This window comes from Macaca nemestrina, chromosome 10 (assembly GCF_043159975.1).
Source record: "Macaca nemestrina isolate mMacNem1 chromosome 10, mMacNem.hap1, whole genome shotgun sequence".
Classification (NCBI taxonomy): domain Eukaryota; kingdom Metazoa; phylum Chordata; class Mammalia; order Primates; family Cercopithecidae; genus Macaca; species Macaca nemestrina.
Genome location: NC_092134.1, coordinates 46,401,120 through 47,554,552, shown reverse-complemented (window position 1 = coordinate 47,554,552; position 1,153,433 = coordinate 46,401,120). Strand labels below are relative to the sequence as shown.

At 35.2% G+C, this 1,153,433-nt stretch overlaps 3 protein-coding genes, 1 long non-coding RNA gene and 1 pseudogene across 23 annotated transcripts; 2 read left to right on the top strand and 3 right to left on the bottom strand.

The window, feature by feature from the left end:
• Positions 1–11,185: 11,185 nt before the first annotated feature.
• LOC105473471 (TM2 domain-containing protein 3 pseudogene) lies at positions 11,186–11,858 on the bottom strand (annotated as a pseudogene).
• A 12,286-nt stretch (positions 11,859–24,144) lies between these two features.
• On the bottom strand, positions 24,145–58,800 carry LOC105473262 (Ras association domain family member 9). 2 transcript variants are annotated; one of them, XM_011726974.3, is made up of 2 exons: positions 58,502–58,800; positions 24,145–29,134 (listed from the first exon to the last, which is right to left on the bottom strand). In XM_011726974.3, the coding sequence occupies exons 1-2, from the start codon at positions 58,546–58,548 to the stop codon at positions 27,874–27,876; spliced, it is 1,308 nt and encodes a 435-aa protein (XP_011725276.2). In that variant the 5' UTR covers positions 58,549–58,800; the 3' UTR covers positions 24,145–27,873. The 2 variants fall into 2 exon arrangements, with proteins under 2 accessions (XP_011725276.2, XP_070927447.1); XM_071071346.1 differs by lacking the exon at positions 58,502–58,800 and adding an exon at positions 56,776–57,209.
• A 44,810-nt stretch (positions 58,801–103,610) lies between these two features.
• On the top strand, positions 103,611–110,899 carry LOC105473261 (neurotensin). Its single transcript, XM_011726973.3, has 4 exons — positions 103,611–103,876; positions 106,069–106,130; positions 107,801–108,025; positions 110,133–110,899. The coding sequence occupies exons 1-4, from the start codon at positions 103,804–103,806 to the stop codon at positions 110,283–110,285; spliced, it is 513 nt and encodes a 170-aa protein (XP_011725275.1). The 5' UTR covers positions 103,611–103,803; the 3' UTR covers positions 110,286–110,899.
• A 72,525-nt stretch (positions 110,900–183,424) lies between these two features.
• Positions 183,425–1,118,649, bottom strand: LOC105473258 (MGAT4 family member C). Of its 18 annotated transcripts, XM_071071338.1 has the most exons (11): positions 1,118,340–1,118,649; positions 1,005,728–1,005,760; positions 848,997–849,080; positions 689,528–689,636; positions 583,921–583,983; positions 423,204–423,320; positions 272,409–272,458; positions 232,484–232,570; positions 216,108–216,260; positions 210,533–210,680; positions 183,425–207,485 (listed from the first exon to the last, which is right to left on the bottom strand). In XM_071071338.1, exons 9-11 carry the CDS (start codon positions 216,252–216,254, stop codon positions 206,344–206,346), a joined length of 1,437 nt encoding a protein of 478 aa, XP_070927439.1. In that variant the 5' UTR covers positions 216,255–216,260; positions 232,484–232,570; positions 272,409–272,458; positions 423,204–423,320; positions 583,921–583,983; positions 689,528–689,636; positions 848,997–849,080; positions 1,005,728–1,005,760; positions 1,118,340–1,118,649; the 3' UTR covers positions 183,425–206,343. The 18 variants fall into 18 exon arrangements, with proteins under 18 accessions (XP_070927439.1, XP_070927436.1, XP_070927437.1 ...); XM_071071335.1 differs by lacking the exon at positions 423,204–423,320; XM_071071336.1 differs by lacking the exons at positions 423,204–423,320; positions 848,997–849,080.
• LOC105473259 (uncharacterized) lies at positions 245,879–268,905 on the top strand. Of its 2 annotated transcripts, XR_011609006.1 has the most exons (5): positions 245,879–246,013; positions 247,200–247,248; positions 257,532–257,651; positions 266,575–266,629; positions 268,771–268,905. It is a non-coding gene; the product is annotated as an uncharacterized lncRNA (long non-coding RNA). The 2 variants fall into 2 exon arrangements; XR_982123.3 differs by lacking the exon at positions 266,575–266,629 and having other exon boundaries at positions 268,771–268,900.
• Positions 1,118,650–1,153,433: the final 34,784 nt, after the last annotated feature.

Sequence of the window (1,153,433 nt, the reverse complement as noted above, 5' to 3'; positions counted from 1 at the left end):
ATCAAAGTCAGGAAATTCCAAAACCTTAACATGAAACATAAAGGCCCTGCATAATGTGACCCAACCCACGTTTCCAATTTTGTTTCTTACTACCCTCTACCGGCACCCCACTTCGTCACTGCAGCCTACACAACTGTTGTCCAGAACTCTAGTGTTAACATGTTTTCATGTTTCTATGCCTTTATATATTATTCCCATAGTCTAAAATGTGCCTTTCTTCCTCTTATTCTTCAGTCTTTTAGATCAGATTCAAATAGTTCTACCACTGAATTTCCATATTCTGGGTTGGTTACTGGGTTAATTAGTGTTTTGTTACACTATTTTCTGCTCAGACCTCTTTCTCGACCTCCCACAAGAAGTAAGAGGACATGTAGCCCCAGCTTGGAAAGTCACAGTATACCCACTGCTCTGGTAATTGATATTGGTCTAGGACTATTGTAACCTGTCCATTGAGAATCCCTTTCTGAGATTTTTCTTATTGTACCAACATGGGAACTCTCTGTTCTTCCTGGCACATAGAGCAAGAAACACGTGAGCCTGGGTAAGTCAGTGGCTATATTCTCTATCATAAGAGATAGCCTGTCAGTAGGAGCAAGAATGATGCCAAGTAAAGCGAAAAGACAGGTAGAAAAGTAGTGTTGGCAGAGTTTAAATTTCCTTTACAAACGCGGAGGTCCTCAGAGATGGCTGCTTTCCTATAGAATTTCCTTTGATTATGAGAGCTTCTTTGTTATCTTTCCAATGCAGCTTTGCTTTTGCATAAGTAAGTTATTAATAGTTGGATTTCTGTCACTGGCAACTACAACGTCCTGACTAATAAAAATACCCACCCTTGACCACATGCTATTAGAGTACTCTCATAGTCTACTGTATTGAATTTATTTATTTTCTCACATATTCCCTAAATAAAACTGAGTACTTTTTGGGGGTGATGGGTGGGACTTCATATCTGATTCTACAAAATATTAGCAGAATAAAAATATATAATTGTTGAATAAATATGTTAACAAAAGACTAAATAGCAAGCTTTAAAAATAAAGCAAATGAAACTTCATTACGTGTAGTTATGAATTGTGAATAAATACATTTTTATAAATTAACTTTTGGGGATTTTCATAATAAAATTTATTAGCTATATTATTTGGTCTCACTTGTCATATACCCCAATGTTATCCTTTTGCAGATGAAAGATATAGGTTCAAAATGATGGAACTTCACCAAGAGCACATGGTTGATACGTGAATTTTTTCAATCTTAAATTTAGTGTAAGTGTAATTACACTACAACAGTTAAAAAGGAAGATTTTTAAAAAGTAATTCCATGAGTTAAATTAGATACAATTACTTACTCATCTTTGTTAGTGTCATTGCTTTCACTTATGTATAGTTTCCTTTATTGTTTCTGCATTAAATGATGAAGTTCCCAGGAATTAAAACTCTAACCATTATAAAAATACATTTATTTTCCTTTTATGTATTTATGTTTGTCCAACAGGGAGTAGATCAATAGTAAAGAACAGAGTGAACATGTCAAGTTGACGCTCCAGGACACTTAATTGATTCTTTTTTTTTTTTTTTTTTTTTTTTGAGACGGAGTCTCACGCTGTTGCCCAGGCTGGAGTGCAGTGGCACAATCTCGGCTCACTGCAAGCTCCGCCTCCCGGGTTCCCGCCATTCTCCTGCCTCAGCCTCCTGAGTTGCTGGGACTACAGGCGCCCGCGACCGCTCCCGGCTAATTTTTTGTATTTTTAGTAGAGACGGGGTTTCACTGTGGTCTCGATCTCCTGACCTTGTGATCCGCCCGCCTCGGCCTCCCAAAGTGCTGGGATTACAGGCTTGAGCCACCGCGCCCGGCCTCACTTAATTGATTCTTAAGCTTTTGACATTTGCCCCAAGTGTATATTATAAGCACCACCCATCAAAACTTTTTAAAGATGTTTCCTATAGTAAAAGTAAACAGTAAAAACTGATGTGAATCAACCTTACAAAACATCTCTGAAATAGACATCTCACAGAACACTTCATGATAAATGAAATCTTTCAAAAATATGCATATATATTTTAGTCTGAAAGTTGTAAGTAATTCTAAATCAGATAAAGAGCATGTGAGATTTTAAAAGGCAATATGCACTTTTCTTTTTAATAAAAATATTATTTTCTTTAAAAAAATTAATATTAAGCTGTGATATGGTTTGGCTGTGTCCCCATCTAAATCTCTTCTTGAAATGTAACTCCCATAATTCCCTCGTGATGGGAGGGACCCAGTGGGAGGTCACTGAATCGGGGGGCAGGTCTTCCTTATACTGTTCTCCTGATAGTGAGTAAGTCTCACAAGATCTGATGGTTTTATAAAGAGGAATTCCCCAGCACAAGCTCTCTCTCTGTCTTTGCCTGGCACCATCCATGTAAGATGTGACTGGCCCCTCCTTGCTTTCTGCCATGATTGTGAGACCTCCCCAGCCATGTGGAACTGTAAGCCCTTAAATCTCTTTTTCTTCCCAGTCTCGGGTGTGTCTTTATTGGCAGCATGAAAAGCAGACTTATACAAGCTGTTTATACAAAAATTCCATCAAAGCAAAGTTAGGGATTTATTTAATCAATTTAGTATCTGCATAAAACACCTTTATTGTACTCATTCACCACATCTATTTTTTCAGGAAAAAATTCACCATAATATAAAAATACACCCCAAATTGGATCACTTCTCACCATCTCCACTGCTGTCACCTTCATTCAGCCTCCATCATCTTTTACTGGATACCTGGATCATTTCAGTAGGTAGTTCAGTAGAGTCTTAACTAGTAAAACTCTTGGTGTTTTACTGTCTTGGACACCCCTCCTTCCACTTTCAGTATTACACAAATTTTCCCAAAGGGATCTCGGTAAAATATAACTTAAATTTTGCCTCCCCTATGTCTTTTTTTTTTTTTTTTTTTAATGACAGAGTCTCATTCTGTCACCAGGCTGGATTGTAGTGGCATGATCTCAGCTCACCGCAACCTCCACCTCCTGGCTTCAAGCGATTCTCCTGACTCAGCCTCCCGAGTAGCTGGGACTACAGGTGCCCGCCACCACACTCAGCTAATTTTTGGATTTTTAGTAGAGACCAGGTTTCATCATGTTGTCCAGGATGGTCTCAATCTCTTAACCTCGTGATCTGCCCACCTCGGCCTCCCAAAGTGCTGGGATTACAGGCGTGAGCCACCGCGCCTGGCCTCCCCATGTCTTTAGAGTTTCTTCCTATACACTCTAGCCCAAGGTTATCTCTCGGATTTCCAATTACTGAATCACTCTAACCATGTTCCCAGCCACCCACTTTGCGTTACTATTCTGTGAGCACATCATACATGCCCATGGATAAGGGCATATGCTTTTTCTTCTCTCTGTCTCAAATGTCTGTGCCCTTATTTAGAGATGTTACTTATTTACTTCCTTCAGCTATCTGCACAAATATCAGCTGTTCAGAAGGACCTTGAGAGGGCATCCTATATAAAATTAGTTATACTCCTGTAACATTCTTTGCTTTCTTAGAGCAAATATCATCAGCTAACATATTGAATTATTATTTGCCTATTTTCTATCTCCATTCTTATAACACATTGAATTATTATTTGACTATTTTCTATCTCCATTCTTATAATATAAGCTACATGGGGCCAGGGATACTGTCTGTTTTGTTTACTGCCATATCCTCAGAAGCAAATGAGTGCTCAAAAATATTTACCAGATAAAAGAATAAATGAATTAAAAAATGGAATAACAGTATTTATTTCCATACTGCAGCATTTAAATATATTTATAATCATTTCTAACTGTTGTGATTACTTCAATCATTTTCATTTCAAAGTTTGTAGATTTTATTCTAAATAAATTGTATACATTCTAAAATTGGAGTTAAATGTGTGATTTAATGTAAATATGACATTTATTTATTTTTCTTCCAGGTTTGTGAGTTTGAGAGTGTATTCTTACTAATTTGACTCCTCATATTAGACCACAGGCCTAGCCAACGTCTTGATTACATACTTGTGAGAACTTTTAAAGGCGAGAACTTAACTAAGCCATTGCCAGGTTTCTGTTCCACAAAAAAAAACAATTAAAAAAATAAATTTACATTGTTTTAGGCTGCTAAGTTTTGGGATAAATTACTATGCTGCAATAGATCACTAATACAGAGAAGATAATTTTGCATATATTTATCTGCACATAGAACTTCAAAGGTAAAATTTTTGGTCTTTAAAAATATTCATTTGTTTATTTTTGGCAGTGTAGAAATTTATCATTAGCATAGTATTATTTCTTCCAAAATATTTTTTTCTTAATCATGAAAGGTATCATCACCCAGTTCTGGGAACAATCAAAACACCTTAAAGCTTTTTCATTTTTTCTTAATATAAGTTGTTTTAAAAAATCCCAGAATATATTATATGTAAAGGTTAAACATACTTTGGTTTGTCTATTATGCTCAATTGGCTTCCCACATAGTCTTTTATTGTTTCTAAAATAAATTGCTTAACTGTGGAACTTTCCATTTGCTATCTCTTGTAGAGCCTTTTTGATAGTTTATTCTGTTCATTTTTGTTTTGGGCACATCCCTGAGATTACTCTTTGCCCACACAATCTGTCACCTAATTTTATGGCCAACTTATTTTTTTCTTTGTGACTCACTATTGTTTTCCTTTGATGAACAGGAATTTTTTTTTTTCCCCCACAGTGATACATCAACTTTTCCTCTTTTTCTTTATTTATCTAAGACCTTGTATACCAAATTAAAAAAAAAAAATACAATGCCAAAGATCATCACGGCTTTAGGGATTGCTATTATACTTCAGCAAATTTAATTTAGCAGATTTGTGTTATGATACAATAGTAGATCATTTGTAAAAATAAGAAACTCAAGAGGGGCTTTTGTTATGGGAAAAGAGTTGGCTATAGCTAAAGCTAATTGAATTTAGAAGCCACAAAACCAGCATCATTATGCTAGAATTTCTGACTCTACACCTCCTTGAAAAGAAGTGGATGATCAATATCTTGACTAGGAAAAGAAAATTGGGACCAAGTAAAGCATGTTTAGTTCTCATCAGGTTGGGATTGAAAATGGAGAGTAATTATTTCAAGATAATATCACCTTAGAAAGAAAGCAATTAGTATCCCCTTTGCTGCTACTGGTGAATTGCATCAAATCGCTATGTAATTAAATGTTTACTGTAACCTGGCCTAACCCTTCATTTCACTGGATTTGTGAAATAAAACTACTGTATTTCTTTCCCCCATCACTCAGCAGGATATGTCTCTGTGTATAACTACAAAGAGAGTTTAATTATGTGTCTTCAGTATGACACAGTTCAAACTATTGTTTGTCCTTGGAATTGTTTACCATTAGATATAAGAAAATAAGAAAGAGAAATCAATAGAATGATGTTTGCGATCCTAAACAACAAAAATATTTACTTTCTTATTTCAAGTTATTTTCTACACAGGAACTAACTTTCAATTCAGCAGATACATTCTATTGTAAATGATTAGCATCCTGATTTCATGCACATTTAAGTTTTAGTTGGAGCTAAGTAAAAAAAAAAAATGGTTTAATAGCAGTAATTTTATATTGTTCAACCTAGCAGGATACCTGATCTCAAATTATTCTTTAAAGAAACTTTAGCCTACATTTGAATTATTATTCATTTGAAATGAATATTTGCTTCTCAAACTGTTTGGAAATGAATTGAATACTTGTCTATGAAAACATTTTGTCTTTTCCAAACTCAGTTATAATCATATATTTTAGCATATCTACAGATTTGAGGCAACACAATTTTTTTTTGAGGCAACACAATTTTATATATAACACCAACTAGCTTACCTCTTAGTCTGTGTGGGGGTCTACAGATGGAACAGACTCACATTTGTGTTGCAGGTGTCTATAATTACCTATGAAAATATGAAATAGCCTTTTGAAGCCAGGACTGAACTTCTCTTCTCAGCGGAACATGTGGTCAAATTGATTTTTCAACATAATCCTTGCAGTTATAAGATGAAAATTGTAGTGTTAAAGATCAACTTTGGCAAATTAAAGTTTTAAGGAGTTTATTTCAGCAGACAGCAAAGGAACCCAGTGTTAGAGTTTCCTCATTCTAATAGCTTTCCATCTAATTATTGTAACATTAGAAAAGTTAGAATACATAATCAGGCCAAATGAAACCAATTTCTACACGAAATACCTTCATTAGCATTCTGATATATGATCTAGATTTTTCATATAATATATTACATAAATCAGTATATGCACATGCATTATATCTCATGTATTGTGTGTGTCTACTATATTGTGTGTGTCAGTGTGTGTGAATGTGTATTTGGTTGCATAGAAAAAAGTGTATGGTTGATGGACCTGTTAGCATTTTCTTTTTCTGAATTCTTGTTACTCTGATATCCTCTATCATATTGTATCTATTAACATTTTAAGGCAAAGACTAATTACCAATGATACTCTCATATTTTTTTGAAATATGAGTGTCTGTATATTATTCTAATACCAGCACATAAATATGTGCTTCAACTCATGTACAATTAAATATAAAGGAAATTGACATTTGTCTAGTGAATTAAAGGAAAAATAGAAATTAGCTGGCTACTTAAAGCAATAAATAAAGGCAGAAGAAAATAAAAGATTATAGATTAATTTAATTACTTCCTAATTAATCTAAGACAATAATTGCTAAAACTACAATTATATTCAAACTAGGAAAATCACTTTCCAAGAATGTTCTATAAAATACTATTTTAGTGGATCTTTTAGGTGTAACAGAAAAAAGAAGTTCAGTAACCCAGTAAGTTTAGACATACTTAGCTTGAGTGAAGCAGGTTTTGTTGTTGTGGTAGTTTGTTATTGTGTATTTATTTGGGTGTATTCTGACATTAGACCTTCTCTAATCTTGTAATCTACTAATGTTCATTGTAAATATCCAATACCATATGGTAGTGTTACCAGAAAAATTGGTCTTCATCCAGACCCCAAGAGAAAGTTCTTGGATCCCACATACGAAAGAATTCAAATAGAGTCACAGAGTGCAGTGAGAAGAGACAGTGGATTGCTAGTTTAATGGGCATCCCCTTTCTGAGAACACCCATTACAGAGTAGGGCATCCTCACAAAGCAGGCAAAGAAACACATTGGCTTTAAGTTTTTCTTCTATTGTGGTCTTGTCTATGTAAAGACTAAACTAAGCTTTGACTAGGTGCATTTGGGCTGATAGCATGAAAGTATTTATTATTCTATTGATTTAAAGAAAACTATCTTTGACATTTTAGTGTGTAAGTACATCAAAGCATAACTATAAATATCTTGAAAGCACATATTGTTATGGGTATTGGGACATCTGGACTTTTTGTCATTGTAGGAGTGTGCCCTTGTAGGTATACTTAGACTGTTTCCTCAACTATAAGCATCTTAGGATCATGGGTTATGAGTGGAAAATAATGCACCTTGCTAGTCTTTAAGATTTATGTGATTTAAAAATGGTGTCACCTTGGTTATCCTAGGCTCCTGTTTCCCTAAGAGTAGGATACAATATTTCCCATAATTGTTGGCCATGGACATCCTTTACTCTGTTGAAAGAGCTGACTAATATTTCAGTGAACAATTCCTGGCAAATGCTTGTGTAAAAATATCAAAATATTTTCCTTGAATGTATTGCATGTTGTTTATTGTAGTAGATTCTAAATATAGACTAGACTGTAACCGTTTATGCAGATTTTTTTTTTTCTTGAGACGGAGTCTCACTCTGTTGCCCAGACTGGAGTGCAGTGGCACTATCCCAGCTCACTGTAACCTCCGCCTCCCGAGTTCAAGCAATTGTCCTGCCTCGGCCTCCCAGATAGCTGGGACTACAGGTGCACGCCGCCATACCTGCCTAATTTTTTGTATTTTAGTAGAGACAGGGTTTCACCGTGTTGCCCAGGCAGTCCACCCACTTTGGTTTCCCAAAGTGCTAGGATTGCATGCATGAGTGCCCGGCCTATACAGATTTTTTAATGTCACAGCATTACCTGTCTTAAAGTCTTTAAATTTAGTGACCTTCGTGGCTCCTACTTCTTAGCCTCCAAGGTATTTTTATATTAACTTATATTGCGTAAGCATAAACTCTGAAATATTTCTCTTTTATTACATTTTTTAATCTTACTTCTTTCACTTTTTTACTTGATTGAACAAATTCCCCATTACTGGTCATCACAGTCAGTATTTACATGCACCTCTCTCTTTTCCCTACTTTAGTTTTGTGTATCAATGTAGCCAATTGAAACTCCAGGCTTGGCTATTTTCATAATAGGCTTACTACTCCTATAAAATCTCTCAGAAACTATGGGCCTGCTTCTACTCTTTCCTTCTTGTCAATTTCCAAATATGAATCATATACACAGAAAACTTACTTGACAATCACCCTACCCCCAATTTCCCTAAGAGCAGAGCCTTATTGAAAGAAGTCTCAAAACTATGCTAATAAAGTAGGCATCCCTACTGAGCCCTCACTGCTACTCTGAAATCTTTGTGTGTGTGTCTTATTGATAACATTATCAAAGTTTGCACATAAACTATCCCAGACCTTCTTAACTCTCCTGAAAGTACATATCTCACTTTGAAACCCTAAGAAAATGACCATGTCTTCTAATTTTTAGAGAATTCAAAGTCATTCTTAGAACATATGAAAAAATACAATATCAAAAATAAAACAAAACTTAAAAAAAAACAATAGAAAAAAGTCATTCTTCCTAATTCATTTTATTACCCAAGAATATGGCACTATTCTATTCGCCAGGACTAATCCTCTGTATGCATTTGCATCTCACTGTTCCTTAACTTTCTCCAGGACTCTATTTTATTGGTCTTCTTGCGCATACCTGTTTAATCTTTTTCTATTTTTTACTTCCTTCCCTTCAGTTTTAACTGTTCATACGTCAATCATCAGGAAATATCAAATTATTTCAATTCATTTCTTTCTTCCTCAGCCCCCAGACCACTTCTTTTCCAAAAACTAGTTCACACATACTAACTCCCCTTTCCCAACACTCCTTCTCTCAATTAATAGTAATATGATCTTCACCACATTCCTGAAAGTTGATTCTCTAGTCAGCAGTTAACTTCCTTTTCAACAAACTTGATACCTCTTTCATTTCTCATCCTAATTGTGTATGAACAGTTGGCCTATTGAGTGTCCCTGATTATTTGGCTTCTTTTCCTGTTTGGCCCTCAGGATCTTGCATTATTCAGTTTTTTCCTACCTCTCTGTGGTTTCTTCTTTGTCTGCTTCACTGATTCACGATTCTACTGTGTGTATTTATGTACTCCACCAGCTGCTGATCTCATCCATATCCATACCTTCAATTTTCATGCTCTATGGTATTGCTTCTTAACTTTGGCTGCATACTGGAAAGGTTTTTTAAATTATTAATGATTATATTTACCCCCAAGTATCCTGATTTAATTGATCTGGGTATAGCATAGATATTGGGATAAAGTCATTATAATGAACAACCTAGGCTTAAGTAACTACTCTGTGGATTTCTCTTGGTTACAGCAATTGACTTGTCAATTCAAACAATGCCTCAAAAATCAATAAATCTAAATCTGTAATATTTTATCTGTTTGTGATCATACTAAGTTCTGATGAATTTACAATTTTATATTATTTTTTGTCTTCTAGCTCCGCTATAACACACATATTCAAATGCTTTCTTACAGATAATATTACTGAGCATCTCATATATTTTGCTCAGTAACTCCAACCATAGCCACCTGTTAACACCATATTGCCTCCTGCTTAGACTTTTACTATTGTATCTATTCTGAATAATATTTTCAAAAAACAGTTTGATTATATTATTGCCAATTTGTTAGCTACTAAAATTAAATACAAGTTCATGCAACATATATATTCTCAGTCCCCAAACCTGTTTCATTTAACAAGACTAGACTCCTCAGATCTTTTGCTTCTTCACTCATCTTTTTATCCCATTGCTTATACAGTTTTCTTCTCTTTATGTCCAACTTTCCAAGTCCCTTGGGGTCCAAACTAAGATCTTTGATTTAGTTTCATATCTGATCTTATTATAGTGGGAAATTTGCTTATCCTCTTTTGGTCTCAGGTTGGTTGCTGGGGTTTTATTTTACATCTATAAAGTTGAGATGAGATCTTTCAGAGTTGTAAAACTGAAATAAGATAGTAATTGCAAAGTTCCTAGCTAAATATTAGTCCTCAAAAATGTTAACTACCTTTCCTGATCTTTCCTTCCATACAGTCCTAAAAGTTGTGTCATGTTAATTTTTATTATCCTCACTCAACTCTTTTATGGTTGTGTGTTTTGCCTCCTGAACAAGCGCTTAGGGACTGTGCCCAGTCTTGAATCATACTTCTTTTGTTACTACCACATACTTAACATGTATTATATTCATTGTAGGGCTCATCAAATATTTGTTGAATGGATTTTGCTAAGTAAATTAGGAAATCTTCAATCAGAGTACAAACCAAAGCTTTGCAAGTCTAAATTATGAAGGATTTTTGTGGGAGCTTCTAATTTGTGGCTGAAAGAACAGAGCCAAATAACTTCCAGTATTAAAACACACACACACACACACACACACACACACACACACAGAGAGAGAGAGAGAAAGAGAGAGAATAAAACAAGGAAAGGAAAAAATCAATTAAAATAATTTCTGGAAATCAAAATGCAGATATGGTTTAAAACTGGATCTTATTCTCTGCCTACAGTTTTAACCATATGGAAATGCTGGGAGAAAAATAACTGATGTGTCTCAGTTTCAACATCACTAAATGTAGGTAAATTGTTTTTAACTTTCTTCCATATGAGTTATGATGTTTGGCCAATGTCATGAATGAAATATACTTTGAGATTTCTGTAAAGCATCAAGAAACTGCTGTATTAAAGTGAGATTATTACTGTATATACTATAAATATTATGTAGGTGTGTTTCTTCCAATATTTACAATATTCAATTTCTTCTTCTAATTTTTTTCAGTGTTTCATTTCTCTTTTTTACTTCATCAAGACAAGCAAAGTACCAGTGCTGTACATTAAAAATACACAAATACATCACTCACACCGCATCAACTCCTACAGGCAAAAGGGCTTTTACTAAACATTGCTCCTCTTCGAAGCACATAATCACAGCTAAATGTATCAAGAGCCATCTGCTGGTCCAATGTAGCCAACTCCAATTAGCAAGATGTCTATTAGTGTCCATATTTCCAGGCCACTGAAGCTGAAGAGCTTGCCAAGGCCTTCTTGCCACTGGTCGAGGTAGAAATGATCTGCTCCAAAGCCACCAAGGGTGATGCTTAGAGCCAGAGCAATAGACCACTTACAGCCTCCAGCCCAATTTCAGTACAGCATTTTGAAAAAAGTAGTTACCCAAGTCATGAATGTGTTGATCAAGCAGTTGGCAGCATAATGTAGTTGAGGACAGGACTTTATGCAGCTGGTAGAATTGAAACATTCATATTCTGTTTCTGGAAGCTTCCAGCAAAATCAAGTCATGTTGATGATAAAGTTACTTTGGTATTTTAACTCTTAATCAACACAGGCAACTGAAGGTTTCACTGTACAGTCAAAAGTGACTAGCTTCCCATAGACACAGGGGACATTTGTTGTGCAGTCTATAAAGTCTGCAGAATATCTGCTACACAAACGTAAAAGGTGGAATTTCGGTACTTTCACTGCCCAACAGGAAGTAGCACTGTGAGAGTAAAAGCAGCACATGGCACGGGCAGTGGGCATCCCACAGCTGAGCTGTTACAGCCACCCATAATTTTGAGTTATTAGTCATAACTATTTTTGTTTTCATATCGTTTATTATACTATGATCTACTCTCCCTCCTCTGACTCTCTTTGCTAAATGCGCTACCTGAAGTTCAGGTCTATCCAAATTCAGCTTCCTCGCCCATCCCGAGTTGTGTGCTTTAGGTTACCGATGAAACCTCAAGATGTCTTTGTTATAATTAGAGTACAGTCAACTCTCAATTATCTATGATAATGGATTGCTGGGAGAGCCTGAATAAACAAATTGGTTTGGAGATTTGTCACCTTGATTGAACTCTTTCTCCCAAGCTGTCCCTTGGGAGTGGTAGAAAGGGTAGGGTGAGGGAAACAAGCAGGCCAACTCCTCACAGTGACTCATGCTCCAGAGGGTAGCTTCACAGATAACTTCTGGAATGTCCCTGTGTCACTCCTCTCTTAAAGATGAAAGGACTGAAAAAGCTGAGAGCCACTAGCAACAAACATTCACTGAGTGAATGAATGAATGACAGGATTTACTTGATGTGGTTCCCGTAGAGAAGAAGTGTCATCTTTCACTTCCATTACAAGTTTGGAGTGAATAAATGCACTCACTGAAGAAACACTGTGGTAGTGCAAATGCTTCATTAAGGAGGCTCTACATAGACGAGGTACATTTCTGTCAGTGCTCATACATCATGGACAATTTAAATATATTCACTTCAATAAAGCAACAGACCAACAAGTAAACATTTTAAAATTAATGCTATATAAGGAACAATGCTTCTATAAATATTGCCCAATGTTTATAAATATTGCCCAGTATTTATAACCATTTCTCTCCTGCTGCTTTGGAAATAACTGGTATTTTCCCATAGGAGATACACAGAAAAATGTGAACTGTTTGTTGAAATAGATAAAAAGGTACAGATCTTCTAATTGTGCCTCTAGTTGTCAAACGACTCATGAATTTGAATCCAATCAATGTTCATCAAACATATGTCAATTGTAGGCATTTTTCTAGTGACTAAGCATGAAGAGATAGTTGAACAAAGATAAACAGGGTATTGCAACTGTCAGTTCATTGTTTCTATGGATACCTGGTGTAAGTAACAGGAGAATTAAACTCCAGGCTCAAGTTCTTCCTCGGCAATGTGATACTTTCTATGCATTTTTTTTCTAAGAAAGAGAAGATTATATTTAAGGAAAATATAATTTAGCTACAGTTGAGTATATTATTTTTCAGAATTGAGACAGTAAGTGTTGCATTAACAGAGAAATGTGAAGAATCCACTTTCCTTGAGGCAATTGGAAGAAAAAAACCACTCTGAGAGTTCAAAGGTCTTAATTTCAGTAATAATTTCACTATGAACTATCTGTAAACCTTCAGTTGTCTGGGATTCTTTTTGCTCTTGTAACATGATGGATTTGGAGTACATAAACTCCCAGACTTAACTTTAAAAAAACTATGATTAAAGAAAGATTTAATTTCGGATAAATAGATGACAAAAATTAACAGGTCTTGGAGACATTCAATATGAGTATTTGGTAGAGTAATAAGTCTAAGGAGATTCTGAAAAGGCCAATTTGAGTAACTGATATCTGGTTAACAGAGTTAACTGTTAAATCTCTCAAAATGCAGGCAAAATGAGGAGAAAGCAGCAGCCAGGGTGATTCACATATTTGACAACTGAGCACTGATTGCTTAGGAAAGCTATCATCAATCTTTTTTTCTTTTTTCTTTTCCTGACTTGTGTATTCTTGCTCTAACCATCTAGAGAAATTTCCTTGGCATTATGCATAAAAACTCATTACTCACATAGCATGGACAAAGCAGATACTCTTCAAGCCTCATTTAATTTGTCTCTATGAGGAATGATGAACACTAAGCATTGGCTCTAATTATAAATTTAAGGTAGTGGGGTAAAGCTTAAAGTACTGACTACCCATGAGCCTAGCTAATGGTGGTTTTAGGTGCAATAAGGTGGAGACGAAAACTTACAGAGCCAGTTTCAGCTGAGCTTCCATGGTGACAGAGACCTTCACAAGGTTCTATTAAGTCTATCTGTAATGACACATCATTACATCAGGCTTTGAATATTTAACTCATATCACATACTTTAATTTCATTAGATATGAGAAGCTGCTTTTTGTGTATGTATGAAAAGTCTGAAAGATTTTAAGTTCAAAATAAGCGGATAATTTTTTATTTTTATAGTAATTTGGGGATTCCTCATTCTCAGTCATTGCAATTCATTATTTTTTTGTGTGAAATAATGGCCATGTAATTTTCTTTCTAAGAATGGTATATTACTTGTGTATCCAACATGTTCATTGCTAAAATAATCCTTTTAAAATTATACATTAAGATAAAAGTAGGATCTAGTCTCTTTCCAACTGTACCATATTCAAAATGTAACTCCTTATTTGCCAAAGTTCAGTCATAAATTGCCTCCTCTCTAGCTTAACTAAAGTGAAGTAACATTAGAGGAAGATGGTTAAATGTTATTGATAAACAGATATTAAAAAATGTTATAAATGTTTCTAAAGATTACTGGTAACTCACCCCTTATATTAGGTCAAAATCCATGTCTAAGATGCATCTTAACTTAAATGCCATTTGATCCTTTTAAAAATTGTTTTTCTTAAATTTGTATAATCTGACTACCTCCATCTTCTTCAGGCTTCTGGAGTTATCTTTCCTTTTGATATATAAATAACGCCACTTGAAGCCCTCCTCTCATGTGCTATAGGTAATAAATGTTCTAATATTTCCTACGATTACCAGATGAAATGGAAACTTGCTGCTTCCATCTTTTTCCTCCAGATTTATTTTCCTATATTAGATTTTTTGTTTTTAAGAATCATATTGGGAGATTTTTGTTAAGTAAAATTGACATTTTAAATTTTGTTTGCCAGATTCTTAGCAAATATGCCTCTATTCGATACAAACTTATTGGTGTTGCTTAATATCATAGAATCATGAAGACTTTAAGTTATCAGTGTTTCGTAGTTGTTAAAACAATCCTCAAATAATTAATAAGTTATTTCATTGAAATACTTTTAGAAAGAATATACGGGAGAGTGTTTGAAAGCTCTTTTTTTACAAATAGTGGTAATATGTAGTGTATTTCATGTTGAAGATAAATACTTCATATGAAACATTGATTTCATACATTTTTCTAAAAATAATTCTAGGTATTAGATATATTTCCAAGACTGTAGAATAAAGTTTTAAATTCATATTAATATTTACTTTTCCCTGGCCTTATCAGTGAAGAACTTTGTATCCAACTAATAAACAGGTATATTGTACATGGCATTCTGTAGGAGAAGCAAAAAGGAAGGATGCAACAAAAGAAACTAGATAACTGTATTATCCATCTTTCACACAAACAGCCCATTGTGAACAGTAGAGTTAATTAAATGCAGACCAGATGCTTTTAAAAGTTTGTTTGTCTAAATGGCAATTACAACCTCCACATACAAACAAGAAAATTAAAAATAATACAGGACACCATATTTGTAATGATTATAGTACACATATCACTTTTAGTCATTAACTGGGTTCTCCCATATTATAATTTGTTTTCTGCTCAGTGTTTTACTTTCCCCAGCTTCTCTCAACTCCACTTTTTCTGAGAGGTGGACATGAATCTTTTTTATTCTCCAAAATATTATAAAAGAATACTTCTGCATGAAAAGAATGCTAATGAGGTTTGAGGATAATGACTCAAGTGAAGCTCAGAAAAGGAACAATTTAATTCAAAGTGTGACCACAAAATCCATTGCCAACTTCTCACTAGGAGTCACCTGCCTACTATCACTTTATAAGGCTCAAAACTCAATATTGCAGCGTTATTTTTAATTTTTGATCACTTTTTTTTAAATTTTACATCCCTTTGTTAAAATTTGAATCCTCTATTCCACCATAGTTTCTTAAGCAATTTTTTTCAAATAAACAAAAATAATTACTCATACAGAGTACCTAAGACAAAACAACACAAACCACTGAGATAAATTTTTACACTTGCCACAGAAAGTTTTCCTTTGTATAGCAATTTAAATTTTGTCCTGATCGATAGATTTACATAATAATTTTTGTGTTACAATCTTTTGCATTTTTTGGAAATTAGTTTTTATTGTAACACTCTTGATGTTATCTGTTATAAAATATGTGTTTAAAAATAAGATATTTGTACTGTACTTATAATAATACAGTTTTTCTAAAAACAGTTTTTGAAGAATAAAATAAATACATGCTGTAATATATTTAGCCAACAACCATATGCTTTTTTTTCTGTTATATTAGCATTTTAGGTCTAAGTGTTCTCATTAAGAATTTCTAAATTTTTCTATATTACTTTTAAGCATTGAGAATTATGATTAATTTGTATGTATATAAAATATTGGTTTTCATAACAAATATTTATGACCTTTATTTCTTTATTTTGAGAAAAACATGGAATATAACAATCTGTAATTCTCCTTGACCATAACTTGATTCCTTAACATAATTAAGTATTACTGGAAAAAATATTTTTCTCTAAAAATAAGGCAGATTTTTTTTGACAAATTGTTATTCGATACCTGAGCAATAATCTTTATAATACATAAATACATCAGCCTCTCTTAACTTTGAAAATTCTGTGGTTTATTTTGGGATACGTGGATGTTACCACTGCCTTTAATTGCTCAGCTTATTTTGTGAATAGAAAATCTTTTCAATGACCATATACAGTGCAACTTTATCTTGTCTTATCAGGTGTTAGAAAACTTTTGGCTATTGCCTCAAATTAAGTATAAACATGTGGTCATCCTTCAAGGAAGAACATATGCATTGATTATAATCCTTGTGCTACATCTGATCTCATAGCTCTGTTTTTGTTCTATTTTTATCCACATACAAACTTTTTATTTCAGTGATGGGCTATAGTAAAATATTATAAATAAACTTTTATGATGGAGTGAAATTTGCATAAATACCCAAATGAAATATCAGTAGAATGAACAGATAGTTACTCTATAAATAATCGCCAAGAACTAAGACCAAAAACTGCAGCAAAACCTACTGTTCAAACTGATGGGCATTTACATATTTTCTGACATAAGTACAGTGATGCACCCTTCATTATAAAATCAAGAAAAGGACAGGTACGGTGCCTCACGTGTGTAATCCCAGCACTTTGAGCGGGTGGATCATGAGGTCAGGAGATCGAGACCATCCTGGCTAACATGGTGAACCCCCGTCTCTACTAAAAATACACACACACACACACACACACACACACACACACACACACACACACAAATTAGCCTGGCGTGGTGGCAGGCGCCTGTAGTCCCAGCTATGCTGGAGGCTGAAGCAGGAGAATGGCGTGAACCTGGGAGGCAGAGATTGCAGTGAGCCGAGATTGGGCCACTGCACTCCAGCCTGTGCAACAGAGTGAGACTCCATCGCAAAAAAAAAAAAATTAAAAAAAATAATCAAGAAAATATTGGACTAATAATAGTTGCTATAATGATAAGAGTCTACTCTATACAAGGTGAGATGCTGAGTATTTTTCATGCTACATCTCCTATCCTTAAAGCATTCCAGAAAGTTAGGCATTATTATTATCACAATTTTCCAGTTGAAGAACTTCATGAACAGAATAGTTGAATAATTTGATTAAAACCATGCAAGCAACTAGGGCTTGAACCCAAATTTGAACCGAATATGTCCGGCTTCTTAAAGGAGGCTTGTCTTAGTTATTTTGTAGAATAAATTACTTTTAATTTGAGCCAAGAAAAACAACACTTTTGGACAATTAACTAATATACAAGTCCTGTTAATGTCGTATTTGAGGAAAATAGTGTAAGACACATTAAAAAATATCTGCAGTACTCGTATGATAACAGGAGTTCCCACAATGGTCTAATTTCTTCTATCATTTTCATCTTAGATTAGACACCATTTAAAAAAGAGACAATAAGCCTTGGGTACCTGTAGTCTCTGGAGCAGCCCTTTAACACATTTCTGTTTCCCAATTACCCTTGGCTTGGGACCTAGTGCTTTTTATGTTTCTTCCAAGTCAATGAGCTCTATGGATCACTTTAAGAATGTTTGCTCTCCACATCCTTCATTTAGCTTGGTAAAGTGTTTAGTCATCAGCTTTGCTAAGTTAATAAACCACACTCTAATGCCATTTCTTTAGAATCATTTGGCTAGATATTTAAAATCACTAAAGTTAGGGCTGCAATCCAGACCACCTCAATCAAATTCACCAGGGCAAAGTTGAGGAATCTGCATTTTTAACAAGTACTCTTTGTGAGTTTGTTGTGGAAACAGGTTTGGGAATTACCTCCAAAAGACTCATGACTTGGCTTGACCTAAATTTAAAACTCCGACTCAGGATATTTTCCTCCTTAGTCGTCTTACTTTTGAACAATAAATCCCAGTTACCATTACCACCCTCATCCTCTGTGAAACTGCTATTCCTCACATTATTTGACATTTTTGTATTTTATAATTTTTTGGACGATGACTTCAGGAGTGGGGTGGTATGGGTAGATGCTAAAAGAGGGATATGTAGCTTTGATATCCATCTTCGGGCTCTTTCCCTCTAAGGTAATTTAGAGGTTTTGTGATAAGATTCGTACTTGGAAAGCAGAGCAATTACCAATCACCATGCTATGCACCTGCACTTACTTGAGAAGAGTGACTTGCAAATGTCACAGAATGCTAACAAACATTTCAAAATCTTAGTTTCAGTTCTGAAAAGGTATAAAACTTTTCTGCTCCCTTGTCTGGGATATTGCTACTTAGAATAATTTTTTGTTATTGTTGTTGAGATGAAGTCTCACTCTATCGCCCAGGCTGGAGTGCAGTGGCACAATCTCAGCTCACTGCAACCTCTGTCTCCCAGGTTCAAGCGATTCTCCTGCCTCAGCCTCCAGAGTAGCTGGGACTACAGGCACGTGCCACCAAGACTAGCTAATTTTTGCATTTTTTTAGTAGAGACAGGGTTTCACCATATTCACCAGACTGGTCTCAAACTCCTGATCTCGCGATCTGCCTGCGTCGGCATCCCAAGGTGCTGAGATTACAGGCGTGAGCCGCCGCTCCCGGCCTAGAATAAATTTTAAAACTTCAAAAATAGTATTTGAAATGGAAGAACCATACCTTGATTGTATATCTTAGTACCAATGTACTTGCCCTGAGTAATGGAAACAGGAGAGGAAGTAGTGTTCTTTTCAAATAAAGTATGTAAGCAATACTTTACCTGTAATAGACATTTAACTTTTCTTTCATTACTTACAATAATAAGGGTTAACATCTATAGAATAACTATAAAGTTCCCGACACTATGCTTGCCCTTTAGTTACATATCTAATTTTATTAACATTTATTGGTAAATATTAGGTTCTAATCTCTGTTGGGCACTAGAGATATTAAAATAAATAATACAAGTTACTATTCTCTCCACCTCTGTTTCCAGAATAGCTTTTTCTGTTCTGGAAACACAAACGCTGTTCTTTTTTCCCTAGCCATACATTGTTTAACTAACATAACCATGACTCTTTTGTCTATCATGGCCAATAATAACAACCCTAGAGCCCCACCCTAACTAATCTGAAAAGAAATGAGAGATAACAGTAAATATATCAGGAGAAGCAGAGTTTTGAGTTTTAACTCCCTCTTTTTCAGTTAGTAGGCTACTTTAACTTCTTTTTAAGGTGGCTCTATGAAGAATAAAATAAAATAAATAGAGCCATGTCCAACAAATAAACACCTAATATTTGTTGTGCATGTACCAAATCTATTGAATGCATTATTTAATATAATTTGACCAAGCTGAAAACCTTATAGGTTATCTAATTTAGCTTTTTAATATTTTTATTTTAAATTATTTTCTAGTTTGGAATCTGACATCCTAGAATTCAAATTGTTTACAGCCTTCAGGTTTCCAGTTCTCAGTTAGTTGATTTTGACATTTCCCATTACACTGTAGCTGTTTCATGTTCATAAAAGTCTTTAAAGAGCCTCAGCAAAGAAATAAGAAAGTTAGAAGGATATTATATACAGGAAACACTTTTAAAGTTTTTAAATTATATTTTTGAAATATGTTTATAGTGGAAAAGAAATATGTCATCCCTGAAATCATCAAGTTAATACAAAAACTTGTAGAAAAATGTTGCATTTCCAATTTCATATGGATTTGCTTTTAGTTATGTAGGTTTTCTTTTTTAGCATCGTTTGTTTACATACATTTGTGAAATAATTCCTTTTAAACTAGACTTTACTATGGTATTGTCTTATAATAATAAGTATTGGTATTTGTAAATTTCAGTAATCTGAACTTACTCCAATAATACTCCAGAACCTACTTAACACTTGCTCTATTATCAGGGTTTTAATTTGCCGTTATGAATAAAGCTAAGACAAGTAATTTCATGCATATATGTTTTCACACATTTTGGATTATTTTCTCTCTACTTATTATGAAATGTAGGAATGCTGACTGAAAGCTATGAATAATTGTTGATCTATACTATTATTTCCAAATTACTTTCCAATATGTTACACCAATTGCCGTAAGTAAATCTAGGGGTTTACTTATCAAGGAAGGCCATTTCGTTCATTTTATTTTCAAATGGAAAGTTGTTCAATAATAGGAATGGTGGAGCTGTTGCATGATAGAAACGCATAAACTCTAGCAATGCTGAGAAAATGAGAACTAAATACCTAAAATTCTGATACTTACAGACCAGAGTCATTATAGACATATTTAGTCTTATTTTTTTGTTTGTTCTGTAGAGATAGGTTCTCTATGTTGGCCTGGCTGGTCTCAAACTCCTGGCCTCAAGCAATCCTCCTACTTCAGCCTCCCAAAGCACAGGGATTACATATGTGACCCACAACACCTGGCCTTAGAGACACATTTAGTATTTATGACTGCTACTTGTTCTCTAATCTCTAGTCTACCTTTTTCTTTTCTGTATGGCCGCCGTTTGAATTTTTAAGTAGTAACTTGTAAGCAACATTTTCTCATTTCAGAATAATAATTAGTGTTTTAATTTACCCCTATAGATATGAATTAAACAAAACTGAAGAAAACTGTTCTTCCCACATTGAGTCTTTTGAAACTTTTGTTTCATCCTAGTAGAAATTATAGAATACTTGTGCTGAGACAACTGTTTCAATAACTGATAAACTGATCAGCACTTTCTGAAGCACCATACCTATGGAAGCATATGAACAAGATTCTGTAGATTTTGAAATCAACTTGGGCTGCTGAACTCCTGGCAAATGAGGATGATGTCAATCATCACTCAAGAAAAAACCTAAATTGTCTCCCATCTTTATGTTTATGTCTCAGTCTCATAAATTATTATCCGGCTGGATCTAAGGCCCTCCTTCCTTTGATTTAAGCAGATTGTTCTGTGCATTTGTACTTAATATAACTAGCTCTTGTCATTGATTCTTCTTTTAATTTTATTTTTAAAAGATAAGTGGTATTTTATTCTAACAATAATTGAACTCCCATATGACTTCATTATTTGCAACCAGGGACAATACTAGCCTCTAGGGAATGTTGGAAACAGGGGTGAGAGGAGGGGTTAGAAGAAGACAATTTTGCTTGTCCCAGTATATAGTGATACCATTGCCATTTTGTAGGGGGCATCCTGGTGTGCTAAATGTTTTTCAGTTAATGGGAGAGTCTCTCAGACAAAAAACTCTCCTGCCAAAAATGCCGATAATGCCACAGCTGAGAAACTCTGCAGGTTAAGCATTTTTCTTATGCAAACATTCATTTCGTAGCCTCACAAAGTTCCTAACTGGACCAATGATACAGTATTAATAGACATCCTATTTTTATTTATGTCATGGCCATTACAAATATTACTAGTTAAATTTAGGTATTCTATACTATGCAAATTAGGTAAAAATCTTAGACTTCTTTGCATTGAAATGTGTTTTAATCTGAATTTTGTTGGTCAGTTAACTTGTTTTTCTAGGGTAAGGAGAGTTGTTTGTTTGAAATTTCAGGTAATTTCCTAACTTTTTCAATTTACTTTTCTGGTATGCAAAATAATGTAAGAGAGAAAGTTTACATGCATGAGAGTAAGAATAATTTGAATAGGTGGTTGAAAGTTTAAAACTTAAGCATGAATGCACTATAAAGAATTAATGTACTATTAATCCACTATATTCAGTGAAGTTATTGAATTCAATGGATACAACATAGTTCTGAAGTGAGGGCTTAAAACAAGCAATGACTAGGGAATTTCCAAATTTTAACTTGGATGAAGATACTTATTAGTTGAATAATTTAATGAGAGACAAACCTCGTTTATGACAGTAACACAAAAGGTATGAAATTCAGAAATAAATCTTATACTGCTTGTGCAAGAAGAAAATAAAGTTTTAAATCCTGCTGAGGGACACAACTGAAGACTTGAACAAAAGGAAACACATAAGGCTCTCAAACAATAAGTCTCAATATTTAAGTAGTCAGTTTTCTCCAAATGTATATATAAATTTAGGCCGGGCACGGTGGCTCACGCCTGTAATCCCAGCACTTTGGGAGGCCGAGGCGAGTAGATCATGAGGTCAGGAGATTGAGCGTATCCTGGCTAACACGGTGAAACCCCGTCTCTACTAAAAATACAAAAAATTAGCCGGGCTTGGTGGCGGGCGCCTGTAGTCCCAGCTCCTCGGGAGGCTGAGGCAGGAGAATGGCGTGTACCCGGGAGGCGGAGCTTGCAGTGAGCCGAGATTGTGCCACTGCACTCCAGCCTGGGCGACAGAGCAAGACTCAGTCTCAAAAACAAACAAACAAAATGCATATATAAATTTAGCATGATCTCAATTTAAAATACCAACAGACTATTTGTGTAGCTGTGCAAGATGATTATAAATATTTCAAAATGTATAAAATAAGAACAGGAAAAATTTAAAAATACACACGAGTAGTAGGAATATATAAATAATTAAAATATACCAAATCTTAAAAGGATTATAAAGTCACAAAAATTCAAATCATGTAGATCTTGAATGTGAATACCCGGCCAAATCAATAGGATGATAGAAAAAGTCCAAAAATAGATTCGAAATATGTACCAGAATTTGGTTCACAATAAAGGGATATTTAAAAACAGTGGCACAACGTTATTTGGTAAATAATGTGGAATAACTTGTAATCACCTAAACAAGAGTCAATTATCTCCCTACTTTTAAGCATTGTAACTAACTTAATTTCAGACGGTTGAAAGTTTACAACTAAAGCACGAATGCACTCTAAAGAAGCATCAGAGAAATTATTTTACAAATTATTTATCACGCAGTGTGAAGGCCTATTCAAAAATGACCAAAAAACACTTCATGACTTATTTATCCATACATTCAACTATATAACTTAATTTTTTGCTTTAAGATAAACAAGTTAAAAGACAAATAGCATACGCTGTGGGTGGGAAGAGTACATTAACAACTTGGGTAATAAAAGATTAATTTTTATAAAGATAAATTGTCAATGTTTACTAAATTTGAAAATGCCTTTGTCACCCTTTAAGCCAATATTCCTACATCTGACAATCTAGTCTTACAGAAATGCATTGATAGAATGACATTGTTTATAATAGTAAATTATCAGAAAATATCTAAATTCCCCAAAGGAGCAGATTAGTTAAAATAATTATTATAATTGATACAATGAATTTCCCTGCTGCTATCAAACAGAGTAAGGAATCTCTGTATGAACAATATGGGGCCATCTCCAGAATAACCACATCTCAGAGTGAGTAAGGAGTTATGTAAGAAAAATGTAAGAGTCTGCATAATCTTCCACAATAAATTGGAACAAATATGTATAAAATCTAATAAGTAGTTTTGTTCAATCTTATTTGCTATATATTTATATTTTCATGAAATAACTAACCTTAAAATAAATTGTGTATTAGATTAGCAATTATATAATTTATGGTTGGGCGCAGAGGCTCATGCCTGTATTTCTAGCACTTTAGAAGGCCGAGGGGGCAAATTGCCTGAGTTCAGGAGTTCGAGACCACCTTGGGCAACATGGTGAAACCCCGTCTCTACTAAAAATACGAAAGAAATTAGCCAGGCGTGATGCTGGGTGCCTGTAGCCTCAGCTACTCGGGAGGCTGAGACTCGACAATTGCTTGAAGCCAACCCGGGAGGTGGAGGTTGCAGAGAGCCGAGATCGTGCCACTGCACTCCAGTCTGGGTGACAAAGCTAGACTCTGTCAAAAAAAAAAAAAAAAAAAAAAAAAAGGTAGCAATTATATAATTCGAACTGAAAGAAGATTTATTTTTAATATAGTCAAATAAAAGACCCCCAAAAACCATATCACATGAATGGTATAATTATTTCTTTTATTATTTTGGATCAGTTACAACATGAAGAAATGATATATACTTAATATTTGTCACATCATGTTTATTAAACCAATCAGGCAGCATGAAAAGAAATAGTCTAATAGTTAAAAACTATATATCAGGATAAAATGTATTTGTCACTAGAAAAATATGTTTTAAATAGAACAATATGTCTACTTGGAAAATAATTATAAAATGCAGCCACAGAAATATATTTTGTCATGTACAGTAGATATTTAAATAAATATAAAAATAAAATTTTAATGGATTAAAATAGCTTCTACACACTAATGAAGTGTTGTTATTTTACTTAAGAAGAAAAATGAAATAGATATTTTGTTTAGGATATTTTAAAGTTACTTTCTGTGTCTACCACTTAAAACCTAACTCTAAAGTATGTTTTTTTTCTTATAAGCATACAATGCAATAAAAAATTCTAAAATATAACCATTAAATCAGCTAAAAGAGACAACATATGGGTTTTATTAAGTCAGTAATTCTATGAATTAAAAATAAAAATAAAAACTGATGTCACATTTTAAAAAATCATAGTAGCATGAAGATTTAACTTTTCTTTCCCAAAATTTATAAGCTCAATTACTGTTAATGTTTTAAGTCTTCTAAAATACATATTCATTCATGTACAAAATGTATAAGCATCATTTGCCGTGTATAAAACACACACCACACACACACACACACACACACACACAAAAGCTACAAACCTCTAAAATTTAGTCACTCAATTCAGAAAGGGAGTAGCGGGCAAAGAATTTAATAGGAAAGAGTAAGGCTAACAAGACAGATGATAAAGTATTATAATAAGAATTCACTGAAGGAGGGGAATTAGGTAAGTGCATAAATATATATAGCCTAAGCCAGAATAAAAATGCTTCTTATGAGAAGTACCTCTAAATATTTCTGGGTTCAGAGATGAGATTCCCACTGATTGAATGGAACAAACATATCATAGAAGAGCTAGCACATTAAAAAGACTGTGGAAAGGGTAAGATTTCAGAGCACTGCAGAAGGAGAAAAAGGAGAATTCCAAGTGGAAGGATGAACAAGGATGAATCTAGGTCTTGTTACAGAAATTTAGAACAGTCAGCTTTGGTTGTTTCTTCTAGCTGCATATAGCAATTTCATAGTTAACCTGTCAGGTTACTCAAGAATTTATACTTTAACATTTCTATAGATAATAACATTATTTTCTATCAAATTCTATACTTATAATTCTAATTCTCACTTAATTTAATAACAAATAGTTCAGTATCCAGATGTGACGGCATTGTATTTCAGTACTTCTATTTGTGTTAATATACTAACATATAACTGTAAATTAAGAGGTTCACCACAGTAGCTGATGAATGATTAAAGCATAATGATTGTAATGATCGAAAGCACAAATGCATTTGTATAACTAATGAGCAAATGGAAATTCTAAAATGAATTTATAAAGCAATGGTACTGCTTTCTGAGACTTGCAAACATTATTTACTGTAAAATGTGGAAGAATTGACCCTTAAATGCATCACTGCTTAACTGTATAAAAGGAGAAGTTAATTCAAAGTTTCTAAGATGAAATTATCTCTTCAGGCCTACTTCTTATCAGAACCTTTTTCGAATTCAGATAATTAGTCAAATAGATAAGCATGTTCTTTCATTATTTTCTCACTAAAGATAAGAGTAATTCAAAGAGATTACTTCCACTGTAGGAAAATGTTACAATTGATTTATCATTTATGATGATCTTCTGAATTTGATCCCCATTAGTGAACAATGAATATGTCAGTAGCTAATATTGTTGAATAATTTTATGGACTCTTAGGCAGGTGAACTTTCCTTTCACAGATGACTATTCAATTCTATCTTTTTGAAAAAATATATAACCAATGTCAGAATTATTACTCTTTATCACTGTATTTTTCCATGGAATGGAAATTTCTATTTTTCTTTCCAGCCAACTTGACATAAGACCGGAAAATATCTATTTTGGTGCAAGAAATGATAGTATAAATGCTCACGAAACTGAAGCAATAAGAAAAATCTAAATATCTTCCCAAAGATGAGTTAAAAGACAGGAGAAGGCAGGAATAAATAAATATGTTAAGAAAATTTAAGGAACAATAGATTTTTTTAAATGAGTTAACAATAAAGTTGCTTTAAAAAATTAAATACTTTTCAAATGTTGAAAGTAAAACAATAAGAACACTGAGTTAAAACCTGCACTGAAGTATGCATAAGAATAAAAGAGAAGAAATGAGAAAGATTAGGATGCTTAACCAATGTCCACATATTGAAACTAACTAAAATAATATTTCTACTTACATGTGCACTGACACACAGGAAAGGTATCAGCTAAATAAAAAATAAACTGCCGCAGTATTCAGTTAACAGTACAATAAAAAATAATTATTTCATTATGATTGCATCATGTGTTCATTGGCAGGAAGGAAGAAAAGGAAAAAAAGAAGATGGGAGAAGGAGAGATGAAGGCAGGAAAAAAGAGAAGAAGTAAGGCAGACAGGAAGGCAGATAAGAAGAAAGTAAGCAAAGAAGGGAGAGAGAAGAAAGCACATTTCTAATTAAAAAACAAGCATAGTCGGCCATAATAATGATTGTCAGTCAAGATAAGACCTAAATAATCCCTTCAATTTCATGGATTCTTACTAGTGTGTCTGGGATTTTGCTAGTACTTTTTTAGGAACTAAGTTTTTTAAAGCACTTTAGATGAAGAAATAAGACAATCTGAATTATAGCATAGCAGAATAAGTCTTTTGTCCATGTGGTTTCCTCTCTGTAGGTTCAGAGACAAAATGCTAATAATTACAGCAGATTCTATTTTATCCACAGAAGGTTTCCAAATTCCATCACTGCAACTTTTGTAGACAAGACACAAACAAATAACACTTTGACTGATTTTCTCTGTAACCCACACTGTACCTCACTCAGTGAATGAACATGGGTTTGGTCAGGAGATCTGAATTGCCAGATGGCAAATACCCATGCATAGCTCTTAATAATTTTAGGCTTCTTTATAAAAATTGCTGTTTGTATGCAGCACTTGGCCTTGCCTCATCTATATCCTATATATGTCTGATTCCCTGCCAGTGTTTATACATGTCCCAACAGCAGCCTGTTTCATAGGCCTCAACACGTAGAAGGGTTCAGGAAGTGATATACATGATATGTTGTATTATCAAAGGATCAATTAAAAGAACCAAAATTTGAATTAATGCAGTTACAACACAGTAGCTTCCATATACTTTACAGATATAAAAACTCCAATGATACAGTTTTGGAAAAATATATATCACTGCACATTTTAATTCTACTTCTTCATGTTTGAATATTTGGGCTGTCTAATATGGAGGATTGCTTTTAAAGTTTACGTAAATCATTTTCCATAGAAGCTAAGGCAGATTATCATATGATTCCCATCAAATTATTTCTGTGTTCTCCACTGACAAGCTGTCTGTGCTGCATTCGTAATAAATAGTTCATTGCTTGAACTTGTAATATTTAAAGTCCCCTTGGAAATTTCACATCAAAAACAACACATTTCTCTAGTTTTTATTAACTATTGAATACTATAATATTATTTACATTTTTTTTCAGAGTGTTATATTTAAAATAAGGTTTCCTATTAAATTAAACAAACATTAAAACACGAAAGCAGGTCAGAAAGAAGGCATTGGAACTATGTTGACAACAGCACCACATCTCCCACGGTTGTTTCAGAGTCCTGACTGTGGTTAGAACTGATACCAGTGTCTGAGTCTGTGTCATTTGTGTAATTGCTAAATACTCTTTGAGTAAAGGGAGGACTCTCCCCATTGCTACTGGAAACCTCAGATTCCTTCACTCTGTTTTCCTTTAACTGGCACCCATCTTTGTTGCTAATATGAAGTGAATTGAATTCCTTGGCCAGGAGTTCATATTCTTTTTCTTTCATCTGAAGCAATGAGTCACTGTATTTAATCTCTTTCTGGATGCCACTCAAATGAGAGTGAATTTTTAAACCAACTTTCATGCTTTTCTCCAAATCACACTTAACATTCTCTAAATTAGAGCTTTCCAGTTCACTTGCAACTGCCCCTTCCGCATCTTCGTTTATATCAATGCAAACACTTTTTACCTCTTTTTCTATTTCAGCAGAGAGCTTATCAATGAGTATTCGGTAATATTTCAGTCGTTCTTCCAGCTGTTCAATTCCATCACTTTCGCTCAGGTCTTCCAGAGTCTGGTTTTCCTCATACTGCAAGTCTAGATTTTGCTCAACTTCATTGAAACTGGGCATTAAATATGCATCCTGAACGTAGTTTTCTCCATCATTTTCTACCCGATCAAGATGGAACTTAGCTTCACACTTTTCAATTTCCAGATCCAGCTCTTTCATTCTCTTGACTTGCTGATGAATAGTATGGTCCTGGGAAATGATGAGATGAACTAATGTCTCCATATTATCTCGCTCATGAGAAACTGTGTCCTGCTTAATTTTAGCCAGTTTCCGGAAAGTTTTTCTGACTATTCTTTTTTGTTTATCTGGTGGTAATGTCTTCATGTAGTTTGCTGGGCTGAGCTCCCACAATTTTTCTGTGTTTTGCACTAATTTGGCTTCAGCTGTCCGCCACAAAGGAACTGGTAAAAAAGCATCTGCTTTAACCAAAACAAATTGCATATTGGGCTGCTCATCTCCCCATGCTTTCCAAAGCTTCAGGATTCTAGTTAATGGAGGAAGAACCCGTTCTGAGCCTCTCCACTTCTCTATGATGCAGTAATCACTGGGCTTCCCCAGAAGAAATCGTTTCTCTCCAAATGTAGCCTCATGTTCCTTAAGCAAAGCCTGGATGACATCAGCAGAGGTGGTGCGTTTAGTCAGCCCACACACAATCTTCTCTTCTTGGCAAACCCAAACCACAATTTCCTTCTCTTCTGAATCCATGTCTTTAGTTGGAGATCTGAAAGAAAAACAAAAGCACATTATATTTCTGTCATCGCCTGTGTAAACTCAGAAAGATGGTTTAACATTAATACGCTTTCTAGATTTTTACCCTTAATGAGAGAGGCATTTTAAAGTTGAGAATAAGAGTCAGAAGATTGGCCGCGTGTGGTGGCTCATGCCTGTAATCCCAGCATTTTCAGAGGCCGAGGCGGGTGGATCACCTGAAGTCAGAAGTTTGAGACCAGCCTGGCCAACATGGATAAACCCCGTCTCTACTAAAAATACAAAAATTAGCCGGGTGTGGTGATGGACACCCTCAGGCGGCTGAGGCCAGAGAATTGCTTTAATCCAGGAGGTGGTGGTTGCAGGGAGTGGAGATTGTGCCACTGCCCTGCAGCCTGAGCAACAGAGTGAGCTCCATCTCAAAAAAAAAAAAAAAAAAAAAAAAAAAAAAAAAAAAAGATTTAATTATTTAATGCAAGAAAAATATAAAAGCCATGGAAAGAATCTTAATTATCTTTTTATTTCCTAGTGGGCTCTAGAAAGAGCAACTTTCATTCAAGACAACTGAGGCTATTTTAATTAAAGCATAGGTAGCAATAGTGAAATCATAGAGTTAAAAATAGTACAAAATAGAAAAATAGTCATTCTTTTTCATTAACAACTGTTTATTTCATGCCAACTATATGCCAGACACATCTAAAGGTACTAAGGATACAGTAATAAACAAAGAAGACAAGAATGCTGACATGAATATGTAACTAATGTAATATCAAATTGCAGTAAATGCTATGAAGAAAATTAAATGGGGTGAAGGAATAGAAAATGACCTGGAAGAAGGGCAGTCTATTTTACGTTGAGTGCTTAGGACAGTCTTCCCCAAGGAGGTGGCATTTGCACAGCGATATCAATTATCACAAAGAGGCAATCAGAGTTCTCAGGAAAGAATTCCAGGAACAATGAGCAGAAGTATAAGGATCTAGGGACAGCAATAACGTGAATGTAGTTGAAAGCTGAGGATAGCAGAGTTGGAAATTGCTGCCGGTGGGAAGGAGAGATTAAATAATAGGCAACGGAGGGGATGGAGAAAAGCAACATCTCCTTTCTCCATCCCCTACTTTGGAGAAAGAGGAAGCTAAAGAGTTAGCTAACATTTTCCTAAACTCAAGCAGCTGGAAAGTTTTAAGCAAAGGTGAAACTAATTTATTCTTTACATATGTCTGTCTTCTGTTTGTGAAATGGACTGGAAAATAGAAAAAAAATTAGAAGCAAGAAGTCTATTGCATCAGTCTAGAAAAGAGATGATGATTTCCCGGACTAGAGTTTTAACAATACAGATATCATAAAGGAATCAGAGTTGGGATATAGATGGTTACACAGATAGATCCCCCCTACCCAGCACACAGAGGCACACACATGTATTTATGTAAATATACATGTACATATGGGCTTGATAGTACTTTCCTCTGTATTATATAAGGGCAAGGGGGAAAAATCACGTCAGTTCTCTGGAGAAAAAATTGACACAAGTAGTAAAAGCAGCAAAACTTCCACGGTGTCTAGATCATACCTATTGGAAAATTTTTAAGATCATACTTTCCATCATGACTATACATCAAGTTGACTGTGTCTTTCATAATATCTCTTTAAAAGAATGCTATGAAACAAATGACACAAAATGAATTATGCTACAATGTGATTTACGATGGTATAACAGTTTTGAGTAGTAATTGGCTTCTTGTGAAAGTTAAGTCAAAATCATTTATCGCTTTACTTATATGGTGCACTCAAAGGATATGACTCCAGGAACCACTAACCAAAGAAAATTTCTCTGGCTCCTATAATAATTTAACATTTAGAATTTATAGTGTTTATGTTTTGGTAGCAATAGTGATTAATTCTATGTTGTTATCTTTATTTTAAATTAACTAACTCTTATACTTTGGTTACTAACTCACCTGAAATCAAAAAGTTATTACTAAAGGTGAAAGATAAATCAGGGATGCCAAGTAACACTGAAGATTAGGTCAAACTCCTAACAAAAAATGTCCAGGAAAATGTAAGTATTCACATGGAGGAAGTAAAATGTTATAGTTGATTACTCAAAAAATCACACTGAGTTGTGATAATTCTCTTATAAAATATTTTGCACTTAATGACTCAATATTGAGTATTATATTTTGAAGTAAGTATGATATTTGACAATGTTTATAATTCATCATTTAATAATTGCAAGCAACAAAAGAGTAGGTTAGAAATTAGGACACCAAACTTACTTTCATATTTTGATTAGTAGAGAAATAAGACACAAATACTTTGTAAACAAAAACAAGTTCTTTAAGTAAGTGATACTACTATCTGTGTTATGGCTATATAGCATGAGTCAGCTCTAAATAAATCCTTACCTTAATATGTTTTAATTGTGTACATGCAGTATCCAAAATTAGTATAAATGTTTTTGTACCATGTAGAGTTAATTTACTTCAACTAGGATATTTGAAAATCAGTAAACAATATTCTATGTACTTATTGCATGTTAAATTGCAAAATTTTATTGTAAACTTTTATAAATAATGGTAAAAATAAAATTAAATAGTTGTCATAATTATCAACCTTATAATGCTAGTAGTTGTTATGTTAAAACTAAGGAGAAATTTGTTTTATGTTATTTTTTAGTATTTAAGATTAAATTCTAAAAGAAATCCTGTTCAAAATAAATAGCATTAAAGATAGTAACTATCTATCATAAAGTATCTACAATGTCCCAGGCACTGTTCAAATCTCTTGCATGTACTAAGTAATTTAATTGTCACCATTCTGTAATGTAGGTAAAAATATTACCCCCATTTTATAGATAAAGTGAGGCACGAGAGGTGTTAGTAACTTGCCTGAGGTCACACAGTGAGTGGTGCAATGAAAGTCCAAACATAAGCAAGAAAACTGGCTCCAGAGTCTGCAGTTCTAACCACTACACTATAAAAACAAATTTATAAGTCTGATAATTTAGATGTGTGGATTACTTTGGAAATAAAATGAACCACTTTTTTTAAATAAGAATTTAAATTAGTCTTAGATACCAAGGGAATGAACCACAGTGCCCCATTAGAGCACTCAATTGATCAAGGAAGAACTTTGTCCACTAGGCAGCCATAAAGAAATGTGTGCAGAAATTATTCTCTTCTGTGACTTTTTAATTTTAGTCAAATCTTGTTTTATGACTCATGCAGTAATAAAAGATTTCTGCTGACCTGGATATCTCCCTTAGCTGACAAAACTCTCATGTAACCAAAACCCTCTATTGTTGTCTTCTTAGACCTATCTCCTGTAGCAGACCTACAAATTTTTCATCCCTACACTAGAGCTCTGAAGGAGACTCAGAAACTGAGCATATACTCATTTTTACTAGTAGAATGATGATGATGATGATGATGATGATGATGATGATGATGTATGTATGTATGTGATGATTCCCAAATATTCCCATGACCCCTATTCCTATTGGAATCTTTCCTGCTTTGGAAGGATCAAGTTCTTGTATATTGTGACCTCCTCTAGAGATCTGCCAGTTTTCAGCTCACATGGAAAGAACACTAATGATCATCATGCACATTGGTTCTATGTTACATATTTAAAAAGTAATACCTTATTAATAACCTCACAATCTGACTGGCTCCAGAACTATCATTTTCTGTCTTTCTTTTTTAAATCTGCCCCAAATGTCCTTGTATTTTCTGCAGTCAGCTATTTCTCAATATTTTGGGGAAATTTTAGAATCATGCAAACAGAACAATTTTTAAAACTTCTTCCGAACACATTTAAAAGTAATAACCATCTATTACTGAATTTAGGCAATAAATCATTCATAACTATTATATGGTTCACCAGGCCTAGAGTCTACTTTATAGCAGACTTAGGATTTATTTAAAATAAACCATATTTTATAATGTGGCTGTGGCTGAGTTTGTATTCATTTATTCCACAAATGTTTGTTAAGCACCTCCTCTGTGACTGGCACTGTCATGGGAAATGTGTATGATACAAAGATATACGTAATTTATAAGAAAATGTTTCTCTCTTATTGTGGGGAAAGTGCCAGGATTGAGAATGGAACATTTGTTTGTTTATTGGCGGTTCCAGTGCTGAATTCCTTAATACATTAGTAGCACCCAGTTGCTAGACAGATATAGACTTACGAACCTCAGTATCATTTCATAAAGTTAAAAAAATTTAAAAATATGGAACAAATATCCATCAAAAATTAAATCAGTTTAGAAATCTTAAATAATCATTACTTTATAGACATAAATGTTTTCATTTGGTCACAGCCGTATGAAAACCTAGTCATCTGATATAAATAAATATTTTAACACTCGATCTGGGCCTAAATAAAATGTTCCCATCTCAACCTTTCAAAATGTACTGTTTAGTAGAAATAATGATATCCACAAATGCAAACACAACAAAAGGTTAAACATACAAATTTAGATTAGATAGCTTGGTTTGTTATGTAATACCATGTAACAAACAGTTCTTATCTAATGGATTCAAATCTAGTAGTTGAGACACACAACCTCCAATTCTAATGCAACAGTGGATTGCATAAAATATACACATATATTGCATGTGTAAAATTGTTATTTGTTCTGTGTTACTTTGCTTTATGTGTGTGTTTCTTGGGGCTGAGCAGATAAACATTGCTTTATTCTGTTTTTAATTTATAAAATCTCATATCCCAAGATTTATGTCTATTTTCTATTCTTATCTGTGTTTTGGTTTCATTGATGAACAATGCCACTGCCAATTTGATTGTTATTATTCCTTTTTTTTTCCTTTTCAGCTTACCATACTCTGCTCTTGCTCACTCAATACTTTTTAATACCTCAAATATGTTTTCCTGTTCATTGGAAATATGTTTATTGATATTTACTATTTTCTATCCAATGAAGATATTTCTATTTTAGAGGTTTCTTGGGCAACAGCCCTGAAGTTAGGAACCCATGTATAAGGCATTACTAATGTTATCCCCATTTTACAGATGACATAACTGAGGCAAGGAGAGGGAAAGTCACTTGCCTAGTCACAAAGCTAGGAAGTAGGAGTTTTCCTTCCCGCTCTGGCTTTATACTTTAACCTATAATCCCTGAAAGCGGATTACAATAGCTATTAAGACTACTCACTTACAAATATTTTCCAATTTATATGAATTGATTACATGTCAATAGTTACTTTTAAATTAACACTTGGAACTCAATGTACTTTTCTTCATAAAATTAATGTTTTACCTACCATAGTTAATCAAACTCCTGGGTTGAATGCTTTTAGGTAAAGTATAATTTTGCCTTCCTTTAACTTTATTATCTTCTTCATGAACATTCAGTATAAAGGCAAGCATTGAGAGAGTCCCCTGTATCTGATTCTGGAATACTAGATGAATAGGGGCTGAGATTGAAGGCAGACGGTAAGACTGATATTGATGTTGGTTCCAGGAGTGATCCTCACTAGATACTCTGGAAGGGAGTAACCAACAGGTGGATGTCCTCATGGGCACCTCTATAGGAATACCATAATTTGTTTGCAAGTGTAGATTAGTTTAAATTAACTGGTTATAAAATAGAGATTTCCTGGATTATGGAATTCCAAATGTATTACTCCTATATTACATTATAGAGGAAAAGCTTTTACTCAAAAAATTGTACATTTAACAGAATAAAGTAACTACCACACTCACACTTAATTCATGCCAATTTCAGTTTAGAATTTTAGATTAATTTGATAACTGTTATCTTCACAATTTGCCAGTGGATATAAAATTTCATAAGCCAGAATTCAGTGGGGTCATGTCTTCAAAGTATAGTAGTTAGCATGCTAATAGCTTATCATTCATGAACTTTCTTTAATAAATTATATGGTCAAAATATTTGAATCAGTTATCTACATCATTACTTATAACAAGGTAATGTACCAGATGTCCACTTTAAGCACGTAAAACAATGAATAAATAAAAACTCAGAGTATCACCTTACACAATGTTAATTACGGTATGTTACATTTTGTTTCTGATTAAAATACATCACAAGCAATAAAACTTAAGACATTTTACAATGAAATATACGTTCAAAATTGAATAACATTATAGCTGTGATTGCACTTGATTTGAACTAGTTTGTCCATTTCAAGAATGGTTCCTAACAGAAGAGAAAATGCTTTTTACTCATATTTAAACTATGACTCCCACCAATTCATAACTACTTCACACAATTATCTTTTATTATGTTTTAGTTATTGGAAATTGAATGAAAAACAATTCAAAACATTATTGAAAATATTTTGTTACACTATATACATATATTATGCTACAACTATAATTACATAGTATACATTTATGAAATTTCTTATGCACATAACTATCCTTAGTTGTATATTTGAAACCTTGTTAAATTTGAAAACATTAAATACATCCTAAGGTTTTCACAGAAATATTTTGTTGTGTTGCTTAACATACTTCTGTTTATTTTAAAGATAGTTTATAATCACATAGTATGTTTGAAAATTATCAATATATACACAAGAAAAATTTTTAATGTTCATAATGCTATATAATGTACATTTTAATTTAATAACCCCCGAAATATTGAGATTCATTTGCAAATATTTTGAAAAATATATAGCAGGGATGATTGGACTTGAAAATTTAAATTTAAGATTTTAACTTAATTTTTATGAACAGATTTTAAAAATTCACCTACATTATTTTTTCTAATTCTATATATTCTTCACTATAAAACTGCAATGTAGATATATGACATATTTCTGCAAGTAAAAATAAGAGTAATAGAGGTAGAAAATTGTGGAAAATATACTGTATAAATACAGGTATTAAGAATGATAATAAAGTAACCACTATTATTACTTAATACACAGAATGGTATAGTGTTTTTAGTACTCTTATTCAGTAACCTTATTGATTTTACTATAGTAGTTAACAATATTATTTTATAAATATTTTCTAACTTATACACAATATTTTTTCACCTGTTTCAACCAGTCTATTTTTTTTATTGGCATGTACACTACCAAAATAAAATAACTCTTAACCAAATAAGAGACATTGTAAAAAATCATTAATATACACGTTGGATCAAAGATGAGCCAAGAATGTTTTTAATCTTCCCCGATTTATAGTTTTCTGGTTTTGATTAAATTTGTGCTAATGAGACACACTTCACTGAAAAGATAGATATATACTTGGTTATTCGCCTACACCAGTTTCATTATTCAGGTTTTGCCTTTTTCGAATATCTTCATCATAAAATTCAAGAGGATTTATATACTACATGAAACTTTCAACAACATGTGTTAGCCTCGGAGGTATTTTTCCAAAATAACTTTGAAATATTAGTGAAAAATTGAATATGGGACTTTTTACATTGACTCTATTGTGAAGCAAGCACTTAAAATAGTTCTCCACTGATAATTAGCATTAATAACACAGAAACAATTACACAGAATTAAAATGAGTTGGCTTGTAATAAAAAAGACAACATTCATACAATCAAATATTCTTTCAAAATACTTTAATTGACTAAGCACAAAGCATCAAGAAATAAATTAGCAGTTTAAATCCTGAAGTTTTAAGATAAAATATTGTCTATGATATTGTAGCATCAAATTGGAGATTCAACAAAATTTATATTTACAGAAAAGGAATTTAGTGTGGAGGTAGAGAAAAATGAAGCTAAGTGGATAACTGTATAAAATTTGGCCATCTTTATTCAGTGGCCCAAAGATAAAAGGCACGAAAGTTGGCCCTGGAAAATCAATCAAAGAGCAAAATTTCTTTCTAGTGTATCGTAGACATTAAACTTTGGCTAAAATTTTATGTATAAAACTTAGCAGGAACCCACTTTCAAAACAATAAGAATAAATAAATATTAAATTATTAAGAATAATTACACTATAAGATATGCTTCTAAAACCCAGTATATGAACACCAGGATGTAACCTGTAAATATTTATGGAAAATATTTGGAACTCTGAGTGCATTTTTCCATAGACCATGTGAAACAACTCTTGATTTCCCAGGCCAGCCTGGAAAGTATAATACTAACACAATGTAGCTACTATGTAAAGGAGTGATTCCAAGGGAAATGCTTTTATTGCTTGAGTCTCTGCAGAACAAGACTTCATGCTTGAAAATCAGAGTCTGGACTTTTTCAGTTTCAACCTATTGGTGGCACCTATGCCTAGAGATTGTGAGGGAAACTTCCATCAGATTGAAGGATGAGACCTGTGAAGCTTTGGGGGCATATCTGAGTCTTGGCCAGCTTCCCAAAGACTAGTCTTTGTTTCCTTCTTATTACCATTGTTTATTCTTTAAACTGAAATTTATCTCAGTGGTTCCCTACCAAGGGTGATTTTGCCCCCGGGAGATATGTGACAATGTGTAGACACATTTTTGTTTTCACATCAGGTGGCACTGTTGACACACCCTCTTCCAGATTTTAAACAAAACAGTATGTATCCAGTGAGTAGAAGCCAGAAAGATAAATATCCTACAATGCACAAGACAGCTTCTCATATCAAACAAGTATCTGGCCTGAAATGTCAATAGTGGCACTGTTGACAAGCCCTGTTCCAGATTTAAAATAAAACATACTTTCAGCACAGCTCCCCTTTTCCCTCTTTTTTCTTACCACTTCTAGGGAATCTGATAGTAAAATGTATTAAAGCAAAAATAACAAGCCAAGGAGATGTAGCAATCTCAAGTAGTCTAAAATATATGACGAAAGTTGGCGTTCTATTTAACGAAATATGAATAGGACTTTTTTTTTTTTTTTTTTTTTTTTGCTCCTTTTCATCCCACCATCAACCTTTATGCTTGCTATAATTAATTCTACCCAACTGGGCCTCTTTGTTAACTCCAGAACTGGTTCTAAGGAACAGGATTAATTTTAGTTCATGGAAAGGCTTCCATTCATAGCCTTGTAAATTTTTCTTTTTGATTAAGAAATTGTTTTTGAATATATGGCCACTATATACGGGAAATGAGTTATGGGACAAAAAGAAGATGTGTGGATGACATGACATACTTGGAATGGTTTATACCCCTGTATTAGGGCTGGGAGTCAGCACAATGGTTTATTGCAATTCTCTTATATGCCTTCCTTGAAGTTATTTCTGTCCTGGACAGAAGGGACAAACAAAAATCAGAATTAGGAAGGAAGATTTCTAGGCACTCAAAGTTTAAGGAAAGAGGTGGCCAAGAAATTATTTGCAGTCTTTACATGGTGAAAGGGAAACCCCACAGACAACTGTAGGAAATAAGAGAGAGAGAAAAAAAAACCAAAAACCTCTAGTTTAGGGGAGCTATAGGCATAAAAGATAGGTCTAAACAAGTCAGGGACAACCTTTAAAAATAGCCTAGCAATAAAATTAAACTGAATATAACATTATGTTGCTTTTGTTGTCCAGAAGACATTCTGGAATCTAATATGGTCACGAAGTCACCCTTATTCATGTGAATTGGTGACATGCATTATTCCATGCATTGTGTTTCTGATTGCTGAATATAAAACAATGGTTACTCCTTTGGGTACACACCCAGTAATGAGATTGCTGAGTCTAATGGTATTTCTGATTTTAGGTCTTTGAGGAATTGCCACACTGTCTTCCACAATGACTGAACTAATTTTCACTCCTCTGAAAAGTGTATAATCATTAATTTTTTTCCACCTTACCATCATCTGTTATTGTTTATTTTTTTAATAGTAGCCATTCTGACTTGCATGAGATGGTATGGTATCTCATTGTTGTTCCGATTTGCATTTCTCTAATGATCAATGATATTGAACTTTTTTTCATATGATGGTTGGTTGCATGTGTGTCTTCAAAAAAAAAAAGAAAGAAAAAGACATACACATTACATTAAACCAAATAAAACTGCCTATATTCTGACTTAAAAAATAAAGTATCTGTTCATGTCATTTGCCCACTTTTTTATGGGATTGTTTATTTTTTACTTGTAAATTTAAGTTCCTTATAGAGGCTAGATATAAAACCACATGTACTCACGCATATGTTCATTGCAGCACTAGTCACAATAGCAAAGACATGGAATCAAACTAAATGCCCATCAAAGGTAGACTGGAAAACGAAAATGTGGTTCATATACACCATGGAATACTATGAAGCTGTAAAAGAATGAGATCATGTCCTTACAAGGATATGAACAGAAATGGAGTCCATTATCCTGGACAAACTAACATAGAAACAGAAAACCAAGTACTGCATGTTCTCACTTGTAAATGGGAGCTAAATGATGAGAACACGTGGACATATAGAGGGCAACAACACACTGGTATCTTTCAGAGGGTGGAGGATAGGAGGAGGGAGAGGTTCAGGCAAAATAACTAATGGGTACTAGGCTTAATACCCAGGTGAGGGGATAATCTGTATAACAAACCCCCATGACACAAGTTTATCTATGTTACAAACCTGCACTGGTACCCCCGAACTTAAAAGTTAAAATAAAAAAACAATGGTTACTAATATTCTACATTTCATCAGTATTTGACTAAGCTAAGATTAGTGTTATAGCCTGATTTTTTTCATGCTATAGAAGGTAAACAAATGTTTTCAGCCAAAATTTTCTTTCCATAGAGAAAAGGGGATTATCTTTCTCATATTTTCTTAAAACACAGTGCACATAATTCCCTTCAAAATCTTCATTAAATGTCAGTACATTTTATAATAATATAATCCTCAGTAGAGAGAAGCTGATTTTACTCTAACACCATCACACAATTTTTTTTTGAGACAGAGTCTCGCTCTGTCGCCCAGGCTGGAGTGCAGTGGCACGATCTCAGCTCACTGCAAGGTCTGCCTCTTGGGTTCACACCATTCTCCTGCCTCAGCTTCCCAAGTAGCTGGGACTACAGGTGCCCACCACCACGCCTGGCTAATTTTTTGTATTTTTAGTAGAGATGGGGTTTCACCGTGTTAGCCAGGATGGTCTCAATCTCCTGACCTTGTGATCCGCCCTCCTCGGCCTCCCAAAGTGCTGGGATTACAGGCGTGAGCCACCGCGCCCGGCCAAATGTGCAATTTTTAATAAAAATTTTAACAGTAAATTGCATTTATTCTATATCACTTTGCCTCCAAATTCACTGTTCATTTTAAGCTATGGTACATAAATTATTATAATTTGCTTCAACGTGTATTTGTTAATGGAACTTCAGTTTTAACAAATATGATTTGGTGTTAAGGATGTAAGAGAAATGGAAGATAAAATGATCTTTATATTCAGAATATTGTCATATAGCTGGAAAGAAAAAAATATATGTTTAGAGAAATAGATTTTTAAAATTCAAGACCACACTAAGCACTACTAGAAATCATAAGATATGCTCTGTACAAATGTACTATACAATTTCAGAGAAGAAAGGCAACAATAAAGTTAAGTAGTCTTTAATAAATAATAAAAAAGACATAGAAGTTGTTCTCAATAGCTTCAATTCAGTCACAACCTCCATAACCCTTTGTAGAAAGAGCTTCAAGAGATTTAATGTGGGACGAAGGTGGTAATTTAGATCTTGTCTGTAAAAGGGACCTATTGAAATTGTGCCTTGCCTTAACATGATTAATGTGGGCATGGTAGCTGAGGAACAGCTATTTAAAAAATGGTAAGATAACTAAAGAACAGTTGAGGATAGGTAAAAGATACATTGGATAATAATAACTCATATTTATTGTATGCTTAGTAAATGTCAACAATTGTCGTAAATGCTTTATGCATATAAATTCAGTTTTCATTACAACCATATCAAATAGATTGTATTATCAAACCCATGTTACAGATTAGAAAACTGAGGCACAAGAGATTGTTTGTTCAATGCTACCCTCAGCTAATAAGTGGAGTAAGATAAGTTTCAATAATTGAATTAGAATTGAGTCAGACTACTGATGAACTCTCTAGTAAATCTAATATAATAATCAATATGTTTTAGTAAGTTTTTTTCTGAAAACAAAATATAATATCTGAGTTAGATTTGAACTTATTGAGAAAATATGCTTTGTGGTATCATAAAAACACAAGACAATATACATTTATTTATCAACTACATCAATGTATTATCAATATACAAAGTTATCTATCAATGCAATATTCAATAATTGATTTTCTTGAAATCAGGTGGCTTATCATACACAGACTTCTCATTTTTTAAATCAGTTTAAAAAGGAACTATAAAATTGGCTGGGCATGGTGGCTCACGCCTGTAATCCCAGCACTGTGGGATGCCAAGGCGGGAGGATTACGAGGTCAAGAATCGAGACCATCCTGGCCAACATGGTGAAACCCCATCTCTACTAAAAATACAAAAATTAGCTGGGCATGATGGCGCGTGCCTGTAGTCCCAGCTACTCTGGAGGCTGAGGCAGGAGAATGGCATGAACCCGGGAGGCGCAGCTTCAAGAAAAAAAAAAAAAAAAAAAGGAAATATAAAATTATTTTGTAATTTCCATGGTGAACACCTGAATAAAATATTGAATTGCCTGTTCAATTCAAATTTCTAAAAATATTTTTAAAACTGGATTAAACAAAGTTTCTTCATGGTATTGTAAACCTCCAAAACAATATAATGAGTAACTTGGAAGGAATCAAATGCATGTATGTTTGATTACTGGCTTTTTCATATACTAGGCAATTTTTTTTTTACCTCAAGCATTTTTTTTTTTTTTTTTTTTTTAGGAGACAGGGTCTCACTACGTTGCTGGAGCTGGTCTCAACTTAAGTGATCCTCATGTCTTGGCCTCCCAAGGTGCTGGCATTACAGGCACGAGCCACGGTTCCTGGCCGCTTTAATCATTCTTGATTATACTACAATGTTTACCATAAAAATTAGCAAAATACGGATTTTAAATAAGAAAATTTAAAATGACTTATTCATTCCTGCACCTGGAAATAATTCATATTTAATTATTTTCTAATAAAAAATACCAATATTTAATGAACATTTAGTATGTGCTATGCTCTGAGTGCTTTACATGTTTAAACCTATTTAATCCATTTCCCAAACCAATGAGGATGTACTAAAATTACGCCCATTTTATGGATGAGTGAATCAATAAGTACAGATAGATCATTATGCACATCTAAGCTTAAATTTTCTCATCTACACAACACACCCAAATCACAAGTTTGTGATAAATATTAAATTACACAACATATGTGAAGTTCCTAAGCCAGTGACTGATACATAGTTAGCATTTATAATGACTAGTTCTCTGCCTGCTTTAGAAAAAAAACAAAAAAAAGAAGACAACAATAATGTGGTTATATGAAGACCAGCAGAGCGCCAAGTTCATATTTGTAAATATTAGTACCTTGTATAGATATTTAAACATACAAAGCTAAAATGTCTCTGCTAGTTTTGGAAATGGAAAATTGAAAAGGACAACTGGTTCAATTATTTTTCTAGTTTTCTTTAGACTTGTTCATTAGTCAATAAATAGGTGATAAGTCAATGTTTTGATGTTCAAATAAATTTGGAAATTATTTGGCTACCACGGTGTTGGCAAACTATAGCCCTTTGATCACATGCAGGCCACCACCAGTTTTTGTAAGGTTCATGGTCTAAGAATGTGTTTTACATTTTTTCATGATTTTAAAAATCAAAAGGAAAATAACCAGCTTAGACATGAAAATCATAAGATTCAAATTTCAGTGTCCATAAAGTTTTATTGAAACCCAGCCATGCTATTTGTTTACATATTGTATATGACTGTTTTCATGCTGCAATGATGAAGTTGAGTATGTGACAGAGAATGATCTTATGGTTCACAAACCTTAAAATATTTACTATTAGTCCTTTACTGAAAGTTTGCCAACCCCTGGATAAACACAATGAAATAGATTTCTTTACTTTAGGAATTCTGAGGGCATTTAATATGATGATGTTACATCATAAAACCCCAAGAAAAGGAAAATGATTTCAGTATACAGTACTTTCTAAATGTATTTGACCTTGTCACAACATTTCACAATATTGAAGGTTTACATGAAACGTCTGTAACGCACAAATTAAACTATTTTTTACCATATAAAATGAAAAATGTCATCTTTTTTCCTCAGAAGCCACCTGTATTTGCTAACAATAAATTAAATAATATTTCCCTCATGTAAATAATGTATGACTGCATAAAATTGTATTAAAATGCCGATGGGATCTCTTACATAAAACATTAAAATTTTTTTCAGGAATACATATTGAATGTCAGTCTAGGAGACCTTTGACTGTCTTCTTTAAGTTTTAGAGAATTGTTCAATTTATTTTTAGTAAGTTTCAATGTTCCCCCACTTGTTCAGCCTTTAAAAGTTACACTAATCCCAGCACTTTGGGAGGCCAAGGTGGGCAGATCACGAGGTCAAGAGATCCAGACCATCCTGGCCAACATGGTGAAACCCCATCTCTACTAAAAATACAAAAATTAGCCGGGTGTGGTGTCGGGTGCCTGTAGTCCCAACTACTCCGGAGGCTGAGACAGGAGAATGACGTGAACCTGGGAGGCGGAGATTGCGTGAGCCAAGATGGCGCCACTGCACTCCAGTCTGGTGACAAAAAAAAAAAAAAAAAAAAAGAAAAAGAAAGAAAAGGAAAAGAAAAAGAAAAAAAAAAAGCTACATTGACCAATAAATTCTAAGTTTATCTGGCTATTTCCTACACTTAAAAAATAATCACCTCAGAAAAACTGAAGGCGGTTTAGGTAAAGCAAATATGCTACACATGAAATAGGAAGCTCTGGCCCACAACTAACTCTGCTTAATTTTACCCAGTATGTGGCAAATGTCTTCTGAAGTAACATTTGTTTTTGGATCATACAGCTGCAATCCTAGGGAGAGATAAATACAGAACTCATAAATAATACAGCTCTTTTCTTAGGTTGCTAAGGAAATTTGAATCACTGTTTTGATAGATAAAGCATGAAAATTAGTGTTATGAAAAGAGTTTCCTCCAAACTCAAACCATTAGCATTTTTAAAAAATAGTTTGAAAATTGGAGTCTTTCAGAAAATTAATGACTCTATGGAAACTTAGGACAGTCTTCACTTAATAAAAACAAAAGAAAAAATTATCTTGAAAATTAAAATTTGATATATATGTTTGTGTGTATACGAGTGTGTGTGTGTATAATTGTATTTATTAGTTCTGTGCTCTACTAATGCCACTTTAATTTTCCAAGAAGTAATATTATAAACCAGACATGCGGGATAAGAAAAATCCTAGACATTCCATAATGGCAGGGTAGCTATACAACATAATTCCCATGTACAGAGAAAAGGGAAGAGAGTGTGTAAAGAATGTGTATTGGAAACCACTTGGGGTTAAGTAAACTGAGCTCATAGTTCAGATTCCGGAAACTGATTATAATCAAAATACAAATATTTAACATGTGGTATTTACCAGATGAAATGGTGAGAAAATATCTAATCTTGTTGAAAATTCGAGTGTTCACTTCCCAGTATTACCTGCACCTGCGAGGTTGCTAAAGTGGCCTTACTGTTTGGTATTTTGTAAAGAAATATTTCGCAACAAAAAATAAGTGCTTATTAAAAGGAAAGTCACCTACCCTTAATGTTTTGTTTACTGATAACTATTGTTATTTCAGCTATTAGTACAAGATTTTCTTTTGACAGCCGAATCCATATTGGCTTTGCCTTCTTAGTGCAAGATATTTCCTAATGATAATGATTTTGAGCTTGTATTTATGTGCAACCACCTGCTCTTCCCCTCTAAATGTATTCCGAGATAAGCTGGTAAACTTGAAGGGCACAAGTCACATGAAAGAATTTCAGTTATCCAGTTGGATAGCTGAAAACATGAGGTGAGCCCCGTTATCCCTGACTTTCATTTTCTGAATATACCCTGTAATGAACTGCAATAAAATAACTTCCAACTAGAAGCTTCATCTGAATAATCAACTATTTACATTAATCACAATTAAATTTCTTGAAGAGAAAAAGAAAATTATTAACTTGTAGAAATGAGAGTATATTAGGGCTTGCCATTCTATTTTGTTAAGGAAAAGGAGAGATATTATACTTGGGAACATTATTGATAAGAGAAAAATACGAATCGTCTATATCACAAGTATTGTGCGTTTATTTTTCTTCCCTAGGTTTTAACTCTTTAATATGCCTTGAATTTACCGTCTCCACTTCTTCTAGGACTTTGCTTTATAATTTACCCCTTCATAAACTCTTTTTATCTTCTACGTTTTTCTCTGGTTCTTTCTACTATCTTGTCACATTAAAAGAACCTTCGCTTGACCACATATTCCCCTCCACTATCTTTCCTTCACACACCAAATAGCAATCTATTGTTATTCTCTCTAGTACATCACTTTCCAGAAACTCCTCAACCCACCACAAAATGTCTATCTACTGCCTGCACTCATCCTCAGTAGACACGTGCCTTCTTAGGGTTATCAGAAATCTCCTAACTGCCACACCCAATAGTCACTTGCAGAACTGATCTGACATGACCTCTTTGTAACATAATGCATTCCGACCTCCTCCTTCCATTCTTGCAACTCTCCTCTCCTTGACTGTTACGATGCCATTCTCACATGGGTCTTCCTTTACTTTTCCAGCTGCTTCTTCCCAGATCCCACATGGACGTTGCTTCTTCCACATAGTCAATAGATGTGGACGTCATGCAAGTTAAGATTAGCATGGCCACAAATACTTGGCAGTTCTTCCCATTAAGAGAAGCTCTCTATTTCTTCACCCCTTGAATAGACCTTGGAACTTGCTATGACCAATGGAATGTGACAAAAACCATGTTTGCAAGTTCTGGAGTTCAGGCTTCAAAAAGTCTTGCAGCTTCTGCTTACTTCTTTTTGGAATGCAGTCTGAGACTCCTATTTGATGAAAAAAGTCTGAGTTCAAAGAGTATATGGAGAGAAAAGAGGCAAACCATCGAAATAAAGTTGCTCTACCTGAACTGAGCCCTCAGCCAATCAGCTGCTCATGAGAGAGCCCAGGTGAAGCCAGCAGAAGAACCAGTCCTGCTGACCCACAGAATTATGGAAAATAATAAATTGTTCTTTTAGCCACTAATTTGGGGAGTGGTTTTTTTTTTTTTTTCTTTTTTTCTTTTTGAGATGGAATCTTACTCTGTCGCCCAGGCTGGAGTGCAGTGGCGCAATCTCGGCTCACTACAAGCTCCGCCTCCTGGGTTCAGGCCATTTTCCTGCCTCACCCTCCCGAGTAGCTGGGACTACAGGTGCCCGCCACCTCGCCCGGCTAATTTTTTTTTGTATTTTTAGTAGAGACAGGGTTTCCCCGTGTTAGCCAGGATGGTCTCGATCACCTGACCTCGACCTCCGCCCGCCTGGGCCTCCCAAGTGCTGGGATTACAGGCTTGAGCCACCGCGCTGGCTGGGGAGTGTTTTATTATGCAGTAAGTGATAACTGATACAGTTGGCATCCCCTAAGTTTTCGACTGTGACTCATTTCTTGTCTCACTAAACACAGTCTTGTGTGTGACTGCAATAATAGTTGCAGTCTGTAAACCAGTTGTATGATGATGGTTCTCAAACCTAACTATTACGACCTTGAGTTCTAGACCTATATTCCCAGCTTTTTTTTTTTTTTTTTGAATCTTGATATTTTCATTTTCATAACTTACAAACACCTCAGATTTGACTCGTGAAAACTAATTCATCATACTCTTCTTTCAAATATCAAACTATTCCATTACCTGAGTTCCTATCCTACTGCATGCAATTATTAATAGTATTCCCCATCTGTCTACCCAGCTTGAAAAATGAGTTTTCCTAAACTCTTTCCTTTGCCTCTCTCCTCTTTAACAACCAATCACTGTTTATCTTTTCTCTTAAATAGCCCAAATATCTGCCCTCATATTCATCACTACCACAATTCAGACAACTCTTTTACTATATATTACTGTAGTAAGATATTGTATATTCTGTTATTATAAAATCTTTCCCCTTCACATTTGTGCCCCATAATCTTACCAGACTGTCATTTTTAAAATGTAAATCTTGTTTTAATTTCTTTGATTGAAATCTTTAAATTATTTCTGAGTCTTGCATTTTAAACCTGTCTCTGTCTCCCTTTATCCCACTCTCTATCTCTTTTCTGCTCCTAGGATTTCTTCCATAATCTGACTCCTCTAACTCATAGCCAAGCATTAATTAATATACATATTGAGTTAGCCATTCCTTACTTCTTGCTGATCTCTAACAGGTCTACTATGAGAACAACCTGCTGTTACACATATCACATTATTGATTGCTAGACTGGAACGGACCGCATCTGCTATGCTTTTATTTTGACTTCGAGCCTTTCCATAACCTGTTGCGTTATGCTGAAACATCCTTTGATCCCTTCTCCATCTAACTCTTACTCTGCTTTAAGTGTTAAGTGTTGCTTTCAGGAAAGTTCTCTAACCTTCTCTGAATAACTTCACTTCCACAAACCCAAATGGAAATGTGTGCTTATTTATGTATTTATTTATTTATGATAGGAAGTCTCACTCTGTTGACCAGGCTGGAGTGCAGTGGTGCAATCTTAGCTCACTGCAACCTTTACCTCCCAGGTTCAAGTGAGTCTCCTGCCTCGGCCTCCCTGATAGCTGGGATTACAGGCGCATGCCACCATGCCTGATTAATTTTTGTATTTTTAGTAGAGACGAGATTTCACCATGTTGATACTTCTACAAAATCTAATATACACTTAGTAGCAGCACTTTGTACTTTAGATAATGCTTCCTTTTTTGCTAATTTGCCAGTCAAGTCCTGGACTAAGTCTCACTTTCGACTAAATGCCTAATACAGTAGGTATTAAACTTGGGAGTGGGGTGGAGATGAGAAGGGGGAGTTGTAGGGAGATATGTAAAGGGAATTTCTCAGTCAATAATCTAGATCGAGTGTCTGTAAACTAAGGTCCTCGTGGTTATAACTGCCCCACCACCTGTTTTTGTAAATAAAAGTTTTATTGGAACACAGTCACATCGATTTCATTATGTATTGTCTATAGCTGTTTCCATACTACAAGGACAGAGTAGTTGAGATGGAGACACTATGTCTGGGAAAATATAAAATATTTATTATGTTTTTTACACAAAAAGTTTGACAGCTCCTGTCCTAGATAATTTGGCTGCCCCAGAAATCTACACTGTATTTATTTAAATAATAAAATGTTTATTGAACTTCAATATCTACACAAGTTTTCTCTGTGCCATTCTCCAGGAGATAAACAGGTAAAAATAATGTGATCTTTACACACACAAACACACACACACCCCCTTACAGTCCATTGGAAATAATGGCTATGTTTGAAAGCAATTTCAACCAAAGGTAATGATTAAAGGATCATTAAAAGGGTGACTGCCTCATGTGGCCTGACTGTGATTCATGTCAGATTAGTCAGCCTGACAGCCCTGACTGGGAAACCAGTTTGTGTTTTGCCTTTGAAAGCCTCACTCCAGGTGCATCGTGCTATTCTGTATTAATCAGCCCCATATGGATGTCAGGAGGGACAAGAGTAGGTTGAATGAAAGGCTGCTCTCACAGTCCCATCTCAGGTGCAGTGTATCCAAACACCAGGTGTTTACAGGTGGAATATTTGGAAACATTAAAATCACACCTTAATTTTCTTCACTCTTCACCCTGATGTTCTTCCCTCCCAAAACCTATCTCTGTCATATTTTCTGTTCTTTATGATGACACACATGTATCTCCAGTTACTCAGAACCAAAATCTAGTCACCAATGGTTCTTTTTTCCCATCCTGATACAGGTCCTATGCATTGAATTTTCAATTCCTATAAATTCTGCCTCCATGGTGACTCTTAAATCATTCTTCTCTTTCTGTTTAAGAAAGTCCTTCAACTCTCCCATACCTGGCCCACTCGTATTCTTTCTCTATTCCTTCCAATATTTTTAAATATATTTATTCAAGTTTGTTATTTATGTGACATAATGATCATATCATTTTCTTGCTCATAGCCCTTCAGTGGTTCCCACCACAATCTAAGGAAAAAATAAATTAAATTTAAAAGTAAAATAATCTGTTTGGCCATTCACAAACTCACTGATACTATTATGCCAAATATTTTACATTTCCTCCTTTCTCCTTTACCTACAATATTCTTTTTCCCAACTTGTCATATTCTAAATTTCCCTCTCATTTAGATGCCAGGATAGACCCTGTTTTGTAAAACCCACAGAGGTTGTTTCTCCTTGTCACCTAACATACCACTCTATCTATATGTCAGTCCTGAGTTTCAGGCCCTAATATCTTACTGAATACCTCTACTTTATATATTTAACTAATCTGAAACTTAGCAAGGCTGGAGAAGAATCATTAATTTTCCACACATTCTTCCCAACATCTGCTCTTTGACAAATGTCTTCAGAATAATCCCTGTTAAAACCGTCAGAGTCATCCCTCATTTTTCATCTTCCCTCACTCAGTACAAATTTAACTTCTCCTTCCAAACTGTATCCATTTTGTCCCCTACATTCCTTCTCTACTATCATTACACTAGTCATCACCTTTTGCCTGTACTACTGTAATGTCACTGCAACTAGATTCCCTGCTTTCACTCTTTGTCCTACTACAATTACCTCTCTACATACTAGCTAAGTTGACCTTTTGAAAAATGTAAATAAGATTATATAATTCCCCCTGGTTAACACCCTTCAGTGGATTTCCCTTGCATTTAAAGTACAATCAACATCGCTTATGATCCACAAATATCTAAATGATCACACTCCATCTAGATCTTCAACTACTTTCCCTACTAGTTAAGCCCCTTACTAACTGGTCTTCCTTCGTGTTTTCCACAGCTCCAAACCATATTCTGTCTTAGTGACTTTATGCTTTCTGTTCAACCTGGCTGAAACAGTCTTCTACCACAAGCCTGACATGCCTGATTTCTTTGGTTCATTACAGTCTTAACTAACAAGCCAACACTTCCCAGACCACTCTCCACTCTCCACTACACGACTCTATTTTTTCCTTATAACAGTAATTACTATCTCAAATGTCTAATTCACGTATTGTTCTTGCATTGTCTATCTGTCTACCACTGCATTACACATGCAATCAGAGGAAAAACCTTGATTATCTTTCTCACTACTTTATCCTTAGCATCTAGAAAAATATATGGCACATACTACAAGGTAAATAAATATTTATTATTCAACATGTGGATTTTATTATGACACTTTAAAATGCTTGCTTTATATTTCAATTGTTTACATATGGCTTATGTGTCTTGTTAATCAGCAAGCTCCTTAAAAACATAATCCATACCTGATTTATCATTAATACTTCACAATATAACTCGATATAAATATGTGTGTGTGTGTGTGTGTGTGTGTGTGTATTTAAATAGGTCACAAGTCTGATGGAGTGAGATTTGTGATCTACTTAGAACATCATGTATGTTTTTTTCTGAAATGATAAAATAAATTTTCTAGTATCTAATAGCACAAGAGTGTGGTTGTAGCAGTAATAATTTAATTGTACATTTAAAAATAACTAAAAGTGTAATCAGATTGTAACACAACGATAAATATTTCATGTGGCAGATACCTCATTTACCCTGATGTGATTATTATGCATTGTATGCTTGTATCAAAATATCTCATGTATCACATAAGTATATATACACACTTACTATGTGTCCACAAAAATGAAAAATAAAATATTATGAGCATATTCTGTAAAACACTACATTCCAGAGTCAACCGTTTTACTGAATCTTCTAAATTGTGATTACAGCAAGTCCTCCTAATTAAAAGTAGAACCACAAAAAATGCTTAACATTGTTAAAACAGTAACTTAGTCTAAGTCTCATGGCTATTAGTTATAGTTCTAGGAAGAAATTCCTTGACTTCCACTGCTGGAAGAACAGGCAGTCAAGGAATAAAGTTGAATGCTTTGTGGTCTACCTCTGTAATGTGCCTAGTTTCCTGCACTATTAACAAAGATGAAACCTCAACATTTTACTATGGCCTTTTAAATGTTTTTACTAATCATGTACAATTCTTCTCCATATGAGAAGGTAGTTATTACATGTCTACTCCATAAAAAGTTCCATGGCTTACTAATAGCATCTCTCTTATCTTCCAGGCAAACACAAGGTCTTATGTGCAGAGCTGAAATAGGTATCCTTTTAGGCTTTACTGTGGAAGACTGTGTTTTGCCAAAACAAATGCTCTTCTACTGAATGCTAAATTACCACAGTTAACCATAATTTCAGGGATTCCAGTGGGATTGAAAAAGATCAGAATAAATAAGGAGCATTAAGAGTAACTAAAGGTATATGAGGTGGCTACAAAACGTCCCAACCATTGGTTGAGAACAATAAACATGCACCAGAGGGCATATCAATAGGCCTCTGACACAAAGCTTCTACCAATCATACACCATAATTAATGAGCCTGAAAATTTGCTGAAGTTGGACCACAATCTGCATAAATGGAAATAAAATTTAAAAGACTCATAAAATGGTAGAGTTATTCAATTTCAAGATCTGATAAACTGACCAATTTAATGTGATGATTAGAATAAACAGAAGTCAACTGCCATTGACTTTCAACCTGACAATGTTATATAAATACATGAAATTATTTTAAACACTTTTATTGTAATTGTAAAATATTGTTTTCCACCAACTCAACTAAGATTATTGATTATTGCCAAACTGACCATATTATTGCCCACTTCTTGGATTCTTCTCTTTTAATTATCATATGTGAGTCAATCTTAGCCCTGTGTGATTCAGCCCCCTCCTACATATTTTTCTAAATCTATTGCATTCCCTTCTCTTGTTCAAGCCTGTTGCCTGTGGGAGTTTAATAAATGCTAGCTAATTACAATGATGCTCATTTTATTTTCCTTTACCTCCATTTACTCCTCTCTTAAATATTTCTACATAGAGTTAATCAACATTTATTGAGCACCTACTCTACAGAGGAATAGCCTTCATCAACTCCAAGAGATTATACTCTCTTAATTGTATTACAAAGATTATGATTTTGTCTACCCTGTCAAAGATAGTTTTCCATGGAAGAGTGATTTTTAAAAAGTTCTTGCATGAGCTATTTTACTATAATGCTGTTTTCTCAATTAGGAGTTTAATCTCTTAGGAATGGGGTTGTGTCTTTGCATGCCTGGTACAGTACTAAACACAGTTTACCCTTCCTAAAGAAATAAAATTAAAAGGTAGCCACTCAGAACATTCCTATAACTGTGTTGCTAAACTATCTCAAATAAGAAGGAGATATGCTCCATATTCAACAGTGAGGTCTTTAGAAGCCATTCAGTCTCACCCACCCAACTTCACTCATATGCCTACCTGGCTGTGCTCTAGGAGGATGAGGGAAGGTAAGAGCATCCCTAGAGAACGAATGACCATGCTCCTTGATTTGTTTTTCTACCAAAAGTTTGATAAAGTCTCATATCATCGATTTACTAGATATGGCCCTTTACCACTTGAAAGCCAGGAGCTGAGCCTAGGAACAGGGAAGATGAGAGGTCAACCTTGCATTAATGGATTCATTTTTTAAGGTACCCATGTATCCACTTAACATAAATACACTACTGACCAGCTGTATTTTGAGAGTATATGTTGAATGTCTTTATTCAATCAACAGATATTTTTTGAGCACTTACTCTCTGGCTATCTAGGAAGGAAAAAGACAAGTAAGGTCCCTGCTCTGATTGGACCTATACTCAATGATTTTTTTAAACAAAATGCTTAAACCACTTTATTTATAAAAGCAGGGTGCATTCTAGTCTGAAGATATAAACTTCTGAGCATAATTTTCCTTGTTTTTCAGCAGATTTAATTTACATTGCTCATTCTTATACTTGAAATATCTTATTACTGCCAGTGCTAAACATCTTCGCAAGGCTCTACTCCATTCTCATAAATACTTCGTACTGTATGATCATTTATATTAGTAATTGCTTTCAATTTTATCCAACAAATACACAAACTTTCTCTAGAAGGTGTAGTACTACAGCAGACTCCACGAGAATGGAATCACAATCTATTAAAAATAGTAAAGAATTAGCACTTAAGAAATCAGTGTTGTGTTTTGCCAATGTTGTGTTTGGATGTCAAGAAATTAATTAAGCAACCATATATTAAAGTCATTATAATGCAGAAGTAAGCTGAACTTTTTCTTCTGACGTATACCTGGTGCAGATATCACGAGGTTTCATTTTAGAAAGCTGATATGTAAGAAGCAAAGAGATTCCTTGTCAAGGACTGGTATTCATATACACCTGCAAGAGTTAAACACATACCCCTACTTCAACCTTATTTCATTTTTGGAACTAATATCAAAAGAATAGAGCCACACATTTGTGAATTATTTAGGGTTATCATCAGATCTCCTGGAACTACATGACAATAGCATAACATCAAAACTTTCTGAGTTATACAGCCAATAAATACATTATCTAAATTAAATTGTTAGACAGCTTCAAACTTTTTAACACTTCTCTCCAAAAATTGATTTAAGTACTTCTCGCCTTGACATGTGTCCAGGCACTGATACTGTATATAATATATTTTATGTAGTACAAAGCTGGCTTAGTTTTTCTTCAGAAACAATTCAGGTTTAACCTAGAGCTCAATTTCACCCTTGCCACAGCTCTCAGGATATTTTTGCTAGGGATAAAGCATTCCAGTCATTGTTCCTAATGAGCTATCCACTGCCAACTAATAACTACTTGAGTTACCAGATATAATCAGGGGAAATCACTTTCAGGAACTCCTGAGAACTGTGAAGATTTATATACTCAAATATCTGGCACTTCTCCATACAATTTTGGGAACATTTTGAATCTTGATTGGAAGGATAAACAAAATAGTGCATAATAATTTCCCACTCTGCAGAATACACAAATTACCATACTTCTAATTACAGAGAGAAGACATCCTTCTTGTCAGCAACTTTTACCCTAACCACAAAACTTAATTCTTTCTTCTGATGAAGCAATCATTGAATGATTTACTTCTAGTGACAATATAATGTACTTGGCTTTAAGAACTTTTGGCTAAATATGTTCTAATTGATTAAAAAGTAACCTGGAATGCAAATTTTATGTATCAATTATAAAACAATAAAGCTATAATATTTTATGCTCATAAATTCAGGACAAGCAAATTTTTTGGAGTCTTTTAATTTTAGGTTGATATTACAAGTATGTCTGCCATAGCCTGTAGTGGATATTCATATATCAGTACGTTTTGTGAAAGTCGAAGGAAACCCTCGAGATGAAATTAAGGGAAAATGAAGACAAAACTAAATAGTACTTCAACATAATTTTAAACGCCCTTTAAACTGGATTCAATATTTTTATATTCATTATTTTTTATCTTACAAATCACCTATGCAAACTATTCTCATTTCCTATTTTGAAAAATACATTAGACACTATTTCATTATGGCAATGTTGTACTTCCAGCAAGGTTTGGTGAAAGTACCAACCAATTCTCTGTCTCCAAACTTTATTAATTAAAACACTACAAAATCATACCTTACAACCATGTGTGCCGAAACAGCTTTCTAATAACATTCTAGTTATCTGAACTTTTACAAAATTTCTGATTGTTACTTAGACATATTAACATTAAAACAATCTTTACCTTGAAAACATAATATAATATAAAGACAATCACATTCACAAATGGAATCTATATGAATGGTAAATAGGTTAATAATCTAAATCCAATTGCTGAATGTCCACATGAATCTCAAATGGATTGGTGTTTCATTATTTACTTATTTAGCTTTTATGTGAGGAACACTGGCTCCCTAGCAACTTTCAGAAAACACTGTCAGAACTTGAACAGCTTGTTGAAATATATCTATACTCTCAAACATTTGTATTCTTTGTATGTCTCAAACCTTTGTATTCAAACATGTTGAACAAAAGTCTGATGAAGAAGATATGCATCAAGAATCTTTGGAATTCAGTCATAGAATATTCTGTTTTTCTGGAATCAAAGTAATAATTCATCTCCTAAAATCAACAGATTCTCTTAAAATAGAAGTCTTCCAATTAAACATTATCACACTTAGAAAAATTTAAAAGATTAACTCTCATTGTAAACAGAAAAAAAATTTAGATTGGTTCCATGTCTTTATATGAAAGTTTGAAATGAAATGCCTAATTATATTTGGGCATACAAACTTTTCAGGCTTTTTATTTAGGCATCTATTATTCTCAAATTTCCTGAATACTATTTCCTAAATTGTTGAACTAAATAATCTTTAAATTTGGGAAAAAAATTATCTAGTGCGATCAAATTTGCGTGGTTTCAAAATCCATATAACTATGGGTCTATCTCTTTAGGTTTTGAATTACATTAAATATCAACTAACTCTTTAAAAAGTATTCACTTTTATGTAATACCAGCTAGTGTCACATGATGAATAGAGAATACAATAATTAGTATATTTATACTTTGAGTACAAATTATAATTCAATTTACAAAATTGATAATTGTATTGTAGTTCTACCACATGGCAGGCACTGTCTTGGACATGAAAACACAATGGTGTCTAGACAGATATGGCCCCACCTTCTCCAAGCTTTATGGTTTGTATTTTCTAAAATTTTGTATTGCCTCATACTTTGAAGTTTTAATTGCATCCTGTTTGTCTCTAAAGCTCTCAACTATCCATTTATTATAAGAACATTTATAGTACTATCTTATGAGGTTCAATTCTGGGTGATTAAGTATCACTCCAAGAGTGACCAAAAGTGAAAAGAGAGGCAAAGAATAGCATGCAGAAAAATTCTGTAAGCAGACTTTCTCATAATTTTATGATCTTTAATCTCCAATATTCCTTGTAACAGTACATATATTTTCCTGCTGATAATGATGCAATTATGCTCAAGTAGTTTTTTGTTATTGTTGCCTGTCATATATCATAAGGCATATAAATATATTTGTTATCCAAATTCTTACTTTACATTGTACAAGAAATTTTATGTCTGTATTTGAAGAATATAGTGACTCTTATCAGATAACTATCTTATCATAAATCACATTTTCCATGAAAGGATAAATCACTCATCATTGAAGAAAAGATATTTTGTTTCTGTGCTTTAGAGTGTGGTTATTCAAATCATTATGGAAACTGTAAACAAAATGAGCAAACTTAATCTTGCAAGTAATTTTCACCTGTGATCTCACCTCTGCTAAGGTGAAAAAACAAAACCAAAGACCCCGTATATAGCATTACTAAATACCAAAACAAATATTAATTCTATTTCAATACACTCTGTAATTTATTTACTGCTTAATTTGAAATACCCATATTTTTGTGTCCTAGACCACTGCTGTGGTTTAAATCTTTCTTAAGGATTGAAAGATACAAATCTGTAGAGGGAAATACTTTCATTAGAGAAGCTTACGCATATCCTTACTATTGCCACCTTTTCCAAAACACTTGCCTTTATAACAAAGCATCATCTTCGGGAGCCATTCCATTTTCTAAGAAACTTGAAACACTATTAAACTCTCTATTTTTTATCTTTATTTTCACCTTTTCGTAATTTTGCATAGAAAACTTTTAAAAAATGTTTGTATACTCACCTCCTCGAAAGAAAGCTAGTTTTATAAGTAGAGTAGATAGTAGAGTGGCAGAACTGATGTAATGAAATTGAAGAATGCACTTCCCTGAGGGAAACTCAGGGGCACATGCAAAGTTTTATTGTCCTGTATTTGGCATACCAATGACAGAAATCTCAAATTGCTAAAGCAAAACAAAAAAACCTCAAACAAACAAACAGAAAGCCCTGACTACAGGAATAGTATGCCAGAAACACAACTTGATTTATGAAACCATAAAGTTTTCCAGAGTATTTTTGTATATTTTGATGACATTTAAACAAATGCCAAAATAATACTACAAAAATACCACTACAAAAATATCATTTAGAAACCAGAATATTTTTATTTTTGGCTTGGGGGAGGCTTTTCTGGAATATTCTAGAATATTTTAAAATACACTGTCACCATCAAAGCACAGATTTTAAACACTCAAACCACTTTATTTTAATATACAGTTTCATTATCTGTAATTATCATAAATACCATATTTGTGAAATATTGTCAAATTATTAGAAAATAAAGCTTACTTAGAAACTTTTACAGTATTTATCAAGGCCATTTAATTTCTAAAGGAAATTTTGTCAACTAAATCATGAAAACATTTGGAATGAGTTAAAAACAGGATTTTCAAAGTAGACATGTGTGCACAAAATAAAGTATGGAGATTTACTTTAAAGTTGTATTACTGTATATCGTCAGGTAGACACTTTAAAATAATTATATCATTTCCTACCATGTAATTGTATCCTTTTAAATCTGCCCTGAGCAAATTATGACAAGTACAAACAGGCATGATTGAGAGAAAAGTGGTGGACAAGTCCCTATGCCAAAATAAATATATCTTAAAAAATATAGTCCATGTCTAAATTTATTCTCAAGTTTTTGGCATGAAAATGTAACATTTGATGTGTAAATAAAATATTTAACAAGACTAAAATAGACATACTGTCCCTAGGAAAATATGTGTGTGTATGTGTGTTTTAAGTAACTTATTTATACCACAGGCATTTCAAGCTTGAAATATCAAATCAAATCAAAGTAAAACAGTAATAATAAGGATTAGAGAGGATAGCTGCTTGAATCCTTCTTTAGTGCTTATAACTTCCTAAAATTCTCAAAGATTTTTGAAAGAATCAGTTCACACAGAGTTTCTCTCCAGACTATTTTCACTTTGGGAACATTCCAGCTTTCAGGAATGCCCCGCTCTCAGGGGAGCCAAAGCATTGTTTCTGAATTATATCAGCAGATTTATTTCTCATCCTATTTAGTGACTATAAAGTTTAGTTATCTCTTTATCAAAGTTTCAACTCTTTCTATAATATTCTAAAGCTCTGTTTGAAACAAAACGACACTTTTTATTCTACTACCCTCAAATGTCCAGGGCAACAAAAAGAGAAACTGTTTATCTTGCTAATTGTGGAGCCAGGACTGGTCAAAAGGGGAGAAAGGAGTAAAAAATATTCACTCTTTATCGTCTGCGATCCTTGAGCTGGTAAATGCCATCATCAATACTGGGGGAATAGCCTTACCATCTAGGTATTCATACTAGCCTAACTCTTTAGGCTAGGGCTTTGTCCCCACAAAGCCTTTTTTATCAGAATCTAACAACCACAAAACACAGGCTTTCACAGGTAGGGTCCAGACTACACATACCAGACACATACACACACACAGACACACACACACACACACACACGCTTTACTTTACCTGTTTTTATGCCGAGTCTTGAGCAAGTTTCTTCCAAAGGGAGCCATGGTCTGTCGGGCAAATGAATAAAGAAGTTATGTTAAAGCGATCTGGGGGTAGGGGTGGGGGTGTCTGGATTTCCAGGGTAAAGGGAGGAGGGCTGGAAGCTTTCTCTTCTCCTCGAATGTTCCTGGCTTTCAGCTCATTAGTAGCCGGCTGAGAAAGTTGCTGGAAGTTGTGCAACTGCTGCTTAACTTTGAACTGCGGGATTGTTGTGGCTGCTGCACCTTTGGAGACCTGCCCGGCTTCAGCCTCGAAGAAGGCGTTTGGAAGCAGGAAAAGAAAAAAAAAAAAAAAAAAGAAAGAAAGAGTGAGACAGGAAGGGAGGAGGACTCTATTGTGTTCTGTAGTTATTTGCAGACTAGCTAAACTTAAAGAACTGCCAACCCCACAGGCATAGTAATACCAATGGAATGGGAATTTCACTCGATCTGGAAACCCCCATCCCCCGCTTTCCACACCCAACCACACAAGGTGTACTGAAAGCACATAAAAGGATTAAAAGTAAATATCCCCCAACTCCTGCTCAAGCTCCAGTCTGTGGTAAGTCATCTCATCATGGCAAGAATGAGGGAGAGCCGAAAACTCTGTTTGCCAAGGCATTCGACCCCCAAATCCCCTGCCAGGGTGTCAGGACTTTAAAATATATTAGGGAGAGCGAAACTGGAAACCAGATCAAGGTGGACTCACAGACAATTTAGGATTTTAAAAGTCCCTGAACTCACGGTCTTAAGAGCTTCTTCCAGGTCCCTCCTCCACACTCTCAAGTTCATCTTGCAAAAGTTGAAGGACCTGAAGGACCACAGGGCTCCAGGGCTGATGCATCACAGTTTGGTCTAGGAACCAGCTGGAGTTTAGTGTTTGACTTCCACAGAGTTTATGTTGACCCCTACCCCATCTTTCACATTCACTGGGCCTTTAGAGCCCTGGGAATTTCAGAGGAAAAGCAAACTGCTCCTGCCCTCAACGAGTAAAGAAGACACACCTAGGGGATCTGCTGGAAGTCTAAACGTGAAGGGAAGTCTAAGGGAGGGAGAGTTTCACCTAGTCCCAGGAGAGCTCCAACCCAGAAGCAGGGCAGGGGAATGGAGCTGGGAGAGTTCAGGGGCCTGCAGGAAGCCCAGCGCAGCTCCCACCAGGTACCTGGCACTTATGGGAAAGCGCTGTTTAGGGGCAAGGGCCAGGAGAGCTTTCTCATGGACGTGTTTCACTGGGATTTTGGCCCCCTGAAACCACCCCACCACCCTTCACCCCACCAGGCTTCCCAGGCTTCCCAGGCAGATGATGAGGGAGGGAGGGAAAAGAAAGTCAACAAACTTGTGAGTTCCTTCTGAGCCTTGGCAAAGAATATGAATGGCTCACGCTTACTTTGGGAGTTTATCCCCTGCCCCCAACACCACCAAACAAAAAAGTGATCTCAAGGGCTTCCATGATTCTGATACACACTGATTTATGCAGTGATCAGATAAATCATGTTTTTCATTATTTATTATCATAATCTTTCTCTATTCATCTATATTTCATGTTTCTGTATGTACATATACACGTGTCATATACTATTTTATTATTTATAATATTTATTTATAATTTTATATAATAAATCATATATTATATCCATATATACATCCAAATCATTATGAAGTGAAAAACATTACAATAGCTAATGTTACAGTTTAGTTACCTTTTTATATCCCTGGGAGTTAGGATAATTAAAAAATACATACCCATCTTAATTTGATATGGTCAGTGATTCCAGAGAAAATCCAGGCACCAAAAGTTGTAATGACATGTTCTGTGTATATATATGTATAAATGTACACATATATACATGTATAAACATCTGTATGCACATCTTCATCTTTGTAAACATAAGTGTATATATGTGTGTGTGTGTTTTATATATATGACATACTGTGTATATATGCGCTTACGATGCAACATAAGTTACCTAATCTTGGGTGTATTTCTGTTTTGGTTCTTGATTTGGTTTTACTAGCACCTCACAAGAAATGATTTAAACTATTATGGAAGTTTACCTAGTTATTCTAAGTTGTTCACAATGTAATCCCTTAAAGCTATACTGTTTACTTATTAATATAATTGTTGCAGTCAATTTGCAAATAATTTCACATTTACAAATATCCCTACACTTCCTGTAGTTTCGATTCTGCACACTTATTAACATTTTATATACATATGTGTATTATATTTTTCAATAAAAGAGTTTTAATGGGGAATGAGGAAACAATACTGTGTCTTTACTAGCATAATCTTACGTTGAGTTTCAGGTTATCACAAATGAGTTTCATTTAGGTGTCATTAATCCTCACATAAAATGCCCTATTAATACTTTTCATGGCAAGCTCTTTGATGTATAAGAATTACACATAAAAAGGTTTGTACTCACTAAATATATACCATTTTTATTTGCCAATTATACCTTAATAAAGCTGAAAGAAAAAGCACAAAGGGTTAATGTCTCTCAGATAGTAGAAGCGGAAAGGAATAAAAAAAAAAATGAATACTGATGCCTTAATAGAAAATTGAGCAAAAACAATCCTAAAAGAAAGTAACAAAAGTCATTCTTTTTAAAAAATTTTTATTTTTTTATTTTTTTGAGTTAGGATCTTCCTGTGTGGCCCAGGCTATTCACAGACACAATTGTTGCACACTACAGTCTCAAACTCCTGAACTCAGGCAATGCTTTTGTTTCTCCCATCTAAGTAGCTAGTACTACAGGTATGCTCCACCATGTCCAATTAAAAACATGTTTTTAAAAATTGACTACAATCTGCAACAATTTGTTGTATATTTTAGAATAACGAATAACTTCAATTTAGGAGTACAATTTAAAATGTTTGGAACACAAATAATGAATGCTTGAAGGAATGAAAACCTCATGTACCCTGAGGTGATTATTACACACTGTATGCTTGTATCAAAATATCTCATGTACCCCATAAATATATACACCATATATGTACTAATAATGTTTTTAAAGTAACCTTCACTAGTAACTAGATACTGTCTAGTTAAATTGAAACAAGATTTTGTTTTACCTCTGCCAAACTGACTACTTTTTAAAATGATGATGCTCAATAGTGTCAATACGATGAGCATAGTATACTACTCTGCATAAATATTAAAAATTGGCATATCATTTTTCAGAAATGAATTTGGCTATGTAGAGCAATAACCTTCAGAATAGTCAAATTCTCATTCACGTTTTTCTCATAAAAACTTTTTGGAAAAAAGTAACAAGTTTCAGAGAAATCTTATACTCATTGATATTAATTCTGAGAACAAAATGAAATAATGCATACCAATTGCTGACATATAGTGTTAACCTAAGTAGTGTTTTTATTATAGGGTAGAGAAGGTTAGGAAAAATTATCTCACACTTGAAACTAAAACAAATGGATGACTGCATGTTATCTCAAACATATAATGGAGCATTGTCTAATAGACTCTTTCAAACATTATTTAATTCTCTGGAAGAATGCATTGTTTCTTTTACTTACTCTTTTTTTATTTGGCTGAGACTCCATGAGATTAGATATTAAACTGGTTTTTAACAAAAGAGTAGGCCGGGCGCGGTGGCTCAAGCCTGTAATCCCAGCACTTTGGGAGGCCGAGACGGGCGGATCACGAGGTCAGGAGATCGAGACCATCCTGGCTAACACCGTGAAACCCCGTCTCTACTAAAAAGAAATACAAAAAAAAACTAGCCGGGCGAGGTGGCGGGCGCCTGTAGTCCCAGCTACTCGGGAGGCTGAGGCAGGAGAATGGCGTAAACCTGAGAGGCGGAGCTTGCAGTGAGCTGAGATCCGGCCACTGCACTCCAACCTGGACGACAGAGCGAGACTCCGTCTCAAAAAAAAAAAAAAAAAGAGTAAATTTTGTTGTTCAGAAGCAATATAAATTATTTTATCTAGTAGAAAAGATAACACAAATGTAGTTTTATTGCATTGTAGAACATCAACCAACTTTACATCTATTTAATTTTCTCTCGGCATTCTGTCTTTAATTCACTTTCTGTCCATAACAGTCTTTCTTATTCTCTTTTAGACCAGCTTAATAATTCTGCTGGATCCCTCACTAATGAGTTAAGTCAATTTTTGTCACTTGCTCACTACACATTTGTATTAAATTCATGTTTTGGCTTCCTGAAAATTATACCCTGAAAAACTATGAGAACACAGTAGTCCTTTATAGAAGTCCTTTATAGAAGAAGTAGTTCTATATAAGAAGTCTTTATAGAGGAAAGATGGCTACTTAGCTATACAATTTCTACTTTTCTTAAAACATAAAATGTGCAAAAAGGATTTTGATGGTAAAAAATAGAGTGTCCTTTCATTCATTTATGATATGAAGCTCAGCCAAAATAGATAGAAAAGATGTATTCCCTTACAAATAGATTAACATATGAAAAATCAACATTGAAGATGATACATTATACTTGATAAAACAATAAATGTATACTCTCTGCAATTAAATGAAAATGATTTAATCTTTGGTTGACTTGATATCAAAAGCTAAATATTGTTAAAACATGTTGTCTGATAGAGACCCAGCCTGTTTCCATATGAAATCTTGTTTGTTTGTTTGTTTGTTTTGAGACAGTGTCACTCTGTCACCCAAGCTGGAGTGCAGTGATACCAATCTTGGCTCACTGTAGCCTCGGCCTAAAGGGCTCAGGTGATTCTTCCACCTCAGCCTCCTGAGTAGCTGGGACTACAGGCATGCACCACCACACACAGCTATTTTCTGTATTTTTTTGTAGAGATGGGGTTTTGCCATGTTGACCAAGCTGGTCTGGAACTCCTGGGATCAAGCTATCCACTTGCCTCAGCCTCACAATGTACTGGGTTTTACAGGTGTGAACCACTGCACCTGACCCATATGAAGAGGTATTAATTTCCTTTCTGATAACTAAATTTCAAAATTATCTGGGCTGATCTAACGCATGCAAAGAATGGAGAGTAAAGTCTTTGCACAGCTCCCTGACCGTTTACATCGATGTCTTGATTTTCTTCCTCCTACGATATGTTATAAAACTAAAGTTTTAAAAATACCACTCTTATTTTCGTCTTAAATCCTTTAAAGACTCTTTTAGAATTCAGCACAAACTCTGTAGGTTATCATTCAAGGCTCTTTATTACACAAACTTTTTTGACTTTTAGCTTTAGTGTACATGACTTCGCTAAAAGGGCGGCAGATATAACGCGGGAGTTAAGAGTGCAAGTTTTGGAACTGCACAGACAAGGATCCATGTCACGGCTCTGTCATTTTCTAGTAGAGACCTTGGGTAAATTATTTAACCTTCCAAGCCCCAGTTTTCTCATCTGATAAATGGAGAAAATAATAATAATGTAACCTCATTTTCTTATTAAATATAAGTCTAAGATAATTTTTTCTTCTAAAAAACTCTTATAAAGATGTGCTCTCTTCTTATTGCTAGAAATTTACTTCTCACAATTTAATTATTAAATTGGCTTACTGGTATAATTACAATAGACATCTGTGATAAGAGCCACTTGTCCCCACGGCCTTCATAAAAAGAACAGCAGAGCTGAAATTCTTCTGATCACACAGATACTTGACTGTGAGCCAATTTGTCGACACTTACATGGTAATCTGTGAGGAAATAACATACTAGATAGCTTGTTATAATCAATCAGTTCATCTGATTTACTCAAAACCCCATTCTCAATCAAGCGAATAGTAATAAGATAGAACTTCTTTTGTATGGAAAAGAGAGAGAAGAACTCAGAAATAATTAGAGCTGGCCAGAGGGTAGGATCATAATTTGAGTGAGAATCTTTGTACAACAGGTTGTGGCAAAAGAGCATTGTGCAAAACAGAGTTGTTTACAACAAAAAGTAGGAAAGCCCCTAAAAGTCAGTAAAAATAAATTCTTAAATTGAATACCAGAGCCACTACAATTATTATTATTATCTACAAGTATCTATCTTCAGCAGTTCTTTCCTGTCTTAAATTTGCTCATGGTAATAGGAAACTGTCTCTAAAAATTGGAATGGATGAGGCTTTTCTCACAAAACCTTTTAAATATGGATGGTAGGTGTCATGGTTTGTAAATTAACCTCTCTAAGAGGTTTTAAGAATAGAAGAAATGGCCGGGCATGGTGGCTCACGCCTGTAATCCCAGCACTTTGGGAGGCCGAGGTGGGCGATCACAAAGTCAGGAGATCGAGACTATCCTGGCTAACATGGTGAAACCCTGTCTCTGCCAAAAATACAAAAATTAGCCGGGCATGGTGGCAGGTACCTGTAGTCCCAGCTACTTGGGAGGCTGAGACAGGAGACTGGCGTGAACCTGGGAGACAGAGCTTGCAGTGAGCCAAGATCGCGCCACTGCACTCCAGCCTGGGCGACAGAGCGAGACTCTATCTCAAAAAAAAAAAAAAAAAAAAAAGAATAGAAGAAATAACTATCTTGAATGGATTAGGTGTATCTCAGAAGCCGGGATTCCATTTCAACTCTAGGTTTCTATGGTGTCAATGCTCTTTTGATTCTCCATGAAAGTTCAGAATGGCACTACTAAGTTTTGTAGTACTTACATGGAGTCAGGTGGTATAATTAGTCATCCAGCTTTAATAGATTATTCCATTAAAAATCTTTTTTAATAAATTAAACTTAATATTTGAGTAGCTGACTGGCTGAGTGTTGGTCAGATACCTGTGTCCTAAATAAAAGTCCAAATTTCCTCACTAAGGAGCTATGACTGTTATTAACTCTGATTAGATAAATCCACATAAGGCTGGCTACTGGCGGAAATTGCTCCACTTCAAAGAAAGTTTTGAAGGCTATGAAACACAAAGTATGCACATAACATAAAATATGTGCATATAAGTGTATAAACGCCACCAAATATACATTCACCTTCTATGGTAAATGATATAATATTATGTTGTAGTGCTTTACATAAGGCATTTTTATATTTGGTGTCTTATTTGATCGTAGCGTGCTGAGCAGGAAAGAAAATAGAATCTCAAATTTGTGGATAAGAAAAGTGACGTTGAGAGCTATGTGATGATTGAATAATTAATCAAAACCAAATCAAGGCCAACCTATTGTTGTTAACAAAAATAATAATTTATAATTATAATATAATCACTTAATTGCCTTTGGAAAATTTCCTTAAGTGATACTTTACTTTTATTAAGTAGATTTGGGACTCTTTCCTTTTTAAGACTTATTAAAGATTTTGTGAATGTAATGTGAATTCACCATGGTACAAATTTTATTTCCTTATGATATGGAGACCATCATAGGCTCAAATGTATCAGAGCACTAATTGTTACTGATTGAATTGTGTCCTCCACAAAATCCATATATTGAAGCTCTAAACCCAATGTGACTGTATTTGAAGAGAGAGCCTTTATGGCAATAATTAAAGTTAAATGAGGGCATATGGGTGGGTCTCTAAACTGATAGGTCTGGTGTTCTTACAAGAGGAGGAAGAGACAACAGAGTTCTCTCTCTTATTACTCATAAACAAATAAAAAGTCATGTAAGGATGCAGCAGTCAGAGAAGATGGCCATCTACAAGCCAGGAAGAGAACCCTCACCAGAAGCTATTTTCGGACACTTTAATTACGAACTTTTAGCCTCTACAACTGTGAGAATATGAATTTATGTTGTTTAAGCCACCCAGTCTGTATCATTTGCTCATGACAGCAGACTAATACACCAATAATATGAAGCAAATGAACTTGGACTGACTTTCCTTGGAGAAGGACACCATAGTACCGTTTGCCCTTTGAGTAAAAGCTACCTCCTCTTACTATCCCTTTGTGTTCTGGAAGAAGAGGTGGATGATTTGCACCTGCACTTAGAAGCTTCCTGGGAAGTGCAGGGTTCTGAATCCACACTTGTCCTTTGAGCAGCACAGAATTTTTCAATGAATTAAGGTTTCCTATTGAACTGAAAAGATACCAGTGATGCTAAAAGTGATGCAAATCCAAATGTAAGTGATGGCAATGGCAGGTCATCTGGAGCAGCCGCTGCCAAGACGCAGGCTGCAACGGGGAGGCACAGCCAGGGCTGCATTCTCCACAGAGCCAGCGGGAGCCAGGAACAAGTGGGAAACCCACCGCTACCAAGGAGGCAGGGCAGGAGCTCCCTGGGTGCAACTGCAGCTGTCCAAGCCGTGGTTGCAGACCCCGGCCTCCCTGTGCTCTTGGAGACTGGGAGCAGGCCTCCTGCCTGCTCTCCTGGGCACTGCTGAAGTCACCCAAGTCACAGCTGCAGACCTGGGCTTCCCTGTGCTATGTTTCCTGGGGACCAGAAACAGGCGGAAGCCCTGCCCTCCCGGGTCCAGATGCAGTCACCCAAGCCGTGACGGAGGACCTGGGCATCTCTATAGTCTTGGGGACCTAGAAAGTACCCCCCTTCGTGCCTCATCGGTCTTGAAGGTGTCTGCTCCAGCTGCCTGGACTCTCCCCACTCTCGGCACCGCTCTGATCTCGGGGCAAGATTGCGGCTGAGCCCTGGTGCTGTCACAGCCCAGTCGAGTGTGTGCATGCTTGGGGCAGCACTGCCATGCCAGACCTCTGCTGTCTCAGACCCCTCTGGACTTTGGGCTCTGATAAGCACAAGAGGGAGGCCCAGTGGGGACTGAGGGAAGCTCAGCACTGGCCTGCCTGGACGTTCTTCATGAACAGCCTGGACACCACAGAAAGCAGTAGAAGGCAGACAGGCTCCAAGGAAGAAAGGGATGGGTCCCTTGTGAAGCCCCGCCTTCAGGCTGGGGAAAGCCTAAAGCCTGGGGGCCAGGCTCCAGTCTCCTGGACCAGAGAGGGAACTTGTGGTGTTTTTTCCTGTGCCTGCCCATGGCTTCCCTTGGACCAATCAGCAGGTACTTCCTCCCCTCTGAGGCCCATAGAAACCCCAGACTCAGTCAGATTTGGGAAGACAATGGGATGACTTGCCTGCAGAGAGGAGCTACCTACTCTAATGCCTCCTCTCAGCTGAGAGTTGAACACTAAATGGGACAACCTGCCTGCAGAGAGGAGCTATCCACTCCAGGGTCTCCTCTGAGCTATTCTGGCACTCAGTAAAGCTCCTCTTCACCTTGCTCACCCTCTACTCGTCCACATACCTCATTCTTCCTGGAGGCAGGACAAGAACGCAGGACCTGCCAGATGACAGGGTTGAAAGAGCTATAACAAGGCTGAAACACTCTCCTTGCTCACTACATTGCAGGTGAAGGGGAGAGAAGAACTGTGGCCCTTCGGAGAGCCCAGACCTGGGAAGCTCCCGGAGCCAGGGCTGTTTCTCCCTCTTTAGGGGCCTGCAGGTCCTGGAGTCTCCAAGCTTCTTGGCACCACCACATTCCCCAGTATCAGACATGGAAGCTGCTTGCAGTCTACCTGGTCCACCCGCAGCCTCTCAGTGAGCTGGTGCCGGTGCCAGCACCTGGAGCTGCCATCCACTGCAGCAGCCAGTGTGCCTGACTTTGTGCAGTGGTCGGACCCCATACTCGCTTGCTTACACACCCCTCACCACTCCACATCTGGCTCGCCCTTGGCAGGAATGGAATCCAGGCAGGTAGCGTGAGCCGAGCACAGCCTGACAGGCTGAGTGGACAGAGCAAGCCCAGTGGGCCTGAGCAAAACTCAGGCAAAGGTACCACTGTTCATAGAGGTTTCTGGCCAGAAAAGTAACATCCCAAGGATCGTGTGACATAAGAAATTTCTCAGGTTACAGCTTTCTCTCTAGAGTTCAACAGAAAAACCTGCAGGCTTATGAGCAAGGATTCTTTCTGGAAACCACTCAAAACAAAACCACTATGGATCTTCAAATTCTAGCTAAGTGTGCGAGTTTCTGAGAGTACATCAGGAAGTAATGTTTGACTACATGACCTTAAGGTTACTTCTTCTACACTTGCCGGTGTCTGAGCTTGTTAGGGCAGTGGTCGCAGATCTGACTCTGTTCACCTAGTGTTTGAGACTGAAACCTTTGAGAGCAATAGAAAACATGGCAGCTAAAAAGCTAGAACTGCAGGTAAGCTGTTCGCATTTGTCAATCTCGGCTCACGGGAAACCTCCACCTCCCAGGATCAAGCAATTCTCCTGCCTCAGCCTCCCGAGTAGCTGGGATTACAGACATGCACCACTACAACCCAGCTAATTTTCATATTTATGGTAGAGACAGGGTTTCAACCATGTTGGCCAGGCTGGTCTTAAATCCTGACCTCAAATGACCCACTCTTGTCAGCCTCCTAAAGTGCTGGGATTACATGTGTGAGCCACCATGCCCGGCCAAGTGTAGAAGGTCTTATTAAAATACTTGTAATGAATAAAAGTGGGTTAGTTTCTAACAAATATTGGCAGAAGTGGTTGTGAATCATCTTCGAGTATTACGTTTTAAAAGACTGGCTTCTGTCTTGCTCTGGGGAAAGCCATTTTGTGACCAGCCCTATGGAGAGGTGCACATGGTGAGGAACTGAAGCCGCCTACCAATAGCCATAGGAGTCAACTTAGATACTCCAGTCCCTTTAGAGATTGCAGCCCTCATCTACAGTTTACCTGCAATCTCGTGAGACACCTTGAGGCCTTAGCATCTAGCAAAGCTGCTCCCAGATTGTTGACTCTTACAAACTGCTTTAGTTAATAAATGTTCTAAGATGCTAAATTTTGGAGTAAATTGTTACAGAGTTAAATAACTGTTACAATTAGATTTAATAGGTATCAAAGAAAGGCAGCACAAAACAACAAAGCAAGTCACTTTTTAAACATTAGATTGGCCAAATTTTAAAAGAATAATACTCCCCAGTATCTACCAGGCACACGCTATTGATGTGTATTTAATTGAAACTCCCTGCTTGGGGAATAATTTGCCAAAATTACATCTGTAAAACTTTAAAGTGCACATTTCTTTTTTATTTAATGGTTCTAATTCTAAAATTCTAACCTAGAGGAGTTCAACATTGTAAATGCCCCAGAAGGTATATTTTGGCATCACTGCATGCAATAGTGAAAAATGAATTGTCTAACAACGATGTATCTATTATAACAACTCTCTAGTGTCAGATGCTATCTCTAAAACAACTATCTATTATATGTCAGACACTTTTCTTAATGCTTACAAAAGTCTATGAGATAGGCTCATGTTCAAATCCATTTTATGATAAAGGAAACTGGGAAGAGAGATGTGAAATAACTTGCTTGCAGTTACAAAGCTACTAAGAGGAAGAGAAGAGATATAAAGCCATGAAGAAGAGATATATAAAGTACATATATTGAATGTACTTTAATAAGTGAATGTTTAAATACAAAAACACACTTCAATTATGAACCATTTGATACAAATGTTTAAAAGAATAAGATATTTCTATAGACAATTTTACAAACTGATATCAGCGAACTTTTTTCTTTCAAGTGAAACTACATTTCAATGGCTGCTAACTAAATTGCCGAAGGGTGTTAAATAGGTTATGCTAATGAATATAGTGAACTAGACAGCTCTAGCAGATTACCCCTATGTGGAACATGGGTCCATTATTTCTACAGTTTCTGATTTTTTTTTAAGAGAAACCTAAAAATCTGACTTTTTAAAAGTAAATTTTGTCATATTAAATGAATGGCAATAAATTATATTCTTAAAAATCTAAAATCAAATAAGACATTTCTGAATGCAGACTCCCCCCGCTGTGTTCCAGATTGCAATCTCCCTGTGCATTAACAATAATAAATTAAGAACAGTTATTCAAAGTCACCTGACAAAACTTCACTGAAACATGATTGACTCCGTTATCACATCTAAATGAATAATGCCTTAATTAAAATGACATTGGCCACACACTGGAAGCAGAGAAAAGGAGAGAGAAAGAATTGCTGCATCCAAGCAATCTCAGTACAAATATTGCCATCCCAAGAATCTATGTATCCGGTACTTACATATTGTGGACCCTGCATATGTTTATAGCAGAATGCTTGAGAACGTGGACTCTTGAGCTAGAATACGTCTGTTTGAAGCACAGTTCCACCACAAACACTTATTCAAACCCTGGGCCTCCGTGTCTCTATTTGTAAAGCAGGATATAATTGAATCCCATAGAGATGCTGTTAGAAAACAATGACTCCATAAATACCAGCTATTATTAATGTGGAGATAAAGTATTGTATTACCACAACCAGGTGCCAGAAAGCATTCTTATTATTTACCAGCCTTTCTGCTGACTTCATTCTCACAAAACAATTCCTGATTATAATCACTTGTGTGCAATGAAAGAATGTCTTGGCCTGAAGGTGTGAAAGCAAACACTGTAGTAAAGATCTTAGTATATTTTTTAAAATTGCTACATTTTACTTTTATTTTTTAAATATCAACAGATAAAATTGTATGTTCTTACTATTTACAACATATTTTTGGAGTATGCATCCATTGTGGAATGACTAACTTGGTTAATTAATATATGTATCACCTTACATAGTTATTTTTGTCATAAGGACCCTCTACATCCATTCAGTATTTTCAAGAATACAATATATTGTTAATTATGGCCAATATGTTGTACAAGAGATCTCTTGACATATGTCTCCTGTCTAATTGAAACTTTGTGTCCTATTATCAACATTTCCAAACACGCACCCCCAAAACCATTCCAGTCCCTGATAACCATCATTCTACTTTCTACTTACCTGAGTTCAACTCTTTCAGATTATGCAGTATTTTTCCTTTTGTGCTTGGCTTATTTCACTCAATGTAACATCTTCCAGGTTTATTCATGCTGTCAAAAACTACATAATTCCCTTATTTTTATAGCTGAATACTGTTTTATTGTGTATATTTATCACATTTTCTTTCTTCATTCATCCGTTGATAGACATTTTGGTAGATTCCCCATTTTAGCTACTGTGAATAATGTTGCAATAAACATGGAGATGCAGATATCTCTTTGAAATACAGATTTCTTTTCCCTTGAATATATGCCCAGTAGTTAAATTGATGGATCAGATGGCAGTTTTAGTTTTTTATTTTTTGAGGGACCTCCATACAGTTTTCCATAATTACATTGTCACTAACTGTGTGAGGACTTCTTTTTCCCCACATCCTCGTCAACACTTGATATCATTTTTTTATAATAGTCCTTCTAACAGGTGCGAGGCAATATCTCACTGTGTTTTTAATTTGCTTTTTTTGACGCTTATGATGTAGAGCATTACATACAGACACACACACACACACACACACACACGTTGGGCATTTTGTCTTATTGAGAGAAATAACTATTCAAGTCCTTTGCCATTTTATTTTATTTTATTTTATTTTATTTTATTTATTTATTTTTTGAGACAGAGTTTCACTCTTGTTACCCAGGCAGGAGTGCAATGGTGCAATCTTGGTTCACTGCAACCTCCACCTCCTGGATTCAAGTGATTCTCATCCTTCAGCCTCCCTAGTAGCTGGGACTACAGGCATGCACCACCATGCCTGGCAAATTTTTTGTATTTTTTTTTTTTTTTTTAGTGGAGACAGGGTTTTTCCACGTTGGTCAGTCTGGTCTCAAACTCCCAACTTCAGGCGATCCACCCACCTTGGCCTCCCAAAGTGCTGGGATTACAGGTGTGAGCCACCGTGCCTGGCCATTTTGCCTTTTTTTAAATTGGTTTATTTATTTACTTGGCATTGAGTTGAGTTACTTATATATTTTGGATATTAGCACCTTTACAGTTGCATAGTTTGCAGATATTGTCTCCCATTCTATCAATTGCATATTCACTGTTGATATAGTCTGGCTGTGTGTCCACACCAAAATCCTATCTTGAATTGTAATCCAAATTGTAACCCCCACATGTTGGGAGAGGTACCCCGTGGAGAGGTGATTAGATCATGGGGATGTTTCCTCCTGCTGTTCTCATGATAGCAAGTGAGTTCTCATGGGTTTATAAGGGTATCTGCACTTTCCCCACTTTGCTCTGCAATTCTCCTTCATGTTGCCATGTGAAGAAGGACTTGTTTACTTTCCCCTTTGCCATGATTGTAAGTTTCCTGAGACCTCTACAGCCTGCAGAACTCTGAGTCAATTAAGACTCTTTCCTATATAAATTATCCTCTCAGGCAGCTCTTTATAGCAGTGCCAGAATTGACTAATACAACTATATTGATTGTTTCCTTTGCTGTGAAGCATCTTTTTAGTTTGATATAATCTCATTTGTCTATTTCTACTTTTGTTATCTGTTCCTTTGGCATCTTATTAAAGAAATCATCACCCAGATCAATGTCATGAACTTTTTCCCTTATGTTTTCTTCTTGCAGTTTTACAGTTTTAAGTGCTACATTTAAGTGTTTTGTTCATTTTGAGCTGTTTTTTATATATAGTGTGATATAACAATCTAATTTCATTCTTCTGCATGTGCATATCAGTTTTTCCAGTACCATTTATTGAAAAACCTGCTGTTTTCCTATCGTGTATACTTGGCATCTTTGTTGAAAATCAATTGACTGTAATAAAGGGTGGATTTAATTTTGAGCCCTCAATTCTTTTATTTTTAATTTCAACATTTATTTTAGATTCAGTAGGTAACTGTGCATGTTTGTTACATGGGCATACTCCATGAAGTTGAGGGTTAGGGCACATTTGATCCCATCACCCAGGTTGTAAGCATAGTATACAATAAATAGTTTTTCAACCCTTGCCCTCTCTCTCCCCTCAGACCCAAGTAGTTCCCAGTGTCTATTGTTGTCATCTTTAGGTCTGAGTGTACTCAGTGTTTAGCTTTTTCTTATAAGTGAGAACATGTGGTATTTGGTTTTCCATTTATTCAATAATTTGCTTAGGATAATGACCTTTAGCTGCATCTATGTTGCTGCAAAGGAAACAATTTTGTTTATATTTATGACTGTGTAGTATTCCATGGTAAACATGTACCACATTTTCTTTATTCAGTCCATCATTAATGGGCACCTGAGTTGATTCCATGTCTTTGCTACTGTGAATAACAATATGATAAACATATGACTGGACATGTCCTTTTGGTAGAATAATTGATTTTCCTTTGGTTATATAATAAGTAATGGAATTGCCAGGTTGAAAGGTAGTTCTATTTTTAATTCCTTGAGAAATCTCCAAACTGCTTTCCACAGTGTCTGAGCTCCTTTATATTCCCATCAACAATATATAAGCATTCACTTTTCTCCATAACCACACCATCATCTGTTATATTTTAACTTTTTAATAAAAGCCATTCTGACTGGTGTTACTTATGTCATTGTGGTTTTGATTTGCATTTCTCTGAGGATTAGTGATGTGGAATATTTTTTCATGCTTGTTGGCTGCTTATATGTGTTCTTTTAAGAAATGTTTGTTCAGGCTTTTTGCCCATTTTTAAAAATTGGGTTATTTGTATTTTACTTGTTGATTTACGTTCCTTATAATAAGATTCTGGACACTAGACCTTTGTTGGATGCATAGTTTGTGAATATTTTCTCCGATTCTGTAGCTTATCTATTTACTCTGTCGATAGTTTGCTTTGCTGTGCAGAAGCTCTTTAGTTTAATTAGATGCCATTTGTCAGTTTTCATTTTTGTTGCAGTTGCTTTTGAGGACTTAGTTATAATTTTTTTTGCCAAGACCAATGTGATGTCTAGAAGCATATTTCTTATGTTTTCTCCTAGGATTCTTATAGTTTGACATTTAAGTCTTACATTTAAGTCTTTAATCCATCTTGAGCTGATTTTTGTATATGGTGATAGGCAAGAGCCCAGTTTCATTCTTCTGCATTTGGATAGCCATTTGGATATCTTCTGCATATGGATAGCTATTGCAGTGCCATTTATTGACTAATGAGTATTTACTGTATTGCTTATTTTTTGTCAACTTTGTGGAAGATCAGATGGCTGTAGGTGTGTGTTTTTATTTCTGGGTTCTCTATCATGTTTCTTTCATGTATGTATCTGCCTTCATATCAGTACTATGCTGTTTTGGTTATTATAGCTTTGTAGTATAGTTTGAAGTTGGGTAATGTGATGCCTCCAGCTTTGTTCTTTATGCTTAGGATTGCCTTGGCTATTCAGGCTCTTTTTTGGTTCCATATGAATTTTAGAATAGTTTTCCCTAATTCTGTGAAAAAGTGATGCTGGTAATTTGATAGGAATAGAACTGAATCTGTTGGTTGCTTTGGGTATTTGGGCCATTTTACAACACTAATTCTTCCTATCCATGAGCCTGGAATTTTTTTCCTTTTGTTTGTATCATCTCTGACTTTTTTCAATAGTGTTTTGTAGCTCTCCTTGGAGAGCTCCTTCACCTCCTTGGTTTGATTTATTCCTAAATATTTTACTTTTTGGGGACTATGGAATTGCATTTTGATTTGGTTCTCAGTTTGAACATTGTTGGTGTTTAGAAGTGCTACTGCTTTTTCTACATTGATTTTGTAACCTGAAACTTTACTTAAATTGTTTTATCAGCTCTAGAATTATTTTGCAGAATCTTTAGAGTTTCCTAGATATAGAATTATAACTCAGTGAAGGGAGTTTTTGTACACTGATTTTGTAACCTGAAACTTTACTTAAATTGTTTTATCAGCTCTAGAATTATTTTGCAGAATCTTTAGAGTTTCCTAGATATAGAATTATAACTCAATGAAGGGAGATTATTTAACTTCCTCTTTTCCTATATGGATGCCTTTTATTTCTTTATCTTGCCTGATTACTCTGACTAGGACTTCCAGTTGAATAGGAGTGGTGAGAGTGGGCATCCTTGCCTTATTCTAATTCTTAAGGGGACCGCTTCCAGCTTTTGTCCATTCAGTATGATGTTGGCTGTGAGTTTGTCACACATAGCTCATATTATTTTGAGACATGTTCCTTTATGCCTAATGTGTTGAGAGTTTTTATCATGAAAGAATGTTTGAATTTATCAAAAACTTTTTCTGCATCTGTTGAGATTAACATCTGGCTTTTGATGAGACACACAGATAGAGGGTGTGGGCCAGCACAGCAATTGATGAGAAGTGAAGAGGATAAAAAGGAATCCCTATGGACATTTTAACAATATTAACTATTTAAATCCAGAAACACAATATATCTTTCAATTTATTTGTGCCTTCTTTAATTTCTTTCATCAATTATTTGTAATTTCCAGTGTACAGATCTTTCACCTACTCAGTTAAAGTTATGACAAAGTATGTATTACCAATAACATAAATAGTCCGTTAATACATATTTTGTATGCTCTATATATGTATGTAATATACTGTATTCTTACAATAAAGTATGATAGAGAAAGAAGGTTATTAAGACAATCACATGCAAGAAAATATATAGTTACTCTTTGTTAAGTAGCAGTGATCATCATAAACACCTTCATCCTTATCATCTTTATGTTGAGTAGGCTGAGGATGAAGAGGAAGGGAATGGTTAGTCCTCTGTCTGGAGATGACGGAAGCAGAAGAATATTTGTACATATGTGGACCCCTGTGTTCAAACTCACATTGTTTAAGAGTCAACTACAGAAGGAAATAAATAATGTCAAGAATATAAATGAATAAAATTGAGAGTAAATGATAGAGAAAGTCAACAAAAGCCAAAAGCCAGTTTTATAAAAAGATGAAGAAAATTGATACATCTCTAGCAAAATTCATCAAGAAATTAAAGAGAAAAACACAATGTCAGAAATGATTAAGAAAATGTTACTATAGATCCTACAGAAAATATGATATAATAACTAAATATTATGAGTAAATACATGTCAATAAGTTTGATGACTTAGATAATATAGGAAAACCAATAAAGGATACAAGTTACTAAAATAAGGATTATCGACCCAGGTCCTATCAATGCATTTAAAACCAAAAATACTTATCTGAGGCTGCATCTCAAGCTGGTATTGTGACCATGTTGTCAGAATTAGTAGAGAGCTTCCTAGAGTGATCATATTGAAAGATAATTATTGGGATGTGTGAATTTTATCACTTGTATTTTCTTAAGCCATTGGTTGTCCAAGTCTTAAGTAATTTGTGATGTACCATGACATCTTGTAGGCATACATTAAAGGACTTAAAAATAAGCAGAGGAAAACTTCTGTCATCCTCTGTGATTAGTTTTTGATGAAAGACAGATTAGATAAAAGAAGCAGAACACATGAATAGGCCTAGATTTGTTTGGAAAAAAAAATTTACAAGTTTGAACTTTCCCACCAGGTCAAGGTGTTTTCACTAGTAGACTCTAACTACTGGTAAAGCAATGATACCAATCTTACACAAATGTTTCACCTATAAAAGGAAAGAGATCACTTTCTATATAATTTTATGAGGCCAGACTAATTATGATACAAAAATTAGTTGCATATATTTCAAGAAACAAATAGCACAGAACACAATCTCTTATGAAAAGACATGTAAAAATCCGTAACAAAGTACAAAATACATTCTACATTATATAAATAGTATAAGACATGACATTATGCTGTTATCCCAACAATATAATGTTGATTTAATAGTTTAAAAATTAGTCAAAACCATTATCAAAATAATAAAAAGGACAAAATTCATATGATAATCTTAAAACATGTGACAAAAACATTTGACAAAATTGAACACCCATCTATGATTAAAAAATAAAAACCTCTCAGCAAACTAGGAATAAAAAGAAAAACCTACAGTTAGCATAATGCTTAATTGTAAAATACTAACTGCTTCCACTTAAAATCAGAAATCAGATAAGGATTTCTGCTCTCACCACTTGATCAACACCTTTGTACTGGAAGTGTTAGCTAATTCAGTAAGAACGAATAACAAGTAACTAAATGACGTATGGGTTAGAAAGAAAGAAAAAAGAAGTGTCTTTATATGCATACAATATGGTTGTTTACATAGACAATCCAAAGGAATCTACATAAACATAGCTAATAGATCTAATTAATGAATTTAACAACATTGCAGTGTAGAATGACAATTTATAAATATCATTTTGCTGTCTATATGCTAACAATTATTAGAAATAAAACTTGCTAAAACAGACCTCTAGTTTGAAAACATAAAATATTTCTGACAGAAGTTATGGTTTATAAGATACATATAAATTCTCTCTATCTTTTTTTCTCTCTCTTATTTAAGAAACAAGATTTTGCTATGTAGCACAGGCAGAAATGCATGGGGTAGGGTGACTATTTACAGGAACTGTCATCGCTCACTGCAGCCTGGAACTGCTAGGCTTGAGGGAACTTCTTGCCTCAGCTTTCAAAGTAGCTGGAACTACAGATGTGCCTCACCATGCCCAGCAGAAGTTAAATTTAAAAAGATCTGAAGTAATGGAGAACATACTATATTAATGGATGAGAAAACTAAATGCATTGAACATATCAATTATCTCAAATTAATCAATTTGATTTAATGCAATCCCAATCAAACCAGGCTTTTAAAATATAAACAAAAAACCTGACTCGAAAATGTATGTAGAAATGTAAAGAATCAACAGAAACCAGAATGATTTTGAAGAAAACAAAGCTGAGGAACTTAAGCTTGTTGATTTTAAAGTTACTACAAAGATACAGTAATCAAAATACTATACTATTTACATAAGGCCAAAAAAAGAGACCATTCAAAGAGAGTAAACTTCTATGATCCAATCAATGGTTTTTCAAAGGAGGCACCAAATAATTTCAATGGGGAAACAATATCTATTTAACAAATAATGTGGAGGAATGAAATATAAAAATGAAAAATATGAACCTGACCTCAACAGCCTGCACAAAGATTAATTTGAGAACACTTCATAGAACTATATCGTAAAAGCTAGATTTATAAACCTTCTAGAAGCAAACATAAACATTTTTGTGACATTGAGGTATGCAATGATTTTTAGGCTATTAGGAGCACTAATCAGAAAGAATAAAAATGGTCAATTGATTCCATCAAACTTAAACACTTGCTCTTTGAAAGACATTCTTATGAAAATAGGTAAGCTGCAAATTGGAAGAAAATATTTGCAGTGCATATACCTGGAAAAAAAAAAAAAACCTCATAACTCAACAATAAAAAGGCAGTCCAGTTAAACAATGGGTAATGATCTGAACAAACACTTTCCAAAGAAAAATATGAGAGTAGCCAGGGCTGGGTGCGCTAGCTCACACCTATAATGCTGTCACAGGATCATTAGAGTGTCGCTTTTCCAGCTTGAAACTTCTGTGGCTGGTGGCACTTTTGCCTGAGTTTTTCTTGGGCCCACTGAGCTTGTTCTGCCCACACTGCCTGGCAGGCTGTGCTCAGTTCATGCTACCAGCCCACATCCCATGCCTGACAAGGGTGAGCCAGGTGTGGAGTGGTGAGGAATGTGTGAGCAAGTACAGTCTGGCCACTGTGCACAGTCAGGCATGCCAGATTCAGTGGGATGGGTAGCTCCAGGCACTACACAGGTACCAGCTCCCTGTGATGCTGTAGCTAAACCAGGCATACTGCAATGGACTTCCACTGTAGGGACCAGGGAACACAGTGTAACCCAGAAGTCTGGGGATGCCAGGAACTACAGAGCCCCAAAGATGGTGTTACAGCTCTGGCTTGGGGAGGTTCTAGGTCTGGGTTTCCCAAAGGGCCTCTAATATGGTTGGGCTGTGTGTCCCCACCCAAATCTCGTCTTTTAGCTCCTACAATTTTCATGTGTTGTGGGAGGGACCGGGTGGGAGATGATTGAATCATAGGGGTAGGTCATTTCTGTGCTGTTCTTGTGATAGCGACTAAGTCTCGCGTGATGTGATGCTTTTAAAAGCGGGAGTTTCCCTGCATGAGCTCTCTTTCTTTGCACACTGCCATGTATGTAAGATGTGACCAGCTCCTCCTTGCCTTCCACCATGATTGTGAGGCCTCCCCAGCCACGTGGAACTGTAAGTCCATTAAACTTCTTTTTCTTCCCAGTCTCAGGTATGTCATTATCAGCAGCGTGAAAATAAACTAATACAGCTGCAGCTTTTCTCTCCTTCTCTCCTTCTTGTCACCCACAAAGTTGTGAGCAGGGGGATGTTTCAGTCCTGTTTGTGTTTGTCTTTCAGTTCTGCCATTCGATGGGTCCTGAGTACTTTTTCTGCATCCAGGAAGAATGAAGTATGTGGACAACTGGAGGGTGAGCAAGGTGAAGAGGAGCTTCATTGAGCTAAGGAACAGCTCTCAGGAGATCAAAAGAACAAAGGTGCCACTGGCCACAGATGTTTTGAGCTGGAAAAGTGACACCCTAAGGATCCTGTGACAACACTACAGGTGTGAGACACTGCACCCAGCCATGGCTACTCATATTTTATTTTGGGAAGTGTTTGTTCAGATCATTGCCCATTATTTAACTGGGCTGTCTTTTTCTTGTTGAGTTATGAAGTTTTTCAGATACATGCACAGCAAATATTTTCTCCCAGTTTGCAGCTTATCTATCTTCATAAGAATGTCTTTCAAAGAGCAAGTGTTTAAGTTTGATGGAATCAATTGACCATTTTTATTCTTTCTGATTAGTGCTCCTAATAGCCTACAAAATAGCTCCTTTCCACAGGCAGGGCATCCCGACAAGTGTCCAGCTCTCAGCAGAGAGGAGACCCATAGTGGGTAGCTCCTTTCCACAGATAGGTAGTCCTGATAAGTGCAGCCCTCAATGGAGACGAGAGCTGGAGTGGGTAGCTCCTTCATGCAGGTGGTAGTCCCAATATCTGGCTGAGTCTGGGGTTTTTATGGGCTCAGAAGGGAGGAAGTGTGTGCTAATTGGTTCATGGGCAGCCATGGGTGGGTCCAGAGAAAACAGCATAAATTCTCATTCTGGGGAGTAAACTCTACTCAGAACTGGCAGCCAGGCCCCAGGATTCAGGCTATCCCTAGATTGAAAGTGAGGTTTTGGCCAGGTGTAGTGGCTCATGCCTGTAATCCCAGCACTTTGGGAGGTTGAGGCGGGTGGATAACGAAGTCAGGAGATCAAGGCCATCCTGGCTAACACGGTGAAACCCTGCCTCTACTAAAAAATACAAAAAATTAGCTGGGCATGGTGGTGGAGGCCTGTAGTCCCAGCTTCTCAGGAGGCTGAGGCAGGAGAATGGTGTGAATCCAGGAGGCAGAGCTTGCAGTGAGCCCAGATTGCACCACTGCACTCCAGCCTGGGCAACAGAGAAGGACTCTGTCTCAAAAAAAAAAAAAAAGAAAAGAAAAAAAGAAAAAAGAAAGTGGGGTTTCATTGGAGACCTGCCACTCTCCACCCAGGAACCTGTCTGTCTTCTGCCATCAACATGCCATCCATGGCTGAGTGGCTGTAGCTGCATCCTGGAGCACAGGTCTTCTGCCCACCCAACTCGGTAGGGAACAGTGCTCCAGATGGACCACCACCACTATCAATCTCAGAACTTTGGGATTGCTTGAATCGAGGAGTTTGAGACCAGCCCAGACAACATGGTGAAACCCCATCTTTACAAAAAATACAAAAATTAGCCAGGTGTGATGACACAACCTGTAGTCTCTGCCACTCTGGAGACTGAGGCAGGAGCATACTTGAGCTCAGGCAGTCAAGGCTGCAGTGAGCCAAGATTGCATCACTGCACTCTAGCCTGGGTTACAGAATGAGACCCTGTCTCAACAACAACAACAACAAAAAATAGAATAGCCACTATGCACAAGACAAAGAGTTCAACATTGTCATAAAAAATGAAAAACCAAGAGATGACACATTACAATGGCTAAAATGTAGTAATACCAAATGTTAGCAAGGACTTTAAAATGGGACAGTCACCATAATGAACTGTTGGTCAGTTTCTTACTAACTTGAGCATACACCTACTCTAAAACTCAACACTTTCATTCTAGGTATATACAAGAACAATAAAATATATGTCCAGGAAAATACTTACATGTGAGGGAAGGTTCGTAAGAGCTTTTTTCATAATAGCTCCAAACTAGAAACCACACAAATGTTCATTGCACAGGAGAATGAATAAAGTTACAGTATATTCATACAATAGAATAATACTCAGCAATAAAGTGGTATGTACTACTGATGTGTGTAGTACCATAAAGCAATCTTGAAAGCATTATATTGAACATTAGTAGACACTCACTTAAAAAGTATACAAAAGTTGATTCCACTTATATGAACATTAAAAATAGGCAAATTTAAGTGCTTACCTGTGATGTCAGAGGATTCTCTGGGAGTGTGAATTTTTGGGGGTTTTTGAATTACACAAATGTATATAATTGTCAAAATTCATCAACATTTATACTTAGGACTTATGCCTTCCACTGGATGCAAACTTTGCCTCAGTTAAAAAATAATCCAAAGAGGGACAAATGCTATGTATGAAACTAACACTAAAAGACCTCAATATTGGAAAGCAAAGAGACACAAGGATGCTCAACTTTGGAGAGAAGGAAGAGAAATAAGGTTCATATAGAATCTCTGAGATGGAATCTGATTTAAGATTTCATGAATATATCCTGGAATGATTTCAAGAGATTAAAGTATGTAAATATAAAGTAGAAGAGGAAAAATGAGTAAATGAGAGGGGCAAGTTTAGTTTCCGGTTGGATGTGTAACTTTTATTGTATGTCTGCTACATGACACATTTTGTAATATATGCATACTATATAAGAATAAATATGATTTTTTTTTTTTTTTTTTTTTTTTTTTTTTGAGACAGAGTCTCACTCTGTCACCCTGGCTTAAGGGCTGTGGCATGATCTCAGCTCACTGCAACCTCCACCTCACAAGTTCCCGTGATTCTCCTGCCTCAGCCTTCATGGCCAGTAGCTACACATTTCAATTTGTCTGCATAGTGTTGTAAATAAATTGAACTAAATATTAGCATTTAAAGATTGTAATATTTTCATAAAATACAATTTTCTGCAAAATCCTGAAAATTGGAAGATTTACCATTCTTGGTTTCTATTTTCTTTTATAAAAAAACTTTGTGGGTGAGGCACAGTGCCTCACGCCTGTAATCCCAGCACCTTGGGAGGCAGAGGTGGGTGGATCACGAGGTCAGGATCAAGACCATCCTGGCTAACACGGTAAAGCCCTGTCTCTACTAAAAACACAAAAATAGGCATGGTGGGATGTGCCTATACTCCCAGCTACTTGGGAGGCTGAGGCAGGAGAATTGCTTGAACCTAGGAGGCGGAAGTTGCAGCCTGGGTGACAGAGCGAGAATCTGTCTAAAAAAAAACTTTGTGGATCAGGTGTGGTGGCTCACACCTGTAATCCCAGCACTTTGGGAGGCCGAGGCAGGCAGATCACAAGCTAAGGAGATTAAGACTATTCTGGCTAATACTGTAAAAACCTGTTTCAACTAAAAATAAAAATAAAAATAATTATCTGGTCATGATGGCATGCACCTGTATGTAGTCCCAGCTGCTCAGGAGGCTGAGGCAGGAGAATTCCTTGAACCCGGAGGCAGAGGTTGCAGTGAGCTGAGATTGCGCCACTGCACTCCAGTCTGGGAGACAGAGTGAGACTGTCTCAAAAAAACAAAACAGGGGGTTGAGCAAGATGGCCGAATAGAAACAGCTCCAGTCTCCAACTCCCAGCGTGAGCAACACAGAAGACCGGTGATTTCTGCATTTGCAACTGAGGTACTGGGTTCATCTCACTAGGGAATGCCAGACAATCGGTGCTGGTCAGCTGCTGCAGCCTGACCAGCAAGAGCTGAAGCAGGGCGAGGCATCGCCTCACCTGGGAAGTGCAAGAGGGAAGGGAATCCCTTTTCCTAGCCAGGAAACTGAGACACACAACACCTGGAAAATCGGGTAACTCCCACCCCAATACTGCACTTTAAGCAAACAGGCACACCAGGAGATTATATCCCACACCTGGCCGGGAGGGTCCCACGCCCACGGAGCCTCCCTCATTGCTAGCACAGCAGTCTTCGATCTACCGGCAAGGCAGCAGCAAGACTGGGGGAGGGGCGCCCGCCATTGCTGAGGCTTAAGTAGGTAAACAAAGCCGCTGGGAAGCTCAAACTGGGTGGAGCTCACAGCAGCTCAAGGAAATCTGCCTGTCTCGGTAGACTCCACCTCTGGGGACAGGGCACAGTAAACAACAACAAAAGCAGCAGAAACCTCTGCAGACGCAAACGACTCTGTCTGACAGCTTTGAAGAGAGCAGTGGATCTCCCAAAATGGAGGTTGAGATCTGAGAACGGACAGACTGCCTGCTCAAGTGGGTCCCTGACCCCTGAGTAGCCTAACTGGGAGACATCCCCCACTAGGGGCAGTCTGACACCCCACACCTCACAGGGTGGAGTACACCCCTGAGAGGAAGCTTCCAAAGCAAGAATCAGACAGGTACACTAGCTGTTCAGCAATATTCTATCTTCTGCAGCCTCTGCTGCTGATACCCAGGCAAACAGGGTCTGGAGTGAACCTCAAGCAATCTCCAACAGACCTACAGCTGAGGGTCCTGACTGTTAGAAGGAAAACTATCAAACAGGAAGGAACCTACACCAAAACCCCATCAGTACGTCACCATCATCAAAGACCAGAGGCAGATAAAACCACAAAGATGGGGAAAAAGCAGGGCAGAAAAGCTGGAAATTCAAAAAATAAGAGCACATCTCCCCCGGCAAAGGAGCGCAGCTCATCGCCAGCAATGGATCAAAGCTGGACGGAGAATGACTTTGACGAGATGAGAGAAGAAGGCTTCAGTCCATCAAACTTCTCAGAGCTAAAGGAGGAATTACATACCCAGCACAAAGAAACTAAAAATCTTGAAAAAAAGTGGAAGAATTGATAGCTAGAGTAATTAATGCAGAGAAGGTCCTAAACGAAATGAAAGAGATGAAGACCATGACATGAGAAATACGTGACAAATGCACAAGCTTCAGTAACCGACTCGATCAACTGGAAGAAAGAGTGTCAGTGATTGAGGATCAAATGAATGAAATGAAGCGAGAAGAGAAACCAAAAGAAAAAAGAAGAAAAAGAAATGAACAAAGCCTGCAAGAAGTATGAGATTATGTAAAAAGACCAAATCTACATCTGATTGGGGTGCCTGAAAGTGAGGGGGAGAATGGAACTAAGTTGGAAAACACTCTTCAGGATATCATCCAGGAGAACTTCCCCAACCTGGTAGGGCAGGCCAACATTCAAATCCAGGAAATACAGAGAACGCCACAAAGATACTCCTCGAGAAGAGCAACTCCAAGACACATAATTGCCAGATTCACCAAAGTTGAAATGAAGGAAAAAATCTTAAGGGCAGCCAGAGAGAAAGGTCGGGTTACCCACAAAGGGAAGCCCATCAGACTAACAGCAGATCTCTCGGCAGAAACTCTACAAGCCAGAAGAGAGTGGGGGCCAATATTCAACATTCTTTTTTTTTTTTTTTTTTTTTTTTTTTTTTGAGACGGAGTCTCGCTCTGCCGCCCAGGCTGGAGTGCAGTGGCCGGATCTCAGCTCACTGCAAGCTCCGCCTCCCAGGTTCACGCCATTCTCCTGCCTCAGCCTCCCTAGTAGCTGGGACTACAAGCGCCGCCACCTCGCCCGGCTAGTTTTTTGTATTTTTTAAAAGTAGAGACGGGGTTTCACCGTGTCAGCCAGGATGGTCTCGATCTCCCGACCTCGTGATCCGCCCGTCTCGGCCTCCCAAAGTGCTGGGATTACAGGCTTGAGCCACCGCACCCGGCCTCAACATTCTTAAAGAAAAGAGTTTTCAACCCAGAATTTCATATCCAGCAAAACTAAGTTTCATAAGTGAAGGAGAAATAAAATCCATTACAGATAAGCAAATGCTTAGAGATTTTGTCACCACTAGGCCTGCCTTACAAGAGACCCTGAAGGAAGCACTAAACATGGAAAGGAACAACCGGTACCAGCCATTGCAAAAACATGCCAAAATGTAAAGACCATTGAGGCTAGGAAGAAACTGCATCAACTAACGAGCAAAATAACCAGTTAATATCATAATGACAGGATCAAGTTCACACATAACAATATTAACCTTAAATGTAAATGGACTAAATGCTCCAATTAAAAGACACAGACTGGCAAACTGGATAAAGAGTCAAGACCCATCAGTCTACTGTATTCAGGAGACCCATCTCACATGCAGAGACATACATAGGCTCAAAATAAAGGGATGGAGGAAGATTTACCAAGCAAATGGAGAACAAAAAAAAAGCAGGGGTTGCAATACTAGTTTCTGATAAAACAGACTTTAAACCATCAAAGATCAAAAGAGACAAAGAAGGCCATTACATAATGGTAAAAGGATGAATTCAACAGGAAGAGCTAACTATCCTAAATATATATGCACCCAATACAGGAGCACCCAGATTCATAAAGCAAGTCCTTAGAGACTTACAAAGAGACTTAGACTCCCATACAATAATAATGGGAGACTTCAACACTCCACTGTCAACATTAGACAGATCAACGAGACAGAAAGTTAACAAGGATATCCAGGAATTGAACTCATCTCTGCAGCAAGCAGACCTAATAGACATCTATAGAACTCTCCACCCCACATCAACAGAATATACATTCTTCTCAGCACCACATCACACTTATTCCAAAATTGACCACATAATTGGAAGTAAAGCACTCCTCAGCAAATGTACAAGAACAGAAATTATAACAAACTGTCTCTCAGACCACAGTGCAATCAAACTAGAACTCAGGACTAAGAAACTCAATCAAAACCGCTCAACTACATGGAAACTGAACAACCTGCTCCTGAATGACTATTGGATACATAATGAAATGAAGGCAGAAATAAAGATGTTCTTTGCAACCAATGAGAACAAAGATACAACATACCAGAATCTCTGGGACACATTTAAAGCAGTGTGTAGAGGGAAATTTATAGCACTAAATGCCCACAAGAGAAAGCAGGAAAGATCTAAAATTGACACTCTAACATCACAATTAAAAGAACTAGAGAAGCAAGAGCAAACACATTCGAAAGCTAGCAGAAGGCAAGAAATAACTAAGATCAGAGCAGAACTGAAGGAGATAGAGACACAAAAAGCCCTCCAAAAAATCAATGAATCCAGGAGTTGGTTTTTTGAAAAGATCAACAAAATTGACAGACCACTAGAAGACTAATAAAGAAGAAAAGAGAGAAGAATCAAATCGACGCAATAAAAAATGATAAAGGGGATATCACCACCGACCCCACAGAAATACTAACTACCATCAGAGAATACTATAAACACCTCTACGCAAATGAACTGGAAAATCTAGAAGAAATGGATAATTTCCTGGACACTTACACTCTTTCAAGACTAAACCAGGAAGAAGTTGAATCCCTGAATAGACCAATAGCAGGCTCTGAAATTGAGGCAATAATTAATAGCCTACCAACCAAAAAAAGTCCAGGACCAGATAGTTTCACAGCTGAATTCTACCAGAGGTACAAGGAGGAGTTGGTACCATTCCTTCTGAAACTATTCCAATCAATAGAAAAAGAGGGAATCCTCTCTAACTCATTTTATGAGGCCAACATCATCCTGATACCAAAGCCTGGCAGAGACACAACAAAAAAAGAGAATTTTAGACCAATATCCCTGATGAACATCGATGCAAAAATCCTCAATAAAATACTGGCAAACTGGATTCAGCAGCACATCAAAAAGCTTATCCACCATGATCAAGTGGGCTTCATCCCTGGGATGCAAGGCTGCTTCAACATTCGCAAATCAATAAACATAATCCAGCATATAAGCAGAACCAAAGAGAAGAACCACATGATTATCTCAATAGATGCAGAAAAGGCTTTTGACAAAATTCAACAGCCCTTCATGCTAAAAACACTCAATAAATTCAGTATTGATGGAACGTACCTCAAAATAATAAGAGCTATTTATGACAAACCCACAGCCAATATCATACTGAATGGGCAAAAACTGGAAAAATTCCCTTTGAAAACTGGCACAAGACAGGGATGCCCTCTCTCACCACTCCTATTCAACATAGTGTTGGAAGTTCTGGCTAGGGCAATCAGGCAAGAGAAAGAAATCAAGGGTATTCAGTTAGGAAAAGAAGAAGTCAAATTGTCCCTGTTTGCAGATGACATGATTGTATATTTAGAAAACCCATTGTCTCAGCCCAAAATCTCCTTAAGCTGATAAGCAACTTCAGCAAAGTCTCAGGATACAAAATTAATGTGCAAAAAACACAAGCATTCTTATACACCAGTAACAGACAAACAGAGAGCCAAATCAGGAATGAACTTCCATTCACAATTGCTTCAAAGAGTATAAAATGCCTAGGAATCCAACTTACAAGGGATGTAAAGGACCTCTTCAAGGAGAACTACAAACCACTGCTCAGTGAAATCAAAGAGGACACAAACAAATGGAAGAACATACCATGCTCATGGATAGGAAGAATCAATATCGTGAAAATGGCCATACTGCCCAAGGTTATTTATAGATTCAATGCCATCCCCATCAAGCTACCAATGAGTTTCTTCACAGAATTGGAAAAAACTGCTTTAAAGTTCATATGGAACCAAAAAAGAGCCCGCATCTCCAAGACAATCCTAAGTCAAAAGAACAAAGCTGGAGGCATCATGCTACCTGACTTCAAACTATACTACAAGGCTACAGTAACCAAAACAGCATGGTACTGGTACCAAAACAGAGATCTAGACCAATGGAACAGAACAGAGTCCTCAGAAATAATACCACACATCTACAGCCATCTTATCTTTGACAAACCTCAGAGAAACAAGATGGGGAAAGGATTCCCTATTTAATAAATGGTGCTGGGAAAATTGGCTAGCCATAAGTAGAAAGCTGAAACTGGATCCTTTCCTTACTCCTTATACGAAAATTAATTCAAGATGGATTAGAGACTTAAATGTTAGACCTAACGCCATAAAAACCCTAGAGGAAAACCTAGGTAGTACCATTCAGGACATAGGCATGGGCAAAGACTTCATGTCTAAAACACCAAAAGCAACAGCAGCAAAAGCCAAAACTGACAAATGGGGTCTAATTAAACTAAAGAGCTTCTGCACAGCAAAAGAAACTACCATCAGAGTGAACAGGCAACCTACAGAATGGGAGAAAATTTTTGCAATCTACTCATCTGACAAAGGGCTAATATCCAGAACCTACAAAGAACTCAAACAAATTTACAAGAAAAAAACAAACAACCCCATCAAAAAGTGGGCAAAGGATATGAACAGACATTTCTCAAAAGAAGATATTCATACAGCCAACAGACACATGAAAAAATGCTCATCATCACTGGCCATCAGAGAAATGCAAATCAAAACCACCATGAGATACCATCTCACACCAGTTAGAATGGCGATCATTAAAAAGTCAGGAAACAACAGGTGCTGGAGAGGATGTGGAGAAATAGGAACACTTTTACACTGTTGGTGGGATTGTAAACTAGTTCAACCATTATGGAAAACAGTATGATTCCTCAAGGATCTAGAACTAGATGTACCATATGACCCAGCCATCCCATTACTGGGTATATACCCAAAGGATTATAAATCATGCTGCTATAAAGACACATGCACACGTATGTTTATTGGGGCACTATTCACAATAGCAAAGACTTGGAATCAACCCAAATGTCCATCAGTGACAGACTGGATTAAGAAAATGTGGCACATATACACCATGGAATACTATGCAGCCATAAAAAAGGATGAGTTTGTGTCCTTTGTAGGGACATGGATGCAGCTGGAAACCATCATTCTTAGCAAACTATCACAAGAACAGAAAACCAAACACCGCATGTTCTCACTCATAGGTGGGAACTGAACAATGAGATCACTTGGACTCGGGAAGGGGAACATCACACACCAGGGCCTATCATTGGGAGGGGGTGCGTGGGAGGGATTGCATTGGGAGTTATACCTGATGTAAATGATGAGTTGATGGGTGCTGACGAGTTGATGGGTGCAGCACACCAACATGGCACAAGTATACATATGTAACAAACCTGCACATTATGCACATGTACCCTAGAACTTAAAGTATAATAATAATAATAATAATAATAAACTTTGTTTTGCTTTATTTCTTCTAAAAAAACAGGATACATATGCAGAATATGTAGGTTTGTTACATAGGTATATGTGCATCACAATGATTTGTTGCACCTATCAACCTATCCTCTAAGTTCCCTCCCTCACCCCCCATCCCTTCAACAAGCACTGCTTTGTGTTGTTCCCCTCTCTGTGTCCAAGTGTTCTCAATATTCAGCTTCCACTTATGAGTGAGAACATGCAATATTCGATTTTCTGTTCCTGTGTTAGTGTGCTGTGGATAATGGCTTCCAACTTCATCCATGTCTCCATAAAGAACATGATCTCGTTCTTTTTCCTGGCTGCATAGTATTCCACAGTGTATATATACCACATTTTCTTTATCCAGTCTATATCACCGATGGGCATTTGGGTTGGTTCCATGTCTTTGCTCTTGTAAGTAGTGCTGCAGTAAACATACATGTGCATGTGTCTTTATAGTAGAATCATTTATATTCCTTTGGGTATATACCCAATAATCAGATTGCTGAGTCAAATGGTATTTCTGGTTCTAGATCTTTGAGGAATTATCATACTGTGTTCCACGATGGTTGAACTAAATTACATTCCTACCAACAGTGTAAAAGGTTCCTATTTCTCCACAGCCTAGTCAGAATCTATTGTTTCTTGATTTTTTTTTTTTTTTTTTTTTTTAAGATGGAGTCTTGTTCTGTCACCCAGGTTGAAGTGCAGTGGCCAATCTTGGCTCACTGCAAGCTCTGCCTCCCGAGTTCATGCCATTCTCCTGCCTTAGCCTCCTGAGTAGCTGGGACTACAGGTTCCTGCCACCTCACCTGGCTAATTTTTTGTGTTTTTAGTAGAGACTGGGTTTCACCATGTTAGCCAGGATGGCCTTGATCTCCTGACCTCATGATCTTCCTGCCTCAGCTTCCCAAAGTGCTGAGATTACAGGCGTGATCCACTGCACCCATCCTGTTTCTTCATTTTTTAACTATTGCCATTCTGACTGGCATGAAATGGTTTGTCATTGTGGTTTTGATTTGCTTTTCTCTGATGATGATCAGTGATGTTGAGCTTTCTTTCATATGTTTGTTGACTTTTGAGAAGTGCCTGTTTATATATGTTGCCCACTTTTTGATGAGGTTGTTTGTTTGTTTGGTTGTTTCCTGTAAATTTCTTTAAGTTCCTTGTAGATTCTGGATATTAGACCTTCGTCAGATGGGTAGATTGCAAAAATTTTTTCCACTCTGTGGGTTGCCTGTTCACTCTGATGATAATTTCTTTTGCTGTGCAGAAGCTTTTTAGTTTATTAGATCTCATTTGTCAGTTTTGGCTTTTTGTTGCCATTGCTTTTGGCATTTTCATCATGAAGTCTTGCCCATGCCTATGCCCTGAATGGTATTGCCTAAGTTTTCTTCTAGGGTTTTTGTGATTTGAGGTTTCACATTTAAGTTTTTAATTCATCTTGAGTTAAGTTTTGTACAAGATATAAGGAAGGGGTTTAGTTTCACTGTTTTGCATATGGCTAGTCAGTTTTCCCCCCAGCACCATTTATTAAATAGGAGATCCTTTCCTTTCTGCGTTGCTTGTTTTTGTCATGTCAAAGATCAGAAGGTTGTAGATGTGTGGTATTACTTCTGAGGTCTCTGTTCTGTTCCATTGATCTTTTTGTCAGGTATGTCAAAGATCAGATGGTTGTAGATGTGTGGTGTTGTTTCTGAGGTCTCTGTTCTATTCCATTTGTCTACATGTCTGTTTTGGTGCCAGTATCATGATGTTTTGATTACTGTAGCCTTGTGGTATAGTGTGAAGTCAGATGGTGTGATGCCTCCAGTTTTGTTCTTTTTGCTTTGGATTATCTTGGTTATACGGGGTCTTCTTTGGTTCCATAAAATTTAAAGTAGTTTTTTCCTAATTCTGTAAAGAATGCCAATGGTAATTTGATGAAAATATCATTTAATCTATAAATTACTTTGTGTAGTATGGCCATTTTCATGATATTGAGTCTTCCTATCCATGAGAATGGAATGTTTTTCCTTTTCTTTGTGTCCTCTCTGATTTCCTTGAGCAGTGGTTTGTAGTTCTCCTTGAAGAGGTTCTTCACATCCCTTGTTAGCTGTGTTCCTAGGTATTTTATTCTCCGTAGTGATTGTGAATGGGAGTTCATTCATGATTTGGCTCTCTGATTGTCTACTGTTGGTGTATAGGAATGCCTGTGATTTTTGCACATTGAGTTTTATCCTCTGCAACTCTGCTGATGTTGCTTATCAGTTTAAGGAGTTGGGGCTGAGATGATAGGGTTTTCTAAAAATGAAATCATGTTGTCTACAAGCAAAGACAGTTTCACATCCTCTTCCTATTTGACTACATTTTATTTCTTTCTCTTGCCTGATTGTCCCTGCCAGAACTTCCAAAACTATAATAAATAGAGTAGTGAGAGGACATTCTTGTCATATACCAGTTTTCAAAGGGAATGCTTTCAGCTTTTTCCCATTTAAAATGATATTGGGTGTGGGTTTGTCATAAATAGCTCTTACTATTTTGAGATATGTTCCATCAATATCTAGTTTATTGAGAGTTTTTAATATGAAGGTATGTTGAATTTTATCAAAGGCCTTTTCTGAATCTATTGAGGTAATTGTGAGATTTTCATCTTTTGTTTCTTTTTATGTGATAGATTATGTTTATTGATTTGTGTATGTTGAACCAGCCTTGCATCCCAGGAATGAAGCCAATTTGATTGTGGGGGATAAGTTTTGTGATGTGCTACTGGATTCAGTTTGCCAGTATTTTATTGAGGATTTTTGCATCAGTGTTCATCAGGGATATTAGCCTGAAATTTATCTTATTTTATTTTATTTATTTATTTATTTATTTATTTATTTATTTATTTATTTTTTGCTGTGTCTCTTCCTGGTTTTGGATTCAGGATGATACGGGCTTCATAAAATGAGTTAGGGAAGAGCCCCTCCTTTTCAATTGTTTGGAATAGTTTTCAAAAGGAATAGTACCAACTCCTCTTTGTACTTCTGGTAGAATTTGGCTGTGAATCTGACTAGTCCTGGACTTTTTTTTTTTGGTAGGCTACTAATTATTGCCTCAATTTCAGGACTTGTTATTGGTCTATTCAGTGATTTCTCTTCCGAGTTTAGTCTTGGGAGGGTGTATGCATCCAGGAATTTATCCAATTCTTTTAGATTTTCCAGTTTATTTGCACAGAGGTGTTTATAGTATTCTCTGATGGTAATTTGTATTTCTGTAGGGTCAGTGGTGATATCCCATTTATCATTTTTTAATGTATCTGTTTGATTCTTCTCTCTTTTCTTCTTTATTTTTTTATTTTTTAAAAATTAACAAAATAGATAGATGGTTAACTAGATTTCTGCCTTAATATCATTATTTACCCAGGAGTCATTCAGGAGCAGGTTGTTCAATTTCCATATAATTGTGTGGTTTTGAGTGAGGTTCTTAATCCTGATTTCTAATTTGATTGCACTGTGGTCTGAGAGACTATTATGATTGCAGCTCATTTGCATTTGCTGAGGAATGTTTTACTTCCAATTATGTTGTCAATTTTAGAATAAATGCCATGGTGGCACTGAGAAAAATGTATATTCTTTTGATTTGGAGTGTAGAGTTCTGTAAATATCTATTAGGTCCACTTGTTCCAGAGCTGAGTTCAAGTCCTAGATACTTTTCTGTCTTGTTGATCTGTCTAATATTGAAAGTTGGGTGTTAAAGTCTCCCACTATTAATGTGTGGGAGTCTAAGTCTCTTTGTAGGTCTCTAAGACCTTGTTTTATGAATCTGGATGCTCTAGTATTGGGTGCAAATATATTTAGAATAGTTTGCTCTCCTTGTTGAATTGTTCCCTTTACTATTATGTAATCCCTTTCTTTGTCTTTTTTGATCTTTGTAGGTTTAAAGTCTGTTTTGTCAGAGACTAGAATTAGAATTGCAACCTTGCAACCATTGTTTTTTTTTTTTTTTTTTTTTTTTTGCTTTCCATTTGCTTGGTGAATTTTCCTCCATCCCTGTATTTTGAGCCTTTGTGTGTCTTTGCACATGAGATGGGTCTCGTGAATACAGCACATCAATGGGTCTTGACCCATTATCCAACTTGCCAGTTTGTGCCTTTTAATTGGGGCATTTAGGCCATTTACATTTAAGATTAGTATTGTTATGTGTGAATTTCATCCTGTCATCATGGTGCTATTTGGTTATTTTGCACACTAGTTGATGCAGTTTCTTCACAGTGCCATTGGACTTTATATTTTGGTATGTTTTTGCAGTGGCTGGCACTGTTTTTTTCCTTTTTATATTTAGTGCTTCTTTCAGGTGCTCTTGTGAAGCAGGCCTAGTGGTAGTGGAATCTCTCAGCATTTGCTTGTCTGATAAGGATTTTATTTCTCCTTTGCTTATGAAGCTTAGTTTGTCGGGATATGAAATTCTGGTTGAAAATTCTTTCTTTGAGAATGTTGAATATTGGCCCCCAATCTCTTCTGGCTTGTAGAGTTTCTGCCAAGACATCCACTGTTAGTCTGACAGGCTTCACTTCGTAGGTGACCTGGTCATTCTCTCTGGCTGCCCTTAACATTTTTTCCTTCGTTTCATCCTTGGAGAATCCAAAGATTAGGTGCCTTGGGGTTGATCTTCTTATGAAGTATCTTAGTGGTGTTCTCTGTATTTCTTGAATTTGCATGTTTGCCTGTCTTGGTAGATTGGGGAAGTTCTGCTGGGCATTATCCTTAAGTGTGTTTTCCAGCTTGTTTCCATTCTCCCTGCCTCCTTCAAGTACTCCAATTAATCATAGGTTCAGTCTTTTTATGAAATCCCATATTTCTTGAAGGCTTTGTTCATTCCTTTTCATTCTTTTTTCTCTAGCCTTGTCTGCATGCCTTATTTCAGCAAGGTGTACTTCAAACTGTGACATCCTTTCTTCTGCTGGGTCCATTCAGTTATTGATACTTGTGTATGCTTCAGGAAGTTCTTGTGCTGTGTTTTTCAGCTTCATCAGGTCGTGTATGTTCCCTTCTAAACTAGTTGTTCTAGTTAGCAGTTCCTCTCATCTTTTATCAAGGTTCTTAGCATCTTTGCCTTGGGTTAGAACATGCTCCTTTAGCTTAGTGTCGTTTTTTATTATCCATCTTATGAAGCCGACTTTGGTCAATTTGTCCATCTCATCCTTTGTTCAGTTCTGCACTCTTGCTGGTGAGACATCGCGATCATTTGAAAGAGAAGAGGCACTCTGTTTTTTTGGGTTTTCAGCATTTTTTAGTTGATTCTTTCTCATCTTTATGAGTTTATCTAGTTTCAATCTTTGAGACTGCTGACACTTGGATGGGGTTCTTGTGGGAGCTTTTTTGTTATGGTTCATGCTATTGTTCTTGCTTTCTCTTTGTTTTTCTTTCAATGGTCAGGTCCCTTTTCTGTAGGGCTGCTGCAGTTTGCTGGGGGTTTACCTCAGGCCCTACTCATCTGGTTCATCCCCATGCCAGAGATGTCACTCAAGGAGTTGGGAGAACAGCAAAGATAAGTGCCTGCTCCTTCTTCTGGGATCTCTGAACTTGAGGGGCATCAAGCTGATGCCAGTAGGATTGGTCCTGTATAGGACGTCTGACAACCCCTGTTGGAGGTCTTACCCAATTTGGGGGCATGGGGAACAAGACCAATTTAGCGAACCACTTTGTCCCTTGGTGGAGGGGGTGTGCTTCACTGGGGGAAAACTCAGTTGTTTGGGCTGCCCAGATTCCTCAGAACTGCCAGGAGGAAAGGCTAAGTCTGCTGGTTCACAGAGACTGCAGCCACCTTTCCCACTAGGGATTCAGGCCCAGGGAAATCCAGATTCTGTCCCTGAGCCTCTGGCTGGAGTTATTGGAGTTCCTGCAGGGAAGCCCCACCCAGTGAGGAAGGATGAGTCAGGGTCAGGCCTGAAAAGGTAGTCTTGCTGCCATTTGCCACAGTTGGAGTGTTGGGCTGTGGGAGACACATCTTAGGACCAAGTGGTCCAGCCTCCCTGGCTCCAGCAAGGCGAAAGTGCAGTCTGGAGCTATAGAGATGAATGCTGCCCTTCCCCCACCCAGGGAGCTTAGCATATTAGGCAGTTGTGAGTCCCAGTGCTGGCTGCTACCCTTTCCCCAAGGAGCTCAAATGGCTTAGACAGCAGTGAGCTACAGCTGTGGTGCTGGCAGCTTGGTAGGCTTAAGCAGATTCCAGCTGAGAGGCTGTTGAGAATCTGCGCAGCTCCAGGGTTGGGACGCTAGGCCCCGGTGGTGTGGGATCGTGAGTGGGATCTTTCAATTCATGGGTTGCACAGTACTATGGAAAAAGCACAGTTTCCCTAGCTGGGTAGCACGCTCACTCACTGCTTCCCTTGGCTGGGGGTAGGGGGTCCCCTGCCCCATGTGACTCTCAGGTGGGCCACCGCCCCACACTGTTCTTCCTCTCCATGGATCATGTCAGCCTCCTAGTCAGTTCTGATGAGATAACCTGGATACCTTGGTTGCCGGTAAAGGATTCTCAAACTTATTATGTTTTATTTTTAGATAGGAGTCTCCCCATGCCGCTGTTTCTAGTGGGCCACCTTGGCCTTGGCCCCACCCCTCCACCCCAGTTTGTACTTTCTTATGGAGAAAAATCATCTGAAGCTCAGTAGCATGAAGATGATCCCCTTAGATAGAACCTAAATAGGATATGTTACCTGCCTGGTCCTTGTAGGTATTTGAGTATGGTTATCTGACATATGACCATGTCCGTTCAACTTCAGGGCCAGAGAGACTTAGGAAAAAGGAGATGATGTTACATAATAAAACAAAAGTTTATCCAAGTAGAGATTCCATGATCTAGGAGCTAAAGGATTTGTGTTTACTGGACGATAGCAACAGAATTGAATGTGCCAGAAGAAAAACATTCTGTGGAATAAAGACAAAAAATAGGCTGTCCAAAAGGAAAGCCTATTTCATAGTGACTAATCCCTTTGATGTGTTCCAACTTGTGGGGATGCTATACAGAAACTCACAAAGAAGAAATTATTTCTCAAAGTAGCTTGACGGATGTTGGAGAATCAATCCTTCCCCTGAGAAGAGAAGGGAGGTCAGTCTCAGAGCAGTTAGCACCTATGTGATTAAGAGTTGGAAGGTGAAGGAAATTTGTAACTCACCTAGAGTATCTGGACTTCTATTTCTTTTTCTGAAAAATGAAAGTATGAGACTAGCTTCATACAGCATTTTTCAGTTTTAACATTTTCTGGGTCAATGAATTATAATGACATTAAAATATGATCTAGTACTGTGAGTTCTTCCCTGACATTTCCATTCTGTACATACTAGTGCCTCCACCTAGAGTACAAAGTGGGAAATATTCTCCTTCCCAGGCACCAAGCTGTGACTCCCCTCCAGTTAAAACCTCACTTTTTCTCTGATTCTTCTATACATACTTTCTATCTTCTACCCAGTCACGACAATTCATTGCATTCAGAGTCCGTTTAGGTTCTTCATGATCTCTGTGATTAGAAGAAGGATTCTGAGCTCAAGGGTCTGTGTTTTTGTTTAATATGTGTAATACACCTAAGCCTGAAAAGGTAGAAAAACATGGTTAAACTCATAAATTGGAGTTAAAATCACACCTAATTTTTTCACTAAACATACTTTTAAGTTAAAAGTATTAGCCCGTACTTTGTTTGGCATAATATTTTACACAGCATGTTAATACAAGATTTTCTTTGACTTATCACTTGGATCTGGTATTAATGTTACAAAGATTAGCTGTTGCTTTGGAATGAAAACATTGCAGTCCTACCCATACTCTACTTAGTAAGTCCCATTGTCCTTAGTTAAACTCTTTATATCTCTTATTTTTTTTTAACCTGCACAATAGCAATAATGTTCTGTGAACTCTACTTCATGGTATGCTATGTTACATGAAATAAAATTAACCTGGTATACAGTAGCTTTTCAATAATGAATTTCAAATGTATTCTTTAGATTACTCCGAGGTCTGTAGTCGTGGTTACAGTGGCTATTTCTTCTAGACTCAGAATACTCTAATGTTGACTGTAGTCTTCTGTCTCTGACAACTTGCCGGTACTTACCCTCTCTGCACAAATCGGCTCAACAAATTTGGGGCCTTCAGTAAAACCATACACCCAGTTCTCCTCAATGACAACTTACAAAATTCCAACTCGAATTAAATCAATATTCAAGAATCTTTGAAAGGAAGCATTTTTTCATGCTATTTCATTTTGCTAAGAATTTCCCCCAAAAGAGGTTTCCTGGAGTTTATTATTTGCATATTGGAGAATAAAATGTCCTTGTGAGAGGTGAGGGAGTGGTAGCTTATTCTAAAACCATCAGGGAGGGATTCTTGAAATTTAATTAATTCATTAATGCATATTGTCAATATTTACTGAATGATTACTATGAGGAGAATTATTTATGTTCTGATAATTTAAGGAAACAAAACAAGAATGTCCATGCTTTTATTAACAAAAGACAAAAATAAATGAACAAATAAATACTTGTAGAGATTGAATGGGGATAGTGGCAGAATAGGTTTTAAAAGAAATGGTTGTATCAGTCAGCTATTGCCACAAAAATGCTGTATAACAAGTGACTCCAAAAGTCAATTACTTAAAGCAAATTATTTAACTCTGTTCACATGTCTCTGAATCAGCTAAGGTAACCTTGTTTTAAGCTCAGGAATCTCTGCCTTACACTGCAGGTGTGCATGTCAGCTGGGTCAGCTTTGCTCCATATGTCCCTCCACATTTTGGGATCATCTGAGAAAAGAGTTTCTCATGGCAACGACAGAAGAGAAAAAGGGAAAGCGCTATGTTTCAAGCACAAATCAAGCCTGTCTTTTTCTTATGTCTACTAACAGCCCACTGGCCAAATCTAGTCTAATTTCCTAAGTTAAAGTCAAAGAGTGAGGAAATATATTTCATCCACTCTGAGAGGAGTCAGGGAATGAATACTTGATGAACAGTAATCACAGTGTTCATTGCAGATCTTTAACAAAAAAGCTTGGCATCTTGCAGAAAAGCCAGAAGACCAATGTGCTTGAAACATAGGAACAGACGGGGAGAATGGTAGAATATGATGATAGAGAGGAAGACAAAACCCACTCAGGTAGCATAGGCCATCATCAGACATTACAGGAGGAAAGCTTTATAGTGTTTTAAGCAGAGAATGACAGGAGTAGATTTACATTTTTAAAAACTTTTCTGGAGTTTTTGAAAGCTGAAAGGGATCAAGGTTGTTTGTAGGGAGACTACTCAAGTGGTTATTATGGCAGCTCAGGAGAAAGATGGTGGTGACTTGGACTTGGGTGGCAACAATGACATAAGGAAAAGTAGTTGGATTTGAAATATGTTTTGGAACAGGCCTGCACCCCAGGGGTTTTTGCTAGCTTGGAAGTGGAGGGGAGAGAGAAACAATGTAAATGGATTCTAGTTTTTAGATCTGTGCAACTTAATAAATCATGGTTCTAATAACTGAAATGAAAAACTCTAGAGGGGCAGAAGATTTTTAGAAAGATGTTTGGAGGAATCAAAAGTTTTACTTTAGGCAATAACTTTGCCTAATGAAACTCCAAGTAGACCTGCTAATGAGGTGACTGCTTATACAATTCGAGTAGTCAGAGATACAAACTTGGAGGTTATTAAGAAATAGATAGGATTCAAAACCATAAGACTTATCAGATTCACTGGGAAAGCACTGTAAATTTAAAAAGAATTATAAACCCAAGAAGTATGAATAATATAAAACTATTACATTCCAAATTTAACATGTAGTATATTCTTGAGAGAAAGAAAAAAAGTGTTTCACTGAATTTGCTCCTGGTAGACGGTAGCTCAAGTACATCTGCTCTGTTTCAGGTATTGCAGATGCCATGGAAATTTTCTTAGACTTTGTAATATTGAAAAAGAAGAGAGAAAGTTTTCTTATAATAACAGTTTATCTCATTTATTACATTAGATACACTAATTTATAAAACTAAGAAACATGAAAGAAGAAATTTGTCAGGAACATTTTTTCCTGTAATATTTTTATTTTGGTCTTATTCAAAAGGGAGACCTATAAGGACACCTACCTGAGCATTACACACAATGGGTGGTGATTTTGTGGGTATTTACATTTTTTCTTAGACATGAGAAGCAAGATTATAAGTGAAGTCAGCGATGGCTGCAATGTGGAGCGTGGTTAGTTAAATACAGTAACTCATTAACGTGTAAGTCCCAAGCAAAGCGTGTGTTGTAATTACGGTTTAAGTTGCAAAATGTGCTTTCACTACAGAAATCAGTCATCAATTTTTCCAGGTTGATTACCTATAAGGATGCAACAACAGAGATAGGAAGAGTCGAAAGGAAATGAGCTGGGAATTTGTAAGGATTATGGGCAAAACAAGGTTACATACAGATTGGGAAATTGAATGTTTGTTTTACATTTACCTAAATCTCCAAGGTTGGGTTATACACATCCTATGTGGGTGTATGCATGCGAACACCCATCTGTGTTTCTAGAAAATAGACTTTAATTGAACAGAAAAATCAATTGGGTTCACAGACTTTGACATTATTTGTTCAGATGAATCAGTTGCAGCTTCAAATGATAGACTCATTTATAGAAATGGAGCAAACTTACAATTTATCTAAACATTCAGCTGATGATTGTACATGATCCAAGGACAATCTTCTTGAATGATTTTTTTAAAGTTAACTTTTCCAGTCAGAGAGGAAAAGGATGATGAGACAAAAGTCTGAGAAAACTGACCATAAAAATTCACATAAAATATGAAGATTAATGATAACAAAAGAGTGTTAAAAGGTATGGCTGAAAGAAACATTTGAAATTAAAACATGGAAAGGGCATGTAAGAAATTTAACATAATCAGTACTTTCATTCAATTTAGTAAGTATGTATTGATCACTTGTGGATTATAAACCTTAGAAGTCAGAATGTTTTCCTTCTAGCAGTTTACAGTTTACCATAAACTGTATAAACAAACTAGTGAGCATTTAACAGAAAACTAGGAAAAATGGAAGTAGAAAATACTACTTTCAGGACTCAAACTTGGAAATATTTTTGTTGATTAGGCCATAAAATACAGGATGATCAAAGGAAGGTGAAGGGGAGATTCCAGGTTGTGGAAACACAACAGGCCAAGTTTTGGACATTTAGGTTACCAAAAGATTGGAAAGGCCAGGAAGTTGTTATTGAGGTGTTAAAGTCACTAGAGCTATAGGAAGAAACTGTCAGGAGCTGAAGAACCAACGCTTCATCAGTTGGCTCCAGAGCTTGCCCTTCTCCAAACCAGATAAGCTTTCAGACCACTCCAATTCTTCAGGTGTTTCTGTTGATTATTTTCAGCAATTACCTAATAAAAGTCTGACATAAGTAACAGTACAAGCTTAGAAATCTACCTACTTTAGAGATATTGCAATTGACAGGTACCTAACAAGTGACATCCACTTAAGAAGGCCAACACAGGAAGATTATTAAAGGACAATGTTTAAAATCTTTATCAGATATTTTAAGAACTAGGTAACCCTTAGAAGGATATAAGGTAGGCTGGGGTGGCTCACGCCTGTAATCCCAGCACTTTGGCAGGCCGAGGCGGGCGGATCACGAGGTCAAGAGATCGAGACCATCCTGGCCAACATGGTGAAACCCCATCTCTACTAAAAATACAAAAATTAGCTGGGCATGGTGGTGTGCTTGTAATCCCAGCTTCTCAGGAGGCTGAGGCAGGATAATTGCTTGAACCCAGGAGGTGGAGATTGCAGTGAGCCAAGATCATGCCACTGCACTCCAGCCTGGCGACAGAGAGAAACCCCATCTTGAAAAAAAAGGGGAAAAAAAAGGATCTCGGGTAAAAAGCCTTTAAAATAAAAACAGTTCATCCATGTCCGTAGCGAGGTGTCTACAATCTTGCATTAAAGGCTTCATTTAGGGAGTTCGTAGGGTACTTTTTAAGTGGAAAAATACATACTTAACCTTTATCCCTACAACAAATTGTTTTATTGGTTTATCTGTAACTTGAAGGCATTAGATTAGAGCCAGAAACAAAAAACAAAAAACATTAAAAGAAAATACCAATTAGAGGTCAAAGTTTATCTACCTCATAATTCTACCAAAGTTATACATCTTTTTTCCCCAAAAGAAAAATAGCATATAGCATCTATTTGAGTTTGAATTATTTGACATAACTTAATGTTTCCCCTGTTCTTGAATGTTTATCATATATCTCAATTTTCACATTAACAACTAATATCCATGTTATATATTTAAAATGAATTTCCATTATTCTTTCTCCCCCTTTTTTCTAATTAATTAGGAATCAATTTTGTCAACATATTGAAGAAATCATTTCAGGAAAATAAGAATCACACTTCCTTTTTACTATTAGACTGCTATCATACATTTTAAAAGATCATTCTTTGTATTTGCAATTCAAAAGCAGAGAAAACAACTAATTTAATTATCATGCAAAGTATATATAATTTTCCTGATTTGTTAATCAAAGTGGCTTTAAGAGGATTCTGTCACAAAGATGCTCTGATCATAACAGGAAAGTAAGCACAAATCCTCACTTCGACTCTGTTAAGTGAAAATAAAGAGTTTCAAGCTTCCATTGCTCCCCCTAATGGTAGGAAAGCAGAAAACATATAAATGAATGTATTTCACATTTCTTTGTCAACCAAATACTTTACAGAAATTTTCCTCCACGTATGTTCAATATCGTATTTTATGTAAGTTCACAAAACAAACTAAAAGTAATAAATATATCATTTATTATTAAATTCCTGGTATTATATGAAAGACTCCTTACTATTCTGAGTAATTATTAAATGCTTGGAATTAATCTCTTTCCTTAAGTTTAGGGTAAAGGTGAAAAAGTTAAACTCATAGATTGTATAACATAAATCAGTTATCTATAGGCATCAATCCTATTTGTTTCTCAACTGTTACTATATGATTGATTTATTTAAAAATTAAACAATGCTCAGACAACTTTACATTCAAATATTCACATCTCTAACAGCATTGACTTGTCAAATCACCCCATGTATCTTGAAACGCTTACTACAAGAAGAAAGCTTTACTCTAAAAGGCATTTTGAGCAATTTTCTTTCAGAACTCAGACAAAGAATGGGTATCAGTGTAACCCATTAAAAACACGAAGACTTTCATAGAAAAGTGACTTTGGTGAACGGTGGTTATTTAGGATTGTCTCCTTGCCAAAAATACAATCTCATTTTTATGATGAAAAGAGTATTATAACAGGGAAAGTAAGCTTATGCAATAGTAAAAACAGTTGAGAAGGGAATTATACAAAGAATGAGACATGGCATCAAGAATGAATTCAAAAAGAGCAGAAAAATATAGGCACAAAAAGAGAGAATGTACAGAAAAAAAAAGTCAGTGATACAACAATACAAATTTTTATGTGCTAACATTTAAGTAATTTAGAGCTGGATTTTATAAACATGAAATTGTTTTTCTAATACATTCAACCAAAAGTCAGCACACATAGTTCAGTCATCTCTCATTACTTACAATAAAATATTTTTGATTTGTTGGGAAATAATATCTTATTCCCTGGATCTATTATTTCTTTTTATTGGCTTTGTTTCTATTCTCTAAATTTATTTGCTTAATTTTTATAACTGATTCTCTGACTATATTCCATCTTATTCTAGCGTGGATCATTTAAAACCTGTATTAGTTTTGGAACCACTAAACATTTGCTCAGAAGTTTGAATTACCAGAAAAGCCCCTAACTCTTCAAGAACTTTCAAGCCTAAGGAATCACTGATTTAATGCATTCATCCTTGAGATTTTACTTAAAAATTAGAAATAACAGATCTCATATTTCACAAAATCAAAATGACTTTTGCAGTGGGGGAATGAGAAGTGGGAAAAGGATGATACTGGGGGTTCTCTGTCAGTATGCTGTACATAGCAGTGCAGTTGAATGACTCCTTCTGTGCGTCAGAAATCCAAAGCAGCAGCAGCAGCAATTAGGGAAGATCGTCACTTTCACTCAAGGTTCAGAAATGGGGGAGGAGAGCAGAGGGGGACAAAGGAAAAGGGGAGGAGAAAGCAGGGCGAAGGGGGAAAGGATAGAGGTGAAGATAGGGCACATCCTGCAAAGATAATGCCTGTACAATCAATGACATCATCCTCCTGCTTATATATATAGGGGAATGGCCAGAGCACCTCTCATAGTTCACTCACTTTCAAAGCCAGCTGAAGGCAAGAGGAAGTGCTAGAGAGAGCCCCCTTCAGTGTGCTTCTGACTTTTATGGAATTGGCTTGTTAGAAGGCTGAAAGATGATGGCAGGAATGAAAATCCAGCTTGTATGCATGCTACTCCTGGCTTTCAGTTCCTGGAGTCTGTGCTCAGGTAAGCAAAACAGAATTTCACAACTCCCTGAAGTGATTTCTTTTTTCTCTTTTGCAGTGTGTTGCTACTTATGTTCATGTATCGAGGGAGAAGAGTTGCTCCCTTTTATTCAGGATTTGCCTTTTAGTGACAGAAACAGAATATCTTTTTCTCTGCCTTTATGATTACTGAGAGCTGCATTTTCCCTTTTAAAATCTACAAAGCAATAAAAGGGATTTCAATGAAACACTGCATGACCCCCTTTGGAATGCAACCACTAGAGAAAAAAAAAAAAAAAAAAAACCTTACAAAACTTTCAATTAGGCTGATCATTATCTAATGAGAAGTACAGAGACAGTGGCTGTCAACCTGCAAACCCATCATTAAATCCCATTCCATTTAAAATGTTTTACTCTCATCCTCATTCAATCTCTTAGGAAACGGTGGCCCTCATGCCCTTGTAATAGTCCCCATATTATTTTCTTAATTGTTTGTGTTAAGATAACACATAAAGTGAAAATGGATGCTTACTGAAAAATGAATGAAGCATTATTTGTAGATATTCATTTCTAGAAAAATACAAAAATATTCCAGATCCTTTTTGAGAATACAGTTTGCATAGTCTAATAAGTATGCTATTAATATAACTGTTTGGCATTTTTTCCATGCCATTTAAGTTAATACAAAATACAGTTGGAGAATTGGTATTCTTATATTGATGGAAATGATTTGACTTCAGAGTGTTTTGCATGTGGTGTGAAAGGAGAAGTTATATAGTCCTAAATATCTATAAATAACACACTTTGAAAATAAGATTTAAATTGAAAGGTATAACATGAAATATTACAACCATTGCAAAAGGCTGTACTTAATATTTAAGAAATATTTGAATGACCACTTCAAAGGGAAAAGAACACCTTAGGAAGTAAATGCAGCAAAAATAATTTAATCTGCTCCGTGCTTTTATGTATCATAAATATGACATTGAAATGTTTAACTCAAACTCATGCTATCATTTGATTTAAATTATGACATTAAAATCTAAGAAGATATAAAAGTGATTTATGCAAAATTTTAAATTTATTTTAATCATCAAAACATAACTTTCAGCTTCTACTTTTCAAATCTTATGAGAAAAAACAAACTTTTCTACAATTGTGATTTTATCTGAAAGTTATATGAGATTAAAGATTCACATACTTCTGGAAGAAAAACTGGGTTATTGATTAAGCACTGTGATGATTAACTTGAAACTACTTGTTGTAATAATGCAAAACTTATGAGGATTTGAGTATACATTGTTCATAAATTCCTAAAACAGATTATGTCTCTAACAAATAAGGAGAGAAGATCTCTTGTATAATTTAGGTTCTAGGTAAAATTAAGCCAATAGTTTCTCCGATTCTGACATTTCTTTTTACTGAGTGTGAAGTACAAGAAAGATAGAGTCATTTTTAACTTGATTTTTATTATCGTACACTATTTTCTAAATTTTCCTTCTCTGTAAAATATTCATTAACAGAAACTTGGATAGAGTTTAAAAAAAAATCCAGAGACCCATTTTCAATGCTATTGTACATGTATTGTTGAACAGGTCTACTTGTGCTTTAAACAATTTTCTTAAACACCTATGATAAAATTAAGGATACATAATTCCGAATTCTTACTTAAAGTACAAATACAATTCTTTCAACGTATGTTTTGTAAAAAGGCATCTCAAGTTAAGTAAATCTCAGTATCTGTATTATTCTAAAATTATCAGTAAGCAATTCTCTTTGGTTTTGTCTTGAAAAAGTCTCTTGTATAATCTTCATTATGTTGTGTTTTTAAATGTTAATATGCATATTTTCTATATAGGTAAACTATGGCTGGTAAGAAATAAACTACTCTAGCATATTTGGTAAAATATGTGTTATACAATATAATCACATTTTAAAAATCTGAAATTCAAAGTTTAAACAACTCGAAGTCATCAACAGCTGTCTGAACAAATAATCATATGCTTATTTTCTTAGAAGTGCTTCTACTATTTTAGCTTCCTATTATGCTAAAATATACCTAAAATTTGTTTTTTAAGATTACTATTTTTAAGAAAATACATAAGAAAGACATTAACCTCTAAGACTACTTTTTAAAATTAACCTAAAATCTGTAGATTATGATATAATTATATGATATGTGATTATAGTAAACTTGATTTTGATTTTACTCAGATTCAGAGGAGGAAATGAAAGCATTAGAAGCAGATTTATTGACCAGCATGCATACATCAAAGGTAACTTTTTCTTTTCTTTAACTCTGGGTTGAAGTACATATGAACTTTCATTATCAATATGGTATCCTTTTCCTATAGTAATAACTTCCCATCCAGATTTAAAAGTTCCTTAAGAGGCATTTCCTTTTTGAAAAAAAAAAATTCTTTTAGTTAAAAGAAGTTAAAGGTGTTGATATGACAGGTAAAGAAATTATAGTTCTATCAATCAGTATTTTGCAATTTTAATTAATTGCCACACATATTTACGTGCCTGTAAATGTTTTTAAAGGAACTTGTTTCCATGCCTTTTACATTGGGTATGATGAAAGGTATATTGGTCTCAGTTTAAATGAAAACAAAGTGAGCTCTTTGCCTTTGTTTATTATATTGGGGGAAATAAAATGGTGTTTTTTTATTTCCTTAAATTAGAAATAACAGTTCATTACAACCTGCAAAACAAATGTAGTAGAGAGGGGAGAGCAATGGACTGGCAAGCAGGAGCACTGAGATCTAATCCTGAAACAGTGACTTATTAAATATTTTATCTTTAGCAAGTGGATTAGTTTACCTTGCTTACCTGTGTTTCCTTGTTTTTAAATGCAGCTCATAGTCTTCTAGACATTTACCATTCTATAATGTATTTAGGAATTACTAAACTGTACTCTTCATTGTATGTCTGGATTTAATTCTCCCTATACCAGACACGTTATTTTCACATGTTCTAATTCTTTTTTCTTTAATTGAGCCAAATACAACTTTGTATTCTGGGCCCTATTACTCCTCTGCTGGGGTCTTGAAAGCAAGTTTCTAAAATTCCAATCCGTACCTAGGAATACGTTCTGCGGTACATGTGCAGGATGTGCAGGTTTGTTACATAGGTAAAGGTGTGCTGTGGTGGTTTGCTGCACCTATCAACCCATCACCTAGGTATTAAGCCTAGCATGCATTAGCTATTTTTCCTAATGCTCTTGCTTCCTCCACCCCACCCTCTGACAGGCCCCAGTGTGGGTCGTTCCCCTCCCTGTGCCCATGTGTTCTCATTGTTTAGTACTCAATCAGAATACCAATGGCTACAACATCTTCAGTTCAAAAATAGACAACGGAAGTTAATAGTCTGTGTTAGAAAATGGGATAAGTTACGTGCCTTGGTGTCTTGGTATAGATTTACCTAATTCCCAGGTGCAAGTTAATACATAAAGGTCCTAAATAATCTGTGATGCTACCCATAACAATTATTAATGTGTGGAATGCATTACTATCTTCATGCTTTGTAATTGTCCACATTTAATAATACCATCTTTGTCACTGCCCCATTAAACATTAAGCTGAAATGTAATAGATATGGAATAATTTTTTATTTTTAATTTTTCATCTGTGATATATATATCATATTTATATATTTCTGATGTCATTTTAATTTCCTTGCTTTTTTACTTTGCTCTGTGTGTATACACATAAGTGCATGTGTATGTGAATATGACTATTGCGTTTTGTTAAATAGAATTTATGAGATATTGGCACTATACAACTTTGTGAACATGATGTTACTAAATAAATAACACTGTGTTTATTAGACTGGAGTAGCAATTAGACCCTAAATGTGATGGTTTAGCACACTGAAAATTCATTTCTTGCTCATGTAACACAAGTTTTAATTGCAGGTTTTTTTTTTTTTTTATTTTATGTTTCAGATTAGTAAAGCACATGTTCCCTCTTGGAAGATGACTCTGCTAAATGTTTGCAGTCTTGTAAATAATTTGAACAGCCCAGCTGAGGAAACAGGAGAAGTTCATGAAGAGCAGCTTATTACAAGAAGGAAACTTCCCACTGCTTTAGATGGCTTTAGCTTGGAAGCAATGTTGACAATATACCAGCTCCACAAAATCTGTCACAGCAGGGCTTTTCAACACTGGGAGGTATAGCAATAACAAAATATTAATATGATTATAGTTACACTAGTTAACTGTCATTTGTATTGATTTATTAAATTCCCAATCATAATCATAACAAGAAGAGTTACAAGTATTGAAGAAGAACAAGCCACGTGTTGAAGTCAACATTGCTTCAAATCTTCAAAGTGTCCTTCAAATATTTGAAACTGAGCAAAATATGTTTTTCTTCAACCTTAAAAAGAGGATATATCTTCAGGCAGATTTGATCTACATGTTTTTATTATGCTTAAGTGGATGGCATGTTTAGGCAATTTTTGTTGTTGTAGGTGGTGGCATGTCTAACAAATTTAAGCAACTCAAAATGTTGTCTTAGAAACACAAAGTCATGTGTAGTGATCTATAAACAAACTGGATTTATAAATCTATAAACAAAGTAATCCAAGTAAAACTGGAATAAAACATAAAGTTTTCCATTTGTATTTGAATATATTAGGCAAACAAAAAATATATTTTTATGTATATACAAATATAAGATAAGGATGTATTACGTTGTTGCAAAAGTAATTGTGGTTCTTGCCATTACTTTTGCCATTACTGTTGATGGCAAAAACTACAATTACTTTTGCACCAACCTAATATATCTCTATTATTCCAGTTTTATCTGGAACCTGTTGTGTTTGAATATATTAGGCAAATAAAAGTATTTTTAATTTATATAAAGGTATATATAATAGGGATATATATCTGCCCATCATTTCAGTTTGTTTGGAAACCTTTGTGTTATGTGTTTGTTTATAAATACACACCAGTGTGTAATAATGTACTTGCAAAATGCTTTACAATTTATTGCCTTCATTGATATATTTTGCTCTGAAATATAAATTACAGCTTTGAGAAGATATAGAACAATGTTAGGATAAAGAAGAGGAGGGGGAAGAAAAATAAATTCTTCAACAAAAACAAAACAGATGTTTAAAAATTTCTGACAAGGGAAACATTTCTTTCAAATTAACCTCTAAGAGAAATTTGGTCAATATTTTATATTCTGGATTTACACTAGCATTGGAGATCTGAGGGTGCCTTCCCTGCTAATCTAACAAACTTGTGATTGACTACCAAAGAGCTACCCTGTAGATAAGAAGAAGTGCAGGCAGAATTTCTAGTGTTTATTATAACTGGTAAGCAAAAAGATAAATAAACAAAAAACTGAAAAGATCAGTTTTAAATTTACTATTAATTATTTAATTTAAATTTCTGGTAAATTGTTTAGTATTTAAAATATGTTTTGGCTGGGCATGGTGGCTCACGCCTGTAATCCCAGTAGTTTGTGAGGCTGAGGCGGACTGATCACTAGGTCAGGAGATCGAGACCATCCTGGCTAACACGGTGAAATCTCGTCTCCACTAAAACTACAAAAAATTAGCCGGGCGTGGTGGCCGGCGCCTGTCGTCCCAGCTACTCAGGAGGCTGAGGCAGGAGAATGGCGTGAACTCGGGAGGCGGAGCTTGCAGTGAACCTAGATCGCACCACTACACTCCTGCCTATATTTTTATATAGGAAAATGTCCATTATATGTTACTTACCCCCCCCCAAAAAAAAATCCTCAATAAACTACTATGTAGACCAATTCTACTATGTAGAATGTTTTTCATGTCAAATCAGTAACTGACTTAATTGAATATAAAATTTTGTTACCTTTGTTGCCAAACTTGGTTTACCAGATCAAAAACTATATTGAAATATATATTTCATACTTTTGGCATTTCCATCATAAATTGAAGCCTGAAAAGTACTCAAAGGTCTATTTGGTGTTTTTCTACAAAAGGTGGGATTAGTGTACAGTCTTGAAATACATAACTAGTAAAGTATATAGAAATTTTTTAAAAGAGCTAGCCTGGTGAACTAGGAAGAATCCTGAACTGAGTCAGAATTACCATGTTCTTATACTATTGCAGCCACTGAATAGCCGTCTCTCCTTTGAAAAAACAATTTCTTTGAACTTCATGTATCTCGTATCTCACCTACATATGTCTTGCTGTCTTAACAGCAAATGAGATAGAATGTAGAAAAATGCTCTGAAACAAAAGAGTTTATTCATGTAAGTTTCACTTACTTCATCTCTATCTTGCAGTTAATCCAGGAAGATATTCTTGATACTGGAAATGACAAAAATGAAAAGGAAGAAGTCATAAAGAGAAAAATTCCTTATATTCTCAAACGGCAGCTGTATGAGAATAAACCCAGAAGACCCTACATACTCAAAAGAGATTCTTACTACTACTGAGAGAATAAATCATTTATTTACATGTGATTGTGATTCATCATACTTTAAATATCAAATTATATTTGTGTGAAAATGTGACAAAACACACTTACTTGTCTCTTCTACAATTGTGGTTTATTGAATGTGATTTTTCTGCACTAATATAAATTAGACTAAGTGTTTTCAAATAAATCTAAATCTTCAGCATGATGTGTTGTGTATAATTGGAGTAGATATTAATTAAGTCACATGTATAATGTTTTGTAATTTTGCAAAACATATCTTGAGTTGTTTAAACAGTCAAAATGTTTGATATTTTATACCAGCTTATGAGCTCAAAGTCCTACAGCAAAGCCTAGCTTACATATCATTCACCCAAAACAAAGTAATAGCACCTCTTTTATTATTTTGACTGAATGTTTTATTGAATTGAAAGAAACATACATTCTTTTCAAGACTTCCTCATGAATCTCTCAATTATAGGAAAAGTTATTGTGATAAAATAGGAACAGCTGAAAGATTGAATAATGAACTATTGTTAATTATTCCTATTTTAATGAATGACCTTGTACTGAATTTTTTGTCTGTTAAATGAACTAGATAGCTAATAAAAAGACAACTAGTCATCAAAATCATGTTTCTCCACAGATTTGCTTCTTTATAGTGTTACTTTTTATTGAATTTTCCCCCTTTTGCATTTTGACCTAGTAAATAATAGTTTTACTTTTAACTTCACTGAGGTATTTGTGTGACTAATATTTTTCTCAGTTGGAAGGGCATATTTGAGGCAAAAGCTATGCTTGAAATAACACTTCTTAATTTGCTTCTTTATAGTGTTACTTTTTATTGAATTTTCCCCCTTTTGCATTTTGACCTAGTAAATAATAGTTTTACTTTTAACTTCACTGAGGTATTTGTGTGACTAATATTTTTCTCAGTTGGAAGGGCATATTTGAGGCAAAAGCTATGCTTGAAATAACACTTCTTAAATTTTCTTTAAGATCATACATATGGTGTCTGAAGCCCTCAAAGTCTTCGCAAGTCATCATTAGTAGTGACTTTCTTGACTCTTTCTTTTATAGAGGTCTAGGAAGTCTTCTCCTCGCAAGGCTGCAACCTATCCCCCAGTCATCTATGCAAGATAAATCAGAGCTTGAGTTGTTCTGGTATTAAGAAGCCTTTACAACTCCATATCCCTTTGAGAAGATTGTCCCTCCTTGAGGATTAATATTACTCTTGGAAGAAGTGAAGACAAATCTATAGATCTCTGAGTTTTTCTTGTAAAATCACAACTTCTCATTACTACTGCCCCACCATCTCTTACCATCCCAGTAGTCTCATAATTAAAAGTGCCCAAAGTCCTGCTTATAAGAAGGAAAGTATTTCATAATGATTAAGAGTGTCTTCTCTGCAGCTAGAATGCCTAGATTCAGCTCCATTACTCACTAAGCAGTATTAGATAACTTAACCTCCCTGTTTCTTCAATCATAAAATGTAGACAACAATGAGGTTTGCAGGAGGATGATATGAGCTGATACACACACACACACACACACACACACACGTAATGCTTAGAATGATACCTTGAACATATTAATGACACACTAACAGTTATCAGTAGTAACAGTAGTACCAACTTTCCCATAAGAAAGTACTCATCAGATGATACATTTCTCTGTTTACTTCATTAGTTAAAAAGGTTCAAATCTACTAGGTCATACATCATCATCAAAACTCTGTTCTAAGCCAACACCCACTCTTTTCCAACCCTTTAAATCCTTTCATTGGTTATTCTATGAAATTCATGGTCATTGTTTTCTTAATAGCTTTTTCGATGCCTGACTGACTTTTATAACATGTGTTAACGTTATCTGGAAGTGAGGTATGTATTCTGGTCACTACCATACCATTTTTCTTTCCCTTTTAAAAACTATGGATTATTTGAAATACAGGGCATAAGACAATTTCATCTACTGTGATTCGAATAACTATTGTTTTCTCAGTTTCTGAACATCTTCACCTCCAATAATGAATATTTATCTTTTTCATATCAACCAGTCACTTCCATGGTCATATCACAGAACATTTCACTACCAATAAATTCATTCTTTACAAAATCTCATTTTCAAGCACTCTACTCTGGAAACATCATCTTGTTTTTCCAGTTCACATAAGCTAGTACTGTCACTACAGCATCTATGATTCTGTCCAACTCATTGTCCCACCGCTTTTTACTCTTCATCTTCTAATTATGACCTTATCTTCCTCTTTAGTTAGCTTACTTTGCTCCAAAATTAAAATGACTCCCTTGTTACCCTCAACCCTCTGTCTTAAATCATATAAGTTTCTCAAAACATTAGCTGTTAAACTTAAATCTCTCCTGATTCTGACCTCACTGAAAAAGCTTAACATAGCTGAAAGGAAGTGTTCAACCTTGTTGAAAAGTCACACTTAAAATTTTTAATCACAAATCTCAAGTGGATCCCTATTATTGCCCAGAATTCCTATTCATTTGTCTAATAAATTTCACTTCTGATTCTCAGTGATGATTGTCTCATACCCTCTCTTCTTTGAATTTCAACATTTTTCATTCTCCTAACTTCATCTGATGACTTTTCAATTATTTCTCCAAAAATTAAAAAACAATAAGAAAAAAAATGTTATCATTCTTCCCTCTCTATCACATGTAACTATCTGCCTGCATCTAATTTTCATTCTTTTTCTCCACTTCCATTTTGGTGGAAGAACTTTTTCTTTTCTTATCAGGGGCACTTCTTCATGTCTTCTTCTCAGTAAATGGTCCTAATCCCTGCTCAGGCTAAAAATCTAATACTAATTCTAAATTTATCCTTTTAATATACATCTTCCATTTTGTCCACTAAGAAGTTTTGTTGGCTTTACCTTCAAAATACATCTTAAATTTGTGTCTTGTCACATTAACTATTACTATCCTAAGCCACCATATTTCCCTCTGAACTATGTCCCTTTCACCCTAGCTTCACACCCCGATATCAATTTTATTCATCTCTATCCACATAGCACATACTTTTTTACAAATTTTGATTTACTTTTTCATTGGTACACAATAAATGCACATATTTTCTGGATACATGTGAAAATTTATTACATTCATATAATTTGTAAAGAGCAAATCAATGTAATCAGGATGTCCACCACCTCAAATATTTTTCTTTTCTTTATACTAGAAACATTTGAATTATTCTCTTCTGGTATTTTGAAATATACAATAAACTATTGTAAACTATAGTCATCCTACTGATCTATCAAACACTAGGTCTTATTTTATTTATCAAATTGTATGTTGGTGCTCATTTATTATTTTTAATTAATCTCTTTATTTCCCCCTACCCCTACCCTTCCTGGCCGCTGGTAACCACCAGTCTACTGTCTATCTTTATGAGATCCACTTTTTTAGCCACAACACATTAGTGAGAAGATGCAATATTTGTCTTTCTGTGTTGGCTTATTTCATTTACTTAATGATTTCCTATTCCATCCATGTTGTTGTAAAAGACAGGATTTCATTCTTTTTTATGGCTGAATAATATTTATACACTACCTTTTTTTTTTTTTTTTTTTTTTTTTTTGAGACGGAGTCTTGCTCTGTTGCCCAAGCTGAAGTGCAATGGCATGGGTGATAGACTTGCCTCGGCCTTCCAAAGTGCACACTACCTTTCTTTTTAGAGGCATAAATTAAATTATCTCACACACCCCAACTCAAAATCCTACAGTGGACTTCTGATTTCTGGCCCAGTATATAAGAAGCTTGGAAGTCATCACTCAACCCCAACAACAAATAAAAAGCTGAACAAATGAAAAAAAAAATCAATGACTCATTTTATATTTATAAAACAAGAGAGTTCACAGGGCAAATCACTGCCCCTGAAACTGGAGAGGCAAACGGGTAAATGTATAAAGCAACTTAATGAAGCAGAAACCCACAGGTAATATTCTTCATGGAAACAAGTGCCAGGGGAAGAAAGCTTAACTGTGATTAACAAATTGCTGGAGACTTGGTGTTGACAAGTCTGAGAGATTAAAAACTCCAGAGGGACCCAGTCATTGGAGGGCTCCCACACTTCTGTGAGTTTCATTTCCTTGAGCTCAACCTGTTTTTTCATGGTACAAATTAGAGAAAATACTCTTGTGCTTTTGGCTGAGAAGAGAAAAGGAAACCATTTAAAAATATACCAGATAATTCAATTACTCTTAACAAGGTCTGTTTTCAGGATGAACTATTCAACCAGATCCTAACCTGCTGGAATTATTATCAGAACCCACTTGACTTGGGGGAAGGATAATACCAAGTTCCAGCTCCCTATAGCTATTCTGTCCCATTTAAGGAGGTACAGGCAAAGAGGAGAGGTGAACTGAGAAACACGTGTAAAGCTCACAATCCAGAGGTACAGCGTTACTGAAAAAGTAAAACATAATCATTGGATTATGGAATGCTTGCCCCCCTTACACCGTAGTACCACATTACCACAGGCCTACTTAAAATAGTTCCTTTTACTCAATACATAATGTCAGGCTATCAAAAAAAAAAAAAAAAAAAAAAAAACAAAAAAAAACCACAAGACTTACTAAAGGCATAGAATCACAATTTGAAGAAACAGAGCAAGTATCACCAGCTGACTTAGACATGGCAAGGGTGTTGGAATCAGTGGATCAGATATTTAAAATAACTGTGATTAGTATGCAGAAGGTTCTAAAGGATAAATTAGATAATGTACAAAAATAGATGACAAAGAAAACAAAGAGAAATAAATTTTAAGAACCAAAAAGAAGTGCTAGAGATAAAAAAAAAACCTTAACAGAAATGAAGAATATCTTTGATAGACTTATGAGTAGACTAGACACTTTTGAAAGATGAATTTCTGAGATTGAATATATATGTGTACACACACACACACACACACACACACACATACATATCAGTAGAAGGCTCCAAAACTGAAAAGCAAAGAAAATAAAAACTGAAAAAACATGGAACAGAATATTCAATAACTGTAGGACAACTATAGAAATGTAACTTACACATAGGGGGAAAACCAAAGGAAGAAGAAAAAGAGAAAAGAACAGAAGAAACATTTGAAACAACAATAATTGAGAATTTCCCCAAATTATTGTCAGACATCAAAACACAGATTCCAGAAAACTCAGAAAATAGCAAGCTGGATAAATGCCAGAAAAATGACAACTAGTTATATTATTTTCAAATTTAATACAATCAAAGATGAACAAAGAATCTCAAAAAAGACACAAGAGAAATAAACACCTTTCCTGTAGAAAAGCAAAGAATTACATCTGATACCCTCAGAAACCAGGTTAGCAAGAAGATAATGAATGAAAATATTTAAAGTGTTAAGAGAAAAGAAATCATCAACCTAGAATTCTTATCTCATTAAGCAACCTTCGAAAGTAAATGGGAAATAAAGGTCTCAGACAAATATTGAAAAAAATGTATTGCCGATAGCCCTGCATTGCTAGAAATATCAAAGGAAGTTCTTTAGGCAGAGGGAAAATGGTATCAGTCAGAAACTTTGATCTATATAAGAAAGGAAGAGCATCATCAATGAATACATAAAAATGGTACATAACATGAAAACTACCACATTTTATGTTTAATTAATATATCAGATAATAGTTTGTTCAAAATTATAATAGTAACAATACATCCAAATATGTATGTGTATGTGTATGTGTATGTGTACGTGTATGTGTATGTATAAGTGAAATGAATGCCAGCAATAATACAAAAGGTGAAAGAAAGAAATTAGGATTGCTGGCCGGGCGCGGTGGCTCAAGCCTGTAATCCCAGCACTTTGGTGGATCACGAGGTCAGGAGATCGAGACCACCCTGGCTAACACGGTGAAACCCCGTGTCTACTAAAAAATACAAAAAACTAGCTGGGCGAGGTGGCAGGCGCCTGTAGTCCCAGCTACTGGGGAGGCTGAGGCAGAAGAATGGCGTAAACCCGGGAGGCGGAGCTTGCATTGAGCTGAGATCTGGCCACTGCAGTCCAGCCTGGGTGACAGAGCAAGACTCCGTCTCAAAAAAAAAAAAAAAAAAAAAAAAAAAAAAAAAAAAAAAACAGAAATTAGGATTGCTTTGTTCTTATAACGTAGTGACACTACCTATGAAGCAGTATAATGTTATTTGAAAATGAACTTGAATTGGTTGTAAATATATACTGTAAACTCTAAGACAACCACTAATGGAGAAAAAAAAAACATACAATACATACAATTAATACACTAAAAGGAGGAGCAAATACAATAATATAAAATGCTCAATTAAAACCAAAACTGGAAAAAAATGTGAAAGATTAAAAAAGCAGGAATAAAAATAGAAAACAGTACAAATATAATAGATATTAACCCAACCATATGAATAATCATTTTAAATGTCCATGGTCTAAATGAATCATTTAAATGATTGATATTATCAGAGTTGATCCAAAAAACATGACCCAACCGTATGTTATCTATGAGAAATCCAGTTAAAATATAAAGACACATATAGATTAAAAGTAAATTGATAGTAGTTATAGAATATGCTAACACTACTGAAAAGAAAGCAGGAGTAACTATGGTAAATTTAGACAGAGCAGACTTTGTGAAAGTAATATGCATGTATTTAATAGAAACCATACTTTGAGTGGCCGTACAACCACTCTGTTTTTTCACTGTCAGTATGGTGTTCAAAAAATTATATAAGATTTTCAGTACTTTATTATAAAATAGGCTTTGTGTTAGAGGATTTTGCCCACGCCAGGCTAACATAACTGTTCTGTGTACATTTAAAGCAGGCTAGGATAAGCTGATATTTGTTAGGTTAAGGATATTAGATGTGTTTTCAACTTATGATATTTTCCATTTATGATGAGTTTATTGGGATGTACTACGTTGTAAGGAGCATCTATAGCTGCAATAGAAATAGATTTGTGAAATATAAAAATAACTAATATAAACTGCAACTTGCACATAGGAGGAAAGAATAAACAAAATATATTAAGATTATTTTAATATTTTGAGTTAGGAAGATTATTCTTTATATTTGTGGTATTTGAGATGCTGCCACTAGGATAGTCTGAGCTATGTAAAAGCTGGATTTAAATTCTATTTTTTGCCATTCTAGCCTCATTCATTTGAAGCCTGAATTCTTCCAATCAAACACAGATTTTTCTCCAAATTTTGTTGAAAATCATTATACTGTACAAAATATTTGTTTTAAACACCCACTTCAGAAGAAATAACAATATTTATAATATAATTTATAAAATCAAATTCCTATTATGTTTCTAGAATTTTCTTCACATTTGTCATATGTCAGGAGTAACTATAATAAATTTAGACAGAGAAGACTTCACAATATAATAAGTTATCAGAAATAGAGTTCTTACATAATGATAAAGGGATCAATTCTTCTAATAGACATAACAATCCTTTACAAGCATTTATGAATCTTTTTCAATATTTGAAAAACAATTCATGTAATTTATCCCATTGACAGGTTAAAAAAGAACAATCACATGTTCATATTAGTACATGAAGAAAAACATTTGACAAAATACAGAAACCATTCATGATTAAAACTCTCAGTATACTAGGAATAGAGGGGTTCATCCTCAGGATGATATAGAATATCTACAAAAATCCCATAGCTAACGGTATACTTAATGGTAAGAAGCTAGCAGCTTCCCCACTACGATCAGGAACAAGGCAAGAATGTCTCCTCTTTCACTGCTTTTCAACATCATACTTTTGTCTTATTGTGAATATTATGTGTAGCAATTTTTAAAAGTGGACAAATTTTACAGATAATAGAACTGAGCCACCAGAAAGATTAAGTCACTTGCTCAATTTCAAACTGAATGTAAGTATAAGAAGCTGAACTCAACGTCAAGTGTATTTATCTTGTTGCTATGCTGCTGTGTGTTTTAGTAGGACACACCATTGGCAACATAGATGAGTTTTAGATGGGGAGCTCCCATATTTGAAGTTCTGTATGAATAAGAACTAAAAAATATTTAACTAGATTCTTTCGACAGATGAAAAACACAAACACAACCTTCTTCAAAATGAAATTTTCAATTACTTTGTATTGACTTGCTAATTCTATAAGTAATCAAATTAAACATTCACTACATTCTCATTTTTTTTATCATGGACATATCAGTAATTGAATGAAGAAAAAATTACTTCAAGACTTTAGAACATTATCTTTCAAATACGTTTCTTTTATTACAGATACATGTTTCTTTTGCTTCTCCCATGAATAAATTCATTTTTTCTATGCAAAATATAATAATTAAGTCATACTGAAATTGAAACAAAGTTTTAAATTTACTTTATATTTTTATACATGTGCTACAACAAATAGGAAAATTATTTTACTTTTTTAAGAGCTGAACAGGATAGCTACCATTCATCCCTATTTTCATATGAAAACATAATTCAGCTTTTTATTTAATGTTTATTTAATATTAGTATTATAAATTAATATTATTTGTGAAATATAATAATTGGTATTATAAAAAACATGTCTCTTTCAAAATCTTGAATTTTAAAAATGTATTCAGAAGGATTTCAAAAATTCAGTACTCATGCTTGCTTTTTATCTCCTGTGGATATGTATTACAAATAAATAAACTTGATACTTCTCAGAAACCAGATAACTGAAAAATAGAAAATATTCTTTGGGAAACAGTATGGAGATTTCTCAGAGAACTAAAAATAGAACTATCCTTTGATTCAGCAACTCTGCTACTGGGTATCTGCCCAAAGGAAAAGAAATCCTTATATCAAAAGATACTTGTATGTTTATCTCAGCACTATTCACAATAGCAAAGATATGGAATCAACCTAACTGGCCATCAGTGGATGATTGAATGAGGAAAATGTGGTATATATACAATGGAATACTACTCAGCCATGAAAAGCAATGAATCATGCCCTTGCAAGCAACATGTGTGGAAATGGAGGCCATTATGTTAAGTAAAACAATTCAGAAACTGAAAATCAAATACTGCATGTTCTCACTTGGAAGCAGGAGCTAAATCATGTGTACACATAACATGGAGTGTGAAATGATAGAAATCGGAGACTTGGAATGGTAGAGAGGTGGTAGGAGAGTGACTGATGAGAAATTATTTAATCGGTACAATATATATTATTTGGAGATGGATACAGTAAAAGCCAAGGCTTCACCACTATGCATTATGTGTATAGTGTGCATATACACATGATAAAAATACACAAAATTGCACTTGTACTTTTGGAATGTATATAGATTTTAAAAAGGGAGAAAGATGCTTAAAAACAAACAAACAAACAAACAAACAAAAACTGCTCTTAAAGATCAAGGCTACAGCCAGGCCAAATTTTAAAAAAGATGTCATTTCCTCCCAGTGGATAAGATAGAGCCCTATGCCTATGTGCACAGCTAGGCCAGCAGAGCATGGTTAATATTTCATCTTCCACCCATTCTCTCTACTGGAAACCCCTGTGCTAAGCTCACCTTACCCACGTAGGCACTGGCAAGGCTAAAGAACTTAAAAGTGTTGCCAATCCAAATATCAAATGGATACTAATTTAAGCCTTAAGTTACACTAACAGAAAAAAGAAGTCCTCTTCTGAAAGTTTGGCATTTAGTGTTGAATCATTATTAACTCTGATTAATTTACTCAAATAACAAATTATATTTTAAAAAACCTTAATTGGAAATATTCTGTGCGTGGTGGCTCACACCTGTAATCCCAGCACTTTGGGAGGTCGAGACGGGCAGATCACCTGAGGTCAGGAGTTCGAGACCAGCCTGACCAACATGGTGAAACCTCTGTCACTACTAAAAATACAAAAATTAGGAGGGTATGGTGGAGGGTGCCTGTAATCCCAGCAACTCAGGAGGCTGAGACAGGAGAATCGCTTGAACCTGGGAGGCAGAGGTTGCAGTGAGTTGAGATTATGCCACTGCACTCCAGCCTGGGTGACAATGAGAGACTCCATCTTGAAAAAAAAAATCTTAATTGGAAACATATATCTGTGCTATATTTATTTTTGGCAGAGTTAATTCTAGACAAAATTTCAAAGATGCAGTTTTTCTCTAGCTTCCTTCCTCCTTCCATCTTTCATCATTTTTTCCTCCTCTGGGTGACAACTTTACAATGACCATCTCAAAACTATGAGACAGTTTGGTTCTCTCCACAAGGAGCCTACAACTCCTTTTGCAATGTCTTTCTTCCCATACCTTTCAGATTCTGCTTTCTCTGCCCTTTTGCTGATCCTGTACCATAGAGGCCAGATGAAACAACTTTTCATCAGGGTGAAGAAGGAATGTGTGTGCTAGCAATTTCATGCTCATTTTGGTTGCCTGGAGAGGAGGGAGACTGGTGACAACTCCCACATGATATATTTAACTTCGTATAAGACACACTAGTGTACAGAGTAGTGAAGTGGCATGTTGTAAAGCTACACTAATTTATTACACAGCAAGTATTAGAAACAAGGTTCGTTTATTTTTTCATATAGTTTCTTCTCTGAGAAAGGCCTCTTGAGGCAAAAAAAAAGCTGGCCCATTAAACATTATCAAAGTATTGTGCCAGGTTGAACTTACTTAGAAATGGAGAGCAGGAGTTCCAAGTTGGAGCAGGAAACTTAAGTGGACCTTGTTGTTACTGTGGAATGCAGACTGTTAGACCAGTGTTTCTCAAATGAAGGCTGGCTTCTACATCTGAGTTAAAAATATAAATTCTGTGACTTCCTTGCAGAATTAGTAAATCAGAATTTCTGAGACTTAAGTTTGTTTCTTTCCTTGTGGTGGTTTTACTATTATGAATACTTGTTTATTTTTTAAGACAAGGTCTCACACACTCATCCAAGCTAGAGTACAACGGAATGATCACAGTTTATGGCAGCCTCAACTTCCCGTACTCAAGTTTTCCTCCCATCTCTGCCTTCATAGTAGCTGGAACTATAGCTGCAAACCATCGTGCCCGTCATAGCTTTTCTTTTTTTTTTCTTTTTGTAGAGATGGGATTTTTGCCATGTTTCCGGGGCTGGTCTTGAACTCCTGGCTTCAAGCTATCCTCCTGCCTCAGACTCCAACTTGCTGGGATTACAGCTGTGAACCACTGCACCTGGTCAAAATTTGATATTTTTATTTATAATAAGCTACACAGGTAACTGCTATACACAGTAATATATATGGGAAATAATTGGCCGTTAGCTATTTATAGAGAATTACTTTCAACCTGGTAATCTATGTTCAACATAAATAGATTTTATTTCTATTGTAGGAATAAAGGGAAAATTTCCCTTTCATCCCCTGAAGTTTTGCTGAAATATAAACTGAAAAAAAGATGGATTAATAGGAGATAAGGCATAAAAATTTACTTGATCATAGTTTTATTTGAAAAGCAAGCCTTCAGTATGAAGACCCAAAGATACAGAGAAAACTATCCATTTTTATTCTTAGGTTCAATGAAGTATGGAAAGTTGCATAAAAAAGACTGAATAAAAAATGGGTATGATCTAATGATAATACATTGAGTGGGAGAACCCAGCAATGCCTGTATGTCTATATTCTTCTTGGCCTCTCTGCGCAGTACTTTTTTATTTGGGTACGGGGCAGCATCCTTTCTAAAATGAAGTTCTTATGACCTGCAATCAAACAAGGTACATCAATTTAATTATGGCCAGTTTTTACACAGAAAGGTGGAGGAAACAGCAATATTTTGGGGGTTTATGGTGCACTTTGGGGGAAAAGTCTAGTTTCTATGACTTACCTTGCAGAAGAGGGACCCTATTTTCTATGGCCTCCCTCAGGGGAGAAGGAGGGAAGAGAAACAGGAGGATAGGAAAAGGTCAGGGAGAAAATTTGCCTCTGACGCAGTTTCTTTATATATTAATTTTTAATTTTTGTAAGTACATAGTAGGTGTATGTATTTATGGGCTACATGAGATGTTTTGCCACAGGCCTTCAATGTATAATAATTGAATTAGAATAAATGGGGTATCCATCACCAAAGCATTTATCATTACTTTGTGTTACAAATATCCCAATTTTATATACTCTTTTAGTTATTTTTGAATGTACAATAAATTATTATTGATTGTAGTCACCCTGTTGTGGGAAACACTAAATCTTATTCATTCTAACTATATTTTTGCACATGTTAACCACCTCCTCCTCCCTCACCCCATCTCCACTACTCCTCCCAGCCTCTGGCAACCATCCTTTCAGTCTCTATGCCCGTGAAATCAATTGTTTTAATTTTTAGCTCCCACAAATTAGTGGGAACATGCAAAGATTGTCTTTCTGTGCCTGGCTTATTTCACTTAACATAATGACCTTCATTTCCATCCATGCTGTTGCAAATGACAGGATCTAATTCTTCTTATGACTGAATAGTACTCCATTGTGTATATATGTACTACATTTTCCTTTTCCATTCATCTGTTGAGGGATACTTAGGTTGATTCCAAATCTTGACTATTTTAAATAGTGCTGCCATAAACATGGGAAAGCAGACATCACTTATATATACTGATTTCCTTTCTTTTGATATATAGCTAGCTGTTGGGTCGCTGGATCATATGGTAGCCCTATTTTTAGTTTTTTTGAGGGATATCCATACTGTTTTTCATAGTGGTTTGCTAATTTAGATTCCCACCAACAGCGTATGAGGGTTCCCTCTTGCTGGCATTCATATCCTTGCCAGCATTCATAATTGCTGGTGTTTTGGATAAAAGCCATTTGAAATGGGGTGAGATGATAGCTCATTGTAGCTTGATTTGCATTTATATGATGACCAACTATGTTGAGCACCTTTTCATATACCTGCTTGCCATTTGTATGTCTTCTTTTGAGAAATGTGCATTCAGATCTATTGTCCATCTTTTAATCAAATCATTAGATTTTTTTCTCATATAGAGTTGCTTGAGCTCATTACATATTGTGGTAATTAATCCCTTTTCAGATGTGTAATGTGCAAATATTTTCTCTCCTTCTGTGAATTGTCTCTTCACTTTATTGATTGTCTTCTTTGCTATGAAGAAGCTTTTTAACTTGATGTGATTTCGTTTGTCCATTTTTGCTTTGGTTGCCTGTACTTTTGGAGTATTGCTCAAAAAACTTTTGCCCAAACCAATTTCCTGGAGAGTTTCTCCAGTGTTTTCTTTTAATTGTTTCATAGTATGAGGTCTTAGATTTAAGTATTTGATTCATTTTATTTGATTTTTGTATGTGGCGAAAGATAGGGTTTAATTTCTTTCTTCTTCTTTTTTTTTAAATGTGTCACCATTTATTTACCAAATCACCGGTGTTAAAGAGTAGGTCATTTTTATTTTTTGGTTATGGTTTACGTTGCCTCAATTGACCTTACCAAAGACACATGTTTCAACAGTTGTCCAGTTTCGGAAGAATAAATGGTAAGGCTTTTGATACATAATGCCAAATTTCCCTTGGAAAGGTTGTATCAGAGGACAGTCCTTCTAGGAGCACCGAAAGCCTGTCAAAGGACATGGACACACTCCATGTGCTCACTGTCACTGGATTTTCCAGCCAGAGTGTCTTTGACTGCAGCTAATGGTAACTGGGAGAAGGGAAGGCCTCAACATAGACAGCTTGGTTTCAAATCTCAATTCTGTCACTCACTAGCTGTGTGACACGGGAAGTTTTCTGGGCTTTCATTTTCCTCATCCATAGCAATGCAGATCTTATAGGGTTATTTTGAGGATTGAATGAGATGATAGACAAAACGCACTTAGAATTAACCCTGGCGCACAAGAAATAGTAAACAAACATTAGCTATTTCATTGTTTATATAATTAAAATGATATACTGATACATTAGTCTGATGTCGTCATCTTGCTGGTTTGTATATTTTTGCTTATTAATTCTGTCAGAAGCAAATATTTTTCTGTTTGATTATTAAAGAATCATACTAAATCTACTTCATCTTCTAAATCTTGCAACAGCCCCAAACAATAAAATAGATTCAGATCTATTGTCCATCTTTTAATCAAATTATTAGATTTTTTTCTCATTTAGAGTTGCTTGAGCTCCTTACATATTGTGGTAATTAATCTCTTTTCAAATGGTAATGTGCAAATATTTTCTCTCCTTCTGTGAATTGTCGCTTCACTTTGTTGATTGTCTTCTTTGCTATGAAGAAGCTTTTTAACTTGATGTGATCCCATTTGTCCATTTTTGCTTTGGTTGCCTGTACTTTTGGAGTATTACTCAAAAAAGTTTTGGCCAAACCAATTTCCTGGAGAGTTTCTCCAATGTTTTATTTTAATTGTTTCATAGTATGAGGTCTTAGATTTAAGTATTTGATTCATTTTATGAATGACCTAATATATGAAATATAACATCACCTGCAGGGATTAATTTTGCATATGTTATAGAAAACATTCCTGAAGTTTTCTTTTTTTTTTAAATTTTAGGTTTGGCGTATATGTGCGTATTTGTTATATAGGTACACTAGTGTTACGGGGTTTTGTTTTACAGTTTATTTCATCATCCAGGTACAAATCCCAGTATCCAGCAGTTATTTTTTCTGATCTTATCCCTCATCCCATCCTGCACCCTCAAGTACACTCCAGTGTCTGTTGTTCCCCTCTGTGTCCATGGGTTGTCATCGTTTAGCTCCCACTTATAAGTGAGAACAAGTGGTGTTTGGTTTTCTGTTTCTGCATTAGTTTGCTAAGAATGTTGGATTCCAGCTCCATCCATATTCCTGCAAAAGATATGATCTTGTTCTTTTTTATGGCTGTGTAGTATTCCATGTGTATATGTACCATATTTTCTTTCTCCAGTCTATCATTGATGAGCATTTAAGTTGATTCCATGTCATTGCTATTGTGAATAGTACTTCAATGAACATATACATACAAGGGACTTTATGATAGAACAATTTATATTCCTTTGAATATATACCCAGTAATGGGATTGCTTGGTGAAATAGTAGTTCTGTTTTAGCACTTTGAATAGTCATCACACTGCTTTCCATAATGGTTGAACTAATTTACACTCCCACCAACAGTGTATAAGGTTTCCCTTTTTTCTGAAACCTGAACACTATCTGTTATTTTTTAAATGTTTTAATGAAAGCAATTCTGACCAGTGTCAGATGGTATCTCATTGTGGTTTTGATTTTCATTTCTCTAATGATCAGTGATATTAAGCTTTTTCTTCATATGCTTCTTTTGAAAATTGTCTGTTCATGTCCTGTGTCTACTTTTTAATGGAGCTGTTTTTTTCTTATAAATTTAATTCTCTATAGATGTTAGATATTAGGTATTTGTCAGCCACATAGTTTGCAAAACTTTCTCTCATTCTTTAAGTTGTCTGCTTGTTGATAGTTTCTTTGGTTGTGCAGAAGCTCATAAGTTTAATATGTTTAGTTAATTTTTTGTCAATTTTTTATTTTTTACTTTTATTTTTGTCAATTTTTGCTTTTCTTGCAATTACTTTTGGCATCCTCATTGTGAAATCTTTGCCAGTCACTATGTCCAGAATGATATTTCTTAAGTTATCTTCCAGGGTTTTCATAGTCTTGAGTTTTACCTTTAAATCTTTATTCCATCTTGAGTTGATTTTTGCATATGGTGTAAGAAAGAGTTACAGTTTCCTTCTTCCTCCTTCCCCTATTATCAATATCCCCACCAGACTGATGGATGAATCACAAATAATATAGTTGTATTTAATGACTATATCAGTTTGTAATCATCATTTCTTAAAGTCTGTAGTTTACATTAAGGTTCACTCTTGGTCTTGAACATTCTAGGGGCTTAGGAAAATATATAATGATATGTATGCATCATTATAATATCATGTAGAGTATTTTCACTGCCCTAAAATCTGTGTGCTATCTATTTATCCCCCTCCTCACCCTGACCCCTAGCACACACTGATCTTTCCACTGTCTTCATAGTTTTGCCTTTTCTGGAATATCATATAGTTGGAATCATATAGTATGTAGTTTTTCAGACTGGGTCCTTTCGCCTTCCCAAATGCAGTTAAATTTCCTCCATGTTTTTTCATGGCTTGACCACTCATTTCCTTTTAGCACTGAATAATGTTCCATTATCTGAATGTGCCACAATTGATTTAGCCATTCACCTAGTGAGGGACATCTGAGTCTTTCCACAGTTTGGCAATTATGAATAAAGCTTCTATAAACATTCTTGTACAGGTTTTTTTTGTGGACATAAGTTTTTCACTTCTTTAGATAAACAACAAGAAACACAATTGCTAGATCTTATGGTTTAATAGTATATTTAGTTTTATAAGAAACTGCCTATCTTCCAAAGTGGCTGTACCATTTTGCATTCTCAACAGCAATGAAGGACAACTTGTGTTGCTCCATATCCCTGAGAGAATTTGTTGTAGAATATTGTATTTTAACTTGTTTCCCCCGATTTCTTAGCCCATAAGCCCTTCATTCCACACTGAGACGGGAAGTCTGCTAATTTCATTGTGGTAACTGATTTTTTTTCAATTTTCATCCAAATGATTGTAGTAGAGAATCAAATGTTGATAGTAGAGAAGTACTCTTGAAGTCAGAGGAACATGATGTAATAAAGCATTCAGATATTTCACATCACAGAATCAGAATAGTAGAAAGGCTTTTTCAAGTTGCGCTCACTGATAAAACTTTATAAAGAGGCTGAGTGTGGTGACTCACTCTTGTAATCCCAGCACTTTGGGAAGCTGAAGCAGGCAGATCCCTTGAGCCCAGGAGTTTGAAACCAGTCTGTGCAACATGACAAAACCCCGTCTCTTCAAAAAATTAGTTAGGCATAATGGTGTGTGCCTGTAGTCCCAGCTACTCAGGAGGCAGAGAAGGGAGAATTGCATAAGCCCAGGAGGTTGAGACTGCAGGGAGCCATGATCGTGCCACTGTACTCCAGCCTAGGTGACAGAGTGAGATCCTGTTTTAAAAAATATGTAAAAAAACTATAATGAAAGTAAGCCTAAATTTGCCTTATGCTCTGAATTCATTTAAATGTAAAAACATGTCTGAATAACACACATAATCTCTGGTATGAAACACACAAACACTAATGATACAGTCTAACTCTCTGGTTTCATAATCCCTCATTCTCTCATGGTGAACTCTGTGCATTTACGGTTTATTAATTGTGCTCTTTGCTCCTGATAACGTTTCATCCTTTTCAGATTAAGACAAAATATTACTACTTGGAAGTATTTTCTTTTTTTTCTTTTTTTTTTATTTTTCTTTTTTAAAATTTTTTTTAAATTTATTTATTATTATTATACTTTAAGTTGTAGGGTACATGTGCATAACGTGCAGGTTTGTTACATATGTATACTTGTGCCATGTTGGTGTGCTGCACCCATCAACTCGTCATTTACATCAGGTATAACTCCCAATGCAATCCCTCCCCCCTCCCCCCTCCCCATGATAGGCCCCAGTGTGTGATGTTCCCCTTCCTGAGTCCAAGTGATCTCATTGTTCAGTTCCCACCTATGAGTGAGAACATGCGGTGTTTGGTTTTCTGTTCTTGTGATAGTTTGCTAAGAATGATGGTTTCCAGCTGCATCCATGTCCCTACAAAGGACACAAACTCATCCTTTTTTATGGCTGCATTGGAAGTATTGTCTAACCTACAGCTCACCACCAAAAGCTCAACTAGGTCTCCCCTGTGTTCCTCTTCTGTACTGCTGTGATACCTTATGTATGTCCTTGTTAGCAGATTTGCCATATGGTATTATAATAGATTGCATGCTTTTCTGTAGACAGTTCAAACTTCCTTTAGTTAAATATTATGCCCTATTCATATCTGTATCCTTCACTTAGTTCCTGGTACATAGTATGCACTCATGAAAATGTTTGTTGAATGAAAAAATCATTGCTTAGCTAAAATAGGCAATGATTGCAGTCATTCATCCTCACCCATCTCTTTTGTGGATAATCCTCTAAGCAGATGTCATTTAGAAAGACTCAGGTCTGCCCCTTTATAGAACTGACTGTGGCCAGGTGTGGCTCACACCTGTAATCCCAGCACTTTGGGAGGCCGAGGCGGGCAGATCACCTGAGGTCAGGAGTTTGAGACTAGTCTTACTAACATGGTGAAACCTTGTCTCTACTAAAAATACAAAAATTAGCTGGGCATAGTGGGGGATCACCTGTAATCCCAGCTACTCAGGAGGCTGAGGCAGGAGAATCACCTGAATCCAGGAGGCGGAGGTTGCAGTGAGCCGAGACTGCGCCGCTGCAGTCCAGCCTGTGCTACAGAGCGAGACTCTGTCTCAGAAAAACAAACGAACAAAAGAACCAACTGTAAAATCCCTTATGAATACTAATATTCTATGTATAGCAGTCTTTTGGTTCCTATTTCAGAACGGTAATGAGGCTCTACCAAAAATTGGAGTGCCCCTATCGTCTACGGAACTAGTGGTTTCAGAAATTCACTTATGCGGCTCAGTTTATGACAAGTAGCGTATATATTGAACTCCTCAAGAAAGAGCAGCCCAGCTGTCTGAAATTCATGCAGGAGGCATCCCAGGCTTAATATCCTCTTATTGAGCCCACCTACCATGGTGAACAAATTGACTCCCTCCACCAGGCATTGCTACTCTAACCAGGATCAACCCAAACTAGGTTTTCTGTGTTTAAAAACAACAATCTAAATGCAGTTAGGTTTTCAGTGACAGAAAATCTTTTAGTACTTCCAAGCTTTTCACAAATGACTGCATCTGATGTCTACCTTGTTCCAATTTAAATCACTTTAGACTTTTATCGGGCATTCAGCATACGGACTTTCACTTTAGGAGAAGAATTCTCATGAGTACTGAAATACTAACAGTTGGAAATATGTATAAATAAATCTAAATAAGAGTTTTTGAGTGTTCTCAGCAGAGTCCTGGAGAAAAACAAGTAAGGAATTTAAACTATTTCTTGCTATATTGTTATTGATAACTTTGGAAGGAGGCATGAAGCAACTTAATGTGAGGCTGCATTCAGCATGGGACAGCCTCATGAAAGAAAAGATATCTGACATTTACAAGAAAAGCCTTCATGTCCCTGGATTTAAATTCGGTGAGTGTTAAAATATCCTGTATCATGCTTGTAAAGCTAATTCCTGCTTACTTAAGAACTTACCACTTTTCTAGTAGATGGAAGCCTGCCCTTTAACTGTCCCCAGGTAAGCAGTTCAACACATTTGCTATCCTAACCAAATTTTAATCAAGGGAAAAGTGTCAACAGAGCAGTTTAGATATGTTCACTTTTTCTCCTTCTAAAATGTCTTCTTGATACCTAAAATGTGCCCAAATACAACCAAATAAAAGGGTGGCCAAAATAGTTTCATGAAATTCTGAGTGATGATCACAAAGACATCAAAGACACCAGGATGAGTACCAAGGCCAGGTTAGTTTTCTGAGAACATCATTATTTAGAGTTTTAAGTCTTGAAGCTTTGTTTTATTTTCAGACTGCTTTTTGTTTCCAAAGAATTTTGATCCCAATTTCATCAAGATACAAAAAAGAATGTAGTTATTAAAATTAATTACATTTTCTTTTAATTAATAAATACTTCTTGAGTACATACTTTCTGAGACACTGAATAGCATTGCAAACACCAGTTTAAAGACATCCTTCCAATTGTGTGTGACTAAAACCTTTCTGTATTACATGCTTTGTCCGGATGATAAAATTTCAGGCAAAAGGATATACTCACGAACAGAGAACTGACAGAAATTCTTTTTACCCTGTGTTTCATCTTACCTCAATCCTGCCTCCTGTAACACAGATACCTTCTTGGACCATAATGTATAGGGAAACACACGAAGTGTGGCACCACAGTGACTTGAAAGGAGCTTAAGCCCCTGAGAAGCAGAGCCAACTCACTAGCCCTGGATGATGCACCTCTGGATTTTTATATGAGGAAGAAAGAAACACTTATTTTTTTTAAGCTGACAGTAATTTTAAGATTTTCTCTTACTAAAGTTAAAATTATGATCAAATCACCTCCCAATCTCCTTTTGCCTTATAAATCCTTCACCACATAGACCAGAAATCATTCCTACTGACAAGCTTCCTCTGACAAGGACAAACCAAAGTGGCTGAAATGTAAAGTAAAATAAATTTATACGATGCAGTATAAATAGGAAATATGACATAGAAGCTAAGAAACAGAGGATTGAGAAAATGGGAAGCACAGACATATTTAAAGAGATTTCTAAGCAGTTACAGGAAGTTTAAGGATTTCCAATTAGGATGAATAAAACAATATTTATATACAGACAATTATTAGTGAGACTACAGAACACAAACAACTCTTAGAGGAAGCAAACTATTTCTAACTCCACATAATCTAATCACTTAAAAATGGCAAATAGACTGAACTGAATTCTCAAAAACAATAGAAGTTGGAAGACAGTGAATCGTCTTTAATATGCCAAGAAAAATAACTCTTAGCTTAGATTTCGGTGCTCAGTAATAGAACCTTTCAAGAGCAAGTATAAAATAAAGATCATTTATTTAATTTAAGATTTTGACATCATAGAAAATAATTTCAGAAAGACAATAATTCTATTACAATATCTGGGATGCAAGAAGAAGTGATGAGTAAAGGTATTGGTAGATATGAGCTAAATCAAAACACCAATAGACTACATTAGGGAGAGTAATAATATAAACTTTGAGGGATTAAAAAAGGCAAACCTTTGATTGAATCAAAATACTAATCAGCTTTCTCATATTAGAAAGAAAGGACTTGGAGGCTAAAACATTTAAGTTGTTGAATTATTTCAGAAGATCTAAATACATTGATTGATGTATGACTCAAAGTATACACCAAAATAATAGGTATAATTTTTAAACTGGCAAAGAAAAAAAAACATGGAAAGGAGATAAATAAAAGGGGAAAAATAAGTTCAATAAATCTTGAAGATGGCTTGAGAAGAAAAACAGAAAATAAATAGGAAATGGAAAATAAACCAATCGTCTGTGGTGTAACTTTGGGAATGATGATGTGACGTTTTGTGAAACCTCTCCCACAAGGAGACATTTTATTATAGGTATCAAAAACATTAAAAATAAAATATTCAAAATCTATCCAAATTGAATGAAGGATTTGTAACATATTGAGAGGCATCTCTTCAACAAATCTACAGAACTTGGTAAGAGCAGGGCAGGTCACGTCATTGGAACTCAGAGCTGCACCCATTCTTCTACAATTCTGTATGCTGAAAGAGTTATTTTTCTGGGCTCAACAGCAAAGTAGTAGTTTCATATCCCCCAGCTTTCTATTAGATAGTCTGGAATTGCTATTTTGGGTGGACTCAATCATGAATAAAACATGGTCAGATCCCATCTTACTTGGCTCTGTGCTGCTGAAGATATATATTGGGCAGTGGTGGCAGCTAGATCAATTCTTCCTTCCCTAACAACTTGATCCTCAGGGAGGATCACGATGATAAAGGCAGTGAAAAGAGGTTTCTAATCTACCCATATATAAAGGCAAGAGAAATGAAAACATATCCACACAAAATCTTGCACACAAATATTCATACCATCAGCATTTATGATAGTTTGTAGGGGAAACACAGCTCTCCATCAATTGACGAATAGGTAAACAAAATAGAGTATAACTCAAAATGTTACACATATTAAAGAAGTCAGTTACAAATAACTACATATTACATGATTCTGCTCACACAAAATATGCAAAATAGGCAATTCCATAGAGAAATATAATAGATTAATGGTTTCTTAGGACGTAGGGAAGGGAGATGTGATGGCTAATGGGTATAAGGTTTCTTTTGGAGTGATGAAAATGCTCTCAAATTAGATTATAGTAATGCTTGCACTACTCTGTAAACAGACTAAAAACCACTATAAACTATAAACTTTAAAAAGGTGAACTTTATTGTATATAAATTATATACCAATAAAAATATTAATATAAAAATGGTGAAAATAATATGAATAAACCAGTGGTTTCAGTGTGTAAGGCAAAATAAATTATAGAACTGCAAAGATAATCAATAAATCCAGCATCAAAGTGGTAGGTTTTACTACCTGTTGTTATGGAGTGAATTGTATTTTTTCCAAAATTTGTATGTTGAAGGCCCAACCACCAGTATTTTAGAATGTGGCTGTATTTAGAGAGAAGGACTTTAAAGAGATAATTAAGGTGAAATGAGATAATAAAGATGGGACCCTGACACCCTGATATGACTGGTGTCTTCATAAGAGAAGGAAGAGATAACAGAGATGTCTGTGCATAAAGGAAATGTCATATGAGGACACAGGGAGAAGGTGGCCATATGCAAGCCAGAGAGAGAGGTCCTAAGAAAAACCAAAGCTGCCAACACCTGATCTTGGACTTCTAGTCTCCAGAACTGTGAGAAAATCAATTTCTTTTGTTAAGGCCACCCTGTCTGTATCACATTATTAGGGCAACTGTAGGAAACTGATATACCTCTCTTTCAATATTTGACAGATAAATACACATCACATCACTATAAAAAATTAGATTTAAAAATTATAAATATCTAATGGACATAGAGGTGATTTCTCACACAAATACTGGGAAATACATATTCTTTTCAAGCACATTTAAAGCATTTTTAAAAAAAATTTAATTTGTATTTGGCCATAAAAAAGTCTTGCCAAAATTCAAAGAGTCACACAGAGCTCATTGCATGCTCAAAATCTAATTAAGTTAGGTGCAAATAGAAAAATTTATAACCAGAAAAATCCTCAATTTTAGAAATTTAGAAATACAATATTAATCCATAAGTCAATAGAAAAAATAGAAAAATCATAAAATATTTACAACACTATAGTAATGAAAATGGTATATGTGAGTATCTACATACTCATATACATGCAATAATGAAAAATATATAGGTAAAATAAGTTGTCATGTAATACAAAATAAATACAAATTGTATAATTTTTTTTTTTTGAGATAGTGTCTCACTCTGCAGTACAAGCTGGAGTGCAGTGGCACCATCATAGTTCACTGCAACCTTGAATTACTGGCTTCAAGTCATACTCCTGTCTTGATTTCCCAAGTAAATAAGACTGCACACACTACCACCACTATGACTTTTTTTTTTTTTAATTTTTTAACAGACAAGGTATTTCTACATTGCTCTGACTGAGCTTGAACTCCTGGCCTCAAGGGATTCTCCTGCCTGGGACTTTCATAGAGTCAGGATTACAGGCTTGAGCCACTGTGCTAGCCCAATTTTTTATTTATTTTTTCTGACCACATAACACTTTGAGATACCAATTTAACAAAGTGTCTATCGGACTAGGTTTGGTCTTCTAGCTCATAGATTTTATACAACCATCAAAACCAATCTCTTACATCAAAACTCAGTAGTTATGCTGGTGAAATTTTTTGTCAGTTATTGCTTGGTTGTTTTCTTTATTTTTCTTTTTAAATTTTTTATTCTCATAGGTTATCGGGGAATGGGTGTTTGGTTACATGATTAAGTGCTATGGTGGTGATTTGTGAGATTTTTGTGCATCCATCACCCCAGCAGTATACACTGCACATAATTTGTAGTCTTTTATCCTTCACTCTCTTTCCACCCTTTCTCCCTAAGTCACCAAGTCCACTGTGTCATTCTTATGGCTTTGCATCTTCATAGCTTAGGTCCCACTTATGAGTGAGAACATACAATGTTTGCTTTGTATATAATAGTCTCCATAATAATAGTCTCCAATCGCATCCAGGTCGCTGTGAATATTGTTAATTCATTTATTTCATAGCTGAGCAGTATTCCATCATATATATATACACACACATATATGATATATACACACATATATGATATATACACACATATATATGATATATACACACATATATGATATATATACACATATATGATATATATACACATATATATGATTATATATATATCACAATTTATCCACTCATTGATTGATGGACAAAATTCATATTTTTGCAGTTGCAAATTGTGTTGCTATAAACATGCATGTGCAAGTATTATTTTTGAATAATGACTTCTTTTCCTCTAGGTAGATACTCTTCATCCAGTGATTTGACTGTCAAAAGTTCTCTACCTTTCTTTTAAGCCCTATGCTTCAAAATATCGAAAAATCCTGTCAGCTATTCCTTCAAAATATATCCTAATTTTGAGCTATCAATTACATATTTTTATTTTTATTCTTTTAATCTTTTATTTTTAATTTTTATTTTATTTATTTTTATTTTTCTATAGGTTATTGGGGTACAGGTGGTGTTTGGTTACATGAGTAAGTTCTTTCGTGGTGATTTGTGAGATATTGGTGCACCCATCACTCAAACAGTGTACACTGCACCTTATTTGTAGTCTTTTATCCCTAGCCTTTCCCCCAAGTCCCCAAAGTCTATTGTGTCATTCTTATGCCTTTGTGTCCTCATAGCTTAGCTCCTACATATCAGTGAGAACATACAATGTTGGTTTTCCATTCCTGAGTTACTTCACTTAAAATAATAGTAATAGACTCCAATCTCATCCAGGTGGCTGTGAATGCCATTAATTCAGTCCTTTTTTGGCTGAGTGACATTCCATCATATATATCTTTATATCCACTCAATCAATGAGATGAAAATCCACTCATTGATTGATAGCATTTGGGTTGGTCCACTTTTTTTTTTTTTTTTTTTTTACTATACTTTAAGTTCTAGGGTACATCTGCACAACATGTAGGTTTGTTACAAATGTATACATGTGCCACGTTGGTGTGCTGCACCCCGTTAACTCGTTATTTACTTTAGGTATGTCTCCTAATGCTATCCCTCCTCCCTTCCCCAACCCCACAACAGGAGCCGGGTGTGTGATGTTCCCCACCCTGTGTCCAAGTTTTCTCATTGTTCAGTTCCCACCTATGAGTGAGAACACGCGGTGTTTGGTTTTCTGTCCTTGTGATAGTTTGCTCAGAATGGTTTCCAGCTTCATCCATGTCCCTACAAAGGACATGAACTCATCCTTTTGATGGCTGCATGGTATTCCATGGTATATATGTGCCACATTTTCTTAATCCAGTCTATCATTGATGGACATTTGGGTTGGTTCCAAGTCTTTGCTATTGTGAATAGTGCCACAATAAAAATACATGTGCATGTGTCTTTATGGCAGCATGATTTATAATCCTTTGGGTATATGCCTAGTAATGCTATAGCTGGGTCAAATGGTATTTCTAGTTCTAGACCCTTGAGGAATCGCTGCATGGTCTTCCACAGTGTTTGAACTAGCTTACAGTCCCACCAACAGCGTAAAATTGTTCCTATTTCTCCACATCCCCTCCAGCACCTGTTGTTTCCTGACTTTTTAATGATTGCATGGACGTTGCAACAATTTTGATTCTTCCAATCCATGAACGTGAAATATTTTCCATTTTTTATGTCCTCTTCAATTTCTTGCATCATTTTTTTTTTTTTTTTTTTTTTATTGTAGACATCTTTTACTGCCTTGTCAACTTAATTCCTAGGCATTTTGTTTTATGTGTAGCTCTTGTAAATAATTTTTTTCAGATTGTACTCTATTGGCATTTAGAACTGTTACTGATTTTTTATATGGTGATTTTGTATACTGCAACCTCACTAAATTGTTTTATAACTTCAAATGGTTTTTTGGTGAAGTCCTTAGGCTTTTCTAAATATAAGATTATATCATCAATTTGACTTCTCCCTTTCCAGTTTACATGTCCTTTGTTTCTTTTTGTTTTTTGAAGGGATAACAGAGAACTTCTTAAACCTAGAGAAAGACATCAATATCCAAGTACAAGAAGAATATAGAACACGAGACAGATTTAACCCAAATAAGACTAACTCAAGACATTTAATAATCAAACTCCCCAAGGCCAATGATAAAGAAAAGATGCTAAAAGCAGCAAGAAAAATGAAACAAGTAACATACAATAAAGCTCTGATATTTGGTAGTAGACTTTTCAGAGGGAACTTCACAGGCCAGGAGAGAGGACCATGACATATTTAAAGTGCTGAGGGAAGGAAAACAAAAATCTTTTACCCTATAAAAGTTTATCTAGTGAAAATATCCTTCAATCATGACAGTAAAATAAAGACTTTCCCAGACCAAAAAAAAAAAAAAAAAAGCCTCTTGAGGCTGTACCCCAAGCCCCAGACTATGATCACTTATATTTGGTTCAGAATAAACCTCTTTAAATTTTTTAGAGTTTGACTTTTTTTTTTTTTTAAACACCATCTTGTTGCTGCCCAACATCACCTAAACACATAAACACTTTCTCTGATTCCCCTAACTTATTGACAAATTCCTTGCTCTATTCCCCTTTCAGGTGATGGCTGGAAGGTCTCCTTCTGGAAGAGAATTCTTTTATGAAACCCTGTCCAACACTGCCCAATAAACTTGCTGTGTATTTAGGAGTAGTTGTTGCTTCATTTAGGTGGATGAGTAGGTGTATTTGTTTTCTAGGACTTCTGTAACAAAGTATACCAAATTGAGTGGTTTAAACAAAATAAGTTATTTTCTCACAAGGCTTGGAGGCTTAAAGTCTGAGATCAAAGCGTAAGTAGGACTTGTTAATTCTGAGGGCTATAAGTAAAAATCTGTTCTGTGTCTGTTCCCTAGCTTCCTGGGCTTTGCTAGCAATTGTCCGTGTTCTTTGATTTGTGGAAGCATCAATCTTGTCTGCCTTTATCATCACCAATATCATGTGGTGTTCTCCCTGTCAGTGTCTGTGTCCAAATTTCCCCTTCTTATAATGACACCAGTCTTATTGATTCACCTTACTCTAGTGAGACCTCATCTTAACTAATTACATCTGTAATAAACCTATTTTCAAATTAGTTCACATTCTGAGTTCCTGGGTGGGTGAGGGTAGTGGTTAATACTTCAACATATGATTTTTTTAGGGGATACAATTCAACCCATAACAATAGATAGGGAAGTCACAGTTCAGAAGTTGACATTGACTCACATTGAGTTTTGTATGTTTGAGACATTGTCTGATATTCCCAAATGTAAATTGTCTAGTAAGTGGTCGGACAGAAGAGATAGCATTCAAAGGAGAGATCAAGCTAGAGATACAAATTATAAAATCAAGAACCGTACTCATATAGATAATCACTGATGCCATATGCATTGCTGATATTAAGGGAAGATAATACAGAGAAGAGAACTTAGAATTGTACATTGAGCTTTATTGGAAAGAAATGACTATAATCACAGTAATTTATAATATAATTATTCAGCTCTCTTAGAGGGTATAGAAAGTACTGTATGGAAGACAGAAATATAAAATTCATGATTTAAAGGAAACACTAAACCATCCTTACCTTTCAGAACAAAATAAGAAGGTAATATAGGCTGAGCTTCACCTTATTATATTGTAATAAGCATTCTCTCTTATTCCAATAAAAATTTGAAAATCCATTTCCTGCATAATAGTGTGTGCATGTTTCTGTGTCATAAGTTTACAATTATTAAGGTGAAAGTTTGCAATGGGGGTGTTTTGAATGGAAACTTTCAAAAAAGCTTTAAGCTGGAGAATTGCTAACCATTCCAAACTAATTTGTTTTCCACCAGCCACTGATGACCTTTCCATTTTTAGTTCAGTTTTTTTTTCTCATCCTAGTTTGAAAAATAATGTAATAAGAAAACATGCTGAGACCAGAGTCAGAATCTCTATATATTTATGGACAAAGAACCGACATGTATTTCGACATTTATGTGAACTACAAAGGAGTATGACAACTTCAAAAAAAGAAAATCTATGATTTAATACAAGGCTATTGTGAATTTTATTTTTCTCTCTTCCCAGCAAACCGAAACAGTCTTTGAAGTAAGAACACAGTTCTACTTGAATCCTTCGGCAAAATGCAATGATGAAAAGTGTCCATAACACTGTTGCCAACCGCTTTGAAAGGAATATATCCATCTTTTTGTGGTGGGCTATAATGCAATCTAGGTCATCCCTATGCTTTTGGAAATAGGTAATTTCTGAGAATCATTCTTATTATAGCTCTTATTGAAGCAATCAGCATGCTGCATCAATCCAAAGGAGTAATTGGTAATGATGTAAAACTCGCCGCCTCCATCATCTGTGACTAAAAGCTAGAACAAACAGCACCTAAGCAATCTGCCTCTGTACCAAGGTCATACTCATAAAATGAGCAAGAGGTAGAATCACACAGCTTGATACTCTGGCCCATGGCTTAGAAACGTTGCCGCAAATATGGAAAGGAAAGAAATATCTGTGATTTGATAAGGCAGCAGGAAAATTTATGCAAACTTGGGAGTGGGAAAAAAGGCTTTTCTCCTTTCCATAGCTCAGTGACAGAAAGTGAAGTAAGATTTCAATTTTTAATATCAAATGGAAAATTGAATCAAATATGAAGTTTGGTATATTTTGAAGATTTTTTTCTGAAACAATAAAAGTGACCCAATTTTTACCTCTAGGTTGGGGTCGCCTGAAATATATCAATTCAGCTGTCATTGACTATATTTATAAGATAGCAAAATGCATATGTGAAAATGAAATATTTTCTTTTTTTTTTTTTTTTGAGACGGAGTCTTACTTTGTCGCCCAGGCTGGAGTGCAGTAGCACCATCTCGGCTCACTGCAAGCTCCGCCTCCTGGGTTCATGCCAATCTCCTGCCTCAGCCTCCAAGTAGCTGGGACTACAGGCACGCACCACCACACCCAGCTAATTTTTTTTTTGTATTTTTAGTAGAGACGGGGTTTCACCGTGTTAGCCAGGATGGTCTCGATCTCCTGACCTCGTGATCCACCTGCCTCGGCCTCCCAAAGTGCTGCGATTACAGGCGTGAGCCACCACGCCCGGGGAAAATGAAATATTTTCAATGGATTTTCACTCAAGGTTTAAGTAGAATAATTCAGTAGAAAATATTATTAATGTATACACACTTATTGTATTGCCTAGTCCAGTGTATTTACATGCAACAATAGTTTACTGAAATATTAAGTCTTTTTTTAATGCATGCTTTGAAGAAGTAGGCCACAAGGCCTATTGTGATCACTTCTTCAAGATACTGCTCATAAACAATGTCACTTATTCACCACTTGTGTACCAAAATCTCACAAGTCACCACTAAAGAACGTATTCATGCAACCAAACACCACCTGTTCCCCAATAACCTATGAAAATAAAATATTAAAATAAAATAAAAGAAAATAAAATAAATTACAAGTTTAGAAATCTTACATACTTGAATTAGCGTTTTATAAATCTTAGTAAATCTTTGGTAGAGATATTGATGATTATTTATTTTCCTCAGTAAATACAAAACAAGTGCAAAATGAACATAAATGTATTTTTTATTTGTGAAGATTTTATTGGAAAATATGATACATAAACATGCATAAAGCCTAAAAGTACAGCTTTATGAATTATTATAAAGCCAACACATGTGTAACCATCACCTAGTTGAAGAAATAGAATATTGCCAAGCCCTGGTATCGATCCAAGACTTTCTTTTAAGGAAAACCATTGTCCTGAGTTTTCTAGTAGTCACTTTCATCTTTTTTTTCCATATTTTTTTATCACCAAATTATGTTTCATAAAACCCTATCTATATTTTAGCTTTGCGTTTCTTATACATGGAATCTTGTACAATGTACTTTTCTGTGTTTGGCTTCTTTTGTTCAATATTAATCTGTGAGATTCATCCATTTTATTTTCTTTCTTTCTATTTTAGATTCACTATTTTAGTTTCACTTTAGTTTCTTTCTATTTTAGTTTCACTCTGTTGCACAGGCTGAAATGCAGTGGTGTGATCTCAGCTCACTGCAGCCTTGCCCTCCTGGGCTCAAGTGCTGCTCCCACCTCAGCCTCCCAAGTAGCTGGGATTACAGGCATGCTCCACCACACCTGGCTAATTTTTTGTAGAGACTGGGTTTTGCCATGTTCACCAAACTTGTCTCTAACTCCTGGGCTCATGCAATCCTCCCACCTTGACCTCCCAAAGTGCTGGGATTACAGGAGTGAGCCACCACACCCGGCCCATCCATGTTTTTATATGTAACCGTAGTTAATTTATTTTTATCACTAAATGAAATTCATAATATATGTTATTTATTCTTCCCTTCACAGGCATTAGGGTTTTATTGTTGTTGTTGTTACTAATTATTATTATTATTATTTTATTAGAAAGCTGAACTACTTTGTAAAGATGTTACAACAATTTATAATTTCACTGCAATGTATGAGAATTCTTTTATATCCTCACCTATGGTCTCATTAAAGACCTGTCAGTCTTTTTAATTTTTGCCATTCTCAGGTATACACAATGATGTTGAATGTTGGTTTTAATTTGCATTTCCTTGATAACTAATAAGGCTGAACACTTTTTCATATCTTTACTGTCCATTTAATATCCTTATTTTTAAGTGCCTGTTCAAGTCTCTTGCCTGTTGTTCTGTTGTGAAATCTTTTTTATCTATTTGATTCTTTATTGGGGGAACCCGCCCCCAATATTTCAACATAAGTTTTTTCTATTTTCCCTAAGTGTCGGCCAGTCTGAGAAATAAAGAGGAAGAGTACAAAGAGAGGAATTTTACAGCTGGGCCACCGGGGTGACATCACATATTGGTAGGTCCATGATGCCCACCTGAGCCACAAAACCAGCAAGTTTTTATTAGGGATTTCAAAAGGGGAGGCAGTGCACGAACAGGGAGTAGGTCACAAAGATCACATGCTTCAAGGGACAATAAAGATCACAACGCAAAGGGCAAAGTAAAAAACTCCTGATATGGGTCTATGTTCAGCTGTGTATGTATTGTCTTGATAAACATCTTAAATAACAGAAAATGGGGCTCGAGAGCAGACAACTGGTCTGACCTCAAATTTACTAGGGTGGGATTTTTTCCAATCCTAGTAAGCCTGAGGTTACTGCAAGAGACCAGGGTGTATCTCAGTCCTTATCTGAACTGCATAGGACAGACACTCCCAGCGTGGCTGTTTATAGACCTGCCCCTAGGAATGCATTTCTTTTCCTAGGGTCTTAATATTATATTTCTTGCTAGGGAAAGAATTTAGGGATATCTCTTCTACTTGCACATCCATTTATAGGCTCTCTGCAAGAAGAAAATATGGCTCTTTTTGCCCAGCCCTGCAGGAAGTCAGACCTTATGGTTGTCTTCCCTTGTTCCCTAAAATCGCTGTTATTCTGTTCATTTTCAAGGTACACTGATTTCATATTATTCAAAGACACATGTTTTACAATAAATTTGTATAATAGTGGTCCTGAGGTGACATACATCCTCAGCTTATGAAGATAACAGGATTAAGAGATTAAAGTAAGACAGGCATAAGAAATCATAAGAGTCTTAATTTTGGAAACTGATAAATGTTCATGAAATCTTCACAATTTATGTTCAGAGATGGAAGTAAAAACAGCCATAAGAATTTATAAAAGTATTAATTTTGGGAACCGATACATGTCCATATTAAAATGAAATCTTCACAATTTATGCTCCTCTGCCATGGCTCCAGTTGGTCACTCCTTTTGGGGTCCCTGACTTCCTGCAACAATTCCTACGTGACAAAATCACCTAGAAATCAATAAGAAAAAACTATATATGCTCTCTTTATGACATGCACTACAAACATATTCTTAATCTAATTTGTGGCATCTTTCATTCTTATAATGGTGGCTCAAAAGAAATACTTATTTTAATTTTAATGTAGTCATGTATTTGTAAAATATTTAAAACTATTTGTAAATATTTTTAATGTTTAATACTTCTTCTTCTTCTTCTTTTTTGATGGAGTATTGCTCTGTTGCCCAGACTGGAGTACAGCGTCATGATCTTGGCTCACTGCAACCTCCGCTTCCCATGTTCAAGCAATTCTCTTGTCTCACCCTCCCGAGTAGTTGGGATTACAGGCATGTGCCAATGTGCCTGGCTACTTTTTGTATTTTTAGTAAAGACAGGGTTTTGCCATGTTGGCCAGGCTGGTCTTGAACTCCTGACCTCAAGGGATCCACTCACCTCAGCCTCCCAAAGTGCTGGGATTACAGGCCTGAGCCACAGCACTCAGCCAATCCTTCTTGTTTTTAAGAAATCATCCACCATCTTGTGAATTTTTATTTTGTTATCTTCTAAGAGCTTTAGTATTTTGTCTTTCCTATTTAGATCCCAAACTGACATTGAAGTATCTGGGTATAAATGTAGAGAAAGGATGAATTTTCTTTTTTTCCATATGAATGTTCCTTTTTCCCAGAATTATTTATTGAAGGGCTTTTACTTCCCTACTCTTCTAAAGTGCCCAAATTTATCATGAATTAAGTGTTCACTTACTTAGTTTATAGTTTGTAATACTTAGTTGCATCGATCAATTTTCTTTCCAATTATCAGTCTCTCATAATTACTATAACTCAGTAGTAATCTTGACAGTTCATTAAACAAACCCTCCTTTTTTTCTTCTTCAAGAATTTTACTTATTTTTGTTACCCTTGTATTCCACTAAAAATTTGGAATTAGCTTGTCAAATACCACACATACAAACAAAACCTGTGAGGATTTTTATAAGGATTGCATTAAATCTGTAGATAAATTTTAGAAAAATGAACAACTTCAGAATATTGAATTTTATAATCCACATACATGGCATATCTTTCTTCTAACACTCCTTTAATCTCGCTCAAAAGTAAAAAAGGATAATTTTGCATAGAGCTCTTGCAATGTTTTGTTAAACTTATTTCTAAATAATATTGTTATTCTTAGAAACAATAACTTGTTACCACTTCATAGAAATATACTTGATTTTTAAAAATATCTACCTATTTAAGTCCTTCATCCACTTTTGAATTGGGGTTTTTGTTGCTGTTTTGAGAGTCTTGTACATATTACAGGTGTTAGTCTCTTATGAGACTTGTGATTGGTAAAGCTGGATATTTTTTCATTCCGTAAGTTATCATTTTACCAGTACTACTTGTTGAAAAGAGTGTTCTTTTACTATCGAATGGTCTTGGTACCCCTGAGGAAGTCATTTTGTGTCCGGAATTGGTGTGTTCTTGGTCTCGCTGACTTCAAGAATGAAGCCACGGACCCTCATGGTGAGTGTTACAGTTCTTAAAGATGGTGTGTCTGGAGTTTCTTCCTTCTGGTGGGTTCATGGTCTCGCTGATTTCAGGAGCGAAGCTGCAGACCTTTGCGGTGAGCATTACAGCTCTTAAAAGTGGCACATCTGGAGTTGTTCATTCTTTAGGCGGGTTCGTGGTCTCACTGGCTTCAGGAGCTAAGCCGTAGTGAGCCTTACAGCTCATAAAGGTAGAGTGGACCCAAAGACTGAGCAGCAGCAAGATTCATTGCTAACACCGAAAGAACAAAGCTTCCACAGCATGGAAGCGGCCCACATGGTTGCTGCTGCTGGCTCAGGTTGCCTGCTTTTATTACCTTATCTGGTCCCACCCACATCCTGCTGATTGGTCCATTTTACAGAGAGCTGATTGGTCCATTTTACAGAGAACTGATTGGTCCATCTGGACAGAGCGCTGATTGGTGTGATTACAAACCTTTAGCTAGACACAGAGTGCTGATTGGTGCATTTACAAACCTTTAGCTAGAGGCAAAAGTTCTCCAAGTCCCCTACCCTTCCCAGAAGCCCAACTGGCTTCACCTCTCACCGGCACCTGCTGTAGGACTTTGTGGCACACAGCCTGGGCACTCTGGCAGCCCAGACGGTCCTCGTTCCCTGATCAAGCCCAGCAGGTGCCAGCCGGCCATGCAGAATGTGGGGCTCGTGCCCACCCAGAACTACATCTGCCCGCGAGCACTGCAGCCCCGGTTCGCCCAGGCCTCTCCCTCTACACTTCCCATGGAGCAGAGGGAGCCAGCTCCAGCCTTGGCGAGCCGCAGAGAGGGGCCCCAACAGTGCAGTGGTGGGCTGAAGGGCTCCTCAAGCATGGCCAGATTGAAGGCTGATGCTGAGGTGGAGGAGGCACTGAGAGTGAGTGAGGGCTGCCAGCACATTGTCACCTCTCAATTTGACCATATATGCAAAAATTTATTTCTGGGATCTTTAATCTGTTCCAATGGACTATAAGTCTGTCTTTATGCCAGTACCACAATGCTTTGATTACTGTAGCTTTGTAGTAAGTTTTGAAATCAGAAAGTATGAGTAATCCAATTTTGTTCTTTTTTGTCAAGATTATTTTTATGATTTGAGTTCCTTTGAGGTTACATATTAATTTTAGGATTGATTTTTCTATTTCTTTAGAAAACAGTATCAAGATTTTGATAGGGATTGTAATGAATCTTTAAATTGTTTGGGGGAGTATTGACATCTCAACAATTTTAAGTCTTCCAATTAAATAATATAGGATATCTTTTCATTTATTAACATCTTCTTTAATTTCTCTCATATGTGTTTTGTAGTTTTCATTGTACAAGTCTTTCACTTCTTTGGTTAATTCCTAAGTAATTTCTTCTTTTTGGTATTATTGTAAATAGAATTGTTTTCTTAATTTTCTTTTTGGATTGTTCATTGTTAAAGTATAGGGTCACATATTATTTGTGTTGATTTTTGTATACTGCTACTTTACTAAATTTGTTTATTCATTTTAAGTGATGTTTTGTGTAGAATCTTTAGGGCTTTCTGTAGGTAAAATTATATCATCTGTCTTAGAAAGTAGCGTCACAATAATTTATCAAGAATTTGTCTCCAATACTTTTATGGTGGTGAAACTAGATTAGAATGACTATTGGTATATAAATTTAAAAGAATAATAATTAAAGATACTTTGATAAGTACCAGGTTATTTAAACACATTTGTGCTATAGATAAAGGAACTTAATGTCAGTTTGTTTATTTATTTATTTATTTATTTATTTTTGAGATGGAGTCTCACTCTGTCACCCAGGCTGGAGTGCAGTGGCACTATCTCTGCTCACTGCAACCTCTGCCTCCCGGGTTCAAGCTATTCTCCTGCCTCAGCCTCACGAGCAGCTGGGACTACAGGCGAGTGCCACCATGCCAGCTAATTTTTGTATTTTTTTAGTAGAGACGGGATTTCACCATATTGGCCAGGCTGGTCTCAAACTCCTGACCTCGTGATCCACCCTTCTTGGCCTCCCAAAGTGCTGGGACTACAGTCATAAGCCACTGCGCCAGGCCTAATGTCAGTATATTTAAGAGTTTCATGTTCTCTGGCTGTGGAGTTAATCTTTGGTCCTCAGTTACTTTGAGGCATTATAAATCCTGGGCCCTAATTCAAATGGACCTCCTTTAGAATAATCAAAGATGAGATAAAAATACAGAATATTTTTATAGCGTTTTAATTGTCTTGGAAAATAGTCTTAAATTATTACTCTCTTAAACACTAAAAATCACAACTTCATTTTCTGATAGTACTGGAAAAAAGAACCTATAAGTTATCTTTACACAGTCCAATAATCTTTATTACATCACTTTATATAGCATTTTAAAGTTACCATTAGTATAACTTTTTGTTGTGATTGTATATAAATACTCATATTTAGGAGTATAAGGCAGATAGTGTTTCTTACACAATTCATAATTTCAAGGATGTGAACAGAGAAATAAAAATGATACAAAGATAGGTGCATGGATTATAGGATCTAATTTTGGTATTATAGATAAATTTCAGAGAATCATGGAAAATACTTGTTAGACTGTATCTGTGACAATAAGCAAATCTAGAGAGCGTTGACAATGTATTTTTATATTTTGCATTATATTGCCATCTAGTGGTTACAACAGATATGAAAAGCAAACTTTTATAAACTTTGATGTCAGAAAGTCTTAATAGTCAACAAATATTGAAAAGAGAGAAGAGACAAATACATTTTAATGTTATTTTCTTTTTTCATTTTCTCTGCTCATCTGCTTAGAGAGATAATCACTAGTTCTGTGGAAGGTAGGAGAGGAAATAATTCAGACTCTTCCCACTAGCAGTGACTAAATTTCTGCTTGCTTACTTACTTGAAGACAAACATACAGCATCAACAGGATATTAATTTCTTTATAAAGACTATACAGTCTAGACAGTATTTAATAAGAATATGTGCCCTACTAAATAACTCTGGCTTTTATTCTAAATAAATATTTTTTCATTTTGATTGCAAGGAACCCTCAGTTTAGTTCAGAATTCCCCTGGTGAGCCACCATAAGAAAATGGTGCTAATACAAAATACAAATACAAAATAGTCTCCCCTATCACCTATTTCTCTATCTTTTTGCTGTATCTGGGCCAAGCTTTGAATAGTCTCCCCTATTCAAATTTTTCAGCTCTTATGAAAAGAGAAATGACAATTCGTTCTTTAACATTGTAGGCCAGTATTTCTTGCATAATATTATAATCAATAAAATTTGAGCTGAATGAATAATGACCATATATCACATTATTTATTTTGAATTTTAAGATTAAAAAAATGTATTTATATATTTATTTGTATCCAAATTGGAATAAAAATAATTTTCTTTATAAAAATAATTTTCATTTAATTAAGTTTAATAGTACAAAATAAGCTATAAAGCTACCACCTTTAACTTGTCTATCTCCTTACCAACTAGTGTAAAAGGTCATATATTTCATGTATGATTTTCTGAGGCTTAGTAGAGAAGGAAACCCTGGAAATTATAATATACTTAGAAAACCTGGTGTATGTCCAGAGAATCAAATTTCTTAAAACATAATAAACATTTATTAAATAAGTGAAGGAATAACTAAATGGATGGATGGATGGATGGATGGATGGATGGATGGATGAATAAATGGATGGATAGATGGGCTGGCAAACCTATAGAAAGAAGATTTCTCCTTCCATGAGTTCAACCACTAGACATTTAAAAAAACAAAAGTTCTCAATTTTCCCACGAGTGAAACAGATGTCTGTATATCCTTGCTCCTTCTAGGAAGGCCCAACAGTGCCATTTTAGAAATTCTTTGAGGGAGAGGTGCCACTTAAATTAAGCAATCTCCAATTGCTCAACTTGACAAATCACTGCAAGTAATAACATGTTACCAAAATTAGCCTCCCCTATGCCCCCAAAACAGGATATCAAGTAGTGTGGTAAGAGGTATACAAATAGGAAATTTTTTCAAGGGATTTAGGTTCCAAAAGTGGTGGTGGTGTGTGTGTATTTATAGGCTTCTTGTGTGTTTTGAAAAACCATGTCATAGGACCTCACAATTTACCCTACGTAGGAATTCTTGTAAACATTTGCAGTGCCCCGGTGCTCTTTGCAGTGTAGGGTTTCCTAAAACCTCTACTGATTAACTCTGTTTAATGTGGGCACTTTTTAACAAGAAGGACTCCAGAATACAATAAAGGAAGGACAAAAATTGATATTCCTGACATGCACAGTGGGACCAGGGCCAGTGAGTTTTTTTCTGGTGAAAACACGCTGGCAAAGTATTTGGCAGTACAATTAATGAAGACCTTTAATGAACTAACTAATACTAAGAAAGAATTCAGTGGAAAATTCTGTCAAAACTTTTCTAATAAGCTACACTAATAGAGAACTAGGATTTCAAAATGAATAACTTTTCAGTAAAATTCATTGATAAACATTTTTTCTTCTCATAAAACGCTAATGACTAAACAGTAAATATGTGCAGCATAAAAATTCTTGGTGAAATCACAGGACTATTTCAACTATAATAAAAAACCATCACTGCTCTACAAAGACTGACCTCATGATTTGCAGCAAAGTATCTGTCTAAGTTTCTATTCCTATTGTAGCAAATTACCACAAATTCACTAGCCTAAACCACACAAATTTATTACCTTACTGTTCTGAAGGTCAGAAGTTTGAAATCAGTTTAAAAAAGTGTATTAGTCCGTTTCTGCACTGCTATAAAGATAATACCTGAGACCGGATAATTTATAAACAAAGGAGGTTTAATTGACTCACAGCTCCACATGGCTCGGGAGGCCTCAGGAAACTTAAAATCATGGCAGAAGAGGAAGCAGGCATGTCTTACATGGTGGCAAGCAAAAAAGAGCAAAGGGGGAAGAGCCCCCTAAAAAACCATTAGCTCTCTTGAGAACTCCCTCACTATCAAGAGAACAGCATGGGGGAAAATAACCCCATGGATCCAATCGCTTCCCACCAAGTACCTTCCTCAACACCTGGGGATTGCAACCCGGATTATAATCCAAGATGAGATTTGGTGGGGACACAGCCAAACCATATCTGGTAAGTCAAGGTATCTGCAGGACTAGGTCTTTCAGGAGTCTTGGACCCAGGAGTCTGTTTCCCTGTCTTTTTTAGCATCAAGCAGTCACTTGTATTTCATGGTTTGTAATCCTCTAGCCTTTCCTCCATCTTCAAAGCCCATTACTCCAATTTCTCCTTCCTTCATTAAGCAGCCGTCTCTTCTGACTTTACTCCTTCTGTTTCCCTTCTAGAATAATCCAGGTCCACTAAATAATCCAGGATAATCTCCCTATTTCATAATCCTTAATTTATTCACATCTGGAAATTCCCTTTTGCCATATAAAGTAACATTCACAGGTTCCTAGAAATAGGATGTGACTATATTTGAGAGCTATTATTCAGCCTACAATGGCCTTTATGTATCTGAAGTAGATAACTATTCATATTTGTGTAGAGGGCAATAAATTTAGGGTCAGTTAGTAATTTAAATTATCATAGAGATATTTATGAACCTTGATAATAATCCATATTAAGCTCCTATTCATTCCATGTTTCAAAATATTGAACAATAGATTGCACTTACATTTTAGTACATTTTTGTCAGGTTGTTACTCTCTTGAACATTTCATTTTTATCAAAATTTCTTTATGTAAACCAGAAGTACCTAAAGCTGTACACTGTTTTCATATATTCTGATATAGTTTTGCCATTTTTAGGTATATATGTTACCATGGGTTTAGCATACTTTTCCTTTGAAAGTCAAAACTCTAAAATTACAAAAAAATAAAATAAACTCAAGAGGAATAAAATTAATGAGAAATAAGCAGATATGAAGCATCTACATTAAAGAAGCATCTGGGTAGCATAAATATTTTTTGACCACTAGGTGGTATTCCTAATCCACAAAACTGTGATAAAACATGTTCTTTAAGATTAAATTTCTTTTGGCAGTTTAGTCATTTTATTATTTTTGGGCTGATTTTTAAAGTGAGATTTAGATTAGCCAAACAGTGGTTTCTTAAAAAAATACCTTTCCATTGAATTGCAATATCACAGACACACTTTGCTTTAAAAAAACATGTTTTTAAAATACAGGACAGGGCTAGAACAGTTTGTTGGCAGTTTCCTCACAGTTTATTTACTTCTTCATTGTAAGTTTCCGTTGTAAAGTACCGTAAAGTTAGTGCAAACCAAATAATTGTTATCTAGCCTCCTCCCCTGAAACACATAAACAAGTATCAACACAAAAAAATTAACATTTTTAAATAATAATATTTATATGCTTACATCTTTGCACTGTTAAATTTTCATAACCCTGAATATCATGTTCTTAATAGAAAATTTTTAAATCAGATAATAAGGTATATAGTACATTGCTTTGATATTTTCAGAACTTTAAAATAATATAGAACCATGGCTTACAGTAGATCTCTGTGATGCTACTGGAGCACTACTTATCACATTTTCATACATGTAAATTTCCAAAGAGCAAATTTTGACAGGAATGTCAGCAGAATGGCATTTTTTAGGTCATACTGAGTGTTACCATCTTTGCTACATGTAAATCTTTGTGAAAATACAAATATTTTTTCCCTAGCTGCTAATTAATTAAAATTTGTTTTTCACAAAGTCAAATTCATTAAAAAAAAAAAAATCAGATGCAATATCCCAAATAAAAAAGGGAAGAAATCAACTAATTTGCAGTTCTGAGGGATTGTATTTTTTAAAAATTTGGGCAAAGCATTTAAATTATGAAAGAAAGATTAGTGGAATTACAGTAATTTTCTATTAAAACTCTACTTTTGCTTCTGACAACATGTGACTATTGTGATTGAAAATAAAATTTTCAGTCATGCTAATGAGCCACAATCTGTGACACTGAGAGCTATACATGTATATTTCTCCACTATATCTCTATAAAAATTGCAGATGAGTAACTAAACCTTATGCTGGAGCCCTCTCTTTAGTGTGGCATGTGAAGATAAACATTTTATGTAAGATCTGCATAGTGTTTATATTTTAGAATAAAGCAAAAGTTTTGAAAAATATTGATGTAAGTAAATAAACTGAATTTCAATTATGTTGGGACGTGATTCAAAGGCATTCAAAATTTTTTGAAATATATTTTCTGAGTTGATTTGGTCTTTTAACAGTATTGAGAATTTTGTAGCTCAACTGGGAGGCAAATTAGATTAGTTTCTAGCTAACTTGGAAATAGCTAAAAACATTGGGCATGAAAACCAAAAGTGTACAAGAGCTGTATTTCCTCCATAGAGCAAAGATCTAGGAGAAGAAAGAATTATGGAAAGGTAAATGAGCAACCTCAAGCTAAGGGAGGAGACTACCCCTCATATTGTCTTATGCCCAATTTCTGCCTCCAAAGAAAGAAGAAGTAAAAACTAAAAGGCAGAAATGAAATCCACAAGTAGACTGCCCGGCGCCACACCCTGGGCCTGATAGTTAAAGATCGACCCCTGACCTAATTGGTTCTGTTATCTATAGATTACAGACATTGTATGGAAAAGCACTGTGAAAATCCCTGTCCTGTTCTGTTCCGTTCTAATTACCAGTGCATGCAGTCCCCAGTCACGTACCCGCTGTTTGCTCAATCAATCACGACCCTCTCACACAGACCCCCTTAGAGTTTTAAGCCTTTAAGAGGGACAGGAATTGCCCACTCAGGGAGCTCAGTTTTTGAGCTGTGAATCTTGCTGATGCTCCCAGCTGAATAAAACCCTTCCTTCTTTAACTCGGTGTCTGAGGGGTTTTGTCTGTGGCTCGTCCTGCTACAAAGCCAAGAGAGCAAATCGAAACAATATTGCATCTCAACAGGAATGATACAGATTACTACTACCCTCAAAGTCATAGAGAATGCAAGAGTAGTGGTTTCCATCATCATCCTGTTTAATTTACCAGTTAGGTCCCTTTAAAGATTGAGTGTACTGTAGCAGATGAGAATAGACTATCACAGATTCAACCAAGAGGTTACAACTGCAAGGTTGGTTGTGGTATATTTACTAGAGCACATCAGCATTGCCTCTGGTAAATGTTACATGGCTTTCACGTTGAAAAATATATTATTTTCAAATATCCTTTGGGATGGAAAATCAGCAGTTTACATTTACTTGGAATGGACGACATATACATTCATGGTCTTGCCTTTGGGCTTCGTTAATTCACCTAATCTCTGACACAGTATAGTCCAATGGAACATTGGTTATCTATACATTTTCTTGAATATTAAATTTATTGGACCTTATGAGCATGAAGTCACAAGTACTCTGGGAACCTTGGTAACACATGCACTCCAGAGGGTAGGAGATGAAACTTCAAAACATTCAGGAGTCTACACTTTGGCAAAATTATTAGGATTCAGTAGTTTGGGACATTTTGGTACCTGTTTTCCAAACTGAAAGATGAATTATTAATACTTCAACACTCTACTGCTTCTAAGAAAGACATATGATTAGTAGGTTTATTTGGCTTTAGAGTTAACATGTGGCTTTGATGTATTTACTGAGTGATGTGGGAAACTAATAGATCTATATTAAACCCACAATAGTAAGAGGGTTCTGTACCAGTCCAAAACGTTGTATAAGCAGTACTGCTATTTGGGCCATACAATTAAGAATATCTCATGGTACTTACCAGAAGTATTTGTTGTAAAGTTACCATCTGAAACATCTGATAAGTGCCATTAAAAAACTGTGCCCTAGACCTCTATGTTTCTGGAGAAAGGCCATGCTAAATACCGAAGGGAAATGTGTATCATCCAAATAACACAGCCCTGCATGTTACTGAGTCTTGACAGAGTCAGGCATCTAACCATGAGTTAACTGACCATATGGCCATAACTGCCCATTGTAAGCTAACCAACTGAAGACTTACCAAGTCAGAAGACATAAGCAGCAATAAACTTTTATAAGCATGAAAAAAATGGACATTACATATTTGTGATCAGGCTCAAAAAAGTCTAGAGAGGACAAATGAGCTTCACGAGCAACTAGTCCAGACTCGCCTATGTCACTTACCACTCAGGGCCATTATATGGTACTGTGTCCTCAAGCACACATTGATTCAAGACCAAGGGTTGGTGTTCTCACTTATGATCACTCCAAGTTATCAATTTGTAATTTGGGAAATTTATTCTTTCCTGTTTATGTATCTTTCATTTGAGAAGTCCTATTTCCAGAGAGAAGAATGCTTTCAACATGTGATGCAGTAAGAGTCCTACTAAATTTGAAACTCTGAATGATACTGTTCACTTTAAGTTCCATGCACCTGTTCAACAGCAGGCAAAGTTACAACACTGCCAGAAATAAATGACCCTGAATTTTATGAGGCAGTAAGTCTGCTGCTACTTAATGGATGCCCGGGGGAATTTCTTGATATACTTGCCCAGTACAAGTTCTGAAATCACAAAAACTGTTAAAAAATTGTGACCAGATACTAAGATCCCTCAGGGATGAAAGTCGGGGTCACCCCATCAGCCCACTTATTTTACATAGTCTAACAGAAGAGTTGGTCAAGGGGAAAAAGGAAATTTAGAATATGTGTTGAAGGCAGATGAAAATTATTCATCACTTTAGGGGTTTTACATGATAATAAATGGAAAATTAATCCACAATTTCAACTTTTGGATATTGCTATGGTTTGGATGTTTGTCCTCTCCAAACTTCATGTTGAAATTTGATCCCCAATGTTGGAAGTAGGGCTTAATGGGAGGTGTGATGGTCATGGGAGCGGATCCTTCAGGAATAGATTAATTTCCTCCTTCAGGGGTGAATGAGCTCTCCCTTTATTAGTACCACTGGAGCTGGTTTTTAAAAAGAGCATGGCACCTTCCCCTTTCTCTTGCTTCCATTCCTTCCCTGTGAACTGCACACGCTGGGTCCCCTTTACCTTCCACCACAAAAGGAAGCAGCTTGAGGCTCTCCCCAGGTACAGATGCCCAATCTTAAACTTGCCAGCCATCAGAATTGTGTGCCAAATAAAGTATTTGTTGTCATTATTTTTTTAACTTTGATTTTAGGATCAGGGTACACATGCAGGTTTGTGATGTAGGTCAACTCACGTCATGGGGGTTTGTTGTACAGATTATTTGTCAGTCAAGTGCTAAGCCCAGTAACCAATAGTTATTTTTTCTGCTCCTCTTTCTCCTCCCACCCTCCCGATTCATGTAGGCCCCAGTGTCTGCTCTTCCTCTCCTTGTGTCTGTGTGTTCTCATCATTTAGCTCCCATTTATAAGTGAGAACATACAGTGTCTGGTTTTCTGTTCCTGCATTAGTTTACTAAGAATAATGACCTCCAGCTCCATCTATATCCCTGCAAAGGACATGATCTTCTTTTTTATAGCTGTGTAGTATTCCAGGGTGTACATATACCACATATTCTTTATTCAGTCTACCATTGATTTGGAAAGAAAAACACATATTGTGTTTTAGAAATAAGAATTTCAAGTATTTGCATGTAAAAGCTGCTGTATAATTATTCAATGTCTCAACAAAAGTCATTTAATGAATGAGATTAAACCATAGATTATACAATAGAACTTTAAAACTTAGGTCATCACCATTACTGTGTAGACACTTAATTTTTTAGTTATATTATGAGATGAGACAGTAAGAAAGTGAAAGGAAGAAATGAGCTCCTTAAATTTCTTTCAGTTCTTTGAATGTACGGTATATTAAATATATCTTTGTCACTTCTCAATTGAGTTTAGATATATTATGTGGTTCCTATTAAGATTTCTTGCTTCTCTTCATTTTGCTTTAGTTTTCATGATTTAAAACTGTTTCTGTTCAAGTGGTTAATCAGAATGGTTGTTTGTTAGGTAAAAACTGAGGTAAAACTGAGGTAAAAACTGTCTATGTGGAAATTATAAAGAAAAATTATGAAATTTTCACTATCATAGTTTACTACTAAACTATGATAATTATAGTTTAATAATTTGCAGTGTTAATAATTAATGATAAAGTGTTTCATTGAAATTATCATTTAATAGGAAAATTCTGAGCCTCTTATTATTACAATAGGGGTTTTGTTATTTAAAGCAATGGTAACTAGAGCAAATTTATTAGTTTTTCATTCTGGGAATAGACATGAATATTTGAACATGCTCTGTTCTTGATATGAACATAACTTCATATGGATGTATAATTTGCATATCATTTCCTCATGTAATAAATGTCTTTTGTTTAAAATTGCAAAAAGGTTTTCTAGAGAGAATATAATGGAAATAGTGACAATTATTCAAATCAAGTATTTTGAATTCAATTATCTACATTTTCAGAATGAATGTATAGTAAAGGGGCTTAATTCTCTAATCTCATGTAAAACAATGATAAATTCTCTCAGAAGATTTAGGCAGTGAAGAGGTGGAATGCTGTTACGCTGCTTGTTGCCGGAGTTTCACAGCTCTCTATCCATTCTCCAGAATCGCATCTTCCATATTCCCTTTGACGAGTGACTTCTTGTTGGATTTCGCCAATGAACACTTAAAATAACATACATAAATATGTAGGTAGTATGTATGCATGCATGTATGTATGTTTTGTGTTTTTTAAGTTTCTAAGTTACCTCTGCTGTAGTCAGACAATAAGTTCTGAATTATTTCAATGCTCTGAAATCTGTTAAGACTTACCTTATTGCCTTATTAAGGTAAATGTCCCATGGACTTTTGAAAATAATGCTTTTTTCTTTTCTTTCTTTTTTTTTTTCATTTGCTAGTGGGCAGTTTTATTAGCATAATCATGAGTCTAAAGAAACACGAAGACATTTCTAGGCATTGATATAAAACGTTTTAATTTTACAAGATGATACCAGGAGCAACATTTTTAGTTCTTGTACTATATCCTGATAGACATTAACAAGTTAGAAAATATGCAGTATAGAATGGTACCTAAAACTCTATATAACTATATGTAGTCCCTTCTCTACATATTATGACTTTTAAATGTCTATTTGACCTATCCAGTTTCATTATTGTTCTTTATACTTGTGAATGACATAATTATGTAGCTCTGAGGATTTCACAAACACATTGGCTTTATAACAAATATAATGTCACTGTATCATTCAAGCAGATGTATTTTTAATTTTTGACAAATTTATACTTCAAAGATTACCAATAATGAACTCCAAAATGTTTTTATTACCAATGTTTAAATGTATATCTAACCCAATCTTTATAACTAAAAATGCATATTCTACTATATTCTATACTTTTTTAAGTATATTTATAATGGCCAAAAAGACCAATTTTTAAAGGAATAATGTTAAACGTTAGTAGCATTTCCGTAAATTTCCAACTATGAAAAGCTGAGTATTTTGTAATTGAAATTTATATCATATACACCTTTAAAACAGAAAAAAAGCTCTTCAGGTGTACACTGTCATTCTAAAATCCATTTAAATAAATATTTTAAAATTGCAATTACTACAGAAGGAAAGAACAGAATGATAGAGATTGTAGTAGTCTTTAGTAACATGATAAGAATCCTTAAGCCAAATAAACCTCTTTTGTACCATTTGTCTGAAGTCAGATTGTCAGATATTTGAGGTTTAAATTCAGGCATTTCAAACAGAAAATACAAGTTTATCTCAAATTCAAATGTTTAATTTGAGTTTGGCCTTCCTGTAAAGGGCAAAATCAGATTAAAAAGCCTTAATCATCAGAGATTTAAGTTTATTGTGTTAGAACATCAATTTTTAAAACAATAAAAACACACTTATGTACTTTTGTTTTTAATTCATTTTTAAAAGGAATTTCATTTTGATGAAAGAATAAATTTTATGAGCTATATTATATAGGGAAATTAAATATGTTGTATTGTAATTATTTAACTTCTCTTGATACATGAACAAATACATATTTTCATGTGATAGTCATTTTGAGACAATTATTCAGAATTTACTAGATACAGTAATGGTTGTCTGGAAGCATACTTAAAAACACCCAGAAAATCATGGGTCATATAATGAAGTCTACATTATAAGAAGAATTCATGTTTAGGTGGCCAGATATATGAAAATTTATTGATAACACTAAACAGTTAATGTGTATAATTTCAACTACATATGTAGAACACTAAATAATGAAAATAATTTAGATGCAGGAGATTAAGCAAAAGATAATTTGTAGAAGGCCTGAGAATCCAAATGTCCATATATAATGGGAAATATTTTCCACATAAAAATGAAGAACAGTCAGTAGTAACTCTGATACCTACATATGTCAAATATTAATATTTAATCTCTTGACAAAACCCCTCAGTGTCTGTCTAACAACAAAACAAGTGGTTTCAAGGTGGTATTCACATATTTGCTATAAAATTAAATGTCAAGATGTTTGACTGATTTCTTAGGATTAACATCCAATAAATAGTGGTTTGTTTTGTGTTCCTTGAGTATTAATATCCTAAAATCTGTTTGGCATTGTGAAAAATCTGTGTATACAAGACAATGTTAAGAATATGAGAGAGAAAAGCAGACTAGAATTTCGCAACACTACATTTTGTGGTTGGTCTCCATCATGCATATTTATATGTATCAAAATATATATTAAGTTGCTTCATTAATGGAACAAACACCTTTAACATTCTCAGTCAACAATCAGGACAGATGTGACAAAATTAAGACAATATAAAACCATAGTCTTCATGATTTATTAAGTCTCCTGAAATATATTCTGGGAATTATTACTGTTGAGATAACTTTAGATCCTCAAAATTAATTTAGTTAGAATTGCTTCTTATCTGATTTATGTATGTCACAAGTGCATCATTTAGAACACTTAAAAATTAATACAATACTCAATATGTGACTTACTGAAGATTTATACTTTTGCTTTCTGAAACTTTTCTTATTACCTGAGATTAATGCAATGAAAATGAACAGAAATGATTGATGTCTTTAGGATCCATCAGAATACAAGGAAAAGACTACTGGCTTGGGAATCAGAAATCTCCCTCAGAGTCTGCAGTCAGAATTATCTTTGAATCTTCACAAATACAAAGATCCTGGCCCTCACTGTTTTTTTTTTTTTTTTTTTTTTTTTCCCCCCCACTTTTTCAAGGGGTGATGGCTTTAGATATTGATTTAATACCTATTTTATCTCCAACAAAATATTATCTCATGATAATTTTAGTCATATTATCATATTAATTGTTGGGAGCAAGGCCCCAAAATCTGGCCATAAACTGGCCCCAAGACTGGCCATAAACAAAATCTCTGCAGCACTGTAACATGTTCAAAATGGCCCTAACACCCACACTGGAAGGTTGTGGGTTTATGGGAATGAGGGCAAAGAAAACCTGGCCCACCCAAGGTGGAAAACCACTTAGAGGCATTCTTAAGCCACAAACAATAGCATGAGTGATCTGTGCCTTAAGGGTGTGTTCCTGCTGCAGTTAACTAGCCCAATCTATTCCTTTAATTCGGCCCATCCCTTCATTTCCCATAAGGGATACTTTTAGTTAATTTAATATCTATAGAAACAATGCTAATGACTGGTTTGCTGTAAATAAATATGTGAGTAAATCTCTGTTTGGGGGTCTCAGCTCTGAAGGCTGTGAGACCCCTGCTTTCCCACTTCATACCTCTATGTTTTTGTGTTCGTGTGCCTTTAATTCCTCTAGCACTGCTGGATTAGGGTCTCCCCAACTGAGCTGGTCTCAGCATTAATGTAAATAGAAAATTTATTAAGTAATTTTCAAAAATATTTTGTGTTATAATGAAACTTGTGAGAAATATTTGTAAGAAATAGGCAAGTGTAGACTTTATTTACTTTTTAAAAAATCTAATGCAGGTAGCCAACTTAATATTTTTTTTTTTAACGAAAGGCAAACTATTAAAATAGGGATCATTGAAATGTTTTAAAGCTGCACACAGTATTTACCTTTTTAAACTTAGCAATAGTAGAGCTGTATTTAAAAATTAATTTTCTTTCTACTGCTCTTTCTTTAGGTAGTAACTAGAAAAGCCAGGTAATGTGATTTCTCCAACTTTATTATTCTTTTTCAAAATAGTTTGAGCTGTTGTAGTTCCTTAGTGTTTCCATGTAAATTCTGGAATCAGCTGTCAATGGTAAATTCTACAAAATTTCTCTTTCTTTCTTTCTTTCTTTCTTTCTTTCTTTCTTTCTTTCTTTCTTTCTTTCTTTCTTTCTTCCTTCCTTCCTTCCTTCCTTCCTTCCTTCCTTTCTTTCTTTCTTTTTTTATTTTTATTTTTTGATTTACATTTAAGTATTTTGCTTTGGGGGCAATATTAAGGGATTTTTTTAAAATTATGTTTCCTTTTATGCCCTGCTAATATACACAAACACAATTGATTTTATGTGTTTGTCTCATATCCTAAACTCACTTATTAATTCTAGGAAGTATATTTTGTTGATTTAAAAATAATTCTTGAATATTGTGCATAATTATGTTGGCTGTGAACAGGGGGGTTTTTAGTTCTGCCTGACCACACTATATGACTTTTATTTTCTTGCTTTATTCCACTGGCTAGAACCTCCAGGAAAGGGTGAATGGAAGTGGTAAGAAAAATATTTGTATTACTCTTGATCTTAAGAAAAAAGCTTTCAATTTTCACTGTGAATTATGATGTTATCTTTATGTTCTTCTTGTAGATTTTCTTAATCAAATTTTGAGAGTTGTCTTCTAAAACTAGCTTGATAAGATTTTTTGAATATTTCTTCTTTACATGTTTGGAATAACTTGCCAGTGAAACCAATGGAACCTAGATATTTCTCTCTCTCTCTCTCTCTTTTTTTTTTTTTCAGGTTATACACTATTATTTAAATATTTTTAATAGTTCTAGGATTAATCAAGTTATCTACTTCATCTAAGGTAAATTATGATCATCAGTAGTTTTCCAGGAATTGGCTCAATTTCTCTAAATTATTAAATTCTTTTACAAAGGTTGTTCATAATATTTTTCTATTATTGTTTAATATTTGTGGAGTTGACAGTGAAAACTGCTAGTTTTCCATTGCTGGTATTAGTAATGTGTGTTTGCTAATTTGAAAAGGATGCTTTTTCTTTTTTTTTTCATTTGCCAGTGGGCAGTTTTATTAACATAATCATGAGTTTAAAGAAACATGAGAACATTTCTAGGCATTGGAATAAAATGTTTTAATTTTATATAATTTCACTCTCTCTCTGTGATTCTTGGTCCCATGGTACTAAAGAATAAGCTTTCAGCTTCATTGAAAGTCTCTATTGTTATGTGATTTTGTGAAACCAATATTAACTGAAAGTCAAGATAATTATTTGCTCTAATTAAATTAGAATAGAAAGTGTTTAAAATAATGCCTCGCATGTAGCAAGCCCCAAATGAATACTAGCTTTATTTATTAACCTGCATCATTTATTTAATCTTATGCCTCATGAAAAAAATCACATGAAGAAAATATTATCATCCTTATTTTATATTAGTAGCTGATAAGTTTGAGTTGCAGAGAAATTAGACCCTGACTTAGGTAATGGAAGAAATAGGACTCAAGTGCATGCTATATGATATAAAACCCATACTCTTTCCACTAAAATAAACCCTTTATATTATTTAGAAACAACCTGCCTTTTTCTTTTTGGATCTCTAAAAAGACAGGAATGCTCTACTGAGAAACTGTAACAAAGACATTAGTCCTTTGTCAGATACAGTAGTCCCCCTTAATCTGAGGGAGATATGTTCCAAGACTGCCACTGCATGCCTGAAACCATAGGTAATACTGAACCATGTATATATATATATATATATATATATATATATATATATATATATATATATTTTTTTTTTTTTTTACTATACATACATACTTGTGACAAAGATCAGTTTATAATTTAGACACAGTAAGAGATTAAAAATAACAACTATTTTTGTTGTTGTTAATGGAACAATTATGTCAGCATCACCACTCTTGCTCTTTGGGGCCATTATTAAGTAAAATAAGAGATATTTGAATACAAGCACTGTTATACCATGATCTGATAACAGAGATGTCAACTAAGTGACTAAGAGTACTATATACAGTGTTGCTATGCTGAAAAAAAGGGATAATTCACATTCTGGGCCGAATTGAGTGGAATAGCACAATATTTCATCACGCTACTCAGAATGATGTGCACTTTAAAACTTGCAAATTTTTTTTTTCTAGACTATTCCATTTAATATTTTTGGACTATGGTTTGCTGCAGGTAACTGAAGCCACAAAAATCTAGACCACAGAGAAGGAAGGAGTACTGTATATTAATTATTAATATGTCTACCAGCCTATGACTTGCCTATTTATTTAATGGTGTCTTTAGATGAACATTTTTTTAAAATTGCAATGTAGTACAATTTTTTTTTATTTTTTATTGTTAGTGTTATATATGTATGTTTGTATGCACATCTTATTTTAAAAAATAAAGATTTGTATATAACTCCCAGGTTGTGAAAATATTCTCCTAAGTTTATTATATAGGAGTCTTATGTTTCTAGCATTTGTGAGTGTGTGTGTGTGTGTGGTCTGTATCACATAGATTTTTGGTATGGCATAAGATAATGGTCAAGTTTTTTTTTTTTTTTTTTTTTTTTTTCCCCTGCATGTGCATAGTTACAGCATCATTTTCTAAAAATAGTAGGTTGGTGCAAAAATAATTGTAGGTTTTGTCATTAAAAGTAATGTATCTGTTTCTGAACTCTCTATTCTGTTTTATTGGTATGTATGTCTATCTTATGCCATATTGAAACCAGCTAATAAGTATTATCTGAAATTATTCCTTTAAAAAATGTTTTGGCTATTATAGTTTATTTGCATTTCCAAATATATATTACAATCATGTCAATTTCCTCAAGAAAGCTTGCTGAAATTTTAATAGACATCTTATTCATTCATTATTTTGGTAGAATTGGTATTAAAAATATTGAATCTTCCAATACAGAAATGTGGTATACGTCTTTCTTTATTTGGGACTTAACGTTTCCTAGCAATGTTTTGTGGCTTTCATTGTATATGTCAAATTTCTAGGCATCTGGTGTTTTTTTATGTTATTAAGGTGGAATTTTAAAGTTTACTTTCCTAGTTGTTTGTTGCTTCTGTATCAAATATCAGTAAAATATTAATATTCATATCAATAGGTGCAGAAAAAGAACTTAATAAAATTCAAGCAATTTATGTAAAAAACACTCAGTCTGATTAGGCTGATATCACAAAATACCATAGACTGAGTGGCTTACACAACAGACATTTATTTCTCACAGTTCTGGAGACAGGGAAGTCCAAGATCAAGGGGCTCACTGATTTGATGTCTGGTGAGGAACATTGTTCAAACTTGGAAACAGCTGCCTTCCTGATGTCCTTAGGTTGATAGAGAGAGAGAAAGCACTAGTATCTCTTCCTGTTCTTATAAAAGCACTAAGTCCATCATGAGAACCTTGTCCTCATTACCTCATCTAAACCTAATTATCCCTCAGATACTATTTCTTCAAAAATTAGTGCTTCAATATTTTGAATTTTGGGAGATACAATTCAGCCTACTTCAAATTATAGATACTTTACTTTAGTAAAAAAAATATACCCCCAGCTGGGCATGATGCCTCATGCCTGTAATCCCAGCAGTTTGAGAGGTTAAGGCGGGAAGATCCCTTGAGGTCAGGAGATCAAGGCCAGCCTGGCCAACATGGTGAAACCCCGTCTCTACTAAAAATACAAAAATTAGCCAGACATGGTGGAAGATGCCTGTAATCCTAGCTACTTGGGAAGCTGAGGCAGGAGAATCACTTGAACCTGGGAGGTGGAGGTTGCAGTGAGCTGAGATAGTGCCACTGCACTCCAGCCTGGGCAACAGAGTGAGACTCTATCTCATAAAAAAAAAAAAAGAAAAAGAAAAAAAAAGAAAAACTACCCCCAAAATGCCACATAAAATACATTATATATTTATGTTGAACAACTGAAACACTTCTCTCTAAAATTATGGATAAGATGCAGAGATTCACTATCCTCACTTATATTAAGAGCTGTATAGAAGGTTCTACCTAGTTCAATAAAACAAGGAAAAGACATAACAAGTATTATAATAGTAAAATAAAAAAATATTTTAACACTGTCAACATGATAACATACACAAAAAATTTTACAGTATTCACAGAAGATATTTTATAATGAATAATTTAGAGTAACAATTTTCTTGGATGCAATATAAATATGGAAAACTTTTATTTTATATATAGTTTCTTGGTTTTCAGTGTTCTTGGAAAAGGACACTGAGAAAATGCAGCTTCTAGAACAGAAAATAGCTGAATTAAAAAATTCACAGGATAGTATGTGACTAGTATAAGAGCAGATTAGACACTGCAGGAGAAAATTATGGTAACCTGAATAAATAGCAAGAGAAACTGTTCAACTGAAAGTGCAAGATGAAAAAAAAATAAATAAATGAAGATAACCTCTGTGACCATTGGAGAAATGTAAAAGCACTGTTGCCGACATATAATTGGAGTCCCAGGGGGAGAGGCAAAAATATTTGAAGTTATAATAGATAATACATTTCAAATTTGATTAAAATATTAATGCCACCATGGTAGCTTTAAATATGTATCTAAAATTATTTGACACTTTTTCTTTAAAGTGTTGGGGTACCTATCTTTTCTCCTTAAATACGTTGGACTTAACTCTTTAAACAAACGATATGGTGGAAGTGAAATTCTGTGATGTCTAGGATAAATGATAAAGTTTTGCCTAATTCTTTTGTGATGCTTGCTCCAGGAGAAGCAAGGTTTATGTAAAAATCCTAATATATCCTACTTTCACTGTGCCATAGAGGCCTTATGTATATGCTCTGGTAAACAACCCAGCTGGCTGCCAGCTGGCCACAAGTTCCCCTTGTTGGCTTTGTGAGTGAGCAAGTTTGGACATCCAGCCTAGTTGGGCCTGTATAGTTGTACATCACTTAATGAAAGATATATTCTGAGACATATGTCTGTGATGGTTAAAACTGAGTGTCAACTTGATTGGATTGAAGGATGTGAAGTATTGATCTATGAGTGTCTATGAAGGTGTTGCCAAAGGAAATTAACATTTGAGTCAATGGGCTGGGAAAGGCACACCCACCCTTAATCTGGGTGGGCACAATCTAATCAGCTCCCAACACAGCTAGAATATAAAGCAGGCAGAAAAACGTGAAAAGACTAGACTGACCTAGTCTCCCAAACTACATCTTTCTCCCATTCTGGATACTTACTTCCCTTGAATATTGGACTGCAAGTTCTTCAGATTTGGAACTAATACTGACTCTTTTTGCTCCTCAGCTTGCAGGTAGCCTATTGAGGGACCTTGTGATCGTGTGAGTTAATACTTTAAAAACTCCCGCTTATTTATATATATTTATCCTATTAGTTCTGTCCCACTAGGGAACCCTAATACAGGTTTTGGTATCATGAGTGATTTTAGGAGAACAGAATATTAAGGAAGGAGTTTTTTGTTGGTTTTGGGGTTTCTGGAGTTGGCTGCTTAATATGATTAGACTCCAAAATGCCAAGGACTCTACTTCTAATAGTATGGAGAATGCTGATAGTCCTTGGTGTGAACTGTTCAGAGAGTTATGCACAAATAATGCATTTAGCACTCCTGATTCACTGCCGTTGAGAGGCAAGGAGCTTAGTGACCCTATTCATAATACTGTTGACCATAAGTGGAGAGCCAAGGAACAAATTGAAGCTGGTTGGTAGCTCCTAAGCTTAGTGGAAAAAGTGATAAAAGAAAATGATGAACTCAGGGATTCTAATTCCCAGCTTCAGAAGCAGATGCTGAGCCTCAACTCTGCTAAGATTGCCCTGAGTGAGAGTCCTATCCCCTGTAGAGAAGGAGCCGAAATTGTGGAAAATCTCAGTGGTGGTGATTCCCACCTTATCCCCATTCAACTCTCGCATTTGGCCTGTGCAGAAGACAGATGGATCTTGGAGAATGACTTTTAAATTAAAATCTACTTGATTTTAATAATCAAGGAGATAGGATGACCCATTCTGTAACAGCACTTAGCCTTTTTCCTCAGCAACCCCTGTCATAGCCCAATGGGCTCATGAACAAAGTGGCCATGGTGGCAGGAATGGGGGTTACACATGGGCTCAGTGACATGGACTTCCACTCACCAAAGCTGACCTGGCTATGGCCACTACTGAGTGCCCAATTTTCCAGCAGCAAAGACCAACACTGAGCCCTCCATATGGCACCATCCTTGGGGTGATTATCCAGCTACCTGGTGGCAGGTTGATTATATTAGAGCTCTTCCATCATAGAAACGGCAGAGGTGTGTCCTCACTGGAATAGACACTTACTCCGGATATGGATTTGTCTATCCTGCATGCAATGCTTCTGCCAAGATGACCATCTTTAAACTCACAGAATACCTTATCCACCATCACAGTATTCCACACAGCACAAGACACTCACTTTACAGTTAAAGAAGTACAGGAGTGGGCTCATGCTCATGGAATTAACTGATCCTACCATGTTGCCCATTGTCCTGAAGCAGCTGGTTGATAGAATGGTGGAGTGGCCTTCTGAAGTTACAATTACAATGCCAACAGGTGACAATACTTTGCAGGGCTGGGGAAAAGTTCTTCAGAGAACCATGTATAATCTGAATCAGCATCCAGTATATAGTGCTGTTTCTCCCATAGCCAGGATTCCTGGGTCCAGGAATTAAGGGTTGGAAGTTGAAGTGGCACCATTCACCATCACCCTTAGTGATGCACTAGCAACATTTTCGCTTCCTGTTCCCATGATATTACATTCTGCTGTCCTAGAGGTCTTAGTTCTAGAGGAGGAACACTGCCACCAGAAGACACAACAACGATTCCATTAAACTGGAAGTCAAGATTGCCACCTGGATACTTTGTGCTCCTCCTACCTTTAAGTCAACAGGTTTAAAAGGGAGTTACAATGTTGACTGGGGTGATTGACTATGACTATTAAGATGAAATCAGTCTACTACTCCACAACAGAGGTAAGAAAAAGTGTGCATGGTATACAGGAGATCCATTAAGGCTTCTCTTAATATTACTATGCCCTGTGATTAAGGTCAATGGGAAACTACAACAGCCCAATCCGGGCAGAACTACAAATGGCCCAGACCCTTCAGGAATGAAGGTTTGGGTAGCTCCACCAGGAAAAAAGAAAACATGACCTGCTGAGATGCTTGCTGAAGGCAAAGAGAATATAGAATGGGTAGCAGAAGAAGGTACTCATTAATACTAACTATAACCACATGACATGCTACAGAAATTAAGAGTGTAATTGTCATAAGTATCTCCTCTTTATTTTGTTAAAAACATATTTGTGCATGTATACACCTCTACTAAGAAAATATCTTCATTTTATTTCTTTTTTATCATGTGACATAGTATTTATTGACTTCATATCAGCATTTAAGTATTGCTAACTTTATGTAATAGTATTTGGGTTGGGGATTCTGGTTGTACAAAGGATAGGTGTATTATGTTAGTCATAAATATGACCTTAGTATTGTCTTTATTTGAAGATTACTTGTGATCTCAGGAGATGTGTATGGGTTCAAGTTGACAAAGGGTAAACTTGTGATCGTTAATAATGAGTGTCAACTTGATTAAATTGAATGATACAAAGTATTGATCCTGGGTGTTTCTGTGAGGGTGTTTCCAAAGGAGATTAACATTTGAGTCAATGGGCTGGGAAAGGCAGACTCACCCTTAATCTGTGTGGGCACCATCTAATCAGCTGCCAGCATTGCTAGAATATACAGCAGTAAAAATGTGAAAAAACTAGACTATCTTAGCCTCCCAGCCTACATCTTTGTCCGTATTGGACTCTGATTTCTTTAGTTTTGGGATTCGGACTGGCTCCTCTTGCTCCTCAGCTTGCAGATGGCCTATTGTGGGACCTTGTGATCCTATGAGTTCACGCTTAATAAACTCTCCTTTATATATGTATATTTATCCTATTAGTTCTGTTCCTCTAGAGAACTCTGACTAATACAATGTCATGAGGCAATTTTGTCATTTTGTGAACATCTTAGAGTATATTTACACAAACACAATAGTTAACGTAGTTATGCAGCATATGACTATACATGTCTGCAACAAAATGAACTGTACAGTTCATTGCAACTATATGAGATAACTCAAGCAAAAATAGCTGACCTTCTTGAATTTCTGGACTCTCAAAATCGTAAGCCAAATAAATTGTTCTTTGAAGCCATCAAGTTTGAGATAATTTGTAATGTAGCAGTAGCAGTTAAAATGCCCAAAGACACAAGAAATTCAACAAACCTTAAGCAAGATGCACAGGATAAACAAACCACATCAAGGCATATCTCAAACAGATTCCTGAAAACCCGATAGAAGTGGAAAATTATATAAGGAGATGGTGGAAAAAGATACGCATAGAATAGAAAACAAGATAAGAATCATCATTGATACTTTAAGAAACAGCAAACCAGAAGACAGCGGAACAACGTGGTTAATTTAACATGGTAAAAGAGAAAAATATCTGACAACCCCCCAAAAAAGGTCTATGGAACATGAAGGCAAAATAAAAACATTTTTATAGGAGGAAGAGTTGAATCAGATTGTTGCCATTAGAACTGCCCTAAAATAATGTTATAGAAAGCACCTTGTGCTAAAGGAAAATAATAGATGGAAATTTAGATCTACACAAAACAATGGAGAGGGCTAGATATGGTACATCTGTGGTTAAATATTAAATACTTCTTTTTTATTTAAAACGTATCTTTAGAAGATATAATGTCTTTAGTAGAAGATACGGTGTTAGCATCCTGGGACTGTCATAACTGCATGGCTTAAACAACAGAAATGTATTCTTTTATACTTTTGAGGGTCAGAGGTCCAAATAAAACTGTTGTCAGGGTCCTTTTTCTAGAGCCTCTGGGGGAGAATTTATTTCATGTCTTTCCTATAGCTTCTGGTGTGTGCTGGCAATCCTTGCATTTATTTGTGGCCATCCTCCAATCTCTATCTTGGTCTTTATATGGACTTTTTAGATGAGTTTGTTTCAAACTCTCTTTTCTCTTATAAGAATACCAATCATTGAATTTAGGGCCATCCCTAAATCAAGGATGATCTCCTCCCAAGGTTATTGCCATAATTATATCTTCAATAAACCCTATTTCCAATTAAAGTCACATTTCCAGATGTAGAAGTTAAAACTGCGGTAAATATTTTGGGAGGAACACTGTCCAACCCACTACAACTACTTAAAACAAAAAAGGGGAATAATTAATTTTAGTGTTTATTATGTATATAGATGTAAAATGTGCAACAATAGCAAAAGTAATGAAATAAGGAGATGGAAGTATGCCATTGAATGATGTTTTAATATTATGCATAGGCTGGGGGCAGTGACTGAAGCCTGTAATCCCAGAAATTGGGGAGGCCGAGGTGGATGGATCACTTGAGGTCAGAAGTTCGAGACCAGCCTGGCCAACATGGTGAAACCCTGTCTCTACCAAAAATACAAAAAATTAGCCAGGTGTGGTGGTGTGTACCTGTAATCCCAGCTAATTGGGAGGCTGAGGCAGGAAAATTGCTTGAACCTGGGAGGCGAAGGTTGTAGTGAGCTGAGATTGTGCCATTGCACTCCAGTCTGGGCAACAAGAACAAAAACTCCGTCAAAAAAAAAAAATCCATAAACTGTTATTTTTTGAAAGTATACCTTGATACATAAAAGATGCATTTTATGAATTCCACATCATGTAATACAAAATTAAGTAAATATATATAGCTAATCATTCAATAGAGGTAAATAAGTAATTTTAAGAATACACATTCCAGGAAAAAAAAGGAAGTCAGGAAAGGTTAAAAAAAAAAAAAGTGAGAGAGAGAAAGAAAAAAAGCAAAGAACAGGTGAGCTAAATAAAAAAAATCTGTCAAGATGAATGACTAAAACCTAATGAAATTAAATATTACATTAACTAGTTGAACATACCAATTAAAAAAGAAAGAAGGTCAGACTGGGCAATGTTTTATCATAATTAATGTGTCGATTTATCAAAAATAAATAATAATCATAAATGTGTTTATTTCTAATTACAGACCTCCAAAATACCTAATGTGAAAACTTACAGAAATAAAGAGACAATGTTCCAACTGTAGTTGGTTGTTTCAACCTTTCTATCAAAGAATTTGATAGAACAGTTAGAAAATAAGTAAAGATAGCCAGGTGTGGTGGCTCACGCCTGTAATCCCAGCAATTTGGGAGACCAAGGCGGGTGGATCACCTGAGGTCGGCAGTTCGAGACCAGCCTGACTAACATGGAGAAAGCTCATCTCTACTAAAAATACAAAATTAGCCAGGCATGGTGGTGGATGCCTTTAATCCCAGCTACTCGGGGCACTGAGGCAGGAGAATCGCTTGAACCCAGGAGGCGGGGGTTGCGGTGAACTGGGATCATGCCATTGCAGTCCAGCCTGGGCAACAAGAGTGAAACTCTATCTCAAAAAAAAAAAAAGAAAGAAAGAAAAAAAGAAAGAAAGAAAAAGAAAATAAGTAAAGATATAGAATACTTGAACAACACTATCAACCAACGGGACTTAATGGATATTTATAGAGCTTTAAATGCAAAATTGGCATAACGCACTCTTATTTTCAAGTGTGCATGAAGAGACTATGTTCTGGGCCCTAAGAGTCTTAATAAATTTTATAGAACTGAAATCCCTTGACTATTAGTTCTGACCACAAGTAGTTAAACTAGAACTTCAAATAACAATTTCTGCCTAGATTATTAAAAGTATCTGGAAAATCCCTGGATATCTGGAAATTAAGCAGCACACTCTTCCGTGACTTTACTGTACTTGTAGATGTCTTGCTGCATATGCCATGAATGAAAGGCCCTGAGCACTCTTTACCTGGACAACTTCTCTTGCATTTGTAGTTAGCAATTTGGAAAAATAAAGTAATGTCTCTGGAACAAAAAGTGTGCTTTTGTACTGCTTTCTGTAAAAGTAGTGGATCGCCCAAACTTAGCATTTTTCCGCTGCTGCACTAACCGACTACATGCTTAGCATCTGTTGGGGTCCCTCCATACAATTTCCATGGGATTTGGACACCAGGGAAACTGATGCACACATACTGTTGTTTATGCTAATTGCTATGCCTTGAGTAATAAGGCACAAGACTCTAAACCAGGAGTCTCATATTTTCTGCCAGCATCCATGAAGCCATAATTAACTAACTTATTTAGCTTGTAAGGAGAGTAAAATGAAACCTCAGCCTTGGACAAAATAAAAACATTTTATAAAATTCTAAAATCTAAGTTTTTTTTTTTTGTACAATTTTCAGGATAAATAATGTGATTATTCTTCTTCTAAAGGTATCTATCTGAGCAGCCAGAATCTCCCTGCATACTTTCCTTCTAATAGTTACTATTTGTTGTGTATGTCTCAGGAAATAATAAACTTTATGAAAACTATTTTCTGAATGAAAAGTTAATTTACTGGACTTCTTATAGCCTTTGTAGTATTTTAGAGGGTATTTTGAAGTTGAGGATAAGTTGGTAAGGCATTCAGTGTCTTTTTACATTGTTATGTAATGTTATTTTGCTTTTTCAGTGGCTTCAGTTTCTTTTCCTCAAACAGGCACATGTCATCAATGTATAAGCACGTTCATTAAGTTTGTTAGTATGCCTATAATTGCAGCCTCATCTGGGTTTTATACATGCTCAGTAACTCCAGGGTATTTTGTGACAGCGGGTTTAGCTATACATAATCCTGCAACATGAAGTGCTCTTGCAGGTGGAAGTCTGAAGTAATGCTTAAATGATTTATATGAAAGTTAAACATGATTTCTGACAGTAAAAAAAAAGACAGAGAAAGTGATTTCTTCCTTTTGTTATTAAAATATGATACCATTAGGCTGGGCACTGTGGCTCACGCCTGTAATCCCAGCACTTTGCGAGGCCAAGGTGGCAGATCACTTGAGGCCAGAAATTCCAGACTATCCTGGCCAACATGGCAAAACCCCTTCTCTACTAAAAATACAAAAAATTAGCTGGCCATGGTGGTGTGCACCTGTAGTCCCAGCTACTAAGGAGGCTGAGGCAGGAGAATGGCTTGAACTCAGGAGGTGGAGATTGCAGTAAGCTGAGATCACCCCACTGCACTCCAGTCTGGGTTACAGAGAAGACTCCATCTCAAAATAATAATAATAATAATAATAATAATAATAATAACAACAACATTAATAATAATAATAAAATATGACACCATTAGTGGCATTCAGGATGAAGAAATAATTTAGGTAAAATATTTAAAAACTATAAAACAAAACTACTTTAGCAAAGATAATCGAGAGAGGTTTATATAAGAACCATTTCATTGGCTGGGTGTGGTGTCTCAAGCCTGTAATCCCAGCACTTTGGGAGGCTGAGGCAGGCAGATCACGAAGTGAGGAGGTCGAGATCATCTTGGCAAACGTGGTGAAACCCGAGGTCAAGAGGTCAAGACCATCTTGGCAAACATGGTGAAACCCAGGATCTACTAAAAATACAAAAATTAGCCAGGTGTGGTGGTGCGTGCCTGTAATCCCAGCCACTCCAGATGCTGAGGCAGGAGAATCGCTTGAACCAGGGAGTCAGAGGTTGCAGTGAGCCGAGATCTCACCACTGCACTCCACCCTGGTGATAGAGAGAGATTCTGTCTCAAAAAAAAAAAAAAAAAAAAAAAAAGAAAGAAAAAAAGAGCCATTTCATTAAATTATATAAGACAGTAATTTTTCATTATGAAAATTAAGTTTTTAAATGTATTGTTATTTAAGATGACTTTCAAGCATCTTATTAAAATATTTTAAGAAATATTTCTGAAGTAATATGCTTTAATTATCGAGGTGAGAATTTAACTTAAACTTTAGCTAAGAAATATTTTTCTTATGAATGCAGATTAAAAATATTTTTAATTGATTAAAAAAATTGACCCCATTTAAAAAAAATAATCCTTTTATTTTCCAACTTAGTAGAAGTATACAAAATTGAATTCAATTGTTAAAGGTCAGAAGTAAACGTGTCTTTGTATTTGAATAGGCTGCTTTATCTATTAATTTGCAAATATAATGGAAGAGACACCTACCGTAGTCAGGATTTATCATTCAGAAAGTGTTCATTAAAGGTGTAACTCTTATTCTGACTTAACACCATCAGAGTGTTACACCATTAAAGGAGACTTTATATAGTGATTTGAAAAATTCAACGAAATTAAATTTAAAGGAGTTTAATTGAGCAATGAGTGATTTGCGAATCAGGCAGCCCCCAGAATAACAGTGGATTCACAGAACGGAGACTACAGAGGTGCCTCGTGGGCAGAACAAATTTATAGACAAAAGAGGTAAAGCAACATACAGGAATCAGAAGTGATGTATAGAAACAGTGATTGGTTACAGCTCTGCGTTTGCCTTATTTGAAGGCAGTTTGAACATTCACTAGTGTATGAGCGGTTGAAGTATGGCAGCTGGGATGGGCCAACACTCAACTATTGTTACAGGTGCATGCTACGAAATTAGGTTTTCAATTTTGTCTGACTATTAAGCTAGGTTACACAAGGACTCAAACATAGAAGTACGGAGTCCTTCTCAGGCCACATTTAGTTTGCTTTAACAATAGGATACAGACTCATGCTTATACGTGATTGTATAAAAAAATCAAAATAAAGGGTAATACCATTTACTTTTCTAATAGGTAGTTTCCCCGCTATGTATTGTATGCCTAACTCACTTTGAATTTGAAGGCATAACTATTCCAAAAATAAACCAATGTAAAGATTTCTCTGCAAATAAAGGTTGTTTGTAATTTGAAAGTGTTTCATAAAACAGTTTTTAAGAACCCTACATATTCCATGAGATTTTTAAAAATTTATGTACTATACCAGATGTGTCATTTTTACCTATATACATAGCTTCTGTTTTTTTTTTTCCCCAAAAATAATATTGATACAACTCTGATAAGTGGAGAAACACCAGGTTCTTCATCTCGAGTGGAATTAGAAAAATCAACATGGACACACGTGGAGTAGTTTTAAGGAGCAGGGAGTTTAATAGACAAGAAAGAAGGGAAGACAAAAAGAAGAAGCTCCCTTGTACAGAGACAGAGGAAGGAGGGGTCCAAAGCAGAGAGACAGAAGCCCACCTGCTAGGGATACCTGCCAGGTATATGTGCAGAGACTGGAGGAGGCGGTGTCTGATTTGCATAGGGCTCAGGAGATTGGTTTGACTAGGTATATCATTCACCGAGCCCGTGAAAAAGCTGGGCCACCCACCCCAGTCTTTTAATATGCAAATGCAGGGCGCCATGATTTTCTCCACACGTGGGGATACGTGGGGGATACGTGGCGGCAACCATGTTGCCAGGAACATGTGAGGCAAAGGCAAGAAAGCCATGGGAATTGCCATGTTGGGTGGACCCAGTTTCTAACACCTGGTATTTGCATATTAAAGGTTGCTGGCCTGGCTCTAAGAGTTGGGGCTTTACAAGAAACTTTTCTGGAGATGCTTTAAAAAGTGAAAACTTCCCAAGGACCTCTTTTCCTCTCTATCTGCCTAAAATAATTTCTTAATAACTCCTACAACAATATTAATCAAGATTACCTCTAGGTCATTTATCATGCTTTGTAAGAAAGACAGGTGCACGCAGATCCACCATATTGATCTTGCTTATTTACCTAGTGGGCTGTGTCATAGCACTTATTCAGATTATATAAATATGGGAAAAAAAGAATAAATAAATGAATGCATCTATTCTTCTGTCAGACCATTGGTATATTAATTGAATTAATTAATCAGTAATAAAGCATAGTTATGATTTGATTGTTATTATTGTTATCCTCAGTGTACCACAGACTTCAGGTTTCTCCAGCAGTGAACTATATTACTTTGAATTTAGTGTAGGGTTTGTAGTGCTGCAAGTGTTTTCTCAGTGTCCCTACTTTACTTCAGTTATCAACAGTATCTTCATGCCTACATCAGCCTCTTGCACTTCTGCATATCTTGTGAGCAGAGGCACTGGCAGACTTTTTTCCCAACTACATTTTCATGGATACTTGTGTAGCAAACAGCCTTGGAGGATTGGATGCCCTCCAAGGACAGATTTGCTTACTGTTTAGTATAATAAAGCTTCCATTTTATGCAGTCCATTTTTAAAGATTGAAGTTTCCTAAGCTCAACATTCCTTCTCTGTGAAACAAAATCACTGTATGTGTAGGATTTACCAAGTTGCTCCATGTAATCTTCATGAGACTTGGAGTGGAGGGAGGGCAAGGGCAAGGGCAACCATTAAAATGAAACAAATGCTGCTTGTTGTGCTGGGAGTAATAAAGTTCTTTGGCTCTAACCCAGGAGTCTCATATCTTGTGTTAGAATCCATAAAACCGTAGCGTGCTTAACTAGCTTGCTTGAGAGTAAAATCTCAGAACTTATAAACTTTTTTTTTTTTTTTTTTTTTGAGACAGGGTTTCACACTGTCACCCAGACTGGAGTGCAGCGGCTCGATCTCGGCTCACTGCAACCTCCACCACCCAGGATCAAGTGATTCTCCTGTCTTAGCCTCTGGAGTAGCTGGGATTACAGGCACACTCCGGTACTGCCTGGCTAATTTTTGTATTTTTAGTAGAGACGGGGTTTCACCATGATGGCTCGGCTGGTCTCGAACTCCTGACCTCAAATGATCCGCCTGCCTCAGTTCCCCGAAGTGCTGGGATTACAGGCGTGAGCCACTGCACTCAACTGAACTTCTTTATTCTTTACATACTTTATGCCCTTGCCCTTCTCCCAGCATTAAACTGCTGTTGCGTGTCAGGGGCTGCTAAGCTTATTGCAGTAGCAGAGAGGGTGTATATATATTTTTTGTTGTTGTTGCTGTTGTCACTTGTTTGTTTTTGCCAAGATCTAGCTCCAGCACTCTTGCCCTTCCTCTCCAGGGAAGCCAAACTGTACCTTGTATTATTTCTGGTTGATTTTTGGGCAAGGGAGTCTCGTACTCCTGACTCAGTGGTAGTAGATCACAGTTAGTTATTGTTCTATGATTCTTTACCCAAGAGAGTTTCTTGGCCTTTCAGCCAATGAAAATATATATCTATCTTCAGCTCTTCAGTTTCACCAGGATTTTTTGCAATGTCTTGAGAGCCAGGGGCTTTTCCCTACTGGAGAGGCAATTTTGTTTCTACTCTTCTATAGAAGCAGTGGCTCTTTGCATATTCTCTGGTGGCAAAAGAGTTTGTTGCCTTCCTCCAGGGCTTAGGATTTTCACATAAGAAAGAATTATTCAGAGAAGTGGGCAGGTTTCCTTTTCCTGAATTCCCACAGCAGACAAATGCTATATGCACATTTGCAACACTAAAAGAAGCTTTCCTTGTTCTTTTGTATTACCGTCAACTTTCTAGTGAGCATCTACTTGCAAACTCCCCTTGTGTCTGGGAATCTCAGCTATTGAAAATCGACATTTTCATGCAAACTTGGCCTTTAATAATTTCTTTAATTTTTAGCTGATTTTTTTCTTTCATGGACGTGTGGTGGTCATCTCTTTCTCCCATGTACTACAGAAGGTTAACGTCTCTATGTCTCCTTTTGGAACTCCGTTTTCTTGGTTGCTTTCCATTCTCTTCTCTCTGATGGATTCACAAAAAGTTATGATTTGTGTACATTACCCAGATTCTTCTCATTTTTCAATTGAGTGCAACATTATTTAATAGATTTGTACAATTCTAAATGGAAGCATTTTCTAATATAAAATTGATAACTGTATATAAATAGTTCTATTTGAGTGATCAAGAATAGTAGCTAGATATTTCCATTTATACTTCACTTCCGCAAGGTATATACAGATTAATTCCAGCATAAAGAAGGCTATCTCCAAACCTCTTAATGCAGAGATTGACATTGTTTTAAGTATTTAGTGAAGCAAATAGCTATTTCAATATAAGTGTCTATCAACCTAAAAATATAATGAAAAAGTACTGAATATAATAGCTTGTCTTTTGTTCTTTATATTAATTAGCTGAATAATGTAAATCAGTTAATGTTATACACAGATGCGAATGAGAGCATATATTAACACTTTATTTTTCGTGCAAATGAAAGCAATGTTCATTGATTATTCACTCATTTTTCCATCAAGATATTTGATATCTACTATGTGCCATGCACTGTGGATAGAAATATTGATAATCTAGGGTCTCTGGCATAAAAGAGTATATTCTGAAGAACTGAACAATGAAAAATTGTTTTAAAATGTGTAACAGGAATAAGTACAGGATATAGTTGAGGACAAAGGTAGAAAGTTGGGGGAAAGGAAAATTCGTAATTTAAGAACTTGTACACTCATTCATTGAATTCCCACAATTGCATAATATAATTATTTTGATTTTTACAGATAGTCCAAATGGAGTTCATTAATCTTAAAAGGAATAAAAAACTTGCCTCAAGTCTCATATGTAGTACATTTTCATTTGGGTGAGTTTAACACAGAAAGACCTAAAATTCTGCCAAATTGTCCCTATAATATGTAATCTGGTTAACTTTATAATGTGTTGGTATTATTCTTCTGTGGATAAATAAGATCATTGGCAAAATAACATTTCATATGTTTTAATGTTAAAAAATAATGTATGTCCATGTAGATACTATCAAGAAAACATTCTTTCCAAGCAGTGAATAAACTATTAATTTAAAGCCAATAAATGGAACAGAATATTAAGGATGTGTAGGACCAATAATAAACTTAAACACATCATTTATGCTGTCATGAATCTCTAATACTGCTATACTTTATATGCTTCCATTTTCTGAAATCAATTATATTTACCAGGATGTTTTTGAGCTGTACCTTTGGAGGGTATGGAAGCACTGTCAATTCATCCCTGAAAAAGTTTCCTCCATTTAAAATTTTTTTTAATATTTATATATATTTTTTGAGATGGAGTTTTGCTCTTGTTGCCCAGGCTGGAGTGCAATGGCATGATCTCGGCTCACTACAACTCTGCCTCCTGGGTTCAAGTGATTCTCCTGCCTCAGCCTCCCGAGTAGCTGGGATTACAAGCATGTGCCACCATACCCAGCTAATTTTTGTATTTTTAGTAGCGACAGGATTTCTCCATGTTGGTCAGGCTGGTCTCAAACTCCTGAACTCAGATGACCTGCCCGCCTCGGCCTCTGAAAGTGCTGGGATTGTAAGCATAGGCCACCACGTCCAGCCTATAATTTCAATTTTTATTTTAGACTCAAAGTGTAGATATGGAAGTTTGTTACATGAGTATATTGCATGATGCTGAACTTTGGGGAATAAATAATCCCATCACCAGCCAGGTAGCAAGCATAGTGCCCAACAAGTAGTTTTCCAGCCCTTGCACCCCTCTTTCCTGTCTAGTAGTTCCCAGTATCTATTTTTCCCATCTTTATATCTATGTGTATTCAGTGTTAGCTCACACTTACAAGTGAGAACATGCAGCATTTGATTTTCTTTTCTCGCGTTAATTCATTTAGGAATGGCCTCTAGCTGCATCCATGTTTCTGCAGAGGACATAATTTCATTATTTTTTATGATTGTGTAGTGTTTCATTGTGTATATGTGCCACATTTTCTTTATTCAATTCATCATCGATAGGCACTTCAGTTGATTACATGCCACTGCTCTTGGGACTAGTGCTGTGATGAACATATGAAAGTCCATGTCTCTTTGGTGGAACACTTGATTTCCCTTTGGGTATATACTCAGTAATAAGATTGCTGGATCAAACGGTAGTTCTGTTTTGAGTTTTTTGAGAAATCTTCAAACTGTCTTTCACAGTGGCTGAACTTATTTATATTCCCACCGGCAGTATATAATTGTTCTCTTATCTCTCCAGCCTTGCCAGAATCTGTTGTTTTTTGTCTTTTTAATAATAGCCATTTTGTCTGGTGGGAGATGATATATCACTGTGGCTTTGATTTGTATTTCTCTGATGATTAGTGATGCTGAGCATTTTTTTCATGTTTGGCAGCCACTTGTATGTGTTCTGAGAAGTGTCTATTCATCTCATTTGCCCACTTTTTAAAGAAGTTATTTCTTTTTGCTTGTTGAATTGTTTAAGTTATTTATAGATTCTGGATATTTGACCTTTGTTGGATGCACAGTTTGCAAATATTTTCTCCCATTCTGTAGGTTTTCATTTACTCTGTTGATAGTTTCTTTTGCTGTTAAAAAACTGTGTAATTTCATTAGATCCCATTTGTCAATTTTTGTTTTGTTACAAATGTTTTTGAGGATTTAGTCATAAATTATTTGCCAAGGCCGATGTGATGTCCAGAAGGGTATTTTCTAGGTTTTCTTCTAGGATTTTTATAGGTTGAGTTCTTACTTTTAAATTGAGTTAATTTTTGTATATGATGGTAGGTAGAAGTCCAATTTCTTTCTTACACATGTTGATAGCCAAGTAATTCTGACGCCATTTATTGAATAGGGAGCCCTTTCCCCATTGCTTATGTTTGTCAAGTTTTTTTGAATATAAGATGGTTGCAGGAGTGTGGCTTTATTTCTGGATTCTTTCTTCTGTTCCTTCAGTCTATGTGTCTGTTTTTGTGCCACTACTATGCTGTTTCACGTGCATCTGTGTGAAGAGACCACCAAACAGGCTTTGTGTGAGCAATAAAGCTTTTTAATCACCTGGGTGCAGGCAGGCTGAGTCTGAAAAGAGAGTCAGTGAAGGGAGATAAGGGTGGGGCCGTTTTCTTGGGTTTGGGTAGGTAGTGGAAAATTACAGTCAAAGGGGGTGTTCTCTGACTTGCAGGGGTGGGGGTCACAAGGTGCTCAGTGGGGGAGCTTTTGAGCCAGGATGAGCCAGGAGAAGAAATTTCACAAGGTAATATCATCATGTAAGGCAGGAACATTTTAACTTCTTTTGTGATTCTTCAGTTACTTCAGGCCATCTGGATGTATACGTGCAGGTCACAAGGGATATGATGGCTTAGTTTGGGCTCAGAGGCCTGACATGCTTTTATGGTTACTGTAGACTCATAGGATAGTTGATATAGGGTAATGGGATGCTTCCGGTTTTATTCTTTTTGCTTAGATTGCTTTGTCTATTTGGGCTCCTTTTTGATTCCATATAAATTTAGAATAGTGTTTTCCAGTTCTCTAAAAACTGACATCGATAGTTTGAAGGAACAGCATGAATCTGTAGATTGCTTTGGTTAATGTGGACATTTTAACAGTATTGACTCCTCCAGTACCTGAGTTTGGAATGTTTTTCCATTTGTTTGTTTCATCGATGATTTCTTTGTTTCATCGATGATTTCTTTCACTAGTGTTTGGTAGTTCTCTTTGTAGAGTTCTTTCATCTCCTTGGTGAGATGTATTCCTAAGGTTTTTGTTTGTTTTTTTTGGTGGTGACTATTGTAAATGGGAATGGGATTTTGTCATTGATTTGGCTCTCAGCTTGAATGTTATTGGTGTATAGAAATGCAACTGATTTTTTTTAATGTTTATTTTGTGTTCTGAAAATTTATTGAAATTGTTTGCCAGTTTCTAGGAGCCTTTTGGCGGAGTCTTTAGGGTTTCTAAGTATAGCATCACAACGTCAATAAAGAGATAATTTAACTTCTTCTTTTCCTATTTGGATACCTTTTATTTCTTCCTCTTGCCTGAGTGTTCTGGCATGGAGTCCCAGTACTATGTTGAATAGGAGTGGTGAGAGTTGAGTCCTCTCCAATTTCTTAAACATTCTTAAGCCCATTGAAATAAGGTTAAAATGAATTATTAGAAATGTTTGAACAGAAAAGTAAACAAATATAGATTTGAGGAATGTAGGAGAACCAAGGTCACACAAACCTTATTGTATGGGGCAGGGGCGGAGGTGGTGATGGTTATGGAATGAGGAGCTCTAGTAACTCTGGAGATTTTTATTTTCAATTTCCTATAAGAAGAGTCATTGTCCATTCTGTGGTACAAACCCACCTATTCCAGAACACTTGTATCATAACACGTGCCTTTGTAATTAGCAAGAATGAGATTATATTTAGTAGATTTTAAGAAAAGGATATACTTATTGCCTGTTAATTGTGTTGAAAAATAGACTGTAAATGGTAACTTAATGAAAAATAAATATTCTTATTCTTGAAAATGGTGCAGTAAATAAATTTTACCATAATTCTAAAACACAGACATGTTTCCCCTACTCTTAGGATTATAATATCCATTATTGAAATTAAAAATTACAAATAGTTGATTCCTGTTGTGACAAAGGAGCTTGAAGAGAATTACTTCTAGCAAGAAGAGTTTTTCTAGATTTTTATATTACTTAGCATAAAAACTCCAAAGACTTAATGGGAGTATAATAAATATGAATAAAATGTGTAAATCAAACACATAAACATTTAAAATATATATTTGTGGGAGAAGAAAGCTAGAAAGATAATAATTCATTGAGTAAAATTAGTACCTTCATGTTTGCCTGGCTTATTATTTGCATTACATTGCCATCTGGTTGATATCAGAAAGTCTGTATAAGATCAGATACATAAATTTACTGCAAGAGATAAGAAAATAACATATGTTGTTATTTTAAGTCCAGGATCCTATAAACCATATTTTAAGATTGAAAAGAGGATTAATTCCTTAGGCACAAAACAGTGGAGCTACAATTAAGAACCTCAATTAGTCTATCTGGTATTTCAATTTACTGATTCTCTGGTAATGCTCAGTGCTTATTGTGTGTTCACAAGCTGAAAACATGGCGAAGTCACTCTTAGAATGATTAGGAAACGGTTGTGTTAGTCAGGGTTCTCTAGAGAAACTGAACCAACAGAACTTATATATCATATATAGATTCATAAGATAAGATTTATTATGGGAATTGGCTCACATGATTATGGAGGCCAAGAATGCCCACAGTATGCTATCTACAAGCTGGAGGCCAAGAAAAGTTGGTAGTGTTATTCAGCCAGAGTCCATAGGCCTGAGAACGGGAGCTGAGGTGCAGGTTGGGGGATTTTTGTGAGTCTTGGAGCCCAAAGGCTCAAAAACCACGAGTTCTGATGTCTGAGGGCAAGATAAAACAGATGTTCCCCTTAAGAAAAACACAAATTTCCCCTTTGCCTTTTTGTTCCAACTAGGCTCTCAACGGGTTAAATGATGACCAACCACATTGGTGAGAGTGATGTTCTTTACTCAGTCTGCTGATTCAAATGCTGATCTCTTCTGCAAACAGCATGATGAGCACACCCAGAAATAACATTTTACCAGCTATCCTGATACCCCTTAATCCAGTCAAGTTGACATAAAATCAATCATCACAATGGCGATTCTATTTTAAGACTTCATAATTGAGCTAACCCCATGAAATCCCTATTTCTAAAAAAACCAAAACAAAAGAAAAAATTCTTTTTTATAGGACTTTTCCAAGTTATTGTGCAGTTGCATAATAACACAAACCTGCTGGCTATGTTAATAAGAAATAGTTTATTACAGTTAAACTTTGAATAGCCTCCTTTCTTAAGAAAACAATCAAGAAATAAGGCATTTTAATGATCCAAGTCTGTTTTTATGTTAAACCTTGTTTTAGAAAGTAAAATCTTTACATCAGTATGTGAAGACTCAAACATTGATGAGAATGGTAAATCGCCAAATTTTAGTTGGATGGCTACTGAGCAAAAATCATATAATAAATGTTGAATTTTTTAGAAAAAATATTACTATTAGTAACATATTTGTGTTTTCTTTGCCAAATTTGGAGTGAACGTAAAGGTTTCATTTTGATTAGCAGTTTATTTAATTACTTTTAAGGGCATCACAGAATCATATATCCTTATTTGTAAACATTAGGACATATAGAGGAAGAAAGAAAGGCTGGGATGCATCACAAATTGAAATATTCACAACTAATTTGGGAACACCCGGATGTACGGTGACCCTAGCAATGGCCCATATTGACAATTTCCTGAATCTCATTTTGGCCACAGGTTAGTTTTTGGAAGTTATGTTAAATATTATCAATTATTGTATTGAAAAAAGCTAAACACTTTTTGTGCAGTAGTGCAATTTTTACCAATCCAAATTTGTTTTTGGCTTTGTTAATAGGTGGTTCATTTATTGACCAATCAACCATTAGTTAGTAATCACTCTCAGCTCGGCAATATTATTGAGTGTGGAAAATTTTACCCTGGAATACTAAAGCTAGTATTTTCAGTCTCAAGTAGCACATTGAGGTCATGACTAATGACATATATATATATACACACACACACACACACACACACACACATATATATACACACACACACACTCAAATATATATATATATGAGTATCATACATTCATCAGAACTTTGGATATTACTCTTTTACATTTTTATGTGTGTTTTTGTTTGTTTAATTGTTTTGTTCTTGTTACATAAACATCACTTGTGGTATGGAAGAGCAAGAAGACAGCGTAAAATCTGAGGGTAAGTGACGAGAGATGTTATTGCTCAGGCATGCTACTTTAAGAGTGTGTGTGTGTGTGTGTGTGTGTGTGTGCCTGTGTTCCATCTTTCCTTCGTTTTTCCCTCTGATTCTCTTAGAGTCAGGTGGCTTTTATTCAATTTGCTAATTCAGTGAAGCAAATGCAGTCCTATGGTGGCCTTAGCAGTGCAGTTGTCCCTTAATATTTTACTAATTTTTCTGGTTGGTTTTGTTTTGTGGACAGAGATTCCTCTGGCTTTATTTAACAAGTCAGACTCCTGAAGACAATATGGGAGCAAGAGGAACAGGTATTCCAAACATTTAAGTTAGGTAGGATTAGAATCATTGGGTCATTTTTTGGGGAACATGCCAAGAAAGAAAAAAATTTGAGATTACAAAGAAGTTAAGAAGATTTTTCTGTTAACACTTCATATAAGAATGAATAATTGAAATTTCAAGTTGGAAATTTCTTAAACTAGTGGTTCAATTTAACCATCAATTTAAAATTTAAAATAATACTGAAAATTCAGATTCAATTTTGTCTGCCCCTACATCAATTCAGGGCTATTTCAATTCCAACAAAAACATCCACAGCTTCACAAATGTCTAGTTGATGAATCATGAGAAAAGTTAATATGCAGCTTATTCAAATTACTCTTCATTAGGCATAGTTACCTTTAAGGAGTTTGATAAACAGTAATATTGATAGCAAACTCCATTCACGTTTTTATTTAAATTTTTAAAATATTGACTATTGTTTTCTGTGACTTTTTTTTTTTTTTGATCTCGGCTCACTGCAACCTCGGTCTCCTGGGTTCAAGTGATTCTCCTGCCTTAGCCTCCAGAGTAGCTGGGACCACAGGTATATGCCACCACGCCTGGTTAATGTTATATTATTAGTAGAGAAGGAGTTTCTCCATGTTGGTCAGGCTGGTCTCGAACTCCCAACAGGTGGCCTGGCCTTCCAAAGTTCTGGGGTTACAGGTGTGAGCCACTGTGTCCGGCCACACATTCCTTTTTATTTATCTTTTTCTTTTCTAATACTCTTATAAAGCAAAATGGTAACAATGAAAATAAAACAAAATTAAAATTTTGATTTATATAATGCCATTGTAATTAATATATTTATGCTTTTCCTTTCTAAAGTAAGTATTTGGTCATATAATTAGATTTTTTTCACACACTTTTATAAAAAATTCACAACTTCGAGGCCGGGCGCGGTGGCTCAAGCCTGTAATCCCAGCACTTTGGGAGGCCGAGACGGGCGGATCACGAGGTCAGGAGATCGAGACCATCCTGGCTGACACTGTGAAACCCCGTCTCTACTAAAAACTACAAAAAACTAGCCGGGCGAGGTGGCAGGCGCCTGTAGTCCCAGCTACTCGGGAGGCTGAGGCAGGAGAATGGCGTGAACCCGGGAGGCGGAGCTTGCAGTGAGCTGAGATCCGGCCACTGCACTCCAGCCTGGGTGGCAGAGTGAGACTCCGTCTCAAAAAAAAAAAAAAAAAATTCACAACTTCAAAGTATATTCAAAGTAAAACTCACTGGGAAAAAAAATTCTTTGGGGTATTCATATTGGGAAGTGTAAAATTCAACCACTAGATGGTGGAACTAATCCAAGTATCTATAATTAAATAGTCCTCACAAGATCTCTTCCAATTTTTGAAAGTTCCGTGATTTTATTATTTTGAGCCAATTTTTACGTTTTATTTAGTATAACATTTAATTCAGCATATTAATCATTTCTGGTTTTGTGCTTTTTCATCTATTCATCACTCATATAGAAATTTTTATTTATATGACCGCATGATTTAAAATGAAAGAATAAATATTTTCCCCCATTTCAAGTGAATCAAAATTCTCTCATTTATGACCTTTAAAGTTAGCTTAAGACAAATGACATTTTTTTTTTCTTTTGGAGACAAGTACAAGATTCAGAAGATGAAAGCAAATATTTATAAAAGAAACCACAATGTTTTTATGCTGTTTAACCTTCATAATTTTGAACAATTCTGAATTTGTTGCTTCAAATGAATAATGAATTGCAGACATAGGTATTAAAGCCATAAAACATACTAGTTCACCATGTTGCAGATTTTAAAAAACACAGGATAAAGGTTTACAGTAACTATTTGTGCTATCTAATGAAGAAACATCTAGATAATCAGTTTTACATAATTTTTGTACATATACATTTCAATCAGTAAATGTCAACTACAAGATCAGTGCAATTACACTTGTTAGGGCACAGAGAATACTGGTATTTTTGATGAAATTAAGTCCACAAATAAGTATAGTAAAATGTAGAGGTTTGCAACTGGTTTACAGGAAGCCTGATTTTTATTAAACTAGATTAATGAAAAATCACAACTGAAATCACTCTTTCAATAACAAAAGATATATTTGTATGGTAGTTAGTTTTAATTAATTGGATTAGCTTTTCAAATTTGGACATAACCTTCAACATTGTGTAGAACACAGTGGGAAGTATAATAATTTTTCCTGAAAACCCTGTTTTTTACTATGCAAACATGCAGGCATCAGATTTTTAATCAAACCAATTGGCTGCCATCTGTGACACTGGCAGAGAACTGAAAGTGTAGATTTATTTATTACTTGGTTTTGTTGAAAAAACTAGATGAGCCATTTGTGCTAACATGGGAATCTAATTCTCAATAACTTCCGTGTTCTGTTTGTCCTTAGACAATAGAGATAATATATTCATTATGTTTCCATTTTAGTTACCTCAAGGTAAAATTTATAAAACTGTTGGACCAATTGAAAAACTTACTAAAATATGGTTTGGGGACACCTGTTGGGAACACTTACAGATCATTTCTTGGATTACATTTAGTTTTTAGAAAATATGTGATTCAATCAAACAGCATTACTTGGTATGGTGTAGAGAAAACAAAAATGTCATAACAATTTCAGTTTTCAGTCTGTCTTGTAAGATTTAACCCAAGCCACAGTGGGAAAACTACATAATTAGTCAATAAATCATGAGCCCAAAGTCTGTCTTCAACCAATCTAATCATGCACATATAAAACAATATCAAAGACTAGAGAAGCAATTTATGACGTGAGATTGAAGGTGATTCTGAATCAACAGAATTTTATTTTTCTTTTACCATGGCCCAAGTAATGTTTGAAGTAAACTTGCTTGGGAAGCTTTGTTGAATTGACACACACAAGCACAGACATGCACCAACAAGCACATACCAAAGTCAATTCTGAAATGAGTTACAAAACTGTTCAGTGGTGGTCTTCCCATTGTAAAAGCTGATTCCATGGCTATGTGGAACCATTGGTTGGACAGGTAAAATGAGAGAATGTAGATGAGAGCCCTTTGCTGCTGGCAAAGCTTTAAAATATATTATTATTTTGTCATTATCTGTATTTCCTCATAGCAGCTCCTCTTAAAGACGGTTAGTCAGAATTCAGTTGTTTATAAAAGAGGTAGTAATAACATACTACCTGGGCTAGGAGCAGGAAGTTGAAGCATGTGTATGTTTAATTTTTATTTTATTTTTTCATCTGTAAATAAAGTCATATTAGTTGTGAAAGACCAAGGCCAAGGATCTTGCACCTCATTCTATAATGCGGTCATCTCATATTATTTATTGTAAAAATCCCATAAATTAATTATATTTGGTTCTCATTGAAGGGCATGGGCCAGAGATATGCATACAGAAATTGTCCCTCTAGCCTTCCTTTCATGACATGCATGAACTCTAGCAGTGGCTAGAAGGAAATTAACGGTTTGGGAGGTTGAACAACAGACTTTGAGAGTTAATTTTAAGTATCCTACATATATCTGGTAGCTGTGAAGGAAGACAAAAATTGACCTTTATTCTAGTATCCTTCTTCTAACTATGGCTGAAGATAGCTCTGTTATGTCAAATAAAACCACAGATTTTCTTTTACTGTAGAGCTGAATGAGAAAGAAAAAAAAAAAAAAAAAAAGAAAGAAAGAAAAAATCTATCAATCCTGAAAAGAGTGAATCTAGACATATCACATGGTAAAAATACAAACTGAAATCCATCAGCTAAGGGGTTAATTGGTCAGGGGAGTGTAGGTGGTGCATGCCTTTAATAATAGTTTAAGATATTAAATAATTAAATGGGTAATAGGAACCACCATTATTTATTGGCTTTTGTTACTTTTTCTCCAAGCAAATTCGGAATGTTTTCACCTGACATAAATTATTTTACTTAGATTATCTTTATTTGATTGAGAGAATTGTCATTAATGTGCAGCAAAATTTACAAGTCACCATTCCTCCAAATACAAGACTGAATTGTTTAGAGTTTTTTTTTTAAGTGTTTGTGTGTGTGTGTGTGTGTGTGTGTGTGTTTGTTTTCGTTTTGAGACAGAGTCTTGCTCTGTTGTCCAGGCTGGAGTGTAGTGGCATAATCTCTGCTTACCGAAACCTCCGACTCCCAGATTCAAGGGATTCACCTGCCTCAGCCTCCTGAGTACATAGAACCACAGGCATGCCCTACCACACTCAGATAATTTTTTGTATTCTTAGTAGAGATGGGGTTTCACCATGTTGGTCAGGCTGGTCTTGAGCTCCTGATTTCAGGAGTTCTTGGCCTCCCAAAGTGCTGGGATTACAGGCATGAGCTACAGTGCCTGGCCAGTTTTTAAAGTGTTTCATACAGTGTAACTCTAGGCTGTCAGAAATACCTATATCTCAAATTCATTTAACTTTTCTATGAAGCAATCTTCTTATTTTCTCAGACATAAAAATTATCATAATATTTTACATTGAGTCTCTACAGTTAACTATATCCTGTGAAGGACATAAATACATGTGAGAAACAATTAATTGATAGTTTTTATACTAACTAGAAAGCACCAAGTTATTTGACTGCTAAATAAAAGAAGTTAATTTTATATACCTGTTCAGTGAGTGTTGGCAAGTATGAATTAATCTTCAAAAAATTCACTTACAACTAGCAATTTTAAAGACTTAAAGGTTAATTTTATTATTAAAAGGGTATGATTATTTTTACTAAAATTAATAAAAAAGATTAACTGTTATCATTAAATTAAAGCTCCTTCAAAAACTGATAAGTATATTCTTTAGAGAGTTAAAAAGTAGTAGCAATACATTTTTATTTTAGTTAAGCTTACTTAACTAATGATCAAATAGATTAAGTTGTATAAAATTGTACAAACTTTATATTTTTGCATATACTTATCTTCCTGGCATTTTTGAAATAAGAAAAGTACAAGTGTGTGGGGCAGAGGAGGCGATTCAGTTACTTCTGCTATGTTATTAAATCTCTGGTAACCACTTATACAATACAATACAATACAATACAATACAATACAATACAATACAATACAATACAATACCTGTAGACTCAGCATCCAAACTATATTTTACCTTCAAGTTCTACCTGATAAAGTGTTGGAATAAAGATGGTATTTTCCATAACTGTTTAATAATAATCACTTGTTTTATGCCCTTTGCTTTGAAGAAGAAACCTTGATCAACTAGAAATGTCAATCTAAAAGGCAGAAAAGCTGGAAAAATCTCATGAAGACTAAAAGATTTACGTTCATAAGATCATTTAAATTTAGTTGGGTATGATAAAAAAAATAGGGGGTATAAAATCTAAAGTTTGGTAAATCTTTGCTTTACGGGGCTTCAGGTAACAGAATTTGGTTTCCCTTTCTCTTCCCCTTTCTCTCTCTCTCTTTTTTATTTTTGCCATTTCTTCTCAGGAGCCCTGCAATTTCAAACCTTGGAATTGAATTGGATTTGAGGAGGAAAATCCATATTCAGCTTTAATCCAAATGAATTTCACTACTTTAGACAAAAGTACAACACTCTAGTCAAAAAAGTTATTGAAATCACATCTTTAAATCTGACACAGCCACTTGAATAAATAAGTTGTGTTGTAGTTTCTCAGAGCAACCTCCGTTCATCTTTCACTCACCTTAACAATTTCTCACTGTTTTCTGCTCTTTTTTTTTTTTTCTATTTTCTGCTTGCTGAAATTGACATCAATATTCATTTTGTTCTTCTGGGTTAACTCTTTTTTATGTTAACTGAATCAATTTTGATTTTGTTTCTTTATGAAATTACTTTTAAATAAAGTATTGATATTGTCATTTATCAATTTTATTATAAGTCTTTTGCTTATTAAAGGATTAAAATCCACCTATAAACTTATTTAGATCAAGGTCAGTTTTTTTACTCCTCTGTAGAATTGTAAATATAATATCCTATTCTCCTTTTCTTACAGTTTTATTGTGAAGATCTGTGCAAATTGCTATATAAGATGCAATTCGGTATTAAAGAAAATTGTTGCATTGACTACATTGATTAGAGTCTAATTTTTGGAAAGTATACTTTGCTTTTTCAGTAATTTTATTATTCTGTCTGTGGTGGCTGCAGTGTGTCACTAGCCAGCCCTGTGCAGACTTACAAAGGACTACCCACTAAGAACAAAAACCTGATACAACTTGAAGAAATTTCCATCAAACGTCTTTGTCTTGTCCCCTTCTTATACAGACAAAGATGACAAGGGCCAAAAAGGAAGTGATTTTCTCATTGAATAAGAGAATCTGAACAGCATCGAGGATATCTAATGTTGGGGAGAAAATTGAGAGAAGACAGAATTTCAAGTCTGAATTATGACTTCACTACTGTGTCATCATTGGTAGAATAAGGATAACAATACTTATCACACAGATTTGTGGTCTGAATCATGTGAGAGACATAGATGAAAAATGTAAAACAAGAATTAGCATGTGACATACTCTCAGCAAATCAATTAATCCTTCATTCCTTTTCTCTCCCCTTACTCTTTTGATTTTTAAACTAATTTAGATCATGATTATTGGCATGTGTGCCACCCATTATTCACATGTAGAATGGGTTGCATTATCCCCTCCTCGGAAATATCTTTCCAAGTGGGTAATGGGAAAACTACTTTGAAGACTGTGCTGAAGGAATTGATGACAGGAACAACTCTAGATATTTTTTGTTTATTTGGATATGACATGAATGGGTCCATACCATAAACTCCTATTAAGCTGAATCACCAAAAAAATTTGATATGAAAGTTATACATTGAAAAAATTCACTCTTACCACTGACTTGATCGATACTGAGCCTGTAAATATTCATTTATATGATGTTTGGCACTTTATTTTATAAAAGTACCCTTTACTTAAAATAAATCATTTTATTCACATAACTTTCCAGGGCACTATACATTTTTAAACAAGACAATCAATGTACTATTTAAAAAACAAAGTCATAGTCACCTCAATGACTTTCTGACTATAAATTAGAAAACAATATTCTCCTTGTAATATATGTGCCACCAGGGCAAGAATTACAAATTGAGAGCAGGTAAGAAAATGGTTGTTGACTCTCATTAGTATTCCAATGCTCCTTCAGTCAGATTTATAAAGTATGACCTATAGCATCCAACTTCATCATTTTCCAATCATTCTTGAGACTGTCAACTCTATGGGCATTGTTTAGCAGCCTCGGAACACTGAACTTTTTACAGTCTTATTAGAGAGAAAAACACATTAAATGATCAGTCTTTTATGAGCTCAGAAAAAAATGCCTAACATGAACATTTAAGTACCTTCTGTTTCTGTGATTTCCATTTTTGGAGGGCAAAATTTAAAGAAACAAAAGGAATGTGTCTGGGGATGGTACTAATAATATTGGGATTTTACAATTTAGGTTAAATTCAAGATAATTATATATATAAACTACATAATTATATATGGTATAGTTTCAATTTCTAGTCTTTTATCATCGTCTACCACATAACTCCTCCTATATTCTCTTTTTCTGACTGTGGCCTAGTACCTCAAGAATATTGTATATGCTTGTCACTACATATAAACTTCACCCTAAGGAAATTTCTATGTCAGGTACAATAAGGGCAACAGAAGAAAATGTATCAAAACACATTTCCAATTTATTTGAATTTTTTTGGCCTAACCTTGCTTGCATAAGAGTTCCCACTTTGTATTATAATAGGCAAATTGATATACACTTTTCATTTCTTCTAAATAATAGATTAGTATAGTCAGGAGGTTTGGATTGGCAGCTATTAAATACAATTTGAAACCATGGGATTTTATTAGGATTCTAAGATTATTCTGTGATGACGAAACTCATGACGTAAGAGTCGATTACTCATTGTCAAAAATCATTGCCCATCATATCAAAGCAGTGAGACTGTGTGCTTTCTCCAGTTTTATTCATTTCTTTGGTGTATCTGAATGGGCCGTGTGGTAAACACAACAGTAGAATATACCTACACTCCCCTTAGAAACTCTTAAATCTTCAATTTATAAAAGTCATCCTAAGACATTAAAAATAACTTAGGAAAGGATAAATTCCAATGTCAATGGGTGAGATGTGCTCTAGCTAGTGTGCACGGAAGAGAATGTAGAGTTAGAATAATTATTGTAGGACTGTAGATTGTTATCTCAAGATCAGTGTCAAATACATTCATTCATGTAGTATTTTCACATGCATTCTGGTCTAAATATCCCACCATATCTTTCGTTTTGAGATCTGCAGAACAAAGTCAATGTCTGAATTTAGAGACTACTTTGACCATTTTGATTCAAATGTGTAAAGGCTAAACCAGAACAATTTACAACATCCATTGAAGTAAAATTATATAATTAATTAGATAATAAAATATTAACAATAATTGAACATTGTTTACTTTTTTATCCTCGCAACAACTCAACAAGATATGTATGGTTATTACTAAATGTATTATACAAATCACATTTGTCAAATAAGGAATGGCTGAATTAAATGATTGAATGAAAGAGTGAAAGATGTAGATTGTTTAAATACATTCAACTTGTAATGAACTGTAAACTTCACCCATAACATTATTAATATATCACTGCTATCAACTACATTTTACATAGGATGAAAAAAATCATTATTTTATTAATCCAAGATATTTTATTTTATTATATAAATGAAATAATTTATCTATTATAAAGACCTTTATTTTTGTTCCACTCATTAAAGAACATGGTAAGACTGTTGTGTAATTGACTGGATAGGTAAGTCCAAATGGGTAAATTGCTGTTTATGTTAGTATCTCAGGATAGCTATTTGATAATGAAATATATTTTTCTTACCTACTTTCAAAAAAATTGCATAAACAAGTATTTCATAGAATTCAAACACTGATCTTTTTTAGTAGCAAATTGTCCAAAATAATGTAAGTAATATAAACTTAATAAATTCACTTCAACAACTATTTACATGTAAAATTAATATTTTTATTGCCCATTTGGAAAATAGTTTTGCTTTCTGGTTTATAAGGAACTTTTACTAGTTTAATTATTTGGGTGCTTTCAAATGTTTTTTGGAGGCTATTACAAAATCACATCCTTAAATTTTAAATTGGAAACATTGTAAGAATTGAATTTTTAACTCCTCATAAATATTTTAAAAGTATACATTGTTCCATGGCTTTTGCCTTTAGAATAAATACAACATTTTTATGTAGAAAAATATTCTTGTAATGTAACTAGCACATAGTCAGTGTTTCTTAACCATTTTGGGGCCCTGAAAGTTTTTGATAGTGATGAAAGCACAGACATGCTATCAAGAAAAGTTTAACCACATAGCAACACACACATACATATAGACACACACAGAGTTTGCTTATAAGCTCAGGAAGTTTAAAGATCCACTGAAGATTATTCTTGGGTTTGCCATGAATAATAAATACCAAGTCAAATACCTTTGAATTTGATTCTTAACAAATCTTTGTGGCTGAGAAACCATGAGACCTTGGCATGCCCCCAGAATGTAATTATCAATGAACAATAGTCATTGAAAAAATCTGAACAGATATTATTGAGGCTCAAGATTGTTTAATGGCACAGATAATGTAATTCAAATCATGATCCTAGGGCCGATGAAGCCTTGTTTTAACATGTAAGTGGGATGGGGCATGGGAGAGAGAAAACAAAATAATTATTTATGTTAAATCATACATAAACAGTAAAGCCAACACAATAAGTAAAATAAGAGAAAGTAGAATGCTGGGGAGGTCATATGTTTCAAATGAATGCATACACAAAAGAGTAAGCAACAGGATACATTAAGAATAAAATGGGAAAAAATCATATTGGGTAAGTAGTATCACCCCAAAGTGATATCCAAAAGTACCTGTGTTTGCCTAGTTCTCAGATTATAACTATGATGATAATTAGATAAATCAAACAAGCAGAAAACAAAACTATAGAAAAAAAGTCAAAGTGACATAAAATAATTACTGGTGTTTCAATGGAAAAAAAAGCAACATCAGTATTTATCAAATATATGAAAAATTATGAAAGATTATAAAATGCCAATGATTAGATTATGTTATTATAAAGATGCTATGAAGATATACTAAATGATATTCTTTTCATCTGTGGGTACTGCTAAAAAATTCTTTCACAGAAACTGTTGGATTTTGAAATAGTTTCATTCCAAAATATTTTCTCTATTTTGCAAAATTGTAAGATAAATGTATAGGAGATTTTTCTCTGTGGTTACATAAGGATTTATTATCACATTGGCCAAAGAATACACAGAATGCTAGTTTTGAAGAAAATTTTAGAGATTTTAATACCAGGATGATATAATAGTATCGTTCTATTTCAGGTTCTTAAGCAACATTTCTAAGACTAGAACCTTATCTTGAAAAATTATGCTTTTAAACGTAAGGGAATTCAGGTAAAGGAAATTGACTAGGTTGAGGCAAATACATCATGTTTACTGATAAAGTTAACATTATTTAAGGAAGGTAAGATATTCTTATTCTATATATATGCCAGAAAAATTTCTTCTCCTCTGAAAATTACAATTATTTTTGCCCAATATTGTAGCTTAGTTTTAAGTTTTTCTGTACTGTGTCTTCTGACAGTTCTGTGGTAAGGAAGAAATATTATAGGCAGCATTTTCTTTTTTCCTACAGAGTCTGCCATATGGAGAAGTAGAATGAGAGGCCACCTAGGTAACGTGATTTATTAAAACTTCTCCATCCCAAAATAGATATCCCATCTGTGGGCTAATGTCTGAAATTCCTATTATTAAACTCATTTTTATGTAAGATAGTGAGGCCCCAGAGAGTCCTTGAGAAACGTAAATAAACTATCACTGATCTCTCTTGGATTATGATGAAAACCATGGAATCTTTCTATTCTCTGTCAAATGTGGAGGTCATGGATCCTTCTTGGCACCTAAGGTTAAAACTCATAGAATGTGCTTTAACTTCTGAGACGTTGAATCTTAAGAGGACACTATTTATAAAATTTATTGCTTGTAAAATTTGTTTGTTGCACTCTTACTGTTATGAAAATCATGAACTTGGAAATAAGGACACTGAACAATTGAACAAGACTACACTGAAAGGCAGAGAAGAAGTAATTATGAACAAATTGTGCCTTTCATGAAGTGATCAATTGAATTTGAAACAGAAATTTTCCTAGCTTCTAAATGATTGGAAATTTCAGCTTTGGCTTAACTTAAAAACTTAACATTGTCAATTCTGTCCAAGTCTCTGAGTCATGTACAGAATTCAAATTATTACATCATTTTTTTCACTTATCTGTATTATTTCTTCATTTAAAAGTGGACAAATTTTTATACTATATCCTAATAATGATACGAGGTGACTTGTAGGACTCTGGATAGAAAGAGATGGGCTAGGATACAGAGGACGTTCCTTAAACAGTTGCCAAATAAATGGCATTAAAAAATGTATAAAAAGGTATGTTAAGTAATTAAAAGTGTCAGGCATTATTTTCCTATTATGAGACATTTTATATTATGGTTATTCATTGTAATTACATCCAAAATAATTCATAAAACATTTATTTTTGTATTATTAAAAATCTAAACAATAATAACAAGATGGAGGGAAATGATACTATCTGATTTAATTATTAACTTGAAGTCTAGCTTCTACAACTTATTCTCATTTACCTTTATCTGATTTGGCCACAGTTTCTTATTGTCTCACATTTTGCTAAGCTTGTGGATGAAACTGCAGGTCTCTTTTTTTTTTTAAGCTGGAATATAACTTTGTCACTCTATTTAATTATTACTCATCATCTACCTACTTTGAAATTTTGGAGGTTTTATTAAAATAATGAATATTTAATCAAAGTTGCCTCTTCATCATTTGTCAGTGAAAATATCAAACCTGACTGTTTTATTCTATTGTGCACTCTAATTACATAACCAAAATCTTTTTAAAAATTCTTAGTTCTTTGAAAATATAGTTTTTTTGAATTCACAAACTTGCAGAATGATGAAAAAAGTTATTAGATCCTGAAGAAATAACATTGATTTGTCTTTTCTTATTTTATATCAGTTAGTAGTAAAATTGTGACCAAATCTGATAAATCTTTTGGTGTTGCAGGTTCAAAATATGTTAATTGAGAGTATTCAACTATAAATTGCTTTAATTAAGCAATGCTTGCCTCAGAACAAGTTTCATTTCACCTCATGAAAAAATGTTATTTTTTATATTAATCAGTGGAATGTTTAAAGAAAAAAACTGGTTATCTTGAAGCTATCAAATAATTATAAGAAATCTCTATACATTATGCTTTAAAATATATAAAACCCATACATTCAAGCTTATTAGTTTCCATTTTCAGCAAGGTTTGTATGAGAAAATAAGTAATACAAATGAGCTTTCCAGAAAATCTGATTTTATGCAGATCAAATCTGAAAATCATGAGTCCAATATGAAACTGATCTCAAATTATTATTTTGATGTGTTTCCATTTGTACAAAAAATGCCTCATTTTAGCTAGCAACAATGTGTAGAATATTATTTTAAATAAGACAGAGCATTAAAATAATGTATTTGTTGATCTCAAAAAGAATAGATGATCCGATTTTTTAAAAGTGATTTTAATTAAATGGACATGTTTCTCTTTAGCCAGATATGACTGAGAAATTTTGAGTTGGAATTGATATAGGGGAATCCTTGGAATTATGTGTGAATATGTGTGTGTGAATTATGTATGTATATTTACATAATTTACACTATTCACAGTCTTTGCTTTTCTTGACTTTCTTAAGTTTCTCTTGTTTCGTACACTTTTTATCTGTGTAATTACGTTGTTTTCTTTGGGGAAATATATTGAGGCCTATATCAATAACCTCAAACCTTTTAAACACTTAGAGTAAGTCAATGTGCTTGTTCTGTTTCAGCTATCTGAAATTTAAAAATTTGGCAAATACATTTTTAAAGTACCCAGTTATTGGAAGAAGAAAAACAAATAAATTGGTGATTTTGATCATATGGACTCTGACTAAATGAGACAAGGCATACGTGCTGACTTTTGAAGGATTTATGAAAAAAAGCCCACTAAGGAAAACTGATAGTTTTTCTCCTTCTTTCTTGAATACATTTACTTAATTTTATGGAAAGAGGAAGGTAGTTCAGCTTATGAACACCAGTGGGTTGAAGGCAATGCTGTTTATATTCTTGAATTTAAATATCTACAAATATGTCATCATTAGATTTTATGTGTTAAAAAGTGGATTTATAGTCTCTAATTAATAAGGTACAAATGTCAAGACTCAGGAAAACAGATCACTTACATAGTTCTCCAAAAATGAGAGTCCCAGATTCAGTAGGAAGGCATGCAGAGTTTCTCTATAAATCCAACAAAGCCATAAAAATTGACTGGAATTTTTATTTTTCAGTACAGCAATAATAGTATTGAAATACCTAAAAAGGGCAGGAAGCAACACAGAATAACCTACACTTGTCATCATGTTTTCTCTATAATCTTTTCAAACTGGGTAAATGAGAAGTTTTGCAATTTTACTGTGATACAGTCTTTCTTAGTTCCTCTGTGGTTATCAAATCTGTCTGCACGTTAGAATCACTTAGGAAGAATTTTAAAAGTATGCTGATGCCTGGAAACTCCAGAACAATTATGATAACTCTGAGCATGGAGCTCAGGAATGGGTGAAATTCTTCCCCAGAGATATTAATGAACAGCCAGACTTAAAAACTAGTAATTTAGACAAATGTGAGCAGAGGTTAATAATGTTGAGATGAACTGGGCTTAAGATTTTACTAACAAGGTCAGAGTTTTGATGCATCACTTAACTCAAACTTTGAGATTCTTCATCATTGAAGTAGCAATAATAGTAGTCATTTCTATTTTAATACTTCACAGACTTGGAAGGATTTAATGCGGTGTTTCTAAAAGGAGTGAATGCACAATCTGCATCAGTATTATCTAAAATACACTAAAAGTGCCAATTCTTAGATCTATCCAAGATTTACAGGGAAGAATTCAGTAGTCTGAAACACACATTTTAAGTACATTGAATAGGTGATTCTTTTGCATAATGACTTGTTATAATCATTACTTTAATAGGTAATGGAAATACCGATTAGGAGAGTACCAAATACATATTAAACACTCAGTACATGTAAGCTATAGGCCAATAAATACAACTCTGGGGTTTGCTGATGTTTTCCAACATCGGAAATAATAGCTGAAATTTAGAAACATAGTTAATCACACAAAAAATGTTGCATACATGTTGTCTAACTACCGATTTGGCATGTTTGGGGCTGGTGTTATGAAAGACTATTATGTGATTAACACAAAGTTATAATTTTTGGAATCTTTTAGCGTACCCAGAGCCCATGAGTTTTAATTTTCTTTTTGGAATAACAGAAATTAGGTTGCGTTTCAGTGAAATTACAGAAGCAAGTTTTTTAGATGTTCAAGTTTAAAAAATGAGAAAAAAATGTTTTATATGAAGAAACTACCAATTATTTAAATTCATTTTTCAGCTATTTAATGTTATTTTAATATAGTCATATCTTCCATAAAATCCTATCTTAGACAAATGGGTTTTCAATAAATTATTATTATAGTTATGAGGCAATGTATAATAGTGATAAGGAACATAGATTTTGAATTACACAAACCTGAAATCCAGTCCTCTCTGTTTCATTTATCGGTTATGTGACCTTGGACAAGTTAGTAAAACCCTATTTTTCATACTCTCTTTAGCTTTGTTAATAGCTCTTACCTTATATGGTTGTTTATTAAATAAGATAGTGAAATGAACACGAAATCTTCACACAGTGTATCATAATGTCTCCAAAGATATTTATGTAGTAAGCATTGTTCTTGGCGCTGAGCCTACATTACGTGATCAGTAAATTAGAAGGAATTTGTTATATTTGTTTCCTTTCCTTGTTGCCCTAGATGCCTTTTCTCTGCACCTAGATAATTTAGTCTCACTCTGTGGCCTTTACCCTTCAATCAATATGGATTATTAATAAATTTAATTTTGTAATTCCTAAGGAAATATTAATTCATAAAGATTAATCGTCAAATGGAACTGAGTATCTTTGCCAAGTCACACAAATTGATTAAATTAGATTCATTTTTCCATTGATTTTGTTTATATAAATAGTAGCAAATTATTTATATTCTTGTTTATTCTAGTAGATTGACAGGCAGTTTTATTAAGAAATGCATCAAATGGTAAATTTTGAATCATCTGGTAAAAATTGACAAAATTTAGTTTTATCTTGTGGTCTGGAAATATACCCTAAATTATTGTGTCTACTTAGTGAAGGCTGTTAAATTGATTATGAGCATAAGCACATTACTTATAGATCCCCTTATGCTCCCTTAAAACCTGTGAATGTTTAGTGTTATCCAACTATAACTCTTCTAAATATGTCTTGTAATTTTTAAGTTTGCATGAAAATAACTACCATCCTGAGTATACTCATTTCAATAAATTATTTGTCTTGAGCCTATTGTAAGAAATTTAGTAAGGTATTAATTGAATTTACTGTGATTAGATTATTACAAATTCACTTTACCATTCAGATATTATTTTGCTTTAAAGTCAAATAGAGGAACCTTAAAGAATTTAAATAAAAATAATTAATGTTTTTATTAAAGTTTATACAGCAAGATAATAAATTCACTAATCTGAAATATTGACAAGGTATGTACAACTTGTTTCTTAAGTTACTAAAAATGTGTTTTCCTACCTACATAATATCTATCTCTAATTGCTTCTAACATGTGAGTACCTAAAATTGCAAACTTAATCACATAAATAGTGAGATTAAAGTTAAAATGAAAAAGTGGCATGAGGACTATTGTTTGTGTTAAGTGAAATTGTACTTTGTAAAATTTCATATTATGAGAGCAGTATGTAAATTTCATTGCAACAATAGTTATTCAATTTACTGATGAAAATCAGAAGAATGCTGGAAAATTAGTGTATTTGTAAGCTTAATTATTCATAATAAAATTGAACATTTATATAATATAATACATATATTCACAGGAATAAAATAGATATCAAAATAATTAAACAAATTTCACTTTCTTCTTATGAAATAAAATAATTTTTAAGGTAACTAATTTTAGTAGTGCATCAGATCGACACTATTGAGCACCCACTTATTTGGTGGTATACCGAGTGATAATATGTAGCTTTATCTACATTACATTGGTTTGGACAACTGAAAAATTTGCTAGGAAACAATTTTATTACAAACTATGTTGTTAACTTTTCAAAGATGATCAGTTTAGATTGCTTTAACTTGAAGGACACTTATATTTTGTATCACTTTTATAGCAAACACATGACTCATCATTGCCCAAATCAATTGCCCAGATCAATTCAAACATCTCATTATAATTTATCCCATGGCAGAAAATGTATTTATCCATTTAGTAAAATGGGTAACACAAGAGCTTCAGGTTTAATTTGAAATATTAACTTCATAAGAATAAACTTGACCTGTTTGTTCAAGTAAGTAAAAACACTAAATATGTACCGAAATTGTCTTTTGACTCTCGCAGGGAGTCAAATTTTGATTTGCTTGAATACAAGCAAGTCGAGCCATCTTAATTTGCAGTGCTGACAGGAAAGAAGAATTTGCTTGAGGCAAAATCGTGAAGTACAACTTTTCCTTTGCATCCTTTTACCTCATGTTTGTAACATTTCCCCTGTTATTATTTTTACGCATCTGGATGCTCAGCAAGGCCTACTTACCATAGTAATTGAAAGAAGTACTCTGTCAATAGTCAGAATTGAATGAGAGATAGGTTGTTGGGAATATTCTGGGTGAATGTGTCTTTTCTACTTTGACTCTATTTACGACTGACTACAGTAACTCAGCAGAAAGTTAGAGGGTAGAATACATACATTGGTTTATGGGTTTAACTGAAAGTATCCCCAACCATTACATTACAGACAATTCATATACACGTCTTAAAAATCTTCTTGACAATTTGTGACATATTTTCTAAATGTTTTTCCAAAAATAGTTGGTTCTTGTAAGTGATGTTGGTCATGACTGATTACCAAATTATGGTGGGTAAAGATGCCACAGGCAATAAAAAAAGTGTCTAATTATGTTTGTTTCAGAGCTTAAGAAATGTTAAGAAGAGAAGTTACAACTGCATTAATAAGATTTTAATTTTTATTCAAAATGGAAAACTTATGTACTTCTACACAGAGTTAAGCTTATAGATATTTTCATTTAGAGAAAAACTGTTCATTTTATTAGCAGATATCAAGTGCCCTTTTGAAAATTGAGACTGATTTCTAAATTTAAAAAAATGACTTTTTTGGAGGTTTAATTATTTTTAACATATTGCTTCTTTACTAAAAAGAAAGATATAATCCTTCAAGGTCATTCAATAGTAGTAATTGTTAAAGTGAGGGATATAGTTTACATTACCGAGTTTATTTTCTAAGGGTAGTGAATAACTCCTGACAACTACTGATATCATGTCAAGTGGTCCTTTAGTGACCAAAAATGCACAGTTGTAAGATTGCAAGTGTTACTTGTATTGAAAACCAGATTGCATTAAAGGATGGACAATTATGATAAAGGATCTGAGATAATTATTCTAACTTTTGGAACGATACTTTCACTCATTGATAAAGTAAGTAAACAATGTGGAATAACAAAGTTTAAGTGTGTCAGAAAATACATACATATGTTTAAAAGTAGGGAAAATTTTATCAATTATTAAAGATGGAAAAAATAGGACTACATCAAATAGTTAAACAAATGTGGGGTACTTTATGGGAAAAAAGAAGTATGTACTACTTTAAACATTTTCCAATTGAGAACATTTTCCAATTGAGAACAAGAGGCATGTACTACTTTAAACATTTTCCAATTGACAGATTATTATTCAATGAGAAACCAGACTCAGATGAAGTTACAATAAAAGTACTTTTTAAATATCTAGTTTCTAATAGAGTTAGAGCTTTATTGATTGAGATGTATGGAACTGCCACATATCTCTGGGCTATACTTTAGGTACTTTCATAATAAATGGTAAAGTGAGGGAAAGGGTGGAAAAGACAAATCTCTACATCTCTTCCAGAACTTTGAGTGCACTATAAATTAAATATTTAAAATATTTTTGCAATAGTTAGCTTTCAATTATGAACACTCTCACCTCTATTGCCTTATATATGCATTGACTTTGGGAATTTTTGTACATCAAAACTATAATTACCTGTATTTGGGCAGAATGACGTAGATTATGCCAGCTATTGTGGTTGAAGCTGTAGTAACTTACAGTACATTGAAATTACAGACTAAGCTTCTGAATATTGGTAATTCACTATTGTTGTGCACCCTTAAACAACTCTTAAGGTAATGTAAAGTAAATTAAATTCTACATATTAAATTTAACGTGTGTGTGCCTCATGGAAACTTTTATTTTATAGAAAAATATTGACTATCTTATTATTTCTTTGGCTCACCTACTTTAAGGAGATGGCTACTTAGGGTACTTTTAAATCCAATACTATGTGAAAATGTGATCATGCTATATTCTTAATGTAATGGTATCTCTATGGTCATATACAATTTACCTATCACTTTATCACATGATCAATTTAACTTTTGGGTAAATCTTCCAAGAGAGCATCTAGACAGAGTGAAATGAAAGCTGAAGCAACAGTCAAATCAAAAACTGCTTTCATCTCAAATCCATGTTTTTCAGAAAAGATATTCAGATCCAGTTATCTGGCAAATGGTCTCAAACATACATTTCAATTTCAATGTTAAAAGTAGGATATTAAACATCTCAGAAAATATTGGGATTATTGAAGCAAATTCTACCCTGGACTTGGAGTAAGCATGATGAACAGATTAATGAGGTAGAAGGGACTAGAACTTTGGGAAAGTGCAACCTTGTTATCTTAATATTTTTGTAGCTTAGAAAGAGAATGCTTTGCAGCTCATATTTTGATCTTTAAATGTTAAGGAATTCAAATAAAAACTATAAACCTGAAACTCTTAAAAGACAAATTCTGTTTTGAGAGAGATGGCCTCCTCTAGTAAACTTTTAGGAAATTCAAAGTATCTAAAAGGATGCACAAAGATCTCTAATGTGCTATGCTTTTCAGAGGATGTTATGTATAAAATATGTGAGGGAGAACATGAAAGCAAAAGTAAGTTCAGAAGAGGAACACAACCAGGAGGACAGTGTGTCAGAAAAATCAAAGAATAAGTGGAGGTGCAAAGGCTAAAAAATAATGGAAGTGGTGCCTATCCTTCTGTCTCTCTCACACACACAGACACACTTATACAACACATATACAAATACATACATGTATACATGCATATATATAATATATACACACATATTCACATAATATTCAAGTATGTATACATATATACACACATATACATACACATATGTATATATACATACACACAGATTGAGAGATTAACCATATGTAGATACACACATGCACATATGCAATAATGAAATCATTTCATAGCATGCCAAAAATATAATAAAAGATATATCCTCTGGGATTAAAAAAAAGTTTAAAAGCAAACAAAAAATAAATGGCAATAACTAATCACATTGAAGTTTGTTTTGGTCTTTTTCTTCCTAAAAAGAATAACCTCAATCTGAACAAAGAAATTCAAAGCAATGGAAAACTCAACAATTAAACTCAAAGTAGACTAGGAGATAAGATATCTGTTTCAAACATCACTGCCAAGGTAATTTATAGGTCAGTGCATTGATAACTTTTGCCAATGATAGAAAAGATGCCAGAGAGCCAGACCCTGGCATTAAAAAAATAAAAATAAAAAAAGTAAAATGATTCTGAAGACTGCATCTCTGAGCTTAAGGTAAATTCTAAACAAAATCTTGGAAATTAGAAAATGACTTTATGTTTCTTTGTTTTTCAATGTAAATGGATTGAGGTTTCTTAAAACAGAAATGAATATTATTATTTGTAATGAGAGCACGAGGAGCAATTTTGATATTTTTGAAAAGGTTTCTAGAGTGATAAATTAGAATGACAGGAATATATGTTGATTTTAGAAAAGTGTTTATATAATTCCACATGACATTCTCTAGACAAAATATAAAAAGGTAGGCTGAGTAACATTTTTAAAGGGCAGTAAATCTTATAATTGTTATTGATTAGGATGAAGGCCTCTGGTAATGTTTTCCAGGGTCATATTCTGTTACATATACATGACATGGATAAAAAGGAAACCAATATTTACTGTGTGCTTAGTTTATGTTATCTCAATTCCACCTCTACAAGGAGCTACAATGTAAAATTGCTACCTTTAAAAACCTACGAGGTAAAATTATTCCTATTCACAGATGTAGAAACTGAGTTTCAAGAAGGTTAAGTAAATTTCCTCATATCTGGAGGCTAGTAATGCAGAACTGGGTGTCAAAATCAAGTCTGCATGAACCTTCTGTTTTGTCTCCCATGAAGACAAAAGGCATGAATATAAAATTTGTTGAAACACAAAGTTGGGAAGGTGTAATAAGACATGGAATGACAGAAGCAAGATCTAGAAAGTTTGGGATCATGAATCAAAAGAAACAGGATAAAATTATCCTAAAATTAATATTAAATCCTACAAGAAACTCGTCCAAATCAGCTGAATTTGGACAAAACGGAAAATCATTTTATCAGTAGATCCAATAATAAATATTATAAAGTTTAAGTGTGAGCTCTGTTACTCAGTAGTATGGTACCATTACTCTATTGATGGATGCATTGCCAAGGAAAAGGAAGAGAATTACACACTGTCTCCTTCAATTGTTATATGACACTGGATGTACTGTTTTCAGTGTTAATCATGGTATCATGTTCTTTGCCATAAACTTGTTGACAAATTGGCAAATATTGACAGGAAGTATGCTATTAGAGCATCTAAAAATATAGGTGCTTTCCCTACTGCATCATATATTATAATTTGCAAACGTTTGTTTCATTTATATACCATTATTATACAGAAAGGGTTTTCTATGATAGCATTATAAAAATTCCCAGAGAATACCGACCCAGTAAGAAATGGAATGTTCACAACTCATAGTATAGCTATATGAAAGAAATAGATCTAAACAACACGTTGGTTTCCAAATTATATTTTCATACCTGGAAAATATCTACTTTATAAATAGCACAAGGTTACAGTTTTCAAAGAGTAGGAAAAAGTTCTTGCATTAATATTTTATGTATATTTTTGTATCCACATTTGTGATTGCCACTAAAATGTGTATTTTTAAAAAATGTGTATTTTCTGAATTTCATTGTGCTTTTACAAGACACATTTTTCTTTGATGTTCATAAATGCTGAAAAGGCTCTCCTAAGGAGAATTTTAAGTGTAAGTAAGGTTTTTGGTCAGTTTAAATTATACAATTCTGAGGCATTATTTAAGGTACATACTGTATTTTTTGTTTGAAATCTGTCAGCATTTTATTTGTATGGCAATTAAATGACTCAACCACTCATGTCTCAAATGCCAGTCTTTGTCAATTGTTATTTTTAACAAAGAAAATTATATACATATATGTGTTATATATGTATATAAATATATAAACTTACAGCAAAAATGTTTAAAAATAGCAAATAGATTGAGTATAGTTAAACCTAATAATTGTATTTTTGTTTCTATGACTCTGAGACAAGATTACTAGACCCTTATTCAAAGTTTCTAAATATAGGAAATAGAACATCGGACCATTCTAAAAAAATGGTTCAGATTTTCTTTTGAAAAAGAAGAGCTATTTTTCCTCTTGATCCCTAATGAAGAAGCTTTATTTGTCAAGGGGTTTGCCTTAGAAAATTGACCCAGTGTCAACTGTAAAGAAAGCACAGAAGATCCTAGGATGATTGACGAACTTATCCAAACACAGGTTTAGTAAAGAGAGGATATTAAGATAAAATGTGAAATGACCTCTCTGAGTCACATTTGTTTTCATAATTTCCTAGCAAACATCCAACTTCACTGCTACCCTCAGCAATCTTTTCTGAAACATTTTTAAGACTTTGATAGACACCAACAGCTGATCTTCAGAAAGTCATCCCCAGAAGAATATGTAAAATGTTACAACTCATTTCAGGGAGTCTGCCTAGCTCTTGATATTATATATCTTTGGCATACAGTTGTGTACCTTTTATCATTGACAGTGAAGAAAATAATGCCATTTGTAACTTCTGAGATATACACACAATGCTATCAACTAGCCAGTTAAGAAAGATAAGAAAAATAAAGAAAATAGAACATTTTTAGGGGTCTGGCAAGTATCCTCTAAATCAAGGTAAAGGTAATAGTTTAGTGGCAGTGTTCACATTTTCCTATGACTGTTAAGATTTAGATGCCTTACAAAATATTAATATTTAGACTTCTATGAAAGGTTCATTTTTCTTCTAACACTTTAGTAGCTGGATACAAAGAAAATATACAACAGCTGTTTATAAATGAAGAAAAAATTTCCATTTTTTATCCGAGTTTCTCATTTATTTGTAGAGAACGCATAAAATAAAAATATCCTAGTGTTGTTTGGGCCACAGCATACTAGTAAATCTTAAGGACTGTGTTTCAGTATGAAAAGGAAGAGCAGGAAGATTTTCTCATTCCTTCTTACCAGCAAAAGTCTAGCCTTCACACACACACCAACACACACACACTCACAAACACACAGAGTCATATATATAAACATGTACTTGAGTTTCTTGAACATATATGAAGCACCTTCCATTTCCTTTTATAATAAATCCCTGTTTTTGCTGTTCATTAAAAAACAAAAAGGATGAAACAAGCTCAGGACATTCTGAAAACCAATGTCTTTAGGACACACTAAGGTGTCCTGAATTACTTTAATGGACACATTATAAAGACACACTCTCCAATCCCTATTAGGAAAAGTTTAGTCAAGTTTGCTTACTATTTGGGTGCATATACCAAAAAAGTATCATTTAGGACATTATTTAGGATAATATTATTTATGCAAGAATTGTACCACCTATTTCCAGATGGTATAACTTATTATCTGAGAGTCACATAGCAAATAGAACACAGAAAGCATAAACTGTGTCAGGAGAAATCATACGAGAAAAAGAGCATTGTCTGGTTATCAGAATATCAGATCTCTCATTCTGGCCTTGCTAGGAAATAGATCTTTGATTCCAGAAAAGTCAATTACTTTCTATGGTCCTTTATAATATACCCATTTAAATTCCAAAAAAAGTATATGATAAATCGCAATAATTTCAATCACATGGATTTTAATACAAAATGTATAAAATCAATTTCCCAAAATTTTCTGCATATACTGAAAATGTCTGTACGAATGAGCTAACTACTATAGGCCTTCCCTAATTTATTCTATTAAATGTGGGTACTTAATGTAACCTGAAAATATTGAGCTTAACTATTCTTTTCTTTTTTTTTGCAAAAGGGAAACTAGAAAAAGACTGCTTCCCCCAGAAAATTTATCAACAATAGGTGCTCAATTAAATGTTTTTAAACAATGAACAATGTCCCCTTTCATATAAATGGTCAGGGGAGAGATATTTTTAAGTCTTTTTTTTTCTTTTTCCATAGCCTCACTTACACAAAAAATATGTTGTAAAGACACCACTTCTATGAGGAGGTATTCATTGTAGATGTACAGAAGTCAATGGAAACCTAAGTTTACACACACAAAAAAACCAGATTATCATTCCACCCAACTGTATATTCCCACAGATGCTTAATAAAAGCTATCTGATGATATAATGAATTATCAATTCTTGAGGAAGTATATACAGTTGATGACTAATTTTCAAAAACCATCATCCAACAAACTAATTTGTTGATTTAAAATTTTTCATATTACCCTTTTGACAACCAGTTGAAATTTAAAAACTAAAAGCATTTAAAAATATAAAGGAAAATAGCATTAGCTATAGACTTATATTCAACTTCAGACGTTAAAATAAATACAAGTGTGTGTTAAGAATAAAATTATGTCAACAGTGTATAAATGAAAACTACCAAGTAATTAATGTTTCTTTTAACATATCCCATCCATTGTTTTCCCTCCAAATGACAACGGTAGCAAAAGAGGAAACAGGAAGACCTGTTTCAGAAACTGAACATACTGATTTAATTGGCTAAGAAGTCCAAATGCTAATACTCCTAATAATTAGCCATTCCTTTTGTGTTTTGGTGACATATATCCTCATACAATGTATATCAAATGGAATTTTTTGATTCACACCTGACATTTCAAAGTTTCCATTTTTGAATTCTCCTAGTCTTAAGTAAGTAGAACATTGTCTCCTTCGTTTGCTAGGCATAACGTTTTCCCCAACATCTAGTGCTCCATGATGCAAAATATCATTTTGTCGATCTTCTGTTCCAGTATTTACTTTAATTTTTTTAATTATAATTGGATTTTCAAATACAATCACAAAAACATCTCCTGTTGAAGGTGGTTTCCCCCAAAAGTACTCGTCAACACTACTGTAAGCCTTGCTTGCTTCATAATTTTCAAACACATTCATGTTGGTGTACAGACTTGCAGGGGGGTTATCAGGAATGTCAAATGACTCCTCTTCAAAATCATCATCCTTTAGCTTATTCTCTGTCCCTTTGTATGATGAATAATAGCCCATGTGCTGAAAGAGAGATGGTTTAAAACGGATCACATTTTTCTGAGCCAACAGACCCCGGAAATGAGTCAATAGCCAATCACAAGGCATTTCTTGATAAAACATTAATAAAAAATGTGCCAAACGTGGGAGATCATGAGAATGATAGAGTTTACCAATGTAGCCAAGCTTAGAGAATTCAAGAGTTACCCAGTAAGTTCCTTCTAGGGATGCAATGACTTTCTTGATGGCAGTTAAGAAATTTTTTGAACATCGAACATCATCTTCAAGCATTACATAATAGTCAGAAGTATTGGCACAAAAATTAAGCAGAAAAGCATAATCTACATTTTGCTTTGAACGAAATTTGACTCTATCTTCTGGATCATTGTAATTTCTTTTAAGGCCATCCAGGATTGGGTAATACTCCTCTGGGGCATGTATAACCATTAATCTTCCTGCAATAATATGGTGCGCAAATTTCTGTGTAATATCCTGGACCATGGCATCACGCCAGGAAGAATTAAAGTCTGCTAGGTGAACCACCACTGAAATTTCCTTCAGTTCTTCGTAACTGGACTGCTCAAAAATTGACTTAATTGTCTCAAGTAAATAGTTTCCTTTTTTTCGCTTTACTGAAGAAAGTCCAATTGTAAGATACCCTGCAAAAAGAATTCAGAAAGAGTACAAATGTGAACTAGAAATACAGAAAAAGAAAAAGAGAGAAAATATTTATTCCTTAGACTTGCTACTTATTATGTATTAAGTAAATATAGTAAATGACTATGCACAGAACATTTTATGATTAAAGTAATAAGCTAAATATATAAAGGCTGTAAGTGCTTGGTACATAATTTATATTTTCTATGAAAAATAAATAGCATCTTAAGCATAATAATGTATGAGTCCTATTACTGTGAACATTTATTGATGAAATTGTAAAACGAAATGGTTTTAAGTGTTCTGCAGCTTAATTATCCTTATATACGCCCACTAGAGAAGGCAAGTTCCTTTTAAAAATAAAGTAAATAAAATGCTTTTTCTCTTTTGCAAAAAGAGAAGAGTATTCACAGTTAAGGCTGACAAACTAGTTTCAAATGATACAAAATAAAAATAAGGATAAGTCTTTCAATCATCTTTAAATTTTTTACAGAACACCTCACATATTTTCAGTTTTTTTTTTTTTTGCTCTCATTATCTTGTACTAGACTTCATAACTGGACTTCACAATTTTATCCTGAAATGCACTTAGTATATTAATTAGAAAGCAAACAATATTATAAGACACATTCAAAAAACTTTAATGCTACATTGTTCCAAGACACAAGCATCACTTAAAAAAATTTTTGAAACACATTTTATAGTAATGTTGCTTGAATAAATTTTTATTCAGACATTTAAAATCTAAAATTAGGAATTAGATATATTTAGAGAATAAAATAAAACCCTGAGAAAAGACAGCTCGCCTCTGAGAAGGGTTAGAAGTCTATTGAAAAATTTTTTAAAGCTCATTCTCATATGAATCAGAATTGAATAACATTTCTAAGCCACTATTTAGAAAACGGGGAAATCTATATACGACAAGATCATTGTTTTAATACAGGCACCTGTATAATGTGGTTTGTATGATACTGAAAAAAGTCCCATTCAAAAAAACAATTCTTACTAGTTCATCAGAGAGGTTGTGATTTACACATTTCATTTAAATACCTTGGCTTACAACTCAGACTTCTATTGAAACACAATATGTTATCTAGTACCGTTAAACTTGAAGCCACCAAACTTCATTAATAATAATAGCCAATGCTTACGAAATACTGTCTACATAAGAGGCAGGAGTTTGGGCATTTTATCTGTAATATGCATCTTAAATGTTCAAAATTGTCTTTTGGGGTAGGTTTGCTATTACCATCATTCTGCTTTACAGATGAGGACACTAGGTCATGGTGAGATGATGTGACTCATGTAAAGTGGTACACTTAGTAGGTGATGTTGTGTCAGGATTCAAACTGTCCCACTCTTTTATCCTCTGTGTTACATTGCTTCTGGTAGAAAGCAGTTGGCATGTGTGCCAATAAACATTGGTAAATTTAGCACGGGAAAGGGAAATCAGTAATGTTCAAGCCAAGGTGGTGTAACAGAGATGAAAAATGAATGGCAGTCTTAGACAATTAGAAAGAAGCCTAAGAACAGTAGACATTTCAAATGGTAGAATGAAAGGAAATGAGATCTAAAGAAATCTAAATTAATTTAACAATTTCCTCAACCTAGTGATAACAAATATGCTCACATAAACAAGTCTTAAAAGAGAGGCCAATTTTTGTGGTCTCCACATAATTTATTAAAATCATGATAGCACTATATTTTATTCTAAGATTCATGGTTTTTGTTTTTGTTTTTTTGAAATGGAGTCTCGCTCTGTCGCCCAGGCTGTAACGTAGTTCCACCTCCCAGGTTCAGGCGACTCTGGTGTTTCGGCCTCCTCAGCCTCCCGAGTAGCTGGAATTACAGGTGTACACGATCATGCCCAGCTAATTTTTGTATTTTTAGTAAAGAAGGGGTTTAACTATGTTGGCCAGGCTGGTCTTGAACTCCTGGCCTCAAGTGATTCACTTTCCTTGGCCTCCCAAAGTGCTGGGATTACAGGCATGAGCCACCTAAACCCAGCCTAAGATTTATATTTTACGCATTGAAACATTTAAAAATCAGGCTGCATACTGCAATCAATAGCGTTATAATTAAAATTGGTAGTGCTTATACTTTCTTAGTGGTATGCTAATTAGATAACGGTACTTTTTGTAAGCTATGGTGTGTTAGAAATGTAGTATGTCATTTCTTGGCTCCAAATATATATATATATTTTTTACCAGATTGTAGTGTGTTCAATAGTTTCCTCCAAAAATTCATGTCTACCTGGAATCTCAGAATGTAACTTTATTAGTAAATTTGATCTTTGCAGCTATAATTAGTTAAGGATCTTGAGATGCAATAATTCTGGATTTAGATGTGGACCCTAAAATCAGTAACTTGTGTCTTTATAAAAGAGGAAAAGACACAGAAAGACAAAGAGAAGGCCACTGATGATGGAGGCAGGAATTGGAGTGATGCTGCAAAGCCAAAGATTACCAGAAGCGAAGCCACCAGAAGCTGAAAGAGGTGAGGATTCTCCCTTAGAATTTTTGGAGGGAGGAAGTGGGGCCCTGCCAGCACCTTGATTTCAACCTCTGGCTTCCAGAACCATGAGAGAATACATTGCTCTTTTTTTAAAGCCAGTCACTTTGTGGTAATTCATTATGGCAGACCTAGGAAACTAAAACACTGAGTTTCATTAATTAAAAAGTTGCAACAAGTCATAAAACCAAACTGTTAGAGGTTAGAAAACGTAGCAATATGAACATAGCAATTTTTAAAAGTTACCTTCTAAATTTTAAAGTAAATTGATTTTTTTCTAGTCACTCTATAACATCCTACAACAAAATCTCAAAAGACTCATGATTAGGCATTTTATTTAATTTTTTTGTTATTAAGGGTACTGGGTCAGTGAGTATAGTAGTTGGCAATTCATGAAGAAACACTGAAGTTTTCTCCAAATAATTTATTATATGAGTAAAGCCCTTAAGCCTTTTTACTATACATGCGAAACAAATTATTATTATTTTAATGCAAAATATTTTTTGTATTCTTTATTTAAATGTTTAAGGATACTTACGCTTTCTTTGTAAAGGTGTGGCAGCTAGGTAGCGATAGGTGACATTTATGGCTCCTGAGAAATTAGACAAATCCTTAAAAGTATGAACATAGCGTTCTGAATTCAGTTGATGTGTGGATGTTTCCCTTATAAGTTGTTTGTCTCCTTCCTAAATGCCAAGAAAGAGGCAAGAAAAATACATAAATAATAGATGGTCATGGATTAAATAAAGTTTCTTTTTTACACAATAAATGTATGACTATAATATATAGTATGCAGGGTTATATAAATCTCAATTACTGACATCATAAGCTATAGCTCATCATCACTCACCTCATTTTTTACCTGGAGGTTCTGCTCCAGTAGCTCTCTTGCCTATTTTACTGTATATACAATTACACTTGTTTTTCTACAGGACACATTAATAATGGCAATCTATTAAAAAAAAGAATTGCTACATGAAAACTCCCACTGCCATTATGCTACTTTTCAAATTTTTGACAATCATTTAGGGATCTCAAAATTGACAGTAACCTATTTTATAGTTTAATCTAAGGCTAGTTCCTACCATATTGCCTGACTTACTCTTCTTCAAGCACTCTCAGATAAAAAGATCACAGTGTCTCCATGATTATGAAACTATAGGAATGATTAGGAAGATGCAGTAGTGGATATAATATTTGCATTTTGGATACTTTATTAAATAAGTCACTTATGTGGCTACTATCTATCTATTGAGAAGAGCTAGTTATGGGTGATATGGCAGTAATTTTTTTCATATGTCCTAAAGTAACCTCAAATAGGACACATTTGCACCAAATTAAGGTAATGTGTAGAGATCCAGGACTAATATTTCTCATGATAGTTTGTGTGTGTGTGTGTGTGTGTGAGAGAGATTCTATTGGATGTAATGCCCAATCCTTTCATATTTTAGATCCACTTTATTTATTTGGTGTTGGATTTTGCATGTCATTAAATCTTCAGGAAGGTTTATAGTCAAGAAAACATATTCATATTCAGATTAAAATATGTCCTTTACCCATTAATTGCCCTTCTTTGATATAAGCTAAATGGTAAATTTTAATTATCTAATCATCATTTGATCAAGCCTTTATTAGTCATACACTATTAGGAAAATGACTGTTTGACTCGTATGTGATTTACTAGAATTGGTAGAATACGTTTGAGAACAACCTAATTAGAAAGAAATGTTTGTCTCTCTCTCTCTCTCTTTTTTTTTTTTTTTTCCAAAATGTGCACTCTACTATGTGGTTTTATTCATTTATTTTAATCAATTTTTTTTTGAGATGGAGTCTGGATCTGTTGCCCAGGCTGGAGTGCAGTGGCATGATCTCGACTCACTGCAGCCTCCGCCTCCTGGGTTCAAGCCATTCTCCTGCCTCAGTCTCCCAAGTAGCTGGGATTACAGGCACACACCACAATGCCCAGCTAATTTTAGTATTTTTTAGTAGAGACTACGTTTCGTCATGTTGGCCAGGCTGGTCTCAATCTCCTGACCTCAAGTGATCCACTCACCTCGGCCTCCCAAAGTGCTGGGATTGTAGGTGTGAGCCAGTGCACCTGGCCTTATGTGGATTTATTTTATTCAGTATAGAAAGTCAAGCTAGGCATGTGCTAGCTATTAAGACTATAGAGAAAGTAAATGGATTAACTAACTTTGGTCCTGCTATTTTTTTTTTCTGTGGTCAAAATGTTAACTAAAGCCTTGTTCTAAAAAATTAGACAAAGCTCAATATAAGTTTTACAATGAAAACATTCAATACTTCGCATCAATCTCAAGTGCCAGTGAAAAAGATGACTAACTGAAACTTTCAAATCTATGGCCAGACGTGACTATTCTTCGAATGAAAACTGAAAGTAGGGATCTTAACTAGAGGCTTCCAATATGGTCCTTACTAAATCAAGATTCATTCTGAATATCTTTTCTGTATATCCAGTTATGTTTATAAATATAAATTGGGTATTTAATAGTGTACTTCTCTATTTTATACTGCCTCTGATAATTTGGACCAAGAAATACTTTAGTCCTTTATAAAGTTCACAATGTGTAAAAGTGTGACTTTGTGTGGCTTTTACACAATGCCGTGGGTAAAAGCCATAAATTTTCAAAGTACTTGAGATTAAACCTTAGATTCTAAATTACTTAGAAATATACTAATTGACTATCCACTGAATTCTGATTATTTTAAGTTCTTTATACATAAATATTTTCATTGGTGTCTACCTGGCAAACCTATAAAACATCATTAAAGTTTAAAATAAACAAATTTAGAACTGCCAAAAAGTAACTAGTGACTCAGTTTAGTATCAATTATTTTAATAGTAATGTAGTGGTGTACATAATTAATAATGCCTGGAAGAAATTTCTATAAAAAGTACAGTACTTACAGCACTAAATTCATTTTACCATTCTGTTCTTAGTTGATGTTACATTCTAAAGTAGGTGCAGGATATTGAATATCTCTTTAAAAATTCTATCCTGAACACATAAAATCTAGAAATTTTGTGTTATAAGATGGAGTGCATTCAGCCTGATTTAAGGACATAACAGAATATAAAAAGAAATGGAACTTATATGAAATCACTTTATTAAATTCTCAAGAACAAGCTTTTTTCACTTTTCAGCATAAATAAATAATGCAACTTTTACCTGAGTCAGCCTTGTTGGCTGCTTTCCAGAGGCATCTACCTGAACAGTCAGGGTCTCCCTGGATACCTTCTTTCTGTAGCTACTATGCTGTAGTATATTTCTCAGTAATAAGACAAGGCTTTATGACAATCATTTTCTGGAAGGGAATGCAATTCAATGAACTAGCTACAGACTAAATATATACCCTTGTGGCTACTTTGAAGATGTTCACAGCCAAGAGGCTAAGTTGATTGGGCATGCAGCGTCTCTTCTACTTAGTTTGCCTTGTAACGGTGTTTGTCTCTTACACTAAGCACAGCTTCCTTTTTCACTTAAAGGCACATATATCTCTAATACATAAGCAAATAAGCTAAACTGCTAATATGCCTAGGGTTTCAGGCCACAAATGGATTTTCTAACAAAAAGAGGAGAATAGAATGTGTTAACTAACTCCAGAGACCTTGCTAGTTCTAACTATCCACCTGATATCTCCAAGTTAGAAGTATTATTTCCCAGTGTTTAAAAAGGAAGACAAAAAAGAAAGATCTACTAATGTCTGTGCTTAGCAAATTGCATATTTTTATTAGCAAATTGTGATAATCGGGAAGAAAGAAGAAAAATGAGTTCAGATAATTTTATGAAAAAATGAAATAAACACAGGTAAAAGATCAAAAGGGAGATGTGTTAAAAAGAAATTGCATTATATTCTTGGAGGAGGCCAGTTTCCCATGGATATTATTCAATTTTAGAAGAATAATTATAATGCACTTTAATATTAATCATTGAAAAAGTTTTCAATTTATAGTCTTGAAGCAAAATTCAGCTAAAATGCAATTTGGTTAAAAAACATCAGTCAGTAAATAGTAAATTGTTAAATAATAAAAATACTATCATCAAATGTAGAACAAGGGATGAGTGCTGGAATTTAGCAATCATTTTAACTCATTTTTTCCAACTTTTGTAAGTATTTTAAAATAATAACTTTTAAAAGCTAAGAAGCAATCTGTTTTCTGCACCTGGACTGATTTGCAAATTTGAGTAGATATATTCCTAATACAATCAGAGAAATTTCATTGAGAAAGTAGCTTTAGTGGAAGAGCTACTTCATTAAATCATACTATCTACATTTGATGGCTAGGACCAATGTTTAGATAGCACTGTAAAAATTTGCAAAACAGGAAAATAGCATTTTAGTTTCTAATTGACATATACTCTACTACTTCTTACTCATTTTACAGTGAATTTAAACAGGTTCTATTTCAAAAGACCCAAGGGCGTTTTGCACATTCAATGGTCCTTTGGGTTTGTTGAAAGTGAAAGATTAAAATTGCACTGGAAACTGCCTTTTAAATTCAATGAGTCATTGAACATAGCAAGCCTCCAACCAATAACATGTGTTTGATTTACAAGATTTTATTTACTTCTACCTGTAGACACAGAATCAAAAATATATTTTTATTATAAAATTGAATCATTAATCAAGAGAATCTCTAGTGAACTTGTGATCTTTCATTATCTTAAGAAAAAAATAGCAAGAACACATGGGCCTTGTTCTGTTGTCCTTATTATATCTCATATAACTAATAGGTTTTAAAAATATTCAAAAAAGCATAACGTTAGTATGTTTCTCCTATTTGCTAAGTTTGCCTAAATGATGCCTACTCAAATCCTGTTTAATCTTTGGTGATTTCAACCATTGTGCATCGAATGTGTAGAGAAACACGAAGGGTCCACAACATCAGAACCGCTATTTGAAGACAAAAAGCCTAGGCAAAGTCAAAATCTAGGATTCTGGCACAATTTCACCATCAAAGAACAGAGCTAAAGGATGCAAGATGTTTTACAGAGGACTTCTTAGGAATATCTGTACCAACCAAAAAATATGGTTGGATCATAGGATATAGCATAGTATCTGGCAAACAATAGTTAATAAATCATCTAAAGTTTTTTTTTTTTTTTTTTTTTGGAAATACTGTGTCTCTTTTAAGACACTAATTTAAACTCTCAGCATTTTTGCATGTGAAAATCACTTTTTAGTTCCTGTTAGTTGTAAAGGTTTTGATTTCTGAAATATGTAAACTGTAATCAGGTTTTGATTTTCTGAAATCTATAAATATTAATAATAACATACAAATTAGGACAGGTATTTTAGGCTCCATTAAGATAGAAAAAGTGAATAGCAATAATGTCTATATTAATCTTATCAGACATGAAATGATGTGACAATAACAATAAGAAAAAAAGTCAAAGCTAGCACATTAATCTTTCATAATTAGTCAGAAAAAGCCCTTTTGCATATTGTCATATTTTCCCTAAAAAAACGTATTCATATGTAATCACCTACCAATATTTGGCATCTCATTCTAACTACAGAATAATTTACACATCAATATCTTTATCTCTTGAGATCTTTTCAGTGGGTATAAATATAAAACAGAGTGGCCATCTAGGTCTATTCAAAATCCAAATAAGATATTACACATTGTAATAAAATATTACTTATACAAATAGCACAATTAAAAAGCATTGTTAATTAGACAATGGAATTTTGAAAATTTCAGTGATAATATAGAAAAGTAGAGGAAGCAAGGAGTAATACTTTCTAAGCAGATTTTGTTCATTCTATACATTTCAAATGGAAAACCCCAAATCTTAATGGTTCCACATAATATTAATTCTGCATAGTGATGATAGCTAACTTATTTGTAATTATATGTACACACTTGGAGCACAAACTAAACAGCATTAAAATATTGGAAAATAATTCAATACAAGTGTAATGTTGATGTATGGTTAATATAAAAAATAGACAATATACATGTTATAATTTTGCTCAAACTAAGTCTTCTCCAATAGCTTGAGACTGAAGTTAGGTTACAGTGGGACTATTTCTTGTTTGACTTATGCCTTATTTTGAAGAAAAGACAATTAACCTCCAAAACTTACCAGAACATAGCTATCTTCAATGTACAAGTTCATAAAAAGGAGAAAAATGACAAGAACTCCCAAGAATGACACTGTAGAACGTTTTCGCAGGCATCTCATTTTATCAAGTATTTCAAAAATATGTTTCATTTGATGAAATTTAAACATTCTCTTCTGTGGAAAAGAGGCACAGAATTACTAGCAGTTGGTTTTGGATGAAAATATTTCTTTATCAGATATATAAAAGTCAGGTCCTTGTAAAATCTTATCTTTCAAATGTTTGAATTAAAATTCTGTTCCCAATTTCAAACATAAGTTTGGCACAGATCATTAATTAATCTGTAAACATAAGATCAATGCAGTGGTTCATATTAATGTGAGTAAATAAAAATTAAAAGCAAGCCTCATAGTTACTGATGAAAAAAAGATGAACTTTGGTCATAACAATGTAAAAAAACAGGCCTCTGATGAGAAACAGTACAAAAGCCCAATAGAAAAACAGTCAAGTCCACTGTCATCAGTGAGGTATAACTGTAAGGTAATATTTACCTCTCCTATTGTAGCATAATGAAAATGAAAAAAAGCAGAATTATGGACCTAATACTAATCTCAGAATAGATGTCAACTGAAAATATTTAACTGGGAATCTGGGTGGAGCAAAGAAAAGTGACAAAGAAGTTAAGGTTGTGGGGTAAATCCAAACATATGTTTGAAAGCTTCTGGGTTACAATTGCTTTGCTTATTTTTCCAATAATTCTTGTTAAATCAGGGCGAATCCTATAGTATTATATTAACATTTCCTTGATATCTACTAATTAGTAGTTTAGCTGTTTGAAATAATTAATGTACTACACAAAGGCAAAATGAGAGTCAGAACGATTTGTGAAAACCTAATTTAAAAAATTTTACTCTTTTCTATTTGTATTATTTTCCAACCAAAAATTCCTTTACATTATTCACCGTTTTATAAAAAAGTATAAACATATCTGAAGTGCTCGACGAACTAGAAAAATCACAATTTGTCTAAAATCAGCACATTGATAACCTGAAAATAGAGCCACTTAGAGTTGTGTAATGAATCTCCTTGGGTTTATCTTTATGAAGAAGTATTTATGTGTAAGGAAGACTTTAGAAAGTGAAAAATGTTTGTTCCCTATAATCTTAGAACTATGCCTAGAACATAGCTGGCAAATCTTCTCTTCAATGAATTAATGCAAGGGAGAATTCATGGGTCCTTATAAATTATAGTAAAAATATTAAAAATTAGAAGAAAGTCTTAATATATGTGAAGAACAAAATAATTCTAAAAAATAAAGAATTATGAAAATGTTATACCTATTACTGTCCATTTTCTTTGATCATATTTTTCTTAAGGATTATTTTTCTTATTAATTTGTAGAAATTGTAAAGATATATATAAATATGCAAACATAGATGCACATAAATGCATATCCTGAGGATTTGGGTGATATATAACATTATTTACCAGTAAATAATGCTTTGGAGGTAAATAATGCTTTGGAGGCAATATCGTAGTTCTGTTATGGGATCTTCAGAGTGTTGCTTTTCTGATCAGAAACCTCTCTGGCTGGTGGCATCCTGCCAAAGTTCTCGTCCTCTATCCAGGAAGAATGAGGTATTCAGACAAGTGGAGGGTGAGCAAGATGAAGAGGAGCTTTATTGAGTGTTAGAACTGCTCAGATGAGACCCGCAGTGGGTAGGTCCTCTCTGTTGACAGGTCGACCTGTCAAGTGTTTAGCACTTAGTAGAGAGGGTAGTTCCTCTCTGTTTCTGGTTGATCCATCCTCTTCTCAGCAGACAAGGTAGCCCTTCTCTGCAGGTGACCACCCCATCATCTCTCCATCCTCTCTGCTCTGGCTGAACCTGGGGCTTTTATGGGCCTCAGAGGGGAGGAAGCACATGTCAACTGATCCATGGACAACCATGGGCGGGTCCAGAAAAGGCACCACAAGTTCCCAGTCTGGTCTGCAGGACTGGCAGTCTGGCCGCCAGGCTTCAGGCCTTTACTGGCCTGAAGGTGGGGCTTCACTGGGGACCCACCCTGTTTCCCCTCCAGAAGTCTGTCTGCCTCCCAGTACTGTCCATAGCCTCCAGGCTGCTCACACCAATGGGCACCTGCAGGTCAGTGACAAGACACCCTCAGCACCCTCCTTGGTTATCCTTTCCACACTCATGGGTGCCCAAAGCCTGGAGGGTGCTGAGATGACAAGTGGCTGGCATGTCAACACTGCCCAGAGCTGACATTACAGGCATGAGTCTGAGATGTTGCACCTTGGGGGAACTCAGTTTCTAGGCATGGTGGCTCATGCCTCAAATCCCAGCTTTTAGGGGGGCAGAGGTAAGAAGATAGCTTGAGCCCAGGAGTATGAGACCTGCCTGGGCAATATAGTGAGACCCCATTCTCCACAAAAAGGAAAAATTTTACTTCACAGTTTCCAGGTGAGATTTCATCAGAGCAGGTCCTGGAAGTTTCCACCATCCTGATGACAATATGGCAGGGGTGGTGACCACCAAGACATCTTCAGAAGTGGCCCTACCTTTTCAAAGAGCAGACAAAGGCACCACCAGCCACATACATTTCTGGCCAGAAAAGCAACACCCCAAAGATCCTGTAACATTTTGGGGGCTCATCCAGGGTCTGTGGAAAGGTAAATAAAAGTGGATCTGCTTTTACTGTCCTTTTTTTGGAGTCTCTAAATTCCACAACAGTCAAAATGAAAGAAAAATACTGGACCTTTGTCAGTCAGTTAAAAGCGACTAGCACAGCTACCAGGACTCAAGACATGGAGAACAGACTTTCTGGGGAGGACATTGTCAATCCTCCATCACCCTCAGGTGTTGAGAATGTTGGCTTTGTTTCAATCCAGTTTCTTTTCATGAATATCTAGCTGTCACATAGGACTGAAAGAAAATCTTGGCGCAACTGAGGGTATCTGGCCAAGGCTACACCTTGTGTTATCCAAAGGCCTCTGGACTAACTCCAGTCTCCGAGTGCCCATTAGGGTGTTGGCACTTGGACCTCAGTTTTTCCTATCATTCTTTCTTTCTTTCTTTTGTGGTTGTCAAGGTTCCCATCTCTTCTTTATATACAATTTTAAATGTTAAAGATGTTGTTGCAAACCAGAGATATTACTGGGTAGAATGTGGAATTGGCTTAGTCATCAAAAGTATAAAATGGAAAGTTAAGAACACCACAGACAAAGCAAACTGTGCATTGGCATCTGCACATAAATTTGTGGCAAACATGTTTTTGCCATTTCCTTTGTTGTCAACTTAGTGTCAAGCACCTTGAAGTATCAAACAGAAACATGGCCTCAGGAAGAAATCTGTTCTGTGAATGTGAGGGCAAATGGTCCAAGGTCCCATATGTGCAGGCCTTCTTTGCCTTGCAGGGCAATTCGGACCTTTGTCAAGATTGTAGGATTAATTAAGCCCTCCTAGTGGACATCTCAGGAGAGGCTGCAAGAGAAAGTCCCAGGGAAATAGGGAAGCAAACCCCAGAGGTGCCTCCAGCAGGGGAATCAACCTCCTTTGCTCTTTCCTATGCGGGTTCTCTCTTAAGCTTGCCCCAGCCTAAAAATCTTTGTTTTAGGCAGGTCCCAGTCTCAACTGCTCCAATAACAGATGCCTGGTGAATATGGCACCATTAAGGTCCAGGTTCCCTTTTCAAATTAAAGGGGGTCTTGGCAAGTTTCCAGATGGTCCTGACAGGTATATAGAGGCTTTCTAGAACTTAAACTAAGTGTTTGAGCTCTCCTGGAAGGATTCATATTACTTTTGAGTCAAACCCTGACCACCACTGAAAAGCAGGGAATCCTGCAAGTGGCAGAGAAGTTTGGAAATGAACTTTATATCTTATACAGGCCCATGGATGGGGAGGAGTTGGAAGAATGGCAGTACCATTGGAGGACCAGTTGGAAGAATGGCAGTACCACTGGGGACCCAAAATGAGCCCCCAGTGATAAAATGAGAGAAAGGAGGAGGAAACACTTTTAGGTTTGCACACTAGAAGGCTTACAAGGGACTGGGTCCAGCCTCTCAATAGAACTGAGCGATCCATGGTAGACCAGGGATTTGATGGGAGTCACACATTTGATGGGAGTTCATCAGGGGGCTGGAGGGGCATTGGTGAAGTGTGATTCTCCATCTCCTGATTTGATTAAGGGGACAGCTGGTTCTAGGGGATGAGTTAATCGCACAGGTGGCCCCTGATGTCAGGAGGGGCTGCAGAAATGGGCTGTGGGACCAGATGGTACTTTGGAGGGCCTGCTGGGAGTGGCCACTTCAGTATTTCGCAGTGGGAACCATGAGGAAATCCAGAAAAGAGAGGGGAGATACAGTAAAAAGACAGAGGCTTCCAGTAACCACCTTGTGGACTCATGGACCCCAGAGTCCCCAAGATGCATTTGTTGATTGCTGCAAATGTGGTAGGAGGGACTGTCTAGACAGCAGGAGGAGGCCAGGTAGTGGGGGCAGGCATCCCTGAGCCTGTGAAGATGGTGGCATGGGGTCCTTTCTGGGTCCCCAAAAGTGCAGACTGCAGAGAAGTCTGGATTCTGCATCTGGGAGGGCAGCTGCAGTGGCTCCTAGGGAAGGCGAGGCTCCTGCCCAAGCAGTGGCATGGGAAGTCCGGGTCAGCCTGCCTGCTGCAGCTGGCATCTTGGCAGCAGTCACTCTTGATGGGCCATTGCTACCATTAGTTCTGTGTGCAATAATGTGAAATAGAATAAAACAACAACAAAACCCCAGGATATAATTCTCAAGAGTTGACAAAGAAATACAGAAGTCCTTAGAGAATAATGATGGTCTTCTAAATTCTAACATCCAAATCCTGCAAATTGTAATCCTCCCAAATCCATTCACAATACAGAAGAGAAATTAACTTTCCATGGTGTATACCCCCAGAGTAACTATGACACAGACAATTAGCACAAACTTTAACTTTCATTTAACTGAGAACATTTACACCCAGGGTCATCAGAATAGGCGGAGAAGCCCAAACCAGAGCAAACAAAACCATAAAAAAGTAGTAGGCCAAACAGTTCCTGAAGCTTATAGAGTGTTGGGGACAGTTTGTGTGTCCATAAGCCAAGTTTGTGTGTCCATCAGCCAGCAGGATAGACCTGGACATTAAAAAGAATACTCAGAGGCCAGTTGTGATGCCTCACGCCTGTAACCTCAAAACTTTGGAAGGCTGAGGCAGGAGGAAAGCTTGAGCCCAGGACATTGAAACCACCATGGGCAACATAGTGAGACCCGGTCTTTACAAAATATAAGAAAACTAGCCAGCTCTGGTGGTGCACACCTGTAGTGCCAGCTACTTGGGTGACTGAGGCAGGAGCATTGCTTGAGCCTGGGAGGTCAAGCCTGCATGCAGTAAGCTATAATTGTGCCACTGCACTACAGCCTAGGCAACAGAGTAACACTCTGTTTCAAAACAAACAACAACAAAAAGAATACTCAGAAGCATATTACCTTAGTATTTGGGCCAATAATCTCTAAGCTTGTCCTAAAGAAAGCTTAACAATAAGCATCAATAGCATCAAATAATTTTACATAACTTAACTCCATACTAGTACAAAGTACAACACTCTTTAAACACATAGGACAATGTCTAGAACTTAAGAACATAAAAATTACAATATCCAGGATCCAGCAAAAATTACCATTTAAATCAAGGACAATATAGTCTATAATTAGTCTGAAACTAATCAGAGAGAAAAAAAATCAAGAAATAATGGAGATGATAGAATTAAAAGAAAAAGGATGTTAAAAAGACTATCATAAACATGTCCCATAGGTGCAAAGTAGAAGAACAATGATAATTTTAAGGACAGAAATGAAATGTTTCAATAAAAACAAAAACAGAATTTCTAGAGATGAAAAATATGTGTGAAATGCAAATACACTGGCTAGTAGATAAGGAATAGCAGGAGAAAAGATGAGCCACTGAAGATACAACAGTAGAAATAATACAAATTAAGCACAGAGAGAGGGACAAACATCCAGCCAAACTGCTGTCTAAATTTTGAGTCACAGGAAAAGTGAGATCAAAAATGTTTTAAGGCATTAAATTTCAGAGTGTTTTCTTTGGCAACATTAGATAACTGATACAGCTACCTACAGGAAACTCATTTTAATGATAAAGACAAAAATGAGTTAATAATAAAGGGAAGGATAGGGATGAATATTAATCAAAGGAAAGCTGGACCAGATATATTAATATCATATAAAGTAAACATTTAGTAATTGATGAATATTAATTTTTTGAAGGAAGCATAAATGTACATGCACTACATAAGAGTTTCAAAATACCTGAAGCAAAACTGACATAAGGGAAAGGAGAAGAAAGGGAATAAATAAAGGAGGAAGAAAGGAAAGAAAGAGAATAAATGAATTCATTAATTTTCTTTTTTTTTTAATTTTTTTATTATTATTTTTAAATTTATTTATTATTATTATACTTTAAGTTGTAGGGTACATGTGCATAACGTGCAGGTTTGTTACATATGTATACTTGTGCCATGTTGGTGTGCTGCACCCATCAACTCGTCATTTACATCAGGTATAACTCCCAATGCAATCCCTCCCCCCTCCCCCCTCCCCATGATAGGCCCCGGTGTGTGATGTTCCCCTTCCTGAGTCCAAGTGATCTCATTGTTCAGTTCCCACCTATGAGTGAGAACATGCGGTGTTTGGTTTTCTGTTCTTGTGATAGTTTGCTGAGAATGATGGTTTCCAGCTGCATCCATGTCCCTACAAAGGACACAAACTCATCCTTTTTTATGGCTGCATAGTATTCCATGGTGTATATGTGCCACATTTTCTTAATCCAATCTGTCACTGATGGACATTTGGGTTGATTCCAAGTCTTTGCTATTGTGAATAGTGCTGCAATAAACATACGTGTGAATGTGTCTTTATAGCAGCATAATTTATAATCCTTTGGGTATATACCCAGTAATGCGATGGCTGGGTCATATGGTACATCTAGTTCTAGATCCTTGAGGAATCACCATACTGTTTTCCATAATGGTTGAACTAGTTTACAATCCCATCAACAGAGTAAAAGCGTTCCTATTTCTCCACATCCTCTCCAGCACCTGTTGTTTCCTGACTTTTTAATGATCGCCATTCTAACTGGTGTGAGATGGTATCTCATTGTGGTTTTGATTTGCATTTCTCTGATGGCCAGTAATGATGAGCATTTTTTCATGTGTCTGTTGGCTGTATGAATGTCTTCTTTTGAGAAATGTCTGTTCATATCCTTTGCCCACCTTTTGATGGAGTTGTTTGTTTTTTTCTTGTAAATGTGTTTGAGTTCTTTGTAGGTTCTGGATATTAGCCCTTTGTCAGATGAGTAGATTGCAAAATTTTTCTCCCATTCTGTAGGTTTCCTGTTCACTCTGATGGTAGTTTCTTTTGCTGTGCAGAAGATCTTTAGTTTAATTAGATCCCATTTGTCAATTTTGGCTTTTGCTGCTGTTGCTTTTGGTGTTTTAGACATGAAGTCTTTGCCCATGCCTATGTCCTGAATGGTACTACCTAGGTTTTCCTCTAGGATTTTTATGGTATTAGGTCTAACATTTAAGTCTCTAATCCATCTTGAATTAATTTTCATATAAGGAGTAAGGAAAGGATCCAGTTTCAGCTTTCTACTTACGGCTAGCCAATTTTCCCAGCACCATATATTAAATAGGGAATCCTTTCCCCATTTCTTGTTTCTCTCAGGTTTGTCAAAGATCAGATGGCTGTAGATGTGTGGTATTATTTCTGAGGACTCTGTTCTGTTCCATTGGTCTAGATCTCTGTTTTGGTACCAGTACCATGCTGTTTTGGTTACTGTAGCCTTGTAGTATAGTTTGAAGTCAGGTAGCGTGATGCCTCCAGCTTTGTTCTTTTGACTTAGGATTGTCTTGGAGATGCGGGCTCTTTTTTGGTTCCATATGAACTTTAAAGCAGTTTTTTCCAATTCTGTGAAGAAACTCATTGGTAGCTTGATGGGGATGGCATTGAATCTATAAATTACCTTGGGCAGTATGGCCATTTTCACGATATTGATTCTTCCTATCCATGAGCATGGTATGTTCTTCCATTTGTTTGTGTCCTCTTTTATTTCAGTGAGCAGTGGTTTGTAGTTCTCCTTGAAGAGGTCCTTTACATCCCTTGTAAGTTGGATTCCTGGGTATTTTATTCTCTTTGAAGCAATTGTGAATGGAAGTTCATTCCTGATTTGGCTGTCTGTTTGTCTGTTACTGGTGTATAAGAATGCTTGTGATTTTTGCACATTAATTTTGTATCCTGAGACTTTGCTGAAGTTGCTTATCAGCTTAAGGAGATTTTGGGCTGAGACAATGGGGTTTTCTAAATATACAATCATGTCATCTGCAAACAGGGACAATTTGACTTCTTCTTTTCCTAACTGAATACCCTTGATTTCTTTCTCTTGCCTGATTGCCCTAGCCAGAACTTCCAACACTATGTTGAATAGGAGTGGTGAGAGAGGGCATTCCTGTCTTGTGCCAGTTTTCAAAGGGAATTTTTCCAGTTTTTGCCCATTCAGTATGATATTGGCTGTGGGTTTGTCATAAATAGCTCTTATTATTTTGAGGTACATTCCATCAATACCGAATTTATTGAGCGTTTTTAGCATGAAGGGCTGTTGAATTTTGTCAAAAGCCTTTTCTGCATCTATTGAGATAATCATGTGGTTCTTGTCTTTGGTTCTGTTTATATGCTGGATTATGTTTATTGATTTGCGAATGTTGAACCAGCCTTGCATCCCAGGGATGAAGCCCACTTGATCATGGTGGATAAGCTTTTTGATGTGTTGCTGAATCCGGTTTGCCAGTATTTTATTGAGGATTTTTGCATCGATGTTCATCAGGGATATTGGTCTAAAATTCTCTTTTTTTGTTGTGTCTCTTCCAGGCTTTGGTATCAGGATGATGTTGGCCTCATAAAATGAGTTAGGGAGGATTCCCTCTTTTTCTATTGATTGGAATAGTTTCAGAAGGAATGGTACCAACTCCTCCTTGTACCTCTGGTAGAATTCAGCTGTGAATCCATCTGGTCCTGGACTTTTTTTGGTTGGTAGGCTATTAATTATTGCCTCAATTTCAGAGCCTGCTATTGGTCTATTCAGGGATTCAACTTCGTCCTGGTTTAGTCTTGGAAGAGTGTAAGTGTCCAGGAAATTATCCATTTCTTCTAGATTTTCCAGTTTATTTGCGTAGAGGTGTTTATAGTATTCTCTGATGGTAGTTTGTATTTCTGTGGGGTCGGTGGTGATATCCCCTTTATCATTTTTTATTGCGTCGATTTGATTCTTCTCTCTTTTCTTCTTTATTAGTCTTGCTAGTGGTCTGTCAATTTTGTTGATCTTTTCAAAAAACCAACTCCTGGATTCATTGATTTTTTGGAGGGTTTTTTGTGTCTCTATCTCCTTCAGTTCTGCTCTGATCTTAGTTATTTCTTGCCTTCTGCTAGCTTTCGAATGTGTTTGCTCTTGCTTCTCTAGTTCTTTTAATTGCAATGTTAGAGTGTCAATTTTAGATCTTTCCTGCTTTCTCTTGTGGGCATTTAGTGCTATAAATTTCCCTCTACACACTGCTTTAAATGTGTCCCAGAGGTTCTGGTATGTTGTATCTTTGTTCTCATTGGTTTCAAAGAACATCTTTATTTCTGCCTTCATTTCGTTATGTGCCCAGTAGTCATTCAGGAGCAGGTTGTTCAGTTTCCATGTAGTTGAGCAGTTTTGATTGAGTTTCTTAGTCCTGAGTTCTAGTTTGATTGCACTGTGGTCTGAGAGACAGTTTGTTATAATTTCTGTTCTTGTACATTTGCTGAGGAGTGCTTTACTTCCAATTATGTGGTCAATTTTGAAGTAAGTATGATGTGGTGCTGAGAAGAATGTATATTCTGTTGATTTGGGGTGGAGAGTTCTATAGATGTCTATTAGGTCTGCTTGGTGCAGAGTTGAGTTCAATTCCTGGATATCCTTGTTAACTTTCTGTCTCGTTGATCTGTCTAATGTTGACAGTGGAGTGTTGAAGTCTCCCATTATTATTGTATGGGAGTCTAAGTCTCTTTGTAAGTCTCTAAGGACTTGCTTGATGAATCTGGGTGCTCCTGTATTGGGTGCATATATATTTAGGATAGTTAGCTCTTCCTGTTGAATTCATCCTTTTACCATTATGTAATGGCCTTCTTTGTCTCTTTTGATCTTTGATGATTTAAAGTCTGTTTTATCAGAGACTAGTATTGCAACCCCCGCTTTTTTTTTGTTCTCCATTTGCTTGGTAAATCTTCCTCCATCCCTTTATTTTGAGCCTATGTATGTCTCTGCATGTGAGATGGGTCTCCTGAATACAGTAGACTGATGGGTCTTGACTCTTTATCCAGTTTGCCAGTCTGTGTCTTTTAATTGGAGCATTTAGTCCATTTACATTTAAGGTTAAGATTGTTATGTGTGAACTTGATCCTGCCATTATGATATTAACTGGTTATTTTGCTCATTAGTTGATGCAGTTTCTTCCTAGCCTCGATGGTCTTTACATTTTGGCATGTTTTTGCAATGGCTGGTATCGGTTGTTCCTTTCCATGTTGAGTGCTTCCTTCAGGGTCTCTTGTAAGGCAGGCCTAGTGGTGACAAAATCTCTAAGCATTTGCTTATCTGTAAAGGATTTTATTTCTCCTTCACTTATGAAACTTAGTTTGGCTGGATATGAAATTCTGGGTTTAAAATTCTTTTCTTTAAGAATGTTGAATATTGGCCCCCACTCTCTTCTGGCTTGGAGAGTTTCTGCTGAGAGATCTGCTGTTAGTCTGATGGGCTTCCCTTTGTGGGTAACCCGACCTTTCTCTCTGGCTGCCCTTAAGATTTTTTCCTTCATTTCAACTTTGGTGAATCTGGCAATTATGTGTCTTGGAGTTGCTCTTCTCGAGGAGTATCTTTGTGGCGTTCTCTGTATTTCCTGGATTTGAATGTTGGCCTGCCCTACTAGGTTGGGGAAGTTCTCCTGGATGATATGCTGAAGAGTGTTTTCCAACTTTGTTCCATTTTCCCCCTCACTTTCAGGCACCCCAATCAGACGTAGATTTGGTCTTTTTACATAATCCCATACTTCTTGCAGGCTTTGTTCATTTCTTTTTCTTCTTTGTTCTTTTGGTTTTTCTTCTCGCTTCATTTCATTCATTTGATCCTCAATCTCTGATACTCTTTCTTCCAGTTGATCGAGACGGTTACTGAAACTTGTGCATTTGTCACGTATTTCTCGTGTCATGGTTTTCATCTCTTTCATTTCGTTTATGACCTTCTCTGCATTAATCACTCTAGCCATCAATTCTTCCACTTTTTTTTCAAGATTTTTAGTTTCTTTACGCTGGGTACGTAATTCCTCCTTTAGCTCTGAGAAATTTGATGGACTGAAGCCTTCTTCTCTCATCTCATCAAAGTCATTCTCCGTCCAGCTTTGATCCGTTGCTGGCAATGAGCTGCGCTCCTTTGCCGGGGGAGATGCGCTCTTATTTTTTGAATTTCCAGCTTTTCTGCCCTGCCTTTTCCCCATCTTTGTGGTTTTATCTGCCTCTGCTCTTTGATGATGGTGATGTACTGATGGGGTTTTGGTGTAGGTGTCCTTCCTGTTTGATAGTTTTCCTTCTAACAGTCAGGACCCTCAGCTGTAGGTCTGTTGGAGATTGCTTGAGGTCCACTCCAGACCCTGTTTGCCTGGGTATCAGCAGCAGAGGCTGCAGAAGATAGAATATTTCTGAACAGCGAGTGTACCTGTCTGATTCTTGCTTTGGAAGCTTCCTCTCAGGGGTGTACTCCACCTTGTGAGGTGTGGGGTGTCAGACTGCCCCTAGTGGGGGATGTCTCCCAGTTAGGCTACTCAGGGGTCAGGGACCCACTTGAGCAGGGAGTCTGTCCCTTCTCAGATCTCAACCTCCGTGTTGGGAGATCCACTGCTCTCTTCAAAGCTGTCAGACAGAGTCGTTTGCGTCTGCAGAGGCTTCTGCTGTGTTTGTTATTGTTTACTGTGCCCTGTCCCCAGAGGTGGAGTCTACAGAGACAGGCAGGTTTCCTTGAGCTGCTGTGAGCTCCACCCAGTTCGAGCTTCCCAGCAGCTTTGTTTACCTACTTAAGCCTCAGCAATGGCGGGCGCCCCTCCGCCAGCCTTGCTGCTGCCTTGCCGGTAGATCACAGACTGCTGTGCTAGCAATGAGGGAGGCACCGTGGGCGTGGGACCCTCCCGGCCAGGTGTGGGATATGATCTCCTGGTGTGCCTGTTTCCTTAAAGTGCAGTATTGGGGTGGGAGTTACCTGATTTTCCAGGTGTTGTGTGTCTCAGTTCCCCTGGCTAGGAAAAGGGATTCCCTTCCCCCTTGCGCTTCCCAGGTGAGGCAATGCCTCGCCCTGCTTCAGCTCTCGCTGGTCGGGCTGCAGCAGCTGACCAGCACCGATCGTCCGGCACTCCCCAGTGAGATGAACCCAGTACCTCAGTTGAAAATGCAGAAATCACCAGTCTTCTGTGTCGCTTGCGCTGGGAGTTGGAGACTGGAGCTGTTCCTATTCGGCCATCTTGCTCCGCCCCCCCCATTCATTTTCAATAAATGAATATTGAAGTCCTCTATTTCAATATTCATCCCTCAGTAATTGACTGAATATGCAAATACAAAACCAGTAAATATCAAAGATATTTAAAACACTATCAAATAAATTAATCTACTTGGGATTTATGAAACACTCCACCAAACAATAGCAGTCTATAAATCTGTTTTCATGCTGCTGATAAAGATATACACAAGAGAGTGCAATTTACAAAAGAAAGAGGTTTAATGGACTTACAGTTCCACATGGCTGGGAGGCCTCACAATCATGGTGAAAGGCCAGAAGGAGCAAGTCACATATTACATGGATGGCAAAGAGAGAGATTTTGCAGGGGAACTCCTCTTTATAAAATCATCAGATATTGTGAGACTTATTCACTATTATGAGAACCGCACAAGAAAGACCTGCCCTCGTGATTCAATTACCTTCCCCTTGGCCCTTGCCTTGATATGCAGGAATTGTGGGAGTTACAATTCAAGATGAGATTTGGGTGGGGAACCAGCCAAACCATATCATTCCACCTCCTAAATCTCATGTCCTCACATTCCAAAAAAGCTTGCCTTCCCAACAGTCCCTCAAAGTATAAACTCATTTCAGCTTTACCTCAAAAGTCCATGAAAGTCTCGTTCTGAGACAAGGCAAGTACTTTCAGCCTATGAGACTGTAAAATCAAACCAAGTTAATTACTGCCTAGATACAATGGAGGTACAGGCATTGGGTAAATACAGCCATTCCAAATGGAAGAAATTGGCCAAAACAAAGGGGGCACAGGCCCTATGCATGTCCAAAATCCAGCAAGACAGTCAAATCTTAAGGCTCTGAAATTATCTCCTTTGACTCAAGGTCTCACATCCAGGTCATGCTGATGCAAAAGGTTGGTTCTCATGGTCTTGGGTGGTCTTGGGTAGCTCTGCCCCAAAGGCTTTGCAAGGTACAGCCTCCCTCCTGGCTGCCATCATGGGTTGGCATAAAGTGTCTGTGGCTTTTCCAGGTGCACAGTGCAAGCTCTCAGTGGATCTACCATTCTGGGGTCTGGAGGATCGTGGCCCTCTTCTCACAGCACCACTACATGGTGCCCCAGTAAGGACTCAGTGTGTGGGCTCTGACCCCACATTTCACTTCTGCACTGCCCTAGTGGAGGTTCTCTATGAGGGCCCCACCCCTGCAGCAAACTTCTGCCTGGACATCCAGGCGTTTCCATACATCCTCTGAAATCTGTGCAGAGGTTCCCAAACCCCGATTCTTTACTACTGTGCACTGTCAGGCTCAATACCACATGGAAGCTGCCAAGGCTTGGGGCTTGCACCCTCTGAAGCCATGGCCCAAACTCTATGTTGGTCCCTTTCAGCCATGGCTGGAGCAACAGGGATTCAGGGCACCTAGTTCCTAGACTGCACACAGCACTGGGAATCTGTGTTTCACCTATGAAACCATGTTTTTCCTCCTGGGCCTCCAGGCCTGTGATGGAAGGGGCTGCCATGAAGACCTCTGACTTGACCTGGAGACATTTTCCCCATTGTCTTGGGGATTAAATTCGGCTCCTCATTACTTATGCAAATTTCTGCAGCCAGCTTGAATTTCTCTCTAGAAAATGGGATTTTGTTTCCTATCGCATTGTCAGGCTGCAAATTTTCTGAACTTTTATGCTTTGCTTCCCTTATAAAACTGAATGCCTTTAACAGCACACAAGTCACCTCTTGAATGCCTTGCTGCTTAGAAATTTCTTCTACTAGATACACTAAATCATCTCTCTTAAGTTCAAAGTTCCATTAATCTCTAGAGAAGGGACAAAATACTGCTGGTCTCTTTCCTAAAACATAACAAGAGTCACTTTTGCTCCAGTTCCCAACAAGTTCTTCTTTTCAAATGCACATAGAAAATTTATACACACACATACACACACACACACAATGGAACACTATTTAGCCATAAAATAGAAGGAAATCCTGTCATTTGCAGCAACATGGATGAATCCTGTCATTTGCAGCAACACGGATGAATGCACGGAGTGCATTATGTTAAGTGAAATAAGCCAGGCACACAAAAACAAAGACTGCATGATCTAACTTATTTCTGAAATCTAAAAAAGTTGAACTCGTAAAAGCAGAAAGTAGAATAGTGATTACCAGAGGCTGGGAGGGGAGATGGAAGCTGGGTTGGTAAGAGGCACAGTTAGAATTAGACAGTAAGTGTAAGTTATTGCAGTCTATTACACATTAGGGTGACTATGGCTAATAACAATGCAGTGTATATATCAAGATATCCTGAAGCGAAGATTTAGAATGTTATCATCAAAAAAATTGTTTAAGGTGACAGATATGCTAATTACCTTAATGTGATCATTGTACAAGGTATACACAATCATTGAAATATCACACTGTACCACAGAAATATGTAAAATTGTGTCAATTATAAATACAAATAATTGTAAAAGAAATTAGAAAAAAAAGGGCAAACTATCTCCAAAGTAAGCTATAGAAGAGCAAATTAGGCAAAAAGTAAACAGACAAAAATGACAAAAGTAAAAGTAAAAATCAATGAATAACAAAAAAATAGAAACAAATGCTGGTCCTTCAAAAAGATCAATAAAATATATATTCCTCTAGCCATATTGATCAAGAAAAAAGAAAAGACATTATTAATATCATGAATGAGACACGTGTCATATCACTAAAGATTCTACAGGATAATTGTATATTTTGAAAAAATATGCTAATAAGTTTGACAACTTAAATGAAATGGATAAATTCCTTGCAACACAGAATAATTATTTATGTATTAATAAAATAGAATAAGCAGTTAAAACATCCCTCTCAAAACACTCCATGTCTGTATGGCTTCACTAGTGAATTCTACCAAATATTTTAAGGAAAAAGTACACCTACTCTACACGAGCTACTCCAGAAAATAGAAGAGAAGTAAATAATTTGTATTGTCTAGATCTAATAAAGCATTTTTATTAAATTTTATTTGATAATATTTTAAGAAATTTTATGAATAGTAGGAGTAAAAATGAGTATGTTGAAAACAACTTTATTAGGAATATTGTTAAGCATCTAAACATAGCTAAACAAGATTTTCTTTCTAATTTTTCCAATTTTAAAAGTATATGCCTACCAAATCTACAATGCCTCAACTGATCCCCAATCATCATGCCAGAACCTGCAACATATCCTTCTTGTAAGCTGTGATTTCATATTTCTAATATATTTCTAACAGGCTCATGCTTATCACTACTTTGGATTCTTGCGTTTGCACCATGAAGACACTATACCCTTGGGAATTTCAATGGCTCATAATTTTGTTGAAGAGAGGACAATTTGCTTATCCTGTCAAATCAGTTTAGCCAGAATCCCCTATCTTCCATATCCGATCCCTCAATATCTGATCAAATTTCTCACCCACCACTATCCCCCAGGTAATATATGATCTCCCTGCCCTGCCATCAGTAAAAATCCTTTTAAGTCAGTTTAGCAAAAAATTATCTATCTTCTTAATGATTTTCAATCCACTACCTTGCATTCTTCTCCTTGGCTATAAATTCCAATTTGTCTTTGTTGTATTCAGCATTGAGAACAATCTCTTTCTCCTACTTCAATACCTCATGGCAGTAGACCCTTGAAATCCCTTGAATAAAGTCTAAACTGCCATCTTTAACAAGTGTTATTATTTTTCCTTTAACAGTTTTTGTTGCTCTGACTTGTATAGGATCAAATTCATTATTGGATTCCCAATCTTCTGACCCAGAATCCCAAGCACCTACCTTTGAAGCTATTGTCTTCACTTCTGGTTGATTGATGGATGAGCCCTTGGTGATTTAGACTCCTGAGCCAGTGCTCCAAATGATAGTCTGTTGAAGTACAGTTAAGGCAGAGAGAGTCTCAGTAAACTATACAAAGGCTGAGTTAGTCCTGTTTCTTTTTTTTAGAAGTTGGTTTAGTCACAGGTTTCTTTGTTAGGAAAGTACTGGCTGGATTGTAAGTCTTACTTCCTGTTTCTGTCTTTGAGTGGGAATTTACTTCTTGAATCCCTGAGCTGAAATATTTTCCTTGATTATTTGTGAGGCCACTCTGTTCTATTTGACCCTATTTCTCCCATGGTAACTTTTTAGTCAACAGAAACCCCCTTCTTAAACCCTTACTGATCGTATACTCCACTTCCTTACTTGTGGTCATGGTTTTGCTAAGGATAATTTGAGACTTCAGGATCTCTTTGGGAAACTGAAGATTTTCCCGAAGTGAGTCTTCTGAGATCTCTTCCTTCCCATTGTTTCTGCTCCCCATTCATCCTTTTACTACCTTCAATCTACCCTTCAACTTTCTTGAATCTTTTGACACGTGCCTCTTCAGACCTCTTCCCTCTGCCTACCTGTCCTCCCAGACGTTTTTCCTTCCTGCTTCAGCCATTCAATCACTTGAACTTTAGGTCTCCTATTTCCATCATAACTTTCAAGGGACTCTAGGACCCCAAAAGCAATTGTCTGAGGTTGAAAAAGGGGGAAAAAAAGACTGATTGAAAAATAGTTTGGATATTTTATCCAGATGAGGCTTTGAAGACATCCAGATAGGTGCTTGATGTTCTTTCAGTCTCTTGCCTAAAATGTAGTCACAGCCTCCATAATATTGCATATATGGGCAAAAGAAAATCTTAAATGTGTCTTCTCCACAAATATTGGCTAAAAGCTTTAGCCTTCCTATTGAGAAGGTAACCTTAACTTGTTGCATCTGTCAGAAACGCAATGGATAAAACTATAAAGTAGAGGACATAAGAGAGTATTACTGTGTTGTCTAACTCCTGGCTAAAGTTTTAGAATAAAACCTTTACGATCTCTTATAATATATGTATACATTACATTATATATATGCAATATATATTCATATATAATACCTATATGTATAGAATATATATATATCCCATTCTCTGTATATATAGAATATATGTATATCCCATTCTGTAAATCTAGAGAATATATATTATATATATGTATATGCAGTATACATGATAATATATATCATAATATACATGAGATTTCTCTGTGGATGGTATTATCAAATTACTTAGTACTTTCTTTTTGTTTTTTAGAGACAGATTCTCACTCTGTCACTCAGACTAGAGTGCAGTGGTGCAATCACAACTCACTGTAGACTCAGATTCCTGCATTCAAGGGATACTCCTGCCTCAGTGTCCCAAGTAGCTGGGACTACAGGCATGTGCAACCATGTCCAGTTAATTTTCAAATTTTTTTCTAGAGGTGGGGTCTCACCATGCTGTCCAGGCAGGTCTAGAAGTCCTGGGCTCAAGCAATCCTCCTACCTTTGTCTCCCAAAGTGTCAGGATTACAGGTATGAGCCACCACACCTGGCCTAAAATTTCTTAAGTTCTATTCCAATTTTCAGAGATAAATTTGTGCTTATATAAGGCAAATATTTCTAAAACTCTCAGAAACTAATTCAAATACTTTTCGAATTCACATGAAATGGATGTATATTTGACAATTAATACTAGCTTCATATTGTTTGTTTCATAAAAACAACTACATTTTCTGGTATATCAGCATTCAGTATAATATGAACATACATTTTTATTCTACTTGGGCTTACTAGTTGAATCAGGTAATATGTCTTCTAGATATTTAGGAATATAAACAATTATCAGTTTGACCTTAGAATAAGTATACAAGTAAAGGTACAGTAAAGAAGAGTTGTTTGATGCCCATTACTTCATATTTCTCAAGACAGCCATAAAACCCAAAACTGCGTGTTTAACTTCGTTGGTTTTTGCTTTTGTGATGCTTGCCTACCATGATGATGTTAACTGTAAAAACAGTTAACAAGGAAGTAAGTTGAGATTGTGGCTAGCTTTGCCTTGTATTACAATATCGTTGCCAAAAACAGTTTCCAAATTATTTTTGTTAACTTGAAGCTTTAAAGTTTTTCTAAGCTGTATTAAGTAATAAATATTCATTAAATATCTAGGTCATTTCTAAGTAATATGAACTACTGAAACACTAATTGTTAAGCATTAGGTTTAATTTTATAGATTTTTTGGCATTTTATTTTAAAAATGAGACTAAAGATATTTGGACCTGTTAATAAACATGTTATTTTGTCACATAAAAATTGTGCTATGAGGAAGCATGAACCTATAAGAAATTTTGAGATGATATATTCATAAAATTTGCTAGTCTGCTACATAATGCAAGACAGACAATTTACAGTCATCTTCTTCCCAGTTTTCTCAGTCAAAAGAAATATTACTAATGGTCAAAAGCGATCATCAATATATGTAATTAAAACTACTAGAAATAACAACCATGAAGAGAAACATCTTTGTATGTAGAGTATGCAAGGAAAATACGATATGTTTTCAAGAAAAATAATTCGATGTATGAAGAATGTATTTTTTGTCAAGGGAACAGGAGGGTAATTTTGTCCTAAAATAAAATGATTAGTTGTGCCAGAATCAGAAAAAAAAGAGAGAGAAGGACAAAAGCTAAACAGATATAGAAAGTTGTAAAAAGTTCATGGAAGAAAGAATTTTATATGTTTAAGCTGGTAAGATTGAACAGATTTATTTACAAAGTTTTGTAAAAGAAGAAGAAGAAGAAGCAGAAGGAGGAGGAGGAGGAAAAGGAGAAGGAGAAGAAGAAAAAGAAGAGAGCCCAATGCTATAATAATGCAAAACTAGATTTTTTTTTCTGTTGAAAATGCCCGTTTTCTTGGATTACAGTACAAGGTCTTTTTGTTTGTTTTACCTTTTAAGTAATCTTCCTAGGAAGCCAAGATTTTGTGTCTTATCAAGTTAGTTTTCTGTGTTTATGTTAACCTTTACCATTGGCCTTGATTATTTAAGAGAACTGAGAGCTTGCAATTTAAAAGCACTAAAACATTTTACCTGTTTTACAGTGTTGCCTTTTCAAAACAAATCTTAAGCAAAATCTTGTTCTCGAACTGATCTTGAAATTTCTCGAAGGGACCCTGAATAATTTCAAAAAAATTGTTCTTTCACCTTGTAAAGAGAAATGCTAAAAATAGTTTGGTTTATTTAATTGATACACTGCATTGCATGAAAAAACACTTTCAAATAAGATACTTTAACTTTCCCTAAATTATATTTTTTTATGGGCAAACATTAGGCATTTTAGAAAATACATAAAATTCCTAGAAATTTGTCAATGTCCCTTCTGTCCACAATATATCTTGGTATAATACCATCAGGGGTGGCTCTAATTTTTATTTAAAATATTATATGCCTCAAAAATAGCCAAATTATCTTGTCCTTTGGGTTATTTTTATATTGAACTCTCATTACATGTTATTTTCCATTTTAAATTTTTTGTCATTGACTCATATTCTGATTCTTCTCCAAAAATATTTGCAATCAGCTACAAGTCATAATGCTTCATGATGGTGTTGATTAATTTAGAGACCATAGTATAGTACTGAATTAAGGATTTTCAGAACTAGAGTAGAGAAGGAAATGGGTTTATGAAATTCCTAACCCAAGAGCAAGGAGAACAAAAATTATTTGTTCTGATGGATGATAATGAACTGAAGAAAAGTGATTATGGTTTTGTTTGAAAGTTTGTTGGTTCTTTAATGCTCTACTTTCTGGATATAAGCACTCTTTTCATTTTTCTCATATTTATGGAACCACAGAACAAGCCCAATCTGGTTCAACTTTGAATAATAAAATGGTGAGTTATTTTTCAGTTGCCATGGATTCTGGGTTGCAATTATGTAAACTGCTTATGTTCAGATAAACCACGTGTAACTGTAGTTAGAAACTAAATTCTAGGATCACAAATCAGGGACTGAATTAAGAAGGGGATATCTCATGACATAATCCAATCAGATCAAGTCCTGACACCACCCCATGGCACAATCCAGTCGGATCATGCCTCATGGCATCATCTCATTGTAAGATGCAATCAGCTCACACCTTGTTACCCTCTGCCTATAAAACCTGCCCCAGTCCCCAGTCTTCAGAGGCAGATTTGATCACTGCCTTATGTCTCCTTGCCAATTAACTCACAATAAAACCTTTATTTTCTCAAAGACTTGTGCCACATTGGGCAGAGAAGCCATTGCTTACTCAGCAACATTTACACTTGTAAAAATCAGTAGATTATACTTTTGTAAATATAATATTTTCTCCTCGATCCTTCTAGAATTTGTAAACTATTGAATATTCTTATTTTCCTGGCAATACAGTTATTTACCTGAATTTAATAAGAATCTGTTATCTTTGTAACAGAACACAATTGGAAACATTGGTTATATTTATAATGCTTTGACTTCAATGTCATATTTGAGAATGATGTGTATAGAATCCAAGTTATGGAATTTAAGTTAGTTTTATAGAACCAATTTTTACAAAGCTATCTTAAAAAAGCTGGCCCAATAATAATTGGCTTCTAGGGTTCCTAGCCATACAGATGAGTAAAGAAGATCACTTCCTAGCAGGCCCAGGGAAGATGGGCTATCTTGGGAACCTCAAGAAGAGAGGAATTCATTCAAATCTATAAGTACCAGAAGTGAAGTCTGATGGCCAGTTCTTATTAGCTTCAAGAGGTTTTTGAAATTATAACCTGAGATTCCTTATGAAAAGTTCCAGCAAAGAAAACTCAAAAAGACCTATGTGGTCAGTTACCATTCTTCCTTTCCTTATGTAAATAATCAGGTCAAATCTAATGAGACCAGATTTATTTTGTCTTTTAAAATAGAATAACCTCACTTTAGTTATCTTTGATAAAAAATGAGCGTGACTAGAGAGATGCATTTTATGTTTCAGTGGAAAAATACAGTGCACTCTTGTGAGTTCTCGATTATTCTAGCTTTTTTCCAGTATCCATCTACAACTTCCAATTTTCTCTCACCCTCCTGACTTGGAGTCAATGAGATGTAAAACTGTCCTTTTTTCAAAACTTTGCAAGCTGAAGCTCGACTATGTGATATAAACTTCATGGAAATCACTGTAACAGATTATGAATAGACAGCCTTTTTGCTTGTTGCTGTGTGGGCCATGCAGAATGTTCATGGAAACACTTCATGCTATCACTGAAAACATTCAACCTGCAAACCCAGAAACTTTGTCAGTTTGCCACTGCCATCCCCACTTCACTACCTAAAGATGCTTCAAACTCAAATCAAGATGTCTTCTTGAATGGCGGCCCTGTGGAATCAGAAACTGGATTTCTAACCATTAATTTTTAAAAAAATTTTCACAGAAATTCCCCGCATTAAATTCCTGACTGCTAACCCATACAGCAAACATACTATACTACCATCTCCCAACAGGTGCTTCAGCTTGTCCTCAATGAGCAAAAGATAACTCAAAAAGAAATGGACTTGTTTTGTTCAATGGAAAAAACAATATTTCTTTTCTTGAACAAGAGGAGGGACTGACAAAGAATCTTTTCTTGACCAAACTTTAATCAGTCTCCTCTGAGCCGAACTAGGCCCCATGTTGGGCATATCCTCCAAGAGCCTAGTTTTAGCACTTACCCTGTAGAGTCAGCTTAGCCAAAATCCCTTGCTCTCCACATTTCATCCCTCTCAATATCTGATCAAATTTTTTATCCACCACCATCCCTCAAGTAATGACTGATAAATCTATCTTGCATTAAGCAAGAAACTTGCTGGGTCATTCTTGCAAATAATTACTCTACTCTCTTAGTGATTTTTCCATCCACTGACTCACATCCTACTCCTTGGCTATAACCTTCTACTTTTTGTATTCAGAGTTTAGCCCAATCTATCTCCCCTACTACAAAACCCATTGCATTAGTCCCCATGAAGCTACTTGAATAAAGTCTACTTTATGTTTAATAAGGGTCATCATGAATAATTTTCTTTCTTTAACAGCATCTAAGAATCTGATCCATCTAATAATTGTGAATTATATAATTCTCTAATAATTATGACTCACATAAAGAGTATCTTCCTCTATTTATATTTTTCTCTTTATCATTATCATAGGAAAATTAAAAATTCTGCATTTTCAACTGTGTTCAATGAATGGTTGAATACACAGATTAAAGGATAATGTCTTTAGAATTTTACTTACCTACTTGAAAGACTGCAGTACTTTGGGCAGCACAATACCAATAGTGAAGAATACTATCCTGAAATGGTTCATTATTTCAATACCGCACCTTCTACTTAGATGAGTCCATCATTCTTCCATTTTCTAATTATTTCAATCTGTGCTTTAGCATGGTTAGAATAATTTATGTGTGATGAAATACTCTCTATTAACATGAAATAGTAAAATATTTCAAGATATACAAAATATAAGATCACCATGATCTGGTAGTATATCATAAGATTTACCAAAAGGTCTAATGGGCTTATATGCTAATTATAATTTATAATGAATGTGCCATTTAAACAAGAATAAGTATTCTCATTTTTGGTCTGGTAGAATTCCAGTGAAGTATAAATATCATCATACATCAAACTTTAAAACAAAAAATGTGTTTAAACAAACAGACGAAAAAATCAATAAAAACAAAAAACTAATTGGTTTCAACAGACTCTGATGATTTATCAAAGGTGAACAGTATTTTTTGATGAGCAGCCATTTTTAATGTTGATGATAAAGTCAAGTTCATTAACTTTTTTGGTATCGCTTTTGTGTATTCTAACCATTGCTTAATTAGTATAATGGAAATATTCTCATATGCTTTCTTCCAGGGGCTTTAGTTTTTAGGGTAGGTATAATAACCATCTTAAATTAAGTGTATGGTGTGAAGAAGAGGATGAAGTCCCTTTTCTACCCTATTTATTCAGTCATATTGGGTGCCTTTGTTGAAAATCAATTGTGTATATATGTGTGGTTATATATTTGAAGTCTCTATTCGGTATATGTCTCTATTTTTCCTTATATCAGTATCATACTCTCTGGATTACTATCTGAAATATGATGATGTCAGTAATTTGCATTATTATGGAAGTTTTATCATCAATTGTCAATTTTGACAAAAACAAACCAGAATTTTAATTAAAAATTTGTTGGGTCTGTAAATTATACAATCCACTTACCAATTTCTACCAAAAAATTATTTAGAATTTGAGAATTTGCTGGATGCACAAATAAATTATTTGAATCTAAAAATATATTTTTCCCAACATGGTATTTATTTATATTTATTCAAGTCATCTTTAATTTGAGCAATGGTTTTATTTTTTCAGTGATTCTGACATCTTTCATGGCTTGTAAAATTTATTCCTAATAATTTTGTCTTTTTTCTATTATTACAAGTGATTTTTGCACATATGTTTCCTGCTACTACATAGAAATACAATTTATTTTTGTATATTGATGCCTTGGATCCTGTGACCTTGTTAAATTTAACCATCATGATATTGACAAGCAATAAACAGATTTAATACTTCTTTTCCAATCTCTAAGATTTTAACATTTTGTTGCTGTTATTGCTGCCTTATTTCCATGGCAATACGTAAATGGGCTTCCAGTCACATGTTAAATAGAAGTTATTAAAACAAACTTCTGTGCTTTGTTATGATGTTAGGAAGAAAGCATTAAGTATTTCAGTATAAGGTAAGAAGACAGCGGTAGTTTTCTTACAGATGCACCTTATCACACTGAGGACATTTCCTTCTATTCCTGGATTGATGAAGTTTGATATTGAGAATAACTGTGGGATGAATTTTGTCAAATATTTTTTCTCCATCTGTTGAATTTAGGGAGCTTTTTCTTCTCCTTTATTGTGCTATATGATGGATTATACTTGCTGGTTTTGTAATTTAAACCAAATAGAAGTATACATTAAGTAATTACATAATTATTTTTATATACTGTTGATTTGCTAAGATTCTCTTTCTGCGTTTATGTTCTTCAGAAATATTGATACGTAATTTTCTTTTTTATTTTCCAAAATCTTTGTCAGCTTTTGCTATTGGAGTGCCAATCTCAGAGAAACCTTCAGTCTAGGGCTAATTTTGCCTTATAGCCAAGGCAGACCCTTCTGAGTACTCTAATGACCCGCATATTACAAACTTTTTCATTTCAGTTAACAGAAATAAGAATTAGTCTTCTTTTGTGTGTGTGTTGCAGAAGACATTGCAACTGTTCCTTTCCAGTGATTCTTTAGCAACCTTGAATAGTTTGTTCACACACATGCCATGATAAATGTTCAGACATAAAATAATCCCTTTCTCTCTCTCCCTCTCTGCGGTTGTGTTTTCCATGCAGCTTTCTCCTCTACAGTATCTGCTTGACAATTATAATTGTCAAGCAAGAATCCAAGTATCTTAGCTATGTCTCTTCAATTCAGAGAGATCAGTTGTCTCTTTGACTTCACTCTGCTTGTATTGTAACCCAGAAACTGTAGCCAGTAAGATATAAAAATAACCTCGTTTCCACCCTCCACCCATCAGGAATCATTGTCTTGTTCTGCCTATTTTATAATGTCTAAATTTTGTTTTACATATATTAATTCTACTTTTTTTTTTAGTTGTTTAAGGATAGAAGTAAATCTGATCCCTATTTCTCCATCATGGTAAGAAGCATCTTTCTGGTTATAAGATTATTTGCCTACACATTCTTTCCTTTATTTTCTTGAAAACATTGCTCCATTATTGTCTTGCTTTCTGTGTTACTGCTGAAAAATCTAATCTTGCCTGCTTTTCTTTCCATTATAAATGACTTGTCAAACATGAATGAGTTGGTTGTGTAGCTTAGAGGCTTGCTGAATATTTTATCTTTAAAGTGGAATCATATATGTTTTGGGGTTGTCAATTCTTCGTTAAGTACTCAAGAATTACTGAAGAAAATCAGAAAAATCACTCTTGATCACTTGATATTTAATTGTGTGTTTAATTCTAAACAGAACATAGGGAATATAGTGTAAGAATAATGCATAAATGTTATACATTCTGATAATGCCAGAAAATACCCAACTAAAAATACAAGGAGATAGAAAGGGGGAAGTAGTATAAACTAATACATCTACACTGTATAGATAATAGGTGTAAGTCATAAACTATTATTTAAAGCAAAACAGACATTAGAAGCAAAGTTAGAAAACGAGACTAATGAAATAAAGATAATTGTAAAAGCTAACTACTTAAACAAAACTGCAAGAGTTCCTAAATACCAAAATGAATACAAGAAAAATATCTGCAAAACTACCAGTGCTATGGCTTGAATGTCTGTCTCTTTTAAAACCCATGTTGAGGATGGGAGCAGTGGCTCATGCCTATAATCCCAGCACTTTGAAAGGCCGAGGCGGGCAGATCACGGGGTCAGGAGTTCGAGACCAGCCTGGCCAACGTGGCGAAATCCCGCCTCTACTAAAAATACAAAAAGTAGTCAGGGGTGGTTGTAGGTGCCTATAGTCCCAGCTACTCAGGAGGCTGAGACAGGAGAATTGCTTGAACTCATGAGGCAGAAGTTGCAGTAAGCCAAGGTTGTGCCATTGCACACCAGCCTGAGCAACAGAGCAAGACTCTGTCTCAAACAAACAAAACCCATGTTGAAAGATAATCCCCAGTGTAACAGTATTAAGAGGTGAGGCCCTTAAGAGGTGATTGGATCATGAGGCTTCTGCCTTTGTGAATGGATTAATCTACTCATGGATTAATGGGCTAATAGATTAATGGGTTATCACAGGAGGGGTTAGTTATCACAAGAGTGGGTCTATTATAAAAGTTAGCTTGACTCTCTTGTGCCCTTTTAGCCTTGTGATGCCTTTTGCCATGTTGTGATGTAGCATGAGGCCCTCACCAGAAGCCAACCAGATACTGCTACCTGATATTGGACTTCCCAGACTCCAGAACTGTAAAAAATACATTTCTGTCTATATAAATTACCCAGTCTCTGTATTCTGAGATGGCAACAGAAAACACACCAACACAATCACAAAGGGAAATATAATACAATGAGCAACTTTCTAAATCAGAAACACAGAAGGTGCAAGAAGTCAAAATTCCTAATAATAGGGGCCTTTAATTTTCACAGTTCAATATAAGTCAAGAGGCCAAAAATTGCCAAATATCACCACAGTAAATTGCATGAGCCAAGAACTTTTAGAGACATAAGCACAAGTTTATGGGTTCAAAAACACAGTGAAGGAAATTAATATTCTTCTCTCAGAATTTCCTAGTTTGAATAGTTTAAACATTAACAAAGACAGAGAATATAAAAAATGCAAAGTTATCTTTTAGAATTTTAATTTTGTGTGAGTTTTGGTCAACAAAGTACATATGATAGGTAGAGATTAAAAAAATATTTCATACCTGACCATAAACCAGTATAATTCAGAATATTACAACAGAGGAGAGAACCACATTGCATGAGAGAGATGTTGTTGGCTTATAATAGTATAGTAGAAAATGAGATGAGAGAATTGAAGATATTTGGAAGCAAGTTATTTCCTAGGTAGTAGGATAGGGCTAATAGGCAGAAATTTAAATTTATATTTTAAATCCATAGATGCAGTAAAAACTTTAGTAACTTAGGGTACCAGTGTAAAAAATGTATGTTAATATAATTTGTGAATAATACTGATTACTAGGAATAAACACTACATTGAATGTGGCAGACACAAACTCACCATTCTTTACCAGCTCCAAGGGTTAAAAGAAAGTAAAATTTTGGTCTCAAATTTGTAACCAGGTGAGCATACCCTGATAATATAAACTTCCATGTCACAAGCTACTGCCTGAAAATATCATTCATGCAAATGAAGATGACTTACTTGAGCAGTAGATTTTGGTTCCATGTTCAAATAACATTTTATCTGCTAGATTTTTTTTTGTTTTGTTTTGGAATAATATTACAAAGGACAAGTATGTTTTTCTTTTAAGGCCATGAGTTGATTGTTACGGATTAGGTTCATTTGAAAAGTGGTAACTCATATTATCTTGATTTGAGTGAACTGTTTCTCAGGATGATACATCATCTTTATATATCCTGAATGTTATAGACATTTGTTTGCTAACAGCATATCCCACAATACCTTTTATTTCTTTCACACCCAATGGGAAATCATGAGGGTATTTTGTTTACTAATTACGTTGCGTTTTCAAAAACAGCTTCATCACAACTTTCTGATCCAAGGCTATTGATTACAGGACACAGTTATGGAAGCAAGGTTGTAACAATATCCTTACTTCTCTGTACCAAATATATGCAGCATTGGCATGTCTGCTTCAATAAGACTTAATCAGTTTTTGTTTGAATTATATGCGTTTTCAGAGAACTGGGTGAGGCCGGGAGCAATACTCAAACCTGTAATCCTAGCAATTTGGGAGGCCGAGGCATGTGGATCACCTGTGGTCAAGAGCTTGAGACCAGCCTGGCCAAAATGGAAAAACCCCATCTCTACTAAAAATACAAAAAAAAAAAAAAAAAAAAAAAAAAAAATTAGCCAGGAATGCTGGCGGGCACCTGTAATCCCAGCTACTCGGGGGCTGAGGCAGGAGAATCACTTGAACCCGGGAGGCGGAGGTTACAGTGAGCTGAGATCTCACCATTGCACTGCAGCCTGGGCAATAAAAGAGAAACTCCATCTCAAACAACAACAACAACAACAAAAACAAAAACAAAAAAACCTGGGTGGTGGGCCTGCTGCAGTGGCTCATGCTAATAATCCCAGCACTTTGGGAGGGCTGAGTTGGGAGGATTGCTTCAGGACAGGTGTTTGCAACCAGCTTAGGCAACATAGTGAGGCATCATCTCCACAAAAATTAAAAAAAAAAATAGCCAGGCTTGGTGGGACATGCCTGTGGTCCTAGCTACTTGGAAGACTGAAAGACTGAGGTGGGAGGATTGCTTGAACTCAGGCAAACAAGGCTGCAAAGAACTATTATCACACTACTGCACACCTGGGTAATGAAGAATTAAGACCTTGTCTCTTCAGAAAAAAAAAAGTAAAAAGAAACAGATGAGTGATGAATGTTCATTTACATCAAAGTAATATTTCAAAATATAAACATTAAAATTATTTTGAAGTGATACTGTACCAAGTAATTCATTTTTAAAATAGAAATAAATCATTTCGCTCTGTAGTTCCCCTCATAAAAGACTATTATATGTGGATATATGGATAAATATACTAACATAAAAAATACAATTATATATTCATGCATTTACACTTAATTTTGAAATTATACATAATGTGGCATATATTCCTATACATATAAATGCACAATTATACATATATAAATAGAGCTATATTCACCTATAAATCTGTGAGCACGTACTATTCTTCCGCACCATTTAGTACCGGTCCTACCTGAATTTTACCTACGGTTTACAAACCACTAACAAAAAGAATATACGGCTTTTCTAGTGTCATGACGGTCCACAGAATCTTGGTTAAAAAACGAACAAAAAAAAGACTTTCTTAGTAAATTCTTTTCTCTCCTACTCTCATAAATATTATCATTTTCCATCATTCTATCCAAGCTTTTCTTCTTTTTCTTTGTTGCAATATTTTTGGTATTACAGAACTTCTCCTACAGCCATATTTAGAGCTTCAGCTAGGACTCCTTCCTGAATCCCAGTATCAGCTTTTGAATAATGACTATTCTCTTTACCTATTTTTCTGCTGACCAATAAAACACAATGCATCTAAAACTGTAATTTTCCTTTCCTGCCAGCTTCTCCTTCCAGGTTCTTATTTTTGGTGGGCTCAGTTTTCTCAGGGCTAATTTTATACCTTTTATTCTCTCATAATTAGAGACATGCCAAGTCCTCTCCTCCTCAATATCTCACCTGCCACAATGTTTCCTATTTAGTTATCACTGCCATAATCAAAGTTCCCGTTAATACTTCCTTTAATTTTGGCAACAGCATTACATTACTGATGGTTTTCCCTACCTGTTCATTACAATTTTGAAGCATCAACCCCTAAACCGGAAGTGGGAAACTAGTTTTGGACGTTCCATCCCTAAACCAGAAGAGGGATGATCCGCCCTTGAGAAGAGATCTTGATGCACTCCCAGCCTACAAGCTTTAAGCAGATGCCTGCTTGACGATGTTAATGGGGGAAACGTAACAATCCTGCCTGGCTGTGCTGCGATGTGAATCAAGAAGGCTGCCTGCAAATGATCTCAGTTAACTCAGTAAGAAACAGTCATGGCAACATCATGTGTTAGCGTGAACCTCAGCCAGCCCTGTTCGGAGCTCCAGGGGGAGGTCCTTTCAGGTCAGGGTTTCCCCGGACCTCATAATTTATGCTATGAAAATTGTGCAGAAGTCGGTCTGCTTTCGCCCTGCTCTTGGCAAGAACTGGGGGAAGAAACCTAATGCCCCTTCGAAAGTATGTATTAATTTTTCAGGGCCTGGAATTTGCTGAGCTTGTATTTGTATTCTGCATTTTATGAAAAAAAATGACAATGAGGAGTGCCAAGGAGTACTTGGGAACGTGGAGGGCTTGAACAATTTATTATTATTATTATTATTATCATCATCATCATCATCATCATTATTTATTTTGAGACAGGATCTCTTGCCAGGTTGGAGGGTTCAAATGATACTCCCACTTCAGCCTCCTGAGTAGCTGGGACTACTGGCATGTGCCACCATGCCAAGCTAATTTTTCTTTATTTTTCATTTTCTTTTTCTTTTTTTTGGAGAGGCGGGGATTTGCCATGTTGTCCAGGCTGGTCTTGAACTTCTGAGCGCCAGTGATCAGCCTCAGCTTCCTGAAGTGCTGGGATTACAGGTGTGAGCCACCACACCCGGCCTCTGTGTCCTACTTCTGTTTTTTTCACTTCTGATGTGAAATAAACAAAGTTTATTCTGTTTTGTAATAATAAGAGTAGTTATATTAAATAATAGTAAGGCTGGTGAAAAAGTAATTGTGGAAAAAGCGCAATTACTTTTGCACCAACGTGTGTGTGTGCATGCGCGCGCAATTTTTTTTTTTTTCTTCTGGGAAATAAAAAAAGGAACTGGGGCCCAGTGTCCTGGAAACTGGAGTACTTCTAGCACTGTCTCCCTTTGCTGCCTCCCAACAAGCTGTTTGTGCTGTGGTCATGCCAATCAGCTGGGCTTTGAGGAGGAACTGGAGGACCAGCTATGAATGCACTGTGAGCGAGCATCTCCCATCTTGACGTATGGAAGGCAGAGGTCTGGCATTCTTTGTGTCAGGACACTGAAATTTATCCAGATTAAGTATAACCTTTGCCCAAATCCACCTGTCTGGAAGAAGCACATTGCACAGTTGCCACCACAGTAAGTCTTGGATTGCTTGAGACAGGAGTTTTAGCAATTGCTGCAATAACTGGAGGAAGAAATAAAAATCCTTAGCAGCTTCATATAGAGAGTTTCAAGATGGTGACTCAGGATCTGAGCAGTCAACTCCAACAGTTCCCTCTGATTTTTAATGACCTTAAAGTGCTTTCATTTAGTGCCTTACTTGTATATAATCTCACATATTTTGTAAATGCAAAGCAAGTAAGCACATTCAAGGGCTATTGATCAATTACTTTTATTTCTTTGAGGTTCTGCACAATTGAACATCCCTGTGTTTTGGACACTTGAAGCTTGTAGGTGAGTGGTAGTAAGTATACAATTCCAAATAAATGGGCTACATTCCTTTCTCATGCACAGCACCTAACCGACTATTATTTCACATTGAACGCCAGTGGAATTATTCATAATTTCCAGGTGGCTCACATAGAATAGGCAAGGACTGAGATTTGCTTGTAGGATGAATAGGAAAAAAAAGAAATCAAGCATAACTTAAAAGTAATTACCCTTTTTTGGGAATGGAGCCCCAAATCTTTGATGAATTGTCATCACATATCAACTAAATGTACTCAACTGGGCCAATTCTTTTTCTAGAAGGAAACACTAATGCAGTTTATTAGGACACTACTCTAAAAGACAAATGCGATGTTCCTGTGTCATCAAGTTTTGTCACAGGGTTGAAATGACCTATCCCAGTGAAATTTCAGAGCCAGAAGATTTTCAAGTACCTATATGGAACCAGAGGGAGATAGAATGACCTTGCCAGGACTTGGACTTGTTTGGCAAAAGCCCTGGTTAAAGCCAGACCCAAGCTGTGGAAACTAATATTTTGTGCAGACAGGATAGTTCCAAGGAAGCTGTGCATTTTCCTGATACCAATGTTATCATCCCTGTGCCTGAACGTGTCTCCTGGGACAATGCAACAGATATCTAGGAAAGTTCTGTTGGACTAACATTTGCAATTCAGAATTGAGTGGTAGCAGTCCTGTATTCAAGGTGAGGACACTTAACACAGAAGTAAAAACCAATCTGTATGTTAGTTCTAGATTCCCCACTCCTGATTAGAAAAATTTAGGGATTCAACTACTTAGAAGCATGTAAAGCTGAGAAGGATGTTATTGGTGCAACACAGTGTATATTCATTCTCAAAGGCCTACGTGTAAATTTTTTTTTTTTTTTTTGGTATGCAGACAGGTTTTTCTACACAATTTCTTTCCACCTTAGGTGTGCTACATTTCTGTGCATTAGCTTAAGAACACTAATGTTCTCTACATTTGTCTCTCATTTTAATATCCAGGGATTTGCTCTCTTCTTTTATCAATTCTCTCATTTTAAAAGTTAATTTTTAAGTCAGCAAAATGTTACCTTATTACTGAAGATGCCTCTGAAGCCTATTTTCAGTCAGAAGTTGTTGTTCATTTTTTTGAACTCGTACCATTTTATCTGTACATCTCTTAGTTTCTTTAATACTTTCTACTTCTTAGAATTGTCATCTGTATGTCTTATTTCCCCTTGGATTCTGATCTTCTTAAATTTGAAAATACTTAAAAAAACCACTTTTATTACATCACTTGAGTACATAGGGGAGTGTTTAAAAAGATTACAGCTACCACTCTGGTTTGAGTGTGTGTGTGTGTTTGTATGAGTGTGTGTGTGTGTTTACATTGCAGGAATCTTGAACGTGGAGCTATATGACAAACTATCAGCCATGAAGATTTGTATTTATTATTTACAGCACAGCACCCCTTGAAAACTTGCTTAAGACTTTCCCTGATATAATCCAGATCTGTATGTCATTTTGGGGCTCTTTAATTGAAAAATCACAAATGAGCATATCAAACTTAACTTTGTCTACTAAGAAGGTACCATACATTTCTCTTATTGTTTATAACTTATTTAAGTGAGAAGTGAGGATAATGCCGCTTGTTAAATTATATAATAAATATAAACATCTTTTAACTGCTATGAATAAAAATATTTTAAGATACTAAAAATGTAGCAGAAAAAATATTGACACTGTGTACAGTTAGAAGATTAACAGCAAAACTGAGTACTGGGGGAAACTCAGACATGTAATCTAATCTGTCTAATATCAAAATTCATATATGATATAAAGTTTGAGGAGTCTCACAATTTAGGGACAGGTATTTGTGGAATCTGCTGGGCCATCTACTTGTCTTCACTGCCTCATACATATACATATATATGTAGAGAAATAACATTTTTAACTATTCTATTTGCCATTGGAACACAATGAATCTCTATTATTTACCTCTAATCATTGTTCATGAAGGCAGATAAAGTATTAGCTATACAAATGTTATTACATTTCTTCTTGGGAAGATAATGTGTGGGAACTTGTTAGCTTTCATCAACTCCAGAAAAATGCTCACTTATTAAGGAATTTATGCTGATATGCAATGACAAGTGAATTATTACACTGTAGAGTGCTTTGCTTAGAATGCATATTACTGTGCATGTAATCACAAATTCCTCAGGTTTCTGGAGTGTTACTTGGACTATATGCAACAAACCACCAAACACTAATGGGCTCAATTCTTTTCCTTCAGCTCTTCAAGGTTGCTCTTCCTCAGTGCAAACTATTCTGTGGCCCTATGTAAAAGTGGGAAAGAAGAAAAACAAAATTCTACCCATCTAAATGAAAGTGGTAACGTTAATCTACCCCAAGGCACTAAACTGTAGTATTTTATTTAATCATTTATTTTAAAATCAACAGAATGCAACAGTAAATTACATTCCCCAAATCATAAGGGCTGGTATTCAACACTTAACCTCAAGTCAGGGAAAACGTAAGTCTTGCAGTCAACTCTTCATCTGTCTCACATGGTCCACTGTGTGTATCTGACTTGCTTTGCTTGCTTTTTTAAATGCTTGCCCAACTTGTTTTTCAACTTTGCTTTGTGGAAGGCTGCGTATGCCCTCAGGGCAGTATTCAGTACTTTCTGACAAACAGAAAGAATGTTGCTGACATAGCAAAATCTTCAGAAAGCCAGAAAAATGAAAAGTTTTTCTGAAACATATTTATAATTACATTGTGTACAAAATCTCAGATATTGATAGGAGCACATGTAATTGTTTTGCTGTTTCATATTTTTTTACAGTCCCAAGTTGTATGTTCATCTATAGTATAGGTGGTAATGAAATAGAAAACATATTATATATATAAGGAGAGAGACAGAGAGAGAGAGAGAGAGAGAGAGAGAGAGAGAGAGAGACACGCTAGAGTATCCCACAATGATGTCCGGCAAGATTTACATTGTTTCACTTTAAGCTTCAACGTAAATAGAAAACGTGTGGCATTGACAGGATCAAGATTTCCTGCCAGTGATTACAGAAATAATAAAAGTTGAGATGAGGATTGGGAAGGGACAGTAAACTCTTCCAATATTAAAGTTAATTGAGACAAGTTATGTTGTAATTTATTTACCAACTTCTTTTTTACACTATCATTCTCTTAAATATTTCTTTTTTTTTTTTTTTTTCTGTGAGCTAAAAAAAGGCTTGGTTAGAATAGAATCAGTAGTAGCAAACATTGAACTAACTACATCAGCAAGAGAACAGGAATTAACTCGTTCTGAGAAAAGTTATGACTGTGAACACTGCTTTGATTTGTGGTGGGGAAGAGAAGAGTGACAATGATGATGAAAATAACTTAAGTCTTTCAAAGGGCTATAAAACATGCTTTGTTAAATCCTCCATAAAACTCATGAGGTAGGTAAAAATATATTCATGAATATTCTTATACTACAAATACAAACTGAACTAAGATAGGTTTAGTGGTGTGCCCCAGTGTAATAGATAGCAAGTATGCTGTCATACCTATGTATGATAAATGGCAATTTGGTTTCAACACAGGCCTTTGTAAATAAATCTCTGATGTTTTACACATCTTAGTCTACACAGAGTTTATCAGAGAGATAACTATTAGGTGCTTCAAAGTCAAGTTAAAAATTGGTTAAGCAAATAATATTGAAGAACAGTAGCAATCATGTTTCCACCATTAATGTTAAGACATAATACTTAAGATGATTATTTTTCCTTAAAGGATGGTATAAGCATTTATGTACAACCACTAGTATAGTATAAAAGGCAATAATATATTGTCTCAATAATATTGTCCCACATTTTCACTGTACATTTTCATATAATAATAGATCAGGTAAACTAACTTGAATTTGGTAGTACCAAATAACAAATTTGGGCAGATTTAATGCATGCATTAATATATTTTTACATTTAAGTAATATGCTCAGATTACAAATTATTTTCCTGTTTAAGTGTTGTTTTTCCTAAGCTTGTTATTAAATTCTAAAAATAATAAGAATTTTGTTACTGATAAATCATTACCATTCATTTATTATTTCACTCAAACATTTAATGAGTTTATACTAGGTACCAGATACCTGTGCTATGCACAATGACTGCAATTTAATATGCAGCTTAACTAGAACAGAACAATATTACAGAGGAAGTACAGTATAAACACATGTTGTGGCTAGAAATGCTTTTAATACTTTCCTGATAGCTGTTATGAAGAATTTTTAAAAACATTTTAAATGGTTACTCAGTCTGTATTGCCCAAGACATTAAGTATTGCCTTAATTCTTTCTGCACTTACTGAAGCCCTACTATGCACATGGCATTGTGCTAAAAAGAAAAGTAAATATTAATTTAAAGTCCATGTTCTTTCTGGTCCTGCTGGCTCACCGTCTGTAATTTCAGTGTTTTGGGAGGCTGAGGTGGGAGGATGACTTGAGGCCAGGAGCTTGACACCAGCCTGGGCAACATAGTGAGAACTTATCTCTATGAAAAATGATAAAAAATAATTGCTGCTCATAGTGGTGCACACCTGTAGTCCCAGATACTCGACAGGCTAAGACAGAGGATCACTTGAGCACAAGAGTTCAAGGTTGAGCCATGATTGTGCCATGTACTTCAGCCTGAGTGACAGACTGAGACCCTGTCTCTAAAATAAAGTAAGTCCCTGTTCTTGCAGTAATGTCCAATGCAAGGCAAAAGGAAGGTAAATGTGCCCAAAAGTAGATCCATAAATTGTTAGAGACATGATGTTACAAAAATGCACAGGTTATAATAGAAACATAAAACAGGGAAATAAGGTACTTTTCTACTGGGGACTTGGCTGTTTTCAGAGAATATTACATAGAGGAGATGAAGGCAGACAGGGAGTAAGACAAGAGTGGGAAAGACCCCAGGGTAAGAGTATGGCAAAAAAAAAAAAGAAAAAAAGAAAAAAAAAGTGACATAAGGAGTGTAACATTTCTATATTATAAAGTTGTTGATATTTCCTGTTTTCGTAAAATCTCACCACCATCTAAGTGGAAATAGTATAAATTAATGCATTATAGAGCTCATGATAAACAAAATGAACAGCCTGGTTTCAGATTTATATTCTGTAATAGTTTTATTAAATGAGAAGATAATAAGAAAATACCTTGAAATTTTTGAAGGGAAATGTTATGTTATTGTTCCATAACTGTAGTTCACAAAAGTTCTCTTTATTTTGCAGAGGCAAAGTAATTTTTTTTTTTTTCTGATAGGTAAGGTCTTCAGAAATAAAGTATTGATTTATTTTCCTCTTTAGAAAATAATTAAAATTTCCACCAAGTCATTTTAGAGATGAATTAAGAACCAAGAATGGAGAGACTATGGTGAAAAGTGACTGCAGTTTTTTCTTACTTAATTTTGATTCCAGATTCAAGAAACCAGTAGGATTTAGGTATCCTCAGGTTGCTTTTAAAGCCAAGCGGTGAAGCTAGATTTTTATATTAAGTACTATTTAGGACTTTATATTAAGCTTGGTTCCTGTTTTGTAACTTCAAATTTTGTAGAATCACAAAATATACTATATACATTATATAAATACTTATGTAATTATATGTTTATATTATAGAAATATTTATTATTATATACATATAATAAAACTGCATCCAAGCTTCAAATAGAACACATAATACTGTTGTTTGTAGCCACTTGAAGCAGTAACTAGCTTTTTTTCCATTCATGAATTTACTGAAAATGACTATAATATTTGCATGGTTTGTAGTTTATAAGAATAATTACAAAGTGTTTGTTCTTGTTTATCCCATTTAGAAAGTTAGAGCTGAGCTGGGCAATTTAAAGGTCACTTCCATGTCGAGAAACTTGAGAAATGATTTTTTAATTTATCTTTAAAATTCTTCCTGAATGAACAAGTATAATATGTATCAAAAAAACCCTCCACATATTATCTCGCATCTAAGACCTCTAATGTTCTTATATGTTTAATATGTAAAACTTTATGAAAAAATGTATACAGAGAAAGACTAAAGAACTACAATGACATATCAATAGTATGCATTTTCTACAATTATGGATGGTTGTTACTTTTTTCTTTATATCTTTCTATATTTTGTAATTTTTAAATTATGTATATACCCATAAACCATCCCTTCTTTCCAGCTTCAGATAATCATCATTCTACTCTGTCTATGGGTAAATAATGTTAAACAGGGATACAGAATAGAATAATGGTTTTACTTTTGACACTTCCTTTTGTCTTTTCTCAATTAATAATTTTTTTCTATTCAAAAAATATGCATATAGCTTATATTTAGAAAAATGCATTTGAAAAAGCCCTAAAATTCTGTATATACTATCAAAATTATGCAAAAAATATAGAGCAAAAATTCTAGAAGGGACTAGATCTAAAGTTAAAAATTGTCTTCCAAGCCTAACAGGGTTTTACTTCTTTCCCTTTGTACTTTGTAAAATTACTGCTCTTATATTGATTTTATAGAAGATATAATTTTCATTTATATAAAGACTCTTAAAGCTGCACTCTAACATCTGAATTGACAAATCAGGCCACAGAATTGTACATCATAGTGCATGAATGACAAGTAATTTCAGATTGACTCAAGTTGGTAATTCAGGTTTAAGAAGAAAGATGTCATTGGCGATAATTCAGATAAAAGAAGAAAAATGTCATTAACTATCCTACAGCCTACTCCCAATGAGATTGAAGGAGTAATTTCCATAGTCAAATGGTCAAATGTGAAGAATAAGTATCTGTGTTCTAAGGACATTTATAGTAATGGTATAATTAACATTTAAAAAATGCATTTTAAAGTGTCAATACCCATTTTTCGAGTTATCAAATCTTAAACATTTCAAATACCCGAACTAGTTTTTTTTTTTTTTTTTTTCTATTTTCAGACTGAAGTTTAGGATTAAACCTTGTTATATTAACAACTGTATGACAATCTTGATTCATTTGGCTTACTTAAGATGAAACCGGAATTCAAATGTTGTCTTTTCCTGTTGGTCACAGATTCCTTAAAGTAAATTATCAAGTGATTTTTATAAAGAAATAACTGAATTTTAAAATAGGCATAACCTAGATTTATTACCAGGTCCCTAAACATAATTTTTATACCAACATTTCAGTATATCTTTTTTTTTTTTAATTTCCCCCATGGTATAAATTACTTTATCGATTAGGAAAGAAGTTATGGTTTGAGAGCACAATAAAAATCTGCAATGAAAAACTCTTTCTAGAAAGAAATTAATAATTTCGACAGTGAAAATCAATTTTCCTATGTTCAATCTTATAATCTATTTTGCATTATTTCCCTTGTGTAATCGAAACATCATTGATTCATGGCATTATGTAGATAATCAACTAAAATGAAAGAATGACGTAAAATATATTTCTCTATGACTATCCCCTAGCTGTCTCATACTAAAATACTTAAATTTCTATATTCAATAACTAAAGATGTCATGAGAGAATTAAACAGTTTTAAAAATCTATCCATTGTTGAAAAACCCATAAAACAATATTTTTATATTTGTTTCAAATATTTATAACTTATAAAGATAGGAAGAATAGGCTATTAATAAGAGCTATGAAGAAACACTAAAATTCTAAATTCTAAGGGAACTTATTTTATGATAGGCTGTGGGACTCTCTACATGCATTATCTATTTTAATCCTCCTAGGACTCCAATTACTAGATATTATCATATCTATTTACTTATCAAGGAAAAAATGAGGCTTTAGGGGGTGTTTAATGAACTTTTCCAGGATTTCATAACTATTGGGACGAGGTGTATCTGACTCCCCAGACTGTGGTGTTGGACATCATGCTATGTTGTCTCTCTTCAAATAATGAAAATAATTAATCATCAACTCAATCTTAATGCTTAGGGCTCTTGATATATACATACATATATGTTTTTAATCTGATAAATGGTTCAATATTAGTGAATATACAATGATACATTATAATACTTGTAATACTGTAGATACATCCTGCAGTTATGATGGTGTATTTATGTCATCCGTCCTGAAATTTCATGTTCTTGCTAACACCAAAATTTTTAAAAATACTGTGGTAACAAAGTAAGTGTCCAAGTCCTATTCATAAGAAGTGGGGATATAAAATAAGAATAATTTTACTTTTATTTTTAATTACAAAAGCAATGCAAGAATATAGAAAAAATAGAAGCAGTTGAATATTCTCCTCTACTCCCATCACTGTAATTCCTACTACTGATTACCTTTACTGGTACAATTTGTTTTTTAGGACCTTTTCTGTGCATTTGTGTGCACATACACACACAGATGCACACACAAATACTAAACGCACACACACACACTTGTTTAAAAATAACACATACGTTGAACCATATCATGTTTTCGTTTATTTCACTATATCTTGAAAATCTTTCCATATCAGCACAAATAGGTTCACTTTACTCTTTCAAAATGCTGAATAGTCTAGTTGAAACATGTATTTATTTAACCCACTCCCTTAGTTCCAAATATTACCTTACAAAAATGATACAATTAAAATTTGTATAAGATATCTTTGTGCCTAATTTTTTGATATAAACATATTAGTAAAATTGATGGGTCAAAAGGTAGTCTCATTTATGAGAGCTACTTCCAGCTCCCCTTAGTCTTGTAATATATTCTTATGCATTGACTGTAACATTACAAGTGGTTCAGTGTTTATTTTCTGCATTTCAAATAGATTTGAAATGCAGTAAATTTAAGCAGATCTGAGATACTGCTGTTGACAGCTTAGTCAAATAAGCTTTCTCAGCTCTTCCAATTTGTGTGTGTATAATTTCTCTAGAGTCCAGAGGATTACTAAAAGGGATCCTTTTCAATTAAAGTAGCAACAGTGAAGCATTTGTGTATGATACCATTTATTAAGTGGAAGGTAATCCTTATGAAAAATACACTTGTTGCAATCTATTTGGATTTAATTTCCAAAGTCATTATTAACCAGTTCTCAGTATACTATAAGTAGGTCCATATTCTAAAAGGAAAAATAGTGACAACACATAACTACAATGAATCATTATTAGGAAATCTTCAGGAAATAACGAATTTTTCACTATCATAGTGTACCTCACTTCATAAGCAAACCAAACGTAACAGTATCATAATAGAAGAGGAAAGGGCTACCTGGAGACCTCTGGGAAGCATATTCATGGGGTTTTCCTGGCTGTTGTCTCTTCTGATAACTAAACTTTTGCTGTATTCCATGTTTTCTCAAAGACAATGGCTGTGACTAAGTTAAAATATCCTAGCATAAAGCATTATTTAAACCTAATTAAAAATTTTTATATTTTAAGTAACTTCATTACATTTTCATTTTGAAAATTATAATTTTCTGTTTTATTGACTACTCTAATATTGAATGTTTAATTATTTAGATCAAATATTATAATATGATGTACTATATTTCTGGCCCAGAGAACAGAATAGAAAAAATTTATTTTAAAATATACGTGGTTTTTCATGAAATTAATATGATGAAAAACATTAACATAAAGTATAGGTCATTATATACTGCACATTATAACTGCATTTTATCTGATTAAGAATTGTGGTCCAGTTAAAATAGTTTGGTTAATGGGAAATTATCCATTTTAAAGACACATTTTGGAGTTTATGTGAATACATGTAATGCTGAAATATGTTACGCATAATTTAATATTTCACGGTTTATCAAATAGTTCAAAAGCTTTCAATGCCCCATGGCCCTCATTATAGCTTTTACTATAATTTTCCAGAGATCTGACTAATTTCTAAAGTTCACTTCACTTTGCTAAATTCATCGTTGAAATAACAGTGATCCATAATCATTTCATTTTTCCAAGAAAAAATATTTTATATATACAGTAATTATTTATCATCAGTATAAAATATTATAGATCATAATAGCTTATCATCAACATCATATTGTATTTTATACATTTTACATTGACCTACGTTGTATACATTCTCCAGCCTTTGAAAATCAAGGGCATCGATCAAAAAATTATCAAACACATGCTGTTAAATCTTCCATCAACTACCTTTTCTAAATAATACCTTGCATCTTCTGGATCTCTTTGCCACACTCCTCTGCACAGTCTTTCTTAAAACAAATCTGACCATGTCCTTCCCAAGCATGAGACATTCCAAGATTCCATCTGCTGATGGCAAAAAGTGCAAAATCTTTTTCATTGTTATTAAAAGCTCCTATTACCTTCTCTTGCCCTAGTAATTGGCAGCATTCCATTGCAACACCATGCCCTTTATCTGCTGAAATACCCTGAACTCCTCATCGTGGCAGGGCAAGTGATGCTCTCACTATGAAGTATTGCCGATTTCTCTCCTATAGGTAAGACGTGGTCAGTACTTCTTTAGGGTCTGGTGTCTAACTTGCAGCTTGTCCATCACATCATCTTTTACACTTTCTTACCCTTATTTCTGTACACAACTTTTTTTTCCCTGGTAAACTCTGGGCTCACTGAAGGCAAGAAATTAGGCCCAGGTATACCGCAGAAATGTTCCCTAACAGTTTTAATTAGAATTTTAATTGATAAATTTTACCATTTGAGAACACAGACAGAGTCATCTCTTTAATTAAAATTTGAGAAACCTTTAGTAGAACGTCAAGGAAATTGTTTCTGTTAGTAAGACGCTATGTTGCCATTCTATCAGCTATGTTGTGTGGAAAAATACAGGTTAGGTTTTGATCCTGGTTTCTAGAGATTATAAATATTGGGGGTAGGATTACCTTATTAAAACAAAAGCACTGAGAAAGAAAATAAGTGGGGGAATCCCTATTATAACTAAGAAATGATATAAGATCTCACATTACATATTCCAATTATCTATATTTTCACTGTACATGTAATTATTGTGCTTACTATTTTATTGCTTTATCATTCAAACTTGGGTAGTATGCACTATCTTTTCTATTTTCTAATTATTGTTTGCAGTATTTATTATTGAGATGGTCTTATGGCTGATATTTATAAAAGACTGAAATGATTAAAGACAAAACATAGTAAATGCCTGATGCTATTTAATGGACAATAGTATAAGCAGTAAAGCCTGATGATCTCCAGTATTATATATATAACCAGGATATTTAACTTTTAGTATGTGTCAGGCTCTATGTAAGATGTTTACATGCTTCTAATTTTCATTAAAACTTGTTATATGTCAATATCGGATCAAAAAGGACAGAGTCGAAATCTAGAACGAGTCATGGGAAAGAAAGGAGTACTAAACATCAGTATGCAGCCAATTTGAGTGTAGGGCTGGATCTGCTCTCACTTATGAGAAAAACTATAACAGAAAGGTTGCTAATGCCCTACTGACCTTACTATGTTTTTTAAATAGTACATTTAAATACATATAAACTTATTTAAACTGGTTGGACAGAGATCTAACTTGCTAAAAACTAGCAGAGTAAAATCTTTTTACAGTGTAAGAATGAGAATACAAACTTCCCTTTCAGCTTCTTTCCTTGATTTTGTATCCTGAGACTTCACTGAAGTTGCTTATCAGCTTAAGGAGATTTTGGGTTGAGACAATGGGGTTTCTAAATATATAATCATGTCATCTGCAAACAGAGACAATTTGACTTCCTCTTTTCCTAATTGAATACCCTTTATTTCTTTCTCTTGCCTGATTGTCCTGGCCAGAACTTCTAATACTAGGTTGAATAGGGGTGGTGAGAGAGGGCGTCCATGTCTTGTGCCAGTTTTCAAAGGGAATGCTTCCAGTTTTTGCCCATTCAGTATGATATTGGCTGTGGATTTGTCACAAATAGCTCTTACTATTTTGAGATACATTCAATAAATACCGAGTTTATTGAGAGTTTTCAGCATGACTATTGAGTTTTGACAAAGGCCTTTCCTTTTCTATTGATATAATCTTGTGTTTTTTGTCATTGGTTCTGTTTATGTGATAGATTACGTTTATTGATTTGCATATTTTGAAACAGCCTTGCATCCCCAGGATGAAACCAACTTGATTGTGGTGGATAAGCTTTTTGATGTGCTGCTGGATTTGGTTTCCAGTATTTTATTGATTTTCACATCAATGTTCATCAGGGATACTGGCCTGAAATTTTCTTTATTTGTTTTGTCTCTGCCAGGTTTTGGTATTAGGATGACCCTGGCCTTATAAAATGAGTTAGGGAGGAGTCCCTTTTTTTCTGTTGTTTGGAATAGTTTCAGAAGGAATGGTACAAGCTTCTCTTTGTGACTCTGGTAGAATTTGGCTGTGAATCTGTCTGGTCCTGGACTTTTTTTGGTTGGTAGGCTAGTAATTACTGCCTCAATTTCAGAACTTGTTATTGGTCTATTCAGGGATTCAACTTCTTCCCGGTTTAGTATTGGGAGGGTGTATGTGTCCAGGAACTTATCCATTTATTCTGGTTTTCTGGTTTATTTTTCTATAGGTGTTTATCATATTTTCTAATGGTAGTTTGTATTTCTGTGAGATCAGTGGTGATATTCTCTTGATCATTTTTTATTGCATCTATTTGATTCTTGTCTCTTTTCTTCTATATTAGTCTGGCTAGCAGTCTATCTATTTTGCTGATCTTTTAAAAAATCCAGCTCCTGGATTCATTGATTTTTTTGAAGAGTTTTCTGTGTTTCTATCTCCTTCAGTTCTGCTCTAATCTTAGTTATTTTTTTGCCTTATGCTAGCTTTTGAATTTGTTTTCTCCTGCTCCTCTAGTTCTTTTAAAGGTGATGTTAGGGTGTCAATTTTAGATCTTTCTTGCTTTCTCTTGTTGGCATCTACTGCTATAAATTTCTCTCTATACACTGCTTTAAATGTGTCCCAGAGATTCTAGTATGTTTTGTCTTTGTTCTCATTGGTTTCAAAGAACATCTTTATTTCTGCCTTCATTTCATTATTTACCCAGTAGTCATTCAAGAGCAGGTTGTTCAGTTTCCATGTAGTTGTGAGGTTTTGAGTGAGTTTCTTAATCCTGAGTTGTAATTTGATTGCACTGTGGTCTGAGAGAGTGCTTGTTATTATTTCCGTTCTTTTGTATTTGCTTAGGAGTGTTTCACTTCCAATTATTTGGTAAATTTTAGAATATGTGAGATGTGGTGCTGAGAAGAATGTATATTCTGTTGATTTGGGGTGGAGAGTTCTGTAGATGTATATTAGATCTGCTTGGTCCAGAGAAGCTTTCAAGTCCTGGATATCCTTGTTAATTTTGTTTTGTTGATCTGTCTAATATTGACAGTGGGGTATTAAAGTCTTCCACTATTATTATGTGGGAGTCTAAGTGTTGGGGTGATCAGACTCAACCCCAGGTCGTGGGGGTGATAAAGTCTGGTGGAGTCAAAGGAATTTGAAGTGACAGTTTGAGAGAGAAAGTGGGTCCAGGGGGCCAATGCGAGTATGCAGGCTGTGAAGGCCCTGAGTTCTGGAAGTCCACACTTTTTATTGGTGATCAAACAAAGAAATAGGTAATGAGAATGTGGGGGTCAAAAGGGCAAGCATGTGATCTACAGCTGTGATGGTTTAGCATTTCCTTTGAAGCATATGGAACATATTCTGCTACTTGAGATAATGGGGAGCATGTTCTTCTAGTTTAAGCTAGAAACAAGGAGTCAGCAAGTCTAGACTCATTCCAGAGGTCACAAGGGGTTTTATGTCCTGAGCCCTGGACATTATATCAGACATGCAAGCCCCGCCTCAGCCTTTTTCTCAACACTATGTCTCTTTGTAGGTCTCTAAAAACTTGTTTTATGAATCTCTGTGCTCCTGTGTTGGGTGCATATATATTTAGGATACTTAGCTCTTCTTGTTGCATCGATTCCCTTTACCATTATGTAATGCCCTTCTTTGCCTCTTTTGATCTCTGTTGGCTTAAAGTCTGTTTTATCAGAGACTATGATTTCAACTCTTCTTCTTTTTTCTTTCCATTTGCTTGGTAAATATTCCTCCATCCCTTTATTTTGAGCCTATGTGTGTCTTTGCATGTGAGATGGTCTCCTGAGTACAGCACACCAATGGGTCTTGACTCTATCCATTTTGCAAGTCTTTGTCTTTTAATTGTGGCATTTAGCCAATTTACATTTAAGGTTAATATTGTTATGTGAGTTTGTTCCTGCCATTATAATGCTAGCTGGTTATTTTGCCCATTAGTTGATGCATTTTCTTCATAATGTTGATGGTCTTTACAATTTGGTATGTTTTTGCAGTGGCTGGTACCAGTTCATCCTTTCCATATTTAATGCTTCCTTCAGGAGCTCTTGTAAGGCAGGCCTGGTGGTGAGAAAATCTCTCAGCGTTTGCTTGTCTGTAAAAGATTTTCTTTTCTCCTTCGCTTAGTTTGGGTGGATATAAAATTCTGGATTGAAAATTATTTTCTTTAAGAATATTGAATATTGGCCCCACTTTCTTCTATGTTGTAGGGTTTCTGCAGAGAGATCCACTGTTAGTCTGATGGGCTTCCCTTTATGGGTAACCCAACCTTTCTCTCTGGCTTCCTTAACATTTTTTCCTTCATTTCAACCTTGGTGAATCTGATGATTATGTGTTTTGGGGTTGCTCTTCTCGAGAAATATCTTTATGATGTTCTCTGTATTTCCCAAATTTGAATTTTGGCCTGCCTTGCTAAGTTGGAGAAGTTCTCCTGGATAATATCCTGAAGAGTGTTTTCCAACTTGGTTCCATTCTCCCCGTGACTTTCAGGTACACCAATCAAATGTAGATTTGGTATTTTCACATAGTCCCATATTTCTCGGAGGCTTTGTTTGTTTCTTTTCACCCTTTTTTCTCTGATCTTGTCTTCTCACTTTATTTTATTGAGTTGATCTTCAATCTCTGATATCCTTTCTTCCACTTGATCTATTAAGCTATTGATAATTTTGTATGCTTCATGAAGTTCTCGTGCTGTGTTTTTCAGCTCCATTAGGTCTTTTATGTTCTTCTCTAAACTGGATATTCTAGTTAACAATTCATCTAACAATTCACCTTTTTTTAAGGAACTTAGCTTCCTTGCAGTTGGTTAGAACATGTTCCTTTAGCTCAGAGGAGTTTGTTATTACTCACCTTCTGAAGTCTACTTCTGTTAATTCATCAAACTCATTCTCCATCCAGTTTTGTTCCCTTGCTAGCAAGGAGTTGTTATCCTTTGAAAGAAAAGAGGAGTCCTGGTTTTTGGAATTTTCAGCCTTTTTGCACTGGTTTTTCCCCTTCTTTGTGGATTTATCTACCTTTGGTCTTTGAGATCGGTGACCTTCAGTTGGGGTCTCTGAGTGGATGTCTTTTTTGTTGATGTTGATACTATTCCTTTCTGTTTGTTAATTTTGCTTCTAGCAGTCAGGACCTTCTGCTGCAGGTCTGCTGGAGTCTGCTGGAAGTCCACTGCAGACCCTGTTTGCCTGAGCACCACTGGTGGACACTGCAGAACAGTCAAGATTGCTGCCTCTTCCTTCCTCTGGAAGACTCATCCCAGAGGGGCACTTGCCAGATGCCAGTCAGAGCTCTCCTCTATGAAGTGTCTGTCGGCCCCTACTGGGAAGAGTCTCCCAGTCAGGATTCACAGGGGTCAAGGACCCACTTGAGGAGGCAGTGTATCCCTTATCAGAGCTTGAATGCTGTCTTGGGAGATCTGCTGCTCTCTTCAGAGCTGACATGCAGGGAAGTTTAAGTCTGCTGTAGTTGTGCCCCCACCCACCTTTTCCCCTAGATGTTCTGTCCCAGGGAGGTGGGGCTTTTATCTGTAAGTTCCTGACTGGGGCTGCTCCCTTTTTTTCAGAGATGCCCTGCCCAGAGAGGAAGGAATCTGGCGAGGCAATCTGGCCTCAGTGGCCTTGCTGACCTGTGGTGGGCTCTGCCCAGTTCGAACCTCCCCATAGCTCTGTTTGCACTGTGAGTGTAAAACCGCTTAAACCTCAGCAATGGTGGATGCCCCTCTCCCCACCAAGCTTGAGTGTCCCAGGTAGAGTTCAGACTGCTGTGCTAGCAGCAAGAATTTCAAGCCAGTGAATCTTAGCTTGCTGAGCTTCATGGGGGTGGGAACTGCTGAGCCAGACCACTTGGCTCCCTGGCTTCAGCCCCCTTTCCAGGGGAGTGACCAATTCTGCCTTGCTGGCATTCTGGGCACCACTGGGGTATAAACAAACAAACAACAAAAAGAAACCTCCTGTGGCTAGCTCAGTGTCTGCCCAAACTGCTGCAGAGTTTTGTGCTGGAAACCCAGGACCCTGGTGATGTGGGCACTGGAGTAAATCTCCTGGTCTGTGGGTTGCGGAGACCATGGGAAAAGCACAGTATCTGGGCTGGAGTGCATGGTACAGTCCTAATGGCTTCCCTTGGCTGGGAGAGGGAGTTCCCCAACCCCTTGTGCTTCCCAGGTGAGGCGATGACCCACCCTGCTTCAGCTCACCCTCCTTGGGCTGCACCCACTGTCCAACCAGTCCCAGTGAGATGAACCGGGTACCTTAGTTGGAAATGCTGACATCACCCGCCTTCTGCATTAATCTAGCTGGTTGCTGCAGACCAGAGCTTTTCCTATGCAGCCATCTTGCCTTTTTTTTTTTTTTTTTTTTTCCTATTAGCTCAGTGGTAATGTCCCATTTGCCATTTTTAATTGTGTTCCTTTGGATCATCTTTCTTTTTTATTAGTATAGCTACTTGTCTGTCAATCTTATTTACTCTCTCAAAAAATAAATTCCTAATTTGATACTTTGCTGTTGTTTCTGCAGTCCCCCTAGGTCTGATGTGATGTTATTAATTTTAAATCTTTCTAATTTTTGATGTGGGTGTTTAGCACCATAAGTTTCCCTCTTAACATTATTTCTGCTTTGTCCCAGAGATTCTAGTATGTTGTATCTTTGTTCTCATAAGTTTCAAAGAATTTATTGATTTCTGCCTTAATCTCACTGTTTACCCACAAGTCATTCAGGAGTAGGTTGTTTAATTTACATGTAATTATATAGTTTTGAGTGATTTTCTTTGTATTGACTTAAATTCTTATAGTGCTGTGGTCTGATTCTGTGGTTAGCATGATTTTGCTTTTTAGACTTTCCTGAGGATTGCTTTATGGCCAATTGTGCAGTCAATTTCAGAGTATATGCCAGTGCACATGAAAAGAATGTATATTCTGTTGTTTTTGGGTGGAGATTTCTGTAGGTGTCTATTAGGTCCATTTGGTTGTGCTCAGGTCCTGAATGTCTTCATTAGTTTTCTGCTCCGATAATCTCTCTATTGTGCTCAGTGGGGTGTTGAAACCTCCCACTGTTATTGTGTGGCTATCTCACTCTCTTCATAGGTCTCTAAGCACTTGCTTTATGAATCTGAGTGCCCCTGTGTTGGGTGTATATATTTTCGGGATAATTAGGTCTTCTTGTTGAATTAATTCCTCTACCATTATGTAATACACTTCTTTGCCTTTTTGAACTTTTTTGGTTTAAGGTCTGTTTTGTCTGGAATTAGAATAGCAACGTCTGTTTTTTTGTTTTCATTTTCTTGGCAGATTTTTCTCCATCCATTAACTTTAAGCCTATGGATGACATTGTATGTGAGATGGGTTTCTTGAAGACAGCATATCATTCGGTCTCGCCTCTTTATCCAACCCGCCACTTTGTGCCTTTTAATTCAGGCCTTTAGCCTGGTTACATTCAAGGTTAATACTGATATGTGCAGATTTGATCCTGTCATTGTGTTGTTAGCTTGTTTTTATGCAAACTTGTTTGTGTAGTTGCTTTATAGTGTCAATGGTTTCTGTAGTTAAATATGTTTTTGTTGTATCTGGTTGCAGTCTTTCCTATCCATATTTGGCACTACCTTCAGAACCTCTTGTAAGACAGGTCCAATGCAAGGAATTCCTATAGCATTTGCTTATCTGGAAAGAATCTTACATGTCCTTTGCTTATGAAGCTAAGTTTGGCTAGATACAAAATTCTTTGTTGGAATTTCATTAAGCATGCTGAATGGGAGGCTGAGATGGGCAGATCACAGGGTTAGGAGATCAAAACCATCCTGGCTAACATGGTGAAACCCCGTCTCTACTAAAAAAAATACAAAGAATTAGCCAGGCATGGTGGCAGGTGTCTGTAGTCACAGCTACTTGGGAGGCTGAGGCAGAAGAATGGTGTGAACTCAGAAGGCAGAGCTTGCAGTGAGCCGAGATCATGCCACTGCACTCCAGCCTGGGATACAGACAAAGACTCCATTTTATATATATATATATATATATATATATATATATATATATATATATATATATATATATAGAGAGAGAGAGAGAGAGAGAGAGAGAGAGAGAGAGAGAGATAAAATAATGCTGAATATAGGCCCCTGCCATTTTCTGGCTTATAGGGTTTCTGTCAAAAAGTCTGCTGTTAGCCTTATGGTGTTCCCATTGCAAGTGACCTTCTCTCTAGCTGCATTTAACCTTTTTTTCTTTCATTTCAATCTTAGAGAATCTAATGACTATGAGTCTTGGGGATGGTCATCTTATGTAGTATGTCACAGGGTTCTCTGCATTTTCTGAATTTGAATATTGTGTCCTCTCTAGTGAAGTTGGGGAAATTTTCATGGGTTATATAATCTGTATTAGTCAGGGTTCCCTAGAGAGAAAGTACTAATACGATAGATGTATATATAAAAGGGAGTTTATTAAGGAATTTTGACTTACATAATCACAAGGTGAAGTCTCACAATAAGTCATCTGCAAGCTGAGGAGCAAGTCAGTCCAAGTTCAAAACCTCAAAAATAGGAAAACAGTGTAGCCTTCAGTCTGTGGTTGAAGGCCTGAGAGCCCCTGGCAAACCATTGGTGTAGGCCCAAGAGTTTAAAAGCTGAAGAACTTGGAGTCCAATGTTCAAGGGCAGGAAGCATCCAGCAGAGGTAAAAGAAGGATGTCAGAAGACTCAGTCAGTCTAGTCCTTCCACATTCTTCTACTTGCTTTTATTCTAGCCACATTGGCAACTGATTAGATTGTGCCCACCCAGATTGAGAATGGGTCTGCCTTTCTCTGTCCATTGACTCAAATATTAATCTCCTTTGGCATCACCGTCACAGACACACACAGGAACAATACTTTACATCCTTCAATCAAATCTAGTAGACACTTGATACTAACCATCACATCCTCCAATATGGTTTTCGAGTTGTTTGCTTTCTTTCCCTCTCTTTCAGGGATGTCAATGAGTCAATAAATTTGGTCTCTTTACATTTTTGCATCTCTTAGAATACTTGAATTGGGTTTTGGCTTTCTCCTGAATCTTCTTTCCTGTCCATGATCTGAATTCTATTTTTGTCGTTTCAGCCATTTCAGCCTTGTTAAGAACCATTGCTGGGGAACCAGTGTGGGTCATTTTGAGGTGAGAGGACACTTTAGTTTTTTGAGTTGCTAGAGTTCTTTCTCTGTTTTTTTCTCATCTGTGCGGGCTGATATTCCTCCAATCTTAGAAGTTACTATCCTTTGAAAGGGTTTTGTTTTTATCTTGTTTGCTGCCCTTGAGGGTTTGATTGTGGTCTAAGGTGGTTTCAGTTGAGTGGATTTCTTTCTGGAAGATTTTAGGGGTCTAAGGCTTAGTTCAGCACTCTTGAGCTGTGTGCTCTAACTTTGAGGGAATGATACCAGGCTCCCAGCTTTGTTCTCTGGCCCCTCAAGGTTAGGGATCTGTGGTGCTGGAGGGACTGAGCTGTTTCCAGACAGCAGTCTGTAACAATCCAATGGATGGTGCCAGTGAAAATGCTTTGTCTGAGTGGTGATAGAAGAATTCATGTTTGTTTGCACATGCCAGCAGCAGTGGCAGCATGGTGGGTTACACGTTCATTGGTCCGGCTGGGATGCTGGTGGGTTTGTGGCTGCCAGCCTCTGTGTGCATGTTTGCTCTGTGGGCAGTAGTGTGAGGGGATGCATGCATACACATATTCTGGCAGAGGAGGGGAGACAAGTTCCACTTGCATGCGTGCACACTGGAAGGACAGTGGAGTGAGTGACAGTGGGCAAGTGAGTGCTGGCAAAGCAGCATGGGGGAGGTTGTGGTGGGGGTAAGGGGCAGGTGAGCTGGTGTGTGTTAGCAGGGTCTGCTCTGCTGGAGCTCTCTGATGGTCAGGCACAGTCAGCTGATGAAGGAGCTATGATGTGGGCCCCTGGGAAGCACCTTGGTTGACTCTCCATCATTGCACTGCAAGTGAGCTCTGCCAGGCTGGGGCCCTGGAACAGACCTAGCTGTGTTTTACTGCAGATGTTCCCACACCATACCCCCTGAGTTCAGCACAGGATAGAGTCCTGCTCCTATCAACTCTCTACACAGCTTTCCCTGCTAGCTCAAGTGTCCATGGGTGTTGTGGTATCTCTAGTTGTCAGGATTCCAGAGGTTCATGGTGAGGGCAGGTTGCTCCTCACCTGTTCAATTCACTCATTCCCCAAGAGTTGTTAGGAGCCAGGAATAAGTTGTTTTGCAAGGTAGCTCTGTTCAGGGTTCCCAGTCTCCTCCTACTTCAGCCCAGGGTCTGTGTCCTCCCTCTGTCCACCTTCAATGCCTTCCCTCTGAAGATATGCTCATAGTGTACCAGTGTGCCCTATGTCCCAGTCACTTGGTGGCAGATGTTCCTCCTGGGTGTGTCTAGTCAGGCATCTTTCTGAGACAACCTTCTTTTGTTTTTAAAATCAAAATATGTAGTAATAATGGATTTTCATTCCTACATTGCAGCGATTGACAGGACCTAAGTAAAAGCTAATACTATTTATATCAGGAAGGCTTATCCTAGTTGCCTACACTCCTCTCTCTCCACAAGTACTTGACGTTTTACTGCTGAGCTATGTCACTGATTTATATTACTTGCATTACTCTAGACATTTGAGGAATATGTAACATCTGATCCAGAGGAAAGGGAGCCAAGCTATAAAATTTTGATATTTCTCCTCTTAATGGTGTGATTATCTTTGAGGTGGAGAGAAATGTTGTATACATGCTTTAAGCATTTTCCATTCTGTTAGAAAAAGAAAACGCAAAACCAAAACCCCCAAATTGTTATCATTAAATACAGCTTTCTTAGCTTGATGTTGTTAAATTTTTACTTATCTGATCTTCTATTGTCTATTTTGATAATCAGAGAACAACAACAGTCTGATTTCTATATTTGTCTATGTGTAAGGAGGAAATATGCTCAAATATGTATTTTGTTTATTTCTTGTCTCTGTAAAAGTGCATTAATGACAGCATATTCATAACATTCTTGGTGTTACTTGACTATAGTGAGAGATTTTGCTGATTATTTCTGCAGAAAATTCCATCTCAAGTAATATCTATATTTTTTATTGTGAGTTAAAAAATTAGTAATGTTAATATTGTCATCAGTATCAATTTATCATGTATTTTATTAGTGTGATCCTGTCTCTCAGGGCCTGGTTATATCCAAGGTTATGGTTTTACCTGAGCACTTGCAGTATAGAGCCCAAACTAATGAATTTTAGGTGACAGCAGTATTATTTCTTAACATGTCCCTACAGATTTCTATAGTATCCACGGTGGAGTTAAATCATTTGAAGATGAGGAAAGAAAACTGTTTACCTTGTTTCTGTATTGAGAATATAAGATGCTGTGGAAGACTGATTGACAAAATGTCTTGTATTGTTCATGCTCTGTATGTACCCCATTTCTGGTATGACTTTGTAACTTCTCCCATCAATAAATGAAATCTGTTCCCCACACATGAATTCAAGCTGACTTTTTAATATGTTTGCACCAAAAGAATGCAGTAGAACTGACAGCCTACAATTTTAAGCCTAAGACTCAAGAGTGATTTTATACTTCAACTCTCCCTTGTGAAACCCTTCCCCGACTGCCACAGAAACAGAGCAAGGCATGTTTGGTAGAGGTACAGAGTTCATATGGAGTGAGGTGCTAATCATCTTAGCCAAGATCATTCTAGAGCAGCCAGCCTTTAGACAACCCAATAGCTGACTAGAAACATATTAGTAAGCTGTGTGAGATGAGTCAAGTCCAGCCCAGATTGAATTACCAGGTTCAGTAGAATTACCCACGCAACCTATAGACTCATGGGGCAAACTGTTGTAAGCTATTAAGTCAGTAGTTTTCAAAGTGTGATTTAGGGTCTCCTGTGGATCCCCAGCAACTTTTGAAAACAACTACAATATCAAACCTATTTCCACAATGATGCTAAGATATTATTTGTCTTAATTCTCAATCTGTCACAATACACAGGGAAGTTTTTCAAAGACTACATGATGTTTGGTATCAAAACAGAGTGGATACAGAAGCAGGTACAACACTCCAGCAGTCTTCTATTGAGTTTTCTATTGAATCGTACATGAAAGAGATTAGCAAAAATACAAAGCAGTGCTAAACTTCTCATTAATTTTTGTTTTGTTTAAAAAATGCAGTTATTTTTCATAAAAAATATGCTATTTCTGTTACAGGTAATGGGTTTATTCTTAGTGGTAGAGGAAATAAATATTTTAAAATTTCTATTTTAGTTTATAATACAGCAAATATTAATGGATGAAAATCCTCAAAACAAAGCCATTTGGAGTCCTTAATAGTTCTCAAGAAACTGATATTCTGAAAGCAAAATGTTTAAGAAATGATGCACTTTTTTCTGCAACATTTCTTTATTCTGAGTATAGCAGTTGTTTATAGAGAAATCACTATAAATTTTTCTTCATGACTGTCTCCAAAATGTAAAGAATCAAATATTAGCATCTTTAGAAATCAAAAACATTTACTTTTCTGCTTCAAGCCTGCATATTCGATCTATCTAACCAGAGTAAAGTTACTGATGAAAAAACAATTAAAATAAAATTACATACACACACACATGTATGTACATTACAAGAATCTTTGATTTTGCATGAAGGAAAAAAATCTACAAATACTAAGATAACAATAAAAGCAGAAACCCTGAGAGGTGAAGTAATCATCAAAGCTAGCTTCCTGTGTGAAAAGTCCTACCAAACCTTAGAATGTTTGAGATTACATTTTGACTGCTTAATGATGAACGGAATGCAGGAGATAAACCTTGTGGCCCATCCAAAGTGGAAAGTATAATAGAAAACGCTATCCCTCATAAAACGAGAAACAAATCTCATGGAGAAAAAGGGTCTGAAAAGAAATATTCAATCCTGAATGCTGCCTGGAGAAAATAAAACCAAAACAAAGAACTTACGAAAACACATTAATCCTCATTAAAGATCTGAGATCTGAATAAATTCATGCTATTTGTTTGCTCAAAAATCGAAAGCAAAGAAGTTAGTATAAAATTGGTCTTGGGTTGATATTGCTCCTTAGTGACTGGCAGAAGCAAAAAATTTAAGAGTAGAACTTCAAGTCTCGCCTCAAAGAATTTTCATAGTCACATTTTATGTGTGTGTGTGTGCAATCATAGTTAAAACAACAGTGAAAACACACATGGAAAATAATATTCCATGAGTGTAACTGATCATGAACAACACAGAGTGTAAATAGAATCGCAAATAAAATAGAAACTTGGATTGAACATAAGAACAAGAAAAAACAGATGATGAATTTTTAAAAGACTCAAACAGAATTTCTTAACACAAATGGAATACTCTGTCACCATAAAAAACAAAAGCACGTCCTTTGCAGCAACATGGATGCTGCTGGAGGCCATTATCCTAAGTGAATTAACAAAGGAACAGAAAACAAAATACTCTATGTTTTCAGTTATAAGTGGGGACTAAACATTGAGTACACATGGACATAAAGATATCAGCAACAGACACTAGAGACTACTAGAGCAGAGAGTGTGGAGGGAAGGAGTGAGGGTTAAAAAACTACTACATCAGGTACTATGCTTACTACCTGAGTGAATGTGGTCATTCCTATACCAAACCACAGTGACACACAGTTCACCCATGTAACAGACCTGCACATATACCTCATGAACCTAAAGTAATATTTCAAAATACACTAATACAAATTAGAATATTAAAAAAGATTAAATGAAAATATATCACCAACACAGATAAAATCAGTGAACTGGATGTAGATTCAAAGTAATAAATAATGAAATGATGTGAAAAAAGGAAGAGGTATGGAAAATAAAGAAATGGAAGAGGTTACATTAAAGGACATGCTGACGGAGGAGTTCCAGAATTGCTGGAAACATCTACTGACAGTTTCAAGAAGGCTAACACATCTAAAGCGGGATGCATAACATATCCAGTCATATTACAACCAGTTTCAGATCACTAAAGATTAAGAGAAGACTTTAAAAGCAACAAGAAGAAATGCAAATTACCCAGACAGGTGTAACAACTGTCTGAATTGTTACAATGAAAACAATTGAGTTTTCATTAATAAATGGAATCCAGGAAGCAATATAATAAACTACTCAGTGGTGCAAGCAAAATTACTGACAATCTAGATTCACAATGGGGGAAATTATTTTTCAAGAGTAAGAGTAAAATAAAAATACTTTCAGACAAAGAAAACTTGACAATTCTTTACTAAAGGAAATGATAAAGTATATACTTTTAGCAGATAGATAAAGTGTAAAGTCTGATAAGAAATGGTAAAAAAAGGAGTAAATGTGTGAGTAAATCTCATATGGCTATCTTATAATACAATAATAAAAATTGCTAACTCTTGGAATAATAAAGAAGATAGAGCAAAACTACTCATTAACACAACAATCTGGAGGGCTTTTGAGAATTGTAAGATTCTAATGGACTTGTATTTTAGGAGAAAGTTACAAATATTAATTACCATCCTCTGTGTGTGTGTGTCTGTGTGTGTGTGTTTGTGTGTACCTACACAAGTGCATGCACTCTCTGAGAGATGCCTTAATTGTATTAGTTGTATTAGAATGTTTTGCTGTTGTTCTCTAACTTGATTTTCTTATATGGTTAACATATTTCCAAATTTTAATCAAAGTATCAAGTTACACGGTTTGTACTCAGAAATGTCCAAGAAATGGTTAGAGTTTATCATGAAAACAGTACTATTGAAGAAATAGAATTATGTACATAAAATTGATGAGAAAATATTTTCAATTTAGGAATGTGTAGCTATTCCAGGATAATTTTACTTATGAAATATTTTTGATATTACATTAAAAAAATGTGTAGTCCCTTAGAAAACTACCGTGAATGACATCCAGTCTCACCTTAAGGAAGAAGCTGTCATAATCTGTGCTGTACAGAAACCGTTGATACCCTGGAAAAAAGAAAGTCTAATATTACTAACACGACCCACTGGTTTCTTGCTGATAAAAGTAAAATAAAAAGTATTCCCTGTAATAATTTGCTATTTTCCATCTAACTGCATTATGATCGTATTTATAAAATCTTTCTAACTTGACAGAAAAATATAGACCAAACATTTTAAACGTAATTTATCCGTGTATGCATATCATGGAATAGGCATACCTTTGTATTACGTTAAATTTTTCATTAAAAGTATCAAATTAATTATTTGAATTATATATAGCATAATATAAAGATACATACATATAAGTCTCTTTTAATATTACCATTGATGTCTGTGTTAGTAAATAAATATAATATTCCACTTAAGCATAAAGTTATTTTACTTAAGAATGTATTTCAGTCCATATCACTAAGCTTCACTTCACCAAAAAGGTGCACAGGCTAGTTTGTTACACATTTATCCATGTTATTGATTTTTCCATCATATATAAAGGGTTACAACATTCAAGAGATTGTTCCTGTTACAACAGTATAAATTCATTGCCTGGAACACAGTTTGCTATTGAATGTCTGCCAGACTGTGTTAACAAGGGTATTCAGGAGAAAACTGTGCAGGTATGAGACAATAAGTAAGTGAATAAAATTCTCTAAAGATAACATGCCTCTAAAATTATGTGCATTTTCTTTAAGCAAAGGTAGTCTGAGAAAATAAATATATTCTTATTTTGCATTGCCTTTTTCCACTATACATAAACTTGTATTTATATTTTTAAAAATTCAGTGCTACTCTGAGGCTATTTAAGTACCTCTGAGTAGAACCAATTATGCTGTTTTTCAAAGTTTGGTGTTATGCAAACATTATTCTTTCAGACAAGAGTCAATTGTGAACATTTATATGCTCTTGAGGCACAGATTCCTCCAGCTCTCCTGATGTCTCGCCATCAGCATTTCTCTCTCTACTTAAATGTGCTGTGGTCAGCTTAAACACATTTTGTCTTCTTCCATAGCCTCCACAGACACCAAGAATGGTTACAATTGGAGACTGACATTTTGAAACAGTAGTAGGTATTTTGGGATTCTCATGTCACATAAACTCATTTTTGTAACATGAAGTTATCTTCACAGCCAATTAGTTATATCACAGAACACAGAGGTTAGGACCTAAACCCAGATCTCAGTCATTGGCATGGAGCAGAAAGAAAGCAGGACTTAAGGAGACCCAACGATCGATCCCAAGAAATTTGCTCTTCAGAAGGCTATAGCAACAATCGGTTGAATCCCATGCAAGCATTGGGTATTTGGTCACAGCAAGGTGTTTGGTTTATGGAGTTTATGTTTTCAATATTATACATTTGGCACATTGATGAAGAGAATCTAAACATTAGAGATGATCATCAGATGATCAGGCAATCAGGAAAAACGGCATTGATTTTGAAAATATTATAACAATGTTCATGACCAGAAGTGTTGTAATGGGTCTTTTGACTCTATTTACTAGTGATGAGACTTTAAATATAATTCTGAATATGTTTTAACAGCGGCTGATTTTTGACAAAGATTTCATGAATTTTGTGAAAGACTGATGAACAAAATGGAATTGCTGATTTATCTTTGTATGGCTATCATCAACTAGAAACTTTAACACACTGTAGGCACAGGACCTTAAAATCTCGTTAGTGGTTTATGAAGTTTATATTTGGCTGATAATTTCTCATAGACACTGATGAAAAATATCATGTACCTGAGAAGAGATAATTAGTAAGCCAGATATTCAGTTAAATAAAAAGCAATTCAATTAAATAAAAAGTAATTAAGGAAAGATAATTTCATCTGGTTAAATTATATATTTTTTATAAATATTTTGTTATCAAATCAAAATAATTATAAGAATGTGTTCTATTTAGGTAGAAAAAGAGTATGAATGAAAAATAATATTTTATTTTTCTAATTATTAATATTTAACAAATTAGGTAGTATCTTCAATGTGAATAAAATTATAATAGATATAATTTAGTTGATTTTGGATCCATTCTTGTGTGACTATCTCCTTTCTGAAGCATTATTGTTAAAATGGTTAGTTTTTTGTACTATCACTCTGTAGCATAATGAAAAATATTTTGAGTCATGTTGCAAATAATTGTGCTAGCATAAAATATTTCAAAGAGTTTTTAAAACAATTGGAGATATATTTCATTTAGAATTTTCTATAAATTGGCTAATGGAAGTATTTTATTATTTTCAAGAAATTTCTAATATTCAAATATCTCATAAATACCTACATATGTGTTCCTAAATATATGTAACATAATACAATGAATCAGGTTGCCATAATAAGATAATTATACATTTCTATCATCTTTAGATTTTATAAATGTAAACTTTGTTTCTGTGTAAAAGGAAAATACATGTTTAAAAAATTTCAGATTAATGGTAATTGATTTGCTGCCTCAAAAAGAGGGCCCAGAATTTTTTCCTTAACAAAAAAAGGTAAGTGACCAAGCCTTCTACAGAGAGAGTAACCTAAAAATTATTGTTGATCTGTAATGGTTATAAAAAAGTTTTCAAGATAATAAAACCTGACAAGTGAAAGTGAAATTCTTCATTAATATATATTTTTGAATACATATTCAATAAATTTCTAATTTTGAGATAAACAAACTGTTTCAATCATATAAATGTCAGGTATTGCTAAATTATATGTTCAATTAAATAATAAGAAATGCATACTTCCTGTATTATTCTCATAAAAGCAATTTCCTACATGAGCACATGAACAGCTTCAAGAATCAAATCGACCACACTACATCACTCAGCAAAATGTATTGCAGATTGGGAACACAAAACATGAAAGAAAATGAAAGACAGAAAGATAACCTTTCCCTTAAATCTATGCTCATCTGAATCTTAAATCATGTATTATTTTCCCTTTATATAATTATTGATGGGAGTCTTACAGAAAAAAAAAATGAGTTAAACTGACAGTTCTTCACTGTCAAGAGAAACCTATGGTCAGGGATATATATAATTCCCAGAGCTTTCATCATTAATATTTTATGAGTCTTGCTGATCTGTCCCATCTGGAAGAAAAATTTATCTTTCATTTGTGCAAGTGGTGCCTGCCGAGTAATAGATTTCATCTCTATAAGCTGAGTGGTGAAATGCAAACAGCAGCAAAGGTACTAGGAGGCAAAGTGTTCACTTTATTTCTTTTACTGGAGTCTGGATGCACTTTACTGGAGTTGCAGAGACAGCCAAGCAAAGCGAAAGATCTTTGGGGAACTACAAGTGTCAATTCCTTGCCAATATACCTCAGCCTACATATGTGAATGCTCACGTGTTCAATCTGACTTTTAAATGAGGTGATTAGCCACAGTGACTTTTTTTTTTTTTAACATCAACATATACAAGAAGCTTTGGTGACTGGCACATTGGAAAACCATTAGCTGAGTATTTGACTTTGTGTGTGTGTGTGTGTGTGTGTGTGTGTATACATGAGATGACTAAGAGATAATTAGTAATTTTTGGACACTTCTAACTTAAAAGGCAGGATGTTCTGTCCCTTGGGTGAGCATGACTTGCCTTAGCTGAACTAAGAATTTTGTGTAGGTTCATCTGTGACACTGGAGCTGAGTATCCCCTGGGCAGTATTCAAACACAGAAAAGCAAGCAGAGAAAGTGTTATAGGACCCCTTTCAAAGACATAAACACTGGGACAATCTTTATAACATGGGTCTGGACAATGACTTTTTTGGGGGGATTAAGACCCCAAAAGCATAGAAAACAAAAGCCAAAAATAGACGAATGGGATTATATCAAATTAGAAAGCTCTAAACAGCAAGAGAAACAATGAACAAAACAAAAAGTCTACAAATGGCAGAAAAAATTGTAACCATGTATCATATAAGTTAATATTGCAAATGTATAAGGAACTCAAACAAACTATTAGCAAGAAAACAAATGGCCCTGTTAAAAATGGGCCAAGGACAGGAATAAACATTTCTCAAAAGAAGACATAAAATGACCAACAGGTATATATAAAAAAATGCTCAGCATAACTCATTAGCAGAGAAATGCAAGTAAAATTCACAATGAGTTATCACCTGGCCCCTGTTAGAATGGCTATTATAAAAAAGATGAAAAATAAGTGTTGAGGAGGATATGGAGAAAAAGTGAATGATGGTGGGAATGTAAATTAGTATGGCCACTATGGAAAACAGTATGGTAGTTTCTCAAAAATCAGAAAAAAAAAAAAGAAGTACCTTATGATCTAGCCATCCCACTACTAGATATATAATCAAATGAAATGAAAGCAGTATGTCAAAGAGATACCTGCACTCCCATGTTTATTGCAGCACTATTCATACTAGCCAAGATATGGAGTCGACCCAAGTCTCCAGCAATGGATAAATGGATAAAGAAAAACTATTCAGTCTTGAAAACAAGGGAATCCTGTAATTTGCCATATCATGGATGAACCCAAGGATATTGTGCTAAGCGAATTAAGCCCAGCACAGAGACAGATATCACATGTTCTCACTAGTATATGGGAGTTATAAAAAAGCTGAACTCATAAAAGTAAAGGAGAGTAGAATAGTAGTTACTAGGGGCTGGAGTGGAGGTGTGGAGATAGAGAGATGTTCTTCGAAGGTTATACAATTTCAATTAGACAGAAGAAATAAGTTCAAGAGCTCTATTGCACAACACAGCGACTATAGTTAATAGCAGCATATTGTATACTTGAAAATTGCTAAGACTGTAAAATGATAAGCATGTGAAGTAATGCATATGTTAATTAGCTCAATTTAGTCATTCCACAATGTATATATTTTAAAACATCATGTTGTATAAGATAAATATATCCATTTTTATTTATCAGTTAAAAAATAATGATACATTAGCTTAAAAATAAAACAATAACAACAAAAGCCAGAAACACAGTGAGTTTATCTAGTTCATAGGTCCACCATGAGTGAAGTGTGGGTCCCTCATTCGGATGAAAAGAAATTTCTGGAGAAATGTATTTAGTGCATAATCAGAAAAAAACATATTGGTTTTAGAGGAGAATTTTCCTTCATTAAAGAATCTAGAATTTAAAACTCCTTGAAACAGTTTCTCTTTTCTTCAACAATTTTATTTTAATTTTTAATGAAATATTAAGGAGTGTGATTATTTAACATCTTTCTGACCTTTTAGAACATAAGACCCTTTCTATTTTCTGCAAAATTGTATCCCCAGAGTCTTGCACACTGTTGACAAGAAGTAAATATTCAGTAAGTTTTTGTTGAAAGATTTGCATATTTTTCATTTTTATCAGTAGCTTCCAACATGTTCTAACATAAAAGCTTCAACAAGGCTTGGGGTAAGAGTGATGATTTATTCAAACTACAGCTACTAATCATACATTTACATAAAGCACTGTGTTAGAAATTGAGTGATACTAAAATGCCTAAGATTAATTTCTGGGCTTCAGAGAGTTAACCGTCTAGTTGAGGGAATAAGATGTGTGTGTAAAAATAATGCCAAATGTGAAATATTAAGTGACTAGAGAATATATGAGCTGAAATTGTACATTAGACAAAAGAAATAAAAGGACATTCCTGATAAAGAGAACCACATGAGTAAATACATTAATATCAAAAGTCTGTAAACCATAAATCATATAAGTGATGTTGAGGATGATGGAGATTAGAATGACTGACAAGAGAACACTATCCCTGTCTATAAGAACTATCTACTCCCCATTCTTTAATTGATTTGTCTATTTACTCTTTGTCATAGAAAAGCATGCGATTTCCATGTATGGAAAGAATCAACACTGAATACTCATGTTAATATAATATTACCACAAACGTATAAGGATTTTTTTTTTTTTTCTGACATTCAACTGGCAGCTGGGTGCTTCAAACTTTTTGAATCTTTACCATCCTAAAATGGGTGAGGGTAAAGGGAGAATGGTATCTTGTTTTCATTTGAGCTTTACTTATGATTTAAATATCTTTTCATGTCTTCATTCTCTCTTTCAGCCTCAGCTCTCTTTTTCCATTCCCCTGTTACCCAATTCATTTGCCTGACTCCTTGGCATCATTCCAGGCTATGCAATCACAAGTGGAGCAGATAGTCATTTTCAGAGAAAAGTAGCCATTCGTTGATACTCTCTAACTGAGTAAAATGGTTACTAGTTGTTACTCTTAAATGGCTTGGCTATAATACTAGTTTTAACAAGTTAGAAAAAATTATTCCAGGCATTCTTCTGGATAATTTTAATGAGTTCTGTGCTCACTAAAGCCTTTATTTTGCCATTAACTTGTTAGCTCTATTATTAGCTAAATTTTATGTCACTTTGAGAAAACTATTATTTGAACTTAAAAAGCAGGCCATATGTGAAATGAACGATCTACTTATTTATTTTATTTTGTAAATTATACTTTAAGTTCTAGGGTACATGTGCACAACGTACAGGTTGGGTACATATGTATACATGTGCCACGTTGGTGTGCTACACCACCAACTCTTCATTTACGTTAGATATTTCTCCTAATGCTATCCCTTCCCCTGCTCCCCACCCCAGGACAGGTCCCAGAGTGTGACGTTCCCCACTCTGTGTCCAAGTTGTTCTCATTGTTCATTTCCCACCTATGAGTGAGAACATGCAGTGTTTGGTTTTCTTCCCTTGTGGTAGTTTGCTCAGAATGATGGTTTCCAGCTGCATCCATGTCCCTGCAAAGCACATAAACTCATCCTTTTTTATGGTTGCATAGTATTCCATGGTGCATATATGCCACATTTTCTTAATCCAGTCTATCATTGATGGGTATATGGGTTAGTTCCAAGTCTTCGCTATTGTGAATAGTGCTGCAATAAACATATGTGTGCATGTGTCTTTATGGTATCATGATTTATAATCCTTTGGGTACACACCCAGTAATGGGATCCCTGGATCAAATGGTATTTCAGTTCTAGATCCTTGAGGAATTGCCACACTGTCTTCCACAATGGTTGAACTAGTTTACACTCCTACCAACAGTGTAAAAGTGTTCCTATTTCTCCACATCCTCTCTGGCATCTGTTGTTTCCTAATTTTTTAATGAATGAATGATCTATTTAAAGTGATAATATAAAAATTTAAAGTTACGTAGGAAAATAAACATGCTAATATTGGAGAATATATTTCTGTATTTCCTTGATTTTAAAATCAAAGTAGTTTTCTTTAAAGCTAATATCAAACTAGTTGAACTTACATTATTTTTATTTAAAAAAATCTTTTATATCCTTTAGATCTCAAAAAATTTTGAAATTTGCAGATTCCATAATAATGTATGTCTAAAATTATGTAAACTCTTTTACTAATTATTATTATTTACTTTTTTAGAGACAGGGTCTTGCTCTGTGGTTCAGGCTGGAGTGCAGTCGTGCAATCATGGCTCACAGTATCCTCAAATTCCTGGGCTGTCATAGTATCTATGCTTTTGGTCTTTTCAGTACATTTCTTTCCAATTATGTAAGTGAATGAAACTCTGCTGCCAAAAGGAAATTCTAGTCAGATCCCTCTTGTTTCTGATCCCTTTATTGGTTTCTTATTGTTTGAATAAATACATTTCTTAGCCATATATTTTACTCCCACCAATAACTCTATCCTGCAACTACACTGAACTACCTGCCATTTTCCAAACATATTTCATGTGAGCTTTCATGCTTCAGTGACTTTGAACATATATTCCATTTTTCTAGACAATACTTTGATTAACTGTCACCTCTGCAGGAATGGCTGTGACCCCTATAGCGATCTTGGTCTCTCTGTCTTCTTGGGACTACAATTAGAGAACTAAGTCCATCTTACTGCAATCTTTGTGTGAATGCCAGTATCTACCCAATGCTATAACCTCAAGGGCAGAAATCATAGCATGCCATTTTTGTGTTTGGAATACAGTAGATCTTCAACAATTGTTTGCTAAATGACTAGTATAATAAATTCATATAACATTTTCCCACTAATTGGAGCTTTTAAGGGAAATACTTTAATTCAACAAGATTTCTATAGCAGACAGATCTTTGACTTCTATACACTGCTATTTAAGAAACTAATTTTGATTTGACAGTTGTTTCTGGATGTCTCAAATAACGTATTATTATAGATTTACTTAAATGTAAAGGCTTTTTAAATGTAGATTTTAACCTACATTACCACACTTCTTTGCTTAATGATTAAATGAACTGTTGCTTAGATTTTTATAAGAGAAAAGAGGCAGTAAATAAAATGCACATTTAATTAACACAGTGAATATTTTTTGTATCTACATATTTTAGTTGTTAATGGGATTTCATGACCTAAATTGGCCAGCAAACTGTAATATTATTTTATAACACTCATGCATATAAATGCTATAATAAATCTGCTAGAAAGAGAGAGAATGCAATCAAATTTAAAAGCCTCACCAGAAAGATGACAGTTTTCTTTCTGGTCATTTCTTTGAGTAGTTTGTATAAGTGGTATAAATCTCCACAAATCTATAAAATATTTTACAGTCTGCCAAATAAAATGTTCAAATTCCTCTCATGACTTCTTTCTGCAAGAAAAATGAACTCAATATTATGCTAATAGTAAAAAATATTTTCCCTAGTAGTTTTTATAATATTCAAAAAAGTTTACAATTAATTATGCCTACAATTTACAGTTCTTTAAAACTGGGAAATGCTTTAAGCATATTATTTTAATCTACTCGTACAATAGTTTTATGAAGCAAGTATAACAATTTGTGATATTAACTCTCTCTTTCTTACTGAGAAGTGAAGTCCTAAAAGATTTGATAACTTATCCAAGGCAACATATATATGTCTTCTAGGTTTGCAATGAAATTAACTCATGGTATATAGTGTAGAAAAACGTCTTTCTTTCTTTTATTGACATGGTGTTTCTATGATTTTAATAAAAAAGTAAAAGTCAATTCAACTCAAACAAAACAGGCTTGAACATCTAACATTTTATTTATCTTTTAGATGTAAAAATGTCTCATTTTTTTCAAGTTTCACCCTCAAATTCTCCCCAATTCCAATCTTACTAATCAATGGTCTTACATGTATACAAAGCATTTACAAAGATATGCACATTATTTTTTTAGGAATATAAGTAGATTTAAGGAATATAACATTTTACACCATCTTACTCAATTCATATGCCACAACATTCCATTTCCCTGAAAGATCGAACATGTTTTTTGTTTTTATTTGTTTGTTTTGTTTTATTTTTTGAAACAGAGTCTCACTTTGTCTCCCAGGCTGGACTTCAGTGGCATGATTTCGGCTTATTGCAACCTTCACCTCCCAGGTTCAGGCAATTCTTGTGTACCTCGGCCAACCGAGTAGCTGGGATTACAAGTGCCTGCCACCACACCTGGCTAATTTTTGCATTTTCAGAGGAGATGGGGTTTCTCCATGTTGGCCAGTCTTGAATTCCTGACTTCAAGTGATCCGCCTCCCTCTGCCTCCCAAAGTGCTGGGATTACAGGCATGAGCCACCACACCCAGCCTTAACATGTCTTCTTAATGTTCACACCAGCCCTTTCTTCATCATTTATTCATCTCTTTGTTTTAATATTTGATTATCCCTTTGTTGTTTTCTTCTCCTCTCAGAAGAAACCATAGTTCTCTGGAGGAGCTGGGCTCAGACCAGTGTTTCCAGTTTCCTTTCTGCTGGTTGGAAACTGAACTGTCTTCCGTGTTCTCTGTAAGACACAGATAGCACATGCTACCCCTTTTCTCCCTTTTGGAAGATACATCTCCTGCTGTCAGGGAAGACTAAGGATATTTAAAGCCTCAATCTGAAGTGGCCTGTATAGTTGACAGAGGCTACGTAGGTTGTAGTAGACAGATCTTTTTGCACAACCAGAGTGGGAAACTTCAATGAAGCTGATTACAAGGAGCTAAAGTGAGAAGGGTTCTGTCCCTTTGGTTCTTGCTCCTTTCACTTGCCCATCTCTCTGTATCAAGAACACCAGAGCAGCAACCCCTAACACAGGACTCTAACACTGTGTAAGATAAGTTTTCAACCCAACACTGTTTACCTTATAATACAAGTCAGCACACTGAAACTAACGAGAGGAATAAGAGACAAAGATCTGATACAGAATGAGAACAGGAATAAGGCAGAAAGATAAAGAAAAGACAGAAAGCATTTTCTTTCAAGACTTGTTTTCTTTTGCTATTTCTTGGAGGGAGAAAAGGAAACATGCAAATATGGCTATCTACTAGGAATAATTTAGTTAGGTATAATATCAAATGAAGACTAGAACTTCAGTTTTTTTTTATTTTATTATTTTTTTTATTATACTTTAAGTTCTAGGGTACATGTGGATAACGTGCAGGTTTGTTACATATGTATACCTGTGCCATGTTGGCGTGCTGCACCCATCAACTCGTCAGCTCCCATCAACTCGTCATTTACATCAGGTATAACTCCCAATGCAATCCCTCCCCCTCCCCCTCCCCATGATAGGCCCCGGTGTGTGATGTTCCCCTTCCCGAGTGCAAGTGAGCTCATTGTTCAGTTCCCACCTATGAGTGAAAACATGCGGTGTTTGGTTTTCTGTTCTTGCGATAGTTTGCTGAGAATGATGGTTTCCAGCTGCATCCATGTCCCTACAAAGGACACAAACTCATCCTTTTTTATGGCTGCATAGTATTCCATGGTGTATATGTGTCACATTTTCTTAATCCAGTCTGTCACTGATGGACATTTGGGTTGATTCCAAGTCTTTGCTATTGTGAATAGTGCCCCAATAAACATACATGTGCATGTGTCTTTATAGCAGCATGATTTATAATCCTTTGGTTATATACCCAGTAATGGGATGGCTGGGTCATGTGGTACTTCTAGTTCTAGATCCTTGAGGAATCACCATACTGTTTTCCATAATGGTTGAACTAGTTTACAATCCCACCAACAGTGTAAAAGTGTTCCTATTTCTCCACATCCTCTCCAGCACCTGTTGTTTCCTGACTTTTTAATGATTGCCATTCTAACTGGTATGAGATGGTATCTCATTGTGGTTTTGATTTGCATTTTATGATGGCCAGTGATGATGAGCATTTTTTCATGTGTCTGTTGGCTGTATGAATATCTTCTTTTGAGAACTGTCTGTTCATATGCTTTGCCCACTTTTTGATGGGGTTCTTTGTTTTTTTCTTGTAAATTTGTTTGAGTTCTTTGTAGGTTCTGGATATTAGCCCTTTGTCAGATGAGTAGATTGCAAAAATTTTCTCCCATTCTGTAGGCTGCCTGTTCACTCATGGTAGTTTCTTTTGCTGTGCAGAAGCTTTTTAGTTTAATTAGATCTCATTTGTCAATTTTGGCTTTTATTGCCATTGCTTTTGGTGTTTTAGACATGAAGTCCTTGCCCATGCCTATGTCCTGAATGGTATTACCTAGGTTTTCTTCTTGGGTTTTTATGGTATTAGGTCTAACATTTAAGTCTCTAATCAATCTTGAATTAATTTTCGTATAAGGAGTAAGGAAAGGATCCAGTTTCAGCTTTCTACTTATGGCTAAACAATTTTCCCAGCACCATTTATTAAATAGGGGATCCTTTCCCCATTTCTTGTTTTAGCAGAACTGAAGGAGATAGAGACACAAAAAACCCTCCAAAAAATCAATGAATACAGGAGTTGGTTTTTTGAAAAGATCAACAAAATTGATAGACCGCTAGCAAGACTAATAAAGAAGAAAAGAGAGAAGAATCAAATAGATGCAATAAAAAATGATAAAGGGGATATCACCACTGACCCCACAGAAATACAAACTACCATCAGAGAATACTATAAACACCTCTATGCAAATAAACTGGAAAATCTAGAAGAAATGGATAATTTCCTGGACACTTACACTCTCCCAAGACTAAACCAGGAAGAAGCTGAATTCCTGAATAGACCAATAGCAGGCTCTGAAATTGAGGCAATAATTAATAGCCTACCAACCAAAAAAAGTCCAGGACCAGATGGATTCACAGCTGAATTCTACCAGAGGTACAAAGAGGAGCTGGTACCATTCCTTCTGAAACTATTCCAATCAATAGAAAAAGAGGGAATCCTCCCTAACTCATTTTATGAGGCCAACATCATCCTGATACCAAAGCCCGGCAGAGACACAACAAAAAAAGAGAATTTTAGACCAATATCCCTGATGAAGATCGATGCAAAAATCCTTAATAAAATACTGGCAAACCGGATCCAGCAGCACATCAAAAAGCTTATCCACCATGATTAAGTGGGCTTCATCCCTGAGATGCAAGGCTGGTTCAACATACACAAATCAATAAACGTAATCCAGCATATAAACAGAACCAAAGACAAAAACCGCATGATTATCTCAATAGATGCAGAAAAGACCTTTGACAAAATTCAACAGCCCTTCATGCTAAAAACACTCAATAAATTCGGTATTAATGGAACGTATCTCAAAATCATAAGAGCTATTTATGACAAACCCACAGCCAATATCATACTGAATGGGCAAAAACTGGAAAAATTCCCTTTGAAAACTGGTACAAGACAGGGATGCCCTCTCTCGCCACTCCTGTTCAACGTAGTGTTGGAAGTTCTGGCTAGGGCAATCAGGCAAGAGAAAGAAATCAAGGGTATTCAGTTAGGAAAAGAAGAAGTCAAATTGTCCCTGTTTGCAGATGACATGATTGTATATTTAGAAAACCCCATTGTCTCAGCCCAAAATCTCCTTGAGCTGATAAGAAACTTCAGCAAAGTCTCAGGATACAAAATTAATGTGCAAAAATCACAAGCATTCTTATACACCAGTAACAGACAAACAGAGAGCCAAATCATGAATGAACTTCCATTCACAATTGCTTCAAAGAGAATGAAGTACCTAGGAATCCAACTTACTAGGGATGTAAAGGACCTCTTCAAGGAGAACTACAAACCACTGCTCAGTGAAATAAAAGAGGACACAAACAAATGGAAGAACATACCATGCTCATGGATAGGAAGAATCAATATCGTGAAAATGGCCATATTGACCAAGGTAATTTATAGATTCAATGCCATCCCCATCAAGCTACCAATGAGTTTCTTCACAGAATTGGAAAAAACTGCTTTAAAGTTCATATGGAACCAAAAAAGAGCCCACATTGCCAAGACAATCCTAAGTCAAAAGAAGAAAACTGGAGGCATCACACTACCTGACTTCCAACTATACTACAAGGCTATAGTAACCAAAACAGCATGGTACTGGTACCAAAACAGAGACATAGACCAATGGAACAGAACAGAGTCCTCAGAAATAATACCACATATCTACAGCCATCTGAGCTTTGACAAACCTCAGTAGAACTTCAGTTTTTCTAAAAAAAAAAAAAAAAATGGAGAACTTGGAGTATGCCAGATCTATTTGTAGGTCAAGGACTCTACTAAGCTTTCTGACACACAAAGGTAGGCCTCTAGGTAGACTGACCTCTTCTAAATTGTCATTTCATTGAAAGGATAAAGAATTGTTTTTCAATTATAGCATTTTCTGAGGCCTCCACGTCTTTTTTGTTTGTTTATTTAAACAATAAATGTATTTAGGAAAAGTTCAAGCAACTTTTACAATTGTTTTATGAAGAGTTAGGAAAAGAATGGCTTCCACAGTTTAAAAAATTATCTAGTTGTTTAATTATGCAAATTGCCTATTATAGCTTATGTTTATGGTTGGCTATTTCGTCACATCATGATATAATACTTGCAATACAATACAACCTAAGGGGTCTAATAAAGTGGAAATAGTTCATTCATACCATCCTAATTAATCAATAATCTTTAATTAGAAAATTATATGCTAGGAATTAACATTTTTTCAACCCTCGCATTGAGCAAATGTGTATAATCTTTTAATTTATAGTTGTTACAATCAAAGAGAGATAACAAAATGACTGAAGAAAATAAATAGAAACATTTATTGCTTAGATTCTGTATCTTCAGAGGAAAATTCATCTATAGAATTCAGCCCCAAAGTGGACTCATTTCTCTTTTCAGGAAGTAGTTACAAGGAGTGAAATCCTTGGTTTAAAGAAGGATCTTAAGAAAACCCCATGGTGGCCAGACATTTCTGGTGCTACTGGGGGACTGAACTGGCCAGGAAAATTCCATTCTGGAAACTAATACGGGAAATTTCATATGCTTCTTGGGGGAAGATGTAGGGAGGAAGGAAATCCTGCTCCCATCAACTCACCCAATTTTTTCATTACCAATATGGGCTTTCAAATTGGTAATAGGGTAGAGGAAGGAAGCCTTGGTCAGGGGCTTCACTTTCAAGAAAAGAGGCAGATACTATCTTCGGTGGCTGAGTCTGCAGCTCCCAGCGAGATCAACCCAGAAGGTGGGTAATTTCTGCATTTCCAACTGATGTACCTGGTTCATCTTATTGGGCTGGTTGGACAGTGGGTGCAGCCCAAGGAGGGCAAGCTGAAGCAGGGTGGGGCATCGCCTAACCCGGGAAGTGCAAGGGGTTGGGAAATTCTCTCCCATACCCAAAGGAAGCCGTGAGGTACTGTGCCTTGAGGAATGGTGCACTCCACCCCAGATACTGCACTTTTCCCATGGTTTTCACAACTCGCAGACCAGGAGATTCCCTCAGTGCCTATGCCACCAGGGCCCTGGGTTTCAAGCACAAAACTCGGTAGCAGTTTGGGCAGACACCGAGCTAACTACAGGAGTCTTTTTTTTTTTTTTTTTCCATGCCCCAGTGGTGCCTGGAACACCAGCTAGAAAGAACTGTTCCCTCCTCTGGAAAGAGGGCTGAAGTCTGGGAGCTAAGTGGATTGGCTTGGCAGGTCACACCCCCATGGAGCCCAGCAAGCTAAGATCCACTGGCTTGAAATTCTCACTGCCAGCACAGCAATCTGAGGTCGACCTGGGATGCTCAAGCTTGGTGGGGGGAGGGGTGTCCACCATTGCTGAGGCTTGAGTAGGCAGTTTTACCTTCACTGTGTAAACGAAGTCGCTAGAAAGTTTGAACTGGGTGGAGCCCACCACAGCTCAGCAAAGCCACTGTATTCAGACTGCCTCTCTAGATTTCTCCTCTCTGGGCAGGGCATCTCTGAAAAAAAGGCAGCACCCTCAGTCAGGGACCTATAGATAAAATCCCCACCTCCCTGTGACAGAGCATCTGGGGGAAGGGGCAGCTGTAGGTACAGCTTCAGCAGACTTAAACTTCCCTGCCTGATAGCTCTGAAGAGAGCAGTGGATCTCCCAGCACAGCACTCTAGTTCTGCTAAGGAACAGAGGGCCTCGTCAAGGGGGTCCCTGACCCCCATGTATCCTGATTGGGAGACACCACCCAGTAGGAGCCAACAGACACCTCATTTAGTAGAGCTCTGGCTGGCACCTGGCAGGTGCCCCATCAAAATTAAAAAGAACTAGAGAAGCAGGAGCAAACAAATTCAAAACCTAGCAGAAGGCAAAAAATACCTGAGATCAGAGCAAAACTGAAGGAGACAGAGACATGAAATCTCTTCAAAAAATAAATGAATCCAGGAGCTGTTTTTTTGAAAAGATCAACAAAATAGACCACTAACCAGACTAATAAAGAAGAAGAGAGAGAAGAATCAAATAGACGCAATACAAAATGATTAAGGGGATATCATCACTGATCTCACAGAAATACAAACTGACATCAGAGAATACTATAAACACCTCTATGCAAATAAACCAGAAAATCTAGAATAAATGGATAAATTCCTGGACACATACACCCTCCCAAGTCTATACTAGGAAGAAATTGAATCCCTGAATAGACCAATAATAAGTTCTGAAATTGAGACAGTAATTAATAGCCTACCAACCAGAAAAAGTCCAGGACTAGACAGATTCACAGCCACATTCTACCAGAGGTACAAGGAGGAGCTAGTACCATTCCTTCTGAAACTATTCCAAACAATAGAAAAAGAGGGACTCCTCCCTAACACATTTTATGAAGTCAGCATTATCCTAATACCAAAACATGGCAGAGACACAACACATAGAGAAAATTTCAGGCTAACATTCCTGATGAACATAGATGAAAAAATCCTCAATAAAATACTGGCAAACTGAATCCAGGAGCACATCAAAGCTTATCCACCACCATCAAGTCAGCTTAATACCTGGGATGCAAGGCTGGTTCAACATACACAAATCAATAATCATAATCCATCACATAAACAGAACCAATGACAAAAACCACATGATTATCTCAGTAGATGCAGGAAAGGCCTTTGACAACATTCCACACCCCTTCATGCTAAAAACTCTCAATAAACTACATATTGATGGAACGTATATCAAAACAATAAGAGCTATTTATGACAAACTGCCAGCCAATATTATATTGAGTCGGCAAAAACTGGAAGCATTCCCTTTGAAAAATGGGAGAAGACAAGGGTGCCCTCTCTCACCACTCCTATTCAACATTGTAATTGGAAATTCTTGTCAGGGCAATCAGGCAAAAGAAAGACATAAAGGGTATTCAATTAGGAAAAGAGGAAGTAAAATTGTTTCTGTTTGCAGATGACATGATTGTATGTTTGGAAAACCCCATCGTCTCAGCCCAAAATCTCCTTAAGTTGCTGAAAAGTAACTTCAGCAATGTCTCAGGATACAAAATCAATGTGCAAAAATTACAAGCATTTCTATACACCAGTAACAGACAAAGAGCCAAATCATGAGTGAACTCCCATTCACAATTGCTACAAAGAGAATAAAATACCTACAAATCCAACTTACAAGGGATATGAAGGACCTCTTCAAGGAGAACTACAAAGCAGTGCCCAAGGAAATAAGAGATGACACAAACAAATGATAAAACATTCCTTGCTCAGGAAGAGGAAGAATCAATATCGTGAAAATGGCCATACTGCCCAGAGTAATTTATAGATTCAATGCTATCCTCATCAAGGTACCATTGACTTTCTTCACAGAATTAGACAAAACTACTTTAAATTTCATATGGAACCAAAAAAGAGCCCACATAGCCAAGATAATCCTAAGCAAAAAGAACAAAGCTGGATACATCACGCTACCTGACCTCAAACTGTACTACAAGGCTACAGTAACAAAAACAATGTTGTACTAGTACCAAAACAGATATATAGACTAATGGAACAGAACAGAGGCCTTAGAAATAACACCATACATCTACAACCATTTTACTTTTGACAAACCTGAAAAAAAGGCAATGGGGAAAAGTTTCCCTATTTAATAAATGGTTTGGGAAAACTGGCTAGCCATATGCAGAAAACTGAAACTGGATCCTTTCCTTATATCTTCTACAAAAATTACCTCAAGGTGGATTAAATACTTATATGTATGACCTAAAACCATAAAAACCCTAGAGGAAAACCTAGGCAACACCATTCAGGTCATAGGCACGGGCAAAGACTTCATGATTAAAACACCAAAAGAAATGGCAACAAAAGCCAAAATTGGCAAATGGGATCTAATTAAACTAAAGAGTTTCTGCACAGCAAAAGAAACTTTTATCAGAGTGGACAGGCAACCTAAAGAATGGGAGAGAATTGTTGCAATCTATCCATCTGACACAGTGCTAATATCCAAAATCTACAAAGAACTTCAACAAATTTACAAGAAAAAAAAAACAACCACATCAAAAAGTAGGTGAAGGATATGAAGAGACACTTTTCAAAAGAAGACATTTATGCAGCCCACAAATATATGAAAAAAAGCTCATCATCACTGGTCATTAGAAAAATGCAAATCAAAACCACAATGAAATACTATCTCGACCATCTCGTGCCAGTTAGAATGGTGATCATTAAAAAGTCAGAAAACAATAGATGCTGGAGCAGATGTGGAGAAATAGGAATGCTTTTACATTATTTGTGGGAGTGTAAATTAGTTCAGCCATTGTGGAAGACAGTCTGGTGATTCCTCAAGGATCTAGAACCAGAAATACCATTTGACTCAGCACCTCATTACTGGGTATATACCCAAAGGGTTATAAATCATTCTACTATAAAGATACATGCACACATATGTTTATTATGGCACAGTTCACAATAGCAAAGACTTGGAACCAACCCAATGCCCAACAATGAAGACTGAATAAAGAAAATGTGTTGGGGGGTGAGCCCAAGGTGGCCAAATAGTAACAGCTCCAGCCTCCAGCTCCCAGCGTGAGTGACACAGAAGATGAGTGATTTCTGCATTTTCAACTGAGATGCGGGGTTCATCTCACTGGGGCGTATGGGACAGTTGACACTGGTCTGTGGGTGCAGCCCAGTTGAAGTAGGGCGAGGCATCACCTCACCTGGGAAGTGCAAGGGGGAAGGGAATTCCTTTTCCTAGCCAAAGGAAATTGAGACACACAACACTTGGAAAATTGGGTAACTCCCACCCTAATACTGTGCTTTACCAAGGGTCTTAGCAAACAGCACTCCAGGAGATTATATCCCACACCTGGCCCAGGGGGTCCCACGCCCACAGAGCCAGCCTCCTTCATTGCTAGCACAGCAGTCTGAGATCTAACTGCAAGGTGGCAGCTAGGCTGGGGGAGGGGCACTCGCCATTGCTGAGGCTTAAGTAGGTAAACAAAGCCGCTGGGAAGCTTGAATTGAGTGGAGCCCACCACAGCTCAAGGAGGCCGGTGTGCCTCTGTAGACTCCTCCTCTGGGGACAGGACATAGCTAAACAAAAAGCAGCAGAAACCTCGGCAGAAGTAAATGTCCCTGTCTGACAGCTTTGAAGAGAGCAGTGGATCTCCCAGCATGGAGGTTGAGATCCAAGAATGGACAGACTGCCTACTCAAGTGGGTCCCTGAACCCTGAGTAGCCTAACTGGGAAACATCACTCACTATGAGGTGTGCAGATCCACACCTCATACCTCACACGGCAGGGTACACCCCTGAGATGAAGCTTCCAGAGCAAGAATCAGACAGCAACACTCGCTGTTCAGCAATATTCTATCTTCTGCAGCCTCCACTGCTGATACCCAGGCAAAAAGGGTCTGGAGTGGACCTCAAGCAAACCCCAACAGACCTACAGCTGAGGGTCCTGACTGTTAGAAGGAAAACTAACAAACAGAAAGGACACCCACACCAAAACCCCATCAGTACATCACCATCATAAAAGACCAAAGGCAGATAAAACCACAAAGATGGGGAAAAAGCAGTGCAGAAAACCTGGAAATTCAAAAAATCAGATCGCATCTCCCCCTCCAAAGGAACACAGCTCATCACCAGCAATGGAAGAAACCTGGATGGAGAATGACATTGACGAGTTGAGAGAAGAAGGCTTCAGTCGATCAAACTTCTCAGAGCTAAAGGAGGAACTACGTAACCAGCGCAAAGAAACTAAAAGCCTTGAAAAAAGAATGGATGAATGGATAACTAGAATAATCAATGCAGAGAAGACCTTAAAAGAACTGATAGAGATGAAAACCATAACACGAGAACTACATGACAAATACATAAGCTTCAGTAAGCAACTCAATCAACTGGAAGAAAGAGTATCAGCGATTGAAGATCAAATGAATGAAATGGAGTGAGAAGAGAAGTGTAGAGAAAAAAGAGTAAAAATAAATGAACAAAGCCTCCAAGAAAAATGGGATTATGTGAAAAACCAAATCTACATCTGATTGGTGTGCCTGAAAGTGACGGGGAAAATGGAACCAAGTTGGAAAACACTCTGCAGGATATCATCCAGGAGAACTTCCCCAACCTAGTAAGGCAGGCCAACATTCAAATTCTGGAAATATAGAGAACGCCACAAAGATACTCCTCGAGAAGAGCAACTCCAAGACACATAATTGTCAAATTCACCAAAGTTGAAATGAAGGAAAAAATGTCAAGGGCAGCCAGAGAGAAAGGTTGGGTTACACACAAAGGGAAGCCCATTAGACTAACAGCAGATCTCTCAGCAGAAACTCTCCAAGCCAGAAGAGAGTAGGGACCAATATTCAACATTCTTAAAGAAAAGAATTTTCAATCCAGAATTTCATATCCAGCCAAACTAAGTTTCATAAGTGAAGGAGAAATAAAATCCTTTACAGACAAGCAAATGCTTAGAGATTTTGTCACCACCAGGCCTGCCCTACAAGAGATTCTGAAGGAAGCACTAAACGTGCAAAGGAACAACAGGTACCAGCCATTGCAAAAACATGTCAAAATGTAAAGTCTATTGATGCTAGGAAGAAACTGAACCAACTAGCAACCAAAATAACCAGTTAATATCATAATGACAGGATCAAGTTCACACATAACAATAATAACCTTAAATGTAAATGAACTAAATGGTCCAATGAAAAGACACAGACTGGCAAATTAGATAAAGAATCAAGACCCATCAGTTTACTGTATTCAGGAGACCCATCTCACATGCAGAGACACACATAGGCTCAAAATAAGGGGATGGAGGAAGATCTACCAAGCAAATGGAAAACAAACAAACAAACAAACAAAAAAGCAGGGGTTGCAATACTAGTCTCTGATAATACAGACTTTAAACCATCAAACATCAAAAGAGACAAAGAAGGTCATTACATAATGGTAAAGGGATCAATTCATCAGGAAGAGCTAACTATCATAAATATATATGTACCCAATACAGGAGCACCTAGATTCATAAAGCAAGTCCTTAGAGACTTACAAAGAGACTTAGACACCCATAAAATAATAATAGGAGATTTAACACCCCACTGTCAATATTAGACAGATAAACAAGATAGAAAATTAACAAGGATATCCAGGAATTGAACTCAACTCTGCACCAAGCAGACCTAATAGACATCTACAGAACTCTCCACCCCAAATCAACAGAATATACATTCTTCTCAGCATCACATTGCACTTATTCCAAAATTGACCACATAGTTGGAAGTAAAGCGCTCCTCAGCAAATGTAAGAGAATGGAAATTATAACAAACTGTCTCTCAGACCACAGTGCAATCAAACTAGAACTCAAGAGTAAGAAACTCAATCAAAACTGCTCAACTACATGGAAACTGAACAGCCTGCTCCTGAATGACTACTGGGTACATAATGAAATGAAAGCAGAAATAAAGATGTTCTTTGAAACCAATGAGAACAAGGATACAACATATCAGAATCTCTGGGACACATTTAAAGCAGTGTGTAGAGAGAAATTTATAGCAATAAATGTCCACAAGAGAAAGCAGGAAAGATCTAAAATTGACACCCTAACATCACAATTAAAAGAACTAGAGAAGCAAGAGCAAACACGTTCAAAAGCTAGCAGAAGGCAAGAAATAACTAAGATCAGAGCTGAACTGAAGAAGATAGAGACACAAAAAACCCTTCAAAAAATCAATGAATACAGGAGCTGGATTTTTGAAAAGATCAACAAAATTGATAGACCGCTAGCAAGACTAATAAAGAAGAAAAGAGAGAAGGATCAAATAGATGCAATAAAAAATAATAAAGGGGATATCACCTCCGACCCCACAGAAATACAAACTGCCATCAGAGAATAACTATAAACACCTCTGCGCAAATAAACTAGAAAACCTAGAAGAAATTGATAATTTCCTGGACACTTACACTCTCCCAAGACTAAACCAGGAAGAAGTTGAATCCCTGAACAGACCAATAGCAGGCTCTGAAATTGAGACAGTAATTAATAGCCTACCAACCAAAAAACGTCCAGGACCAGACAGATTCACAGCTGAATTCTACCAGAGGTACAAGGAAGAGTTGGTACCATTCCTTCTGAAACCCTCCAATCAACAGAAAAGAGGGAATCCTCTTTAACTCATTTTATGAGGCCATATCATCCTGATACCAAAGCCTCACAGAGATACAACAAAAAAAGAGAATTTTAGACCAATATCCCTGATGAACATTGTTGCAAAAATCCTCAATAAAATACTGGCAAACCGAATCCAGCAGCACATCCAAAAGCTTATCAAAAAGCTTATTCACCATGATCAAGTGGGTTTCATCCCTGGGATGCAAGGCTGATTCAACATCCTCAAATCCATAAACGTAATCCAGCATATAAACAGAACCAAAGACAAAAACCGCATGATTATCTCAATAGATGCAGAAAATACCTTTGACAAAATTCAACAGCCCTTCATGCTAAAAACTCTCAATAAATTCAGTACTGATGGAACATATCTCAAAATCATAAGAGCTATTTATGACAAACCCACAGCCAATATCATACTGAATGGGCAAAAACTGGAAAAATTCCCTTTGAAAACTGGTACAAGACAGGGATGCCCTCTCTCACCACTCCTGTTCAACGTAGTGTTGGAAGTTCTGGCTAGGGCAATCAGGCAAGAGAAAGAAATCAAGGGTATTCAGTTAGGAAAAGAAGAAGTCAAATTGTCCCTGTTTGCAGATGACATGATTGTATATTTAGAAAACCCCATTGTCTCAGTCCAAAATCTCCTTAAGCTAATAAGCAACTTTAGCAAAGTCTCAGGATACAAAATCAATGTGCAAAAATCACAAGAATTCTTATACACCAGTAACAGACAAACAGAGAGCCAAATCATGAATGAACTCCCATTCCCAATACCTTAAAAGAGAATAAAATACCTAGGAATCTAACTTACAAGGGATGTAAAGGACCTCTTCAAGGAGAACTACAAACCACTGCTCAGTGAAATAAAAGAGGAAACACAAATAAATGGAAGAACATACCATGCTCATGGATAGGAAGAATCAATATTGTGAAAATGGCCATCCCCATTAAGCTACCAATGACTTTCTTCACAGAATTGGAAAAAAACTGCTTTAAAGTTCATATGGAACCACAAAAGATCCCACATTGCCAAGACAATCCTAAGGCAAAAGAAGAAAGCTAGAGGCATCACGCTACCTGACTTCAAACTATACTACAAGGCTACAGTAACCAAAACAGGGTGGTACTGGTACCAAAACAGAGATATAGACCAATGGAACAGAACAGAGCCCTCAAAAATAATACCAGACATCTATAGCCATCTGATCTTTGACAAACCTGACAAAAACAAGAAATGGGGAAAGGATTCCCTATATAATAAAAGATGCTGGGAAAATTGGCTAGCCATAAGTAGAAAGCTGAAACTGGATTCTTTCCTTACTCCTTATACAAAAATTAATTCAAGATGAATTGGAGACTTAAATGTTAGACCTAATACCATAAAAACCCTAGAAGAAACCTAGGTAATACCATTCAGAACATAGGCATGGGCAAGGACTTCATGTCAAAAACACCAAAAGCAATGGCAACAAAAGCCAAAATTGACAGATGGGATCTAATTAAACTAAAAAGCTTCTGCACAGCAAAAGAAACTACCATCAGAGTGAACAGGCAACCTACAGAATGGGAGAAAATTTTTGCAATCTACTCATCTGACAAAGGGCTAATATCCAGAACCTACAAAGAACTCAAACAAATTTACAAGAAAAAAACAAACAACCCCATCAAAAAGTGGGCAAAGGATATGAACAGACACTTCTCAAAAGAAGCCATTCATACAGCCAACAGATAAATGACAAAATGCTCATCATCACTCACCGTCATAGAAATGCAAATCAAAACCACAATGAGATACCATCTCATACCAGTTAGAATGGCAATCATTAAAAAATCAGGAAACAACAGGTGCTGGAGAGGATGTGGAGAAATAGGAACACTTTTACACTGTTGGTGGGATTGTAAACTAGTTCAACCATTATGGAAAACAGTATGGTGATTCCTCAAGGATCTAGAACTAGAAGTACCACATGACCCAGCCATCCCATTACTGGGTATATAACCAAAGGATTATAAATCATGCTGCTATAAAGACACATGCACATGTATGTTTATTGGGGCACTATTCACAATAGCAAAGACTTGGAATCAACCCAAATGTCCATCAGTGACAGACTGGATTAAGAAAATGTGACACATATACACCATGGAATACTATGCAGCCATAAAAAAGGATGAGTTTGTGTCCTTTGTAGGGACATGGATGCAGCTGGAAACCATCATTTTCAGCAAACTATTGCAAGAACAGAAAACCAAACACCGCATGTTTTCACTCATAGGTGGGAACTGAACAATGAGCTCACTTGCACTCGGGAAGGGGAACATCACACACCGGGGCCTATCACGGGGAGGGGGGAGGAGGAGGGATTGCGTTGGGAGTTATACCTGATGTAAATGATGAGTTAATGGGTGCAGCACACCAACATGGCACATGTATACATATGTAACAAATCTGTACGTTGTGCACATGTACCCTAGAACTTAAAGTATAATAATAATAAAAAAAAGAAAATGTGTCACATATACACTATGGAACATTATGTAGCCATAAAGAAGGATGAGTTCATGTTCTTTGCAGGGACATAGATGAAGTTGGAAACCATCATTCTCAGAAAACTAACACAAGAACAGAAAACCAAACATCGCATGTTCTCACTCATATGTAGGACCTGAACAATGAGAACACTTGGACAGAGGGATGGGAATATCACACACTGGGACCTGTCAAGGGATGGGGAGATAGGGGAGGAATAGCATTAGGAGAAATACCTAATGTAGATGATGGGTTAATGGGTGCAGCAAACCACCATGGCACGTGTATACCTATGTAAAAACCTGCACATTCTGCACATGTACCCCAAACTTAAAGTGTAAAAAAAAGAGACAGTGAAAATCGAAATTGCCAAATGCTTCTTTAGTATTTATTTCACTTTTGATGACATTATTTTTCATTGACAGAAGGCATGTAGTAGATAATGAATCCTGCTGGTCTCTGTTGATGATAAGATGCCAAAGCAGGAGTAAATTTTCTTGACATCCAGAGCAAGAGCTGGAGCAGAAATTCAGGTGTTATCTCGTCAACACAGCATGTAGATCCTGGATCCATGAGCCCTGTCAGATGGACTCACTCCTTACCAAAAAATCTGGAAGATCCTCAGGACCTTTTAAGCCTCTGCTAAATGCTGCTCAGATACCTCTCCAAAATTTCAAATTTGACATCCACTTTAGTTAATTTTGAAATGCTGTGTATGTGTATGTTCTTTTCTCATACATTACTAAAGTTTCTTGACCAACCTGGGCTATCAAACATATATCACATATTTTGTTATCAAGGGCAACAAAGCAGATTTTTAAGGAACAAATAATTCTTTGTTTGTTGTTGTTCTTTTAAACTTTGGCTTGCCTTTTTGGCAGAGGTTCTACTCTGCATGTCTTCATCCGCTTTGCAACTATCTCTAAACTATCCTTTCCCTCTATTAGGAAAAGTAGCTAGTTTTGTCATCATCATTGATGTTAGTTTGTTTTTCATTTATTGTTATAATTCATTCATTATATTACTAATGAAGCTCTTGTATTTCACTTTTAGGGTTTGCATTTTCCGATTCCAAGGATTCATTCTTACTTTTCAGAGTTGATGCAAGTCATAACTGCTTCTTTTTTTCTTCTTTTGGAACATAAATATATAGATAAATGTGAATAAAAATATATGTAAGTATATTTATATATTACATACATACGCATAGCATATTTATATATATATTTATATACACACACACACACACTTCCAGGAAATGCTTATTCTTGCCTCGGTTTGCTTGTGTGAAGGCTTGTGCCTGTCTAATCTATAGTTGAGCTGGCTCTCTGGGCTTTGGGAGTTATGAGGCATTCTCTTTACTATTCCAGCTTTTTATGCTTCTGAAGATGTCTCTCTACTTTGCTGACCTGCCCCCTTTTACCTGTAGGAGTACAGTCTATGAAAGCCCAGTAAGACTTGGGATGGCACATTCTCTTCTCTTTGCTGCAATCTTTGAAAGGGTGTGGTCTTGCACTTTGTGAAGTCCCTCTGTAAAGTTGGTTGATAATATGGTATTGCTTTATGTGGGAGACTACTTAAAATTCCAATTAACTGTCCCAACCTATATGTGGCCATTAATAGTTTGTTAAAAGTTGGACTGGTCCTCTTTTCTGTCTAAAGCAGATTGCCTCCTGCTGCTGCAGTGCCCTCAGGTATGAAAACAGTCATGTGATCCCTTTATTCTGATAAGATGTCTTTTTTTCTGGAATTTGGTCATGTAATTTTGTACCTTCAGTTTTCTGAGTTAAAATATAACATTTTAGTGTATCTTGCTTATTCTTAAGTATTCTTTTAATAGGTATCTCCCCACAAAACTCTTCTGTTTATCTTAAATGAGGACAGCACCACCAACAAATACAATAATTCAAGTCAAATCTGAGATAATGTAGATTTACTCCTCAAATGTTGTATTCAGTAGCACTGGTGATCCTTCCATAAGTGACTAGGTTAATAACAACACTCAAAGCTAAAAGTAAAGTATATGTGTGAGTTTTAGATTTTACATGGGCTATTTATTTGCAACTAATATATGCAGTGGAAAAGTCTCCAATCTTAATATTCTATGCATATTATGGTACTAAGGTGGAAGTGAATAGTGTGAAGTATGGCAGATTACGTAAGAAAATGAATCTACACAATATTCTTATTCTGAATTGATGTCTATCCTTCCAATTCCCCAGGCCAGTTACAGTCATTCTTAACTCCATCTTTAAATCCACACTCAATATATTAGGCAACTGTGCTGGTCCCATATTCAAAATATATCCATAACAATGGCTCACTAAAGTTACTACTAGCATCTTGGTCTCAGCGACTATGATTTCTTACTTGGTTTTAACTAGTATATTTTTAACTCATCTCCATTCTTTTGCTCTGGCAACATTTTTTCCTCCTCTCCCCACAATGTATTGTAAATAGAACAACTAGAATGACTTTATTAAAATGGAAGTCAGATAATCAAGTTTTTCTACACAAAATCAAATAATATATTCTCATTTATTGCTAAACAAATGCGAATTACAATGGTATAAAAGGCCTTCTTGACCTGGCGCCTTCCTTGAACTCATCTCTTGCATCAGCAGCAGCCACGTTGTCTTCCTTGGTGTCCTGTGAATCATGAGGTCCTGATGTAGGAACTTTGCATTGGATGTTTTTTTTTTTTTTTTTTTTTTTTTTTGAAATCTGGAAATCCCTTCTCCTAAATATTCCCATGGTTCTAACATTTATCCTCCTTAAGTCAAATATAGTCAACTCTATTCTAACAATTAAACTGCAAATTTCTCCCTTCAGACAGGAATTCTAATATACCTGAACTTGACCAATAGTTTTTCTTCTCTATAGTATTTATCATCTTTTAATATGCTATATGACTTAATTACTTATTTTCTGTCTTTTCACATTGACTGCCAAGTTTATAAAAACAGTAATCTTTCTTTTCTCTGATTGTTTGCTAGTCACCTGCTAAATCATTAAAAAAAAAATTTGTTGAAAGAACGAATCAACAGGGAGGTAAAAGCTAGTACACCACTACTAATCCACTTTTTTTGTGTAAATTCCACCAAGATATTCAGCAACAAATAGTTTTTTTTCTCAGATTTCAATTTTAATATAAATTGATGATCTTTAAGAAAAATTCACTTGGTGATCTGTATCTGTACAGGTAGCAGCAGTTTTTAATGGGTTGTGGCTCTTTATTATTTTTAATGAGCTGGGATTTCAAAGTTCTATCTATCTCTAAGGAGATTTCTAGAAGAATATTCAATTTTTATTAGATAATACAGGGATATACTTACCAGGACAGAGTAGTCACATTTCCAACGGGTCCACGAGCAATCAGATTCACAATCCTAATTTTGCACTGAGTTCTAATAATGTAGTTAATTATTGATTTTAAAAAAATTTGACCAAGCAAGAAGAAAATTCACTATTTTGTCAAAAACAGCACATTCCTAATTTGCCTATGGAAGAGTATGCAATGCTTCTAAATGGGGATGAAATCTACATGATTATATAGAAGATTGTTCCTTATTCTAAATTGTAACTAAAGCAGAAATTCAAAGCTTATGAAATAAGGCAGATAGCCTCAAGGTAAAACTCCTAAGTAATATTACGTTTAAATGCAGAGGTAGGCAATGGACCATATGACATGGTAAAGCACAAAAAGAGTAGGGCACTACACTCAATCTTATTGAATTCACTGTGAAAATACCACAGCCAGAAGCTATTCAGTTTTTGGAGAAGACGGGAAAGTACCAAGATATCATGGGAAAATGCAGACAGGGAAAAAATACAGATTCAAAGTGAAATTCAAAGTTAAAAAAGGTAATCCTGCTTAAAGGAAAAAATAAATCAGATCAGTACTAGAAACAAAATCCAGAGGATCAGACAAGGCAGAAATGTTTCGTTCAGATAGACCCAATTGTTTTTTGGAAGAATAATACAATAATATAAATAATTTATGAAATGTGTTTTGCAGTTGGCTTATAACAGAATCCTTTAGGCCAAAAAATATTTGACGTCTTTACATATGGCTATTAACAGGTAACTATGTTGCTCTTTTATGGTTAACTTTTTTGCTCTTATGAAGGCTGCTAATTTGTGCAACTCCAGGAGCACATTCTATTCACATGTAACATAACACTATGTGAAATATTTCTCTTAGCATCAAGTAATATGGTAGCAATACTGCTTACTATGTATCATAGCTTTACATATTTTAAATCATTTAATCATGTCAATAATTGTATGAGTTAGGAATTTTTATTATCCCATTTTACATATTCAAGAAATAAAGCACAGAGTTAACTAACTTGCACAAGTTGAACAGTTAAACGTGTTAGATCCAGAATTTCAGTACAGGAAATCTGTCTTCCTGATCAGCGTTCTTAACTTGGCTATTATTCTGCCTCTTCAAAAGAATAATTATTGAACACCTTCAGTGTTTTGGGCACCCATTCTTAGTATTAGGAAATGGCGAGAAACATAAAAGCCCATCTCTTACTCTCATTAGCTTTTATTTCTGTGAAGATAATCAGACCATAAGTAACAGTTAATGCATAGGGTGTGTGTGTGTATGTGTGTGTGTGTGTGTGTTCCAACCACTGTTCAAATCGCTTTATAAATATTAACACATTCAGTCCTCACAACAGCCATTTTAGATAGTTGCCATGATTATTCCTCTTTTACAGGTGATAAAACTGAGGGCAAAAGGGTTAAATGATATGCCCTGAGGTCACAGAACTAGCAAAACACATTTTCCCTACTCTCAAATAGAGGACTGTCACTAAACTAATTATACAGAAAAGTCTTTCTGAAGAAAGTGAAGTAAGAGCTCTTTTAGAATTTCCTAATTTTTTTAGCTTTTTTTTTTTTCCCCAAAACACTTTAAAATCCCAGGACAACCCATGCTTTTTTATTGCCATCCACATGAAAGAAGAGAAGAAAAAATTACAAGTAATTAATGAAAAATAAAGAGCCAAGTGTGTTTACAAGTATACAATATGCATCTGTATGTATATTTATATCTGTAAGGCTCTTTCTGGATAGAAAGACACAGACAAGCCAAACACATGCATTTTTTCCCCCTTTTTGTACAACTCATGTATTTTACACAATGAAGCAAAGGATGGATGAAAGGATGTTTGGATAGATGAATAGATGGATTGATTAGATGAGTAAGCAGGTAGATGGAGAGGAAAACAGAGTGGGGGAGGATGGAATGAAGAAAGCTGCGGGGGAGAGAGATTTACAGCTTGAACAAAAGAAATATACAACAGAATATAATTGAAAAGTAACTACACCAATATTTTTTACACACCTTTTATACTGTGATAATAGATTTATGAGAATTATCTAGTTTCTTAGATCCTTACTCAGGTAGCTTTCTTGTTTGGAGAAGAAAAATGTTTGAGATTCATTAATCTTTACCTGATGTCTCACATCATTAACATTATTGTGATTCTGGAACACGAGAGGACTAGGAGTTACATTTCTATTCCTCTATGCAATGCATACTCCAAAACAAGTGATATGCTTTGGCTGTGCCCTCACACAAATCTCATCTTGAATTTTAACTCCCTTAATTTCCACATGTTGTGAGAGGGACCTGGTGGGAGACAACTGAATCATGGGAGCACTTTTCTTCATACTGTTCTTGTGGTAGTGAATAAGTCTCACGAGATATGATGGTTTTATAAGGGGAAACCCTTTTCACTTGGCTCTCAATTCTCTCTTGTCTGCCGCCATGGAGGACAGCTTTCACCTTCTGTCATGACTGTGAGGCCTTCTCGGCCATGTGGAACTGTGAGTCCATTAAACATCTTTTTCTTTATAAATTACCTAGTCTTGAGTATGTCTTTATCACCAGCACGAGAACAGACTAATACAGTAAATTGGTACCATAGATTGGGGTGCTGCTCTAAAAATATCTGAAAATGTGGAAGCGACTTTGGAACTGGGTAACAGGTAGAGGTTGGAACAGTTTGAAGAGCCTGGAAGAAGACAGGAAAATGTGGGAAAGTTTGGAGCTTCCTGAAGACTTGTTGAATGGCTTTGAACAAAATGCTGATAGTGATATGGAAAATAAAGTTCAGGCTGAGGTAGTCTCAGATGGAGATCAGAAATTTAGGAACCGGAGTTAAGGTGACTCTTTAAAAATCTGGCTATTCCACTGGATTTTGGACTTTCATGGACCCTGTAACTTCCTTGTTTTGGCCAATTTCTCCCGTTTGGAATGGCTGTATTTACCTGATACCCATAACCCACATTGTACCTAGGAAGAAACTAGCTTACTTTTGATATTACAGGCTCTTTGGTGGAAGGGAATTGCCTTTTCTCAGATAGGACTATGGACTGTGGATTTTTGGGCTAATGCTGAAATGTGTTAAGACTTTGGGGGACTGTTGGGAAGTCACAGTTGGTTTTGAAATGTGTGCGGACATGAGATTTGGAGGGGCCAGGGGTGAAATGATATTGTTTGGCTATGTCCTCACCCAAATCTCAGTTTGAATTGTTATCTCCCAGAATTTTCATGTGTCATGGGAGGGATCCGGGGAGGTTATTGAATGATGGGGACCTGTCTTTCCCATGCTATTCTCATGATAGTGAATAAGTCTCACAAGATCTGATGGGTTCATCAGGAGTTTCTGCTTTTGCATCTTCCTCATTTTACTCTTGCCACTGCCAATGTAAGAAGTGCCTTTCACCTCCCACCATGATTCTGAGGCCTCCCCAGCCATATAGAACTGTAAGTCCAATTAAATCTCTTTTTGTTCCCAGTTTCAGGTATGTCTTTATCAGCAATGTGAAAACGAACTAATACATGGGACCTTGTAATCGTGTGAGTTAACACTTAATAAATATATATATTCCATTACTTCTTCTGTCCCTCTAGAGAACCCTGACTAATACAATCTCCATTACTGAATAGTATATCTTAATAAACATTTGGAGTTTGCAAGTGGTAGAATAATCCATATTTTTATAGAAGTGAGTGCAAGTATAATGACACTCTATGTAAATCTCTTCTATGTCTCTTACAGTACTTTGGAGCCCTCAAAAATGGAATCACTGGCTGTTTTTCTTAATTCTTTCATATGGACCTGTATTAGTTTGTTTTCATGTTGTTGATAAAGACATACCCAAGACTGAGTAATTTATAAAGAAAAAGAGGTTTAATGCACTCACAGTTCCACGTGGCTGGTGAGGCCTCACGATCATTACAGAAGGTGAAAGGCACATCCTACATGGTTGCAAATAAGAGACAATTGAGAGCCAAGGAAAAGAAGTTTTCCCTTATAAAAGCATCAGATCTCATGAGACATATTCACTACCATGAAAACAGTATGAGGAAAACTGCCCCCATGATTCAATTATCTCCTACCAGATCCCTCCCACAACATGGAATTATGGAAGCTACAATTCAAAATGAGATTTGGGTGGGGACACAGCTAAATCATATCGTTGTGCCCCTGGCCCCACCCAGATCTCATGTCCTCACATTTCAATACCAATCATGCTTTCTCAACAGTCCCCCAGTCTTAACTCATTTCATCATTAAACCAACAGTCCACAGTCCAAAGTCTCATCTGAAATAAGGCAAGTTGCTTCCACATATGAGCCTGTAATATCAAAAGCAAGCTTGTTACCTGCTAGATACAATGGGGGATACAGGTATCGGGTAAATACCACCATTCCAAAGAGAGAAATTGGCCAAAGCAAAGGGGTTACAGGACCCATGCAAGTCTGAAATCCAGTGGTGCAAAATTTAGAGCCCCAAAATGATCTCTCTTGACTCCAGGTCTCACATCCAGGTCATACTGATACAAGAGATGGGTTCCCATGGTCTTGGGCAGCTCTGCTCCTGTGTCTTTTCAGGGTACAGCCTCCCTCCCCAGCTGCTTTCCCAGGCTGGCATTGACTGCCTGCTGCTTTTCCAAGTACATGGATCAAGTTCTCGGTGGATCTACCATTCTGGGGTCTGGAGGACAGTGACCCTCTTCTCACAGCTCCACCAGGCTGTGCCTCAGTAGGTACTCCATGTGAGGGCTCTGATCCCACACTTCCCTTCTGCACTGCCCTAGCAGAGGTTCTCCATGAGGGCCCCACCCCTGCAGTAAACTTTTGCCTGGGAATCCAGGTGTTTCCATTCATCTTCTGAAATCTAGGCGGAGCTTCCCAAAACTCAATTCTTGACTTCCGTGCATCTGCAGGCTCAGCACCACGTAGAAGCTGCAGGCCTGGGGCTTCCATTCTCTGAAGCCACAGCCCAAGCTCTAAGTTGACCCCTTTCAGCCACAGCTGGAGCATCTGGGACACAGGGCCCTGCCCACAAAACCACCTTTTCCTCCTGGGCCTCTGGACCTGTGATGGGAGGGACTGCTGTGAAGACCTCTGACATGCTCTGGAGACATTTTCCCCATGGTCTTGGTGATTAACATTGGGCTCCTTGCTAAATATGCAAATTTCTGCAGCCAGCTGAATTTCTCCCTGTAAAATGAATTTTTCTTTTCTACCATATAGTCAGGATGCAAAGTTTATGAACTTTTATGCTCTGTTTCCTTTTAAAACTGAATGCCTTTAACAGCACCCAAGTCACCACTTGAATGCTTTGCTGCTTAGAAATTTCTTTTGCCAGATAATCTAAGTCATCTCTCTGAAGTTCAAAGTTTCACAAATCTCTAGTACAGGGGCAAAATGACACAACTATCTTTACTAAAACATAAGAAGAGTCACATTTGCTTCAGTTCCCAACAAGTTCCTCATCTCCACCTGTAACCACCTCAGTCTGAATCTTATTGTTCCTATTGCAATCAGTATTTTGGGCAAAGTCATTCAACAAGTCTCTAGGAAGTTTCAAACTTTTCCACATTTTCCTGTTTTCTTCTGAGCTCTCCAAACTGTTCTAAGCTCTGCCTGTTACCTAATTCCAAAGACGCTTCCACATTTTCAGGTATCTTTTCAGTAATGCCCCACTCTGGTGGTACCAATTTCTATATTAGTTTGTTTCATGCTGCTGATAAAGACATACCTGAAACTGGGAAGAAAAAGAAGTTTAGTTGGACTTACAGTTCCACCTGGCTGGGGAGGCCTCATAATCATGGCAGGAGGCAAAACACACTTCTTACAGGGCAGTGGCAAGAGAAAAATGAGGAAGAGGCAAAAGTGGAAACCCCTGACAAACCCATCAGATATTGTGGGTCTCATTCACCATCATGAGAATAGCATGGGAAAGACCGACCTCCATGACTCAATTATCTCCCCCTGGGTCACAGCTACAACACGTGGGAATTCTGGGAGATGCAATTCAAGTTGAGATTTGGGTGGAGATATAGCTAAACCATATCATCACACAATAAGCCATCTGCAGGCTGAGGAGCAAGGAGAGCCAGTCCGAGTTCCCAAACTGAAGAACATGGAGTCCGATTTTCTAAGGCAGGAAGCATCCAGCACAGGAGAAAGATATAGGCTGGGAGGCTAGGCCAGTCTCTCTTTTCACCTTTTTTCTGCTGTCTTACATTCTAGCCCTGCTGGCAACTGATTAGACTGTGCCCACCTAGATTAAGAATGGGTCTGCCTTTCACAACTCACTGACTCAAACGTTAATCTCTTTTGGTAACACTCTCATAGACAAACACAGGATTAGAACTTTGTATCCTTCTATCCAATCAAATTGACACTCAGTATTAACCATCACAAGTCCACCACTTGTCAACTTGAACCCATACACATCTCCTGAGATTATACATAATCTTCAAATAAAGAAAATAATAAGTTCATAATTATAGCTGACATAATACAACTATCCTTCATTCAATCAGAAATGCACCATTCCCCAACCCAATTACTATTACAGGAAGTCAAAAATACTTAAATGCTGATGTGAAGTTAATAAATCTTATATTACATGATAAAAAAGGAAATAAAATGAAGATACTTTCTTAGATACAAGGCACAAAGATAGTTTTAACAAAAGGAGTAGGAAATACTCATGACAATTACAGTCCTCATTTCTGGAGTTGCTCCTCATTTCTGCAGCTGGTCACACGGTCATAGCTGGTATTGATGACTATTTTTTTCTACTCCCCATTTTGAATACCCTTTGCCTTCAGCAAGCACCTCAGCAGGTCATGATTTTTTCCTGGTGGAGTGACCCAAACCTTCACTTCTGAAGGGTCCAAGCCATTTGTAGTCCTACCTGGATTGGGCTGTTGTAGTTTCCCATTGACCTTAATCACAGGGCATGGTAATAATACGAAATTCCCAAATGGATCTCGTGTATTCCATACATACTCTTCCTTACCTCTGTTATGGAGTAGTAGACTGATTTCTTCTTATAAGTCCAGGTCAATCACTCCAGCCAACACTGTATCTCCCATCTTAGCCTGTTGACTTAAATGCAGAAGAAGTCCAAAGTGTCCAGGTGGTAATCTTAACTTCCAGTTTAATGGAATCATTGTTGTGTCTCCTGGTGGCAGCATTCCTCCCTCTGGAACTAAGACCTCTAGGCCAGCAAAACATAAAGTTATGGGAACAGGAAGCAAAAATTTTGCTGGTGCATCACTGGGGGTGATGGTGAGTGGTGCCACATACACTTCCACCCCTTGATTCCTGGGCCCATAAATCCTGGCTATGGGAGAAACAGTATTATATATTTGATGCTGATTCAGAGCATCAGCCTTCTAGAGAACTTTGCCTCAGCCCTGCTAAGTATTGTCACCTAGCTGGCATTGTAATTGTGACTTCAAAGGGCCATTCCACCATTCTATCAATCAAGCTGCTTCAGGATGAAGAGGAACATGGTAAGACCAGTGAATTCCATGAGCAATGGCCCACTGCTGCACTTCTTTAGGGAGCGCCTTGATCAGAGGCAATGCTGTGTAGAATACCATGATGGTGGATAAGGTATTCCGTGAGTCCACAGATGGTAGTCTTGGCAGAAGCATTGCATGCAGGACAGGCAAACCTATATCTGGAATAAGTGTTTATTCTAATGAGGACACACTGCTTCCTTTTCCACGATGGAAGAGGTCCAATATAATTAACCTGCCAACAGGTGGTTGGCTTATCACTCCAAGGAATGGTGCAATATTGAAGGCTCAGTGTTGGTCTCTGCTGCTGGCAAATTGGGCACTCAGTAGTGGATGTAGCCAGGTCAGCCTTGGTGAGTGGAAGTTCATGTTGCTGAGCCCATGCATAACCTCCATCTCTGCCACCATGGCCACTTTGTTCATGGCCCATTGGGTGATGATAGGGGTGGCTGGGGAAAGAGGCTGATTGGTGTCCAGAGAATAGGTCATTCTATCTACTTGATTATTAAAATCCTCCTCTGCTGAGGTCACCCATTGGTGAGCACTCTCATGGGATACAAATATTTTCACATCTGACATGCATGTTCTTAGTGTATTACTTCTTTTATGTATACAAGCTATTTTGTAATACAAGCAAACACTTAAACTCATCGTATTAATATCTTAGTTGAATTCTTTTTTAAAATTAGACCTAGATGAGAACAGAGCTTAGAAGGAAGACCACACAAAGTAGAAAAGGCTTAGTAATAAAAATATGGTGTGGGATGAAAAGGCACTGATTATTTGAGGAAAAAAAATAATGTTGGTATAGTGGTCAGTGCAGGTGGAATGCCCTGGTTGAAAGGAGTAGCATTTGTATGTTGGGTACGTAGTCAAATCCTGGCATAGATGTAGTACTTAGTTAATATGGGTTTTTAATAAATCAGAAGAGAGGGATTTACTCCATGGAATTAAAAATCACAGAAAACAACCTTAGCATGTCCTAGAGTTTTAAAGGGCCCAGGAGACCTTTCTCCTTTTAATTCATTTAAGAGTGGTACCTGGATATAGCCAACCTCAAGGCAAAGTGAGGAAACCCTGGTTAACTTGCTGAAGGGTTAGGAAACAGCCTTAAATTCTGGACTGTGAGATCAAAAGAGCAAGGTCAAACTGTGAGTCCAGAATGGCACATTTGGAAGTCTCCTTAAAATATCTAAGGACACCCAATGGTCATCATTAAGTATCACTATATAGTATGGTCTTGTCTGATGAGAACATAAGGGTTGGAATGAGGGTGGATTCTATGTTCGGCAAGGAAAATAGGAATTTCCATGGAAAATTACCCCAAAAACATTCCTACTTACTCAAAAACTGCATACTATAAATGATTTATGTATATAAGTTTAAACAATAATGTGTATGGGTAAATGGATTATTTGTATAAGTGTGTAAAAATAATATATATTTTATATATATATAAATACAAACATATTTCTGAATCTTTAAACACTAGAAATATTCAAACATTAAGAATAAAGTGAAACGGAGACTACTGAGAGCAAATTTACAGCTCTTAACTCACTATCATTCCAGGTCGTGCTCACTGAAAGAAATGATTAACTCATTTTGCTAGGCCTCTCTCTCTCTTTTTCTCGTCACCTTCTTTCCATTTTTCTTTTTTTCTTTATACTTGATCCCCTACTCTACTCCTGCCTAGACAGGTATGAAGTTCTCCCTGCTGTGTTCTGTTACACTAGGGGGCCGCAGCTAAGATTCCCTCACCAAGCACGACCCATAGTGCCAGTGCTATGCTTCCATGCCACCTGTTTATCTCATTTTCTGTTTTGTTTCTGCCTATTATTTTTCCTTCTCCCTTCCTCTGCATTTTGTCTCCTGTTGTATTTATTAATAAATATTCTGGCTTTAGCTACAGAGATTGCTTTGTCTTACCAAATAAAACATATTTCCTGTGTCTGGGCAAGCAGTTATACTCACTATTCTAGGTAACTTATTTGTGTTATTTTAACACCTAGTAACTAACTCCAGCTTTTATCACATACTTAAAAAAAATGTTTTCTTTATATTTTTAGCTTTTCTATTCTATCTTGATTACTATAGAAAATAGGCAACATGTATTTTCACACTGGAAATTATCAAATAGAGCATTTACAAAATACCTGAAAATATGTGAAGTGCTACAATAGCGACAATAGAAATAACATAAAGTGTCCCCCCAACTGTTTGTGCTTCAATCTGGTTATAAAAACATGTCAGAGCACATGCACGCATGTACCAAGACATTGCAACCAGAGTTTAATGTCTAGTGCTGTAACAATGGCTGATGATTAGAGCTATGTATTCTACTCAAAATTAACAGGCATGAAAGAAAAGAAAGAAGGAGGGACTTATTAGCTGAAGGGAGGATATATCCAAATCAATGTGCTACCCCATGAAGCTATCGTCCCAGTGTGAGCATAATTAAAAACAATTATGGTTTTACATTATAAAATATTTTTGGATAACAAAAGTAAACAATTTAATTTTTAAAATAGAAATTATGTGTTCAGCATGAAAATACACTTTCAAAAGAAATTATACATTTAATCAAGTCTATAAATAATGCATATGTTTTCTAAGCATTCAACTTAAAGAAAAAAGGTAAAAAGAGAATGGCATTTAGTTGATGTGAATAGGTTACCATTTGTTTCTCTATGATCCAAGGGGAAATAACCAGAGGAAGTATGCGCTTGAACATAGTTTTAGCATTATGTGTCTGAAGAAACAAACATGGTTATTGTGAGTAAGAAAACGATAATAGTGAAATATTAAAAAAAAAAGATACTTGAACAGTTCCTGAATAATGAATTTTACTCCCAACTTGCATCCTGGCACACTATAGATGGTAAGGAACAATAATGAATTGACTTTTATTGTTATCGATTTGTTGCTATGGTGACTTTTTGGGACAACGGAAGTCAGCATAGTCAAAGTGATTCTAATTTGGGAGTCTGTGATCCAAATCAGAGACAAATGAACATTGTACAGAAATTAGGGACCTCATTTTAGTCTCCTATAGATGCTCTTTGTTATAGTATTACATTTGTTTTGATAGCTTTTGTTTGTTTGTTTTTTGTTTTGTTTTGTTCACAGAAATTTACAAATTCACCATTAATCCATTTTGGAATATTCAAGAGCTAGTGTTCATCTAGCACAACTGATAACACTAGGAAACAACACCTAAAATAGCTTTTGGAACATAGAATGCAGAATATTTATTACAAGAATTGAATGAAGTCTGGGGGGTGACAACTTAGTGACAATTTGCCCTATTGCTATGCATGAAGCTTGTACATTGAGGCCTTCTTCAGTTGCTCAGCTACAGAAAGGACTGAAAAGAACATGCTGATATATAAAAGAAAAAAGGGAAAAAAAAAGGTGCTCTAAACAAATAAAGCCAACTATCTGGAAATATCCCCCTGCTGTCCTAAGATATAACGTTGCTGAATGTGACAGGCTGTGGTTCCTATCTCATGGGATGTGGTGCAAAGAGTAGACAACTGAAATGCTTGCTTAAAATCTTCATTTAAAAAAGTCCACATTGGCCGGGCGCGGTGGCTCAAGCCTGTAATCTCAGCACTTTGGGAGGCCGAGACGGGTGGATCACGAGGTCAGGAGATCGAGACCATCCTGGCTAACACGGTGAAACCCCGTCTCTACTAAAAAAAATACAAAAAACTAGCCGGGCGAGGTGGCGGGCGCCTGTAGTCCCAGCTACTCGGGAGGCTGAGGCAGGAGAATGGCGTAAACCCGGGAGGCGGAGCTTGCAGTGAGCCGAGATCCGGCCACAGCACTCCAGCCTGGGTGACAGAGCCAGACTCCGTCTCAAAAAAAAAAAAAAAAAAAAAAGTCCACATTATAAAGCCTCCATGTCACTAGAGAATGGAGACATTAAGTAGCTCATTATAGTTTGTGCAGCATACTGTCTAGGGACCCCTTGCCCAGTGGGAGCTCTTAGTAGCAGAATCCTTGGCAGGCATTTTTCTTCAGGGAAAGTATTTCTGTTGGAAACATTGTGAATTGTGCATAAACACCTTATAAGAACCCCCTTTCAGAAATGTCACAAAATGGACACTGGCACAGTATAAGCAAAAAAACACTAGACTGAGAACCAGAAGACAGTATTTCCAAGTCTGGCAATGCCATTCATTAAACAATCTAGCTGACCTTAGGTGACCTTAGGTTGGCCTCACTTTCCTCAGTTGCAAAGTGAAGGCTTTGGATTAAATCATCTCTAAGCTCTTTCACCTCAAAAATCTTAATGATTCTTTTCAGCATTGCTGTGTGTATTTCTTTCCCCAGAGAGTGTCTCCTTGGACTAAGTGGAAATAAGGTAAAGGTTTATACTGAAAAAGGAATTGGTAGGTGACAATTCATTTGTATTACTATGTTTCTTCAGAGACAATCTGGAGCATATCTTTTTTGTCAAATGTGAGATTTATTTAAAAGAGATTTAGTGCAACAGAGATCAACCACAATTTAGCCATCTTCAGGGAAAAGAGAAAATAAACACAGTTGTGAGTAGTAAATGGCATATTGTAAGTTTCAGCACAAAATGATCCAACAGAAAGTCTAATATAGGTATCAAACTATTACATATGATATGATATCTATTTACAACTTTTCTCTCCATAAAATACATTTCTATTGGGGTTTATACATTATAAAAAGTAGTGGTATGGGAAAAAATGGAAGGGTTTTTACAAATCCAAAGTTAATTTGGATTTTTCAACAGTAAAATAATTCTAACATGTTTTATTGATTTATACTTTTTTTTTTTGCTTTTTACTCTTTGTCAAGAAGAATACCTTTTATTTAAGTTATCAGTGCCAATGGAAAAAGACAAGAAAATTATTTTCAAAGAGTATATCATATCTTCATGTATCTGTAATCACATAAAAACTACAATTGTTTCTTTCAAAGACAACTCAGTCTCAATCTACCCACAAATGAACTCAAATTCTCCTTCCCAACCATCCTCCTCCTTATGTATCCTTTAATGGTGTCATTACCTACCTGTCATCTAGTCAGAAGCTTCATTTCATCATAAACCTCTACTTTTGCTCCATTGCCATCTAAATAATTTGACAGCCTAAGGTCAATTTTAACCCTTTTACAAATTTTAAAGATATCATCTCCTCTTCATTCATAGGCACATTGACTTACTCTAGACATTCATACTTTCTCATTTGAAATAATTAAGGCCTTTACCTAGCTGATGCCTCTGCCCCTGGACTCAACTTTCTCTCATTGATTCTCAATACTGCTACCAGATTGTTTCAAAATAAGAATGATCATGCCACTGTTTGGCTGAACAGTGTCTGATGGCTTACTATTTCCTTCAGGATAGGATTCAGTTTTATAGTACTGTCCGCAGGGTTCTTTATGATCAGAATATTGTCTGCCCCTCTTCACTGTCCTTTCCTCACTTCCTGTCATTTCCCCACAAGTATCTGCACTCTAGTTAAAATAATTCAGAAATCCTCATCAGCTTGTGAATACGAATAAAATCACAGAAACACGATTGAGGATGGGCCGTACTAGATAACAATAATCATTGATGGTTAGAACAGAATGGACTCATACACAGAGGGAATTGTATCCGAGCTATATCCTAAATCAACATATCCTGGCTTATCACCATAATGTTCCTTGCCAAGTCTTCCTGCTCAGCTACATAGCTGTCTCATTATCTGATTATTAGCTTTCATTCATCTTCAGAAGATTTATTTCTCTGGTAGCTTATGAGCAATATGAATCTCTAGAATCTAAGGTTGGCAAGTTGCAAAAAGAGAAGGAATATTCAACACCTGTCCAGGATCTATGTCTTCCCAGAATAATTGAGAGAAGAGATGTTTACCACAGTTAGTAAAAATTCTACTCATGTTGAACAGAGGTGTAGCTCTCCCATGGACTCCAAAAAAGAAGAATGTGAGAGAAAGCTCCCAAGCACATGGCTTAGCCTTGGAAGTTTAGTACTGAGGTGATTTTTCATTCAACAACTATTTCTGAACATCAACTACTTATAAAATTTTGTCCTAGGAACTGAGAATAGAAGAAATCCCTGCTCTCTAAAAACTAACATTTCATTTTTGGTGACTAACAGGATAAAAATAAAGCAATAACTATAATGCAGGTAGTGGTGAGCATTACACAGAAAAATAATTTTGGGCAAGGGGTTAGAACCTGATAGGGTAAAAAACAAGGCATTTATTTTGGGGGAGGTGGTTAGAAAATGAAGCGTGAAATTAATTTTCCTGCAGTATATGAGGTATTGTACCAGAGTATTAAAAGATATGTAATATTTTATTGGTAAATCTATCATTTAAAAGGAATATATTTTAGGATGTCATCATTTTGATGTGAATCGTGTAAACGTTTATAATAGGCTGTGTATTATACACTCAGTGTTTCAAGAGATTCACTTAATTGCCTTTTTGACATGTATATTATGTGGTCTATTTGCAACTGTTTTTTAAAAAAATGACATTAGAAGAATAGTTATGTAGAGAAACATTAGTGGATGTTAATTGTCTCCCCACCTATACTTATGGGTGTTAGTGCAACTGTTTTTCTAGTTGCAAAGCTGTATTATCAGAGTAAAAGTGTATTTGTATACTATATGGCAACTAAAAATTAAGAATAAAAACATTTTCTTATTTTAAAAAAGGAAAAGAAAAAGAAGTCTGAGCAAATGAAGTTTGAGCAGTTGCCTGAATGAAGTAAGGAAGTCCTATGAGACTATTTGGGGTGGCTAGATTTTGCTTGGAATGAAAAGTAAGTATATGTTTCTGAAACAGAAATTATCTTTGAGTGTTTGAAGGATGGTTGTAAGGCCAGTGTAACCTGAGTAGAATAGGTCACAGTAAGGAAAATAGTAAGAGAGGTAGTGAGGAACTACAAGACACTGGGTCTGATAGACATTGGTTAAGATTTTGTGTTTTGTTCTAAGTTATAAGGATGTGTGTGTGATACTTTTTAATATCTGAAAAGCCACACACTCTCACAATTTCTATTTCAAAATATCTATACATTCTCTCATATAGTTTATTTTTTATTTATTTTTAAATGTTTTCTGTTTTGTTCTTTCTTAAAAAGTTATGGATAGTTTCTTTTATTATACAGAAGCTCTTTAGTTTAATTAGATCCCATTTGTCAATTTTGGCTTTTGTTGCAATTGCTTTTGGTGTTTTAGTCATGAAATCTTTGCCTATGCCTATGTCCTGAACGGTATTGCCTAGATTTTCTTCTAGGGTTTTTATGGCTTTAGGTCTTACATTTAAATCTTTAATCCACCTTAAGTTAATTTTTGTATAAGGTGTAAGGAAGGAGTTCAATTTCAGTTTTCTGCATATGGCAAGCCAATTTTCCCAACACCGTTTATTAAATAGGGAAACCTTTCCCCATTGTTTGTTTTTGTCAGGTTTGTCAAAGATCAGATGATTGTAGATGTGTGGTGTTATTTCTGAGGCCTCTTTTCTGTTCCTATATATCTGTTTTGATACCAGTACCATGCTATCATCAGAGTGAACAGGCAACCTACAGAATGGAAGAAAATTTTTTCAATCTATGCATTTCACAAATGAGTAATATCCAGAATCTACAAGGAACTTAAACAAATTTTCAAGAAAAACAAAACAAAACAAAACAACAACAACAAAAACTCCATCAAAAAGTGGGCAAAGTATATGAACAGACACTTTTCAAAAGAAGACATTTATGCGGCCAACAAACATATGAGAAAAAGCCATAATCACTGGTCATTAGAGAAATCCAAATCAAAACCACAATGAGATACTATCTCACACCAGTTAGAATGGTGATCATTAAAAAGTTAGGAAACAACAGATGCTGGAGAGGACATGGAGAAATAGGAATGCTTTTACACTGTTGGTGCGAGCTTAAATTAGTTCAACCATTATGGAAGACGGTGTGGCAATTCCTCAAGGATATAGAACTAGGAATACCACTTGACCCAGCAATTCCATTACTGGGTATATACCCAAAATATTATAAATCATTCCACTATAAAGACACATGCACAAATATGTTTATTGCAGCACTATTCACAATAAAAAGACTTGGACCCAACCCAAATGCCCATCAATGTTAGACTGCATAAAGAAAATGTGGCACATATACACCATGGAATACTATGCAATCATAAAAAAGAATGAGTTCACGTCTTTTGCAAGGACATGGATGAAGCTGGAAACCATCATTCTCAGCAAACTAACACAAGAACAGAAAACCAAACACCGCATGTTCTCAGTCATTAGTGGGAGTTGAACAATGAGAATATATGGGCGCAGGGAGAGGAATATCACACACGAGGGCTTGTTGGGGGTGAGGAGCAAGGGAAGAAATAGCATTAGGAGAAAAATCTAATGTAGATGACAGGTTGAAGGGTGCAGCAAACCCCTGTGGCAGATGTATACCTACATAACAAACCTGCACGTCTGCACATGTATCCCAGAATTTAAAGTATAATAATAAAAAAGTTATGGATATGTGATAGTTCTACATATTTACGGGGTACATGTGAGATTTTGGTACAAGCAGTATATAATAATCCAATTAGTGTAACTGAAGTATCCATTTCCTCAAGCATTTATCATTTCTTTATGTTAGGAACATTCCAATTCCACTCTTTTAGTTTTGTGAAATATACGATAAAATATTTTTAACTATAGTCACTTTAATGTGTTACTGTACACTAGATATTATGTCTATCTAGAAGTATTTTTGTATTCGTTTGTCATACCCTCCTTATCCTCCTCTCCCATTATATTTCCAAGTTTCTGGTAACCATCACTCTACTCTCTATTTCCCTGAATTCAGTTTTTCTTTTAGCTCCCACATATGAGTGAGAACATGAGATACTTGTTTTCCTATGTCTGGTTTAATTCACTTTACATAAGGTCCTCCAGTTTCATCCATGTCGTTGTTAATGACAGGACTTTATTCTTTCTTATGGATAAATAATATTTTATTGTGTATATATGCCACATTTTCTTTATTCATTGAACCATTGATGGGCACTTAGGTTGATTCCATATCTTGACTATTGTGAATAGTGCTGCAGGAAATATGAGAGTGCAGATATCTCTTCCATATACTGATTTCCTTTCTATTGGATATATACCCAGCAATGGGATTCCTGGGTACTTCTATCTTCAGTGTTTTGAAGAACCTCAATACTGTTCTCCATAGTGGCTATAACTTCATTTTCCAGTTATTTTATATTTCTGTTAAAATTGTATCTTTTTGTATCTTTTAATTTTTTTTTCTCATTTCAGTTATTTTGTTGCTTCTGTAAAATATTCTTTGATTTCTTTATCTTATGTTCAATACATTCTAATGCTTATACTATTTCTAGTATTTAATTAACTTATTTTACAATACCACCATATAGTCTATAAGTAATGGTAAATTAGTCTTTTCTTGATTAGAATTTATCACTTATTTTGACTTGGCTCTCAGCTTGGACATTGTTGTGTATAGAAATGCTTCTGATTTTTGTACATTGATTTTGTATCCTGAAACTTTGCTGAAGTTGTTTATCAGATCTAGGAGCTTTTAGGCTGAGACTATGGGGAAACACAGTGGAGTTCACAGCAGGCACAAAAATAATAAAATACCTCGGAATACAGCTAAACAGGGAGGTGAAAGATCTCTACAATGAAAATTACAAAACACTGCTCAAAGAAATCAGAGATTTCACAGACAAATGGGAAAACATTCCATGCTTGTGGATAGGAAGAATCAATAATACTGCCCAAAGCAATTTACAGATTTATTGCTATTTCTGTCAAACTAACAATGATACTCTTCACAAAAATAGAAAAACAACAACAACAACACTATTTTAAAATTCATATGGAACCAAAAAAGAGCTTGAATAGCCAAGGCAACACTAAGCAAAAAGAACAAAGTTGGAGTCATTACATTACCCAACCTCAAAGTATATTATGAGTGTACGGTAATTAAAACATGGTACTGGCACAAAATCAGTCACATAGACCAACAGAACAGAACAGAACCAAGAAATAAGCCTGAATACCTACAAATATTTGTACTTCTATAAAGTCAACAAAAACAAGCAATGGGGAAAGGTGCTTCAATAAATGGTGCTGGGATAACTGGCTAGCCATATGCAGAAGACTGAAACTGGACCCCTTCCTTATACCACATACAGAAATTAACTCAAGATGAATTAAAGACTTAAATGTAAAACCTAAAACTATAAAAACTCTGGATGATAACCTAGGAATTACCATTCTGGACACAGGCCCTGGCAGATATTTCATAACAAAGATGCCAAAAGCAATTGCAACAAAAATAAAAATTGCCAAGTGGGACCTAACTAAAGAGCTTCTTCTGCACAGCAAAAGAAACTATCAACAGAGTAACCAGATAACCTACAGAATAGTGGAAAATATTATATTTGCAAACTATCTAGCAAAAGTCTAATATCCAGAATCTATAAGGAACCTAAATTTACAAGCAGAAAACAAGAAACTCTATTAAAAAGTGGGCAAAGGACACAAACAGACACTTTTCAAGAGAAGACATATACACAGAGCCAACAAGCCTATGGGAAAATGCTCAATATCCCTAATCATTAGAGAAATGAAAATCAAAACCGCAATGGGATTCCATCTCATATTAAAAGGGCCAACTATGTTAATAGGGCTACTATTAAAAGGGCCAACAATAACAGATGCTGGAGATGTTGCAGAGAAAAGGGAACACTTATACACTGCTGGTGGGAGTGTAAACGAGTTCAACCATTGTGGAAAGCAGTGTGGTGATTCTTCAAGGACCTAAAAGTAGAACTTATTTTGCTGTCTTTTCCTTTTATGGCTTAAAATCTCCAACTTATAGTTTATATTATAGCAATTGTACGTATTGTTGTCTTGTTCTTATTTCATTGAGGGGCACTTTAGATTTAAGCCATTTCATATGTTTTAATAAGGTTTGCTGATGGTTTCTAATGCATACGCTTCTTTATGTCAAACATTATAGTAAAAGAGATTTAATACTAACATAGATGAATCACAGTTTAGGCATTTTCAGGTAAAAGACAAAGAAACCTCAGGAAAATTATAAATGGTATATTTTAAGTTCAATGCAAAGTTATCAAACAGAAAGCCTAATATAAGTATAAAGCTATTAACATTATATGAAATACATGTAAACGCTTCCTTTTCCTCTTTTGTTTATAACTTGTTTAAGTAATTGTTGAAGAATATTTTGAAAAGTATTTCTATTTTATTGTGTTTTTATTAAAAGATGTATCCTCTACCTGTTAGTACAGTGAAAATGTATTAAAGTTTTATTTGTGTGCAATTATATATTCAGATTTTGTATCTGTTTTTTAAACATAATACAATAACGCGTACACGCAGTTATAGATTGAGCTTGTTGAGTTTTTCTATAAAAATTGTTCATGTCTTTCTCCTCCTCTATTCCACTGGTTGAATTGTCAGTTCTCAGGAAAACATCTTACAATTTTCTATTATGTTTATTGATTTGGCAATTTCTCTGTTTATTTCTAAAGTGTTTTGGTTTGTTTATCTCTTGTCCTGATGATCATCTTGATGGGTTGTCCTATTATTAAAATTATTCTTCTTTTTACCATTTAAGCTTTTGTCCTCAAATGACATTATATCAAATTGAAAATTAATAACCACATTTTTGTCTATCATTTATTTTCAAGTCACGTTTTGCCATTTTGCTTTAGGTATGTTTCTCCTTGTCAGATTTTACAGTTTGTATTTGTTTAGTCAAAACTGAATCTTTATCTTTGAATAGCATATTATTTACCAACTCTTTTTCATGGGTGATGTACTTGATTTCATTTCTTTGATAACATGTATTTGTTCCCATATTTTAAAATGCACCATAAACATATTATTTATTTTTTCTTCTTTCCTGGAAAAATATTGGCTGATTGATTGGGTTTTCTAAAGTTCTATTTATCTCTACAAATATTGCTGCTCACAAACACAGTATTCTCTTCTATTTGGGATTAACCAAAATTTTGAATATACAATTATAATATAGAATTGCAAGTGTCATTGTCTTGTTCTTAATTTCATTCAGGGGCACTTTAGATTTTAGCCATTTCATAGAATGTTTGCTAATAGTTTCTAAGGAATTATCTGCTTATGTCAAATATTATGTTAAAAGAGATTTAGTACTAACATATATGATGGTACTACACATATTTCTCATGCCATATTCATAAAGTTTATGCATATATTAATTTATAAACTTCATAAATTTATATTTCTCCTAAACACTATTTCTTATACTCAGTGTATTCCACCTTGAGATATTTCATCTTACTTTATTTTCATTTGGGTGGAGCTGGTCTTCTAGTAATTATCACCCAGAAAACTCAGGAGTGATATACTTTCTGAATAATTTTACATTATATTGTACCTACTTTTAGCACTTAAATATGTATCATACATTGGCTGAGTGTAAATATTAATGTTGCAGTACTTTTCTCTCATGTTTCTGCAAATATTCTTTACTTTTTTCTAGATTCTAACACTGCAGTGAGAATTCTAATACCAGTCTATGTATTTTTTCCAGAGTGCCAGGTTTAGTTCAAGGCTAGCAATTCTTTTGTGATCATATATACCTCTAAACAACGACAACTTACTCACACTGTTTCTTGAAAACCCAAAGTCACAATGAGCTTGGACTTATTCTCCATATTCATTAGTTAAATCACAGTTTAACTACTTTCTTTATACATTTTGTTTGTTTGTTTGTTTAGAAGGTAGAAGGATAAGGAATAAGGAGCACATGCTTGGGCTACCTTCCTAGATTCTTTCTAAAGTAGATTTTTAAAAATCCTGACAGCCAAAACCAATTGTTTAATTTATCATTTAAGAAGAATAATTTAGAAGGAAACAAAGGTCAATTTATTTACTTGTAATGATTTACATAAAAAATTAAACACGTGGTTTTATCTTCCCTTTTCCTGTAAAATGTCACATAATGGACCAAGTGAAATGAGAAAACAATAAAAACGTTAAAAACTGAAAGGAAAAAATCTGAAATACGTTGAACTACCCACACAAGAAATATTCTATTTTTTTTTTTTTTTTTTTTTTTTTTTTTGAGACGGAGTCTCACTCTGTCGCCCAGGCTGGAGTGCAGTGGCCGGATCTCAGCTCACTGCAAGCTCCGCCTCCCGGGTTTACGCCATTGTCCTGCCTCAGCCTCCCGAGTAGCTGGGACTACAGGCGCCCGCCACCTCACCCAGCTAGTTTTTTGTATTTTTAGTAGAGACGGGGTTTCACCATGTTAGCCAGGATGGTCTCGATCTCCTGACCTTGTGATCCGCCCGTCTCGGCCTCCCAAAGTGCTGGGATTACAGGCTTGAGCCACCGCGCCCGGCCAAGAAATATTCTAATTCTTAGTGCTTCAGTAGAAATATATTAAAATAAAAAAAGTTACCTTGGACATTTCTTTAAAAAATGGATTTATTAGGAAGGAAAGCGTAAAAGCAGTATGCTTGAACAATAACTTCCTAAGATTTGAGTAAATGAGGCAGAAACACACAACCTCAATGTATAATTGTCACAATTTCATAACATGAATATTGTGATGGGCTGTTAACCATTTCCCCCCCGCTGGTCTCAGATATTAACATTACCATGAGAATACGTATGATATTTTTTGTTGTTTATGAAGCATGAATGCATTTTGATATCACTAGCCAAATACAAAAGAAAGCAGAGCATAAAGTGGCTAATCAGGCAGGAGGAATTTAAATACCAATGTCAGCATCTAGAGAATATTCGATTTTTGTTCTGAAATGGCTTAAAGTCTTAGGCAAATAATAAACGGCAAACTCAGAGAAATGCTGAGGGATTGAAAGTCATAGCTTTATAATACCTCTTTTATTCTATGCTATTCTATTGAAAAGTGACTTAAATATAGAATTGCAGAAGAAAATAAGATGATGTTCCTTGACACAAAGGTATGTTTCTGTATATCTCCTAACTTGATGGAGAGCCCTTGAAGTATATCATAACATCTCTGTACTAAGAAGCTTCACATAACCTGCAAGTTCCTGCCTCTGGCATTCACCAGAGACACAAAGACATTATGAGAGGAAAGCTAGCCTTCCCTTTATCTAATAACAGTTCCCTTGAGAGAATCCCAAAGGCACTAAGGCATGCTCTCTAATATCACAGGAAGAACCAGAAATTGCCTTTCCTTTTCTTTTTTAACTCAATTCTCTGCAGCAAGAACTAAGTATAGTTTTTCTCTTGTCACCCTAAAGTAACCTTTGGCCCTTCAGTCTTCTCTGATATATGACAGGATAAAAATACCTACAAAAATGTCAAGTGACCTTTTTTAATTATTGCAGATCAGAATTCTCTCAAATAATCACACAACTACCTCATGCTCGAACAGAAATTAGTGATGGTTAGCTGCAAGCAACAGTTTTTAAATTGCCAGTTGACATGCAGAAGCAATCATTGCACATAGCATGCTTCACTTTCAACATGTTTGATTAAGTAATAATATCTATATATCTTGGAAAGAGCTGGAAGAAAGGTGGAGATAAATTACTATTATCCTATTGTTTTAATTATCCTATTTATTTATATAAATTACTATTATACTATTGTTTTAAATTACTATTATCCTATTGTTATCCGAGGCCCAGAGGGTTTAAGTCATTTATTTCACAAGAACACAGTTATAATTAGTGATCCAAAACACTAAAAAAGGATGCTAAAATATTATATTATTAACATTGGAACTATGAATATGCAAAATATGTGTGCCCCAGGGAAATTTAGTACTTAGATTTAGTGCTAAAATTTCAACTAAGTTCTCAATTAACTCTGTTTTTCATTTATTTTAGAGTTCCAAGAGGATGCTGCATCTTAATTTTAACCTTAACCATTATTCTCAAGCGTCTAGACTCATCTTCTTTTTATCATTATATTTAGTTTAACTGACTCTTAAGTGCCTGCAGGGCATAGGCATCTAAAGAGTTATGACAAGAGCACAGTATCTAGGAGGTATATGATGGTTCCTTTAACTCATCATTTAAAGCTATCCCTCCAATCACCCTCTTTTTTTTTTTTTTATTATACTTTAAGTTCTAAGGTGCATGTGCAGAATTTGCAGGTTTGTTACACAGGTATACACGTGCCATGGTGGTTTGCTTCTCCCATCAACCCGTCATCTGTATTAGGTATTTCTCCTAATGCCATCCTTCCCCTAGCCCCTCACCCCTTGACAGACCCCTGTGTGTGATATTCTCCTCTCTGTGTTCATGTGCCAATCACCCTCTTAATCTCATTGAAACTTTGTCTCTATTCATGCTTTTATCTATCTACCATATAATGTCAAGAAATGAATATGTCCTTCTTTCAAAGCTGACCCTAAGCTTTCATCTGTTCCCCTTCAAAACATCACTTCCCTTATTATTAAATCTTCTTTTGAATTTTATCACTATGTTCCTTTCTACTGACTCTTTCCACTCTGACATCATATAGCTAAAGTTCTCATATTTTTTCAAATTATTTTACTTCATTGATTCTGCATAAGCAACTTTCTCTCTTAACCCAGGATTCTGTTTAATACTTTGACAGTATGCCTTCACTAAGCATTCCTAAATGCTTATATAAGTTATTCACAGCCCTTAAAAGGTCCTTTTAAGGCCAGGTGCAGTGGCTCATGCCTGTAATCCCAAAACTTTGGGAGGCCGAGGCAGGTGGATCTCCTGAGCTCAGGAGTGAGAGATCAGTTTGGCCAACATGGTGAAACCCTGTCTCTACTAAAAATACAAAATTAGCTGGGTGTGGTGGTACTTGACTGTAGTTCCAGTTACTTGGGAGGCTGAGACAGGAGAATCGCTTGAACCCGGTGGGCGGAGGCTGCAGTGAGCTGTGATCACACCACTGCACTCTAGCCTGGGCAAGGCAGAGAGAGACTCTGTCTAAAAACAGCAGCAACAACAAGGCCCTTTTAAATTGCTCTTATTTACCTGGGAAACGTTTCATGTTTTCTCATTCTACAAATAGGTCACCTCCTTAAACGTAGTCTTAAATTCCTTGGGCAAAGTTAGTTGCCACTATTTCTGTGCTTCTTCAATATGCTATATATTTGCTATATATTTTCTATATATTTTACATTTCTTGCATATTCTTGTAATTATTAGTTTACTTTATGTCTTACTCATAGACATTGAAGTTTCTTCAAATGTATTCAACATATTTATTTTAAATTGCAAGGTGAATAGGATACTACCAGCTTTAGAGATTGTGTAAAATATGTTTAATGAAGGAAACAAAAAAGGGGAAAACGGGTAATGTGTTGATGCAAGTGAGAGTTCGATGAAATAATGTGTGAATCATGGAAGGACAGAAGAATTGAGCAGTTATATGTACAAAACAAAAGGAGAGAGAAAAAAAGGTTGTAAAATTACACTGAAAAAGAGGATCTTGAAGATATTGGCCAACAAAAGGAACTGTAATGTTGGCATGCCACGATTTTTGTTCCAAAAAATTGATAGAAAAGACCAGTAAATAAATTATTTTTAAATATTCTCAAATGGGTGGAAAGGAAGGTGTCATGCATAAGTTATCCCCAATTGAAAGTAAGCTTGATGAAAACTCTGTTGTATCTTTGTAAATGTCATGTATATCTTATAATATTGATAGATGTGAACATGTATACATAGGCCTTATACACTGCTAAACATTTTATATACTATTTTTAAAAGACAAAAGTATATCCCAGAATTAAGCTATTCACCTAATGCATTGGCAGATATTCTCATCTTTTTAAATCTCTTTTATTAAAAAAATAGGATTACACAAAGCCTTCTGCTCAGATGAATTTTACGAAGATATCTTTTTATTAAAACTATTTTTTAATAAGTATCTGTCTTTCTTTCATTTCTCCTGAGTATGAGGCCTGGAAATTTGTGGTTGCTGTTTTTTTTTGCTTGGTATCATCTTATGCCCTTTGTCCCTGTGAGGAATGATGTAGATTTATTCTTCTTACGAAGACTCAATTAGCACACTGTCTAACTTTCCTTGAACACTGAGTTATAGATTAAAGGATTACAGAGCCAATTCTTCCTTTAGAAAGAGACAAGAGTAGAGGCCAAGATACCTGCTCACTGTCACAGAATTCACTCAGCAAAAGCTGTGGTGGCAGAGAATGTGAGCTATGTTTCCAATATCCATTCTCCCCTTCTTCCTTAGTTTCAGAAATCCAAGTTGAGGAGGTAGTGGCATTGTACTCAGATTTAAGAGCAATATATTTTCTAGATTTACATACAGATATAAATGACGTATGTTTAAGTTTTGACTAATGAGATATAAGTTGTTGGTTGCACTTTGGGGAAAAGCTTTATAAAGAGACTTGATGACTAGTGCATGCACTTCATAGGAACGATGCTTGGAGATCCAGCAGTTATCTTGACAGAATGAGGAAAAATGCCCTACTTTAAAGTATATATAGTCTGAGGGATGAATACAGTCAAATTAAAATTTTTTTAATTAATTAAAATATTTTTGTCTGGTATGGTTCTGAATGCATATTAAGTATATTTTATTTTGTTTTTTTATTTGAAAGGATGCTTTTTAATTGCTTTTAACAATTATGAACAATATTTACCTGGTTTTAGAATCTTAGCTGATATTCTTTGAACATATTTCCTTTTATTGGCAACCACTTTAAAATGTTTTAAATGAGTTTTTAATGCATTATTTAGGCATGATTGCATTTTATTCTAGGGGCTACCTATCTACTCATGCTTTATGCATGCTTTTAGCTTTCCTTTCTTTTTGAGTAGCGAAGACTATTTTCTTTGTTCTTCTTTTCCTTCTTGTAAGGAATACAGGAATTCGTGGGTAACTTCTTTTTACTACTTCGCTCCCTCTCCATGTCATCTAATTTGAAGTAATGTCCTACTCCTATTCAATTCCTGTAAGTCAAACGTTAAGCTTATTCTACTTTTCTTATATTCATCTCCTGTGATTTTTGTTATTTGTGTTCATTGTGTCAGAATATACAATCATTCCATTTTATGTTGACTATCACTTAGTCTTAAAATACAGACAAATACATATTTAATTATTACCAACACTGTTTACATTGATATTTCTCTAATCATTTGGTTGCCTAAAGGGTAGAGCTCATTAGAACAGTATTTCTGAAATTTTCCATGTTTATAGCAGTTTGCCTGTCACCTCTATATGTGAATCAACTTTGGCTAGTTATAAAATTCTTGGCTTATATTTTATATCCCTGGTTATCTAAAATATATTACTCCATTGTTCCTGGCAAAAAGAAAAGTTCGCTCTCAAAGATTTAGTAGCAGTCTCTGTTTTCCTTATAAGTAGTCTTATCATTTTTGCCTTAATGCCTTTCTAAAAAATTTTCTTAAGTTCAGTAGTTTTACTAGAACTGGTGTTATTTCTGGCCATTATAGGTCACATACATGGCATGACCTGTCAATATGTAGTTTCTTATTTCAGATTTTTAAACTTTTTTTAAAATTTTATATTTGTTTTGCTCCTTTACTTTGGTATTCTTCTATTACTTGCCTATCTTCCATATTTTTTACTTCTTCTTGAATTAACTTCCACCTTCTCTTCCCTCCCACCCTCCCCTCCCCTCTCGCATTCCCTTCCTTTCCTTTTTATTCTTTCTTTCATATTAAAAAAACCCTATTCCATCTTCTAATTTTAAGTCATTCTTGTGTTTCTTCAAGTTTTACCTTCACTTTTGAAATATTTTTCTAAAATAAATTTTTTGAATTACTTTTTTCCTTCAAATCTTTTTTATGATGAATTTATCATTGAGTTTTTCTAATTCAGATTTATGTTGTTCTTTTATATCCTCTATCTCTTTTTACATTTAGTTACTTGAAAAGTAGAGGTTTTTTTTTTTTTTTTTTTTTCCTGCTGTTGGGATGCTATTCTGTTCCTTATTTTCTTTTCTTTATAATAATGTCATAGAAAATATGATTAAGATCCTTGCAAAGTTCTATTACCCTAGTTTATCTGTGGAGGGGATTCTTCCACCTAAATCCCATATAATATGTTTGTGGTTGTCTCAATCATCTGTTTGAAATGCCGATTTCTCTGTCTTCTTAGACTCTTTGTCTTTTTGTAATATCTCGGACTTAGTTCATTTATTTTGCTACTTTTCCAATTTATGGAATGTATGTTGTAGATTCTTATTTCTTCAGAACTGTATATCCATGAAGCATACATTCATCTACCAGTCCTTATACAACCAAACTCTGAGCTTTCTTTCAAGTTCAAGTATATTATAATATATTATCTTCAGCTGGCATGTTTGCATACAATCTTGGTCTCAAAATTTCATCACTTGAAATTGTTTTGTCACCAAATAAGTACTGACTCAACAGTCTGTTGCTATAAAGAGTGTTGCACTTATTGTGGCTATTTAAGTGTTGTATTGCAAAAGCCATTGATGAGAGGAAAGTTATAAGGAGAAAAATAACATATATTAACTTTTGTAGAAAATAATTTGGCTTGAATTGACCACTTGTTTGCCAGAAAGGCACCACACTGACTTTAGAATAACAAAAAAATTGGCATCCTTGCTATAATCCTGGATACTAAGATAACATGTTGATTAATTACTGGTATCAACATTTCTTCTAGACATTACTCTTTTCAATATAATATTTTTAGTTTGCTTAATATAAATGGTTATGACATAAAAATACTCCATTTGCAAAGTCTTTGGAAGATTTCCATAGAAATATATACTGGAAATTACCATAAGACTAGAGAGTATATATCTTTGATAACTTGTCATGGATTTAGAAATTTCATTATATTTCAGCATTTGTAATTCATTTAAAATTAGCCTATTATTTGCATTATTACAAGTAGTTTTATGAGAAATTTTATTCAAACTAATTTCTGCAACAATGGAAAGCCCCAGGTACCTATTAAGTAAGAAATATTCTCTACCTTGAAATGCTTGTGTTGTATATTCTATTACTGCATCTTCCCTTGGAAAAATCTTTTAACTTTGCAACCAGCTAGTGTCTCATTTCCAAGATAATTCTAATGAGAATTTTAGTAAAATAGAGGGCAGCAACCTGTCATTTGACACTTATCCTGAAGGAAGGAACTCCTGTCTGAATTACATTTAGTATCAGTTAATAGACTCTTTCTCTACACTTTTCAAATGGCTCTGTGTTTAGAAAAACACTTTCTAAGGGAAGCATTTCCTGTACTCAAGTCATATTATATGTAATACGTAAATTATAATTTACAGTGTTTACTAAAAGATGACAATATTCCTATGAAAAAGTTAAAGTCATTACAGTTTATTGTCCTTTTTCCTCCTGTTATGTGGCCCCTCATCAGTTTTTCCTATTTTAACCTTTAATACTGGAATATGTGTTTTCAAGGTAATTTGTTATTTTGTTTCTTTTTGCTATCAGTTATGAATCTGTCTGAAATGATTTGGCCACACACTATGAAAAAAGTTTTGATGCAACTACCTGTAAATTTACATTAAGTTGGAACCATTGAGGCATGTGTGATTGAGTGCCAATGAGACGTTCTGGCACCATCATACATTGGCTTCTTTTTGTGTATTGTTTCATTTTGGTTCATCTTGTTTCCACAGTGTGTGAATGGCTAGAAGACAGAGACTATATATTAGATGCTTTTTGCAATCCTGTATTTCTGCTACAGCTTTAGGTGACATATTAAGTAGTCCTCCTTCACTTCCTGTCCTTTGTCACTAATTTCTCCACAACTAACACAGATCTTTTAAAAATATAAATGGAATTTATTATGCATATGTGTATGTGTGTACATAAATAAAACATTTTGGTGCTTCCAAACTTATATATTCCATGTATTCTTCTGAATAACTTAAAATTATTGCACATAATGTTTGTGAGAGATGTATGTATATACCAGGCTATTTTTTTTCTTTCTCAAGTGAATAGCAATTTTCTATAAATTATTTATCTTTTCATAGACAATGTCATGCCAACCTAAGAAAACTCAAATCGTAAAATATTCCATTCAGTTACAGATAACTTTTCTTCTTACTTAAAACTACTTAGAATAGTTAGAAGAGAATAGTTAGGCATTTATAGAAACTCGATCTTTTTAAAATAAATTATATTATAATTCATTTATAATTTATATGAGTTTATATCAGAATGCTCTAATTATTTTTTTAAATGTTTTATATACCTGTGCCAGTAAGTCTTTTATTCATTACATGTTGTGTGTCATATTTTTATGGTTTGTGCTTAGAGAAAATTTATATAGCTTTCCAAATTCCACCAGAAAGTGATTGCTCACCATTTTAAGACTTTTTAATGTCTGTCAGTGTGGATCGGCATTTTCATTTTTATTTTATTTTTTCATATAGGCTTCCATCTTTTCTTTTGAGAATTGTTCCTTGCTGTTTTCTGGTTTGGCTGGATTCCATTGTTATTTGTATTCAAAACTTTTTGGTTATTAATTTCTTTTTTTTTCTTTTTGGATGAAAGAAGTTCTTCCTTCCCTTCCTTCCTTCATTCCTTCCTTCCTTCCCTCCCTCCTACCCTCCCTCCCTTCCTCCCTCTCTTTCTTTCTCTCTCTCTTTCTTTCTCTCTCTCTCTTTCTTTCTCTCTCTTTCTTTCTTTCTTTCTTTCTTTCTTTCTTTCTTTCTTTCTTTCTTTCTTTCTTTCTTTCTTTCTCTCTCTCTCTTTCTTTCTTTCTTTCTTTCTTTCTTTTTCTTTCTTTCTTTCTTTCTTTCCTTCTTTCTTTTATTTTTTCTTTCCTTTCTTTCTTTCTCTTTCTTTTTCTTTCTTTCTTTCATTACACTTTAAGTTCCTGGATACATGTGCAGAACATGAAGGTTCTACAAAGAACTTAAACAAATTTACAAGAAAAAAAAAAATCGAAAAGTGGGCAAAGGATATGAACAGAAACTTCTCAAAAGAAGACATTTATGCAGCCAACAGACATATGGCTATTAATTTCTGAAGAAGCTGTTGTCTTGACTTTTTTTCTTTTCTTAAAGTAAGAAATCAGTTAAAAGGAAATTTCCCTTTGAATTTTTTTTTTTTTTTTTTTGAGACGGAGTCTTGCTCTGTCGCCCAGGCTGGAGTGCAATGGCCGGATCTCAGCTCACTGCAAGCTCCGCCTCCCGGGTTCACGCCATTCTCCTGCCTCAGCCTCCCGAGTAGCTGGGACTACAGGCGCCCGCCACCTCGCCCAGCTATTTTTTTTTTTTTTTTCCGGGTTAGCCAGGATGGTCTCAATCTCCTGACCTCGTGATCCACCCGTCTCGGCCTCCCAAAGTGCTGGGATTACAGGCTTGAGCCACCGCGCCCGGCCTGAATTTTTAAAGTGTGTACATTTATTGGTTATTTTTTTCATAGACTCTAATTCCAATTTTTAGTTATGTTTTTGCCACAAGATCTGAAAAGTGTGGTTTCTTCAGGATATGTTGCATTTTTTTGTGGCATGAAACATGGCCAATTTTCATGAATATTTTAGGATTTATTTTTAAAATTGACACTGTTAGTTAATTTTTTAGGTGTGTTCTTAATCTGATTTAGGGGAAATGTAAGTTTTTCTATTAAACATGAATTATCATTTACCATTTTCTCATTTCATTTATATTAGTGTTTGCTCTCTGCATTATGAAACTACATTATAAGTGCACAAAACTTTTTACTGCCTTAGTTTTCTGAATCTTTTATTCTATTAAATTTGAATAGCATTTCTATTTATTATCTTTATGTTTAATCTGTATTCCACTTTATTTCATGCATGTCTCCAGAAAATAAGGTATGCCAGAAATTTTTTATCCTAATGTAAATTTTCTTATTCAGAGAATTCATTCATATTCAGGTTTATTACTATTACAATGCATTGGACTCAGCAATGAAATCCTGTTTCATATCACTTATTCACTCTTTTCCTGTTTGTGCTTTCTTTTTTCATTTTGTTTGATTGACCAAGGATTTTGAAGTAGTAACTTATTTTTATTTGAATAATTTAGAATTTCTACAACTAATTTCTGCTGTTCTTAAAGTTACCGTTAAATCATTAAACATAAAATTTTAAAATAGATTTTACATCAACATTCAAAGTTAATGATTATTTACAGGCTAATTCCAAAAAAGACAAGATTTTCCCTTTTTCCCTGCCCCCAATGCCCACCACCAATTCCATGTTGACATCAGCTATAACTTTTGTTAATTTAAAAAATATAATGTTATAGAAATTACTTTGACATATACGGTGGTTTGCTACTTTCATTATTCTCCACTATTAATTGTGTAGAGTGTATATATTCATAATTGGTAAATTTAAATGTGTAAAAATTTAAATTTTTTTTGTAACTATTCTTATTTTCTATCTCCAGGGTCCAGTTCTAGTTACTGTAAGGAACAATATTGTCACTTCCAGACAAACATGGTCAAATAAAATTTTGGATTTTTTTCCACCTGTTTCTTTACTGACAAATATTCGTAACTGGGGCTAGCACAATAATTGAATGTTATTAGAGAAAAGGGAGGAAAAAGACTATATACTTCTAGACACTTGTGGAATACATAATTGCAAGATTATCTTCATAATTTATGCATCAAATCTAAACTACTGCATAAAATTTAAGCCATTCACATTGATTAAGTGATAACTAATAAGATGCAAGTGTATTTTTCCTGTTTTTTTTTTCTATTCACTCCCAACTGTAATGTAGAAATAGATTTCATATTCTTTTTCATTCTTTGCTAAAGAGACACTTTTTTCAGAGATTCATTAAAAATAAATATTTACTGAAGATCTGCAGCATTCATTTTTACTTTGTAAGACATAGTTGCTGCCTTCGAGATACTTAGATTTTGGTCAGTAAGATAAGGGATAAGACTGAAAAGTTAATGAACAAGGGCTTAAGTAATACTTTGGAACATCAATGAAAGAATTCATGTAAACATTCAAAATTTACTGTGACACTGTTGATTACACAGAGGGTGTCTGTTAGTGGAGTTCAAAAGAGGGCAAGACCATTGACCTTCACAAAGAATAAGTATTAAAGCAAAAACCTTAACTGTTGCTTGAAATACATCAAGGATGGCTAGAGATCTTTTTAGATGAGGGAGTTGAGATAGTAAAGATAAAATAATTCAAGAGATTAAAAAAATCCATAATTCTTAGTGTAAAATTATCTTTTAAACACGTCTTTCTAAACTTAGAGATTGCTAATTATGCATAGTCCTCCTTAGAGACACATAGTATCAACTTGACTGCTCCTGTCTAATTAAAGCACAGTGGATACTTCACAATCATCTATGTAGGTAGCCAAAATGGTAGCACAGTAAAAGCTGCATTTAGTTTAGGGTGGTGCTGGTGTGACAGAAGTGTAGCAGAGACATGATTTAGTCTAAATACTCAGAAAATTAATGCACCCCTGCTACCCCGCCAACTGACTTGGAATTCAATGAAAATGTGTACGCATACAGATTTAAAGGCTATGCATTATGAATTTTTGTCTTTATGAACTAAAATTAATAGAATCAAAGTCTTAAATTCCCAAGTTGAAAACCTCCTACTGAATTTCAGATAACAAACAATATTTTTCCCAATCCTTTTTCTGATGAAAACTTCTCTTTGGAAAGAATAATGTTTGTTATCCAAAATGTAGGCTGACAGCTGGCATAATTAATCACAAATGACAGAGAAGAGAAACAAAATAAATTATAAATGTTTAAAACCTTTTATATCTCATTTGAAAGATTTAACCATCGCACTTCATTAGAATATAAGCAGTGGGAGAGGAACCAAATGCTGATGTAAACTTGAATAACTAAAATATAGGATATCAAAAAATACCTGCATGTTGATGTAGAAATGGAATGAACACTTTTTGTAATGACAAAACAAACTTCATTAAAGCTGAAGATAAATTAAAGAGCCAAAGCTTTCCAAAAAATGTAGCATTAGCTGTTCTTCTAGTGATCTTTAATATTTATTTTTACTTAAGAAAAATTACTTTAACTGCAGTAATATATGTTATCTAAAGTCATATCATTAATCTAATAAAAACAAAACAAAACAAATAGAAACTCAGAAAGCATATTTACCTTTATGAGAAATTTTCAAAGCAACTCAAAAGTAACACCTATTGAAGTAAAAATTAATGAATGGAATATGGCATTAAGCTAATAAATTCATATTAGGACATCAAAGTAATTTAGAAATGAAGTATTTTTAGTTCTCTAATCCATTAGTTTGACAAACGGTTTAATAGCTGAAAAGAGAAATCTCCTGGACAGTATCAACTAACCCAAAAATCAAATGTAAGATCCTCATAAAGGAGAAACAGGTGAAAGATATCATTCTAATATAATTATTCTTAGTAGTCTTACCCAACACTAATCAATCTTTAAAAAATAGTATTTTTTATGTTGAAGACTGCATTATAATTCTCATACATCTAATGTTTACCATTTTAACATTTACCAGTTTTTATAGACTTGATTTTTTTTAGAATAGCCCTTTAAATTTAATAATTCTTAATTTATTTTTGCAACATGCAATAGAGAAACAGGAAAGTTAGCACAAATGTATCCGATATTTTGCATTTGCTTATATTGGTTGAAATGGCAAATATAATAAAGTATTTATAAAAAGAAATAAGTTCCTAATATTATGTATTTTTATTTTAAGAAGAAGAGCTGCATATCAAGTATTTTTAGCATTTTGAAGCAGTGAATGTTGCCTACATTGGCTCCATATTCTGATTGGAGATACAGCTGGTACCTTGACTGACTTAGGTAATAAAGGTTAGCTGAGGAGTTAAATCCCGGTGGGGGCTAAATGGTAGTCAAAAAAATCTATGTTCTAAACCCTGGAAACTAGGAATCTTACCTTATAAGGCAAAAGAATGAATAATATTTTACATGGCAAAAAATATATATAATTAAATACAATAAAGCAGATTGAGACAAGGGAATTATCCAGTGGCCCTAAGTATACTCATGGATTTCTTTCTAAGAGAGAGGCTAAGCAAGCTTTGAGACAAATACACAGAAAAGAACACACACAGAAAAGGAAGAGACAATGTGACTACAGAGCCAGAGACTGAGGTGCAACAAGTCAAGAAATGCCAACTACCAGAAACTGGAAGAGGCAAAGAACAGATGATTCTTCAGAGACTCTGTAGGGAGTGCCACTTTGCTGATGTCTTGATTTTAGACTTCTGATCTTATGCCACCTGGTTTGCACCAATTTGTTATGGCGGCCACAGGAAGCTGACTGATACATATCCTTTTTGTTTTTTTCTTTTGTCTGTCTAAACTAATATCCTCTTGTGTCCTATGGTTTGAACTCGAGCTGCCATCTTCTCAAGATGGGGGAGGGAGAGGACATCTGACCCAAGCTATACCAATAATAGGATTCTTCCCTCTCTCATGAAGCCATAGTCAATTAGGCGATCTGCTTAAATTTGAGATCCTCTAATATAAGACTCTCACATTATTCATCTTTCATTTATTGTTGCATCTCTAGAACTTAGTTATGCCAGCCATATAGTAGGCATTTAATAAAAATTTGATGAACAAATTATTTGTCTAAATTAGTTTTTCTTCAGTGTGAATTCTGGCTTTGACAAATTATTGGAAGGTCTTTTAAAAGACCTCAAAAAGTAAACATAGACATTTAAGGAGATCCCAAGTCCAGAGATCTGAATTTCCTCTGTCTGGGCTCTTTATTTTTTTATCAGCTTTATTGGACAAAACAGGAGACACTAATCCAAAATTGGAAGTTGGGATAGATCACGTTTTGAAAACATTGTCTCTAAAGCCTGTAATCTCAGCACTTTGGGAGGCTGAGGTGGGCATGAATTGCTTGAGCCCAGGAGATACAGACATGCCTGGGCAACATGGCAAAACTCTGTCTCTACTTAAAAAAAAAATACAAAAAGTTAGGCAGGCATGGTGAGTCAACGCCTGTAGTCCCAGCTCCTCGGGTGGTGGAGGTGCGAGAGTCGACTGAGCCCAGGAGACAGAGGTTACAGTGAGCCGAGATTGTGCTACTGCACTCCAGCCTGGGTGACAGAGTAAGACCCTGTCTCAAGAACAAACAAACAAATAACAACAACAAAAATTGTCTCATAATATTTAATATTATTTTTCTAAAACTCTTGAGTAAGTTGATTTCTGGGGAGCAGGAGATGGACTAAAAGAGGTAACATATAACAAGCTGGAAGAAAAAGATAACTTTTGTTTTCAGTCTTAGTATCTTCAGGGTTCAGTTTCACAATGCTCTCAATATTAAACATTCATACTTACCCTTTGCAATTGAAATTGCAATTTTACAGAAAATCAAAATGAGTCATAGGCATTTGTTGAATAGTTCATATATAAGTGAAGTATGTTTTCTGAATTGAAAATAACCTTGCCATTAATGCAGATTATATATCACCTTCTAATTTTATACACGTTAGTTATCAGAACACTTAGGTAACATTAAATTCAAAATTACATGACAAACATGATTTTTTTTTTTTTCAGACTGTGTTCCTGGGTTGATGCATAGTTAATAGACTCCAATACTTTTAACAGGGTTCAGAGTTAGACACTGTGTTTTGTTCCATCTATCCTCACCTCACCTATCTGTGGTACTAAATTTAGAACAGAGATGGACTTAATTACAAAGGCCGTTACATCTTATTTAAATTTACATTCCTTTTTCATGAAAAATTCACATGTAAAGGTAGGTAAAATGTGATACACTAAATCAATCATATCAAGGCAAATGGTAAAATTACATTACCACATTTTTCACAACTAGTTCATCTTGGACCTAAAAATTCATTGTTTAAATATCTGAAGAGTGATCGTTTTGAAATTTAGGGAATCTATTTTCTTCCTCCAGTAAGATTTGGCTTTATAAACTCTGGGGTAAAGGGCGGGGGAGTCTGATTGAATATCAGATAATGTCTTAAAAACAAAACATTATGAAACAACAAAACCAAAAACCACATAATCTTCCAAAATCACATTAAGTATATCATCTTATAGGAAAAATATTGTATGTATGATTTTCTAATTTCTCACTCAGGCCTCATTAGCATACATGTTATCAAAAACAATAAATTAATAGCAGTTAAATTCTTATCTCAAATAACCTATATTGATTGAGTTACATATATTGTGCAGCATCTATCTCACATTTCCTATAAAAGAGAGGAAAGAACAGAATTGTGAGAAATACCAGCAAGCTACATATCAGAAAACGAATTCCATACTGTACTTTTTATTCATGCAAGTGCAAATTAAGGAAAAATTATTAGCCACACACAAATCATGCTTTTATCTTCCATGTTAATAACTATTCCTTTATGATTCAATTCAGTAAGTAAATTTTTATAGATTATTTGCCATATAAAGTAATATATTTCTATTCCATTAGGATAATGGTTGGCAAAGAAAGTAAAATATGGTGGAATATTCTATCAACATAAGGGTTCTGCCCCAAACAGTTAAACACAATAATTATTTTGTGCACTTACTTTACAAATGTCTTCTGTCACTTATTTTACACATATTGAGTAAACTACACTGTAGTGGGTCTGGGGAGTGGAAGACAACAAAATACTTTTATTGTCATTTACCTCAATGGTAAATGACAGCTATAATGTGCAACATCATCTTCAGAAAAAAAAAAAATAGTGCTATATTCTTTCTAGTTTGAACTCCAAACCTTTCACAAATTCCTTTATGCATGGAATATTTACTAATAGTGCTTCCTCAAATGTTTTACTTTCATGCATTATTTTTTCTTGTTCTCACAATTACTGAACTGTGGATGATTCTAATAGGTGAGTTTTTATCTTTTTGTGACTGATTTGCCATCTGATCTGGTGTTTGATATATTTCTCTTCTTTTTTTTTTTCATGTAAAGCAGCACTCTTCTTTAGTTTAGTTTAGTTTAGTTTAGTTTAGTTTGGTTTTCGAGATCCAGTGTCTGTTGCTCCGGCTGGAGTGCAGTGGCACAATCCTGGCTCACTGCAAACTCCGTTTCTTAGGCTCAAGCAGTCCTTTCACATCAGCCTCTCTAGTCACTGAGACTGCATACCCCTGCCAGGACGGCTGGCTAATTTTTTGTGTTATTTGGTAAAGACAGGGTTTCCTCATGTTACCTAGGCTGTTCTTGAACTTCTGGGCTCAAGCAATCCTCTCACCTCAGCCTCCTAAACTGTTGGGATTACAGGCGTGAGCCATCACACCTGCCTTTTCTCTTAAAGAGTATTCTCTTGCTTTGAATGTGCCAATGGTCTTTCATTTTTTTTTTTTTTTCTTCTGAGTGACTTAATTTTTGCTCTAATCCTTTCGTTACGTGTTTGTTTCTTTCCATATGTGAGGTGTTGACTTAGAAAAAATTACTGTCATTTCAGTGTCTACTAAATTCAATTTCTTCCTTTGGTCATGAGAATACATCTTCTGCTAAGTAGGACCTTGCTTGATTTTGTATTTGAAGTAGATTGAAAATCATAAGTTTTTCATATTTTCCAAATCCACATTTTCCTTAGAGAAAAAGCAAGGATAATCAATATTCTGCAGAGTTTTTGTGAAGTGGAGCAGTCCTTGGTTTCCCCAGACAGTAGCCTGAGTCTCCATGAATGCAGAGCACTCTTTTGTTAGGTCTACTAAGCCCTCAAGATTCACTTTTGTGGACCTGAAACATAAGTATTTTCCTTAGTAAAATAAAAAAGTTTTAAAAAAAGCTTTTATACTTACAGATTCAGTAAATGTGTATCTTGAAATTGAGAATTTAACGGGGCTGGATAATCTAGCTCGCATCTTCAGGTTAATCTCAAATTAGAAGTTTTAGTTGTATGAGCCTTGTATTTTAAAAATTGTTGTTTCAAATATATTTAAAAATCAAATGCATTGGTAACTGGGGTCAAAGGCTGAGTAATAACACTTTATGAATTCAAAGCCAGTGCTCTTTTTTGAAGTAGAATCCTGAAAATCATTTTGTGTGTGTGTGTGTGTGTGTGTGTGTTTAATTTTTAAGGAATAAGATGATAATCCAGATGTAATGTTGACACACACTTAACACTACAGAGTAAGTGTAAATCAGTTATATTATTTTGAGCAAACCAAATATAACAGAATAAAATATGAAACGTATATGCTCTGTTTTTCGGTATTCATATTTTCAGCACAGTTGAAACAAAAGATGTCAATATAAAAAGGTTTTTCTTAGGCTTGGTAACAAGTCCCTCCATTAATTAGAGAACAAAATGTTGTACAACATCTCATGTGTTTTTGGCTTGGTAGTTGTTACTAATATGCTATATTTTCTGAATTTTACGTAAAATTGTTCTTAGTACATGGATTACCTTTTCTGGTTACTGGCAGAACCAACCGAAGTTGATGACAGATTTTCTTAATGAAGTCATGGATGCAAATTGAATACTAGGAAATTTCCAAAAAATATATTAAAAGTGCTTATTTTAAATGACTAAAAATGTTATATATTTTTAAAAATGTCTTAAGTGTCTTTGGATTTTGGAATTCTCACAAATGCTATGGTGGAAATGTTATTCTAATTGGATTATATTAAAAAATTTATTCTAGGGCAAATCAACATGAAGTTGAATAAAGCAGAGGCAGAATTAATCAACTGATGATGTTTTTTCCCTGTATGGAAAAGTTGAAAGACTTAACCCTCTAGCGTAGCTTTCACATCTCAGGTGGAGAACTGGAAAAATTAACTAAAAATAAAATCTAAGCCCTCCCATTCACCGAAACCTCCCTGTAGCCAAGGGGACCACAGAAAAGGCTTAAAACTGAATTCTCAGTCATGATGAGATGGGAGGTCAGAAAAGCCCCCTAATACCCTGTTCCTTTGGCATTTAGACACAATGACTGGTCTCATTAATCTTAAAATAGAGATTATAAGACTGAAGGAAAACACTCTTTGTAGCAATAAGATACCAAATTATAAACAGGGTGTAAGGCCATGCCAGGCAACGGTTAAGTCACACACTCCTACATTTAAAGAACAAACTATATTCTAACTCCTCAAGGCTTTTCTTTTTTTTCTAGAAGCTAAATAACACTGGCCTCAAGATAAACAATATTAAAATGATTACAACTCATTCAGCTTACAAAGGCTGACTAACTGACCCCCTGTTCTGCCAGCCATAATTACAGACAAGAAACTAATGTTGGTAACTCTCTCCAGATAGGACGAATACCCACCATGGATTGGTTCTGGCCGGGTTTACAGAGGCTGACACTTGAGTGACTTTGTGTCTTGAAAAGACCTTTTGACATATAGGGCCTAATTGTATAGTTAAATGTTAAGCCTCCACTCCACTTAACATGGATGTATGTTGCATGGCTGTTTCATTCAAAATGCATGCCTCAGGACCACCATCATGAATATTTATAGCTTCCCTTATAACCTGTTCAGCATAAAGCTTCTACCCCAACTCCTCCTCCTTCAAAGTGTCTGTCTTCGGTCTTTACCAGAGACACACTTCCCAGCCTACAAGATGGCCACCTGTAGGCTGTAACTCTTCACAACAAAGAAAAATTCCATTCTCAATTTATAAATTATTATTTTCTTAAAGTTAACAAGAATCACACAGATGACTATATAGAATATATCTATATATATATATATCTATATATCTATATATCTATATCTATATATCTATATATATAAAAATAAAGGGGAGCAGAGATCCTGTATGGTCAGTAAATCTACAACATGGGATTTAAATCAGCACTCTTGATCATCTGTAGATCAGCAGCAGCCATAAATTTGTCAAATACTCTTCCTATCAAATATCCTTAAAAACTATATGTAATTAAACACTAGCACCAAAGTTTTTCTATTTGTGTCTTCCAAGGCAATTTGTAATAACAACAACAGCAACAACAACAACAACAACAAAAATTAATAGGTCACCTCTTTTTGTGGAGAGTTTCCAGAGAAACTGATATATAGCGTGGTATTGTAAATTAATATAGCCTTTTTAGAAAGTTATTTGGGGCAATACAAAGATATCATATTCTTATACTAGCTATTGTTTCTGAGTTTTCGTAAAGAGTTAAACAGAAGAAAACGGAAATCTACACGAATATATTCTTATCAATGCATCTATAAGGTCAGATATTAATGTTTAATTCAAAATTAATGTTTTGAATATCTATATAGATTAGCTTTGTAAAAGATGTTATATCAGTATTATTATTATCATCATAGTTATCATTATAATTCTGATGAATTCATTATCATTTGAAGTGATAACTGTTTACAAACATGGAAAAATATTTATGGTATAATCCTAGGTAGAAAAAAGGAGAATGCAAATTATGTTGACTCATTATTTTGACAAATATTTATTATGTCTACCATGTGGCTAGTCACACACTTTTTAAAAAAAAAGTGGTAGGCAAAATGTATGAAATCCCTAACTTTATGGAGCTTTTACACTTGTGGTGGGTGCATATGAAAAAAAAATGACCACATTGAGTTAATCCATTTCAACAGTACTGAGTGGTACTGAGGAAAGAGACAGGACCTCTGAGTCGATGTAACAGGAGAATCTAAATGAGCCTAAGATGAAAAAAAGCTTTTGTGGGAAAGGTGCCTGGAGACTGAATAGGCGTTATTCAGATGAAGAAGTGTGGAAAGTGTTCCAAGTAGAAGAAAAGTCATGGTCAAAGGTCCTGTAAAAGTTGTAACTTCAGGAATTTTGAGGGTCAGAAGAAGGCCGAAATGATTGTATAATAGAGAGTCAGGGAGGACTGCTGTTACCCCAGGGTAGCACTAGATCAAGCAAGATCTTTTAGGTAACGTGTTAGGAGTTTAGTATCCAAATAATAGTAGCAATGGAAGTATCTTAAATTAAGCAAGTATATGCATTATGATTCTACCTCTGTAAAACAATAAATGAATATATATATTCATTTGAATATATATAATATGACCATATATATGATTATATATGACTATATATATAGATAGATATAGTGAAGGGGTTGAAATGAAATTAGCAATGATTCTAAAGGCAAAGGCAGAATTTGGGGGAATTTCTTTTTATAAGAGAAAACTAAACTATTATATATAATGCCACATCAACTCTTCAATTACATTTAAATTTGAGTGAAAAAATATGGTTTTCTAAATGCAAAATAAGTGCTTTTAAAGTTCTTTAATGTCATTTTTAGGACATTAAACATTATGAGAAATTCTAACAACGCATTATACAAAATAATTCCTAAGCCTCATAATCGATTTCTTCAGTTTTAATAAAACATTTCTCTAAAAAGTATATATTTATGTTTTTAATATAAAGTATAATCATGAAATATTTGAAAAGTCTAACGGAACTTTGAGATCAAAGCTTTGTTTATAGGATTTATAATACCCAGTTGAGGATAAGAATCACAGTTATATTACTATGTTACTATTGCATAGTTGTATATACTAATACTAATTTATGTGATTATATATAACTATGAAAATGTATAACTATTATGCAGTTATATATACTACTGTGAATTTGAGATATGCAGACTGCAGTGAGACTATTTTTTGTTACATTGAATTCTCTTAAAAATTTAAAGATGCTAAAGATACTTATTTTTTATGTATTTGAAATGAATTATTTTTATTTCATATTAAAATATAAGCAGTAGAACACTTTGCTTTAACAAATGCTAATTTATTTTATGAATTTAATAAAATGTTAAAGTAACTTTTGTAGTTTTTAAACCATAGAAAGTTTCTGGCATTTTAGGGAGACTAATTTTCTCTATATATTTAAAGCAATGATGTTGTCACATCGCACAAGAAACTTTATTATGCAGGTATAAAAATATAAAATGCATCAGTAAACTAACCTAAAAGTTAATGGCATAAGAAAATGAAGACGGGAATTTGTGTAGTGTCTATCAAGCATTTGTCAGGATTTCACAATCAAATAAGAAATGTTGCTATTTGTGGCTGTGCAGATAACATCATGTCTCACTATCCTGTTGTATTTGCAAAATGATATCAGTGTTATATATGTATACATAATACAGTACTATGGAACAAGAATTTGGCTCATTACATTTAAAGTGATATAAATTCAGATTTCATTTCTCAGTTTTCCAGAGAGATAACAAATATGCCTAGCAATCCTCTATTTTAGAGAAACAGATTTTAAAAATATTTTAAACAAAAGAACTAAAAATTACTTTTTCTGCACTGTATATATGTGTTTGACTCCCTTTAGGATTAGTGAGAGTTATTTGTGCATGTTAAAGGAAGTCTATAACCTAAGCCTCAATTCCAACCCTTTCCTAAAAGCACTTTTTGAAAGCTTAACTAGAGTGGCTACATGCTTTTAACCCACACTTATGTTCAAACACTTTCAAGGGGACCACACTTACTTTAAAAACCTAAAATCACAGAATCATGTTACCTTAGCCAAGTTAAATAAAAGATAACCACAAATGGAATGCAAAATATCTTTTCGATCTTTCCGTAATCACTTTTGAATGGTAAGACAGCCTTCTGAGGGTGAATGTGTATCACCAGTCATTTTAGTAATGCAATTATTTGAAAAATGTAACTACTGGAAAATGCTGTTGGCATAAAATGCCAAATATGTATGCACATGTGTATATTGTACAAGTATACAAATGTATATAAGTAGAATCCACAATCTCACTACCTGTGGGAACAGGTAAGTATAGGCTAAATACAGTGGACAAAATGAAGACTGAAGTGCATATCATCTATGTATTATTCATGCTTGAAAAATCTTATAATCAAGGATAATAGTTATTGAAGTGAGATTCAGGTTTATGGCAACGTTTAGTTCTCTGTAGATAAAATCTCTATCACCTTGAAAGGATGGATGACATTTCAATATCTCCTAAGTGGTGCTATGTAATCTTGCCTCTCTTACTTATTTTTAGTCGTTTTCCTCCCCACCCACCTTTTTTTGTTGTTGTTGTTACATTGAATGCGATAGATGTACTTAATGTCTTGTAGAGCTCATCTTTCTCTACAGAGACAGTTGGAAAATGCCACGAGTATCTTGGGAAATACCAACAGTGGCAGAGAGCATTACCCCATTCCTTATTCACATTTGCAGGGAAGCTTGATACTGATTAGCCAGATGTTATATATTAAAGCACCTATTATATGCCTCTTATTGTGCTAACCACTGAGAACAACAGAAATAAGAAAAATGGTTTCTACTATATACTATTTATTTTTAGCAAATGAATGTGCATAAAATAATGACCAACGAAGTATTAGCTGGGTAATAAACAGGATAAATACAATACAAGTTTGACAATTAGGGAGATGACTGTGGGTTGTAGTAGCCATGAAATAATGAACTAGACATGTCCTCTAAAATAGCTAGGAGGAAACAGAGTGAGTAAAGGAATGAAGATAGCATTGATGAGTGACAATGGAATGATAAGTCTTTTGAAACAAGGCTTATATTGGGGAGTGCCATATTATAGGAAACAAAAAGAAAGGTAGGGGCTTGAAATGCAAAGGTGTTTGGGGGAAAAAAGGAAGCCAGTGAAATTCTAGTGGGGTAGTGATACACATTACTAAGTGTTTTCCTATCATTCATCTAGGAGTGTAAGAGAAAATACAACTGAAGCTGGAAACAAAAAATAAATAAATAAAGAGACCACCATAACAATCTTGGCATGAAACAGTGAGATCTTGACCTCAGGTGGAATTAATGGAAATTGCCAAAATAAGAGAAAAATATAACCTTGATTAGCAGTAACAAAATTGTTTGCCTACATGTTCAGGTCTTATTAAGCAAAATAAACTTGTTCCTTATTTTATTTTTAAACTCTCATTTTGATTCAGAAACACGAGGCTATAAATCCATAGCATTTTATTCAAAAAAAAAATGTCAAGAACAAATCCTTAAGAATTATCAAGAGTAACTTAAGCAGTATTGATGTAGAGATAATATTGTCACAAAATCCAAGTGTTGTGCAATGTCTGCTTTTCTGCCTGAGCTGATTATTAGGCATAAATAATCAAGAGCAAGTTATTTTTTTCTTGGCTAAAGGTGATTTTGGGGGATTTTTTGTATGGATGCTATAAAGTTTATATTCAAGGATGGGAATTCTTTAGGTAAGATAGAAGAAATATTACAGAATTTAAAAAATTAAAGCATAAAAAAGAATGCAAACATGAAAAGGAAAAGGAGAATTAGAACATTAAAGCCAGTAAAACTATGCAGTTTTTACTAAAATTTGGAGATTTAGGGTTTTGTGAGAATTTAGAACAGAAAGAAAAGTGAACTAGTAGAAAAACTAGATGCATCCTTGTCTGTATTCGAGAAACTTGGGTGAACAAGGGTAAAAGCAACTGCTCCTTAGTAAATTAAGATGCCTGCGCTAGTTGATTTCTAATTGTCTCATTTTAATTAAGATTTCACACTGCAAGAAACTGAGATGCATCCAGGTTAGTTCAGATAATGGATTGAAAATAACAAAACAAAACAGAAACATTTCCAGGAAAGTAAGAGAGACAGGAAAAGTCTCAAAAGACCTATAGTAGATCTCATGAGGAAAGGAAAAATCACTCATTCATCTTTTACAATACAACAGGAATCTTAGCAGTCCAAAGCATGCTGTCGCATCTAAAACCTTTTAGTGGGTTGATAAGATTGGGAGTTGTCTATATCTGCTTCTTTGTCTACTTTTTGCACCTGATTATCAACTAACTTCTCTAAGTATTTTTTCTAGGTGAGGAACTCTGCCTAATCACACATCTCCTCTTATAGCTTCAATTTCCTCATGATTGATTTTTGTTTATTTTTATTAATATCCTGGTGTGTTGTGCCTTCTCTGGCCTCACATTCTGGGCTGGCTTCTTCTTTTGGTATTCCTTAAATGGTTTTGTCAGTCATCAAAAAGGACACCTGTTGAAATTTGGTATACTTCAGAAGTAAATAGGTGGTTTATGGGTATGAATTCTTATTACTGTGACCTGAGTAGAGGGACTATGTTCTCCAGAGCATGGCAACCAATCTGTGTTAGCTCTTCAACAGAGGTTTGCACGCATGACATGCAACATGACATTTATTTAAAAAATAAAAATAAAAAATTATAGTTACAACGAACAAGGTCATGATAGGATCTGTTTCCTATGGGTTCTCTTGATTTTTTTCAAAATGAAAAGCAATAGAAATCATCATTAATTAGGCATTTATAATTTTTCTCAGACAGTATGTTAAATGCTTCAATGTATACTATCTGCAATTTTAATAGCAACGCATGCCAATTTAGTTTACTCGTGCTGTATTAGAAATGCAGAAATAGTTTCAGAGTTATTCTCTGAGGTTCCCCAAGGCAAAATAATTGAAATTAGACAGCTGAGATATGACAAACCATGTCTCTGACTCTAAAGGTCTACTGTCTCATTTCTCTTCCATTCCCCTCCTTCATCTTTCCTTTTTTTTTTATTATGGTTTTAAAGATGTTAAAATCTATCACCTATCCTCAGGAAATAATGTGATATTTGGTGACAAGAAAGCTACTGAGATTTATGGAGGTAGTTTGGGGTAACCAGGCATTATAAATCATCTTTGAACCCACACCTGGAAATAGCAGATAACCTAACAGAATTAATCTGTTTTACTGTTTACTGACACCCTTATTTTATGGAGAACATGATACAATCAGAAGATCTTGTATGAGTATTTTTGGTAGTAATCTCAAAGATTTAGGTTATAGGTGGCATTTCGGTACCATTTCTTTGGGTACCAGTTGACAAAGGAAGAGTAGTACATACATTTAGCACATATCTCATTCTTTTAAGATAAAGATAAGGTTGTTAATGAATATATTAAAAATAATATAAAGACAGGAGAAAAAGCTGAGTATGACAGTGTGGAGATAATGATATTTTATGGATAAGAAAGGTTCACTGAGATTAAGAACAAACTGATTCAGGAGTGGAAAACGGAGGAAAAATTCAGGAAGACTTGTTAATTCAATTAGGTCAAATACTTAAGATATGGGGTAGAACTAAAGATAGTTTAATGATACAATATTAATTTAAATGACAATAGCTTATATTCACATATTAAAAAACAATATTAATACAATAGACTAGAAGAATAGTATTCATTTGTGTGAAAATAAGATGGTAAGGTTTCAATTGATTATAGAGAACATTAACTGTTGTTTTAAGGTAAATACAACTCTAAGTAGTGTTAATTAATCTAGGTCACTATAAATAATGGTCCCAATCTTCTCAGTGACAAAGTCATCTTAGAATAATTCATTACAAGTTTCTTATTTCAAAGGGGGATATAAATGAGATGTCAAGAGTTCTGAAAGAATACATTAGAAGGAAGATAGAAGAAATTCAAGATGTCTGTTCTGGGGAAGAAGACAAGTAAGTGATATGGTAGGAAGACAAAGCACTGATCTTTTAACACTTATTTATTGAACATCTATCTACCTTGTGATAGGATTTAATGAACAAGGCAGCCAACATCCTGAATTAAGGTCCACCATGATCTCATTTTAACTTAATTGCTTCTTTAAACTTTCTCTCTCTAAGAGCAGCCACATTCTGAGAACCGAGGGTTAGGATTTCAATATATGAATTTTGGGGTGACACAATTCAGTCCATAGCGGTAGCCATGTGAAGAATTTGGAATAATATTCCAGAAAGAAAGAACATCCCCAAGAAAGGCATATGCTTGATATGTCAAAGAATAGCATAAAGGCTGCTCTGGTCCGAGTATAGCAGTAAAAATGACAGATAATGTAGTTGAATTGATAGTCAGGGACCAGATCACATTGGGCCTTAGAGGAAGGAGCCAGCATTTCACTTTCTTCTCAATGGGAAGCAAGCATAGGGGTAGAAGTCGGGCATAATCTGAATTATGCATTAATGGGCACTCTGACTTCTCTATGAACAATAAAATACAGGAGCAAGTATTATCAGTCAGGAGTTGCTGCAGTAAGTAATCCAGATAGAAAAAGATAAAACGATACTGGCTTGGACTAAGCAGCTGTAAATTTGGTGAGAAGTGGCCAGATTAGAGATTTTTTTAAGGTGAAACCAACAAGACATATGTTAGATTAGATGTTAAATAGAAGGCTAATGGAAGAAGTAAGAGTAATTATTCACTTTTGCCTCAGCTCTTAAATTGGAAAACAGAAGAAAATCCTAGATTACTGTGGAAAATTTAATAAGGACTGGTATGGAACTCATTTACAAGTAGATCTAATCAGAGTTTAGGAAATTTTTTTTTAACTCAAATTGTCCAGTATTGGAATGAATTACAGCATGGGAAAATAAGCATTTGTCAGTCAAGGTGAGCAAGATGGGGGTGGGGGGGATGAAATCCAACTGTTTCTAATGTTAAGATATATGGTTGAAAGAAATATCTCCAGATATAATACTCATGATAACGTACATGAGCTATTGACATCAATACTTTAGAGATCATTTTCAATGGATAAATATCAATGCAATCGAACATCAGAAGATCAAAATTTTAATTTGTATATAACAGGAAAATGTTTCCATTAAAACATTTTAGGTAAATTTGTATTTTCTATCAGTGTAAGGAGGGAAAGTTTATTTGTTTGAGTAATATTAATGGCAAATTATTTATTGAGGATTCTGAGAGTCTATATATCATAGTATCTTATTATACTTTAATCATTGCTAAAAAAAAGTTGCACTATGCAACTGCATAGGTTCAATTAATTTCACAAGGGAATGTTTGCTCTACTCAAAGGTATACCTCACTTCTCATTTCCTTCAGACCAAAAAGTAAACCAGGCCATATGTTATCTTGAGTACAAAATTATATCATGGGCTAAAGAAGAAAACCGTATTCATACTGAAAAAATTGCATAACCTTACTAATACATACTGAAGTGAACTAGGAAAATATATGTGAGAGTGTATCAGGGATTTTGAGCAGGAAGGAGAATATAAGACAGGACAAGTGAAAATATATTATTTGAAAAAGCACCTTTCCATTTCTTATGCCATAAGGATATCTGGAGCTGGCCTTAATACACCACTGGAATGTTTTTTTGAAGCTTATACCTGATGATGGACTATGGCACATTAGAGAAGATGCATAAAATACCCTGACAAAATGTTAAGGATAGGATCAGAAAATGCAGAGATACAGGAACGTTAGAATGAATTTATTATGTGAATGGAGAACCATCACTCTACCAAATTTCTCAAGGGCATAAATAAAACTCCTTTCACCAAAACATTAAGGACTGCACTGGTAATGAGACTACTGGCATCATTGAGAAGGAGAGAGTGACTGATTTCTAGAAACTGAGGTTAAGAGTAGGAGAAGCTGAGAAGCTTATTATCATTAGGGCTAGTAGGACTCCAGAGTGTTCATGGTCAAGTGGTACTAATTCATCCATCAGAGATAAAGTAGACTTAATCAACATAATGAGCTTCATGGCCAGAATGGTAGTCAAACTGCCTGGAAATAAAGGAATTTGTGGTGATGACTAATGGGTCATGATGTTCCTAGTGGTAAGAGAGATGAACAGCTGCCAAATTGATTTTGACTTTCATAACTAGAAAAAAATCACAAACTAGAAAAAAGGCAGACTAGTCATCAAAAAAGAAAATTGTAATTTTTCACTCAAGTTGTAGATCAAAGTAAGTTTGACTAACTATATTCAAATAACTAGAAGAAAAGGTTGCAAAATTATTTCTAAAATACATGAATAACATTTTCTGATTATTTCCCAAGGAGATTGAATGCCATTTCCTAGTGTAGCTGGACACTGGGCAAGGGAAAAACAAAACAAAACAAAACAAACAAAAAAAACTATTTTATGAGCCTTTGAAGGAGAAGTAGCCTGAAGAATGGGTACTCAAGACTTCCAGGAAGTTTGCAATGGCTTATCCTATTGTTCAGGGTCCTGCAAGGAACAAGATCCAAATGTTAGAGATGACAAAAAAATTCTGGGAGGGAGGCATTTTGGTAGGCACAGAGCACATGGATCTTTGTATTTTATGTTAGTGCCCATTGAAAAGCATCTATCTCAGAAGAGCTGCTTAGTAATAACGTGGGCAACATGAAACAGTCTGTGAATGTCAGCCAATCCTTATCCTTGACTATGCAGTACTGTTGCAATGGGGCCATGAAAAGATTAGCCATGGGAACAGAGACATATGAGAGAGAGGAAGGCCAATACCAGGGATTTCTTCTTATCAAGCCATGGCCAATGCTGAATGCCAAAACTGAGCCATTTTTTTATTAGTGAAAAATTATATGTTTATAAACCAAGGGCTTGTGACATTAAATTAGATATGTTGCTATATTAGATTTTTTAAAATGATGGTTTATACCAACTTTAAAAATAAATAGAGATCACTATGAGCTATTGTAGGTAATAAAAATGGAATTATAACAAATAAAATGCATTTCTTTTGTATTGATAAAATTACTAAAACATTAGATGACCAGAAAGCAATATAATTATGTTATAGTCTCTGGGAAGAGTATTTTCATGCTTTTCCTAATATTTTATGTAGATAAAAAATGATAATTTATTAGTCTAAAATGGATGTATAATTTCAACAGATGAGCCATTTTCAGTAACAAAATTGAATTCATCATATTCTAAGAGTTGACTATGAAAAATGTGGTGATTATCACATTAAGAAATCACATTAACAGTAGAACTCGAGAGCCTAATTTATACAATGAAAGAATGTTACACAGTTTTACTTTAAGTGATATGATAAAACTTGAGATAAAACAAGGTTTAAAGTATTAAATACAAATTAAGATATCATTTTTAATGAAATGAGCCTAAAATTATCTTCATATTTTAATTTTTATATCAGTATATATTTATATAACAGTAGGAGATGGGGCCTAGGCATCCAGAGGAAAAGACCCACTTCCAGAGCAAAATTCCTAAGAAGATAGGATTATAGGTATATTTTATTTACTAACATCTATTACTAAATTTCATAGATAGCATTTATTCTAACCTCCATATTCTGTGAGGAGTGACAAACTCCCATTTTCATTAAGTATTTTTCTTCCTCTTTTCTTTTTTTTTGAAACGGAGTCTTGCTCTGTTGCAGTGCAGTGGCATGATCTGCAACCTCCACCTCCTGGGTTTAAGTGATTCTTCTGCCTCAGCTTCCAGAGTAGCTGGAATTACAGATGTCCACCTCCATGCCTGGCTAATTTTTTGTATTTTTAGTAGAGATGGGATTTCACCATGTTGTCCAGGCTAGTCTCAAACTTCTGACCTCAGATGATCCACCAGCCTTGGCTTCCCAAAGTGCTGGAATTACAGGCGTGAGCCACCATGCCTGGCCCCCTCCCCCCATCCTTTTTTTTTAAAAATAGAAATAGGAGTCTTGCTATATTGCCCAGGCTGAACTCAAACTCCTGTGCTTAAGAAATCCTCCCATCTCAGCCTCCCAAGTAGCTGGGACTTCAGGCATGATCCACTGCATCTTACTTTTCCTTTTAATAATATAGTAAAGTGAATAAAACTGGGTTCCAGGAAAGTGTCAAAAGGAAATGCCATTTGAATAACGTCACTGTAGTAATATTTCCTTTATTTGGTGTTATATCATGAATTAAACTACTCACATTATTCAAACCTTATTAAAAAAAGGCTTGGACATTGTTTTGCTTATGTTTTACAATGCTAACAATTCACACAAGTTCAGCTTTTCTGGGTCTCAGTCTTGTGATTAAATATATGTTATCTTTAAAGAAAAAAGTAGGTAAGAAACATAGGCCATATGTTTGTAACAAGAGAAAATATAAACATTAAAAGAAGATCACTTTTTTAATTATTATTTTTATTTATTTATTTATTTTATTATACTTTAAGTTCTAGGGTACACGTGCACAGCGTGCAGGTTTTGCCTGCCTCCGTAGACTCCACCTCTAGGGGCAGGGCATAGCTGAACAAAAGGCAGCAGAAACTTCTGCAGACTTAAATGTCCCTGTCTTTACAGCTTTGAAGAGAGTAGTAGTTCTCCCAGCACTGAGTTTGAGATCTGAGAACAGACAGACTGCCTCCTCAAGTGGGTCCCTGACTCCCGAGTAGCCTAACTGGGAGACATCTCCCAGTAGAGGCCAACTGACACCTCATACTGCTGAGTTCCCCTCTGAGATGAAGCTTCCAGAGGAAGGATCAGGTAGCAACATTTACCATTCTGCAATATTTGCTGTTTTGCAGCCTCCACTGGTGATACCCAGGTAAACAGGGTCTGGAGTGGACCTCCAGAAAACTCCAACAGACCTGCAGCTGAGGGTCCTGACTGTTAGAAGGAAAACTAACAAACAGAAAGGACATCCACACCAAAACCCCATCCATATGTCACCATCATCGAACACCAAAGGTAGATAAAACCACAAAGATGGGGAGAAACCAGAGCAGAAAAGCTGAAAATTCTAAAAATCAGAGAGGAAACATGTGAAAAGGTTTTATAAGAGTAGTAACATTAGAGATAGTCCTTGAGAAATGAATATGATTTTCACATGTATATATTAATTCATTCACTTCTCTAGTTCTTTGTTTATTTAGTATGTAATTGTTGAAACTATATGGTGTACCCACACTACACTAGCCATTGAGGATGGGACGGTGAGCATGATGGAACTTGCAGTCTAGGTAAGGACATAGACATTAATCCAATGATCACATATATGTGTCATTACCAATGACTATAACTATTACATATTAAGAAATGTTTAACCTTTGTGGAAAGCAGTGTGGCAATTTCTCAAATAACTTAAAACATAATTACCATTGAACCCAGCAATCCCATTACTGGGTATATAGCCAAAGGAATATAATTTGTTCTACCATAAAGATATATACACATGCATGTTTTTTGCAGGACCATTCACAACAGCAAAGACATGGAAACACCCTAAATGCCCATTATTGGTAGACTGAATAAAGAAAATTTGGTACCTATACACAATGGAGTACTATGCAACCATAAAAAAGAACAAGATTATAACCTTTGCAGCAAAATGGAAGGTAATGGAAACCATTATCCTAAGTAAACTAACAAAGGAACAAAAAACTAAATACTGTATGTTCTCAGTTGTAAATGGGAGCTAAACAGAAAGAATGCATGGATACAAAGAGGAGAAAACAGATACCAGGTCTGCTTGAGGGTGGAGAGGGGGGAGGGAGAAGATAAAAAGATACCTTTTGGGTATTATGGTTTTTACTTGGGTGACAATAATCTGTATACCAAACCCCTGTGACATGTAGTTTACCTATATGACAATCCTCCACATGTACCCCCAAACCTAAAATAAAAGCTAAAAAAAAAAAAAAAAAAAAAATCAGAGCGCCTCTTCTCCTCCAAAGGAATGCAGCTCCTTGCCAGCAATGGAACAAAACTGGATGGAGAATGACTTTGGTGAGTTGAAAGAAGAAGACTTCAGACAATCAGTAATAGCAAACTTCTCCGAGCTAAAGGAGGATGTTCGAACCCATTGCAAAGAAGCTAAAAACCTTGAAAAAAGATTTAAAAAATGGCTAACTAGAATAAACAGCATAGAGAATACCTTAAATGACCTGATGGAGCTGAAAACCATGGCACGAGAACTACGTGATGCATGCACAAGCTTCTGTAGCCGATTCGATCAAGTGGAAGAAAGGGTATCAGTGATTGAAGATCAAATGAATGAAATGAAGTGAGAAGAGAAGTTTAGAGAAAAAAGAGTAAGAAGAAACAAACAAAGCCTCTAAGAAATATGGTACTATGTGAAAAGACCAAATCTATGTTTGATTGGTGTACCTGAAAGTGATGGGGAGAATGGAACCATGTTGAAAAACACTCTTCAGGACATTATCCAGGAGAACTTCCCCAACCTAGCAAGGCAGGCCAACATTCAAATTCAGGAAATATAGAGAATGCCACAAAGATACTCCTCAAGAAGAGCAACTCCAAGACACATAACTGTCAGATTCACCAAAGTTGAGATGAAGAAAAAAATGTTAAGAGCAGTCAGAGGGAAAGGTTGGGTTACCCACCAAGGGAAGTCCATCAGAATAACAGTGGATCTCTTAGCAGAAACCCAATAAGCCAGAAGAGAGTGGGGGCCAATATTCAACATTCTTAAAGAAAAGAATTTTCAACCCAGAATTTCATATTCAGCCATACTAAGTTTCATAAGCAAAGGAGAAATAAAATCCTTTACAGACAAGCAAATGTTGAGAGATTTTGTCACCACCAGGCCTGCCTTACAAGAGCTCCTGAAGGAAGCACTAAACATGGAAAGGAACAACTGGTACCAGCCACTGCAAAAACATACCAATAGCAGATCACTTTTTAACCTCCTGTGTACATGTAACGAATTGTTCCCATTTAATTAAAGAAAGCTTCCATAGCTTTGGAATAGATTTTCCCCCAAGGGTCATACAGATTATTAATTTTAACAATATTTCACAATTGTGATCGTAACAGCTCAAAAGAAAACAAATAATGCATGTAAAACATTAACACAAGTATATTCTCTTTTAATTATTTGTTGTCTAGTTTTATTGAAATTTCTCAGAAATAACTAAAATTTGAAAAATAACTGTAGTCTTCAAACTTGAGGTGCTATAATTATAAACTGTTGACATACTATGTCATTGTTAACCATTGGAAAATCAATACCATGTTTCTGAAAAGCCAATATATTTATAATAATTTAGAAACTCCATTGCATATAAGTTATGATACAAATAATTAAATGTACTCATTTTTAAAATGTATGCTTTTTTGTTAGTAAAAACACACATTATACCCTTCAGGCACAATAAAAAATGTGCTCTTTCTTGGTTATTACTTTCTTTCAACATCCTAACATGTAAAATCTAATACATTTGTGCCACTGTTATTATTACTGTCTTCTGTATTCTAAAGTATTTTTATGTGTCAACTTCACATTTTCCTTATACACTTTTACTATAATTACAGCTATGCAAAAAGTTATTATAATTGTAGTGTTTAAAATTTGTATGACACTTTTCATCTTATCTAAGTTATAACTAATTAAATAGGTAATTCATCTATAACATCTCTAAAGTGGTGTGCAAGCATTTCATCTACATTAATTATACAAACAATGAAAGTAAACATTATACTGCATATATATAAACACTGCAAGATGATCTAGTCAGATGGAAATGGTTCTATTAAGCTTCCAATTAATCTGCTAGGAAATTCTATAAAGTGCATAGAAGAGGAATCAATAAAACAATAAACAGAAACATATGAAAATACTTGAAAGTTCTCTTAATGTGTGTGTATGTGTATATATTCATGTGTGTGTGTGTATATATATGTATAAGTATGCACAAAATGATAGTATTCTTAATACATCAAAGGTGATACAAATTGTGTCAACACAGATAAATTTGTATTTTTACCTATTTCTAAGTAATTAATTTTAAAAAGAAAGGGAGATGCATAATGCATTGATAGCTGCATTAAAATATATATTGGGGAAAGATGGCCAGTAGGATATCACTGCTTTTGGTTGTATCTAGACAAGCCAATATTAGTCATGATTAAGTCATTCATTCTACAAATATTTAATGAACTTCTACTCTGCGCTAGGCTCTGCTGTAGGTGCTGAATGCAAAGTGCCCACTCTCACAGAAATTACTTTCTAGTGGCCACTCAAGATTTCTTTGTGAATGATGTTTCTCCTTAAGCCATCTGATAAAAATAACAGATGAAAAAGAAAAGTTGTAGAATCCATAAACGACTGTCAAAGTTTGGTCCTAGATGACTGCAGGGTCCTGAGAGATTTGACAGTATAAGTTCTAGGAGTGATTTGAAACAAAAAGTATATTATTACTGTTATTAAGAGTATTTTTCGTGGGAGATTATGTCAGATGCATGATGGTAGACTCAACTGTGGAAAAAATATTATCCTTAGTTGTTGGCCTTCAGATATATTCATAATCATCTGAATGTAGCTTGAGCACAGAGAATCTATGACTTCAGCCTTTTTTATCTTACACACATAATACCAAATCTACAACTGTATTTGCTATACTGGAGGATTGTTAGAACTAATAATAATGACAAGAATATCTAACATTTATTACTGAGTGCTTGTTATTTACTAGCTACTGTTTTAAGTACATTTCATGAATTATCTAATTGGATGTTCACATTTCTTTGAAATTCAAGTGTGAGATTTTTCTTTATCTGTAAATGTCTTTATAGTAAAAACCATTTGAGTCCTAGACATGGCATCCTTGGTTCAGTTTTCATTCAATTATTCCAGCAATTCATTACCTTGTTACATATTTGATGCATTTAAGAATTCTGAAATGCCTCGATAAGGTTATTTTATAAAACACAGAGGAAGGATAGGCTTTAATTTCTATTATGAAATTACTAGGAAATACTTGTATGTGTATTTCACTTATTTAATTCAACTATGAAATGAGATGTAGGAAAAAAATAGTCCCATTGTTATCCTTAAATTCCACTTTTAGTCATTCCCCAAATGATTCTACCGCTCTACTGATAGGACAAAATCAAAGTAAAATAAGCCAAAAGAAATAGATGGTGAACCTTTTGCAGTTCCTGAAGATACTGAGAGTGATTTAAGAATTTTTCAAAGATAACATGGACTGTACACACTTTTCAAAATTATGAGCTAATTTAAAAATACAACTTCTGAATTACATAAAATCTTACTACACTACTTGTGTCATTAGCATCTGCTGCTCTCAAAAACAGATTTGTATTCTCCAAACTCACCAGTTTATCATGTACACTTAAAGCTAAAGTTGCAATAAGTAAAAATATTAATGATAATTTACTGGTAGGATAGACTACTTAAAACATGCCAAGTGTTATGCTAAGTGCAGAACAGAACAAGAAAACACAAAATAATGGAAAGCTATAACAATACTGTCAGTTAATGAAAGATACATTTCACATTCTAAGAATTTTAAAGAATCTTTGATAGAAGTAGAAATATTGGGAAAAGTGTATATGAAGGTTTTGTTTGTTGGTTGGTTGGTTTGGGAAGTCCCATCCTGGTAAAACTCACAAAACATCCTAATTTGTAGGGCAAGTACTAATGATCAGTGGAGCAGATGTGGCTCATAAAATGTGGGCTGAATATGACTATAATCATCAGTCTTAGAAAACAGTAGCATTCAGAGGTCTCTGTGGTCTTATACCAGATAGGCTATTCAGAGAGGTGGAAGAGGTTGCTTCAGGCACTAGGATGGAGTTTTGGGAGACTTACAGTTTCTACCTGGCACAGAGACAGGGTCATACAGTAAATCTGGTGCATTCCTTTTAGTGCTATAATTTTGCCAGACATGGAGAAGACATAATGCTGAAATAAATTTCCCTGTGGAGGTGAGGGCATATTTCTGGGTCTATCCTCAGTCTCTTGTTGTTGATCATATTTGTATCAGTCCTAAAAACCAGGAAAAGATGATATCCACATTCTATATACTTGAAGAAAAATAAGATGCTGTACAAGAGTGAGTGGAAATGTGACCAGAATGAAGAAAGAGCTTACACAGCCTGTAACTCACCTGTTTGTATCTGACAACTGCTCTTATTAGGAATGTTGTCCAGATTCTGACTAAACCTCAATAACTATCTTATTTGGAAGGATGAAGGCTGGATCTGACAGTGTTCCAGTGTGTGTATAGAGAAGAGTTGTGGGAACAATGTGTTTGGTTATAAATCTGAATCTCACCAACACCTCTGGAACACACATCAGCTATTGGAGATCATATCAAGCAGGGATTACTCCATATACACTAGACATATATACTGTAACTATCAAAGAGAACTAGCATTTTACTTATGGTAGTTCTAGGCTGCTACATCCCACACAGGGAAAAAAGGTATAGCAAAAAGTAAATGCTCACTGTTTATGGTACCTTTGGGTCTCATTCATTTTTATATTACTGCATCTGTGAACTGATGTGATTCAGCCAGGTAAAATAACTATTCCCATTTTTTCCCTTCTTGACTCATAATGTTACAGATCATCTCAAGACATCAGATGACCCCATAAACAAAGATGAAGATAAACAGCAAATAAGAATGGCAAACAGTAAAATTACTAGGCATATGAAAACAAAGAGACTACATTACAGAAAAAGAATAGTTTCCTTTCAATGAAATAGAATTATTACAAGAAACAGGAGGGCATTTTAGAAAATGTCTAATTTTTCTGAAAATATAATTGGAGAGGACAGGATACCAAGGAATCTCGAGCAAGTTATATGTGATAAACTAAAATCTTGAAATGTGAAAGGCTTAATAGAGACAGCAAAAGTAATATCAAATTTTAAAATAATAATCCCAAATGGAAGCAATGAGTGACAGCTGCATAAATTAAAAAAGAAGTTTAATATAAGTCTGAAAATTTCTATTGGAAATCAAATTTTTTCTCATTTATTCACTAAAAGAAAATATATTCCACATAAAAATAAAAGAAAAAAAAAGCAAGAAAATCAAGTTAAAAATCAGAAAACATTAAATTACACAGAAGATTGAATCTACTAGTTACTAGTATACAGGAATCAGTTAAAATTACTTATGAAAAGACAAAGATTTCCAGATTTGATTGCAAAACAAAATTAACTATATATCATTTATTAAAAGTAGAATAAAATGTTTAAAAATTAACTTCAAACAAAGCCTACCTAAAATGCTATATGTAACTACAGTATTAATAATTAATATTGAATAAAGCTGACTTTAAAAGTAAATGAAAGTGTCTCATATTACTAATAAAGAAAAAATAATGGAAGCTATAATGAATTATAAGCCATTAGAGCACAGCAGATAATATTAAAAATAAAAAGAGAATTTAACAAAAGTAAGTATAGTGAAAGACCCTAGTGCATAACTTATTAGTCCTTAAGACATCAACAAAGAAGACAGACTACCTTTATTACACAATTAAAAAAAAAAACAATTTAACCATTGTGCTAAATTTAGCATGGAACACACCAAGAATAAACATATTTTCCAAAAACTATTGCACCAAGTCAAATATAGAAATAAGATAACTCAGTTTTTGACATTGTGATAAAGCTGGATAATACAAGTTTTAACAAACCAAAACTTCAAATACTGATAAATGCATATCAAAAATCACTATCTTAAATAATTCAGTTTAAAGATAAACTCAAAACTATGATATGCAGACTAGTTAGAAATAATAGTAGATATATACAGTCATGTGCAGCTTAACAATGGGAATATGTTCTGAGAAAAGGCATTGTTAGGCAATTTTGTCATTATGTGAATGTCACAGTGTGTACTAACATGAATCTAGATGGTATAGCCCAGTGGTCCCCAAAATTTATGGCACCTGGGACCAGTTTTGGGGAAGACAATTTTTCCATGGATGGATGGGGTGGGCAGTGGTGGGGTAGAGAGTGGGGATGGCTTCAGGATGAAACTGTTTCACCTCAGATTATCAGGCATAATAGATTCTTACAGGGAACACACAACCTAGATCTCTCACATGTGCCGTTCACAGTAGGGTTCACGCTCCTGTGAGAATCTAACGCTGCAGGTGATCTGACAGGAGGTGGAGCAGTAAGGCTCACTAGCTGGCGGCTCACCACCTGCTGGGGGTCAGCTGTGTGACCCACTTCTGAACAGACCACTGACTGGTACAGACCAGCAGCACGGGGTTAGGGACCCTGGTATAGCCCACTACATAACTAGGCTATACAGTATAGCCTATTGCTCCTAAGCTACAAACCTGTATAGTATATTACTGTACTAAATAGTATAGGCAGTTGTAACACAGTGGTAAGTATTTGTGTATCCAAACATATCTAAACACAGAAAAGGTACAATAAAAGTATGATATAAAAAATTTAAAAAATGGCTCAGCTGTTTGGGCATTTACCATAAATTAATTTGTAGAACTGGAAGTTGCTCTTGGTGGTAAATGTGAAGGCCTAGGACATTACTGTCCACCACTGCAGACTTCATAAGCGCTATACACTTAAGCTATGCTACATTTATAAAAAAAATTTTCTTCCTTCAATAAGAGCTAATTACTTCAACTTACTTCATAAACATTTTAATTGTTTTTAATTTTTTGGCCTCTTTTATAATGACACTTAGCTCAAAACACAACCACACTATGCAGCTTTACAAAAATATTTTCTTTATATTCTTATTCTATAAGCTTTTTTATATTTTTAATTTTTTAAATTTTTTACTCTGTAAACATTGTGTTAAAAACTAAGACAAAGACACACAGATTAGCCTAGTATGAAACAGGGTCAGGATCGTCTATGCAGTGTTTTCCAGCTCCACATCTTGTCCCACTGGAAGGTCTTTGGGGCAGTAACACAAATGGAGCTGTCATCTCCTACGGGAACAATTCCTTCTCTTCTTTTCTAATACCTCCTGAAGGACATGCCAGAGACTATTTTACAGTTAGCTTTAAAAAAAAATAGTACACTCGAAAATGATGCTTAAAAGTATAATTAATACATAAACCAGTAACATAATTGTTCTTTAGCATTATCAAGTATTCTGCACTGTACATAATTTTATGTGCTATATTTTCAAACGACAGGCAGTGCAATATATTTGTTTACACCAGTATCATTGCTGACACGTGAGCAATGCTTGTCGTTCTGACAGCTAAGACTTTATTAGGCGACAGGAATTTTTTAGCTCCATTATAATCTTATGGGATCACTTTCATACATGCCATCCTTTGCTGACTGAAATATTATGCAACACACGATAATATGGTTTGGCTCTGTGTCCCCACCCAAATATCACCTTGAATTGTACTCCCATAATTCCTATGTGCTATGGGAGGGACCTGGTGAGAAATAATTTGAATTATGGGAGTGGTTTTCCTCATACTGCTATGGTAGTGAATAAGTCTCATGAGATCGGATGGGTTCATCAGGGGTTTCTGCTTTTGCATCTTCCTCATTTTCTCTTGCCGCCACGATGTAAGAAATGCCTTTCGCCTTTTGCCTCCCGCCATGATTCTGAGGTCTCCCCAGCCTTGTGGAACTGTAAGTCCCATTAAACCTCTTTTTCTTCTCTGTCTCAGGTATGTCTTTATTACCAGTGAGAAAACAGACTAATACACATGACTATATATATCCAAATACATGGATCTGTGTTCAAAGAATGATAAAGAAGGAAAATGCAGCTCAATAAACTACAGAAGGCCAAAATAGCACATTATTTTCTTCAAAATATGAGCCAGAGTTTAGTACTTCTGCTGCATTTAATAAAGTATTATGGGTTTTTTCCAAAGTTATATTTTCAGAATTTTTATAGATTCAGGTCTTAGGTGTAAGCCCTTAATCCATATTGAGTTGATTTTTGTATAAGGTGAGAGATGAGGAACCACTTTCATTCTCCTACATGTGGGTAGCCAATTACCCAACACCATTTGTTGAAAAGGGTGTCCTTTCCCCACGTTAGGTTTTGTGTTTGCGTTGTCGAAGACCAGTTGGCTGTAAGTATTTAGGTTTATTTCTAGGTTCTCTATTCTGTTCCATTGGTCTATGTGCCTACAGTCACCTCTGAGCAACAGGTGAATGGGATATGCTGACTAACTTTGCTGCAGAATAATTAAGGAATCAGAGAGACTGAGAGGTTGAGGAGGAATTATTTAATTATTTGGGTGAACTGACCCAGTTGGATTAACATTCAAAGGACTGAGCCCCAAACAGTAAAGTTACCTTTTAAGCATTTCGTGGGGTGGGGGGAGTTCTGTGCAGGGGGAAGCGTATTACAGAAGTGAGAAACAAAGACAGTTATTCAATTAAGACATGCATTACATTATTTCTTACTTTTCAAGGAACAACATGTTTTGCTACTTGAGATTATCTGTCTACTGACCTTGCAGCTGCACAGCTAGAGAAACAGAGTCTTCACAATGCCTGGGAAAGGGAGAGATAAGGCTCACTAGCCACAGAGAGAAAAACAGGCAGTTAATTTTAAAGGACTCCAGCCCTTTTCTTTTCCTCAAGGGGAATTGGGTTTTCTTACATACAATTGAGTTTTTGCTTACACAGTCTTTAATTTCTTTTAATTCCTGTTCCAACTTAAGCAAGTCAGTCTACCCCTACAACAGAAAGCACATGCACTGTGTGAAAAATGCCTGAGACACTCTGGAATTGGGATACTTTTGCTAAGAGACAGAGGGCAGTAAATCCGAGGAGTGATGAAAGTTGGTTATGTAGGATGTAATTAAGTTAAAGTTTTTAAACAACTATCTATGATTGCCTATAGTGATGGAATTATATTCCCCGAAAAACAGATAAACCATTTTATTTTATTTTTACAGCCCAAACAATAGCTGACACCTGAACCTGTGGGTTTTTTAACAAATAATTTTCATCAAAAATGTAAACACTTAAATTTAGTCTTATAAAGTATTCATTTCTTTGACAATGTTGGTTAGTACTGACTAATAAACATTAAAGAGTGTTATCACAAAAATAAAGAAAGTACCCTACATAAATCCATACTGAATATGAAATATAAGAAATGTGAGAATGATTGTTTCCATGCCAAATGTAATAAAATGGCTCACAATACAATTTTAGAAGGATAAGTAACATGTGTTTTGGAATTCTGATTTCTTAGGGTAACTATAAGAAAAACAATATCTGTATTTTATAAAAAGTAGATAATATAAGGCAATGCTTTCCTAATTCAATACACATGGCTGACTTGAACATGATATCTGAATAAGAAAATTATCTAGTGTTGCTTTTCTTCCTTATTAAGAAAAAAAAAAAAATGGGTTATGCTACTATCAGGCACAAGAAACCCATGATTAAATTAAAAATTGGAGGATGAAAGATGGTCCTTAAATGTATAAAACCCTAATTACAACAAAAACCACATCATATCAAAAAAATATTTCTTTTTCCAAACAAACCTTTTTATAGTGGGGTTAGGGTGGGAGATTCTGCAAGAAAAAATAACTTTAAAACTATAATAGCTAAAATTTTGAAGTGAATATAGATAGTAAGAAATTTATGTAGTCCTATAATATTCTTGACATTTAAAATAAATATTGAATCCAGATATCAATATAAATTTTTAAGATTATGTAATGGATGTATTATTATAACTCATACCTATTTCAAAAAAAATCACTGAAAACATTACTTCTACTGGAGTCTAAATTACTATATTAATCTTATATTTACTCTTTGTACATACGAATTTGTATCTACCAGTCTGGGCAAGTTTGTACATTTTTATTTTCATGCTGAAATTAAAAACGAAAACCTCTTTGTCTTGAAATTAACGTGAATGTATTCAATGGGTACTCAACAAATACTTTCTGATTTTCTGTCTGAAACATTTGAAATATTGTCTTTATTTGGAAGCAAATATAAGATGTGACTTATAACAGAATGGAATGAGCAGTTACGTACCAAGGAGAATACGAACTTTGCTTTTTCAATATAAATTGATTCTAAAATTCAACAGCATTTAGATGATTTTTTTGCGTGAATTTTTCTATTGAGCTTATGAGTTAGAATAATTCTTCCTTTCATCACTTCTTCCACAATCTTATGAAATTATAAAACAATTACACTATTTGTAGAAACATTCTTGTAATTAAAACACAAGTGAAAAATTGACAGTAGTGTTAAATGTTATTATTTCTCAAAAAGATCCCAAATTGATGTATCAAATTAAATCAAAGTACACATTTACTTCTAAACATGGCACCACTCATTTTTTCGTTATATTGATGGATTCAGTTTCTTTACTGAGTCTATATATTTTCTTAGTTCATAAACAAAGTGACTTGTTCTTTACATTACTCTCCTTGGGAGAAACATCTGCTAACTATTTGAGACTTAAGTATTTTTCTGTGTCTAGAAGAAGTATCTTTGTTATTGCTTTGCTTCATACCTGTATTTGCATAATTTTGTTTAACAGAAGTATACTTTCTTTTCCAGTTATTACCTATTAGAAAAATTATTAGAAAAATGAGCAGATAATATGTACTTAGAAAATACATGTTGAGTAATTTCTTCATTTATATTTGATTAGATTGCTCCTTAATTGTATCTGGGAAGGTTTAGAGTGTAGAGTGGGTAACAAATACTTAGCATTGCAGTAGCCTGCCACCCATCAAAATCAAGTCACTTCTTTTTTTTTTTTTTTTTTTTTTTTTGAGACAGAGTCTTGCTCTGTCGCCCAGGCTGGGGTGCAGTGGCCGGATCTCAGCTCACTGCAAGCTCCGCCTCCCGGGTTTAGACCATTCTCCTGCCTCAGCCTGCCGAGTAGCTGGGACTACAGGCGCCCGCCACCTCGCCCGGCTAGTTTTTTGTATTTTTTAGTAGAGACGGGGTTTCACCGTGTTAGCCAGGATGGTCTCGATCTCCTGACCTCGTATTCCGCCCGTCTCGGCCTCCCAAAGTGCTGGGATTACTCTAGTATCCTTATTTGTAAATGAGGACTTTGTTACTTTTCTTGCCTTATAAGCTTTTGGAAGCATTTTAGAGTAAATGAGTTTATTGATAAAGCACTGCAAATTTAAGATCAGTTTGATAATTTTCTCTAATTTAAATGTACAATAAAAGATGGACAGCTTATCTTCTATAAAGATTCCTTAAAAGCTCTAAATACAATCAGGGTTACTTCATTGGATTAATAAACAGAATTAAGTCAGTGTTTATTACACTAACTTGCTACATTTATTATAATGCAGATTATTACCTATGGTAACTTCTTTGATTTAAAATCCGTATGTGTAAAGATCCAAGGAGCTGCAATTTACAATGAAAAACCATTTTGTGCTTAATAAATCTCCTTTAATAAGCATTCAGTTAAGTATTAAAATTTTGATGAAAATATCTGTAAGAAGTTATTCATGACGTTGCTGTACACCTTTTGGATGACACATATTCAATTAGGGAAAAACAAGATAAAACAGAAACAAAGTAAACATCTTATTCTGTGGAGAACTTAGAAATAGGAAATTTAGTTGCTAAATTTAGGTTTTATTTCAAAATTAGAAGATTTTATTCCTAATTTTAAGTCACTATAACAATAACTAAAAAATACTAAAAAGTTCAAATGCTACATTTGCATTTTTTATTTTTCTTGAATTCAAGAAGAGAAAGCAGCATATAATTAATCACAGTAATCCTAGTTATGTGTTTTACAATTCTTTATTACTCATAAATCGTGACCATTTTTGTTTTCAGTTAGGATAGCCTCTTAGTTAGACTCAAATGTTTTCTAATATTCCTGTCTAAATAATTCACAAACAGGATCCACAAGTTCCAAAATGTAATATTTTATTTGATTAACCGGTAATTTTTAGTCCTTATTTTTGTCTGGACATAACTTTTGTCAAGAATATTATAGGACTATATTAATTTCTTACTATCTATATTCACTTCAAAATTTCAGCTAATATAGATTTAAAGTTATTTTTTCTTGCAGAATCTCCCGCCCTAACCCCACTATAAAAAAGTTTGTTTGGAAAAAGAAATATTTTTTTGATATGATGTGTTTTTTGTTGTAATTAGAGTTTACACATTTAAGGACCATCCTTCATCCTCCAATTTTTAATTTAATCATGGGTTTCTTGTTCCTGATAATAGCATAACCCATTTTTTAATTTTTTTCTTCCTTTGTCACCCTCACGAATGAAACTGGTAATAGTCCTGAACCCCATGCCGTTTTGTCATGTAGTTACAGCTTGTCCTTTTATAAAAGAAAATTATAAAACTGCTGAGTGTTATAGATATTAATGGTTGTTAGAAAAGCATAATAAAAGCCTCTCTTTCTGGAGCATTGCTAAGCTTTTATGTCATTATTCATGAGTGACTAATGCATTCAAAGAAGAGTGCTGATCTCAAAGGCTGGGATGATGAACAGTGGAGAGGGACAGAATGGCTAAGAGAAAGTCATTTGTCATATGTGAAGATTTAATAACAGGCTTGCCTACAATGAGATATTTCAGCTGAACTTAGAAAAAGAAACTTTTTTACATATGAGGTTATTATTCATGATATTTCAAATCACCAAAGACAAATCTATAGGATACCTTTGTTTAAATGGATATTTTTCAGGAACACATACAACCCCAAAATCCAGAAAGTAATAGCATCTTATGAAATGCCATTAAACTATACCTGTTTTATTTCTTTTATCATACCATATCACATACATATTGCTCAATTTGTGGGTAGTTAAAAGAATCATAAATAGAACATCTGAATTTGTTGGTGTTCTTGGACTGTAAGCAATGAAAACAAACTCAGGGTTTATATAAAACATGAGGTTATTAGAAGGATATAGAGTAGCTTTTGGAATCCTAGGAAAGTCTGAAAATCAAGAAGGACAGGATCAAAGACGTTTCTAGAAGTATGGTAGGAGGAATTAATGGGCAGTCTCATCAGGGTAATGTCATTAGTAAAAATCACCTCCCAACATTTTTGTTTTAAATGTTTTTCAGTTCAAATTTCAGATTCCAAAGACAGACAGCCATATGACTATCAGGGGAGAGTATGTGCATGATCTTATTTGTAAGGTTTCAGGCAAAGGCTGGATGGTGTAATTACACAAGCAAATCTTGAGATAGTATTACTTAAAAAAGGAAAGGGGCGGACAAGATAAACGCTGGGAAGATAAAAGGATAGTTATGAACTATACCTGCCTTCTGAATATCTCTCAAGTCTATTTATTTTCTTTTTCTGCAACAAACACAAAATCATACTGACCATTTACATAGTGCCCTAAACTACATGCTTTCCTGTGACACTGATTAGAATCTAGCCCTTAGAGAATGTCAGCATCATCTTTCATTTAGCAGCATCTTAATGTCGTATAGAAGTGTAACAACTTACCAACTGCAGGATAAAATATGTTTTTCAGATTAAGGTGATCAACAATCTCTAATTCCGAACACATTATTGCTAAATTAAGATGCATGTGAAATCTGGATACAGGTTAACTACTGATTAATTTATTGTGACTCGCTTAGCTTAGGGATACAGTTTAACCATGGAAAGATAATAGAAGAAAACTATTTTGTTCATTTGGACTAAAACTGTAGTTTTGGTTTCTTTAGAATAATTCAAGAATTTGTATTATTATTGGAGAATTAGTTTTTGCTTCATTTTCTCATAGATCAGTAATACATAAAGGGAATTTGCTTTTGCAAACATTGTTGTTTAAAATGTCAATAAATAGATCTATAAAATAATCACCCTATTAGTCTGCTAGATATATTAGTCATCCATTAATTCAATTAAGCATTATTGAGTCTTTTATGTTCTAAGAAGTGTTCTAAAAACAGTGGTTCTATTTGGTGGGAAAAACAAAAGAAAACAAAATAAAACTCTGCTTTTATGTAGCTTACATTCTACTGCAAATATACAAGATAAATATACCCACAAATATATAATAAAATGCCAGCTAGTTGCATGTGCTGTGAAGAAGAAAGAAAGCATGGAGATGGAGAATAATGGATGCGGGGGTGGTGACATGGAGGACAAATATTTTAGATAGAGTGGTTAAGAAGGGCCTCTATAAGTGTGTCCTTTGAATAGAGATGACTAAGAAGATTAGACAAGCAATTACATCACGAAGATATTATGAAATGTGAAAGAGTTGGTCAATTCATATCTGATAGGGTTTCATTATTCTTTAAGTGTTATATTACTCAAGATTCCATCAGTTATTTTGTTTCCTACCCTGCAAACATTTCCTACATTCTCTTATCCACTCATATCTTTTTTTGTTTGTTTGTTTTGTTTTTAGGTGGAGTTTTGCTCTTGTCATCCAGTGCGGAGTACAATGGTGTGATCTTAGCTCACTGCAACCTCTGCCTCCCAGGTTCAAGTGATTTCCTGCCTCAGCCTACCAAGTAGCTGGAATTACAGGTGCACGCTACCACGCCTGGGTGAATTTTTGCAATTTTAGTAGAGACGAGGTTTCAACATGTTGGCCAGGCTGGTCTTGAACTCTCGACCTTGTGATCCATCCACCTCGGCCTCCCAAAGTGCTGGGATTACAGGCATGAGCTTCTACACCCGGCTCACTCATATTTTTGACTATAAAAATATGATAAGATTATTATATGCAAAATCCTATCTGGTGTCCTGAACTCCATTACAAACTTCGGAATTCAACTGTTTAGTGTCTATCAGGATACCAGAATGTCCCAGAGTCACCTTATATACATTCTTTCCAAGTTGAAATGAATTATTTTCAGCATCCCATTCATATTCCTCTCTTAACTCAGTAATCACATACAGAAACCTATAGCCATTTTTGACTACTTTTTCCTCATGGAAACATAAGACTCAATTTATTTTGCATCTTAAATATTTCATAAATAAAAAATGCTATGTCTGTTCATTCTGACTACCCTCATCCTTTATCATCGATTACTTGCACTTTTGCAACAGCTTCCCATATATTTTCCTAGGCTTCAATTAAATAGCCTCATCTGTCCTTCCACTGACCTTATTGAGATAATTGTGTATATGACTTTGTCAGGCTCCTTCTTAAAACTATTCAGTGACTCTTATTGCCTAAAGTCCAAGCTCCTTATAAAACATTACTTCTTAATAATCAGTCCGAAGTTTAAACAAGCCCTTTGATTAAATCTGATAAAGTCTTATCAGTTCTTTACTCACCTTATACTCTCAAGAAAAATATTTAGCAAAATTGACCATGACTAGGAACTCTCTTTGGATTCTGTGATGCCATATTTTGCAGACGTTTGTGGGTGACATGGCCAGATTCCTTCTGATTACTTTGATCGTATCTGCATACCTAAACTCCCCTCCCATGAAACTTGCTTCTAACTTCCTGCATTTGCAATTAAATTTTAAGGACTACCTACAGGCAATTGTGACCCTTTTTCAGAGAACAGACAGTATGTGGGAGCCAATAACCACATGGAGCTGACTTCGGCAATACCCTATGAGTGTATAAAAGTTCAGCTCATTTGCATGGAGTTGGGAAAAATTCTGAGGAGCATTTTACCCTTCAGGTCTTGCCTAAGGAAGCAGGCTACAGTTGGGATTTTCTGAATAATCACACACTTACATGATTTCTTCCTCTTCCCAACTCCCTTACCAATTCTCCAGGAATACTTTTCTAATAAATCACCAGAACGTGAATCACGATCTGAAAGGCCTGCTTCTGAAGACATGACATAATACCCCACTCTATCCTATTTCCTTTATTCTGCCTGGCTCCTCTTCCTTGCTCTCCACTACCAGCTTTTCCTTCTTCATCCAACATATAAATTCCTGAGTTCCTCAGCACTCAAACTCAGACTCATTTCTCATTGCACTCTATACCCCCTCCTTAGGCAATTTTGCCCATACCTATGACTAATGTTACAATCACTTTTTTTTCACTACCCTAGACTTTTCTTCTCAGGATTAAACAATATACCTAACTGCCTCCTCAGGATTCCCACTTGGATATCAGGCAACTCAAACTCAATGAATCTCAATGATCTGGCTCAACTCCCATTGTGTGTGTGTGTGTGTGTGTGTGTGTGTGTGTGTGTGTGTGTGTGTGTGTTTATATATATAACAAATTATCTCTATAGTAGGTACTCACACTATGGAGGAAAATTAACAAGAGAACTGCTGACATAAGCAGGTATTCAGACTTGGAGGAGGAAGGTAGAAAGTTGTTTTGGACTAGTGTCAGGAAGAGAGGTACTTTCCTTATAAATTAGCAGCCACAGACAGCCTGCCTTGTATCAAGAGGGGTGGAAAGGAACAGTTAGACAATAATATTCCATGCAAGAGGATGTGGGGAGGAACAGCAGGAAGATCATGTGTGAAAGGCTACAGTGGAAAATGCTGAGTCCTTTAGAGTCTCTGGCAACATCATCTTCCCTGGTCCACTTAACTTCCCTCCATCTTATTTGCCTCACCCTAGAGTAATTAATTATATTTCTACTGAATTGTTCTGATAATTTTCAAAACATTTTCTGTGCATCTAATCGTATCCTTCTATGATGTGTTTTACAGTGGTTTTATTAAGTATTTAGAAATTATAAAAACATTAAAAGTTATAAAAGATAAGACTAACATGCCAAATGACTGCTTTATCCAGCAGCTTAAGAAACCTCCTGGGTACTTCTCTCTTTCCTCAAGCATAACCATTTTTGTGATTTTTAGTTTCATCAGCCATTCCCTTGCTTTCCTTAAAATTTTATCATTTCTGTCTGTATCCCTAAAATATACTGTTTATTTTTCGTGTATGTTTAAAATACTTAACTATAAAATAATAATGTATGTATTCTTCTATGACAACTTTTTCACTCAAAATTATGTTCCTTATCTTCATATATGTTATATAAATCTTTTGTTTTTTAAAATTTTCACTGGGTTATAATATTTCATTATATATGTAAAATATAACTTGTTTATGCATTCCAATGTTGATGGGTATTTGGGAGCTTTTTGATTTCTAAAGATTAACTTAATAACTAACACAAATCATTAACTAATTTACATTTATAGAAAGGCAATTTCAATGAAAATTTATATATATGCTTTCTGATATAAAAATGTAAGAGTTTCTTCAAACACTTAAGAACAGAAAAAAAACGGGGTTCTTTGAGGATATGACTTAAACTTTACTAGACAATGCCAAATAATTTTCCACAGCATTTGTACCAACTTTATATTCATAATCCTACCTGAAGTGCATGAGAATTTTAGCTGCTCTGCATTTGCAATAAGACTAATCCATTCCTCATCCAGCAGTTACTATGACCTTTTACAAATACAAATCTGATTAAGTCACCCAAACCTTGCCTAAAAGCCTTTAATGGTTTCTCAATGATCCTAAAATAAATTCTAAAAGTTTAACATTGTTGAAGGATTCTTTTTGCCCTGACCTCTCCCTCATTTAGTATTTTATATCATTCTTTTTGCCTTCTATCTCTGTACTGGCTTTAAGTTTCTTTTTTCTGCCCTAAGGCCTTCATATGATAAACTTCTTCCTGGAACTATTTAATTCTACCTGTTCCTCTGATTAACTTTTCTCCTTTAGTCATATATTAAATGTCATTACAGCAAGGAAGCTTTTCTGGACTCTTCAGAATTGATTAACTCCCCTCATATTGCTCTAATTGTACATTTTCTAAATATAACATTTATCTCAAAAATAATGAAGAAACAATTGTGGTTTAAACTGTGCCCCTATGCCCTTTGCAGGGGCATGAATGAAGCTGGAAACCATCATTCTCAGCAAACTAACAAAAGAACAGAAAACCAAACACCGCTTGTTCTCACCGCATTATCTCCTATAAGTGAGAGTTGAACAATGAGAACGTGTGGACACAGGGAGGAGAACATCACACACCGGGGCCTGTTGGGAGGTGGGGTCTAGAGGAGGGGTAGCTTTAGGAGAAATACCTAATGTAAATGACGGGTTGATGGGTGCAGCAAACCACAATGGCACGTGTATACCTATGTAACCTGCACTTTCTGCACATGTATCCAAGAACTTAAAGTATAATAAAAATAAAATAAAATAAAACAAAATAAGATGTGTCCCCTACTCACTTTCACATTCAATGGGTCCAATCATAGTTTCTTGCTCTGTGTTGTTCACAGATTTATTTAGAGCAACTAGAAAGTACTTGACAAATAGTCAATGTTCATTATACATGTTGAATGAGAATGACTAATCTCAATACATACACATTATACTTTATATTAATTTTCATTCTAGAAGAGATAAATTTCTATTCAACTCATAGTTATGTTATTCTTTTACTTTGAATACCCCCAAATTCTAAGTGAGTGGTATGCTTTTCTGTGCCATTGATGCCATGATCTTCTTTGGCCAATGAAACGTGCAGGGTATCATGAAATCAGAAAGGTGAAATGTGCTTGTTCTTCTAGGTGTGCCTTATTTCCTTCCACTGGCACCATGAGAGAGGAACATGGTTGAGCTAGCTTGCTGGTCTCTGAAAAATAAGTGTCATGTGAGACTAGTGTAGATAAGCCAAATACCATCTGACTGACAAATTCAGAGATAAATACTTCTTTTTGAATGCCTCTGAGATTTGGTGGTTATTTGTAGACAGGAAAAGTTAACACACAGAGTAGATAAATTTTTACAAGGGATACAATTCTTAGAAGGACACAAGTTTAACAGAGACGAGTTTCTCAAGGAATTATCAATAAAATAAAGTTAATTCAATTTAAGTTGAAATATAAATAGCTGCTCAAATCAATTTTTTCAAAATAACTTAGATGAAAATGAAATACAAAGTTAAATATTGGAAAATTTGAGTGAAAAACTTGATTTTAAATTGATTATAAGCCTTTTATCACATAAATCTTTTCATGTGTCTGGTCATAAAACAGTAAGGATCATGGCTGTCATCAGCTATGAATGACAATTTCCCTTAATGTTGTACGGGCCAGCTTTAAACTGAACAGTTTCTATTCGCTGTACAGAAAGGGTTTTGTAATCTTTTCTGGAATGACCCCTATTTTTCAAAGCTGAAATATAAAATGCTGTTAACCAATTACCAGCTATACCTAATGTTCAAGTTTAGCTTTTTAGTCATAAAGAAAAATAGCCTTTTAAGTTTCAGAGGCAGTGAATATATAATAACTAAAAGCATATAATTTAACTCATGTAGATTATGCAATTCATGTGCAATTTATACCCACTAAGACTATTCCTGGTGGCTTCAACGACTGGAAATACCTCTAATCTCCTAGGCCAAGAAGAGACCCGACACCTGTCAGTATAAGCTTGATGTCAGAATTTTCTTCCTTTATTAGGAGAGTGAGTGTCCTTTTCTTACAGGGGAGTGGTCTTACGTTAGGATCCAAACAACACTAACATGTGGAAACAGTGATTCTAAGGAAGCCTCATAAACTTTTTACTGATTGCCCTGGCTTTAGTCAGTCCTACTAAGGAGAAACCTCTGACTTCAGTTAAGCAAGTCTGATTCTTTCTTCAAAACTGAGCATGGAAATTCAGGTTTAGCTAATTAGATCCATGGTTTATGCCCAGAATTTAGGTGATGTAAGCAGGAAGGTGGTCATGTGGATGCAAAGAGAGAAAGTGAGGCCATGCACAGAGAGAGATGAAAATCAAGCCAATATAGCACACATGTGCAGGTTAAAGATGGAGCCTCCTGCCTAGGCTCTGAACAGCTGTCAATCCAATTTTCTCCCTTGTTAAGAGGTCAGTGTCCCCATGTTTATTTTCATGTAATTAAAGTGAGGGAAGAACTCAGATCTCTGGGTTGCTCATTTTCCTGTCAAACTTCGTGATGATCAAATGAGATATTTCACATCAGAATCTAATATCTGTAATCTCAGCAATTAGCTACTAGGAAATGTCTCAGTATATATCAATCCTGCTTTCTCTCATTTTCATAGCTGTAGTTCTGTGCAAAAGCTAATCCTTTACAGCTGAATATGTAGTAGGTGACTGTTTATATATTTATATTACATGTTTAGATATTGGTGGTTACAATAACTACATAGGTAGGGATGGAGAGAGGCATTGTGGTCGGTTCTTGTTTTTGTTGTTGTGGAGGGTTGGGGGTTGTTGAGACTTAAGTTGGGATTTTCTTTTTTTTTTTTTTTTTTTGAGACGGAGTCTCGCGCTGTCGCCGGACTGGAGTGCAATGGTCAGATCTCAGCTCACTGCAAGCTCCGCCTCCCGGGTTTGCGCCATTCTCCTGCCTCAGCCTCCCGAGTAGCTGGGACTACAGGCGCCTGCCACCTCGCCCGGCTAGTTTTTTGTATTTTTTAGTAGAGACGGGGTTTCACTGTGTTAGCCAGGATGGTCTCGATCTGCTGACCTCATGATCCGCCCGTCTCGGCCTCCCAAAGTGCTGGGATTACAAGCTTGAGCCACCGCGCCCGGCCGGGATTTTCTTTTTTATAACCAAAATATATTACTATGGATTGAATTGTGTCCCTCTCAAAATTCATACGTTAAAGCTCTAATCACTAATGCAACTATATTTGGTGATAGGTCTTATAAGGAAGTAATTAAGTGAGGTCAGAAATGTGAGGACCTCATTCAAAAGGATTAATGTCCCCTTGTAAGAAGAGACTCCAGAGAACCCGCTTATTGTCTTCACACTTCCACAAATGAAGGCTGTGTAAGAACACTGCCAAAGAGCAATTGTCTATGAGCCAGAAACAGAACCTTTACCAGAAACTAAATTTGTTGGCACCTTAATCATGGCCTTTCAACCTCCAGAACTGTAAGAAAGAAATTTGTGTTGGTTAAGCCACCCAGCTTATGGTATTTTTATATAACAGTGAATCCCATGCCTGAGGGGGACCAATAGTTACCTGGGATCCTCCGAATTTCTACATAGTGAAGCCAGATGACACAGCAACTCGTAAGTTGTCTTAGTTTCAGAATCATCTCCACTGAGATACAGATCTATCATAAAAAGCACACCTGCTTTCATAGCATGGCTTAAGGGTAAAATTTTCCCTGGACAAAACCAATTTACATTTAATTTATTACTACCCAGAAGTATGTCTTACTTTCTGATTTAGAGGAGGTTGTCATGCAGAAAAAGAGGGAAACTCATAAATAACAGTCTATGACAACGTAATAGAGGTATAGATAGCTTGTTATAGGAGAACAAAAGAGTAACTCATTGGCAATAAAGGGGAAATTTACACTTAAGATACTTTTGGGAAAAGTGTAACCTTTCTCACCTGAACAACAGGACTTCAGGTATTTAAGGTTCTTTGCTAGTATGAGATTTATACTTTGGTTTACTTAATCAGCCTTAGTGTGTTAAAGAGAGGGATAAAAAAAAACAATGCAGGATATTCCGATAAAACACAGATACTTGAAAGCTTGAGTGGCAGAAGTTAGAAGTAAAAAGAAAAGAAAGAAGTGAAAAGTGTTTTTAATCAGAAACCCTGAATACTAAACATACTATTTTAGCAGGTTGTAGATATTGTTGAACCCAGCATATGAAGGCAATAGAAACTAATATGTGGAGGGCAGAGAAATAAAAAGAACATAGGCTAGTAAGTGATTTAGGTGCCTCACTTTTATGGCATTCTTTTCCAGGATGGGAATAATGTTGATTTATCCTTTGTGATGTCAGCCCCTAGCACAGTGCCTAGCACATAATATGTGTTAAGTAAATTCCAGTCATAGGGATGATGCGCACAAGGAAGTCCAAGTATGTGGTTTGCTGAAGAGGGACCCACTAGGTGACTGGGCATCCAGGAGAGACCACTAGGACATATGCAAACAGAGAGGACAGAAAAGACCTTTCATGTACTTTACATTTTGTATATAAGCCTGGATATAATTCTTTTATATATCCTGGTCCCATATCAAGCCTTAAAATTAATATTTTTTATTTCGCTTTAATATGCAGTCACTGTAGGCCATGCTAATATTCTTTATTTTAATAAGTAAAATATGCCTTTTACCAGGAAAGCTATAAGCAGTGAAAATGCTGATAGATTCTCCTAATTGAAATTACATTGCTAGTTATAACCTCAAGTACAGGTCTTTTATCTGCTTAGTATAGGATGCTAAGAATCATGACACTATTATTAAAATAGAGACACATTATTCTTCAGGTCAGAAAAAAATTGGTGTGACCAAGGGGATTATACATTACATTTCATCGCAACATGGTCACTCTTATGATACAGTGCAGAACACTAAAAGCTATTGTTTCCATGAATTATAACCCCAAATACTTTCACTCTGCAGATTCATTTTATCAGGATCTCAGTATTATACATCACCACGGTAATGTGTAACATATTTTCAGTACATATCTTTATTGTACATTATAGGCTAAAATAGCATAATTATCATTATAGTAAGGTTTTACAAGAGATTTTATGTTTTAATTTTTATGTTCAAAGTTATTTAAGTAGTCACTGCAAGAAGAATGTTAAAAAATACTCATAAGTTATACTATAAAATCAGTCCTTGGAGATTTTAAATTATTTTCAATTTTTAGGAGGTCTTTTACGAGAAGAAATATTTTATCAATAAGGGAGTAAACATTTTCAATGCATGCTCTTCATTTCACATTGCTTCAGCTTGCACCAAATGGCTATTTCGCAGGAAAGCAAAACAAAACAAAAAAATATTAAAGATTCAATTCTGTTGCACTAAAGTAAATCAAAAGCAACTGCAGAAACAAAAACCTGCTTAAATGCAAAACCTTGCTAAGTTTTCTGTCAGGCTATACAACTTTTAAATGGTGTCTAAATATTTTAAACATAATAAGAAATAGATCTCTAAAACTTATATCGCTATTCACCTCTAGCTTCTGAGATAAATTCTGGCCTGGCTAACCATTAGTAGATAATTAGAAATGAAACAGGAGATCCAACATTCAACACAGACTTTCTTTTTTTTTTTTTTTTTTTTGGCTTAGGAGCCTCCTTTATGCAAATTGGTAGGAGACCATTTTCATGCATTTCTGGCAATCAGTACTTAATTTGTTGATAATCTTAACAGTTGTGGCCAGAGTATAATTGGTATGGGCCCTTGTGCAAAAAAATAAATTGGGTTGTGCACAAAACTAAACAACATAATTACCAACAATTAGACGTTAATTACAAAGTAGCAGATTCTCAAACCTTTCTCCCGAATTTGGCCAAAGCTGCTAGACCTAATTATATTTTAATGTTGTGAAAACATCCATGTGCCTGAGATAATCAGGTGTTCTGAAGATGCCTTCTGTAGATATGGTGTATGTTATGGATTCTCATGTCAGGAAATTAAATATGTTTATATTTGGGCTGATCTAATAATCATGAAAAAGTTGGTGAGGTGGGATTTGTGCTAATTTGGTAGTCATTTATCTACTTAACCTATTTAATTTGATCACTTCTGAAAAGAAAGAACAGAAAGATTTTGCTCAGGCAAAAATAGAGCTTCTACAAGTATCCTTCACTATAACAAAGAAACCTTTTCCAATATTAGACCCTAGGGGAACACAGCTACAGCCACAGTCTGCATAACAGGTTTTTACTACCAGATGTGACATGAAAAGTATTTATACCAAAAAATTAGCAGATCAAATATTATAACTAAGAACGAAAAACGTCTAAGACTTTTTGGGGATCACTAAAAATATTTTGCAGACATTCCTTGTGATCAGAAACATAGAATAATATTATCAAATTTTAACAGCATAGCAATATCTAAATAAACATTTTCTTACTTCGTTTTCTCAGATCTGAAGACCTGAAACCAAGGTCTAAGGGTTGTCCTACTAGGGAGTAGTGGTAAAACCCACTTATTTTCTTACACTTATATTCTAATTATGGCTGACAGGTTATTCTGTGCTAAGCTCACAGGCAAAATTAACATTTTGCATTCTTGAGGGAATCCACATGTCCCATTGTGTTTTCACTTCAACACATATTTGTTTATTCAATTAGTTAGGAGATGCACACACCATTCTCTGAGGAAAATGAGATACAGTTTTCTTATTTTCTTTTTTATATTAGTCTTCCTGCTTGTTCATCTTCCATTCACTCCCTTGGATTGATAATTGGAAGTTAATTTTGAAAGTAATTTTAATAGAAGGTTATCTACTGGTTTCTGTTCCAGGTTCTGTTATTCTATTTCAATCTCTCTAAGAACTTGCAAGTTATCCGATCTAATGGCCTCTTCAAGGTCTTCATGCTAGACACTGCAGCACTGGATATTTTTGAGATTTTCCTATTTCTTGAAAGCTCCTCTTCCCATGAATTTTATAATATTATTTTATTTATTAATTAAAAATTTGATGTCTTCTCAATAGTAATCAGCAAAATGTGAAGGTTACCATAATAGAGATTCAAATCCTTTACAACTGGACAACAATCTACCTTATTTGGTACTTGCTTTATACATTCTAATCCTCTCCTTTTTTTTCCAGATTATAACATGTACTTTCATATTCATTTACCTGTATACTTGCATTTTCCAAACCTGGTAATGTCCTACATATATTAAACTGCACCTACTCTGTAAAATTTGGAAGTAATTCTACTGCACAACACTCATCAAACAGACTAAATTATCAGACCATCTAAACAACATTGGATGGATTTTTTCTTATCTTTAGAATGTCTAGAAAAAGATATGGAACACATACAATTATGAAATGTGTGTGTGTGTGTGTTTATGATTTGTACTTATTTGTTTTCAGCTAGAAGGGCATGCATGTGTTGGACCCATATATGTCTTAGAAAGGTGGGTTGAGTTTTCTAAGACTAGATGAGGTGAGGGTAAAGAGAAGAAATAAGACAGCAGAAATCTATTATTATTATTATTATTATTTGAGATGGAGTCTCACTGTGTCACTCAGGATGGAGTGCAGTGTCACGATGTCAGGTCACTGCAAGCTCCACCTCCTGAGTTCACGCCATTCTCCTTCTTCAGTCTCCCAAGTACGTGGGACTACAGGCGCCTGCCTCCACTCCCGGCTAATTTTTTGTATTTCTGGTAGAGACGGGGTTTCACCATGTTAGCCAGGATGGTCTTGATCTCCTGACCTCGTGATCTGCCAGTCTCGGCCTCCCAAAGTGCTGGGGTTACAGGCGTGAGCCACTGTGTCCGGTCTATTAAATGTTTTAACAGTACATTTTTATCTATTACTTAGGATAGTTTTTCCTCCTAAATAATATATGTCTGGATGAAATATAATCCTAATTTGAGTGGAGCATTGGAGATATTTACAGAAGGAAAGTTGGTTCTCCTTTAAAGTTGGACAAATTGCTATAGTCTGATGAATTACTAGAGAGGAGGAAAAAATGGAAATCACATTGAATAAAAGTTTTTCTATTTAAGGAAATAAATCAGTAGTATAATTACGTTTACACTAATATTAGTAACTTATAAAGAAGACACTGTAGATTATGATATGCAAGTAAGGGATCCATTATTTGGACAGCATAGAAGCACATACAGAAAAATAAAGTGGTCTCTCTAAGACAATATTTGAGAGACAAATCTAAGGCTAAATTTAAAGTCTCTTGATTTCAGAACAAAATATTTACGGGGTTCCAGTGAGAGCAAAACAAAGAAGAGAAAAATTTGAAGAACCAAAACAAAATAATATAAACAAAAACTACACCCATATTGAAGAATTTCATAAAGAACTACTAATTTTGATAATAATAAAGTGAATGACTAATTAAACGGTGCATTTTTAAAAGACTTCTTGCAAACACTCTTTTTGCTGTCACTTAAAATTGGTGCTCCTTGGAAAGTGGAAGGAGAGAATGAGGAATCATTAAGCCTAGTACCATAATGAAATACCTGGGTGATGAAATAATCTGTACAACAAGTCTCCATGATGCAGGTTTACCTGTGTAACAAGCCTGCATTTGTACCCCTGAACTTACAATATCAGTTAAAATATTGTGTGCTTTATGATAATTTCTTGAAACTAATTGCATATGCAAAACTGTGCCTCTGCATCTGTTAAAATTACCCTGATTGGCCACTCACATTCTTAGAGAGAAGGGCATAGAGCTAACTGACCTTGCCAGAGACCAAGTGTACCTACTGTGTTTTAATCTGGTGTGCAATTCTGTGTGCAAATTTTCTCATGCCAATTATTGCACTTCAAAAAGTCTGCATCCTACCAACATCTTTGCAACTGAACAGAAAGAGGAGAGAACATTCTCTAAACAATGCAATTAGAGCAGTATAGGCAATTAACTTTGCTATTTAGTCTAAAGTAGAGAGCACTAGAGACAAAGTAATAAATGTTCACAAACACTTTACCATTATATGGAATTGCAGAATAGACACACATTTTTAATACACAATACAGGCAGTCATATTATTAAACTTAATGACATCTGAGAAATGATGAAACGCTAAGAGCCTTGAGCTTGTAATGAGATCAACTTGTAGCCTGATCAGCTTGCATACAAATCATCTCATCTGAATAAAATTAATCTTGGATTTTTATATCTCTCCTCAAGCACTGCTGTGCCCCCCTATTCATTTTATGAACAATTATTGAAAAGAAAATAAAAGTTTAGCCGTGATATGATATATCAGTGGGAGGATCTACAAAACATGACATTTTAAGTTCTTATTCCTGTTGTTGAATGTAAAATTTCTTATAGGTTAAAAATTGAAGAATGAATTACTGATGCTAAATACAATGTGAGAAATATTTTAAAGCTTTTAAATGAATACAGAAACTGTTTAGTTTTTTTTCATAAAAATGTTTACTTTAAAATTTTTTTCATACTCCTAATAACAGCATGCCAGTATTTAATGTTAAATTTTTAAAAATTTTAATTGTGTTTCCATCTAAAAAGTATATAATTGTGTTTCCATCTAAAAAAAAGCTATTCCCTCTAAATCCTCATTTTAAAATTATAATATTAAAGGAGATAAATGTGACATGGCTATGTCATTTCAATATCAGTCAAAATAGAAAAATTGTGTACTTCATTTTAACTTATGTAACTAAAGTTTACATTTTAAGACAAATTGCAAGCATCTCAGGGCAGGATATTGCCCTCTTCTCTCACATTTTGTACAGCGTCTAGTAACACTTAGCATTCCATGGCTATGAAAGAGTAAAAAGCACAAAATCTAAATTTTCACTACAAATCTTAACTGACAAAGAAAGCTGTAAGGGAATTATCTAAACTAGATACTCCTTGTGGGTTGATATCTTAGAAGATAATTCTTCAACAGGGGTCTCATATTATATTCATCCAAAACATGACTTACAGTTATTTGAAATATCAGTATGAAAATTTATCTTCAAAGACAACATTATGAAGAACTACCATGGTTCTCAATAAAGAGAAAATTTAAGCCATTCATAAATTAAAGAGAGTATTTTAGGAAAAGTAGATAAAAAGGTAAATTAAAAACTCGAATTTCTTTCTTGAAGTATCCTAGTTTACTTTTCGATATTCATTTCACTGTATTTGTGCAGACATCTAAGTCAGACATCTGTGGGTCTATCTGTCTATCTATAATGTGTCCAGTCCAGTTCAGATCACTTTTTAGTCCTCCTAATAATATTACACTCTGATCCTGTAAGTACAAACTTACATTTTCCACTTCACAGATCCCAATCTGCACCACCGATTGTGAAACAAATATTCTTTGTTCCTGAATAACTGTAGTGGTGGAGAGTACCAACGGGCCATAGCCTCTCTCACACTAAAAACAAGAATAAAGCAGTGAGTTGCCTTCTCTCAATTCAAACAGCTATAAACCCAACAAGTACATGACCTTTAATTCTCCTACTCCTGGAGGAAATCTCTTGACTGCCCTTATATTTAGGCCATTAAGGGGAAGAAAGCTACCCTTATATTAATATATCAGCACACAATAGAAATATACAACAAAGTAAAATATTTAATAAATTGTTTGAGGTAAATAATGAAAGTATAACCCTAAAAATCCCAAAATAGACATAGCATTGAACCTTTTGAAAATTCAATTTATAGTCCATCTCATGTGTTCAGTTATAAGTTACAAAAACAGTTACGTCTAAAATATTGTTAAAGAATCAAATGGGTCCATGATATGGTTTGGCTGTGTGACCCCACCCAAATCTCATCTCACATTGTAATCACCATATGTCCAGGGAGGGACCTGTAACCTCTATGTGTCAACGGAGGGAAGTGATTGTATTGTAAGGAGGTTCCCCCATGTTCTTCTTGTGATAATGAGTGAATTTTCATGAGATCCAATAGTTTTATAAATAACACTTTTTCCTGTGCTCTCACTTCTCTCTCCTGCTGCCTTGTGAAGAAGGTGCTTGCTTCTCCCTTTGGCTTCTGCCATGATTGTAAGTTTCCTGAGGCCTCCTCAGCCATGTGGAGCTGTGAGTCAATTAAACCTCTTTATAGATTTCCCAATTTGGATATGTCTTTACAGTAGTGTGAAAACTAACTAATACACTCCCCATGCCCCATTCTTATTGTGAGCATTTTTTTCTTTATAGCAAAAAATAGATTATGATGCTATAAACACATTTCAGGGATGTAGAACATTATCAATCAAAAGACGCTGAAAAGAGAAAAGGCAAGTTATAGGGATTCATATTGAGACAAAACACACTTATCATCATAAAGTAGTACTTGCTTGATATTGAGTACTTTTTGAGTACATTCCAAAGTTCATTATCATGAATCATATTTGAGAAAGTTCAAGGCAGTTCTCTGGGTGACCTTGGACTGACTCAGTTCTCCCCCCACCATTTCTTGCTTGTAGATCTCAAGAATAAGTATAAAATAGGCTAGGAATTCAACATCCTGAGATAAGAGGGAATTGGCCAGAACAGCCTGGGCTTTGTTTCAGTCTACCCTGGAAAAGAGATGTTCATCAATGTTGTAGCCTCTGACGGTGAGGCATTGTCCCTTAGGTACATAATTGGGAGTGGGCTGCCTTTCAGGACCCCTCAGCTCCAGTGTAAGTCAGGCAAGTGCAGGCAAAATGCCATTCACTGTGGTGAATGAGCCTTGGTGAATTCTATGCTTCTGTTGTCCCTCACTGCCTATCTGTAAATAATAAACTTGCTTACTGTAACTTCTTTTGTGTGTGGATGTTCTCTCTCACCAGGCTGAGATCAGTTGGTAAGCTGTGCACACTGAATCTGCCCAAATGAAATGGATATATTGGTTCTCACATTATACTTTAATTGCAATTTTAGTCACATCTAGAGCAAAAAAAAAAAAAAAAAAAAAAAGATAAATAAGTGAATTTCGTTTTTGGCACACCAACCATTTTCTGCACCAAGAACCTTACTTTTATGCAGGACTAAGCAATATCTAGTACTTCGTTTGTATCAATCATTCATTTTATCTATCATTATGTGTTGAGAGCTTCCCACATGCCTGACCCTGTTCCAGATACTGAGGAGACTGTGCTGAATCAGACAGATAAGACAGCTATGCCCATGGAGCTCATATTACGGTGGAAATAAGACCAACAAATTAAAAAGTAAGCTATAAATGTGTGTGTTCTGAAGAAAATAAAGTGGGATGGCATGATAGAGAGTAATGAGAGAGTGATAATTTAAATTAAGTGGTCAGGGAAGGCCTCTATTAAGACGTGATATTTAAACAAAGGTAAAAACAGAAGATGATCCTGGATGTGAGAAATACAGCAAGAGGGAATTAACTATTTATCAGGTGGGGAAGAGCTTGGAGAATTTAAAAATCAAAAATATCAATGTGGCTGTAGTACAGTGAGTATGTAGTAGGAATAATACAAGATGAACTTGGCAAGTTAGTTCAGAGACATTTCATAGAACCTTGTAGGCAAGGGTAATAATTTTGTATCAAAGTATAATGAATAGCCATTAGGTGGTTTAGATATGTGTGTGGAAAATGGATGGGAAGAAATGAAGTTTGGAAGCTATGGTGCAGCAGTAATATGCGTGAAAGATGATGGCACCATGGAATAGAAGGTATAGTAATAGAAAAAATACAAAATAGATACATTTGTAATGTGGTCTGGGTGCTCTCAACAGGACATGATTATGGTAGTCTGTGGGTTTAAAGGAAAAGAAATAATTAAAGGATCAAAGATGATCTTAGATTTGGGGCTTCAGTACATGGAGAGGTGGTGGCATTATTTACTGATATGCAGAGCTATGAAGGAATGGGTTGAGTTCATTTGTGTGTTTCAGAAATGTTACAACAGATGACACTGCTAGATTGCCAATTGGAAATATCAAATAGGTGAAAACATTTATATATTCTATACAATTTTGTATTTGTGTGCGCCTCTAAACTTATGTGTGTATGTATATACACACACAAAATATGATGAAAGAAAGGTAACAAAAAATATTCTAAAGTTGGAAATGGGGAAAAGAGACATTTGGTGTCCTTTTAATCCAGTGCTGGCCTTGACTTTCTACTGACTAGGCCATTTTCCAACTCTGTAGGGATGGAGCTAACCTACACATTTGCTGTTGCTATTGTGTAATTATGAATATAATTTTAGTTTAGTGAAAAAAAAAAGTTACAGCTTATTGCCCTGGAAAATATTGATCAGTTTTGTCTTCAACCTGGAAATCTTAAAATTTCTTTATTAAATTGCATATTGTATTAATACATGCATACATGTACACATACATAAACACACATATATAGTTATCTTCTCATATGCTCTTTGGGTCAGTTTCAATATCTTGTTATTAATTAATGAGTTAAACGGAATCTTTGGCATGTGTTTATTTCATATTTGCCAGAGATTATTGTGTTTATCTTTTTGAAAATTATAATTAAATAGATACGAAGGTTAACATATTAATCTGAGAGTCACTGACATGTGGATGATAGCTATGAAACTGATGAGATCACTTTTTTTTCCTTTGAGATGGAGTTCTGCTCTTGTTGTCCAGGCTGGAGTGCAATGGCACAATCTTGGCTGACTGGAACCTCCGCGTCCCAGGTTCAAGTGATTCTCCTGCCTCAGCCTCTCGAGTAGCTGGGTTACAGGCATGTGCCACCACGCCTGTCTAATTTTGTATTTTTAGTAGAGATGGGGTTTCTCTGTGTTGGTCAGGCTGGTCTCAAATTCCCGACCTCAGGTGATCCGCCCACCTTGGCCTCCCAAAGTGCTGGGAATACAGGTGTGAGCCACCGCATCTGGCTGAGATTACATTTTTTAAAAATACATAAAAACATGATTCGTTTTGGTTCCAGAGAATAGAGAACATAAATATGATTTCACTATTTGTTTAGAAAAACTCTGTAAGGTTTTGATATGTTCATTTTTCTACTGAGTAAATTATGGCTCAGAAAACTTGAGTAGCTCTCTCAAGGTTTCACATCTAAAAAATGTTAGCAGGCCGGGCGCGGTGGCTCAAGCCTGTAATCCCAGCACTTTGGGAGGCCGAGGCGGGCGGATCACAAGGTCAGGAGATCGAGACCACAGTGAAACCCCGTCTCTACTAAAAAAAAAAAATACAAAAAATTAGCCGGGCGCGGTGGCGGGCGCCTGTAGTCCTAGCTACTCAGGAGGCTGAGGCAGGAGAATGGCGTGAACCCAGCAGGCGGAGCTTGCAGTGAGCCGAGATCGCGCCACTGCACTCCAGCCTGGGCAACAGCGTGAGACTCCGTCTCAAAAAAAAAAAAAAAAAAAAAAAAAAAAAAAAAAATGTTAGCAAATGTAGCCCTGGTCAGTCTAACTCAAAAATTTATTTTTTTCCCACAAAAGCAAGATAATTCTCCAGAAGAAAATAGCTTATTTTTTTTTTATAAAGCTAATGGGCAATTTAGGCAATTTCCCTTCTCTTTATTCCCATCCCCCTCCTGGTGTGTGTGATTACTATAATTTAGGCCCTGGATACTGCAGAAATATTTCTTAACCTGTATAATCTCACCCAAAAGCGACATTTCAAAATGGTAAGTATAGATCATGTCAGAAATGCAAGTACTATCATGATATAAGGCATTTTGCTTTAGGCAAAATATGAAAAAAACAATTTTCACATATGGTAATATTTTAAATATACATATTTTTAATTTTTTTAACTGCAAGTGCATTCATGAATGAAGTAGATGATTATGTTTTCCTCTTTTTAGCTTAGGACTTTCCATTATGTAATTATAAGTAAATGCATTAATGATCATTGGTTGATCCTGAATCTAAAAGTATAATCAATTATATCCACATGGAAGTTAAAATATAATAATTTTAAAATATTATTTAAGTGAAATAATTCATAATGAGATTAAAGGCAATGCATAAATAACATATTATGTAATGCAAATTAAATGTGTCATTATTACCCTATTATTCACCACATTTTTAGTATACATGTTCTTGTTATGCAGGTAGATAAAAATCATGTTAAAGAGCATATAAAAATAATAAATCCCCTGTTATTAGTAAATTTTTACACTACTATTAACAACTACCTGAGACTGGGTCATTTATAAAGAAAAGAAAAGAAGAAAAAAAGAAAAGATATTTAATTGACGTACAATTCCACATGGTTTGGGATTCCTCAGGAAACTTACAATCATGGAGGAAGGAGAAGGAGAGGAAAGGCACATCTTACATGGTGGCAGGAGAGAGACAGTGGGTGAAGAAGGACATGTCACAGTTTTAAACCACCAGATATCCTGAGAATTTACTATCATGAGAACAGCATGGGGGAAACCGCCCCAATAATCCTATAACTTCCCATCAGGCTCCTCCTCTGACATGTGGGGATTATAATTCCAGGTGAGATTTGGGTGGGGACACAGAACCAACCATATCATCCCTCTATGATTTCTATAATTCAGTAATAAAGAATATTAAACAACTGAAAAATATATTTTATTCAAGAAGCAGCAATGATTGAAAGTGATTGAAAATAATAAATCATATTGCCCAAATAAAAGTTTTAAAATATAATACCAATTATATTGAAAATGATACATTTAGCTAGATGTTAGATCATTATTTTACATCTATATCTCCTTCTAATAAACCACAACCCTTTGAGGGCAGGCAAGGATCATAATCATATTGAACTGTGAGTTTCCAAAGCACATAAGGAGACGCTCATAAAAATACATGAATGTAGTCTAAGTCTTACGCATCATAAATCCATAGCCTAAATCTTACTAGAACTCTAAAAATATAACATTTATAACAGAATAAAATTCAAATTTTGACCTTTTTTAACCTTTTAGAGATGTTTATTAATTATTTGTTAACCATTATGCATTATTAAATTAAAGCAAATCAAGGTTGGAATTTGGCTGCTCTAAACTAGGAATAAAATACTGAAATATAACTGTTAAAGTTATGGAATATGTAAATGTTAAATACAACAAATAAGTAAAAATTTAAGAATTGTAACTTTATTTATTTCTCTTATTTCATGTCTTTTATTTTAAAACAATCAACAACACAGAACTAGATGCTGAGGGTCTATAACGCTTTATTCCTATTTAAATGAACTGTAAACTATTGCATATAATGTGAAAAATTGAGAATAGGAAATTTTATAAAAACAATGAAGGCTGTATGTAAGTTATACCATTAGAGAAAATTAAATATCCAAAATTTACTGTAATTATTCACAAATTATAATTAGATTATATCTCCTTGGTTAGCTATATTCCTAGATATCTCATCTGCTTTATGGCTATTGTAAGGATTCCTTTCTTGATTTCACTATCAGTCTAGACAGTGTTAGTGTATGGAAATGTTAATGACTTTTGTACCCCTATTTTGTATCCTAAAACTTTACTAAAATTGTTTATCAATTCTAGGAGTCTTTAGATAGAATATAGGATTTTCTAGGTATAGGATCATATCCTCAGCAAAGAGAGACAGTTTGACTTATTTTCCTATTTTGGTGGATTTTATTTATTTTTCTTGCCTGACTGCTCTGGCCTGGACTTCTAGTACTATGTAGAATAGGAGTGGTGAGAGTAGGCATCCTTGTCTTTTTCCAGTTCTCAAGGGAAATGGTTTGAGCTTTTACTCATTTAGTATGTTGTAGTCCGTGGGTTTGTCATGCATAGCTCTTATCATTTTGAGATATGTTCCTTTGATGCCTAGTTTCTTGAGAGTTTTTATCATGATGGGATGCTGAATTTTATCACATCATTTTCTGAGTATTGACACTATATGGTTTGATTTTGATTTTTTTACGCAGTGAATCACATTTATTGATTTGCATATGTTGAACCTGCCTCACATCTCAGGAATAAAGTCCAGTTGATCATGCTGAATTAACATCTTGATATGCTGCGGGATTCAATTTGTTAGTTGTTTATTATTATTATTATTATTGAGGATTTTTGTGTCTATGTTCATGAGGGATTTTAGTCTGCACTTTTCTTTTTTCACTGTGTCTCTGCCAGATTTTAGTGTCAAGGTGATGCTGCCTTCATAGAAAGGATTAGGGAGGAGCTCCTCCTCCTCAACTTTTTGGAATGGTTTTAGTAGAACTGGTATGATATTTTTTTTTCTTTTTATACATCTGGTAGAATTTGACTGTAAATTCACCTCAACCAGGGCTTTCGTTTTGGTTGGCAGGTTCTTTATTACTGATTCAATTTCAGAAGTTGATATTGGTTTATTCAGGGTTTCAATCTCTTCCTTATTCAATCTTGAGAGATTGTGTGCTTCCAGGTGTTTACTAATTTCCTCTAGATATTCTAATTTATGTGCATAGTTGTCCACAGTCATCTCTGAGTATTTTGGGTTCTGAGCATATATTTGTGGGATCAATTGTAATATCACCTTTGTCATTTCTGATTGGGCTTTATTTGAGTCTTCTTTTTCTTTCTCTTTGTTCATATAGCCAGGAGGCATATCAATCTTATTTATTTATTTGAAAAACCAATTCTTGGTTACATTGATCTTTTTATAGATTTTTACATCTCAATTTCTTTAAGTTATTTTTTAATTTTAGTTATTTATTTTCTTCTGCTAGCTTTGGAGTTTATTTGCTCTTTTTTTCTAGTTCCCTTAGGTACAAAGTTACATTGTTAATTTGAGACCTTTCTATCTTCCTGATAAAGGCAGTTGGGACTATGAACTTTCCTCTTAACACTGCCTTTGCTGCATCCAAGAGATTTTTGTGAGCTTTTTCCCCTGTTTTCATAAATTTCAAAGAAGTTTTTTATTTCTCCCCTAATTTCAATGTTTTCTCAACAGTTATTTAGGAATAAGCCGTTTAATTTCCATGTATTTGTGTAGTATTGGGAGATTTGTGTAGTATTGGGAGTATTGTGTAGTATTAAGAAATCAATAGGTATTGATTTCTATTTTCATTGCACTAAGAGTGTACTTGGTCTAAGAGTGGTCTAAGAGTGTACTTGGCATGATTTCAATTTGTTTTGAGTGTATTGGTGCTTGCTTTATGAGCGAGCATGTGATCAATATTAGAATATGTTCTGTGTGCAGATGAGAAGAATGAGTATTTTGTGGTCATTGGGTGGTGTGTTCTATAGATGTTTGTTAGGTCTAATTGGTCAAGTGCCAAGATGAAGTCTAGAGTTTCTTTGTTAGTTTTCTGTCTCAATGATCTATTTAACACAGTCAGTGGGTGTTAAAGTCTCCTACAATTATTGCATGGTTTCTAAGTCTTTATAGGCCAAGAAGAAGTTGTTTTATGAATCTGGGCACTCCAATGTTGGGTGCATATATATTTAGGAGACTTAAGGCTTCTTACTGAATTGTACTCTTTATCATCAATGTCCTTCACTGTCCTTTTTAATTTTTACTGGTTTAAAGTCTGATATATCTGATATAACATTACCAACTCCTGCTTTTTGTGTGTGTTTTCTGTATGCATGGTGGATCTTACTCTACTCTTACTTTTAGCCTGTGGGTGTCATTACATGTGAGATGAGTCTCTTGAATACAACAGATGCCAGGGTTAAGAAAAATAAATGGGAAAACATTCCATGCTCGTGGATTGGAAGAATCATTATTGTAAAAATGGCCATGCTGCCCAAAGCAATTGAAAGATACAATGCTCTTTCTTTCAAACTACCAATATAATTATTCACAGAATTAGAAAAAATGATTCCAAAATTCACATGTCAATAAAAAAGAGCCCAAAAGCCAGAACAATCCTAAACAAAAACAACAAAACTGGAGCTATCATAGTACTTGACTTCAAACTGCACTGTAAAGCCACAACAACCCTAACAGATTGGTACTGGTACCAAAAACAGACACATAGACCAACAGATCAGAATTTTAAGAACTCAGAAAGTCACGTACCTACAAACATTCTTTGACAAAGCTGCCAAAAAAAGGCAGTAAGAAAAGGAATCTCTATTCAATAGATGGTACTGGGATAAACTGGCTAGTCATATGCAGAAGATTGAAGCCAGACACTGCCTTTCATCATATACAAAAATTAACTCAAAATGGATTAAAGATTGAAATGTTAAAATGTGAAACTCTAAAAATCCTGGAAGACAACGTAAGATATACTCTTCTTGACACTGGCCTTGGTAAATAATTTTTTGGCTAAGTTCACAAAATCAATTGCAATAAAAAAAAAATAGACAAGTGGGACCTAACTAAACTAAAGAGCTTCTGCATAGCAAAATAAACTGTTACCAGAGCAAACAGACAACTTACTGAATGGGAGAAGATATTTGCAAACTAGGCATTCAACAAAGGCCTAATACTCAGAATCTACAGGGGACTTAAATCAACAAGCAAAGAATAATCTCATTAAAAAATGGACAAAGGACATGAACAGACATTTTGCAGAAGAAGTACACAGGTTGCCAAGAAACACATGAAAAATTGTTCAGCATCACTAATCATCAGAGAAATGTAAATCAAAACTACAGTGAGATACCATCTCACACCAGTCAGAATGGCTATTAATAAGACATCAAAAAACAAGAGATGCTGTTGAGGTTTCAGAGAAAAGGGAATACTTACACACCGTTTATAGTAATATAAATTGGTCCTGCCAATAGAAAGCAGTCTGGAGATTTCAGAGCTTAAAACAGAGCTTAAAACAGAGCTACCTTTTGACTGAGCAATCCTATTACTGGGTGTATACTCAATGGGAAATAAATCTTTCTACCAAAAAGACACGCACTCACATGCTTATTGCTGTACTATTCAAAATAGCGAAGACATGAAATCAACCCAGGTGCCCATCAATAATAGATTGGATAAAGAAAATGTGGTATGTGTACACTATGGAACACTATGTAGCCATAATATAGAATGAAATCATGTCTTTGCAGCATCATGGATGGAGCTGGAGGCCATAATCTTAAGCAAATTAATGAAGAAGAGAAATCCAAATACCACATATCCTCACTTATGAGTGGGAGCTAAACATTGGATACACATGGACATAAATATTGGAATAATAGAGAGTAGTGACAACTAGAGGGTGGAGGGGGAGTGGGTTAAAAAACTACCTATTGGGTATTATGCTCACTATTTGGATGATGGGATTCATACTGCAAACCTCAGCATCATACAATATTCCCATGTAACAAATCTATACATGTACTACCTGTATCTAAAATGAAGGTTGAAGTAAAAATTATAATATTAATAATAGATTATAAAGCCTTTAATATGTCAGGTCAGCAAATAGCTATTGAGAGCCAATGCATCTTTAGCAAATGTTGTTAACTAGGAAAGCAATTACTCATTAAAATAAATTAAATTAGCATAGAGACTAAATGACTTGTTTGTTTTAATGGTTTTATCTACAGCCAAAAATAATTGGAAGTTTCTCCTATCACCGATACTTTGTGGGACATTCTACTCAGATTTTCCACAAATGTAGAAAGCAAACCTTATTTCTTATTTCCAAATACTATACACTTAGTTCTTAGGATAAAAGTTGTATAGCTATATTAAATTAATGCATGTCTGTTATACACTCATGGAGCCTCTGATATCAGTAAGTCTGGGATGGGGCCTAGAAATCTGCATTTCAGATCTCATGAAAATCTAATTCTAGTACTCTGTGGAGCCTTCTGTGAACAAAATCACTACAGTCAGTACCTAAATTCTGCTTTTACCAGACAGCTTCTGCACACTAACTTTCCTCATGATACTGACATTACAGAACAACAATTAGTAATCATCCCCTCCTCACATGTTTTTTTTCTTTTTGTGACAGGGTCTCACTCTGCCACCAAGGCTGGAGTACAGTGAGCAAACCTACCGCAGGCTTCGTGGGCTCAAGCGATCCCTCTGCCTCTCGAGTAGCTAGGACCACAGGCACACACCACCATGTCAGGTTAATTTTAAAAACATTTTGTAGAGGCATGTCTTGCTATGTCGCCCAGGCAGGTCTTGAATGACTGTCCTGAAGCAATGTTCCCACCTCAGCCTCCAAAACTGCTGGGATGGTAGGAGTGAGCCACTGTGCCTGGACAATAACCAAAATTTCTTAGAAAAACAGACCTTCTCCGTTTCACAAACTTTTATACCTTTAACAATGATCCCTTGCCTAAAACACAACAGATTTTTTTTTGTTGAAGTATTGAATAAATCCATGTTATCATTAGATCAGTCTTTTAAATAAAATTACTGCTTTAAACAGATCGTTCTCTACATAAGAATGCTTAATAAAAAAAAACTTTATGAAATTCTAACTTGATAACGTGAAACATTTTTGAACTAGATGGAATAAGACATCACATGAACCACTGAACCCTTATTTGTACCAAGGTTATGTTTCATAATTCCATAATTTCTATCTATCAATCAACTTATATTTTGCAAATCCGTATTAGGAAACTTAACTCGTCATAACCCTTACTCATATGACACTTTTTAAAATCTAATTGTAAAATACATATATGCACATCAAGATATGAAAGTACGCAATATAGTAGATAGCAAATTTGCAGTTCTATGTATTTATATATGTGCAGTAGAGGGCAATTAGCATACCTGAGTGGGTTTTAAATGATAGTTAGAATTAAATAAGCAAAGAGGGAAGAAGCGTTTCATAGACATGGTGAAATATAAGACTGTCAGATGCCTTCGAAAGAGAGTAAATCAACTTAACAAAAACAGAAGGTTTATAGAGAGTTAATGTGTGAAATAAGTTTTAAAGGACAGCTTTTAAAAGGTAGCTGTGTTTTAAGAGACTTATGACTACCAGGCTGAAAGATCTGAAGTTTAATCGATAGGCTCTGTGCTTCCTTGATGATTTTGGTAAAGGTAAGTTGCCAGCAAAGTGATGTGAATTAGGTGATGTCCAATATCTTTAAAATCGAAAATGAAATACTTTGCAAAGCTGAAATGCATGTATTTTACCATTTAATCATACATATTTAATCAATAACTGTTTACTGCATTCTGAGTCTATGCTGTGAACTCTGCCAAGCAATGGGGGTGCAAAGTTGAGCAATAACATGTACATAAGATTTAAAGTCTAATGGGAGAGATAGACATTAATCAACTAGTCACTAAATAGTCAAACTATTCTAACTGGTAGTTTTTCTATGGAAAAGTGAGTGATGTTTTAAGAGCGTATGTTAGGGATGGTTTCTCTGAATAAGTGACTCTGAGTTCAGTTCTGAATAAAGAATTAGGACACAGATAATTATGGGCAGATGAAGGAGCATGTGCAATTGCTTGATGGGCCACAGAGCATGGTACCCTTGGGGATTTGAAAAAATGCTAGTGTTGCAGAATGTGAGGGTGAGACAAGTTATGTGGCTAGAGAGGAAGGCAGCAGCCCAATTAGTAGGGCCATTTAGGCCATTTTAATGAGATTGGTCATGAAAAGACCACTGGTGGTGAGGATTTATTAAAATCCCTCAGTTCCTGCTAGTAATTAAAGGATTTTAATAAAATGTTGACATTGAACTAAAAAATTCATTTAGGCTAAAATGTAGGAAGGGAATATTGAATATCTGAGACATCCAGTTGTTAAAATGAGTAGTCCATTCAGGTTTAAAATTACATTAAACTTTGAATATAATAATTTGGTAGAAACAAGGAGGCAGATTTAAAGGATGTTTAGAATAAACCTTAGTCACATACTGACTATTGGAAGTTAGATAAAAAGGAGATTTCAATGATAACAACTAGGTTTTAAGCTAGGATAATTAGATTGATTATGGGCTAATTCATTAAGACAACTAAATACATGTATAAAATAATTAATATAGATATAAATAATGCATTTGTTGACAACATCATAAATATACATAGTTAATATACTCTTTAAAAACTAAACATTCCACAGACATATAAATTATGGGTTCTCTTTTTTAATATCACATGCAATATAAGCATAATTTTAGAATAGTTTATTATTATTTTACATGTATTTTGATAACACATTATCCTACAGTATATTCTTATGAATATCAAAGTCTATCTATGAGCTAAACATTTTGTTTCTTCCAAAGCATTTCCATTTGTTCATACATTCACAAAGGAAACTGTTTAGGTGAAGCTTCACAATATATTCAAGTATGTGGTAGGACAATTCTCTCTTCATTATTCTCAAATTACTTTTTGCCTTTATAGGCTGGTCTATTATTTAAATCACTTTGAAAATTTTATTGTCAAGTGCTACTAAAATTGCCAATGGAACTTAACTGAAATCAATTTAAAACTATGATATAAATGAGAGATATCTGATATTTTTATAATATTATATTTCTGAAACTTATTTTGACACGAAAAACACTATAATTAGAAAATGTAATGGTAAACAACTCATATTTGTTATTTAATTAATAAAATAGGTAGCTTCATTTGTTTTCCTAAGTGCATAAAATTGTGATACGGACAGAAATTTAGTGGACATAGTAGAGCTGATCCTGGCTTCATCAATGTCAGGATTTGAAACAGCTAAATGCTTATAAATTATTACATATGTCAAAATCACTAAATTTAAAACTTAAGCGGCGTCTAAATCACACTCTTAATTTTGAAAGTGTACTATGCATGCAAGAAAATAAATGTGCTTTAAGAATCTATATACTACTTTGCTGTCTGCAACTTGTTACTTTTATTATCTTTGAGTCACAGCAAAAATTATCTACATGTATTGAAAATTGAGGAATAAGTAGACCACATATATATAGAATTATAGTCAACTGTAATGGATTTACAATCTTTTCTGACAGGTTGCAAACCATTTACAAAATTATTAAGGTAATAAAATGCACCTTAAATTTTAAACTATTACTGATTCCAAACATGATGTAGCATTTCCAAGGTTGAATTTTACTTCCAAAAGGGAAACAAACAAACAAACAAACAAAAACCAACAACTATGTACTACAATAAAATCTGACTACTAAGCCGGGTGTGGTGGCTCACGCCTGTAATCCCAGCACCTTGGAAGGCCAAGGCGGGCAGATTGCTTGATGCCAGGAATTCGAGACCAGCCTGGCCAGTATGGCAAAACCCCATCTCTATTAAAATTACAAAAATTAGTTGGCTGTGGTGGCGCAGGCTTGTAATCTCAGCTACTCAGGAGACTGAGGCACGAGAATAATTTGAACCCAGGAGGCAGAGGTTGCAGTGAGATGGGATCGTGTCACCGCACTTTAGCCTGAGAGACAGTGAGATGGTCTCAAAAAAAAAAAAAAAAAGTATATTAAATAGCTATCGTTAGACATTTCTTAATACGGATGTTGTAACAATACGTGAAAATCTAAATAATCCTTACCTTCCTATCCTTCTATAAGTATAGCTGCAGCAGATTATACAATGTACATAAAAAATTAAATAAAGCAAAACAAATCAAACGTAAAAAGAATAACTCATGAAAATGATGACCAATATTCATATTAATTAACACTATAAAATAAAAGACAGCCAACTTGAAATATTAAACTTATATTTGGCAAGTATGCATAATTATGAAATAATATATTTAACTTCATTTGCTGACTTGGAATTAAAATTATATATCTCACATTTTGGTAAATTATCTCATATACTTTAGTTCTCTCAACAACTCTGCTTATGAAGAAATGAAGACTATTGAGTTTATGCGAAATGCTTAAAGTGACACTTCTAGAAAGACACAAATACAAGACCTAAAACTAAGTTTATTATTCTATCAACAAAACTCATTTACTCAATAATTACTCTATGGCAAGTTTGGTGTTGAAAAATACATTTCCACTAAGAAATGTTAAATTGGAATTATAAAATGCGACAAATGAGAAAATAACTCAATAATCATGATAGCTATAGTCATATAAAATTGTATATTTTTCAGGGCAGAAATCATTTCTTCTTCTTCATTTCACAGTTTTTATTACAAATGTTTTGAGAAGCACTGATGTAGATGGTGGGTAATAATTGTTTACTGAATTAGGCAACACAGTGAAACCTCATTAGTTTAAACTAAATAGAGAAAGCTTAATCTGAATCAGTGAATATTTTATTCTGTTTTGTGCTGCTATAACAGAATACCACAAACTGGACAATTTATAATGAACACAAATTTATTTGGCTCACAGTTCTTGAGGCTGATAAGTCCAAGATCTATTGAGAGGCTGCATCTGGTGAGGACCATCCCATAGCAGAAGGTATAAAGTCAAGAGAGCAAACACAGTTATATATGAGGGAGAAAGAGAGGGGCAAACTCACTTTTATAACAGGTCCACTCTCTGGAGCCCATTCCAGAGATAATAATATTAATCGATTCATAAAGGCAGAGTCCTCATGACCCAAACACCTGTTGAAGGTCCCTCCTATCAACACGATGCATTGAAGATTAAATTTCGACACATGAACTTTGGAGGACCCATTCAAACCACAGCAGTGTTCATTTTCAATTTAAGACTATCTTCTTAAAAGCATAACTAAGTTCTACTAAAACATTTATTTCGAAAAATCTATGAGCTACCTTTTGAGTCAAATAGTGAATAAGGTATGCTGTCTTCTGTCAGTGAGCTCACAACCTAACTCAAGTATGTTACGTCTTATGATAAAAGTTTTCATAAGAAGGTAGAACAACTAGGATGCCTTTTAATGATAAAACTAATTGGATTTAAATATTCAAAACTCAGCATTCTCTTTATCAAATGCCATTTGTGATAAATTTAGAATTTATTGAAGAAATATTCAAAATATTCAAAATACCACTGGTTTATAGTTATAAATCCCTTTTGTTCAAGTAAAAATCCATATAAATTGTCTCTTTTCATGTGCACATATAGTACAAGTCAAATTAACCCTAGTTTAGTCTCCTTAACTGGGAAACTTAAACTCCCCAACTAAAAGTTATCATGTTAAATTATTGAATTACTTCTTGAGAAATTATCACCAGTAATGAAACAAATCAAGACATGTGCCTTCCAATATGATGTACAGCATCACTTATTCAGTATTTTTTCTGTTACCATAATTAGAAAATTGATTTGAGGTAACATTACCCAAATTCATATTGAGGGATATTGTATAAAGCAGCTATGAACTCTTCAAAAATGTCAGAGCCAGAGATAGAAAACCAAAAACAAACAAACAAACAAAAAAACAGAAAGATTCAGGAAGTATGTGAGACTGAAAGAAATTACAATAGGATAACTGGCTGCAATGCATCATTCTGAATTTTCCTGTTCAATAAAGGACATTATCGAGACAAATGGAGAAATAAATAAAATCTGTAGATTAGATGATCATGTTGTAAAGGTGTTAATTTTCTAATTCTAATAGTTGTACTGTGATTATGTGCTTTCCACTGTTCCTGCTGCCTAGAAAAAAAGAGTGGATGAAACCATGTGAGAATTTAGTAAATACAGATGACCTGACATACTGTGTCTCAAGTAATATTTTTATAATTACTTCAGAAAAAAAAGAACCTTTTATTTTGCTGTAGTCAGTTCCCATGCCATTACAGCTTCGTTTCCTTCTTGGCTGAGTACAACCTTATGAAATCTAAGTAGCATCGATATCTATGTTATTGATTGTTCATTTGTATTGTTTTGTGTAGTTTTTAAAATGAGTTTCATGTTGGAGATAAGATTGTAAAAAAATATGGGGGAAAACTGCCCCCAAAGCATGTCAACGTCTCTTGATAAATTCAGGCACCAGAAGTTGTCACTGTCTCTTATTATCTGAGTGTCTTACTCATTAATAAATAGTGATATTAGCAAAGATAATGCATAACTTCCTTCTGTGGTTTCCACTCCTGAACTATTAAGTTTTGATACCATGAAAGAATGAGGAGACAAGCAGAGTAAAGATAAAGGTAAAAAAAACATACAAGGGTTTCTTCATGTCTTGGGTCTTCATAAGTCTGCCCTTGCCAGACTTCTAGCTCAATTTCTTATTGAGTCTTACCTTTATTCTTCTCCTATGCTATATCCGTCCTAAGTTACTTGCATTTGTCTGAACCATCAGAATGTCTTATAGCCACCATCTAGTTATCTCTCAGTAGAAATAATCATTTATACTCTTCAAATTTCTTTTAATTGAAGGACAGTTATTCATTTTGCAACTCAAATTCAAACTTCATCTCAATTTAATCATTTTGTTTTATTTTTCTTGCACAGGCAGATACATATCCAACAATTTATTCTATATTCTTTTACGTTTTGGTACTCCATTGGTGTAGTTTCATTATTAATTCATCTTTCTACTCCCTACAACCTAACAGAGAGCCAAGCATATAGCAGATGCTTCACGGGTGACTGAATAAATCAGGAGGAGAGGCACAGAACACACAGCGATAAAATACACATCAACAATTCAGACCAACCTCTTCTGATAGACTTTCCTTTTACCTTTGAGGGGAAAACTGGAGTATATTTCACCCTCAAAGTCTACCAAAGCCCAGAAAGAGAAAAGATATGGAGAAACCAGGATTTTTAAAAGTTCATGGAATGAAAAGTATATCAAAAAGGAGTTGCATATTTAATGGTATCCTCATTTTACAAATATTTCCCATATCAAAGGTTAGCAAAGGAAATGTAGACAGCAAAAAAAAAAAAAAACAAACAAAAAGCATGCTATTTCTTACCAGGCCAGAGGCATTCCGATGTAAATTTAGTTCTTCCAAAAACCAGTATATGATTTAGAAAGGAGGAACTGATTGGGAACTTTTTACTCTCAGATGTGTTGCAGAAAGCAGAAGAGCCAGTATTATTAGTTGTTTGGCTAAAGGTTTCTTATACGAATAGAGTTTTTGAACATTCGTGACCCAGTTTTAATGCTGAGACTGGGACTGTCCTGAGCAAAAAGGGTAGTTGGTCATGCTATGAGAATCTTCATGAAAACAGCTGGACTTAGGAAATTCGAAGTGTTTTTTATAAAAGCTCAAAAATGTTCCTCTCACCTCCTAGATCATGTCATGTGAAACTTGATACTTTCAGAAAGTCTTCTGTCAGAGTTCCTGTTCTATGTTAAAGGACAGATTCTTTGGAAATTCTATGTTTTGATGTCATTAACACATTGTTAATAAGTTAATTCTTTTAGTGAATATTTATTGTTTAAATTATCTATGTAGAATATTATGTATTAGTACTGTGTGCCAACTGGTTTGTAAACATCGTTTCATGTCATGTAAAAAGCTAATGAAGTAGTCACTAATATTATTTTTGACATGAGCAATGCAAAGTTAAAGAAACTAATTTTCCAAAGATAACAGACCTAAAAAATGATTATTCCTATGTTTAATAATGGTTATACAGGTCGGGCATGGAGGCTCACACCTGTAATCCCAGCACTTTGGGAAGCCGAGGCAGGTGGATTCCTTGAGCTCAGGAGGTCGAGACCAGCCTGGGCAGGCAGCAAGGCAAAACCCTGTCTCTAAAAAATGGAAAAAATAGCTGGGCATGTTGGTGTGCGCCTGGAGTCCAAGCCACTAAAGAGGCTGAGGTTGGAGGATTGCTTGAGCCCAGACTGGGCGATAGAGTGAGACTCTGTTTCAAAAAAAAAAAAAAAAAAAAAAAAAAAGAAAAGAAAAGAAAAGAAAAGAAAAAAAAAACGGAAGGAAGGAAGGAAGGGGATAATGGTTATATATTTTAATCATAAAATATCTGAACTTGAATACCTGAACATTCTGTTCTCTGAGTTATATTGTAAGTACGAAGCATCTTGCTGGATACACTGAGACTTTCCAAGATGCATGATGCACTGTTCTTAAGATGTTTACTATCTTACGGCCGGGCGCGGTGACTCACGCCTGTAATCCCAGCACTTTGGGAGGCTGAGGCGGGTGGATCACAAGGCCAGGAGTTCAAGACCAGCCTGACCAACATGGAGTAACTCCATCTATACTAAAAATACAAAATAAACTGGGAGTGGTGGCATTCGCTAGTAATTCCAGCTACTTGGGAGGCTGAGGCAGGAGAATTGCTTGAACCCAGGAGGCGGAGGTTGTGGTGAGCTGGGATCATGCCATTGCACTCCAGCCTGGGCAACAAGAGTGAAACTCCATCTCAAAATAATAATAATAATAATAATAATAATAATAATAATAATAATAATAATAAATAAATGAAAAGATGTTTACTATCTTACATGGGGATCCAACATGCAAATAAATAGCTAAGATATTACTGAAAATTTGCATAGCACTTTGGTGTACACAACCCCTTCACAAACAGTAAGTCAATTGACCGTTCTAAAGGCTCATTAAAACAAGCATAACAGGAGTTTATAACTTCCATTTAGCAGATCAAGAAGCTGAGGTTCAAATAAACTAAATGACTGTTCAATGACTATTGATACTGTAGCAGGGGTTTAAAATCCAGACGTTTTCCTTATAGACTGATGTTCATTTTACTTTATTGTGTGGCTTCAAATACACATTACCAAGTCATAATTACATTATAGAACTTTCCCTTTGGCTCATGAATTTCAGCAACCTTTGTGATCTGCAACCCTAGTCACATCATACTTTTGAAACGTCATAAATGTTTTTTGGATGAATGAATCCGTATTTCCAGATAGTCTCACCCTTAGAATGTATTTTATCCACAATCAGTAACAATTTAGAGAACCACAAAGCAAATCACCTTATTCATAAACAGAAATGAACATCTTGAAAAGCTGTAAAGTTGAGTGGCTAAAAAATCTTGAGCGAGACTGGCTTTATAATTGAGCTCTTCAGCTCTCTGCTGTGGTGAGTATGAGGAGGTTACTTACCATAACATTTCTTTTGAACCTTTCCTTAATATCTCCTCTGGTACAATTAGAGAAATATTCTAGCTCTCTCAGGAGGTTGTTATATGAATTAAATGAAGTAATACGAGTACAAATCTGAGAACAGGATCTGGCACTTAGTATTATATATCTCAGCTACTATTATCATGGACATAATAATTATTATTTTACTCAGAAACCAGAAAAAAATAATATAGGTCCAGCCACTTGTTTTATCTGGGGAATATTATTTTCACCAAGATAAATTTCTTCACCTACATAATTGGACAATATTCAAATTAATATGCCAAAAACATTTGTTCAGTGTTAACACAATATAATTGTCCAATAACATCTCTATATTTTTATTTCATTTTAGCAATATTGAGTAAATACAGTATGCCAGGTCTTTTGTTAATCACTTGGGATGGAACAGATTTTAAAACAGATAAAATTCATTTTTTCTTTTATTTTAATGGGGGATACGGACATAACACAGAAATAAACTAGTTTCACAAATAAATTACATATACTGAATCTATACTCAGCCAGAACACTTAGAGCTAAAATATGCCACATACAATTTATCATTCATTTAACTTTTGAACTATGGTGTTTATTCAGTTGTCTGTACATCCTATAAGTTTGCTAAGCGTATAAATTAGAGTTTCAACTCAGAGCAGAGACCACTTTACAGATAATATGCCTTTTAATGATTAGCACTTAATTTTTTTAGATTAGTGATGGTAAAACAAAAATGAGATCACTTTTAATGTTGCTGACAGAGTCCCAAACCCAAGTGTTCTGAGTCAATGTATTCTATAAATCCTTTTAATAATTAATATTAATGATTAACTTTATTAAAGTTATTAGAGCCATTGATGACTTTTCCAGGTTTAAAATTATAGAGTCATTACATTTTAAAATACAATCATAAAATTATATGCATACAGGGCCATGCATATACAATTTTGAATATGAAACTGTCATAGGGATAAATGTTAGCTAGCAAAATCTACATTAATGCAAGCATTAACGTTCTGCAAGAGACTTCCAGTTCAGGCTGGGATAAATTGTGATCATAGTGCTAAATCACTTGGCAAGAGACAGAATAACCTAACCGGGATTCATACATTTCTTAGAAGAGCTTCCTGTTATCCCTCAACTAATAGTGATTTTTATTACTAAGAACACTTAATTTAACTCTGTATCAGCAACTTTCATATTGGGCAACTATATTTATTATAATTGAACATTTATCTATTCTGCAGATTGCTAAAACAATGACTTTCTTGTCAATTACTACATGAAGAGATATATATTTTTAGAAATGCTGATTTAAATGTTGTAATTATTATCATACCTCAAGCAGGAATGCCCATAATAGAACAATTATTAAAGGATATTTCAATTAACTACTTTATTTTTATTAAAAATGTTGTTTATTTTAAAAATGATATGCAGCAGATCAGCAGGAATTAATCGTAATGAGCCACAGTATTTTTCACAATTATAAATACATCACATTTATTTGCATTTCCAAAAATATACTTTTGCTCAAAAATAGTAATCCAATATTTTATTTGACTTTCCCCAGTGTTGTTTTCAAACAGTAGAACACTTTGCTATTCATTTGATAGGGTAATATTATATAATTTAACAAAGCTCTACATAAATATATGTGTGGGATATGTTATGCTGGGATACATTTTTTGTATATATAGTCTTGAACTGAAAAAAAAGGGATGGGGATTTCATTTATATTTCTTGTATGTGTCTTTTTCCCATTCATGACTTTACATTTCATTTTTGAGAGCTACATAGTTATATGATCTCTAGAATTGCATTGGGTTTTTCCTTCCTTCTCTCTTTTTTATGTCCAAGCTTGCTTGTACTGTGATGTAACTGTGTTGTCTTAAACACCTAATATTGTCATTCTGTGTCCAGTTAACGCAATGTTGTCACATTCACATACAGAAAGGAAAATAGCCAGTAGCACAGTATTTAGTAAATGCCCCAAATGCCATGATCTGTGTTTTTTACAGTGAAATTAAAAGTAGGTTATTCTTACCAAAAAAAGATACACACACACACACACACAGAGAGAGAGAGAGAGAAAGAATAAAAAACTGAAATAAATGCATCTTCGTTTTTTGATATTTCTATTTTCCTTGATTTTATTATTGCACGGAATTTACCTTAGTCTGTATGTACTTCCCTAGTCACTTCTTTTTCAGTTTTTTTTTTTTTTTTTTTTTTTGGCAAGATAATAACAAATGGTTGCTAAGGACTCAGAAGCAGAAACATTTGTATACAAACTCCAGTTGTTTTTATCTTGCCAGTTGTGTGAATTGCGTAAGTGATGGAAGTCTTAATTTTGTTATGTGCAAAATTTAGATAATAAATATTGCCCCGTAATTAGTGGTTTACTGAAACGTTAAATGTGACAATGCATATGACATTTTCAACAGTTGGTGAGCATCACTAATACATGTATTATCATTGACTTGTGCCCCTCTTCCTGTTGTTGAAATCCAAGCATTATTTAAGGTTCTACCATTTATTGCTCTCTTCTATTTTTATGGCTCCAGTATGTAGCTCCACTCATTGTCAAAACATTAGTAATTCCAATAATCAAAACATTCTCAATGAAGTGATATTAAAACAAACTTTATAAAACTCCATCTTAGGATTAAAGTGGTATCACTGATTTTAAAAGTTTGAGAGGTAAAAATAAATTTGTTATTTTGGAAACAAAAGATAAAGAAGAAAATGCATTGGTACTCACTCATATTTATATTTTATTCAGTAAGCTTAGGACTCACATTAGTTCAGTGACTTTGAAAGAATGTTAATTTAGCATTTAGCCTGCTTGGTATTTGGAATTAATGAATATAAAAATTAATAATCACTTTCATTTGTCTACAAAAATGATTTCAAGATATATCTGCTGATAAATAGAATTGCCAAGTATAGCATAAATTTCTATAAATGAGAAACTCAGTAATCACCTAAATTATTGTAGATACATTTGCCTTAAATCAAAGAATGTATAGAAATTTATGGTATAATCAAGTTTTTGCAGTCCTTGTAAAAAAGAATATGCAAATTGATAATATATACTAATAGTACTTGAGAGTATATATATTAAATAATTGCCTGAATAATATGACTGGTTTCCTTTATTCGCAAGGCTAGAACACTAGAAATCAATTAAAATTCCTTCCTTTACCTTATCCTTCTATGTCTGTCTGTTCAAACATAGATTTTACATCCTAAATTTCTCTTAAATCCACTCAATCCTCTATATAAATGTATTTAGTACATTATTTCAGAACCTCATCAGTTCTCACCTGGACTAATGAAATATTATTAAATTCATTCTTTTGTTTTTATTTATGTCTTCTTCTGGTGAATCTGCCAAAGGATTATTCTAGAGTTTACATATTCAGGCTTCTCTCTCAGCTTTGTCAGTACGTGGCTTTGTAATGACAGACGTATATCAAACATTTTAGTGTGGTAGTTCTCAAACTTTAATATGTATCAGAGTCACCTGGAGGGCTTCTTAAAAACAAACAATTTTGGCTGGGCGTGGTGGCTCACACCTGTAATCCCAGCACTTTGGGAGGCCGAGGCGGGCAGATCACGAGGTCAGGAGATCGAGACCATCCTGGCTAATACGGTGAAACCCCGTCTCTACTAAAAATACAAAAATTAGCCGGGCGTGGTGGCGGACGCCTGTAGTCCCAGCTGTTTGGGAGGCTGCCGAAAGAGAATGGCGTGAACCCGGGAGGCGGAGCTTGCAGTGAGGTGAGATCGTGCCACTGCACTCCAGCCTGGGAGACGGAGCGAAACTCAAAACAAACAAACAAACAAACAAAGAAAAAAACGAAGAATTTCCTGGGATTTTTTTCCAGAGTCTCTTATGCAGTAGTTTTGGGTGAATCCTGGAAAGGTGCAATTCTAACAAGTTTCCTGGTGATGCCAATTTAGCTGATCCTGTAATCAAACTTTGAAAATCACTGCTTTAATCTGACTTAACACGTTCTCCATGACTTCTCTTGCTTGTTTCTCAAACCTAATTTCTCATCACTTTCTCAAACTTATTCACATTTCAAAAGCAGGCCTAAATAGTGTGAGCTCTTGTACATTTCCTTACAGGATTGTATGTTCATTCTTTCTAGAACATCCTTTATTTCACTACTCCATTGCTTTGCAAACATGTTTACCTGGGTTACTGATAATCACATTCAAGATTCAGCACAAACATAGTTTCAGCTTGGACACCTTCCCAAACTCTTATTTTGTGTAACCTTCTCATACGTAAGGGAGTCCCTGTGCATACATATATCCCAATACTTACCAAAATGCAATTGGCTATTTTTTTCTGTTTCTCGTATAATTTTTGTGAGCTCCTCATCTTATTTATTCCTATAAATTCAGAAACGTATCTGGCAATTGGACTCTACAGATATTTATCATAAAGTAAAATATGTACATGTCAATCACTGGAAGGAATATTAAAAATAATAAGTAAAAATATATCCATTACAGTAATGATGTGCTTGTGTGTTTTCTCCTTTAATAGTTTAAGGATATTCTGATTTTTTATAAATAAGGATAATTTCCTATATGTTGTGAATTTTAACAATGACATTAAAATATTGATGATATTATATAGTGTGTTCTGTATAATCCTTTTTTAGGGTGAGGCTAAATTATACTTGCTGTTTTATTTTTCTTATCTCGTATGTGTTGAAGTGGTAAGAAGAGATAATATTTCTTATGTATTAAGTGACTGTTCATTAATTTACTAAATTAAGGAATACGTATCAAAAGCTTACTATGTAGCAAGCACCGTTTAAAGTTATATAATTTCCCCAAACTCAAAGAGATAACAGTAAACAGTGAAGCAGCAGGTCAGTATATCTGACCCATTGCCATTTCACTGTCTGTTCTTCTCCCTATGTACTCTGGTTGGTAAAATTCGTGTCAGAATACCAGCTTACTAATCAATGAAATTGACCTGCAACTCTCTCAAGAAACATTTATGCTAAGTGTAGGTCCTAGCAGAAGAATACGGCTACTGGGAAATTCTCAGCAATAGAGCAGAGGATGCAAGTGAAATGAAAGACAATTGGACAGCCTAATTGAGAAAGTAATAATGATACTCAGTATGAAAATAGATATGATGATGGGATTACCTTCCCTAGGATATTCTCACACTAATCCATGATATTTCTAAAGATGTATGAAGTGTTTTCACTATTTTAACCATAATTGATGTAGAAAACATTTAATAGAATAACAAGAAAAATTTTCAATGTGTACATAAACAAAAAATTTTGAAAACAAACTCAAAACATTCACAGAAATTTTTTCAAGTAAGCTTGCAAACTAGAACATAATTATCTTAATAATTATTAGATTTCACCCAATATCTAAGAAATAGAGGTGGGGCATAATCTTTTTATACATCTAGAAATCATAAAATGAGTGATTTATTCTCCATGTCACCAACACCCTATATTTAATATAATACATATGCCAAAAGGATTTCTTGAGAAAAAGTAAAGTATTACTCATAAAATAATTACTATGCTGAAAAGGGATTTGCAAAAACAAATCCTATGATTACAGTGTCTAATATAATATATTTTGGATTATATCTCTACTAATCATTTCCATATGAATCTTAGCTTTACATTTCCTGCTTATAAGGACAGATTCTTATATTGTGATTAGCCCACAAGACTGGATTTATAATTTAATATTAAATAAAAATCCTAGCCTATTAGGGATAGGCATTCAAATATATATATTCATTTACTACTAATACTGTAGAAGTTAGTTTTACTTATTATTGAAAAAAAATTTCACATTTTTTTATGATGATGCGAGAATATGAAAATAAAATGAAATTATAGTAAATACTTTGATAGAAGATTAATTTGATAATTTGCATAGAGCATGTTGGCTGGGTGGAGCATTTGTAATCTCTATACTCCTTGATTGAGGGCATGGATGTTCACGTTTATGCTGAGAATTTAATTATAAGCAGAATGTTGACTTTTTTATCCTACCTGCTTTTACTATTTTCAGAAGATTAAAATGACATTTCTTGCCCTACCACATTTTGTTTATTCATCACATTTTTATTGTTACTGGATTTATTTGTAGTTAAGTAAGTCTGCAGAAATCTTCCTCCCAAACTCTTCTCCCTTAATCAGAGACACCTGCTGATCCCATTGTGGTGATTAGTTAAGCTAATGACTGCTTGTCTTTAGATTTGGGTGCAGGGAGAAACACATTTAAAACTCTTGTTATGAAATCATTAAATTAATATTAAGATACTCATATTAAAATAAAAATTAGCTTGTCATTTCATTACCAGTCATGTCCTCAGCTTTTTAATTTTTGGGCCAGTATGTTTCTCAATAATGACTAGCTTATTTGACTCATAGATCCCTATCTTCTTGACCAATGCCCCCGAACTCTGCTGTGATCTTTATGATTTCACCTTTATAAGATTCTGCTTTCTGATTTTTCTCCTGAATCTTTAGATTCAACCTATTTGCCTGCTATTTGCTTTTTTCAATACGACACTATTCACATTTTCGGATTATACCTGTAATATGGTTTGGCTGTGTCCCTAACCAAATCTCAACTTGAATTGTATCTCCCAGAATTCCCACATGTTGTGGGAGGGACCCGGGGGAGGTAATTAAATCATGGTGGCCGGTCTTTCTTGTGTTATTCTACTGATACTGAATACATCTCATGAGTTCTGATGGGTTTATCAGGGGTTCCTGCTTTTGCTTCTTCCTCATTTTTCTCTTGCCACTGCCAGGTAAGAAGTGCCTTTTGCCTCCCACCATGATTCTGAGGCCTCCCCAGCCATGTGGAACTGTTAAGTCCAATTAAACCTCTTTTGGCTTCCAGTTTTGGGTATGGCTTCATCAGCAGTGTGAAAACAAACTAATACAGTAAGTTGGTACGAGGGTGGGATGTTACTGAAAAGATAACTGAAAATGTGGAAGCAACTTTGGAACTGGGTAATAGGCAGAGGTTGCAACAGTTTGGAGGGCTCAGAAGAAGACAGGAAAATGTGGGAAAGTTTGGAACCTCCTAGAGACTTGTTGAATGGCTTTGACAAAAATAGTGATATGAACAATTCCAGGCTGAGATGGTCTCAGATGCAGATGAGGAACTTGTTGGGAACTGGAGCAGAGGTAACTCTTGTTATGTTTTAGCAAAGAGACTGGTGGCATTTTGCCCCTGCCGTAGAGATTTGTGGAACTTCGAACTTGACAGAGATGATTTAGGGTATCTGGCAGAAGAAATTTCTGAGGAGCAAAGCTTTCAAAAGTGACTTGGGTGCTGTTAAAAGCATTCCATTTTAAAAGGGAAACAGAGAATAAAATTTCAGAAAATTTGCAGCCTGGCAATGCAATAGAAAAGAAACACCCATTTTTTGAGGAGAAATTCAAGCCATCTGCAGAAATTTGCATAAGTAGCAAAGAGACTAATGTTAATCCTCAAGAGAGTGGGGAAAATGTCTCCAGGCCATGTCAGCAACCTTCACGACAGCCCCATCACAGGCCCAGAGGCCCAGGAGGAAAAAGTGGTTTTGTGGGCCAGGCCAGGGTCCCTGTGATGTGTGCACCCTAGGGACTTGGTGCCCTGTGTCCCTGCCACTCCAGCCATGGCTGAATGGGGCCAATGTAGAGCTTGGGCTCTGGCTTTAGAGGGTGGAAGCCCCAAGCCTTGGCAGCTTTCACTTGGTGTTGAGCCTGTGGGTTCACAGAAGTGAAAAACTGAAGTTTGGGAACCTCTGCCTAGATTTCAGAAGATGTATGGAAATGCCTAGATGCTCAGACAAACGTTTGCTGCAGAGGTGGGGCCCTCATGGACAACCTCTGCTAGGGCAGTGCAGAGGGAAATATGGAGTCAAATCTCCACACAGAGTCCCTCCTGGGGCACTGCCTAAAGGAGCTGTGAGAAGAAGAGGCAAACGTCCTCCAGACGCCAGAGTGGTGGATACACAGGCAGCTTGCACCGTGCACCTGGAAAAGCCTCAGACACTCATTGCCAGCCCATGAAAGCAGCCAGGAGCGAGGCTATACCCTGTAAAGACACAGGGGCAGAGCTGCCCAAGACTATGGGAACCCACCTCTTACATCAACATGACCTGAATGTGAGACCTGAAGTCAAAGGAGATCATTTTGGAGCTCTAAGATTCGACTGCCCTGCTGAATTTCAGCCTAGCATAGGCCCTGTTACCCCTTTGTTTTGGCCAATTTCTCCCATTTGGAATGGCTGTATTTACTCAATACCTGTACCCCCATTGTATCTAGGAAATAACTAACTTGCTTTTGATTTTCAGGCAGAAGGAACTTGCCTTGTCTCAGATGAGACTTTGGACTGTGGACTTTCTAGTTAATGCTTAAATGAGTTAAACCTGTGGGGGACTGTTGAGAAGGCATGATTGGTTTTCAAATGTGAGGACATGAGATTTGGAGGGGCTGGGATGGAATGATGTGGTTTGGCTGTGTCCCCACCCAAGTCTCAACTTGAATTATTTCTCTCAGAATTCCCACGTGTTGTGGGAGGGACCAAGGGGGAGGTAATTGAATCATGGGGGCTAGTTTTTCCCATGCTATTCTCATGACAGTGTATAAGTCTCGAGATCTAATTGGCTAATAGAGGTTTCTGCTTTTGCTTCTTCCTCATTTTTCTCTTGCCACTGCCATGTAAGAAGTGCCTTTTGCCTCCTGCTATGATTCTGAGGCCTCCCCAGCCATGTGGAACTATAAGTCCAATTAAACCTCTTTTTGTTCCCAGTTTTGGGTATGTCTTTCTTAGCAGTGTGAAAACAAACTAATACAACCTGTTTCTAGATTAAAGTCTATTTTGATGGTAACTTAACATTTAGCCCAGAGTTGATACTGGTGTTGGTATAAAATCTGAAGGAGACATAGAATTTTGGTACAATTTGGGGTAAGAAGTGGAAGTACTTGGGCAAAATTCAACAGATAAGCAGCCAATTAGAACATTAAGCTATATAGTATATAAAATTATTCATTACAGTAATCAATATTACAAACAACTTTTCTAGGGAATCTTTGAAATGATGAATGACCAAGGATCCTGAGCATATGAACCTATACAATGCAAATTTTAACAACTTATGTAAGCAATTCTACATCTATCTATCATGAACTTCCATTATAAAAAAAAAACCATTTTTAGTATGAATATCAGAGTCATCTAAACTTTTACAGGCAAATAAATAGATTGTGGAATAAATTTTCAACAAAACCAAATGTTTATAATTTAGCTCATTGTTTTTGTTTCAGCAAATAAAAGCAATAGGTCTCATTTCTTTTCAGCATTCAATTTTTCAATTAATTTTGATTGATGTGTTATGGATTGTTTTTCTATTAAAATACATATTTTTAAACCCTTCTGAACTTTCCAGTATACTTTAATACTATTTTATATCAATTACAGTCTCATAATTGAGTTAGATCATTTCCTCTATGTTTAACCAACCACTGTTTAAATATTTTTTAAATGTTAACACCACTCTATCTGCTGCATTGTACTGCATTTTGCATAATAATCATATATTAAAACACTTTTCTAATATTGATTTTCTAAGTTGATTTTCTAATATCTAATTTCCTAAGTTGAAATTTGTCTTCCCCATCCTCTTGGACATTGAATAAAATGATTACTTAGACGATCAACATATTATATTCTTTAAATATTTGAAGATAGCCTTCATTTCTCTCTTCTGTCTTTGTTTCCCTGGGCTAACCATTCTCATTTTTTCTCTTCTGTCTGTTGACTCTCATCATCATTGTCTCCCTTGTGTTGGGGCCTATTTTCAAATAAAGCAGGTTATGTGCAAAATTAAATATACTGTGGTTAACAACTTTCTTAATTTGAACTCTGTATTTCAACAAATGCAACTGAATTTTTATTAGATTCATGGTAACAAGTTTACATTTGTTTTTAACTAAAATTCCCTGAAGCTTGTTCACACGTGCTAATGGTAAATCCCACCTTTCCCATTCTGTCTTGCCTATTATATCCCTATCCATTTGTCTTCTTTCCTCTCCCTTCCTACTTGCTTTCCTCTCTCTTCCTCCCTTCCTTTCTTCTTCTTTTCTTTCTTCATGTTCTTCCTATTCTTCCTTCCTATTTAGTTATTTTCTTTATTTCTTTCCCCATTTTGTTTTTCCTTTCTTTCTGCGTGACCACCCTGTTGACAAAAGTCAATAATAGCTTAAATTGACCTAAAGACAGCCACAAACAGCAATAGAGTATATCAAACAGTGCATTTTTATAAAATATGAAGAAGGAAGTTAGTATGGTCATTATATATAACAGTGAGAGCTACAGGACTATCTAAATCCTCACCATCATGTAGACAGTTACTGATTTTATCTGAGTTAGGGATACATAGACCTCCTGGAAAATTATCTCCACAACTTCAGGACCCAGCACTATATATCTGTATATTAGAATGGAACAGTTTTTTTAAATGGGGGTGGTTTAGATTTGCGCCAGGGTTATCTCTGGGGTCTATTCTGATTATACAGTACTATAAAAAACTGTACTCTTAGCCATTTTTCTTCATCATGTTCAGTTTTGCCAGGCTATACTACTTGGTAAAAGTAGATTCCTGATTTTCATTCTGCGGAACTCATGCTTTATATGTTTTCACATATATTTTCTTTATACACTTTGAATTTCTCTCTTATGCTTTTCACATTATTGTGTTTGATTTTGATATTTTGCTTGTTCTGGAAAGGATCTGTATCTTTCAATGTACTCAGCATCTGTTTCCATCTTCGGAAGAAACTATTTAGAAAAAATACAGATCTCAAAATGCAAGAACTGAGGACTGGCTGTGTTACATATTAGCCCTGTAACTTGAGCTAGTTATTTAATCTCTCCTATGCTTCAGTTTCTCAATCTGAGAAAAGGATAAAGATAACACCAATCTCATGCATTTTTATGATAATTAAAATACATAGTTTATTTCCAGTATCCAGCAAACTATCTGATACAGATACAAAACTTAATAAAAATAGCAATTAGTTTGATCAATTTGCCATTGTTTTAATCAGCTCAGGCTACTATAACAAGAATATCATAAACTGGGTTGCGTAAACAACAGAGATTTATTTCCCCAAGTTCTGGAGGCTGGGAATTCCATAATCAAAGGACTGGCCAATTTGGTTCCTGGTGAAGTCTCTTTTCCTGGCTTACAGGCGGTGGCCTTCTAACTTACATGCTGGCTTGACCTCATCATGGTGTATGCATGGAAAAAGACAGAAAAATCTCTCTCTCTCTCTTGTTCTTCTTATAAAGCCATAAATTCTATCAACTTAAGATCCCCCACTCTACGACCTCAATTAAACCTAATTATCTGCTAAGAGCTCTGTCTTCTAATAAAATCACATTGAGAGTTTGGGCTTCAACATATTATTTGGAGGGACAAAATTTCACCTGTATCAGTTAACAAACCATACCATCAAGCCATTTTAAAAATGTTAAAGAGAACAAGGATTTGGTGGTCTGTGTGTATTCCACATGGATATATATGCATAGATCATACTTTCAGATCAACAAATGTGAATTCTCCTCTTTTCACAATTTGCCAATCATTAGTCAATTTTTATGAGGTATTTTGTTGTAGCATTGACTTTTTTGACATTTAGAAAATGATATTCCATTTCTTTCTCTTACTATAATTACTAATCAATTAAAACAAGTTTTTGGTCTCTACTAAAAATAAAAATTAGCTGGTCGTGGTGGCAGGTATGCCTATAATCCCAGGTACTTGGGAGGCTGAGGCAGGAGAATTGCTTGCACCTTGGAGGCAGAGGTTGCAGTGAGCTGAGATTGTGCACTGCACTCCAGCCTGGGTGACAAAGAGAGACTCTGGGTTTGCTTTTATTTACTATGTGCCAGGACATTATTCTAAGAATTTTCACATGAAACAATTAACTTTTACATGTTTTATACTCCTTTGTCTTTTTTTCTTGAAATTTTAATAATTTCTGTGTATCATTCTTGGGTCACCTCTTGCTGTGAGGCCATATAGAGGGGTGGAAAGAGTTATTAGTTTTGAAGTCAACTGGATATACATTACTTAGTTTGTTGAATAAATTATTAAATTTTTTATTCTCTTCCTTCCATTCTCCTTTCCTTTCTCTTTTTGTTGGTTTCTTTTGTTTTCTTCTTTCCTACACTATTCCTTCCTTATTTCTTTTTCTCCTGTTAAAAAAATAAAAAAAAGAAAACCATGGGAGGCCATTGTTTTGGACCTGCACTAGGCTCCTGAAGACCAGACCAAACAGAAAGCAGTCATTTGTGCTAAGTACATATAATAAAGCTGAACTTTGAAATGGGCCAGTTTTCAGAAAAAAAATCTGGATATTCCCATCAACCTATGTCAACATAACAAAATAGCTCCCACTCTGTCTTAACTCTGTAAGGAAAGTCACTTTGAAATTACCAATCTACTTTTCGTTTCCTGTTTCTGTCTCTTCAGCCCTTTTCTGCCCATAAAGCCAACTTCCCCTGCTCAGCTCATGGGAACACTCATTCTAATTTATAGAATGTGGTTTTGCCCAACTCTGGAATAAGCAATAAAAGCCAATTAGATCTTTAAACACAATTTGTTATAATTTTGTCTTTTGACACTCCTTTCCTCCTTTTGTGTGACTATATTCATTGTTATTTCCTTACTTGCTTGTCTTTATTCTCTGTAGGTAGTACAGCTTTACTTCTTGAATTTACTATCTTCATTTTGGTAAGTAATTTAATCTTTTCATCATTTTTAAAAATGGGGATAATATATACAGTATACACAAAATATGTCTGATGCATTGTAGGCAATTCTCAAAGTTTATTGAGAAAAGTTTAACGCTTGTATTTGAAAATTCTCTCAGTATTTTGAATGAGACTTTTGTGAGTAATCAGCATTTAGCAATTCTTGAGAGCATAAGTCTTTCAGGTTCTCTGTAGATATACACATAAGCATATGTTCTTAGAAACAAACAATGAGAACAAACAAAAAAAGAGCACAGTTTCAAACATGATCTAATTCTGCCCCACTCTAATTGTGGATACTCACTGATGACCAAATATCACTTAAACACATATGTGACATCTTTACTATGACTTGAAATCAGCAATTAATTGCAGATTGAAAAATTTGAATCCATATGCCAACTTAATTTACATAACTAAATTATCTTAAGGATTCTCTCTAATATTTCTCTATTTTGTTTTATCTTTCTCCATCAAACAACTTTTATTGTAAGAGCACAAGTATTTTACAAAATTCAGGACCAAATCAGCAAACACATTTCTTAGGCAAAGAAATGAGAGTTGCTCAGGAAAATTTAACAGGAGGCATGTTAAATACAATTTGTCCTCCCCACCCTGCAAAAAAAAAAAAAAAAAAAAAAAAAAAAAAAGGCATTAAGGAGACTTAGCAGATAATCACTCAGACTTGATATCTATTTTCAACATATAAAATTAGTAAGACAAAGCCTAATTGGCTCAACCTAGATGATTTGAAAAGAATGAAATCATTTAGCTATGGCCAGATGCCAGAGGACTCAGACTTATAGGAGAGAGAAGGATACAGAAAGCTCTCAAATAAGAGGTACCTGTTGGACAGACCAATCAACCTGACACTACTGCCTTCCAACCATAAGACAACAATACCATACCTACTGTGACATATTTGACATGTCACCATATGTGAAATTTCAAGATCCTTTGTTTAAGCAAAAATGAAGGTATTATAAACAATGAACCCAAGTCCAAGCTAACACCAATCCCAAAGCCACATCCCCAAAAGGCAAATCTGCTCATATCAATAAATAACTGACATGCTGAAGTCACTCACTGAGTTTAAATCATCCACATGGTGTTTGTGGCTTTCACAGAATTGTTGTGACTCTTTCAGATTCAGAAACCTATGGGCTAAACATTGTATGTAAATGCTGCAAATACAAAACTTTACATACTAATTGAAGAATCAAGCACACCAATTTACCAAGCTGTAAAACACATTGCTCATTACCCCTAATACAGAAATTATTCCCCTTGAGCTCTAAAATCTAAAAACATTTGAGTGAGGAGTGCTCATCTTTAATCATGGGAGGTTCAATGCTCAACCATGACCCCTAGTTGCACAGGAGAAGCATAGGTGCTTAGGTCTTGCCTAAAACCATATTCCACATTCTTTGGGCCAACAACTTGACTGTATAATCTGTAGTTTCAAGCTCATCATGAATAGAGTTTGCAATAGGCTTTTCCAGCATTCTGTAAGACTAGTTACATCTAACTGAAGGGAAGAATAAGAAAGAGCCCACTGTTGTTCTTTCCTCAAATTAATAAACAGGAGTACAGTAGGTCTTCATGTGAATAAGAAGACACAAAGGAAGCTTGGCAAACCAACTCAAATCTATAGTGTTATCTGGCCAGCTTGGCAGCCATCAATAATCTATATATTGTATTACTGGAGTCAGAACAATGGGCAAAATCCAGACGAATCTAAGGAGATCATTCAAAGTGTATAGGCATGCATACATTCTGCATATTGTTTTCATGCTTTATATGAGGCTTTTACACTAAATTTTTAAAACACAGGATGTGATTCCTGACATTCTATCAACCATTTTATTAGGTGATATGTATCATAAATCATAAAGATCAAATCTCTACTATAACCCTACCACCCTGAATGCACCCAATCTAGTCTAGTATTTCTCTATTTTAATTCTACACAGGTGGAGCCCTCCATTATTATGAGTTTAAAGTTTTGTAAATCTTCCCTTTTTGTTTATTTAGGTAATATTTATATATAGTGAAATTCAGTCCTTTTAAAGTGTATGATTTACTGAATGTTGATGAACTTACATAATAGTGTAACCACCACGAAAATCAAAATGAAAAATATTTCCATTGTCCGAAACAGGGTCTTCATTACCCTTTGCAGTCTCTCCTTTTTTCCTACATCACTCCAAGAATGTGGCAACTACTGGTATAATTACCTTCCTTTTAGATTTACCTTTTCTAGAATGTCACGTAATAATAAGTCTTTCCTTTCTATAGTGACTAGTTCATTGTTACTAAAAAGGGCCTAAAATGGGCAAATAAGCAGAAGAAAAAATGTTCTAATCAGACCTAGTACTGCTACTTGGCTGTTGGCTGTTAGGCATTATGTCTTCCTGCCTTCAAACTGCAAAAAAAAAAACCAAAAAAAACAAAAAACAGTCATTTTTTAGGGCTCTAGGCTTGAACATATTAAACATTGGTTGTTTATCTAAGGTGCACTTCACTAAAAATATTTCATACAACTCAAGAATTAGTTATCTCAAGATATTCAAAGATATTCTTGAATTAGGAGGAAATTATCTCGACAAATGGCCACCAAAAGACCATTTTATCTGATGGTTCCTAGATGAGGTGACCAAAGCATTCACATCCAAAATGTACTGAGAGTGAGAATGAGATATGTGTCCTGCTGAGATAAGAACCTGATACCTGATGGGCCTTTGCCTGTATTAAAGTAAATTCCTTTTAGTAGAGATTGGCTTTCTCTTTTCTGCTATGATTTTTCTGCTCAAGTTATACTAGAAAAGTATTTTTCAAATAGTAGTATAAAACAACTAGCCAGAATGATGATGAGAAATGATTAAGAATTCTAGTGATTTTAAGGGAATAGAGTTTATATTACCCACTCAAGCATAGTGATGGTTTTCTAGTGGGGAAAATAGAACTGGAACTGCATATGTTGTGATAGTTTGGTGGCAGGATACAAAAGAAATTCTTTGAAACGGCATTTAAAATTCCCTCAGGAGTATAAACATTATTTCTTCCTTGCCTGTGGGCAGCAGGGTGTAACATATGGAACATACATACAATATGAAAGAAAACTGACAAACAGGAGGGACATGCTCATTCCCTCTCTGTGGTGCCAGTTTGGTCTTTAGATTCTTAGGCACTATTCCCACTCTAGACAAGCTGGAAATAGATTTAGAATACAGAAACATATGTGTTAGAGGAATATCCACAGAACTTTAAGTTCAAAAGAAATAAGAAATTATGTAGCTTCCAATTATTCTGAGAAAAAAAAAAAACTTTCTATACATGTTGTATTATGTGATACAAAATATGTGATATTTTGGAAGTTTGAACAATTGATTTGTGCATTTTACTTTATATTTATGACCTTAAGGGAAATTCATTAACTAATACATTTTGTTAACTCTCTAAACTGCTGATAAAGAGCAAGGGACACTGTGAACTTTTGATTCATTTGAGTTTATTGGAACGGAAAAAAAGTCACTAAAAATCCATGATAATGAAATTGCTAAAAGAATATTGAATAACCTATGAAAAGTTATGGGTATAAATTTAGTAAATGCTACATTTTAAGTAAATAATATAAATAAGTTTATAAATAATGCCTTTGAGTAAATCATAAAGCATATGCTTTAAAATAAGAGTGGTTAGGGTAACTAGAGAGGTTTTTCTATGTTTTACATGGAGATAGAGCAGTGCATTTTAGAAATTAAGGACTTTCTCTATAAAGTTAAGTCAAGAGATTATTTTAATTTTTTCCCTTTATGGTTAAGACTCATAAAATATTGTTTTATTTCTAGGAATAGAGTTGATTTTTATTGTCTTTTCCTTTTGAAAAATAACACTCCAAAGAGAACACTAGATTTTCTGCATCACTTTTCAACTTCTCAACCCATTTTAGAGGATAATTCTGCCAAAACACCTTAAATTTCTCATAAAATTATTTTTACATTTTGTTGCTAGTCAAATGTCACCTAAAACATTTTCATATAAATTTTTTATTAAGGTAACTGGATTCTCAAGGATGTAATATATTCATGTCTAACCTATAGCCCTTCATATTACAGTAGCAGCCTCACCTTGTAAAAAAAACATCACAATAAGCTGAAAAAAATACAAAAATAAATTAGCATTGTGACAGCAAAAACAAGGACCACTAGGAAAATTAGGAAATAAAATGACACTGAAAAACACTGTATCTTTTTAAATTTTTCTATTGTAGCCCTTCTTAGTAGAAGTTGAAATTAAAGCTACTGATTTCCTAATAGCAAATAAGGGAAACAGTCTAAGAGCACCTGAAAACTGGAAAATCTTTTATTTCTTAAAATTTCTTTACCTTTGAAAACATCTTCATATGCAAACTTATAAACCCATTTTAAATGACTAATCCAATTATTTTCTTTGAAAGCAAAACAAAAAACAAAAACCAAAGAGAATACTGAAGTTGTGGAAAAACATGGGTAGTCTTGTAGTTCACTCTCTAAGTCCTTTCGTATTGCCTCCAAAGCCATTATTTGTGGTTTCAGATAGAAAACACATTCAGGCAGCCAATCATGCATTCCTTTTGATCGTATAATGTGATAATCCTCAAAAGGATCTCAGCTCCCCCTTGTTCATATTTATACAATTAACTAGTCCTTTAAATGCTTAATATATCTCAAAATAAAGGCTAAATATTTCATTTTCATAGGATTTCATTTGATTGGAATTTTGATTGTGAAGGACATTTGGTGACAACTTTTCTTTTCATGTCTAAATTGCAGCTTATCAGTGGGAATTTCCACTTAGCTCTCGACAAATTTGGGGAATAAAGGCCAAAATAAGAAAACATTAAGGAAATGGAAAAGTCCTAACAATATTATAGGGTTGATAGCACCTTTTTTTATTACACCAGGGATTACTGAGAGGCAATGCACTTTTCACCTTTTTCTAAGTCTTTATTTGCTATTACAGTTTAAAAAGTCAATTAGAAAGATTATGTCATTCAATAATTATGATCAAAAGTAAAGAGGATAATTCAACTTTTCCAGGTTTGCTTTGATAATCAAATTGGCATAATTAAAGTGTGTTTCTCCTGTTAATTACAATATTCAAGTAATAATAATAACCAATAATGAACAAATTTTCACATTTATGGATGGTATAATTTCATCAGATCATACATCATTCCTTTAACCATCTCTGGAGTTGTTATCGGCCTTTGCTGACCATTGCTGCCCTGCCCTCTCAGTTGCTTTCCTCACAACAAATATACTATTTCTATGGGAATTTTGACTTGAGTACGCAATAGCACATGTGACACCTATTTGAATATATGGCCATTTTTGAGCTCCCGATTTTACTTCTAAGTAAATACTCTGTGATGATGAATATTACACATCAATTTGGCTAGAATAAGACAAATAACGTGTCTCTTTGGTCACACCCTAGTCTAGATGTGAAGATATTTTGTAGATAGGACTAATATTTACTTTAAACAACTCTACCTTAACACTTAAGTTGATTTAAAGCAAAGATATAATCCTCAGTAATTTGGGTAGGCCTCATCTAGTCAGTTAAATGTTTTAACAGCAAAAACTGAGGTGTTCCAGATAAGAAGGAATTCTGCCCCAAGACAGTAATTTAGAAATCATTTCCCAGTTTCCAGACTGCCAGTCTGAGCTAAACGTCAACTCTTAGCTGAGTTTCCAGCCTGCTGGCCTGCCTCACAAATGTTGGATTTTCCAGGCCCTACAATCAAGAGCTGAAACTAGGCCTCATAAAACTTAGAAACTAGGCCTCATATAGAAAAAATTAACACCAGGTGGCTCTGGATAGGGTCCCACCCTGCCTCGATAAGGACCCACCCTGATAGGGTCTCACCCTGCCAATTCCAGGAAACAACCTCATGGGGTCCCACCCTGCCAATTCCGGGGGTCCCACCCTGCCTCGAAGTTCCCGGAATCAACAACTCCAGGAAAAAAAAAAAACCTCATAAGGTCCTGCTCTAACCAATTAGCATAAGACACCTTGCTCAGGCCATAGCTAGACCCAATCATTTTGCGCCTTAAGCTTTGTTTAAATTTCACGCCATAAGCTGTGTTTGAACTTGTGTTTGCCTATATAAACAGCCTGTAACAAGCAGTCGGGGTCCCAGGGCCAACTTAGAGCTTGGGACCCTAGCGCGCTAGTAATAAATAACTCTCTGCTGTGAATCTCGTGTCGGTGATCCTTCGCGGCGACCCCTGCCCAGGAGGGAATCGACAGTTCGGTTCCAACAGAGCCAATTTCTTAAAATCTCTCTCTCTCTCTCTACACACCACACACACACACACACACACACACACACACACACACACACACCTATAGGTTCTGTTTCTCTAAAGAATGCTGAGTGATACAAATTTTGGTACTGGGAATGGTTCTAGAAGAACAGACTCTTCAGAAAAAATGTTCTGAATTGATTCTGGGATCTTCTAGAATTGGTGCTCAATCTGGTTAGATACAAAGGTACCAATTGCTCTATTTCTAGTAGTAAAGAGAACACTGATGTTTTGTGGTGTGATGTGGCAAGAAAACTATGCAAAATGTCTCCATTGATTACAATGGAAATATTTTTAAAAAATTGAAAATATCTCCTAATCAAATACAAGAGGAAAGGTTCTGGATGATCATGTATTTGATATTTTAGGACATTCTATCAAACTAACAAGTAAAATAAGATTAGCTGATTGCTCCTAATTGTTCTGGACAAAGTGGGCACAGAAAAGGATGAGCTCAGGGTTTCAAATTCTCAGCTCAAGTACCACATACATGATCTGAAAATGTCTCTATCTATCCTGAAACACACACACACACACACACACACACACACACAAATACACACACACACACCCACACACCCTTATCTCCTGTAGCAAACTTAACCCATATTCTCATCCTGTAAGTAGCTGAATTTCAACAAAAATACAATTTCCAAAATCAAAGGGTGTCTGCTTTAATACGAGGGCACTGATGAGGAAGAAACGGAATCCTCAAAATTAGAGTGGGACATATGAGCAGTTTTAATGAAGCTGAGGACACCGAATTTCAAAATTCTGCAGTCATCTTTGGCAGCAGCCCTTCCACACCTGTTTGAGGACATTAAATCTGCTTTAACTGAGGCAATCAAATGGACTTTGAGTTGCCTTGCAAGACTTTGCTAATTCTACTCAGAATCCACCCCCATCACCCACCTTGCTTCTAGATCTCTATCTAGACTCAAATCCTAGATGACCCAAAAAGGTGAAGTGCAAAGTGTAGCCCATGAAGAGTTGCACTATATTGCAAAAGAACCACATGGTTTTTCTAACTCATACAGAGAAATTTGAGGAATGTGTTTATTATTTAACATGTTTAACATTTTGGGTGATTTTTTTGTTGTTGATATTGAGGTATCTTCTACATACTTATGGTTTTTGTTGTTTTTCCCTCAACAAGAACATGATATGTGTTAAAATCTCCCATTATTATGGTAAGTTTGTCTATTTTCATTTTTAGTTATTTTCTTTAGGTACATTCAAACTTAGCATTCTAATCTTTCCCTTGGATAAGTTATTGTAGCATTATGAAATGTGTCATCATCTGATATTATTACTCTATCAAATCTTTCTTGGGGTTGTGGAGCTTATCTTCTATTATTGTTTCACTTTTCACTTTTGTATATATTTATTTTCAATTGTATCTCCTGTAAGCAGCATCAATCAGGTTTTTTTCTATTAATTATTTTAAACTTCAACTTTTATATGGAGTGCTTAATCTATTCAGATTTAATAAAAATCAGATATATTTGACATTAAATTTAACACTTTATTTTTTCATTATTTCTATTTTTTGCTCATTTGATTATCTTTCTTAGAACCCATGAAATTCTTTTTTTATTTTCCCCTTTATTAGCGTATTTTTACATATTTTACTTTTACTTTTAGCCTAAAAATTATAGCATGCTTCCTTGTTTTAATATATTTATATAAATTGGTACATTTTTCACTTTAAACAACAAAAGGACCATAGAATTCCTCTCTCCACTTGCCCCACTATCTATTTTTATTTTTTCCTAAGTTCCTAGCTTCAGTGTTATATTGTCATGCATTTTAATTTTATATTTATCTACCATTATCATTGGTTTTTATTCTTCCCGGTATTTCTGTGTTTTCAGTTGTAATTATTTTCCTTTGCAGGAAAAAAACTCACTTTACTTGAAATAGCTGAAACAAATTATCTCAATTTTTGTTTTGACATAAATTATTTTCTTTTTATTTGGAGGATGTTTCTTTTAGGTGCAGCATTCTAGTTTGGCAGTTTTATTTTTTAGCTCTCTAGTAACAGCGTCATATTATCCTCTAGTTTCCATTACTTATGTTATAAAGTCAGCTATCGATGACATTGTTGCTCTTTCAAAGATAATGTGCCTTTTGTTTAAATCAAAATATTCCCTATGTATTTGATTTTCAGCAAATTGAGGTTTCATTTGTATATATTCTGCTTTAGGTACATAGTTCCTTTTAACTTTGAGCTTTCTTGTCTGATTTTTTTGGGAAAATTTCTAGCCACTGTTTTCACTTAATGTGTTTGCTTCATTCTTCTCTTACCTCACATCGTATCATCTTACCTAACCTCACTTTATCTTATTTCTCTCTCTCCTTTTATTTGGGGTATTTAGAAGAGATGCTAAACCTTTTGAAAATGTCTAATAAATCTTGTATTCTTTGTAATGTATTTTCAAGGCTTTTTTTTCTGTTATCTACTCCATTTTCTGATGACTCATCTTCCTGTTCACTAACTCTTACTCTATGTTATTAATGTTATTTCTAGAATTACCATGTGATTCATACTATCAATGCAAGAAATCTGCTGACATTATTTATCATATACCTTGTTGCATACATTAATCATAGTTATTTAAAAATATACTTCTAGAAAGTCCAATAACCCTTGTTCTTGTTTTTGTGTGTGTGTGTGTGGTTTTTTTTTTTTTTTTTTAATCACTGGGTTTCAGTAACATAGTCCTGTGTCCTTTTAAATCTGCTAGGTTTTGAGAAAATGTTGAATACTGTGTATGAAAAGTTAGAAAGGTAATCTGAGATTTTTAAATGTAGGTATTTTCAGCCATAAGCGATTCTCTTTTGTTTTTAGGAGGTAGGAGAGTAGGAGCAAATAATTTTGTTTGTTTGTTTGTTTGTTTGCTTGTTTTCTTTTCTTTTTTTTTAAAATTTATTTATTATTATTATACTTTAAGTTGTAGGGTACATGTGCATAATGTGCAGGTTTGTTACATATGTATACTTGTGCCATGTTGGTGTGCTGCACCAACTCATCATTTACATCAGGTATAACTCCCAATGCAATCCCTCCTGTTTGCTTGTTTTTTGAGACAGAGTTTCGCTCTTGTCACCCAGGCTGGAGTGAAATGGCACGATCTTGGCTCACTGCTACCTCCACCTCCTGGGATTAAGCAATTCTCCTACCTTAGCCTCCCTAGTAGCTGGGATTACAGGCACCTGCCACCATGCCCAGCTAATTGTTGTTGTTGGTGGTGTTTTTTTTTTTTTTTTTTTTTTTTTGTATTTTTAATAGAGATTGGGTTTCACCATGTTGGCCATGATGATCTCGAAATCCTTACCTTAGGTGATCCATCTGCCTTGGTCTCCCAAAGTGTTGGGATTACAGGCATGAGCCACCACACCTGGTTGAAGCAAATCAATTTTTCTGAGCCTGTAATAAGATTGATTCAAAGCTGGATTTCTGCCTTTGCAAATGGGCTTATTTGGGTTTGCTCTAATGCCAGTTGAAAGCCTGAAGTGTTTACTGAAGCCCATCTTCTTTGGCAGGTCTTGAACTAAATGTTTGTCTCTGCTACCCATGAAATTGGCAAACCTCCATTCAGCTTCTTAGCATTTTGGCTAAAATTAAAATATCAGCAAATGTTTAGAAAAGTGCCAAGTGTGAGGCTCCCCTCTTAGCGTTCCTCTTGCTTTTGGGGATCTTGGTGACTCAAGTTCTGGCTATGTTGGTAAACATCAATCATTATTTTCACTTTTCTTATCCCAAGGTACTGTCCAAGGCTCTGATTGACTTCTTAGTACCTAGACCCTTTACACAAATAAGCAAGGGAAAGATGGCACAGAAATTTGGGCACTGCTTGGTATAATTCTTCTCTGCAAGTTCTTGGTTCCTCAAAGACCAGTTGCTTAAGTAGTTCTTTAATATTTGATAATAATTAAAACCATGTTTTAAGTTTTTATAATTGTTCTTCATGATCTGTTTTGTCTTCTGTAGGCTAGTCTTTCCTTATTGGATTATAGTGATTTTATTAAACTATCAGTAAAGAAAACAAGGTATTTTTTAAAGGAAACATTGAATCACTCTATAAAATACCAAATAAACTCTTTTTTGATTAAAGCCTATGTTTACAAGCTTTCAATTCTTTGCAAAATCATTATTGTAAAATATAATAATACATACTTGAAAATGAAAAGGCTAAAATATAAAGATTTATTGGTTCTATCCCCTGAAAAGACAGCACCAATTCTATCACACACAGATACTGGTATCTATCTTCCTATAGATCAAACTTAATATTCTCAGAGTTGATAATATATTAGAGAATTATAATGCATATCATATATGTATCTCTCGGCTTACAGAAATTTCAAATGGTGTAGTAAAATTATTTTTTTGAGGTCCAGAAGATTATCAGATTAACTGAATCATAAGGTGACTCACAAAATATATGAGAGTAAACAATTAATATATAGTAGAAAAAAAATCTGCTTTTATTTTTGAATCATGCATTTACTCTACCTAGATGCAAATCTTTTCCCCAGTCTACCTGTTTCCCATCTCTTCCTCTGTCTCTCCATATATATGTAAATGTTTCTATATTGACATGTATATAGAAATATATAAACACACACATGCATTAGTCTGTATTTATGTATGTGTGTTAGTCTGCCTGAGGCTGCTATAACAAAACATCACAGACTGTGTAGCTTAAACAACAGAAATTTAGTTTCTCACAGCTCTGAAGTTTAGAAGTCCAAGATTAAGGTGCCAGCAGGGTTGGTTTCTGGTGAGGCCTCTCTCTCCTTGATTTGTAGAAAGCACCTTCTTGCTGTGTCCTCACATGGTCATTCTCTGTAAGAGAGAGCTCTTGTCTCTTTACCAACTTAAAAGGACAGCAGCCCTATTGAATTAGGCCTCACCCTAATGATCACATTTAACTTCAATTACCTCTTTAAAGTTTCTAACTCCAAATACAGCCTTATTGGGAGTTAAGGCTATAATATACAAATTTTGGGTGGATAAAATTCAATTCATATCATTCTGTCCTCTGCCCCCACCCAAAGCTTATGTCTTTCTTGCATGCAAAATGCTTTCACCCTCATCCCAATATCCCCCAAAGTCTTAACTCATTTCAGCATCATTTCGAAGTCTCACATCTCATCGAAACATCATCAAAATCAGATAACGGTGAGATTCAAAGTATAATTCATCCTGAGGCAAAATTCCTCCTCAGTTATGAACCTGTGAAACCGGAAAAGTTATATGCTTTCAAAATGCAATGCTAGGATAGGTACAGGGTAGGCATTCTGATTCCAAAAATGGAGGAATGTGAAAGAACAAAGGAGTTAGATGTCCCAAACAAGTCCAAAATCTAACAAGGGCAAATTCCGTTAGATCTCAAGGCTCATGAATAATCCTCTTTGGTCTGATGCTCTGCCCTTTGGGTCCACCGGGGTGATAGCTCCACCTCTCCTACTTTGCACAGAAGCCCCGTCCCTGTGGCCTGGGCAGCCCTGCCTCTGAGGTACCGGGCGATGACATTCTGGCCTGCTGAAACCTAGGAGGAGGCCCTCTCCCTCTGAGACCAAAGAGAAAACATCTTTGCCTTGTTGGGTATGTGATGGGAGTAGCAACCTTGGTGATCTCTGAATCACTTTCAGGGCTATTCTTCCTATTTCTTGAAGGATAATGCATGTTTGAAGCCAGTTAATTCTATTGTCTTGTTCTGGAGAGTCCCAGAAGTCTGACAGCCTTCCTTTATTACATCCAATTCTCTCTGTTTCATTTATTCCAGCTGTCAGTGCTTCTGCTGATGTGATTCCATCTCCGTTCCTGTCCTCAGCTGAGATGGCTGATTAAATCCATAGGTAATCTCTTTAAGGAGCAAATTTCCATCCACACACTTGGTCACTCTAGGACACACTTTCCATTTTTTGCAATATAGTTAGTCTGATAATTTTCCAAACCTTCACATCCTGGTTTCATCTTGCTTAAGCATTTCTTCAAGTTGTATATCTTCTCTCACATTTTACTATAAGCAATAAGGAAAAATCCAGCCTCACCTTCAATATTGTGCTTATACATCTATTCTGCTAAATATCCGAGGACATCACTCACATATTTTACCTTCCACAAAAGATTAGAACACAATTCAGATAAGTTCTTTGCCACTGTATGACAAGACTGCCTTTCCTCCAATTTCCAATAACATTAATTCATATATCTACCAATATTCTGTTTAGGATAATATAAGTATTCTCTAAGATGAGACATTTTCTCTAAAGAGCTTCTTATTTATCTGTATGTATGTACATGTGTGTACATATATACATATACATTTATACACATAAACACACATACACACACACAAATTCTCACCTTCAGTCTGACATATTAGATGGGATCTTTGGGATGAAATTAGGTCGCAGGGTGGAGCCCTCATAATTGAAATTAGCACCCTTATAAAAGGAACTTAGAATTCTTTTGCCCTCTTTCTGCCACGTGAAGGTACAAGAAAATGGTGGTCCGCAGAGAGCACTCACCAAAACCTGATTATGTTGGCACCCTTATCCCAAACTTCCAGGCTCCAAAACTGTGAGGAAATAAATTCCTGTTTTTATAAGCCACCCTACTCTATGAAACATTGTTATAGCAGTTGAAACTAAGATAGACAGACAGAAAGATACGTGGATACATAGATAGATGATAGCACATTTTTAACTGGAAACATCATCATCTTTTTAACTCAAAAAAGTAAAAGATACATTCTTAGTAGTACTGTAGTAGTAATGCTACTAGTAATTCTTAGTAGCATTACTCTTTTTTTTTGAGACAGAGTCTGGCTCTGTCATCCAGGCTGGAGGAGTAGCATTACTCTTATACAGGGGAGACACCTGCCTCTATCACTTCAAATGTATAGTCTAACTTCAGCAAGAATATCTCTGTAGGAGTAATTGTAACATCTGGTAAATAGTAAGCATAGTTTATTGCTTAAGAGAGATTTACATTAATTTATACTTGAACAGAAATTAAAAAATATATCAATGAAAATATTGTTACAATAAACAACTCAGGAAATGGGAATTGTAAAGCTCATGGCTCCCTATGTTTCATTTAAGTAAGATCAAAATTTTTAGAATACTTCATTTTAAATGATGCATATTCAGAACACTGGCTAATGGAATAAGGTTTAGTAATATATTTTTAATATGCAGTTTCAAAAATGTTATCACTATGAAACATACAAAAACAACCAGGAGTATTTAATTTGAAAACACAGTCTAAGTTGATGTACATATACATAACCCATTACAAAGTCCTAAAACATAAATTATTTCATTTTATCATTAGAGTCTGAAGGCTATTCAGCCATTTGTTTTTCCCCTGGGACATTAGCACTATTGCAAAACCCAAAATGAATATTTTCTCCACAATCTAATTTTTTGTTGACTAATCTGTTTGACTTTCTGACACTACTTTTCCATTTTTTAGTAACCTTCTCTACAGTTATAAAACATTGTTTCTTTTAGATGAATTTATAATAAAAATTATTTTGATAAATTTTATGATATATTTTTCGCACATTTTCATTGTTCACATGCATAGAAATTACTTCCTATTCCATCAGATCTTCTCATTGTACTGGGGTATTTTTAAGTCAGTTTGAGTAGTTGTTCATAAACTTTTAGTTTTATAAATTGTGACACTCTTGTGGGTAAAATTTACACTTTAATTAGGATTGATGGTTCACTATAGAATGATGCTTTTGTGACAGTTGTGATTTGAGAGCATGTCTCTGTTAACTTTAATTCCATCTCTTTTTTTTTCTTTCCCTGTAATGCTCAAAATGCCAATACATCTTCATTTGCCAGTTGAAAATTCCTGTTCCCAAGGCACCAAGGGTCTACTAAAGAGTATGTCACTAAGAATGTTGCATTTTTGCAAGCTTGGGCATCACATATGGCTCACACTAGACTGAGATAGCTGTGTGGAGCAAATGCTCAAATCTGTGCCAGAATTTGTTCATTTTAACATCACTGGGACTTTCGAAGAACAAATACCATGTATGTGAAATAAAACACTATTAAAGGATTTGATAGTGTTACTTATAATGGTTATCTTAATGATCATGCTGAATTCATCTATTCTGAAATTTATTCCAGATTAAAACATCCTGATAGACTGTTGCTGCTACTGCTGCTGCTACTGCATCTCTAGATTTTTCTTCATATAGCTATTACTTTTGATATGCCAATAGGAACCATATCAGTGACAGAAGAATAATGCTTGTGGAATCCTCAGGGATAGAAGCAGCAGTATGTAGCAGCTGGAGTATGAAGGCTTATGGCAGAGGCAGCAGTGAGTGGAGGCAGAGACACAAAGAAAGGATCCAGGGAAGTGCAGGATTAGCAGGAGAGATGACAATGTTAAGGGACAGTTTAAGGGAAAAAGGTAGAATTTTGTTCTAAATAAGCTGCATATTCTTCTGATTTCAGTGCTTAGTCCATTGCATTTTTTTAAGTTAAAAAAAAAATTCCAAGTTATGTTTTATTTCATCATTCATAATATAATAATAAGCACATATTAATATTTAATGTGTGTTTATTTTATGCCCTAGCTCTGTTGTAGATATTGGAGATATATTGTAAATGAATGAAATATTTTTAAAATGTCTTCCTAATTGAAGTTGGCATTCTGGTCTATGAAATCATATACTATAGAACATGTATATATATTGTCATAATTAATACAATAAATGTAAAATAGTGAAATACATAACGTAAATATTAATCTCTAAATAAATGTAACATTGTTATTTTTGAAAAATGTATATCACTAATGTCATATCAAAGAGCTAAAAACTCAAATACATAAACCACCTGCTAAAACTTACCACTGAATATTTTATGTTTATGAATTAATGTTAATATTTACATATAATGAAATGCAAAACTCGTAAGTATGTATTAAGATGAGCTTTGACACATGAATGCACAGTGCAAGTAATAACCAAATCAGAATATAGAACATTTCCATCACCAGAGAATTTCCTTATGACCCCTTCCTGTGAAGCTCTTCTCTACCCAAGCCCTCTATGTTTATATTTCTTTCCTATAAATAAATCTAGCTTGCTCTGTAACTTCATCACAATGGCACAAATAGTATGCTTTTTGTTGTTGTTGTTGTTGTTGTTTTTGTTGTTGTTGTTTTGTTTTTTGAGACAGAGTCTTGATCTATCACCCAGGCTAGAGTGCCATGGTGGGATCTTGGCTCACTGAAACCTCCTCCGCTTGAGTTCAAGTGATTCTCCTCCCTCAGCCTCCAGAGCAGCTGAGATTACAGGAGCATGCCATCACAACAGGCTAATTTTTGTATTTTTAGTAGAGATGGGTTTTTGCCATGTTGGCCAGACTGGCCTCAAACTCCTGACCTCAGGTGATATCCCTGCCTTGGCCTCCCAAAGTGCTGCAATTATAGGCATGAGCCACCACACCCGACTGGCTCCTTATGCTCACCATAATAGTATTGAGATATATCCATGTTGTTGATTTTATTACTGAATGTATTATTGCATTCCATTTTGTGAATATATTATAATTTTTAAATCCATTATTCTATTAATGAACATTTGGTAGTTTCTAGTCTTTGACTCTTATCTATAAAGCTTTCTAAATGTCCTTGTACAAGTAGTTTTATAAACATGTATTTTCACTCTTTAGTAAATACCTAGCTGCATCATGGTGCTTTGTAGGAAACTACCAGATACTTTTCCAAAATGTTTGAAAATTGTATACACTACCAGTATATTAAAAGAGTTTATGTTGCTGCACTTCCTCCACAAATTGAGTTGTTATCAGTTGTTTTAATTTCAAGCCTTCTAGTAGATAAAAGGCCATAGTCACAGCTCATTGTGGTTTCAATTATTTATTTCCCTGCTGCCCTATGAAATAGCACCCTTTGATATTCTTACTAGGCGTTTATGTAGATTTTGCTCATTTTTTCATCAGGTTTGATTTTTCTATGCATTTTACATACAATTTGTCAAAGAGATGGTGTTACAGGCTGAACTGTGTCCTCCAATATCCATATGCTGAAACCTAAAATCACCAATGTGACTGTACTTAGAAATATGTATAAGGAGGTAATAAAGGTTAAATGAGGTCACGAAAGTCTTAATCTAATAAAACTGGTTTCCTCATAAAAAGAAGAGACACTAGACTTTTCTTGCCCTTTCTGAACAGGCACAGAGAAAAGGCCATATGAGGATGCGGTGAGAAGGCAGCCATCTACAAGCCAGGAAGAGAGGCTTAATCAGAAACCGATCCTGGTGGCACTTTGACGTTTGACTTTTAACCTCCAGAACTATAAGAAAATAAATTTCTGTTGTTTGAAATACCCACTCTGTGATATTTTATTATGAAAGCTCTAGCAGACTAATATAGATTTTTAGCAAATACTTTTCTTCTAGGCTGCGGCTTATGTTTTCAAGGGTGCAAAGTTATTTCCCTTATTTTTTCTTCTACAAACTATTATTTTAATCACTCTGCATGTATGCATGACCCATGCCAAAATATTTTTTATATGATGTGAGATTTTACCATTAAATGATCACAACAACTTTGTTGAAAGCCAAGTAGATTGCGCATCTCTACAGAGTAAGTGTAGACTTCCTACTCTGATCTGTTGTTTTACTTGTTCATCGTTGTGTCAATAACACCCTGTCTTGATTAATAAAGATATATTATAAGTCTTATACTATTATTTTATATTTATATTTTAAAATTTATATTTATATATCTAATACATTTTTATATTATATTTATATAACATATACTATTTTATTGCATTTTTATATTAAATTTAAAATTTATATTTTATGTAGTTTTATATATTAAATACATAAATATAATTCTTATTATAAGAAATCAGGCAATGTATGTCCTCCAAATTTATGGTTGCTTTCAGTGTTGTTTTGATTATTCTAGGTCCTTTGAATTTCCAGAATAATTGGTTACTCTACTTGTAACAAATTGGTTGTTGGGATTTTTTATTGTGGTTTCTTTGAATCTATAGAATAATTTGATAACAAACATTCTAACAGTATTGAATCCTCCAATCTGTGAAAGTGATTTAACTTGCCCTAGACCTTCTTTACTTTCTCCCAGAAATGGTTTTAATGTTTAGTGCAGATACATTGCATGCTGTCCACTGAATTCATTGCTAGGATTTTATTGTTTTTATACCATGGCAAATGGTATTGTGCTTCAATTAAATTTTCCACTTGTTTATTGCTATTACATACAATTGTTCCTTTATATATTGACCATGTATCCAGTGACTTTGAAAAAAATTGAATGTTTATTACATTTATTAAATAGATTTCTCATGATTTTTCACAAATCCAATCATTTCATGTGTGTGTAAAGAGAGGTTTACTTCCTTTTCAGTCATGATTTTGCTGGATAGCACTGGGAAGACCTCTAATAAAATGTTAAATAAAGCAATGAGAACTCACATCCTTGCCTTATTTGAAATCTTAGTAAGAATGCATCAATATTTTGCTATTACATATGATGTTAGCTCTAGGTTTTTCAGAAAAAATACTTCATCAGCTAGAGGACGTTTTCATTTATTCTCATTTTACTCTGAGCTATTAACATGACTAGGTATTAAAGATTGTTTAATGATGTACTCATAATATTTCTCTTTTATTAGAGCTGCATTTTGGATTAATTGCTCTTCAAAAGTTAAACCAATCCTGCATTCAATAGATATGTTCCACATGGTAATGGATTATACTTTATAGTTATTATTGGATTCAATTTGCTAATATTTTCTTTAAAATATTTTATCTTTGTGTGTTTCACTGAATTTCTAGATGTATAGGTTGATATTTGTCACAAGTTTGACAAGTTTTAAGACATTATTACTTTCAATATTTTTCTCTATTTTTCTGTCTTCTAGAACCACACTCATTGCTGTATTACTTGATATTTTCCTATATATTACTAAATCTTCATTTTATTATTTTATTATTTTGGAATCTTCACTTTAGATTTCTATTGATCTGTCATCGACTTCACTTATTCTTTTTTCTCTACTGTCTAATAAGCCGTTTAACCCATTCAATGAATTTTCTTTCATTTATTGTACTTTTTTAGCATTTCCATTTTCTTTTTATAGTTTTCATTCTTTTGCAATTTCAAAATTATTCCTTCATATGTCCAAATTTTTATTTACTTTCCTTAAATATATTTTGACAATTGTATTACATCCTTTTGCTAACTCAAAATCGGTCTCATCTGGTAATCCACTTTTACTGACTGCTTTTGCTGCTAAGTATATGTCACATTTTCCTGTTTTTTTTTTTTTTTTTTTTTTTTACATAGCTGGTCCATTTTTTGAAATTCTGCATATTGTCAATGTTCAATGTTACCTTAAAAGGAGAGATAATTTATTTCTTTATATGGTACTGATTTGTTCTGACAATAAAACCCTAACAGATCTTCTGTATTTTATTAAGCTTTATTTATGATTAGTTAGGATGACTTTATTTTTGTTGTCTTCTTAATTCAAGGGTTATATTCTGATTCAAAGGTGGTGTCCTTATCTCTATAAAACTTTCTGGGTTCTTACATAAATTTCCAAGGGTAGGCTAGAACTCTAATGGCTCTAGTACTGTATGACCTCTTATATTTTCCAGTCAGATGTGAGCTGAACAGGAGCTAATGTCTACAAGGTAACAAGCAAAGTGCTCAGCATGAACATATGAAGCTCATATGTTATTAGGTGAGTGCTCTCAAATATTTCCAGGAAGAACTTTGGAATCCTTCTTTTGCAGAATTATGTATCTTCTGTCTCCCTGATCAAATTCTAGGTGTTTTGGTAGCTCCAAACTAATTTTTTTCTCTATATCAATGTGCACCAGATAAAATGCCAGATTGAATGTGGAGCTTGTCTGTATGTAGTTTCCTTCTTTCAAGGATATTTCAAGAAATATATATAGCCAGGCATCGTGGCTCATGCCTGTAATTCCAGCACTTTGGGAGGCTGAGGCGGGTGGATCACCTGAGGTCGGGAGTTCGAGACCAAACTGACCAACGTGGTGAAACCCCGTCTGCACTACAAATACAAAATTAGCCGTGCATGGTGGTGCATGCCTGTAATCCCAGCTACTTGGGAGGCTGAGGCACGAGAATCACTTGAACCTGGGAAGCGGAGGTTGCAGTGAGCTGAGATTGTGCCATTGTACTCCAGACTGGGTAACAAGAGCAAAAATCCATCTCAAAAAAAAAAAATAAAATAAAAAGAAATACATAAATAAACTAATGCCTTATAGCTAACTTCTAGAGTAACAATGATAAAAAAAAAATTAGAAGCAGAGGGACAAAGATAAATTTACTTCAAAGAGCCAACAGATGGTAGCAGACTTCTTCACAAAAATATGTTACAAGAAACAGAGTCAGATAAAAAGTGTTCAGAAAACCAAAAATTGAGAAATGTTTCCACAAGCAGACATCTCACTCTAAAAACTTTGAAGATGGGATATTTAATTAGAAGAAAATTTTTTCCTGATGAAATTATTGAGATATAAGAAAAAAAATTTAAAGAACACCAAAAGGTTATAGTACGTGAGTGAATTTAAACAAATATTGATGATATAAAATAATTCTCATTGTATATTTTGGAGTTCAAGAGAAAGAATAAAAGCAAAGTAGAATTAAGATCAAAATAACTGCTGCAAAGAAGCTTATAGAGATAAATGATGTTAAAATGTTCTAAGATCTTAGATCATATAAGAGGAGGAAAAACATTGATAGGTATATTATAAAATTAAGCACATATATTTCAATGACTAGAGTAACATCAAAACCATTGGAAACAGCATACAACTTTCAAATAGATAGGAGTTTCCTGTGGATGCTCTTTTGGCTGTAATTTATGCTACTTTCTGTTCAAAGTAGCTTATTTTCTATATTCTGAGTTACTTTAACTTCAGGCTGATCATTTTCCTTATGATTTTATTTGTATAAACATTTAAGACCCAGGATGATGGCGGGTCCCTATAGGAAAGGTGTGTAAATGTTTCTACCATTTACTTTGGAATTACAAGATATGTCAACACATGTAAAGTGTCAACAAAGTAAATAAATGCCAGATGTGAAAACTTTTAAGTAAAAACATTATTAAAAACTCCAAAGCATATGGATACACACATTTTTTTTCAAAGAAAACAATGATAATTCAGAGCATAGACTTTTTAAAAATAGTTGTTACATTTGTAAAGTAAGTTATATGTTAAGAATCACATACAATATAAAATAATTGAAAAAAATTGCATAATGGCACAGACAAAAATGTTGATCCTTGTACATATTACCAGTACAGTAACTCTATTCTACATGTATATAAAAATAAAAATGTAAAAATTTGGATTCTAGATATTTACTGGAACAAAAATATTAATGCTCAGAGCAGAAAGTTAGAAAACTCAGCAGTTTTATAACTCATGAAACATTTTTAATTAAATAGAAATGTAACATTATGAAATCTTGAGATAGTAGAAATGAAGTGTGATTAAACAATTTTAAATTTAGCCAAGATTCATATTCATATAGGCATTGAAAAATTATACCTTTTTCTACGTTTGATTCTAGAAAATTATAATTAGTTTTAAATATTTATTTTTTCAGTGATTTTGTCACATTTAAAATTCCCCCTTGAAAAATTGCTTTCCTAAAGTGCAATATTTGAATATGGAGTTTGAAGAGTAACAAATAATTTGTCTTATAATCAGTTGTAAAACATACATAATTTTCAACATTAGTTTAGTATCTACATGTATTTTAATCCTCTAAAAGCAATATTTTTATTGTAACCAGAAATTAGATATTCATACTGCTAACAGATTTTTAAATAATATAGCTATTAGTGTATATAACTTAAATAATATTTCTAATGTTTGAAACTTCCTATAAAACTGGTTCTTAAACCCTTCAACTACTAGAAGACTTTAATGCAGATTGATAAATGTGTACTTTACTTAATTTATAATAAATATGGCATACTAAGTACATTTTCTTGCTTGAGATGGTATTTCCAGAATTTTAATTCAGATTTCCGTATGAATCAGAGAATTATTTACTTTGACCTAAAATTAATTTGAAACTCCCTACAATGGTACTTTGTGAACTTCCTGTTTTTAGTTATTTCAGTGTCTGACATTTGTGTATCAATATTTTTAAAGTTAGTTTATTTTCTTACATGTGTTCTATTCAGCACACTTCTATCAAAAAAAAAAAAAAAAAAACAATTATGGCTTTCTTCCATTTAGAAAATGTCGGCAGGTCTGTGGGGGTAGTACAGAAGGTATATTTCATCTCAAACATAAACAGGAAGCCAATGTGTTATGGAATGATTGTTTGACCCCTGTGAAACTCTTGTTGAAACTTAATCCCCAATGTGGCAGTATTGAGAGACGGGGTCTGAATTAATTAATGTAAATTCCAGTAGACTCAACACACTGGCATCAACAAAATGGCAACAATTTTTACGAACCACTTATATTTTCAATACCTGTTATCTTTTTTGAAATAATAAGGACAGATAATGTAAAAGGAAGTGGAAAAGCACAGTATGGTTAGGAGATTCATAAAATTGTGTTTGGATTATAAAACACTTTAAAATACCTTCAGACATTTTTGAACCAAAGTTTGTCAGAAATATCTGTACACATGCAGATAATGACAACTGTAAGTAAGCTAAGACAGGCTGGGCAGAGAAGGTGGTAGCAGGCATTAGGTTTTGGGGACAGAAGTCTTTGCAGAATGTAGAGTATAATAGGAGAGACGCTGTTTCAGTGGAAACCTACTGATTTTTTGTTTTGTTTTCCTGCATTCCTTTCACTTTCCTGTCTGTCACTCGTATTTCTTTCAATCCTCTTTGGACTTTTCTGTTCTTTTCCTTTTAATTCTCCTCTCTTGTTCTCCCACCCTCTCTCTCACACACCCTTCTTCCCACAGTACCTTCATCCCTCTTTCTCCTTTACCCCATCCCTTTCAGAAACCTTTATTGAAGATATATTATGTGAAAGGTATGAGGTATTCACAGTTGAAGACTATATTTTAAGTTTCATATTGGCATATGCCATATTCATGTTCAGCTTCTGGCAGCACACTCCTAAAATATACGGTCAAAGCACAAATTGAAGAATAAACAAAACGTTCACTTCACCTCAGTTTCTTTTTCTTTGTTTTTAATAAACATTTGCCAAATAACTGCCATATGCCAGGTACTTTTCCACGGTACTGAATGTAAAAAGAGAATTACAAATTGAATTTTGAGTATTTAGTAGTAGGGCTAAATAGTAATGTAAAATCTAAAAAATCTTTACAGTTATAGAAAAAAAGAGGGAAAGAAGAAACCAGCATTTAAACAGAACCTATGTTGGATTCTTTTTTTTTTTTTTTAAGCTCACTTAATCCTTGCAACTTAATGAAATAATTACTATTATCTTCATTTTAGATGTGAAGAGAGGCTCACATAGATCAATTACCTTTACAGTGAGATTTCGCATGCATCAAATGCCAAAGACTATTTCCTTACACTCTGCTTTTTCTTTTTATTTTTTAAAATTTTACTTGAAGTTCCAGGATACATCTGCTGAACGTGCAGGCTTGTTACATAGGTATAATGTGCCATGGTGGTTTGTTGCACCTATCAACCTGTCATCTAGGTTTTAAGTCCTGCATGCATTCAGTATTTTTCCTAATGCTCTCCCTCCCTTTTCCCTCAACCCCCCAACAGGTTCTGGTGTGTGATGTTCCCCTCCCTCTGTCCATGTGTTCTACACTATGCATTTTGAAGAATGAATACAAGTTTGTCAGGCATAAAATATGATGATGATGATGATTCCAACAACAAAAATAAAATAACATTCTAATGAAGAAGGAGAAAGGAAAAAAACAGCATGAACAAGAATTTAAAAAAAAAAAAAGATTTGCTAACACTTATACAGCATATACTATATCCAATTATGAGTACTATAAATACAGCAAATAATTTAATTATCCCAATCCTGCAATAACTTATGTAGGTAATATATAGGATTCAAGGTGGCAGAAATAGATTATGTCTAATTTTTTAAAAAAAGCAATGCTAAGAACTTTGATCCTTGTTTTCCTGAAAATGAAGAATTAATGAACATTTGCAATTCATTCAAATCACCAGAAAATATTTTAAAATAATATATATGGGATATAAAAATACATATTTAGTAAGAATCATATTATTCAAGTTAATAAAGTATTATGGTCTTAATTGATATTTTCAAAAATAGTAAACTACCTAAGATCAGATCAATGATGAAGTCCATTTTGGATTTTTTACAAAGCTTATAATTTATCAAGACAGCCTTAATGTTTTCCTAAGCTTGAGTAAACTTTAGATAAGCTTCTTCCTGCCTCTAGGTATCTGACCTCCTTCTCATCCCAACCCTTATAGAATCCAGATGGCTTAATCACAGAGGTCTCTTTCCTCTCTTAGACCCTTTACTTTAGAAAACCTGTAAATCCAAGCTGGGTGCAGTGGCTTATGCCTGTGATCCCAGCACTTTGGGAGGCCGAGGCGGGCAGATCACTTGAGGTCAGGAGTTCAAGATCAGCCTGAGCAACATGGCAAAACCCTATCTTTACTAAAATACAAAACAATTAGCAGGGTGTGGTGGCGTGCACCTGTAATCCCAGCTACTCAGGCAACTGAGGCAGAAGAATCACTTGAACCCAGGAGACAGAGGTTGCAAGGTTGCAGTGAACTGAGATGGTACCATTGCACCCTAGCCTGGGTGACAGAATGAGAGTATCTCAACAACAACGACAATGAAACGTGTAAATTCTTTGTCCCTTTAAGATGCATTTTTTTTTTTTTAAAGCTTCTTGTCAGGTGTACAAATCAGGAATGCCTTAATGCCTTTACCAAGAACCTGAGAGATCTCCTTTAGAAACACTCAGCAGGACTGGGTTGAGACTGCTTTCTGATCTCTTTTCTCTACTGCAGTAGAGTTTTTTTGTTTTGTTTTGTTTTTTATTTTTTCCCTTTTTAACTTTGCACCATGCAATTTTGGCTTTGATATAATTACAATCCTCCAAACTCTGAGGACAGTGACATTTTGAAGAGTAGATATCTAGTTTCAACATAATCCCCAAATTCCAAATTCTAACAGTGTATATAATGTTCTTAAATAATAGACTGATTACTCCCAAATTAGATTTACTTAAGTAACTAATAAGAAGCCATGTAAGTACAAAATAAACTCAAAAAGGACCTATACACTCACTATTTGCTTCTCTAATAACTTTGTCTCAGTTTCAAAAATGATTCTCAATTTTTCATTTGTATGGACCTTTTTGATCCAAATATTGCATTCAAAAATGACTCTACACTTCTCTGATAATAATGTATCAGTATGCATAAGAACCCTGCATTAATAGATTTTTCTTATATCCTGTCCACAAATGAAGAAAATATGGCTTAACAAAAATGGATGATATTCTACATATACAGTTTTTAGAAGAAGTCACATTTCATATCCACCAATATTATACAATATTAAGAGCTTTTCCATTATTTTTATCTGAATGTAGATAGCACTTAACGGTATTTGCAAGAATTATATAATTAAACAATTACATTGTGTTAAAGTCAGATACCACCCTTCTGGGGAAAAAAAAAAAAAAAAAAAAACTCTACAATAAAATAAAGGTAATTCTATTTTGTGAGTTCTCATAAGTAATACCTTCAAATCCATAATCTTGTCAGTATTCGTTAGCCTAAGGAATTATTTTCCATTAGGAAAAATATGAATGAAAAAAGTCACAACTTTTGACACAGTTATCTTTCAATTTGATTCTTATATTGTCAATCATGTTGTCCAAGCTACAATATGTTTAGCAATTTCCAAAATTCTTAATATCTTTAGCATCAGGTTTTGGGACACATGAAATTCTTTTCATTCTCATATTAAATCAAACTAAAGTTAAGCAGATCAATCTACATTTCTCAACATGATTTTAATAAAGGATTCTATATTTTCTATTCTTCAGTGGACAGAAGATTCAAAGGCAGGCCTAGTCATTAAAGAGGAAGTGAATGAAGCAAGAGCATCAAAGATCTAGCTTGGCACAAATAAAAAGAAGATAATTGTTTTCTTCTTCACTGTACCATATATTTCCTAGAGTTCTCAGTTCTCTATTCTACAATTATCCAAAAAGAAGGTGAGAAAGTTTTAATTATTATTCTGTAAACAAAAACAACCTCTTAGGTAAAAGTTTTGGAATACCATTTCTATGCTTTAAAAATAGAAATTATAATTCCCTCACTCAATTGCCTTTCATTTTTGCCTCTTAATAATTATACAGATTATGTTTCTATTATTCTCTCCAAGGTAAGGGCTGCAAATTCAGGCTCAACTGTTTCATTTACCTGTTTCTTGAAACTACTTTTGCTCTCCAATTTATCTTCCTAGCCAATTGATCACCATGACCTATCAATTTCAGAACATGATTTTTGAATCATGGTCTTATTACACACAGATAAATACGCTTAAGATACATACAGTAGTTTTTTTTTCAGGGGATATTCCCTAATCAAGTTGTGGTGTTAGTCACTACCTTAACTATAAATAAAGCCATTTAAAATAAGTGGATTCATCTTGGGGGCAGTCACTGGCTTGCAGGTGCAATGTTCAGCAAATTTTTGTTTCAGACAGTAATGTCTAGAAATGCAGTAAACAAAAGTGCACATAATACATTATTTCACTATATATATATAAAAAAAAAACTGTGATATGAGATGTAAGCCCTTGCCTTGTTTTTCATTGTTGACAGCTTTTACATCCTGTGATTGGCATCATCTGACATTCACTCATAAGCTCAGCATTAGTCCAGAGTCAGAAACACTCTAGACCTTGATCCTCAATGATTTCTTGAGTTCTAGGTTAACGGCTTCCAATTAGAAACAGTAAAGTTATCTGGAAGCACTCATAAAAGCGTTTCAATATTTCAAAATACCTCATACACAATCATCACTTACACTTACCTATGAGGCTTCATTTATCTGTAGCTAATTAAAGTGCCAAACATTTTTACATTTAATTGGAATTAATATTAACTCCATGTACTTCCATATTACCTCAGGTTTTACTCAAGAGTAACACATATTATTTTGGTTTTGGATGTTTAGTTGATTACCTTGTCTCTCTCAGGATAATAGTGTTAAACCTGGCTCATTTATTTGATAGATAGTTGATAATAGATTTCAGATCTTTGCTAGGCACTGGGGCTAAAGAAATAATAGATTTCACCTTGCTATCAGTCTGTTTCTAATCTGATTGGAGAGGGAGGTAAACCAACAACTACGATAGAAAGTGATAAGTATACTAGCACAGTGCTAATCAAACATAGAGGATAGACATCTAACTCAGAATATGCCGAAACTGAAAGCAGCACATGTCAGTATACCTCTTTGCTTCCATTTGTCTATCAAGGAAAAATAGCTTCAAACTGCTTCTGTGGGTCTTTGCCTTTTAACTTTGGTTTTGACGGGCAAAAGTCCTTGTTAGCGTACACCATGCAGTCCAATATACACACATTGGAATATATACATATTGGACTGCATGGCATATGCTAACAAGGGCTTTTGCCTGTTAAAACCAAAGCTTATGGCCGGGCATAGTGACTCACGCCTGTAATCCCAGCACTTTGGGAGGCCGAGATGGACGAATCACGAGGTCAGGAGATCGAGACCATCCTGGCTAACACAGTGAAACTCCTTCTCTACTAAAAATACAAAAATAAATAAATAAATAAATAATTAAATAAATAAATTAAATAAACCAGGCAAGGTGGTGGGCGCCTGTAGTCCCAGCTACTCAGGAGACTGAGGCAGGAGAATGGCATGACCCCGGGAGGCAGAGCTTGCAGTGAGACGAGATCGCGCTACTGCACTCCAGCCTGGGCAACAGAGTGCGACTCCGTCTCAAAAATAAAAAATAGAATAGAACAGAATAGAATAGAATAGAATAGAATAGAATAGAATAGAATAGAATAGAATAGAACTTACATAGCTTACAGCTATTTCCAATCTCAGCATTGTCTTCTTAAGTTGGTTGTCTCTGCCAGTGCTTTCCAAGTTCCAACCATTTCCTTTGCTGTTAGTACCCTTCCTCCAGAGAAGCTGATCCATACAGGAGTTGTTGTTGTTGCTGTTGTCTGTTGTTTGTTTTTTTCCTACATGACTTTGTTCTCTCTTTGCAGCTGTTGGAAAGTAAACCCTGCTAATGCGATCTCAGCCATTTTCTTTGTCTACCAAGATAGAATCCTTTCAGATGTTATCTTTTACACCATGTTTAGTCCTTTAACTTTGGAGCTGCTGGACAGCTTAGGAGTTGATATTCCAGATGCCTTTTTAGAGATTTGATCTTCTCAGAAAAGAAAAATATCTTATGCTACCTTGTAACATTTCTATCAAAGAAATACTGACTGACTTTCTAAATCCCAAGAGTATAGCCGTAGAATCATCATTACTTTATGGTTAGTGTAGAGATAAGACAAAAGAAAGAATACCCATCTCCTTTACATATCCACTAATCCATTCTTTTCAAGTCAGTATAGGTTTTTCTCTAACCAAATAGCATCCCGCCAAATTACCTATGAAGCAACCCTGCTAACATTCTAATCTACTCCACCCTAAGGCAGAGGGTATTATATTGAACTTCTTATAAAATACTTTTATCACAGGTTTCGAACATAGAGAATATATGTATCTTTAAAATACATTATCATTTAAAATAAGTATAGTAATTTTGCATGAAGAGAAGGAAAACATAAGAATGTCACAAAATTATGCCAGAACCCAAATGTTTTTAAAAATGGAGGCAGCAGAAATTTTAATTGTTTTTGTTTATTGGGTTATATTATCATTACATAATTGATATTTCAATATCCATTCTTATTGGAGTCAGTTATATGAAAGCTTTAAATAGTTACCCAAAAAGAAAAACAAAGGTAACAAAGAACACTTATTAACTGTTAGTGAGATTATTGTCTTTATAAATGGCAGCCAAAGTTACTTTCATGAACAGTGTCTTTAAAAGTAAGCTCTAAATTTTGTGTTTTGTAGATTCAGCTTGCCATATTTCCCAACGGAATTCAGGATGTGACATTTCCTTTACCAACTCAATAGCTACACTCCTGGAACATTAGCTTTGTCTACTGAGGGATAAGAGAATTTGTGGCTGGAGGATATGGTTCTAATTTACTTGAGATTTCCTGATAACTTTGCTTTTCTGGCTTTTGGCATCGGTGATCTAAATTGACAGATCAATTTGGGACAGAAACATGCACTTGTCAAGTTGTTTCCAAAAGTGAATCTGAGACCTAATGCTGCTTCTCAAGAACTGCTGCTGCTCTTCCTATTCCAGGCCACCCCTACTGAGAATCACTGTAATAGATTGATCGGTTCACAGATACAGGGCAAAATGATTGTACAGGGACAAAGTCATGGTGGTATCATATGGTAAGTCAAGGAAATAAATACCTCTTTAGGCATTGAATAAAATAGTTTTAAACCTCATGAGGAATAGAAATCATATATAATATCATATTTTTTTTCACTAATATATGTAATAGTTATTTTATTATTCTCCACATTTAAAAATAACAACCACAATCATAATTGTTTATGTTTAATGGTTCCTTAACAGCAATTTTTTTTAAAAGTATATCAATCTGAAAATGCATCAGGATGCTAGTCATTTTTATTTAAAACTTATGCAAGACTATTTATATATTCTATACACATGTTGGACAGTATGGCATATGCTAACAAAGATGTTTGCCTGTCAAAACCGAAGTTAAAAGGGGATAGACCCATAGAAGCAGTTTGAAATGAGCGTATGGTTATGTGGAGACAGAGAAAGAAAATTTCTAGAGCAAGTTTCAATTTTCTGTATCTTTATATGACTGCCTGAAATCAAATCCCATCATGCCTTTACTTTAAACTGCTTCCTGCATCTATTGTATGCCCATATGATTTATTCCACACATGGGGGTCTAAGTGATCTTGTAAACATACAACAGGTCTTACTACATCCCTCTTTAAGTTATCACTGCATTCTTTAAAGTATACCATTTTTCTATGGACTCCCAGGCGCTATATCATCTTTTCTTGCATCCAATTCTGTGATATTAGCTGTGACTACACTTCCAATTACACTCCACAATCCAAATGCTGTAAATTGAATTTCTCTGTGTTTCTGTACTTCTCCAGGTTTGTCCTCATTTCTGTGTCTTTGTACATCTTGTATCCTCTGCATAGACCCCTTTTCTTCTGGACTATGTGTATCATTCTCTGCTCAGATCAAAGCATCAGAGATATCTTCCCCTAGTGACACTCAGTTAGGTTACCTATGCTAACCAGTCTCTGTGCCAATACCCAATTTCCTTTTCTTCAGAATATTTGTCATTATCTGATTTTTACCTATAGACTATAAATACCTCTTGAAGGTTTTATGAGAATAGGGATTTTGTCTGTCTTTGTCTTATTCCATGTGGGCTACTATAACAAAATGCCATAGACAGGGTGGCATAAACAATAAATGTTAATTTCTCACAGTTCTGGATGCTGAGAAGTCCAAGATCAAGGTGCTATCTTATTTGCTTTGTGAGAGCCCTCCTCCCGGTTTGCAGGTGGCCAGCCTCTTGCTGTGTCCTCACATGGCAGAAAGAGAGATCCTCTCTATTCTCTTCCTAAGAGTGCACTAATTTCGTTATTTCTAATTTCACCATCATTACCTGATAACTTCCTAAAGAACACACCTCCAAATACCATCACATTGAGGATTAAGGCTTCCACATATGAATTTTAGAAGACAAAAATATTTAGTCCATATCAGTCTTATTCACTGCTCTTTTTGCCAGTGTCCACAACAGTACTTGAAACATAATAAACATATACACAATGGACATTTGTTGAATGATGAATGTAAGTAACTTTCATTTGGTACCAATGATCTGATACTAAAGTTACATTGCATTATATCAGTTGCTTGTAGAATCAATTTTCCAACCTATTTTCAGATTCTATTTTTCTATGACCTTCACAGGGTCTTCTTGACTTATCTCTATTTCTCAATCCTGGAAAAACCCCACACTAGATTTTCAGTTATGGAGTAGCGATTATTTCCATAAGAATGTTGTAATTAACAAGACCCTCTTACAGTGTTTTCTGGAGCAAGCTAGATTATACATATATTTTAAATTAAAACCCATCCATAGACATATGGAGCCACCTCATCATCTATTTTTCTGTAAGTTGTACATTTTGTATATATAAGTTGTGTGACTTAATTTCTAGGGTTTAAAAAAATAATAATCTCTTGCTCATTTCCATGGCTGCATCCATAATCCAAAGCAAGATCCTTGAATAAGAAATGGGGTATCTTTGCAATTTTCACGTTGTTTTAAAGTGTTAAATTTTATTTGACTTATAGCTGCCCCCACATATAGCAAACTGCAACTTAATTAGTATGTAAATGAACTGCAATCTAAATTAAGAATATACTCTTTTAATAAGTAGCAGAATTTTAGCCAATGATAATAGCCATGTTTTAGCCAATCGCAGGTTGCCAACTGATCATACCATGTTCAAATAAAGACAATGATGAGCTGCAACCAATCAAGCGATTTCTGCATATTTCTTCCTTTTTTCTGTCTCCAAACACTGCCTGTTCACTTTGCTGTGTGTTGCTCTCTGAATTCATTCTAGTTCTGACATTTTTAGCAACTTGTGACTTGCTCTTTTCTCAGATAAACTCTGCTAAATTTAATTTATCTAGTTTTTTCTTTTAACAGTTTGTGTCAAAAGTGGGATCTAAAGTAGACCTCTAATGACTCCCAGGAGCACTGAGAGATCAAGCAAAGGTACCTGTCAGGCCCATTATGCCCCTTGTTATCTTGCAATAACTGGGGTCATGGGTGAGTTCTCCCTCAGATTTGAGCTCCACAGATTTGCTTTTTGCTCTTCAAATTTATCTGAGCAATTTTTACTTAACTGGAATCTAGGATTGAATTGGATTCCATAATTAACTGGATTGAATCCAGCAAGAGGTCTCAGATACCTTAATGAAAATGGGATTTTTAAATCTAAGGAGTCTGAGACTTCAGGAGTCTAGGACTCCATTTTCTGGGATAGCAGCTAACTTTATGTGCAAAAATTATGAGCCCAGAATTAGCATATTTTTGGAGAAATGGGTTAACCTTACTAATGAAAACACAGAATTATGGTAACAAGGTGGGGGAAGTTTTAACTTAAATGTGTTGGCTTGTGAGGCGAGGTGCCTTAGAAAAGATAGAATCAAAAGCACCAAAAAAACAATAGGGTGCATTCTTTAATTGGTACACAGAGCAATCTGAAAGAATAAAGACTAAAATAATACCACATGAAAAGCTTCCCTACAGAAGGCAAATGAAGAAAATCGTAAGACTGTTTTACAAATATTATTCAAAAGATGTAGCCCTCTGGGCAGAAAATCTTGTTCCATTTGCCAGTAAAACAGGTTGGATCTAGATATTTTTAAAGAAATTAGTGGGTTTTATAGTATTGACTTTGGTACATAACTAACATTTTTAAATTAAAATGATAAGAGCTATTTATGTTTATATATTTATGTATGTCACTATGTATGATATATATGTGTAATATTTTTCTATCTTTTTATAATATTGCAAATTAAATTATAAAAGGGCTCTATCTAATCTTAAAAATAAGTGCTTATGTAAATCAGGTATTCTTTGAGAAAAACTAACCCAAATGCTTTTCAAATTTACATGACTTGGCTAATCCTTGGTAAAAAAAAAAAAAAAAAAAAAAAAAAAAAAAAAAAATTTTGTGTTGATTAAATCTGGTATATCTTCAAAGTTGTCAGCATTAAATATACTGCAGACATACAACTTTCCTATCTCAGTTTACTGGTGAAATCAGCTCATGTTATCTTTGTATTACACATTTTTTTCAGCAAGAAAAATAACTTAAGATGATGACTAGCTGCTTTGTCTCATCTTTATAAGCAATCCAAGCTCAATAGCTAAATATAAGTAAGTTAAATAGCTATAAGATAAAATTCCTATGTGAAAGTTTCCTCCCTATAGTACAAGGTTTTAACATTCTTATCACCAAAAATTGAAAATTGTGGCTGAGAAAAATCTTTACAAATAATTTAACTCTCAAGCCTAGCAAAGAAACCAAAAGACAGTGATAAAATATTTTCCCTCTACAGTTTCTTTCTTTCTTTCTTTTTTTTTTTTTTTTTTTTTTGTGGTGAGACAGGGTCTTATTCTGCCACCTAGATTGGAGTGCAGTGGTGCAATCTCAGCTTACTGCAACTTCAGCCCCCCAGGCTCAAGCGATTCTCCAGCCTCAGCCTCCTGAGTAGCTGGGATTCCAGGTGCGTGCCACTACTGCCTGGGTAATGTTTGTATTGTTAGTAGAGACCGGGTTTCACCATGTTGGCCAGGCTGGTCTTGAACTCCTGACCTCAAATGATCCACCTGTCTCGGCCTCCCAAAGTATCCCCTCTACATAAAGATGTCTGTGACTGTTAGTAAACATGTTTTTTGCCACATTGATAAATTGTACTATGAGAAAGCACATGATTCTAGACATCGATTCATAAATTTGCCAATCTACATATTGTTCTCTGACAGACAGTTTACAATTGTTTGCTTCCCAGTGTTCACTGGAAATGAAGGTTACTACAGTTAAGAATTCTAATTTACAGATGTTGCTTAATTTTTAAAAAATAACGAGGAAAACAACTCTATATGCAAATATGTAAGGAGGGTAAAATGTGCTTTTGGTAAGAAAAAGCTATCAAGTATGAAGAAAGTTTGTTTTAGTCAAGGAAAAAAAGTATTTTTAGTCCCAAAGAAGAATGCCTATTGTTTCAAATAAAAGAATATAGAGAAAATAATTGAAGTGATATAAGAAAGTTGTAGAAGTTTGGTGGGAGAAGAATCTTGTGAGAGGAATTTAAAATGCAGTCAAGCTGACTAAGATTATAAGAAGATTATCTAGAATTTTTTTCTACAATTTAGTATTAATATCAAAATTAAACGGGTGAAAACTAGAATTTGACCTCTCTACTAAAACAAGAAAGTTTTTTTGGAGCATTAGTCTGCTTTTTATAGGAAATTGTGAAAGGTTTTCTTTACCTTTTAGGTAATTGGAAAAAATAAAAATGATTTTGCATTTTACCAAGATAACTTTCTATGTTTTATATTATTAGTTTCTGTATCACTTAAGGAAACTGAATCCTAATAAAAGAGCTAAGGTTTTTCCACTACCATGTAACTTTCTTTATTTCCTTTGAAGTCTTTGATTTTCACTGTGGTTAAATGATTTACTATTTTTTCACAGTGACCTGCAATGCTATTTTGATGAACCTTTGATATTTTTGACAAACTTCCCAAAATCAAATTCTAAAATATTTTTTATTGTCCTCAGATTAACTTTGAGATTTTCCAGATGGGTCCTTGCAACACCTCAAAAGGCTCTCTCCCCTTAGATAGAGAAGAGTATTAAACTAATTGAGCTCATTTGATATATTACACTATAAGGAAAACACTGTGAAATAATAAGTAATGCTAAAACTTTTTTGAGTTATTTTGGTATGGAGTGTTATTAATGTGTGTTTGAGAAATTGTATGATGTTCGTAGAAATCTTATCATAGCATTTAACTGAGTAAGAATTCCCAGAAGTCTAATAAAACAACCGAATGTTTTCATGCTAACCCAATTTCAAGCAGAACAGGAATTATTTGATTACCATGCAACTGCTGTGGCTGGTTTTCATGCTGAGTCAGACTATGCGGAAATTGTTAAGATATACAATTGAAATGAACTCTGTAAGATTCATCTAAGTCAAAATGATCTATGTTAAACTATTTAATGAACAGTGTTATGCACTTGAGTTAGAGAAACAAAACTAGTATTTAAAAGTATGTAAATTCAGGCCAGGCAGTGGCTCACACCTGTAATCCCAGCACTTTGGGAGGCGTAGGCGGGTGGATCACGAGGTCAAGAGATGGAGACCATCCTGGCAACATGGTGAAACCCCGTCTCTATTAAAAAAATAAAAAATTAGCCTGTGTGGTGGCAGGCACCTGTAGTCCCAGCTACTCAGGAGGCCGAGGCAGGAGAATCACTAGAACCCGGGGGGCGGAGGTTGCAGTGTGCCGAGATTGCGCCACTGCACTCCAGCCCGGCGACCAAGTGAGACTCCATCTCAAAAAAAAAAAAAAAAAAAGAAAGAAAAAGGAAAAGAAAAAGTATGTAAATTCAGTGTTGAGTATGGACTCATGGAGAGCCTTAATGGCTGCCTAATCCTTCCTGAGTATTTAAAGGTTCTGTTCTTCAAAGGTCTGCATTACATGACTCATCATAAAAGAGAAAAAATAATATGTTATGAAAAAAATGATGAGGTGACTGTTCTAAAATTGCTAAAATGGTTCATAGCCTATGTTTGATTTGTTAACCCATAATTCTGATAAGACAATAAAAACTTCAGGTGGTACATTTCCTGCACCTGTTACATCATTGGAACACTTACAGAAACATTTCATTCAGTTGCCACCTTCAATGCATGTTTTCTGTTTGTATGGAAGATTTCTCTTACAGGAAGGCCAATATTATAACAGTAGCTAAAAGCTTATTAGTATCCCCTTATAGGGCATTTCTGGAAAAATATGCAGTAATAGAGGTCTTCATTTCACTGGACAAGTTGTAAAACAGTCAAATAAAGTATTACAAACACGATGGAATTAGGTGAAGCAAACTGATTCAATTAGATTTCTTTGGTCAAAGGTATTACCAATTGATGGAAGTCAGATTCACTCCCACTGGAAAACGTAAATTGTCCACTTATGAATTAGTTACTGGAAGGTCTATCCCCCTAATAATAAGAACTTCATGTGACTTATGCTCTTATGAACTCTGACATGGCTCAATATTTCGAGACCTTAATCCAACATGCTAATGTATATTTTTACAAGATAAAATAAGGTTTACCTGCCCCACCAACTGATGACAATCAGACCCTTCATGATCGAGAACCCAGAGATTGGGTTTTTGGAATTAGCACCAGAGAAGACTGCCCTATAATTTAATTAAAAGGGACTGTAGCAAGTTCTTACCACCTACACATCAGAGCCTCAAGGATTGGCTTCACATTGTCTTAAATGAAGAGAACCTAACTGAAGAGAACCTTAACTCCAGAATCTTGGGACTGTACATTCATTGGGGACCTCAAGGAATAATTAACCAAGGATGTTTCTCCTCAGAAGAAGATGACATCCTAGATGTGGGCAGCTTTCCCAAGATCATGGAACAGGAATTATCTCCTCTATTGCCATGAAATCATTGTCCCTTTTCCTTTTTCTCCTGTGTGTTTTCACATATACATGGCAAGATAATATGATCATTAAGATTTCATGATCAATAGCTTTTGCAGAGAACTTAACTGAATGTTAGATATGGCATGTTACTAACAGTAACCAAAACTTATGGTGAGAGTTTTACAGTTAAATTATTCCAGAAATTTAATAAGAAAGATAATTCAGTGGTTTGTAAACCAATTTACCACCCTAATCCCTTGTCAGTAGCCTTCAACCATGCAACGATTCAATAATTGAGACTTAGACAAATATCACTAGTGCTTCCCTTCTGTGATTCCTAATGCACAAAGCATCCTACCATCTGTTTTGCCTCTCTAATATATGTTTTTGTCTATGTAGGATTTAACAACCAACCCTATGTGTGGGCAACTCCATGTCTCAATAAGTGGAAAATAAGGGGCTACTGTGGACTAAATATTCTGACAGTACCATTATCACTCCATAACCAATTGGAAACTGAACATTGGTCTACACCTCTTAACTTGCACTATCGAATAAAGAGGAATTAGATAGCAGGTAATAAACAACTCTGTTGGTAGGATGCTTCTTCCCTGGCTTAGCAAAATGTAAGTGAAGTTATGATTAGAAATCTGTCTCAAATATTAGCTACTATAGCTGACTCTACTACAAAGGCTATATTTGCCCAACAAACCTATTTAAATTCTCTTGCTAAAATTGTTTTAGGTAACAGGATTGCTTTGGACTACCTGTTGACTGAATCGGGGGAATGAGTGTGGTAGTTAACACCTCGTGCTAGACTTGGATAAATAAATCTGCTATAGGAGAAACTCAGTTGAACAGAATCAACAGAGAAGCTACTTGGTTAAAACAAGTAGCGTTCTCTTCTGGCTCATTGTTGTTATATTTAATTCGGTTTTACTCATGGGGGCTTCTGTTATGGAGTATATTTCTGTCTCTTGGTATTATCTCCCTGATGACTATCATAATAGTTTTCCTGGTGGGCCATCTCCTCTTAAGAGTCTTAAATACTTGTATGTAGCTACCTGTTGTACATCAAGTGGCCTCACAATGGTTAAATGACACAAAAAATGAAGAGAATATAAAGAATCATTCTTTATGTCATCAATTGTGAATTCCATACTGAGGACTAAACAAGCTCATTTAGTGATTGAGAGTAGCATCATGCCCAAGGATTTGGTCAATCTCTCAAAACTGAGAGACTGACCAAAAGAAGGGAATTGTTAAATTAGTTATGTCCTAAAGCTGTCTCTGTACATAGTGACCTGCAATCTAAGTTAGTGTATATAAACAAGCAGCAACCTGACTTAAGAGTATATTCTTGTAACAAGTAGCTGATAGCAGCCAAGCTTCAGCCAATTACAGGCTGTCACTGATCAGACCATGTCCATATAAAATAAATACCTAGCTGTAACCAATCAAGCTGTTTTTCTATGTCACTTCCTTTTTCTATCTACAAATACTACCTACCCACATTGCCATGTGAAGCTGTCTGAATCTCTTCTGGTTCTGAGGGCTGCAGGATTCATGGCTTGTTCTTTGTTCAAATAAACTCTGCTAAATTTAATTTGTCTAAAGTTTTGTTTTCTTTAACAACAGTATATAAATACACATATACAAACATACACACATATAAGAACAGTATTGGTAATAAACTTTGTTCATTAGAGAATTATTCAGGATCTTAAATAATTGTTGACTGTATTGATGTTGTGATAAACAATGTGAAAGTCAGAAATAGACATTTTCCAAGAAACTCTGTTCTAGTACGTATCATACAGACATAATCCACAGTATAAAAACTGAAAATATAAGCTCTTGCTCTCTCTCTGAAAAAGAAAAATATAAGGTCAAAATGCACATTTTTCTTTTAAATCAGAATCATCTTGAAATAAAGGAAAACTACAATACAGATCACAAAGAATTGAAAATGCATTTAAAAATCTGGTGTGGTGCTTTAATGTGTCTCTTTGTGCAGATAGGAAACCAAATTTACAAGCTTTTGAACTAAACAATGAGCTTTAGTTAACTGAAAATCGAATTGAAACAAAGGTCTCAAGAAAGACTAAATTTAATTATACTCTGCTCTCCATCAAAAGTGACAGATTTTTCTATTATCTTTTCCTGACACTGAATGAAATAAGAAAAAAGTCTCTATTGGCACATTGTTTTATTGAAAAGTCTTTCTATCAACCTAAATTATACCTTTATATTTATATGGAAGTCAAAGTTTGAATAACATGTTTGAGTTAATTATGGAACACCATAAAAAAATAATCTCAGCTAGCTCAAAGATGAACTATTTGTAATTTTAATCTCTTTAGAAATGATCAAATTCAAAATGAACTTTTAAGATTTTGAAATTCCATTATAATATTATTCCTTTTTAACCTCCTAGTTTTTGTTTCTTTTCTAAAATCTACACATATCACAGAGAGATTTTACTTTTGATCTGGTTATTTTAACTTGTGCTCTTTGTAGAGAAGGTTAATGTCAAGAATAACTAAGCAAGAGAGAGAAGAGAAGCAACTCAATTGGCAGGGATTGTCTGGGAGCTGGAAGAAGCTTCTGGATGTGGGGTAATGGCAAAAGAGACAACCACAACTCCACACTCCTGCCGTACCCTTTTACAATACTAACTATGGGAGAATTCCTCGACTTCTGTGGGCTTCAAGGCTAACATAGGGCGCTGCCTAGAGATTGCACAGAGGCATTGTTCAAGAGAGGGAACACATATGGAGTCCCACAGGCATCCGAACTCTGAGCAGGTGCAGTTTGCTACTATTCTGAGATCCAAGTCCCCAAAGGAAGCCAACGCTGCTGCTGTGACTGGGTCAAAAAGATAGAGGAGAAACTGGGAACTTCCATGAACAAATCCCAGCATTGCTGCTGAGAGTTGCTGAGGAACCAAGACATGAGCGAACTGCAATTTCCACAGCTATCTGCCTGTGCTGCTCCAGCTGAAAGGATCGCCACCCTCCCCAGTGGCAAGTCCACGGGCAGCTCTATTCTGAGCTCAGTTGCCAAAAGTCTATGTCCTGCCCTTGGGCTAGTGCAGATGCTGCTACTGCTACCCCAAGGACAAAGAAGGGTAGGGGAGGCCAGGCACTTTCACACACTTCAAGAACAAATTCTACCACAGTAGAATTTGCAGGCTACTGTGATACCAAGGCACCAGGAAACCACAAGACCCACAGCTACCTCGCTAGCCTGCTTCCACTGTGAGTGCCTTACCCTCCCTGGAGGTAGGCCCACTGTACCCATACCTGATTACTCACCCAGTAGCCTGAGAACCAGGCTGCCCTTGCCTAAGATAGCCAGTCCCTGAATTCACTACTGGGAGCCCAAGGACAAGACTGTGGCCTAGTCCTGTTCACTTTGTAATGATGTTCTCACCATCCAGGGGCCTAGAAGTTGTCCAGCCCATTCTAGCCCTGTCAGTGCCTGAACACTCCTTCTAACGTTCCTTCTAAGGTCTAAGGAATGGCAGACCCAACTTGCCCAGACTACTATAGCTTGCACTGACCTATACATACCACCAGTGAAATGGGGCCTTGGCCTACCCACACTATTGCAGTCACTACTATTACCAGCACTACCACTTGTGTTCCAGTGAATTGCCCCACCACTACTACAGCCATTGACCACATCACACCAGATGCCCAAGGTGCTGAGAATCTGCTCAAAACCTGGCCAACAACTGCCACTATGACCAGCATTTAAGCAAGACAACTGGAGGTCCAAGAATTGGCCCATGTGTACCCACTAACACTACGGCCAGCAAAGCCACCCACTAACACTATGGATCCCAAGACAGGCACACTTATCCCACCTCTGCCACCAGGAGGGCCTAAAGACTGCCCACCTGGCATTCCAACAGATTACAAGTTGAAAACTGAAAAAAAGACAAAGAAGGTCACTATATAATGATAAAGGGATCAATCAGTCAAGAGGATATATCAAATTCTAAATACATATGCACCCAACACTGAAGTACCCAGATTTATAAAGCAAATATTACTAGATCTATATAAAAAAGATAGACTCCATAAAATAACAGTAGGGGACTTCAACACCCCACCTGCATTAGATGGATCATCTAGACAGGAAAATCAATGAAGAAAAAAAGGATTTAAACTAGGCTCTAGACATTTAGAAAACATCCTATTCCAAAACTGCAGACTATACAGTCATTAATCAGCACATGCAGTATTATTCAGAGTAAACCATATGTTAGACCATAAAACAAGCCTAAATAAATTTTAAGAAATCAAAATGAAGTCAAATACCTTCTCAGACCACAGTGGAGTAAAACTAGAAATCAACAACAGGAAATACTTTGGAAAGTATACAAATATGTGGAAACTAAACATCGTGCTCTTGAACAAATCCCTGGGTTAATAAAGAAATTAAGCAGAAAATTTAAAAATGCTTGAAACCAATGATAATGAAAACACAACATACCGAAACCTATGGGATACAGCAAAAGCAGTACTAAGAGGAAAGTGTATAGCAATATATTCCTGCATCAAAAATGTAGAAATATATCAAATAACAATCTTACTTTGTACATTAAGGAACTCGAAAAGCAGGAACAAAGCAAGCTCAAAACTATCAGAAGGAAAGAAATAGTAAAGATCAGAGCATAAAGAAACCAAAATACAGAATTAAAAAATAATACAAAAGATCAGTAAAATGAAAAATTGTTTCTTCAAAAAGATAAAATGGATAAATTACTAGCTAGACTAACCAAGAAAGGAAGATCCAAAAGAAAAGAAAATCAGAAATGAAAAAAAGAGATTTTATAACTGACATGAAATAAATACAAAAGATCATCAGAGAGTATTAGGAACAACTGTTATGTGCTAACAAACTGGAAAACCTAGAGAAAATGGGTAAATTACTAAAAACATACCACTTATCAAGACTGAGTCAGGAAGCAATAGAAAACCTAAATAGATTAACAACAAGCATGGAAATTTAATCAGTAATACAAAAGTCTCCAAACAAAGAAAAGCCCAGGACTGGATGAATTCACAGTGAAATTTGACCAAACAAAGACAAACTAATACCAATCTTCCTGAAACTATTTTAAAAAATTGAAAGAGAAGGAATTCTTCCTCACTCATTCTATGAGGCCAACATCACCCCAAGACTAACCATCAGACAAGGACACAACATAAAAAGAAAACTGCAGTATGATATCCCTGAACATAGATGCAAAACTCCTCCACAAAACATTACCACACCAAATCCATCAGCATATGAAAAAGACAATGCATCATGATAAAGTGGGATATATTTCACAGATACAAGGGTGGTTCAACATGCAAATCAATCAATGTGATACAGCACATCAATAGATTGAAGGACAAAAATCATATAATTATCTCAGTAGATGCAGAAGAATCATTTGATAAAATTTAATATATTTTGATGATAAAACCCCTCAACAAACTAGGCATTGAAGGAACATACCTTTAAATAACAAAGGCCATATATGACACACCTACAGCTCTCATCATATTGAATGGGGAAAAGTTGAACGCATTTCCTCTGAATATTAGAACAAGACAAGGATGCTATTTGTGACATTTGTATCAAACATAGTAGTGGAAGTCCTAGCCAAAGCAAACAGGCAAGACAAAGAAATAAAAAGCATCCAAATTGGAAAAGAAGTCAATTTTACCTCTTTGCTGGGAGGAAGCACAAAACAAGGCACTTGCATGTAATAACAGACCTATATAATGCCATAATGTGCAATATTTTACCTATAGCTACTGGACATGCAATATCATCATGAAAAAAATGTGCAGCTGCTGATATAAAGAAAAGTATATGCACTATAATATAATAAGTGATAGGATTGTGGTGATTTGGGGGTTTGCACAGGGAAGACTTCTTGGAATTTAAATTGAGGTGGGAAGAATGGTTAAAAGTTACATAGCTCCCCTATCAGAACCATAGAATTTGCAAAGTCTTAAAATGTGATGTATATTTAAAAAGTATGAAAAAATCAATATGGCTGGAATACAGTGAATGAAATGGAGTTCCTTGGAATCTGTACTTACTGGCAAGAAATTCTGTATCAACTCATTTCCCATTTCCCTTCCTGCTTAACACCTAGAAATAACCCCCGGCTGGTAAAACTTGTATCTTCACCTTCTTAAACGTCAAACATTTCCTCTCTCTACTCTCTGTCTTATCTGATACTTTTTTTCTTTGTTTTACTGAGAAAATAGGATACATTAGATAAGAACTTTCAGATTACTGCCCTCATCACAAGCCAAATGATGAAATCTACTAACCTACATTCACAATCAGCTACATATTTTGTCATTTCTCGAATTAAAGTAGAGGAATCATGTTCCTAAGACCAACTCTCCCACTTTATGATCTGATTTCATCTACTTACACACACTCCCAGACATCTCTTTTACAGTTGGACTCCTCCTTTCTTTTCGGTATTGTCAAAAGTTTTTAAATTCTCTCCTCTCTACTATAATGTCCATATCAGAATATAGTATTGTATACTGTTTCTCGAAAAAGAACTTCTTTGGACCCCCCCAACCTACTCCTACTAGTGCTGTCTTTCTGTGTTCCTCTTTATAGAAACACATGTCCACTCCTCTAAAGTGTAGTTTATATTCATCACTTCACTTTGTCTTTATCTACTCTTTAAACTCCTTTCAGTGAACTTTAAACTTCATTGCAAATTTTCCTGTCAAAGCCATTACTAGAATCCAGGCTGACATATCCAGGGGTCTTTTAATATTTTTTCCAGACTTTATCTAAATCATCTCCTCAGCTTTTGACACATTTCATCACTACATGCTTTTTGTTTTCTTTACTTGGCATCAAAGATGTTATTTTTTTTTTCTTCTCTTTCTCAATAAATGCTATTTTTAGTCTACTTTTTTGACTTTTCCTCATTTTAAAAACTTACAAATAATGTGGCGGCCCGGCATCGAATCCTAAATTAGAATCAGTATCTAACCACTACATGTAGAATTCAAGCACTTTCCATTAGCTGTTGCTAAGGTCCTAGTTAAGTCACCATCATCTGTCACCTGACTTACTATTTCTCTCTGTATTTGTTTCACTATATATCCAATGACCTCCTTCAGTCCAGCACTTCAAGGCATTTGTTCTCTGTGCCTAAAATATTCTTACCTGGGTGTTTGGATATCACTTCTTTCAAAAGCCACCATGTTAGAGATATCTTCATTTAGCATACTATCTAAAATTAGTCCTTTTCCTTCTTTATCCTAATTTATTCTCTTCTTAGGACCTGTCATGACCTGGTGAAATTATTTGTTCATTGTTTTCCATATAGAGTCACTAGAACATAAAGCACCATAAGAGTGTCTTTGTTTTGCTTTCTGATATATCCACAGACTTCAGAACAGTGCTTAGCACAGGGTTGCCACTCAAAAATTTGAATGTAACTAATCATAATCTAGGTCTCACACAATGGGATAGAAAGGAAGAGAAGATAATTTGGTACTCTAAAAGGGCTGGGAAAGGGAAAACTAAATAACTGAAAATGAAACAGCCCTTTGCTTCCAACTGAGTTTAGTGTAATCGGATTCTAATGAAACATTCAAACATTTGTAGCTGTTTCTAAGAAAGGTATTGAGTTTACTTATTTCTTTCTTTTGTTAACGTCAGTTTTCTTCAAACATGACAAGAATGGCTAATGGGACCTTTCTGTGTCTGAAAATAAACAGATTCCTGATAGTAAAGTGTTTCAGACATAAAATAACCTCTTGATTACCCATTACCCCAAATACTACCACTTGCCTACACCATCCCAAACCTCTGACATACACACAATATAAATGTCTGAGAATGTTTTGAATCACTTGATGACAAGGTTCATGCACTCACGTTAAATTTTTGCATCATTAACGTCACCAGATGGCCACCGTTTTAAGGAAAGGCCAGCTGCTTAACTCCCTGGGATTTCCAACAGATCAAATTATTGTAGAACTTACATTTAAAAATTTTAAAAGGAATGAATAAAGCCAGTTTAAAGATTGTACAATGAATCCATTTTTTTTTTTTTTTTTTTTTTTTTGTAGCTCAAATACATTTGCTATTAACATGCAACGAGGGTAGGAGTTCAAGAAGGCATCTAAGAAAGAGTTCCTATGGGACCTCATGGCATATTTGGTTGTAGGGTATGAATTTGACTGTCTAATTATAGTCATTTCGAATGAAATTGTGCTGTATATGTCAAAGTTATTCCAAATGTTTCTAATTAGCATTTGAAAGCCATCGTGAGTTCAGAAATCACCCTTTAAGACTTGGGATAATTGACCAGGTGCAGTGGCTTACGCTTGTAATCCCAGGACTTTGGGAGGCCAAGATGGGAGGATCACGAGGTCAGGAGACGGAGACCATCCTGGCTAACCACTGCAAGACACCGTCTCTACTAAAAATACAAAAAATTAGCCAGGCATGGTGGCACGTGCCTGTAGTCCCAGCTACTTGGGAGGCTGAGGCAGGAGAATCACTTGAACCCAGGAAGTGGAGGTTGCAGTGTGCAGAGATCGCGCCATTGCACTCCAGTCTGGCCGACAGAGACAGACTCCATCTCAAAAAAAAAAAAAAAAAAAAAAAAAAAAAAAGACTTGGGATAATGAGATGGAGTGACACATAAATACAAGTGAGATGCAGAGGTAGTCAGAGCATAAGTTATTTGAATTATGGTAGTTTTGACTAGCTTGATTTGTTTCTTTTAAAATTATATTACAAGTAGGCAGAAGCTTTTTTGTTTGTTTGTTTTTTGTTTTTTGAGACGGGGTCTCGCTCTACCGCCCAGGCTGGAGGACAGTGGCGCGGTCTTGGCTCCCTGCAAGCTCCACCTCCCGGGTTCACACCATTCTACAGCTTCAGCCTCCCGAGTAGCTGGGACTACAGGCTCCCGTCAAAATGCCTGGCTAATTTTTTTGTATTTTTAGTAGAGACAGGGTTTCATCGTGTTAGCCAGGATGGTCTTGATCTCCTGACTTCGTGAACCGCTCGCCTCGGCCTCCCAAAGTGCTGGGATTACAGGCGTTAGTCACCGTGCCCTACCGGCAGAAGCATTTTTAAATGAGAAAATAAATTTAACTGTAGTACAGACAATTTTCAAAATAAAAAATATATACATTTGGCACCATAATGTAAACAATGCTATTTATTAATTTTGGGTAAATAATTCCAAATTTTATTTTTTCTTATGTATGTTTAAACATATACAACTTATGTTTCCTTTTATCATGTTACTGTGGAAGTAATATATCAAAATGGCTTTCTCTGGATTACCACAATCTACTCATTTCAATATCTCTAGTCTCCTTGAATCCCTTCCCATCTTGTTTTGCTTTTTCCCAGGAAGTGTCTCTCCTATTCACAAAATAGTCTCCTTGGTTACCATGTGACTTCTATGATTTTCTTCCTCTCCAGGACAGGCTCATAATTTTATCTTCTGAGACTCCCTGTGCCACTGATCTTTCCATTTCTTTGGATTCTGAAGCCTGTCTAAGGATGTAATAAAGCTGAGATGCTGCTATGATGCCCACTTAATACATGTCCCCCAGGAACACTTTTCTCTCAGCGCTTAGAAAATGTCCACTTCACATTCCAATGAATATGGGCGGAGAATGTCATGTCTTGTTCAGCAGTACTGCTGTCATATCCTCCTTCTTCTTTTTTTTTTTTTTTTTTTTTTTTTTTTGAGATGGAGTTTCACTCTTGTTGCCCAGGCTGGAGTGCAGTGGCGCGATCTCAGCTCACTGAAACTTCCACCTCCTGGGTTCAAGAGAGTCTCCTGACTCAGCCTCCTGAGTAGCTGGGATTACAGGCACCTGCCACCACGCCCGGCTAATTTTTTGTATTTTTAGTAGAGACAGGGTTTCGCCATGTTGGGCAGGCTGGTCTAGAACTCCTAACCTCAAGTGATCTGTCCTCCTCGGCCTCCCAAAGTGCTGGGATTACAGGCGTGAACCACAGCAACTGGCCGCTGTCATATGCTTCTAAAGGTTAACATGTGTTCCCAATTCCTCACAGGTGATTTTCTAAATACAGCTATTTTATAATCACACCCATCCATTTAAAACAGCAGTAAGTTTCTTGAGGATGGAGTAGCTATACTCCAAGTGACTTGGCTCCCATGTAAGTGAATTCTTGACAGGTCCACGGTGGCAATTCTACTACTGTGAATCAAATTTCAGTATTTTAGCACATGTATAAAATATATTTTCATATTTAAGTTTTTGCTAAATATAGTTATACTCATAATATATTGCCCTAATTGCCTTTACTTAACATTATTAGTATCTGTCATAAGTCCACATTTGAATGTAATTCCAAAATTTTAATATTTCCATAAATATATTTGAGAGGATACAGTGCAAAAATAGAAATATCTGATACCAAGGATTCTCTATCCTGATGTGGAAACAGCATTTTGTGTCTATGACGGCAGAAGTGAAGAATATAATAAATATTTTGACACCAGTATTTCCTAATGGAATTAAATGATGTAGTAGTACAGCTAGAAATATAAACCAGATTCTTTCCCCATTTTAATATCAGGCTAGAGTTTGCTGTTCCAAGTTTCTGAATCACGGCTTTTTAATATTCCTCATGTACCCCTTTTTCCAAGTATAATAACATATTGTTTCATTAGATGTTGCCTATGACCTCCTTGTATAGCTTATTCACTTCAATATTTATTGAACTACATTATGCATCAAGTACCCTATCAGATGTTAGGGGTACAAAGGATGAATAAGACATTGTCGCTGCTCTGAGCCACATGGCTACAGTTTTACTTGGAAACTACATGTCCACATTCATCACTTCTATCTCTTGACTTTTCTGTAGACCAATAAAAAGAAAATAAAAGAGAGAGAGAGAGAAAAAAACACATCCTAATATCTAATAGAAAGAGAGGATAAAACAGAAGGGAATCAGTATTCCTCAGGGAAGATTAGCAGTCTAAAATATTACCTGAGTGCACCTCTATTTTATCTATAGATAATTTTAATTCAATATGTCTTATATCTATATATTTTATAAACAAATCTAAAATGCATACAATGAATGTGTTTGTAGAAATATTTATGTAAGCCAGTGGAATAAATATATTTGGCTTGAACTAAGAAAATACCCTTCAAACACACAAAGAGAGTTTCTGCAGCTTTCAGTGAATCAGAGGAACCTCTTTTGGGGAGGAGGAGGAATCAAGAGAATTCTCACATACACAGGATTTTTCTGCACTCTCATAGAATGAACACTGTATTAGTCTCCCAATATTTTCTATGTAAGAGAAATAACAATTTGCCTTTGTGGAAAAAACATTTTTTATGCTGATAAATCCTGTTTTCTTTTTATGTATGTAAAACTCTAATTTCAAACTAAAAAGACATTTAGTCAGCAAGGAACAGTTAGATATATGTCATTATAGTACTTAGATATTCACTACAGCCAAGAGAATTAATTCTTGTTAAGATCAGCAAAGTGAAACTAAACAAATACAGCTTGTCAACTGACTAACTCTTCAGGGAACAAATATCTACTAGCTGGTAAATGTTATCTGGGATTATCAAAGCCATTGTCAAGAAAATATGAACTGGTGGTTTCTTATGTCTGGAGGGAGCATGAAATGTGTGCAGATTTGGAAAGAGAAAATAATTAGCTTGATGCTTTTTCTAATTCAGCTTCAGATACTATAACTATTATAATGTATAAATTAATGATCAATCTGAATATTAATGACCATAAGGAAGTTCAAATAAATTAGAAGGCAAATGAATAACAAAGTTAAAATAATGAATAATTAATTTTACTATAGCCATTCTCTCTCAAATAATGATATAGGTACTTGCATTCATAAAAATACAGCAATCTAAGTAACTTTAGAAATGCTTAATGTCTTAAAACATTGAGTTGCAAGAATAATGCTTAAATATATTTCTATTAATACAATAAATAGCATAATTCAATCTAATGTTTTTTCTTTGTTCTCGTGAAAAATTGTTCAGTTACAGAAATCGGAACCTGTAGTTGTCTGTCTACTATATTGGGAGAATATAGGAAGTATAAGATATTTATGTGGACAAAGGCATGTGATCCAAAAGTATGCTAAAATTCAAATTGGAAATTGGAGACAAAGAATGAGGAATATTCGTGTGCATATGTGTATTTTTGTTCTAATTCTCAGTTTACCTTGGTTATATTCCAACTTAATACAGCAAATATCCATTCAGTATAAGCCACACCCTGTGTTAGGTTCTATACATAATAGAATAATGACTACAACATAGTTGCTTGCCCATAAGTAGCTTACAATCTAGTAACGGTATAAGGAAGTACATAATTATATACAAGCGAAAAACAAGATGGACATCTTAAAATGGAATAAACTTCTGTCAGGGACAGTTAGGAAAAGCTTCATGGTGAATGTGATAAAAAAGAACTTGGATTATATGGAAGGTACCATTATTTTACTTATATAAGCTTATATATAACTTTCAGCAAAGCACAGTGTTAAAAAACACGATATGGAAATGTAGATGTCCTTTCAGCATGAGCAACATGAAATAATGTCTTTATTGCAGGGAGGAGAGAATGCTTCTGTTCTTCCACCACCCTCAAAGTTTGCCAACGTATGCCCTTGCAAATTCCCACGGAAAGAGACATTGTCAATGTAACTAATCAGAATCTGAAATATTGCAATTGCTCTCCAATGGAATGCAAGGTACACAAAAGGCAAGAATTTAGTTGGCTTTATGTATGTGTCTACATCCTATGATAGTGTCTAGTATATAATAGGTACTTTACAAATGTGTGTTGAATGAATAAAAAAGCACTAAAAATGGCAGTTATTACTTGTTACTAAGTAGTTGTTTTCCTCTATCAGAATGTGTGCTTTTTGAAGGTAGGGACTATCTCTTACTTAACTATCAGAAACACATGGTTATTCTGGGCACTGTTTAATGTTTTAGAATGAATGGATGCCAGAAAAAATATTAATGAACAGCCCAACACTCTACATGAAAAGGGCAAATGTCTTGGCATTTCAGATAACATAAATATAAACAAGCTATCAAACATTTAAAGGAAGTCAAATAGGTTTTGACCTTTTCAATTACATCCATCCTTTAACTCAAAGGCATTATTAGCACTTAAATTACAGTGTTGTGTAAACAAATTTCAGTTCAACTAGTCATCTTCTGGAGGAAACAAAATGTGTCCAGTGTAAGTTGATTTAATTATAAAGTAGAAAATCAGAATTTGTCACAAAGGAGAAGCTGATGATGTCAACATATCATTTGCCAGTCTGCTCAGGAAAAGGAACACAAAACACAGAAATACATTGCACTTTCATGTGTTTATATGGGAAAGGAAAAACTCCAAAGGGAAAATCCCTGAGCAACACAAAAGGAATTTCACCTCTGCCACTTGCAGGGTAAAACAAAAGATTTTGAATAATGTGTTTCCCCCGATTTGTAGCAAAAATGACTCTGGAAATCTGACCTTTAACAGATGACTACTTCAAACACTCCCCCTTTTTTTTTTACTTTCTTCCTAATTTATGTGACAAACGGGAAAAGTGATTTCCATTATATTATGAACAGGTCATCCCCTCCCTTACTGCATTTTCTCAGGGTCAACAAAATCATGAGCAGTAATGGATGTCTACTAAAGTTGAGGTGGTAGAAAAGCCGAGTCAAATTGAAATAAAACCCTGACGAAAAATTTATGCCTCGAGTTTTAATATCATCGATGGTCTGGTAATCAGATCTAATGTGTTAGAAATCTGTGGAGATTATAAATCAGATTTTTCTCACTAATAGAAGCTTTCTAAAACATTCCCTTTAGCAAATTATTTTCTTAGGAAGTGGCAGAGATGATATTTTGCACGTATTTGAAAGGAGAACTTATCTGGTGCGAAGCAATTTTTAAGCTAAAAGAGATAACATATGCTTAGGCAAGATCCATTAAAAATGTTTTGATTCTTTTTATGAATTCTCAATATACCTGGAGTAGAGCAAAACTCCTACTTATTATATATGTGTACCTAACCAGTGGGTTACATTCTGCCTTTCTAATCATCTGCCTATCTAACTACCCATGTAACATGAACAAAGGATTGGCTTATTGTAAAGCAGAGGGTTTAATTAATCAAAGAAGAATCTAGTTCTGGAAATCAAGTATGTACAACAATCATCACAATCTAAATGTTAATAAATAATGTCTTTATATTGCTAAGTAGAACTGAGGAACCTCAGAACCTATGTATTTGAATTCCTCTGAACATAGATGTGATATACAGGGTATGTATTCCTCTTTCATTTAAAATTATCTTAGATTCACCCAGTTAACATAGAGTGTAAAATTCTAACATTCATTTTGGCAATATAATAATAGTTTGCTGCATTTATATAGAAATGTATTGTTGACAATGAATATGCTCATAATTATATTATTTAATACCAAGTAACAGCCTTCTAACAAAGACAAATGTCATTAGACATTATAAAATCAAAGCTTAAAGGGGTTAAGTGTGGCTCACGCCTGTCATTCCAGCATTTTGGTAGGCCGAGGCGGGGTAATCACTTGAGGTCAGGAGTTTGAGATCAGCCTGGCCAAAATGGTGAAACCCCGTTTCTACTAAAAATACAAAAAAAATTATCTGGACATGGTGGCATGTGCCTGGAATCCCAGCTACTCAGAAGGCTGAGGCAAGAAAATCACTTGAACCCAGGAGGCCGAGTGAGTTGAGATAGCACCACTGTACTCCAGCGTGGGTGAGAGAGCGAGACTCTGTCCCAAAAAAGAAAAAAAAAAGATGGGGGGGGTGGGGTGGCAGTTAAATAACTTGCTAAAGATTGCCAGTTTCAGCAAGATGATCCCATTTTGATTATTTATGTATATGGAAAAATTTTAAAGTTAAAAATCCTACACTTGTTTAACAAATATTAGCTTGTTATCTATTATTTTGGTGATTGGTTAAGATAACATTCACAAAAGAGTTCAAGAAATTTTTTTCTCAAATAAATTAACATAAGATATATTACCAACTACTTCAAATGTGGTCAGATTTGGAAAGAAAAACAGTGTAATAGAGTACTTGAGAACACAAGATCTGAGGCCAGTGTGTTTTGGTTTAAACCCTAACTTGGTCATTCACTCTCTGTTCTTAGACTATTTATTCTCTCTCACCTTCAGTAATTTTTTCAGATGAATATGGGGAAAATGAACCTAACTCAGAGAGTTATGCTGTGGTTGAATGAAATAAAACATGAACAGATTTAGAAGAGAGCCGAATACAAGTGTTCCACCTACACATTGCCTATGTGTTTATTCATACATCAACAAGGAATGCCAAATAAAGAGTTGCCCTCAGCCACTCTCGTATTGAATCAGTGAGTATGTGTGTACATGTTAATGTGTGTGTCAAGAAGAAAAACAAATAATTGGCAGCTGGATAAGAGGAGAAAATCAATTTCACAAGTTTGAAGTTGAAGATTTGACTGGGAATGTCACCAATTCCTAACACAGAACACAGAACACCTATATCTGGACTCTGGGAGATGCTCTTTGATGTTCTGTGGAGAGAAAAACACTCCCTGATCCCATACAGCAGTCAGTACATGGCATTTCCTATAACATTATAAGTAAAATTTTAATAATTTGTAGAATCAACAGCCGTAATCTGCCAGCAGTGGTGAAAAGACTCATTGAGGCAGGTAATCGCGGAGGGGGTCTCTAGGTCATTCTGTTTTAGATTTTTTTTTTAAGTTAGATTTATTCTGTTGTATCATATGTAGTGTTAGGAATTTTGCATGACTACTGCCCTTATGGTGCAATGTGAATTAAATGGGTTTTAGAAAAGAAAGTGGTATTTTGCAGGAAACAGTTTTCTTCATAAGCAGCTCATATGCAAGTCTGTTTTCAAAGAAGTAAATTTATATGATGAAGTTTTGGTGCTTACTTGGTAAGCAACTAGGAATTTGGAAGCAAGCCAAGGGGCCAGTACTTAACACATTTAAATCAAAACCAATATTATAGGCTAGCAGACACTTTGATGCTAATGACACATTACATTATTCTTCAGATCTTTATTTCAAGGACTCCGAAGGTGCAGCCTTTGATAGGTGACAGGCTTGCTGGGTTTCAAGGAGTGAAAACTTTGATTCCTCAGAGTTACTAGGTTTCACAGTTGTAGCACCTTGGACTTGATATTTTGTTGGTGAATTCCAGGACAATTTCTTCCTGCTACAAGTACAAAGAAGGGTGAATTAAGTGCCCTTGTCAATAGCAAAGCAGAGGAACACAATTTCACTTACAGTTTTTTTTCTTTTCTTTTGAATTTGATTAGGAATTCCCTTTCTAAATAGGTATGATATGAGTATCTAAAAATAGTCATAATTTAAAGAAAATCTCAAGAAAATAACTATTTTTGAGCTGAATTATCCTTTGTAATGTTTCCTTGTGAAATAAAATTGCAGTAAGTATATGTATATATTCATTTTATAACAGTTCTTGCTATCAAAATCAGTTAAAGACAGCTCAGCTCTGTTTGTTTTATTCTATTCTGACTTCAAAAGTTTGTGAATTATTTTTTACTATATACAAGTTTATAATATGTATTATGTAATGGATTAAATGTTTTTATAGAGAACTGGATATTTTATTCTCAAGTAATATTTGACATTAATTTATTTTAAGTTTTTCAAATAATGTATGCTATCACAGTAGCAATAGTAATAACAATAAAAAGGCATGAAAATGGGTCAGGATGAACATTTCTTGTTTAGTATATACAATTCAGATTGAAAAAGCCATCTGGTTTAGTTTTTTGTAAAAACTATGTATGTTTCCCTAAAGATGAATTCCAGAGAACATCCGATAATAAGATATTTAAATTGAATTATTTGAAATAGTGATATAACATTATCTTAGACCAATGGAGATCCAGCAATTGGGGAAAAAATTACAAGTAAAGAAAACAAAGGATTTGAATTGATTTTTATAAATTGAAAGGTAACTGGAGATTAAGATACTCAGCCCTTTATGTCATGTGGATGTTTATTGAAGAATGACTGTATGCCTAACATTGCACTTTGTATGCACACTTGAGAGAAACTCTCCATCAAGTATGAATCTCTGTGCTGAGTCAGCATGCTTCTGTGGTTTGAGTATCATTCTAAATGCAAAATAGGTACCAATCTGTGTCTGGTAAACAGTGTATGCAAGCATAAGTCCTGGTTTGCACTGACAGTTCTTGGGTACGTAGTCAGAAATCTTGACAACTCATACATCAGTGCAAAGCTCTTGGCCGACGCTAGTTGTCCCCTCTACTTAATAACCTCTATTTTCCCCTTCACATTAGTTGCTTGAGTTTTGTCTCCCCTAATTTACTCTAATTCATTCCTAAACCCTTTCTAATTTGTATTCTTCCCACACTACGCCACTGCAACTGCTATTCCCAAGGTCACCAATGACCTCCTTTTTGCTAAAACCAATCAACATTTCTCAGTTTTTGTTTTTGTTTTTTTTCCCACACATGAACTGGTACTTCATCTGACACCATTTCCTCCTTCCATCTTCCTGAAATACATTTTTAAATTCTTGTTACATCTCTTTTAGTGTTTTGTCTACTTATTTGAGCTGTCTTGCTTCATTCTGCCTCTTCTTAAATGTTGATATTTTTAAAAGACCTGTGCTTAGCCTTTTATTTTTTTCTTTTACTTATAAAACAAACAAAACCTCTCTTATTCCATTGCTGGGTTAGTTCATCCATCTTCATAGGTTTATTTATATTCGTATGGTTCCCAGGGCAGCTTTTTCCCATGAACTCCGGGTCTATAGATTCGGCTGCATAATGCATATTCTTTTGACTCCACTTGCTCAGATTCATCTACTCTTCTTCTTCCCCCTGCTATCACCTCTGTTTAGGTCACATCTTCTCTTTCCTCAATAAATTTTTAATGTACACTTGACCGATTTATCTGTTTTAAGATTGTCTAGCTTTAGTCCATCAATAATCAAAAGGGATTTTTTATAAAATATAAATGTATTCATGTCACTTTTCTAATAAAACTAAAACTCTCCAGTGATTTCCTCCTTCAAACAGGTTACAACACAAACTACATACTAAGGTGTTACAAGATTTATTTTGTAATAGTTCCTCTCCTTCCTCTCCTCCCCCTTGTTTCTAACCTCTGTCACCTAACTCAATGCTATTGTCATACTGACTTTTTTCAGGTTGATATGGACTATAAATTGTTTTCTCTGTCTCTGGGTGTTTGTATATGCTGTCTGAAATGCTGCACCATTGTATTTGGCTAATCCTGTTCATTGTTTTAGATTTAATCTTAGAAAGTACTCTTCTTGGACTACTTGCTCCACACACTGAAGACTAGTTTAAGCACCATTTCTGTGAATCTCAGTACCTAGCTCCTGAGTGGATACTTGCTTCCTTCATGAAAGCGTGATTCCAGAAGGCCAGTACTGAGTCTTACTTATTGTTATTTTCCTTAGAGTTTAGCATAGTGACTGGAATAAAGTTGGTGTTAAATAAATATCTATGGTGTGATTTCAAAACCACTACTACCAACTACTCCAAAAACCTAAGAAGCAAGTCTACATAACAGAAGGTCAGCATATTTTAAAATATACTCTTGGATTAACATAGCATTATGTCACAGCTGTATATAAAGATCTAAATCATCTTACAGCAGACTGAAGGGTCTAATTTATGGCCACTCAAAACGTGAGCACAGATATCCTACTGACATCACTGAAATACATTGTTCATGTGTCACTGAAAGTGCATATGTTTTCAATGAAAGCACAAGAAAATAATGAAAAGTACAGTCTAATGTAACAATTTAAAGGCACAGTGTTTTCAGGGTTGGTTGATGTAGCATCTCTACAAAACTATCAAAGGCCTGGATTCTTTTCAGCACTCATCCCTCCCATACTAATTGTCTTGGTTCTCTGGCTACTTAGAGTTGGTAAGATATTTGTAGCGGTTCCACTAAAGAGATTTCATTTATGTGTCTTTATTTTAGGAGAAATAATTATCATTTCCACCCTATCCCAGCAGGTTTCTGCCTATACCTTATAAGCAAAAACTAGGTCTCAGTTTTATTTCTAGCAAGGAAGATGGGCTTATAACTATTATCCTAAATTAATAAATAGAGAAGTATAAATGGATGCCAAGAAGTTAAACATCATTGCTAATACAAAACCAAGGGTCCAAAATGTTGTCACTGTTTAGGGTCTGAATCCAATACCAACACATAGGATGCTTCTTTATTAAGCATATATGTGAACATCATGAATGGAAACAGTGAACAGGGAGTTCTTATATGGTCAGTTAAAATAGTATAATTGCAAGCAGATATGTAACTTACTAAATAATTAAAGGACCATCTCCAGTTCAATTAGAAAAAACACAAAAGTTGATTCTAGAGGTGACAGAAATAATTTAACATAAGCAAAATATTCTGAAGCCATGAGATTACAAAGCAGAGTTATTTAATGTGATTATCTTGGTAAACAGGTCCTGAAGATGATTTCAAAAAATATTAGCCAAATTTGCATACCTGGTAAAGGCTTTATCTTAAACAAGAAAAATATATGTCCCATTAGCTCAGTCTTTAATATATGATATATAAATATTTATAGATATTTATAAAATATATTTATATATCTATATATTTATACATAGATATATTTATATATCATATATTAAAGTATATAATTTAAAGTATATTAAACTACATATATACATATATTTACATATGTATTCCAGCTCTAAATACATATTTTTAGAGAGGGAAGGTGGGGGAGAGAGAGAAGAAAGAATGTGGATAAACAGTTTAATATAAACATGATAAGGATATAGAAAACCCACACACACCACACATATACATAAACACACACATACAAATGAACAAAATGGCAATCTACTTAATAAAACAGTGTGAATAAAAGTTCTGGATATAGATAACCTACTTATAAGTTGTTTCCCAGCTCTATTATTCACTAGCAGTGTGACTTTCCTAAATAGTCCTAGGTTTTCTTATCAATAAAATTGTGATACTTTGCAGTTTAGGATTGTTGGGCAATTAAACGGGAAAATGTGTAAGTGTTCAACACAGTGACTGGCATGCTTTAAATCTCACTTGAAAATTAGCTATAATAAAAAAATTACAATATTAGACATGCAATATAGCCATCATAAAATTATAAGCAAAATTTTATTCATAAAAATTTTAAAATTGTCTATTAAAACCTTTTATTTAATCAGGTTCAATGAGCCAACCAAAACCATTGCTCCTATAAGTTTAATTTCTTTCCTTTATTCATATCTCTGTGGAAATTAAGCAGACAGATAATGTCATACAGATCAATATCAGAAGAGAAACTTGTGTTGCTTTAAGTTCTTTGAAGCTCACAGTCTACTTACAATAAAGATTTCTGAAAATATGAATCACAGATATGACATTAGGGAAGATAGAAAACAAGAGACCTACAAGAAAACATGAAAAAGTGACATAGTATACTTAACTGTAACAATTAATTGGTAGATAATTTTATCTTTCAATATTGAGGGTAAATAATAACTAAAGTCTACCCAAATTTTCTTCCTTTAAAATCTGTGCTCTTGGCATCTTGCACAAATAAGCTTAAAATATCCACACTGGGGTTGTAGAGTCACTTGAAATATATGGAATTATTTTTGCAAAATTTGAATAGATTTTAGTTATCATTTACTGTGAAGTAAGTATATTGCCATCAATAAGTATAATGAGTTTGTTGAGTCATTTCTCTTTACTTTTTGATAAGCTGTATGAACCTAAAATAAAATTAGGAGGTAAAAAAAGCAAAACAAACAAACAAAAAACAAAACAAAAAAAACACATGCATTAGTGGTTTTTGTTCTCCAATGGAGTCACTGTTAAGGGGTATGCAAATCCTGCATGTTAGAGTTAACAAAGCTCATCTTCTGCCAGTACATTGCATAGTCAAGTAATACAAAAGACTGAACACATGGAAGATGCTTTGAGCTGTTTGCAAAGAATGACCCATGATAAAAAGAATTTACTTGTCTTGGATGTTACCATATTTTATTTTAATCATTTTCATAATTTTCTTATTATGCTATCTGATGTTTCCTAATACAATCATCAAGTTTGCAAAATCATAAAAAAAATCATTACGGTACAATTGTGGGCACATGCATTCTCAGTCATAGGGTTTATCTGAATTCAGCTTACATGGTTTCAGGGTTAGCAGTTACAAAGCTGTTAGCTGAAGGGGAAGCTCTAATGTACTGGAAAACTTGGACAGCACAGATATAGCTTCATAGTAGATCTAAATTTGTATTGTATGCCATCTTCAAATTGTTGAGCCTTTTTACTCAATAATCAATATTTCATCCAGCACAATAATAAAATATAGAATTATTTATGGTTATAATTAAGGTGTACTTTTTTAGTCACAAGAGGAATGAAAAAGTGACTGGAGAGGTGATGTGATTTAATGAAAAGGCCATTGAATAAGCAGCTAACGCTCTCAAATGAGATAATGAATGTGAAAGGCTTTGAAAAAAAGATAAAGTATTATGCAAGCTCATAGTATTAATATTAAAAGCCTAAAATGTTCATTTCTAGTAGACCTCATGGGTTTTTTGGCTGTCTATCAGAATCACATTAAAAAGTATTCTATAAAAACAGTAATATTTGGTACCATATGAAAATCTAAGACTCATGTTTTAACGTCAAACTTGGAATTTACTGCTTTTATGATATTAAAGGGTGACCCTTAATATCCGTTGGTATGTATCATAGCAACTGCATTATTAAAACTAGGTATGTTCCAAAAAGGCTGTCAGAGACCATGACACACTTTGATTCAATCTCATTGGAGTAACTGCAATCTAATTGTCCCAAAGTCATCACTTTTGGATGTCTCAATAAATCTGGCTTTGATAACATGAAAATTTTTATTTAGGAAAGCTCGTGGAGGAAGGAACATGACTACTTTTGCTGTAAAATGCCAAATTACACAGAAACATCTGAGGGTCAGTGAAAGCCTTAAATTAAGAAGCCAGAAGTGTTCTCTCTCCCTCTCTCTGTTTATCTCTCTCTCTCTCTCTCTCTATCTCTCCCTCTCTCTCTGTTTCTACTTCAGCTGACACGTAAATGTGTTTCAAAGAAGCATGTTTTACAATTAAAACTAATACCGATTACAATTAATATGTATTTATTTCATATCCTTTCAGATATCCTTTCCAAGTGAAGTTCAAAAATCTTCATAAAATAATCCCATTAATCCTTAAAGCATGCTTATGTGGAAAGTAGAAAGAGCAATGTTATTCATCCTTTTATAAAGTGAGAAAAATAAAGTATAAAAGATTTTAGATAAGCTATAACAATTAAGTCAGTGGGAAATCCAGACATACAACTAAGGTTTTATAATTCTTTTTCTTCTATTTTTCTCTAGTAATGGTATTTTTTAATTATTTTACTTTTCTTTATTTATTAAAAGATCTTATCCCTCTATTCTCTAGTAGAACATGTACTCCTGGAAGGCAGGAGATATAAAATATAATTTTAAAATTATATCTCTAATGCATATTCTAATGTGCAGAAAGCAATTAATAAATATATTTTAAATTGCATTAAATCAAGTGTGCTTTGTTTTTCATTTCAAGAGTACACACACACACACATACACATATATATAATATATATTATACATATATGTGTTTTGTTTTTATTCAAACATCACAAGAGTCACACAGTGAAAAGCAGGTATCTCTCCTATCTAGACATAAACGTCCTGACCCAGAGGCAAATGTCTATCACTTTTTTACTTGTCTTGGATGTTACCATATTTTATTTTAATCATTTTCATAATGTTCTTATTATGCTATCTGATGTTTCCTAATACAATCATCAAATTTACAAAATCATAAAAAAAATTCATTGTGGTACAAATGTGGGCACATGCATTCTCAGTCACAGGGTTTATCTGAATTCAGCTTACATGGTTTCAGGGTTAGCAGTTACAAAGCTGTTAGCTGAATCTATCTATCTATACAATTTAATGTAAATTAATGAACATGTGTGTCTTTGTGTTTCTATTTATTTTTGAACAATTGGAAGCAAAATGAATATACTGTTCTACATTTGTGGGTTTTTAACAACAATATTTACTGGGTAACTTTTTAAATAAACTCTTCATTTGGAAATAATTTTAAATTTACCACGTAGCAAAAATTAAAAAAAAATGAGGAACATTCATCTACTTTTAACTAACATTCAGATTCTGCTCTTATAAATATTTTACCTTCTTGTTTAATCATTTGTTTAATCTTTTTCTTTCTCCCTCCAGCCCCTCCCCTGGCTCTCTTTCATGATGCGTACATCATGGTCTATTACTTCTAAATATTTATATTTTTATTGCCTAGAATAACCCTTTTATTGTATATTACCACATTAAAATTATCAATATTATATTTAATATTGATATGATAATTTCAACTAATACATGTTTGCATTTCAACTTTGCCAATTGAAATGTTTGCATTTTCACCCCTTCAGTATGGGACCACGTCTAGAATAAGGTGTTACATTTAGTTATTTCTTTTTAGCTTTCTTTAACCTGAATTATATCAGAGCCTTTCTTTGTCTTTAATGTTATGGATAATTTTGAAGAATACAATTTCCCCACTCTGTTTTTAATAGATATTCCTCACCTTCAGTTTGTCTGATGTTCATGATTAGTTTTAAATTATGCACTCCTGGCAAAAAAAAATACACAGGTGATTTTGTTGTCTGGGAAAAGAATCTGGGGGTACATAATATCCATCTGTACCTCACTGATAATTGTTTTATTATACTTTAATTTCTGGGGTACATGCGCAAAACATGCAGGTTTGTTACATATGTTTACATGTGCCATATTGGTGTGCTGCAACCATTATCTCGTCATTTACACCAGGTATATCTCCTAATGCTATCCCCCCTCCCCCCTCCCCACAATAGGCCCCGATGTGTGATGATCCCCTTCCTGTGTCTAAGTGATCTCATTGTTAAATTCGCATTGTTAAATATCCACCACCCATTGTTAAATTCCCATTGTTAAATTAAACACCCATGAGAACAGGCGGTGTTTGGTTTTCTGTTCTTGTGATAGTTTGCTGAGAATGATGGTTTCCAGCTGCATCCATGTTCCTACAAAGGACACAAACTCATCCTTTTTTAGGGCTGCATAGTATTCCATGGTGTATATGTGACACATTTTCTTAATCCAATCTGTCACTGATGGACATTTGGGTTGATTCCAAGTCTTTGCTATTGAGAATAGTGCCACAATAAACATATGCATGCATGTGTCTTTATAGCAGCATGATTCATAATCCTTTGGGTATATACTCAGTAATGGGATGGCTGGGTCAAATGGAATTTCTAGTTCTAGATCTTTGAGGAATCACCACACTGTCTTCCACAATGGTTGAACTAGTTTACACTCTCACCAACAGTATAAAAGTGTTCCTATTTCTCCACATCCTCTCCAGCACCTGTTTCCTGACTTTTTAATGATAGTCATTCTAACTCATGTGAGATGGTATCTCACTGTGGTTTTGATTTGCATTTCTCTGATGGCGAGTGATGATGAGCATTTTTTCATGTGTCTGTTGAAAAAAATGTCTTCTTTTGAGAAGTGTCTGTTCATATCCTTTGCCCACATTTTGATGGGGCTGTTTGTTTTTTTCTTGTGAATTTGTTTAAGTTCTTTGTAGGTTCTGGATATTAGCCCTTTGTCAGATGAGTAGATTGCAAAAATTTTCTCCCATTCTGTTGGTTGCCTGTTCATTCTGGTAGTAGTTTCTTTTGCTGTGCAGAAGCTCTTTAGTTTAATTAGATCCCATTTGTCAATTTGGCTTTTGTTGCCATTGCTTTTGGTGTTTTAGACATGAAGTCCTTGCCCCTGCCTATGTCCTGAATGGTATTACCTAGGTTTTCTTCCAGGGTTTTTATGGTTTTAGGTCTAACATTTAAGTCTCTAATCCATCTTGAATTAATTTTCGTATAAGGAGTAAGGAAAGGATCCAGTTTCAGCTTTCTACTTACGGCTAGCCAATTTTCCCAGCACCATTTATTAAATAGGGAATTCTTTCCCCATTTCTTGTTTTTGTCAGGTTTGTCAAAGATCAGATGGTTGTAGATGTGTGGTATTATTTCTGAGGGCTCTGTTCTGTTCCATTGGTCTATATCTCTGTTTTGGTACCAGTACCATGCTGTTTTGGTTACTGTAGCCTTGTAGTATAGTTTGAAGTCAGGTAGCATGATGCCTCCAGCTTTGTTCTTTTGGTTTAGGATTGTCTCGGCAATGCGGGCTCTTTTTTGGTTCCATATGAACTTTAAAGCACTGATAATATTAATTTTAGAAACACAATTAACTATTTTCTGGTTTTCCACAGTAATGATTATTTTTGTTCTTCCTTGAAACTAATAGGAAGTCCTTGGGAAGTCACTTTATGACTATACATGTATCATGCCCCCCAACAAAATCAGTCCCTTCATTCAGCATCCATTGGTGACTCTTTTCTGATCCGATCTTGACTACTGTGGAAGCAAAAATGACAATTTTCCAAGTATCTCTCCTTCTGCATTTCTAATTGGCTGTCTGAATTCTAATGTTAAAAAAGATTATCTCTTTCCCCCAATTACTATCTCTTTATTATTATTATGGGCTGGTAAATTTTATTTTGTTTGACAGCTTGTAATTCATTACTGTTCCAAATTGTTTGGGTTCTGACATTTTTGTAGATTGGGTCATGACCCCATTCTTGAAAGTCTAGAAGGAGCAGAGTGGTCCTGCCTAAGAGGAAAAAGATAGCTGAGCTCAGTAGAGAGTGCATCAGCAGCAGTTGATTTCAGGCTGGCCTCAGATACCAGACCTGTTTGATTACTTTATGTGGGAAAGCAGTTCATAAAGTGCTTCCTAAAATGCCACGTAACCTCTTCCAACCTTCACTTCAGGTGGTTAACCACATGTCAAAAGGCCTGGTTTCATAATGCTGGCAAGCCTTTAGCTTCATACTCACCACCTGTCTGACTTGGCCCAACAAACCACTCTTCCTGAGCCTTGCCCGAGCCTGCTTTGCCAATCCAGCTCTCAAATCATCTGAGACTGGGGGAGGGGAGGACACTGAGAAAATATCACTGTGTTTACCTTTGGTAGCCTCCCAGTGTCTCAGAAGTTATCCCCACTCTACTGGCAACCTCCATCTTTTCATTATACCATCACACTGCCCAGTTGCCTCCCTTTGCTTGGGTCTTTTCATGACTGAGGCTCTGGGAACATATTTAAGGACTTTGCAGTAATATTTAAATTCTGCCTAGGGCCTCAACCTCAAGTAGAACAAGTTCTCTTTTATGCAATTATGCAGACATTGGTTATAGAGCTGCACCCATTCAATCTAACTCCAGAGAACATATTAGAAAAACTCCCCAGTTGCAGGATCCTGCAATGCAAAGACATGTAAAACATTCCCCTTCAGCTCACTGGCTGCAAAGCTGGATTTGGTAAACACAGATACTGCCACAGGTTCAATCTATATTTCCCTTGAATCTGCATCATTTCTTTTATTTAAGTGGCCTCTCAGATTCCTTTATGTTGATACTTTGTCCATGTGAATACGCATGGACCCTTTAAACAAGTATCTTTTTTGCTATTTCTTCTATAGCGTATTTCACATGTAATGACTTCTTTGTAACTCCTGTACTTTCTGTTTATCGGGACACATTGACTTTGGACTAAAGTTTCAAGAGCCTTTATCAATTTTATTTGATTGTCCGGGGAAGTACTTTAGAGTAGAAAAAAAAAAAAAAAAAAAAAGATAGGGTATTTCAAGGCAAATAGAAAGAATACAAGAGAAGGAAAAATGGAGGAAGGGGGTTGCTGAAAACCTAGCTCTCCCATCTGAACTTACCTTTATACAGTGGCATGAGTAAGGCACTAATCCCCTACTCCCCACCACATATATAATCACACACATATACACATACAACACACACCTCCCAGTTCCTTATGGGCTCTAATGACTCCTCAGAACTTTCAGCTATGAAAGTTAAGGGAACTGACTCTAGCTACTAACAGAGCCAAGGAACAAGAGATCTTTTAGGTATTTTGCATTTTTAAGCACATTAACATTAAGGTGGTCCCAAGTGATAAAATCTGCAATGAGACTCTTGACTTTCCTCCTCTTTGACAATGGGTTGAAAATAGGGGTTTCTAACTGAAAATGTACTCTTTCCAAATAGTCTAATTAGTGGCAAACCCTGCAGTCATTTCTCCAGGTCTCCAAACTCAAAATGAGTACACGAGGGTAGAATTTCTTTTTGAGCTCACAGGGTAGGCAGCTGGCCATCTCACCTGGATCCAATCATCAATTTCTCTTGGTTACTGACAAATTTTTCTCAAGCAAAATTACTCTTGTTGGGTGAGCTCTGCTACTTGCAAGTTTAGGGAAATTAATAGAATATCTCTAACAAATGATTTGGCAGTGGCAGCTGACAGTCACTTAGAGGTCTCTGAGAATGTTCTGTGATTGTTCCATGTGGTAGACACACCCTGAGGTGACCCTCAATGATTCACATTCTTGTCTTATTCCCTCCCCTTGAGTGTGGGCAGAACCTATGACTTATAGCCAATAGAACAAGGCAAATGTGATGGGTCTCTCCCATGATTTTATTAGACTATGTAAGATTCCATTTTAGCAGACTTAAGCAAGAGATTCTCCTGCTAGCTTTGAAGAAGTAAGCTTCACTGTTATGAAAAGGCCTGTGAAGGAGCCTCCTGGCAAGGAACTAAGGTGGCCTATAGATTCTGAGGGTGGTACCCTACTGAGCCATCAGGAAAAGAGGGACTTCCATTCTACAGCTGCAAGAAACACAGTTCTGCCAAAAACTTGGTCTGAAAATGAACCCTGAACTCCAGAGATTAAAAAAGATTAGTAGACACCTCTATTCAGCCTCTTGAGACCCATGAATAAAAGACTTATCCAAGCTGTGTCTATATTGCTGTCCGTAGAAACTGCGAGATAATAAACGTCTATTGTTTTCAGCATCTAAATTTGTGGTAATTTGTTACACGGCAATATAAAACAAATACATTTTTTTATGGAGTGAGAAGAGTCCAGGAAGAGAAAAGACTGTCCACCTTAAGCCTGCCGCTGTGACTTTTAAGGCTACGGTGCTGCTGGTGGCGTTTGCCATTTTTCTTACTAAGATAAAAAAGTGAATTAAGATGAAAGAAATGCAAGAGAAATGCTTATAAATACTAAGAACAGCAGCATCTTGCCTAGGTCATACCTACGCCTACATGCACACAAGCAGTGCACATCCTATACTTTCTAGAATGCTTTGCACTGTTTAATGATCCTGGGCAGACATTTGCTAACTACCCTCCAGGCATATTTTTACCAACTAGATTGGGAAAGAGGGTGACTGCCACAGCAGCTCGGGGGTTGTGTCAGAAACTCTCAGGATGTAAGTTGTTTCTACCAACACTGTTGGGGCAGGAGACAGACGGGGATTAGTGAAGGGGTGGATTTCATTGCCACCCTCTAAAAGCAGCTTTTTCTCTCACCTCAGACCTTCTAGTTCTGGCTCTACAACTAAGTTCTAACAGAGTACCCCAAATTAAACTCTAATAGAGAAATCCTTTCAGATTATGGCTCCCTAAAGGGATCTAAGCCTGGGGTTTCTCATCATACATTCATTTAATCAACATTTAATGAGCTTCTACTCTGCGTTAGCACTGCTGATATAGCAGTGGATAAAACTTATAAAATCCCAAAAGACATAGAGCCTACAGGCTAATGGGGGATACAGAAAAGGCAATGGTCAATTTAAATACATTATAGGGAAAGTAAAAATGCTCTCTGAGCACAAAAGAGGGACACCTCACCCATCAAAGAGGTTCTAGGAAGAAACCCCAAACACTGCAAGTAAAGATGAAAAGGAATTGACATAGCAGACTTCTTCAAACAGAAAGAATATGTGCCAATGCCCAGAGGTGAGTTTCAGGGAGCAGCAGAACTGAAGCATGGGGTTTATGGGTGAGTAATAATAATCATAAGGTACAGCATTTATCCAGTATATACTGGGTCAGTGCAGTATTAAATGGATGGTATGCATTATCTCATTTGATCCTCACTTAATCCCCCTGATGAGGCAACTGAGGCACAGAGAAGTTAAATTCTTTGCTCATAGTCATGACACTGGTTAAGTGGGAAGCCAGGAATTAATTCCTAGCCAACTGACTCCTAAGCCCACACTATAATGGCCCAGTCTAAACTCAAAAAAATACACCAAATGGTGGGATCAGCCCTCTACCCTTCACCAATAGAAACACCAGCTAAACCTATGGGTACAAATCCACCAAGGTTCTACAACTCCCTGATCTCAGATACTCTGACCAGTCCTCGAGTTCTCTTGCCAAAAACAGAGAGGAATAATTAGGTCTCCTGCACTTACTGGGTCTCAGGTTAGCATGCCAGGTTTCCAGATTAAGTTTCTGCCCTTCCTAGGCTTCCTGGAAATTATAATCTTGTCTCTGAGTTCAGTCTTCTTGCCTAGATTCTCCTGTCAGACCTCAGACACCATGTTCTGCCTCCTTTTTTGAACTTCTTTATATTTTGGCCCCATGGGCATCCTCAAATTGTTTTGGGGTGTCTATGCTTCTGTCTGGTTTCTAGGGTCTAGTCATCTTCAGTTTAGCCTGAATACAAGAGATTTCTGAATGAATATCTTTGTCACATAGAGGTGACTGTGATCTTTCCTAGGCATAGTATTGTGGCTAACTGTTCTGGTTTCGAAACCCCCTTTTGATCTCAATTTCTTGGAAACCATGGTGCATCCCAGTGCTCCTTCCATGTTAGCTCCTAGGGTTAGTACTCAAATCCTGTTACTTTGTTTTTCAAACTATTTTGGAAAAAGGTAGAATATAATTTTTCACCTCTCTAGATTATTCAAAAATATCTTGTCCTCTTCTACAACAAGAACAAATTAACTAAAGTGATTTCTTTCTAAGTAAATCAGAAATTTCTTGAGAATAAATCTATAATCATCATAGAGCTACCAGAACAAATAGCTCAATGTGTAGCCAAATTTTAAAACAAGTTTCCATCATTATATAGTTTTACATATTTAAACTAAAATAATTTGTATATACATACACATTAATTGTACATTCATATTTATATATTAGAAAGTAGTAGTATTTTCCAATCCAACAGATTTTTAAGCTGTATCTAAAGCATACCTTTCTCTCTTTTGGTTTCAGTTAATTTCGTCAATGTCTTATAGTTTAGGAGCTCTTCTATTTAGCAGGCCATGAATATCTTCTAGTGCACCATTGCTTCTTAGAGTATCCTGCAACCTTTTAGAGGTTCTAGGTCTTCATGCCAGAAGGTTTATTTGTTTATTTGCCTACACACTCATGAACAGTTTACCATCTGTAAACATGCTTATAAATGGCTACTGAAAGAGTCATTTTAAAAGAATAAATTAACTGCTGAGTAAATGACTCCCAAAATTTTCTATATTTGGGGATATATTGCTATCTTTTGTTCTAACTATGCTTGAAATTTTTAAATATAGCTATATGTTCTATAAACATATAGCTTTATTTATTATAAATATGTTTTGTACAAGTTATGAAGACCAATTTACAAAGGTAAATGTTACTTATAATTCATATATCTGCCCACCAAATAAATTTTTTCCATTCCTGAAAGAGTTATTATTTGACAGTTCTGACCAGCAAGTCTTTATTCCTTTTCAGTTGGAAATTGCTTGAACATGACTTCAACGCCTAAGTATCAATTTCCTCCTGGACTCCTTGCTATCTAATATCTCAAACTACTTTCTTTAAGGCCACCAGTGACCTTCCCTGCAATTTAAAGTGCAGTTTTCTTTGTTCTATATTTTGAGATTTTCTGCAGCCTTTCATATGATGGGACATCACATTCTCAATTACATTCTTTCTAGTTTTAGTAGCATCAGTTATACCCTGGTACAACTTTTGTACAAACACACTCACATACACACTCAGTTTCTATGATGTGTCTGTATCTCTTCATATCTTTCAAGTATCTGTGTGTTACAAATGACCATTAGGGTACCATATTTTTTATTATTCTGTGCATAACTCCAAGGGCACAATCTGTTATCTTACTTAAATACTTATATAATTTAGTTATAGGGTTACACACATATTAGAGGGAAGGAGGCTGCAGAGATGGGCACACATTTTATTTATGCTCTAAGAAAGTCTACTCAAATTTTATTTCTATGATTAACATTAGGTAGCATCTCAGTACTTTGTTGTTGCCAGGTGTAAGTACACTTTTTGCAATCTTCTGTTTACTCACACCATTTATTTACTTGACCATATTTATCTAGCTGATCTCCTTACTCCAGACACTGGAGGTTCAGTGGTGATTTAGAATAGACTCTGGTCATTACTTTCATAAAGATTACAGTCACAAGGGAATGGAAGGGAGGTTATGGGGAAGAGAGGGGAAAGGAGTGTCGTGTTCAGATTTGTATCTCCAGAATAGAGGTTTCAGAGGATTTTCTACCCTCAGCACCATCTTTTCCTTCCTAATCTGAAGTTTTAATAGTCTAGATTTAGTTACCATCCTTATTCAACGGCTCTTTGATTCTGAGTCTCCTTTGTTTGTTCTTCCTCCTCTTCACCAGTTTTAAATAGTGGAATTCCCTAAGGCTTCTTGATAACCAATACCTACGTGTCTTATTTGCTCTTTAGTGGATATCTCAAGCATAGCATGCCTAAAGTACACAAAGTAAAAGAACCTATTTTCCTTCCTTCCTTCCTTCCTTCCTTCCTTCCTTCCTTCCTTCCTTCCTTCCTTCCTTCCTTCCTTCTTTCCCTCCCTCCCTCCCTCCCTCCCTCCCTCCCTCCCTCCCTCCTTCCTTCTCTCAGGCAACCAGACATTCATTCAGCAAACTTCTGCTGAACACTTTCCTAGGCCATAGGTATTCAGAAAATAATTAGGGAGAATCTTTGACCTCAAGAGCGTAAAATACCCTCTATGATTTGTTACTACAACCTTGTCTGTGAATTTTTTTGTACTTTCTCCCAAATATTTACCTTTCTATATCTCCACCTCCCTAGTGCCTCACAGTTTATACTATTTTCTACACTCAGGACCATGTTTTCTTTCTCATGCTAAAATTATCACTTGCACACTCTTATGCAAGATTGCTCTGAAAGTTAATATTAAAGATACAGGCAAATGGGAAGTGGTTCCCTTCCAAGTAGATGGGCAACTGTCTTGCCTCTTCTGTCTTGCCTTTTCTGTCCTATTGCCTGTTGTGCTCTGCTATGACACACATTTTCTTGATGCAACACCACCACCATCATTATGTAACTTCACCACCTATCAGAGTACCTATAACACTGTAGATGGGAGAGGTCATACATAAAGCCTAATTCGTTTTGCCCTCTTTGAATACCACCTAAATATATTGGAATTTCACCATGATGAAATAAGTGAATAAACTTAGAATAAGTTTCTGAGAGACAGCCTAAGAGACAGCTGTGAAACTGGCTAGTGTTAATGCTCTGTTCCCATACTGAGGACCTCTTTCCATCTTCCCCCATTTATTTGTGTTCACTATAAATCACATGCCACTTGAGAAAATTTTATACCAAGAAAAGAATGATACAATGCTTATTGTTTTCTTTTAAAATGATTATTTAATATATAAGCTTTATATAATGTTGTTCAGATAATTTAAAAATAAGTGCAATGAATTGAGTTATTCTATAAGAAGATCCTTTCCCCGGATCTTCCCACTGACCTCAGCCTAATAGTAAAGCATTTGGTCATTCAGCATCATACAGTTCCTATCCTTAGTTCATGTTTGCTTAAGTTCATAAATAGTCAATAAATACTGATTTCAGAAACTCTTTCCCAAACTCTGGTATTCCTCTCAATTATGTCACGTGTGACCCACTTTTATATTTTTGAGTAATTAATCACCCCATCCAATATTATCCATTATTTAAAATAAATTAATAGATTGATATACCTAGTAAAGTTAGTGGAAACTAATGAAGTGGAATGTCTTGACTATTCCTGTTCCTTTGATGTGTCAGACTGCTTTAAATTGTTCCAAATAATCCTGCTTCTTATCTCGTTTAGGAAGCATTCTTCATTTTCTCAAAACCACAGTGATCCATTCCATAACAACCCCTCTAGAGTATTTAAAATTTGAATAACCTAATTTAAACATCCAGCCAAGGTTTAAAGTTATGCAGTTATGACAGTTGTCCTTACTGGTTATTTACAACTAGAATCTGTTCTGATACCTTGGTGCAAATTTTTAGCTCTCCCTCACTCCTGCCTTTGCTTATGATAAGCAACTTGACCTTAACCGAACACACTGTGCTTTCTCTTCTCATTTTGACTTTGTTCTTAATGAGGTCCCTCTCTCTGAAATATACGTTGCCCAACTGTACTTGAAAAGGTCTCTAATTTTCCAATACTTAGCTAAGTGACCGCTTATTTTTAAAGATTTTCCAGATTTTTACACATAGAATAAATCACTCCTTGTGTGTGTCCCCTGAGCACTCTGTGCATATCTCTAATGTAAAACTTATCACAACGGATTGTGATTATTTATTTCCAACTTTGTGTTGACCACTAGACCATGAACCCCTGGAGAGCAGCGGTGGTGCTCTGTTCACTGCTGGCATGCCATAAGTGCTCGGTAATTGAGTGGCTGAACTTTAAATAATTTGTAGAATGAATCAGAGCACTTAAAAGTGAAGGGAAAATACCTTAGGGGAATGAATAAATTTTTAAAAAATATTTTACACATTCATTAATGCCTTGATTCTACAAGATTATAAACCATGGATAAGAATAACCTAACTTAAACATTACATTTTTTATCCTTTTCTATTTGTATCTCTCTTGAAGTAATATTAGGTACATGTTAGATGCTTCATTAAAACAAAACAAACAAGCGACCTACACACACACACACACACACACACACACACACACACAAATACAGGGTGAGAGAGAGAGAGAGAAAGAGAGAGAGACAAAGATATTTTTAAAATAAAGACATACTTTGTCTCTAATGAGTAGGTTAAGAATACAGAATGTCATAAGTAAAGAAGAACTGAAAAACTTTAACTCAATTCTATACCACTTCATCACCAATATGAGACAATGGACTGTTGAAAAGCAGAGACTGTTGATCTCTACATATATCAGACAAATAAAACTTTTATAACTCCAGGTTTGAAACTCTCATTGACATCCGAATAATCATAGAATAAAAAGTAGCGAAGTAACAGAGTAAAAGATAAAAGGTAAAGCTATAAGACTTTCTATTTTATTATGTACTTACATTTGTATATATATATGATATCCCATATTATATCATTTAGAATTGGGAAAAGTTCCTAAAATTTATTTAATTCATTTTTTACATCTTATAATAGTTAAAATTAAAACATCAGAAATTTTATATGCAGTAAATGATTAACCCGTGTCTACCGATAAAATCTACAATCAGCATCTAGTTTCAAAAGTAATTAGCATGATTCGTTCCCAAAATTGTGTGTTTGTACTATACCAGAGTTTTCATGTTAGTGAACAGCAATTTTTAATGAAACTCCTGAATGAATTGAAAGAAACACCCACACAATACTAAGCAAGTCAGTAACAATGAAAATACTAAAGAGTGGCAATACTAATTGAACATTTACTATAGGCAAGGCGTCGTTCTCCATGCTTATAAGATCAGTTCATGAAATTTTCATAACAACCTTATGAGGTAGGTACTTTTATTTCCCCCTCTCTCCTACTTTTTTTTTTTTTTTTTTTTTTTTTTTATTATGAAGGCATGAAGCCTGAAAAGGGTGGAACAAGAAGGGGGGACCAGACTACCTGAATATAATTTGCACACAATTATTGCATATTCTTACATGCAACAAGGGCATGCAAACAAACAAGAAAGTGTCTTTAAAAGCATCTGCTCTTTTCTTGCTCTGCTGAGCAAAACTGTTTTTTAGCCTGATCATAGCCTCTTCTGTACTTCGAATTGAGAAAAGTTGCTGGAACTTAACTTTACACTTTGCCTCTCATCACAGTAAATTGTGTCTTTTTTTTCCCCCATATTATTGATTTTACTCAGCTCAATATTTTATCTGACTGACTGCAGTAGCAATATGTATACTCAGTTTTAGGAAAAACACATTTTCCACATTGACCCAAATGTTAGGATATACCCTTGAGAGTTTTACGGTATACTATGGCACACAGGTAGAGAGCCACTTACTTGTGAAAATTTACCTAGACAACCTTTATGTTATGCTCAGTTCCATGCCCCTGTGACCAGTATCAAACACCGAACAACTAACTCTCTGCTTTTGGCAGAATTTAGCATTAAAAAGTACTGTTGTCAGTTTATATTTTCTCATCAAAAATACTATTAAAATTAATTTGTGGATATAAGTAGTTACAAATAGCTAAATCCAAGGCCCAGTGCCTTGTAAAACTTCTTGGAGAAACATCTACTGCTTAATAGCTCTAGATTATATTTTCATTTTATGCAGTTCTAATGTGAACAAGCTTCTCTGTCTCTAACTCTGAAAGAAGCAGAAAAGTCTTTATAATTTATTAACCCCTGAAAAGAGCACATTCCTTTGTCATAGCTTCAGAGGCAGAGAGAGAAAGCAGATAAGAAATCACATTCATACTTTCAATTATTGAATTCTAATTTTATTCTCTCATTCTGCATACTTCAAATGGGCATTACTAAAGGGACTAAGTTCAGGGGTATTGTTTTATTATTATGTAATAGTACAAGAGTAAAATATTTGGAGCCAAATCAAGTGTGTTCAGCTAACTTTTGTTGTACAATTTATATGTATGTTCACTAGATAGATTCTTCAGTGGCTAATTAAATGATACTATCTAAAAATGGTTTATCTTCAACTGATAGGTTCTATGTACAGATTGATTTTCTCTGAAGAGGTTGTATTTTAGGCTTTTTATTTCTTTTAAGTCACTGAGTATGTGTAAATAAGTTCAATAGGGAATAAATATCACTTTTAGTGCCATTGTCCTAGGAACTACCATTACTGTCTACCAAGATACTGAAAAAATTGGCCTTAAAAGGTAGATTGTCTCTAGTTTGCTTGTTCAAACACAAACTACTATCATTTGTGAGATATTAAGGTTTTTAATAAAAATAAAACATTTCTTCTTTTTTTTATTCTTTTTCTTAAACTTTAAAGAACCTTATCCAAAGTCAAACAACTGTGAACTTGGCATAGTATTACCAGCAAATAATTGATTGTAAAATAGACAATAAAAATAAAGCTAGCTTGCTTGAACATACATTATAAATACAAGATAACTTTGTCCAAAAATGCTTGATACTGTTTTTGGGATCCACCACAAACTATTTTATTCTTATAATATTTCAGTGACCACATTCAGAATCAAGTATGAGTTATAAAATATTTGACAGACTTTTCACAAAACCCAAATATTATGTAAAAATCTATTTTAGATTAAAACATACCTGAGAACTTAGAGACACACAGAAACACAAGAAATGCAAATGAGTTTGTCCTTTAACTCATGTTTCCTATTTCCCATAAAGTTTTTGGTCTTAATTAGCCACACCTTAAAATACATTCTACATTTGTAGTAATTTAAAGATGAGAACTTTTCAGGTAGAAAAAAATAATATATGCAAGAACAAGAATTGTTTTTCATTGTTCAGTTATAAATGCCAAGTACCTAGAAGAGTGCCTGGCATGGAGTAGATACTCAAGAAAAGTGACTGATTAGGTAATCAGCTGTATTAAGGGAGGGAGGGAGAGAGAAAGAGAAAGAAAGTAAGAAAGAGAAATTGATTGATTTGGGGCACTGAAATTTGTAAACTTGTTTCTGGGTCCTAGCTCCTCCATTTACTGACTTACTGACTGGGTGATCTTTGGAAACAAGTTACAAATTATCAGTTTCTGTTTCCTTAGTTGCATAACATCAATTACTTTATCGCATACCAATTGTTAAGAATTAAATATATATGTACACAATGTTGATAAAAAGAACTTTTCAACTTTAAAATACATAAAATATTACATTTATGTACCTAAAATATACACCTAAATATCCAGACATTCACGCAGTAAGTCTAAGCTGTCCAAGATGACATCATAGTTACCATATTTTTTGTCTTAAGCAAAAAGTTGGCCTGGAATGCCCAGAATTTCACACTGTCAAGACAAGCATAGAATTCATGATCATTCAAGTGCTTGAACTGAGAAACTAAAAAAACAAGCAGTGTTGTGCATTCAATCACTACAAGAAACTAACAAAGGGGCTTACATTAAACTAAAATCTAGAAAAGTATTAAAACATACAAAAAGAGTATTATTTTGCAATAGGTAAAAACATAATTTGAAGAATAATTTTCAAAAGAAAAAATATATCACCCCCAGTGTATGGAGTATGCAGAGAACTTCAGAAGAGTTAATAAGAATCTTTCCATGGCTATTTTTTTCCATCTCTTCTTAATATTGGTTACATAAATCAGACAAAGATCATATGTATTTAAAAAGGAAGGAGATAACACAGTAGTACATGTAACATCACACATCATTTGTTTATGTCACTCTGTACTGACAAGCCTTCATAGGAACTTTGTGGCATAGGAAATTGCTATGATCCCATTGATGTCCTCTCTTACATTAAAAATAATAACAAAAAGACTTCCTGTGAAATGAATTAAGTCCACTAGCCAGGTAGCTCATATCCTGTGTACTTGCATTGTATAAAGTTGTCCAAAGGAAAAGGAGGAGATAAGCACTTAAACATACTGCAATCACCATCAACATAGTGCATTTGTGACTAGCCAGGCTAATACTGAAAGAATGAATCATACACAGAAAAAAATACATTTAAATGTCTAGATCATTCACAAGCTGAATAAGATTTTCTTCATTGTTGACAGAATGATATAAATAGATTTTTAGAGAATTAATTATTGGGAGACAAATGCTTTTCCCTTAGTTAAGTTTAATCACCTGTGAAAATGACACAGTCAATACCACTGGGTTTTTCAACTCCACTTTAGAGTACTTAGGGAAAGAAAAAAAAAAAAAATCATTTCAAAGCAGTGACTCATTACGCTTTCAAGCTCATATTATCAAAACTTTTAGATTTCTATTTAAATTTTGAAATTCACAGAATATACCAACTTAAATTTTCCTGAGTAAAAAATTAACTCTAGATGTGTATCGGAAGTTTTTTGAGGTTTTGTTGATTATATATGGTTGTGGCTGAGACATTAAGTTCGCTTGTTTAGATTTCATTAATACACATCTGACACTTTCTATAAACTTAGTTTTGTTCAGACCTGAATTGACTAAAGGAGACAATTCGAACAACAGTAATGTCTAGAGCTGCCAAACAGGACTGGGCTAGCAGAAGATACAGAGTGTGACATAGCTGAGAAACCCCTGCTGTCTTACAGCTCAACTTGAGAATCTCCAAATCCTGATTTTTAATTATCAAAATTACTAGTTTGCAAAGGCAGAAATATTCTATGTTAAAGGCAGAGTAAAAATAAATCTAAAAAGCATAGGCACATCAATGCTGGATGAACAAGCCATTATTCAAAAGTTTTATTACCCTAGGAGGAATGGAGATGCTATTAAAATAAAAGAGCGTGTTAAATAAAATAACAGCTAATTACACTTTTCTGTGGCTTTATTTCATAAATAACTGCATTCAACTTTAAAATAACAACCGTGTGCTACTTTCTACCATAATAATAGACAACATTTGAGGGGATACGAATATTTTTGAATTCTTCATTCGTTAGCATGTGAACATTCTCAGTCAATTGAAAGCTTTTAGTGTAGTGACTTTTCAGGTTCTCTGTCACATTCAATCACCTATCCATAGCAATTCAACAGCTCTAAATATATTCGTTTTGCTACAATATAACAAGATCCTCAGGCATAAATGTTACTACTGACAAATGATTAAATAATATAAAGTACTCTTTTAGGATTTAAATATTTTCTGGCTACATAAAAGACAGTATTTTATTTTGCACTAAAAAGCATAACAAAAATGCAATAAAAGATTTTAATATCTCTTAATTCCAGAAAGAAACCCTTACACACATTCTTAAAATTTTTAGTTATTATTATTTCCTTAGATTTAAATGGTAAATATGAATGTAAAGTCTTACAACTTTATTTCAGAAGCCAGAGCCTTTGCTCACTTGGCAAATTTTGTTTTCCCTATATAAACGCAACTTTGCAAAACTGTCCCAAAGAACTGCCATTTAACAATTAAAAACTTTGACTCATTTTAAGTCTACAGCAACACTACTTGGTTGACCATTTCTACCACTATTCTTCAATACTAATAGAAAAATACAGAGAAATGATGCAGAATGATATACATGCACATATACAGTTTTAAAAACACATCCAAAATTGTGGTCTTATAATAGCAGTTACTTTCCTTTTTCTAAAGCAAAGCTGAATTTACCTGCCATTCATTTTCTGCTGCAAATTAGTTTGTCAGGTACACGTTAGCAAGCTCTTTCTTCAATTCATTTTGCTAACTCCATAGTCCTTTAAATAATGATAAACATTCCTGAATAAAAGCTTACCAGATAGTAATCCTCTTTGACCTTATACTACTTCGTCTGTAAGACACATCTACCTTTATTTTAAAAGAGAAGGTAAAACGGAAGAAGCCCTTACCAGAGACAGAGAAAACAATTCGTTCAGCTAGATCCAACAGTGCTCTGTGTAGCCTGGCAGCATGAGTGATCCTTGGGCCTCACACAAAAGCGAGATAATTGGCTCTCAATGAAGAGATGTAAACATCCATCATAATGGCACTGTGCTGAAACTGAACGCCACCTCAGCTGTTCTATGTACTCCGACTGGAAGATGATGTCACAAACATCAACTGGGTGTACTCTCATTGGCTTCTGTTACCTGGAATCATATCTTAACCCTAAACTGTCAGCTGCAAATTAAAATGCTCATTTCTGACTATAATTTCTGCCTTTAAAAGGAGAGTGAAAGTAATGTTGAGCTCCTGGGGGATCACAAACTGAAAATACTGCCCTATAAATATGCTAAGACTGATTTACCGAATTAATTAATCAGAATTAGTGAAAATGTTATTTTTCAAATGTGTTTTGTTAAGTAACAGTGTTTACAAAAGGTATTTGACAGAATGAATATTAAAGGACAAGATGTATGTAATCATAGCATCTGGAATTTTAAATTTTGTAATTACTTTGCATTGATTTTACAGTACTAGCCCCTGAGATTTAAGAAACTCAAATTGAGGAAAATTATAATACAGTCAATTGTACAGTGAAGTTTTCAGTCAATTTTTTCAGAGCAGCCATTTGTGTTTTTAAATCTTCTAATAAAAACACAAAAACGTAAATACATTTTATTCTCTGAGTATTAAGCGCTATCTGCAAAGTTTTGTGTAATAAACCTTAAAGTATGAGATATTAAAAGCACAACATCACTAACATAATAATGTTAACTATTGGTTTTTACAAAGAGTAATTTATAAGTCACTGGAACTTCAGACAATTCCATTTCAGTAACTGAAAGCTACTCTATGATATAGTGCTGTTCTCTTTGAGCACACATGGGGTATAATTATCCATCTCTTACCTTCTACCTGACAAAAGCCCCAGATTTCTCCCTAGGCTTAAATCCAGTGGGAGAGGAGGATAATGGGCTAAGCTGGTTGCAGCAGCTTGCTGCCAGAGGGACAAAACTACAATCACCTTGAAATATACCCAAGCTTTCCCCACCGAAAAGAGCTGTCAACCGCATAACTGTGAGATGCAAGAAATACCAGAGCTATTCAGTGACCAGTTCCTTCTAAATCTAGCCCAGCCATATCCCAGGGCAAGCCCTTTGAAAGCTGTGCAGCTCAGCATGCAAACAGTACAAGCACCTGGAGAAAGAGAAAGGAAATTCACTTCAACCACCCCAACTTTAGGGAAAGGAAAGCCACCAACAGTGCGCTTGCATGCCTTTATGTTATTTCATTTATTTCTGAATAATGGATTCAGGGCAAATACTTGTTGCATTCCCTCCGCATTTCCAATGACAGAAAATTATTTTTACTCAATGGCCTCAATGAGAGTTCAAAAAGTTGATAATATATGAAAATACACTTTCATATGTTCATATTTCCTCCCAAGTTCCGACTTTTATGATAGTTAGTTTATTTGATTACTTTGAGTAGCAAGCTAGCACGTGACATGGGAGCAAGAGTTCTAGACTAGGGTTGAAATGATTCAGGCTCCAGTTCTTGCTCCACCACTTACTATCTATAAAAACTCTGGTAACTTAACATCTTTTATGTATAGACTGAGAGAATGGTAATGCTACATACAGCAAAATAATAATAATAGATATAGGGATCAGATGAGACAATGCATAGAAACTTGCTATATAAAATAAAATGTATTACATAAACATAAGATATAATAAATATTATTGTTGTTATAAAAGCAATCAAATGTGTTCATTTTAAAGACACATGGAAGACTTAAAATTTAAAGTTACTTTAGTGCCCTCAAAATAATGTTATAAATATCTTAAACCCTTAAAATTTCAACTCGAAAATAATGTTGCACATTAACTTGATTTATAACACTGACACTGACTCAATGTGTTTTTTTGTTTGTTTGTTTGTTTGTTTAAGTTTTTAACCCTCCCAGAATAATTTGGAATTTAATCATATTAGTCAAGTGCAAGATTCTAGACTCAAGAAGACTATTTGTCAAAATGTACTTTGGGCCAACGTGAAAGACGCTGTTTATTTAATTCTGCCTAAAAACATGGAAGTTTAGATGAAAATGTGTATTAAAAAAGATTCATTGCCAGGCAAAGTGATATAACATTGAATTACAGATCAGAAAGATGAATTTGGACAATGAATGTCAACTGTATTTCTGGTAGACGAATGATAAAGCTGAGGTATTATAATTGCTAAGAGGATATGGCAAGCAGAAAAAAAAGTTTACACAATAAAATATAATCCTATATTGCATACATAATATAAAATTTTAATAGTACAAATATTTAATGGCAGAGATAGAAAGCTAGCAAATTAGATCATATCCTGTTGCATGTAGAAAACATGCTGATATATAGATATATACATTCAGTTAATTTTTAAAGACAAATGTATTTTCTGGTAATTTTAGTGCACACAAATCATAACCTCTCTTATTTGTTTTGCATTTGTTTGGGTGACAGAATGCCACATATAATGTGCCTAGAGAAATACAGCAATATAAAGATTGGGAAACTTAAATACTCCTAGTGCTCTGCAGGCATTTTTGTTTATTTATCTGTCAATTTCCACAGGCATCAATGTATAGGCATTTTGTATCAATAACCCACATCTTACACAAAATTTGTTTATAAGTGAATAAGGTACTTAGTAAAGAATGCTGGTTATTGCCAGGCGCGGTGGCTCACACCTGTAATCCCAGCACTTTGGGAGGCCGAGGCGGGCAGATCACGAAGTTAGGAGATCGAGACCATCCTGCCTAACATGGTGAAACCCCGTCTTTACCAAACATACAAAAAAAAAAAAAAAAAATGCTGGTTATTGTTTTTAAAATATGTCAATGAGATTTTTTAGGAATATAGATTTCAATGCTTTTTTTTTTTTTTTTTTTTTTTTTTTTTTTTTTTTTTTTTTTTGAGACGGAGTCTCGCTCTGTCGCCCAGGCTGGAGTCCAGTGGCGCGATCTTGGCTCACTGCAGGCTCCGCCTCCTGGGTTCACGCCATTCTCCTGCCTCAGCCTCCTGAGTAGGTGGGACTACAGGCACCCGCCACCGTGCCCGGCTATTTTTTTGTATTTTTGGTAGAGACGGGGTTTCACTGTGGTCTCGATCTCCTGACCTTGTGATCCGCCCGCCTCGGCCTCCCAAAGTGCTGGGATTACAGGCGTGAGCCACCGCGCCCGGCCTCAATGCTTAAATATTATACAAGATGGAGTCTCTAATCAATTATTTAGTAAAATTTTAAGGAAATACACTTATTACATATGAAAATAATTTTATATTTAAAATTTGAATTGTTTAAAAATTAATAAAATTATTGGTTTACAATTTAATTCCTAGGAAAATTGATAGGAAAAAAGATAATGTACTAGAAATACTTCATATTAATGTTGGACTAGAATAATTAATGAATCTTTATCGCATATATTAATAAGTAAATCTCAAGTTTTGTTTTTATTTATTAGGACAGAATTTATATTTTAGTTTTAAATAATTACATCTATACACCCAGGAATGTTTCAGATAAATATAGGATATAATAGTTCATATATGAATATCAATTTTATTACTCCAAAGTATGCTTTATACATAAGGACAGAAAACATTTATATACATATATTCTCTTACAGTGGGGAGAAACCATTAGAAAGTAATAATTAGTGGAATTTATAAAACTTTTTTGTGATTCTTTAGTGGTGTTTCTTTTGGAAGAGTAGAGATACTAAATTTCAAGACTTTTCAGTAATTTTCAGAATGTCCTTTGGAAAAAAGTCTGATGACAGTTGAACATCAGTCTGCACATGTATCTGGGTTAAGGTCAAAAATAAGATAGTGTGTATGTGATGTGAACGTTGATAATAAGACATGTAACTATTTTCTACTATACTAAAATAATATTATTAAGAAATGCAACCTGATTACAAAATGTAAAAAATAAAATTCTAAATATAAAAATGTGAAAACATTAAGAAACTACAAGAAAAAAATAAAAGGATGGTGCCATTTCTTGAATATTCTATTTAATATACACATGTATAAAAGTAAAATGCTGCATATAGCTCTAATTTCATACAGGAATAGTAACAAACACTGCATTTGAGAATGAATTTCCCAACATTGTCTCATTATTTATTACATTCCCCCAACTAAAATGGCCAGCTAGCATTTGTGAGTTCAGAGAATATAAAATATTTTAACTTTAATAGTGTGTAAAAGTTTAATATGTGGGGAAAAACACTCTATAGACATCAATTTAGGCTTCATTCTCAGTAAATGTATATTAGTAAATTTTTTTTTTTTTTTTTTTTTTTTTTTTTTTTTTGAGACGACGTCTCATTCTGTTGCCCAGGCTGGAGTGCAGTTGTGTGATCTCGGCTCACTGCAAGCTCCGCCTCCTGGGTTCACGCCATTCTCCTGCCTCAGCCTCCTGAGTAGCTGGGACTACAGGCACCCACCACGGCTAATTTTTTGTATTTTTAGTAGAGACGGGGTTTCACCGTGTTAGCCAGGATGGTCTCGATCTCCTGACCTCATGATCCACCCGCCTCGGCCTCCCAAAGTGCTGGGATCACAGGCGTGAACCACCGTGCCCGGTGTAGTAAGTGTTTTCTAATAGGAAGAAAATTGAATCAACAAAATTATTTTGACAAATCAAGTTGAAGATGTTTTGTAGTTTAAGCCAAGTACATCACAATTTTATTGTGGTACTTACATACTATATATTTCCCAGGAGCTGAAATCATTGCAATATTTAATTGCCTGACAATTATTTCTGTTACATCAATTTTGTGGTTAAATTAATTATTTATATTATCAAAACAAATCAGCACTAGAGGCTAATTAAACTGGAGAAACCATCCTCCAATGTTTCCCAACCTACATATTAATAAAGTTTAGTTTATTACTAATTTCAGAAGGAATGAACATGTCCTACAGGTGATAATTTGATAGGCAGAACTTAAGAATTTAAAGAAGTTTAAAACTGTTGTGAATATTATTATCTCCTCTTGAGCAGTTGGGCATATATAGGATTTTACTACATCTTGCAAGATTGACTGACCCCACTACCTAGTTATACACAAGACAGCAGCTCGATTTATATGGCCACCAACAGCTAATACACTGGTTTATCCTTTTACATTTAACAAAACATAATACGTAAAGTATATAGGTAACTTTTGTGTATGAATGATCACAATTAGGTAATTTTTCATTTATAAAGAATAAGCCATGAAAGATGGATATCTATTAAAATCTATTGAAAAGCAGGAGATTTAAAAAGTTCCTGCAGCAATTATTGAAAAAGGCAGAACTTTAAAACACTGAATTTTTACTAACACAAATTCCAACGTTTCATCCCAAATTTATTTCAGAGGTTAGTCTATTTATAATAAATTGCTTTTATTTTGTTTCTACAAAGTCTTATGTTGCTTTTAAAAATTGCAAAGTTAGTCTTCAAAATAACTGTGACTACGTAGCAATGATAACTCACTGTTACAATAAAAGAGATCCAGGAATTGTATTTTCCATCTAGCAAATTCTAGATATAACTAAACCTCATAAGAATATCTATTTATTGACCTCACTTGAATTCCTTTTCTATACTTAGTCATCTGCACTCTCATTTTTTTTCTCTATGTCTACCTTAAATCTATTATGTGGCAGCTTCAGTATATTACCTTTATTTCTGTTTTCTGTGCAGATAAAAATTCTGAAAATACTTAGAATTATTAGGCCATATCACCTTTCTTTTCTGAGATTGGATAGCCCCAAGACATTTAACTATGTTTATGTGTCAGTAAATTTTACTCTGGAGAAAGAGAAAATGATTTAGTAAGGATGAAGAAAAGTTTTCCTGCTTCTACGTTAAAGAAATACCAATTCTTAGACATGAAAGTAAGAAGCTATGGCTGATTTAGTGATTTAGCTTCTTGTTTTTAAATGCAAAGCAAAAACATTATCTTATTAAAGAGACCCCAATTTAACATCAACTTGAGTTTATTTGACTAGGTTTCCTTTGAATGTCATGGTTAACCTTTGTAAAAGATCTAGAGATCAATGAACAGAAAGATTTATTTTTTACCCTGTTCTCTGAACGACGGTGTCTTGTGTTTTCATATTGCTCCTTAACTAAGGACACTTTACTTGCTTTCTTATAAATATATTTTGCTTCATTCTTAATATAAAATCTTACAACTCCACTTGGCACTTTTTTTCATTCACCTCACTTATCTTGCCTTTTGTCTTATGTAACCCAAATTAGATCAAATCAAGAATGACTGACTCTATCTTGACAAATTTGGAGCAACATTAGTCTCATAGAAACTTAAAATTGAATTCAGATCTTGATGAGGAGCATATGAACGCAACCACTTTGTGTTATACCAAAACAGGGGTTATTCATATAAAATCTGCTGTGCTCAAAACATTGCTTCAGACATGTGAATGTTTACACATGAAAGAGAGTGAAAACCAAGTGAAATACTAATGATTGTGTGTTATTTCACCTTACTATACCTTTGCAGTAGAAGAGTCTTCAAATCCTTCAAATACATGTTACCATATGGAGAAATGGTATTATTATAATTGTAAAGGAAAAGAAAAAACATCATCATCATCATCATCATCATCATCACCACCAGTTGTTTGCTGACTTGGTGCTAGGCACTGTGCTCAACATTTTTCACCGGTTACTTAATTCATTTTGTTTTATTTAGTTTGCAACAAATCTATAAGATAGGTCAATGTTAAGATTTTCAAAAGAGTTCTTAAGTACTACAAGCCAGTATTTTCCAACCATGTCCGCTTATTTGAATCTCAACTTGAAATGTCAAAATACAGGGCCCCATCCAACTACCTGAAACAAAATCTTTGAGAATGGGATGTAGGTGAGACTTTTCTATGTTACTCTCCACATGACTTTCTCTGTGGCCAGGTTTAAAAATCACTTCTCAAATCCTCAGGTATGTAAGCCATATGTTTTGATGTGCAACACCAGATTTCACTAAAATAAGTAAATATGTTCTAAAAAATCTGAAATGAAAACTGTAAAGAAAGTAAAGCACAGTTTTTATGTAAAATAATAGGTCGTAAGGTATATGGAGAAAAATCCAGATTACTCCCTCTCACTCAAGTAAAGAGATGGGTGTCAGTGGCATGGTAAGTTTTAGCAAAAACATTAGATGGAGTCTAATCTTGCAGGAAGTCAGTAGGGACAGAGAAAAATAACATGACTAGTAGGAGGGAAACTGTATGAACAGGAGCTGATTCAATATGCAGACTGCCCAGTAACATTAGGTTCTAGTACTAGGGAGTCCTATGAAAGCCAGGATATCTACAGTTAGAGTTCATCAGCCCCCATGTGAGTGAAAACTCCTCCTGCACACAGTCTAGCACAAGTAATGCTTTTTCTTTTTTTTTTTTTTTTTTTTTTTTTGAGACGGAGTCTCGCTCTGTCGCCCAGGCTGGAGTGCAGTGGCCGCATCTCAGCTCACTGCAAGCTCCGCCTCCCGGGTCTATGCCATTCTCCTGCCTCAGCCTCCCGAGTAGCTGGGACTACAGGCGCCCGCCACCTCACCCGGCTAGTTTTTTTTTTTTTTGTATTTTTTAGTAGAGACGGGGTTTCACTGTATTTAGCCAGGCTGGTCTCGATCTCCTGACCTTGTGATCCGCCCGTCTCGGCCTCCCAAAGTGCTGGGATTACAGGCTTGAGCCACTGCGCCCGGCCAATGCTTTTTCTTAACGCAAAACATTATTGAGACTCACCCTAAATGTTCTATACTCTTCTTTTCAAAGACCTAGGATGCATACAAATCCACTGACTCAGAGGATGGTACCTAAATGAATGGTGGTTATGTGGAATGAAAAGGTCACAGCATCTGTATTTGGGTAGGGATGGACCCTGTGAAAACCAACTCTATGACAGGAATAACAGATGAATGTTTCTAAAGAACTCTATGATTCCATAGAATTCTATTCATAAACCAAGCTTTGTGTCTGCCATCTGCATTCGCTTTACATTTCAATTGTACTTGTTCAAATATATACCAGCACTGCTATTTCCAGAATTAGTCATTAAGCATCATCTGTAATAAAATATAATGCATTTCTGAAGATGTAAATGAGAATACTGTCCTTGTTATACTCTTTATAATCAAGTACATGTGTCTATTAATCTGTAGATATAATTAAATAAATCTTATTAAAAGGTTTTAAATAATCGACAATTAGTCAAAAACCAGTTATAGAAATCCTAAAGAATTCTAAGAGTTGTTTTCAATGTCTGGTGTTATATGTGTAACAGGTAGAGTAAGTTTATTTGTCCTTACATTTGAGGATGTTGCAATATATTTATTTTAAAATCAATTGTTTTATTTTTGTTTCATGAGAATCTGTCAACAGCAGCTGTAATTCAAGTGTTCATTTAAATCTTACATTATTTCGGCCTTTTTTTCAGGACTTCCTTGTTTTCAGCAATATAAGGCTATGATAACTTTCTGTAAATTTGTTATTTTGTCAAACTTTGTTAAATAATCCTCCTTTTGATTTTGTGTAACTTTTTGCTAATTTTGTTATTAGCTGATATTAGGTAATGCATCTTCCACTACACTTGACCTGCAACAATTCAGTAAAAGTATACTCCTACAACCATAGGTCACCAAAACAGAAAATGCCTGGATGCTCCTTTAGCCATTTTTTAAGTGGTTAAATTACAGTCACCCTTTCTGAACACTGTAGCCAGGCAACATAAATTAATGATCTTAGACCAGATCTTGATTGACTGTTGTCCAGGAACACATTATTCACCTTAATACATGAATTCAGCAAAAGTAAATGATTACTCTAATGGCTATGGGAACCTTATGAATTGCCAAGACAAATACCAAGTAGGTAGGACTGAAGCCTCTGTGAAATCACTGGCATATTTATCTTTCATCTCTGTCACTCCATGTTCGAAACTGTAGACTTGGAAAATACACTAGCTCTTTCCAGGTTAGGTCAGAAAAGAAAAAAAATCACTAAGTGGACACTGTGAAAATTCAGGCGATAACAAGAAATTGCTTTCTTCTGCCAGAGGCTATCTGCTCCTTGTATATCTGAAGGTCAAAGCCACTTGTAGGCTAGACGGAAGATATTCCTATCTTTTAACCACTCGTGCATTCAAAATCAATTAATAAAATGCTGGTTGAAAACAAATGGCCACACATACATCACACTTCTTTTAACTATAGACCTTACTGGAATACAGTCTGACCTATAGGTACTGTATAACCTTCAGGTGCCTGGCCAGGCTCCCAAATGTTCCCCAAATTCCACATCTCAGGATGAGCCAACTGTGGCTCTTGGGACTTTCTGATGTAGAGAGTGGAAGTGGGCTTAGAGTTCATCCTCTTTGTGAAAGGAACTACCCACTTCACCAGGCCTGCTAAATTCTTCTCATGCTCAAACACCTTACTCCTTCCTAAATACTGTCCCTAATATAGAGGTGTCTTTCACTGATTTTAAATTACTCTATTTAAAACCTATATGATCCTCTGTTTAGTCTTGCTCTGTATAAAAACTGCCTCATGTTGCATTTCATACAAAATATGCTTACAGACCTTAAAATTAAAATCATGATATTGGATCAAAAAAAAAAAAATTCCTTCTTGAGATTCCAGGGACCTTTCTCACAGGATGCTTAGGGTATTGCTTCACCAGTCAAAAACCTCTGTGGCTGGCGACACTTTCTGCCTGAGTATTGCCTGTGCCTGCTGGATTCATTCTGCCCACTTGACTTGGCAGGCTGCACTCAGCTCATACTAACAGCCTGAATCTCGCACCTGCCAAGGGCAAGCCAGGTGCAGAACGGCAAGGCGTGTGTGTGCAAGTGATGCGGGTCTGGCCACTGCATATAGCCAGGCACATCAGCTACCGTGGCAGGTTGAGCAGCTCCACACACCAGCACATGTGCCAGTTCCATGCAAGGCTGTGGCTGGACCAGACGTATTAACTGCGTGAAACTTCGGCTACAGGCACTCACATCTGGATGAGGGGAGCACGGTGGTGCCCAGAAGCCTGGAGATGCAAGGAACCACAGAGCCACAAAGAGGGTGTCACAGGCCTGACTAGAAGAGCCCCCAGGTCTGAACTCTGAGAAGGGCCGCAGCTCTTCTCTCCTTCTCGTCGCCTGCAATGTGGTGAGTGGGAGGGTGTATTTCAGCACTGTTTGTGTCACAGCTCTTTCAGTCCCACCATTTGGTGGGTCCCGAGTTCTTGTCCTGTGTCCAGGAAGAATGAGATACAAGGACAATTGGAGAGTGAGCAAGGCAGAGAGGAGTTTCATTGAACAACAGAACAGCTCTCAGGAGACCCACAGTGGGTACCTCCTTTCTGTGGGCAGATCAGTCCAACGAGTTGAGGAGACCTGAAGTGGGTACCTCCTTCCTGCAGCTGGTAGTCCCCACATCTGTCTGGGGCTGGCTAAGTCTGGGTTTTTCATGAGTTCAGAAAGGAGGAAGTGCATGCTGATTGGTTCATGGGCAGCCATGGGTTGGGCCCAGTAAAATCACAAGTTCTCACTCTGAGCCACGACTCCCCTTGGAATTAGCAGCCTGCTCCCAGGCTTCTGGCTGTACCTGGCTTGAAGGTGGGGTTTCACTGGGGACCCACCCCTTTCATCCCAGGAGCCTGTCTACTTCCTGTCGCAATCAACATGCCATCTATAGCACCCAGGTTGTTTGTGTGGAGGGTTGCAAATAGGCCCACGCTGAGCCACCTATGGCATCCACTGGTACCTCTCCCTAAGCTAGTTGCTGCATAATGTCCGGAGGGGGCCAAGGCAGCAGGGGGCTGGCATGTCCGGAGGGGGCCAAGGCAGCAGGGGACTGGCATGTCAGCGCCTTGCCGAGCATGCTCACACCCAGCTGGGTTGCAGCAGCACTGGGAATCCGCCTCAACTTTGCTCCGAAATGGGAGCAATCGCCAGGAGCAAGGAGGAGCAGAAACAGACACTTCCCACTCTGCGGGGACAGGGGGGCTTCCCAGGCCCCAAGAGCACAGGGATGTCCCGATTCGGAGCTAGGACTGGGCCTGGGAGCCTGGGGCTCCCACCCTACCAACTCAGTAGGGGGCAGGGCTCCCACCATTTTAGGCTGCCCCAGTCATTCCTCCTCCACTGCAGCCGGTGTCCCCGCATTGGCTGCCCCAAATTGGCCACCACCACCATCACCTCTACCATGATTCTTTCCACAATGGAAACAGAGTCATTTTATGCTATGTGTAATTACTAGAGTTAATCTATTACTGGAGGGACAAATATTTCTACATTGATGAAACCTGTGGAGGCCCTAGCAGAATGAAATAAAAAGACTTGAGATTAAGGGGCATTGTTAAATTTATTATTATTATTATTATACTTTAAGTTCTAGGGTACATGTGCATAACGTGCAGGTTTGTTACATATGTATACTTGTGTCATGTTGCTGTGCTGCACCCATCAACTCGTCAGCACCCATCAACTCGTCATTTACATCAGGTATAACTCCCAATGCAATCCCTCCCCCGCACCCCCTCCCCATGATAGGCCCCGGTGTGTGATGTTCCCCTTCCCGAGTCCAAGTGATCTCATTGTTCAGTTCCCACCTATGAGTGAGAACACACGGTGTTTGATTTTCTGTTCTTGTGATAGTTTGCTAAGAATGATGGTTTCCAGCTGCATCCATGTCCCTACAAAGGACACAAACTCATCCTTTCTTATGGCTGCATAGTATTCCATGGCGTATATGTGCCACATTTTCTTAATCCAATCTGTCACTGATGGACATTTGGGTTGATTCCAAGTCTTTGCTATTGTGAATAGTGCTGCAATAAACATACGTGTGCATGTGTCTTTATAGCAGCATGATTTATAATCCTTTGGGTACATACCCAGTAATGGGATGGCTGGGTCATATGGTACATCTAGTTCTAGATCCTTGAGGAATCACCATACTGTTTTCCATAATGGTTGAACTAGTTTACAATCCCACCAACAGTGTAAAAGTGTTCCTATTTCTCCACATCCTCTCCAGCACCTGTTGTTTCCTGACTTTTTAATGATCACCATTCTAACTGCTGTGAGATGGTATCTCATTGTGGTTTTGATTTGCATTTCTCTGATGGCGAGTGATGATGAGCATTTTTTCATGTGTATGTTGGCTGTATGAATGTCTTCTTTTGAGAAATGTCTGTTCATATCCTTTGCCCACTTTTTGATGGGGTTGTTTGTTTTTTTCTTGTAAATTTGTTTGAGTTCTTTGTAGGTTCTGGATATTAGCCCTTTGTCAGATGAGTAGATTGCAAAAATTTTCTCCCATTCTGTAGGTTGCCTGTTCACTCTGATGGTAGTTTCTTTTGCTGTGCAGAAGCTCTTTAGTTTAATGAGATCCCATTTGTCAATTTTGGCTTATGCTGCCATTGCTTTTGGTGTTTTAGACATGAAGTCTTTGCCCATGCCTATGTCCTGAATGGTACTACCTAGGTTTTCCTCTAGGATTTTTATGGTATTAGGTCTAACATTTAAGTCTCTAATCCATCTTGAATTAATTTTCGTATAAGGAGTAAGGAAAGGATCCAGTTTCAGCTTTCTACTTATGGCTAGCCAATTTTCCCAGCACCATTTATTAAATAGGGAATCCTTTCCCTATTTCTTGTTTCTCTCAGGTTTGTCAAAGATCAGATGGCTGTAGATGTGTGGTATTATTTCTGAGGACTCTGTTCTGTTCCATTGGTCTATATCTCTGTTTTGGTACCAGTACCATGCTGTTTTGGTTACTGTAGCCTTGTAGTATAGTTTGAAGTCAGGTAGCGTGATGCCTCCAGCTTTGTTCTTTTGACTTAGGATTGTCTTGGAGATGCGGGCTCTTTTTTGGTTCCATATGAACTTTAAAGCAGTTTTTTCCAATTCTGTGAAGAAACTTATTGGTAGCTTGATGGGGATGGCATTGAATCTATAAATTACCTTGGGCAGTATGGCCATTTTCACAATATTGATTCTTCCTATCCATGAGCATGGTATGTTCTTCCATTTGTTTGTGTCCTCTTTTATTTCAATGAGCAGTGGTTTGTAGTTCTCCTTGAAGAGGTCCTTTACATCCCTTGTAAGTTGGATTCCTAGGTATTTTATTCTCTTTGAAGCAATTGTGAATGGAAGTTCATTCATGATTTGGCTCTCTGTTTGCCTATTACTGGTGTATAAGAATGCTTGTGATTTTTGCACATTAATTTTGTATCCTGAGACTTTGCTGAAGTTGCTTATCAGCTTAAGGAGGTTTTGGGCTGAGACAATGGGATTTTCTAAATATACAATCATGTCATCTGCAAAGAGGGACAATTTGACTTCTTCTTTTCCTAACTGAATACCCTTGATTTCTCTCTCTTGCCTAATTGCCCTAGCCAGAACTTCCAACACTATGTTGAATAGGAGTGGTGAGAGAGGGCATCCCTGTCTTGTGCCAGTTTTCAAAGGGAATTTTTCTAGTTTTTGCCCATTCAGTATGATATTGGCTGTGGGTTTGTCATAAATAGCTCTTATTATTTTGAGGTAAAAAAAAAAATTAAATTACTGGGGATAAAGAGAAGATCCTACAAGTCTAATGTGAAACAAAACAAAACAAAACAAAAACAAATCATAAAAATGTTCAGCAGTCAGACCATCACCATTTGCATGTCAGCAAATGGAGGGTGAAGGTATATAGTTTTGTTACTATATTGAAAGGGTAGGAGAGACCATGGGCAAAAATACAACATTTGGGATTTTTAAAGATAACTGAGGAATTAAATGTATGGTTTCATATGCTTTTCATATATTCAACAGATACTACATAGAATGCTTGAGGTTAAACCTTGATCCTCCATTTGCTGAGAAATTACTTATCATTTAGGTGAGTGAATAGTTCTGCTCTCTTCTTCAACAAAATATAGAAATTCTATGACATGCAATGTGCAAGGCACCTAGCATGTAGTAAATGGTCAAGAGATATTAGCTGTAATTTATATTTATATCTATTTCCATATAAATCAGTTATGCAACTCAGGGTAATTCACTTAGCAACTTAGAGAAACAGATTTGCCTCTAGTATCATGATTATTCTAAAACTCAAATTTATTATTGGATTTCTGAATTACAAATGAGTGAATTTAGGTAAAGCAGCTTCAGTATAACAAGATCCTTTCCATGGTTTTCATAACTCAGCACTCTGACTAGTAACATCATAGCCACATGTCATAAAATATACAACACTAGATATGGAATGTCTTATTTTGTTGAAGGTTCTGAATAAAGCCCAGTTATCTACTATAAAACCTTCTTTTTTTTTTTCCTTTTTTTTGAACAACACTGTTACAATTACAACACGTGTAATTCAAGAAAAAAATTTGTTGAATGTATTGAGAAAAAGCTAACCAATTCCAACGTAGGCATTTTACTATTCATTAGCATTATTTTACTACATAGATACATAATTAACAGATACATAGGCTTTATTGCATTAGGGTACATTAAAGTTAAATCTGCTCAAAAAATGGAAGGACAAGTTGGAATACCAAATAAAAATTTATATCAAATCCTTATTAATATGTTTGCAGAGAATTAGGTGGTAAGAGAATTAAAAACACAAAGACAAAAGACAAACATACCCTTGTAAAAATGCTTGTTGTCCACAGCTGACTCCGAACCCGCCTTTTATTGTTTCAACACCTTGCTCCCACTGAAAGTAAGCATGTATGTGTCCCTTAAAGTACTGTCTTAATTCTTAACTAGTTTCTCAGTTTACCCTGTTTAATGGCTATGTGGTTACTTAGGACCTTTTAAAATTAGAATATGATGCAGACACAGCTATACCCTGATAGCCAGAAATGGCCAGAAGCCTACTACCTTTTATTTTTGAATTTATCAAAGTTAACATTGAATAATTTACAATGTGCTAAATTCCTAATAGAAAGAAACCTCCAAATCAAATTATTTGCATAGTAAGGTGTGTTTCCATAGGAAATGAAACAGAGTTAGGTATTATCTGCATTTACTTTCTCTAGAATCGCTCCACTATTAGAACTGGATCAGAGAATAGAGTGTAAGTCAGAGATTCTTCTGTTCAATTATTGACTCTGTATTTTATGCACCATGACAAAGAGCAAGTTATTTACATTCCCTGAACAATGTTGCCTAACTTGTGATCTTTCTCAAAGGCTTCTTGAAGTTATTAAAAAGAGAAATATATTATATAAATTATTTAGATTATTATTTAGTACTTGTTAATTGGTAATTGCTCAAGGGATGAATTTTTCCCATATCACATTATATTTTTATATAATAAAAATATTTTTGAAACAGAAACAAAGCTATACATGTTTTTTTTTCCATTAAAGAGAAAGGTATATATAACTACAACATATATAACTACTCAAATGAAGGTTTTGTTCATTAAACATCATATATAGCTACTCAAAAGTATTAAACAGAACCATGAAGAAGAATGGAGCACATGATAAAGTAAAACTGTTAGAGAAGCAGCATCTGAAAACATTTGTGGGGCATTTATCAGTACTTGTCTAGCACTATCTTGTTCAGAGTAGTAGCTCATTAAACATGTGTTGAATTGATTTGACATTTTAAGAATTGGTGAACCTCTGCAGCAGAACATATTTAAAAACCAATATTGCATCAACTTCACTTCTATTCATTCAATTGAAGACCTTATATAATGCCAGTCATTGCATTAATTGCTATGATACAAATACGAAAACAACTCATACAACTCATACTTTACTTTCAAGGAATTCTTAGGCAAGGGAGAGCTTGAAACCTTAAATAAAATACACCAGACCAAATTTCTTACTGGTCTGTTAACATAAACGTAAGTTTACCTAGAAGGCTGAAATGCCAAATATTTCTGTTCCTCACTTGAATAAGCAAAAAAAAATCAGCAAGCTATTAGAAGCAATTTCCTGAGAAAAGTAACTTTTAAGATATATAATAATGTCATGACTGATTTAGACCAATATTTTGCAACCCGTGTATCCATAGTACTCTATTGATTTTCAATATGCACAACCAAGACCAAGAGGCATATCAAGGCACTCAAGTACCTTCTGAATCATCTTGAATTGATTAGGTGTAATAGAGTTCATGATTAATTGAGAGCATACCAGAAGTCTGTTGTACCTTAGGGTTTCACTCTGCCTTGCAAGGAAGTAAGAATCACAGTGAAGGGGAAGTAAGAATCACATTACAGAATGTAAATGAAGGAAACTCTTAACATCCCTCCCCCACCACATCCAGCCTTGTTTAAAATCCTTCAGAAGTTCTTGTTTTTATAAGGAGGAAGGCAATCCCTTTAACCCATTTATGCCTGAGGTTGCAATTTTTTGAATGTTTGCAATCAGACCTTGGCGATGGCATTGAGCAGTAGGATATAAATAACTCCCACATGCTTAGCGTTCCAATATTAGAACAGTAGGCATAAATTTAATATAGTTTACAATGTCCTGTATGATGACCACAATCTCTCTAGCCTTACCTTCCACCATCCTTTTCATCTCACTGTTGTTTTTTCTGTTCTCCATCAAAAGTGACAAGTTTCAGTACCATTTCTTCCATAATCTATTTTGCTACAGAGCATGTTTATATATCCAGACAGTTGTTTCAACCTGGAATGCTTTCTACCCATTCTTCCTTTCATATTACTCCTTATTCTCACATGTCAAACCATTTGAATCTATAAATCACTCACAGTCCTATTGCATCTTTCAGCCACAGGTTCTTTGCATATGCTTTCTATTCTAAATAATCTTCTATGCATGCCATCTTTCTCTTTAGGTGTCTCTACTCATCCCAGATCAGCTATCCCTTTTCAAAAAAGTCATTCTTGCCTAACTTATTAAATCAAATCTCTCTTAAGTGACCTTATATCCTGATAGCTCTCTTTTGTTGCACTTATCATTGCAATAGATTTCCTTCTGTGACTTTTAAATGTTTGTATCTTCCAGTAGGTTCTTGAAAGCAGACATTTTGTCTGCTTTTGCCTACTCTCTTAGGCATATGATTCATTTTGTAGACTAAATTAATATATAGATATTCTAGTATATTACACAAAATATGCATACAAGCTTAAAAACTTTGGCATGAAATTGGTATTTATTTTTAATTTTCTAATTTTAAACATCCTTTGTATTTTACAAGCCCTTTAAAAGTAATTTCTACCTGAGGTCAGAATCAGAGAAAAGATAAACCATTTTAATATATTTTCTAGCACTTACTGAAATCTTTTACTTATTATTTGTACTTTCAAAATTTTTGACTGACTGGACTTCCATATGGAATATTTTTCAACTTTCATCCTAGATATAGTAATGTTGACTATAAAAACTTTGCTATTTGTTTAAAAGATTCTATGTTCTATATTTTCTACTAACATAGTGATTTTTACCCTACTATATAAAGGTGAAAACTTGATTTTTCAAATGTAACTTAAGGTAGTAACCCCATAAATTGGTAGATGAAACCAAAGATCAGTGATATGTCTAGACTGGGAGAGCCAAACAAATATTCTAAATTTTTATTTGTGTAAATTTGTGGGATATAAGTGCAGTTTTGTTACATGCATCCATCACATAGTGGTCAGTTTAGGGCTTTTAGGGTATCTATTACCCAAATACTTTACATTATACCCATTCAGTAATCTCTCCTCACCCACTCCATCCCATCCTGTCACCCTTTCGAGTCACTATTAGCTATCATTACACTATGTCCCTGTCTCTACATTTTTTAGTGCCCATTTATGAGTGAGAATATATAATATTTGTCTTTCTATGTCTGACTTATTTCATTTGAGGTAATGTCATCCGGTTTTGTCCATGTTGCTGCAAATGTCATGATTTCATACTTTTTATGGCTGAGTAGTATTCCATTGTGTATGTATACACCAAAGTTTCTTTATCCATTCATCTATTGATGACACTGAAGTTGATTCAATGTGTTTGCTACGGTAAATAGTGCTGCAATAAGCCTATCAGTGTAGATGTCTTTTTTATTCATTGATCTTTTTTCTTGTGGGGAGATACCCAGTAGTGTGACTGCTGTATGAAATTGTAGTTATACTTTTAGTTCTTTGAGAAATCTCCATACTGTTGTCCATAAAGCTTGTACTAATTTACATTCCCACCAACAGTATATGAGAGTTCCCTTTTCTCTGAATTCTTACTAAAATCCGGTATTTTTTTTGTCTTTCTAACAATAGCCATTCTGACTGGAATAATGTTATATTTCATTGTGCTTTCAATTTGCATTTTTCAGATGCTTGTAATAAAATTTGAAATGCTCAACTAGTGATGTTGAGCATTTTTTTCATATACCTATTGGTCATCTGTATGTCTTCTTTTAAGAAGTGTCTGTTAATGTCTTTTGCCCACTTTTTAATTGAATTATTTGTTTTGGGGGGGCTGTTGTTGTTGGGTTATTTGAGTTATTTCTACATACTGGATATTAGTCCCCTGTCAAATGCATGGTTTGCAAATATTTTCTCCCGTTCAACAGGTTATCAGCTCTCTGTTGATTGTTTCTTTTGCTGCACAGAAGCTTTTAAAGTTCCATTTGTCTATTTTTGTTGCCTGTACTTTTGAGGTCTTAGTCATAAATTATTTGCCTAGACCAATACTCAAATGAGTTTTTCCTAGGTTTCCTTCTAGTATTTTTATAGTTTCAAGTGTTATGTTTATGTCTTTGATACACTTTTGATTTATTTTTGTATATGATGAGAGATAGGGGATAGCGGCTCTGTTTTGTTCGTTTGTTTTTATTGTTTGTTTGTTTGTTTTTGAGGCGGAGTCTCTCTCTGTCGCCCAGGCTGGAGTGCAAACGTATGATCTCGGCTCATTGCAACCTCTGCCTCCCAGGTTCAAGTGATTCTCTTGCTTCAGCCTCCCAAGTAGCTGGGATTACGGGTATGCGCCACCACGTCCGGCTAATTTTTGTATTTTTACTAGAGACGGGGTTTTGCCACGTTAGCCAGGCTGGTCTCGAATTCCCGACCTCGGGTGATCCACCGACCTCGGCCTCCCAGAGTGCTGAGATTACAGGCGTGAGCCACCGGGCCTGGCCCAGCGGCCCGGTTTTGATTGCAGCAGAGGCCTGTCTGGAGCTGCCACTGCGAAGACGCCGGCTGCAGCGAGGGAGGCAGGGCTAGCGCGGCGCACTCCACAGAGCCAAGGGAAGCAAGGAACAGGTGGAAGTCCCGCCCCCTTCCGAGTTAGCTGGGCAGGAGCCTCCTGCTCCCAAGTGAAGCTGCAGCCACCCAGCTGTGTGTGCGGACCCGGACATTTCTGTGCGCTGGGGGGCCAGGAACAGGTGCCCCGCCCCCTGAGGTGCAGCTACAGCCACCCGAGCCATGGCTACGGACCCGGGCATCTCTGCACTCTCCGGGGCCCGGGAAGCAGCCCCCTGCCCCAGCAGGTTCAGAAGTGCCTGCTGTCACTGCCTGGCCTCTCCCGGCGCCCTCACAGATCTCCCAGCAAAGCTGAGGCCGAGCCCAAGTGCTGTCAAAAACCCAGTCGACTTTGCCCACTTTGCCACACATCAGGCCCCTGCCGCCTCAGCCCCCTCTGGACTTTGGGCACTGACAGGCACGGGCTGTGACACCCTCTCTGGGGCTCTGCGCTTCCAGGCATCTACAATCTTCTGGGCGCTACTGCGTTCCCTCGTGCCAGCCATCGAAGCTGCTTGCGGTAAGCCTGGTCTAGCCGCAGCCTCGCAGGGAGCCGGCACCCGTGCGGGCACCTGGAGCAGCCCATCCCCCTACCCGCAGCCGGCATGCCTGGTTGTGCGCAGTGGCCAGACTCCACCTCGCTCCCTCACACATCCCTTACTGCTCCACGCCTGGCTCACCCATGTCAGGTGTGACACCGAGGCCAGTAGCGCGAGCAAAGCCCAGCCCGCAGGGCCAGAACAGGCAGAACGAGCCCAGCAGGCCCCAGCAAAACTCAGGCAAAGGCATCACCAGCCACAGAAGTTCCCAGCTGGCGAAGCAATACCCCAGGGATCCTTTGCCTGAGTTTTCTCAGGCAAGTTTCATTTTTCTGCGTGTGGCCATTCAATCTTTCCACCATCGTTTATTGAAAAGAGTGTCCTTTCCCCAATGCGTATTTTTGTTTACTTTGTCAAATATCAGTTGGCTGTAAGTATGTGGCTTTATTTCTGGATTCTCTATTCTGTTCCATTGATTCATGTGCCTATTTTTTATACCAGTACCGCGTTGTTCTGGTTACCATAGCCTTGTAATAAAATTGGAAGTCAGGCAATGTGATGCCTCCAGCTTTTTCCCTTTTGCTTAGGATCACTTTGGCCATTCAGGCTCTTTTTGGCTTCATATACATGTTAGGTTTGCTTTATCTAATTCTGTGAAAGATGACATTGGTATTTTGATATAGATTTCACTGAATCTGGAGATTCAATGAAAGTACGGTCATTTTAACGATATTTATGTTTCCAGTTCATAAGCATGGGATATTTTTTATTTGTGTCATCTACAATTTCTTTCATCAGTGTTTCACCAAAGTAAAGATGTTTTACTTCCTTGGTTACATACATTCTTAGGTATTTATATTTATTTTTGTAGCTATTGTAAATGAGATTGCCTTCTTGATTTGGTTCTAAGCTAAGTTGGTGGTGGTGTATAGAAACACTACTGATTTTTGTATGCTTTTTTGTATCCTTTGAGTTTACTGAATTCATTTATTAAATTTAAGAGCTTTTTCTAGAATTTTTAGGTTTTTCTACCTGTAAGATTATATCTTAAAAAGGCAAAGATAACTTGACTTGCTCTTTTCCAGTTTGTATACATTTTGTTTCTTTCTCTTGCCTTGTTACTCTGGCTAGGACTTCTAATACTGTGTTGAATAGGAGTCGTGAAAGTGGGCACTCTTGTCTTGTTCCAGTTCTTAGGGGAAGTGCTTTCAACTTTTCCCCATTCAGTATGATATTGGCTATGGTTTTGTCATATATGACCTTTATTATTTTGAGGTATGTTCCTTCAATACCTAGTTAAATGAGGGTTTTATTATGAAAAGATGTTGAATTTTATCAAGTGCTTTTTTTGCATCTATTGAGATGATCATAGGGTTTTTGTCCTTCATTCTGTTTATGTACTGTATCATATTTACTGGTCAGCATATGTTTAATCATCTTTGCATCCCTGGTGTAAAATCCACTTGATTGTAGTGTATTATCTTTTTGATATGCTGTTGTATTTGGTTTGTTAGTATTGTGTTGAGAATTTTGTGTCTATGATTATAAGGGATATTGTTCTGGAGTGTTGTTGTTGTTGTTATTGTGTTCTTGTCTGGTTTTGTTATCAGGCTGATAATGGCCTCCTAGAATGAGTTAGAAAAAAGTTCCCTCTTCCTCAATTTTTGAACAGTTTCAGAAGGATTGTTATTAGTTCTTCATACCTTTGGTAGAATTTGGCTATAAATCCATCAGGCCCTGGGATTTTCTTTGTTGAAAGTTTTTTTTTTTGTTGTTGTTTTTTTTTTTTTTTTTTTTTTTTTTTTTTTTTTTTTAATTACTGACTCAATCTTGCTGCTCTTTATTGGCCTGCTTGGGCGTTTAGATTTCTTCTTGGTTAAATCTTGGGAAGTTGCATGTTTCCAGGAATTTATCTATTTCCTTTAGCCTTTTTAGTTTGTGAGTATATAGTTGTTCATAATATTCTCTAATGGTCTTTTGTATTTCATATCTCCTTTTTCACTTTTGATTCTACTTTTATTGTCTCCTGTCTTATTGGTTACTTTATCAATTTTATTTGTCTACTCAAATAATCTAGTTTTGTTTTATCTTTTGTAATTTTTTGTTGATCTTTTTTCATTTAGATCTTCTCTGATTTTTGTTATTTCTTTTCTTCTGCAGTTTTGGTTTGTTTTTGCTTTTCTAGTCCCTTCAAAGTGTATTATTAGATTGTTAATTTGTAATCTTTCTACTTTTTTAATGTAGACATTTAAGCTATGAACTTCTCTCTTAGCACTGCTTTGCTGTATCTCACAGGTTTTGGTAGGCTGTGTTTCCATGCTGAGGGAATTCATCATCACTAGAAGGGACCTACAAGCAACATTCAAACGTGTTTTAAACTTGGAAGTGAAAGGTAGATGTTCACCATCATGAAGACACATGAAAGTATACAGATCACTAGTAATGCAGTTACACAAAGGAAGAGGAGAAAGGGATCAAGTGGCACCACTACAAAATTCTACCAAGACACAAAAACAGACAGAAAGAAACAAATAATTTATAAATTTTAAATAACATTTAGATTTATTAAATCTATATAGTTCAGAGCTGTCTTTTTAATTCACAGCTCTTCTTTCAATTTTTTATATGCACTAGACTGTAGTAATTCAATAAAGGGGGTAATAAATAAACCATAAAGAGAATGGAAACTTATAAAAATATCTAAAGTCATTACAAGCTAGTAAGTAGGCCTAGACTGGAAAACCATTGATTAAATGCAGAGCAAAGATGAACATATTTTTAAAGTAAAAATTTAGACTTCTCTTGGTTTGGAAAGAAGTATTGTTAAGATGTTAGAACCAGATTTTCACTTATAATATGGAATTCATAGAATTATGTAGACATATCAATTGCAAACAAACAATGCAGTTCCTGAATAACTCTAATGTAATTTTTCTTACTGAAATATGACTAACATAGTGGCAGTAAGACAGAAATAGGTTTTGGTGGCATTAGAATATATTGAAACTCAGCGACATCCCCAGATTACTGGGGTGAAGTTGGCTTTGAATTAACAAGGGATCTCATTAGAGAAGATGCTTAGAAAGATGGTTGTGTATGTCAGCCTTGAATTATAAGTTCTTTTAAGCTATAAGGAGAACGCTTTCATTAGTCTTACAGACTTAGGGAGTTGTACAGCTACTGATGGCCTTAGAAATTATTGATCTCACCATCTCATTCAGCCTACAAATTTTACAGATGTGAAAAATGAAATTTTTAGTCAACTAGCCCAAGGTCTTTTAGCTAAAGACATCCTTAATTGAAAGCCAGACTTTGGACTCTGGCTGTCAGCTCCCCATCTCTTTGTTACATACTTTTCATTGTATTAATATATTCAACTGGCCAGTCACAAAACACTTACTATGTCAAAATTTTGCTCATATAGATTAAAAAACATTGAAAAATACATGATACATAAAGGAGTTTTTTTTCTTCATCTTCTTCACTTCAGTAAATGTATATTGAGATCTTTTATTTTTTCCCTTTTAAACCTACTCTCTACCACACTTTTAGGGACTCACAGATTTTTGAAGGGTCCATTAAAAACATTAGTAAAGAGAAGATACAACCTTAATAAAATATTTTGTTGTACTTATTTAATTGGCTTATTGCTGAAACAAAAGGATATTAACCATATGTATATACACACATATATATACACACACACATATATACATACATATATATACACACACATGTATTTTTGGGCTCTACCAACAAAAATTTCATTTTTATTGTTTATTTCAGTTTTTATCAATAAATATTATTATTCTGAAAGAAAGTAACGTGTCACTTTTTTTCTTCTTAGCAATATGCATATACATTTAAAATAAAAAAGAAAGGGATTTTTTTGTGTGTGTGCCTGAAAAACAAGTAGAGAAGATATTACAGTACCCCTCTCAAACACCATCAACCCACCTTCACACACATACACATCTCATTTGCCTTTTGTATATATTCTTTCATACCTACCTACATATATATATATATATATATATATATATATATATATATTCTTTTAATTCTCACACTCTGTGGAGTTTTCACTAACCTCATGATATTTTATTTAATTGTTGTGAGCTCCTCATATGCCTTCAACAGATATTTATGAGTTCTTCAAAAAATTGTAGAAGACAAAGTTGTTATAAGTATATCTATTTGGAAATAACCTGCTTAAGTGTTTTATATCATCAAGTCACTTAGAATATCTTTAGATAGGTCTTACCTCATCTACATATTAGTCTTATAATACTGAGACTTGGGCTCATTTCTACTTATTTCTAAGAAATATTTAAGTAAAATTTATTTTTTTTTTCTTTTGGTCATTTATATAAATGTAGTTCTGATCCTTAATTCTCTTAACATTTCTTGACAGTAGTCAAGAAAATTTCAATTTAACTACAGTCATAAAATGTGATTGTTAGTATATTCCAGTTAGTATATGGTACTTAGGACAAAGACAGTTTTACAGTGTTAACTCAATTATAAACTCTCCAAATCAGGTGTTTTTTTTTTTTTTTTTTTTTTTTTTTTTTTTTTCTTTTTTTTTTTTTTTTTTTTTTTCCTGGTTGCCAGGTGTAGAAGAGATCTCCAGTATTTTTCACTTTCTCCTCATTTTTCTTCTTAGAGAAACTGCCTCTAAATGGCAATATCTTCTTTGTGCTTAATGACCCTAATTTCATGAAGACTCATTGGCATATAGGTGAGCACTTGAATATTGAAATTAAGAGATTATGAGATTTATATTAATCGAGGAAAGAATGCATAAAAAGTCAATATAGTTATTTTGTTCATATTTTTGATGGTACCCTGGTTCCCAATCTCCTTGAAAATGTTACTTGATTCTTCTTGTGTTTCCCATATGAATTGTACTTTTTTATTGTGTAAAATATATATAACATAAAGTTTATTATTTTAAACCATTTTAGTTGTACAGGTCAGTGTTATTAAGTATATTTATGCTATTGTACAACCATCACCATCATCCTTCTCTAGCACTTTCACTTTCCGTAGTGGATCTCTGTTTTTGTTTTGTTTTGTTTTGTTTTATTTTGTTTTTCTTTTGAGATAGAGTCTCACTCTGTCCTCCAGGCTGGAGTGCAGTGACATGATCTCGGCTCACTGCAATCTCCGCTTCCTGGGTTCAAGTGATTCTCCGGCCTCAGCCTCCCAAGTAGCTGGGATTACAGGTGCACACCACCACGCCCAGCTAATTTTTGGCATTTTTTTAGTAGGGACGGGGTTTCATCTCTACTAAAAAATGTTGGTCAGGCTGGTCTTGAACTCCTGACCTTGTGATCCGCCCACCTAGGCCTCCCAAAGTGCTGGGATTACAGGCGTGAGCCACCGAGCCCAGCCCACAGTGGAACTCTGTACCATTAAACAATAACTTCCCATACCTTTCTCCTTCCAGCCCCTAGCAACCACATTTCTATTTTCTTTCTCTATGAATTTGACTACTCTAGGAATTTCATATAATTAAAATCATACCATGTTTGTTCATTTTTGTCTGGTTTATTTTACTTAGCATATTTTTTTCAAGTTTCATCCATGTTGTGGCATGTGTTAGATTTTCACTTACTTCTAAATTCAGTACAATCCCTATCAAAATATCAACATCATTCTTCACAATATTAGCAAAAACAATTTAAAAATTTATATGTAACCAAAAAGGAAAAGTGCAAATAGCGAAAGCAATCCTGAGCTGAAAGGACAAAGCTGAAGGCATCACATCACACTATCTGACTTCAAAATACATTACAAGGGTATAGTAAACGACATGGTATTGGTAAAAATACACACATGGAACAATGAAACAGAATTTAAAAAGCAGAAAAAAAGAACGAAGTGTTTATAAGTAACTAATCTTCAAAAACGATGACAAGAGCTTACACTGAGGAAAGACAACCCTCTTCAATAAATGGTCCTGGAAAAATTGGATAGCCAAATGCAGACGAATAAAACTGGAATGCTATCTTCCACACATGCAACAAATAACTTACAACAAATTAAAGATTTAAATGTAAGACAAGAAAATACAAAAAATACTAAAAGAAAACATGGGAAAAACTATTTTGGACATTTGCCTAGGTAAAAAATTTATGAAGACCTCAAAAGCACAAGCAACAAAAACAAAAACAGACAAGTGGGGCTATATTAAACTAAACAGTTTCTGCACAGCAGAGGAAACAACAGAGTGAAGAGAAAACCTGTTGAATGAGAGAAAATATTTGCAAACTCTCTATCCAATAGGGGCCTAATATCAAGAATATAAAAAGGAACTCAAACAGCAGGAAAAGACCAACTAATTACAAATAGTCCTATACAAGAGTGGGCAAAGGACATGAATAAGGTATTTCTCAAAAGAAGACACAAATGGCCACAGGTGTATAAAAATGATCAATCAATATCACTAATCATTACTGATTAAGTTGAAAGCACAATAAGCTACCATTTATACCTGTAAAAATGACTATTATTAAAAAGACAACAGATGTTGATGAAGATGTGGAAAAAAGGGAACACTTACATATTGTTGGTGGGGATGCAAAGTATTAAAACCACTATGTAAAACACTATAGAGATTTTCCAAAAAACTGAAAATAGTATTGCAATTTGATCCAGTAATCTCATTACGTGGGTATCTTTCTGAACAAAAAAGAATCATATGTCCAAGGGAAACCTGCACTTGCATGTTTATCGCAGCACTATCCGCAATAGCAAATATGTGGAACCAATTAGAGTTCATCAATAGATGATGGGGTAGAGAATATTTGGTATATATACACCATGGACTATTATTCAGTCATTAGAAAAGAATAAAATCCTGTCATTTGCAGCAACAAGGATAGAACTGGGAGGTCATTATCTTAAGTGAAATAAATCAGGCACAAATTGGCAAATATCACATGTTCTCACTTATATGTGAGATAAAAATATTTGATCACGTAGAGATAGACAATGAAACCATAGAAACTGGGAAAGGTGAGTCAGGGAAGGGAGGAGGATGAAGATAACTGGTTAAAGGGTATAAACATACAGCAAGATAGAAGGAATAAATTCAATATTTATAGTAGAGTAGGGTAACTATACTTAACAAAAATATATTGGGGCTCATGTTATGAATATCCTAAATACATTGACTTGATCACTATGCATTATATACCTGTAACACAATTTCCCATGTACCCCATAAATTTGTGTAAATAATTATTTATTTATTCTTCAGACTGAATAATACTTCGTTGTCTATATAGACTACATATTGTCTATTTATCCATAGATGGACATTTAGATTGTTTCCACGTTTTGGCTAGTGTGAATGGTGCTGTTATGAACATTGGTATACAGATATCTATTTGAGCCTATGCTTTCAATTCTTTGGCTATGTTACTTGAAGTAGAATTGTTTATTCTTTTAAAGAAACCATAATACAATATTGTTAACATTTGTATTATTTTAAAAAGATGTTCATTCCCCTAGGATACCTGAGAAAGAGCTCTTTTTTTTCTTTCTAAACAATCCCCAACGAAAAACTAATGCAATAATGATATCTAAAATAAATCTCTTCCAGTGCAGCTCATGCCTATAATTCCACTACTTTGGGAGGCTGAGGTGGGCAGATTGCTTGAGCTCAGGAGTTGGAAACCAGGCTGGGCAACATGGTGAATCCCCAACTCTACAAAGAAATACAAAAACCAGTCAGGTGTGGTGGCATGCACCTGTGGCCCCAGCTACTCAGGAGGCTGCACTGGGAGGGTCACATTGAGCCTGGGAGGTCAAAGCTACAGTGAGCAGTGATCATGCCACCACACTCCAGCCTGGGTGACAAAGTGAGGCCCTGTCTCAAATAAACAAATTAATTAAATAAATTAAATATTTGCATTCATTGTACAGATGGCGGACAGAGGACCTGATCTTAGGTTTACCTGACAATGACCCTCTACATCATAAACAGCAACATAGCTCTTCTTTAATATTAATGAAATGCCCATTCATCATTTCCTGTTTTCTTAGAACAGAAAAAAAAAAAAAGATAGGAGACTTTTTAGAGTCCTCTAAACTGGAGATATTAGTGGTGTAGATAGCATGTTAGCAAGTAGGATGGAGAAATATTTGAAAACCAAGAGTTGGTAAGATCAATTCCCTGGATGAAGCATGGATGTTGATTAAAGAAACAAATTTTTGAGGTTAAATTACTGGATTACAATTCTGACTTCATCATTTACCAACTGTGTGATCTTGGGCAAGTTATTTAATTTTCCTGTTTTTAATTTTATAAAATGAGACTAGTAATAATATTTATTTCTTTAGTACTTTAGAAGAATTAAATAAATTGAAAGACAAGACTCAGACTAATGGAACATAAGAAAAAATATAGACATATTTGTTAAATATATTTAGAGGAGAAAAATATAAATATTGTTTCCCAAGTTTATGGCAAAATGAATGTTACTATTTATTATGATAAAAACCAACAAAAATGAATATATTCAGGAAGCATGTTTAATTTTAAATCTGCATGCAACATACATAATCTTTAACTTTAAGTGAAAATTGGACTGTACAACTATGAAACTGAGAGATAAGAGATGAGACTTGGAGTCACAATATGGAAATTCATCAGTGTACAGATTATATGCGATAACATAGGGTCAGTATATAAATAAAATGAGGGTCTTGTAGTGAGACCCCAGTAATCTACAAAACTTAAGAGATTTGCCAGTGTATAGATTGCATATGATAACACAGAGTGAGTATATAAGTGAGAAGAGGGCCTAGTAATAAAACCCCAATAATTCAACATATCATGAAACCACAAATAGTTTTAATCCAACAGAAACTTTATGCAGCTCTGAAGCTCAAAAACTTTAATGGTACTTGCACTTTGTATTAGACTTTTCTGGCATAGACATAAAAAAAATACCATGTAATTTATAAAGAAAAGAAGCTTAACTGGCTGACAGTTCCACAGGTGGCACAAAGAGCATAATGCTGGCATCTGCTCAGCTCCTGGGGATGCCTCAGGAAAATTACAATCATGGCAGATAATTTGTAGGCTCCCCTAAGGGGCAGCACTTGTCTTACACAGCAGGAGCAGGAGCAACAAAGAGAGTGAGGCAAGAGGTGCTACACACTTTTAAATAACCAGATCTCATGACAAGCCACTCATTATCAGGAGAACAGCACCAACCAGATGGTGCTAAACTATTAATGAGAATCACCCCCAAGATCCAATCACTTCCTACCAGGTTCCACTTCCAACATTCGAGATTACAATTTGACATGAGATTTGGGTGGGGACACGTATCCAATCTATATCACACTCAAAGACACTCTAGTCTTCAAAAAGTGGATATCATCTAAATAACTATACAACTATGTATGTATATAGTATAGTATATAGTTATATATGTTTCCCATAAATAAAACTGGCATTGTGCTGGAGATTAGATTTTTTAAAATATGAATACGAGTCAACATAATGTAAAGCAATAGAGGTAATTTTCATCAATTTATAGAACAAACCCTTGAAAGTAAATTTGGCTATTGAGTTTTGCACCGGATGATAATGTTAAAAAATGACTGCTAGACAATACGCAAGAACTCCTGGGCAGATTTACAGATGGAATGTTCCATAATTAAGTTTTCATGGGCCGTATGAAAAGCAAAAGTAGTATTTAATATGAGAATGTTTAGCCATCATCTGTCCACATTATACGCCCAGATTTGCTGCAGTCATTCTGTTACATTAAGGTGAAACATAATACTGGGGTCAGTTGTTTGCCTCCAGACTTGCCAGGGCAGAATTCATAAACAGGTTTGAAAGTCAATTTTTGCCTAAGAGTTAACACCATCCTGTGAAAGGAAGAGTGTGAGAAAAGTGAACATTTACAGAATAACAAAAGCTCTTCTTGCAGAAAAGCTTCATGTCATCAGACTGCAAAGAGTGGCTGAAGTGTAGTCGAACATATGGTAAGGGGCCCACAGACATTTTAGCATGGCCACTCGGGTTTTGGGAATCTGAAGTTGTTTCAAAAAGTAGATAAGGTTGCTCAAGGAAAACAAAGCTAACCTACAGTCAACAGTTCATTTATCTTGATTTAATTTAATACGACACAATATATACCATTCAGAACAAGTATCAAATGTCACTTGAAAATTAAATGACAATATGAAATTACACAAATCATCAGATGGATAATACTATCACAATCAATCTGATAATATTAAAGAGAGTAGATAACATAATGATTAAGAATAAGAGTTCTGGCTGGGCGCAGTGGCTCACGCCTGTAATCCCAGCACTTTGGGAGGCCGAGGCCGGCGGATCACAAGGTCAGGAGATCGAGACCATCCTGGCTAACTCGCTGAAACCCCGTCTCTACTAAAAATACAAAAAAAATACCCGGGTGTGGTGGTGGGCGCCTGTAGTCCCAGTTACTCGGGAGGCTGAGGCAGGAGAATGTCGTGAACTCGGGAGGCGGAGCTTGCAGTGAGCCACTGCACTCCAGCCTGGGCGACAGAGCCAGACTCCGTCTCAAAAAAAAAAAAAAAAAAAAAAAAAAAAGAATAAGAGTTCTGGAGCCGTTCATATAAAGGTTCCATTTCTCAATCTCTCAACTCACTGTGATCTCATGTGGTCTCATTTATCCTTCTAAACTTGTGTCCTCTGTTGCATACAGCCTATGTCATAAGGATCTTATCAAGGTAGATGAAATAATTAATGTTACACAATCAGCATAATGCCCAGCTGTTGCAGTCAGATCATGACCCCCAAAGTTGTCCATGTCTTAATCCCTGAACCTGGGAATATGTTACCTTACTTGGCAAAAGGAAAGTTGCAAATATGATTAAGTCAAAGCTCTTGAGAGGGAGAGATTATATGAATGAACCCAATGTAGTGACAAACATGTTGATAAAAGGGATAAAGAAAAGCCAGAGTCAGAGAAGGAGATTTGAAGATTAAAGCAGAGGGTGGAGTGATGCAAGACCATTTGTCAAATAATTCAGGCAGCCTCAAGGAGCTGGGAAAGACAAGCATTCTCTCCTAGAATCTCTAGAAGGAACACAGCAGTACTGACCTGTTTTAGATTTCTAACCTCCAAAACTGTAAGAAAATAAATTTGTGTAGTTTTAAGCCATTAAGTTTGTAATGACTTTTTACAACAAGAATAGGAAATTAACATACTAACATAATTACTTAAATTTAGCTATTATTATTGAAAAAGATGTAGTGCTTTACAAGATGAGAAATCTATTTTTCAGTTTTTAATTTTGTAGGTATATGGTGTCTATATTTAATGAGGTACATGAGATATTTTGATGTAAGCATACAATGTGCAATAATCACAGCAGGGCAAATGGGATATCCATCACCTCAAGTAATTTACCCTTTATGTTACAAACAATCCAATTATACTGTTTTATATTTTAAAATATACAATTAGGTTGTTATTTACTATAGTCTCCCTGTTATGGTATCAAATAGTAGAAGGCATTCATTCTTTCTTTTTTTTTTTGTACTCATTAACCATACTCAATCTTCCACTTCAACACTTGCACTGCCTTTCTCAACTTCTGGTAACCATCCTTCTACTTTCTATCTCCATGAGTTTAATCATTTTAATTTTTACCTCCTACAAATGAGTGAGAACGTGTAAAGTGTGTCTTTCTGTTTCTAGCTTATTTTACTTAATATAATGACCTCCAGTTCCATCCATGCTGTTGCAAATGACAGAATCTCATTCTTACATATGGCTAAATGGTACTCCATTGTGTATACATACTATGTGCTCTTTATCCATTTGTCTGTTGATGGACATTTAGCTTGCTTCCAAATCTTGGCTATTATAAATAGTGCTGCAATAAACATGGGAGTGCATATCTCTTAAATATACTGATTTCCTTTCTTTTGGGTGCATACCCAACAGTAGCATTGCTGGATCATATGGTAGCTCTATTTTCAGTTTATTGAAGAACCTCCAAACTGTTCTCCCTAGTGGTTGTACTAATTTATATTCCTGCAAACAATGTATGAGAGTTCCCTTTCTCTATATCCTCTCTAGCATTTCTGGTTGCCTGTCATTTTAACTGGAGCAAGATGTTATCTCATTGTAGTTTTGATTTGCCTTTCTCAATGTTGAGTACATGGTTGTATACCTGTTTGCTCTTTGAATGTCTCCTCTTGAGAAATGTTTATTCAGATCTTTTGATCTTTTGTCCATTTTTAATCAGATTATTAGATTATTTTTCTTATATATTCTGGTTATTAATCCATTGTCAGATGAATACTTTGCAAATATTTTCTCCCATTCATTGGGCTGTCTCTTCACTTTGTTGATTATTTTGTTTACTGTGTGAAAAGCTTTTTAAATTGATGTGATCCCCGTTTGCCCATTTTTGTTTTGATTGTCTTTAATCAATTTTGATTTGAATTTTGTATATGACAGAATAGAGTGGGGTAGTTTCATTCTTCTGCATATGGATATCCAGTTTCCCCAGCAGCATTTATTTAAGAGACTATCCTTTCCCCAGTGTGCGTTCTTGGCACCTTTGTTGAAAATGAGTTCACTGCAGATTCATGGATTTCTTTCTGGGTTCTCTGTTCTGTTCTATTGGTCTATATGTCTGTTTTTATGTCAGTATCATGCTGTTTTGGTTACTATAGTTCTATAGTATAATTTGAAGTCAGGTAATATGATTCCTCCAATTTTGACTTTGTTGCATAGGATAGCTATGGCTATTCCGGGTTTTTTGGGGGTTCCATGTAAATTTCAGTATTATTTATCTATTTCATTTAAGCATATCATTGGCATTTTAATAGGGATTGCATTGAATCTGTAGATTGCTTTGAGTAGTATGGACATTTTAACAATATTGATTTGTACAATCCATGGAACATGAAATATATTTCCACTTTTGGTGTCCTCTTCAATTTATTTTATCAATATGGTACAGTTTTTATTGCAGAGACTTTTTCACTTCTTTGGTTAATTCCCAGAGATTTAATTTTATCTGTAGCTATTGAAATGGGATTAGTTTGTTGATTTCTTTCTTTCTCTCTCTCTCCCCCACCTCCCGTTTTTTTAGATGGAGTTTTGCTCTTGTTGCCCTAGCTGGAGTTCATTGGTGCGGTCTCGGCTCACTGCAACCTCAGCCTCCCGGGTTCAAGTGATTCTCCTGTCTCAGCCCCTCAAATAGCTGGGATTACAGGTGTCTGCCACCATATCTGGTTGATTTTTGTATTTTTAGTAGAGGCGGGGTTTCCCCATATTGGGCAGGCTGGTCTTGAACTCCTGACCTCAGGTGATCCACCCTCCTTGGCCTCCCAAAGTGCTGGGATTACAGGCGTAAGCCACCATGCCCAGCTTTGTTGATTTCCTTTTCAGATTTTTCACTGTTGGCATACAGGAATGCTACTGATTTTTGTGTGTTGATTTTGTATCTTGCTACTTTACTGAATTTGTTTATCAGTTCTAGTAGTTTCTTGGTGGAGTCTTTAGGTTTTCCAAGACATAAGAGCATATCAACTGCAGACAAATATAATTTGACTTCTTCCTTTCCAATCTGAAGTGATTTTTTCTTTCTTTTTTCTGATTGCTCTAGCTAGGATTTCCAGTACTATATTGAATAACTGTGGTGAAAGTTGGCATCCTTGTAATGCTCCAGATCTTGAGGAAAGCCTTTCTGTTTTTCCCCATTTATGATACTAGCTGTGACTCTGTCATATATGGCTTTTATTGTGTTGAGATGTATAGGGTATATTCCTCCTATATCCAATTTTTGTAGAGCTTTTATCGTGAAGTAATATTGAATTTTATCAAATTTTTTAGCATCAGTTGAAATTATCATATAGGTTTTGTCCTTCAGTCTGTTGATATGATGTCTCACATTGATTGATTTATGTATGCTGAACCATCCTTGTATCCCTGTGATAAATCTCATGTGGCCATAAGGAATGAATTTTTAAATGTGTTCTTGAATTTGGTTTGCTAGTATTCTGTTTTTGCATCAATGTTTATCATGGACATTGGCCTGTAGTTTTCTTTTCTTTTCTTTTCTATTATTTTAATGTGTCTTTGTCTGATTTTGGTATCAGGATAATATTGGCCTTGTAGAATGAGTTTGGATGTATTCACTCCTTCTCTATTTTTTGGAATAGTTTGAATAGGATTGATATTAGGTCTTCCTCAAACGTTTGCTAGAATTCAGCAGTTAAGTCATTGGGCCATGGACTTCTCTTTGCTGGGAGATTTTTATTATGACATTGATCTCATTACTTGTTATTGAGCTGTTCCAGTTTTGGATTTTGTCATAGTTCAATCTTGGTAGGATGTATGCATCTAGAAATTTATTGATTTCTGTTAGGTTTTGCCACCGATAGCTGTACAGTTCCTCATAGTAGCCACAAATGATTCTTTGATTTTCTGTGGTGCCAGTTGTAAGTCTCCTTTTCATTTTTGATTTTATTTATTTGGGTCTCCTCTCTCATTTTCTTACTCTGGCTAAAGTTTTATCAATTTTGCTTACCTTTTTAAAAACAAACAACTTTCTGTTTTGTTGATCTTTTTTTCTTGTTTTCTTCATTTTAATTTTATTTATTTCTGCTCTGATCTTTTTTTTTTTTTTTTTCCTTCTACTAATTTTGGGTTCCATTTGCTCTTGCTTCCTTATTCTTTAATAAGAATTGGTAGGTTGTTTATTTGAAGATTTTCTACTTTTTAAAATGTAGGTGCTTATAGCTTTAAGCTTCCCTCTTACTACTGCTTTTTCTATATTCCATAGATTTTGGTAACTTGTGTTCCCATTACCATTTGTTTCAAGACATTTTTCAATTTCCTTAGTTTCTTTATAGACCCATTCAGCAGCATATTGTTTAATTTCCATATGTTTGTATAGTTTCCAAAATTCCTCTTGTTATTGATCTCCAGTTTTATTTCATTATGGTAAGAGATGATTTATATGATTTCAATGTTCTTGAATATTTTAAGACTTGCTTTGTTATGTAACATATGGTCCAACATTGAGAATGATCTATGCGCTTAGAAGAATGGGTATTCTGCAGCCCTTGAATGAAATATTCTGTAAATATTTTTTCGGTCAATATTTATTTGGTCAATTGGTCTATGGTGCAGATTAAGTTCAATGTTTTTTTTTTGTTGATTTTCTCCCTGAAAGATTCGTCCAATGCTGAAAGTGAGGTGTTAAAGTCTACATGTATTATTATAATGGAGTCTATCTCTCTCTTTAGCTCTAATAATATTTGCTTTATATACCTACGTGCTCCAGTGTTGGGTGCATTTATATTTACAATTATTATATCCTCTCACTACAAGTCTATTTCTTAGGGGAAAGAGTTGTTTTTGTTTTTAACTAAATTTATATTATTAAAAGGTAACTATTTATAGCACTAAATGCCCACAAGAGAAAGCAGGAAAGATCTAAAATTGACACTCTAACATCACAATTAAAAGAGTTAGAGAAGCAAGAGCAAACACATTCGAAAGCTAGCAGAAGGCAAGAAATAACTAAGATCAGAGCAGAACTGAAGGAGATAGAGACACAAAAAACTCTCCAAAAAATCAATGAATCTAGGAGTTGGTTTTTTGAAAAGATCAACAAAATTGACAGACCACTAGCCAGACTAATAAAGAAGAAAAGAGAGAAGAATCAAATCTACGCAATTAAAAATGATAAAGGGGATATCACCACCGACCCCACAGAAATACAAACTACCATCAGAGAATACTATAAACACCTCTACGCAAATAAACTGGAAAATCTAGAAGAAATGGATAATTTCCTGGACACTTACACTCTTCCAAGACTAAACCAGGAAGAAGTTGAATCCCTGAATAGACCAATAGTAGGCTCTGAAATTGAGGCAATAATTAATAGCCTACCAACCAAAAAAAGTCCAGGACCAGATGGATTCACAGCTGAATTCTACCAGAGGTACAAGGAGGAGTTGGTACCATTCCTTCTGAAACTATTCCAATCAATAGAAAAAGAGGGAATCCTCCCTAACTCATTTTATGAGGCCAACATCATTCTGATACCAAAGCCTGGCAGAGACACAACAAAAAAAGAGAATTTTAGACCAATATCCCTGATGAACATCGATGCAAAAATCCTCAATAAAATACTGGCAAACCGGGTTCAGCAACACATCAAAAAGCTTATCCACCATGATCAAGTGGGCTTCATCCCTGGGATGCAAGGCTGGTTCAACATTCGCAAATCAATAAACATAATCCAGCATATAAACAGAACCAAAGACAAGAACCACATGATTATCTCAATAGATGCAGAAAAGGCTTTTGACAAAATTCAACAGCCCTTCATGCTAAAAACGCTCAATAAATTCGGTATTGATGGAACGTACCTCAAAATAATAAGAGCTATCTATGACAAACCCACAGCCAATATCATACTGAATGGGCAAAAACTGGAAAAATTCCCTTTGAAAACTGGCACAAGACAGGGATGCCCTCTCTCACCACTCCTATTCAACATAGTGTTGGAAGTTCTGGCTAGGGCAATCAGGCAAGAGAGAGAAATCAAGGGTATTCAGTTAGGAAAAGAAGAAGTCAAATTGTCCCTCTTTGCAGATGACATGATTGTATATTTAGAGAACCCCATTGTCTCAGCCCAAAATCTCCTTAAGCTGATAAGCAACTTCAGCAAAGTCTCAGGATACAAAATTAATGTGCAAAAATCACAAGCATTCTTATACACCAGTAACAGACAAACAGAGAGCCAAATCAGGAATGAACTTCCATTCACAATTGCTTCAAAGAGAATAAAATACCTAGGAATCCAACTTACAAGGGATGTAAAGGACCTCTTCAAGGAGAACTACAAACCACTGCTCAGTGAAATCAAAGAGGACACAAACAAATGGAAGAACATACCATGCTCATGGATAGGAAGAATCAATATCGTGAAAATGGCCATACTGCCCAAGGTTATTTATAGATTCAATGCCATCCCCATCAAGCTACCAACGAGTTTCTTCACAGAGTTGGAAAAAACTGCTTTAAAGTTCATATGGAACCAAAAAAGAGCCCGCATCTCCAAGACAATCCTAAGTCAAAAGAACAAAGCTGGAGGCATCACGCTACCTGACTTCAAACTATACTACAAAGCTACAGTAACCAAAACAGCATGGTACTGGTACCAAAACAGAGATATAGACCAATGGAACAGAACAGAGTCCTCAGAAATAATACCACACATCTACAGCCATCTGATCTTTGACAAACCTGAGAGAAACAAGAAATGGGGAAAGGATTCCCTATTTAATAAATGGTGCTGGGAAAATTGGCTAGCCAAGAGTAGAAAGCTGAAACTGGATCCTTTCCTTACTCCTTATACGAAAATTAATTCAAGATGGATTAGAGACTTAAATGTTAGACCTAATACCATAAAAATCCTAGAGGAAAACCTAGGTAGTACCATTCTGGACATAGGCATGGGCAAAGACTTCATGTCTAAAACACCAAAAGCAACGGCAGCAAAAGCCAAAATTGACAAATGGGATCTCATTAAACTAAAGAGCTTCTGCACAGCAAAAGAAACTACCATCAGAGTGAACAGGCAACCTACAGAATGGGAGAAAATTTTTGCAATCTACTCCTCTGACAAAGGGCTAATATCCAGAACCTACAAAGAACTCAAACAAATTTACAAGAAAAAAACAAACAACCCCATCCAAAAGTGGGCAAAGGATATGAACAGACATTTCTCAAAAGAAGACATTCATACAGCCAACAGACACATGAAAAAATGCTCATCATCACTGGCCATCAGAGAAATGCAAATCAAAACCACAATGAGATACCATCTCACACCAGTTAGAATGGCGATCATTAAAAAGTCAGGAAACAACAGGTGCTGGAGAGGATGTGGAGAAATAGGAACACTTTTACACTGTTGGTGGGATTGTAAACTAGTTCAACCATTATGGAAAACAGTATGGCGATTCCTCAAGGATCTAGAACTAGATGTACCATATGACCCAGCCATCCCATTACTGGGTATATACCCAAAGGATTATAAATTATGCTGCTATAAAGACACACGCACACGTATGTTTATTGCGGCACTATTTACAATAGCAAAGACTTGGAATCAACCCAAATGTCCATCAGTGACAGATTGGATTAAGAAAATGTGGCACATATACACCATGGAATACTATGCAGCCATAAAAAAGGATGAGTTTGCGTCCTTTGTAGGGACATGGATGCAGCTGGAAACCATCATTCTTAGCAAACTATCACAAGAACAGAAAACCAAACACCGCATGTTCTCACTCATAGGTGGGAACTGAACAATGAGATCACTCGGACTCAGGAAGGGGAACATCACACACCGGGGCCTATCATGGGGAGGGGGAAGGGGGGAGGGGGGAGGGGGGAGGGGGGAGGGGGGAGGGGGGAGGGATTGCATTGGGAGTTATACCTGATGTAAATGACGAGTTGATGGGTGCAGCACACCAACAAGGCACAAGTATACATATGTAACAAACCTGCACGTTATGCACATGTACCCTACAACTTAAAGTATAATAATAATAATTAAAAAAAAAAAAAAGAAAGGTAACTATTTGAAAAATACAAAACCATATGAAATAAATGTAAACTATCCTTTTGACTCAAGATTCACAGCCTACCATTTAAGACATAAAGCTTCAATAACAGATTAACGCATATCTTTTCAGAAATGTTTCAAAAATTTAGAACCATTTTCATACTTTATTGCTTTCAAATTTTATTATACAGATTTGTCTATTTATGTCTTATTATTGTGATTATTGCTATTTGTGTTTGGAACCTCTCTTACTAGTTTACACTTTGAATTTCTATCTTTTTTTTCTTGAATGAAATAACCCTTTATAACTGTGAAATGATTTTCAAAAATATCTTTGTTAATTTTTGTTTTACTATGAATTTCACTTTTGCTGACTTTATTATAATCACTTTAGCTTTCTTATTGTTTACATTTATAAAGTGCATATTTTATCTTATTACTTTTAACCTTTGTAGTCTTTTATGGTTAGTATGTGCCTCCTGTACAGAGAATATAGTTAGTTCCTTCTTTGTTTAATGATTATGGCAATTTTTGTCTTTTAATTAGAGTGTTTAATCTATTTACCAATAATGTTATTATTGACATGGTTATGTCCATCATCTTGTTATTTAGTCTTTGCTTGTCTTGTAAATTTTGTGTTTATTTGTTTTCTATTATCCTATCTTCTTTTTGGTTGCATACATTTTTGTTATTTCCTTTTCTGTTGTTTATTGACTCTTTTTCACTGTGCCCCTCCATTCTTTTGGTAGTTTTTATGACTTACAGTATACATCTTCTATTTATCAGAATAGCCTCTCTTGAAATCGATTTTATTAAAAATTTAAGAAACTTACATTGGTATACTTTCATTTACCTTGCTAAGCCTCTGTGCAATCGTTGTCACACATACGTTTTCTCTATTTTCCACTTCCTATCCCCCATTTCCTCCCCCTTTCTTTCCTCTCTCCATCCTTCTTAATACAAAACATATATCCATTTTGTTTCCCTACATATATAGATATGGATGTAGATAGAAATAGAGATATATCTATCTGTATCTCTGTATATGTATCTTCAAAATGTATCATTATTTTTATTAATTATATTTTGTAGAAGTTTTATAAATAATTATTGGAAGACTTCTATATTTAATTTTTAATTTTTCTATTTTTTTAGAGGTAGAGGTCACACTATGTTGCCCAGGCTGGTCTCGAACTCCTGGCCTGCAGTCATCATCCTGCCTCAGTCTTCTGAATTGCTGTGATACAGGCATAAGCCATGGTGCCTGAGTGTTTTTTGTTTTTTGTTTTTTTTTTTTTTTTTTTTTTGTATAAATTCCAACTTCCATAATGTATCCTTGTATTTTAACCCAGCAAACCTGAGTCCGCATTCTTATCATGCAGTACTGTTTGTGGTAGGTTTTCTGAGCTTTTGTTCATAAGAAAATGCTTTTATTTTGCCTTTTTTTTGTGAATGCTATTTGAAGGACACTTATTTCTGGAGTATAAATTACATTTCAGCAATTATATTTTCCCGTTCTCTAGCCTTTAGTTACATCATTTTATTGTTGTTTTTGGTTAAAGTATGAGGCCACAGTCATTATTCTTCCCTATGTCAGTAGAATGTTATTCCCTTCTGCTTGCTCTTAAAATTTTCTTTATATTTCAACTATCGCATTTTGACTATGTTGTGTACATGGGTGGCTTTTTAAATTTTACTTTGCTCAGTATTTGATGTGATTCTTTCATCACCAGACTAGTGTTTTCTTTCAAATTGCAAAAAGATGTTTTGCCATGAAGTACTTATCAGCCTCATACAATTTCTCTTTCCACCTGGAATCCCAATGACACATAAATTAGATTGCTTAATATTTTCCACAGTTCCCTGTGGCATTCTTATTTTATTTAACACTCTTTTTCTCTGTGGATTACTTTCAATGATTTACATGTTTCTATCTTCAATCTGACCAATAATTTCTTACACAATATTCTATCTGTTGTTAAACCTAATCCAATGCCTTCTTTTTGGTTTTGAATATTGGAGTTTTCAGTTCTAGAATTTTCATTTAGTTCTTTTTTGTAATAGCTGCCATTTTTTCTACTGAGATTTCTTTTTGTTCATTTATTGTTTATGTTTTTCTCTAAATACTCATTTATAATAACAAAATAAAATATTGAAACAGCTAATCCTGATATACTAGTCATAGGTATTTGTTTCTAATGATGATACTTTTTCCTTGCTTCTTCGGATATCTAGTAAATATTTATTATATATCATGGATATTATATTGTTGAGAATCTAATTAAGTGTGCTCCTTTAAAGTATTAAATTCGTTCTGGCAATACTTAATCTACTAATATACAACCTTGATTATTTCCAGTCCTGTTTTTCAACTTTTTGTTTTGTTTTGTTTTTAGTTTGATTCTAGAGTAAAGTTTATTCTAGGACTATTGCAGCCCAAGTACAAAGGCTTTTCTATATTGCATATATTTTCTGGACTCTTGATTAAATGATTCGGGTGTTTAGCAAAGCATTTTGTTATATTATACCCAGTGTGTCTTCTAGCACTATGAAACTTTAGATCAAAGCTACTCAGTATTTTTTCTAGGCAAAAACTTTCAATATATCATCTTGGGCATGTGCCACTCAGTGCCTGGTAAAAGACACCAAAGGAACATCACACAAAGTCCTGGAGCCTTTTGTCTTCATACTTTCCATTTCACCATTGTTGAACTCTCATTTCTGCCTCCTCAGCACAATGAGAGTACTATGCTTTTCTTGGGTTCTGCCATTCTGTCTTATCCCACAATAATAAAAAAAAATTATTCCAAATAGAAAAGTGGTGTAACTGTGAGGTTCACCTCTTGTACTTCTCACATCCCGATTCTGTTTGTTATTCAGATTCTAAACGCTGTTGCTTCACCTATTTTGTCTGTTCTTACAGTGTTTTATAGTGGTAGAGCTAGCCTGTCATGGACATAAGTGGAAATTATATATTTATGTTATATCAAGTTATATTATATACAAATAATTTCCACTGTTCTCTTTAGAAATTCTTCTTCTTTTCTCTTAAATGCTGTACATATTTAGAACTTTTAATCTGATCATTTATTCTAAAAAAGTAAGACAGGAACTGAGAGAAGAAAAATATATTTTTAAAAATCTCCAAAATGGAACAAGTTTGGTTTCTTCTTAACTATTCTAGTTTTTATTAATATGATTAAATATGAAATCAAAATATAATAACTTAGCTTTTCACATGCTTAGGCTAATTCTGATACAGTGACCATGGGTAACATACTGTTTGTTGATTATTTTTAGATTTTCAAAACTCTGCGGTATAAATGTATTCTGTTTTCAACTATCTGCCAAGAGCATAAATAGTTGAGCTTTAAAATGACACCCGGCTACATCTCTATTTGTCTAAATAAATGTCTGTATGTGATATGTTTATAGCTGTTGGAACACTGCTTTTCTTCACCCTGACGGTTCTGTAGAGACACAGTATATCACTATATGGAATTCAAAGCATGTTCAACACTTTGTGCTAAGGCATTGCTGCCTCAAAATGTTTACAATTTGATCCTCTGCTGCATCTATTGAATCTACTACAACCAATATTACATGTTGCACAGGACATTATATAGCTGAATAAAAGATAAGCATAACATTTTCTAAGACTTAAGTGTGTTCAAACAAAAATGTATTTGTATCGTCTAAGCTAAATGCACTGGCTAAAATACCTCCAAACTGTTTTTGTGAATAAAGCATAACATACAAATACACTATCCAGGGTTGGGAAATATAAATCAATAATTCTATAACAGGTTGTTTCATTTAAAAACAAAAATCAAATATACAATACACAAACAGACTTAATAGTAGGTAAAAATAAAGATGTCCTTTAGTCCTCTGAGATGAATGTTTACATATATGAATATATATTAAATGCACATTTGTTCCTCTATCTCTTTACTTTGAGAAAATAAAAAGTAACAATGTGGTCCTTGCAAAGCACATTTGTTCCTCTATCTCTTTACTTTGAGAAAATAAAAAGTAACAATGTGGTCCTTGCAAAGCTTCTCTGGAGACCCTCTTCTATATATATATATATATATATATATATATATATATATATATATAAAATTTATTTATTTATTTATTTATTTATTTATATATTATTTATTTATTTATTTATTAGATGCTTATACCGAAGTTTAAACTAGTCAGAAAAAATCTGCCAAAAATATACCCACAAAACAAATCATATATCCCTCGTGAAAATATTTTCTAATTCCACCCTTATCCCTTATGTTTACTATGACTTAATAATAGTAGAAGCTGTCTTATTATCAAATACTTTGAATAATTGAAAAGAAACAGTGGAATCAAATAGGAAACCATGAAAAATCATATGTCTGCATTAAACATTTGTTTTGACATAAACCACATAAGTGTACACTTTTTCTAGTTTACATTTAAAACTTCTCCTTGTGGCAATAGTCTGCTCATTAGAGTTCCATGCAGTCTTCTCCCATTCGCAAACAACCATCATGAATATACCATAATCTCCAATTTCTGTTAATTTTAGATGGAAGGAAAATGTAATTCAGAAAATCCTGAGTGCATATGTCATCTGGACAGTCAGTTATTTTTTCAGTAATTTTCACCCTTATGTAATAGTATTAATTTTAGCAACTAAACTTTGTTTCTCTAAACATTAGACAACATTTCATAGAACAAAGTCATATTTCATTTGTGCTCATATTTTTAGTGTATATAATATTCATGAAAGTTCAAAAAAACCATAACAGGAATATGTTGGGCAAACACATTTGAGGTCAAACACATTTAAATCTTAATTGAGAAAACAAGTGGAAGGAGCAGAAATGTACATGCTCTCCAGGTACTAGCCTTCCAGTCACAATTGTTGGGCTTCCTATAGATATTAGCCACCAGGTTTTGCTGTAGGAATGAAGGGTGTTGATTAAATGAGAGTCAATTATGTAAGAGCCTGTTAAGAGAGCTTAAAGTACCACATTCAATGTTCCTTTTATCGTGTGGAATGTTAAGCTTTGTAAGAGCAGGGAACTTGACTATTGTGTTCACCACCGTGTCTCCAGTGTGTAGCATTGTGCTTTGCTCGTAATAAAAATCAATATAATTTAATACAGAAAATTCATTTATACAACACACAACATACACACAAAATGCAAATAGCATACAAGAATATTTAACAATACAGTACGGCAAATAATGATTCTGGAAACTATCCAACTATCTAATTTTAACAAAAGTTAGAAAATGATTATTATTGAAATAGAAATGAGGGAGCAACACATTTGTATATTACTGATGGAAGTGTGAATTTATACATTGATTCTGAAAAATGAAATTTTAGAATAAGAGATGTGTTCAAAAGCCTCAAAAATATAAACATACCCTGATGTCTTTAGAGATGTATGTAAAGACGTGTGTAAGATACTTTTTACAGTCATACTCATGTCCATAAAACATTCCAAATTGCCTACATATCTAACAGAGGATTTATTAAATAACTTATGTATGGAATAAAATATTATAATGAAATATGCATATATTTCAATCATGTATTCATAGATTCTTTAATGACATAAAAATGCTTACCAAACATGAGAAACAGAACTCCATATTTATAAAATCACATTGATTATAAGACATACCCACACATTCACAAAAGAAATACAACAAACCAGAAATTATTATTTATTTTAAGGGTGATAAAGTATTTGCAAATGCTTATTGTTTCTCTTTATTTTTCTTTTTTCTATAATAAACATACTGCGTAGAAATCAGAGCAATGCCTTTTAAGTCATTAAAAGGCAATTTTTATTTCTTGTATCTTTTTCTTGTCCTTTGAAATATCACCAGGAAACTAGTCTTGATTATTATATTTAGTGAGTTGGAGAGAGGATATGACGTTTTATACTCATTAAAATGCTAGTCTAGCATGACTTTGGCTTAAATTTGAGTGTGTCACATGTGATAAAATGTTAGCAGTAAAAAGAACATTAGAGAGGCCCTAATTAAAATTCCGTCTTTAGCAGTAAGTGGCCATGCACTATGTCCACATTAAGCTTTCCATCAAAATGTGTTTCAAAATTGGTAGTGCTTATACTTGTGTGAGAAAGAGAAATTGCAATACAGAAAATAATACAACTAACCAGCCAATATTTTTCAGACTAATAAGCATGTGCGTTTTAAAACGTGGCAGTAAATGAATATTCATTAGGCATGAAACCTTTACAATTGAATATTCATGACAGTTTGTAGTTTCTAAGTGAAAAGTAAATTTTTCTTTTTAAATTTTATTTTAGGTGCAGGGGTACAGGTGCAGGTTTGCTATACTGGTAAGTTGTGTGCTGCAGGGGTTTGATGTACAAATTCTTTTGTCATCCAGGTAATAAGCACAGCTCACAATAGGTCATTTTTCTATTCTCATCCCCCTCATACCCCTGCCCTCAAGTAGGTCCTGGTGTCTGTGGTTTTCTATTGTGTGTCCATATGTAATCAATGTTTAGCTCCAACTTATATGTCAGAACATGTGGTATTTAGTATTCTGTTCCCCTGTAAGTTCTCTTAGGATGATGGCCTCCAGCTCCATCCATTTTTCTGCAAAGGACAAGAACTCATTCTTTTCTGTGGATGCATAGTATTCCATGAGGTATATGTAATACATTTGCTTTATCCAGTCTACCACCGGTGGACATGTAAGGGTGATTCCATGTCTTTACTATTGTGAATAGTGCTGTGATGAACATATGCATGCATGTGGCTTTATGGTAGAGTGAGTTATATTCCTTTGGGTATTCAATAATGAGATTGCAGAGTCAAATGGTAGTTCCTCTTTGAGATCTTTGAGAAATCCCCAAACTGTTTCCCAAAGTGGTGAACTAATTTGCATCCCCACCATACACACACCAGGGAAGTGTATAATTATTCCCCATTTTCCCCAATCTCTCCAGATTCTGTTATTTTTTTACTTTTTTAATAATAGCCATTCTGACTGGTGTGAGATGGTATCTCATTCTGGTTTTGATTTCCATTTCTATTTTTTTTTCTTTCTTCATTCTTTTTTCTTTTTAATTATACTTTAAGTTCTGGGATACATGTGCAGAACATACAGGTTTGTTACATAGATATAAACGTGCCATGGTGGTTTGCTGCACCCATCAACCCATCATCTACATTAGGTATTTCTCCTAATGCTATCCCTCCATTAGCCCCTCCACCCCACCACAGGTCTTGCTGTGTGATGTTCCCCTCCCTGTGTCCATGCGTTCTCATTGTTCCACTCCTACTTATGAATGAGAACATGCAGTGTTTGATTTTCTGTTCCTGTGTTAGTTTTCTCAGAATGATGGTTTCCAGCTTCATCCACGTCCCTGCAAAGGACATGAACTCATATATTTTTTTTTTTATGGCTGCATAGTATTCCATGGTTTATATGTGCCACGTTTTCTTTATCCATTATAACATCGATGGGAATTTGGGTTGGTTCTAAGTCTTTGCTATCATGAACAGTGCTTCAGTAAACATATGTGTGCATGTGTCTTTATAGTAGAATGATTTATAATCCTTTGGGTATATATCCAGTAATGGGATTGCTGAGTCAGATGATATTTCTAGTTCTATATCCTTGAGGAATTGCCACACTGTCTTCCACAATGGTTGAACCAAGTTACACTCCCACCAACAGCGTAAAAGTGTTCCTATTTCTCCACATCCTCTCCAGCATCTGTTGTTTCCTGACTTTTTAATGATCACCATTCTAACTGGTGTGAGCTGGTATCTCATTGTGGTTTTGATTTGGATTTCTCTAATGACCAGTAAGATGAAGAGCTTCTTTTCATATGCTTGTTGGCTGTATAAATGTCTTCTTTTGAGAAGTGTCTGTTCATAACCTTCACCCACTTTTTGATGGGGTTGTTTGTTTTTTTTCTTGTCAATTTGTTTAAGTTCCTTATAGATTCTGGATATTACCCTTTTGTCAGATAAATAGATTGAAAAAATTTTCTCTCATTCTGTGGGTTGCCTGCTCACTTTGATGAGAGTTTCTTTTGCTGTGCAGAAGCTCTTTAGTTTAATTAGGTCTCATTTTTCAATTATTTTTTTTCGTCACAATTGCTTCTGATGTCTTTGTCATGAAATCTTTGTCAGGGCTTATGTTCAGAATGGTATTGCCTAGGTTGTCTCCCAGAGTTTTTATAGTTTTGGGTTTTGTATTGAAATCATTAATCCATCTTGATTTTTGTATATGGTGTAAAGAAAGGATCCAGTTTCAATCTTCTGCCTAGAGCTAGCCAGTTATACCAGCACCATTTATTGAATAGGAAGTCTTCTCTCCATTTCTTGTTTTTGTCAACTTTGTTGAAGATTAGATGAGGTGTGGGGCATTATTTCTGGGCTCTCGATTCTGTTTCACTAGTCTATGTGTTTGTTTTTGTACCAATACCAGTTTGTTTTGGTTACTGTTGCCTTGTAGTATAGTTTGAAGTTTGGTAATTGGATGCCTTGGGCTGTGTTCTTTTTGCTTAAGATTACCTTGGCTATTTGGGCTCTTTTTTGTTCCATATGAATTGTAAATGTTTTTTTTTCAAGTTATCTGAAGAATGTCCTTGGTAGTTCGATAGGAATAGTAATGAATCTGTAAATTACTTTGGGCCGTATGACCATTTAACAATCTTGATTATTTCTATCCATGAACATGGAATGTGTTTCCATTTGTTTGTGTCTCTTCTGAAGTCTTTCAGCAGTGTTTGGTACTTCTCCTTATAGAGATCATTCACCTCCCTGGCTAGCTGTATTCCTAGGTATTTTATTCTTTTTGTGGCTATTGTGAGTGTGATTGCATTCTAGACTGGGATCTCAGCTTGGATGTTGTTGGTATGTACAAATGCTACTAATTTTTGTACACTGTACTAATACAAAAATTGTGTACTAATTTTGTATCCTGAGACTTTGCTAAAGTGTTATTTTGCTTTACTATTTTTTAAAATTTTAGGTATTTACTGTTGAGGTAACTGTATTCCCAAATTTATAGTTAACTCATATATCATAGTTTCCTTTGCATTTGCTTTGAAAATGTATAAAATGTTAATAAAATGTGAACTTACAGGCCCACCCATCAACACTCTTTAGGTTAGCATACATGCTTTATATTTTCCTTAAAAAGAGACATCATAGGTCATACTTAAAAGACAATGGAATTACTAGCTAGAAAGATGCTGAATATCTAAATCATTTTTTTTTCTTTTTTTTTTTTGAGACGGAGTCTTGCTCTGTCACCCATGCAGGAGTGCAGTGCTGTGCGATCTCTGCTTACGGCAACGTCTGCCTCCCAGGTTCAAGCGATTCTCCTGCCTCAGCCTCTCAAGTAGCTGGGATTACAGGCGTTCACCACTGCGCCCAACTAATTTTTATATTTTCAGTAGAGACGGGTTTTGCCACATTGGCCAGGCTGGTATTCAACTCCTGGCCTCAGGTGATCTGACTGCCTCGGCCTACCAAGGTGCTGGGATTACAGGTTTGAGCCACCGCACCCAGCCTCTAAAGCACTTTTTAGATAGAAGCTGCCCAGGAGAGCAGCAGCACAATCAATAATATCCCAATTCAAATTTGCATGACAAATATCACAGAGGTTTTGAGATTTGCAGTAGCCAGCATTGAGTATACAGACTAACACAAAAACTGGATCCTTAAAGTGAGCTATTGACATAACAAAATTGGAACACATATTATTAACTTAGTAGGGGACAACAGATTGCAAGAAAATAGGTAAAGTAGGTTGGTCACTTGGTGATTGCAATGAAAACACATTTGAAACCATAACCTGACAAAATCATTTGTACATCAAACCCCAATGACATGCAAATTACCCATGTAGCAAACCTGTATATGTAGCCTCTGAAGCTAAAAGTTGAGGAAAAAAAAAACAAAACAAAAACATAAGAATAAGTTAAGGTAAACAACAACCACAAGAAAGCATAACCTGTGGTAACTTGGAAGGCAGACCAAGGCTGACTCAGTTTATAGCTCTAAAAGTGTTTGAAAAATACATTCTTGTAGTATGTATTATTATTATTGATGATTTTAGCAAAGTATTACAAGAAAGAGATGAGCTCAGAAAATAATTAGCAGATTTAAAGTGAAGCGGAAGGGAATAAGGAAGCTTGGAAAAAAGGTTGAAATTTTAAATGCTTTGAACCAAGACCCAGAGAAATTGCTCAGCTGAACAGTATCTCATATTTGTGCCAAAGATCAGATAAAGGGCATGCTCTGCCCACTCAAGCTTGATGGCCACAAGCTTATCTGACTTTAAGTTGAGATAGAAATAGGCATTACAGCAAGATAGCGAAGAAATGAAACAGTGGAGAATAATGTCTGGTGGTTTGAGCTACTTGTACCTGAAACTGACTGGAAGCAAATAGTTTGCCAAGTTCTTAAAAGATTTATATTGCCAAATAGCCACAAGTCCAGGTTAAAAAGTATTTGACTCTGCAATCCTAGAAAGAACTCTTGGACATGAGCATGAACATGAGATGACTTCTGTAAGCTGGACAGCCAAGAAATAGATATTTTTCATGTCTAATTGAGATAAGGCATGGAGGATGAGAAGAAATAGCGCTCATTAAATTGGGTTTTCTTAACAAGGTAGTTCCTTCCAGGGAAGATGATCAGGTCTAATTGAGAAGCTTTCTTTTTTCACCAGGAAGTGGGTCCTCACAGTATGTTCTTAGCTGGATTCCATAAATGTCATGGATCAATGACTTCTGTGTGCCTTCTATTCTCGTGTTTTCCAAATAAGGGTTGTTATTGATATTACTGTGTCTCTATCTGTCATTATGTATACATGAAGGATCCAGGGGCAGAATAAATTGATTTTTAATTTGCAGATTACAGAAACATGAACATGCTACTACATGTGGACCTAACATAGGTATTAGGTTGGTACAAAAGTAATGGCAAAACCAGTTTCTTTTGCACTAACTAATAACTGCAATTAGTCAAAGATTCCAGAAATAAACTGAATATTGTGATTGAATAAGATTTGGGGGTAAGTGGAAGATAAGAAAAATAGCACTAATGAAATATTGGGTGGCCAAAGGGTAGGCTATAACAAAGACACTGCTCTATGTTTATCAAAGCATATCTATCTCCTTTTGGACTCACAGCTAAAGCTATGATTTCAGGCCCCATTTCAATTAGCTTGGGATCATATGAAACTTGGGTCCATACAATTTTATGCTTGATTCTCCACATTCATCTCTTTAAGATAAATACAGAGGCATTAGAAGATGGCAAGAGCCTGTTGTTACTGCTTGGAGGCAAACCACTCAGGAAGGAATTAGTAACAGATGAAGTTTATTAAGCCACTGAGATTTCTAGATGTTTGGTGGTGGGGATGGGACAGCAATTAGTGTTAATAACTCTGAATAATATAAATACATTTTAGCAAAAATATTGATAATGAAAAATTATAATTTTATAATTAACTATTAAAATATTTTTATTTTTAAAATATATTTTAGATATGTAGACATAACTACTCTTTTAACTTACCACAAAGAGGTTTAAGCTTTTGCTATTTCTTTGCAAAGACATCAAAATTCATAATTTTTCACAGTCTATTATTTAAAGAATAAGAAGAAAAATTCTACTACTTTTTTTTAGTGAAGAGATCAGGAAAGCTATTCCATTTGGCAAACATTGATTTTCAGCAGGGCCTATTTTTCCTCAAATTCAAGGAACACAAAACAAGTTAATTCAGAAATGTGGGTATAGATGACTGTCTAGAAATAATTAATGATAACTTCTGAAGAGCTGTCATAGGTAATATGATGTGTTTAAATTAATAACAGTTTACATCACCCATATTGTTTTCCACGAAAGCTGCTGTTCCATTCTATTTGACCTTAATTGGTATAATTGATAACAGCTACAGCTTGGAGTGTCATTTTAATCATGTCGGTAGTGGTCTCCTGACAAAAGAAAATAAAATCGCTGTTGTGAGGTATTTATTATTAGTCGGGAAACAGAAAGGTAAAAGAAATGACTGTTTTATTTTTAACCTGCAACTTTGGGACTTCTAAATTATAACAGGCAATTTACTAATGGGATTAAAGGGTTTGTGCTAATTGCTAAAAAATTAATGAAAAATAGTTCATATGTAATTTGACATAATTGAAAAAATGAGAAAATTAGTTGGTTGCAGGTTAGAGATATCAATAAACAATTCAAGATGAAGAGAATATTCTAAAATGTTCTAAACGTTAGTATGACCCCTGGTGAATAAGATTTCCATGACAGATATGCTGTTTAGCGCTGATTATTTAAAAGTTTAATTTTAAAATTTGAAGTATAAATTGAAAATTATGCTAGTTATAAATGTGACTATTTCTTGCTGATTTTAATGGGTTATTCAGCGTGTGCATGGTTGCTGTGTGTAACTGGGGTTAAATGTTGAAAAAAAATGGATATTGCTAGTTTAATAGTCTTTTTGTGATAAAACACAGAGTCAATAGTGAGTCTCCTAAGCCCTTTTTCTACCAAATATTGCTGAATTATTGCAAGATAATGAGCTGGTCTTTCCAATAAAATATTTTGTCTTTCACCTTTATCACTACTTTCAGAAATTTGTTTCTGTTTTTTAAAAAATAATAGGAAGGCAAAATTTATTTTAACAATAGGAACTCAGGATTTTAATTTTGTGGGCAATTGAAAAATGTGTACTATATCTACCTATTGAAGAAATCTGAATTCTGAGCCATTTCTTATTTCTTGTTTTGTTCTTGTTTTTTAAATTTGAGTAACATTCATACTCTCCTTTTTGACTTGTAACAATTGAGTCATTATGATATGTTTGTATTTTAGTGTGTGATATGGTTTGGCTCTGTGTCCCTATCCAAATCTCATCTTGAATTGTAATCCCCACATGTCAAGGGAGCGCCCAGGTGGAGGTAATTAGATCATGCTGTTCTCGTGATAATGAGTGAGTTCTCACAAGATCTGATGGTTTTATAAGTGTTTGGAAGTTCCTCCTGCATTCACTCACTCTATCTTCCTGACCTGTGAAGAAAGCATCTGCTTGTCCTTTGCCTCCTGCCGTGATTAAAGGTTTCTTGAGGCCTCCCCAGCAATGCAGAACTGTGAGTCAACTAAACCTCTTTCCTTTATGAATTAATCCATAACTCAATATTATCTCACTTTTCTTCTTTGATTATTCTGCTCTAACTCCTAGCAACAAAATTTCCCATGATGCAGTGTTAACTCCACCAGTGCACACAAAGATCATGACAAATATTACAGGACATAGAATGGTGCCTGGCTCGTGGCAGTTCAGAAATTAAAAAACAATATTAAAAAAAAAAAAAAAACTATGCAATTCAACTGTAACTTAGACTTCTTTAGAAGCTATTTTACTTAGCTAACTCATAGCTAGTGAATCACTACAGCAGTGGACATGTTTGGGGGCCTCCTTTCCCATCCCTCTCCTGGATTATCTCTAATTCAATTCTTACACGTCTTTATCTGTATCTTCTTAGCGTTCTTCTATCATGGGGGAAAAAGTGTTATTCACACTCACTAAAGTTCTTTTTTTTTTTTTTTTCTAAATCCTTGCTTTTATCACTTTTCTTATTCCAGAACCTTGCTTCCAAATTTATTATCTTCCTGTCTAGCACCACATGCCTCTTCAATTGCACTTGTTCTCCTCTGCATGCAAATACACGCAGGGCTTGACTTTTCTGAAAATCAAAGCAAAAAGAGAACAAAGTATTTCATTTTATTCAACTGCACTTTCTCCCAGACAATCTGGTTTTCTCCTTTCTGCAATTGTAAAACAAGTAATGGGAAATATTCAGTAAAGATTTTATCTCTGGTTTGTAGTCAACACATGTTGGGCAAAAAAAAAAAAAAAAAAAAAAAAAAAGTTAAAATACTTTTAGTTTCCCAGTTGTCTCAAACCTGTGACCCTTATTTCTTGCCCCAGTATCAGCAGACTATTTGATTCCTATTTTGCAAATAATCGTATTTATTTATCAGAACTCCCTCAACTCATTACCTCCAAGATTGCAAATTCACCTACATTTGCTCCCATCGTTTTCCCTTCCTTCTCTGTTACAATGAAAGCTTTAACTATATTTCCTCTTGCCTAAGGTAAAATTTTCACTGGCTACCAGAGTTTTTATCTCCTCTTACTCTCCCAATTCATCCCTGGCAAAATTTTAATTAACTCAAACCTGTACAGTATTTAAAACAAAACAAACAAAATAAGTTAAAAAATAAAACTTTCCCCAGATGCCACATTTGCCTGCCATTTTCCTTTACATGATCAGTTTTTAAAAGAATAATATACACCTTTCAATGATTTCAACTTAGACTTTGATTTTTCTGTTCGTGGGTTTTCTTCTACATTTAAAGTTCTTTTTAGTCTTTCGCAGGCTTTTCTTTTGTCTTTTTTTACCAAGAAACAGTGTTATCCATGCTTGTTTCACAGACCCTGCTCTTTCCTCTCTCAATACTTCCTAGTTAATCTTGTCCATTTCTTCATCCAGATATGGATTCCTTCATTCAAAAAATGTGTATTAAGTCTAGGCACTACCCTAATTGCTGGTGACATGAAGTAAAGAAACTATAGTATATATGAGTGATGAAAAGTATGTATATGAAGGACGCCAGATATAATCTTCTATAAAGATCAATAATGAAGTAGCAGCTAGGGTAAAAAATCTAAGATATAAGCATTCTATATTCTAAGCCAGAAAGAAACTTCATGTAGTTTGGCTGCAGTGATGGAAGGTAAGAAAAATATGAAGTGATGTTGGAAATATAGGCAGCTCTCAGATCATAGAGGAGGTTTATCTAGAACTCTGGGTAAGAAACAATTGTGGTTTTACTTCCTAAATACGTCTAGCTTTCTGCCAGACTTACTTTCTGACTCATATACCCAACTATTTAGTGAGTATCTCATTTGGGTAATATTTAAATAGACTCAGTCACTCTGAAGCCAAACTCATCATCCTTATCCCTAAACGTGCTGCTTTCTCTCTTCCCTATCTTAGAATGTGAAACCCTAAAGTTTTGCTGCCTTATCCACAAACCTATGAGTCTTCCATCGTATCTCTTCCTCCTCCTTGCTCACTCGGCCTCCAAAACTAAATTTACCATGAGTGCTACCAATGGCACCTCATAAAGTCTTTGTTCACTTCTGTCCCTCCTAATTCCCACTTTAACAATATTTGTCACAAAAATCTTCTTCAATAATTCCAACATTTCTCAGTTCATCTTGCTGACTTCCAATCATGTCACCACAGTTGCAAGGAGAATGGTTCTTTAAAGCACAGAATGGTCCTATAATAATAATGCCTTTGCTTAAAATCCCTTAACTACTTATTATTTTATTCAGACTTGTAATCTCAATATATTTTAGTTCCCTGAAGAAATGGCTGTAAATAATTTATTTAAATAGTATACATATTTCAGTATTAAACATGGGCGCTTTGTTCTAGCCTTAGTATTCTCTTAAAATTCAATTTTCAAATCTATAAAATTATTTGTGATAACTTTTATTTTGCATGGTTTTGTGAAGGTAACAGCCAAAGGTTAAAATATTTTCTTGTAAAAAAGGCAGATAAAGACAAGTTTTAGTTGTAGATATCTAATTTTCCCTGGAAAAGAAAACATTTCCCGAGTGAAGTAAAAAAATTTTAAATCTACAGTAAAATAACTTTACAGAAGATATGACCCCAATGAAGGAAACAGAAAAGATAAACATGGAAGTTTAAGTGAACTTAAACTTACTTAATATTTAGAGTACTACTTACAGTAATACTCTATTTTCACCATTGACAAGGTGACTTAGACTTTTGAATCCTACAAAAAGCTCTGAATATTTAAGAATAATAACATTAGCTTGTGAATATTTAAGAATCATAATAATTATATCCTGGAGAGTTTATTCTTGTACAACAGTGGCAGGCAAGATTTTATGTAGCTTAATCTTTGAAGCACAGTAATAGTATGATTTTGCATGTGACATGCTAATGCATATGTGTATATACTTATATATTTATACAAAATGTTATTAAAAGAAAAACGACATTTTATATAGAATGTTACCCTACATATTATTTTATTTAAACTACATTTGAGTCTGTTCACGTTATTTAAAGGAGAAAATTGTAGAAGCAAGTTAGTTGCAGAATGATTAAGAAACAAAATCTGAGTGTAGACTCTCCAGATCCCTTGTGGATTGATAATGCTATGAATGTGTGAGAGACTAAAGAGATTTCCATTGAAAAACTCTAAGAAACCAAGAGGAGAGTCTGTTCCTAAAAGACAGAGTTGGTGCTGATAAGATTTGAAAGTTTGTTGCACCTTTGACTACTATCAACTCATACACAGCTCAGGTTTATGAAAACCTAATCCAATTTTAACAAAAGAAAAACAAAAAGGGAAGATTGCTCATCCTATCTATTCAGACATACTATAAAGCCATATTAATACAAACATGTTACCAACACACATAAATAAAACAGAATAGAAAGGTCATCATTTAAATATGAGAGCTTGATGTTTGATTAAACGTGACGTCAAAAATCAATGCAGAAATAATGGATTTTAAAGTCAGTGATGGCAGAAAAAAATATTTACTATGTGAAAACATATATATATAAAGATATGTGGATGTAATTGATAGGTTGATAGTTATATAAATACATACATGCATAAATACATGCACACAACTAGTAGAAGAGGGTGTAGGGCAATATATCGGTGGTTATGCTTTGGAGAAAAACTTAATAAAAGCCCTAAAGGGAAAAAGCAAAAGTTAAAAAAAAAATCAATGGGTTTAACTGTATCAAAATAATGATTTCTATTCAATGAAGTACAAAATTATGCAAAGACATATTTACAACACAAAAACTGGTAATTACTTACAATCTAGAACATTAGACTATCTCCAGTAAATGAAAGAGAAAAAAAGAAGAAACAAATAAAAAATGAGCAAAGGCTATAAATTAAATAAATCACAGAATAAGTAATTTAGAAAGCACACTCACTGGTAATCAGAAAACTTTAAAAACTTCTACAGAACCAAATATTGTAAGGATGTGAAGAAATGAAAATTTTCATGCATTGCTACTAGTTTTATATAACCTCGTGAGATTAGGTCTTAAAGTGCAAACTCTAAAACCACTCTGTTATAGCTGACATTCAGTAAGAGACAATTCATAGAAGTAAAAATCTAAATGGTTAACAAACATATAAAATATTTGACTTAATCATGAAGAACAAAAATATGATAAAATGATTTTTTCATGTTTAAATCATCAAATATTACAAAATAGGATAATATTTATTTCTTACAGGTTTGAAATGAGATGGCAACCTGCATATAGCATTGGAAATCAGGTAAATTTGCTGCAATCTTTCTGAAAACCGATTTAACACTATACATCAGCAACATTTAAATGTTCAAAATTTATGACCTAGGAATTCTATTTCTAGAATTCTGTCATAAAGGAAGAATCAAAACATGTATAAACAAGTTTCTCATGGCATTATCTTTTATAATAAACACTGGAACAAATCTAAAACCTCAAAAATATGACAAAGCTTAAATAATTAATGATGGTCTTTCAGATAAAGCTGTGAAAAATATTTTCGGATAAATTTTAATGAATTTTTAAAATTCTTATATTAAGTTGGAAAAAATATACTGAGAAACCCTGTTGTGTTGAAAAGAAATAAAATAGTAATAGTGGTAATCTATTTGTTCTGGAAGTCAACTAGTAGACTGTAAGCAAGAAATGAGAATACTGTATTTTACCTCTAAATGATCAGCTGTTAGTCCAGTAGTTGGTATAATCTGTATCAATCACTTAATAAACAGTTATTAAGATAAAAAATTGTATTTAAATTTATGTATATTTTCTATACATTTATGTAATCTGGAAATTATCACTAATGAGTGCATATTCTTTTTATAATCATAACACATAGTACTATTTAAAACAAGTGTTTGTTACAAATCTCTGTAAGGGTTGGGAATAAATATGCTTTTTGCTTTTCTTTGCTGGAGTATAGTTAAAGAATCAGAAAATTTATAGAATACTCTGATCTTTTCAGTAAATTTATTTTTTTGTTTGTTTGTTTGTTTGTTTGTTTTGAGATGGAGTCTGGCTCTGTCACCCAGGCTTGAGTGCAGTGGTTCCATCTCTGCTCACTGCAAACTCCACCTCCCGGGATCATGCCATTCTCCTGTCTCAGCCTCCCGAGTAGCTGGGACTACAGGCGCCCGCCACCACACCCGGCAAATTTTTTTGTATTTTTAGTAGAGACAGGGTTTCACCGTGTTAGCCAGGATGGTCTCAATCTCCTGACCTCGTGATCTGCCTGTCTTGACCTCCCAAAGTGCTAGGATTACAGGAGTGAGCCACTGTGCCCAGCCTCTTTTCAGTAAATTTCTACCTGAAAATGTCTCTTTTATATACTGGTAAATAAATATGTCAATGAGAATTTAGAAATGAAGAGAGCTATGTTTGTCCTTTAGTTTGGGTCAATAGAGACAAACAATTTTTAATACATTAATTCAGCTTTGTCTTTTGGGTTTGTTAGGAATTTTTAATACAATGCACTTTTACATTCATGAACTTGATACAGCTCAAATAATGAAATTATATAATATTTAATGTAAAAACTTTCTAATTTACAACTAAACTGTTTTTTTATTCAACATATTACACAACAATATAAAAGGTATTTGCTTTGGGACAATATGCCAAATTATATCTTCTATATCGTGCTATGATTACATAAAGGAGTACATTTTACTTGTGTGTGCAAACTGAGATAAAATTGTTTAAATATTTAACATTCTGTTTTTATTCTCATTTACCTAAGTAATAAGTACTATGTCAGAAAATCAAGTGGAAGAGGAGACTGGAAATAGGCAAGGAATCTGGAACACAAAATCAATATTTAATAAACTTTGCATTTTAAGAAAAGAATGAGTAAAGGATGAAATATGTCCTATGCAGTAGATTTAACTAAAACTTATCAATTTCAGACCTGAATTTCAATTTGCTGAGCACATTTTCTCTATTTGGACATGTTTTCTTTTTTTCTGGCTCAGCTTCATCTCTACTGATGCCTAAAGGATTTGTGTGAGTTGGCTTACATTTATAAAGAACCTAGTGTGAAATGGCATTTTATTCTCTGTGCATCCAATTTTTTCTATTCTCTTTCTTTGTTGTTAGTTGGAAATTGACAGGAGTTTCACACTGCAATGCAGGTCATCAAAAATACCCATCATGGAATAAATACATACTTTCTTTGATTAAAAAGTAAATTGTAGCAGAAACTGGTTGTCAGCTTCTGACCATCCAGATGTTGTCACAAAATTTAAAAAATGAAAAGGACTTAGGAAACTCCATCATCACTTAGAGTAAAATAATAAAATTGAACATGGCTGTTTAAATCAGTTAATCTGAAATTGATCAAAACCTATCTAGGTATACATAGAATACGTATTTTAAAATGGAGTGGGAAAGACCAAAAAAAAAAAAAAAAGAAAAGAAAAACAGAGAAGAGTGGTTCCTTCATGACAAGAAGAAATTTGAAGTAATTGTTTTAACTAAGAAGTAATAGCACTACTAAGCAACTTCAAGTTACATATATAATCAGTTTGTCAACATTCTGTTGTTAAAAAGCATTAGCTTGCATTGTAGTTTTTTAAAAAATATATAACCTGCCATGTAGCCAAAGATCCCCCATTCTCATCCCCCTACTCTAAATTTTTATGAAATCTGTTTCACTTGCATTTCATAGACTGAGTATAAAATAAAGTTGTACTCCAAAAAAATAGCAAATGAAGTCAAATGGGAGCTACTGAGAGATACAAACTTATGTTAGATATGATCCTTGATTAGGAATATTTATAAGTCATTTGTTTCAGTCGAAGGAGGGATATCTAAGAACAAGTAAATCAATTCAAAACAGTGGGGAACTTGTTCTAAATAAGTTATTTATTATGTGCTATAGGGTCACAGAAGAGAGACTCAAATTCAATCTTGCGGGAGCAGAAGGAGGCAGTAAGAGACGTTAACTCTTTTTAATTCTACTTTTCAATCCTTTACAATTTATCAAGTGGTAGTGCAATGTGTTGATCCTCTAACTCATTCACACTCAGGGGCTCACTAACAATGAGAAGTGTGACATACAGACAATCTCAAAGGGTTGCTAGAGGAACGAGATAACGTTAAGCTGGTCTTTGAAAGAGTCTTGCAATTACTTTCATAGATAAGAACCATTTATTATGAGCTCATTTATTTTTTATCAGTGATGTTTTCAAGCCTTTAAAAGTTTGCTAAACTTGACTCTTAAATATGATAAATAATTTCCTTGTTTACATGATCAATTTGCTTGGAAAATGGTTTCTGTTTTATACAACATAGAAAGTCAATTCCAATTCATCATACTATGATTATCATGAGCTACAAATCAGTACTACTCTAAAATACATTGTACTTAATGAGTGATATGTTCCTTGGTATAGAAATATTTCTGCTTTTACATTTGTGTGCTTCTCAACAAATTGATGAAACAGTATTTGTGTGGATATATTGTCTAGTTGATTTTGTTGTTTTGTTTTGAAAGACAAATTATCCTCTATTTTCATCTGACCTCTGTATATTGATGTGTGATATATCTCAGGATGACTGTACAATTATGTAATAAAGTGTTTCCACTGTAATAAATAAAAAAAGCAATGAAACATACTCTAAAATATCACACTATATTTCTTCACATATTAAAATATGTTTCTCATTTTAATATTTCTCAAATCAAGATCCATCTTAAATTGCTACATGCACTGATGCAGTTTTGCAGACAAAATGTACAATCAAGGTTTATGATGTGTCTTATATTGATGGAATCTTAGAATTGATAACATACAGTATTCACAAGAATATTTGCCTATAGGTGAAAAGTCAACATTAACTCCTGTGACTTCCTAAAGAGACATTTATGTATGTCCTGCATTGCTGTAATATTTCGTGAATCTATTTCAATCACTCATGAAGCTCTAGAATAAATCTATTTTTAAATAAATTTTTTTGAATCTTAGCCTCAAAGTAGCTTTGATATTCAATCATGAGAATTATTCTTTTTCAGAATCAGTGTTTTGCTCCAGTGTGTAAGCACACAAGAATTCAAACTTTATGGCAATAGAAATAGGTTAGATATAAAGACTCTGTAGCATAATTCAAATAAATATAATCCTTGAAACATCTAATTAAAACAGCTAAAATTTTTTAAAAATCATCAAATTATAAATAAACCTTAGGAGAATTTGATTGCCTCTATTGTACAAGAATTCATAATTTGTAGGAAATTGACAAGGAGACAGAATAGACAGTTGCAGGGGTTTTTTTGTTTGTTTGTTTGGTTGGTTGGTTTGGTTTGGTTTGGTTTTCGAGATAGAGTCTCACTCTCTCGCCCACACTGGAGTGCAATGGCGCAATCTCGGCTCACTGCAACCTCTGCCTCCCGGGCTAAAGCGATTCTCCTGCCCTGGCCTGCTGAGTAGGTGGGATTACAGGTACACGCCACCGTGCCCGACTAATTTTTTGTATTTTTAGTAGAGACGGGGTTTCACCATGTTCCCCAGGTTGGTCTCTATCTCCTGACCTCAGGTGATCCACCTACCTTGGCCTCCCAAAGTGCTGGGATTACGGACGTGAGCCACTGCACCAGGCCAGCAGCCTCTTTTATTTGTTGTTGCTATTTACTTACTGATCTCATCTGATTCATTTTCTACCTTAGAAAGATTACAGAATCTGAGACTGCCAGTCAATCAGTGATTTCAACAGTTGACACACTTCTGTTAGATCTATTTGAATTGAGGAACGGTGGTATGAGGGATGAAAGCTAAGGGATCAAGGTTCCAAGAAGCAATGACAAGTTTTACCTTGAGGAAAGGAATTCAGGGTCTAACTCTTCCCGCACATTTTGTGAAGATACAAGTTTTTGCCCCAAGCTCATAGAGTAGAACTTCAACTATTTTCTCCCTTCGTTTACTGATATTAATTTTACTTCTCTGTTTTTCTCCTATTTTTACAGTATTCTCACTGTAACTCAACATTTTAACCTCCATCCTTTGTGGAACTAATTTTAGTTACATTGCTATAATAAAAATGAAGACACGAGAATTTAGAATTTGATATGAACTGATATACCTATTCTTTTGAGGTGAATTAATCTAAGATGTTATTATTTATTGTGTCTGTATTCCTTTTTCCAGAGCTCTGAAACCATGCCAGTCTCTCTGAATTTTCAAATTAAAATACAAAACATAGAATCTAACAGCATTACTTGGATATATTTATAAACTATTAAATCTTTAAAGGAGACCATTAGCTGCATTGTCCCTATAGAAATAGATGAAATCAGAATCTTAGAGTTCCATTTGAAAACTCTAGGCCGGGCGCGGTGGCTCAAGCCTGTAATCCCAGCACTTTGGGAGGCTGAGGCGGGTGGATCACGAGGTCAGGAGATCGAGACCATCCTGGCTAACATTGTGAAACCCTGTCTCTACTAAAAATACAAAAAACTAGCCGGGCATGGTGGCGGTCGCCTGTAGTCCCAGCTACTCGGAGGCTGAGGCAGGAGAATGGCGTGAACCCGGGAGGCGGAGCTTGCGGTGAGCGGAGATCGCGCCACTGCCCTCCAGCCTGGGCGACACAGCGAGACTCCGTCTCAAAAAAAAAAAAAAAAAAAAAAAAAGAAAACTCTGTTAATATCTCTTCCTACCTTGAGTAAGATCTTATATAGCTGGGATTTTAAACTAAAATTTTATAGGTATACCTTGGGGAATGATTAAAGGAAGACACTTAAAAAAAAAAAAAAAGAGAGAGTAAAACTACTGCAATCCAGAGTTTAAAAAAAAAAAAAAAAACAAATTATTTTCTCTGGCCTCATCAAGCTATGTAACCTTAAATAATTCTGGCCCTCGGTTTCTACATATAGGAACAAAGGCTATTATATTGTTACCTTCTGTATACAAGAACATAAAAATTAATCTCTTAAAATTACGTTACTTATGATTAATACACTAATTAATTTCATTTTACTTTTGCTAGAACATACTGGTTTTCAATGGATTAACTATCTAAGAATGTGGTAATTTTTACTTTATTATATTGTGAAAGCCAATGTCTTTCTCTCTCCATCCCTCTCTCTGTCTTCCTCTGTGTGTCTCTTTCTCTTTCTCTCTCTCAACCTCTATATGTCTGTGTCATATTTATTTACGGGAATAGAGAGTAGGCATTCCAAGTAAAGCTTGAGTTGATAATAGGTAAATGTCTCACAAATACACAAGACAAATAAGTTATATTTCCTCATAGAATTTCAGTACTTGGTTAGCAGTTTTTATTCCTTCTTGATGTTACATTTCCATTAGTTTGAAATGAGAAAGTGGATTTTCTAGAATTATAACTAATAATCAAAATATTTGAGGGTGTATTATATCAGTGTTGAAAAACATAAATTGTTTTCAGCTTTCCAAAATGATTTTTGCTGGCAAATAAGCTTTTTTGTTGCAAACTTGTGTAAGTTCACTCTTCAAGCTGATTTTTTCAATCAGTAATGTTCTGCTGATTTTGTGAAACAAGTTGTTATTGCTTTTGGCATTTTTTGAGAGAACTTGAAAGAAACAATCATTTGCATACTCTACTTTCTATCTGATGGTTTCTAAAGCTATTAGATTAAGAGAAGAAGAAAAAAATAGCAAAATCAAAAATGTATACTTATTCCAACTGTCAAAACTTATCTGCATTATCAAATATCCTAATATATTTAAGAAGAAATGACCAAACTTTTAATCATGCCATTGTTTCTTACCTATTCAAAATGGGAAATATATCAAATGTCATGCATCCTATACTATGAGTTTAATTGTGATCTCCAAAAAACTATGTTTAAATTTTGACCCTATGTACCTGTGAAGATGACCTTGCCTGAAAATAAGTCTTTGTAGATTTAATAAGGTTAAGATAAGATCATTACGGTGATCCTTAATCCAATATGACAGGTGTCCTTATAAAAAGAGAAGAGATGCAGACACATGAGAGGAGAATGCCATATGGCAATAGAGCCAGAGATTAGAATGCTGAAGATGCAAGTCAAGTGATATTACCAAATGGCAGCAAACCACCAGTAGCTGGGAAGAAGGAAGGAAGGGTTCTCCTCTACAGGTTTCAGGAGCATGGTCCTGCCATCACCTTGATTTCAGACTTGTAGATTTCAAAACTGTGAGACAATAACTTTCTGTTATTTTAAATCACCTAGTTTGTGGTACTTGTTATGGTAGCCATTAGGAAATCGATAGATATCATCTGGTCTTTATCAAAAATAAATGTAGTTTTAATTCTGATTTAAATTAGGTTTAGTTTAAAACTGAATATAATAATGTCCAACACTTCACTTGAATTAAGAAATGCTGTTAGGCTGGGTATGGTGGCCCATGCCTGTAATCCCAGAACTTTGGGAGGCTGAAGTGGGCAGATGACCTGAGGTCGGGAGTTCAAGATAATCCTGACCAACATGGAGAAACCCCATCTCTACTAAAAATACAAGATTAGCTGGGCGTGGTGGTGCATGCCTGTAATCCCAGCTACTCGGGAGGCCAAGGCAGGAAAATCGCTTGAACCAAGGAGGCGGATGTTGTAGTAAGCCGAGATTGCACTATTGCACTCCAGCCTGGACAACAAGAGCAAAACTCCATCTCAAAAAAGAATAAAAAAAGAAAAGTAAAAAAGGAAACGCCGTTATGTTTTGATTATGGGAATAAAGACTATATTATTTTTAACAAATGTTTTCAGTGTTCTATGAAGCAATTTTAAATTAAATACTTAAAATAGTATATACACTCGTTCCTTGGTGTCCATGTGGTATTGGTTCAAAGACTCCCCATGAACACCAAAATCTGCAAATGTTCAAGTCTTTTATGTTAAGTGGTGTAGTATTTGCATATAATCTATGCATATCCTCCTCTATACTTACGTTCATCACTAGATTATTTAGAATACCTAATACAATATAAATTATATGTAAATAGTTTCTATGATGTATTATTACATTTGTAATTTTTATTGTTGTATTGTTGTCTTTTATTTATTTATTTATTTTCAATCTGTGATTTGTTGAATCCAGGGAGGTGATATCTGTGGATATGGATGGGTGACTGCACGTACTTACTTTTATATAAAGTTGTTCACATTCAGCCTTTATGCATCTTTAAAGGAAACTGTTTTACTTTCAGATGTACATTACATCTTTAATGTATATCTCTCCTCTACCAAGGAAGAAGGAAAGATACATATTGCAAGAAAGGTTGAATTCATATTGATTAGGTAGGAAAGTCTAATTTCCAAATTAGAACTTGATAAAAGAATACAATTAGAGATTATAATCACTTTGAGAAAAAGACCTGGCAGTGTCCTATAAACCCCAAGATACACCTTTCTTATGACCCTACAGTTCCACTCCTAGGAAATTACTCAAGAGAAACAGAAACATAGGTCCACACACTTATCAAGAAAGTTAATAGCAGATTTAAGCAAAATGGACAAAAACTGAAATCTTCCTAAATTGTTATCATCAGAATGGATAAACAGTGTGTATATAATAAAAAACTGCTTAGCAATAAGAATGAAGTAATTATTGATATACACAATAACATGAAATAATCTCATATAAACCATGCTAAATGAAGGAAATCTCATGCAAGAGAATACATGTAGTATACTTTCATTGATAGGAATTTCTAAAAGAGACAACATTAATAAAAATATTGGTTACCTCTGGGGTTGGGTGGTGAAGTGTTTGAAAGTAAAAAAGTATGAAGGTTTTTCCTTTGTGATGATAAAGCATGTTTTGTACCTTGATGGGTATTGGATTGAATAGGTATATGCAATTGTCAAAATTAATGTAATAATATGCCTAGGATTTGTGCATTTTATTCTGTGGAAGTTTTATTGTAAAGTGAATTGTAAACAAATATTGACCTTTACATATATACATGCATACATGCTAAGGTATGTAGGGGAATAGTGCAGTGATTCTACACATATTTTTTGGAATGTAGAAAATAAGATGATTGAATTATAGATAGGTAAAGGGATATGTGATAAAGAAAGTATAGTACAATGTAGCAAAATATTAATTAGGTATATTATAATATTAGTGATTGTAAGGGCACTATAAAATTCTATTTTTCAGTATGTTCGAAAATTTTCATAACAAAATGTTGAAAACTTTTAATAAGAAAAACTTACACAAATATATGCACAAATAATTTTTAGAGTGATTTTTCTAGTAGATACAATGAAAAATGTCACTTCTATGTCCAAAATTCTTCAATCATATTGATCCAGAGTCATTCATGATAATTATTTAAAATAGAGATATTCCTTGAATTCAAAACAGGTAACTGTCACTTAAGATAGTTTGGTTACTAAAAGATTCTACTAACGTCTGTATTTATTATAATAACTATATTAGATTTGTCTCATAATAATTATAAGAAATCATTTTTATAGTGTGTGGTAAATGTATAGTTATTAACTAGCAGAATTAGTATAAATTACATAAAATAAATTATTTATTTCTACATCGCTACACTGTTTATAATCTTATTTTAATCTTAATACATGTTTTATATAGTCGATTTTAAATAAATGTTTGTGGAAGAAAAGGATAGAGAGATGCATTCCATTAAAGTGATAACAAGAATTATCACTATCTGGCCATGAACTAGAAATAATCAAAAGGGTCTACTCGGACGCAAAAGCGATGGAGAAATGCTGTCTATGCCTGGGCAGCTGCTTTTCCGCAACAATTTTATATTAAATAGAGGAAGATCACGGTTTTCTGTAGAAAATTAGACATCTCGCTCACATTTATTTTGTTTTGAAATATATTAAAGGCAGTCTTCTTCAGGGGCTTGTTTGGGTACTTTTTTTGTATTATTTTTGTATAATTTTTATATTTGCATTATCTGTATATTTTTGTATTATTTTGTATTATGTGTATTATTTAGATGTACAATGACATCTAAATAAGTATTTGGAAACATAAGTATATTTATGTACATACATTTGCACAGACACACAGACATGTATAATGTATATACAGGACCTTTGAACATCTTTCCTAATGTAATATCTTACTTAAAAAATTTGATGCATTTATTGAATATTTTATTCATTTAGAAAAGAATTTCCAAATGCCTCTTTTGTTCCAAGTGCCTATTAGAGAGAAAAATACAAATAAAACAGCAACCATATTCCTGCTGTGCTGAGAATTTTTATGTCAGTTTCTTTACAAACATAGATTTCTGAAAAGTTTGAATTTATACAAATCTCTTAATGCTTATGACCAATAACAAATCCAAATTATCTTTCACTTAAAAGAGATCTGAGGGAAAGAAAAATAAAAAGACGTTTTCTTCTGCAAAGGAAAAAAAAAATAGGTATTTAGGCATTTATTTGATTGTTTGTTGTTTTAAGAAATGCTTGATTGGTTGCTTGGTCATGTTACAGCCTAACAGTGATGGTAATAATTTCAGTAAATAGCTTTTTTTTAAATGGCAAAATACACAAAAACTGAGAAGGAAAGTTAATACAAAGAAAGACATTCTTTCTTCAATCATAAACAGGAGTGTCCCCAGTAGATAATCATATTTTTTTCATAGTAATATTTAGTATGATCCCACTGTTGTTGACACACTGTGTTAAGTATTTTAGATAGATACATTATTTCACTAGATGTTTACAACAATTTTTGATGTTAGATTGTGATCTCTGTTTTATAGATTTTTTTTAAAAGAAGAATTTGGAGGAAGGGACTTGTCTGGAGTCACCTGTGAAAGTTTGAATTGATTATCTGTAAACAGAGAGCTATATTTATTGAAGAGACTATTTAGTGTTAATATTTAACTTAATAAAAAGAAAAGTAAAATCTAACCTTTATTAATACCCATTCTGCTTCCATAATAATGATAAGGTCTGATTCTTTCAAAAAATTCTTATTTTTTGGTTGCTAACATGGTATTCAGATGATTACCACTATCCCAGTCTTCTGGTCTTTAAGTGGCTTGTTGATTCAGAAAATAATCAAATAAGTATTTTGGGCTTTCTTTATAAAGTGCTAAATATTGTGGATCTTCTGATGCATGCATAATTGAGCAAAAACGTGGACTAAAGGCAAGTGTATGCAGCTTACCACCACGAAAAACTTAGTTGCCAGATACAAGTGTCCTAGTCCATTTTGTGTTGCTATAAAAGAACACCATAGACTGGGTAATATATTGTAAAGAAAATAAGTTCATTTTTCGTAGTCCAGAGACTATGTGCAGTCCACTATCAAAGTGCAGACATCTGGCTTGGGCTTTCTTGCTGCATCATAACACACTGGAGGGAAAGAAGGTGAGGATGGGGGGCAAATTCATCCTTTAATCAGGAACCCACTCTGGGAATACCTAACCCACTGCAAGGTAACAGCCTAAATTCATGAGGGTTTTGCCCTTATGACTTAATCATTTTCTAAAGATTTCATCTCTCTATGCTATTTCATTGAGAATTAAGTGTCCAAACATGAATTTTTTGGGATACATGCAAACCATTGCAACAGATTAGTAAAAGCAAAATATAGATTGTTCTAAATTGGAGGTTGCAATATTATAAACTTCCTCTGAAACAATATAACCTAGGGGAAAGCATATTAATAAATGGCTGTGTTGCTTATCTTATTTCTCTGATGACCTCCTTAGTCATCAATATATTGTCCAGACTCCAACAGATTTTATCTCAAAAGAGTCCAAAATTTTAAAAATAATTTATCTCTCTCATGCCTTCTCTTGCATAGTGTGCACAAAAAATAATTTATAAAATAGGAAAGTGTATAATCTGTATTGGTAGGAGGAGAAGGAAGAAAGACAGGATAAAGCAACAAAAAGAGGACTTTATAATAGAGTACTAGAAGACCCTATTAAAAAAATAAATATAATAGAAAAAGAAGAGGAAGAATTAAAGGGACAGTATGAAGTAGAGAAACCAGTGAGCTAAGGGCAAGATGAGGGAGGAGTCAAAGTGTTAAGCTAGGATCTCGAACTCAATTTTTATTTTATTTTTTCCTGAGGTCAGACAGATAATGCGAATGAGTAAATTGGGCTGATTGTAAGAAGAATGTGACCAGCGTTTCATTTATTTTTGTTTTGTTTTTAAATGAGCTTTCTTTCCTTGCATTTGATAGGGAAATAAACATTTCTTTTTGAACTAAACAATAGTAAAAGTGAAATGATTAAAAGTAATGTTCTCGGTCTCTGGAAAACAACAAAGAATGGTGTGGCAAACCAGCATTCATACTGGCCCTGGAAGAGAACCGGTGGTAGGCACCATTCAGCTCTGTCCAGTATTGAAACTATTTTTTAATGAGAAGCTGAAATCCAAATTTTAAGATAAATCTGAAATACTGACAACTCATTAAAAAAAAAAAATGTTTAAGTTAATGTGAGTACTCTCAAAGCCGTTATTGACTCCACCCCTACAGGGTGGGGATTGTGGCCTATAGCTACCAGACTGCATGCTTACTATTAAAAAGTTAAGCGGGCCGGGCACAGTGGCTCACAGCTGTAATCCCAGCACTTTCAGGGGCTGAAGCGGACGGATTGCCTGAGGTCAGGAGTTTGAGACCAGTCTGGCCAACATGGTGAAAGCCCGTCTTGGCTAAAAATACAAAAAAATTAGCCAGGTATGGTGGCATGAGCCTGTAATCCCAGCTACTCCGGAGGCTGAGGCAGGGGAATTGCTTGAACCAGGGAGGAGGAGGTTGCAGTGAGATGAGATCGCACCACCACACTCCAGCCTGTGCAACAGAGTGAGACTTTATCTCAAACAAACAAACAAACAAACAAACAAACAAGTTAAGCAGAAGGGAATAAAATGATACCGTAACTTAACCTCTAGCTATTCTCAAGGCCCGATGGGACCTGCTGCTTACTCTGCTCTTCTCCAGATAACTTTTCTATAGGTGAGACTAGCACAAAGCTCTCCATCAGTTACAGTCATGCGTCACGTAACAATAGTGATGTGTTCTGAGAAATGTGTCCTTAGGTGGCTTCGTCACTGTGCAAACATCCCACAGTGTACCTATACAAACCTAAATGGTGTAGCCTACTACACACCTAGGCTATATGGGATAGTCTATTGATCCTTGGCTACAAACCTGTATGGCATGTTACCGTACTAACTCTATAGGCAATTATAACACAGTGTTAAGTATTTGTGTACCGAAATACATCTAAACATAGAAAAGGTACAGTAAAAATAAAGTATTATAATCTTATAGGGTCTCTGTTGTATATGCGGTCTGTCGCTGACTGAAACGTAATATGGTGCGTAACAGTACTTGATTTTCAAAAGGGTTTTAGGATTTTGCTTTGGTCTAAACTAATTTTTTAATGAGAGCCATACAGTGTTAATTCTGGCTTATTTGTTGTCATCTATTTTCTAAGATCAAGCCTGTTCCAAGGAATGAGTCCTACAAACAGAGCTGGCTTCATGGGTATAGCATCACTGGAGTTCCAAAGGGTTCTGCACTCAGAAAGAATCCCTGTGTTTAGGGTTTAATAAAACTCTGTGAATGTTGTCTTAAAATTATTACTAATTTTATATTTGTATGTGTTTTAGAAGGTTCGATGGGACATGGATCATGAGCTGGGGCTTAGAGTCTTTGCTCAGAGATTGTCCTGCCTCCTTCTGACCTTCACCATCTCCCCACTTCCCCAGCTTGGGTTCTTGGTTGGCAATGCCCCACTCCTGCAAAGATATCACTGGCACTCTCCACTCCAGCAAGGGCCTGGACACAGGTATTAGGAGAGTTAGGGTATGCATATATATTACAGGGACCAAGTCATGGGGCTTTGCCCAAGGTACCTATAAGGCCCCATGATTGAGGCGTCTCAATATTAAATAGGAAATAAAAAACACCACAGCAATTCAAGAAAGACCACAGAAGAAAAAAAAAAGTGAGTTTTGTTTTGTCATTTTGCTTTTTGAACAATGTGTCCCATATTTTCATTTTATACTGGACTCTCAAAATAACGTAGCCAGCCTTGCTTCTCAGGGTATTTTATTAGTGCTTACCTACTCTTTCCTTTGCACTCCACAAACCTCTTCTTCTTTGCCTAAAACATGCAACATCAAAATAAATGGTCCAGCAAAACCTGACAGTCCTTTAAAATGTAGTTAAAAGAAACAGGAGGCAATTCTATTTAGAAGCAGCATTATACTCTACCCCAAATCTGGAAAGTGTGAAGAGCAAATGCGAGCATAATAGCTATCATTCTTTGTTGTTAGCACACCTGCTTGTTCACTTTAGTTTTCTCACACATATAGTGCATATAAGGCAGAGCTGTGATGTACTCAGACAGATCACATTCAAATTCTCATTCTGCCACTTGCTAAGTGATGACCTTGGGCAAGTTGCTTAACCTTCCTTAGCCAGCTTCACTCTTACAAAACAGTTTTAATAATGAATGTTCTCGCAGTGTTGTTCAGGTTGAATCATGTAAGATGAAACAAATATGTAGCATAATGCCTAGCATATAATACAAGCACATTCTTATGAAAACCTATATATATATACAATGTTAATAATGATTTATATTTTTAGTATTTTAATGCACACAGGGTTAACTCCTCTTTGTGTCAGAGAAAAACAAACCTTTAATTTTTGCTGAAATGATCAGAAGTCATTATATAGCATTTCTAAGGTTGTGACTACTGAGTCTGCATTGGCCCATCAACTGTCATTGTGGGGAAGAGATGAGTGGGCTGAGTGCCTTGCAGTAGCAAGCTTAAAGTTAATTTATGGCCTTTGGAAGAAGTGAGCCCCAAGCACAATATTCAAGGTCTTTAATATATCAAAAGGCTTTTTTTCTTAGATAACAAAAATCTCCTCCAGTTTTTTGATATGTGAAATTTTAGTGTGCATGAAATGGAACTCTATATTAGCCAACACTGCATGATTTAATCGTGTTACAGAGGTGGCTAATGTCTATGATAATCAACAGTTAGCGAAAACATGAATTTGGATATTTCCATGTTTATTACACACACATACAAAAACAGTATTTATGTAATCACAGAAGTTTAAAATACAATAAAATCAAATTCCAAATAAGCCATAATTTTTATCAGGGCACTTTTAAGTAATGTGTGTGAAAACATTGAGGGTACTCACAGATGATGCAACTAATTTGTTCAGTCTTAAAATGAAAACTCATAATTCAGGTAAGAGATATGGAGAAACAATTTTTGCAGAGACAAATTTAACTTGTATTAAAATTTTACTATCTTCTTTTCAAAATCATGAAATCAACATATTTAGCGGTAAGTAACTCATATGCTGCTTACTAAAAAATTGTGTCAAAGTCAGTTGGTCAGTGAAGTCTATGGATCCATTAAAACCACAGATAGCTATTGATTAACAGAAATCAGCAAAGACCTATAAGGTAGTTAACTAAAAGCAGAACAAAACACATTCTTACAAGTGAGAAAAACCAGGAGAAGAATTTTAATGACTGTCTCACGAACTCATAAAAACAAATGAACAAATATGAAATCAGTAGAAAACAGATGTCTGGCCAGGCGCAGTGCTTCGCACCAGTAATCCCAGCACTTTGGGAGGTCGAGGCGGGCGGATCATGAAGTCAGGAGATCAAGACCATCCTGACTAACACGGTGAAACCCTGTCTCTACTAAAAAGTACCAAAAAAAAAAAATTAGCCGGGCGTGATGGTGGGCACCTGTAGTCCCAGCTACTCGGGAGACTGAGGCAGGAGAGTGGCATGAACCTGGGAGGTGGAGCTTGCAGTGAGCCGATATAGCGCCACTGCATTCCAGCCTGGGTGACAGAGCAATACTCTGTCAAAAAAAAAGACAAACAAAACAAAAACAAACAAACAAAAAAAACACCAGATGTTTGTCTGTGACTAGATTAACTAAATTACATCATAGCAAAGGAGCGAATATGATAAAATACCTAAGGTCTAAATACCAAGATATTTAGAAATAATTGTTTGGCTGGTGACAAATATTAGAATTAAATAGGAAAAACTTATGAATATCTAAAAAAAAAAATTCCAAATGATCTACAATGTCTATGGAAAGAGAACTAGTATCATGAAATGAGATGCACAAATGTGAAACAATTTTAAATCATTGCTGAAACTGTAGGGACCTAAGTAGTAGTTGGAATTAATTCCCATTGAAGTAACTAAATGAATTACTTCTGCTTCAATGAATTAAACTGAAATATATTTGCTCTAATTTAGGTTTGTGTCATTTCGTTCTGTATCAATGGAAATGGATAAGTGTTTCCTATATTTATTATTTCAGGAACACAATAAATTCCCTGTCAACTTTCTCAAATGTTGTTTTTCATCTTTTGGCACTATTCACTCTCCATCTTCTAATAGAGGTTATTTAAAAGCTTAGCACAATGTAATGAAGTTTGTAGGATGCTTTTATATCATATAATTGATTTGATAAAAATAGAGAGATGGAGGAGAGAGAAGGGTAAGAGAGAGGCTGAGCGCAGTGGCTCATGCCTGTAATCCCAGCATTTTGGGAGGCCCAGGCGGGCGGATCATGAGGTCAAGAAATTGAGACCATCCTAGCCAACACAGTGAACTGGAAAAAGCAAGTATGCTCACTCTGAACTCTCCTATTCAACATACCACTGGAAGTCCTAGCCCAGGCAATCAGGCAAGAGAAAAAAGTAAAAGTCATCCAAATAGGAAAAGAAGAAGTCAAACTATCTCTCTCTGCTGACAATGTGATTCTATACCTAGAAAACACTAATTACTCTATCACAAGACTTTTAGAACTGATGAAGGACTTCAGTAAAGTTTTAGGATACAAAGTCAATGTACAAAAATCAGTAGCATTTCTGCCAATAATCAGTAGCATTTCTGCCAATAATCAGTAGCATTTCTGGCAAAAATCAGTAGCACTGCTGCCAATAGCATTTCACCAATAACATTCAAGTTGAAAGCCCAACCAATTTACAACACAATTGGATTGGAACACAATCCAATTTACAACAACCCCCAACATTAAAATACCTAAGAATACATTTAACTAAGGAGGTGAAAGATCTCTACATGGAGTACTACAAAACACTGCTGAAAGAAATCAGAGATCACTCAAACAAATGGAAAAACATTCCATGCTCATAAATTGGAAGAATCAGTATTGTTAAAATGGCCATACTGCCCAAAGGAATCTACAGATACAACACTATTCCTATCAAACTGCCAATGTCATTTTTCACAGAATTAGAAAAAGTTATTCTAAAATTCATATAGAACTGAAAAAAACAAGTCTGAATAGCCAAGCAAACCTTAAAAAAAATAAAAACAAAAAACAGAACAAGGCTAGAGGACTCATATTATACTACTTCAAACTATACTATAATGCCTCAGTATCAAAAACAGCATGAGCCTAGGCAACAGAGCAAGACTCGTCTCAAAAAACAACAAGAACAACAACAACAGCAACAACAATGACAACAACAACAAACCTAGGAAACAACATTTTGGACATCAGCTTTGGGAAATAATTTGTGATAAAATCCTCAAAAGCAATGTAGCAACAACAAAAATTGATAAGTGGTACCTCATTAAACTAAAGAGACTGCACAGCAAAATAAACTATTAACAGAGTATATAGTTTATACTATATATAAATAATGTAAAGAATGAGAGAAAATATTTGCAAATTATGCATCCAACAAAGGTCTAATATCCAAGTCTCTGAGTAAGTTAAACAATTCAACAAGCAGAAAGCAATTAATTCCATTAAAAGGTGGCTGACAGACATGAATGGAAATTTTTCAAAAGAATAAATACAAGCAGCCAAAAAACATATGGAAAAATGATCCACATCACTAATCATCACAGAAATGCAAATGAATACCACAATGAGAGACACCATTTCACCAGTCAGAATGGCTATTACCAAAATGTCAAAAAAACAGCAATGCTGGTAAGGCTGCAGATAAAAGGGAATGCTTATACACTGTTGGTGGGGATGTAAATTAATTTAGTCACTATGGAAAGCAGTTTAAAGATTTCTCAAAGATCGTAAAACAGAACTACCATTCAGCACAGCAATCCAATTACTGGGTATATATCCAAAAGAAAATAAATCGTTTTACTAAAAGGAAACATGCACTCATATGTTCATCACAGCACTCTTCACAATAGCAAAGGCATGGAATCAATCTAGGTGTCCATCAATGGTGAACTGGATAAAGAAAATGTGGTACACGTACACCACGGGATACGACGCAACCATAATAAAGAATGAGATCGAATGTTCTTCGTAGCAACATAGATGCAGCTGAAGGCCATTATCCTAAGTTAATTAATGCAGGTACAAAACAACAACAAAAAACTCACATTATAAGTGAAAGATAAACATTGAGTACCAATGGAATTAAAGATGGCAACAAGAGACACTGGGGACTATTGGTGGGGAGGGATGAAGAAAGCGGGGAAGGATGGGAAACTAACTATTGGGTACTATGCTCACTACTTGGGTGATGGAATCAATCACACCAAAAACCTCAACATCACACAATTTACCCATGTAACAAGCCTGCCTACATACCACCGAATCTAAAATAAACATTGAAATTATAATAAAAAGTGAGAAGCCCTAAGTCAAAAAAGTAATGAAATGAAGCAAAAAGTTTTAACTGAAAGATTTAAAAATTAGTGCAATGTTTAAAGCAAATTCAAAAAGGAATCAAGGAAAGAAGAAAGGACAGAAAAAAGAAAAGGCAAGAGGAAGGAAGGAAGGAAGGAAGGAAGGAAGGAAGGAAGGAAGGAAGGAAGGAAGGAAGGAAGGAAGGATTAGAAAAACATAAGTATACAAGAAGAAAAATAAAATAGTAATTGGCTCTATTTGAACAAATTTACATAAGGCTAATATTACATACTTTCAACTTTTATAGTCAATCTATTCACAAAAGATGGAAGACAGTATAGTTTCAGAAGAATACCTGAATATTATTAACAAAAAAAGAGCAAAAACGTTACTACAGATGGCAGAGGTTGTGTGTTAGAAGGGAAGAGAGAGGTGAAGGAAGATAGGAGATATAATTTTAAAGAGGAAAGCCAAAAAATAATATCATTAGTTGAAGAAATAAGAAATGCAGGTTTGGATTAAAAATAGGGATATACATGTCTGGGATGTGTATAAATTTCTGGTAAGAGAAAGGCAGGTATTCTCTAAAAACTGGTAAATAAATTAGATTCAACAATATTAACACATTATTGAGACATTTAAACATGTCAGAAAAAATATAAAAATACACAGGTTTAAAGAAGTAGTGTGTGTTCTTTTGAATGTGAGATTGAGAATGGGAAGGATGTGTGATTGGGATGGTAGTTCTGACTTTGGGCATACTGTATGTAGATAACAAAGCAAACCTCTACTCTTTTGAGAAGTTAGGATATTTAGTCTGAGAAGTTTGAGTGTGGAGTATGAAGCAACTTTGGCTAAAAATACGGAAGGTTTTCTAATGAGTAACACTGGAATAAACCACTTTGTAAAAAAGTGAATTAATAAGATATTTAAGGAAAATTTAATGCATATAAGAGACATTATATTTGAGGTTCTATGGTCTAACATGCCTTTAGCAGAAGGATTTTCAAAGAAATGCTACTAGATGGCAAACTCAAGTTATTTTTTAAATATGATATTTTAACTGAGTTTTTGCAATGAGAAATCTCATAGTTATCCTTTTCTTTCTCCATGTTTATCTTGTGTTAAAATAATTCAGCTTTTAGAAATAAAGCAACAAATTTAACTTAAGGCAAAATAAGGCCTCATCTTAAATTTTCATGGAAAATAATTTTGATGAAAACCTCTCAGATAAATCAAAGGAAAAAGAAGCTAGAAGTACATAAACAAATTATAAAGTAGAAATGGGTCCTGTGAGGAGAGATTTATTTGGTTTAATTTTCTTTGGGTAATATAAAATATGTAATCTATTTTATGAAGTTTTTTTGTCATTTTTCATATTCAGTTTGAATTCACACCTGAAAGAACCAGATGAATGTTACTCTTTCTTTTGAGCCTGAAATTTCTTTCCAACACTCCTCACAGAACTGAAACATTAATACTAAGCAGTACTGTCTATGCCTGAAGGAGCAGCCATCATGGAGCTGGGTGACACATCACTGCTCCCTGATGTCTGGCAATGTCTAAAATGCAAGCCAGCCCTCTGGAAGTGCTGGTGCTGGCACCTGTCAGCCCACTTCACTCTTCACAACAATTGTTGGAATTGGAACAGCCTTCCTCATATTGAGCCCAATTCTAGACCACATAAATAAAGTATATGGCTTTTCCTTAAAATATTATGTCTTTTTTTGTAGGGTGAATATTTTTTGTACCTTAAACTTACTGTATAGTTGGCTTCCAGATCTAAGTCACCAACAAAAAAGTCCTGACTGTATTATACTATGTTGTATGATGTTGTTTTAATTATATTATATTATATTATATTATATTATATTATATTTATTATATTATATGTAAAGTAAAATACATCCCCTCTCAGTATTCACCCAACCATCCTAATGGCACATCTTTAAGTGGCATAAACTTTCACTGTTTAATTATTTAGGATCATCCCAGGTTTGTTATTAATGGTTTTTAGGCTGCTGTTCTTTATCACTTTCAAAAGGTGAGCCTTCCAGTTTTATCTCTGACTTTTACCTATATGGTCTTATACCTCAGTCATTAAGTATTAGTGATCAAGACATGTTTTTAAAGTCTATGCTTTTTCCTACTCTTCTTATTTTGCCAGGGATTTCAACGTCTATCACCCAAGCTCTATTTCTCAAGATGTGACAAACACCTAACTACCCTCCTACAAGACTCAGGTAAAACATTTCCTGTGAGAACACGTTTTCTGACAAACCACAGGTAACTACTTACTCCTTTCTACTCCTACTGAAGCCCATAATCATGTCTATGACGGAATAACTTATTACAAGAGGCTCCTAGATGACTTCCTATTTCCTCTATACACCAAATCATACATAATTTCATAATCTCTTCCCATTGCTTTTAGGATAAAACTCTAAAGATTTAACACATTTAGCGTGAAATATAAGGCTCTTCATGATGTGATCCCAGACTGCTTCTTTAGATGTATTGATATCCCACATACATGCATAAGAAATCTCTCTCATGTCACCCCAGCAACCCATCCCATTTCCACGTAGTCCATCAAAGAGGCAGTGAATAATTCCTTCAGGTAATTCAGATCTAAGTTTAAATACCTTACTATATTTATTGGTGCATTTATTGACTCCTGTATAAAATGATCTACCCAATCACTCATATCCTGGTTTTATATCACTTAGCATTTATTTCTGTCAAGAACAGTAATGCTTGTTTGCATTTCTCTCTTCCATTAAAAAGCAAGTGGAATGACACTAGGGATGTTGTCTCATTTTCTGCTGAATTCCTAACACTTAAAATGTTAGTTTTTTTTTTTTTTTTTTAAGTGAGGAATGAATGAATGCTGGCTTCATGAAAAATGAAAAGTTTCTTTACAAGTTACCTAGGAAACATTGTATTAGCATCTTGCATTTCTCCCTTTTCACATCAAGTATCTGAAAGTTGAAACAGGCTGCATTATTACCTCTCCCAAAGTGCCCAATGTTTTAGGATTCAATAAATGATAATTTTTTTAAAAATTCACTATAATTTGAAAAGAAGAAATGAAATTTTAATTGTCATAAATTAGTAAGAAAATAAATTCCTGATGTACTGAGTGAATTCAATTTTACAGAGAAACTGTTCCTTGGTTCTTATTGTTTTTCCTTTGGAATACTGTAAACTTCAAGGAAGGACAGACTGGTATCTGCAGTTCTGCCTTGGGAGCCTCTGACCCAGCCCATACTTCCTGATACTACAAGATCTTCTTCATCACATCTACCTCTAAATCCACTTCTCTTGTATTTCTTTTTTCAATCTCAGTTTGGTGAAGGAAACTAATCTGATAATCCTGAGGAAAAAAAAATATCGATATCTGATAATGGCTTAATTCATCTTTTACAAAGGTTTGTATGTTTAAACCCAACAGCCAGTAGCCCAAAGGAATGATGAAATAATTTAATCTTTTGATTGTAATTCCCAGTAGGGAAGTTGTTATCTTTCTTTCAGCTCCTTGAGTGAAACTATATAAAAAGATGTTCTGCATAAAGGTGATCTAGATTACCAAAGAGGGGCATTTTCTTTTAATATTATTAGTTTATTAAGAAAATATTTTTCATGGTAAAAATAGTAATAGTAGTAATGATAATAATAATGAGAATTAAAATTTATTGAGAATTTGCCATGTACCAAACATTGTGCCAAATGCTTTTCAAACAGCATCTCATTTCACCATCATAAATGTACTATAGAAAATCACTTTTATCCCAAATTTACAGGTAGAAAATGAGACTTCAATAGGTTAAGTAGCATGGTCAAAGTCTCACTGCTGGTCAGTGGCGGGGTTGGGATTTACATTATGATCTGTATAATTCCAAAAATCATGATTTTCTATAGCCTCTCAAGAAAACCCACACGGTTTTAAAATTGGGTTATGTCTTATCTGTCATTAAACCCTAGGCATGAATCCCTTACTAATAACCTCGAGTGGTGACAAAGCCTTTTCTTTCTGAAAATGCAAAACTAAGTGACATCATAAAGTAGCAACTTACTTTTTTATCCAGCTCTAATTGTTACCACATCATTTTTCTTAATGGATCAAAATCTACCAACTATATAATTTATACTATTTAATTCCACTCTTGATCCTAAACAATTAAGCTAGGAAAAAATAAAAAAGTACCCTTAAAAAGCTTCTAATTTCATATTTTAAAGATGTATGGAAATATTTTAATAGATAGAAAAAACTAGATAAATCTTAAAACTATCTTTATACATTTTTAAAGTCACTATACTTTTTTAAAATTAAAGATGTTAACGTATCAATTTTTCAAACTTTCAAATTTATTACCCAACATTCTTTAAAATCTACGTGTGAAAAATTATTTTAAAAATTTAACAAGAGAAAAAAGACATGATATGAGAATTCTTTAGATAAAAGACCACTTCAGTTACATTAGCAAATATTTTGATTTAACATGTCTGCTAAAGTGTAGCATTCACATCCTTGTATTTCTATCTCTTTATTTTGATTTAATTTGAGATATGTTATGACATAAAATAGATCATTTACACTTGGATGAAGATATAAGAAACCTCTTTTATTTTCCAGAGTAAACAAAACTTTTCAGTTGATTTCTACTGAGTTTCAAGAAGTGTTTTGATAGTTTGAGATTTATTTATTGTTTTAATTTTAAGAGCTAATGAGAAAACTAAGACATGCCATTGAAAACAATACAAGCTGAATGCTTTTAAAATGCTGAAAATGGCCATTAGAAAATATATTTATTCAAATACCACTATGTTCTTTTTTAAAAATGTCATCAAGTTTTACTTTTTTAAAAATCAGAGAGCTGCTTACATGTTTCATTCTAAACCATTGGTTTAGCTATTGAACTAACTTTGGTTACTATTACTTTTTTAGACTTATAATCTTAACAGCTTTGTTTCTTTCCTTATTTTTCTAAAAGAATGAAGCCAATATTATATTAATTCATTGTTTCGAAAAAAAATAGAGATTTCTTAATTTTTTTTTAATTTAAGGCATCTGCTGGTAGAGCTGTCATTGTTCTTAATTCATTGAAAATGGTCAACGGGAAGGCCAATTTAGTTGCTTTGACTTGATAACACAAACTATTTTCCCTAAATATTACCTTCTAGCATTTTTACAAGTCCAATAATGTGTTCATATATGAGTCATAAAGCATACATTTTTAGATTGCAAAATTATACTAGCATGAGACAAGGTACTTTAGATTTGGATTGTGAAAATATCAGTTTTAAATTTATAGTAATACTCGCTTCAGTTTCTGTATACATTGTCAAGTTTATTGCAGGAAATGGGGAGGAGTTAATTTTATATTTTATTCATTATTCAAATAATTATTAAAATGTTTATAAACTCATCACAAGCATTGCTTATTTTTATTGGCTTTCAATCCGTGTTTAAAATCCTATTGTAAAACTCTGCAACACATGAAGTTTGATAGAGAATGTAAGTTTAGAGGAATTTGAAAGATTTCACAAAGCCCACAGAATACTCTCTTGCAAGATTTTTTTTTAATGTTAACTATATAATGCTCTTTAGTGATATACTGCTGCTGGCAAAAATTATATATATATATAATTTTTATATTTCTCATTGCAAATCTAAATAAATACATATATTATTCAAGTTTTCTATACAAATTTAGTGTTCATTTAATATCACATGAATCTCTCTAAAGTTACAAGAAATCAGAGTAAATTATTATAATCACCCATATTTTAATATTCAACTTGCTTTCTGTATCAGTGGTTAATATGGTAAAGTTTTAATATATTTCATCTTTCTTTCCTAAAATAATTTAATATCCCTATTTTAAAGGGGTGGTAATATGAAAAGAACCACAATAGTTATTTAGGATCGTAAAATAAGATATTTTTCAATATGCAGAAGGCAAAGAAAAACACTAAGTATGTAAAAAGATGATAATACAGTTATATAATTTAAGGAAAATACAGTATCCAAATCTCATAGGTGTTCTGTTTCAAATAATTACTTAACGGAAATTCGGAGTAGTAAAATAACATAACTACCGTAGTAAATACATACATATACAAAAATAGAATAAATATAAAATATATCTTATTTTTGTATATTTACTAATACAAATTGTTTTAAAATAGCATTATAGATTTATGCTTCATACCTTCTCATTGAAACATTTTCCAATAAAATTGTTGATGCTTCCAACAATTCCTCTCATAGTAATTTGATATTTAAAATCAAGAACTCTCTAAAGCTACTAAATCTTTGCCACTAGCCTAAATGAGGCAATATTCTTCTATTCCCATGAATTATTCAAGTTTATAAAATGGTGAAATCAGATGACAAAATACTGTATTTTAATATGGACTATGTATTCTTTTTTGTTTGTTTGTTTGTTTTGAGACGGAGTCTTGCTCTGTGCCCCAGGCTGGAGTGCAGTGGTGCGATCTCGGCTCACTGCAAGCTCCGCCCCCCGGGTTCACGCCATTCTCCTGCCTCAGCCTCCCGAGTAGCTGGGACTACAGGCGCCCGCCACCACGCCTGGCTAGTTTTTTTTTTTTTTTTTTGTATTTTTTTAGTAGAGACGGGGTTTCACGGTGTTAGGCAGGATGGTCTCGATCTCCTGACCTTGTGATCCGCCCGCCTCGGCCTCCCAAACTGCTGGGATTACAGGCGGACTATGTATTCTTATATAAGCCATTACAAATCAAAAGAAAACTGGAAGTAAAAATGAAGCTTCAATTAGTTGTTTTATTTTCTTTAAATTGATTACCAGAAGCAGAATTTCTTTATTTTTAATTAAATTCAGCAATGTTAATTAAGTATACCGTCACAAACTAATTTATCTTAACTAGTAAGTAAAATCTCCATAGTTAAAAACAATAGCAGTTTTTTCTTCTATGGTTATATATTGCACTTTTGTTTTAGTTATCCATTTTACAAATTTAGGCAGATTCTCATGGGTGGCAAAAGAGTGGTAGATAGCACTGTTTAATGCATCCTCATAAAAAGCAAATACGTATTATGTTGTATTAGGGACCACAAATGAGCTTGGTTTTATTTCATGTTTTGTGTGTATAACTTCCATAATCTTATATTCTTTTAATTATTTTTGTGCATTTTGGTTACTTATTGATTAAATATATTGTACATTAATTTTATTTTATTTTGTTTGATTTTGATATATTTATTATTGCTTTTAATGAATTTAATAGTAGATTTTATTGCTAAACATGTGATTTAAATCCAGGAGTAATTAGAGCGTATTTCTTATGTGCCACTTTTTAAAGTGTAAATTCCAGAGGGAAAATATAACAGTAATTGGTAATTGTACCATTTAGAATATTGTAATTTTGTATTAGCAGGTAAAGCAATGAGGATATAGATGCTTTGACAATTAATCTGCAGAGAAATAAGAGGTTTTTTTTTTCTTCTGCTTGTGCAAAGCAAATTAGAAAAACAATCAATATTTCTTTTCCAGAAGCATTTGCTCTCTGCCCCAGATTTATGTTGGAATGTTTATTTGGTTTGTATCATTCTCAAGAGATGTGGCTTAATAGAAGTACTTGGATAACAGTCTTAGAAATCTAATGACAATTGTTTGATTTTCCCAAATGACTACTTCCTAACAATTATTATTGAGCCTTGCAATGTTAAAATCACATGTTCAGTTTTAGATGAGCATTTACAAATTATTTCAGCTATTCTGTTACTTGCTATAAAATAAATGTCAATTTTTTGACCTATGTTAGATGTTCAGAAGCGGTCAATTGTTTTAATATAAATGTTGCATTGTTCACCTATGCTTCACACAGGGATGAACAACAATTTGAAGCTACTAGATCAATCCTATGCATGTTATTTGCAGTAAGTAGACATTAAAGTACAGACCTTTTTTTTAGATTGGATTGTCTCTTGATATAATTTAATTCACAGTAATTACTAATACTGAAGATTATAAAAAGTTTTGTCCTCCATGTAAACATGTATTGATACTTTTCCAGATTTTTCCACATTAAGTTCTCATTAATCATTGTATATTCCAGCAGCATACCAAAAAAGTAATAATTTATTTAGAACTTAGTAGAGCTACACTATGTAGAGTGAAAAACAAAACAAAACCTTACCCCAATTCACAAACAAGTATACAATATTATATTGGCACATTTCTAATTTTGCAATAAAAAAGGATTACAGTTCAATTATGACTTGACTACTTTGTTCTGTGCATGAGCAAATCCAAAGATCTCTATAGCTTATTATCCGTAAGGTGGGTAAAAGAGATGTAGCATTAAAACAATAAAAATAGTGCCTGAGGCTGGGCACAGTGGCTCACCCCTGTAATCTCTGCACTTTGGGAGTCTGAGGCAGGTGGATTGCTTAAGTCCAGGAGTTCGAGACCAGCCTGGGCAACATGGCAAAGCCCTATCTCTACAAAAAATACAAAAATTAGCCTGGTCTGCTGATGCAGCCTGTCTCAGCTATCCGAGAGGCTGAAGAGGGAGGATCACTTGACCCCAGGAGGTCGAGGCTAAAAAGAGCAGTGACCATGCCACTGCACTCTTGCCTGGGCAACAGATGGAGACCCTCTCTCCAAAAAGAAAAAAAATAGTAATAATGCTTGACACAGGGCTCCCTATACAGTCATTTTTATTTTATTACTGTTACATTCTCCATGTCAAAATGGCGTGGTTAATATTGATTGCATGGGCTTTGAAGTTAGAAAGACCATCTTGACTCTGCTAACTGTGTAACCATGAGCAAATTATATTATTGAGCTGAGCTTGCCTATTATTTAGCATAAGAATAATATTTTATTTTACATAATATTGTTGGAGGATTACGTGAGATAAAATAAATATATTTTATATTAAGCAATCAACAAATATTTGTTTTATTTTTTACCCCATCACTCAACTGAAGAAAAAAATATGAGACCTAATGTACAGCTTGGTGATTGTAGTTAATAATGTAGTGTACACTTACAATTTGCTAAGAGAGTAGATCTGCAGTGTTCTCATCACGCGCACACACACACACACACACACACACACACACGGTAATTATGTAAGGTGATTTATATGTTAATTAGCTTGATTGTGTTGTTCATTTCACAATGTATACCTATTTCAGAACATCACAGTGTACACCATTAATGTGTACAATTTTATTTATCGATTATACCTCAGTAAAGGTGAAAAAAGAAAAAAAAATGAATTACAAAGTGAAATAAAGGATTATAAGCACTTAAATCTACTAAGCTTTTTAATAAAATGGTAACATTTTTATTCCAGAAAAGGTAGATGAAATTATTGAAGAGTAAATAACCAGTTTAGCTTCTAAATACATGTGGATCATATTTTATGTCACAAAAGGGAAATTTTGTGTTTGTAAAACAAATGTATCTAATCACTTATAAAATCAAGAAAACCACTTGAGCTTTTACATTTGTCAAAGTGTGCATTGTACCATTTTCTATTTCATCAAAAAAAAAAAATGCGAACAATCAGAAATGAAAGCAGTTAATAAATAACTAAAGGCAAAATATTTTAACTAACAAAAGTCACTTTAAAGGAGCCTTACTCCACTCTTTAAACAATAACAAAAATAAGGCACTAAGCTAGTTAAGAAGGATGATTCAGACAATTGGCAATTTGTATTTTGAAGTCAGGAAGCCTTTTATATGACTGCTTGAAATAGCAGAACTCTGGTCAGATGGCTCATCCACCCTTTCTAAAACTTTTTGCTAAAATGACTAGAACCATATCTTTATAATTATGTATGTGCTCAAGATAATAGACATGTAAGCACGAATGCAAAAAAAAAAAAAAACTGTAAAATATGCTTTTACCATTATCTTATTATCCTATTTTTCATTTATCTGTCTTTTTATTTTATTTCCCAGGAATTGCCCTCATTTATCCCCCAGCACTATATTATAGTCCTGTGATAAGCCATATTGGAGCTGAGGCAAAAGGAAAAATTAGTAACATTTATCTCGTGTTTGTTTTAAAATTTCTTTTGTTACTTTTGGATTTTTTAATTTTTTATTTTCATTGTGTTATATTAAAATATTATTTATTTGGATTGCTGAGTTGATTGATGCATACTCAAACTTTCACTCAAAGTGAGTGCCTCACTTGCTTCAGTCTAGTCACCACCCTGCTAACTATTGTTTGGTTTGTATACTTTCTGGGTACAAAGCTGGGTAAACCTGGTGGTGTTTGAAAACTTGTGATTTATGAGTTTGCTTGTTAATGCAAACCAAGAACATGACATCTACTGTAGTGGAATTGAAATTATATAAATCAAATTTGTTTAAGTGGAAACAAATTGGAGAAAATTGAGATAAAAAGAAAATAAATTTCAAAACTGACTAAAACCCTGATTAATATATTTAAAGATACAAAATTATATTTTTACCAAGAAGGAAATTCCACCTACAAAAAAAATTGAATATGCAGAGAACTGACAGGAGTTCTTGGTTTTCAGTGAATCTGTTTGTTTGTTTTCTCTACCCTACTCCACCTTTTATAACCTGCACAAAAGATATCTTTGCTGCAAGTTCCTGAGACTTTGAGGAATTCCATAGCATGGGATCAATGATACTATTTCTTATCTTTCCTTACTGACGGCTTAAGGTTTACTTTTTTTCAAACGTTTATTGTTTACCTCTAGTCCAGAAACTTCCCAGCTAGCAAAATGTTGTTGCATTGTTCTTGACCTCCAACTACCCATTTTGACAGTTTGTGTCTTGAAATAAAAACAAAATACTCTCCAGGGTCATTTTATTGGAGTTCAAGGATGGAAAGTAGATGTAAGTGTTCAATGTGCCACATTTACCTTAAATTTAACTTTTTAAATGTTTAATGTATTGATAAGATCCTATGACTTTTTCAGTCAAAGAAATACAATGAAATGTAATGAGTCAAAATTGCTACAGTGAGATTCAAGATATTCAAGATATATAAATGTGTTCATTTTATTCATTTTTAACAGAAGTTTAAAAGCATCTACTATGTGCCAAGCTCTAATTATACTCTTTATTGAACATACAATCTTTTGCAGAAAATAGACATATAAACTGCATATAAACTGGCATTTTCTATAGATTAATTTTTTTATGTTGGAGAAAAATTTAAAGTTGCTACAGTTAAAAGTAGGGGAGTTTGAGTATGGCTCTGTAGTTCAGAGAAGTCTTTCAGAAAAGCCTATACCTAATACCTAAGCTGACTCATTACTGAAATAGGAACTAAGTAGTTAAAGAGGGATGGAGAATGTAAAGATACTATTTCAGCTAAATATAATAGCAATTCATGTGAAATTCTGTGCGAGTGAGAGAACAACAATGAGAGAAGCCTCAAAGTGTTCATTTAGCGTATTTAAGGCTCAGAATAAAAGTCAAGAAGAAATAAAAATTGTGATGATACTTCCTTGAAAGGATAAGTCACCTGTTCCTAACTTTATAAAGTTAAAAGCATCTTTACTGAATAGCACTACAAATTGACAATAGAAGAGTAAACAAGATTTAAATGGAGGAGTTTACCAATTGACTTCCAAACAGTATGACAAATCTATAAATTGTAGGTTTAAGAAAAGTATAATATGTAATATATACTACTAGTATATAGTAGTATAGTATTATTAGCAAAGTATACTAATATTCATTTACTATTAGTATAGTATATATTATATATTGTATTCTTAAATATTAGTTTAGTGTATATACTAATGTTAGTATATATAATATGTACTCTACAAATATTAGTATAGTATATATTATATATATTCTTCTTAAATGTATAATATTAGTATATATTAAATTTGTATAATATATATTATACAATTATTGTATTATGTTATATATTAACATATATTAGTATTATATATTAGTATAGTATATATTATATATTATACTCTTCTCAAATAACTATATAGTATTATATATTACATATAATATATACTATACTAATATATGCTATACTATATACTATACAAATATATATTATATACTATACTACTCTTCTTATAGGTTTTTAAAAATATTCTTATTGATAATATATGTACTCAATATGCAACAAACCTAAAATTATGCAACTCGTGAAATAAACATGAAAAATCAATGCCAAAAATATTCTGTTTTATCTTCTGTGGACCTGATATTAAGATACAATATTGTGTTAGAAAAAACACTGGGGGCATGAGTCAATTCTTGACTTTTCATTAAGATTCTCAGGTTAGGATTTTGTCAAAGCTTTTTAATAAAGTCATATGACCTTCTATACCAGTGGGCATATTTCAGTTCCTTAAACGTATTATTATGGAAAAAACAATCAACCAAAGGAATTTGCAGCAAGTAGAATTGTTTTAAACGTCTTAGTTTTCAGAAAGTAAAATTACATTTCCACCTAGGTGTTAAGTGTTTTGCTTCCGTGATTTATTTATAAAATCAAACAAAACAAAATGAAACTAAGAGTTCATATTTCTGAAGGTATTAACAGTGTTTTAATTGCCACCTTCCTGGTGCACTGCTAAGAATAGAATTTGAACATAGTTGTTTTCTTCCAAGAAATTGTCATGGGCATTTCATTATCTATGCATTCATGATTAACCCTTCATTGGTCCCATTTAAACAATTAATAGAATAGAGATTTTGACATATACTTTTAAAATAACTAAATGGTACAAGAATCATAATGTAAGGCACTCAAAATAATTATATCTACATTGGGAGTACACATTCAAGGACATGGACAAACAGTTGTATTTTCTTCTGTCTATATAACCATAGAAGTAAGTCTATTCTCTCAAAATGATATTTTGGTATTAGTTTTAGCATGAATTATATTTACTCAAGCTATTCTCTTCTCACTTTTCCATTATACAAGTGAACAGTCATTTACTCTTGAAAATATCCTATTCATAGAACAGTGCCACTCAAATTGAAATCATACCTTTTTTTCCAAGCTAGAAGAAAACACAAAGAAAGATTCCATTTCCCACTGTGAATATGAGCATTTTTATAGCTAAGAAAAATAATGGAGATTAGGCACTTGGTTAAGGATATTATGATGATGATCGTTTCTCTTTTTCCATCATCATTACATTTTTAATACTTCCAGTCACTTAAGTTGTAGATATATTCACAGGACCTTATTCATGAGTATCAGTAGTTTGTTGAGCAAAGAACCTTGATATTCTAGACCTTAACAATATTTGTATTTTGGTACAGTCAGATTTTCACATAATTTTTTCATGTATAAAATGGCCCATTGAACACCAATGTGCTTATTAGCTATAAATTCCTATCCATGGATTTTAATTATTTACTCAAGTCTTAAACTCTCTCCTTTAAATGTGTATCATTTTTTTATCTTGTAAAACAGAACATTCAATCCAACAGCAACAGAATACACATTCTTCTCAAGCACACAATAGAACATTCCCCATGATAGATCAAATGCTAAGTCACAAAGAAAGGCTTAAAAAAATTAAGAAGATTGAAAATATTTCAAGTATCTATTCCAACCACAATAAAATGAAACTAGAAATCAATAACAGAAAGAAAATGGTAAAACTCATATACATGGAAATTAAATAACACATTATTGAACAACCACTGGGTCAAATAAGAAATCAAAAAGGAAAAAAAAAATCTGAAACAAGTGATAATGAAAATATAACATACCAAATCTTATGGGATGCAGTAAAGTGGTACTCAGGAGGAAGTTTTTAGTGATAAAGATCTACATTAAGAAAAAAAGAAAGATCTCAAATAAACAGCCTAATATTACTTGTCAAGAAACTTAAAAAGGACATACTAAGCCCAAATTTGGCAGAAGGAAAGAAATAATAAATATTACGACATAATAAAAAATAAAATAGAAAAACAATAGAAAAAACTTGAAACTAAGAGTCACTAGTTTAGAAAGGTTGACAAAACTCACAAACCATTACCTTAACTAAGAAAAAAGAGAGCAGACTCAAGTAAATAAAGTCAGAAATGAAAAATGAGGTATTATAACTGCTGACAAATTTTTAAAATAACCATAAGGAACTATTATGAATATTTATGTGCCAATAAGTTGGACAACAAAGAATGGATGAATTCCTAGAAACATACAACCTACCAAGATGGAATCAGAAAGAATGAGGAAGCTCGAACAGATGGATAACAAATAAGGAGACTTAATCTCTAATTAAAAGTCTCCCAACAACAACAACAACAAAAGCCTGGGACTAGATGGCTTCACAAGTTAATTCTAAAAATGTAAAGAAAAATTAATAACAATAATTCTTCACCTCTTTCAAAAAATAGAAAAAGAGGGAAGACTTCCTAAGTGATTTTATGAAGCCAGCATCAGCCTGATACCAGGGCTATAAAAAGACACTTAAAGAAAAATATAGGGCGGTATACCTGATTAAATGAATGCAAAAATTCAATTCAATATACAGATGAAATAGATGCAAAATTTCAATTCACATTTCTGATGAATTGGATGCCAAAATCCTAAGCAACATATTAGCAAGCTAAATTTAAGTGCATATTAAAAGGATCACATTCCGAGCCCAAGGGGGCTTTATATCTGGGACACAAGGATGGTTCAACGTAAGAAAATCAATTAACCTTATCACACAAAGAAAAGGAAAGTTAAAATCAGATGATCACCTCAATAGCTACCAAGATAGCATTTGATAATATTCAACACCCTTTCATGCTAAAAACTCTCAACAAATCAGGCATAAAAGAACTTACCACCGAAAGTAAAGGTCGTATGTGAAAAGCACACAATTACCTTTGTACTCAGTGGTAAAAGGCAAAAACAAATTTTCTAATATTTGTAACTAGGTAAGGATGCTTAGTCTCATCACTTCTATTTATGGTAGTACTAGAAGTCCTACCCAGAGCCATTTAGAAAAGATGAAGAAATATGAAATAGCAAGATTGTAAGGAAACTATAAAATTTATTTTTGTAGATGACAACTATTTGCAGAAAACATCCAAACATGTTAAAATTAATAAACAAATTCAGTAAAACTGAATTAATATTGCTTCATCATTAATAAACAAATTCAGTAAAGCTGTTATTTGTCTATAGCCATGAAATTAAATTAAAACATTTTTAATCTTTTTAAACATTAAAAATTAATTTCATGGCTGTAGACAAATATCAAACCACCCAAAAGTAAATCAAGAAAATAATCACATTTATTACAGCAACAAAAAGAGTAAAACACTTAGGAATACCTTTAACCATGGAGGTGAAAGACTTAACCATTGAAAACTGTCAAACATTGGTGAAGGAAGCAGCTGATTACACAAATACATGGAATGGTATCTCATGTTCTTTGACGGAAATAACTAATAGTGTGAAAATGTCCGTAGTACCTAAAATAATCTGCAGATCCAATGTAATCCCTATCAAGATCTCTGTGATAATTTTAATTGAAATATAAAAATAATTTTAAAATGTGTATGGAACCACAAATACACCAAATAGCCAAGGCCATTTTGAGCAAGAACAATGTTGGAAGCATCAAAATTTCTGATTTCAAAACATTACTAAACTAAATTATTTAAAACAACATAGCACTGGCATAAAAACAGACATACAGACAAACAGAATAAAATAGACAGCTTAAAAATAAACTCATGCATGTATAGTCAATCATTTGGCAACAATGCCAAGAATACGTAATTGGGAAAAAATAGTCTTTTCAATAAATAATTCTGGGAAAATTGGATATCCACATTAAAAGAAATAAAATAGACTGTCATTTTATAAAATCCACAGAAGCCAACTCCAAATGAATTAAAGACTTAAATGTAAAAGCTACAACTGTAAACCTCCTAAAAGAAAACATAGGGAAAAGCTTCTTGACATTAGCCCTAGCAATGATTTCATGGATAAAACCTCCACAATCACAGGTAACACAAACAAAAATAGAAAAATGGGATTACATCAAAATTTGTGAGATTCACATTATGAAGACTACAAATTGCTTCAACGAGAAATAATATAAGACAAATTAAAGAAGAGGCATATCATCTTCACAAATGAGAAGACTTGATGTTTCTTAACATCTTACTTATCTTTGATTTGTTAGCTTTAATGCAATTTTAATCAAAATGTTATAAGAACTTAAAGCAACTCATAAGCTGACTTTAAAATAAAATAGAAAGGGCCAGGCATAGTGGCTCACACCTGTAATCTCAGCAGTTTGGGAAGCCAAGGTGGGCATATCATGAGGTCAGGAGTTCAAGACCCAGCCTGGCCAACATGGTGAAACTCCATCTCTACTAAACATACAAAAATTAGCTGAGGGTGGTTGTGGGTGTCTGTAATCTCAGCTGCTTGGGAGGCTGAGGCAGGAGAATCACTTGAACCCAGGAGGCAGAGGTTGCAGTGAGCTGAGATATTGTCATTGCACTCCAGCCTGGGCAACATAGCAAGACTCCATCTCAATAAATAAATAAATAAATAAATAAATAAAATTAAATAAAATAGAACAAGATCTAGAATAGTAAAAATAATCTTCAAAGTGAACACAATTGTTAGAGTTATATAACCTCATTCCAAAACTTGCTCTAATGCAACAAAAATAATGGAAAAATTTGGCCGGGCTTGGTGGCTCATGCCTGTAATCCCAGCACTTTAGGATTTACTTTCTATGCTTCTAAGATGAGAGATGGTTCAGCGGACATAGTCACATTCCAGCAGAATCCAAACGCCTTAAGCTAGTATGAATCTTCCACAATCTTGTCCTAATCTACTTTAATATGTAACTTTTATCCATAGCAGCTGTCAAACATAATATTTTCTATCCTTCTACATTTAGTTGACATAGCTGCCAAAATAAGCAACTAATTCTTACTAAACACCTTCTTCATACCTTTTCCTGATTCCATTTCCTATGCCGAGAATCCCTCAGTTTTCTTCAAAACTTAGGTTCAAATCAACATCAGCAATGTACTTTTGCAGCTTCCCTCAGCTGAAAATGAAGTCTCATTCTTTTTATTACTATAAACTTTATAATATACTCTCACAATAAGTTATGCTTAATACCTCTTAATGAATATTGACATTTTAAACTTTCACTTTATAGTTAAAGCTCCACTGCATTTTTAAGTATATATTAAATTTCCCTACTATGTATCATTTCCATGGTGTTAGAGTTAAAAATTTACAATGGTAAATGTCCTGCAGATCTCTGCACAGTTTCATACATAGTTAACCCTCAACAAATACTTGTAAAATAAATGAATGGATGCTTTTAATAATAATAGGTGTTTGTGTATTTCTTTAAACTATTTCAAAAGATATCCACAGAAATTTTCATAATTTATCCTAGACAATACTAGTTATGTATTCCATGTGATAGGACACAGGAAATGCTACCTCCAAATATAGAATTATTGTAGACTGAGTATTTTAAGCTGAAGGAAATTAAGAAAACCATAGAAGCTGAAAGATCTCTCTGACCTTCTCCTGTCCCCTCTTTTGAGGACCCTAATGTGATATGCACTTGCTAATATCTATAGGGTAGGAATGTTACACAGAGAGGCCAAAAAGAATCTGAACAAACAGGCCTTGCCAAGTTACTCCCCAGTTTATTGCCACTAGTACGTACCATTTTTATCAAATTATTCTTTTACATAATTGTCCATTCTTCATTCCAACCCATGGATAAAAATACATTTTTCACCATTTCCCTGGGTCTTTATTGCTGAAGCCTCCTATGTCATGTAAAACTCTGGAAAAATAAATTTGTTATACTTTTCTCTTGTTAATCTGTCAAGCAGTGCCAGCCAGAAATCTTGAGACCAATGAGAAAAATATATTGGCATATATATGGCATTTAATATCTAATAAGTTTTTAGTAGCTTTTGTTGTCTACTGAGGTATGATGCTTACTAAATTCTCTATTTACAAAATCTATCTGTAAATATTTTGTTAAATAAACCTGTGATTATATAACTTTTGGATCTGTGTGATAGTCTTATTTATAGAATTATCTGGTTTTCATTATCTGATTTCATTCAGTCAACAAAATGTTTTGATTACTTATTATATTCCAGGCACTATGCTAGGCACTGTATATAACATTTAAGTTTTACGGGAGAGATATACAAATAAACAATAAATAATTATATATTTTTAAATACTTAATAATTATGGCAAGTGTCATGAAGTGAAAGAATTCTATGAGAGATAATGGCTAGATTGAAATGTTAGAAAAGGCCTTTCCAAAGAGATCTTCAAATTACTTCAGCAGAGTCTGAGAAATAGGGAACTATCATATAACAATTAATATCCCTATATATGTGTATATATGTTAGCAGTGGTGAATCCATGTGGGTCTGGGGCAACCTCAACTCTGGTCTTCTTAGAAGAAAGAATTCGACCTAGGGGCAAAAGGCAGAGTGAGAGGCCAAGGCAAGTTTTAGAGCAGGGGTGAAAGTTCATTAAAAGTTATAGAGAAGGAAGGTAAGGAATGAAAGGAAGTAAAGTACACTTGGAAGAGGACCAAGCAGGCAACTTGAGAGATTCAAGCGCGTGGCTTGAGCTTTGACTTGGCGTTTTGTACATTGGCATGCGTCCAAGCGGTTGCATCCCTTCTCCCTTGATTCTTCCCTTGGGGTGGGCTGTCTGCGTGCACAGTGGCTTGCCAGCACTTGGGAGGGGTTGCATGAGCAGTGTGTTTACTGAAGTTATATGCATGTACAATTGTGACATTTTCCCCTTACTAGTTGAATGTTTAAACTCCACCGTTTTGCTTCTTAGTGACTTGAGGCATTTTTCCCTTCCCAGTTGAGTATTCCTAGAGGAAGCTCATATACCTGTTAAACTATACCATTCTGCCTCTTAGTGTGCATGCTTGAGTACATTTACTCAACTTCTGAGATCTTATTGGGAAGCTGCTGATCACCAGTTTCTGGTGTTTCTATCTATTGGAAGATTGCTTTTCCCTGGCATGGACTGCGACCAATAATTCTTTTAGAAAGACAGTTTAACAACTGCCTGATCATAACCTGATCATCGCCTGGCATTGCTGGTGGTTGGTGGGGAGGGGCCTCTCCTGCCTTGCTCATGTCTGCCTGACTACCTAATGTAACATGTAGAGCAGAGGAAAATTTACGAAAGATAGAGAGAACTATTTAAAAGTACCACTACAATCTGAGCAGCAAAATGTTTGTGAAATCTTTTAAACGTCTCTAACAAATACAACCTAATAGATTGTATATTTATAATGGTATTTATAAAAAGACATAAAAAATTAAAGTATATGGATTTTTTATGCTCTATAGACAACAAAATTTTAGGATGGAAAAAGCAGGGCAGAAATATGCCTAAGTATATGTACCTTGCAGATGGTATAATAATATTTTTTTTCATATTTTATGAACTAGTTTTCTTTATTTGCCTTTTTTTCCTTCAGAGAGATGTTTACCAGAAGATTTTGAAGTTCTAAAATAATTTTATTAAAAATATTGATTTCACCCTCCTGTTTATTAGAAAGCCTTACAAGATTTTAAGGTCACGGTCTTAATTTAAGGATTGGGAGATGTGAAGAATATCTCATTTACTTATGGTGAATTATGCATGAAAGGTCTAATAGGTTCCCTACAGTAATGCCCTAATTATGCTTTAATTCATCAATAAGAAAATTCTTGTTTATGTTGAATGTTCCACATTTAAACAACTGGGACAAAATTAAAAGATTATACCATGTAAATGCAGCATAAAGTCATCATTTGTATCTACTTGAAAGAGTCTTCTTTGCTACTTCATGAAATGATCGCATTTGTTTTAGATTGCATTACAGAATATAATGAACAATTTTAAATTAAAAAAATAGAAAAAAAAAATCAGTTTATGTTGCTCATTTACCCACAGTAAAGACTTTTGTCATAGCATGCTAAAAATACTTTAGAAAGATTTTACTGATTGCTTTAATTTAACTGCCACTTTGCCATTTATTGGCTTAATTTTGCAGAGAATGAAGCACACTTAAAACTCAAGGAAAGATATTAGGTTTTAGTTTTACACAGTCCATCATGAAAATAATAAAATGAAGAAAGGATTTTTTTTTCTTTTTTTAGTATTTGCCAAGTATTTCTCAAAAAAAAAAAAAAAGCCCCAAATCTCTCAAGTCACTCAAGACAATCTAAACACACAAAAAAAGCATATTTCCCTTTTATATTCCTCTCAAATTCAAACCAATATCTATCTCATTTTACAAGGCATGCCATTGTCTTTCAAAATATATGAAGTAATCAGTAAAATTTCCACAGTAAAAAGCCATATGGTAATTGGGAAAAATCTTTATTTTTTAAAGGTTTTTGTTTGTTGGTTGGTTTGGTGAGACTTGCTTCAAAGCAGCCGTGCATTTTTTCAGTATAAATTAATGAGCTTAAGTAAATATCCTTTTGTTTAAATAAATAAAGGAGCCATGAAAGTACATTCATCAAGATCTAGGTCATTAAATTGAAACATATCTATAACTATTTAATTATCTGAATAAATGACTGTGCTAAAAGAGGACAGGTTGATTAACATTTTTTTTGTTACAAACACTTGCATATTAAGTGATAGTCAAGTTTTTGTGAATCCTTTTGCTATTCAAATGTTTCAAGGGATCGTCTAACATATGTTCAAGTTACCAGCAGAAAAAGGCTATATGAATCCAGCATACATCATCCAATAGCATGAGTCTTACGACCCCTGAATGTGACCTGCTCCCAGAGGAAACCAATTTAATGCTCTATCGCACACAGAGTAGTATGTATGAATCACAAAGCCTCCTGATAAATTAATGACAGGTACACCTGAACAGGATTCCTTCTAAGTCACTTATCTGCAGCCAGGAAAGCTTGTTTCGCCCTCATTTTCAAAGATAAAGCCACATGGCATGTTTCCATGGCAGATTCTCACAAAGCAAACAGCCCCCATTGGCATTATTGGGGAAAAACATTCCCCTTATTATTTCAGGTACTGTGACAGCAAATGGTATAAAGTGAAAACTATCTTCCAGTTGAAAATTCATCATTTACCTATCTCTCTCAATTATCAGGCCTTATGTCTTCTCTAACCTTCACAGGCTCTGTGCCTCTTGCTCTTTTACTTTTATTTTTGACAATTCTGCTATCCCAGAATCGTAGCCATGGCAGGGTTCAAGAACAAAACATCAGGCTATCAAAGACAACTTATCAGAGGCCAAACAGTGAGAAGAGATGGCCACCATTAGCAAGTAGCCAAAAGACAGATCGATGACAGAGCAAAGAAAAGTGCACTAAGCTTCATCATTAACTGATAGCTTATTCCATTTGGAAAATCCAGGAGAAAAACTGAGATAATAAATATATGTCCTAAGTATTTAGGCATATTAGTCACAGAGATTTTAAAATTACGTTAAAAAAAAAGGCATGGAAAATGTTTATTTGTGAGGGATCTTATTTACACACTTTATCAACCATAAATACACTGGAATATCAAAACCTTGGAAAACCATATGCCTTAAACTGAATATCAGCTAATAGCACAAATATATTATCTTCTTCAGAGTTAAGTATCTATTATTCTTTTAAACTAAACAATAAAACAAACATAACAATTCTCACTTTCTGTATTCCTTATAAAAATGCAGAAACTGCACTTAATCAAGACTATCTCATTATATACCTTAAAAATGCCATATCATATCACCATGGTAGTTATATAGCATAGTAAAATTCAGTAACACAAATCAACGGACTCACGTTTTAGTTTCTATAGAGATAGCCTTTCTCACGCAGAATCAGGGCTGTGCTTCCAGGGTGAGTCTGTGTTAAATTAAAATGACAAAAATCTTAGTTTCTCATTCCAGTGTCACTTAGAATGCATGCAAATAAACTCCCAGTTAGTCAAGGGGAAAAAAATTGCATTAAAGAGTACTGATTTGTAAATTTGGTCTTTTCAAATGTAGATGATGTTTACCCCTCTCTCTCCCCCAATATCTTTGCAAAATTTCAGCCCAATGAACTCATTACTGTAAAAACTTAACTAAGGCTATGGTCAGTTAATGAAATTCAAGTCTGGGATTAAGCTCCATAAACACACAAAATGGCTGGGCATCTGGAATTGGGAGCGACATGGATGATGCTGGAAAGAAAAAGAAATAAGCCATATAATTTAGAGAATGTACAATATGATCAGTTTAGCTAAATTATGTGTTGTCCTATACATGAGGTGGTTCACAGTACCCTAAATGTGTAAGAAATAAAAGCAAAATGCTTTGAAAATATTACCAATACCATATCCAATCACTTTGTGGGATGTAAATATAGCTACTAAATTTACCTTCTTTGAAATTACACAGGTTTAATTAGATTGGATATATTTTCTTTATAGCCACAATAATTTAAACAACATTAAACACCATTCAAAATATGAAAGAACTTCAGTTAGTAGGCGATAAAAATTATTATTTCTGGTCTATCTAGCTACTATGTTATAGTGTTACTTGGTTTGCGGTGTACTTCAAAGTCATCAGTAATTTCTTAGAAGTTTTAGCAAATGCAGAACTAAGATGTTCAATTAAAACACTAAACTCTACCTGTGAACCTCCATAGTATAATAATGTTATTTTATTTTTTATGAGTTAGAAAAATATAAAAATGTATTCAGAAAAATTCATTTGAATATTTAAAATTTTAAATCCTATGCATTATTCCCCAGTTTATTTAAATTATATAAATGCATAGTCATAATAGTTTTTCCATTATTATATGTCAAGAGTTTTATACTGTATTATGCAATGTTTTTGAATTTTCTGGTTAACTATCCATCACCTCAACAAATATAGATCTAGAACAGGAGGCCCTTAACATTCCCTCTGCTTGACTGAACTATAGATAGGTTTCTTTCTGACTCTAGGCCCCTAACCTCTTTTTTCTTAGAGCATTTATTTTACAACACTTGTTATTGTATTATTTTTCTACCCCTTTGAGATGTAAATCTTCTCTCTGCACCTTGCTAGTTTTACAACCTAGTAAATTCTTTCTCTAGGATCTGGGGATACATCCCTTTGAAATGTAAACATAAAGAAAAATAATGACCTGATCTCCCAGTCTCTATAGGAGAGTATAAGCCTAACTTAGACGAGCAATATTAGCAAACACAGATGGCCGAATAACACTGGCAAAGCTCCTCACTAATATCCTCTGGTAGAGTGATTTCTTGGGGTTGGTTCCAGGAACTTCATAGATACCAAAATTTGTAGATGCTCAAGTCCCTTAAAAATCATCTCTAGATTGAGGAGAGTCAAAACTACCTGGTGACCATCCAAAGGCAAAACTCTTTATCTGAGGAATTCAGAAGTAATTATACTATTATTTAAAGCCCACATCTTGTTCCAGGTTTCTTTGCAAAAAACATATAGTAACTAGAATTTCTATACATCTCTGGAATAGATGCCTATCAAAACTCATTGTGCAGCCCTTGCTGACATTAAGGCACCAAAATGTCTACAAATGTAATCATTTATCATGACCTACATGGCTAATATGGTCCAAAATACCTTTAACCTCCCATTTTAAGGTCCATAAATACCTCTAAAGAAAAATCCGCTGTGGCGTGCTCACTCCTCTCTTGCTGAAGCTTCCCACTGCACTCTTCTGCAGTGTTCTTTCTTTCTAATAAAACCTTCCTTTTGTAAACCTATACTGATGTTGATAAATTCTTACCAACCCTTGAGTCAACCACTTTCCAATGCCTGGACTTTACCGCCTCCCTGGCATAGATTGCTTAATACAATGTAAGTGTTATGTAAATAGTTGCTATCTTGTATTGTCTTTTTTTTTATTTGTATTATTTTTATTGTTGTATTGTTACTGTTTTTTGTTTCCCAAGTATTTTTGATTCACAGTTGGTTGAATCCCATGGATGAGGAACCTGAAGATACAGAGAGACAATTATACTTTCCACTAGTTCATCTAAGCTCTGAACAATTCTACCACCTTGTGTTTCAGTAGAGTTCAGTTCAATATTTCTCCTTCTTTGCAATAAATCTTGAATACGCTACGAATGTTATAAATCTACCTTGCCTGTTTAACTCTAAGTGCAATTTTTCTTTCACATTCTCAGGTGTCTATTATGTGCCAGCAGGCACTCTGGTAATTCAGTGCTTACAAGTTAGACACTGTATGCCTTGATAATACCTACAATCCAGTGGAAGACTGAGACAAATAATTTGATATTTAAAGGAGAGTGTCTGGGAAAAGAGAAGGCAGGTGCCTGATAAAAGAGGAACAGAGAATAAAAACTATAATAGAAGAAATATCATCAAAGCTAGTCACTTCATGGTATTATCCAGGCAATTTGCAGTAGGGCAAACACTCCAGGAGGACATCCAGCACATGTGAAAACCTAGAAAGAAGATGAACATTGCAGTATGAAGACAAGAAAAATCAGAATGGCTACAGTGTATTCAGTGAAATGGGAGGGGTATCAGGAAATGAGGCTAAAACAAAATAAGAGAAAGATAGGGAAGGCACTTATTTTTTAATATTTAATATTTGTATACGAGTTCAGTTTTATTTTAATCAATAGATTAATTAGCAAGACAATATAACTTAATATTCACTGCCAAGGGCTTTGGTGTCAGACTAACAGGTTTTGAAATTTGACTCTATCTCTCATAAGTTGTGTAGCATTAGGCAAGTTGTCTAACCTCTCTAAACTTCAGCTTTTTCATTTCATACATAAGGATAATGCTTGAAGTTTTATGTGGATTAAAGGGAATTGTAGCTAAAATATTAATGTAAGTCTTGGTACACAGAAAATGATCCATGATGATGATGATGTGGTGATGACAATAGAAACCAATCTGTGATACTGATAATGAAGTACACATACCACATACCAGGTCCTGGGAGTTATGAAGTGTCTGAAGAAAACAGAAATTGCTGGAGTGTTTTTAAAATGGAAATGTACTATCTAATTTACATTTTTGAAATAAAATTCTGATGTTTTTAAAGTTGGGAAGTGGCTGGGCATGGTGGCTCATGTCTGTAATCTTAGCACTTTGAGAGTCCGAGGAAGGTGGATTGCTCGAGTCTAGGAGTTCAAGACCATCCTGGGCAACATGGTGAAACCCTGCCTCTACAAAAGTGTAAAAATTAGCCAGTTGTGGTAGTCCCAGGTACTTGAGAGGCTAAGGCAGGAGAATCATTTGAGTCCAGGAGACAGTGGAGATTGCAGTGAGCTGAGATAGTGCCATTGTGCTCCAGTCTGGACAACAGGAATGAAATCCTGCCTCAAAAAAAAAAAAAAAAAAAAAAAAAAAAAAAAAAATTGGGAAGTGAATGCTGTAATTCAGACAAGATACAATAATGGTGTGAGAACAGGTAGTAGAAGCTAAAACTTTGAGTAAATATTTGCAGATACATTAACTAAAAGTCGATATGTACTGAAATGATGGGTTTATAATAGAATGGCCTAATAATAGGATCAATGTACTTCTGCTTTTTAACTGTTATCTCAATGTAATTATTAATAGCAGAGCCTTCTACTTATAAAAGTATCTCTGTTTGGATGATGATCTACATTGTAGAAGTCTTTGTAGGAATCAGTACATATGTTTTATAAGAGAGTTGTTTAATCGAGCCAATCAATCGAGTGGATGACATCTTCAAAATATAATATAGCAACAATCATAAGACAAAGGGCTTTCAGGACCATGTTATAACCGCCCAATGGATTCACCTTGCCTGCAGCCTAGACAGATCTGATTTACCAAGACAGGGGAATTGCAATAAAGAAAGAGTAATTCATGCAGAGCCCACTGTGAGGGATACTAGAGTTTTGTTATTACTCAAATCAGTCCACCCGAACAGTCAGGGAGCAGAGTTTTTAAGGACAACTTAGTGGGTGGGGATAAGCCAGCAAACTGGGAGTGCTGATTGGTCAGAGATGAAATCATAGGGAGTCAAAGCAATCTCTTCATGCTGAGTCAGTTCCTGGGTGGGGGCTACAAGATCACATGGGCCTGTTTATCAATCTGGGTAGTCCCAGTTGATCCATTAAGTGCAGGGTCTGCCAAATATCTCAAGCACTGATCTTGGGAGCAGTTTAGGGAGGGTCAGAATCTTTTAGCTGCGTGACTCCTAAACCATAATTTCTAATCTTCTGGCTAATTTCTTAGTCTTACAAAAGCCGTCGAGTTCCGCAGTAAGGAGGAGGTTTATTTTGGGAAAGAGTTGTTATTGTCTTTGTTTTAAATTATAGACTATAAACTAAATGCCTCCCAAAGTTAGCTCAGCCTATGCCCAGTAATGAACAAGGACAGCCTGGAGGTTAGTAGAAAGCTGGAGTCGGTTAGGTTAGATCCCCTTCACTTTGTCAGTCATAATTTTGCAAAGGCAGTTTCAGTGGCTGACACCTTTAATCCCACCACTTTGGGAGGTCCAGGTAGCTGGATCACTTGAGTTCAGGAGTTTGAGACCAGCCTGGCCCACATGGTGAAACTCCATCTCTGCAAAAATACAAAAATTAGCCAGGCTTGGTGGCACACACCTGTAGTCCCAGCTACTCAGGAAGCTGAGGCATGAGAATCACTTGAACCCAGGTGGCAGAGGTTGCAGTGAGCTGAGATAGCGCCACTGTGCTCCAGGCTGGTTGACAGAGCGAGAGTCCATCTCAAAAAAAAAAAAAAAAAAAAAAAAAAAAAAGAGAGAAAGAGAGAGAGAAAGAGCTATTTTTTACTTGAGCACATTTATCTGTCAGATGCTGCTTTTTGCTGATAACATGCATTATATAATTTAATGCTGAAAAAAATCCTATTAAGCACATGTTATTGTTATCCCTATTGTACAGATGAGAAAATTGGAGCACAAAGAGATTAAACAATCTGTTCAAGTTACATAGCAAATGAAGGGACATGTATCCAAACCAGAGCGTCTGCCTCCAGAGCCTGTGCATTTAACTCCTATGCAAAAAGTGCCAGAATAGAGTAGTTTTAAGACCAGGCAATGCTCATACAGGTCTACTATTATCTAAGAATATAGTAAAGAATCAGATGAAGAGCTGTGGGCAATAATAGAATAAACTATTTCAGCAAGGTAGAAAGCACAAAGACGATATCAGAGTAACTTCAACTAGGAAATGATATTTCAGATAGATTTTAAAGAATGAAAAGAATATTTGTCTCCTTAAAAGGTCTACTTCAAATGAAAATTTATAAAGATACATGTTTTTCCTTTATTAGTCCAAGCAAATGTGATCACTCAGTCTTCTAAATGTCTTTGAATTAAACATATATAAAAATATGTTTTCTTACCACAGACAGATCTGAGATCAGCAACATTCTGAGAGACTTCTGTACACTTACATTATTTATATGAAAATTTACAATTCAAACTATTTATCTTAGTCTCTCTGATTAATATTCTATCCTATAGCATATACCCACACACCTACACATGCACACACACACAAAGACACACAGAGCAAATTTTAGTATCCAAGATACTCTTGCCACAATAGTTTTTCTTTTCCTCAAACACACCAAACTTTGGCCTTTTTCCTTTCTCTGTTTAATCTTTTTCAAATCTTAGATTGTCAGCTCTTTTCTGATGTTTCCTCTAGGCTACGGTACATAGAACAGCACTTTGGTTTTATTTTTTAAAATCTTCTAGGGACAAAGCCTTTCTCTACATATTGCAACTTCTCTGCTCTGCTTCCTGTAAAGACTCTTGTCCCCATTTGAACATTGAATATATTAATAACTGAGTAGATAAGTTTGGTTTAATTCTGAAGTTCTTGTCAACTAATATAAGTTATAATCTCCAGATTAGCCTTTATAAATAACAGAAGCGTTCATTTTGCTTCATGTGCTTTTATTCTTTATCTCAGTCAGATATTAAGTAAATCGTCTTAAAGAACATAACATAATTTATATCTTCAAATTACTTCCATAATTTTTATACACAATGTCTGACACACAGAAATAATCAAGTAAAAGGGAAGTCAAGGCTTGATTAAATACCAAGAGAAAAATAAAATAACCAGGGAAATTAGAAAATTTTTTGTATCAAATGAATGAAAATAAAGCCGAGTTTTAAAAATGTTTAGCTTGAAAGCCTATATTCAACAAAAAGAATGATTTAAAATAACGAAAGCAGACACATTAAGAAACTAACAAAGAAAGGCTGATCTAATTTCCAAGCAAGAAAATACAAGGAAACCATAGAAATTCTACAGAAAAATAATAAAATAGAAACAGAAAAATAAAAATGTAGCAAAATCAATTAAAGCAAAAGTTGACTCGCTTTTCAGATAAAAACTTTGATAAATTTTGGTTAAACTGGCAAACAGAAAAGACAGAAGACACAAATTTTAAGAATCCAAATGAACGGATATCATTATTGATGACTCTTCGGAAATAATACAGGTTATAAAGACACTGTGGCTTGGAATTAGAAGACCTACACAGTGGAATAACCAAATAGAAGAATCCTGGGATCCTCATACAGTGAACATGATAGTGTGTATATACTGGAGAGACATAAAGGAGTTCAGAAGATGCTTCACAAGAAAACTTTGAGGTTAATCTCTCACCTTACGGCCCAAGTTTAACCTGGTTGATTTTAAGTTCTTTAACAAGAAGTTTCCAAAATATTTAAAAGGACTTATAAAAGTAAATATTGGGGAATGGCCAAGATTGCTGACTATAAGTAGCTAGTGCTTGTGGCTCTCACGGAGAGGAGCAAAAGGGGCAAGTAAATGCAACACTTTCAACTGAAACACCCATGTACTCACATTGACATTAATCATAGAAACAACTTGATGCACAGAGAATGAAGCAGAACAAGACAAGACAATGGCCCACTTGGCAGCAACATGGAATCAGAGGATCCTCCCTAGCCCAGGGAAGCCATGAGTGAATGAACAACCCCAGGAAACGACACTTCTCCCACAGATATGTGCTACCCTAGGGTCAAAAGATCTCCTTGTGAACCCACTCCACCAGGGCCTTCAATCTTCAGTCTGTCAGACAGAGCTACATGGAGTCTCAGCAAAGGAGCTGCTTAGGTGTGCATGGAGACCCTGGAGCCTTAGATACTTTGACTTTCTGGCAAAAGTAGCTGCTGCTCTAGCAAAGTGGGAGGTTAAACTCCTGTACATACCCCCAGGCAAGAGGCTGAATCCAGGGGGCTGAGCAGCGACAGCCCATAGACTGCATTTCCAGAGCACTTCACAAGATTAGACCCACTTGCTTAAAATTACAGTCAGCTACCAGTAGCAGCATTGCACTCACCTAAGAAGGAGCTCCCAGAAAGAGGGTCAGGCTCCCATCTTTGCTGTTCAGGTGACTTTGCCATTCCAGCCTTCAGGCTTTGGAGAATCTGAGCTGACCCAGGGCAGATGGGATTCCCCCAGACAGCACAGCTGCTCTACCAAAATGTGGCCAGAATGCTGCTTCAAGCAGGCACCCAATCCTGGGCAGGACCTCCCAGTCAAGGCCTTCACACCCACCTGAGCTCTCTAGCCATCAGAGATCTGAATTCTCCTAGGACAGCACTCCTAGAGGAGAAGTTAGGTCACCATCTTTGCTGTCTCGGTGACAACCATTCGAGCTTTTGAGCATTGGAGTGTCTGAGGTGACAAAGGACTGAAGTGGATCCTCAGTGCAGCAGAGCAGATCTACCTGGCCAGACTGCTTTTTTTAAGTGAGTCTCTATCTTGTTCCTTCTCTCTGGGTGGGACTTCTCAACTGGGGTCTCCAACAGATGCCTATAGGCACTATTCACAATAGCAAAGACTTGGAATGGACCCAAATGTCCATCAGTGACAGACTGGATTAAGAAAATGTGGCACATATACACCATGGAATACTATGCAGCCATAAAAAAGGATGAGTTTGTGTCCTTTGTAGGGACATGGATGCAGCTGGAAACCATCATTCTCAGCAAACTATTGCAAGAACAGAAAACAAAACACCGCATGTTCTCACTCATAGGTGGGAACTGAACAACGAGATCACTTGGACTCGGGAAGGGGAACATCATACACCAGGGCCTATCATGGTGAGGGGGGATGGGGGAGGGATTGCATTGGGAGTTATACCTGACATAAATGACGAGTTGATGGGTGCTGACGAGTTGATGGGTGCAGCACACCAACATGGCACAAGTATACATATGTAACAAACCTGCACGTTATGCACATGTACCCTAGAATTTAAAGTGCAATAATAAAAAAATAAAAAAATAAAAAAAAATAGGGAAAGCCACAGAGTCCCTGACTGGAAGAGACAGGGATGCTCTCGAGTGGCTTGCGGGTGGGGTTCAAGGGCTTGTCAGTTATGAAGCCTTCCCTATTACAAACAGGAACAAACAAACTATAAACCAATCAACAAATGAAAAAGGCACTTCTATGTGTTTGCAAGGAATCACACACACACCAGGGAGTCCAGCTTTGTGGGTTGATGCATGCTCCAGCCAAGGTAAAGCAATAGCTGCTATTGAGGATCCGTGGATAATTATTAATGGATGGGGGCTTCCTGTGGCAGAGCTAGAGGCTAGGCTCGGGATCTCTCCACCTCCCCTCACCTGCTTGAGCCAGCTTTGCTTCCTGGAATCCTAACTGCTGTCAACCACTTTCCTCTCTGCCCTCCCGAACCCTGCCTTCCATTCCAGTCACGTTTTCCAGTCCTAGGAATTCACTTTTCTGTCTTCTAGGCCAGGCCCCTCTGATACCAAGGAATGAACTGTAGTTGCTTTGCCCTGAGCTCACCTGCCTAATCTGCCTCCCTGCCCCAACCTGCCTTGCTATTCCTGTTTCTTTTCAAACCCAGCTCTTGCTCAATCCCTACACCTGTGCTAGTAACGGCTTACGTAGGTGAACTAGCATCCTGCTCCCAGCTCCCTTCTTCTCATTAAAAGAAGGTGGGGAAGAAGACAGACTTGATTCAGTAACTGTAATTTATTTATATATATATATATATATATATATATATATATATAAAATATAAATGATCATAACATGCAGTATTATTATAAATTTCAAAATAAAACCAGCGTTGAAGTTTTTCTGTGCATTGATAAACACAATTAGTATTTTGGTAAGCAGTCTTCTGGATATCTTTATCCCCTGCCCTCTTCACCCTACTTCTTCTCCACCCACAAAGACACTCATGCCTTTCTGTATCTCAAATGGGATTATACTATATACCATGTTCTTTGATTTTTTTTTAATTTAGAAACTTCAATTATCTCCTCCTTAATGTATGTTTTATTTTATGTTCAACAACGTGCCTTGTTTTCCTTTCATATTAGTAAATTTAGAATCACATCAGTATTTTATAATTGCATGGGATGACACCTTAACTTATTTAAACATACTCCATTTACAGATATTTTATTCACTTTCAATTAATTTTGTTAGTAGTGCTCTACTATTTTACATTATTACTAGTTATATAATAAAAATATGAGAAACAAACAAACAAAAAAAGAAAATGTACCTACACCCCCATGGAATATTATGCTGCCACAAAAAAGAATGAGATCCATGAATTCCTCCTTTTTTATGGCAGAATAGTATTCCATGGTATATATGTGCCACATTTTCTTTATCCAGTCTATCATTGATGGGCATTTGGGTTGGTTCCAAGTCTTTACTATTGTGAACAGTGCTGCAATGTTTAGGTTTTTAATTCATCATAGTTGATATCTGTATATGATGAGAGATAATGATCTAGTTACATTCAGGTATATGGTAATCCAGTTTTCTCAGTACCATTTACTGAGAGTGTATCTATGTTATTGATGACCTTGTGGAAGATCAGTTCATTGTAAATATGTGGATTTATTTTGGGGTTCTCTATTCTGTTCAATTGGACCGTGTGTCTATTTTTATATCAACACCATGCTGCTTTAGTTATAATAGCCTTGTAATACAGATTGAAATTAGGCAGTGTGATGGCTGCAACTTTATTCCTTTTGCTCAGGATTGCTTTGGCTGCTTTGATTCTTTTTTGGTTCTATATGAATTTTAGGACTTTTTTTTTAATCCCTTGGAAAATTACATTGATATTTTGATAGATATTTGAGTCTGTAGATTGTTTTTGTTCATATGGTTATGTTATCTCTATTAATTTTTTCCGATCCATGAGCATGGGATGTATTTGCATTTATTTGTGTCTTTTTACACTTCTTCCTTCAGTGATTTGTAGTTTTCCTTGCAGAGACTGATTACCTCTTTGGTTTAATTTATTCCTTGGTATTGTTTGTAGCTATTTTAATGGTGTTGCCCTCTTGATTTCTTTTTTGTCTGTTTCCTTATCCATTATTGGTGTTTAGAAACACTAATGATTTTTGCATGTTGATTTTGTATCTTACAGCCTTACTGGATTTGGTTATCATTTCTAAGAGGCTTTTTGGAGGGTTTTTCTAAATAGAAGCTAATATTGTCTGCAAAGAGGGACAATTTGGCTCCCTCTTTTCCAGTTACAATGCCTTTAATTATTTTCACTAGCCTGGCTAGCACTTTCAGTACTATGTTAAATAGGAGTGGTGAAAGTGGGCATCCTTTTCTTGTTCCAGATCTCAGAAAAAAGGCTATCAACTTTTCCTCATTTGGGATGATATTAACTGTGGATTTGTCCAATATGGACTTTATTATTTTGAGGTATGTTCCTTCTTTTCCTACTTTGTTGAGAGTTTTTATCAATAGGAAATGTTGAATATTTTCAAGTGCTTCTTCTGTGTCTATTGAGATGGTCATAGAAATTTTGTTCTTCATTCTGTTGATGTGCTGTGTCACATTTATTGATTGCATTTTGAGCCATCCTTGCATCTCTGGGCTAAATCTCATTTGATCAAACCAACCGTTGAATTTGATTTGCTAGTATTTTGTTGGGGATTTTTGCATCTATATTCTTCAGGGATGGCCTGTAGTTTTCTTTGGTTGTGCCCGTTTCTGGTTTTGGTATCAGGGTAATGCTGATCTCATAGAATGAGTTAGAGAAAATTTTTTCCCATTTTAAATTGTTTGACCAGTTTCAGGAGGATTTGTGTTAGTTCTTCTTTTCTTCATTGACCCTGTAGTCATTCAGGAGCATGTTGCTTAATTTCTGTGTATTTGTATTCTTTCCAAAGTTCTTGTTGGTATTAATTTCCAGTTTTATTCCATTTTTGTCTGAGAAGATAATTGATATTATTTTGATCTTTAAAAATCTATTGAGACTTGCTTTATGGTCTAACATATGGTTTACCCTGGAGAATGTTCTATGTGCTGATAAGAAGGTGTATTCTGCAGTTATTGAATAAAGTGTTTTGTAAGTGTCTGTTAGGTTCATTTGACCTAAAGTCCTGTTTAAATCTAGTGTTTTTTTGTTAATTTTGTGTCTATATAATCTGTTGAATGCTGTGAATAGGGTGGTGAAGTTTGCCACTATTATTGTATCGGAATTTATCTCTCTATTTAGATCTAGTACAATTTGTTTTATTAATCTAACGTCTTTAGTGTTGGGTGCATATATATTGAGAGTTGTTATATCCTCTTTCTGGATTGATGCTTCATCATTGTATAATGACTCCCCCCTTTTTATTACTGTTTTTGATTTAGAATCTGCTTTTTTTCTGATAAATATATAGCTACTCCTGATTGTTCTTGGTTTTTATTTGTGTGGAGTATGTTTATTATAGTGTTCCTTTGAAGGCATTACATTTTCCTGCTTTTTCATGTTTCCTGTGTCCTTATATTGATATCTGTGCATCTAGCATAACTGTCATTTCTTCTACTTTTTTTTTTTTTCATTTGTTTTTGTAGGAGAGGACATTTTCCTGAAGTTGCATCTATAGTGTAGGTTGGGTAGAGCACATCAGCTTTGATTCCAGGTACATGTAGTAGGGTAGTATCTGCGTGATTTCTTTAGCTGTAAACAGCGTCTGTGGTGACTGCAATTTCCTTAGTGGCTTTGGTGCAGTTTTTAGTGGAGGCTGTCCTGAAGTTTTACTAGGGACTGAGATACTAGGTGGGCCAATGTTTGAGCCCCAGTGGTGGCAGCAGTGGGCAGGACTGCATGTGCTGGCACTAGTGCCAGTGGATCTAGGTAGGCCAATTATTGGGCCTTCAGGTAACTTGTTCAGATGCCAGTAGTGTCAAGGGTAGGATGGGTTGTTGGGTAGGCTCTTGGACCCCTGGGTGGACGACATGAACTATGGCAATGCCAGTGGCTGGATAACACTCTGGGTCCTAAACAGTGCTTGCTGGTAGTGGTGAGGGCTGTGATTGTTGGTTGGGATAGTCTCCATGCCTGCATATGGTACATGCAAATAGGCACCAGCTGTAGCAGTAGCTGCAGGGTGGGTGGGATTAACCTCAGGCCCCCAGGAAGAGTGCTTAGATGCCAATGGTGGTGGACTTTGCTGGGCAGTCCCTAGGCTTTAGGGCTGTGCACTCTGACATGGAGAGAGTAGCAAAGAAGCCTGGTGGGCTTGTCCTCAGAGCCCTCTGTGGTGTGTGCACGCACCAGCTATGGTATACAGAGGCAGTACGATCCCCAGGCTTCTGGAAAGATGCTTGGGTGGGAGGTGGTAGGAGCTGCACAGTGGCCCTGCCACTGAGAAGGTTGGGGTTGCCTTCATTGCCTGCAAACTTGGCTGGCTGGTTGGAAATGGGTGCCATGCTTACATTTTAGCTTCAGAGTTGCTTACTAGCTAGATTCAGTGGTTTTAACCTGTGCCTTGCTCACTTGCACCTCAGGTCCATCTGTGGCAGCCCATGACTGACTCATGCTTCAGCTGTTGAGCACCAGGGCAGGGCATAATCTGTTGTGGGTTGGGTTCAAAAATGGTGCCTTGCTGTAGCATCTTAGGTCTCAGTATGTGCAAGTGACCCAGCACAAGCTCTCTCTATGAAACAGCACCCTTGCAGAGTTTCCTGGCAGTCCCACTTCCTGCAAGGGAGAAACTAGAATCTTCATGCATCACTGATGGCAATGTAAAAGGGTACTGCCATTAAAAAAAAAACATTTTGGCAGTTACAAAAATATTAAACACAAATTTAGCGCATGACTGTCAAATTCACTCCTTGATATCTACTCAAGAGAAATAAAACCTAGGTCATCTAAAGATTCCCATGTGAATGTTCATAGCGGCACTATTTCTAATAGCTACATACTGGGAAAAATCCAAATGTTCATTCCTTGTTAAATGAATGAAAAAAAGTGCTATAGTCATACAATAAAATAATGTTCAGCAGTAAAGAGCAACAAACTGCTAATACACGTTACAATATGGATGTACCTCAAAAACATTATGCTAAATGTATTAATCCAGATGGAATTGACTACATATTTTTGATTCAATTTACATAAAATATCTAGGAATGTCAAATGTTTTAAGACAGGAGGCAGCTTAGGGCTGAGAGTGAGAGTGAGGATTTGCAGCAGAAAATGACCATGAGAGATCCGTTTAACGCAATGGAAATATTTTAAACCTCAGTTGTGCTGATGACTACACAAGTCTAAAAATTTATTACAAATCAAAACAAACATATTCACTCTCTTTACACTTATTTAACATTGTAATGAATATCCAATGCCATGGTTTGACTCTGTGTCTTCTCTCAAATTTCATCTCAAGTTGTAATCCCTACGTGTCTAGGGAGGGACCTGTAATCCTGTATAATGTGAATTAATACAACAACATTAGTAAACTTTTGGGCAATATATTAAAATTTGTATACATATGTCTATGTTCCATTTCTAGGAATATACTCTCGAAATGCATTCATATATGTGACAAAAGCATCACTATTTATAGTAAACCCTAAACTGAGGTGAAACCAAATATCCACTAATAACTAAACAAATAAATAATTGCGTATTTACACAATGGAATTTTGTACAGCAGTGGAGTAAACCAACTAGGGCTGTGAGCAACAACATGGAGGAATCTCATAAATATAATGTTGATCAAAAATTAGTTTGATTAGTCAGATAGAGCATCCAGAGAAATTTATTTATAGTAAGTTGATAAACAAGCAAAAATAATCCTTGCTCTTAAAAGTCAGATTAGTCATTAACTGGGGAGAGTGGTAATGGGGTAATTATTTGGAAGTTTGCTCTGAAGTGTTAGCAATGTTTTATTTATTGGCCATGGTTGTTATTATATGTGGATGGTCATTTTGTTATAATTTGCTGACTCCAATATTTGTAAACTTTTCTGAATATACATTACATGTCAATAAGACATATTTTTAAGAGTGTTTGAGGTGTTGGTCAGGGATCAGTAAGTCACCTATGTTACTTTTGTTATTGTGTTTGTTTTGTTATTCTCATCTCACACCAATAATTTTTTTGAACTCCAATAATCTTTGCCACTTGTTAGTCTTTACACATATTTTTATCCTGCCTATCTTCTCTTCACCATAAATTCTACTCATCACTCATGCCTACATAATCAACATTTCCCCAGGGCAACATTCTGTGACCTCCCATACAAGGCCCACACCTGCCTCCTTTAACAAGTCTTAGTCTGTTTGTGCTGTGCATAACATAAAACCTGGGTCATTTATAAAGAACAGGAATTTATTTTCTCATAGTTTTGGAGGCTGGGGAGTTCAAGAACCAGTTGCCAGTAGGTTAGGCTATCAAATGAGAGCTACACTCTGCTTCTAAGATGACGGCTCATTGCTGCATCCTCTGTCAGGGAAAGATGCTGTGTCCTCATATGATGAAAGGCAGAAGGGCAAGAGATCCTAACACTGCATGAAGCCTCTTGTATAATCCCATTCATCAGGGAGGAGTCCTCATGGCTTAAGCATGTTATAAAGGCCCCACCTCTTAATACCATTACACTGGGAATCTGAATTTTGTAGGGGGTACATTTAAACCATAGCAACATGGATCTGATAGTGCAGCATCTCTCTCCTTCCTCGCTGGTGTCAAAGTTATCATTTTACATTTGTTTCTATGATTACTGATAAAATTATTACCAGGTACAAGTCCCACAAGGGCAGAAGCCTGCTTTTTTTTTTTTTTTTTTTTTTTTTTTTTTTTTGAGACGAAGTCTCGTACTGTCACCCAGGCTGGAGTGCAGCGGCGCAGTCTCTCAGCTCACTGAAAGCTCCGCTTCATGTGTTCACACCATTCTCCTGCCTCAGCCTCCCAACTAGCTGGGACTACAGGTGCCCACCATCACGCCTAGCTAATTTTTTGTATTTTTAGTAGAGACAGGGTTTCACCTTCTTAGCCAGGATGATCTCGATCTCCTGACCTCGTGATCCACCCACCTTGGCCTCCCAAAGTGCTGGGATTACAGGCGTGAGCCACCGTCCCCAGCCATGGTTGTTTTTTATATTGTAGTATATTTCCAGTATCTAATGCAATATCAGCCTCAATAAATATTTGATGAGTGTGACTTGGAAGTTAGCCATGCATTTGCAGTGAATAATTCATAGGAAACACCCAATGCAAACAATTGATTATAATTACCAAAGAAAGACTGCTGCAAAGAGAATGTATTACATGTTATGTTTTCTTCATCATGATGACTGTCTTTACTAGATAGGGTAGAAACATAAGTAATTCAGAAAAACTACAATGTAATAACATGACTTAAATGAGATTGAGATAGAAAGCTCAGGTCTGTTTTGGAAGTTTGTGGTCACTAAGGACTCAGGATTCTTTCTGCTTTGCCACTCTTAGCCAATGGTTTCTACCTTTAAAGTACAGCATTGCTACTTCAGTTCCAGGTAAACTATATAGGTTCCAGAAAGCAGAAGAGAGGAAGAGATGAGGGCAAAAGAAACATACATATATACTGGTTGAGCATGTCCAATAAAAAGAGCTTTTCTAGACACTGACCCAATAACTTCAGCTTTACATCTTATTGAAAGCACCTTTCAGAAAGGAAATTGAAATGTAGATGTTTTGATAAGTCTATCGTCACCTCAAACAATATACTGATCTGTTAGTAAGGTAGATAGGAGAAATATAAAGCATTTTTCTCCTCCCTTATGAAATGTGTCCATTTTTAGTTATTTGAGCATATTGCATCCTAAAACTGTTTTTTTTTCCAAAACCTATTGGAAATATGTCTTGGCAAAATATATTTTTATTGTATATTTTCCTTTAAGCCTTTTTCCCAAAAACTCTAAACAAGGGAAGTTCAGTATTAGAAATGGATTTATGGTTCAAAATATTTAAAAATTGAGAAATACATTGTGTAAAACCCAAAGTCAAACCTCACCTGGATTCCAGATACATACATGAAGATGCAACACTATGTATTACACTGTGTACATTTTGAAATATATCCTCATCAAAAATCGGATGAGTCATCAATATCTTATCTATCGATCTCCCCCAACTACCCTCTTCTCAACTCTTATGAAGCCTCATTCAGTTAATTTTTTATGTAAAAAACTATTGAAGTTAAGCCATAGCAGCAGGAAAGGTTTTTTTTTTTTTTTTTCCTTTTCATTTTTGAATGTGTTTTTTATAGGTCTGTGTGCTTACATATGAGTGTATGCCTGCTGTTTGGCCGTTCTTTCACACCAAACAATGAATCCACACAGAGATGACCTGAATTGGGTGTTGTAGCCATGCTGCCATTTCTTCATTCTACCTCTTTGTTTAACTTTTCTGTCACTAGTTCTAAACTGAAAACAGAATAAATTGCCAGAATAAAGTAAGAATGGCAGATTCTCAAAATTCATACCCTCCCCCATCCAGAAAGATAGTCTGATATTTGAATTTCAAAGGAAATTTCTTCAGAAACATTGAATAAATGGGGTTGAAAAACTGAAGGATGCAAACACTTAAGTATAGATGACTCATTAATTTAAAAGAAAAACATTCTAAGGATTCAAGAATGAGTTACATTTGGAAATGAAATCATTTTTATATTTGTGCTTACTTTTAACTTTAGGGACTATTCTATCAAAAGGGACTTTGCTTTTAATTGATTAGGTAAGGCGCTGAAGAACTAAATAGACGACTCTTTTTATTCCTTGACAGTTTTCTTCAAGAAAGAAAAGCATTCCTGGGCCAAAAGAAAAATGAACTGACTTCTGAAAAATAGCACTTTTAAAATTTTGTCAAACATTGTTAATACAGTTATATGAAATTAAGTTCTCTCTCTCTACTGTTTCTTCCTAGTGTGTCAGAAATACTAAGGTTCCAATTGGTTGTACCTTACACACATTGCATAGAGACTATATAAAGTGTTTAAAGATTTGTAAGATATAAAAGACTCATTTAAGAAAACTGTCATTAAGTGTTAAATAGACAGCAATATAGTTCTATCTCTTCTCTCTCTGTGTGTGTGTGTGTGTGTGTGTGTGTGTGTGTGTGTGGAGAGACAAGAGGGGCATATTGAGAGGAAGCACAAGATTTCTCCAGAGGAAGCTGTTGCCCATTGCATTAATACATGTGACATATTGACATATTTGGTCCATCAAACATAAGGCTTGCTTCCATTTAGTTTGTGACAATTCGAACAACTATGTACGGATAAACACATTCCTGTTAGCTTTGTATTTTCCATAAACATTCCTAAGAAGAATTAAGATAAAATCACTGAAGAAATATTCCACTATTTATGCATTATGTTTTAATGTGTTCATTTTTTATTTTAAAAATTTAACACAAAATATTTTGAACAGACAAATATGCCACACATTTGATACCCAAGATAATGTAATATACTATAGTTTTAGGAAAAATGTTAAGAGCGTCATACATAAAGTTGTGATTGACCTTAAATTTCTAAAGAGGAATCATAGTTGCACTCACATTACTTGTTTGCTTACTTTTTATGCTCACTTTCTAAGAATAATATTTCTTACAGAAATAGCAAAAAGGGATTTTAGTGGTTAACTTTATTTCTGAATTTCAACCAAATTTAAATTCTATTTATATAAATTATGCCCACTATTTTAAATCCTGGCTTGCATTATAATATGCAGCATCAGAAGAAGGCCATCTATCATTTGCTATACAAACATGAGCTATAATACTGGCTAGTTTTTTTTTTTTTTTTTTTTTTTTTGACAGAGTCTTCCTCTGTTGCCCTGTCTGGAGCACAGTGGTGCAACCTCAGCTCACTGCAACCTCTGCTTCTCAGGTTCAAGTGATTCTCCTGCCTCAACCTCCCAAGTAGCTGGAACTACAGACGTGCACCATCATCCCTGGCTAATTTTTGTATTTTTCGTAGAGATAGGGTGTCACTATGTTGACCAGGCTGGTCTCGAACTCCTGACCTCAAGTGATCTGCCCACCTCGGTCTCCCAAAGTGCTGGGATTACAGGTGTAAGCCACAGTGCCTCACCAGTAGTTTGTTCTTTGAAGGTAACAAACCACAATTTGTTTAACTATCTGTTGAATGACATTATTACAAACAATTAATAAAAATGAATTAAAAAAATATGTCACTTAAGTAAAATGCTTTCAATTATCACACTGGAGGATAACTGCAACTTTTGTATTATGCCTGGTATGATGGTTAATATTGAGTGTCAACTTGATTAGATTGAAAGATAAGAAGTATTGTCCCTGGGTGTATCTGTGAGGGTGTTGCCAAATGAGATTAACATTTGAGTTAATGGACAGAGATAGGAGACTGATCCTCAACCTGGGTGGGCACCATCCAACCAGCTGCCAGTAGGGCTAGAAAACATATGTGGAAGAAGGTAGAATAAGCAGACTTGCTATGTGTTCCAGCCTTCATCTTTCTCCCACACTGGATGCTTACTGCCCTTGAACATTAGACTCCAAGTTCTTTGGCTTTCGTACTCTTAGATTTACATCAGTAATTTGCCCAGGGGCTCTCGGACCTTTGGTCACAGACTGAAGACTGCACTTTTGGCTTCCCTAGTTTCGAAGTGTTGGTACTTGGCCTTATCCACCACTGGCTTATTTGCTCCTCAAATTGCAGACGGCCTATCGAGGGACTTTACCTGTTACCATCTGAGTCAATTCTCCATAATAAACTTCCTTTCATATATACATATATCCTATTAGTTTTATCCCTCTAGAGAACCCGGACTAATACACATGGAATATTTTAAAAACACGGCCACATTAAGACTAATTATGAAATATGTAGTATTTGATCACTGAATTCATGACTTACAGAGAAATATTAAGTATTTAAAAACACATGGTATATTTTTAAAACATGGCCACATTAAGACTAATTACAATGTATAGTATTTGGTCACTGAATTAGTGACTTACAGAGAAATATTAAGTATAAAAAAACACTGATACCTTTCAGTTCTTTGCTTAATTAGGAGAGCCAGTCTCTGTGCACCTTTGGAACAAGCCCCATTTATCTGAGTTCCAAGAGTATACATTGTCAATTACTCATATTCCTAGGAACTTTACTTGCCAATGCTACCTTAGTTGTCAATAAAATTATAAGACGTTTTCATTCTTAAATACTTGTCACCTCATATAGACACATATTTATTTCTAGTTCTGGTAGAAAAGTAGCATGACTAACCTTTAAATTATGGTTCATTCACTGGGATATGCCATTTTACAAAGAGTCAGGAAAATCGGACCATAAGCATAGTCCCCATGTTTCCTAACTAAAAATTCCCGACATTTTTATTACAAAAGCATTACAGTAAAATTGCTATTTTATTTTAACTCTACCTCTCCTTATTTCCTTTGAACTTTCATGTTCTGTCCTTTTAATTTTAATTCATATCATGTTGATAATAATCATATTTTATTCTGTAACAATGTGCCTTCCTAACTTTTTCTTTAGGCTTATTCTAAGTGCGCATAACCAAACTAATAAACATTTCCATTATTTGGAAGATACACACACACATTGTGCAAGTGTTTAGAATGATGTGTGTAAATTATACTTCTTCAAATTTAGTCCACTGTTAACAAACCCTGAACCAATAAAATATTCCTGACATCTAGATGAATTAAATGATTTTTATTTACACTTACTGTTTGAAATCATTCCACATTTTACTTTACCTCACACTTCAGCAATAAATGTGCTACTTCTAAAAGTTTCCTTGCTTGTTCATAAAGGACTCAAATATTTTTTCTTACTGTATTACTAATATTATTCACTCTTTAGTCTTTTTCTTCATTTAAAAAAAAGAATTCATTGTTCTATTTAAGATAGTCTTCTTAGATTCCACTGATGTTTTAACTTAAATTCAACTAGCTGGTTTCTAGGCCTGTTACCTAGTTGGGATTTTTTTTTTTTCCCCAAATAAATCTCCAGAATGTTTTACCATTTCTTGTTGCTATGCATTTCTCTTCCTTGGATTTTGCTGAATTATATTCTTAAGTAATTTCCTCACAAAAGGATGTATTTCAAAGTAAATTGCATACATTATTTCTACCTAAAACTACATTTATGTGGCCCTGGCTCTTGAATGATAGCTTGTCTGGAGATAGAATTTCAAAATTTTGAAGGCCTTGGATCACCATCTTTCGAGGATTTTACCCAGTGTTTTAGCTATCTGTGTGAATCTCATTCAATAGTACATGGTCTTTTAGTTGTTTAATATTTTTTTAAACATATTTTTCTCTGTGTAAACTTCTGACTCTTTCAATCATTCATGGTGTTTGGTATATTACAATGATGTGTATTTATATGAGCCTTTTATCATTTTTTTGGTACTTGGAAACTTTTTAAAATCTTGTGACCATTTCCTCAATCTGGGAAATTAAAATTGCTCTATTCATAGATTTTATTTTAAATAATTATTATCAACTTCATGGATGTTTCTGTTTTATCATTTTTATTATACTATCACTCAGTTTAAAAAGATGAACCACATCCACTGACTAAAATGAAGCATTTTGTTAGAATTATTCTGTTCGAACTCAATAGCAATAAACAGCTCAATTTAGTTTTCTTGAAACTAAAGTTCTTATTGCTTGGGTTTATTTCCACTGTATTTTACAGATATATGGTAACCATGCCTTGAAATCTTATTATAAATTAACTTATAAAGAACTGGGATATATTTTCACACATAATGCCAGATGATGGGTGTGGGAAATTAGAACAACACTGTGAATTTATCTTGCTCAGAGAAGCTACTTCCTACCCTTTCTTGGTCAGTAAACTAAGGCAGATCATTTTAATTCAATAGAGCTTGGAGGTAATTTAAGGCTAGGTTTTGGTCTTTAAGGGGTTCACTATACATCTGGCTCATTTTCACTCCTAGTCGACAGTATATTGGTATTCCCAACTATGAGCCTGCACTGTTTACAGAGTCCTCTTCCTTGTAGGTTCCTTAGCTCGAAATATATCTTCCTCACTGTAGCAATGCCAAATCCTCTGCTCTGCTTTCTAGCCACATTCTGCAGAGCCTCTCGTAAACCCTCTGTTTTTGTTTTCTTTGAACCATCTAGGAACCAACTAGTGCTTCAATCAGCTAGGAACTCTGCTCATTCTACACTTTACCAGCGCATTTAAAAAGTACACTTGGCCACTGAAAATTACCAGCTACAAAAATTACAAGTTTATTACTCTGGATTGCATAGCCAGTAAGAAGCAGATTGCATACATTACTCAGTTTTGTTTTGTTTTAACTCCAACTTCCAGTCCATTTTTACTAAAAATTTACTACATATCTACTGTGACAAATTTCATTTGTTATGAGTTATCTGTTGTCAAAGTTGTCTGTAATTGTTAAATTTATCAATAAATTCTTTCTAATCTAAAATGTAAATATAATTTATTCCATAAATTCTTTCTAAAGTCAAATGTAAATATAATTCATTCCAATATAAATATAATATATTCCAAAGTTACATAAATGTTTTAGGAAGTAAGACGATATAACCAAAAACTTTACCTATGTGGCTTTTTGACCTCTTGTGCTACGTAGTTCTAGAATTTGGCAAATTCTCTGGGGAGGAAACTCAAAGTTTAGGGCTTGCTTCTCTTATCCTTTCTTTTCCTAGGGATTATTACCCTTCTATCTTGGATAATTCAGGAACCTTAGACTTTAACATATTTTTCAAGCTCTATATCATTGCTAAAATCTCTGCAGCCCTTAACTGGTCACCGTCTCTTGCTGCCTGGTATAGCAAATATCCCAAGGAAAAAGGAAGTGGGCTGAATGTTGAACTCACCTTAATGGGTTTCTTTTGTTACTAGATTTGGTCACAAGTTCTGTTTCATTCACTGTTGTATTCTAACTGTGTAGCAGGTCCATGGTATAAGGCAAATATGCAATAAATGCTTAACAAATAACTAAATGAATGATGAATACCTTCAAATTTATTTTACAGAGCAAGTGTAAGCCTAAAGACAAAGCAAGAAAAAGGAAACTATTGACCAATGCTCCTTTCTGCTGCAACTATAGTCTAGATGTTATTTAAGATAATGATATCAAATGGAATTCAGTTATGCATAAAAGAAAAAAGAACATATGATCATTAGGTTTGTTCCAGAAATGCAAGATTGCTACCTATAAGAATATATATGCAAACAACATATAGTAAACTGTGGTTTACATATTCAGAAATCAATTTGCATTATCAAAAATCTCTTCAAATATTTGTAATAGCAACAATTAGCAATTTTGAGTATATTTTACAATAGACTGAAATGTTTGATATATAATTCTCATAAGATTATGGTGAAACTCACATGATTAGGCATTTCTGGTGGTAATACAAATTGATACAATCTCTCTTTTTAGGACAACTGTATTTTGTTTATATACTTTGGTAGTTTTTTATTTATCTTTATAGACATGTTGTTTATTTTAATTTTCTTTTTTTCCCACCATATATATATGTAAACTCAGTTTAAATACATGATATTGAATATTAAATACATTGATTGATATTAAGTATGTGAATATATGATATGATTTGTAAATCCTTCTCTAGTACACAGCAGTAAATAACATGTACTTCAAGTACAATACTTTCATTTCCAAGCAGATCTCTGACCTGGAAAAACGAACGTTTCTCTAGAAATGTACTAGAAATTGTTTAGTTCCAAACATAGGCCAAATTTGCCTCACACATTTCCTTCTTGTGAGACTGTATTATAAGAAATTTGGTTTAATCATGATATATAACAATAACTGTACTCTTGTCACTCACCGATTTCTGTTACAAAAATAAGTAGAGATGGCAGTAGATATATACATGTATTTTATCAAATATTTCTGCAGATACAGAGATAATGTACACGAATAATCAAGAACAATGAAACTTGCCTAAAGTAGAACTAAATAAGGGAGAGATTGTCAAATACATTTATAAATTATAACAAAATAAATGGAAATCAAAATTAAAATTAAATCACATGTAATCCTACTATCCTAACATAATTATTGCCAGTAAGATAATTTTGAAAATAAGTTGATGAAAAATTATTAGGAACTATAAATGTAAATATATTTTTTTTTTTATAATTTCATTTCTGGTAATTAACTCTGAGGAATAAAATCAAATGAAGAATGCTGCTTTGTACATTGACATGTTCAGTTTAACCTTAATTTTAATGGCAAATTGTTAAACAATCTAAATATCTGACTGGGAAATGGTAAATGATTGCATACCATCTTAATCAGTCCTTAAAATTAAGATCCTAACCATAATAGTTACATGGAAAATGTATTTGATATAATGTAGAAAAAGTCTGTAAAGGCCGTCACAGTTAAAAGTAAAATTATTCATTATATGGTTGATAAATGAAAGAGGCTTAACACAGTTTAATATATGAAAGAGTTACATTAGGATAGTTGGATTGCTGTGAGTTTCTTGTAATTTTTGTCTCCCTCTTCTTATAATAAATGTGCAAAAAATTACGTGAAAAATATAGAAAATTTCAGATAAATAAGAAGTGAATTTACTTAAGTAACAATTGAATAAAGAGCTTATTGGCACTTATTAATTGATACTTATTTGAAATAACTTCTAATGTACATGAAGTTAAATAAGGTTTTATTTTTACTCTCTAGTGCAAAGTCTGTTATAACAAAAACAATGAAAACTGTTGCCTGGCACACTAATAATGTCTTATTTAACTTGACATGCTTTAAAGTCTAAAACAACGGCTTAAACATGGCAAGTTATTGATAAATACTTATTGATTAAATTTTGAAAAAGTTATTTAAAGTCTAAAACAATGGCTTAAACAGGGCAAATTCTTGATAGATACTTATTGATTAAATTTTGAGACTCTTCAAGGAGAACTACAAACCACTGCTCAATGAAATAAAAGAGGACACAAACAAATGGAAGAACATTCCATGATCATGGATAGGAAGAATCAATTTCATGAAAATGGCCATAATGCCCAAGGTAATTTATAGATTCAATGCCATCCCCATCAAACTGCCAATGACTTTCTTCACAGAATTGGAAAAAACTACTTTAAAGTTCACATGGAACCAAAAAAGTGCCCGCATTGCCAAGACAACCCTAAGCGAAAAGAACAAAGCTGGAAGCATCATGCTACCTGACTTCAAACTATACTACAAGGCTACAGTAACCAAAACAGCATGGTACTGGTACCAAAACAGATATATAGACCAATGGAATAGAACAGAGCCCTCAGAAATAATACCACACATCTACAACCATCTGTTCTTTGACAAACCTGACAAAAACAAGAAATGAGGAAAGGATTCCCTATTTAATAAATGGTGCTGGGAACACTGGCTAGCCATATGTAGAGAGCTGAAACTGGATCCCTTCCTTACACCTTATACAAAAATTAATTCAAGGTGGGTTAAAGACTTAAATGTCAGCCCAAGAACAATAAAAACCCTAGAAGAAAACCTAGGTAATACCACTCAGGACATAGGCGTGGACAAGGACTTCATGACTAAAACACCAAAAGCAATGGCAACAAAAGCCAAAATTGACAGATGGGATCTAATTAAACTAATGAGCTTCTGCACAGCAAAAGAAACTACCACCAGAGTGAACAAGCAACCTACAGAATGGGAGAAAATTTTTACAATCTACTCATCTGACAAAGGGCTAATATCCAGTATCTACAAAGAATTTAAACAAATTGACAAGAAAAAAATCACACAACCACATCAAAAAGTGGATGAAGGATATGAACAGACACTTCTCAAAAGGAGACATTCATACAGCCAACAGACACATGAAAAAATGCTCATCATCACTGGCCATCAGAGAAATGCAAATCAAAACCACAATGAGATACCATTTCACACCAGTTAGAATGGTAATCATTAAAAAGTCAGGAAACAACAGGTGCTGGAGAGGATGTGGGGAAATAGGAACACTTTTACACTGTTTGTGGGACTGTAAACTAGTTCAACAATTGTGGAAGATAGTGTGGTGATTCCTCAAAGATCCAGAACTAGAAATACCATTTGACCCAGCCATCCCATTACTGGCAATATACCCAAAGGATTACAAATCATGCTGCTAAAAAGACGTATACACACGGTTTATTGTGGCACTATTCACAATAGCAAAGACTTGGAACCAACCCAAATGTCCATCAATGATAGGCTGGTTTAAGAAAATGTGGCACATATACACCATGGAATACTATGTAGCCCTAAAAAAGGATGAGTTTCATGTCCTTTGTAGGCACATGGATTAAGCTGGAAACCATCATTCTGAGCAAAATATCACAAGGACAGAAAACAAACACTGCATGTTCTCACTCATAGGTGGGAACTGAATAATGAGAACATTTGACACAGGGTGGGGAAGATCACACATTGGGGCCTGTCGTGGTGTGGCAGGAGGGGGAAGGGTTAGCATTAGGAGATATACCTAATGTAAATGACTAGTTAGTGGGTGCAGCACACCAACATGGCACATATATACAGATGTAACAAACCTGCACATTGTGCACATGTACTCTAGAACTTAAAGTATAATAAAAAAAATAGGCACACCAATTCAAAAGACAGATATTGTCAGATTGGATTAAAACAAGAATAACAAAAAGATACAGTCATACATTCTATAAGAAAAATGCTTTAAATATAATAGTGCAAAGAAGTCCTACTGGTAACAGCAATTAAAAGAGTGCGAGGGTGTGAGGTCAGGATATCAAGACCATCTTGGCTAACACAGTCAAACCCTATCTCTACTAAAAATACAAAAAAAATAAAAATAAAAAATTAGTCAGGCATGGTGGCGGGTGCCTGTAGTTCCAGCTACTTGGAGGCTGAGGCAGGAGAATGGCGTGAACCCAGGAGGCAGAGCTTTCAGTGACCCGAGATCACACCACTGCACTCCAGCCTGGGCGATGGAGTGAGACCCCATCTCAAAAAAAAAAAAAAAAAAAAAAAAAAAAAAAAAAAAAAAAAAAAAGAAGAAGAAGAAGAATGTGAGGGTAAATATAGTAATATTAGTTAAAGTGGATTTCAGAATAAGGAAAATTACCAATGACAAAGAAAACAATATAAAGACCAAAGGGTCAATTTGTTAAGAAGTAATAGTTACACCAAATGTGCATGGATCTAACAACAGAACTTAAAATTCATGAAGAAAAACCTAATATTACTGCAAAGAGAAATAAATTCAAAATTGTACCTATTTATCTTAATTAATAAGACAAGTACACAGAAAATAAGCAAGTGTATATAACATATTATCAATATTATCAAACAACTTAAAATATACCCAACAATTGCAGAATACATATTATTTTAAAATCTATGTAAAACATTTGTCAAGATAGGTCCTCTCTTTGTTAACATAACAGATTTAAATTTAGAAGAATTGTAATCAATAATAGAAAATTGTCTATAAAGATCACAAAATATTTGGAAATTAAGCAACATACTTGAAGATAATCTATAAGTCAAAAAGAAGTTTCAAGACAAATTAGTATCTGTTTTAAACTTGATTAATATAAAAATGCCACATAAAATGTATAGGATGCAGCTAATTCAGAGTCTGGGGGAAAATTTATAGCACTGAATGCTTTTATTAGGAAAGAAAAATGTCTCGAATCAATAATTTAAGATCTCACATTAATAAACTAGAAACTAAGAAGAAATGAAAAACAGCACAAACAGGAAAAAATGTGATAATAAAGATTAGGCTTTACAACAATGAAATTTAAAGGCAGAAAACAATAAAATTATTGGAACCAAAAGTTACTTCTTTGAAAAGTTTGATAATTTGATAATACTGAAAAACCTTTTTCCAGATCAACCAAAGAAAGAAACAGAGAGAAAGCCAGAAAGAGAGAAATAGTGAACAAAAATTATTAATATCAGTAGGAAAGAGGGATATTATTACAAAACCCACAGCTATTCAATATGTAATAAAATATAAGAGGATAATAAGAAATATTATGGACAATTTTATGCCTATAAGTTCAACAACTTAGAGTGAATAAACCAATTCATTAAGAAAAAAAATTACCAATTCTCTCTTTTTTCTCTCTCTCTCTCTCTCTCACACACACACACACACACACACACACACACACACAGATATCTTCAATGGTACTCCATTTGTAAAACCAATTGAGTTAGTAGTTAAGTATTCTCCAAGAAAATTACAGGCGCAGGTAAATTTGTTGGTCCTCTAATTCTAAGAATAATTTATGGAGGAAATTATAGTAATCCTACAGAATTTCTTCCAGAAAATTTAAAAAAAAGAAGAAACATTTCTTTGAGGCCATCACTGCTTCAATATCAAAATCAGACAAAGCCACTACAACAAATAAAAAGCACAGAACAATATCCCTCATGAACACAGATACAAATATTTTCAAAAAAATATATTGTTGCAATTGCTTCAGCGGCTAAGTATAATTTATTTGCCAATACAAGTGCCAAGAATGCTATTTCCTAAGTTTTCTTCTAAGATTTTCAGAGTTTGAGGTCTTATATTTAAATCTTTAATCAATGTTAACTTTTTTATATGGTGAGAGATAGGGATCCATCATTTTCATTCTTCTGCATATGGCTAGTCAATTATCCCAGAACCATTTATTGAATAGGGAATCCTTTCATCCTTTCCCCACTGCTGTTTTTTTGTTTGTTTGTTTGTTTGTTTGTTGTTTTTCTGAAGATCAAATGGTTGTAGGTATGTGGTTTTATTTCTGGGTCCTCTGTTATGTTCCATTGGTCTTGTTTCTGTTTTTGCACCAGTACCACACTGTTTTGGGTACTGTCACTGGTAATGTGATACCTTGGGCTTTGCTCTTTTTGCTTAGGATTGCTTTGGTTATTCCAGTGCTGTTTCAGTTCCAAATAAATTTTAGAATAGGTTTTTCTAGTTCTGTGGAAAATGACATTGGTATTTTGATAGGGATAACATTGAATCTGTACATTGCTTTGGACAGTATGGCCACTTTAACAATATTGATTATTCCAATCCATGAGCATGAAATGTTTTTCCAGTTATTTTTCTCATCTATGATTTCTTTCAGTAGTGTTTTGTATTTGTCCTCGTAGAGTTGTTTCACATCCTTGGTTAGATGAATTCCTAGGTATTTCATTTTGTGTGTGTGCGGCTATCGTAAATGGGATTGTGTTCTTGATTTGGCTGTCAGCTAGAATGTTACCGGTGTATAGAAATGTTATTGATTTTGTACATTGATTTTGTATCCTGAAACTTTACTCAATTAGTTTATCAGTTCCAGGAGCAGAGTCTTTAAGGTTTCTATCTAGAGAATCATATCATCATAAAAGAGAGACATTTTGACTTCTTCTTTTCCTATTTGTATGCCTTTTATTTCTTTCTATTGCCTGATTGCTCCCACTAGGACTTTTGGTACTATGTTGAAAGAAATGGTTCTGTACGTCATTATCCTAAGCAAATAAATGCAAGAAGAGAAAACCAAAAACCTATGTTCTCACTTGTAAGTGGGAGCTAAACATTGGGTACTCATAGACATAAAGATGGCAACAACAGACACTGGGGACTACTAGAAGGAGGAGAGTGGAAGGGGGCAAGGATTGAAAAAGTATTTGTTGCATACTGTTCTCACTACCTGGATGATGGTATCATTTATACTCCAAACCTGAGTGTCACATAATATACACACCTAACAAATCTGAACATGTATCCTTTAATGTATAATAAAGTTGAAATTTTTGTTTAAAAATTAGCACATTAGATCCAGCAATAATCCAGTAATGCAAAGATAATTCATTATTTGAAAATAATTTAATGAAACTTTCCTATTAGCAGACTAAAGGAGAAACAACACATTATCTTAATAATAGATGCAGATAAAGTATTTGAAACAATTAAAAATGTATTCATAAAAATTAACTTCTCAGAAATTTAGGAATATAAATGAACCACTTTAATATGACAAGTAGCATCTACAAAAGTCCTACAGCTGGCATCATATTTGAAAATGTTAAAAGTAACACCACAAAACTACTTTAAAAAATATAGTGAAATTATATTTTTATAACCTTGGTTATAGAGTAACTGACAGAGCAGGAGCACTGTCATCTCAGACAAACACCACCACTTCAAGTTTCAGCTCTCTTTCTAGCCTCATGCATTTCAAGGAAATCACTTCTGTTCTAACTATAAGCCACCAGAACGGGCAGATAATAAAACACAGGTAAGATAGTTTGAGCACAAAAGCAAGTGGGGGTAAAGTTTCTTGGGTAACTGCCAAACTTCACCCTCATACAATGGGTCCCAGAAAACAGTGGGCCTTTATAAGCACATTCCTTACCCTTGAGGTCCACTAAGATAGGAAAGTTAAAAACAGAATCTGATGTTGGGGGGTATACCAGCAGCTGCAGAAAGATGTTTGGGAACGGACACACAACTCTCCCTCCCAGATAAGCACAACGAACAGAAAGAAAAGCAGTCCAAGCTTCTGATAAACTCTTCAACCCTTAATCCTTAAAAACTCTTAGTCTGTAAGAGAGTGGGCTCTGATATAACATGGCCAGAAGCCCCTCTCATGTTTGTTTTCTCTAAAATAATCTGTCTTTCGTTGTTGAACCACCTTTCATGTTTCTTTCCCCTTTCTTTAATTCTTACAGTAATTTTTTAAATGATAATTATTAACTCAAATTATAACATTAAAACTACTGAAATTTGCTAACATAAAAATAAAGTTTTGTTTTCTTAGTTGTGTCTTCGTCTTAGAAAACAGAGTTAATATGTGATAAATTAGGAAAATACTTAAAATGTCTGGAATTGTCAAGAATATGATATCTAAAATATGTGATAATATGCATATCAACAATAAAAAGGAAAACAAAAACTAGGCTTACTATTAATTGCTATTCACAGAAAGAAATGCCTGTCTAGCTAGGAAGTGTAAGATGAGTCCCCAGTTCACCACTAATCTAAAATACTCAAATTTAAATAAACAAACACTACATTCATCAGATTGGCAATATTAGAATGTCACTTTATACCAAGCATTGTGAAGAGATTGAGGGCAAAGCCTATGCAATCAACCTAGAGAGCAATAGGAAATACCTAAGGAAATGATGCATGCATGCACAACCTAAGACCCAGAAATCCCACTTCATGGCATATGACTCAGGGAAAGAAAATTCTCATGCAGGTTTATAAGAGGATTAATTATTATTATTAAATCTTAAATGAGTGTATAATCTATTATTTAGTGAGATCTTCTTACATTTGCAGATTAAAATTTTTAAACCTATTTACAGTGAGTTTAAACCATTTATATTTGATTACTATTGAGTTTATCTATACATAAATATATTTATTTGATTTTTGTTTTCTATACACTATGGTTTCATTTCTTATTTATTTTTAATCCTCTCTATTTAAATAAATTACTCTTTATTGAAATAGCTATTGGAATAATGTCTCTTTTCATTTGCTCTTTATTGATTTGGATTTTCTTTATTATCTTTCTGTTATTTTAGTGCTTATTCCTAAGTTATAATTTGCACACTGGATTCAACTAAGACTAAAGCTAATTCAGTAGCATATTTCAAGAACTAGAGTCCAAAGAGCCACATCTCTCATATTGATTGGTACTAAAGTGACACGTTGTTCATTAACTTCCTATTAAACAAAATGATTGTTTCAGTTGTTTTTGCTCTTATTCTGCAAGCAAAATGCTTACCAGTTTATTTGCTCAACATTGCTTTTGATTTCAACTTCATTTTTTCTGGGTTCATTCTCTTTCCAATTGAAGTACAAATTTATCTTCAAGTGAGAGTCAGGACATTTTTTTTTAGTTCTCTTTTTGAAAATGTATTAATGTTCAAAATAAATTTATTTATTAAATTTATTGAATATATTTGAAAATATATTTGTTTTCCAAAAACTATATATTTGCTCTCACTCTCTTCTCTTCTTCACTTCTCTCATTCCTTCTTCTCTTCAATACTTATTTCCAAGAAGCTACTATGTAGAAGGCATATTCTAGTTCCAGGGGAAGCAGAGGATACAATGGTACACAAACTAAATATACACATAATTTCTTCAAATAGCTTACAGTATGGGTCCCTGCCCCTTGCAAAGAGCTTTTCTGGCACTTAATAAATCCAGCTCTGCCTTACTCACTCTCACGTGTCCGTGTGTCTTATTCTTTTTGATCATGGGATAAGAACCCAGGGCTTGCCAATGGTGGAGTCAAAGAGCTGTAACATTCCCTCCCGCTCACCAAACAATAGGAGTTGTTGTAATATTTGCTTCTTACCTACAGAGGCACTTAGAAGGTCCTGTCTGTCACAATTCCATTTCCCCATTCCCTATGTAAACTTAAAAAAACAACAACAACAAAAAAAAAAAACAAAAAAAACCACTACATTATTGGGGTATGACTGACATTCAAGAAGGTGTACATATTTAATTTCTTCTCTTCCATGTTTATTTCTAAGAAACTACTATGTATAAGGCACATTCTAGTTCCAGGGGAAGCAGATGATACAATGGTACACAAAATACATACATACATACATACATACATACATACATACATATATATATATATACACATATATATATATATATATATATATATATATATCCCTGTCTTCACCTAGCTTTGAGTTTAGTTGGGAAGAGTTTTATATGCGTTTACTCAATTTCCTCCCACTAGGTAGTAAACTGCTATTGGAAAGGAAATTATCTCCTCTCCCTCCTCTCCTGAATACAGAATTCCAGGTTTATAGCCATTTCCCTTCAGATATTTGAAGACACTTTATTTATTATTATTATTATTATTGAGTCACTGCTCTGTTGGCCAGGCTGGAGTAGAGAGGCATGATCTCAGCTAACTGCAACCTCTGCCTCCATGGTTCAAGTGATTCTCCTGCCTCAGCATCCCGAGTTGCTGGGATTACAGGTATGTGCCACCACACATGGCTAATTTTTTTAATTTTTAATAGAGATGGGGTTTCACCATGTTGGCCAGGCTGATCTCAAACTCCTGACCTCAGGTGGAGGCCTGCCTCGACCTCCCAAAGTGCTAGGATTACAGGCATGAGCCACCATACCTGCCTAAGACACTCTATCTTAAGAACTTTGTTTCATGTGAGAAGTCAGCTCTTGTTAAAATTCTAATATCGTTGTAAAATAAATACCATTTCTGTACAATTTTTATGTTTTGTGTGTTTTTTAGTTTTACTATAATATGTTTAAATGTGGCTTTACTATGTTTGTTTTCCAGTGAATGCAATATCTGATTCTTCAACCTGAGAATTTATGGCTTACACGTATTCTGGGAAATTGCCATTACAACTTTAAATATTGCATCTCACATATTGTCTGTTTTTAGAAATTCTCTTAGTCATATGTTGGCATTTATAAGCCAATTTTCCATATTTTCTAAACTTTCTTTCATAAATTTCATGTTTAAATTTCTCTATGCTGAATCTTTTGAATTTTCTAAAATTTTTATTATACTTATTTTTTTTCTATTTAAATATGGCTAATCTGCTATTTAACTTATCAATTAATGTTTTATTTTATTGACAATATATGACATTGCTAAAAGTTCTATTTGGTTGTTTTTCAAATGTGCTCTCCCTCTCTTCCAACAAAAATGCTCTGTCTTTTCATGTGGTCTCTAGTTCTTCCTTTATTTCTTTACACATTTCATTCATTCTTATTTTATAGTCTCTTTCAGACCACTCTGAGATTTTAGACAGCACAAACTTTATCTATGTTTTTATCTTCTAATTCTCTATTTTCATTTAAAATCTTTTGTTATAAATGTATATTTCATTGGGTTGTGGGAGCTGCATGTACCTTCATGTACCACATAAGTGGCTCTTCAGATTCATTTTGTATTTGCTTCTTTCCTAGATTCCAGGGGTTTTATTAAATGAGGACCAGTTTGTTGTTGTTATTGCTGTAATTAGTGTTATTGTTTGTGATTGTTGTTGTTGACCTCTTGACTTCAAATTCCACATCATACGTGTAATGTAAACTTGAATTATGTACCCTAATATGCTATGAACTCATGTTTTCAGAACATTTGTTTTTCCAATAAAGATCACAGAAAAGGGTTCAACTTTCTTGTGAGAGAGGAGAAAGGAATAAACCAGTCAGGCAGGCAGTTAGGGTGGGTCCTCAGCAAAACTCCTTCAAACCAAGAACAACATGAAAATCAAGCTGCTGGCGCCAGATAAGAAAGAACCTGCATCCTTGAATGAAAATCCTACTCTGTAAACCCAGATGAACGAATTCCACTCCTTATTTGGACACATTTCTCTCTCCATGGCATGCCTTTGTCTCGTTTCACGTGATTCCTCCTGACAGGCCCTTACCTTTCACCTATTTTACATATATCTATCTTTCTGTTGTTGGCCGTGGGCCAAATCTTTGTTTGCATAAAGTGTAACATCACTCCAGCCCATGATTGGTTGAAAGTCAAGCCTTCCTCTCTGCCTCCAGTTGGTTCTATTCACTATCATGTCTCTTTCCGAGTGGTGCTTTCTGCAAGATGGACTGCAGAACAGGCAGTGTACTCCTCCACCTTCCTAGTCTATAAAAACTCTGAACTTAGGCCCACAGCTGGCAACCCTCTTTTGGGTCCTCACTCCTTTCTGAGAGCTTTTCTCTCACTTAATAAATCCAGGTCTGCCTTACTCACTCTCTGTTGTCCGTGTGCCTTATTCTTTTTGGTTATGAGACAAGAACCCAGAGCTCTCTGACAGTGCGAGTAAAAGAGCTGTAACATTCCCTCCTGCTCACTGAATAACAGGGGTGAAAAAGGTGCAACATTTGCTTCTTACCTGCAGAGGCACTTGAAGGTCCTGTCTATCACAATTCCGTTTCCCTATTTCCTATGTGGACTTTAAATAAACTACTTTATTGTGGTATGATTGACATACGAGAAGGTGTACATATTTAATGTATAAACTTGATGAATTTGGAGATAGCTATATACCAGTGAAACCATCCCCAAAGTCTATACCATAAACATATCCATCACCTTCAAAATTTCCTGCAGATCTCTTTATTATTATTGAAAAAAATATTTAATGTAAGATACACCCTTTTAGCAAATTTTTAAATATACAGTACAGTGTTGTTAACTAAAGGCATTAGGCTATACAGTAGATCTCTAGGACTTATTCATCTTGAATAACTGAAATGTTGTACTCCTTGAAAAATACCTCCCCACTTCCTCCTCCTCACTCCAGTCCTGGGCAACCACCATTCCCCTTTCTGCTTCTACGGGCCTGACTCTTTTATGTTAGTTATGTAAGTAGTATCATGTAGTATTTGCCCTTCTTTGTCGGGCTTATTGCACTTAATATCTTCCACATTCATCCATGTCAAAAATGGCAAGATTTCCTTCATTTTAAGGTTGAAATATATATATATATTTGTTCTTGTTCAAAATTGCTTTGACTATTTGGAGCCATAGTTCCATATACATTTAATTTTCTTTCTATTTTAGTTAAAAGTGCCATGAGGATGGAATCTATAGATTGCCTTGGATCATATGGATATTTTAACAACAGTAGTTAATTTTTCCAATTCATGAAAAAAGCTTCCTTTTCCATTTATTTGTGTCTGCTTCAATTTCTTTTGTCAATGTTTTATGGTTTTCTGTTTTCAAGTCTTTCAACTCCTTTATTAAATATATTTCTAAGGATTTTATTATTTTTAATGTTGGTTTAAATAGAGTTGCTTTCTTAACTTCTTTTTCAGATAGTTCCTTTGTACTATAGAGATTAACAATTCAATTTTGTATGTTTATTTTGTATCCTGCAGTTTTATAGAATTGGTTGATTCCAATAATTTGTGTGTGTTTGTGTATGCAATCTTTAGAGTTTTCTACCTATAAGGTCATGATATCTGCAGATAGCGATAGTTTTACTTCTTCCTTTCTGATTTGAGTGCCTTTTATTTATTTTTTTCTTAATTAATATTTTTGACTAGCACTTCCAGTACTATGTTGAATAGAAAAGGATAAGGCCAGCATCCTGCCTTTTTCAAGATCTTAGAAGAGAAACTTCACATTTTCATCATTGTTATATAGATATGGGCTTTTCATATATATTTTTTATTGTGTTGAGGTAAGTTCTTTCTATGCCTAATTTGTTGAGAATATTTATCATGGAAGGGTGTTGAATTTTTTTTCAAATTCTTTTCTGCATCATTAAAATGATCAGGTGATATTTTATCCTTCATTCTGTGACTGGTGTGTATCAACTGTGACTTATTTGCATATGTTGAATCATCCTTGCATCCAACTTGGTTATGACATATAATTTTTTTAATGTTCTGTTAAATTGGGTTTACTAGTAATTTATTGAGGAGTCATGCATCTATTGTTCTTCAGGGATATTGGTATATAATTTTCTTTCCTTGTGGTGTCCTAGTCTGGCTTTGATTTCAGGATGATGCTGACTTCATAAGAAGAGTTGAAAAGTGTTCCATTTTCTACATTTTAGAAGTGTCTAAGAAGTATTGCCATTAATTATTCTTAAATATTTGGCATAATTTGCCTGTAAAATAGTCTGGCCGTTTTTTTTTTTTTTCCTTTCTTGGGACATTTTTGATTATTATTGATTTAATATTCTTATTTATTATTTGTCTGTTCAGGTTATTTCTTCTTGCTTCAGTCGAGGTAGGGCATGTTTTTATAAATTTATCAATTTCTTCTAGGTTGTCAATTTGTAGGCAAATAATTGCACATAATAATTCTTTATGATATTTTAAAATTTCTGGAGCATCAGTCATGGTGTATCTTCTCACTTTTCTGATTTTATTTACTTGAGTTTTCTTTTCTTTTCTAGTTTAGTCATGTTAAATGTTTGTTGGTTTTATCTTTCAGCATACTAACTCAGTTTCATTAATTTTTTTCTATTAATTTTCTTTTCTCTATTTATTTTATTTCTGCTTTGATCTTTGCTATTTTCTCACTTCTGTCACGTTTAGGCTTGATTTGTGTGTGTGTGTGTGTGTGTGTGTGTGTGTGTGTTTCTTTGTGCTATAATTTTAGGTTGTTTATTTGAGGTCTTTTGTCTTTTTTAATGTAGGTGATTATCATTATAAACCTCCATCTTAGCGCTGCTTTTGCTACATCTCATGAGATTCAGTGTGTTGTGTTTTTTTGATTGTTTATTTCTAGACATTTTCTAGTTTCCATTATGATTCCTTTTTTGAGCCAATGGTTGTTCAAAGATATGTTATTGCTGTAAATTTGTAAATTAAAAACTTCTTTCTCTTCTTATTAATTTCTAGTTTCATTCCACTGTGCTCAGAAAATGTACTTGGAATGATTTCAATATTCTTAAATTTATTAAAAGTTATTTTGTGGCTTAGCATGTGATCTATCCTAAAGAATATTTCATGTGCTCTTGAAAAGAAAATAGATTCTGCTACTGTTGGGTGGAATTTCTATATATGCTCATTTCTTCTGTAGTGTTGTTCAAGTATGCTGTTTCCTTATTGATTTTCTGCCTGATATGTCCATTATTGTAAGTGGGCTATTGAAGTTTCCTACTAGTATTGTATTGTTTATTTATCAATTCAGATGTCAATATTTGCTTTATCTATTGACATACTTTGATGTTGGATGCATACATATTTAGAATATTATATATTTCTTTTGAATTGCCATTTTTATTATTACATAATATCTTTCACCAACGTTTTTTACTTAATGTCTATTTTGTCTGATATAAGTTTAGCCACCCCTTCTCTCATTTGATTTTCTTTTGCATGGAATATCCTTTTCCATCCTTTCCTTTTAAGCCTATATATTTACTTAAATCTAATGTGAGTCTCTTACAGACAGCATATAGTTGGATCTTTTTAAAAATTATATCTTTAATTTATTAGTTCATTTACATTTATGGTAATTATGGAACTGTAAGAACTTACTATTGCCATTTTGTTGTTCTTGTGTCTTTTTGTAATTTTTTCCTCTCTTTTTCTCTTGCTGTCTTCTTTTGTTTTGATAATTTTCTGTAGTGATATTCTTTGATTTTTCTTCCTTTATATCATTTTTTGCATCTGATACAGGTTTTTCTAGTGTGGTTAGCATGGGGCTTGTATAACATTTTTTATAGTTATAACAGTCTTATCAGCTAATAACAACTTCAATCACATGCAATAATTTTGCACTTTTACTTTTTCCACATACACTTTATGCTATTGAGGTCAGAATTTACTTTTTTAATTGTGCAGCCATTAATCATTTTTATGGTTATTGTTGTTATCGTGTTTCAACAACATTGACAAACTACAAAATAGAATTACATAATGCATTGCTTTATTTTCTTGTTGATTTAAAAAGGTAAAAATGTCTGCCTTTGAATTTCAAGTGCCACTTCTTTTAAATCTGCAATAGACTATTTATATGTATAGTATTTTATGCTGTTTAATTCATTTTGTAAATGCAGATTTAGTACTATTTTCTCTGATTCCAGCTGACTAGATTGTGATTAGGTATTCTAGATTTTACTGAATAGCTTCTTCCTTTTCTATTTTTTTAGCACTAACTTATATATTTTTTGTTCATTATTATTTTGCTTTTCTTATTTTACATTTAGAAAATAAAAGAGGCATATGCCATATATAAATAACTATTTTTATCAGAAAGGAGGTGAATTGGGACATCAACAAGAAAATTTTCTGTTTATTTAAAAGTGATTATTGAGTGCCAACTTTGTAACATTTACCTCACTAGAAATGAGGTGCAGCTGATAGTCAAAAGTGAAGGACTCATAATATAGATGTTAGAATAAATATGCATTATGAAATGGAAAAATAGAGTATTTTATTCAGACAGGGAGTGAAAGGGAAGTTTCCCACCAGGAAGTGATATTTCCACTGAAACTGGAAAGACAAATAGATATCGTCAGCATGAGAAAATAACATGTCCGAAATATCAAGAAGTGAGTAAATATGATGTATGAGAAAAATACAAACATGTTGATATAGCACATGGTATGGAAAAGCTTGCCTGGTGATGAGATTGAATGAGCTTTCAGATGTAAGAAGCTTGAATATCTACCAGAGCTTGAATATCTTTTTTATTCTACTAAGGAAGTTGAATATCCTTTGGAAAACAGTAGAAAAGTATAGATAAGTGCTAACAAAGGAAATAGCCTGAGTAGATTTACAGATTTAAAAGATTGTTATGAAAGCAAAACTGAATAATGAAGGCAAAATGCTATGAATTATTCTTATCACACAATGAAGTAGCTCTACTGCCCCTAATAACTCATTTTCCTACTTTCTTTTTTCCTACTTAATCCCCAAAAGTTATCTGGGTCAATATGTATGCATAATTTCCCAATTAAAGTAATTTCAATAGTACTGACTGTGTCCTACGACAAGCATTGAAATACTAAGTTAAGCACTATAAATACTACCACAAATGAGACCACATCCCAGCCCTTTAAAAGTTTGCTCCTTTAGTGGGATGGCAGACGGGTGAGGGGTAGCCCTTTCAATACCACATCAAGATGATTTTATACCATTATGCATAGGTTGTTATATGTATAGGAGCAGAGACACTGTGAGCTTAGATCAGTTGATTGAGAAAATATTTCTTTCAGGAAATAAAATTTATACCAAGTCTTATAAGATCAATAAAATTAGAAAAGGTGCTCACATGCCTTGGGTCAGTATTAGTTATTGCTCCAACTAAAGAGGACTAAATATTCGAAAATTCCTCTTCCTTTCCTTCTTGCCCTTCATTCCCAGCATCCTATATCTTATTAGTCACCAAGACTTTTTGTCTATTGGTGTGTATTGAAGGGAGAAAGCTTTAACTCAGTCATTTCTTTCCAGTTCTGCTCTTCATTTCCTTCCCACTCTTTAGTTCCTCGCCATCTCTCACTTAAACTTTTGTAATTACTTCACCCTAGGACAATCAATCTTCCATACTGCTGCTAGAGGGATCTTTCCAAAAGATAAATTTGCTCTTATGATTCCCTTGATTAAAAAAATAAAACACCAATGAAAGTGTTCAGCAATCTTCCATTGCCTTCAGGGAGAATCTCAAAACCCTACGCCAGTGGTAGAACACCCCTTACAAGGTGACAGTGACTGTTCTCATCTGTTTTCATGCTGTCTTTTCTTTCACACTCACATACTTTAATTTTTTTAAAAATGTGTTCTTGTTTATAAAGATTCCCTCCCTATCCCATAGGCAGAAGTAGCTCGGACCCTGACTTAGAGCACTTTTCTCTTTGAATGAAATTACTTTTATAAATTCTATACTGTTTCACTTCTAGACTGTGAACATCTGCAGTTGGGAAATGCATGTTATTCATCTTTGATTCCTCAATACTTGGCCAAATTCCTGGGTCAGTTCTTATCATATTGAAAGTATGAAATACATTTTAAAGTAAATTAAATAAAAATAAATCAACTCAGAGTTGAGAAAAAGATCTGGAAGTTAGATAATAAATATGAATAAACACTTTCCTGGAAATCGAAAATGTCAAGAATTTTCCTGGAGGATACTTCTACACTTAAGTATTCAACATTTGCCTTTGGGTACTTCAAAGTTAACCAAGATTTTTTTTTCAAGTCCATTAGATGAATTTTAGAAAACAAATTTCAAAAAATATACTATATCAAATGCAATTTAATGTATAGTAATCATATTATTAGGCTTTTAAAAGTGTTGGTTTAATTCAAATCAGAGTATTGGATGTTTGGATAGCTAACCATTTATTTGAATTCAGAATATAGCAGTTCATGTGTTTTATTATTTTTAATATGACATCAAGACACTCCAGGGCACATTTTATTATTCCATTTATTCATGCCTAGGCTATACTATGAGCTGCAAACCTAAAGGCTAAGTACTTTAACCACCCAAATCATGTATTAGTGGATCAATAAAACATACCCTGGAGTATCTTAATTCTATAATATGTCTCCTATTTCTTATTAAAAAGGAAAAAAGCAATTAATCTAGAACAAAACTAATACTTTAAAATCACATCATTCTATTGTTACATATTTTATACAAGGTACAAAGGAAAAACAATGGCAGTTATTTGTTAGGATATTGCTAGGGAAATGATGAATTATGCAGTTCATCTTCTGAAATAATAAAAAGTATTTCTGCTTTAAAGGCTTTTATGGATATACTGTCCAAGTCTATGTGAAGTATTATATATTCAGAACTGGTAATTCCTTATGGTAGTGGCAATCTAAAAACAAAGGAACTAGACAATGGAATGTTGCATTTAATTAAATGTATCTGGTAAACTGCAACTTGCCATGTATTTAATACAATTTTATATTCAATTGCAATAGCTTGTATCAGCTACAATTTCTTAGTATAGCTTTTTCATTTGCTCTGTGTCTAGTATTTTGTCTAAACACTTTTGTCACTAGATTTGTCACACCCAAACTATCAATTGGCACATTGTAGATGCTCAACAAGTATACAGTTTAAATAAAAGTATAATTATATTGCTAAACAATCTCAAATTCCATTTTGGAAATAATTGAATTATAAATAAAATTAATTATAAATACTTACATGTATTATATGAATAATCGATTATAATAAAATTATAATAAAAGGCAAAAGAAGGCAACAATTATTTATATAATTTCTGATATTAACAGTATTTTGATATATTAACTCATTTAATCTTTATAGGTGCACTATAAACAAAACCTTACTATACTCTCACAAATGAGAAGTCTGAAGCTAAGAGATATTAAGTGTGTTGCTCATCTTGGTAACTGATAGGGTTAAGATTTAAGAGGAAACAGATCCAGAATCTGTTTGATAACAAACCCTATTTTATTTTTACTGTAACATTTCAAAACTAAATATGCTCAGCCCTTTAATCTTTGTTTAGCAAAACTGATCCATCTTGTATCATTCAGAGATCAGTCTTGGGACTGACCCCATTGTAAACATTTATCATGATTGCACAGTACTGTAGACAATGAGAGTATAGCAAAGTGAAACTGTCCAGACAGAATTTATATCATCCTTACAATATATACCTCACATTGTATTTTTCTTGACTTTATTTTTCCGTAAATATATACAGCAAAAATCATTTGTTTAAACTTCAGATAAGCAGATAAACAGTATCCCTGAGCAGATTAAAGAAGAAATGTTTAATACTTCTGTATATATTTTTTCAGTCTAAATATTGATTGTAGGGAAATGGGAATTGCCATCATAAAACAGTGGTTTTGTTTGTTTGTTTGTTTGTTTGTTTGTTTTGATGTAGCATAGTTCTCTGTTACTACTGCGTTAACAAACTATAGCAGAGCAGATATGAATATCTGCAAAACATAGTGAAGGGGTCAATAGACAAAAAGCTTGAACTAAGGTTGTTTAGTGGGCAACATCCATTGAACAACACCACCAAAATTGTTAAACTTTCTCATTCTACTTCCTTCTGCCCCACAATCCATTCATCTTCTTTTAACATCTTGCTCTTAATTTATTCAGTGAAGTGCTCACATTAACAACCACTGCTGTATTTAGCTGTAACTTTCATTCTTACATTTACCAAATATACTTTGAATGTGTACTAGGTTTCAAGCATTGTGTTAGGTCCTCATGACACAGAAAGTCCCGAGCCTACCTTGAGAACTTATCTCAAAGTCTGGAGAATCGAGATGATTGTAGATTATTTAGCCTATCTAATGGCTTCTCTGTGGAAAATGGTAGAAAAGTCATCAGCAAAAACAGACATGAAAAAAATGAGAGATGTTTTAGCTGTAGTGCACCTATCATCACTCAGTGTGAGCTGAGAATAATATATTGAAGCCAGATTACAGATTATTTACATTTCAAGCAAGGGATTTCAACAAATGATACTGAAACACTGAAGGAAGTTGATTTCTGAAAAAAAGTGATAGGTTAGAAAGAATAACTTTGTGACTGCACCCAATGCAAAATATCCAGTACTCAAGTTACTTTTATTTTTTGTACATCTAATAGGTGTCATGCACAGTGCTGCAAAGAGAACAGAGACTTCACAATCACTGAAGAAACTATTATATTCTTTGTTGAGTTCACATGGTAACACCAACAGGAGCTACAATTTACTAAATACTTACTATGGCAATCAATATATTAAATTTGGCATTGTAAGCATTATATTCCTTATAGGCATTTACAAGATGTTTACTATTTATTCCATTTTTAAAAATGAGAAAATTAGGTTCAGTTAAACAATTTGCCAAGCTGAGATCAGAAATGAGGCATTTCTGGATCCACAGTTTGTGCTTCACCATGCCCTTGACCTTCAAGAAGAAAATGAAGCATTCCTTCAGATTTTGTGGAGGAATTTCTGCTTAGCAGAATATTTATTGAAGGCTTACTGCAATTACTGGAAACATCAATTATTAAGGCTACTAAAGACAAAACTAATTTAGTAGTTTAGGCAAGAACCGGTAAGGCCTGCTTTGCTGGTGAAGTAACATTTCTATTTCAGTCTTTCAGAAAGATGCGCTAGATCTAATGAACAAATAATCCCCAGGACATGATAACTCAGCAGGAAATGATCATATTTTTTAATGCTGGGAATGATAATCCACTTCCCTTGACCACACTTTCTTATGTTTAGCACTCCCTACTGTCAGAACATTCCCTCTTACAGTTAAAGTAAATTTGTTTAAGTGTTACTCTTTGTCATTCAATTATGATTTCTCATGAATAGGATTTTTAGAAAGAGTGACTGTTGGCTTATTTAAGAGGAAAAATCTCAGTATTCCTATGCCCCCTTTTTCAAGCAACTTTGCATCTTGAAAGAGATATAGAAATAGGAAATACAAAAGAATAGTTCACTCAAGGTTTTGTATTCACCACTGGAAATAATAGTAGAGAGAGAATGGAGAAATTACATGGAGATTCTATGCAAAAAATTATCTGTTGTGTTGTTACTGAACTGTAGGGAAAATCATTTTCAGATCATCTCAAAAATAAAAAAAAATGTGAAAAGAAAATAAGGTATGGTTAGACATGCTGTCTACTGATATTAGGTTTATTGTAATTGGTGCTAATAGCTCAAGGTTTATTATTCTTTTTTCTTTATAGTTAACCTAATCAAATCTGTTTCTTAAAGTTTTGGAATGTTCAGAGAAGGAAAAAGAGGAATTTGTATAAGCATAAATAAATATTTGGCAGATTCTTCCAAATTAGGGTACATCATTTTAGGTACTTTACAGAGCCAGATTATTTGTATACCTGCATATAGTTATTTATTTTTCTACTTTCAAATATTAATTTTTAGAAGTTAAACAAAATCATAAAATTAGAAGTTTACAACAATAAATAAACCCTGAAGCAAAAGGAAACTCAAGATTGTCATTAACAATGAGAAATATGCATATCTAAATCTTTGGAATATGTTTTACTAGCAAAATAATAAATACACCTCTAGCAATGCTACTTAAAAATGGAGAGATTATGCAATGCATAATATTTTAAAGTGGGAGAGATAAATATAGATCAATGGAAAATATGGATAGTCAATGATCATAACCATCTATTATAATGTTTGCATTTAAATCTTTGCAAATAGATTGAAAGTTAAGGCAAATTGTTTGGAGAGCACTATAGAACTGTTTTGGAAATAATTATATGTCTACATTACACTCTAATTTGCAAATGGATAGTTAAATTGGAAAAAATGAGGCTGAAGGGTGGCTCATGTCTGTAATCCCAGCAATTTGGGAGACCAAGGAGGGCAGATGGCTTGAGTCCAGGAGTTCAAGCCAGCCTAGGAAACATGGAGAAAGCACATGTCTATTAAAAAAAAAAAAAAAAAAAAAAATTGTTTGAATTCTTTGTAGGTTCTGGATATTAGCCCTTTGTCAGCTGAGTAGACTCCAAAAATTTTCTCCCATTCTGTAGGTTGCCTGTTCACTCTGATGGTAGTTTCTTTTGCTGTGCAGAAGCTCTTTAGTTTAATTAGATCCCATTTGTCAATTTTGGCTTTTGTTCCATTGCTTTTGGTGTTTTACACATGAAGTCCTTGCCCATGCCTATGTCCTGAATGCTATTACCTAGGTTTTCTTCTATGGTTTTTATGGTATTAGGTATAACATTTAAGTCTCTAATCCGTCTTGTACTAATTTTCATATAAGGAGTAAGGAAAGGATCCAGTTTCAGCTTTCTACTTATGGCTAACCAATTTTCCCAGCATCATTGATTAAATAGGGAATCCTTTCCCCATTTCTAGTTTTTCTCAGGTTTGTCAAAGATCAGATGGCTGTAGATGTGTAGGTGTTATTTCTGAGGGCTCTGTTCTGTTCCATTGGTCTATATCTCTGTTTTGGTACCAGTACCATGCTGTTTTGGTTACTGTAGCCTTGTAGTATAGTTTGAAGTCAGGTAGTGTGATGCCTCCAGCTTTGTTCTTTTGACTTAGGATTGTCTTGGCAATGCAGGCTCTTTTTTGGTTCCATATGAACTTTAAAGCAGTTTTTTTTCCAATTCTGTGAAGAAACTCATTGGTAGCTTGATGGGGATGGCATTGAATCTATAAACTACCTTGGGCAGTATGGCCATTTTCACCATATTGATTCTACAAAGAACTCAAACAAATTTACAAGAAAAAAACAAACAACCCCATCAAAAAGTGGGCAAAGGATATGAACAGACATTTCTCAAAAGAAGACATTCATACAGCCAACAGACACATGAAAAAATGCTCGTCATCACCGGCTATCAGAGAAATGCAAATGAAAACAACAATGAGATACCATCTCACACCAGTTAGAATGGCAATCATTAAAAAGTCAGGAAACAACAGGTGCTGGAGAGGATGTGGAGAAATAGGAACACTTTTACACTGTTGGTGGGATTGTAAACTAGTTCAACCATTGTGAAAAACAGTATGGCGATTCCTTAAGGACCTAGAACTAGAAATACCATATGACCCAGCCATCCCATTACTGGGTATATACCCAAAGGATTATAAATCATGCTGCTATAAAGACACATGCACATGTATGTTTATTGCAGCACTATTCACAATAGCAAAGACTTGGAATCAACCCAAATGTCCATCAGTGACAGACTGGATTAAGAAAATGTGGTACATATATACCATCGAATACTATGCAGCCATAAAAAGGATGAGTTTGTGTCCTTTGTAGGGACATGTATGCAGCTGGAAACTATCATTCTCAGCAAACTATCTCAAGAACAGAAAACCAAACACCACATGTTCTCACTCATAGGTGGGAATTGAACAATGAGAACACTTGGACTCGGGAAGGAGAACAGCACACACCGGGGCCTATTATGGGAAGTGGGGAGAGGGAACGGATTGCATTGGGAGTTATACCTGATGTAAATGACAAGTTGATGGGTGCTGACGAGTTGATGCGTGCAGCACACCAACATGGCACAAGTATACATTTGTAATAAACCTGCCCATTGTGCACATGTCCCCTAGAACTTAAAGTATAATAATTAAAAAAAAAAAAAAAAAAAAGAGCCGGATGTTGTGGGGCACGCCTGTAGTACCAGCAGCTACCGAGCAGGCTGAGGTGGGAGGATGGCCTGAGCCTACAGGCAAAGGTTGCAGTAAGTGAGTTGAGATCCATCCAGTGCACTCCAGCCTGGGTGACAGAGTGAGACCCTGTCTCAGAAAACCAAAAATAAATAAATTTGAAAAATGAAACAAAAGGATTATTGTGTATATGTATATAATACTATTTTTTTAGTCAGAATGTAAAGACATCTATTTCTGTACATAGCTATGTTTTCCTGTGCCTAGAACAACATATTAGAATCCCAATAAATATGTATTGAATGACTAAATGGGAGAGGCTTTTTTATTTATGGTAAATACAAACAAAAATTAGGTCACATGACAAGACAAAAATAGGAGGAATAAACATAAATTTAGAACCACGAGAAAACATATTTAACAAAATCATCATTAACTCAATAGGAAAAATATAAATAAGCAGGACTTAAGAGGTAAAAGTGATGACACTCCCTTCCCCATGTATGTACCTACATCAAAGAGAGAGAGAGAGAGAGAGAGAGAGAGAAACAGGAGAAAAAGAGAAAGAGAACGGTTGAGATTGAGATTGAGGGAGAGACGACACATCTTTAAGTTGTTGATACTAGTGGAATTAATGTACTTTATTCTTCTCTTCAACCTTCATTTTCATATTTTTCTACATTTGATTATATAATTCTGTTTGTTAGAAGAAACAAAGATATTATTTGCTGAGGTTAGGCACTTACTTTTTTTTTGACATGGAGTTTCACTCTTGTTGCCCCGGCTGGAGTGCAATGGCGCCATCTAAGCTCACCGCAACCTCCGCCTCCTACGTTCAAGCGATTCTCCTGCCTCAGACTCTGAGTTGCTGGGATTACAGGCATTTGCCGCCACGCTCGGCTAATTTTGTATTTTTAATAGAGATGAGGTTTCTCCATCGTGGTCAGGCTGGTCTCAAACTCACGACCTCAGGTTATCCGCCTGCCTTCCAAATCCCAAAGTTCTGGGATTACAGGCTTGAGCCACCGCGCCTGGCCTGCATTTACATAATTAACCCCCAAAAAACTTGCTGCTTTTTTCCTATTATTTTAAGATGAAATGGTAATCAACAGTGATAGCAAGTGGTCTTTAACTCAAAACCAACATGTTTGTGAGAGCATTTAGTATTACAAACAGAATAGCAGCATATATGTTGTGTTCAATGCTTTAATCCCAGCAATGAACTGTTAAATAATGACTTGAACTCTTAACAATGTTTTAATTTTAAAAGTGACACACTTAAAAATATAGTTAGACTTTTTCATCCCTTTGATTTTTTTCACCAAAGATCAATAATAATTTAATATTTTACTTTTCTACATATTTTTCTTGTTGTACAATATAACAACATAAAATCTGCCATCTTAACAGTTTTTAAGTATGCAATTCAGTGATATGACTACAATCACATTGTTGTGCAAGCATCATCACTACCCATCTTCAGAACTTTTCTCAGTTTTCCAAACTGAAATCCTGTACTCATCAAATAGTAACTCTCCATTCTCCCCTTCCCTGGCCCCAAGTCCTTGGCAACCACCATTCTACTTGCTGTCTCTATGAACTTGATTAATACAGATACTTTATATAAGTTGAATCAAATAATATTTGCCTCTTTGTGACTGGTTTATTTCACATTGCATAATGTCATCAATGTTCAACCATGTTGTCGTATGTGTCAGAATTTCCTTCCTTTTTAAAGTTGAATGATATTCCACTGTGTGTATATACATTTATGCACTCATCTGTTGATAGATATTTTGCTTGCTTCTACCTTTCAACTATTGTGAATAATGTTGTTATGAAAATAGGTGTACAAATAGCTCTTCAAGGTCCCATTTTCAATGATTTAGGATATATACCCAGAGTGAAATTGTTGGACTATATGGTAATTCTATTTTTAATTTTTTGAGAAACTACTAAAGAAATATTATTATTGTTATCTGGTTATACAAATGACCACAGTGTGTTGGTATTTACATGGCACTTGAATTTGGAGTCAAAAAAATAAGGGTGTGATTTTTTGTTCTGCTTTAGCTAATTCACAAGAATCTCTAGACATTTGACTTGTATAATAAGGTAGAACAATATAAGCAATATGACGTTAAGTTTGTAAATTAATGTCTGTGAGTTTTAGATTTGGTGGAGGAAATAAAATAAGAGTAAACACAATGACTTCATTTTAACAACATTCTTTTATCCAAGAACTGTGAGCTTAAAGGATTGGGCATAAGCAGTACTCTTAATGTTAATGAGGAAGACATAGAAATAATGACCTACAGAAAGTTTGAATTATAGAGATCCAAATTTGATATGATTTATTCCTGGAAGACAATGTGACATACAAGATTAGCAAGAAGACGAGTAATTCGATCTCACAATATTAATTTAGGAATAATATGCAGTTACTTGGAACTCAAAGTCACGTTGGCTGATGAAGTCACAAGGTAACAGTCTTAAAATGAAGTCCCAAGAAGTATCTAAGGATCCAGACTAGAAAAGTTTACAAAAGTTACGGTGAGGCCAGAAAGGATTCTGTATCTTTTGCCTGGTGGCTGTATAGATTTAGAACCAATATTGGCACTCTTAGAATCAAGCTGTTTGATTTGAATCTGAGCTCTGTCTTTTCCAAAAATGTATATCAAAACATAATATTGTATTCCATAAATATATACAATAATTATTTGCCCATTAAAAATACAATTAAAACTATCTTAAGCAAGTAGTATAACCTTATGATTCTCAGTTTATTTATTTTTAAAACATTGCTAATACTAGTATTTACCTTATAAATTTGTGGAAAAGTTAAATGAATAAATATATGTAAAGTGTTTAGAATAATGCCTACTTGAGAGTGTTGCGTAAATATAAGCTATCATCATTACCTGACTAAAATATAGTCATAGTTGTCCTCTCTCCCATGTGGGCCAAAATGCTACTTTATTACTTTAATCATCATTTTGCTGCTGTGGAATACATTGGCTAAAATTTGAAATTAGGCATTTTATATAATAGAGCCTAAGAATATTTATTCCAAATTCTGCCTTGGTAGGTGAACAGGTTTGTCTCTGAAAATAGCAACCTGCAGTAAGGTTTATATCATTTGCTCTAAACAATGTTGCCACCTCTTTCTGGCAAAGCTTATTTGGGAGCAGGGAATATGCCTGACTGATTCATGATTGTATATCTACTGCTTAGAATGGTACATGGCACACAGCATTAGATAAATATTCGACCAGTGAATGAGCAAAGGAAAAAAAATCTATTTACTCTCAGTATTCTAATTATAATCTATGTAAAATAATACTTTTTTAGAAAAAGTTTAATACAGGTAACATTTAATTAAAATTATACTTTTGGTCATTATAATCTAAGGCTTGGCCCTTTCTATTACAAATTTCAATAACCTTATATCTCCTCTTTTATCTTTTTCCTATTTTGTCATTCTTCGATCCAAAATTCTGTTTTATTCTGAGTTAGAGTAAGGTGTACTTGTTAAAGGTATTCATCTAACATCTCAAAGTAAACTCATAATCATACAAGTGATTCACAGCATAAAAAATTTGTGGGGATTCATAAGTGGGTGTTGCACAGGAGGGGCTAATACAGCCATACATTATTCTAACCTTTCATTCTATGACTTTTAAGTGGTATTGTTTTATGGGCCAAAGACTAGAAATGAGAAGGACTAGTACAACTATGTCTTACATGAGTCATTTTTTATGGTAACATTGACTAATGTGCTGTAACACTGAATATGTTTAAATTGGTTCTGCTTAATAATACTTGATCTACATCACAATACACATTCTTTCTATAGAGTGAAAAGAAATGCTAAGAATGAGAGCCACTACAAAAGGCTTCACTGACATTAAAAATAACACTAAAAAGTTGAAAAAATTCACCAAATTTCTGAAAGACTATTTTATCCAACTTATCTTTCTTTTGGTTAAATAGACTTACTCTGTTAACAATCCTTAACAGAAAAAAACTGAATTTGCCACTTTGTGGCATTAAATATTGACTGTAACCATGCCATATTGTTTGTATGCCAGAAATAAAAAAAAAAAAAATGCTGGAATAAATTAATGATTATGATGACTTCATTTGGTAGAAAGTAAACTAGATAAGGACATAGATTGTTTCTGTTTTAATCAGTGCTCTCTCTTCCATGCCTAAAAGAGTGAATATGTGAAAAATCATGATTAGATCAAACGTAAACACTACACAACATACCTACTAAGACCTTTGTGTGTATCATTTCATTTAGTCTTCACGAGAACACAATAAGGAGGAAGCCAATCATAATCCAGAGAGACATAATCTATAAAACCTTCATTTTATTTAAAAATATGAAGTTTTTGAAGATGCTTTAACTGGGAGATTGGCTAACAATCCCAAGCCCATAATCCCAAATGTTGAAATCCCAAAAGATCAAAATGCCTAAAGTCTAAAATCTTGAAAATATAATTCAGGAAAAAATAATGTAAATGTTCTTTAAAGACATGTATTTCCTCTTTTGAAAGGGAATTTCTTTGAGAAATATATGAAAATATGAGAAAACACTTCATAGGACAATTTATACAATAAAATAGGCAATAATAACATACCTGTTTTTGCAAGCATAAACACTCAGACATAAACACTTACAGTTTAACAGGTACAACAGTTATGAGCAGGTGAACCATACTCATAAAGAGAAAGCTCAAAAAGTGAAATATAAAAATACACACCACTATAGTTGGAATCATGTGCACCCAGCTTTATAATGGTGTTCATTTGTCATGTGGCTGTCAACCTGAGATTTTTGACAGCATAGATTTAAAAAACCACGAGGGGTTACCACAGTATATGCAGTTACCCAAAGAGCTGAGATCTCAAGATCAAAGATTCAGATTTAGAGAAAAACAAAACAAAACAAAACAAAAACAAAAACATATCTTCATTTATTGTGAAAGTTCCAATGTTTTCACATTGAGAATCCGGGAAGCTGATGGTGTAACTTTCAGTTTGAGGCTGAAAGCCTTACGACCCATGGGGGTCTCTGGTGTAAGTCCTGGAGTCAAAAGTTCTGTGAGCCTGGGGTTCTGATGTCTAAGGAAGCAGAGGAAAAATCTGTCCGAACTCTCAGAGACAGACCAATTCACCTTCTGTAGAGACTGTGCCTGCCAACAGTGAGGGCAGAGCTTTCCCACCTAATACATTCAGACTCACACACTAATCTCTGGAAACATCTTCACAGACACACACAAAAAAATATTTTACCAAGTTTTTAGGTATTCCTTAATCCAGTCAAACTGACACAAAAAATTGTTCATAAATCCATTCCTTATCAATTAGGCATCTGACGTGGTTTGGCTGTGTCCCCACCCAAATCTCATCTTGAATTCCCATGTGTTATGGGAGGGACCTGGTGGGAGGTAATTGAATCATGGGGGCAGGTCTTTCCTGTGCTGTTCTCGTAATAGTGAATAAGTCTCACGAGATCTGATGGTTTTAAAAATGGGAGTCTCCCTGAACAAGCCATTTTCTTTTGTCTACCACCATGTGTGACATGCCTTTCACCTTCTGCCATGATTGTGAAGCCTCCCCAGCCACGTGGAACTTTAACTCCATTAAATCTCCTTCTTTTGTAAATTGCACAATCTTGGGTATGTCTTTATCCCAAAAATGTGGAAGCAACTTTGGAACCGGGTAACAGGCAGAGGTTGGAACAGTTTGGAGGGGACAGAAGAATACAAGAAAATGTGGGAACGTTTGGAATTCCCTAGAGATTTGTTGAATGGCATTGACCAAAATGCTGATAAAGATTCGGACAAAGAAATCCAGGCTGAGGTGGTCTCAGACGGAGATGAAGAACTTGTTGGGAACTAGAGCAAAGATGATTCTTATTATATTTTAGCAAAGAGATTGGTGGCATTTTGCCCCTGCACTAGAGATTTTTGGAATGTTGAACTAGAGAAAGATGATTCAGGGTAACTGGCAGAAGAAATTTCTAAGCAACAAAGCATTCAAGAGATGACCTGGGTGCTGTTAAATGCATTCAGTTTTAAAAGGGAAGCAGAGCATAAAAGTTCAAAAAATTTGCAGCCTGACAATGCAATAAAAAAGAAAATCAGATTTTCTGAGGAAAAATTCAAGCTGGCTGTAGAAATTTGCATAAGTGATGAGGATGTTAATCATAAAGACAATGGGAAAATGTCTCCAGGGTATGTCAGAGACTTCAACAGCAGCCCCTCCCATTACAGACTCAGGGGTTTAGGAAGAAAAAAAATGGTTTCATGGGCTGGGCCCAGGGTCCCCGTGCTGTGTGCAGTCTAGGGACTTGATGCCCTGCATCCTAGCTGCACCAGCCAAGTCTGAAAGGGGCAGACATAGAGCTTGGGCCGTGGCTTCAGAAGGTATAATCCCCAAGCTTTGGAAGTTTCCATGAGATGTTAAGCCTGTGAGTGTACAGAAGTCATCAATTGGGGTTTGGGAGCCTTTGGCTAGATTTCAAATTTATGAAAATCAGAAGTTTGTTCTGCAGGAGCAGAGCTCTCAACCCCCACACAGAGGGCCTACTGGGGCACCACCTCCTGGAGCTGTGAGAAGAGGGCCACCATCCTTTAAACCTCAGAATGGTAGATACACTGACAGCTTGCACTGTGTTTCTGGAAAAGCCACACACAGTCAACACCAGCTCATGAAGCAGCCAGGAGAGGGGCTATACTCTGCAAAGTCACAGAGGTGGAGCTTCCCAAGGCAATGGGAGCCCACCCCCTGCATCAGCATGACCTGGAATTGAGACATGAAGTCAAAGATCATTTTGGAGCTTGAAGATTTGACCACCCTTGCCTGGCTGGGCACAGTGGCTCATGCCTATAATTACAGCACTTTGGGAGGCCAAGGCAGGCAGATCACCTGAGGTCAAGAGATCGAGACCATCCTGGCCAACATGGTGAAACCCCGTCTCTACTAAAAATACAAAAATTAGCTGGGCGTGGTGGCATGCACCTGTAGTCCTAGCTACTCAGAGGGCTAAGGCAGGAGAATCACTTAAACCTAGGGACAGAGGTTGCAGCGAGCCAAGATCACGCCACTGCACTCCAGCCTGGTGACAGAGTGGCACTCTGTCTCAAAAAAAGAAAAAAAGAAAAGAAAAGAAAGAAAGAATTGACTGCCACGCTGAATTTTGGATCGCAGGAGGCCTGTAGCCCCTTAGTTTTGGCCAATTTCTCCCATTTGGAACAACTGTATTTACCTAATGCCTGTACCTTCATTGTATCTAGAAAGTAACTAACTTGGTTTTGATTTTGATAGGCAGAATGGACTTGCCTTGTCTCAGATGAAACTTCGGACTGTGGACTTTTAAGTTAATGCTGAAATGAGTTAAGACTTTGGGGGGACTGTTGGAAAGGCATGATTGGTTTTGAAATGTGAGGACATGAGATTTGAGAGGGGCCAGGGGCTGAATGATATTGTTTGGCTGTGTCCCCACCCAAAAATTACCTTGAATTCCCACGTGTTGTGGGAGGGACCTGGTGGGAGGTAATTAAATCATAGGGGCAGGCCTTTCTCATGTTGTTCTCATGATAGTGAATAAGTCTCATGAGATCCGATGGTTTTAAAAACAGAAGTCCCCCTCACAAGCTCTCTTCTCTTGTCAGCTGCCATGTGAGATATGTCTTTCACCTTCTGCCATTATTGTGAGGTCACCCCAGCCACGTGGAACTGTAAGTCCATTAAAGCTATTTCTTTTGTAAATTGTCCAGTCTCAGGTATGTTTTTAACAGCAGTGTGTAAACTGATTAATATAGTACACACATGCATCTCCTAAAACTACACTTAATTTCCAAATGAAGGCGATAACAAGGTAATATTTCTGCCTAAGATGAGACAACTATCCTGTGATTGTAGTCCAAAGAATTTTAGACATTAGGGATTTTAGACAGTGGAAATTTAAACTTTAGAGGTTTTTATCTTTAGGGATATTGATTGTTCAGGATTTCAATATTTGGGATAAAGGTGTTCAGGATTGTGACCTTGGGATTATGATCCCAACCCCAGTAATGCAGGGCTTATCATTATTAATTTAATGTGAGGCTTAAATAAGATAAAATATCTTGCCCAAACTCGTTAGTATTTGATACAGCAAGAAAAAAAATCTAAACTGTGAAAATATTCATTCTTCCTTTGGGAGAATAACCTTTATTTGTTTTCCTTTATTCAATGTTTGGTAAAAAATAACAAAATATTTGTGTATTCTCATTTTCTTTCTGTATCAGAAACATCAAGGTGTTAGCCACATTAACTGAATGATATAGAACTAGCTTTGTGTTTAATGCCCAGTAATCTGGGCAGGACAGAGTCTAACACTCTGTGTAAGTTCATATCTTCTGCTCCCTCTTCAAATGGCCTCTTTTTTGCCGTTTGTCACCAGCTACTCCTCTGCTCCCTTGCCACTATGGATACTTTGGCTGTTAATTGTTTTACTTGGGTAGCTGTTCTCTTTAAGATGGTTAAATTCTACTAATTTCTGACCTACTTAATTTCTCCTAACTCCCATCTTTGCCTAGATTCATTCAAATAGCAGTTTTTTCCATACTAAGAAAAATATTTTGAAAGTTAATGTTACCATTTAAAATACAACTAAAAAAAGAATGATTGAACTCAGTGTAGTTTCCTACAGTATTCCCCAGCATGACATAGTATTCCTTACACAGTAACTGCTCAATAAACACTTGCTGAAACAATAAATCTGATTGAGTCACATAATTTTTAAATCAGCAACTGACATGCTCTCACAAACCAATTAAAACAAGAATAAGATAAAATAATTTATAATAGTAAGAATAATATATGTGTATCATTTCATCTGGGTCTTTTTCATACTAGAATATTTTCCATGAGGATAAATCCTATTCCTCTTACCTCTTAAATTGTAGCTTTCAAATCTATGTATATACTCTTTTACTATTAAATGTCCTTTATATCAGGCTCTGTTCATGGCATGCCATAATTAGTATAACTCCTCCCCTCCAACTGGATGTCAGAGAAAGAAAAGAAAATATTAGCCTGAAATTTTGTTGCTTAACGTCTTTCAATGCCTCCTCAGCTGTCTGTAAGATAAAATCAAATGGCTTATGCACAGCATGTATGACCTTTTGTGGTCTAAGTCTGTCTTGTCAGCCTCATCTCTTGCTACCTACCTCAAAGTGAACTACACTTCAGCCACAGAAAATTACTTAAAATGTGCCATGGGATTGATGAAGTTGAGCCTGTTCAACTGTGGCTCTTCCTGCCAGTATGCTGTGTTGTCTACCAACACCTGTCTCACTGGGTCTTTTCATTCATTTCACTGTTTCCTCCACACTGTTCAAATTACATTCAGATACTACCTCCTCATGGTATCCTTTCTGTCTTCCAGCCGTGACTAAGATGTGCATCTTCTGTGCTCCCTCTCAATCTTATACAAATGTCACCATTATTCTTATTCATCAACAATTATTTTTGAGACTCAACTATGTTCAAGGCACTGTGATAGTTCCGGGGAATGCAGAGGATACAGTGCCAAACAAAACAGATGCCTACATTACCAGTCTTCACAGGGCTCAGAGTCCATCCGGGAAGAGTAACGTGTTTGCTTACCTCCTCCCGCTAGGCAATGAATACCTAAAAATTGGGGCCTGCCTCTGATTTCTATGTTCCTAATCACTGGTACATCATAGATAGGAAGTGCTCACTGATAAATAAACTTTCCTTGTCTTATATGGGGGAGTCTCAGACTGTTAATGTTCAGGACTTCACAATCACAGTTGAAACATATTTTATTTTGAAAGATTACCCCAGTGGCATATTGGAAAACAGAATTGTATACATAGCTTATTTTCCTTCATTTCAATTACATTATTTCTGCCTATTTCAATGCTTGTTTCACGTTGTGATTGAAAGTAAAATAAGAAATTGTTTACATTCAAACAAGTTAATATTTTGGACTACTACTCTCAATAGAAAAAAATATTATGGAATAAGGTCGAGAATAATTACAGGATCTCAATGGACTTCAGTAAAATATTACTGAAAGTTGAATTTCATTTTTATGTATACAATGTCTTGATAGAAATTGTCTCTTCTTCTATTTGACTTGTTAACTACATGGCACAAATATATTCACGCAAAGTTCAATTTAGCTATTGTGTTTGCATAGCTGACTAATAGCACATATCACTTTAAATAAATTTCCTCTCAGAAGTCTAAGCTACCAATTGAATAAAATTTGAAGCAAGTTGCATAGTTGGAATTTGCCATATTTATTCCTCATTTTCTATAAATTGGCTTAAGTATTGTCATAATCTTATGAATATTACAGATCTAATGTCAACATTTCAGACATTGTAATGTCTTTCTTCTAACAGACTCCTCCAAATACAAAATGTACATAGTTGTCTGAATTAATTCCTTTATGTCTTCATGAATTTCCCAGTGATCTTGAGCCCACAGCAATGAAAATTTTACTGCATACTTACTTACTAGTCCTAATCTCTCAGAGACAATGATTATGTCACTTCGGACTTCTAGATTCACATATAATATTCGATATTGTAAATAATGGCAATATTCATCCTCTGTTTTCTATTATTGCTATATAAATATATACATATATGTTTATATGTATGTATTTCACAGATGTGTAATATTGGTGTTATTATTATCAATCTAGAATTGAAAACAGAATTTTTACAAAACATTCATTTCTTCTGTAAAAAATATTATGGAAATATATACGCTTGGATTATATGTTTGCAATATTTACTTATAATAAATTGATAAGCTAAACATGAAGAACTGCTGAAGGAGGAAGCATAGTAAAACTGTATTTAACCAATGTTCAATGGCATTATTTATAAATGTTGTCAATCAGTTATTTTGTATAGAATGTGCAATAAAATGGGAAAATATTAACTTAATGGATTCAATAACAAGCTCATTATTACTGAAGCTGTAGTGTGACTTCTGCAGCCCTAAAGATTATAGCTGAGCAGCAGAAGGGGAAAAAAGTAGATCATCCATTACATTGAGCAGTTAATGATATTTTATTGCATTATTTATCAAATACTGTGGATGTTATTTGTAGCTGCAAGCTTGACCTTAGCTAATCATAATTTGATGAATGTATATATCTGAAAGGCACTATGACAAAATACTCTATTGTTTTATGAAGCAGGAACATGAGCTATTATTATGAAATTCAATAAGTGTGTAGTTTCAAGATATTAATGCTCAGACACTTATGCACAAGACAGAATAGATGCTTGTAATTCAGACATAGCTGCTGAAATTTATTTCTCTTTTAATAATATAAATATTCAAGCTATCTATCTTAAGTGATTCCTGCAAAGTCATTTTATAAATGCAGTAAGAAGACTATAATGATAATATATTATTAATAGAATAGAGTTGTCATTCTATCAGGAAGATGTGAAGAAAATTAGAAGCTTTTCACAATGCTATTTAGGAGTTTGCATTTAGTTGGATTTCAAATATACATATTTTAGAGAGAAAATATAAAAGTGATAAACAAGTACCAACTGCATAATTTTTAACTTTATCATTCTTCTAGGAAAGGAAATGCATTATAATTTCCAAGATGAGAACAATATTTTATGTTGTACAATTTTCTTAAGGTTGGAATGAGAAGCTAGCTCATTAGAACTTCTTTTCATATGTAAAGAAGCATTGATAATAATGAAGAAATATTTTGAACCAATAATATAACTTGTAAAGCATTTCTTGGATATTGAATCATGCAATTTAATTTACACATAGGCCAATTAAATTTTTCACAGAAAGAGATAAATAAAACTAAATAAGAACAGCCTCGAAACTAAGAGATTTTCCCACTGAACCAAACTGCCTATCAATAACAATTGATCAATAAATGGTTGTTGTTGTTGTTGTTGTTGTTTTTTGTTTTGTTTTGTTTTGTTTTGTTTTGTTTTGTTTGACAGAATCTTTCTCTTGTTGCCCAGACTGGAGTGCAGTGGTATGATCTTGGCTCACTGCAACCTCTGCCTCCTGGGGTCAAGCTATTCTCCTGCCTCAGCCTCCTCGGTAGCTGGGATTCCAGGCACCAGCCACCATGACTGGCTAATTTTTTTCGTATTTTTAGTAGAGACATGGTTTCACCATGTTGGCCAGGATGGTCTTGAACTCCTGACCTCAGGTGATCTGCCCACCTTGGCAGGGTGCTCCCAAAGTGCTGAGATTGGGCTCCCAAAGTGCTGAGATTACAGGCCTCATCCACCACTCCTGGCTGGTTTCATTCTTGAGCATAGTTTTTTTTTTTTTCTTCTAGTGTATGGAAAGTACTTACAAATTTTATTTTATTTTTTAACTTTTAAGTTCACGGGGGCAAGTGCAGATTTGTTAGATGGGTACACTTGTCATGGGGGTTTGTTGTACAGATTATTTCATCACCCAGGTATTAAGACTAGGACCCATTAGTTATTTTTCCTGATCTTCTCCATCCTCCCATTCTGCACCCTCTGGAAGGCCCCATTGTTGGTTGTTTTCCTCTATGTGTCCATGTGTTGTCATCCTTTAGCTCACACTTATAAGTGAGAACATGCAGTATTTGGTTTTCTGTTCCTGTGTTGTTTGCTAAGGAAAATGGCCTCTAGCTCCTTCCATGTCCCTGGAAAGGACATGATGTCATTCTTTTTTATGGCTGCACAGTATTCCATGGTCTATATGTACCACATTTTCTTTATTCATTCTATCATTGATGGGGTATTTAGGTTGATTTTATGTTTTTGCTATTGTGAATTGTGCTCAGTGAACATACATGTGCATAAGTCTTTATGACAGAATGATTTATATTCCTTTGGGTATGTGCCCATAATGGAATTGTTGGGTCGAAAGGTATTTCTGTCTTTAGGTTTTTGAGGAATTGCCACAGTCTTCCACAATAACTGAACTAATTTACCTTAACAGTGTATAACCAGAACTTGCAAATTATAAGGTGAATCTCACTGAAACTACTGGGTGTAACTATCAACTTAGTATATTTTACAATGTGTTATGTCTAATGCTGAGGGTTCTTTTCCAAATGTGGATGTCAACGTTTTATATTATTTCAAAATTATTCTATGTGATAAATTGAATTATTGTTTCACGAATGTTCATGTTTTCTTTTCTCTCTCTTGGGAGTGCAACATATTTCACCATAACAATGTCTTTGCATGCGATTATGATACTTGTTTTGTCTAGATGAAAGAACATAAAAGTATAGAAGTCTTAAGTGTACTTGTGTAATTTGATTTCGGTTATGTGATCCTGGGATCCTTTCTTAGAGAGCATGCACTTTTTAACAACATTACGTTCAGCCAGGCTCCAGAGTGAAACTCATGATTCAACTGACCTTGACTCAATTGAGGATTCCAGAAACAAGTCCAGTTGACTCACAGCTTATAGTGGAAACACTAAACTGATTCCAAAAGAGCTCAGAAGGGACTCTGTTGACTCACAGCCCTGTGAGTTTTGTTGTAAGCCACAGACTTTGAGGTGGTTTGTTTTACAACGTTATTGTTGTATAAATCATAAATACACATACGGGTTTCTGGAGTACTGTCGTTAAGGAACTCTCTTATTTTGTTACATACCATAGTTAAGAAACAAATTTTATTATCATATTAAATTCATATGTTTTTAGACTAATATTTTGTAAATTACTGTTGGATAGAGAGTTAGTAACTGAAATCTACTCTGGGAAAATATTTATGGAAAATGAATAAGTCATAGCAGAAATACTTCATATATTTAAAATTCATTCAACATTTTGAAGAAAATAATATAAGTAAATTATGTGTACTTATCAATTCACTTTGCAAAAGATAATACATTTGAAAAGAAACTTAAAATCATACTACTCAGACATATAAATCACATTAATGGAGAAACAGCAAACATTCAGAATGCCAGTTTCAACCCAAAATTTGAATCACAAACAAGTAAAGGCTTTTGAAAAAAATTTGGTGACCAGTAGTCACAACCTTTTCTTTATCATGTTTATAAGTTGATAAAGAAAAAATGAACCCCATTCTGCACCTTTCAAATTTTAGTTACCAGGAACAATAATTAGTAATAGAACAAAGAACTAGAGCTTCATATAAGAAATTGAGGCTCAAGAAGATTGATATTAGGCCACAAAATACAGAAATTTACAAGGTGGACCAAGAGATGACCTAAATTCTTCTAATTCTACAACCCATATTCTACTCATGCATTAATCTCATGGAAATATTTCCTATGAATAAACATATCTGATTTCCAGAAAGAACTTACAGGGTTACAGAATATGGGGTTACTGAGTCACTTAATTTTATTTTCTTTCTCATTTTGTGGGATGAGGCATTCAAAATCTGTTTTCTCTATAAAATCTCTTGCAATTTTGCAACTGTCAGCAAAGGTAGTCTTGAGTTTTCAAATTTTTATTTAAGGAGCTTTTTTGGATGATATGAAAAGCAGTTAACGAGTGTGAAATAACTACAGTCTAAAAACACATCAATTCACAGAAAAAAATTTCAATGTATGAGGGAGTATATGTGAGCACTTCGATTTTTAGAGTAAAGGATTTTCTGCTTATCTGACTGGTACTGAGCTCAAAACACAGGACAGTCGTGCAAGGGATTGTTGCTGTTTTAACAGTATAGGGTTAATCAGAATGTGAAAAGGTAGTGAATTGACATGTAATAATAAACAAATATACATATAAATATACCAGTCTAATTAGAGAAGAAGAAATGTCATTGATTTCTAGATAAAATAGAGGTGTATGTGCTTCCACTTTGTGGATAAGGTCCAGTTGTAATATTTACCGAGCAACTTGGTAACTTTATTCAATCAAAAAGTTGTCATTTATAAGGAGGCTGGCTGGGAAGCAAAGTTAATTTGAGTTCTACTCTAAGTTCTGTTACATGTTAGCAGAATAATAATGAGTCATTTATTATCTTTTAAAATTCTAGTTTATTTACTGATAAATTAAGGATAATAATACCCTGCCTTACAGGATTGTGGTGATGATTTTATATATCTAAATAGTAATTGAATTGTTATGATTATTGGCTAAACTTTACAATGTAACAGTTACAGTGTTTGGTACTAGGGATACCAAGATAAAAGTTATAGTCTTCTAGAAGAAGAGCAAGAATTAGGTAATGTCGGCCAGGCACGGTGGTTCAGTCTTGTAATCCCATCACTTTGGGAGGCCAAGGCAGGCGGATCACCTGAGGTCAGGAGTTCGAGACCAGCCAGGTCAACATGGATAAACCCCATCTCTACTAAAAAATACAAAAGATAGCCGGGTGTGGTGGCACGCACCTGTAATCCCAGCTACTTGGGAGGCTGAGGCAAGAGAATCACTTGAACCTGGGAGATGGAGGTTGCAGTGAGCTAAGATTGCACCATTGCACTCCAGCCTGGGTTACAAGAATGAGACTCTGTCAAAAAAAAAAAAAAAAAAAAAAAAAAAAAAAAAAAAAAAAGGAAAGAAAGAAAAGGAAAAGAAGAAAAAAAAGAAAAACAATCAGAAGAATTAGGTACTGTCAATGAGTAATCAGTGTTACAAAAGCCTAAGCAGCACAGGGTGCAATAAAACCAAAAAGGAGGATATTAAATCCAGACAAAGTGGTGAGGGATGACTTTTAGAGCAAGTGATATTTAACTGAGTTTTGGAGGATGTACAGGAATTAAATCTGCAAAACACTGGGTGTTGGGAAATCAAATTCTTCACAATCTGACATATGCATTGCATATTCAGTAAATATTTGACTGATAAATACATAAGTGAACAGATGTGTAAATACATGTTTGAATTAATTAGTTACCTGCTGACAAAATTTATTTTGCCTATGAAAATGGTTGGAAGAAATTCATCATCAATTTGTACACTACAAACAATCATATTATTATTGATCCAAATGTTAACAGAATATGATACATAAATTATTGAAATGTGTACAGTTTCACTGTTATTGTGAAGTATTTTAACCTATAATAAACTAAGAAAACAATCTGCATCTTTAAAAGATGTTGAAGTGTACATACATACAAACATGTAAATTAAAACAAAGCTTAGAAGGTCAATTTTTTTTCCAGGGAAAATAATATTATCTTTCCAGGTTTTTGAAAATTTACTCTAAAAATACTTATTTAACTTTAGGTTTCTTATAATTACAATTATGTAGAATTTTCTAAATGTATTTGGCGTACGTGAATAAATAAATGTTATTATTTACTCTTCAGAGATCACTTTGCCCAATACGCTTTGGTGAAAAAGTACAGAAATATGCACAGAAAAACTATTTTCCTACAGTATTTGATTTGTATCACTTTCTTAATTACAGCATGTCTAATCCACATGATGTAAAAAAAATGATGTAAAAATGATTTATACGCCTGAAGCTTTTTTATTTCTAGCTTGGAAGGAATACAAGGGATCATACAATCCAGTATTACTGTTTTCGATATAAGAAAACTGAAGTTTGGAGAGACAAATTTTTTTCCAATAAAACACATTTAGAAAACTAATTGGGATTAAAGCACTTTCTTCTATATTATCTTTTTTTTTTTTTTTTTTTTTGAGATGGAGTCTGGCTCTGTCGCCCAGGCTGGAGTGCAGTGGCCGGATCTCAGCTCACTGCAAGCTCCGCCTCCCGGGTTCACGCCATTCTCCTGCCTCAGCCTCCCGAGTAGCTGGGACTACAGGCGCCCGCCACCTCACCCGGCTAGTTTTTTTGTGTGTGTTTTTTAGTAGAGACGGGGTTTCACCGTGTTAGCCAGGATGGTCTCGATCTCCTGACCTCGTGATCCGCCCGTCTCGGCCTCCCAAAGTGCTGGGATTACAGGCTTGAGCCACCGCGCCCAGCCTATATTATCTTTTAAAGAGTGAATATATAAGAAACATAACAAAAATCAGTAACTCAATTGTTTTTAGAGATGTGGCAGACTCCGCTATTCACTTACCCAAGGCAAATCCCATCTGTTCCCTGATAAGTAAAAAAATGAATTTATTCTCTTGGCAAAATATCCAGCATGGGAGAGTATAGTAATCACTGATTCTCAATGGGTGGCAGTGCTGCTCCCCTCCATCATGTATGGAAAATGATGTCTTTCACGGTGATTAGCTATAGGCATTTAATGCCTAGGAATTATGAGACACTCCTGCACTATAGAGATTGGTATCATCCAAAATGTCAGTGCTGCTAGTTGGAAACACTGGCTTCACTCATCATGCCAATTGTGTCCCTCACTTTGTCAGGATTTAGTGGAGGGATGGGCATGTTAACCAGTTCAGGCCAATGAAACATAAAATGAAGTCTGTGATAGATTCCAATGATTTTTCTTCCTAATATAAAGGAGGTCAGTGAAGAAAGCTCACCTTTGCTCCTAAACACTTCCTTATGGTTTGTGCCCTCTCCTCCCAGAATAACAATAGCAGATGCTGAGCAGCCACCATGAGACAATGAGGCCACTAGCATAATAAGGTAAGCAAAGGGATGGCAGAGAAGAGGGAAGGATTACTGAATCAACTTGGGGAACATATGCCTTCTTAATTCTCAATTGATAAACAACATATAGCCATATGGGCTAAACGCTGTCCATCAGAGTATCCGTTATTTGCTCTTCAAGACATACTAATGGACGAAATAGATACTTTGGGTAAAATTGGTTGTTAAAAATAAGTTATGTGAATATTTTTTGGCTGTTATTAAGTCATTCTAAAGTTAATGCTTGTTCTAAAGAGGCTGTATGCTCCATTGAAATTAGTCCACTGAATATTATCATTGTTCTGAAATATTATTAGAAATTAGGTTTATATATATATACTTTTTTTTTTTTTTTTTGGAGACAGAGTCTCTGTCTGTTGCAGTGGTGTGATCTCGGCTCACTGCAACCTCTGCCTCTCGGGTTCAAGCAATTCTCCTGCCTCAGCCTCCTGAGTAGCTGGGATTACAGAATCACACACCACCATGCCCGGCTAATTTTTGGAGTTTTAGTAGAGATGGGCTTTCACCATGTTGGCCAGGCTGGTCTTGAACTCCTGACCTCAGGTGATCCGACCACCTCAGCCTCCCAAAGTGCTGGGAATACAGGCGTGAGACACCATGTCTGGCTTAATTATGTTTTTTTGAGGAATATTACATGTAACTTGTTTCATTATTTAAATAATATATCAGAAGTACATTTATGAGTCCCCTTTCTCACTTTTGTTCATATCTTCTTGTTAAGAAACTATATGTCTAAGAGCTTTAGGAAAAAAAAAAAAAGAAAAAATATGGTCTTCAATGATAAGTAGGGATATTACATAATTTAGTAAAGTAATGTAAGGTTAAAAAGATGGAACATAATAAATGACTGTAAGAAAGCAGGCAATCTAGCTAATTCAGGTAACAAAAATTTGAGATCTCAGATCTAATCAGTTTCTTTTGCACATATTAGACAATTTTATTGAATTTTGGGGCTGGAAGATATCATCCTTTGCATCATACATAGGTTCTGACTTATTTTAAAAGAATACTTTTATTACTATAATATTATTCATGGTTTACTTATCTTACCATATTAGAGCATTCATAGGGAAAAAAGATTGTAATAGCTAAACCAATATACATTCAGGACATTTTTAAATTCTGCTTTTAAGAAAAGCACAGAAAATGGAAAATACACTAAGCACCTCAGAACTGTGTATCATCCAACAAGTAAGAGAGAAATGAGGTGAGTTATTAAAGCTTGGATTACACATTTCAAAATTGTATTCAAGGAAAGCTCCTCCAGTAAAAATTTGTTCTTTGTTATGCACGTTCAACCAATGTAACTTTTTGATGTGTGGTACTGAGCTCTTGTATTTTAAAAGTGCAGTGGCCTTTTGAATTTACAATTCAGTGCACAGTAGCTATAATACTGTAATAAGTCCTTGATTTTCTTTCCCTTGAAATCTATAACATAGCTTTAAAGTGAATGTCTTCCCAATACAACTTCATCCGGTTTTTTGTGTGTGCTTGTTGGCAGTGATATATTGTATGGATGTAGAATGGGCTAACATATGCCTCAGAGTTTCACAAAAATAATTTAATTAGTACCAGGAGTTAACAATAAATGCTGCAGAATAATAATATGTGGAAATATAACCACAATTTTACATTTTCTAAGCTGGCTATTTTTATTTAGTATAATTTCCTTTATCCTGATCTTCTTATGTCCACGATTTAAATGTATAGTAAATATCATTGTGTTGTGTTTTTTTTCTCTTTCACTATAGAATTTTTTCTCAAGGTAATAGCTATGATTCATCAACAATACTTTGGATTCTGTAAAAAATCTAAAAGTAAAATTAAGAAGTTTAAACTGTTATGTTCAACTGATGAATCTCAAACCTAGATGCATTAGCCTCATTTGGAGTATATTTTAAAATATCAATCCCCAGGCTCCAGTTCAAAAATTCTAAGTTAATGTGAGTTTACTTATTCTGGAGTGAAGCATGTCTCTTAATATTTTTAAAAAACATTCCAGGTGATTCTTATGTATTGCCCAATGTGAGCCTTTTAAAAAATATATTTGTTTTTAATAAATACAAGCTTAGAATCAAGGAATTTTTGGCACTAAAGGCTTGGAGATTATCAAGCTCTATACATCTTAAAAGATTACTATGCTAACACATCTCTAGGCAAAAATACACTGCTGCGTTTGACCTACAGCAGGAAATTAATGCTATTGGCAATTATCTGGATATCCATCCATCATTTGACTACTCATACTTGTAATGGAAAATTTTATTCATGTTTCAAGTATATTTTCTAAAAAACAAAACAAAACAAAACAAAAACACAAACGTGGGGAGCAGGGAGTGAGATAGGATGCAGAAAAGCAGGAAGTGGCAGATAAGATATGGGGCAGGGAGTGACAAAGTTACAATGCATTATGTATTTTACTTTTATATACTTAACGCTTTAGAGTTAATAAAATTTGAAGTAATTGACTCCATTCATGAGAAAAGCACATTTGTAGCTATTATGGTAGCCATAGCTGTTACAATAAAAATACATTCAGACACTGTATTCAGGGGATTTTCCAACAATGTCTTTGCCTACCTATTTTGCATCATATCTGCTAGTCTTCCTTCTTTTTTCTTAATACAAATGTTCCTCAGCATGTACTTATCTAGCCTTTCTACAGAAGCTTTTTTCAATCTACAATTTGAAGATCACTTGTACCCAAACTACTAAAACCTACACATTTCATGACCTCATTGTGACACAGTAAATATGAATTCTCAAAAATGGAGGCCTGTATTTTATTATTATATTGATTATTATACCCGTAGTATTTGGAACATTTGCCTTTATATCACTTGCCATATTCTATTGAAAATATTCACATTTCAGCAAAAGAATTTTATAGAGAGCAGAAAATGAGGTTTTTTTTTTCCTGATGTTCCCAGCAACCCTCATAGTATTTAGTACTTTGTACATATTAATATATATGTATGAAGTAAAAGAATGGCTTAGCCAAGCAACCATTATCATGCTCATTTAGACAGATAACTCAATGTGTCCAAACCTCCCAAACCCTCTTTTGAATCAACTTGATTTTTTTGCCTCCAAAACCCTGTTTTAAACCAATTTGATCTTCACTGGTTTCTCCAAGTATGCTTTTGCCTCATAGCCACACCTTTCTTAGATTTTTTTCCCTTGGGTGTTGGATTATTGAATAAAAGCTTAAAAAGCAGTCTATGAATCAAGCCAAGCACATCCCTATATCTAGTGTAGATATCTTATGTTTATTAGCCCTACTTCCACTGTTTACCCCTGCTTTATGTATATTAGCTCCTCATTGAATATTTTTAAAATAATATATTTTGGTTTTTATTAGACTTATATAATAATCAGTCCAGGCACTTTGGCTCACACCTGTAATCCCAGCATTTTGGGAATCCAAAGTGGGAGAAGTGCTTGAGGCCAGGTATTTGAGACTAGCTTGGGCAAAATAGAGAAAGCCATCTCTACAAGAAAAATTTAAAAATTAGCTGGGTATGGTGGAGCGTGCCCGTAGTCCCAGCTATCTGGGAGGCTGAGGTGAGAGGATGGCATGAACCCCGGAGTTTGAAGCTGCAGTGAGCTATGATCACACCACTGCACTCCAGCCTGACTGACAGAGATGCCATCTCTTAATTTTTTAAATTGTGTAATAATTTGTTTATAAGTTTTAGCATCAGAATATTTGGAAGTTTGTATTCTGAGAAACAATTAGCATTATTTAGTTGGGAACAAAAACAAACAGTATTTGGTGTGTATTCGTTTCCTGGTGCCACTATAACAAATGACTGTGAACTTGGTGTTTAAAACCATATAAATTTATTTTCTCACAGTGCTGGAAGCCAGAACTTTAAAGTCAGTATGACCAAGCCAGAATGAATGTTTTAGCAGAAGTTTTAGAGAAGAATCGATTTCATGCTTATTCCAGCTTCTGCTGGCTGTTGCTGTTCCTTGATTTGTAGCCACAACACTTCAATCTCTGCCTCCATGGTCACAACGCATATAGAACCTACCTGGATAATCCAAGATAATCTGTTCATCTCAAAATGCTAAATTTTATCACAAAAGTCTGTTTCAATTTAATCTGCAAAGACGGTTCCTTCATCTAAGGTAACATTTACAAGTTACAGAGATAAGAACTTGATTATATACTATCATAGTATATTAACATACATGTATACCATATATACTGTAATATAAACTATATATATATATATGTATATATGTTCTTGTCCACGGTTCCTGACTCATAACTCCCATAGCCCTTTTAATAGTGTTTTGTTATGATGTTTGGGTGCTTTAGGTCTCAGAAGCAGGTCTCAGGAAACAGAATCTCTCTCATATTCTCCTGCCCATCTTTTACTTGCTCCTTTTTCTTCCCAAGGCAGGTCTTAGAAACTAAAAATATATTCTAATCTTCCACCACCTTTCTGTCTTGGAGTTGAACATTAAAAAAATTATCTCCCCTACTTTGTTTGATTGTACGTCACAGACTCCCATTTTAGAAGGAGTCCTGCCCCATACCAGAGGGAAAGAATGTCTCTTTCTTTCCCTCTGGAGGTTAAGAAGAATCTGAACAGGCAGGCTTGGGATTTCAGCTGTCCAGGCCAGGTATTGGATCACACGTTTTTTGTCCAATTAAATTTCTTTTTATTTATTTATTTATTTATTTATTTATTTATTTATTTATTTGAGACGGAGTCTCCCTCTGTCATCAGGCTGAAGTGCAGTGGTGCAATCCTGGCTCACTGCAACCTCCTGGATTCAAGCGATTCTGCTGCCTCAGCCTCTTTAGTAGCTGGGACTACAGGCACGTGCCACCACGCTCAGCTAATTTTTTGTATTTTCAGTAGAGACAGGGATTCACCATATTGGCCAGGATAGTCTCCATCTCTTGACTTCGTGATCTGCCTGCCTTGGCCTCCTAAAGTCCTGGGATTATAGGCGTGAGCCACTGCGCATGGCCTTTGTCTAATTACATTTCTTTTTGTTCTTTTCTATTTATTTATTTATTTATTTATTTATTTATTTATTTTGAGACGGAGTCTTGCTCTGTCACCCAGGCTGGAGTGCAGTGGCGTGACCTCGGCTCACTGCAAGCTCCGCCTCCCAGGTTCATGCCATTTTCCTGCCTCAGCCTCCCGAGTAGCTGGGACTACAGGCGCCCGCCACCAGGCCTGGCTAATTTTTTTTGTATTTTTAGTAGAGATGGGGTTTCACCGTGTTAGTAAGGATGGTCTCGATCTTCTGGCCTGGTAATCCGCACGCCTTGGCCTCCCAAAGTGCCGGCATTACAGGCATGAGCCACTGCGTCCGACCTGTCCAGTTACATTTCTACACGGTTGTCCTTACTTCAATCATGTCTATCTAATGAAAGGCCCAAGAGGAGAAGGTAAGGTGAGCTTTCTCCATGAAAGGTCAAAGAGGAGAAGGTAAGGTGAGCTTTTAGACAGCTGAACTAGTGGGAGCTTACAGGAAGGTGAACAGGAAGTCATCCACATGCAGGGAGGGTGTTGCACCCAAACTCCACAGCAACAAAAGTTTCTACACACTCAGGACTCTTTCAGACCTTGCCCTATATATAACTTCACCAGGCTGATTGTTTGTGTCCTTTAAAATATCTTTATAATTAACTGGTAACCCTGTTTCTTTGTGTTCTGTGACCCATACAAACAGATTAATCAAATCCAAGGACACGATTGTGTTGTGAGATCCCTGATTTATAGCTGGTAGGCCAAAAGCACAGGTAAAGCAATGGGGTTTGTGATGGACACTGGAAGTTCAGGGGAGGCAGTCCTGTGGGACTGAGTCCTGAATCTGTGGGATCTGAGGTTATCTCCAGGTAGATAGTGTCAGAATGAACTGGAGGACACCCAGCTGGTATCTGCTACAGAATTGATTGCATGCTTGGTAGGTGAGGGCGAAACTCTCCAACCCTTTTGGTCACAGAAGTCTTCTATATTGATGTTTGTGGAGTGAGAACAGAGGGGAAGCAATTTGTCTTTTTTACTGTATGGGTATTATTCACGCTATTACAATGTGGCATGAATAGCTTTCCAGTTGTCCCCAATAATTACTTTTCTTTTTATTTCATAGTACTAGGATTCTTACTAAATACTGTATTACCCAACTTCCCTTACTTACAGGTAAAAACATAACAAAGCTTTGACTAATTTTGATGTAGGTAACTTTTGGATCATTCTCTTAAAAGAAAGAGGTACATGATTTTCTTTTCCTATTCTTCCTGCTTATTGGTTGGAATGCAGATTAGGAGGTGAGCCATTTTAGACTAAGCAAATCACACAAGCCTCCAGGAATAGACAAGGAAAAACAGAGAAGCATTTGTTCCTGGTGCCATCTTTGAACTGAGCTTCATATAAACTTGAATGTAAACATGAGAAAGTAACATTATGTTTAAATTACACTTTTTTGCATTTTCTGTATATTCTCATTAATGAATATTTCAATTAATATGAAGATGTTTTCAGATGTAGCAGGGAATTTTGTAAAGTTAGTGATGGAGCCTAGGTATACTTTTATGGTCAGCAGGTTAATATAGAGGTAGTCATAATGATAAAAACAGTCAAAGCAGGATTTTTCTTAAACTGCATACTGCTGCATGACTTGTAAGTAATTTAGCTTCTCTAGGATTCAGGTATTTATCTACATCTAAAGAGTGGTTAAGTGAGTATCTAGCATATGTGTCTTGGAACCTGTGTAGAATGATCTCACAGCAAATTTTAGTGTTTCCTTTTTCCTCCTGGAATAAACAAACTAGAAGGAGAGACTTTACTAAGGAATTGAACCCCCCTATTTATGAAGAAATGGCTGTTTTTTTAAAAAAACAATTTTTGAATTTATCTCAGTATTTTAAATTAATTTGGTTAATAATAATGTTTATATAGGTAACTTAAATATTTTTGAAATCATGGATTTTTTCTTCATTTTTGGGTGTGAAATTCAGTTTATATAAACTTTCAAAGGTCCCATATTTATGATATTTATTCCTACTAAAGTTATAGATAACATATATGTGTGTGTGTATGTGTGTGTGTGTGTGTGTTTATATATATATATTTCTCTTGTGGTTGCTCATAAATATTTATGGAGTCCCTATTAAGTTAATGGCAGAGTAAAAAGCCATAGAATAACAACAGTGCATATAATTTTAACAATAACAACAACAACAAAAAACCACTGGATTTTTCAATGTTACCATGTTATATAACTTGAAAAAAAGTCAGATAAGGCAAATGGCAATAATTCATTTTAAATTTTACTTATCTCTTCAAAATTTTGTCAAATTAGACAAAAAAGATAATCTATTCCTAAAACCAGCTGATGTTTATTCACTTTTATGCCTGTAAGTTCTAAGAGAAGTTTTTAGTTTTTGGTTCTGATTGATGAGACAAAAGTAGAAAGAAGTCTTCACATCACATCTTATGACATATTTCTAGCTTCCAGCACATTATAACATTAGGAACATCTCCTTGAGAAATAAAGTTTTTGGATGATAAAATATTATTGCACTTAGTTTTACTAGTTTCAAATATTTGCAACAAAAAAAAACATTTTGTTATTTAAGCACAAGAAACATGAAAATAGTTAACAGTCAAAATTTAGGCTAAAAATGAACCTATACATGGAAAAGTGACATGGAAGAGTTCTAAGAAATAATTTGATAATTTAGCACTCATAGAAGAACTTATATACATGTTAATGGCTGCTGACTTCTTGAAAATATCATTTTTGTAAAACTGCATGTCCTGTATTAATAGTTAATGTCATATTCTATATTATTAGCAATATTATTGTATTATTATTGTTGAAAAATCTTTGCCCTTTAAAAGTATACTTTAATTTGGTGTAGTCTATTTAAAACACAGTGCAAGCAGAATAATGCTCTTTTCAGTTGAAAAAAATAGGCCAGGCACAGTGGCTCACACATGTAATCCCAGCACTTTGAGAGGCTCAGGCAGGCCGATCACTTGAGGTCAGGAGTTCAAGACCAGCCTGGCTAACATGGTGAAACCCCGGTCTCTACTAAAAATACAAAAACAAAGAAGGCATGGTGGCGTGCGCCTATAATCCCAGCTACTCGGGAGGCTGAGGCAGAAGAATTGCTTGAACCCAGGAGGCAGAGGTTGCAGTGAACCAAGATGGTGCCACTGCACTCCATCCAGCCTGGGCAACAGAACGAGACTCCATCTTAAAATAAATAAATAAAACTATGAGGTTGGAGACAAATTGTTCCCTCCTCCATATTCTCAAACACACTATTTATATTTGTAGTAGAAAAATTATGAGGTTTCATTGTATACAATTTGGTATTCTTGGAAGAGAGATAGATAGATAGACAGATAGATAGATAGATAGATAGATAGATAGATAGATAGATAGATAGATATCAGTAGATATATTCTTTTTTGTCTTTGTTCTTCTTGACAATAAACAATGTCTGTTATTTACCATGATTTTTTCTATATTTCCAATACTTTTCAACTTATCCTAGACTCCAACATATAGTAGGCACTTGATTTATATACTGACTTTAAAAGTTAATTTTATCTGGTTATAAAGACAAATCTAAAAGACTATTTCCTCAAGTATTTTGAGCAATTGCAGCATTACTGATGGAATTTCTTTCTTTTAATGTGATTTTAAATTGCAAACTTTAATGAAGTAAGAAAAAGTGGAATTATTATTTATTGAGCATCTTCTCCCAGCTGACTCTGAACTAGGAACTACACATATAATCTTATTTTATAGTCTCACACTAAACTTTTGGGTTTAGGTAATATTAACTAACATGTTTTATGACAAAGTTGAAGCTCTGACATGTTAAATACCTTGCCTAACTTTATATTGGCCATGACTATCAAATTTGAATTCAACACTTCTTGATTCAATGCCCATCTTATTTCTGCTATAGCATTACTGTTATGGCATCTTTGTTTAAAACAGCAATATGTTTTACTGAGTTATCAGTAACACTTTCTTACATAAATGGTAAAGCTTACCTTCCACCATTGACATTGATTATTATTATTTCCCATAACCTGCCCTAGGGAAAGCTTTATTATAGGGAATGATGCTTTAATACATTTAGACAATGGTCTGTAACCACGTAATGCTGATGGAGATCTCTGGAACCATTCCTATAACACATTTTACTAAGGGAAAATATATGCAAACACCCTGCTGGCAGCTTCTTTTCTTTATAGAAAGCAAATAATTTAATAGAATTTTTGTTAGGGCAGAAGTGATGTACTCACTAGGATTATAGAAATCTCAACCACAAAGAAGGCATAATTCCATGATAGAAAATCTCATTTATTTTAGAAAGTAGGGGTCCCATCTGATGGTTTTTTTTTTTCTTCTGAATTTTAAAATTTAAATTACATGTTTCTTTTGGAAATTAGGGCCATTTTATGTTTTTGAAATTTTCACTCTTTTAGGAAGAGAGGTAACAGCTACCAACACATGTAATATCTATGCATTACTTAGGCATACATTTTGGAGGGAAGCAGAGGAAGACTAAAATCTCTCAAGCCATATTTTGCCACTGTTGTCCTGAAATACTTTTTATTGTCCTGGAAGAATGAAGATAGTTTGACTCCCAATGGGGAGACACTTTTATCATTGGTTAATCTGAAAGCATTCATATGGCAAGGACAGAATCTTAAATAACCTTTATTAAAAATATTAAGTTAGGCAGGATAATTTTTGGTAATAAAATACTTAAGCAATTGAAATCTGTAAAATTGTATATACTAGAAGAACTTGGATTGTGTATATGTGATAATGAGATAATCAGATATTACCAGAAATAATAATGAAGACTATACATTAAAACATTTCACTGGACATGGTGATGTGCACCTGTAGTCTTAGCTACTTGAGAGGCTGAGGCAGGAGGATTGCTTGAGCCCAGAAATTTGAGATTGCAGTGAGCTGTGATTGTACCACTGCACTCCAGCCTAGGCAACAGAGTGAGATCCTGTCTCAAAAAAAGATCATAATCATAGTTTAACGGACTTGGTGCAAGAGCATTTAATAGTATCTTAAAACGACAATAAAAATCACAAGACACTAAATTAATAAAGGCAAGTTTGCTGTATCAGGCTGAACAGTGATTTCCAAGTATGTCATATCCTAGTCCTAGGCCTGGTATATTTTACTTATATATGTCTTATAAAGAAAAAGGGTTTTTGAATATGTGACTAAGGATCTTAAGATGGCGAGATTATCCTGGATTATGCAAGAAAATTCTAAAGATGATTCTTTTAAGAGCCCTAAATATATTCTTACAAGAGGGATGGAGAGGGAGACTTCACACACAGGAAAAGAGTAAGCAATGTGACCATGGAGGCAGAAATTAGAATTTCAAAGGCATAAGAGCTCTTTATAGCCCAGTGGTACTAATTTTAAACTTCTGAGCTCCAGAACTGTGATAGAAGGAATTTATATTGTTTCACACACTGAGTTGGTGGTAATTTATAACAGTAGACACAGAAAACTAATACACCCACATTTTAATAAAAAGAAAAGAAAAGTCTGATATAAAAAACAATTATTGAAAGGAAGATTACCTAATGGATATGAAAGATGATTGATCATCTATGAAAGACTTATGGAGTGCCTTTGAAAGTAAAAATAGATATTTTCTCTTAGAATCATATGCAAACATCAAATTTAATCCAGTCACAAATATAATGTGTAACTAAATGAGACAGGAAAGTAATAATTTATTCTATGTGATTTGACTTCTTTGGATCTTCCTGGTAGAAAGATAGTAGGTTTAATTTTCCTTTAAAATTATGCATTCCATCTCTCTATCTTTAAAGGGGTGAAATCACATAAAAGAAACAAGAAAAAAATGTTTTCAAAAGCTATGAAAGATTCCCCAGGATGCTTTTTATCAATAAAATTAAAGTATTTTAAATGTTAATAGTAACATTTGTACTCCTATTCCAAATGGTGATGGAAGTTCTAGCCAGTACAATAAGGCAAGAAATTAAGGGAGAAATAAAACTGTTCCTATTTGAAGATGGAATGTTTATGTAAAATAATCCCAAGGAATCTAAAAAATGTTCCCAGAACTAAGACGTGAATCCAGAACAGCCAATAAACAGCAGAAGTCAATTATATTTTTATATGCCAGCAATGAACTAGTGGACACCAAAACTAAAAATAAAATACCACTTAGAAACAGTCATAAAAAATACTTAGGAGTACGTATAAGAAGGTTTGCACCAAACTTGTATGCTGAAAACTATACAATACTGATAAAAGAAATAACCAAAGATCTAAAAAATGAAGGAGCATATTGGGTTTATGGATTGATTGACTAAACGTAGTAAAGATGTCAACTCTCTGAACTTGAAATATAGTTGTAAAGAAATTCTTATCACAATTTCTGAATTGTTTTTATATAAAATCGATACAGAAAGACAAATAACCAAATGAGCTAAAATAATCTTGAAAAAGAATAAACAAATAGGTAGAATCAGTCTAACTGATTTACAGATGCAATATATAGCTGCAGTAATCAAAGTGTGTGTTACTGCTGTAGGGACAGAAAATAGTTTGATGGAACAGAATAGAGAGCCCAGATTTACACGGATATATCCAATTGATTTTTAATACAGTTGCAAAGCAATTCAATGAGGGAAAGACCGTCCTTCAACAAATGGTGCTGAAACAACTGGATGTACATAGGGAATATATATACTTTATATATATATACACACATATACACACACACACGCACACAAATATATATTATATATAAATATATACAAATACATATTATATATACTATTATATTTTATTATATATATGCTAATTTATATATATATATAAAACTTTGACTTAAGTTTCACCTGGCAAACAAAAATTAACCCTAAATGGATCATAGAATTAAATGTAAAATATAAAGTGTAAGTAAAAATATTTAGCATCTAGAGCTAGTCAGAAAGTGCTTAGATGACAACAAAAGTATGACACAAATTAAAAAATTGATAAAATGGACTTCTGCCAAGTTAAAACCTTTTGTCCTGTGAATTTCCTTATTAAGAGGGTGAAAAGACAAGTTTCAAAGTGTAGAAAAATGCTTGTAAACTATATATGTAACAAAAAGCTAGTATCTAAAATATATGAAGAATTCTCAAAACTCAACAAAAAAGACAATCTGATAAAACAGTTAAAGATATGAAGAGATATTTCACCAAAGATTATATGCAAATGGAAAGTAAGGACATGAAAAGTTGTTCAACATCATTAGCAATTTGAAAAATGCAAATTATATCACTACATACCTATATGCATGTTTGTTTTAGCCATTTAGTAGAATGACTAAAAGAAACAAAGGGAAAAACAGTGATAATAGCAAATGTTGGTGAGAATTCAGAAAAACTGATCCATTCATACATTGTTGGTGGTAATGTAAAATGGTACAACCACTCTAGAAATCAGTTTGTCAGTTTCCTTAAAAAAAAGAAATGTGCAACTACCATATAATTCAGCACCTGTACTCTGTAAAGAATGAGATAAACTTTTATCTCTCTACTCACACTCAACACGAACACTTCTGTGACCAGACGTGTGAGGGTATTTTACACATGTCAAGTAATTCTCCAGCAGACACCAACCAGGTATCTTCCAATTCAATTCAATTCTAATGCTATCTACCTGGAGATATGTCAGATCCATAGGTTGTGAGCTCAGTCCCATATGATTGTCCCCATTTTAGATGCCAGTTGCAAGTAGTAGGTTGTCATCTATACTTCTGACTGAGTGGTTACAAACTCGGCTTCCCATGATCTCCCCTATAGATTGAATTAATTTGCCATGATGTCTCACAGAACTCAGGGACACATTTATTGGCATGATATAAAATATTATATAAATAATATAGGTGAATAGCCAGGTGAAAAGGCACATAGGGTGAGATCTGCATGGGTCCAAAATGCGGAAACTTTTGTCCCCATGGTTAATATTTATCATTTCTCAACATTGTGCTTTAAAATATATAGTAGAATTTAATATATTTATCAACACTGTTTTCATAGAATATATAATCAAGCATCTTTGCTCAGTATTATAATTTCTGACATTATATATTAAATTATAATGGAGAATGCAATAGAAGATTATACATGTTGTTAACCTGTAACTGAAGGGTGTAGTGAGGAAAAGATTATATTAGAATAAGCATTCTTATTCTAAAGTCAATGTTATGAGAATATTAGGTATGCAGACCTCACTATTTATGGGGAAAAAAAGAAAGTTTGGGTGAAGTTTTTATTTCCTTAAAAATGCATACTCTATTGTGGTTTAGTAGGATTAATGTCATTCTAAAGTGGAGGTTACTAGAGTAGGATATTACTTTGTTTAAGTTTAATCAGTTTGCTGTGTGATTCAACAATCCCCTCAGGTGCAATTTGATTCAGTTTCATAAAACTGTTTATTCTGTATGAATTCGTGAATAAATCATACTCCTTGCTTCTCTGTAAGGTTCATTTACTACACATTTGATAGAAAGACAACGTTTTTTCAAGAAGATGAAGACATATTGTAGCCTTATGTCAGCCATAAGGTTTAAACTCGACACAGGAATTTATAGCTGCTTTTTCTTTTTAGAAGCACAGTCTAGTCAAGCATTAAATGTATAGTTAACAGATATCCAATAGTCACAAGAGAGTTGACAACTTAAATCACTTAGTGATAATGAAGATAAATAGCAATCTAAACATGGGTATATATTGCACCCTGCAATGCAATTGACTCTAATGTTGTTGCCAGGCAACTTCCTTGGATAGATTAAACATTCTTCCTATAATTTGATGGTATCAGGACACACACAAACACACAATTGCAGAAATGACCAAAGCTCTTGTGTTTTAAAAAATAGTGTCTCTGGCCGGGTGCGGTGGCTCAAGCCTGTAATCCCAGCACTTTGGGAGGCCCAGACGGGTGGATCACGAGGTCAGGAGATCGAGACCATCCTGGTGAACACAGTGAAACCCCGTCTCTACTAAAACTACAAAAAACTAGCCAGGCGAGGTGGCGGGCGCCTGTAGTCCCAGCTACTCGGGAGGCTGAGGCAGGAGAATGGCGTGAACCCGGGAGGCGGAGCTTGCAGTGAGCTGAGATCAGGCCACTGCACTCCAGCCTGGGCGACAGAGCGAGACTCCGTCTCAAAAAAAAAAAAAAAAAAAAAATAGTGTCTCCATAAAATGTGTTTGAATGCATACATGGGTGACATCAAAATAAAATTCTGTTTTGCAGTATGCTTCATTTTGTAACTCTTTAATAAAAATATGAGCCATCATAGATGTTCAATAACTCACAGTACATTTAAGGATTGAAATCAGTTATTTTCTGAGATGAATTGAGTGTTCTTAAGAGATTTATATGTATGTTTAAGGAGATTTTTTCTGAAGCAAAAATTAATTAGAATGAAGTAACTTTTTTATCATTTATATAACTGGAATAAATTGTTATTACACAGTAAACTCTCTCTCTATATATATGTATATATGTGTATATATATGTATATATGTGTGTATATATATACTCTATATGTGTGTGTGTGTATATATATATTCTTGTATATTGGGCTCTTTTTAACTTTTCTAATTTAATTTTATATTTTTGAAAGTTTATTTTTTGCTTCCCCAACTCGTTTCCTAGAGTCCCTGTCTCTGAAATTCACATACATAAGTACTATTGAAAGATTTATAATAATTTTTGGTAGGAAGGGACATTATTAAAAATTCTGCAACATTTGTGACTCAGCAAAACAAGCTTGCTAGCCTATTTTTTTCTCTTTGAAGAAACAGATTGATCTCATTATTTGTAATCAAAAAGGAGAGATAGAACTTCAGTCCCCATTTTTCCAGAATAATATGTCCAGCTATTCCCTTGTTCATTTTTAATGTCTTCTAAATCATATATAACATTTTATTTAAGTTTTAGAAACGGTTCAAGTCTGTGTAGGTTCAGTCATTCAATGACTTTTTGTGAAGATCAGAAAAAGTTTCTAGACATTTTCTTTCTGATTTATTTTCTTACAATGCCCCCAGAGTGTGTGTTGGTTGCGTTGTGGTAGTGTAGTAAGGAAACTAAATATCTAAGGCAGAAAGTAATTTTGGGAGAGCAAATTAATCTACTTTATTACACTTCTCTGTGAAGAACTATAAATTCAATGGTACTCATTCTATTAAGCTACTTTATACCTAGAAATTATTTAATGAAAATACTAATAAAAAAGTAACTACAGGTTTATTCATTGGGCCAACCAAATTTTATCAAATAAATGATATGTTTTAGGAGTGGTAATAGGTGCTGAGAGTAGTAATGATAACAAAAATAATAGTATTCCATAATTAAAGTACTTAAAGAATTCAATGCCAAGAGAGTAATGATAATATATTGGCATTTATAGAAGGTGTGAAAGTTTTCAGATTCAAAATGTTGTCACTAATATTAAACACAATCAAAAACCTGCGGCAAATGGAGACAGAGAAGGCCATGAAGTGAGCATTCTCATCTTTGAATGTTTGTTAACAAAAACTATTACAAAGGGCTGCCAAAAAAAAAAAAAAAAAAAAAAAAGGTTGCACAAAGGACATCACAACCTTACAGAAAAATTACTTCTATAAGGAATTCAACCCAACAACTACCTTTTCAACCTCAAACGGGAATTACCCTGATTATTGTACCCTGATCTTTGTAGCCAAGGATAATTATTTCTGATACGGTTTAGAATTGTGCCTACACCCAAATCATGTCTGAATTGTAATCCCCAGTGTTGGAGGAGGGGCCTGGTGACAGGTGATTGGATCATGGAGGTGGACTTCTCCCTTGCTATTCTCGTGATATTGAGTTATCACAAGGCCTGGTTGTTTAAAAGTGTGTAGCACGTCCCACTTTGCTCTCCTCCTCCTGCTCTGGCCATGTAAGACATGTCAGCATCCACTTTACCTTCTGCCATAATTGTAAGTTTCCTGAGGCTTCCCCAACCATGCTTTCTGTGTAGCTTGTGGAACTGTTAGCCAATTAAACTTCTTTTATTTATGAATTACATAGTATGAAGTAGTTCTTTATATTTTGTTGGTGAAAAAATAGCAATGTGAGAATGGACTAATACAAAAAAAGGTAGTGAGAGTGGAGATTTGCTATAAAGATACCTTAAAACATGTAAGCAACTTTGGAACTGGGTAACGGACAGACAGTTTGGAGGACTAAGAAGAAGACAAGAAGATAAGGGAAAGTTTGGAAATTCCTAGAGACTTATTAAATAATTGTGACCAAAATGCTGATAGTGATATGGACAGTGAAGCATTCTGAGGGGATCTCAGATGACTCAGATGAAAATGAGAAACTTATTAGAAACTGGAGTAAAGACACTCTTACTATGATTTTGAAAAGAGCTTGGCAGCATTGTGCCTCTGAGCTAGGGATTTGTGGAATTTTGAAATTTGGAGAGATGATTTAGGGTATCTGGTGGAAGAAATTTCTAAGCAACAAAACATTCAAGATATATCCTGGTTACTTGTAGCAGCCCATGTTTATATTTTTTAGCAAAGAAATGAACTGGACCTAGAAATTATATTTAAAAGGGAAGCAGACTATGAAAGTGTGGAAAAATTGCAGCCTGGCCATGTAGTAGAAAAGAAAACTCCATTTTCTGGAAAGGAATTAAAACTGGCTACAGACATTTATATAAGTAAAGAGGAGCTAAATGTTAATAGCCAAGACAATGGGTAAAGAGCCTCAGAGGCGTTCACAGCAGCCCCTCCCATCATAGGCCTGGGGGCCTAGGATGGAAGGATGGTTTTTCAGGCCAGACCCCGGGCCCCACTACTCTGTACAACCTTGGGACACTGCTCCCTGCATACCAGCTGCTCCAGCTTCAGCCATGGCTAAAAGGGGCCCTGAAATTTCTCAGACCACTGCTCCAAAGAGTGCCAGCCATAAGGCTTGGTGGCTTCCACATGGTGTTAAGCCTGCAGGTGCACAGAGGTCAAGAATTAAGGCTTGGGAGCCTCCACCTAGATGTCAGAAGATGTATGGAAACACCTGGATGTCTAGTCAGAAGCCTGTAGCAGGGTTGGAGCCCTCATGGAGAACCTCTACTAGGGCAGTGCAGAGGGAAAATGTGGGGTTGGAGCCACCCCACAGATTTCCCACTGGAGCACTTCCTAGTGGAGCTGTGAGAAGAGGGCCACAATCCTTCAGACACCAGAATGGTATTTCCACCAGCAACTTGCACCATGCACCTGGAAAAGCTGCAAGCACCCAATGTTAGCCCTTGAGAGCAGCCATAGGGGCTGAGCCATGTAGAACGAAAGAGGCAGAGATGCCCAAAGTTTTGGGAGCCTAACCCTTCCTTCAATATGGCCTGGATGTCAGATGTGGAGTCAAAGGAGATTATTTTGGAGCTTTGAGATTTAATAATTGCCCTATTGAGTTTTGGATTTGCACAGGGCCCTATAGCTCCTTTGTTTTGGCGGATTTTTCTTTTTTGGAATGGGAGTATTTAACCAATGCCTGTACCAACCTTGTATCTTGGAAGTAACTAAATGATTTTGATTTTACAAGATAGTAGGTGGAAGGGACATGCCTTGTCTCAGGTAAGACTTTGGATTGTGGACTTCTGAGTTAATGCTGAAAGAAATTAAGACTTTAGGGGACTGCTAAGGAAGGACGATAGTATTTTGCAATTTGAGAAGAACATGAGATTTGAGAGGGACCATAGATCAAATTATGTAGTTTGTATTTTTGTCCCTACCCAAATCTCATGTCTGAATTGTAATCCTCAGTCTTGGAGGAGGGGCCTGGTGGAAGGTGATTAGATCATCAGGGTGGACTTCCTCCTTGCTGTTCTCACGATAGTGAGTGAGTTATCACAAGTTATAAAAGTGAGTTATCTAGTTGTTTAAAAGTTTGTAGTACCTCCCCGTTCACTCTCTTCCTCCTGCTTTGGCCACATAAGGCTGTATTTTTTATATTTACTCCAAGGTATTTGGGTTTTGTGATTGCAAGAAAACAGTGCTTTTTAACTTATTTGTTCTGATTAAATAAAATTTTATGTTAAATTGTGTGTTTGATAAATAATAACAAAATTGACTTTTGTATACTGAAAAAAAAAGTAGTTGGAATAAGAATGGAGGGAAAACAGACCAGCTGTAGACATTTCATAGATAGAACTATAATTAATGTGGGAAGTACTATCGAGAAAGAGAAGAGTGAAAGATGACTTCACTCTTCTGAGTTTCAGCTAAAAATTGAAGTGAATAGCTAATAAGAGACAAAGAAGCTTGCTCAGAGGAAAATGAATGAAACAAGATGTTGAGCCTCAAGGTAAGATGCCTAATAAACTGAATACAGGACTTTGAAACTCAGGAGAGTATACAGAGTTAGAATCGTAAGTTTGCCAATGAGAAATTGACAGTCATCTTACTAAATTAGGTGAGAAGGGACAAGATCTGTTGTTCAAGATATGGGAATTGTAGATTGGGCCTGTGTGGAAGTTTTCTTCTGAGAGATTTTATTGCTGAAACAGAAAAGGAAGAGGCAGCTGAGAATCAGAAGACATGGGAAGTGTTGGAAATTAGAGCAGAGCAGAGATGTTATAAAGTCGAAGATTTGTTAGAGTAATTTTTTCAAGGGGAATAAAGTAGAATGGTAGTGTTACACTAAAGGGGTCTACCTAAATTATTGCTTATGAGTTGAACTTAAACCTGGTCAGCAAGTGTGTGCAGTTTTATTTTGCCATCTTTAGCTTCCCAAGTATTGGCATACTTAAATCCAGGGCTGGATTTAACCTGGTGGGAGTTTGGACACGTTAGTGTAATTTCAAGGGGTTCGAGGGAGAGTAGAAGTAGGGATAGGGAAAGAGAAGTAGGAGAAGAGAGAATTGTTTTGTTCAGTAACTATTTTTTTAGTAACCAGAATTGTCAGCACATAACATACAGTTAAAACCAAGTTTTTACTGCCTAGAACAAAAAGCATTTCAAGGAAGAAATTGCTCCAGCAAAATGCTACAGCAAGTTTTTTTTTTTTTTTTTTTTTTTTTTCCTGCAAGTATATGAAGAGCAACTTGAATAAAGAGTTGAGAAGAGAGATAGAAAAAGGTAATTAAAATTCATTTTGATAGTTTTTATTTATCTAAATTCATATTAAGAATGAAAATCTTGAATTAAATTGACTATTGTGGGAAATAAACCTGAAGAAAAAATAAAGAAAGAAACATAAAGATTCTAAGAATGGATTTTAATTAGTGTTAAACAAGTTCTCAAACCAGAAAGTCATATGCATTAATCAATATAGTGTAAAGAAAAATTGATTTTTGTTTTTTAATTATTCTCCTCATGGACATAGTGTTTACAATATTATGTGTGATCAGCAAAATGTAGCAAGTTAATCCTATTCTCATAAGAACAATTTCAAACTCAAGAGTCTCCTTTATAAAATGCAGGGCACGTAATGGTTACTTTTTTATTGATTTAGACAATATATGAGTTGTCAGAAAAAATCCCATTTTTAAAATCTACAACATGATTTCCTAACTGTAGGTGTTTTAAAACAATCATTAGTTACTTTTTAGAGCCAAAATAAATTCACTTCATGTTGAAGACCTATAATCCTAATCATTGTGTCTTTTCTTGTTTTTCTAACTAGTGTACCTTAATGGCTGACTGCTCAAAAGGAGATTAGATGTTTTGCTACAAGTGTACTTGTTACAGGGCTGTTTCATATTGAACCAGATGGGGAAGAACTGCTTATTAATTCAAGCCACTTTTTTTGGACTGACATTTCCCTAATTTCATCAGTAGAAGTAGCAGCTATTTTATGCTGCTGCATTCCGTGTAATTAATGATAGTTCATTTTATAGACCAATGTCTCTTCTCCCTGCAAAACAAGTTTAACTCAATGTGTGACTGAGCACTATTTGTACTACAGCAATAAGCATCTGTAACAATGATCTATGTCAAGATGCATCTTGAGTTTCAACTGGTGATACCAGACAAATCTCTCCTTTTTAAACTTCCCCCTCGCCATTCCAGCAGCAGCAGATAATCCATGGGAACATTACGGGGGTAGAAAGGAATGAATGAGAGGCAAGGTGACACCTGGACCTCAAGTCTCTCCTGGACTTGTTTATTCTGAATGTCTATCAAAAGAGAATTACCGGCCAGGCGCGGTGGCTCACACCTATAATCCCAACACTTTGGGAGGCTGAGGCAGGCAGATCACGAGGTCAGGAAATTGAGACCATCCTGGCTCACATGGTGAAACCCCGTCTCTACTAAAAATATAAAAAAATTAGCCGGGCATGGTGGTGGGTACCTGTAGTCCCAGCTACTTGGGAGGCTGAGGCAGGAGAATGGCATGAACCTGGGAGGTGGAGTTGGCAGTGAGCCGAGATCATGCCACTGTACTCCAGCCTGGGCAACAGAGCGAGACTCTGTCTCAAAAAAAAGAGAGAATTACCTCTGTACATCAGCAAACATGAATTACAGAGAAGAATTTAGTCAATTCCAGGTGTTGTAATTGTAGTAAAATTGCAATAAGGCCTGGAATGACATGGATGTAAGACTTCCTTTCCTCCACTCTCATGCATTCTACATTATTTATACTAATGGTATGCTAGACCTTACGTTAATAACTAACATACAAAGATAATTACAACATGGTGCCTGTAAGAGGAGGGAATAATAACTGAGAGAAGAGATAATCAGTCAGTGGACATAAAAACACACAGGAGTATCATGGATATATGAAGAAGTGATTTAACAAGAGCTTAGTGCAGTAGATGAGGCCTGTATCATTAGGACTTTGAAGCTAATTTAAGTTTGAGGATTTATTTTTTCCTATACACAATGGATTCATCATAAACGATTAAAGATTTTTAAAGCCAGAGAATGATATCTCAGTATTTGAATTTTAGAAAAATCATCCTGGCAAAACTGTGGAAAGGATCAATGAAGATACAAAACCTTGAAATAGGGAACCTATCAAGAAGAATTCAGAGAGGACTTCATAGGACTCTAAGAAAGAACATTTGGAGCGGTTAAAAGGAAACTAACAATGTATCAGAATAATGGGTATGTCCATATAACAAATAAAAAACCTATTTTAATTTGTGTTCAACTGTAAGCAAATGTTGATCATTAACAATCTTTGACATGGCAGTTACAATGGATTACTGGAGGAAAAACTCTAATTACACAAAAAAGATTTCAGGAAATATAACCAGGTGAGGATGACTCTAAAAGGAATAATAAGCCTAGAAAGAGAATGTCATGAAATGCTATTTAGAGGGGAAAATAGGCTTATATAAAATGAATTTTGAACATTTTTGTATAGAGGGATATGTGTACACATTTGTATATAATAGACCAAAAATCTAATAGAGACAGAGATTGAAAATTGATCAAAAGAAGAAATATTAGTTAACTAAGTCAAGATAACTAAGAAAGAGTAGACAATATGCTAAATCTGTTGGAAATATTTCTTATTCAAGTGAAGGATCATGTTTTCTGGCTGAGATGGAAAAAAAAATGTGATAAGCTTTTCAGAATAAATTAACTGTGGGATGGAAAAATTTACATTCTGAGATAAAAATTTTTCTTTATAAATCAGTATTTGATTTAATTATGAATCAGGTTTATATTAAAGTTGTAAGGGACTTTTAGACAGAATGCTAGAGATTTGTAAATGACTGTCATGCAAAACAGAAGACAGAATAGCTGTGACATTAAGAAATATTGATGAGAGGCACTGGTAATCCAGTTCAGGATTGACCCTACACCTGGATATTGGCAGCAATCTTATTCGTTTCAAAAATGTTTCGAGACTATATGGTTGCATTTGGCTAGATTAAAGTGCAAGAGAGTAACTAGATTAGATCCTGCAGAATAACAGGAACAAATAAGTAGGAGTATAATGGAAATGGCACTTGATATAGAACTTGTGGGTTTTGGATGAACACACAAGGAAGTGTAGCCAGGAAGAAGTTGTGAAAAATTAGGAAAAAGACCAAATAAGAAACAGCATGCTCAATGTTATGAGTTGAATTATGTCACTCAAAAGATATGTTGGTGTCTTAACCTTTGGTGTCTATGGCTATAACCTTATTTGGCATTAGGGTCTTCATTGCAGATGTAATCAAGTTAAGATGATGTCATTGGGCTGGGCCTTAATTTAATATGAATTCAGAAGCCAGAAAAGGCAAAGAAAGATTATTTCCTACAGGTTTCAAAAGAAACATGGTCCTGCCACCACTTTGCTTTCAGACTTTTTTTGCCTCCAGAACCATGAGACAATAAATTTCTGTTTTTTTAAGCCATCTTGTTGCAGGAAGTCAGGGATCCCAAATGGGGGAACCTGCTGAAGCCATGACAGAATAACATAAATTGTGAAGATTTCATGGACATTTTTTAGTTCTCCAAATTAATACTTTTATAATTTCCTATGCCTCTTTAATCTCTTAATCCCATCATCTTGGTAAACTGAGGATGTATGTTGCCCCAGGACCCTGTGATGATTGTGTTAACTGCACAAATTGTTCGTAAAGCACGTGTGTTTGAACAATATGAAATCTGGGCACCTTAAGAACAGGATAACAGCGATTTTCAGGGAACAAGGGAGATAACCTTAAAGTCTGGCTGCCTGTGGGCTGGGTAGGACAGAGCCATATTTCTCTTATTACCAAAAATGGGTAAAAGAAATATTGCTGAACTCTTTCCCCAGTAAGGAATATTAATAATAAACAGCCCTGAGAAATGAATGCATTCCCGGGGGGCCGCTAAAATGGCTGCTCTGGGGGTGTCTGCCTTATGTAGTTGCAGATAAGGGATGAAATACGCCCTGGCCTCCTGCAGCACCCCCAGGCTTGCTGGGATTAGGACATTCCAGCCTGACGAATTCTAGTCGGACCAGTTCTCTGCTCTTGAACCTTGTTAAGATGTTTATCAATGACGATGTGTGCACAGTGGGACATGGAACTTCATTAGTAATTCTAGTTTCACCCTGACCTTGTGATCTCACCCTGACCTTCTGCCTTTTGATCTTTTGTCGCCCTTGAAGCATGTGATCTCTGTGACCCACACCCTATTCAAAGACTCCCTCCCCTTTGAAAATTGCTTCTAACAACTTGCTGGTTTTACGGCTCAGGGGGCATCACAGAACCTGCTGACATGTGATGTCTCACCCAGACTCCCAGCTTTAAAATTTCTCTCTTTTGTACTCTTTCCCTTTATTTCTCAGACTAGCTGACACTTAGGGAAAATAGAAAAGAACCTACATTGAAATATTGGGAGCTGGCTTCCCCCAATACATCTAATTTATGGTATGTTGTTACAACAGCACTAGGAAACTAATACAGCCAATAAAAATTATCACCAACAGTCTGCATTGGTCAACTGGTTTTTAGAATGCAGAGACAACTAACTAGTTTAATATTTTATTTTATTTTTTTTTTCAAAATTGGTTGGTTTATGAGATATATGATAAGAATATAGATAAATGGATTGAGCAATCATTTGCACACTGAAATCTTAAAATATTTTAATGTTTTATATTAAATAAAATGACCACAATGACCAATAGAATGACCACAGTGTTCTTCAGTGTTGAAAGAATTTAAATTTTCGATACTCTTTTAGGCTAAAGTATACCTTGTTAAAATAAAGTAAAAACATAAGTAATCATGTTTTATGCTTAAATGTTGAAAAATCTATTGATGGAAATTTAATTGCATTTTCTATCCCAAACAAAGCACATACAACTAGTAATTCTATTTATCTGCTTTAGTATAATAGTAATTTAATAAAATTAGAATTTATATACATTAAACAAAATATATTAGAATTAAACATTCACCCTGACTGTGAATGTGGGTACCTGTATATATTTTTGACTTCTAAATGCTTGACATAAATGATTGGCTTAATATTTAAATTTTTATGCACTTAAATTAATTGAATGAGATGTATTTATAGGCAGTATTTACAACAGGAAATTTTATTGCCACCATACATTATGTATATAGCAGGGACGAAGAAAAGATAAATACTTTATTTTAATAATAATATTAATGGTGATGATGATGATAATAATAAGACCTTGGATTTAATTAGTGCTTATTTTCAGATGCTTTACATGGACTAATTTAATTATCAAAAGCCAAAAAATAAGCAAAACTACAAAGTAGCTACAATTACTATGCTCATTTGTCAATGAAAAAATTGTTGCTTATAAACTGAGTTTCTTGCTCAACATTAGACAACTAAGAAATGGTGGAGACAAGACTGGAGTCCTATCGCATTCCAAAACCTTTATGGTTAATAAGTATATTATTTGAATACATTTTGTAAATACGTATTCAAAGAGTATACATTATTTGCACAAACTTTTTTCAGCTATTGAAAAATAAAAGCCATTTAAAAGGGCTATTGATAAAATACTCTACAATTTTAATATTCTCATTTCAAATGCTACTCATGACTAACTGGAGGTAGACTGAATGATTAGAGCATATGATTTGTGAATCATTCATATAAACATAAGTCTGGTGGTTGATGGATGGCCTGAGTTTTTAACACGTAAGAGGTAATAGGGGCTGGGCGCAGTGGCTCATACCTGTAATCCCAACACTTTGAGAGGGCAAATCACCTGAGGTCAGGAGTTTGAAACCAACCTGACTAACATGGTGAAACTCTGTCTCTACTAAAAATACAGGCATGATGGAGCATGCTTGTAATCTCAGCTACTCAGGAGGCTGCGGCAGGAGAATCTTTTGAACCAGGAAGTGGAGTTTGCAGTGGGCCAAGATCCTGCCACTGCAGTCTAGCCTGGGCAACAGAGTGAGACTCCATCTAAATAAATAAATAAATAAATAAATAAATAAATAAATAAATAAAAAGAGGTAATGAATAAGTATTCATTTTTGTTGAAAAAGTGAATAAGTGAAAGTATAAATTAGTATTTAGAGAATATTGCAAAGAATTGAGCTCATCAGCAACTAATTGCAAGGAGGACCAATAAGGAGAAACAAAGTTTAAAAAGAGTAAAGCATCATGTGAGTAGATGGAAGAAAGAGTATTAAACAAATTGCAAATATAACTAGCTAGGGAAGGAAAGAAAACTGAAGAAAGTTGATTGGATTTTGCCAAGAAATCACTTATGTCATTGTAAAAATAATGGTGGAAAGTTGAGGTCAAATATTCTGCTGAAATTACTTCCTAGAAAAAATGCTCATATTTTTGTGTCACTCACAACTTTCAGACCTTTCTCTAGTTTAAAGAGTTATTATGGTTATTGCAAAACATTTCTGTTACAGAACAGCAAAACAAAATCTTTTCCAAAATTTCATCTATATAGTGGGTTTCAATCAAATGCATTCATGAGGGAAAAATATAACATTATTTCTCCCTCCAACTTTTAAAAGTTCATGATCTGTTATATAATTATTACCTAAATATGAGGTTATTAATATAGAATTTAATAAAATTTTAGGATTTCTCATACTTAAGATAATTTCTTCAACCTTACAGATCTGTTAAAACTTTCTGCTGAAAGTCCTTTATCCAAAACACTAATTCCAAGGACTTTAACCAGTAATATTAAAAATCAACAAAGAAACTTAGTTTTATTTCAGCCTCTTTGAGATATACATACATATATATGTACATATATCTATACATATATAAATTTTAAATTATATATAAATATATATCACATAGATAATTTAAATTTGAATATTATACAAATTAATATTACCAATTTTGCAACTCAGTGAGTTTTCCAGCTTCCTAAATCAAGGAATAAATTAAGAGGCCTATTCTGAATTCTGAAAGGGGACCAGAAGAATAAAAACATGACATTTTAGTCTTATACAAATTTTCTGAAGGGAGTAAAAAAGAAGTAAAAATAGAGCAATAGATAGTAATATTTTGGTACTCAAGTGGAGATTAATGGACAAGGCCATTTTACTTCCTGAAATTTTCTTGTAGGGGATGGTAATAAAAGAAAAATGAGACCTAAACACTCAAGGAATCAATGTGTTTGTGATATTATGAAGGGTGTGTTTCATAGTACTACAGAAGGAAGGCTAATATTGACCCTATGTATTAAGGGAGTTGTATCAGGGCATAGAAAAAAGCATGGGTAGAGGTTATTTTGTATGTTATGTGCAGCAGCAAATGTGAGGAAAAAAGAGATAGGAAAAAACACTACTAACACATAGCTTAACTGTGACTGTCTTTCCCATAGTTTAGGAATTGCAATAAAGCCTATATATATATATATATATATATATATATATATTTGTTTAAAGTTAACCAGTTTAAGTAGGATTCTGAAACTCTAAGTTATTCATGTAGACTTTGAAAAAAAGAAATGCTTTTTACAGGCCTGGTGTGGTGGCTCACACTCATAATCCCAGCACTTTGGGAGGGTGGGGTGAGGGAATTGTTTGACGCCAGGAGTTTGAGACCACCCTGGGCAACACGGCAAAAACTTTTGTCTCTAAGAAAGATTTTTAAAAATTAGCGAAGCATGTTGGCATGTGCCTGCAGCCCCAGTTACTCTTGAGGCGGAAGTGAGCCCAGGAGTTAAAGGCTGCAGTGAACTATGATTGTGCCACTACACTGCAGTCTGGGCTACAAAGCAAGATCCTGTCTCATAAAGAAAATTTTAAAAAATATATTAAAAATACATTTTGCAAGTGTTTACTGTTTAAGCTAATGCATAGGTAGCAAGACTATTCCTTGGTTCTCTAAATTTGCAATATTTATAGTACCACAAAATAGGCTGGGCCACGTCTTAGCAGCTCATAATATGAAGTCATTGCTGAGATGAATTGCAAATACTACCAGTTCAGCTCCATAAGAAATAAACCATATAAAAATTCATAGTACTTTAAAAACCACATTTTGCTTTGAGATGTATAACAACTTTCATTCCAAGATTCCTAATATTATAGTTTAAAACAACTTTAGTTTAGAAATATATCCAGTTCCATATAGCTGCTACTTGAACAGTTTGGCCATAAAAAACAAGAATACATATTCTCTCTCTCTCTCTCTCTCTCTCTCTCTCTCTCTCTCTATATATATATATATATATATATATATATATATATAATTTTTCTGGTAAAATCTGAATTATAGAAGTTATGCTGCATTCCTTTCAAATTGGTTCACATTTCAAAATTCCTTTTAGAGTAATAAAATATAGTGAGACATTGTGAACCAATCAAACTTTAATGTGAGGTAGAATTTGAGTAGCCTCTTTGGAAAGTAGAATACACACCTTTAAACTTGGATCTTCTTTGTCCTGGCTTTTGCTGACTTTTGAATGTCTCTACAGGATAGAAGTAAAATTGAGCATTTCTATGTAATAGTATTAATGATCAGATAATAAATTACACACACACAAAATTGTTTAGGCTATACCTATGGTTCAGATAATTGTTCTACCCCTTGCTGGTAAAGTGACATTTAGATTTGCAGAAGTTAGGCGCATGGTACATTCATCAAATTCATTGTTCTTTACATATTGATTGATTAAACTGAGGCTCATACCTTTGGTTCTCAAAAATCTGTCTTTTTCCAGAGGTATACTTTTTCCCAAATAACCCTATTTAATGATTTGCCAAGCAGCCTATGTTTTTTAAAAGACCTTGGATTCTCTGGGTGCCATGGCTCACACTTGTAGTCCCAGGATTTTGGGAGGCCGAGGCAGGCGGATCACTTGAGGTCAGGAGTTCAAGATCAGCCTTGTCAACATGGTGAAACCCCCTCTCTACTAAAAGTACAAAAATTTGCCAGGCATGGTGGCAGGTGCCTATAATAAAAGCCACTCAGGGAGACTGAGGAAGAAGAATCGCTTAAACCCAGGAGGCAGAAGTTCCAGTGAGCCGAGATCGCCCCACTGCACTCCAGCTTGGGCGACAGAGAGAGACTGTGTCTCAAACAAACAAACAAAACTTTGGATTAAAAACCAAATGTAAAATGTAAAGAGAAAAATGTAAGTCCCACATATCGTGTATCTAGTACATAGTCAAGAAAATAAAAAGTATATAAATTTGAAGCATAAGCAGAAACTGTAAGTCTTCATTTGTAAGTCATTCTGAAGAGTCACACTCAACTTCTTAAATGTATGATAAAATCAGTTTAGGCAGAGAAACTAGGTTACTTACTAGTGGTTTGTTACAAAATATGTTTTCCTTGAATCTAGGCTTAGAAATGGGGTTTTATTCAAAGATAAGACAGAATGATACAAATTGACAGAATGATGAAAATCAAGGAGGACACAACTCTAAAAAAATGGAGATAGCATTAATATTAAATATTCAACCATCCCAAAACCTTTTTACTCAAATCTACCCTTTAACCACTCCTATCCTTCTTTACTCCTTCTCTCACCCTAGCTTAAACACAAGGTTAACTGAAGTACAAAATTCTGTCAGCAAGTACATAGCCACTGTTCAAAACCTTGGAACTATAAGAAGTCCTGGATTGTTGCCTTAATTATTAAAAATACACTTACGAGAAACTAATTTATTTTCAAAATTTACTCACAGATCAGTTAAAATAACTTCAATAACGCTGAAACAGTCATGCATTTGGAAAACTATCATTTTTCAACCCTTGACATCTTAAAATTTGCTATAGCTTATAAAAACAAAAGCAAACCAATATCTCTGGTTGTAAGAATGTGCTGTAGACTAAATCTAATGGCCAACATGCAACTTCTGTGTCAAAGAAATGACATTTTAAAATCAATTCTCATGCCTATGCGATTTAAATTTAAAAAGAATCTCAAATTAAATTTACAAAGAATTTTAAAAGAATTTAAATTACAATTTAAATTTTGATTTAAAAAGAATCATAACATTTAAAAAGAATCACAAAATTTATATATATATATATATATATATATATATATTTTTTTTTTTTTTTTTTTTTTTTTTTTTTTTTTGAGACCTAGTCTCGCTCTGTCGCCCACGCTGGAGTTCAGTGGCGCGATCTCCTCTCGCTGCAAGCTCCACCTCCCGGGTTTACGCCATTCTCCCGCCTCAGCCTCCCAAGTAGCTGAGACTATGGACGGCGCCCGTCATTTTGTTTTTGTAATTTTTTGTATTTTTAGTAGAGAGGGGGTTTCACCGTGTTAGCCAGGATGGTCTCGATATCCTGACTTCGTGATCCGCCCTCCTCAACCTCCCAAAGTGCTGGGATTACAGGCGTGAGCCACCGTGCCCGGCCTCTATTTCCTTTTCATAAAATAACATGGGTCAATATTCTAGCTAATGTGACACAATTCAATAAAGATATTGTAGAATAATTTAAAATGTAATTGTACTGGTAATTAGTTTCCATTTCAATATACTCTTCTGAAATTGCTGTATCTTATTCTGGAAAAAAAACCAGAGTATTTTGGTTACCATGACAAACCAGTTTTTCTGCACTGCATCTCTCCAGCAAGGGCTTAACATATCTGATATGTCATAGTCAACATTCCTACTAATCTTTCCCACCAGTGTCAAGTGCAGAGAGCTATCGCCTATTCATTTTGTTGTATAGTGGAGGAAGAAAGATGTAGAATGGGCAGAAAATAATCTGCACAAACATCAGAATAAAATGAGCTTTCTGAGCATAGACACAAAAGAGATGCAAGTAGAATTAGAAAATCAGCTGTTTTCTGAGATTTCTTTTGCAACTCTTTCTTTGCCTGTACTGTTTGCTTGAATGTAAATTACTCTTAATTTTATTATATTACTTAATTATTGAATGTTGTAACACTAAAAAAAAATTTCTATTTGTATCAAAACTTTATATATTTCACTGCATCATAGAGTCAGGGTGCATTAAATAAAACACTATTAAATATTAAATACTTTGACATCTATGAAGCAATACTATTATTGTCATCTAACATATAATTATGGAATATGTTAGCATGTGAGTACTCTAAAGAAAAAACTAAGAAGTCTCAGAAAACATAAGGTAACAATAGTGTTTACAATTTTACCAACAGTAATGGAATTTTCTATGATAGAACAACTAAAACTTTGACTATCTACTATACAGTTTATTCTATTGAGTATTTGTGTGCAAATGTTTGCATGTATAGCACATGTACATGTATAAATGTATGTGTGTGTGTACAGGGCATATAGTGTAATAATTGAATTATATTTTAATATAATTTTAGTTTAATGATACTGGAAATGACTCATAGTAGAAAGAATTGAAAATAAAAACCAGAAAAGTCCAAAACTTGATGTGTAAAATATCCATTCATAATGTATTGAACATTACATTACATTATTATCCATTCATAATGTCTTACATGTAAGGAACTATTAGTGTGATTCTTCACTTTAGAATTGGCACTCTCTTGGTCAATAATGAGAAAGCAAAAATAAAGATCTTTTTTAAAAATGCATCTATTTAGAGCCATACACAAGATAGATATTTTTAAAAGGAGCCTCAAAGGGGTAGGACATAGGGAAAATAGGTGTGACTATGCTTTCGAGAGATACAAAATCTTCCACTTGGAAATATTTGCAAAACTAAGTTTTGTTAGTATAGGTTAGCAAATCACACACAGAAAAGGCCTGATTATTTGTGTAAGGATGTAAGAATGCAAATTAAAGAGAGATCTCTCTTCATAGTTTAAACTTTGTTAACCAACATATATAATAAAACCTTTGATAGAAGGAAATAAAAATTAGAAGCATTGTGTTTAAAATTAGAAGAACCTAGGTTCCAGAATCATCGCAGCCACCTATTAACATCTTTAAACCTCCATTTTGTCACCTGTAAAAGAAGAATCTTAATAGTGCTGATTGTTGCATTGTTGCTGTTAAAAGGTTTAGCCTTCTCTTTAGATTTTTGTCCCCTACTCTTCCAGTCATCACAGGGAGTGCACTATGCCTCCTCCATTTGGTTAGAACCTCTCTTATGTTTTATTCAGTGTTCTTTTTTTGCCTGAAATAAAATGTCTTACCTTTCTTTTGATATGAAAAAATGTTGGCTATATACTTTTTTTTCTTTCTTTTTCTTTTTTCTTTTTTTTTTTTTTTTGAGACAAGAGTCTCGCTCTGTCCCCCAGGCTGGAGTGCAGTGGCCGGATCTCAGCTCACTGCAAGCTCCGCCTCCCGGGTTTACGCCATTCTCCTGCCTCAGCCTCCCGAGTAGCTGGGTCTACAGGCGCCCGCCACCTCGCCCAGCTAGTTTTTTGTATTTTTTTAGTAGAGACGCGGTTTCACCGTGTTAGCCAGGATGGTCTCGATCTCCTGACCTCGTGATCCGCCCATCTCCGCCTCCCAAAGTGCTGGGATTACAGGCTTGAGCCACCGCGCCCGGCTGGCTATATACTTCTTAAAAATTATATTTAACTGTTAGGATTCAAGGGTACCATTCCACCAATTCACTCACCAAACTAGTTTCAGAGTCAGATCTGAGCAATGGGTGACTGTTCTAAATAATACCTCCCCAGCCTCTGAAGTAATGAAATCCATTGATTCCTAAGTGGGGATGACTGGGCAGCATGAATAGCATCTGCATTATAAATACTTATATAGAGCTTAATCTCTTATGCCAAACACTATTCTAAGAACATATTGATTAAATCAATTAATTCTTATAACAACCCAATAAAGGAGGTACTATTATATATATGTGTGTGTGTGTGTGTGTGTGTGTACATGTATACATATGTGTGTGTGTATATATATATACTTTAGACAGAGTCTCGCTCTGACACCCAGACTGGAGTGCAGTGGTGGGATATCTCGGTTCACTGCAACCTCCGCCTCCAGGGTTCAAGCGATTCTCCTGCCTCACCCTCCCATGTAGCTGGGACTACAGGTGCGTGCCACAACGCCCGTATAATTTTTTGTATTTTTAATAGAGACAGGGTTTCACCATGTTATCCAGGATGATCTTGATCTTCTAACCTCATGATCCACCTGCCTCAGCCTCCCAAACTGCTGGGATAACAGGCATGAGTCACCGTGCCTGACCCCACATTTTAAAATAAGTCTAGCGTGAGATAAAGTACCTTATTCAAATTCCCATACCCATTAAGTGATAGAATCTGAGTTCAAGCCTAGGTAGCAACGTGGTGGCTCCAGATTTCTTGCTCTGAACATTACACTATGCAGTCTTTCATCATAATTTAAGGAGAATGAGAAATACACTGACTTGATATTTTCAAAACTGTTTAATATGGTTTGGCTCTGTGTCCCCACCCAAACCTCATCTCTAATTGTAATCCCCACGTATTGAGGGAGGGACCTGGTGGGAAGTGATTGGATCATGGGAGGTGTTTACCCCGTGATGTTCCCATGATAGTGAGTGAGTTCTCACGAGATCTGATAGTTTAAAAGTGTAGCACTTCCTCGCTCTTGCTCTCTTGTTCTCTCTCTCCTGCCAACACGTAAGACGTACCTTGCTACTCCTTCACTTTCTGCCATAATTGTAAGTTTCCTGAGGCCTCTGCAGCCATCCAGAACTGTCAGTCAATTAAACTTGTTTTATTAATAAATTACGCAGTCTCCAGTAGTATCTTTATAGCAATGAAAAAACAAATTACCATACGGTTATACGTATCATACCTCCATTTGACTACTTGCATCCTAGCACTGTTAAGCTTCAGATAGTATTGAGAACATTTTCTAATGCCTTTGGCTCCAAAATCTTGCACCAGTCAAAATCTTGCACCAGCCAGCAAAGCAAATTACATGATGATCCCTTTCCAATGAGAAGACTGAAATATTGCATGCATATAACTTTACCAATATCTTGGGTATTTCCAAGATGAATGAATGGATATTAACTTATATTTGTATAACTAAAAACTCATTCTGATTATTTCTTTTAATTTGCAAATGACTTACTGTCTTTTAATATTTAAATAGTGTTTTAATAAAATTAATAATTAAAATAATTTATGCCAATATTAATAATCACATACTCCAGTCCAGAGTATGCTCATGATATATTTTATCTCAATAAACTAAAAATTAAAAAGTTTTCCTCTTTTTATGATAGAAGCAAACTATGTTAATGCAATATACATATTTAAATATCTGAGTATATTTCACTTAAAAACTATGTTAGAAGGATACAATTTATTTTGCAGTCATCCAAATAGGTAGTATACTATGGCATCTGCCCCTTAACAAGTCTCCTCTGAATGTGTGGTCCATCAGTCATTGACTCTCTGGGTAAAATCTATTTCAGCAATGTCCTTAGAGTATTAGTGTGTACTTTTAACTCAAGAAAATGGAAAACCTTACACTGCCATTCGTTTACCGATTGGCTCACAAGTTTTCTGCCTTATTACTAGATATTGAGAAAAGTAGACGGTGAACTATAAGAGTAAAATTATAATTATCATATACTGATCATTTATAAGGCACAAGACACTATAATAAACACATTTATCTTCTCAGTTATTTTCACATATAAAAAATAACAATCATATGTATAATAAAGTATCATTCACCTTATACAAATAAGGAAACAAAGGCTTAGGGACGTGAGGCAATTGCTCAGGCTAATTCAGCTAACCTGCAGCAGAAATGTTTCTGGAACCCAGGTAGATTGATTCAAAGCCTCTGCTCCAAATGCATACTCCATTCAGTGCTATATAAAGGCATGACTACAAGTTCAAGATAAAAAGAGAAATCACATCTAAGTATCCTGCTCAGACCCTCTTACACCATTGTCCTATTTAAGTGTCCATGCCTTATTAATGTCAGTTAACAAGAGAAGGAGGTATTGGTGAAAGAAAGGCCATCACAGGTTTGGGATACTATTGTTATAGGTTTGCTCTATATGCTTCTTGGAGGGAAAAGTGTGTGTTTCCCGAAAGTCCTACTACCTTTAGTGGGCAGCTTTGAAGCTTCCATTCTACATTTACACATAAATGGACATGTATTTCATAGTACTGTTGCTCTGACTTTGACTGTCTAATTACTGGAGAGGTAGAGAGTATTATGCATTATATTATAATGCTACATTAATAGAGTTTGAAATGTGCTAACAATTTTAATTAAGATAATTATAAATATTATAATTATAATATATATTTTCTTTTCACTTTTCATTTTTTCAAAAGGAAAAGTTAATAATATCATGCTTCTGTACTTAATGAATCATAATTTTGATTAAATTATAGAATTATTTCATTCTCCCATCCACCTTACACACACAGACACAAACACTTTCGCACACACATGCACATATGCACACACCCTCTTATCCATTCAGGAAGATAAGCTTTCACATCCTTAGTAGTCACATTCTTAGTTTGCCCAAAAAAGAAACTCCATTCCATTTATACTTGTGGAAATGAAGTATATCATTGCCATATGTTCTCTAAAATGTCATAAAAGGTGAACATTTCCATTCACATGGAATATTTAAAAGCTAATATAGGCTGGGCGCGGTGGCTCATGCCTGTTATCCCAGCACTTTGGGAGGCTGAGGCGGGCGGATCACGAGGTCAGGAGATCGAGACCATCCTGGCTAACACAGTGAAACCCCTTCTCTACTAAAAATACACAAAATTAGCCGGGCGTGGTGTCAGGTGCCTGTAGTCCCAGCTACTCAGGAAGCTGAGGCAGGAGAATCGCTTGAACCCAGGAGGCAGAGGTTACTGTGAGCTGAGATCGCGCCCCTGCACTCCAGCCTGGGAGACAGAGCGAGACTCAATTTCAAAAACAACAACAACAAAACCACAACAACAACCAAAAAAAAAAAAAAAAAGCTAATATTGTATAAAATCATTGGCTCAAATTAAAATATCAGATTACAGGAATAAACAATGCAGATATTACATACATTTTAAGATCGAATTATTTATTTAGATTATTTCATTTAATTATATAAAATAGATGTTATTATCTCCATGCTAAAGATGAGGAAATGCAGAGTGTACAGTCTAATTGCTCAAGTTCCTAACAACTGGCAAGTAATATAAGTAGGGTTTGAACTAAGCCTCTCTGATCCTAATGTACTCATTCTTAACCATGTATCTACAGAGAGCAAGATTGCAGAGCATAATAGAAAAGAATCTCTGAAAAGCGGGGCTCAGTACCTGACACTACAGGCATGTGCCACCATGCCAGGCTAATTTTTGTGTTTTGTTTTGTTTTTTTTTTTTTTGAAAAGGCTTTTTGTCATGTGATCTGCTTACCTCGGCCTCCAAAAGTGTTGGGATTACAGACATGAGCTACCACTCCCAGTCTCTCCTCTTTGACTTTTTGAAAGAGTTTGAGGATTGGTATCTGCTTTCTTTAAATGTTTGATAGAATTCAGCTGTTAGGGCATAAGGTCCTGGTCTTTTCTTGCTGGGAGACCTTTTCTTATTATATTCCCTTGTTAATAGTTTGTTCAGATTTTCTGTTTACTAATGATTCAGTCCTGGTAGGTTGTATGTGTCTAGGAATTTATCCATTTCTTATACAATATCCAATTTTTTGGCATACAATTGTCAATAGTATTTTCTTACATCCTTTTTATTTCTGTGGTACCTGTTATAATGTCTACTTTTTCATTTCTGATTTTATTTGAATGTTCTGTCTTTTTTAGTTATTCTAGCTAAAGTTTGACAATTTTGTTTCTTTTCAAAAAATGAGTTCCTTTTTTTTATCTCTTACGCTGTTTTTCTAGTCTTTATTTCATTTTCTTTTCTAATTCACTCTTTATTATTTTTTCCCATATGCTAACTTTGGGCCTAGTTTGTTCTTTTTCTATTAATAGTTCCTTAAGGTATAATATTACGTGGTTTATTTGAGATCTTTTTCTTCTTTTTTTTGTTGTAGGTACCTATTGCAAGAACTTTGCTATTAGAACTGCTTTTGCTGTATCACATAGATTTAATGTGTTGTGTTTCCATTTGTGTTTGTCTCAAGACTTTTAAAAAAATTTTCATTTTAATTGCTTCAATGACCTTTTGGTTGTTCAGGATCATGTTGCTTAATTTCCATATATTTGTGAATTTTCTAAAATTACTTCTGTTATGAATTTTGTTTCAAACAATTGTGTTTAGAAATATATTTGATATAATTTATATTTTTAAAAATTTGCTGAGACTTGCTTTGCACCTTAGCATGTGATCTATTCTGAAAAATGTTTTTTTGTGTGTGCTTGAGTAGAATGTATATACTGTTGTGGTTAGATGAAATATTTTGTTTATCTCTGTTAGGTCCATTAAATATAAAATGTTCAAGTCCAATGTTTCCTTGCTGATTTTCCGTCTGGATGAATAAAATATTTATGGTTGGTATGCTTTTGTTTTTGTTTTTCTCTTTCAGAAATCTGACTACATGATTCCACTCTCTCTTGGCCTGAAGACTTTCCGTTGAGATATTATTCTGATAGTATCTGATAGTAATATTCATACTCTTTCATATATGATGTGTTTCTTATCAGTTGTCCTCAGAAGTTTTTCTTGTCTTTGATTTTTGATTGTTTCGTTATTATATGCCTAGTTGTGCTTCTCTTTGGGTTGAATTTGATTGAAGACCTTCATTCTTTCTGTATCTGGTTATTGGCATCTATCCCAGACAAGAAAAGTTTTTAACCATTATTTCTTTAAATATGTTTTATTGCCTTTATTATCATTTATATCTTTCTGGAACTCCTATTATGTGAAAGTTTAATCTCTTGATGGTGTCCCATAATTACTGTAAACTATATTCCTTTATCTTTCTGCTCCACTTTTCTATTGAATTTTTCATTTCAGTCATTGTATTCTTCATCTCTAAGATTTCTGTCTGGTTCTTTCCTATTGTTTCTATTTGTCTAACTTCTTGCAATTTTGTATATTTTTTCAAATTTTACTAAATTTTATATTCATATTTTCTGGTACTTCATGGAACATCTTTTTTAGTATTATTTTGATTTATCTGCTACCAATTTCTAGATCTCTATTTCTTTAGGGTTCATTATTGAAGCTTTATTAGCTTCTTTTGGAGGTGTCATGATTCCTTGATTCTTCATAATCCTGTGTCCTTATGTTGTCTGCGCATTTGAGGGAATAGCCCCTTTCTTGGCCTTTACAGGTGTTCTCTGGCAGGGATACACATGCATTATTTAATCTAGCCTCTGATTTTGGAAAAGCTGGCTGGTGACCTCCTTGGGGAGGCAGAGCTTTCCATGAGATCTCTAGTTAGTGCGCCATTGACTTTGTTTGGGTGGGGTTGCTCTTTGGACTCTGATGTCCTATGGGAACACTGGCTTTGTTTGACTATAAAGTGGAGTTGCTGGGTGAGTACTGTGATGGATTTTGAGGTCAGTCACAAGATATGTACTCTGGTCAGTCAATTATGTTATTGGTGACCTGAAGTTGGGCAGGGCTGGAGGCTGGACTCCAAGGTTAGGTGGAGTCACTACTCTGGACAGGTGGATCCAGAGGCTATGGTCCTTAGAAATACACAATTAAGGATGTCCTCCCTGTGAATGTGGAGCCATGAAGTGGTTTTTTGGCTATGTTGAGAGGATTTGAGAACTCCCAACATCATCCCTAGCAGATCTAGACCCTATAATTTTCTGAGATGCGTGAAGATGGAAGTCTTCTTATTTGGATGGACTCCTCGGGAGGGCTTATATGTGGAGTGAAGATACTACATGATTTTCTGGGTTAAGTAGGTTTAGCCCATTTGCTTCTTTAAAATTCACAGAATTGGGAAGTTCCTTGCCTGGGCAAAGTCACTAGGAGTGTTTCTTGGCTGAGTAAAGCTGCTGCTTGTTAAGTTGCCAAGTTTAGCTGGTCTAGCCCCTTCATTTCTTCAAAGAGGGAGGAGATGGGCATGTCCTTGCTTAGGCAGAATTGTTGGGGTGGTCCCCGAGGTGGGGTGAGTTAAAAAGCATATAGGGACTCAAACTAGGTGAAACTTTTCATCATGCTTTTGAAGACACCTTACTCTGTACTGCATGTTGGCTATGAGGTTGACTGGTATCTGCAATTGGGCACCACAGCTAGCAGGAACACAGAGGTTCCACCATGATCCACTCTTGTTACTATGGTCTCTGCCTCTTTTCTTTGGTTCTATTTGGATCTGAGTGGTTTAACCATACCATTTTCCTTAGAGTTCCCTGTGAGGTAAGGACAGAGTGGGCTTCCTGGAAAGCATCTTAGAGTGCTAGGGACACATCAAAATAAAAACATGGTAAAACCTAAGCAAATATATTTCCAGGAGAGAGGGTGTTTTCACTGCTTGACCCCAAATCTCCCTTGACAAGTATACTGATGGTCCTCCATTTACAATGGTGTTGTTTTCCAATAAACCCATTATAAGTTAAAAATGCTATAAGTTAAAAATGCACTTAACATACTGAACCAACTGAACATCATAGCTTAGCCTCACCTATCATAAATGTTCTCAGAATGCCTCTGTTAGCCTACAGTTGGGCAAACTTGTCTGGCAACACAGTATACTGTAGAGTATCGATTATTTCCCATCATGATTGAGTGACTGACTGGGAGCTGCAGCTTGCTGCTGCTACCCTGCACTTCAAGAGGGTATCATACCACTTTCTATTGAATACGTATTACCTTTGCACCATTGTACACTAAAAAGTGTCATCTGTATCCACATGGAATCAAGGAATGCATCCAACAATTGATACATGCTATAGGGTTATGCTGTAAGACTGCTGATATTTTAAATAACTATAGAAATAAAGACTATAGAGAGAAGAGGAAAGAGCGAGACAGAGAGAGAGAGACAGAGGAAGTATTAGGTTCATTATTGTGTCCTGAGGAACGCTTAAAAGTGTACTCCACTCGAAGAAAAAGCTACCAAAGAAAGAGAAAGAGAAAAGAAAAAAAAAAATAGGAGAGTGTTAAGGAGGTAAAGGAAAAACTATCTCAAAAGGAATTGAATAGTCACCTTTTAAATACTGGTAGGAAACCAAGAAAACTGAGTGGACTTAGCAACAAGAAAATAATGTAACTACCTCAGAAAATTTGGAAGAATCACGAGGATTGTGCAAATTTAAAGAAAAATGAAGGCAAAGATATGGAAATGGTATCTGGAAAAAAACCAAAACAACAACAACAAAAAAACCATTTTGGATGTTTTTGTGAAGTAGCAGATACATGGATGGTATTTAGAGAGGGTATGTAGTCCCAGCCAAATATTGGTAGAGATGTGTAGTAAATATCAAGAGGTGTTTAATGGGAACAACTTCATGGAGAAAATAGAGGTAAATATTTGGAATAAAAATATTTATCAGGCAGAGGAGTATACCTGAGAAGTCACAAGTAGAAGAGATGGAAGTTGGGGTAATGCAAGTTGGGATACTTCTTCCCATTATAAATAAACGAAAGAAGAGCAGTATGAGGGCAGATTGGGAGGTAAGCTTTGTAGATTTGGAGGCAAAAGAACACAGGGGAACCCATTAAATGATCTGTATCTTCTCAGTGAAATGGAAAGCAACTTTATCAACTATAAGAAAAGGAGAATGAACGAAGCAAAGAAAATTTGAAGAGTAATAAAATTTTTTCTACAAAATATCTCTCTAAAAAGCAGATTTCTTAAAATATATCTAAAAGGAAAGAAAGTATAACAAAACTGTCTCATTTTGTTTACAATTAGAAAGCAATGAATTTGCATCCTATTTGTAAACTTTTTGTTTCATAAAATCGAAGTTATAAGAAAATTCCCAAATGAAATAAATCATTTTCCCTGGAGTGGGTATGAGGCTTGACAGGAAGATATCTTCATATAAAGCAGCCTCTAGTCTGAGCCATATAGTTCAGGTAGAACGTAGACAAGAGACAGTAGAAAAAGCAGCGTTCTCAAGATGAATAGCAAAAGCAAAGGCACAAAAGTAGAAAATGGTAGGATATCCTGCTGTGCCAAACTCATCAGGGGGGTAGAGATGCTATACTCGCTTCTCTTTCCTATCTTCCAAACTAAAGCATGTGTGTGTATATTAACAATTGTAGTTCCTAAACGTGAAGATAACAATGAAAAGAAAAAAAAACCACACACATATATTTATAACTATATATATATGATATAACTATATATGTGTGTGCATACATACACACACACACACGTATATATACCATTAAATGTGGTTCTTACCCTAGAAGGATTTTTTTTCTGTCTGAGATTCACTTAAAAGTTGGAAAGATATACACTAAGGGAATTGATACTTTATGTTGTTGCTTGCTGCATGTGCCTATAGCAACAAGAGTCTTTAAGAGTGCAGAAACCACAGAAATTTAAAGCAAATACTTTTTTTTTTTTTTTTTTTTTTTAACTACATGGATTCATGGTAACATAGTTACTGACTTATTTCCCTTAGCTCTCCTTTAAACTAGAATCTCTTTCGGAGGCAAGACTGTCTGTATTTCTTTCAGTGCAAGGTAAACAGGTAAAGATTTCAAATGGGTTGAATTGAATGCATGCATAATTTAAATGAGGGCAGAACAAGGGGAAAATGGCATTGCTAAAGTTTTGTAAGCTTATGCATTAAAGCATAGAATTATTTTTTACATCTGAAAAAATAAGTCTCATTGTATTCATTGTCATTACTGACTCCTCCTGACTTTACTATTTGTCCTTAGCCAAACCTTCACTATGAATTTGTTATTTTTATGCATATATGTTAAATCCTCATTAAATCTATACAGATGTTATGTTTCATTTAGTTAAGCTACTTATTTCCTCTCCTCAAAGCTTTCAGCAATGTACATAATCAATAAATACCTATTGAAGTTATCAGATAAGCATGAATTTTTATTGCAACCTATTAGACAGACATGGCAAGCTGCTTGTAACTTTGAAGCCTGGAAGCCTATCCTGGTGTAAACTCCTGAAAATAATCGTATTTAAATTTCATAGATGTATGTATAAATTAAAACATGGATGTAACTGAGCAACTTAAAAAGAATAAAATCTGAATCATACAAGTTTATTTAAAAAGTAATGTATCTTCAAATGTAGCTGTTTCGTTATAAAGTCTTTTTGATATTTATGTTATTGTTTTCTGAACTAAAGTTTACCAAGAAAATGAAAAGGAAGGGTCATATAAATGAAAATTAAAAGCTATAAATTTCCATAGGGATTACATTGCTTTAATATGCAAATGTGTAATTATCTAAAATTAATTTTCTTCATGTCAAATGTTACTTATATACATGTACATATTTATATACTTGTATATGCTCTCAATATTTATTGTCATTTTAGACTGATATGAATTCAGATAGTTTATAATACGTAGAGATTCTCATACAAATGTTGAAGCACATTACAGGCTGAAGAAATTACATGAAAAACAAAATTTTGTACTTTGTATATATGTGCACAGTTACAGTCTTTAGAGCTAAAGTGAGAAAACTATTCAAATAAACTCATCCAGAATAATCCCCAGCTTTTCCAATTTTAAATATAGAAAGAGATTAGAGTGGTCAAAAAAATATGCAAGTGAATCCAAAGGCCGAGTTTGGTGGTGGTGAGCTCCTGGGAATTAATAACACCATTGGTCAGGGGAAAAGTTAAACACAAGATTCACTCTCAGCCATGGTATTAGAATACCAATCTTTCTTCACTTCGTGCTGTCCAGGAGATCTACAGTATGAACATAAAATGACCTCACATTTCACTCAACAGAAGAGTAGTTTAAGACTCCCCTATGTCCAATACAAATTTAACATGTGCAATATGACTTAGTGTTTCAGTTTTATCTTGCTATAACATAAAGGCACAAAGCATAGTGAAAAAAATATTTCAAAGAAAAAACATTTTCTGACTTATATAACAGAGTCTCCTCTCCCTGACCACATTACGGTTTAAAAAGATTTCTTATCAAACTCTCACCATAGCAAAGAAAAAGAAAGCTTCTCTTACCAGAGTGGATAAAGCTTCAATCTTGCTATAGCGTTTTCTGCAGCTCTTGTTTGAAAGACAGATCCACAGCAGCTTTGTGCATACAAGTGATCTGGCTGATCCCCAGTTCCTGCACACACACAAAAAAAACAGTATAATTGGCTCTCAAAAAGGTGTTGTAAACATTCATCATGATGGCACTTGCATGTTGAATCTCGTGACTGTTACTCTAGTAGACTTTCTCCAAACAGGCCAATTACATTTCTACTTTCAATACAAGCTGTTTGGTTTGTCTGCTCGATACTGAGATTAATAGTTTTAAAGAAAGCATGCATTTGTGAGTATCTGTTCTATTACTATGTCTGAAAGTGTACTCTAAGATTAAAAATATACACACAATTATAAATCAAGATGATATTGTCTGGTACATAAATTTACTTAGCACCTATATGTCTTTATTTTTAAATTTAACAATAATCAGGCCAATATTAATGTACTAATGAGATATCAGTGTTATTAAGTCTCTTTCATTTACTATTTGATAAAACTCAAATGAACATTCTATATCTCTGCTTTGCAAAACACCCACATCAATAATGCCTCCAACATACCCCAGAGTCTGAGACCAAATGTGCTGCATTTCTAAGTCCATTAAATATTCCATGGTTTCTTTGCCTAAACCTTCAAAGTGGCCCAGATACAATCACATCCTTAAATTTTATGGGCGCAATCAAGAGGTCACAAAGCATTGACTTTTTAAAATTTTTACACATTCAATGTTTCTGGAAGCATTAACTCATCATAACTACAAGTGGTATATTCTTCTTATCAAATGAATATGAACACTACATCAAAAATTAATTCTCAATAAAAATAGTCTCAATTTGTGCCACTCTTTATAATGATCTAAGCAATACATTGATCTTACAACTATGTGATTATATAATCTTTGCCTTGCTTCCCATGGGTTTAAAGCCTGGTTAAGTGTTATCAGCAGTACCACAATGAAAAATATGAATTAACTGGATAGAGAGATTTTTTCTTTTTGCATTTTTATATCTGGCATCTTATTTTCCATCATGTATACAAATTAAGCAAGTGCAACAAACAATTTTGTGCAACAATTTATGATTGTAGAAATCTCAAAAAAATGATAACTTATGACAATATAATTCAGAGGATTATAGGTTGATATATACTAGTCTTTCAAAACAACAGATTTCATTAACCTAATTATGTTACTTAGGGAGTCAGAGGGTGGGGGGAGAAGACCTATACTGTTTTTTAAAATAGTGTGTATCAGTCAACTATTATCCTTTATTATTATGTAACAGTTATCTTTATAAAATTTTCCACTAACATTTTCATGTTTAGTTATTTTATTAGAACAGTGAAAACAGCATTATTATTCTCCATTATACACATGATATAACTAGGACTCAAAGGATAAGGAGTTGAAATTCTTAACTAGAGAACCTTCTGATGTTCAGCTACATCCAAACAACTTTTTTTTAAAAACAATATATCTAATATTTTTCTTTAAAAGAGGTTTGTGTGATTTAGCTTGGTGATTTCAATTGGAGAATAGGCATTTAGTGAATTATTATAACATATTCGGAGCTGTGATACATTGAGACCTTTTCCTATGCCTAATTATTTTGGAAATGATCTGCAAATACAGTTCAAAAAGACAATTATATATGATGTTATGTTAAAAATGTTTAAAATTTAAGAATTATCTATTGAATATCTGCAAAGTGACAGGTTCTTTGTTAAGTTCTAATGTTATGGTAGTGAATAACATAAATATCTCCACTTTATATAATTTTCAATGTAAAAATGAAGATAATTAGCCCAAGATACAAATTTGTTTGGAAAATTTTAGTGGCAGTGAGTTAATTTATAAATTCATTAATAGAAAAAAATCCCTAAGATATCAGAATTTTTATGTCTTTATTACAAAAAAATCTAATCATTATTAAAAACAGTATTGCTGAAACATTGAGCTAATCATTTAAAAATGATTCTGAAATTCTTAATGCTTATATTTTAGAAGAAGATTGTAGACATTTTTACTAGTTATTTTCCAATGTACACAATTTGTATTTATAATACATATGTATATCTACAAATACAAATAGTCATATTAAGGTCTTGATTAGATAATGAGGTTTGGAACAGTTCAACTATTATATAATATGATTGTAGGAGTAAATCAAGTTTTCCACTAAAAGTTGTTGACGTCCCCCCTCCAAATGAATATATTAAAAATAAAATGATGAAGGCAAAATAAAATTATCATTAAGTATCATATTTGTTAAATGACTTATAGCATTTATGTGTTCTAGTTATTTTCAATCTCTTTACAAATACAGGAACACATTGTTTTATTGTGATTTGCTTTATTGCACTTTGTAGAGACTGCAGTTTTACAAATTGAACGTTTGTGGTAACTCTGCATTGAATAAATCTATCAGCACCATTTTTCTAATACAAAGTGCTCACTTTGTGTCTCTTTGTCGCACTTTGATCATTCACACAATATATTAAGCTTTTCCATTATTATTCTATACTTTATCTGTTTTGTTATATCTACGATCATTGATGTTACTCCTGTAATTGTTATGGGGCACCACACACCACAACCATATAAGACAGTGAAATGTTGTGTGTGTTCAGACTACCCCACTGACCAGCTGTTATTCATCTTTCTTCTTCTACTGGAGACTCCCTGTTCCCTGAGACACAAAAATATTGAAATTTAGCTGATTGATAGTCCTACAATGGCCTCTAAGTGTTCAACTGAAAGGAAGAGTCATAATCTTTTACTTGAAGTCAAATGGTAGAAATGATTAACTTTAGTGAGGAAGGCATAGAAAGCCAAGATAGGCTAAAAGCTAGGCCTCTTACACCAAACAGTTAGGCAAGTTGTGAACGCACACGAAAAGTTCTTAAAAGTGCTAGTCCAGTGAAAACATGAATGATAAGAAATCAAAACAACTGTATTACAGATATGGAGATAGGGTTAGTGGTCTGGATAGAATATCAAACCAGCCACAATATCCACTTAAGATAAAGCCTAATCCAGAGCAAGGCGTTAATTATCTTTAATTCTATGAAAGTTGAGAGAGTTGAGGAAGCTGCAGAAGAAAAGTTTGAAGCCAGCAGAGGTTGGTTTATGATATTTAAGATATGATGCCCTTAACACAAGAGATGATGCAGAAGCTGAAGCAAGTTATCCAGAAGATCAAGCTAAGACAACTGATGAAAGTGGTTATGCTAAACAACAAATTTTGGATGTCAATCAGACAGCCTTCTAATAGAAGATGATATCCCTATAAAACAATAAAACAATGAAGAAAACAAAGTAACTAGGTAACAATCAATATGATGACTGGAACAATATGTCACATCTCATAGTAACTTTGAATGTCAATTATATAAATGCTCCACTTAAATGATACAGATTGTCAGAATGGATACCATAATCACAATCCAAATACTGCTGTCTTCAAGAGACACACCTAACCATGTAAGGATTCTTATAGACTCAAGCTAAAGGGATAGAAAAACATATTCCATACAAATGGAAACCAAGGGCAAGCAGGAGTAGCTATTCCCATATCAGATGAAACAGACACTAAAACAACAAAAGTAAAAAAAAACAAAAAGATGAAGAAGGTCATTATATAATGATAAAAGGATAATCCAACCAGAAGATGTTATAATCCTAAATATATATGCACTGGAGCTCCCAGATTCACAAAATTATTACTACTAAACCTATGAAAAGAGGCAAACACCAATACAATGATAGAAGCGATTTCAACACTCCACTGACAGCATTAGACAGATCATTGAAGCAGAAATTCAACAAAGAAATGCTAGACTTAAACTGCACTCTAGAGCAAATGAACCTAACAGATATTTATAGCACATTCTAACCAATAACTGAAAAATACACATTATTCTAATCACCCTACAAATCATTCTCCAAGATAGAACACATAACAGACCACAAAGCAAGTCTCAATAAATTTTAAAACTTGAAACAATATCAAGTATCTTCTCAGACTATAGCAGAACGAAATTAGAAATTAATTCCTACAGGGACCCTCAAGAATATACAAATACATGGAAATTAAACAACCTACTTCTGAACTATGTTTGGGTTAACAATAAAACCAAGGTGAAAATCTAAAAAGTATTAAAAATGAATGATAATAGTGACACAGGTTATCAAAACCTCTGTGATACTGCAAAAGCAAGGCTAAGAGGAAAGTCTATAGCACTAAATACCTACATCAAAAAGTCTGAAAGATCACAGATTGACAACCTAACATCACACCTCAAGAAACTAGATAAACAAGAAAAAAACAAACCCAAAATTAGCAGAAGATAAACAACAACAACAACAACAAAGATCAGAGCAGAACTAAGTGAATTTGAAATCAAAAATCAATACAAAAGGTAAATGAAGCAAAAAGTTTTTTCTTTGAAAAGATGAACAAAATTGATAGACCATAAGCCAGATTAACCGAGAGAAGGTTCAAAAATAAACTCAATTAGAAATTAAAATGGAGATATTACAACTGACACCACAGAAATAGAAAAGATCCTTCAAGACTATTATAAACACCTCTATACATACAAACTAGAAAGTCTAGAGGAAGTGGATAAATTCCTGAAAACATACAACCCTCTTAGCCTGAATTAGGAAGAAATAGAAATCCTGAACAGACCAATAACAAGCAGTGTGATTGAATCAGTGACAAAAAATTTGTCAGCCAACAAAAGTTCAGGGTCAGATGGCTTCACAGCCAATTTCTATCAGATATTCAAAGAGGAATTGATACCTATACTATAGGAATGACTTCAAATGATTGAGAAAGAGGGACTATTCCTAACTCATTCTACAAAGCAAGTATATTCTAATAACAAAGACAGGGAATAATATAACAAAAAAGAAAACCATAGACCAATATTCCTGATGAACATAGATGGAAAAGTCCTCAAAAAAATATTAGCAAACCAAATTCAACAGCGCATCAAAATGATAATTCACTATGATTATGTGGGTTTCATTCCAGGGATACAGGGATGATTAAACACACACAAGTTGACAAATGTGATTCACCACAAAAACAGAATTAAAAACAAAAACCACATGATAATCTCAATAGACATAGAAAATCATTCAATAAAACCCAGCATCGCTTTATGATCCAAACTCTCAGTAACCTAGGCATAGAAGGAACGTACCTCAAAATAATAAAAACCATGTATTACAAACCCACAGCCAACTCATACTGAATGAGGAAAAGAAGAAAACATTCCCTTTAAGAACTGGAAGAATACAGGGATGCCCATTTTCATCACTTCTATTCAACTAGCACTGAAAGTCCTAGCCAGAGCAATCAGGGAAAAGAAATAAATAAGTACATCCAAATTGGAAAATAGGAACTCAACTTATCCGTTTACAGTTGATATGATCATAGACCTAGGAAACCCTAAAGACTCCTTCAGAAGGCTTCTAGATTTGATAAATAAATTTGATAAAGTCTTGGGCTACAATATCAATGTACACAAATCAGTTGTACTTCTATACACCAATAACAACAGATTTGAAAAGAAATCAACAACTCAATCCCTTTTACAATAACTAAAAAAATTCTGGGAATATGCTTAACCAAAGAGGTAAAAGATCTCTAAACCTAGAACTACAAAACACTGCTGAAATAAATAATAGGCAACACAAACACATGGAAATACATCCGATGCTCATGGACTGGAAGGATTAATATCATGAAAATGACTATACTGCCCAAAACAATCTACAGATCAATGCAATTCCTACCAAAATACCAACATCATTTTCACATAAATAGAAAAAATAATTCAAAAATTTCTTTGGAACCAAGAAAGAGCCTAGTGAAAGCAATTCTAAGCAAAAAGAACAAATCTGGAGCCATGGCATTACCTGACTTCAAAGTATACTACTAGGATATAGTAACCAGGATAGTATGGTACTGATATAAAAGTAAACGCATAGACCAATGAAAAAGAATAGAGAATTCACATATAAAGCCAAATCGACCAACTGATTTTCAACAAAGCATACAAAAACATAAACTGGGGAAAGGACTTTATGTTCAATAAATGGTACTGGGAAAACTGGATAGCCATATGTAGAAGAGTTAAACTAGATCCCTATCTCTCACTATATAAAAAACTCAACTCAAGTTGGATCAAAAACCTAAATTTAAAATCTGAAAACATAAAAATTCTAGAAGAAAACCTAGGGAAAACTCTTCTGGATATTGGTCTAGGCAAATAGTTTATGATTTAACCCAAAAGCAAAAGCAACAAAAATAAAAATAAACAAATGGAATCTAATTAAACTAACAATCTTCTGCACAGCAAAAGAAATAATCATCAAAGTCAACCCACAAAATATGACCCACAAAAAAGACAATTCATGAAATGGTAAAAACTATTTGCAAACTATGAATCTGACAAATAACTAATATCTAGTATCTGCAAGGAACTCAAATCAGCACAAAAAAATCACACCAAAAAGTAGGTAAATAATGTAAGCAGACATTTCTTAAAAGAATATACAAATAGTTAACAAACATATGAAAACGTGCTCAACATCACTAATCATCAAGGAAATGAAAATTAAAACCACAGTGGGAAACCACCTTACCTTGGCCAGAATGACCATTATTAAAAAGTAAAAAAAAAAACAATAAATGTTGGAGTTAATGTAGTAAAAAGGGAAATCTTATATACTGTTTGTGGGAATGTAAGTTACCATAACCTCTACGGAAAACAATATGGAGATTTCTTTAAAAATACTATTCAACCCAGCAATTCAACTGCAGGGCATCTACCCAAATGAAAATTAGTAATTATATAAAAAAGACACCTACATGTGTTTGTTTATTGCAGCACAATTCACAATTGCAAAGATGTGGAACCAACATAAGTGCCCATCAATTGATGAGTGAACAAAGAAAATGTGATACATATACATCATAGAATACTTCTCATCCATAAAAAAGAATGAAAAAAATGTCTTTGGCAGCAACTTGGATGGAGCTGGAAGTTGTTATTTTATGTGAAATAATTCAGGAAAACTTTCTACTGATAAGTGAGAGCTAAGCTGTGGGTATACAAAGATATACAGAAGGGTGTAATGGACATGAGAGACTTTGAGGAGGAAACAACATATTGGGTACAATGTACACTACTCAAGTGACAAGTGCACTAAAATCTCAGACTTCATCACTAAACAATTTGTTTATGTAACCAAAAACCACTTGTACCTCTAAAGCTATTGATTTTTGTAAAAGATATATTTGTTGACTACCATGTAAAAAGTTGCTATTATATTTTATTAAATCTCCCATTGATCTGGATGCTGAAAAAGGAAAGTGAAAATATTCAGTCACCTGGCAAATAAGATACAATTATGTTATTGAAATATAGTGACATACATATTAAATGAAATATGAATAATTTTGTCAAATTTTTAAAGTGAATTTTGCATCACTAATTGTCCTTATGCAAATAGTACCTTGTGGAGGCCTATAAATGAAGTTTGTCAAAAAATGGTGTCATTTACACACCCAGATAGACAGCAATGAGATACTGATGATTTCATTATGATTGACATTAAATGCAAAGCTGAAAGAAAACAAAATAAAAATTTTTCAAGTTCCAACACAAACCAGAAGAAATGCAAAGAAATTATTTCCCTGAAAGAATTTATAAAAACTGAGACCAGAAATAGAAAAATCACTAGACATCTGGGAAGCTTAAGGTGTTGACTGAGCCATCGTGTACACCTCACCTCTCTGGCTTCTCTAAATACCACTGAAATGAAAGAAGAAAACAGAAAAAAAAAATAACAAGGTCCACCATTAACATATCATTTTTTTAAGTGCAAGACAGATTTTTTGAAAAATAGGAGATAGAAATCAGACATGATTGTAATGATATGTAAGTAAGACAGAGTAAAGCTCAACCAATAACAAACACAGAAGAGGAATGATTCAAATAAGAACCTCTTAAAGGAAATCCCAGATAAACTTTACAGTTGGAATCTACAGGTACAAAAAGTTTCTTTGGGCCTTGAACCAATAACCAGGAAAGCCAGAAATGAAGCTGCTAAGCTCGCTGTCCTCAGGACTAAGCACCCAGAATTGCTCTCTTTTGAATAGCCGAGGGTTTATTCTGGGAGGGTTTCTAATTTGGCTGCTGAGGATAAAGAGAAGCAAAGCATAACTTGAATTTACTGAATCTTCGAGGTGGGTAAAGAGAAGAAAGGATAAAAAAAATAAGCTTCACTCACTGGTGATATCCAAAAAGCAGAGACCACAGAAGAAAATGAAGATGCCATCTAGAATTTTCATAGCCAGAGAGGAAAAGTCAATGTCTTGGGTTCAAAGCTTCAAAGGACAGGCTGACGTTCTTGTAGCATCTAATGCAGCTGGTGACCTGAAGGCAACATCCATTTACTATTTTGAAAATAGTAGGGCCCATAAGAATCCTCTGAATCTATTTTACTTGTGTTTTATAAATTGAACAACAAAGCCTTGATGATCACAATGCTTTGCAAATAAACTTCTAAAAGAGAATTTTTGTGATTTTAAAAAATTTAATAATTATCTATTGAGTATTTACTAGGTGACAGGCTCCTTATTAAGTTCTGAGATTACAGTGGTGAATAAAAGAAATATCCTCAGTAACTTTATGTAATTTTCAATGTAGAAATACAATAATGAGTCCAAAATACAAGTTTATTTGGAGAATATTAGTGGCCATGCATTATAGTATAAGTTAACTGATAGAAGAAAAGATGCAAAAATTATTAGAATTGTTGTGTCTTTATTACAAAAAATATAGGATGGTTTACTGAATATTTTAAGCCCAATGTTGATACCTACTGCTTAGAAAAAAAGATTTATTTCTAAATATTACTGCTCTTTGGCAAGGCAGCTAGTCACCTAAAGTTCTGAAGGAGATGTTGTTTTCCATCTACAATGGAGATCAATGTTGCTTTTTTGCCTAATCATACAACATCCACTCTGCAGTCCATGGATCAAGGAATAATTTTGACTTTCAAGTCTTATCATTTATAAAATATACTTTGAAAAGGTATAGCAGCTGTAGATTTTGATTTCTCTGATGAATCTAGACAAAGTACATTGAAAACCTTGTGGAAAGAAATTACCATTCTAGATACCATTGAGAATACTTGTGAGTCACAGTAAGAGGTTAAAATATAAGATTAACAGAAGTTTGGGAGAATTTGATACAAATCCTCATTGATGACCTTGAGAGAGCCAAGACTCGAGAGGAGGAAGTAATTGCAGATGTGGTGGAAATAGCAAAATAAGTAAAATTAGAAGTGGAGCCTGAAGATGTGACTGAAATGCTACAATTTCATGATGAAACTTGAATGGATAAGAAATTGCTTCTTATGCATAAGCAAGGTGTGTTTGTAGAAAGAAAGAAAGAAAGAAAGAAAGAAAGAAAGAAAGAAAGAAAGAAAGAAAGAAAGAAAGAAAGAAAGAAAGAAAGAAAGAAAGAAAGAAAGAAAGAAAGAAAGAGAGAAGGAAGGAAGGAAGGAAGGAAGGAAGGAAGGAAGGAAGGAAGGAAGGAAGGAAGGAAGGAAGGAAGGAAGGAAGGAAGGAAGGAAGGAAGGAAGGATCTTATCCTAGGGAAGATGCTATGAAATTATTGAAATGACAACAAATAATTTAGAATACTACATAAACTTAGGTAACAAAGCAGCAGCAGAGTTTGAGAAGAATGACTCCAATTTTGAAGGATGTTATATTGTGGGTAAAATGCTCTCAAACAGTAGCACACGCTGCAGAGAAGTATTTTGTGAAATAAAGAATCAGTGGCCAGGAGCGGTGACTCCCGCCTGTAATCCCAGCATTTTGGGAGGCCAAGGCGGGAGGATCATCTGAGGTCAGGAGTTCAAGACCAGCCTGGCCAACATGGTGGAACCCCATCTCTACTAAAAATACAAAAATTAGTCAGGCATGGTGGCAGGCACCTGTAATCCCAGCTACTTGGGAGGGTGAGACAGGAGAATCGTTTGAACCCAGTAGGCAGAGGTTGCAGTGAGCTGAGATCGTGCCACTGAGCTCCAGACTGGTCAACAAGGAGCAAAACTCTGTCTCAAAAAAAAAAAAAAAAAGTAATCAGTCAATGCAACAAACTTAATTGTCGTCTTATTTTCACAAATTGCCATGGTCACCCCAGTCTTCAGCAACCACCACCGTGATCAGTCAACAATCATTGACATTGAGGTAAGACCCACCTCCAGCAGAGAGGATTACAATTGTTAGAGGCTCAGATAATACTTAACAGTTTTTAGCAATAAGGTATTTTTAAATTAAGGTGTGTACATTTTTCTTTAGATATAATTCTATTCCAAGGTTAATACACTACAGTATAGCATAAACATAACTATAATATGCACTGGGAAACAACAATTTTGTGGGACTTGCATTACTGCAATATTCATTTTGCAGGTGTCTGGAACCAAACTTGCAATATATATGAAGTATATTTATATTTCCACTGACATTATATATATATATGTATATACATATATACACATGTACATTTCTGTTAACTCAATACCGTAATTATAGTTTTATGTTATTATATAGGTTTCTCAAACATAATTATCCATTAATGTGGATGTTTTCTATTACAGTGATTAAACAGAAATTTCAACCACTCATTTTGTCATAGAAGCATGCTGAATAGACCTGGAGAAAAATTTAAAATCTTGAAAATGTTATTACTTTAAATTACTGACCATGAAAAACAAATGAACATTTACTACTGCAAAAAATCTTAATTACAACTGATGGAATAGCCGTAAATTTCAGTGAGAAAACAATAGCCCCTGTGTAGGAGAGCCCAAATATCAACCCACCCCAACTATCTACCAAACTCTTTTTGTTGTTGTTGTTTTGTTTGTTTTTTTGAGATGGAGTCTGGCTCTGTCGCCCAGGCTGGAGTGCAGTGGCGCGATCTTGGCTCACTGCAAGCTCTGCCTCCTGGGTTCACACCATTCTCCTGCCTCAGCCTCCTGAGTAGCTGGGACTACAGGCGCCCACCACCACGCCTGGCTAATTTTTTGTATTTTTTAGTGGAGACTGGGTTTCATCGTGTTAGCCAGGGTGGTCTCCATCTCCTGACCTCGTGATCTGCCCGCCTCGGCCTCCCAAAGTGCTGGGATTACAGGAGTGAGCCACCATGCCCGGCCTGTCTACCAAACTCTTTTAGCGAAGTTTTACCAAATTTTCTCATGCTAATTCTTCTCATTCATATAAGTTACTCCCTCTGCATTAGTTCATGCTCATCAGTGTTTAATCCTGTTTTAATATTTTCATGCTTCCAAAAATAAACTCCCCTACTACTTTGTCTCTCTAGTAACCATATTTCTACCTTGGAAAATATCTCAAAAATATTTATTTTCTCATTTTACAATATCTTCTCAGCTCACTTTTATAGTACATCCATCCCCCAAGGCACTAAAATAGTCCTCATTTTACCTGGTATTCTAACAATTAACTGATTCCTTCTTGAACCATCTTCTTCTCTTGTCTCTAGTGATACCATATTCTCCTTATTTCTTTCATACCATGCAAAGTCTTTCTATCCCAGGCTCATTTGCTGGCTCCTTTTCCTCTGTCTGCATAATAGGTTTGGAGAATTTCTTGACTGATCATGGACCCCTTTTTCTTCTCAACCTACAGTTTCCCTGCAGATAATTTTATCTGGTTCCATGGCTTTACATATAATCTTTCTTGTTGACTACCAAATTTAGATCTGCAATCTGACCTTTTTCCACTGCGCTTTAAATATGATTCTCCATCTGCATACTGATCTCAATTCCTGGCTCTCTAACAAGGATTTTAAAATTCAAACATGGCAAAATAGAACAATTGACTCTACCATATCGTTGCAAACCTGACCTTACTCCAGTCTTCCATATTTTAATATGGAATTCTTTCAGTTAAAATTATTTGAGTTAAAATCAAAGTCTTAAATTTTTATCTTAATGTTTTATTCTAACAAAAATGCATAACATAAAGTTTACCATATTAACTATTTCTGAGGTACAGTTCTGTAGTATTAAGTACATATTCACTTTGTTGCACAACTAATCTCCAGAACATTTTCATCTTTCAGAACTGAAACTCTACACCCCTTAACTCCCCGACAGGAAAGATTTATTGACATATGCAACAATACAGATGAATTTGTAAATTATACTGAGTGATAGAAGCTAAACAAAAAAGTACATACTATATGACTTCTTTTATATAAAGTTCTAAAAATGCAAACTTATCCATAGTGACAGAAAGCAGATCAGCTGTTGCCTGGGAACAAGAAAGGTGGGGGTGGAAGAATTGGTGTGAGGGATTGCAAAGGATCACAAAATTTTTGTGGGTAACAGATGTATTCATTATTTTTATTGTCATGAAGGTTTCAGTAGTATACACACATGTCTACACTTATCACATCACACACTTTAAATATATGTAGTCTAATTTATGCCAATTATATTGCAAATATGACATTTATAATAAGTTCACAAATAAAACTTCTAAAAATTAGAAAGAAAATAATTCAATATGTAAAGGCAAAAATATATGTTCAAAATCTTCACAAAATAAGATATCCAAATGACCAATACCATGTATGAGAATATTCAATATTATTTCTCATAATTATGCACATGTACCCTAGAACTTAAAGTATAGTAATAATAAAAAATAAATAAATAAAAAAAGATTCCAATGGCAAAAAAATTAAAAAAAAAATAAAATTAAAATTAAAAAAAATATTCATTCACCATATTGAGTAAAATTTATAAAAAAAAAACATTTCAAGATTTGAGGGAATGTGAAACCCATATACAACCGAAAGAATTGGAAATTAGCAAAAGCAGTTTGAGAAACTGGCAATACATACTAAAGCTGAAAATATACTCATCTTATGACCCAAGAATTCCACTCCTAGTTTCATATTCAAGAAGTATATGCATATGGCATCAAAAGATACACATTAGATTGCTCATGACAGCTCTCTTTGCAACAGACAAAAACTGGAAATTATCCAAATGTCCACCTGCAGTAAAACTGAAGAATATCTTTTAAAATATTTACATAATAGAATAAAATATATCAATGAGAATGAGCAAACTTTTGCTATACATGACAACATGGGTGAGTCTTAAACCTAATGTTGAGAAACGATGTAATAAACAAATATTATGTCTCATATAATTTTATTTCTATAGACTGCAAAAATGGTTAATTTTATTTTGGTAAAAGTAGTCAATCTACTGATTATCTTTGGGGTAGACTGGGTTTAACAACTAGGAAAAAGTACAAAATAATCTTTCAAATATTGGTAGTATTTTATTTCCTGTTAGAGTTATACTTCATTATAGAGATGTATTCACTGTGCAAATGTACTGGGTTGTTCACTTAAGGGTTTGCAATTTCTGGCTATGTGTTATGCTTCAGTAAAACTTTATATGTATATGTGTGTGTGTGTGTATGTATATATATGAACACATATAGCTACACATAAAATATATCACAAAAATATAGAATAAAATGTATTGTGATTTATGTTCTTTAGAACATATTATTTTTTATAAATATATAACTTGAAATACTTTGTGAAAATTTATTGCTAAGATAAGGACCCATTTTTCTCCTGATAATGAAAACAAAACACTTGGATAAGGTGAAAAAGTTCCAGTAAATAAAAAGTCATTTGAATAATTACTCATCCCAGGAAAGCTGTTCCAAATGGCCTTGGTAAAGTACATAATGCATTTATTTTTCTCAAAAGAATACACCATTATAGCACAGATATTTATTTGTATTCATTTCACACTATTTATGAAACTTCTTGAGGCTCTGACTTAGAGAAAGCAACCAGCTGTTTTTGTGATTTGCAAAATCAATGTGTAAAAGACAAAAAGGCAAAAAGTAGTATTTTATCATTTATATTGTCTTATTGCTTTTTTACTCACTTTCTTAATATGAATACCATGCATTATTTCCTATATTATCTACTGTTCATATACAATGAAAACTATCATCAGGACTTAAAGTTACATCATGTAACTCATTCTTAAATATATATGGATGTGATTAGCCATGGTGGAAAGAGTGTGGATTTCACAACTGTAATGAACAGTTTGAATGTATGTAAATTTGGACAAGCTGCATACTATTGCCATGCCTCTGTTTAATTATCTATGAGAGGGAGATGGTAATACTAAACTTACTGGTATGCAAATGTAAGCATTATATGTAAATATATAAAAATTGTTCTAATCTACATGCTTACCATTACTATGTTATGCACTACTAAGAAGTTTTATTGGGCTATGCATTCCTAGTGTTTTACATCAAAAGATAAGTTTGGAATACATTGATTTAAACATTGATAAAAAGATGAACAATACAAAAGCTAAGGGATCATAGAACAGTGACCCTTCAACAGGAACAGTATCCCAAAGGAGTGCCCTTTCTAAATGAGCAGCAGAATTCTGTTTTGTTTGTTTGTTTGTTTGTTTTGAGATGGAATTTCACTCTTGTTTCCCAGGCTGGAGTGCAATGGTGCGATCTTGGCTCACCACAGCCTCTGCCTCCCAGGTGCAAGCAATTATCCTGCCTCAGCCTCCCCAGTAGCTGGGATTACAGACATGCGCCACCACTCCCAGCTAATTCTGTATTTTTAGTAGAGACAGGGTTTCTTCATGTTAGTCAGGCTAGCCTTGAACTCCTGACTTCAGGTGAAGCATCCACCTTGGCCTCCCAAAGTATCATTCTGTTTTTATAACTGCGACTGAGCACTTTGGCCTGAGTAAAAAAGAATGACTGGAAATAACTTGGCTATCAAAGTAACAATAATTGTGTCAATAAACTTAGAGATATTTACCAGTGAATAAAATATTTACACTTCATGAGTACCAGTTTTGTTTGTTTTTAAAAGAACAAGTTTAACAGACTTGTTTACAATGAAAAGCCCACATGTTGACTAGAGTCTGATCTCATTGTAAATCGTATTGATGTAAGTCGACTTGATTTATAGTCTCCTTCATATTTACGTAGAAAAAAAGGATCTTTTTTAAATAATGAGAAGATCCTTATTTAAAAAAAGTAAAAGGGGAATGAGAGGAAAAGAGAGAGTCAGAGAGAAGACGTAAGAAAGATAATTAGAGCAAGAGAGAGCAATAAATAAAATGAACCAAATAATCAATAGGTAAATCTGACTGAGGTTCGTTTTTATTTTTTCTATGACATGCATATGCCATAACATGTTATTATCTCAACTAATTTAGTATTTTCAGAATTTGACTGTATGTGTATAACTAATCATCTCAAACATAATATTCATTTAAAATTGTTTTGTTTCTTTCTAAAAGCAAAACAATTTTTGCCCTTTTTTCCATATGGTTTATTTTTGAATGGCTATATTGTGCCAGAAAGCAGATCAATGATTTGCTGGAGATGGGGCTGGGGTAGAAGTGTTGACTGAAAAAGACACTGTTTAATGTGAGAAAACCATTCCATATTATGATTTGATGGTGGTAACATACTGGCATAAATATATCAATCTGATCAAATTGTACACTTAAAATGGATGCATTTTTTAGTTGTGAAATTTATTTAAATAAAACAAATTAATACTAGAAAATAAATTTATGGCTAAATCAAGTTGTCAATATAAGTACTTTGTATCTCATATTTTGAATAATTCAGAATCTTCCCTTCTGGTGTCACAGTTTTCAAGTCAATCGCTCATCATATAAAACTGATTCTGGTTAATACTGTGTTCTTACTACTATTAGGAAGACATTGTGGAGATAACTGTTATTAACAGCTACATAAATAAAACATAAATTCTGTTCTCAACAACTGGCAATCTAGTTTTAAAAAGTAGAGTATGCATAGTAACAAGGAAATGAAAACTATGATGATCTTCGTACTATTATAGTTGGTAAAATGTCTCCCCCATACTGCATTTGGTGTCATTTAGCATAACCACAACGGCAGACTTCAGATAAACGTGATTTTTTTTTTTTCAGGAACTCTAGATAAATATGTATTAAGCCTGCATTTAATTTTTAATTAATTGATTTGTTATGTTTGTACTCTCTACATAGAGAGTAAAATAAGTTAGAGAGTAAAATAAATAATAAGAATATATTTAGCTTCTCCTGTACAATAAGAATTGTTCTAACATTTGTATTGGTGAATGAGTATTCCAAAATGATTATGTCAGCCATCCAATATATAGACCAAATACAAGTTGAACAATAGTATAGTTATAGATGCAAATATAGATATTGAGGTAGATAGAATGAAGCCATTTTTTTACAAGCAATGTTTGCCTACTTAGGTGTTTTGTACTTGCTGATCTCTCCAAGTATACTCCTCCTCCATATACTGCATACCATTCCCTCTTACGTTTCCAGGCTTTTGCAAATGTCACTATGGCAAAGCTTTCCATGCCCTGCCCATTTTCCTTCAGCATCACTGATTCCCCTACATGTTTGAGACCTTTTGCTGCATGCATCTGAGATGTTGCTTTCATTGGCCAATGGCACATGATTGACAAGCATACAGGTCAGCTCAGAAGGTAAAATATGTTCCCCAAAGCAGCCTTCAGTTAATGAGAGAAGGGAATTAGTGGTCAAGTGCCTCGCATTTCCCTCAGTCTTTGGATGATAAGATATGAGACATGGTTCACACAATGTCCCAGAATTCCATAGAAGAATGGAGCCCGTGTTGCCTGTAGCCGTTTCCTGATTATTTGTACACTTTTTATTGGAATCCTTTCCTTCTCAGCACTTTCCTATTTCCTGCCATGGTTCTTGAGAATCACCACACACAACTTACTTGTACCTAATTTCTTGCTTCAGAGTTAGTTTCCTGGAAATCCTACCTAAGATAGTCACATTCTTAAATGAAAAATTTACTTTCACCACCCTTGGGCGTGGTGGCGGGCCCCTGTAGTCCCAGCTACTCGGGAGGCTGAGGCAGGAGAATGGTGTGAACCCTGGAGGCGGAGCTTCCAGTGAGCCGAAATCGCGCCACTGCTCTCCAGTCTGGGAGACACAGCGAGACTTCGTCTCAAAAAAAAAAAAAAAAAAAAAAAAAAAAAAAAAAAAAAAAAAAAAGAATTGCAACTCCAGCCTAAATCAAGCATAGTCATCTCCTTACCCTATCTTAATACGCTTCACTGCATTGTTATGAAATGAAAAATTATATCATTTGCTCTTTACGTACTACCTGAATCCCTCACTGGAAAGTAAAGCTATGAGAGGAGGAACTTTTGTTTGTTTGGTGTATCTCTAGTACCTATAATTATACCTAGTGAATGGAAGGTGCTCAGTGAATTATTTTTGAAGAAATAAATTATTAAAATGAATCTTAGAAAAAAAAACTAAGCTAACATCAATATTTTCTTCTAAGATTGACAAGGTAGCCTTGGAAATTGGCAAGGAGATAGTGTTTAACTCAACTTTGTGTCTTCCTCAGACAAATCAAAGAACTATGAGTCTAATATAACGAATGCTAAAACATACATTTCATTAAAGCTTTGAGTCTTGCTTCAATGTAATTTTAAACTGTCAAGGAAAGCTAAGAACTGGAACCTTTTATTTTACAACTCAAATAGCTAGGCTTCAGATCTTTATCATTGAGGAGTATATGATTCAAGCAATTATTAAATCTACAGATGTTCAGCTATAAGCTTTACAAGGTTTCTTCTCACTGAAAAGAGAGTAGAGGTATATTGTAGATATAGCCAGAAAAAGTTAGTTGGGTTAAGACAAAATGTAACTTAATTTCTATTGTTGGGGGTTACAAAATGTTTAGGTGGTATGTAACAATGTGCTGAATAAGAAAAATAATAATTGAGAATATACAATCAATAATTTTCAGTTATAATATTTATGGCAATGCCTGTTTTCTATAGAGTTTCTTTCAAAACTCTATATACTGGAGTTTTTTAAGAAAACATAGTGAGCTTTCAGGTATTACTGTGAAAAAAAGAATAGTATGACATTATGATGTTTGAGGAAGTTTTAGTTATATAGGTTTTGGTTCAAATTCCAACTCTGCAATTTACTAAAGGTACACTCCTGTATGATTTCAGATTTACCTAATTTTGTTTCTATTTTTAGTGGGGTAAAATACATAAGGTAATGTGCATAACTCTTAATTGCATAGTTTGATGTATCTTCAAGAAGCTAACACATTCATTGAGATAGCCATTTAGCAAATCAAATTATAGAATATTTCAAAGATCTCAAAAGCCTGCCTTGTGGGCCCTACCAATTATCACTCTAGCCAACCACTCTCTGGTAATGACTCTTCTCACTTCTGTCACCATAAAATAACTAAGTCTGTTTTTGAAATTTTTATAGATGTAATAGCACAGTATGTTTTATGTCTAGTTTCATTTGCAGAATATTCTATTTATAAGATTTAGTACCATTGTTCCATGTAGTAGCCATTTGATCATTTTCATTTTATGCACTCCCACATTGTGTGACCACTACTAATGGTTTTATGACCACATCTAATTTACCCATTCCAAATTTGATGGAAATGTGAGATATTTTTGTTCATTAATATTTATTTTGCTTTGACTGTTGAATGGGTGCAGAGTTTTCTTTTGTGGTAATGAAATGCGTTTGAACTAGATGGAAATGGTGGTTATACAACATTAAAAATGTGTTGGATATCACTGAATTGCACCTTTAAAATAGTTAATTATATGTCACGTGATTTTGTCCTGAATAAAAAGTACTGTGTTGCTTTGAACATTGTATCTCATTTTTGCCCTCTTTATACTGTGAAGTATTCATATGTTCAGCTTTGGTAGATACTGCCAAGTTTTCTCTGTGGCAGTGCCAGTTTCCACATTCATCGAGAGTAAATGAGATTTCTAGTCCTCCACATCATTGTCAACAGGATTTGTTTTTTCCCATACTCATTGGTTTTAATCTGTATTTCACTGGTGATGAATGATGTTGAGCACCTCTACATAAGTTGATTATCTTTTTGGATAGTTTGTTAGCGAAGTGCTTAGTTTTTTTATTAGGTTGTCTTTTCATACTAATCTATATAAATTTATGTATTCTAAATCATTTTCCTCAGATTAACACATTCCTGACAATTATTCAAATTGTCAAAATATTCTCTCATTCTGTGGTTTTGAATTTTACAGTTTTACTCTCCTAAGAGTGAATAGAAGTTCTTACTTTCACCATAGTTCAATTTTCCAATTTTCCCTTTATACTTAGTGCTTCTTGAGTTTTGTTAACATATATTTAACTATATCAAAGTAACAACCATATCTTGTTATTTTCTGGAGTTTTCATTGTATTACTTTTTACATTTGAGTTTAAGATCCTTGGAATTAATTACCTGGTAGTATGTAACCTAGTAATCAAGCTTCTTTCTTTTTCTATTTTTCCTTCCTTCTTTCCTTCTAACACACACACACACACACACACACACACACACACACACACACACGTTTATCTATATGTATGAATATATAAATGTGACTATACACATATGTACATATGATTGTTTACATACACATGTTTGTATACACATATGTATGTTTTTATCCATATATGGGCACATGTATACATTTATGTATTCATACTTATGTATATGGGTAGATATATTGCAATAGATATTGTATAAATCATCTTCTTCTACATTATGTGTTATTTTGTTATTTTTGTCATATATCTGGTAATTATATAAATATGAGTCAGTTATATCAGTCTTATTTAGTTCCTTTGAAGGTGATGTGGTTTGGATGTATGTCTCACATAAATCTCATATAGAAATGTAATCGCCATTGTTGGAGGTGGGGCCTAGTAGGAGGTGATTAGATCATGGTGCGGATTTCTCACAAATGGTTTAACATCATTCCTCTTGGTACTGTCATCATGATAGTCAGGGAGTTCTTGTGAGATCTGGTTGTATAAAAGTGTGTAGCACCTCCCCTCTTGCTCTCTCACTCCTGCTTTCGCCATGCAATATACAAGCTCCTGCTTCACCTTCCTCCATGATCAAAAACTGGGAGAGGCCTTCCCAGAAGGAGAGGCACTGTTTCCTGTACACCTGCAGAATCGCGTGCCAACTAAACATCTTTTCTTATAAATTAGCCAGTCTCAGGTATTTCTTTATAGCAATGTGAGAACAAACACACAAAGCATTATGCCCTTCCTTTAACCTCCTTTTGAAGATGTTTTCTCTTTGTTTTGATTTTCAATAGGTTTACTATGAAGTGGCTAGATTTTTCTTGTACTTGGGATTCTTGTAGCTTCTTCAATTTTTGGTACTATGTCTTTTGTCAGATTTGAAAAATTATTCACAAGTGGCTCTTTGATTTTATGTTTGCCTATTATTTTCTCTCTTTCCAAAACACTGATTATATATAGATCCCATTTTATGGTCTTTGTTCTTCAAGATGGATAGTCTTTGATTAATTCATTCTTTTAAAATAAGACTATACGTTAATCCTCTCTTCTTCAAAGGCAATCTTCTTTTACACCCACCTACTGAATTATTTATTATGGTTATCAAAAATTTCAGTGCTAGGATTTTCACATTACACACACACACACACACACACTTTTAATTATAGTTCTCTGTTGAAATTTTCAATATTCTATTTTTCAGAATGTATTAATCATAATTGTTTAAAAGGCTGAATTTCATTTCAGTAAACCTGAATAACTATTCTATTACTTAATTTTTATCTTGGTTTTCAATCATTCGACCCCTATATTCTAGTAGAATCAATTATTTTTATTTAATTACTGGCAGATAGAAACTCGTGGGCAAATCACCTGATTCAGCTGAGGTTGACCTGTTTCTTGCTTGGTTTTCTACAAGGCAGAGCTCTTCTGGCATCCACACTGAAAGTGTGCAGTACTAACTAGGGCCATTCTTGCTTATTAGTACCTGAACTTCAACTGTTGACTTCCTTGTCTTGTGTGACTGCCAGATTCTCTGCTTTGTTTGTAGCGGCTATTTTCTTCTTGAGTTCTATTTATTTAGTATATGCATTTGTATTTTAGGGGGTGAAAAATGCCTTAACGTATATTACACATAAAATACTAGGCTCAAATTTCTACACTTTATTTTTCTTCTAGAATATTGATTTCCTGAATATAGGGCCAAATTATTGAAAACCAAGAGAAAAATTAAGTAATAGCATCTTCACTCAGGCTTAGTAGATTTTGAAATTATCAAACACAGACTTGTAAATAATTATGATTAATACATGCAAAGGTACTGCTTAGTAACTTTGGCTCCAGTGTTTGTCTCCCTAGCCCAGTGAGTTTATGGTCAACTGTAGACTGTATTTGTCTATTCAGACTTTATGTCCAAGCCATGGATTAGCAAAAACCATACAGAAGGGAGTGGAAGAGAATGGAGGCAAATGATGGGCTTGCTACAAAGGATATTTTCTCTCTGATCTTGTTCTTCCAATCTTTAATTGCATTGAAATCTTCAGTCACATGAGTTTTGCATGTAAGACTCTTATTGTTGCTCTTAGTGAAGGAGTAAGTCTTATATCTGTTACTACATTATAGACAGAAATGAAAGTCTGAGGAAGTTATTTAAACTCTCCTGGTTTTTCTTTCTTTAAATGAGAATGAATATACCACTCAAAGTGTATATTTAAATCGTAGTTAAGAAGATTTCTTACGTAGAGTTCACTGCAGAGTACATTGTGATTAATAAAGAATAGAGGTTATTATTGTTAGTTTGGTTCATTAATAAACAATACTAATTACCATAACAATATTAGAAAGTATACAGTACTCAAATATAAAATATATGAAATTATAATACCAAGAAGAGGGTTTCAGTTTTCAGTAGAAACACAATTATATTTCTATAAATATTGCTTATTAAGTTGTTCTGTTCCGGAAACATTCTATTTATGTAAATCTTCTGGACTAATAAGGGAAAATGTCACCTAGTTTAAGTAATTTGGTGAGAATTCATTCAGCTATGAGGCAAATAAACTTAAGAGTAGGAAGCATGATTTTTTTCATGCTGCAATATGTCCAGTAGCAGGTAACCTAGACCAGCATGGTGACTCAAAATGACACTTGGAACTTGACTCTCTCAATCTTGCAGCTCCACTATTTACACTCTTTGGCTTTTGTCTGCTTTTCATGTTTGACTCTTGTTGATAGGAGGGACAAGTCTCCTCCAGCATCATGTATGCAGTATAGGCAAGAATGGGAAGTTGACAGCAATAATAAGACAATTATTCTTATGTCGGGAAAACACATTTCCCCAGAAATTATAAGGACTTTTGCTCACTGGATTCTTGCAAGAACTTTAACTATAACCGTAAGGACTGTGGAGACATGTAGCTTTTTAGCTATGTGTATCAACTTTCCATATCAAATTTATCCCACAAATGTACTCACACTTGCCATGCACCAGGATTAGATTCTTATTATCTACTTTATTGTTTCACAAATCACCATGAGCCACAAAAAGAAGATGGCATGACCAAACACATTAGGGCATTATTTACATGACTTATATTATAATGTTTTCAAAGTGCCAATAAAAGGCTCAGAAAACTATAGTAGGAAAAAAATAAAAACCTGTTATTTTCCTACAATTTTTTCTGGAAAAGAAACTAAGTTTTGGTAAAATGCCTACAATTAGAGCACAGAGCTACTATTCTTTAGGAGAAACTCAGAAAACTATTGATACGTCATAATTTATGTGCAATTATTACATCCTTTATTATTATTATTATACTTTAAGTTCTAGGGTACATGGGTACAACGTGCAGGTTTGTTACATATGTATACATGTGCCATGTTGTTGTGCTGCACCCATTAACTCGTCACTTACATTAGGTATATCTCCTAATGCTATCCCTCCTCCCTTCCCCCTCCCCACAATAGGACCCAGTGTGTGATGTCCCCCTTCCTGTGTCCAAGTGATCTCATTGTTCAATTCCCACCTATGAGTGAGAACATGCGGTATTTGGTTTTCTGTTCTTGCGATAGTTTGCTGAGAATGATGGTTTCCAGCTGCATCCATGTCCCTACAAAGGACACAAACTCATCCTTTTTGATGGCTGCATAGTATTCCATGGTGTATATGTGACACATTTTCTTAATCCAGTCTGTCACTGATGGACATTTGGGTTGATTCCAAGTCTTTGCTATTGTGAATAGTGTCGCAATAAACATACGTGTGCATGTGTCTTTGTAGCAGCATGACTTATAATCCTTTGGATATATACCCAGTAATGGGATGGCTGGGTCAAACGGTATTTCTAGTTCTAGATCCTCGAGGAATTGCCACACTGTTTTCCACAATGGTTGAACTAGTTTACAATCCCACCAACAGTGTAAAAGTGTTCCTATTTCTCCACATCCTCTCCAGCATCTGTTGTTTCCTGATTTTTTAATGATTACCATTCTAACTGGTGTGAGATGGTATCTCATTGTGGTTTTGATTTGCATTTCTCTGATAGTGAGTGATGATGAGCATTTTTTCATGTGTCTGTTGGCTGTATGAATGTCATCTTTTGAGAAGTGTCTGTTCATATCCTTTGGCCACTTTTTGATGGGGCTGTTTGTTTTTTTTCTTGTAAATTTGATTGAATTCTTTATAGGTTCTGGATATTAGCCCTTTGTCAGATGAGTAGATTGCAAAAATTTTCTCCCATTCTGTAGGTTGTCTGTTCACTCTGATGGTAGTTTCTTTTGCTGTGCAGAAGCTCTTTAGTTTAATTAGATCCCATTTGTCAATTTTGGCTTTTGTTGCCATTGCTTTTGGTGTTTTAGACATGAAGTCCTTGCCCATGCCTATGTCCTGAATAGTATTACCTAGGTTTTCTTCTAGGGTTTTTATGGTATTAGGTCTAACATTTAAGTCTCTAATTCATCTTGAATTAATTTTTAAATAAGGAGTAAGGAAAGGATCCAGTTTCAGGTTTCTACTTGTGGCTAGCCAATTTTCTCAGCACCATTTATTAAATAGGGAATCCTTTCCCCATTTCTTGTTTTTGTCAAGTTTGTCAAAGATCAGATGGCTATAGATGTGTGGTATTATTTCTGAGGGTTCTGTTCTGTTCCATTGGTCTATATCTCTGTTTTGGTACCAGTACCATGCTGTTTTGGTTACTGTAGCCTTGTAGTGTAGTTTGAAGTCAGGTAGCGTGATGTCTCCAGCTTTGTTCTTTTGGCTTAAGATTGTCTTGGCAATGCGGGCTCTTTTTTGGTTCCATATGAACTTTAAAGCAATTTTTTTTTTGCCCCCAGTTCTGTGAAGAAAGTTATTAGTAGCTTAATGGGGATGGCATTGAATCTATAAATTACCTTGGGCAGTATGGTCATTTTCACAATATTGATTCTTCCTATCCATGAGCATAGTATGTTCTTCCATTTGTTTGTATCCTCTTTTATTTCACTGAGCAGTGGTTTGTAGTTCTCCTTGAAGAGTTCCTTCACATCACTTGTAAGTTGGATTCCTAGGTATTTTATTTTCTTTGAAGCTATTGTGAATGGGAGTTCATTCATGATTTGGCTCTCTGTTTGTCTGTTACTGGTGTATAAGAATGCTTGTGATTTTTGCACGTTGATTTTGTATCTTGAGACTTTGCTGAAGTTGCTTAAGCAGGGTCTCACCCTGTTGTCCAGGCTGGAATGCAGTGGCACAATCACCACTCACTGCAGCCTTGGCTTTCAGGGCTCAAGCAATTCTCCCACCTCAGCCTCTCAAGTAGCTAGAACTACAGGTGTAAACTGCTACACCTGATTAATTTTTGTATTTTTCGTAGAGATGTGTTTTGCCGCGTTCCCCAGGCTAGTCTTGAACTCCTGATATCAAGAAATCCACTTGCCTCAGCCTCCCAAAATGCTGAGATTACAAGCATGAGTCGCTGTGCCTGGCCTCATACTCATATATACAACTATATAGAAACATAAAGATTGATAGGTAGATAGACAGACAGACACATTGCTACACAAAAACCAGAAAGATTGTATTTGCACATCAGTTCAAACGTAGATTTTATATGTCAGCAATGAAATTAATAAAATATTTATTGAATACCTACTGGTTTGGGGACTGAAGAAGTAAGCAAAGAGCAAATTCAATGACACGGGGAAAAATTTAATAACAGCAATAGCAGTTTGTTTTTCTCAAATCACAGATTCAGAAAAGCATAAACTTTCTGAAGTTTGAAGACATTCATATGAAATATATGTAAATTCAAGGTCTGAAATTGAGATATTTAATCCAACAAATTTTAGGTTGTTTCTGTCTCTTAACATTATTTTGTCTATTCCTTCTTTTCTCCATACATTTTTTTCTTATATACTACTAGATGAATTAATAATGCAAAGAGGCTGGTGCTGCTTTTAAGTTTATCACTAATTCATTTTATTATACTAATTTTAGTACATTTTCAAGTTACCTGCTTGCATTGATTGTGAATCTTTTTATTCATTATTTAATTTAGGATGCTCTTGTATCATTTTAAAACCTCTAGAACTTTAGGAAAAAATACGGGTAGTGGTGTTAGTAAATATGTTTGAATGAAAAGGAATTAGTTTTTGTTCTATTCTAGCATCAAATAATTCAGCAATATATGCAGGACTTCCTTCAAAGGTATGTTACAAGTATTCAACACAATCCTCTGTCTTTCCAAAAGGCAATGGGTGTATATACTAATAAATTAATTAAATCACTCCTTGTGTGGGGAACATCTGTTTGAGGAAAGTTTTTGCTCCTCTAGATGAGGGTGACACTAGTTCAGTTTCTATTGCCAAATATATGTCCTTGTTAATTAACAGGAAGTTTTAATTCTTTCATTTTATGTTATAGAAAAGTGATGCTTTTTAAACTTCTTACTATTTCTGAAAATACAGACATTAAAAATGATATAGAAAGGAAACTCCTTCTTCACAGAGCTAATGAAGCCTTTCTAAGCATAATTCTCTGCAAGTAAAACTTGAAGAAAAGAACTTGGTGATAAACAAAACATAGAAGTCCCACGCTTACATCTCAATGGACTCTCTTAATATGTGTTCAAATAAAGTTACAGAAACAATAATGTTGTTAAAATAGAAAATATGCAAGTAAAGTCAAATATTCATTTTGCAGGCAAAAATGTGGGATAACTTTGCAAATCATTTCACAGGTGGTATTTTTTAATGTCTAAAATTATTAATATCTAGTTTCTAAACATCCAGGTGTATTCCTACCATTATTCGCAAGGTCTGGTGTGGTTCTTTCATTCAGAACCCTGTCAAAAAAGAAAATTTTCAAGACAAGATTTATAACAAACTGGATTCTAATGCTCTGAAAAAAAATAGATATTACTTGAACTGCTAAATCTTCTTAAATATTAAAGAAAAAGATACATCTACTATTAAACACTAGGAGAATTTAATGTAAGAAAAATATGCTTAAATTATGATTAGCATGAGAAAGTGATTCAATATATCCTTCCTATTCCTCATTCTTCTCATTAAGGCAGTTACAAATAAATGTTTGTTTTATTTAATTTATTGAGGATATATTTCACTAGGCTGGAAGACAAATGCTGAAGCCAAATTAACCAGCTGCCAGAATGTTGGAGGCCAATATGTATCGTTTTTAACATCGTCATCATCATCATCATCATCATCATCATCATCATGTTACAGAGAAATAAGGATAAAATCTGATTAAAAATATTTGGGGGGGGCGGAAGAGCCACATAATCAATGTTAGTTATCGCATAATCTTTATTAAAATGAGTAATAGAGAACTTAAATAAACTACAGTCATGTGGATAGTAAACGGCAGCCTGGCATTCAGATCTATGTGTCTCAAAAACCATCCTTGTAAACACGATCATATTCTTACTCCCTGGAGCTAAATGATTCAGTTTATGTAAAGGAGGACTTATCAAAATCTGAGTTGGAGAGATCTCCCTTTGGCATTGAGTTCTGGTATTTTAAGAGGGTTTTCAGTATAGAATATAATCTGATAAAGTAAGAGATCATAAACCAGAGGCAGATTTTAATCTATTTTTTAAATTTTGGCTCAGGATATGTGTACTTTAGCTACTTCTCTTTAACCCTTTTAGCAAGGAAAGCCTGAAAAGGGGGCAAATTTATCTATATAACCAGGAGATACTTGAGAAAATTAGGAAACTTGAGAAAATTAGGTTGTCCCAGCTAAAAACGTACATTTTAAAAGATGCATGACATAAAACTTACAGAAATCTTGCATTGTGAACTCTCTATCTTATATCCTGCCAAGAAGGTCTATTAGAACCTTCATCACTACCTGGTAGAATAATGGTTTCCAAAATCAATCTAATGATATGCACTCAAGTAGCTTCGAAAGACAACCCCAGGGAGCATTTTCAAAATCCAGACTCCTGGATCTTCTTCCTGAATAATTGATCTGAAATCTCAGATGGTCCAGGATATCCCTATTTCAAGCAGCTTAAGTGATTGTGACAGTTACCCAATTGAGAATCCACTGTTCTTGAATGTATAAATACTTTTTCTACTATATTATGAATTCAGACAAGATTTATTTTACTTTTTTCCTTTGTGTCATTAAATTTAATATATCATCCTTTTTATTTTAATAGAATTAATTTAATAACTAGTAAACTACTTAACCTGCTATAGTGCTTTCTTACCGCATTCAGGCATATTATTTTTCATTATTTAACTTTCATTACTTGCTTTTCCAAAGCACATAACATACAGAATCAGTGGGAGGCAGAATGAAAATTAATACCCAATCCTATTCACCTAGTACATATAAAGGAGGGTTAAAACAAAATTTTTAAAATAATATACTTTTAAATTATCTCAATGTAAATGCTTGATTTTATTTATGAATAGATTTATTCAGCTTAGCCATACCATAATCTAGGTGGAAAGATAATGTTATTTCTGGTTTACTGTTGTCTCTTTGCTCTCAGGTCATGACAAAAAGAGTATATATGCTGGAGATTTTTTTCATGTGGGAAGTTATTTTCAATATAGTTTAGCTGAAATGTCATCTTAGTTTTAAAGGGAAAGAAAACAGCATGTTAATTTATTGAGCAAGAGAGACTTCTGGTCACAGACTTCAGACTCTAGAGACTGTGGCTTGTAATGAAGCTGTCAGCAGTTGCTACTATGCCTACCCACTAAAGAAATGATGGCATTTCTAGGAAAATCAAAACATATTGCTTTAGTAGAATCTTGTTAAGAAAAACAAAATAATAATAAATAAAATCACAAGTTTTTTTCTTTCACTTCTCTCTAACTTCATGTGCTTCAGTATGGAATAATCCATGTAAATAAATGGGAATTTTTATTTTTATAAAATACTTTTAAAGGCAGTTTTTTTTTAATTTGATAAATTTTAAGAACTCAAGATTACAAGTCAGAGAATCATAAATTAAAACTTTTTTGTCAATACAAAACAAAAAGTAAAACTAAAAGACAAATCACTACCAACAGCAAATAATACAAAATAACTCATAAATCTCTGAATCAACTATTACCTTTAAAGGTGACAATATGCCTTTAGCCACCTAAAGTATTTTAGCAGCTACTTTAAATTTATTTTAGAAGAAAATAAAAAACTACTTTAAATCATTACAGACGATGAAACTAAGCCATGCCTGATTTTTAAAAATTTTTATGTTGTTCTACATCTCCATCAAGTTGTCTAGTCTTCACTGCCTCAGATGCCTAAGTTGTCTGCATAAGGATTTCCACACCTTCTCTAAAGTTTTCAAAAGTGCAATCAGCCTTTTCTTTGGTAATGTCAGATTTCTACCTGGTTTCTCAGTTCTCAGTATGCTATTATCCTGAATCTACCTCAACAATGTTCCCTTGGACTGTATTTGCATTTAACATTTATTCACAGGGATGATCATAATTCTCCATTTGGAAGAATGGAACAAGAATGTATGGGCCGGGCGCGGTGGCTCAAGCCTGTAATCCCACAGGCCGAGACGGGTGGATCACGAGGTCAGGAGATCGAGACCATCCTGGCTAACACGGTGAAACCCCGTCTCTACTAAAAAATACAAAAAACTAGCCGGGCGAGGCGGCGGGCGCCTGTAGTCCCAGCTACTCGGGAGGCTGAGGCAGGAGAATGGCGTGAACCCGGGAGGCGGAGCTTGCAGTGAGCTGAGATCCGGCCACTGCACTCCAGCCTGGGCGACAGAGTGAGACTCCGTCTCAAAAAAAAAAAAAAAAAAAAAAAAAAAAAACAATTATATGTTGGGTGCACTATGTGTGCTGGCCACTATACTACATATTTTCACATGAACTCAGTTTACCCCTCACAATTCTGAAAGACCATATTAAAAGAATGAAGAAACATAAGGAGTTATAACCTATGCAGATGGAATGAATATCACAGTTTGCTTTTAAATTGAGTAAATTATTTTTAAATGAGTAAATTGTAATTATCTCACAAAATTATTAATTTCAGCAAGGCATTTTTTTCTGTTTTTGAAAAAGGTATTTATATGAACACATTTATTATAATGTGTAGTATACTTTGGGATTATGAACACCAATGCCAGGTTAATCACATTTGACTCCAATTTTAGAGATAGTAATGCAAGAAAGGGTGAGGTAAGTTTTTAGATGCCATTTCCAATTTATTTTTTTACTTTTCTAAAAGTAATTTTTCATCATTTCCATAGGCTCATCACTACACTCACTTCTTAGAAAAGTCTAATGAAAAGGCATTTTGAGAATTTATGCCAATTCTCTTATATGTATATGCGTATGAATCATATAGGTATAACTGTAGTAATAGAACATGTATAATACATATACAAAATATAAGTTTTCAAAAGATGAGAAAGTTTAATGTAAAAAACATTAATAAACATAGCTTTATACTATCTTTATTAGTATAACATGTTTCTAAAATGAACTCCAAAATTCCCGCTTCTGGTGTGACACACTGTATAACTCTCTTGAGTGTGGGCAGAATCTGTGAATAGAATGGCAATATCACTCCTGTGATAAGGTTCAAATCAGTTGACTTGGATTTAACCAAGAGGGAGCCTATATTGGGTGGGTGTCAGGAAAACTCCCATCGTTCTAAGGAGGAAGGAGGCATTTGCACTTTACAACCTTGTTGTAAACTGCCTATGGGTCACATAGGAAGGGACTGCAGGTGGCTACTAGTAGCTGAGAATCATCTCTCACCAACAGCTAGCAAGAAAATTAGAACCTCACTCATGCAGTCAAGGAAATGAAATCTTCCAACAACCAGTTATCTTAGAAGAGAACCCTAAGTTTCAGATGAGAATTATAAATTATTTATGATCGTGGTAATATGCTGAGAAAAGGAGCCCCCCCTCAACCTTCCCCAACCCCCCAACCCACAACTTTCCCCGCCCGCCCCCCCGACATCCACACTCACACACATGAAAGCTACAGGGTTCCTGGATCTGAGCAACATGAGTTAAGGGGAAGTATCCACAATCTTACCTACAGAAACAAAGCCCTTTCTTCTTGTCCTCTTTGCTCTACTCTCACCCTAGGAGAGCAAGGAAGTTGATGCTTAAAGGGATTAATAATTTCATCTGAATATGAACTACATGACACTAACTCTTATTTGAATAACAACTTATTATTCAATGTCTTCCAATGCTAACATTTTTATTTCTTTTATAGTATTCAGACATCTTTAGTAAAGTATTGATGCTGTACTAACTTTGTAGATTTGTAACGTAAGTTCTTCAAACCTAAAAACATTTTGAGGGGTTGGTGTGATAGTGCCCACCCACGCAGACACTTAAAAAGCTGAGGTGGGAGGACTGCTTGAGCCCAGGAGTTTGAATACAGCCTGAGCAACATACTGAGACCCCAGCTCTAATGAAAACCTCAAAAAGTACAAAAAAAGTTGTGAGTGGTAAAACAGCTGAGTTTGTGTGAAACACACCTGGGCTCCAACTACTTAATCCTCCTGGGGAGAAGTCACAGCGGATAATTAGGCAAACTCTGTGCTATGTTAGGATGAGGTAAACACCTTCCTGTGTTAAGACTATACTGCCTAATTCAATATCTCAACATTTTGTGGTTGTGATTATGAAACTTAGGAAAACAAAGTTGGATCCACATGTAGTAGTTAGGTAAATCGTTATAAGTAAAACAAAAATAAAAGACAGTACTTTATGAAGATCACATTAAAACTCATTATTAATAAATGGCAGTTCTTCTGGTTGAATTTCCATGGCCTTTTTCTGAAAGACTTCATATTATTTTAAAGTATTTGCATCAAATTGCAGGATAGCATGTGTGTGTCTGTCTGTGTATGCATGTGTGTGTGTTTGTCTGTGTGTCCCTTACCTTTAATAAATAATACCATCTTAAAGATTATATATATATATAGAGAGAGAGAGAGAGCTGATTCAAAAGTAAGAATATACTCTGTTAGCTTTTTTCTTCCATGAGAAATGTATGTCATAAATAGAGTTTGAGAGCCACTAGTCTAATTCACAACAGTTAAATTTAAATTTATTTTCCTTGCCATTTTAAAAAACTTAATACTAAATGTCAATAGTAAACAAGGTTATGGCAGGAATAGCCTACTTTTTAAATTACACTGCTATGGCAATTATGTCTTATTTTATTCAGGATGTGAAGAAAACATGTTACCTTAACACAATGAAAGAGTTTGAAGTCTTGTCATATTTTTTAGGTCAATTCTTGTTTCCTATACTCCTTAAAATACAAATATTTATTATACTTCATGTCCTTTTCATGTTACAACTCTCTGAAAAATTATAGGTCTCAGAGCCATTCAAGTGTTTATCATGGGAAGAGGTATAGATTTGACAAACAGCATAAAATTCCTACTTTATACATTTTTAATTATTTTTGCAGTAAATTCCAACGTAGGGAAGCCAAGTAAAGCAGATTTTTGAAAAATTTTTGTCTTCTTACCGATAGTTATATAGATACTATAACTAGTCTCAGTCAACAATTATTTTGGTGGGCTTTTACATTTCAATACAAAAAAAATCCACAGCAATATTAATAAAGGCTCATAAAGTGCACTAAGAATTCTATCATAGAGACATAAATATTCATTATTTGAGAACTCTACAGAATGTAATAAATTTCTAAAAAAATTAAAATATTAACAGACAGTTTAACAAAATGGGGGTGGTCAGAATTTTAGTTTATAAATGTAATTTATACTGGGAAAGTCAGTTTTGTGCTGTGGTGAATATTTGACCTTCCACTGTCCCTAGAATAAGGTCATATAGCATGAAACTCTATGTCAGAGATTAGCAGGCTTTCTCCTTTATTTCTTTCTGTAACATAAGGGAGCCCCATACTCGCTGCATGCAGCATTACTTCAGGAGTGTATAACTATATTTAAATCATTTATATATTACATTTTACAAATGTAATAGGGAAATGTCTTCTTTTGTATTCATGGTTAAGAGTTGGAACAGATGGCAAAAAGCTCAGTTTAAACTAATATGGGCATTAAAATAACTGATATTGCATGCATTCCTTGATATAACAGAAGTTTAGTTTACTATAAAATGGGCTTATAACTTTCTAGAATATATTAAACATAATGTTTCTTTAGCAACAGTTTTTTCCACATTAGGAATTTTGCTATTAGGATGTATCCAGAATAAACTTTCAAAGTTAAAGAATGTAGTAATTCCTTTAACAAATATTTACTGAGCACTTATTATTTTCAGGTACTGTGCTTAATATTGAGTTGCTTAAAAAGACTAATAAGGCACGGTTCCTGCTTCAAGATAAGAATATCATCCGATGAAGGAGATGGAGACTTTACAAAACACTGACAACACATGGAACATTTGAAACACCTTTGTATTAGTCATGGTTCTCTAGACGAGCAGAACTAATAAGATAGATGTATAGATAAGGGGGAGTTTATTAAGGAGTATTGACTCACACAATCACAAGGTGAAGTCCCACAATAATCGGATATCTGCAAGTTGAGGAGCAAGGAAGCCAGTCTGAGTCCCAAAACCCCAAAAGTAGGGAAGCCAACAGTGCAGCCTTCAGTCTATAGCTGAAAGCCTTAGAGCCCCTGGCAAGCCACTAGTTTAAGTCCAATAATCCAAAAGCTGAAGAACTTAGAGTATGATGTTTGAGTGCAGGAAGCAGCCATTACAGGAGAAAGATGAGACTGGAAGACTCAGCAAGTATGCTCTTTCCATCTTCTTCTGCCTGCTTTATTCCAACTGTGCTGGAAGCTGATTAGACAGTGTCCACCCAGATGGAGAGTGGCTCTGCCTCTCCCAGTCCACTGACTCAAATGTGAATCTCCTTTTTGGTGACACCCTCACAGACGCAACCAAGAACAGTACTTTCCATCCTTCAATCCAATGAAGTTGACACTCAATATTTAAGCATCAAAACCTCTATCTGTAGTGACTGTGTCTGTGGTATTTCCATACCACCCAGAATCTGAGCCTTCAATTCTGTCAATTACAAATTGTCAATGGAGCCTACATCTGGAGCCCAGCCGGGACACTCTGTCCTTTTGTATAGGGATGGATAGCTGAGAATAAATTAATTTATGACTCATACATTTGCTATATCCTTTCCATCAAACAACAGAAGAGTTAAAGAATTTTTTTTTTTTTAATCACCATTGAGCAATCATTTGAAAATACAAAAAGACCTTTTCACATGATGAACCATTCTACCAGCCACAGTATTTTTCTTGGCATCTTATCTTGCATGTAATCATGCCCCAAGAAGACTATTTTAGTCATATCTTTGAACAAATTATTGCAAGATCCAAATTCTACTAAATTTCTATAGTTCTTACATGCATCTCAAATTTCCCATTCCTCTATGCTTTTCTAATGTGTTATTGCCCTGACCAAGGACACCTGCAAAGAATCATTCCTAATATCTTTTTGTGTCCTTTCTCCTTGTAAACTCCTATTCATGCATCAGAACTTGACTTAAAGGTCACTTTTTCAGGGTATGTCTTCCCTGATGTACAAATTAGGTTAGATTCACCTGAAATATCTTTATTTAAAATTCTTCATTTTAAGAGCATTCATTTTTATTTGTTTTAATTCGTTGCTTAACACCCATTATGTGCAGCAAGAAAACAAACACAATAATTAGTATATAATTACAGTAGAGAAAACTCTAATATAATCTTCCTCTTATATTAATAAAACACTTTCTTACTTTGCTATATTTTTCTTATATCCGTTTCTATTGGGGATATTGTTTAAAACAGTGATAGGTGAAAAAGAATGCAAAACTTAAGATTTAAAATGCATACTAAAAATTCTTTATTTAAATGAGTACGTTATAATCTTTCTTGTGATTCACTAGTTATATCTACTTCCTTTTGCTATTTCAGAGATGTTGTTAAGAAAGCAGCACCACAGAGTTAATGTGTTTTTAATTTAGCCAGATTTCTTTCTGAGTGCTTTTTAAGTTTGGTTGATAAACCAATCTAGTTTCTTCACAGGTGCTGCCATACTGTAAGATAGTACTTTGTGACGAGTAGTTTTACATTATTTTTTTCCTTGATGCCTCACTGATGATTCCAAATAAAGTTTACTAGGTAATTTGGAGAATATAGGGCAGTTTAACCATACAGAATGTCATACAGGCTGCTGCTGAGTCTTTCGCTAATCTAATGAAGCTCTCTAAAGTTAGAGGCAAATTGTTTACTTAAAACATTAAAGAATTGTTTTGCAGTATTTAAGTAAAAAGGAGTAAGCAGTGGGAATAGAGAAAATTGCATCTGCAGTTCTTAAAAAGATTTTATATCAAAATCACTGGATATGAAAGTCATGATCATTCAAACGTGCACACCTGCTTACATTTGATGGTAACATCAGTCTTTCAAATAACCATCTATATTCTCCACATATACCTAATTCACCTGCACTAAAGTTTTGCTTTGATGACTGCACATTCAAATTTCTGCAGATGTTCTTAGAGCATATATTTATGAAAATAACATTCAAAACAGCCTATCATTTAAAATTTACTTGGATGTAATAACTGTATGTAGGCAAATATATTCATTTCTTTACAAATAAGAATTTATTTTGCTAATTCAATTAGATCTTTTACAAAGGGAGTCTAGTCTATAAAATATTAACACTGACAATATTCATGAAAACTATATTAATATTTCTATATTAACTATGAAAGATACATTACATTATGTATTGAACACTAATATCATTTCACTTACTTTTGACAAACAAGTGTATGACTTCCATGTAAGAGTTCATTGTTCATATATGAATAATGCATTATATTTATATGATATACTATAAAACACTTTGATATTCACACTATTTTGTTGGGTTCTAGAAATACTAAACATTAGTAGAAGTACTACTAGCTCTATATTGCAAGTAAGGAAACTGAGGCTCAGATCAGTTAGATAATTTATCAGAAGTCAAGTAGCTAGTAAATGATTGGGTCATAGATTAACTCTGGGCTTTCTGTTTTCATGGCCTGTACTCTCTCTCCACTGAAAAATATGATTATTCAATAAGTGATGCTAAAACAAATGGACATTACATTAAAAAAAAGACTTGAGACATAAGTCATATACCCTTCACAAAATTAACACAAAATGGATAACAGACCTAAATATAAAGTGCAAAACTGTAAAACTCCTAGAACACAGCATAGGTAAAAACTTATATGACCTTAGATATGGTGATGACTTTTTAGATACAATACCAAAGGGAACAATCTATGAAAGAAAGAATAGATATGTTGGACTTCGCTAAAATTAAAACTCCTGCTCTGCAAATAATTCTGCCAAGAAAATGAAATGACAAACCACAGACTGAAAGAAAATATTTGCAAAAGCCATGTATAATAAAAGACCATTATCCAAAATATTCAATGAAGTCTTAAAACTCAACAATAAAAAGCAAAAAACTTGAGTAAAAAAAAAAATAGTATTTGGCCTGAACACACACCTCATTAAAAAGAATACACAGATGACAAAGAGCATATGAAAAGATGCTCCACAATATATGTCTTTTGGAAACTGCAAAATTAAAACAACAATCAGATAACCTGCAAGCCTATTAGATGGTCAAAAATTCACAGCACTGGCAACACCAAATGCTGGCAAGGATGTGGAGCAATGGGAACTCTCTTTCATTGGTGGTGGGAATGCAAAATTGTACAGCATTTTGGAAGAGAGTTTGGTAATTTTTGGTAAAACTAAACATTCTCTTACCATATAATCCAATAATCATGCTCCTTGATATCTACCAAAGGAGTTGAAAATATGTCCCATCAAAAACCCAAATGTAGGCTGGGAGCGGTGGCTCATGCCTGTAATCCCAGCTCTTTGGGAGGCCATGGCGGGCGGATTGCCTGAGGTCAGAAGTTCGAGACCAGCCTGGCCAGCATGATGAAATCCCATCTCTACGAAAAATACAAAAATCAGTCGGGCATGGTGGCAGGCGTCTGTAACCTGAGCTACTCGGGAAGCTGAGGCAGGAGAATTGCTTGAACCCAAGAGGCGGAGATTGCAGTGAGCGAGATAGTGCCATTGCACTCCAGCCTGGGTAACAGATCGAGACTCTGTCTCGAAATGTGTGGATCTCAAAAAAATTGGATTTTTACAGCAGTTTTATTTGTAATTGCCAAAATTTGAAAACCATCAAGATGACCTTCAGTAGGTTTATGGATAGCTATACTGTGGTACATCCAGTCAATGGAATATTATTCAGCAGTAAAAATAAATGAGCTATCAAGTTATGAAAAAATTTAGAGGAAACTTGAATGTATATTATTGTCAGAGTGAATCTGGAAAGGCTACATACTGACTGTGTTAGTCCCACTATTTGACATTCAGATAAAGGAAAGTCTGTGGTGACAGTAAAAATCAGGTGATTGCCAGAGTGTTGTGTGGGAGAGGGATGAATAGGCAGAACACAGAGGAGTTTTAAGGTAGTGAAATTGTTCTATAGAATACTACAATGGTTGACAGTTGTCATCATATATTTGTCCAACCCTAGAATATACAACACAAAGACAGAACTCTAATGTAAACTATGGAGTTTGAGTTACTATGATGCATTAATGTAGTAGGCTTGTTAGTTTTAGCAAATGAAACACTGACTGGGGATGCAGATAATAGAGGAGTCCATGCATGTTTGGGGCAGGGAGAATATGGGAAATTTCCATATTTTCCCTTCAATTTTGCTGTGAATCTAAAACATTTTCTTAAAAATTACTTTTATTTCTACATGATGCTTAATATTTGGAAAGTCACAATTTCTATAAATTTCTAGGTTGTATAATTTTTAACTAATCTGCTGGCATTTATGTGAATCTGCTATACAAAATATGACATTGATTATTTTATATGTTTTATTCTCAAATAAAATGAGGTTTTGCTATAGTTAATGCATCTCAAGATGACATGCAATATAGAAACTAGTAGTTTTCTCTAAAATAATTGATGCAGCTACAGACTATATTACCTATAGTCCTTGAAGTTCGATATGACCAAAGACTAGTTTAAGGCCAGGGAAACGTGAATGGAAGCAACATGTTCTACTTCCTGGCCATGTCCTTAAAAGAACCTTACTCTTTCTCTCTCCTTTGCAAATTATTAGTATGGACATGTTTGTGAGAGTCAGAGAAGCCATTTTGGACTCAGAGAAATAAATTTTTCTCATGAAGACAGCAAAATGACAACAAATTAAACAAAAAATGAAAAACCAGAGTTAAAGAGGCAAAGACCAAGACACCATGGAGTAGGTCCACGTTAGCATTTGGGAATACCTTTGCACTGTAATATGAAAGGGAAAATTCTATCATTTATAACCAATGTTATAATTGGGCCTTTGTAATAGCATCCAGAGCCTATATTCTACTTATATATACACACACATACACAAAATAACGAGGGTTACAACTAATTCAGGAGTTGCTTTTTTATGTGTTATAAATGTTATTATAAATATATATATATATAATTTAGATACATATTTATTGCAAAAATAAATGCAAATTTTTCAGATGGACAATTTAATGAATTGATAACAGCTTTCTCTTTGAGAAATGTTTATCTTTTTTACTCTGTTTAAATGAGGTTTCTCTGAAAGCAGCTTTCTCTTCAATTGAGAAATGTTTATCTTTTTTACTCTCTTTAGATAATGTTTCCAGGATTCTTGACATAAAGGGTAATAGTTTCCACTGATTCCGAGAAATCTAAATCTACCATGCCTCTCAAGCCAAAACCAGTTACATGGTAGATTGACAAATATCAAATTAATTTGAATTAAATGAAAAAAATAAGTGGTTATTTAATCTGAATTAGTTGGTATCTTTTTCTACATCATTAATAATGTTAGAACAATCAATGCTTCTATCCTCTACCTCTTCTATTCCCTAGTTACACTTCTATTTTCTAGCTATACCGTAGCATGTCTCAAATGAATATCTACAGCCAAAAATTATTTCCTTAACTCAAAATTCATATGCCCTACTGTCTACTTGGCTCTTCCACTAAACATATCTAAGATAAAACTCCTCATTCTTTCCACCTAAAACTAAAGCTTACTACAAACACAACCATCCCAATGTTCATTGACAATAACTCCATTGTTCTAGTTTTTATGTCCAATAACCTTGCAGGCAAAACCTTTTGAAATCATGTTTGTTTTTTCTTTTTTCCTTTTCTTTTCATCTTACTACACATCCAGGCTACCATAAAATATTTTTGATCCTAGTTTAAAGGTTGTCCAGAACACAGCCTGTTCTTCATATCTTCATTGCTAGTACTGTGCCCCTATGTCATCTTATCTTCCCAGAGTTGTTTCCGTAGCTTTTCAACTGATCTTTCCGCTCCACCCCACATCCACCCATAGTGTATCTAAATGCAGAAGTCTGAGGTTTTTCTTTTTAAATATAAGTTGGATTACATAAATCCTCTATTCAAAATCCTGTTACTGCCTATCCCTTTACCTAAAATAAAAGTCTAAAGCTTTTAAATAACCCATAAAGCCTTACATGAACATAACCCTTGTTATTTCTCCACCTTTCTCTTCTACAACATTTCCCCTTCCTCGGTTCTAACCACACTGAGTTTCTGGCTGTTTCAGATATAGCAAGCATATTCCCATTTTACTGCCTTTATCCCATCTTTTTCTCTGCCTAGTGTGCTTTTCTTCTAGATATCTATTTCACTAACTGCTTCAGGTCCCTTAAGACTTTGCTTGAATCTTATATTCTCAATGAATACTGTTGTAAATTACATTTTTAATGCCACAACTTATCTCCAGCTTACCATCTGCTCTTTAGATTCTTTCAATTTCCTCTAGTCTTTTTTGCTTATCTTTGTATTCATAACATATATCACCTTTTTACATATTATCTAATTTAATTATTTTGTTTGTCATTCATAGTCTCTCACCTTTCCCCTCATATAAGCAGGGGATTAATGAGGCTTGTTCTTTGATGTATTCTACAGCCTAAAGCACATGATACTTACCGAAAAGTATTTGTTGAAATATACACACCTGCTGTATTTAGTCATACTACTGTATATTTTTAAATATATAATATCAGTTAATCCTGTGGTAGGCAAATTCTAGATGGTTTCAACAATCCCTGCTTTCTGATATTTACCCTATTGTATAATGCTTCTTGTTGTGTGTGAGCTGTACCTAGAGAATTGCTTTTAATGAATAGGATATGGCAAAAGTGATAGGTTATCACTTCTATGATTGAGTTATGAAAGACTACGACTTCTGTCTTGCTAGCCTCATGTCTTTTGCCAGCACTCTCTCTTGTCTGCTTCCTTTCTATCATAAATCAAGCTGTGATGTTGTACTCTCTGGATAGGCACACACAGCAAGGAACTGAAGAAGTCTTCTGGCCCACAGGTCATCAGCAACTGAGGCCTCAGTACAGCCAGCAAGGAAGGGAATCTTGTTAACAGTCATGTGAATCAGGTAGGAGACTGTTAGATTGGTACCAAAGAAATTGCATTTTTTTTTCTCCCCTGAAAGTAATGGCAAAGATGGCAATTAACTTTTGCACCAACCTAAATATCTATCTATCTATCTGTCTGTCTATCTATCTATCTATCTATCTATCTATCTATCTATCTATCTATCTATCTATTTTTTTCCAGTTGGGACTTCAGATGACTGTGGCCTTGCAAGAGCCCAAGTACCCAAGGAATTAGTACCTAGATTCTTAACCCATAGAAACTGTGAGATAACTGCTATGGTTTTCAGTCACAAATCTTTTGGATTCTTTAGTATGCACCAGTAGATTACCAAAATAATGATCAATATGAAACCATATATTGGCATGAAGACCAAATCCTGCTATAGAAACTGAGGGAACTAATAGTGTTTTTGTTTAGTTTAGTTTAGCTTAGTTTTTTCTCAGTATTTTTATTTCACTTAGCATTATATCCTTTATGGTCATCCATGTTGTTGCAAAAGGTAGAATTTTCTTTTAAAAGCCTAAATAGTATTCCACTGTACGTATAAACCACATTTTGTTTATTTATCTGTTGTTGGAATTTGAGTTGTTTTTTAATATTATGGCTACTGCAAAACATCTAAATTATCTAAGTTAAGGTTTAAATACTGCTGCTTACAAGCAGAACTCTAATTTTATTTTCTCCAAAAAGTAATGTTGCTACCTAAAGAACTATAATTTGCAGTCTTGCTTACTTCTAGAGGTGAAGAAAAGAAGTCTTCCAGGAAAGATACTTATGTATAGCTAAGTCATATGGAAATTGTACCCTTTGGTTCTCTATCTTCCCCACCTTTTTTTTGTTTTTTTACTTATCTGAAATGAAAACATGAGGACTCAACTTTGCCTCTATCTTGGGTGACAAGGAGAACTGAAGTAGGAAGCAATCCTATGCTAAGTGTAAGAGAGAAATAAGACAGCCCACGCTCCACTGCCTTCCCCCACCACCAAATGTGAACCTATCATTCAACCCACAGCAGACTTTATAAATGAGAGACAAATGAATCTCTAATGTGTTCTTGCAGCTTATTTGCTTTTTTATTTTAGGAACTGAATCTTAATTGTAAACTGATACAGTGTCTCTATTTACTTTGCTTTGGTGTCCTAAGTAGAAACTATAAATACTATTTAGACTTATTGTAATAGGCAAAGGGCATATTTTAAATCATATTATGGATATCTGCAACTTTGTATCTTTTAGTTTTACAGCATGTATTGTCATAGTTATTATTATAATCACAATGCACTAAAACTTTACATAATTTTCAACCATATATTAATACCAAAATAACATAAATACATTATTTTCTCTTTCTCAGCTCCTCTCAGTATCTATGTATGTACTTCCTTTATATTATTCTTAACTTCTTAGGTGCGGAACAATGGTTTAAATGACCATGGATTTCTTATCAGACATTTATGACAGTCAGAAGACCATGGAACAGCATCTGGAAAGTACTAAAGGAGAACCACCGAGCCAGAATTCTATATCTAGCAAAAATATATTTCAGAAATGAAGACAAAATAAGAAAATTATCAGGTGAAGGTAAACCAGGAGTATTTATTGTTGACATATCTAAAATAAATGTTAAAATAAGTTTTTTAGGCTAGAGGGAAATAATGCCAGGGGGAAATATGAACCTTCAGGAACAAAGAAAGAAAAACAGAAATGGTAAATATCTAAATTAACATTTTCATTTAACATTTAACATTACATTTAACAAAAGTAGAAAAGACAATTTTTCTACTGTTAGTTTTTTAAAAATATGTATAACTCTTGAAAGAAAACATTCTTAGCTGGTGGAGTTTTCAATGTACATTCGTGTAATATACATGACAACTATAACATGGAAGCCACTAGGGGATAGTAAAGTGATGTATGGGACTATAAGTCTTTCACATCTTACTTGAAATATTACATTTTTAACTCAAGAAAGTGTGATAATTTAGAAACATATATTGTAATCCCAAGAAAAAATACAAAAATATAAAAAAGCCTACAGATTAATTAAACAGTATACTAAATACTTACAAAAAAAGGAGAAAATGAGAAGTAGAGGGACAAAATAAGAATATGCACTATAGGAGTAAGATGGCAGAATAGGAACAGCTCCAGTCTCCAACTCCCAGCGCGAGCGACACAGAAGACCGGTGATTTCTGCATTTTCAACTGAGGTACTGGGTTCATCTCACTGGGGAGTGCCGGACCACCGGTGCTGGTCAGCTGCTGCAGCCCAACCAGCGAGAGCTGAAGCAGGGAGAGGCATTGCCTCACCTGGGAAGCGCAAGGGGGAAGGGAATCCCTTTTCCTAGCCAGGGGAACTGAGACACACACCACCTGGAAAATCGGGTAACTCCCACCCCAATACTGCGCTTTAAGCAAACAGGCACACCAGAAGATCATATCCCACACCTGGCCGGGAGGGTCCCACACCCACGGAGCCTCCCTCATTGCTAGCACAGCAGTCTGTGATCTACCGGCAAGGCAGCAGCGAGGCTGGGGGAGGGGCGCCCGCCATTGCTGAGGCTTAAGTAGGCAAACAAAGCTGCTGGGAAGCTTGAACTGGGTGGAGCTCACAGCAGCTCAAGGAAACCTGCCTGTCTCTGTAGTCTCCACCTCTAGGGACAGGGCACAGTAAACAGTAACAAACGCAGCAGAAGCCTCTGCAGACGCAAACGACTCTGTCTGACAGCTTTGAAGAGAGCAGTGGATCTCCCAACACGGAGGTTGAGATCTGAGAAGGGACAGACTCCCTGCTCAAGTGGGTCCCTGACCCCTGAGTAGCCTAACTGGGAGACATCCCCCACTAGGGGCAGTCTGACACCCCACACCTCACAGGGTGGAGTACACCCCTGAGAGGAAGCTTCCAAAGCAAGAATCAGACAGGTACACTCGCTGTTCAGAAATATTCTATCTTCTGCAGCCTCTGCTGCTGATACCCAGGCAAACAGGGTCTGGAGTGGACCTCAAGCAATCTCCAACAGACCTACAGCTGAGGGTCCTGTCTGTTAGAAGGAAAACTATCAAACAGGAAGGACACCTACACCAAAACCCCATCAGTACATCACCATCATCAAAGACCAGAGGCAGATAAAACCACAAAGATGGGGAAAAAGCAGGGCAGAAAAGCTGGAAATTCAAAAAATAAGAGCGCATCTCCCCTGGCAAAGGAGTGCAGCTCATCGCCAGCAATGGATCAAAGCTGGACGGAGAATGACTTTGACGAGATGAGAGAAGAAGGCTTCAGTCCATCAAACTTCTCAGAGCTAAAGGAGGAATTACATACCCAGCGCAAAGAAACTAAAAATCTTGAAAAAAAAGTGGAAGAATTGATGGCTAGAGTAATTAATGCAGAGAAGGTCATAAACGAAATGAAAGAGATGAAAACCATGACACGAGAAATACGTGACAAATGCACAAGCTTCAGTAACCGACTTGATCAACTGGAAGAAAGAGTATCAGTGATTGAGGATCAAATGAATGAAATGAAGCGAGAAGAGAAACCAAAAGAAAAAAGAAGAAAAAGAAATGAACAAAGCCTGCAAGAAGTATGGGATTATGTAAAAAGACCAAATCTACGTCTGATTGGGGTGCCTGAAAGTGAGGGGGAAAATGGAACCAAGTTGGAAAACACTCTTCAGGATATCATCCAGGAGAACTTCCCCAACCTAGTAGGGCAGGCCAACATTCAAATCCAGGAAATACAGAGAACGCCACAAAGATACTCCTCGAGAAGAGCAACTCCAAGACACATAATTGCCAGATTCACCAAAGTTGAAATGAAGGAAAAAATCTTAAGGGCAGCCAGAGAGAAAGGTCGGGTTACCCACAAAGGGAAGCCCATCAGACTAACAGCAGATCTCTCGGCAGAAACTCTCCAAGCCAGAAGAGAGTGGGGGCCAATATTCAACATTCTTAAAGAAAAGAATTTTAAACCCAGAATTTCATATCCAGCCAAACTAAGTTTCATAAGTGAAGGAGAAATAAAATCCTTTACAGATAAGCAAATGCTTAGAGATTTTGTCACCACTAGGCCTGCCTTACAAGAGACCCTGAAGGAAGCACTAAACATGGAAAGGAACAACCGGTACCAGCCATTGCAAAAACATGCCAAAATGTAAAGACCATCGAGGCTAGGAAGAAACTGCATCAACTAACGAGCAAAATAACCAGTTAATATCATAATGGCAGGATCAAGTTCACACATAACAATCTTAACCTTAAATGTAAATGGACTAAATGCTCCAATTAAAAGACACAGACTGGCAAACTGGATAAAGAGTCAAGACCCATCAGTCTGCTGTATTCAGGAGACCCATCTCACACGCAGAGACATACATAGGCTCAAAATAAAGGGATGGAGGAAGATTTACCAAGCAAATGGAGAACAAAAAAAAGCAGGGGTTGCAATACTAGTCTCTGATAAAACAGACTTTAAACCATCAAAGATCAAAAGAGACAAAGAAGGCCATTACATAATGGTAAAGGGATCAATTCAACAGGAAGAGCTAACTATCCTAAATATATATGCACCCAATACAGGAGCACCCAGATTCATCAAGCAAGTCATTAGAGACTTACAAAGAGACTTAGACTCCCATACAATAATAATGGGAGACTTCAACACTCCACTGTCAACATTAGACAGATCAACGAGACAGAAAGTTAACAAGGATATCCAGGAATTGAACTCATCTCTGCAGCAAGCAGACCTAATAGACATCTATGGAACTCTCCACCCCAAATCAACAGAATATACATTCTTCTCAGCACCACATCGTACTTACTCCAAAATTGACCATGTAATTGGAAGTAAAGCACTCCTCAGCAAATGTACAAGAACAGAAATTATAACAAACTGTCTCTCAGACCACAGTGCAATCAAACTAGAACTCAGGACTAAGAAACTCAATCAAAACCGCTCAACTACATGGAAACTGAACAACCTGCTCCTGAATGACTACTGGGTACATAACGAAATGAAGGCAGAAATAAAGATGTTCTTTGAAACCAATGAGAACAAAGATACAACATACCAGAATCTCTGGGAAACATTTAAAGCAGTGTGTAGAGGGAAATTTATAGCACTAAATGCCCACAAGAGAAAGCAGGAAAGATCTAAAATCAACACCCTAACATCACAATTAAAAGAACTAGAGAAGCAAGAGCAAACACATTTGAAAGCTAGCAGAAGGCAAGAAATAACTAAGATCAGAGCAGAACTGAAGGAGATAGAGACACAAAATACCCTCCAAAAAATCAATGAATCCAGGAGTTGGTTTTTTGAAAAGATCAACAAAATTGACAGACCACTAGCAAGACTAATAAAGAAGAAAAGAGGGAAGAATCAAATCGACGCAATTAAAAATGATAAAGGGGATATCACCACCGACCCCACAGAAATACAAACTACCATCAGAGAATACTATAAACACCTCTATGCAAATAAACTGGAAAATCTAGAAGAAATGGATAATTTCGTGGACACTTACACTCTTCCAAGACTAAACCAGGAAGAAGTTGAATCCCTGAATAGACCAATAGCAGGCTCTGAAATTGAGGCAATAATTAATAGCCTACCAACCAAAAAAAGTCCAGGACCAGATGGATTCACAGCTGAATTCTACCAGAGGTACAAGAAGGAGCTGGTACCATTCCTTCTGAAACTATTCCAATCAATAGAAAAAGAGGGAATCCTCCCTAACTCATTTTATGAGGCCAACATCATCCTGATACCAAAGCCTGGCAGAGACACAACAAAAAAAGAGAATTTTAGACCAATATCCCTGATGAACATCGATGCAAAAATCCTCAATAAAATACTGGCAAACCGTATTCAGCAACACATCAAAAAGCTTATCCACCATGATCAAGTGGGCTTCATCCCTGGGATGCAAGGCTGGTTCAACATTCGCAAATCAATAAACATAATCCAGCATATAAACAGAACCAAAGACAAGAACCACATGATTATCTCAATAGATGCAGAAAAGGCTTTTGACAAAATTCAACAGCCCTTCATGCTAAAAACGCTCAATAAATTCGGTATTGATGGAACGTACCTCAAAATAATAAGAGCTATTTATGACAAACCCACAGCCAATATCATACTGAATGGGCAAAAACTGGAAAAATTCCCTTTGAAAACTGGCACAAGACAGGGATGCCCTCTCTCACCACTCCTATTCAACATAGTGTTGGAAGTTCTGTCTAGGGCAATTAGGCAAGAGAAAGAAATCAAGGGTATTCAGTTAGGAAAAGAAGAAATCAAATTGTCCCTCTTTGCAGATGATATGATTGTATATTTAGAGAACCCCATTGTCTCAGCCCAAAATCTCCTTAAGCTGATAAGCAACTTCAGCAAAGTCTCAGGATACAAAATTAATGTGCAAAAATCACAAGCATTCTTATACACCAGTAACAGACAAACAGAGAGCCAAATCAGGAATGAACTTCCATTCACAATTGCTTCAAAGAGAATAAAATACCTAGGAATCCAACTTACAAGGGATGTAAAGGACCTCTTCAAGGAGAACTACAAACCACTGCTCAGTGAAATCAAAGAGGACACAAACAAATGGAAGAACATACCATGCTCATGGATAGGAAGAATCAATATCGTGAAAATGGCCATACTGCCCAAGGTAATTTATAGATTCAATGCCATCCCCATCAAGCTACCAATGAGTTTCTTCACAGAATTGGAAAAAAACTGCTTTAAAGTTCATATGGAACCAAAAAAGAGCCCGCATCTCCAAGACAATCCTAAGTCAAAAGAACAAAGCTGGAGGCATCACGCTACCTGACTTCAAACTATACTACAAGGCTACAGTAACCAAAACAGCATGGTACTGGTACCAAAACAGAGATATAGACCAATGGAACAGAACAGAGTCCTCAGAAATAATACCACACATCTACAGCCATCTGATCTTTGACAAACCTCAGGAAAACAAGAAATGGGGAAAAGATTCCCTATTTAATAAATGGTGCTGGGAAAATTGGCTAGCCATAAGTAGAAAGCTGAAACTGGATCCTTTCCTTACTCCTTATACAAAAATTAATTCAAGATGGATTAGAGACTTAAATGTTAGACCTAATACCATAAAAATCCTAGAGGAAAACCTAGGTAGTACCATTCAGGACATAGGCATGGGCAAAGACTTCATGTCTAAAACACCAAAAGCAACGGCAGCAAAAGCCAAAATTGACAAATGGGATCTCATTAAACTAAAGAGCTTCTGCACAGCAAAAGAAACTACCATCAGAGTGAACAGGCAACCTACAGAATGGGAGAAAATTTTTGCAATCTACTCATCTGACAAAGGGCTAATATCCAGAACCTACAAAGAACTCAAACAAATTTACAAGAAAAAAACAAACAACCCCATCAAAAAGTGGGCAAAGGATATGAACAGACATTTCTCAAAAGAAGACATTCATACAGCCAACAGACACATGAAAAAATGCTCATCATCACTGGCCATCAGAGAAATGCAAATCAAAACCACAATGAGATACCATCTCACACCAGTTAGAATGGTGATCATTAAAAAGTCAGGAAACAACAGGTGCTGGAGAGGATGTGGAGAAATAGGAACACTTTTACACTGTTGGTGGGATTGTAAACGAGTTCAACCATTATGGAAAACAGTATGGCGATTCCTCAAGGATCTAGAACTAGATGTACCATATGACCCAGCCATCCCATTACTGGGTATATACCCAAAGGATTATAAATTATGCTGCTATGAAGACACATGCACATGTATGTTTATTGCAGCACTATTCACAATAGCAAAGACTTGGAATCAACCCAAATGTCCATCAGTGACAGATTGGATTAAGAAAATGTGGCACATATACACCATGGAATACTATGCAGCCATAAAAAAGGATGCGTTTGTGTCCTTTGTAGGGACATGGATGCAGCTGGAAACCATCATTCTTAGCAAACTATCACAAGAACAGAAAACCAAACACCGCATGTTCTCACTCATAGGTGGGAACTGAACAATGAGATCACTTGGTCTCAGGAAGGGGAACATCACACACCGGGGCCTATCATGGGGAGGGGGGAGGGGGGAGGTATTGCATTGGGAGTTATACCTGATGTAAATGACGAGTTGATGGGTGCAGCACACCAACATGGCACAAGTATACATATGTAACAAACCTGCATGTTATGCACATGTACCCTACAACTTAAAGTATAATAATAATAAATAAATTTTAAAAAAAAGAATATGCACTATATAGAATATAGTATTTGAATTACTAGACCATAAGTTCTAGCCCATAAAATTAAGTCCGTGATGTGAGAAAATTTTCGCTTAAGAGGAAATGGAGTAAGCCACAGAGTAGAAGATTCAGGGCAGATGAGTGAACCCTTAAAATGATTTAGAAGAGAGAAGCTGAATTGGGTAGACAGTAAATTACAATGAACAAATAGAATATTGCCTTTTGTTTACTATCATTCAAAGTATTATGTTGTATAGTATTACTTGAAAATGCTATGAACCATAGAAGTGGATTTTTCCAAATCATAAAATTTACTAATCTAACTTAATTATGGTGTTTATAAATACTATTGATAATATTAGTAAACACTTTTAATACAGTTTTTTATCATATAAACATTTTGGTACATGTTATTTATCTTAAGTGCCAATAGTTTTTTTATTTTAACTGCATCTAGCAAAGTATTTTCCTAAAATATTAGAACTTTTATCAATGGTGTATACTTTACCTCTTTGTAAAGTTAAGCTAATGTTCTAATTTTTTAAGTTGTTCCCATTAGGCCCCCAATTGTAGGATGTAGTGGAATAAAATGATAAGCTCAGAAACTTTAGCCTCTATACTTTGTCTCCTTCCTATGTGTCTGCCTCCAGTAATTGTAGACCATTTAAAGATTATTGTTGCTGGTATTCTGGTTTCCTAGAAAATGAGACCGATTATAAGGTCTATGAAAAGACTTTATTTATGTAGAATTTTCATTAAATTTGCTAAAGAGAAGTGCCTTAAGGAGGTTTTCTGTCTTTAGCAAATATATTTATTGGTGACCAGATTCTTTTTTGCCTTACTTTCACAGTTATTTCTCTAACATCTGAGGTTTTGGTAGTCCGATTTTTAGCTAAGTATGGTATTTAATTCAACTCAAAGCCTATATTCATTAAAGAAGGCTTACATTAAGAAAAATGAAGTTCTAATTTATTTTCATCCATCTCTATATATATTATTTTTGTGTTATATAACTAAAAATCTTACAGTATAGATTTTTTTTTCTTCTAGCTTAAAAGTTCTAAGTGTTCTATCTTAGTAATATGATTTATTCTGGAAGAGAGGGATGTTGTAACAAATACTTTCCAGTACAAACTAAGATATTTGCACTTTCAAGTTTTATATTAGAAGCAGTTTTGAGTCTTAGTAGTCTTATGAAATTATGATTAAATGACCAACAGTTATAAATTTCGAGTCACAAATATTTAATTATAGTCAGATGAAAAGAAGAAAGAAAAATAATTGGAAAAAGATCTTTCACAGGAAGCATGTCTTATTGTTAGTACAAAAGAGAAATAAAGGAGAAAGAGAGGAAGAGAGGGAGAAGCTAGATATTTATTTATTTATTTATTTAGAGATGGAGTCTCGCTCTGTTACCCAGGCTGGAGTGCAATGGGGCAATCTCAGCTCATTGTATCTTCCGCCTCCCAGGTTGAAGTGATTATCCTGCCTCAGCCTTCTAAGTACCTGGTATTATAAGCATACGCCACCATGTCCGGCTAATTTTTTGTGTTTTTAGAAGCGGCAGCGTTTCGCCATGTTGGCCAGCTAGTCTCGAACTCCTGATGTCAAGTGATCCACCTGCCTCAGCCTCCCAAAGTGTTGGGATTACAAGCGTGAGTCACTACACTGGGCCTGATTTTTTTTATTTTTTTTAATGTAAGTAGGAATGGAGGGCAATAACCAAGAAATCTGAAATGACATCCAGACAGCAAGTAATGCCAACTCTGACAAACCACTGCTGTGATCAGAGTTTGCACCTCTTTAAGATTTCAAGTATTTATTTTTTCTTCAGGCATAATCCCATCAGAACATTTATCACTGATACAGATTTCTTTATAGCTGAAAGTTTACTCATTCCCAGAGATTGATGGAGAAAATAATGTTACAATTAAGAAAAATATCTTGTACCTGTCATAAGAAAAGAGACACCATTTGGAATAAGAAGACCAAGGATCTGCTGTTTACTGCCTTCAAGAGCCTTGAGAAACTGCATAAAGCAGTCTTAAGAGGATGAATTCAAATCATGGCAATATTGCATAATAATGTTATTTTTAAAAGATTAAAAGAAATTCTGCCTGCTGCATCGTTTATTATTAAACTGTATATTAAGACTTTCTAAATTTGCTTCCCTAAGATAGAATGATGTTCAATCATTTTTGCTTTAATGAATAAAGTCTATCTTTAACAAGTAATTGCAAGTGGGACAGAATTGGGCCTTTTCATGTCAAATATACTTGAGACATGAGGGTTCACAAAATCTGACTATGGAGAATTTGCATAATAGGATTCACTGTGCAACAGAAAGCAGAAATTTCCATCAATGGATAAATTGAAAAGCAAGATTGTGTCACAGGTTTTTTGTTTCTTTGCTGCTATATAATGCCATACTCCCTTCTGACCCTTGTCCAAAGTCTCCCCAGGGTAGACTATACTAATGAGATCCTTTTTCAGCAAAAGAAAGTCAGGAACAGAAATGTTAAAACCTCCCCCTTGACTAGAAGTAATTAAGTACCTAAACTACAAATACACACCCTTACGTCTGGGGAGGTTAAATTGATTTTTTGAATTGTATAAATGACAAGGATTCATACTCTGGCTTTTCATGTTTCTTTTTTTATATAAGAAAGCCCATCATTTAACAGTAAATAGAGGTTTTCTAGTGTGTCAAATGGGGATATAGTCAGATTAATGGAGAATTCAATGCTACACATGCTTTTACCCTATCTCTTTGTACTTTTGCAAGATGTGGACACTTTTAAATGCATTAGTTTCTTCCTGCATTGTACAAAGCGAATAAATAGATAAGTTCTTTGCATTCCAACCAGTCAATCATTGAAATATATGCACAAAAAGTAGATGTATAAAAACACATGTAAACTGATCAAGTGTCCTAAAAACACATTTAAAATAAAAATACAAAGTTAAAAGTTAAGCACTTAACTGAATATATGTTAGCATGCATTATAAAAATAGTAAACTCATATAACAGAGAGAGTATAGCTTGAAAATTAAGGACTAACGTCAGAATGCCTGTTTTCAGCTCCCCAATACTCCTACGTATTTGCAATGTAACTTTTGACAAACTTCTCAAACTCGTTAAAACTTAGCTTCCTCAGTTGCAAAATGGAAAGAAATTTATCACTAACTCAAACGTTGGTTTTAGTGATTAAATAAAATAGAGTAAAAAGTTTTTAGTAGAATACTCAGGATACAAAATTCTATAAATAATTACCAAATAGAATTTGGTTGCAAAATGGTCACAAAGATAATTGCAGAGAATACTGGAAAAATAATTGACAAAAATTTATATATTATTTAAAAGATTCAAGTTTATAATGCAAGCAGAAAAATGCATAAAGTCATTATAAAATTTAGGTGTTAATGTGATTTTTACTACACAAGTTGGAATAACTGCATAATTTCAAATATAATAAATTGTTAGTTATCAATTTGAAAAGATTTATGAAAAAAAGCCATGATTTTATGATACAGAATCAATATATTGTTTAGAAAGTATGCATTATATTTCATTTTATTTATGGTCTCTCTTTTCTTGATATACTTAACATTTAAAATATGTTTTCAAGGGTATATTTTTCAATGTCCCTATAAATAATTTATGTTAATAGAAAAGCAGAAATTAAAAATGTGATAGCCAATATTTTGGGTACAGCAACTTTCATGACAATCATTTATTTTGAATATGTCTGTCATAAATAAAAATTGACACAAAGTATAAAGTGTCATGAATTTTAAACTATTTAATTATCATCATTATAATTGCCAAGAATTCCTGTGCAGTCGCTATTTACCAAGCATTTTTGTGTTACTTTTTACTTTGTGTGTTAATTAATGTCAATTTTATAGAACTATTTTATTGTGCATATTTAAGGTGTACAGCATGATGTTTTGATATGCAAGTAGATAATGAAATGATTACTATAGGTAAACACATTCACACATCCATCACCTTCCATAATAATGTCTCATTGTACATGTGTGCATGTGTGTCTGTGTGTTAACAGTAACTAAAAATCTACATTTTATCAAATTTTCAATATAAAATATAATATTATGCAATATTCTTTATACATTATGTAAAAATGTAGACCAAGGGTAGATTCTCAAGTTATGCATCTGACAAAGGTTTAATATCTAGAATCTATAAGGAGCTTAAACAATTGAACAAGCAAAATACAAATAACCCCATTAAAAATGGGCACTTCTCAAAAGACACTTCCGAAAAGAAGACATACAAGTGGCCAAGAAACATATGAAACAATGCTCCACATCACTAACCATCAGAGAAACGCAAATCAAAACCACAATGAAATACCATCCCACACCAGCCAAAATGGCTATTACTAGAAAATAAAAAATTACAGATGTTTGTGAGGCTTTGGATAAAAGAGAAAGCTTATATACTATTGTTGGGAATATAAATTAGTTCAGTGCCTGTGGAAAGTAGTTTGGAGATTTCTCAAAGAACTTAAAACAGAACTACCATTTGACCCAGCCATCCCACTCCTGGGTTTATACACCTAAAGGAGGGGGGCGGGAACATGTTATCAAAAAGACACATGTATTTGTATGTAAAATGCAGAGCTATTCACAATAATAAAGACATGGGATCAACCAAGGTGCCCATCAATGGTGGATTGGACAAAGAAAATATGATACATATATACCATGGAATACTACACAGCCATAAAAAGGAAAAAAAAATTATGTCATTTGTGGCAGCATAGATGGAACTGGAGGACATTGTCCTAAGCAAATAAATGCAGGAACAAGAAACAAATATAGCATGTTCTCACATGTAAGTGGGAGCTAAGCCTTGGGCACACATGAACATAAAGATCTTAGCAGCATACACTGGGGGATACTAGAAAGAGAAATGATGAAGCAGGGTATGGACTGAAAAACTACCTATTGGGTACTATGCTGACCACCTGGCTGATGCAACCATCCATATCACAAACCTCAGCATCATGCAATATACTCATGCAACAACTCTGCACATTTAACCCCAGAATCCAAAATGAAAAACAAACAAGTAAATAAATAAATAAATAAATATTTGTACTTATTATAAGTGAAAATATACTTAATATTTTCAGATCCTTTATTGATAGTATTTATAAATACAATTGACTTTTGTATATTGAAAAAATGTTGTCTATATACAACATGGTATACTATGCAGTCATTAAAAAACAAAACAAAACAAAACAAAAAACTCTTGTTCTTTGCAGTGACATGAATGAAACTACAGGCCATTATCATAAGATAATTAATGCATAAATAGAAAACCAAACACTACATATTCTCACTTATACGTGGGAGCTAAACATTGAGTTCTCATGGACAAAAAGAGGACCACAATAGAAACTGGGGACTACTAGAGGAGGAAGAGAGAAAGGGGGACAAGTGATGAAAAGCTACCTACTGGGTGATAAGATCATTGGTACCCAAGCCTCAGCATCATGCAGTATATCCAGGTAACAAACGTGCACATGTACCCCCCTGAAGCTGAAATAAAAGTTGAAAGAAAAATGCAGATAAAAGGAAATATTTTCTTAAAGCATATTAATATATAAAAGTCTTCAAACTAACTTGGAATTACAAATTTACACATTTTCTTTTAAGAGCATTTCACATTTTCTACTTTACTTCCGAATTTTCAAGTGAGAAATTTTGTTTATAATTTAATTTTCTGTGGATTTTATAAGGCACTACAAGATCATTGTAGATTAAAAATTAAATATTAAATATTCCCTAACTTCAAGTTGTTCATAATTTATCACAGGCACTGAGGTGCATGCCTAAATGGCATACTCATATATAGGAGAGAGGTCAGAGGCCGGTCTAGCAACTGAATTTTGTGGATTGGTCAGTAAGAATTAGAAAAGTAGTTGTGATGTTTATGACAATAGGGTGAAAGAGAGATGTAAAAGATGTCATGTGGGCTGGGCGCGGTGGCTCAAACGCCCGTAATCCCAGCACTTTGGGTGGCCGAGGTGGGCGGATCACGAGGTCAGGAGATCGAGACCATCCTGGCTAACACAGTGAAACCCCGTCTCCACTAAAAATACAACAAATTAGCCGGGCGCGGTGGCGGGCGCCTGTAGTCCCAGTTACTCGGGAGGCTGAGGCAGGAGAATGGCGTGAACCCGGGAGGCGGAGCTTGCAGTGAGCCGAGATTGTGCCACTGCACTCCAGCCTGGGCGACAGAGCGAGACTCTGTCTCAAAAAAAAAAAAAAAAGATGTCATGTGGAGACTGAAAATTATTTTCCTTTTTGAGTTAGATGTAATAGTACGTATTCTTTTTCAGTCTGTTTTAAAGCCCTTAGCCATGAACAGCAATGTATTCAGGATCTGTGGAACAGGTAGCAGAACTGCCAGAGCGAGAAGAACCAAGAAGTGGAAAAGAGCAGTGAACTAAGTAAATCCTTAGATCCATATCATTTCAAATTGGCAAATGGGTTCATATTGTGATTACATATCAATAATATCAACAAAAAATATTGGTAATTCATCTAAATTTGAAAATTGAGGTTTTCCTGGTTTTTGTTTTTGTTTTTGTTTTTGTTTTTAATATCAAAGTCAGTTCCCCACTTACTGCCCGTGGCAATTCAAATTCCCTGATTAACACTGGAACTTTTTGCAAGATTTGAAAATCTTTCTCAAGATCATAATTTATCCAACCTTTGTTTTTAATTTTTCAACTAATTCAAACCTTACAACCATATTGTGCTAATATTAATACCCATTTTAAATAAACTGAGGAACGGGGATTGAAATCGCTTCTCAAATCTATCCAACTATTAATATTAAGTAATGTGAAAAAGAATAAAGCCCAGAATGTCTAAATTATTTAATATCGATTTTTAAAATAAACTCTTGAATTATTCCAGAATAAATTATTCTTTAACATAGTCCTAAGATTAAAATTTTTGTTTTGAAATCTCACATACTTGAAGGACATGTGACTTTTTTATACCACATCTTCATACTCTTAGTTTGAGCAGTGGAATTTTGTCTGAATTAATTAGCAAAGGTATTGCAAGCCAAACCAATAGCATAATAGTGAACACTTCTTCATATCTTAAAAAATCAAATTCTATAGACCTACTAAACTATGAAAAATTTAGATTTGTCATTCAACAAACTTACTCTGTGTCAGTACCTGTTTCATCCATTTAGATACAACAGTGTATGAAAACAGACAAAGATTTCTGTTCTTAAAAGTTTACAAAGAGGAAAGCCTGCCAATATAAAAAATGAATGTATAAATTTTGAGGTATGCAAGAAATTAATAAATACTATAAAGAAATAGTAGAGCAAGGCAAGTCTTTTTAATATTATCTAGAATTTTCAAATCTTCTTACGGTTTAAAGTATAGTCACGACACTGTTGGGTAAAGTGAGTAGGGCTGGTGCGTGCCTGCATGTATGCATGTGTGTGTGTGAATAACTGTGTTTTGCTATTTAGAAGAGTTAGGGTGGTCAAACTCTAAATAGATTCACATTGAAATAGTCATCTTCTAAAAGGTCACATGATATATTACCTTAGCTATTTTTTTATACTTGAAATACCTTGGGCAATAACAACTCTTCCCCAATTTGATTTAAATGATAAAAAGAAAGATGAGTGAATGACTATAGTTATAAAAAATGTCTATAACAACTGTCAGCAATCTCCAGCAATTTATGGTACTCTTTGTAAGCAAAATGACTTTATTATAGAGCAAGAGTGGAGCCTTTTCACTTTAAAAGTTACCTACATCTAGCTGCAATTGTTGGTAGGATTAAGCCTCATGAAAAATGAAATTGGGAGTAAGGAAAAATCCTAGAAATCAAAGTTGCAAAACAGAATAGAATAGAAAACTGATCACACTTTGGAGGTTACTCTGACTAAACACTGAAAAACAAAATGCCTTTTTAATACTTATTATTATCATTAACTTTGGAAAGAGAAAGGATCCTAAGTTAATTTAACTGTTAGTCAATTGTACATGAATACATAATACCCTAAATAAATATCTTGTTCATTAGATAAGCATATAGTTTTATGATAAAATTTAAAATCTATGCTTCTATTATGATTCAAATTTACAGACATTTATTTGGAAGACATAGTCATATTATTTTTTATTTTCTATAAAAGTTTTGGAAAAAAATCACTAAAGAAATACTGCATTATAAAAACCACTCTTGCCATTAGAGAACATGTAAGTGTTCTTTCATGTATAAGTAATAAAGAATCAACATTTGCTGCTTTTGAAAACAAAATGAAACACAAGAAGAAATATGTCTAGCTTATAGGGCAATTTGGTAATATTTGAGAAACACAGCCTGACAACTTAAGGGGTATTTTTTAATGTTTATGTATACGTATACATATGCATATATATGTACATATAAGTATATATATCCAACATATAAACATTTATGTATGCATATATAGATATATACACCTATACGTATGTATGTATACATATATAGATATGTACACATATATGATGTGGATAAGTAGTTAATGTATAAACATATGTACATATGTGTGTGTATATATATATACAAATTTGATAGTTACATGCTACTTATAGTATTTATAAAAACACATATTGCTGTAAGTCTTTATTTCTCCAACTTCAATGCAGCAATTAATACAAAATAGGTGCTAAATGATTTTTATTCCTATTGATGCTCTCTTCCCTTCTCTACAAAAAAACCATCATTTGGATTGTTTGTGTTTCTTTTTTTTTCTTCTTCCTGAATTTGAATATATGTTCTCTACTTCCTTAATCAAATCAGGACATTTTACACACTCTGAAATACCCACTTTGAAGTAAAACTAACCATATATTATTGTGAAAATGTTAGAATGTGAGAAATAAAATCTTTCAATGTAAAACAAAACATTCCAAAATAAAACATGCCTATAATCCCAGCAGTGATCCTAACAAACATCAAGGAGACAATGAGGAATATCTAAATGTCTAAAAAGTTAAACTTAATAAGCATCTATTGGCTTATAATGTTATAAATTCTAATGTTTTGTATAGGAAATATGTATATTTCATTTTCTTTTTAAAATTTTCTTGGTAAAAAATGTACAGCTTTCTTTTATAGCTCAGTCTAGAGCGTTATAAAGAAGCCTGAAATAATTGTCTTCTAGACTTAATACCAAGGATCAATGGAATTGGCAAAAATTTTTTTAAAGTTACAAAACTTAGTGTGAGGGAAATGATTGCTCTCATATGCTTTTGTTAGCAGTGTGCATTGACACAGCCTTCTGGAGTTCAGTCTAACAACATACATTAAGAGACATAAATGTGTGTATTACCCTCTGATGTAGCATTTCCGTTTCTAGAATTCATATGTTTTAAAAAGTCAAAGAGATACACAATATTTAGAGGCAAGAATCTTCATAGCAGTATTATTTGCATACACATACATATACATAAAGAATTAGAAGCATCTACATGTCCAGCAATATGTATATGATTATCATTATACACATACATGCAGACACACACACACATAATAGAATTCTAGTTAACTATCCAAAATGATTTTGGAGAAAATAAATCATATTGAAAAATATTTAAAGTTTCTTTTTAAGTAAAATGGTAACAGTGTGATATGTATAAATGATATATTTTATATATTTTTAACTTTTTTTTTTAAGAGATGGGGTCTTGCTATGTTTCACAGGCTGGTCTTGAATTCCTGGCCTCAAGCAATCCTCCCACCTCAGCAATTCCAAACTGCTGGAATTATAGGCATGAGCCACCACCTGTATTTAACAATTTGTTCTAAATACAATAATGTATTTTTTAAATGTATAATATGTATTATTTATTAGGAGATCATATATTAAAATATTACTGATGGTGAAAATTTTTAGGTTGTAAAATATACTCTTTTTTCTTATTTGAATTTTCTAAATATGTCACTACACACACACACATACACAAGCAAGTCTTCTCTTTCAAAGAACAGAATAAATTGATATAAGTTGTATTTTCACATCAAAGTATTCTTAGACCATTTTCAAATTTGATAAGGATATTTCCACTTCTACATACAAGCATTAGAACAACACTACTCTATTTTTACACAACTTTTTAATCTGCTAAAATAAAAAAAAATCTGTGTAAATACACTTGAGAGACAAAATTTATAGATGTTATCATATTTTAGTAAAGATATTCTTGAGCATCCAAATACTGCTATCAATTCTGTCTTTAATTTTCAGCAGATTGACATAGTTATAATGTCTTCTCTAATAATTAACTTGAAAAAGTTGATGCATTTTTATTTCTAATTTTATATATATATATATATATATACTCTTGGGATAAGGATAATCTCTTTAAAAAATGAAAAATTCAAAGGATTGAAGTTTACATGAGTATGATCTTAGTAATTTACATTTTCTACCTTCTAAATTTATATGTTGTTGAAGAGAATTCCAACCTTATTTATTCTTGAGAAAGTATTAAAAAATATACCATTTTCGAATATCTTATAGAATTTTTACAAGTGTTTTCTTACTTAAAAGTTTTCAACTTGTTAGACCAAATTTTCTCTAACTTATAAAGTCTATTTTCATGGGTGAAGTTGCAAAGATTGTCAGAGATTAATGAAAAGGTCCAGTGAAGTTATAGTCATATATGATACAATTCATATTTTTGTTTATGTCACAGAACTTACAATTTTATATTTATTTACCAGAGTAAATGTAAATTTTGTAATTTGTTTTATGTGACCAATTCTACTTGTTTATACATTCAAAGGAGAATAGCTGGGTCTAATGCTAACATTCCATTCATGTATTTACTTACAAATATATAATGATACATAAAAGTTTAAAGCATTTGTTTGTCTTAATCGCTTCTGACTGTTACAACAAAATATGAGAGACTGAGTGATTGTAAACAACAGAAATTCATTTCTCACAGTTCTGAAGTCTGAGAAGTTCAATATCAAGGATGGTTAGAGCCTTCTTCTTGTTGTGTCCTCACATGGCAGAAGCGGTGAAGGAGCTATCTGGGTTTCCTTTATGAAAACACCAGTCCTGTTCATGAGGTCAGCACCCTCATAAACTAACCACCACCCAGAAGTCCCAGCTCCAGATATCATCACATTGCACATTAGGTGTCAACAAATGAATTTCAGGGAGGCATAAACATTCAGTCTACAGCACTGTTTGCTATGAGTGAGCAGGAATAAAAACAAGAGATAATTTCTCCTTAATAGTGGCTATTATTTAATAAATACCATTTTACCCCCCAAAATTATGAGTTTGAAATATTCTATAAAACATGTAATTAGATGAGTGTGTATTGTTTCTATTCTAAATAGAAAAGTCAAGATTCTTGAAAGAAAATAAAAAGGTTTTATGGAATGTAAATAATTAGAAGTACAATTTATCTAGAAAGGTATGTTGGGTGCAAAAAATGAAAGTTTTGAGGGTAAAGACAATGAAAATATATCTATTCATTAGACAAAAGGGGATCCTTTGCAATATGGAGAGTGATTCTATTATTTTCTGAATCAATTCACTCCAACATATTCTTATGGCACTTACTTATTTTCAGAACTTTAGACTTTAGTAGAGACTGTAAGTCTCCTACTTGGTTTCATTTCTGCCTCACTCATCCATGCCTTTCCAGCCATTCTCCATGGTGTCATTAGAGTGATCTTGATGTTAAGACAAGATGGCCTACTAGATGCAGTCAGGAAGTTCCACTTGCACAGAGAGAGACCAAAATATCAAGTACACCAACATATTATAAACAAATATTTAAAGAGAAAACAACAAGAGTTGTTAGAGATGCAAGGTAAACACTGCAGCTAAAGAGTAAAAAAGCATGAGACCTTGTGCAGGGTTGCTGAATGCCAGGGCTAGTTTCCAGTCCTGATCAGCTTCTAGGGAAGGTGTGGGAAAGGGATGGTGAGGTGGACCACTCTCACTGCAGACCTCTGGGATCCCAGCTACAAGAGATGCCATGACACCGAAGACATTTGAACTGACAGAGGGATCAGCCCAGAAAGTAAACAGAGACAGAGACCCATCCTGCAGAGCCCAGGAGTTTCTGTGTTCTGAGAGAGCTGCAGTGGAACACGACCACAGGCACCCTTCTCTAGAGGCTTTCTGTCTTTCTCTGAAAAGCTTTATCTAACACCAGCTGGTCACCAGGCCAAGAGAGAGCAGGACCAACTTTCCCGCAGGACTGGGTACATCTTTTCTGTATGTTCCCCTGCCTGCTAGCCTGGCTCAAGATCCCTCCCTGGCTACTTTCACAGAAGCATGTGCACAGTACAGCCTCTGCTGTCCAACCTGGTGCTTTGCCTGTAGTCCCACCTGAGTACTTTCCCAGTGGACTGAGAGTAGTTTGAATCCCCCAACACAGTCAATGTCTGATCCCGAAGGGCAAAAGGATGTAACTAATTGTTGATCCCAATCCTTCAGGGCTGCAGCATGCAGCTTGGGAGGATCCCCCACACTCAGAAAACTAAGAGGATATAGACATATGGGTTTGTGGACCGGCGTGGGAGTGGGCTTTGCCTCCAACCACACGGCTGGTCCAGGAAGAGTGAGACCTGTCACTCAACCTGACAGCCTTTCCTGAGAGAGCTCAAATGCCCAGAACATCTGCCAAAGGAAATGTGGACATGGCACCAGTGATCAGAGGAGGTTCCCCCAATGCCCAAGAGCAGGCCTGGTGAGTGGGGTCGGGTCTCTCCCCAATCCACCAAAAAGCACCACTGTGAATTCAATGAAATACAATATAGCCACACAGCTGATCTGGAGGCAATCTCCTGGCCACTACTCTTAAGTACCATCTACTAGATTACAGTCCAAATTACAACACCAAATATATTCTGCCAATATATACCACCTGTGACACCCAAGGCAAGAATTCAGCCACAAATAAAAATCCTGTATAAAGTCTTTTCCTTCTAAAGGACTCAGAAACAAAGCTTACTGACTATACTAAACTCACACCACAGTTAAAAGAACAAAAGCTTCTGATGAGAAAGAATCAGCATAAGAACTCTTACAATTCAAAAAGTCAGAGTGTCCTCTTACTTCCAAATGAGTATGCTAGTTCCCCAGCAATGTTTCTTAACCAGACTGAAATGACAGACAGATAATTCAGAATCTGGATGATAAATAAGCTTACCGAGATTCAGGAACAAGTTGAAACCCAGTCCAAGAAATCCAAGGAATCCCATTAAAATGTTCTAAGAACTGAGAGGAAAAAAAAAAAAAATAGCCATTCTAAGAAAGAACCAAACCAGACTTCTGGAATTGAAAAAATCACTACAGGAATTTCATAATACAGCCTGTAGCATAAATAGCAGAATATACCAAAGTGAGGAATACCAGAAACTGAACATTAGTTCTTCAAGTCAACTGAGAAATTAATAAAGAAAAGAAATTTAATGAACAAAATCTTCAAGAAATATGGGACTATGTAAAGAAATACAACATTTTACTCATTGGCATTCTTAAGAAAGGAGAGAGTAAGCAACTTGGAAAATATATTGGAGGATACAATCCATGAAAATGTCCCCAATCTTTCTAGAGAGGTTGGCACGCAAATTTGAGAAATACAAAGAACCCTTTTGAGGTACTATCTAAGACAACAAACTCCAAGACATATAATCATCAAATTCACCAAGATCAGTGAAAGAAAATAATAGCAGCTAGAGAGAAAAGTTGGGTTACTTACAAAGGGAATCACACCAGGCTAGCAGTGAAAATCTCAGCAGAAACTTTACAAGTCAGAAGAGATTGGGGCCTATTTTTAGTATCCTTAAAGAGAAGAAATTCCAACCACGAATTTTATATCCCACCAAACTAAACTTCATAAAGGAAAGACAAATAACATTATTCTCAGACAAGCAAACACTAAGGGAATCCATTATCACTAGACAAGCCTTATATAAAGTCCTTAAACATGGAAGCAAAAGAACTATACCCACAACCACAAAAACACAAATAAGCACATAGTCCATCTATAAAGCAATTATGTAATCAAGTCTACGAAACAACTGCCAAACAACGTGATGGCAGGATTGAAATCTCACATATCAATATTACCCTGGAATGTAAATAGGCTAATTGCCCCACTTAAAGAGGATAGAGTAGCAAGCTCTATAAAAATACAAGACCCAACTGTCTGCTCTTTTCAAGAACACCATGTCACGTGTAATGACACGTACAGGTTCAACATAAAAGAATGGAGAAAGATCTATCATGCACATACAAAAAAAAACAAAAAAGAAGAGCACGAGTTGCTATTCATATATAAAACAGACCTACCAACAATCAAGAAGGAAAAAGAAGGGCATTATATAGTGATAAAGTTTCAATTTAATAAGAAGACTTAACTACCCTAAATATATATGCACCCAGCACTGGTGTACCCAGATTCATAAAACGAGTTCTTCTTGCCCTATGAAAAGTTTTAGAGAACCACACAATAATAGTGGGAGACTTCAATACTTCACTGATGGCATTAGAAAGATTATTGAGGCAAACAACTAACAAAGAAATTCTGGACTTAAGCTGAACACTCACCAAATTGGACCTAATACACATCTAGAGAATACTACACACAACAATCACAGTTTATATATTCTTCTCATGTGCCCACAAAATATTCTTATTTTATAAGTTTAAGAGTGTTTTAACATCAGTCTGTTGATAGTTAAGCCTAATAAGTAAACACTGGGAGCCTTTGCCTAGAGATTCGGATTCTGCTGAATTAATCAATCATGAAATTTTCAGGCTCAGCAAAGCAGTTTTATCTGAATGCTTAAAATGGATATACTAATCAAGGGAAAGACTGATATTGATTGAATGCTTGCAAGAGACTGGTGTATAAACTGAAGTTCCAATCATTTTAATTTATGACAAGAACTATGACAGAAAAATCAGAATAATTATGCTATAATGGCCGCACCTTTCTCTCTCTGTAAAATAATCAAATGATGATTTCTTAAATAGAAATGGAGTCATTTGGTACCATTGTTTAAAGAGATCATTCCGTGTGAAAGAGATCTATTAATACAACAGCCAGAACATTCCAACTCCTAACTAGTGCATATTTAGATACTGATATATAATGCCTTAGAGCTAGTTTTCCAACTTTCCACTTTGATATATGTATTCTTTCCTTGAATTTATCCAGTTAGGAAAAGGCCTGGAAATTGTTTTGCTCCGAAAGGTGACTTTGCAGACCAGACTTATTCTCTGCATTGCTTGAACTCCTGGAAGGGGATCTTCATTTCTTATTCATAAGTTTTGGACTGGCTATTGACTTTTGTTGTCATAAACTTACCACTTCAGAAAACAAGTATTTCTGAATTTTGATGTTTATAATTGTGCTCTTTTAGGGGTTCTTGATTTTCTTAGAGCTGAAGAAGTTAGTAAGTATTTGACAAATGTCTGAAGATTTTCTATTTCTAACTACCAATGGTTAAGTTTAAATATATTTACTTAACCATTTACATTTTATAACATTTACATAATATAGCATTTTAGGGCAATTAGACCTTTATGCCATTTGAATTTTCAAATACAATCACAAATAAAGCAACAAAGAAAATTAAGTTTCCAATTTTATTCCAAATACTATTCTTTCCTGAAAGTTTCCCATGAGACTTACTTTACTCGTCAAATTTCTGTAATTTTACTAGCTTTACATAAATTTTAAAACATTGTTTTTATATAAATAAACATTAAGTGTCTAAAATAAACCTTACTTGCTTAACATCATGTTTATAGCAAAATAAAAACAAATACATTGTGAATGTGGAGTGTTATTTGTAAGCTAATGAAATCATTTAGGAATAAATTCAGGATTGAACCTATAAGAACGTTTTAATTCACAACTCACAAGATATAGATTAAGAAAGGTAGCATTGGTGGCCTGAAATCAGTGGTAACTTCAGAGTAATAAAAACACAGTATTCAAAATATTGGCTGGACATAGTGGCTCATGCTTGTTATCTCAATACCTTTGGGAGACTGAGGTGATAGGATAGTGTGGACCTACAACATAGTGAATTCTCACTATGTTGCCCAGGAGTTTGAGACCAGCCTGGACAACATAGTGGAACCTTGTTCTCTACAAAAAAATACAAAAATTAGCTGGGCATGGTGGCACATGCCTATAGTTACTCCAAGAGGCTGAGGCAAGAGGATCACTTGAGCCCAGGAGATTGAGGCTGCAGTGAGCAGTGATCATGGCATTGTACTCCAGCCTGGGTGACAGAGTGAGACCCTATCTCAAAAAAAAAAAAAAAAAAAAAAAAAAAAAGCAAACAAACTCAAAATGAAACAAAACAACATTCAATAATTTATCTAAGGTGGACGCCTACAATTTGCCAGATTTTGTTTTCTCTCTGAAGTATCCAGTAAGTAAGCAAATTAGATTTATTCTGTCTTTTATATATTTCACTTCCAATGAATGGCTTGAAGAGTCTCAGTGGCCTTCAGTTCTCTGATTTTTTCCTAATGAGAATCTTAATTCCAAAATCTATGAGGAACCATATTATTTCTCAGTTGGACATTATTCTTCTCAACATTGCACCCAAGTGCTTTCAAGCATAACAGTCCTTCTTAACATTAAGAAATATCAGAGTACATTATATCACATGAATGAAGTTCTATTAGCTGCTGTAAATGGTAGAATAAAATGAGTAATACTTTAAAATAAATTTCTATTTGATCAACAAAATAATATATGCAGTTATTTAAAAAAGAGTGGCAACAACAGGAGGCAGAGAAATTCTGGGCAGACAGGGGTGGGTCCCTGGCAAAACCCCACTTTCAAGCTGAAAAGCTTGAAATCTATGGCCCAAAGTGAAAACTTCCATCCCTGTGTGCCCACTCTATTCCAACTGGTTCTTTCTGAAGAATGCCTTTTTACCAATCAAATGTTACCTTTTCCAAAACTACCTAGAGCTTGACCAGTGCCTATCTTGTGCCTATAAAGACCCCAGACTCAGCCAGCAGAGGACGGAAGCAGCTGGACATCAGGGAGAAGTGACTTAACTTCAGAGACAGTGGCTGGTTGAGGCAACTTAACTTCAGAAAAGAAAGGCAGAGAGGTGGCTTGACTTCAGGGAAGAGTAACTTACCCTTCCCGTCCCCTTTCCAGCTCCCCTCTCCACTGAGAGCTGCTTTCATCACCCAATAAAATTATCTATATTCATCATCTTTCAAATCATCTGTGTGACCTCTGGACATGTGAGCTCTGCGTGACCTCTGGGCGCTGGACAAGAATTCAGGACACACCAAGTGTGGGTACCCTAAAAGGCTACCATGCTGGCCCTTTCCGGTTGCTGCCAGAAGGCAGCTGCCCCAAACTACAAGGCAAAGGGCCTGTTGAGCTGATAACACACTGCTGGCTGCAGACAGCAGAGCTAAAAGAGCACTGTAACACACCCTCTGGCGCCTTGGGGCTGCAGGCACCCTGACCTGGATGCTACTGCGGGACCTGCATGAAGTTTACTCCTGCTGGCACTGAAGCTGCTGGCCAGTTCCCATACTGTTTGTTCATACACTCCCTCCTATGAGGGGCTGAACCATGTGGGCTGAGTAAACGAAGCATCCCTGTCACGAGTCCTGCAAAAGGGTCAAGAAAATATCCTGCATCAATAGCAGCACCTGTGCATATAGAAAACAATATGTTTAGGCTACAGATGTTTGTGCACATACTGAGAATGTATATTCTTGCAACATCTCTGAAAATGTTCAGATTTTTTTCTCTGTACTACTTTATTGAGTTACATGTGACATACAATAAAATATCCTATTATAAGTGTACAGTTGAAACATTTTGGTGATTTTGTATAGCCATGTAATCACCACGACAATCAAGATGTAAAACCTTTCATTCGCCTTAAAAAGTTCCTTTGTGCCCCTTTATAGTCATTCTCCTCCCCTTTTCAGAGTATAGTTTTACAATATATTCTCTCAGAAAGCTTGCAGTTTTTCATTCTTGAATATGTCTTTGAAAGATCAAAAGTTGTAATTTTGATGAACTGAAGTTTATCCAACTCTTTATTTATTGTTACTGTTTCTATCACATTACTTTAAAAAAAAAAAAACTTGCCTAGCCCTCTAAAATTGTTCACCCATATATTTGGAGGCAGTGATCTACAAGATAAAATTCAAATACTTAGTATAGAAAAAATAAACTTTTAGATTTTGTTTCAACTTTATTTTTTTAGTCCCATGTCTTTCTCTCTCTGATATATAGACAACTTCCAGTTTTATCAAACTAAGCATATTATACAAACAATAAATCAAAATAATAAAATAGTGATTTTAAAAATTAGACTATTAAAGAAATATATTTTAGTTAGTTATGTGATTTCATGATAGAAAGCATTGTATAAATGATGCAAGAAACCCCACAAACTATAGCAATGGTTAATAATATCAGTGCTTTAAAATCTTCTACAGGAAGAAATTAAATGTAGAGATAGGGAAAAAATATTTTAACATAAAATTTTAGTTTCAGAAAACAAAGTATTTTGACATTTGACTTTCAAAAAGACAACTCAAATAGAGAAGTAGAGAAAACAATAAAAATAGGCAATTAGTTCATAGAAGAAAAAGGGATTGAATTATAAGTAAAACATATTCTTAGCTTTATGATAACTAGGGAAATTTAAATGGAAATAGTAATAAGATATGTTTGAATAATGATCAGATGATAACCAACAGTGAGAAAGAATGAAGTTGGGAATATATTTCTAAAAAAATTAAAAATAAACACATCTAATAATCTAGTGATTCTACTTCTAAGAATATGCACATCTTATGATCTAGCAATTCCACTTCTAAGAATATACCCAAATTTACTATCAACCACCGCTCACTCTAAACAGTAGAAATACCCAAATATCTTTATAAACTATATATTTACATATCAATAGTTATAGAACACAGAAATATTCTCTTGAGAGGATAAATAGGCAGCAGGCCACACCCAACACTTATATATGCCCAACACTTATATATATCCAACAGTATACCCAACAGTATATAGTAAAATTGGGTATATACTATATACACAACAGTATATAGTAAAATTATGGAAATTACTTTTGAAGGCCCCGTTATCTGCGTTCAAATGCTTATTCGAGGAAGAGGAGGAAAGAAGTAGGACCTAAAGGAAGAACAAAAGGAGTTTGACATTATCTGTAATATTTGCTTTGATATAAATATAGGAATTATACCTATTAGCAATTGTATGTAATAAACAATTACAACAGCTCAGTGGCAAATGAAAACAAGAATTTATTTCTCACATCTATAGTGCATAGGATGGCCCTGCCATTCACACCTGCATTATGCCTGTATTTGAAGACTGGCTGGTGTTCTGTGTGTCCAGGCTGGGCTCAGCTAGGCACTGCCACTTCAAGCTGCAGATCTGCTTGGTTCAATTGTACTGTAAGCGTTTTTAATCTGGATCCCAGACGGAAAGAGTAGCAGATACCTACAGGAAGTTTTTGTGGGGATGGTGAAACCGGCCTAATTTTCCCATGGAACTGATGTTTACAGTTGTTTGAATAAACAGAAATTGACCCTCCATGTCTTAAAACTTGAAACTTACTTTTGTATTATGAGCTCCTTCCTCAGTAACTCATAATAGTTTCTTCCTCAAACAAGAAACTAAAACTCACCAGATGACTACATCCAGACAATGAGATGCCAGACCCCTCACCCATCATGATTTTCTAACCCCTCCCTAATTACTTTATACCAATTCCTCTTCCTTACCCTTCCCTAATTCCTGTTTTCCTACATGTAACTACATTCCTGCTCCGCTATATAAACTTCTGAGTGTAGTTGGTTGGGGACAGGGAGATGGATTTGAGACTCAACTCCCACCTCCTTCACTACAGTACACAAACAAGGCCTTCTGCCCTGGCAATACTGATTGTCTTTCTATGTGGTGAGCAACAGGACCTAGACAATTGTTCCCTCCTCTAGTGGATGCATTTTTTGATGAGACCTATAGAGTGATAAAGACAGAAGTGGGACAGAGCCTGGGTTTTGAGTGACTCTCTTGCGGACAACCACATGAGCAAGAAAAGAATTTTGATTGGTTTCCTCTCTCAGATATTTAAGCCTATTTGCTATGCTACTTATTCTATCTAACTAATAGTTGTAGCCTGGTAATTATCTTGTAGAAGCCATTTAATAAGTAAATGAGTATAATAATTATTAGAATGATTTCAGACATGCTAGCTGAAAGAAAGAAATAAGCTCTCACAGGAAAATATTGAGATTCACTTTCTCAATCTTTTTAGAGAAGGTACATGATACAGAGTCATGAATGTCAATACCTATAATTATGTGGTAATAAATTTAATAATGTTTCAGAAATGCTTAAAATATCTGTAAAAATGAGATAAATGTGTTTCATTGTTCTTTCAAAATGTGTTGTTTTCAAGAAAGAGAAGCTATATGTTTGAAAAATTGTTAACAAATGTGAGTGCATGGAAAATCATACAATAAATATTTATATATACATAATGTTCTATTAAAAGGTAAACACTATGAAAAACACTTCTCTAATTAGCTCAGTGTAATTGAGCTCACCATTCAGTCTTTTATAAAACGTTCATCACTAAATGCTTTTAAATAATGTATGAGTCATGTAATTGCTCTGAGTATTTTTATAATGACTGCAGTTCACGCTAGAAAATGTACCTACTATCATATGGGTCTCCCATAAAACCATATTGATGAAGCTTTTAAAATAACCCTAATAGATATGAATTTGAAAGTAGATATCAGCAGATTTATTCTAAGAAGGAAAATATAATTAAACTTTATCGCCTCTATTTACAGTTTCAAATTAAAGGTAAAAAGACATTAAAAATTTAAACACATAACACATAGCTTTTCCAACTTTAGATATTACAAAAATGCAAATTTTTTCAATAAAATCCAGATGGCTACAATTGCTAAGGACTTAGTTAATTAAAATTATTTTTAATTCAAAATGTGTACTTCCTTGTAATTGATTTTAAATTACTTAATTCCTTTCTGCATGATTTATGTCATTAACAAAACCAAGTTGCTACTAAGAAAATAATTCAAAGAATTAACCAGTGACAAGTTAGCCTCTTTGGAGTATATACCTATGAGCCATGTCATTTCAAAGTTAAAGCAGAATTTTTGATGCTTTAACAAGAAGAAATTAAATACAGAAATTGCCTTTATCAATATTTTACAGCATAGTACTTGAATAATAATGTTAAAAAGAAGGAAATTGTTACTTTTATTGTGCTCATTGATAAACTGATTTAGGGCTAGTGTGTTCAGACCTAATCAAATTCCTCTTTGCCAGAAATGGATTTTGAAACCCTTTTCCCAAACATATGGAATGCTTTCATTTCTAGACACTAAAGCTAGAAGCTATAAAATATGTGACAGTTTCAGGACACTCTCAGAGTATGCTAGACCCATTCTCATAATACCAGATAACTATATGGAATTTCCAGGATGCACAGGATGCAGGCTACATTTCCAACATGAAAGTACATGTTTCTTTAACAAATTATTTTTTCATGAAGTTTGACTGTATTGTGCCCCATTATTTCCAATTAGCATGGTGACAGTAATTTTGCTTATTTTACACCTTCAATTGCTATAGCTCTATGCAAATTATTTATCTCAGAAAACTGGCCTTTTCACCTTTACCAGATTTCTAATTTTCTCATGAAATTCTTAAGTATATATATACACACACATAATATTATATATAAATATATATTATACATAATATTATATATAATATATAAATTTATATAATGTATTATATATAAAATATATAATATACTTTATATAAAATTGTATATTATATAGTATATATTACATACAATATACATTACATAATATATAATAAAACAATATATAATACATGATAAAATAATTTACATTATAATTATGTAATATATAATCATATATTATATAAACATAGTATATAATAATAATTATATATTAGTATACTATATATTAATATAATATATATTATATATAATCTTTATATATTATATTATATATATAATCTTTTTTGGTTTTTGAATAATCTTTGTTCCAACCTGTGCTTATGAATGTTGTATGTGTTATTACTGTAGTAGATTTTTGTTTGTTTGTATTTTGGTCATAAGCACATATTCCTCTTTCTGAGTGCAATATCACCACTACTTTCTTTAGGGTATTTGTTTTTCCCTCCTTTTCTCATTTGTGTATTCTATTTGAGACTTACTTTAAAAAGTTCCTGATTATGGCAATTGTCTCAAGTATATGCAGCCAATCTAATCAGAAATATACAGTTGACCCTTGAATAACAGAGGTTTGAACTATGTAGGTTCACTTATATGTATATTTTTTTCCTATAAATCCTTTGGAAAATTTTGTGAAGATTTGCAAAAGTTTAAAAAAACTCACAGGTGAACTGTGTAGCCTACAAATATCAGAAAAATTCAGAAAAACTAAGGCATGCCATGAAAATATAAAATACATGTAAGATTAGTCTATTTTATCATCTAGTACCATCAAATATACACAATATCTATTACAAAAGTAAAAATTTATCAAAACTTACACAAACATTTACAGACCATACCTGACTGCCATTTGCAATCAAGAGAAATGTAATCAAGTATACAGATGCAGTAATAAATCATAACTTCATAAAATTAACTATAGCATACTGTACTTATAGCCAGCTCCTGTTGCTATTGTGGTGAGCTCAAGTGTAGCAGGTATCCACTTAAAATGCCTTGTGATGCTAATTATCTCCACATAGACAGTTTACCTCTTCAGTAAATTGCACTATTACAGGAAAAAGTGATCTCTCATGATTCTCATATATTTTTTATGTGCTTAGCGCAAAACTAAACATCGAATAACATCATGGAGCGTATAAGAAATCATTAGTGATGCTAGAAGTACTTCCAAAAAGGGAGAAGTCACAACATTACAAAAAAAAAAAAAGATGAATTGCTTGATATGCACTATAGATTGAAGACTGCAGTTGCAGCTGCCCACCATTTCCAAAAAAGAATCCATCTTGTAAATAGTGTAAGTATTGTAAATGTATTTTGTCTTCTTTATGTTATTAGAAATGTTTTCTTTTTTATTTTACTTTGTGTTAAGAATACAGTATGTAACATATGAAAATGTTTTAATCAACTCTTTATGTTATTAGTAAGCCTTCTTTGACAGTGGGCTATTAGTAGTTGTGTTATGGTGGGGTTAAAGGTTACAGGTGGATTTCGGACTGTACAGGAGTTGAGGATGTTAAAGGGTCAACTATATTTATGTGTGTGCATGTATGTATATGTATATTTGGTTATATCTGATTATATATATAGTGTATATACATGCTCTATATATAATACACACATGCTTGCACACACATATATACCTATATATATTTCAACACACAGGTTACTGAAGGTAAAACTGCTATAGCCATATTGCCTCTATGATGGGAGAACCTGTTTCAAACTGCGCCTAAGTGAGAAAACAAAACAAAACAAAAATACCTCTCTTTTGCTTAAGGCAGAAACAATTGGAATCATTCTCAACCCTCTCTTTTTTTTAATACCTAAAAAATTCTGCCAGACCTATATGAAAAGATATCCCCAAACCAACTATTTGTCACTTTTTTACTTAAATTGCTAGTTAATGATACCTCAATATTTTTGCCTGGACTGGTACAATCACTATCTAATAATTCTCATTTTTCCATTCTAGTTATCACAATACATTTTCATCTGGCAGTCAGAAATTATAATTTCTGAATTTGACTGGGACTCAGTAGTTTAGATTAAAATATCATACACTCTTGAACAACTAGAGAAGCGAAATAAAAATACTTCTTCAAAAATATTTGATTGTTATCAGAGAGTATATACAGCCAAAAATGAAGATTCAAGGATCATGGAGAGTAGGTAAACATATGGAAGGCAGTGGGGCTTTTTCTTCTTTTTGCCCATCAAGGGTTACCAATTTCTATGAAAGGTGTGTCTAGAGACAAAGTAGAAAGCAGCAGCCTATGCATTCTTTCAACATATCAAAACATGCAGAGAGCATCCAAAGCTTACAGGCAATGTTACAGCCTTCAATGCATCAGAAATAAAAAAGAAAATTGCTGAATTCATTACACATATATCTATGTATGTATGTGTATATATATGTGTGTGTATATATGGTGAATATCTATATGCATATATATTTATACATATATGTGTATTTATGTGCACACACACGTATATATTATCTGTAAAAAACTTAGAAAACACACCGTAAATTAGATCCAAAAAAGTAGAATAAAGTAAATAATAATAAGATCAGATTTATTTATGTAAATAATAAACTCCAACAAGATGTACCCAAAGAGAAAGAGAGAGAGGAGAGAGCAAACATGAGAGCACACACTATCAAAATTAGGTATAAAGACAGTATATAAGTAAATATCCTATGGCTGAAATAGATTAAACGTTATGAAAAATTATGCCAATAATTTAAATTTTAATTAAATGAAAAAGTTCTTTTGAAAGGCAAAATATAATAAAACTGACATAGTAAAATAGAGAATATAGAAATAATCCATTATTTATCAAATGCATGAATATATAAATGCAAATCATTCTGCAAAGTAAACTTCAAGTTTAGGTTGCTTTACAGAGAATCTTCTTAAGCATGTGAGGAAGACACAATCCACCAATTTATGCAAACTCTTCATGACAAAAGAAAATAGGATGTACTGTTTACTTTATCCAATGATGTTTATATAACTTTGTTTCATAACTGGATACAGACATTACAGGAAATAAAAATTACAGGTCAGAATTTTGCATTAATATAAATACAAAAATCTCAAATAAATATTAGCAAGTTGAATTCAGGAAAATATAAAAATATCACAATCTAAGCGGATTTATTGCTTGAATGCAATCTTAGTTTATCATGTGAAAAGCAGCTTAAGTAATTTATCAAATTGAAAAATGTAATAGATAATAGTACAATTACAATAAATAACAAGTCTTTTGAAAAAATTAACTTCTTGCATACTGCCTTGAGAGGAATTCTGAAACAGGCATATACATTCTCCAGATTTATGAGCAAGCTTCCACACAGAAAGAAGATGGTCTCTTTAATTATAAAACTTGTTTAATTGTATAGCCACATTGGAAAAAGAATAAATTCTGAACTCTACATTATCTTATACACAAAAATACATTCTGAGTTGATAGTATGGGGTAAAAAAATATATCAAAAAGAGAAGAACAGAAATGTTTCTAGAAGATAACATAGGCAATTATCTTCATTACACTGGAATTTAAAAAATTATTTTTTCTTTGTTTCTTTTCCCCATAGCACATGTATTTTTATTTATTTTATTTTATTTTTTAAGTTCTAAAGTGCATGTGCAGGAGTGCAGGTTTGTTACATAGTTAAACGCGTACCATTGCGGTTGCTGTACCTGTCAACCTATCACCTAGGTATTAAGCTCAGCATTTATTAGCTCTTTTTCCTAATGCTCTTCCCCCACCCACCCTCCCTCAACAGGCCCTGGTGTGTTCTTCCCTTCCCTATGTCAAGTCCATGTGTTCTCATTGTTCAGATCCCACTTATAAGTGAGAACATGCAGTGTTTGGTTTTCTGTTCCTGCATTAGTTTGCTGAGCATAATGGCTTTCAGGTTCATCCATGTCCCTGCAAAGGATATGATCTTGTTCCTCTTTATGGCTTCATAGTATTCCATGGTGTATATAGAACAAATTTTATTTTTCCAGTATATCATTGATGGGGGTTTGGGTTGACTCCATGTCTTTGCTATTGTGAACAGTGCTGCAATGAACATACGTGTGCATGTATCGTTATAATAGAATGATTTATATTCCATGGGTATATACTCAGTAATTGCTGGGTCACATGACATTTCCATTTCTAAATCTTTGAGGAATTGCCACACTGTCTTCCACAATAGTTGAACTAATTTACATTCCCACCAACAGTGTAAAAGTGTCATAATTAGGAAAAAACACATAATTATACAGGAAAAGACTGACAAATTGGAGACCTTTAAAATTAAGACTATTGCTACACAGCATTAAAATAATGAAACATAATTCACACCAGATGTCCTTCAAAAGGTGAATGAATGAACAGTCTGTTTATCATTTGATGGATATGGAATGTTATTGGGAAGGAATTATTATTGAAAAATTATACCCTATAAGAAAAGTCACAAAAAGTCTTGGGAAAACCTTAAATACCTATTGCTAAATGAGAGAAGCAAATCCTAAAAGTCTACATATTATATGATTCCAACTCTGTGACATTTTGGAAAAGGCAAAACTATGGAGACAGAAAAGGGATCAGTGGTTGCCAGGGTGTTGGGATGAAGGATGGAAATATCATTAGGTGGAACTCAGGGGATCTTTAGGGCACTGAAACTATTCTGTATGCTGCTATAATGGCAGATACATAACATTATACAGTTGTCAAAATCCATAGAACTGCACAATACACAGAGTAAACGGCAATGTAAACTGTGTACTTAGTCAATAATAGCATATTAGTATTGATACACCCATTGTAACAAGCAACAAGCATATGACATATTATTAGTTGTTGGCACAGGGAAAGTAGTATTTGGAGGGTGAAGTGTATATATATATATATACACACACACACATATGTGTATAGTTCAGAATTTATTCTTTTTCCAATGTGGCTATACAATTAAACAAGTTTTATTATTAAAGAGACCATCTTCTTTCTGTGTGGAAGCTTGCTCATAAATCTATATATAGATATATATATATACACACACACATCAGAGTTCTGATCAATTTTCTGCTCAATTTTGCTATAAACTTAAAGCTTCTCTAAAAAATAAATTTCATTATAAAAATCCACAGTTGGAAAAGACTTTTGAAATTTATATATTCAACAAACAACTTAAGTTTAAAACCTTCCTACAAAATAAGAAAAGTAAAGACAATTGATACAAAAGAAATGTGAAAAGGCACTTAAAATGTGAAAAGGCACTTAAAATGTAGGCTACTAAATGGCCAACAAACCTAAGAAAAAGGTGCTCAAATTCAATAGTCATCAAGTTAATGCACATTACCTTCATGAAGAGATGCCACTGCATATCTTCAGAATGGCAAAAATTAAAAACTTGGTAATATCTAGTGAGGATGTAGAGCAATTTTCAGTTTCACATATTATTGGTATATGTGAACGCTGTCATTATCTGCTGGAGCTGAAAATGCGCTATCCTATGACTCAGAAATTCTACACCTGGGCATGTAACCAAAAAAAATGGTACATATGTATGTGAAAAGTCATCTGCAAGAATATTCATAGCAGCAATTATTCATAGTAAAGAAAAACTAGAATCATCCCAAATGTCCATCTACAGTAGAATGTATACATTTGAGTATTAACATGTGATAGAATACTTTATAGAGTAAAAATAAATAAATAAGCTACTGCATGTACACACACAATTCATAAAATGTTTACTTAAAAACAAAACTAATTCAGATTAGATTGTTCTTCCGCTCAAAACCTTTAAATGAAACTCTAAGCCAATATAAAAGTCCAGTCAATCTAAATTCAGAATCCAATCTCTTAATCATTGGGATACATTGCCCTTCTTTCCAGTAAGGTATGTTAGTTAGTAGGAGGACAACATACACATAGGAAAATAATGTTTTGGTTTTTTTGAGACAGAATCTCACACTGTCACCTAGGCTGGAGTGCAGTGGCGCGATCTCAGCTCACTGCAACCTCTGCCTCCTGGTTCAAGCAATTCTCCTGCCTCAGCCTCCTGAGTAGCTGATACTACAGGTGCACACCACCACGACCAGTTAATTTTTGTATTTTTAGTAGAGACGGGGTTTCACAATGTTGGTCACAATGGTCTTGGTCTCTTAAACTAGTGATCTGCCCGCCTTGGCCTCACAAAGTGCTGGGATTACAGGCTGAGCCACCGGTGCCCGGCCAATCTATTTTTTATTAATTAGTTGAAGGATACAATAGCTTATTCATACATATGTAATTGCACAGAAGACCTAGTAAGTAGCTCACACTTATTTCAATACGTGGTTTCCTTAGCATCACTGTGGGTCCTCACTATGGGTCAAGTATCTGCCAGTGATAACGCCTGGTTAAAAAGGAGATTTAAAGTATAATTCTTAGAGAACCTAATTCGGAACCTTTCTCAGAGGACATTTATGGCTTCATGACTACTCTCAATTGTATCGGGAAAAAAAAAAGCTGGCCAAATGTTTGCTTTCTGGTCTGATGCAAGCAGGTACAAGCCAAAATAAACTACATAAGATAGAATTCAGGTAATAGTCTTCCACTTCCATTTTCCTTCTCAATGCAGGAGATGACAAATAAGCACATGATCAAGAAAATTCCATAGATCAAGTTGAATTTAACATCCAATTTCCAAATGTAATTAGGATATGTCAGTTTAGATGAGGCCAGAAGTCAGGCCCACCTAAAATTCTATACTTACATAAACCAGAGTCAGCACAAATGCCATCTTTCAAAGATTAGCACTTCCTAAATAAATTCTTTTTTTATCTATTTTTCCATGTGGGATATCTATAACAACAAAGAGTATAATAGAAGATGTGAAATGGTTAAGCATACCTTGTAAGTTTTGTAGCTAAGGAAGTTATTTAACATATTTAATAATTTAAGGAAAATGAGTAAAGGTCTTTGTCTTTATTATGACTTAGGTTCATTTGCATGTACTGGAGATAACCTTGGATTATGCAAGATAGAAATATATTTCTCTCTCATACTAAAATTTACATATATGTAAATTAGTCCTGGTCAGATATCTCCAACACCTTTACAGACTCTTTACAACTTTCTCTTTCATTATTCTTAGGGAGAAACGAATGACCCAAAATAGGGCCCTTGAAATAAATCTAGATTTTAAACAGAAGAAGACAGAAAAAGGCAAAACAACAGGTCATACCACATCCTATCAATGACACATCCAAGATGTTTGACAAATCACTTACCCCTAGACACAAGCCAGAAGTAAGTCAAATTGCCACATTGAACTTTAAGGAAATCTGGTAGGTGCAATCTTTAAGTCAGTGGATCATGTATCCAGCAGGAGTTTTGTTAGGAAGAGACGAGAAAACTGTTTCTGTGGGAAATCTAGCAGTCTCTGTCACAGTTGCTATGATGTGATTCAATGAAAATTCATGTTCAAGTCCTACTCCAAATGGAATCACTCTTCCTTTCTAGAGGAGTCTACTGTCAGGTGCTATCCCCAGCTGATACAAATAGAAAGATAACCATTCAAAACCACAGGTAAATGAAAGTTTTTTTGCCTTGTCTGTAAATATATAAACAACTATAACTTTTAAAGACTTGGAAATCAAAGAAAACAAGAAATTATTGGCAGATATTGGGAATTTCTGAAAGAGAATCTGATTGAAGTAAAGAATGTCTTGGGAACCACAGACCAAAATCAGTAGATACTGAATGATTCAAAATGTAGAGCATTTCACAAAATTTATTTAGAAAAGACAAAGTAGATACTTCTACAAAATCCCTTACACTGATATTCATTGAAGATAATTATACATTAATAACGAAAACCCTTTTTTACTTGTGGTTGATTACATATAAATACATTAGATCACAATAATAAAAAGCCCAACGTCCAATAGCTTAACCACATAGATATATCTGATTTTTGTGTATCAAGAAATGGAGAATTAGTCTAGTAGCTCCAAGATATCATCAAAATCCAGAGTCCTTTTATTCTAGCTTTGAGCATCTTTGGCATGCAGCTTTCAACTTTAGGGTTGAAAGATGGCCTGTATGACATTTAAGTTAGATGAAGGCAAAAAGAGGAGTAGGTCTAAGGAAAAAGGTTAAAACCTTCTTCTTAAGTTTTATTTAACAGTAATTTCAAGCTGGAAGCCCTACTTAGAGATTTTAGCCAAAACGTTATTGATCAGAATTGTATAATGTGGCCATCTTAAAAAAAAATGCTTGGGAGACTGAGAATTAGAAGAAGACAAAGAAAAATGAGGCTGTCTTGATGTCAGGTGGTCAACATACAATATCTGCTACAAGAACTATTTTTAAAGTTGTTGTGACAAACAACATATTTGCACTAATTTTTAACATAACTTTTAGAAAATACTGAGATAAAAATATCTCTCTGAGTTTTTGTAAGAAAACTATCTGATCCAGTAAACCTCATCTGGAAAATACAGAAAAGATTTTACTCCTGAGAGTGGATGTAGTCTATTATTACTCATCTAATATTCACTTCTTAGCCCCATAATACACAGGTACATGCACCTGCATGGGAAGAGTATGTTTTACCTTCCACTAATATTGATCTTTGTTAGGTAACCTTTATTTGGCTTCATGCAAGGAAAATAGGCATGTGCTTTGACTTGAGGTTTGAATATTTGACTTGGTTTGCCCAGTGGGATGTTTATGAATAAGAGGTGACCTAAGCTTTAAATAAGATGAGTGTTCGGGTTTGTTCTCTAGTTTCCTGTCATTAACCCTGTGAAGAATATGCTTTTGCTTGCCACTTGTCCAAAGCAGATTAGAGACACAAAAGTAAAATGCATTTAACCCGTCATTTGGTGCCAAGACCAGCTGAACAGAATGCTGGTGAGCCAGAAATCAGCTCACTTTCAAATGAGTAAGCAAGATATAAATGTTTTTGAAAGTCATATAAGTTTTGGGATTTCCCTCTTATGCAATATTATTGTGGCAATAGTTTACTGAATCTTTGAGCAAAACAACTAAAACAGTACTTCTTTAAAATTGAGTTTTAATTACTCTAGCTTTAAAATATATTTGGAAATCAGGAAGTGTGATGCCTTAGCCTTATTTTTCTTTTTTAAGATTGTTTTGGCTATTTAGGGTTCTTTGTGGTTCCATACAAATTTCAGGATTGGTTTGTCTATTTCTGTAGAAAATGTCATTGACATTGTGATAGAGATTACAATGGACTTGTAGATTGTTTTTTGTTAGTACAGACATTTTAACTATATTAAAATGTCTTTCCATTTATGTGTGTCTTTTATATTTATTTCCATTCATGTGTGTCTTTTATATTTCTTTCATCAATGTTTTATTGTTTTCAGTGTGTAAGTCTCTCAGCTCATTAGTTTGATTTATTCCTAAGTATTTTATTATTTTCATGCTATTATAAATTGAACTGTCTTCTTAATTTTCTTTCAGAGTGTCCATTGTTAGTATATAAAAATGTAACTGATATATTTTAAATCTATAGTAATTCAAACAGCATTGTACTAAAATAAAGACAGACATTTATACCAATGGAACAGAATAGAGATCCCAGAAATAAATCCACAAATATACAGTCAACTGATCTTTGATCAGGGGGCTAAGAATATACAATGGAGAAAGAATAGTCTCTTCAACAAATGGTGCTGAGAAAACTGGATATCCACATGGAAAAAAAAATGGAATTGTTTCTTGCACCACACACAAAAGTCAATGCAAGATGGATTATATTTAAATAAAGGCCTAAAATAACAAAATCCTAGAAAGAGACAAAAGTGGAAAGCTTCATGACATTGGTCTTAGCAATAGTTTCTTGGATATAACACTAACAACATTGGTAACAAAAGCAAAAATAAACCAGTGGGGTTACATCAAACTAAAAATATTTTGCGCAGCAAAGGAAACAATAGAGTAAAGAGGCAATTTATGAACTGGGAGAAAATATTTGCAATCCATATATCTGATAAAGGATTTATATTCAAAATATATAAAAATACCTACAATGCAATTGCAGAAACAAGAAAAAAAGGACAAAACAAAACAAAACAAAATAACACTATCAAAGAAAGAGGAAAAGACTCCCATAAACATTTATCCAAAGAAGACATACAAATGTCAAATAGGTATATAAAAAGATACTTAACATCATTAATTCTCAGGGAAATCCAAATGAAACTCACAATGATATATCACCTTACACCTATTAGGATTACCATTATTAAATAACGGGTTTGGGTAAGAATTTGAAGACACTGAAAGCATTGTACACTATCGGTGGGAAAGTAAACTTGTGCAACTGTTATGGAGAAGAGTATGGAGGTCCCTTAAACATTTGAAAATATAACTGCCATATGATCCAACATTCTACTTCTGGATATTTATTCAAAATAATTGAAACCAGGATCTTGATTAGATATTTACACTTCTATGCACTTCTATCTATGAATGATAGTTGGAGTATCATTCATAATAGCCATAGTATGGAAAATTTTAATTTTCCATTGATGTATAAACAGACAAAGCAAATGTGATATACATATAATAGAGTATTATTTAGCTATTAATAAAACAAGAAAATTATGTAATATGCCAAAACATGGATGAACCTGGAAGACATTATGTTAAGTGAAATTAACCAGTCACAGGATAAATACCACATGATCCCATTTATATGAGCTATCTAAAGGAGTCAAACTAACAGAAGCAGAGGGTAGAATGGTGGTTGCCAGAAGATAAGAGGGAGAGGAATATAGGCAGTTTCTGTTCAATGGATAGAAAGTTTCAGTTGTGCAATATGGTAAGTTCTAAAGATTTGCTGTAGTTCATGCCTACAGTTAAGCATACTGTATTGTATACTTAAAATTATTTTTAAAAGGTAGATCTCATATTAAATGTTCTTACTCTAATAAAAAATAATAAAATAAAAACAGAATTGAGTTAGCTGACTGGGGATGGTAAACCTGTGACAACATTTGCCACATAATGCTACACACTATTTATATTTATTCTTATTTTCTCAGCAGAATATTAACTTGAGAAAGCTAATTAAAGTTGCAATGTGTATGCATGTATCCCCACAATTCTTATAATACTTTGCATTTTAATAGTTATGAAATAAGATTAACTACAAAACCAAGAAGTAAAATAGCAACTATTACACTTAAAAATCATGAGATATTCATTTGCAAATTCTTGGATTTTAAATATATTTACAGGAAAATATGGCAAGTAGCAACAAATAGTTACTATCCATTCAATACCACATGACTCAAATTCATGTTAAATATAAGGTTAATGGTAGAGTTCATCCAAAGGATGACAACCAGATGATGTACCTAAAATGATTTCTTCATTTCCGAATGGTTCCAGATGGTCTCCATTTCAGACTTTTCCTGAATGATCTGAAATTTTCTCTTCTTGCATGCTAATAAGTTAGCCTGCTGTAGTTTTATGGATGCTGGCAGAATAGAGTCCAAACATAAAGCCATACATATGTAATCAATTCATTTCAATCAATGAACTGAGGAAAGCAATGAAGAAAGGATAGTTTTTTGAACATATTGTGCTAGAACAACTGAATGTATGGGGAAAAAATGAACCTAGAGTGGTATCAATGGGAATGGTAGAGACTTTCAATTATCTGTACCTTCACAACAGCAATGATAACACTAGCAAAAATGGCCAAAATCAACTTGTTCAGAACTCTGGAAATGAGCCAAAGTCTTGGAATATCTACTCAAGGAAGACAATAACAGAATCTTTGTTAAGAAAAATGAGTTCTATGGCATTTTAACTTGCCTTTATCTCCTCTCTTCAACTCCACATTAGATTTAGAAAACAACAGTTCCACAATCAAGGTAGCTGTGAAAATCAGCAGCCTAGCAGTTACTAAAGGGGGCACAAAGGATTTGAAGGCCTCAAAAGCCAAATCCCTAGTGAATTGTCATCATCTGACAAGCAGGAAGTACAAGCAAAAAGTGAAAGCAGAGTTGTCAGTTGCCTAAGTGTTGAATGAAGGCATGCACCAACACACACACACACACACACACACACACACACACACACACACACATACATATACACATCACCTTAGTAGAGATTTGGATAATTACTGTATAAAATCATTTTAAGAAATCTCTTCCCAATAGTAGTTTACAATTTAGTTAACTGAGCAGAAATTTCTGTAGACACACAGGACAACAAATACAGAGTTAACAGAATTAGTTCAATAAAGTCACTAAGGAAACAAGCAACAACAACAAACCTTGGGGGAGGGGATCTGTATCATTCTTCTACTGCTGTAATTTAAAAAATGTCATGAACTACGTGGCTTAAAATGACACAAGTTTATTTTATGTCTAAAGGTCAGAGATCTAAAATTGGTCTCATTGGCTAAAATCAAGGTGTCAGTAGGCCTGTATTCCTTCCTGAAACTCTATGGGATAATCTGCACTTTTTCTCTTTTCAGCTTTTAGAGGCCCCCTGCATTGCTTCACCCATAGCCTCATTCTGCCATTACTAAAGCTAGCAAAATATGGTTCAGTTTTTCTCATGCTGCTAAATCTCTCTGACTCTCTATCTTCTGCCTTTCTCTTCCAGATAAAAGAACCCTGTGATTACATTGGACACACTCTGATAATGCTGGATAATCTCTCCATTTCAAGGTCAGCTGATGAGCATTCTTAATTCTATCTGTATCTTTAACTGTGCCTTTCTCATGTAACTTAATGTAATCATTAGTTCCAGAGATTACAATGTGAACATTGTTGGAGATCCATTATTGTGCCTATCATATTTAAGAAAATTAAAACCTAATACCTCATCATAAGCTCTAACAGAAGGCAGTGAGATGACATTCAGTGCTGAAAGATTATCAACCAAAAATTCTTTCAGCAAAATTATTTTGAAAATATGAAGGAGAAATTAAAACATGCATTAAACAAGAACAGAGAGCATATATTATAACTTGTGCTAAAAGACATACAAAGGAGGTTCTTCGGGTAGAAATGAAATGAAATGAAGCATATTCACAAGTTCTGGGAATCAGGATATGGATATTTGGAGACAATTATTCAGCCTGCCACAGAATTATCTTCAACCTCGTAAAAGCTGTCTATACATATCTGGCAGCTAACATGATACTTAATGATAAAAGACTGAAAACTTTCCTCCTGAGATTAGCAATAGGACAAAATAATTCACTTCTCCCTCAATTTATTGAACATCATAAAAGAAATTCTAGCCAAAGCCACTTGCAAGAAAATGAAATGAAAAATTGAAAAGGAAGAAGTAAAACTATTTATATTCCCAGAAGACACAATCTGGTATACAAAAAATTCTACAGAATTTAAAAAATATATATATAAGAATTTATAAACAAATTCAGCAAGGTTGCACAGTACAAAATAAACTTATAGAAATTAATTGTATTTTTATACACCAGCAAAGAACAATTTTAAAATGAAATTAAGAAAACAATCAATGTAAATAGAATAAAAAATAAAATACTTAGAAATAACTAATGCAAAATTTGTACACTGAAAGCTATAAGACATTGAAAAAGTTAAGGAAGACATAAATAAAGGAAACAGCATTTTATGTACATGGATAAGAAGATTTAAAAGTGGCAATACTCCTAAATTGTCATAAACATTGAAAGCAATTTATGTATGTATTTTCATATTTATTTATTTATTTATTTATTTATTTATTTATTTATTTATTTTGAGACGGAGTCTCACTCTGTCGCCCAGGCTGGAGTGCAGTGTCATGATCTCCTCTCACTGCAAGTTCTGTCTCCTGGGTTCACGCCATTCTCCTGCCTCAGCCTCCCGAGTAGCTGGGACTACAGGTGCCCGCCACCACGCCTGGCTAATTTTTTTGTGTTTTTAGTAGAGACGGAGTTTCACTGTGTTAGCCAGGATGGTCTCGATCTCCTGACCTTGTGATCTGCCTGCCTCGACCTCCCAAAGTGCTGGGATTACAGGCGTGAGCCACCGCGCCCGGCCGACTTTGTGTTTTTTTATGGTGGTGAGACAGTGGGGCAAAGGGTAGGGCTCCCTTTCATGCCTACTTTGAACTTCCCCATGTTAAAGAAGAAAACATGCAAGCTTTCTTATCAACTTGCAGAGATACGAGGCAAGATGAGAAGAAGTGAATCCTAAAAACTGTCAAATAAACCATTAAAATAATGAGTTGGACTGCTCATTATATTTGGAATACTTGAAGATTTCTTAGGTAGATCACCAACCGCATGAATAACAACAACAAAATTAATAAATTTGACTTCATAAAACTTAACCACTTTTGTTCTCCAAAAGAAACTACTAAGAAAATACAAAGTCAAGTCATAGGCTAGGATTCTGTATATTTGACCTTTGTACAAAGTATACATATATAATTTGAAAGTAAATAATAAGACAAAGTAAAGAAGCAGGAAAATATTTAAAGTCTCTTTGCAAAATAAGCTATATAAATGATCATTAATCACATGAAAATATGTTCAACCTTATTTCTCATAGATGAAATGCAAATTAGCACATCAGTGAGATACCTCTACCCATTACAATAGCTAAAATCATAAAACTCAATAGCAACTATTGAAGAGGATAGAAAGAAACCGGAATACTTAAATATTGCTGACAGAAATACAAAATGATAGAGCCACTCTGGCAAACAGTTTGGGAGTTTTTATAAAGTTTAACATATGCTTATAGTATGACTCACCCTACTCATTCCTAGGCCTTTCCATATGAAAAACGAAAGTATAATTGCTCAAAAAGACTTGCAGACTACTATTCCTATCAGGCATATTCAGTAAAGTCGCCTCTGGAAGCAAACATCTGTCAAACATCTGTCAGGAAGAAAATTCCCAACTCATTGTAGCTTATCTATTTGAAGAAATCCTACTCAGCAATAAAAATTAAAAAAAAAAAATCTATTGACACACACAAAATGGATGAGTCAATAAAATAGTGTGCCACTAAAAAGAAATCAAGCATAAAGGAATACACGTTGCATTATTCTACCTTATGTGCCATTCTAGAAAAGACAAATTTAATTCAGAAAAACGCCAAGTGAGTAGTGCCTAGTCCTAAGTCTAGAGGGAAGGCGGAGATTGTCTGAAAGGAAATACAAGGAAATTTTTGGTGAGATCAAAATTTTTTATGGCCTAGATTGTGGTAATTGCTCAAGTGCATAAAATTTATCAGCCATTATCAAAACGTTTACTGAAAATGTGATTATTTTCACCTAACATAATTACCTCCAGTTTTATCTATGTTGCTGCAAATGACAGGATTTCTTTCTTTTCTATGATTGAATGACATTCCATTATGTATACATAATATATTTTCTTTTTCCATGTATACATTGATGGGAACTTTGGTTGAATCCCTATTTTGGCTATTGTGAATAGTGCTGCAATAAATATGGGAGTGCAGATATCTCTTTGATATATTGATTTCATTTATTTTGGATATATATCCAGTAGTGAGATTGCTAGATCATGTGGCAGTTCTAGCTTTAGTTTTTGAGGACCTCCATACTGTTCTCCATGATGGTTGTACTAATTTACATTTCCACCAACTGTGTATGAGAGTTCCGTTTTCTCTACATCCTTCCCAGCATCTGTTATTGCCTGTCTTTTTAAATACAAGCCATTTTAACTGGGTTGTAATGATATCTCATTTTGGTTTTGATTTGTGATTCTTTGATGATTAGTGATATTGAGTATTTTTTAACATTCCTGTTGGCCATTTGTTTATCTTCTTTTGAGAAACATATGTTCAAATACTTTACCCTATTTTTAAATCAGACTATCTGTATTTTTTCTTTTGCTATTAAGTTGTTTGAGCTCTTTATATTTTCTGGTTATTAATCCCATATCCAATAGATAGTTTGTAAATATTGTCTCCCATTCTGTGGGTTATTACTTTACTTAATTGATTTTCTTCTTTGTGCATAAGACTTTTTAGCTTGATGTAATCCCAATTGTCTAATTTTGCTTATGTTGTCTGTGTTTTTGAAGTCTTACACAAAAAAATATTTGTCCAGATCAATGTCCTGGGATTTTCCCCCAATGTTTTTCTCTAGTAGTTTTATAGTTTTTGATCTTATGTTTAAGTATTTAATGTATTTCTTTTTAATTTAACATTTATTTTAAGTACAGAGTACATGTGCAGGTTTGTTTTATAGGTAAACTTGTGTCATGGGGGTATGTTGTACAGATCATTTCATCACTCATGTATTAAGCCTAGTTAGTAATCATTAGTTATTTTTTCCTGATCCTCTCCCTCCTCCTGTCATCCACCCTCCAACAGGTCCCAGTGTGCTTCGTTCTTTTCTATGTGTCTGTGTGTTCTCATCATTTAGTTCCCACTTACATGTGAGAATATGTGGTGTTCAGATTTATGTTCCTGCATTAGTTTGCTAAGGATGATGGCCTCCAGCTCCATCCATGTTCTTGCAAAGAACATGATCTCATTCTTTTATACGGCTGCATAATATCTGTCTCATGATGCATATCTACCACATTTTCTTTTTCCAGTCTACCTTTGATGGGCATTTAGGTTGACTCCTTATCATTGCTATTGTGAATAGTGCTGCAATGAACATATGTGTGCATGTATGATTATGATAGAATAATTTATAATTCTTTGGGCATATACCCAGTAATTGGATTGCTAAGTGGAATGGTAGTTCTGTTTTTAGGTCTTTGAGGAATTACCACACTGTCTTCCACAATGGTTGAACTAATTTATGTTACCATCAACAGTGTATAAGCATTCCTTTTTCTCTGGAACCTCACAAGCACCTGTTATTTATTATTATTTTTTTTTTGACTTTTTGGTAATAGCCATTCTGATTGGTGTGAGATGGTATCTCATTGTGGTTTACATTTGCATTTCTAGAATGATCACTGACATTTAACTTTTTTCACATGCTTGTTTGATTAATGTATGTCTTTTGAAAAGTGTCTGTTCATGTCCTTTGTCCACTTTTTAAACAAGTTGTTTTTAATCAAAATTTAAGTTCCTTATAGATGCTGGATATTAGACATTTGTCAGATATATAGTTTGAAAATATTTTCTCCCATTCTGTAGGTTGTGTGTTCACTCTGTAGTTTCTTTTGCTGTGCAGAAGCTCTTTAGTTTTATTAGATCCCACTTGTCAAGTTTTGCTTTTGTTGCAATTGTTTTTGGAGACTTTGTCATAAAATACATGCTTGTTCCTATGCCCAAAATGGTGTTGCCTAGGTTGTCTTCAAGGGTTTTTATAGTTTTGGATTTTACATTTAAGTCTTTAATCTATCTTGAGTTGAGATTTTTATACGGTGTAAGAAAGGAGCTGACTTTCAATCTTCCTCATGTTGCTAACCAGTTATTTTAGCACAATTTATTGAATAGGGTGTCCTTTACCCATTGCTTGTTTTTGTCAGCCTTATCAAGGATCAGATAGTTCTAGGTATGTGGCCTTATTTCTGGGCTCTCTATTGTGTTCTATTGGTCTATATGTCTGTTTTTGCAGCAGTACTATGATGTTCTGTTTGCTGTAACCCTGTAGTATAGTTTGAAGTTGGGTAATGTGATACCTCCAGCTTTGTTCTTTTTGCCTAGGATTGCCTTGGCTATTCAGGCTTGGTATTTTTTGTTTGTTTGTCTGTCTTTTTGGTTCCATATGAATTTAATTTTTTTTTCTAGTCGGTGAAGAGCATCATTGGTAGTTTAATAAGAATAATATTTAATCTATAAATTGCTTTGGGCAGTATGGCCATTTTAACAATATTGATTCTTCCTATTCATGAGCATGGAAAGTTTTCCTATTTGCTTGTCATTCGTTTTTTTTTTGTTTTTTTGTTTTTTTTTTTTTTTTTTTTTTTTTTCCTTTGGGCAGTGTTTTATAGCTCTCCATACAGATCTTAGAGATCTTTCACCTCCCTGGTTAGCTGTATTCCTAATTATTTCATTCTTTTTGTGGTGATTGTAAATGGGATTGCCTTCCTGATTTGACTATTGGCTAGATTGTTGTTGTAGTGTAGGAAGGCTAGTGATTTTGTACATTGATTTTGTATCCTGAGAGTTTGCTAAAGTTATTTATTAGCTGAAGGAGATTTGGGACTCAGATTATGGGGTTTTCCATCATGTCATCTGCAAACCAGGGATAGTTTCACTTTCCATCTTCCCATTTGGATGTCTTTTATCTCTTTCTGTTGCCTATTTGCTCTGCTCTTGACTTCTAATACTATGTGGAATAGGAGTGGTGAGAGAGGATTTCTTTGTCCTGTGACAGCTTTCAAGTGGAAAGACTGCAGGTCTTGTCCATTCATTATGATGTTGGCTGTGGGCTTATCACTTATTATTTTGGGGTATGTTCCTTCAGTACCCAGTTTGTTGAGAGTTTTTAACATAGAGTGTTGAAAGGTATTAAAAGCCTTCCCCATATCTGTTGAGATAATCATGTGATTTTTGTCTTTAGTTCTATTTATGTAATGAATCACATTTATTGATTTGCATAGGTTGAACCAACTTTGCATCCCAGAGATAAAGCCTACTTGATCATGGTAGATAAGATTTTTTAAGTGCAGCTGGATTAGGTTTGCCAGAATTTTTCTGAGGATGTTTGCATCAATTCTTTTTCTGTTGTATCTCGACCATGTTTTGGTATCAGGAAGATGCTAGCTTCATGGAATGAGTTAAGGAAGTGTTTCTCCTCCTCAATTTTTTGGAATATTTGCAGCAGAAATGGTACAAAGCTTCTCTTTGTACATATGGTAAAATTCAGTAGTGAATCCATCTGGTCCTGGACTTTTATTGATTAGTAGGCTATTTTTTACTGATTCAATTTTGGAATTTATTATTGGTCTGTTCAAGATTCAACTTCTGCCTGGCTCAGTCTTAGGAGGCTGGAGACGTCTGTGCCTAGGAATTTATCCATTTATTCTAGATTTTCAAGTTTATGTTCATAGAGACATTCATAATATTCTTTGAGGGTTATTTGTATTTCAGTTAGGTCACTGGTAATATTCTCTTTTTCATTACTGATTGTATTTATTTGGATCTTCCTTCTTTTCTTCTTTATTAGTCTAGCTAGTAGTGTTCTGTTTCATTAATTAAAAAAAAAATTCCTGGATTAGTTGATCTTTTGAATCATTTTCTGTGTCTCAATCTCCTTCAGTTTAGCTCTTATTTCAGGTATTTATTATCTTCTTGTAGTTTTGTGTGTGATGCTGTGTGTTGTGCTTTGTGTTGTGTGTGATGTTAGGTTGCCAAATTGAGATATTTCTAACTTTTTGATGTGTGTATTCGGTGCTATAAATTTCCCTCTTAATACTGCCTTTGCTGTTTCTCAGAGAATCTGGTATCTTGTATCTTTGTTCTCATTAGTTTCAAATAACTTCTTGATTTCTGCCTTAATTTCATTATGTGCCCAAAAGTAATTCAGGAGCAGTTTTTCAATTTCCATGTAAATGTATGGTTTTGAGTGAGTTCATTAGTCTTAATTTCTAATTTGATCACACTGTGATCTGAAAGTTTGCTTGTTCTAATTTCAGTTCTTTTGCATTTGCTGAAGGTTTTATTTCCAACCATGTGGTGAACTTTATATTATGTTACATGTGGCAATGAGAAGAATGTATATTCTGTTTTTGGGGGGTGGAGAGTTCTGCATATGTCAATCAGGTCCATTTAATGCAGTGCTGAGATCAGGTTCTGAATATCTTTGTTAATTTTTTGCCTCAATGATCTAATACTGTCAGTGGGGTTGTAAAGTATCTCACTATTATTGTGCAGGAGTTTAACTCTCTTTGAAGGTCTCTAAGAGGTTGCTTTATGAATATAGGTGCTACTGTGTTGGGTGCACATATATTTATTATAGTTAGGTGTTCCTGTTGAATTTAACCCTTTAGCATTATTTAATACCCTTTTTAGTCTTTTTTCATCTTTGTTGGTTTAAAGTCACTTTTGTCTGAAACTAGGAAGGCAACCCCTGCTTTCTTCTGTTTTCCATTTGCTTGGTAGATTTTTTCTTCATCCCTTTATTTTGAGACTATGTGTGTTATTGTACGTGACATAAGTCTCTTGAAGACAGCATATGGAGAGATCTTGGTTCTTTATCCAGCTTGCCATTCTGTGCCTTTTAACTGGATCATATAGCTCATTTACATTCCAGGTTAGTATGAGTATGTGTGAATTTAATCCAATCATCATGATGTTGGCTGGCCTGACTTGTTTATGTGGTTGTTTTATAGTGTCACATGTTTATGTACTTCAGCCTGTTTTTCTAGTGGCTGATAATGTTGTTTCTTTCTCATATTTATGTGCTACCTTCAGGAACTCTAGAAAGGCAGGCCTGGTGCTAAAAATGTCCTCAGCATTTACTTGTTTGAGAAGGATCTTATTTTTTCTTCACTTTTGAAGCTTAGTTTGGCCAGATATGAAATTCTGGATTTTAATTGCTTTCCTCTAAAAATGTTGAATATTGGCCCCCAATCTCTTCTGGCTACTGTTAGTCTGATGAGCTTCCCTTTGTAGGTGGCCTGACCTTTCTATCTAGTTGCCTTGAACACTTTTTCTTTCATTTTGACCTTGGAGAATCTGAAGATTACATGTCTTGGTGTTAGTCTTCTGATGCAGTATCTTATTGGGGTTCTCTGGATTTTCTGAACTTGAATATTTATGTCTCTAGCTTTGTTGGGGAATTTCTCATGGATGATAGCCTGAAGTATGTTATCCAAATCGCTTATACTCTTCCCTTCTCTTTCAGGGATACCAATCAGTCTTACATTTGGTGTCTTTACATAATTCCACATTTCCCAGAAGTTTTGTTTATTCTCTTTTATTTTTTTTTCTTTATTATTTTCTGCCTGTCTTATTTCAGAAAGTCAGTTTTCAGGCTCTGAGATTCCTTCCTTTGTTTCATCTATTCTGCTATTAATACTTGTGATTGCATTATGAAACTCTTATAGTGTGTTTTCAGCTCTATCAGATCAGTTACATTGTTTTCTATACTGATTATTTTGTCTGATTCAGCTTCTACATTGTTTTATTGTGATTCTTAGCTTACTTGAAATGGGTTTCAACATACTCTTGCATCTTAGTGATATTCATTTATATCCATAGTCTGAATTCTGTTTCTGTTATTTCAACTATAATATGGTTTGGCTCTGTGGACCCACCCAAATCTCATCTTGAATTGTAATCCCCCCATGTCAGGGGAGGGACCTGGTGAGAAGTAATTGAATCATGGAGGAAGTTTCCTCCATGCTGTTTTCATTATACTGAGTGAGTTCCCACAGGATCTGATGGTTTATAAGTGTTTGGCAGTTTCTCTCCCACCATCCTCTCTCTCTGCTACTGCCTGTGAAGAAGGTGGTTGCTTCCCTTTTGCCTTCTACCATGATTGTAAGTTTCCTGAGGCCTTCCCAGTCATGTGGAACTGAGAGTTGATTAAACCTCTTTCCTTTATAAATTATCCAGTCTCAGGTCTTTCTCTATAGCATTGTAAAAATGGACTAATACAAGCTATCTCAGCCCAGTTCAGAACCCTTCCCAGAGAGGTGGTGTGGTTGTTTGGAGGAAAAAAGATATTCTGGCTTTCTGAGTTGTCAGGGTTCTTGGGCTGGTTCTTTCTCATCTTTGAGGGCGTATGTTCTTTCACTCTTTGAAGTTGCTGACCTTTGGGTGTTTTTTGTTTTCTTTTTTAATCCTATTTGATGATGTTGAGGATTTGATTGTGGCATAAGGTGGATTAAGCTGACTGGTTTTATTTCTGGAAGATTTTATGGGACCAACACTCAGCTCCCAACTCCTGGACTGTGTGCTGTAACTCTGGGGGACTTGTATTGGGCCCTGACTTTGTTCACTGGATCCTTGAGGTTAGGAATCCACTGCACTGTTGGAAGGTTTGGGACTGAGATTCTCCTAGACTGCTGGCCACTATACTCTGATGGGTAGTGTCAGCCAAAGCATTTCATAGTGTAGTGACAGTGGGATCCACCCTCATTCGCATGTGCCAGCAGCAGTGCCAGTGCAGCACCAGGTACACTTGTTGGCTATGGCAGGGTGCAAGCAGGTGCTGGGGTGCCTGCCTCCATGCAGGTATTCAAAACAGTGGTGGATCCAACGTGGCTGGGTTAGCAGAGGGAGGGGAGTTCCTGCTGGTAACTCTGCATGTAGTCAAGCTAGTGGTGGTGTTGGCACAGGGAGAGGGTGCAGTTGGGCGAAGGTGGTTGCTCAGGGTGGGGGAGGGTCTGCTGTTCTCTGTGCCTAGTTTCACTCCCATGGCAGTGTTGGTACAAGGGCAGGGTGCTGGCAGGAGCAGGGTTGGCTGGCTCTGTGCCCACCAATGTTCTGACTGCAATTGGTTAGTAGGGGGAGGAGGGTCGGCAGGGAGTAAACTGCATTCCTGCTAGAGCAGTGGCAGGGCAGAATGTACACACACACACACTGCTGGAGCAAGAAAAGCAAAACCCACCTGTGTGTGTGTGCATGTGTGCATGCACACACATACACACACACACACAAAGTGATATGGAGGGTTTCCATGGGCCCCTGGGAAGCTGCAGTATGAGGAGAGAGCAGGGCAGCTGGTGTGTGGCCATGGAGGTTGCCCTCCTGGAGCTCTCTGCTGGTCAGGAATGGTCTACTAGTTCAGAATCTATGATGGAGGCCCCCAGGGAACCCCAGGGTGCCCTGCATGCAGGAGTGGCAAGGCTGGGGCCCCAGGAGAGGTGTGTAGATCAAGGACCACTCAGATTAACTGACCTCATCTAATGGGCAAGAATGCCCTGCAGAGTTCAGATCTGACAGTTTCCCTAGGACTAAAGTCTCCTATGAGAGCAAGTTGAGCCTAGGGGGAGGGCCATCACTGGCCATGCTCCGCTACTGATGTTCACACACCAAACCATTTGGATTCCATACCAGCTTACTTGCTGCCCCTACAACTTCTCTAAGCAGCTCTCCCTGCCAACTCGAGTGTCCATGGTGGTGCAGGGGTCTCCTCCTGCTGGAATTCTAGAGGCCTGTGGTGAGAGTGGGTTCCTCCTTGCCCGTTCAACTCACCCATTGTCCTGGAGTTGTTAGGGGACAGGAATGAGTCCCAGTGTGTGGTAGCCCTGTACAGGGTTCCCAACTTCCTCCTCCTTCAGTTCAGCTTCTGTGTCTTCCCTCCGTCCACTCTTGGTGCATTCCTTCTGAATATTTGTTATGAGTGCACAAGTCATCTGGGTCCTTTGGTGGCAGCTGTTTCACCTGGCTGGATCTAGTGGCACCTGGTCATCTTGCCAGACGTTAATCCATTTTAATTTGATTTTTGTACATGATGAGAGATAAGGATCTATTTTCATTCCTTTGCATATAATTATCCAGTTTCTTCAGCAACATTTATTGAAAATACTCTTCTTTCTCTATTGTATGTTCTGAGCATCTTGTCGATGATTTGGTTGTAAATACACAAATTTATATCTCTTTTCCATTGGCCTGTATGTCTGTTTTCATGCAAGTATGACACCGTTTATATTACTGTATCTTTGTCATATATTTGAAGTCAGGTAGTGTAATGCCCACAGCTTTGTTCTTTTTGCTCAGGCCTACTTTTTCTGTTTGGGGTGTTTTGTGGTTTCATATAAACTTCAGAATTTTGTTTTTTTTTTTTTTCTATTTCTGTGAAGAATGTCGTCAGTGTTTTGATAGGGCTTGCATTGAATCTGTGAATTGCTTTGGGTTACTATTGTCATTTTAACAACATTAATTCTTCCAATCCATGAACATGGAATATCTTTCCATTTTTTTGTGTGTTCTCTTTTATTTCTTTCATCAGAGTTGTCTAGTTTTTCTTATATATATCTTCCACTTCTTTTGTTGGATTTCTAGTTATTTTATATTGTTTGCAGCTATTATAAATGGTATTGCTTTCTTACTTTCTTTTTCAAATTTTTTGCTATTTGTATATATAAATCTCCTGATATAGAAAGATAAATAGCACATGTTCTCACTCATATGTGGTAGCTGAAAAGTGGACTTCATAAAAATAGAGTAGATTGGTGGTTACAAGACTGAAAGGGAGGCAGGTGTTGAAGAAAAAAATGTAAATGTATTTATCACCACTGAACTGTACACTTAAAAGTGGTAAGGATGGTAAAATAAAAATAAATGTTAAAAATCATAAAAAGTGTATATTTTATCATATGTGAACTACAGTTCATTAGAGCTGATTAAAGATAACATGACCTCACATAGTGTAATTTTATTTCATTTTCTATAAAATATTGTTTCTAGGAGAATAATCCTGCATAAATACATTTGAAAACATTTTAAAATGAAATAATTTATATATTTTTATATAATCAAAAGTAAAGAAGATTATTATTATGATGTCGTGAGTGAAGTAATTATAATGTTGGTCTCAAGCTTACATGACCACAAAATAACCATTAATTTAAAGCAGAGATGGCTTCAGTGTACTCACAGTTTCACTCTATTTCCCAGAGAATAAGGGGATTTTATATCTTTTAAGTGTTTTGAAATCCTCATATAAGTTATATTTGCTTTTTTAGAAAACAAAAATATTCAATAGACAGATTTAAATATTATCTTTCTTCTTTCTTCTTCTACTTAGGCCAAATAAAAATATACTGTATATAAATGTAATTTTTCTTTAGTATAGAAAGTTAGAAATATATCATAATGCATACTATTAATATTAAATTGTATATTTTGCTGATGACTGGTAGAAAATTAATTTCATGAACAATATGAATTTATGTAAAAATTAAACAAAATACAAATGTTAATGTGAAAATTTTGTGTTTCTGTTTTAGAAAAATATAATCATAAGTCCTTCATTTTTGTGTAAGATATTCTTAATGATTTAAGAATTTAGTATATGATTCAGCCCTTTGGTTCATATATTTATTTTCCTTTCACTCCTCATTTAACTCTTTCCTTTCTTCTGATTGATAATCAGCTTTTGACAGTTGATAATTGAAGCTATCACATCAAAATGATGCAAAAAAAATTAACGCTAAAAAGCTACCGTGGCACACGTTTACCTACGTAACAAACTTGCACATCCTGCACATGTACCCCTGAACTTAAAATAAAAGTTAAAAAAAAAAGCACTAAAAGAATATTCAAAGTAAAATACGTTAAAACTCATATCTCTGGTTTGACACAGACAACCAGATAGGTGTTAGGGTAACAAAAAAAAAAAAAAAGGGAATGGCTTTTCTTTTTATCTTTCTTTGGTATTCTAGCTTTGGTCATGATCCAAAGGGGAAAGTGCATTAACTATACCAAACTTCCACTTGGCCTATAAAATAATTTCTTTCATTTCTAGATTATTTGCTTAGTGAAAAGTGTCTCCACTCATAAAGTTAATGTGCAATTGAATAAAGTATACATTTTAAATAAATGTCACTCTTATCTTTGGGTATGAGGCAATTCACTGCACCCAAAGACCATGCCATTATTACAGTAATGTGAGTAAGCACCAGTATGAGCAGTCCACCGTCTCTTTTCCTTCTGTGGATACTGTAGGAAACGTAATACACTCTTGACAACTAATTCTTTGTCTATTTAAACCAGAGACCCAGACATTCAGACTTGCTCCAATGGCAGGCAATTTTTTTTGTTTCTTTAAGGGAAGATTTAAGGAGCTATGAACAAATGGTTTGTCATCTCTTATTAGCTGCACTGCTAAACTTATTTTAAATATCTCTGTTATAAGTCCCATCGCTGATTTTATTGCCTGCAATCATTTCACCAACTTGCCTCCCAGGTCTAGTAATTTGTTTTGGTTTTTGATTTCCTTTTCTTTATGTTTCCATAGCAGAAGCTTCCAAAGTAAAGGCTACAGATTATTCTTATTATTATTTAGTTTTTTATTTTGTACACAATGTCTAGCATTTTCCATGGGGGATTCATTCCAGGAGTCCTTCATGGATATCAAAAATCTGCACATGTTCAAGTCTCATATAAAATGGCATGGTATTTGCATATTGTCTACATACATCCTCTCACATACCTTAAATTATCTCCAGACTACTTAAAATGCCAAATAAGATGTACATGCTATGTAGATGGTTGTTGTAATGTATTTAAAATTTTATATTATTTCACATTTTCATGTCATTATTTTCTATTTATTTAGTTTTACAAATAGTGTCAATCTTCAGTTGGGTGAATATGCAGATGCAGAATCGTGGGTACAAATAACTGAATGTATTAACTTATATAGCTGTCTATTAAAATTTATTGTTTACTTAGGACTGGTCATTGTTATGCAATCTCCTTTGTTTCTTATAACTAGAGTCCTGCCTTGAAACCTAAACCCCTTGTAATCCCTGGCATTAGCAACTAGTTCTCACTTTTACCTAATTCTCCAGACTTCTATATATTTGATTTTTTTGTTTGTTTGTTTGTTTTCTCTCAAACATCTAAACTGAATAAATATTTCATCTATCCCCTAGGAAGATAGCCTCTGAATCTTATTTCTATCCCACTTCTTTTCTAGTAGATGCTGCTAACCGTTCTCCTTTCCTTAAAGATGAAGCAAAGACATATTATGTACTCCTTAGACATAAATAAAATGAATATATTCCCTACAAATAAATAGTATGCTTTTAAAAGCAACACTAACTCTTGCAGGTAACTTAGCAAACTAAATCATACCTTATTTACTGTACTCTTTAATTTTCTGAGGTCTCCTACTTTTCTAGAAGATTTACATGTTTGATATTTATGTTAGTACTTAATGTAGACACACATTAGTTCAACAAAGTACTCATGTTTCAAAAAGCAATATAGTAGCCTGAACAATTCCATATAACATAAGCAGTTTGTTCACTATTTCTCAATCAAGAATGCCATCCAAGGAATCCAATGAAAGAAGAAATTGCCCTGCTAACGGCTTCAGTATAGCTTCTTTTCCAATCCATTTGAAGAAATAATATATACTCCATTAGGAATAAGACCATGTCTATTAGGTACCATGTATATACTATGTACAGTAAATGTTATATACATATATTTTACATAGATAGAAATAGCCAAGTTCAATACATAATACATGAGAATCTGTAAATTTTCAGTCTTTCAAAATAATACACATGCTTCATTGAGGGTAAGAATAGCAGTCCCCTCTATTATTCTAAAAAAGAAAGGGGCACTAGCTAACTACTCATGGATGATGTAAACTTGTTTTTAGAAAAAAGAGTAGAGCATTGATAACAAATTTTGTCTTTGTACCATATCAAATAGCTTATGCAAAATTCATTTTTAAAAAATATATCATAAACTATTTCAGATATGACAGTCTTTGTGTTGCAATTTATGGAACGGTGCCATTTAGCATGTGATCTGTCCATCATTTCCTCTACTTTTGAAAATCCAAATTAGATTATTCAAATGTGCACTCAAAGAGCTTACCCCTGGAAACCAGTTATAGACTTCGTGGGGTACAGAATGGCTTGGTTGCTGATTGGTTTTAGCCTCAAGGAATATCACATCAATGCACAGCAGTCTCCTATGACTACCAATTTGCTTCCCTGTGTGATGCTAGGTATTGCCTGTGTTCATTAAAGCCATGTTTGGTAAAGGGCTTCACTTGTTCACTGATTGCCCTTTCCTTCATTAGCAGTCAAAACAATGAAGACAACAAATTGCAAATTTAAAATTTAACTCTCAAACTTCTCAAGATTACAAGGTTATATTGAAGGCACGTTTTCTTTCAGACTTTGCATCCATTCAGTTATGAAATCACTCTCCACAACACTTGATTTGTAGACTCAAGCCAGATTCAATTTATTTTATTTTATTATTTTATTATATTTTGTTTTCAGATATTTTTTAGGTAGCATTATTGGCCGGGCGCGGTGGCTCAAGCCTGTAATCCCAGCACTTTGGGAGGCCGAGGCGGGCGGATCACGAGGTCAGGAGATCGAGACCATCCTGGCTAACACGGTGAAACCCCGTCTCTACTAAAAATACAAAAAGAAATTAGCCGGGCGTAGTGGCGGGCGCCTGTAGTCCCAGCTACTCCGGAGGCTGAGGCAGGAGAATGGCGTGAACCCGGGAGGCGGAGCTTGCAGTGAGCCGAGATCGCGCCACTGCACTCCAGTCTGGGCGACAGAGCGAGACTCCGTCTCAAAAAAAAAAAAAAAAAAAAAAAAAGAACTTGTACAAATCCAAACAATTAATCCTCCTGGAGCATTCTAATGAAATCACTAATAAGACATCCGGAAATGCAAATACATACATAAATTGTTCCTGTGTGAATTTAGAGTTTGGGATTATCACACTTGTTTTTGCCCTATCCTGGAGAACAGTTAGTTTTTTTAGTAATTATTCTCTTTAAGCCTTTATTTGTATAAAGTTTGAATTCAAAAGAGATGTGTAATCAAAACATATATAAAATTATTGTAGATATTTTCATTATGTATTTTCTTAATCTTGCTAGTATTTTGTTGATGAAACACCTATAAGATTATCTACTTAATAAAATGTAATTCATTTGTATATAACTATAATGAAACATTAGAAATTTAAAAGATAATAATGAGTACAATGCACATAAAATGCAAAAGTTCTATGACTACTTTAAAGAACCATCCATGTTAATACAGTCTTATGGAAATGGCAGCATACACCCCAGCTAACCTTTAATTTTTTCATTATTATAGCCTCATCACTGTCTTCCACTAAAGAGACTTTGTTAGACAAAGGAAAAAGAAAACACATATCTGGATACTATAACAGTCAACTATAATCATTATTTACATAATATGAATTCCACAGTTCATAAGGGACATAGATTTGCAGTCTAACCTTTGTAATTGTAAGTGTCATGTATTCCTATTAAGACATAGATCCTTGGTGGAAGCATAGTCATTTGCTAATAGGTAGGTTCTTAATAAAAATTTTGAAAAAAGGAAATAAAATCATATTTTAAGAGGTATGATAATATAAAACTTTACTAAACTTAAAATGAGTCTTCAGTCAAGGGGATTCATTGTATAATCAAACAAAATCCAGAAGTCATGAATAATTTATGCTGAAAATTATAAATAAAATAAAACCTCTTTAAGCATTCAGGCAGCAAAAATTGGTTATCAATAGAGAAACAAAAATCTAGTTGAGGACAATAGGACACTTTCTAGAGACTTTTAAGAAGAAAAGATTGTGATTCAATAATTTTCTATCCAGCAGAGAGCTGCCATTCACAGACAAATTTGTAGAAAATATACTGCCCATGTGTTCTTTCTTGAGAATAAAATTAAAATTTTAAAATCAACAGTTAAGGCTTTTTCATATTTGTTAACTTAGTTATAAAAGTAAATGTCTCTTTAACAGTAAATGATACACAGTACTGATAGTAACTCAGTAGATCACCATACATACTTATATGTATTTTCAAATAAAGAGGAAACAAATGTGAAGAAATAAATACTAATAATGGAGCTTAATTTCAATTTTGCATGCCCTATGAGGACATGAGTCATTTCTCACTTGATTGTCCTTATATTTCTCCTGCCCAGAACAATTCCTGGCACACAGAAGAACTTTAATTAATATTTGTTGAGTGAACACCTCTAATATGGGGACAAGGAATAAATTCCATTTTATTCTTGACATTGATAATTCTAGAGATATGTATATGAATATACACACATACTTAAAGATGAACATTGGTTGATAAAAATGATTTTTTGGGGCCAGGTGTGGTGGCTCACGTCTGTAATCCCAACACTTTGGGAGGCCAAGGTGAGTGGATCACCTGAGCTCAGGAGTTCAAGTCCAGTCTGGCCAACGTGGCAAAAACCTGTCTCTACTAAAAATACAAAAATTAGCCAGGTGTGGGGGCGGGCACCTGTAATCTCAGCTACTCGAGAGACTGAGGTAGGAGAATTGCTTGACACCTGGGAGGTGGAGGTTGCAGTGAGCCAAGATCATGTCACTGCACTCCAGCCTGGGCAACAGAGCAAGACTCCATCTCAATAAATAAATAAGTAAATAAATAATAAAAAAATGATTTCTTTGTATTTGAGTGTCTAATTTTTAAAGTCTTAAATCAGAGTCTGAGATGAGAAGGCACATGAGGTGATATGATTAGGGAACCGGCTAATGTACTGTATAGACAGCCAGGATGGCGTTGATTTTTCAGAATTAAGAACAAGAGAGGAATTAGATATTCAATAGGAGAAACATAAGCATTTTGAAAGACATTATTCTGAAGTTGGCAGGGATCCAAGGAAAGAAGAGCTTCATGAGAGTCTGTGAAGACTGCAATGACTAGACACCAGGCACTACAGTCCAGAGGACCTCATGATGGAATTTACATGGAAGGACTAGATCTTTCAGTAATGCCTGATGAGTTTAAACATATCTGTTTTGGAACAGGAAAGGAATTATCAGCTGTGGTCACCAGAAGCTGAAATCTAGGGCTTAACTCATATTCTTTTACTGATAAAGTGTTTCATATCAACGTTATGGTGTCTGTGTTCAAAATGGAATACATTTATATAAGGAAATAAATGTTTTGTTTCTTATAACTACTGTGTATGCATAATATAATAGATTATTTCTTTTTATTTATATTTTCACATATTCTAAAAACATTACATTACTATAAAATAGTTTTACTTTCTTAATTCACTTAAAAATTAAAAATAAAAATATAAAAGTATTTATGCTTCTATAACAAAATAGAAGGAAAGAACTTTAAAGTGTTTATTAAAATACTTAGTGCTTTGTGAAAATTATCTTGCTAAAGTTCTCTTTATCTCCATCCTTTAATTTTCCTCTCTTCCTTTTCTTCTTCTTTCTTTCTCATTAACATGAGATAACTTCCTCAATCTCATCATATCCATTTTCTTATGAGTTAAAGATACAAGAAAATCTCTAACACCAGGTATAGCACAACTCTCTCACCAGCTGGATACCGACTTTGATATAAATATAAATGACTTGCTATTTAAAAGAAATCAAACTCCAATAATTGAGAGTTGTAACTTTTATTAGAATGTTTTCTTCTATAGATGTGCAATCTCATCATCTAAGCATTTAATCAATTAACTTAATTAATCTAAATTTAGAATTTTATTCTGTATATAATTGGATGCACCACAAACAGCTTCCCTGGCAGGCACCAGGAAATGCAGTGGCACCCAGAAGCTTGGAGATGCCAGGAACTGCAGGACCCCTAAGAAGGAGTCACAGCCCTGGTTCGGGGATCTCTCAAGTCTGGGCTCTCTGAAGGGCCACAGCTCTTCTCTCCGTCTCTTCACCTGCAATGTGGCTCCAGCCCTGTTTGTGTTATACCTCTTTAAACCTCACCATTCAGTGGGTCCCAAGTTCTTGTCCTGCAACCTGGAAGAATGAGGTCAGCAGACATGTGAAGGCTGAGCAAGACAAAGAGGAGCTTTATTGAGCAATGGAACTGCTCAGTCTCCCAGAGAGGGCAGCTCCTTTCCACAGCCAGAGTGTCCTGACAAGTGTTTAGCACCTAACAGAGAGGAGACCCTGGAGTTGGAAGCTCCTCTCTGCAGACAGGTCATCCTATGGTCTCTGCATCTCTCGGCAGAGAGGAGGCCCTGAATTGGGTTGCTCCTCTCAGCAGGTGGGTCATCCTGTTGTCTCTTCAGCTCTCAGCAGACAGGAGGCCCTGGAGTGAGTTGGTCCTCTCTGTAGCTGGTCATCCTGATGTCTGCTGCTCTCAGCAGAGAGGAGGCCCTGGAGTCGGTAGTTCCTCTCTGCAGCCAGTTGTCCACCTGTTCAGCTCTGGCTGAGTCCAAGACTTTTCGGGCCTCAGAGGAGAGGAAGTGTGCCCCAATTGGTTCATGGGCAGCCATGGGCAGTCCTAGAAAAGGCACCACAAGTTTCCACTGTGGTCCATGGGACTGGCAGCCTGGCCCCCAGCCATCAGGCCCTCCCTGGCCAGAAGGTGGAGCCTCACTGGGGACCTGCCCCCTTCTGCCAAGGAACCTGTTTGACTCCTGCTCTTGTTCATGGTGCCCAGGCTGTACGTGCCAAGGGGTGCCTGCAGGACAGTGCTTAGGGGCGCTCAGCATCCCCTCAGCTTCCCTCCTATGCTCGTTGGCACTCAAACTCTGGAGGTGACTAAGGTGGCAGGGGCTAGCACGTCAGCATTGCACCAAGTGTGTGCACACCAGGCCAGGCCACAACAGTGCCTGGGCTCAGCCCTGACTTTGCTCCAAGATCAGAGCCGGTGCCAACAGCAGGGAGAAGCCAGACAGCAGTAGCAAGCACTTCCAAGCCTGTCAGGGAATGGGGGACTTACTGGGCCCCAAGGAGTGCAGGGATGCCCAGGTCAGCAGCCACGGTTTGGGTGACTGCAACTGTGCCTGGGGGATTAGGGTTCCTGCCTGCTCTGTGGAGTGGGAGGTCCAGGTCTGCAGCCATTACCTGGGCAGCTGCAGCTGCTCCCAGTGGGGGCGGGGCTCCCTACTGCTCTGTGGAATGAGATGCTTGGCCGCCCTCCCAGCTGCAGCAGGAGCGATGGCAGCAGCAGTTCCAGACAACCCGCCACCATATCACAACTACCAAACACAAAACCTAGAGAGTCAATAAAATGAAGATTAGAACTACCAAAAATATGAGAAAACTGAAGTTTTAAAACTGATGTTTTACAAAAATCTACATACACATTTGATGGGAACTATAAATGATGATTTACTGTTTGTATAGTGAATTTATCAATTTCACTAAATTAATCTTGGACATTGTGTTGAAAACATAGATTCATATTAAATACAATTGTTTTTAATTATACAGTTAACTTGATTTTCTAGTCCAGAAGACTACAGATAGTTTCATTCATTGAATGTTTGTTAATTGCCTTCCATGTATAAGGTACTGTACTAGATGCTTATGTGCATCATTTAATCTGGGCACTATGACGCTTTAGGCCCAGTAAATTTTGTTGTTTGTATTAGGAGGCTAAGAGAAACAGAACTAATCAGATGTTTATTATAAGGAATTGGCTCATATAATTATGGAGGCTGACAAGTCCCAAGATGTGGAAGGTGAGTCAGTAAGCTCAAGACTCAAGGACAGCTGTTGTTTCAGTTGAAGTCTGAAGGCAAGAAGTCCGAAGGTCCTGGTTCGAGGGTAGTCAGGTAGGAAAAATTCTTTCTTACTCAGGCGATAGTCAGCTTTCTGCCCTATTTATGCCTTTACCTGATTGCATGGGGTCCACTCACATTAAGGAGGACAATCTGCTTTACTAAGTCTACTAAATCAAATAATAGTCTCATCCAAAAATACCCTCAAAAAAAATGCACTCAAGCTAATGTTTCACCTATCTGGGCACTGTGTGGCTCAGTCAACTATATACATAAAATTAACCCTCACAATGTGGAAAGCTGTCCTATGCATTGGAGAATGTTTAATAGCATTCCTAGATGCTAAATGCTACATACTAGTAGTGTCTCTCTGCTCCAGTTGTGACAACAACCGCAAAATGTTTTCAGATATTGCCAAATGTCCCACGGGTGACAAAATCACTTCTGGTTGATAACTGCTGTCATCCATAATATATCTTTAATCCTCACAACAGATTTACTATGGAGCTACTAGTATTTTCATTATACAAATGAAAAACTGAGGCTCAGAGTTATTAGCAATGTGCCGAATACCACATAGTTAATACAAATGTAGAGCTAGTATTTAGGTTCATGTGTGCCTGACTCCAAATTGCATTTCATTTTCAGTACATCATAGTGTGTCCAGTTGGCAGTTGAACATTGAATTGGCAGCTCAGGAGACAAGTTGACATAAGAAATACAGATGTGGAGTCAATATGATATACCTAACACAGTTAAAGCCCTTGTTATTAATAAAATTGACTTAGGATAAGCAATATAATTATTAGTCTCAAGGGGAAGAAACACTTCTGAGGGAAAATATGAAATCTTAAAGTTCCCCATGGATTAGGTGGCCCATATAAACCCACCCAATTGAGCAGAATTTAAACAACATTGTGATAATATTCATGGGTCATTGAATCTATACTGATAACCAGAATATCTCCCTTCTTTCCCTTTCATAAATTTGAAATAGTCGTAATAAAAATCACAGCCTCCAGAGGGATCTTTTGTGTGTGTGTTAGAACTGGTAAGATATGAACACAAATTACTATATTAGCCTAATAAAATATTTTCTTACAAAAACAGAGGGCAGAGGAAAAAAAGACATGAAATAAATTTAAGAGTATATAGCAGTCGTATGATAAGCTTTTGTGGGATAAAAAAAAGTAAGCCTAAAAAAGCTATCTTCTTTCTAAACAAAATTAAGTATAATTGATGGGAAAATATGAATTAATAATATCCCAGTCTTGACCACAAAATTAAGATAAATAAAAGACCTTCCTAGGTTTTTCATTTGTTTGTTTGTTTGTTTACTTAATAGACAGAGTCTTGCTCTGTCTCCCAGGCTGGAGTGCAGTGGCGTGATCTCAGCTCATTGAAACCTCCCCCTCCTGGGTTCAGGCGACTCTCCTGCCTCAGCCTCCCAAGTAGCTGGGATTATAGGCGCGGCTATATAACCAAGCCCGGCTCATTTTTGGATTTTTAGTAGAGATAGGGTTTCATCATATTGACCAGGCTGGTCTCGAACTCCTGACCTCAAGTGACTCACCCACCTCGGCCCAAAGTGCTAGGATTACAAACTTGAGCCACTGTACCTGGCCCTGCCTAGACTTTGCTTGTAATATTTTGTATCTATTCTTCAAGAGGGTATCCACTTTTTTTTTTTCATTTTTTAAAATTTCAATAGGTTTTTGTAAAACAGGTGGTATTTGGTTACATGAATAAGTTCTTTAGTGGTGATTTCTGAGATTTTGGTGCACCCATCACCGGAGCAGTGCAGCTCCTTCCACACTGAATAGAATTGACCTGTGCAATAAATAGGTACTTTTTTTATTATTATTATACTTTAAGTTCTAGGGTACATGTGCACAACATGCAGGTTTGTTACATATGTATACATATGCCATGTTGGTGTGCTGCAGCCATTAACTCGTCATTTACATTAGGTATATCTCCTAATGCTATCCCTTCCCCCTCCCCCAACCCCAAATAGGCCCCAGTGTGTTCCCCACGCCGTGTCCAAGTGTTCTCATTGTTCAATTTCCAACTATGAGTGAGAACATGCAAACTATTTCTAAACTATCTGTCCTTGCGATAGTTTGCTCAGAATGATGGTTTCCAGCTTTATCCATGTCCCTACAAAGGACATGAACTCATCCTTTTTTATGGCTGCATAGTATTCCATGGTGCATATGTACAGCATTTTCTTAATCCAGTCTATCACCGATGGACTGGTTCCAAGTCCATTGGGTTGGTTCCAAGTCTTTGCTATTGTGAATAGCAGCATGATTTATAATCCTTTGGGTATATACCAAGTAATGGGATGGCTGGGTCAAATGGTATTTCTAGTTCTAGATCCTTGAGGAATCAAGACACTGTCTTCCACAATGGTTGAACTAGTTTACAGTCCCACCAACAGTGTAAAAGTGTTCCTATTTCTCCACATTCTTTCCAGCACCTGTTGTTTCCTGACTTTTTAATGATCGCCATTCTAACTGGTGTGAGGTGGTATATCATTGTGGTTTTGATTTGCATTTATCTGATGACCAGTGATGATGAGCATTTTTTTTATGTGTCTGTTGGCTGCATAAATGTCTTCTTTTGAGAAGTGTCTGTTCATATCCTTTGCCCACTTTTTGATGCGGTTGTTTGATTTTTTTCTTGTAAATTTGTTTAAGTTCTTTGTAGATACTGGATATTAGCCCTTTGTCAGATGGGTAGATTGTAAAAATTTTCTCCCATTCTGTAGGTTGCCTGTTCACTCTGATGGTAGTTCCTTTTGCTGCACAGAAGCTCTTTAGTTTAATTAGATCCCATTTGTCAATCTTGGCTTTTGTTGCCATTGCTTTTGGTGTTGTAGTCATGAAGTCCTTGCCCATGCCTATGTCCTGAATGGTATTGCCTAGGTTTTCTTCCAGGGTTTCTATGGTTTTAGGCCTAACATTTAAGTCTTTAATCCATCTTGATTAAGTGTGACTACTGAGGCTAGGTCTTTAAAGACATGGTGGCTTCCACCATAGCTTCTGCTGATCTGCTGGATGGCTCATGCTGGAGAAAGCCAGCAACCCTAAAAACAGCTCAAAATGTTGAGAGACTGAGGATTCCTGAAAGCAACTAACAATAATTTCTCAGGCAATTAAATTTGAGCCATGTTGAAAGCAGGTATACCAGTTCAATTAAGCCTTAATGTGACTGTATCAGGGTCAACATCTTGGAGAAATTCTAAGCGTGGCTGGGTGTGGTGGCTCATGCCTGTAGTTCCAGCACTTTTTGAGGCCAAGACATGTAGATCACAAGGTCAGGAGTTTGAGACCAGCCTGGATAATATGGTGAAACCCTGTCTCTACTAAAAATACAAAAATCAGCTGGGTGTGGTGGCACAAGCCTGTAGTCCCAGCTACTCGGGAGGCTGAGGCAGAAGAATCTCTTAAACACGGGAGGCGGAAGTTGCAGTAAGTCAAGATCACGCACTGCACTCCAGCCTGGGTGACAGAGTGAGACTCCATCTCCAAAAAAAAAAAAAAAGGGAGAGAGAGAAATTCTAAGCTGAAACCACCTAGTTTGAATTTGGGAATTCATATTTTTAAATTCTGAATGATTTTGAGATAATAAATGTTTGTTTTCCTTTTAACCCACTGAATTTGAGGCAACTTATTAGGCAGCAATAGATAATGAATAAAACATCTATCTAGAGGTACACAAGGGTGGGTGAGGTATCTTAAATATTTAAGCAGTTATATTTTTACTTGGCCTATCCTTACCATACTTACTCAAAGAAAGATTTTCAGATTAAAACAGCAAGGTTGTTTCAAAGAGTCGATTTTGAAGACATTGTTCATTGAAGTTACCTATGGTAACACTAAAGGTCTAAGTTAAAGGAGCCCATACATAAGATTTTGTAAAGTAAGATAAATATACAACACCTTTCCTATCCTTCATGTTATTCTCTATAGAAGACATAATCCGATATAGTCTAAGAAGAAAAAATGCTTCCAACAAAGTCTTCAATTGTAACATTATTAAATGCAATTTAGCTAATGCAAATATATTTTGGATATCAAAATCACTCTGTATAAAATCAGACTAAATCTATGAAAGTCAACCCGAAGTCAGAGCAACATATAATTTGTGTACTACGATCTATTGAAAACCTATCGATGACTGGTAAATACTAGATGGTAGATTATGCAAAAGTTCGAAAAACTGATCTAAAAGTTCAAAATGATTTCAACCAAAATGGCATTGACTTCTTATTGATTTAACCCAAAGCAGTCCAAATTTACACACTACCACATTTAAAACTTACAAAATAAGCAGCTGAAAATGGCCAATTAAAGTGCATAAATCAATTGTTTGACAAGTCTAGATTTTATAACTAGAGAATTATGAAAAACTCAGACAAATTATACAAGTAGGTAATTTTAGAAGTGAAATTACATTTTAAGTTAAATGTTACCTAGTCTAAAGCTATTACAAATGATAGGAACTTAATCACTTTTATTCATTTTTAATGATTTATAAAAATGTTTCAACCATGGATATCAACATTCATTCATCTCCAACCAGATTTTCACTCCCACCTTAAGCTTAATGTCATCTTTAGCTTTGTATAAGCAAATCAGTACAGGCATGCCAAATAAATGCTATTTCTGTACTCACTTCTGGTTTAGGCTTATGTCAGGTATCCTTTCCTTGTAGTTCATCCAAGTATTTATTAAAATGTTCCCAATGATGTTGATAAAGAAAAGCAAAATTAATATTCTTTAACAAAAACATGACATTTGAGCCTTTATAAGTGAGAGGACTTGTCACTAACTAGAACAGTGGTTCTCAACTGTGGACTCCGAAGGAGCAGCACCAGTAACACCTGAAAACACGTTACACATGAAAACTCGTAGGATCCTACCTTAGACATGCTGAATCGGAAAAACTGGGGAAATAGGGCTTAGTGATCTTTTATCAAACGCTTTGTGATTCTAAGACATGCTAAAGATTGAGGAACAATTAGAATGTAGAAGAAATTGGACAGATATTAATGATGTGGACTATGCACAACTATTTGCAAAAACAAAACATTTCACATGCAGGAAATAAGTAGGAAGAGGTTCTATTTTTTTAATGGATTATATTTATATATTGAATATTTAAAGTATTACATTATATAAGTTAACTTATCTAATAAATTAACATTTTAAGTACCCACTATTGCCTGCTTTACAGTTTTACCAACTTGGTCAATGCCTCTTTAGCAATGTGAAAAGATATTAGTAAGTTTATATAAAGATAGTAAAGTAGGCAAGGAACTTCATCCCTCCTACTAAAAAGATAACCTTCCATAGTACAAACGTGGAAATTATGAGGATGAAATTATGAACTATTAAGTTGCCTTTAAATATTGTGTTTACAAACTATTTTTAATAATATGGACAATGCTTATTCCATAATGTTAAGCCCAAAAAAGGTCAAAATTTAAAGTTGTATAGATCATATTTTCTAAAATTTGTAAAAATGTGCAAGGAAGACAGACTGCAAAGAAATATTGAGGGAAGATAATTTTAAAACACAGAAAATTACTTCATTTTTATCTTTACATCAAGACTTCTTGGCCTCAGCTCCACCAACAATTTCTAGTTCAGAAATACAGAATCTATTACTCAACCAAAATAAAAACCAAACCAAAGGAAGTAGCCACTTTTTTACTGTGTACACACCACCATCTAAGGAACTGTGGGAGAGCTGTTTTTCTCTCACCATAACTTTCAACCATTGCGTTGTGGGGCATTTAATTTTTCCTATTTCTTTCATTGCATTTTTATTATTTAATATGTATCTTTTCCTCTCCTAGTTCCTTGAGAGTAGTGGCCATGCCTTTTCTTTTTCTGTCATTGAATGTCCACAAACTATATCAGTACCTGATATGCTGTAGAAACTTAATAAATATGCCAAGTAAGCATGGAATTAATGGATTAATGAATAAAGTGAATGAATGCTGCACTATAAACTGTCATGTCTGTATCAGTTTTCATTGGATTCTTCTGAACTATTATTGTAACTGGCAGAGGGGAAGCACATAATAAATATTTGGTCAATTAATAAATTTACTAATGCATTGAAACTGTTTTCCCAACTTGTGCTTTGCCTTTAAACTTAAAAACATTTTAAACTTACAAATATTTTTTGATTTTATATATTCAAATATAGTTTTTGCCTTCTTTGGGGTATTCCCTTCATAATTCTAATCATTAAAGCTTCTCATTAATATGTTCTTAAGTCTAACTAGACTTATGTTTCTTTTATTTTGCTAATCCCTACTTCTGTTTAAAGAAATTTTATTTTGTTTACTTAGGATTAGTCAATGAAATAACCAAATTGAGTGGGTTCTGTTTTATATGATTAAGAGAGTTGATGAGTAAATTTTTCACACACATATACAGAAGAGTTCAAAAGGGATAAAATGATAAAGAAAAATTACATGGTATTATTAGTTTTATATTCCTACCTTATTAATAGTATGGTAATTTTTTATATTTACATTAATAGTATAATAATCATAAATTATTAATTTTATATATCTTATTGGAAAATTCACTAACAAATTTCACATTTCTGTCTTTATTTAAGCCTTGAAACATTCCAGATTAATGTGTCTCTGACAGTAAAAATATATAAATTATAAACATTTTAAAAATTCCTTAGATTATTCTGTTTCTCTTTTTTAAGACATGTTATTTAGCTATGTTTGAAGGTTTTGTTTTTTTTAAATAGAAGTGTTGGAATTATCTATCTACTATGTTCCAGGTGTAGTACCAAGTAGTTTTTCCATGATTGCATTAATTTATATAGAAAACTTCTAACGTAATTTTTTGCCTCTTTATTTTTTAGAATAGAAAACTTTCAGATAATGCCAGTATTTCTGTAGGGAAACATTACTAGTATTTTACTCAATAATTACACTTAAGTCTATTTGATTCCAATAATATATCAGTCAACTCTTGCTGTGCAAAAGATAATCCAAAATCTAGTGACTTAAAACAATGAATCTTTATTATTTTCTACAATTCTATGGACGGCTAATGGCTCTTTTGGTCTATGCTGGTTTAACTGATCCCTCTGGTCAGGTGGTGGATTTACTGGGGCCTGACAGTCTGGGAGGTCCTTACTTACATACCAGGCAGTTGGCCCACTCTCAGCCACAGTGCCACATGTTATTTTCTACATGGACTCCTCACCAGGGGAGCTCAGGCTGTTCACACGATGATATCAGGATTCTACAGTCAACTAGAGAGCAAGCCCCATTTAGGAAGCTGTTTTACACTTCAGAATCATTAGTTGATTCTACTTGCGTATCAATTAATGTAATGTCTCAATGGCCAAACGAGTCACATAGCCAAGCCTAGATTCAAAGAGAGGAGAAGCTTTCAACAATGCAATTGTTAGAATAAGGTCTGAATTTTGTGTTTTCCAAATAATCAAAATTGCGCATACTTTAGATAAAATCATATTCCTGCACACAAATTTGGGAAGACATTTAATATTCTCATGGAAGGTGACTAAAAGTCATGATTATTATTTTTTGGAAAACACATATAATTGCTCAGAAATATGTTTAATCGATTCAATTATATTTTAATAGTAATTTGCAAAGCAATATATATGTTCTTGGTGGATTTATTTGTATCCTCGGTTTATTTGTGTGTAATATTTTGATGTTGATTTCTATAATTATCTAATGTTTCTGAAAGTTAATTTTAGTTGGATAGTGATCAAGAAGTAGAAGCCACTCCAACCTCAAAGGAATTTGTTGATTAAAACTCATGGCCTATACAAACATTTTGGTTACTGATCCTCCATTAGCATGCTTTATCTCCAGTGTACACAATTTGCTTTTGCTGCAATTAATAACAGCATACATACAGTTAGAATGTTGTCTATTAAATATAGCATTGCTTGGCCAATCAAATCATTGTACTCTGGAACAGGGAATGGCTTGCTATAAGTAAGAAAGAAAGGCATAGCATAGCATTAAAGAAAAGCAGAGACAAACACATATTTCTTGGAACTTAGAAATATAGTAACTTATTAGTGAATTGTAGCATGTAGTCAGAAAACTAAACTGTTATACTCAATAGATACATTATTCTCAGAGATATTAAATGAAAAAAAGATAACTAAGCCTGCTTTTATATTCAGCATGCAACTCTTTTAAAATTTAATAGTATTGTTTTATAATCACTGTTAACTTACTTGTTAACATTTTTAGTCTTTTATTTTTTATAAGTGAACCTCCAAAAATTCTATGTCCAAAGTGTGCCTTGAACTCAGAAACATTAACAAATATTTCTCTCTATGGATCTAAAGGGATAAATTGGGTGATGATCATTCAACTTACAAGTCAATTTGTTACAGTATTCCTTCCAACAGCCACCCTCTGGCATATTAAAGTGTGAATCAATTTATAAATGATGACTTATACACTTCCCGAGAGAGTAATGCAACAACTTACATGAAGATTGCTTGTAAAACTTATTACATGTGAATCCATTTTTCTAAAATAGATGCAATAGCAATTAGATAATTTAGTACACTTTTTTCTAAAATGCTTAATATGAAATGGTAGTTTTGATAACCGCAAGTAGATACTATGTCACAAAATATTTATTCCAAATAGAGCAAACTCAGTCTATAGTTCAATATAGGTTGAATAATGTTACATAACCACAGGCTGTGTCTCTTCTAAAGATAGCACATATTTGGTATTACATCTTGTTGCCAGATTAGATGACAAGCAATATTCAAATCACAAAATCCTCTTGTATAAACAGGCTGTAACTATAGTGCCAGATTATGATTTTCAATTACCATATGTTTCTAAATGTTTGTTTAGGATTTTAGAAACAGTGTGCTTTTTTCTCCCTAGCAATAAAATAAAATAAGCTTTTATTTTGATAATATTTGAAAGTATAAATAGTGGAAAGAGAAGATAAATTATCTTTAAATCTCAGCTTGATAGAAGGGAATTATGGTATTTTGGCCTAGAAAAAAAAAAAAAGAAAACTGAAATTAACTCAAAAAATCAGTCAGGCTCACAACACTAAAAAATAAAGGTAGTAAGACTATTGTCATAGAGGCAAAGTTTTATTTTTTTATGAATGCGTCAGTGAATAACAACAATACTTGAAGCTTTAAACTGCTATTGTAAAACATTTTCAGAAGATTCTATTTTTTCTCATCATGATATAAAATTACCAGAGACACTTTATTTATTTATTTACTATTATACGTTAAGTTCTAGGGTACATGTGCACAACGTGCAGGTTTGTTACGTATGTATACATGTGCCATGTTTGTGTGCTACACCCATTAATTCGTCATTTACATTAGGTATATCTCCTAATGCTATCCCTCCCCCATGCCCCCACCCCACGACAGGCCCCGGTGCGTGATGTTCCCCTTCCTGTGTCCAAGTGATCTCATTGTTCAATTCCCACCTGTGAGTGAGAACATGCGGTGTTTGGTTTTTTTGTCTTTGTGATAGTTTGCTGAGAATGATAGTTTCCAGCTGCACCCATGTCCCTACAAAGGACATGAACTCATCCTTTTTTATGGCTGCATAGTATTCCATGGTGTATATATGCCACATTTTCTTAATCAAGTCTATCGTTGATGGACATTTGGGTTGGTTCCAAGTCTTTGTCATTGTGAATAGTGCCGCAATAAACATATGTGTGCATGTGTCTTTATAGTAGCATGATTTATAATCCTTTGAGTATATACCAAATAATGGGATGGCTGAGTTAAATGGTATTTCTAGTTCTAGATCCTTTAAGAATCGCCACACTGTCTTCCACAATGGTTGAACTAGTTTACAGTCCCACCAACAGTGTAAAAGTGTTCTCATTTCTCCATGTCTTCTCCAGCACCTGTTGTTTCCTGACTTTTTAATGATTGCCATTCTAACTGGTATGAGATGGTATCTCACTGTGGTTTTGATTTGCATTTCTCTGATGGCCAGTGATGATGGGCATTTTTTCATGTGTCTGTTGGCTGCCTTAATGTCTTCTTTTGAGAAGTATCTGTTCATATCCTTTGCCCACTTTTTGATGGGGTTGTTTTTCTTTGTAAGTTTGTTTGAGTTCTTTGTAGATTCTGGATGTTAGCCCTTTCTCAGATAAGTGGATTGCAAATTTTCTCCCGTTCTGTAGGTTGCCTGTTCACTCTGATGGTAGCTTTTTTTTTTGCTCTGCAGAAGCTCTTTAGTTTAATTAGATCCCATTTGTCAATTTTGGCTTTTGTTGCCATTGCTTTTGGTGTTTTATACACGAATTCCTTGCCCATGCCTATGTCCTGAATGGTATTACCTAGGTTTTCTTCCAGGGTTTTTATGGTTTTTGGTCTAACATTTAACTCTTTAATTCACCTTGAATTAATTTTTGTATAACGTGTAAGGAAGGGATCCAGTTTCAGCTTTCTACATATGGCTAGCCAGCAGAAACACTTTTTAAAGGTTATTTGCTATGTTTCCTACAATGAAACTAATAAAATAAATAGATCTCTATGCTCAAAACATTGATGTTTTTTAATTATGGTCATAGCTTTTTTTTGATCACATCTGAACTAGATAATTCTGGAAGTGTATAAATCTGTATAACTTAATTATAGACAGTAAGGCCTTAAGCTTGTTTGCGTGTGTTGCTTTTTTCTTTCATATTGTAGTATCAAACATTCAGAAAACAATTTTCATCATTGATCTTAAAAATCTCTTTACTTTTTCTAGGATTACAAAGTTCTATCTCTATTTATTACTGCATCCAACACTGAAATTTATAAAACAATTAAATAATTATATATTATTCTATATACTAAATAGCCGTCAACATGGGATATGGAAGAAAAAGAAGCTCAGTTTTTCTATTGCATCTCTGCATGGACACTTCTGAAACTTGGTAGGTGAAAAACTTCGTAGGAAAAATATTTTCTACCGATTACTAAGGATAAAATGAAACCATATATCTCCAAACATATTTAAATTCACAAAAGCCTTCCTTTATAGGTTTCAAGTAAAACTAAACTTTGACTTAAAGGTCATAAAGTTAAGCAGAGGCAAATTTTAAAAATGCCTTTGTTGGAATAGTTTATAGAATTAAATTTTACCTGCTGTGAAAGTGTATTTACTCAAACACTTTAAAAATTGTATTTTTTTTTCTGAGCTGTAAGTACATGGACACAAATAGAAGTACATTTATCTGAAAATACACTGAATTGGGAAGCTGAAATGCAATAAAACCCTTCTAAAATAGTGTGTGGAGATAGTCATAACTGAGAAGGCATCCCCCAAAAAACACCACTGTCTACATGCCAGCTAAAAGTGACATGGTAAAAACAGAAATGCTAGAGAAAAATGTAGAAGAAAAACAGGGTGGGTTGAATCTATGTTGTTATTTCTAAAATTTTGACTTCAAGGACATTTTAAATATATTTTAATACATAAAAAGCATTTATTTATTATTATGGCAACATAGATACATTAGGTAAAAAATTTTTTTCCAGGGTAAATCAAATAAGATAGTAAAATTTCTTGATTAATGTCCTATATATTGAAGTTGCTTTTAATTTCCCACGTGTTTTATTTTTATTTTGCTATAAGAATTTTCACCAGGGTTAATGTTTGTTTGTAAATTTTAGAATAAAGCTTGACATATTAATACTTTCTTTTTTGCTTATGTAAAGTATTAGTATTTGTGACCTTTGCCAGATTGAAGCTTGTTTTTCTTCTTTTTCTCCTTCTCCCTCTCCTCCTTCTCCCTCTCCTTCCTCATCCCCTTCTTCTCCCCTTGTTTTCTTTTCCTACCCCTCTTCCTCTTCCTCCTCTTCCTTTTGTTCCTCCTTCTCTTCTTTCTTTATCCTCTTATCTTCCTTTGTTCTTATTAAGTTCAATATTTATAGTCATTTTTAGCAAATCTAAATGTTTTTAAAAATTATAATATTCATATAGGCAGGAATTTTTGTCTGTTTGTCTCATTGATATCTTACCTGTGCATCTAAAAATGCCTGACTCATAGCATGTACTCAAAGATACCAAGAGAAATTTTAGCTAACACATATGATGGTGTACAATTTAAACTTGTATCTATTGGATATTATTTGTTCGAGAGAATTAAATAAATATTTGGTAAATTTTGTTTATTACTCGGAAGAAAAAGAAAACTAATTTAGAGCAGAGTTAAATGATCTGAATATATGATGCAGTCAAAACACCATACACAAAGTGGTGGAATTAAATCATTGCGGTAAAAACATCAAGAATTTTGCTAAGTCTTGTCTGATTAGGCAAACCCATCACAAAAAGAGACAGACAAACAGATTCCCTATTTGTGAAGATGCAAAACTTCTGGAAGTTTTCAGAACACATGAATGCACTTTACAGGGTAGGCATGTTTTTCTGCCCTAAAAGCTCCTAGTCAACGCTTTGATTGGCTTTTTCTTGTATTTCAGATCTCAGTTCAAATGTCAACTTTGTGAGAATTGTATTCCCATTAGGTTATCTGAAGAAGTTTTCCCACCTCCAGTAATTCTCCAGCTTTTAGGATCTTCAGATCATGATACATATATATGCACATGCATAAATATGACTGTATATGTATTTTATAGTTATCTGTCTCCCACATTAGAAGTTACATTTTTGGAAGGTGGAGAACAGGATAATCTTCTGTCTATTCCAGTTGTATACTCAGGATCAATAGGAATATGCATGGCAAAAATAAGTCAAGGTAAGAAACTGAAGATTTTTCCTTGTGTTAAAAGATGATCCACACGGGGAGGGAATTTTTCTTGATTTTTTTAATACCGGGGAAACATGAGGTGCTCATTTAATATTTGAGAACTTAAGATGTCCACAATAGAATAACCTATCAAGGGTAATTTATTTAATATATTTCCCTTAAGTGAAAATAAGACAGTTAACATACTTCTTAAAAGATGGTCTTTCTCACAGTTCCCTTTAGTTAATCCCCAATTCCCAATTTGCTTTAGCAAATTCCCATTTATGCAAGTTTGGATCCACAGAATGAATTGTGAACTATCTTAATGGTCTATTATGTAGTGTACAAAACAAAGGGACATTAGCCAGATGAACATTTTAGGCAAAATCTAAGATAAAGAATAGACTAGTGATTAAGAGCACAGAGTCTGCAGACACACTTTGAGTTTGTTTCAAATCCCAGCTCTTTTCATTACTGAGTGTGTGATTTTTGAGCAATGTGTATGATTACTAGCCGGTCCATCATCTCTTTATCTGTAAAATGTAATAAAAACTACTCATACATATTTTGTGAAGATTAGATAACTCACTGTATGTGAAGACTTTAGAACTGTGTATAGAATGCTATAATCAATCTGTTTTATCTATTATTTTTAAATATATAAGAAGGAAACTTCTTAAAAAGAATGGAAGAAGCCAATTCCAAAGGAGAAGATTGATTTTGTAACCTGACTCTATCGCTTACTGGCTTTATTATTTCCTTCATCTGTGAAGGTAATACTTCCTGCCTACTTCACAGGGATTTTTTGAGTTACAATATGGAAAATTCTTAAAACCAGGTCAGGTATATGGTAGCTCTCTATAAAAAGTGAACTATTTTATTTTGTTAATGATTTTAACATTGATTGTGATGATCCTACAAAGGTATCCAAGATATATGTGAAAATATTAAGAGCACTATCATAAGATTTCTGGCAGCTTTTAAAAAATTATATACATACTTAAAATATATTGTATATAATTTTTAAATAAATAAATACAAGAAATTTTAGTGCTTTTTGAACATGAAGTTCATCTGACTGCCGATGTTTCATCAGAAAGGACTCTATAAAGTAGCTCACTAATGCATATTACTGTATTTCTGTCAAAAGCCTTTAATTATTAAGTCATTTGAAGAGTTTAATTGCCCGTTATACCTGTTGACTTACAGTTGGAAATATAGTGTGATTTTCTTTTTAATTTGATGATGATAATTTACAGACTAGGTTTTTTTCATTTTAGGTTTAATGATGCTTTATTTCCTATTGGAGAGACTGTTGTTTCTCATCCCCAAACATTTTAATAATGCTTCTAGTTAAGAGTGTTAAATGAGGAATGACAAGTTTAATATTATTTTGTGGGTAGCTGAGTAACGTCAGCAAGATGCCTCAGAAGAGATGCTTGATGCTCACTCCCACCACAAAATGAACCACAACAACCTATAAACAGCTAAAATTTGACTGGCGGGAGAGTGCTGAAAACAATGGGAAAGTAGAGATGCACCTGTGGTGATTGGAAGCACAGGAGGACATATGGAGACACTCTCCCCAACTTAGATTGACCCAGAGTCAGGAGCGAGTTCCTGTTGTGGGGAAAGGTAAGCAGAGTGATACCATTTGGCTCTGTGTCCCCACGCAAATCTCATCTTGAAATGTAATCCCCACGTGTCGAGGGAGGAACCTGTAATCCCCACCTGTCCAGGGAGCAAGGTGATTGGATCATGGAGCAGTTTCCCCAAGCTGTTTTGGTGATAGTGAGTGACTTCTCATGAGACCTGATGGTTTTATACGGGGCTCTTCCCCCTTCACTTTCCCTCTCTTTCCTGCTGCCTTGTGAAGAAATAGGTACTTGCTTCTTCTTCACCTTCTGCCATGATCGTAAGTTTCCTGAGGTTTTTCCAGCCATGTGGAACTGTGAGTCAATTAAACCTCTTTCCTTTATAAACTACCCAGTCTCAGGTATTCTTTATAGCAGTGTAAGAACGGACTAATATACAGAGAAACCTCACCAGTTCCCATTGCCACTCCAAACACCTACAGTCTGTACTATAGGGAAATCCCACAGTCCTTGAAAGCCCTGAGGCCACTTTGAATAGCTGCTGGGAATTCACACAGCTGCACTGTCATGCAATAGAAGCACAAGGTGGACAATTTCCACCCTTCACTTACTGTGACCAAACTGCTTCAGCATCGTGTCATCTGGAAATGAGCGCCACCTCTGGACTGTGCCCTGCTTTGAGGCCAGTAGGCACTGCACCTCTCCAGCACTGGGGCTTCGTTTGCATTCCACCAAGTCCACAAAGGTGGCTTAACACCACAATATCACTGTGCTAAGCCTTGGCCTAGCATCTGCTATGACCGTGGTCCTGCAGAGCAGGGAAACTAACACCCACGATCAATACTCCCATCTGGAGAAATAGTCTGGCACTCTCACTCAGTGCAAGCCTGCCGGTAAGCTAGCCAACCCACTGTACACCCCTCCCTGGTGGGAAAAGTCTCTCAGTTACCAAGGAGTTGACACGCACCCTGGCTGGCAGCATAAATACATGCCTATGGCTGGGGCCTGACAAATAGCCCTACAGCCCTACATCGCTTCCCCGCTCTCCATGGACATTTCTCTGCCACGTGCAATGGTGGGTGCTTATAATCAGGGACGGGGAAACAGCCGTGCCTGTGGGCCACCCCTGGCAGACATGCCCCTTGGCCAGCTGATCAGTCATGTGCCCACATCTCAAGCCCAAGACAGAGCACCAATGGACACTCTTTAGTGGAACACACCCAGGCCTGCTGAGCAGCTTTGTGCCTATATCCAGACTTGAGAAATAGCCCCAGGGGCTGCCTTTGGTGAGCATGCCCCCAGGCCAGCCAAGCAGCTATATGCCTATGTTATTGGCCCGAGAAACAACTCTTTAAGGTTCCCCTGGTGGTCAAGCCCCAAGGCTGGCCAAGCAGACTTATGACCATATCCCAGGCCTGATAAACAGTCTTTGGGGACTGACCTGGCAGGCACATAGCCAAGGCAGCCAAGCAGCCTTGCAAATGTATCCCGGGCCTTAGAAACAGCCCTGTGGAGCATTCCCAGCTGACTTATCTCCAGGCCAGACTAGCAGAAACAGCCTCATGGGATGCCTCTGGCAGACATTCCTCCAGGCCAAACAGCTGTGTGCCCATGTTCCAGGCCTCAGAAACAGTTCCATGGGCTGCCCCTCACAGAAACACTCCCACATTGGCCAAGTAGCCTTGTGCCTACATCCAAAGCCTGACAAGCAGCCCTGTGGCTCACTGCCAGCAGACATGCACACGCCAGCTGAGTAACTAGGTGGCTGTTCCCCCACCCAGAGTAACAGCCTTATGGCTGTAACCCCAGTGAAACAGACCTTGTGGCAAACCCACTGTGTGTACACATGTACAACCTGAGAAACAGCCTAATAAGGCAACACCAGGCAAAGCTGCACCACCACTGCCATAAACTCTTTCAACTTAGGCCACTGAGATACTTGCAAATGTCACTGGCATGGATTACACCTGAAGAAACTACACAAGAGATTACACTGTTGTGTCCAACTAGAACCAAAGCCAATGTACCCCACCTAATGGATACACCAAGCTCCACCTATAATAAGCCTTCCCCTAGAAAACTCTCTTCATAAAATTGGAAGAGGTAACTGTTTTACCAGATGTGTAGGAGCACATTAAACATTTAAAAAGGCAAAAAAAAAAAAAAAAAAAAAAAAAAAAGACACCTCTAAAAGAACAAAAAATTATCCAGTAATAGACCTCAATCATAAAGAAAAATACAAAATGCAAGGAAAATAAATTATTGTAATAATCTAAAGAACACTCACTGAGACAGAAGAAAATATAGAAAGAAAATTCAACAAAATTATGGAAAGAATTCACTATTATTTTTATTATTCACTTAATATAGGACATTATGTTAAGTGAAGTTAGTGAGAAATTGAAAGTTAATCAGTGCATGTTCTCACTCACATGTGAAGCAAAAAAAGTTGATTTTCTAGAAGTAAAAAGGAGAACAGAGGATAATAGAGGTTAGGAAGGGCAAGGGGAAGAGGAAGATAGAGAGTTTTCAAAGAGTATAAAAATATAACTACATAGAAAAAAAAAGTTCTAGTGTTCTATGCCATTGTAGATTGACTATAGTTAACAATAATGTATCATATAATTTCAAATAGCTAAAGGGAATATATTAAATTTTCTGAACACAAATAAATAATAAATGTTTGAGATGACAGTTATTCTAATTACCTTGATCTGATCACTGTACATTATATGTATCAAATATCACTAGGTACTTCATAAATAAGTAAAATTATTATGTGCCAATTTAAAAATACACAAAAAATCAATACAAACAAATAAATAAAATTAGATAGGTAGAGAATATGAAAAAATATAAAGAGAGTTATAAATTAATGACTGTGAAAAAGATATCAATTTTCTGAGGGTAGCTCAGTAACTCTTGTGAAGTAAATTGCATAAATATATCTCTCAATTTTAATGACTTGCATCAAAAATATGTATTAGGCTGATATAAAAGTAATTGTTGTTTTTCCATTACTTTTAATGCCATTATTTCTTAATGTGCCATTACTTTTAATGGCAAAATCACATTTACTTTTGCACCAAGCTGATATAAGTACAAGTCACATTCTGGTTTGATATTGGCCATAATCTTTTTTCTTAGTGATAAAGAATACAGAAATAATAATCTTTTTTTTTAGATATCATACTACCTAGGTAAGTATTTCTTAAAGTAATTTGAGAGCTTGTGTACCAGCACATAATTATCAAGCAAATTACTTAAGGTCAATTTTATATCTAATACATGGCAATAAAGTTGCAGTCCAGTCAGCAAAACCTTGGCATAATCTTTAGTCTGTTCAGAAAATTCTATTAATTCCAATTGTTGCTGACTTAATGAAAGTGTGATTCAATATTCTACATTGACCTTGGGTCATTTCTTTTTAGGGGTGGTCATGTCACTAGTAAAGGTATAAGAGTTATTTTTGACTTTAAATATTTTAACTCCCACATACTCTAAATTCTAAGCAAAAGAAAACTGAATAAACAAAATTATCCTGAATCAATAAAGTTTCACAATAAGTTTAACATAGACTTTTAAAGTGTATAATTAAGTAAATTCAATCTTGTTCGTAACTACTTCCTGTCACCTTCCTCACTATTATGTTATCACTCCCATTGAATCAGCTTCATACTGCCCTAGAAACTTGTTCTGTAATCCTTTATCATTAAATTGCACCCTCCAATCATTTGTTTTACCTGAAAACATGCTTCTTCCTGATGACACTAGTTTACCTGTAGCTTGTTTGAACAGATGACAACATGTTTTATCTCTTCCCATATAGCACAAAGACTTTAAGAATATAGTGGCATAAAGCTAGCTCTCTCAAATGCTAAATCATTGCTATTAGGCCATTTTTAGAAATTCTAATTGGAAGCTTGACTTTTGGTTGTGCCATCCTTTACCACTTCACTCATCTAAGCATAAATATATGAATACTTGCCTCTGAGTTTACAAATTAATTAAGAAAGTCAGAAATTTCCAGAACTTCTTGGTCTTCCACCCATTTGTAAATGCTTTCAATTTATAACCATGCTTTATCTCTTTTTTCCATTTCATCACAGAAATAGTCCTCATATTTAATGAAACTCACATCTCAGGGAACTTATGTTTGTTTCTTCCTTTTTTTTTTTTTCATAGTTTTCAACCTCTCTTTACCTTCAATATGCCCAAAGTTCTCCTATATTAAAAACACACAACACGTAAACATATACTCTCTCCCTCTCTCTCTCTCTTTCTCTCTCTCTCTCTCTGTCTCTGTCCTCTCTCACACATACACACACATGCAGGCATTCTCATGTTAAATATTTACATTTCTCATATTTCTTAAAAGTGAAAAACACTTGGTCTTCACTACTGATCTTTAGTTCACCACTTGACCCACTGCTGCATGCTCTCTATCCCTGACATGCCACTGAAATTTCTCTGAATGCGGTCACTAGTGATCTATTATTAAATAAAATAAACCATCTTCAAACCCTGATTTACTTTTAGGTACACTTGTCATTATTTGCTACTTCCTTCTATTTGAAATTATCTCATTTTTTGTCTGCCACGTTGCCCGTCTTTGCAGCTTGTCACTACCATACTAGTCTGTCTGTGTACCCTTTTCACAAGATCCTCTTCTGTTTCCTCAAGATCCTTCTTCTGTTAATTGTGGATACTTCCAGGACTTCCAGGTGATCCTATTTTGTCTTCAACTTACATATTATTCATAGCAAAGATATCATCAACACATGTAGTTTCAACAATCACTATGTTATAGTAACCACCAAATCATATCATTAGACACATTTTCTCTTTCTTACTGCCAGATATCTCTATTAGGCCTCCAACTGAAACTCACCATTTCTATATTAGCTTTCTATTGCTGCTATAACAAATTGCTAGAAACTCTGGTTTAAAACAACAAAAATTTGTTATCTTACATTTTGGAGATCAGGAATCCTAAATGAGTCTTACTATGTTGAAAATCCAGGTGTTCACAGGGCTGTATTCCTTCTGGAAGTTCTAGGGAAGAATCCATTTCTTTGCTTTTTCCTGCTTCTAAAGGTAGCCTGAATTCCTTAGCTTATGGGCCCCTCCTCTGTCTTCAAAGCCAGCAGCATAACAACTTTAAATCTTTTATTTTTTTTCTTCCTCCCTCTGACCTGTACTCAGATAGTCATATTTTCATCTGACACTCCGGACTCCTTTTTCTTTTAAAGGGCCTGGTGACTTCATTGGGCCCATATGGATAATACTAGATAAACACCCCCATTTCAGGATCTTTAATTTTATAATCTCTGCAAAGTACCTGTTGGTATTTAAAGTAACATATTCACAGTTCAGGAGACTAGAATGGGGGCATATTTGGTGTAACATTTCTCTGCATATCACAATGTCCAAAAAAAGATAGTAATTGTCCTAAAATGATACTATACTAATTTTAAAGATTGTCATGTCAGTTAGAATTAAATACAAATGAGACATTTTATATAAATATAAATGGGATATTTGAACTATTGGAAGACACATTTCAGCTGAGATATACACAATGTCTATGCATGTAATATGTAGAACTGACATTTTCTCAAGTCTATAATGCTTTTTGTTACATATAAAGACAACAAATTTGATCCTCAAGAAATTATTATTGCATTTTTATTATTGCATTTTTAAATGTGGACATTGCTCTGCTAACCACTTAATGAGACTTGAGTGGCCATTATTAAATTATTAGACTTTAAAAATACTTAAAGATGAGAGGTAAATATAAGTAATGTACAGTATTATTTTAATGAAGGAAAGGTATGATATAAAACTGCAAGAATAAAGCTTGATATTTGTTTTAAGTTAAACATTTATTTATAAAAACTATAGTCTTGCTTCCAAGAATCTTTTCAACATGGAGACCTATAACTATTTCACATATACTCAACTAAAATATGTTAACAGGTGATTTTATCCGTTACTTGATCTTTCACATTTTTGTTCTACCAAAAGAGCTGCAGCAAAGAACAGTATTCAAAAGACTGGAAAGATATTTAGTGTTTAGGGTTTTTCTGTAAAGACTTTTCCAGCGTTCCATTGACATTACTAGATGGTGTTTTTACTGTTTTTATTTCATCTATACCCAAAATGATGCTCACATTTCTGAATTTTAAAAAGCCATAATGTGTGCATTAGTTATTGCTATTTTTTCCTTCAATACACATTAAGTATGGCACTTTAGTTTGTCATAATTTTAAAATGTTAAATAAACCCACTGTTTTTCTTTTAAGTCACTGCATGTACTAGAAATAATATTTATACTCTTAATGAAGATGATGTTTTCTGAAGTACCTGGCCATTTCCTAATGAATGAATACTGCAGAAAAATAAGTAAAGCTCAACTATTCAGTTACAAATGTTGCACATTACATTAATATTATAACACCACAGGCCGGGCGCGGTGGCTCAAGCCTGTAATCCCAGCACTTTGGGAGGCCGAGACGGGTGGATCACGAGATCAGGAGATCGAGACTATCCTGGCTAACACGGTGAAACCCCGTCTCTACTAAAAAATACAAAAAACTAGCCGGGCGAGGTGGCGGGCGCCTGTAGTCCCAGCTACTCGGGAGGCTGAGGCAGGAGAATGGCGTGAACCCGGGAGGCGGAGCTTGCAGTGAGCTGAGATCCGGCCACTGCACTCCAGCCTGGGCGACAGAGCGAGACTCCGTCTCAAAAAAAAAAAAAAAAAAAAAAAAAAAAAAAAAAAAAAAAATATTATAACACCATTATATTTCCAAATTTTCAGTTTATTTTGACTATTTTTTTAAAAATAAAACTATTATGTTGATAGATAAAGAGAAAACTGAAGAAAGACTCATTAAAATATAAGAAGAGTGAAAGGAGGAAAAAAATGTAAAAACATCAGTTTTGAGAGATTAAGTAAGAATATTTCCATTAATTTTTAGGAAATTTTCTTCAAATCATAGTTTTCATAGAAATAAGTTATAAATTTTTGATATATATCTATTTTTGTTCTCTAGATATTTCTCAGTAAATTATTTCATGTTAAAAATTCGGAAGTATCTTGCTATAAATATTTTGTAACTAAAAGCAGCAGAGTTTTCCTCAGGATAAATAAATAAATAATAGTTTTGATCCAAGAATTTCTGTTGACCACAATAATAAAACATTTTTAGGAAAGGCCTGCCTCACCCACCAGGTCGCTTGGCATCCTGGGGTTCAACCAACCCTGCCAGTCACCAGTGATGCCTGCACATATCCTCTAGTGGCCTGAGGAGAAGCCTGCTATTTCCAGGACTTCTAACACCCACGCACATTATCTAGGACCTCTGGATAAGTATGCTGCAACGAATACAACCACCACTGGTGCCTGAGGACTGGCCCACCTGATGCCTTATCACTAGAAAAGCTTCACCAATCCTTCACTAACAACCACAACCTGCGTCATGAGGAAGTCATAGACACCACTGATGCTGATTACCAACAAATAATTATATAGAGATTATATAACAGTGCTTGCTCAGAATCAAAGTCAAAGCACTGTACTCAACAAACACTATAAATATATCTGTATGAAAAAGTGTTTCTCTAAAAAGGCCAATCCATTAAATTGTGAAACAGTGACTATTTCACCATAGACATCAACATAAGAACACAGGAAACATGAAAAAGTAAGGAAACATGACAACTCCAAAGAAACATAATGGTGCTTCAGTAACAGACCCTAATAAAAAGGAAATATATAAATTACCTGAAAAATAATAATTGTATTAAGGAAACTCAGTGAGTTACAAAAGAACACAGATAAACCATACAAAGAAATCAGAAAAAAAAAATGCATAAGCTTAATAAAAAATTAAATAAAGACACAGTTGTAATAAAAAGCAACCAAATAGAAATCCTGGAAATGATGAACTTAAAAAATGAAACTGTAAATATACAATGAAGTGCTACAACAATAAACTAGATCAATCACAAAAAATTTCTGAACTTGAAAACAGTTATTTTTAATAACACAGTCAGACAAAAGAAAATACAAAAAGATGAAGCCTGCTTATATGACATATATGACATCATAAAGTGATAAAATATTTGAATCCTGGGAGTTTCAGAGAGAGGAGATAGGCAAAAACGTGAAAAGTTCATTTAACAGAATAATAGCTGAAAAACATTTCAAGTCTTACAAGCGATATTGATATCTAGATATATGAAGCTCGAAGATTCCCAAATAGATTTAACACAAAAAGTTCATCTCTAAAGCACATTATAGTCAAATTGGCAAAAGTCAAGGACAAAGAAAAAATTCTAATAACAACAAAAGCATAAAGTCACATATAAACAATATAAATGAATCCCCAACACATTAATAGTGGATTGCTCAACAAAATCCTTACAGGCCAGGAGAGAATGGAATGATATATTCAAGACAGTTTAAGCAAAACACAAACAAACAAGACTAAATTAAATGTCAGCCAAGTATATTTTACATAGCAAAGCAAAGACATCCTTCAAAAATCAAGAAGAAATAAAGTTTTTCCCAGACAAACAAAAACAGAAAAGTCATCATCACTAAACCAATCCTATAGGAAATGCATAAGTGCATCCTATATCTGGAAGTTAAATGACAATATCTACAATTATGAAAACACGTGGAAGTGTAAAACTCACTCATAGAGCAGATACACAAATGAGAAATTGAAAGGAGTCAAACATTACCACTACAGAAAAATATCAAACCATAATGATAATTAGAAAGTAACAAAAGCTACACAAAACAATGAGAAAACAACAAAATAATATAAATAATTCCCATATATCAGTAATAATGCAGACTGTAAACAAATTCAATTTTCCACTAAAAATATAAACAGAATGGATAAAAAACAATAAGCCAACTATATGTGAACTACAGGAAACTCACTTCACTTCACTAAAAATAAAAGACTACAGATAGTCTATGCAGTTGGAAACCAAATGTGAGCAGACATACCTATATTTGTGTCAGACAAAACAGACTTTAAGTCAAAAACTGTAGGAAAAAACACAAAGATTATCATATAACAATAATGGAATCAATTCAAGAATAGAATATAATACAGGAGCACCCAGATATACAAAACAAATATTGTTAAATCTAAAGGGAGAGAGAGAGACTCTAATACTATAATACTCAGAACTTCAACACCCTTCTCTCAGCATTGAACAGATTATGTATGCAAAATATTAATGCAGAAACCTCAGCTTTAAACTGTATTTTACAACAAATGGATCTAACAGACATTTAGAGAAGATTTAATTAAACAGCCATAGAAGGCACATTCTTCTTCTTAGCACATGGAACATTCTCTAGGATAGACCACATATCAGTTGACAAAACAAACATAAATATACCAAAATCATATCAAATATCTTCCAAGATCACAATGGAATAAAACTAGAAATCAATAACAAGAGAAACTTTAAAAACTGTAGAAATACATAGAAATTCAACAGCATGCTCCCAAACAACCAATGGGTCAATGAAGAAATTAAGATGAAAAACCATAACTAAAACAAATAAAAAATGAAAACACAGCATACCAAAAACCTATGGCATATAGCAAAAGCAGTGCTCAAAGGGACTTTTATAAGAATAAATGCCTACATCAAAAAGGATAAATTTTAAATAAACAACCTAATGATGTATCTCAAAAAACAAGAAAAGCAAGAATAAAACAAAACCAAAATTATTAGAAGGAAAGACATAAGAAATATCCTAGTAAAACTAAATTAAATAGAGACTAAAGAAACATACAAAGAATCAGTGAAATAAATAGTTGCTGTGTTTTGTTTTTTTTAAGATAAATGAAACCAAGAAACTTCTAGCTAGACTAAACAAGAAAATAAAGGAGAAGGCCCAAGTAAATAAAATCAGAAATAAAGAAAAAGACTTTAAATCATAGGAATCCAGAGGATCAATAGAAATTGTTATTAACAACTATGCAGTAACAAATGGGAATACCAAAAGAGAAGATGGACAAGTTGCTGGACACATAAAACCTACCAAGGTTAAATCAGGGAAAAATAAAAAAATTGAACAGTAAATAATAAGTGATAAGACTGACACAGTAATAAAAACATCTCCCAAAAAACAAAAAACAGTGCTAAATAGCTTGATAAATTGTACCAAGCTTATAAAGGAGAGAGAACATCATTTTTTTCAGACTTTGCCAACAAATTGAAGATGAGAGAATTCTTTCTATCTCATCTATGAGGCTGGCATTACCATGATACCAAAACCAAACATACAGTAACAAAAATGAAAACTACAAGCCAATGACCCTCATGAACATAGATGCCAAAATCCTCAACAAAATACTAGCAAGTTTAATCCAGTAACACATTGAAAAAAAAAAAAAATACACCATGATCAAGTAAGGTTGATTCCAGAACTGCAAGGATGGTTCAATAGACACAAATCAACAAACGTAATACATCAGATTAATAAACGACAAAACCACAAAACCATATGACCATCTCAATAGATGTAGAGAAAACATTTGATGAAACTCAACATTCTTTCATGATAAAGTTTCTGGACAAATTCAGCATAGAAGATGCATGCCTCACACATTCAAAAAACCATATATGACCTACCCACAGCTAATATACTCAACTGGGAAAAGCTGAGCACATTTTTTATAATAACTGGAATAAGAAAAGGATGTCCAATTTAACTCGCTTTTTTTTTTTTTTTTTTTAAACATAGTACTTACTGGAAGTACTATTGAGACCAATTAGGTCAGAGAAAGAAATAAAAGGTAATAAAACTGGAAATAAAGGAAGTCAAATTGTACTTCTTTGCAGAAAACAAAATCGTATATAAAGATAAATCTAAAAACTCTACTAAAACACACACACACACACACACTATTAGAATTGATCAATGAATACAGTAAAGTTTCAGGATACAAAAACAACATACAAAAATCAGTAGCATTTCTATACACCAATAAGAAAAGTTGCTGAAAAAGAAACTAAAAAAGCACTTTCATTTAAAATAGCTCAAAAATATGCTTATGAATAAATTTAACCAAAGTGAAAGAAATCAGAGACACCTCATGCTCATGAATGGGAAGAATATATATTGTTAAAAAAATGTACTACACAAAACAATCTACAGAGTAAATGAGATTTCTATCAAAATACTAACAATCTTTTTTTCAGAAAAAAAAATTATCCTAAAACTCATATGGAACCACAAAAGACCCTGTGATGGTTAATATTGAGTGTTAACTTGATTGAATTGAAGGATGCAAAGTATTGTTCCTGGGTGTGTCTGTGAGGTTGTTGCCAAAGGAGATTAAAATTGAGTCAACGAACTGAGAGAGGCAGACCCACCCTCAGTCTAATCAGCTGCCAGCATGGGTAAAATAAAGCAGGCAGAAGAAGGTGGAAAGAGCAGACATGCTGAGTTTTCCAGCCTTCATCTTTCTCCCATGCTGGATGTTTCCTGCCCTCGAACATCAGACTCCAAGTTATTTACCTTTTGGACTTTTGAACTTATACCAGTGGTTTTCCAGGGGCTCTCAGGTCTTCAGGCCCAGACTGAAGGCTATACTCTTAGTTTTCCTAATTTTGATATTTTGGGACTGAGGCGGGCTTCCTTGCTCCTCAGATTATAGATGGCCTATTGTGGGACTTCACCTTGTGATCCTGTAAGTCGATGGACCACTAGAAATTTTATTGAGGTAGAAGTTCCCTGAATTTTAGACGGATTTATTTCCCATCCAATGCCATGCAAATGTATCACCAATAAGTCCAGTGCTGGTGAAGGGTATGTCTTCTGGACCATCCCATTTGGGATGAGTAGGTCTAAAGTGACTAATCCTCTCCAGTACCCCAATCTCTCTAAGCCTTTGGATCCCTCCCTCTACCATAAACCAAGGGATCTCAGGCATTTCTAACTCACTCATAATGGGCCATCTTGTTATCGATGTTTCAGCCAACCAAGTATATAAACTATTAGGATCTTTTTAAACTGCCCTAGCTGCAACATTAAATGCAGAATCCCTGGTAGGCCCATATCAATAAATTCAGTCTGATCCAACTTTATGTTCTTTCTACCATTATCCCACACCGTTAACATTCATCCCCATGCATGCTCCCCAGATTTCTGCTTATATAAATTAGAAAACTCAAGCAGTTGTTTTGGAGTGTAGCACACCTTCAGAGTGAGTCACACTCTGAACCTCACCTCTAGGGGCCTGTCAGGACTTTAGTCTAGTTATAGGTCTAGAAGCAAGCAGAGGTGTTGTGGGTGGGTTCTGAGGAGAATCAGTATTGTCTTGCCTGGAAACTGCCTCTGAGGAGGTCATTTGCCTCAGACAGTGCAGGGTAGATCTCCTCAGACAAAGGTGTAAAGGCTGGTGGTAGCATGGGTTGGGGAAGGGATGATGCCACTACTAAGAGTGAGGAGGTTGTTTCCTCTGGCAAAAAAAAAGGCTTATCAAAATTTAGGAGCTCAGTGCCCCCATCATCATCAAAGTCTTTCCACATGTCCCAATTCCAAGTGGCTGGGCCCCATTCTTTTCCAGCCAATGCCCTCACTTTAACAGGAGACACCTGGCAAGGCTGAGAGCGCACCTTTCCTTGCAGAACAGCCACTCGCATAAGAGCTTGTGTCTGATTTTCTGCAATTTCAATCCTTTGTCTACAGGAGCTAAAATTATCAGAACAATCTTACAAGATTTGAGGTTCAATGTGTGCTTCTGGAACTGAGAGTTAGAATCTCTGAGAGTTTCGTTTTCTTTTATCACTTTGTCCAGTGAATTTAGAGCAACCAACCAATGTCATTATATTCTTTGGTTCTCCACATATGGTGAAAGGTATTATGCATAGAGTCACAAAACTCCTTGCCTCTCAAGAGCAGTGAATCAGGAGTATCAAATGTGTGTTTATTTTGCATACCTCTCTAAACAGTTCATGCCCGGGACTATCAGTGTTCTCTATACTATTAGAAGTAGAGTCTTTAGCATTTTGGGGTCTAATAAGATTAAACAGCCACCTCCAGAAATGCCAAAGCAACTAAAGAAATCCACACTTAAAAGTTGTTCCTCTAGAAACACGCCAGGTACGAAAATCTGTATTAGTCAGGGTTTTCTAGAGGGACAGATCTAATAGGATAGATGTATATATGAAGGAGAGTCCTTTCACGATCTGCTGAGGTGCTTACTGAAGGCAATGGGAATACAGAATGGGTAGAAAAAGGTGGTCATCAATACCAGCTACAACCACGTGACCAGTTGTAGAAAGGAGGACTGTGATTGTCATGAGTATTTCCTCCTTATTTTGTTAAGAACATGTTTGTGCATATATATACTTGTACAAGGAAAATATCTTCATTTTATTTCCTTTCTTCTTTCTGATTTATTGACTTCATATCAGCATTTCAGTGTTGTTAACTTTATGTAACAGCACTTAGGTTAAGGACTAGTGTGCTTCTGGTTATATGAAGGATAGCTGTATTACGTTAGGTGTAACTAAGACCTTATTATTGTCTTTATTTGAAGATTATGCATGATGTCAGGAGATGTGTATGGGTTCACGTTGACAAGGGGTGGATTTGGAATGATGAATACTGATTGTCAATTTGATTGCATTGAAGAAAGCAAAGTATTGTTCCTAGGTTTGTCTGTTAGGGTGTTGCCAAAGGAAACTAATATTTGAGTCAGTGGATTGGGAGAAGCAGACCCACTCTCAATCTGAGTGAGCACCATCTACTCAGCTGCCAGCACGATTAGAATAAAGCTGGGAGAGGAAGGTGGAAAGAGCAGATTTGCTGAGTTTTCTGGCCTTCATCTTTCTCCTATGCTGGATGCTTCTGCCTTGAACATTAGACTCCAAGTTATTCCCCTTCTGGGCTCTTGGACTTACACTAGTGGTTTGCCTCTGGTTCTCGGGCCTTCAAGTCACAGAGTGAAGGCTGCCCTGTTGGCTTCCCTACTTTTGAGGTTTTGAGACACAGACTGGCTTCCTTGCTCTTCAGCTTGCAGATGGCCTATTGTGAGACTTTACTTTGTGATCGTGTGAGTCAATATTCTTTAATAAAAAACACTCCTTCAAATATACATATATCCTGTTAGTTCTCTCCCCCTAGAGAACTCTAATACAGACCCTAAATAGCCAAAGCAATCCTGAATAGAAAGAACAAAGCTCAAAATATCATAATACTTGACTTCAGAAGATACTACAAAGCTATAGTAACCAAAACAGCATGGTATTGGTATAAAAACAGAAACATAAACCAATGGAAAAGAATAGAGAAACTGCAAATAAATTTACATATATACAGACAACTGATTTTTGACAAAGGCATCAAGAACATTATTGAGAAAAAGACACCCTTTTCAATAAATTGTGCTGGGAAAACTGGAAATCCATATGTGGAAGAATGAACATAGACTCCCAACTCCTCATCTTATACAAAAATCAGATCAAAATGAATTAAAAACTAGCTGAAAAATTGAACTAAAAAGGTGCTTCCATTTAAAATACCTCAAAAATATGTACATGAATAAATGTAACCAAGGAGGTGAAAAAATAGTGGTGGGGGCGGAATAAAACAAATGGAAAGGCACCCATTTTTGTGAATTAGAAGAATATATATATTCTTTGGAAGAATAGTCTAGGCAAAGGTTTTATGAGTAAGACATCAGATTCACAAGGCAAAAGCCTTCAAACAGAAAAATGACATTATATTATATTGAAAACCTTTGCACAGAAAAAGAAAACATTAAACATATTAAAGAAACAATCTGTTGAATGGGAGAAAATATTTGCAAAGTATTCACCTGGCAAAGAACTAATATCCAAAATTTACAGAGAACTTTAACATGTCCACAGCAGAACACCAAATAATCCCATTAAAAAGTTAGCAAAGGATACCCGTAGAGCTTTCTCAATACAAATTGCCAGTGTGTATATTTAAAAAGTTCGACATAACTTATCATCAGAGACATGGAAATCAAAACCTTGATGTGATATCATCTCTCCCCAGTTAGAATGGCTATTATCAAAAAGACAAAGACATTCCAAATTAAATGTTGGTGAAGATGTAAAGGGAACTCTTAGACTCTGTTGGTATAAATGCAAATTATCATAGCCATTATGGAAAAACAGTACTGATATTTCTCAAATACTAAAAGTAGAAGTACCATAAAATTTGGCAATTCTACTTCTGGGTATTTACCCAAAGAAAAGAAAACTAGTACATCAAAGAGATATGTGAAGCTCCATTTTTATTGCAGGACTATTTATAATATCCTAAATAGAAAATAAACTTACATGACTGGCAATCGATGAAGGGATTACAAAAAAGTGGTGTAAACATACACAATGGAATGCTATTCAACTTTGATGGAAATTCTACTATCTAAGACTATCTAAGACAACATGGATAAACCTGGAGGACATTATGTTAAGTAAAATAAACCAAGCATAAAAAGATAAATACATTATCTCACTTAAATGTGGAATCTAAAAAAGTTGAACTCATTGTAGCAGAGAGTATGATGGTGATTATTAGAAGTTGAGGGTGCAAAGACAGGGGAAATGTTGATCAAAAGATATAAAATTTCAATGAAACAGGATGAATACATTCAAGAGACCTATTGTAACTAACAATGACAATAGTTAATATATTGTACAATTGAAAATAGCTAAGAGAGTAGATTTTATGTGTTCTCACCACAAAAAAGACAAGTAGTGAGGCAGTGCATATGTAATTAGCCTTAGTCCATTTGACAATGTATACATATATTTAAACATCATGCTGCACACTACAAATATATAATATTCGTTTGTCCATTAAAAATAAATTTTAAAAATTTCACACATTTTAGACATTCAGAAAGGTATGAAGAGCTTCAAATCTTTTTATATCCAAATTTTTGTCTAATAAGACTTGTTCAAATATACTATTTCAAATGTACTAAGAATGAACATAGACCCTGACTCCTTACCTTATATAAAAATCAGCTCAAAATTAATTAAAAACTAACTGAAAAAATAAACTTAAAAGGTGCTTCCAGTTAAAATAGCTCAAAAAAAATGTACACGAATAAATTTAACCAAGGAGGTGAAAAAATGGGGGGAATAAAACAAATGGAAAGACACCCATGTTGGTGAATTAGAAGAAAATATATATATTCTTCAGGACAATGGTCTAGGCAAAAGGGTTTTATGACTAAGACGTCAGATTCACAGGGTAAAAGCCCCCAAATACTTAATTCATATACAACTGCTTTAATTATAGCCATATCAATCTATTACCCCCATGTTATTTACTTAACTTTTTTTTTTTTTTTTTTTTTTTTTGAGACAAAGTCTCGCTTGGCGCCCCGGCTGGGGTGCAGTGGCCGGATCTCAGCTCACTGCAAGCTCCACCTTCTGGGTTTACGCCATTCTCCTGCCTCAGCCTCCCAAGTAGCTGGGACTACAGGCGCCCGCCACCTTGCCTGGCTAGTTTTTTGTATTTTTTAGTAGAGACGGGGTTTCACGGTGTTAGCCAGGATGGTCTCCATCTCCTGACCTCGTGATCCGCCCGTCTCGGCCTCCCAAAGTGCTGGGATTACAGGCTTGAGCCACCACGCCCGGCCAACATTTTCTTTTAAATTTATTTATTTATTATTTATTCAGAGAATCTCATTCTGTCACCCAGGTTGGAATGCAGTGGCATGACCTCAGCTCACTGCAACCTCCGACTCCTGGGTTTAAGCGATTCTCACGCCTCAGCCTCCCAAGTACCTGGAATTACAGGCGCATGCCATCATGCCCGGCTAATTCTTGTATTTTTAGTAGAGATGGGGTTTCACCATATTGGCCAGGCTGGTTTCAAACTCCTGACCTCAAGTGATCCACCTGCCTTGGCCTCCCAAAGTGCTGGGATTACAGGCGTGAGCTACTGCGCCTGGCCTCTTTTGACTTTAATCACCCTTTTTTAGATTTATTTTAACAATAATGCCCATTTATCCCTGAGTTTTAACGCTCATTGTTTTTTAATAAATTTCTTCTAAAATACTTTTAAGGTAAAAATACATGTTATAGTAGCAATATTTTCTACATTGCTATATTGAGGAAACCAGTTTTGGTGTAAACAATTAATTTACTCTACTGGGCATAAAATAATTTTAAAGACGAATATGAAACATGAAAGCTCTTTTGTCATCAGTATACTATATATAGGAAGATGTATATATATGTGTGTGTATCTATATCTGAATATATACACACACACACTAAAATATGCATTAAAGAAAACCTTGTATATGTGGCAAAACAAATTCAAAGTAATGCAATTGTTTCAGTAGCGTTGCTTATACAGTCTCTAAGAAAATCCCTAATAGAGTGGAAATAAGGGGTATACTCTTTATGAATACAGTATGAGTATGTGTGTGTGTGTGTGTGTGTATTTATATATGTACATGTAGACACGTGCATTGTATAGATTATAAGCTTTAATCCTACCTTAGCATGGATAATGGAGAGTTAACTGTAAAATATTTTAATTTTATCTGAATAGGAAAACTCAAAGACAATGCCCACATTGCTGAATGCTAAATGTTCTTCTATGAGTTTAAGGTCAAAGACATGAAATATAGATTAGGCACTGAGATTTCTACCTAAATTTTCAGAAGCCCTTTTAAAAAGGCAGTTCACATTAAATGCATGGTTATAAATCCTATTTAAAATAACTCACTTCATGTTTTGTTTTGTTTTGTTTTGTTTTTTTGAGACGGAGTCTGGCTCTGTTGCCCAGGCTGGAGTGCAGTGGCCGGATCTCAGCTCACTGCAAGCCCCGCCTCCCGGGTTCACGCCATTCTCCTGCCTCAGCCTCCCGAGTAGCTGGGAGTACAGGCGCCCGCCACCTCGCCCGGCTAATTTTTTTTGTATTTTAGTAGAGACGGGGTTTCACCGTGTTAGCCAGGATGGTCTCCATCTCCTGAACTCATGATCCGCCCGTCTCAGCCTCCCAAAGTGCTGGGATTACAGGCTTGAGCCACCGCGCCCGGCCTACTTCATGTTTTATTTTAGGTCTAGAATTTCTTTTACTTTTATCAATAAAATTATGACCCTTTCAACAATTTAAAGTGATAATTTGTGGTAGCTTATGATGGCATTTGAATCATATCTTACCTTTACTCATTTGAACTTAGATATGCATCAGACAAGGATGGGTAATTTGCCATCTTGCTCACGTGAAAATGGAGAGAATTTCTTAACTTGAAGAATTTTTTTAAATATTAGCTTTGTGCACTGGAAGAGTGTGTGAGATTAAACTAAAAATTGGAATAAATTTCAAAATAGTATATACATTCTTAGTTTACAAATAAAATGTATAAATCAACACAACAAGGCAGTGTCTGTTCAGAAAATACTTCCACAAATTCTGGGAATAACCTTCATCCCCTTCCTTTCCCTCACATCCTATTCTTTTGTACTGAATCAATCATACAATCCTGTGGTTTCTATAACCAATATATCTCTCACATTCTGCTTTACTCCCTTGCAATTTTTATTAATATACATACCCCCAATTTTATCACTCCATTGCTCAAAATCTTTTAAGGATGCCATTGAAGGGCACACTCTTTACTATCATGTCTGCCTACCTTTGTATCTGCATCACCCACATCTAGCTCACATCGATCCTATGGCTGTGTAGACATACTGAACTACTTACTCTTCTCTAAATGTGTCCTGCTCTTTCATATGACCTTTGTATTTTTATTCACGGTCCTCTTAATCTATAATAATCTTTTTCTAACTGGTTTGCCTCATTTACACATGATTAAACAAACCAGCTCAAAAATCTGCCCACTCTGTCACATCAACACTGGCTCTCCCAACCTTAATCAGGCAGTGCTCTGTCCTCTTTTTCATGGAGACTGAAGCACATCATCAATTATCAAATCATCTCTCTCTCTCTGCCTCACTCTGCCCTTCTCTCCTTTCTTCCCTTCCTTCCTATTTTTCCTAAGAATAGTGGACACCTTGAGGGCAAGGGGCTTTTGTATTTCTTAATTTAACCAATCAAAATCACAGATACTTGTAACTGCATCCAATCTAGAATGTTAGTTTTGTAAATTTTGTGTAGTAAAACATGTCTGTTTTCTTCCTCCAGCGTACTTTCAAACCCTATTAAAGCAAAGGCATTCACCTGTTACTTTGACACCTGTTTCCTTTTTTGTGCCTAATAATATCTCACTTTTCAGATTGTTGAAATGTATAAAGAAAAAAACATAAATCCTGTCTCATGATAAGTATACAAGAGATTTTAGTCATTTTGCTATTTTTAAAATAATTATTTAAGGTTTTACTTGTAATCACAATAACACATGCATTTTAAAACACAGAATACAATTAGAAAATATGAGAGGCAGTTGAACTAAAGGGGTTATCTGAAAGCTGTGTATTCCTCTAATTTTATCTATAAGAAAATTAAGACAGAGAAGTAAATGATCCTACAGTTCAGTGTTAGAGAAAGAAATCAAGTCCATTTTATCGACTAAGCTTTTCATTTTATAAACTCGCATACATTCAAAACATGCTTACTGTTTGATTTTACTTAGTGACATAATTTTGATGCTAACATGTAACTCATTTTTTTTTATTGTACTTGTAGAACTTCCCCACCACTACCACGACCACCACCACCACCATTACCATTCTAGAATATGGCTCCATGAGGGCAACAATGATGTGAACTTTCTTGACTATTCTGTAAAGAGCTCCTTGGCAATTAGTATGTGTTCACTAAATCTGGTAGAAGCAACATCTGTATTAATTTAGGTATTCTGGAAAAGAGTTCCTCAAGTGCATGTTTAAACTGGCTTGTTAGAATTTTATTATATAACTTTCTAATAGCTTGACTTTGACATAATTTGTCTCTCAGAATATTAGCTATCATTTTCAAATTCTGGAACTCATTGATTGCATATTCTTCTAAAGTTAATCACATTTCATAAGATACATTTCCTTGAATCTGTAACTTGGACATATATCTTCAAACTAACAAATCTGTCTTAGATAACACTCTTAAGAAACCACACTGACACTAGAATTTACATACGCTTACATAAGGTACTTTGAATCATCTTGGAATAGAAACTATGCTTTAGAAATACTTTATTTTTTTCATTTCATAAAAAAAGTATGAAAATTAGCATATTTTCTATTTCCCTACCCCCCTAAATGTCCCCATTTTCTTTATTTCTTTTCTCAGCCATAATTATGATATGGATATCTATGCATTAGGATATTGAGAGACAAAGAGAGAGTATGAGTTGGGATCCACCTCCTCAGAAAACTTCTATCAAGGAGACTTCAGTTCCATATTCAAGTAGGGATGATATTTTCTTCTGCTCACAGTGTCCAGTGAAAACTTCAAGTTCATCACTTTCCATATTAAGATGAAATATTTATATTTGCAGTGTCAACACCTGACATAGGACTCCAGATATCACAGATACGCGGTAGTTATTTCTTCACCTGAATATTAGAATGCATTTTCTATCCCTAGCACCAATTTCCTAATTTATTTTAAAATTAAGTAATCCTCTCGATCTTATAACAAGTTATTTTTAGTCATTATATTTGGAATCAGCTGGATACTTCTCTTGAGCATGTTAAAATGTTTAAGATTAGTGATGTGCATATATGGATGCATGATTCAATATTGTATAATATTTAGTATTCTAGTTATTTGGTTCGTAAACAGCAAAGTGAATACAATTAGCAATGTATGCTGCTTACTTGATTAAAAATTATTCCTCATTTAAGCTAGTAATAACTGCCTTCATTGATTGAGCAATTTAGTGTGTGCCAGGCAAGTATATTTATAAATTATTTGAATCCCGACTATAATATTTTTATTATCCTATTTATATTGGTGATGAATTTGAGCATTAAATAAATTAGATAATATGCATGATATTAACCCCCTGATTTTTATCCTAAAACTCATATTTGATTAATGCTCTTTTACCAAGTTGATAAAGTGAGTATCTACATCTATCATTGACTGAAATATACCAGTATGCTAAATCAGTAAGATCACTTTCTATTTCACTTCAAAATCAAAACCTTAAGTTTTCCAGGTCTATGTTATATTCCCTGTAGGAACATACACACACACACACAAACCACATGTAAACACTGTAAATATAAACACAAATAATCTCTCTAGACTCTTCTCTTCTTATTTATGCCCTCATTCATTCATGTCACCAAAATTAGCTTCCTTGCCCTTCTCCAAAATTATTTTTCTTAATCCATCCCTTCAAGCATTTATCCTTTGAGTTACAAACAATCCAGTTGCATTCTTTAAGTTATTTTAAAATACACAATTAAGTTATTAATAACTGTAGTCATATTGTTGTGCTATCAAATAGTCAGTATGATTCATTCTTTTTAATTTTTGGTACCCATTAACCATCCCTACTTCCCATCTCCAAAACCCAATACCCTTCACAGCCTCTGATAACCATCCTTCTACTTTCTATGTTAATGAGTTTAATTGTTTTGATTTTTAGATCCCACAAATACATGAGAACATATGATATTTGTCATTGTGTGCCAGGTTTATTGCAACATAATGAGCTACAGTTCTATCCATGTTGTTGCAAATGATTGGATCTCATTTTTATAGCTAAATAGTACTCCACTGTGTATATGTATTACATTTTTCTCGTTTATTCATCTGTTGATGGACACTTAGGCTACTTCCAAATCTTAGCTATTGTAAACAGTGCTACAACAAACGCAAGAGTCCAGATATCTCTTCGATATGCTGATTTCCTTTCTTTTGTATATAAACCCAGCAGTAGGATTGCTGGATAATATAGTAGCTCAATTTTTAGTTAATTGAGAAATCTCTCAACTATTCTCCCCAGTGATTGTACTAATTTACATTCCCACCAACAATTACAATGTCCCCATTTCTCCACATCCTTGTCATTTGTTATTGACTGCACAACTTTTATTTAATTGAGAAACCTCTAAACTGTTCTCCATGGTGATTTTACTAATTTACATTCCCACCAACAATGTACAGTGTCCCCATTTACCCACATCCTTGTCATCATTTGTTATTGCCTGTTTTTGTATGTAAGCCATTTTAATTGAGGTGATATGATATCTCATTGTAGCTTTGATTAGCATTTCTCTTATGACCACTGATGTTGAGCATCTTTTTATATACCTGTCTGCCACTTTTACGTCTCTTTTGAGAAATATTTACTCAAATCTTTTGTCTATTTTTTTATTGGATTATTAGATCTTTTTCCTCTAAAGTTGTTTGAGCTTCTAATATATTATCATTATTAATCCCTTGTCAGAGAGGTAGTTTGCAATTTTTTTCTCCCATTTTGTGGGTTGTCTCTTCACTTTATTGATCATGTCCTTTGCTGTGCAGAAGTCTTTTAAGCTGGTGTGATTCCATTTGTTCATGTTTGCTTTGGTTTTCTTGTGGGGTACTGCTCAAGAAATCTTTGCCCAGACCAATGTCCTAGAGACTTCTCCCGGTGTTTTCTTGCAGTTTTCAGATAGTTTGAGGTCTTAGATTTTAGCCTTTACTCCACTTTAATTTAATTTTTGTACGTGGTGAGAGAAAGAAGTCTAGTTTCATTCTTTTGCATATGGCGATCAGGTTTTTCCAGCACCACTTACTGAAGAGACTGTCATTTCCCCAGTGTATGTTCTTGCCAGCTTTGTCAAAAATGAGTTCACTGTAGGTGTGTGGATTTGTGTTTGAGTTCTCTATTCTGTTACATTGGTCTATGTGTCTGTTTTTCTGCCAGTACCATGTTATTTTGGTTATTATTGCTCTGTAGTATAATTTGAAGTAAGTTATTGTGATTCTTCCAGTTTTGTTCTTTTTTGCATAGAATAGCTTTGACTATTCTGAGTTTTCTTTACTTCCATATACATTTTAGGATTTTTTTTCTATTTCTATAAAGAATATCATTGGTATTTTCATAGGGATTGCATTGAATCTGTAGATTGCTTTGGGTAGTATGGATATTTTAATGATATTGATTCTTCCAATTCATGCACATGGAATATTTTTTCTATTTTTTGTTGTTCTCTTTAATTTGTTTCATCAGTGCTTTATGATTTTCATTATAGAGCTCTTTCACTTCTTTTGTTATGTTAATTCCTAGTTATTTAATTTTATGTGTGACTATTGTGAATAGGATTGCCTTTTTATTTATTTTTCACATTTTCACTGTTGGCATATAGAAATGCTACTAATTTTTGTACAATGATTTTGTATCCTAAATATGGTAGAAGCAATATCTGTATTAATTTAGGTGTTCTGGAAAAGAGTTCCTCAAGTGCATGTTTAAACTGGCTTGTTAGAATTTTATTATATAACTTTCTAATAGCTTGACTTTGACATAATTTGTCTCTTAGAATATTAGCTCTCATTTTCAAATTCCGGAACTCACTGATTGCATATTCTTCTAAAGTTCTCTAAACTTTACTGAATTTATCAGTTCTAATAGTTTTCTTGTGTACTCTTTAGTTTTTTTTCCAAATATAAGATCATATTATCAGCAAATAATAATAATTTAACTTATGCCTTTCCAATATGTGCATCCTTTGAATATTTATCTTGTCTGATTGTTCTAGCTAGGACTTCTAGTACTATGTTGAATAACAGTGATTAGAGTGGGCATCCTTGTCGTGTTCCAGAACTTAGAGGAAAAGTTTTCAGTTGTTCCCCTTTCAGTATAATACTAGTTTTGGGTCTGTTATATATGGCTTTTATTATGTTAAGGTATGTTTTCTTCTATATCCAGTTTTCTGAGAATTTTTATCATAAAGAGACATTCTTCAGCATCAACTGAAATGATCATATAGTTTTTAACCTTTATTCTGTTGATACAATGTTTCATGTATTTTTTAGCATATGTTGACACAACCTTGCATTCCACAGATAAATCTCACTTGATCATGATTAATGATCTTTCCAATTTTGAATTTTCTAATGTTTGAATTTTGTTTGCTACTATTTTATTGAGGATTTTTGCATAAATATTCATCAGATATATTGACCTGTCATTTTCTTTCTGTTTGGGGAGAGTGTTTTAATTTTTATTAAGTTCTCAAAACCACTAATATGATAAGTCTCCAACTTATCTCTTTGAATATGTTTTTTTATTCAGTGTTTAAGCCTAATATATCATATTTTAAATACTTCTTCATTAACATTATTTCATTATTGGTGGGGTCATAAGATAGCTCATATAATGGTCACAGTTCTCTTACTGTTCTAAACATGTCTGTGTTTGGCGTATTGAGAACCTTTTGCAGGTCAGCCAGGAAACCTGATTACCTGGCTGTAATTCAGCCAGGAAACCTGAAACCTGATTACCTATCTTATAACAATATATAAGATTGTTATTTCCGTGGCCAGTATGTTTCATTATATCCTCTAAATGGCAAGAATAGGATGAGGAGGAGTTATCTGTGTGGTAAGGTAGGAAAAGAGAGTTTGGGTCCAAGATAGTCGATAGGAGGGTGAATGCTAATGCATAGGCAGAACTGCTCTCGCAGGCCCTGGCCCTTGTGCCTCCCTCTCTCCCTCCTCTTCCTTTCTCAGAAAGATACGTGGTGACATCAGAAATATAGACTTCACCTACCTTCTGTATTACTTATCTGTAGCTACATAACAATCATGTGTCTTTCTCTGGCTTTGGTATCAGGGTAAAACCGGCCTCATAGAATGAATTTAGAAGTACTTCCTTCTCTATTTTTGGAAATTGTTTAAGTAGGATTGGTAGTAGTTCTTTACATATTTGGTAGAATTCAGAAGTGAATGCATCAGATCCTGGGCTTTTCTTTGCAGGGAAACTTTTTATTACACCTTTGACCTTGTTACTTGTTATTGGTCTGTTCAGGTTTTAGATTTATTCCTGATTTAATTTTAGTAGGTTGTATGTATTTAGTAACATTTATTCTAGATTTTTCAATTTATTGGCAAATTGTTGCTCATAGTAGCCACTAATGATACTTTGAATTTCTGCAGTATCAGTTGTAATGTTTCCTTTTTCATATCTCATTTTGTTATTTGGACCTTCCCTCATTTTTTCTTAATCTGGGTAAAGGTTTGTCAATTTTGTTTAAATTTTCAGAAAACTTTTTGTTTCATTGATCTTTTGTATTTTTTATTTCAATTTTATTTATTTCTGCTCTGATCTTTAATTTTTCTTCTAATATTTTTGGTTTTGGTTTGCTCTTGCTTTTCTAGTTATAGAGTGACGTCCTTTGTCTCTTATTATAGTTTTTTGTTTTGAAATGTATTTTTTCTGATATAAGTATAGTGATTCCTGCTCTTTATTGGGTTTCATTGGCACTGAATACATTTTTCATATTTTATTTTCAGTCTATGTGTGTCTTTATAGGTGAAGTGTGTGTCTTGTAGGCTACAGATCAATTGTTTATGAAACTATTCAGATAGTCTATGTTTATTGATTGGAGAGTCTATTTACATTCAATGTTATTATTGATAAGTAGGGACTCTGGCCATTTTGTTATTGGTTTTCTGATTGCTTTGTGGTCTTCTCTTCCTCCTTTTTTTTTCTTCCTGTCTTCTCCTAATGAAGGTGATTTTCTCTAGTGATATAATTCAGGTTTTAGCTTTTTATTTTTTATGTATCTATTGTATGTTTCTTGGTTTGTGGTTACTATAAGGCTTGCAAATACTATCTTATAAGCCATCATTTTACCCTGATAAAACTACTATTTGCATAAACAAGCAAAAACAAAACTAATAAAAACTCTACACCCTAATTTTGTCCCCCTGCTTTTTAAATTCTCATTGTTTCTATTTATTATACTGACTATGTCTTGAAAAGTTGTTGTGGTAATTATTTTTATGGACTTATCATTTAGTCTTTTTACTTAGTATAAGAGTTGTTTACACACCACAGTTACAGTGTTATAATAGTCTGTGTTTTTCTGTGTACTTACTATTAGCTATGAGTCTTGTACCTTTAGGACTCATTATTGCTCATTAATGTCCCTTTCTTTCTGATTAGAGTCCTCCCTTTAGCACTTCTTGTAGGGCAAGTCTGGTATTGATGAAATCTAGCAGCTTTTGTTTGTCTTGGAAGGTATTTCTCCTTCATGTTTGAAGAATATTTTTGCCAGGTATACAATTATAGGTTAAAAGATTTTTCCTTCAGCATTTTAAATGTGTCGTGCCACTCTTTCCTGGCCTGTAAGGTTTCCACTGAAAAGACTGCTGTCAGATGTACTGAAGCCCCATTATCTGTTATTTGTTTTCTTTTGCTGCTTTTAGGATCCTTTCTTAATCCTTGACATTTGGGAGTTTGATTATTAAATGCCTTGAGGTAGTCTTCTTTGGGCCAAATTGCTTGGTGGTCTATAATCTTCTTGTACTTGGATATTGATATCTTTCTCTAGGTTTGGGATTAAAACTTATTTCTACTCATGGTTTACATTTTCTCTTTTTCCTCCTAAGTGCTCTTAATGATAACTTGACCTGTGTAATATCTCCAGTGTAATTTCTATTAATCAGGGACTGCTTAAATTTAAATAGCAACTCTCACCTACATCTCTACCTATCATACCTACATGCTGTATTTTCTCTAGGCACTTTTTAAAAATCATTTAACACATTTTGTCTCTCTTATTTTTATTTGTAATATATGCCGTCCCTCTAGAGTGCTAACTTGACAGGGATAAGAATTTTCTCTCTTTCGTCTAACACTGTATCTATCCCTAAGGTATAGATTATAGTCTGGTTCATAGTAGGTACTCAATTAATGGTTGTGGAATATGCTAATGAATGAAAGAATAACACATGAAAAAATGCCTGAAGTCCGTAATAAATTTGACAGAAACATTTATCAGCTCAGAATTGATTATAGTTATGAGCTACATAATTAACTACAATTATGTCCTTGATAGTCACACAGGCTTAAATTTAAATTCATCCTTGCTCTCCTATTTACTATGTGATGGGTGTAATTAGCACTTTCTTCAAACCTTGCATCTTTTAATGTAAAATGTTAATAATTTCTTCATAGGCTTATTTTGAGTATTGAATAAGAAGACATATACCAGTTAATAACATTTTCTTTCTTTTGTTTTCTTCTCTATATCATGTAGGGTAAGATAAACATACATGAAGGTAAAGTGAATGTGTAATTTATTGTTCAAATCAGAACTCATTTAAGAGCAAAGAGGGTAATATTTATAATTATACTGGGACAACAGATACACATCAGGTCTGTCACAAGTAAACCAGAATGTATGGTTAGCCTACCTAATAAGCACACAAACATTCAGACATTGAAAAGAATTAAAAGCACACCACTGTGCTGGAATACTGGGTAGGCACTTAGTATCATTTGCATCATTTTCAGAGATTGGGTATCTAAAAACAACATTTCTCAAGATGCCCTTGCACAAGTTTTTTTTAGTATGAATTAGGTTTTTCCAGTGTAATACTTAATGTGAGATTCAGAGTGTATAAGTATAGGAAAGGGCACACTTCCCTTGCTTTAGCTTTGCTGCAGACAAGTACAGTGATGCTGAGATTTTCTGTAATGGAGACTAATGCCTAGCTACTACCTTAGTGGTTGTTGAGAGACAGTTTCGATAGCGGGGGCTTCCTGATGCCTAGATCATAGCCATAGTGGTATTTTCTTGAAGTCTGAAAAAGATAGCAGCTCACTGGCAAGCCAGTTCTTCAGGGAGTGATTCTGAGTGTTAGTCCAAAAGACCTTCAAGTGATTTTTAAGCATCTGTATTCCCATATTAAGTGCTTGCTGCTAGTGATGGTACTGTTTCCTGCAACTGAGAGTTAACAAACATACAAGATGTACTAACAGAGCCTCCTAATTCACAGCACTGCTCCTCCACTTAGTGCTAATATAATCTTTTCATAAGTGAATGAGTAGTCTTAGCCAGTCTGCTTAAACAGCATACTAACAAATTTTGAAATACATCTTCTCTTCAGTCAAGAATATAGAAGAATTATCACTCTTTCTAAGTGGTGGCTTCTCTGGAAGTTTTATCTCAAATATGTCTGGTATGAATCAATATTTCTGGGATAAATTTTCTTGAATTGCATGGAAAAGCCACACATGTTCACTAATACTCTTTCCAATCTCAGTTCTTCTGATACTGAAAATACATAACTACAAATTAAATCAAGTTGTTAACAATTAATGAATGTGCTGGCTGTCTAGATAAAACTATGCTCACCTTTTACGATTAATCTTTAATTAGTAATTAACTTAGGTTGATATCCGCTGGCTCACTCTTCTATAAATAAGAAAAGATACAGTTAGTGTCTTATAGATTTTCTGGGATATTGTGGTGTAAGTATCTATGACAAGCATGAGTTTTTGACTACATTGACAAGTCTGTGGGTTGGCATAATGCACATGAGTTAAGGCATTCTTGTAAAAGAGTATAAATGTATTAGTATTTATTTTTCTGAGGCTTCCTAGGAAGCCTTATTATTAATGATAGTACAAGATGATCATGTATATACAAAGATCAATGCAATCTTTTCAGATGTTTGTGTTGAGACAACTGTTGCATCTGCTGATAACAACAGAGTCTTCAGGAGACTGTTTATAATTTTTTTTAGAATGTTATAACTTTGAATGTGAAATGATGAGTAGTTCCTTTCAATAACTCAATATTAGAGTAAAATGTTTTAGCCTTACATGAAGCTAAGTCAATGAGAACTTATATGGAGCATATTTAGACCTCATAATTAGAAGAACAAAGCTGTTTAGAATCAATTTGCTTGAAATTGAATGAAATACAATTGGGTCTACACTGTAATAATAAATATGTAAAATTTATGAATGCAAATGGGTAACAGTTGGAAGGGAACAGAAGTGTTACTGTAGTTGATTTGACAGTTTAGTAGGATTTGGAATATTTTAACTTTACTTTCAGGTTATTGGTATGACAAACACATAGAAATATAATGAATTAAATTTCTGTCTAGCATTTTATCCCACAGTTTATCATGGTGATATCTGAATCTGATGTACAGTCTGGTAAAGTATTCTGGTAATATCGAATAGGCTGATTCAATTGTGCTTAAATTAGAAATGGAGAAGTAGAGTCCCAAGGACGTTGGGGCTTATGTCGACCAAGTGACTCCCCGACTGTATCTGGTAATGGCAATAAAGGGATGAATCTAACCCTGTCAACATTCAAACTCCTTCAGGTTAACCAAACACATCTAACAAGATGAAATATTTAAGAATATAATTTTCTTACAGTAAAGACTACATAAATAAATAAAACATCACTACTTTACCTGCCATATAGACACAGAAAAGAAAATGGCACAAACTGGGAAATACTATAAAAGAGAAAATAAGGATAGTAAAATTATATTATATTGCCTCTGGCTTACACAAACTATTTCAAGGATGCAATGACCTCTGTCATATAAAATCTTAAAAAATTAAAATCAAAATATTTTCTCTGTAAGAAGTTTTCAGAAGGTTTGTGTGTTAAATAGCTTTATGCCTTCAGGACTACATATTTCATATAAAATACTAAGAAAGCAGAAAACAAAGTAAAAGACCCCTAGGGATTTCAAATCTCATAGATTTACTTTAAAATGTTTTTTAGAGGAAATGAGTTTCCTATAAAGGGACACTCAGGCTATCAAAACATCTACTGAAAAGAAAGTGAATGAAATATTCAATGACTTTTCTCAAAATAACGAAAGTAATAAAGAAAATCATTGGCAACAGTAACCTATTTTAAAGACAAAAGTCCTTTCAGGCTTAGTGCTTTACTTTTCCTCTCTCTATATTTCAGTGGCATTATCTGCCAACACATAACTGAACTCTATCAGGGTCAACACATCTGCTAATAAATACCAACATTAGCTTTCAAGTCTTGCATTTCCAAGTATAATACTGTACTTAAACGGTACTAAAAAGTTTAACTATTACTTTATTCCATTTTGAAAATATAAATAAACTATATGTATCACTTCTGTTACAGCTTATTTAAGCAGTCTTCTTGTGAAAATATATTCTATATATAATGAGTTCAATAATCCTTCATTAATAGTTTAAAATGTCAAAATGAAAATTAAATTATTTGTATAACATTGCAAACTGTCCTTCAGTGTGGGAAATATATTTTAAAGTATTTATTGTATCCCTAGATAAAGAATCTATCATTCTTAACGTTTTCCAATCTTGAATATTGGGAAATCTTTTTAAAATTATTTGGCAACTAAATTTTAGACTGTCTCTTCCTTTACCTTATACTACTAATAAAATAAGCTACTATAATAGGTTTAATGTGTATTATTTTGACATATTTAAAAATACGAGTCAAACATTATCAGAAGATAACTGGCTCATAGATAAGGAATAACAAGGATGATATATAAAAGTCAAATATTTTATAATTTTTTTCAGTGAGTTTTAAAACTCACTGATAATTCAGTGAATATTCACATATACATTAAGTGTTACGTATATTTCAAACACTGTGAAACACAAATGAGAGATACAGGAATAAAGTTTTGCCTATTAGACAGAAAAATAGTTTTTAAAAAAGATAACACTACATCGATGAGTTCATAATTTACAAAGTCTCAAACAAAATTAATTTATAAAATAACAGAATATTTTAATGAAATTTGATCATATTATCAAACATTAAAATTATGTCCTCATTGACTCAACAGTCTCTAAGGAATTCTTCCTGTGAAGTTAATTACAAGCTTTCCTAAGAAAACAATAATATATGAATATATTATTCTGTAATTTGCTCTTTTAACTTAACAATATATTTTACTCAACCTAAATATTTATGTTTGATCCCAGAGTACTGACTTACCACAACTTACTTAATATTTATTTTACCTTTTCTGTGTGTTTCAAATAAAGTATAATAAAAATCCTTTTAGCACAGTATTTCTGTGTAATGAAACTCAATTTCTATTGGATCAAGGCCTAGAAAAAAAGTTGCTCATTCAATGGGTATGTATACTTTAATGTTTAAAAATGCTGCTAAACGAATTTCACAAAGTTTTGAGTGAAGTTCAATTTTATTGGAAAGGTTATGATGCAACACTGAATATCATCAATCTCAGATTTCTGTCAGGTTGATTGTTTAAATAGATCTCATTATTTCAAAGATGTTCATGATGGCTTGTGAAGTGGAGCTATTTTCATTGATGGTCATTTGCATTTTCTCCTCATTTTATAACATATATAACTTTTTATGTAAAGCAGAAATATTAACTTTTTTATCTGTTAAATATCTCATATAGCAGGTTGAGCCATGTGTATTTGTCAATTAGTGAAAATTGTTGTCTACACAAATGACATTAGAGTATGGTTCAACCATATATTTTATCTCAGTCTATTATTTGTTATTTCACTTTGCTTATCATTTCTTTAAAAACTAAAATTTTAATTTAATGTAATTTGTACTGTACCTATATTCCTTTATGCTATACTTTAATATAATAGTTTTATAGTTTTGTACATAGCATAAAATGGGACTCTCTTTCCTTTCCAAGTAATAGCTGCTTTTAGTACTTCAAAATTAATTCATTATTAATACATTTCCATTTATTTGTAGAACTGGAAAAATGATTCCCAACGAAAATTCTTACAGGCTTTCAAATATAACAGTTTAATTATTGTTTAAATATGTATAATGCATTGAACTAGACATTCTTATTTTTTGTCTATGACTCCTAAATAACGTGAAATGTAAAATGATCAGATTGAATTTAAATTTTACAGAACGATACTATAAAAACATATTACATTAATTAAATATGACAAATTTGGCCTAAAGGTAAAATGCTATTTGCAATGGGAAAATGTTATTGATGGCTATAATTTCTTATATGAGATTGACTTATTAATAATTTAATGAACCATGTGATGACTTGAAATTCTCAGCCTTTTTGGTTTCTGAAAACTTTGTTGTCTACAGGATATTATAACATCATTTGTCTTCATTTTTCTTTAAGGCATCATGAAGACTATCTCCATACTTTCCCAAATAGGCTGCATGTTTTAAAGCAATATTACTTGGAAGTAAAATGTTCCCAAGCACAAACAAAAGCACAAGGCCTAAATCAGATAGCTATCCAGTGACTTAAAATATGTTTCTGCATTTCATTATTCAAATTAAAACAATACAAAATACAAAACGTAAAAATTATTGTAGAGAACTTCTAGAAGCATAAAATTAAGTCCAGGGAACACTTTGTAAGATGCTGATGGATGCGCCTCTCTCTGTTTCCCTTTAACAAAGGGAGAGGAGTACAGCTGTGCAGATTAAAACAAAACAAAACAAAACAGTAAAAACAGAATACATGCATTTCACACCAGTAAAATATAGACACTTCCCTAGGTGCTCTACAGCCGTGATTCTCGAATAAACATTATGAATAATGTTCATAAATGTATGAACATTAATCATGACCATTTACCAAGGATGAAACTGAAGCTCAGAGAAAGTTTAAGAATTTCCCTGAACCACACAATTATTAGGCATGATACTCAGTTTTCATGCTTGTGTCTTTTCCAAAGCCCCTGTCTTTCTGCTTTCAACCCTGAAGCAATAACTTTCAGCTGAGTGTCTGCTATTTAACTGGTTCCTGCTCACTACATATGGTTTCATTTCACTGCTCTCATATTTGCTGAAAAATGTTAGAAAAGGCAAACAACTTATTGACAAAATGAGCCTATGGCAGTCAATTTAATTCAAAAGTGCTTTCAAAATCCTACCAATAATCTTAGCTGCTTTTTCTTATATACATATGGCTCCATATTTTCAAAAAATATATTAAAAACATATTTTGTCATAATTAACAGCAATGTGATTATGCAGATGGCCTAAGCTTACACAGGCACACAACAAAATGACATAAATACAGAAACAAAAAAAATTGAGAGATCAGACTGGAATGTTTAATTCCCTGAATTTTAACCTAGATTGAATTCAGTGGTACTTTCAGCAGAACTCCCTCCTGCTTTACACCTGAAAGCAGATGGAGGCAGATTGCATCAGGAGTTCAGTCTTTCAAATTACAATAGTTTATGATGCTCATCTGCATTTTAATCAGATACAAAGGATTTATTCCTGAAAGGCATCAAGAAGGCCTATTTTCAGCACTTGGAAATGCATCAGAGAGTTTATGGCCAATCAAGTAAAATATGGTGCACATTTTTACTTTGTATCTATTTCTTGTGAGTATATAATATTACATGGATAGGGGTGTCAGCCATTTTATTAGTAGCTGTGCATAATCCTTTCAAAATAGGGATTGAGAGGTGGTTTCTTACTGAAAAATTATTTTTATTAGAATTAACTCATTTTAAAAGGAGTTGGGTTTTGTCATTCAATTTAATAATAATTTACCTAAAATGTTAGACTTAATAACAAATAATGTAGTTGGCAAATAGTAGCTTCCATCTACTATAGCCCCCTTAAGATCAAATAGGACTTGATCAGCATACATCCAGGCCCTGGAAATTAAGTAGGGCATAAGATCTATGATATTAATAGAATAAGTGAGGAGATTTTAATTTTACTGTTTAGAGGATACTATTTATTCACTTTTACAATTTATAGCAATTATGAAATTAAATCATTTTCAATATAATACCTCTGCCATGTTGAATAAAATAAATTTTAGTTTTCTACATAGTTTTTGAATGATTACAAATTTTGCAATCTGCATTGATATTTTTTCAATTGATTTTTGCATACTAACTAAAAAGGATGAAAAATGTAATAAATTACTAAGGTCCCCAAACAAATATCAAAAATAAAGAAAATACATAAGAACTCATTATGTTGAAAAGTATGCTTTTATGGAGATGATGTATTTAAACTAACACACATAAACTTGTAATATTTATACCTTTAGTTCAATACATTTTAAGAAATAGATACACAACTATTCCAGAATTTAAATCATCATGTTATTAATATATTATCATTTTGCAAATTTAATTATATAAAAACATTAATTATTCAAATGAAATTCAAAGAATCATCTCTTTTTTTGTGGTAATCCAAATTGTTTGCTTATCTATAGTTTCTGAAATTGTAATTTACTATATTACCTTTTTACCTGTTTAGATGTTTACTGATCTATTGTTAAAAACCAGCAAAGACAGAATGTTGTCAACAAATTAACAGCATCTTATTTCTAGAAAAAATTATGAAGTCTTTGTTATTTAAGTCTTTCATTAAATAAGTGTACATATTTTTAAAATGAAATTGTATTCATCAATCTATAGTAGCATGGAAAAGACATGGCAGAAATTCAGTTCTTTAGAGAAGGAATCTTAAGTTAGGAAGCAAATAAATACAATTTCATTTTGTAACTAAAGGTCTAACATTTATTTTATCAGTAGAAGCTGATTGAAGCAAATCAAGTATACACTTTGCTCTTTGTAGAAAATAGAACATAGAAGATATCATTAGTGTGATGGAAGCAGCTGTGCTAGAACACAAGCCATATATTTTCATTAGAATACCTGAATTTCCTTCCAGTTTATCTACTTACTGTGTGATTTTGAACATGTCATTTAGCCCCATTGAGACTCAGTACTAGAATGAGTATTATCTTTTTCTTCAAAAAGGCTGTGAATGTTTACTTATATAATTTATATAAAAGTGTTATCAAACTGTATAATTGGTAAACATGTTAAGTTTCACATATTTTCTTTTTAAAAATTATCATCAAATTCCAAAGTCTCTGCACATCTTCCAGAATCCACTTTCTATAGGTTTCTAATCAGATTTGTCAAGGCGAGGCACATGCCCAATTTTAGGCAGCTGAAAGGGATATACCATTAAATGTGTAGGCAGAGGCGGCTTATAACTAGATGTGTGTGCAGAGGGGAAATTCCCAGATAGTGAACCACTCTAGTGAATCACTGCCCTCTGTTCTTTAGACTGGGGTCTTTGTTCATGATCCCTCCAAGTTTAACTAATATCTCCATATTTTTTCCTTCTCTAAATTTTCCAATTATTGTGTAGTCTCTTTTTACCTAATATTAAATATTTCCACCTAAATATGTATTGAATGACTTCTGTTCTCCTAGCCAAACCCTTAATGATATATAAACATTTACCTTTATTGTCTATATCAACTGTTGGATTGAAGAGTTGCATAGCAGTCATTTGTGATCACAAAGTAATCGGTAATATCAAGAGGTTTTTAGTTATATAATACCTACTTAAGTAAATATGGCATTGTTTATAAACTTTTCACTTTGAAGGCACCTTTTACCTTGTCGTCCTTTAATTCCCAACATTTGTGCTTTTTTTTTTTTTCTTTCTAGATTGTGTTTCTCTGGTTTCCTTGATTTTTTTATAGGAAGTTGTCCATTTCACCAAAGTTGTATAATTTATTGACTTACAACTGTTCATAATATTTCTTTATAAAATAATCTCACTTATTTCAGGAAGTTCAGAGCAATGTCCCTTTCTTCTTTTATTTATGATTCTAGGAATTTAAGTCTTTTTATTTTCTTGGTCAATGTAGCTAAATGTTGATTTTGTTCATTGTTTCAAAGAATTGGCTTTTGGTTTCATTGATTTTCTGTGCTGTTTTTCCATTGTCTATTTCATTAATTTCTGCTCTAATTTTCAATATTTTCTACTCTCTGCTAGCTTTAGGATTAATCTGCTCTTTTTTTTTCCAATGCCAAGGGTTGAAATTTAGGTTATGGTTTTGAGATCCTTCTTTTTCAATATATGCATCTGCAGCTATAAATTTTCCTCGAAGCACTGCTCTAGCTTCATTCCATAAATTTTGGTATATGTGACTTCATTTTCATTAATTTCAAAACATTTTCTAATTCCTCTGGTGATTTCTTCTTTGAATCATTCCTTACTTAGCAGGATGTTTAGCTTCCATATACTTGTAAATTTCCTATATTGATTTCTAATTTCATTTTATGATGATTGGAAAATGCACTTTTTATTATTTCTATTCTTTTAAATAGACAGAGAATTTTTTTTTTTTTGGCTGCATATTTGTCTACCCTAGTGTTCAGTGAGGTACTTCATAGATTTCCATTAAATGTAGTTGGTGGGGATTTGGAGTCTCTCTTCTACATCATGCTTCTTCTCCAGGCAAAATCTTTGAACCATGCCTCTGGTGCTGGGAGTAGGGATAATGTTGTGCTTCTCTCATTGTGACACCTCCACTTTAGGAACTGAAAACCTGATAGATAATGAAGGCAGCAGCCCCAAGGTTCTTTGGCTTGCTTCTCCTAGCTTGGAAGCTCTGCCATGAAAGCCATGACAATGGCTGTTTGGGTTCCAGTATACTCAGCAGTACTGTGTCCAAAGTAGATCCTCTGTCTCTTAAGTAGGGAGTGAGCAGAACAAAGGTGCCTCCACTATTGAGCTGTCCTCACCAGGAACTCAGCTTCAGCAATATGTAGCTAGGAGTAATGTCAGAATTGCTGATATCTTACCCTCCTGAAAGAATACTCCTCTGACTAGGAACTGGAGGGAAAGGGAACCCCATATAGTGTCTATATCAGTCTGGAGTGCAGTTTCCATTTCATTAAGCTGGCAGGAGTTGTTTATCAATTTTAGTATGTTAAAAAAATATAAGTCTTTCTTCATTTACTGTGTGTTCTCAGGGCCATTGACTTGAAATGGTGGTTATTTTATAATACCAGTTTCACTGGGAGTGAATCCCTAGAGCTCCTCAGGCTATCATGCCAAAAGTGGAAATCTCCTTTCTTGACTTTTAAAATCTACTCGTTACAAAATACATTATGTTTTTATATTAGGTAATTTCTATGAAAAACTGCTGAGAAGAACAGTACATTCCCATTATTTTGCTACCGTTCAAGGAGAGAAATTATTTCACCAATTAAATTCAATGGGGTTTATTTGAGCAATTAAAAGCAAAATCGAACAAAATAAAAATGATTCATGAAGCAGACCACTCTCAGAACCAAATCGGGTTCAGAGAACTCCAGCTAACTCCGTGACCTGACAGCATTTATAGAAAACAGAACTGAGATATAGAGACAACTAAATTGGTTACAGCAAAATTGGTTATTTGGTTACAGAGCTTCCTGCAATTACCTAAAGCTCAGCTACTGTGATTAAACTTTATATTGGTTTGGTCTGTTGGGTCCAGTGCAGGAGCCCAGTCTAAATCTGTGGCCTCCTGCAAATTTTATTTAATTCCACTGTCTGTCTTTGTCTTTATTTAATTTACTGTCTGTCAGAGCCCCATATTATTGGGTCATCATTCAGGTTATTTCCTTATGATTTAGTACGTTCTATTACAGTGCTTCTCAAAGATTAGGTATGCACAACAAACTTGAAGATCTTGTTAAAATAGTTTCTAATTTAGGGAGTCATGCTGGGCCTAAGATTGTTATATTTTTACTAATCTCCATGTGACACTGATGCTGCTGGTCTGTGGATTACTCTCCTAAGTAGCAAGGTTTGGGTCATCCTAAAAAATCTAAATAACCATTCTCTAAAAACTGATCATCTATTAGCCGGGTGCGGTGGCCCATGCCTGTAATCCCAGCACTTTGGGAGTTCGAGACCAGCCTGGCCAACATGCTGAAACCCCGTCTCTACTAAAAATACAAAAATTAGTAGGATGTGGTGGCACATGCCTGTAGTCCCAGTTACTCAGGAGGCTGAAGCAGGAGAGTTGCTTGAACCCATGAGACGGAGGTTGCAGTGAGCCGAGATTGCACCATTACACTCCAGCCTGGGTGACAGAGTCTTTTTGACTCTGTCTCAAAAAAAAAAAAAAAAAATCATCTATTACATAAACTCATTCTAAAGTATATGTCATCACTCTTTGACCAAACATCAATCTATGATAAACTGCATATTAAGAATTTTACATCCACGTAACTTCCTGTATTGCCATCAAATATTTTGATTATCACTCTTGGTTCAATGAATAACAAGTATTTTAACATAGACTGTGATTCTGCTTTGATCAAATTTTTTGAACCTTTTAACATTTTTGGCAGACATCCTCAAAATCAAATCCTAAATTAAGTTTCTGACTTAGACTTATTGGTGGGCCTTATTAAAGCTATACGATTATTCACCACAAAGTTATAAAATATTTTTACAGCTTCTGGTCAGACCATGACCTCCAATGTCACCATTTCCAGTCTAACAGTTACATACACCAGGAGAGGCATCAGTAAAAGGACTCTCCGCATCCCCTTCCCCCTTGAAAAGGTCCTTTATCAGACGTTATTAACTAACCCTTGTACTATTAATTTACAACGCTTTGACTCCTGGATACATATATTTCATCTAAAACAAGTACCAACTCTTGCTCAATCATGAATGTTGACACCAGTATCTGACATCAAGCTCAAGTTAACCAAAGTCTCATCTTCAGACCCAGAAAAAGATGACAATCAAAATAAACTGCTTTTGTGAGACACAGGGCCAGAAATTAAAACTATGCAATCCCTTTAGGCCCAGAGACTATCGTTAAAGAGATGACCACGTGAAATTGTAAGGGCCAGGTTTGAGGGATAAAATTAGTTCAGATCCTCCAAAAAAGATGGGCTCACAGATGCCTAAACAGCTGATGGCCCAACACATAGAACATATAGATAAACTGATTTCGTAACCTTACTTTTTGGCTTGGTTTGTGGCTCTTTAATTGCTCAAAAGGTTTTTAAGGAATAATGAATGCCTTCTCACCTCCATTCCCATTTGTCCTAGAATGTTTAATTGGCTATAAGTCTTTTGGCTATAAGTCCTTTGGCCATATGGGTCCCATTGAAGAACAGAATATATCTTAGGTACATAGCCACACCACCTGGCAATAATATGGAATGAAATAAAAGCTTGGCCATTGATGCTACTTTTGGCATATTTTGACCAAAAACAGGGAATGTGAATTAAAGATAAATCCTAAGTCCTCTACTGAACTCACTGAACAGATCTCCTTGTGGCTTAGGAGACCCCAGGAAAGCTTAAAACTAAATTCCTGGCCATAACAGCATGGAAAGTCATACAAACTTCTTCCTTTTGGGTCTAGACACAACTGAGCACCATTAATGTTAAAACAGATATCATAAGATTGACAGGACAGACTCTCTGTGGCAATAAGATCTTACAAATTCCATAAACTTTTCAGTTTATTTTAACAGTACTCTTAAAATTTGGGCTCATGATTCTGACAACAGGAATTCTAATCTACACAGTGGACAGCAGCCCTGATATATTCATGCTAACATGCCTGAAATCCTGGACCAGGAACTGGTAAATACTTGTAGGTTACTGCCAGGCAGTTTCATTCCTCTAATTCTGACTCTTACCCTGACTCTTGCCCTTGACAATAAGAAAAAGCTAGAGTATTCTTCACCAAATTGCCACCATGTTAGCTCTCGCCTCCAGATTGACATATGATAAAGCCCAGGTGGAACAGAAACCATCCCTGTAAACTTTATAAAATTAATCAGGGAAAAAGGAAGAGGGGGAAAAGAAAATAAACCAAGCTTGCAGCTCATGCAGCACTAATTATTAGATCAGCTTGTTGTCTGACTGGTTTTCCCACAGTTGTGTTGTTGCTATTGCCTCAGAATCATGTAGACCCTGTTAAAACATTATAGTTCTCTTTAACTTTTGCATAGATAATAACTTGAACATTATATAATGTTAAGTTTTTCCTTTTTGATGTTCTTTCAGGTCCTGCATACTGATGAAACTACTGACTCAGCTGGTTTCAATGATCCCCACAGATGCCAGCTGATCTGAAGGACCCCAGAGGAGCTGACTTACCAGAGTGCAATCTCTATATCCTGATGATTTCATTCCCTATTCCCCTACCAATCAATAACCCCAATTTCCCAGCCCCCTTCCATCCACAATCCCTTTAAAAAGTCCTGTGGGAGATGGATTTGAGGGACTTCTCCCTCCTCCTCCCCTGGCACTCTGTGATAACTAAACTCTTTCTCTGCTGCAAACCCTGCCGTCTTGTTGTAATGGGGCTGTTACCATTACTGTGGGCATTCGAACTTGTTGGTCCTATAACACTGACTCACCTAGAGCAACTTCAGGTCCTGCAAGCTCCATTCATGGCAAGTGCCTTATACAAGTGTACCATTTTTATCCTTTATGCCATACTTTTACTTTTCTATGTTTATATATGTTTAGATACACAAACACCATTGTGTTACAATTGCCAATTTATACATGTTTGTAGGGAATTATTTTCTTTAAAGATTTTTACTTATTTGTATGCAAGTTATTTGAAGTATTATATAACTTTATTGTGATTCACAGTGTATAATTTATATATAATTCTAAAACGATCATAAAATAAACTCAAAGTATATTTATTTCTTTGAAAAATAAAGAAAACATTAGAACCTTCATATATATTTAAGTTTATGTATAGAGATATGTGTATTTATATATCACATTTAAGTATATAATAATACTTCTTCCACCTATTTAGAAGCAGAGTACAGAAACAAATAGTATATTTGGTAAAAATTTACTACGAGTTGTGGTTTCTTATAAGATTAGGAAAAGCTAGTCTTTAAAACTTCAAAGAAAAGCTAGTCTTCTTTCTAATTGTGTTGACAAAAGTTAGAAAAAATTCCCTTCATCACAAAACCTAAACATGTAGTGTAATTATTTACACATCTGTTTCAACAAACATCATATAAGCTCATCAGGGAAATCCATTGTCTTCAGCTCTCTCTAAACTATCCTAAAAGGTGTTATTATAGTAATTTTTCTAAAACTTAAATCTACTTATATTATTCACAAAACTAAAACACTTCAGTGCCTTCATAGTACCTAATGGAAAAGGTTTAAACTTCTTGGAGGCAAAAATCTTTTGCTTACTTCTTTTGCTTTATTTGGTGATATTCACATATATTCACATAGTCAAATAAATAGTAGACATTTTGTCTATACCATTTTGTTTAGCAAGGGAGGACTTTACACACTGAAATAAGTAAATAAATACTGAAGCTGACAGAACTAAGGGATTTATGGGTGGAGAAGAAAGCAGAGATGTTTCCTTTGAGGAATACACAATATACAAAAATACTATAAGTACACCATTCCTTCTTCACTGCATATAAACTGCTAAAGGTAGAGTGGGGAGAGTGTTATTTCTCCATTTCTGTCTATATGTCTAGTCTTGAAATCCAGTTATTATATTTATCAACCCTAGAAGCTTAGACAAAACCCATAGATATTGTAAGCCTATTTCTTCATGTGTCAGATATGAATAATAAATGTATATACTGCACAATCTGGTTGATTAGATTAAAAAAGTAAGACATACATATTTATTCACATTTTCCTGGCACATTAGATGCATTAAAAATTCCAATCATTATTATCATTTTCATTATGTTATCTGTAAATATTACAATTTAACTTCTAGCTTATTGATGAAAAAATAGCCATTGGCAGAAATAAATACCTGTCTACAAATGCAAGATAACACAACCCAAATAAGATCAACATTTTAAAATATTTTAAACCATTATGAATGTACTTCATTTGATTTAGACTGCAAAACAATTTAATAGTGCTAGGTGAGAAATAAGTATCGTTGCTACTTGTTGCCAAATAATGGAGACTTACATTGTTATAGTGCTTTACAGTCTAAAGTATCTCATATCTGAGCTCACGGCAGGGTGATGGGGTGAACATGTTCCCATTTTACAGCTGAAAAAAAAATGGAGCAAAGGGGTGTTAAATTCCTTTCTAAATTCACAAAGGTAGAATATAGTTGTTTATATTGCATAACATTGTGAAACATTCTTAGAAATATATAATTAAAGGCGTTAAGAGGTAACTTTTGGGAGAAATGAAAAGTGTATAGTTTTACATACTGTCTACTATAGTTGTTTATGCAAAAGTATTTATCAAACCTGGACCATGTTCTATGGACTCAGGTACCTCCATGAAGTACACAGACAGTATTTTGTTTCGTTTTGTGTTCTTTCTTAAGCTTACAGTCTAGGGAAGGATATTGAAAGTAAAAAACAAACAAACAAACAAAACAGAAACAAATTAAATAATTTCACAGGTGATGAGTTCCATGAAAGTAGCAAACAGGGTGCTAAAAGGAAACACTTTTGGGGTACTTACTCTAAATCTAGAAAGAATGCTAAGGGAACGTCACCCTCTAGAGGTTATATTTACAGTCTAGAAGATATGAAAACTAAAAGTGACAAGCAGGGAAAACATTTCAGACAAAGGACAGTTATGACAAGTGCTTTGTGGTGGGATATAAGTTGGTCAGTTGTGAAAAACTGAAAGCCTATTAGTGTGACTGGAATACAATGAAATAAGAGAGAAAGGCCCAGGTTGAGTCTGTGGGTATAGGTGGGACGTGCATCGGTAGTTGTTCATAAGAACTTAGATTTTGTTTTAAATTAGACGGAGGCTCGTTAATGGTTTAAACAAGGGCATGGTGCGATCTCATGATCTCATTTACAGTATAAAAGGTCATTTGGAAGAGAACATATTTGAGTTGTGGAAGAATGTCAGCAAGGATATTAATTAGGATGCCACAAATCTCGTGAGGCATTCACTGGGCTGTGAACTTCAGCAGCCTATCTCTGGAAACTGGGCTCTTAGCCGGTACAAAGTATGGCCCGTCTAAGGAAGCATTTTCATCACAATGATGGCAGCAGTGGCCCGGTTGGAGCAGCCGCTGTGAAGACACCAGCTCCCATGGGGAAGACGCGGCCAGGGCTGCGCACTCTGCGGAGCCAGAGGGTGCTAGAAACAGGTGATCCCAGCTGGAGCCCTGTGCCCTACTGAGTTGGTGGTACAGGAGCTTGCGCTCCCGCTGCAGCCGCCAAGCCACAGCTCTGGACCTGGGCATCCCTGTACTCTCGGGGCCGGGAAAGCCCCTGCCTCCACAGGCTCAGAAGTTCCTGTTCCCACTCTCTGGCCTCTCCCTGCTCCCAGTGCCTGCTCTGCAGTGGAGCAAAGTTGCGGCTGTGTCCCGATAGCCGAGCCCAGGCGCTGTCGCGACCCAGCCAGGTATGTGCACACTCGCGGTAGTGCTGACACGCCAGTTCCCCGCTGCCTCGTCCCCCCTCCAGAAACTGCTTCTGAGGCTGAAATGTAGGGTGCTGATGAGCATGGAAGGGAGGCTGGGAACTGACGGTGGCTTGGTGCGGGCCTACGGGCACCCCTTGGAGCAGTCAGCCTGGGCGCCACGAACCGCATGTTGATGGCAGCAGGAGCAGACAGGTTCCTAGGTGGGAAGGGATGTGTACCTTGCAAGGACTGACCTTCAAGCCTGGCGGCGGGACTGCCAGTTCCGGATGGAGGCCGCAACCGGAAGTGAGATTTTTTAAATAATTTTTGGCCAATGGAATGGTGCTTTTTCCAAGCCCGCCCATGGCCGCCCATAGCCCAATCAGCACTCACTTCATCCTACCCATGAACCAATTAGCATGAACTGCTTCCATTCTGAGCCCATAAAAATCCTGGACTCAAGCAGCTTGGGACTACTGCCTGTGCTTAGGAGTTGCCCACCTCTCGTCTTTTCTCCTTTGAGAGCTGTATGCTCACCTAATAAAGCTCTTCCCCACATTGCTCACCCTCCAAATGTCTGAGTAACCTCATTCTTCCTGAAGCGGCACAGGAACTCAGGACCCCCACACTGCGGGAGCAAAAGAAGCTGTAACATTTCCCTGCTGGCTCACTGAGCTGTGGGCTGGAGTTAAAAGGCCTGTACCACCAATAACCCTCCCACCCTCTGCCAGCAGCCACCCCACCCAACCGGAAAGAAGTGGTGCGGCCGGAGTGGGGCAGAGGTACTGAAAGAGCTGTAACACAAATAGGCTAAACACACACACCCCACCCCCACCCACGTGCTGTGCGGGAAAGGTCTGCAGCCTTTCTGGGAGTCCATGCCTTCAGGCTCTCTGACCCAGGGCTGTCACATGCTGTAACACTCTGGGGCTCTGTGATTCCTGGTGTCTCCGAGCTTTGGGGTACCACTGCGTTCCCCTCTTCCAGAAGCTGGTGCCCGCAGCGGAAGCCGTGATACGTCTGGTCCAGTAGCAGCCTCGCATGAAGCCAGAGCCTGTGCGGGCACCTGGAGCTGCCCACCCCAAGGCAGCAGCCAGCATGCCTGGCTGTGCACAGTGGCCGGACCTGTGTTCGTTTTCTCCCTTGCTGTTCCTCACCTGGTTCACCCTTGGCAGGTGTGAGATCTGAGCTGGTAGCATGAGCCGAGCACAACCTGCCGGGCCAAGTGGGTGAAACAACCCCAGCAGGTATGGACAAAACTCAAGCAGTGGTGCCAGTGACCACAGAGGTTTGTGACTGACGAAGCCACACCCTAAGGATCCTGTGACAGTAAGGTGATACTTCTTGTTAAAGAATGAAAATCGACTTCCTAAAGTGATCATGTATATGCCCGAGGAATGTGGGCTGCACATTTTGAGATGTGCCTCTAAGCACTGGAAATAATATCAAAGAGCACAATGTCATCCTTTCAAAATTTCCTTGTTCTGCATACATGGATAGAAACCTGGCTTGGAGAGACCGAAATCTAGCATAAGAAAATTGTTAATAGACCAGTAATGTTATTTTAATATTGATATACCAGTATGTTATATTTACAAATCTGAAAAGCAACGTCCAACTCAAAAGTTATTTAAACTCTGCAGAAATTACTTTTTTAAATGTTTTCTGAACCTCTGATTCGAGGTCTCCCTTACAAATTTTTATTCAAGAGATGTAATTATTTGGTATTATTTTTACCACCTGTAATGATTTTAATTAAGATTACTGAATGGAGGATCCCCAAGAACTTAGAAGTAGAATTACCATACAATGCAACAATCTCGCCACTGGGTATATATGTAAAGCAGATGATATCAGTATCTCAAACACCTGCCTATCTGCGTGTGTGCGTGTGTGAGAGTGTGTAAAATGTATCATTTAGCCTTAAAAAGAAGGAAATCATGTCATTTGAGACAACACTGATGAACATGAAGCACATTATGCTAAGTGAAAGAAGCCAGACATGAAAAACCACATTTGGTACAATGTCACTTATTGGTGGAATCTAAAACAGTGAAATTCATAGAAGCAGACAGTAGGATGGTGGTTTCCAGGATATGAGAGAAATTGGGAGGTGTTGGCAAAAAGATACAAAGTTTTAGTCAGGGAGAATAAATAATGTATAGCATGATGACTATACTTAATAATACTATATTCTATACCTGAAATTTGTGAATTAGGTCTTGAGTACTTATGAGACACAGAAAAGATAACTGTTTGAGGTGCTGATAACTTAATTAACCTGATATAGTTACATTGAACAGTGTACACATATATCAGAACATGATATTATACATTATAAATATTATAAACATATATAATTTTTTGTCAGTTAAACTTCAATAAAGCTGAAGGAAAGAAGATTTGCTGTAGTTGTGAACGGAAGGGGCTTCTGCCTAACTAAATTTCAAAGAGACTTGAACCAACAGATAGCCTGGTTGTTTACAGGATGCCAAGAACAGCTAAGAAAATATGCTCCACCTGGGAGAATGGAAATGATGACAGCTAAAGAAACTACAGAAGTTGGGCTTGGGAGAACTTCTTTTGAAATGACTTTATCAAAGTTCAGTGCTAGTGATTTTTATTTTCTAGATCTCTCTATTCTAGGCTAAAATTCCCAGGAAGGACAATCTGATGACCCAGCTTTGATTTACCTCTGGATCAATCAGCTGGAGCTGCAGATGTAAGACTCCCAAAAGGACTCAGTTTTGTTCAACTGAAGACTTTCCAAGGAACAGAAAATTTCTGTATGTCAGAAGCTAAACCAAAATGGCATATTTTAGATTCTACCTTATGGCTATTTTCAGGCACACACACGCAGAGACATATAGATACACATAAAGTTATTTCCCTCTATCCAAATGTACCTAACATGATCCACATATACTAGACACTCATTCTTTTTTCACAAAAGAAAAAATTGGAAGTCACTTTCAGATATTTTAGTCCGTGTTCTTTAGAGTGTTCAATACTGACAATTGTTTTATAATTCCATCTCAATATTCAAATACTTTAGAAACAAATGGAAATTTAATTCCTTGTCTATATTATATAGTGAAGAAAAAAAGAAACACATAAAATATATACTTAAAAACAGAATAAAAATAGAAAATTATTCCATGCAGCAAACAAGAAAAAAGCTTCGGTTCTCATATTTGAAGGTCATAAGACTCCTGGGAGCATGTACCATGTCTCTTCTCAACTTCTTTGCCTTCACTTTTTATTCTAGCTGACTGGGGCAGAAGAATTCTCCTTTGGGAATTCCTTTCAAAGACCACAGAGTACAGGAAGTGAATATTCATGGACTATTAAGTGGGGTACAGAGAAATGTTACTACATAATTCTCATCTATTTGTTGTGATTGAGGGACATTGCTTCAGAGAATATTTTGAATTCTGAAAAATGCCTGCCAATCCTCATGTGGTGTGGTCTCATTATAAGTGACCATATAACTGAATATTTAATATGACAGTATTTTGTTTTATGTGGCTAGGTGCTTTGGGATATAAAGGTACTTTTCAAGAAGGGTAAATTCTTGTATAATTGATTCCTCATTATTTCTGGCAGATGTGTGTGTGTGTGTGTGTGTGTGTGTGTGTGTGTGTGTGTGTGTGTATCTTGGTCAGTTTCAGGGATGAGAGTTTCATGCTGTTCCATGAATTTCCTTCATCTTTGGAATTATGATCATTGTTCTTTTACCTGTTTAATGGGCAGATTTTTTGATGAGTAAACATGACCATTGGCATATGTAGATGAACTCGGCAGCCTGTTCAGAATAGCAGTGATAGTAGTGCTGATAGTAATGATAATTTTCCGGTAATCAAAAATATTTCTAGCCTCCATATTTTTCTGAGAGGTCCATTTTCATACCTGACTCCCAATTTTCTATCTGAATAACCTCATTATCTAAGTCATTTACTATTTTAACAATCATTACTTTGGAAGTGGTATCGATCTTTCATTAAGGCTATCCATTCAGGAAAGCTATGCAACGTTGAATATTTCTGGAAGCTCTGACAACTTGGGACATTTCCATTTTAAGTGAAACTCTATAGCATTATATTCCCAGAAAGTTCTGGTATTAACATAGGGAATCATTGTCAATCTCAAGCAAGCAAGTTATTTTTTTCACCTTTGTTGGCCAGATAGTATCCCCTGAGATCACAGTCAATAGGCTAAGAGAAAGTGCAAATGTAGCAGGCATAGGTAAGTGTATTAGTCAGTTATCATACTGTTATAAAGAACTGCCCGACACTGGGTAATTTGTAAAGGAAACAGGTTTAATTGACTCACTGTTCAGCATGGCTGGGGAGGCCTCAGAAAACTTACAATCATGTCAGAAGGCAAAGGGTAAGCAAGACACCTTCTTTACAAGGCTGCAGAAAGGAGAAGTGCTAAGTGAAGGGGAAAGAGCCTCTTATAAAACCATTAGATCTCATGAAAACTCACTATCATGAGAACAGCATGGGGGAAACTGCCCCATGATTCAGTTACCTTCACCTGGTCTATTCCTGGACACATGGAGATTATGGGAATTACAATTCATGATGAGATTTGGATGCAAAGCTTAACCATATCAGCAACTATATACTAAATGTAGACACTAGTGAAATATGAACTCTGACAAAGGTTATGTAACCTATTTCATATATTTCTACACCACCAAAATGTTATTGCGATGTGGACATGGAGAAATTTTTTTAACGTAAGTAATTATTTCGCTTTCATATCCTCTTAAATGCCATCCGGCATACAAATATGTAAAATAACAAAAATACAGATCGCCATATTCTTCTATCACTACTCTGTAATTAGCAATGAACTACACAAAGTACCAGACATTTGGGATGTCATTTAGCTTGTGTGACTCCCTTCGTGAGCTAGAGCAGAGAATAAGCAGCTTGCTCTGCTAATTGAGAATTTCATAGTCCTAGTTCCTGTTAACTCACTCAGAAAACACAGCTGTGCATATTACCTCTGAATGTCCACCTCAAAAAGATGCATTTTTAACAGTCATTGTCCTCATTCAAATTCAGTGTTACGTGATAAAAGCAAACAACTACCGAGACTGCTGGATAGAAAAAAGGCCTCGTTATTACAAATAAAACAAATATTTTGTCCCTAAATTTCTACTCTCTTGGAGACCACTTGAATGTTTGGTTTTTATTCAGATTATCTCAACATTAAATGGCAGAGTGACACATTAGATTTAGGATATTTCTTAATTTGAAATTTACCTATTAGTATTTAGATAGTTAAATAATTCATAAAATGATTCAACAGTAAACACAACAAATATTTTAACATTATTCCTGTGCATAAAATGTATCTTCTATTTTTTGGAAAATATATGATGAACTATAACTGAAAATGTGCTAAATTTTTCCAGAAGAATGATTAAAAAAGAGTAAATAATACTTGAGAAAAAGAGAAATTCTCATACTTTTGTTTTCTCTTTTCATTAGAAACACATGCTCTTTAGCTCTTCTAGAAAGTAAAAAACACTGAAATTAAAATTCCTACCACTCATAATGTATATATTGGTTTTTGAAAAATGGAAGAAGCTAATATTTTAAAACTACATTTATTATTAACTTGTTAAAACTAATAGACCCAAAAGAGTTAGTCAATGATTGTAAAAATAAGCATAAAAATAGTGCTCAATGTTAGTACTTGTATTTTCTTATCTCATCATTAAAAGTTCTTTCCAATATACATACAACATAATGGAATGAAAGATACTCCTGTATACAAATATATAGTAATTATGTCTTGTGTACCTTTGGTGTTTGTATCCATTTTCGTTTTGTCAATAACAAAATTTTTACTAACATGTGACATTATTCTCCATCCCAGGGCTGTTTATTTGCATAATTTTATTTTAAATTCACAGAAAACAATGTGAACAGTGGTCTCTTGTGTTATGCTACATGGGTTATCATCATCTATACTCTCTGTTATAAAAAACAATACATTTAAAAAAGGTGAAATCGTAGATAGGTTTATCCTTTAAAAATCTTAACCAATTTTTAAAAAATAATTTGCCATGATCTATCATTTGCACTTTGTTTGAATGCTCCTTCTCAACCTATGAGGTTTGCCTGATTTGTAAAATTTAGTAAAACAAATTAAGAGTCATGGCACCTGACGGGGGCAGGGGGAAAACACACATTACCTGTTGCATGTCTTTATGCCATCATTATTTGGTTGATTGATTGAGACAGGATTTCACTATCTTTATGCCAGCATTATCTGATTGATTGATTGACTGGTTGAATGATTGAGACAGGATTTCACTGTGTTGCCAGGTCTTGTCTCAAATTCCTGAGCTCAAGCGATCCTTCTCCCTCAGTCTTCCAAAAAGCTGAGAACCATCAATATTTTAATGTGCACTCTATACTCACTTTAATAAATATTAATTTGAGGTTAATATGCTCCCATAATTTACTATGACAAAAACTGAAATATATAATACAAAATAATACATAGTTCCTGCCTTCAAGAAGTTAGTAATCTGGTAAGAAAGACAAATATATAAACCTAATTATCATACCATATGATAAAGTCCATAATGGAAAGAGCTCAAAATAGATGTATCACATAGAGCATAAAAGAATTCTCCACAAAATATCTTATATCACAGGAAAAATGATAAGATGCGGCCAGCATGGTGACTCATACCTATAATCCCAGAATTTTGAGAGGCTTAGGAAGGGAGACCACTTAAAGCCAGAAGTTGGAGACCAGCCTGGGCAACATAGCAAGACTCCGTCTCTTCAAAAAAATTAAGAAAAAAATAACAAGGCGTGGTGGTGCACATCTGTAGTCACCTCTCAGGAGGCTGATTTGGAAGAATTGCTTGAGCCCAGGAGTTCATGGTGAGCCATGATTGTGGGACTGTACTCTAGCTTGGGTGCCAGAGTGAGATGCTGTCTCTAATAACGACCTATTTCAATGTGCTAGTACTGTATAATACATACATATTGCTCAAAACCCTTGACTGAATTTCATGTAGAAAAAAATTGACTTATTTTCATAAAATGTACTGCAATATTTTAAATAAACCAGTATGTAAAAAAAAGGCAACAACTTGATCTACATCTCCCATTATAAATGGAAGATTTTTGTACATGGAAACCACTTGAAATGTGCATAAGGTGTCTATGTATGATGTTGACAGAAAGAAGAAAGGCATCACAATATTATACATGGTGTTAGACTTTATTGGTCTTTCTAATCTTGTCTCAAACACTTTTTGCCAGTGTATTTTATATTTGCCTCCTGCTTTTGCATACTGTTCTATGAGTCAAGAAACTGTTGAAAATCTTTTGAAGAAAATGTAGAGATGAAAGCACAGAAAAAAATAATAATAGAGTAAAACTAAGATATTTTGACAAAAAAAAAGAGCACGCCAAAGAAATTGGAGGCATGCTAAACATGCATTATTAGGGTATACCTTGCAATTATAAATAGTAAAATAAATAAATTTATAAATTAGCATTCCTATGCACTATGTGACAATAATACAGCATTATTTGCTAAAAACACATGCAAAATTATTGGGAAAATAAATGGACATACAGGATAATCAAAGACTCAGATTATCTACCAAATTGACTCAGAATAAGGAAATGACAGTGTTTGCAAAGTTAAACGTGAAGACCAGGAGAGAGAGAAAGGAGTTGTCAATGAAGTTGTCTTTCAAAGCGAGCCTTAGAAATTCAATGGAATCAATATTTTTTATGTTTATATCATCAAAATAACTGTAGGAGCTGCATTAACTCTTCATGAGAAGACTGTTACTTTTCTGACCTAAGTATTAAAAAAAAAAAAGTAAAAGAAAAAAGACTATACTGATAAACAAAATTGATTGTAGATAAGATAGGGTTGAGAAGCAGATATTGTACTGTGGGTTTATTCCTCGAAAGAATGAAGTGTCTGGTTATGAAGTTAACAGGTTAATTTTACTGATCTTTGTACTGGGGCTAAAAATATTATGTTAAAATCCAAACTAATCTATCATTCTGAAAACTCTATTTACTTAAAGGAATGTCCAAAGGAAATTACTAGCTGCGTGGAGGCCCTCAAAGCCTACTTAAAAGAAAGATTTTTTTTTTTTTTTTTTGAGAAATATGTACAGTTTTACCTCCTACTCTAAATAAGGCAGTACCAGGAAAAAAAAAAAAAAAAAAAAAAAAAAAAAAGACAACTTGCAAACAAGGCCCTAGACATTTTTGATCCCTTGACATTTAACCGGGGATGTAGAATACAGCCCTAGGGATGTAGAATATAAGAATATACCCCTAACATCCAGGTGATTGTCTTCCCTCCAACTTTAACATTGCTTTTGCAATCCATGAACCATGATTTTATATTTCATGAGGTTATCACAGTTGTCATGACTTATTATTCTCAATTACTTATTCAAAACCTGGTCATGGTCTAGGTTTGTCAAACAAGAAGCTTTACTAAAATTTTTTTGAACTATTTGACATTTAGAAAGGCTTTGGAATTCACTGACCATGCATGGCAATTTTTTTTCTCCATCAACATCAAGGGATATATGATAAAGAACAAATGTCACAATTTGTGATTGATTTAAAAGGTTTTGTAAAGGTGGTCAAGGATAGAGTCAAAATTTTTCTTGAGAGGGATGTTAACTTTGAAGAGGTTAATTTAAACATGCTGAAGAGTTCTTGAACTCTCTTGCTGATAAATTAACTACTATGCTTGCTCAGGAGGATATGTAACCCTGGCTTGAAGAAGATGGAGATAGCTATGAGATGCGCAGTCAAACCACAGGTGCCATCTACTTTGAAGGAATGTTTGGACCATGCAAATATAAATCTAAACATTATTCTCCCATGTGCCAGCCATCTTATGAAAAGCCCTCATTTTAATATTGCCTGATAAATCTCATTGTGACATTCTCCTGGAATCAGACACCAAGGAAGACATAAAAGGGCAACAGTTTTATTGAGAAAAACACCTGCAAAAGTAAATGAGAGAACAGAAAGGAGTACTTAGGGTCCACCCTCAGACCGCAATGCAGGTCTGATATCAGTGAATGAAGAGAGGAGAAAGAAGAAAGAATGCAGAGCCTCAGGCTATGAGAAAACCTTGGAAATTCAGAGCAGAGATTTCCCATTAGAGGAATTACATGTGGGTCAGAAATGGCTGACTCTGGTAAGTTCTCTTGCTGTGCTCAGTCATAGGCTGGAGACAACCAGAAGGTGTATAGATCCTCTGTGTGAACATAGATCCTGAATGTATAGCACTTGGAGGCTGTCAGCTAACTTCTCCTTGGAAGTATTCTCTGATGAAGGGAGGTCTGAGGGATACATTTCCATGGATGCCAAATTTAAGGAACCATACAAAAATTTTTAAGGATAGAAACGGTGTTAATTGAAACAAATTGAAATATTTTGAAATAATTGTTATTTCAAAATTTTGTGCATCTTCCCTGAAGCCTGCTGTTCTGGAATCTCTACAGCAGATACACAAAGACGTGCAGACACACACACACACACACAAACACACACACACACACACATGTATGACAGATAAGCAGACAGACAGATAGAGGTCCCATAGATAGGTACGTAGGTAGGTAGGTAGGTAGATAGATAGATAGATAGATAGATAGATAGATAGATAGACAGACAGATATATATGTTTATATGACAGTTTCTCTGGATATTTTACCTGAAGTTATCCTTCATCACTGAACAACTCCTCTGCATGTCACCTTCAGTAATTTGTGATACTACTTTTGCACTCCTTACCTCCTCGCATCTCAGTTTTCTTCAACGTCAATTTAATTATACTTGGTGAAATAGTAATAGTTCAATATAGAAAACTGCTTTGTTTTTAATTGCATTTTTTCTAAATATTTTATAACAAATTTATTTATTGTTATACTTTATTTATGGTGCTTATTATCAATGTGAAATTTATGTCACAGCAGGCAATGTGTATATTTTACCATTTGGAATGCAACTGTTTCTTAGCCACCACGTTAACTGTTTAGTGATCAGGAAGTAATATTTTAAGTACTTTATATTTTATTGTAATAGTTTTATACATATAAATATGTTTTAATATTTTAAATACAATTTAAGAATTTAATTTGAGATTTGAATTTATGTGGAAACATCAGGAGAAAACAAAAGCGACTATTTGTTTGAAGGTTTATCACAACTTGGAGGATCTCTAAGTTTAATCAATCTCTAGGTTTAGAATATAATTCAAACTTTTGAGCGTCTCATCCCGGGACCTCTACCTATTTGTCCAACCAGCCTCATCTTCCAGTATTCCACACCTCACACTTTATACTCTAATGACAATGAAGAACTTGTATGCATTATACTTGAATGCATTATGCTACTTGAGATTTGCATTTATTTTGATATTTTCTATACGTGAATGATCCTCATATACTTATCTTTCTCAACCTACTAAAATCATATGCATGCTTAAAGTCTTGGCCTATCATTTCTGCTAGCTGGCTGTACATCTTCCTCTGTTCTTCATCCTCCATAGATGCCTGTTATACATTCATCTTATCACATAGATTTTCAGGTCAAGAATGAGGGTTTACTCATCTTTTAAAGAAGAACAAGACAATTTAAAAAGTAGATGTGGGCCAGGCGCGGTGGCTCAAGCCTGTAATTACAGCACTTTGGGAGGTCAAGACAGGCGGATCATCTGAGGTCAGGAGTTTGAGACCAGCCTGGCCAACATGGTGAAAACCTGTCTTTACTAAAAAAACAAAAACAGAAACAAAACAAAAAAAATTAGCCGGGAGTGGTGGTGGGCATCTTTAGTACCAGCTCTTGGGAGGCTGAGGCAAGAGAATCACTTGAATCTGGGACGCGGAGGCTGCCGTGAGCGGAGATCGTGGATTGTGCTCCTGCACTCTAGCCTGGGCAACAGAGTAAGACTCCATCTCAGAAAAAAAAAAGAAGAAAAGAAAAGAAAAGTAGATGTTACATAGCCCCCCACACACCAAATTAAGCTGTTTTTTAGAAATAAAACTTTCATTGTAAAATAAATTCTTCCTACATAATTTACTGTCTTATCATTCTGAAAAGCTCTCATGTAACTACAAAACTGCTGCAATTAATGTTCTACTTTCTAATCTAAAGTGTTCATCAGAAGAATTAGAAAATGTGAATCAATGGCATTTGCATTCTTTTGATGATAACATGTCCAAACTTATTACTGAATAATTGTATCTAAAATTCATTTTTCTCTAAAAGGATTAATTACATCATCTATTTTCCTGTAAATTATATGTAAGTTAATTATTTAAACTTCTACAATTATACATCTAAAGTAAAAGACCAATTTAAGGCTAACTGAAAACTTTTAAATTAATATATGAGGATGATTCTACCAATTTTTTTGAAATCTCTGTTGTCTACCACAACTGTCAATAAAGAAAAATTTTTTTAAAAATAGCAAAGTGTCTTACGAGCTTAAAATTACTTAACATTAATTTTCTCTATATAGGTCTCTCAACATGTAATTACAAGAAAAAATACACTTGTATTATTCAAAATACCTGCTTTTGTTTTATGTTAATCTGTTTATCTCAACTTTTAAATAAAGTGGCTATCAATCTGACAAAGCAAGTATTGGGACTTAATTAGTCAGGAAGCATGATGCCCTGAGGCTGTTGTATACATGTCATAATAGGCAACATATTCACTTTCCACAAGCAAGAGGAAGACATATTTCACAGTTATGATGCAATTACATTGTTATTTCACAGCTGTCAAAAACCATAGTCTTGAAATATTACTTTTTAAAGTATGTACTTAAAAATTTTCTCAACATTTTAACTAATAATATTTTAGGATCCTAGGAATACTATAACTGCAAGCACCCTAAATATAAGGCAATAAACCAAAATATATTTTATATTATTTTTGACATAATAAAAATTATATATTTTAGGTTCAATGTATACCATACAGCTTTTCATATATGTCAAATGGAACACAGAAAGTAAGATTACAAAATTATAACAAAGACAAACCTAAGGGTTGAACAAAACAGGAAATACATTTAAAACACATTTTATTTATTTTTCTTTTCTAGCTGTCACACATAGTCTATACATAAATTGAAGGACATAGAATCACACTATCAAAAGATACACGAGGAGATGGGGACAAAGAGATATATGAGTAGAGCAATCAATGGGAATCAAGCTGATTTTAGTACAAAAAATTTGTGCCACAACATCCTCTATAATTGCTAAAAATGGAAGGTATATTGGACTTTGGACTTCTTAATGAGGAGTATAAAGAAAAGTAACTAGATAATATATTTACTGTGTCCATGATATAAAATGTAGACCAGATTATTGGAAGTCAGGCAATAACTTCTGGTTCCATCCAGTGTGTTATTATGATAGGCTGCCCTGTAACAAGCAGATTACATCCTCCAGAGAATACCTAAAATAAATATCATGTGAGTTTCAGAAGAGTATAGAATCATCGAAGGCTGTGCAACATGACATTTGGTTCAATAGAAGAACGTAGCACTTTGAGAGGTGAAAGGAGGGCATTTTCAAACTGTGTCCTCTGACAATGTAGTAAGTGTGGGAAAGAAACCAGAATAATTAAAGAGATTATGGATAATTATGCTTTAGGTAATCTCTGCAAATGATAATATTTAAAAATCATTCTTAGTTATATATCATTTAGTTTAAAATTGTGTGGTAACGTGTCAATTTTATAAATATAATATTAAGTGGGGAGAGGGAAGCAAATAACAGAAAACTGTATAAATTTAAAAACCATTTTTAAGCATTGACTACCTGAAAACAAGTCAAGTTAAACAATGTATTTGCAAAATGTTTCAATTATAAAGTTAATTAGGAAAAGGTAAACAAAAATTTTCACTGTAAAGAAAAACCCTGGGGCTCAGTAAACAGTATTGATGCAGTCCATTTGTCCATAGGTAGATTCACCGTGGAGTTTATGAACTTCCTCGCTTGGATCATTTCCTTCAAGTTCCTTCTATCTAATTTAATTTTGGAAATTGTGTACACTTTTCCTTAGAAAATTTCCCCTAAGTTGTATAAGAGTTAGACCCATCAAAACTTGTAATCTTATGAAGTAATATTCTATTTATTTCGGTATTAGGATTATGGGTATTATTTTATTACTTAGATTCATAAGGTGTATTAGATTAGAGTATATCATCTTGTTTATATAAAATGCATCTAAAAAGAAAAAAACAATTGGCAGTATTATTGAAATTGTTGTATCTAGAATATAGGTATTATATATGGTTAACTGAGGGCAGATCCATTATTTTGACAGTCCAGTGAGCAAAAAGAAGGGTTTACTTTCTCCCATTACAGTGAACAATATACTAGGGCAATACACTGAAAAAGATAATCAAGTCACTTCCAATTGATATATCACTCAAAAAAATTGATTGGGATTCTGAAGCAGCAACATATCCCAGAACTCTGTACTAAAAGGCTATGAAAACACTTGACTGGAAAAATATTAAAGCAGGTTACCATAGTTTGAGGGGTTGGAGGGTGCTTAAGAAAACAGGTACATTAGTGATTTATTGTTGTGTAATAAATTGTCCCAAAACTTAGCACCTGGAAACAGCAAATATCTCTGAAGTGATAAAAGTAACTAACAATGGAAGCCCACTATCAAACTCAATTGCTCATTTTCTACCAAGTTTTCCAAGAAGTGTAGCCTCATTTGTTTATTTTTATTTTTTTAAATTTTTTAATTTTTTCAATGTCATCACTTTTTTTTTTAATATACTTTAAGTTCTAGGGTACATGTGCGTAACGTGCAGGTTTGTTACATATGTATACTTGTGCTATGTTGGTGTGCTGCACCCATCAACTCGTCATTTACATCAGGTATAAACCCCAATGCAATCCCTCCCCCCTCCCCCCTTCCCCCTTCTCCCTCCCTGTGATAGGCCCCGGTGTGTGATGTTCCCCTTCCCGAGTCCAAGTGATCTCATTGTTCAGTTCCCACCTATGAGTGAGAACATGCGGTGTTTGGTTTTCCGTTCTTGTGAAAGTTTGCTGAGAATGATGGTTTCCAGCTGCATCCATGTCCCTACAAAGGACACAAACTCATCCTTTTTTATGGCTGCATAGTATTCCATGGAGTATATGTGCCACATTTTCTTAATCCAGTCTGTCACTGATGGACATTTGGGTTGATTCCAAGTCTTTGCTATTGTGAATAGTGCTGCAATAAACATACGTGTGCATGTGTCTTTATAGCAGCATGATTTATAATCCTTTGGGTATATACCCAGTAATGGGATGGCTGGGTAAAATTGACAGTAGACTTCTTAATGGAAACAATGCAAGTCAAAAAGACAATGGACCAATATTTTAAAGTACTGACAGAAAACTACTAGTATTAATTTTTTAAAGAATGTCATCTAGAATTCTATATCAATTCAAAAATATCTTTCAAACATAAATATGGACAGAAATGTTTACACAATGACAGACTATGATCATCTGAAAATTTGTTTTCTCTATAAAGCAAGAAGAACATTGGCAAAATTGTTGCAAGCCAGCTATTTCAGAACTCTAGAAGTTAACACCACTCTCAGAACAAGGAATGAAATATTTATCAAACAAAATTAGATTAATACATTTAGGAATATTGAGCTTTGCGGTATTTTAATTTAGCCTATATCCATCCATGTCTCCCCAGCTATGTGAAACCTTGAACACCAGCAGTCTTTCAATCATTGCAGCTTTGAATACAAGCAACCTAGCAGAAAATGGAGGCATCCAAGTAAAATTCAAGTTCTACTAAAATTCTTGTCACCAGAGAATTTTCAGTATTTGAACTGTCTGTTAGCTCCCTAGAAATGTCCCATTTATGGGACTTCACTCAAAGCTCACTCAGGGTAAAAACCACCACACATATGTTGGTGTTTGGACATATGTCAGATATATGTTGAAAAGAATTAGTGGTAATTGTTTAAAATGGCAATTATCTGGAGGCAGTGATACCAACTGAGGCAAGTGCCTAGCCACAAATTTTAAATGACATTTTACAAAATGAGATGTCCACAGGGAACTCTGAGTACGCCAACATATACCAGGGAATCTAAAGTTTACACACACAGGCAGCATTGTGTGTACCCAGAAAAATAACCTGAGAAACCCTATTCTTTCAATTCTGGTTGATCCTAGGGTTTTTCACAAGCAGGAAGTCAATGGTTAAGGCAGAATTGTAAACTGTCCAAGTGTTGAAAACTTACCCCAACATACAAACAGAGACCCTTAACAGAGAATGAGAGACTTATTGGCTTAAAGCATTTAAGAGAATCTTTGTTGAATCATTAGCTGACCACTAACCTAATGAAGTGGAAACTTCAAACTTCAATGGCCACACACAACACAATACAGTGAATTAAAGAAATCAGGCCATGAAAGTTCCTACACAATCAAATAGCAGCAGCAACAGAAAAGATAACAGCAAAATAAATCCTGGACAGTGGAGGAAGAAGGGGAAGGGAGGAATCTTGAGTTTCCCCACATAGAGGTACCACATTATCTTATTTTAAATATGCAGTTTTCAGCAGCAACAAGTGTAAGAAAAGCAAAGACAGAGAAAGGTATGGTCCATGTATGGGGAAAAAAAGCACTTAATAAAAGCTGTCCATTAATAAAGACAAATGTTGTGTTAATTTTTAGAATAATGTAAAGCAGCTATTATAAATATTTTCAAGGAACTAAAGAAAATCAAGGGATGTGACCTGGTTCCATGTTTTCACACCCTAATCTAATCTAAAATTGTAATCCCAATAATCCTCACATGTCGAGGGAGGGCTCTGGTGGGAGGTGATTGGATCATGAGGGCAGTTTTCCCCATGCTGGTCTTGTGATAGTGAATGAGTTCTTACGTGATCTAATTATAAAGGGCTCTTCATAAGGGGCCCTTTATAAGGGGCTTTTAAGGGGCCTGTTCACAAGTGGCTCTTTTTAAAGGGCTTTTTATAAGGGACTTTTCCATCTTTTCTCTCTCTGCTCTCTCTCCTGCTACCTTGGGAAGAAGGTGCTGGTTCCTTTTCCACCATGATTGTGAGTTTCCTGAAGCATCCCCAGCCATACAGAACTGTAAGTCAATTAAACTTCCTTTGTTTATAAATTACCCAGACTTGAGTAGTATATTTATTGCAGTGTGACAGTGGACTAATACATTAAGTATAAATAATTACAGGAATATATGAGAACAATATTGTGCCCATTGGAAAATATCAATAGAGATACAGAAGTTGTTAAAAACAATGAAGTAAAAATGCTGTATTTGAAAAGGAACATAACAGAAATTAAAAATTCACTAGAGGGGATCAACAATAGCTATGAGCTGGTAGAAGAAAGAATCAGCAAACCCTAAGATAGGACAGTTGACATGATTAAATCAAAGGAACATAAGAAAATGGATAAAGAAAATGAACACATCCTCAGAGACCTCCGGGGCACTGAGAAGCATATTAACAGATATATTTGGAGTCCTATAAGAAGACTAGTAAGAATTACTCTAAGTTGACTATACTAAGATAAATATTTATTTTATAAGACCTAAAACAAACCCTAAAAATAAAACAATAAATTATATCTACCGAGAAATAGGAAAAGTAGAATGAAATTATATAAAAAATCCTCAATCTAAAAATGGATAAAAATAGAAAAGAAATGAGAAATATAGGAAACTAATAGAAAGTATTTATTATTATTATTATTATTATAGTAAATATATCCATACAATAATGACATTAAATGTAAATGGATCAAATGCCTCAATTAAGAGACAGAAAGTTAGACTGAATAAAAAACCAAGACCCATCTATATGCTGCCTTCAAGAAACATACTTTAAATTTAAAAATATGAATAACTAAAAACAAAAGAATGAAAAGGATGCAAATGTGAATTAAAATAATGGGGGAGTGGCTATATTAATGCAAGCCAGACTCTATGCTAGATAAAGTTTTGAATTAAAATTTTTACACAATTCTTGTGAAGAAGAATTTTTTTCCAGCTACGGATATAAAAATTGAATAAGTACACAAGAATCACACACAAAAGAGAAGACTGTATTCAATCTGTGCATATAAAACAGATTACCTAATTCTCTTCTTGAACTGTATGAAATTTAAAACAAACAGTAGAATCTTATTTTAAAGTATTTTTGTTGATAAAAATAATTATAACCTACCAGATGAAATGAAATGCCCACAAGAGAAAGCAGGAAAGATCTAAAATCAACACCCTAACATCACAATTAAAAGAACTAGAGAAGCAAGAGCAAACACATTCAAAAGTTACCAGAAGGCAAGAAATAACTAAGATTAGAGTAGAACTGAACGAGATAGAGACACAAAAAACCCTCCAAAAAATCAATGAATCCAGGAGCCAGTTTTCTGAAAATATCAACAATATTGATAGACTGCTAGCAATACTAATAAAGAAGAAAAGAGAAGAATCAAATAGATGAAATAAAAAATGATAAAGGGGATATCACCACTGATCCCACAGAAGTACAAACTACCATCAGAGAATACTATAAAAACCTCTATGCAAATAAACTAGAAAATTTGGAAGAAATTGACAAGTTCTTGGACACATACACCTCCCAAGACTAAACCAGGAAGAAGCTGAATCCCTGAATAGACTAATAACAGGCTCTGAAATTGAGGCAATAATTAATAACCCCAAAAAAGTCCAGGACCAGAAGGATTCACAAGTGAATTCTACCAGTGGTACAAATAGGAGTTGGTACCATTCCTTCTGAAACTATTCCAATCAATAGAAAAAGATGGAATCCTCCCTAACTCGTTTTATGAGGTCAGCATTATCCTGATAACAAAGCCTGGCAGAGACAACAAAAAAAGAGAATTTTAGACCAATATTCCTGATGAACATCTATGTGGAAATCCTCAATAAAATACTGGCAAACAGAATGTAGCAGCACATCAAAAATCTTATCCACCAAGATCAAGTTGGCTTCATCCCTGGGATGCATGGCTGGTTCAGCATACGCAAATCAGTAAAGGTAATCCATCACATGAACAGAACCAAAGATGAAAACCACATAATTATCTCAATAGATGCAGAAAATGCCTTCAACAAAATTCAACAGTCCTTCATGCTAAAAACTCTCAATAAACTAGGTATTGATGGTATATATCTCAAAATAATAAGAGCTATTTATGACAAACCCACAGTCAGTATCATACTGAATGGGAAAAAACTGGAAACATTCCCTTTGAAAACTGTCACAAAACTGGGATGCCCTCTCTCACCATTCCTATTCAACATAGTGTTGGAAGTTCTGGCCAGGAAAATCAAACAAGAGAAAGAAATAAAGGTAGGATATTCAATTAGGAAAAGAGGATATCAAATTGTCCCTGTTTGCAAATGACATGATTGTATATTTAGAAAACCCCATCGTCTCAGCCCAAAATTTCCTTAAGCTGACAAGCAACTTCAGCAAAGACTCAGGATTCAAAATCAATGTGCAAAAATCACAAGCATTCTTATATATCCATAACAGACAAATATAGAGCCAAATAATGAGTGAACTCCCATTCATGATTGCTACAAAGAGAATAAAATACCTAGGAATCCAACTTACAGGGGATGTGATGGACCTCTTCAAGGAGAACTACAATCCACTGCTTGATGAAATAAAAGAGGACACAAACAAATGGAAGAACATTCCATGATCATGGATAGGAAGAATCAATATCATGAAAATGGCCATACTGCCCTAGATAATTTACAGATTCAATGCCACCCCATTCATGCTACCAATGATTGTCTTCACAGAATTGGAAAAACTATTTTAAAATTCATATGAAACCAAAACAAGAGCCCGCATTGCCAAGATAATCCTAAGCCAAAAGAATAAAGCTGGAGACATCACGCTACCTGACTTCAAACTATACTACAAGGCTACAGAACCAAAATAGTATGGTACTGGTACCAAAACAGAGATATAGACCAATGGAACAGAACAGAGGCCTCAGAAATAACATCACACATCTACAACCATCTGATCTTTGAGAAACCTGACAAAAACAAGAAATGGGGAAAGGATTCCCTATTTAATAAATGTTGCTGGGAAAACTGGCTAGCCATATGTAGAAAGCTGAAACTGGATCCCTTCCTTAAACCTTATACAAAAATTAATTCAAGATGGATTAGAGACTTAAATGTTAGAGCTAAAGCCATAAAAACCCTAGAAGAAAACCTGGGTAGTAGCATTCAGGACATAGGCATAGGCAAATCTTCTTGAAAAAAACACCAAAAGTAATGAAAATAAAAGCCAAAATAGACAAATGGGATCTAATTAAACTAAAGAGCTTCTGCACAGCTAAAGAAACAACCATCAGAGTGAACAGGCAACCTACAGAATAGGACCAGACCAGACCAAACCGCATCAAACCGGATCAAACCGGACCAAACTTGACCAAACCGGACCAGACCGGATCAGACCACACCAAACCGGACCAGACTGATTCAAACCAGATCAAACCGGACCAGACGGGACCAGACTGGACCAGACCTGGACCAAACCGGACCAGACCGAACCAGACTGGATCAAACCAGATCAAACCAGACCGGACTGGACCAGACCGGATCAAACCGGATCAGACTGGACCAAACCGGACCGAACTGGACCAGACCAGACCAGACCAAATCGGACCAAATCGGACCAAACCGGACCAGACCGGACCAAACCGGATCAAATCGGACCGACCCGGACCGAACCGGACCAAACCGGATCAGACCACAACAAACCGGACAAGACCAGAGCAGACCATACCAACCAGACCAGACCAGACGAGACCATATCAGACCAAACCGGACCAGACCAGACGAGAACAGATCAGACTAGACCAAACTGGACGAGAACAGACCAGACCGGACCAAACCGGACTAGACCAGACCAAACCAGACAAAACCAGACCAAACCGAACCAAACCGGATCAGACCAGACCAAACCGGAGCAGACCAAACCGGACCAGACCAGACGAGACCAAATCAGACCACACAAAACCGGACCAGACCAGACCAAATGGACCAAACTGGACCAGATCGGACCAAACTGGACCAAACCAGACCAGACCTTACCACACCAGATCAAACCGGACCAGACCAAACGAGACCAGATCAGACCACACAAAACCGGAGCAGACCAGACCAGACCGGACCAAACCGGACCTGACCGGACCAAACCAGACCAAACCAGATCAGACCAGACCAAACCGGAACAAACCGGATCAGACCGGATCAAACCGGATCGGACCGGATCAGGCCGGATCAAACCGGATCAAACCGAACCGGACCGGATCAAACCGGATCAAACCAGATCAGACTGAATCAAACCGGATTAGACTGGATCAAACCGGATAAAACCGGATCTGACCGGATAAAAAAGGATCAAACCATACCGGACTGGATCAGACCGGATAAAACCGGATCGGACCGGATCAGGCTGGATCAAACCGGACTAGACTGGATCAAACCGGATCAAACCGGATCAAACCGGATCGGACCGGATCAGACCGGATCAAACCGGATCAAACCAGACCAGACCGGATCAAACCGGATCAAACTGGATCAGACTGGATCAAACCGACCAGACCAGACCGGACTAAACCGGACCAGATCAGACTTGACCAAACCGGACCAGACTAGACTAAACCATATCAGACTAGACTAGACTATATCGGACTAGACTAGACTGGACCGGACTGCATCAAACCGGATCAAACCGGACCGAACCGGGCCAAACCGGATCAAACCGGATCAGACCAGATAAAACCGGATAAAACCGGATTGGACCAGATCAGACCAGATCAAACCGGATCGGACTGGATCAGACAGGATCAAAACGGATAAAACCGGATCGGACCGGATCGGACCGGATCAGACCGGATCAAACCGGATCAAACCAGATCGGACCGGATCGGACCGGATCAGACCGGATCAGACCGGATCAAACCAGATCAGACCAGATCAGACAGGATCAAACTGGATCAAACTGGACCAGACCAGACCAGACTAAACCAGACCAGATCAGACTTGACCAAACCGGACCAGACTAGACTAGACCATATCAGACTAGACTAGATCATATCAGAGTACATTAGATCATATCAGAATCAGACTAGACCATATCAGACTAGACTAGACAATATCAGACTAGACTAGATCATATCAGACTAGACTGGACCAGACCAGACTAGACCAGATAAGGTTAGACCAAACCGGACCAGAACAGACGAAACCGGACCGGACCGGATCAAACTGGACCAGTCCGGATCAGACCGGATAAAACCGTACCAGACCAGATCAGATCGGATAACCCCGGACCAGACCAGATCAAACCGGATCAAACCGGATAAAACCGGATCACACCGGATCAAACCGGATAGGACCGGATAAAATCGGATCGGACCGGATCAATCCGGATCAAACCGGACCCAACTGGATCGGACCAGATAAAACCGGATCGGACCGGATCAAACTGGATAAAACCGGATCGGACCGGATCAAACCGGATCAGACCGGATAAAACCGGATCGGACCGGATCAACCCGGATAGAACCGGATCAAACGGGATCAGACCGGATGAAACCGGATAAAACCAGATCGGACCGGATCGGTCCAGGTCAAACCGGATCAGACTGGATCAGACCAGAGCAGACTAAACCGGACCAGATCAGACTTGACCAAACCGGATCAGACTAGACTAGATCATATCAGTCTAGACTAGATCAGATCAGACTAGTCTAGACTAGACCATCAGAATAGACTAGATCATATCAGACTAGACTAGACCATATCAGACTAGACCATATCAGACTACACTAGACTAGACTACACCGTATCAGATTAGACTAGATCGTATCAGAGTAGACTATATCATATCAGACTAGACCGGACCAGACCAGACGAGACCAGATAAGGCTAGACCAAACCGGACCGGAAGAGACGAAACCGGACCAGACCGGATCCAACCGGATCCAACCGGATCAAACCGAACCAGACCGGATCAAACCAGATCAGACCGGATCAAACCGGATAGGACCGGATCATACCGGATCGGACCGGATGAAACCGGTCGGACCGGATCAAACCCGATAAAACCGGATAAAACTGGATCGGACCGGATCAAACTGGATGAAACCGGATAAAACCGGATGAAACCGGTTAAAACCGGAAAAAACCGGATCAGACCGGATCAGACCGGATCAGACCAGAGCAGACTAAACCGGACCAGATCAGACCAGACTAAACCGGACCAGATCAGACTTGACCAAACCGGAACAGACTAGACTAGATCATAGACTAGAACAGATCATACTAGTCTAGACTAGACCATCAGACTAGACTAGATCATATCAGACTAGACTAGACCATATCAGACTACACTAGACTAGACTTGACCATATCAGACTAGACTAGATCATATCAGACTAGACCGGACCAGACCAGATGAGACCAGATAAGGCTAGACCAAACCGGACTAGAATAGAAACTGGACGAGACCGGATCAAACCGGATCCAACCGGATCAAACCGGATAAAACCGGACCAGACCGGATCAAACCAGATCAGACCGGATCAAACCGAATAGGACCAGATCAAACCGGATCAAACCGGATCGGACCTGATCAAACCGGATCGGACCGATCAAACCGGATCAAACCGGATCGGACCGTATCGGACCGGATGAAACCGGATAAAACCGGATCAAACCGGATGAAACCGGATAAAACCGGAAAAAACGGATCAGACCGGATCAGACCAGAGCAGACTAAACCGGACCAGATCAGACCAGACTAAACCGGACCAGATCAGACTTGACCAAACCGGACCAGATCAGACTTGACCAAACCGGACCAGATCAGACTTGACCAAACCGGAACAGATTAGACTAGATCATATCAGACTAGACCAGATCAGATCATACTAGTCTAGACTAGACCATCAGACTAGACTAGATCATATCAGACTAGACTAGACCATATCAGACTAGACCATATCAGACTACACTAGACTAGACTTGACCATATCAGACTAGACTAGATCATATCAGACTAGACCGGACCAGACCAGACGAGACCACATAAGGCTAGAACAAACCGGACAGGAATAGGCGAAACTGGACAAGACCGGATCCAACCGGATCCAACCGGATCAAATCGGATAAAACTGGACCAGACCGGATCAAACCAGAACAGACCGGATCAAACCGGATAGGACCGGATCAAAGCGGATCAAACCGGATCGGACCGGATGAAACCGGATCGGACCGGATCAAACCGGATCAAACCGGATCGGACCGGATGAAACCGGATAAAACCAGATCAAACCGGATCGGACCGGATGAATCCAGATAAAACCGGATCAAACCGGATCGGACCAGATCAAACCGGATCAAACCGGATCAGACCAGATCAGACCGGACCAGTTCAGACCAGACTAAACCGGACCAGATTAGACTTGACCAAATCAGACTTGACCAAACCGGACCATATCAGACTAGACCATGTCAGACTCGACTAGACTAGACTAGACCATATCAGACTAGACTAGACTAGACTAGACCATATCAGAATACACTAGATCATATCAGACTAGACTAGACCATATCAGACTAGACCGGACCAGACCAGACGAGACCAGATAACACTAGAACAAAGCGGACCGGATCAGACCGGATCAAACCGGATAAAACCGGACTAGACCGGATCGGACCGGTTAAAACCGGATCAGACCGGATCAAACCGGATCAAACCGGACCAGACCAGATCAAACCGGATCAAACCGGACCAGACCGGATCAAACCGGATCAGATCGGATGAAGCCGGATCGGACCGGATAAAACCGGATTAAACCGGATCAAGCCGGATCGGTCGGGATCAAACCGGATAACACCGGATCAAACCGGATCAGACCGGATGAAACCGGATAAAACAGGATCGGACCGGATCAGACCAGATCATCCGGTTCAGACCGGATCAAAGCGGACCAGACCAGACTAAAACGGACCAGATCAGACCAGACTAAACCGGACCAGATCAGACTTGACCAAACCGGACCCGGACTAGAGTAGATCATATCAGACTAGACTAGATCAAATCAGAATAGACTAGACTAGACCATATCAGACTAGATTAGATCAGATCAGACTAGACTAGACTAGACCTTATCAGACTAGACTAGATCATATCAGACTAGACTAGACTAGACTAGACCATATCAGACTAGACTAGATCATATCAGACTAGACTAGACTAGACTAGACCATATCAGAGTAGACTAGATCATATCAGACTAGACCGGACCAGACCAGACGAGACCAGATAAGGTTAGACCAAGCCGGACCGGATCAGACCGGATCAAACCAGATAAAACCGGACCAGACCTGATCAAACCAGATCAGACCGGATCAAACCGGATAGGACCAGATCGAACCGGATCAAACCGGATCGGACCGGATCAAACCATATCGGACCGGACCAGACCGGATCAAACCGGATCAGACCGGATGAAACCGGATCGGACCGGATCAAACCGGATCAAACCGGACCAGACCGGATCAAACCGGATAAAACCGGATCAAACCGGACCAGACCGGATCAAACCGGATCATACCGGATGAAACCGGATAAAACCGGATCAGACCGGATCGGACCGGGTCAAACCGGATCAGACCGGATCAGACCGGACCAGACCAGACTAGACTAAACCGGACCAGATCAGACTTGACCAAACCAGACCAGACTAGACTAGATCATATCAGACTAGACTAGACTAGACCATATCAGACTAGACCATATCAGACTACACTAGACTAGACTAGACCATATCACACTACACTAGATCATATCAGACTAGACCGGACCAGACCAGATGAGACCAGATAAGGCTAGACCAAACCGGACCGGAATAGAATAAACCGGACCAGACCGGATCAAACCGGATCCAACCGGATCAAACCGGATAAAACCGGACCAGACCGGATCAAACCGGATAAAACCGGACCAGACCGGATCAAACCGGATAGGACCGGATCAAACCGGATCAAACTGGATCGGACGGATCGGACCAGATCAAACCGGATCAAACCGGATCGGACCAGATCAGACCGGATCAGACCGGATGAAACCGGAACGGACCGGATGAAACCGGATAGGACCGGATCAAACCGGATCGGACCGGATCAAACCGGATCAAACCGGATCAGACAAGATCAGACCGGACCAGTCCAGACCAGACTAAACCGGACCAGATCAGACTTGACTAAATCAGACTTGACCAAACCGGACCATATCAGACTAGACCATATCAGATTAGACTAGACTAGACTAGACCATATCAGATTAGATTAGACTAGACTAGACCATATCAGAATAGACTAGACTAGACTAGACCATATCAGAATAGACTAGATCATATCAGACTAGACTAGACCATATCAGACTAGACCGGAACAGACCAGACAAGACCAGATAAGGCTAGACCAAACCGGACGGGATCAGACAGGATCAGACCGGATCAAACCGGATAAAACCGGACTAGACCAGATCAGACCAGATAAAACCGGATCAAACTGGACCAGACCGGATCAAACCGGGTGAGACCGGATGAAGCCGGATCGGACCGGATAAAACCGGATTAAACCGGATCAAACTGGATCGGTCAGGATCAAACCGGATAAAACCGGATCAAACCGGATCAGACCGGATGAAACAGCATAAAACCGGATCGGACCGGTTCAGACCGGTCAAAGCGGTCCAGACCAGACTAAACCGGACCAGATCAGACCAGACTAAACCGGACCAGATCAGACTTGACCAAACCGGACCAGACTAGAGTAGATCACATCAGACTTGACTAGATCAGATCAGACTAGACTAGACCATATCAGACTGGACTAGATCATATCAGACTAGACTAGACTAGACTAGACCATATCAGACTAGACTAGATCATATCAGACTAGTCCGGACCGGACCAGACTAGACGAGACCAGATAAGGTTAGACCAAACCGGACAGGATCAGACCGGATCAAACCGGATAAAACCGGACCAGACCAGATAGGACCGGTTCAACCTGGATCAGACCGGATCAAACTGGATAAAACCGGATCGGACCGGATCAAACCGGATCAAACCGGACCAGACCAGATCGGGCCGGTTCAAACTGGATCAGACCGGATCAAACTGGATAAAACCGGACCAGACCGGATCAGACCAGATCAAACCGGATCAAACCAGACCAGACCGGATCAAACCGGATCATACCGGATGAAACCGGATTAAACCGGATCAAACCGGATCAAACGGGATAGGACCGGATCGGACCGGATCGGACTGGATCAAACCGGATAGGACCGGATTAAACCGGATCAGACCGGATCAAACCGGATCAAACCGGATCAAACGGGATAGGACCGGATCGGACCGGATCGGACTGGATCAAACCGGATAGGACCGGATTAAACCAGATCAGACCGGATCAAACCGGAGACCGGATCAGACCGGATCAAACCGGATCAAACCAGATTGGACCGGATCAAACCGGATCATACCGGATGAAACCGGATCGGACCGGATCAAACCAGATAAAACCGGACCAGACCAGATCAAACCGGATAAAACCGGGTCGGACAGGAACCAGACCGGATCAAACCGGATCACACCGGATGAAACCGGATTAAACAGGATCAAACTGGACCGGACCGGATCAAACCGGATCAAACCGGATCAAACCGGATAGGACCGGATCAAACCGGATCGGACCGGATCGGACCGGATCAAACCAGATAAAACCGGACCAGACCAGATCAAACCGGATAAAACCGGGTTGGACCGGACCAGACCGGATCAAACCGGATCACACCGGATGAAACCGGATTAAACAGGATCAAACTGGACCGGACCGGATCAAACCGGATCAAACCGGATCAAACCGGATAGGACCGGATCAAACCGGATCGGACCGGATCAAACCGTATGAGACCGGATAAACCGGATCAAACCAGATAAAACCGGATCGGACCAGATCAAACCGGATCAGACCGGAAGAGACCGGATCGGACAGGGTCAAACCGGATCAAACCGGATCGGACCGGATCAAACCGTATCAGACCGGATAAACCGGATCAAACCGGATAAAACCGGATCGGACCAGATCAAACCGGATCAGACCGGATGAGACCGGATCGGACAGGGTCAAACCGGATCAGACCGGATCAGACAGGATCAGACCGGACCAGAGCAGACCAGACAAAACCGGACCAGATCAGACTTGACCAAACTGGACCAGACTAGACTAGATCATATCAGACTAGACTAGATCAGATCAGGCTAGACTAGACTAGACCATATCAGACTAGACTAGACTAGACTAGAACATATCAGACTAGACCGGACCAGACCAGACGAGACCAGATAAGGCTAGACCAAACCGGACCGGATCAGACCGGATCAAACTGGATAAAACCGGATCAGACCGGATCAAACCGGATCAGACTGGATCAAACCGGATAAAACCCGATTGGACCAGTTCAAACCGGATCAGACCAGATCAAACTGGATCCAACCAGATCAAATCGGATAAAACCGGACCAGACCTGATCAAACCAGATCTGACCGGATCAAACCGGATAGGACCAGATCGAACCGGATCAAACCGGATCGGACCGGACCAGACCGGATCAAACCGGATCAGACTGGATGAAACCGGACCAGACCGGATCAAACCGGATCATACCGGATCAAACCGGATCAAACCGGACCAGACCAGATCAAACCGCATCAAACCGGATCAAGCCGCATCATACCGGATCAAACCGGATCAGACCGGATCAGACCGGATCAAACCGGATAGGACCGGATCAAACTGGATCGGACCAGATCAGACCGGATCAAACCGGATCAGACCGGATCGGACCGGATCGGACCGGATCAAACCGGATCAAACTGGACCAGACCGGATCAAACCGGATCAGACCGGATGAAGCTGGATCGGACAGGATAAAACCGTATTAAACAGGATCGGTCGGGTTCAAACCGGATAAAACCTGATCAAACCGGATCAGACCGGATGAAACCGGATAAAACCGGATCGGACCAGATCGGACCGGGTCAAACCGGATCAGAACGGATCAGACCGGACCAGACCAGACCAGACTAAACCGGACCAGATCAGACTTGACCAAACCGGACCAGACTAGACTAGATCATATCAGACTAGACTAGATCAGATCAGACTAGACTAGACTAGACCATATCAGACTACACTAGACTAGACTTGACCGTATCAGACTAGACTAGACCATATCAGACTAGACCATATCAGACTAGACTAGACTAGACTTGACCGTATCAGACTAGACTAGACCATATCAGACTAGACCATATCAGACTACACTAGACTAGACTAGACCATATCAGACTCGACTAGACCATATCAGACTAGACTAGACCATATCAGACTAGACTAGACTAGATCATATCAGACTAGACTAGACCATATCAGACTAGACTAGACCATATCAGACTAGACTAGATCAGATCATACTAGTCTAGACTAGACCATCAGACTAGACTAGATCATATCAGACTAGACTAGATCATTTCAGACTAGACCATATCAGACTACACGAGACTAGACTTGACCATATCAGACTAGACTAGACCATATCAGACTAGACCATATCAGACTACAATAGACTAGACTAGACCATATCAGACTAGACTAGACCATATCAGACTAGACCATATCAGACTACACTAGATTAGACTAGACCATATCACACTAGACTAGATCATATCAGACTAGACCGGACCAGACCAGATGAGACCAGGTAAGGCTAGACCAAACCGGACTGGAATAGAAGAAACCGGACCAGACCGGATCAAACCGGATCCAACCAGATCAAACCGGATAAAAGCGGACCAGACCGGATCAAACCGGATAGGACCGGATCAAACCGGATCAAACTGGATCGGACGGATCGGACTGGATCAAACCGGATCAAACCGGATCGGACCGGGTCAAACCGGATCAGACCGGATGAAACCGGATCGGACCAGATGAGACCGGATAGGACCGGATCAAACCGGATCACACCGGATCAAACCGGATCGGACTGGATCGGACCGGATGAAACCCGATAAAACCGGATCAAACCGGATCGGACCGGATCAAACCGGATCAAACCGGATCAAACCGGATCAAACCGGATCAGACAAGATCAGACCGGACCAGTCCAGAGCAGACTAAACCGGACAAGATCAGACTTGACCAAATCAGACTTGACCAAACCGGACCATATCAGACTAGACCATATCAGATTAGACTAGACTAGACTAGACCATATCAGATTAGACTAGACTAGACTAGACCATATCAGAATAGACTAGACTAGACTAGACCATATCAGAATAGACTAGATCATATCAGACTAGACTAGACCATATCAGACTAGACCGGAACAGACCAGACGAGACCAGATAAGGCTAGACCAAACCGGACGGGATCAGACAGGATCAGACCGGATCAAACCGGATAAAACCGGACTAGACCGGATCGGACCGGATCAAACCGGATCAAACTGGACCAGACCGGATCAAACCGGATGAGACCGGATGAAGCCGGATCGGACCGGATAAAACCGGATTAAACCGGATCAAACCGGATCGGTTGGGATCAAACCGGATAAATCCGGATCAAACCGGATCAGACCGGATCAGACCGGATCGGACCGGTTCAGACCGGTCAAAGCTGTCCAGACCAGACTAAACCGGACCAGATCAGACCAGACTAAACCGGACCAGATCAGACTTGACCAAACCGGACCAGACTAGAGTAGATCACATCAGACTCGACTAGATCAGATCAGACTAGACTAGACCATATCAGACTGGACTAGATCATATCAGACTAGTCCGGACCGGACCAGACCAGACGAGACCAGATAAGGTTAGACCAATCCGGACAGGATCAGACCGGATCAAACCGGATAAAACCGGACCAGACCAGATCGGACCGGTTCAACCTGGATCAGACCAGATCAAACTGGATAAAACCGGATCGGACCGGATCAAACCGGATCAAACCGGACCAGACCAGATCGGACCGGTTCAAACTGGATCAGACCGGATCAAACTGGATAAAACCGGACCAGACCGGATCAGACCAGATCAAACCGGATCAAACCAGACCAGACCGGATCAAACCGAATCATACCGGATGAAACTGGATTAAACTGGATCAAACCGGATCAAACGGGATAGGACCTGATCAAACTGGATCGTACCGGATCGGACTGGATCAAACCGGATAGGATCGGATCAAACCGGATCAGACCGGATCAAACCGGATAAAACCGGACCAGAACAGATCAGACCGGATCAGACCGGATCAAACCGGATCAAACCAGATTGGACCGGATCAAACCGGATCATACCGGATGAAACCGGATCGGACCGGATCAAACCAGATAAAACCGGACCAGACCAGATCAAACCGGATAAAACCAGGTCGGACCGGACCAGACCGGATCAAACCGGATCACACCGGATGAAACCAGATTAAACAGGATCAAACTGGACCAGACCGGATCAAACCGGATCAAACCGGATAGGACCGGATCAAACCGGATCGGACCGGATCAAACCGTATCAGACTGGATAAACCGGATCAAACTGGATAAAACCGGATCGGACCAGATCAAACCGGATCAGACCGGATGAAACCGGATCAGACCGGATCGGACCAGATCAGACTGGACCAGACCAGACCAGACTAAACCGGACCAGATCAGACTTGACCAAACTGGACCAGACTAGACTAGATCATATCAGACTAGACTAGATCAGATCAGACTAGACTAGACTAGACCATATCAGACTAGACTAGACCATATCAGACTAGACTAGACTAGACTAGAACATATCAGACTAGACCGGACCAGACCAGACGAGACCAGATAAGGCTAGACCAAACCGGACCGGATCAGACCAGATCAAACTGGATAAAACCGGATTAGACCGGATCAAACTGGATCAGACCGGATCAAACCGGATAAAACCCGATTGGACCAGTTCAAACCGATCAGACCAGATCAAACTGGATAAAACCGGACCAGACCGGATCAAACAGGATCAGACAGGATGAAACTGGATAAAACCAGATCGGAACGGATCGGACCAGGTCAAACCGGATCAGACCGGATCAGACCAGAGCAGACCAGAACAGACTAAACCGGACCAGTTCAGACCAGACGACCGGACCAGACCAGACCAACTAAACCGGACCAGATCAGACCAGACTAAACCGGTCCAGATCAGACTTGACCAAACCGGACCAGACTAGACTAGATCATATCAGAGTAGACTAGATCATATCAGACTAGACTAGACTAGACCATATCAGACTAGACTAGACCATATCAGACTAGACTAGACTAGACCAGACTAGACCATATCAGACTAGACTAGATCATATCAGACTAGACCGGACCAGACCAGACGAGACCAGATAAGGCTAGACCAAACCGTACCGGAATAGACGAAACCGGACCAGACCGGATCCAACCGGATCCAACCGAATCAGACCGGATCAAACCGGATCAGACCGGATCAGACCCGATAAAACCGGATCGGACCGGATCAGACCGGTTCAAACCGGATCAGACCGTATCAAACTGGATAAAACCGGACCAGACCGGATCCAACCGGCTCAGACCGGATCAGATCGGATGAAACCGGATCGGACCGGATAAAGCCGGACCAGACCGGATCAAACCGGATCAGACCGGATGAAACCGGATAAAACCGAATTGGACCAGGTCAAACCGGATCAGACCGGATGAAACCAGATAAAACCGGATCGGACTGGATCGGACCGGATCAAACCGGATCAGACTGGATCAGACCGGATCAGACCGGACCAGACCAGACCAGACTAAACCGGACCAGATCAGACCAGACTAAACCAGACCAGGTCAGACCAGACTAAACTGGACCAGACTAGACTAGATCATATCAGAGTAGACTAGATCAGATCAGACTAGACTAGACTAGACCATATCAGACTAGACTAGACTAGACTAGACCATATCAGACTAGACCGGACCAAACCAGACGAGACCAGATAACGCTAGACCAAACCGGACCGGATCAGACCGGATCAAACTGGATAAAACCGGACCAGACCGGATCGGACCGGTTCAAACCGGATCAGACCGGATAATACCGGATCAAACCAGACCAGACCAGAACAAACCAGACCAGACCGGACCAGACCGGACCAGACCAAAACCGGACCAGACCAAACCGGACCAGACCAGACCAGACCAGACTAGACCAGACCAGACCTGAGCAAAACAGACCAGATTAGATCAGACCAGACTGGACTAAACCAGATCAGACCAGAGTAGACTGGACCAGACCAGATCATGCCGGACTAGACTAGACCAGACCAGACCAGGCTAGATCAGAGCAGACCATACTAAATCATATTCGACCAGACTACAGTCCCTTCTACTTATCTCTTAGGGCCTGTGATAAGGTGCAGGACCCAGGGCAAAATCAGACCCTAAAAACAGCCTACTCAAGAGGTCAGTTCTCCATAACATGATTGTTACACATTGCATGCCTGTATCAAAACATCTCATGTACTCCATAAATACGTACACCTACATTGTACCCACAAACATGAAAAATAAAAAATTCTTTTAAAAATTAAAATAAATAAAATAAAACAAGAGATTGGTAGAACACCAACAAATAAGAGGTCAGAACCCCTAGTCCAAAGCCACAAATGGATTCCCCCCATAATGTGTTCCATTTGGCCCACATAATGTTGTCATCATCATCATCATCATTATTGAACTATTGCTAATATTTACAAATTAGATTTTACCCCCAAATCTAGTTTTCTAACTTCTCTAGAAACAGGAAGCCCTGGAAAAACTGAGCCCACATTTCCCCATGACAAGCATTGGTCTCAGCTGGGCAGCTGCTGCCCCTCGGCGAGCCACACTCTCCATTTCAGCCTAGCCCCCGCTGTTCCCTGCTGTCTGGAACCAGCTTGCTTCACTGGTCCCCACCAGCCCCTGTGGGCATGTGACGTGGGGCTTCCTGCTGAAGTCAAAAGATGGATGAGAGACCCAGTAGTTCTGCTACTTCCCACTCATCATTTCAACTGCCTCTGGAAACACTCACATGTGGACCAATCCAGGTGGAACATGAGGCACCTGTGAAAATGCGAGTTGCAGGAGAAGGTGTGAACCCAGAATCCAGCCTCAAAGGCATCGGGAAAAAGCCCAGGAGCCAGGGATGGCCCAGGGTCTCCATTCCACTTGCCTCTGCTTGGGCGCACCTCTTGTGGACACATTCACCTGCCTCAAAGGCACAAAGCCAGGTCATCTCCCTGCAGGGAACACCTTCCTCTCCTGTCACTGTCCAGAGTCATCCTTTCTCCACCTCTGGCTGAGCAGGGCTGGGAGGTAGGAGTGCATGGGGTGACATGGGGCTTTCTCCACCCAGTGCACTCTGTGCAGAAGGCCCACAGACAACTGTCACTTCATCAAAAGCCTCACACCTCTCCTTCCATGGACCCAGCCCGATTTTCTCCCACAAACAGCCTTTGCTCACCTGAGACCCTAGGCAGGCAGTGGCACAGGACCCTCCCCTCCTGGAAGGTGGAGGCTGCTGTTATTAGTGTGCCAGGGACTCTTCTGCTGGAAAGGGTGCCAGGTCCAGTTGGCTCAAGCCCAAGCCTCCTGACCCCAGACCCCTCCCAACTGAAGTCCCCTCACCCACCAGCTGACAGCCTGTGGGTCAACAGAAGGTTTGAGAATTATCCCCTGACAGCACTTCAGCTTCATAGCCACCATTAAAGAGCAATGGGGAGAGCCTCCCTGTGCACGGATTTCATAACCAGTCATTGGGTTAGAGCAAATCAGTGGTTTAAATATTTGGCCCTGCTGGCACTGGGAAGTTTGTGTGTCCACGGAAAGCTCCATGGTAAACCCACAAAGGCTGTGGGGACCACGCAGAGAATGCTTTGCCGCTGAGGGCTGCTAACTGGGGAGCGGAAAAGCCTGACCTGCCTGAGGAGGGCCCTAGCATTTTCTGACCTGCACCTGAACCCACAAATGACCACCCAGCATGGGTGAGAGGACACCTGGCACAGTACCCTCACGTGTGGCCAGTGTCTGAGGGTTCAGGGCAAAGCGGGCACAGGACTGTGGGTGGGATGGCTGGGCAGCAGCCACCTACATAAGAAAAAAAGCAAAAGAAAATTCATCTTTTCCATCAGGCAGTGGTCAGGCCAGTTGAGTTTAGTGAATAAAAGAAGGTTTTTACCTTAAGCATCAATGTTTGTGTTTCTTTCAACACTCTTCTATATTGTGGTTTACATTACATTGCTTTTTCAAAAGCTGTAATGACTGAATTAGTCAGTGTCATTTTGTTTGCATGTGACAGAATCCCCACTTGAACTTGCTCAGGAAAGAGGATGGCTGTTAGACTGAGGACATTATGCTGAGTGCAATGAGGCAGCCTCCAAAGGACAAACAATGCCCAGCTCCACCGTACGAAGCACTAGCGTAGCCAAACTCACAGGGACACACAGTGGAAGAGTGGGTGCCAGGGGCTGGGAAGAGGGCATGGGGAGTTTAATGGGGACAGAATTTCAGGTATGCAAGATGAAAAGAGTTATGGAGCTAAACGGTGGTGATGTTTGCACAACAGCGTGAATACACTGAGTGCCACTGAACTGCGCACTTAAAAATTAAGACGGTGAATTTTATGTTATATGTATTTTGTGATACATGTTTTTTTTTTTTTTTGAGACAAAGTCTTGCTCTGTCACCCAAGCTGGAATGCAATGGTGCATTCTCGGCTCACTGCAAACTCCACCTAGCGAGTTCAAGCAATTCTCCTGCCTCAGCCTCCCGAGTGGCTGGGATTACAGGTACCCACACTACAGCCAGCTAATTTTTATATTTTTAGTAGAGACAGAGTTTCACCATGTTGGCCAGACTGGTCTCAAACTCCTGATCTCAGGTAATCCACCTGCCTTGGCCTCCCAAAGTGCTGGGATTACAGGTGTGTACCACCACGCCCAGCCTATCACAATTTTTAAAAATTAAAAAATAAATAAAGCCAGGTTCAGTGGCTCACACCTATAATTCCAGCACTTTGGGAGACCAAGGAGGGACGATCACTTGAGCCCAGGAGTTCAAGAACAGCCTGGGCAACATAGTGAGACTCCATCTCTTCAAAAAATTAACTGGGCATGATGGTGCATGCCTGTAGTCCCAGCTAGTCGACAGGCTGAGATGGGAGGATGGCTTGAGCCTGGGAGGTCAAGGCTGCAGTAAGCTATGATAATACCACTGCACTTCAGCCTGGGTGACAAAGTGAGACCCTGTCTCAAAAAAACAAAAACTAAAAGTAAATCGGTTTAAAAACAAATGAAAGAAGGCAGTTCTTAGAAAGATCCAGGTATCTTATTAGAAGAGGAGTCGCAGGACTGTGGGAACCAGGACTACAACTGTGATACCACTAGGACACTCCCCACCTAGTCCCATCCCAGCTCCTTTCTGATCAGTGGTCTCTCCTCTCTGGCTGAGGCCGGCTTCTCCCCTGCTGGGAGAAGCGTGGCTGCTGAAGGCTTCTGCCATTCTTGTTTAGTTCCAGTTCAAAAAGCTCCCAGGAAAGCCATGCAATCAGCCAGCTCAGCTGACTGCCCCTCCCCACACCCACCATGAACAATATAGTGGTGTTGTATGAAAACCTGGTACCTGCCTCGGGGCCTCAGAGAGGGGAGTGAGAGGCAGATAGACAAGAGACACCAGCAACAAGATCAGTCAGGCTTCCCGGAGACAGTTACACGAAGGGACATAGGCATTTGCATTTCTTTCCATCTTGCTTCATAGTATAAGTCGACCAAAGTTTCCAGAATGCAGGACCATGAGACCTGGGCCTTCAGGACTGCTCAGTCTTACTCATCTGCTCTGAGGCTCTGGCTGGGGGTGCTGGTGCAGAAGCAGGAGAGGCTTCCAGGGCACCACCCACTCCCCCTTCCAGTTTTCTGTCTGCAGAGTCCCCAGGGAGCCCATCTGCAGGTAAGCGGCTCTTCACCCTCTCCGATGGGGCAGTCGGGCTGTGGGGCCAACACAGGGCAACACAGGGCATGGACTTTCCCCATGCAGCACTGGCTCGCAAAGGGCTGCGCCCGCATGATTGTTCGGTGATGACTGATGGGATCACTTGTCAGGCAGTCTCCCTACCAGAGGAGAAGCCCTGTTGGTCTGGTTTATAGCAGCACTCCCGGTGCCAACATGCACTTGATAAATTACTGACAAGTACTAAACGTTTATTCCTCCTCCCCCACCAATCAGTATTTTTATTGCCATCACAAGGTCCCTTTCTCAGATGAAGAAGCCTGCAGGATGAATCCAGCTGACAGACTTATTTTTGTATGGCCCACTTAGTGTTTTATAAAAATTTGAGTAAGTAGCCAACATTTAAAAATGTGAAGTCTTCATTTAAAAATCAGAATTCTCAACTTCTTTCAAAAAGCCCTCAAGATTTAGCCACTCTGGGCTGGCATTCCCGCATGGCAACCATTGCCTAGAGATGAGCAGCTGCTGCCCCATTAGATAGGCAGTACATTCCAGTTTGCCACAGTCCCCACCACTCCTTGTAGTCTCACCTACTGGCCTCCATAGGTATTTGAGTATGAAAGTCCTGAATTCAGGCAGCATGTACTCGAAGCACTGTGTGTGTGTGTGTGTGTGTGTGTGTGTGTGAAGCAACCACACATCAAGCTGTTACCACTGAGCCCTGGCCTAACTGAATTTGCAATTTCATTTTCCACCCTGGCACTTACCAGAGCCAACATCTGAGGGGGCGGGCATGTTTGTGGGTGAGAAGTCAAGTCTGGGGCAGGAGCTGCTGGTATGAGTCGGGAGCTTGTTTTGGCAGGTGGCATTTGGCGAAGGTGACCTTAAAGAAGATGTAGAATCTTCACCAACCTCTCCTCCCCGCCCTGGCATCCAGCATGGGCCCCCACGCTGCTGAGTGGCAAAGGCCCTGCTGTCGGCTCCTGCGGGGACATCTTCTTCCTTTCCACCTCCCCGGTGCCCAACTACCGGCTCCCAGCCACTCGCTCCCCCTTCCCGGCCCTCAGTTTCCCCCTATATAAAATAACAAGAGCGGCCCAGCTGTTTCCTGGGGTAAGCCATCCATCTCAAAAACATCTCTAGGAATCGCAATGACTTTGGGGGAGAAATGATTAAATAAGCACATTTAGAATCTGCCGCACTGGAGAGCCGGGCAGGAGCAGATGGCTCAGCGGCAGCGATTCTCGCCCCCGCCCCAGGACTCCCCGCCCTGGGTTCTGACACACCATGGGGCCTCCAATTATCTCCAGAGAGTTTGCAAAATTGGAAGAGGAGAATTCCCAATACAATATTATTTCTAATTCACTCTGATTATTAAAATTAAGTTCATGCCCTTCTTCTGTGGCTGCGCAGGGTCCCAGCTGTGGCAGGCACCCTGGGGCCCTGGCTGTGGGAAGCATGGAGTCTGCCAGCCCTGCATTCTCAGCCTGGACTGGCCCAACCCTGGAGGGCTGGAGTCTTCTGCTAACACCTCACCTGCCCCCATCCCTGGGGCCCTCAAAGGGCATCTCGGATCCTGTGGGACTGCAAGGTGGTTTGCTCAGCCTGCCCTGTCCCTGTTGCCTCTCAATCCTCTTCTCAGGAGTCCCTTTCTCCAAGGAGCCCTGAGCTTGCTTGCCTGATTATCCGTCTTCCTCTGGCATGGTGGAACCCCTGGAGGTGTCTGGGTGTTTCTACCTCTCTGACCCCAGGGTCCAACAGAGAGCCTCTTAAATGGCCCCAAATCCCCCCTCTAGAGCTGGCCCTGGGCTCCCTTCAGGGTCTCTACAGGCCCTCATCTCCCCCAGCTGGCAGCAAGGATCTTGGCCACTCCGCTATCTACCTCCTGTTTTGGCCACACGTGGCCCTGCGCTCACCCCCTCCTGCCAGGTCACACCAACCCCGAACCTGCTCAGGCCGTCCCATCAGCCCAGCTTGCCAGCCCCGCCTCTTCCATAGCCTGGGGCCTCCTCTGAGTTCCCAGATCCTGACAGCAGCCACAGGAGCCCCTCAGGAAATTAACGTGAGCAGAGGCAGGTATAGAGGTCATAAGCACAAGTCACTGTGTGCTCAGGACCAGGATGGGGCCCCACACGCAGCAAAGGCTACATGGCAAAGCGAGGCCCAGAAGAGCAGGGAGGGCAGCACAAGGGCTGCCGCCAGCAGTGGGCCAGGGATAGGGCTGGCCTGCAGAGGATGCCTGCTCCAGTGCCAGTGTGTTTCTGCCCCACTCCCATCTACTAACAGAAGGGCATCCTTGGGGGAGCCTCCCACCTCTACTCTCTGTGCTTGTGACCAGGTGGAATGGACCCAGCCCCAGGTCCTGACCCAAGCCTGGGCAGCCAGACTGATCCAAGCCCCAACCACAGTGAGCAGTGGATGGTGTCAGTACTTAGCCCCAGAGCTCCTTCTAAGGACTTTGACAGAAGCCACTGGGGTAAGACACCGTCTGGTGGAAGGCTTCAGCCTTCAGTCATTGGTGGACTTCTTGGCTAACCACATAGCAAAAGTCTGCCTGAGAATGAAGTCAATGCAGAGGAAACCAAAGCCAAAGGGTGGAAAGACAGCTTTTCAGCACCTGGATCCAGCCATGCCTGAAGCCAAAAATAATTGGGGACTTTGGGTTATATGAGCCTGTAAGTTTCTGTTTTTGACAGAGCTTGTTTGAATTGGGATTGTCACTTACAATCCAAATAGTCCTGAAAAAGTGGTTATTCCAGAAGCTGATCCCAAGCCATCTATTTCCAACTGTGCCCTGCCCTCAATGACCCATCAGGACCATCGAGTCACAGTGAGAAAACATCTGAAAAGAAGGCGTGCGGACACGGGAACGGGACAATCCTGACAGTTGCCCTGCATGCAGGATGGTTTGCATGTTCCTAAAGGACTCTGGAGGGAGACAATACTTTCAAGGTCCAAAGTTTGAATGACAGGTCTAGGCCTGAAGACAAAGGCAGACCAGGAGTTGGAAAGCTTTTTCTGCAAAGTAAGTATCTTTGACTTGGGGGCCATGCAGTCTCTGTCAAACTGCTTTACTCTACGGCCATAGTTTGAAAGCAACCATGAAACTTTAGAGAATAGGTGTGGCTGTGTTCTGATAAATCTTGATTCACTAAAATAGGTGGCAGGTTCAGTTTGGCCTGTGGGCTGCAGTTGGGAGAAGAAGCCTTCCCTCCTGTTGGTTGCTGGCTGGGAGGTCAGGGTGTGGGAGCCCCTTCCTTCACCCCAGCCTCCAGACTGAGAACAGGATCAGGGAAGCCAAGGCAGAACATGCAGCGGCTCCTCCCCAGGTTGCCCCTGTCCTTTGATGGTTCAGACTACACAGCTGAGCTTCTGTGGCAGTCACGCCCCAGGCACCCAGCAGAGCTTGGGTTTGCAGATGGACAGACTGGAATCCGAGCCTCTGCTCAGCCTCACAGTGGCTGTGTGACCTTGGGCAAATGACTTCCTCTCACCATGCCTTACTTGTCAGACAAGAATCATAACCTCTTCCTTTGCATCCCCTAGACATCGTCGGCAATGAGGTGGACACCTGTCACTCATAGCTGCCCCAAATTCTTGGAATGCTTGAGGTTCACTATCACCATTCGTTCACTATCATTTATTCATTTATTTGCTATTAGTTTCCTGGAGTGGAAATCTGGCTCCCTAAATGAGAATTGCAAACATCCACTTTCCAGCTTCCCTGGCTGCAGGGCACAGACCATGGTGAAGACTCCACCATTAGCTCTACGAGGTGCTTCAGACTCCAACACTGAGAAGGGGGAGCCTTATAGGAAACACCAAGGAAACAGAGTCCCAGCCCAGGGAACAGGCCAAGCATGTGCATGGGGAACAGCTCAAGGAGACAAAAGTCACAGGAGAAGAGCATCAGGCCTAGGCCCAGGCAGGGAGGGGAGGCCAGGGGCAGGCTCCCTGCAGCATCAGCAGGTGAGACTGACGGCACCATGGCAAGCAAAGCGAAGCAAGGGTTTCCATAAAAGATAGCTAAGGCAGCCGTGTCTCTGCTATCGAAGAAGAGAAAACCCTGAATGTTTCGCTGTCGGGAGGCAGTTACATACACCATGGTGCATGCCTACAAAGATCAAAAATGGAACTTAGGAAGAAGTTTTGGTGACCTAGGAAAGTGTTCAAAGTGGAATGTTAAGTTAAAAAAGCAGAACATATGACCACAATATGGTTTTTTAAAAAAGACTTGAAGAAAATATGTTGCAGTCTTAAATAAGGAAGGTCGAATGATATGTGGGTGATTTTTTTGTGTGTGTGGCACAGTGTTTGTTCTTCCTGCCATTAGAGCTAGAGCTTGACTCCACTCTGAATCCAGGCTGGCCCCGAGGCCTGCTGGGCCCACAGAAGAGGCCAGTGCTGAGCCCAGCCTCTAGACAGACTGCAAGCCACTGCCTGCCCTCCAGGAACCCTAAGGGCCAGGTAAGAGTCGACCATCCTGGGCAGCCACGCAACTCAGCTTCAGTGTTTGCAGAGGTACCACGGCTCATACTGCTACACCAGGAAGCCCAAGTCACACAGAGGAGCCCCACTGAGACTGAGGATGCAAGTGAGACCAGCTGTCCTGCCATCTCTGCCAAGTGCCACAGAGGAGGGAGCTGCCCTTAGCCCTCTAGACCACTCAGCCGGCAACTGCAGACCAGTGAGGCACCTAACCCTGTGCCACATGGAACAGGAGAATTTCTCAACTGTACCTATCCCAATTCCTAGCCTGGCATATTGTTGTTTTAATACTGAGTTTTCAGGGAATATGTTACTCAGCAATAACCAGCTTGTGTCTTTTCCTCTTTTATATATCATATGATGAGCCAGACATAGAGAAAGAAATTCACCCGGGGAAGTTACCCTGAGCTGCGGTGAGATTCTACAGTGACGGGAGAGTGGTTTAACCTGTGCTGCACTTGTCCTTGATCTGGTGTCTGTTTGGACAGCCTGGCCCCTTTGAACAGGCAAAGACAGGCACACCCAAGCCAGCCTCTTGTGGGGCTAAAGGCAGGCAGCTCACACTCCCATGAAGATGCCACTCTCAGAGCCACCAAGGTGTCTAACGCAGCCTCCACCTGGGCCAGCTACCCTGGTGCTGAGGGCACTAGGGCCAAGGGGAGGCCACAGCCCACCTGCAGGTCCCCACCCTGGCTGTGCAGGTGAGGCTCCACCTCAGTATGGCCCTCACCCTGATGGAATTCCCTGAGAACCGGGAAGACAGATGGCACTATGAAGACCTATCGCAAGGCCATTTCTCACCCTCCTCCTGTTTCCAGCCACGCCAGGGTCTTCCTTGGTCCCCCTCCTCCAGGTGCAGCAGCAAACGACAGGACTGCTTGCCTGTAGTTAGGAACCCACCACTGTGCCGTCTGGCCCAGTGTCGTGCTGGAGGACTGGGGCTGCAGGGGCTGACACCAGGCTGATCTCGCCTTTGCCATCTGTGTAAGTAACAGACTGAATCATGTGGGCTCGCTGTGTCCTTGCTGGCTGAGCCTATGGAAGTGGACAGGCTCCCCTCGCAGCTGCCGCTGCTAAGCTCAGGAACTGCATGACTGCTTAGTGCTCACACTGCTGCCACAATCCGACCTTGCAGGGCTGGCCCTGCTGCTCCAGGGGCATCTGGTCTGTGCCTCTGCACATGCTGAGCCCCTTGCTTGGAGTACTCATCTTCTGATTGCATTTGCAGGTCAAGTGCATACATTCTTGGCTACCCTGGGAGCCCTCCCACAGCCACCGGCTGGTCAGGGATTCCCTTCCACACACACCCCATTTGTGACCTCTCACTCTGATATGGAGAAGTGTGTGTAACAAATCCATCTGGAGTTGTCAGCTGTGAAAAGGGAACAGTAGCCCATCTAGCTAGCACAGAAGGAGCCTACTGGGGGAGGCTTGCAGCAGCAAATGTGGGCCCCATCTATCTACCTTCTGCTTATGGAAAACGTTGAGCCCAGACCAGGGCTGGGTCCTGCGGGTGGGAGACAGGGAGTGATGGGCAAGGCTGGAACAGCAGTGTGTTCAGGGTTGGGGGATGACAGCTTCTGCTGCTGACAGTCACAGTAGAGAGCATGGTTCTTTGAGCTTCTGAGCCTTCCCCAAACCCTGCTTGCCTGCAGAGAGGGCATGCCTGGTGTCCATGTCTAGCTGGGCCTGCAGTGTCCCCCTCTGAGAAAGACGGGTCACCTCTTGCAGATGCAGCAGTGCCTCGAGGGTAGGCACATGATCCACTTCCTGATGTGTCCGGAAGTGCTAAGCAGCCTTCGCAAGAGCTCCATGGGTTCTGGTGCAGGGCAGGAACGAGACCAGACCTGGGATCAGACAGTCCCAGTGCAGTCCCAGCTCAGCCATTTCCAGCCATGACCTTGGGCTGGCACTCAACCTCCACAAGCCCCTCTCTTCTCTCTGATCAGGCACAGATTATAACAGGGATCTTTTAGAGTAATTGTGATGAATAAAGAATGTAAAATGTGTGGAAGTAGCCAATTGGAGGCCTTCGAAATGCCAGATTCTTAAAAATATCCATGATTACTATCGTAAAGAAACAAATTAAAAAACATTTCTTGGGCCAGGGTGGCTGACACTTGTAATCCCAGCACTTTGGGAGGCTAAGGCAGGAGGATCACTTGAGTCCAGGAGGTCAAAATCAGCCTGGGCAACACAGTGAGCAAGGGCTTGGGTGTAGGTGGTTTTTTGAGAAACGAAACAATCCAGGAAACATAAGTAAGGGAGGGGGAATGAAATGCAGAGGAAAGCAGGCAGCACAGAGTTTGATCTGAGCAAGCAACCACTGTGGGCGGCCAAGGGCCATCCTGCTGGGGCCTTTATGAGCCTTGGAGCACATGCCCAGATCCCCTGCCATGGCAACAGACCCTCACATATACAGTCCAGTGCTCCTCAGCAAGGTTGCCCAGACTACTCAATGGGGAAAGGACAACCTTTTCAACAGATGATGCTGGGAAAACTGGATCTCCACATGCAAAAAAATATATTTGGACCCTTACCTCACACCATATATAAAAATTAACTGAAAATAGATGAGAGACATAAACATAAGAGCTAAAATTGTAAAACTCTTAGAAGAAAACACAGGGGAAAAACTTCATGACATTGGCTTTGGCAATGATTTATTAGATATGACACCAAAAGTACAGGCTACAATAGCAAAAATTGATAAATTGGACTACATTAAGTTTTAAAAATTCTGTGAATCGAAGGACACAATGAACAGAGTGAGAAGGAAACCAGCAGAATGGAAGAAAATATTTGCAAATCATATATCTGACAAGGGGTTAATACCTAGAATATATAAAGTACTCCTACAGCTCAACAGCAACAACAACAACACACACACACACACACACACACACACACACACACACACTTCAAAAATGGGTAAGGGATTCAAATAGATGTTTCCCAAAGAAGATATATAAATGACCAAAAAGCACATGAAGATGTGCTCAACATCACTAATCACTGAGGAACTACAAATCAAAACCACAATAAAAGACCACTTCATACCCATTAGGATAGTTGCTATCAAAAAAAGCAGAAAATAACAGGTGTTGAGGAGAATATGGAGACATAGGAACCCCTGTGCACTGTTGGTGGGAATGTCAAATGGTGCAACCACTACGGAAACAGTACAGTGGTTCCTCAAAAAATAGAACTACTATTTGACCCAGAAACTCCATTCAGGGTGTGTGATCAAAAGAATTGAAAACAGGGATTCAGGCCGGGCATGGTGGCTCATGCCTGTAATCCCAGCACTTTGGGAGGCCGAGGTGGCTGCATTATTTGAAGTCAGGAGTTTGAGACCAGCCTGGCAAACATGGTGAAGCCCCTTCTCTACTAAAAATACAAAAATTAGCCGGACTGTAGTGGCGCGCACCTCTAATTCCAGCTACTTGGGAAGCTGAGGCAGGACAAACACTTGAGCCTGGGAGGTGGAGGTTGCCGTCAACTGAGATCATGCCACTGAACTCCAGCCTGGGCAACAGAGTGAGACCCTATCTCAAAAAAGAAAGAAGGAAAGAAGAAAGGAAGGAAGGAAGGAAGGAAGGAAGGAAGGAAGGAAGGAAGGAAGGAAGGAAGGAAGGAAGGAAGGAAGGAAGGAAGGAAGGAAGGAAGGAAGGGAGAGAGAGAGAAACAAAGGAGGGAGGGAGGGAAAGAAAGAAAGAGAAAGAAAGAGAAAGAAAAGAAAACAGGGATTCAATTGCATATTTGTACACAATCCAAAAGCAGTATTTTTCATAATCATATTTTCACAATGGCCAAAAATGTTGATGGATGACTGAACTAAGTGTTGATGGATGACTGAATTTATTTTTCCAAATGTGGTCTATACATACAATAAACTGATTCAGCCTTATAAAGAAAGGAAATCCTGACCCCTGCTACAGCATGGGTGAACCTTGAGGACATTATGCTGGGTGAAATTAGACAGCCACAGGAGGACCAACACTGTATGATGTCACTTATACGGGATACTAGAGTGGTCAAATTCATAGAGACACAAAGTAGATTGGGGGTGGCAGGGGCTAGGGCAGGGGGATGGAAAATTGTTTAATGGGCACAGAGGTTCAGTTTTATAAGATAAAAAGAATTATGGGCCAGGTACAGTGGCTCGCGCCTGTAATCCCAACACTTTGGGAGGCCGGGGTGGGCAGATCACTTGAGGCCAGGAGTTCAAGCCTGACCAACATGGTGAAACCCTGTCTCTACCAAAAAACACAAAAATTAGCCAAGCGTGGTGGTGCACACCTGTAATTCCAGCTTCTTGGGAGGCTGAGGTGGGAGAATTGCTTGAACTGGGGAGGCAGAGGCTGTAATGAGCAGAGATCATGCCACTGCACTTCGGCCTGGGTGTCACAGAGTAAGACTCTGTCTCAAAAGAAAAGAATTCTGGAGTTTGGTTGCACAACAATGTTTATGTACTTAACGCTACCAAATATAACAATGGTTAAGATGAAAAATATTACATGTATTTTGCCACAATCAAATTTTTAAAATAGTCATTAGATATTATATCCTTAATGACATATAACTTAAGGATAAAAAGAACTGTGCAAAATAAAATAAAAACAATACAAACACTTAAAAAAAAAAAAAAAAAAAAAAAAAAGAAGTGCCCCCTGTGAGGCTACAGGACAGAGATACTGGAGTTTTAATCCACCAGCTCTGTTCTTCATGGGCCGAGGACTGTTCCCAGGGCATTCCATCCATGAACTTCCAGGCTGCCCTGTCCCCAGGCTGCTGAGCCCCTCGAAGAGGTGAGCAGTCTGTGTGCACGTGTACAGGACGTGTACCCCAGCCTGGGGCCTCGCAGAGGTGGCTGAGGACCCACAGTGGGCATTCACAGGGCCTACCCACCCCCTTGGCACTCTGCCCACTCATTCAGTCCTCACAAGAGGTGACTGTGGATCTCTCCAATGTACAGATGAAGAACCTCACTCAGAGAGGTTGAGTGACTTGCCCAAGGTTGCACAGTCAGGAAGTCACAGATGCGCAACCAGGTGGTGGCTCCAAGTCTGTTCTCTTAGCTTCCATGCTGTGCTGCTCCCATGGATGAAGACCCAAGGGTGTCCCCGCCAATGCTGGCTTCTGGCATCATTTGGCCACAGTCTCATTGCACAGCTGACTTACACCCGACCCATGTGGCTCACAGACATCCCAGAGATAAAAAGGGAGCAGAGTACCCCCAGGAAGGCCGGTTTTCTACAAAGGGCAACTCCAGGGCTTGTGTCTTACTGTCTGTGGTCGATGGATCAGAGAATAGCCCAGCAACTGTGGCCCCCACTAGCCCGAGTGCGGCCCACTGCCCTATTGATTCTGCGAGGCCACAGACCCCTCGCCCCTGCAGAGGGTCAGCTGGTAATCACGTGGCAGCCGCACCAGGCAGCAGGAGGCAGACATCAGGGCCTCCTCTTGGCAGCTCTTGGTCTTTCATTAAAGCATGCCCAGCCTGGGGTGTGGCCGGCAGGAGGCAGGAGGTCAGTGCAGAGGAGGCTATGGGCCAGGCTGCAATTAAATCTTTCTCCTGCTGTCCCTCCAGGCAGGCCACAGAGCAGCCTTCCCATCTGCTGCATTGGGCAGTGGCGTGAGGGACAGGGAGGGGCTGCTCCGTGTCACCCACTCCCACCCATGGGGGCTGAGCTACTGTGCCCCAGCCACTAGGGGCTGTCCATGGAACTGGACAGGGTATTTCTTGAGGGTAGGGCAGGTGAAGGTCTGGGGGTCTGCGAGGAGGCCTTCAGAGATGGGGTCTCCCCACTCCCTGTGCAACCAGAGCCCAAACTAAGGCGGGGATGGACTTCGCCCTCAGACTTGGGAGTTGGTCACAGTTAAGGAGGCGAGAGGCCATCCCAGAGGAAGGTCAGCTCAGGAGGCTAGGGCCTCTAGGTTAGGGGGCAGGGGACCCCAGTCCTCCGCCTCACCTGGGGTGTTCAGGGTAGGGTTGCCATAGTGCCTGCAGGCTCCTCAGATGAGAGGCCTCTCTCAGCTGCAGCCTCCACTCTTACCCCCTTAACTGGAAGGGAACAGGTCAGTGTGGCCTCCTTAGCTGCTGCCCACACGAGGCTGGCTGACCTACTTTAGGCCCCAGCCACAGCAAAATCATGGTCTGGTAGCCCCTCTCCAGATGACACAAAACTTCATTTCTTCATTTAGTCCTGAGAAAACCAGCCTTGGAACCCAGATTTCTGTTCAATTCATTCTGCTCTCTCTCTCCCTGTGTCTCTCTCACACCCTGCCAGCCTCAGGGCCTTTGCATGTGCTGTGCCTCTGCCTGGAGTCCGTTTCCCGACACTCTGCCTTTGATTGCTGCTGAAATGGCCCCTCCTTAGGTCAATCTTCCTTGACAGTCCCTCCCCAAGATGAGGTGATGGCTCCCTTAGTAAGCTCCCACAGTACCAGGGACCACTCCTTCCAGCTGTCTCTCATAATCATGATAGTAAACATAATAGACAGTTACTGCATATGAGGCACTGGTTTAAGTCCATTATGAGGCTCATCTAACCGATTAATGCCTCACAACGACCCTATGAGGAAGGTAACCTTGTGGTGGCAGATGGCAGTAGAGCCCCTCTGGAGTCCACCCTACACCCAACACCCAACACCCACAGGGAACTGCCTGGAGCAGCGAACAGTAGGAGGCTCAGAAGGACACTGAGCATCACCCAAACCCAGGTCCTAAAAGGAGGGTGTGGCACCCTCCTGCCTCCTATGGTGCCCTCCTGCCTCACTGTCTTCCTCTCTCCCTGGGGACCTTCACCCTGGGAACCCAGCCACCCTATTACAAGGGGGCCCAGGCCATGAAGACTCCACATACAGGTGTTCCAGCTAAAAGCCCCCTCTGACCCAACACAGCTACCAGTCATGTGTGCACGTAAGCCTTCACATGGCTCTGCCCCTCGGCTCCCAAACCCCTGCCTTCAGGTCTCCCAGCTGAGGTCCCAGAGATGACAGAGCAGAGACAAGTCATCCTCGCCTTGCCCTGTCTGAATTCCCAACCACGGGAAAAAGGAGAAATGTTTGGAGGTGAATTTCACACAATGGTCTGTCACGGCTGGTTAATGTCCCCACTTAATACGAGAGGAAACGGAGACACGGACAGGGTGGGCAGCTGGCCGAGGTGACACAAACAGTGGGGTGGATTAGCCTTTGTTCATCATTTTCATTCCCCCTCCATGAGTGGAGTGTCCTCCCCACCGCAGTGATGCGGAGCTCACCAGTGTGACCTGCATTGGCCATTGGAACATGGTCAGAGGTGGAAGGTGTGAGTTCTAAGCTGAGGCTTTAAGAGGCACCTTCAGGGAACATCCAAAATCTGCCACGAGGATTGCCCAGAAGAGCTGTCAGTCCAAGAAGCAGGAAGGATGGGCCACCCAGCCAGGGCCGGGGGTGAGGGTAAATGCCAACTATGAGGCCCGGCACTTGGGGCAGCTGTGACACAGCATTACTGCATAACTGATGCTACAACTGGCCCATGCTGTGGCTGTGCATATAGCCAGGGTCAGCTGGCCTCAGAGCCTGTCTCGGAACCATTAACCCACATCTCGGGTTTGCAGGTATGCTCCCCGTCCCCTGTCATAACACAGGGATGAGCTGTCCCCAAGCACCCTTCTGGAATCCTAGAACCAGAACATCCAGGAGCAAGATGTTCTGGGTTTACACCGTGAAGTTTGCTATATGGTAATAGTGACCCAAGCGGACTGGGTATGGCCTTCAGTCAGATTCAAGAGCCCCTTGAGAAGGTGGCCCCCAGCCCTGGGCACTCACCCAGGCCCCCGCTGTGCCCTGTGACCTGGTTCCTGTGGGAGCAGCCCTCCCTGGGGGCCCAGTGCAGGGACAGAGCTTGGCTGGCCCTGGGTGGACAGAGGAGAGGGCAGCTATTTGCATCTCCCTTCTTTCTCCCTGGGGGAAGCCCAGGGTGAGCAGATCTGCCAGGCCCTCTGCAGGCAATACCCCCGAAAAATACACAGAACTCCCCAACCAGGGGACAGGGCCAAACTCAGCTCCCTGTGGCATTTGACACAGTCTCCCAAGAGGGAGGAGGGCACCAACGGGGCTGGGGGACAGAGGAGAGACCCCCTCCTGCAGCCATCCCTGTGTGGACAGCCCCCACCTGAAACTCTCATAGATTCTATTTCACGGATGAGGACGCCGCAGCCCAGAGAGGTTTGTGATGTGCCAGGGTCACTTGGCTGGAAATGAGGAGCTCGAATCATGGCCCTGGTCTGACAGAGCCCTGAGCCGGGCTCTCTGTCCCACCCCTCCCGACCTTGGCCTCTGGTAACACCATAAATGCACTTGAAAAAGGAGCCGGCCATCTGTGCGACTGGACCCAGGCTCAGCCCTCCTCCACACCCTCGCCTCCCAGCCCCTTCCTCCCTGACCCCATTCATTATCTTCGCAGCTGCTATGCCCACTGCACGGCTCTCTCCCTGTAGCCTGCAAAACATGTCTTTCAACACCCAGCCCAGGTGTCTCCTCCTCCAGGGAACCTTCTTGGCTCTGTTGCCCGAGCCAGGTGCTTCCTCCAGGGTCCCCCAGACCTGGGCTTCTTTCTTTTACAACAAGGACCTGATCCCCCTCTGAATTCTAATTATTTGTATACACATGTGTCTCCCCCAACCCTACCACCCTGGGAGTTCCTTGAGGGCAGGCATAGAACTTTGTGTTCACCTCTGTGTCCTCAGCCCAGCCTGGAGCTTGGTACAGAGCAGACAACAGAATGAGTCAGAGGTCCCAGTGGACCACTGGCCAGATGCTGCCTGCAGGCCTTAGCAGAAATGAAGCCCCATCGCAGATGTAGATTGTAGGACCTCCAGAGGCGTAATTAAGATTTTAGAGTGAGACAGAAACACAGGGACTTCTCTGGTGCCATTAATCAATGTAAATGATGCCACTAACACGCAAAGGATGGTGACAGAATGTCAAGGTCAGGTATTGGTCAAGGGAGCTGTGGGCAGAGGGTGGGGCAGGCAGGAGCTGGGGACCTGGGTTCCAGGGGGATGCAGGGAAGAACCTAGATGGTCCCCTCCAGGCCACGGAGGGGTGGCCTGCCAGTTGCCTGCCAGCCTGGGATCCCAAGCGCAAGCTCATGTCCCCAAGGTCCATGCCTTGCTCCCCAACCCTCCCTTCACCGCGGGATCAGTGAGAGCACTCTGTCGGGCTCCAGGACACTCAGAGCAGTGGCCTGGGGACATCTGCTCCTCTCCGCACACAGGCAACACACTGGGCCTGCCCGTGGCAGGGAGTGAGTTCAGAGGCCACCCTCACTGCCCTTCTAAGAAGTGTGCCTTGCATCTCATGAGATCGCCCCCAGGTCAGTTTCAGCCTAGGCATTGGATGTGGGGTCAGGAAAGAGGAGAAGCCTGTGAGGTATTTGTCCCCACCTCATCCAGAAGCCAGTCCGCTCCATTCAGGAGAAGTGCTATCGGGTGAGGGCCCAGAGGCCCCAGGGGCCAGACGGGAGGCCAGTCTGCAGGTCCCTCACCCACAAGGAGGTGGCCCTCCCTAACCTAGCGAGCGTCCCGGGAGCCAAGTCCGGCCAGGTGGCTCTGACAGTTTAGGAGAAACCAGAAATCAGGATTCTTATGTGAAATACACAGATGTTCAAATGTTACCCCAGAAATGAGAGACAAAACGTGTGGGAGGGGACAGCAATGCTGGGCCTACAGTGGCGGCTCGGAAAAATGGGATGCGCAGGAGTGGGGGGCTCCCAGGGCACACACAGCAGCAGTGACCCCTCCCAGGAGAGGTGGACTCCAGGCCGGGAGGGCACAGGCCCAGGCGGCTGCATGGCAGGGTGCCGAACAGCCTCTAATCCGAACAACCTCTCTCTGGGGTGAATGCACCAGGTCCCTTTTCACAGTGAGGAACTAAGGCACAAGGAGGTGAAGTCACTGGCATAGAGGCACACAGTGGCCTTGGTGAAGCCAGGCTTGAACCCCAGATCCCAGGGACAGGACGTCTAGCAAATTTTCCTAAATACAGTAGTTCCCCCTCATCTGGCTAGCACCAAACCCCACATCCACTACGCATACATTTCGTTTCTGAATTAGGCACAGTAAGAGATGAATAACAACAGCCAATAATAAAACAGATCAATCCTGACAATATTGCATAATCATGTCAATGTGGCCTCTCTCTCTCCAAATATCTTCTTGAACTACCCTCACCTATTTTTGGATGGTGGTTGGCCATGGGTAACTGAAACTGTGGATAAGGAGGAACCACCCCCGTTATGTGGCTCGGGCATAACAGTAAAACAGTGTTTTGTGGGTTTTGTGGTGGATTTTTTTGCACTATGGAATTGCTATCTTCCAAGCCCCCGTCAGAGACTTCCCGTTTAAAAGGACTCATCGGCGCAGGCAAGGAGAAGTCCCAGAAAACTCCTGGCAGACTCTTGGGTCACTGTGAGACCCTCAGCCTCTCTTCCTTGGGATTCATGTGACACTAGGGAGGGAGACCCCAAAAATGCCTGAAATGGGATTTTCCTTCCACCTCTGGCCAAGCCTGATTACATTTGGTTTGTTGAACTGTGCCATGTGTCTGTCCAGTCCTATGGCACGGCCCACGCACTGCGCTTCACTGTCACAGCACCGCAGGAGGAGAGGCTTTGTCATCGTTCCCTCTGCAGCTGAGGGAATCCCGGCCCAGAGGCTCGCTCCAGGCCCAGGGTGCTCGCAGGGGCTGAGCCAGGGCGGAAGGAGTGGCCCCCGCGGTCACATGCACACCAAAAGGGGAGAGATGGGGCCAGGACCACAGTCAGGGCAGGCGAGGGTGCAGTGGTCGGAAGGACACAGAAACACAGACCTTACACCAGGAAGGCTGTGGAAGGCCCAGGCCAGCCGCAAGGGTGGTGCGACCTGCCAGGATTGTGGTGGATACAATTTGCCTAGCCTCAGCCCTTGTACCAAAACATAGAATTTTGCAGGGGAGTGGATACAAAAGTAACTCATAGTCAACACAGGAAATCGGAAAAGTGCAGGAAAAAATGCAAAAGAAAATTTAAATTGTTCATAACAATACTAACCAGAAACACACTGTATATGGTTTGGAATATTTCCCACCAACGTGTTTGGGGGTTTTTTTGTGCAATCAAGATAATACTGTGTATACAACTATCTAATAGGCTTTATTGCAGTAAACTCAGTAGCAGCTTCCCCATTGTGATAATAATTGTGAACACCCACTTGTAATAAGCCCATGGTGTCCCAGCCTGGAGCCACCGTGCGGGATTTACTCAGCCTTCCCTTTTACACGGACAGCTATGTTGTCTCATTTTTCACATGCACAAACAACTCACAACAAGAGGAACATAATTGTGAAAAAAGATTTTTCTTTTTTACTGTCTTTTGCATTTAAAAAATTTGGAACATGGAAACAATTCAAAGACTACAAAAGGATATGTAGAAAAAGTGAGTTTCTCTCGTTCATTCCCACTGCCTTTGCATCCTGAGGCAGCAGCTGGTCCTGGGCACTGTGTCTCCTCTAAGAGGCTTTCCACACACATCTAAACACACATACTCCAACACTCGCTCCATTTTCTCCACAATCCGCAGCATGCAGCCTGCTGTGTCCACCTCACATACACACTGGACCTTGTCTTCACTGGGATGTCCAGATGAGTGAGTGGCTACAGAATAGCATGGTGGGTGAGTGTCTCGTGAGCTGACAAACTAGCTTTCCAGAAAAATGCAGAGCTCTGAGTTGTAGCCATTGCCGATGCCCATGGTGTAAATATTGCACCATGTCGGGGCCAAGCTACCAACAGTCTAACAACTGGCTGATGAATTGTCCAGAATACTTAACACTCATCTCTCAAGAGCTAGAATGAGCTGGCTCTAGCCCAGAAGGTTAATAGCCTTTTGTATGGAGGAGTGGGATAAGAAAATGATAGCCTAAATAAATAAATAAATAAATAAATAAAAAGAAAATGATTGCCTTAGGATTAATCCCCAGATGTGGAATTTCTAGATTCAAGGATATAAACATTTTTATTTTTATTTTTATTTTATTTTATTTGAGACAGGGTCTCACTCTGTCACTCGGACTGGAGTTAAGTGGCTTGATCATGGCTCACTGCAGCCTTGACCTCCTAGGCTCAAGCAATCCTCCTGCCTCAGCCTCCTGAAGCTGGGACTACAAATGTGCACCACCATACCCAGCCTTAACGTTTTTAAGGCATTGGTAGATTAACCAAATTACCACCAGAAAGGCTGGGCCAATTCACATGCCCACCTGCCAAGGCCAAGCATGCCCATCTGAATACACCTTCACTCATGTTGGGTGCTCTCAGGTTTTTAATCTTTACTAAAGAATGTGAAATATCAGTGTCATCTCGTGACTTTAATTTGCCTGGTGGGGGGGTAGCGGTGGTTGGGGAGGCAGTCACACCACTGCTGCTTAGCTAAGAAAAGCCAGCTGCAGGTGGACCCTACTAGCAGCCCTGTCTCTCCAGCCTGGGCGGTGGCTCCTGGTGCAGCAGCGTGCAAGGGTGGGTGCAGCAGTGTGCAAGGGTGGGATGCCAAGGTCCAAATGACTTTGACAGCCAGTCCTGTCCTAGAGCCACACACAGGAAAATCAGGGCCCTTGAAGGGTCTCTAGTGGACATTCCAATGCCTGGCCTGCCAGCCCCCAGCACTGCTGGGTTTGCAGTACGTCTAGTCTACATCTCCGCCCACACTCGAGGGAAGTGCACGTAGGTGCGTGTGCGTGTATGTGTTTAAGGTGGGCCCAGGGAGGCAGCAGGAAGAGTCCTTTCCAGTGTCCCCAGTCTCCAGACTCCTTCTCCCTGCACAGCCCCCATGGGTTTATAAGCTCTGAGAGGACACCGTACTGGGAACAGCTATGCATGAAGAAAAGCTATGCATTTCACATGACCATACTGAAATACACTTCTTGACTTGTCATAACTCATGAGCTTTTTAAAAAATTATAAACCTTCCACAGTAATGATTATATCCCCAATAACATCCCTCAAAATATTTTAGTACTATATTAATAGTACTCTTGAATGTTTGTGCTCTATTCAAATTCATGTTCTGAAGTTCTATCTACCTATATGATAGTATTTGGAGATTGGGCTTTGGGGATGTAGTTAGGATAAGATGAGGTAATAAAGTCAGGACCATCACTATGGGATTAGTACCTTTATAACAAAAGAAACTAGAGCTCACTTTTTTTCTCTATGCTTTTCATATATTATTGTCAACAAATAATTTAAATATACAAAGGGTTAAGTGGATTGAGAAAGATATTATCAGGCAAGTAAATGATAGTTTTCCATATTCCAGAGAGAAAGTTTCAAGTTGTTTAACAACTGAATAACCTTTATAAAAGAATATATTACTTTTAGCAAGTAGACTGAATTGTTAATTTGTGACTTTATTGTCAATCTTGTGTAAATTGGGCAGTTGTTTTATGTATTTTAAAGAGTACTAGAGATTGTCCTTTTAAGTTATCAATGTAAATCATTTACATGGTCAATATTATAAAAATATTTATTCCATATTTATTTGCTGTGCCCTATAATAATTCCATAGTTACACCTTTATCAGCATAATTCAGTATAGTAATTTGTTTGTACTAAATGTTGGTCGTTATTAAGGATATTTCCTTCCCAGACATATCCCGTTTCTTGACCCCTGTAGTAGGTAGAAAGAGGATTATACATGATTATACATCAGCTTTAGTGCTTATATTCCAAATTTTTCTGGGGTCATAGCCATTGACTGATTATAAAAGGACAATTCTGTACAGAAATGAGTTCCAAGGTAGCATTCATTGATTACAGTTTATTGATTGCCCATGGGCAATAGCCTCTAATCTTCTACTATCTGGATCATTCCTACTGATTATATATTGAATATAAATAGTTATTCATGGTAATAAGCAGCTAGGAAGCTGTGCTATAAGCTACATTTTCATTTTATATATTCAGGTACTCTGAGTTGCATATCTTTTTCACAATTTTTAAAATCTTAGCTTGGTATTCTAGGATTTCAGACTACACAATTCTGATTCCATTTCCTTTAATGTAACAAAATTATCTCCCTGAGTGAATACCCAGGATTATTTTAATGTTTGAGTTTTAGATTAGTAGCCAAATATGTTAAGGTTATAATAAGGCCAGATTTATAAAGCTTCTCCTCTAGTTTACGGAATTCCCATCCGTAATTTTATTTCTGAAGTAAAAACTCTTCCAGAGCTTCTCTTTGACTTAGGAGGATATTCTCACTTCCCACTACTTCTTTTCAAATATAGTAGGTATAACTTGTTAAAGGTTCTCAGGCCAGTTAAAATGGCACCAAGATTTCATTTCCTATGATTATCTGGTCAATGCATTTTAAATCCAATTTTTTTTCCCATAAATCATATTAACTCAGAATCTCTTCAAAATATTTCAATCAGTAGCACTACTTTCTTTAGGAGCAGACAGCTCATACCCAAGTTATCTACATACATCTTAGTTTGACAGGACTATACAATTTTTCATAATTCCTCTATCTATATCCTGGGGCTTTATATAATGCATTCTTTTTATGTACAGCTATTTTTGCTGAAACCAAATTATTCAGACATTGTGTACTATTTGTGCATGATTATTTTAATATCAGAGAACATGGCCAAGCAGCATGTAGTTAGACTCTGTATGCAGACTTCCTCCTTGTTAAATTATTTTGTGCCCTCTTTGGCTTTAAAAATTATTGTATTAATGCTATCCACAAAAAATTTACCTTTTAATTTTAATCTAACAAAAAAATCAAATGCTGGACTTACTACATATACTATGGCAGAAATGAAATGTCTAAGGGAGCTAGAACTGTGTTCTTAGTACACGTAGTAGACTTATTCTTTGCCCCCTAATATCTTTCTGAAGATACCAGTTCAATTTAATTGCTTTTGAGGAGATTTGTTGAGCAGGGACTTTCCTATGAGAAAGCCTTTTAGACATTACCCTGGACAGCTGACCACAAAGTGATAAATCAGCACATCTAGAGGCCCTGTTATGGACTGAATGTCTGTGCTCTATTCAAATTCACATTTTGAAGTTTTATCTACCTATATGATAGTATTTGGAAATAAGGCTTTGGGGATGTAATTAGGATAAGATGAGGTAATAAATATGGGACCTTCATGATGGGATTAGTACCTTTATAAGAAAAGAAACCAGAGCTTGCGTTTACTCTCTATGCTTTTTATATATTATTATAATCAATAGCCACAATTCTCTGAGTTAAATAAAATTTGGGTCTCCATATTTCAGATAAAAGTATTGCCAAGTTTAACTACTTGTACCAGGTAACAGCTCTGTAAGACTAGTGACTAATATACAAGAAATGTGATCATAGAAGCTAAAGGTGAACATGAACAGTATTTTATTATAAATAAATACTCTGACCATATTAATTTTTCCTCAAACAGCTGTGTACTATGAAACTCTGCTTTCTTCTCAGGCCTGAAACGCATTATCCACTTTATTTCTGCACTGCTGTGAAACCTTTATAATAGCATTCATTACATGGAATTCAATTATTGGTTTCTATTTCAAGTTCTTCATAGTAAACTTGAGAGTCCTAATATCTTTCCATTACAGTGCAATACGATGCAAAAAGTCATTTTATAAAATAATATTTCTATCTTATTGGTTTTAGAGATATAAATATTATCTTGAAAAATAACAATTTGAAAATCTCAATAATCACTTTGACCCTTTTTATACTCAGTTTAAATTCCAGTCTCTTCACCTTTTGGGACACTCTGCTCCTCTGCTCTCTCTTGCACAATGTAATTTACCAAAATTATTTTGCTTTACCCTGGACACAATGATATTTTTATTTCTTATAAAAATCCATCTGATAATGAAGATACATTTCAAAACAAAGTAGACTTATTTGTCTCTATGTATTGATTTACATTTTACATCAAGCAATCTATTCTTCAGTTTAATACTAATGTTATTTCATCACAAATTCTCAAACAGTCATCTGAAGTAGTCTATCGATAAGAGAACTTTGTATAAGTATTTTCTATTATTGGTTTTTGGGACATTCTTGATGAACAGAAAAGATATATATTTTGCCTGAATTACAAGGTAAATGTAGGTGAAACAAAAAGTGAGGAAATGCAAAGTTAACCTATCAAATATTTAGAAGAATACAAATGGAGGCAGCCAGAACCATATGAAAAAAATACATTTATTTGATTTTATAAAATAAAATATTAAAAATAATCTAAGTTTTTTGATCCTCAAGAATAGTTTATGCCTATATTAGTTGAACAAAATTATCATTTTACAATTATCTGGCATATTGGTTGCTCATAATGTATCTTATATGTCAAATAAAAGCTCCCAATATGAATGGAGAAAATCATTTAAATGCTGTATAACAGATATCCAATAGCTCTTGACATTTTCAACTGTTTAATTTTAGTTTTGACTGGAATCAGCAACTCAAACCTCCAAATCTGAAACAGAAAATTTAACAACATCAAGATTATAAGGTTTCTTTGATTACTTTTGTCCTCTGATTGGCTTCCTGTGCTGGCTACTTGATCAGCTAGTGACAGGACAAATCAGATAGAAATTTTCTAAAATTCTAAATTATGAACTATCAGATAGTTATACTTATTTTTTCAAATAAATGTGATTTTAAACTAACCTCTTATTTCTGCTCAATTTTGTCTTATTTTCTAATTATTCAAAAAGATGACTTTTAACAAATTAATATAAACATAAACCTCACATTGTACCCCATAAATATATTTGAGAAGAAATACTTTAGAATAAAAACAAGTTAACATATTAATTAAAAAGATAGCTTTACCCACCATATATAAGTATTTTACATTCTAGGAGGACTGTTTTGAATAACCACTACTGTGTTTACTATTTATTCTTAAGTTAAATGCTATAAAAGTATATTTAGCTATAGTCATAAATACTTGAGTTATTTTGACTGAATAAAGTTTAGATAGAAATATGTCAAATTTTTAAAAGTAGAACTCCTAACACAAATGGAAAGTTATTTCAACCTGTCCATAAGTTTTAAGAATTCTAAGGAGAGGTACTGATCCCTGATAAGAATGAATGAGGAGAGAAGGTGACAGTGCCGATTTTGATTGCTTTTCTCCAGCTTACTGAACAAACAGAATAAAGAATTACTTTAGAGATATATAAGCAACTATGTTTAGCTGAAATAGGATTGCTGTGATAACAGCAAGTTAACAGAGAACATCTGATGAAATCAAAGGAAAACATAATCTCCACAAAAAAGGAGAATAATATACAATTCAAATATAGTCCTGATTGGGAAGGAACATTAGTATTTAACTAAAGATAAATCATTAAGTTAAATAATGTATGGAGAAAGAAACATGTCAATTTTTATATAAATGCTCATATTTGCTTGGAAATATATTACCTGTTTTTCCTGAGAAATAATTTTGATGAAGTGTTATGTATTCAATTAGTAAAATATTTTGTCAACAGGACCATGTTTGAGTCAAGAAGTCCATATCTTATTTTACATGCTACTTAAAAATGCAAGAATGAAATAGGAAAGACAAATAGAAAGAGAGTGTGTAGCTGTGGCGTTATTGTGACAACAAATTGGATGAGTGATATGGAGACAAGAAGGAATTAATGCTGTGAGCAGAGACTGAGATTATATAGACAAGAATTTGAGATACGGATAAAAACACATTTGTTCAACCTATTAGCTAAAGAATATCTTGGAAGTTTCTCTCTCTTGCCATTTATCCTGCTAGTATGTTCCTGATCAGTTTAAATGACCAAATGTGAATGAATCTATATGACTTTTCATTCTTTTCCATTGGCAACACTTCATGGAAAGAAACTATTCAGGAGAGGGTTAGAACAAGTTATGAACAAGTTAGGAGAATTCATGATCCATCAATATTGAAATGTTTTTGGTTAGTATAACATAATAGAATACCGTTTGTTATGTTATATATGATAGAATACTATTATTAATGTTGCCGAGTATGGGGCTTCAAACTCCAGCATTTGCCAAAAGACTGAGAGGATTTTGCAAATTAAATTTGAATTAATAGTGTCCTGGCAGGAGCATGTAAAGCAGTCACAAGACTTGGTTATGCCAGATACTAAAAATTTGACATTAGGGAAGTCATTCAAACTCATTGGACATTCACCTGTATGGTTTTGTCTTTATTTCTTTCATTTTCCTGATTAGATTACATTGCTCATTATATTAACATGTTTTGAGAATATTAATTATTTTAATGTTTTTCGATATATTTTATATGTATTCTGTGTGATACCACATATTCATTAGGAAACCTAAAATAAAAAAGACAGGAGATAAGTCTTGATGAGGTTATGGCAAAAATGAAACCTTCATAGATGATTTTGGGGATGTAAAATGATGCAACTGCTTAGAAAATTGCCTTAACAGTCTTCAAAAAATTAACCTTAGAGTTACCATACTACCTACCAATTCCACTGTTAGGTATATACCTTTCTGAGTCTGTACTGTGTTGTTATAGCAGAATACTATATACTAGGTAATTTATAAAGAAAACAAAATCATCTCACAGTGGAAGACAGAAGGGCAAAAGAGCTTGAAAAACAGCAAGGGAGAAAGACAGGGTCAAACTCACTTTTATAACAAGCCCACTCTTGTGATAATGAACCCACAATAACAACACAATAATTTATTCATGAGGGCAGAGCCGCCATGACCTCTACACCTGCCATTAGGTCCCACTTCTCCACACTATTGAATTGGCGATTAAGATTCCAACAAATGAACTTTGGGGGACACATTAAAATCACAACAGTACTCAAGATAATTGAAAACATGCAAACACAAAACATTTTCATGAATAGTCATAACCACATTGTTCATAATAGCCAAAAGTGGAAATAGACTAAATATTCATTAATTGATACACAATAAACAAAATGTGACCTACTCACTCAAAGGAGTAATATTGATCTATAAAAATGAATGAAATACTGATACATGCTACAACATAGGTGAATCTTGAAATCATTATACTAAATGAAAGAAGCTACACACAAAAGCCTAATCATTTTATGATTATGTTTTTATGAAATGTCCAGAATTGACAAATTCACAGAAACAGAAAGTAGGTTTACAAGGAGGGCTGGAGGGGAAAATGAGGTGTGACTGCTAATGGGTATCTGGTTTCTTTTGGGTTAATGAAGATATTCTGAAATTAGAGTGATTATTGTAAAACTTTATGAATATACTATAATACACTAAACTGTGTACTTTAAAAGGTGAATTTGTGGTTTTGTGAATTAATCTCAATAGGAATAGAGTGATTATTGTAAAACTTTATGAATATAGTAAAACACACTAAATTATATACTTTAAAAGGTGAATTTGTTGTTTTGTGAATTAATCTCAATAATAATGAAATTTAATATATTATAGGTGGAATTTAAGGTTCACTGTATAACATAATTCAGGTTCTACATTTTTAAAGTTTTATTTATAACTTTTGACTAGAAAGTTAACTTAGAACAAGAAATTTACTATTTCTTAAGCTTTTTTTTTTTTTTTTTTTTTTTGAGGCGGAGTCTCGCTCTGTCGCCCAGGCTGGAGTGCAGTGGCCGGATCTCAGCTCACTGCAAGCTCCGCCTCCCGGGTTCACGCCATTCTCCTGCCTCAGCCTCCCGAGTAGCTGGGACTACAGGCGCCCGCCACCTCGCCCGGCTAGATTTTTGTATTTTTTAATAGAGACGGGGTTTCACCGTGTTAGCCAGGATGGTCTCGATCTTCTGACCTCGTGATCCACCCGTCTCGGCCTCCCAAAGTGCTGGGATTACAGGCTTGAGCCACCGCGCCCGGCCTCTTAAGCTTTTTATAATCACTTTATGTTAGAGTTATAATGCTTTATTAATTAAAATAGACTGGGTGTGAATGGAAAATAATTTCAAATGTGGAAACACATACAACTGACAGAGTTTATATTCAGAATACACTGAAGCTCACTTAAATCAATAAGAATAAACTAAGAATCTTATTTAAAATTGGTAAACATACTTGAACAGGAATTCTCAAAAAGGATATTCAAATGTCAGATATATTTTAAAATGGTCAGTCATCTTAGAAAATGCTCATTTATTCTTAGCAAGTTAAGATGAAAACTATGTATTATTGCATAAAATCAGAATAAATAGAATATTAAGAATAGTAATAACAAGTGTTGGCAACAATGTAAGGTATTAGTATATCCACCAAATTGCTGATAGAAGTTCAAATTTGTATTATTGTATTGGAAAACTCCTAGCTACTATCTACTAAAAATAGACATATACATACCCTGTAACCTAGCAATTCCACTCCGAAGGTATCAACCAGCAAAATGCAAAATGCCTGCATTGCTCTTTTAGCCCAAAGTCCATCAGTTGTAGATTGATGACTAGATCAATGAATAGATTATATTAGATTTTCATTAACAATGGAAATATATGAATAGCATATAAAAATAAAATTTAATTTTATCTATATGATATAACCAGACACACTTAATTTAATTAAAAATACATGCAAACCTAATATATGGTATAAAAATTCATGATTTTGATTAAGTTTAGGAAGACAAGAGCATTTAGTTATTAGAAGAGAACATAGGAACTTCTAACATGCTGGTAATGTTCTATATTTTGAGTTAGATGTGTTTACACAATCACTGAGCAGACCTACTGTGATTTCTGCGTTCTTTTGTATATTGTGCTTCCATGCAAATATTATTTAAAATTCAAGTTCACAACTAATATACATATGTGATCTCATATATATGAATACTTCTGTATAAAATCATATCTATACATTATTTATAAAATACATTATATTTAAAATAGTCTGTGTTCATAGCTGATAAATGCATTACATGTATAGGATATAACAAATATAGCATTTATAAATACAAAGGAAAAGTTCTAATTGAATGAAACACAACCTTTAGCAGTGCATATTTCTGGATATTGGCCTCGGATGGAAGAGGCTAGCAGGGACACTCAGTATTTACTTCTGAAAAATTAAAATTTTATTCTACTGAGATCACTCATATATTACATATATGAATTTTAATGCAAAATGATAAGCAACATTAAATACATGTTTTCTCATTAATGTTTTAAGAATTATAAAATTTAAATCATCTCAGTGTAGCGTGGGACCATTATTGAAGAAATGCTCGGTGGTAAAAATCAGTCACCTGTGTCAAGGCATTTTCAGACATGGAACAATATTCAGCAGGCAATAAGGTAAAATCTTGGCAATAATTACTATTCCTATACTCTACAGTTTCTTAAATCTGCAAAGTTTAAAATCTCAGCAAGTTTTTAAGGTATTCAGGGCAGTGGAATTATGTGGAAGCATTTATCTCATAAATCTGTTTTAAAATTTTACAATTCAATATTTTATGATCCTATGCCAAATCTATATGGCAGATACTGTCTACATTACATTCTTCCTGACAGTGTGGCCTTTTACACTTGTTTTCAAAAATAAAATGTAACTACACCAGGAAGTTAAAAACAGCATTATTTAGTGAGATTCTAGTTATTATTTTTCTACTCAATATAGGTAATGCCTATGCTTAACATGCTCCTTGGCACTATTCTGTAATTACTGAAGTTTCCCACCCCCCATAAAAAAGGAATACTTTTAGTTAATCTATGTATTTAGTCATGTTCCAATCAGTTTTATTTAAAGCAACATGAAAAAAATAATGTTTTGAAGTCTCAAGTGATAAATTTAGAAGCAAGATTGAAGGAGGAAAGAAGTATTTCTTTTGATTATGCAGCATATTTCTAAGAGTTGTCTGTAAAATAATTGGAATAATAGAAAAAATCCATCAAGTCTGTCAAAATGACTGCTAATTTTGAAAAAAGTGAGGATGGGCAACATTTATATAAAATCTATTAGTTAAGTAGCATTGGTTAGCAAGGTGGTAAAACGGCTGTATTTAAATATCAGGTAAGTGGCTTGTCTTATAAACAAATTATTGTTTTCAAGTTCTTGCATATTGCCAAGCATAAAAATTCACCTAATTTATTCAATAAATATTCATTGAACATATTACTATATTCTAGATACAAAATAGTTGTGAAAATAAGATGTATAATGTATGTCTGCTTGGACTATGAGAACATTGTTGTGAAACTTAGTTTCTAGGAGAGTTCAAAAATCCAGAAACACTATTATAATTCAATCTGAGTATAGACTACAAGTTCTCTTGAGTAAAGAATGGCCATTTTATTTTCTACTTTATTTTTCTCTCTGTAAATATTTTCTTGTGTTCACTTCTGTTAAAAGTTCACTTCTGTCACAAGTTCACTTCTGTCTAAAGCCTCATTTTAGTATATGGCCAAAATGATTACATGTTTCTCTCATCCCAGTGTGTACACTCTTCACAATATGACTCCTGCAATCAAGAGGTGGAATTTATATCTCTATGTCTCAAATTTATTTATGTATTGTTTTATTTTATTTTTAACTGACATATAATAATTGCATATACATGTGGAGTAGAATGTGATGTTTTGATACATGTATGTATAGTGGAATGATCGAGCCACGCTAAATTTAATCTGTACTATGCAAATTGTTCTGGCCAAAGTGACATTAGCCAGGGTGACACAGCAGAGGCATTCAAAGTGGTTGCTCATTAGTGCTTGGCCAGTCTTGCTGTTCACAACGTCAGACTACCATGTAATGAAGCCCAAAACAGCCTCATGGAAGATGAGAGAAATGGAAACACCAGCCCGACTGAGCTAAGCTTCCCACCTATTCCAAGAGAGACTGGTCCCCTGTTGACCTATAAGCTGACTGCAGTCCCATGAGTTATCCCACATGAGAGCAGAGAGGAAATACATAGCCACTCAAAGAATCATGAGAAATTATGTATTGTTCTTGTTTTGAACCATTAAATTTGGCATGGATTTTACACAGAAAAAATAATACAATTACATTGATTATTGCATGTATCATCAATTAGGATTTTTCTTTTGCATTCAAAATAACTCAAAGCTAAGCCAAACTTGCTCAAGAAGTGAGAAAATATTTTGCTTCACCTAAGTCTGAAATCTAGAGACACAGTTTCAGGTGTTTATGTAAATTGATCAAGATTTCAAATGATACTAATGAAGAGAACCTGATTTTTCTCTTTTCTCGGTTCTGCACTCTGTCATTATATATTGCTTTTGAATCAAATCATTGCCTGTCTTAAAATGGGTGTATTTTCATGATTCCTAGGAAATTCTTCTTGGGTTTCATTGACCTGAAATACACTAATTATCTTTAGTCTAGATCCGTTATAATTCTTAGCTGACTTACTGCCTGCATCTGATATATACGATCACTGAGAATGATAAAAAGTATTTTGTGGAATGAAGGGTGACTAAATTCTAGGTGTCAAGAACACCAGATATTCACTATATGATAAGTTAGTTGACTCCCTAATGAACATTTATCAGCATTATGATAAACTGCATGAATATCTGAATTTTAGTGTCATTTTCTCCCAGAAGTCTTCCTAATTCCCTGTACCAGGTTTAGGGCCTTAAGTTATATATTCCTGTTTCTTTTAATGTTTGTTTGTTTAAATAAACTTAATCAATTTTTTTTTTTTTGGTCCATTGACAGTAAGATCCATGAGGACAAAGGACATATTTTTCTTGCTTACTATTGTGACCTCAGGATCCAGCAATGTGATTGCCAAATAAATCCTTATTCAATGAATAAAGGGTAAATTTAACTGTTTCCAAATTTCAGGCTCTATTGAACACAAGAAGGTTCAATTTAGGCTTATGTTTAGGGTTATTTATTCAATTATTTTTATTATATTAAAAGATGTAAATTTAGTCTAGAAATATAAAGGTCATAAGTTATTGTGGAGAAAAAATATTGTTTTGAATCCAACATTGTCGTTGAGTATTCATTTGAATACTCCAATTTCCTATCAACTTCACTTGACAATGTTAATAGTTTAATGTTATAAGTCACATAATTTTGATGTGGTTTTGTGGTCAGAAAATATGGTGAGCTTATTCATTTGTTGAAACCTAGTCTACAATCTAATATTATTTGGTGATGGGGCCTTTGGGAGGTTATCAGAGTAAGATTAGGTCATGAAGGTGGGGCTTTCTTGGTGAAATTAATACCCTTATAAAAAAGAGGAGGAGTCACAAGATCTGTAGCTCTCATTCCCAATGTAGGCACCAAAGAAAGGCTATGTGAGAAAATAATGAGAAGATAACCAACTACAAACCAAGAAGAGGGCCCTCACCAAAGATTGAAACTCACTGAGGGAGTTGAATAGATAGGCACCTTGATCTTGAACGTCCCGGACTCCAGAACTGTGATAACTAAGTGCTTGCTGTTTAAGCCACCCAGTTTATGGTATTTTGTCATAGTGGCTAGAACTGGCTAAGACAGCATTTTAATCTAATCATGATCATATTGTGGTGTACAAGGTAAATTGCTTATATAATTGTTAAACTAGCTTTGGTAGTAATGAATGTCACTCCTCAAAATTCGTATATAATTGCAACTAATACTAATTTCTTGTGTTTTAAAATTGTTCTCTCTGCAAATTTTTTTTCTATGTATACTCTGAAATTTGGAGTTCTTAATTTCAATGCATTTCTTGTTGTTTGTTTATTTTAATCCATTATAACAATTTTATTTAGGGGCTTCATATAGTAAGTCCTGCTTTGTTTATTCGGGAATTTAAACACATGTAATTTTTTTCAGTGACTATAGTAATAACAATAGGTGACTTTTTCCAGGTATCTGTTTGCCCTCATATATTAATATTTACACCTAAGCATTTTTTGAGAACCTACAAATATGTTACTTCTTCCAAAAACCTCTGTACTTCAGACCACTCTGAGTGTCCTTCCCTGAATCTATAAGCTTCAGGGTATTTCATTATTATAATAGTTTTATATTCATTGAAATGATCTATATACAGGTTCTCTTCACTCAGTAGGCTATAAGCTCCTTCATGAGTGAGGCAAAATATTGTTGAGCTTTTTCATATCTAGTTATTAACCCAGGATCTTTAATGTAGTAGATGTTTAAGGAATACTTTAAACTCGATCAGCTTTAGATATTTGGCAATAATTTCTAATTTATAATATAAGAAATAATTTAAAATCTCAATAGGATAAAGATTATACAGAGATACAGATATACATTCTTTATGTGGATATAAAAGCCAAATATTATTCTGTTATAAGAAGAGAGTAAAGCAGGTCAATGCTGTTGTGAACCCACTTGACAACATGTACTTTTTATATAAAACTAAGTTGGGTGGTTTTAAACTGACATGGCCTTCAATTAAACCTAAGGGCCATTATTTTATGTATTATTTTCAAACTTTGAACCAAAAATCCTGTAAAACATCAAGATCTTAATAATATATCTGTAAGGTATTGATAATTTGCACCATCAAAACTTCTGCCAAGTAGATTTTGAATCATATAGTTAAAATACCTATACTATTTTATAAATTAGAACATTTCAAACTTTTGAAAATATTAAAAATGTTAAAAAGATTTTCAAAGTTAGTAGGACAATCCTTGCTAGACTTTCCCTCCTGCAATGCACCATCAGTCTGTAAAATTGAAAAAAGTCAAGGTTTGCTGAATAGCTGCTGCAGATCACAATTCTTAATTAAGTCATGCTTTTGGAGTTATAAACTTTAATATACTTTTTCATGGCATTCTATATTTTACAATAGCTGCTCCTCTCAGAACATATATCCTCTGACAACATTGGGTATACTAGTCACTGATACATAGCTTCGTATTTGGAAAAAAAAAAAAATTCTAAGGAAAATCTCCACATATCTTACAACAAAGGGTTACATCAGAGAGCAGGTTCATACTCATAATAAGCTTGGAGTTCTACCAAGTATATTTGTTATGTACCTTCAAATATAGTTGTGCTTCTGCATCAGTAGAATTGTATGCTAGAAACACTGTTATGGACTCAAAGAGGAACCCCATTATTACAAAAGGAGTTTTATAGGTAAAGCTATCATATTGCAAGGTAACCCTGTCTATAGCGCCAGAAATGCGTCTTGAGAGCTCCATTAAGTGTGCAGGAACACAACAGTGACACATTTAAATACTAAGTGCTGCAGAAAAGTGCCACTAGCTTTTCCAAGGGACTGAAATTGGGTGGCCCAGATTTAAACTGTGGTTTTAATTTGACTTATGATTATTTTGCCCTGTAGTGGGTCTAGAAGTTGAAAATACATGTCTGTATTATTATATATTATCTGTGATTCTTGTAGATTGAACGGAAGAACAAAAATCCTTAGACTTCAGTCCCTGTAAAGCCCTCGTTGACTTAAGAGGAATTTATCAATGTAAAGGGATCGGTTTATTACTGCTTTAAACCCCTCATGCATCACAAAGAGATTTACTAAATACTTTCACAGGGACTGCCTGTGTGTTGCCAAGAGGTTTCAGAAACGCACTGAACCTTTTGGTGATTGAAATGTACAGTCCTGCGGCAATGAATTAACATAATTGGAATCAGGACTAGATGTTTTTATAGGAGCTGATTATGTGCAGTTCCAAAAGTATCATTACTTTAGCCTGTCTTATCCTTGAGGGCATAAGAACACTTAAAAGGGGGCTTTAAATATGATGGCTGCTCAGTAGGTGAGCAAGTCTTTGGTGAGAGGTGCATTAGCTGTAATTTATAAAGTGTAGTTGGTGGCATTTAACATCCTAATTATATGTAATATTAAGATTAGTTAAGTGGTAATATATTGCGTGTGCTATCCACCTTTTAAAAAAGTTCTATTTCATTTATACTACTGTGATCTATTGGAGAAGCACAAATTCTTCTTCATGGTATATTAACCATGTGAAATATTAGGGTAATTAAAGCCTGAATCCATGTAACTGTAAATCTATTCATTGAAAAAAATCATTGATATGCCTGGCATGAACAAACAGCTAAATATCTCAGGTAGCCACAGAGCATCAAGTTAAATAAATTTTAAAATGCAACAATTTAAGTTTCAAATTAGAAGTTTTGTCATTAATGTTCTCATAGAATTATTTTGTGTTAAAGATCCATGTAATACCTAACTCCATTCATATTTTGAGTATTATTTTTTAATTGGCAATCTAGAATTCATCCTAAATATGAGTTTGCTTATCAATTATAAGTAGACACAATAACTAAAATATACAATTCTGCTATGACCTAATGATCACTTTTCTTCCCTGCAAGATGCCTAACATTATAAACTTTTGAAAATAGCCCATAAATAAATCTTTGATCCTAGCTTCCAACAATTGTATTTTCTAATAATACCACTTTTTAAAAAAAGGTGGATGGATGATTAAAATAAATGAAATCACTAACACTATATGAGTAGATGAATGCTTGCTTATGAAACAGGAGGTAAAACACATTAATAATTTAGATTCATACACAACTATGATAATTACAGAAATACGTTAAGGATTTTTAAAAATTAGAAACAATAAATCAAATCAAAGTTTACAAGATATTGTCTGCTTGAGACTGTGACTTAATGACTGGGTGAAAACAGCTGAAGATATGCTTTTTACAGACACCAAACCAGACCAGTCTCTGTTTGAAGACATACATGATTACTTCTGAAATATTTTTAGATAGTCATAACTTCATAATGAGTAGTTTTCTTGCAACTTACTTGCATTGTTTATGTTTATAGCAACCACTATGTCCTCCTCCAGAACATTATCTTTCAAACTTGAAATAATCATAATCATACTTAATATAATGACAATGGATGTAGGAGAAATACAAACCTAATTTTTATTCTCAATGATGATTATGGATAGAATAATTAAACCCACATGTGTACTACCTTATCCCATAGACATATTTAACACGTTGGACACCTAAAGTCGAACTAAAAAAAGTAATTGCCTACATCTTCTATGATGGAAATCCAAAATATATAATAAATGCACAATTTTAAAATTTCTGTTTAATTTGTTGCTGGGTATCTCAGTTACTCTCTTTCTTATTAACATATCCACACCCAACCTCCAATACAGCTGTTTACATGAAGCAAGAGATTGGGAAGCCTGAGAATGAATACCTGATTATAGCTGGGCAAATAATTTTGTGTTTCTTTGAGGAGTTTGGAATGTTGACAGACTGAACTAGGTAGATGTAGACAAGAGTTTTAAGTGCCCATATGTTTGGCACTATCATTGCTGACAATGACAGCTAAAACAATGATCGAATAAAAATTCTGAAAAACAAAAAAATGAAATACCATGCCTAAGAAGCCACTCTTCAGAGAGGAAGATTTAAATGTAGAGAGAGATGAGAAATCTTGCAGCCCTGCAAATAAATGAAGATACTCTGCAAATGTACATTCTAATGTGGCCACATTATATTTCTTGCAATGAATTCCTTCATACTTTTTATTCCTATTTCACTTAAACTCATTTGAATGGGCATTATTTTATAATAAAAACATCCTTGATTATGATTCTGTATTAACAAAGATAATCATACTAACGTTTGTCATTTTTTTAGTATGCACAACAGAATTATTATTTTCTAGAGAAATTAAAGCTATAGGGGCTTTTTACTTTCAACATTAGTAAACCTATATATATATATATATTTAATTTTAAATGAGAAGTTAATTGATATTTTGCTTGTGGAGTATACTGTAGAATTATTTTGGTACAATAAACTATTATGATGTTTAATTTTGTCATTTGCAGTATAATTATATTCGTTTGTATCACTGAGTTTTCAGTCTAGTCAGATTAAGTAATATAGAAGTTTATTTCTCTCACATACAATTTTCCAAGTAGACAAGTGGTCCAGGGCAGCTCTACTTTATGTCTTTATCCAGATACTCGGGTTGGCAATAACTTCCACTTTCTTCAAAAAGCTTTTTTCTACTCTTTGTCCAATGTAGTAGTTACAAAACTGTCCATTCCACAACCAGTAGAAAGGAATAAAAGGGAAATTAATGACAGAGCTTTATTTTATGTAAATACCATGAAGTTGCATGCATCCCTTCTGCTCATATTGCTATAGTAGGGCTTTATCCCAATGGTCATACCTAGCTGTATAAGAAGTTTTTTTGCTTTAGCCATCAGACCTGGTAAAATTTGGATGTGGAGGGTTTATTACTAAAAGGAAGAAAGACATAACTATTGTTAAGAAGTTAGAATCTCTGCCAATGAACAATCCTCTCTTTCACTTATTTTGTATGTATCTTTCCTATATAACAATAATACTTAGAAATCATAGGTTGATGGAGGCAAAGACTTTGTCAATTATCAATGGAATGAGTTTTCACTCATTTAAATATTCTATTCCTGATATATATATATATCAGGATATATATATTCTATTCCTGATATATATATATATATATATATATATATATCCTGAGATATATATATATGCATAAAACTTATTTAGAAGAACAAATATATTTTAATACAAGATATGTAGTATTAAAATTAAATGTGCATTAAATTAAATATCATTAATTTTAAAGGACATCTTTCTCATTACACAGTTTTTCTTATTAGAAATAACTTATTAGAAATATTGCAAGTACTAATAAGAATTGAATAAGAAATGTGGTTTCAGAAGGGAAAAATAAAAACAAACAAATGTTACACAAAGGAGAATGCGCTGTCTTTTTTGCCATAATGTTCTAAGAAAAATTGTGATGAGTTGAGAAAGCACTAAAAAAAGCCTATATTTTTAAAATCATTAAATTCCACAATTTTAACCGCTGATGAACAAGCCTTATGGCTTAGGAGAAACTGGAGAAAGTAAAAATGCCATGGTATTTCCTGGATTAGGAAGGTATTGACCTTTTGATTCTCCATTTAATTTACACTGATTGCATCAGACAAGGAGGGTAAAGTCTACAAATCGTAGCTAATGTGAGAAAGTTAGAAATAACTTAATATAGAAGTTAGAAACTAATGGAAAATAAATTTGTGAGTTTTTTTTTTTCCTGACACAATCAAAATCAGCTTTCTTATCAAAGTGGTAGAGAAACAGAATGATATAAAAGGCATTAACATAGGAAAATATGCACAATCAGCAACCACGTCTTCTTTCATTCCAAGGAAAAGTTTTACTTCAAAACATCAGAGGTTTAAAAGAAAAATAAATTTTTCCAGGTGGATTTCCGGGACAATATCCAAGCAGAATTACGTCTTCAAATTATTGTGGTTAATATCCATTCAACCTGGCCTCTTTATGGGATTTTCTTTAGTTTAGCTATAAGAATACAGGATTAGAATCAAAAGTCCCAGAATCTCAACCAGCAATGTCATAGTTATATGATTTACGGCAAGGCCTACTTTTCCCTGTATCTTTTTTTTTCTCTTTAAGTTATATTATGAAAACTGAATTTTTCTCTGGGACACTTATTAAAGAAACTGCTTCATATTGGTCTTGAATATTGTGGTGAAGATAGGAAAATGCCAGGGATAAACAGGAAGCATCTTTCAAGATCAAATACTAGAACATTTTGTGGAAGGAAGGACTATTATTGATATATGAAAACATATAAATTATAGAATATGGGTAAAAATTTGCATTAAGGTGAGGTAATAAATATGTGATTGTGTTCATTTTTGAATATTTTGTTCTTCACTTATACATGTCTTGAATACCATGCAGTTAGTTTTTTATATACTTTTAAGTTCTAGGGTACATGTGCACAAAAGTGCAGGTTTGTTGCATAAGTGTATATGTGCCATGTTGGTTTGCTGCACCCATCAACTGAATTTCTCCTAATTCTATTCCTCCCCCAGTCCCCTAGCCCCTGACCAGCCCTGGTGTGTGATGTTCCCTGTCCTGTTTTGGAAGACAGTGTGGCGATTCCTCAAGGATCTAGAACTAGAAAGATTATACAGTTCTTAATTGCTTCTTTTCCCTATTCCCCTCAATTCCATTCAACTATGAAAACTTTGTCGAATAATGTGCTTTTCACTGTACATTTCATGCAGAGAGAAAAATCACTGGATACTACAAGTATTTTGATATCTCTTTTTGCCTTCTAATTTTCTCCCTCATCAATGTATTTCACCAGCACTCAGTCCTTGGCTTTCTTGTCATTCTTCCCCTCACACAAATACTATACAACACAATTTAGCTTTATTTCCACAACTTGAATGCCATATTCAATGAAACAACATTTTATTTGTCCAACCAAATGTATTTTTTGTCTATTATTCCTCAAGCATGCTGCCATTGAAGTAAAAGAATGTATGGCTCAATTCATCCTAACACAAGTAAAATATTACATAACCTGTTTTTAATAAACTATGTATGCTTACATTCTCCCTCTGCATTTAAAAATATTGGCTATTAGAACAAATCCTAGAACCATGCTTCTTCGTTTCAAATCCTGTCTGTCACTTATCATTACACAGTGGAGTTAAATAAGTGTCCCCTGTTATCACTGGTACTTGAATTAAAAAGTTTTATAAGTGGAAAACAGCAGAAAAGCTCACACAAGGAGAGATGAATTTGAATTCTGGCTCTGATTCTCATTAGTTGTGTGAGTTGGTTGAGTTTGCCTGATAAGTTTATCTAGAATCCATACTGATGGGACAGGCAAATCATTAATTTTCTTGATAAGTTTATCAAATTAATTGACTATCAAATTAATTAATTATCAAATTAATTGACTTTCTCACAAGTAGAACATCAGTATAGGTTTAGGACCACGTCTGAAATTATGTTTTTTAATTTTAGCTACCTAAAAATACGTTAAAAAAATTTAGTACCACAATAAAAAGTAATAATTAATCTTTCTGTGGTAAATCATAGCATATTATGTTACTGATAAGTTTATTTGTGTATGTATATATGTATATATACTTTTGGAAATAAGTTGAAAGAGTATTTCAACATGAAGAAAAAGAGTATATTTAAAAATAAAAGCATTTGGGGAAAAAAAAAAAAAAAGCAAGTGTATGCTTAATTTGTGTATTTTAGAGGGTTTAGGCTCAATACCAGAAAATGACAAATCAGCTTGTCGACAAAGAAGAGATATTGGAGGCATGAGATGCTAACAAGTATGACTCCACTTCTCAAACCCCTATGCTTTATTTCTGAATCAATATTCTTGGCTGACTCAGAAAAGGTACTAAAACAATCCATACGAGGGCCAGGTTTCTGAACTGGAATATTTCAAACATGTGTGCTGGAACTTTTCACAGTATTTACGATTTCCTTGATTTACTCTCTAAAATTGATATAACAGTTGCAGAAAACATCTTAGGGAGTACACTGAGTGTGAAAAATGCTTCGTGAGCTGGAAATATTCTGAAACCTTGTGTATTTTTGTGGAGTAATAGAACACAGACATCTTTTGGTACTCAGATAAATACGCTCTGAGCCAAGTGTGTCTTTGCTTTTGAAATCTGATACCTGACAATTTAACTAACACATTTCTAATTAATTGACTTCCTCATAAATAGAGCTGCAGTAGAGGTTTAGGATTACATTTGAAATTATGTGTTTTTAAAATTATTGTTTAAATTTAGCTGCTTGAAATATGTTCAAACATTTTGATTCTAACCGTTCTGAAAGCCCATAATACCAGAAATGTCACTTATATGAGTATCCCAGAATTATGTATACATTTTGTTTATATGTGAATTGACTTCTAAGAAGAATCACATCAACCAACTTTTGCATCTTAAAAGTGAGAAGCAGAAAGTTAGAATTCACTTGCCACATCTTCCGTTATATTCTTATTTCAAAAAATTGCCAGAAAAGGGGGCAAGCAAAGATTAAATAAAAGCAAAATCTGGCATACAAGTCAGTAAGTGAAAAGTCTAAAAGGAATCTGTAAGAAACAAAAATATAAAGCTTTGAGTAAAACCAATGTAAGTGGGGCAGAAAGTAATGGGCTCTTTCTTGTATCATAATTCTTATGTCGAAATCCTTGATTATAGAGTGTCCTCATGACCATACGGAGAAATGCTCTTTCTTCAGTAGGATATATTTTAAAAGAGGAAGAAGGGAATGAAAGAAGTAAAAAATGCCTTAAGAGTCTTAGATAACACTCTCAAGAATTTAACTTCAGAATATAGGAAAAAAGAGAAAACCAAGAAAATTAGAAAAGTAAAAGCAGAAATTGGGTGGTAAGAAAACTGGATAACTCTAGCATTGAAAAGTAACACTGTTTTATTTTATTAAAATATATTGAATTCATAAATTTCTGGCAAGTCTAATCAACAGAGAAAAAAGTTAAAGAAATTTGGAATGCAAACAATTATAACTAGCATGGGAGCAATTAAAAACATGAGAATGTTATGAACAATGCTATACTAGTAAAGATGCTGGATGATTTTATTAAAAATGTGGCTGAAAAGCATAAATCTTACAAGCATTCTAATGCTTATGAAACTAGGCCTCATAAAACTTAGAAACTAGGCCTCATATAGAGAAAAAAAATTAACACCAGGTGGCTCTGGATAGGGTCCCACCCTGCCTCGATAGGGTCCCACCCTGCCTCAATAGGGTCCCACCCTGATAGGGTCCCACCCTGCCAATTCCGGGAAACAACCTCATGGGGTCCCACCCTGCCAATTCCGGGGGTCCCACCCTGCCTCGAAGTTCCCGGAATCAGCAACTCCAAGAAAAAACCTCATAAGGTCCTGCTCTAACCAATTAGAACAAGACACCTTGCTCAGGCCATAGCTAGACCCAATTACCACGCGCCTAAAGCTTTGTTTGAATTTCGCGCCTTAAGCTGTGTTTGAACTTGTGTTTGCCTACATAAACAACCTGTAACAAGCACTGGGGGTCCCAGGGCCAACTTAGAGCTTAGGACCCTAGCGCGCTAGTAATAAATAACTCTCTGCTGTGAATCTCATGTCGGTGATCCTTCGCGGCGACCCCTGCCCAGGAAGGAATCGACAGTTCGGTTCCAACATTTGGTGCGTTGGCCGGGAAGTGGGGTCGTCCGAGGACCCCCGACCCATCCGGCGGAGACCCATCTGGCCCGGGCCACGGACTGCTGACTGAACGGACCTACCAGGTACTTTCGTTTTGTTCTGTCTGTCTTGCCGGCTAACTCTGAACTCTGGGGAGTACTCCTTCTGAATTAAGTGGGGAAGGGGGACAGACGTGTCCCGCACCTTCCCACTTGCGCCCTGGGGGACGCCCTGGCGGTAGTCTGGGAGAAGGCTAACGACTCAGTTAGCCTCTTCAAATCTGTAGGCAGGCCGCCCCTGCCGTCTGAATATTTTGTGATCTTGTGGCGCCACTCTCTGGCCGCGCGGCTTCTCCTTACTTGTCTGGTCTTTGTTTTTGTTTCTTTTGTTTTGTCCTTGTTATACGTGGACGAAATAGGACAGACGTTGACGACTCCTTTGTCTCTAACCCTGACTCACTTCCCTGACGTCCGGGCTCAAGCCCACCACCTCTCTGTAGAAGTCCGTAAGGGACGATGGAAAACATTCTGCTCGTCCGAATGGCCAACCCTCCATGGGGAATGGCCCCGGGAGGGAACATTTAACCTCTCAATTATCTTGCAGGTTAAAGCAAAAGTGATGGATCCTGGGCCACTCGGACACCCGGGCCAGGTGGCCTACATAATTATTTGGGAGGATCTGGTCCGAAATCCTCCCTCTTGGGTGAAACCCTTCCTCCATCCCCCTTCCCCATCCCAATCTACCCTCCTTGCCTTAGAAGCCCCAAAGAATCGGAATCCAGACCCGCCTAAGCCAGTCCTCCCAGATGAACCCCAGAGGGATCTCCTCCTTCTTGACCCCCTGCCTCCTCCACCTCAGAACCCCCTTCTGGGACCTCCACCTTACGCTTCACCCTTGCCCCCTGTCTTGTCCCCAGCTCTTTCCTCTACCACCTCGGCCCCTACCCTTTCTCCAACTTCTCCCTCGGCCCCTCCCTCCACCCCGTCTCCTTCTCCAGCCCCGCCCAAACTCACCCCTCGGACGCCGCCGCCGACACCTCCTCGTCTCCGCTTGCGGCGGACTGAGGACCCAGAGGGCCCTTCTACTTGGCAATCCTCCCTTTTTCCCCTCCGTACTGTCAATCGCACGGTCCAGTACTGGCCCTTCTCTGCCTCTGACCTCTACAACTGGAAAACCCATAACCCTTCCTTTTCCCAAGACCCCCAGGTCCTAACCTCGTTGATAGAATCCATTCTCCTCACTCACCAGCCCACTTGGGATGATTGCCAGCAACTCTTGCAGGTCCTCCTAACCACTGAAGAAAGGCAGCGAGTCTTCCTGGAGGCCCGGAAAAATGTGCCAGGACCAGGAGGCCTCCCAACCCAACTTCCCAATGAAATAGATGAGGGATTTCCCCTCACCCGCCCAGACTGGGACTATGAAACGGCACCAGGTAGGGAGAGTCTCCGAATCTATCGCCAGGCTCTGTTGGCGGGTCTCAAAGGGGCAGGAAAGCGCCCCACAAATTTGGCCAAGGTAAGGACCATAACTCAGGAAAGGGACGAAAGCCCGGCAGCCTTCATGGAAAGGCTTCTGGAAGGGTTCCGAATGTATACCCCATTCGATCCAGAGGCCCTAGAACATAAGGCTACCGTAGCTATGGCATTCATAGATCAAGCTGCATTAGATATCAAAGGAAAACTCCAAAGACTAGATGGAATCCAAACCTATGGATTACAGGAATTGGTTAGGGAGGCAGAAAAAGTATATAATAAGAGAGAAACCCCTGAGGAAAGGGAAGCCAGGTTAGCAAAGGAACAGATGGAGCGAGAGGATCGTAGGGACCGAGTGAGAAATAAGCATTTAACAAAAATCCTGGCGGCAGTTGTGAAAGAGAAAGGACCAGGGAGAGAGGGAGAAAAGCGAAGGCGGCCAAAAGTGGAAAAAGACCAGTGTGCCTACTGCAAAGAACGGGGACATTGGATTAAAGATTGCCCCAAGCGTCCTAAAGACCAAAAGAAACCTGCCGCTGTCCTCACCCTAGGTGAAGATAGCGAATAGGGGTGTCAAGGCTCTGGAGCCCCCCCCAAGCCCCAGCTAACTCTCTCTGTAGGGGGGCAACCCACCACCTTCTTGGTGGACACAGGCGCCCAACATTCAGTTTTGACAAAGGCAGATGGGCCCCTCTCTTCCCGCACATCCTGGGTCCAGGGGGCAACAGGGGGAAAATTGCACAAGTGGACTAACCACCGGACAGTTAATCTTGGACAAGGAATGGTGACACATTCCTTCTTGGTGGTACCTGAATGCCCCTACCCCCTCCTAGGGCGAGATCTTCTGACCAAGCTCGGAGCCCAAATCCATTTCTCCGAGACAGGGGCCCAGGTATTAAATCAGGACGGTCAGCCCATCCAAATCTTAACTGTGACTCTGCAAGATGAGCATCGGCTTTTCGACGCTCCGGTTATCACTAGCCTCCCTGATATTTGGTTGCAAGATTTTCCCCAAGCTTGGGCGGAAACGGGAGGACTCAGGCTAGCTAAGTATCAAGCCCCAATCATAATTGATCTAAAGCCCACGGCGGTGCCCGTGTCTATCAAGCAATATCCCATGAGCCAAGAGGCTCATATAGGAATTCGGCAGCACATTAATAAATTTCTAGAACTCGGAGTGTTGCGACCTTGTCGCTCGCCCTGGAACACTCCTCTTCTGCCAGTAAAAAAGCCTGGTACTCAGGATTACAGGCCTGTCCAAGACTTGAGAGAAATCAACAAAAGAACAATGGACATCCATCCCACGGTCCCCAATCCTTACAACTTACGCAGCACCTTAAAACCAGGCTATGACTGGTATACAGTATTAGATTTAAAAGATGCTTTCTTCTGTTTACCTCTGGCCCCCCAAAGCCAAGAACTCTTTGCCTTTGAGTGGAAGGATCCTGAGAAAGGAATTTCGGGCCAATTGACCTGGACCCGGCTTCCCCAAGGATTCAAGAACTCTCCCACTCTCTTTGATGAGGCTCTTCATCGAGACCTGACCGACTTCCAGACCCAAAATCCAGACGTGACTCTACTCCAGTATGTGGATGACCTCCTCTTGGCTGCTCCTACAAAGGAAATCTGTATACAAGGTACCAGGCATCTACTCCAGGCACTGGGTGAAAAAGGATACCGGGCATCCGCCAAGAAGGCACAGCTCTGTCAGACCAAGGTAACATATCTGGGGTATATCCTGAGTGAAGGGAAAAGGTGGCTCACCCCTGGGCGCATAGAGACAGTGGCTCGCCTTCCACCACCACGAAATCCCAGGGAGGTACGTGAATTCTTGGGAACTGCTGGGTTCTGTCCCTTGTGGATACCCGGTTTTGCTGAACTGGCCGCCCCCCTTTATGCACTCACCAAGGAGAGCACCCCTTTCACCTGGCAGACAGAGCATCAATTGGCTTTTGAGGCACTAAAACAAGCACTCTTGTCCGCCCCGGCCCTTGGGTTACCGGACACCTCAAAGCCCTTTACCCTCTTCCTGGACGAGAGGCAAGGAATTGCCAAAGGGGTCTTGACCCAAAAATTAGGGCCTTGGAAAAGACCGGTAGCATACCTGTCTAAGAAGCTAGACCCTGTGGCAGCCGGCTGGCCCCCGTGTCTCCGTATCATGGCAGCCACCGCTATGCTAGTCAAGGACTCTGCTAAGTTAACCCTTGGGCAGCGACTGACTATTATTACCCCACATGCTCTAGAGGCCATAGTGCGGCAGCCCCCGGACCGGTGGATAACCAACGCACGCCTAACCCACTACCAGGCCCTCCTACTGGACACGGACCGCGTCCAGTTTGGCCCTCCGGTCACCCTAAACCCTGCTACACTGCTGCCGGTACCGGAAGACCAACCAAGCCCACACGATTGTCGGCAAGTATTGGCTGAGACCCATGGAACACGGGAAGACCTTAAAGACCAAGAACTCCCAGAAGCGGATCACACCTGGTACACAGACGGCAGCAGTTACCTTGACTCAGGTACCCGGAGGGCGGGAGCGGTGGTAGTAGATGGCCACAACACCATTTGGGCACAATCACTACCTCCTGGCACGTTTGCACAGAAGGTTGAGTTAATAGCACTAACCAAGGCCCTAGAGCTGTCAAAGGGAAAGAAAGCTAACATTTATACTGATAGCCGGTATGCCTTTGCAACGGCTCATACTCATGGAAGTATCTATGAAAGAAGAGGTCTCCTAACCTCAGAAGGAAAGGAAATCAAGAACAAAGCTGAAATAATTGCCTTATTGAAAGCCCTTTTTCTTCCTCAAGAAGTGGCTATAATTCACTGCCCCGGGCATCAGAAAGGACAGGATCCAGTCGCAGTAGGAAACAGACAGGCTGACCAAGTAGCCAGGCAAGCCGCCATGGCGGAAGTACTGACCCTAGCCACAGAACCTGACGAAACCAGCCACATAACTATTGAACATACTTATACCCCAGAAGACCAGGAAGAAGCAAAGGCCATGGGGCTATAGAAAACAAAGACACTAAAAACTGGGAAAAAGGAGGGAAAATAGTCCTTCCCCAAAAGGAGGCCCTGGCAATGATCCAGCAGATGCATGCCTGGACACACTTGAGTAATCGAAAGCTAAAATTACTGATTGAAAAAACTGACTTTCTAATCCCAAAGGCAAGTACCCTTGTAGAACAAGTGACATCTGCCTGTAAGGTCTGTCAGCAGGTAAACGCTGGGGCTACCCGAGTGCCAGAAGGGAAACGAACTCGTGGTAACCGCCCAGGAGTCTATTGGGAAATAGACTTCACTGAAGTAAAACCTCACTATGCTGGATATAAGTACTTACTGGTGTTTGTAGATACCTTTTCAGGATGGGTAGAAGCCTACCCCACCCGGCAAGAAACGGCACACATAGTAGCCAAGAAAATTTTGGAAGAAATCTTTCCTAGATTCGGACTTCCCAAGGTAATTGGGTCAGATAACGGGCCGGCCTTCGTTTCTCAGGTAAGTCAGGGGCTCGCCAGGATATTGGGGATTAATTGGAAATTACATTGTGCCTATAGACCCCAGAGCTCAGGACAGGTAGAAAGAATGAATAGAACAATAAAAGAGACCCTTACTAAATTGACCTTAGAGACTGGTTTAAAAGATTGGAGACGCCTCCTATCCTTAGCCCTGTTAAGGGCCCGGAATACACCTAACCGTTTTGGGCTCACTCCATATGAAATCCTCTACGGAGGACCTCCCCCTTTGTCAACCTTGCTTAATTCCTTCTCCCCCTCCGATCCTAAGACTGACCTACAGGCCTGGCTAAAAGGACTCCAAGCAGTACAGGCCCAAATCTGGGCCCCCTTGGCAGAACTGTACCAACCAGGACATCCACAGACCAGTCACCCCTTCCAGGTGGGAGACTCTGTCTACGTTAGATGACATCGCTCTCAAGGACTAGAGCCTCGGTGGAAAGGACCCTACATTGTTCTCCTGACCACACCCACAGCCATAAAAGTTGACGGAATCTCCACTTGGATCCACGCATCCCACGCCAAGGCTGCTCCAGGGACGCCCGGACCAACACCACCTGAGACATGGAAACTCCGACGCTCCGAGGACCCGCTCAAGATAAGACTCTCTCGTATCTAGCCCCTTGCTTGTTACTAGCCCTCCTTCCCTGCGTCGCTGGCAGTAATAACCCCCACCTGCCATATAACCTGACCTGGCAGGTGATTGATTTTAGTACTCATGAGGTCTTAGATAAAACCTCAAAAATTGCTCCTATGGGGACTTGGTTCCCTGACCTCTATTTCAACCTAGACAAAATAGCAAAGATAGATGACATGGAAGGGGGAGAATGGAGAAAACAGGCTAGAAGGGTGTCCGTAAGCTGGAACGGGTTCTATGCCTGTCCCGGATTCAGGACAGGAGAAATGAAAAAAACTTGTGGAGAAATAGATGCCCTGTTTTGCGCTAGTTGGTCCTGTATAACTACTAATGATGGAGAATGGAAATGGGCCACGAAACCCTGGTACATAACCATGTCCTTTGTCCAGCGCTGCACCAGAACCCGATATTTAAAAACTTGCAATCTGGTCCGCATCAAGTTTGAAGATGCAGCAAAATCTGATAACCATTGGATATCCGGGTTAATATGGGGCCTATATTTATACCAAAAGTCACTGTATGGAATCCCCATCCAAATCAAATTAATAGTCAACCCTATCACAGCCCCTGTCGCAGTAGGACCAAACCAAGTTTTATCAGAAACAGGGAAGCCCCTGGTTCCTGCATCGAGAGAGCCCCAACCAAGAGCTCCTAAAAGCACTTCCCCGCCTCCAATCTCCACCTCCTCTAAATACACACCTTCAGCCCAAAACATCACCCGCGGGCCCCTTGACCTGGGAATAGGTGACAGGCTCCTAAATCTCATAAAAGGCTCTTACTTCGCTTTAAACCAGACAAAGCCAGAATTTACCTCCTCTTGCTGGCTATGTCTGGCAACAGGCCCCCCTTACTATGAAGGCATCGCCTCCACTAATAATTTCACTAACTCCGCCAATCCTACTGGATGCGCATGGGAACAACAAAGAAAACTAACCCTGGCTGAAGTTTCTGGGTCAGGAACCTGCATAGGCCAAGTGCCCCCTAGTCATCAGCATCTTTGTAATGTAACCTTGACAGTACCCAGCTCCAATCACTATTTGGTCCCCTCCGAGACGGACTGGTGGGCTTGCAACACTGGGCTCACCCCCTGTGTATCCACAGCCGTTTTTAGCAGCGGCACCCACTATTGCGTATTGGTACAAGTTGTTCCCCAAGTATACTATCACTCTGGAGACTCCTTTGATCTCCGGTATGAGCAAAAAACTCATACTAGACCAAAGAGAGAACCTATCTCCCTCACCCTCGCCGTTATGTTAGGAATTGGGGTAGCGGCTGGAGTTGGGACCAGGACAGCAGCCCTAGTGCATGGTAACCATCATCTGCAACAACTTAGAATAGCCATAGATGAAGACCTTAGAGCCATAGAACAATCTATCACAAAACTTGAAGAGTCCTTGACTTCTCTGTCTGAAGTTGTATTACAGAACCGACGAGGACTAGAAATTGTCTTTCTGAAAGAGGGAGGGCTCTGTGCAGCCCTGAAAGAGCAATGTTGTTTTTATGCAGATCATTCAGGAGTAGTTAAAGATTCTATGGCAAAACTGAGAGAAAGATTAGACAAGAGAAAAAAAGAGAGAGAATCTCAGCAAAATTGGTTTGAAAATTGGTACAACCAATCCCCTTGGCTTAGCACCCTAATCTCCACCATCTTAGGACCCCTCATCCTGCTCACGCTCATCCTGACTTTCGGGCCATGCATACTCAACCGCTTACTCACCCTTATTAAAAATAGATTAAACATAGTACATGCTATGGTTCTGACCCAACAATATCAGACCCTCAGGACTGAAGAAGAGGCTCAAGATTGAGCCTCTGACACAAAAAGAGGAGGGAATGAAACTAGGCCTCATAAAACTTAGAAACTAGGCCTCATATAGAGAAAAAAAATTAACACCAGGTGGCTCTGGATAGGGTCCCACCCTGCCTCGATAGGGTCCCACCCTGCCTCGATAGGGTCCCACCCTGATAGGGTCCCACCCTGCCAATTCCGGGAAACAACCTCATGGGGTCCCACCCTGCCAATTCCGGGGGTCCCACCCTACCTCGAAGTTCCCGGAATCAGCAACTCCAAGAAAAAACCTCATAAGGTCCTGCTCTAACCAATTAGAACAAGACACCTTGCTCAGGCCATAGCTAGACCCAATTACCACGCGCCTAAAGCTTTGTTTGAATTTCGCGCCTTAAGCTGTGTTTGAACTTGTGTTTGCCTATATAAACAACCTGTAACAAGCACTGGGGGTCCCAGGGCCAACTTAGAGCTTGGGACCCTAGCGCGCTAGTAATAAATAACTCTCTGCTGTGAATCTCATGTCGGTGATCCTTCGCGGTGACCCCTGCCCAGGAAGGAATCGACAGTTCGGTTCCAACACTTAAACTAGCAAAACAAATTAAAATACAGTGAAATATTTTCACTGAAAAGGCACCATACTCAAGATGTTTTTTGAAAATTAAAGCACACAATAACTAAAAAACAGTGGTTCCCCAGGCTTATAGATTACTGTGATTGCAGAATTTTATAAATTATTCAGTACTTTTTAAATATTCTATAAAGAACATAGTCTACTTTAATAATCATGAAGAAAGCTTATTAAGAATTATTTCTGCCTTTAAAAGTTGGAAAGTAACATACTTAGGTAAATTAATGATCACAGCTATTAATGCAACCAAAGTTAAATGCTATTAGGTCAAATACGAGATATATGTATGCAGGTAGATACAGCTAACTTTTATGAAGGTATTTATACGAAATGTACTGTTAGCATCAGGTGTTAAATCAAATATAACTTGTACCAATTCATAAATTCAGTCTCTACATGCTCAGAATAAAATTATTTTATAAAGCAATCAATTGAATAACAGAGGTTTAAGTAACAATTTCTCAGTGGCAACATGAGATGGATCTGACCAAGTGTTTCGCAAAAGATATCTTTGAAGATACTTTGTTTAAAACACAAAACTTCCATTAAGTTTCGAGAGAGACAAGCATTTAAGAACATTCTTATCCTCTTGTCTACTTGAATCATTATTTACTAGAATAATCATTACTAGGAAATATGCCTGATTCATTTTATTCACATGCTAACTATATGAGGCCTGTCATATCACAGTAATTACTGTCAAGAGAATTACTACTAAAAGAATTATTTCCTCTGTAAAATGTTTTTACTTAAAACAAGAGGAACAAAAGTAGTCATTAAGTGCCTATTATGGAATGATCTGCTCTTAAATAGCCTCATGAACTCTCTCTTCTACTTTGTGGTCTTCAGATTTCGCTGATCAAATGTCATTTTTTCAAAAACTATATATATATATATATATATATATATATATATATATATATTTTTTTTTTTTTTTTTTACCACTTGTGTTAAATTGTATTGTTCCGGGAAAATTATGTTCTCTTGTTCAGTTTACTTTAGGTTTGGCCATCTGACTTTCTTTTTCTAATAGCATGTGATGCAAAGGCACTGGAGTTCTTCTATGCATAAGCCTTAAGCGTCTTCACATTGTTGCCGAGTTCACCTTTTCCCTCTGCCAGGATGCCTTCTAATATTCTGAATAAAAGCTGTCCTGCCAACCTGAACCCCAGAGGGAAGACAACATGGAAAAGTGCCATGCTTGACCTACGATTAACATGTAATATTAGCCATAATTAAATATTTATTGTCTTAAACCTCTTAGATTTGGGGTTTGATTGTTATAGTATAACCTACCTTATTTTCAGGGATTATTACCTCATATAAAACAACAGACACACTTCCTCTAATGTGCTTCATTTTTATAGCACTTTTTTCACTTAACATGTATATTTATATATTTATTATCTTTGTTCATCCATGGGAATCTAAGCTCCATATTTTCATTTGTGAATCCCCAGTGTCTAATACAGTTATTCTAGCAATTATCATTCGGATGGAAGTTGCATGAGAGGAGGAAGAGCATCTCAAACTAAGGTAGACATTCTCCCAAAATGCCAGAGAAGAGATACAAGCTGTTGAATTAGATCAACTTCAATTAATTTTTTTAGCTGGAGGGAAAAGAAATGAATCAAAATGGGAAGGACAGGAAATTGGAGGACTAGCTTAGTGCACTTATCTGTGTAGTCTTGATCCAATCAGGACAGAGAAACTATATAGTAATTCTAACAGGGCAAGTTTAATATATAGAAACATTAAATATTACATAGGGTTGGAGTAATGAGGGGTAGGATAGTAAGAAGAAAACTAAATAACCAATGTAAGAAGCAGGCAGAAGTATAAAACAATGACAAAAATAACTAGGGCTGAGACAGAAAGATCTCTTTGAAGTGACTTAAGAAAAGAGACTTTAAGAGACTTAACTCCTCTTTTTCCCCTTCCATGGCTGACATTCAGAATTCGTTGGAGGTTATAGTTCTGACTTCCTGCATGGCAGAGAAGTCACTGTGGTCTGCACCTGTGGAACTTTCTGAAAATATGTCCTTTAACAGAAATATGTTGACTAAATAGTGTCTTACTATGACATTCTACTACAAAACCATCCAAGAAAGTTTGCTGGGGGAATTAAATGCTGGTCTCTATAAACTGCAAGAGCAGGGTGATTTAACAAAAAAAAAACAAAAAACAAACAAACAAACAAAAAAAGCTACCCACATTAGCATGTGAGAACGAGGAAGCAAAAACTCTTTCCTCTTGCAATGTCTGTCCAGCACCCTCTATTTACAAAGCTTAAAGTCATGCTAACAAAATAAAATAACTTGTAGATCTTAGATTTACTTAAACAGATCAGACAATGCACTATGAAGTTGGAGCCAAAAGGCACTAAATTGATAACTGACATGCCAGACAAGAGACCTTGATGGTCATTCCAAAGATGTAAAAAGGGAGTGTAATACTTTTGATAGATGTAGAGCCATTAACAAAGTAGATTGACAGGATTTGATAACAGATTGTGTATGGGATCGAAGAAGAAGGAGAAGTCAAGAACCCCTAGATTGCACTGTGGATGATCGATGCCTTGGAATGTGGAATTCAGAAAGAAAGTAATCTCCTTCTTTGATACTACAAAAAAAGAAAATAAGATTCAAAGAGATTTTCAGGGAATGAAGTTAGTGAGTTACATTTAATTAAATACAACAAATTAAAGATATGCATTAAATATCTATATGGAAGTGTCCTCTGAGTAATTGAATATAAAGATCTGGAGTTCAGGAAAGAGATCTAACCTGGGATATAGATTTTTATATTTTCTACAAAATAATTGTTAAATATTTCATATAGATACTAGCAGAGAAATGCTAGGTAACATAATAGAAACTGGATGATATTAGCAAAAGGGAAAAGAGAAGGCTGCTACGGTCAGGTACCCTAGAGGACACTAATATTTAACAGTACCCTTTTATTCCCTTGGCGTCTGTCAGTTAGAATGCTTAATACCACTTGTACTCTTAGCAGGGCCAGCCCTTATGTAGCACAGGGAGGGTTTATTCCTAGTTGGGACATTCTATATACCATCTTTTTCTGATTTATAGCAAACCATAACATGCATACCTTATCCATATGTAGACCATTAATTTTAAAAGCAATTTCTCATACAATGAGTGAATGATGTAAGTTGACAGGAAGAAACATCATCTCAATAAATCAAGAGTGACATCTGCATGGTGATTTATAGCCCTGAGTAGAATAAACTGGCTCTCCAAGGGTGAAGTTGCTTGGGTAAACATTCTTAAATGAGTTAGCATACCCTTTGGGGAAGTCAGAGAGCTGTGGTTAAAAAGTTAATGGGTAGAAAGATCCACACAGTCTCCCCTTGATGGCTCGGGTTCTTTCCATATTACCATCATTGTATTCACAGTTGTGTTGATAATTATAAAGGCAAAAAATGTAGAGTAAAGAAAACAAGAAGAAAGGAAAAGGAAAAAGACCAATTTTAGAAAATGAGTATAAAAAAAGATTAGATTAAAAAAATCTTAATTTTCAAAGTAAAATAAAAAAGAAATATTAAGGCAAATAATTTTGTAAGAGTAAACAAATAGAAATAAAAATATATAATCCAAGATAAAATTTAAAGCAATGAGATTTAAAGTAAATATTACAATAAATAAGATGCATATTTAAAATATAAAAATATCTTAATATCCTATGGTAAAATATAAATATGAACCCATCAAATTAATAATCAACTACAAAATATAAAACTATGTTTTTTAAAACTAGTAAAGCATAAAATTTATTTTTTAGTGAGAATAGAAAAAGCTAGTTGATGAAATAAATACTAAGGACATAGAAGGTAGTCCAAGGTGAGTTAATAAAGTATCTTTGAATGTGAGGTTGTCAGGGTACAACTGAAGCAATCAAACATAAGCAGGGACTGGGCATGGTGCTCATGCCTGTAATCCCAGCATTTTGAGAGGCCTAGGTTGGTCAATCAGTTGAGGTAAGGAGTTCGAGACCCGCCAACATAGTGAAACCTCATCTCTACTAAAAATACAAAAATTAGCCAGGCGTGGTGGCGTGTGTTGGTAGTTTCAGCTACTCGGAAGGCTGAGGCACAAGAACTGCTTGAACCTGGGAGGTGGAGGTAATAGTGAGCCGAGATCATGCCACTGAACTCCAACCTGGGCGACAGAGCAAGACTCCATCTCAAAAAATATTAATAATAAATACATAAACGAAAAACAGAAGCAGGGCAGGGATATGTACCCTTCTGTATATTTAGTTTCTCATGTTCAGTCCACCACCTTGCACTAACCTAGCCTAATTACACTGAAGAACGGCATCTAATCTACTTTTAATTTTAGCCTTCATTTTGAGCCAGGAAGACATGAAGACCCCTATTCCCAGTGACTTACTAATACTTAGGCATTAATGAGCCCAAGGCTCTCAGAAACCTCAGTATGCTCAGAAAATCAGAGCAACAAGAGATTAACTCATATATCCCATAAGTCATTGTTTCATATTAAATACAATCACAAAATTATATTTGGAGGAAAAAAAGTTAAAACTTGAATTTAAAATCTAAAATCTTAGCACATAGTCTTGATATAGCTTGTGGTAAAAAATTCATATATGTTTATTATAAATTTATCTCAGAATAACTTGAAGAATAATCCCCCTATGAAGATTGTAGACACAGAAGTTTAGTCAATGACCTATGTGTGTTATCAACCCTTGGTTCATGTTTCTGCCATTACTTAGTAAATCCTAGGAGTATTTGTAATACAGAACAAAACAAATAATTTTGTAATTACAAAGTTGCGTGTTTGAACCTCAGTTCTATTCCTTACTTATTGTGATTTTTTTCATGTCTCAGATCCTCAAACCTCTAATAGGTAAATGACAACAGGCTACAACTTGTAGGGCTATTCTGAAGATTAAAAATGGATACAAAACATCTGGCATAGTGTATGACAGAGTGGATGGTAGCTCTCGTTTGTGTTGTTATACTTGGAGCTGCTGAGTTTTCACTGCTCTAAATCAGCATTAATCTTTAATCATAAACTAATTTGATCACTAGCAAGGTTTTGAAAGTCCACAAGTAAGCCAATTAACTTCATTAATTTGTGTCAAAAAATGAACACTACTACTCTTTCTAGAAATTTCAGCTACTCTCCCTTCAAATCATGTGAAAGTCATTAGTTAATAAAATATATATATATATATATATATTTTTTTTTTTTTTTTTTTTTTGAGACGGAGTCTTGCTCTGTCGCGGAGACTGGAGTGCAGTGGCCGGATCTCGGCTCACTGCAAGCTCCGCCTCCCGGGTTTACGCCATTCTCCTGCCTCAGCCTCCCGAGTAGCTGGGACTACAGGCACCCGCCACCTCGCCCGGCTATTTTTCTGTATTTTTTACTAGAGACGGGGTTTCACCGGGTTAGCCAGGATGGTCTCGATCTCCTGACCTCGTGATCCGCCCATCTCGGCCTCCCAAAGTGCTGGGATTACAGGCTTGAGCCACCGCGCCCGGCCAATATATATTTTTTAATTGCAGTTAAAAGTAATTTCCATGTGACTAATCCATTAATCCAGGTGTCTTTGACATTAGTAAAATCTTATTCAGTAGCTAGTTTTGTTAGAATTAATTGATTAGATGACTATTCACATAAAAATAAGGGCCAGGAACTGTGGCTTACTGTTGCAATCTCAGCACTTTGGAAGAAAGTGGAAGGTGGATTGCTTAAGCCCAGGAGTGACCAGCCTAGACAACATGGCAAAACTCTTGTCTCTACAGAAAATACAAAAAATTAGCTGGACACAGTGGTGCATTCCTGTAGTCCCAGATACTTGGGAGGGTGAGGTGGGAGGATTACCTGAGCTCTGGAGTTACAGGCTGCAGTGAGCGGTGATCTTGCCACTGCACACTAGCCTGAGTGAAAAAGTGATACTTAATCTGTCTCAAAAAAAAAAAAAAAAAAAAAAAAAAAAAAAAAAAAAAAAGAAAAAGAAAGAAAGGGGAGATGGTGACTCAAACATGACAGTGTCAGAGTATGTGTGAAACTTAGTCATTTACCACAATAGAATTTGCCTCTAAGGTAAGAAAAGTTGTTTTAAGTGTTACTGATTTTTACTTGAAAAAGGTGTCCTATTGATTTTTGCCATCTAGACCCTTAACTATGGCTTTTAGTAAACTATTCTTGTCTATAATGACAACCATGGAAAACTCACAAACAGAAATGGAATGGTCACTGGTGGAGAAAGGGGAAAGTGAGGTTTCAAAAAATACTACCTAATGGCCCCCTCCCCTATGCACCATATGTGAATTATTTCAGTTCTGTTTACTTCTGATGGGAAAATACAAGGTTCTTAGTTTTTTGAGTGAAGCTGTGTGGTGAGCTAAAACAACAACAACAACAACAAAAACTATGCAAGTAAATTTGCTATTTCAAAGCTCCTATGCTTGCGGGCAAAGAATTCTTGGATTTCTGCCAACAATGAAGTTCAAATTATTTGGAGGGGTTAGTTGTTTGAGTTTCTGTATTTCTTTTAATCAGGCTTTGTTTTTCACAGCTGTCATTAGTCAGTTCTACTTTATTACCTATTGGGACTTGGCATTCAAACATTTGGAAATGCATTTATTCAGTCAGTATAAAAACCAAACAATAACAACAAACTCTTGGGATTCTGAACACTGTTAATCATCTGGCATTGCAGTCAATTTTTTTTTTTTTTTTTTTTTGGTACTTCAGTGAATTACTCCTACACTGCTACCTGGGTATAACATCTGGAAATAATGCCTTTATTTCCCTTTCTCATTTTTTCTTTCCACAAATCTTTTCTACTTTTCTCTTTTGTACTACTTTCTCTCTCACTCTATCCTCCCTTTCCTTTCTTCTTTCTTGCTCTCTCCTTTCTTTTCCTTTCCTTCTTCCTCTTTGCAGGATTCCTTCTATCTCTTTTCATTTAAATTAGAAAGCTCAAAAAATGATTTAGTTTGAAATTTCAATATTTGTACAAAAGAGATTTGTCAGAAAATAGAATTTATTATTTTATTTGTGTCAGATCTTGAGCAAACCAAAGTGAAACTGCAAACACAATTCTGTAAACGTGTGAATATATACTATATCAATTATTTATGATTTTAGTTTGTGTGGAAGCATCATAAGTCAGGGACCATCTGTAGTTAAGAATGCTACATTGATATTTTTTCCGGCTCCATATAAAAATTTGATTTGCAGACATTGTTTACTGCCTGAAAGAAGAAAAGGTTAAAGAGACCAAAAAAAAAAAAAATGTCTATTAGCTAGACAAGTTATTATTAACCTAAAGAAGATTAAAATTTTTTATTATTCAAATTACTAAAAATCTGTAGTTACGTGTTCTAAGGAATCCCATTAAATATATTTACTATAGAAAAAAAACAATTCCAGTTTCTGCTTTGACATTTTAGTTAACTGTAAATGACAACATTAATATAAACTAACATTTTTGGATAGAATCAGACACATTATTCAACTATCATAGGTCATCTAATTAGTTGTGTTCTAATATCTGAATAAGGTTATTACATCCTTTCATATATCAGTATCCCTCATTTTATGCTTGATGATCATTGAAGCAATGTAAGTTTCCTTCAGTCAGGTAGAGTAGAATAATCTAGCGGGGCGCGGTGGCTCAAGCCTGTAATCCCAGCACTTTGGGAGGCCGAGACGGGCGGATCACGAGGTCAGGAGATCGAGACCATCCTGGCTAACACGGTGAAACCCCGTCTCTACTAAAAAATACAAAAAATTAGCCGGGCGAGGTGGCAGGCGCCTGTAGTCCCAGCTACTCGGGAGGCTGAGGCAGGAGAATGGCGTAAACCCGGGAGGCAGAGCTTGCAGTGAGCTGAGATCCGGCCACTGCACTCCAGCCTGGGTGACAGAGCGAGACTCCGTCTCAAAAAAAAAAAAAAAAAAAAAAAAGAATAATCTAGCCCCCTCACCCCTCCGCCTTGTTCTATCTGGTCCATGTTGTACTTTAACTTTATTAAAATTAGAAAAACTGTCTTTAAGAAGATGACATTTCAGTTAACACAAAAGCAGTGAAGTTAACAATAGGATCAGTCCACAGCATAAGTAGTATAATCAACTTAGGGGATACAGTATTCAGTGGAAATCCAGCCCCAAGTGAGGAGGCAAAACATTAATGGGTTTGAAAAGCTGCTTACTTCTGATGGGAAAATACAAGGTTCTTAGTTTTTTGAGTGAAGCTGTGTGGTGAGCTAAAACAACAACAACAACAACAAAAACTATGCAAGTAAATTTGCTATTTCAAAGCTCCTATGCTTGCGGGCAAAGAATTCTTGGATTTCTGCCAACAGTGAAGTTCAAATTATTTTATATTTCTCTAAAATTTTCTTCTGACTGATTCTGGAAAAATGATGAGACAATTGAAACCCATTATAGACAAATGATTGTGTTGGAAAAGTTATACAATTTTTTTTTTAATTTTTAAAAAAATTTTCTTATGACGGAGTCTCGCTTTCTTGCCCAGGCTGCAGTGCAGTGGCGTGATCTCAGCTCACTGCAAGCTCTGCTTCCTGGGTTCACGCCATTCCCCTGCCTCAGTCTCCCCAGCAGCTGGGACTACAGGCGCCCACCACAACTCCCGGTTAATTTTTTTGTATTTTTAGTAGAGATGGGGTTCCACCATGTTAACCAGGATGGTCTCGATCTCCCAACCTGGTGATCTGCCCGCCTCGGCCTCCCAAAATGCTGAGATTACAGGTGTAAGCCACCACTCCCAGCCAGAAAAGTTATACAACTTTTATACAAAATTTACAATATTTTAAAATTATACAATTTTCTGCAATTTCAATTTTTCTTGTTTGGAATCATAATGAGGAGAGGACTTAAGAGTGTCAAAAAGAGTGATGTTAAAGAAACTGTCGTTTTCCTCAGGCAGAATTGGAGATGACTAATCATACTGCCAAAGGTTGAGCCTATTTTTGCTTGCATCTTTAAAAGAAAACAATTGGAACTAGTTTCAAGAAGCACAAAAATAACAGAAAAATAAAACATTATATATGTGGGACTTTTTAAGCCTTCCATAATATTTCAGTTCAAGGAAACAACTACATTTTTAAAGGTATATTGTTCAAAATGGTCTTCCTTTTTCAACTGGCCAATGAAACTGCAAAAGTAGTAATCAAAACTGCAATTCTTAAAACAAACGTGACACAATCTTGATTAAAGCACTTAAAAAAATACAAGGCTTGCTTCCTCACATTGTCCTCTATTTTTGCAGACAATGTCACAAAGGTACCATTAGATTCATAGCTGGTTACCAACCTCTAATTTTTAGCTATTCGACTTAAGACTTGCACTCTAGCACCATTACCCTAACACTTTTCTATAGCTCTAAGATCACCATTGTCATTTAAATTAACATAACACACTTGAATACGATATAATAAGATTTCTCTTGTGAAAGCCTCATAACTATGAATGGACCTTTGTTTAATCCTCAACCACATAATTCCTCTTCTAATGTAATCCAGTCCTCCATTCAGCCTTAAAATATTGTTGATGTGTCGTTAACAAAAAAATGTTCACATTAAAAAAAAAAAATTCTATGTGTCCACAACACTCTCTCCTTAACATCTTCTGGCATTATTCCATCACTTGCTGTTTTGAAAAAAAAAAAAAAAAAAGGCAGAAAAATAGGATCTACCTTTGCTGAGAATTATTACTTTATTAATCTTTATTTTACACAAAATATCTGCTGTGATGTGATTCACAAAAAAAGTATTTCATGAAAACAACAAGAATCATAACAAAGAATTCCCTTGTTTCCCCACAAATGTTTTGGCAATTAGAAACATGAAGATAACTTTGTGCTTTAAGAATACCTTTGAGAAAAATATTTCAAGTTTTTTTTTTTTTTTTTTTTTTTGAGGTGTTATGAGTTTAGCACACCAACCAATCTTTCTGACATACTTCAAATCAGATGTCCTTAAGAAGTGAAGCAGCAGTTTTTCCCTGAAACTGATATTTGGTAAACATTTATCAATCTAATAAATGATAAACAGAACATATTATTAAGTACATAGTTTTTGAAAACATGTTTATTCAAATTTACTTTTACACTACTGAAGGTCAACATCATCATTTCTCCCAGAAGACACAGCTGTCATCAGAATCAATAGGAACTTGTGCTGAATGATTGGTTACTTAGTTGGAAGGGATATGCAAGGCATGTATTTTACAAGCACGTTGACCATGTGACATGCATAAATTGCTCTATACCACTGCTGCTGTCTGTTTCTTATATGAAACTTTCATGGTACAAAACAGTTCAGGGCATTTACATATAGTCTACCAAACACTGCATGTTCTCACTCATAGGTGGGAACTGAACAATGAGATCACTTGGACTCGGGAAGGGGAACATCACACACCGGGGCCTATCATGGGGGGGGGGAGGGGGGAGGGATTGCATTGGGAGTTATACCTGATGTAAATGACGAGTTGATGGGTGCTGACGAGTTGATGGGTGCAGCACACCAACATGGCACAAGTATACATATGTAACAAACCTGCACGTTATGCACATGTACCCTAGAACTTAAAGTATAATAATAAATAAATTAAAAAAAATATTCACAGAATAATTTTTGTTGCAAAACGTAAGGTAAAATATTAAGAGGAGAGGAAGTGTGAAGACTGAGAATAAAATCAGGTAGATTAGCTAAGAATGAAATCACTGTGAAGACACAGAAAAGTCTTGTAGTAGGGGAAGAGGATTTGGAACATGCTTGTCATCTAGCAGACGCATGCTAGAGTAGGCAGAATTCACACATTAGCCCAGTACAAATCCAGGCTAACATGTAAACCTTTCAGTTTTAATTTCGAGAAGGTAGGACAAATGGTCAGAAATACAGACCTAGATGGAAAATCCTGCAAATCACTAGAATTCATACTCTTATAATCTGAACAAGCAGCAAATCAGATTGTGACTTAAGCTAAGGAAAGATTTCGCTAAGGAAAGATTTCAATGTGTAAATAGCGTCAGTTTCATAAGCCATTCAGTCTCTGTTACTATTAAACATAATGGCAAAACTGAACTTACTTTCACACTGACTTAATACTACTCAAATATTTTCTTGCAATGCGAATGAAACCATAGACTATATGTAAAGAAATGAGTATGGTTATATTCCAATACAAATGTATTTATGAATGCTAAAATTTGAATTTTTACATGATCCGAAATATGATTTTCTTATGACTATATTTCCAACATTTAAAAACTATGCAAAAGTCTTTCTTCGTTTGCAGGTTGGCCAAAAATATATGAGTTGACTTTGACCTGTGGATTGTAGTGTAGTGACACATAGTCTAAAATATAAAATATGTGTCATAAGTGAGACTGCTTCTCTGATGCTAGAAATATGTGGAAGCAAGGTTGATTGCTTGCACAGGGATTTTCTGGTCTGAAATTTGTTTCTAAGAATAAATAGCATCAACAACTTGCAATATTCTAATTCAATTCTTTTGACACAATAGTCTATGCCTTAATTTAGTAACAAATAAAAGAGCTTAAATTACATTGATTGATAAATGGTGCATAATATTACTTCTATTTCTTTGTATCATGATCCAAGTACTACTATAATGCTATCTTAATTTTGTTCATAAGATGGCAGATTGGGGGCTTTTAACATGCCTCAGCCACTTGGAAATAGCAAGATAGTGCACAAAGATCAACTCTGCGAGCTTTAATTCCAGAAGGAAATCAGGAATCTACCAGAATCATGATGGACACCCCAGATCTCAGGAAGGAAGATGCTGGCAAACAGCCCCTGTGATGGTGTCTGGCTGATAAAAGGTAGTGAGGTCCCAGCACATGAGAGAGGAAGAGAGCATTCTTCTGTGACTCATCTTTCCACCTGGGAGTCGGGTAATCCACGAGAGGGGAGAACTCTTTGTTTCTCCCAAGCCCTGAAGGTAACTTGGGGAGAGGTATGGAGACATTATAAGGGAAAGACACTGGGAACAGCTGCAGACATTTTCCCAGACCCAGGACCAACAGCAGCACACCATTTTTAATCTGTGCACATCCACTGTCAGCCATTATTTTGTGTGACCCGGAAGAGTGACTGCACAGGCATTTTAGTTTCAAGCCAGAGATTAGAGTGCCTGCTCTGGAGCAGGGTAGGGGCCTCCACAGCCAGAACTGTGGAAAGCGCCTCAGCAGTAGATGGTGGAATTGTGCTCTCCGCCGTCACAAGCCTGGAGCAGGAGAAAAGCTGCTAAAGCTGCAGTTTCTCCTGGGTGGTGGACTTGCAGCCAGATCCAGCTTGGCGAATTAAAACTAGTCTGTGTATGCCATTGCTAGGTGCGCGAAGCTGCTCCCCTTAAATTGCGTTTAAGCAGGGCCCTCTCTGCTCCACCCCCAGACAGAAATCCAGGCATTTGGAGCACCTACTTTTCTGAAGCAGCAGCCTAAGCTGCCTCACCATTTCTAACATAGATCATGGTACAGAAGGACTGTCTCCACTTCACACACAGGAAGAACTCCAGATATTTGGAGCATCTGCTTGCCTGGACCAGCAACCCAAGTCACACCACCTTTCCTGTGCAGAGATTGTGGTGCAGGAAGACACTTTCTGCTCTATTCCCAGGCAGATCTCCAGGCATTCAGAAAACCCATTCATCTGGTTCAGCCACTTGAGCTGCCCCACCCTTGCTGGACCCAGATCTTAGTGCAACACGGCCTTCTCTGCTCTATGCCCAGGAAGATTGTCAGGCATTTGAAGCACTTACTCACCGGAACAGCAGAATGAGCAGTCCCACCTTTCCTGTGCAGAGATCCAGGTGCAGGAGGCCCTCTCTGCCATAAGCCCAGTCATATCACCAGGCATTCAGAGCACCTGCTTGCCTCGTTCAGCAGCCTGAGTTGCCATCCATCTCCTGTGCAGAAATGTTGGTGCAGGGGGCCCCTCCCTGCTCCATGTCCAGGCAGATCTCCAGGCATTTGGAGGACCCACTCTCCTGGAAGGGTTTTAGGCTGTCCCCTATCCTCATGCAGACAATTGGGCCAGGGAGTTTTTCCAGCTCCATGACTAAGCACAGCTCTGGGCACTTAGTGGCCACCCAATGGATTATTGGAGCTGGTGCTCATGTCTGCCACTGGGGGACCTGTAGGCGGACCTGGCCTGTTTGACCCTGCCTATCTTTGCCCCAGCACCTGCTTCCTGGGTTGAGGGAAGGGGAGCGGGCAAGCAGGGAGATAAGACCACTATGCACTCTACAGAGTAGCCCATTGCCTAGGCAGCAAAGAACTGCTTCCAGTAAACAAAGATCAAGAATATAACCAGCCATGTTGGCCGCAGCTGGCTCTTACCTGTAAGTTTCATCTATTGATTTGTAGGCTGAACTACACTGCCTAATACAAAATTTGGTGTCAGATGTGCATGAAGACATGAAATCAAAGCCAGAAAGCCCTGCCCAGCATTATCCAGGGTGACAACCCCTAAGGAGGGGAGTGGATAAGGGAAAAGGAAAGAAAAAAGAAAATCAATAAAATTATTGGGAAAAAAAGAAAAAGAAAAAGAACCTACCAGAAAGAAAATAAATACAAAAACTAGAAGTGCTAGTGTTTCCGAATGAGAATGAACCAGCACAAGAATTGTCACCATTAAAAAGCTGAGTGTAGTGACATCACCAAAGGATGGCCCTAGCTCTCCAGTAATGGTCTCTAATCAAAATGAAAAATCAGAAATGAAAGATGAAAAATTCAATGAATGGATTTCAAGGAAGCTCAGTGAATTCCAACACAAGTTTGAAAACCAACACACAGAAAGTTTTAAAGCAATCTAGGAAATGAAGGAAGAGATACACATCCTAAGAAGAAAACAATCAGAACCTCTGGAATTTAAAACAAACAAACAACAACAACAACAACAATTCATTTAAGTAATTTCAAAATAAAATTGAAAGTTTTATCAATAGACTAAACCAAGCAAAAGAAAGAATTTCAGAGCTTGAGGCCCTGCGTCTCAAACCAGTCAGACAAAAATAAAGAAAACATAATTTTAAAAAATGAACAAGTCTTTGAGAAATATGGGACTACATATGCCACCAAACCTATAAGTTATTCACATTTGTGAGAGAGAACCTAGAAAACTATTTGAGGGAATAATTCAAGAAAACGTATCTAATCTTGCTAGAGACTTAAGTATCCAGATAAAAGAAATCCAGAGAACACCTGCAAGATACTATACAAAATGAGCATCACCAAAGCATATAGTCACCAGACTGTCTAAGGCCAATGCTAAAGAAAAAATCTTAACCCTTTCCCATTTGCCCAAAGAGTGCTCACCGGCAGCACTTGGAACTGCAGCATTTGCCCCTAGATAACTTTGCCACAAAATATCTTGCTTTTATGATTATTTTTGCATCACTCTAGTATATCAACTTCAGAAACAAAATACTTCATTCTATTGATAACATTCTAGTTTTAGTAGTGGTATTTACATTTACAAAATACAGTAATTCTCAACTGCTGAAAATGTCAAATGCTAGAAAATGTAGCATTTCTACACATGATGTTAACATCGTTCTTGAACAGTTCTTGGACAAAGATTTATTTGATGGGTTTTCTGAAATAGGCGATTCTGATGATTCAGTCAATTCTGACGTTAGTTCTGTTTAGAAATAAAGTGTTCTCCAAGAACAGTTTTTATATTCTATGTTCACATTTAAAATCAGTCAGATTTGCTTCAGCCTCAGAGTCTGTTTATATAAAATTAAATGAGTGTTGGCAGCGAGCTGCACTTTTTTTCTAAACGGGAAAAGGGTTAAAGGCAGCTGGAGAAAAAGGTCAAATAACATACAAAGGGAACCCCATGAAGCTTATAATGAATTTCTCAGCAGAAATCGTATATGCCAGGAGAGATTGGGGGCCTATTTTCAGCATTCTTAATGAACAAATATTTCAACCAAGAATTTCAAGATAACACAGAGAATAAAAATGAGGCCCAATTATCTGTTGCCTATAAGAGACACATTTCATCTATAAAGATACCTATAGACTGAAAACAATGGGATGAAAAAAGATAGCCCATACTAAGGGAGACTAAAAAAGAGCAGGAGTAGCTATATTTATATCAGACAAAACACATTTCATAAAAAAACTGTAAGAAACAAAGAAGGTCATTATACAATTATGAATTGGTGAACTCAGCAAGAGGATGTGACAATTGTAAATACATACGCACTCAAAAACGGAGCACTAAGACATATGAAAGAAATATTATTGGAGATAAAGAAAGAGCTAAATCTCAATACAATAAAAGCTGGAGACTTCAACACCCCACTTTCAGTATTGGACAGATCATGTAGACAGAAAATCAACCAAAAAAATGGAAATTAACTTGTATGATAAATAATAAATATTTCAAGAACATTTCATCCAATGGCTGCAGAATACACATTTTTCTAGTGAGCACATGGCTCATTTTCCAGAATAGATCATATGTTAGGTGGCAAAAGAAGTGTTAAAGCATTCAGAACCTTGAAATAATATCAAGAAACTTCTCTGACCACAATGGAACAAAACTAGAAATTAAAAACACAAAGAATTTTGAAAACTATACAAGTATATGGAAATTAAACAATATGCTCTTGAATGACCAGTGGGTCAATAAAGAAATTAGGAAGAAAACTGAGAACTTTTTTGAAATAAATCATAATGGAAACACAGCATACCAAAACCAATAGGATACAGAGAAAGCAGTACTAACAGGGAAATTTAGGGCTATACGTGTCTACAACAAAAAGGAAGGAAAAACTTCTACTAAAAAACCTAACAATGCATCATCTTGAAGAATGAGAAAATCAAATCCCAAATTAGTAGAGTAAACGAATTAATTGAACATCAGAGCACCAAAAAAATGAAATTGAAGTGAAGAAAACAATGCAAAATACCAACAAAATGAACTGAGCTTTTTTGAAAAGGTAAAGGAAATTGACAAACCTTTACTCATACTATGAAAAAACGAGAGGATCCAAATAAACAAAATCAGAGATGAAAAAGGAGACATTACTTCTTATACCACAGAAATTCAAAAGACCATTAGTGGGTACTATGAGCAACTATATACCAATAAATTGGAAAATCTAGAGGAAATGAATAACTTCCTAGACACATAATACATACCAATATGGAATCATAAAGGAATTCAAAACCTGAACATGCCAATAAGCAACAAGATTGAAGCCATAATAAGAAGTCTCCCAGTAAAGAAAAGTCCAGCACCCAATGGCTTCACTGCTGAATTCTACCTTTTAAGGAACTCATACTAATCCTACTTTAAGTATTCCAAAAAATAAAGGAGAAGGGAATGCTTCCAAAGTCATTTTCTGAGGTCAATATTATCCTGATCCAAAAGTAGACAAAGACACATCAAGAAAGTAATAAACAGGCTAATATCTCTGATTAATACTGTTGCAAAAATCCTCAACAAAATAATACAAACTAAATTCTTCAATACAGTGAAAAGATCATTCATTGTGACCAAGTTGGACTTATTCCAGGGATGCAAGGATAACTCAATATATGCAAATCAATGACTGTGATACATTATATCAACAAAATGAAGCATTAAAAACCATACAATTACTTTAACTATGCTGAAAAAGCATTTGATAAATGTCAGCATCCCTTAATGATAATAACCCTGAAAATACTGGATTCAGAAGGAACATACCTCGACATAATAAAGGGCATATATGACAGACTCACAGCTAGTATTATACTGAATGAGGAAAAACTGAAAGCCTTTTCTCTAAGACAAAGGGTCCACTTCACCACTGTTATCAACCTAGGACTAGAGTTCCTAGCTTGGGTAGCTGTTTCTCAAGACAAAGGGTCTACTTCACCACTGTTATCAACCGAGGACTAGAGTTCCTAGCTTGGGTAGCTGTTTCTCAAGACAAAGGGTCTACTTCACCACTGTTATCAACCGAGGACTAGAGTTCCTAGCTTGGGTAATCAGTCAAGAGATAGACATAAAGGGCATCCAAATCGGAAAGGAAGAAGTCAAGTTATTCTTGTTTGCAGTTGATAATGCTTTTATATTTGTAAAAACCTAAATACTCCACCAAAAGACTCTCAGAACTGATAAATAATTTCCATAAAGTTGCAGGATACAAAATCAATGTACAAAAATTAGTAGCATTTCTGTATGCAAACAGTAAATGCTCTGAAAAATAAAAAGTAATCTATTTGCAATGATCACAAATAAAATCTATGAACTAATGTAGCCAAATAATTGAAAGATCTCTACAATGAAAATTATAAAACTGAATAGAGAATTTGAAGAGGACACTCAAAAAAAAAAAAAAAAAAAGGAAAGATATTCCATGTTCATGGGTTGGAAGAATCAATATTTTTAAAATTTCCATACTGCCCGAAGCAATCTACAGACTCAATACAATTTCTATCAAAATACCAATAACATTCTTCACAGAAATAGAAAAAAAACAAGCTAAAACTTATATGAAACCACAAAAGACCCAGAATAGCCAAAGCTATTCTGGACAAAAAGAAGAAAACTCAAGGAATCATTTTTCCTGACTTCAAATTAAACTGCAATGCTATAGTAACCAAGAGCATACGATACTGGCATAAAACACATGCACACACACCAGTAGAACATAATAGAGAACACAAAGACAAATCCACAAGTGTACAGTAAACTCATTTTCGACATACGTTGGGGAAAGCATAATCTCTTCATTAAATGGTTCTGAGAAAACTGGATATCTATATAAAGAAGAGTAAAACTAGATCCTTGTTTCTTGCCATATAAAAAAATAAATTCAAAATGGATTAAAGACTGAAATAATAATACCTCAAACTATGAAACTACCACAAAACAATATTAAGGCTGCTCTCTAGCTCATTAATCTGAGCAGAGATTTCTTGAGTAATACCTTACAAGCAAAGAAGACCAAAGCAAAATTGGTCAAATGGGATTATATCAATTTAAAAGCTTCTAAGCTGCAAAGGAAACAATTGAGAAAGTGAAGAGACAACTCACAGAATGGGAAAAAAATTGCAATCTACCCATCTGACAAGGGATTAATAATCAGAATATATAAGCAGCTCAAACAACTCCATTAGAAAAAATATAAAAATCCAATTTAAAAAATGGGCAAAATATTTGAATAGACATTTCTCAAAAAATATACAAATTGCAAACTGGCATATAAAAAGGTGCTTATTGATTATCAGAGAAATGCAAATAAAAACTACAATGAGATATCCTCTCACTTCAGTTCAAATGTCTTTTATCCAAAAGACAGGCAATAATAAATGCTGGAGGGAATGTAGAGAGGAAAGGAAATACCCACACACTTTTGGGGAAAATGTAAATTAGTACAAACACTGTGGAGAACATTTTGGAAGTTCCTCAAGAAACTAAAAATAGAGCCACCATATGATCTAGCAATCCCACTGCTAGGAATATTCCCAAAAGAAAAGTATCTGGATATGGAAGTGATGTCTGCACTTCCATGTTTACTGCAGCACTATTCACAATAACCAAGATTTGGAAGCAATTTAAGTGTTGAATAACTTAGGTTATCTAATAGAAAAAGAAAAGGTGGTACATGTATACAATGGAGTACTATTCAGCCATACAAAAGAATGTCATCTTGTTACTTGCAACATGGATGGAACTGGAGATCCTATGTTAAGTGAAATAAGCAGGCGTAGAAAGGCAAACTTCATATGTTCTCACTTATTTGTGGGAGCTAAAATTAAAACATTTGAACTAATGGAGATAGACAATAGAAGAATGGCTACCAGAGGTGGTTACCGGAGGCTGGGGAGGGTGCCAGAATGGGTGAGTAGAAGTTGGATGGCTATGGGGCACAATAAAGTAGTTAGAAAGAATGAACACAACCTAGTCTCTGATAGTATAACAGGGTGACTATAGTCAACAATAAAGTATTTATTTTTAAATACATAAAAGAGTATAATTGAATTGCTTTTACCTTAAATGATAAATTCCTTAGGGGTAGATACCACATTTACCATGATGTGATCGTTAGACATTGCATGCCTGTATCAAATACATATATACACCTGTGTACCCACAAAAATATATTTTTTAAAATGTCAAGAAATAATGGATGCTGGTGAGGCTGTAGAGAAAAGGATATGTTATGCACTGTTGGTGGGAATGTAAATTAGCTCAACCACTATCAAAAGCAGTTTAAAGATTTCTCATATAACTTAGAACTACCATTCAATCCAACAATCCCATTACTGGGTATATATCCAAAAGAAAATAAATCATTCTACCAGAAGACACTTGCACTCACATGTTCATTGCAGCACAATTCACAATAGAAAAGAATAAATTTAGGTATCCATCAGTGGTGGATTTGATATAGAACATGTGGTACATATACACCATGAAATACTACCCAACCATAAGAAAGAATGAAATCATGTACTTTGTAGCAATATGAATGCAGTTGGAGACCATTATCGGATAACTAAGTGAATTAATGCAGGGACAGAAAACCAAATACGGCTTGTTCTCATGTATAAGTGTAAACTAAACATTGCGTACTCGGGGACATAAAAATGGCAACAATAGAAACTAGAAAGTAAGAGATGGGGGAGGTTGGCAGGCAGGGAAAATGTTGAAAAACTGTTAAATACTATGCTCACTACCTAGGTAATGGAGCCATTTTTACCCCAAACTTCAGCATCATGCAATATACCTGGTAACAAACCTATACATGTACCCTCTGAATCTAAAAGTTGAAAAATATTAAAAATAAAAAATATTATTTAGATTTAAAAAGAAAGAAAAATAAAGCAATCTTAGATACTTGAGGGATATATAAAAATAATTAGTTTTTTTTATCTAAAAGACATATAGATGTTATATATATCTAAATATAGCAACATGTCTAATTTATCTTATAATAGTTACTTAAATTTCAGGATTCACTGCCAAAGTGATAACTATGATATCTAATTTTAAAAATTACGTTCACATTTTCAAGGTACTATTGACAGGGCTTACGGAACCATTCTACAGAAAAACGCTGTCTGGAGACAAATCAGAGTGTTGGTACTTATTACTGTATAATTTTGGGCAAGTTACCTAAACCCTCAGTTTATTCATCTTTAAAATGGAGATATTCCATAGGGTAACTCTGAGTTAAGCTATGTAAATTAAATACTTAGAATATATACTAACACAAAGTAAGCCTTTTAGAGTTGTTTTTGTTATTCGTTGAGAGAAAGCACCCGTATCATATATCATTCCCTCATTCTCACAAACTCCCTGAGTAAGCATAACACACATTCACAAACGCACACACACACACACACAAGCACACATACATACAACCACACACACAACCACATAATTGAAGAAATAATAAGAAAATGCATGGTAATATGCATTTTAATATACTCATAACTCATATAATAATATTTTATTATAATAACCAATCACATAATTTTGCTACTCATGATGTTAGGTGATTAATATAAACTTGCTTTAGATAAACTTTAACACATCTTGATCAACTTTCAATATATTCAATATGTTCAATAACTTATTTCCTAGTTATCCTCATTTCAAACATAAAATATATCTTATTTCAAATTACACAATAATATTTAATCATTAACAAGTACAAGAAGAGGTAAAGTTATGTCTTACACTAAATAGATACTTAAATGACTACTTGATGTATATGGATTTGAGAAAAAAGAACATTATCAATTAGCTACCTTTAATTATATGAAACTTTTTTCTGAAGGGAATAAAATAATGATATTCAATTGAAAAGTTACTCTTCATCTTATTTAAATCATTCTGTACCTCTAAATGAACATCACATGTGCACTTCTAATTATAGTGCAATGTTTGTGTTCACTCTACATGGAAATTCAATAAGAGAGGTTATTTAAGCATCTGCAACTGCTACCCAAATCTCATATTTGTAAATTAGTCTTAGATTCATGTATTTTAATGATTTGTTTACAGTTTGTAACTTAAAATATTTATATATTATAAATGATGGCATTGCACTAAAGTGTAATGTATTCTATCTCCTTGCCTTTATTACATTTAAAAAATAAATTATGAAATAAACATTTACAAGTTTAGCATCATCAAAAACCCAAATTTTGAGACAATTAAGCAACCGCAAAATCAAAACTACAGTCAAAAATCCAGATAGATTATGTGTAAAATGCTAAATATTCAAATACAAACATTGGTGAGCTATTAACTTTTTAATTTTTCACTTTTAGATCAAAATATGTACTTTCTCAATGGTCTAGATTATATTTTTTAATATCAAATCATGCATGGCTTATGATTTTTCAAAACTTTTTATAACATTTTTCTACCAGAAATTATTGGGCAAAGATAAAATATGTTTCAAATTTTTACTATGCATTTTCTTCTTATTTACATATGCACCAGAAGATAGTTTTTCGGTAAATCAGTATAGAGTTTCTCAGGGATCATATCATGCCTATAATCCCAGCACTTTGGGAGGGTGAGATGGGAGGATCACCAGAGGTGGACAGTTCAGACCAGCCTGGCCAGTATGGTGAAACCCCATCTCTAGTAAAAATACAAAAAACTAGCCAGGTGTGGTGGTGGGCGTCTGTAATCCCAGCCACTTGTGAGGCTGGGGCAGGAGAAACACTTGAACCCGGGAGGCAGAGATGCAGTGAGCTGAGATCGTGCCATTGCACTCCAGCCTGGGCAACAAGAGCTCAACTCTGTCTCAATAATAATAATAATAATAATAATAATAATTTTAAAGCTAAATATAATTCTGGTCTAATCATCCAATGCAAGTAGTACACACGTGTTTATTTTATATATCATAATAAAGTGTAATTAAGACTAGTAAATAGTAACCACTTTTATTTGAACATAAAATATACACTGAATATTACTAAATCTCGTGTTTATTTAATTCTTATAAGTTGAAGTATTTGCTCTGCACATGTTCTGGTCCAGGGTTTTTGCATTCTTTTTAGGACAAGGATATATATATATATAAATATTTGCCCAAACACAATTAACCTCATTTTATCTTCACTATAACATATACTTCATTAGTTTTTTTGTCTTTAAGTGAGAGAACTTACAACACTCAGAAAAATTATAATCACGTCTTCAAGATTGAGCTGCAAATACATGTCATCGTCAAAATTTAAATGCAGGTTTTTAATGCTAGTCCAGTTCTCTTCCTAGTACCCAGGAGATGACCCCTAGTAAAGGGGAATGCATTTACTGATTGTTCCAAAAGTGGAAACTGATTTTTGGTCCCATGGAAACATTTATTTTAATCATGTGTTGATAGAAATCTTCCAGCAGACTACTCTCTCTTTGTAAAAAGAGGTCACTACAGGGAATTGACTCTTATCTTGATGACTCCCAGCCTTCATTGTGAACATCCATTTTCACAGCCTGTGGTGATGCAGTGCCTGTCAAGCTGTCAGCTGTCATGTCTGTGATCATCCTGCTTGCCTCTAACAGCCTTCTGCTCTGATTCCTCTCAATCACTCAGGGTCAGGGAACCAGATGACCAAGGCTTTTAAAGATTGTATGTAAAGATTCTCTGTTTTCTCAACTGTAAAATGAGGTTGCTATACCAGACCAGTGGTTGCATATTTGAAGCACTGTGCTCACACACCATTCTAGGATATAATTGGTCTCAAATGGAGCTTTGCCACTGATCTTTTTTTAAATGATCCTGAAGTGTTTTGCTTTTTATTTTCATTGATACAAAATAGATGTACATATTTTGGGGATGCATGTAATGTTTTTATATATTCATATAATATGTCATAATGAGATGGAAATAATGGAAATATCCATCACCTTAACCATGTATCTTTTGTGTATACTGGGAAAATTTGAATTATTTGAATCTAGCTAATGTGAAATATACAATAGACTATTTTAAAATATTGTCACCTGAACCAATCTATCAAACTAGGTCTTAGTTCTTCTATCTAACTTTATTTTCTACTCAATCACAAAGATGAAAAAAGCAAGAAAATAACATTCATTTTATTGGAGTTTATAGATAAATATGAAAAAATTAACAACTGAACAGACAGTTGTAACCCATATGATAGAGACATAAGTAAATTCATTCTTACAGCAGCACAGATAGGGGCAACAAAACCAACCAGTGGGTGAAGGTGATTTGATTTCTAGAGGAAGCGAGGATTGAATTTTGTCTTGAAAACTCCTCTAGGTGAAAGAGGAAAGAATATCAATCAAGAGAAAATATATGCAAAGTTAAAAAGATGTAACAATGTAGGATATTTAGGGAAATTTTCACTATGCAGTTCAATATGAGTATCCTGTAGAGAACATGGTGGAAAGCTTAATTTTAAATAATTAGCTTCGAGCAAATTCATGGGGGAACCTTTATTTCCTGCCAAGGATTTTACATTTTTTCTCCAAAGGCAATAGGTAGGAATTAAATAATCTGAATGAGCAAAACAAAACATACACATAATCTACATTCCACACTCAGGATAGAAACATTAGAACATAATTGTCCTTTAGCAGTACAGATATTTGTGGATTTTAAGGAGATACTGATGCTATATCTTGTTTGGAGATGAGCAGTCAGTTGAGAAGTCACTGCAATAATTAAGAGTAATCAGTAATTAGCTATCTTTTTAGGTAACCTGTGTAGATGAGTTTATCATTCACAAACCCTAATGCATGGAGTTAGGAGGATTAAAAAAGTAACTATCATTTTTACTTGTCAGTGCTATGGTAACCAGGAGACAGTTAACTGAGCATACTCCCTATGTACATAAGAAAGATCTGAGCCCAGAAGAGAACAAGGCAGAGCATATAAGTATGGTGAAACAAGTTTATAAGATATTTAAAACTAGGATTCATAAAATGATGATAGAAACTGAGATTCAAGAACAGAACTCTCAGAAACAAATATTTAAGAGGTAGATGGAAAAACAGCCATCAGCTTTTTAAATATTTCTAGACATCCTCCTATTGAAGGACCTGTGTAGTCAGGAGTGTACAGTGTGATAGAACTGTGAAGGGACTGTTCACATTTAAGTGGCGGAGGTTAGAAGCCAGATTGCAGAGTGTTGAGATGTGAGGAGGTATTTTTCTTCTTTAAAAAAAAAAAAAAAAAAAAAAAAAATCCCTACATGCACCTAGTTGCAAGTTTTTTAAGCAATACTTAATTACCTAATTAATTATTTTAGAAACCATGTGGGAAATCATAAAGACCTTCCTGAATTAAGTGAAATGTTACCTTATTTCATATGAATTAACTCCATCCCTCCTCAGTTACAGAAATTTAAACCATATTTCATGTTCTTTCACCAATCTCCTGATGGTTATTGGACTGCAAATTCCCAAATTAGGAGTTAGTACTAACTTCATCTTTCACTTTGCTAACATTTCAACCAGTGGCTATAGAGCTATGTACACAATGGCTATTCAAAAATGTGCTTGCTAGATTTACTCTTCTGCTTAGTTAAGCAATCAAGGAATGAGGTCACATCTTAATTTCATATCATTCAGAATCACTATTTTAAACATCATTGATAATGTAAGCATTTGGAAACAGAAACTTTTAAAACATCAATATTTTTCTTTACAGAAAATTTACTGAGGAATGTTGAAGGTTAATACAAATCTCAGTATTCAAAGGGAATAGAAAAATAAATATTATTTAATTAATTATTCTTAAATAATAAATCTTCTATAAATATACCATGGTAAAACAAGTTAATAGGTTTCACATAAAATCCATTTGAGACTAAATAGCTGAGATAAATGTTGGTCAAATGTAAAAATACAAAATAGAATAGGTGCAATATAAATACAGTTATTAATTTAGCCATGTTAACTTTCAATTAACCTTTCTTCATACTTCAGAAAGCAAACGACTAAAACTGTTAAACGAAAGATCATTGATCTTCTTTTTCCTAACCTCTAAAGATAGTCGTTCTCTAGTGTTCAGCTCTTGGATCTATTTCTTCTATCTTTACACTCCCTAGAAAATAACGTCCAGTCCCATGGCTTTAAACACCAAATGTATGTTGATGAGTCTCAAATTTATATTGCCAGTTTTGAACGCACCCTGATTTCCAGATTTGCTGATACGACCGTCAACTTCATTTCTTTATTTGGATATCTCTGATGAGAATCTCTAATATCCAAAGCTGAACCCCTAATTTTCATCCCTCAACGAAGTGGGGAGCAAAGCAAAACAATAAAAAAGCTGTTCCTCCATTTTGTTTAGCCATTTCAGTCAATGGCCCCACTATCCTATGTGAGCCTAAGACTCATCCTTTATTCCTCAGCTTACCTTATTCCACCCCTACTTGTGATGGCTCAGTAGGCCTTTTGATTTATCATTTCTACCTTCATTGCCTATTTTGGTTGCACTATTCATAACGTACCTACTGTAAGAACTTCCAGACCACTCTGTTTCCTCTTTTGTTTTTCTTAAAGTTTTTCTTAACACACTAACCGTCAAGATCTTCTTTAAGATACAGACCAGATCACAGATCATGTCTTCTTGTTCAAAATCCCATGGTGGTTTTCTGTCACACTTAGCATCAAAGGCAAACTCTTAACTATGACCTACAGTGTACTATTTTATGGCCTTTTCATAGTTCTTGAAATATGACAAGATTGTTCTTTCTTTAGGGACTGTAATACTTTGAATATTTGTGCACCCCAAAATTTATATGTTAAAATCCTATCCCCCAAGATGATAATGTTAGGAGGTGGGGCCATTGGGAGGTGATTAAGTCATGAGCAGAGCCTTCAGGAATGTGATTAGTACCCTTATAAAAGAGATCTCAGAGAGCTATCTAGCCCCTTCTACCATGTTAGGACACAGCAAAAAGCCACTTTTCTGTTATATAAACCAAGAAGTGGAACCTCTGAAGATGTCAAATTAGCTGGAATCTTCATCTTGATCTTTCCAGCCTGCACAACTGTAAGGAATACATTTCTGCTGTTTATAAGCTACTGGTTTAGAGTATTTCGTTATCGTAGCCAGAAAGGTCCAAGACTAGTTTGGATCTGCCATATAAAGACAAGTCAGTACCTGTTCTCTAGGACGGTCTTTGGCAATTAATGTTTCCTTGCCTTAGAGTATCCTCACCTCATTCACAGCCTTGATAAAATGTCACTGATCACATGGGTCTTCCCTCTTGCTACCTCTTTCTATCCCCTTTTCTGGTTGTGTAATTTCCTTGTGTATGTTTATTTCTCCTCCTAAAACATAGTCTCCAATAAGCAGAGAATTTGGCCAAATCTCCACTATGTTAAAGATTATTTGACACACAGTAGATGATCTATTCATATTATGAGATGAATGAACCTATAATTTTAAATGCACGTAGACACTGTATTTGAAGATTGCTAATCTACTTTTAGGAACATCTAGGTGGTTGAATTATAGTATGTAAACTAACTGAAAATTTTACAATTTATTGTTTTTTCATTCACAGGTTATCTCATAAGATTATCATAATCTAGGCAGATTTAAGTATCCTCACTTTACAAATGAGGAGAATGGGGCTAAGACAGAAAAAAAAAATGACTTTTCCCAGGTCCCACATGTACTGAATTGTTAGAGTCTGGGGGGAATCCCAGATCTGATGGACTTCTTCCTACATAGCTAAACTTCAGGACTAATATGTAGTTGTTTTGTTTAATGTAGTCTAAAAGATACATAGAGCATACATTCTGGCCATAGGTTTACATAGTTTCACAGACATGACTGCATTTTAAAAAAGTAAATTCTTCAAATAAATTATCTTCTAAGTAAACAAGGGATTAGACATAAAATAGCAATTAACCTATCTAATCTTCCTGGTGTGGAAGAAATTGCATTTTTTGTTACAGTGCTCCTAAGGTAAATCCATAACAATGCACTTGAGCCAAAATAAGATTGATATTACTGAATGTGATAGGAAAATCAAATATATTTTAGGCTTCTATATTGTGGTTCTTCTCATTTCTTTTTTCTATAGTTGTGAATTTAGAGTTGTTTGAATCCAATAATCAGGAAGAAACAAAAGAAAACAATCTTATTTATTATAAATGTGCAAGCATTTTTTTCTGTTATGTGATACATCATGCTCATGGGACTATTGTGCATTCTGTTTCCAAGATGATGGTAATTTATTTCAAAGCCTCCTTAGCATACTTACTTAAATAAAAATTATGAGAAAGGATCTCTTACTCATGGAAAATAAAATATATATTACTTAGTAATTTCTGTTATATATGTGATTCTTTCTATGTACAGATACTATATTTATTATCCATGTAATCCTCTAGCATCATATATTTAAGAATTTAGATTTTGTTATGAATTCAATAGAAATAGCCTCTGAAGTAACCCTGTTAGGACTAACCAATTTGCCGATGAGGTGATTTTTAAAAATACACACTATATATAAGAAATTATAAAACCTTATTTAAAGGAGGCTGGTCTCTTATGACAATTACCGTATAGGCTATGACATTTGCAATCATGGTGGACTACGAGATTTTCCCTCTTCATGGTATATTTGTATTGAAAGCTGACCTACATTGTGCCTTCACAACTCAATTAATCTGATTTTCTTTTAATTATAAATGATGGTTAAAGATAGTGTCAATAAATTTCATCCACCCACTCACTCACTTATTCATCAAGCAGTTTTATAGTTATTGAGTACTATGCTAGTTGCTCAGAACAAAAAAAAAAAGAATAGGAAATTTTCAATCTTCTAAAGAAATCTATGTCCTAATGACACAAGCAAACAAATTAGCAATTATCATGTAGTTTTCCATACACCTAAGAGCTACTGGTGTTGGAGTTATATTCCAGTTCATTTTTATTTGAATTTTTATTATAAATTAATACATTGCAGTTCTGATATATATAGAAAATGTTTACAAGGTTAACATAAGCTCAAACAAGAAATATTTATTCCCCATTAGATTGAAAGTAAAAGCCAATTTCTGAGCTTTCAAAGAGATTTCTAGAACCTGGAAAGTAGAAATTTACTGAAAAAAAATGACTTGAAACCCAGGCAGCTTTCTCTGCTAACACTGGTATTCCAATTCACCTTCTCCTAGTGCACAATTAGCCTATAAAGACAATATAGCTTTGAAACACAGCATTTGAAAGGACAAACATTTAGTAAATATATTTTATGACAAAGTAAGCTTCAGTTAAAAACTTTGATTTGGACTCACTCTTCTCTCTAATTACAATTTTAGGAGATATAAAGAATGATGTGCTTGTCTGAACACCACTATCACCACCTCCTGTATTTAAAACATTGTTTTTATCTATTTCCCTTTATTATGTAGGTATGTCAACTTAGACTGTTCCAGTTTTCTCCTGAAACTTCGTAAAGTGACAAATATTTCACTGGAATGAAATAACAATACGAAGGTCAATCAACTGGGACCCTGAGCATGATGTCTTTGGATAAGAAGCCTGACTCTGGCACTGCTAGCTTTGTGACTTAGGATAAACATATGATATCCCCGTGCCTCAGTTTCTCTATGAAATTGACATAATATACCTCATAGAGTGGTTATAAGTACTACATGACTAAGAATATGAAGCAACGGAACTCTGTTTGGCACAAAAGAAAGATTCAGTAAAAAGGAAATTTATTTAACTATCTATCATCTATCTATCTACCTGTCTATAATCTATCTTTTTATCTATCATCTATTTACTTTCTTTTTTTAAGTCATAAAACAGATTCCAAGAAATAAGTCAAAAATTCTGAACTTTACATAGTTAATGAGCATCCTCATATCTTCGTCTCTGGGTTTGCTTAGTTTAAATTTTATTGTCTATCCTTTCAACTACTTCTTCCCACCTGACCTAAAATACTGCCCTGCCATTCGACAAACACTTGATAAATCCAAACTAAATTATATTTGGAATGAATGAGTCTGGAAAAAAACTCACTATTATGAAAAAAACACAAAACAATCCTCACCATGACTCCCCACTATGCTAATTTGTCTCATGTTAAAAACAGACATAGAGTGAACCCACAGCCCTGATAAAATCTTCCTGTCATATTTCTTTAGCTAAAGTCATTCTCCCAATCCCTTGAAAATTTCTCTACATGTTTTTTCTCCTAAAACTTAAAATCATTTTCCTTTACTCCTCATGATAAATATTTGTGTCCTCAACAGATCACAAGAACACAGCACCAATAACCTCTGCATCTGCACTCATATGCTGCCTTCCTTCTTGTTGCAGCTGATGAGCTGTCTGCTGTCTTATCTAATTTCAACCTCCACTTGTGCCCTGTATTGGAAATCCTCTCCTTAGTAGTGAATGATCTTATGCAATGATTCCACTTTCTTTCTCATATGATCTGCTTTTTACTTTGAGTAGAACTATTTTTAAACAATTTCCCAATTTTCTTCTAGCTACACCTAATTATTTATTACCCTTTTCAGGAAATTACCCAACAATGCCTGGGCCAGGCTGGGTGGCTCAAGCCTGTAACCCCAGCACTTTGGGAGGTCAAGATGGGCAGATCACTTGAGGTCAGATGCTCCTTCCCCTCGCTCCCCATCCCCTGACTGGCCCCGGCATGTGATTTTCCCCTCCCTGTGTCCATGTGTCATCACTGTTCAACTCCACTTATGAGTGAACACATGTGGTGTTTGGTTTTCTGTTCCTGTGTTAGTTTGCTGAGAATGATGGTTTCCAGTTTCACCCATGTCCCTGCAAAAGACATAAACTCATTATTTTTTATGGCAGCATAGTATTCCATGGTGTATATGTGCCACATTGTCTTTATCCAGTCTACCGTTGATGGGCATTTGGGTTGGTTTCAACTATTTGCTCTGGTAAATAGTGCTGCAGTAAACATATGTGTGTAGGTGGCTTTATAGTAGAATGGTTTATAATCCTTTGGGTATATTCCCAGTAATGGGATTGCTAGGTCAAATGGTATTTATTTCACGTTCTAGATCCTTGAGGAATTGCCACACTGTCTTCCACAATGGTTGAACTAATTTACACTTCCACCAACAGTGTAAAAGCATTCATATTTCTCCACATCCTCTCCAGCATCTGTTGTTTCCTGACTTTTTAATGATCGCCATTCTAACTGGCGTGAGATGGTATCCCATTGTGGTTCTGATTTGCATTTCTCAAATGACCAATGATGATCTTTTTTTTTCTTTTTTTTTTTTCCATATGTTTGGTTGGCCACATAAATGGCTTCTTTTGAGAAGTGTCTGTTCATATCATTCACCCACTTTTTGATGTTTTTTTTTGTGTGTGTGAATTTGTTTAAGTTCCTTGTAGTTCTGGATATGAGCTCTTTGTTAGATGGATACATTGCAAAAATTTTCTTCCATTCTATATGTTACCTCTTCACCCCGATGATAGTATATTTTGCTGTGCAGAAGCTTTTTAGTTTAATAATATCCCATTTGTCAATTTCAGGTTTTGTTGCAATTGCTTTTGGTGTTTTAGTCCTGAAGTCTTTGCACATAGCTCTGTCCTGAATGGTATTGCCTAGGTTTTCTTCTAGGGATTTTATGGTTTTAGATCTTATGCTTAAGTCTTTAACCCATCTTTGGTTAATTTTTGTATGAGGCATAAAGAAGGGGTCCAGGTTCAGATTTCTGCATATGGCTAGCCAGTTTACCAAACATCATTTATTAAATAGGGAATCTTTCCCCATTTGTTGTTTTTGTCAGGTTTGTCAAAGTTCATATGGTTGTAGATGTGTGATATTATTTCTGGGGCCTCCATTCTGTTCCATTGGTCTATATATCTGTTTTGGTACCAACGCCATGCTATTTTGGTTACTGTAGCCTTGTAGTATAGTTTGAAGCCAGGTAGTGCCTCCAAATTTGTTCCTTTTGCTTAGGATTGCCTTGACTATACAGGCTCTTTTTTGTTTCCATATGAAATTTAAGGTGGTTGTGTCTAATTCTATGAAGAAAGTCAATGGTAGCTTGAATTTTTAAATGACTTTGGGCAGCATGGCCATTTTCACAATAGTGATTCTTTCTCTCTATGAGCATGAAAGGTTTTTCCATTTGTTTGTGCTCTCTCTTACTTCCTTGAGCAGTGGTTTGTAGCTCTCCTTGAAGAGGTTCTTCACATCCCTTGTAAGTTGTATTCCTAGGTAGTTTATTCTCTTTGAAGCATTTGTGGGAATGTGAGTTCACTCATGATTTGGCTCTCTGTTTTTCTATTATTATTGTATAGGAATGCTTGTGAATTTTACACATTGATTTTTGTATCTGGAGACTTTGCTGAAGTTGCTTATCAGCTTAAGGAGTTTTTGGGCTGAGACATTGGGGTTTTCTGCAAAGAGAGACAATTTAACTTCCTCTTTTCCTATTTGAATATCCTTTATTTATTTCTCTTGCCTGATTGCCCTGGTCAGAACTTCCAATACTATGTTGAATAGGAGGGGGGAGAGAGGGCATCCTTGTCTTGTGCCAGTTTTTAAAGAGAATGCTTCCAGCTTTTGCCCATTCAGTATGATATTGACTCTGGGTTTGTCATAAATAGCTCTTATTGTTTTGAGATATGGTCCATCAATACCTAGTATATTGAGTTTTTTGCATGAAGGGGTGTTGAATTTTGTCAAAGGCCTTTTCTGCATTTATTGAGATAATCATGTGTTTTTTGTCATTGATTCTGTTTACGTGATGGATTATGTTTATTGATTTTCATATGTTGAACCAACCTTGCATCCCAGGGATGAAGCCAACTTGATCATGGTGGATAAGCTTTGTGATGTGCTGTTGGATTTGGTTTGCCAGTATTTTATTGACAATTTTCACATCTATATTCATCAGAGATGTTGGCCTGAAGTTTTCTTTTTTTGTTGTGTCTCTGCCAGGTTTTGGTATCAGGATGATACTGTCGTCATATAATGAGTTAGGGAGGAGTCCCTCTTTTTCTATTGTTGGGAATACTTTTAGAAGGATGGTACCAGGTCCTCTTTGTACCTCTGGTAGATTTCGGCTGTGAATCCATCTAGTCCTGGGCCTTTTTTTTTCTTTTTTTTGGTTGGGAAGCTACTAACTACTGCCTCAATGTCAGAACTTGTTATTGGTCTATTCAGGGATTCAACTTCTTCCTGGTAGAGGGTGTAAGTGCCCAGGAATTTATCCATTTCTTCTAGATTTTATAGTTTATTTGGTAGAGGTGTTTACAGTATTCTTTGATGGTCTTTTGCATTTCTGTGGGATCAGTGGTGATATCCCCCTTTTCAGATTTTATTGTGTCTATTCAATTATTCTCTCTTTTCTTCTTTATTAGTCTGGCTAGTGGTCTGTCTATTCTGTTAATCTTTTCAAAAACCCAGCTCCCGGATTCATTGATTTTTTGAAGGGTTTTTTGTGTCTCTATCTCCTTCAGTTCTGCTCTGATCTTAGTTATTTCTTGTCTTCTGATAGCTTTTGAATGTGTTACCACTTGCTTCTCTAGTTGTTTTAATTGTGATGTTAGGGTGTCAATTTTCTATCTGTCCCACTTTCTCATGTGGGCATTTAGTGCTATAAATTTACCTGTTAACACTGCTTTAGCTGTGTCTCAGAGATTCTGGTATGTTGTGTCTTTGTTCTCATTGGTTTCAAACAACTTATTTATTTCTGCCTTAATTTTGTTATTTATGCAGTAGTCATTCAGGAGCAGGTTGTTCAGTTTCCATGTAGTTGTGCGGTTTTGAGTGAGTTTCTTAATTCTGAGCTCTCATTTGACTGCACTGTGGTCTGAGAGACTGTTATGATTTTTGTTCTTTCGCATTTGCTGATGAGTGTTTTACTGAGAAGTGTATTCAGGAGAGTCTCCTGAATACAGCACACCAATGGGTCTTGACTCTTTATCCAATTTACCAGTCTGTGTCTTTTAGTTGGGGCATTTAGCCCATTTACATTTAAGGTCAATATTGTTATGTGTGAATTTGATCCTGTCATTATGATGCTAGCTGGTTATTTTGCACATTAATTGATGTAGTTTCTTCATAGTGTTGATGGCCTTTACAATTTGGTATGTTTTATGTTTTTGCAGTGGCTGGTACCAGTTTTTCCATTCTGTATTTAGTGCTTCCTTCAGGAATTCTTGTAAGGCAGGCCTAGTGTTGACAAAAATCCCTCAACATTTGCTTTTCTGTAAAGGATTTTATTTCTCTTTCACTTATGAAGCTTAGTTTGGCTGTATATGAAATTCTGGGTTGAAAATTCTTCTCTTTAAGAATGTTGTATATTGGCCCCCACTCTCTTCTGGCTTCTAGGGTTTCTGCAGAGAGATCCACTGTTAGTCTACTGGGCTACACTTTGTGGGCAACCTGACCTTTCTCTCTAGCTGCCCTTAACATTTTTTCCTTCAGTTCAACCTTGGTGAATCTGACAATTATGTGTCTTGTGGTTATTCTTCTCGAGGGTATCTTAGTAGTGTTCTCTATATTTCCTGAATTTGAATTTTGGCCTGTCTTGCTAGGTTGGGGAAGTTTTCCTGGATAATATCCTGAAGTGTGTTTTCCAACTTGGTTCCATTCTTCCTGTCACTTTCAGGTACACCAATCAAACATAGGTTTGGTCTTTTCACATAGTTCCATATTTTTTGGTGGCTTTGTTAATTCGTTTTCATTTTTCCCTAATCTTGTCTTCTCACTTTATTTCATTAAGTTGATCTTCAATCTCTGATATCCTTTATTTTGCTTGATTGATTCAGCTATTGTGTGTATGCTTCAAGAAGTTCTTGTGCTGTGTTTTTCAGCTCCATCAGGTCATTAATGTTCTTCTCTCAACTAGTTATTCTAGTTAGCATTTCCTGTAACCTTTTGTCAAGGTCTTTAGCTTCCTTGCCCTGGGTTAGAACATGCTCCTTTAGCTCAGAGGAGTTTGTTATTACCCACCTTCTGAAGCCTACTCTGTCAATTCATCAAACTCATTCTCCATCCAATTTTGTTCCCTTGCTGGTGAAAAGTTGTTACCCTTTGGAGAAGAGGCATTCTTACTTTTGGAATTTTCAGCATTTTTGCACTGGTTTTTCCTCATCTATGTGTATTTATCTACCTTTGATATTTGAGGATGATGACCTTAGGGTGGGATTTTTGCATGGGCGTCCTTTTTGTTGATGTTGATACTATTGCTTTCTGTTTGTTAGTTTTCCTTCTAACAGTCAGGCTTCTCTTCTGCAAGTCTGCTGGAGTTTGCTGGATGTCCGTTCCAGACCCTGTTTGCTTGGGTATCACCAACAGGGGCTGCAGAACAGCAAAGACTGCTGCCTGCTTCTTCCTCTGGTAGCTTTGTCCTGGAGGGGAAGATGTCAGCTGGAGCTCTCCTGTAGGAGGTGCCTGTCGATACCGTCTGGGATGTGTCTCCCAGTCAGGAGGCACGGGGTCAGGGACCCACTTGAGGGGGCATTCTGTCCCCTAGCAGAGCTTGAGCACTGTGCTGGGAGATCCACTGCTCTCTTCAGAGCTGGTAGGCAGGAATGTTTAAGTCCGCTGAATCTTAGCCCAAAACCACCCCTTCCCCCAGGTGCTCTGTTCCAGGGAGATGGGAGTTTTATCTACAAGCCCCTGATTGGGGCTGCTGTCTTTCTTTCAGAGACACCATGCTTAGAGAAGAGGACTCTAGAGAGGCAGTCTGGCTACAGCAGCTTTGCCTTGCTGTGGTAGGTTACACCCACTTCGAACTTCCCAGTGGCTTTGTTTACACTGTTAGGGGAAAACCACCTATTCAAGCCTCAGTAATGGCTGATGCCCCTCCCCCTATCAAGCTCCAGAGTCCCAGGATGACTTCAGACTGCTGTGCTGGTAGTGAGGCTTCAGCCCTCCTTCCAGGGCAGTGAATGGTTCTATATCACTGGCATTCCCGGTGCCATTGGGAAAATAAAAAATAAAAAAATAATAACTCCTGCAACTAGCTGGATGTCTGACCAAAAAGCTGCCCAGTTTTGTGCTTGAAACCCAGGACCCTGGTGGTGTAAGCACCTGAGAGAATCTCCTGGTCTGCTGGTTGCGAAAACCATGGGGAAAGTGTAGTGTCTGGGTCAGATAGCACCATCCTTCAAGGCACAGTCCCTCAAGCCTTCCCTTTGCTAGGGGAGGGAGTTCCCCGACCCCTTGCACTTCCTGGGTGAGGCGACACCCCACCCTTCTTCTGCTCCCCCTCTGTGGGCTGCAGAAGTCCCAGTGAGATGAGCTGGGTATCTTAGTTGGAAATGCAGAAATCACTCTCCTTCTGTGTTGGTCTCGCTGGGAGCTGCAGACCAGAGCTGTTCCTATTTGGCCATCTTGCCCTGAAAAGACCAATCTCAACTTTTAATGTTGATGTTCTCGGGACTCAATATTTTCATCACTTTCCTTTTCTGTCTTTAATTGTCCGTCATCTTATCTAGTGCAATAGCTTTATATTACAGTTTAGACTAATGACCTTGAAATTCATATTTTTTAACCTAGTTTGCATAGGTTTTAGACTTGTATATTTCTGTCCACATTGTATTTCAAGTTCGATACTCTTTACCATAAACTTTGATCTCATCAACTTCTGCACCTGCTCTTTGTTTATTATTTTCACTGTAATAAATAGGAAGACATTTTACTCAGTTTTTGAGCCTTCCTTGATATTTCTCCTATGATCTGTCTATATTCAATCCATCTTATTTATTTATTTATTTAGACAGTCTCGCTCTGTCGCTCAGACTGGAGTGTGTGGCATGATTTTGGCTCACTGTAAGCTCCGTCTCCTGAGTTCAAGCCAGGCTCCTGCCTCAGCCTCCCAAGTAGCTGGGGCTACAGACACCTGTCACCATGCCTGGCTAAGTTTTTGTATTTTTAGTAAAGACGGGGTTTCACCATGTTAGCCAGGATGATCTCGATCTCCTGACCTTGTGATCTGCCCGCCTCGGTATTCAATCCATCTTTAAGTCTTACTAGGTCCATTTACTGTCAATAAAGGACTAGCATGCTTTGGAACAATTATCTTGATAAAATAATATATGTTTAAAGCACAGTGGAGCTACTATGGCAGTAAGAATTCACAGAGTCAAGATTAGGTAGAGGAGAGAAGCCAAAAGCAATATCCCAAGAGAAATAATTTCAGAGTATAAAAGTTCTTTTCCCTTTGAGCTGTGGATTCCAAAAGCACTAGGGGGTATTTTGATATGTATGAACAGAGCTTGAGCAATGTCACTAAGCTGAAGACACAAAAATTGTTGATGAGATAGAGAGAAGAAAAAGACACCCTGGTAAATATCTTAAACTTTGAGTTGGAACCCCAAAGGGCTATAATCTACAAATGTGAGTGAATGGAATAGCCAGTTTACACTGAGACTGAAGCCCAGTTACCAATCAGCTCGATTATAAATTGAATTAAGATGGACATTTGATATACTAGCCATCACCCAGATGCAAAATAAGTCATCTCTTAGGAAATATAATATTATACACATTTTTAAATTATTTCTACTTTTCATATATTTTTATCTGGCATTCAGTATAATATATAAGACATACAACATATCCAAACACACACCCATGTATAAATATATACTTATAGGAAATCTAAATGATAGAAATATATTTATAGGAAATCTAGATAATAGAGTAATTATATATATTTAAATATCTGCATTAAAGTATTTAAAAGACAAAATGAAATTTCAATTGATAGTTCTACTTCTGAGTATATACAGATAATTATGTGACAAGAGCTGATAAATATAATTACTTAAGATATTGGTGAACTGGTTTAATATCATGTTAGTCACAGTTGAGGAGGGAATTGTTATACTGAGTGATGAGTCAGATCAAAAGATTTTAACAAAAGCATGAAAAGAAAATTTTTAAAAAACGAAAATGCAGAAAAGATTATTAAAGGTATGTGGTCATGGTAGCAAGGTGAACCATATTTGCAAGTGCAGTTTTCTAGAAAAAAGGAAACGGAGAATGGGACATAAGCAATACTTAAAGACAGACTATTTGAGAATCTTTAAATGTGAAAAACACATTAAGCCAATGATGCAAACAGTATAATTACAAAAAATATTGCAGTACTTACATAATATAATTACACGTTATCTCACACACACACACACACACACACACACAGAGATAATTATATTTGAAATTATCAAAACCACCAACTACTTAGAAAGAAATCTAATAAAAAATGTGCAAGGTCTCTACTCAAAAAACAATCATTATTGATAAATACTAAACACATAAATAAATGGAAAAATATAGACTCAAATACTCAATTTTGTATTTATTTATCTCTAATTTGTTTAAAATTCAACACAATGCTAATAAAACTCAAGTTCAACTTGAGGGGAAATTTAGTACTTATGGAGATGAAAATAGTCAGAGAGGCATATAACCATCCTGAAGAAGAATAAAATGATATTACCATTCTATATATCAAGATTTACTATTAAGCCACAATAATAAAGAGAATAATAGTGGTGCAAGGATTTTTAAAAGTAGAATAGAGTATACAGAGTCAGATCCACCTATATAGTCTTGATTTATGAAAAGGTAGCCCTACTTGGCACTGAGAAGAGGATATTCCTTTTGATAAAAAGTGTTGGATTGGTTGTCTGCCTGAGATGAGTGTACCACACAAAGTGTTTGTTATGGAGTGTGCTTGGGATCACCATGTATGGCACGGAACAATATCAAGCAGAGGGAAGTATGAAGTTGTGATTCAGGCCCAACAACAGTTTTGAATGATCCCATGGACCTTCTGTAACTAGAGTGGCCTGACGAAGTTGTCCTTCACTGGGCTAAGGTAGCCAAACCTCTTCACTACTGATTGGATCAGCCGTCAGATATGAGCCACCCTTGGGAGAGAGAGATAATTTAGGGTAAGTTGACACTCTTCAGCTGAGTTAATATCTGAAGGGATTGATAGCTGAAGGCCATATTCAGATAACACTCTCAGCAGGTGCAGCAGTTTCTGAAGGCAGACCTGGAAGGTGCATCAGAGTATCTACTTCACTCTGTTTTATTTTTAAAATATGATTTATTATTATCTGTCATGTATACACTGATTAATTCATTCATTGACCAGTAAACTTAATAGTGGCAAGGAATTAATCTCTTGGTTATTTTTTCTCTTATAATATATTTTACAAAAACTAGTGTTCCATAAATATTTTTAAATGAATGAGGGTGGAAAATTAGAGGCCAAACTATGAAGTGTATTGTAATTATTGTAAAAAATATGTCAGTATCTGGTTAATTCTGATATTTTTGGTATCAGGCCTATTTAAATTTAATATCCAGCTCTGATAAGTATTAGCTAATTAGCTTTGGGCTCATAAGTTATTCTTTTTTGGTGAAAATACTTCTTTTGGTATACAGATAGACAATAAATGAGTTATTCTTGAAAAACAATTAGATGATAGGTATAAATTTTAGAAGCAAAGAAAATGTAACAATTAAGATTAAAGAAATATAATCAGTTTTATTTTACTGTCATTTTCTAGCTGGTCATATTTAACTAAAAATTCTAAGTAATGGAGATAAATTTTCAATTTTGGGTTGTTTCAATCATAAAATATTTTTATTTATGTCTCATTAGGAGATATAATTGTACGCCTCATGTCTGGCATAAAATCCCTAGAAGTCTTCTTCATTCTGTTTTGAAATCTCATCAGTTAGTTTTTGTTTTGCCAACAAATACTAATGTCTAAATGTCTGAGAGCTTTAGACAATAATGACATTCATTACCCATCAGCTTCTTTCCAGCTCTTTTTTAGTGAATCTTAACTCAAATATTTCAGATCTTCTTTTCTCTGCACTGTTTACCACCTCTACATCAATTACCCTTGGTAAGCTAGTCATTTTTCTTTTTCTACTGTACTTTTTATAAATGGCTTTTTTTATATGTCCAAAATAAATTCTAAACATGACAAAACGTGGAGGCTGTCATTAAATCTGTTTCCCTTAAAATAACTTTTAAAATAATTTTGTGATTATTATGTGTATCTTGACATTAGAGAACCAGAGCTGCAAAAATATTTAGAGTGAGCTATTAGAGAATAGGAATTGAATTTTCTTGTAACAATTGCAGAATTAGTACATTACTAGTATTTGCATAATTTGATGTATTGTTTCTTTGATTGATGTAATTCAAATGAGATATATCTTTCAAAATTATTTGAAAATGCTAAAAATATGTCATATCAGGGTCACGTTAGAAGTGATTGTAATCTTCCCATTCCAATAGTATTTGAATGATCAAAATTATTTACACATAAGAAAGGAATTGTTGTATATAAGCAGAATAATGAAACAAGACTCCTGTCTTTCACCATATACAAAAATCAAATAGAAATGGATTAAAGATTAAAGACTGAAATCTAAGACCTCAGAGTTTGAAACTACCACAAGAAAACCTCTGGGCAGCTCCCTGGAACGTTGGTCTGGGCAAAACATTTCCTAAGTAATGCCTCCAAATCACAGGCAATCAAGGCAAAAATGAACAAATGGGATCGCATCAAATTAAAAGGCTTCTAAGCAGCAAAGGAGACAATTAACAAAGTGAAGAGGCAACTCACAGAATGGGGGGGAAATATTTGCAATCTAACAAAGGATTAATAAACAGGATATATAAGCAGCTCAAACAACTCTATAGGAAAAAATCTAGTAGCCTGATTAAAAACTGGACAGAAGATTTGAACAGACATTTCTCAAAAGAAGACATGCAAATGGCAAACATACATATGAAAAGGTGTTTAACATCATTGATTATCAGCAAAATGCGAACCAAAACCACAATATCATCTTATCCCGGTTAAAATGGCTTTTGTCCAAAAGACAGGCAATAAAAAATGCTGGCGAGGAAGTAGATAAAAAGGAACCCTTGTACACTGTTGTAAAAAGGTAAATTATTACAACAACTATAGAGAACTGTTTGGAGATTCCTCAAAATCTAAAAGTAGAGCTATCATATGATCCAGCAATCCCACTGCTGAGTATATACTCCAAATAAGGGAAGTTAGAATATGGAGAGATATCTGTACCCCAATATTTGTTGTTGTGCTGTTCACAATAGCAAAAATTTCAAAGTATCCTAAATGTCCATCGATGTATGAATAAATAAAGAAGATGTGGTGCATATACGCAATGGAGTACTATACATCCACAAGAAAGAATGAGATTGTGTTATTTGCAACAACGTGGATGAAACTGAGAATCATTATGTTAAGTGAAAAGGCCAGGCACAGAAAGACAAACATCACATATTCTCACTTATTTGTGGGATCTAAAAATCAAAACAATCGAACTCATCAACACAGAGAGTAGAATGATGGTTACCAGAGGCTAGGACAGGTAGTTAGGGGGTGGGAGAGTGAAGGTGTGTATAGTTAATAGGTACAAAAAAAAATAGAAAAAAATGAATAAAATCTAGTATTTGAATAGAACAACAGGGTGACTATCATCAACAAGAATTTAATTGTACATTAAAAAATAGCTGAAAGAGTACAGGCCAGGCATGGGGGCTTACACTTGTAATCCCAGCACTTCAGGAGACTGAAGTGGGCAGATCACGAGGTCAGAAGAGCGAGATCTTCCTAAGCAACATGGTGAAACCTCGTCTCTATTAAAAATGCAAAAAAATTAGCTAGGCATGGTGGTGCGCACCTGTAGTCTGAACTACTCAGGAGGCTGAGGCAGGAGAATTGCTTGAAATCAGAAGGCAGAAGTTGCAGTGAGCCAAGATCATACCACTGCACTCCAGCCTTCCAGCCTGGCAACAGAGTGAGACTCAAAAAATAAAAATAAAAAAAATTTTTAAAAAAAGTGTAATTGGATTGTTTGTAGCACAAAGAATAAATACCTGAGGTAATGGATACCCCATTTTACCTAATATAATTATTACACGTTGCATGCTTATATCAAAATATCTCATGAACACCTACCAGATACCCACAAAAATTAAAAACTAAAAAAAATTGGTTAGTCAAAAGATGAGAATAGCTAACCAATTTCTTTATAATAAATAAATAATTAAGTAAAAGCCAGAACAGTCATCTCAAGCACTATTTCACCATAAGTAAGCTTTAAGCAAAGGCCTTTGACAAATACGATTCTGTTGGCATGTCCATCCCTTTTTGGAGGTGGATGCAAAATATTCATTGAACGAATTCTGCAAATGCCAGTGCCATTTTTTATGACCATCTCATTTGAAGGAAAGGAATGAAACAGGTTATTTTAGTTTCTGCATTAATCTTAAATTTACTTTCTATATTCCAAAGCTGTGATATTCGTACAAGCTTCGGATTTTGATTTAGCTTCCCTTGTGTGTCTGTCTAGATCAAAATAACACTGGTCATGTGGCATTATGATTAGTTAGCATCATTCTCATGAGTTTTTTTTTTTTTTTTTAATATGAGCCCACTAAACAAAAATAAATCTGCTTTTAGTGTGAAGACAAAATCAAATTTCAAATCTATAAGTAAGAAAGCTATATTCTGAACTATGGAAAATCACCAGACAAATAAATTCTAGAAGACAACCTGTTCCTAACAAGTGCTCTCCCTCTGTCTTTCGCTCTCTGATTCGTTATCTAACTTCCTCAAATTTTACAGTGTGTAGTTGATAAACCCTTATTTTATGGAATTGAAATTATGCAGATATAAATGTAGTCAATCCTATATCTGAGAAGGAATATTTCCTTTGGTTGTCAATTCAACCAATCCTTTCAGATGCTTCATGAGTTCTACATAGGTGATTGGTAACCCAAAGATCATGACCTTATGTATAATATAGGTTAAAATTTCCTAAATGTATTCACTAAAGTAGAGATTACATGCAATATTTCTCCCTGTTTGTAGTCTCATAAACTCATGCAGTTTTGCTTTTCGATCTGGCCGTTTTACCATTCATACATGCTGAGTGTTTCTGCAATCTTGACTAATTGATGATATTAAAGTGGAACAGCCAGGAAATCATAGATAGCTGAATACAGTGGTAACTAAATTTTTCTAAGTCTAAATTTTTCATTTTATATGTACAGTATGATTGGGACTCTTGAAAATAAAATATTTCCATGACAAAAGAAAAAGTCACACCCAGAAAAATCAGAATATAAATTTATCGAAGGTGTTATACAAAATGTAATCACCCAAAGTGTCTCCCACTCACTCTTCCCCTTTAGAACTTACTGCTATTTCAGATATTTTTCTTTACAAGAACTAAAACCAGAAAAGTTACATGATAAATTATATTTAAATATAAATTTGTTACTAAAAGCTAAATAATAATTCTGTACTTGAATAATGATGACCACAATGACAACTGCAATAATTATGTTGATAATGTTGATGATAATGATGATGACAGTGATGAAGGTAATGCAAGTAGATTGTAATAAATTTTTAAAAATACTAAAGGTTATATAATAAAACATAAAACTCTCATTCCTGCCCCTAATGTCTACTTATCACCTAAAATCCCTTTTCAGAATTGTTTGTCTCCTATAATGTATCTTATATATCACAAATAGATCTGCTTCATTCTTTGTAATAACCTCATATTCTCTTAAATAGATGTATTATATTTAACCAATCAGTACTCTGTTCACCCTATTTGTGTGAATTATAGTTCCTAGCATGTGGCAATAACGCAACAAAACATAGTTTTATAAACCTGCATATTTGTTATATCATTTGTTTTGGAGTAGTATGTCTGTGTCATAGCTAAATCTTGAGAAATATTTGCAACACGTATGACAAGAGACTCAATACTTTAAATGGGGATAAAGTGCTACAAAGAACAAAGAAAATGAAAAAAAAAACTCAACTGAAAGATTGTAAAGGAGTATGAATAGATTCACCAAAAAATCCTAAATAAATGACCAATATACAAGTAAAAAATACTTAGCCTTTCTCATCCTTAAATAAGTACAAATTTCTAAAAAAATTGTGTGTGTGTGTGTGTGTGTGTATGTGTGTGTGTGAACTTAACAGACTGGCAAATACAAAAACATTTGTTGCCAACCAGAATTAGTAAAGTTTTGTTACAGAAGCTCTGTTACATCTCTAATGTTGGAGGGCAGGCAATGTAATGCAATCTCTTTACATGACAGCAATATCTATATGAAATTACAATTAGTACATTTATATTAAACTTTACTGGGATTTTAAATATGCTTTTTGGAGGATTAGGACAAAAAACTGTCAAAAATTGCTAGAATAGGAAACTCATATCATAAGTATGTACAGCTGAGCTGTGTGTGGGGGGGTTATTCTGTTGATTTATGTATGAGTGCCACATAAGTTCATTTCAATCACATTTAGTTTATTCACTTGGTTTCATTCTGAAGGAATGAATTCATTCTGATCATTTTGTCTGTGGTTGAGAAAATTGAACTCTAACAGATTGCAGTCCCAGAAGAAATTGCCTAGTGTTAGAGCTGCAAGTAATTGCTAAACTCCCACGTGCCTCAGGGGAGAAAGTATGTCCTTGATTAGAAAAACACGCAAGGAAAAAGAGGCAGTAAGCTTATAGTTAATGGGCAAGATAGCATTCTGTGTTAAGTACTTTAGAGCAACAAGGCATATTCGTCTCCATTTTTCACTAACCAGAGAATTAATTTATATTCCAAAAGAAATGTTAAAATTCTAATCATTCCTCATCATTAAATAGGAATTCTGTATCTTCTCATTACCATACAGAAGGACAGTTTAATTCAAATGAGGTAGATAAATAAATAAATCCAAGGGACTTATTTAAATTCATTTAATATATAATTCTAAATTACATACTTCTGACAACACTGCCGCAAATTAAACAGGATACTTTACTATCCAATTATGATGAATCCTACAGTCAGAAAATCAATATGATTTAGCAATATAAGCACTTAGATTGTTTCTGCTGTGCAAGAGACAATTAGTTCCATTTCTTTCAAGAAGAAAATATATATATATATATATATATATATATAGATTTATTCACATACTTTTAGATTAGATTTTGATGATAAACCGATATATAACTTTTGTCAGTTTAGGTCATCAGAGTGTATATATTAATTTGAAGTTACTTAATATATGACCAGAACAGAGTTAAGATTTTTTTTTTGTGTGTGTGTGTGTGTGTATGCACGCACTTGCAATTGACCTTGAACCACATGGGGATAGGAGCTCTTAATCCCAGCGCAGCCAAAAAATCTGCACCTAATTTTTGATACCTCCATAAACTTAATTATTAATAGCCTACTGTTGATTGGATGCCTGATATCATAGAAAATAGATTAACTCATATTTTATGTTATGTTATATACCATATTCTTACAATAAAGTAAGGCAGAGGAAAAAGTGACATTAAGGAAATAAAAAAAAAATATTTACCACGTGGAAGTGGATCATCATAAAGGTATTCATCCTCATTGTTTTTTTTTGTTTGTTTGTTTTTTTTGAGACGGAGTCTCGCTCTGTTGCCCAGGCTGGAGTGCAGTGGCCGGATCTCAGCTCACTGCAAGCTCCGCCTCCCGGGTTCACGCCATTCTCCTGCCTCAGCCTCCCGAGTAGCTGGGACTACAGGCGCCCGCCACCTCGCCCGGCTAGTTTTTTGTATGTTTTTAAGTAGAGACGGGGTTTCACCGGGTTAGCCAGGATGGTCTCGATCTCCTGACCTTGTGATCCGCCCGTCTCGGCCTCCCAAAGTGCTGGGATTACAGGCTTGAGCCACCGCACCCGGCCCATCCTCATTGTTTTCACATTGAGTAGACTGAAGAGGAGGAGAAAAAAGAGGTCTTGATGTGTCACGGGTGGCAGAGGCTAAAGAGGTGGAGGAGGTGGAATGGGAGGCAAGAGAGGCAGGCGCACTTAATGTAATTGTTATTGAAAAAAAGATGTGTGTAATTGGGCCTATGCAAATCTATGTTGTTCAAGGGTCAAATGTAGATAGACAGATAGATAGATAGATAGATAGATAGATAGATAGATAGATAGATAGATAGATAATCATGATAGATAGATAGATAGATAGATAGATAGATAGATAGATAGATAGATAGATATTTATATTAGGCTTTAGTATAAACTGATGCATAATTTTTATGGCAGTTTAGGTCATCAAAGCATACATATTGGTTGGAAGTCACTTAATATATTGACTAGAACAGAGTTAATTTTAGAGATAGATACTGTGTGTGTGTGTGTGTGTGTGTGTGTGTTTGAGCTCAGACATAAACATACAGAAGTGAAATTGTTCACAAAATTACTACCTGTCCCTTGATACACTAAAATGTAAGGTACATATACAGTAAGACTTCATGTAAAGGAAATTAAGCTTTTCACAGCCTTGTGATTGTGCCTTAACCTAATACCTCTCAAAGGAACTAGTGGATATAATTTAAATGAAGTACCCTTCTAACAGTATTATTTTTCAGTAAAGTCAAGAAAAGGTTACATATGAATAATAATGGGTGCCTGCAGTTACATCTATATCTACTGAAGCAGAAATAAAATAGATGTTTTGATTAAATTGGAGACTAAATGACCATAACTTTCCTGTGGAATACCTCAATAATAATACTAAGACTTTGTTATTCTAAGTATTGATCCTTGCAAATATTTTTATTAAAAAGACTAATATTGCTTAGTACATTGTATATAATGCTTCATGTGATTCGTTCCAAAAACAAATACACCAGGAAGAAAATAGCATTATATTTCTTTTTCACAGTAAGAAAATTAAGCTTTATTGATAGTAGAGAGTTTCCTCAATCTTGTAGAACTGGCAAATGAGAAAGTGAATTTTATCAAAATATCAGCAAAGTTTTCCAAGAAATATAAATGCAATAAGAAAATATATATTAAAAAGTTAACAACAGGAAATAAGACTACTCTATTGTTTCAAGATCTTAAATAGAAACCTAGCCTTGTGATAGTATTCTTTCATGTCTGCTATCCACTTTGAGAATCATGGAAATATTAAATGCTTTAAAATATAAAATTGATACATTCAACTAATGATTAAATAAACCCAAGGCTTTCTAGTATAGGCATACATAATTTTGCCATACTTCACTTCATTGCATTTTGTAGATGTTAGATTATTTTACAAATCGAAGGGCTTGTTGCAGCCCTGCATTGAACAACTCTATGATGCCGTTTTTCCAACAGCATGTGCTCACTTTATGTCCCTGTCACATTTTGGTAATTCTCATAATCTTTCCAATTTTTTTATTATTATTATATCTGTTCTAGTGATCTCTGATCAACAATCTTTGATCTTCGATGTTATTATCATAATCGTTTTAGGGTGCCATGAGCCATACCCATATAAGACAGTCAACTTTGAGAACAAGTAAAACTTTATTAATATTTGTTCTCATTGCTCCACCAACCAGCTGTTTCCTAATCTCTCTTTCTCTTGGGCTTCCCTAGTACTTGACATACAGCAATATTGAAATTAGGCCATTTAGTAACCCTACAATGATCTCTAAGGGTTGAAGTAAAAGAAAGATTTTCACATCTCTCACTTTAAGTCAAAGCTAGACATGAGTAAGCTTAGAAGGAAAACATGTCAAAACCCCAAACAGGTGGCAATGTAGGCCTCTTGTGCCAAATAGCCAATATGAGAATACAAGGGAAAACTTTTTGAAGGAAATGAAAAGGGCTACTCCAATGAATGCATGAATAATAAGAATGTTAAACAGCCTTATTGGTGATATGGAGAAAGTTTTAGTGGTCTGGGTTAGAGGTTGGTTCATGAAGTTTAAGAAAAAGTCATCTCCATAACATAAAATTGAAAGTTAAATCAGCAAGTTCTGATGTAGAAGCTGCAGCTAGTTATCCGGAAGATCTGGCTAAGATCATTGATGAAGATAGCTACACTAAACAACATATTTTTTTTCCCTCAAATAAGGTATTTCTCTGTTGCCCAGGGAAGAGTACGGTGACATGACCACAGTTCATACGCCCTCAACTCCCTAGGCTTAAGAGATCCTCCCACCTCAGTCTCTCAGTCGCTCAAGTAGCTAGCTGAGTCTTGCAAGTGCATGCCACCACACACACACACACACACACACACACACACACATATCTATCTATCTATCTATATAGATATATAAATCTATCTATATATAGATAGATAGATATTCTTTTGAGATGTGGTCTTACTATGTTGCCCAGGCTGGTCTTGAATTTCTTTGTTCAAGCAATCCTCCCACTTTGGCCTCCCAAATCCTGGGATTATGGGTGTGCACCACCAGGCCTGGCCCAGATTTTCAGTGTAGAATAGCCTTATCTTAAAAGAAGATGCCATCTAGTACTGTCATATCTATGAAGGAAAAATCAATTCCTGAATTCAAAGCTTCAAAGGACAGGCTGGGCTGACTCTCTTGTTAAAGGCTAATGATTTTAAGTTTAAGCCAATGCTCATTTACCATTCTGGAAATCCTATAACTCTTAAAAATAATGCTAAATCTACTCTGCATGTGCTGTATAAATGGAAAACAAAACCTGGATAATGACACACATGTTTAGAGTGTGGTTTATTGAATATTTAAAGCCCACTATTGAGACCTACTGCTCAGAAAAAGAGATTCTTTTCAAAATATTACCACTCATTGACAGTGTTCCTGGTCACCCAAGAGCTCTGATGGTGATGTACAAAGAGATTAATGTTTTTAATCTCAAAGAGATTGTGATGTACAAAGAGATTAGTGTTTTTAATCTCAGCATGCTTGCTGACACATTCACTCTGCAGCTCATGGATGAAGACTTTCAAGTCTTATTATTTAAGAAATATATTTTTAAGATTATATCTTCCATAGAGAGATAATCCTCTGATAGATCAAGGCAAAGCATATTGAAAACCTTCTAGAAAGAATTCACTTTTATAAATGGCAGTAAGAACATTTATGATTTGTGGATGGAGGTCAACATATCAGTATTAATAGGAGTTTGAAATAAGTTGATTCCAACCCTCATAGACAAATTTTAGACGTTCAAGTCTGCAGTGGAGGAAGTAATTGTGGATGTGGTAAAAATGGCAAGAGAACTAGAGCTAGAAGAATATGTGACTGAATTGTTGAAATCTCGTGATTACATGAAAATAGATAAGGAGGTGCTTCTTATGGATGAGCAAAGAAAGTGCTTTTTTGAGATGGAACAAACTGCTGGAAAAAATACTATGAACAGTTTCGAATTGACAACAAAAAATTTAGAATAAACATAATTAATAAAGCTGTGGCAGGATTGGAGAGGATTGGTTCCAATTTTGAAAGTTCTGTTGTGGGTAAAATGCTATATAACACAATCACATGCTATAGAGAAATCTTCTGTTAAAGGAAGAGTAAATAGATGTGGCAAACTTAATTGTTTTTTTGGTTTTAAGAAATTACTATAACCACTCCAGCTTTCAGCAACCACCACCCTGATCAATCAGCAGACATCATCATTGAGGCAAGTCCTTCCAAAAACAAAAAAAATTCAACTCACTGAAGGCCCAAATGATTGCTAGCATTTTTTAGCAATAAAGTATTTTTTAATTAAAGTAGGTATATTGGTTTTTTTAATGTAATGCTATTGCACACATAATAGACAACAGTATAGTATAAAATATAACTTTTATATACACTGGGAAATTAAAAAATGTGTGATTATCTTTACTTTGATATTTACTTTATTGCTGTTGTCTGGAGCCTAACCCACATTATCTCCTATGTATGCCTCTATTTAAAATCTCAAAGACAAACTTATTTCACATTTTTAATCACTTAGAGATTTTGGTATATAAGCAATAGGTTCTAACTCTGGCTAACTTCATCAAAAGGGCTTAAATATTGGGAATCTATCATAAGTTCTCAAAATTTATAGGAGACAGAGCAAACAGATACCAAGGAAGCTCCAGAAGCCACTGTCTTACTTTTATTGTTACTTTCTTTCCGTATAAACACAACTGTTTTAGACCACAATTTGCTTAAAGTAACCAAGGACAGTATGACTTTTACAGTAATTATATAATAGTAATAATTAGGACAAGGAAATAATCAAATTAATAAGAGCTAATTAAAATTATATTTTACTATATTCAAGACTCTAAGTACTCTCTGTGAATTATTTCATTTACTTTTTAAAGAATGTATGAAAAAATTATTATCCCATTGAACAAGTTATCTGTATTCTTGGGTATCAAGTTTTACCACCTTGGAAGAAAAACGTTACTCCTAATACAAGCTATGGGTCAGCCTTTGGCTATGCTTGGATAGAGAATGATAGACACAGTCCTCTCTGGCTTCTGTTATGTGACACAGCCCTCACCTTTGACCAAAACACAAAATAGGATGAGTAAATACTATTGGAAAGGGGTTTTTGTATGATGGAAAAAACAAAAAACAAAAAACAAATACATGTTTACTATAACTAACTTTCAAGTTATTTTATAATTTTTATTAATAAATCTATTGATCAGAAAGTAGAGGAAATATCTTGGTTAACTTTATGTGCTCATCATTGTATTAATAAATATCGATAGAAAAACATATGAGGGAGAAAGAAGGACAAAAATTCAAGGTCTTGAAGCACCTACTATTTACACAGGGCACTTAAGCTATTTCCTTCAGTTATAACAATCACCTTATATGGCAAATTTTATTATCCAACATTTGTTGAGAGTAAACATGATTGGCAACATGTAGTAAAATTAATTTTCTTGCCTCAAGTCACTATGGAGCAGAATTTTGAATCCAGCTTGTCTGTATGAAAGAGTGTAACACATGATATATTACCACTAAGACTTAAATGCTTCTTGGGATAACAAGATAGACACACCTGCAATGTCAGCCATGTCACTGTCACAAATATTTTTCATATCTTGTTCTTCATTAACATTAAGCAGTAGCTTGTTTTTGTTAACTTTCCATATTTGTCTCCCACCTTTTCAAATTATAAAGAATTCATCTTTGTAACCTTTTCTTGTAAAAAGGTGGAGGCATGTTATCCAGGCCCCACCTATCATATTCAGATAAGTGAGACCATTGTTTTGATTCTGGGATTTGTTCAGGGCAAGTAAGTATTGCCTTTTCCAGAATAGCCTCAATATTTTTAAAACATCGTCCCTGTCAGCATAGACTTCAAAACAGACACTTTGGTCTTCCAAGGTTTTCTAAACTCCCTAATTACCTATCTATCTGTCTATTATCTATCTATCTATCTATCTATCTATCTATCTATCTATCTATCTATCTATCTATCTATCTAATTTATCCAGCTATCCATTTCCTCCAAATACTTAAATGAAATACAATTGGTTGTGATATTTGCCACTAAGAGGCTGGGTTAGTCAAGGGAAAGCACATAATTGAATGCTAAACTTCATGATGCACACTACAAAGAATTGTTAAACCTGAAGGGAAAGTGAAACGTTAGGGGAGATTTCACAATAGAATTGAAAATCTACTGGATCTCTGAAAAACTGGTGGAGTTTAGGATGCATTTAGGAGAATAAAAAATGGATCCCAGGTAAAGAAAGTATTATGGAAGGCAAAAATGTAAAATTTTTATAAGTAATGTGTGAACAAATGTGCCTAAATAAAAATTATAAGGATCAGGGTAAAGTATAATCTAGAATTAAGCTTAATAAGTGAAATATAAACAAATTTGGGAGACTCTAGGAAAGAAAATTTAGCGTTGATGTTTAAGAAGCACAAAGTTACTTTAGAGAGCTTGACAAAATATAAGAGGAGATACAATGTAGTGTAACAAATAATTAATGGGGATCGGGAGCTTTTAAGACAATACTAACTATTACAGAAGTCATAAGACAGTAGTTCCACTTATGTGAGCTACTATATCCTTATCTGAGAAAAGAGGATGTCATGTAACACAATCTAGAATTCCTTTTCAAGGTATGATGCTTTGATTGAAGTTCTCTTAAAGGTAGATTAGTACAGTAGAATAAATGGATATAAGTAGAGGCAAGAATCATTCAATTCATCTCTTTGTTTGTTGTAATGATCCTACAACAAGGTACATAAAATAGGCCTTACTTCCATCAATACACAAAAAGGGAAGACTAAATACTCTTAGAAAGAGGTTTTGTATGATGAAGAACAAAACAAATATGTTCTTGCTGTGATGATCTTAGACAAGGATAGATGCAGAAGGATTAAGAAGGTAATGTAAGGAGAAACCTACTTTTTATGTCTTACTGGATAAATTAAAATGTGACTTTTACTGCAACACAGGGAATTTGTGGGAGAGAATTAATTTGCGTGAAGATGGTAAGTTTTAACATAAGAATATCAAGTTGGGTTTTGTAGGACTATTTTAATTGTAATGTTCAACAAATAATAAGAAAATAACTTTTCATTCATTTCATGCTAGGTTTTAATTTTTTTTTTATTCTTTAGTTTTTAAATGGAGACAGGGTCTCTCTATTTTGCCCATGCTGGTTGCAAACTCCAGGGTTCAAGAAATCCTCCTGCCTTAGCCTCCCAAAGGGCTAGGTTTACAGGCGTGAGCCACCACGTCTGGCCTTATACCAGTTTTTATAATAAAATATTAATTTCCCATTTATAATACATTATTTAGCCACCATAGAAGCAAGACAGAGACCTCAATGGAGTCTCTTATTTCAAGGAATGACATTATTATTCCCTAAATAATAAATTGCCCTGGAATCCCCAAATGGCAAAAGGGAAAAACAAAAACAAAAACAAAAACCACCAGACTATGTCATCCTTTTAAAATCTTTCATTTGACTGAAATACTCATAATATGATTTGGCTGTGCCCCTGCCCAAATCTCATCTCGAATTCCCTCGTGTTGTGGGAGGAACGTGGTGGGAGGTAATTGAATCATGGGGGCAGGTCTTTCCCATGCTGTTCTCGTGATAGTGAATAAGTCTCATTAGATAGAATGGTTTTATAAGAGGAAGTTTCCCTGCACAAGCTATCTCTCTTTGCCTGCTGCCATCCATGTAAGAGGTGACTTGTTCCTCCTTGCCTTCTGCCATGATGGTAGGGCTTCCTCAGCCATGTAAAACTGTAAGTCCTTTAAACCTCTTTCGTTTGTAAATTGCCCAGTCTTGGGTATGTCTTTATCAGCAGTGTGAAAACTGACTAATACAGTAAATTGGTACCAGTAAAGTGGGAACCACTGAAAAAGATATCCAAAATTTTAGAAGTGACTTTGGAACTGCGTAATAGGCAGAGGTTGAAACAGTTTGGAGGGCTCAGAAGAAGACAGGAAAATGTGGGAAAGTTTGGAACTTCCTAGAGACTGTTGAATGGCTTTGCCCAAAATGCTGATAGCAATATGGAAAATAAAGTATAGGCTGAGGTGGTCTCAAATGGAAAAGAGGAACTTGTTGAGAACTGGAGCAAAGGTGATTCTAGTTATATTTTAGAAAAGAGACTGACAGCATTTTGCCCCTGTCCTGGAGACTTGTGAAACTTTGAACTTGAGAGAAATGATTTAGGGTATCTGGAGGAGGAATTTTTCTTTTTCTTTCTTTCTTTTTTCTTTTGAGATGGAGTCTTGTTCTATCACACATGCTGGAGTGCAGTGGCACAATCTTGGCTCGTTGCAACCTCCGCCTCTCAGGTTCAAGTGTTTCTCCTGCTTTGGCCTCCCAAGTAACTGAGGTTAAAGGCACACACTGCCATGCTATGCTAATTTTTTGTATTTTAGTAGAGATGGGGTTTCACTGTGTTGCCCAAGCTGGTCCTAAACTCCTGAGTTCTGCCAATCTACATACCTCAGCCTCCCAAAATTCTGGGATTACAGTCATGAGCCTCAATGCCTGACCTGGCAGGAGAAGTTTTTAAGCAGCCAAACATTCAAGATGTGACTTGGGTGTTGATGAATGCTTTCATTTTTATAAGGGAAGCAGAGCATAAAAGTTCAGAAAATCTGCAGCCTGACAACGTGATAGAAAAGAAAATCCCATTTTTAGAGGAGAAATTCAAGTCAGCTGCAGAAATTTGCATAAGTAACAAGGAGCCGAATGTTAATCCCCAAGACAATGGGAAAAATATCTCCAGGACATATCAGAGGTCTTCATGGAAGCCACTTCCACCACAGGCCCAGAGGCCTAGGAGGCAAAAGTGGTTTCATGGGCCAGGCACAGGGTCCCCCTGCCCTGCTGTGTGCAGTTTAGGGACTTGGTGCCCTGCATCCCAGTTGTTCCAGCCATGACTAAAAGAGGCTAAAATACAGTTTGGGCCATAACTTCAGAGAGTGCAAGCCTCAAATATTGGCAGTTTCCAAGTGGTGTAGAGCCTGCAGGAGCACAGAAGTCAAGAACTAGGGTTTAGGAACCTCTGCTTAGATTTCAGAGGATGTATGGAAATGCCTGGAGGTCCAGGCAGAAGTTTGCTGCAAGGGTAGGTCCCTCATGGAGAATGTCTGCTAGGGCAGTGCAGAACGGAAATGTGGAGTTGGAGCTCCCATACAGAATTCCTCTGGGGCACCGCCTAGTGAAGCTGTGATAAGACAGCCACTGTCCTTCAGACCCCATAATGGTAGATCCACTGACAGCTTGCATTGTGCACCTGGAAAAGCCACAGACCCTAAATGCTAGCCCTTGAAAGCAGCCAGGAGGAAGGCTGCACCCTGCATAACCACAGGGGTGAAGCTGCCCAAGACCATGGGAACTAACCTCTTGCATCACCATAACCTGGATATGAGAAAAAAAAGTCAAAGGAGATTATTTTGGAGCCTAAAGATGTGATGGCCCCACCAGATTTTGGACTTTCATGGGGCCTGTAGCCTCTTTGTTTTGGCCAATTTCTCACATTTAGAATGGCTGTATTTACCCAACGCCTGTACCCACACTGTATCTATGAAGTAACTAACTTGCTTTTAATTTTACTGGCTCATAGGTAGAAGGGACTTGCCTTATCTCAGATGAAATGTTGGACTATGGACTTTTGAGTTAATGCTGAAATGAGTTAAGATTTGGGGGACGTTTTGTTGGGAGGGCATGATTAGTTTTGAAATGTGAGGACATGAAATTTGGAAGGGGCCAGGGGCAGAATAATATGGATTGGCTGTGTCCCCACCCAAATCTCATCTTGAATTCCAAGGTGCTGTGAGAGAGACCCAGTGGGAGGTAATTGAATTATGGGTACAGGTCTTTCTCATTCTGTTCTTGTGATAGTGAATAAGTCTCATGAGATCTGATGGTTTTATAAGAGGAATTTTCCCTGCACAAACTCTCTCTTGCCTGAGGCCATCCACGTAAGACGTGACTTGCTCCTCCTTGCCTTTCACCATGATTGTGAGGCTTCCCCAGGCACGTGGAACTGTAACTCCATTAAGCCTCTTTCTTTTGTAAATTGCCCAGTCTCAGGTATGTCTTTATCAGCAGCATGAAAATGTACTAATACACATATTTATCATTTATTTTGTATTTCTAGCATTTATGAATATTGGTAATAAAATTATAATAATCAGGTCATTTTTGTACTTAGAATCAGAAGTATTAGAAAAAAAATCTTGACATTTATATACCTAAGAAACATTATTTTTACCATAAGCAGATATAGAAGATTTGTGATTATGTTTTGAACACTTTTATTTTGCATATGTATGTATGCATGTATGTATGTATGTATGTATTATAGAGATTAGATCTTCTATGTTGCCCAGGCTGGTCTCAAACTCCTGGCCTGTCCTCCCACCTTGTCCTCTCAAAGTGTTGGAATTACAAGCAGGAAACTTCCCTCCCTGCTTGAACATTTTAAAATAAGTATTCCTAACTATAGATTCTGAATCACTAAAGGGACCTTGAGAGTCCCAAATACCTCATTATAATCACCTGAAAAGATAGTTTTCTTGTTTTTAGATTTGCAGGAAAAAATGTAGAAATTGACTTTATTTGTGTTAATACACTTGGATGGCATAAAACTCTTGTATACACACAAAAGTGTCTTTGCTCTTCAAGTTGAAACCAGTTACTTTTTTCTGATATCAGTGACAACTAAGAGTTATTAATCACTAACCTTGGTAAAATTATCCTTCAAAGAAAGGTGACTATGAGATCATTATTTTTATTATGGAATAAATAATACTAATTTCTACTTCTATCCTCATAAAAATCTGAAGAACTCATAAGAATTATCAATAGACATATTAGAAACATTCCAACTTCACTAGTCGTTGAAGTATAGTAAATTACATTGAAAGTGAGATGCCTGTTTTCACTATTAAAATGGCCACCCCTCTTCCTTTTTTGTACATTCACAGTCAACGCTGATAAAGATGTAATAAATACTCTTGAACCTCTGAGGTGGGCAGTATGATACTCTTGTGCAACCTTTCTATTAAGCAATTTCTTTAAAGTTATTCATATTGTCTCTGGTTCCACTTCTAGGGATATGAGCTGTCTTACATCAGCTTCCATAACACTTAAATTTTCTTAAGTGCATGTTTGACTTAAATCAGAAACCAAGCCTGAGAAGGGACTTGGGTGTAATAATGTATTGACTCTTTTGACTTTTTAATTATGACCATTCTTGCAAGAGTAAAGTGGTATCTCACCGTGGTTTTAATTTTCATCTGGATATGGTGAAACGGGAACAATTTACACTGCTGGTGGGAATGTGTAAACTAATGCAACCACTATGGAAAAGAGTATGGAGATTCCTTAAAGAACTAAAAGTAGAAGTGCCACTCGATCCAGCAATCCCACTACTGGGTATCTACCCAAAGGAAAAAAAGTCATTATACGAAAAAGACACATTCACACACATGTTTCTAGCAGCACAATTCATAATTGCAAATATATGGAACCAGCTTAAATGCCCATCAACCAATGGGTGGATAAAGAAAATGTGGTATATATACACCATGCAATACTACTCAGCAATAAAAAGGAATAAAATAATGTCTTTTGTAGCAACATTGATGGAGCTGGAAACCATTATTCTAACTGAAGTAACTCAGGAATGGAAAACTAAATATCATATGTTCTCACAAATGGGAGCAAAGCTATGAGGATGCAAGTGCATAAGAATGATATAATGGACTTTGAGGACTCAGATGGGGAAGCATGGGAGGGGACTGAGAGATAAAAGACTACATATTGGATACAGTGTACACTGCTCGGGTGACAAGTACACCAAAATCTTAGAAATCACCACTAAAGAACGTCCATGTATCCAAAACCCGCGTGTACCCCCAAAAATTTGAAGTAAAAATATAAATTAATTATAAAACAATACTAATAATTTATTGACTCAATGTAGGAATAGAAACAGTATGGGAATAGAGAAAGAGCCAAAAGGCAGTAAAGATTCATCTAAGGTAAAGTCTACACCTGGCTCTCTTGAGTTGCCATCTTGGCTGCCAGTACTAGGAGCTGGGGAAGGGCTAAACTTGAACATTAGCAACCAATACTCATATTTACTGGGAGATGGGCACATTGGCCCAAGAAAGAGGATTCCGTCAGTATACTAAAACAGATCTACCACATAGCTTTGGAAATAATCACAAATGTGTAGTCAAGATTTTGTGTATAGATGGTAACTACACTGTTAACACTAATTAAAAATTGGTTCTTGGTTCTTACAATTTTTTTTTCTTTTAAGTAGTACAACATTTTTAGTTCAGTAGCATAAAATCTCTAGTAATTTGGAATAAAGGATAAATGGAAGAAAAATATGAAAACAATACAGACTTTCATCTCACAAATTTAGTTAAGCCAATATTTTTAAATTAAAATTAAATTGCTATTATATTAAATTGCACAAAAGCAGAGAGTTTGGTATGTTTCAAAGGTTTGTTATTTTGTGTCAGAGCCAGACACACAATTTGAATAACCCAGTGCAAAATGAAAATGTGAAACCCTTTGTGAACAATTATTAAGAATCTCAAAACAACAACAGCAGAGCCATAAACTATGATGACTTTTTAACTGTGGGGACTGTTTAACTGCACAGATCATATTCCCACAAAATCTGTCCTGCCCTGGGAGCAGACACTACAATTTTAAATGGAGAATAATTCAATTTTGATATATTGCCATGTGCTGGTGATAATTTCTAATGTTACATAAGTACCTACGTGTATGATAAACCCTTTAGATTCTAAATTTGTGGCAGCTTCCTATTTCATTTATTTATTAAATGAGAAGATAATTAGTTTAATATTATAATAAAAGATACATTTGGAGAATAAATAACTTATAAACATATAATATATTTGAAATACATACACAATTTTTAAAAGTTGAAATATTTTTGCAATGTATACATACAGAATTTACTCTTCTTTACCCTGCAACAATAAAATAGAACATTCTAACTCAAAAAATAAATAAATAAATAAAAGGATGGCATAGGGAGGAAAAAATTGTTTTCCAAAATTAAGATGTTTATCAGTTCTCTAACCATGAAGAGTATAATCAATGCCTAACCATAAAAAATAAGAAAATCTTCAGACAGTTTGTATAAGTCAACAGGAAAAACTCAAAAAACTTGAGGAAATAAATATGCTGGGCTGTGTTTTATCAGCACAGGAGCAATGAGTCATTTAGGGGATGATGGAATCTCTTGAGTAAGATCCACTTGACAAAGCTTTTGTGCCATCTGATGTCACTGTGACTCATGACAAAACTATTATTTTGGAAAACAGGCTTTTTTTAAAGCATGAATCACTAACTTGAGTTTTTAAAATATATTCATTTAGCCACAGCAGAAACAAAATTAATTTTGAAGAAGGTGAGAATTGAGTAGTCAGGGTGCTTGTAGTCTCAAGTCAGGTACCAGGAAGGAAAAGCTCCATTGAGTTCCCACAAAAAACGTAGCTGCCAATTGTAGACAATTTTGCCTCCTCTGGCTCCATTCCCTAACAGAGTCTTTATTTTTCCATCACCTAATACATATCGACTTATAGACATTAAGCCAGAAAACAAAAAGCCATCCTTCCCCTATAAGACTAATAATAAGCATTGATAAAATCATTTCATGGATAGAAATTTTGTTAAAAGTTTACCATTGTGACATTTTAGTCCATCTGTAATTGTCTATTATTTATTCTGAAAGTGTCTGTAGACCCAGTTTTGATTCTACTTAATCTTTATGGAATTGTTCCACTCAAATACATAAGGTTGCACACACACACGTGCACGTGCACGTGTGCGCGCACACACACACACACACCATACTCTTTATACGATTACATTAAGTAATTCTACTTACGTTGAAAATAACAGTGTTACTGTTAACTTGTGTCTTCTTACGTACAACAGATTTTTTAAATGTTGCTTTTTAAAGAGTAGATTTGATATTAAGGTAGCTGTGAGACTGTACAACTCCCTCTGTGAGTATTGTTGATTTTGATGAATTGGTTCTTTTTTCTCCCAAATGACAATATGTTCAAACAGCTGTTGAACATTCAGCCAACAACTATTAGGGTGACCCTACCCTCTGAAGATGTATCATCTTATCCTGAAAATATTCATTCATCTTTTTGGGTTCTCACATCATAATGCATGCATCTGTTACAAATTAATATTATAAAATTAATATTTGTGCAATTATAAGGGCTTGTATCTCTATAGTAAAGATGTGTATTTTTTTAACTTTTGGAAGACCATATGCTACAAGAAAGGGTAGTTTTATGAAAACATTGAGTAAAGTTATGAAATGAATAGTAATGAAATGCAAAAATATTAGCTAAACTATTTTCTGAGCTTTTACAATGTATTAGTAGTTTTATACGTATGAGTTCATTTTTTTTTTCTTAAAAAGTTCTATGAAGTCAGCACCACTGATATCTCTATTTTAAGGATGAGGAATCTGAGGCTTGAATAATTTTAGTAAGTTTTCCAAAGTCCCATAGCTTGAAAGTGAAGGAGCAACGATTTGACTTTAGGCTCCAGTGCCTACAGACTTATGTATTACACTATTATGTATTTTAGAGGCCCCTTTAGTTATTAATTCACATTTTAAACATTTATCAAATTATTGATCTGTGATGTAGACAGGTATGCTAGAAGCATATTAGAAAATGGTTTACACATAGTATGTTTTATTGCATCATGTGAGTCCTCATGAGCATTGCAGAAATTTCATATAGTATGCAACAGCACTACATTTTATTATTGTGTTAACAAAAATTTAACTCTAAATTTTTGTTAGAAAGTTAAATCTGATCGGCATCCATTGGATGGATAAAGGACATCTATTCCAGTTTTGGAAATCAAGGGACAAAATAAAGACAGAGAGAAAACACTCCAGTATTTTTACCAAAATGCAGGTTAGCATTTCACTTTTATGTTGGCTTAAGTCTCTTCTACCTCTTTATATGGGTTGCACTTTGAGGACAAGTATACTAATGTTCTCATGTTATGTTCTCAGTGTCTATCTCAGTATTTGATATGTGGTTAATTCACAGTAAATATATACAAAGCAGGGAGGCAGACAGTGATATTGTTTGGCTGTGTCCCCACCCAAATCTCATCTTGAATTGTAGCTCCCCTAATTCCCATGTGTTGTGGGAGGGACCCAGTGGGAGATAACTGAATTGTGGGGGTGGTTTTCTCCATACTGTTCCTGTGGTAGTGAATAAGTTTCACAAAATCTGACGATTTTGTAAGGGGGAACTCCTTTCACTTGGCTCTTCATTTGCTCTTTGCCTGCCTCCATGTAAGACATGCCTGTCACCTTCCACCATGATTGTGAGGCCTTCCCAGCCACATAGAACTGTGAGTTCATTAAACCTCTTTTTCTTTATAAATTACCCAGTCTCTGGTATGTCTTTATCAGTAGTGTGAAAATGGAGTAATACAGAGAAGGAGTGAGGAAAGTGGTGAAAGGGAAAAAGGAAGGAAGGAAGGAAGGAAGGAAGGAAGGAAGGAAGGAAGGAAGGAAGGAAGGAAGGAAGGAAGGAAGGAAGGAAGGAAGGAAGGAAGGAAGGAAAGAAGGAAGGAAGGGAGAGAGGGAGGGAGGGAGGGTAGAAGAAAGATGTAAAGAGAATAAGAGAGAAATTATTTAAGAAGATATTAAAAAAATAATAGCTATTATATGAGGAGTTAGAAAAAGAGGGTTTTAACCATGAATGAACAGAAACTTTTCTTAAGTTCACTTCATAACATATAGCATATTTGAGAAATCATTAGAAGTTGTGATAATTTCACCATGTCACATGGAAACTTATCTCATTATGTTTAAATCAAACTTTGTATAATTATATATGATAATTCCTAAATAGCCCTTTACTTTTAAAAGCGGGTAATGATATAACAATAACACTAATTTATTCAGACATGTTTACTCCCACACACAATCTTTTAAACAAGGTTTCAAGAATCTGAATTTCAGTTATAACAGCTGTCTTTTCTATTATATAAACATACTTTATTCTATAATTTTTTTTCTTAAACTACCATACCAAGAAAACAAAAAAAGAAAAAAGCAAGCATGCTAATTTGTCCACTTAGAAATTAAAGTAGAGGCTATTCTTGGAGAGGGAGTGGCAGTAGCTGATGGGTGAGGAGCATAAGGGAAGATTCTGGCTGTTGGTTATGCTCTGTTTCTTCATCTGGGTGCTGATTACATTATCGTTTGGTGTTTGTGCAAACCACCAAGCTGTATGTTTTTCTGTGTGTATATTATACTGGAATAAAAAGTTTAAACTTTTAGAGAGTCAATCTTGCTCCATGTTGTGGTTTGTGCAAACATCAAGGCATAATCACAGAACAAAAAAATTTCAGACCCAAGCTTCAATCTCAAATCTGACAGATTTCTACACTTAGGCTATTAAGCATTATTCTTGTGCTCTTTTCTTTTCCTAAACAATATTTACTGTACACATATCTAAGGAAGTCTACTCCTTTTACTCTGTCACTACAATATACTTCAGCTAGACTTAGTTGATGTCTTAGATCAGCATCAGTTTTAGATTATTATTCCGTGTATGAATGGTAAAAGTTTAGTAATCATGTTAACTAAATTTCAAAAGGGAAAATATTGGTCTTTTACAAAAATGTACTTTTAAATCAAGTTGTTTTGTTGTGTTTCTGAAAAGGAAAGAACAAACAAAACTATAAATTGTGTTATTATTTGCTTCAATTTATCTACCTGAAAATAGTGAATCTACTTACAATGTAAGATCTGTTGTTTCAGGTAGATAACTATATAATATGTTGTTATACTATAATTTGTTTGTTACTATTGTGAAAAATAGTCCCACTGGTTTTCCAAAAGATACAATAAACTGCCCACTAATTGCCAAAGGTGTTTATAAACCATCAGTCATCCCATAAAGGAGGAACGTATAAACATTAAACAGGACAAACTATTAATTTACTATTAATTAAAACTCTTGAATTTGTACCAAATTAATTCAAATAAACATAAAAATTAAGAAATAAACCATTTTGTTGGACAACAGTGCAATTTTTCTTTATATATTTACTACTGCCTCTGCTTCATAAGTTGACTCTACTTCATATTATCTTTTTTAAATTCATTTTGTTGGTGTTCATTAATCTTTGAAACCTAACATGGCAAAATATAAATCATGTCATCTTATTTGGTATCTTGCCCTTGCAAAAAAGATAGTAATATTAAAATGAAAAGCAGTAAAAGGGTAAATGTACTGGCATGCTGTATCTATTCAGCTCTTTGATTCCTTTCCCTTCTGAAAAATGAAGGGGATAAACTCATCTAGAAGTTATTAATAGTTTACCAATTGATTCATATGTCATTGCACTATACAAAGTTTGTAGAATGGAGAAAAATGGATTTAATCTATTTGAATGCTCTATGCAACAAATGTCCTATTGCTCCGATAAGTGTTAGCTGTCAATTGACGACAGATACATGCCTTACAATAGGGAGATGTCAATTATCAAGTGAAAGATAGTGTTTCATATATTTGAAAGTTAAGTTGAGACTAGGATAAGACACTAGTTTACCTGGACTTCCACTGTAAACAAAAATATGCTAGTTTGGGGAGGGTTCCCCTTTAAATACACAGTTGATTCTTCTCTCCTCCTAGCACTATATGCTATACTCTAAGCTGTTGTCATTGTAGTAGTAATAGATTTGCTCTAATAATGAAAATGAGTTTGCTTTGACACAATCATGGTTTCTCATGGTTTGTGACAATTAGCAATTGAAACTGACCTCAGAATGAGAAAAAATAATCAAATGTCGCTCTCTCTTTTTAGCCAATGGATTTCCCTTAGAATTGCCTTACAGCACAATTAAAAAAAAAAAAAAAAAAAAAAGACATAAGAAGAAAACTTGTAATTATAATTCTTACAAAAATTGCTCAAAAAGACAAATTTGAAGCAAATATGACAAATTACAACAAACTGCACACAGTTCATTCTTAAACATCTTACATAAGAATATAAATTCAATAAAGTTTGGAAAAACAGAATAATCATGTCAGTAATTTAAAACATTGATACTACAAGAGAAAGTATGAATTTTGTATTAAAACTTAGTGTTCCTTCACCTTTAATTCTAACCTCTTTGTTCCTTTTCCATGACTAACAGTTCTAATATTATTTCCTTTCTGAATTGTAGGTGACCTTGCAATTATCTTCAAAATTTTGAAGAAGTAGATTATGCTGTCAGAAATACATAGCATATTTTCTTATTCTCAATTAGTGATTGTTTCCTGATAAGTATTTCAAAAGCCTAAAATGCTAAGTTGTGAGGTTTTCTGAGAGAAAATAAAATCTTATCTCTTGGAAAGTCATTAATTTATAAAATTGTTTTTATTGAAACAATGGAAGATAACATAAAAAATCAGCTGAAACATGATATAAGAGGAAAAAAGTGCAAGAAATAAAACTCAAGGTGAGCCTCAACAAATCCATAACTTAATGGAGACCTAATTTTGTATACTTATATATGTACGAGTAGCGTGAATATTTTGATGATTTTGCAAATAGCGTCTAATTCTAGAACATTCTTGTTTCAACACTGTTTCTACTTCACAGTTTATTATTAGGCAATTTGATATAAATTTTTGGGTAATTAGATTAGAAAGTTTTATACTCTCCCAGGTTTCTTTTTCCTTACTATCCTTTCTGCAAATTTATGTTAATCAGTTATTTTAATCAGGAGGAATTTCGTCCCCAGAAGACATTTGGCAGTGTCTGTAGACATTTTTCTTGGTCATAATTGGTGATGGGAAGGTTGTATTCTCTGTTGATACAAGCCAATGATGCTGTTAAACTGCCTACAATGCACAGGCAAGCCCCCCACAACAAAATTGTCTGGCTTTAAATGCCAATACACCATTGTTGAGAAACCTTGATCTAAACCATGATGGTAAAATAAACTCTATAACTGACCCATTGCTTATGTTTTTTCTAAACAATCAAACAAACAAATGTTCTCAATATTTCAATAGTTCTTGCGTTGGTTACCTATTGTGGTATAAAGGCCCCAAACAGTAGCTTAAAATGGTAGCCATCAATTATTTTGTTCATGAACTCAGCAGTTGAGTTGGCTCAGCAAGTCAGTGTTTGTCTCACCTGTGTCTCTCATGCAGCAGTAGTCACACAATGTCTGAGGATGGGGTTATCTTAAAAGCCCTATCACTTGCATAGCCGGGGCCTGGGCTAGAAAGAATTAAACAACTAGCACTGAATCAGTACGGGCTGCATGGACATCTCCTCTCTGTAAATGGTTTCTTTATCTGATCTCTCCACATCAGGGGTCCCCATCCCCTGACCATGGACCAGTACTGGTCTGTGGTCTGCTAGGAACCAGGCTGCACAGCAGCAGGTGAGCAGCAGGCAAGGGAGCATTACCACCTAAGCTTCACCTCCTGTCAGATCAGCGGGGACATTAGATTCTTATAGGAGCAAGAACCAGAACCCTATTGTGAACTGTGCAGGTAAGGGACCTAGGTTACATGCTCCTTATGAGTGTCTAACTAATACTTGTTTATCTAACATGGGACAGTTTCATCCCCAAACCGTCCCACCGCCTCCATTGAAAATATTTTTCTGTGGAACTAGTCCCTGGTGTCAGAAAGTTTGAGGACCACTGCTCTACATGGTGGCCTCAGGGTAGCTGGGTTTCTTTACATGATGGTTACTTTCTTAAAGACACAATGTCCTCAGAAAGACTGGCACAAGCTGAATAAATGTTTCTCTATAGTTACACAGTATTTTTTCTACCATATTCTGTTTTTTCAAGTTAGTCACAATGTCCTGTCCAGGTCCAAGGAAAGTTAACATAGCCCCTACCTCTCAAATGAATGAAAATTGTCAAAGGACTTGAGGGCACATTTCACCTTAGTATCACAAGTATTTATACTTTTACCACATGCAGAACACACTCACTCCCTCTCAAGACTCTCAAGTGTCTCATATATTGCAATATTACACTCAGGTTTGAGGTTTTAGTATCCTGTTATCTAAATTAGATCCATGCACATAAGAAGCTCTGTGCTTGTGGTTGTTTCAGTACAGCTCCTTCAGTGCTGTTCCTCTCAACCTGTAGATCTATGATCTAAAGAGACAAGTTATCTGCCCACCATATAGCTAACATACAATGATGGCTCACATGTAGAAAAATTGATACAATTCCATTCAAAATAGGTAAAATGAGAGGCAATCAGAGTCACTGATTCATAGCAATTCTGAAATCCAGCTGAGTACCTGTTGCCAGTTTCTTGATGATGGCTCAGTCTTATTGCCTGAGAATGATTTATCATACCCCTTTGGTCTGCCTTCTGGATCTTGGTTCTGTGGTCTGAATCATCCTTCCTTTTACATAAGAAATGATTGGTGTTTGCAGCTGAATGTTCTCAGCTAGCTTTCTGCTCACAGATATCCTGACATCTAACTTCCTTTTAAATGTTATACTGTCCCTATTCTTGCATTCCCACCTGACAAAATTTCTTTAAAATTATGTGGGTTTTTAATGAATTAATGTGTAATTCCTTCTATTAGAAAAAATACACACTCACAGATCTCAAGGATGTTGTGGGGAAAGTCTTTGAAGTTATTAGATCTCCTGTTATTTTACAGAGATTATCTGTGAGGGACAACCTTGGCACCATTAAAAGACTTCTTGACTCTTTGAGAGAGTCTACAAAACTTAACCTTAGTTATTTTGGGATCCTTAACAGAGGCCCATCTTGAATTTGATCTTTCGTTTTAAAATATGTCTTAATTTAAAAATATTTTGCAAATGAGAGAGCCTTGGACTGAGAAATATTATGGAAGTGGACAGGTGGGGGAAAAGAACAAAGAAAATCCTGATTTCTTTCCATTTTCTCTAAATATGACTTAGGATTAAATATAAACTTTTCCAACTTTCTTGCTTTATTATCCTTCTACATGGCATTCTCAAGGTTGCTGGATTTCTTGGTAACTAAAGTCTCCTAAATCAAGTGTTCCAAGAGAGACCTACAGAAGCTGCATGACCTTTTATAATCTAGCCTCAAAGTTATGCAATATCTATTGTTCTGCAATGTATTTATTGAGACACTCCCAGAAAGCCCTGAGGTTCAAGGTGGTGGAAACAGACTTGACTTCCTGATGGGAAGGAGAGTCAAAGAACTGGTGACATTTAAAACTATCGCGTTCATGATTCAAGTTTTTCCCATAATGATCTAGCTCCTTACTCCCCTATATCTCTTTTTAAAGTCTGACTCAATCATCCATCCAAAATATTAATGATGGCTTACCTGTGTCAGGAGCAATAAGAAAAATAAATAAATACAGGACATGATTTATGACCTTAAGGCACTCATAAGTTAGTTGAGGAAAATTATAAAATATGAAACACAATTCTAGAATATCAAATGATACAATAGCATGTTAAAAATGAAATTTGGATTTAGTCATTATAAAATAGAGGGATTATTTATAGAAATTCAATAAGGTAATTAAAATGAATCCTCTCACTCATATCAAAGATACATGGTGGTTGAGAGTTGGAAAATAATAAGCCATAATATTTAAGGAAGATGTCTTTGGAAAGCGCTGAGCAATAAGTTGTGTATGCTGCCCTTCCTCATCCTCCCATTTATATACTAACGTCAAAAGTTGAGTGCAAAATTAATCCCAAGTTGGTGAGAGAATCTTTGACCAATCAAGAATCTGATATGTGTTTGCTGATGGGTATGGGGCCAGTGTAGAATGGTTATTGACTCATGCTTGAAAAACTAAAGGAGTAACAGAGAAGGTGGCAAGTGCAAAGTAATCAGTTTGTGTCAAACGTGCAAAAATGTGATGCACCATGTGTGGATCTAGCAGGAAGCACACTGGCCTGTAATCATTTATAAAAGAATCTTGTCAAAAAGAATGACCTTGCAGGACCTTGCAGGACCTGAAGATTTTAGCTAAGACTGTAGGTGCATTATGTCAACATTAAGGATTAATTAGAAGAAACATAATTAAGAGAGGCCCTGCCTACACCAAGGGAGAGGGAATCTGAGAAATTTGAGACAGCCGTAGAAATGCACCATAAGAAATAAATAAATAAATAAATAAATAAAAAATAGACTAGAGCAATTCATCTGGCTCAGAAGGCTTGTGTTCACCTTTAAAATGTTCTTATCCACTTTCCTCTCTTCTCTCCCCTACCTTCACCATAGATTTAGAAGAATCTTGGCTAGTAAGTTTAGTTTGGATTGGGGAACTAGGGAAGAGCAAAGAATCATTTAATTAAGAGTGAAGAATCATTGTAATGTCTTACATTACTAAGTCCCCTACTGAGGAAGAGGAAAACATTTCAAATCAGTTTCAGAATTTGATTATTCTATGGGGTGATTTATTCAAGTTTTACTGAATTGGGACTGCTTTTGCCTTAAAGTGACCATAAGGCTTTATATAACATAAGATTGAACAAAAGAACACATGTGGTTTGCCAGAGGGTTCAAACTGGGTCCCTGATTGTTTAAGTCTCTTTATGTAGCATGCCATGCTTCAATGAAATCTAATACTGTGCATTTTAAAGGAATATATTCAAATCTGTGATTGTGATATTTGATGTGGGTAGAATGCTTAGCCCAGGTATTATTAATCTCATGCCATTCCATTATGATAGAACTGTGGATAATATTTATTTCCCTGGTGTTGCTATATCACCCCATATGTCAAACTCTTACATCTTACTTAGATTAAGCAAATATCAACATAAATAACAAGGACAGTAAATAGAAGAATGCTATGGCTGGGTGAGCACTTTAGCACTTTCCAGTCATCTTTTAGTAATGGTTCTGTTCTCCCACTAGTGAGCTCAAGAACTAGAGAAATGAGGATGACAGCAGGAGGGAAGGCATTGTTAACTGTCCATGACAGGAAGAAAGCAGGAAGCAAACTGAAAGAGGGAACTGTAGCATTGCTACAGGCCAGAGAAGACTCTGAGCATGCATCTTTTTCCAAAGATCCTAAAGGACAGAGTAAAACAGAGCCAGTGTCCTTACAGCAGTTAAGCATCCAAAGTTGAGGTCCATCCCATAGACGCCAACAAAAGACTGAAAATTTATAATTCTGTTGTGGGACCTTTTCTTGATAATGAACCAACGTGCTGAAAAAGTAAACATGCAAACATTGTAAAATACACACACACACACACACACACACACACACACACACACGTATATATAAATGCTTTATTTTCCCCTAGCTCAATACATTTTGTGAACACATAGCACACTATGAAAACCACCTCAAAGAATGACCTGGAGATCCCAAAGTAACACATCCTGCCAAGTCAATAGTTTTTAAGAGATTTATCAAGTGTCAATCATAAAATAATAACAGAGCTTTTGTTAAAGCAGAATATATTGGCGTTATTACTAAAAGACTCTACATCTCTATTCATATCTCAGCATTGCTTTACTCTGCTCCCTCGGAGTAGCAAATAAAAACAAAAGACCTAATTTGGTTTATTCACACACTTCAAAAATTAACTATAGGTCAAATGTCCATTCCTCATTCTGGTTTTGGAGGTTATAAAGGGATGGAAACTGGGTCCTTACTAACTGGTATATATAAAATTATCTGAGATATTTTAGTAGGGAGCATATGGTATTCATATGGAAAATATAGATCCATCACATTCTAATGCTAAACCCAGGTGTTGTCCTGCTAATTATTTGTGTTTCTTGAGAAGAATATAGAGACATATGTGCAATACTGGGTTTGAATTCATGTTCAAATCTGTACAACTATTTTATACTCTGATAGCCATATCACACAACATTAATTCAGTAATTTTATATCAATTGACTACCAACGTTGTCTCTTACTACTCTGGATTTTAAGAATATCAAACAACTAGGAAACCAAACACAGCATGTTCTCACTCATAGGTGGGAATCGAACAATGAGAACACTTGGACACAGGGTGGGGAATATCACACACCGGGACCTGTCGTGGGGTGGGGGGAGGGGGGAGGGATAGCATTAGGAGATATACCTAATGTAAATGACGAGTTAACAGGTGCAGCACACCAACATGGCACATTGTATACATATGTAACAAACCTGCATGTTGTGCACATGTACCCTAGAACTTAAAGTATAATAATAATAATAAAAAAGAATATCAAACAACTAATGTTGCTAGTTTCATCACTGTTCCTCAGAAATTTATAAGTAGATAATTACAGTGTATGACTTCCTACATAAATTCCCTAAGCCACTGTGGATGTTATGGAAATGAAATGTCTATCTTAGACAATAAACATTTGTTAAGATAATGCATTCGTTTTCTAGGGCTGCCAAAACATAGTGCCACAAACGGATTGGCTAAAAACATCCGAAATTTATTGTCTCACAATTCTGGAGGACAGAAATTTGAAATCAAGATGTCCCTTTGAAGGCTGCAGGAAAGGATCAGTTTCAGGCCTGTCTTCTGGTTTTGGTAGACTCAGGGGCTCTTTGGCTATAGTTGGCCATCTTCTTGCTGTGTTTCTTTACATTGTCTTCCCTCTGTGTGAGTCTGTATCTCCGAATTTCCCCTTTTAATAAGTACCTATTATATTGAACAAGGGCTCATTCTTATGACCTCATTTTAACTCAAATACCTCTGTAAAGACACTATTTCCCAATAAGGTTACATTCTACAGCATTGGGGAACTAAATACATGAGTTTGGGGTGACACGAGTCAACCCCTGAAAGAGAGTCTCCTTTTCTTTATCATTTTTTTCTAAAAGTTTAATTTTTAAAATATTTCAATTAAAACGTTAAAGTGCTATTGTAACATTTTTCAGTTATCTGGAGGTTGTAATACAAATAAAATGTAACAACTGCCTTAAGTTTCATTGGTAAATATGCAAAAAGCATGTAATTAAATTGTTCCTCTCTGAAAAGTTTTCCGAAATTATGTGTTTGCAAATTGTGCATGTGTAAGTCTTTTCTTGTTTAGCTAACAATTAAAATAGGAAAGCAAAGTTTTTCCTTAATTTGAACGTGTATTTGTTCGATACGAGGTTCAAAATAGTTTATGGCAAATGAGCACTCCAGCACTCAATCATTCTTTTAAATTCTTGACTTCAGGATGCATACACCTATTTAGTGACCTCCTCAGCACTGTTGTTTCTCCCCAAATTGTAATGCTTTAATGATGCCATTGGTCTTTGATAAAATTATAGGCATCTCTAATAATTTTCTGAAACTGATTTTTGCTCAATAACAAGTGCTTCAAAAACCGGGTCATCCAATGCTTTAAATTTGTTGTTATTACTTGCAGAGCCACCTTTTGGGACCCCCACCTCTTCTGGCCTACCATAATATATGGGGGATTTAAACAGCAGCATTATGTATAGCTTATTATATTTTTTCCACTAAAAATAACTATTAATAACTACCTGAGCTTCTACATAATACATGCAGTAGCTGGAGTGACATATTAGTTTATTCATGTGATGTTCAAAAGGAAAATAAGATGTGCTACGTATGAAAGATAGTCTTTGATATTGGTGAAATGTCATGTTACAATGTCAACATAAATTATTTGTTAATTTACTGAAAGCTTAAAAATCAACATTATCTCTTGAACTTATTCTTCCTATCTAACTCTAACTTTTCATCCTTTGACCAACATTTTCCCAACATCACTGCACCCCAACCAGGCCAGCCTTTAGTAACCACCATGCTACTCTGTACTTCTGCGCTGAAAGCAGATGTTAAGCGTTCTTATGACAAAAATGATAACTATATGAGGTAATGCTTTTTTTTTAACTAGCTAGATTCAGCCATTTCACAATGTATAAGTACTTTGAAACATCATGTTTTACACAATACATAAAACTTTATCTGTCTGTTTAAAATAAATAATCAACATCACCCAAATTTAATAAGATCTTTCACAGTGATTAATAGCTTAACAAATAGTGTTTTAAAAGTCGAAATATCTGAATATCATGGAATTGCCTTGCACTTTATTTGATTTATTATATGCTGTAAAAGAAAAGACTTAAACTGAGGAATTGACTTCCTTAGAAGCTAGAGTACACCAGATTTTCCTCCTTTTCCCCAATTTTTAATGACCAAGGAGCCGTGTGACAATTGTTACTTAATTGGTTATCTGTTAGTTACGTGCCAGTTCTCTGAATCTCAGTGAAGAATATCACATCCTTATCCTTAAACAACTTGGGTGTAAGTGACAATGATTTTGAGTCAGATCAGACAAGATTAAAGACACAAAAACTGGATAAATACGGAGGCTAAAATCATCAGCGCACCCTGCCATTTTTTTTTTTCTTTTTTCTTTCTTTTCTTTTTTTTTCCCCTTTGTAGAAACAGAGTCCTCTTCTGTCACCCAGGCAGGAGTATAGTGGGCGATCTCGGCTCACTGAAACCTCCGCCTCCCGGGTTCAAGCAATTCCCCGCCTCACCCTCCTGAGTATCTGGGATTTCAGGCGCACGCTGCCTCACCTGGCTAATTTCTTTTGTACTTCAGTAGAGACAGGGTTTCACCGTGTTGTCTTGGCTGGTCTTGAACTCCTGAGCTCACGCAATCTGCCTGCCTTGGCCTCTCAAAGTGCTAGGATTACAGGCGTGAGACAACGCGCCTAGCCCAGCGCCCCCTTTTTATTCTGTATACAACCTTGCTGTTGTCACATTTGTGGTTGAAATACGGCAGACGCAAATTACGACTTTATAGTAAGATGCTGAAGAATTCTGGCTTTTCAAACAACCTTTCCAAATGTGGAAAAGATTCTAAGTTGCATTACGGTTGCATTTTTCCTAGACTTTTAGGAATTAACTGCTTTATCTCTAAAATAAATATAATATGAATACTAGAGAAAATACACAACCACACTTCAAATTTCTTCACAGAAGAATGTTCAGTGTCTAAAGATTATGGATCATTTCCAATTGCAACCGGAGCTCCTTCAAATGCTCATCTCAAAAATTCAGATAATTACAACAGAAACATCCTCTATCATTTGACAAAAGACAGTTTAAAACATTGGAGATTTGAGCAAGATAATGTCCAAAATATAGCTATATCTTCCTCTTAACATTTAAGAAAAAAAATTTAAACTAGGTCATAAAGAAGTCACGTGAATCCACATTATCTTTATTTCCTACAACAAACGTTTCTCTAACTTAAGGCATAAATTTATAGAGTTGGAAAGTCAATATGCAGGTGACAGATCCAAGAGAGATCCAAAAATGTAAATTGTCCATTTGAAAAACATTGTTGTGTAAATCTGTGGTTGACAATACAATATTACTTAATATATTTTATATGCCTAAACTCCTTCTTATTCACTGGCATGAAGAAATGTGTCTATTCACATTAAGCAAAAATGGTTGATTTGTTTTACTGGACACAGGGAACCATACAATCTAAATGTTTCTCCTTTCTTTGTCATACATTCTAGCAACACAACATTGTTTAGAGTACAACTGTAGTGAATTATTAATTGGGTGTTTGTTAATATGTGCATACTCCTTTCTAATAGTTTTTGCCCTGTTCTTATTGTTTGTGCTTAATATGCATGCAACATCAAATCAAATTTTACTGTAATTAAATAAAATGTAGCTGTTACATATAAAGATAAATAAGCATCACCTGTATTGGTGATTATAGCTAATTATTGACAATTTAAAATTAATTTGAAAACGTAGAGGTGTTATTCACAAAGGTGTAAATTTTTAGATATCATAGCAAAAATATTTCTTCTGTACAGAAGTATTTGAATACACCTAAGTGTCTGCAGAGGACTTAAAAGTGTATTTTCCATTTTAAGTAAAATCTTATGGCCTTTAAAAACTAAGATGTGAGTTATATTTTAACCCACCCTAAGTTAAACATATTGAAAGGCTCTATTGTAATGACATCTTCAAATGTATGTTATCTTCATTCTCATCTATGTTGAGCCCTTGACAACAATTTTTATCTTTTATATTGTTAAATCCAAATTATTCCACCTTAGTTGACACTAAGTGTTTAAAGCAAATACAGTCTCGACATATAAAACTTGATGTGCAGTTTTAAAATCGTATATAGTACTTACCCATCCAAGTAGAATGTAACAGCAGCTGAGAAGCTGTCAAGGAGAAAAATGCCAGAAGGATTAATAAATCATATTGCTATAATATGATGATGAGAATTATAAACAGCCATGTAAAAATTAGGTCACTAGCAGTCAGCTGACTTGGCTTCTTTTAGTGGTGGTAGTAGAGGAGTATATATTTATCTTTTGTTATGCCCTGGTAAGTAGCTGGCAAGTTTGCAATATATAAATATTATTTAAAGATGTTATGATTGGCTTGAATCCAGGAAATGTTCTCAGATTTACCATTAGCTATCAGAGATCTTAAATATTGCTAGAGAGGATTGAAGAGGCAAAGAAAAGCCACAAGTTAAAAAAAAGATATTAATAGTAAAACACTTGAGAGGATTATTAGGAAATAAAGTATGCATACTTAATGATACAAAAATTTAAAAACAATAAAATCTACATGTTCACATAGTTCATAAGAAAGAGTGATTATTAAAGCATGTTATTGAAACAAAGGAAGAAGTAATCTAAAACAAGGGCTTACAGAATATTTTTTAAAACTTTTTAATATTTTCATTATTTCATATATATGGAAATGATTGTTTATAATGTACTTCTATAATATTATATATGAAAAGATCTATGTTGTTATTCACTGCCATTACTTACAACTTTACACAAAAGTAGTGATATGACCACCAGAACAAAAAAAAGAAACAAACAAAAACTCACTTAATTCTCAATCCTCATGCAATTTAACTGAAGAAGCTTTTGAGAAGGCCAAGTAATAACTTAGTTGTGATGTACCAGATTTACTTTGGTGATTTAACAATGCTCATGCAATTAAGATTGTTTATTGATAAATAAATTTTATTCAGATAAAAGTTAACTATATTTATAAGATCATATTTCCACAGAAAAAGTCTATGAGGAGATGTGTTTATGCAATAAATGAGAAAAGTTTTTAAATATCAATCCACCAAAATGATTCTACCTGGTATCACATAAATTAATAACCCTTGTTATGAACATAGATTTTAAAATATAGTCAAGAAGTAAGAAAATCAAGGTCATTTATAATTCTACCTTGTGGAGTTATTCATTATTAATATTTGAGTCTACATGCCTGTCTTCTTCCCATGTCTTATTGTAGAAATGTTGGCTATTAAAGAAAAACACAAAGATGTGTAAGATACAAAGATGTAAAAAATGAATATTTGGCTGGTCGCGGTGGCACACGCCTGTAATCCCAGCACTTTGGGAGTCCGAGGCTGGTGAATTACCTGAGGTCAGGGGTTTGAGACCAGCCTGGCCAAGATGGCAAAACCTCATCTCTAATGAAAATACAAAAATTAGCCTGGAATGGTGGTGAGCACCTGTAGTCCCAACTGCTTGGGAAGCTGAGGCAGGAGAATCGCTTGAACCCAGGAGGCGGAGGTTGCAGTGAGCCAAGATCTCATCACTGCCCTCCAGCCTGGGTGACAGAGTGAAACTCTGTCTCAAAAGAAATGAATATTTATTATACTCCCACTCACTACTATTGAGTTGGCTGCATATTATGCCACACTTTTTTCTTTTTACATACCAATGTGTTTTAACATTATCATCTAGCGTACAAATCTATGTATAGATACCACTACATAATTATGAAAATACAGTGTTTTCTAACTTATTTTTTGTCTTAGCATTATATCCTAGATGCCTTTCAATATCAATTCAAATGCATCTACTTATTTAATGATTATATGCTTATAATAAAAGACTAAGAATAAATTAATTCACATGTAGCTTTCTAGTAATAGAATAATTCTGTACTTAACTATAACTCTTGATAAATAAGGTTTTATAGTTAAAACATAACAAAGCTAAAGTGATTTTGGATGAGTTTGTGTCCTTTGTAGGGACATGGATGCAGCTGGAAACCATTATTCTTAGCAAACTATCACAAGAACAGAAAACCAAACACCGCATGTTCTCACTCATAGGTGGGAACTGAACAATGAGATCACTTGGACTCGGGAAGGGGAACATCACACACCGGGGCCTATCATGGGGAGGGGGGAGGGGGGAGGGATTGCATTGGGAGTTATACCTGATGTAAATGACGAGTTGATAGGTGCTGACGAGTTGATGGGTGCAGCACAGCAACATGGCACAAGTATACATATGTAACAAACCTGCACGTTATGCACATGTACCCTAGAACTTAAAGTGTAATAATAAAAAATAATTAAAAAAAAATACTAAAAACTAGCCGGGCGAGGTGGCGGGCACCTGTAGTCCCAGCTACTCAGGAGGCTGAGGCAGGAGAATGGCGTAAACCCGGGAGTGGGAGCTTGCAGCGAGCTGAGATCTGGCCACTGCACTCCAGCCTGGGCGACAGAGTGAGACTCCATCTCAAAAAATAAAATAAAATAAAATAAAATATAAAATAAAATAAAAAAAGAAAACACATAAAAGATTGTAAGGAGAATTGATGTTCCATGAGAATTTCAATGATAGATTCTATTACATTTGCTAGCAAAACAGGGTAAGTATAGACAAAAATCATTTAATTGTATATTTAAAATAAGTAGAAGAGTATCATTTAATTGTTTGTAACACAAAGGATAAATGCTTGAGGTGATGGATACCCCAGGTACCCTGGTGTGATTATTACGCATTGCCTGCCTGTATCAAAATATCTCATGTAACCCACAAAGATACACACCTCCTATGTATCCACAAAAAATTTAAAAAAAATAAAAATTAGAAAAAAGGAAATAAACTTTTTTAACTAATAAAGCCAAGCACTTCCTTCACTGAAGGCGGGTGTAAAAGATTTGATTCTGAATAGAATAATGAATAATGAGTGAATTACTGGGAGATTAATTCTGAAGATTTTCCTAGGTTGATGCTAAGAACTGCTATAAGTTATTTACCAAAATTGAGAGGGCATTTGAAATTTATGAGCTATTTAAATGTTATTTAATTTTTGTTTTAACTAAGTTATTTTTGTCAAATTTATATGCATATATATTAAATATAAAAACAAAAAATAACTGTGGAAACAATTAGTGTTAAAAGGATGATATGCATTTGAAGAATGGACACATTCTCATAACAAAAGTCCTGAAAAAATGTTGTACAACAGTTCAGCTAATATCTATGAAATCATTCCCCAAGATGGGAGTAGAGTATCTGTTCCAGTTTTTTCTAAGGTGTTGACTTTTTAATGGGAGATTTAAAATGTTTATACAAACTTCGATTGCTTTTGTTCCTAATAGGCACCATCAGAAATAACATGCTTTATACTGTTCAAGACAAAGTTGTAAAAATAAATCACTTCTCATTTTTTTTGATATTAATCATGGTATAGTTTCTTTTTAAAATCTTAGGTGATGGAAGAATAAATCATGTGCTGTAAATACCCTTTGAACCACAAGCATCGCAAATTGACATTACAGCAGGGATTTTTCTTCTTGACAGCTTATCGTAGGAGCCAAATAGCCCTAGATTTTCATTAAAGAAGAGCCAAATAAATCTGGTCAAACATAAATAAAACAAAGTATTTGTTTATCACTGTAAAGAAATCAGCTTGTAGATTGGATTCCATATAATGTTTATGCCAACTGCTACTTGATAGATTAAAGTTAGCAGTAATTTTACTGTTTTCAAAGGGCCAGAGAAAAGGGAATTTATCAAATTAAGAAACTGCACCTCAATTTGTTCTAAGGGTAGGAAATAAAAAGGAAAAACAGGGATAAAGTCATATCATCTTTTTCAAGGCACAGATGAAAAAACATGTACAAATATGCTACAGAGTTATTTGATTAACAGCAAATGCTTCTGCCAATACAAATCTCAACGCTATAAGCTGTTGTTTTGTCAGTGTATTTGTAGGATAAAAGGAATCAGCTTGAACGTATTCTAAAATACCCCAGAAATAGTGTCTCTGTCTAAACATGTGATATATTGACATAAAAAGATCAGATGAGCAATTTTTAATACCATAAATTCATACAAAGAGCCAGAAAAAGAGCCAAGGATCTCCTGCTATTGCATAATTCATAGATATCATTAAACGTAAATTTCCAGTAAAATACTGTTGTGTTTTTGGAGTAGGAATTAAGTTCTGCACATGACTGTGGGTTAAAGAGGATATCAAAGTAAATATAAGACAATTTAAGGCAGAATCTAAATTAAGGATTATGATCTTCCTCTCCCATTTAAAAAATATTTTTATTATAACAGCTATTAACAAACTATTGTTATATAATAGATGTTGTGCTTACTCTTCAGATGTGTTCACTTTATTTAATCCTCCACAGTACTTCTATGAAGCAGCTATCATTAATGCCACTTTAGACATGAAAAAACTGGTCACAGAGAGACAGTAATTTGCTTTTGGTCAACTAGCTAGTGAGTGTCAAAGGCAGCAGTGAAGTAAGATTATCTGATTCCAGTGGCTGTTCTTTTGATTCCTGTGTAGATGTCAAAATAACCCATTTGTATAGAACTTTTAGAATTCTTAAAGAAATTTTAAGCCTGTTATCTCATGTTTCCCTTGTAACTATTGTATTCAGTCTGTGGGGTGGTAGCTGTTCTGTATAATAGAGACACTAAAAATATGTCTGGTTTTTAGTAGTAGTTTTAGGAGTGATTAACTTCAGAGCTTATGATATTATCAACTGAAGATTCTATTGCAATTGCATCTCCCTTGCCTTCTGCCCAATCCAGCTTTTCTTACTCCCTTCATGGTGGTTTTCTCTGATAATATACCCAAATAAATTTCTTGCATGTTAATCCATATTTAAGAGTCTATTTCCAGGGACACTGACCTAAAATAGTAATTTTCAATATCAAGCCATTCTCTTGAGTCTTTTGTTGAATCATCTTAGTCTCTTTAAAATTCTTTTGCTCTTTTCTTATATTTTTCCAGTACCTTTGTTTATTGTTGTAACCTGTGAAGTATATTTGCTTTTTAGTTATGTTATTCTGTTCCCATATTTGGAGGCTCCAGCTTGTGGCACTTTATTTCCTTAGGTATTTTGTGATTTTTTGTTAGTACAAATTTATATTTCTAAATTTTTGCTTGTGATAATTGCTTGTGGTGACTGAAGACAAGTTCTTTTGGGAAAAATAATTGCAATTGTTTCTGCTAGGTGCCTGGGGGCTATACCAACCCAGATGCACTTTAAACTGTAGTATTGCATTAAAGTTTTCACATCACACAATTTGAGGAAATTCAGGCTGCCATCCAACATAAAGGCTGTTTTTTTAGCTAGAAGCATTATTTTTTCCCCTTCATTTAGGACTAGAAGTCAAGATAGGTATAGCTCCTTATAAAACCCTGAATGAGTGGACATTTATTCCTGTTTTACACTTACACGGAGGGGCTAGGCCATTTAGAGAGCCCAGGTTTATGCTGGGATTATGTTTTTGATTTTCTGTTTTCAATCACCACTGGACACTTTCTCCCTTTACCCTCTGCTTTGAAAATCTATGAAAACAAAAACTCAAGTTTACTAGAATGTGCCATGGCTTTCAAGGTGGAAACCAGTATCAGCAATCTGCTTGTCACTTTCATTTTATCCTTTAATTTAATTATGTCTTGGAATACTTTTTATTTTCTATTTAGTTCATCAATGCATTTGAATATTTTACTACGACAGTACCCAACCTTTTTGGCAGCAGGGACTGGTTTCGTGGAAAACAATTTTTTCACAGACCAGGGGTGGAGGCATATGGTTTCAGGATGTTTCAAGTGAGTTACATTTGCTGCACACTTTCTTTCTATTATTATTACATTGTAATACATAATGAAATAATTATGTAACTCACCATAATGTAGAATCACTGGGAGCCCTGAGCTTCTTTTCCTGCCACTAGATAGTCCCATCTGGGGGTGATGGGAGACAGTGACAGATCATCAGGCATTAGATTCTCATAAGGCGTTTGCAACCTATATCACTTGCATGTGCAGTTCACAAGAGTTCGGACTCCTAAGAGAATCTAATGCCAAGGCTGATCTCACAGGAGGCGGGGCTCAGGTGGTAATGCACTGATGGGGAGCAGCTGTAAATACAGATAAAGTTTATCTTGCTCTCTGGCCACTCAGGTCCTGTTGCGTGGCCTGGTTCCTAACAGGCCATGGACTGGTATTGATCTGTGACCCAGGGTTTGGAGACCCCTGTTTTAACATATTCAGCATTTATGTTTTGTTTATTTTCTCCAGGGGAAAAAAAAAAAGATGAGATTAACCATTCTGCCGTACTGCAGAAAGGTAAGTTTCTCCCACTAATTGTCATCAAATAGTTTAATTTTTAATATGTGATCCTTTTCCCCCAGCGCAGCCAGCTGTAATTAAGTGAAAGTACAGAGCAGAGATGTGAACACTCTTGTTTTTTTTTTTTTTTTTTTTCATTTTAGTAAAAGCTCTGTTACTGACATAATAGACAAAAATTTGGAAGAATGAAAAATTAAATCACTCTTTCCGTCTCATTATCACTAAAGGATAATTACTCTATCCAGTATAGAGAAAGGTTGAAAAATGCATTAGAGAGCAATATTTAAAAGCTGATGGGATCTAAGAAGAGGGCCTTTTCATCGTATTTTCTGCTATCATTGAGAAGTACATGAGATTTTGACAGAACCCACAGAATAGTTTGGAAATCTAAAAATAACGCATTTGCCCTTAATTATTTTTGGAACAGTGTAAAGAATTATGCTTTTAGAATTCCCCTATAACCCAATGAAAAGGGTTAAGATGTATTTTTGTTGCTAAAGAAGGGGAAGGCACAAGGCAGCCATACCAAGTATCCTATGATCCCGGAGTAACAAGAGAGAGAGGAAAAAAATGTGGCTGAGAGAAAGCAAGCAGATGTTGAAATGGTCTGTGGTTGTGATAAGAAGACATTATAACAAAGAGTAATGTAAAATGTATGTCAAGAAACCAGGTGGAAATACAGAAACCTCAAGAGATGCCAATGTGGTGGGTATGTGAGACATGATTGTACATCGCAATAGATGTCAGTATAGGACAATAGAAGGCTGATTCCCAGATGCCACACCATCTAATATAATTGTACCGTATGAACTTTCCAGAAGTTAAACCAATCCAAAAAGCAAGGAAGAAAGGGGGGAGACAATTTTGATTTTACTGAATTAAAACCCGAAATACCTGAGAAATCTTTAAAGCCTTTGAATTTACTTGGAATTGATTCAGTTAATTTTTTCTGCCTCCAAGCAAAATGGGAATGCAGTTAGAAGACAATTCTGGTTATGAAAAATCTAATGAAATTAAAATAAAGAGAATTACATATTGTGTTCACTTGAATTTTACGAAATATGTATCCACTACACGTGGAGATCAAGAGGCTAGTCTCTCAAGAAAAATGTTGTGGTCAATTCTGTAAAATACTGCTGACAGCTAAGGTAGGATGGGAGTATGTAGGATCTGGCAACAAATTAATAATTGGTGACATAGAATCAGAACTCTAGTGTGGCAAAATTAAATGAAAGTTGAGAAAGTTTAAGTTGCATTTATAAAAAAGAAAATAAAACCTATTGTTAAAAGCTAGTTATGAAGGGAGATTGAAATAAAAAGACAAATTAAAAATAATAGCTAACAAGAGATATGAGGTCAAGACAAAGCATGCTACGTTTTATTTAAGATTAGGGATACGAGATCATATTTGATCAGAAGGAGACAGTGACAGAAATTAAGATGTTGAAGACTCAGGAACAAAAACAGCTAAAAACAATGGGAGTAGAGGGGAATGTATGTGCAGGGGCTGAACTTGAATTGGAGCAGTGTGTCCTTCATTGTAATGGAAAGGGGCATAGTATGAGCTAAATATTTGTGCCTCCTCTCAAAATTCATGTATAGAAATCCTAAGCCCTAGAGCCTTTGATAAGTAATTATGTTATCAGGTGGTGCCCACTAGAGTAAGATTAATAACCCCCATACAAAGAGACCCAAGAGAGTTTGCTTCCCCTCTCTCTGCCCTGTACCACATGAGGATACAAAAGAAGACCGTCATCTGCAAATCAGGAAGAGTGCCCTCACCACAAACCAGATCTGTCAGAGCCTTGATCTTGGACTTTCCAGTCCTGGAATTGTGAGAAATAAATGATTGTTGTTGAAGTCACTAAATATGTAGTATTTTATTATACAGTAGCCTGACCTGATGAGACAGAGAGGCAGCAGGTCAGTTCTTACATATGGTAGCAAAAAGATTATGTGGTTACCATCTGCTGTATTTGTTCTGGTAAGAAGTGAAATAATCTACTGAGATTAATAGAGGGAGGAAAGGAGTAGGAAAACATTTAAATAGTGTGTATAAGATGTTATTTAATTGTGGATCTTGGTCGAATAAACTTGCTGAAGAAACATGATTTTTTTGTGTGTATTTTGGAAAGACCGATTGAGATTGAGATTGCTGAACATGAACTATAGAGAATCCAATCTACTGGAGGATGCTTTGCTATTCAGGGATTTTATCCAGGGTTTCCATCTTGCCTGATGAATGTGAGATTAGAACAAGGAAGTCAAGAATATTTTAAACACAGTAATAGTAAATATTATGCAAAAATGAAGAGAAGCTGTGTGTGAAGAAAGAGTGTGAAAGTGTTAGGGAGATGACTAATCCTGAGAGAGGTTCAGTGAGTTGGGCCTCTCCTTGTAGAAATTGTTTGTGATGATGGTAGCTGTTAAGTTGATGATTTCAGTTGATGAAACCATCAATGAGTTAAAAGAAGTAACTGGAAAATTTGTAAACACTCCACATCAGAAAGGAAAGGGGGAGGTAGGCACGGAAGCCAGACAGTTCAAATCTGATGGTTAAAGCTGAGCAGAAATAATTGCCTGGGAGGAGTGCAAGGAAGCAAGGGAGAATCATAATCATGAAGAATCTGTGATGGATAGATTTCTGTTTCATTTTGGGGTCAATGGAAGTATTTGTAAACATGGAAAAATGTGTCATTTCTTTGAATGGGCTGCCTTGTAAGAAGGCAGTCACAGGAAATATATTCAAATAAAGACAAAATATTAGTTATATCGCAAAGAAGTTATTTTGTATCTTGAGATACAAAAGATTAGATCATATAATCTTTGAAATCTCATCCTACTCCAAGATCTCTTCTGAAACTGACTGTTCATCCTCCCACCACCTACATGTTTTTCTCTTAAGTTCAGTTATTAGCAAAATCAACTACATCCTTAATCTCTTCCTTGAATGTCTGTCACACTGACTTGCTCTAACTTAAACCTGGTTGTTTTCCAATGATAACCTTTCTTCTGCATACTTTATATGTTTTTACCCAAAGTGGAGTAAGTGTCTTTTTGTATTCATCACCCTGAAGAGATATTCATACAATTATCTTTACCTTTTCTATAAAAAAGCCTCTCTCTGTTGCTGTCATCAAAAGTCTCCTTGCTTTGTTCTTTGATAATCTTAGCCCTTGACTTATTGTAACTCTCTCCAAAACTACTTCTATGGTAATGAATTCAAAGTTCAAGATCTAACTTCTCCATTTTTCTTCTCAATCATCTTGGTCCCCATTTTAACTCCAAAACTAACTTCTGTCATCATACCCATGACTTTACAGTAAGCCACACCGTTGGCTTACTAACAATTACTATTATCCTAACACCCAATTTCAAACATGTCTTATCATTTTCTATTTTTTCAGCTCAGTCCCTCTTAGAACCAAACTCCAAGAATCTTTTGAAGCCACTGAACCCGTACCACTTTTCTTTATGTCTCCTTCCTCATCTAACATTCATACTTCCCTTATTATCCGGCTTAAATTTTATTGCTAATCACTATAAAATCACTTCCTTAATGCAACATTGTTTCCTATCATGTTTGTATAGTATATTAACTAAATCACCCCAACCATGATTGAAAACTTTTCTCCACATACTATTCATCCGCACCTCCACCAGTGAACAAGCCTGCAGGGAAAACCAAACAACCGGGACTGACTCTACTTTAAGATCACGGGCACTAACTCACATTGTATTATTCTAGTTCATTCACTTTTTTACTGTACCTATAAGAACTCTTTTGTACTATGGCCTCTTGCCTCAAAATTATCCACTCTCTGCTGTGACCACTCTACTTCACAGAAGAGAGAAAATCATTTAAAAGACAAATTCTACAAACTCTCCCTTCACATTCACTTTCCCACATTTATACTTGAATATTCTAATTTATTTTATTAGCATGGACTAGACCCTAAGTAAATACAGTCCTTCTATTGTGTACATAACTTTATCCCTTTCCTTCTCATGGGCATTGCTCTAGTAATTTTCCCATCTCTCTCTTGAACCATGAAATATTGCCCATCAACTGGATCATGCCCATCAACATCAGGTTAGCTTGCAATTTTATTAAAAAAAAAACTTCCAATTTTATAAAGACAAATTATCTTGTCCACTTTCTCTTCCAGCTATTATCTCATTTCTCTTCTATTTACAAAGTAAAACTCATTGAAATGGCTGCTAGGCTTGATTCCTTAAATATTTTTCTTCCTATTTTCTTTTGGGCCAACTATCATCAAATTTTTATCCCCACAGCTCCAGCATAACTGCTCATTTTGTTGTTAAGATTAGTTTCTACAGTATTAAGTCCGATGGTCAATTTTCAGTGATCACCTTTTTTGGCCTATCGAAAGCAATTGGCACCATTGATGAGTCTAGCAAACTAAAATATCTTTTTTTTTCTTTTTTTTTTTTTTAACTTGGCCTCTTTCCTAATAACACATAGGCCTGGTTTTCCTTCTATTTTGCTGACTGCTTTTCCTCAATCTACTTTTTTCTTAAATCATCTAGAAAACCCCTAAATTGTAAGCTACCTCAAGATTTAATCTTTGGACCCTATCTCTATATTGATTCCGCTAAGTGATTTCATCCAGTTTCGAAGACAAATTCCTTGCCAGTCCTGTTGCCTTTCAAATTTATGTCTCCAGCTCCTAATCCTTTTTGAGCTCCAAACTTACTTGCACAAGTACATGAGCTAGTTATGTAAAATTTAATAAGTCAAAAACAGAGAACTTCACATCCACCCCTAAAATTTCCTATTTTGTCTTCACCAACACAGTCAATAACAATTATTTCCTTCCAGTTGCCCAGTTAAAAAAAAAATGAGCCTTCCATTAGTCTTTTATTTTTCTCTCACATACACAACTTCAGTAAAAACTACTAACACTTCTTTCAAAATATATCTCACCTATTCTTGCTTGTACACTAGTCCAAGTCATTACTGACTCTTACCTAATTTTTAAAATAAACTTCTACCTATTTCTCTGTTTTTTCCTTGCTTTTTCTTTTGCTTTTTAGTCTATTTTATAAAGAAGTCACAGTGACCCTGATTAAACTTAGGACAGATCACAATACCACTCTACTGAAAAGGCTTTACTTGATCACCATTTTCCTTTTCAAAGTAAATGCTAGAGTATTCTATTTGTTCTGTAAACTTACTTATAGTCTGACTTTCTGCTCCTCATGGACCTCATCTACCACAACATTTGTCCTCAGTCAATGCCTACTCTGCCTTTATAATTTCAAAACTGCATTAAGGTCACACACCACCTGAAGGTCTTTGCTCTGGTTGTTCCCTTTTTCTGAATTCTCTTCTCACATATATTTGTATTTCCTTCATATCTTAATTTTTTTAACTTTAAGTTCCAGGGTACATGTGCACAACGTGCAGGTTTGTTACATATGTATACATGTGCCATGTTGGTGTGCTGCACCCATTAACTCGTCATTTAAATTAGGTATTTCTCCTAGTGCTATCCCTCCCCATTCCCCCTGCCCCAAAACAGGCCCCGGGGTGTGATGTTCCCCATCCTGTGTCCAAGCGTTCTCATTGTTCAATTCCCACCTATGAGTGAGAACATGCGGTGTTTGGTTTTCTGTCCTTGCGATAATTTGCTCAGAATGATGGTTTCCAGCTTCGTGAGTTCATATCCATTATAGGGACATACTATGGCTGCATAGTATTCCATGGTGTATATGTGCCACATTTTCCTAATTCAGTCTATCATTGATGGACATTTGGGTTGGTTCCAAGTGTTTGCTATTGTGAATAGTGCCACAATAAACATATGTGTGTGTGTCTTCATAGCAGCATGATTTATAATCCTTTGAGTATATACCCAGTAATGGGATTGCTAGGTCAAATGGTATTTCTAGTTCTAGATCCTTGAGGAATCAAGACACTGTCTTCCACAGCGGTTGAACTAGTTTACAGTCCCACCAACAGTGTAAAAGTGTTCCTATTTTTCCACATCCTCTCCAGCACCTGTTGTTTTCTGACTTTTTAATGATCGCCATTCTAACTGGTGTGAGATGATATCTCATTGTGGTTTTGAGTTGCATTTCTTTGATGGCCAGTGATGATGAGCATTTTTTCATGTGTCTGTTGGCTGCATGAATGTCTTCTTTTGAGAAGTGTTTGTTCATGTCCTTTTCCCACTTTTTCATGGGATTGTTTGATTTTTTTCTTGCAAATTTGTTTAAGTTCTTTGTAGAATCTGGCTATTAGCCCTTTGTCAGATGGGTAGATTGTAAAAATTTTCTCCCATTCCGTAGGTTGCCTGTTCACTCCGATGGTAGTTTCTTTTGCTGTTCAGAAGCTCTTTAGTTTAATTAGATACCATTTGTCAATTTTGCCCAAAATCTCCTTCAGCTGATAAGCAACTTCAGCAAAGTCTCAGGATACAAAATCAATGTGCAAAAATCGCAAGCATTCCTATACACCAATAACAGACAAACAGAGAACCAAATCATGGGTGAACTCCCATTCACAATTGCTTCAAAGAGAATAAAATACCTAGGAATCCAACTTATAAGGGATGTGAAAGACTTCTTCAAGGAGAACTACAAAATAGTGCTCAACGAAATAAAAGAGGACACAAATAAATGGAAGAACATTCCATGCTAATGGATAGGAAGAATCAGTATCATGAAAATAGCCATACTGCCCAAGGTAATTTATAGATCCAATGCCATTCCCATGAAGCTATCAATGACTTTCTTCACAGAATTGGATAAAACTACTTTAAAGTTCATATGGAACCAAAAAAAAGAGCTCGCAATGCCAAGACAATCCTAAGCAAAAAGAACAAAGCTGGAAGCATCACACTACCTGACTTCAAACTGTATTATAAGGCTACAGTAACCAAAACTGCATGGTACTGGTACCAAAACAGAGATATAGACCAATGGAACAGAACAGAACCCTCAAAAATAATACCACACATCTACAACTATCTGATCTTTGACAAACCTGACAGAGACAAGAAAAGGGGAAAGGATTCCCTATTTAATACTTGCTGCTGGCAAGACTGGCTAGCCATATGTAGAAAGCCAAAACTGGATCCCTTCCTTACACCTTACACAAAAATTAATTCAAGATAGATTAAAGACTTAAATGTTAGACCTAAAACCATAAAAACCCTAGAAGAAAACATAGACAATACCATTCAGGACATAGGCACAGGCAAGGACTTCATGACTCAAATAGCAAAAGCAATGGCAACAAAAGCCATATCTTAATGTTTTAAATAATATTTTTAGAGAGGTATTCCAGCCTAACTATCCCAATTAAAAATTTTATTTTAATTCTTAGACTTAACATTTCCTTAACTTTTTAAAAAATGTTATCACTTGCTGCTATTCAATATATTGCATATTTTATATAGTTCCTTGGTTAATTTGTTTTCCTTCTAGAATAAATATCTTCAAAAAGGTGAGGATTTTTGCCTGCTTTGTTCAATAATGGATCCACAAAGCCAACACACAGAGCAGGTACTCAATTAATATTTGTTAAATGAATCATGCCATTCATTCCATTTTATAGTCAGTTTCAAGTATGAAATTCAATTTACATTCATCCAACTCTTATGAGGAGTATTTTACATATTGTTCAATTTTATTACTGCTTTTAGAAGTTGGCCTCTGTATCAATACAATTTCAGGACTGATTATTAATAGAAAATGTTAAGAATATGACACATATGTCTATGCATTTCAATTGTAAAAATAAAGTCCAAGACTGGGCTTATTAATTAGGACTTTGGAGTTGAATTTCCAAACTTGCCACAAAATTAGCTGGTCCTATGAATCTCTAAAACTGAAGAGGTTGACATAAAGTCCCTTTTATCTTTTTTTATGGTGTCCATGCTATTACTGGGAAAAAGCTCTTTTATCTTAAAATTTTATGAAATACCTATTTATAGCTATAGCAGAAAGAGACAAAAGGAAGATTTTTAGTGTAGTAGGCATTGAATAAATGCCATCAAATCATTGTCGTTAGAGTGTCCACTTTTATTTATTGTTGTCATTCTAATTTTTGTCTTATTACTCTCCTTAAGATGTGTAAAGCAGATTTTTAATTCAGCTATGCTGCCCTGTGCAAAAAAATAATAAATAAAATCTATGTTGTGATTGAGACAAAAGCCTTTTGGAAAGCAAACAAATAAGCTACAAATGATATAAAGTTAACTGTAAACCAAACATTTTTCAATGTTTGTAGTACCTGCCCTAAGGATATGCTGTTATAATTACAAGTCTGTATTTTATTCCCAGTTAAAGAGTAAACTTCCAAATTCAAATACATTTTTATTCAATTTTAAATTAAAATTTATATATTAAGATATCAATTAATTTTATTCATTTACTCTTTTAATAACATTCAAATTAAATAAGGCATGTATTTTCACTTAGGAAGAATATGTATATACAGCTAGCCCTCCATATGCATGGGTTCTACAATCGTGGGTTCAACCAACTGCTGATGTAACATATTTGGGGGAAAAAAAGGATGGTTGCATTTGTACTGAACATGCACAAGCTTTTCTTATCATTATTCTTCAAACAATACAGAATAATAACAATTTACATAGTATTTACATTGGATTAGATATTGTAAGTAATCTAGAGATTATTTAAACTATTAATGAGGATATGTACAGGTTATATACAAATACTACAATATTTTATATAAGGAACTTGAGCATCTATGGATTTTGGTATCTGCCTGGTTGTCCTAGAACAAATCCCCCTTGGACACTGAGGAACAACTATTTGTGTGTGTGTACATGTGTATGTATATATATTTATTTATGTATGTACACACACACATACACACACACACACACATTCAAGTCCTAAGGCATATATATATACAGAATATATATATACACATATATATATGTTTCTTTAAATTGAGAGAGTCTATTTATAAAATAATATTCCTTATGAGCTATTCATACCTAAAAAGCTTCTCTAAGGATGCTGAGTACTCCATTTTTAACCCCAAGTCCGTAGCTGTTGCTGATTCACAATCATTATTTTTGAAATTACAAAGATACTTGAAACAAAATGTTCATTTTCATTTTAGCAAGAACACTTCATTATTTCAATCCTTTTCCAAATTCCTTGCAGACAATGTTGAAAGCTACGTTCTCTTTTTATGAGGACAATAGAATTAATTTTATTTCAGATTATTATGAGAAAGTGTGGAGTTTTAGAATCTTTTTTCTTTGAAAAAATACTACTTTTGTGATACTTCAAAAGCTGTAAAAATAATCATGGTCATAAAGATAGGATTCATTATATTTTTATAATGCTTTTGCTTTCTTTTGCAGATTTTGCTCAGTAGAAAATTTTAAAGCCAAATTGAAGAAAAGAATTTTGTAGAAGTGTGTTTATAACACTGAAAAAAAAATTGAAAGACGAAATGTAAGCTTTTATTAACCAAGAAGATAATTGACGATGCATTTAATTAGAATATTAAATTAGAACAAATAAAAATAAGTATTTTTGAAATTTAATGCCACTTCTGATTTTGTTGTTTTTATGCATAAAACCATTTCTGCACAGTGCATCTTTTAGAGTTGTTTGTACAGTAGAATGTCAATGTATGTTTTAGTAAGACTTCTATATTAAGTTTCTCAGAGTTCACAGGATTTCAGAAAAGCCTCAAAGTCTCCATGGCCTTCAAAAGAGCAATTCTCCTTGTAAAAGAAATATCAATCTAGTCTTATTCTTAATGACATTAAGTCTAAACAAGTAATTTAGGCATAAATGCTAGGGATTTGTGATTTGAATGCACACAGTTTTTAGTAAAAATTATTATATCCAATTTTTAAAAAGTAATTTTAACTTTTATATACAGAGAGTACATTTGCAGGTTTGTTACATGGGTATATGGTGTGATGTTGAGGTTTGGAATACAAATCCCGTCACTCAGGTAGTGAACATAGTATCTCATAGGTAGTTTTTGAACACACAGCCACCTCTCTTCCTCCCCTATCTAGTAGTCTGCACTATCTATTGCTCTCATCGTTATGTTCACGTGTACTCAATGTTTAGCTCCCGCTTATAAGTGAGAACATGCAGTACTTGGTTTTCTCTTCCTGGTTTATTCGCTTAGGATTATGTTCTCCGTACCCAAAAGAAAATAAATTGTTTTACCAAAAAGACACATACACTCCTATGTTCATCACAGTACTATTCACAATAGCAAAGACCTAAGTGCCCATCATTCGTGGATGGGATAAAAACAATTTAAAATAAAAGACATTTAAAATGGTTTTAGATTATGTTTTAAATTATTTGATTTTATTTTAGGTTGTTCCAAGTTATCAAACATAGAAATTGTTGTATAATTTTTTTATATGATCCTCTTTTGTCTTTTGAAGCTATAATGCATAATATTATGTTAAAATAACACACTGAATGTAGTAATTTGTCGCTTTTTGCATAACAGTAACTAAACAAAAAAGTGGCTTAGAAATATTAATTTAAAAATTGGAAAACCAACATGTTTTGTTTGGTGGCATTTTATTTATCTGAAATGTAAGTAATGCTTGAAAATTGTTTTGTATAATTGGCAAGAGGCAAAATAAAATTTACTTTTAACTCAGAATACAAAATGACTACCCAGAATTAGTCTCTGACACTACACGTAGAAAGCACCCCCAAAGATTTCAGAAATGTAATGCAAGAATAGTTTTGATTGTGCACAATGATTCATCTTCCTCTTATTCCTTCCCAACTGCCTGAGATTTTCATGTCATCCAAGGACTCTTCCAATCCTGAGATGCTACTTTTGAATAGGATCTCCCTTTAGAATACTAAATATAATAAAGAAGTATCATGAACAGTGGAGTTTAATTCTTCCATAGTTTTAGACTATATATTTAAAAGTAAACAAAACAGCTTACAAAATTGTTTTCTGTATTGTATTTAAACAACATTATTTTCACATATTTGATTATTTACCTTTAATTTGTAAGGTTTATTTATTTAGACATTGAAAATTAATAAGGTAGAGTTAATCTATGGTTCTTTGTAGTCAATTTATATATTTATTCTTATTTCTGTGGTTTCTTGGGTCACCTTCTGGGCTTAGGGTTATCAAGGATTCCTGTTTCATATATTTTTTACCTCACACTGTACACTCCCTGATACAAGTTTCTGAAGACTACAAAAGCATAGTGAATATTTGCTGATTAACTAAAACTAACTGAGAATAAGTGTCTCTTTGCACTCCCTATTTGGTATATTGCATTGTTTGTAAAAATTCTTCCTTTTTCTCCAGTGCGTGCTGCATGTTTGGTATTTGTAGCGTATACTTCCTTAATTGATTAATATTAAGCATGGCTCTTTGACTTGCTTTAACCATTAAAGAAAGGGCAGATGAAACTTCAGAGTTAACAAAAAGTTGCATTTATGTGTTTCTGCTTAATAGTGCCTTAAGAAATGTTGCACTTATGTGTTTCTGCTTCCACCTTGCTCCATGAGTGTGACATGACTCAGTTAGCCATTTTTGCTGTAGTCAGATTACCAGAATGAATACATATGAACCAAACCCTGTGATCCAGTTTAGTCTGTTTAGCCTAAATGAGATTAGTGGACCTGAAGACTACTGAGATTAAATGAATAATTATTGAGCCATTGAGTTTCTAGAGGTTTGTTATGCAGCATTATCCTGGTAGAAAAATGGCAAACACTCCTTAGCATAGTAAATTAGTATATATTCAGAGTATTTTAATAGAATTGTAAATAAATATGAAAAGATAGAAACAACTTTAACATGTTATCAATAATAACAAAAGAATACTAATATATCTTAAATCTTCCATCTTGATTAGTGTTCACAGGTGATTTGTTATTCCCAAACTAAACCTATTACACAGTATGGACATTTGCATAATATTTCAAAGAGCGAAATATGTAACACTTTCATTATTCCAAGAAAAATGTGTGTATGTATATATGTGTGTGTGTATGTGTGTGTGTGTGTGTTTACGTGTATGTGTGTGTAGGGGTGTGTGTATGTATGTATATGTGTATATGCATGTGTGTATGTGTATGTCTGTATGTATGTGTATGTGCGTATGCGTGTATGTGTGTATGTGTGTATGCCTGTGTATATGTGTATGTGTGTGTCTGTGTGTGTGTGTGTGTGTATAGAAGTGTCATTTCGGAGTCAGTCTCAGGTCACTCTTTGGCTTCCATTCAAACACAATAAGTACTGCAGAGTTAATATAAGCATTTCTTCACAAAGAACTAGGGAAATAGCCATACTGTGTAACTTAAAATTTTTTTTAACATTAGAGATAGGTTATATACAAAGAAAATATATTCTCAATTATATATTGTTGAAAATAGCAATGCATATTTCAGTGATTTAATAACTTATGGTACATATACATTTTATATTTTAAAAGATGATGTATCCCAGGGGAAAATCAACTTTCTCTTGAAGAGATTATTTTACACTTGATGTAAACATTTAGAAAGTATTGGCACAAAATAAGACATTTCAGCTTTCACATACGTTTTCTGGCTATGATAGATTTCTGGGTCCCTTAAGTTCCTGCTTTGCTAATTAGTCGGATAGTATGAAATAAAGACTCACAGGGATGAAAGCACAGAGAAAATAATGAATACATTTCCTTAATTTTACAGATTGTTAAATGAAGCCCAGATTTTTCCAGGTTCATGAATTTTATTAAACTGCAAATCAATATCCATCCCAGATACCTCACTAGTCTTCCATCTCTATAGGATTACTGCTCAGACAGCTGACTCCTGAAATACTAGTCAGGCATTTGGAATTTGACAGGTGTAAAATTAAATTTACTTTTATTTTTCACAGTTAAATGTGGCTATCTTTTGTTCTTACTCAATTAAATTATTATTAAGTATTAAGTAGTATGAATGTTGGTATTAGCAGGAAAAAGTGGCACACTCAAAATGTAGTGATTTAGGGGACTTTAATGCAAGGGCAGTTTCAAAGTATGAGGGCAAGTTCAAAGAAACCAACAAGGCGTATGGAAGCACCCTGAGCTGAGCAACCGCAGGAGATAGGAATATTACTTGGCTTGAGGCAGTGGGAAGGAACACGTACTGAAATTTACAGCGGGCTGAAGCTGGTATTGTAGCTACAATTACAGTGGAGTACTGCTCCACAAGGGCTTTAAAATTTGGTAGAGAAACTCAGCAAGGGCTAATTTATGGCCAGTCAGGGAGACAACCACGGAACTAAATAACTCAACTACTTTCTACTCTACCGTATTCTCTCCTGAGGATAGCTTCCATTACCCAGACTCAATAGGATGCTAAGGAAAAAAAAAAAAAGATTGATAAAGACAGTAAAGGTTGGTCTTCTGGTGCCAAAGCAGGGTGGGGAAGAATAAACGGGGAACCTGGAAAGGTAAACAGAGTATATGTAGCACACTTGTACAGTGTTTCAAGAAAGACACCGAAGAATCTTTCAAAATCTCTCCTCTTTCACTCCATCCAAGTTCATGGTACATTTTGGTTCATCTAAAACTCCAGTGGAACTCTGCCTCTCCGTGGATTAGTTTAATGGATTGAAGCAACCACTGGTGATAAATGCCAGCTCTCAGTACTTCTCATAATGAGGTAAAAAAAAAAAATTACAAGTGATTTAGATTCTCCATTATTCATTATTCACTATTTCACGGTGCTTTATTATGAAACCCAGGACATTCTTAGCATAACAAATCCAGAGTTAGGAGTCTGTGAGTATGGATGTGGGTGTGTCTTTGTGGAACACACTCTGAGATTCTGTGTGGTAAAACTCTCCTTCATGTGTGTCACTTTAAAAATAGCTATACCACATCTGAGGCCCCTCCACCACAGTATAAACAATTTTATGACAATGATCCAAACCCAACAATTAAAAAAACTGAAACGTAATAAGCTTAAAATGTGTGTTGGTTCTGGGGAAGAAGCTGAAGCGGCTTGTGGAAGAAGAACCATGATGCAAATCCATTCTGCATGCATCAGCCTGAAATTTCCTTAAGTACTCCTGGACAGTGAAGAGAATGTGCCTGAAGATAATTACTGAGCTGGAGAAATAGTAAGGCTGTTCACCCAACCTTCTCTTCCCTAGAGGGTAGTTAGAGCTACACCCTATGGGGCAGAGAGGAAAGGGTGTACCACCTGTGTTACACCTGTGTAAAATAAAGTTTTTTTTTTTTTTTTTTTTTTAAATTAGACTCTTCACCATCTATTGAAAGACGTTTCATCTTTTAAAATTACATGGAAGGTCTGGAATAACTAAATGATACCAAGAAAGGAATATATATTTAGATTCAAAATGGTCATGTAAATGAAGGAGTTTGCATCTGGAGAATGAACAAATTTCTGTGTAATCAAAGTATTTTTTACTTTGAAGAACTAAAGACATATTTGGTATAAATGAAGTACCAATTTCAGAAGATATTCACATACTTCTATGAATATAATTTTGACTTTGCATTTCTACTTCTTATTTTGGAGTTCAAACTTTACAATATAGTAGGCATGGGTTTTTACAGTGTGGTTAAGTTTCGAAGGAAGTTAAACAACAAGATAATAGTAACCCTTGGAAATAGAGGCAAAAATACATGAATGCTAGAAACATTGGCCTAGAAAACCAAACTTTTAGCATGATTTGCAACTGTTGAACGCTTAACTCAATGCCTACAAAAATTATGTTTAGATTAATGGTGCATGAATGAATGAATGAGTAAATCTGACTCCGTTTAAAAAAACTGAAACGTAATAAGTGAGAAGATACGTAATAAAAAGAAGAAAAGTATCTTCTTTTTCATAAAACTACAAAAACTTAAACTTAGAGTCCCTGTCTCTGGTAAGAATTTGTGTCAGAATCAAGATATGGAATGACTAAATACCCCCATATGAATCAATAAAGATTTCTTTCAGTTGTAGAAATAGAAATTCAGCTTCAGGAACTTAAACCAAACAAAGATTTGAGGCGTTTGTTTTAATAAGGCAGAATTATGGAGCTGTCTATTTCTAAAAAAGGGAGCATCACCATTCTCTGAAGTGGTTTTTGCTCCAGCCTCGGTGAGGATTATTGCTGGAGTTTGTTCTTCTAGCACATTTCATCCCCTCTCATTCACTCTGTTCACAGAAAGCTGACATCCACATTTTCCAGTGGGTAGTCAAGGCAATGAAATTCCCTTAGTGCTGGCCAAATCTCTCATGCTCTCTTAGACTTTCCTATTCAAGGCAAAACAAGCACTTGTGGTATTGTCTGTCGATTTTCATTTCTTCTAACCCATTCTCCACAAGGCAGCTAGAAGGATCCTTTTAAAGCAGAAATGTTGTTGCGTTAAATCTCTGTTTAAAACCCTTTAGGGGCCCAGGGACCTTAAAACCCTTTAAATGCCTCTGAAGACAGCTCAAATGTCCTGATTTATCCTCCGAGGCTTTTGGTGATCTGTTATTTATGTTGCTCAGGAGCAACAGAAATTATAATTTATGCTATTTATGTTGCTCAGAAGACCACAATTATAATTTAAGGGTGGGAAAATTACCCACTGTACTGGACTACCCCTGTAATGAAATCTCACACTCACTAAATCTTGGTAATACTGCTTCTGTGTCATTCTGACATAAAAACATCTCCAGAAACCCCCAAATGTTCCTGAGAAGGCTGGAGAACCTGTTCAGTTAGGACTATTTCTCACTGAAATACTAAACTTCAAATACAGTGAATTACTTAAGAAACAGCAATAATCATTTTCTCTTACCTCTGATCCTTCTACATGCTCCTCACTCTTCTCTTCTGGAACAGTCCTTCATCTCCATAGACCTGACTAATTACAGGAAGATCAACAAATATCATCTTAGGTATCTTCTCTGTGCCCCCTCCAAATATAGGTAATGACTCCTTCTGAGTTGCTATAGAGACACCTTATACCCACCCTGGATGTGATAATTTAACAAAATACCATGATCTAATTACTGGTTTGTTTCACTTGCCACATTTAAAGCCATTTGAAAGCAAAAATATTGTCCTATTCAGAATTGTGTTCTTAGTTTCCATCCTCTGATGTACTTACCAGGTAATGACTCATACTAGGTGCTTAAATATAAATGAAGTGATGAGGGTGGCACTAAACTGGGAACCTGATGAACTGAGTTTGAATCTGTACTTCAATACTGCTTGTGTAATCTTGGATAAATCTCTGATAAACTCAGAGCATCCTCCGGTGCTCCTTATCCTGCAGGATTTCAGTACGGATTAAATGAGTTAATGTATGTAAAATCTCTTTAAACACTGATTTACACTTAAAATCATTTCCAATTCAAACTATAATTTTCTAAATGTTAGTAGAAATGCCATTGAGCCATAAGTTGCATTTTCCTAAATGGCTTACAAACTTTCTGGACTGTGCAACTTGTAAGAGAATTTAAATCGCTGTCCAACTAGGTGTGTATTTCAAAACAATTACTAAATTCAACTATTTAATCAGCCTGTACTTGTGTGGAGGTTGTTTAAATTCATATTAAACTGGCTACTCACAAATAATTTCACAATTATTTCTCTTTAAAATAGTATTTTCTCTAAGTCCTCTAAAATTTTGTCACAAATTAGATGAAACATAGCTAAATTATGAAAAACACAATAGCTTATGGACAGCTATATGCTAACAAATGTTTTAGGGCAATGTTCTTTTTCTTTTTCAGAGCAAATTTCACTATAATTTTCTCTTAATTAATATAATTGATAACAGCTAGAGAGATATCTGGCATTCTAAAGATGCAGATATGTCTTTTGCTGTCTAAAGTAAAATTAAAAACTGCCAGTAGTCTTTTATGTTCATTGGTAGCTGGAAGGAAATTAAAAAAAAAAAAGCTAGTAATAACTTGCTGATATGTTCAATTTGAAAGACTATAGACCTGAGCTGCACATATGAGGAAGGAATGGCACAAAGTACTGTGACAAATGCAGAAGAGAAACTATCCACACAATGAATGTGGGATGCTAAAGTCTTTAACAGTTAGCTCTGTAGCACATAAGTTACCTATCACAATTAATGCCAAGAGAGTTAATTTGATTAGCATCAATACTAAATTTATAAGCAAACAGGAACCAAGCCCTGTATTACTCACTGCATTATTATTTATCAATTTATCAGTGGATATTTGATTAGAGAGATGTAAATATGTGCAAAATTCCTTTGACCAAGCCATGTGTAACTCAAAGAAAAAGTGCTAAGCTTTGACCTATTAATAGGCTAAAGAGTCATACTAAGTAATTGACTACTAGGCACACTAATCTAGTCATTAGGACAGTGTCATCAACTCATTTTCATATAATATAGACAATTAGAACTGTAACAAACAGTCTAATTGTATAATTACTTTAAAATCTGCCTCTGGCCTCTGAATAATATCAAGAATTTATGATTATAGGAACTGGAAGCCTGTCAAAGAGACAGAAATTAAACATTTTATTTCCAAGTCTACTCCTCAATGAAAGTTGAATCTCTAAGAATTTTGGCTCATGTACCTAACACACCAACCTATTCAAGGATAATTGACTTTAACATTTAGGAATTACGTGATGAAAATACTACATGAGGTCAAGAGATATGTATAAGAAGAAGAGGGGGAGCCCCAAGAACAAAACTGGAGGCCATGCTGAATTTTAGAAATCAGAGTAGGAGAATGAGTAGTCAGGGTCAGAAATACAGAGTGTGTAATATCATGTAAAGCAAAGAAACATATTAGAGGGAGATGGTAATCAATAATGACTATCTATAGAGACTTTAACTGGTATAAGATGTGAATTTGACTATCTTGCTAGAGTTGGATATTTTTTAAACAATTATAAGGTCATATCTTAACAAAATTATCAAGAAATAAAGAAAATTTTAAAATGTAGTATGTTAGTAGATAATTCAGCCAAAGAAGCTAGTAGGTGTTCACAATAGTTATTAATATTTAAAAGTGTTGAGTGCTTAATTTTAAATTTAAGCTGAAAGGAATATATTTTCCTTTAACCTTTTTTTTTTTTTTTCAATTACATCCAAGCTTATTTAAAAATTAGCTGACACATTGTTTTCTTTTTTTCTACCCACACATTCTGGTACTCACCCCCTCTCGTTTACATATCGCAAACCTGCCTAAACTACTCTTATTGCAGCAATAATCTTCTAGTCAGCAAAAATAGCTGCAAACAAACATGTTTAAAGTAATGTTAAGAGTAATCGGACGTATTTGAATAGTGGTTTTTCTCAGTAGTCAAATATTTATTTGCTAACTTTCCATTCTTCTAAATAATATATGCACTTTAAATATTTTATTTAATATTTAGTATTATATAGAAATAAATTAAGACAATATGCAACCTCTAGAGTACTTTAACAGATGACCAGTCCTGTGTCTTGTTAATGGTACTATATTGAATTAATTTACATAAAATACATAGAAACTTTTGCTTCTGCAGGATTTCTAATGTAAACCCTATACCTTCATTCAATTATTTTATAAAGAAATAGTATCTGTCATTGAATGTAATGTACTACCTCTTACTTTGATATGATTTTTCCTTTTAAAAGGCAATTCATTGCTCTCAAAAAATTATAAAATTGGTAACAGAGAAAGAAAACGAAACAATGTATCAGATTTTAAAACGTTCTCTTAATTTTTAAAAATGTCACTTTTACAACTTCCCTCCCCCTAATAAATAATTAAAGATAAATCTGGCTTTTATATTAAACATCTTAGTTCTAAGTAGATGAAAAACATTGCATCAGATGGCAAAGAATGCTGCCAGTTTTGGAGATTGTGCAGTGCAAAAATAAAAACTTGTGACTATCACTGCATAAATTTTAATAACTTCTACCTATTTGAGGGAAAGATTTTCTTCAGTAATAATAGAGTCCCATTTAGCTGTGGCACAAATTCTAATTGATATCAGTAGCCGAATTACATGTATGTTAATAGGCACTGAGAATATAGATTTGCCTGGGTTGAATGGGGAGGATTAAGGTTTATTCAGTTTGATTATAGGAGCAACTTTGGTCATCTTGAATCTCTAAAAGAATATCTCGCATATGGTTTGAGCATAGTAGGAATCAATGTATTTGTTGGATTGTTGATTTCATCTTCTTAGTTCCCATGTGAGTAAACTGAAATGAGGTGTATGTTGTCAATATTTAGACAAATGGGAAGTAGGCTTCTTGAGAAGAGTCTATTGAGAGAGAGAAGAAATAATTTGGTTTAAGTGAGCCTCTAGTAACTTTATTCAAATGTGGCCAATCTTTTCACAAGAGCTAAAGTGGAATATCAAAGGCAGGAACATATGTCCAAGGAAGGTTATAGCTTAGCTGAAAAAGCTAAAACTACCAATCACTCTTATCAGAAAAGTCCCTACATAGATGAGGCTGAATTCAGCCTGAAGACTTGTTCTTGTTTGTACTGTATGGTGTCTTAAAAGTGAACTTGAATATCATTAGTCACAAGCTATGCTTTCTACCCACTATTCCCAATTATTTTGAAGTAGATCTGCTTTACTTTTATTGTTTTTTGACTGACCTCCAAGGCATTTGAGTGTGAGATGCTTGCCTAGGCAAACAAATAAAAATACAACCAAACAAACTTGTCCATGGTAGTCTTTCAGCTTTACCCAGAAAAAGATTGCAGATAACAATTCAAGTAAAAATATTATATTTGGGAAGATATTATAATAAAGTCTACTAAGGAAATAAGAAAGAAATACAAGAGAAAAAGACAGGTAATACAGGTTGTGTTGTTTTGCTAGTTACTAATGTAGGTAACTTGACCTCAATTCTCTGGGGAGCTTTGCAAGTAGATATAGAACAAGGACATCCGAACCTAAGGATAAAAGAGGTGGTATATATTTTTTCACCAACTCTAGTCAACAATTGTTGAAGGCTAATAGGGCAGGGTTGGAAGGAATTAATTTTCATAAACTTCAGGCCAGACATGTATGCTAGATTTTAACAGTTAGAAATGAACCTCAATGGTAAACTTTAAGGAATATGGCCTGGCCAGCCAGCATCTATGAGAACTCGTGTTTGTTTAAAGTGCTGTGAAAGGGTTGTAAGTTACCTCAATATTTCATACCATAAGAACTTTGCACATCAAAAACCAAGGGGATGAGAACACAGTAAGCACATCTTACTGATTAGGAACTTAGAACACCAGTGCCAGGAGAGGAACCAATGGAGGGAATAGGTTCATCACTGGTTTGAAAAACAGTTCCAGCAAAATCCACTGGTATGCAAAATGTCCAGGTAGACAATCTACTAGATAATATTCACTGAGGGACATTGTAGAAACTTAAGTTATTGCAGTGTTTCAGTTACAACACACTAAAGCTATCCAAAAAAATAAAGAGTCATGTGGTTGTAGAGATTTTCTTGTCCTCTACATTTTTTCTTGATTTCTTATGTCTATCAATTTGTGAGAATACTGTTGTTCTTTAATGAATATTAACCAGGTAAGTGTGCAGATGTAGAAAAATCCAATATCCTATGAAGATGTAGACTTAGAACAAAATCGAAGAAGATTAAGAATAGGTAAAAACTATTGAAATTTTGGCTTTTCCTTCCCACTCTCTGAATCCAGCCCCTGCACTCAGCTAAGTAATGGACATCTCAAGACAGACTAGCTCTGAATTTAAAGTGACTTATATTTATATCCTGAGTTTCTTATTTCTACCACTCTATTTAATAGCTTTAGCATAACTGCTATTTTCCATGAACTTCTTTATAGAAATACAAATTACAGATGGTAGTGTCTTAGAAAATTCAAAACACATTGCTTAATTTATTGATGATTTGTAGTAAATTATACCATGTCAATAAGCAAATTAAAGCCTTAAGAAAGACAAAATATCAACACAAGCCTATCCTCCTTCAGATTTTGTCATGTAAATTGCTATAAAATGTGAGAATACTATTAAAATAAGGAAATAGAGTATATTGCAAAATTAGGCTTATAAAATCTCAAAAGTTTTCTTAGGACCAGGTTTAATTCAGCATTTAACTGATGTAAACCATATATTTAATACATGTTTTAAGATATGAAGAATAAATGTTATTTATTTTATTTTCATATGTCTTGGAGCAAGATGAGACACAGAGACTTATAAAAACATATCAAATATAATAATGATGTATCACCAGATTGAATGAGATAATTAAATTGTAATGATCGCCAAGTAAAAGCCGTTATATAGTTTATATAGAAAAGTTACTTCGTACTCTAAAGAGATATTTTTGGCCTGTTGCACTTACAATTTGTCTCTGTGAGATAAAGCTTATGTTGTTGAGTTAATTCAATCCTGTGTCTAGTGTTCAATCATTCAGTTAGTGACATTTAGTCTCATGAATGTTTCACAGTTTATTAGATTAGGAATTTTAAACATAAAATTTCATAAAAAGTGAATACATACACAAATACCACACTCTCTTGATTATTTCAGTTTTAAAATGGCTTAAAATAAGATAACACTAATCCTCTAGTGTTGTCTAGAGTAGTCAAAGCAAGCAAGTTGCCACTAATAACTGCCTTGGCTATTCTAGGTCTTTTAGATTTTCGTTAATAGTTCTAGAATTAGCTTGTCAATTTCCATAAAATTCCTTTGTGGGAACTGTGATTAGAACACATGAATGAATTTATAGATTCATTTCATTTAGTGAATTTCAATATTTTAACAATATTTAATCTTCCAACACATCAACATAGGCTCTCTCTCAATTTATTTAGTTTTTCCTTAATTTCTTTCAGCATTCAAGATAGACAAATAGTTAAGATAGAATGACCATTAAAGATAACAGAATAGAAAGTCCAGAAGTAGACCCATGCATATCTAGACAACAGATTTTTGACAAAGGTATGAAGGCACTTCATTCAACAAATATACCCTTTTTAAATATCTTGCTGGAAAAATTAATTGCCCATCCATATGCAAAAAGTAAAACTTCATTTCATACTTCTCACCATACACAAAAATTTATTTCAAATGGATCATAGAACTAAATGTCAAACCTGAAACAATAAAACTTCTGGAGGAAACACGGGAAATAACTTCTATAACCTTGAGTTAGACAAAGATTTCATAAATACAATGCCAGAAGCATGATTTACAAAGACCAAATTTATAAAGTTGACTTCTTTAATATTAAAATTTTTGACTTACAAAAGACAATGTTGAGAGACTGAAAAGTCACGGAATGGGAGGCTATTTCGAAGGATATATCTGATAAAGGAGATATATCTATATATATATATATCTTTATATCTATATATTGTGAAATATATAGATATAAAGGACTTTCAAACTTCAATATTAAAAGAAAACCTCAATTTAAAAGGTAGGCAAAGGTTTGAACACTTTAGAAAAAGATATGAATAAAAAACAGGTGGATGAAAAGATGCTTGATATCATTAGTCATTAAGAAAATGCATTAAACCACAGAGAGAAAGTACTATAAACTTCTGCCTAAGATTTAAAAAGATTGACCATTTTAAGTGTTGGAAAGAATATGAAGCAACTGGACCATCATATACTGTTAGTGTGGATGTAAAAATCACACAACTTTGGAGAATAATTTGACAGTTTAAAAAATGTAAACAAATAATTACTACTCTTAAATATTTACTCGAGGACATTGAAAGCGTATTCATATAGAGAGACTTGTATGTAAGCATTCATAGAAGTTCTTCTTATAATAGCCCTGAACCAAAACAACCAAAATATGCATTAGCAGATGAATGAATAAAGAATTTGTGGTATTTCCATGCAATGGAATTTGACTCCTCAGAAAAATATAATGGATTCTTGTTTTATGCAATAGCATAAATAAGTCTCAAAATAATTGTATTCGGTAAAAGAAGATGGATCAAAAGAGCATGTACTCGATAATGTCATATAGAAATTCTAGAAAAGGCAAATTGATCTTTAGACAAACAGCAGATAAGTGGTTGCTAGCAAGCAGGAGTGAAGGGAGAGAAGGATTGCATAGGGGCATTACAAATAGGGGTGAGATACATATTCATTATCTTGATTGTGATGTTAGTTTTATGGGTGTATACATATGGCAAAACTAATCAAATTGTAGACTTTAAATATGTGTAGCAATATTATAGCTCAATTATACCTCAACAAAGCTGTTTAAAAGATGAATGCACACAATCAGAATGGCAATTTTGTAAAGGGACATGAAAAATAAAACTGGCACATGGATTGCAGCCTGAGAAGCAGATATTTTTTCCCTGAAAATAGTCTATTTAGGAAACCAAATAACTATATTTATTGTAGAGTAAGAAGTCAGAACAAGAAAAAATAGACAAATTGACTGTATAATGGAATTAGGCTATGTATTATCAATATATCCATCTCTGTTTTAGGGTAGACATTCACAGATATTAAAAAAATAGTGATGTTTTGATCAAACTTTCTGTCCACTGGACAGTGCTGAGAAGAGTTTCGTCAATATTTTCCTCTGTGACTCGCCTTCTTTGCTTCCATGATGGTCTGAAAAATAATGGTCATTTTTTTCCTTTACCTATGTTAATGTATCCAATAAGACTTTAGTTTTTCATTCATGGTGAGTCTCTCAAATAATTTCTATACAACACAGTGATGAGTAGTTATATATATATATATATATATATATATATATATATATATATATATATAATCAACCTGGTTACGCTATAGTAGTCAATAATTTAATAAAATACTAATCTGAAAGTTGCTGTGAAGGCATTGTGCAGATGTGGCGAAAACCTACAATCAGTTGACTTTAAAATTGTTTTAGTAAAGCAGATTACTTTCAATAATGTGGATGGCCTCATGCAATCACTGAAAGCCTGAAGAGTAAATATGAGTTTCCTGGACAATTAATTCTGCTTCAAATCTATAACATCATTCCTGCATGAGGTTTCTGCTGAATGGCTTGCCTCATAAATTTTGGAGTTGTTAGCCCCACAACCGTATGAGCCGCCTCCTTACAATCAATATTGTAATATGTCTATATCTACATCAACATTTCTATATATCTGTATTATGTTGATTATGGTTTTCTGGAGAATCCTGACTGATAACATTAGTAATATAATATGCACGATTTCACAGATTTACTATGCAGAGAAATATCATTCCTGATTTCCTGAACTGTGACACTCTAATTTTCTCACTCCAAAGCTAATAACATTTTAATTAACACTTAGTGAACTATTTTCTTTGCCTTTCTTTCTTTCTTTCTCTTTCTTTCTTTCTTTCTTTCTTTCTTTCTTTCTTTCTTTCTTTCTTTCTTTCTTTCTTTCTTTCTTTCTCTTTCTTTCTTTTCTCTTTCTTCTTTCCTTTCTTTCTTTTCTCCTTCCTTCCTTCCTTCCTTCCTTCCTTCCTTCCTTCCTTCCTTCCTTCCTTCCTTCCTTCCTTCCTTCCTTTCTTTCTTTCTTTCTTTCTTTCTTTCTTTCTTTCTTTCTTTCTTTCTTTCTTTCTTTCTTTCTTTCTTTCTCTTTCTTTCTTTCTCTCTTTCTTTCTTTTCTCTTTCTTCTTTCCTTTCTTTCTTTTCTTTTCCCTCCCTTCCTTCCTTCCTTCCTTTCCTTCTTTCCTTTCTTTCTTTCTTTCTTTCTTTCTTTCTTTCTTTCTTTCTTTCTTTCTTTCTTTCTTTCTTTCTTTCTTTCTTTCTTTCCTTTCTTTCTTTCTTTTCTTTCCTTTCTTCTTTCTTTCTCTCTCTCTCTCTTTTTATTTCTCTCGCTCTCTTTCTCCTTCCTTCTCTCCTTCCTTCCTTCCTTCCTTCCTTCCTTCCTTCCTTCCTTCCTTCCTTCCTTCCTTCCTTCCTTCCTTCCTTCCTTCCTTCCTTTTTTTTTTCAGGGTCTCACTCTGGTTACCCAGGCTGGAGTGCAGTGGTGCCATCACTGGTGACAACAGCCTCAACCTCCCTGGCTCAGGTGACTCTCTGGCCACAGCCTCTGAGTAGCTTGGACTAAGAGCATTTGCCACCATGCCCTGCTAGGTTTTTTGTAGTTTTTGTAGAGATGGGGTTTCATTATGTTGCCCAGTTTGGCCACAAACGCCTGGACTCAAGCAATTGGCCAGCTTTGGGCTCCCAAAGTGTTGGAGCTACAGACGTGAGCCACTGTGCCAGGTCTAGTAAACTATTTTCGTGATTATTTTAATATAATCATAATCAGTAATATTTAAAAATATATTTATAATTTTAATTGTTTTTAATGTTTTATTTCATCTTATCTTAAAATATATGTATTAGTCAGTTTGGGTTGCCATAATATAATACCATAGTCTGGGCAGTTTAAACACAGAAATCTATTTCTCACAGTTCCAGAGGCCAGAAGTCAAAGATCAAGGCTGGCCATTGTTTCAAAGTGTTCTCGTTGGAGCTTATGAATAGCCGCCTTCTTTCTGTGTGTTCACAAGGTTTTTCCTTGGTGAGTTCACACAGAGAGAAACAGCAGGATCAAGTTCTCTGGTATCCCTTCTTATAAAGGAACTGATCACATCATGAGAGTCCTGCCTACATGACCTCATCTAACCATAGTTACCAGCCAAAGGCCTCTGTCTTCTAATATCATTACATAGGGAATTAGGCCTGCAACATAGGATTTTCTTTTTGAGTTGGGGGCATAATTCAATCCACAGCGATATGCTCCCCTCTAAATAACACTAATAACTGATTTTCCTTGGAATTCTACATTTCTTAAAATAGTCTCGCATATTTTGTCTCATTTAATTTTAACAGCTGCTGTATCAAGTATAAACTGAATAGCATATCACTATATTTCATAGGAGGGAAATAAACTAAAACTAAAAAGTTACATGACTTCCAGCACAAGTGTCATAGCAGAAACAGGAACTATTTCTTTCTAAGTTGGTGCGCTATTCTTATTTTGCCACACCACATTCCCTAACAACATCTTCGAATTCATAAAACGATGATATATCTGTATGGAGTACATAGTATAAGGGCAGGTGCAACATAAGGTCCTTGGTTCTGGCATGTCTACTGACTTTGCCCTCAAAACCCTGAAAGATAACTTCCTAAATCTAAGCAGCAGCTAGGTTTCCAATGGGAGGAAAAGTTACTTTACTTCAAATGTATAACATAATCATAATAAGCCTTTCTCAAATCAAATTAAATTATATTAAAATTGTTACCGTTTATTTAAAAGTTAGAATATATCTTTAAAATTCTATATAAATTACAGTCATAAAAAAATGATGAGTCTATGTCCTTTGCAGGGACATGGATGAAGCTAGAAACCATCATTCTCAGCAAACTATCACAAGAACAGAAAACCAAACACCGCATGTTCTCACGCATAAGTGGGAGTAGAACAATGAGAACACATGGATAAAGGAAGGGGAACATCACACACCGGGGCCTATTGGGAGTTGGGGGACTAGGGGAGGGATAACATTAGGAGAAAGACCTAATGTAGGTGACAGGTTGATGGGTACAGCAAACCATCATGCCACGTGTATACCTATGTAACAAAACTGCACGTTCTGCACACGTACCCCAGAACTGAAAGTATAATACAAAAAATTCTATATCAATTACTATATTAAAAATAGCTGAAAACGTACTTTGTGCATTGAATTAAGTAGCATATATTTTTTCACCTGAAGTAAAGACAATACTGTAAAGCAGAGATGTGTGTGTGTAAATGCTGGGGTCTGGATTTGTATTCACTTCATCCAATTCTCCATGAGACATCCCCATGGAAAGCTTAGTTTTTTCATGCTACCTGAGTGATTTGAAAATGTTTGTTCCAGGTGATACCTGCATAGAGTTTAATATTTTCAATATGTGGATTTTTGTTCTTCTTAGAATAGATATTTATGCTTAAAAATGTAAAGGGTTGTCACAATGGGACTATACGCCTACCACAGTAGAGACAGCTCCCAACAATACAGAACCCTAGATTTGTGCCTTCCCACTGACTTTAACCTCAAGGCACTGAAAGATAACCGTTTTGTCTAACAGTAAGTAGTAATTCAGTTTCCAGTTCAGCTAAAACCGTAGCCTCACCTCAATTTTAACAGTTGAACCAATGGATATCACATATAGTACCCCGAGGGTGAGCTGAAAAAGTAAGTCAGGAAATGTCTTTCTCTAACAGATCTTTTCAAAATTGTCCAAAGAACATATTATATTGAGCACAATCCATGGGACGCTTTACATTTTTCTTATGATAGGTGACAGAGCTGTTGATTGAGATCTTATATCATGAGCTTCTACTGAAACTCAACAAACTGCATTTCAATTACCCAAAGTTCCTTTGGCCTTACACTGGTGTCACAAAAATAAATTGCTATAAAACTTTGCAATCATATACCAGTAAAGGTTTTATTAGACCAAGCTGGCAGGTTACCACAGAAGCACATATTTGGATAAAGATGAATCAAAAGAATTTTGATAAGCTGCAAAATGTTAGAAAATAAAGCTAGGGAGCATATTTTTATGTCTGAATCCTTTAAAAAAATCCCTGACATTGTTTAGTTTTTACTTAGCACAATTCTTAGGTACAATTCTTATTACTGTATGTTTTTATTAACTCATTAAGTCCTTGCCTAACTTTTTGAGAAAAATACATTTATGACTTTTCTCTTCCCTTTATAGATAAGAACACTAAGGCACAAAACACTTAGCAAATTTCTTATATTATTCAGGTAAGTGCCAAAATAAAAATTCAAACACAGTCACTCTGGCTTCATAGGTTTCTGCATATAACCATATTCATATTGAAATGAATATAGTGAGTCATGAATGAAAAGTTGAATTATATTTAAATTTATATATGGTAGTTATTTTATTATGCAAAATTGGTAACTCTAAGGAACACCTCACAAACGTCCACAAACACATATATGGAGTAAAACATGCTGTTTTGATACATGGATGCATTGTGTAATGATCAAATTGGGTCAATTAGAGTATTCATCACCTTGAACATTTTTCATTTTATTTATTTATACTAGAACATTAAAAACCTCTCTTCTGCCTATTTTGAAATATATACTACATTATTGTTAACTCTACTCATCCTACTATTCAACAGAACATCACAGGCTATTCTTCCTATCTAACTCTAGCTTTGCTCCTGTTGACAATCTCTCATCATCCTCCCTCCCCACTCCCTTCCCTACCTCTGGTAACTACTGTTATTTTGTCTACTTCTATGAGAACAACTTTTAGATTCTACATGTGAGTAAGATCATGCGGTATTTGTCTTTCTGTGCCTAGCTTATTTAATGTAACTTAAATGGCCTTAAGTTTCATTCATGATGCTGTAACTGTCATAATTTCATTATTTTGATGGCAGAATAGTATTCCATTGTGTACATATACCATGGTGTTTTTTTATCCACTCATTTGTGGATACATATCCTTTGGATACATATCAAATTGTATGACTGCTGGATCACACTGTAGTTCTACTTTTAATTATCTGAGGAACCTCCTTACTGTTTTACAGAATAGTTGTACTAATTTAGATTCCCACCAGAAGTACATAAAGTTCCCTTTTCTCCACATCCTTACTAACACTTGCTATCTTTCATTTTTGAATAGTAGCTATTATTACTGGAGTAAGGTCATATCTCATTTTAGTTTGATTTGCATTCCCCTGATGATTAGTGATCATGTTTTCTTATATCCATGTGTATTTCTTCTTCAGAGAAATATCTATTCAGGTATTTTGCTCATTAAAAAACAGTTTTTTTGTATGTGTGTTGCTGTTGAATTATTTAACTTCCTTATATATTGAATGTTAATATTTTATCAAATGTAGAGTTTGCAAATATATTCTTTCATTCTGTAGGTTGTCTCTTTTCTCTGTTGATTGCTTTGATTTGTAAAATGTTTTAGTTTTATGGAATCTCATATGTGAATATTTACTTTTGTTTGCTGGAATTCAATGGAACCACAAAAGACCACAAATAGCCAAAACAATTCTGAGCAAAAATAACAAAACCGATGGCACTACACCACCTATCTTCATGGTACTGGAATAAAAACAGATACATACAGTAGGAGTAATATAAAGACCACAAATAAACTCACACATCTATAGTCAATCAATTTTGAAAAGTACCCAAGTATTCACAATGGGGAAAAGACAGCCTCTTCAAAAAACGGTGCTGGGAAAACTATATATACTCATGCAGAAGAATGAAAGTAGACCCTTATGTCTCACCATATGCAAAAATTAACTCAGAATGTATTAAAGATCTCAATGTAAGTCTTAAAAGTATCAAATCACTAGAAAAAACTGGAAGAAAGCTCCATGACATTAACTTAGGCATGGATTTGTTGTTGTTGTTGTTGGTGGTGGTGGTGGTGGTGGTTTCTTTTTTGGATAAGTAGCTTTTCCAAGTAGCAAATACCAAATGTAAAATGAATGATTCAAATTCTATGAGAATGCACAACTGTTTGAGGCTTCCACTTCCACTCAAGATGGAGTAATAAATGATTTTATTGCCTGAAACAACTGAAGAAAAGAACAAAAAAACAAAAAATATATACACAATATGTAATGAAACAACTTTAAGGGCACCAGGCAAGAAAGGATAGTGATCCTAGAGAAATAAGAAACAATATGGTGAGTCCCACAATGTCCCAGCTCACTGCCTTGGTAGAATGTCCAAGGCATAGAAAAGAAAACGGGTATTCAACTGAAGTTCTAAAAATGCCCTTATATAAAAAGACTTTGCTGAGAGTAATCTCAGGTCCGGGGAGAAGACTGCACCTACAACAACACAAATGAATCTCAAAGTAATTATGTGGAATGAAAGAAGCCAGATAAAAAGTGTATGTGGTATATAATTTCACTTATGTAAAACTAGAAAATGCAAACTCATTTATATTGATAAAATATCAGTGATCACATTGTGGAAAGAATTTGTAGGAAGAGATAACTCAAAGATACAAGGTAACTTTTGGAGGTGATAGGTATGTTCACTATCTTAATTTTGTTCAGTTTCACAGGTGTATAAATGTGCCAAAACATATAATGTATACTTGAAATATGTATATTTTATAGAATTCAATTATACCTCAATAAAACCAAGAAATTGCTGATTTAGGCATAACGTTTTGGAAAGTTGAGTTTTGTGATTGTCCTCCATGGCATGTTAGCATTTAGTAAAAGAAAATGAAATAAAAGGCCAACCTTTCTTTGATGAATACTCCAAATACCAGGCAAGTAAGCTAAGGATTTTGGGAGGACTGTAACTTGATGCCTTTGGCTAGAATATTGGTTAATTTGGGTCATTGTGAGAGTACTGAGGTAGTTTGAAGCTAAATATTTTTATGGGTTGAGTGTAATTATTGACAAGACATTGTATTTTTTTCATATTGCCACAAAAAAGGTGGAATAATACAATGCAAATTCATTATTTTGTGGTTTCCATAGATCAGGAGTCCAGGTATGGGTGTATTAATTTCCTGTTATGACTGTAACAAATAAACACAAACTTAGTTGCTTAAAACAACACAAATCTATCCTCTTATATTTCTGGAGATTAGAAGTCTAAAATTAGTTTTATTAAGTTGAATTAAATATATCAGTAGTCAGGCTGGTCAGGAGAAGGCTGGTTCCTTTCGGATGGTCTCACGGAAGAATTCATTTTCTTGCCTCTTTAGTGGCAACTTTTAGTGGCCACCTGTATTCCTTGGCTTGTGGCTACTTCCTCCGTCTTTAGAGTGCATCCCTGCAACCTCTGCTTCCATCTTCATGTTGATGGCTATTCTCTTGAACTTTTTGCTTCTCTTTCTTAAGGACCTTTGTGATAGAATCTAGTGTCCCACAAAATAATTCAAAATAATATATCTTCTTAAAATTCTTAAAACTCCTCTGCAAAGTCTCTTTGGCATATAGAATAATATTCATAGTTTTTCGGGATTAGGACATGATATCTTTGTTGGGGGGGCATTATTTAGCCTACAACAACTGGTTAGCTGAGTCCTCTGCTCAGGGTCTTAGCAGGCTGAAATAATGCTGAGGGCTAGGACTGCATTTTTTGTTTTGTTTTTCTTAGATAGGGTCTTTCTTTGTTGCCCAGGCTGGAGTGCAGTGGCATGATCATGGCTCACTGCAGCTTTAACCCACGGAGCTTAAGCATTCCTCCCAGTTCAGTCTCCTGAGTAGCTGGGACTGCAGGCATGAGCCACCACACCTGCTAATTTTTGTATTTTTTGTAGACATCGGGTTTCACTATGTTTCCCAGGCTTGTATCATACTCCTGGACTCAAGCAATCTGCTTGCCTCAGTCTCCCAAAGCTCTGGGATTACAGGAGTGAGCCACCTTGCCTGGCCCTGAGGCTACACTCTTATAGGGGGCTTAAGGTCCTTTCCCAAACTCATTCAGGTAGTTGACAGAATTAAGACTATGCAACTGAGGTCTCATTTCTTATTGGCTGTCGGGTCAGAGAGCCACTGTTCATTGTTAAAAGCTGCCTTCAGGACCGAGTAATACGGCTCTCTCATACAACCAGTTAAACTTTCTTTTTTTTTTTTTTTTGAGATGGAGTCTCGCTCTGTCGCCCAGGCTGGAGTGCAGTAGCGCAATCTCGGCTCACTGCCAGTTCCGCCTCCCGGGTTCAAGCCATTCTCCTGCCTCAGCCTCCCCAATAGCTGGGACTACAGGCGCCCACCACCGCGCCCGGCTAATTTTTTTGTATGTTTAGTAGAGACGGGGTTTCACCGTGGTCTCAATCTCCTGACCTTGTGATCTGACCGCCTCGGCCTCCCAAAGTGCTGGGATTACAGGCGTGAGACACCATGCCCGGCCCGCTGCTTAAACTTTCAAACCAAGAGACAATTTCTTGCATCACTGTGCTGGTATCTTAAATAACCTTAGTTCTGTGTCCCTCAGCATTTTCCCCTGGTTAAGTAAGTAATGAAAAACACATTGAATATTTTCTTTACATGTTTTAAGAAAAAGCAGAAGCCCTTTGAATATATTTTTGACATTTAAAAACATTTTGTCCTATTTTAAAGGCTTTACTTTTCACTTGTTAACAAATAAGCAATAAACACATTTTCAAAGTAAAGAAACATGTCATCATAAAGCAGTAGCAGGTTCAAAACAGACAAATAAAAGAGCCACATTGATGATGCTCAATGCTCCTTTCTGCCATTTTCAAATGAAAAGCAAACACAAGAAACTCTAGTCTGCAGGTGTTCAATATAAATCAGATACCACGTTATGACATATGTTTCTGTTCTCCATGGGATTTATGCTTCTTCAAGACATTTTGTTACAAAATGTACCTTATTGATTTTCTGATATTTTGAGAAGGAACAAAATCTAACACAATAAGCATATCTTAGGGCTTTGTCATTGGTGTAGAAAGAACATAATGAAGCAAAACTTCATGTTCCTGTTTTATTTTACTTGAAATCATAAAGATAAATTATCAAGAGAAAAAATGTTAAGTGTGACTCAAATTGTATGTAAGTGACAAGGGGAATGTCAAAAGTGTGAATTATCTCTCTGGCTTATAAACAAAATTATGAATCTATTCTGCTATTCTTAATTCACTTTGCCTTTACGAAGGTATATTGAAAACTAGATAGGGTAAAACTTCCCCACTTTACTCCTTTCAGATCTGCATTCATATGCAATATTTTTTTTCATGTTACTGCAACCATACCTAAACCTATGTATACTGTGGAATACAGTGCTCATTTGATATAATATTAATGTGTTTCACTGGATATTAGTTTTCTTTATTTATATTACGTACTCAATTTATAAACAACTAGAAAGCAGAAATCATTTTATACATATTTGTATCACCAATGTCCATATCTATGCTTTGAATACTATCCAAAAATAATTCATAATGACTCAGTAGATAATTTCAATAAAACCAATCACAATATTGCACATTATTTTGAGCATTTTGTAATCTTTGGATTAATTTTTTATTGGTATAGGGAACAACATACACAACTGAACTCAATAACACATACATAAATGTGTGTGTGTGGGTGTGTGTGTGTGTGTGTGGGTGTATGTGTGTGTCATGTATGGTGTAACTGCAGAATTCCTGACACATAATAGTTGTTCTATAATTGGTAGTTAAAATTACACTTACGGATCATTTCACCTAGGATTTAGCTGAGCTCTCTATATCTAGAATACAGTTAAGAATGACATTATTAGCTTTATTCTATTAAAAATTTTGTAATCTAAAGCTTAGTATTTGATGTCAATTCTTATGATCTGATGAGGATGATTTAGCCTATACTCAGAAACAGAGACTATTTTTTTTTTCATAGAAGGTTAGTATTCTATGAACAGTTAGGCAGAAACAGCAGTTTTAATATAAATATCAATTTATGGTGACAGCAATAGTGTAGATATGGTGCAGTAACCGTAATATATGCCTGGTATATCAAATTTCTATGAATACAGACTTTAAACTGTTTGAAAATATATGCATTATTTATATGAATTAATCTTTTTATTTCCCAGTACTAGAACAATACTAGAGAGTAGTGACTATTAAATAATAGCTAATCAATACCATTCTGTTGTTTGTATTTTGTTAAATAATCAAGTGTTTCAAGAAACATTGTACAATGGTTTCCCATTATTTCTGCTTTATGTATATGTTAGGCCTCTCAAAATGTACCAAAAATTACACATGATCCATAGAACTAGAATTGCAGAAGGAAGCTAAAAGACAATTTAAAAATAATTGTTGGCTGTGTTTTTACATAGATAATGTAGTAATCATAGAAAATGGTAATGAATTTCAGATGATTCTGGAATATATGTTAAACACCATAAGGATTAATTTATGTATGAATTCTTTCAACATGAGGACCAAAGTTTTATTCTCAAATATAGTTAATAATCTTAATCTTCCCTATTTGAAATTTAGGTGTCAAATTAGAGAAAGGGAAAAAATGATAATTTTGGAATTGAGTGTATAAATTTTAAGTTATTTTTCTAGAAATCTTTAGTTACGAGATATATGATTATAAATATGACATGAGCTTGAAGGGAGGTGTTGTGGGTTGAATTGTGTCTCCTTCCCCAAACTCATATGTTGAATTCACAACTGTCAATACTTCAGAATGTAGTTGTATTTTGAGATAGCGTCTTTACAGAGACTATTAATTTAATATGAGGTCATTAGGGTGAGTCCTAATTCAATATGACTGGTATCCTTATAAGAAGAGGTAATTTAGGTACAGTTCGATAGAGAGATGATATGAAGACCTGGAGATAAGACAGCCATCTTCAAGCTAAGGAAAGAGGCCTGGACCATGTCCTTTCCTCATGGGTCTCTGAATAAACCATTCCTGTCACCACCATGATCTCAGACTCTTAGCCTACAGAATTGTACACAAATTTCTGATGTTTAAGCCACTCATTCTGAGGCACTTTGTCAAAGCAACCCTAGACAAAATAATATAGATTTTGGCATTGAGAAGTGGGGTGCTACTATAACACACGTTGAAAAATATGAAAGTGGCTTTGGAATTAGGTTTTGTGTGGAGGCTGGAAGAGTTGTAAAATGTATGTTAGAAAGAGTCTACATTTCCTTGGAAAGATTCATGGTAGAAATATGGTCATTGAAGGAATCTCTGGTAAGGACTCAGAAAAACAAGAGTGCTGTAGAAAAAGTCTCTATCCTCTTAGAAAATACAAATATCATTGTGTATAGAATGTAAGTAAAGATGGGCATGGTAGTTGATGCCTGTAATCCCAGACTTTGGGAGGCCAAGGTGGGAGGATTACTTGAAGCCAGGAGTTTGAGACTAATTAGTTTATGTAAAAAAAAAAAAAAGTGTATATATATATGTGTGTGTGTGTTTGTGTGTATGTGTGTATATATATATGTGTGTATATATGTGTGTGTATATATATGTGTGTATATATGTGTGTGTATATATGTGTGTGCATACGTATATTATATATATATGTATGAATGTTGGTAGAATGTTAAAGATGCTTTGGTAAGATATTAGAGAGAAAACAGAAACATTACTGAAACTGGAGGAAAAATGACCTTTGTTATAGAGTAATGCAAAGTTTAGCCAAATTGTGTTCTAGTGTTTTGTGGAAAATAGAACTTTTATAAATTTGGATAGTTAGCTGAGAAGATTTGTATTTTTTATAAAAAGTATTGATAGTATTCCTTCTCCTTGTTGCTTATGGCAAAATACTAAAGGAGAGAGATAAATGGAAGAACGAATTGCTAAACAAAAAAGAACCGATATTTAAAGATATGGAAAATCCTCAACCTATCCATATTGCAAAAAATCAGAAAGTCTGTTCTGGAGGAAACAGCAAGGTTGTTGCTGAATGACCATTTGCTAAAGAGACTATGTGTGGCTCATGGGTCTATTCAACCATCTCACCAGAAGCTGGGAGTGAAGATGTGGTTATCCAGGAAAGACCTGTGAAGGATCCTCTTGAACTGTCCTTATGTTTGACGGCTTGGACCGCTGTGATTGCATGGTAGGCCAGAAAAGTTTTTTGAGAATTTGATACATGCTGAAACACACCCAGCTTGTACTGAAAAAAATAGAGGTGGAACAAAATAAATGGATGGAACAAAATTCTACAGGATGGAAAAATAGATTAATTGGCTGTAAATGTGCATTATAGATTAATTGGCTGTAAATGTGCATTATCCTTTAATAAAAAAGACTGAATGACCTTGCAGGCAGTGTGGATGTTGGCATTTCTGCCACTACAACAGGCCTACGAGTAAGTCTGCCTCCTCCTGGGTTCTAAATGGCAAGGCCTCCTCTAAAGATTCAAAGGAAGAGGCCACTGCCACCTAAGGCTGAGGAGATGAGGCTGCCACCCTGGGAGGCTCCAAAGAATAGGACTGCTACCATGATAGGCCCAGAGTATATAATATTTGGCTCCAAAGGAGTCAAAGAGGATAAATTTTAAAATTTAAAATCTGATAGAATTTTCCCTACTAGGTTTTGGACTTGCTTGAAATGCATAACCCTTTTGTTTCTGTTTTCTTCCTTTTGAAATTGGAATGTACATCCAATTACTATCCCACCACTGTATTTTGAAAGAAGATAACTTGTCTGGTTTCACAAGTTCATAGCTGGAGAGGAATTTTGCCTCAGGATGAATCATACCTGGAGTCTCACCCACACCTGGCATTTAAATGAGATTTGTGACTTAGAGTTGATTCTGGAATGAGTTAAGACTAGGGGCTGCTGTGATGGGGTGAAAGTATTTTGCATGTGAGAAAGGCATACATTTATGGGGGGCAGAGCACAACGTGCTGTGGGCTGAATTATTGCCCCTTCCAATTCATATGTTGCAGCCTTAATCCCTATTACCCCAGAATGTGACTATATTTGATATCACTGTACAGATATAAGTAAGTTAAAATGAGTTATTTGGGGTAGATCCTAATCCAACATGACCGATGTCTTAAAATAAGCTCATTAAGGTAGGACCTAGTCCGCTATGACTGGTGTCCTTATTAAAAGAGTAAATATAGACATAACAACATCTACAGAGGGAAGATGATACAAAAACACAGGGAGAAGACAGCCATCTGTAAGCCAGGGAAAAAGTCTTCCCTTTTGGCCCTCAGAAAGAACTTACCCTGTTGACACCTGATCTTGAACTTACAACCCTCAAAATGTGAGAAAATAAATTTATACTTTTTAAGCCACTGGTCTGTAGTACTTTGTTATGGCAACCCTAGTAAACTAATATAGAAGGCAACTGACACAAACAAAGAAACAAAAAACTTCTTAATATTTTCCTACTGAGGAATTAATATTTTCCTATCTTCCTATTTTCCTACTGCTGACTAGGAAGGAAATAGAAAATTTGACATTTATAGGCACCACAGGGCATATAATTCCACTGTATAATAAATCTAATAATTTATATTCATATATCTTAACCAATTATTTATAAAGTAACTGGTGTATGTATGTGTGTGTGCATGTGTGTGTGTATATTTGTGTACTTTTTATTTTGAGCTCTTTCATGGATAGGGTATTTTTAAACTCTTCCTTGTACTTATATATAATGTTGTGTATTATATAAAGTTTCCACATTGTATAAGTTTATATAAAATACTTATGTATAGATTATTTTACATTAATTCTATTTAGCCAAAACAAACATGTCAGTTTAACAGATTCACATTTTTTAAAAGTATCTTTTTTTCTTTTTTTTTGAGTGGGATTCTCACTTTGTTACCCAGGCTGAAATGCAGTGGCATGACCTGGGCTTACTGCAACCTCTGCCTTTTGGGTTCGAGCAGTTCTCTTGCCTCAGAGTCCCAAGCAGCTGGGACTATGGGTGTGCACCATCATGCTCTGTTAATTTTTGCATTTTTAGTAGACATCAGATTTCACTATGTTGGCCAGGCTGGTCTTGAACTCCTGACCTCGAGTGATCTGTCCACCTCGGCCTCCTAAAGTGCTGGGATTACAGGTGTGAGCCACCACGCCCAGTCAGCCTTAAAAAGTAAGGTTCTTTCTTTCTCTCTCTCCCCCCTCTCCCTTCCTTCCTTCCTTCCTTCCTTCCTTCCTTCCTTCCTTCCTTCCTTCCTTCCTTCCTTCCTTCCTTCCTTCCTCTTTCTCTCTTTCTTTCTATCTTTTATTTCTTTCTTTCCTGTTCACCATGCGCCTAAACATAGGTGAAAGGAAATCAGTTAATATGGGTATATTTGATATATTTATTTGAAAAGTTATCTGTCTCACTGTTTGGCTTGGCTGCATTCTCAAATGACTATAATTATCCTATTCTCATATTTTTCTCCTGTAGAAAAGAAATCATGTTTGCATCAGTGCAGTTTGTATATAAAATAATTCACTGCATTTATCCATTTAATTACAATTAGCTTTCCTTAACCTGTAAATATGATTCTTTATTACTATAAAAGATTTTAATTTACCATTCAAAAGGATTTTAAATATTTTAAAAAGCATTTTGAATAAAGCAGCAATTCAGGCAGTTTCATACTTCATCTTAATAAGAGCACTAATTTAATGATTGAAAATAGAGTTGGTTCTATAATGAGGTCTCATGAGTACTTCATTATGTGACAAAGTAACACACAAAGGCAACCAATTCTTGGAAATTTAAAAGAGAACTATTTGAGAGAAAAGAATCAATGTAATAGATTATCTGTAGGTCAAGTATTATTAAGCAGAAATAATTGTTTAGTGGCTAATTTTGTAAATATACCAAAGTCTTGTCTTTTAAAAACATATACATTGCATAATAAAAAGCAGCAGGCGTTTAGTAAGTGGATTTTCCTATTTAGTAAAAAGAGCCATGAAATGGACATTGCAACTGATTCTTTAAAATGCTTTGCACACAGGCACAGACACAATCTCTCAGTCTCCTGTGGATTAGCAACCTGGTGAGTCACTTCTCTGTGTCTTTAACTTGGACATGTTTACAAAGTGTTTACCATCCTGCTGAACATAGTATAAAACTCTAAAACTTAACATAAAGCCATGTGGATAAACGTAAGTACATCCATCCATTTTTAAAATCATATATATATTTAACATAGATAACAATGCTATGTATTATACAAGCAATGCATATATGATGTATGATATAATATATAATTAAAATATCAATAAATGCATATATAATTATTTATTTAAAAATTATGTTTGCTAAGCATCTAGTACAAAGGCATTGTCTTGACTTGCCAGGAGGTGAAGGTCTCATACAGATGTCAGACATATGAGCAAATAAATAAACTAAAGTTTTATAAATGCTATCAAAATGGTATGTGAAAGTGCTACAGGAAGGAGGAAGAGGAAGTTAACATTTTTGAAGGGGGTTAAGAGAAAGGTCTCATAGAATCACTGGTATTTATTTACCACATGGATAGTAACCCTTGAAAGAAAAAGGATATTGGTGCTCAAATGCACAATCTTATCATTTGCTAGACCAAATAATTTACTATTTCTGAATCTTCACTTATTTCTATTTTCTAAACTTCACTTATTTCTTTTTTCTTTATTACCCTGAAATTTATATATATTTGTAATTACTTGAGTCATTATCAACCATGAGATTTTATTTTTTTCCTTTATATTGCACAATAGATTTGTTTGTAAAACATTTTAAGAGAATAATCCATAAAAATTTGACTGAATGAGTAACTTAGGACTCTTAAAAGTTCAGAACTTTGCATATAAAATCAATGGCACTTTTGTTTATTTGTTCAAGTGTTTATTTTATAAATACCTGAACTAAAGTGGTGAGAGTGAGAATCTGGAACTAATACAAAGATATTAATAGAGTAAAATCTATAGAGCTTGATGATTGGGTAGATGTGAGAGTTGGCTGAAATAAGCCAATATAAGATTAAATGTGTTTTGGCTCAGGGACCATTGACAATGGAAGTACTTGCCATGGTAGGACATTTTGAAAGAGTCTGTTTCAGAGAGCAGAAATGGGAAAGATAAAAAAATAGTTTTGAATATATTGCATTTGAGTATTTATTTATAAAACATTGTATTAATTTAATGTTACTAAAAGTTAAAGGTGAATTAGAACACTCATAACAGTTTTTATTTTTCTTTTTGGCTTAAATTTGTATAAACATTTCCATGTATGAGGTTCATTGTAAGTTGATATGAAGAATAAATTTAAGATATCATGTTACCCTTCAACTATTTTATAACTTAACAGGGGAAGTAAAACTTATGCAAATACAACTAAATAGCCTTTGAGAGGATGAATACCCTGTTTTCTAAGTGATCGTTTAAAGCAATATCTTTCTCAAAGTTTTGTATGGGCTTGTGGAGAATTCAAATTACTGTACTAAATAGAATTATACTTACCTTCTGATTTATGACCTGGTATGTTAAAAATCCTCAGTTTTACTATCCATAAAATATGCATAATGTTTTGCAAAATTATCATGAGTACTAATTGGCTAAAATGTATGAAACTATCTAGTATATCATTTTATATATGTTAAATTACTTCCTTCTCACACTTTGAATACATTCAAATCAAATGAGACATATAAATATCAGAATTTTTAAAGGATGACCACTAAAATATATCTACAAGCAAATTATTAAACAATTCAATTTTTTTGACTGGCTATTATCAATACAACACAAAAGTATATTTAAAAATCACCTATTTGACTAATTTAAAAATGTAGCCAATTAAAACTATACCTAGTAGCCATCGAGGAGCTACCTACTTCTTCATGAAATAAATTTAGAGGCTTAACTTATCTAATTTGGCAAGACTAATATATAAAATTCAATGGTAAATTGCCAAATCACAACAGCATATTGTATTTAGTGATATAGCCCAGTCTTTTAATTTTTTTAAATTTATTTTTTTAAATCAGCGATAAAACTGTAGGTATTTGTATTTCACAACATGATGTTTTGAAGTATATATTCATTGTGGAATGACTATTAAATCCAAATACAAGCTTAACAAAATGCTGGAAGAATAATTTAATATATTTACCATGGTTACAAAATAATTTTTCTGATATATTCTGCTGACACATGTTATGAATTCTGTCACCTCTGCTTGGTTACAGTATTGACACTTCCTTGCTGTAAGAATATCTAATTTGTTTGCAGATAATTTATCAGAATTGGACTGGTTTACCTCCTTCACAAGTTGCTTTGGCAAATTAAAAAGTGTCCTGGCCTGGTCTCTGTTTGGCTTGAGTAACCCATGGGTATGTTGGCAATACTAAATTAGAGGCAGCCAGACCCTCTGAATCTTGTGGTTGGAAATATCCCAAGTAGTCTTTGGTACAGATTTTCTCTTATTCAAGGGTGTTAGTTTTGGAAAACTAGAGAGCTGAGATAGAGGAACATGAGAACTGAAATATATAGTGAAGGAAATAAGCATTTCAGCCCAGGATGAAATACAAGAATTTAAGTTGCTTGGCTACTACGGCTGTCTTCAGAGATTCTTTGAAATATGTATTCAAATGCTTTCTGCATATTTGGAATAGAAGGACTACCTTAAGTCTTAAAAGAAACATTGATAAAATCAGGAAAAAGTAGCTCTACAGGGATGTCTGTCTCCTATATATGTGTAAACTAATTATCTATATAGAACTCAAAACTTTGAATTTTGAATACTACTGCTCAATTAGTCTCTATTATAATAATAAATATATTTTTAAATCATTGAATTAACATATTTTCCTTATTCCTTTTTCTCTAGAAAGGAGATAAATACAGCCTAGAGATACAGATGAACTGTGATTAAAATCTCACCTCCATAGCTTACTAATTGCTTGGCCTGCATCAAGGCCTTTTCCTTTCAAAGCAGCTTTCTATCATATAAAAATGAGGATAATACTCTCGTAAGAGAGATGAAAGATAAGGATAATGTATTTAGAACATCAAGATGAATTTCAGAGGTCCTACTACTGAAGAGAGTTTGTAGTTTTTAATCTTCATTGAAGTATGTGGAGCAGAGAGAAAGAAAACTGAGACAACAAAAAAGGAAGAATAAGCTGCATAAATAAAGAGCAGATGTATAATTTTAGACAACTTGTATAGAGACATTGTACAAAAGACACACAAATACACACTTCTTGAGAATTTTTGTTTCCTTTCTTACAAAAATCTATCTCTACATAATTTAAAACAGTAGACTTGGCAACCTGAAAAAGAGTTAATTTGACAATCGTATAAGGAAAAAGGCATCTACTATATTCAAAATGAGCAAAGATGGCCTAGTTTCTTACATTTGTCTCCAACATCCTCACCACTGCTAAGCTTGCTAGTGAGAAATAACAATGAAAAGGTCACAGTCTTATGTGATTTGACTCATCCCTGTTTTGAAATTGCATATATACCAATATTAAGAACAGGATCTCTAGGACGTAGCTTTTCTACCAACATATAACTTTGATTTTTATGTTTTCAAAACCTTTCAAATTCCCCTGCATAGAATGCAGTGAGTTCTATTACTTACAGAGACTTACATTAGTAACTCTAGTTTTCCTGTCAAGAAATTCTAAACTGCTTTTAATATAATACAAAGACAAATACTTAAATGTTTAAATAACCAGTTCGATATAAAACAACACAAAACTACTGCAAAACAAAACAAACAAAACCTCTACTAAAAGAATATAATAAGAGCCATTTTATTGTGCCTGATATTTTAAATTATATAATGTAAATATATACATATCATACATACAATTTCACTAAAAAAAAAATCACTGTTGTTTTTCTGGAAGGGAAAACAAAGGATATATAAATTGCCAGAAAATGCACAGCTGGTAAGCAGCTTAGCTGTCAGGAATTACAATGTAGAGGTAGCTGTGTTTAATTCTAAACTTAGGACTCTTCCCTTACATCATTCTCATTCTAATTACTCCATATAAAAGACAAAATACAAATTGGTAAAAGGCAGAGTAAAAAAATCCTAAACAATTCAGATATGGCCCAGGTTTTTCTTGAGAATTTTGTGAAAACTATTTATTATCTGTCAATAGAGATCATCAAGGAAGGGCATAGTGACTCACATCCCTAAACCCAGCATTTTGGGAGGCCACCGTGGGAGAATCATTTGAGTCCAGGAGTCTGAGACCAGCCTGAGCAGCACAGTGAGACTCCACCTCTACAAAAAATAATTAAAAAAAAAAAAAAAACATTAGCCAGGCTTGGTAGTGCACGCCTGAAGTCCCAGATACTTGGGAGGTGGAGGTGAGAGGGTTGCCTGAGCCCAGAAGTTTGAGGCTGCAGTGAGCCATGATGGCAGCATTGCACTACAGTCTGGGCACCAGAACAAGAACTTGTCTCAAAATAATAATAATAATACAAGGCCGGGCTCAGTGGTCACACCTGTAATCCTAACAATTTGGGAGGCCGAGGCGGGCGGATCACGAGGTCAGGAGATCGAGACCATCCTAACTAACAGGGTGAAAGCCAGTCTCTACTAAAAATACCAAAAGTTAGCTGGGCGTGGTGGCAGGTGCCTGTAGTCTCATCCACTCAGGAAGCTGAGGCAGGAGAATAGCGTGAACCCAGGAGGCGGAGCTCTCAGTAAGCAGAGATTGCTCCTCTGCACTCCAGCCTGGGTGACACTGTGAGATTCCATCTTAATAATAATAATAATAATATAAAATTAAAAAGATACACTTGTAATAAATAGTAATATCTACTTTTGAAGGTTGGCCAAAATTAATGCAATATGGCTTTCCTATAAAATGAAATAAATAATTGCAAATTCCCCATTTATTTTTTAATGGTAGACATATATTCAACCTCAAAACTTGAAAGAATGTTTATAATAACATATATATTTATTTATTTATTTATTTTTGTTGTTTAACACTTTAACCTTAACTTTAACATTGAATTTAGGCTGCATTAATTATATAATTTGAATTCTTTAACTGGAAAGTCATGAGTCTTAGATCTTTGGTCAACATGAGAAGTTTTTTTTATTTGTATAAATTTAAGGGGTACAAGTGTGGTCTCATTACATGAGTAATATAAATCCCGTGTTTGTTATATATTGCATGGCAGTGAAGTCTGGGCTGATGAGATGGTTTGGCTCTGTGTTCCCACGCAAATCTCACGTGGAATTGGTCTTCAGTGTTAGAGGAGGGGCCGGGTGGGAGGTGATTGGATCATGGGGGCAGATTTCTCCCTTGTTGTTCTCATGATAGTGGTGAGTTCTCATGAGATCTGATTGCTTAAAAGTGAGTAGCACTTCCCCTTTACTCTCTTTCTCCTGCTCCACCTGTAAGATCTGCATGGATTCCCTTTGCCTTCCACCATGATTGTTAAGTTTCCTGAGCCTCTCAGCCATGCTTCTTGTACAGCCTACAGTTCCATGAGTCAGTTAAAACGGTTTTCTTCATACATTACCCAGTATCAGATAGTTCATTATAGCAGTGTGAGAAAGAACTAATACATGGGTTTTTAGTGTAAACATCACCCGAATAATGCACATTGTACCCACCACATAATTTCTCATCCCTCACTCCCCTCTCACTCTCCTACCTTTCTGAGTCTCCAGTGTCTATTATTCCACACTCTACATATCCATACATTGTTTAGCTTCCACTGATAAGTGAGAACATGCGCTATTTGACTTTCTGTTTCTGAATTATTACACTTAAGGTAATGGCCTCCAATTCCATTCATGTTGCCGCAAAAGATACGATTTCATTCCTTTTTATGGCTGAGTATTTGTGTGTGTGTGTGTGTGTGTGTGTGTGTGTCACAGTTCCTTTTTCCTATCATCTGTTAATAGACACTTAGTTTTATGCCATATAATAGTGCTGCAATAAACATACAAGCACAAGGCTTTCATATATATATATATATATAAAAAATAATTTATTTCACATTGGGTAGATTCCCAGTAATGGGATTGCTGGATCAAATGGTAGTTCTATTTTTAGTTTTTTGAGAACTCTTCATGCTGTTTTCCCTAGAGCTTATAATAATTTACATTCCCACTAACAGTCTGTACATTCTTTTTTCTCCTCACCCTCATCAACAACTTTTTTTTTTTGACTTTCATAATAGCCATTTTGACTGGTATAAACTGTAGATGTAAGTATTGAGATAACTCAGCACTCTTGACTTAGAACAAAAGAAAATGATAGTATAAAAGATTCTACCAAAAACTGTATAGATTCTCAAAACCACCTCTCTCTTTACGTTATGGTATTATAGTTAAGATTCAGGTGAATTGTGAAGTGCCGTAAGAAATGAAGCTAATTTGAGTAAATGATATTAAAATCTATTCACTGAGAAACATTTTTAAAATACTTATTTTGGACAAGGCTCTTTTCTAGTCACTCATGGTGGCCAGGAAAAAAAAAAAAAAAAGACAACATCCCTGTCCTCATAGTAATTCCATTCAGTGAGATCATTTTAGACAATAATCTCAATATTCAGCATTTTCCATCATAAATCTCTTACTTCCTATATATAAAAAATCTAGAATTTGACATAAATTATCCAAAAATTAATTTTAAAGCTGGATAATTTCCATAGTTGTGGATGCTTTAACATAAACTTGTGTGTGTTTGTATAGAATTGTTTGCTTGCTGTCTAGCACTCTTAAAGTGTTTTTATACAAAAATTAAAAACAGAATTGTTTTTCTATTTTATCTAACTTAATTTTGAAAAAAACTCCACATTTTTTATTAAAGTTTAGTCATAGATTTTCTTTTTCTTTTTTTTTTTTTTTTTTTTTTGAGATGGAGTCTCACTATGTCACCCAGGCTGGAGTGCAGTGGCACAATCTCGGCTCACTGCAAACTCTGCCTCCCAGGTTCACACCATTCTCCTGCCTCAGCCTCCCAAGTAGCTGGGACTACAGGCGCCAACCACCATGCCCAGCTAAATGTTTTTTGTATTTTTAGTAGAGACGGGGTTTCACTGTGTTAGCCAAGATGGTCTCGATCTCCTGACCTCGTGATCCTCCCTCCTCGGCCTCCTAAAGTGTTGGTATTACAGGCGTGAGCCACTGAGCCTGGCCCTAGTCATAGACAATTTTAAAATTAGAATTTATTAGGAATAGGGTTAATATAAATATCTCACAAATGTTGTTATTAGTAGTGTAAACGAGTTTTTTAAAATATTGCAAGATTTCTATTTTGAACTGAATCGTATTCCCTCAAAGTTTATTTGTTAAGGCCCTAACCCCCAGTGTGACTGTTTTTGGATATAGGGCCCTTAAGGAGATAATTATGCTTAATGAGATCATAAGAATGGGAACTTAATCCAGTAGAACAGGTATCATTTAAAAAAAGAAAGAGATACCAATGATCTCTTAATCAGAGGAAAAGCTATGTGAAGACACAGTCAGAAATTGGATATCTGCATATGTACAAGCCAGAAGAAGATTTCAGAAACCAACCCCGCCAGCATCTTAATCTTGGGGACTTCCAACTTCTAGAACTGAGAAAAAATACATTTCTATTGTTTAATCCAAACCAGTCTGTAGTATTTTGTTACAGCAGCTCCAGCAGATTAATATCATTTATAACAGACCTAGTAAGGACTGTGTTTTTAATGTTATTTCCTTCTAAATTATCTCATAGCTTAATTACACCCTGTAAAGACATCAGTTATAATTTTAAGAAAAATGATAATATATTAATAATTCTGATAGCCAGAAGATGTATGATTCCATGATCGTCTTCACTTTTTCTACAAAACTGAGAACACTGGTTTGAGGACTCTGATGTCATAGTCATAATATATACAAATTAAATGCATAAAGATGGCCGAATAGGAACAGCTCCAGTCTCCAACTCCCAGCGCGAGCGACACAGAAGACCGGTGATTTCTGCATTTTCAACTGAGGTACTGGGTTCATCTCACTGGGGAGTGCCGGATGATCGGTGCTGCTCAGCTGCTGCAGCCCGACCAGCGAGAGCTGAAGCAGGGCGAGGCATCACCTCACCTGGGAAGCTCAAGGGGGAAGGGAATCCCTTTTCCTAGCCAGGGGAACTGAGACACACAACACCTGGAAAATCGGGTAACTCCCACCCCAATACTGCGCTTTAAGCAAACAGGCACACCAGGAGATCATATCCCACACCTGGCCGGGAGGGTCCCACGCCCAGGGAGCCTCCCTCATTGCTAGCACAGCAGTCTGCGATATCGCCACAAGGCAGCAACGAGGCTGGGGGAGGGGCGCCCGCCATTGCTGAGGCTTAAGTAGGTAAACAAAGCTGCTGGGAAGCTCGAACTGGGTGGAGCTCACAGCAGCTCAAGGAAACCTGCCTGTCTCTGTAGACTCCACCTCTGAGGACAGGGCACAGTAAAAATAACAAAAACAGCAGAAACCTCTGCAGACGCAAACGACTCTGTCTGACAGCTTTGAAGAGAGCAGTGGATCTCCCAACACGGAGGTTGAGATCTGAGAAGGGACAGACTCCCTGCTCAAGTGGGTCCCTGACCCCTGAGTAGCCTAACTGGGAGACATCCCCCACTAGGGGCAGTCTGACACCCCACACCTCACAGGGTGGAGTACACCCCTGAGAGGAAGCTTCCAAAGCAAGAATCAGCAGGTACACTCGCTGTTCAGAAATATTCTATCTTCTGCAGCCTCTGCTGCTGATACCCAGGCAAACAGGGTCTGGAGTGGACCTCAGACAATCTCCAACAGACCTACAGCTGAGGGTCCTGACTGTTAGAAGGAAAACTATCAAACAGGAAGGACACCTACACCAAAACCCCATCAGTACATCACCATCATCAAAGACCAGAGGCAGATAAAACGACAAAGATGGGGAAAAAGCAGGGCAGAAAAGCTGGAAATTCAAAAAATAAGAGCGCATCTCCCCCGGCAAAGGAGCGCAGCTCATCGCCAGCAACGGATCAAAGCTGGACGGAGAATGACTTTGACGAGATGAGAGAAGAAGGCTTCAGTCCATCAAACTTCTCAGAGCTAAAGGAGGAATTACGTACCCAGCACAAAGAAACTAAAAATCTTGAAAAAAAAGTGGAAGAATTGATGGCTAGAGTCATTAATGCAGAGAAGGTCATAAACGAAATGAAAGAGATGAAAACCATGACATGAGAAATACGTGACAAATGCACAAGCTTCAGTAACCGACTCGATCAACTGGAAGAAAGAGTATCAGCGATTGAGGATCAAATGAATGAAATGAAGCAAGAAGAGAAACCAAAAGATAAAAGAAGAAAAAGAAATGAACAAAGCCTGCAAGAAGTATGGGATTATGTAAAAAGACCAAATCTACGTCTGATTGGGGTACCTGAAAGTGAGGGGGAAGATGGAACCAAGTTGGAAAACACTCTTCAGGATATCATCCAGGAGAACTTCCTCAACCTAGTAGGGCAGGCCAACATTCAAATCCAGGAAATACAGAGAACGCCACAAAGATACTCCTCGAGAAGAGCAACTCCAAGACACATAATTGCCAGATTCACCAAAGTTGAAATGAAGGAAAAAATCTTAAGGGCAGCCAGAGAGAAAGGTCGGGTTACCCACAAAGGGAAGCCCATCAGACTAACAGCAGATCTCTCGGCAGAAACTCTCCAAGCCAGAAGAGAGTGGGGGCCAATATTCAACATTCTTAAAGAAAAGAATTTTAAACCCAGAATTTCATATCCAGCCAAACTAAGTTTCATAAGTGAAGGAGAAATAAAATCCTTTACAGATAAGCAAATGCTTAGAGATTTTGTCACCACTAGGCCTGCCTTACAAGAGACCCTGAAGGAAGCACTAAACATGGAAAGGAGCAACCGGTACCAGCCATTGCAAAAACATGCCAAAATGTAAAGACCATCGAGGCTAGGAAGAAACTGCATCAACTAACGAGCAAAATAACCAGTTAATATCATAATGGCAGGATCAAGTTCACACATAACAATATTAACCTTAAATGTAAATGGACTAAATGCTCCAATTAAAAGACACAGACTGGCAAACTGGATAAAGAGTCAAGACCCATCAGTCTGCTGTATTCAGGAGACCCATCTCACACGCAGAGACATACATAGGCTCAAAATAAAGGGATGGAGGAAGATTTACCAAGCAAATGGAGAACAAAAAAAGCAGGGGTTGCAATACTAGTCTCTGATAAAACAGACTTTAAACCATCAAAGATCAAAAGAGACAAAGAAGGCCATTACATAATGGTAAAGGGATCAATTCAACAGGAAGAGCTAACTATCCTAAATATATATGCACCCAATACAGGAGCACCCAGATTCATCAAGCAAGTCCTTAGAGACTTACAAAGAGACTTAGACTCCCATACAATAATAATGGGAGACTTCAACACTCCACTGTCAACATTAGACAGATCAACGAGACAGAAAGTTAACAAGGATATCCAGGAATTGAACTCATCTCTGCAGCAAGCAGACCTAATAGACATCTATAGAACTCTCCACCCTAAATCAACAGAATATACATTCTTCTCAGCACCACATCGTACTTACTCCAAAATTGACCACGTAATTGGAAGTAAAGCACTCCTCAGCAAATGTACAAGAACAGAAATTATAACAAACTGTCTCTCAGACCACAGTGCAATCAAACTAGAACTCAGGACTAAGAAACTCAATCAAAACTGCTCAACTACATGGAAACTGAACAACCTCCTCCTGAATGACTACTGGGTACATAACGAAATGAAGGCAGAAATAAAGATGTTCTTTGAAACCAATGAGAACAAAGATACAACATACCAGAATCTCTGGGACACATTTAAAGCAGTGTGTAGAGGGAAATTTATAGCACTAAATGCCCACAAGAGAAAGCAGGAAAGATCTAAAATTGACACTCTAACATCGCAATTAAAAGAACTAGAGAAGCAAGAGCAAACACATTCGAAAGCTAGCAGAAGGCAAGAAATAACTAAGATCAGAGCAGAACTGAAGGAGATAGAGACACAAAAAACCCTCCAAAAAATCAATGAATCCAGGAGTTGGTTTTTTGAAAAGATCAACAAAATTGATAGACCACTAGCAAGACTAATAAAGAAGAAAAGAGAGAAGAATCAAATCGACGCAATTAAAAATGATAAAGGGGATATCACCACAGACCCCACAGAAATACAAACTACCATCAGAGAATACTATAAACACCTCTACGCAAATAAACTGGAAAATGTAGAAGAAATGGATAATTTCCTGGACGCTTACACTCTTCCAAGACTAAACCAGGAAGAAGTTGAATCTCTGAATAGACTAATAGCAGGCTCTGAAATTGAGGCAATAATTAATAGCCTACCAACCAAAAAAAGTCCAGGACCAGATGGATTCACAGCTGAATTCTACCAGAGGTACAAGGAGGAGTTGGTACCATTCCTTCTGAAACTATTCCAATCAATAGAAAAAGAGGGAATCCTCCCTAACTCATTTTATGAGGCCAACATCATCCTTACCAAAGCCTGGCAGAGACACAACAAAAAAAGAGAATTTTAGACCAATATCCCTGATGAACATCGATGCAAAAATCCTCAATAAAATACTGGCAAACCGGATTCAGCAACACATCAAAAAGCTTATCCACCATGATCAAGTGGGCTTCATCCCTGGGATGCAAGGCTGGTTCAACATTCGCAAATCAATAAACAGAATCCAGCATATAAACAGAACCAAAGACAAGAACCACATGATTATCTCAATTGATGCAGAAAAGGCTTTTGACAAAATTCAACAGCCCTTCATGCTAAAAACGCTCAATAAATTCGGTATTGATGGAACGTACCTCAAAATAATAAGAGCTATTTATGACAAACCCACAGCCAATATCATACTGAATGGGCAAAAACTGGAAAAATTCCCTTTGAAAACTGGCACAAGACAGGGATGCCCCCTCTCACCACTCCTATTCAACATAGTGTTGGAAGTTCTGGCTAGGGCAATTAGGCAAGAGAAAGAAATCAAGTGTATTCAGTTAGGAAAAGAAGAAGTCAAATTGTCCCTGTTTGCAGATGACATGATTGTATATTTAGAAAACCCCATTGTCTCAGCCCAAAATCTCCTTAAGCTGATAAGCAACTTCAGCAAAGTCTCAGGATACAAAATTAATGTGCAAAAATCACAAGCATTCTTATACACCAGTAACAGACAAACAGAGAGCCAAATCAGGAATGAACTTCCATTCACAATTGCTTCAAAGAGAATCAAATACCTAGGAATCCAACTTACAAGGGATGTAAAGGACCTCTTCAAGGAGAACTACAAACCACTGCTCACTGAAATAAAAGAGGACACAAACAAATGGAAGAACATACCATGCTCATGGATAGGAAGAATGAATATTGTGAAAATGGCCATACTGCCCAAGGTAATTTATAGATTCAATGCCATCCCCATCAAGCTACCAATGAGTTTCTTCACAGAATTGGAAAAAACTGCTTTAAAGTTCATATGGAACCAAAAAAGAGCCCGCATCTCCAAGACAATCCTAAGTCAAAAGAACAAAGCTGGAGGCATCACGCTACCTGACTTCAAACTATACTACAAGGCTACAGTAACCAAAACAGCATGGTACTGGTACCAAAACAGAGATATAGACCAATGGAACAGAACAGAGTCCTCAGAAATAATACCACACATCTATAGCCAACTGATCTTTGACAAACCTGAGAGAAACAAGAAATGGGGAAAGGATTCCCTATTTAATAAATGGTGCTGGGAAAATTGGCTAGCCATAAGTAGAAAGCTGAAACTGGATCCTTTCCTTACTCCTTATACAAAAATTAATTCAAGATGGATTAGAGACTTAAATGTTAGACCTAATACCATAAAAATCCTAGAGGAAAACCTAGGTAGTACCATTCAGGACATAGGCATGGGCAAAGACTTCATGTCTAAAACACCAAAAGCAACGGCAGCAAAAGCCAAAATTGACAAATGGGATCTCATTAAACTAAAGAGCTTCTGCACAGCAAAAGAAACTACCATCAGAGTGAACAGGCAACCTACAGAATGGGAGAAAATTTTTGCAATCTACTCATCTGACAAAGGGCTAATATCCAGAACCTACAAAGAACTCAAACAAATTTACAAGAAAAAAACAAACAACCCCATCAAAAAGTGGGCAAAGGATATGAACAGACATTTCTCAAAAGAAGACATTCATACAGCCAACAGACACATGAAAAAATGCTCATCATCGCTGGCCATCAGAGAAATGCAAATCAAAACCACAATGAGATACCATCTCACACCAGTTAGAATGGCAATCATTAAAAAGTCAGGAAACAACAGGTGCTGGAGAGGATGTGGAGAAATAGGAACACTTTTACACTGTTGGTGGGATTGTAAACTAGTTCAACCATTGTGGAAAACAGTATGGCAATTCCTCAAGGATCTAGAACTAGATGTACCATATGACCCAGCCATCCCATTACTGGGTATATACCCAAAGGATTATAAATTATGCTGCTATGAAGACACATGCACACGTATGTTTATTGCAGCACTATTCACAATAGCAAAGACTTGGAATCAACCCAAATGTCCATCAGTGACAGATTGGATTAAGAAAATGTGGCACATAAGCATCAAAGACTGCTTACTAAGGGTGGAAGATGTTATCAATCTTCCTTATCATACAGAAAGAAAAATTCATATGCCCTAAAACATTCATTGAAGTGATTCTACAACTTAAATTTGAGTGCATGGTGGTGATAAGGTGATCAGAGTTAAGTACATGTATATTAAGGTCTTGAACTTTTGGTCTGCCATGACTCCACCTCCACCTCCATTACCATATTCATCTACAATATTCCTGATGGTGCCTAACTGATTATCCAGTATATTCATTGCAATTAAATAATGCTATCATTCCCCTAGTATGTAATTAGGAAGGGAAATATGTTGCACCAATTCTTCCAACCAAGGACTACCAAGCCTGTCTTTAGAGAATTTTCAACAGGAGATGGAAAAAGAGATGTGGAGTGTTGCATAATTTCTGTGACTACATTAGAAAGCCTTCTGTCATAACCAGTAAACTTAGCATGCAGACCACCAAAACATTCATTCTTTCCTTCATTATTCTTGTAAACATATTTGTAAATTTTTTCCTATGAATTGACCATTGGGCTTAGCATAGAGAATACAAAATTGGCAAGCAAAAAAAGAATGTAATGTATTATTTCATAAAGTTTACAATCGAACCAGAAAAACAAAAACTGATCACATACTTGAAAAAGGTAATTAGAGGATTAGGGCTCCATCCCTGTGATTTCATTAACACTAATTACCTCTCTCAGATAAGTGAAGTTAAAATCATGACAAGAGATACAATAGAGGTAGAACATAGGCAAAAACTTTCATTAAATGAATTAATGAATGAATGAGTATCACAGTAGGAAAAAGAAAAAAAAAAATGGAGGCTAGATTAGCTGGAGCAAAAAGTAGTCCCTGCAGGAAGCAAAGACTGATCACATAACATAGAGCCTAGCTAATTTTAATCTTAGAGAAAGAAAAAGACATGGAAGGTCAATGTCTTTGCCCATACCCATTACTTAAAGGATAAGGATTATTAGAGGAAGGAAAATATCACATGTAGTTCTGAAAAAATAACTCAAGCAATACAGAGAAAGGGAAATGATTGTAGGGAGCCTTGGATTGATATGGGAAACCAGTAATTATGCTCTTGGAATTAGACAGATTTGGACCTTCTGATCAATGCATGATATAAACTTGGACGAATGGACATTTGTTAACTGCTAAAAAAAATCCTTCTTTGTATTATCTTCACATGGTTGCATCAAATGAAAGGCAGCATTAGCTGCCAGGAATAACTCTATAAATACAGTTGCTAAATTATAGAGCTATTTCATGCACTATTTATCATTCAAATATGAGAAAACTAAGCTATCACAAATGTCTTTCTCTATTTGCTGGAAAAATGAGTTCAGTATATTGATTCCAAGATAATGAACAGCAATATTCCCTTGCTCTGACACTGAAATATCTATTCTTTATTTTGTCCATTTTTTTTCTTAACTTCTAAGATGAACAAATATTTCAGTGTTTCAAAAAGGAAAACATGAAAAATATTAATACAATTAAAGTATAAGCACAATTTAGTAAATTCTTCCTGAAAATTAAATACTTTTGGAAATTAAATTCCTATCTTGAAGGAAAAGTGAAATTCCATGCAGAAATGTGCAAATGTTATGAAAATTATATCTGGGTTAGATAAACCTCACAAAGCACAATTTTCTGGAATATGGAGTAACAAATTAAAACCAGTTTATTTTATTTTTATGTTTTAATAAAAAATGTTTATATTCAATAAAAAATAACAGAATAGTCAATAAAATACACTTTCAGTATGATAATGTTAACTAAAAGGTATTATTTCAGTGTTTTAATGTTAAAGTTAGCTATTAAAGCAGGAAGAATATAATTTTGTATAACATTGATTTAGTGTTACACTATTGTATACATACTGTACATATGTGTATATGTATAATATAATGTAATATAATATAATGTAAGATAACAATCTTTGGAAAAAAGCTCAGAAATTTTTAGGTACCCCAAATTTTCCTGTTTTCTCTGTTGATTTAGAGTTTATTACAAAATGTCCAAAGAGACATTCCAAATAAAAAAAACAGTATGTAACTTAAATATCCATTTATTAATTCTTCTTGGGTCGTTAAGCAAAACTTCCCCAAATGTGACACAACTTTGTTTCCTTGCTTTGTCTACAACACTATAATTCCCCCTTACAGCAATTCTATGTTTACAATCATTCAACATCCCCTCCTGCTATATGGCAGATAAGTGTTACATGTTAGGAGAACAAAGAGAACTAAAACGTTATTATTGAATTCTAAAAACTAAAAAAAGCAGCAGGTGAAGTCTGACAGATAAACAGCTGACAAAAATGCAATGTGGTAAATACTATTAACATTTATGCATAAAATGCTTTGTGAACACAGATAACGAAGTGGCTGAATCTGTAGGTTTCTAACAAAAGAAATAGTAGAAATTGGGCTTTGACAGATAAGTATATATTAACCAATGATGTCAGTAAAATAAATTTTTTTCTTTTCTTTTTTTTCTTTTCTTTTTTTTTGCTTCAGAAAAAAGCAAGAACAAAGCAAAGATGTCCGGAAATTAAATATGTTGGTAAGATTCTAACAATCTGTCTCAGTTGGTCAGGGGTTTCATTTTTCACAGAATATCCTAGGTTTGCTTTTAACTTCAAACCTCTGCTCAAACTTCTTTTTTCTGGGATACTATTTATTATCTTTGATAAATATCTCTGTCAAGGAAAACTACAATGGCTGAAAATATATCTTGGCCTGGCCTGGTGCCCTTTTGAAGACATCTCTTCTTGTCTGAACTCAATTGCTCTATCTTTGAAGTTTTAAAGGAATAATCTTCTGTATTACTTATATCAATCCTGTTCACATACTGCTGAGCTTATTCTCTGTATTCCCTCCTTAATTAGGTAATAAACATTTTAACAGGAAAATTTCTCCAACAATGTTTTAATTTTGTTTATAATATTTTGCACAACTTTCAAAATAAATATTTATTGTATTGAACTGAATTAAATCTTCTTTGGTAATCAGTAAGTTCACCCTTTAATTATGCCCCTCAATCGTAAGCTTCAGATCCATCAAACAATGTGTGTTTTGTATTTTTTACTTGTATAGGTTTATTGGGCACAAATAAAGTTTGGTTACATGGATATATTATGTAGTAGTCAAGTTTGGGCTTTCAGTGCACGCATCACCAAAATAATGCACATTATTATGCACAAAATACATTATGAAATACATTATGTAATTTCTCATCCCTTACCCCGCTCCCACCCTCCCACTAGTCTGAGTCTTCACTCTCTATGTTCACGTGTACACATTATTTAGCTCTCACTTATAAGTGAGAACATACAGTATTTGACATTCTGTTTCTGACTTATTTCACTTAAGATAATGACCTCAAGTTCCATCCATGTTGCCTAAAAAGACATGATTTCATTATTTTTGTGACTGAGTAGTATTCAATTTTATGTATGTGTATGTATAGTCTGTAATTAAGTCGATTCCATATTTTTTCTATTGTGAATGGTGCTGCAATAAACATACAAGCATGGTTATTTTTTATATGAGAATTCATTTTCTTTTGGCTAGATACCCAGTAGTGAGATTGCTGGATTCAATGAAAAAAAAGTCCAACATCACTAGTCATCAGGGACATGCAAATTAAAACCACAATGAGATACCATCTCATACCAGTCAGAATGACTATTATTAAAAAGTCAAAAAACAACAGTTATTGACAAGGATGTGGAGAAAAGGGATTGTTCATACACTGTTGGTGGGAAGGCAAATTAGTGCAACCTCTTTGGGAAAGAGTATGGAGATTTCTATAAAGAAGTCATAGTAGAATGATGTACTTTGTACATTGTTTTTCAGGACAGGATGTCACTCTATTGCCCAGGCTGGAGTGCAATGGCATAATCACAGCTCACTGCAGCCTCCACCTCCTGGGCTCAAGCCATCCTCCCACCTCAGCCTCCTGAGTAGCCTTAGTAAAGAGAGAGGAATACCCTTGGCCAAGGAAGAGTAAAAGACACTGCAGTTAGGAAAGTGTGGACTGTGTTTAGATTTTAAAAAACTTTGAAGTTTGACTAGAGAATAGGTCATGGATAGATAACAGAAGAAGAGACATGACAAAATGATCAGATTCACGAGGTAGAGAGATTTTCATGTCTATGTGTGTGTGTATATATATATAAATTTATGGGTGCCATATATATATATACACACAATTTATATATATATAAATTTATGGGTGCCATATATATATATACACACACATACACACACACACACATGAAATAGGGAGGGAGATTTGGATATTTGGATATCACATTAAGGAGTTTAGATTAGGTATTATAGTGGGTATCTGTTTTTAGTTAGCATGCATCTTTTACATGTTTTTATTTTATTCATTATTGGGTGTTTTTTTTTTTCCAAAACATCCTGAATTATCTTTGAAATACCCCCTTGACACTGCAAATCATGTTGATCTTGTTTCTCAGAAATTTGAACCTTAATCACTGACCCAAGGAGAAAAAATTGGAAGGAGCTGAAGCACCAGTTACAATGACATCGATAGATTTCTTTCTCATTTCTACAAACTTCTCCACTTCCTGTCCTATACAAGGACTGATTGTTTTTCTTTTACTTTAAATCGAGGAGTTGCCATGGATCCTTTCAAAAAATTCCTTTTGTTTCCCATAATTTGGCCAGAGTCAATTTATGTTGCTTAAAACCAAAGTACTTTATTCATAAACCAACAGAATTACATTCTATGACATTTTCACATAGGTGTTAGGAGTCAGAATAAAGCAAGATTCTATTTCTCACATGTAGTTTTCAATGATGGAATAAAAATTCAAAAGATCTGTCCAATGGAAAATGTTATTATAGAATAGATGTTATTTCAAAACATCATTCTGTAGAAAATGCTGTGCTATCTTTTGAAGGAAATCTTGTCAATGTACAAAGTAACTGTGCTTGGAAAGGATTCTTGGAAAGAATAAGTTTCTCATACTTTTGCAGCCAATGTATAAAATAAACAATTTACATTGAGAAAACAAGGATTAGATTATTTTTGGAGAGCATGAAGAAGATATTTTCAATTACTTGAAAATGTGTAGCTGGCAAGATGTGTATTCATATTCAAGTAATTTTCCTGCAATAGTATAAAAGGTTAAGATTAAATCAAAAGTAGGAAGGACTCAGAATACAAACAATATCAAGCAGAGAACTTATTTTTATGATTTAAAATGTCAACTGACTTATATGTTAGGTATTCACCACACTTCTTGCTAACATTAAACACTAACTTTGCAACTAATAATAATAGTTGAAATATATTTAGAACTAAGTGCCAAATCCTGTGCTGAACATTATGTAGATTATCTCATTCGATCTTTACTAGACTACTATATGAACAGGCCGTGTAATTCTTAGGACTCTTTTATCACACAAGAACAGCAAACCTGATCTATATTTGCTTCAGCAAATAGGAAATGTATGGGCTCACATAAATAAAACTTCTTGGAAGAGGGTTGCCTTAAAGGGCAGTTTAATGCATGGGCTTAAAACATGTAAACAATATTTACAGTTTCAAGTCCCTACCTTGAATCCCCTTTCTTTAATGAATCGTCAATACCTAACTCCTCACAATCACAGGATGGCTATTTCAGCCCAGCTGAACACTCAACTAACTCTAGATACAGAGGAAAGAGAAATAAATGTTTTATCTGTGAACATGGTAAAGTCTTGGCTTCATTCTCCTTGACTGAATTGAATGGTACTCATTCCTATAATAATCGAGATGACATGTGTTAAAGGATTTGCACTATTTATAACAATATAATTGTGTGCATAGTAGTCATAAAGATGATAAGCATAATGAGAGCACTGAACACTTGCAGCACTTACTTCCATAATTCTAAAAACTTTGAATAGATTAACTTATAACTTTACAATAACTGCAACACATAATGTAATATTACTATCTCAAGCCTGTAATCCCAGCACTTTGGGAGGCCGAGGCGGGCGGATCACGAGGTCAGGAGATCGAGACCATCCTGGCTAACACGGTGAAACCCCGTCTCTACTAAAAATACAAAAAGAAATTAGCCGGGCGTGGTGGCGGGCGCCTGTAGTCCCAGCTACTCCGGAGGCTGAGGCAGGAGAATGGCGTGAACCCGGGAGGCGGAGCTTGCAGTGAGCCGAGATCGCGCCACTGCACTCCAGTCTGGGCGACAGAGCTAGACTCCGTCTCAAAAAAAAAAAAAAAAAAAAAAAAAAATATATATATATATTACTATCTACATTATATTGATGAGTAAACGTACACACAGAGAGGTTCATTCACTTGACCTTGTTCAACCATCTGTTAAGTTGCAGAATTTGGGTTCCATCAGAAATTATCTGGCCCTAAAGGGTACAAACTAACCATTACAATGTACTGTGCTTTTCCCCAGAAAGTAAAGAAACTGAGGCACAAGAATTAAGTAGCTACTCTGAACTAATAAACTAGTGAATGGCTAAGGTAGAATACTACCTGTTTGATGGTAGAACTGGAATTCCTAGCTACTAGAATATATGAATGCATATATTGACTGTTATTGGATATATTTGAAAACAAACACGGTAGCTACAATTGCATTTGGCTCTGAACCTAAGGAGAAAAGGGAGGGCAAATGTTACATGGAATAAAATAAATTCGATTTAAGTTTCAATGAGTAGTTTTATTTTGGGTTTTGCTTCTTTCTTAAATGCATACCAAAAAGAAATCATCTTAAAACTCAGACTTAGCATGAAATATATATGAGAATCTATTTCCTATTAGCTTCCATTCACATATCTGGAGCCAATCCTGGTTGATGAAATCACAGATAATATCCCCTAGTTTTAAAGGTATATCTCTGAAACCATTATTGCTGAGCTACAGAAAGAAAGAAGTTGCATACAATACTGAGAAACCTAAGCCACAGAGAAATAGAAATTTGCAAGCTCAAGACTGTCAGTACAAAGGCCCCATTATAGACTAATAAAATTTAATCTCTGCATTCAGAGAGTCAATGTTAATGTTCAAATTTTCTGACCCTAACCCTAACACTAGGTTCAGTTATAAAGAAATGGAATCTAGGGCCTGGGCATCCCTATTTTTAAACAACTATCCAGTGCTTTTAATGTTCAGACAATGTTGAAAAATACTGCTCTAGGAAAAAAACAAAAAAAAGCACTGGGTAACTAATTCTCTCATTGTGTAGGCAACAGCATCACTGTGTTATTGGGAACTTGCCAGAAAAATAATCCTGAAGAAGCTCTTCTGACTCTCCTAACCCTAAACATAAATAACAATGAATTCAGAAATTACTGTGTGCCCTAGTAAGGGGACATGTAGGTGCTGAGAGGTTCAAGGGTGACGGTTAAGACCAAGAGACCTTTATATTTTGGGGTTTTATACATGAGAAATATGACCAAGACCACATATGCCAAAAACAGGTGCCAAAAATTCTCTCTGAAAAGTCAGAAAGAACAAGTATCCAGTCACCAATGCAGGCTCAAAAACAAAGGAGCTACTCGACAACAACTAGAATATCATATGTATTTGAGGTTCCCATGATATATCCAAACACCATCTTGGAAAGGACCAGATGTCTTACAGGTTTGGTATTTGAGAGTTCACACGGAAGAAAAATATTTTTTAACGGAAAGAAACTATGCTACTTTAAACTTTTTAAAAAATCCTCTTAACCCACATCAGGATAAAGAGTGAGGGCACGTTGTGGGACTTAAGAGCAAAAGTACATAAATTATACAGAATAAAAAAGCTTTATTTCCTTTGCATATTTAGGTGGTAGTATGCCCATTTTTGACATACAATTTCTAATTTCACAGATACTATTTTATTCTCCCTACATTTTTTGACCTTTTTCTTCTCTCATTCTAACAGCAATTACTCTGCATCTTTGCTTCTGGACAGGTTTGTGACTGGAAAGAAGGCATTTGCCTAGAACCATCCCTTTATCAGCATTAGTTCCAGAAATCTAAACTCATTGAGGACATTTTACAGAGTGCTCTGAGGAAACTATAAGCAAACAGAAAGACCTCTGAAAAGAAACATCCAGATGGAATTTGCCTAATAGCAAGAGAAGAACCCAACTTCATGGCTGGGAAAAGTGCAGTGATTGTGAGCCTGGAAGCAGGAGAGACACAGGCATGGTGGGTCCTCAGCAGCAGGGGGCGAGGGGGCAAAACTCCCAAATGAAATCACCGTATGTGCAACTAACTTTTTCTTTATTAACAATAACAGTTGATAACAATGTGTACTTATAGGTGTACAACGTTGACAGGAAAATAGCATAATGCTTTCAAACCTAATGAAGGCACTACAAACAACTAAGGCAGTATTTTCTTACAGTCAGGTAAAATCAAGAATCCAGTCAAAAATTAGGTCAATTTAAAGAAAAATAACGTCAAATTTATTGTACTCCTAAATACACTCTTCATACTTACTACCCAAAAGATAGTTTTGAATTGATATATTAAATTTACAAACATTCAATAATTAAGACACTCAATAACCAATCCTTTTTTTTTTTTTTTTTTCTTTTTTTTTTTTTGAGACGGAGTCTCGCTCTGTCGTCCAGGCTGGAGTGCAGTGGCACGGTCTCAGCTCACTGCAAGCTCCGCCTCCCGGGTTCACACCATTCTCCTGCCTCAGTCTCCCGAGTAGCTGGGAATACAGGCTCCCGCCACCACGCCCGGCTAATTTTTTGTATTTTTAGTAGAGATGGGGTTTCACCGTGTTAGCCAAGATGGTCTCGATTTCCTGCCCTCGTGATCCACCCACCTCGGCCTCCCAAAGTGCTGGGATTACAGGCATGAGTCACCGCGCCCGGCCCAATAACCAGTACTTTTTAAAAATATTAAATATAGAAGAAAATGTTTCCTTGAGCCAAAATTTGAGGCTGAGGGAAATGTGACACTTGCCTAGAAAGATGAGCCAATACACTTTAGCCTTTACCCAGGTAAAGAAAGCACTGCTATCATGGATTTTATCAGAAAAGAGAAAATTTCCTGGTATATCCAGCTAACCTACACTCCTAGTATATCCACATAAACACATATTACTCCAAAAATATAAATATCTGGAATTCAAGTCATTGATAGAATGCTAAGGCCCCAATTAAAAAAATAAATAAATAAACTATTGAGTAAATATAGGGACTCATACACAGTAGTGCAAGCTTGTGCATTTTAAAAACTGGTTGTGGCTGGACACAGTGGCTCACACCTGTAATCCCAACACTTTGGGAGGCTGAGGCGGGTGGATCACCTGAGGTCATGAGTTCGAGACTAGCCCGACCAACATGGTGAACCCCATTTCCATTAAAAATACAAAAATTAGCTGGACTTGGTGGCAGGCGCCTGTAATCCCAACTACTAGCGAGACTGAGACAGGAGAATCACTTGAACCTGGAGGGCAGAGGTTGCAGTGAGCTGAGATCGTGTCATTGCACTCCAGCCTGGACAACAGAGTGAAAAACATAAAACAAAACAAAACAAAAAACTGGCTGAAATAACATCTTTATGGCTAAAATTTAATTACCCAGGAAATCTAATTAATAGGTACGTTTTGAGAATATTCTATTCCTCAAATAGTGCAGTTTCTTCACGCCTTACAATACACTATAGCTTATTTGCTAGAAAATACTATTGTCTCACATTTTGTCTTTACATTTTGAATCATTTATATCTGGCATTTAATTGGATAGTGATTTTTAAAATTTGATTTGCACTTATTTTAAAGATAATTATGCAGGGATTTTTTTTTTTTTTTTTTTTTTTTTTAGTTTATTCTTGCTTAGTGCTATCTAAACATGCAACTTTTGTTCACAGGAGGGCATCATTACTCAGAAAAGAAGTGATTTATGGAGTAATTAAAGCAAACTAAATCTTCGGTAACTAAATGTAAATTATAAGTGAATGCTCACTTGGTCTGACCTCTCTAATCTTTTTAAACATAAAATATTTATATTGTTGCCATTAGTATGTTAATGATCCTGGGTTTTAGAAATAGTTTTATTTAATTTTCACTTTGATTATTTGTTTTTTCTAAGTCAGAGATACTAAAATGAATGGGCATTTTTACTAAAACTAGGAATAGTGCCAGATGAAAGCTAGATGATTTTAAAACTATGAATAAAATAGAGTTACAATTACACACATATACTCACACGCTCATTTGTTTTCAGTTAAACATTTCTGAGTACACATATAGGTACCTGTCAATATTTCCTATGTAAGAGTGTATTTGTTTTTATATAGCACATAAGAATTCTCTCAAAATTATTAATGTATTCATTAAATTTGCTTATTTATTATTCAAACATTATTCAATAAATTGTGAACAATAAATCATTAGAGATTACCCTGCCATCAGCCACAATCTGTAACTTGTTAGTTGGTGACAATTATATTTTTTAGATTAAACTGAATTGAAAAACTAAAACACTGATATTGGTAAATGTTGCAAATATGTGAAGAACTCTTCCACATGTTACTATTAAAAAATGTGAACAAATAAATAAATAGGACAAGAATTTAGAAAGCAAGTAAGAGATGAATGAATGTTTGGGTTAATATTTTTATATAAATACAGCACTCTAAATTCAAACATACATAAAGGAGTACATATATGTTTTTACAGATAAGTAACTAGAAATTATGACTATATGGTGTATAATACAATGATGAATTAATATATTTACATCAACAATGATTTATTCAATATTTAGAGTTATAATTGATTTTATAAAAATATATTCAGACATCATAACATTTTTATTAAAATGTTTATATTATGGGTGACTGTATGTTCTTTTTGACATTTTATTAAAAAGAGATGCTTTAAAATATGCTTAATAATCTTGCTCAAATAAACTAGAAATTAGTTTATACATTTATGGATATCATCAGAAATTTTAATAAAACTAACTTTTAGTAATATTTTATTTTATTTATGTTTCTTTTCTATGGAAAAGTAAAAGTGATGAGATTAACTCATTTCCACAACAGATTTCATGGTTCAGTTACAATCTGTTTTCTAAAAATGGGAAGTCGACTCAATATGAATGTTTAGCATGCAGTTAATATCTAGAATACATTACTATGATACTGATCATTTTTACTCCCCTTAAAATACGCTGTTAAGAAAAGAAATCAAGAAAGAAGAATGTTCTTAATATAACACAGCACAAAGAGGAATCATATTGTTATCTGAGAAATTCCTCATAAATGTATGTTTAGAAGTATTCTTGGAGGGAACTTGGTACACTTCTTTCACTTTCCTAGAGCATAATGTGATTTGTTCCGAAGTTAAACCACAATTAACTGTGTACAATCAGAAATCAAGTTTTTTGTTTGATGCAATAAAATACAACTTATTGATATAATAGAATATGACTCAGATTTATAAAGTTTCATTGTTATAGTTGTAGCTATGTTTTAGCCACACAAAAGCCAATACCATTGTGAAAATCAGCAGTATTCTATAAAAGTGGAACTGCTGCACCACATTCTGCTTGAATACTTGGTTCAAAAAGATATTTGACCTGATAATTACTTTACAGTAAATTATAGAAACAGTATTTAAAATGTTATAATGTTCAATTTAAAAACTAATTATAACAATTTTCACGGTTAATAGCATTTAATATATTAGTTTTAAAACTACATAAACTATTTAATTTTTAAGTCTGTGTTTTCCTTTATTACTAAAGACAAAATTATTTTCTCCTAGAAAGTCTGCATTTATTATATTCTAATTACAATCTTATTGTTCTGGTTCTTGTGTAATGATAATGGAGAAATAACAAATTTGACCCATGTCATACAAAGAGTGGAGAAAAATAACCTGTGTGCTTTTGATGAGTTAAACTGCTGTACCTACACTCATGAAATTTCAAGAGAGTAACTCTCAATGACATTCCAGTTATTTCCGCCTATATTGCCTATATTGCCATTCCCAAATACCCTAGTGATATCTACAATATTAGGCATATTGTAGCAAAACTTCTTTCATTTGTCTTTAACCCCCACAAGTGACATCAGGTTTTAAAATTCAACTTTGTTCATTTATTTAAATGTACTCAAGCTTAAAAATGGCATTTAAATCAATGTATTTGGGAATATAGAATATGAGAGACAGAGATGGGTTTGGGGGAGGAGAGAGAGAGAGAGAAATATGGAGGGAGACTTACAGAAAGAAGAAGAGAGATGAATACATCTAAGCTGTTTCTGATTATTTTCAATTATTGCTTGATTTAAACCTGCTTCTATCCATCTACTTCCCCACAAACCTGTTTCAGAAATTATTTGTCTAGAAAAACTTGATGTCTACTTGCTCTGAAGTTTTTGACTCTCCAGGATGGCACAGTTGTTAATGTATTAGTAGATTTTAAATCCTACTGCTTTCTGCAGATCTTTTTATGAATGCTTGTAAGGCATGTCAGAATTGGGTTTGAAAGCAAAATCATATGCTGCCATATGGAAAATTAGAAAGAGAGCAGTTTAAGACTGGTGATTTTTAAGAGAATGGAAATACATATTTTCACGTGAACTTCAAAAAATTTACATGCTATCTTAAATATCCTTCTCTGAGCTGAACTTGAGCATTAAAAAAAAAAAAAAAAAAAAAAAAAAAGGAAGGTTCAAGTTGAATTGATATTAGGTAACCAGTACAATAATTCTGATATAGAAAAAAGTTTCTAGCACCTGAACTTGACCTAAGCTGACTTTTTTTTTTCATGTCTGCTGTCTCACACTTGATGTGTCACCAGTCACACTATACTACTTCTGCACACGCCAGGTTGTGTGTTGCTGCTTGCTTTAATTATGTTCTTTACTCCTTCCTTTTCCATTTCTTTACTAACGCTTCTTGAGCACCTACTAAGTGTCAGACTTTGTGCTACATATACAGTGAGAAATAACATACAACATGCCCTCACAGTGTTTGCCAAAGCAAGATTCATATTCTAAAGAAGAAAGTTTTTTCATTTTTGCCAACATGGATGAACCTGTAGGACATTATGTTAAGTGAAATAAGTCAGAAATAGAAAGACATATACGCATCATTTCACTCCTTTGTGAAGTCTCATGGAAGTAGAGAGTAGACTGATGACTTCCAGGGCTGGAAAGATATTGGTCAAAGGATACAAAATTTCAGTTATGCAGAGGGAAGAATTTCAAGAGAGCTATTGTATAACATGCTGACTATAGTTAACAATATAGAGCATTCTTGAAAAATGCTAAGAGAATGGATGTACCAGTTCTTACCACAAAAATGGTAACAATGTGAGGAAATGCATATGTTAATTACCTAGATTTAGTCATTCCACAATGTATATATACTTCAAAACATCATGGATGTAAATGTTCTCACCACAAAAAGGGTAACTATTTGAGGAAATGCATATGTTAATTACTTAGATTTAGTCATTCCACAATGTAAATATGCTTCAAAACATCATGTCATACTTAGTACAACACATACAATTGTATCTGTCCATTAAAAGAAATTTAAATTTTTAAAAAGAACATGATAAGGAAATGAAAAGGTGCTCTGCTTCCAGGTGGTAGAGATGGATGGCTTATCTTTTTGACTAATACACTGAGTGAATATCTCATCCAGAATGAGTATGATTATTTAATTTCCATCTTCCCAATACAAGGGGAATTAAGAGCAGCTGGAGAAAAATTACAGCCATTGAAACTGCTGCTTTCCTTTCTCCATCATTCATATAAATTCTGCTGTACCTTTATCTCTTCTGTTCTATAATTTTTATCCCTTTTATTTATTGGCTTCTCTCCAGAAGTCATAAGCAATTTCAAGCGCCTTCCCATTATAAAAAAATAACTAGCAATAAAAGCCATCCCCATCCTGGAGATATTATTCAATGTTATTCTTCTATTTTTTTTTCAAGTTTTTTTGATTTTTGTTTTTTGTTTTTACTTTTTATTGCTATTGCTACTTCCTCGCATTCAACTGAACTATCATTTCAATACCACTGGTTTCTATATCCAGCACATGACTATATATACACATGTGAAAGTCAATAATTGCCAAATGTAACACATAAGTTTTTTCAATTCAACTATTAAAAATACCCCAGAAGGATTTGCCATGTTTTTACTATCTGTTTGTAGACCCATTGCAACCATGGAGACCACAGGCCGCTGTTATTTCTTGCTCTATCTGCTTCCCTTTAATTATGTTTTATCTTCATTTCCTTGGCATTATGTCCTTTATGTAGCCATCTTCTAATTATTTGGGTAATTTAAACAGTTCTCCTGATTTCAGCTAATGAAAATAAATCCTGTAACTTGTCCTGAAATAGCAGAGGGTGCTTTATTGACAATATGTTCAAGTCTGACCTCTTTGATATTTGAACCTCTCCTCTTCTGATATTCTTTATTGTAGTTACTAACACGACATCAACATCTTAGAAATCACTATTAAAGTCTGCCTTGCTTTAATCTTACAATTCATTGATTGATTGTTGAATTCATATGAATTTCTGTTTGTATCCTCCTGAGTTGATTTCCTAATCTTTATGTTTATAATCATGTCAGTAACTTAACTTGTGTTCGCTTTATATCCTAACTGTGTCCACCTACTTATGTATCTTACCTATAACTATCCATAACCATCTTTCCAGTTGCTGTCAAGGTGCATATCACCTAATATATTTTCCCTACATACAACCGTTTATTGACTTCCCCTGTGTGTGAGATGAACTGACCAGATCCTTTCCATGACACTTAAAGCCATCATAGATTGTATGCCCATGAAGCCAGCCTTGTCACGTTACGATCAAACAACATATACTGCTTACATTCACCATAGTTTACACATTTTGTTTAGTATTTTTAAATTTTATTTATAATTCACATTGCAGTTCATCATTTTCTTAGTTTGTTTTGTCTCCTCTGCCAGGAATGTTCTTTCCATCTTCCTCTTTAATGAACTTACTTTCAACTTAATATTCTAGATTAATTTCTGGATGAGTGTTATTACCTCAGGAATAATTTCATGTCCCTGCCCTGCACATGCACACTGCATAAACCTGGATATCCACAAGCTTCATTATGTGCATCTCTCTTTCTTATTCACTTCACAATTTTATAACAATCAGATTATAGGAGAGTCTTCTGTAATATACTCCAAACTCTTTTGGGGCAGTAATTCCATATTATTTATCAGTCTTTGTCTTTGTATACAATTTTACAGGTGCTCAATACATATAGACTTCTAATTCCAAACAATATATGTGAAAAATGAATGAAATGTGCCATTGTAATAAAGCTTGAATGCTGGGAGTTTAGAATACAAGCTGTTTATTGTTGTTTAAAAAATGGAATAACTGTTTTCCACTTCAATTGGTTATCATGAAAAAAGTGTATGTAAGGTCTTGAAGAAATGTCAACATGAATAAAATAAAATATATTGCAAAAATCAAGGTAAATATAACATCTTTTGTTATTCTATAAGAAGCAAATGATGTAAGAGTTGCCATGTCTTAAAAAATAAGTTTCATTCAGGAACAAAAGCTACTAAACCAGGGCCACTTTACAGAAGGGACCTTTGCTTAAATAATTTAATTTGCCTTGTATCATCTGGCCACCAGTTAAAAGAACGAGTTATAAATTAGCAAAGTCTGTTATATGTTAAGGTGAAATTCAGCATACAAAAATCAATATGAACAGAAGGATCTGATTTTCATAAATTTAACCTAATTATTTGAGATAATTATTCTTCCCAACATTTTCTTACCTTCTTTTGCCCTCATCAGCAAAATCACCAAGACTCTTACTCTTTACATATTTTTCCAGTGGTTTCTGCTTGTTATAAACTATACTGACATTGTGAGCTCTCAAAATATTTCTTAATTAGGTAAGGCATAATTTTCTATTTTTTATAGGTTTTCATGTTGAAAACTGCTTTGAACATTAATAGAAAAAAAAATCAGGGTTAAATAGTGCTTTAAAACCTCAGTTTTAGGAAGAATATTCTCTGAAAAGCATTATTTCCTATGTGGATACTGCAAAGGTTTAAGTTACAAATATTGTCGATCTCACAGCTGTTCTCCTTTAAGCTATCATTATGTCAATTTTCCTTTAAACCGTTATTTATGATGAACAAATAGCTTTTATATTTCAAAAAAGGAATTTTTTCAGAAGAGAGAACAATACTAGAAGCTACTTAATAGTAAATCATATCTCATATTTTGTTCTATGTGACCTTTTTTATGGCCTTCAAAGTTTGACCCTAATGTAGATATGTGATTGTCAATGATTTATTTTCCTTTTCTTTTCTCTTAATATTTTTTTTTTGTGGATTGCTGTTAGTGTTAATCTTTGTAGTTTATGTTACAGGTCATCAGACTATTAAGAACCATATCTGTACCTAATGGAGAGGACTATATATTGCCTGTAGATAGTGACATGAGGTAGACACTGTGACCTAATGGATTTTGTGTCTCTTTTGATTTGAGAGTGAGAGCATCTTCCTTTGTGTTATATATAATTGTTTTATGTTAGGCAGATGCATTGAGTTGTTTAAATATGAGTCAAAACGTGAAAATGTGTGCTGAGTGACAAAAATGTGAAATCTTTACTTCAGTACCCATTTGCCCTCAGATGCAGCCATTGACTTTTCCATCCTTCCTACAATTTACTTCAGGGTAATTAACCTTGGAAGATGTGTTCCTTAGACTCCCATTTCAGCTGACTTATGGTTTGGTTCAACCAGTCACTGATAAAGGAAGAAAGCAGTGTATTTCTCCTTTTCCTGAGCCTCTGGCAGCATTTTTGACAGTGTTAGTTTACATATATGACTCCAATTCTCACTAGAGAAACCCCCTCATGAAACCAGGTTCCACTGAGTGATTCTGGCTCCTGATGTCTTTCATCACAAAAGTAAGGCAGCTTCTTTCTTTTGTGCCTCCATCTGGTCGTAGCCTCCAGCTCTTGGTAATCTCTGGGCTGATTTGTTTTCTGCTTGCCTTCTCCATCATTTTATAATCAATACTTGAATTAAATAACATCTATTTTAAGTACCCAGAATGGCTTCTGTTTTCCTATTGAACTCTGGTAGGTATAGGAAAAGACAGCAAATACCAGGATCAGTGGATATAGATCCTGCTGGTGCAGATGAATTGATGGAGTTAGGGAGCAGAGGGAGTAAACCAGAGGAGAAGAACTGGTTAGAAAATAGGATATTTGAAACAGCTATTGCGTTTGCAATTATTAATAATAACTAAGTCTAACCATAGAAATTAACGTCCGAGATACTTGGAGGAAAGTGCCATTGTAAGAGAAAACAAATTGGAACTGAGAGGTCAGAGGATTGAAAAGAACCTGACAAAGACTTTCTCCATGACCAAAATTTTGTCAGGCTTTTCTGAGTAATTTTCTCCTCTAGGTCCCAACCTCTGGATTTCTGTATCTGTATTTGCCTTACCCAATTTTAGGAAGAAATTCTGCTGAGTCAGTTTTAGCCAGAATCCCCACGTTCTATATCTAATTGTCCACAATATCTGAGTAAAATCCTCATCATCTACCATCCGTCAGGTGGTATCTCATTACCCTGGCCTGCCTTCAGCAAAAATCCTCTTAGGTCTGTTTAACTGGAACCTTGACCCCCAGTCTTGATGTTTTCTGTTTCTCATTCACTGACTTTATGACTGCGACATAAGTGTGTGGTGTAAAGGCATTTGATTTAAAATTAGGGAGAACATTGTTTAGGAAAGAGGAGAATGGTCTAGAAAAGGCAATGGAGAGGACGGAAGACAGCTCTCCTTGTCTAAATTTCTTAGACTTGCAGGAAAGAAAACAACCCCAACTTAAGAGAGCTTCAAGAAAAGTAGCGTCCTTAAGGGAGAACACTTTTTAAGTAATAAAAAAAGGAGGAAAATACCAGAGAGCGTGTTGAGAATGTGTGGGATTTTACCAACATACGAACTGAATCCCCAAGGACTCAGTGGAAGGGATTCAAAATTTAGAAACAGTAATAAATGTGAGTGAGAAAAGCAGATATATAGATATATAGAAAATATAATCCAGGGAATAGGAGATCAACAGCAAGTTCTGAGTTTGTTGAAGGCAGGTAGGGATTTTTGTCTGTTGGTTACAAAGCAGATGATGGTATTGTGTCTTGGAGTGATAATGAGGGATAAGGTGAAGGGGAGTACACATAGGCAGTTGATGACTAAGAACTCCTGGACTGTTACTCCTGTTTATAAAGTTGGAATGAATCATTCTTTTCCTCTCAATTTCCGAGTATTTCACTGGTTGTGATCTGACATGTATTACCTTTCGAATGGAATTATTTTCCCATTCCCATACAGGATCAATTTCTTAATACTTACAAAGTTATCCGGAAAAGCCAGAAATGTCCATCATACCTAACCCTTATTCTTCCAGAAATAGGTAATACAAAATGTCAGGGGAAATATTTGTATTTTATCACCTGATGGAGTGTCAGAGATTTTAGTGATTTGCCATTGGAATTTTTTAAAAATCTTATGTGAATATCAAACTGGCCCATTGTTTTCTACCAGCCACTAACCACAATAGTTTTCCTTATTTCTTTGCATTCCTAAATGCTGTCAGCCACTCTTAGGGACTTATCATCCTGAAATTCAGGACTGGCACTGGATCTTGGTCAATAATCATTTTCTAAAGTATAATTGACACCTCTGTAAACCTATAATTAGCTTTATACAACACAAGATGCCACATATTTAGAATTGTTGAAAGATTAGTGAAGAGTATTTTAACAACCTTAAATTTGCCAGACTTTTGTCAGTACCTGGGTTAAATAGAGTATCTACAGATTTGCTACTCAGGTATGATTTTGTTTGATTCATTTAATTCAGTCTGTGATTATTGAATGCATATTGTGCTAGATACTCAAAATCCAAAAAAGATAACTAAATATTTTGTTCCTTTTGAGGTGCTTTAGTTATGGTTTCTAAAGCTTTTAAAATTCTTTACGTAGTATTGTATTAGGTCGACAGTTTGAAAAAGATCATTCATTAATTTATTCACTAATTATTTCAAGCATTCTGTGTCCTTAGCAAGGTAGCAGAATACATAATACATCAAAAATGATAATGTTACTCTATATCTTAAAAAATATTTTTCTTTTATGATTTTAGCTACATCATTTTATTTTATTTGGCTATTTCTCATTATAAGTGATATATTGTAATTGAAATAAGTCTTTGTCAGTGATAAAATGTAGTATCTCATATCCACACATATATTCTTCAGTTATATGTATAACATTTCATAAGTATTTTTCATTGACAAGACAATGCTGATTTCAACTAAATTTATTTACAGTAATTTCTAAGTCAAATACTCAAGTGACAGATGCCTAAATTATCTAAGCCATCAAAGAAATTTGCAGTTTCTCAACAGTTCAGCTGTTTCACCTGTATAAAAAGGCAAACTTACGGCACATTTTAAAAGAGAAATTGTGAGAACAAATTCACAATGTTTACTTCCTTTAGAAAACCTATGCTTGATGAAATTTGGTAAGTAATGCAGGAGCTGGCATACTAAGTTTTGGATGTGATTAAAATTTTGGTTAAGCATTTAACTGATAGATGTATAAACTTCACTTTTGCAGAAGTACGATTACTGGAATTTATGATACACACATTTCAACACTCATAGGAGTTGCCAAATTTCTCTACAAAGCGATTGTTGTGAATAATATTATTACCAGAAATTCATATTTGTCCTTTGTGTATCCACATTAATATTGTTTATGAATACTAGTTTTTAATGACTGTGTGATATGAAATGATATTATGTTTATTTAATTTTAATTGTCTTGATTACTAGTGGGATTGAACAACCATTTCTTTCTTTTTGTTGTTGTTTTTTACTCTTATTTTAGATTCAGCAGTTATGTGTGCAGATTTGTTACCTGGGTATCGTGTGTGATGCTTAGGTTTGGAATATGAATGATCATATCACCCAGGTACTGAGCATAGTACAGGATAGGTATTCAACCCTTGCCCCCTACCCTCCTTAATCCCTCTAGTAGTCTCTAGTTTGTATTCTTGCCACCTTTATGTCCATGAGTACCCAGTGTTTAGCTCCCATTTATGAGTGAAAACACATGGTATTTGGTTTTCTATTTCTGCATAAGTTTGCTTAAGCTAAAGTTTCTCCAGCATCATTCATGTCGCTGCAAAGGGCATAATTTTGTCCATTTTTATGGCTGCATAGAATTCCATGGTGTATATGTGCTACATTTTCTTTATCTGATCAACTATTGATAAGCACCTAGGTTGATTTTATGTCTCTGTTTTTGTGAATAGTGTTTTGCCTCAATGAACATGTGAGTACATATATGTTTTTGATAGAATGATTTATTTTCTTTTGGATAGATAACAAGTAACGGGATTACCAGATCAAGTGCTAGTTATGGTTTAAATTATTTAAGAAATCTCTGAACTGATTTCCACAGTGGCTTAACTAATTTACCTTCCCACCAACAGTGTATAAGCATTCCCTTTTCCCTGCAGCCTTGCCAGTATTTTTTATTTTTACTTTTTAACAATAGCCATTATGACTGATGTGAGATTGTATCTCATTATGGTTTTAATTTGCCTTCTCTGATGATTTAGTGATGTTAAACATTTTTCCATAAGTTTATTGGCCGCTTGTATCTCTTCTTTTAAGAAGTGTCTTGAACAACTTTTGCTTTATCCGTCAAGAATCCTGGTTTCTACCACTTGAGTTGTCCTTAAAATTATTTTTGTAAAAAAAAGCTTTTTATTCATTTTTAATTTTTATTCATCAATGTATAGAATATATATATATTCTCTATATTAATGCTTTGTTGCAAATATATGGGTTGCAAATACGTTTTTATTGCATTTCATTATGTATACTTTTATTAGAATTTTAATCAAGAACATTGTAGTTTCAAATGCTACTATAAGAAATAATAGAGAGAAGACCTGTGTACACTTTATCCAGTTTCTTACAATGGTAAAATTTTGCAAACCATATTATAAAACAACTAACATATTGGTATTTGTACAATTCATAGATCTTACTCAGATTTATCCAGCTTTACTTACATCTGTGTGCGTGTGTGTGTGCACGTGTGTGTGTGTGTATGAAAGAGAGAGTATATGTGTGTTTAGTTCTATATAACTGTACCACATGTGTAAGTTCACATATACACCACCACACTCAGGATATACTGAACAACTCCATTACCAAAAGGATCCCTCCTGTCGCCTTTATATTACCACGCCCATCTCTTCCCAGCAATTCTCTGTCACTGATCACCTCCACTTCAGTCCCTGTCCCTAACCACTAGCATGCACTAACCTGTTTTCATTTCTAAAATGTTGTCATTTTAAAATGTCTTATATATGAAACAACACAGTTGCTCACCTTTTGAATGTGGATATTATTTAGTTTTTATTTTTATTTTAATTATTGTGTACATGTGCAGGATATGCAGGTCTGTTACATAGGTAAACATGTGTCATGGTGGTTTGCTGCACCTATCAAAACATTGCCTAAGAATTAAGCTCAAGATGCATTAGCTATTTTTCCTAATGCTCTCTTTTCCCCAACTCCACTCTCTGACAGGCCCCAGTGTGTGTTGCGCCCTAGTGTGTGTCCATGTGTTCTCATTGTTTAGCTGCCACTTATAAGTGAGAACATGCGGTGTTTAGTTTTCTATTCCTACGTTGGTTTGCTGAGGATAATGGCTCCATCTCCATCTATGTCCCTGCAAGGACGTGATTTTATTCCTTTCTTTTTTGTGGCTGCATAGTATTCCATAGTGTATAGGTACCACATTTCTTTTTTTATCCAGCCTATCATTGATGGACATTTGGATGAATTCCATGTATTTGCTACTGTGAATAGTGCTGTAATGAAAGTACGTGTGCATGTATCTTTGTACAAGAATGATTTACATTCCTTTGGGTATATACCCACTAATGGGATTGCTTGGTCAAATGATATTTCTGGTTCTAGATCTTTGGGGAATCCCCACACTGTCGTCCACAATGGTTGAACTAATTTACATTCTCACCAACAGTATTAAACCATTTTCCTATTTATCTGCAACCTTCCCAGCATCTCTGTTGTTTCTTGACTTTTTAATAATTGCCATTCTGACTGGCATGATATGGTACCTCATTGTGATTTTGATTTGCATTTCTCTAATGATCAGTGATGTTGAGCTTTTTTTCCATATATTTGCTGGTCGCATGAATTCTTCTTCTGAGAAATGTCTGTTAATGTCCCTTGCCCACTTTTTAATTTTTTTTTTAAATCTGTTTAATTTCCTTGTAGATTCTGGATATTAGACCTTTTCTGATGAATGGCTAAATTCCTGGACACATACACCTTCCCAAGGCTGAACTAAGAATAAGTTAAAACCCTGAATAGACCAATAACAAGTTTTGAAATTGAGGCAGTAAGAGCCTACCAACCAAATAAAAGACCAGAACCAGATGGACTTAGAGCTGAATTCTACCGGAAATACAAAGAGGAGTAGACACCCTTCCTTCTGAAACTATTCCAAGCAATTGAAAGGAGAGACTCCTCCCTAACTCATTCTATGAGGCCAGCATCATCCTAATACCAAAATATGGGAGAAATACAACAAAAAAGGAAAACTTCAGGCCAATATCCCTGACAAACATTAGTGTAAAAATTCTCAATAAAATTCTGGAAGGCCAAATCCAGCAGCCCATCAAAAAGCTTACCCGCCACAATCCAATTGGCTTCATCCCCGGGATGCAAGGCTGGTTCAACATACACAAATCAATAAATATAATTCATCACATAAACAGAACTAAAGACAAGAAACACATGATTATTTAATTAGATGGAAAAAAAGGACTTCAATAGAATTCAACATTTCTTCATGTTGAACTCTCATAACCTTATGAACTCTCATAAACTAGGTATTTAAGAAACTTACCTCAATATAATAGCCATTTATGACAAACCCACAGCCAATACCATACTTAATAGGCAAAAACTGGAAGCATTCCTATTGAAAACTAGCACAAGACAAAGATGCCCTCTCTCACCACTCCTACTCAACATAGCATTGGAAGTTTTGTCCAGCAGAATCAAGCAATAGAAAGAAATAAAAATTCCTCTCTTCAAATAGGAAAAGAGGAAGTCAAATTCTCATTGTTTACAGATATCCTGATCCTATATCTAGGAAACCTTATCGTCTCAGTCCAGAAGCTTCTTAAGCTGGTAAGCAACTTCACCAGTGTCTCAGGATACAAAATCAAAGTGCAAAAGTCACAAGCATTCCAATACACCAACAACCAGCAAGCTGAGAGCCAAATAATGACTGAGCACCATTCACAATTGTTACAAAAAGAATAAAATACCTAGGAATACAGCTAAAAAGGGATGTGAAGGACCTCTTCAAAGAAAACTACAAACCACTGCTCAAGGAAATCAAAGAGGACACAAAGAAATGGAAAATTGTCACATGTTCATGGATAGGATGAATGTGGATTTTTATTTAGCATAATCCTTTCAAGATTCTTCTGAGTTATCGAATGTGTATATAGTTTTTTCTTTTCCATTTAGAATAGTATTCCATTCTGCGCATATATACAGTTTAGTCATTCACCTGTTGGATAACTGAGCTATTTCCAGTTTGAGCTCTAATGATTAAAACTACCATGAATATTTTTGTTCAAGTTTTTTTGAGAAGATAAGTTTTCAAATGATAGTTTAGTTTGTATGTAATTATGTGTTTACTTTTACAAGAAACTGACAAATTTGTTCCCAGAGTATATGCACCATTTTACCTTCCCACCGGCAATATATGATTGACCCTTTTTCTTTGCATCTTCATCTGCATTTGTTGTCCTATTTTTTTAAAACAAATTATTTCAGCCATTCTGGTGTAGTGATATTGTGGTTTTGATTTATATTTTCTTGCTGCATAATAATGTTGAATAGCTTTTCATGTGCTTATTTGCCATTTTTATGTCCTCTTCATAACTTTGGCCATTTTATAATTAGACTTTTTGTTTGTCTGGCTGTTGAATTTTGATTTTTCTTTTTGTGTATTCTAGACATAAGACTTTGTAGGATAGGAGTTTGGCAAATCTTTTTGCCTTGTCTGGTGTTGATCTTTTTATTTTCTTTATAGGTCTTTGGCAGAGCCCATATATTTCTATTTAAATTATGGAATGATCTTGTCTATGTCTATGAAAATTATTTCTGGCACCTTTACTAAAATTTCATTAAATAGCTTTAGAGAATTCTGCAAACAAATGTCATCCCTACTATACTGATTCTTCCAATTCATGAACAAAAGTTATGTATCTTCATTAATTTAAGCCTACTTGATTTACTTCATCAGCATTTTGTAACTTTAATTGTACAAATCCATACAGAGTCTTTTAAGTGTTTACCTAAGTATTGCAAATTATTTGGAGTGATTGTACATAGTATTGTGTTTTCATTAAATTTCTGCATTTTCATTTTTTTATATTGAAATGTGTGTTTTTTTTTTTAATTGATCCTGAGACTTAAAACATTTAGGCATTTTGGGGGTTCGAATTGTTGGAATTTCTTATGTAATAAGAAATAATCATGTAGTCTACAATTGGTGAGTTTCGTCTTTTTCAATCTGTATTTCTCTATCTTGCCTTATTACACTGAATAGAATTTTCAGTACTATGTTGAATAAGAGTAGAGTGAACAGATGTGCTGTCCTTATTTCCAATCTCGTATAGGAGAGAATTCAGTCTTTCACCATAAAGAATTGTATCAGCTATAAGCTTAGGGTGATGTTAATTTTCAAGTTGACGTAATTCCCCTCTATTTCTAACTTTTTAAGAGCTTCTATCATGAATGGTTAATGGATTTTGTTAAATGCTCTTGTGTCAATGGATATGATCAACTGATTTTTCTTCATTAGTTAGTGGATATGGTAGATTACATTATTGATTTTTGAGTGTTGAACCAGCTTTGAACCGAGAAATAAATCCTACTTGATCATGGTCTACAATTATTTTCATATATATTGCAGTTGATCTTCTAATATTTTGAGATTCCTTATATATCAACTTTTTTACATGCAAAATTGTGAGAGATATATGTCTATAGTTTTATTTGATTTTGTACTATCTTTGTGAATTTTGGTATTAGGGTAATACTAGCCTAGTGAAATGATTTAATGAATATTCCCTTTTCTAAAATTGCTAATTCTTTGAATGTTGTGATTCTCTAGTGAAACAATCTTAGATTGGTGATTTCTTTTCTGGGAACTTTTGTATTAATAATTTCATTTTAAAATGATTGATTATAAGGCATCATGTTTGAGTTTCACTCATTTGTGCTTTCTGAAGAACTGTTCCATTTTTTTTTAAATTAATGTTCCCCAAGGCACTTATAGTATTCTTCTTTTTTTTTTTTTTTTGTCTTGAGATAGTCTCACTCTGTCACTCAAGCTGGAGTGTAGTGGCATGATCTCGGCTCACTGCAATCACCTCCTAGATTAAGCAGCTTTCCTGCCTCAGCCTCCAGAGTAACTGGGATTACAGGCACCTGACACCACACCCAGCTAATTGTTGTATTTTTAGTAGAGACTGGGTTTCACCACGTTGGCCAGGCTGGTCTTGAACTCTTGTCCTCCAGGGATCTGTCTGCCTCAGCCTCCCAAAGTGCTGAGATTACAGGCATGACCCACCGTGCCCAGTCAGTATTCTATTATTAATGGCTGTAAAATTTATATTATATCCCCGATTTCATTTCTCATATTGACAATTTGTGTTTTCTCTTTTATTTCTGCTAGTCTTACTAATTAATTTTGTTTTGAAGAACCAGTGTTCATCAGTGTTCTCTATCATTTTGCAATTTTCAATTTTATTGATTTTTGCTCTGAATATTTCCTTCCTGCTTTTTGCTCTGAGTTTAATTTGCCCTTCTATTTTCCAGTTTCTTGATGTAGAAACTTTGAGTTTTGACTTGAGACTAGTCCTTGTTTGTAATGTAAGCACTTCATGCTATAAATTTTTCTCTCAGCATTGCTTTAGCTGCATCTCTTGCATTTTTGTATATTCCATATGTACTTTCATTCTGGTCTACATTTTTTAAAGATTTTATATTTGACTTACAAACTATTTAAAAATGTGTTGTTTAATTTTCATGTGTTTAGAGATTTTCCTGTGGTCATTCTATTATTGATTTCTACTTCAGTGTCATTGTTGGCAGAGAACACATTCTGTCTGATTTCATTTATTTTAAATTTATTGAGATTTATTTTATGAATTAGCATACAGACTATTTCAATTAATATTCTGTTGATTTTTGAAAAATGTGTATTCTGCTGTTGTTTGGTGAGGGGTTCTATAAATATCGGTTAGATCCTGCTGGTGGATTGTGCTGTTCAGATTTTCTATATCTTTTGTGATTTCCTATCTAGTAATTCTCTCAGTTGCTAAGTGGGAGATACAGTTTCCAGTTATATTTTTGGATTTGTTTTTTACTTTTTCAGTTCTAGATATTTTTGCTTCATGAATTTTGAAGGATTCTTGTTTACTTAGGACACAGTTGGGATTGTTAGGTATCTTGTTAAATGGATCTTCTGCTATTATTAAATTTCTTTTTGTCTCTAATAGCTTTCTTGGATTTGATATCTAGTTTATTAGGCCATATATATTATATATGAATAAAGTCACACATGTTTCTGTTTTATCCTAAATGTTTTAAACAGCATTTCCCTTTCCATCCTTTAACTATCAGCCTACCTATGTTGTTGAATATGAAGTGTATGTCTTCACTTTGTTTAGGGGAAGACTCTCAGGTCCACTAAGAAGGACTCTGTGGCTGGGTCTCTCTTGTTGGTTCTGCCCATCTTTATTGGGCTATCCCAGTGGAGTAAGGAAATATCAGGCCTAAATGGGATGGCCAGAAGAATGGCCACTAACCGATGCCAGAATTTCTGATCATTCATTTGCCATTGGTGTTTCACTCACCTGATATTAGAGGGTATTCATTTCAACATGGTGAAAAAATTAGCCTACATAGGATGCCTTGTTTTACTAGGTTTCAGGTTAAGAAATGCCTGCAAGGCTTCTTCTGTTGTGTGGGCATATGTAAGACGCATACTGCTGATGCAATGTTCTCAAATCCAGGGTTCCAAACCAGTTATCAGCATTGTCTTTTGCTTGCCTCTTGAGTAATTTATAGAGTTTATAGTTGTGCTTAGCAGGGAGAAGCAAGAAGAAATAGTTCTACATCATATCCAGATTGGAAATGATGCTGGTTTTGGACATTTTGAATATAGCAACTTTAGAGCTATCAATTTTATCATTATTTTTCCTTATGATTTATACATTTTAAGTCTTGTTCAAGTATTTTTCCCTACACTGATGTCACATGATATTACATATTTTCTATCAAAATACATGTGTTTTTACCTTTAGACGTTAAAATCTTTAATCCACTTGATTTTATCTACTTTAAAGAAATAATCTAATTTTGAAATTTTCTCATAGTCTAGTGAATTTTCCTGGTAACATATGCTAAAAAGTTTTCTGCTTTTAAAATACATTTTTTTCATATATGTTTTGTGTTTCTAGGCTATAATTTTATGGCGATATATTTATATTTCACCCTGTTAATATGACTTAATATGACAATATTTTTATAACCATAATAATTCATTTTTAATTGATACAGTGAGTCACTACATATTTCTGAAAAATTGTCTTAGGTTTTAACACTTTCCACTTTTATAAAATCACCTTGTTCAGTTTCATCAAAAACTATGTTGTGTATTTGAATGAAATTACATTTACTTTACAGGTTAATTTGGGCAGATTTTCCAAGTTTTCAAATCTTCTCTTCCATAAAATTTGTTTCTCCATTTATTTAAACATTCTATTCCTACAGAATGTTAAAATTTTATCTGTAAATGTTTTGCATAATTTTTATATATGTATTTCTTTTTCTTTCATTTTTTGGGGGGAGGGTGAGGAACAGAGTCTCGCTCTGTCACCTAAGCTGGAGTGCAGTGGCGCAATCTTGGCTCACTGTAACCTCCACCTCCCAGGTTCAAGCAATTCTCCTGCCTCAGCTTCCCAATTAGCTGGGACTATAGGTGTATGCTGCCATGCCTGGCTAATTTTTTTGTGTTTTAGTAGACACAGGGTTTCACTGTGTTGCCCAGGCTGGTTACAAACTCCTGACCTCAGGCTGATAGATATATTTCTAGGCACTGTTATCTCCCATGGCTTTTGCAAATTATTTATTCTTTAAGCTTTTATTATCAAATTATTTGTCATATATAGTATATGTCATATATGATATATATATGAAAGGGATGTTCTTTCATCAAATAAAGTTACTGAATTATCTTATAATTATATTAATTCCAATTCTCTTATAATTATATTAATTTCAAAGAAGATTACTTAGATATTTTCTGTAATCATTTTTATGGTCTGAATGTTTGTGTTACCCTGAAATTCATGTGTTGAAATCTAATCACAATGTGATGATATTCCAAAGTCGACCCTTTGGGAAGTGATTAAGCAATGAGGAAGAAGCCCTCTTGAATGGGATAAGTACCCTTATAAAAGAGGCCCCAGAGAACCACCTTACCTATTCCACCATTTGGAGAACAGGGAAAAGGTGCCCGCTATGAACCAGGAAATAAGCCCTCACTAGGCACTGAATCTACTGCTTATCTTGAACTTGATCTTTGACTTTCCAGCTCACAGAATAGTGAGAAATAAACTTTTATTGTTTATAAAGTACCTAGTCTGTGGTATTTTGTTATAGCATCCTGAGTAGATTAAGAGATCAATTATAAAATGAAAAAAAAATGAGACTTTAAAATTTTTGTCAGATGTACATTTCTAGGAACTTTCTGAAGAAGACCTTAGGATTTTCAAGGTAACGATCATATTGTCAACAAATAGTTACAATTTGATTTCCTCCAGAATCTATAATGAACTCAAACAAATCAGTAAGACAAAAACAAACCATCCCATCAAGAAGTGTGCTAAAAACATAAAAAGACAATTCTCAAAAGGAGATATACAAATTGCCAACAAACATATGAAAAAATGCTCAACATCACTAATGATCAGGGAAATGCAAATCAAAACCACAATGCAATACTGCCTTGCTCCTGTAAGAATGACCATAATGAAAAAATCAAAAAACTAGACAGTGGCATGGATGTGTGAACAGGGAACACTTCTACCCTGCTGGTGGGAATATAAAATAATACAGCCACTATGGAAAACAGTGTGGCGATTCGTTAAAGAACTAAAAGTAGAACTACCATTTGATCCAGCAATCCCACTACTGGATGTCTACCCAGAAGACAATAAGTCATTATTCAAAAAAAAAAAAAAAGAAAGAAAGAATACATGTACAACCATGCTTATAGTTACACAATTCACAATAGCAAAATTGTGGAACCAACTCAATCACCAAGTGGATAAAGAAACCGTGGTATTATATGATATATAATTTATATTATATGATGGAATACTATGTAGCCATAAAAAGGAATGAATTAATAGCATTTGCAGTGACCTGGATGGGATTGGAGACTATTATTCTAAGTTAAGTAACTCAAGAATGGAAAACCAAACATCGTATGTTCTCACTGATTTGTGAGAGCTAAGCCAGGAGAACACAAAGGCATAAGAATGATACAATGGGCTTGGGGGTAAGAGCCAGTGGGGACAGGGAAAAAAGACTACAAATATGGTGCAGAATATGCTGCTCAGGTGATGGGTGCAGCAAAATCTCACCAATCACCACTTAAGAACTTACGCATGTAACCAAATACCACCTGTACATTAATAACTTATTAAAAAATAACATAAGGGTGAGAAAAGATAAACAAAATACAAATTTAAATTCAATGTTACTGTTTCTCTGATCTTTGTTCTTTATTTTGTTTTCCTGAACATGTCCCCCAATACAATTTTGAGTAGAAAATTTGTTGATCTTAATTTTAAAAGGCCTGCTTCTAAGATTGTATGATGAAACAGGATATATTTTTGCAGGTTTTCGTTAGATATTCTTATCAGGTAAATGAAGTTCTCTTTCATATCTCTTCTATTTGTAGGTTACAAGGAATTGATTTCTATGTTTTTATTTTCTTTTTATAATTGTGTGTCAAAATTGACCAAATAAACTTTGCGCATCTACTTATAACTTTCTAAAAATATGTTACAAGCTTGTTTAAATTAGTAGATGGTAAGCTATCCCTTAATTTCTGAGAAAACATATATTTTATCATGATGTTTTATTTTTGTGTATACATTGGTGGTATAGGTTTCAAATTTTTTTGATTTTTTTAATGTTTGAAAATGTCATTAACCTTCAATCTTTCTCACATTGACCTAAACAAGTTTTGATATGAAGGTTATATACCAGCAAAATTAAGTGTTCTAGAAATTTGTCATTTTTAATACATTCCGGTTAAAAAATTTTGTAGATAAGATAAAAATTATCTTTTATGTGAGAGTTTGCTAACATGTGCCACTAATAATTTTTCTAGAACAGTAGTGGGTTTTGTATTTTTGTGTGTGTGTTAATGTGTGTGTGTGTATCGAGTGGATGTGTCCCTGCAGTATCTGTTGTTAGCAATCATTTTTCACTTTTATTTTAGTACCAAACATTTTGTCTTGGTCGAACTAATCAGGGGTTATCATTTATTTTGTTTATTTTTATTTTTAATTCTTTTATTATTTCTCATCATGTTATTATTGTATAATCATATATCACCAATAATTTGATATGACTTTATTTCTTATTTTGTTACAATTATTTTAATGCATAATATATTGCTTTCATTTTTGGTTTCTTGATTTTTCTTTTACATTCTTATTCCCCTTTTTTTCATTATTTCAGTATATTCAGTTGCCTTCCTATTATTAACCCATTGAATTATACATGTTACATTAATTTTCAAGCATTCTTATTTTCAAACATTCTTTTTTCATCAGATATCAAATATATAATATATATTTCAATTTATACACTATTCATACAGCACAATTGTTGAATTTAATACTTTTGTCATTCAGTTCTACATATTTTAAATTTATGTTTACTTCACTTTTGATAGATATAATATTTAAATTGTTAATTATTTTAACATAATCCAACAATTTTAAAAAATTGTGTTTTTTCATTGTTTCTTTTTGTATTTTCATTATTTCTTTTTACATTTTATTTTATTTATCTTGATATCTTTAGTAATTTGGAGACTTGCTTTGTTTCCTCCTATTTGGATGAATGTTCCATGTGTATTCTTCTACATCTGTTGGGTACAGACAAAAGTCCATTAAATCAAGCTTATACATCAATTTATTTCACTTATTATTTTTCTACGGTTTTAAAAATTGTTCTTTCTGGTTAATCTAGCATTTATTGAGAAATAGGCATACTAGTTTGGTCAATATTTTGAAGCTTTTTCTTATAAATATTAAAGTTCAGAATCATTTTATATTCACAGTGAATTTCTCCTTCCATAATTTATAAATGTCCATTTTTATCATTTACAATGATTTCTTCTCCAAAGTTTGCCTTCTCAGAAAAAGAATAGAAATATTCCTGTGGCAGAGATAAAGCCCAAACTGAAAATCACAGTAGTACCCTTTGCAAAGATTTTGAGAGAGGAAATATGTCTTAATATGCCATTGTCTTTGATTTTAATCTGTATAGTAGGATACAGTGTGGCCCTTTTAAACTGCCTAAAGCAGGAATTTGAACTGGCTCCTCCCAGAAGTGGCCCTGCCATAATTCTTCTTTTAAAAAACAAGCAAGACAATAAATAAATATAACTTACCTGAAGAATTATAAACCTAGTACCCTACCCGCACAAGGTGAGAAATGAATATTAACGACAAAAGGTCTATTAAATAAATTAATGTAAAACTACTTTGACCAGATATTGCCACAACTGCAACCGAATGAAATTTAGGCAGGGGAGAAATGTGCCAATAAAGATGCACTCTTTAAGTTTTGCAACATAAGACATAATTTCCATCACAAATTCAAAAAGCATGAGAATTAGCATTTTCAAGACCAATAACAGAATATTACTCATCAAGAACATAAAAAATATGTCTTAAAAATAAACAAATTTATAAAATAACAAATCAGAACAAATATAACACAAATTTAGATAACATGAAGAAATTAAAAAGAAATTAAAAATCAGTGAACGGGTGAAACCATTCTTTTGCAGAGATTAAAAGATAATTTGTGAATTAGTCAATAATTATAAAGAAGCAGAGAGGAATAAGGTAATAGAAAATCAGAGTGAATTGTTAGAGGCATGGAAACTGTAGTAACATGTCTAACAATAAAGAATTAGACAAAGTGGAGAGAGTTGACTTTAAATAGATAATGAAGGTGATTCTAGAATTGATAGCATTCTTGTCTATTCAAGTTCAAGAAGCACAACAGCTCCAGTGTGGAATAAATCCACAGGTAGACATTCAATAGGGAAAAAATAAACTCAAATAAAACGTTTTGAAGCTTCTAAAGAAAAAATGACAATAGCATTTTCTTCATATATATATGTGTGTGTGTATATATATATGTGTATATATATGTATATATATGTGTATATATATGTGTATATATATGTGTATATATATGTGTATATATATGTGTATATATATGTGTGTGTATATATATATAAAGCAAGGAACCAGAAACTGTGAGTAATAGTACTTGCTTAAGAGCAAGGACAATTGGATTTCCTTTGTTGTCTCAAGTGCTAGAACAGAAACACATATGATAAAGAACTTCAGTAATGAACTCTTAGAACTCAAGAATAACGTGAAGTCAAGCAACATTCTTAATGAATGGACAAAATATTTAAATAGCCACTTCACTAAAATAGTTATATGAATGGTAAATAAGCAAATGAATAAATGCTGACTACCAGAATGCAAATTAAAATCACAACTATATACCCACTAGCAGGGTGACAACTTAAAAATCTTAAATTCAGAGATGGGTATATAATCTCACACATTCCTGGTGCAAATGCAAAATGGTATAACCACTGTGAAAAACAAAAATGTAAGATTTATAGCAAGTTTCTTTTTTCTAAATAGATGAGGAAATTGCATATTTTTATTTAGTACTTTCCACATGGCAGTCATTGAAATAAGAGATTTACATTAAAGAAGTCAATTATTATATCTCAGTTTCTTAAATATCATCATCATCAACTATTTAAAATGAGAAATAAAAAAAAACGAAGCTAAAATAACTTGTCTAAGCCCTCACAGCTAGTAAGTGGTTCGTATATGATATGAATCTTACTTTTTCTCTAAACTGTGTTGTAGTATAGGTTGCTATATTTAATCAAATTCCTGCCAGCTGCATAGATTTTCAGTCTTCTAAGGACCCAAATGCAAACAAGAAAAATCTATACTGCAAAATTGTACATAATTTATTCTTTCTCTGGAAACTTATAATAATAGATTTTTCCTAAATTATCCAATGCAAAATAGTAGTTTCAGAGGCAGTCAATAAGCGGTGTGTGAAAAATATATACTGTGGTCAAATACATTTGGGAAAAGTTAAGATAAAAAGCATAAAAGTTATTTCTTTATTGGAAATTTTTTATGATACCTACAAAAACAATAAATATTTAGGCAAAAATTTAATATGTATTATATTAGTGTCAATAATATTTACAATATTAATTTCTTTATACATAAATTTAATGAATTTATTTCATTAAGAAGATAAAAGACTTGCATACTGAAAATTGCAACGCATTGATGACAGAATCTATAGCAAGTGCAAACAAATGAAAAGACTACCATGTTCATTAATTGGCAGACAATATTTTTTGAATGTTTGTACCACCCTAAAGTGATATACAGATTTAATGCAACCCCTATTAAAATCCCAACGGCACTTTTTACAGATATAAAAAGATAGTATACAAATTATATGAAACCACACAATTATGAATAGCCAAATCAATCTTGAATACAAGAGCAGAGCTGGAGGCATTCTATTTCCTGCTTCAAAATATTTTACAAAGCTATGGTAATCAAAACAGTATATTACTGGCATAAAGACAGGCCCATACATCAATTAAATAGAATTGAGAGTGCAAAAATAAATCTACACATATACTATCAACAGGTCATTTGCAGGGTTGCCAAGAATATACAATGAGAGAAGGACAGTCTCTCCAACAAATGGTATTGGCACAATTGGATATTGACATGCAATATAATAAAATTTGGCCGGTATTATACAATATTAAAGATTTAAATGTGAGGCATGAAACAATAAAACTCTTAAATAAAATGTACAGGATGGTTTTATAACTTTAGTCTTGGCAATTATTTTATGGATATGACACTGAAAGCACAGGCAGAAAAACAAAAATAAACAAGTGGGACTACATTTTTAAAAAGTCTCCATATAGAAAAGGAAACAATCAATGAAGCGAAAAAGCAACCTACACAATGGGAGAAAATATTTTTAAATCACATATTTGATAAGGGATTAATCTCCTACATATATAGAAATGCTTAGAACTCAGTAGCAAAAAATTTAAAACCCAAATAGAAAAGGAGCTAAGCACTTAAATAGACATTGCTCCAAATGCAACATAGAAATGTCCAGTGTCACTCAATATTAATGGCCAAAGACTTAATGTCACTAATCATCAGGCAACTACAAATAAAGACCCCAATGAGACATCACTTCACACCTTTAAGGATGACTATAATTAAAAAAAAAAAAAAAAAAAAAAAGACAAGTGTTGATGAGGATGTGTAGTTGGAACCCTTCAAACTCTTAGTGAAAATGCAAATGGCACACTGCTATGAAAAAATAGTACAGAGGTTACCCCCAAAATTAAAAATATGACTATTACATGATCCAGAAATCCCACTTTGGGGAAGTTATTGAAAAAAATTGAAATAAGGATCTGAAAGAGATATTAGGACTCACATGTTAATTGAAGCACTATTCACAGTAGCCAAGATGTGAAAAATAAATATTCATCAACAGATAAGTGGAGAAAATGTGATGCAGGCAGACCAAAATATTATTCAGCCTTAAAAAGGAAGTTATACAGTATGTGGTAACATGGATGACTCTTCAGTACACTACACTAAGTGCAGTAAGCCAATCACATCAAGACAAGTGCTGCATGATTGTACTTACATGATGTATCTAAAAGTGTCAAATTCATAAAATTAAGGGTCAATTGGTGATTACCAGGAACTGTTGGGAGGGGGGAAATGGAGAGTTACTAATCAATGGATTAAGAAAGATGTATCAGTTCCGTATATCAGATGCACAACCTTGTACTTACAGTCGATAATACTGTGTTTGATGCTTAAAAAAAGACTGTGTTGGATGCTTAAAAATCTAAAATATAATAAAAATGTTAAAATAAGATTTAAAATGTAAAATTATATATTTCTTAGTGAAAAAATACCTTATATTAAACTTAACCTATGGTATATAAATTTTAAACTATATCTTAGTAAGAGATGTCAATGTTTTGAACATGTCATATTTTTAGTTTACAGTCTTAAATGTTCCTTGATGAAAAATTTAATTCAAGTTTCTTGTTAGCATTTACCATAAAGCAAATTTCAAGACATTTTAATATTAGTTATTTGAACACTAATGGAGAAATTTTAAAAATACTATAATATGCAATGATATGTTCATTATTCACCTTTTGTGATATGTTCATTTGCATGAAATTTTCATAGCTGCAAAATAATGTGTAAGAAAATTTTAAAACAAATATAATATTCCTGTCTTACAAATGAATTAAGTAAAATAAGAAATAAATAAGAAAATTAGATTACTTATTTGCTTATAGTAAAAAGATTAGGATTTGACTCTCTTTAAGTGTGCAATTTTTTAGATCACTTTGGCAGGATTGAAATCCTTTTCTCATAGTGTTGGCAATAGAATTCAGTGTTTCTAGAAAATTATTACAATTATTTTAGATCTGCCTTATTAATAAGTTTTAATTAAGTTATAAAATAAAAGTCTCTATTTATATAAATTTGCCTGTAATTATTAGCAAGGATTTCAATGTTCTTTAACATACTGTTTTTAGTTACTTGGATGAGTGTTACAGAATTCTTGGTGTATTTTAAAGGATTATTCTTAAGCATTTGATAACTGTTTTGGATTTGAGCCAATCAATGAAACCTGAACAATGTCACTACAACAAAAGAGAATTAAAAAATAATCAGGAACTACAGGACATAGAGAGGCAGCATTTTATTGTTAGTCCACTTTACATAATTGGTGTCTCACATACTATATTATGTGATCTTCTGTTTTCTCCCAGCAAAATAAAGGAAAATATTCTCTTTTAATAAATATAGGCTTAAATCATCAGCTTTCACTACTGTGTATTATTCAAGATGTATTAAGTACATAATGTATTTAACTTCCATTATACTAGTAAAAATGCGGTTGATTACAAAGTTTTTGTTAAAATGTATCAATAAAGTTACTTAGACATATATCTTTTTATATCTGTGTATCTTCTTAGATTGAAACTTTAGAAGTGAGGTTGCTATTTCAAAGAAATATGGCATAAGCTCACCATTACCTATACAAGGAAATTTTCCTTAACTCACTCTCCTAAAGGCTGAGTTGTTTTCCTGACTGTGTGTTCCATTTGTGCTGATGCTTATTTATATCTCTGTACTACTACATATTTTTCAGTTATTTTCTTATATGTCTAGATCTTTCCAGAAAGGCTGAGATTATCCTATTTTATATGTTTAAAGGCTTAGTATGTATTAAATATTTGTTGATATGAATGACTTTTACTAAAAGCATAAAGAAATAATTTAGATCCATAAACATTGGAATCATTACAAATATTCTTGAATTATAGAATGGTTGTGAGATATCCCAAGGTTCCAGAGGTTCTCTGGAGTACCTGAAATGAAGCTGCCTCATACTGACAAGATTTTAACTGCTATGTCTAACCGACATGAATAATTAATTAAGTAAATAATTAGTGTCATCAACAATTAAGTAGTATAAGTAATGTAACTAAATTGTCTCTATATTCATCATTTATACATAATTTCTAGTATGAAATTGTACTCTACAGATAGAAACACAGATGCAATTGAGCCTCTTATAATATATGCATATATTTAGTATTCAATAGCTTTTGATTGCCTTTCTTGAAACCCTTGTATCCAGTTCAAATTTGGGAAAATAATTTATTGAGATAAATCTTCACACTCACCCTTGTACCTAAGAAAACACAGTATATGTCTTTTGGTGGATGTTTAATAATTAAAAATAAAGGTAAGCTCTTAGGATATAGAATCTATTTTATGAGAAGGTGGGTTAGATTCATAAATTATAAATATATATCTGAAGTTATAAAGTATAAGTTTATAACTTATAAATATATAAGCCTATATTTATGGAGAAAAAATAGATGTCAAATACTAGATAAGTTACAAAGTGGTACCTATAAAACACACTTCTCTGAAATGAAGAGATTTATATACAATAAGGTAATGTAATAAATTTTATTAATTGAATGAATAAACATATTTATTAAGCACTTATTACCATTCGGCTGTTTGCTAAACATACAACCCAGCCAATTATAATCTAAATTTAATGGGAAGACAGGCATAATTACAAAATAAACCCATAACTGTAATTTGTATATGATGAGGTAAAAGGATAACAGACAGATTGGGTGTAATCTAAAGTGGAGCATCAGGAGAGCTCTTTCTGAGGAAGATATAATGAATACCGTTATCATAAACACAGTTAAATGACATAAGCAACATAAAAGAGGTACAAAAAGTGTGATAAAATTGTAAGGGATGAAAAATAATGTTTATGTAAATTTGATGAACGCTGTAATATTTGACAAGAATCTTGAGTTATGCGTACAACTTTAGTAAGATCGAAGGAAGAATATTCTAAAAGAATGGATCTTTATAAACAAAAATACTTCACTGGAAAAAGGTAGAATGTGTAAAAGACATCATGCTGTTGTAACATCATTCCTGCAAACGAGTAATGGGATGGCTGGCAAGTCCAGACCAGATTGCTAAGAACCTGGTACATCATGATGCAACTTTGGAAATACAATTTAGAAGATCAGTGTCAACCACAACTGACTTCTCCCTTCAGCCCCTCATACCAATAGGTCCTAGTTGAGTCGGTCCACTTGTCTTTCACACTTACCCACCCCGCCGATAAGTCCGACTTCTAATCATAGAAGGCTCAAACCACAACTCAGGCTCAAACTAGAATCCCTTTGCCTCAACATAGCTTTCACTTGGCATTTCTCCCTTTCACTCGCTTGTTTTTGTTTGTTTGTTTGTTTGTTTGTTTTTTCAAATACATTATCCAAAACCATTAATTAAGAAAAGAAATCAAGAACAAAATTACATTTGTGTTAAAACTAAGTTAGGGCATAGCTCACTTCAGTCTTGAACTCCTGGGCTCAAGCGTTCACCTGCTTCAACCTCCAGAGTAGCTAGAATTACAGGTGTGTGCTACCAGTGTGGGCTTTTTTTTTTTTTTAACGTTCTTTGAAGAGACAGGGTCTCACTATCTTGCTCATGCTGGTCTCGAACTTCTGATCTCAAGCAATCCTCCTATCTCAGCCTCCTGAGTTGCTGGAATTGGAGGTAGGAGCCACCTCTCCAGGCCCCTCAAAAGTAAGTTTCTTCCTAGCCTGGGAGATAGCCCTGGACACTCACCTACAGGACTTACTTGCAAATTAATAATTTAGAGTATCTAAATGTCTATAAAATAAGTAAAAATCAACACAAATTCAATCAATCTATAATTTTTAAAAAGAGAAGGGAAACTATAGCAAAAGAATAACTAAAGAAAATAGGTAAACCACACTACGTAATTTTTACCTCAGAGTGGGTAACCAATTTCCATTAATTTCATGTAATTATCTGTTAATTTTTACTGAAAATTTTAATTTTACAGAAAAAAACAGATAATTACGTCTACAGGGCATAAATACAAATCAGAATTTCACCATCTCTTGGAACACATAAGAAAACAATGAGGATAATTGTCATATTGTCTGGCAAAGCTCAGGGAAAGAGTAAAATACAATCATAAAAGTATCAAAAAAAGATATCCAGGATAGAAAATGGGCAAAAATAAAAAATATAATTTTTAAAGAGAGTTAAAAGGGATTAAGGATAAAATGATAGACATAAAAAAAAGAGAAGCAAAAAAATAATCAAAAGGAACACAGAAAATAAAATACAGGTTAAAGAAAGAAAACATTTTATCTATTTTTTAAAAAAGGTTAATAAGTGATACGGAGAAAACAGTAGAAGTGAAACATAGATAAGGAGAGCTAACATTTGTGTAAGTGTATTCCCATGGAATAAAATGTAAATAATAAAACAAAACTAATAGTTTTTAAAAGTTTATATAGTAATCCTCACTTACGCAGGGTTTCAGTTGTTCATGGTCAACCACGGTTTGAAAATATTAAATAGAAAGTTCCAGAAATAAACAATGTGTAAGCTTTAAATTGCCTATGTTTTAAGTAGCATGATGAAATCTTCCACTGTCCTGCTCCATCCTACCCAGAACATGAATCATCCCTTAGTTCAAGGTACCCATGCTCACCTGCCCATTAGTTCCTGAGTGGCTGTCTCAGATCATCTCAGTGGCAGTCAAATCTTATCAGATTGACCCTGGCATATTTGCAGTGCATGTGTTCAAGTAAATCTCACTTGGTTTAAAAACAGCCCCAAAGCACAAGAGTAGAGATGCTGGTAATTTGACTATGCCAAAAGGAAGCTGTAAAGTGATTTTTAAAGGGAAAAAGTCAAAGTTTTCTACTTTATAAGCAAAAAGTAAATTGCATGTTTAGATCGCTAAGATCTAGGTTAAGAATGAATCTTCCATTTGTAGATTGTGAATAAGGAAAAATAAATTTGTACTAGTTTTCTTAAACTGCAAAAGTTATGGCTACAGTACATGATAGTTAAGATGGAAAAGGTGTGTATATAGATGGAAAGCTATCTGCAGTTTAAGCATCTACTGGGGGTCTTGGAAAGGAAAGCAACCCCTGCAGATGAGATGCAACTACTGTAATCCAAAAATAAATAAATAAATAAAAAGGATAGAATCTGCACCTTGAAACGAAGTGTCATGTCCTAGAGGAAAAAAAAAAAAAATGGTCCCAAGCTGTCAACACTGAACGTATCTCAGTAAGTTTGCTTGATATCAAACAGAATTCTTATTCAGAAAATGCTTTAGACAGCCAGGCAAAAAAAAAAAAAAAAAAAAAAAAAGAGAGAGAGAGAGAAGAAAATAAAAAATACAAGTTTTTAATACTGAAATTAACAAGAGGGAAAAAATACAATCTTGGAATTCTTTTGTAGAGCCTTTACTGCTAGATTAAAATGGAAAAATACCTTCAAAATGCTCAAGGGAATGAACTATGACCCAAGGAACTTATATTGAACTAAATAATCTTTTAAGAATAAAAGCAATAAAAGATTTTGAATACACAAGAAATGTTTTCGTGAACTGTTTCTGATCTAAGTAGAAAAGATCAACACGAGTCAATCAAAAACGACTAGAAAAACCTCTAGAGTAGGATGGAATTTATACATTTATCTGTAGATGTAAGATTCAAACTAATGTGAGGTTTTGGGTGAAGTAATAGAAGGTATGTACTTAATGCCTAAATATAGAAGTGATGTAAATACCAAGGTTTGAGGAAAGAGGGTAAGAAATCAGGAAGTATGTGGAATACTGACTTTTCTAATTATTACCAATATCCAAAATAGATGGAGCTCATGAACACTTCTCAAATTCATAAATGTGAGTCAGTGAGATAATTTTAAAAGAAAAAACTTTTCCGATATCACAAAACCATCCTAAATCTTTGCTATATATAAGATAAACCTGATGAAAAGTGATTCATATATTTTTTAATGTGCAGAGATATAGACAATTTAAACATAAAGAAGCAGAGTTCGCTGTATCAATAACAAACAAGTATATATTTAGGCCAAAACTATTAACTGAGACAAATCAGAGCTCTTTATAACATTAATGGATACCAGCAACATTGAAGATAAAACAGTAATGACTATGTATCACATAAGAGCTTCAATATACACGGACACATTTGTAGGAAATACACGGAAAAATGGAAATATCATCATGAAGAATATTTAATTTTACTTATCTGGGTCATTGACAGAATATTTAAAGACATAAAATACATCGTTCTAGTAAATGATGGAGCTCGATTTAAAGTTATCATCACTGGCTCTAGAAACTGAGCTTTTTACAAGCATACAACAAGTGTGATACTACAGTGCCCCTTGTCTGATGCAAGTGAACAAAAGTTTATATATTCGGAGGTGAAATAAAAAATGTTTCCTCTGACTAAAACAAAAAAACACATGAAAATAAGGGATCTTGGAGATTAAAAAGGAAAGAAAATAAAATAATTTTCTCCAAAGGAGACTGTAGTGTGAGGACAGTTACTGTGACTGGCAATAGTGCTAAGAGCCTACTTCAGATCAATTGAGGTGACACCAGAGTACTAGATGCCTCCCAGAATCCAGCAGAAAGCGAGTGTATCCAGGACCCAACAAGCTCCTCACACTGTTACTGCATCTCCCTTACAGCTTCATAATTATGGGATACCTAATCAACCTCTTTCTTGAGCTTGCCTCTACTCTATTGCTCTCTTTAAACTGCTTTGCCCTGACTCATTTGCACATCAGCCATTAATGGCTACCGACTTCCTGCCTTACTTGACTCCCCAGTATAGGCATCCAAATAAAACTGATTAGAGTTTTCATGATGCTACTCCAGATTCCAGGGCTTAGTTTAAGTCATGAGGTCACATTTATTTCATGCTGATCTGGTGAGAGACGGAGCAGGATTAGCTTAGAAAAATTGGCTGCAATTGAGGACTCTCAAAAGTCTAGTGTCGGTGTTGACTCCATTTTACAAATATGGTAATTTAAATCATTAACGTTAATTAAAAAATTCTACCCAAAGTATTATTGATACGTCCATGTTTCAATGATGCCGTCATATTCTTTTTGTTTAAAGGCACCTTGCAAAACAAAAACTAAGAGCAAATGTCTTTTTACTCAAAACAGTTCATTGAAATTTTTATCCATGAGAATGTAACAGTTATAATTTTAAAAATCCAACAGAAATCATGGTTTGTTGAGGGTAGGCATGACTGAGAATGAGAGAGTTCATGTACGTGAGTGCATATGATTCTCCTTAGGCCGATATATTACAGCACTCTTCGACTCCTCCTGGGAATTAGTGATCCAGTTAAACTGAAACAAAAGGGAAATGGGGGAAGGTTCCACTAAATCTTCATAAGTATAATGTTATACTTGTGCTTTTATAATTTTAGTCTATGTATATTTGTCTAAAATACAAAGAAAAATAATTTTTTTTTTGTTCAAAAGAATGATTGTAAAGCCAATTAAAGAAGCTTTCTAGACATCTCTGCTACTAATCCGCCATTCTTCTAACATAACAGAAATAATATGGTACTTAATTTTCCTTAGGAAAATCAATTCATATATTAATAGACACACAGAAAAATTGAATGATATCACTTATAAGATCACAACAAAAACATTTCAGACACGAGATATTTATTTCTATTTATTGCAAAACTACTTTAGTGTGAGATCTCCTACCTAAAATCATTTTAATTGAACCGAGTAAAGCCTGGCCATATTAGCAGCAGGGATAGACCATGTTGATTTTATGGCATCCATGAGAACAAAGATAGGAGATGGAGCATTTAATTAGAACGCAAAATCTTTTTGTTTCTGGTGCAACAATGCACATGGTCAAAAACCTTATAAAATGGACAAATATTAGTATTCTCTCAACAAACAAAGGAGACACTACTTTTTCTTTACACTTTCCTGAGTATTTCCTACTGAGTTTTCCTCAGTAGTATTTTCCTGTAAACAAAATATCTGTTGGATACTGAACAATAACTACCAGGTCAGAATCAAAGGGAAAAAGTCGTGAGTATAGATGTAGATTTAGATGAAGTCGAAAATGTGACAATGAATGAAACTGTCCTGATAGAGCAAATATAGAAAAATATAAACGCACAATGACACTTAGAGAAATGTATATTTAAGAGTTCAACAAAAGAAAAATGCCTTGGAAAGACATGCATTTATCATAGTTAAACAAATAGAAAGAAAGTGTTGTAGTAAATCATATGTTTGATTGTCTGATACAGATAAAAAATGTGGCAGAAAAAAATTCATTTAAAAGTCAAGTAAGTTTTGCTTTATATACAAGTTGATAATTTCAAAGTCAAATATGTATAAAGGCATCATACCATGTTAATTAATCACAAGTAAATAAATAAGTAGAAAAATTATCATGAAGTATAAACTTGAAAAAAGTTTATATGCTTTCTGGGAAACCAGTAACTTAAAACATGATAGAAACCCTATCAATAAGTAGGCTAACTTATAATTAGCCTTAACTGTCTACATGATTTGGAAATATATACCCATTTTTTTCCATTAGATTAGGAATCTCTAAAGATAAAAATTTAGAAGACTAACTTGAGCTTTCACTTAGTAATTAATGGTAGTAGGAAAAATTAAATGTAGAAAAATTGTAGAAATAGAATCAAATGCATTTAAAATGGAAAATCTGTTATGAATAAAATATTATGGTAAAGCTAATTATCTGTAGATTTTTATATGTCTATAATAGCTTATTCAATCAGAAAACATCACATTTTTAAGAGAAAATAACTTTTTCATTTTAAACAGGAAACAAAAAGCAAAATAATAAATAATTTTAACTAGATTTTATGTTTATCATTTACATTTTTACTCCGAGATATGTTAAACAAGTAAGGTAGTTTATATCTAAAATAGGCAATCTAATCTTATCAGGCTAGAATATAACATTATGCATAATCTTACTATATTTTCCTAACAAACTTTTAAAAATTTGTTTTTTGTGCTTTATTCTTAGCTTTTAAAAATGACTTTTACAAATATCGACATAGAGTAAATTAATTTGAACATTAGTTGGTTTTCAAACACACATTCAGGTTAATAGAAATTCTAGGAAAATAAGTACTGTCTTCACTCCTTGACAGTGCACAATCACAAAAAGTAGCCCCCCAAAACAAACCATATGTGCATGAACTAGTTAATGGATGAAGAAAATTTGGCATGTACAAAGAATGGGATGCTATTGGGAGATGAAATGATGCTACAGTATGATGATCCTAAAAACATTATGCTAAGCAAAAGAAGCAAGACACAGAAGACTACATGTTATATGATTCTATTTATGGGAAACGTCCAAAAAAGCAAAGATAGAGAGACAAAAAGCAGACTGGTAGTTGCCTTGGGTGAGAAATGAGAGAACTATAAGTGGACATGCGGATTCTTTCTGGGATTATGAAAATATTCTAAACCTGGATTGTGGTAATAGTTGTACACAATATAAATTTGCCAAAAGTTGTTGACTTATATGTTTAAAGACTTCTATGGTATGTAAATTATACCTCAACAGAGCTATTTAAAGGGAGGTATATTATATACACATTTATACTTTTCAGATATTAATAAAAATGGAAAATTTTGTCTGTTGCCTCACCCAAGAGTAACTTCATAGCAAAACACAAATCCCAATTCTTAGTTTGCCTTAATTTCAAGTATCATATACAATACACAATAGTAGATTTTACATCATATGAGAAATTGTTTTATACTGGCTGATTATGTTCACCTGTCATTGAAAAGAAAGGATGGTTACAAATTCTATGTAGTTACTACCTGCAATATATTTTCTAATGATATTAATTAACATATGCATTTAATTATATAGTCTATACATCCTTCCAAACCTCTAAAAGTAGCTCCTAAACAACCACTAGGCTTTATCATCCTATAAATATTCTTATAATTGTAAAACATTTGAAAGATTGAGTAACTATTTCAAATAAATCCAAAGTTAAATATAATGTAATAGTTAAAACTTTCTACAAAATTTAAGGTCCAATATATATTCATTCAAGCTTTAAAATTTCATGCAATCTTAGGAGTATTCTATATTTCTTTATTTTCCTCATCTTATTTCAAACAAAAAATATCAAGTGTGTTCATAACTTAGAAATGATTTCAGTGACCTATAGCAAAATGACTAAGAACTGCAATAATGGTTTTGACATTAATAATGTTTTGGAGGCACAAGTGTTTTGTTCTTTTGTTTGTTTTATAATTGTCGTTGCTTATACTGGAGAAAGAAAATTGATCAATTTCTTTTCTGACTTGTCTCTTACATTACAGAGCTTGAAAAGACCTTAAGGTAACATTTCAACAGCAACCTCACAATAACTTGACTATTTTATTTGTTTTCCCTACCCAAAGACAGCAGTACTAGATAAAATGAAGGGAAATTACGAGACATGTTTACATACATATAGTTTTTTTTTACATTTATATAATAAAAAATTCATTGCTGGATATACTTTAGAAGTATCCTTAATAAACAAAAGAAAATGGTTTATTACTGAATTTTACCTCATGAACATATAGGGTAAAATTCCTGTGTAAGTATAATGCAAGTATATACACATATGCCCATGTCTATATCTATGTTGGGTTGCCTATTAATTACTGGACCTGTCTGCCCATGTTTGAACTTGAGCCTGAGTCTCACTGTCCCTCTTGTCAGTCCATCCATCTGTTTCTGCACCTGTATGCCCATTTGTGCTTGTCTACCTGTCTATCCATCCATCTCTCTCTGTGGTATGTTTCACACTGTCTTTTAGTTTGCTTGCCCCTGTCATGGGGTCTGACTATTCCTATCCCATTTTTAATTTCTATCTGTTATTCTGTCACCACATGTGTTTATCAGCCTGTCTCTGTTTGGGTACTCGTAAGGCTGTATGTATTGGTCTCTAAGTATGTATGTATCTAAGTGTCTGTCTATCCATGACTCTATCTATGTGTGCATATGGGCAGATTTTTCCTTTAATGCAGATTTAGTGGATACTATCTTTAAAAATAATCATTGTTTCTTAAGAGATTAATGCGTATAGTACTGTTTGTGTCTGTATGTATCTCCCAAGTCCCTAACAACTCTCTAGGCCCAAACTACTTAATGGTTAGACCTAGAGATTACTCATGTTTTATGAAAGCCAGTTTCTCTCAGCCTATTTAAGACCATGCTCTATTGCATTCTGCCTCTTTATCACAAGATGGCTCCTAATGAAACAAACAAACAAACTTGTGACAGGTAGATGCGGATATCTACACCTCAGGCCTCTGCTTTCTAGTTACCCTCCTCCTAAAGAGGAGCTGTGAAGGTTTTGTGTGCAATTGCAGCCCCACTCTACATTTCCCTAGAACCTCTACCTCATGGCGTATGTGGGTATTTACTAAAGGTTTAAAGATAATTAGAAGGAGTTTTAAGATAAAAACAAGACTTGAAACTAATGCTAAATACAACGGATCTCAAGGTCAAAGGAGACTATATAATAACTCAAATGTTCAGAAAGTTTTTTATGGGCATTTCTCCCATTCCAACTTGATTTTCAAGATCCAGCGCCCCCCCACCCCTGCCGACGTTCATTGGCAACCCATGAAGAGTATACCTTTTTCAATAATTTGCCATGTTAATCTTAATTTCTACATGTAAATTCTACCTATTCTCATAAAGATATCCATTTTCCTTCAGTATTCCCAACCTTGAACCTACAATGATAATCGAAAAGAAGAAAGAAAAATCCGTGGTAGGTAATTTTCTAAAGCTGGAATCATTCTGTGAGGAACAATATTATGTAGAGGGAGGATGTCAGAGATAAACCACAGGGCGTCTAATGTTCCAAATCCTGTACACTTCAGGGTCTATTTGTGATGGGATAAGAAGATACTTCCCCATATTCTTCCTGTAGACTAAAAATCTGCTTTTCAATCTCCTGTGAGTAAGGCTTGGAAAAAATACAAACACGCATGACACCAATGTGTATATAAACACCTTCACACATACACATTTACATTCCTACTCACATGAACACAAAATCGTTCTAGAGATAGTAAATCTAAATTCATATTAAATAAAAATAACTTCATTGCAATTTAATGTACATAGTTATCCATGTGTCCAAATAAAAATAGCTAAAGAAATATTGCTTTGGTATTGTTCTCCTGTGTCCAGGAGCCTACTAAGGACTAATATAACAGGGTCTATTAAAACAGTTTTCTAAACAATAACAGTGTTTTATTAAGTTTCTACATATGCACAGGCATATATTTTAATGGCATGATAGATATTACAATTAAAATCTGGAATTATTAAGCCTGTTTATTTACATTGCTTGATTTGGGCAGGTGATTGACAATCTTTCTCTTTATGATGATTATATTTCTTGTATTGGATATGGGAATCTGACAATATCACAAAGATTCTGTTATGAAAATGAGGTGACAGAAAAATAATTTATGAAGTAGATCAACTGTACTTATATCGCATGGGGGTGCTGGCCTACTTTTCAAAGATGTTCTAACAAATTCAAATTTGGCAATAAAATAAAACTCAGTTCTACAAAAAATACTGTAGGCACATCAGATGCATCACTGAACTTAAAAAGGAAAACCCAGGAATTTACACAACATCATATGCTTCTTCGAATCAAAGCAGAATTACCACCTGGCAAAGATTTTCCTCAAACATGTCCCTCCACAAAACCATTCAAGTCTACTCCCTGTATATTAGAATATTTATAACTACTTGTCCATTTGGCTTATTCACTATTTCTCTACATAACATGAATTATTAAACTACATATGAACTTATTTACTTGCAAAATTAAACACAAAATTTTTGTAACTTTCAAATTATACCATTTTATTCTTTAGCTATTCTATGATAAGTCTGACTTATTTATCTATACTCATTCACCAAAATATTTTGAAGAAAAAAAGTACTAAAAAGATAAATCACATACTCTATGAGAAAAGACAAACAGAAATCATATAATTAACTAGAGTGGCATCATTACTGTGATTTACCTAAATATGTAAATGAGATTAAAATAAGCACCATGTTATCTTCCCTGTTTTTCACTTACAGTGCTATGTGATACATATTTTTCTACATTTTTATAGCTTTTCTTACAGTAAACATAAAACTGCCACGGTTTGAGAGCCATTATAGTATATTGGTTAAATGTGAGATTGTGGGACAAAGATTCTGACCCAAACCTTAGCTAACCACATAATCTACTTATGCGAAGTAATCGTGGACAGTTGCTTCATCTTTCTTGATTTCCACATCAGTAAAATGATTATAATAGGAAGTACTCTGGAAGGTTGCTAGTAGAATAAACATGAGAAAACACATATTTAGTAACAGTATTTACTCCACAGAATGTATTCAACATAAAAATACGTTATGATGTGTTTTTTTTTTCCATATATCATTTTAATACTGAAACTTTTAAGTGTACATTAACAGTGAACTTAAAATCCTGAGGTAGATATTTACATCAAATTGAGATTGTTGGAGGTACATTGGTAGAAGAAATAGGTCTAGTTACATTTTTTAGGTTAAAAATAATTGCTGCCATTTGTATATTAGACTATCTTGTGTCATAATATGGAAGTTTAGAAAATTTAGAAAACACCTTACCAAAGTAGGAAATTTGATCAAACTTTGAAAGGCTTTGAAAGTCCCTGAATATCCTAGGAGAGGATAACTTATGCTCCTTGGCCAAATATGGTCTAAGGATAACTTTTACATTTTTAAGAGTGAAAGAGAGGGAGGAGAAAGAGAACACAGAATAATATGCAACAGAATCTTATGTGGCCTACAAAGTCAAAACATTTATTGTATTACTTTGCTAGAACCGCCATAACAAAATACTACAGACTGGGTGGTTTAAATAACAGAAGTTTATTTCTTACAATTGAAAGGTTACAAGTCTAAAATCAAGGTGTCAGCAGGGTTGTAATCTTCTGAGGCCTCGCTTCTTGGCTTGTAGATGTCCATCTGCTTCCTGTGTCTTCACATGTTCTTTCCTCTGTGTAAGTCTGTGTCCAAATTCCCTCTTCTTAGGATACCAGTCCTATTGGATGAGGGCCTACTCCAATGACTTCGTTTCAATTTAATTCCCGCATTAATGAACCTATCTGCAAATATAGTCACATTCTGAGATACTGGAGGTTAAGTCTTCAATATATGAAATTTAGGGAGACACAATTCAAACCACCTTTTCTGCCTGTTTTGTTTTGTTTGTTTGTTTTTACAAAAAGTAGTTAGCAGCCTGTGTTCTGGAAGCCTGAGGAGGGTACACTTGATAAGTGAACCAGTATTTTCCTAGCGCCTCCTTTACCATTTGTTTGATACTATATATAAATTGAGAGAATCACTCAATTTAGAGATTTGCTTTCCCATTACAAATTTGTTTGGCTTATTTTACTTAGCATAATGTCCTCAGGTTCATCCATATTGTCACAAATGACCAAATTTCTTTCTTTTTTAATGCTGAATAGTATTTCATTATGTATATATAACACATTTTCTTTATCCATTCATCCAACAATGGACACCTAGGTTGCCTCCAGATCTTAACATTTAAATATATCTATATCTATCTATATACTTATAGATATATCTATAGATAGAGATAGATAGATATAGATATAGATATGTCAAAGATAGATAGATAGACAGATAGATAGATAGATAGATAGATAGATAGATAGATAGATAGATAATTTCCTGAGGGAAAAATGGCTCAAGGGATTAGTGGCCAAGCCAAAGCATTTAATTCTAACTTTGGGTCAAAGGGGCAGGGTTTAACATTATGGAAATATTTGCCTGCAGTTAGCCATGGACAGAAGAAGAAAGTAGGTGAGCACAAATCTGTGACCACAAGCAAAGTCTGAAAATCAAACTAAATAACAGCAAACTCAACATCAGGGTGGACCTGGATCTGGTGATGTTATGATAGAAACAATAACCATTACTGTCTTTTACTGCTTTACAAGGCCATATAATAGTATTTTGTGACATTTTGTCATTTGATCCATATCACCACATGAATATGCTTACCTACCGTCTGCTTCCCCTAGCCACCACACACACACACACACACACACACACACACCTTTACAGATTAGGAAACACAGCTGAAATTATAACATAGGCTTTAATCTCCTTAAGCATTGGGTCAAAATATCCAAAAATAATACAAGAACTTCAAGAATCTTTTTATAAATGAAGTCAGATGCCTAAAATGTCTCTTAATTGGTGTGTAGGTGGGTATTTGTAGGTTTAAGGCAGGTTGGCACTGTCAACAGACACTGACTCTAGAGAAAATAAAAACAAACTCAAATTGTTCATCAGCAGGTACTTGCTTTTGTGTCCACATTTTGCCCTAGCTAGGATATGCTAGATACTTTCCTGTAATGCACTTTCAAAACAATTAGTTGGTGGTTCCCTTTTGTACAGAGATAAATTCAACACAACACATGTCTGTCTTTACTTTTTGTATTGATATTTGGAAACACGTACAAAATTTTGTTTCCAAAATTGTCCAAATATCAATGTGTTTCCAAATATCAATACAAAAATTAAAGACAGACATGTGTTGTGTTTAATTTATCTTCCCATATAACTCAGAATCTTAAGGAATTTTTCTGTGTATTTTTAACTTAATATGAGATGCATCTGAGAAATTCAGATGTAGAATTTTTCAATAGTCTTGAGACCCAATAAAAACAGTTTCTAGCATGGATACTATTTTGGTAAAGATTTAAATTCACAGTTAAGGTCAACATCTGGCTGAATTGAACATTCACATTTGACAGTTTTACTCTCATTAAAAAATGTTTAGCATTTTTTCAAAGCAGAAACTGTCTCTTATTTTAATAAGGGTCTTCATATATTTGCTTTGTTCCTTGAGGGATGGATTGATATGCTTGAACTACTCTGTGCAGTTAGAATTTAAGGCCATATCACTAGATAAGCCACTGTATCAAAATAAAATGCAAATGAAAAGGGCAAATGGCACAGCATAATGAGCAAGAGGATTTATTGTCTTGTCTTCTATTTCCATATCCTTTGGGGAAATGTAAAAGTGGGAAATGAGGAATCGTTCTCTCTGCTTTCTCTGGCAAATTATGGTTGATAATTTAGCTATTAGATAACCATATAGAACATGCCAAGTGATTTCCCAAACTAGTCACTTTTCAGTTTTATCTATGTGTAACTATCTATAGGTTCTTTAATTGCAAACAGTACCCACATACTCAATGCATTATTTTTATTACTGAAACTGCTAAATAGACATGTGATAATACACATGTACACAGCCAAAACCCCCTCCACACACACACACAAACACACACACACCTTTAAAGAGTCAAATTAATCTCAACTAGAACATCCTTATGGGAAAATATGTGAAAAAATATATTCAAAAATATGTACCATTTATTGAGCATATGCTATGCACAAACTGTGTATTTGTTATTTAATGTATGTGATCCCCACTACCCACAAGCATGTAAAAGGAAGATACCACTGGTGGCATTATACACACAATGAGACAGAGGTGTATAGAGATCAATTAAACAAACTAGCTTAACAGATTTAAACTTAGTTTGTCTTATCATCAATCCTATCTTCTGTCGACTATAACACTTTGATATATGAAATATAGTTAAAGGAGAATTTGAAAACAACTTGATGATCAGTCTGGAATCCTCTGTAAAGATGAATGCAAGTCATTGACTGAATATAGTGTCCTGCATTTCATGCCTCACATGCACATAAGCAGCAACTAAAGAGTCAGGCTTCATTTCCTCCCTCTGTGTGTACCAATTAGAGGTCCTGAAATATTAATAAACTTGCTGATTTAGGAGAGAATACCATTACATATTTTTTTCCTACATGTTGCTTGGAAGCAACAAACATATCATGGGCACTCAATAAATGTTATTTAACAACATCTAATAAAATGAAATTATGGTAATATATTTTGTAATAAACTCACCATAAGATGAGGCAAAGTAAGTTTTAGTACTAAACCTGGAAGGTGAGCAGATTTCAATAGCTGGGTAGGTGAATGAATCCTATTGGAGGCAAGAGACACTAACACAATTGTGGTAGAAAATGTTAATAAGAGGTCAGATATATAAAATTTTTTATTGCACTTTGACAACTGGAGCTACCCCTCCTGATTTTCATCTTTGTTATACTCATCTAACATTCAAAAGGCAAATTAAACAATACATTGCTAAACTTCTATTCTAACTCCTCCATACCCATGAAGTGACTCTATTTCATTATCCATTGGTATCATCATTGGTATGATTTTGAAAGAACATAAAATATGTTCCCTGAAATGCTTTCTTTTATTCCTACTTGTGCCTCTTTTAGTACATTGGTTGAGATTTTCAGAGGAGTCAGCTGTAATTTTTAAAAAAAGAAAAGAGAGAGAGAGGATGTGAAGTCACTGTATCCCCTGAAAGTCATAAGCCATGGAATTGTAAAACTCTAAGACATTCAGGAGTGTATGTAGTTTCAGAGAGTGCACTTCTGTAGATTTAAATTAGAGCTGCAAGTTATTGGGGGAGAAACCAGACTGGGAGCAATCTCACTTTTTTTATGTTTTAAAGTGAGTGGAGAGAAAAGGTTCCACAAAGGAGAGAAATCTTGCCAAATGGAGGAATCCGTAGGGAAACTTTAATTTAAGGCTGTATTCCTCAATTCCTGTAAAGTTCATGAAAAAAGAAGCACTTAAAAGTACTATTTGAGGACTCTATACTCTTTTCTCTTTTCCATTTTTTGCCTTTTACAATCCCTGTGAGGAAAGAGAAAATGCACTTAAAGTTACGATTTGGGTGACTCAATCCTTCTCTCTTTCCTTATTCTTCTAATAGTCTTTCTAATGCTCCGAAGAAATTAGAACAGACTTAACAAGGGCTCTTGTGAAGTTCACCACCACTTCCTCTCTTAAGCCTGTTATTAACCCACTGAAGGGATCACAAACTTTGTGTTCCAGTCCAAATACAGCAGCAGGTACACCATGCTCCAGGTCAAATATACCTGCTATTCTAACCATTTTCATAGTCATTTTTAACACGGAAAAACAGCAACAATATGATAGAGTTCACTGAGACAATTCACACAATAATAAAACATTAAAAAAGCTCAAAAGCCCTAATAATACATGTTTATAAGCTAACTGTGGTTACCAGATGCTTCTTTTCTATTCTACACTCCCATTCTGTCTCTGATACAGAACATACACACACACCTTTAACTTTTCAGAAACAGACACGGAGTCACCTTTGCTGTTCTAAGATATCATAAGTATAATAGGATAAATTTCAGTTTAGAATAAGGCTTTCTACCATTTTTTTTGCTCTGTTGATATTCAGAAGTTTTTCAGTTTTTAACATTTTGCTTTGCTAAACAGTTCTTATACTTCTATGAAAGGCATTGAGGTTTTCACTAACAGAACAAAGTTAAATAATAATTTTGTAGCATAAATAACAAACTGTAGCAATCAATTTTAGTAAAATCCTTTCAAACTCAAAAATAAACATCTGTAAGGCAACAAAGTATATCTACATAATATTATCAAAAATACTTCTACTGAAGTTTCTTTAAATTAAATACTTTCATCATTCAAATATTTATATATCCTACACATCCATGGTACCAAAATAACTATAAGCATTTGAGACAAAGTTTGTATTTGGGAAAATATAGAGAAAATACTATGATTGCTTTAAAAGATTCAAAAATACATATGGGTAAGTGAGTTTCCAAAGTACATATTTTTCTTCACTATATGTTTCAGCTACAAAAGGAAAATCCTCAAGAGAATTAATATGAACTTATGATAATGCAGCCTGCAGCACGGTTTTGTTGTGATTTTTTCTGTTTTTGCTGACAATGCAATTCAAACTATATTCTACTAATCTTTAGTAAAGGAAGCTGATTATTTCATCTATAAACATGCAGCAATAAAGTGTCATTCTTCAGTCAATACCGACTACTTAACATCCTTCTCTTTTTACAGGTTTGGATCCCCAGCTCATTAGATTATTACCTGATAAAGAAGACAGGGTAATGAATTGAGAAAATAACTACGTACCTTCAGAGAAAACCTGCCCGATAACAATAATCCATTAGAAAACTGGCAATATCCTCTGATCTATTGCCCGCAAAGCCATGACTTGATGGAGAGTTTCATTCCCTGGGCTCAGTTCTCCAGAAGAAAATCAGCACAATTTAAATATTTCTTGGAATGTGACAGCTCTCTAGATCCCGGGTTGCATTCTGTTCCCCAGGGATGGCAATCTGGTGTTCCTGTGTGCATAGAGCGGTGAAGATGAATTGAAAACGCTTGAGATAAATTAGGAATGGCTAAGTTAAAATTGTCTCTGCTCCAGACTCTCTCATCTGCAGTCTGCAAGCCTGTTTTTCTGTGAAAAAGCTAGATGGCAGGCTGCCTCAGTAAGTTCTTCTTAAGCGACAGAGAGCATTTTCAATGAAGAAAAATCTCCCATTATCTAAGCTAATGTGACTGCTGCTAAATCTAGTTTTTAAAGTGTCTGCTGGCATGAAATTCATTTTCACTATTGCTTTCTTTCAAAGTAGTTTAGAATCCACACTATCAGGCTATATACACTTCTATCTGACAGAAATATTTGAAGTTTTCTCTTTACGAATTAAATCGTATCTCTTTTGTTCAGTTTATCAATCATTTATGTAGAGGAAATTTTCTCTTTGGGTCCAAAAGACAGTTTATTGTATTTTATATTATGCAGAAGGTTTTAGGTTGCAGTAACCTCAGTATGAATACTTGCATTTTTGTTAACAATCACTTATTTTAAGGCAGATTCACAGAGAAGTGTTATCATTTTTAGATGTCAGTCAAAATGCAGAAGTTATATAGAAATAGAAAAGAGGAATTTCTAATTATAATATGTGACCACAGAAGTGAATATCGACTCTTTGAATATCCTCCTCAAGAAAATAAGATATTCCAAATACAACCAAGGTTCATAAATCATTTCTCTTCTAAATAAAAATGAGCCATTTTGAATTCTGTTGATTTCATTTCAGTGACATGTTGTGATATGATAGTTTTTTCTCTAAGTTAGAAAACTGTTTTAGCATTTTCATAATATTCTGGATTTGAGATACAACACAAATACTGTACTATGTGTATTGGCAATACACAAACACTGAAAGTTTATCAAAATGTTTTGTTCTACTTCTTTACTTGTATTTGTTATACAAAACAATTTCTACATAATCAAAAAGCACACTTAAAAGCATCATAGTCCATGAGAATATGTACATTAAAAAAATCCCTGCTGACTATAAAAACAATCTCATGCTTGCCCATAGCTTTCAACATGATGATCTGTAATGCTCTATGGCTATTTGACATTTAAGCAAATTGTTGCTTCCATGACAAAAATGGGGTTTCCACACTGTGAGAGAAACAAAAACAATATAATCACCTGACAGTCAACATAAAAGTAAATAAAAATTTTCCTTTTTTCTGTACCCACCCTATAACTGTAGCTGACCACTTCATTCAGGGAGGTAGAGAGGAAAAGAAAATGGAGAAACAAAATGAAACACCACAGCAAGATGCCTCCAACCCTTCTACCTCTTGAGAAGTAGCATCACTGTAGCTATTTTTGAATAAACACAAGGAGATTGGAAAGAAGCAGCTTCAGTATTTCAGTTGGAAACTAAAATTATCCAGCATATTTTAAAAGACCATTAAATAAAGAAAGGAAGCAAGCAAGAAAACTATTTATTGGCCTCAATTGCTGTTTCTAAAATGACCATGCTGTTCAGTGCCTATGATATTAAAAACACAAATGTAAAAAGATAAAAGTCTATTTAATAATTGACAGTTGACTGAATATCTAACTGCATTGCACTAATGTGCATTGAGTATCTCAAGTTACAGCAGTAAATGAGTTTTTTTTTTTTTTTTTTGAATCTCAGATGTCTGTCTCCACCTAGAATCTACCAATTGTGCTAACGCTATATTGCAAAGTTGACTATCCATTGGTGAATTCAGGACCACATGCAATTACATTACAGTGATAGGTAAACTACTATGGGAGCATTGAAAATTGTTTTTGTAGGAAGTAACTTTTTAAAATAGACCAAGTAAGACTAGTTAAAATAAAGAGAAATATTTCTAGGCAGTGGGAACAATATCCCCAGGGAAATATACATATTACATTTGCATAAGTGAAAGTAGCTCGGTATGGCTTGGTTGCAGAATGAGGTATGAAAGACATGGAAAGAGATGAGTCTGGGGAGAAAATGAGTCTTTTATACTTTATTAATGAGACTGGGCTTTATCTTTGGAGATCATTGAGAGCTCTTAAATAGAGAAGTAATCAGATTTGCATTTTCGAAAGATCAATTTTTATGCCACGCTCTCCAGTTAAAAAGCATCACCACCTACCCAGTTAGCCAAGCCAGATGCCTAGTAGATATACTATTTCTCTCATTATTTCTAGCTTTCATCATCTCTTACCTATATGATGGCCAGAATTTTTTATTTCATCTTTCTATTTTGAGTCATTTTCTCCATCAATTCTTACATAGCTGCCAGTTTTCTCTCTAAAATATGCATAAGCATGCTCTTGCTCACAACAGTTTATTTAGTTATTATCACCTGGAGATTAATGCCCCTTAAATATATCCTTAAAATGATCTGCAAGATCTGACTGTATAACTTTTAAAATTGATATTTCATAAGAAACCAAAACTAATAAGTCACATTATTCAATTTTACCATAAATTTATAGAACATTTTTTCATTCTGCTTCCTTTTTTTTTTTACTTCACCTATGTACTATCTTTCCCCAAAAGATCATAAAACTATCTTACTAACTTTTAGAAAAACACTTCAAAATTTCATCAATTAATGTACGTTCCCATTTCATATTCTCTTCAATTAACCTGATGCGAGGTCTAAGTTGTAAAAAGGGATTGCATTTCATTTTCGTTGTGTAGTTGTGATATAGATCCATATATATATATGTGTGTATATATATGTTCTGTTATTGTTAAACTTACAGATCTCTGTAAGTTCTGTAAAATAATTTTTCAAATTGCAGTTTCCACTAAAATATTTAAAGTCTTAATAGTACAACACAATTTCATCACTCAATTTAAAAAGCAATAATAAGAAAAAAAATTTCCTTATTTAGATATTATACATAATTTTAGAAAATTATTTACTCGGGGTGATTTTATAGTAGCTGTGGCAGCATGAAAATTTGGCTTACTTTGTAACAAAATCACTTTATCACGTATTTTTTTTAATTTTTAATAACATTGTCTTTAAAAATTATTGGGGAGACTAATTTTACTACATAAGGAGTAATTGCAATGTTGCCAAGTTAAGAAATAATAAGACAAACCAGCATGGCATCCTGCTCATAAATAAACTGATGTAAGTCTAGAAGATATGAAATATTTATGACAGTTTTAATAAAAGGTAGTTTGTGTAGAACATCTTTGTAAACTGAAAGCATTGTATGAAGAGTATAGACTTACATTAAATTTAAGAATATACTTAATCAAGGAGTTGAAAGACTTATATGTTGAAAACTACAAAATGTTACCGAAATAATTTTTAAAAGACACAATACATGGAAAGATATCCCATGTACCTGGATTCCAAAACTTGATGTTGCTAAGATATTAGTACTAAACAAAGCAATCCACAGATTCAATGCAACCACTATCAAAATCCCACTGGTGTTTTTTGCAGAAATAAAAAAAAAATCATACAGATTCTTAAGGGATCTCAAATAGCTGAAACAATCTTGAAAAACATATTCAAAGTTGGAGATCTCACACTTCCTCATTTAAAACATTAATACAATTCTACAGCAATCAAAACTGTGTGATACTGGCATAAATATTGACATGTAAACCAATGGGATAGAATAGAGAGACCCCCCAAAAAACCCTTGCATACAGATACTCCTCAACTTATGACGGGGTTACATCTCAATAAATCTATTGTTAAGTTGAAAATACTGTAAGTCAAAAATGCACCCTATTGAACATCATAGTTTAGCCTACCATAACATGCTCAGAACACTTATCAAAATCCTAATGCTCGAGACACTTACATTAGCATAGAGTTAAACAAAATCATCTAACTCAAAGCCTATTTTATAATAAAGTCTTTAGTATCTCATGTAAGTTATTGAACACTATACTGAAATTGAAAAACCAATAGTTGGGAACTCAAAGTACAGTTTCTCTTGAATGCACATTGATTTTGTACCTTCACAGAGTCACAAAATTGTAAGTCTGAACGTTGTAAGTCAGGGATAATTTGTATATGGTCAAATGATTTCCAACAAGAATACCAAGACTCCAACCAAGAAAGGGCAGTCTTTTCAAAAATTGTGTTGGGAGAACTGGATGTTCGCATCCAAAAGAACGAAGTGGGACATCATATCATATATAAAAGTTTACTCAAAATACATCAAAGGCCACAACATAAGAGCTACAACTATAAAACTCTTAGAGGAAAACAGGAAAAAATTTTCCTGAAATTTGATTTGACAATGATTTCTTGGATATGACACCAAAATTATATTCAAGAAAAAAAGATAAATTGAATTACATCAAACTAAAAAACTTCTTTGCATAGAAGGACACAATGAATAGAGTAAAAAAGGCAACTCAGAATAGGAGAAAACATTTGCAATCATGCCTCTGATAAGAGGTTAATATTCAGAATATATGAACTCAACGCCAAAAAGAAAACAACCAGATTAAGAAATGAGCAAACCGGGGCCTATCATGTGGAGGGGGGAGGGGGGAGGGATTGCATTGGGAGTTATACCTGATGTAAATGACGAGTTGATGAGTGCTGACGAGTTGATGGGTGCAGCACGCCAACATGGCACAAGTATACATATGTAACAAACTGCACATTATGCACATGTACCCTAGAACTTAAAGTATAATAATTAAAAAAAAAAAAAGAAAAAAAAAAGAAATGAGCAAAGGACTTTGGGTATTTCTCCAGATACACAAATGGCTAAAAGGCACATTAAAATATGATCTCTATTACTAATTATTAGGGAAATGAAAATAAAAACCACCATGAGATGTTGTTGCATATACATTAGGATGAGTACAATCAGATTAGCAAAACATAGCAAGTGTTGGCAAAAATGTAGAGAGTTTTGAATCCTTGTGCAGTGTTGGTGGGAATGCTAAATATTACATGTGCTATGAAAAAATGTTATGGCAGTTCCTCAAAATATTAAAAATAAAGTCAACATATGATTCAGAAATTCCAATTTTGGGTATATACCCCAAGGAATGGAATGCAATGGAATGAGAATCAAACAGATATTTGTGCACCCATTTTCATAGCTGGATTATTCACAATAGCTAAAAGGTGGAAGCAACACAAATGCCCATCAAATAACAAATGGTGACATATATGTACGATGGAATGTTATTCATCATTAAAAAAGAAATTCCCGACATGTCCTACAACACAGATGGTCCTTGAAGACCGTTATGCTAAGTGAAATAGGCCAGTCACAAAAAGACAAATACGGCATCATGATGCTTAAATGAGGGACCTAAAATAATCGTATTTACAGAGAAAGGAAGTAGAGTGGTGGCTTCCAGGGATTTACAGAGGAAAGAATGCGCTATTGTTTAACGGGTATGAAGTTTCAGTTGGGAAGATGAAAAACAGTTCTAAAGATGAATGGTGGTGATGATTGCCCAACAATATTGGGCAATCATACTTAATGCCACTGAAGTGTACACTTAACATGATTAAAATGATAATTTCTATATTATGTATATTTTACTAAAATAAAAAATTATCCCCAAAAGTAAATATTAAATCATTACTAATCTTTGCTGAAAGAAAATAAAGAGGTAAAACATTCTAAGTATTTTCTTAAGTGTAAGGCAAATTATTGTTAAAATCAAAGCACTGAACATACATGTTGTTATTCTATATGACATAGTAAATGCTCTGTAAAATGTGTTTTTTTAATGAGATACCTGCTGTTGTTTCTTATCCTTTCATCTAAAAATAATGACTTTAAAAAGTAAGTTCTTTGAGTTACGAATGCAGATGTCTAAACAAAGAAAATAAGTGTATTTTTTCTTTTAACAAAAAGGATTATATATTATTATAGAGTAATCCGAAAACAAAGGTTAAAGAGAAGGATAAAAGGCATAAATTTCACCGGCATCAACACTGTTAGGAATATATCCCTCCCTTGAGTTCATGTTCTTTGTAGGGACATAGATGAAGCTGGAAACCATCATTCTGAGCAAACTATCACAAGGACAGAAAACCAAACACCACATGTTCTCACTCATAGGTGGGAATTGAATAATGAGAATACTTGGACACAGGGTGGGGAACATCACACACAGGGGCCTGTCATGGGGTGGGAGGAGGGGGTGAGGGATAGCATTAGGAGAAATACCTAATGTAAATGATGAGTTAATGGGTGCAGCACACCAACATGGCACATGTATACATATGTAGCAAACCTGCACCTTTTGCACATGGACCCTAGAACTTAATGGATAATAAAAAATATATATCTAAAATAAATACAATAAAAAAGAATATATCCCTCTTTCTCTTCTCTCTCTGTCTGTTCTTCTCTGTATATGTGTGTTTATATGTATCTCATAAATACACCTTTTATGTAACCACAAAAAACCCAAAATATATATGTTCACATTTGTACATATATATCATATGCATAAACACAAAGAATTTCATATATATGTGTGTGTGTATATATACGTATGTGTGTGTGTATATATGTGTGTGTGTGTGTATATATATGTGTGTGTATATATAGAGAGAGAGAATCAATATTGCAAGATGAAAAGAGTTCTGGCTGGGCGCAGTGGCTCCTATCTGTAATTCCAGCACTTTGGGAGGCCAAGGTAGATGGATCACTTGAGGTCAGGAGTTCCAGTCCAGACTGACCAACATGGTGAAGCCCTGTCTCCACTCAAAAAAAAAAAAAAAAAAAAAAATTAGCTAGGTGTGCTGGTGTGCGCCTGAAGTCCCAGCTCCTTGGGAGGCTGAGACAGGAGAATCTGTTGAACCCAGGAGGCGGAGGCTGCAGTGAGCAGAGACTGTACCACTGCACTCCAGCCTAGGCAACAGAGTGAGATTCCCTTTAAAAAAAAAAAAAAAAAAGGCCAGGTGCAGTGGCTCATGCCTGTAATACCAGCACTTTGGCAGGACAAGGCAGGAGGATCACCTGAGGTCGCGAGTTAGAGACCAGCGTGACCAACATGGAGAAACCACATCTCCACTACACACACACACACACACACACACACACACACACACACACACAGAGCCGGGCGTGGTGGCGCATGTCTGTAATCCCAGCTACTCAGGAGGCTGAGGCAGGAGAATCGCTTGAATCTAGGAGGCGGAGGTTGTGGTGAGCCGAGATCGCACCATTGCACTCCAGGCTGGGCAACAAGAGCGAAATTCTGTCTCAAAAAAGAAAAGAAAAGAGTTCTGGTGATTGGTTGCATAGCAGTGTGAATGTATTTGACACTACTGAAGGGTACACTTAACAATTGTTAAGATAGTAAATTTTATATTACACGTATTTTATCACAATTTAAAATTTCAAAAAGCATATAATAAATATTTTAAAAAGATGCCGTCAACAGAAGATCAGTTTCAAAAATTATTGAGAAAAGTATTTGTGAATATATTACAAAAACAAAAATCAATGATAAACCTTGGAATGCTTACTAATATTACAAATTTCAATGTAGAAATTAGAAACAGTTATTTCCTAAAGATAAATTTTATTATTTATTTGTAAAGCCTAAGTAATTATACCAAATAAAAATAGTTATATAAAAGTTTTTCATTAGTTTCATTCAAGATGATTTTTGATAATATACTATAAATTAGCAGTATTTCATGTTATACATCACAGCATAGAGTAAAGAGCATAAACACGAATTCAAGAAAGCTGAATTAATAATACTTAAAAGATCCCATTAATAGATCAACTATAGAAACCTCACAAGCAGCTTATGGCATAAAAGTATGTGAGGTATCTTTTTTCTTTAAAGATGTGAACCCTGGCATTTAAGAGGTGCAATATGATTAGCAAACTATGTTAGGCTCTTCTAAAGTAAATAAACTTCTTATTTATCCTTAATAGTCAAACCCAAAAGATTAGAGCTCCAGACCAGTTATCTATTCATGAGTGATTGCTAATTTCCATGAAAATAGAGTACTTATAAATGACTTGGGAAAATGTAATGCTAATCCTATTAGAACTAACATCTTTGATTAAAGAAAGTGGTATTTATAAACAATAAAATACTCTCTCAGCATGTATTATTTTTAAAAATTATTAAGCCACTTAAATGTATTTCTTAATTAATGTTAAGTCATTTATGAGGTAGGTAAACACAATTTAATTGATCACTTGAACTGTATCACTAAAAAGATATTCCTTTTGCAGGTAAAACAGGCTATGGAAGCACCACTTTAAAAAAATTATACACACACACATGCATGCCATATGTTTTATAATTTTATATATTATATTATATTTTATATATATATATAATAAAAAGATACCAAGATCATGATCAAGGCCAAAAGACACACTTGAAATAATTTCTCATAATTATACAGAGGGCAGGAAGTCTTAGGAATATGCAGAGGTTTTTGTTCACTACACAGAGTAGGAAAAAATCATTTAAATTATATGTCACTAGTAATACTAATTTTATACTCGTGAGAAAGACAAATATGATAATCACGAAAACAATATATTCCACAATTTGATAGAAAAAATAAGACCTAGTGTTCAATAGATCAGTAGGGTTACTATAGTTTACTATAATTTATTTATCATATGTTTCATAAAGCTAGAAGAGAGTAACTTGAATGTTTCTAGCATAAAAAAAGACAAATATTTAAGATAATGAATATCCCAATTATGCTGATCTGATCTTTACAAATTATAGGAAAGTGTTAAATTATCACATATACCCTGAAAATATGTACATCTCTTATGTAACAATAAAAACTGAAATTAATTTGAAAAGAAAACAACATATTCTTCCCTACTGCTAAATTGTTGAATGGAGAGCTTGTGGGAAACAATTTCAAAGTATTTTCCTCTTTTTTTTCTTGCATATCTTTAGGCTTCAGTAGAATACAGAACATATATCTTTGAGCGGATGTTCGAAAATCATATGCACTAAAATTTGTGAAAGAAACTTGAAGATTATATACATCAACCCCTATTTTTTTAATTGCCTGGTTTGCTGTCTTGCCCAAAGTCAGTGCCAGAAGATTTAGAACCAATATTTTTAATTTACTAGTCATTTAATCATAGTGTATTATGCCTTTATTTTCAGAAAAACCTGGGACTATTAATGTCTTCATAATCTTATTCAGCCACACACAAATTTTAATAATTATATTAAAGCACTATATTAGTCATGCCAGGTAATAAAATAATGAAGAAAAATAGTAACTATTCCTATGTTTTAAAAATTCAGTAGAAAACATACAATCAGTCAAATGTGAAAGAAATTGAATATAAGGCAAAATATGATGTGACATAGAGAGTTATAAACAAAGTGCAAGTGAGAATGTAAAGCAGGTATTTGGTAGTCACTAAATATATTATGGAGCAGAAAATTTAATAAGAAAATAAAATTACTTCATAAAGATAACTGGTCATACATATCCTACTTAAAAGAGCAAGGAAGGTCAAATCTATTCTTCATCATCAGTGAAGTAAAGATGCATTGTGTATTAGAGAAAGTCTCATTCAATTCCTTGAAAATAGACATGTAAAACACACGAGGGACACAGAAACTATTAAAATGCTCCTACTTCTTTGTCATCTTTTCAAAATTCAGCCAGCTATGAATAAAAAAGGCCTTTAGAAAGTCATCTAAAATTACCCAAATGTGAAATGCTAATTTACAAGTTGCACAAATAAATACACCGATGATACCAGAAAACTTAGTGGAGTTTACAAATTATTCACTTTAAAGCACGTAGTTGGTTTAATGAAATATGTCAAATCTCAAATCACCAAATCAATTTCAAAAGGTATGGAGAAAAACAGGGTGATTATCATACACATAGTTTATCCTCTTTGGTCAGGCTTTACACACCATCAGTCCTTCAGGACTATGCGTTTTGACTATGAATACACTACTACCAAGTCATGAATCTAAATGTTGTAATATGTTTATAGAAAGTTTTAACTATTACCCCAATTATTTAAAATTAAAATTTACTGGCAAACACACAAACCCTATGAATTAGTTGAAATTTTCCAAAATATTCTATTTAGTAATATGATCTCAGGAACAAATAACATGATTAAATAAATAAATAAATATTGTAGCTACAGTTACAACAAGAAAACAGAAAATATTAACTCCGTCAGGTAAGCAGACCACTGCTCCTCTGAAAACTCCAGCTCCAATTACATTAAACCTGTCTCCCACCATCATCTATCCTTTTATATAAACATTTAAATCTCTTACATAAGTATAGTGGTAGCAGAATTGTAAACAAATATCTCCTATAGAAAAAACCTTATTGAAAAGCCACCTTGTAGAAATGTACAGCATATGTACATTGTTTAATTAATCTCAAAAACAAAAAAATGGTATTAGAACTACCAAATTGTTTTCGTAATTTTATTGAAACAGATGGCAAATTATTGTCTTTCAAAAATAAACATTATATTTTAAAAGTTTTAGTTTAACAAATTAAAAAAAAATACAGCGCTCCTGTACACCCCCCAACCAATTTCCCTATTATTAAAATCTTACATCAGTATGGTATACTTATCACAATTAGGGAACTAATATTGATATGTTATTATTAACTGTGTTTTGTAATCTATTAAGATTTTATTAGTTGTTATCTAATGTTTTTTGTTGTTGTTCTAGGATTCCAACAAGGATACCACATTCCATATATTATTCATTTTTCCTTAGGCTCTTCTTGGTTGTTAAAAGTTTCTCAGAATTTCTGTTTTTAATAAACTTGATGATTTTGAGAAGTACTGATTAGATATTTTGTAGGAGATGCCTTAACTGTGATATGTCTAACATTTTTCTCATTCCTCATTAGCCTGAGCTTATGGGTTTTGCAAGAAAGGTCATAAGGTAAAGTGCTATTTTCATCCCAGCATATCAAGAGTATATAAGATAAACATGGCTTATCATGGTTGATCTCCCAGCAAAAATAGTGTTAGTCAGATTTCTCCCCTGTAAACTGACTTTTAAAAATATCCCTTGCCATACTGTAGCCCTTGGAATAAAGTCACTAAGCACAGTGTCTATTCTTCTCCTCCTTAAAGATAGAGTATCTTCATCGTTTATTTGGAAATCTTCTACATAGAAGATTTGTCTCTTCTTCTAGTTTTGCTTCTTTATTAATTTATGTCAGTATGAACTCATTAATATTTATTTTAAATATTGGGTTATAATACAATATCACTTTATTTATTTTGCCTCTCAAATCATTTTAGCTTCAGCCATTGGGAACATTTTCAGTTGGCTCTTGTATCTCTTTGATGTAACCCAACATTGTTGTAAGGTTTTTTTTCTTTTCTTTTCTTTTTTGTTCTTGCATTCTGTGACTAAAAAATGCCCCAGACTAATCTTGTATATTTCCTACCTATTACACAATCAGCCATTTCTCCAAGGAGTCCCATTTCCTTTTAACTGGAGAATGGTATTAAGAAACAAATTTACAAGAAAAAAACAAAAACCCCATCACAAAAAGTGGGTGAAGGATATGAACAGATACTTCTCAAAAGAAGACATTCATGCAGCCAACTGACACATGAAAAAATGCTCATCATCACTGGCCATCAGAGAAATGCAAATCAAAAACACAATGAGATACCATATCACACCAATTAGAATAACAGTCATTGAAAAGTCAGGAAACAACAGGTGCTGGAATGGATGTGGAGAAATAGGAACAGTTTTACGCTGTTGGTGGTAGTATAAACAAGTTCAACCATTGTGGAAGACAGTGTGGCGATTCTTCAAGGAACTAGAACTAGAAGTACCATTTGACCCAGCCATCCCATTACTGGGTATATACCCAAAGGATTATAAATCATGCTGCTATAAAGACACATGCACACGTATGTTTATTGCGGCACTATTCACAATAGCAAAGACTTGGAACCAACCCAAATGTCCATTGGTGATAGAGTGGATTAAAAAAATGTGGCACATATACACCATGGAATACTATGCAGCCATGAAAAAGGATGAGTTCATGTCCTTTGTAGGGACATGGATGAAGCTGGAAACCATCACTCTCAGCAAACTATCACAAGGACAAAAAACCAGACACCACATGTTCTCACTCATAGGTGGGAATGGAACAATGAGATCACTTGGACACAGGAAAGGGAACATCACAACACCAGGGCCTGTCGTTGGGTGGGAGGAGCGGGGAGGGATAGCATTAGAAGATATATGTAATGTAAAAGACGAGTTAATGGGTGCAGCACACCAACATGGCACATGTATACATACGTAACAAACCTGCACTTTGTGCACATGTACCCTAGAACTTAAACCTAAAAAAAAAAAAAAAAAAAAGAAAAAAAGAAACTGCGATCTTGGTGCTAGGGGCATTCATTGATACTGGGAAGTTTTTGCTTCCTAAATGCTCTTAACTGACCTAACAAGAACATATTTGTGTGTATACTAACCCATGTACATACATATAGTTATTAATAAACTTACATATGCAAACCAGTGTCTACATTAAGCTGTACGTGAGCTTACACTGATTGCTCCAATTCTATTCCATTACCACATGGCTTACTCTACTCTCTCTCCCTTCTACTTCAGGTAAGCAGATCTCTGCTGATCTGTAAACTCCAACTCCAATCATGATAATCCTGTCTCCTACCATCAGCCATCCGTCTACTTAATTATCTAAATCTGTTATATTGGTATAGTGGTGTCAGAATTAAGAAGTATCTCCTATAGAATAAACTTTATCAAGTAAACGACAGTGCTTGTATGTAGACGAGTCTACATAATACATGATTTCCAAAGTTTCCTCAACTAGCACCTTTTCCTTCCATCCCATTTGTTGTGTGATTGTTTCATGCATATACAACATAGTTAGATTATTTGTCACTTTTCCATTATATCCTGGGATTGACCTCCTTTTTGTAATTTGTAGCATTGGCTTCCTTCTATATTATACATTTTTATGTATTTTGACAAATGCATAGTGACATATGTTCACCATTACAGATTATAAAGAATAGTTTCCCTACTCTAAGAATATTTCCCATGTTTCATACATTTAACTATCTTTCCTTCTCCCTGACACCAAAGAAAACTTTGATTATTCCACAGTTTATATCATTTTGGTTTTTTTCAGGATTTCATATAATTGCAATCATACATCATATATCCTTTTCATGCCCTTTTCATACCCTTTTCTTCTTTTACTTACTTAGCAATGTATACTTAGGACTCATGTATTTCTTATGATCATTGGATAGCTCATTTCTTTTCATCACTGAATAATCTATTGTATGGATATGGCCAGTTGACCCATTTACCAATGAAGAATATATTGATAGTCCTGATTTGTGCCAATTGTAAACACAGTTTCCATAAACATTCATATGCTGGTTTTTGTGGGAACATAATTTTTCAAATCAGTTGGATAAATACCTAGAACTATGATCATTGGGTTCTTTTTTTTTTTTTCTTTTATACTTTAAGTTCTAGGGTACATGTGCATAACGTGCAGGTTTGTTACATATGTATACTTGTGCCATGTTGCTGTGCTGCACCCATCAACTCATCAGCACCCATCAACTCGTCATTTACATCAGGTATAACTCCCAATGCAAACCCTCCCCCCTCCCCCCTCCCCATGATAGGCCCCGGTGTGTGATGTTCCCCTTCCCGAGTCCAAGTGATCATTGGGTTCTATATTAAGATTATGTTTATCTTTATTAGAAACCGCCAAGCAGTCTTCCAGAGTTGCTGTCCCATTTTACCTTCCCAACAGCAACGAATGAGAATTTCTGGTGTTTGGATCCTTACAAGCAATTGGTGTGGTGAGATTTTTAGGTTCTCTTATGGTGAATTTTTAAAGATTTCTTTGCATATTTTGGATATAACTGCTTTATTACATATGTGTTTTAGAAATCTTTTTTCCAGTGATGATGTTTTTATTCTCTCAATATAGTAGTCTTCTTTTATTCATAGAAGATAAATTCCAAGACCCCCAGTGAATGCGTGAAACCACTGATAATACCTATGTATAGGAAAATCCTAGTATATTATGCTATGAGTGTGCGGGACAAAGGGATGATTTACATCCTAGTGAGACAGACTGCTACAGCGCAAGATTTCATTATACTATGAATAATGGTGTGCAATTAAAAACTTATGAATTGTTTATTTCTGGAATATTTTATTTAATATTTTTAAACAGTGGTTTGATCATGGGTAACTGAAACAGTAGAAATTAAAACTGATAATTGGAGCTACTGCACTGTATTTCTTAGATTAGACTTAAAAATTTTTAATGAAGACCAACTGTCAATTTTTTCTTTCATAAACTGTGCTTTTGATATTGTAGCTGAAAACTCATGAATGATTCAAAGGTCTTGTAAATTTTTTTTGTTTTTTATTTATTATTTCAATTTTCCTGTATATCCTTCGTCTTTCATATTTATTTTTCTTTTATCATGCCTTGTGATATTTTGGTAAAAAAATAGACACGAAGTACAGGGTAATACAGATTGAAATAATTAGGCTTTTAGTTTGATATTGTATATTTCTCTAGCCGAGCCAATCCACAAGGGGATCTTTCTTGGTTCTTTACTGTGAGAAATTGGTGGGATTCCTGGAGGTAAAACCCACAAAAGCTGTTATTCCCTTCAAGAGTTTGCCTCTTCCACCCCTCAGGGCTTTCTCACTGTCAAGTTAGTCTTCACTCAGCCTCCAACTGTTCATAACAATTACCACATAAATATTTTTACCTCATAGCCCCAGATGCTTCCAGGTAAGCAGATCTTCTGTGATTCTCGGCATTCCCTTCCTTCCAGGTTTCAGGATGGCAATTTTCTCTGAAACTCAGTTATCCAATGGGTCAAATAAAATTTCCTTATTTTCAGGGTTTTTTTTAGTTATTGTTATTTTTGTTGTAAGGACAGGAGTGACAATTAAGCTTTTTGTGTATATTAGAGCTGAAACCAAAAGTCCTTTCCATTTTCTTTAAATTATAAGTGATTAAGTTTCACATTTCAAATTTTAGAATGGTTGCTAGAATTCAATATCAGAATAAAATCTCTCTACTAAGATTTCGAAGAGCATGACAGACTATAAACAAGTGGATCATAAAAGGTTAAATGATAATGAAAAATAAGCGACAACAGACAAATTTTAGAATGTGATTTAAATTTATACAAAAACTTACATTTGATGATTTTTCTACACATTGTACTTTTGATTTCTTAATGATAAACTCTTATTTCTGCTGTTTTATTTCTTCATATTAAGATAAGCAATAGCCTATAGAAAAAGATGAACGTTAGTCTGTTAAATGATTTTGGGTAATTTCCTTCATTTTTATACCGATCTTATTAAACTCTGCATTTATATGTAATCCTACATATATACGATAAATATCTGCTAAACAAATTACATCAGATGCAAAAAAAATCACGATTATTTTTAAAAATACCAGTAGAACTTCTAGATATGCATGTTCTCCATACTTAATTTCTAATCAAAGCTTGAGGCAAAAGCACATACAGTATCAGACAGCAACACCAGCATAATACACTGTACATGGTAAGTACACAGTATCTTAACATACAGTTCTCTAAGATCCTAATTTTAGTTACTACCATTATTACCAACTGTAAGAAGAATGGCACGCCAAAGGGGCTCAAGAAATAAGATATCACTAAAATAAATTTCTTATGTCACCAATTTCCATTTAATATAATAGATGATAATATGTCATGTGACAAATGTTAAAATATAGTTTGAGTGACAACAACTATATTCCATGTATTGGTTTATGCAGATATTGAAAGATGAAATAAGACAGAAATGGTGCCTGTTCATTCAAAGCTTACCGTCCATTGTATACAAATGCTCTCATAAAATATTGCCCTGTTCTAATTATAACATTTTTTTTTTCTTTTTGATGTATTTATGGAATTGAGTCACTCTGGGGAAGAAATGCAAGGATGAAAATGTATCAACACTGACTGTAGTCCACCTTTCTGTGAATGTGCATAAAGATTTTGGAGCAAGATACCTCATTCTTGAATGGCAAGGCAGAATGTAACAGAAGTCGTTATAGATGTAAATAACCAAGCAATTTTGTTTCACACTTAAAAAGATAATGTACTAGTTAGTGATTCCCCATGCCTAGTTCCCCCAAATAAAAAAGAAAATTCACTATAACATCAAAAGCAAGTGAAAAGCAATGACTGAACTCAAATAGCATTCTATTCTCTATTTTTTTTTTTTTTTGTCTTATTGCATTCTACACATTAAAGAAATTTTGGGCGAATGGTCTGCTGGTGGCCCCTCGAGACTTAAGTGGAATGTGGGGCCTAGTGCCTTGAAATAGCCATATTTTTGGAGAATGAAACTAAGAAGTAATTGCCAATGACAGCACTTAGTGGAATAACGGATTTGTACTAAAGAAAAAGAGAATTCCAGCAGAACAAAATGAGAAGACTGGATTAAGATGTAAAGAGGAGTTTCCAAGTGGAGAGAAATGCTAGCCTGCAGCAATTTCTTCTTATACTCTCGCCTGCCACCTCCACCTTGAATGTATATAAGTTTTAAAGGAATTGAAAAGGAATAAACATAAACTAATGCTTACTCATTTTTCCACACTCATTCTGAAGCAGCTGCATAATAATCTTTAAATCCTTGACATTACTTGATTACACAGTTTAATTAGCACACTACTCATCACTGAATATTAGAGGTTTTTCATCTCACATCTCATACCACTTTTAAAAATCACATCTCTGAAGGCCAAAACTTTTAATAACAATTAATTAAGCATAATGCTCACTTACATTGAGAAATATCATGTCTTTATTTTTAAAAGTGTATTAAGTTTTTTGAAATATGTTTTCACTGGAATCCTCGTTCAAAATTTGACACTGTGATGCTCATAAAAAAGACATTTGTTCAAAGTAAAAATAAAACTACCACATAATCCGGCAATCCCACTACTAACTATATATCCAAAGGTAAGGAAATTAGTATGTTGAAGGTATATCTGCCCTCCCATGTTTATTACAGCACTATTCACAATAGCCAAGATAGGGAATCAACCAATGTGTCCATCATCAGACAAATGGATAAAGTAAACTTGCTGTATGTGCATAATGGAATATCATTTAGCCTTAATCATGGGGGAAATGATGTTAAGTGAAATAAGTCAGGCACAGAAAGATGCATATCGTATGTTCTCATTCATATGTGGAGGCTTAAAAGGTTGATCTCATAGAAGTAGAGAGCAGAATAGCGATTACTAGAGTCTAAGAAGGGTAGGGGGATAGGGAGATGTTGGTTAAAGTATACAATATTACAGCTAGATAGGAGGAATGAGCTCTAGTGTTCTATAGCGCTGTTGGGTAACTATAGTAAACACTAATTTATTTTAATTTTTTGAACAGTTAGAAGAGTGGTTTTTCAATGTTACCCAACAAAAGAGTTGGAGATGATGGGTATGCTAGTAGCTCTGATTGGAACACATGGTTTCTAATCATGTTTTTTACTATCATGCTTATAGCCACATTGAAGGGCTTTACTTACACATGTGAATAAAGCTAATTCTGAGTGTGTTACTTCAGAGATGCATTGTGAGCTGCTTTATTACAGTGAATTGAACTGTTTACCAATCAGCGAATTTTCCAGGCAAGTTTTTAGAATGTGTTTTAAAGGATGATACTTAGCATTGTGTTCATAGCCTTTTTGTGAGGGGTTTTCATACATACTTTGTAAAGCTAAATCTCAGCATGTTACTTCAGAGATGTATTATGAGGTGCTTTATTACAGTGAAGTGAAATGTTTACCCACAGTCAACTCTGTAATCAACTGTTTAGGATTGCTTTTTAACAAAGTTCCTTTCATTACACATTGTATATATGTCTCAAAATATCACACTGTACTCCATAAATATGTACAATTACTATGTGTCATTTAAATATGCATATTTAAAAATATTTTTGATAAAATATATGTGAGCATATCAAGTTTAGTTTTATAGGATTATAACTTTATATAAAAATTTTCACAGCTCAGAGGATTATGAAATTTCTTGTCAAGATTTAAGGTTACATTCTAGATAATAATTATAATTGTAATAAGTAATATATTTTACTTATAAAAAGCTTGTGTAGGGCCGGGCGCGGTGGCTCAAGCCTGTAATCCCAGCACTTTGGGAGGCCGAGACGGGCGGATCACGAGGTCAGGAGATCAAGACCATCCTGGCTAACACAGTGAAACCCCGTCTCTACTAAAAAATACAAAAAACTAGCCGGGCGAGGTGGCGGGCGCCTGTAGTCCCAGCTACTCGGGAGGCTGAGGCAGGAGAATGACGTGAACCCGGGAGACGGAGCTTGCAGTGAGCCGAGATCCGGCCACTGCACTCCAGCCTGGGCGACAGAGCGAGACTCCGTCTCCAGAAAAAAAAAAAAAAAAAAAAAAGCTTGTGTTACATAGAATTGTATATTACTTGCATGAAGGGTAGTAACTATAAATATGTGTATACAGACGGGTATACACATACCCCTCACATGTGTATGTGTGGACTATCAAATACACATACATATACATCTGTGTAGACATGTACATATACACATACATAATTATGTAATCAATTGAAATTGGCCATTGACTTCAGTATTCACCCCTGACTATGTTTTTAATGAATTCAAAAGAAATTTTGTGTTTTAAGTGGGTAAATGTTCTGTTTTTTAAGTGGGTAAATGTTTTCAAGTGTTTTTATGTTCTCATAAACATCAGATTAATACCAAAAATTATTTTTATCTTCCATACTCCAGGTTTCTTAAAGGAGCTTTCCTCAGAGACTGTGTTACTTTTTCATCATTAATTTGAACCTGTTTTTAATCACTATACTCATGCCAAACCAATTGTTACTATGATGTGTATGTATATTTACTCTGTATTTTACCAAGCATATCTCTGTTGCTAAACAAGTGTGTGTGTAACTTATACACGTTTTTACGACCCATTTCATTAATGTTTAAAGGATAGGTGCATCTAATACACCCTGTACTGCCACACTTTATAAATTATAAAGCTTTCTCCCTTAAAGCAGCTCTTGGTAAAACCATTATAAAATATAAAAGTGTGTATGTTGGCGGGTAGGGGGAAGGTCCTTTTTTGTTGTTTGTTTGTTTGTTTTTTGTTTTTTAATTCTTTTGTGCTTAATTCTGAGTTTTGGTGACATTATTCCACCTCCCACTTACGAGCCAAGGCAGATTTGACAACTTCTCCACTTGGTCTGTATATATCGAGTGCAATGAGTACTTTTCGCTAGTAGGGCTACTAATGGCTTAGAGGCACATTAAGGAGCAAGAGATGGAAAGTGTGGTACTTTAAATTAGGATTCACAGAGTAGCAGAATATGCTTCTACATGATGTTAAAAGCTTCTTTAAACAAGTTGCACCCACTGAAAATACTTACTTATTAAACGTGGCTTACATAGCAATTATATAAATTTTCACAACCAAAAGCATTGGCAATGACAGCAAAATGGTAAATTTAGTCACCCAAATCCTATTACTATACTGTACATGCTTATTGTAAGCACAATTCTGCTATTGACATGTGAAGAAACAGTCACACAGATGGGAGCCAGGATAGAGTGATATAGCTTTATTTTTAACGTTTTGAAAGTTTTCTCATATGGCACTGCAGATATAGAGCATATATGTTTTCGGAAATTCTAATTCGTGCATCTTTCTAAGGAAATAACACTGAAGGAAGGACTGTGTGAGTGTGTGTGCATGTGCTGCTATGCTCAATAATTTTTTATAGTCAAGTCACATTAACATACCCAGAAGGATTCCTTAACACTTGCAGAACAATTTTATTGGTAGAATATGTAATATTTTGAAAATTGTTTCCTCTCTCCACCCACCACAACTGTCATCCACAAAGCCCAGCTTACTTCTTTAGAGAAAGTCAGCGTGACATATTTTTTGTGGGAGTTCACATAGCAGCTTCCTCAAATAATGTGTTGGTCCATCTGACTTATCCTGTTTCCATTTCTAGTAATTTCTTTACAGCCCACGTCAGACTTCTAGCCCCAAATTTATTCATTTTTTATAGAGCATTTTCAGCCAAGCCTACATCTCTCAGGTTACCGAACTAAAAAATAAAAAAGTGAATATTAGGAGATTTTCTACTAGATATCTATAATCAACATATATGAATGAGAAAAATCACATGTTTCAAAAATACAATGAGTAATTGTGTACAATTAAAACTCTAATATCTCTTGAAGTTAAAATACATTTCCTTGTCTGAAGGAAAATTATGGCTATAAATTTCAATTTAATAGTAATATGATTACATGATAATTATTAGTGTTAAAAGTGCTTTTCATTCAGATGCTCTTATAAACTAAATGTATCTAATTATTTACAATTTTGAATTTTGAGGCAAACATTTTACATTTGCAGTTGTATCTTACACTGCATGTTATGTGCCTATATATTAATATATAACAATATTCTATGTGCTCATAGGCAAGTTAACTATAGACGTAAAAATGGTATTTATATGAATTTTTATATTTATATTAATTTTATTTATAACTATTTATTGATGTTATTTAAGTATATATCAAACTTTATGTGAAATTACATATTAATATATAAATTCATATGCTAAGTGCTAATACATATTTATATGCAAATATTCCACAGTATGTATATGCAAGTAGGTAAAATATGTCCTTTTGCATCTTTGAAAAAAATGTATTTCTATTATGTTTCAGAAAACTTGCACAGATGAGTAAAATTTTTAAAGAGAAAATGAGACTATAATATTTACATAAGGGACTTAAAATTGTAAGACAGTGTGATAAACATACTACCTCTACAGATCTGAGAATTTCTACAAATTAAATAACAATATAATTTATCTTGACATCCGCAGCAAGGAAATTATGGCTTATTGTAATACTAGAAATGTGTGCTGCTATGATTTTTATAGTACTATATTACTGTACTTTGAGTTTGCTTAAAAATAGTCTATAAGTTTTCATCTACAGGTGCGCACAGAATAATCATTTGTGAGGATCTTATGTGTATCTCCGGTTCTTCAAAATATATTTTTCTCAGTGATATGAAAATTAAAATTTAAAATGTTTTCTTTTATATGAATCACCCGATTTACCAGTGCAGAACCTTATTTGTTGTGTGATGAGCAGAAAAGTACACTAAAAAGTTATAGATATAAGAATATCAATTTGTTTTCTGAAATATAATTGGAATTATTAATTTCTATAGACAAATCAAATGCATCCTAACTATATAGTTATTTTTATGATGCATTTTTATTCCCCCTTATCAGCTATAAGTCATACTGAATGATTACTCCCAAAATATATAATATCATAACATTTTTCTTAACTTATAAAATCTCGCACTAACTCCAAAAACACCCCTGAAATACAACTTATCAATTATATAGCTAAAATAATATATATGAGGTTAACTGAGAAATATTAAGACAAAATAAATTCATTACAAATTTATTGATCTAGTCATAATAAATTATAATTATCTGAATACAATAGTCTTCCCTTATCCACAGGATATATACTGTAAGACCTCCCAGTGGATGCCTAAAACCTCAGGTAGTACTGAACCCTGTATTTATTAATGCTATGTTTTTCTCTATACATACATACCTACAAAAAAGCTTAATTTATAAATTAAGCACAGTATGAGATTGACAACAAATAATCCGAAAATAGAACAATTATAACAATTCTCAAAACAAGGTGCAACTTAAAACTTATAAATTGTTTATTTCTGGTATTTATTTAATATTTTCAGGCTACGGTTGACCAAAGATAACTGAAATCATGGAAATTGCAGGTAAGGGGGGAGTACTGTAATACTGTCTCCCCAGGCTCCATCCATTTCTACAACCAGTCTATTCCATTCTTTCCTAAAATTAATAAGAGGGAAAAAAACACACTTTCATCATATGCATCCCAATAACAAAAAAGTAAATTTAGCATGTTATGTATTTAGTACCACATTATGAAACTTTATAATGATTAAGTAATTCATTATACTGCTCCTTACACTTGTCAACGCTGGCAGATAGACGTATGCTTTGAGCAAACAGAAAAATCTTGAACAGAAAAAACCCTACAGGAAGCTTTGAGTCACAAAATTTAGTCATAGAAGCAACTTTAGCGATGAATAAGCTAGATTCCCATATTTTATAAGAAGAATCTGAGGCAAAAACAAATAAAACTATGCCCCAGAAAAGACGTTGAAAAGTTTGCAGATCACAAGACAAACTGCTGACAGAATTAAATAAGTAAAAAAAGATGACAAGGAAGATAAAGAAGAAAGAGAAACAGGAAGAGAAAGAGAAGAAAAATGAAACCCGGATCTACAACTGAGACTGCCTGGTTACCAGACTCTTAATAATGCCACGGGAGTGAAATGTCAAACTCTATTCTTCTGAGTCTTAGGGCTCTTTGCGGGTATCAAAAGGCCACATGAACACAAATTCCACTTAACCAGAACCACTTGCTTCATTTATTGTGAATATCAGAATTCTACCCAATACGTCGTTTCATTGGTAGGTTTTTGGCTTGGAACCATTACGGGTAGAGAATGGAACACACACATTGCACATAACTATTTGCTCCTGAAAGCTTAAAGCTTCCAGGTAAAAATGACTGCGTACACACACACACACACACACACACACACGCACGCACACACGCACCAGAAATATGTACTTTATTGCTATATTTTATTTATTTATTTATTTATTTATTTATTTGTTTATTTTTTGAGACAGAATCTCACTGTGTCGCCCAGGCTGGAGTGCAGTGGCACGATCTCGGCTCACTGCAATCTCCACCTCTTGGGTTCAAGCGAGTCTTCTGCCACAGTCTCCCAAGTAGCTAGGACTATAGGTGCCCATCTAATTTGTTTTATATTTTTAGTAGAGATGGGGTTTCATTATGTTGGTCAGGCTGGTCTTGAACTCCTGACCTCGTGATACCCCCGCCTCGGCCCCACAAAGTGCTGGGATTGCAGGCATGAAACACTGCGCCTGGCCTATAATTTTTATATTACTGTATTACCATACAGTACTATGAAATATGTATGTTTATATGTATATAATGCACATATATTTATAGGTGTATATATACCTATAAGGTGTATATATATACACCATATATATAACATATATATATGGTGTAAGGAGATAAATATGTGTATATATACAGATACACATACACATATATATCCATTTATAGACTATATATATACACACACACATATAATGGATATAAATGGATATAGATGTGGATATATACACACATGTATATACATACACATATATATGTGCATTTATATTACAGAAATATATACATATACATATCCACTTACAGACATATACACATATATATCCATTTACAGACAATCTCAAATCTCTTCTGATTTTTCAACTTTATGATGAGTTTATTGGGTTATTAAATGCATTTCAACTTCAGACATTTTTGCCTTGTGAAAGGTTTATCAAAACATTTAAGTATATCTTAAGTTGAGGAGCATGTGTGTTTGAAACCATCTTCAAACTGGAGAAAATGTAAAAATTCAACGGTTTCTTTTAATAAGAGCTAGGCCCCTAAATTCTAATTCATAAAATTAGTACTTAAATGAAAAAGTATTTAAGCATTTGCTTTGATTGTCTTATTTTATAAACCTAGCTGATTCCTTACAGAGCAACTTAAGTGAATAAATGTAGAAAAGAATAGAATAGAGTAGCCATTTTGCCATCCCAAATAAAGTGATTTATCCAGCCTATAAAAATCAATGAATATGAAGATGATGAGAAACTTTTAAATGGTATTATCATGTCATCTCTTGAGACCACAATTGACTCCTAACTTGGCCATGATTGAGATGCTATGCAGCCTGCTGATGTGATACAGTATAAAGCAAAAGGTACTTCCTGTGCAGTACTCTTGAGGGTAAGTTAAGTCAAAATCTAATCGAGACTTTAGATTTAACTTGCCATTTGCAGTGAGTCCAGGAGACAGGTGAATATGCTGACACCACAAGGAAAAACATTAAACAAAACAGAGTATAAGGCAATCTACTAGACGAAAGAAAATTTCTTCAAGTAAAAAACACGTAGAAGAGAAAATGTCAGGGATAGAAAGAGAGGACAGTTTGTTGTTGTTGTTGCTGCTTTTTTTTTTTTTTTATACTTTAAGTTCTAGGGTACATATGCATAACGTACAGGTTTGTTACATATGTATACTTGTGCCATGTTGGCGTGCTGAACCCATCAACTCGTCAGCACCCATCAACTCGTCATTTACATCAGGTATAACTCCCAATGCAATCCCTCCCCTCTCCCCCCTCCCCATGATAGGCCCCGGTGTGTGATATACCCCCTCCCGAGTCCAAGTGATCTCATTGTTCAGTTCCCACCTATGAGTGAGAACATGCGGTGTTTGGTCTTCTGTTCTTGTGATAGTTTGCTGAGAATGATGGTTTCCAGCTGCATCCATGTCCCTACAAAGGACACAAACTCATCCTTTTTTATGGCTGCATAGTATTCCATGGTGTATATGTGCCACATTTTCTTAATCCAGTCTGCCACTGATGGACATTTGGGTTGATTCCAAGTCTTTGCTATTGTGAATAGTGGCGCAATAAACATACGTGTGCATGTGTCTTTATAGCAGCATGATTTATAATCCTTTGGGTAAATACCCAGTAATGGGATGGCTGGGTCATATGGTACTTCTAGTTCTAGATCCTTGAGGAATCGCCATACTCTTTTCCATAATGGTTGAAGTAGTTTACAATCCCACCAACAGTGTAAAAGCATTCCTATTTCTCCACATCCATTCCAGCACCTGTTGTTTCCTGACTTTTTCCTTACTCCTTATACCAAAATTAATTCAAGATGGATTAGAGACTTAAATGTTAGACCTAATACCATAAAAACCCTAGAAGAAAACCTAGGTAATACCATTCAGGACATAGGCATGGGCAAGGACTTCATGTCTAAAACACCAAAAGCAATGGCAACAAAAGCCAAAATTGACAAATGGGATCTCATTAAACTAAAGAGCTTCTGCACAGCAAAAGAAACTACCATCAGAGTGAACAGGCAACCTACAGCATGGGAGAAAATTTTTGCAATCTACTCATCTGACAAAGGGCTAATATCCAGAACCTACAAAGAACTCAAACAAATTTACAAGAAAAAAACAAACAACCCCATCAAAAAGTGGGCAAAGGATATGAACAGACTTTTCTCAAAAGAAGACATTCATGCAGCCAACTGACACATGAAAAAACGCTCGTCATCACTGGCCATCAGAGAAATGCAAATCAAAACCACAATGAGATACCATCTCACACCAGTTAGAATGGCGATCATTAAAAAGTCAGGAAACAACAGGTGTTGCTGCTTTTGAGACGGAGTCTCGCTCCATCTCCCAGGAGTTGGAGTGCAGTGGCGCGATATCGGCTCACTTTAAGCTCTGCCTCCAGGGTTCACGCCCTTCTCCTGCCTCAGCCTCCTGAGTCGCTGGGACTGCTGGTGCCCACCACCACGCCCGGCTAATTTTGTTTTTGTATTTTTAGTAGAGATGGGGTTTCACCGTCTTAGCCAGGATGGTCTCCAACTCCTGACCTCGTGGTCTGCCCGTCTTGGCCTCCTAAAGTGCCGGGATTACAGGCTTGAGAAAGAGAGGACAGTCTTAATTTAAAAGAAACATAACAAAAATTAATGGCACGCATATCACTGACAAATCATCGAACTGAACCAAAATAAAGTTTTCATTAAATTCTCTATTTGTAGGTTTTTAGCGTGATTCAGTTACCGTGTTATCTGTTTTACTCTTTTGAAAGGCACCATATAATGGCTACACAGCTCATTTGTATAATGTTCTAGAAAGTCATATTTCAGGGTAAATGATCCTACACAATTAGCATGCCTCCTGACACTGTAGATATCTGGGTCTTTTATATGAGGCTATTTAAATTCATAAAAATCTTAAAGGAATTTAAAAGTTAATCCATGTGTATATGCTAGTCAATAAAAGAAAAACAAAAAATTTGAATTACTATAGATTTAGCTAACCTCTACCACTGAGAAAGCTTTACAGTATTTATTCCTGAAGCATCTTGTCCCTGTTATTTCTGTCATGTATTATTGTGTTAGCAATACAAGATCTTCTACTAATATATTCTGCAGCCCAATTTATGTGTCCAGTACTTAATGGTCATAAACACAGTGTCTCATCATTGCCGGTACCTGACAATATCCAAAAGTCCTATCTTGATTCTAATTTTTCTTTTAATATTATCTGACACTATTAACCAATTCTATGTAAAACTCTTTTTTTTTTTTTTTTCCTAGACCAACACTTTCTTGCTTGTCTTCCATTTGTCCTGTTTCTTAAATAATACATTTTTCTCAACCCCCTATAGGTGTCTTCATCCAGGGCTCAAGTTGAGATTTTCATCTTTTCCTTTTTCAGGCTTGACTTGCCAGCTGTTTATGTTCAAATTTATTTGCCAACTACTGAACTCAGTGCACATGATTCAGATTTAAGTGATAGTATTAAATTTAATCCTTTAATCTTTAGTAGTTTGTTCATAGTAGAAACTCAGCAGCTTCTCGGCCGGGCGCGGTGGCTCAAGCCTGTAATCCCAGCACTTTGGGAGGCCGAGACGGGCGGATCACGAGGTCAGGAGATCGAGACCATGCTGGTTAACACGGTGAAACCCCGTCTCTACTAAAAAATACAAAAAATTAGCCGGGTGAGGTGGCGGGCGCCTGTAGTCCCAGCTACTCGGGAGGCTGAGGCAGGAGAATGGTGTGAACCCGGGAGGCGGAGCTTGCAGTGAGCTGAGATCCGGCCACTGCACTCCAGCCTGGGTGACAGCGCGAGACTCCGTCTCAAAAAAAAAAAAAAAAAAAAAAAAAAAACTCAGCAGCTTCTCACTAACAATTATGAAGCTATTAATATTAATCCTTTAATCTTTAGTAGTTTGTTCATAGTAGAAACTCAGCAGCTTCTCACTAACAATTATGAAGCTATTAATATCAGTGTTACAAAGTTAGTATAAATTAAAATGCATCAAGTCTTTTATTACTTTAAAAATTGTATTATTTTCCCCTATTTTAAAACCAAGACATCACATCTCAAAATTTACTTAAAGAATCCAGCTTCAATTTATACACAAGCTTAACATTACCAACTCCCTTTAGCTAATATCATCTTTACTAGTATATGAAATAGAGGTATAAAACTTTATACAGTGACAAAAAATGGCATATAAAACATGTTCCTTTAGATATTAATTTAAACTGTCACATTTTAAGAAAGCAGTCTCATGTAAAACATAACTGGGACAGATATAAACTAGGGGAGAGTTAAGATTTAAATGGAAAAAATGCTATGTCTATTTGTAAATGACTATTATACATATACTAAAATTTGATTTGAATACTTAGGAATTAAAATCAAGTATTGACATTCTGCATTCATATAAGCTTTCAAAGGGTAATTATCTGTACTATTATCTAATTAGAAATTTAAAGATATTTCACTTCATAATATAGTTGAATATATTATAGCTAAATGAGCTCTCATTAAACCTAAGAATGATCAAAGTCTTTTAAATTCTGGACATAGTTAAATGAATATTGAATTAATTATTTCTTCAAATAAAATGCCAAGACTCTATATATCTTTTTGTTCTCCATTATCCACTCAAAACTTGGAAAATGTTTCACATTGAGTCACATACTACCAAATTATAAGCTACTCTTTAGAATTCAACATGATAAGAAGTTGTAACTTGGAAGGATTTTGTTAATTTGTAAAGGTATTTATTAATTACTAAGCCATAGTACTATGATATTTGACTTCCTAAAGTTCCAAAGAAGGTCATGTTTAAATCTACATTTTTGTCCTTTAACAATATTCTTAATAATAATAGCAGCCGCAAAACCAACAGTAACAATTATGGCAAAAATGGATCAACTGCTGCACTATGAGAGACATTTATAAAATCTACATGTATTATCTAACATATAATCATTCCCCTTTTACAGATTATAATCCAAGGCATACAGTATTTCATCCAAGGTTACAAAGCTTGTTGGTGCTAATGCAGCATTCAAACTCAGGCAGTCTGATTGTAGAAACTTCTTTATTGACCAATGCATTCTATGCATTTGAATTCATTGCATTCAGTTTTTGAAATAGGAGCTCAGACATAGTATAAACTAAGAAATAAGAAACAATAATGCTTTCATGCAGTTCATAATGACTTATAATTAAGGTGGGCCATTCTTATGGCAATATAAGTAACTCTCATCTGTCATTATTATTCACTGCCTGCCTATTTCTAGATGAGAAGAAAAAGGCCTTTTGAACTTTGTTGTGACTATTTAATAGAAAAATCACTTTTCCATTTTTATATACTTGAACTTTAACACCCTCTATGACTTCCCATATTCTTGATTATCACATTCTCTTCACCATTATATTGTGGGGGTCAGTATCCACTGTGACTTGCCCAAAGTCATAAAGCTAACAAATGAGAAAGTAGGACCAAACGTGAGATCCTATAATAAATCCCATGCTCCTTCCACTCAACCACACCAACTCTTTCAAGTGTGTAAATTAGTTATGTCTATGGTTCATTTCAGGCCCAGAAACTTAAGTTAATGATTTTTAAAAGTGAGAAAATTTCACAGAAGATAATGTAAAATTAGTAACATAATAAAGCCAAGTCACAAAACATTTAAATCAAACGGGGGCAGAGAAGAAAAGCATAATCTAAATAACTTCAAAGCATTGTAAGATAGTAACTTTTAGATATAATGATTATGTTTAAACTAATACAAAAATCCAAATTGGTGACTCTAACAACAACTGTCTAAATAATCCAACATAATGGTCAACATAATTTCAACTGTATTCAAGCATATTGTGTTTTTGTGTGTGTCTGTGTGTGTGCAACTAGAATGCAAATGTATATCATATTAATTAGAAAAATATTCACCTATCAAACCCTCTAAGATACAGTGCAGAGGTACATTTTTATGTTATAAAACATAAAAATTACAATCTTCCAGACATTCATACACCATCTAGCAATTGAACTCTCAACAGACTTTATTTGTCAGACTTGTAAAGGTCTTCTGAGGCTATTTTGGTCCAGATCCAACACATATATGATACATACTCTTTTTTGGTATGTTAAACTGTGGCTTAGGTTTATAAGGATTTTAGCAAACATGATATGCCTTCGTATAAAAGAAGAATATCCTCATATGGCAATAAAAATCCCATATTAGTATATGGATGAAGTCAGGCTTCAAGAATTTTAAATGCAAAGCCATGCTTATTTGGATACCACTTTCTTTTGAATGAAAAAAAATCCAATAAAAGTATAGAACTTACAAACTTTTCCCAGTTTTATTTTTTTGTTGTTGTTGCTAGCTAACTGCAAGGGGAGAGATATTTTTCTGTTTTTTGTTTGTTTGTTTGTTTCCTGCTCTACATCAATTTAAACCTTTATATGACTACATAATTAGTAAGTGTCGCTGATTCTGTGTCACCTTACTTACCACCTTGCTATTTTCAATTCCATCCCAGTCTTGTATCCTTTATGGAATAACTCATATTAAAATTTTCAAACACTATACGTAATTATGTATTTTAATATGTTTCCCCAAGTAGAAAAGAGAAAGGTAGTACTCATTTACACGTTAATATGCTTGGTGTAGGGTACGTATTTCCATACATATTTTGAAAGAATAAATAAATTCAGTTTAATATTTCCCTTTACCTGTAAAATATTATTTAGGAGGGAGCAAACTCTACCACATGGTTACGCATTGACAGAAGCTCATGATGCTTTAGAACAATGTGAATAAAGGAACCAAAGCAACTGGGAACATCTTGGCTTTGCCTTCACCTAAGACAGGACCCCACAGACAGCAAAACATTTTCTCCACACGCATTTAGGAAAGTCGTCCTTGTTATGTTAATGAGGATGGCTAAGATGCACAAGACACATAATAGTTTGTCAGCCTAGAAACTTAAGTCCCCTATATTCTAGTGGGAAGGTATTCAAGTCTTCAAAACAAACTCAATTCATTTCACTGGATTTGTTCCAATAATACTTAAAATCAATTTGAAAAACAGACGGCTGATAGATTGACATCTAGAAGCATAATCTTTAAAAAGAATTAATAATTTTAATATAGTTAGGCTGCCTTCATTCTTAAAACCAAGCTTCACTGTTTTTCTTCTTTAAAAGATTGAAATATTCAATAAAAACCTAATCACCATTAAAATGAATTTAAATTAAATTGTTCTTATAATGACTTAAAAAATATATAGTATTCAATTAGAATTAAATCAATTCTGTGTGTGTTACCAGTTTGAATCCATTCTATTTTTCAAGCAAGAGTGAACAGAATTATATAGGTATTGAGGAACAAGAATCTTTCCATAAACTTCTGTGGAAATTGAGCCCCTGCCTTTAGCTAAAATAGTTTTAGAAGGACAGCTTGAGACTAGCCTAATATTAGATATTTTGTATATAACATGCTTTCTGCTTAAATACCCTTAATAACATTTTCTCTAATTTCTACATAAAACAGTTAAAGACAATTGTGTGTATAGGCATTAATCTTATTTTCATTCATTTTTGTCTGTAAAATAAAACATATTAAATGGATGATAATTTAATGACTGTAACTTAGCTATGTTAATTGAATTGTAAAAAAATGCAAGTGGTACAGAAGAGTACTCTGTTAGCCAATTTTCACAGTGCTATGAAGAAAACGGAAGACTGGATAAGTTATAAAGAAAAAGAGGTTTAATGGACTCACAGTTCCACATGGCTGGGGAGGCCTCACAATCATGGCAGAAGGCAAGGAGGAGCAAAAGCATGTCTTACATAGCGGCAGGCAAGAGAGATTGCGCAGAGAAACCCCCATTATAAAACCATCAGATCTTGTGAGCTTTATTCACTACCATGAGAACAGTATGGGGGAAAGCACTCCCATGATTTGGTTATCTCCACCTGGCCCCACCTTTGACATGTGGGGATTATTACAATTCAAGGTGAGATTTGGGAGGGGACACAGCTACATCATATCAAGTACTACAATGGGACTTATATTTTAATTTTCTATCAATATAAACTTACATATGTCAACTACAAAATAAATTCCATCTATGGGGTAGTGAGGAAAAAAAAATCATTTGACTCTCTTAGTGCTTCTATCTGAAATGAGTATCTTCAAAAAGTGTGCAATACTTTTACATATTTGTTTTGCAAGGAAGAACTCGGGAGAGGAAAAATAAGAAATACTTTTCTCATCTTTTTCTCTTGGGCTACATTATTTTTTATTTTTCTCTTTATGAGAGAAATTGGAGTTTTAAAAGGAGCACATATTAGCCATCATAAGTGTGACCAAAAGGTGATTTAAGAGAAGATGCTTCACTATCTCTCTGGAGGGATGCTATGGTATCTCTATTTCCTCTTCCTCTCATTACCAGTCCTCTATCACCTTCTTTCTTCACCCTCATCCTACTCCATCTCAGTCGATGAATTATTGTATTTATTGCAACAGAAATTTTCTGGAAGCATAATCCGAGAGTAAAGTCAAATTGAGACTCTAAAATCTATGTGCTTTTCTTTCTTTAAAGTTGGCCATCCAGCATTACTTTTTTTTTTTTTTTTTTTTTTTTTTTGTCTATTTTAATACCTCACAGAGAAATACCTTTGTAGTTTGCTGATGAACTTTTCACTGAATTCCAAGATAGCCTACAAAATTCATTAAGGCTTAATTTAAGAGAGAAAAAAATACTTTGGCCATCACACACAAATAAAAATATTGATTTATTTATAGCACTATGTATATCTGCTCAGCGATAAAAGTCCAGCTGTTGTGATTCATTATTCATTGATAGTAGAATTCTTTCTCTTTAGAGATGTAAATGAGAACAAATGAGTTACAGTTCTGGAGCAAGTTTTATGCACCTGAATTACTAAAGTCAGTAAAAATGAACACACATATTAACCCCTAAGTGGATTTTAAAGAAATAGTTTGTTTTTTGTTCTCAGTTTACTCTAATTTGCATAATCAGAGAACATGATTAATTAACGCAGTGTATTGTAGTAAAAACAGATTGGGACCTGAACCCCATGATGCTGCCCTTGTCATCACATTCAATATGTTCACTCTGTTGAATGAAATTAGCAGGAGGCCACCGGCTTAAGGCTGTCTCTGTCTCTGTACTTGTTGTTCCCATGTAACAAACTGCAGCGTAACCTAGTACGTAAATAAAGGAAACCTAATATGGAGTCTAATTTTTGTAACACATAGCCTAGTCACAGCCAATCAAAAGCAGATGAGCTTCAGCCAATCGCCCTCTGTCAACCGATCAGACCATGTTCAAATGAGGAGAACAGCTTAACAGTAAACAATCAAGCTATTTCTGTAGTTTATTTCCATATTCTGTCTATAAATACTGCTCATGGTGCTGAGTGGAGCTCTCCGAACCTCTTCTAATTCTGAGGGCTACTGATTCATGATTTTTTTTTCATTTTGCTCAAACTCTGTTAAATTTGTCAAAATATTTTCTTTACAACAACTCCCTTCTCACTCACTTGTTTAAATATTTATTCAACAAATATTTGTACCAATTACTTATCGATGCTGTTCTTGCCAAGGAGGAAAAAGGATCATAAGGAAGCAAGAAGACTCAAGGCTTTGTAGAGCTTACAAATTCTGAGAAATAAAATAGACAATTTATAAAGCATTTTTATAACTAGATATAAGAACAGGGCAAAATAAAATGGCAGAACGGGGGAAAGTAATGATCTAAGGATTCTGGAAATTTTTCAGGAAGAAGTAATATCTAATACATGTTAAAATCAGTACTAGATAAGAAGTAAGGATAAAATGCCTACAGAAATAAAAAGACAACAAATGCTGAACTCTGCAAGTGAATAGAAGCATGTTCCATGCATGAAATTAAAATAAGTGCTGTAAGCTCCACAAGGTAGAAACCCTCACTAGGAGCTTATCCAAAAATCTGACTTTTACTCTGTTATGCCTAGTCTACTAAACACATTTAAATGGTCTTCCGAGTTCAGTGTTTTACATTTTGGTTGAAGAAGCTTATATGGACAATTTAATATGCTTTTGTGTTTTTAGGATTAAGATATGCGTCCTAAAATGAATGGAGTAGTAGAGTACTCAAATAGTAAATGGAAAAAATTCCTTGACTTATTAAAAAATATAATTGCCAGTAATTGTGAATGAGTAGGCATTCTTTTATCCTTAATTTTTCTCTGTTTTCTGAAGATTATCTATTCAGAAGCTATAATCTCGTTGCCGGTTAGTAAATCCTTTCTCAGCAATGGACCTTTGAAGTATTTCTTTGTTTCTCATAAGTAAGGGTGGCAAACTCCCAAATGTGTAGCTTAACTTTTATTTTCTATGACAGTGATACATAGATTGTGAGGAGCTTTGAAGCGTTTTAATAATTAAGAACAGAGCCAACAATTCAAAAAAAGAGAAAGATACAGAATTTCAAGAAGAGCTGTTTAAGAACAGGGAAGAGTGAAGACCATCTGAAATATTCTGACTCAATTTAGAAAAAATATTTAGCATGTATATCACTGATTTTCAGTGAAGACTGGACATATGAAGAAGAGAAATAGAAAAAGATCCGATTAAATACTTACTTCCAGCCCAGCAACACAGTGGAAAATGAGATACACAGATAGAAATAAGTTGTTAGTAAAAGTGGATTGTAATCTATATGGCACCAAAGTGTTTAAGCTGATTAAATCAACTGAGTATCTTCGCATAAAGTATAAGTTGCTGAAGCTAATTTTAATAGTAACTACATTAACGGCGATCATATTAGAACACTCATCAGACATTCTACATAGTCAATGCGATTTGAAGTATGTTAGTTACAAGAGAAAAAAAACAAAACTGCCTACTCAAATTTAGCCAAAACAGGTACAACTACTATTGCCTTTTTTTTTTATTTTTAATTTTTAGGGGAGTGTACATTTATGGGGTACATGATGTATTTTGAAATGGTCATATAACCCATAATTATCACATCAGGGTAAATGAAATATCTATCCCCTCAAGCATTTATTTCCTTGTATTATAGACATTCCAGATATGCTCTTTAGTTATTTTTAAATGTATAACACATTTTTATTATGCTATCAAATACTAGATCTTATTCATTATTCATTTTATATAAATATATTTTTGTATCCATTAACCATCCTCACATCCCCCATCCACTATTCATCACAGCCTCTGATAACCATCATTCTACCCTCTGTCTCCATGAATCCAACTGTTTTAATTTTTAGCTCCCACAAATGAGTAAAAATTTGTGAAGTTTGTCTGTCTGTACTTCGCTTATTTAACCTAACATGATGTCCTCCAGTTTCATCTAATGTTGTTGACAGGGTCTTACTCTTTTTGATGGATGAAGAGTACTCCATTGTATTTATATGCTGTGTTTCCATTCATCTGTTCATGAACATTATGTTGCTTCTGAATCCTCCCTATTGTAAGCAATGCTGCAATAAACATGGGAGTGCATATATCTCTTTGATATATTGGTTTATGTTCTTGGTGTATACCTAACATTGGGATTGCAGAGTCATATGGTAGTTCTATTTTCAGTTTTTTGAGAATATCCATACTCTTCTCCATAATGATCGTACTAATTTACATCCCCACCAACAGTTTTAAATGGTTCCCTTTACTCCATATCCT

Bases quoted from the DNA above. Each gene is read 5' to 3' on its own strand.
- LOC105473262 (XM_011726974.3), bottom strand. From the start codon at position 58,548: ATGGCTCCCTTTGGAAGAAACTTGCTCAAGACTCGGCATAAAAACAG. The intron at 29,135-58,501 runs GTAAAGTAAAGC...TTTTTCTTTCAG, and splicing joins AAGACTCGGCATAAAAACAG to ATCTCCAACTAAAGACATGG.
- LOC105473261 (XM_011726973.3), top strand. From the start codon at position 103,804: ATGATGGCAGGAATGAAAATCCAGCTTGTATGCATGCTACTCCTGGCT. The intron at 103,877-106,068 runs GTAAGCAAAACA...GATTTTACTCAG, and splicing joins TTCCTGGAGTCTGTGCTCAG to ATTCAGAGGAGGAAATGAAA. The intron at 108,026-110,132 runs GTATAGCAATAA...TCTATCTTGCAG, and splicing joins GGGCTTTTCAACACTGGGAG to TTAATCCAGGAAGATATTCT.
- LOC105473258 (XM_024790158.2), bottom strand. From the start codon at position 257,440: ATGCTTGGGAAGGACATGGTCAGATTTGTTTTAAGAAAGACTGTGCAG. The intron at 210,681-216,107 runs GTAAGTTTTGGA...CTTGGCATTTAG, and splicing joins TTGAAGATAGCTATGTTCTG to GAAGGAGACAAACAACTTAT. The intron at 207,486-210,532 runs GTAAGTATCCTT...TTCTTTTTGCAG, and splicing joins CACACCTTTACAAAGAAAGC to GGTATCTTACAATTGGACTT.